The sequence below is a fragment of the Cataglyphis hispanica genome, chromosome 15 (assembly GCF_021464435.1).
Source record: "Cataglyphis hispanica isolate Lineage 1 chromosome 15, ULB_Chis1_1.0, whole genome shotgun sequence".
NCBI lineage: Eukaryota > Metazoa > Arthropoda > Insecta > Hymenoptera > Formicidae > Cataglyphis > Cataglyphis hispanica.
This window is the reverse complement of record NC_065968.1, coordinates 1,302,543-2,421,291: the sequence shown is the minus strand read 5'-3', so window position 1 is coordinate 2,421,291 and position 1,118,749 is coordinate 1,302,543. Positions and strand designations below refer to the sequence as shown.

The following is a 1,118,749-nucleotide window of genomic DNA, read 5'->3' as shown; positions in this document are numbered from 1 at the left end:
GTTGTTAAATATATTGAATATTGCTATTCGCGCATAAAAATATATATTTTTCGATTTAATAGTAATAAAAGAAAAATTTTATCATGATGATTTTTAATATGAAAAAAAGAGCAAGCGAAAGTTAACCTTCAATTTACAAATGTCTGATATCATCAAGTTGCACGTCGAATAAACGGGAAAAAATGGGGGCCTTAATTTTACCTTTTTAATTTTCAATTATTAAAATAACAATATATTCGTATTTTTTTTTTTTTTAATAAATGTGAATTGAGATGGGACTGACGAAAGAACGCTGCGCAGGAAATTCTTTCAGGAACGAGCGCCTGCACCTGCACACTCACGTTCCTGAATGTGCGTACGTACACATGTGGGAGACGAAGGAGAATGAACAAGAGAGGCTGGCCGGGCAGGCCGACAGAGCCGCCCAGAGGAAGATCAAAAAGCGAGAGAGAGAGAGAGAAAGAGAGAGGGAGGGGGAGGTACACGCGTTACGGAGAACACACGCGTGGCGAGTTCTCGCCGTATCAAGCGGAGCCAAGCGCTCCGTTTCAAGGTGGAACAAGGACAGCCAAAAGATAGTGTGAGCCGTATAGCTTTCTTGAGATCCGTAGGAGAAAACGCGCAGCGGTGCGCATCGAGAAAGAAAGAGAGAGAGAGAGAGAGAGAGTGAGTGAGAGGAGCGAGATTAGAGGAGGAAAGGCGAGATGGAGGAGCCTGGGCATTCATATGTGTGGGTGCACGCGCGTGCGATCGGACATGTGTGTGTGTATGTGTGTGTGTGTGTGAGAGAGAGAACGAACTCTGTCGAGAGGTTATTCACTGTTCCGCGGAAACAAACGCGCGCGCTTTCGAGCGACCGCGAAGAGAACGCGAGCGCGTGTGACGTAAGAACGGGCGATTGCGCACCCGAGGCAAGAAAAATGATAGGATACCTTTGGCGTTACGTGTGTTACGTCGCGTCTACACCCGCACGCGTATCCCTCCATCAGCGGCATCAGACGTCGCGTAATTTGACCGATTCCAGCTGTCCGGTTGCCAGAATCAGAGAGAAAGAGAGTGAGAGAGAGAGAGAGAGAGAGAGATGTAAAGGAAGAGAAAGAAGGAAAGGAATGCGGGAAGATTACATATATACGAGAATTCATGTATCTAGTGATGATTTATAAATGGACCGCGTTTAAAAATAGAAATTTATGAATATATATATATATATATATATATATATATATATATATAAACTTTGAAAACTCGATCGAAAACAAACGATAGCGTATATAATGATTCGTATAAAAAGATACATTTATACAAGAATATTTCGTTAAATATCAGAATCAAAGCGTTGATTCGAAAATGAGAGATAAAGGAAGATATATATATACATACTCGATGTACCTATATTGAAATCAGTTTCGTCTACAGACGCGATAATGATTTTTTAATACTGTAGTACGGTAAATTGACAATTTTCCCAAACATATATCGCTGTGTGCGATTTTGCACGTAAAACGCATTGTGGCGCAAAAGAAACGAGCTTATCGCGCATCCGTCCAGTATTGCGTCCGTCACGATTGTTCTTTATACGCATGTTTTAATTACACGTATATACGTATATAATATAAATAAAACGTACGAAAGACACTGTACACACGAATTTTCACACGCAGGAAAAGCCTGACATTCGCACAATGCGATGCAACATCACAGCCGTATCGTCGATTGAAATACGCGGTCCGCTCATCGTTCTCTCTCTTTCTCTGTCTTTCTCGTTGCAACAGACAAGGCAAAAGATGAAGTTAGCCGCTTTGCGTCTAATTGCGCGCGATATTTAAATTAAATAACGAGATATGAAAACTAACATAGCCATGAGATTTTTCATAGCTGCGTGTTATTTTAAAGCTTATGCCACAATTAATTATTGAAGAATAATCGAAAAAATGAGCAATCGAGAGAGAGATGTTTTGCGATTTATGATTCTCGTATCTTATAATCAAATCACACAATAACATCACATATTTTTATTTATTTATCTTTTTCCGCGAATGTAATTAATTTAACCCTTAAAGACACACTCATATATGCAGAATGTTCCAAGTCAGATCAATAAAACTTCAAAATCTTATAGGAAATCAAATTTAGAACAAGGAAAAAGTTATAATAAACATAGGCCGAAAAACGCTTCGTTAAAAAGTTGTAGCTAATAAATTTCGAGAAATCACGTTTTTTTATGATTTTTAAAAATAACTTTAAAACTCTTCATTTATTTAAAAAAAGTAACGAAATAAATGATGAGTAATTAAATAACAAATTAAATTTATACACCAATTTCATTTATTTCATTAATTCTGATATAGTGTTAAAAAGAAAATAAACTCAAAACAATGAAAAAAGCAGAAACTTGAAAAAACTACCTTTCGATAATATTTGTGTGAACACATTCGTAGTGCAAACATTGTAAATGCAAACATAAAAATGTTCTTATTAAATTTTGATCATAATTAATTATCTTCAGAGAGTTTATTAGCTAATAATTTTTTAACGAAGCGTTTCCGGATGTTTTATGTTCATCGAAATTTTTTTATTTCAAATTCGATTTCCTATAAGATCCTAAAGTTTCATTGACCTGACCTAGAATATCCTGTATATGGGTCTTCTTAAGCTTACCAATGTTTTAAAAATAGAATATCCCAAAAGCTTTAATCGATAAAGAAACATTATTTATCTAATGCAGGAATTTGTTAGACGTCTAAAATTTTCACTACATATCTCAATGCTTAAGCGGGGAGCACACACTTTTGCATAAGCGCATAACTATAAACATAAAGAAATTGATTGGTCCACAAATATATGCATAAGGAAATGAACCAATCAATTTCTTTATGCTTATAGTTATGCACTTATGCAAAAGTGTGTGCTCCCCGCTATAATCAAAATTATACTATACTTTTTTAAGGTGTAGTTGTCTTACAAATGACAATTAAGAAGAAAAATTTGAAAATTTAACTATACGTTAATAAATGTGATATCTATGCGTTTGTACAACTTGAAAGCAATTGATCGTCCCGAACGCAAAATAATCGCTATCAAAAGTTGCACTTTTTTTACACGTATCGTACGCAAAACGTATGAAAATCTCATATTTTGAATTTTAATAATTAGAAAAAATAACAAGGAAGTGATGAAAAACTAATACAAAGTACAAGAACACTTTAAGAATTCTATTTAAAAAAACCGAAATTATTGACCGTTTAATTTTAGAAATACAATAATAAAAAGATCTCATGATATCATTTTATCCTTGTTATTCATCGAAAGTTAAACAAAGATAGATAATGTTTGTGATCGTTGCAGGCAATTTGCCGCAAAATTTGGCAATAGCATATAGAATGTCAAAGTTTTTAATTGGTAACCATAGGTAATCGGATGTTTTAACGTTGATTCAGAGTATAAAATTTTGGATTGTACTGTCGCGAGACAATTACGTTAACAAGCAATAATAGCGATATAATTTCACTTTTAGCGTAAAGAAACTAAATAATTCCAGCAAGAGAGATTTGACGCAAATAAAGAAATATTTCGAAAAAAATATTCCAAAATATGAATAAACATTAAAACGCGAAAAACTTTGTCTCAGATCCTAAAAACAGCTTCTACGTGATAATTAAAGAGCTAATAAATGACTAATGCAAGTGTACGGTTACATTTTCCTCGATTCTCGTATATTTCTGAGAAACTTGCGTTATAAAAAAAATTGACTGAATAACAGCAATAAAGGCTCAGAATTAAGATTAACAATTAAGCGGAAAAACTGACAAAGCTAAAACGCGGATTTTGTTTCGCGAATTTATTATTGTTAAATTTTAGTTAGATATGTATTAAAAATGTACTCTTTTTTTGTGTTATATGTATTAAAAATGTTACTCTTTAGTCCATCTTCAGCATAGATATAAATGTATATTTATAAAAATGTTTTTAATACACATCTACTACTAAAATTTAACAAGAATAAATTCGCACACCAATATGCCTTGGTTTTTATTTGCTATTTTTCCCACTTAATTAACTATAAAAAAAAAAATTGACATTCCGTACACAGATTCTTGTTTATATTTGTAATTGCAATTTTAATTTATGCGTATCATATGTGCGATTTTTCAAAAAAGATACTAAAGATATAGATCGATGGTACATTATGTTATCGAGACGCTTATTCTTACAAAATAAGAGAAGGAAATACTTTGCGTGTATGGCAAAATGTACAACATACACGTTTCTCTCATATTTCCATTTGTGTTTTTATTTTGTTAATTTCTCGTATAATATACTAACAAAACATTTAATTACAAAACATGAGAATATCTTTGTTTGTATGTGTGTGTGTGTAGGTGTGTCTGTGATGAAAGCGGCTATGTGTTTTCTATGCGATACCTTTTCTGGTTAATGCAGATATTACGACTAAACTTGACAAGTTCTCTACGATAAGTAGATGCATCGATAACGACAATTTACACGCAAGAAACGTGTGGCAAATGCCCCTGTCCCTCCCATCGTTTTCTCGATTCGTTTCCGCAACTTTGTCCATTCATCGCTAATTGCGAAACTGTTTCGGACCTATTTATCAAAATTTTCTCTCTCTTCCTCTCTCTCTCTCTTTCTCTACCTATGTCCGTCATAAATACGCAAACACAAGAAGGGATAAAAACGCTACTGTAATATGCGATATAATAATATTATCGTACTTTGATATTAGTTATAAATAGTTTTTAATAATTATTTGTCCAAACACTGAATATTTTACAACAGCCATCGAATCTCAACTATTTTTAACTCTATTTAAACAGTTTGTAACTTTTACAATTCATCTTTTTTTTTTCTCAATTTTATTTTTAATATTATTATGCGCGCGTAGCGTATCTGATCCAATATCATATCAATAATAAGGATATATCATAAATTTTGTAATTTCCTAAAAAATATTCTCTAAAAAATATGTCGACCTAAAGATTATTATGACTGATAATCACAGACAATTTTTTCAATTTTTTTCTCTTTCACTCTCTTTTACCGTCGTCGAGTCTTTTTTTCTTTTCCTTTTTTATCAATAATTGCTATTTATCTTTTTTCTTTCTTTTTTTTTTTTAAACGAGTACAATATTTCAAAACTCTATACTCTGTTTAAACGTTAGAATAGTTTCATACACATTTTAAGAAGCGTTTTACATTTCTCTGAAAATTTTTCTCTCTCTTTTTTAAATTTCTTAAATTGTAAGAATAATTTAATCTTTTCCTTTTTTTCTCTCTCTTTTTTAAGAGAGATCTAAAAAGCACACAAAGAGACGAAATCGCCAGTTGTGAGAAGTCATAATTAACTTGATGATACGCTGAAACGCGATAATACGCGCCACGTACTCGTTATTTCCACGAAATAATTTAATTACTTGGTTTTAACATAACACCGAGACTTATCTAGTCGAAATATGATTTGAAGCGAGTTCGTCTGTCAAAAAGTGAAATATGCGTAAAAGTTGGAGAGAAACAATCTACCTATTACATCTATACATTAGTTTTTTTTTACTATTAAACTCTCTATAACTTTATTCATTGTTTTTCGGATAGTGTTGTTTTTACACGCAACGTTATTTTTTTCGAAAGGTGCTGATGGATGTACTGAACAAACGGTGCTCAAAGTGCCTAAATATACGAGTGACTTGATTAGTGATGTATTATGCTTTCTCCTTTTTCTTTTTATGTGTGTGTATAGATTAGAATTAATGATATATATATATATATATATATATATATATATATATATATATATAAAATAATATTAGTAATATATAATAAAGTCTAGATGCATAACTAGACGAGGAGACTCATACGCACACACATTCTTTCTTCTTTTTCTCTCTCTCTCTCTCTCTGTTCACAATAGTTTAAGGAATAGTTTAAAAAGACATAGAGAAAATGTTGTTCCAGAAAGCACCTATTAGATACTCGTACGAATTTGTCAAGCAAAGATTATCCCAGGAGATAGGAAATAGAATTCTTTTTTTTTCTTTCTCTTTCGCTTTTCGTGTCCCGCTAATAAACACACACGTTCAAATATACTCTTCTGCTAAAGTAATCATTTTACAAAAGCATTAAAAGTAATCATTTTACAAAATACGGTAATACAGATAATGAGACAATGTATTGAGAATTTAAGAATCTCTATTTGTGAATGTAGAAATGAAATTGGATAGATAGCCTACAGTTTACAATCATAATGCGTAATGATGTGAAGTCGAGTTACATAATATTACATGTATGCTTATACATATATTGTAAAGTCCAAAATATTTTTGATGTTTGTAGTATAATTAAAAATACATATTTGCTCGTTCGCTAGAAAAAAAGAACTTGATTTTTGTGTCTATGTCAACATAGTGTTACTTTACGTTAGTATTTTTTTTTCATCAACCCTAATACCGTCATTCATAATCAATAAATATCAATAAAATATCTAACATTGTTATATTTTCAAGTAAGTTATCATTCTTACTAGTCGTATTACTCTCTTTTCATATACAGATTAAAATTAATTATCATTATATTAACAATATTCATCTCCCAATAATAGTTATTAAAATTATTGGTAATTATAATATATAAAAAAAGATTCGCAAAATACTTAAAAAAATGGCAATTTCACGTGACCAGAACAAGTTTGCGTTTTCTCTCGTTTTTATAACTTTTTACAACTCAGCATACGCACTTTGTACCAAACCAGGCCGATTAAAATCGTAACATGTCTGACGATTATTCGCATGCTCAAATAATGCTTCTGCCATCTCGTTTTCATTTCCATTTATATTACCTCTTTAAATAATTCACGCTCAATATTCTTCGTGTAACGCATTTCTTATTATTATCAAACACTTCCGCACTGCAACTTACTATCTCTTACTCTAGGCCATTTTTTTTTTTTCATGAAAAGTGCACTTAACGGTGTCCATGGAGCACCAAAATTTAAGGGACAACCACCTCGGCAGAAATTGATTAATCATACTAGAATACATTGTCATCAAGTTGTCGTTATAGAGCACTGTTGCTATACCATTGCAGGGATTATATTATTCTCCAATATAAAATATTATTTTTGCATTAATATACAGCTATCACCAGAGATAAAAGTGTAAATACATACTAAAAGTAAGGCAAAACTGAAACTGGACTTCGTAAAATGATATTGATATAGAATATGTTATACGCACGCATATATATACATATATATTATATATATGCATTTATAAAACAATAATATGTATGTATAATATGTGTGTATAATAGTCTCTATATAAAAGCATTTCAAATATTTCTTATTATGAAGAAGTATCACAAACATTCACCGGTATTTCTGAAGACATTTACTGCAAATGATATGTGATCATTGACGAACTCAATGAACAAATCAACTTTTCGATAGAAATTTTTTGAAAACGTATATATCAGCGCTCTCTCTTCTTTCAAATATTCATCAAATAAAATATTAAATCCTTCTTAATGTAGATTATGTTACACACAGACTGACTCTTAGAACGAATAATAAGATCAATGATTGTGATTTTGGCAAGATGGAAGCACAAATATATAGATGCAATATCTAAAAATGTATAAAAAAAGAATAGATCTATCGAATTCTACTGAAATTAATCTGAAAAGAGAGGATATATATTATCCTTTTGCAAATAATAAAACACAAAGTTGCATCAATCATGTTGCAAATAATAAAACACAAAGTTGCATCAATATCTGCCAAAGTAGATACCTTTTCGAACAATGTCCTTGCTATAGGAGACTGTTCTCGCTTGCCATTCTGTATCTCTCTCCTTAATGCCTACATTCCTAACTTAAGTTAAAACTGTTTGCTATACTTACATCAAAGACGATATATCTAGTCTAACAATTACATATTTTACAAAAACATTTGAAATCTGGCCCTACAGCGGACATGAAATGTCACAAAGTTAGTCATACACTGTACACTAAATTTAAAAGTTACAAATTATTAAAATATACAATTATCGCGGATCTTACCTATGTTCTTGATAAGATCATTTGTACACTACATTTATATCGTATTAATCTCGTGAAAAAGAAAAGATAATTAGCTTTCCGAAAGCTATAATCTCGAAAATCTACTACTTTTTCGTCGTGCTCTTGCGCGCCACAATCTCTTTTTATCTTTGCTATATGTTCGTCTAAGGAAAAGAAGTTTTAAATTCAATCAAACCGTCGAGAGAGATGTTCATACATGATCTATATAAAAATGATGCAAACTAAAGAAGCATTCGCATTTAGTGTAAAGTGTAAGATAAACTTGTACACTTAAGCCTCAATAATAGATAATATGTAGAGTCTAAAAGTCGTGCGCGAAGAAAGCACACAGAGGCGTGAATAAAGTAACACTTTCAAAAGTCTGAAGCGCATTAGTACACGCACGACTTTGTCGGATACGAAAGCGGGGCATATTCGAATGATTTATTGCTATAGGTATACACGTGTGTGTATACCCCCATTAAAATCAACTACACGAACGTAGCTGTCTAAAATAACATTGTCGTAACCACCGGGTGCTTCGTGTATATTATATCTGGCCTTCTAATATTTAGAGTGTATATGTAATCTATATGTATACTTTTATAATAATAAAAAGCTGCAATCTCTGAAAATAGTTTGATGATGAGTAAAATGAACAACATTCAATAAAAACGAATCCTATTCGAAAACGTGCACATGCGCGCTCGCAATTATAGCACATATTTTGCATCTTTCGTCGTCGGTCGGCTGCTTAAAATAAGCATGTATATATGCAGTTTCAATTGAGGTATTTGCGACATTTGCGAGAACCGCAAGTACACGGGATCTTGATGTCCTCAAATGGGAATTTGTAGTCATACGTCAATTCCTCTCCTTGAATGATGCGACGAAGAGCAAAGATCAGTATGTGTTTCTTACCTAGAATATCCACCACTCGCGAGTAACAGTTTGGCTGTAATACATATATACATTTAATACATATTTATAAATTTTAATGTATGAAAATCATTAGTGCGACAATTATATCATGTATCAATGTAATTGAAATGGTTATATATATATTATAACGACTTTAATATATTGTATATATGTATATATAATCATACATATTGTGTATATGATTATAAAAAATTTTAATGAAACACCAATACATTTTTCTTATATTATCAAATAAATTTTTGATGAAAATTAAAAACAAAAAATCGTACCTCGCATGAGTGATTGATGAATCTAGCTGCGTTCCCTTTCATAGTAGCATCGACAACTAGATGATCATCGATTTTAAACATGTAACAGCCTATGTTTTTACTGTCATAGTACTTTTCTCTCTTGTCGGTCAAGGAAGATCGAATGACCTAAGAATGATTAATAATTTTGATATTAATATTTATAGAGGTTCAATTATAGTAAATATCACGATATCATGATTCAATTATAAATCACGATGTGCATTTTTTTCATCCTTACCTCACCAGCATATTCAATGACCATTTCGCCAGCCTCGATATCTCTCAAACAGAATAATCCTCTACCATGTATATGAGAATGGTATACACCAACAGATTTTTTTGACGTTTCCTTAAGTATTCTAAAACGCATTGCCATGGGCAAATTTGTACTCGCAACTCGTCTGAAAAAAATTGTAATGATATTCAATCGATGACGATTCTCTCCCTCTCTTTCTCTCTCCATTTAGTAAATTGTTAATTTTATTAATACAATATTATTAACTTTTTTATCCAGAGAAACACCTACTTATTTATTTTCAATTTGAGAAATTACACTCTTGTTTTTTAATAAAAATTAGGACTGTTACTTTGACAATTTCAAAAATTCGAATCTTCGAACTCTTTCGAAGTTAACTTCAAACCTTCGAATTTCTTAGAAACTTCGAAAGTTTCAAATTAATTTCAAAGTTAATTCCGAAGCATCGGATTTTATTATATAATTATATAAATGTGTACCACGATAATAATTGCGATACTATTACTATTATATTAAAATAATAATTGTTAATTTTAATTCTTCGAAGCTTCGAAGATTGAAGTATCGAAGTTTTGAAAAAAGAAATACATATATATATATATATATATATATATATATATATATATATATATATATATATATACTTTTTCAACAATATAATTTTACGCATTTTATTTAATATAATATATAATTTTAGATATTAATTTGTAATAATCTCGATGAATTTACCTGGACTCTGCCTCTGATATAGAAATCATCTTCGGCTGTTGCCTGTGCTGTGATGCTAGCCAGCTGAACATGTCGTGCACCTTCCTGCCCTTGAACGGTTCCGCTCGAACTGCCCCGTTGTCGCAGGCTGTCGGCAATTCGTTTTCTATCTCACCAGATTTTGGCGGCAATGGGATGTGAAACTTGGGTTTGTATTTGCTACATCGATTGACACCCTGCAGCTGTTCAACTAGATAAACGGTCGCATTGTTCTCCAAACCGAGACCTTCGGACAAGGGATTGTGAGGCAGAGGAGGCAAATTGTATGCCTTGCGTGCGTTTTGTACTGCCTGATACACCGTCTCCCAGACCTCAGTCATAGACGAGGCAGTATGGGTGAAGCCGTCCTGCGACTTGATTTCGTACATTAGGATCGGTCCCTTGGCGTAGTTCTTTTCACGTGGATTCTGCTGTGGACTGTTTCGCACTGGTCTGATCGATTTCGTCACTATTCTGGGTTTCTTGACGGCGACGGGTGGCGTCTTCGTCTTGAGTATGTTCACCTTCGCATCAACCTTCGGCTTTATCTTATCATCGATTTTATTCGTTTTGAGCGTGAATGTTTTGATCGGTAACAATTGCAACGACGCGATCTGAGGCACCTGCTTCGACGGCAGTATCTCCACAGATGTCACTTGCGGTGATACTTTCTTGCTCTGATTGACTGCCGCTTTCATGTTGCGTGTGATCTTGTAAGAACCATCCTGCAGTTGTTTCTGTAGCACGATCTTCAACGATGTGTTTTGCAGCTTCTCCTTGTCGAGCTCCAATTTGAGATTTTCTTTTACCTTTTCTATAGTCTCCGTGTTCAGTTTGATACCGTCTTTAATGTTGTTGAGGCCAACCTCAGATTTTTTGATTGGTGTTATCTTCTCGATAATTTCCTTCTTCGATTCCGTTATTTCTGGCTCAGCTGGTTTAAACACCGGTTTCGTGGGTTCCTCAATTGCCAAATTGTCCTTAACCGGATCCTGCTTCGGTGTCACCGCTTGCATCGGCAGTACTCTGTTCATCGGTCGACTGGTCGGCATATTATTGCTCGTTGGCATCGATATTTTGTTTTGCACAGAATTGGCATTGACGATCGAGTTGTTACTGTTCACGCTTCCGTTCACGATGCAATTAGTACTTGGTATAACGGTACCGCAGCTCTTATGAACACTATTTATATCATGGTTTGGCTTATTATTTACAATTGAATTCCTCTGCGCAATAATATGATGATTGGGTAGGGGTGGTATCTTGGACGATGATATGCTCGACTTGATCATACTAGTATTCTCCGACACGTGTTTCGAATCAAAATACGGCCGTACGCTGTTACTCATTGGTTGCTCAAACAGAGGCTCGGTGATTTTCCAAGTGGATCCGTGATTCACTTGCGCCACCGGATTTGGTCGTACCGCAACGCGAGGTATCGTCGGCATCATGTGTTGTGGCGGTGGAGGTGACGGCTTTGCGGGTGACATCGCAGCGACAATAGTAGTATGTACGTTCAACGGACACACATCCGCCACTTGAACCGACGTCATCGATTGTTCGATGGCCGCATTTTGACAGGATATAGGTGATATGGCATTGCATGATGCGACGCTATTCAACGCTTGCTCTTGGGTCGCCATAGATATGTTGATCTGCGGCAATGTCGTAAGCGCTTTCACCTGTGGTGATGATATCGATGCTGCTGTTGCTGATGCCAATAATGGTATTGGCGATGCAGATGCTAATGAGGATGATGATGGCGGTGGCGGTGGTGGAGGAGCAGGAGGTTGTGGCGGTGATAATGATGCCGGTGTCGGCGGCGCTGCCTGTTGATTCACCACCACGTAACCGTTAGGCACCGTTGGCATGCCACTCATGCCCTGCACGCTTGCGACGTTTGATACGCCGGCAATGTTAGGCACGCCGGATACATTTGGAACACCTGATACATTTTGCACGGCCTGCATCGTCGCTACCGTAGGTACAGCTTGCACATCCACGATAGGCTCCATCAGTTTGGACGCTTGAAACACCTGAGTCGTTGTTTGATAACTACTGGCCAACACTTGCGGCACCGCGCCCGCCATAAACTGGCTGGATGACATTACAGTATTGCTGACGATTGTTTCTAGACCGTAGTACATCGGTTGATTCGACACAAACATACCGCCGGATGGATCGGTGAACATTTCCAGCGTGGGCGTGGAACTCAGCAGCAGTTGTTCGGACGATATAACGCCACACTGAATCGCGCCGGGTTGTTGCTGTATGATGGTTCCCAAGACCGTAGGCTGCGTCGGTGCGATCTGCACGCTCGGAAGTATCGATATCCCGCCATTCTGCAACGTCAATAGATTATCGGCGGACGGCGCCTGTATATAAGTAGTACTCGGTAACAGGGAATTCGTGGCGATTAATTGCGGCTTAAAACTAGCCTCGTGCTGTCCGCCGCCGATTGTTGTAATATATTGCAAGTTTTGACCCGACTGTTGTTGCAGCGTTTCCACGTAAGCGGACATAATCCCCGGTGATGCCACTTGTTGAAGAATCACTGTCGGTCTTTGGGCGGTTTGTTGCAGCTGAATGACCGTTGGTGGATGGCTGTTTTGCATCGCTGTCGGTTGAAATCTGGTATGCGCAACATTGTGCGGCGCTTGCACAACATTCTTCAGGATATGCTGCTGCTGCTGCTGCTGTTGCTGCAACTTGATATTTTTAGTCTTGGACTTGGTTATCCGCGGATTCTTCGACTTGGAAGAAGCTCGAGAGATTGCTTGCGCGTTCACTTGTGCGGATTCGTGAGCAGTCTGGACGGCCGTAGACGAAAAGTTGGGCGACATCTCCGGAGTAGAAACAGTCTGCGAACTCGTGCTGTCCGGCGAACTCATTGGCGTGTTCACCATACCACGCGCCATAACGTTGGAATCGCTGGAGACGGACGATGGATCCGTGATCTCCGTTATCTGTACCGTGCTCTCCTGAGGAGGTAATACTGTTGCATTCGGCAGGGTGGTAGTTCTGCGAGTGTACTGGGTTTGTACAATCACATCGTTGGATGTTAATACTGTCTGGTGCACGGTCTCGACCGTGGCGTGAGTCGTATGCATCTGCGGCGTAATGATCGCCTGGGCGATCGGTTCGATCTGGATGCTCGGATGAGGTGATGGCACGGATGCCTCGATGGGTGACGTCGCCTGGATATCCGTATAATCGGTCATTAGAGTATGACCCTCGGATGGCGAGAGCGTGATAAACTGTGGCGAACCCACACTCGGCGAGAATCTCGATTCTGGCGACGCCAACTTGTTGTCCATGGTCTCCGAGTCGCTGTCGCTGGTGATCACAATGTCGCAGTTGATTAAATGTCGATTGTAACTATCCTGGGTGCGGTACGTGCAGCAGCATCTTTTGCAGGTGACAGGTCGATCGATGTGATGCTCGAATGGCGACGATTCATACGGGATATGAACCATTCTCGCCGCAGAGACATGCTGCGACGAAACGCACTCATCATCGCTCGAGATGTCGCCTGCGCCGTCCACTTGAGGAATTTGCAGATTCAACTTGAGATTCTTCTCCTTAAGTAAAGCTCCTGTCTCGTATTGCAAAGTGCTGCATCTGCTAGGAGCAACCATGTGGTTACCGCTGCCGCTCTTTGCCTTCTGTAATTTGTCGCCGATATTACTCGAGACATGCGATCTAATGAAGCCAAGGATACGTTTCGAATGTAAAAAATTTGCGGATCGTGCGTACAAATCAAGATCCTTCTCCAGGTTCAATTCGCACTCGGATGTATGCTCGTCGTTGATACCGTCCAATTGCGGGATCGATTCGGATATATGATTCAGACCTGCGTTTTTCTCCTCGGTATTGTATTCTGGTGAACTGCACTCGCTGGCGCTATTAGTATCAACCGACCCATCGACCTGTACTATTCGCGGTTGCTGCTGTCTCGGATGCCAGAACAGTCTCTTGTGCTCCTTTGCTCCTTCGTCTCTAGTTGGCAATACGCGGCGATTTAGTCCAGCGGAATCTTCGATGCAGTATTTCAATTCACGCACGGAATCGGATAATATGTTAGGGGTATTTCCTCTTCCCACAGTGACCATGATGCTCTCCGGAATCCTGAGCTCGTGAAACATGGACGTGCGTTCGTTTTGAGTGTCTAATACAATAAGGCCAGTTTCACTCGGTTTAGTACTGGATGGATTTCGGGGTAACTTTCGTCTTTTTATGCTAGAACCATAGGTGTTGTCTAGTTTACAACTCCAAGTAAGGCTGCAGGAGCGCTGATGATGCCGCTGGCCGCCAACAATCAGCGGATTATTCGACATTACTTCTGATTTTGATCGTTTCAGTTCTCTACCGCCGCGTTTCTGACTCTTCGAGTTAAATAGATCATCTACGAGATCTTGAACTGCGGTCTTCGCTTCCAATCGTACCCAGAGATCGTTGTGCGTCCCCAATTCCAGCAAAGACGGATCCATCTTGGAGATCTTATTCTCCGGCGGTTTTACAGTCTCCTCAATCTCTGATGGTAACATATCGTCCTTAAATAAATCCGCGATAAAAGTACCATCATTCTTCAAGTCCATAGCTAAAAAATCTTCGTACGACATTTTGGGGAAAATGTCCTGCATAGAGATTCCATCTAACAAATCGTGCGGTAAATCCTCAAATATGGCCTCTTTTAGTTCTGGCGGTAAAAGATCCGTATTGCTTTGTTCTGCCAAATTCTCGTCGACTTCTTTGCTGCACACAGTATCGATGAGCGTATCTAAGGTCTGTTTAACGGCTAAATAATCAACCCCCTGCGTATCCGCCGATACTTGTTCCTTTTCTTGCTCCTTGGTATGATCGATGGTGATGTTATTTTCCATATCAGACGTGATATCCGGCATATGTACCTGCACATAAGTTCTGATGTAATACCTTACTATCTTGTAAGGATTCACCGTAGACCAGTAGAGCCTGGAGCATTTGTAGTCGCATGGTATTATCTTCTCGGTCGTATCGGACAATTCAGGAACGATGGTTCCCAGACAGTCAATCATCAGAGAACCAATCATTATCTTAACCTTATTAGGTTCGGCGTACTTCTTCTTTTTACGATCCAACTCTACGTATATCGGCCGTTTCAAATTAAAGTCGTTCTCATTTTGCGTTGATTTGCGCGCAAGATTATTCGAATGCAAAATACAGAATATTGTTTTGTCATCGTTGAAAGCGAGTCCGATATTTTTCGCACATGGAAAATGAAAGGTATTGCTACAGTTCTTCGCGCAACATCCGATACTCGCGCCTTTTTTACCGCATTCTGTGCAACGAATTAAACGACCCCTCGAAATGGCGCTGTGCACGTTCTGTAACGAGCCGTCGATCTCCTCGAATACCTCATTCGACCATAGTGCACAATTCGCGTGCACCCATTCGTTTTGTCCGCAATAAAACAACCTCCCCTCTTTCGTTTCCTGTCCGTCACTCAAGCCCTTGCACAAACAACATGATCTGCTGTCTTCGACATGAATATTATACAAATTTGCCATTTTCGCTGCGATTGTTTTCGGCGCTCCTTTTATCATTTCCTCCTTCCACACTTCCAGAATAGGATCCTCGAACCTTGTCGTTAGAGGAATAGTGTAGTCTTTGCTAATATCCTTGGTAGGTGTTAATGTATCGTCGTCGTTGTTTTTGAAATTTTTTGGAGTAAACCAGGGAAATACCTCTTGCAAAATTTCGTGATAAATCTCTGTCAGATCCGTCGAATCAGCGCAGCTGATCACATGTTCCATATCACAATGAAATTGCGACAGCGATTTATACTCATTACCGTTTACCTTTTGTTTTATGGACATTAAAGTGGGCGAAGGCTTAGCAATGATCTGTTGCTCGGAGCAGCGGCATTCCATAATGTTCGAGGAAATTAACGATTCTTGATTCGTCCATTCCTTTCTTTCGACATCTTGTAAATCTTTTGGAACACAATTCTTCACTCTAACTGAGCATTCTTTCAGATGAAACTTTTGTCGCAGTCGCCGTAGACCTTTTCTACCGGAACCATCCACCAAATGTTCCTTTATGTCGGATTTTATAGCATCCCGATTACTGATATTCGAACTCGAATCGGTATCCGTAGATTTGTCACCGTTGCACTCTTCCGATTCTTCATTTTCTTTTGTCTCGCTCTTATTTTCTCCTGGAAACTCGAGTCCCTTAATGCTTAAAATCGGCCTGCATAAACACTCCTTCCTGGGACTCCACTTGAGAGCCATGCAAATCTTACGGTTTTTACTTAAGGATTTTATGACATTGATAAAACCTGCCTTCAGCTCAGCTTCTATGGCATTCCTCCAGACAGAATTTATATTAGAGGAGCATTGGCTGCACGTAAATTCGATGGAATCGGGTAAGTAACTAAGTATTTGATAACGCTCATTGGAAAGGCCTTCGCAACGAGCATGTACCCAGTAAGAACACTCGCTACACTCCATCATCTAAAAAATAAAAAAAAAAAATAAATAAAAATAAATTGCATACAATCGTAATATGCAAATTGGAGATGTATGATCTTAGATACTATTACATAAAAAACATATTTATATTTCAGAATATTTTACCTTCGTGTCGAAATCATTTTCGTTGTAACACTTTTGACATAAAGGACAATAATTGCCTTGTTGCCTTAACTTAAAGCACATAGAGCATAGAGGTAAATTGCCTACGTGAACGTTGACACCTTCGCTACCACAGCTCTTGCACTTAATACAACTCTGACAAACGTAGGGTCGCTCAGAACTGTACAATCTCGAGCTAACACCGGATTTGGACAAACATGAATGGTGAAACGATTGACGACAACGGATGCAAGACAATTTCGGACCGGATCTGAGATGGCAGGATTGACATATTGTACATCGGGGGCAACACCAATTTGGCTGTGCGCAAGCATTCCATTCACTGGGTTCCAAACAGAAAGCATGGTATGGCTCACAACAGCATTGACAGTGAATTAGCTGCAAAAAAATGATTGTTATGTCGATAATGTCCTCAAGTAATGTCCTTAAGTAATAATACATTATATAATATATTATTACTTATAATTATTATATATCTTTGTTATTTGTCTATCATTATAATTAATTGATATTATGTATTTACCGGCTCTTTACCAGCGCTCCCGCATAAATAACAAATAGCAGGTATGTGAAACTGTTCAGAACCGATAAGGGCAAACCCCTTCGCTCCAATTTCCGAAGGATCGTACTGTTCCCAAAAATCTATGGAAACTGTATATACGGTATCTGTAGTCGCCTTAGACATCTGCAATAATTATTGTTAATAAATATTACTCATTATAGATTAAAGCCATTATAATTTAGTAGAATTCAAATTTGAATATCACTCACTATATGCTAAATAAATTAAATAAAATTATTAGATAATTTATACAAAATCATAATATAAAAATGGAGTCAAAAATAAACTTCATAACAACTATTAATTGGCATGCATAAATATTTTGGTTTAAATATTATATAAAAATGTAAAATGGTATATCAAATCTCTAATTAATTTGATTGCCATTATAAAATAATTTATAATTTTTATGTTTCTTGTTTTCTACAAATATTTTTATTTAAGTTCTTTACTAGCAAACTAAATATCTAAATGTCTAAAAATATAATTTTGTTGGAAAACATTTGCATATACATGTATATAATGTCTAAAAGAATATCTCTTTTACCACTTGAAAATGCGATGTTGATACACTCTGTTGCGATTTTCCTCTTTTTGAATGAGATTGTTGCGTCGCATTAAGATTTAAATTATTATCTTCATTATGCTTGTGCACTTCCTTCTCTTTCATCCCTTCGTCTTTCTTCTCCATTTTCTCCGGTTCTTTTGTCGTTTTTGGAATGTTTTTACCGTGTTCGTTGTCTTCTTTCGCGTCTGCAGTTGGAAAAGTTGCAATAGGTTGTCCAAGAGCGACACTAGCGCTTCGGCAAACATGTTTTACTCTCGGTCCCTTCAATTCAATCCTTTGCCTAAGAGATTGCGGACACTGGTTATTGGTGGAAGAAGCGAGTACTGGACTTTTAATTTTCCTTCTCACTTTAATCCTATTATTTTTTCTCCGCTTTTTATTCGGCGATATACTCATCGAGGAATCAACTGTAAGATACAAAACTGTATAAATACTATATAAATTCTAATAAACATACAAACATTTCCAAAATGCGAAAAAAATATATAACGGATATATAATGCAAATTATAATTGTCTTACATTTGTCTATCTTTGTATAGAGAAAATCTCCAGCACTTTGATAACTCGTCCCATTCTGTCCCATTTCGAAATTTCTCCAACCCATTGCAGACTTGAACAAATTTCTTTCCAAACTGTCTTCCGAAGGCCAACTGAGTTTACACTGAGAATCCAACTTTTGTCCCTGAACGTCTTCGTCTTGACCGAGCGGCAAGGAAATACTTAAAGGATCTCTCATTAATGGTGGTAACAATGCGTTTAAACCTGTCCTTAAAACAGGTGGAATGTTATAACATTTCAAACACATTTTCAACCAACAGGCTGGACATCTTGCTTTATAAACGCATTTCATGTTCCATTGCTGGCTTCTCACGACAGGCGGGACTAAACATAGACCGTCGCCTTTATGACACTGAAGAATAGGAAGAACATTGTTTGAGGATTTAGCGCAAGCTTGACGCTTGATCATCTTGCTTATAAACTTGCGGCAAGATTCGCAACTGTGAATACCAAATTTGCGCGCCTGTTTCACGAATCGATAAAATCGCACCGCGCCACAAACACCGCATTTTATAGTTCCTGTTAATCCTAGAATGAAAACAAAATAATTATAATTAGAGAACAAAATTTTATTATATCTGCGTTCCTGAAATATAAATATGATAAATATAGAGTTCCCCCATATTTGTTATAAAATAAAAAATATAATACATACCTAAATTAGTGTTTCCGCCCACAGCATTACTGGTATTTGACGTTGAAAATGGTCCTTCCGTTCCAGTCAAGCATTTATTATCCAATTTCAATCTTGCTTTTCTCAATATCACTTTTCCACCATTGAGTTTCATTCCACTTAATTCAGATTGCTCGCTATCTGACTGATTACTGTGCTCGTTTTCGCTTTCGGATAAATTGCTTTCCGTTTCAAAATTATTCAATGAATTAACCGCCTTATTACCATTTTCAGGCTGATCGTCGATTTTCGCACAGTCACCTTCCGGTAATCCTGCATCATTTTCGAAACTGGCTGGATTATTTAAATCGCTCGCTATCTCATTTTGAGTTCCTGATCTCGTTTGAACTCTGGAAGACTCAAAGTTTGGAACATTAGAATCAGGAAGAACTTTTGTAGGAATAGAAATCTGTTTTTGATTTCTGGAAACTGTTGATTTCGTAGTTTGTGCCGCTCTGCTCGAGTTTTGTAAGTATTCCTGATTATTATTAGAATTGTCAGATGTATTGTTTGATATTTTATTCTTATATGATATAGTATGGGATTTCTTTACTTCTTTATGAGTGACTTTTGATATTTGTGCGTTTTGAACAGAACCCGCCGATTTCTCCGTATTTTTTACTTGCTGAGATACAATCTCGTCATCTACACTCTCAGTCACTTTTTTCGATTTATTTCTTGCTTCTTTATCTTTAAATTTTGTACACGATTTATTAACCACATCCCCTTTCAGTTTTGATTCCCGATTGCTGAACTTATCCAAATTTAATTTAGCCTTTTTTACATGCGTACCAATTTCATTCTCGCTGTGTTCTGTGCCAGAAACCTCTTCCAGTTCTTCGATAAATCTCTTATTCGGTTTTATAACCCTTGACGAATGCACGCTGCGAACCGGTAAAACAAATTTTCTTACCGTGCTGGACTTTTCTCCAGAGTGTAACACCAAGTTGCGTGTGTTACTTCCATTGGATTTCGCCCTTTGAAGCAATCTTTTCGCTGTACTATTACGTAATTGTCTAGTTCTTTGATGCTGATCCAAGATATTGTTCACTGATTTTAACACTGGATTTGCCAAATAATTGGTAAACTTGATATTCTTGCAATTTTTACGATTTTTAGTTCTTTGAATTTTTGGAGTGTCTTTAGTATTCAAGTTTGTAACTGCTTTTGCAATGTCTTGGAGTGATTTAGAATTTGTATCAACAGGCTTCTCTGCGTTACTGTTTTCAATATCTGTGGGAGAATTTTTAACATCAGTAATGTCCTTTTTTGTGTTTGACTGTGATGCAAGATTTTTGACTGTAACAGAGGGTAATTTATCCGTGGTTTTTTCTGCATTGTGTTGCTGTGTTTTTATATAAGATGCAGAAAGATTAGCCTCTTTAATGCTAAATCCGTGGAATGGTGGATGTTCCTATAAAGAAAAATGATTTGTGTAAATATTAAAAATGGCAGACTATAATTAACGACTATAATTATCTATCTATGTGTGTATGTGTGCCTGTGTGCATTTAGGATTTAATAAACTCGCATCATGGAAGTAAACAAACGTGACTCTTCAATTACATTTACTTTTTCTACACATAACAATTTATTCGCTGTAAAATCTCACATCTCTCAACTGACGCAATTGACAATCTTACATTTCCTCGCTATGAGAAAAAATTATGAGGCAAGAAAATTTACAAAATAGTCCAAACCAATATTAATCTGTATCAAAGCACAGGACAAATCAAATCATTTATACAATTGCTATTGCTCAATCGACTTGTAGACAAGGGAGACAATGCCAAAGTGAGAAGTAAATCATTTATCATGGACAAATTCGCGCTCGTCGTGCACCTGCCATTCCGCGACCGCGGTCGACCCCCGCTCTGATAGGTTAGCTCGTCGCTAACGTATCAAAGATCCTCAGTGCGTGTCTTCGATAGGGTTTATCGGATCGGCGAACGGATCGGATGATACCTGCAGGAGCAGGCTAAGGATTCGCGACGCGACTCACTGTCGATCTCGCACGACCTCGGCAACGCCAACAACGACGCCAACAACGACAAGGACGACGGCGTAGCGGCGGATGTCTCGACGCGTCAATTTCTTTTTTTTTTTTTCTTTTTTCTCTCACCTTGTCGTTGTCACCGAATGTTTCGTTGAACAGGGAAAGTCCGTAGTAGATGTTCTCGGCGACAGTTACCGGATCGTTTTGCGCCGCCTTAAGCTGGCCGAGCACCTTGATCCGTTTCCTGGTGGCCGTCTTCGGCGGCTTCCCGGGAAACTTGGACCTTCCCATGTTCACTGTTTTCAACGGCAGACCTCAACCTCGGAGCGAAATTCCGCTTCCATTTTAGCTAGCGATTTGTACCCACGGCCGAGAGACGAGAGGTGCAGCGACTCTCTCGCGTACACTATATGCCGACGTACACTCTCCGACATACGCGCGCTCGCGCATACAAGGCGCGCGCAGACACACGCACATGGAGGCCGCCGTGTTGGTTTCTCTCTCTCTCTCTCTCTCTCTCTCTTTCTTTCTCTCTCTCTCTCTCTCTCTCTTTCTCGGGCCGCTGGCTGTCACGTTCGGTTAGCGTCGGCCGCGCTCGGCCTCGCTCGACCACGGCCGCAAAATACGCGCGTACTTGTCAAACAGAGAGCCTGAACTACCAAGGCGGGCTACGCCGTTACACGATCCGTACCTACATTCCGACCATTGCGACGACCTTCACGCCTCTCGTTTCCACCGTGGTTTCCATCGCCTCTTTCGCTTCTTCGCTCATTGACGAATCTGCATTTCAAGCATAAATATCGTGAATCACGGTCGCGTGAGAGTGGCGGAATCGGAATTTCGAATAACGAGAGAGAGAGAGAGATTCGGTTGAAAATTTTCAAAATTCGACGACGGCGGAACGAGTTTTTTCATATTTGTTCGTGACGATGGAAACGCGGCTATTGGCGCGAAGAATATTTCTCCTACTTTTCTGCAGATACTAAAATTAAACTTTTACACCCTTGAAATTATCTATATACATATATACATGATTAGATAAAGTTACACGATTATATAAAATCCATATTTTTATAACCGTATCCAAAACTTGGATACATGTGGTATTATTGCAATTTTTTTTCTAATTTTTTGAATTTAAATAAATATTATTTTCAGCTTCACTCGTTTATTTCACGGGCACGATAAACGGTTGATAAATATCTCGCATGTGAACATCGAAGAGAAATGCAGCAAGGTTAATACACAAAGAACGACGCGACTCGAACGATCACATAAACTCCCCATCGAGGAGTTTCGGACGTTGAGAACCGTGACTAGTTTGAACTACATGCTTAATGTTTGCTTCATATGTAAATATTTATTACATACAAGTGTTTTATATTTAAAAATTATTATTTATTAACAATTTTTGTTGTCGACTAAATGTTGATGGTATACGACTCTTTCTTTAATAAATTGAGAAAATATGATGAAAAACGAAGATAACTTTAAACAAACGCAATTTCGTATATATTTTATACAATGTTAAAAGAACATCATACAATTACATATTTTATATGTATATACATATAGAGGGTGAGTCACTAGAAATTGCCTTTTAAGATATCATCAATATTGATTTTAGGCAAAAAAAATTAAGACAAAAGTAAAACTATTTTGAAAAGGCTAAATTTTTTGGTCGTCTTAGATTTTTTAGGTGCAGGCATTAAAAAGGTTTTGAAGGTCATCTCAAGTTTTTTCAAGATCATTCCATGATCAAGATGTCATAAGTCATTCGATTTGATTTTTTATCCTATACAATTATAATTAATTAAAAATAGAGCTTTCCATTTAAAATATATATCATTTGTCAAGTTTTATAATACTATTATTAAATCAAATATATGTGCTTTATTCAAAGAAAGACTAATGTTAAGAAAATGTTAAAATAATCGTTCTGAAAATGGAAAACTAGAAATATTACATTTTATTAGTTATTATATATATATATATATATATATATATATTAATTACATTTATATATAATAAAGAACACATCCATATTTCGGTTTTATCAATATTTCATTGCGTCTATCTTGAAATAAAGTTAGAGTATCTTCTTATAAATTCGTCTCAAGCTTTTTAAAAGATTTTGAGATTTAGTTTTTTTCTTAGTGCATTCTTAAGTTGTCGGTTCATCATTTCTGCCGAAGCTCGGGAATGATGATGATTTTAGCGGCACTTTAATTGTTTCCGGCATTCTATTAAACATATATATATATATATATATATATATATATATATATGTATGTTATTCAAAAAGTAATTAAGATCGTCATAACAAATCACTTTTGTCGACGTTGTGCCGGTCATCTCTCTGCAGCGGGTTATTAAGACGGTTGAAGAACCGCAAGTTGTCGATAGATCGATTTCTTGTATATGTACAGTTTATTTCCGTATATACGCATATAGGATTTGTTCAACTCAATACAGAGCAGAACTTTCATGTCCATCTGGCATATGTAATATTTAAAGTGGCGTCGATGTTTTACGTAAAAACACGAAAAAAACGATATTGAAATTCGTAATAATTTAGAAAACAAGTAAAAAATTGTGCAAATTAAAAACTTGCACATGGCTTCCTCATAATTTTATTTCCTTTTTTTTATAATATCAGTAATTGTAATTACAAATTGGAATGATATCAATTTCCGAGACTATAAAATAGTTTTCCAACAAGCTGCAATCGGTCGTTTTAAAAAAAAGAATTTATTCTGTTTTATGTTTCGGATTACAAAGCAGAAATTAGGACAAACGTGAACAAATATTTATTAAAATATTCAAAATTTTCTAAAAAATAAACCGTTTCAAAAAAATAATAAGGCAATCTCTTCTATTTATGCACACCATGCATGATAAAAACAAGTAAAGTGCTCGTGTATTATCAAGAACCGTAAATGTTTCTTTATAATCATAATTCTTTTTTGACATACATCTCAAACAATATTTCCTTAAAATTAACATCTATAATTTGCATATTACATATATATTTGCATATTATATATTGCATATTATATATATATATATATATATATATATATATATATATATATATATATATATATATATAAGTATACTCTGTGTATATCTCTTAAAAAGAAATTTATAATAGCACGTATACACATTGTGTCAAATCACAATCTATTTAAATTTCAGTTTGTGCCTCAAAAAAACAAAACATTTATTGATTCGTCTAGATTCTCGTGTTATATGCATAACAGCTACAATTTTTTTTAAATAACTAACAATATTTACCGGAATTCATAAAAAATCCAATATTTTTGTTATTCATCAAACATTGCTTGTTAAAACTTGAGTTTGCTCGAAGCGACAAGTAATGGTAAAGTATATATTTAAGTATCGGACTGCGTGTGTTTATTTTCTGATTTTTTAATATATATATGATACGATTTAAAATCACCGAATGTGATATTTATTAATAACATAATTTCAATTCCTTTTTAATAAAAACTTCAACTGTTAATTCTGCGATTTTGTTAAAAAAATTTTCATCAAAAAGTATGCAAAAATTAGAATATTATCCAGTTTTCCACATACAGTATGATATAATTGTATGATATAATAAGTAATGTTTACTGCAATTTCTAACAACTCTTCGAGTTATTTTGGTCGCAAATTTTTGTAAAAATTACAGTGAGTTTGAATCGTTTAATGTTAAAATAAATTGGGAAACATTTACTGAAATTTTCTCTTTATTCTTAGCTGAAAATTTTAATTAATAACTTTGCCAGAATTCGCAAAATATTACATTTTCACTATTCTGGAGAAAAAGCCATTCTCAAATAAATCTTTCTTATTTTCCGAAATTTCAGCTCTCCGTTTTCGAATGAAGTAACTTTTTTTATTTTTCATCAAACTTCGCTTTTTTTTTTTCCTAACTTCAAGTGATTCATTTTTCGGGTCGCACACTGGTTGGTTGGCCGAAAATCACCAGCTGCCGCGGCTGTCACAAGATCGCGTGATCCGACAGGCGCGTGTCGTCGGCGCCGAATCGCAGTGCGAGAAGCAGCATCTGGCCCCAAGGCACGTTGTCTACGAGTGCAACTCTCCAAGGTTTGTTACCACGAACGAGCGAGCTAGCGAACTCTCTTATCTCTCCATCATTCCGCTCGAAATACTCGAGCGGGTGTGGTACCACCGGTCGTACTTGTTGGGATCGGTCAGCTAGCCGGTCGTAACGGAGCTATAAGATCTGCTGTTCCGTTTCGTTGCCTTGCATCGCGTACCTTTTCCAAACGGCCACTGTTCCCTGCGACTCGTGGAATATCAACTTTTAATATACTTTTCGCGATTGGCGTAATTTTATATAGTTAATTTTCCTTAAAAACAAGTAATAACTAAGGAGTTATTAATATCGATATAATTGAAGTTTACCGCGAGTAAAGTGTGAAAAATTGATAAGATGAAGAAAAAAACTTTATTCATAATTGCACAAATACGCTTAGGTTTATTTAGATTTCCCGCGATATGTGCTGGAAATTCAAAAATTAAAAAAGAAAAGAGATTTTCAAATCAATTCTTGTTTCGTAAGTTATTTAAGTAAAGATATAATTATGAAGAGTTATATATACGCACCTATATCTAACATTGGAAAATTAAATTAATAGAAATACATTTCCGGAATCTTACTTTTCAATTACACACACACACACGTAAAGTATATTTTATTTAAAGTAAACCTCACTTGGATTTATATCAAAATTATTCATCGTTGAAAGTTGCAAATAAAAAATTCTAAATCAACTTTTTCATAAATAATTTACATTAAATTGTAAAGTTATTATATCATGCATTTTCTTAAATTTCTGGAAAAATACATTTTCATTTGTTTGATATTCTATTCTATATGTCTACTTTCTTATTGAATAAGTACGCGAGCCTAGAAGAATGTCTTATGCACACCTAATTATTCGTCGATTCATTCGCAAAACGGACAAACGAGCGAGAAAAAGAGAATGTGTGTGAGCGCGCGTGTGTGAGAAAAAGAGAGAAGGAGAGAGAGACTGATAATATACATATTAATATATTTATATGCGGGCGCGTTCGCGCGCGAGTAGTGAAACCGGGACTGGTTTTAAGACGGTGTCGAATGTTGCGCGAGAACCGGTAACAAGGCGATTTATATATTCGCGGAGCGATCCGTTTCCAACGCCCACGTGGCCATGCATTTTACTCGCTCAGCATTGCGATCCGTTGTATTTGCACTTTTTATTATATTGCTTCATTGTATCTCGCTGTTCTCCTTTCTCTCCCTTCCCTTTCCTTCTTTCCCCTTCTGGCCGATTTTGAATTTATTGCGTCTAAACACCGGCTATATACGGTATATTATCCGTTTGTTCATTACATGCTACAATTTTATTAAGCGATAACATCGTGTAAAGAGAGAGAGTGCGCGTGTACGTTTGTTACACGTCTCCTCGTTGGTAGATTTTTTAAATTTTAAATTTTACATTTTAAAAAAGAGATCCATATATATATAGAAGGAGAAAGAGATTTTCCGAGGTGCTTGGCCATTATTCGGTCGTTTTCATTGTATGTCGTCGCTTATATATTATCGTACGACTATTATTTTCCATACCGGCATTTTCAATTCGAAATATTTATGCGACCCATTACATAGATACACGCGACACCTGGCAATTTCGATTTTTTCATGCGATGCTTACCGGTATATTTAACTTTTTAATATAATATATCATAATTATGGGCCCAAGTGCAATTTGTCATCAGATTTGGCGTATGTAATTAAAACAAAATTTATTTCCTACCTTTATTTACTATCTTTGTATCTTTATTATTTGTCCAATGCGAACCAAAAAACCAAAAAAAAAAAAAAATTAATTATAACATTGAGGTATAAGTATTGTGCGATATTCTACCGCGTTTACCAATCATATAATAATCATTTTTAAGTAATTTTAGTAATAGTTGTTAAATAGGAATTGATCATTATTATAACAAATTATGATGATTTATATTTATCGGTTGAAATATATTTTAGACTATTATTTTATATCGCATACATATGTGTGTATGTAATAATATAATTTCCTTTTTTTATTTAAACGGAGCATGCATATGTTTTCTTTCATAATTCAAAATGCACGATATCGATATATTAATCGCGTGATTTCGCTTCATTCGAGTACGGCTCGAGCAAGAGCGCGGCTCATTAATAATTATGGATTTTTCTAGTACGTTCAAAATAATTCACTTAAACGCGAGACTGAAATCGGCCATGTACTTAGGATGAAGTTTATTCCGATCGTGATCGGTATAATATATTTGACAGAAACCGGAATTCGTCCTAACAATAAACTTCCATCGATTCGGATTGGTGAGTCAGAACCATCTACGGCGCGTTTCTTGGCGTAATTTTAGAGGCATATACCGAACGATTATATTATATTCTACTCTGTGGCGGTATCGGCTGCGATGTGACACTGACTGTGACTGTAGCCACGACGGAGACCGGTTCGCATTTTACGAGCACTGGCAACGTCCGCCATGAAACGCGCACTTGAGAAGCGATCCAGTTTGTGTGCCTGCATATATTAACCGAATCATTTATTACAAAGGCTAAAAAATATACAGGGTGTCCCAGAATTAGACCGACAAATTTCAAGTCATTATAAAAGACATCAAAATAAATTAAATTTTGTCAATAAATCTATATCCGCGAATAAGCCGTTTTAACATTAGAGAATCAAAGATTAATAAGGACAAAAATCTTGAAAAAAATTATTTTTTCAAAATTTTATTAATGGAGAGATTTAAATAGAGGTTAAGTTTTTACCATAAAACTTTTGTATAAAATATTTTTTGATATCTCCAATAATTTTCGAGAAAAGCGAAATCCGCTCTACATGGAGTGATTTTTATCCCTTAAAATCATTTTTGGGCCGCAACTGGAAATTTCTAAATTCTTCTATTTCTTCCTCTCCTCCCTACGTGTGTAAAAAATTTCATCAAAATCAGAATTTTCAGGTTTGCGAGATTTCCTCGTTAGTCTTTCTCTAATGCCGGCTCATTTGTGGACACGGGTTTATAGGCTAAAATTGACTTGTTTTGATATCTTTATAACCATCTGAAGTTTGCCAATTGTGGGTCTGGGACATCCTGCATACATATTTAAAAGTTAAATTACAGAAATAAAAGCAAATAGTCGTCAATGTAACACGTATATAATTAATTCTAATATCAACAAGTTTCGCTAAATATTATAGAATGATTTCAATTGTATTCATTTCATGATTTAAACTGCAGTTGTGTGTGTATGTATGCGAACGTGTATAAATATGTGACTTTGTAAACATGCAAGTATGTGTGTTTATGCTTGCCTTTATCACAATCGTTGACACGCTTTTCTTTCGTCTCTTTATTTTCTTAAATCATTATCAATAATTCAACTCAGGCGATTAAGCAATCTGATTTGCGAGATATCTTTAAATTACTTACAGATGTCTCTCCTCTAAGTTTGACAAATTTTTTCAACTTTGCTTCAATTTAATGATCCACAATACTGACAAAAACGTTTTTGTATCTTATCGTGCTTTTTAGACTCTTATATTATATGTTTAATCATATATTGAACGTTGCATGAATTTTGTCAATAATCTAACTAAACATTGCATAGTAGCATTTTAAATATTAATCATTAAATAAATCAATATACACATAACAAAATATTTATTTGGATATATTTTTTTTATATCGATAATTAAACAAGCAATCATGAGATCACAAGTCAATACATATAAAGAAATAAAAATGTGTATAAATTTTTTGATCTCCTTATTAATACAAATTCAATATACATATAAAAGCGTATCATCATTCTATCTATGCTACTTCGTTGTATATTGTGTATAAATCAATCAGTCCGTCGATGACACAGCTTCGAGAAACGAGCATCGGAAGAGCAAATAGGTATGACGCGTCAATAGCGTACATACATACATATATAGGTTATCACATAACCATTAAGAGACAAGGATCGCTTCGCGCTTTATAACAATGTCAAGCTATTAATGGACTTCAATAGAATCAATCTGCACGTTTGCCGCGAAAATCACGTCTAGTCACCTTTTGCCGATTTTTCATCGTTAACTCATTATCCAATTCTTCTATTTCGAGGATTTGTCCAATTTTTAACACAAATGACCATCGACAGGAACTTACTTCTCTTTACGCAAGATTTAATTTTTAATCATTGTAAGAAATTTTTTTCCAATTATGTCATCCATTTTTAGAACAATTATAAAATAAAATTTTCTTTAATCAAATAAATATATTTTGTTAATTTTGATAATTTTTACTTAAATAAATAGTATATACTATGTTTCCAAGAATATTTTGTTATATTAAATAAATTATTATTTGCACGTAATAAAGATTATAATTTTCAAAATCAATTATTTAAAATTTTAATATAAAAAAATATTTATTTAAAGATAAAAAGTTATTTATTAAAATAAAGAAAATCTATATTTTTGAAAAAAACTATTAAAAATTAAAAAATATTTTTTAAAAAAGAATAATTTAGTAGTATAATAAAGTAGTTTAGTATAATAAAAATGAAAAATCTTTTTTTTATTTGCAAATAAAAACGTATTTTTATTTTATATTTTATTAATTCAAATATATTGATTAAAATAATTAATTCCTTTGCAAGTATTTAAATAAATAATTATTTTTAATAAAAAAAATTTTATTTGTATTTAGTACATTTCTTTTTCGGTGCAGATATAAATCTTAATTGTATATATATCTTATATATGAATTTATTTACAAAATAATTTGTTTACAGAATAATTTGCATAGCAATTTGTCGTAAAATAATCATTCATCCCTTTTTCCTCGATTTATCAATACTTTTTTTTTGCAGAAAAAAATACACGCACAAATCGTTCATCAATAACGACATTATTTACGGTCGAGGATCACATCTATCGATTAGCTGTACGGGGTGTTTATATGTTTGGTACGTATATGGATATATAGATTATGCGTACAATTTAATGTGGTTATCCATTATCAGGATAACGATGCGCCATTTAATAATATACGCGTCGTGTTTCATGTACAAATATACAGATCTGCATAATGGGATACGATGATTCTCTGCGATTCTGTTTATAACATGGGATTATATTTATCCGATTTGTGGGGAACACTCGGTCGATTTCTGTGTATATTTTGTATGTTACATTTTCTAATAATTAATCATGTAACAATCCTTGGAGCAATGCTGTCTTATTTTCGGTAAGATTACATATGAGCTTGATTAAATTGGTCCGCTGTAATGTATATTTGTGTGACTTTATATGTATATATGTGCTAGAATCCCACTAGACCGGTTAATCCAGCACTTGAGGAAAGTTGCTCGAAAAACATTAATATTCAAAGAGGGTGATTAATCTTACTGGCGGATAACCATCGTACGTGTCAGTATTCAACAAGGCAAGTAAGCGGTCACTAACACTAGATCCGCCCTTAATTAACATTTCTTAAGCGGTCGCGGGAAGCAAAAGCGAGTCGAGAATCAACTTGACATCAATTCGCTCCTTCTTTATACAACAAAAGACACTTTATTTTCGAGGCAATTATATTACAAGTAATAACAAATTTTTTCAAGACGCTAAAGTATCCTTTTATAAGAAAATTAATTTTTTTGTGTCATAAATTTTCGCAGAATTTTGTCAAGTTTAATTATTATGACAAATATGTATGAAATGTTGAACAAATGCCTATAAAACGTTGACAAAAACCATTATATATATAAAGAGAGGGAGAGAGAGAAAGAGAGAGATTCAGTTTTTTTATAAACTATTATAAATTATTTATAAATTTATTATAAAGTTTTTTTATTATTGAGCTTATCCTCTTGCAATAGGATTTGAAAAGAATACAAGCATTGTTTCATAACATTTGTTACAATTGACAATATTAAAAAATAAAATACGTTAAAACACAATTTTGCTAAATTCTAACAATTATCTCGAGCATCTTAAGAATGTACATATACTAACTGTTGCCCGCGACTTCGCTCGCTTGGACTCAACTGTCAAATGTGAAAAAAAGAGTATTAATTTTTTTTTAGTAATATCCATATTTTAAGAATTACAGACGTTAGCAGCAAGAAATTTGGCACATAAACTTACTTTATAATGAAGAACTAAATATATATCAATTTTTACTTTTCTAACATCTTTGGTTCTTAAGATATAAGGATCTTTAAAAAATTCAGCCTCCATTTTCATCCCCCTTCACTGGATTTTCGGAAAATGATAAAACACGTATTTCTTTAAATTTTTAAAAAAGAATTTAAATACCAATTTTCACGTCTGTAACATCATTGGTTTTTAAGATATAGATATCCTTATAAAAAAAAATTCAACCCCTTTTTCATCCCCTTAAAGACAGAATTTCCAAAAATCCTTCCTTAGTGAATATCTACATCATAAAAATAAAGTACCTTCCAAATTTCATGTTCCTAGGTTTGAGCTGGGCGTTGATGAGTCAGTTAATCAGTCAGGACTTTTTTTCTTTTATATATATAGGTTTAAAGGAATATATTTACGATTTTCGTGAATCACCTTTTTCTGAGTTCAATGACAATAAACTAACAAAAAAAAAAAAAAAAAAAATTGAAAAGATTCTTCTATAATCACATCGGTCGAATACTTATGACCGGTCGCGGAGTATATACATTGCCCAGTATACACAATCGTCCGCATTCTTCTTATTGTTAGATTCGTTTCGGAGACGTGTACTTATCGATTAGTCCTGCCGCGTCTCTCGTTCCACGATTGTTCCGCTCTTGTAGCCCCAGTGTCGCATTGGTGGTCCGCGGCCTAGAAATGCCCACTGCGTCGGTGGCACGATTAATTATGTGGAAACTGGGAAAGAGACTCGGTTCATTCGAACGGATCCAAGAGGACGGATCTTGATGGGATCTCAAGAACTACTGCTAAATTTTTTGGGCCCAAAAGCCGCCCGCGCGAAACCAATTTTTTCGCACAAACCGGGCAAGCCTAAAAATATTTCATAACCCGGCGAATCGTATTTCCTTCCACCAATAACACCCGCCCTATCATAGATCGAGGCACCCTGTGCGATGCCTATTCTAGGAATGATTGAAAATAAATCGCTTTAATAATACTAGCGTTTCCGTGATAGGTCGCGACGAACGAATTGCTTTTCCCGGATCGGTCGTGTTACGTTAGAAATCACATTTGTACGCGAGCATCATTCGAGCAAGAATAGATTACGATAAGCGAGTATATATTTTGCGTATAATGACACGTTCTTTCCAATACAACACACAACATCCTTTTGTTAAAATTATACTTGAAGAACATTGCGTGAGAAGATAACAATTTATACGAAGAAAAATTGTATAGTACATGTTAGTATTTACTCACATAGAGGGCTTTGCGATTATAGTCGTGATAAAGAATTTTTTTCAGGATACGAACAATAAAAAAACATCTCTAAAAATTGTCAGAAAATAAAACGTGTCGTTAAGAGAAAAAAACAGTACCTAAAAAAAATATATATAAATATAGCACGTCTTTTTATTATTGACATATTTACGATGAAGAGAGAGAGAGAGGGAGAAAGAGACACCTGGATCTATCTACAATGTACAATCATTTTTAGCAATTGTTTTATAAATATATCGTTATATTGATACAGTTCAATATATCGCTATTTCATCGTTCACTTAATTTAGCAATGCGCAACAATGTATAATGGAAATGGCTCGTCACTGATTCAAGTTTACGCGACAGTTTATACGTATATTTATTTATGTCACGCAGTTGAAAGTCGCATTGTTGAATGAAATATTAGCGACAAGTTGGCCGTGCGTCGCGTACGGCCGACAAGTCGGCTGCGTTGGCGGTTCATAGCGTGCTAAATGTGGGAAATGTTCACACCATTCAAACTTTTATCTCTCTCTCTCTCTCTCTCTCTTTCTCTCTTTTCTTCTTTTTTCTATCGTTCATCGCTATACTCGAGGCAAAGCCATCATAAAATATGCTGTGGAAAATCAAACGCTGCATACAATGTACACTCTTCCGCCCAACGGGGAAATAACCAAGTGCGAAAAACTGCTAACTCGTTACGTATTATCGCACTTATTTCAAACTTGACTAACATTCACTGATGGCATTCGAAAGGCGTTTTGATAAGTAGAATGTAACAAACGTGTATATATATGTGCGTGTTTGTATGAATGCAAAATTGATCGTATTTAAGGATGTTTTGCCTGTACAATAGTAGCAAAACATTTAAAATTAAAAAAAGGTTTTTATTATGTCTATGTTTGAAAAATCAAATAAATAAATCTGGATTATAAAAAAGAAATTACAGTATCACAAATACGATTTTTAACGTCTTTGTAAAAAAAACAGTTGTAATTAATATTTTTTTTCTAATTTATGATAAAAACTTTTGATCGTGACTATCCCCTGAAATCAGCTGGAAGAAATAACAGAAGAACGAATAATTTGCAGAATGTTTTTGGGTTACGATAGATATTTTTCTACAATTTTTAATAAATAACTTTTAAACGAGTAAGTGAGAATTTAAATCAAGTTTTGTAAATATTTATTAGAATTTTCTTATTATATGTGAAAATTTTTATTTCGCTGACAATGTTTTTTCCTTGCCAAATTTGTCAATAAGTATTAAAATATTTTTTTCATAAGATTTTCCATAAGAATCAATCACAAACTTTAAAATTAAATAATTTCAAAACCGTTAAGAGAATTGTGGAAATTTTGCACAGATATTCAGAAGAAATAGTAAAACAGTCTACGAAATTTTTATGCTTTTGCCAATGACGTATGACACATATACCGCAGCTGAGTTAAATCCAACATATTTGTATTTTATTCAGCTTCAACAATATTTTTTATTTAGCTTTTTCACAGGTTATTCCCATCATAATTATTCTTTGTTAAAACAAATTTTATTTATTAATATTAAATAATGGAGGAATTTTCTTGACTTTATTATTTTGCATAAATTGTTAAATGGGCGCACTATTTCTCCCGAGCTATCGGAGTTATATAGAGTTTCATATTTCAACTAGATTTCTCTCTCTCTCTCTCTCTCTCTCTCTCTTATTGTTAGAACTCTTTATTTATTTTATTAAGTTTAAAACACTGAATCGATTATACTTCTTAGCGAATAAATTTTCAATCAAATTAAGTTTTTTCATATGCGGTTTGATTTGTTATAAACGTTCTTTATCTCTTCATCTTCAATAATATAATGTGCTCGCTGAATACTATATATACTTTTCATTTCTTTTCATTAAATTGCTATAATCTCGACTACTATTTTTTATTAGCCTCACTTTCTCTCTCTCTCTCTCTCTCTCTTTCTCTGATCTGTACAAATTTACATACTTATATACTAAAAGGATTTTTTTCTCGTTTAAATAAATAAATTCGGTAAATATTTCTCTTTGCAACTTTCAAGTTTGTTTAAGATATTATTCTTAGAAATTAAATAAAATTATTATCCAATTCGCGCGCACGTTCTACATTATGTTCCAAACTTTTCGTCTATATTTGTATATGGATTGGGATATTGTTATCTTCCATTTTCTCCTCTCCGTCATTACTCGATTAATCAATCATGAAATTATGATTGGGCAAATCATCGATAATAAGACGATAATAAGATAGAAGTTGAACACTTCTCATCGCTCATTCCCCCTCCCCAACCCCTCCACCCCCACACCCGGCGTATCGTTATCGAATGGCGACATGCGAATCGATCGCAGAGATGCAGAGAAGTCATTATTCGGAGAGGGGGTAAACAAGATCACGGGGTGCGGTTGCACAATATCGAAGTAGCGATACACGCTAATGGTCGAAGAACTCGCGGAAACGCAATAAGGCTCGGGTATCGTGCAAGATGCTGTAGACTAATGGAACAGTAACTTTGCCACCATCGAGCCGGTTTCCCGTCCCTTCGGGGAACAATATATGTTTCCATTGATCGATAATGTACCAGGAAAGAGAAGACGGATCGTCTTATCTATAAGAAGTAACATAGCCATTCGCGCCCGCGTAGAGTTTGTCGTTGGGTTCGCACGAGACTGAAACGCTAGCTATTCGTCGTTGATACAATTTTTTTTATTTTAATGTATAATTTTTATATCGGATAAGAAAGTAATATCAAATAGGCGAATCTTACAATCTGGCTTATGGTAAAAAAAAAAAAAGAATTTGGAATAGTAAAAAATGGATACTTTTTACTCAATCTAATCAACCACACAATAATAATAAAGAGTCTCCGAGGTATTATATGCATTAATGTTTGATAGACTCAAGCGGAATTGTGGAAGTCGGTGCACGCTGTATGAATTATTCCCAAGTGCATTCATAGCGCAACCAATTACCCTCGCTTGAGAAAGATCCCAGCTTCTCTCGTCCGTTCCCGTCGCGCAACAACAATACAACAATCTCCACCGGTTTCACTTTCTCGTCTCTCTCATCGACGACAATAAACTCGAAAAAGAGAACACGTGATGTTTCTTCCTGCGATTGTCCATCGTGCCGATATCGTAATCGCGGTATTTGGTTCCATTCCGCCTTACCGAAATATATATATACGTCTTTCCTTACACGGGATACTTCGGAAGAGATTTTTTTCCGTAGACCCCGGCGATATAATTCTGACGATGAGTCACTTTTTTAAACTCGTTAACTCATTACACACAGAGCGAACGAGTGAATTTTTCCCCTCGCGCTTCTCTATCGTCGACGACGACGAGGCTGGTTGGCCGGCTGGTTGGTTGGTTGGTTGGTTGATTGGTCGGTCGGTCGGTCGGTCGGTCGGTCGGTCGGTCGATCGATCGGTCGATCATCGTAACGTGCACGCTGGACATACGCGCGCGCGCGGCAAGGTGCAAATAATAATAATAATGCTAATAATCGCGCGCAAGGGCCGGGAGCGTGCCGCGGTCGAAAAGTCAAGAGACGACGGTACGTTGGTTGTAGTGCGGTGCGACACGGCACGGCACGCCGGGATTGGGTCGAAGAGTAGTTGGAGCCTCGGCGCTCGGGGACTCATAATCGGTTCGGCTCGCTCCTGTGTAACAAGGACGGCAGGCGAAATCGCCGCGAGCGAATTAACGAGAGGAAGAGAGACGGGGAGGGGAGTAGGGCGCGCGCGACCCCGCCGATTGCAGGAATGAAATAGAGAGAGAGATAGAGAGGGAGAGGGTGGAAGGGAGGGAGGAGGGGAAGGGAAAGAAGAATGAAGGGATTGAGCGAGCGAGAGAAACCGCGAGTAAAGGGGCAGGGGATCAATGGGAAAGAGAGAGTAGGGAGGGAGGGAGACAGAGAGAGAGAGAGAGAGAGAGAGAGGGAGGGAGAGTCGACGAGAGAAAGGCGGAAGGTCCGACCATGTGCGCACGCAAGAGAGACAAGGAACAAGAGTAAGAGAGTGCGCGCGAGAGGCACGCCCTGCTGCAGGTCGATAACGGAACCGACGCATCCTCTCCGCGGCTCTCTCTCTCCGGTAGCTCTCTTGCTTTACACCATCCCGTCCCCGCATGTCCCCTCATCCCTCCTCCTCACCTCCGTCCGCTCACCCGTCCGGGCCCATCTTTTCGACCCTCTCCCATCGCCCGCGCATAGTCACGTACCACACCCGCCATTCTATCCGTGCCGATCGAGAAAGCGGACTCCCGCATACCTACTCCATCGTAGGGTGTATACCCACGAGTTACTCCCTTCCTACGCCGCGCGATCTCATCCTTCTTTCCGTGCGCCGTCCTTCTCCCTCTTCCTTTTCTCGCACGCTCGAATCCTCCGCGAAGATTACGATGTGCCGTACGGATCGCGCTATCACGCGCATCTGAACCTACGACAAGGCTAGGCTAGGCTCCGAGCTCCGAGCAGCGCGCGAGTTTCGTCGCCCTCTACGCGCTATGAAGCTTGTTTCCGAACGAAGTCAACTCGGAATGTACGTACGATTGTACGCAGTAGCGTAACTAGATGAGCACACGCCTCCCTCAGCGCGCATCTCTGCATCTCAAAACAGATGCACACTTACATGTCGGTATATGCGCCGTATGCTGCGGTTACCTCGCGTGTGTAACTGCGCGCGCGCACACACACACACACACGAGGAGATACGCATCGAACGATGACGACGACGAGAACGTAGTCGAGAAACCGGAGCAGGACCCGACGTCTCTCTCTTCTTTTTCTTTTTGTTCTCGCCTCTTTTTTCGTCGCAATGTCAGCCCAGTCGAAAGAATCTTTCCCCTTTATTCCCCTTCTTCTCCCGCTCCCCCCTCCCCACCCCTCTCTGAGAGTATCTTTTCGTCGAGGCTCGAACCGCCTTGTTTCGTTGTCCCTTCGAGCGCCCCTTCGCTTGTCCCTCGTGTCCTAGGCCCTTCCCTTCGCCATTATTCTTGCCTTCGACTCAGAAGTGACTCGGAAAATTTTCCTCGATAACCGTGTGTCACTTTCACGAAGGCGGTTTTTATTATGACTCGCGCGATATTGATCATTGCAACGTCAACTGAAACGATGCAGTGTTTTTTCTTTTTCATCGCAAATTTGTGAATCTCGAAAATGCTTGCACACTATGAAATGCTTGCATACGGAAACGATTATATTTAGTAGAAGTACGACGAAATACACGAGTGTGTTTGTCAAGCGTACATATGTGTATCTATCTTATCGTATCAGATGTATGCGGAGCGTCCCGCAATTAGACCGACAAATTTCAGATGGTTATAAAGAACAACAAAATGAGGCAATTTTGTCAATAAACTGTGTTCGTAAATGAATCGTTTTGACACTAAAGAATCAAAAACTAACAAGGGCAAAAATCATTGAAAACAATTATTTTTTGAAAATTATTACTGTGGTTAAAAATAGAGATGTTTTTACCATGAAATTTTTGTATACAACATTTTTTGATATCTCAAGTAATTTTTGAGATATATCAAGAAGAGTAAAAAGCCGCTCTGAGGGGTGATTTCACCTCTTAGAATCTTTTTAGGCCGCAACTGGAAATTTCTAAATTCATCTATCATCTCCCCCCCCCGCTCCCTCTCCTACATGTGTGTAAAGTTTCATCAAAGTCAGAATTTTCGGCTTCGCGTAATTATCTTGTTAGTCTTTGATTCTCTAGTGCCAAAATGGTTTATTATTTGCGGACACGGATTTATTAGCAAAATTGACTTGGTGTCTTATAACCAACTGAAGTTTGTCGGTTTAATTCTGCGACATCCTGTATATCTTATACAATGTAATGCAGATAAGAGAAGACTTTAGAGTGCATTTCGAAGAATAAGTGTGCGTATAATGATTAATTTTTGATTGTATAACATGAAAATTGTGATCGAGAGATATCGCGATAACAATTAATGATTACAATAATTGTCGGATCCAAAATAAAGATATCTCGAAGAAAAGATGGCAAATTTGTCACTCGCAAGAAAGAAAGAAAGAAAGAAAGAAAAGAAAAGAAAAATTCCACGGTACAAACATTCCGTTAGAATTATAATTTCGCAAATTCCTCGCAAACTAAGTTTGCGAATGAAAGTCGACGCGGACGAATCCGCGCTCCACTTTACGAGCTTCTGCAACGTTAACACCAAACTTTATCCTTCAGAAGGGAAAGAGGGGGGGGGCAAAGAGTGAGAAGCCCGTAGGGAATTAGATTTTACAAGGTTCCATTTACATAATTCCCCGAAATGTGTTAGCGTTGCCCGTTTCCAACCCATTTTCAAATACGGCCTAACAAGTAACAATATCTCGTTATCCGACACGATGTCTCTTCACCTCTTCCCTTTCCCATCATCCTTTACCATCGATGGGGATATTTGTTGTCCCGAGTTAGACAGAATACCCATCGATACAAAGGGACGATAGATTCGCTGCGTGATCTCTTCGTTGAATAGTCGATGGAGCTTGGAAAATATATACGCGGTGTTTCGTATAAGATTTGCATCTTGAGTTTCAGAAATGACTAACTTCAGACGACTAACAAGAATTGAATGTCATCTTATTGTCAAACTTTGCATGTTGATACAATGACAATATAAATGTCAATTAATATTTTTTAGATTACATTACTTTTAATCTGTTTATATATATACAGGGTGTCCGAAAATTCGCGCAACACCCTTGGAAAGATAGAGAGTGTTATTCTGAACTCAAAGGAAAGATAGAGAGTGTTATTCTGAACAGAAAAGTCCTGTACTATTTTTTTCTATAACGCTTAATAAAAGATTTATTATTGAGTGAAGTCTGGCCTATCATCTATCGCCGATCTTCAGCCGGGCGCACGTCGGTGAGCCGTCATCATCTGAGCGCTCACGCACACTACCAGGCGCGTGGCTCACCGACCGTGCGTCCAGTTTTATCTAAAGATATTATAAAAATTAGAAAAAAGTCTTTTTGTATAAACATAAAATCTTGTATTTGAAAAATGTCCATGAAGTAGATTAGGAAATTTCTTTTGTGGGAAATTATGTTATATGCACTTTGAGAAGAAAAAAAAAGATAAATTGTATAGAGATTATTTTTTCCTTATATTTTTGCACAGGTCAACCTCTACTCGAGTTTGCCGAGGGGAATATGCTCTTGTTGCGAACCTTATGGGACTACCCTGTACAGGTGGTCGATGTACATGTTGGGTCCGCAAGCTAGCTTACCTGACCGCGTTATAAGCGCGCGCCTACTCCGCTTGACTCCACATTGAATGCGAAAGAAACGGACCGACCGACAAAAGAAAAAAAGTCATCGTCATGTGACAGTTGGTGTCTGAAGCTCTGAAGTCGGCGTCGGACAGTCTGTCCCCGCATTGTTGAATCGTGTCATTGTGACGGATTGACGAAGAGATGGTGGGACATTTGTCCCATCTAAAGAGATGAAAATTATAAAAAGATGCGTGAGAATTTATTAATTTCTTTCCTATATAGTTTTAACGAGCCAAAAGAAAAATAAAAAAAAAATTATAATACAATAAACAATTATTCTGATTAATTTGATATTATGTCTGATTAATGGCTATTATTTAATTATATCAGCATACTGTTTAACTATATATTAATATATTAAATTTGTAATTACATAAATCCAAAGTTTCTCCCTCTCTCTCTCTCTCTCTCTCTCTCTCTCTGTCTAAAAATATAAATGTTTAAAGTAATATAATTATGTGTGCCTGTATATATTTTTGTCTACATATAAAATATCTTTTCCTTCCGCAAATGAGCAATTAAGTAAATTTTACATATTATAGAGAAAGACGTAAGCAATTCGTAATGCAGGGGGTTCCGTCAGACAGATAGGTTCGCGAAGGTAGGGCAGGCAGGTACGGATGGTGACGGAACAAGCGCGGGGCAACAACTCGACGAGAGGGTAAATATGCGACAACTTAGCGTCCGCGTATAAATCCAGCAACGTTCACGGCTCACGGTGACAGGTCACGCAGCGCGGAACCTTCCAGTTTATATCGCTGTGCCCACCCTCATAGGCGCTGCGACGAGGACGAGGCTAGGGCTAAGTTTCTCTGACGAAGGACCGGCAAAAGGAGGAAGGAAGAGAATGTATGTGCATTGCGGAAATTTTTTTAAAGTCTATCTCTCTCTATCGCAATTTATTTCATTTCTTTGTGTCAAAATGCGTATTGACGTGATGTAAAAAAAAGTAGGTCAGATAAATCAAATTTATAATAGTCTATATAAAAAAATTGTATGATGAACACGTGTATATATATATATATATATATATATATATATATATATATATATATATATTGGGAAAGTTATTTTATAAAAGTAACTTGTTACCGTTTCCGTTTTTTTTCTTTTTTTTTAGAAATAACTTTGTTATCGTTATGTTTATCGTTATTCAAAAAATAACGAGGCATTACAATTTCTGTTATTTTTTTTATATACAATAAAAACTTTACATACAATTTTTTTTTAATGCAAAATCAAACTAAACACTAAAAATTTTTAAACATTATTTTATATATGCTCGCTTTACAAAGTAGAAAGAAACAAGATACCAAAAAGAGCTTCCAGTAGTTTTCACGTAATGCTACATTCCACACTTATCGATATGTTCCTTTGTATGAAAACTGTACCGAGTAAATTTCGAAAAAGGTAATGATAAAAATAACAGTTTTATCGTTATTTATTTCCGAAAAATTTAACACAGCTACTTTTTCCGTTACAAACAAAATTTGTAACACTGTTACCGTTACAGTTACCGAAAAAAGTAACTGTAACAATAACGGCGTTACAAGTAACGCGTTACTTTTAACTCTGTATATATATTGTATATACATACATGTGAGTGTATGTGTGTGTGCGCGCGCGTGCGTGCGTAGAATATTAATAAATGTGCAAAAACGAAATGTGTGAATTTTTTTTCTTTGATGTGCTGCAATTGTGCGTGTGTGTATATAAAAATATTTTATAATATTTTGTATATATATATATATATATAAAATATTATAAAATATTTTTATATGTGTGACAATATTAAAACCATCTGAGAAATGCCAAATGTGGAGAGAGATATAAAACTGTTTCTGTCTCGTTTACTTTTAATTTCGAAATAGAAAAGTACAAAGACTTTTCACAGTCGATCGAATTATAAAATGAAAGTTTCCAGCATGATATAGTAGGAGTGAAGAATGTGTAAAAAAAATGGAATACATAATTCAAGGTATGAAACATATCAAACTACTTGTTGCAACAAACTACTTATTATACTGTTAATCATTTTTTCCCAATTTTTGTCTCCTTTTCTGAAAAACGCGTCACCTAATTGGTTCGCCATTCTCACTTACGATTGTCCCTAATACGTCTGTGTGTGCGCTTATCGTAAAGAGTCATCGACGATGGTCGCATACGAGCGAGTAAACGAAGACGTACGAGCGGTATACGCTTTTCGTGTTGCGTGGGCGGGTGTCGAGCGTTTGCCGAACGGGAAGGGTTGAGCGAGCGCTCTCGCGATAAGGGCGAAGAGTCGGCCGCGCGCGCGATCGACGTCGGGGATAAGGGTAGACAATAATCTTTTAATAGAATTGAAGAAACGAAAGGACGAGCGCGTGGCTTCCAGCGAGGATACGGATACCTAAGCTACTAGCCGACGCTGACACCGACACCGAAGGACGGCGGAGCGTGCAGATAGCGGATTGCGTGTAGACACGTGGTGGGCGCATTCTGTCCCTCTTGGGGTAGTTCCGTAACAATGAGTAGCTTGTAGCGTTATATCGTTAGAGAAACGAGTGAGAAAAAGAATGAAAGGGAGAAAAAAATGGTCAAATCGCCCTCAAAGAGGAGAAAATTTATTATGGGAAAAAAGGGGGAACGCAGGAGATGGAGAGCGAGAGAGAGAGTGGTAGAGGGATACAACTTGACGTGTACGGTGGCGGAAAGAATGGGAAAGAGCGAGGGGTTGGTGGGAAGGGAGCAGAAGGACACACAGGAGGGCGACTATGTTGCATGCGTGCGAAGCCGAGCTAGCGCGATATAGTGGCGCAGGTGGTAGCGGGAACATGGGCGGGGGTGGGAGGGGTGGTTGAAGCAAGCGGAGGGTGGAAAAGGAAGGTAGACGGGTATCACGAGAACAAGGGGGGGGGGCCACGCGGGGCAGCGAGCAACGAGAGTCGCGCGCTAAAGTTCTCTCTCAGCAAACATGGCAGTCGTCACGCAAGTCACAAAACCCGCGCACGATATCTCGCTCGACTTTACCTCGCTACAGGAAAACGATGTCCGGGGTATATGTATGTATTATGTATGTATGTATATCCGTGTGAGAGACTGAGACGTGTCACACGCAAGCGAGCCCGCGAACGAGCACGGCATTATCGGCCATCGTCGTTTATTCGTGCGTGCTGAAAAAGAAAGAGAAAGAGAGAAACACAGAGAGAGAGAGAGAGAGAGAGAGAGGACGAGCGGATTTAAAGTGCGCGCATGCGTTTTCATCAGGTAGGTAGGTGGATAGGTAACATTTTTTTTACACCTTTTGTGCTCCCTTTTTCGCCCTTTTAAGCGAATATGAACATGAGGGGACGCCTTCTCATAAAAACGATTTAATCAGCGCGGCACGACTTGAGAAAATCGGAATCAGACTTTTCTTCTCTATTGGTGCAGCGATTAAAGTGGCGGAGGTTTAATCGGCAAAGAAATGAGAATGCGCGCGGTATTGATATTAGATCGAAAATAAAATTTTAGCGCGCGATTATGATTTAATTAAATATATCGTCCGTATAACTCTAGCAATACACATGTCCAGAGGATATGTCCGGAGAATGTTTTACATGTCCAGAAAACATCCAGAGAGACGTTTTCGTGTCCAGAGGACATCGAGAGAATATTTTACATCTTTAGAGGATATATAAGGAGAGTATTTTACATCCTTCGAATATCTTCTGGACATGTGTGTTGTTAGGGAAGTTGAACATGAAATTTAAAATTTTTCAGAACACGGTTTGTACGGATAGGTTCAGCCTCTTTATCGAAGAATGCAGCATCTTGTTCGAATGGACGAGATTTGCCGATTACGTCGTTGAAATTAGACGCTTGTCAAGGATCGAACGCAACCCTGAATAGCCCTCGTTTCGCAAGAACGACCCAAATAACGAACTTGACGCCAACGCTTCTCGCCCACCCTTTCTCGATACCAGGAGAAAGATCTTCTCGCGAATATCTCGAGGACGCTCAAGTGTATTACCATAAGTACTTTTTTTTTCTCGCATCAAGTCGTATTCACGCCAATTATCTCTGGCGAGAAAGAAAGAAAGAAAGAGATGTAGTTGAGAACTTGAAAAAATTTTAAAATTTTCACAAAATAAGAAATCTTTTTTATAATGTTGAAAAATTAATTTTCTGTTATTTTAATAAAATAACAGTATGAATAAACAGCCATAAAAATACTATCTTTCTTGTTTATGTGAGAAATATAATTTCAACAAGATTATCCGTCAAGGGCTACATTTCGGAAACGTTAAAATTGTCTTCAATCTACACGTATTTATAAATATAATAGATATTTATTATATTATTAATTCATTTATGTGACTTATTATCCTTGTAATTTGACCAATATTATATATATCAACTTTGTTCCCTTTTTCATACCTTAATATATAGAAGTAGTTGAAGAAATATCACCATCGAGACGTCATTATCATAATAATGTGACAAATATGTATCAAGATTTTGTAAAAAAATATATAATGAACTGTTACTATCATAATAATTTGACAGATATTATATGTATTTTTACTTTGATTTACCAAAGAAATCAATGCTCTAACAGGATGTCTATCCAAAGCTTGTGAAAAAATTCTTCGAGAATTGCTTGATTTTTTAGATAATTTATTCAAAATTCTAGACAAAATTAGAGAATTTTTAAATAAAACTTTTCAAAATAAATTTTTTTGTGTGCGTTTCTAATGCTTTTCACTCATACAAAGAAAAACTAAACTACTTAAATTTTAGATATTAAATTTAAAAATATACTGAAAAGAATTGACTGACTTTTGCAAGATAATTTCTTCATTTTTCATTTGCATATAATATTTTCATTTTCTATCATTATGCACATGCAAGAATTGAGAAAAATGAAAAATATGTACTCAGTATTATATATTCAATATTTTTTTGAAAATGAACATAAAAGAGAAAGATATATATGTATTTATAATATATTTGAAATATATAATTCACAATCATTGGCCAATCAGATTGCAAATGCTTGCAATATAAGAACAAATTGATCAAAGAGAGAATTTTCGAAAAAATTCTCCGAGTTCGAATAAAATTTCATGATAATTCCCTGATTTTTTAAAATAAGAGCGAAATCCCTGAGAATATCAGATTTTCTAGGTTTTTCCAGAGAGTAGACACCCTGTCAAATAATGAAAAAATGCTAACAACGCATTAAAAATTGAGAGATAATTATATTTCAGATTTGAAAATATATAACTTTTTGCGCGCGACTTGTTTGTCGGATGTGGATCCGATATTAACGGAAAAAAGGCCTTGTTGGATACAATGAAAGCCTATCGCGAGACGGTGGAAATCGAGACGATCATCGAGATATACCGCAAGGATTGAGATCATAGAGGCGATCCTATAACCAGCATAGATCTGAGATCGCGGTGCGGCCGGCAGCTACGCGCTGCAAAATAATTACAGCCGTCCTCTTACATTCCATAGCAAGGCGGGCAAACTGGTTCCGAGCCGCGGCCACTTTGCTCTAGGATACGGAGAGATCCGCGGAGAGGAAACCATATTTCTTTAAGTATCATGTATGTGTTTTTCGCGTTTACCGCCATGCGTGCACCCACGACAGCAATCGCGATGATACTTTGCACTATCTAGATTTCAATGCTAATTGCGCGTTAGTGTATTTTTTCTTGACAAAACTAGTGCTGCATTTCCTCTGAAAAATCGAGAAAAATATTTTTTATATTTTTAATATAAAAAAAATTTTTTTCATATTTTTAGCGTAAAAATATTTTTTATATTTTTAAAGCTAAATTTATTATTTTTTTAACGTTAAACATCACAATTTTTAAAAATTTTGTTTGTTCATTATCACATAAATTGAGACATTTCATTGAAATAGATGAGCGAAGAGTCAATTGACACACATAAATTTATCGTTGGAGGAAAATCCATTTCAAAATTAAATTATATAATTATCGGAAGAATAAGATGTGCGCGTGTCAAGTTTAATTCATCACTTTTAATAATTCCGACCTCTATAAAAAGATTTTCCGATATAAAGTTTTACAGCTAGACTCTTGTTTCTTTCTCTCTCCCTTTCTCAGAATCTCTAAAGGGAGAAATACACTGCATAAAATATCATTGGTTAAAACGAAACTGCAGATTGCAGGTGAATCTTCGACAACCCGTATATGCGCGATATCCCCGGTGTTTACACTCGGTCGCGGAAAGATTTTGCAAACAACAGAAATACACACCACCGCGGGTATGGGCCGCTATGGCGGTAGTAGGCGCATTAATAATGTAAGTGTGCAGATGGTGTGCAGTGAGTGCGCGGCGCCGTTGACTAGGATCAATGTTCCGTTTGCGATCTATATAGCCAGTACGCGGCCGCGCGCCGCGATATATAGGTAACGATAGAGAGAGAGAGAGAGAGAGAGAGAGAGAAATATAGTGTATGTGTATGAAACAACACGGTTGCACACATCGCTCTCTCTCTCTCTCTCTTTCCCGTGCTCGTATAATGCATTTGCGCGAATATTTTAACCAATCGTAGCGCGAAATTTCCATATGGAAATGAGTTCTTTTTCTTCTTTTCTTTCTTTCCTTCTCTCTCGATCGATTTGAATTTGATCGCAGCTCGAGTCACGGGGAAAAAAAAAACAACAAGCTTGTTCCTTTGAAGAAAAGACATTCTTTGCAAAATTCCATGTGTTCCTTGTATTTTCGCGTAAACTCTGTTGCTGTACTTATATAATTATTGTAGAAAGCTCTTAAAGTATATTTTAGAAATTTTTTTATAGTTCGGGACAAAAGACTATCTATAATTTTATGTGCCAAAAACGAGGTAAATGTAAGGCAAAAATATATATTTTGTCATATCAATAATCCGATATTTAAATTAGAATAATGAATTAATTTCGTAAAATTAGATCGTTTTAATTCATTAACTTATTTTCAAATGTGCCATATTGGTTTGTTACTACATGCTCGTCTGTATGCAAACTAATTTAATGCAAATATATTACGAATAACAAAATTCTCCATCTCTCTTGATACAATGCTATGTTAAAATTGGAGATTAAAGCTGGATTGTTATATAATTGTTATATTTATCTAGCTTTATTTATCACGTACGTATCTCTTTTTTGTACACAAACATCTTCTGTCTATAAGCAGCACATTTAAAATTTATAAATATAACTGTAACTTTGCAAATCTTTTCTGCATTATAATATCTTAATACATTCGTAAGAGTCTTTGTTGTTTCATTTTAATTTTAATGACATATTAAATTATATATAGAATTTTGACCCGAATATATTCAGTGTTGATTTAGAGATTGAAAAGTTAAATGTAAGTTTTGATGCATTATAATCAGTATTCTACGAGATATGTTAGGCATATATTGCGAAGATATAAATAATAACGTATTTTATAAATTTATTCACATGGTTTAAATAAATCAAGTATACAGTTAAGAGAGTTTCACGACACATGCGCAAATGTTTGCACGCTCTGCTCTCGATGGATCGCGGGGCGCATGGCTCTCGCTTTTCTTTCTCACTCTTTTATTCCTGACCCTCTCTTTCACGCGAGAAACAGTATCTTACACGAGGCGCAGCAATAAAGGGTGTGTATTCAATATACATATTTACATATCGTACAACATTACTTTTTCTCATTTTTCTTTCGCGGACATATAAAATTACAAAAAGTCATTCATTTAATCGAAAATTCAGAATCCAAGCTAGCATCATGATCCTATTACGCTGCGAAATGTGACACATGCCAGTATTACATGTATGTATTTACACACACACACACACTCAATGTACATTGTACGTACATTATATATACAGATGTACATTGCATAGTAGCGTATTTACACTTCGGTAAGTAGAAGTAAGTATTTACACACGAGAGTGAAATCCACCGCGAAAGGGACAGCTTGATGATTTATATAATACACGATCACGCTAGATGAGATTTTTGCGCGCACTCGCGCTCTATCGCTTGCTGAAAAGTCATCGAATATGATAAACAAGATGTCTCCATTTTTGGTTTTATAATTAACGTTTTATCTTTATCCATATAAATTTCAAATTGATCTGTAGTCTTAGAAAAATTACAAATTTCATTTTTAATATTCTATGTCAAATAGAGAAGAACAAAAGATTGTTTATCTTAAGTGATCGTTCAAAATAAATTAAGTATAATAATATAATAATAATATAAAAGAGAAATGACATATCAAAATAAATACGAGATAAGAAATTGAACTGCGGCACTCATTGAACCTTTCCTCATTTTACGCTTTTAATTCAAAGAAATTTTCAATTCACAATAGAATATAATTGTATTATATAACTTACAAGTTATATCAACATTTTTGTTATGAAAAAATTAATTATATGAGATGTCATTTCGAAATTCGCAATTATTCCGAGGATGCACGTAGGCGTGGGAGATTTTATTACGTTAAACAGAGCGAAGGAAGACAGAGGAAGAAGTAACAAAAAAAAAAGAAAAAACAGAAAGAGCCAGAAGAAAAATGCGTCAATCACATTACGGTGACAGAAAAGAATAAAAGTTGTCGCGTATTAAACAAATAAACGTCAAATAAATAAATGGGCGATTCGTTATCACACTTCCAAAGTCTTCACAGATAATTACGATACGTAGACACTCTGTCCCTCTCCCTTCGCGACAATGTTTCTAAGCTATATACACGCGTCTCGCGGGGATTTGTGGCTCGATACGCGCCCAGCGTCTTCGAGAATTCATAGTCTGTCTGAAATCGCAGATCGATGATTGAAGTCGCGATAACAATGCCACGATCGAATCACGAGCGCAAGATTTAGCACAACCTTTCGAGAACAAGCTATAACGACTGCCTCATCGTTATGGCGGTCAAATTGGCGATACGATGACAAAGCTAAACTAAATAGGCCTGTCCGGAGGAAGGTGGGGGTGGCGATGGCGGCGGTTGCTGCTGCCTCCAGGCGGTCCTCTCCAGGGTGGAATAGTCCGAGTCGATGGACGAGTATATATGCTCGGATAGTGGTCTCCTATGGTCTTCGCCGATACCGGTATTAGATGTAGCAGTAGCAGTCGCGATGAGATTACCGGCCGGCACCGCGTCTCGATAAGTGTGATTGACTGTCAGCCTAGGTTGCGCCGGCGACGACAAAAGCGGCTGCGGTGGAGGCTGCTGTTGTTGTTGTTGCGATAATATGGGAGAAAGCGGGGCACCGCACGAGTAAGCGGGTGGTGCGTGTTGCAGCATCAGCGCTGAAGAGGCGTCCTTGAAGAGCGCGGCGCGTTGACCGCCGCGCAAAGTCGAAACGCCACTCTTCTCGAGGCTGCCGATACCGCCATCGAGTGTATAGGTGTTGATGTTACGTTTGTAAACCAACGGCGAGGATTTGCTTTCAACGGATACATCACCAGCGGTGACAGCAGTGACAGTAGTTGTATTAGCGGCGATAATGGCGGCGGTCGTGGACGGCGGTATGGCATACCTCAATCGTTCCCAAAATCTTTTCTCACCCCATGTAAGTATGAGTGCCGCACTTCTCAGGTAAGGTCGTAATTCAGGATCGCGTTCGATCTCAATGCCGACGTGACCGGCCTGTACAATGATCAGCTGAGAGGCACGGCCGCGCAAAGCCTCGTGCAATGCCGCGCGAAACTCGAAACGCGACCATTCGGTCTGAAGGAAGTCACGAGTCAGTACGATCAACACACGTCGGGATGCGTCTACTGCCTCGAGGACCGCGGGGGCGGGCGCGGAAGCACGCAGAATGCAAGGCAAGTCTCGGTGATGGAGACAGAGTCTCAGATTGGCGGAGCCGTGTTCCAGCTCAACTGCCAACGATCGCACCACAAAGTCTTCGTCATTCGGACTGTAACAAACGTAGCAATCGTACACTCGATCGCGATCGGCGTCGCAGCAGCCCGCAGCCATAGCAGCCGCGGAACTCAGCCCCGCTGTTGTCACGACAGTCTTGCCAGGTTTGGCGCGCAAGAAACGCAATCCGTACTTGGAGTATGCCCAGGCACCGACAGGTTCACGAAACACGAAGGCAAGTACTATGATCACTAAAAGAACGAGAACAGCCGAAAGAGTGGCAGCCACCAAAGGCAGATAGTCCGACACCATGATACTCTCGATTACACCGCCCTGAGAGAAGTAGTCCGAACAAGCGGTCTCATTAACGTTGAGACGACGTCGATAGGCCGTTTGTCTGGCATCGCCGCCATAGTAACACCATACATCGCTGGCATCGATGACTTTATGCGCATTGTCCGACACCCAGGAGGACAACTCTTGCAGAAACTTGCAACGGCAAGACCATGGGTTGCCGCCTAATGACAGCTCGACCAATCGGGTGTTGAGAGTGACCTGCCATACGGGAAAGGTCACCAATCGATTGCCGTGCAATCTGAGGATCTCAAGCGATCGAAGAGGCAGAAACGTAAGATTTCCGATAAAGCCGATCGCATTGTTTTGCAAATAGAGCTCGCGCAAGTGTGACAATCGCTCAAACTCGAAGCCTTTGAGCTCGCGTATCCGATTATCTTCGAGATGGAGAATTTGCAAGTTGTTGAGACCGTTGAATGTACGATTCTGGATGGATTCGATGCCACTGGCGTTTACGTATAGCACGCGCATGTTCTTGCGACCGATGAACGCGTGATTTTGCAACTCTCGTAATACATTGCCATCTAGGTATACTTCAGTGGCGTCCATCGGTATCCTACGTGGAATTTCCTCGACTCCGAGACCTGAGCAATCGACCGCGTTCGTGTTCCACGTGCGATCGTTGTAGCACTTGCAACCGGCTGGACAGGTCATCTCGCAGTCGCAGGCGTCAAAATCGCAGCAGTGACACAGAGCAAAGCAGTGTGCCTCGTAGCGGCAGAGAAATTGCTCCGAGCGAGCGCTCGAGGCTGGTATAATGGCGACTCCCCGCGGCCCGGAAGTACGACACATAGCGTTGTCGAGGTCCATGACACGCGGATACTCCCTCGTCGAAGTCTGATTGTTGATGGCTGGCAGCCAGTCCATCGAGCAGTTACAATTGAACGGATTGCCTCCGATGTAGAACTCTGGCAAGGGTTTATTCTCCGGCACCTTGGTCAGCAGCAACGATGTCAATTCCATCGTCTCGATCATGTTGGCATACATATCCACCCGGGTGAGATTCACTTTGTCGGCAAACGTATTGGGCCGTACAATACTAATGTAATTATTGTTGATAAATAATAATTCAACGCTGTCCGGCACGGATAACGGCGAAAGTTCGGTAATACGATTATGACTGGCATCTAGTGTTCGGACCTTGGAATCGCGAATCTTGTAATAATTACCGAGGCTCTCGATAAAATTGCCGTGAATGTCAAGCCACTTGAGATTGCCCGGTATGAAAGCATAATCAAACCATTCTATGTGATTTTCCGATAAATTTAACAGCAGCAGGCTAGTGATACTGGTGAATACCCCGTTGATGTCCGATAGAAAATTGCCATCGAGTCGAATAGCCTCGAGTTTAATGTTACGTTCAAACGCATGCCTCTCCACGTGTTGCACCTTGTTACGGGCCAGATTGAGGATCTGCAAATTCGGCAGATCCCAAAGCATGCCGCGCGTTAGATTGCCAATGTCGTTACCGATCAAACGGAGACCGGTGAGTTGGTGGAGATTGCGAAAAGAGCCGTTGTGAAACTCGTTGATCCGGTTCTCACCTAAGTCCAGAGTCTTGAGGAAGGTGAGATCGCGTAATGCGTCCGGGACAGCAGTAAGCTCGTTACCGCTTAAATCCAATTCCTTGAGATCGGAACAATTGCGAAACGCGACGGTGTCGATGTTCGTGATTGAATTCCCCGACATGGTCAGCCGATTTAGAACGAAGAGACCGTTAAAAAGCTGCGCTCCCACGGTGTGTAGTTTGTTGTCGGACAACTCGAGCGTGTGCAGATTGTAGAGCGGCAGAAAGGCGTTGCTTTCGATACGATCAATCGAATTGTTGCGTAGATCGAGGATTTGCAAGAAGAACAGGTCCTTGAACATACGGGCGTCGATGTGCGTCAGTTGATTGTACGACAAATCGAGCACAATGAGGCGAATTAGGCCGAGAAAAGTAGTCTCGTCGACGCGATCGCTGCCGAGGCGATTGTTGGCAAGATTTAAAACTAATAGCTGCTCGAGACGAGTAAAAACGCCCCGCGGCAAGTCGCGTAGTCCATTGTGCGCCAGGTGTATTTCTCGCAGGTCACGCGTGCTGGCGAACAGACCCTCAGGCAAGGAGTCTAGGATATTGTGGCTGGCGTTGAAGGTCCGCAGCACTGTAAGTCCATCCAGGGTGTTTTTGCCGATCTCGGCGATCACGTTCCGTTGCAAGTGCAGCTCTTGCAATTGTCGTAGGCTCAACAGCGGCCCGTCCTCGGACAGACGTTGGAGCTCGTTGCGCGATAGATCCAAAATCCGGACGTCGGCGCGGCAGGACTCGGCGTCAATACCGCGCACTTTTAGACCGATGTCACCGACATCGCGAATACGATTACCGGTGAGATTGAGAGTCTGCAAGTTATCCAATTCGCAAAGTAGACTGGGTGGCAACGCTAGCACATTACTTTCGACAATTTCGAGAGTATGAAGTTCGCGAAGACCTAGAAGAGAACGTGGCGCGAACTCTAAATATCTAGCGGCTCCCCAAGCAGCATTAAAGGTTTGTACGACGAGTCGCTTGAGCTCGAGTAGAGGCTGAAATGCACCGTTTGGTATCCGTAATACTTTGCAACCGTGGACATGCAATTCGTGCAGGCCAGCGAGTCGCTGCCAGCTCTGCGCGTTCAGACTACTCTCGAAATGATGTACGTCGCTGCAACGAATTCGCAATCTGAGCGCGCCGTCCAATGACGGCGCTAGAGCGACGATCGCCGTGGGGTCCAGCACACGAAGGGCACAGTCCGCCGAACGAGTGTCGTTACCAGCCTCATTAGTCCACCGACAGGAAGCCGCGACCGGACCCGGATGCGTTGACAGCAGCAGCAGTAGTAGCGGCAGCGTCGTCGCGAGTAGGCGGCGCAACGGCGTGGCCGCACTTGCCAACGACGACGGTGACGACGACGACAACGGCGACGACAACGACCACGCTGTCCTCGTCATCGTCGTTATTATCGTAGTCGTCGCCGTCGTCATCGCCGTCGTGACGACACCATCTGTTGTCATCGTCATATCGCGCCGCGTAATTTAAGTTCCTTTTCACAAGAAACTCCTTTGCCGCTACCTCTTTGCTTTCGACGTTAACGTCGAGTCGAAGGGCGCTCGTCAATCTTGGGGTGATCAGCAATTTTCTTTTTCTTTCATTCACGCAAGCGGCGTATGCATATACAACGAGTAATACACAACGGGGAACCGTATACGGCACAACGGAGAAGACGACGAAGCGACGAGGACGAGGACGAGGACGAGGACGAGGACGACGTCGAGGATTTGACACGCATGTCACATACACACGCGTAGCTTACGGAAGGGAGCGCGCGCGCGCGCGGGCGCGCGCTCACGCACCTCGTATCACGTATTAAACTCGGAGCGGCCCATTTCCCTCGCCCTTTATCCACGGGCTGGCCACCACCGTGAGCCACCTCGTTGTCGTTCCGGAAAATGATACACCGTCACACCCGTCACCCGTTTACTCGCAAAGTCCTCGTCACCCCTCGTGTTGTTTATTAGCAGTAGTGCTCGAGCTTTTCTCTTCTCGCTCGCAAAAAATATATCGTTATCGATATTCAACTCTGCGGGATAGCGGTGCGCGAGCGTTTCCGTTTTCCCGTAATCGCGTCGCGTAAATTAATCCTCAATTTTGTCCTCCACGATTTGGGCACGATGGCGAGAACGTTTTGCCGAAAACAAACTGATGAGCGAAAACAGGCTACATACGGGTACGAGCATTCAAAGCACTTGTGCTGCACTGTCGCACGCGCACTCACTTCGCATCGAGCACCAGCAGCACTGAATCCAGTCGTAAACGCCTGAGCGCGCATCATCGGCATTCTCAACCGTTGCGGCCACCATCCCTCTCCCCGCCCCTCCGACGATGCTTGAGGGCGCCACTTCCCTGCAGTTGCCGACGAAAATTGATGGAGCAGATCGAAAAGACGAAATTGACAGGATTCGAGACGTTATTCTGGAATATTTTTTCGAATAAAATAACCAAGAATCTTTTTTTTCGCTTTATTTATTAAATGTTTAAGAGTGAAGAGTCTATGAGGATCTCTATCGATGTAATATTCAACTATACTGATTAGTAATTCTAATTTTTAATTTTGTAACTTATATATATATATATATATATATATATATATATATATATATAGATAGACGATAGAGAGAGAGAGAGAGAGAGAGAGAGAGAGAGAATTACATCAAATCGTGACGATCGCAGTCAATATGCTTGCACGAGATAGATATTGTTACTATATTGTTACTATAATTCTTGATTTTGATTCTTTGGCCTAGTTTATATCGGTGTAAATTAAGTCTTTACCCCATATTCATAGTACATTTTTATAAAGATACAATCTGATTGGTTGAATGGAGTTTAAGGTCTGTTCATACATTTTTATATAAATGCACGATGCATAAAAAACAATCATTCTAGGAGAAAAGTATAATAATTTAATTAATTTTTTCATGCATATGTATAATGCATATTTGTCTGGAGAGGACCTTTTGGTATCAATTTTATAATTTAAGTGGATGAAAAAAATGAGTTTTGCAATTTGCGAATTTACTATCCAAACAATACACAATATTTATAAAATATGTACAAAATATTTATAATAATTATTTAAATATTTTATAAGTATTTATCAAAATATTTTATAAATAATTTTGTGATCTTAGATTTATAAAGATTATAAAGATTTATCATAAATATCATAAAAAATATTTATAAAAATATTGAGAAATATTTACAAAATATTACTAATAATATTTACAAAATATTACTAATAATATTTATTTTTTACTTGCCATCGATATTATATAAAATATTTAGTCTATATTTTAATAATATATCGAATAAGATTTTTATGATTTTTTTTCTTAATATATACAAAATATTTATAATATTTCAAAGAATAAATAATAAAAAATAAATATAAATATTTATAATAAATATTGTGTATTATTTGAGTAGGTTTGGACCAATGATGTTATAAATTTTCTAATAAATCGTTTATTTTTATAATTTTTACCCTCACTTGAATTACAAAATCGATACCATGAAACAATCTTGAAAATGAAAAAATGAACTATGAATCGAGCTTTTATTTAGGGATTATTGAATCGCATTTTTGGCACAATGCTCATCGCCATCTTGGTACCACATACCACACGCGGCAGGCAGCAGGCAGTCGCTGCTGAGTAGACGTAAGGCATAGTCGAGTAATACTAGTGGTTTGAATAATACGTATATATCATTGTCGCCTGTGCGTATTTTCACACGACACAAGAGAATTCCGTTTCCGCATTTTTTATCACGACTCCAAAATGAAGTTGGCTTGTATGATCTGCATGTTACTGGGCATAACGATTGGCTCGCTAGTATTAGCTGGTGAGGTTCTTTGATTCTTTGACATTAGCGCGATTGTGCAACACACACACATATATGTATATATAGTGCAACATGTGTGACACAGTGCGTAATAATGAATTTTGTGCGATAACGAATCAAAAGCAGCTCAGATTTTGTCGCGTGCAACGCCTATCCATGCTGTATTTATGATACATGTATGCTTTCTTTAAAAAACCGTAAAACTTTTCTTTTTTTTTTTTACTTGTTCGGAATTTCATCTACTTCCGATATGTCAAAAGATACATACATGTCTTCTGTTTTATGCAAAGAAGACTACAAGTGTAAGACTAAAATTTAAACAAATCACGGCGCGATTTTACCTCTCCGGTTTATTACGCATTCTCGATTTTCATATTTAGTCAAGGACTATGACGACGATAACGGCGGTGATTTCAAGCAGATTCTTGCCGTTATCGATTTTCCGCCGACCACCGGTCAAATCTTGCGGACTTGGCTACGTCGAATACGATAACGATCGACGTATGCGCGATGACGAGTTGTAATGCTTCGTCGTCAGAATAATATCGCGGCCATTAACGAGCGATATTGCACACATATTGCATCTATCTCGATCTTTTCTAATCTTGTATTTCGACGCGTTTATTTTCGAGAGGAATGTATAAATTGACAAAAGATTTGTCAAAAGAGAAATTATCACTTTTGGAGTAACATTTTTGAAATCATCAGGGAATGAAATTTAATGCTAATCCTCATTTTTGTTCTTTACACATCTATTCCCAATTATAAATATTTTGTAAATTTAAAGGAAATAAATTAAATTATTAATTGTAATTAATACTTGTATATTATTAATGCGTTGTGTACATATATTTGTACAAAATAGATGTGTGTAAAGAGATATCTACACACTGCTTACGCATTAGTTTATCATAAAGAGATAAATGATAATTTGAAAAACTTATTCACTGATTCATTATAGAGCAAATAGTTTTATGCGTTTCTTATTTATTGTAATTGAAACATGTAAGTTTCATTTGTAAAAAAAAAAATAATATGAGGGTTTTTCATGTAGATACTGCACAACTAACAACTAAGCCACAAATATCTATATTTATTCTTTATTAAATTCTTATATTTATTCTTTGCTAAACAGTGCCATTGACTGAACACAAAAATTACACAACAACTGCTGAGCCGACGAGTAATGCTACAACTACTAATGCTGTAACTACAGAATCTACAATTATACCTACATCCACTACAACTATATCTCCGACAACAACATCGACACCAACAGTTACTATTCCTACACCTACTACAACTACTAACGCTACTACTACTTCAAGTAAACCTACAACTCCAAGTGAACCTACAACTGTATCGCCGTTGACAACAAGCACCAATGCTACGACAACCGTATCTACTACACCTATAGTAAAAACAACACCGTACCCAATTACTCCATCACCTTCCAAGGATCGTCACTTTGATGGTTTAAGCTTTTTTGGTACGTAAGAGATAACTTTGCTTTAGTTATTCCTAGAGATTAATAAAAAATACAATTTTTAATAAGATAATATAATAAAACACTAGCAGACTTATATTAAATTCCATTGAGGAAATGGAAGCAACATACACATATCATATTTATAAGTATAGTAATGTTGTACAAAAGTTCTTTTTATAATATTTTTTTGCAATAATTTTTACCACTTGATTTATTAATTTAGTAGTAATTTATCGTATAATAATAAAGCAGTTGTGCACATGTTTTTATTGCAGGTGGCATTATTCTTGCTACATGTTTGATGGCGATTGCTGCGTTTTCGTGGAAATTCTATAGGCAATGCAATGAAAGAAACTACCGTACGCTGTGATAAGGTGCAAGGCTGTAATAACTTTTCGATAACTAAATATAGTTAATCGAATTAAGAACTACAAAACTTATTTTATTGTAATAATATTGCGTATTTTTATAACGCAGTTAAGTGTTGCGTGGTTTAAGTGCTCTTAGTAATGTGATGTGCAACCACGAATTCCGTTATAATTGCAGAAAATCAAGTATCACATTCATTCAAACTGATGTTTTTATTTGTATTTACGCATTTTATTAGTAGATGAAAGATTGCGACGAGGATAAGTTGCGCAAATAAAAGCGGGAAGAGAGAAAAGAGATGATGGAAAAATTGATAGGCGTATTAGATTTAATGACCAATCAAAAATATACTTTTCACGAGAGATAAAAGAGAAAGAGATTAGAAGATTTCTCTAAACATTATTTTACTTCTTATTAGTTTTGATTCAAACTCTGTGCTATTGTCGATAAAATGCAATTTGTATCTTTAATATATGGCACAATATGTATATAATAAAATCTCAGAATAAAGTTAACTTGAGAAATACATATATAAGAGATTGATACAAAATATCTTAGTGTAGAAACATTATTTTGTCGAATAGAAATAAATTTCAAAAACATTCCGTTTTCAGAGAGATGTATCGCGATGTATAAATACTGATATCGATTCATAATATGCATTGGGAAATAATGTGTACATCGAGTTGAGCTGCTATCGAGAATATTGGTAATTATATGATAACAATTGTACGACAGGTGCGAGCTGATAACTCCCTTCTTTTTATGCAGTATACATTTTTGTCATTGGTCTTATTTTTCCAAACAATAGTTCAACACGTATATAAATATTTGAATAATTTGAATGTATTCTGTAATCAAAATAAAATAGGTTTCTTTGTTCTGTTAGATTATATTTTTTGGTGTTATTTACAGCAAGGTTATGTTGTATATGCATAGATATATACATAGTAATGTATATATAATTATTTTATTTTTAAGTCGTATATAGTCATTAAGAAGGGAGAGAGTTTTGCCTTAAAATGATTTATTATTTACGCGTAAATAATCTACCATTATTTTAAGACAAAACTAATATTCTTTAAATTTTTTGTTATACTTATTCATAAAATAAAAAGTCTAAGTATTAAATGATTTCTTTTTAACATTCGCTTATGACTCCAACTAAAAAAATGAACTTTTCTTTTTAATGTATTTTCTTTTTTTTATACAAAATGTATTATTCAGACTATAAATCAATTTATCTTGTTTTTCATAAATCATGAAGAATACTATGAGATAATAATTGCTATATATATGTAAGAGTATTTTAATTGCGATATTATGCAAGCAATCTTACAAAACATTTTACATAAAAAAATCACATTTTTTATAATTTTATTGTATAATATGTTATATTCATATTTTAGGCAATGTTTATGCGGGTAAAATTTTAATTTTTTTCATCATAATTTGTTTCATCTTAATTTATTTTGTATTGATACAATATTGAAAAGACACAATGTTATACAACATTATTTAATATTTCAGTCTCCACTTCATCGTTCTTCTTGATACCATCAACTATAGACATTATCTTTAACTGCTCAACATGTTTCGCCTTGTCGGTATTCTTCATCATAAAGAAGATATAAAAAATCCATTACATCCGTCTTGCAATTATTTGGTCGATTACCATATCGATCATTTTTAATATATACGGCAAAAAATTAAAACTTTTATTATTCTTTCGTCAAAATATATATTTTGTTCGACTATATATTTGATTCTCGTATACAAATAAATTGATTGAAATGATTAGCTATAAAATTTTTTCGATCGCGTTATTGATTTTTCATTGCAATGATTAACTAAGAGATTTTTGAAAGCGAAATTATACCTCAGTATGTGTATTATATGATAGCAGCATGAAAACACAATTTTTTTCACGTGGCGACGTCAAACGAGGCGTCTATGATAAGATCGTCTATGTAAAGATACCCTTCTTTCGCTTCACTTGTGGTGCAAACGATCAATCGCCGCTAATAAAGATCGTGTTTTACTATCAGTATCTCGGACGGTGGCGTAATTTTCCTAAATATACTAAATACAAACTCTTATTCCGCGTTCAGGAAGAGTATTGATCGCATACTCGCGGCATTACACTCTTGACACATATTTTTGTCGACAAACACGGAATATTATAATCGAAACTTTTGACTGTTTAACAAGCTGCAATAATTTATTTGATGCTCTGAGAGTTATTGATTTCCGAAGAAAATAAATATACCTTGTTATTCGCAATGATTTTGGAAAATGTAACATTTTTTGAATTACGTGGAAAGAATTTGCATTCTCGAAGAGATAAACTGTTGGAAATATTCTAATTTGATATTTTTTAAGTAATCCATTTTGTATTAACTATATACATTTTATGAAAAAGAAAAATAGCTGTTTGTATCTCGCAAAAATTTAATTTAATTAAAGCATTACAATGGAGATGTTAAGGAAAAAGAGAAGATATGAAAATATATATGTGATACCTGCAACATAAAAATTTCTTAAGTTTATGGACAACGCAAACTTTGTACAAGTGCTATATATTCTGCTTTTATTCTTGCCTCATTTTGCACATATTGAACATGCGAGAACAATGCGTTTCCAGAGAGAAGGAGATACACAGAGTGTGATAAACAAGAAAACAAGCGTGCGAGAAAAAAGATGAGGCAAGCATGAGATAACGAAAAAAAATTCCTTTTGTTTGGTGGGAATCGTTTGGCGAGAACATAAAGTAGACTCTTTCATAAGAGTAATCGGAAAATATTCACGCAGCAAATAGGCGAAAAAGTTGAAAATGCAAACTCAATTTTCTAAAAAAAATTAAGTTTGAGAAAGAAAAATGAAGAGAGAGATATACAGATCTTAAAATCTGGATAACAAGTATATTTTTTACAAAATGTAATGTGTCATTTATTACAATTTATATATAAATTTTCAATTTGCTTGCCGCGTCTAATTACTAGAATTATACAGGGTGTCCTAGACCACCCGTACATTCTTTTTCTTTCAAAAATTAAGCATTTTAGAGAAAGACGTTTTGATCAAAAATTGTATGGTTTTGAGAGGAACATAAGATGGTGTCATTGGTTTGACCTTGGATGGCATCGTTAAGGTCAAGTCAAGGACACCTTTAATTTCTTAAATGGAATCCCCTATTTTTTATTGCATATTCTTATAGCTTATGTCGAGAGCTTTCTTACGGGTGATCTAGGACACCGTGTATATTTTTATGTATGTATTTTATTTCACTTATCAGTTTACGTTCAAGATCGGCTTAGTAATTCAAGGAAATTAGATTCTTTTAATTCTCTCACACATTTAAATTTACTAATTTCCAACATTATATATATTTTTATAATAAATAATGTGTTATTTATTTTTGCACGTTTATCTGAAGAAAATATCGATTTAATTAAGGCATCTAAATATATTTCGCAGTATATATATAATTTTCTGTATAACTCGCTGATATATTATATATATATCAATCAAAAATGATAGCGAGCGAGAAAATAAGTTTGAGCACCTTCAGCGTGATAAACTTGTCCTTACTTATCATAGAATAGATTGAGTCTGCGTAAGAGCAAATTTATCATACTCAGATAATTATTTTCTTGCTTTGTTATCGTTTTTGATTATATAATTTAATAAAAATTTTTAAGATATTAATACGGAATTATTACATACCGCGTGTAATGGATGGTGCGCTGTCATTACGAGCAGCGAATGATGAACATGTACAAAAAATATGCAAAATAATCTCAATGAAACGATATAAAAATTCAATGATGCATCATACGAGTCTTTATCAAGCCTGCAAATGAATTGTAAATATATTTCATTTTTAATGAAAAAAGAAATTATTCTCGCATATTAATTTTACATCTTATTTTACCACGTATAATAAACAAACGCACGTGCGTGCGTTTGTTTTAAAAATTTATATGTATGAAATAAATCTTTAAATACTTATATATAATAATTATATAATAAACTCTTTTTCAATAAAGCATTTTAATCGTGAATGTATGATATTTCATTTTAGATAATTATATTTAAGGTACCATTTTATTTACTATGTGTAATAAAAATGTTCGATAATTAAGTGGGGAAAATTGGCAGATAAGAGGCACGGGTAATGATGCACAAACTTATTACTGTTAAAGTTTATTAACAATATGCATTAAAAATATACATTTTGAACTGTTTTTTTATTCTTTTTCAGCATGAATATAAATGTATAAAAATCACGTTAAAATTTTAAAATTTGGCATAATATCTGTTATTATTGCAGTCAAAGTTCAAATTAAAATTAATAAACACTGTCATAGCGCGGCTGACCGACGCCCGGCTAAAGATAGGCGATGTTTGGCCAAATTTTACTCAATAATTCTTTTATTAAGCATTATCCAAAAAAATGGGAAAGGACTTTCCTGCTTGGTTTAATTCGTTCTTGCACATTAGGATAGGGCGATTATTATCAGACATCCTGTATAAAAGAAAAACTGACTGCCTGACTCATCAACGCCTAGCTCAAACCGTTTAACCTAACAGAACATGAAATTTGGAAGGTATTTGGAAGGAGTACATGGAAGATTACATTGTTTTTATGACATATGCACCCACTAAGGAAGGATTTTTGGAAATTCTGTCCCTAAGGGGGTGAAAAAGGAGATTGAATTATTTTTATAAGGATACCTATATCTCAAAAACCAAAGATGTTACAGACATAAAAATTGATATTTAGATTCTTCTTTAAAAATAAAGAAACACGTATTTTACGATTTTCCGAAAATTCAGTTAAGAGAAGTGAAAATGGGTATTAATTTTTTTGTAAGGATATTTTAAAAATCAAAAATGTTAGAAAACTACTACATAAGCGTGATGTAATTATGTTAATACAAAAAACTTATGTTTCTACCACACACAATTGTACCAAATCGCAAAATCCACGCGATCGAAGCCGCGGGCAACAACTAGTCATCATATAATAGGGCTCATCCGATTTAGTCATCGAAATTTTTGCGATTTTTGATAAAGTCCACTTCCTTTTTTCTTAAAAAGCCTGTATGAACGGAAACCTTGTATATATTTGTTCGCCTTCTCTTTTCTAATATTTCCTTTCGCGTCTAATTTCATTTATATCAATTTCATATTCCCATGTTTATATCGCTAAAAACTAAGTATTTTTCGCATCACTGATTCAACTGCTATTAGAGACGACGTATAACAGCTACGAATGAAATATATCCGATCGATCGACACTTGATTTCGACTCGGTATCCGTTATATATTCACGAATGTATGGCTTATCACCAAGAGAGGAAGTTTAAGACAGTTTCAGATTTGCAGAGTTGCAGACATCGCAAAAGGCGATGTGTTCGATCGCGGGATACTCGTTCGCCACCTCTTCATCCCTCCATCTGTCTCCCTCTCTCTTTTCCTCTTTTCCTCCCGCCATCCCGCCAGACACGGGACGCGGGTCGTAATCTCCCCGTATGGTCCACGCGCGTGCGAAGAGAGAGTGTGCGCGCCGCTCCGTCGCGAGGCCCAGATTCCGGACGGAACGACACCCCGCGGTGGTTACCGAGGATGCAACTCGGATAGATCTCGTCGACGAATTTCTCATCTCCGTGACGCGAAACACGTTAAACGGTTTGGTTTCGCATATATCATTTAGCTACTCCTCGAAATTGGCATATTGGTATAAATTAAACCTGGTCCAGAGATTGCGAGAAGACACATTTTCGCCGAGGGTGTGCGAGAGCTCAACAGCCGATCGATAGCGTCGGAAAAGCGGGTGGAAAGAGCGCGGATTCGATCCTCGGCAAGAGACGCTCCAGAGAATGCGATCCGGGGATACCCTGTAACGCGCGTTGATTACGCGTATGTGATACACGCGATGCACGCGCGTACGCGTGCGTGTCTACGCACAGGCGGGATGGCGTGATGCGATCTTATAGTGTGTCAAATTCCAAAGGACGTCCGGATTTTTGTCCGGATTGTCTTGAGTAAGGGGGAAGGAAGAGTACCACCGAGATACTCGATGCCAAAGTTTAAGTTCGATCAACACGTTGAGTGTTTTCAAGATACTGTCTTCTCTATTGGTACTTTATACCAATCAATGTGCGAGCCCATATTTAATACACCTGACAAATTCTTAGACGCAATAAAATCGTTCGATACTCCGTTGGATAGATAAACCTCTCTCGACAGACTGTGCTGTTTATTCTTTGTGTGCCAGATATTTGACGAAAATTAATATACTAATCATTACATATGGCTCCCGTCAATGTGTCCTATATGTTAGCGAAGAATTCGTTTCATTACTGCCGGAACTTTGGATGGTGAACCGGAAGCGAAACATAAAGGACTGTTCCATCAAAAGTATGTGGTAACATGGCACGTTCGATGTAATATATTATTATTAACTATTTTATTGCACATTAGTTGTCTGAATTCATATACATTTATCACTCACATTTCGGCAAGATATGTATTTTATTTTGTTTTTATCACGATATTAAAAAAATTATTTTTTTATAATTATTTGTTGATCATCATGTAAAGTAATATTTTTCATCTCGTTAAAATAATTATACTTCAAAAAAAAAAAAAAAATATATATTTACTCTTTTGACAATAAAAAAAAATAAATCAATTTTAAATACCATCATTGCGTACATGGAAAAGATCGTTATATAAGCGCAACTCAATATTGTTAAATGGACAACGTTGTATATCGAAAGTAATGCTAAAACTGCATTGTTTTATTAATTGCGTTAATCTTCATCAGTATCAAATTTTCATAAAAAAAAAATGCAAGAGATTCTCTCTACTTTTTTTCAATAATCATTGGAAACAGCAAGATTGACAGCTGGATAGTAATCATTCAATGAGACATTGTGTGGCTTTAAATAGTTTAAGTAGCAAATAGACACATTTATTAAAATGATTACGTAAAAACAATGTTAGAGGAAGAATATGTTTAATTGAGAAATTCTTTATTTCTTTCAATATTGTTGAATACATGTTTGGATATACATATATTTTTTGATTACATGTTGTGTAAAAAAAAGAAATTAAAAGATAAAACAAAGGTATAGGAGGTATAGGATAAGAGAGATATACACATAATAAAGTGTTTTTAATCAAGTTTTTGCTCTCGGAAATATTGTGATAGACAAAAATGAGAATAAAATTTGAAAAGACGTATGTATATATGTATGTCCTAAGAGAAAGAAAATTAAAGTATACAATTTAATTTTTGACAATATTTTCGTATCTTTAAAAGTATTTCGTGTCTTTAGAGACAATTTAAATATATGAATCATGCATTACATATATGAATCAGGTTTCAGCTAGTATAAAAAAAAAATAAGAAAGGAAAGATATACATTAGATATACGGATAATTTTTTTAAACAATTAATGTCACGAGAAATATAAAATAAAGATGTAAATACACATATGTATATTTTGATATTAATCGTTTTTTTGATCTAATCATCTTCAATTGTTGCCGCGTGTTGTGCTTAAATTTAAACTAGTATAAGAGTAATTGATTGTCTTGAACAATCATAAGCATTGTACATGCGAGAAATCACAGGAAATCGAAAACGCAACCTAAATTTATCTATAGATACCAAGATTAATATGATTCTTGTCGCATAAATATTGTAAATTTTGCAAATATCGATTTAACAATAAACATTGGTCGATGGCTTTAATGTCTAGGAACTTGATACGAATGAGTACTTCCGGATTACATTTCTAGGATGATTACTTGAACGAGGGTGTGATATAATTTATGAGAATGATCGTAGCTAAGTGACCACTCAAATCTTCCTCCGGAAGAGAAAGAGAAAGAGAGAGAGAGAGAGAGAGAGAGAGAGAGAGAGAGAGAGAGAGAGAGAGAGAGGAGGAGGAGGGGAAAGAGGGGGACTGTGAAAAAGCAGAGAGCAAAATACTTTTCTCAATTGCTGTTAACGAGACACAAGGAACAGGCAGATTGTGGCTTGGAGCATGATGTAACATTCGACATGTAGAATATTTTAATCGTTAATTATTTAAATCGTAACACTGTGTTTTTTTCTATGTACTTTTTACAAACAAAATGTGTTAAAAGTTGAATTAACTACAATTAAAAGTTCCGAATTAATGGTGCATAGTTGCGTTATAAATAAATGATATAATGATCAATCGATTTTATATATCACACATAAAAATAAGTAAAATATTTTTATCTATTTTTACGAATATATTTTATGGATATATAAATAAGAACAAGATGAAAATTGTGCGAATTAGAAACTTGCACAATCTTTTCATTGCTTCCTCATTTTTTTTGCTCACGAAGCTTAAAGCTCTGTAAAGCAAGCGGGTTTTTCAATTTTGATTGCCTTAGAAGAAGATATTTTAAAATTTATGGAAGTTACAGCGTGTACAGACATTTCTCAAAAAATTCAAAATTTTATAAAACATTTTCATTGATCTTTGCCAAATTCAATGCCAGTCCTTTAATGATACTCTATTCATTCTTAAAAAATTTAGCTCAATATTCAAAAATTGGAAATTAGAGGTTGTACAATGTTTTGTACATACATACATACATACATACATACATAAAGAAATTTTTTTTAAATCTGATTCTTCGACATTTTGGAGCATTTTAAACACATTGGCATAGAATATTGGAATAAAAATTTTGTCATGAAAACAAAACTTTCTCTATGAGGAAGCAAAAAGAATATTATTTTGAAAGCGACATTTCATGTTGACGGTAACCCTTTTATGTACTGAAAAGTAGGTATCAAAATAATGTGGTATGCAAAATTTCCAAACATTTTTTGAAAAGTTTTTATTTAAAACTAAAACCTTAACTAAACCCAATTTCAGAAGTTTTAGCCGCTCGTTGTTTGTTAAAAAGTTATATATTTACAATTAAAATTTACGATAGGAACAAGTATCTGAACTTCTTCGATTAAAAAAAAAATCATTTTATATTATATATTTAATTTAGTTATATAAGTATTGTATATTTATGTATATTAAGTATTGTATATTTATGTAAACGCAACAAGGTCTCCGCTTCTCCCCTTGCATTTCCATCCCCCAAAAAACTAACCTAACTCAAACTTAATTTTTATTCAAAAAGTAGAAATTGGTTCCAGGTAAGTTAGTTTTTTGGAGAGTGAGGATACAATAACTTATACATATACATATAATCATACATTATTATAAATAATACACTGCCAAAACTATTAAAAAAATAATTTGACTGAAATATTGTATACTACATTATTTTGATATCTACTTTTACGCAAAAACATTCAGTCGTCAACTCGAAATGTCTCTTTCGGAACAACAGACAAGAAAAATGTTATTTTAGAGAGTAATATACAGGGTGGATCAGTAACTCTTGCCATCTCGAATATCTTCGAGTCTAAAACAGTTACGAAAAATTTTTTCCTATAAAAGTTTTATAGTTTCAAAGGAGCCATCGAGTGATGGTAACACAGTTCGTTGGAGTGGCGGCGCTTGGGAGATCTCAAGGTCAACTCCACTTTTTTGAATGGGACAATTTTTTTTTTTTTTTTTTGCGTAAGAGGTTGATAGAAGAAAACGTTAGGAAGGTAAATTACAAGACTGTCGATTAATCATAAAAAAATTATAAAAAAATAGTTAAATTAATATTAATAATAATATTAATATTAATAAAAACCACCACTCGATGGCCTCTTTGAAATTATAACAAATTTTGTAGGAAAATACTTTTCGTAACTGTTCTAGACTTGAAGATATTCGAAGTAGCAAGAGTTGGTCTACGCTAGCTTAATGGCAAGTCAGCACCCCCATTAATACCATTTTCCTGTTAATAAGTAGAAGCAATAAATTCGTACTTAAACCAGTAAATTAGTAACAAATTAGCACTTAATTATGCACTATAGTCGAACCCGATTTCTCATGGTGGGGATGTTAGGTTTTGAGTTAATAATTTTTTAATAAACAACGTCGGTTAAAACCTCTTGGATATAACTTAAGACAATAACCTTGACAATGTCAAACATATGTCAAGATTATTGGGGCTGGGTCCCCTTTTATAAAGTTTTACCTTATTATACAGAGTGGACCTGTCCTGCCACGAATATCTTCGAGTCTAGAACAGTTACAAAAAATTTTTTCTTACAAAAGTTTTATAGTTTCAAAGAGGCTATCCAGTGGTGGTAACACAGTTCGTCGGAGTGGCGGCACTTCGGAGATCTCAAGATCAACTCCATTTTTTCAAATGAAACGACTATTTCTTTTTTGCGTAATTCGATAGAGGAGCTCAAACAACGTTAGAAAGATAAATTATAAGATTGTCGATTAATATATTAATCATAAAAAATTTATAAAAAAATAGTTAAATTAATATTAATAACATATTATTATTAATATTAATAAAAACCACTCGATGGCCCCTTTGAAACTATAAAATTTTGTAGGAAAAAATTTTTCATAACTGTCTTAGACTCGAAGATATTCGAGGTGACAAGAGTTAGAGAGTGGTCCACCCTGTATATAACAATAACTATGTGAAATAAAATCACGCACATAATATCAAAATATATATTTGATTTCAGTCTTATATAGACAATGGGAGCTGATCATCAGCAGAAAGATTCATGATGTTCAAACTCATCACTGTGTTTATCGCCGCAAATTTCTCATCGTCGATCGCATTTTTGGGAGATGCCGCCCGTTTTCGGCGTTTTCTTAAAAGTAAATTCACAAAAAGCAACGTCGTTCACAAAATCATGTCCAATATCACAGAAAAGTGGACCATGCAATGTCGTGCGTGACCTTATCAGGAACTACTGAACGATCGATTTAACAAAATTGTAAAGTAATGATTAGAGACGTACGATTGAGGCTGGCGATCACCACTGCAGATTATAATCAAGTAAGTTGCACGTGTGGTGATCGTCGGCACGTGTCTATACATGGCGGTGGCGGCGGACTTTTCCTTCGATTCTTCCTGATTTTCTGTTGCGTCACGATAACCTGCGGCGGCTCCAAGAATAGGATGTCGCATGGGATCAAAGATCTACAGACAGCCTTGAAGACTTGGCCTCAATCGCGGCCAACAGTGGGCCACTGTGATCTGGAGCCAGACTGCGATTGGTTCTGGGAGCGGCAATATACGAACCCAAAAACTGCAAATCTGACCTTTGAGAAAGTTATGGCAGCAACACTATTCGAAAATCCAGATTTTCCGATCGTGGATGCCGATGATTCCAAAAACGGTACAGAAATCTTGGATCAGTCGTACTTTTTTGAAAGCAAAATCGAGATAAAATTAATAAAAAAAACGTGTCGTTTTATGTACATATATTTTTATAAAAGACAATAAATGTAAATGTTAAGAGATCAGGATATACTCTATAAACTTAACAAGATACACTACAATACTAGAATCCAAACTATAGAATTGAATATAAAATAACTCTTATAATAAATTCTTAAAAAAAAATTAATTTGTCTTTTAAGGCCATTTCTTGTGGTTTAACGGTCCTGGAGTTGCTCAAATATTGTCAAAGCCAATTTTTCGCACGGGCCCGCGTTGTCACGTCGAGTTCTGGCTTTATCAGGTGGAAAATGAGAATGGATTCATAAATATTATCATACTAACTGACAACGCGAGCTCAATCGCATACTCAAAACATGGGAATAATTATATTATGTATGTACAAAGAAAGTCTTATTCGTATCATGATAAGATAAATTTTTAAAAAGGAAAAAATTAATATTTTTGAATATTGTTGTAGATGGGAAAAAATGAGTTTCGAATTACGCGCGGTCGATCAAGCCTATCACTTACTTATAGAGATATTCGCGCCCTATTACAATTCAAGCGTTGGCGTTGACAATATTCGTCTAGTCAATTGCTTCCCAGGTAACTAATAGAAATACATATTTTAATATTGTGTATGTGTGTGCATAATAATTTAGTTATAATTGAATATTTTAATTGTCAAATCATATAAATAACATGTGTATCCTCTTGAAATTTATGGCATTTTTATATACAGTAATAAGCCTGTTCTTATACATTCGTATTCGTTATTTAGTATTTAAAATTTAAGCAACTGTGAAATGTAAGATTTCTCAATATTTGATATTATTAAATTATTTAAGAAAATAGCTATATATTTTTAATGGAAATGCAAAAATTATATTTGTATACAATTACAATAGCAATATAATGTTAATTGAAAAAGTAGAGTAGTAACTTTATACAATTATTTAAAGAAATAGCCATATGATTTTGAAGGAAACGTAATTTATACACATATGATTGCAATCAAATAATATTAATTAAAAGAAAATAATATAAATAAAAATTTAATTCAGTAATTGAAGCGCAATAATATATTTGCATTTATCTAGAATCTATACCGATCGGTGCCATCTGTACGAAGGATATGTTTCGATGTAAGAACGGTGTCTGTTTGAATAGAACTCGTATCTGTGACTTTACAAAGGATTGCGCCGATGGTGAAGATGAAGCACAGGATTGCGGTATGCTAGGAATAAAATTACATATTATCTTCTTCCTAATTTTAATAATCTTTGTAAAACGTTTATGCTTCATATATATATCTTTAAGAGAGTTGTGCTAAATTCCATGTGTAAATATATATAAATTTAAAAAATTTTTACAGATAAAATACCCGAGGACGCAAAATGCAATTTCGAGAATGGTTGGTGTGGCTGGACAAATGTTCCTGGGAGACCTTTAAATTGGACCCTTCATAGAGGTGCTACGCCGTCTATGAGAACTGGACCCAGTTACGATCATACTTATCGCAATGAAACAGGTGCGCGCTTGATTTAGATCGAACAAAGAGATAAGCACGATATATGCACAATAATATATTATTATCCTCTTCTTTCTTTTATTTGGCAGGAACTTATGCGTTTGTGAATATGGCGTCTAAAAGTCAACATGTTGGATATGGCAGTCGAGCTACTATCGAAAGTCCTTTATACAATCCGACACCACCTTACAGCAGCGATCCTAAAAGCCCTTATCATCAATCGTGTCAAGTATGTATTTACAATTTTATATTATTATCATACTCAATTTTGCTTATCTATACAGAGTGATTAAGAAATATTTACACAAACCTTGGATCCTCCATACATAAGTAAAAAAAATGTCAAGTACACATATGTCCAGTAAGGTTGTTTTATGAGTTGTAAGGTGTTTTATGTGTTATAATCGACCCATATTAAGCTGCCCTCCCCCACCAACGTTAAATAAAGTCGTACCAATCAAATAATTAGTGCAAATAATAGTGCTAATTATGTGTTAATTTGTTGTCGATACTCATTATCTACATCCACATTCAAGTTTTTGTCATGAGCGTATATAAAGTCTGCAAAATGCGACTAATAACACTTAATTGTAATTATTTCTATCAATTTAATTTCTAATACGATTTCCATACAGAGGAATTCAAGATATTAAACTGATCTTTTAAAAATCGGGAAGATAGCAGATAAATGTCCGACTTTCATCTTATTCAGACTTCTGTCCGAAAGAGTGAAAATTGTTTATTATCTTTTTAAGAATAAAAGAGAAATTAATTTCTGCATAAATAAAATATTTAATTTTTTATATTAAATTATTTACAATTAATTATATTTATAAAATATATAATATTTATTAAATATTAAATATTATTATATTTAATAAATATTTAATAAGATATATAATAATATTTATTTAAATAAATATAATGCATAAGTCCAAACTGTAATTACAATTAAATTTTAATTTAAAGTATTGATATTTTGTAACAAATATATATATATATATATATATATATATATATATATATATATAAATTAAAATTCTGCATTTAAAATTTATTTTTGCTTATAAATTTCTTCTTTATGAATTTCTAAATATTTATTTCAACAATAATTTTGAATATTAGCATATTAGAAATGATGTTCATTTTAGGTCCTTCTTCGGATATTATACGGACATCCAAAGTTGTGAATAACGGACATCCTGTGGACGTCCAGTGGATGTCCGTCGGACTTCATTCACACATCTTATGGACGTCCCAATGTCCGAACTCGAATGTCCAGTGAACGTTCATAGGAATTCCGTGTGCTATTTGGGTTTTAAGTGTCTCTGCAGATAATAATCTAGTAGATTTACAATTAGATCAGACCATGCTACTGAATTAAATGTAATTTTTCGATTATAATTCATAAACTAGTCATTACCGGATATATGACATTTTTTTGTTGCTTATGTGTGGAGAACTCATTCCTAAAGTTTGTACAAATACTTCTGAATTATTATGCATATATGTATGCGCTCGCGCGTTTGTGTGTAATTTATCTTAAATTTAAAGAAGTATTTGAATCGGTTTTATGTGTTTGATATATAGTAAAAGATTCATTGACAATAAACAGCATTTCTCAAAGATTAATAAAATTATGAGAGCTATGTCGAGATATTATATTTAAAAATAAAGAGTTTAAGTATATAAATTTAATTCACACGAGACATTTAACCAAATAAAAAGATGATCTCTTTATTAATTTATTTGTTGCGATACACCAATTACTTATTATTTAATTGTAAAAAAAATACTACACATGTCGCAATGCTAATTTACAATTATTGTTCGGTGGTGTCTAATTCTTTATTACCAGAATGATCATATAAATATGATATTAGACATGATATGTTCCTTTCTACAAATGTCCCTTTCTAGAAAACGCATTAGAAATAGCCACTTCGAAGTATTTGCAATATCATTGTATGTTTTTCTAGATACGCTTTTTCTACCACAAGTATGGTATACATAGCGGATCTCTTGGACTTTATCTGGTCCAAGTAAAACCATACGGAAATCAAACCATCAGATTGTGGTGGTCTTTCAAAACTAACAGCGACGTTTGGAATAATGAGGCAGTTGCTCTACCTGACATAAGATATAGGTAATTGTAAAAAAACGTAGCGACAGATACATGCACATAATGCAAAATTTGATTAATCTTTTTCGACATCTACTATTTACAGGTTTTTTTTACAATTTGAGGCGTCCAGAGGGATTACTGCGAATGGTGATATAGCAATTGACGATATTTCCTTAAGTCCAGAATGTTTCGCCATTGGTAACATCAACAAATATATCTATATATTATATTGTAGATATATATGTACATGTTTTATGATTATTATATATACATATATATGTAATTTAAAGATTCAGTCGCATGTAATGTCGCAACGGTGAAAATTATAGCATTAAAATATTTTTTTAACATTTCAATCTAGCTAAAAGTAGAATTTTTTTCAATTAGAATTGAAAAAAGTGTAACAAAAATAAACGATATGAATCACAAAAAAACTCTATAGTATCCAGAACTGTTTGTAGTTGTCCATTTTCTAGTTAATTTTCTAGCTACATTTTTTATACATATTCTTTTTAGGAGTTCCACCGGATATTGTAGGCAAGTTTAATTATTTCAATCCCGATATTGAATTTGAAAGGATACCGCTGATGCATCCGAGTTTCATAAACACGACAACAGGTAAAATTGATGCATCTATTCTCATTAAATTTGATATAAATTTATTGATGAACTCCCATATTCATTATAAATACAGCATAAATATTTATTATAAAAATAAAGTAAGATATTTTAATACAATATAATATACATATATTTTGATAGCGTACTTATTTGTTATTTGTTACCATTTGTTTATCTTTTTAATAAGATTTTCCTTATGCACAAATTGATAAAGATTTTTGTGCACTTTTTCGATATGTTTTCTCTAAAGACTATCTTCTTTGTATTTTTTAACATTATATATTCGTAGTTTAGATTTTTAATTTTCGAATATAAAATATATTCTTAAAAAAATACATAATGGTTTAAAGAATTAGCACTTTTTGAAAAATATTTTATTTTTGTTTGCAATATCTATACAAAGTTTATTTACATATCACGCAAATTCAATTTCACGCGAATTATCTTTTCTATCGTCAACAAGATTTTTACTATAAATCAAGAATTAAACGTTCAGTAAAATTCCATTATTTCTTTAATACAGTTATTTTCCTAAAAAATTGCTTTATTAAAAAAATAAATAATTAATTATTTTCAAATAATCACCGAAAAAAAGCTTGTCATTCCGAAAATGGATATACTGTAGTATCACTCTTCATGAAATTGTTTATTGTGTTATTTTTTTAATAATGCGCGCGAGGAGCTATTTTTGTGTCTCATGATTATAAAATTACTTGATACATTCCTTTTAGCTATCCGAATCACTTCTTGCGGAGCAACTGGCAGAATGGGCCCTACCATTGAGGAATGCGCCGAGGAACATAATAGCAGTGCTGTAGAATTGGTTGTGCCATCGTCGATATCAGAACAAGAGAGTAAGCTGCCGATCTTTAGTTCTAACGGAATTCAACGATGGACCGTACCACGCGGTGAATACTACACGTTAGTAGATATATCAAAAGATACAAAATTATAACTAGAAGAATCATTTCTCATATTAAAAATACGCAAACAGAATCTGCATTTAAAAGAGTTCTATTAGTACGTCATTGTATATATTTGCAAGTGTACATTGTGTATATTTGTTATTGTGTATATATAATTAATTGAAAAATTATACTGAGATAACTCGTGTGAGATGCGTGAAAATGATAAGAATATTACGACAAAATGTTGTTTCTATCTATTCAATTAAATTATATTTTAATAATTATAAATAATTATAAATAATTATAAATTATATGAAAAATAGTTTAATCAGCGTGGGAGCACGAGGAGGAAGGGGCTCTGATGGATTGGGTAACGCTTTGGGTGCCCTTGCTCGCGGTGTGATAGAGCTCCAAAAAGGCGACCAACTATATTTCATAGTAGGTCAAGCGGGAATAGACGCATGTCTCAAAGTGAGTATATATTAAGTAAATAGAAATGAATAAATTGGTAATATAATCGAGAGAGAAATGTAAATCATTATACAGGATATCCCGCAACGTGATGTCCACACTGAAACTGTGTATTCTTTGTGTCATTTTAAGTGAAAAAGTCTTGGATTTTTTCCTGAATCCTGAATCTCTCTTTCTTTGTAGAATATAAAAATAAAAATATAATAATCTATTACAGAGAATAAAGTGTTTTATCATAGAAATTATATTTTATAATATAAAAATAATATAATAATTTATAATATAAAAATAATAATATTATAGAAATTATACAAGTAACTTATATTCAACTTCAAACATGTTTTATTATATTTGAAAATAGGGTGTATTTTTTACTTTATTTTTTACTCAACTTTTTTACTCTCAATACGCAATAGCGTTAAATAATTCATGTTAATGCAACTTACGTATTCTCTCTTTTCGATTGTACTATTAAATTAGAGAGCACACTTTATGTATTTATATTGTTGTTGTATTGTTATCCAGAATCTCGGCATGAAGATAGACAATTGTCAAGTACCTGGTCAATCGCATGAGCCATCGATGTTACATAGCATGGCGTCGAAAGTGCGAGAAGTAAAAAAAGTTGAATTTAAGAATGGTGGTGGTGGTGGTGGTGGCGCGTCAGTTATCTTCGCGGTAAATAATATCGTTAACGTGCATTTTTTTAATATGCATTATAATACTTATAAATAAGAGGGAGAAGGAGAGAAGGAGATATATCTTTTTTTAATTTTTTTTCTATCATTACGCAAATTAATTTTTTAAATGATTGTAGCTAAAAGCCAACGGCGAACCTGAACCTATCTTAATCGCGGGTGGTGGTGGTGGTTTGGGACTGAATCCTTTCACAGAAGACGGATTACAACACGGACGTGGTCCTGTTTCCGTCGATAGACTCCCATCTCCTCCATCCGTGACTTCAAAAGACATAGGTAAATAGCCATTTTTTAAATGTGCATATAAAATTTCAGAATTTTTCTTTTTAAAGATTGAAATTTTTAGTAGAGAATTTAAACTTAAAGAGAAAATATCACGGTTTCTAGGCGGATCTGGTGGCAGTTGGGAATGTCTGTGGACTAATGATTCCAATCAACAAAATTCCGCGGGAATGCCATTGATTCGTGGAGGTTTGGGAGGATTCGGTTGCGAATCCGGAGATGAAGGTTACGGTAATGGAGGTTTTGGTGGAGGTGGGGGAGGTTGTCAAACAGGTGGCGGCGGCGGTGGTTATATTGGTAAATAAGAATAATTTCCCGAATCAAAGAAGATTAAAAATATTAAAATTAAATATATAACTTTGCATTTTTAAGGCGGTAATACCGGATATAAGGATTCTGGGAATGGCGAGGGCGGTTACTCATACGCCAATCGTAAGCTTACTAACATCTACTTTAAAACTGCGGCTCATTATGGCTCGGGCGAGATTCTTATCATACCCGCTGTCAGTGGTTGCGGTTGTGATTATCGTTGCGTTGCACTCGATCGGTATATGAATGAGACCAAGTGTCTCTGTCCCCAGGGTTGGTTGCTCAGCAACGATTCCAAATCGTGTATTAGTAAGTACAACAACAATATAAAAGATCATTATATTCATTATTTTATGTAAATATAAACAAAATGGAAAATTGTTTTAAATTTTAGTGACCGACGATTCCAAAGATGCACAAAAAACATACATGATCCCACTTGTAGTCATAATCATCGGCCTATTCGTCATTATCGGAATTTGCCTAATATCCTGTAAGTATGTCTAATCTAAAATACATCTAGGAATGTATAAATATATAAATTTACATATACATCTTATATTATGTTATAGAATATATAAACAAACACACATATAACTCGACAAATTAAATATAATGAGAGTAATTTTATATTTAAAAAATTTTTAACTATAATGATTATATACGCGCGATTTAAATATATTTTTATTTAAAAAAAAAAATTTATTCAGCATTGGTACAGCGAATAATAGTCAATGACAAGATGATGACAAAGATAATTGACAAAATTTATGTTAAAACATTATATTTCGATAAATGAATACTTGCAGAATACTTTTCGTGGCTTTTTACAATTTTTCTTAATTGTTTTGAAAAATCTTTTTTTTTTTGAAAACATTTTGAAATTAAATCGATATAAATAAACAAATTTCTATAAAATAGAGACAAAGAACTTTTAAGGACATTAAAGACTTATTTTAAAAATGCCATAATAAACATTCTTTGTAAACCAAGATAAAATTTTCACAAATTGTTTCACTCTACTTTTCATTATTAATCATCATTTATGCGATATTAGAAAGATGAAAAAAAATAAAATTATTTTATAAACAATGTTTTATCTTTAAATATAAAATAAATTTCTCTTTATTTAATTATAATAAAACATAATTCAATAGATACGTTTTCGCCATTTTTTATTAATTTTTCTATGCAATTTATATAAATTTGTTTTTCTTGATATGCTTATTTATATTGTTACATTTTTTAATAGATAAGCGATATAAAAACCAACAAGAGCTTCTGCATCGTCGTCAAGTGATGTTCGGCAACGGCACAGAGTTAACTGCATTGCGTGCGGTATCGGATACAATGATGACTGAATTCAACCCCAACTATGAATTCGCTGGCAATCTATATAGCTTTAAAGATTTACCGCAAATACCACGCGATAATATTACTTTAATAAAGTTAGTATCTTCTCAAGATTAGTCAAGATTAATTAGCATCAATGCGATATATACAGGTTGTCCGGAAACTTTTGACACACTCGAAATGTTTAGGATTTTTCGACTCAGTTTGGCCCAATCTACCTTCACACTTCGGGTGTGTCAAACGTTATGTACCCTGTATATGTGTATATTAAGTAATTTAGTAATTTTATAAGTTCAATTTGATTCTCTCACGATATTTTCTCTCAAAATTAAGTTTTCTCAGAATTTTTTTTTGTCCAAATTTAAATAGGAAACGAGAAAAATAAAAATTATTTATTTTAATTGTGAAAAATAAAAACTATTACATTTTTTGAATGCAGACCTCTTGGTCAAGGCGCTTTTGGCGAAGTTTTCCAAGGCGTATACAAATATAGACGCGGCGAGGAACATCCTGTTGCTGTAAAGACGCTGCCATCTTTATCCACAACGCAAGCAGAAGCTGATTTCATGATGGAAGCATTGATAATGAGCAAATTTAATCATCCTAATATAGTACACTTTATCGGTGTTTCTTTTGATAAACATCCGAGATATATTGTTCTCGAGTTATTAGCCGGAGGAGATCTCAAGAATTTCCTACGCGAAGAAAGGCCTCGACCAGTAAGTATTAATAACATTAACTTAAGAGAGAGAGAGAGAGAGAGAGAGAGAGAGAGAGAGAAACGATATCAAATAGCAAATTAAATATGCAAATTAAGATAAAGAAAAATGTGATTGTAAAAAGTGTAATCCCTCACATAAATATTTTATTTTTGTATTCTTTTTTTAATTTAAATTCTTGATCATTATTAAAAATTATTAAATCATTTACTTATATATTTTTAGTATTGTTTTTTATTATGATATGATGTTATTAGTTATTCACTTATATTGTTATTATATAAATTGAAATTAATTATTAAAACATGTTGTGCATTATATTTATTATATTAGTAAATTTCTATTTATTCTAAAATATATATAAAATTCAAACAGTACTTGAAATACTTTCGGATAGAGTATATTTTAATTGACAGTTAATTTTTATATTTTAATAGACACGCAAGTATATATATATATATATATATATATATATATATATATATATATATATATATTTATTTTTTATTTGCAGGATCGACCTACATCGTTAACAATGCTGGATCTTATCATGTGTGGTTATGACGTCGCAAACGGTTGTAAATATATGGAAGAGGCGCGTTTTATACATCGAGATATTGCCGCTAGGAATTGTTTATTGACTACCAAAGCACCAGGGCGTACTGTTAAGATTGCGGACTTTGGTATGGCTAGAGACATTTATCGAAGTGATTATTATAGAAAAGGTGGCAAAGCGATGCTGCCCATAAAGTGGATGCCGCCTGAGAGCTTTTTGGATGGTATATTCACTACAAAAACCGACGTCTGGTGAGATTGTGTTTTGTTATATATAAATAAATATTATATATATAAATCCATAAATCATTTTGTCTAAAATCAATATTTATGAAGATATCATAGAAGATAATTTCTCTAATGATTCATCCTGTATATTGTATATACAGAGTGATTCAAAACAACTTGATATTCTCAAAATCAAAAATCATATATCCTGAAAATTGTAACAATAGGAATTGAAATCTGAAAATCGTGTTATGGAACGGTAATTATTTTAAAGTTATATTTTTAAGCTCTCGTTGCAAAAATTGTTTTAAAAATTATTAAGAATTTCTAAAAATACACAGAAAGATTGTAATTAATCATCAGAATTAATTAAAAAACAATTTTTTTAAATTTTTTATGCAATATCAAAATTGTTTTTTATTTAGCAGGAACTCTAGAGAACATAAAAACAAAGTAAATGAGTTGTGCAAAAATATTCAATCTTGAAATTGAGTGTGAAGTTAACACTCCAGTTTTTAAGTATTACTATAATGATGTTAATTGTCGGAACTCTTTCAATTATTAGTAAAAAAATCTAAAACTCTTCAAAAGGAACTCTAATTGGAACTACATAATTTTTATGTCGGAGTGCTAACTTTACATGCCCCTATATATAATTGATTTTTAGGGCCTTCGGAGTGCTTCTATGGGAAATTATGTCATTCGGATATATGCCCTACACCGGATGCGCAAATCGCGAAGTTATGTCAATGGTGACGTCCGGTGGCCGTCTAGAAAAACCTGCAGGATGTCCAGATCCTATATATGGGATCATGACGCGATGCTGGCATCCACAGCCCGATGACAGGCCAAGTTTTTCTACTATCGCCGAAAGGATCGGTTATTGTTTACAGGTGAGAATGCAGTTAAAAATTATGCAGTTATAATTTTTTTTCCTTTAAATATAATCTTATTATTTAATCAATAAATTGTACAAAACGTAATCTTTTATTTTACAAAGGATCCAGATGTCATAAATCATCCTACGCCTAATTTTGATATATTGCCGATCTGCGATCGGGAAATAACAATCATGAGACCAGATCCGGAGGCAGAATGTATTAATGTACAGTCTGATGTAGGTATAATCGTAAAATATATCTTGTTTTATCTGACACACATATATGTAAAAAAAAACAACTTTAATCTTGTGTAACAGATGGATGGATACATGCAACCGAGAATCATCGATCCCCGATCCGTGGCACGTCGCGTAGGTCAAGCCGTACGTGGCACTGCTTATAATTCGGAGAATGAAAAATTGAATAGAAATTGCAAATCACACAGCGGAATTTTTACAAGACCGGCTGAATATAAACAAGGAACATACAATGCGTACGACTCTAGCACGGATACCTTCGAGCAAACTTACAGTGAAGACAACAATCATGATGATGATCATAATGACGAGATGATGGGAAATTGCAAGGTGCATATTTGAAAAATTTATAGTTACTTTAATTGTATTTGATTATTCTCATAAGATTTCTTTTAAATTATTATTTAATACAAATTTCATTCATTATAAGAAATTATTTTTTGTATTTAATAATGAACAATAGTAGTAATGTTTTATTACGTTTAAAAACAAATGAAATTTGAAGTCATACTTGCTTTAGTTTTTCTTTCCTTTTTAATATTATATTGAAAAGTCTTTTTCTCTCTGTCAATTTGTATAAAATTTGTCATTTTCTTTATTACAAACTGTTATTGGGATTAACACTATGATTGGGCTATTTCTCATGTAATAATCTATATTATCATTATAATGTAGCTATCATTGAATTGTGTCGCATGTATTTATGGATGACATATTAATCTCGATGTGTATATTTGCGTATGTCAGCTCATTAAGCTAATATTATAAAACAAATAATCTACAGGACAAGTACAGGATCGTCCGATCAGATCGGCAAGATAATAAGATAATACATCGAACCAATAACATCGAAGACGATAATGCAGACAACGGTAATAACCGTCCAGAGGAAGAAAGTCATTTGACTGCCAATATTGATAGTGCGATAACGGATCGTCGAAATGGCAATGAGAGTACAACGACCACTGATACCAATTCCGACTCTTTGATAGTGCAATCCTCGGACACCCCGCTCGACACGACAACCACTAATTCGTCACCCAATACGCGCACTTGCTCACCGAGTCGTACCATTGGCCTCACCGTCAATAATGTCAACGGTATAGTAAAGAAGAATACTTTGAAGGCGACATTGAGTTTGGATCCGAGCGCTCTTTGCAGAGGCACCATACCTTATGAGAAGATTACAACGCAAACGCAACGTTCGAGCACACCGGGAAGTATGGAGCTAAGGAAGGTAATTTGACCTCCACCCTACATTCGACGACCTGCAAAATATCCATCTGATCATGGTCCTTAATCTCGAAAAATGCTCTTAAAACACATTTTGTGCGTCCAGTACGCATAAAGCATATATACACAAGTATAATCTAAAGAAGAATATTTCTTTGGAAATATCTAATGGCAAAAAATGAAAGACATGGTATTAATATAATGTAGTAATATACAGGGTGATTCAAAAGATTACTGACAAACAGGAATATATAAGAGTCGGAATATAGCAGCTTTCGAATAAGAACTCATGTTTTCCGAAGTAATCCTGAGTCAGTACAAGTTTGACTACTACTTCTTCGTCTCTTGATTACTTCTGTTAGGGACATATCAAAAGACTCGTTTACAAGATACCAGCCTCACCTGGATCACCTAGAAACACTTGTAGTCAGAATACTTGCAGCATTTGACGTAGTTCGGGAGATGCCTATGGTATTTGAGAGAGTGTGCCAAAGTTTCGTTCAACGATGCAATGCTTGCATTAAATGTGATGGTCGCCATTTCGAATCTTTTTTGTAATATTGTACAGTATTATTGTGCTCATGTAACTTTTGCTTTGTTATTAAATATTTTGTAAAAATTAAGATTAGTTCTCTCATTGATATATTATCCACAGTATAGTTCCTTACAGTACAGTCAAAGGTTTGTACCGACTTAGGATTACTTCGGAGAATATGGGTTTGTTGGGATTATTACGCGGGAAGATGAGCTATCGGATAAGAAAATAGTCGGTTCTTAACTGCTTGCACAAAATATTTAATAGAATATATAGTTACAATAGGAGAACTAATCATTACGCAAAAATCCGAAAAACAAAGGCAGAAATCATGTTATCAAGATATGATACTATTGCCAGACCGCGTAAATTTGAAATCGCCTCGAGATCATAATTGGATATGTAAAAGGAAATATACTACTCCCCCACTTGAATTCAAGGCAGTAATAATTAATCAAATTAAAATAAATTCATGTTATTATTAGAGAACTTATTCTTTTCTAGAGTTGCAGCTTTGATAAGCGCAATTGTTATCATTTTCTTACTAAAAACATAATCAAGTTTTATTATATTATTTTATATTATTTATTATATTATTTTATCAGAAATCTTTTCTTTAACAAATTTAAGTTTTGTATCTATATTTTTGATCTCGCATGATGATCTGAATGTGCCAACTTAATAGCACTTTGATTATCGAAATACGAAGAAATAGATATCTGAACACAAGAATTATAGATTTCTTTAATTAATCTTTTAAGCCACAAAAATTTCTGAGTAAATCCATCTATTGCAATATATTTTAACTATATGATTCCTATTCGAAAGTAGCTATCTTCTAGCTCCTCTCCTGAAGTTTGTCAATAACCTTTTGAATTATCATGTATTTTTTGCACTTGCATTTTCAGCGAACGTAAACTCCTTGATTGGAATTATTAAGACCTCTTTCAAAGATTATAAACATTTTTTAAAAGAATTTTTTTTATTCCACGAAATATGTAGAAGAAAATTTTCAATTTTTATATTATTACATTCCATAATGTAAATTCAATTACGTAATATAATGTAAATTCAATCTCTTAAAATAAATATTTATCGCTGTTATATAGATTTTAGCATTACATTTTTGATATAATTTTTTATTAGCCTTCTTTTTTATCTATTTTACATTATCCTCGCTTTTGCAATGAAGGATTCCCTGGGTCATGAACTACCAAGGGAAGAGGAGTGCTCCTGCTGAGACTTATCCGAGGGGGGTTGACGAGGCTGCTCGAAGGCCGCGATCGCGACCGCTCGTCGACTACAAAATCAACTGCAAAGATCGGCTACGACGACTGCGGTTACGATAGACACGCAGCTCGTAGAACTCTCCTCGCCTACGTGGGCTCGCGACAATGAATATTCGCGTCGTTTCTATTCCGAGGAGACTCTCTTGTGAATAGAGATCACGAAAAGTTGACGCTTCGTCAACTGAAGCTAGTTTGTATAAGAAAAAATCTATTGTAAGTCGGCAGGAGAGATTGTTAAACGAATGTTTATTAGACCAAATATGCATGTACAGATAAGAGGAACAAAAGAGATACCAAATACATAATATATTCAGGCCATTTAAGAGCTAACTCATCGCCAGCAAATAAAATTTTAATATTGTGACGAGGTGAGACGAGAATTTTTACGTATTTAAATTTATTGGAAACTTTATTCGTTAAAAAGATGTTTGAGCGTGAATTAATCGGAATGAGAACTATGAAAAATGCGAATGTTTATGTATATTATGTGTGTACTTCAAAACCGCAGATAAAAATAAACAAACAGCCTTCGAATAAACAGCATTTATTCGAACATTTATTCGAACTTTAATCGAAATAATTTGTGGAATTTGCGCGATCAATTTTTAATTTATGAAGAAAAGAGAATTTTTTTTTTTTCTTACAATGTATATATACTCGGCATTTAAAGGTCTAACAAACGTGAGAAGTTTTGACAGCAAAGTATCTCTGGTCGCAAACAGAGGCTTGTATCGTCTATCTGTCTAATTGATAAGAATAGCAATGGGATCGATATGGATCCGAAAAGTGTTATGTGACTTTGTTGAGTAAAGTGTAATATATCGTAATATTGATGTAAAAGTCTCCGTAGGCTGTCTACTTCGTAATTCATCTTTAATCAAAGAAACAACGACATAAACAAGATTCTCGTCGATACACTATTCCTATTATAAAGCGGACAACGTTATGAGTGCAGTTTTGAAAAAAGGGGAATAAAAAGAGCACGAGCCCTTTTTTATTTTTCTTACAAAGACGACGTACTTTACGTACGCGTAGCGTATGAAAGTCAGTTACTATGTATCTATACGTGAAACGTAATAAAGGCGTATTTATGAACTGTATTACTACATATATTTTATCATGCTTTTCTCTCTTTCTCTTTCTTTCTATTTAAAATAATATAAAAATTACTATGATTAAAAGTAACTTTGCAAAATTACATTTACATTTATTTATCTAGCCATCGACACACACGCACGCACGCACGCATACACAGATTATTGTATTTAATATTTTTCTTATCGTACAATTTAATTGTTAATAACTTGTTAATAAATAAGAAGCGACGGCTAAAAAAACATCTCTTAGATTCAGAATCATGACATATGTCTTGATAACATATGTCAAGGTCAAAGTCATTGAGAGTGAGCCACCTAATATGCATATTTGTCTATAATTTATATATACAATGCGGAACATAAATTTTATTGTTGATATTATTAGCTCATCTCATTATTTTCTACATCTTTTATAATTTATTGTCTAGTTATTGGCGCATTTTCAAGAAAGCTTTATCATGCATATCTCTAACATCGCGTGCGATGACATTGTCACATGTTGGAAAGTGTTGGAGTTTTCCCAATAATAATGTTCCCGGCGACGGCTATATATATATAACGCTATGCGTGTGGACGAGAATACATATACAAGAGTACATACACGAAGCGTAGATAAGCGCAGTGTCGACAAGTATGCATACGCGAATACACAGCAAAGGGAAGAGGCTGCACAGTTAGACAATTTGGTTTACAGTGATCGTTTATCGCAGTTCGCGTCTAGTTTCTTGCTTTTATACATATTCCGTCATCATAAAACGTCGCGAATAAATCTCCGATTATTCTCGGTCAAGATTATTACCACTTACGACGCTCATGACAATGTCGAATTATACGTATTATTATGTAAAAACCATCGTCAAGGACGGCCAATCACCGAAAACATACAAATTCGCGAAAGGGTAAGTTTTGTTGCATGCAAGTGTACAAGATATTCATAAGAATATTTACAAGCGTATACAAATATATTTATCATATACAAAATTTATTTTGTTTCTAAAAAATTCGCTTTCTCATAAAAAAAATTTAAGATTTAAAAAAGACTGAATATTATATTTTCAGGAATTTTCAAAAATTGATTTCCCTAAAATGAATGAAATTTTATATAAATGTAAATTCTATTTTTTTTTTTTTTTCATTTTATCTCAACTCGGGATTATAATTAAATTTAACATAACAAAATAAATTGTGAGATAGACAAAGGGAAGAATAAAAAAAGAATAATTCTCTGCTTGTTAGATATCCCGTACAAGCGACAAAAGATGCATGGTCAACGTTAGGTCACTATAATCTTTTATCGCGTTTATTACGAGGAGGACTCTCCGGTTCCGGCGATGTATATCATCCAGCAAATACTACCTTCAAGGTTCGTCAATATCACTGTTATCTCTGCTATGTATTGTTGCTAGTTAATTCTTAGAATTCTTGCGATATATATTTGTCACGTATGCGCTAAACTTTTACGCGTAATTTCTAGCTGATGCTCTGATAAATTTCGCATACAGCACAAACGATGATTTTTGAGATAAATAAATGGACTTGAAATTTTTTTTACAAAGTAGATGAATTACAACTCGTGTCCAACTCATGCAGCGTAATTAGCCATTAAATTCATTCCTCCTTTCTCATAATCACATATTACATTTACCTTACATTAAAAACTAATAATTCTGATCTAATCTAATAAATTGTTTTTCGTTTTATTTTGTGTGATAAACAATTAATTTTATTTTATAAAATTTATTCTTGGAAAACAGAATTATGCATGTGCAATATATTTTTCATAGACAGCGTCCAGAACAAGTAGTCATTGTAATCTTAAGCGGATATTAATATAGAATTAATATTTTAGTTTGATTTAGAGATGTTTTACATATACAATAATAGCAAAAAAACTGTCAAAATTAAAAAAAAACATATTTCTTACATTTCTACTGTTTGAAAAATCAAACAAGTAAATCTGAATTATGAAAAAATTAAAGTATCACAAAATAATATGGATTTTGACATCTTTGTAAAAGAAAATAGTTGTAATTAATATTTTTCTTAATTTATAGCAAAAATTTTTGATCATGAATATTCACTGAAATCAACTGCAAGAAATAATAAAAAACGAGTAATTTGCAGAAAGAGAGAAAGAGACAGATAATATTTTTCTACAATATTTAATAAATAACTTTTAAACGAATCAGTAGATTTACATCAAGTTTTGCATAAATATTTATTAGAGTTTTCTTAATATATGTGAAAATTTTTATTTTATTGGTAATATTTTTTCTTTGTTAAATTAGTCAATAAGTGATTACAATACGCGATTTTCCAAAAGAATCAAGTAACTTTAAACTTAAATAATTTTCAAACCGTTAAGAGAATTGTGCTCAATTTTTGCACAGATATTCAAAAGAAATAGTAGAACAGTGTATAAAATTTTTATGCTTTTGTTAATATTTATTCCTAATACATATACAGCTTTAATTCACTGCAAATTAAAATCCTCATAAACTCAAACATCCTCAACTCCAATCTCTTTAACTCAGAGCGCGATCTTCAGCCAAGATCAAGACCGAGATCGAGACCGAGATGTAGCGCAGCGTAAAGTCCGAAACGAGATATATCCAGAGATATAGCTGGGTATATCGTCCCAAAATACTTTTTCTCTTTTGGCTCTTTTTATTTTTTAGCTCATTGAACGCGGTGGATGTTTCACGCTAGTCGGACGCAGTCGATGAAGCGACATGTGCGACGACTAACATAAAATCGTATTCGCGAGTCTTCCTTTCTGTGGGGAACATTCTCTCGGGAAACATATTCCTGGCTTACTGCCAGATTTGCTTTTAAACGTAGGACAAACCCTCTATATACAGTTACGTGTATATGATGCGCGCGTATCGTCGTGATATATTTTTAGGCCCGCCACGGTTTTGCTTTCGCGCACCCATGCTTCTGCAATGTTTGCATAATTTTGTATTTCTCTTGAGATTTCTTTCAGATCTTGATTTCACCTCTAGAAGTAGAGTTTTGTGAAACTCTTGATGTAAATTTGACGGTCTACTTTTTTTATAAGACTTACACAATATATTTCAAAATTAATAAATTAAATAATAATTCATTTATTCATTTGAATTTTGAATTGTAACAATTTTCTTTCCTCGTATATTTTTGTCAAAAGTTTACATTTGAAATCCATATATTTAAAGCTCATTTTATTAATTTAATTACTTTTTATTAAATTTTAAAATTTTTATTAAAAATAGCATTACAAGCATTTCAAAGATTAAAAGTAAACTATATCGAAAACATTTTTTTAACGAGTTTATTATGGAATAATATAATGGAATAATATAATTAAATGTATACATTAATATATTATAAATCATAAATTTAAAAAAATAATATAAAAGTTTTTAATATTTATTAGATATATAAGTTCGTTTGTTTTGTATACATTCATTGCCATTAATATTTTTACATTTAATACAAAATAATAATTCATTATACATATAATAAGATCTTGGAGCGATGTTGGAGCAGAACAACTGTATTTCCAATATCCTAATGAGCTGATTAATTGAATTAATAAATTGTTATCTGACTTGCTTTGTTGCACATAATATTTATTTAATTAATTTGTTTTGCGATATGATAACGAAATACGAAAAACAATGATATTTCCTAACGGCGAACAGAAACATTCAAGCTGTCATTGTTGAAACGATGCAATAATTCTTAGCTTCTTCAAAATCCTTAAAATAACTTTTATGAGATTAGTCGAATGAAAACATGTGTACTAGTTCCCATTTAGAATATTCCGCCTTAAGCTTTGAACTATCTTTATGTTGTCGTAAAATGTTTACTGAAAATTATAAATTATCTTTTATAGATTAAAATTGAAAGAAGACATTAATATAATATAATTTTTTTCAACAAACAAACACACACACACACACACACACACACACACACACACACACACACACACACACACACACACACACACATATATATATATATATATATATATATATACTAAAAGTTTTAATTAAAAGTAAACTTAATATATGTACTAATAATAAAAGAAGAATATTTGTAATTATTCATACTATAAAAAATTGTGAGTACATATGGATGCATATGTGCGCATGCATATTTTGTGATTTAAAAAAAAATTATTTATGTTAGTCATTTTTCAATATAAGAATGCCTGTGAAAAATGTACAAATAAAATTATACCTAATTTGTACGATGCTTACATAACATGATACAACCTCCATTATTCTCGCAAAATGACTGATTAAACAAAACAAGTAAAAAATTGTGCAAATCAAAAACTTGCTCATGGCTTCTTCATAATTTTATTTCCTTTTTTTTATAATATCAGTAATCGTAATTACAAATCAAAATGATATCAGTTTGCGAGACACTAAAATAGCTCAATACCAATTATCCTTATATGATATTCTATATATATTAAAATATTTAGCCCATATTTCAAAATTCGAAGAAGTTAGAGCGAACATAAACATTTCTCAAAAAGACCACAATTTTATAAAAAATGAACTCTTTCATCAATTCTCATTAAAATCTATACCAACTATTCTTTAATGCTAGTTTATTAATGTAAAAATATCTAGCCTGATATCTCAAAACTTGTGGAAGTTACAGCAGGCACATACATTTATTATTGAAAAATTCAAAATTTTATAAAAAAACTCTTTTACCAATTCTCATCAAATTCAATACCAACTATCCTTTAATAATATTCTATTCATATAAAAACATTTAGATAAATACCTCTAAATTTGCGGAAAACACCTTTTTTTGAAGAATTTAAAATTTTATAAAAAATAAACCCCTTTATCGATTCTAGCCAACTACAATACCAACCAACCTTGAATGATACTTTATTCATATAAAAAATTTTAGCTCATTATCTTAAAATTTACGGCAGATAATCGAACCAGTCCTTTGGTGCACATACAAACATACATACACACATACTCGACATTTTGTAAAAATATGTTTTTTCGACGTTTTAGAACATTCTAAACACATTGGCATCAAAATTAGAAAAAAAAGTTTTTCCACAAAAACAAAGCTTCCTTTATGAGGAAGCAAAAATATATCCTTATTTATATATAAAAAAAAAAAGATTATTATTATATCGTATGACAGAGCAGTGAAGAACCGGTTTGCTGATTGGACTGTCTTTTTCGGCGATGTTGGAAATTCCTTATAAGGAAAAATGGTTTAGCATGCATGGTAAAGAAAGTTTGTAACCAGCGCCAATCTCACGCGCCGGCGCCGCTATATCACAAGTCGCGACGTCGATGTACGGGGGAAAAAGAAGGGATAGTTCCGGAACGGAAGAAATCTTTTATCGGATGTATCAGCCAGTATAGCACGTATTACTTGTTCGTTCGCGTTCGTTTCGATTCGATTGTGTGCTCGATCATTCGGTGGCGTTTTACAGAAAACGCGCAAACACGTAAACGACGTATCCAAACCACAGGTGCAAGAAAACAGTTCGTATATGCAAAATAATGATTAACAAAACGCGTTGTATATATAGGAGATTATAGTCGATCTTGATATAAATAGGATCCAGTACAATAACTTTGACACCATAAAATTTTCTACACGTAAAATTTATATAATTAAAAATATTCGTATATCTTTTAATATATCTTATTTTTAGCTATTATATTTTATTTAATTGTTATTATTATTTACTGTTTTATAAAGAATCCTTGGAAAATGATACGATATTGTGCTCTGAACAAAAGTTACTATATAATACTATTAATCTTTCAAAAATAGTAACAATTTTGCGTAATAAGTGATAAATATTATATTAAAGAGTGAGATAAAAATAAGTTAATAAGAATTATTAATAGAAATTAATTACGTTGTTGATTTTAAATGACGATAATTTCATTTATCATTGCCATGTTGCCATCATTTTTAATAATTATATTTTGTTGTCAAATTATCTCTCGCGCTATAATGATCGCATTACTCTAATTGCAACTGACATTGCGGTAATTTTTAAGTAAATTGAATTTAAACTAGACACATTGGATGAAATTTTAACTTTAATACGACATAATGACCGTGATACAATTGAAACATTTTGCACAGGTGTGTCTTTAGATCAATAAAGCGTTGGACACGATGGACAGAACATTAATAATACTAAAAGAGTGTGGCTTTTAGATTATTGCAAGAGAGAAACTTTAAAGTTTTAACCGTCGCTGTCCAAAAGTTATTAATAATTAAACACACATATATATATATATATATATATATATATATATATATATACAGGGTGTCCTGCAAAAATTGTGTCAACCTCTCGTGAGAGGGTAGAGGACAGTAAACTGAACAGAAAAGTCCTTTACCATTTTGCAATTTTTGTAATAATTATTGAAATATTAATTGAAAAGTATTAACGAATAAGCACGTGTTTCGCGCGGCTATCGCGCGGCTAGACCATGGTACTCGTGGCAGGTATATATATATATATATATATATATATATATATATATATATATTAATATAAAGATATGAATATATTACGAGAACGATATTATCATAAATTATATAATATTATCAATTTTAACAATATGTTCAACTTTTTAACAGTGCAATGAAGATATAAAAAAAAATGTAAAAAATGTAAATATAAAAATAAATGTAAAAAAGGTATAAAAAATTGAAAATAAAAATAATACTTTAATCAAAAAATTATTTGATTGTCATTTTTTAAATAAATTTTATTCTATAAATATTATAAAAACATATTTTAACAAATTTTTAAAATAATTGCATTTTTTAAATGCATATGAGCAAACAATAGATTTAGATAAAAAAAAAATTTCGACAAAATCGAATAATTTGAACTGAGATCTGCGGCGTGAAAAACCGAACGCTTCGCATTTAGCTACTTGATAGTTGAAAGTAAAACAAATTTAATCGTTACTTATTTTATATACTTGTATGTTTCTTACGTTTACAATATTTTTATTTCTAATAAAAGGAGGAAAATAATTTTTAATATAGATATAGTTATACAATACGTAAAATGAAAAATGTATTTGATTGTACGTAACATTTTATGAAGATAACAAAAATATTATATAAAATAAATTATTTTATCGTAGAAAATTACCTTATAAAAATTATTTTTTTTTCTAAAATTGTTTTATCAAAATTTATTTTAATAATTCTTTTGTATGCGGAACGTTCCACAATACTTATGTACATCTGTATTTAGACGATATCTGTACAATTGAAAAAAAATAATACAATTGTTAGCTTTTGAAATTGCGATTAAGATTGTTAAACAATAATGTGAATGTAGCACAGACATAAACAAAATTTAAAAGTGGACGTAGCACGGAAGTGAACCACCTGCCTGAAAATGAATGTAGCCTTGTAGTTCCAAGCGACCGTAAAATGGACGTAGTGGCGCTGCTGTACGGGACCGAGAGCTACGAAAAACGCCGGGATGGCCGCTCTCAGGCTTCTCTCTGGTATTACATATATGCGTACACAGGTAAAGAGGGGAACACACACTTTTGCATAAGCGCATAGCCATAAGTATAAGGAAATTGATTGGTTCATTTCGTTAGGCATATGTTTGTGGACCAATCAATTTCTTTATGCTTATGACTATGCGCTTATGCAAAAGTGTGTGTTCCCCATTTAATCCGTCGTACATGCCTGTCAATACCGGCTTACCGCTTTCCAACGCGCTCATTATCTTACATATTTTAATTAATAACGCAATAATTATTGCGAATTTTGCAAAATGGCACAGGACTTTTCGACTCAGTTTGGTCCAATCTATCTCCACTTTTCATTTCATCAGTTACATGTCGGACACCCTATATATATGAGCTCAATAGTGGAAGATATAACGCATGCAAGCATTGAATCGCGTTCATGTGGTGCGTAAAGCGTTCTGCATATTATATATACGCGATTTGCGCTTGTTATACTTGTTATTCTCCCCACTGTCGAGCCAGCACCCAGAACCTCGATCTTGTTTTGGCATCACTGATCACTGATCTGCAGTCTGCAGCTTATTGTAGCTGCAATGATAAAGTCATATGACCTATTTATTTGCGTGTTACGTACCAATTATTTACTGGAAAATGATAAATCATTGCGACGCGTTCTTTTGTATCATAAGTATCGCATAACGAAATTATATCGTATTAGTACATATGTGCGTATTAGTCGCGTTCTTTTTCCGCAATGATTGTATTCGTGCGTATGTTATTTCAAAAGCGGCAAGGTAAAGATAAGTGATAAATAGTTGTCGGTAAAACAATCGTAGAGTAATTCATTTGTGACATAATAATGTAAATTGTTTATTTATTTTATTTTTATTTGCAAGAATATATTGTACAATTATTTTTAAAAATATAATGCATCGTGTTTGCATATCGCGTTGCGACATACAACCTTACTATGTAACCATATGTAAATCGTGTAACCTTGATAACAGCTTTATCATCGATACTTAAAAAGTGAGGTTAATCGATGACAATAATAAATATTGAGCTGGGTATCGTCAAGAGGAATGCCGAATGATTAACTGATTGACGTATTTTGCTAAATGCGATCAATCTAATCTAATTTAACTGAAAAGCGATTTAAAACTCAGTTAATTTGCGTATTCGGGATAAAAATATCGACTGGATAAAAATGTATTCGTATGGATGGAACAAAGAAATATGCGAGCCGGAATTTGTACGACAAGAAACGAAAAAGATAGAGGTGAGTATATTATGACTTTTTATTGTTTCAATTTTTAAAATGACTTAGATAAGAGCTTTCGTGCACTTCTCTTTTTCGCATTGACTGTCACAAGCCAACTCTGCTATTTAAAATTTGCATAATAAAACTGCTTTTTTGCGTTTAAAAGTAATAACCAATCATGTATGTTGGCCTGCTGCTTAATAATTGAATGATTCTGCTAAATATGAACGAATTATAACATTTGAATTTGAATTTAAATGTCTTAAGTCGACAGTGATGAACGCACGTCTTTAAAGATCGCGCTTTAAAAATCACGTGCATCTCGCTGGTGTGCATTTAGCCGCATTGGTTTTTATTCTTATGTGCGTGACGAAATGCGATGAGGAAAAGGCATGGGTGAGGGTAAGCCGTGCCCATATCCATACCCGTGTTCGTGCCCGTGCTCGTGTATCGTGTATCTGTCAGATTAACGGTTTTATACGTGCGTAAGCGAGTCGGGAGTCTCCTCTCGCGTTTTCTGACTCACGCCGATTATAGATCAGGTTATTAGACGAACGCGACGGATATCCAAAATATTTGTGCCACATCGTCCTCTCGGTTAATCGACTTTATAAAATAATTCGACATTGAATCAAATTTCCTTTTAACGTAACCGGAGGATGAATTATTACGGAGGTTATAACAGTGGAGATGGAGCGGATGATGTGTTCGTTAAAGCGGCAGTCGAGGTCAAACGATTTCTTCCATCGCTCTTCAATATCAAAGTGGTACGCTATACGACTCAAAGCTAAAAAGCCGGTTTATGAGTAAGAAAGCTTGCAAACTTTGTTTGACATTAGCAAAATATAGAAATCATGTTTTTAAAAAATTTTGCACGAATTATATTTTAAAATAAAATTTTACTATAATCACGAAAATTTTTTAAGCATGCATTCAAAAATATTTTTGAACGATTTTTTGTTATAAACGAATGTCTGTCAAGATGATAGCTTTTTTATCGTCATATGTGTCAAGAAACGTCGATTTTTGTTTGTTTTTTTCCCTTTTTCCTTTTATTTATTGATTACATCATAACATTGGAATTTAACAATATATACATATGGGAATTTATTTTTAATAATATGTGAATGACTCAGTATTTTTAAAAATTAAATTTTTTTTATCTATTAATTTATATATAGGATGACCCATAATACCCGTATCTTTCATGGCTTTCATACAGGTAAAGCAGGCGAAATTGAGAAGAAAAGTCCTTTACCATTTTGCGATTTTCGTAATAATTATTGAGAAATTTATTAAAAAAGATCGATCAATTCGCATGAGTATATAAGCGCGAGAAAGAACAATTTCACCACCTTCGGTTAGATTAACCCACGGTAGAGTGGCAACTGAAATGATAAAAATGCTTGATTTTCATTCACCTCTATTTACTGTTGCCACCCTGCTGATTTTAACCGTCGGTTAATTTAACCGAAGGTGGTGAAATTGATTCTCAGAGACAATCCAAAAGTTTGCGGTCGCGCGACGAAATTTTGGGAGGTGCGTTCTACAAATGATTACATATGAGCGATACATAACGATGAATTCTCGCATCCTAGCAATTACACATCAGTGGGTTGTCTTTTTTTACTATACGCTTATATTCATGCGAATTAGTCGATTTTTTTAAATTAATTTCTGAATAATTATTACGAAAATCGCAAAATAATAAAAGACTTTTCTTGGTTTCACTCGCTCTATTTGTACACGAGAGATGATATAGTTATTATGGGATATCTTGTATATACATATACAGTGTCCCACCAAAAGTGACCACCCCCTTTTATTTTTTAAACTAAAGGAGATAGACCATAACAAATATATATCAAATTAAATGGAACTTTAAATTGAACTTTATTGTGAGCATAGTGGTTGCTTTTAAAAGTTATCTGTTAACGAAAGAGTTCAGTTTGAACCATTTAATTTGATTTCTATTTATTATAGTCTATCTCTTTTAGTTTAAAAAGTAAAAGGGGGTGGCCACTTTTGATGGGGCATCCTGTATATATACATTGTATATATGTATATATATATATATATATATATATATATATATATATATATATATATAGTGTTCTTATTCATTTTCGCAAAGATTGCGTTAATGTGCTTTATTAAGTCAGAATAAGATATTTAAATAACTTTAATATTTTAAGGGATATTAAAAAAGAGTTGTTTTACATAATAAATATTGTATTAATAATACTGTAAAATGTACTATGTATGAGATAAAAATATACATATGTATGATTCAAAAGATTACTGACAAACTTCAGGAGCGTATAGAGGGATCAGAATATAGCAACTTTCAAATAGGAACTCATATTCGAAGTAATCCTGAGTCGGTACACTTATGGACATGTTTAAACGTTGTCACGCAAGTTCCAATTTAGGTTCAGAATTTTTGCAATTTATCTTCCTCTGAGGGATTATTTCTATATACTAGTTATTACACCATTAAATGATCAATTATAATTCATATAAACCATGGTCATATATATATATATATATATATATATATATATATATATATATATACGTCCGTGATATAAACACCAACTGGTGTTACAAGTAAATTTTAGTATAGAAGCCTAACCAGCCATAAACAAAAGAAAAAGAAGAAAACCTTTTATAATACTGTACAGTATTATTGTGTTCATGTAACTTTAGTGCTTAAAAAGTTATTAAATTTTGTACAAATTAAGATTATTTTTTTCATTGGTATGTTGTCCACAATGTAATTCCTTACATTCAAAGGTTTGTGCCAACTCAGGATTACTTCAGAGAATATGGATTTCTATTCGAAAGTTGCTATATTTCTGACTTGTCCCATACGCTTCTGTAGTTTGTCAGTAATCTTTTGATCATCTCGCATTTACATATAGGCATTTTTTGAATAATTTTCGCTTTCATCTTATAAATTGATATACTATGCTTAAAGGAGCATTTTTGCATTGCCATTTTTCAATTTATCATTTCAATTTACTATTTCTTAAATATGCGCAGCTGTTTGCATATGCTTATCAAACATTGTATCGCAGTTTCTAAATTGCGGTTAATTCAGTCATCCGGTCTATACAGTTATCAGTACAATTTCCAGAAACGATAATTATATCAAAACTCTAAGTTGAAACAGTATAGCTTTCTTCGCGGTATTAAATAGTATCGCTCTTCGTTCGGTATCGGGTGCACGTTTTTTTTTCGACGTCTATTTTGAATACGTAATTATTTTCGAGAAATGGATCTGCAACGTAATAAGTATGCTAATTATCGTTACTCCAATTATATGCAAGAAGGTCTTGCAGTTTTGAAAATCGGATCTAATTTCAAGTCCGTAAAATCTACGAATAATAGAATAATCACCAAAAACAATATTCTATACTCTACCAGACTCGAATTCACTCCCAATTCGAAAGCGAGCTTGCCAAACAAGTTGGACAGTTCTGTAATCAAGGAGCGTTTAAATTTTCGCCAAGATAAAAAATTGTACGAGGATAAAGCTATACGAACTGCAAAAAATTTCATCGGAAAATCTTGTTATAACGTATGCCATTCTTTAAATTTCTAGATTGCAAATTTTCGAAGATAAATTTCATTACAAATTAATGTGAACCAATGTCCACAGCTAGGAGAGAAAGGCTCCGGCTTTAGATCACGAGGAGCGATCCAAGATTTTAACTCGCTGAGACGAGAATGCCTGGCAACAGGACGTTTGTTTGAGGATCCTGAATTCCCAGCCGACGATTCGTCGCTATACTTCTCCCGTAGACCGGATAGATACATAGAATGGAAACGACCAATGGTCAGAAATTTTCTAAACATATATATGCAAGTTATAGTTGGCTTACAATATTTATATGCATTTATATTATAAATATGCATATATAGTATGCGTATACAAAATGATCAACATAATAAATGCGTTATGCTTTACAGGAAATTGCGGACAATCCTCAACTTTTCGTGGAGGGTTTCTCAAGATTCGATGTTCAACAAGGAGAGTTAGGAGATTGCTGGTTGCTAGCCGCCGTAGCGAATTTGACAATGCATTCCAATTTATTCTTTCAAGTAGTACCAGAAGATCAGAGTTTCGAAGAAAATTATGCTGGAATCTTCCATTTCAGGTTTGAGAAAAAATTATATTCTTTCGCGTAAGACGCAATGTAGTTTTCGATTTAATAAAATAATCTAATTTACACATATTTTTAATAATAAAAGCAATAGGCTTAGAATGCAATTAAATGAAAATATTGGCAAATAAGAACCAAGAAGCGGTGAGCGAATTTATTATTATTAAATTTTATTGACAAATGCACATTAAGAATGTATGTTTAAGACCATTTTTTGATCCATTTTCAGTATGGATATAAATTTATAAAAATTTTAAAACTTGATATGCAGAATATCCCGCCTAGTATAAATCTCTGTATAAATTAGTGGAGAACGTCTAATCACCACGTATATTCGTTGATGATTTACAATATAATCAGTATATGTCAAATTTTAAAATATCATGTAATCTTTATATATTTATATCTATCCTAAAAATGGACTGTCCGAAATATACATTTTTAATATGGATTTATTATTAAAATTTAACAGTAATAAGTTTACGCGCCTTGGTTTTTATTTGCCAGTATTCCCACATATTTTTATTAGTCACCTCTTCTTTTTAATCTTTTAATCTTTAAATCAGAATAATATACAACTTGAAATTGTTTTCGTATATCACATCGAAATAGAAAATATCGCCGCTAAATTTTGTGTCTGAATGTTTTGTGATGTCTTAAAATCTGCAATATTTATTTAAAAATATGTCCATTTTAATTCATTTACGGATCATCACTGTAGAAAAGGTTTATTTATTTATACAAAATATCTATCATAGATTCTGGCAATATGGCAGATGGGTCGATGTCGTGATTGATGATCGATTGCCTACTTGTCGCGGAGAATTGGTATATTTACATTCGGCTGAAAGCAACGAATTTTGGAGCGCTCTTCTTGAAAAAGCTTATGCGAAACTTCACGGCTCTTACGAAGCATTAAAGGGTGGCACAACTTGCGAAGCTATGGAGGACTTTACTGGTGGAGTGACGGAAATGTATCAAATGGATCAAACACCACCAAACTTGTTTAATATATTGTTGAAGGCTTTTGAGAGAAATTCGTTATTAGGTTGCTCCATTGAGGTGAGCAATTTTGTCATTATCTTTATCATAGATTATTTTTATCATAGGTTCTTCAAACAATCGTTATTTTAATTTATCTTTTGAACTTTTTGCAATTAAATCTTAACAAATAAAGTTTATTTTAGATTATAATTTGCGACAGAGTTAGAATTATTTTTATAAAGTTAGAACATATTTTATTTTTATGAACAGAAAAGTGGGGAAACATAAATCGATATACGCAGCATCAACAGATTCAATAATCGCGATTTAAAAATTAATTTTCTTTTAATTTTATATATAATAACTTAGGCAAATCTATTCAAGGAAGCAAATAATGAAATTTAATATTAAATAATTTTTGATCGATAATGCATTTGTATTAAACAGTTGTATTTAACAGACGTATAGTAGAAATATCTGTTTGTCTTACACACACGCGCACTCGCGCGCGCACACACACACACACACACACACACACACAATTTTTCCATTATTTTGCCCCAATAATCTACTTAAATAAACAAATGTACAATTTTGCTGTTTGTATGCATTATTTAAAAAAATAGATTTTATTTTATCTTACTAATTATATAAATGTATGGCACTTTTAGCCTGATCCAAACATAGTAGAGGCTGAAACACCCCAGGGTTTGATACGCGGTCACGCATACAGCATTACTCGTGTAAAGCATGTAGAGATTCAAACACCGAACCAGTTTGGTACAATACCTCTCTTGAGACTTCGAAATCCTTGGGGAAACGAAGCAGAATGGAATGGACCTTGGAGCGACCAGTGAGTAATTCTATTCATGTGCTAGCAATTTCGCCTAATTTACGCTTTCATTATCCATTTACAGATCACCGGAATGGAGATTCATCCCCGATCACGAGAAGGAAGAGCTTGGTCTGACTTTCGACATGGACGGCGAATTTTGGATGTCATTCCATGATTTTACACGCCATTTTACTCAACTCGAAATATGCAATTTAAATCCCGATTCCTTAACTACAGACGATATTGACGCCGGGAAGAAGCGCTGGGAGATGAGTGTATTTGAGGGAGAATGGGTGCGCGGTGTAACAGCGGGTGGTTGTAGAAATTATTTAGGTGAAATATGCAAATATATCGAATAAAGGAGCGGCTCCAATTTCATAGAAAATGAAATTGAATTAAATATATATATGTATATCTTGCAGAGACTTTCTGGCACAATCCGCAGTATCGTATCACATTAGAGCATCCAGATGAAGACGATGACAAATGTACCGTAATCGTCGCCCTGATGCAAAAAAACAGGAGAGCTCAAAAAAGAATGGGTGCCGATTGCCTTACTATCGGATTCGCGATATATCATGTATGTGAATATCATTGATTGCTTCACTTCATATTCCCGCTGAACTTCATACAATATATCAAAATATGAGATCGCATAGCATCTTCAATTTGAATTCGAATTAATCCGAATCATCTAAAAGTTCGAGGTATCGTTTTGCTTTTTTGATGTCTCAAAATTGTATAATGTTCTACTGTCATACATAAATTACTTGTGTTTAAATTTATTATATATATATATATAAGTTTGATACTTGTGTATATGTGTATATATATATATGTGTACGTGTATGTGCGTGAAGGAGGAAATTTTACGTTAAATTAATTTTTAGTTAATTTATTAATTTTAATTTTTTAAATTTTTCTAGTTGGAGTATCCAGAAAGACTACCAAAGCCGCTAGACATAAACTTTTTCAAATACAATGCATCTGTCGGACGTTCACCGGCATTTATAAATTTACGAGAAGTTACGTGTCGTTTTAAATTACCACCGGGCGTGTACTGTATAGTTCCAAGTACTTTTGACCCAAACGAGGAAGGTGAATTCTTGCTAAGAATCTTCTCTGAAAACAAGAACAATATGGAGTAAGTCTTGTTGTCCTAAAGCGATATTTGTTTTATGCTATTAGTTAAAAAATTTTCTCCAAAATGTTTCTGTTTATTTACAGAGAGAATGACGAAGAAGTTGGTATCGGAGAAGTCGATGATAGGGTAAGAATTGTGAATATTCTAATGAATTGATACATATACATATAACAGCACCTTAATCCTAAGCAGTATAAATTATTTTATTTATAACAAGTTGATAATTATTAATACTTTCAAAATCATCACATTAGAAAATATTTTTAAAAGCTAGTCTATTTTTTAAAAATAATGGATAATTACGCAATGTTTATAAACATTGTGAAATATAGAAAGATTATATTAAATATTGTTTAGGATTATATTTTATACTGAAAGCGACAAATACACATTTTTTTCACCTACAAAATATTCACTGATAATTCACACAGCATTGACACAGCTTGATAAATACATATATAATATATGTCATCAAGAACTTGCAATTACAGTGTTGCTAATGTTAAACTGCACAAAATCATAAAATTGATCAGCATTGTATAATTGAGCCTTATATCCAACTCATGCCAATGAAATTTAATTTTTGTCTTCATTTGTAGTTATCTTGTGTACTTGTTACTAACACATAACAATTTGCATGTTTATATCGCTTGGCTTTTAGGTAATTAACTCTGTGAGCGATAAAGAGGAGCATGAAGATAATGTAAGTAAAATGCACATCTATACATGTTACACAATAACAAGAGATGATATATGATATATATTGTACATACATTTGCAAGAAGTAAAAACAAATATGCTGTCGCTATATTATTGTGTGCGCTCAAGCTTATGCTAATAATTTTATATGTATAATTTCTCTTTTGCAATGTATATGTACATTTCTATATATGTGTACTTATATATACATTGTAGGACTTCCATACATATATATGCATACATACATGTACATACATGTATATACATTGTATATGAACACACATGGATTTTACATATCTTGTTGAAATTAGAACTATTACATATATAAAACGAAAGTGAAATCTGAAAATTTGGAACATAAATTCTAGGAGAGAAATGCAGGGAGTGTTTGTCAGAAATTATATCATTAAGTTTTATTTTGATGCTATTTGCAGGTTCGCGACGAACCCGAACAAGACCGCAATACCGAAAAAGTTAGGGAATTCTTCAAGAAACTTGCTGGTGATGACTTGGAAGTGGATTGGATGGAACTCAAAGATATCTTAGATTTTGCCATGAAAAAAGGTAAGTAAAATCGTATGAGATATTCTCTACAGATTATTAATCCATCGTTTTATAAAATACTACTATTTTCTATAAATGGCTGTTTTACAAAGACAGTTCATAAAATGACTGAAATGAAACAACCAGAATCTAAAACGATGTACAAATCGTTGCATTTGACAATGTGGCGAGTCACTTATTAGCGTTTTATAAAAAAATTCTTAGCCAGATTGTAAAATATTTCATTTTTAACCATGATTTGAGAATGTGTACTTTATAAAATGCTTGGATGTTTCTTGAAACTACGAATTATGCTCGAACCTAGCTATAACATATATATATATATATATATATATATACATACATACATACATACATACATACATACATACATACATACATTCATACATACATACATACATACATACATACATACATACATACATACATACATACATACATACATACATACATACATACATACATACATACATACATACATACTTACATACATACATACATACATACATACATACATACATACATACATACATACATACATACATACATACATACATACATACATACATACATACATACGACATACGTACGTGATGATGCATGCATGCATGCATACATACATGCATACATACATACATACATACATACATACATACATACATACATACATACATACATACATACATACGTACGTACGTACGTACGTACGTACGGACGCACACACACACACACACACACACACACACACACACACACACACGCACGCATCGCACACACGCACGCACGCACGCACGCACCGCACGCACGCACACGCACACGCACACGCACACGCACACGCGCGCGCGACACGACACACACACAGACACACAGAGTGCATAAAAAAAAGGTCGATATCTCGGGATATCTTGAAAGTAATAAGTAATATAAATTTTATAAAAAAATGTTTCAGATAAAAGTTGTAGGATTTAAAAAGATCTATTTACTGATGTTATCGATCTGATCTTTGGTGATATTGCCAAGATCAAGGCAAAATCATCTTGAATTTTTTAAATAAAAATCCTTATTTTTTTATTACATATTTTTATAGATTTTCTTAAGATCTTTTCAAGATGCTATAAAGTTTCTTTTCATTAAGTATTTTGCGAGTTATGAGGCTTGAAAGATACAGTACCGCCAGCATTAGTATTACCCGAAATTGATTTTTACGTGACTTTAACAATGCTATTTAAAGTCACACTACATTGCTACTTAATGCGCCACTTAAACTTATGACTTTTATTTGGAACATTTTTCTAAAAATTTCGAAAATAAAGTATTTTTGCCGATTTTATACATTCTGTATGTATACACAGTCATAATATAAATATGATATTATACAACATATGATTGAATTTTATTTTAATTATTAGGAGTATGAAGCTTTGCTTTGTATTTTTCTGTAATTGTTTTGCTTAATTATTTCATATGTTTGTTACAACCATCAGTATAAGATTGTATATTTAATTATTCTTATCACACATATTAATTCTGTATTAATCAAATCAATTCTGTATTTATCATTTGATTAATATCTGCGCTATTTATTTTTAGCTTTATAGCTAATTAATTTATTATGAAATTGTTTTATATTTTTTATTAAAAATTATTTTTAGTTGCTCGGCACGCTGTACAACATATTTAATGGGCATAATAATAATGTATAATGTATTAATAACTAAACACGCTTCTTTCTCTTACCTTGTAATTCATACTCATAATCAGTACATAAATATATTTGGGTCTCTTAAATAAATTAACAAATAAATGCGCGCACGCCCGAGCATATACACATATACGAACATATTTTGATTCTAAGAATTACTGATACTATTATGAAAAATTTTCTTTAATTTACAATAGTTAATTCAATTTAATTAATTATAAAAATTAGCGCTTTCATACATTCTCTTAAATAGAAAATTCGGAGATCATATAAAAGTTAGAGAAATATGAATTTAAACTCAAAGCTTTAATGCAATGAATTCTCATTATATATATGTTGTGAATTCTTATGACCCAAGTGTACGTATGTAAAACTCTATGCTAAACTCTATAGCTGTGTGTGTTACGGGTAGAATTACTGCAGTTGGCGCATCATAACGAGGCATATGGCCCTGAAACTGTTGAAGGAAATGATTCATTTATCAACACTCTCATCTCACTGTTATGCGGCATTATTTGTAATAATGAACAATACAATAAGCCTATAGGTAAGGCAATCTCTTCTATTGCAGGAATGTTTTATCAATTTTGTTCCATCTTGATGATTCATTATATTCATTCAATTATTTATCTTTAATGTTAATGCAATTGAAATATGCTTTTGCCAGTGATAGACAGTGATAGCGACAGCATATTTATCAGGAAAGAATTAGCAGATTAATAATGTAATTTAGAACTCTGCAAGACAAGCGGAAATAATTAATTGCATGTTTCTTCAATTAATAGAAGCATGAAATATACAATGTTTAAAATTATCGACATTTGTGTAAGGTTTTCTGATACAGTCTGTATGTTTATATGTTAGATTGTCATCTCTAGAAAAAACTTCTTTTGTAAAAATTTTCTTTTGTAACAAAGATTATTATTATATCTTTAACACACATACATACATTGTGTGTTTACCATCTTACACATTTAAAAAGAGTTTTATATAGGATAATATTTATTTATATCCTATATTCTTTTTTGCAAATTTTTTATATATGACTATAAAATTTATTATAAATCTTCCAAAATAAAAATCACGTTAGGTGATTAAAAAGAATTTCTCTCTTAAATTACAGACACTCATGATAGAGGGTTCAGCAAAGATATATGTCGCAGTATGGTTGCTATGTTGGATGTAGATCACTCTGGAAAACTCGGCTTTGAAGAATTCAAGACATTGTGGAACGACATTAGAAAGTGGAGGGTAAATTACAGTGTGAAATACTTTCTACTCAATTTTCTCTAATCCCTTAATTTGAAAAATTTCTGTATGAGTGCTTTAAAATTGTATATTAATAGTACATAAATATATTCTAGGCTGTATTTAAATTATACGACAGAGATGAATCGGGATATCTAAGTGCATTTGAATTAAGACAAGCGTTAAATAGTGCAGGATACCGCTTGAATAATCACATTCTTAACATTTTGGTTCATCGTTATGGCAATAAAGATGGCAGGATTACTTTTGATGACTACATAATGTGTGCAGTCAGACTTAAAACAATGATTGGTGAGTGAGAGATATTTACATTTAACAAAAGTTAAATATTTTTTTATTTTGATATATATATATATATATATATATATATATATATATATATATATATATATATATATGTGTGCGTGCGTGCGTGCGTGCGAGCGTGCGAGCGTACGCATGCGTGTATGTGTGTGTTGTGTTGTGTGTGTCATATTTCATCACATTATAAAATATTATATATTACTAATATATAAATTTTTTACTTATAATTATTATTATGCTAAAAGTGTTGATATTTTATGTATAAAGTATATAATAATAAAAATATATGTAAGTACTTGTTAATAAGCATAAAATAAAATATTAATTATATTTTTGATCATTGTTGCAGACATTTTCAGAGAGAGAGATCCTGATCAAACCAACACAGCTACATTTACAATGGAAGAATGGATAGAAAAAACGCTCTATTCCTAATATAAATTTATATTTACCAGAATTTACTTTTATTTTAAACATGAGAATTTTCCTGATAATAATAGGTCTATTCTTTATAATTGAACTAGTTGCCCTAGTGGTACTAGTTCAGAGTTTATCTTTTTCTTTCCACATTGGAGGAAGAAAGATAAACTCTTAACTAGTGTAGATAGTCGAGTTATAAAGAACAGACCTAATGTGACAATCGTAAATGGGAAACATTTGTTGATATGGAAAGCAACGAAGAAAGTGCTTTTAGATTACAATGTATTGGGAAATAATATATATATAAAATATTATAATTTACATATACATACATACATACATACATACATACATATATATATATATATGTGTATAAAATTCCTTTTTCTGTGTATATTGTATACATGTATATGTGTAATGTGCACACAAGGCCTATTAATTTCGCTTCTTCAAACTGATGTTATTGAAGAAAACGTCCATTTAAAGATCTGCAGCATATATATTTAAAAAAATATTTTATCTTTATTTTTATATATATATATATATATTTATATGTACACCTATTTTGCAGTTTGCGATTATATCAATTTGCATATGTAGAAGAATTATATGATACTGTGTGACCTCAATATGTTCCACACAATTTCAGCATTACTAAAATTTACATTATTCATATTTAAAATACATGTAATTTATTGAAACAAGCGTGTGTATAAACTAATCTATATATTTATGCAAATTTTCAATTTGAGTAACATATGAAACAGCAATTATAATATTTTAATGATTCCATTTTTTTTTTTTGTATAAAATTAATAGTGACAGCCATATAATACATACCTGTTAAAATGAGTATCCATAAATGCATATGTGTATGGTCAAATATTGCAAAATGCAAAATCATAAATATTATATTTTTTTATCAACATGTTGCATCCAATATACTAAATAAACTTTGTACTTAAGTATTGTGTTCCTATTATTATATACGTTTTCAGACGTAGAACAGAAAATTATTAAAGATGATAAACATGTTTGTGATTATATAGTTTCTTTGGCCTGTTTGAGAATATTGAGAACTTTTTTTTTATGAGATTCGAAGCATTCAGTTTTTGAATAATTAATCTATAAATAATTTAATTTATATTTTTTTAAACATAAAGGAAGAAAAGCGCCTTTATATGAGTCAAATTGTAAATGACAACTTGATTGCACCATTTCAATTAAATTTGAGAATTATGCGTGCGTACGTATGTGCGCGCGAAAAATAGTAATTTCTAATTTGCGATATTTTAGTTATCCTTTATGCGAAATTATTATAAAAAAATTAAATACATGCAAAAAAAAGATATCGAGACGCAAATAGCTTTCCCCTAAATATTTTATTAAAATTTCTTACAAGATCATAGTTTAAAAAGAATTAAAGATCGATATTTCCTACATTTTAAAAATTTTCTCTTTGTATTACATCTTTTTAAGCGTTAAGTTTCTTAGCCCGTTTTTTTACAGTGATATTTTCATCATATGTCATCTTGTTTTGTAACAAAATATTTTAATAAATTAGATTAATTATGAAACTTTCTAAAAGTCTAAGAACAGATTTGTTTAATATGATGTTGATAAAGCAAGGGATATTCGGAAATCAATTTTTGGTAGGCTTGCAAAAGAAAATAAAAACAAAATATTTTATACACAAAAGTTACTTATATTGCATATATACTATTTTTCTTGAGTGTAAATGGAAAGCAACTTCATTCAGCCAACTCGTCAAGCTCATCACATCAGAAACGCCTCGTTTTTCGAATGTGAATTATTGATTTTATTTCTTATAGTTTTTAGTATCATCAAAAGTTGAGCATTAATATATACATCAATATTTCTACTGTCGATATATATTTCTCACATAAAAATAATAAATAAATAATTTTAAAATTTTAATTCTAAAATTTTATGTTTCATCTTCTGCTTTCAATTCTTCTATGAGCCGTTTGCGTTCCTCTGCTCTTCTTAAATTAGATAAAACTTCACATTCTGCATTTGACATTTTATATCTTACTTGTGCCTGTATAATATAAAAACATATAAGATTATTATCGTAATATTTCAAATAATAATTTTGTTCTATTACAATGAATTTAATTAATACATACAAATATATCAGGTGTTGAAGCAAAGTTGAGAGGTTTGCTTATTCCATTTTTCAAATGTGTGTCTGTTGAAGATAATTGTCCAATATCAGAATTAGCACTTGTACGTTTTTGTGATCCATCCCATAGACCACGAAGTTTTAGTGGGTTTTTGATTAACCCAATCTGTGTTAAAAGAGCTGTTTCCTGAAAAATATTTTTATTAAAGAATTTTATTACATAAAATTATATGACATGTTCCAGTGAAAAGCATCTTACTTACTGCTGCGTTTTTATTTGCAAATTCTACCATTGCTGTGCCTTTTTTTGCAGATGATATAACAAGTGCTACTATGTCTCCATACTACGAAAAAAATAGAAAATAAGAATACTTGAAAAATATAGAATAACTATAATTTTAGAACTGAATGATTACTTACTTTTGAAAACATTTTATATAGAACATTATAATTATATCCACCATTAGATGGGTCATCTTCTTGTGTATGCCATCTAATTTTAATTATAAAACTTTTTGTACTAGATTCTTTTTTATCAAATTGCTTGCATAGTTTTTGTATACGTTGTTTTTCTATTAAAATTTCCTCTGCAAGTAATTTATCTCCTTCCTTTCGTAATTTTTCTATTTCCGTCTGTAAAAAATTATATATTTTATAGATCTCTCTGTGGAATACTAATAATATAAGAAATATAACTTAGAAAAAATTAACTGCATACTCTTTTTCGTTCCTCATTAGATTTTGCCCGTTTAAATGCCTCTTCTCGTGCTTCCAAATCGTCTTTAAATTTTCTTCTCTTGGCATCAAATTCTCTACTACGTTCTTTTGCTCGTTTCTTTGCAGCAATACTTTCATCATATGCTGCCTTGTTTTATAACAAAACATTTTAATAAATTAGATTAGTTATAAAACTTTCGTTTAAGAAAAGATGTGTTTAATGATGTTAATAATACAATGACTATTTGGAAATCAATTTCTGATTAGATTCATTAAATTAGAATCTCAACCAATTCCTAGCATTACATATCACATTAGCTCTTCATTATTCTCGAATCGCATTCTTATTTATGTTCTTGTGTGTATGAACAAATGAAAATTACTCAAGTCAAACTATAGAATGGATGATCAAACTCCCATTGCACTACTCTAGAAGTTCTGATATAAGTTTTTTGACAGATTTGTTACATGCATAAAAATATGGCTAAGAACGCAGCAATTCGAAGATAATAAAGAATTAATGAGCAATGCTAAAATTTCAATTTGGCACTACCATACTTTGATAAAGGCATACAAAAACTTGTATCAAGTTTTTCATTTTGTATGTTATGTTACAAGTTTTTCATACCACAAGCATTTCATTTTGAATGATATGTATGTTGAGAAGAATATACGTATAGAAAATGTTTAGATGTACAGATATGTAATTTTTTTATATATAATAAAATATTTTTCCTCCTCCTTATTCTTTTTGCAAGATTCCAATTGATTTCCGCAAATAAGCCTCATAATAAATTTTAAAGAAATATTACTCACTCTAGCTTTATTATCAGACAATAATTTTATTGCTTCTGATAGCTTGTAAAATTCTGCTACTGCTTCCTTATTGTGAGGATTTTTATCCGGATGGCAGGTTAATGATTTTTTTCGATATGCTGTTTTAATCTGAAAATGAGAATGAGTAATTACATATGATTTAATATATAATACATTATTGATAAGTATAATAAAACTACTAATATAAATATATATATTAGGAACTATTAATAATTTAATAAACTTTGCATCGCGACGTTACGCGTCGTTTGATAATATTTACAAGAATACTGTAATATATTTTACTTAGCTACAAAATATATATAAATATTTTTAAATAAAGCAAATTACCTCTGCAAATGTAGCATGAGGCTCCACACCAAGCAATTCGTAAAGATCCATCGTATTTTATTTTATTTTTAAAGAGTACTTCCAACTTTCAGACTTATCTCGCACACATTTACATCTATATTGGAGACCACCTCACGTGATAACAATGCGAAACTCTGATTTCAGGGTTACCAATGCTGAGAAATAAATTCTCAGTCTCGATGATAGGGATATGTCCATATAAACACCATTGCATCGCTCGCGCGGACGCGTATTGCGTCATTATTCTGTATATAAAAGTATTACGATAAAATTATTGAACACTAAATAATTTTTGAGATATTTTATATTTTATATTAAAATATGTTAAATTAAGATACAAAATAACTCAAAAAATTCTTAATGAAAAAATACTTTATTATAGTGTTTTGAAAAGCTGTCGAGCTACAAGAATATGCATTAAAAAATTGGGGTTTCCATATAAGAAATTAAAGGTATCCTTGACTTACTTTAACGATTCCATCCAAAGTCAAACCAATAACACCATCTTATGTTTTCCTCAAAATCATACAATTTTTGTTTAAAACGCTTAGTTTTTGAAAGAAAAGGGGTGTACGGATGGTCTAGGACACTCTATAATAACAAAACAATGGCAATGCATAATTAAGTGATATTTCTATAATTAAGTAATATTAAAAAATTCAAAAGTTTATATTCTTTTATAATAATATTGTTATATTATTATTAAGTATTGTTATATTATTGTTAATTAATTTTTCTTTATTTTTTTTAATTTAAAAATTTATAAAACAGTACAATATATTCGTAACTTTTATATTTAAATAAATATAAATTATTAGTAAGTTTCTTATTTCACTTTTTTTTATATTATGCTTCCTATAACACTTTCTATTGGTTCCGGCATGTTTTTCCAAACTTCGTTTCGGCCAATAAGAAGGAACACGCACGGTGATCAGACTCTATTGGCATTTTCGAATAGACGGGTTAATTCAATCCAAGAAGCCTATTACGATTTTCGAAACGGAATGAAAAATACAAAAGTGAGAAAATTCACTAGAATATATACAATTTCATTTGTTGAAATCTAGTAAATCTGTTCATTTTTATAATTTTCAATTTACGGTTCTCGTTTCGAGAACTGTAATAGCTCTCCAGATCAATTAATCACTATATTCTACTACAAATTCAAGTTTTTTATTGGCAGAGATAATGCAATGACGTCATTAATCGCTCAGTGAATTTTGGAACATAACCTTGGAACATAGCACACATTTGGTTGGTGCAGAGAATTTGATTTCTCTAATTTCTTTCTTGTCGTTAGGGGGCGTCACGTAGCAAATTTGTCCACGCAGTTTTTTTCTCGTGAATATCTCGCATATTATAACCCATGGCCGTCAGTGCTTAGCAGCAAATCGGAATACCCAGATTGCTCTGCGGCGCTGTTTCTCGGTTTCGTTTTCGTTTCACCGCCTGCTCCGCCGCCATCACGAAAAACGACAGTTAGAGAGGTTGGTTTACCTCGGTGTTTCTCTTACGCGGCAATTAAGTCTCATTGCGAATCGCACAAATGAAGATGGTGGATAAGATAGAAATGAGTCTGGACGACATCATCAAACAAACCAAGGGGTCTAGGGCGCGAGGCAGCGGTAGACGCGGCAGAGGTGCCGGCAATTCGCCTCGTCGAGGAGCACGTAGGACGCAAAGGGTCGGCGGTGGCGTCATGCGAGGACGCAATCGCGGCGGTATTGCACGTAGCTCTTTGCCATATACAAGGGTAAGAAAACGATGAGTACATTTCATCGAGCTTTCCTCTACTGAATTTTTCTGGAATATATGTAGTGCGCGTATTCGTGACCACGCGCGCGCGCATATGGTTTGCGTGTGATGTGTGTAATACGCACGCATATGTATGTATATGTATACGTATGCGTCGATTGCGTGTACATACATGAAATGGAATAGTTTTTCAAAATGCTCATTTCTGTGATTATTCATTTCATATTGTATTGAATTGGCTGAATAAATCCTATACAAATGCTAGCAAGTGCGCGCGTGTCAAATATAGAATCCACTTTTTATAGCAAAACTTTTTTTAATTACTATTTTAAAATAAGTAACACGTCTCTCTCCCTCTCTCTCTTTTGCAAGTTTTGGCATTAATTTCTTTTATAATCAAATATCCAATATTGACAAAAAAAAACTATATTTTGTTAAGTATTATATAAAAGTTTTTTTTACTTTAAAGAGAATATAATTTATAGGAGCAATTTCTCTCTCTTTATTAAAATTTATACTTTATATGTATAGGGTGATGTAAACAGCGCTTGGAAACATGACATGTTTGATGGTATAAAAAAAGTTGGTCGTGGTATAATAGGCAATGCAGGAACAACCAAACTTTTGGTATCAAATCTAGATTTTGGCGTATCAGATTCAGATATACAGGTACTAAAAGATATTATATAGAGTAGATCTTATTTCTTTTTTTTTTCTTTTGAGTATCCTAAATAAAATGAAATTACAAATCAAACATATGACTATATAAAATCTATATAATTTATTATATAATTTGTTTATCAATGTGTGCAGATTTGCAAAAAGTTAATTATTTTACCGAAATGAACACTTGATACTCACTGTATTAATTTTCATAGCTATAGATTTATTTAGCATGTTTTTACACAGAAAATTCATGCAGGAATTCTAATTGTGTTAATGATATGTTTTAGGAATTATTTAGTGAATTCGGACCTTTAAAATCGGCAGCAGTACATTATGATAGATCAGGTCGTTCTCTAGGTTCTGCAGATGTTATATTTGAAAGACGAGCGGATGCTATCAAAGCAATGAAACAATATCATGGAGTACCTCTAGATGGTATGCACCTAAATATACACAATTGTGTTCAGTTTTTAATGTACCTTTTCTTAATTATAAAATTGCACCTATATTTAAATATAAATATTTTTTAATTGTCTAATTATTTCCAGTTTATATCTTGCAGCATAAGCATTGAGCATTTTTTATTTGATCATTTTCAAAAGTTGTGCAATGGGGCAACATTAGAGAAAATGTTGCAAAGATTATTGTGAATTATAATTTGCACAAATATGTTTCACAATCATTATTCCAATGTATGATATACATCGGCAGGTCGGGAAATGAACATACAAGTCGCGACTTCTGAATTACCAGTCACTTCTGTCCGTGGTGGCCCAAGACCAAGTGGTACTAATTATACACAGAGACCTCAGACCCGTTTTAGGGGGAATCGTGGCACAGGATCAGTCAGAGGTAATTTGTTAATGCAATTAATTTAAATTATAATAGTAAAAGTGATAGTGCATTCATTATCTAAAAATTCCTTGTTATAAATGAGTTGTGAAGTTTTTATTTAAAATATATTTAGAGGTCTTTAAACATATGATATTATCTTTTATGAAATTTAAGGTCGTGGAAGTGCTCGGCGTGGAGGTAGAGGAGGCACTCGACAAGCGACAAAGACACCCACAGCTGAGGAATTAGATGCGGAATTAGAAGCATATGTGAAGGAAGTCAAGTAACAATATCACAAAATTCTTTCACTCTATTCAGATTTTGTTCAAACTGACTTAACACAATACACATTGTTGCCCTTATTTTCATGAAGCATACAATACAATTATATCAAGATATATATGTATATATGCATACATATATGTCGCACTCTTTTTCTAGTAAAATGTAAAGAAATTCTTATTAATTTTTAGTTTTTATTTTTGACGATTCTTTCGAAAATTGATATAATCAGTTTTACAAAATCTCCGCAAATATCATTCGTAGACGTTCATAGATTTTTTTTATGTGATACAATAAGAAAGTTAAAAAAGAACAAACTTATAATTGTAAAGACTGTATGGATTTGTATGTACTATCGTGCGTGTGTGTTCAGATGAAAAATACAATGAGATGCATCTCGAAAAGTTGTTGTTTATCAAAGTACAGAATGTGCTTCTAGCCCTCACAATCTGATTCTATTCTAAGTACCATGTCAAGTATCAAAAACTTGCTTATTATACCCATTTAGGGTAGTAGCTGATTTTAGAATATGAACAATGAGAAGATATTTTTGTAATCCACATTTGGTGGATTATTTCTTTCATATATAAATAAGTATTATATAACTGTGCTTAGTGCATAACTTATAGCGGATTAAGGCTGTGACGCGTACTGTTAACTAGTCACATACTAATAATATATTTAATTATACAGTGATGGATATGTAAGAAAATGTAAGCATTTTTAATCGTGCAGCATACAAATTACAATCAAGTGGTGCAAGACTGAAGAAAAACTAATGAAAGATTTTTTAATAAAAAAGATTATTATTAAAGTAAAAAAAGTTTTTATTACCTACCTAAAAAGAATATTCTTAATATATGATTCTTTTGATACTATTTTACTTACTGTTATATTCCATAATTTAAAATTTACAGACATTTCAAGATTTAATTTAAAAATGTAACGCTGTATCCAATAAAAAAAGGTGTTTAAATATTAAATATTATAAAACGAATAAAAAAAAATAATAAAATATGACACATACATATTTATTTCAATTCTTGTTAAAAAATATCAACACTTGAGATACATTATGCGAAGACACATTTTATTTTACTTAATCACATTGTATCATTTTGTACATATGTAAAAATATTTGCTAATAGCATAGAGAGCAGGCTATTACTATAATTCCGCCCGCACTTATGAAGATTGCTACAGAATTGTACTTCATCTTCCACAAAATGTAGATCAATTTTTCTTTTTCTCTTTTTTCTTCTTGTGTTTTTGCATACTAGAAATATCAAATTCTCTAAATATTTAATAATAAGATCAGTCATGTTTAGATAATAAAATTTTACTATGTAATAATAATTGTATACAATACGAGGCAACATATACCCCATATACCAATATTTTAAATTACAAAAGACAGATAAATAATGATTTATTTTTATAATCTTTTCAATGTTCTCTTCCTGTCTTTTAACATTTTTTTCTTTTCCGCTGTTAATTTCTTATCACCCGCGTGTTTTTTTGGAAGAGGTCCTCCATTTTCCGAAGAGGTACAACTTTCCAGACCCACTTTACTACCTTTTCCACCTCCCTAAAGAAATCAAATAACTTCATATCAGTGAAATTAAAGAAAGTCGTATAACTTTTTTAGATAAAACATTTACCTGTGCATGTATTTCAGTCATCATTTTTGCTCGCTCTGAATATTCATCGTGACTTTCTAAAAGCAATTTGCCAGCTTCCTCGTTTAAAGCAGATTCAGGATTTGGCACTATTAGCAAACATTTTACAGTCTAGGAACAAAATATACAAATAATAAGCAAATATTTATGATATGATATAATCATAATCACATACCAGTAATATATGTTGTATTCCGAGATCTGGTTTCCAATCCTTTTTTAAAGTATTGACACATATCTCGCCATTTTTTGCTACATTGGGATGAAAAATCTTTGTGAGGAAATAAGCCTTTGGAGGTCCTTGTGGGAAGTCTTTCCCAAGAGCTAATTTAACTCTAAAGAAACCACCAGCGTACGGAGTCCCAGCTATTAGAAGAGAAATGTATCCAAATATATTAATCTTATTCATAAGATAATTCTAAAGATTACTGACAAACTTTAAGAATGTATAAAGCATATAGAAAAGTCTCAATATAGTATAGTAACTTTTGACTAGAAACTCATGTTCTCTAAAATAATTCTGGATACAAATCTTTGAATGTAAAGAACTAGATTACATTATGGATACCAATAAGAGAAATAATCTTAACATACCAATGAGAGAAATAATTTTAATTTATATAAAATTTAATAACTAAGCAAAGGTTACATGAACACGAATTATATAATAATATTGTATTATATATTTGTATTATATATTTTAAATGATATTCGAAGTGGCGACCACTATTCGGTGCAGGCATTGCATCATTGAACTCTGGTACACTCTCAAATATTCCAGACATCTCCCAAACATTGTCAGGTGCTACAATTATTCTGGCTATAAGTGTTTCTACGTCGTCCATTAGTATCTCGTAAACGAGGCTTTTGATATGCCAAAAGAAGTAATCAAAAGATATCAAGTCAGGCTTGTAGTACCGTTTCAGGATTACTGGAGAGCATGGGTTCCTAATTGAAAATTGCTATTTTCCGATTCTTCTATATGCATCCGAAGTTTATTAATAATCTTTAGAATCATCCTATATGTATCATATTTTTCTATTAATTATAATTGAGACTTGTATAAGCACACAATTCAATATGAATGAATGAAATGTGGGTTAGATTAGATTAAGGTTAGGTTGAATTTATTTAGATTAGGTTAGGTTATGGTCGATAAAAGGATGCTTCGTTCCAAGTATCTATCAACCACATAACTGGATAACAATGAAGGACCGAGAAAGCACGAGAAGCCAAAAAATGTCGATCAATCTTACATGGACCTTCGATGACAGCTTGGATATCGGTGACATCCGCCTCGTTCAAAATGACACGAATACCCTCGAGTGGTTGCGCGACCAATTCTGCCATCTCCTTGGCCACCCGGCGGATAATTTGCGGCGACAAATTTTCCACATTCTGCAAGAACGTACGATTCGCGGTATCGGTCTCACATGCGGCACGAACATTTCAGCGAACGAAGCGCGCGCATTAAAAAGCGTAGATGGTAGGTAGATAAACAAGAAGACGTCGCGCGACGTGTTGCCGCCGCGATGAATAAATGCGTTTTCGCTTTGCAGTAACTAATAACGGATACTCACGGAGCTCACGGCGGCAGCCATAATCGCCGAAAGCTTGTAGCGTAATCTCGGCCAGGCCTCGCGTGCAGTCACAAGTTCTCTGTCTAACTTTCGAGCGCGCAGCGTAAGGTGTAAGGAAAACGCTTAACGTCACAACATTAGCACCGCATCGTTCGCAATAACCAACATTTTAAACTGACAGCTGACAGCCAATCGCGTGCCAGATTCGATCGTACTCTCGAAGCTAGAAGTCGATTGTTATTCTTGCCTTCCCCTCTTTCTCCTCCTTCTATCCTCTCTCTCTCTCTCTCTCTCTCTCTCCCCTCCCCCCTCCCTCCCTCTCTCTCGCCCTCTCCCTCTCCCTCTCCCTCTCTATGTCCCCTGGATTCAGATTCAACCTGTCCTTTGACTGACGTTTTGCGCTTGTTTTTTTTGACATACCGACGCACGAATGGATTGTCGGCGTCGCTGATTCCGAAAAAGCAAATTTAGCTATCTTTTGATAAAATTACGCGTATCTTGAGATGATAGTACGTGGATAGATTCTGTACGTATACGGATTTCTTAACGAAACAAAATTCTTTTTCTTACTACTTTTGACGAGTTGAAATTCTACGCGTCGCAGCTTTGCGGCGTACTGCATTCTGCATCTTTTCCTTTTCCCTCTTCAAATCGCTGTTGAAGTAAACGCCGTAGTATATCACGAATTATCACACAATGACGGATGATGGAATGATCGAGAAGGTAAACTAGTTAATTGCATCTATTTTATTATATGATTGAGAATCGCCACTGATACAAAAATATCTCTAGTAAATAACATACATTTTTATATTTGGTACGTAATAAAAAAATTAATGACAATAATTCAATTTCGTTTTCTGATAATGCGATGTTATTTTAGGAAAAGCACATGAAACAACTAAAGCGTAAGATGGAATGTTGGCGAGAAATAATATTACCCTTGAATTCCATTTTGCTATGGGAACGTAGTTGGCATCCTGGGCTGATTGTCGGATTTGTAACAATGATATTCTGGTAAATTAAATATTTATATAATCAAAAACTATATCTTCCTTTTATAATTCACCAAAATCATTGATTATTCCTTTCTTTATATATTTTTTACTCAATTCAAATTTGAATTGATTTTTCTTCAATGAAAACTATTTGAGATACTTTGAGACAAATTTCTAATAATTATAAAAAAAAAAAAACAAACAATGTGCTCTTTTATTAATTTCATACAAATAGATTTTATAATATAAAATTGTATGTTTAATTTGTAATTTTTAGCTATAAAGATATACAATATTATAAAATTTTTCAGAAAGTTATAAGAAATTATGATAATTTTTGATATGGAGAAAAATTATATCTCTAAATTAGCTCAGAAAATAATATATAAAAAGATATTGGGATATCCTACATAGATTTGTTAAAATAGGAATATTTCTCCTATTGCAGTGTAATATGGATTCTAGAACCAACCCTTCTGACAATGATATCTGTATGTCTATTGATATTTGCTCTTGTTGATTATCTTGCGCCGATTTTGATCTCAATCTTGTGCAACATACAGAGTTGGACAGGACAGAAGGAAAAAAAGCTGATTGAGGTCTGTCAAAATCTTTCAAACATTATACTACAGATACAAGGCGCATGGACATGTATCTCTAAAATTCGACATGATCGTCCTAATATCGTAAGTGTGCATCATTAGTTTATCTTAATTTACTCTATATGTCCAGTGAATTGTGGATATATAAGCAGTATAGACGATTTCTTTAACAGGGAAGATTTAGACAATTAAAACAATTAGAAATAATTTCTGAAGAAAAATTATATATATTTCAACATTGATTATCTATCTAATAATGACATTTATAAAAATACATTTGTAGAGTAGTGTCCTTTATAATAATAATAATTGATAGCTCTGCTACATCTTTACTCTAATTGCTTGTATACTAAACGTTTATAAATATAGTTGTGCAATTATTAAATATTGTAACGTATCGAGAGATCTATGTCTATCATCATATGCGATATACAGTATACGCGCGAGGTCAAACTTTTTGTTTTCGTACGACAGCTGCAAAGCTCGCCGCCGGCATGTCTTTATGTCCCACAATCTAGCCGCGTACTCATTCGCCAATCCTTTTTAATTAATATTTCACAATAATTATTGCGGAAATTGCAAAATGGTAAAAGACTTTTCTGTTTACTGTGCTCTATCTACTCAAGTGTTGACACAATCTTTACTGGACACTGTATATCCCACAATAATAGGCATTGATCTTTCGATATATGACAATATCTAATAAATGCACAATTATATTTTTAGACATCTAATATACAAGCAATTATAGTAAAAGATAATCAGAGCTATCAATTATTATTATTATTACAAAGAACATTACCCTACAAATGTATTTTTATAAATGTCATTATTAGACACTCTATATATATAAAAAAAAAACTGCACATTAGAACTTGTTATTCGTCAAGAGAAATGTAATTAATAAGATGCAAATTATTTTTTTATCATATTTAGAATTATCTTTTTTGAATTATGTAATAAAAGGAAGAGTTTTTACTCTTTAATTGTCTTTTTAAAAAAAATTAATTTGCCGATGATACTACGAAATTAACTGGATGTATTATATATAGATTGCATTTAAAAACTGAGAACTTTAAACTTTTTTTATTCTTATTATAGTACTACAGTGCAACAATTCTCTGTCTTATTCTCTTTGCATGGATTGGTAATACAGTCAACAATTTGCTTCTACTTTACATCATGGGTAATAATACACAAAATGCATTTTTTTTTTTTGGCATTGCATTTGATATTATACCTTGTAAAATCTGTTTCAGTGAATGCAATTCTTCTCACTCCAGGATTCAGACACAAAGGACGAGCGCGCTGTGCTATGAAATATGCATATAATCATTTAATTAATCGCCATTTATCATAATTACCGTTTTATATGCCCATCAAAACTCTTCATTCTGCATACATTCTGTCTTTAATCCATTCTCGATATTTAATTCATTCATATTATACTGCGAAACATTTTACGAGTTTACATATATATCTCCTATACTAATTTTATTCTATAAAGAATAATCAAAGCTCTTATTCTCTAACTAACATAAGTAAAGAGATCGATATGATACAATATGCTAAAAAAAATACAATTTATCAGTCTAAATATAAGAATTAATCTCTCGTTTATCATATGAACTTTGTATTTCGCATAATAGAGTTATACTCATTAGTCTATTATATTGTTTCGTCACTTGTGAGAATTAATAAAAGACTTATGTTTTATCAGATTAATTTAAGTTCTACTTAGAATTGTATATATTGTAATTATTATTTATTATTATTTTTTACAATATGTAAAATATATCTTTGGTATTAAAATATATTGTATGAATAAACAGAGAAAGATGCTTTCATGTTATGTATTAATTATAACAATAAAATGGATGTTTTTTGTGGATGACCGCTTTAAAAATGGCGCTAATTGAAAATAAAATATATAAGATGTATCTATCAGTGAACTATCTATATATGAACACATCTCTTTCCAATTTAAATTAAAAACAAATTCCCCCACAAATTGACATGCTAGGTAAATTCAGACAATGGCATTGTGTTCAGCGTAAAAAAAATTGTCAGACATACTATCGCACTTTGGAGAAAAAGAAGAAGTGATTTTCTGTCCTATTGTGTAATATCCTATAGTACAAAAAAAAAAAATAAAAAAGAAGAAACATCACTCTATAATGTTAATTATATAACTCTAGCTTGCAGAAATCTGTTCATAAACTTGTTAATGCAAAACAAGTAAAGATGGACACAATTATGATGGAGAATGATAAGATAATATGATTATATTATATTCGCGAGTGTTTATCGCGAAATTCTTACACGCGAGTGATTTAATCTATTTCTCGATCAAAACTACTAATAACAAGCAAAACATAAAAAAACGAGCAAGTCATCATCAACTCCTTTATTAAGTTACATAACAAAATATAGGAAATATATGTACTTATACTACACCACCTTTTATTTCCGTCACATGCAATGACAACATGAACATACCTTGTTATATTAAAACATGAATAATAATTTGTTGTAAACAACAATCGCAAGCATTCATTTCTTATATAAAAGAGTAGTTCAGGATGCAATATCTTTCAGTATACTTGAAAACATTGATATAAGCAGAACATACTTAATATATGTCTTACAATATCAATTGTCATACATATTATTGGATTATTATTCATAAACGCTTCTTTTTAGCAAAGATAATATCGACAGATTATTTTAACATCATCTAACATATGTATCACTGCATAAAAAATATTGTTGTTTAGAATAGAATCTCGAACAGATTGCACATTTCTATGATAGATTATATATAAATTTGGTTTATTTTTATTAGAAAAAAAACACTACTTAAAATAAAAAAATAAGGAACACTTTTTATACCCCAAAACTTGAATTATTTTCAAATCGCTGAAATTCGAGAAATTATTGTAAGTGATCGTAAACAAAAAATTAAAAAAATATTTTGAAGCTCAAAGTTTCAATTTTAACATGTTATTAGTCATATTTAAAACTCATATTTCATCTTTTTAATTTATATAATTTTATATCACATAAAGATTTTATGTAATGATTTCATGTAATGATTTTATATCATATAAAGATTTTTTCGCTTCTTTATATTTAATGTTATCATTCAATGTTCTGAATAGTGCAAATGTTAGAAGCATAAAAGAGTTTAAAATTGGATTTCTAACACTGAAATTATTTATTATTATATTTTAGACAAGAGTGTATTAACTCATGATGTTACTCGCGGAATTAATCGGGATTTTCATTATTACTCTGAGTGTTGTATACATATATTATAAATATGTGTTGCTTAATTATTGGCGCAAAAAGGGTGTTTTTTATGTCGAACCTACTGTGCCAGCTGGTAATTTGACAGCTTATGTGACTGGAAAACTGTCAGTAGGTGAGTATCTTTACATAAAAACTAATAATCATGCATTAAGGATGTTTTGACAATAATAGCAATAACTGACAATACAATAATAGCAAATAACTATCAAACTTTTAAAAAAATATATTAGAATTTCTTAAGTTTATATTGTTTGAAAACTCAAATAAATAAATCTCTGGATTATAAAAAGAATTATAGTATCACAAAATAATATACTTTTCAACGTTTTCATAAAAGAAAATAGTTGTAATTAATATTTTTTCTAATTTATGACAAAAACTTTTGATTGTAAATACTTCTTGAAATCAATTGCAAAAAACAAAAAAAAACAAGTCAATTATAAAAAAATTTTGGATTGCTGTAAGTATTTTGCTACAATTTTTAGTAAATAACTTTTAAACAAATAAGTAGATCTAAAATCAAGTTTTGTATAAATATTAATTTTTATTAGTTTTATTAAGAGATTTTCGAAAATCTCTTGAGTATAAAATTATTTAACTTTATACATTATACGTATACATTTTATATTTGATCACTCTGATAGATCGATAGTATACATTTACTCAGTTACCCATAGGCGGAGGACATAAAATTTAAATCATTCTAGCATTCGGTTATTAAGTCTGCTGTCTATGCGTATATAAATACATAAGTTTCGGGTACACGAAATCTAGAAACTATCTAGGAAGTCTAATAGTCTGATATCTTATAGATGTCTGTGGTTCCGATATTCATTATCAGTATTGAAAATCTAGTGTACGTTACGTAAATTATAGATTTTCATTGAATATCGAAAAACAATCATAGGCCCGTATTCATAGTCCGTTCTTATATTTAAGATTGTTTTAAGTCTGGTCTTGCGTCGACTTAAGACCCTATTCAATCAATGAAATAGCCGCACAGCATCTTAAGACCATACTCGAGAAAATCTTAAATATAAGAACGGATTATGAATATGGGCCATAATATGCGCAGTCTATTCCTACATCTATAGTTTTTATGCGCGCGTGCGCATGCACGCACACTTGCACACGCAATTACAAATATTTTATTTTGCTAAATTATTGTATCTCTACTTGAAAAGCTAAATTGAATGTGAAATTTGTTAATAGGTGAACTCTTCCGTGACGCTTACATGAAATATAAAGATCATCGTGTCTTTGGGATGTATACATTTTTCAAGCCAAATCTGGTAATCGCTGATCTCGATCTTATTCGAACAGTTTTGACCAAGGAATTCGCGAGTTTCCACGATCGTGGGATGTTTTGCAATGAAAGAATTGATCCATTGTCTGGCCATTTGTTTTTATTGCCTGGGAAAAAATGGCGAAATTTACGTGTAAAGTTGACACCCACTTTTACTTCAGGAAAAATAAAGCAGATGTTCATGATTCTGAAAGAATGCGGCGAAGAGTTTGCAAAAAATTTAGAGAACAAAGCTCAGATGAGAGATTGCATTGAGATAAAAGATATATTTGCAAGGTAAGCCCTTTTTTATGTGTAAAAGTAAACAATGTGTAAAAAAATTTAAATAATAAGGAATGTAAACGCTAATTTAGAAAGAAAGGCAAATTAAAATTGCAAATGCATAGCAAAAACATTAGTAGCTTGTCCTACGTTTTATTCTTTATAGCTGCACTGAATTAACGTTGCACTGAATTGAACTGAACTAGCAAGCGAGAACAAGCTAATATGAACAAGTATAAAAAATATTTCAATGCCATTCAGTGCAGTAATCAACATGGTGCATCATATAATATTAAACAAATTATTAAAAAATATTATATAATATAATATTAATTATATAAATGATAAAACTGTATAAAAGATAACACACCTCCGATTTTGTCGCCATTTAAATTATTATAAGGGAAGTTTTTCTGAGTAATTTCCCGTAAGAAATAAATGGGGGAAGACATTGATTTAGAAAATATAACAAATTGAAGTTTGTGTATGTTGTATAATTTGTTACTTTTTTGGAAAATACTGATTATGATACTTATGCATGGGTGAAGGAGGGATTCCACCCTTTCTCTTGCATTCTTACCCAAGCAGACACAGAATTTTCTTCAAATTTGATTTGTATCATTGATTGTACCACTAAATTTTTTCAAATTAAAATACAATTTTAGTCTTTATAACTTAATTTAAAAAAATTGCTAATTACTTTAATATTGAATAAGTTATTTTATAATATTTAGATTACTTTAATATTTATAATATTTAGATTACTTTAATATTTATAATAAGTTATAATTATTTTTTATTACTATTTATAAAATTAACTCTCCCATTATTATTAACTTATCCGGTTCTTGCACTGGTTGTCCTTCTTCAAAATTTAATGCAACGAGTGAATTGTTGCACTAAATTTTGTTGTACTACGATAAAAAACGAGTTTATGCTGTGTTGCATTGCAATAAAAAACGGATTTGTGTTGTGTTAAATTGCAATAAAGAACACTTCGATGTCATTAGCGTATACACTAGTGCAGACAGTTCAGCTATAAAGAACAAACCTATAGAATAAATATTATTTTTATTGCAAATTTTGCGATCAATTTGAAATCAATTTTTGCTGATTGAGACTGTCGAGGCATCTATAGCTTACGATTAATTAATAATTAAAAATAAAAAAAGTTATTGACAAACAAAATTTCGGAAAAAAAGATATGCATATAGGGTGTCTGATAATAGTCGTCCCAACTGTAATGTGCAGATAGAGCGGGAATATTAATCCAAATAGGAAAGTCTTCTATCGTTTTGCAATCTTTGCAATAATTAATGAGATATTAATTTTAAATAATTGTCAATTAGCGCGAGAATTAGCATGCGGCGAGAAAAGGTGACCTCATTAATATATGATTGTTAGGGCACGAGAATCCAGCGTTGTTATGTACCATTCATCGTAATAAGGCGATTTTTGGCGATCGTTTGGTACATGTACCAATATATACCAGAATGTTTTCGCATATTTTTGTATTATGTATTTTTGTATTGTATGATAGAGGCATGGTTAATCAGTTTGGTATTTACCTGGTTGATAACACGCTATATCGAGCAATGAAGCAGGATATATATTATTAGTTGCTGGTACATGTACCAAATCGCCTAGTTGTATTTGTAAAGCTCCTCCCAAAATTTCACGCGCCTAGTGAACATACTTTTTTGAGTTGTCTTTTTTTTCTCGTTGTATTTATACTTGTGCGAATTGCTCTATTTTTTTTAATTAATCTCATTTATCTCATTAATTATTGCAAAGATTGCAAAACAGTAGAAGACTTTTTTTATTCGGTTTAACTCTCTCTACTTGCAGATTATGAATGGAGCTATGAGTAGAACTATGAGTTATGGAATGGATTATTATCAGACATTCTGTATGTACTAAACATTTTATATATGGTACACATAATCACTTCAGTTAATTTCAAATAAACATGTAACTTTGATACATGTTTACCTAAGAAAGATTAATTAAAATAATATTTAAAATATTAGATATTCAACGGATATTATTATGTCAACGGCTTTTGGAATCAAGTCTAACTGCATGAAGGAGCCAAATAACGAATTTCGACATTGGGGAAAGAAAATCTTTGAAGAGAGACCTTTTTGGAACGCTCTATTAATGTTTGCACCTCAAGTTATGGATTTCTTTTCCATTCCTTTCACAGATCGGGGTGTCACTAAATTCTTTACGAAAATGTTTCGAGATAACGTAGAATATAGGCAAACTCATAATATCGTCAGGCACGATTTTATGAATCTTCTCATACAACTCATGGAGAAAGGCTATGTCGAAGCTGACGATGAGAAAGATGTTAACGATATATCTTGTAAATAAGTATTTTATATTGATTTAAAATTAACTTTTACTTACCTCTTAAATTAGCTTTTACTTAACTCTTATACACACCTTCCCACACAAACGTTTTCTTTATGCTTTAGAAACAGAATTACGTATTTATAAAAATAATATGCATATAGACATATATGGATATTTTGGGTGTCACTTAAAGACCGCTCACTAAGTACATAGCGTATTCTTCACCAAAAAATGAGTCAAAAAATCTTTAATTATTTTTTTTTATAAAGCGCACTATTAGGCGCGTGATTCACTGACATACGGAAGGTCGATGGCCTGACTTTCCTCAATAATTACTTCTTTATTAAGTGAAATAAAAAATGATTCAGAACTTTTTGATTCATTTTTTTGTAAAGAATAACGCTATGTAGTGGGTCTTTAAATGACACTCATAATTTATATGTACACACAACACATATACATTTAATATATAGATGCACAGATTTATTCATAAAGATATTGATTATATATACATTATATAAAAACAGCTTTAAAGTTTTTCTTCTAAAGTATTTTTGGTCACAATTATTCTGAAATAATGATATTTTATTTAAACTTAGCAACTGTGAATAAACTTACCATGTTGGAAGCAGCTGCACAAGCTTATGTTTTCTTCTTGGCTGGCTTTGAAACTTCTTCGACAACGGCGACATACTGTCTATACGAATTAGCTCAACATCAAGACATACAGGATAAAATTCGTCAGGAAATTGACGAAATGTTAAAACAGCATGGTGAACTAACTTATAACGCTGTGAATGAAATGACATATCTTCATAAAGTAGTAAATGGCAAGTACGATATATAAGTTTTATATACAAGGTGTCCAAACGTAGCCAATTTTTATCTTTTAAAAGAGATAGACCATAACAGTAGTACGGGACTTTTCGACTCAGTTTGGCTCAATCTACTTTCACACTTCGGGTGTGTCAAAATTTTTGGGACACCTTGATGTATGTATGTGTATATATATATATGTGTGTGTGTGTGTGTGTGTGTAGCGCATTCCACGTGTCTGGGGTCCTAAAAATGAACTGCTTGGAGTTTTTACAATGATCATGAAAACATGTTGATGTTATACAGAAAACATGTTATACATATTGTATAAGGTTAAAGGTCAACAAAATAAGTGCCATATGTCTTGTATCCAAGATATTGGAGGTATAATGCATTCATGGAAAGATTAATCACGCTTTTTGTCCGGTTTGATCAGATCCCGTTGGTGCGACCGCCTATTTTATTTTTTTTTACGCCTCCAAATTAATCTTGCAACTTACAGGTCAGATGCAGCTATAAACAAAAGAAGACCCGCGTGCATAATTTTTAACACATTTGACGCGATATATGATCGATACGCATACGGCACTGAAATAGCGCGCTCAAATCCCTCACGCCATCACCACTCTGCCCAAAGCTGAGTGAAACGTAGTTATTCTCTCTGTGAATGCAGTATAGATCGTTTTAAGGAATTTTTTGTTTTTTGACATTTAACTAAAATTACAAAATACAAAATATAAAATATAAAATTACAAAATATAAAATATAAAAAATTTTTATAAACATAAATTTTTTTAGGTACTTTCAGATAAATAAGTTAATTTTAATGAGAAAAATTTAATAGTATAAAAAATTAATTTTTTGTTTTAAGTAAATAAATGAAAAATTATATCTACTTTTAAAAATAGGAAAAAATTCTTTGATCAATATCTTATTTAAAACATGTATTTATGATCATTTTAAAAATCCCAAGTAATTCATTTTTAGGTAGATCCCTGACACGTGGAATGCGCCTTATATAATATTTAATAATAATTGGTTATATTAAAAAAAAATAATTTTTTATATATTATAGAAACTATGAGAAAATATCCGCCTGTACCTGTCTTAAATCGCGTCTGCACCAAGGAATTAGACCTTCCAACAACAAATATTCGCGTGACGGAAGGGACATTAATTACTATACCGGTATTCGGATTACATCGGGATCCATCGATATATCCGCACCCAGATAAATTTGATCCTGAACGATTCAACGCGGATAAGATAGCAGCTAGACATCCATATGCTTACTTGCCATTTGGAGAAGGACCACGAATTTGTATTGGTAAGAATAATCTTATTTAATTTACATATTATATACTATTTTTTATTCATCAACTTTGTGTACCATTGTTGTTTAACAATCATTATCAATTTTTTAAATGTACAATTTTTTTATATAAACTTTTATGGTAATTTGAGATATAAATTTAGCAACGCGATCGATTGAATGTTTTAATATTTTAATATTTTAATATTTATGCTTTCAAAAACTTACAATCATATTAAATGTTTTATTTATATATAGTAGATATATTTCTTGCAATAATATTAAAAAATATTTAAAAATGTTTTTTTTCAATATTTGATTTGATTATTTTAATATTTGTTATGGAATTAGTCATGTCAAAGGTTTTATTAAAATATATTAGTGAGTCGTATTTATTTTAATGCAATAACACATTTTATTCGAAATGCCATATACATGTGTATATCACTTTCAAGTTTGCATTGTAATATAACCTTTCGCAAATAGATTTACGAGCGATATATAATTAAAATAAAATATTGATCTTATGTATAGTTTTGTATGCGCTTCTTATATTCGTGTGCAAATTAGTAATTATTTCTTAGATTGTATCAGTGTCTATGATACAATTTAAAAGGCCTAGTTTTAAGCTATTTCGTCGTTATCAATGCTTCAACATCATTAATTCTTAGGTACCAGATTTGGCTACATGCAAACAAAAATTGGACTTGTAAGTCTTTTGTCGAAGTACAAGTTTAAACTTCATTCTCGAACTCCGATTCCACTTACTTTTGATGAAGCGCCCATTGTACTTACGGTCAAAGGCGGTGTCCATCTTATCATCGAGCCGCGATAAAAACACTTATACTTGAGCTAAAGTGAAATTTCTGCTTGATCCGTTCAAAAAAATTGCTGAATCAAAGTGTAAGCCTGTTTTTTGTATTATAATTATATTTATTTTTGTTGTTTATATATGCTTTTTACTATTATGTCAAATTGTGATATTCAATATTCACATTTGAAACAATTAATTATAATCAATTAAAAATATACTTTTTTGAACTTGTTAATACACTTACTTGTTAATACATCTAATTACTTTATAAATGAGCTGCAATAAATTAATCACATTTGAGTTATCTTTTTTAGTTGGATAATTTTAGAAAATGTATTATTTTTTCACATGTGTATGTTATACTTTATAATACATTCAACACTACATATTAAGTACACATACAAGACACACACATGTATGCGTCAATTTAAAAGGCCTTGTAAGCTATTTCTAGGCTTTTTAAATACGTATATATATTTGATCAAATTGCATTTGAAAATTCACTCGCATTGAAGTAAAGTAGCGTTTAATTGACCAATATTTTAAACAACTGATATAGTATTTTCTACATATTTAATCATTTCAATGTAATTTACTTTGTCAAAACATATCAATTCTCGATATTAAATAATGATCTACACAATCAGACATCTTTCATTAAATTTTCATTAAGGAAAAATCAATGTAATATGTGTTATACCAGAAGTTCGTGCGCGCGTAATGACTAAGAATAACTCTAGACATTGTTCAGGAAAGGAAGAAAGGAAGAATAACATATAGTCTATGGCAACAATATTTTATTGTGCAATCTGGTAAGAAAACGCACAATTGGTGATAATGCGCACAAATACTGAGCCTCACTGATTAGTAAGAAGCAAAAGGGATTCAGACACTTTTAGTGTCGCCATGTCGAATGGGCAAGTGCCGCCATACACTTGCAAAGGAATGAAGGGAAGAGGCGCGAGGCGCGGAATAAGTCCTTAAAGGTGATAATCTTTATAACTTAATGCGTCTACGGGTAAGGAATTGATCAGGCTAAGAGGCTCGTCAGCGATTTCGGCGTGCAAAGAGACTGGATGATGATTTGCGGTCGCAGTCGCGGCCGCAGTGTTGGCCGCATGTGCGGCCGCGGCCGCTGCATTGCTCTGCGCAGCTTGGGCGGCATTGGCGGCCTTTTGTGCCGCTGCTTGCGTTGTGTCAAAATCTAAACGCGCCGCCGCGAGTTGCTCAGCTATCGTTTCAGCACGCGCCTTAGCTTGGCCCACCATCGTCGTTTGCGCGGCTAATTCGGCTGCAGCTTCCGACGCTGCTTGTGCGGCATGTTCGGCGGTCGCCTGCGCCGCGTTTAACGCTGTGGTTATCACTTGCACCTGATGCATCGCTTGTTGCGCCGCATTTCTTGCGGCTGTGGCAGCACGTTGAGCCTGTTGAAGTTGTTGCTTTTCACCATCCACTGCGACTTGTGCATCCCTCGATTGTTGTTCTAGACCCATTACAATAATTTGTTTGCCAGCCAAGGCTGCAGCGGCCGTTGCCGCGGATTGCGCTGCCGCTTGGGCCAGCGTATTCTTGGCTACATATGCCGCCTGTCCAGCCGCTACCGGTTGCTGGTTCAATTGCGTGTGAGCCTGATCAGCGGCTCCTGTAACCAAGGTATCCATATACATAGGATGTCTCAGAATAATGGGGACAAAACTCGTGTGCAGATAGAGCGGACTAAACTGAGTCGAAAAGTCCTTTATCATTTTTTTTTGTATAACGCTTAATAAGAGAATTATTATTGAGTAAAGTCTGGCTAATCATCGCTGATCTTCAGCCGTGCAATGCTACATTATCTCTATTTACGCGTATTACAATTATTTATTGCTAGCGTCGACATTATCGCGCGGGAAGAAAAAAGAATAATTGTCAAGTTTAAACATATCTAACCTTTAGCTATACTCGCTAAAGGGCCACCCACGCTGTAACCAGGCCGAATGAGGCTTGAACGATGACCACTCGCAGCTACTGTCGCGACGGGCACTGCTTCGACATAATGAGAATTTGAATCGATCAAGCTTAATGCGGGTGCACCGTGGTCCACATATTCAAACTCATAATTGTCAACTATTTGTTGATCGTGAATCTGCTTTTTAGTTTTGCTGCAATACGTGAGGGTCACGCAAACCAGGAATACCAACAGGATCTTCATGTTAAAGTGTTGAATTTTTCTTGTGATTAATAAATATCTGTAAAGGCCAAAAATTAATAGAATGTTAAAACAAATGTTAAAATTGATTAATTAATTTTTAAAATAAATGTAAAGTTTTTTGCATTGACTTAAAATTCTATACAAGTAAATGAATTCTATAAAACATAAAATATGTAAAAGAATTTACATAGCAAGCGATTCTTATATTGCTTTAGTATAAATCTGTGTATTATGAAAAAAGTAAAAATAGTATTCGAGTTTATGATTTATTTTTTAGGTGCGTAATAGCGAGTATGTAAAATGATACTAAATTTTTTTTCGTGATCCGCCATTATCTTTTCTGATATACTTTTTTCTCTTATTGACTATACGTAGAAGTGAATTTGTCAATTCATCACGATAATCGATTCGCATATTCATTCGCATATTCAATTACATAAAAAAACATAACATAGAACAATATCAATGGAACCGATTTGCGGATTTAATTTGAAAATTAATTGTTCACATGATATTGCAAATGTGATTAAATTTTAGATGATAATTTTAAATATTGAACTATGTTCTCATTACATTTCTATATATATTAATTATGTCTTTAAGTAAAATTTATTCTTTTCTTTTTCTCAAGAAGAGAGAATGAAATTATTACATCGTGTATCGAAAAATATTGGAAATCTCTAAAGTGCGGTGATGCATTTCAGGTTTCATTATTTATGTTGATTCAGTTTCATAATTGCTTTTTCTCTGTCTAGCTTGTATCTATCACGAAAATTTCTTTCGATTTCCGTCAACGATGTGCATGACTACACGATGAGCCTGATTGGTTGATTATAAATCAATTCAGGCGTGAAAAAAGAAAACTATTGTGCCACGACGATGATACGGTATCATATTACATAATAATTACTCGAGCTGCAATGTTACTTCGAATAAGCGGTCAGAGAAAGTGACGCATAAAAAGTAAAAGAAAATCACGAAAGTATCGATATACCATATCAATCAAAAGTGAATAAGTGATCAAATTGAAATAATCATTTAAACGATTGTATCTTGAAATTTAATTTCATTTGTACGTCATATGTTATTTAATAAAGAAAATTAAAAATAGAAATGCCAATACATAAATGATTAGACTTGTATATATACGTGCTTATGACGCACGCACCACCTTTCCAAGTGTTGCAATAATATATCACTTAACATCGAAAATCCGGTTTCGTTTCGCTCTGAAAAGCTCGTGTACGTCATTTGTATTATGAGATTTTTATTTTATACGAGATCTGAACTAACGTAGGAGTACAACATTAATATGGATAATGGATAGCTATAAAGTCATAATTAAAGTTGCTTCCAAATATGATTAGAATCTAAATTTACGTTAATCACACACACACACACACACACACACAAATATTTTATATAAACTTAACTTTTATATATTTATAATATACGTATGTGTATATACAGGGTATCCTGCAAAGATTGTGCCAACGATCGTGAGAGGTTCAGTTTATTGTCTTCTACCCGCTTACGAGCGTTGGCACAATCTTTGCAGGACACCCTATATATATATATATATATATATATATATATATATATATATAAAATTGTATATATATATATATATATATATAATATTTGAAATGTATAAGAATTTTGATTCTTTTCCGCGCAGACAAATTGATCGCATTATTTTATATTAATCTGTGTTCTCTTAATTTGGCCATTAATAAAAATATAGAACTAATTTATGCATATAATTTATATGACATTTCTCGTACAATTTCTATGGAACTACATTACACATGTTATGAAAAATTAAACTATTCAAATTATAAGATACTATCTCTGCATTGTATGTAAACTTTTTAATGGTAACAAAAAGCAACTCTTTCTTTTTTTTGTATTGCGTAAGAAAGAAGATTTGTTATTAAAGATGCGATTAATTTCAAAAAATTCTGTAGCTATTTACTTCTTTACTTTTATTTTATTTATAATCCGTATATAGAATAAAAGTATCTCAATATAATATGATTTTTAACGTATTCATAAAGAAAATAGTTGTAATTAATATTTTTCCTAATTTATGACAAAAACATTTAATTATAAATATTTTTTGAATTCAACTGCAAGAAACAAAAAACGAGTAATTTACAGAAAGGGATTTTGGGTTATAAAATGTAAAAATAAAAATAAAAATATGTTTCTACAATATTTGATAAATAACTTTTAAATGCGAGTAAGTGAATCTAAATCAAGCATAAATATTTTTTAGAGTTTTTTTAATATATGTGAAAATTTTTATTTTGTTGACAATATTCTTTTTTGTCAATAAGTGCTACATGATTTTTCATAAGAATCAATATAAACTTTAAACTTAAATAATTTCCAAGTTGTTAAAAGACACTGTTGAAACTTGTGCTCAGGATTTGCACAGATATTAAAAAAAAATAGTAGAACAGTTTACGAAATTTTCATGCTTTTGTTAATGTTTTGACATAAGACAAAATAATAAGTAAATCTTTAAGAAGTATAAATTACTGTAGAGTAACTTCTGAAATAAATTAACTCAATTGATTCTTGCTTAATATGGAAATAAATGACTTATGTGTGTTCACAGACCGATTTTAAATATTTTAAAAGAAAAAATATTGTTGTGTTGCATTGTAATTTATGAAATAAGCAGTTCTAATTTTAAAAGTTTGAAAAATGAAAATGATCTCTAAAAAAGATCTTATAAAAATATAAAAGAAGATAAATGTGTATATAGATTAAAACTATATATATTTTAAAATCATAATCATTAAAAATTGTTTGAAATATTTATAAATTTCTCTTTTTTGGAATATTTATAAATTTATCTGTTTTTTTCTTTATTATCAAATATCTCTAAATAAATTGTATAGTTCTCAAAGTTCTTCAAAGCATTCAAATTTCACAGATTAAAATATTTTTATTGTAAAACTATTTTCTTACATAAAAAAATATTTACATTAGAACGATTCTATCGCGCAATATCTATTGTTGTTTTGTCTATTGTTTTTTAATTAGTTATATTTTTTCTCATTTTTTTTATTATTGATTTACCTTATTTTTTAAATATATCAGTTTTATACTTTCAGACTAATCACGAAGGCAAATATTTTTAAAAATAATGGCGAAGAATTTCTGTACTTACTTGACACATATACACACACACACAGACAAAGTCGATCGCTTAGAGACTAGGAGTTGTCCTTGCGTAAAGAAAGCTGAGAACTGATACCAGTTACTCGTTCATCAGTTCTCTTATAGTCTTGTCTGGTTCAGTTAATCTACGGAAGGGATTGTAAGACCTTTAAAATAGCGCACTGCTAATATTATTTTCTGCCTATTATGTTTTATTCTCTCTTTCTCTCTCCTTCTCTTTCTTTTAGCGCTTTCCATTGATTAAGGAAGAACAAATTTAATTATTACTTTAATTATTGAGCCACTTTTTTCATAATGCCAATTATGTCAATTATATATGACAAATACCATTATCAACAATAAAATCAATAAAGTTTTAAATAAAACAATATAAATTAGAATAATTAATAGGATAATAAGAACTAAATATAAAATAAGCGCAATGATAAACTTTCGAATATAAGGCAGATAAATTTATTCAAACGTTCCAATCTCACTTCGGGCCATCTTCAGTAATTGTCATGTAAAAAACTACAAAATAATATATATATATATATATATATATATATATAATTATTATTATTATTATTATTATTATATATATATATATATATATATATATATATATATATAAAGTAAATAAGAGATATAAAGAAAAAAAAGGAAAAAGAACACAAATACATGCATTAATTTCATAAAAAAAAATATTTCATGCATTCAAATATGTAAAAATTTTTAATAATTACAGCCAGCATCAAGGATAACTATACGCACTTGCAAAGCATCTATGCTACATGAAAGAGGTGCACTAATATTTCAAATAAAATTAATATAAAATTGTAGAAAGAAACAATTGTGATGTATAAATTACATATATGTATATGACAAATAGAGATGCAAATGCAAATAAAAAAGTGAATCTAAGTAAATATGTAATATTGTAGGAAGAGAGAGATATATGAAAAGCATTTGAAATAATATCAGAGAATACACATACCGACAAATCGCGTTATTGAAATTGCATCTGCATAACAAATTAGTTGGATAATACAGTACTTGGAATTACTTTGTTTAAGATTAGCTGAAGTAGAGCAGAACGCTGCATGTGCATCACGATATGATTCTGCTAAAATCCTTCAGTAATTAAAATAATAAAATTTAAAAAGAAAGAAACAGTCGCGCGAGAAATTATTATCAGTCAAAATATCATGAATATTTATTGTTTATATACATATATATATATATATATATATATATATAATTTTCTATAATATTGTTTTCAATTTATATTTAAATTAAAAAAAAATAGAATGTAATTTTTGTATCTACAAACAAAAAGCTAGATGTGATAAAAGTCGCGATTACTTTTTACTGTAAATTCTATTTGAAAAAAATTTATCTATATTTGAACTCTATAATTATTTATAATTGCGCCATATTATAGCATATCTAAAATCGTAGATATTTAAAGGACTCTACCCTTGTCCGATTGGACATTGAGTTCTGTTTGTGCGATTTCTCGCGAAATTAAGAAGAAATGTCAATTATATAAAACTGTAAAAAGAGTCATGATTTTCTATCTATCGTCTATTTATATAAGATTATTAAGTAGATTTTATTGTATGTTTTTGCACATTCGAAAGTATCAGAAAAGTATATCATTGTGTTTGACAGTAGATGTATATGTTTTAATGATTTTTAGAAAATATTTTATTATATTATCAAGTTTTCACTTTTTTATACAAATGAGAAAAAAAGCGGGTCATATATAATATTGTATAACTTCACTTAATAGTTAAATATCTCGAAGAAAGCACTAACCGTTTTTATTGTCAAATATACATATAGATAAAAAGCGTTCAGTCGATGCAAACTGATTATGGTTTGTTATATTTTTTTTACACAGAGAGAAACAACGTGCTCATTTAAATTTATTCTTCAGAATGAACGTTTCCCATATTTTTTATATCAGTAAGTGCGACTTATATGGTTAATCAAATATTTATATCAAGATATTCCGTGTCAAATAATTTATATTTATTATAACCATATATTGTTTTTCAGTCATGCTGATACTTGTAGAATCCGATTGCGGACGGGTTCGCAAAGTCCCCATTAGTGAGGTTTGAATCCATTTTTATTCATTAGAAAATTTTAATAACATGAGATTTGAACAGTTTTGATTTCTCCTCTCTGTAATATCGGAATTAACCTATCATTATGTTTCCAATATCGATTGAATATAAATTTATAATCTACAATTATTATTTTATTATTTTGGATTAGAAGTTAACAAATATTTTCATCATTACAAGATGTGTAAATTAAATTGAAAATATTTATGTAAGCTCTATTTTTTTTTTCGGTTTTTGGAACGCAAATATAATAAGCTATTTTCAGCCATTAATGATCAATTTTTGACCATGAGTTTAGCACATTTATATTTATTTGCACATTTACCGGCGCACGTGTAGTGTAGATCTTCTTTAACTTAGTGTAACATCACACATAAAATATATAAATTTTAATTATCATCTCAAAACTTTACTAGAAGAATATTTTTTATATATCTTACGTTAAATAATTAATATAATTGTAAAATATAATTATAAATATAATTATAAAATATTAAATATAAAATATTAAGATATACATATATTTTATTATTTATATTATATTATAAATATATGACAAAACAATTATAGAATCGATCAGACACTCATCGTACCGAAAGTGGAAGCTGTCGTGGGGCTTTACCTAGTGCCCAGAAAAAGACCATTGAAAAAGCAAGCAACATCGCGCAGAAAGCGGCGCAAGAAGCAAAAGCCGCGTCTGAAGCACAGAATATCGCTGGTCAACAAGCAGCGCATCAAGTATACTTAATTACATTATATTATACATGCCATCTTTTTTTTGAAACAAACATTTTGCAAATTTATTTAATACATATTTTTTGAAAAAAGTTTATTATTTGAGAGCAAAATTTATACATACATAACATACATACATACATACATACATGCACATAACACACTTATAGCCAAACGTACGCGCATATATATATATATGTGTGTGTGTGTGTGTGTATACAGAGTGAGTCTACAGAATATATTTTAAAGTTTTATGAGCGTATTTCTACATAAAAGGTACGAACAAATGTTTATGAATATTAAGCCAAAAATGCTTCGTTATTGAAATAATAGATAAATAATTCTTTTGTTAATAACTTTTTAATTAACAACAAGCGACGCTTAAAATCTTTTAGAGAATACTCGGGATAATAATCTTGACAATATATGTCAAGATTATTAAATCAGTTTTTGTAAAATTTTAACATATATGTTCTCAATACTAGGAATATTTTAAAATGATATATCTTGGAAAAGACATGCGATCCCCACATAATTATTAAGTAAAAATTCGGAAATTCATCCTTTACAACATATATCAAAATGAAAAAAATCGGTGACGTGTCACCTTTTATAGATACTTTAGCCAAATACATAGATATCGAATAATGACTTTATTTAAAAGTTTCAGATGGATAGTTTTTTGTTTGTAGAGATGCTGAAAGTATACATTGTTACAGTAAATTAATCATTACTAATCTGAATGAATCATTACTAGTACTGTTCGGTGATAAACTGCCTCAAGCTTACTGACCTGATTGTAGATACCTGATTGTTTCGTACTGTACTCAAGTGCAGAGGCCTACATTAAAATCTCCTTTCCCTTTCTTTTAGTGAGTCGTAGTAGCGTGTGCTGGTCAACAATTACTATTCCAGAATCAAAAAAATTGAGACACAACATCATGGAAAGAAAGAACCTGATCTCAAACTAGTTATTATGAAATTTATTTGCGTCTATTATTTCAATAACGTAGGATTTTCGGTGTAATGATCAGGAACATTTGTTCATACTTTTTATTCAGAAACACACTCATGAATAAAATATACTTATGACTCACTCTACATATGCAGGGTGTCTTATTTTAACTTTCACACCATAATAACTCAGAACCTGTAGGTTTTAGAATGAAATTTTTTAGACAAAAGTTGCTTGGTTCTAAAAAAAGAAGATAGGAATATTAGTTAGACCTTGGGTTGTTAAGATCATATCAAAGTCACATTGAATTTTTTGAACTAAACTCTCATTTTTTATTTTTGTAGCTTACCTCGAGAGCTTTTTAAAACACTATAAAAAAGTGTTTTTTTATTAAATTTTTTTGAATTATTTTATATCTTAATTTGACATATTTTGATATAAAAAATATAATATTTCGTAAAATATTTAGTTTTTGAATCTTAACGTAGTACTTTTATGTGCAGAATAATAAAATGAATAATGAAATGGATCAATTGATGTAAATAAAATAATTGTTTTTAAAAAAAGTATGTAATTATTTATAATAATTTATTTTATATTATTACAATTATTTGTTTGTTTTTTTTACGCTAATTAATTATCTCATTATTTTGTACATAAAAGTATTACAGTAAGATTATCAAAAACTAAATATTTTATAAGATATTTTATATTTTATATCAAAATATGTCAAACTAAGATATAAAATAACTCAAAAAATATTTAATAAAAAAATATTCTATTATAGTGTTTTGAAAAGCTCTCGAAGTTATAAGAATATGCACTAAAAAATAGAAGTCAGTTCAAAAAATTTAATATGATCTTGACCTTACCCTAATAACGTTACCCAAGATTTAGCTAATATTCTTATTTTCTTTCCCTCTCAGAACCAAACAACTTTTATTTAAAGAGTTTCCTTACACCTAGTATATAAAGAAATAAAAAAATCTCTCTCTCTTTCCTATCTTTTAATATGTAATTATCTGTCTTAAATCATGGTCTGTGCGCATGTTGCTAATGAAATGTGTCGCGCAAAACTGTCGTGGAATTAGCAGCATGAGAGCGATTTGCCACGTTAATTGCCTTTGCATATATATTTGCGTTTTAAGATTGATACTTTGTTCAGCAAATATGCTATCGTATACTTAATAGGTAAAAGCTCAACTGGCGGAAAAGGCGGTCCAAGCTGCAAAAGCCGCTGAAGCGGCCTTATCAGGTAAGGAAGTGATGGTTGAACAGCTGCTAGAAGAAGTGAAGGAAGCGCGAGCAGTGGTTCAGGAAGAAACGGCTTCTTTGCAACAAGCGCAGGCTAACGTCAATGCTGCAATGCAGGCAGCGCGACAATCGCAAGACCAGGTACATTAATAATCGAAGTGAAATCATTAATTGAATTGATAATAACAAGATGAATGGTGGTTCGAATATGTAAATTGCAACGTAAAAAAAATATTACACGTTTTATTTTAAATTATTTAGATTACAATTTAACAAGAATTGATTTGTGATCTACGGCTTATATTTAAGTATTTTTATTTAAGTATTGACGTATTGACTGCGTTGATTTTTTTTATAATTTGTTTTATTTCTCTTATATTCTTTCGTGTGACTTATCTTTATATTATTATTTTATTTATGCTTAGGTCTTGCCTTTCGGTTTACAAACTTCCGATTACAAAATTTTTCCCATCCAATTTGAGCTTAAATTTAAATTTAAATTTAATACAATACAACTAAAGCTAAATTAAAACTAAAATTAAAATTAAAATTGAAACTGAAATAAACTAAAATATAGACTAAGACTGTAACTTTATCTTTATATCTTTGTTGAAGATTTGAAGAGACTGCTGCTATCACTTTATCAAAATATGGAAGAAAATGACAGTTTTTTTTCCCAACGTTATAGATTATTTAATTAATTTATTTAGTTATGCGCGTGTATAATTATATATACTCACATATTGTATATGTATAGAGATGAAACCGCTTATCGAGAATTTAAAAAAAAAAGTTGCTATTGAGTTGCTATTGTTAAATGTCAGAAAAAAATAAAAATTGTCTCTTTATGCGATGCACTATATTTTGAAATTACAGTTGAAGACATTGACGAACGCAATGCGTACAGCGAAATCGAACGCGGCAAATGCGCAGGCGGCCGCTGCCGGAGCGCAAAAAGCCCTACGAGAGAAAGAGGAACTATTAGAGGCGGCCAAGAGACGAGTGGAAGAATTATCAAGTCAATTACGAAATGCCCGACAGGATCTCTTGAACACGAGTCGTGCAGCAGCCAAAGCTAACGCTTCTGCGCACGAAGCGAAAATGAATGCTAGAAACAAAAGGAGATTGGCGAATCTTAGGAGATTGCGAACACACCTAACTGCGGCGCGAGCTACTTCTTGAGATGAGACATACAGGAAGATTTATCAAATGCATGATTAATTACTAATAATATTGTGCACTTTAACAGTTTTGGACGACTTTTTTTTACAAATATACAGATTTCGTGTTTATGCATATCCTTTGTAATAAATGATTAAAAGAAATGCTGGTGATTGAATAGTTTTAAAAGATTGCGCGCGCATACTAACTTGATGAATCATGTTTGATAACTTGTATATGAGCATACAATAAATGAAAAAAGATACACGTTAACAAAGTAGGCTAATTACTGAAATTCATGCAGACTTATAATTAAAGCATATGGCATTATTTATTACAAAACAAAAAGCATTTTATGTATACGCGTATAAATAACTCTGCTCAGTTTTTATTGCTTATCTAATTGTATTACATATGTGAAAAAGAAACTGCAGAAAATTGCAAACGGGTAAACATAATAAAAAAATTTTTGAAATTTCCAAGTATTGGAAACAGTTCACAGAAAATAATTTTTTTATTTAATTTAATTTTATTGTACAGTCTTAATGTTTATTTATTTGCGATAAAATTATTAATTTTTATTTATTGTCGCAATATTATTTGCAAGCTAGTCCAGCATTATGTAATATGCTGTAGATTTTTTCCCTGGAAATTTTGTCTGTTTCTCGATCGATTACCTGTAATAGTATATAAATATTGTAAAAAGCTACAAGAACTTGATTTGCTATTTAATTTAAATTCATTAAAAAGTTAGACTAAATTAAAGAGCAGGATACAAAAAGAGTAATTTTATTTTTTTGTTTAATATTACATAATAAATATAGAATAATTCAATAAAATATATAATACAGTATAATATAATATAATACAGTAAGCTTTTTATAGTTCTGAAGAATTTTGTAAAGATTATTAAATTATTTTATCTTTGTTTATTTATTTATTTATTGTATTGTTTATTTATTTATAATATTATAGAAAACATTAATGCATAAAAATTCTCATACACACACGCAGATACATACACATATAATATGCATACGTCCGCGCATATAGTTCATATAATTTTTTAATATTATTAAATAATTAATAATGTGAATATTATAAATAGCATCAATATCAAAAGCAGACAAAATTCATATGTCAATATTACAAATTTAACGTTTGAAGTAATTGTAATTCGAAAGTTTTTAGCATAATAAAATAAACAAATATTTTTAAATGATTGAAAATAAATATATAATACTTGTTAAATTTCACTTGATAAAATAAATTACGAAAATATTGTACCTGCATTTCTTTATCGATAAACCAGGATTCTTTGGCGAGACCAGCAGCAATGTTCGGATTTTTATAAAAATTATTTCGTAATTGACTGGGCAAATTGTCTTCCATAGCAGAATTAATTAAAACAGCTGGATGGGTTAGCACTGTGTCTTGTATCGCATTTTCAGATACAAAAAAGATCGGCGCAGCTATGCAATTTGATATTAGACTGAATAGGATAATAATATTCATACAGATAGTCGGCATCTTTTCCCGGCACTTTTCTGTAAAATTAGAATATCCTTGCTTAAAGCAAAAAATATACAATTTGAGCAATAATGATTATTATTGAAATAAATATTTCTACATAAAAATATACTCGGCTCGATCTCTTTTTCACACATTGATAATGTAAGCTTTTTTTGTAGTATTGGACAAGTAAAATGTAAGTTTTGACAAAATGTAGCATTATGTGTAACATTATGTCATAATAAAAATAAAAATTAGAATTGTTTTCATTCTCAACAATTTTAATTTGCTACGTTATTGTACTTTAATTTAATTTGAACACTGTTCTCATGCAAGAATTGCATATGCTTTTTTCACGTGCTACAAAATCTATAAACTAATTTTACGCTTTTAAAGTAGTGCTATTTTAATGTTTTAAGATACTATACTGTAAATATCACTGATATTAATATAAAATTTATGTATACTTATTTATTGATATATTGAATTATAAATGATTCAATTATAACATTATCTTAACATGTATGTATTTTTCACATATATTGCACTGCAAGCACTGTGATTGTAAAAGTCATCAGATTTTATCGTAAAGTTTTAAACATATACCTTTCAAACGTTACAGAAATTTACAATATTTTGCAACAATGGCACATTTACTTCGTGCTGTCTAACTGAGTTCAAAATCCGTGGCAGCAAAGCTTATATACATCATCGCCGACCAATCTTCTTGGAGCACGAGTTAAAATTAAATGCAACGTCCCTTGGTCATTCACTAGCGCAGAGACTCGACTCCTTTTTCATGTTTACCTTCAAACAAGGTCATTAATCTTTTGTTAAACTGAGTCAAGGGTGATGATCTTTTCAATCGCTTTAATCAAATATCGAGGAAATATATTTATATGATAGCATTTATTAATTTATAGGTATATCATGTATTTATACCAAATTTTATTTATAAATTTATCAAACAAATTTACATTTAAATATATAATATATAGTTTACATTAGAATAGAATTGCATTAGATTAGTATAGAATACATTAAATATTAATTTTTACTTGATTATTAAATAAATTTTAAATATTGAAGCAATATCACAAATAACCTAAAAGAAATATGGAAAAAAAGAATTTTATATAGCTCGTATTTTATATAACTTGTAAAGTTTATCGTATTTTAAATCACATCGTTTTTGCGCTATTTTTTATCAACATTGGATGTTCGTCATTTTATTGTTTGTGTTATCAGCATAACAATTTTCTTAATTAAAATAAATTTTATAATTGAAATAGAGAGATAAGAGAATGGAACTACCTTGTATTATTGAGGTCAATGTTATGACCTTACAATAACTAGTAGACCTTACAGTAACTAGGCAGAGCGGTTACCCTTGTCAACTTCGACGCAGAAAAATTTCAGAGAATCATTCAATATTTACTTCCTATTACAAGTTAAAATAAGTTCATAGAATTTGAGAGAAAAAAAAAAATTAATGATTTTTTATTAAAAAATATAATCAAATATAGCTTATGGCCAATATAATTTAATTATTACTAAATGCAGACTTATTTTTCATCAAGATTAGCAAGATGAGAAAAATTAGCAAAAACTATTTATGCAATTTTTATCATTTTTGAAACATTTTACAGGCACTCTGTTCGATCTCTTTTTTTCTCTTTCTTATTCACGAAAGATACTAATCATAAAATTATTATTACAGCTGTGACGCAAATTAAAGTTCACCAATATTTTCAATTCTATAATAATATTAGTAGATGGAAAAGACGGTTTTCTTATAAACTATTGTGGCATAAATTCTTGCAGGCGCAAGAGCTTTGCTAGTAATCGATATATCGGTGCATTTGCACATAATTAATGTAAGTTGCTTAATGTTGTTGAGTAAAGTCATTATTTGTTGTTAAACAACAATGATGGCAAAAATCATATCTTTTCATGTAACGGGATAAAAGGCATATTGCTATATTTATTATATGCTTTATAACATAACGTTTCAATGTATACATAATCATACTTTGAAATATCTTTTTAAAATTATTGATATTCTCTTTTTCTTTGACTATTTTCTTTCAATTAATTTTAATAATTGTGATAATAATGATGAATTAATTGATATGATACGTTGATGGTAATATGAATAAAAAATAAGATTGTAAATCTTATTAATATCATGCAACATAATTATCTAAATTATATTATGACAAAATAATAAAAATTGGCTTATTAAATTAACTTTTAGTATCATATTTTTTATTTAAACAATATAAGAAATTTTAATAAAAAAATATTTCTCGTTACAATTAACACTCTTTTTTACTTTTGTATTAATAAATATTTGAAGAAACATTCAAAAAACAAAAATATGACGAATATCACGTGTACTAGGAAGCAAAATTTTTAAACATTTTTATTAGCTAAAATTCTACTATTTACAAAAAAATATAAATTAATAAAATTATTCAATTCAATACCATCGCATACAAATATATCTATAATAATGTTGCGTAACATTAATTACAAAATTTTTCCGATTATATGCTATTTGTTGTCATATACAACAAAATAAATTTGTAATATGCATTTTTCCTTGTATTTATATGTGCTAAATCGATTTTTTTGGAAAAATTGTTATAATATTCAATGTAATTTTATAATAATTTATTTTACTTTTCGAAATCAGCATTTTGCAGCAAAATCTACTTTCATTCTTCAATTTTTAGCACAAGATGCGAGTAGTTAATTTAATATAAATTATTCACAATACACTTCATAAATCTACTATCCAAGAAAATATCTAATGATAAATCAGCGCTCAGGATCAAAATTGTGTACAAAGTACATGGATGTTTTCTTTTTCTTTTTCTCCGAGTTCATGAACTCACTGAACCATATATATTGAAAAGTAGGTTTGGAAAAGAATTGTTATTAATAAGTAATGAAGAAAATATTAAAAATAGTAATTGATACAAAAATAGACTTGTTCGTGCAACCGCCCAAACACACAAACCATAGAAATTAAAGAAAAAGAAAAAAATTTAAATAATACTCTTATAAAAATTATCTTTTTGACTGATCTCTTATATATATGTATATTTGCTATTTGTGAGTCTGATACAAAAAGACAAGATCATAGTATTATACGTGACGCAAGATAAATAAATTTGAAAGAAAAATAACATTTGCGCGAAAAAAGTTTCTAATGTTTTGCCATCACTTTTTGACGATGAGAAAGTCTATGCGACTATTACTCGTTACTCTTAAGTGATGACTGCCTTGTACCAAAACTGGGCTCTAAGGGTACCAAGTAAGTAACCTTTTCGCTAGCATCGATATTATCCTGTTTGAGATCAGATGTATTCTTTCTAGTAGGTCTTCGAGGTCGCTGTACGATTTCTTCATACGCAACATATTCGGGCCTAGCTACTGGTCGTTGTTTCTTCAAGTAGTACACTGCAGATGCATTTTCCGGCACGTAGCTTTGCTGTGTCGACTTAACTGTCTGAGGTATTGGAGTAACGCTATAACCGGCATTAATAAGGGCAGATAACTCTTCTTGATTCAGAGGTTGTTGATCTTTAGATGAGGGTATACGTACAACTTGAGGATTGTTTAGTTGATCTTGATCGATAATCTCCTCGATGGTAAGAGATTTAACGGGTGACTTTTTCAAAAGACCCGACTGAGAAATGTAGACAGAGGATTGAGTTGGTGCAACTTTCAGCTTGTGCACTTGCCGAGGTTGATTGATAACAGGTTGGACGTAAACTTGTTCTTCAACGTTGGAATCACCATTGGTGGACGTAGTAGACTCTGGCTTAGTTACCGATCTAGGAGCATAAGTAGAGCCGGAAGCCTGATACTTGTTTACGTCGTCATTGGTAAAATAATTATTGGGTGATGGAAGTTTGGGATTAGTAGGTAGAAGATACTGAACGACTGGTGTGCCATCAGGATCTACTTTTTTAGCTACGGCTTGGGCTTTGGCAATCGCTAGAATCTCGCTGTTAGCTTTGGCGCGCGATTGTTGATAAACTTTATACAAAGCCTCGGCCTGAGCCTGTGCCAGCGCCTGCGCTTGGGCTTGGGCACGCAATTGATTTCTCTCAAAATTTAAAGCATCGTGATGGGCCTTCTCCTGGGCTCTCACATGGGCCTGTTGCTGAGCTTCGACTTGGCGTATGGCATCGGCGTGAGCCTTATATTCAGCATCTGTTTGAAGTCTTCTGGCTTCGGCAGCTTCGGCAGCCGCCTGTGCCTTCAATTTGGCTCTATAAACAGCTTCTGGATCCTTTGGTTGCAGTCGACCCTCGATATGAGCTTGTCCAGCCTCACTGACGTGATCTCCTTGTTGAATTTGTTCCAAGGCGCTTTGTTGTTGTTTGTATCTCTCGTGATCGACTCTGATCTGTTCCAGAGCGGCGTCGTGATGTTTCTGATACGACGCCTGAGCGATCTTTTGGAAAGCTAAGGCTTGCGCCTCGGCGTGGGCCTGAGCCCTGGCATTCGCCTCGGCTTCGGCCTGAATTTGCGCTTGATGAGCTTTTAGCTGAGCACCATCATCCGCATAATCATATTGCGGAGACGGTCTGAAAGGCCGATCTTGAACGCCCTTTGCCTGCGCTGTTTGGTACTGAAGCTGAACTGGTTGTTCAACTGACTGATATGTCGCTGCAACTCGCTGCTGCGGTGGATAACGAGGAGGCGGACTAGTCTCAATATGGTACTGCTCGGGTAACTGAGATGCCGGTGCTACCGGCGTCGATTTAATATATCCTTGTTGCGAATAGTCGCTTTTAGGTTGCGCTGGAATCAAATTAAACTCCTGGGCCTGATTGGCAGATACCAATTGCAGCAATTCTTGCTCAAAAGTACCCAATTTCGGTGAAGTGTAAGATTCTACTTGATATGTGGGTGCTCCAGACGGGCTTCGCGCCTGCTGCAATGCCGCAGCGCGATTTTGCGCATCGACATGTGCCTGAGCTTGCGCTACGGCTTCGGCCTGAGCCAATGCCTGAGAATGCAACTGAGCTCTTGGTCTGGGAGGAACCACGGCGGGCTTACGGTAATTGTAATATGCCTGTTGCAGCGCCTGCTGCTGTTTGGCATAAGTTGGAAGCGGTCTGCGTTGAGCCACATTGTTTGAGCTTGTGTACGGCTGCGGTTCATTTCCGGTAAATTGTCGCAAAACAGCTAAATATTCGGGCGATAGCTGAAATTTACAAAATTTTTTATTTTGGTGGAATTTTTACATTAGGCAATGATACAAGTATATATAAGGTTAATATATAAAGGTTAAACTTTTCTAAATATTATAATTTTAACTAGAGATAAGCAAAAGTTACAAATAAATCAAAAGTATATTAACGCAAGAAAATAGCAATCAGAGATATTTTTATCGTTTGGGTCAATCGGATTCTGTTGAACTTGATCTTACAAGCAAACGGTAAGCGAATCATCGAAGGTTATCGCTCTGTGAAAGTATATTTGCTTGCATATTGGTGCAGCAGATGAGCCAATAATCCATAAAGAAGTTACGATCACGAAAGTAAACCGTAACTTCTCGACTCATCAAGGAGCTTGCCTTGCAAACGCAAGGCCACGAAGAAGATATTAATCGTTCACGGCTTGATGAAATTGGAAATCTACACTCTATATACACTATAAGTGGGTGTGGCTGTACCAGTACTGTCAGGTCAGAGCGATTAGAAGGCGTGCAAACTTGTCGAGTTATGCAAGCGAGCGATTGCATTCGAGTGTACGGCATTGCCAAGCGGACGAACGAGCGCGTAGGAAGTATTTAAAGATATATGTCTTTAAAAACGTAATATAACAGAATATTATCTCTATGAAAATCTGCGAATGTATTAATTTGATATTGTTTACTAAATTAATGTAATGGATAATATATCGACATTTCGCGGGCTATTTATTATATCAACATTTATTCATGTTTAATGCATTGTCTAATATACACCTTGAAATATTTTTCTTTACATTTATGAAATAATTTCTGTTTCTTATTTTAACAATATTTAAAATCTCTTAGTCTCTATATAATAATTTACAGTATATTATAAAATTGTTTAAATTTATTTCAAGATTTATATATATATATTTTTTTTTATTATCATAGCCGCAGAACAAAAAAGTCCTTGTAGATTTTACAATTTACATGCTTGTAAGAAAATATATTACGAATAGATTATGATACGATTCCTTTTTGAAATGATTTTTCTTTTAGCTCTAAAACAAGAACAACACCAAATGGAGACAACATCAAATGCAAACAATACAGGATATAGCATGTTTCAATGAAATGCCCATTCGTTTGCCAATTTTTTTCTACTCGCTTCTCAATTAGCTGATATTAATTACATGTATACATAAATTATTCTATAATCTTCTAATGTATATTTTTATAAAAGAATAATATTGCGCGCTATAAGATATATATATACATATTCTTTCATCATACCTTTATCCAATATTCCCAAATATTACTTTTACTCGATAAACTTTAAATGTATGTATATTATATTCCCTGAAATATAATATACATACTCTATTGTATAGATATTATGTTTATAATATAATATATATAATATAGATTATATATTATAGATAATATAAATTTCAACTCTATTCATTTTCATTCTTAGTTTAAAATGCAGCGCAGAATGTTTGTAAATAACATAAATCAATAACAAAATCATTTTAGTACACATTTCAAGTTTATACGAGTTTAATTTCTTCTAAGAAAAGATCACACAAGGGGATAGAGGATAGAGAGGTGTTCGATGTTTTATGAGTCTTGTAGTATGGAATGTACAATCTTTTGCTATCCTCAAAGTACACTAGTGAAATGGAAATAAGTACGTACAAGTAACGAAAGTAAGTCGAGCTATGACTACTATCGCACATTGCGTCAGAACGCCTAGATCTTGAAGGCGGACCTAGGCGTCCTACTCTGCCATTCGTTTCAAGTGCCATAGAAAAATGATCCGTTCATGGCTAGTTAGTTAATATGTTAATGGATAATAAGCGATCAATAGTCATGGTTGACCGACAATAATGACGCTGAATTACTCGATGAAATGTCTGATGCTGAACGATTCGACGGGAAAAGATTAGATGCGATCTTAAAACGGATGTAGTGTCATTATTTCATACCTGTCTAGAATCATCACCGTGACGAATAACAAATTGACTGGCTGGAGATTCGTAAATGGCGCTATCGGAAATTGGTGACCTTTTCACAGGATCTTTGATATCGATCTCCAGCAGGATAATATCATCGACGTTGGCTGATGACGTCTTCTTGGCAACATTGGCGATGGTTTCTTCACCAACGGAGACCGTCAAGAGACCTGTCCATTTTAAATATCATAACGTATAAAAAAAGTGAAAAATAGAATAGAAGGGAGAAGGGAACAAGCAGAAGCAAGATACAAGAGCACCTCTTTTTTATTTTAAAAATATCTTATTTAAGTAAAAAAATTACTTTATTCAAATTGATTTGTTTTTCTCTTTAACACAAATGAGTCTTTTATAAAATATATATATATTTTTTATTGTCATTTCTTATTTACACGTGATATATGTATAGAACGTCCATTTAAGAATTCTGCCATCGTTTATTACATAAGCTGTCAAATTCTATTCAAATTATTTTGAGATTTGAATGTGGTCGTTGAATAAATGAACGTGGAAGTGACTTTTATATCGTTCTGCTTGACCGCGAGTGCTCAGAATAGAGCTGGGAAAGCAATGCGGAGAAAGTTGCAATCGAACGTGCACTCGAGAAACTCTTCCCACGGATTTTGCTTTCAACGTTTTCAAGCGTCTCATCGCCATGAAAAGAAATAAAGATCAATATGTTGCGTTTATAAACAATTTGATTTCTACATAAACAATTTGTATTCTTGGTTTTATTTCAAATTGAAATGCATTATATTTAGCACATTATATGTGTATACCTTTTGATTCGTAAGCATTTCCTTCGTTGTCTGACAATAAAAAATCACGAGAAATAACATACATATTAATATAAATTTGTCGAATTTTAAGCTCGACACGTCGTTATTTCGTACACATACTGAATTCATATCGTAATAAAACAGCAAACAATCTAAAGATTCTCTTCCAATTTTTCTTTACAAATACGATCGTAAATTGAAATTATGTAAACTACTGTAAACTAGTACAAAAATAAGAAATAAATGTTCGCTTACAAATGCTTAAAATTTATAAAAAAGGTGAGGTATGAGGTAATACAAGTTTTCCATCTAGGCTAAATAAATTTTTCTAATTATTTTAATTGACGTATTTATTATTTAATAAACGTATTTTTAAACTTATTGCGTTACCATAAGATTCAGATCAATATGTAGTATTTCTCCCTTGATCTATTCGATTTTTATTTCTTCTTGAAAGTTTTTTTAATATATGATAAAACTTGAATTATTTTAAATATCTTAAATGCCGATTGAGCTCTTTGTTAAAAGTTATGCAAATTTTTGATTAATTTATCATGAAATTTAATACTCAATTAAAAAGACTTTTAACCTCTGACGTAAAAGAATAGAAAGTTGCAACCAATAAATTATCTCAAAACTTTTACTATTAAAAAGAAGACGCCAAATTTATCAGATTTTATTATAAAAATGTGAGTTACAATATAATTAGAGGGAAGAACATTTCTCGCGTCCGTATCGCTCTTATTCTCTTATAATAACTACGTTTGGATGCGATCGTGCAAATCCTTTTGAAATTACTTAACAGAGGAAAGCGCGCACGCAGAGTCCGGTCAGCTTTCTTTCCTTTGTTAGGTTGTGAGATTCCGCGGATGTAATTTTTCCTGCGTTGAGTAATACTACGTACGCGTCCTTAGGTGGAAGGTGCAGTTAAGTAATATCCGTCATTCCGCGAGCGCGCGCGATTAACAAACCTTACCTAATTAACGCTTCGTGAAGTTTGCATCTCTACTGCGAAAATATTTATTATAGTCATAGCGGATTGCAACTTCTTCAATAGAAAAAAAACATTCTAAAACATCCTTTTTCTGTATACCGTTTATTACTTTTCTTATATTCTGTAATCGGAATTTTCTAAAAGTTAGAATATAATTTGTATATGTACAATGTGTATACTTGTATAAAGCAATTTTTTTTACAAAATCTCTTATCTAATATTATATTCGGTGTATTAATATTACTCTACCATTTTTATTTATATGCTATTATTGTGCTTTCTCAAAAAAAAAAAAAAATTATTACATATCTATTTATTATAATTTATTAAAACTAATGTGTATGTGTATGTGTACTAATGTGTATGTATATGTTTTTGATAATTATCAAATTACATAATTTTTAAAAACTTGTAAAAATAAATAACAAGTCGATACTCTTTTTATTGTGCTTTAAGTTAAATGAACGAGATTACTTTTAATAAGAATTGAAATATAAAAATGTGTTTAATACCAAAAATCAACAAATTCTATGATTTCTCTAATAGTTTACATAAATCATAAATAGACTTTTATATTAGTATTGCTATTACAATTCTTTAATGAGACTATGTTAAATCTGTTACAAAAACATTTTTTTAGCTTTATAATCATTAAACTGTGACATAGCCATAATCGGATCTCTTGTTACATCGGACAATCGTATGATTGATACATGAGAACACGTTAAAAAAAAAATGTTTTCTAATTAATGAACACTCTCTATCTCGGTTATGCTCCCACATAAAAATATTAATTATTTTACCTCCTTTGAGCTTTAAACTATTATATTTGCCTAACATCGGAAGTGAGGTCTAACGTTCTCATTGTACGCATGAGAAGAGTATACAGCAATCTACAAAGTTAGAACTTTCTATACCTTTTTCTTTTTTTTTCTCTCTTGATTGCTCTTTTTGCTTTTCTTTTTCTTTCCCTTTAATCATAATTTATATTATATACCTCATTGTATTTAAGTAATAATTGTATCTAAGACTAATGATTATTAATATTCATTTTTTGATTATCTTATCTGTATACTTTTATGCAGGAAATAATAAAAGAAATTAATTGGAATAAAAAAACACACATAGTTGTTTTTAAGAAAAAATATGTAGCTACTCGTTCAAATTCATATGTTTTCTTAAAAATAACAATGTGTTTTTTTTTACATCAATTGATCCTCTCATTATTTCGTGCATAAGAGTATCGAGGTAAGATAATCAAAAAATGAATATTTTATGAGATATTTTATAATTTATGTAAAATTATGCATATCAAATTAAAGTATAAAATATTTTGTGTGCTATTCAATTTTTAGCTTCTATTCTACTTTCCTAACATTTTACGCAAAAATTTTTCCTAATATTGCAAAGAAGCAAATCATATTAAAAAATTAGAATGGTTCCATAAAAAAAAAGAAAAGAAAAAAGAATTAGGTCAATCTTCAAATCTGTAAAATACCTCCAATTATAAAAACGTAGATGTATTATGTAATGACCCCTGCATAACATGCAATTTTTGTTTGAACAATTTTTTCATATAATAATTATTTTACGATTTATTTAAGGTCGTCAAGTTAGGTGACTCACCGTATAATTTGAAACAAAAGTTTGATCAACATTACGGGAACACAAGTCGTCTTTCAAAACTATAGCAGTTAAAGTCAATCTGTTCGAGCTACGTCGAACGATTAGAAATGAAATTAGTAATGCAATTGAAACATATCTCATCGATCTTTCACTCTCAGATAATCGGATTTCCTATATAATTTGATCGACATAAAAATTTCTCAAGACCGTATAATATTTTGGTTTTATTTGACAAGAAAATATTTAGATAAAATTGCAAATTAATATTTTAAAATAGAGAGAATATTCGCTCTTTTTAAATTGAATCTTGTTTAAAAATAGATGACTAGGGAAAAAATTTTATTAAAATTGATATTAAATATTATAAAATAATATCTAATAAAATTTAAAGAATCACATACATGATGAGGGAGGAAGAAAGTAGAAATATGAGATACGTATATATTATACATTATCAAATATAATGAATAATAAATATAACATATAATCATTAATTTTCATTTCTTGTACAATTTACATATATTCTCCATTTCTGTACCCAATTTTTTATTATCCAAAATGTTTAAATGTATCAATATTAGCTTTTAATGACAAAATAAAAATAAAATACAAAAAAAATCTTTAGACCTAATAAAAGTTTTATATTTTACTGTGAGATGATGTTTATCTCTCTAACTGTTTTATAAGATTGAGTGAAGAGAGGGGAGAGAAAGAGAGAGAGAGAGAGAGAGAGAAAGAGTGAGAAAGAGAGAACAAAAATAAGAGCATGCTTAAAAAATATTGTAAAAAATCTTGATGGAAATATTCTAAAAAGATAGTATGTGCAGCGTTGCAGCAGCATATATTATCGTATACTATTAACAGTTTTCACTTTCCGTTCTAGCTTTCATTCTAGCTGAGCGCAGACTTCCGCCTCGAGCACGGGTTATCGTAATCATACTTGCTCGCTTGGATGATACGTGTATACATATGTGGCAAATATATGAGTTACATTTATAATTTCAATATTTAGATTTTTCTATGCATAAATCATCCTGACACAAAATAACGACGTGAAACGATAGATATATTTTCACGCTTGATAAAATTTATATTCATAATTACATACATGCGCCCAAAGGTACCTTCCTTTCTACTACTTTCGGTTTGCAAGCTGGTTGCTGTAGCCACAGTTTCGAACTATTGGTTAGAAAGGTGATACGATTCGTTTGCACAGTACATTTGACGCGGATTTCTCAATCAATACAGCAATATAAGCATGAAATTTTTTTTCTTGATCGCGCCATACCTGTGATCTATATATCACAAATAATTTTATTCTCCAAGTAAACAAATAAACTTTGTGAGTAATAAGAATAATTGTGCGATTATATATAGTTATAAAAATTAATAAGCACTGCTTATAAAGCAATTAACAAAATTAATATATCGAAAAAAGATATAGTATATATCTGTCTCTGTTATACATAGATTCATATTCGAATCATATTCCATTACTATCTGTGTTGTAAAATATATTTAATGTCTACAATATGTTTCTTATTGTTCAGATAAAGAATGTGTGATAATAAATTTTTTTATTTGACATGCATATAAATAAATAAATAAATATATATGTATATATATATATATATATACACATACACATTATATCATACATGTATACATATAACTCCAAATAAGTTTCAAAAAAAATTTTAAATTTGTAAACATTTTATTTTTTAAAAAATACGACTTATATTGATAACACCAATCAATGATAGAACAAATTTGAGATGCACCACACACACACGTGAGCCTGCACGGAAGATGTCGATATAGCACGCAATAATCTAGGAAGAAACTGTTTTCTTAATTTGATATTTATCAGGGCTGGATAAAATGCTTTTCTAATTACATTTAAAATGCTAAATGTAAAATATTTTAAAAAATATATTTAAAATGTGAAATGTAAAATAAATTTTTCGAATCTATTTGAAATGTAAAATAGGTAAATAGGTATTTTAAATGGTTTTCAAATGCAAAATGACTTTTCCTTTTATATGTAATTTATTGAAGTATTCATTTTATAGTTTTATTTGATAATTTGATAAATTTGTTCTCGAAAGTTAAATAAGGACAAATGATGCTCACGAAGTTCAATGTGACCATAAAAGAAATTATGTTTCGGCCAATCACGAAACTCGGTTCCTCTTATGCTCTTAGAAAATCACATTTATCCATTTTAAATAGTTAGATGTATAGATATTTTTATTTTAAATGTAAAATAAAAATTGTTTTCCAAAGAGCATTTAAAATGCAAAATACAAAATGGCATTTGCATTTTAAATACATATTTAAAATGGAACCATTTCAAATGTTACCCAGCCCTAAATATTTCGCGAAATAAAAGATCATACATAAAATACAGATTCGAGTTCTCACTGTATCAGCATATCGAGAAGGAAATTAGGCAAAGAGCGAGAGAGATAGAAAAAGCTTCCGGTTTCTCGCACGATCATTACGTAGATTTCTTTCAAAGGTGAGAAAATCCGATAACCATACATTATGAGAATGATGTTTTGTAGCGGCGTTATGAAGGAACTCATAAAAGAGAATGGTGCTACGTAGCAAAAAAGTATCGAATAGAAATTGGAAGATTGCAGTATGCAGCCTCCGTGTAAACATGTGTCAGAAAAGCAACTTTCTAATTTTTTTTAATACATAAACATAGCCGGTGATATATGTATACATCGAGAAGAATAATGATGTGTATTAGCGTAAACTTCTATATATATATATATATATATATATATATATATATATATATATATATATAATATTATAAAAAGTTTCATTGATTATAGAATAATTCCACTATTTTTATAAACTATAATTTTTGCGCTATTAAAACATGATAAAACGTAGATGATCTGCAGATGTAAATGAACACTTTATCATGGGAAGAGTAGTATTAGTTTTACGCAAAGTATAATAAATCTAACACCGGAAATACAATTGGTCAGTGACCTGGAAAGTCAATATAATTCACTAGTGATTTATGACATCTTATACATCCTTGCCTTCATTATAGTTAATTGAATCGGCTCTCATCTACAAACTTTGAAAACGAATTGATTTTCCTATTGAAGGAAATTTCCACTTTCGTAAAGTTTTTTTTTATTAATGTATTATTTTTTTATCTATAGAATTTTTATATCAAGTAGACGTAAAGTATTAATTGTTAACAGAGCTTTTAACACATTACAACTATATTTATCTACAAGGAGTACCATGATTTAAGGTTTATATATTAAGGGTGTGTTATTGAAGTTATTTAAATTAAAGTTGAAATTGTTTAATAAACATATGTCGGTAAATGCTTCTTAACAGTACTATAACCATTAAAAGTTGATATGAATATTTGAAAAAGAAAAGAAAAAAGACATTTAATTTAACTTATTCATTTACAAATGTATTGCAAATTTTGTTTCAAATTATCTTCTACAGATTCAATACAAAATCTTATTCTGCGTAACAACTCGCTCCATGCCAGGAGAATTTCTTATTTGTATTGCCGCATTCATAATTCTGTTCACAAATTCTTCATTGCGAAATTGCTCTACATAAACTATAAATAATACCAGATTGACAGAAAATGTAAACAAAATCACACTGACAGAAAATGTTTCAAATATTCACACCTACTTTCAATAATTATAGTTCTATTAGGAAACATTTATAAACATATATTTATTAAACAATTTCAAGTCTAAATGACAATTCATTAATAACAATCTTGAATAACACACCCTTATACGGACCTCTAATCGTGAGATCTCCTACACATATAAATTTTCTCTTATTAAACTAGTGTTACATATATGTATATACATATTTATAATTGCAAGCAATAGATTAAACAATATGTTTAATATCAAAATTATGTATGTGCGTGTGTGTGTGTTATTTTAATCCAAGATATTTTAAAATACACACGCACGTATGCACATATATATATATATATATATATACAGGGTAGGCCATTTTAATATATCCACTGAAATATCCTAAAATCTATAAGTTTAAGACAAGAATGTTTCAGAAATCATTCCAAGGTCAAATCAACTTTTCATCCACATGTCTCTCAGCGTCAACTTGACCTCATAACATGACAACATACAAGATATTTTGTATTTTATGTAAAAGTATTGCAACTTTGAAGTCTTATAACTCGGAAAGTACTTTAAAAAAAAAAAAAACACTTTATCATAGTATTTTGAAAAGCTCTCAAGATGAACTACAAGAATATGCAATAAAAAATATAATATTTCATTAAAAAAATTAAATTTGATTTTCAAGTGATCTTCAAATAACTCTTCAGGGTCAAACCAATAGTATCAGCTTATGGCCCTCTTGAAACTATAAAACTTTTGTCTGAAACATTTTTGTCTTAAACTTATAGATTTTAAAATATTTCAATGGATACATTAAAATGGCCTATCCTGTACATACATATAGTTTTTCAATTTGTAATTCATAAACATTAAACGAGTGTAAATCTCATGCAAAAAAACAACAAAAATTATATATATATATATATATATATATAAATTATATAAATATAAATTATATATACATATATAAATAATATATATATATATATATAAATATAAATTATATATATATATATATATATATATATATATATATATATATATGTACGTATGTATATAGATATATAAGAAATCTTATGTAAATCTTTATTTAAATATTTACAACACACTAGGAATACACACACATATACATATATAGTTTTTATCAAACAATGTAAAAGCAAAGGATGTAATATTTTAGTGTATAAAAAACACCCAAAACATATATTTGCATTTTACATAAGATTTGATAGAAGATTGATAAAAACTATATACAGAGTGTCCGGAGTCGATTGCACCACCCGTCGTGTGCAGGTATAGCAGATAAAACTGAGAAGAAAAGTCCTACCAGGCGCGCGGCTCACCGACGTGCGTCCGGCTAAAGATCAGCAATGATAGGTCAAACTTCACTCAATAATAACTCTTTTATTAAGCATTATAAGAAAAATCGTACAGGACTTTTTTTCTCAGCTTTATCCTGCACACGACGGGTGGTGCGACCGACTCCGGACACCCTGTATACACACACACACACACACACATATGTGTAGTTTTTATCAAACAATGTAAAAGCAAAGGATGTAATTTTTTTGTATTTTTAGTGTAAAAAAGCACCAAAAACATATATTCGTATCATGCAGTAGAAGAATCCAAAATGCATTTTTTAAAACTTTTTGCGAAAACTCCTATTCAATAGCAAAACTATTTTTTTTTTTTTTGCTTTTTGGGAGTTTTTTTGTTTTTTTCTTTTTGCAATAAAATTCACGTATGCATTTTGCAATAAATAGTACACTCATAAAATATTGTCACACTCCGTAACGTATTATCCACAGGCAGGATGAAAAAAAAAGAAACAGTGGAATAGAAGAATCACTTTTACTATTTAAAGAAGTAGCTTGTGAAAAAGAATTTTGTTCTCTTTCTGTTAAAACGTAATCGCACTCACCTGTAAAAATGAGCAGCCACATGGTGAGAGCAAATGAGTGACGGAGAGCTGAGCGAATGTTGAGTAAATGTGAATTTCTAGTGGTTTTATAGACCGAGGAGAAAGGCTGCGCCTGCAATCCGGATTAGGTGGGGTTTTCTTCTATCCGCCATTTTTCCATGGCATGTTGTGCACTCAACTACACATTTAGGCATATATGCAGGCTTGATAATGGAACTTCTTCATTTTCGTCTCTTTCAATTATCTCGCGCATTATTGGAAAACTTTGATCAATATTTTAATGAAATGCAAGATATAGCAAGATGAGTGTCGATTTATCGCTAGTATATTGCTAATAAGGACCAATAGATAAAGTGAAGAATAAGATAGTACACATTTATCGTAGAGATGTAATTTCCCGATTCTTTGTTTGATTTTCAAACTGGATCAATGCCGAGCGCAATATTACAGTTGCACTATGCATCCGCATCCGCATTTATCGATGAACTTTTCTCATAACGCGTATCATATGTTGTATGTAAATTTACGTTGTACAAGATACGTTATATATATTAAATTCGTGTGATGTACGTGCGAACTGGTATGACTAACAATAAGTGCATACAAAAGACCATTATACAATACAAAAGCGATTGCTCTGCTCGCTACAAACTGTCGTGGGAAAAGTAATTGACTGAAGGAAAAACAGACTGAATATATATTAGATAAATATATAGTTTTCCAAGCTTTTCTCGATTTGTCATCGAATAATTTGTCATGAATAAATTTATATTAATTTTTTACAAGTATATATGCATATACAAGGTTATATGTATATGCATTATATGACAAATCATATAACTCTAGGTAAAAAAAATTTTTAATTTTATCTTTATATTTCTTATTATCATATTTTTATATTTTTTAATATCAAATCCTAGTCGTGCAAACTTTAGATAAAGTTTGGATAAACTTTAAAGTAAAAAATATTTATAAACAAAAAACTTTCAAGGATAAGAATTTCCAAGAATAAGAATCATTCAACGTTATTTAAATGCGTCTGCAGCCAATTCAGTTATTATATATGTATATAAATATGTAAATAAATATACATATATGTATATTTTCTTATCATCAAAAAAAATGATTTTACAAAACTTATTAGATATAACTTTTTAACGCAGCATTTCCGGACCTATGCATATATAGAAACTTTTTTATTCCAAATTTGAAATCTTGAAATTTCATTGACCTGATCTAAAATGCTCTGATCGCTCATATTGGTGCCTGATTTTGTTTTTTGCTTTTGTTTTTTAAAGCGTGGCTAGTGATGTCAACACGCTTTCGCATTGCAGTCTCACACTGCTTATAAGCCATAAACGAGCATATAATGCGCTTATAATGAAACCCTGATTGCGCTAGTTTAGATAGTCGGGCAATAACAAAATGGCAGAAAAATGCAACCGTTGACTAGTAAAATATTTTATCAATTTTATTCTCGATAATTGTCTTGTAAGTAAAATAGTGTCAGCAAAGCTTACCTGCATTAAAGGATATTAATTATTTTCAATTTTTCTAGATTTATCTCTCTCTTTATTGAAAATCAGACTTTTTTATTATTTGCCTTTAAATTTTAAGTTCACATACGCAAATTTTAAACTCTTATAATTATATATTCGTGTTATTTTGCATTACAAAATGGAGAGAGATTATGATTTTATTAAATTGTTTTGCTCTATAATCGTAAAATGCAAAGATATAATTCGATCGACGAAACGTTATAGTTTTTTTGAGATAATATTTTCTTCTGAGAAAAATTCACAATCATAACTTTTATTATTATGTAATACATAATAATGATATTTTTGTCTTGTAATTTGATCTTCGTCTTGAGTCAATGTTAATTAGAGTACTTTGAGGAAAAAAGAGTATAAGATGTTATGTTTTTGCCGAATCATATATGTATGTCTTTCAATGCAACAGGCCATTTGAATATATAATGGGCTAAAAGATTTTTTTCTAATTTGATGTTGTTTAATTATCGATGCGCTTTGATAAATCATATTTTTGATACTTTTAAATTCATATAATTTATCTTATAAAATATTATATCTTAATCTTATTAATCATTTACTGCTTAAACGATACATCTTAATTTCATGTGTTCGAACTTAAAAAAGAGAGAGAGAAAGAGAGAGAGAGAGAGAGAGAGAGAGTAAATATTAAATTAGAGATTACTTTGATGTCATTGCACAAATTACACTTATCATAATAAACGTCATCTCGTTATTCAAGCATGACACTTAGCGAGTATCACTTCAAGCATGTCAGAAAACTGCATTTGTGTAATATACTATATATATATATATATAACCGAAAATAGTACGATGGAATCTATCGTATTGTTCGCGCAACGAATATGTTTTCACAATTTGAACAATGATTTATCAATCAATTCGATAATACGTGTATGCAAACATTAACTGAAGCAATTATAGTAACTGAAACAATTATAAATAATGAGAATCGATGGAAGCCGTGCAATTTTATTCACATAACTTAGCTAAACAGATTTTATAAGCAACTTTCTATTTATATTCTGAAAGGTGTTTCGTTCTACAACAAGAAAAAAATTTGAAAAAAATTGTTACTTTTTGCGCTGCTTTTAATATATTAACTGATAATTGTATCTACTAATTGTATCTTAAATCACTATGATTCGTATACATAATGAGTGATAAAAATAAAAGTTAATCACATCAGCACATCAAAAAGCGCTTAATATTTGTCCAAACTATTCCTGTATTTACTGTAATTAAACTTATTATTAGCATCTCTCATTATGGATATATTGCAGGTTGTTATGAAATTAAACTGTGTGTATATTTATCCATACAAAATGTTTCAAAACTCACTTTTTTAGCTGTATTGAAATTATTGAAAAAAAAAAAACATTTATTCTTTATTTTGTATAGATCTTATACGTATTTTGTATAAATCTATAAGTGAAATTTTGCCGAATTTAAATTACGTGAAAACTAATAATTTTTATTTTAATGCATTAATATTTAAAAAAAGATTCTTGCTATTCACTGTTGTCCGGACATCAATTTCTGATAAAATTTTATCGAATATACTGTTATTATAATAATTACACACTTTAGACATAAGTTTTTATTTTGTTGATAACTTTTTTTTTCTTCTTTTTTCTTCTTCTGTTTTCCTTCTTCTTCTTTCTTATTCTTTTTTGCTCGTGTCTGCATGTCTTTCTCTCTTTCTCTCTCCCTCTCTCTTTGTGCGTGTATGTATATAATAACACAATATTACAATGAACTATTATTATTCAAGACGACAATAATTCTTTCTATAATGCAACCATCATTAGATGTATGATAAAAGCGGTCGTTTCGTTGTAAGCGAAACGTAATCATGATAAACATAATGGTACGATTGTCATATGCGCACACTCATAATACACATAATACGCATGATTATGCAATTTAATGTGATTGCATCTTTGTATGCATTGTATAATTCAATTTTTAATTAGAAAAATGTCAATAGTAAATATCGCGCATTAATTAAGAGTAACAAGTTATAGAATTGTTTTTTTTTTTCATAATATATTGTACTTTTATTTTATTTATACACTTATCATTTATACATTTTATTATTATCATTATACATTTATACTTTTATCTTATAAAATTTGTACTTGTATTTTTTATTACACCTTTGATTTTTTAAAAATATTAATATTACTCAGCTATGCGATGCTTAAACTCAAAACTATACTAAATTGTCTTTTTATAGTTTTGTTTGTCGATCCATTTGTTGAAGGAGTTGAATAAAATCACAAAGATCATTCCATGCGAGATAGTGCGTTACGTGACTGACCTATCTGACAGTTACCTACTTCATTGTTAGTTTCAAACGTCCTAGAGTCTAGAGGAAAGGATAATTCTTATCCGCCTCGTGCAACCGTTCCGCTACGCGTTCACAGCCTTTCGATAACGAAAGCGAGCCAAGTAACGTCCTTGACTTTACTTCCCACTGGACGCCAACGCTCTTTCTGATTTTCGTAAGAGTTTGCGACCAAGTTTCTCTTCCTTAACGTTTTTATTAAATATATTTAACAATAAATCTGATACATATATATCCTCAATTAAACTCTTACAATAATGTTGCTTAGCAAAAATATACAACCACGCTTTGCTGAAAATTAATTAATAAAATTAATATGCATGACACTTTCCGTAACAAAATCTTAATTACTGAGTTCTAAATTATGATAAATTTAGTTAAATTTAATCGACGAAAATATTAATAAAATCATTTTTTAATCACGTACTTAACTACTGCCTTTCAATAATCATTTAACTTATCTTGCGGAAAAGAAGAAAAATACAATACTCGCTGCACTTTTTTTCATTCACTTGACAATATCTGCCAATAATACTCGTTTCAGATTATTATGTACGATTTTCATCCTTCTTGCCATAATTAACGGCAATCGGATATTTACGTGTGTGAAGCATAACCATTGCCGACGAGACGAGTGTCATGCAAAAATAAAAAAGTGTTTGCTGAGATTTTGTGCTGAGTTCCTATAACAAAGATTCAGTAATCAATAAATGCATATTACGGACTACTGACATTATATTTGAGTGAACGCGCAACATAGATAATTTTTATGATAGCAAAACTGTGATATACAGTTTCACAACCTCCGTACAATACTTTAATAGTGTTCTAAAGATAAAATAAAATAAAAAATAAGTTTTAAAGATAAAATAAAATAAAAAATTCCAATACAAATCTTTTGAGGTTGCAAAGTTTTTGAATTATAAGCGATCAAAGTTGCCAATGATATCGTATAGAATTCATGCCTTCAGATTCATAACTACACATACGAGCGTACCGATCTGTCATCTGTTATTGATTTTACAAATCAGATAAATTTTTATGGCTAATTTTATTGTTTCTTATGCATTTGAGTACTATGTACAGCAGTCAGCTGTATATTAATAAATTGTAAATGTTGTACGTAAAATATTTAATTTCTTCTTAAATAACAATTTAAATAGTTGATTAATTATTATATTTAAATAGAAATATAAACATAATATTTTTACATATTTGAAAAATAAAACTTATTTTTGTTTTGATCGCGAAGAGAAGTTTTGTGGAAAACAATTCATTTATTTTATTTATCAACAATAACTGATGACAGATCAGTACATATGTAAATGTAGTTATAAGCCTGAGCGCGCAAATTCTTCGCAATATTATTATCTTCGCAAATTTTGATCATTTATAACTCAAAAACTATAGCCTTGATATTTCCGTATTAAGATTTTTAATTCCATTTTGCCTCTAGAATACGCTATTAAAATATTATACAAAGGTTATGAGACATCCCTAATAATTGTAATTATAATATCTAAAGAATAAAAGAAACAATTTCTTATTGTTTTTTTTTAAATTTGTAATATTCCTTTTTTTATAAATTTTGTATAACTTCTGCCATTGTAATAAATGACAAATAACGCAATGCTATTAATGTTTTTTTATCCAAAAAAGCACAAAAATATAATATTATTAATTTTCAGATGTTCAAAATCAAAGTTTTTTTAAAAACAAAGCTTTATAGGAAAATGTTCTGCTCTTTATTATTTACTTTATTATTATCTACTATATCTTTTACATTATTTCCCTGTATTTTTTTTCTACATTATTTTTTTTCTTTATGCCGATTTTTTTTCCGATTATAGGAAACGATCGATTTGAGGAAATCTTGTATTTTTTGAAAAGAAAAGAGAAGAAAGCTAATGATTCTTTCGATTAATCTCACGCATCAATCTCACTTTCGCCATACTTCTCTCAAAATTCCGCAGTACTCTCTCCTCATATCTTTTACCATCTCAATATTTTTGTATCTCTGCGATAATTACGATCGACATTGACGTTGAAATTAATAAATTAATATGTTGAGAATTGCAAAATTAAAGTGGAAAATTAATTGTATAATTAAAAAACATGATTTGTTGATTTTAGATCGTAAAAAAATTATCTTAATTTTTTTTACACATGGTTAAAAATTTAATGAATCATTTTTAATTAACTACACTTGTGTAAAATTGGGAAATTATATAAGATTAATTAACTAGTTAATTATATTTAAAATACGACAATCTTCAATCTTCTTCGAAGTTCGTCTTTTGTTTCCTTTGGTACGTATGGATTTTTTAATGGATCTGCATTAAGTCTGCGCATAAAAAACGAAAAAAAAGAAACATAGATTAATATTATGTACATAAATATAACATCGCTCTTGTTACTATCAGATTTTATATTCTATAGATTAACAAATTTCCAATAATTAACAAGTCATTATTGCTGTAAAATATTTTTTAACATATTTTATTAATATCTCTGTGTGCTCAAATTATTTCAAATTGAACATTTCCGAAAGATTTACCTATAAAGCGATGGTGCATTGGCGCAATTAACATTGTACCACCAGTCACATGCAAATTCGTGCTGATTAAAAAGTGTTCCATTGGTGCATAAGAAAGAGGCACCCTGGTGTCCTTCACGTCCGTCATGGCAAATGTGATATGCCTATAACAACATTAATTTGATACACAAAATTAAAAATCGTATATTTAGTCTTATAGGGACTTAATAACTAGATAGATTTAATAACTCTGTTCTTTTTTTTTTTTTTAGCAATTGTAATTTTGATTTCTATAATATGAATATACAAAAAAATATTCGGTATAAATTAGCCAAAAGATAATGCTTTCCTGTGTTTTACATAAATATGATAATTAAGAAATTAATGTAAAGCACACATTTGCAAGTTTGATAACATTATTGAAAGCAACATGAAACACGGTGAAAAGAAATCAGTCTGAAGAAAATATAAAGGAAGCGAATGACATTCTTGAAAAGGAAAGTTTAACGCTCTGGAAATCAAGTTGCCATGCATAACGTAACATTTCAGTTACGTAGCGACATTTATATACATTTATTGCATCTTATTGTTCATGTAGAAATTCACAATTTCATGTAGAAATAACTTATTTAATTATATTTTTATGACAATTATCGCTTCCAAATTTGATGTAGTATATTAAATATAATCAAAGATAATATAATTTATCAGAAGTGCAAGATGCCTTGCTTGAGATTTTAAAAATTGTCGAGCAAAGACAATATTATATTAAGCATATATGTGTTACATTAAAAGAGTCTGAGTCAAGCTCAATACGACATACAATAATTTGCCGAGACTGTTCTCTCGAAGAGTTTGTCTTTCACCAAGACAAGATTGGTCTCTTTACTCTCGCGTTGCCTTGAAGTTTTAATAATGACAGTCCGTTCTCTTACATAATAAATCCGCTCTACTTTGTCCGCTCACGCTACGTCGGAATTAGTGAAATGATTTTTTCTTACTTTGCAAGCAGCATTATCAGTTTTATATAGAACACGACATAAAGTGCGCAATATACAAAAGTCACTTTGTAAATATATTGTTAGAAGTATACAGTATTAGAAGTATACAAAGTACAAAGAGAGGGGAAGGGGGAGAGAGGAAATCAATGTGCTGCGATAAGTTATCTTCAATATGTATAAAAATTGTTTAATTTATTCTAAATATTATTTATTATGAATAGCATATATACCTGCATTTTTACTACTCAATTTTATATAAAAAAAAGCCAAAAAGGATTTTTAAAGTTTAGAAACAATTGTATTAGAATATGCAATTGACATGCACAAGTTTCATTTCTATACTATTATTATTGAAAACAATGTAATTATTTTATTATTCATTTTTTATTCTTAATATTTTTATAAAAAAAAGGATAACATCAAATCATTCTTTTATAAACATTTTTAGAGCACAAAAAGTATTTAAAACTTTAAATATATATATATATATATATATATATATATATATATATATAATAGTTATATCATATAGTTAATTCTATAATATATAGTTAATTCTATAATTCTATAATGTACTACTATAATTCTCTCTCTTCTAATTTTGCTTTTACATAAAGTTTGTGTAAGTATATATAGTATATGTGTGTAAATACCTGACAACCAGTTTCCACATTTGCATACATTCCTGGTACGATCGGAACATATGCGCAAGAAAAACTCGTACGTGGCACCGTATGATAAATGGGATAATCCACTCCAGGAATTCCAGGAATTTTGTTCAAGTCTTGTTCTTTCTTCGACTCTTCTTTTACGATAATTGGTCGACGAAATCCCACTACCGGTTGAAAATTTTGATACTCATCATAGTCATCCATCGGAATTTGTTTCTGATCCATTTATAAAAAAATTGAAAGCAATCTGTTATTAACATTATTGGAAAACAAGCAAAACAAAGCGCAATAACATGAGGTATAAAAAATATAATTATGGGGGCATTTAACATTGATAATTTAAATACAAAGTTAGGCTGACAAAAATTAAATATAATAATGTAAAAACGCATAGAATAATATAAAAAATAATTTTTTTTGAGATGGAGAAAGGAAGGGAGAGAGAGAGAGAGAGAGAGAGAGAGAGAGAGAGAGAGAGAGTGAGCGAGAGAGAGTATCGAAAAACTCAAAATTCACTTTCTTCCATAACTTAAAAAAGTTTGGAGTCCAACAGAGTGTAACAAACCTTCACGAAATGTTACCTTGTTTAATTCAAAGCCAAGGACGGTTTTTCATACTATTTTTATACTGCCACTTTCCGTATTATGAAATAAATCGATTTAATACAACTTTAACTTTAATCTAATGACACAAGACATCTAACAGATATATATTTTATATATAATCTTTTTATTTATGTATACGTTACTGTCCGACAATGATTCGTTCTGTTCATGTACATATACACACGTGTACATATACGTACATATATATATATATATATATATATATATATATATATATACATATACATACATACATGCGTATATATATGATGTTTCAGTTCCTTTGTTACAAACTTTGAGATATGATAAGGCTCAGTAAAAATATCATTTTTTATTAAGACAACCCCTTTTCTCTGTCCTTAAGGAGCTACTTTGAGAATATGTGAATAGAGAGAAAGGAACCTGTCGTATGATCTGCATGCTCTTCTGATTTTAACTCTCTTGATTTTTATTTCGAGGGACATTTATTCTTAGGAGGAAAACATTTTGAACATTTCTTTTGTAGTGTTAACCAGGTCTGGCCAGGTCGGTACCCTTCACCATTGCCTACCAACAAACGCCAGGATTCCAGGACACGTAGTTCCTTAAGGACGAAGAACAGGGAGAATCGGAGCGTCGGAGAACAGGAGATGCTTAATAAAAACGATGCTTTCATTAAGCTCTACCACTTCTCAAAATTTGTAACAGGAGTACTGAAACATTCTGTATACATATGCCATTGCTAATAAAAAAAAATGTTAATTATTTATTTTTAAATCTATCTATATGTGAATCGTGATATATTGCAGAAATATATCACATTTATTATCTTATTAATACACTTCATAATTCAATTTGATAATTTATTTTACACCTAGCATGTAATACAAATACAATTCTTTAGCAATAGATCAATATATGTCTACAGAAGAAGAAACACTTAATCACATCTAAATGATATAATGCAAGCTCAGTGAAATGAATTTGTCTCAAAGATCAACTTGATATCAGCAAATATCTTTTTATTGTTATAATGCACAAACATTTCAGTAAAAAGAAAGAGAGAGAGAAAAAAAGAAAAAATGCCAAAGAAAAAGACTAATAATCTAAGTAAAAAGACTGATAATACAAAAGATGATAAAATTTAATAAATTAATAAATATAGCTTAAATGTCGGATATGCTATACGTTATTTAAGCAATTTATAACAGAAAGTTATTTTGGCTTAGCAAAATTAAAATGTATATATACCTGTACGATGGCTGAACATGCCAGTATACTGGCGAGCAAAAGTACGGGAAGTATACAGCGATTTTTCGGCATGACCGCACCGAGTTTGAATATGAGCGAAACTGGACCAAGTTTCAGCCGTAACGCTGTATTAAGTGTATGAGAAATTATGTCACACAGAGAAAGAGAAAGTCTAAACTATATGTAACACAAGACATCAAGCCCCTTCCATTATGAGATATATCTGTTGATTAAATATATCTTAAAACAGAAATTTAGATGTCTCGACATCGCGTGCATCGCTGACGATTATTATGCAACTCGACACAATGTAATTCATTATATAGATGCATAAAATAAAATAAAATCCTGTCTAAACTATTCTTTTCTTTGACATAAGATGCTGATGATAACGTTACTATAAAAGAAAACAATTTAAAAAATAAATCTTTTATCTTGCTAGAAAGATAGAAATCTGATATTTTATCTATTATTCATATCTCTAATTCTTTACATGTCAAAAACACTGTCAGCATCTCCAGCGTTTACTTGCAAAACAGATTTTAATATTAATTAAAAATATTATCAATAAAATATAATGCGATGGAATATTACAATATTTAATGTATATTAAATAGTTTGTGTACAGTCTTTATAATAAAAGGGAAAATAACACTAGTCCTCTTTTACAAGAGAGAGATATATTTTTTACATATAATTATTATTTATTATATTTACATACAATTTACATACATTTTCTACAAAAATAAAATTTATAATGGAAAAGTGAATCAAATCTGTTTTATACAAAAAAATATTTTTTAAATATATAATAATATGTTAGAATATAAAAGAGAGAGTCACTTTAATCTTTCAGAGTAATTTAGAATATATTTAAATATATTTTATAACTTATAATTTAATAGAAAAAGATGCAGGATATTATACAACACAAATTGCGAGCTTAAAAGATCTAATCAGTAATAATTAATCAGAAGATGCCATTTTTTGTATATCATTAAATTTTGCGATCACTAAAAAAATGTTCATGCATTTTTACTTTCTCGAGGCGCTTCTCTGTTTCCGTAAATTGTAATTTTCAGGACAGTTGCAATTACATAATGAAATAACTCTCTAATAATTACGCGACAATTATTGTTAATTATAATATACTATTATTGAATGAGTGAAGCTTATATTAATGAAAGTGAAGTGTTAAATGCAATACATGAATATATATTTTTTAATCTTTATATGTTTATAAAAATTTGTGTGTTTTATTATAATAATATATTTTCTCGTAGACTTTTATTGATATTAAACTATATTCACAAATAAATAAGATAAACCGTTTATTTTTATTTGTATAATCTCTATGTTCATATTATAAGAAAAGTTATAAAAAAATAATTAAAATATAATAAAACAAATAACTTCTGCATCGTTTTTTTCTCAAGAAAAGTGAAATTTCAAGAAATGAGAAAATTTGCCCCCCTCCCCCCCCACACACACACGCACACGCACACGCACGCGCACGCGCATATATATTATGTATAAATTTATAATTTTCAAATTTTAAATATAATTATAGTATAGTATATCGACAATTTTTTTCTCATTTCTCCCAATTTTACTATATCTAAAAAATAAAAAATTAATTCTTTTAATTACACAATTAGGATACACAGTTTTTCTTTCTCTTCAAAGTGCAATAGTACCTTTCCGGAAGATTTTTTTGCGCTGAACACGATGCCATTGTCTCAATTTACCTAGCACGTCAGGATTTAGAGGATAAAATGGAATCGGAAACGGACTAAAAATGGCGTTTTTAACATTTTTAACATTTTTTGCGGCAAAAGAAAACTGGTTTCTAAGTAAACTTAGTGGCATTTGAAAGTATAATTCAAAAGCTTTTAAACAAATTTTGGTTTATGATTTTTTTTATCAAGTGGTTTGAATTTTAGTATTAAATTTAGTAGTTAGACTTTTCGTATAATCTACAATATAAGAAAAGCAAATATATATATATATATATGCATACTTGTTTGCAGATATGCTTATTTCATTTTTTGCAATGCTATTATAGCCTCGAAATTGTTTTATTAGAATTTTTTTCTTAAAATGTAAGGAATCTGGCATTAAGAGGAAGACCGGTAGTTTTGGGACAGTATAGAAGATTTATAGAAGATAAGATAAGATAGTAATACAAAAAATAGCTATTAATATAAGACATTTTCTTGATTTGAATTGAAGAGCGCGATATTATTAACAAAGTAATCATCAAATGGTTCATATATGGTGTCCCAATCATATCCCATCTTCCAGCTGGATACATGAAACAAATCTGCCGGCAATATTAAAGGTGTTACAATAGGCTTGTAAATACCCGGTTTAGCGGGTGGTATAATTGGTATAAATTGTCTATAATTCGAATAGATCTGTGGCTTCGAATGACTTTGGAGTTTAATGTTTTCGAAATTGTTCGACGTTTGATAATTTGTGTGCATAAACGGTCTTCGTATAATGTAAGTTGTATCCACGGTTTTCAGATGATTATAATGAGGTCGGCTTTCCAGTGGTACATATTGACCGTCTGATGTTAGATAGACCTTGATTAGATTAGAATCAATGAATCATTAATTATAAAAAATATGCATGAAATTTATATTAAATTTTAATAAAATAATTAGAAGTAATAATTCGAAGTATTTGATGAGAAACAAATATTATTCTAATTAATAATATATATTGAAACATGCCTTAATTATTTCCTTATTTTGATCGAAATTCGGATGTTTATGAACGTGCCGAGCATTTAAGACGATACCGTCAGGTACAGTAATACCTTCTTTGTTCAATCGATTCAGTGCCAAGCGATCCGTTTTGAAAGCTTCCTCTGGAATTTTACCACCCAATGCTGGTAGCACTTGCTCTCGAAAAATTTGCCGCTTTTGCTGTAATGGTCATTTTTTTCAATTAAACACAAAATTTGCTAAGCACAAGCCCGATATAATATATTATATATATATATATATATATATATATATATATATATATATATATATATACAGGGTATCCTAGACCACCCTAGTACACCTCTTTTCTTTCAAAAACTAAGCATTTTAGAAAAAAACATTTTGAACAAAAATTATATAATTTTGAGGGAAACATAAGATGGTGTCATTAGTTTGATCTTGGATGACATCGTTAAGGTCAAGTTAAGGACACCTTTAATTTATTAAATGGAATCCCCTATTTTTTATTGCATATTCTTATAGCTTATGTCGAGAGCTTTCCAAAACACTATAACAAAGTATTTTTTCATTAAGAATTTTTTGAGTTATTTTGTATCTTAATCTGACATATTTTAGTATAAAATATAAAATATCTCGAAAATTATTTAGTGTTCGATAATTAGTATCATAATACTGTTATGTACTATCATTAAACTATCATTAAAAATTTTTTCGCCTGTTCTGAGACACCCTGTATATATATATATATATATATATATATATATATATATATATATATATATATATATATATTGATGGAAATATGTTGCAAATTGTAATATTTACAATTGTCGATTATTAATTCAACAATAGATTATTACACTTTGAAAAAAAGCATACAAAAAAAATTGCTTATAATTATTTAACTATTTAACCTTTTCTGCTTTAATATGCCTCGACAAAATCGTAATTGCTAATAGCAATCGATACCAATATCCTTGTCTAATGATCATCATAATGATGAATGTTCCATTTGACGTCTACAATTATACTGTCGTTTGCATTGTTCTGTATGATTGTTTTGATCTGTAACATAAAGCATGTTTCATAAAAACATCTTTTTAATCGCAATATACTCCCTCGAATCACCTTAATATTCATTTTTTTTTCTTGAAAAAATTTTCTAAAAATTTCTTATACGATTTTAAACGATATTTATTATAGACATTGAGCTTAATGTTAATTTAAATTAGGTGTTTGTCATGGTTTTTTACTATACGAATAACGCGATCATGCGGGTGACCGCGACGCTATTTGTTCTCGCTCGTGTATTGATCTTTAAGGAAATTGTTTGAATATAACGATGATGTTCGCCGTTAAATTTTAGACGCGAATTTTAATGTTTCAATTTTGAACAATAATTAATATGGTAATATAATTAATAATAATATAATTAATATGATAATTAATATGGTAATAAATATTAAAATATATTATTAAAACTTTAAAGTAATGTCAAGAGCTCCTTAGCGCTACGGATTATTTTATATTTATTGCAAAAATATATTTAATTTTAAAAATCAATATGTAATAAAACAGTTACCATTGAAATGAAAGGAATTGAAAGGGTCCTTTCTCCTGAAACTAATTTTCGAGCAGCGAACAAACGACTTATTATCAATGATGCTATGTTATTATACGGACAAGTTTAATTTCATCGCATCTGTAACGGTCGAGTGAATTTGTTCATGCGATTGTATCCTTTCATCCTCCTTTCTTCTCATCATAAAAATCTTACATAATAATTTTATTTGTACCTGGTGTATTTATCTCTAACCCCTTCCTCTGAAAACATTGACAGTGTCAAATATTGTATCATTTTACATATAATTCAATATAATTTTATGCATCAAATTTGACACGTTAAACTATCTTTTACAGATTTTGCACATTTGCAATATTTTTCGCAATAATATTCTCATAGGAATTGGTCGAATAGACAAACACTTTATAAATTGCGCATTTTGTATAAAAAATTGTGCTTGCTAAGCAAAAAAAGAGTTTCTTTTTCTATAGATTTATATCTATATATTGGATGTAGCTTAAAGATCGTCCACTAAATAGCGTTATTTCTTACCAAAAAATAAGTTGAAAAGTCCTGAATCATTTTTCTCTATCTAAATAAAGAATTTTTCTATTATATATCTTAATAAAGAATTAATTATTGAGTAAGTCAATTAGTGCCAATCTTTAACCGGGCACACATCAGTAAGCCGTGTGCCCGTTTAAAGGCCAGTGCTGACTTTATTCAATAATTAGTTCTTCATGAAGTATTGTAGAAAAAAATTCAGAACTGACTTATTTTTTGATAAGAAATAAAGAAATAAAGCTATGAACTTAATGGAATCTTTAAGTGATCCTGTATATTGTACTCGATAAAATTTTAATATTATTATTATTATTAATACGATATGTAAAATGAGCAAAAATGCATTTATTTTTGTTCTATATGTTGTTAGATTTCTTTAAACACTTTTTAGAATGAAACAAACAAAACTATCTAAATAAGTGTTACGTATACGTTAGTATAATGTATTATTAAACAACGTGCGAACCAGAATTGTGATGCCATTCTGAAGTTTAACAATCGCAAGCTCTGTTTTTTACATTACAAGAAAAATGTCTTTATTTTTATTCCACTACTTTTTTGTGATCTACAATCACTATATACTCGAATAATTTTTTCTATACAAAAAACTATTAAAAAAATTAACAAAAAAAAAACCAAGTAAAGCAAAGATAATTTCTCTATTCCTGTTTTACTAGAATTAATGCATTTAAGAATTTCTGAAGAAATTCTGAAGAAACTATTTCACGAATTTAAAAAAAAAAATTAAAATTGTGAGATTTTCAATCATTGCATAATCGCCAATTACTTGCATAATCAACGTTTCCAGAGTACTATATACATCTATATACATTCAAAATAAACTATTAAAGCATTATACAAATTTTAAAAAATTATGCTTTCTTAGATATTTAGATTTTAATTTCGAATAATTTAATATAGTTAAACTCATATTAACTTTGCATAATATTGTAATATTGTGTTCGAAAAGGATAGTATGTAATTTTATTTCAATTATGAAGAGAATATAGTTATGAAGAAGAAGTTTTATTTATGATAAAATTCATAAAAGTGGAAATGTTATCGCATTTAAAAATTATATCACAATAATAAAGTCGCTGTTTGCGATTAATGTAGAACGATCTTAAAAACAAGTGGGTGACAAAATTCACTCCGTCCTCCCTTCGCATCGTTGGCAACAAAATTTGATGATTGTGATAAACTTATTACTTTCCAGATATGCGTAGAAACAATATCAACGTAGAAAATGTTGTTGTAAAAATAAGATAAAACAAATACATTAAAGATACGATAGTACTAAGATAGTAGTAATAATAGACTAGTAGTAAGAATATAAAAAAAAATTTAATCTGCAAGAGCATCAAATTAAAATAATTGTGAAAATATTAAAGTTTAATTTGAAAGAAAGCATATTTTACATTTTGAAAATTGAAATATATATTTACATAATTTAAAGTTTAATTTTGATATAAGCTCAAGATTTCTCTATTACGAGTCAGAATAAAAGCAAATTTAAAATTTGCGAGGATAAACTATTTGATTTTTCGCTGTCACATTAAATCACACAAGCGTTAAATTCGCACCTGTATTAAATCATCCATCCGAATGTTCGCATCGCCTAGATTCTTCGCGAACACTTTCGCTTTCTCGCGATTGAGATTTTATGTGAATGTAAGATTATTATTACAGTAAGAGCACATCTACATGGATGCGTAATCGAAGAAAGTCAAAGAATTACATTGAATCTTAGTAGATGCAATATACATATAATCGAATATTTTATCTCTCAGTGGCATAACTGTTTATGTAATGTTTTGTTATATTAAATTACATAACGATATTGAAATATATAATTTTAAATTCAAAATCTGCACAAGAGTCCCATTAATATAATCTTGATTATGCCTACATTTTTTAAATCTAATTATAGTCAGCAATATAATGAAATCATTAATTATCGTAGTTATTATATCCATCTGCTTCGAAATATATGTCAATATTGACAAAATTGCCCTTGCGAGTTTTCATTATGTTATTGATATTCGTACATTATTAAAAACTTTGCATTAAATGATTCGAAAAATCATAAGCACCACCATATTTTGTTAATGTACCTGTTATAAATATCTAAAATCTTCAACCCTAACTTTTTTAAATCTATAAAAAAATGCTATATATCGTTGATTTCATCTTGTGTATGACTTGAAAAATTTTTTATTAGAATAAAAAAAATATTTTTTCGTTAAAAAAATTATCTTAAATGTATATAGAAATTGAATACAAAAGATATTTCCTGCCACGTCAAAATTTTATCTATACATCACCGCAAAACCGCAATTGTACAATATATAATTATACATTATATAGTTGTGTCAAAATAATTTTTAAGAAAGGTTGAGAATGGAGAATGAGAAATATTGAATGATAGTATATTCCCGCATATATATATATATATATATATATATATATATATATATATATATATATATATATATATTCATAAAGCATTGTCCAGTCATAAAAAAAACTACATATCATAATTTTGCAATACAGGCACGTGTATAATGATATGGAATTTTTTAATTTTTTTTTTAAATATTTTAATAATGCTTTATATGAAAAGATAAATAAGATGATAAAATTAATACATAAATATAATATATAAATATACATACTGTTATTATATAAAAAACACTGTTATATATAATGTTGCATTATGAAAATAGATAAGTAAAAATAACAAAGTAACAACAAAATAACAAAGACAGCACATCGAAGATAACGCATACCTTAAAAGCACACAATTTTCCTGTAGATTTCCAAAAATAACACACTGTGAAAAATCGTGCTATTTACTGTATTTCGCTGCAAGCAAGATTATTAGAAATATTTTAAGATATAATTATTGTCCTGATTGAAAACCATCTTGAAAATGTACACTGCACACCGACCAGATCTGTCTAATCAAATAGATATCAGGTCAGGAAGTTGAAGAATGGTGAAGATGATACTGAGTCCGCTGGTAAGAGATTGCCTCGTAATATACTCGGGGAGCTTGAGTACGTAAGCCAAGTTTGAAATACTTTCACTAGACGATCGAGATAATCAACTGTCTCTTTATTTCCATCTTCCTTTTCCAATTGTTATTATTGTATTATCTGATTATCACAAAGATTTTTATATAAAATATATTAAATGGTGATCGTTAGATAGTTGTATTAATTATTAATATTTTATTATATATTTTGCTTATATATATATATATATATATATTATATATATATATATATATATAAGCAAAATTAGGCTTATAAGATTATCACATTTTTTTCAGATATTAATTATTTAAATTACTATTAATTATTTATTAGATATTATTACAAATATTAATGACTTAAAATTATTAAAAAACGAGATTGTTAAAAAAAAGATATTGAGATTGTTAAAAAAAGACATTACTTTATTTAATCTAATAATATTACTCTTCTAATAATTTACTCTAATAATTTACTCTTACCTTATAGCGCGCATGTATCAAATCTATCGGAGGAACATGCATCGATGATGCCGTAAAAAGAACGTTGTATAAAACGTTCTCAAATAAATTGACGGAGAAATATAACTGGGAAGGCCGACGCGGAAAAGAGCCACTGCATAAGCTGAAACTAATAAAAATTATTTTCAGTAAGTTTGTTTATATAAATACACAACTGCAAATATCTTCCGTTAGAAGATATTTTACTTTTTTTCTCTCTATGCGTATATAAAAATGACTAATTAATTTCAGTAACTTTAAACTTTTGTAACATATAATATTGATATTCAATTCATCTAAGTTAAATTTTATTTCCATCTTCTGCTTTGTATAACTTAGAAATAATTATTTAAACAAAGATAATGCACTATATCAATCACTATCAATTAAAGTCGAGGAAAAAGTGAAAATAAAGAAAATGTTTTTAGGTCCATACTTCACAATATCCTAGATTCCTATATATCCTTTATATATTTATTTTATTATTAAAAATATTATATATAAATATATATATATATATATATATATATATATATATATATATAATAGTTGAATGTAGTGTACAATTGTGTTTAAGAAATAAAATCTTCTTTTACTACAAATTGATAATAAAAAAGTTCATTAAAACAATTAATTTTAATATTTAAATTAAATATTAAATTAAATATTAATATTTAATATTTAAATTAAATATTAAATTAAATATTAAATATTAAATATAATAAAATATTAAATATAAATAAATATTATTTTTATTATTTTAATATTTAAATTTTAATATTTTAATTTTAATTTAAAAGTTTATTTTTTTTATAATAATATTGTTATATTATTATTAAGATATATTATATTATTATGAAGTATTATTAGATTATTATTCAGTATTATTATATTTTTATTATGTTAAAATTAATTTTTCTTTATTTTTTAATTTAAAAATATATAAAAAAGTACAAAAAGTTTATATTGTGTAATGTTTGTTTTATATTTAAATAAATATAAATTGTTTGTAATTTTCTTATTTTACTTCTTTTGAAATTATTATGCTTTTCAGAACACTTTGATTCCGCCATGTTTTTCCAAACTTTATGTTAACCAAAAGGAACATGGACCGTGGCCAAACTCTATCTATAGGGACTCTAGTATCATCGTCCTCCAATTACTTCCGGGCCCACTTGATGGTTACAAAAATTTACCCAGGGTTGACAGTCTTTAATAGTATCTCGTCGGTGACGAAAGGTATATATCATATTATTGTATGTATTCAACAATCAAAATAAACCGCCAAAACGTTATATCCGGTTTTAGGACTCCACGACGGCACATTGGCCGATTTCTGATTAAGGATCTCTAGAGAAACAGAACGAAACAATTATTGGGCTAGTGTTTATTTCCCCGATTTGTATTCACTAATAAGGACGAATCAATTCTAAATCAATCAAATAAATTATATAAACAATTCAAGTATGATGAATAAACCAACATATATAAATCTTATTTATGCATATTTTTATCTCCTAACCATGCGAGAATAAATACGTATGTATGTACGTACATAAAAAGATTTTTCATAACCTCTCAATATATTATAGATACATCACTGTTAGTTTTTTTCTGCATAAATTCTTCCAAAGTTCACAATAGGATGACTGGTTAATTGATAATGATGAAACAAGCACAATCGGGGTAATAGATATATATTATGACAGATGTAAGAAAGACGCAAAATAACATCAACAAGATTTTTGCATTCAATTTGGTGTACAAGATTGCATTAGACTATTCTATATCATCTTGAGAAAATACGAACGATAATTTTTATTCAAATTATTTATTCTTTTGTTTCTGTTTAATGTTATTTGCGCAATTTTGAATTCAAATAACTTGTTTGGAAAAAATCATGGATATCATTGTAAGGCTGAATGAACAAACGGCAGGCAGGGATAAAATAATAAGGTATTTATATTATTTATTAGAATATATAATTCCTGTGATATAAAATATTGTTTGAATATTCAACACACGATATAAAATTTATTCTCTCTTCTCAAATTTAATTTAGCAAAAGTTTTTTTCCAATCATTTATAGCTGTTATTGCATATGTGTTCAACATTTTTGCCAAAGAAAGATTAACTTCAAATTTATTAAAGAAAATGTATCATTAAAATTAAGAGATTGCAAAGTATGAGTTACTTTATATATTATTAATAATATTAGAAAAGCTAATGATAATTTTTATATATATATATTCATTGCAGATTATTACAATATGGAAGTCGTGCTTATTGGTACTATGCGCAGAATGCACAAAGCACAAAATTCTCAGCTGAAATTTTGAGAAGTTTGGAATTCACTTTTAGTACATTCCGAAAATGTATTCAACTTTTTAACTTGTAATGTTTTCTTATTATTAACAAAATTCATGTCATATTCATATCATATCTCATTTCTTTCTAGTGCTCCGTCTTGGAAGATGCTTAGACACTTTGTATTCGGCTCTAAAAATGATGAAGTATCCTGATCCAACAGTCAAGATAACATTAATTATGGCAAAAATAGCAAATGCTTTGTATTTACTGGCAGATCATTTTATTTGGGTCGGCAGAGTAGGAATTTTAAGAGTCAATTTGGAAAAGTGGAATAGAGTTGCAAATAAATATTGGCTAATAACTATTATTATGAGTTTAATGAGAGATTTTTATGAGATTATAAAGATTTTAAAACACGAGAAAAATATATTTAAACAATATCAAATATTGTCCTGTCTAAGAAATCATAAAAAAGTGATGATGGATACAGTTAAAAATGGATGTGATTTATTTATTCCATTGACAGCATTAGGTATCACAAAATGTACTCCTGGTACAGTAGGTTTACTTGGAATAATTTCTTCATTTATTGGTCTCTATACCATTATCAATCCACTTTATAAATTAACTCCATCTTAGGATAGAATATTTATTAATATGGTGTGTGTGTATGTATATGGATCTTTTGATTATAGATATAAATACATATAAGGAAATGGGCATATATGCAATATTCTTACATCAAAATGTTTTATGATTCTATGATTAATTAATATGAAAGATGTTATTGATTATATGTGATTATCAGGAAAAAATAGATCTTTTCTCTGTTTTTTTAAAATATATATTTCATAATATAATATACTTATTTATAATCTAAATATTATATATTTAATAATCTACATATAAAAAATTATCATATATTAGGCCTTGCAAATTTAAGTGTTCTTTTCTCATTCTCTTTTTCCTTTCCCATTCAACATCAAGCAATCAGCATTAATTAACTATAATTTCTTAGAAATGATAACTAATGCACTAACAAATACACATTTATCCTCTTTTATCCTCTTTCTTTCTCTGTCTCATTCAGCGAAATGAAGAAAAAAAGTGTTTTATGCAAAAAAAACTTTAACAGACCTAATATATATATATATATATATATATATATATATATATATATATATATATATTAAATATATAAAAATTTATATCTTAAATATATAAAATTTTATCTTTTTATAAGATATATATATATATATATATATATATATATCCTATATAAAAAAGATATAAAATTTTGTGTAAAAGATAATTATATAAAAATATAGATAATGTTCTTATGGTTCTCAAGCATTGTCCGTAAGTATGGGTGCTGTTCCCTCTTGAAGTAATAATTCATATTTATTTGAATAATACGTCAATGTAATACCCCATTTTGCACAGATCATAGACCATACTGCTGATATGAATGTGCTCTCAGAAATTGGTTGAATAGCTACATGATATAATAGAAAAAAAGTTCTTATGTATTAATACTTTATTATAATTATATAAAATTAGATTTTTTAGCATTTATACACAAAAAAACAAAATAAATAATCTCTTCTTCAATGAATAAAATAATATATGAAGTAAGTAATCTAAAATAATAATATGCTTACGAATCTTGTAGTAAAATGTAAGAAACAAATACCAAATCAGTGCAGTAACGCCAGTTACAGCACTTACAAAGCCTACAACATTTAAATTCCGCAATGTAACTCTAGTGTGCCATCTCTCCAAAGTTTCCTTGCCTTTTACCCATTGTAAGTGAAAACAGACTCCAGCTAAAGCACCTATACATTCCGAGACACAAATTAAATTTTGAAATAAAAAAACTAAAATTTCTATCCTCTTCATTGCAGCCATATTGAGCTATAACATCAAAAGTGAAAAACACTAATATTTTTCTGCACTGAATATCAAAGTAGATTAATTTCTTTGCATACCATTACATATGTTTGATAAATTGTATATATTTGTACATATTAAGAATGTCTTTATTAATTTTAGCCTACATTGATAAATCAATGTAAATATAGATAAAAAATATATTTTTTATCTATATATTTTGTTTATATTTCCAACAAGAACAGAATTTATGATAATTGGTCATGGTTTATAATATAGCATTTAGTGAACAAGAAAGAATAAAGGTTCTGTTTTTTCATTGATGTTATCATCATATCCAATATAAGTTGCAATAAGGAGTAAGGTATTTTATAAGTACAAAGAACGCAATTTTTAATCTTCCAATCATTACATAAATCAGTCGCATTCAGCAGAGAAAACTGCTCAGTAGCAATCGAACGTGAATGGCTCGTATTTTTAAACAAATCAACGTCAAGTATTGACAAGACAATAACTGAGCGCTTTCTCTGCTGAACGCATTGATTTCGATATAGCAGAGCTACAAATACATAACGATATATTTATTTTTATTATCATTAACAATAATCCTTTGTATTTATTATATCTTAGAATTAGTATAATATTAATTAGTATAGTATTAATATCTTAGAATTTATAGCTATGAAAAAATGATAGACTTTTGTCCAGCTCTTTCGTTTTTATATATTAACAGTATTTAATTTTGTTAGTCGAAACAAACTTTAAAACAGATAAAACAAAGTGATATAAACATTCATTCAGGATCCATGCAGTTAATCAGAGAAAAAAGAATTTCAGGTGTTTATTAATAAAATCTAATAACGCGCTATAATCTGTAACATATTTTGTTTCCAAACCGAAAAAGCTACACTTTTCTAACCTGCTAGCATCGACCAAAATCCGACATCGTGGTTTCCATAAGCGACAAACAGGACAAAAAATCCTAACACTCCAATAAATATACCCACAGCACTAATCAGCAGATGCACTAAAACGTCGCGTAACATTTTTTTTTCGAATGTCTATCAATTAAGTTGCAACAATAAAATATGTATTAATTATATATATCATGTTAATTAGGTGACTTCCATTTAGACACGTAACGATTGGACACCGCACGATTGGACACTGCATGATTGGACACGCACATTGTCCAATTGGACACCACACGATCGGACACTACACGATTGGACACCGCACGATCGGACACTACACGATTGGACACCGCACGATTGGACATCGCACGATTGGACAGCGCACGATTGGACACCGCACGATTGGACACCGCAAGATTGGACACCGCATGATTTATATAAATCCCCGTCTTTCCATAAATATTAGAAATTTTATTTCAATTGACTGACAACCCCTAATATCATTCAATTACCTTTTCATCCTTTAAATAATAAAAAATCCCCTGTCAAGCATTAGCAAGTTGCTGACAGTTTCCAGTCAGTCAACTTTAATCTATTATCCTACTATTATTTAAAACACCCCCACAATACAAGCGGGCTTGCCGTAAAAAACGGAACCATAGATCCAGCATAAAGAAACGCGTCAAATACAGCTATATATATGAATATAACCATATTATTTTAATTATTTTAATTATTTTTTAAAATCGCTCTTTAGCGCCAATCTTAGGATCCTACTGATTACGAATATTGTTATTATAATGTAATTTTCTTTGTATTTTGGGCATAATGCATAAGGAAATGAGCCAATCAAAATCTTTTATTTTTATCCCTACTCTTCGTTCCGAAGTGCTTGCATTGTGCATAAAACATAATGCATAGGGGGTCAAAAAATACGTAAGAATGAATTTTATCTCGATTACTCAAAGGCTTTCAGCATTTTAAATGTGATTTCAGCATAATATCAAGATGAATGCAGTCTTAATTTGTAAATTTAGTTGCGAGATTCGAGTTCTATGGCAAATTTTTTGATATTAGAAGAACACGAGTCGGAAGAAGAGATATTTCTTTTTTAACATCGTGTATTTATAATCGTGATATTTGAATTCGCAAATTACTATTTGCTTTAGCTTATTTCTTTTTTTACAAAAATACATTTTTCTAATTAACTTTGATTTTTTGAGAATATTAAAAGGCGCATATTATTGCACGAAAATTGTATTAACGGCAATATTCATCGGCGAATTAATGGAGATTTTCTCGCGGATGAATATATCCATTCACTTATCACTAATGAATATCAGGCGCATTGCCTCTATGATTTAAATTAAACAAAAAATATAGTTAATCAGCTAGATTTCTCACAGATTTAGCGATTTATATACTCATGCTTTTCTGAAATAGTATTTTTTAAAAAATATTAATTTATATCATTAATTTATATTATATAATATATGTGAAAAATATTCATTAAAATATATAATAAACAATGTATATAACAAAAAATAAGTTTTTATTCTATTTATATATATATATATATATATATATATATATATATATATATATATATATATATATAATTCAGAGAAAATATCTCGTAATAAAATTAATGAATAATATCAATCAAAAGTCTTAAAATATTTGTGTCATGACACAAATAAAATGCAGATAAAATATAGATAAAGATCATGACACAAACATTTTAAGACTTTTGATTGTAGATATAAAATTTTTTAGACTAAAGATTTACTACATTTATAGCCCTGACTTTATGTATCATAATTTTACCTTCGGTTATAACTTAAAATATGACTTTTTTTACGTGTTACTTTTATTAAACAATGATTGAAATGACCGAAATAGCAATCATTATTTATTCATGTTATCTCACTGCATCATAAAGAGTTAGAGTTTAGGCCATGACACTTGAAAAAGTTTTAGTTGTAACTGTAAAGCTGTAATCAAATCTACCAATCACAGTTAAATCTTCTTGAAACGTGACGCGAGAAAATGTTTGTGATTGGCCGATTTGTTTATGGTCTTACGGTTACGATTAAAACTTTTTCATGTATCCTTCATGTGGCTTTTACTCTAGCTCTCTATGATGTAGTGGGGTAAAGTGAATAAATAAGTGGACATAACAATAGTAGAATCTTTAGTTTATTGCAGTTTGCTCATCGTAGACAGTCATTATTTGATAATGTTCAAACAAACTGTGCTAATTTCCATTAGCATATTATTGTTAAGAGTATCAAGTACTTTTACTGAACAGAATCACTCTGCATCAGAACAATGGACATTTAATGAACATAATTCTTTGGATTCAGTGAATTTAAACAATATTTTAGATGGCGGTAATTGTAATAATGAACAGTGTTTTGCAAATACAGGATCATTAAATCCTATTAATTTACCGTTATTACCTATAATCTTTGCTCAGTCCGAGGATTTGCCAGATGGAAAATGTAAAAAAGATGCACAACGATTTTTAAAGGAATTGCAAAATGGTACTCTGTGGGCTGTGCAAAGTAAGTATCAAAAATCACGAAATTTATATAAACTAATCTATTTAAAAATTTATGTTTATAAATGATTATTGCAAAATATATTAAAATACATTCTTTTATTAAATATTACAAGTAAAAGAGAGATTAGATATATTTAAATATTTTAAATAATTTCTAAGGTTTATAAAAAATGCTTGTAAGTTTTGTAAACGTAAGTTTTGTATGTATTTTTTCGTATTTCAAATATTTGCTTTAAAAGAAAATATGTAAATTTGAATCAAATTTTATTATGTCACTGTCAAATTGATGTTTTTATATATAGAGTTTTATTAAATTCTAAACTTGATGGTCAAATTTATTGTTGCCTTTTTTATATAAGATCATAATTTTGATGAATTTTATTGGTTATAACCATGTGAGCATTTTTTTTATTCTTTAAGATCGAAGTTAATATTGGTTAATTTGACAATACAATATAAAATATGCTATAGATTATTTGTTTTTTCTTTTTTTGAATATTTCTCTATTGCGCGCGTTTTTCTTTTATCTCCGATCTGGAATGATATAATGAAAGAGGATCAATAATATGTCTTCCGATTGTCTCACACTTAATTAATTAAATTTCTTTGTAATACTTAAGAAATATATATTATCGTTTAAACAGTATAATTTAAGTACTTTAACTTGTGAAAAAATCTGTAAACAGAAGGAATCTGTAAACCGCATGTCATAAATTCTCTGAGAATGCGGAAGGCATTATATTATATTCGCGCGTGTACCCGCAAATATAATTAGGTGGTTTCAATCTTAAATTTTAAGTAATAATCAAGATGTAAACACGTAGAAATTTACATTCTATTTTAATTTATGATGATTGTTATATTAAAAATATGTGGTTACATAATAACGACTAAAAAATGCAATATCTACACATAATAAATTAAAAAACAAATTTCACAATAAAAATATAAAATAAGATATAAAAATTATATTCACAAGTAGAATCAGATTTTTAAACTTTATAAATTTTTTATAAAAAATAATCAAATTATATAAGAGATTTATATAAACCAGAAATTTACATCATATTTTATTTTTTATGATGATTGCTATTGTCTACAGCTAAAAAGTATTACACACACAACTAACTAGAAAACAAAACATTACTGGAATAATAAAAATATTAAATATGCTATAAAAATTAATAAAGTGACTATTATGCGTACATATACATGAATATCTGTAAGCATAAGCGCTCTATTATTGTTTTAATATTTTGATGTTAGAATTTTTGGAAAAAATATATAAATAAAATGTCTTATTTTTTTTTTGATTAAGTGAAATTTTTTTTTTAGTGTTCGATTCTTCATCAAAATATCCTGATGGCGTATTATACGGTAATACAAGACATTTGGGTAATTTTGATGAATGTTACAATTTGCAAAATGATATGGGAGAAGTTGAAAATAAAATGGCTGGTAGATATTGTTTAGTCGATCTTGAGTATAAAAGGAAAGATGCAATTTCTTATAAACCTGCTATGGATTACGATCCAAATGATTCTTTTTGGGAAGCAATAGAGGTATATTATTATAGATATATAGACTAGGAGTGATATATGCTTATAATGTTTTGCTATAAAAGATCAGATTAATAGAAAAGAAGAAAAAATGAGACAAAAAGAGGAAGAATCAAAAAATTTTTTTTCTTTCCATTTATACTTATATAATCTTGATAATCTTGATAAACAAAGATATTTTCTATTTGTTTCTTTCTTTCATCTCTTTAGGCTCTTAGACTATATAATTTATATATATATATATATATTTTTTTAATGTTATTATAGTATGTAAATAATTTTTTTTATTATAAACATTTGTGTAATTAAATAATTTTTTTATGATTAAGTAATTATATGTAAATAATAATGATGTGTATATAGGAACGAGGAAATATTCATCGCATTCGTCGCTATTTATTAAAACTAGCTTTATGCGTACCATCGACATGTAGCGCAAAAGATGTAGAAACGGCTTTAAAAAGGCCTCTGGAAAAGATCGGTGAAAGAAACAATATTAATATAAAGCCTGCTATTCATGTGAATTTTTGCCAAACAATTGAGGAAGCGCCTAAATTTACTTTCGCTGCAAAAATATATTGGTGAGTAATATTAATATCACAAAATATGCAAGTTTAAGAGGTTTGTCAAATAAGAAGAATATATTGTTTTTGTTTAAAATTAAAAGCATTATTCAGATAATTCTATTAAAAGTATTGAGATTTTACGTAAATTGTTTATGTCTTGTTCTCTTTTTGTATTATATTTTATCGTATGTATATTTTTAGCCGTAATAAAAGTATATATATTGTATATATATACTTTTATTATGGTTTATATATAATAAAACTAAATATGTTTTTAATTAATTTAAGTGTTAAAAAAATAATTCATAATTTATATAAAAACCTAAATTTTTTGCTAAATTACACATTTTCAAATAATACTGTTATGATCTCTATATCTCTGTACTCTTTATAATCTTTTCTAGTCTCGTATTACTAAGCTTGTTGATTGTAATACTCGTCAGTACTTGGTATGAGACTGAATTAAGTAGTGGAAACACATCAACTTTAAAAAAAGCATTACTTTGTTTCTCACTTCGGAGAAATTTTAAAAGTATTCTTCAGGTAAATTACTCGAATCCAGGTCTAGACAGCATACACTTTATACGATTATTCTCCTCAATTATTGTACTAACTGGACATCGTCTGATACAATATTATGCTAATCCGACGGTTAATATCATACAGTTTGAACAAGTAAGTATTATAGTTTTTATATTATATATAACTAATAGAGATAACTAATAATAAATACTTCTAATGTTTTTACACTCGTTAACAAAATTATTGCATATAAGTAATTTCAAAATTATGCATAACTTCAAACAAGCATAACTTCACCAAGAATTATCTTATTAAAATTTTTTTTTTCATTTTCAAGCGTAAAATCTGTACTTTAAAAAACATTTGTCAGATTTTGAATTTATCCCCTCCCCTCCTGCCGTCTTTCTAAAAATAAAAGCATATTAAAAAAATTCCGCGAAAAAAATAATCATATAAACCTTATTTTTTTTCAAGAGAAAGTCCATATTTTATGATAATTATCATAAAATATCCGAAAAAAATTTATTCTAAAAAAATTTTTTTCGGATATCTTATGATAATTATCATAAAATATGGACTTTTTCTTGAAAAAAAATAAGGTTTATATGATTATTTTTTTCGCGGAATTACGACATCAACATTTGATGTAGAGAGGAATGTCCATATTTAGTGCAGTGTTGTTTCCAGTTACAACAGATTAGTTGGCAGTCTTTCCAAATTTCGCATATGCGTGAGCGTCAAATCATCGAAACAAAAATAAATTTATTTTTGTCTCATCTTCCGATGATCTCTTGCCGACGCTCACGCTTACGCAAAATTTAAAAACAAAACTGCTATTTTCGTCTCGTCTTTCGATTTGTAGGCGAATATTTCCATATCCTCTTCCCCTAACAGCATTGCGCATACATAATGTGCCAAATTCGACCAGCAATCTTCTCGTATTATGTAATATGCTGATGCTGGCGGTAACTGTAATGAAAAATAAAATATAGAGATAACTTTGATATGTCATAATTCTGCGAAAAAAAATTGTACAAATTTCATTTTTTTTTAATTTGCAGGAAAAAATCCATATCTTACAATGATTATCATGAGATATGCGAAAAAAATTCATTTTACTTCGTGGAAAGCGTCAAATTATGCAATTTTTTGCAGATATAACAACGTTCTTATCTTTGAAAAAACGGCGAAAAAATAAATTTAAAATTTGATAAATGCTTTTTAAAACATAAATCTTAAGCTTGAGAATAAAAAAAAAATAATTTCAAATACGGCAATTTTTGGTGGAGTTATGTTTATGTTTATGAAGTTATACAAAATTTTAATATGAAATTACTTATGTGATAATTTTGTTGATGAGTGTATTTAGTAACACGTTGTTTTGTATTTTATCAATATTAAATAAAAATCTAAGTGCAAATTATGTGTGTGTGTGTGTGTATATATATATATATATATATATATATATATATATATATATATATATATATATACATATATTACATAATTTACGAGTATTATTTTTGAAATCGTTTTTGTGAATTTTTATGTCTACAATTATATAGCATTTAAACATTTATAATATAATAACACTTGAGCTATATGTATATTTTATAACATTAAATTTATATATTGCTTTATTGAGCAAAAATATTTGCATTTTTCATTTAATCTATTTTTAAATATTTTTTTGTAGTTATTTGCTTTACCGGTAACAACCTTTTATTTAAATGGAAAAGTTGTGATAGACGTGTTTTTTGCATTAGGCGCTCTTCTAGTCACATATCATATGTTAGCGGATTTAGATCGAAGGAAGCAATTCAATTTTTTCAATGATATTGTAACTAGATATTTTAGGTAAAAATAAAAAAAGGACGACATTATTTTATTTGAAACTTTTTCTAAGTATACATGGGATATACTATAATTTTAATTTTTAAGATTATAAATTTATCATTTAAAGAGCTGTACCATTATTTGATTTTATTAAAACATATTTATAAATTAATAGATTAACACCGTCCTACGCCATAATAATTTTCTTCCATATTTGGATCTTACCGCTTCTTGGTTCGGGACCCTTTTGGAAGCATGAAATCATTCAGGAGAGCGAGGAATGTGCCGCTAATTGGTGGTCAAATCTACTATATATTAACAATTATGTAAAATCATCAGAAATGGTAAGATACTTTAGATGTAAGACTGATGTATATGGATAAAGAATTTGTGTGTGAACAATATACATATCTGTTTTTTTTTTATTTTAGTGTATGTTTCAAACGTGGTATTTAGCCGTCGATTTCCAATTATTTATTCTTAGCCAATTTATAATTTACGCATTTTGGTGTATGCCTCGTAAAATTGGATATTCTTTTCTCGGAACACTAACAATCATTAGCTGTGCTATACCGTTTTTTTTAACATATTCATATGGTATATTGCCTGTTTTTCTATTTACGCCTCGGTAAGTTATGCGTATATTATATATATATATTATATTTATTTATTAAAGATAAATTTTTCATTAAATACAACATATACTGTGTTGAATCATGATAATATTTTTAGCTTGAATCATTTCAACGAGGTACCATCCTTTACGACAAATTATATACTCCCATATATGCGTTTTGTTGCATATTTTGTTGGTATAACCGCGGGTGCAATACTTCACGATCATAGAGGAATAAAACGGGAAATATCGACAGTATGTGATCTATATTGTATATTATTTTGTTTATAATATCTATTTTCAAACAAATTACACATGCTTAATTCATTGCATTTTATATTTTATAGTTCTGGTCGCATATATTGGTTTTAATATTGCCTTTGACTTTGACTGTTACATTTCAATTGTGGGCGCATAGATTTTTTATGCCATACTCCGAGTGGTCACCTCTAGAAGGTGGATTTTGTTCATTCTATCAGAAATTACTATTTGCCGTTTGCATTTGTGCTACGATAATCGTATTATCCCTCGACAGCCGTTTAAGTATGTATATAATAAAATAGTTTAATAATTAATACTTTGTGAATTAAAGATGTTTAATTGTATTACATTTACCATAAGAAATATTATTAAAAAATAATAATTTCTCAGGTTAATTTAAAAAACAGTAATATTTATGAGTAATATATATAATAAAGTCTTAATTATATAGAACAATAAAAAATATACTTAACATATTTTTGAATATAAATATATATATTTTTCACAGAAAGTGTTAATATTAAAAGATTACAAAAGTAATAAATATTTATAAAATATTACATAATAAATAATAATTATTTATAAGGCTTTAATAACAATCATAAAGGTTAAAAAAGGATGATAAGAACTGATGTGTATATTTGAATAATTAGTTGAAGGATATATATTTAATAAATTATTTCACATACGCAAACTAATGCGTCGGCTCTTTTTTAACCTTTATGATTAAAATATTATTTTTTTATTAACATTTTTAATATATATATATTTTTTTACAGCATTTTACCATAAATTTTTGACGCCTGGTTGGGTCCAAATATTAGGAAAATTAACTTATGGAGTTTTTCTAGTGAGTGATATATTTCACATATACAACAATGGACGAAGAAGAAGCGCTATAATGTTTTCATTTTATGATTTAGTACGTATATAAAGATTCTTTTATAAAATTGCAATCTGTATATTAATTATGTTTTTTGCATATTATCCATTTAAACAAGTAGTTGTTATAATTATAAATTCTTTTTGTTTAGATATGGGATTCTTTTCCAGACATAATCTCTTCCTTTTTGGTTGCTTTAGTTCTTACATTATGTGTTGAGATACCATTTAGAAAATTAGCACAAGTATTTCTTCCCTCAAAAAAAGCTGTCACTAAATGAGTATTTACCCGTATTTAAAATATTTTCTGATATTATTTCTTATTTTTGAACAATATAATTTATCATAAATATATGTAACTCTATGTATTACATAACTATTAAACAATTAAATGCTGCGTTTAAATAATAAATTACTTATAAAATTTAATGTGTATAATCTAGTAAATATTTCTTACACCTTAACAAAATAGATATTTCTTCTACGTCTTTTAAAAATGTTTTCAATACACTATAGGTTAAATCAAAAATTATAATGTGATTACGATTTATGATATTGAGATGAAATAATAGCCATTACAGCAAAATGAGATGTTTTACTGTATTTATTTCAATTTGCTTTATATTATAATTATCATCGTATAATAAAATAATCTGCTTTTAATAATTTAGAATTTATATTCTGTAAAATTAAAACAGTTAATAAGAATATAAATATATATTTTATACTTTTGTTAAATATTTAATTGTATTAAATCACATTTTATTGATATTTATATAAAATTTATGTATCTGGTTAAAACCTTTGTATACTATCTCATATATGTGGAATAATTTTAGTGTAAATAAATTAGTTTGGACCCCTCTAAGACAAATATATTGCATGAGAGCTGAAGTAAACTAGAGATAATCGATTGCGCGATTAGATAAGTATGAAGTAAAATATATTTGAATTTCCCTCCATTACAGTTTGACCATTTCTCTATACTTGTTTAGTTGAAAGAGACATCCCTGCTGACATGCCACATGTTAAACATATTCCAATCGTTTCTTGTATTTTTGAACATATATTCCCGACCGGTTAGTTTTCACTGATATCGATAATCTTTATCGTGCTTGCCTGGAAATTTGCATAAAAAATATTTGTTAGAAAGCTCTTCCAGGAATTGTGACGCAGCACGCCCGGCGCATAGTGATAGTGTATGACGACAGATCGTTGAACTCGAAATAACTGCGTGTTCAGGTAACCTTTTAAAATTTATGCTCTCGATACGAACATGCCAAATTGTTTTGAAATCATAAATCATTATTCGCGAGTGTGTAATGAATATATGATATAAATATCAGATAAAATATACACACGAAACGAATGAACGTGCTGTGTATGTTCCTCGCAGTGGCGTACGTAGTGAGGAAGATGCATTTCTATGTGATCTATATTTATGCACAAACAAGATAAAAGATATAACATTTTTTCGACATTTATTTGTCCTTTTATGCAATCTTACATTTTTTTTGCGATAAGTTGCACGTTTTATCGTAGGATCGAGATTTAAATTCAATTTAAATTCGAATATACGTGCGTAAAATTTCTTTTTACAAAAGGAGTCATCTCTCTATGTCGGGACGCCCCTGAACGGTTGGTTGCTGATTTGACTAGCGGCGCATCGACGGAAGTGGCGGAAGTGACGCGCGTCGCTTCGTTACGTTTACATTCTGTTCTCGACGTCGCGTTGTGCGGAGCCATTACCCTCGTCCGCGCTAAAGCATCGTGCCATATTCCCACTCGCGCCCTAAAATAGAACAGCATTCTCGTAGTTTTAAGTGAAATATTATGAGAGTGAAGACCGAAATGGACGACGACGAAAAGGGGTGAGTACTACATTATATCGCGACCGTGTGCTCTCTTGTCCGTCATTCCGTCCTTCGGAAAAAACCGCGGTGTACCCATCGTGTTCGCGGGGCCATCATTTTTGTCGCGCGAGAACTCCATTTTCGCGTCAGATTATCGCTCGACGATTCCTTCGCTCGATCTTCCTTACTCTCGCTCTCCTATTCGATCCTTCTCCGCGATTCGCCATGATATCCGTTGCCGCTATCGAAAGCTGAAGGTATATCTCTCGTCGAGAGATGCGCTGGCATGCTATTATTTTTTTCTTTTTTTTTTTTTTATTCATGATATGATGCGATGATGCGTGACTTGCTTCGCCGTGAGATTCACCGGCTAAGGTCGACGTATTTCCGCCGTCCGGTTTCGTTTAACTTTTTCGATCAGAATATCGTGCGAAAATCTAAGTCCCCTCCCTTTTCCCCTCCCCTAACTATTATATAGGCACATTCTTTTATGGCAGCATCGCGAAAGCCGTTCGCGAAAGCAGTCTCGCTCGCGTTCGTAGGCTATTCCATTCTCTATTTTTATGCTCTAATTCCTGATAGACCGGATGGTTTGCTTTGTTGCCCGACTCTGGAAGATGCCTGTGCCTTCGTAATTAAATGTAACAAACATATATGTAAAGTAATAAACATCTAGATGTTTATTGGAGTAATAAATCGAGTAGTTTTGAGTTTGAATTTTTGAAATAGTAGGCAGAGAAAGAGAAAGATGCATGGATATAAATTGATTTTAATATTCATCATTGACGTTATGTTTCATATAAGCAGCATATACATATATCTTTGTTGTTATTTTTTTTTGTAAGAAAATTAATAACACATATATAACCGTTTTTAGAAATTAAATATTTGAAATTTAAAAAATTCTTTAAAAAATAATTCTTTTATTATATATTATTTTCTGAAGCATACACATATACATAAAATATGAAATTGTTTGCTAACTTTGCTTACTTTAAAAAAATTTTATTATCAATATTAATATTTTATCAATGTTATTTTTTGTATGTGTATATGAATATTATTATTTCTCTATGATTTGAATTATTGCATTTTTTTAATTACTCACATTCTATAAAAGTTTTAATTAGAATGTTAAATTGATTTAGTATGAGATTGAAAAAATATGCAAATAAAATCCATAAAATTTTTACATAGTTAATTATTTTTCAAAAAAGTACAAATTAAAAATGAAATAAAAAATTTTATTTTTTTTATTTAATTTTTTTTTTTTTTTTAAATTGAAAGTATATGAGAAGGAAAAAGTGAAAAGAAGAAGAATATGACTCAAGATTTACAAAATGTTATAATATATTTTCATTATCAAGATGAATATTCAAGTGAATTTATAAGATTTATAATTGTATACCACATTCACAGATGTTATATGTTACTTATTTAGCGTTACATTATTCTTTAAGTGCATATGCAATAATATATGCAAAATAATGCATGTATTAACGATATTAAAGACATATTGTTTCTTACCTTTCAGTAAATTGTTTGTTGGTGGATTATCATGGGAAACAACCCAAGAGAATCTCCAACGTTACTTCGGCCGTTATGGCGAAGTTATCGATTGCGTCGTTATGAAAAACAGCGAATCTGGGCGCAGTCGAGGTTTTGGATTTGTAACATTCAGCGACCCTGCTAATGTTTCCCTGGTTCTCCAAAATGGTCCTCATCAACTTGATGGACGTACAGTATGTATTTTAATCTCTCTCGCTCTCCCCTTTTTTCTTTTTTTTTTTTTATGAAAATATATATGTTATGTATTTTCTTTGTAAGCTAAATTTACAAAATAGATTACTGAATAGCACATTTAATAACATTGTAATTACATACGATTAAGACAAAATTATGATTTTATACATATATGAGTATGAGAGTTAGATAGAACATGTTTTGTTTATGTTTTATATTACAGATTGATCCAAAACCATGTAATCCACGCACTCTTCAGAAACCAAAACGTAGTGGTGGCTTCCCAAAAGTTTTTCTTGGTGGTTTGCCAAGTAATGTGACGGAGACAGATCTAAGGTCCTATTTTACCCGCTTTGGCAAAGTTATGGAAGTGGTCATAATGTACGATCAGGAAAAGAAGAAATCCAGGGGTAAGTGTAAATTAATTTTCATATTAGATACATGATACATGTTTGATGGTTTTCATGTCATTATTTAAATATTTCTGTCAGCACTGCATATATTCAATTCTTACCCTTTTTCTCTTTTTCCCCCCCTCTTTTTTTTCTTTTGATAGAAGAATATTATGTATGTTTAAAATACTATGCTTTATATATAAGTTTTAAATTATATATTTTTTTTTAATATTGTATACAAACATTTTAAGAATAAATTATGAAAACTGTTGAACAATGTATCAAAATAACTTTAGGATAAGTTATTTTTTTGTAGTTTTTATCTATGATATCAAAATTATAGTCAGAATTCTTGAATTTCTTTTTTATAGAGTAACATATAAGACATTTTTTATATATTTCTTTCGTACATTCTAAATCTATATTATATGTGTAATATAATTCAAAATAATTTTACTGCACACATGCAAAACGAATATGAATGTGAAAGAAAATTAAATATTTTAATATCAAAGATAATTTTGTGAAAGCACTTTTTTGATCAATAATTCTGACGCTGTATTGCAGTTATCCATTACTGTAGTAAAAAATATATATAATAAAAACTAATATTAAGATCTTAGTGAGAAAAAACAATTTTTAATATTTTAAGCAGTTATTCTCTAATCGTAATTTATAATAAAATTTAAAATTATCTAATATTGCGCAATTATTATGATATCCAGTTCTAATTTTTTTTTGTAATACATTTTGTGTTCTTTTGCGAGAATTACATTACACATTGCAATACTTTACTTAAATTAAATAAAATAAAGAAGTTTATATATCATATGTTTTGGCTAAGTTTTATTAAATATAAGGTTATCAAATTATATGATGTAAGTTACACATAGCTTAAGTCTGCTATGTAATTAGTAAGCAGTCCCATTTTTTTGTTAGATATTATGCATTTGATATCCTACTTTGAAATAACTCATTTATATAATTATATTTTCATTTGTAATTATTTATATTAAATTTATAAAATATAATCTAAAAATTAAAAATAACGTAATAATAATATAAATAACATAATAATAATGTATTTTAAAATAAAACATTAAATGAATATATTTATAGCTGGAAACTATTGGCTAAGCATTATTATACTTAGAAATAAGGTTGTGACTAGTATTTTTGTTAGATACAAACATTTTTAAATTATTTTTAAATATTTTCCGGCTATATAATAGCTGTGTTTGTATATATGATGGTTGCATTCAAGAAGTTATCATTTTAGCTTTGTGTGTTTGCCTTTTTTTGGAATAAAATATTCTATTATCGAAAGAGAAAACTTCTTAAAGACAGCCATCATCAAAATTGTAGAAAATATATGTTATTAAAGTTTTTTTTACAATCTTATAAAGAAGTGACACAGCAAATGCATTCATTGTTTAATAATATATTTTATTTGTTTTATAATGCACATCATATAATATTATGGCATATAATATTCTATATATGTGTGTGCATGTTATTGACAGTGAATGCATGTTGAAGACGATTATTATAGTATCAGAATTTTAATACACATAAGCATGGGCTATAAATCTAACACACACAAAATAATATTTAAGCTTAAATCCTTTCTTTATCAAAATTGTTATCATTTTTTAATTGTTATTTGCGATTATTTATCAAAATTTTTGTAAATAATATAGTTTCATTTATTTTAGATAATGTATATTATAAAGATTATATATTAAGAATTAAAGATTATAGATTAAGAATTACAATCATCTCAATTGCGTAATAATATTTATATTAATAAACAAAGATAAGAAAAATGAAGAATTAAGTTTTAATTTGATAATAAAAAATTAGTACGAATATATAACTTTTTAACTACATTATAAATACATCCCAAAATATGTATATTATTATAGATTTTCCAATCTATTAATAATTAAGAAAAAAGTCACAACGATATTTCGATCCTATTGTAAGATACAATAAAATTATTGAGGGGCGAGACAACGAGCTCAGCCAATAGTCGTACGGCACTAAAATTTCTCTTTCTTAATCTCTTGTCTGTTTTTAACAAGTTAATTTTTTTAATGAAAATTGTGCAATAAATATATTAATATATATATATATATATATATATATATATATATATATATATATATATTAGCATTTTTAAAATTTATAAATTAGTTAAATTATAAAATAAACACTTGAAAACAAAATTTTGATTTGAACTATATTGTACTGTTTTGTATTGTGTGTGATACATATTACAATAAGACAATCATACACTCAATGAATTAGAAGAGAAGTTTATTGTGCAATATAAAAAAATGATTATTTTATTAATCTAATAATAGAAACGACAAAATTTATTATCTAATAAGTATTATAAAACTGAACAATATAAATATCTGTTTGAGTTTGTGATTGAAAATATTTCACACATTGTATGTAAAAACTGCTTTCTCGCAATGTTCTGGCGAGCATTTTTTTGATTATACTTTCTCACGTTTGGACAACAGGATTCGGCTTTCTCAGCTTCGAGGATGAAGAAGCAGTGGATAGATGCGTCGCGGAACATTTTGTCAATCTAAATGGAAAACAGGTATAATACATCAATACACCATCGCCATGTATGCCATAACCATGATGCTGCACAAGACCATATATTATTATAACATATGATCTTGTGTGATAAATACATAGAAAATAAGTATATGTATATGTACATTGTTAATATGTATTGTTCTCTTGCAATTAGAAGTATTACATAGGAATTTTAGTTACATAAATTATTTATTACTACGATTAATTGATACGAGTATTAGCATATATATAACTATATATTGAATTAACAGGAAGTTAACTATTTTTGTAATTTGAATAGCATTAAGTGAACACACACTGGTTTTAATACGTTTATTATATAAGTATGATTATTTAAAAAAATGTTAGTTTATGATATAAGTATACCGTTTAATTAATGTGTGTGTGACTTTGTATTTTATATTTAGATTTAAATATTATTTTTATTTAAGAAATAGAGTATTATATGAGCATTAATGTGTGCAGAATATTATATTTATTAATATAAAGTAACTAATTAGCCTAAAATATACAATAATTCGTAAAGATAATTGTAAATGGTAATATATAATGCGCGTATACATATATTTCTAAACTTTATCTCAAAAATTTATTTTTAATACGAGTTTAAATTATTTTATCATTTTTGATAAAAATATAATTTAACAATACATTTGCATGATATCTTTTTTTTCAGGTTGAAATTAAACGTGCAGAACCGCGGGACTCGTCTAGCAAGATGAATGATAGTCATCAGGGTCAGTGGGGCCCACCTCAACAGGGTGGCCCGCCGATGGGAATGGCCGGGAATATGGGGCCTATGGGTGGCCCGAATGGGCAAATGGGTGGACCTATGATGGGAGGACCGATGGGTCCACCTGGTAACATGATGCAACAATATCAGGGTTGGGGCACTAGCCCCCAAACCGGAGGATACGCCGGATATAGTACCCAGTATAATGCTCAAGGTTGGGGTGCACCACCAGGACCGCCTCAACAGCAACAAATCCCGCCGCCGCCGCCGCATCAGTGGGGAAGCAGCTATAATGTTCAACCTGCTGCAGCTACCCAGGGCTATGGAAGTTATGGTAATTTCAGAAATAATTAATATTTAAATACTTTTCTTTTACTTTTATATTTTAAATTCTAAAACATATTAATCATATAAGTCTGATCAAGATTTTACATAATTTAATTGATTGTACGATCATCGAAAAGTAAATTAAATATTTTGCTTGATGATGATGATGATAATAATAATAATAAAAATAATAATATCTTGTTAAATGAGGTATATATAAATTTTATAAAAATTTGATAATATTAACAAAGTACGTATTTTTCTGTATGTTTTTTAATTCTTTTTTTCATAAAAAAATATTAACAATTAATAAACAAGATAATCAAAAACTTTTTTATAGAAAAATTTATTATTAACCATATCTTGTATCACTTAACTAAAGGTCTAAAAGGACTAAAAGGTCTTTTAACTCTTTATATATTAAATGATAAAATTTAAATTACATAAAACTTAACTTCTAAACTTTTATGACAAAAATGAAAATTATAAGTATATTATATACTACAAAAAATCATAGGACATTAATAGAAATTAGCTGTGTTATTGAAATATTGGAGAATATTGGAGAACTGTATCGCTGTATCTTATTATTTATACAAGGTACATGAGACAATGAACGAGGTTGATATCAACTTCGAAAAATACAATATGACGCTAATGTATATATGTATAAAGCGCTACATTGAAAATTTTTAAATCTAATTTGATTTTTTCAAAATTATTAATCTCAAGTATCAATTTCGTTTATATCATGCTCAGGAATAATAGCGATAAGGTCTTAGAGTTAAATATAACATTAATCCTGCTCCATTCCCTTCCACCTCCATCCTGCTTGGAGAGGTTAGAAAAAGAAAGAAAAAGATAAGAACATGAGAAATCTACAAATCGCAATATAATACGATTAATTTGCACAATGCCCCCTGGAGGTTAATTTCGAATGAAAATTCAATGAGATAATTTTAACGCAAAGAAACTTAAAAATTATGTCAGTCCAGACTTGTTTTATTTACTATTATTATGACAAGTATAGATTGTAATATTATGCAAATTATTTAATACTCTGCAATAGAATAAGATATAAGACAGCAAGTATATATATTTATATAAAATTATATATTTATATAAAATTATATATTTATATAAAATGTTTCAAAACTTTTGGATGTTTTTTTAATAGCAAATTTTCTAATCAATATGGAATCAATTTTTCTGTAGCAAAAATATCGAGGTTATTATTATATATTTTTCATTAAATATTGCAAATATTGCGATATTGTGAGGCTACAGAATTTAGTTTGGATTGATGTAATGTATATATTTCGTATACATATTCGAAATATTGGACCTCATAATCTTATCTATGTTTATGCTTGATTCTCTTCAAGTTTAGTCCTTTTCACGTCTCTCTGTATTGAAGTTTACTTTCCCAGATTTTTATACAAATTCTGCTTTTACACTAAAACAGTAGTTATAGTTTTTACTATTTATCCATAACATTATAAATTATTTCAAAGCACAAATAGCTGTGCAAAAAATATAGTCTGCTTAAATAGCAAATACTAACATTGGGTATGATAACATGCTGCTTATATTCCATAATAAATGTCATACCCATGTGTTATAAAATAAAGAAGCTACACACACACACACACAGACACACACGTTTATGCTGTTATAATTGATATTATAATTGAACACAGCAGCATTCTCTGCAAAAGCAATTTTCATATACAATATTGTCTATCTATCGCTTTCTTCTTCTTCTTTAATTACACAGTATTAAGAGAACCAAGCATGAACGTTTAAATCGTGCAAGAGATATTTTCATGCAACGTTAAAAAAATAGAAACACATGTTAGACACTTTTAACAAGTTAGAGATAAAGATAATAGTAATATAAATTAAAAGAGCGCTATAAGAAAAGTGATTTGAGGTGTGACATGCGGTCGATGACACGTATTTTGTGTGGTTGATGATCGCAGGTGGGCCGGCGGCGGCCGCTTCAGGGGGCTACGGGCCCACGGCGGGTACTGGCGGGGCTGCGGGGGGCGGGCCCGGGGGCTCCTGGAGCTCCTGGAACATGCCACAGAATGGGCCCCCTCCTGGGACCCAGCCCCCACCCCAGCCCCCTCAGCCCAACTCCTCGCAGCCCAACTCCAACTCGAACCCCTCTGGCCCGCAGGGTGAGTCTTCAAGCTCAGTCAAACAAACTCTCCTCTTTCCACCCTTTGGCATCGCAATTAGTTCCATTTTGACCTAATTTTGAACCTAGCTAAAGCAATGTAATTTCTTTTTTTTTATCAACCTAATTTTATATGTCTAATGCCTTTGGAAAGATTAATGCGCTTTCAACGATTAGAATGTTTATCGTTATTTGTTTGTCCCCGATGTAATAATTTTAATAGATTTCCTTCAGATCTCGTAACTAAGTTCTGTTAAATATGTGAACAATTTTCGCAAATATAATTTAACAATTGTGTTTGGATTAGTAATTTAACAATATTCTTGATGAGAGAATTTCGAATTTTTTAATGGAAGAACGAGAGAAATTGAATCTTTAAATCATTTCTTAATATTTTTAAATTTTTTATGCACAAAAGATATTGCGAATGATATGATTTTGATAGTAATTACATTAAAAGAAAGATTGAAATATTAATTGCTTTTGCACAAAGTATTAACTTGTACAATCTTTTTTTATATAGTAATTGTTACTCTAGAGATTGAAGGAAATAGAATAAGATTTGAATTATTTGTATTACATGTTCATAACATCAAATAATGTATAGGGCTCGGAAGTCACCGTATCTTACGCGTAACGTAATTTATTATCTGGGAGATACAAAAGTAGAAAACAGCGCGTAGATATTTTGCTCGAAGTTGAATTGTGTAGGGATACGCTCGTTGCATATTATTCTCATCTTTGGAATCGAAAGCAACGCTTATTGTATATGCTTGATGCACTACTGCTTGCCGCTATTATCTATTTGCTTTATTATGTAATTTTTTTATTCGTTGGATAATATTATAGATTATGCTTCGAGCATGAGAAAGAAGATAATTTCTGAGCCGTAATGATAAATTAAGATTATCTTTTTTTTTTATTATTCAGGAATCCTGATATATCCCGATACTCCTTCCTTTGTAAATTTTTTACTCTGTTATTGTTTTTTTTTACGCTTAATTTTATAATTACATGTAGATGATGGAAAAGCATGTACCCTGCCAGTACATATTTATTGGATATATAACTACATTTATAATTGAAAGATTAGCATACTATTAGACACATAACAGATTTAGAATAGAATTGCCAGAAGGTATTTTTCTTCCAAAATCCGAGCATGTTATAAAACATAATCATTATATTTTATAAATATTAAAAATGTGTAAAAAGAATTGATATTTTATGATTATCTGTCATGTAGGATAGAAATCATGTTCTCCGACCTTTTATTTTCTTTACTGTTGTCCTATTTAATTAATGACGAATTAATGTCTTTTCCATTGACAATAATAAATAATTCATTGTTAGAAATATTAATCATGATGAACTTATTTGCGTTAAGCTGTAAAAATTAATTATATAGTAAAAGAAAATGAAGGTTATTAATCTCGACATCAATTCGTCTTTGAAATCCTGAGTATCAATATAATACTTTTAATCTTCGCTTGTGTGTAATATATGTTTGTCTCACCTTAGTGCTTTTATTGTTTACACACGATATGTGTGTATTTAATTATATATAAAACATATAAGAAATAAAATTTCAATTAATCTAAATTTATCGTAAAAAATATGTGAAAAAATGCAAATTATTTGTATGTGTATATGTGAATATTTTTTCATGATATTTGTTACTTAGCATAATTTTTTTATAATCGTTGAAAATGATAATTTTATTTAAAATTTAATATAAAATAACTTGAGCAACTTAAATGTTAAAGATATCTCAAAATAATTTGTCTGCACAATTTACTATTATGCTAGATAATTGTTATAATTATTTGATATAAAATGCATGTGTGATTATATAGCAGTTATATGTTTTGAGTGTACATTGTTTATTTATTGATTTATAAAAATTGTAAGTTTTAGTTATATATATATATATATATGGTGAGATAACTTTTTTTTACACACAAATGTTTACGAAATAAAATGTTATTGTTTTTAATATTTACGAGGATATGTTGGTATAAATAATGTTCATATAAATATTGCTTACTATTTACTGATAACTTAATTATTTTTTTATTATTAATTTTTTTTGAAGATTGCATTTAATTATATTAAGAACAGACATTTTTTTAAAGAGATTTAAGCTTTAAGAGCTTAAAGAGATCAAACTTCTTTTGATTTTTCAATATTATAACTTTTAAATAATAGCACTTTTAAATAATAATAGTAACGTTTAAATAATAGTACAAACAGTATATATATCGTGAATTATGCATTGAAAATAATTAATTGCAGTATTCTCTTAAGCACAATTATGTTAATCTATTTTATTTTTAATATCTTTTCATTAAACCAATTTCATTAGAAGTTAGCTCTTTTTTAATTTTTTGATTAAATGAATGTGATGATTTAATGTTATGAACGAATGTTCCAGGTGATATGTATTCACGGCAGAACACCGGCTCAGGTGCACCCGGATCCAGCAGCAGTTCGGCTAAGACTCCAGATTATACCGGGTACTCTGCGTATAGTAATTACGCGGACACCACTTATCCTCAGCGTTCGTATCAAGGAGGAGAAAGCAACCAAGGTGGGTATGCCGCCAGCGCTCCTAAACCCGGTCAGCAAGGCTTTGATTTCAAAGAGTGGCCCACCTCATGACCATTTTAATTGACTCATGGTGGAGAGATGCGCTGAATGGCTTGGCCTTGCTCGTGGGTTATTTCTTACTTCATATTCAAGATTATCGCAAACTGTATTTGATCGTGAAATCTGCGCTATGATGTGAGACATTTTTTGTTGTTTTGCGTCACTTATCTACTTACCATGCGCGTTAAGAATGTCATTATTTAGAAAAAAGTATCTTGTTTAAGGAATTATGCGCTAACATATTTTTGTAGAAACTGTAAATTAGAGTTATACACGCGCGCGCGCGATTAGAGTTGTAAAGTACATTTGCTGAAAAAATCGCTAAAATTTGCCGGTGTAATTGATGGTTAAAAAAAATACAAAGAATGTCTCTTATTCAAGCCAGTATGTCGTTCGCGAGCGGTCGTATTTATAAATAAATATCTTTTTTGACAATACCGAAGTGCAACCTTGGAAAACGGAAGCGTCAAGAAATAGAAGGGATGTTTAGGTTCTTTTCAGATATTGATTTTTTTTTTATTGATCGCTCGCGAGAACGGCCCATGATCTTATCGGAAAAAATAAAGAAATAAATTCTTAAAGTTACATTTAAATAAAATAGAACAAGCAGTTCGGCAGAATTAGAATAGACACCCATGATGCAAGCGAAATTTGTATGGCACTAGGATAGAGGGAAGAAAGCGCGATGTAGAAGTATATTGTAAGAATCATACATAATATGAGCAGATTTTGTAGAAAAGAAAAGTAAAGTAAAAAAGCGAGCGTAAAGAATCAGGAATGCTAATCATTTAATCGATATAATGGCATTTATTATGGAGGTGAATAAGATCTCAAGTTGGAGAGTATTTCTTCTCAGAACAGGCACAAATTTCGATGCTTGTTCACCTCCTGATCGTTAGCAAGCACTTCGGTAACACAAACGATAAGAATAAACGAAAGAAATATTTAAAATATAGTCTCTGATGGAAAGTCAGCGCGATGACTTGCACATTCGAGACACTCGTCCCTCCACGATCTTGTATTTATTAAATAGTTGTTATATCGGATATATAATTGAAGAAAAAAATGATAACAAGAGTAATTAATCAGATAATTAAGTAAGATGATCACAGGCTGACCTACGACTATAGAGAATAGTGTAAAATATATAGATCATTTTAATATGGTGTATTGTATAATCTATATAAATCTTGACACTCTCAGCAGGATGCGTTTTTTGCGGGCGTCCTTTTTTACTTTTATGTCATATCACTAGTAGTATCTTAAAAATACGTATTTCTTTCTCAGTTCCTTTTTTTCTATTTTTTCTCGTTTACGACTAATTCCTTAAATTAGTTTAGCGACTGTTTTCCTACTCTTCCAAATAATTTGGAAATAATATCAATGTGCGAAAGGGAGGGGATAATAAGAAAAAAACAATCACAAATATTTTTACAAATTGTATTATAAGAACTTAGTGTGGTCGTCAGACTGGCTTCTGTTCGGCCATACCATAATGCACGTGGAAACTGGTTTATTTTTTACCTCCGATTTATAATAGCTATTATTAGGCACGTTTAAGGCTACGATTATTATTGTTACTATTATATATAATTAATTCTATATATTATTACTACTATATATATATATATATATATACACATATATATATACAAATATTATTATTATACCTACTCTTATCACTATTGCTATTGCTATTGCAAGTACTACAACTGCACTATTACTATTACACTATTATTATTGTCGACGATAATTACGAAATATTGTACGATGTGCTTATAAGTGTTTAAATTTTAGATGATTAGAACAAGATCATTAATGGATAAGGTGGAGGGAGGGGTATATTGTAATCGTGTGGATATATCTCGATAGGGGACATTGACCTGAAAAGTTTACCTGATTAAATATATGACTTAATTATATTTACTCTGTAGGATTTACCATAGATCTAAACAAGGAATATTTCGGAAGAGTGCTCTCGAAATGCTCATGTTTAATTAACGAGCGGGTCGCGTTGTGTCTTATTTTATTCGATGATGGCGAGTATTACGCTAATATATACATTTAATTTACCAAGTAAATAGATTTTTTATCACATAAAAGTGTATAATTAATAGATTACAGTTACAGAGAATCGCAATTTTGTTAAGTATCGCAAATCTGATCTCATATAATGTAATTTACCATTGTTCATATTCTTTCTTTTGTTTATTAAACCCAACAGTATAAGAACTATTATATCTTAAGTGACGATCGATTGTTATTTTTGTTTTTCTCTTTCGTATCTTCTATTGTTCGTTTCGCATCATTCATGTATGTCCCATTTTACTGTTTGGTATATATTCTGACAATAGTATTGAATATTATAGTTTCAAAGCTGTAGTATAAGCTAATTTTTTTTATTACTATATTGGTATCTCAATTGATATATCGAGTTCAAATATAGAGTCAATTTGCATTTGATTAGAAATCAAGTATAATAACTTGTTTTTTGTCTGCGCGAAATATATCGCGGAGGAAAAACCGGTGTTGTAAATCAGATGAAGAAAAATGACGAGCGAAATGTTAACAAACGCGACTCGTGTAAACTTCTGGGATCAACGCAATAACACATTTAATTAAACACATAATGAAACGAAAAAGCGATTAGAGAGCTCAATCAAACAACCAATTTTACACGTTAATTATTATAGTAAGACAAACAAAACACGTACAGATAACATATACACTTATGAACACTTATTCACACATACACATACTTCTACGCGGATAAAAAAAATAAAATTAACTTTTCGGCAGCATGTAAAACTGCTTTTTATTTCAAATGACATAGAAATGCATTACAATCATACGTCCAAGTTTATTTTGTTTGTATAAGAACAATCGTGAATATAAAATATATCGCTATTATTTTCCACTCCCTCTTTTACAGATTAGGTTAAATAACGTTATTTATAACAACCAAGTATTTTATCACTATCTTTTTTGCTTAAACAAATGTTAATATTTTGCCTTTATGAATTTTAATATTTTATCCTTTTATGAATTTTAATATAAAATAGTGATGTTATGTTAAATTATGTAAATGTGAAAAGCTTCAATTGATTATTTACTTAAATTTTTATTTGCTTGTATTATAAAAAGAGGATTTTCAATTTTGAATGGATTATGAGTATTCAGAACTAAAAAGTTAAATAGATTATATATTATTGAATATTTAAATGATAAAAAAATTTGTACAAAAAACATACATAATTGAAAAGTGATGAAACACTTTATTGTTCAGGATAAATAACGCGTTATTTAGCCTCACTTGCAAGAAAAAGAACAGTAAATAATAGCGACGTATGTCTATAGCTGTTTTTCACACTTATTTTATAAATAATACCTATAAATAACGATGAAAAATAGTATATTAATTATATTATTACTACTAATATTATATTTTTTATTATTATCGATTTTTAACTAAAGTTGAAGCGTGAATTTTAAAGTCTTTAAGTGTATGCGAGGTATATTAAGAAAATGCGGTTATTACATTTAATTTGTACAGAGCACGTAAATAATCGATGCGTTTGTTGAAGATTGGTATATAAATGAGCTAATTAATTTATAATATTAACGAGTCTCAGATGGATAAAATAAATTTAAATATTAGTGCGCGGGGATGAGAAAGGAGAAAAAAAAAAGAAAGAATTACAAAGATTTAATGATTGCCTTTGGCGGGACTGTATATACATACATTTTAGACTTTATAGTGCTACAGTTTTGAAAAATGCGCAATGGAATTTGATGGAAAATATATAAAAACGAAGGCAAGATGCTTAGAGCGGAGGAGGGAGGGAGAGAATTTGTAAAGTTTAATTTAAATCGTAAAAAAGTTCCGGAAAATGATAAAGGTATCCGAACGTCGCATAAGACGCATTACACTTTTAGTAAGAAATTCACTCTACTTAGCAATAGAGAAAAAACTCTTTGTTATTCAATTTATCGTCAAACAGCACATCGACTGCGATAGTGGATACCTTAAGATATTTAATTGCTCGCTTGATCAGAAAGACATGCACAGTGAAAACTCGTATCATGATTATGTTTGGACCTTTTTACGGATCGGGAATTAAGAAAATGTAAGTCATCTTTAGATAGAAAGGCAAGATTCTATTCGAATAATATTGACGATTACTATAATTGTACAACAGATAATATATTTATATTTAACGCAATATTATTAGTATTTTTAAATACAGAAATGATGCATCTAATTAATGTAATAGGTAGTATATAGAAAAAATATACTTTCATTCTAGCCGTTGTTACTATCTGCCTCATTCGTGATTACGCGAACTGTACGGCTTGCTCTCAGGGTTGTTGTTATTCCCTTTTTTCATTATCGTTTCTGTGCGAGTTCTTTTTTTCCTCCCTATCTTATGTTCATTTATTTTTACCGAGTCGTATGTATTTATTTTTTTGTCTTTTAAGCGGGCACTTACACTTTATGCTATTCACCAAGATTCTCGTAAAGAGGCCCTAAGTTCAGTATTGAAACATCTTTTACATTACGCGATACTTTTTACAATTCGTCATTCCTGTTTAAATAGATTGAGAGAGGCTCTCATTTTTTTTTAAACTTATTCGAAAAAAAAACTCAACATATTCGCTGGAGACATCCGCTGGAGACCGTTACTCTGTATAATAATCGCGACTTTGAAAAAAACGAGAGAAGAATGTCTCGAATATTATCATTTTTTTTTTTAGTGTTATTCCCTTATAATTTTTCATTAAAAAAAATTGAAAGTTAGATTATTCTGTATGCTCTCTCAGAAAAATAACACATGGATTACAAATTTCATTGGATTTGCTTTTCTTTTTCCATTGATATGTATACATGAAATCAATTATTATAATTTATGATGGCTGATGTAAATGCATCGCCGATTCTAAAAAACATTTATGCTTCTTGACTTTTAATATTTCGTTTTTCAAGTTGCGGAAACAAAAAATTTTGCAATTATTTTTCACAAACAAACGTATGTCTGTTTATGCCTCTGCGTTTTTCATGCATTTTGATTATTTCATATTGATTTTTATACGTATGATTAATAGAAATATAATATAAAAAAGAAATATATTATAAATATCACAGCCACTAAGTTAGATCGTTGTGTTTTTCTCTTAACTTAATTAGATAATGTGTGGATTGATCTTGTTTATTCTATCACTAAATGCATAGTATGCGGGTTAAGTTTTTGCAAGACACTTTAAGTATTTCGATATTAAAATAAATCCTTAAATATATAAATATAATTCCTGGGGACGTCGCGAAATGTCTGTTTTTTAACGTTTAAGCGCATATTTTAGCGTCCCGCACATGAAAAAGACTGGTCGTATAATTAAAGATTACACTTAACTACTCTTATTATTCGTATCGTAATCTATTGTGAAAAACACTTTTTATTGATACACATGAGTTTTTCTCCTGCCGTTTTTAACTATTAGTATATGTCTTACAATTAGTTGGTACCATATGACAATGTATAATCATTGGCTATTGCATTTTTATCAAGCGATTATTAACTCTTGAAATCGTGAACATCGCGCAGTTCCTCTTCTTTATTATTTATAATAATGGTTGCACCACAATCTTGGACAGAATCGCATCTTTTAATGGCATCTTGAAACCGACAGATAGAAAGATATGGATTTTTCTTTCAAAAACTGTGTAAGATCTTTGAGAAACGAACATTATTGTATAGCTACGATAATACAAGTTCTAATTGAGAAAGAACAAAGAATAAATTTTTAATAATAAAGTTGTTATTAAATCTAAACTTTTCGTTAAATTGTTTCGAGCAAAAAATAAAATTCGACATATGATTTTCTCTTTGAAATTTCGATACATCAAACTTCCATTAAATTTATTTTTTAACCATACCAAGACAAAGATATAATCGGATAATAAAGAAGAGGTCGCCGGTATATTGTACTCAGGTAGTGTGATAATTGCCCGTGCGTGCTGGGCGCGAGTATAAGGCAGTAAAAATAATAATTTCAAACGAAATTAATATAAGAAATAAATGTGTTATATATATATATATATATATATATATATATATACATACACACACACACACACACACACACACACACACACACACACACACAAAATATTCTAAATTACGTTTATATAGAAGCAGTTAAGGTATTAAATTATAATTACAAAGTGATTTTCTCCTGTGAGTCTGATAGAGCAAGGTAATCATTGTCTTAAACAAATATAGTAATGCGAAAACACAATGTAGGGATTTAAACAAGTGAGTTTCATATAAGGAAAATTCTAAAATATATATTTATGTTAAGATTTGCACAGTGAGCGAAAGATATTTCAATGTTACGAGAGGAAAGAGCAAGGAGGAAAGAATGGATAGTCGATTAGCGGGATAAAACACATTTACACATCTATCATACACTATTCTTTCTACACGCATACATATACACAAAGAATCCGTAATAAACACCGTACTAAGAAGAAGTGAGTATATCGGGAGAGTGATTAGTGATTTTTGATAAAGACCACGAGTGCATTAGCGAATTGGACAAATTAGCTAGAAGATGAAATAATTAAATAAAGTTCTATGAAACATGTAATTATTTTGATCATCAAATCTCGAAAATACATAAAATCGAGAAATTAATGATTCTCAGATACCACTAGATCGTTATTTGAGAGCTGCTAAAAAAGAAAAATAATATAAAGTTGAATATTTTTAATTTTTTGAACGCGGAAGGAATATCAACGCTACCGTTTATTTCGCTCGCGACCGAAAGATTATTTTGATTTTAGTGGAATGGAAAATTCCTACAGTTGTTGAGATGTTTTAAAATAAATATCTCGCACATGGTACGATGAGAGAATCGATCGATCTACTTTTATCATATTTTAGTGTGAAGTAATAAGGTAATAGACGTAAACGTTGGTAATGATTGTAACGATAATAAATGAAATTATTAACTGTAATAACATGACCTGTATACTCGTAAACTTTTAGCATTGTATTGGTAAGGTCGTGTGTCCCCTTACGAGCTATAAACGTGAATAGAATAAAATAGAAAATAAAAAAACGAGAAAAATTTATGGTAGTAAGTTTAGTAGTATCACAACTGTGCCGCATTTGGCTCTATTTGCATATGCGATATGCGATTTTTTGGAAAAAAATCCGATGGGTATCTTATAACGCCCATCTCGAATAATAAGGATATACTTGTTAAATGATATCTTTACGCTCGCGCGCTTTCTATCCATCTTATTCTCAGTGCCCCGAATTTAATGTCTCTTTGTGTTGAGAGAGGATGTTCGACTTTCCGCTTTGACATTGCAACGAAATCTTGCTGTAAAATGCAAAAAAGCTAAGTGTATTTGATTAATAATAAATCAAATTGTTATGACTAAAAATCAATGAGTGCGAATCGCATAAGCAGTAAGTCTAGAAATATTTTGCACAAGGGAGGCTCAGGTTTGCGACGAATGTTCGATAAAAATGTTCCATCAATTTTTATCTGTCAATCTATTCCGCTGCAGTATCAGTATGAAATTATTATCAACCAGTTTATGCTGCAGACAATACGATAATAATTATATTTTGCCTTTTGACCAAAAAAAAAAAACTTGGCATGTATCTATAATACGCAAATCTATACGCATATCTATAATATTCAAATTTTAATTAATATAAAATTAAGTTATTATATGAAATTATATTTTAATATTAATCTCTAGTCGCAATTTCAGACGAAAGTACCAAAAGTCGCGCGAAAAATACATTGTTGGATTTCATTAATATTTATATTTTAAGCTATACAATTAAACTTTAAATTAAAATTAAAATTATTATTTAGTTAATAATCTATTTTATTAAATAGATTTTATTATTTAAATAAAATTTTATATATAAAATTAACTTATATTAAAAACAGAAAAAACTTACCAAAAAGGTATTTAAAAAATGAAATATTTTTGTTATTTAGTTTGTTTGTTTTTTTTTCTTTTTTCTTTTTTTCTTTCTTTCTAAGAATTGTATAAAAAATATTTAACATTTAAAAAGGCTTAAAGCTGTTCTTTGAAAGTTTCTTAAAATATTTTAAAGTTTCTGCAAGTTTTTATGTTTAAAATAAAATTTGTATTTAATTAGTGCTAAAATGTTTGAAAATGAATGATTATAACATTTTTATGTGATTTGAAGTCGGACATCCTTTGAACAGCACTTAGATGTACGTTTCAGGCCAAAGCGCATTGTCTCTGTTTAAATATCTTTTTTGCAAGAAAAAAAAACCAAAAGCTACGAATTGAAAAACAGGATAGGATAAAAAGAGAGGAAGGAAGGATGTAGAAACTTAAAGTGAAGAGAGAGAGAGAGAGAGAAAGAGAGTGAGAAAGGGAGAGAGAGAGAGAGAGAAAGAGAGAAAGAAAGAAAGAAAGAAAGAAAGAAAGCGAGAGACCGAACGAGAGAGAGAGAGAGAAAGAGTGGGAATTAAAAAACAGATGAAAAAGAATTTGAGAGCATAATTTTTTTCTTTGCACTTGTATTAATGATAATGATTAATGCTAAACAATCAACATAAAAATTATGTTGATAAGAACACTATTTACATGCTATATACTCTATCATGTATCTATATATATATATATATTCATTACGACATATGTGTATGTACACGCACTCGTATGTCAGTTCGTGTAGATGTATACCTTTAAAAATATATGCGTATTTCGGTAGGGGCTATAAGTATTTTTTTAAAGGTATGTACATTATATGCACGACTATTTGTGCACGCGTATGTTCGACATATACATATATGTATACCACACACAGGTGCGTACATATATATATATATAATATCTAAATACATACACAGTCACTACATACCAAATACATACACTATCTTTTTCTTTTCGTTTGTTGAAAAGAAGAATAGAGGAAATGTTATCGCTGCTGTTGTCGGAGTAATGTTGGTTGCAAGAATATTTCTCGTCAATCGTTGTAGAAATAAGGTTTAGGCTATTCGACGACGTTATACGATCAATCCAGATCAATATAACATGCATAAATCGAGACTGACGCTTTCAACTTGCTTAATCGTAGACGATTATTCTTGTTTAATTGTGGAGATACAAGATAGATGGATGTATTTGAAATTGAAATTTTAGTGAATGTGTGCGTAGGATAATATACGTATATAGAAGTATAGACAAATATAGGAAAAGAATTATCGATCTTTTATTAGGAAAGTTGGATTCATCTGTCATTTTTTCTATATCTTTACACAATAAATCGCATTCAAGATATTTCTTGCAACTGAGACTACTGAAGTTCGAGATAGTAGAAGGACCTGTGGCGTATTATATTTGGAAGGAACAATCGAGACCATTGCCATTGTGTATTACAAACATCATTTATTTTGAAATCTCGCGATATTATTTGACACGTCACATTTGCGATCGCGTCGCGTAAACCGCGAGAAGGGATTTATATATATATATATATATATATATATATATATATATATATATTCCAATCGATCTGTCAGAGTGTATTCTAAGCAAAACTCGAAAGTAAATTCCTTGAGAACCAGCGGGAACGTCTTAGCAACATGCAATTAATTCGTTCTCTTAAGTAAGCCAGTTTTTAAGTCACTTGGGACCCGAAAAGAAACACCTTGTTTAAGTACTAGTTAATTAATTAATAGTAACTCTTAGAGGTATCACACAGGGCCGAGTGGGAGTATGACGTGTAACACAATATTCGATTCTGTTTGAATGATAAATAATTAAGTCTGGCACACACGTTTGCTTACAGTGCCAGGACGTAACAATAGATCGATGTAAAGCATAAACTAGTTATAATTCGTAACTTGACTAATTGACGAAAGAACTGATTGCGCGGCGAGGGTTTCATATAATTATCGGATTTATATTTAATTAGATTTTGGTTATTATATATATATATATATATATATATATATATATATACTATATGAACTTATTCAAGGATAGAGATATGATATGTGTAAATTTTATTCTACAATATATAATATGTCAAAAATGTGCGATGATAGATCGAATAAAGCATTTCACAGCTTAATAAGAGAGACGATAAACGAAAATTTGTGTGAATAAATAATTAATCATTTGTATAGAATGTCATGGTTGATGTTAGATGGTACGTTCAATCAGTAATTAAATCGTTATGGGAATTTAATTAAGGAACTACTATTAATGGCTAATTAAATGACCAATCGCGATTATATGTGTGCGAACAAGTTCTATACTATCATATAATGGTTGGCAACTCTTTAAATTTTTAATAAAATATCTGTATATTTTAATAATAATTATGTATATTATAATAATAATATAACGACGATTCTTTAAAATAAAGTTTATACACACAATACATATTTATGTTTATTTTATTATAAAAAATTTATTTAAATGTGTTTTATTTAATTTTACAGATACACTTTAGTATGGTACACACACACACATATTTCTGATTCAATTTTTTTCAACAATTATTAATTCGAAATTTTGAAATTGTAGATGAATTTTTATGACGAAAATTGTAATAAAATTTTTGACGAAGACGTAGCAAATATCTGTATATTAAATATAATTTCTCATATAAAGACGTATACCTGCAGAACGTCAATGTAAATAATTTTTTTTTTATTTAAATTATTAGATTATTGCGACGCTTTAATTATTTATTTTAAATTCCTTCTTAAATCTTCTAGACTTTACTAAACATTTCAGAAAATTTAATTATATGAATAAAATTTTATATTGTTTATGCACATCAACATCATTTTGGCTTGTATTAATTTTGTTTACATTGTTTTTAAATAAATAAGTTATATACAAATATTTTCAAACATTTTTGCAATATATTTTATTTTTATTTATGAATAAATTGACTTACATTTATACATGTGTGTATTTAATTTAATTAATTTGATTTTTAGTTTTAATTTTTAGTTGTAAACAATGTTGCCGACCATTTACCTAACTCGCTACTATGTCGAACCTTTTGCATTTAATGAGAGTTCTTTACACTTGTGATTCGGACGTGACGCAAATGTGACATACAAGAAATCGGTTATATACATATATCGTCTTCGTAAACGCTTTTGCGGCGCATATATGTGAAGATTTATATACAAGTATCGCTTGGAGAACTTTACTGATTAGGACTTACCTCGTTTTCTCCTATATTGATGGGATCGTACACATTATTTTATTAAACAAACAGTGGCAGATACATTAAGTCGAACTACATTGACAATGAATATAAATAATATTTACGAATCTGTATGCGCATGTACTAACTAGATAACTGTTCGTATTTTAACGGGTAATATTTAATGTTTGATGTTTTTATCCATCACAAACACACACATACACACACACACACACACATACATGTGTGTTGTAAACATAGAAAAATAATCACAATGGAGATGTCGATTAATCTAGCAAGGCCTAGGGTCGGTTGGTGGTTGGAACGCATTTTCGGACATTCGTGTAGCACGTTTTGCATTTGCTTCTCTTTCTTTACCTAAATTTAGTTTGCCAAAATCTTTCTCATTCTGAAAACAGTGAAAAATTCATCAAAATGGGAGAATAATTGGAATTGTTATCAAAAGAATTCGCATGACAATCTTGAGGTTTTATTATCGATTACGGTGTGACAATTATTGAATCGAGGTAGGAAGTTTACATTTTGCTCATTCCAGAATTTCGGCTTTGTCGAAACGGACGAGAAATTTCGATTTCGATCGCTTGTGAAGCCGAGATTAATATTAGCTCTTAATTTTCGCGTTTTAACACAGGATATACGCTAGAGTTATTTAATTTAACGCATTATTTCGCCGAATGAAATACGTCCAACGACCACTGCCCTTTGTGGAGAGACATAAGAGCGACGAGGCCCTTTTCCCGTGTCTGGTGCTTTTTTAACAGAACTAGCCCGGAGGGTCATCACGAAGCATAATATGACAAATAATCAGCGTATTTTATCGAGCTGAATAAGAGAAAAATCATTAATAACAATCGCGCGCTTTATTCTTTCTCTTCGCGTGCTCGCGCGCTTCAACTCGATTTGGAAATATTGCCGTGACACTTAGGCTTAGGATAAAAAAAGCGGAAAAACAAAACCTTATTAAAAGATAAAAGAAGTGTCAAAGAGAGTACTGCTACAATTATCACTAATTAACTATTAACTATTAACGCGTTAGTACCACTTAAAATGAGAGGACGGAAGGATAAGAGAGAGAGAGAGAGAGAGCTAAATAGGAAAAACTGTACTGATGTTATTAATTTCTATTTGTAATTAATTAATTAATTAATTAATTGTCATCAGCCATGGCTTTACTATTTGCTTAATAAAATACTATATTGACAGCTTTTTGAGGCTACGGAGTAATGAGGCGCGTGTGACGGGGAGAAGAGCAGCGTAGCTTAGATTTAATAAGGTGGGTGTGTTTGAACTAGGATCGATCGATGGGAGTGAGAAATTATAATTGGTGTCGTTATGTCGTAAGAATTCTGTACAGCTGAATGCTGCGTGAGTATCATGTGAGACGAAGATGGGTGCAGTAAAAATCTGGACTCGGTTAGGTAGATAAATAGACATATATAAGACGATCTGGAATAAGACTGGGAATTAATTAAATCACATCTTCGAAATAATTAATTAGGAAAGCTGGCTGTAAGGTCACAAACGACTGTTCGCGTTTATTGTTATTAATAGTTGATGAGCTATTTCTAATGTCTTACGGTCTAGTTTACTCGATAAATGGACAAAAAAAAGTTGTTTAAAATAAACTCGTTACCTCCGCCTAAGGATAGCTGTTACGAAAAAACAATTGTAAGATTAACTGAGTAAGGCCGAAATCACGTTAAAGTAATACAAGGATAGAAAATACACACCGAAAGTGCTACACACACACAGAGATCTCTTTTCTTCGGACAATATAACGCGGGATAATTACGAGATAAAGAAGATAAATGCGAAGAAATTTCTTTTTCCCTCAATTATTGATTGATCAATTTGACATAATTAATTACTTTCTTCGAGTGCAGTTCTCGACATTGTATCACATTGTGATTGATGGCGATTGATGACTTTCAATATTTAGCTGGTAATGTTGGAATAAATGATTTTTTAAATATTTGCAAGCATTAAAACGAATAAAAATAAATTGCTCCAGCTACGCGTGAAATAAAATTAACCGCTTATTTTCGTTTTCTCATATCTTGATATACGACAATTATTTTGATAGCATGGGCTTTTTTTTTAAATCGTGTCTTAAAATCGTGACAGTACCGGTCGTTGAGTGCTTCTTTACGGAAGATGCGACGACGTCGCGATCAAGGATGGCAGAAGACAGATGGGATGAAAGATGAATGAATGTGGAAACTTGGGCGAGATGTCATAGGAGTAAATCGATATAATTATTGATTAAGAGATAAGTTGTGTACAAATGTATTATAAATTAACGATTATATATCTCAGAGTACCTTATCGCAGAAAGGAAAAAAAAAATAATTACTGAAACTCACTTGACTCGTTTTAATTATCATAAATACAATATTATATATATAGAGGCCCATCGCCCCGCTTCTTTCAACAGCGCGGGCGAGGGAGAGTACGGCGTATAGGGTCAATATTTAAGGTACCGATTATTATCTAATTAATTAATTAAACTCGTAACTCTCGAAATAAGGCCGTTGTAGACAAGTATTAAAATAGGGAAAGTGAAATATTTTTAATGAAACAACAAATGCCAACCATTGTGTTCTCGTGAGAATCATAATTATTCCGTAATTCTTAAGTAAAAAAAAGGAAAGCGTATCTAAGTCGTTGATTATATAAGTCGTTGTAATTTAATTCTTTTGTTAGAGAGCAAGATGACGGGAGAAAGTAAAACGGGATATATGATAAATCACAGGCAGAACGAAACGCGAATGAAACGAATAATCGTGCGCGTCAAATGAAAGAATGTTATCGAGTGGTTGACGAAATTGAATGATACGAATTGGTGAGAGCGATGATTGAGCAACTGACGACGAGCGGTGGTGGATTGGAAGAATCGAATGAATTCACACTTTTTTTCAAGGAACCTTCGACACGAAAATTTGTTAAAAAGATAATAAATCTAATAATTTAATAAGATCTATCAATTGATATTGTATCATTACACATTATTATTTTAGTATTTTTATTAAAGAATCTGATCAATCTTTTCATTAATCCAAATTTTTGCAAATAATAGAATTACAGTTACAAGCAATGACAATTGAATTTTATCGTGTCAATTTTTGGGATTTAAGTTATGAAGGGATAATGTATAGTTTTGAGAAAGAGTTTAGAAAATCAGGAAAAGGATGTATAAATCCAATTTCTCAACAGAAAGATCGGTATGAAAGAATTATGCGGAAAGAAAGCTCAAGTAAAAGAGGACTGTATGATTGCATGAATGATTACGAAATGACGAGTCAGCATAAGCGTAAATATTCGACGTAAACAACCAAACGACAGACATATATATACACACTGAGAGAGACGCTCACATACATTTTTTAGTAATACAGGAACATAGATTGTACGGGGGTACAAGTGACGCGATCACGTGCGTCGAATCAGGTTTAAGATTTGCCAAATCTTACTAAGTAAAAACCACGCGAAACAAAGTAAAGTTTATTAAGCTGCATTACGTATAGTATATGTAGAAAGTATTTGCATTAAAAGAAAAAAAAAAAAAAACATAGCTAAAAACCGTTAGTGCTTATTAAAACAAAGATGTGATGAAGAGTGCCGGCGCAATATTTCCAAATCGACGCCCCCTCGAACCTGCTTTCGTCAGAAGGGATTATCTTTCAATCTCGAATAAATCTGAATATAAAAGAGAAAAGAAAATTGCGATTACAAATCAAACAAAAAGAGACCCTCGATCATTATTGCATTTCTCTCGCGATCGTATCTTTGTGTCTCTATTTTTTTCTTCGCCACATATCTTTTTGTCGATGGAACGTTTCGTAGGTTCGTCAAGGGCATGACGATAGTCGTCAAGAGAGGGACAAGGAACGGTCGCCAAATCGAACTCGACGAAAGTGTCAGGATGTTCCGTGTGCAGGCAAGAACATCGCGAGAGCGAGGAAACGGAGGAAGAGAGAGATGAATTGACGGGAGAGAGAATTACGAGTGTGTAATTAAAAAGTAATTAACGGTCGTTGTCTAATTTTAAGCGACGTTATCTTTGACTTGATGAGAGAGACCGCGGAGGATTGATGTGACGAACGACAAATGAAGGGAGTTTTTAGAGTACACAATCTTAATTAATTTTAAATATTTCTACGAATTTCCATACGCTATTGTATTCAGAATTATATAAGATCTATAAATATTGTAGACATTTGAGCGGCTAAAGTATTGAATGTGGATGATTAAACTAGGACGGGAAAGAATACGTGATATAATAAAATCAGAATAAACGCGTTATTAAGTGAATCGTATTGAAATAGATCAAATATGAGAAATTCGAAACGATCAAGAGGGATGTGTAGAAATGTCGATGTCGATATGAAACCTGTTTCTTGTACTTCGAAAGTAGATCACACTGGTATAGTTTAGATTTGGGGTAAAAGGATCGATGAGACCATTCGGAAGAGTTGAAAGTCGAATGACTAGGTGAAAAAGCGTGAATTAAAGATAGGAATACGTACTCCAGGGAAAGAAAGTGTGCGAGAAAAACATACGCATTTGTCTCTTTTTACGACCGCGATCAATCTTTGATTGTAGTTTTGACAGAGGGATATCAGTCAGGTCGTTGTAATCTTTGTGATTTCAGTGAAGCAGAAGGTTGATGTCGACTCGTTCCGTTGATTTCCTCTCGTTGTTTCCTTTTGTCTTTAATACATGCCGACACATACACTTGCCGAGGAAAATTGAGAAACAAATAAATTACTCACGAATTGTTTAATATATTTATCCATCTGAATATATCTGTAATTGATTGTATCAAGTACAAGAGAGATGATACTTTTTATTTTTACGTGACACATATTTTTTGTACTACAATCAATTAATTAGCATTTCTCAAAAGTAAGCCTTGAGTAAATAATAATTCATAACAATATATAACAATTCACGAGCAACTGCTTCGTTTTTTGATTTTTTTCGGTAAATAAGTACAAATAAAACACACATACATAAACAACATCTTATACGTGTATAAACAAATACAAGTTTTTATCACGCATTATACATCATACGAGTACGTCATACACCATAAGCTCTTACTTCCTCCTCCCACTCTCGACGACACATAAAATAACAGTACTATTATGATAGTTACTGTATACTACTTATTATTATCGCTATTACTATTACGATTATTACAACTACTACTTATATGATTATTATTATTATTATTATGATTATTATGATTATTATTACTGCTATTATTATTATTATTATTATTATTATTATTATTATTATTATTATTATTATTATTATTCATATGAATACACACACATATAAATATATATATATATACATATATATATACATATATATATATATATATATATATATATATATATATATATATATATATTAATATACTTAACGGTGTTTCTAGTGGATTAATTGATTAATTGATACTTAAGATATATTAATAATATTAATATAACACGACATAAATATATAATATTATATATATATATAAATCTATATATACATATATAATGATATAATGATGATAAGTTGATATGCTGATTATTATGATATAATATAGAGAAAAGAATGGATCATTATTCGTAAAAATACACACTGGTATAGATTATGAGGAATGATTAAATAGAAAATGATATTGATGAAAAAAAAAGAAGTTCCATATTATCAATCGAATTAATTTCGAACCCTTCACTTAAATTAGATCGTACCTTACGTGATTACTTTACGTATAACTATTATTTTCCTATTATGCGCTTAAAAGACTTAAAACACTGCACAGCAAACATTTTTGTTCTCAATGGCTGGCGCGCGCGATTACATTATATCTATATATTAGAATATATTTAGAGTTTTATTATCGCGGGACGTTGTATGTGTGAGTGAGGGTCAGTGCGCGATTAGAAAAAATAAATCTTTTTTAATTATTTTTTTAAAGAAATAGATTATTAATGTGCGAATGACAGCAAGCATGGAAGAGCGCAGGAGAAAAGAGAATCATACGAATTTTTTTAGAATCTTGATTGCACCTGTCCGCCAATCAATTTCGTCGATTATCTCGGATTGGTGCAATCGACACCGATTTGCGAGGTGACCTTCTACTTTCTTTTTGCCGCTTCTGTTTTACAATTATCTCATGCATTTTCCACTGTGCACACGTGATCGTGCGCGCAATCGAAAAATGTCACTTTTATTGTATGAAAGATATTTCATTAAAACTATGACATATCTCCATGAGAATTTAAATTTGACACCATATTTTTCAGCATATACTTTTTAAATTGAAAAAAAAAAAAATGTATTGATATATATCGCGACAATTTTCGTATGCACAGTATTTGTATCATTAACGAGGATAAAATTATAGAGGTGGTCCACTGTTAAAAAATGTTGATTGACTGGATTTTTTTTTTAATTTTACTTTATTTTATTTTTTTTTTCTTTTTCTTTTTTTTTATTGATGCCGACATTCAAAACGTATCGGAAACGGTGGAGAGAAGTTTTAAATTGGTGCAGTGTTTTATGCGCGTTTCAATTCCGCCAAGTTCTCTCGAATCTGAGACACGCAATTTTATATAGTGAGAATAATTTTCACTCTTTTTATTATACTATAAACAATCTGTTTCAATGAAGATTTCTTTCTGCATTTTTTAAATTGCAAAAAGTCTCAATTTTGAGTTAACTTGGTATTGACATGTGTTTGTCAGTCTCTTCCTTATATTTATGATTAAAAATGATTATTTTATTACGTAACTTGAAGTTACGTAAATTAAGTGAATTTTTAGTTTTTCAACTTTGTAATATAAAGGTGTATGATTTTAATCTTTAGTGCTGACATGACCGTAAATCGAAGCTTAATCTCTAAGTATATCGTAAAACTTAACCCATTAACCGGGCAGGTAATTAAAATATTTATCTGACATCCGTAATTTTAATATATGTATAATTTTCATACATTAGAATAATATAGTTTCATATATTTAGTATATAGATATAATTTATACGTATATATAGATGTAGATATACGTATGTAGATGACTGCCTAAAAAATATCAAAATGGCACGAAGATAATTTCAGTTAAATAAAATCGCAATAAATTTTTCGATAATACGATGGTATGTATTATCTAGAAATTTATAACCTGTTAAGTTATTTTTGATACAATAATAATTTGTATATTATATCACGTGGTGCATTTAAATTACCTTCGCGTCATGTGTGTGATAATATACTTAAATAATAATTTTAGATAAGACTTAGACTAATAATCAATATATAATATATTTAGTATAGCGTAATTTATGAAAAGAAAAAAAACTCGGTTAAAGGGTTAAATTAGGAGCTTCGAGAGACCGTGTTCAGCCACTTGGAGTAAGACCGTTCTCAAAGAGAAAAACGCCCAAATCTTTCTCCCCTTTAATCCCTTTTCTCTCATTTCTATCCCCCCTCCCTTTACGAATCTCACTTGGTGCTTCTTAAGAGGAAGTGGCACTCGAGAGAGAAAAATGCATTTCCAGAGATGAAACGAGTTTTAACGATCTCTCCTTCCTTTTTCCTTCGTAGACGTTCTCCCGATTCCCAAATTCAAAAACATCGAAACCGGAAGTCCGACCTTCATTCCCAATGGAGACGCAGCCCCGGGTCCCCAACGGTTCTCCTTGACCCAGCACACGAATTACCATCCCTATAGACGCTAAAAAACGCCGATGTCCGAACGGCCGAGAGAAACGCACGAAAAAAAAAAAAAAAATAAGTTTCATAAGTGCGCGAATGAACAAGAGAGAGAGAGAGAGAGAGAGAGAGAGAGAGAGAGAGAGAGAGAGAGAGAGGAAGAATGATAGAGAGCGAGAGAATGGATGCAAATAACGCGTGTAATTTCCGGCCGGAATCTCTACACGCGGGTATTACATATATCCGTAGTTTTGATTATATATTACGATTTGTTAATTTTATAGAACGGTGACTTTTTTGAACTCGTGTCCAGCAATCGAGATTAGCGCGCAGTAAGATTACTGAGTAAGGATTATTAAATTAGCTTGGGATGAATGCGCTCGCGCGGTTTATACAGTAAGATTAGCTAAGCCACCGTCTAATGTTAGCTGTACGATTTCATTATTAAGCTAACATTAAATTTTATCACTTAACCTTTAGAGTGTATAGTAGCTTTTTGTAGTAAGTCCTAGGATGTGTCTTGCTTTTTTACGGATATACATATGTTATTTTTAATCGTGATAATGTCTATAAATGTCTTAAGGAATTAATAGTTAAAAATAATTAAAAATTATATAATATAAGTAATTGAAAAAGATAAAAACATAAGGTATATCCATTTAACGCTTTTCAATTGCAAATACTAAATACTATAAGCTAGTAAATTTATTAATATATCGTAAAAACGTTTATTTCTTTTGATATTTGATGAAAGAAAAATAGAAAACTTAGCTTATTACATAATTATTTTTATTATTTTCTTATTATATATGTAATTGTATAAAATTAAAAAATTATATTAATACATATAATTAAATTAATTAAAATTTAATTGATATATTAAATTAATATATAAAATTTAATTTTTTTTTATTCTCTTGTCAGAAATAGATAGAATATCATGAATACAAGCTATCAATTAAATGAGTTATTAAATAAAATATTTTGATTGCTCATGTCATACATCTAATTAATTTGAGAAAGTAACGTTCTTTAGATTCAATGATCTTTATATATATATATATATATATAATCGAGACATTTTTGTGATGCGAAGATGTCGTCTTTAATGTAGGGGAAATTGAGTTGGAAAGCGTTAAAAGGAGATCGATAAATCGCCGACGTAATAGTGCTCCGGTTTTGTGCCTGCGCCCTACTGTGAACGGATGTAAGGTCGGTGCGACCCAGTTGACCCGTTTTTCGGGCGTCCCTTTTTTTTTTTTGCAAATTAATCACAAACTCGTCGCGCGATTCGTTGTCGAAACACGTTCAAAAATCCTATAAGTCAACCGCTGTGATGCACGCTTGGATCTCTCGGATCCGGCAAGAAGATGTATGTAAAACTACTTTCGAGATTCTAGATCGGTGAGATTAGTCTGTTTGTTTCCCGAATTCAAATTACTCCCCGCAAAAATTCTATCCATTCCATCTATCCATCAATTCATCCATCCATTTTGCAGCCCAGGATCGTTTCACGAGATACATATCCTATACATAATACTATCCACGACTCTGTTTTTAGCCTGCTTCCCTCCAATTTCACTTTAACTCGCCCTGGATGAATACGCTTCGATGATTTTATTTTTCTGCCTCTTTTTTTTTTGTTCTATGTTCTTATTCTGCTTTCTCTTACATTACTCTTTATTTTTCTTTTTTATTGTGTATATATAATTGTAGAAAAGTGATATTAGAATTTATTCCATTACACGGACACATAAAATTTAAATATTTATAAATACAAAAAATATATCTTTAATGAAAGGAAGCAAAGTTAATTTTTTTTTGCTTGTACATTTTTTATTATTTACTGTCTCTTTTACGTAATTTTGTTTATAACGAGTAATTTCTGGTATTAGAAAAAAATCTTGTGAAAATTGATTTGTTATCCGAGGCGTTCAACTTATATAATTATAAAATATGACTTTGCACATATTGATATTAAGCAGTCTTTTTCTCATATTTTAATTCTGAAAGAGTACATAAAAAATATATTTGAAGTTTTTCATTTAACTTATTTATATCATGGATCATACTTTGTAGTTGCTTTTTATTTTCTCAATTTTTTACTATATATTCGATCTTTTTAATTTGTTTTAATGATTTCTAAATTTTTCGATTTCGAAATTTTTCAATTAGAAATGTCTTTATAATTATAATATCATGATAAATAACAAAACATAAATTTACATTATGATAAATTGTCTCAAATATCCATTATCTATCAGATCTTGAATTTGCGGAAGCTTTTCAGGGCGATTGTGCTGGTTGCCCTCTCCATTCTCTTCTCTAAATCGACTTTGCTTTTCTGCAAATTTTATTCTTCAATTTTAACTCTTTGCAATTCTATATATTACATTAAGAATATTATTGTACCTTATCTAAGTACCTGCGATAATTCCACAATTCACAATACAATAATCTCCCGCTTGCAATAATCTCGAATTAACATGGAAACCGTAAATGTATTTAATTACTAAATCAAGTGTAATTAATAAAAGTATTAAAAATATATATTTAACATTAAATTTTTTATTAATATTTAAATTTATATATGAAATTTATGTTGGTGGCTAACATAAGTCCGCGAAGGATTTCAATGCGCAACGCAATGTGTGACAAGATACTTTACTTTATTACAATTTATTTATTTATTTTTAATTATCCATGTATTAATTCGGATTGCAAAGAGTTAAGCTTCTCCTACTTTCCATACTTGATCATCAGATTTTCCATTGAAGATGAGTCTTTTGAGTTATTGTAAAGTAACACGCGCCACTTCTGTACCACCTGCTCCGGTTACGTCCTCTCGCCACATCCTGGTACGTAGTACTATGTTCTTTTGTGCGATTCTATACAGGATACGGGTCTTCGAGCGTTCCTGCTGCACCAGGAACAACGGACAACTACAGCGGTGGCCCCCAAAGGGGTTACGCAGGATCTTCGTCCAGCACCAACAATTATCACCCTTATCGTCGCTAGGAGGAATAAGACAAAATCAACAAAATAGGCTGCAGTTCGAGATCTTTCATCCCTTCTTGTTAGTTATGTGTATATACATTTGCATATAACTAACTACACTTATTACAATGAATAATTTATACTATTAATAATCGAACTCTAATTTTTTTCCATAAATCTCCCAATGCATTTAACTCTGTATTAGAGGGTTCATGGAAAAAGAACATTTCGATTATTCGCGACACAAGCATGATAATTACGCGTATAATCGACGAACAAGATGCGACATTAGTTGAATTTATTCGATTTTGATGATGAAACAGTATGATGATGAGAGAAAAAGAGAGAGATAAAAAAAATTGCAGAACTTGCGATTTGTGCTAACGAAAAATAGATGGAGAAAGTTTGTGGATGAAAAACCGCAAGGAGCAAAGCTTGCTCCATCTGTTTGTTTTCCGTTTGACGATTAATATAACAGAACGCAAAAAAAAAAAAAAGAAAAGAAAAAATCTGCGGCAATTAAATCTAAGATCTAATATGATATTTCATTGATTGGTGCCACTCACGGGGACGTACATCGCGATGTTTTAATATAGCGAGCATTATCCCTCCTATTAAAATTGAAATCACTTTTCCATTAAATTTCTCTTCTTTTACCCATGTAATATTCATCATTTAATTCTTGAATAAAATTTAATAATATTCTTAATTATGTATATGACTTTTTAATAAAATTTGAATACTATTATACTTTTGTTGAGAATTTTTAGTTTTTAATGTCTCATTTTGTTATATATGTTATATTATAATCAAACATTATATATAAAATAATATATCTAATAAAATTTGAAAAATTTGGAAAATATAATAATTTAAGAATTATATAATTATATAATGTGATATATATATATATATATATATATATATATATATATATATACACATTATATATTAGAAATAATAACTATAGCTTTTTTACAAGAAATTCAAATTGTTCCAATAGCATAGTATTTAAATTTAGATATTTGCGATGTGTATCTATTGAATGCTTCGTGAGAAATTATCAATGATTTGTCACTAATAAATCTTAAATAACATAAATTATATAAAAAGATGTACAATATTTGATCCATCCACTATTTTTCTTTATTTTGAAACTGCGCGCACATTTTTCTGCATGTTCGAATTAAGTAACTGACATAATATTAGCTAACTATACATTTGATTTCTATGGATGCAAGTGAAGCAATCTAAACGATGGTTTTACGAATGCGCGTTGACGTTGATACATGATCGCGGATGTGATCGAGATTGAATGTACATAAGCTAGCGCTTGTCGGGCAGAAATGTCTGATTAGTATAAGGAACAGTAAGCTAATTTATCCTTAGTTAAGATGTGTTGTATAGCAATAAGGAATCAATCGATTGGACAGACAACAAATTTTATTGGCCATTGTTAATAAAAAAGACAAGACACAACGATAACATAGAAATATTTTTTTTTTTTTTTTAATTCGAGTATTGCATAATTCAGTTTGACTTATTTTTAGCATTAATTGTAGTGATTTATTGTCTTAAGTCTTTTATGAATCTTTTTACTTTTGTTTGATTTGCGCGAGATTAAATTGTTGTTTCCACGTTTCGTGTTTCCTCGTTTCTTGTCAATTGTAATTGCGTGCGCGACGACAGCATTAAAATAAAGAACCTAATATTTTTTTTTTTCGATTTCTGTCGTAGGAAGTTTATTTCCTAGACCTCCTGTTCATTTTACTGACTGGATGACGCGAGGCTTGTGGACTTGAGGTAAAAAAAATTTAAAGACGCGAATGACGTTTAATATAGAACAAAAATGTGCCCCGATTTTTTTTTTTCTCCTGTTGTGATTTGACTCGCTTTAAAGTCTCGGCATCCGATATAAGGAAATATTTAGATTCTTTATTACAATTAAAATTATTTATGTGAGAAAAAAATTAACACACATTGTCGCTTATTAACGAGAATGCAGTAATGCATTAATTCACGAAAAAGTTATTGTAGAGTTAATTATTTATTCATATTTAATTATTTTTTTAAAAAACGCATTCAAACGCATATAGAAATACGGAGAAAGAATCAATCTTTGCATTTAAATTTTGAAATCTTATTTTAGATTTGCCAAACCGAGAGAAATTATTTTTCATACAAAGTGAGTTAAAAAAATCATAACTATTTGAATGCACAACATAAAAATATATTTCAGATTTGCGTTTATTAATCTTTCATCACCATCTTGCGACTTTTTGAAAAAAGTCGTGACAAAAATAAAGCGAACACGGGCAATCTTGTAAAAAGATAGATAAGGTTAAAACGCCAAACGTATTTAATAAAATTGCGATAGCGGTAAGGGATAAGTGTAGTGGTTAGATACGGAAATATATATATTTATATGCATATACGGCTATATCTTATGTTAAAATGGGAAATGTTAATTCCCTCGTATATATGTCCGAATGCATCTAAGATGCACATTGATTTATACTTCGAAATGCACCTGCGTTCTGGCACCTGGTACTTCCGCGACAATTTTTTTAATTTTTTTTCAAAGAGTTCCGAAAAGAGAAAATTACAACAACGAAAGAAGCGCGGATCAGCGCGTACGATCGTGTAATATTTGTAATGTAATGATAATATTTAATATTAATTAAGAGTATGGTTAAGAAATTATATAGAGTTACCCGGCGTGGTACGATTGCTGTTGATGGCACCATCCCCATTTTTACTATCTTCTCTCGCCGCTGATGTGCTGTATTATTGTTCAAAATATTTTGTTACATACTGCGAATCAAGAAGCCAGCGACAAATGCATTCTTTTATAGCATAGAGATAATTAATATTCTATACGGATTAATAAACGTTCACATTTTTAATAGAAACATTTAGCGGAGAGTGGAGTTATGAATTATTCACGGATTATCTTGTTATATTTTATTCTATTCGATCTTGATCCTTTTTCCTTTCAGCTCCAGTTTCCTGTTCGTAATTTTGGGAATGAGATATATTTGTTTATTATTATTATTTTTTTTTTTTTAAAGAAAAAGTTAAATTATTTAACTTTTAATAAACCAAGATTTCAAATCATAAAAGTTAAATTATTTAACTTATAATAAGTTTACTTATAATAATTTCACAGTTTCGAATGGTTTTAGACGATTATTGTAATAATTAATACACGATACACAGAATACAATGATTTATTACATCAAGATGAGATATGTACATTGCTGTAAAATCGTACTTTCAGAAAGTAGCTTCGGAAGTCCATGATTTTTTTATCAAGCGGTAAGTATTTTTCTAACTATATACTATATGTATTCTTCTTATCGCTTATTCTTATCGTTTTTTTTTTATCCATTATCGCTACTCTTTTGTTAATAATATGTTACAATTTTATTATTATAAAATCATAAATACACAAGTACAGAAAAAGTATTTTTGTACTTAATTATTTTCGATCTGATATTTTGTTTTTTACTGATATGACTTTTTAGCGTTCTAAAATTATAAAGTTAAATATAGTAAAAAGAGAAAAAAATTTATTTTATTCTCATTTAAAAATTTATTACTACGAAAGTTCGATTTTATTCAAAAAATTTTCTGATTTTTAATTCATTAAATATTGAGAATAAAGCTAGATATGTAATATTATTTCCCGTAGTTAATTAAATATAGATAATTTAAAAATTTCGGATATGTAGATTGTCTCTCTCAGAGAAATGTGCGTGTAATAGTCGCTCTATCGAGATTTTTTAAACATCTTTATCGAAATCTAACAATCTAATAATTTTTTATCACATCAAAAGCCCTGCAAAATTTACTCTCATACTTATTCTATGCGTTATTATATCTATGTCGAAGAGTTTCTACATTCGACATTGTTACTTTGATTTTACAATTGTATCGCTTTTTCGATGGCTTTTGTATACTAACTATAAATTTGTTTCTACAAGTTACGGAGGTATACTGCGTTTCTCTATAAGAGAAACGCAAGAATAAACGGAATTATAATAATCATCTAAATTAGCTTAGGACGGCTTGGTTCCATACGTATATAGTTGTTCAAATATCTCGCGACTTTTTAAATATTCTTTTTCGCATATATATATAATTTATACGCAGCGTGTTTCTAATATATTTTTTACTGTTATGTTTTTCACTGTCATATATGTACATATATGCATAAGTTTGAATATGAATGATATTTAACCCATTTATAGAATAATTCAGAAAAGTATAATACTTTGTAGAATGATCTATTCTAGTCAAGCTTTATCTTCGATTCTGCAAGATCGCGCAATCTACCTAGTTTAAAAATTTATGAAAAATTAATTTGTTGTATATGTGAAAATTTCTTTCTATATTTCTTTTTGGATTTTTTTCATATTTGTATGTGTAACATTTTATCGAAGCACCGACGGATTAATTTTATTCATTGTGATGATGCGTTTTTTGTTGGATGTATCTTAAGTTTTGGCTTAAAACCTTGGCATATAAACTTTATCAAGTTAAATGTATCATTATATATTTTAATACAAGGAAAACTCTGATTGTTTTGAACCTATGATGACAGCTATACTTTGCGTCAAAAATTAATAATTGTTATATTTCAAGTATTTACGAAACATTGTGCATCGTTAGTATAAAAGATATTATTAATTGTATGAAGAGTTTTCATTTGTCTCATAAATTATTATGTTTGCCAATTTCAAATTTTTTCTACCACTTATAATCTGGAAGATTTCCAACAACGCAACAGTTATATAAGTCATAGCATCCATTCGCATATATTTTCATATGCGTGCAGAATTACAAATTTGGCACTTGTAGATTCATGCGATGCAACATTTATGACATCGTTGTCCTTTCGATTTCGCTTTACTGTCATTTCCCTGTTCCATTTGTTTACGAATAGAATCTGAAATAAGTAAAAGAAAACAACTTCCTCTTTTTCAAAAAATTCCATTCCATCCAAAATTTTAGAAATATTGGTTTTTCTTATCTTTGCAAACTGTAATCCATTATTATTTTTATAATCGAGAAAAATTCATTTTACACATTTTAATATGGAAAATTTGTTGAAGTATATACAATAATAATAATAAAAAAAAAGGATTACCAGCAATTGCTTTCTTATCCACCGCTGACAAAGCGTCACAAAGCTCTTTTATTAATTGTACGTCAGGATTTAATCCGGAAGCCCAAATCATTAACATTCGAAATCCGTGCTCTTTGTAACTCGAAGAACCTAAAATTGGAGCTTTATCGTCCTTTTTACAAAGCTGCTCTAGATGCACAATAGAAGAATATCGATGTATCGCAAAAAAATCACATATATAAACCGAGATTAATGAGATATGATAATCGTTTTACGTATCATAACACAATGTTTGTTTATTATTTTTTTAATTAATATTTTGCGATTCTTACTTTTACTCAATGAATCGAAGAGACCTATAATTTTATATAATTTTTAAGACAAACATCGAGAAAATTAACTCGATGTTTATTTTAGAATGGAATAATGATCGCGACAAAGAAACTAAACGAAACATAATGCCGATTTACCTGTATATTGATGCTCGATAGCTCTGATCTGTTCAGGAGTGAAGGCCCAATGAAGAGCTAATTTTTTCCAATCGCCAGGTGCTAATTGTTTATAGGCCAATTTCCAGAGAATAGATCGAACTTGTTCGGAGAGACGTCCGTTGTTGCTGGAGATGCTGCCACCGCATGATCCTTCTCTCCATCGCCTCCGCGCTGGAGTTAATTCTCGAACCTCTTTGTCCGAATTTGAGATTTCCTAAGATTTGTAGTAAATTTCTATATTTTTCATTTTATTACAATTTAATATTTTTTATTTTATTATACACTAAAATCGTGTTTGAAATATATTCAACATGAATCAAATCTATTTTTTTGGAACAATATTTGCAATGTAAAATTTTTCGTATTAATCGCGGATTTAATGAGAAATGTCACTGGACAAAACTGGAATTTCCGCACATGAAAAATATTATTTAAATCATATATTTTACAATCACTTTCAAGATTTGTCGTGAAAGCAAAAGTTTTAATCGAGTTAGGATTAATCTCATATCAAATACAATATGTATCAAACGCAAAATAAAAGGAAAAAAATTTTGACGCTGAACGAAATTTTTGTCGGCGTACCTACCGGAGTCGGATAATCCAATCTCGCGGTTTTTATGATCATATCGACGATGGCTGTGAAACTGCCTCTCGCCGCAATATAAAGTGGTGTCCGACCGCTCTGCAAATGTCAAGATAAACTTTGCTTTAACTTTATAATCGAGCTTACGATGGCCATCAATCCGACATTCCTATCGTGTTAACTTTGGTGAGATTAAGATAAAGTATTCGATTCGGAGTTTTTTTTTTCTGCAAATAGTACGAATCAATTTCTCATGGCATATATTACATTGTTGACAAGATCGACTTCTGTCATATGAAGACGATAAATCTTTCGTCAAATAAATGAAGATTATAATTAAGATTATAATTAAGATTATAATTAAGTAAGATGTGTATATTATAAACGTATTACATTATTAGAACGACCATACATACACACACGTTCATTAGATAAAATTTTTATATTTTTATAAAAAAAAATTTCATCTTTTTTCTGATTTGGATTATATGTTAAGCAGGTTGAATAATTAATTTATAAGGAAGACTTAATTGTATAGCGATTGATTCGTGTTTAATTATAATTCGAGCATATTGTGAGCTTTGAATTTATATCGAAATGGCGGATTTGTTTAATAATAATGTCTATAAATGATTAATCAAGCGTTGATGAGATATGTTGGAACATAAACGGATGGAGTTAATTATATCATCGAAGAATAATATTTGATTCCATTTCCAAACAATTTTGGATATTATTTACCTGTTCTTTTTGCTCGATATTCGCGCCCGCTGCAAGAAGTAATTCACAAATATCCGTATGTCCCATCTCGGCTGCAATATGTATCGGTGATTGAAGTCTCTAAAACAAATCGATATAAAAAACGAAGAAGTTAATAATTCTATTATAAATTTTTTGATATCTCGAGTAGAAAAAACCTCGATAATATGAATATGTATTGTAAAAAAATTTAAGGGAATTTATTTGGTGAAAAATTGGCATGTGCGGTATTATTTAAAAATTTAAAACTTATACAGTTCTATTAATATTATTAAATATTTAATTATTAAAAGTACAGCTTTTTGGAAATATATAATCTACATTTCACATACCTGATTTAGACAATTGAGATCGACACCTTTGTTAATTAATATTTCTACCGTTTCTACTTCGTTGTTAAGACAGGCCAGATGCAGGGATGTGTTGCCGTTCTGCAATAGAAAAAAATAAACATATTGAATTTGTTGGACGTTTTTATTTTTTTCAGAGAACATCTTTTTGCATATCTTTTTTTTTTCAATATTTTGATTAATTTGATTCGTTGCATTATGCTTGAATGATTATCGAACATCGATGTATTTCTATGTACAAATAATTCGTCGAGAAAATATTGAGAGCTATCGTTATGCAGTAGTTGACACGGATTATAACTGTACCTTGCACTGCTTGTTAAGATCAGCTCCGTGCTGAATCATGGAATCGAGTATTCCTTTGCATCCTTGACTCGCGGCGACGTGAAGGGGAGTGAAACCCTCCTGAAAATATAAAAAAAATTGAGAGAGAAAAAGTCGACACAGATTAATCAGACATGATATAAACTCACTTATCATTATGATGAAATCTCGTTTCTATAAAATATTGATCTGTTCAATTTAATACAAAAAAAAAAAAAAAAAAATTTTCCTGACAATGAATAAAAAATTCAAATATTTTACGAAAGATATTTTTCTTACGTATAAATTTAATATCAAAGTTTAATATAATTATGATATCTTATTTCGTTACGTCTTATTTTATTTTACGTCTCACTCGTTCATCCCCAGTGAATTATATCTTTTTTCGTTTGTTAAATTGACGTAAAGTTGATCGATTATTCAATTTACCGCGTCGGTTAGCTCAGTATTTGCTCCAGCTTTTAATAATAATTGCGCTATCCCGGTGTGTCTCGTTCTGGTGGCTACATGAAGCGGGGTATTTCCATCGTTATCCTGGGCATCTACGTTCGCACCTAATCCTATAAGAGCTTCGACCGCTTCCAAGTGCTCCTCAGCGCAGGCATAATGCATCGGAGTTTGTCCTTTCTGAAAGTATATCCAAATTTATCGCGAGAGGTTCGAATCTTGAAAGCACGATACATTTTTATGTATTTATTATGAAAAAAATACATAATAAATTAAATCATATTTCAATATTTATACACGTAGATCACTTTCATGTTCTAGCAATGAGTATGTTATTTTTACAACTAAATGAAAGAATTTTTTCTAAAAAGAAAAAATTGCATACAATTTTAATTTAAATATTGTTTATAAAATTGTAGAAAGTAGAAAGCATAATATTTCTATGAAACATTTTTATGCTTTATATTAAATAAGAAAAAATATGTTATTATAGTTTTTCTTGCTACGGTGTTGAATATTTATTTAGCGAAAATGTGAAAGTCGGAAAATTAAAATAAATAATACTTTTTGGAAATATTACTCATACAAGGGAGAGTCTTATATTAATTATTATAATCTTATATTAATTATTATAGGGACATATATTTATATTGGGAACAAATGTGTCATTATATCTTTATTTATATCTTTTAATCGGATAAAACTGTGATTTTTTTAAATCACACATACATTACAACAGATAAAATACTTATTTAATTGATATTATAAAATCTTTAAAAAATTTTCATCATTAATTGTATTATTAGAAAATAATGATACGCGATGTTATCTTTATTTTAAAGTATATATCTATGTATACATTTAGGTGTCACACGATTATTCTAACAGACTGTGTACGATTTTTCTTAATCGCCATCAAGTGATATTTTTAGAGAAGATAGACAAAATTGATTGCTCATAAATGGTTATTCGATACCAAGCCATGTGGAATGTAAAGATGGCATGGACGTATCTCAATTAGAGATTAAAATTCCGCGCACGTCTATAAAGAAAATTGAGGGGGATGCACGAGAATAAATTGAATGAAAAAGCAAGAGCGGAAAGAGGTGTTGAGGGAATTAGAATTCGTTTACAAATGCTCTTCTGCAAAATGTGTGTGCTTAAGTTCGCGGTCGGCTGAATTTCACAATAGTGATTCCTTCCTTGGGGGATTTCGTTTGCCTTTTGATAGGAAGAGGAAGCATACACGTTACAGTCCCGACATCGGAGACACAAACACAGAGCGAGAAGTGGAGAGAGAAAGAGAGATCCACTTTCCAGGATCTAAATTGAGAGAGGGAAGATGCCATCTGACCTATCTACCCCCTTATCTACTACCTACTTACCTACTTATGAGCGTATATACGATTGCACATACGGAAATCCAAGCGGTTCCTCTTACCACTTTTAAACACACCGTAGATATTGTGTGTATGTGTGTGAGAGAGAGAGAGAGAGAGAGAGAGAGGTAGCGAGAAACAGAGAGACATGGTCGAGTGTTCCTATCGATAAATTATAAATTCCCGCTTTTGTGTCTTTGTCCCTCCTGCGCGATCGATACCGCACTGCTCCGTAGCCGTGGCATTTATTATTCTCGGACGATTGATGCATTTTCTCTGTTTCGCATTAGGGGGGATGTATAGTATGTTTGATACATGATAGATTCACGTGAAATGCGAAAGCTGCGGTTGAGGAAGGAGAGAGAGAAATTTAATATTGCTATAATATAATCCATATAATGGTGAAAAACAATCTGTTAAAGATTGTGATTTTGTTTATTTTTGTATTGAAGAAAGATATTTGTATAAATATAAAAAGAGATTGTCATTTCTATTAAGATGTAATCTGCTTTCCGATTATTTCTTATTAGATTTTGTTCTTATGTAATGTTCTTACGTTACGTAGTTACTTTTTTCCGTGATTGTAGCTTACATTTTGAATGAAATTTTCTCTTTTTTTTTTTACTCTCTTAAATGGCATCAGTTTATTATCATTTACAAGTAGTGGTTTTAGATAAGATTATAAATATAATATTGCAAACGATGAATTCTCATTTGAGAAGGATCAGATAGTAGTAATGGTTGATTTTGAATGAAATATTATTATCATAATCAATAAAAGACGAAGAAGCAATGCGTGTTTCGTTGAAGATCAATGAAATATTCACTGATCTTCGGTGAACTGCTATCAATGTTTGCAACATTTAAATTAAAAATATAATTAAATTAAATATTTAAAAATATTTTTTTAAGATACTCGCTCTGGAATATTTCAAGCTACCTCTCGATACAATAAATATATACACCCAATGTAATATAACAAATATGTAGATGATTTAAAAAAATATTTTTAAATATTTTTTTAAATCATCTACATATTTGTTATATTACTTTGTGATAAAGCAAAAAGCTTAGAATCAAGTACATTTCCCAGGAGTGAAATGTATCAGACGTTTGTAGAGATATTGGGTGTATATATTTATTGTATCGAGTGGCAGCTTGAAATGTTCCAGAGTGAGTATCTGCGTCGCACGTCAAAGCTGATCTCGGATTATGGACAGATGCTTATCGTCCTTACGTTGTATGTGAATAAAATATGCCAGAGAACCGCATCGGAGGTAGAGGAAAGAGAGAGATTTATGAGAGAAATTATATTGTCAAGTGATAACTGATTTTAGATAAGAAAATCTTTCTTTTCTTTAAGAAATCTACTTTCAAATATAATCTCTACCAGATACATTATATTATTGCTAAAATTCGAGGATGATGAATCTTTATTTGCACCTATGACGCAGCTAATTTTCTAATTTTCTAATTGAATGCTGCCTCATTATAATATGGAGTCTTTATTATTACATTAAAAGCATCAAATGCATTTTACATGAAATGCATTTTTCTACAAATTTACGGTTTTAAACATGGAATTTCAGATACATCGCAATATTATTCCAAAATATTGTTGCAAGCAATTATACAATCTGACTTCTGCTCGAAAAATGAGATGCATAAAATTATGCATAATTCGTGTATGCAAATATTTTCTGAGAGATAACTAATTAATAATTTATAAAAGTTAACCATGTACACATTTATACTCCAGTGTCTGAAAAAATTTCCCATTTGAAGTTTACGCGGAAGTGGTCGGCTTTTAATTATCAATGTTGTTATATGATGGAATTTCCGCTAATGGAATTTTCGCCAAGATACTAATGGATGGACGGATGGATGAATATTCCTCGAGGCATCGACTCAGAGAGAAATGCGGGAATCAGATTTTCAGATGTGGAATATATTACATTGCAACAGCAAGTTCGATAATCCGAGACCAAAGCACGCTTGTATTGCGAGAACATATTAGCGTATGTACATATTTTGGATGCGCGCGATGTATACACATATACATAATATGTTATCCAATGTCGAGACAAGATAAGCCCATTTGCTGTGCATTACTTGTTCATTGGTTTAATAACTTGTATAAAATATAACACGGATTACACGAAGAGCACTGGTTTTAGTGATTACGCGATTAAATTTAACTTAAACGATAAGAAAATAAAATAAACGCAGCACGCACAAAGTTATGAACATTTTAGACTATCACATTTTGTCGACAATATAGAGAATTATCGAAGTAGTTGTTGTGACTTCTCCATTTTTTTCTTTGTGGATGAAATACGTTCTTTCTATTTTCATATCTTTATGTAGCAATGAAATTTTTAAAAGCTTCTTGTCCCAAGTGCAGAAATTAAGATGATCGAGCTCTCTCATTTATAACATTCGAGAATGAAGTTAAAGTAATATTTAGAGATAGAAGACATACTCAATTTTTTTTTTTTTACAAATGTGTTAGCAATTTTATGTAATAACATTTGAAATAACGTATTGAAATGAAAGGATATTTCCTCTCACCTTATCCGTGGCATCGAGTATAATTCGTGGGATATTAGCGACTGCCGTTATCACTGCAGGATGTCCGGAAATGGCTGCATGGTGAAGTGCAGTTGCACCGGTAGAGTCGATAGCCTCACCATTTAACGATTCCACAGCTTCCGCGAGATATTCCACCACGCTTACATTACTGCCGCGTGCACCACACATTAAGAGGGTGTGTTGTTTCTAAGCAGAAAGAGATCTTTTATTTATGCTCCCGCATCCCGAAGGGATGGTCTCGCGAAACAATGCTCGCGGCTTTTACATCACAAGATCGCGCGTAATATTTCTCTCGCGTAATTTTAATTAGTAAAAGGACTCTACTACGTCGCTTGTCCCGCGAGAAAAGTTCTTCTATAATTCACATGTCTTACTTTCTTATTTCGTTAACCATTCGATAACGCCCAAGTATCGGAGGAAAAGTGCGCGCTATTATTTAGGACCGATATTAATATCAATATTGACACATTATTGATGATTCAATTTCGTCGCGGTTTCCCGGACGACGTATTTACTTTTTTTTTTTTGCAATCTCCGCGAGAGATTTCAGTTTCAATATTTTCTTTCTACCGTATCCGTGATCAATAAACTTCAATTAAACGCAGAATTTAATCTCGCGCAACATGTTCCGCAAATTTTCGTTGTAACAAACTTTTGCGTTCTTTCTTGAATGAAGTTTTCTTCACGCGATAGTTTTGCATTACATACACGCAAGTTTCGTGTATTAATAGATTTCGCGATATCTGCAAACGGCGTTTTCTCAAGGAATAAAAATTTACTGTGACATATATTTAATGAAAAACTTATTTAAAAGGATAATTGATATATACCTTGTTAACCGCGAATACGTTTGCTCCAGCATTGATCAACATCTTCACCGCGTCTCGATGTCCGTGCTGAGCAGCCATATGTAAAGGGCGCATTCCATACTTGAAAGAGAAATGAACAGCTCGGAAATTAATGTTCGATGAGGAATTTCATCAAGTCGGCAGTTGTCTAGATTAAATTCCGAAAGAAGTGTCACTTCAAAAACATGTAAATGAAGTATTCATTTGTCAAATACTATTTTTATACATTAACTTTTTACTTATTATGAGTCGAAATTATGATAAATATTTAGAAAGAGAGGGTCCATTTGTAGTTAAAATCAGAAATTTTCTATTTTTTTTTGATTACGAAAAAATATTATGTTTTTTTTTCTTCTTAACTTAGTTTGCAATTATTTAACGAGTAGTTCTAATTTAAGAAGTGTGTCATACCTTGTCTCTCGCTTCGATATCGCATTTGGCTTGTATCAACATTTCGATAATTTCCGTATTTCCTCTAGAGGCTGCCCAATGAATCGGAGCGCGACCATACTAAAAAAAAGGATAATTTTGATGATAAATATTTAAAAAGGATTTATTATAATCTCTTTAATTAATTTTTTGCATAAAATAAAGTACACATCAAATAAAATGAAAAGAATAACATCATTTATTTTTGAAACATTTCTAGTAACTTACATTATTTCTGGAATCTACGTCAACAGTTTCCTTAAGTACTTTACGAACGGTGTCCGCTTCGTTTTTTATCACAGCCTCATGTAGAAGAAGATCATTCTTAAGGACTGATGAAAAGAAGATATAAATAATTCGTATTTAATAATAAAATGTACCCAAGACTATATTTTTTAAACAACTGCGTATAAAATTGTTTATTTTACGAAGTTATTCTTTTAAATTACTCTTTTAACTAAAAATGTGTGTTATAAAATATTTTTATTTTCAACTTTTTTATTAAAATGTAACAGATCACTTTTCTATCTTAGCATGCATATATATGGATTAAGTTTTAAATTTCTCTATACTTTTAAAATAAACAATATTATATCAGTTTTTTTTTTTAGTGTAACGTGTGCGTATATAGATTAACTTCTGGATTATTTTGTTTTTGCGAAAATGTTGAAATAGAACTTCAAACGAAAAGCGCAAAAAAGTATGGATTTAATTAATTCGTTGCAGACTTTTCATTTTAACTTCTGACAGTCCCATCGTAGCGCACACGTGCTGTCGTTATCACAGCATACCGTTTTTTTTTTTTTATAATTTCAAGTTGCACAGGTATCGATCGTAGAGAATCAAGGTGGAAAGAGGAAAGAAATGTGAATTTGGAACAAAACATATGAAAACATAACATGTTAATTAATCGATTTCACAAGCGTTCTATATAAATTCAATATTTTTTCAAAATTTTGTAGAAAAACAGATAAACATGTGTTTACATATACATGTAAAACATTTTAATTACAGAAATACGCATAATTATTTATTTCTCTTGCTTCTTTTATAAAGATATCAAGCATAAAAAATATACGGTTATCATATACACATGTTCGCGTGGCAGTTGTTTTTAAGAAATTATTTTTTTTTTGTCTATGTAAAATATAAAAGAAAGTAATTAAAATTTTGTATAATATTACTGCTATTGTTTTTGTAATAATGTTTTACTTTATTGAGAGAGACATTTAGATAGTGTATAATAAATTATCTCAGAAATTATTATTAGTAAAAGAAAATTTGTTTTTTTTTTATTTAAAGAAAAGAGAGAACAGTTGACAATTGCGATAAATATTGATATTAATTAAAAAGAAAAAATCCAGGCAATTCAGTCTGTGTGTGATTTTTGTGAGGAATTTTACTGTGATATAAATCTTAGAATGCGCACGTTCCACTATTCTTTCTCTTTTCTGTCTCTCTCTCTACATTTCTCATATATTCACGTTTCATTTAGGATTGCCGAGACAGCTTTAAATCTTTGCATGCTTCGTAGCACATTTTGTATGGAGCGGACTCGTACTTTACTCACTTCTAGCAGTCTTTTGGTTCAGTACTTCGTCTTCGATCGCCTCGTTGAGATTCAACGGTGGTGGCGCCTTAGCCTTCGTTATATTCAACTCTTCCTTGTCCACCATCTTTCACTGTCGTTGTTCCGAGGCTAGCATTGTCATTGCCGTCGCGGTTTCCCGTCCTTGTGCGATGCTAACGCATCTCAAGTTGCAGGCCGACTACTAATTATGCGACCTAGAAAGCCAAAAATCGAAATGCTTAATTACAGAAGTTGTAGGTGAAAATACGAGTCCGAAAGAGATTTGATTGGACGCAATTAGCAGCGCGCTTGATAACGAAAGAAATTAATCAATAGCTATATATATATATATATATATATATACTTGAATTATATAAATTTAGAATAACATTTGAGAATTGAGAAAGAAAAATAATATTTTATATAGAGAAAGATATTTTTAATTAGGATTTAATTTATACATAAAACAAAAAAGAAATAAAAATTTAATAGTTTTTGCTTTTCTTGAGTTATAAATAAGTTACAATATGAAGACAATTTATTTATTAATATTGCAAGTGTTAATTTGTTTTGCCTAACTATTATCAAAAACATTCTGAGTATTCGTTATAAAATTTGAAGCATCGTTGAGAAGCGGTCTATTAAAACTTGCATATATCTTTCGTAATTACAGCTATACTTATAATCGGCAAAATACCTCAATAAAATACAGATGACATTAATCATGAGTATTTTTCTCGCTCCATATTTCAATTTATCTCATTTAAAATTATCCGCCTTTATTGTGGCGAAATCTGCTACTATTGCTCTGCTATAATTTGCGAGGCATGCGGTTACGATATGATTGGAATGAATAATATATTTCGCAGTTTCATCTATATTAGCAGAATATAACATTTAATTTGATTTAATTAATTGGATGTAATTAATTCATGTGCGGACTTTGCATTTTTGAAAGAAATATCAGAAATATCTCATGGTATCAAAGATTTAATACGTTTATATAAATTTTTAATTTATTACTTTAATTACTTTAATTTAATACTTTAAATAAGTCTGCGTCGCGATTATAATATTTTGAATGTTCCAAGTTACATCCATATACATTTTACGTTACAGATTTGAATAATATAATTTGCTATATGATCATTGATTGATGTAATATTGAAATTATTGCGAGAACATATAGAAGAATGTATATCCACAAATATTCATCAGCAGCCACATTATTTCATCATCTCGGATTATCTTTTTTTTAAATTTCGACATATTTCCATTATTTAGTTCGCATTTTATAATGAATTACAAATGACCTATGTAATATGTATATTATCGCAGTTATTGTATATTTAATATCCATTACAAATTTTTCCAGAGTTTATTATACATCACATTCATTTTATTTTGTACAAACACACATAGATTTCGCAGTTATAGATAAGTCTAAATTTCCCACATTACTCAGCCGCACTGCCAGAAAAATGTAAGAACTGTAAGAAAAATCTTTGATCAATCTCTTTCTCTTGCAAAACATTTCTGGTTTGCTTAACTTCTATTTTTCAGCTTATTCTTTTGACATTTCCAACCGTGCTCCATTTTCATGCGTAACGGACGTTTAAATTAGCTTTACCAAAGCGCTTGTTTCATTAGTTCTGCACATATCAAATGTTCACGTGTGCTTTTAAGTTGATATCACAGATAGCCATTTCACTCGAAACAACTAAATTACTCAATAATGAGCGAGCCAGTGAAAATACATGAATTAGATATTACGAGCAGATAGATATATTTAATTTATAAATTTTTCTGGTATTATATATATAATTGGAATCGCGAACCTCTCATTGGAAACAGGATTAGATATATTTAACACAAAACGATATTGCTTGCTCGAATAATTTCTGATTTCTATTATATTTGCACTCGCGGCAATATCTCATAGATCTAACGATATAGCTAATTGAGAGGCTGACTTTGTGGAATCGCGGCAACTCCAATAATTACGCTTAAACGAGAATGGAAATTATATCAAATGTCTTGATATTTAGCATAAAGACTGCAGGCTGTTAATAAGGAGTTACCTCTGTTTATAATCATCCTTAGCTGTGTAATCGATATTCGTTCTTTAAGCTTTATCTTGGAAGCGAATGTGGCAATACATAATATATAACGGCCTAAAGGGGGATATGATCGTGTACAGAATACAAATTTTGTCGACGGATATCGAACGAAAATATTCTTTATCACGAAGAGCGTAATGTAATGCAATATGTATTTAATTCTAATTCAACGAACAATACTTTTGCATTCGTCGGGAAATGCGGGAAAAGCACAAAGTCGACTGGTTAGTTTCTGAGTTGGAAAATGCCTTTTATTATACTTCTGTCGCTTGGGAAAATGTGCTTTCATCTATGATACATTTATTCGTATTGTAAGTTACGACTGCCATCCGTTTAATGATTGATTGTGCCTAACTTTCGCAGTCAAGGGATTGTCGGAATTTCGCTCTCCCTCTCTCGCTGAAGTCATGCAAATATAATCCGGCACTGTTGAAACTTCCGCGAGTTTATTTGTATTTGTTTAATTCTGTATGAGATCTCGGATCTTGTCGTTCCTTATCTCGTCACATAACAACTTGCTATATTTTAACAGTTATTTTTACTATGTACAATTTACATTTGAAACATCAAGAGTATCATAAATATTAATAACGCCAAAAATTTCTTCAGCTCTGTGTTTATATACTTCGAAATACGTATAATTGTTTAATAATTATTATATAATATTATTACATATAGGCTACACTGTTTGAACATTATTTAGCGTTATATCAGAGTGTTACAAAAATAATCTCATGATAAGATAAAGCAAATTTTATATATATATTTGTTACATTGTTGATGATTTGTTATATTGTTAATGTATTATAATTATCAACTTGGTTTTTTTCCGTTTTTTTAGTTTTTGATTTTTATCGTTTATTTTGTTGTTTCAAAAAAAATATAGTTCCATTGGATAGATTGCGTGGTATTGTACACATGGCTTTACCATCAGAATAGCTTTTCAGCGAGGTATGTCGTTTCGTTAATAATGTAATATCAGAGATGTTTCCGTTTCCTGATCATCCGCTCCATAACCGTGCATTTATCCGCTTTGAAAGTAAATGTGTTATTCGCGTGCAATGTGTAGTTTTATGTAAAATTAGATAAAGCAATGTAAATTACTGTCATCGAAACTTCTCGGACAATTTATAATGCATTTTTATTCGAATTATCAGATTAAAAGTAGCATTTAATTGTAAATGTAATACTCTTTTTATCATTAATTAGAAAGTAAAAATTTTAAATTATAAACTTCGATAGGTTTATGTTAATACGTGACTCTCTAAGCATCAATAATAATTAAAGAATGTAAGGAAAAATATTAAATATTAAAATTTGTTCTATACTAGGAGTTTCTTGATTCACAGACAAGAAAAATAAAAATTCTAAATCAAAAAATTAATAATTCTAGATTAAAATATTAAAATTTTCTTTACCTAAGGGTTACTTAATTTATGGACAAGAAAAATTATTTAATAGTTAAAAATATCTACAGTTAATTATGTCTTATGAACAACATTTCTTTGAGATATGAAGCAAAGGGAATGCTTTATTATCTGTATTAATAATTTACTGGCGGAATAAAAGCACAATTATTAAATTCACAAAAGAGAGCGAGCCAGCTTTGAGTAAATATTCATCAATCTTTATCATCACGAGGCATCATCTTGTAAAATATTATCTTCTGCTACCATTTTTCATATTTTGTCATCACGCGAGTGTAAGTTGACATTTTTCTCTGAAAAATCAAACCGGATAGCAACGATGCTTGGGTTTAAGAAGAATTTCATACTTTTTCTTGTTCTTCTAGAATATGTTTTATAAAACTTTTCATGACGTTTTTATCCCATTAGATCTTCATCCTATGTCATATCTTATCTAAAATCTTATTGTATTTTTCTATTTTGCTTTATAAAGATCATATTGTGTTAGTAAAATATCTTTATGTAGCGCGGATATAATGAGACGTAGTCGCTTGAGAATTTTTCCGGAGAAAAAAGCAGGGCTAAATTTTACGAGATTATACCGACTTTCTTATCGGCTTACCTTTTCTACAAAGTCGCGTCATTTTTGCAAGTATTTTTATTATGTGTTCATTTTTTACATGTTTATTGATATTAAATAATGATCTTGATACGAGAATTTCTAATATTTGTTACAGAGACTGTCCAATCGAGTGTGACAAATTATATATTACAACACTATAAGCAAGCGCCACTCGTACATCTTTTATTTTGTCTGTGTGCGTATATGTGTATAAAATTATTTACAAATTATCTCTAGGTCTTGTTTTTTTTTTTTTTTCAAAAATATTTATTAAATTAAAATTACACACTTATTTAATATTTGAATCGAATAAAATGCGTTGCTCAGCCATGTTATTTTAGATATCAACGCATATTATACAGAATTTTAGATGTAAATAGATTGCAGCATTTTGATATTTATAAAATTTATTTTAGATATAGAGTCATATTTACGAATCTCATAAATTATATGACTGTGTAAAATTTCACTACTTTTCTAAATATTACTTGAAGAAAACTAAAATATATTTTTTATAATAAAATCATTCTATCTCAATATCGACAATTGCGCTAAATAATAAGATATAAGTTATAAAATATAAGTTTTTTAAATAAATCAGTATTCATATGCAATAACTTTATACTATATAGATTTAGTCCCGAGAAATAGCGCGGCTATCAAAATGCCTTTAATAGGTAAGCAGTGGCAGATGCACAATTGGATTTTGAGGAATGTTTGCAGGTGTGCCATTGTTCACCCAGTACAATCCATTGTCAATACATGCGGTAAGATTTTGGGTGCTTTGCAATGCAATAGTGCATTGATCTCTTGAATGCGAATCAGAATACGAATGTCACGGCCAGATATAATGGTCGCATGCCAAAATTGAAGATGAAATACGAGCGAAAAGCTGTCCTTAATTAATCCGAGAAATTACGTACAAAATATGTGTATCTTTCAATTAATCTTTTTGTAATGCACATAAAAATATTTTTATGTCCATTATATCATCATTAATGAAAAAAAATACAAATTTTGAAAGGTATTTATAAAAATCAAAATGTGTAATAAATCATTAAGTATCCGATAGAATCTAAATTCGATATAATTTAAAAGTGAATGCGAGCGAAATATTATCAAGTATGATGTAAGAGAAACAATTGTGTTCCAATTTACAACAACATAAATTTTATTCTTGAAACATTTGATTAACGTGCGATAAACATTGAAATGATACTTGATTCGATATTGATAGAAGAGTGCTCTGATACGATATTCGAATCTCTCTCGTATTGATTGATGCACTTAACCGAAGATGCAGCTTTGATAGAATACACGTGGATAATGCTTTGTACGAGTCGATGAATATAATCTGCTCGAATAAAGCGCATATTACACTTTATTAATAGGCTAATTGCAAAATCATACATGTAGTTGTTGCATGTTTTTGGAATTATGGAATAATGAAATGAAACGTTGACGGGATTTCAAACATAAAGGATATCGGTAGATATAGTAAAATTAAAATAAAATATAAAATTATATTTTCTTTCTGTACAGAATGAAAGAAATTGAAATTGCTTTTGTCTATAAATATATATATATATATATATATATATATATATATATATATATATATATATATATATAGGTGTATATGAATGTTTTTTAATATACAATTTTTCAATTTAGCTTTATACAATCATATGAGCTTTTATTGTAAAACAAAAATTATTATATTGGTATATATATCGTGCGCAATGGTGTATATTTTTGTACTAGGTATATAAATTTATTTCAACATTGGTCTTCTTAAAATGTCACTTTTTGAATTTCCAATTTTGACAGAAAATAATAACTCTATTTTTCATCATCAGCCGCGAGATGATTCATCCTCTTGTAAATTTAACCAGTAATACACGCACACGCATATTAAAATATGTTGGCAAAGTCGATTCTTTTATTTATACAGATATGAACTTCATATTTCCCCATGTTATTAATTTCACATACGATTTCATTTATATAACGAGAACGGTAAAAGTTCAAATGTTGAATCAAAGCCTTTGCAGTTATGATTAAAAAATAGAGCTAAAAATTATCGCAAAAACGTATTGTCTAATATTTGTCAACGTGATATTGTATTGATTGCAATAACGTAAATTTTATATGCAATGAAAAAAAATATATCTCGAAAGAGAATGTTTGTTTTACTGTTATGAAATTATATTGACGTCTAACCACGTTTATTCCATCACTCAACCAGCGGCTGATTGATGTAAAATCGTGCTTTAAATGTTCATATCTCTGAGAGCGTGGTTACTCGCGTATTTACTCTTTCCCAAGTCTGGCCAAAGAGAAACGTGCTCGGCTAGCGAAAGAAAAATAGGATACGCATACAGCTGAGAGGAAAAAGTGTTCAGAACTTCATTAAAATGGTGTCACGATATAGTACAGCAATTGCACTCACGCTAAAAATACGCGCGATATAATCAGCTGATACGCTGATAGTGATTACTTTGTATTTCCCGTACAAGCCCAAGGGATCTTCGCCAAGTTTATTGCAGATAAAATAATGATATTAACATGTAATTGCTTGCGCATACACCGACATAAATGATATTAAATGATATAATTTAATTTTTAAATCATACTGAGATTCGATAATAAATTATAATTAGAAATTTACACAGCAGGTATTCATCTATTCGTCTTTAAAAGTTGTAAATTAGTAAATTAATAAAATTACTTTTATATATATTTAATTATATGTTTTAACTGTATGTATTTAATATATAAGCGTGTTTATATACATATATTAATAAAAAATAAACTTTAATCAAGTGTCGAATAATAAGGATTAAAAAATGTGTTGCGTGCGACATGATCTTGGCATATTACAGTTATCATAAAAAATGCTGAATTATGATTGTATCGGGGAATGTCGCGTGAGATCGTAGCAGGGAAGATATAATAATAACAATTTTGCGTGCGTGTAGAAAAGATTTTAATGGAAGGGAAGTAAGTGGCTTTTTTCCAACTCAGAAAGTGACCCGATTAGTGAACGAACTCTCAAGTCACTTTGTCACTTGCCGTCACTTTGTGCGAAAGGCGATCAGTTTGAGTAAATAATCCATTTCCAAGCTTCTGTAATTGTAATTACGACGCTTAAGCCGTCTGTCTTATGGTGGCAGTATAGTTTCCCGAATAGGAATTTGTTCTCAATAATTCAAACTTTCTGTCGAACAGAACTTTCCTCATATCTAGCTAGCTTCTGAATATTGCCACAAACATATATCAAGTCTCTAGAACTTCCAGAGCGAAGCATCGATTACTATTTTCTATAAAGCGAGGAGTTACACGAGCGAATTATGCCCCTTCCTTAGATTGAACTTTAACTGAAACTTGTGCTAATTTTGGTTGGGTAAATATCAAATTACGAGATTATTTAGAAATTAAAATAAAATTTGAACGTAAATTTAGAGTTTTTTAGAAACAATTAATACTAATTTTTTAAAAACGAAAACATACCTATAAATTTAGAAAAAGTTACTTAAATATATTTAAACATTAGAAACATTATTAGAAGCATAGAAATAGATTATATTTTTTAAAAAGTATTGTAATTATTCAATGTTGTAAAAGATAATGTATTTTCCATTCAATTTGTACTATAAAATATTTTTCATATTTTTGAAGGATTCTGTAGAATGAAAAAATAATGCAAGAGAGCAGTATTAAAAAATTTTAAATATTCTGCCAAACATGTCACTGTAGAATAAAAAAATAAAAAAAGATAGGAAAAAGAGAAAAATATTTAAATATTTTATATTTACGACGCACTAGAAAGTTTTCAGTATATTTTTCAAAAATGCCGAAATATCACTCTCGATAGAGATACAAAAAGCGCTGAAAACAATCCATGCAACGTTTCCATTTATCCTTCATGTGTGTATCGTTATAAAAATATACATGTTTCATACTTGTTAAGAAAACTTTTTCAAATTTCATATACTTATTGAGCGATATAATATTGAGCAAAATAATTTGGAAAAATGATTCTCTCTCTAATCATAACGAAAATTTAAATTTACATGGATTTGTTAATGACAGTAGAATTGCTTATTATGTTAGTTGTCAAATCACTTTGCGTTTGTATCTCTGTCAGTTTCATTCTTCGTTGAGTTCTCGTGCGTCGATTATTGATGTAGAATAACGGGGAAAATACAAGCGTTGCTCAACTTTGCAATCGGATCATTCATGTATTACGTACATGTACACATACGAGCTAGGAAGCGGCAGCCAGGAATATGTGTACACGCAGCTCCCTTTTAAATTATTTTAACGCTAACGCCACATATTATCTTCGCTTGTTAGCTTCACGCACATGTATTCGCCTAACTCTGAATTTTGCGCAAAATATTACTTGGCTATGTCGTCAAGTAAGTTTTGGTCGCTAACTCAATTTCCCCTGTAATTAGGTATCGTGATATATTCTGATAAAACCTGTATCGACCGGGAAAAATCTGACCTCAAGTCAGAGTATACTTTACTAGATAATTTGAAAATGTGGGTCTTTCTACTAGATAATTTGAAAATGTGGGTTTTTCTATTACAACAAAAAATCAATAAAATTATATGTTTTTCTGTGAAAACAAATTTTTTTTTTTATAAGTTTTGTATTATTTCTAATTTAATTCTTTTTAATTTTTAAAATTAATTAAATATAATATCTCGATAATACGAGAACACAATTTATTGACTTGCTTCTTTGTAATAGTTTTTTTTGTTATTATGCTAATCTTCAACATGTCTATAGTTATAAAAGAAAATATTCAACTTTTAATCTTTTTATTAAGAAACATTTATTTTTCTTTGCAAAAGATATTTTACTGCAAATAATCAATATCCTCCTAAGTCGGCTGTAATAATATATAAAATATACAATATTACTTTAGACGGCATGAATTGAAAAGTAAAATAAAAACATTTAAAAATTTTAACAATTGATTTTTTTCATATTTTAATTATTTAAACTAAAAAATTGAAATTCGAATTGGTAATCCACGATAATGATCTTTGTATAAGATTTAAATGTTATATATGCAGTTTTATCTTTATATTTTTATGATTTATGGAATAATTTTTGTTTTTACATTATTTAATATGACAGAGTGTACGCTTAATCTCTCTCTTGTGACAGAACGTTAGTTTTAACTTAAGTATTATCATGCTAGGATTAATTCTCGGGAGTCATGGTTTGCGCTTTTATCAAATATTCTGACTTTATAAATACGTTTCCGTGTTAGAGCATTCTAACAATAGCTGCTGCTTCCCCAAAACTAGCAGATATTTTATGAATCTCTTAAGAGATTGTAAAATTTTAAAGTTTGTGATTCTTTTTTTACTATCTGTTATATATACTGTATTTTATAATAATACAATGAGATAATGTGCACTACCATATACACAGAATATTTTTTTTAATTAGTGTCTAAATATTGGTAAATATATTCATTGATTGATTTAAAATAGATCTTCTTTCATCGGAGATGACCACATTAAATGATTTGATAGTCTTTAATTATAATGGTATTAAAATAAAATTGATTGGCATTTAATTCTCGGAAAATATGTCATTTTTAACCGAGATACGTGTATTAATACAGCGATATTAAAAAAAATAGAAGATCAGATAAGTTTTTAAGAATAATATGAGATTTTATGAGAATAATAGAAGATAAAAAAATATAATCTTATGATTTATATTTTATAAAAAATTTTATTTTATAATTATATTTTGGGGAATATTTAAATTTAGACAAGAGAAAGTATAATTTATTATCTGGGAATCTTACGACTCGTGTAGAAATTGTTTCTACATTAAAATTCGTCATTTATTACAAATATTTAGAATTTTTCAGAATTTGTTTATAATGTGACGGCAATGAGTACGAGTATGAAGCGCTTCAAAATAGATTTTAATTATTTCGTAAAGTCAGATGAAATGTCGACTGTTATAGAATCTGTTAAATTGAGCGGGGTTGTTTCCTCTGACAGTTAATTAGTTTGGCTTGAACATAAATGTCACACGAGAATGTGTGAGAAATGGACGCGGTGTGTCTAACAAGTGTCACATGACGTCTTTAATAATCTTCATTCTATCTCCTTATGTTTTGATTAAATGATGATTATATTTATAAAATATGTAAACAAATTTTCCTGTCACATTTTCTCGCATTTATATAGTGCATAAAATATGTATTCGAGAATATTTCTTTTTCTTCAATTATCATAATATTTGGCATCAAATTATATTTGTAATACAAAAAAAAAAATACAATTTTTGGATTTACTTAGCTTCACACTCACATTTAGAGTTCACTATGAACTAAATTTTCATGATATTCCTACATTTTAGCACAAACGCCCATTTATCAATTAATTAGTTAAATTTAGTTCTGTCATCTATCCCTTAAACGTGCATTTTTAATTTAAATTTTGTACAAATATTTTCTATGTTTCACTTACGTGTTGTTTCTTTCTCAAAACTATTCTGGTGACGGAGAATCACTGTTTTAGTTCTTTGATTTTTCACTGATATAGTAGAATTGAAAAATCAAGTGTGAAACGAATGCTGCGTCACGATAAAAGCAACAAAAAACTCGACCGAGATTCATGCTACGAGAAGCAGCATGCTACTGGCCGAATCATCCCTCGTTTCGCCCGCAAGACAACCCCCATTATTAGGTCGACGGTAGCGCAGCCACATGGAGGGTTGAATTACTATTTACAAGCATTCTAGTTGGCATGTATTCGGATTTGGAAACTGCTTCAAATCACCTTGAGATTGTAACATTTTTTTTTTTTGTTATCCGTTTCGACCGTAATACTAAATGTCATATATAAGTGCAGTTTAAATTAGCAATTAATTGCACAAATTTAAAAACTCTTGCAATTAAAATAATGATGATATTATAATTGCATTCGTAATTTCTTTGCAATTTTGTAATATTTTAATTTTTCTTAAAATATTTTTTTTCACATTTTTATAATTATTATATTTAAAATTCTTATTATTTAAATATTGACTTTATATACGCATGTACTTATAATAAAATGTTGATTATTGTGATTTTCATACGGTATTTTTCTTTTAATTTTATGGAAATAATAAAGAAATATTCTGTTATAATATATGGAGAAATATAAAGAGAAAATAAAACAATGTCGATGTGTCCATTCGTATTTTTTTGGTATATTGATCTTTTATATCTGCACGATTTACGATGCATATGACTACCACTATTAAATCGTCACTAGAATAGAACATCTTCCGATAACTGCACAACGATTTTACAAAATACATTGAAAACTCGGCAACGAAATAAAAAAAGGGTCAAGAAAATTTTTTAATATTAAATGTATTTTATGCTTACAATATGTGTAGATGATGACAATTTAGACAGTTTAGAACTCAAAAATAATTCCATTGACATATTTTTAAAGAAAAATTACTAAGAAGAAACATATTTATAAAATATATATTTACTAATATTAATTTAATTTAAAAATCAATTCTTACTATATATATATATATATATATATATATATATATATATATATATATATATATATATATCACATTTAAGTAATGTTGGAAAGGTTAATAGGAATTTTTGGGCACTGGTGCACGTGCCATAAAGTATGTTCACCTTTGGCCCTAACGGATCTGAGTTAAGGTTAAAACTAATATATATTGCAGGAATCGAATTCTTATAAAGAGTGAAAGATATACTAGGAGAGGTGTACTATAAATATAGCACGTGATCCAATGTCCAAAAGCGTGTATTGACCTTAACATCTTCTTGGATTTATTCTAAAATAACAAGCCGCGAAAAAATTATTTTTTATAAATGTACATATTTATCGTACATTACCATATGTGAAATTACTAGCATCATTTTTTTTATTTATATACATATTGGTGATTTTTTAGACTGAAATTAATTTCATCAATGATACAGCTTTCAAAATCTTGACGTTAACCATTTTCAATTTTACAAAAGATGCTTCTTTAAAATATTACTACGCTACTTCAATGTTATTAATGCAGAATTTTCCTCATTCTCTGAAAACTGTTTTGGCGCAATTTCTCATTGTCGAATTAATTTATTATAAAATTAAATTTTCCAAGCGCTGAGAATTCTGTATCAAAGCAAATAATTTTAAAGCTTAAAAAGATGCGAATGATTATTATGGAGCAAGGACGAGAAAAACATACTGATGTACACTGATTACGATAAATAATGCTTTGCAATATTTTGCTCTTTCTCGTGCAGTTATATATCACTGCAAAATATGCCCGTGAGCCTGTGTAAGTTCAATTCCTGCAGGCTGGCATAGCGAATGATTTATAACTGAAGCGTGCAAGTACACAATGGCAGCACTTGCAATAGAGAAAGCTATTCCTATATTAAATAAAACCAGATTGGCTTCACAAATTTTTATAGAAATAAATCATATATATTAAAAAATAGATCTTAATTAATAGAATTTAGTAATGTCATTTAGTATATTTTTAATATATTATCTTTAAATTACATTTCAAATTACAGATACACATGTTGGATATTACAAAAAAATTTAATCTACAAAAATATATATAGATAGAAAGATTTTTCATAGTTTTGTCTTATGTTATAAATTTATATTTGTTTTATATGTTTTTATTTATATTTATCTATATTTATTCTCAATATATACATGCGCATGCGTAACATTATAATTTCTAATATTTTTAATTTATAATACTTTCACATTTTAAATTTGTTATTACATTATATATTATAATAGTATAATATAATAAAATTATAATTTTCAGTTTATTATAAAATAAAAATTTCAGATTTTTTTGTTGTTTATATAAAATTTTAATTTTGTAAAAATATATTTAATATAATTTTGCATACGTGCTTTATCCCATTAAATTCACAAAATTTAGATGTTACTATTGTAAAGATGATTCAAATTGTGAACCCATTTATCCATCTTCGTTTTCCATTTTTTTATGATAATCGTTGATATGTGTAAAAAGAAACATTCGTATGTATCATTGGATCTATACGACATTTCACAGTAGCAAGACCGAGTATATGTAAATTCTTAAGATGGTGCATAAAAGATTGCATATCTAAAGCGAATATTTTCGAGAAATGAGTTTCTCGGAAAATTCAAATCGAAGATTTTTAAAGTAAATATTCTTCTATTTGTATATGCTTTTAGCACAGAAAGGATTAAAAATTATATTATAGAGATTTGAGAAATTTTGGCAATCTGTTTGTGTTTTGATAAGAAAAAAAAAATGAACAAAAAAATATGAGGTTTTTATATCAAAGGTACGCTAAAAATAAATATAACATTTTAAAAGTGAAATCTTGATTGGCACAAATATATTTGCGTAATTATATTCATTGTTTCATGATAATTACTGATGTTTTGCACGTAATTGTAAAAAGGTCAACGTTTGTGATTTCTATTTCAATTACGGTCGTTGTAATTCACGCGTTACAGCATATCTTGTATGTACGAAAGCTGCTATCTCGTTTTGTAGAGTCTCGAATTTCGGAAATGTTTATTATCAGTAACATTAGTCGTTAAATGAACCAATTAACCGCATCAAAGAGATGCATGCAAAGCTTTACTTTGCGAATTAAAGGTATATGTGTATTTCGAATGATATATATACACATATACACATTTATTTCACGTAATTATCTCACTAGTACATTCGTGGAAAACTGTTTATTTCATTATGCTTATGATTAATATTGATATCGAAATGCAATTAACCACCTGTTAATACACAACTATATGCAAAGTCTCATAACAAAATGCAGTCATGTATACATCGCAAATTCTCATAAATAAATTGCAATTGTTATTAATACACTGTATCCTTAAAGAATGGAAGACGGATGTAATGTAACGAAGAAAGAATTAATAAAATTAAATAAAATTAATTTATTCTAAAAATGTGATTGTGTGAGCTTGCAAATGTTGATATAAAATAAATTTATTTGTGAATATCGCTGCTAACTATTCGCAGTAATATTGTTCAAGTATTTTTAATTTTGCTTAGTGAAATATTAGTCGTTAATTTAAGTATTTAATGACAACTAGAAAGCTGGCGAAACTTAATAGTTAATCCAACCACTGCCCAAGCAAAATGTCATTAACTTCTGGTGATTCTACGTCTTGATCATATTTATACTTTATGGAATTTTTCGCAATCGGCTTTACAGCATCGTACTGAAACAGAAGCGAATATGCTAACGAAGCGAATTCAATGTGTAATAAAATTCCGAATGTTACGACATTACTTACAGTTTTATGCATAGAATTGTAATCCTCATTATAAATTCTCGGTCCGTTTCTGCGGTAGGTTGGAATTTGCTCGGTGCCATGCAAAATCAGTGTAAATTCCCCAATAGTACCATGATTTTGCTTCGGGCCTATCTGCATGCAAATATACATTATCAAATATGCGTGACAGATGCATGTATGACTGAGGTTGTACAGCTCACGATATGCAGAAAGGTAATTTGAATCAATCAATATTTACTTAATTAGATGCATTAAACGTATTCGTAATTTACATTTTTGAAAATTTGATGGACTTGAGGAAAATACGGTATATAATATACATATTACATTACGTTTTGAGAAAAGTGGCTTTAAAAAAAAATTTGCTATATTTTTATTTATATGTAGATTTATTCATATAAAAATGTTGTGTCAGACCTTTATTTATGGATTGTAATTTAAAATATTTGATGACAGAGAAAGAGAAGAATTTCTTTTATCTATAGTACATTTATATTCCATCTTTCTTGAATCTTTTATCTTTATTACTGCTATTAAAACATACACATTTTATTCTAAGTAGTATATCTCATATTTTGTGAAATACTTTTATTATAATAGAAAATTTCAATGAAAATTCATATATTTTGCGAAAGAAATAATCAAGTATTATATTGCAATTAAAATTTATATTCTATATTTTCATTATTTAGTAAAATATATCATTATTTTTTTAAAAATAATAAAACTAATTATAAATAAAATTTTTCTTGCAATATATATATATATATATATATATATATATATATATATATATATATAATGAATCGATAATAGCAGAATCTGCACGATAAGATGTTTTTAATGTCTTACTCTATCAAATATGTACAAGATCCATGTTCCTCGAGGGTCTTCGCCCCACGTCGCGACGGACATGAACTTCCACTTTCTAAAACCATCTTTGGACTTATCCCGCTTTCTTGAACTTAGAATCTGGACTGAAGTACCTAACATATCAAACACATGGCTTGCACCAATATATTATGCATGAATGCAATTTTATGATATATATATATATATATATATATATATATATATATATATATATATAATTCTAAATGGTATTTTTTATTACATTAAATGTCAAAAGATTGCACAATGTGATGCGTCGTGATGCATTCTGTTGATATGAAAATGTCAGAAGAAATTTAGTTTATATAAAGAATGCATATACATAAGATATATTTTTAGATAATTGAACATTATCGGTTCCGCGTAACATGTGAATATTAATTACAACTGTATATGAGCGTTATCGATTTTTTCTTGCAAGCATGCGTAGCAAGCATGTAACTTTGAATAATATTATTTACATATGACCTAGTTAATATTAGATTTTGTAAAATGAAATTTTATATTTGTTTTTTAAAATAAATTTTATATGCTATAATAAAAGATATAAATTATTTTATTACAATAAGTTTTAATTACGAGATTGATAGATATTTAATGAATAAAGTTATAATAAATTGTAATATATAATATAAGATATAAATAAATCTAATCAATATATTTATCTTGCAAAAAATTAAAATAAGCTTGAAATAAAATCTTGAATTTAATAAATTCACAGACTTTAGAAATGGCCAGAAATTAAGATTCTATATGTTTTATTACAGAATAATTTAAAGAAATCATAGTAGAATAATTATTCTGTAATAAGTAAAAGTTTGTGATAAATTTCAAAATTTTCAATATTATTATGTTTATTATATGCATCTGGATATTTTTTTAACGTTTCAATACATTTGGAATATTTTTTGATATTCTGACATAAATAATATTATATGTCAATAATAACGTCAATTAACAAACGTGTAGAAAATTAAATAACGCGATGCATTGACCAAAGTGACAATTGCAATTTATTCGTTTGTGTTTACGTCTGAGCATTTATTTGATATGATGTTAAAATCTTTTTTCGTGACACTTATTATAAATTACTAAGAGGTAGTAATATTCGATAATTTTTATGTTAAGCAAATAATATTAAAATAATAAATATTTTATTTATTATTCATTATTAATCAAATTGTCCTTTTCTGAATAAACAGATCGCATCGATAGTATCAGATTGAATTTCTACCTATAAATTGGATTAAGAATGTATTCGTGCAGTTAAATGCATTTCCGACACAGAAACGTGACTTGCAATATTAATGACGGCATTAATTCTGTTTGAGTTATACGTTCATTATTTACTATTCTGTCTTGATAGGATTGCGTTATCTCAAACTAAGGAATATTTATGATCGATAAGTAAAACGAATGGAAGGACGCATAAAATTGGATAATAATTTTTTTTTTTTTGTCAGAAAAAAAGTTTCTCTTTGCCTCTCTCTAAAAAATATTTTGTAAATATATTTTGTAAAAATTTATTATGGAATATATCTTATCTCTCTTTTATATTACTTTAGGTATTACATAATTATCGAGAAAAATGTATAATACACAATCTATTATAATTAATAATATTGATCATGTTTTCTATTCTTTTTTTTTTTGTATTTTTTTACATTTTATCTCTTCTTTTCTTTATAAATTCAAGTACAGCAGCAAGTAGAACTCAATAAATTCGGTTGACAACCGGATTTCCATGAATGCAGCTAAATGCATTTGCATTTAGTCTCCGAGAATATTCAGGAGACTTCAGCACCGATATAATTATAGAGCATTTTCCTTGCATGATATTTGTAAAGGTTTCTTAAGTCTCTTAGCTAAGGATGTAAAATGGCCCGTTCCGACTGTCTTTGTAGCTATTCCCTCGTCTTTTCATTCTTTTTATGTCCATAAGTCGGATACAAATGAAGATTAGCAGCGTTTTCAGATGTGCATTTAGATGAAACATAACTGCTGAAGAAGCTTGTGCCCGACTTTGCACACACACAAATTTTATTAAAAGTGCTGCTTATATTTTTTATTTGCTATAATACATTTGCTGCCAGATAATTAGAAACATATTGCACGAGAAAAAATCTATTTTCTCGAATACGCGCGAACTATTTATCAATCAATGTACGTAGAAAGAATTTTGAATGCATGATAAATGATTGAAAACTAAAAAATATATACCTGATGGCGAACGCAGATTCATCTCCAGTGCGCCGCGACAAGAGTAGTTGAGATTCACCTCGATCTCCACATGTTCCAAAAAGATAATTTCACTTCCCGACGATCGACAAACGTTACTTGCATCGAAAAGCAGACGCTTCACATTTCCATAAGTTATTTTGAAATTATTCGTGCTGCAATAAATGAATTTTTGAAAATAAATGTTCCCGGAAATATTATTATATATTTTCAAAATTTATGTCACACGAAGTAGATCACCTTGCTTTGATTTAATATAATATACAAATAAACTTTGTAAAATTTACTTATCTATTTGAAACAATTTTCATCTTTATCTTTGAAAGCAAAATAAATAATATTACAAGTCGTCTGTTCAACGTTTATATTATAGATTATTATTAATATTCATTTTTTTTAGAATTCATTTTTTTAACACAAATGTAATTGTAAGCGATTAAATTTTGCGCGCGCGTGAAGTTACAAATGAGAATAATTATGATAATACCGTAGTGCCGTATGTAAAAAGGGGAAGTTAATGAAGCTGCCTTCACGAGTATTCATAATCGAATTATGAAAATAATCGCAGACTTGGTGCGAGGTAAAGCATGCAGGAATGTAAAACCGTGCGAATCTTCAAAGTATGCGTGCATGTATATACTTCAATTATTGCAACTGAGAAGAGACTATGCAACGGAATTAGCATTTTCGGTTACATGCACATGGTAGGAGCCATTTCATATGAAATGATCATTTGTATCTTTGATGATCTAACAATAGTTAATAAGTACCAAGAATTCTACTCTGTTTTCCAGAACGTTAAATAAATTGCTTCTTCAAGAACGTACTTCGGAAAAAGTTCTCAACCGTTAGATGCACCGTTTTCTCACCTTGTCCGCGCTATCGTAACGAATGAGAACTTTTACGACCTTGTTGAATTTAACGATTTTTATCTCGCGTTTCTTCAAGTATCCGGAAATGCTTCTTTGAAAAAGGAGGTCATAGTGCTCGATTGACATGACGTACGGAGAATACAAAATCAGGTTAAGAAGTCGTGAGTTTTTTAATTCTTGTAAAGAATACGTGAAATAAAATATTTAGTATAAATATGTGGCGTTAAATATTATAGGAGAGAGAGAGAGAGAGAGAGAGAGAGAGAGAGAGAGCTTAACATAATATATAATTGTTAATATTTTATTTAAATAAAGTTGAAAAAAATAAAATAAAAATGTTTGCAAATATATGTAGCTTTGAGCAATTAAAGTCTAAAAAAAGTTATAGATTAGGCATTTAATTATTTTAATACATAATTTGAGCCTAAATTGAGTTGAATCGCGCAATAACTTTTTTGTTTTGCTTCTAAGAAAAGAAAGATAAGAGAAAGCAGAAGCATTTAAATAATTTTTATCGTATGATTTACCTTGATATAATGTTTGCGTATCGCGTAATTAGACTCCAATGTTCTAAATCCGCTAATTTACTTACTCGTACGTGTTAGCCACTTCGCAAATAGTCTTCTCCGGTACTGTCGCCCAATCGTAGCTCGCCATTACTAATGCTTTCCCGTTCATAAGACCAAATCCGAAAGCCGGGTTAAACAAGAATCCAGCCGCATTCTTAAACCATCCCGGATTTTGGCTGAAAATCTATGTAATTACTAAAACTTATCTCGCGCGCGCGTAAGAAAGAACTTCTCATAAGTGTATGAAAGCAATAAGAAAAAGTGACGGGTGTGAAGGAGGAAAGAAAATGATTCTTTTTACTCTGACACTCTGTTAATTCATTAAATTTATTATTAAATTACTTTTTGTCAAAATTTCTGTTATAGTGGCAGTAACACGATATTTGCATAATTATTATAATTTTGTAAAATAACAGTCGCGCTAATTGGATTTCTATAGAGAATATTATTGCATCAAAGATTAAAACTGGTATCTCTCTGTCAAATGAAAATCAATTTTCACTAAGCCTTAAATGTCAAATGTAATTTATTTGCATGAAATATAATCACAATTAATATTCTCGTCAACGCGAACATGATACGTTTTTATGAAAGCGATTACAATCGCTTCAATAATTTGAGACGATAATAGAAGGCAATTAGCACGAAATATAAATTACGAGATAGAACAATAAGAATAGAAACGTGCAGGGCCATCTGTGTGCATGTATTTTAGTATATTTATTATGAAATAGCAATTATTTTCGCTATATGATGATTTTTTTTCTCTTTGATAAATTATTCAATAAAAGATAATTATGCATTTCAATTATCACTCAATCGCTTCGTTAAACAAATTTTATTATCAATTACAGTCGATTGCATTCAGAATTATTTTTGACGGTAAATTGGGAAAAATCATTTCTTGTCCATTTCATTCGAATTATAATTTTACAGTATGGAAGCAATCTTTTCTGTTAAAGTGCGAATAAGAATTTAAGCTGACACAATTGCAGACACACGTGACCTGAATTGCTATTTGCGAAATACTCACCCAAGAGGACTGTACTCTGATGACCAAGCTATCAAATGCTGAACGTCTCTCCATGTTAAGTTTTTACTGTAAAAATAAAAGAAGTCGTGTTAGTACGAACTTCAATTAGAATGTCGATAATTTCCTGCTAAAATAACGTCTTTATTTCGAGTCGTGAATTAATCGAGGATAAATTCAAACTTAATATATATTGTGACCTCTAAAGAGCAAATGTGTATCGAATATTTTACGCAGTCCCACATCTTAAAATATAATAAAGGCCAAGAAAAATAATGTGCAGAAAAGAATATTTTGATTTCAAGCATGCAAATCCCTAGACAAATTTTTTAATTTCAAAAATAGATATCTAAAAAGATTTTTTTCTTCTTAAATATTAAAATTATGATTTGAGATGAGCTTTTTTATTTTCTAATATAATCCAATTTGAAATTAAAAGGAAAGCTGTAGATATTAATTGAGAGAAGAAAGTGTTGAATAATTGTGATAATAAAATAAAGTATCTCTTTTTATCGATTGCATAATTAAAAAATGAACATAGTAGCGCAATCAAGTTAATGCCTTCTCTTATTTGAAAAAAAAAAAAAATATTAATAGAAAAAAACTGTTGCTATTGATTTTGTTCGTACTTTACTTGCAGCGCGAGAGCTAATATCCCAGCGGCTAATGGGGCAGAAGCTGAAGTACCTGTATGATTGGTCGTACAGGTGTTCTTCAGATCTGTTGTTACCTGCAAAACGTAAATAAAAGTTAATAAATTATTCGATTTTTGCGGTAAGATGAATCTTGTCCCTCCATGGAACATTTATTGTCACGGAGAAGAAGATCTAACGATGATTGTTATATATCTCATTGAATTACAGATTTGATTAGATTTGAGTGACATTACTCTGAGCGAAATCTTATAACATTTTCGTGTATCACATTTATGATCCAGACATTGAAATATTTATTATTTTTTTTTTTTAGGTAAATTTGAGAGAGAAATACATGTGCATTTATGAAATTTATACAGCGCTATATTTTGTAAATATATTACAAGTTTAAATTAATAAAGCTTTGCACACAGTTGTCAATATTTTTTTTTTCAATCTCTATTAAATTTAATTAATATAATACATTGAATTGAAAAAATATATATAACGCTTACTATCTTTTGATCGTAATACGCGCCGCTGCTGTATGTCGTAGCGAGAACAGCAGGACATCTTTCTCCGTACCAAGGAAGTTTTCCAGTTTGGCTAACTGATCCTACGGCTACAGTGTATATACTTCCAACATATCCGTCGTATCCGCAGTTATCCGAATTACCACCATTCCCAGAGGCCCATACGTAAATGTTACCTCTGCCGTTACGACCCTGTCAAATATTCGAGTATCAATATCGCCATAATATTAAGGAAAAAAATGACTTATTCATCAGGCAATGAAATATTCACATTATATATCAGATTACACACAAGTGCAAATTTGCAAATCATAAAAAGTGCACCCTTGGAAGATATAAGACAGAAAAGAAAGGTAACGAAGAGAAATGTGTGAATTATATATATATATATATATATTTTAAAAATTCCTACATTCCAGAGAATGCAGATTATAATTTTGCGAGAAAATGCAATGTTGTACGTGTTGTATATGAGTGTGGTTTTAAGTACAGAAATTATTTATAATAATGTGCAAGGAAATCGTGTCCTTCTCTTTCATGCCGATTCTTCTCGTTTATATTTAATCCTCGGAAGAAATGAGAAAAAAATTTTTTACAAGATTGTAATTGCGCTAACATATCTCTGAAGTCGGGATCAGCTTTTGCAATGATAATATTACAAGTCGACAAACTTTTGTAATTGTAAAAAAATAAACTTGCTAAAATAATAAAATCTATAAAAATCAAAGCACACAAAGAGAGAAAGATTCAGGTCAGCTTGTATCTACGTTAAGTCAATTTCCTATTTTTCTTTTATGATTCATTAATTCTCTTTAATTTTGATCCAAATTTTACAACTGTTGTTTTACAACTTATTAACAAATGAGAAGTTTTATGATTATTACGAGATATTTGTTTTGCTAAGCGTATCTGAGTGTTTATGGATCATATGTAGTTTGTATATAATTATCGTAAAATATAAAAAAAAAATTTATTAAGTGAAATTATAGTAAGCAAAAAAGTAAAAGAGAAAAAAAAAAGTTTTAGGATTGTTTGTTGTCTGGAAAAGCGATCAATAAGTAATCGCCGTGGGAAACGTAGTTAAAGTTTAATTAGACTTAAATAAGCTTAGTCCAGGTGTTGTGAAAGCTTGTTTAAATATTAAATGGCTAAAAAGCCTATGTTTCATTCTAAAGTCAATCCGCTCAATCTAATCCGATTACAAAGTCTCACAAAGTTCACATTTCTTTCTTTTTTTACGAATTTCCAGAAACAGAGAGTATCAAAAATTAGGAAAAAAATATAATATTGACCTGCGGCCGCAACAATTATTAACATTTATTATAAATGTGTATATCTGCATCTTTGCTGATTACAGAGCGCTGATTATATGCTAGCTGTACTTTTAAAGTAATTTATTAATTGTTCCAGCCTCCTGAGCTTTGAATTAATAAATTATTTTTGCAGCTATAAACTTGATTATTAAAGAGAAAAATTTTTTGGGAACATTAGAAGTAAATTTAGTAGTGAACTGACTTCTTTTACGCCGCGCTTGAGCGCCTCGCTGGCGAGTCTGCGGGGTCCGTCCAAGGTCTCTCCATCATCAGACGGTCCCCAGGAAGCCGAATAGATGTCAATGAGTTCTTGTTTGTAGCTGAGGGCCTCGCCCTCCACGCGATCGTTCATTAGGCCATCGAGGAGCTTAATGCCGCCGATAGACGCCTCGAAGGCAATACCGACACCGCATTTCCGGTTATTGGCTTCCATCGCTATCTCGCCGGCACACTTGGTGCCGTGAGCGTTTTTCCCTGAGGAGCAATGGAATTTCTAATACGATTGTGAAACAATAATATTCAATCGGGTTGGCGAAGTTCGCCAAGGTCCGCTGTGTGCGCGAGCAGAAGAATTAAACATGTTCTACAGGGAAAATCTGCCGGGAGATCTCAAATCTCGCTTCGTTACGCATTTACTCGATTTCGAAATGTAGAATTCAACGCGCATACATAATTACGTCCGAATAGTAATATTGATTGATAAAAGTACGATTGGACACAGCCATGCAATGAGAAACAAAAACAGTAATCAAATGTTTATTTTTATACATAGTGAAAACATATGATATTTAAAAGGACGTAAGATTAGAAAAATAAAATTGGAGAAAAATTTATTTTTCTATATATATATATATAAAGTTATTATTATGCTCTGAAAATTTCAACGAGAAGTTTTCAAGTTTTCTACAGACGGAGTTTTAAACAAATTGTGTAACCCATCGGCAATTTATGGTTTAAATGCATTACTGAATGCGCTGGACGCACATTTTACTCCTCGATATTCCGTAATTTACTCGAGAGTTTGACACGTTTACATCAAGTAGTTTCTCCCATAGTTTGACCGATATATTGTAACGTAAATGCCATGTGCGATCACACAAGAATATAATTATGACATAAATCGTCACGTATCATGAATTATTATGAGCATATTAGATTATTGTGATTTAAAATTTATTTGTCAATATTTATGATTTATTTTATTAATTGAATGCATAAAATAAATATACAATAATTATGCAAATATATTCTCTAAATTTCATTATATAATATTAAATTAAATACCATTTTATAATGCTATCAATTATTATACATGTATTGTTATAAGAGAAAAAAAATTTAATATATAGATTAGATAGAAATTACCTTACCATTATATCTTGGAAGGGGATCAGTGTCGTTATCGTTCACGTCGTAACTAATTTCTGCATCCTAAATTTAAATATTATAATAATAAATACTATCTATCTGTCTGTATGTGTGTCTGTGAGAGAAAAAGACTTATATGGAAGAATATAATATGTTTCCTTTTTTTTTTTTATTATTTGATAAGAGCAGTTTTCTATTCTCTTTAATATGTAAATTTTGATGAAATTATAAAATTCTCTCTTTTATAAACTTGTTCTTATAAATCAAATTTTTTGATGCAATATATATAGAATTTAAATATAATATATATTATAGAGAATAATATATGAGTGTGTGTGTGTGTGTGTGTAGTGAAGAATATAATGAACGTAACCCACACATAAAAAATATAAAAATGGAATAAAAATTCTCAAAAATTTAAAACGAATTTTTGAACTACATGGTTTGTCATCTATGAGACAAAGAGAGAAAACTCGAAGCAAATATTACGTACGTAGTTGCTCCGCAGATCATCATGATTGTATTCCAAACCATCGTCGAGAATAGCAATCCTTATTCCACGACCAGTTATCCCTCGTCGATAGAGAGGTAGAACGTTTAAGTCGAGCTTCGGCAAAGCTTTTTCGGTCTTCGTATCTTGCTACGGCAATTGATAAAGAAAATTTCAAGAATGTAATGATAACAATAACAACAATATAATCGAAGCAATTAATTTTTTTATAACACAAAATAATTTCTCTGAACTTGATTTATTCAAATTTGTTGAAATAAATGAATAAATCAAATTCATCATTTTTGAAATGTTCACGTTTATTTTGCACAATATATAATATTTTTATGTATAATATTTATATATAATATTTTATATATAATTTTATATATAATATTTTTATGTAAATTATAAATTTTATTTTTACATAAAATTATATTTTTTAATATAACTGGAATTTTCATATTTGTATGCAATTTATTTTTATCTTAAAATGATTTTGTTATCAACATCTTATTTTGCATAATCTGAGAACATTATTTCGTACGAACGATACTGAGAAAATATGCAAAGCATTATTACCAGATACCATTCTTGATCCCAAAGCTCGTCATTAAATATTCTATGGGCAGCATCGTAAATTTCCTCCTCGTTATTAACGGCATTTGATGCAGCTTCGTATGCATTTAATTGCAGACGCTTTTCTCTCGTTAAAGGTTTTTCAGATTCTAGGTCAGTTAACGAGATGTAATCGCGTTTAAGTCGTTTCACAGTTTTCTGTTGATCCGCCCAAATGATCTTTTGACAAAATGAATGAATTGTAATTAAGAAAGTTGCATTCTTCTCGTACATCATTTTGTAATAAATCACATGTTACTACAATTGTTGTAAAGAAATACCTATTAATATCATTTTTATGTATAGAAATATATATTGATAGCAATTTTATGTTCTGCGCAAGTAATATTAAAAAAAAAAGAGATAAGAATTATTAATTCCGAAGTTCTGCAGTTAGAACGTTATTTGAGATCATAAAATAACGTTCGTGTAAGGTATAAAAGAGTTACCTTGGAATTTGCATTAAGGTCCTTCGTTAAGCGAAGATTTCCTCTTTTCTTCTGGCTCGGGTTATCATCCGTAAGCCATATATATGTGTCATTGAATCCGAGAACCTGAATGAAAAGATCCATTACATGTAAATTTATCAAGAGGATTAGTGATATGCGCTGCATATTTAATGAACTTGAGACCGAATTAAGACTTTATTTAAATTTTTGCTTAAATAAGCATTAAAGCGCCAGTCTTCCATCCGTTCTATTATCATTTTGCAATTGATTCTTTTCCCTCAATATTCAGCAGCGTATTAATAATTAAATGTTTTTAATTTAAAAAATTATAAATGTGTATTGTTTTTATAACAGCGTTTTCTACCAACGTTCTCTCATAAGTTTTGACTCAACATATGTTCCCTTCTTTATTAATTATATAAGCTGAGAAAAAGATTTATTTTGCACGATATTACGGATTAATTATCATAATATTATGTACACTAATCTCTTTAGCTTTCTCTTAACTAATTAATATGAATATAAACATTACATGATAAATAATAATTAGATAAAATCTATTTATTATCAAATTATTATTTAAATAAAAAACTATTTATTTTAAGTAGAAAAATTATAATAATAAATTAATATAAATTCTAAAATAATATATAATTGTCACATTCACAATATTTGAATCAATATATTTGAAATGTTTAAAATATTGCATTTAAAGAATATGTATCTATTTCATGCACATCAAAGGGTTAACCATCCTTCATTGACTTAGGGTGAGAATAAAACTAGACGTCCCGACGTTTGTGCCCTTCGAATGAGTAAAAGGGACGCTGCGATCAGGATAGCATACGAAAGCAGTTGGTGAATCGAGTCATTCTTTTGGGGGGAACTATCGAAAGTCTAAATAGGGTATCGCGCATGTGTAACGTTATTATTATCCATGGTGTCACGTGGCCGGTTTGCCTTCGTTTTTGTATAGCATCCGTATGCGATGTGCCGCATCGCATGGCGTAAGCAATATGACAGAGATAGCGAGCGAGGGGGAATGTAAGGAGAAGGGGACCACCTGGTAGGAAACTATGCGTCATTCGTGCAAGGGGACAGACTATGATATTTCCGTAACACCAAGCACAAGCTATTTCGAAATACTTCCTGTCTCTCCTGATATTGTTGGTGCGTTATCGTAGTTTTATATAATTAATGTATATAAATATAATTATGCATAATTTATTATATTAAATAATTTTTAACAGTGTTAATTATTTCTAATTTATTTATTATAATGCAATTTTTAATATTGCGCTTGTGTTTGTAATTGACATTATGTTAAACATTCTAATATATATATATATATATATTATTATTGCCATTTTTGTGGTAACAGATTGACAGATCAGCTGATCGTTATATTATTCCCGAAGAGAGGATATATTTAAATTGCTGAAATAAAATAATAGTTTCTTTCTTTTTTACTAAATGAATATGGCATCAAAGCGCGATCGATCTCTCCGGCAGAATTCAAGAAAATATTTAGGTCATTGGGATTATGAAACAATAATTGTTTTGTCTGCTATCCTCTTAACCCCATACAACCGTGAGCAAAAATCCTTTAATCCACTATCCATCATATCTGTTGTGCATCCAGTTAGAAGGAATAAATTTGATCGTCAAAATGCTTCACTGAACTCGCTGATAAACTAGTGAATATCCGACAGGATACACTTTTCAATACAGCGACGCATAAATGTTGCACGTTTGCGTATCCGTGATCACGTATGCCATGCACGCCGCGTTAAGCATTTAGGATTTTACATCACGATCCATGAATCGATGGGAGCGTTTCTACTTTTTGCAAACGTTTCTACTTTTCTACAAGCGCACAGGAATTTTTGATATTAAATACGGGCAAATAAAATTATTTATAATAAAAATGTTGAGATATATAAACTTTTCAAAGAATTCATAATTAAATTCCGAAGTCACTTCAACTTTGTAGATACGTGAAAATGGTTAATGTTGCGCGCGAGAAATCTCTCTGTTCGATACAGTTGTTGCAAACTTTTTCACCGTAGAGGGATATATTTCTTAAAGAAAAAATTCTCAATTGACACGTGTATGTGAATGCGTTTTCGAGTCATTTTAATAAATGATAACTTTAAGATCGCTTTTAATGCAAAATAGTGCTCAACGGATAGAGCACGTGCTTTTTAGGTGTCACGCGAGTGCTTCTCTTAAATTGCACGTGAAAACGTTTCAAACTCGAATTCGTCGACTACGTGATAATGGTTCTCGTCCCCTTCGGTCGTAATCGGTAAGCACAGTGGTCTAAGAGATGCACACTAAGAGGGTTACACGGACATGTACGTGAGAGAAGCATGAAGAGAAAATCGGAGATCGTCATTACTTTGCAATCAGCGAGCGACAGGGCGAATATTACGGTTATTGCCGAGTATTACTATGATATCGTCGTATTAATCCGATGTACGTGTGTGTGAAATGCAATAATATTAAAGCTAGGAATGTGTATGCAGTTTTTTATATAACTTTTTTTTTTTATATCAAGTAATTCTATATCTCGTCCATTTATGTGTTTTTATTCATAGAGACTATAATAATTAAAATATAAAAATGATATATATTTCAGAAAATGTACAAAATAAATGGTATGAAATAAATTGTTGGTTTCTATTAAATTCAAAGAATTGTTGTTTCGTAATGTCATGAAAAATAAAAAATAAACATTTTAAAATTTAAAAAGAAGAGATTTAATCAATCTTAGAGACGCAAAATAAATAATTAATATTTTTTGATATTTTCTTTGAACTGGCTGTGATACATTAATAGAATTTTAATTTAAATTTAATAAAAATTTGATATATGTATATTGATTTTTATCGATATTTTTGTTAAAAAGATTTAACTCTAAATTTCACAAAAAAAATTTTATGTTTCTGTACATACATTTTAACTTACTGTCAGATAGATCAATGCTCTGTATATAAAAAAGCATACTAATATCATTATTAAAAATCGATTATTAGTTTATACAAATATGATTCACGCTTGTATAAATTAGATTTTCAATTTTGTACCATTGCATTATCATTATCATCGGCTAATATTCGCTGAGTGAAGTTTCGCTCAATTGCATCTTGCCTGATTTCCTCGCCATTTAACGATACCTCGATACTCTCGGAAAAGGATTATGCTATTCTTGCCGCGTCCTGTACATTTTCTATCCAATCGTCTTAAGTTCGCGCGAAGACATTTCGGAACTCGAGCATCATCACCATCGACCATAATATTTCCCGCGAATATATCCCCGTGCAAAACGTCTCTGTGCGCGTAAAGGAAAGGACAGATAGAGACGAGAAATCAGAACCGGTCATTACTTCGCGATCAGCGAGTGATTCGTCTTATCGGTATGCAGATTGCGCCTTTTGACTGCTACAAAGGGACGATACCTCGGTATAGATGTAGGAAAATCAGCGGCAGTCCAAGTTGCTTGTAACCCCCTCCGGGCGAATGACAAGCATGGGGAAAGATGAGAGAAATGTAGAGAGAGAGAGAGAGAGAGGCGAAATATTTTCGCAGTCCATTTGTTTTGATCGGATTTCCAACTGTCTCTCGTAATCCCACACCCGTAAGCTCCCGCAGGCATCGTCAGTTTCTAATGAAAACCCTAACGTCTCTATCCTCTTCTCTCCTTCATCTCGCCGTGCCCGCTATGCAACCCTTGTCGATGTTTCCCGAGCACACCTTCGTCCTCGTCTCTTGAATTCCTGCGAGCATTCTCCGCGTTCTCCGTGTATTCTACGCACATGAGTGTGTGTGTGTGTACGCGTACATTTGTACACAATGTCTTTCCTCTCCTTGACTGTGTCTTTTAAATTTTAAAAACCGTTTTCAATCTAACGGACCCTATGAAGGACATTGAAGTTGATATCTTCTTAAGAAATATTGAAATATCGAGATGAATTATTAAAATAAGGACTTTATTTTAAAAATTAAATTAAAAAAATATTGATTGTCAAAATTTTATTTTGAATCTGATATAAAATATTAATACTAAAAAAATTGTTGTCTCTTTTATTTGATGTGGAATTTCTAATGAGTAAGCTTTTAATTTTTTTTTTTTACTATACATATAAGTATAGTATCATTAACAAAATTATATTTTAAATAGCTTTTTATGGAATTGATTGCACTCAGATAATTAGCAGAGATATTTAATTAAAAAAAAATATTGATATCCCGATATTATGAGTGCTTGCATTCTTACAAAATCTCTCTGTATGGAGACTGTTGTAATAATCATTTTTTATCAAATTATTTTATAAATTAGAAATTATTTTAAAGCTTTAAAGGATTTTAAAGTTTGAATTACATCAGACACATCAGCCATATGTGAAATTTTTTCTTAATTTTTTCTTAATAGCTGAATATCGTAAGTAGCGGCCCATGACATTCTGGTATATGTGTTACTTGGGATTACACGATGTCTGGCACTTGTGGATTGTAAATTCAATTACATGCATTGAATTCAGCAGATGGTAGAAGTTTCTGCCGCTCTGCCTGTACAAGTTCACGTGCAAACTGGCAGAATTCACACTTTAGGCAAGTGCTTATGCGTGCAATCGTGGTGACATATAGCAATAAACACCCAAACTGGCAATGATACTGTAAACATAGCTATGTTATACACAAGCGAACAGACCACATTGTTGCCGTAGTCTTAAGTTTTATATTTGAAAAGAAGTAATTAAAAAGTAATTATTTTGACTTACTTGCAATGTTAAAAGGCAATAAATATATAGCTATTAATTATAAACGATTTCAATACATAATATATCTAAATTATTAATCTATAATATATCATAAATTTTTTATTTTTGTAAACGTGGATCTATATAAAATACGAAGAAAAATTAACGTATTTACGTATAATGTATTTACTATTAAAATAGTGTTTTAATTGCATTTGAACATGGATTCACCAAATATATGCAGCAATATACAATACACAGTAGACACAGAATAAATATTTGATATTTATATTCCGAGAAACGGTGTCTAAGTTGTATTTCTAAATACAAGTATTCTTGTATATTTGTATATGCTTTTATAAAATAAAAGATATCCTTTTAAGAGTTTTGAACATTTTGAAGAGTGATGTTATGAAATTTAAAGAGGCAGGGAAAGTATCAAACTTGGCAATCTGTATAGTTGAATTGCAACGGGCGTGTATAAGCAAGGAGAAATTGCATTAATGTGTTCGACCTTTGAAACTTCATTATCTCAAAGTCGATGCCAAAGTTAAAGTTTTAATTGAAATCATCGCTATAACTAGTATATATATCACGTGAATTTGATCAAAGAGCTCTAACTAGTTTCGCACAATCGATCCCATTCGGTTATTTCGAAAATTGATTAATATTATGTTGATTATAGATTCTATTCTTATTCTATCCGAAATAAATCAACATCCAATTTTTTAAATTGGCAAAAGTAATTGTGTTATAGTAGCATTGAAATAATTGCTGACAGAGATTTGCTTAACAAGAAATTTATCTAAATACTTTGAATTAAATATATATATATATATATATATATATATATATATATATATATATATATTATATTACGAATGCAAAATTGTTGCAAACATAAGTATTGTAAATATTGCTCAGATCTATTGTAAATATTGCTCAAGAGCCGCTCACGTATCGGAAATTTTACGATTCCAGTTTGAAAACATTATGAAATTCAACGAGATGGGAACATAAATTGATACGAGTCGATTTTGGCAACATTTTCGAAGCTATATATGCTTTCGGAACTTTTAAAATAAACGATTGACATAGTTTTCAATAGTTTATACATGTATGCAGCTATAATGGTATTGAAAAAAACATTAATAGTAGTTAAAAAACAGATAAAAAAAAATTAAAACGTTATTGAAATTGTGTCTAACTAATTATGCCTAAGTATATCAGATTTTACAACCAAATTGCATGGCCCGTAACGCGTTGCATAAATTACGTAAAATTAGATTACGGTGATTTATGGAACGCTATCAAATATTTATTAAGCTCATCGGCCGGAATATCAGCGTAGACGGATTCGCCTTGAGATTAAATCTTTTTAGGGAGGAAGGGAGCAAGCTAACAAAGGCAAGCTCCAGATAGCAAATCGCTGTGACATCTGTCAACCGATATAACGGGAAGTTCATTATAGCGTTCAGCAGGGTGTCACGCCATTTATTTCAATTATTGCAAAACGCTGAATCAGCAAACTACCGTATCGGTAGTTATCGATAATTTACGAACGTCATTAATATCCACGTTGGACAAGTCGTCTAAAAATACCATCATTACGTGAACTACATACAGATCCCAAATTATCTTAACACAATTTTACTCGAAAAGCAGTTTTTTTTTTTTCTTGTTTTACTGAAATGTTTGCGTGATTATAATTGTTGATCATAATTCTTAGCCTATTAACATTCAAATTTTATAAGAGACAAAGAATATTGTATAATATAAGAAAAATAAAAAATTGTTTTTTTAAAATACAGAAAATATTGTTATTAGAAATTTTATCATCAATATATGGCAGATTTGCTAAATATCGAATACAGATATATACGAATTAATTTAGAAAATCTATTTACATTATTGTGACTTAATCAGGACAACATACTTCTTCATCTTAAAAAAAAGAATATCAAGTAATATATACAAGATGAATATTAAAGATTATATTTTATTATATGAGATAAAATATTTAGTGAATATCTAAAATGTATTTTAAATGAAACAGGTGTTACTGACAATTTATACTCGGATGACAATATCCTTGTCTCCTTAAATATCCACAGCTGCTATATTCGCCCTCTAAAATAAAGAAACGGTTTCTGTCTGTCGGCAGGAATATTAATGTCAGGAAATTCATTCCGACAGTTCCATAACAGATTCTCGATAACCGAATTCCAATTTGCCCTGAAGCCCGATCTTGATTGAGCAATCTTGGCCCTTTATATAACAGAAGATTGTGCGTAAGATGTACGATAATGTGAAGCAAGTTAGGGAAATATTCAAAATTCCGCTTGATATTACCATCTGCTCGTTGATCGAATGTCACAGAGTTGCGTATATATTCTGATAATTTAATAATCCTTTTAATATCAATACAATTACATTGTTAGTTGATAGTATGATATTAATGCTTCTCACAGATACGTGTGTAAACGATCAATTGTATTGACAGCTCAATGTGTTGTCATTAAAGAGCTAATTAGGCGAGGCAATGAGTAAATATATCCTAAACGGTATTTACATAATATAAATGGCACTCATGGTACTACAACATTCAATCTTCAATTAGGATTTGCAAAGTGAATTGAAATTTGTGTTAATTATAAATTTAAATGTGTACAAATGATATATTAGTCGCAATTCATTGTCGTCATCGAAAAGAACATGATCCGATGCGAATTGTCCCTTATCTTATGTTCTGCCAAATCGACAAGCCTTATATCACAGCCTAGAAAATTTGCAATCAATTTTCTCTATTACTGCGCGAAATAGTGAGATTCATGCGTTTTAGTCTGACGAACGATATCGTATTTGTTTCTCGAGAGAGAAACCGGAAATTTTTCTTTAATAAAAATAAAACGTAATAAGATATATGATATAAATGTTATATAAATTTGTATTTTGTTTTCAGCTGTTAGGTAATGTGATATTATATAATAGTGGAAGGAAGATTAACTATAATCTACTAATCATCAAACATTCTATGGGACTTCTGCGTGTGTAATTAAATTCGCTCTTCAAATTTGCACTTATCATTTTTCCTTTCGGCCTATTAACATCATGCCTATTCTTACGGCTCTCTTTCGAATGGGCTTAATTATATAAAATAATTGCATTTATCGTATATATGCGCTTACAGACAGTCAAGAGAGCAACCTCACATATCGCTTGCGGATTGCGGTAGACCGCGTGCTCTGCAAAGCAGCTGCGAATGGTGCGTTTCTTTCGCGTATATACCTCGCAGTTTCGCGGCTGAAAATGTTGAGAGTGCAATATCGAGATTGGAAAATGTTTACGCAGTTATATCATAAAATCTCGTGCGCAGAAAACGCAGAAATCGTGATGAAGCAATGTGCGTAATGACGGCATGAAAAATAAAAAATCTAAGATGTGCAATGAATTTCTTATATTGAAAAATTTAGATGCACAATAACACAATCACAAATCTCTTATTTTTCCATTTTTTTTTTATGTATACTTTGAACTTAATTTATTCCTTTACAATTTCAAAATTAAAAAATAAACAAAAATTATTTAATTGCAACTGTAATTGCACTATTTGATGAAGCGATTTTGATTGGAAATATTTTGATAAACGCTATTTTATGCAGAAATATCTTTGAAGCATCTTTTATCTTTTTTTTTTTTTCTTGAACTTGGCGTTTCTGATGCAAACCACGTATTGTGAGACAGATGGAAAGCATCGATTGCATTTGTGCATTCTTATCAAAGCCAAAGGAGAAAAGGTACGATATCGTTCTTGCCGTCGATACTTCCTCCCATACATAGTGAGGTAAAACTCGTTGTGTAAAGTGCACGGTAACTATACATACATATCTACTATTTGTGAATTTGGACGACATATCTTACTAACTGCGATTCCGTTTTCGGTTTATCGTAGACAAAATCGTTAAGATTTATAGAAGAATATTCTTAAGATGGTCGAAATGATTATATCCCAAGCGGTTTAATCCGCGAGTATTCGGAATTTTTCATTCTGGTAGGCATTGTATTTTGAAAATATTAGATTATATACATTTTAAATAAATAACAAATAATTATTTGTAAGTGTAATTTTTTACGAATATCTATAATTTTATATATTTAATCATTTTAGTATGTATAATGTTATACGTAATATATGTTATAATAGAAATTTTTATTTTTTTTTTGCAAAATTTGAAAAAATATGATTGATATATGTTTATCATTTTTAAATTTTATTTTTCGGATATTTGTAAATATTTTAAAATTTAATTGTTCACGCTTCAATGGATTATAATCGTAAATCTGAACAATAAAAAGCAAGATATTTCAAACATTACGAATTTGTATGAAAATCACAGATTGTAGTATATTGTTCAGTTTAATGCACGATTAACGAGATATTCCTAAGAGATTTGTATTGCTGATTCTCCTCATACGTCTTCCGATATTACGCATCGGAAATTGCGAGGAGCAATTCGGAGCTCGACGCGGCGGATGAAAATAAGGCTATTGCTTGAGACGTTCTTGTCAAAGGAAAAGAGATACGATATCGACTCTTATTCGTCGATATATATTTTCTCTCCGGTTCTCGCGGCGAGAAAAAGTGAAAGAGAGAAAGAGAGAGAGAGAGAGAGAGAAGAGAAATTCGTTTTGCAAAGTACACGGGGCTCTAAGATCCGCGCGAGATGTCTGGATGCGGCAAAGGCAACACTCGGCGGACTCGAACGGAACGGAATGAACGAACGATCAAATGGTTTGTGTGAGAAGCCTTCCCGCTTACGGGGATAATCTCTTTGCAGTCATCCGTATGGCAAAGGAAACGATTTGGCGCGGCCGCCAATCCAACGCTCCCATCAACTGCTGCCGAAACTCCGAAACACGTTTCACGCTTGCCGATCAGAGCCAAGATGTGCAAGGTATATGTATATGTGTACAAAGGTGAATACCTTCTTCAAAGACCCTTGGCCGAGCGAGGCAAAAATTTCTTCACCTCGGCGACGCGGCGAACGTCCCTTTTTCTCGAGTTGAGTATTTGCGAATTGAATGGGACCCACAGGGCGAAAACTTTTTGCAGAAATTGGGATACTTTTTACGGCTTTCGTGGAATGCCGGCCCCCGGGATGGGGATCGATCTCTCTTGATATCCATATACGTATTTCCACGTACATTTACATTGCGGTGAATATTTATTAACTCCTTTCAGTGCGAAAGATATCGAAATTATTTGACATAAAGAAACACCTTCCTCGTCATCTTTCTGATGAAAATTGCAGAAACGTCTTTTTGCGAGAAATATTTTACTGATAATAAGAATATTTTTATACTAATAAAAAAAGTTATCTAATTTATAGATATCCGTTGCAAAAATCTTAAAAAGTCTGCTCGCAATACAATATATTATGTGTTTATTATATTATTATCACTGTTAACTAAAGAGATTAGTTTTTTTTTTTTTTCATCGGATATTTGCCGAATCAAAAAATAAGTTTGCGAAAAATATCCCTGTATCTTTTTTAAAAGTATACATAAAGTGATACATTGGGATGCAATTAAAAGTTGAATAACTGCTTGATAACTTATTGTTGGCTATTTGTACAGTGCCCAATTTTAGTTTAACTTTTTGTCCTGTTTGCGTCAGAATATTGTAGTTCAACTTTTATGCTTCCTAGAATAAGACTTTCTTAAAAATAGTTCGACGATCTTTGGGGATAAAAAAGTTGTTGCTGAATAAAATCATATACGTACTTACGCTAGACATATAAGATATCTCGAACATATATCTAGAAGCTTTTCATGTGATATTAATTTCATGTAATTATAAATTCTTTGTTTAATTACTTTAAACGATATTCTTTTAATAAAAATTTATTAATTCGTAATATTTGTAAAGATTTGTACTTATAACATTTTTAATACGTACGATATTAATATACTTTCAAATACTCAGCTTGTTATTTATGCAGCTTAATGCAGTCCATATGTCAGGCACCTAACAGAGCATTATCTTTTTTTCGCGCAAGATAATCTCTGCGTAAAATCAATCTATTTTTAAGTGTTCGTTAAACAGTGACGCATGCAAAATAATATATAAATTTTTTCTTTATAAGATGAATACCCAAAGTGAAAGAATATGAAATTAAAGAGATAGAGCTTCATCCACGCAGAATAATAATACGGTCCAATATTTTTATGACGTTATGAGATTACAGATAAAAATAATCTAATATATACTCTATACTAATAATAAAATTAATAAAAGAATTTACCGGGCCATGATATTTGTAACCAAACTGAGCTGCCAATAGCGACGCGACTTGCGGTCCACCGTGTATCATGACGACCCATTCCTTGTGATAATTCGCGCTGACGCTATCGATCAAATTGGATGTAGTTATAACGGTGCCAAGGAGTTGCATAATAATTAGCTCGCACACTCTGTGGAATAATCAAAATTTCGAATATTAGCGCAACCACATTTTTTCCGTTCGCGTTATAGCGTGGAGGAAAGAAGATTGCGGTAAACCTTCTTCTGTGTAAGCCGATTTCACAGAGCAGTTCCGTTATATTAAGAATATTCGATTGCCGTAGATATAAAAGTATTAGGGACGCGCGATCATTTTATTGCCGCGAATATCTTGCGCAAAATTGCCGCGTTTTAAAAAGAAATGTAATTGATTGCACTTTTTGGAGTAGTTATTAATGAAAATGAATAAAGCGATATATTATTTAGAATATCATATGTAAATTCTTCACTTTTGATATCTCACAATGAAAATCATATGTGACATTCACGTTGCACGTTGAGCTATTTTATCATTTTTATCAATTATCATTGCGGTATAATTTTCAATAGACATTTTCAAAGATATTATTTCCATTGGCACTTCGTACGTGACACGTACACGATACACATACCTGACCATCAGGATAATCTTCTTTTCGCGTGGTACGCGGGCGAGGAAAACCAATAAATAGCGACGATCGTGCAATTAATTAATACTTTCACCGCACTATACTCCCGAGGAATCGTCGTCCTTTTTCTTATCACTTTTTTTTTTGCGACACAGCTCCCACAAGTTTTGGCGACTCCCGTCTATTTTCTCTGCCGCACGCGTATTGTCTACGCGACTGGAAGAACAACAGGAGCGACGGTATTCGCCGGTTCTCTGGCTATTGGATCGCGAGTGACAAGTGATCGGACAGTGTGCGTGGCAATTAATCGCGATTGTCTTTTTGTCTGTCTAAGGGGAGGGAGTTTGTCGCTGTCCTGGAGCCCCACGCTACGCTGGACGCTAATCCGGCCGGTGGGGGTTGGAAGAGTAACGGATTAAATTAAACAAACATGACGTAACGGACGAGCGTGGGACGAGCCGATGATAACGATTTGTAGATAATTCTCCATAATGATGAAAGCTGCCCCGCAATATGTTTCTACCGATATTGTTTTCCATTATTGAATAAAAAAAAAAAAATATAATTTTAGGGCCGGAATATATAAGCGCTTTTATTTTTTTGTTAATCGCTTTTATTTTTATATTTATTTAAATTTAAATTATTATACAATATATTTGATTTGCTAATTTAACTTAATTTTGTTGAACTGCTTAAATTATCCGTCTGCTGTTTGGGGTATTATTTTCTATAAAATTAATTGAAGCAGCACATTAGAAAATGGATGGATGGATTAGAAAGAAGAAAAGCCGTCTATTACCAAGGCAAGTGCGCTGATAATCCGGGCAATAAAGTTCATCGGTCGAGCGACAACAGGTCGTAGCGTAGACGGCAATTAGCCCCATGCTGTTCTCTTTTTATCTGTAGGAAATTCTGCCCTTACTGCTTTTGCTTTTATCATTGTTTGACTATGAGAGAAAAAGAGAGAGAGAGAGAGAGAGAGAGAGAGAGAGAGAGAGAGAGAGATAAAATTCTTGAATATACTCTATTAATTAATCTAAATAAAATAATCAAAACAATTTGATATTAAAATAATTCTTAAGATATACGACATATGATTAGCATGAAAATACGAGAAAAATTATTGCAACGGCTGTGTCACTTCGTATAAAGTTATTAAAATTTTTTTCAATTTTGTTCGAATAAAACGACGCGTTGCGCATATTTTAACAGTATTTTTTAATTTGCAATTTGTTTGCTTTGTAAAAATTTGGCATTATTAATCTATACAATGTGTGCATACATTAATCATTAAAGAGCCTTTTATTATGGAGCTTCCAAAGAGCCAATTCGACATAACCGGTTGTATCTATGCGGAATTTAATGAGAATTCGGATCGACACCGTTTGAAACAAGAAGACATTTGTTGTCGAGTCCCTTGAGAGCTCGCGAAGGGAAATGGCGTGCGGCAATTTTGTTGAGGGAATTATTCCGAGCCATTGCCCCACGAAATGGGTTAGTTGCGATGTAATTGAGATGCGAAATAACAGCATCAAACAGACGTTTCATGTCGCGCATGCCGAGTCTCCCTCCCCCCTCCCCCCCCCTCCAACCGTAATCTGAATGCTCACAATTGTACCGACGTTTATGATGTCAAGAATTAATCGCGCTTCGAAACTCAACTTTCGCGCAACTTCCCTTTGATTGTTTGAAGATCAAATTGAAGATCAATATACTTAATATTCTTGGCGCAAAACTTACTTCCGTACACTCGATTAATTCTTTGCGGCGCTAGAGTTATACTCGTAATATTTTAATAAATGGCTGTTTAAACAGAGTTTTTAATGTCGGTTATTTCTTTTAATGTCAGATATTCGCGCAGCGATTAATGAATAAATTTTTGTGTTGGAGGATCATAGGTCGGGCAATGCACTTCTGAATATTTTGAATATTTAAATTACGTCGGAGTGATTTTAAATATCATAAATTTAATATTTAAATGTTGTGCTATTTTATTGTTGTATTATTATAAATTATGATTCTTGCATATATTATACATTGCACATACAATTTAATTTAATACTTGTATACAAATTCTATTTTAATTAAACGCTGTAGTTTATATTCTTCTTTTCGCATTTTTATTTTAGAAAGTTAAAGAACTAACTGTGGAAAATATGAATCATATAATTATTTTTTCCAAGTTTTAATTTAATTAATAATATAATTAAGGAGAAAGAAAAAAACAGCAAAAATATAATTAAAAATATAATTAAAGATTGAAGTAACAGATTCATATATGTTAGAGATTAATGACAGGAATAATGTAAAAATATAGAAAAAAAAAAATTTTTTTTTATAGTTACATTATAAGAATTCAAGTTTGCAAACTACAATATATAATTTTTTAATAGGAATTAATTAAAATGACAGATATATTTATGTAAGACATTTTACTTGCAATGTAGTATATTGAAATTTTATTTTCCTATCCTCGCGCAAAAAAAAATAAATAAAGACCTGAATATGAAATATGTGAAACAAAATTGTGAAATAATAAAAAATGTCATGAATCGTTTAACGGGAAGCTATAAATAAATCCGTAATAATTTACCTCAAAAAGCGATACTCAGAATCTTATTCAGTTTCGAAATCGAAAATTAACATTAAACCAACGTGAAGTAGAAATGCACTTCGCAGGTTACGCTCGAAGTAACGTAACATGTAAGCGCGTTTAGACGTGGATTACCATTAAGTAAACGGAATTTAACTTTTGGGATGTATGTCACGTTTAATCGACCTGCGTTTAAACTGCGAAACTTGCCTTCAACGCGCACATTGGCTCATCGATATCTCACCGGATTTATTTCCACTTTCCTTTCGATCTGTTTTATTTTCGGGAGACGGTAACATGGCAATTACGAACGACCAGTTAAGTGCCGCCGTTATGCAGTCCCGACTGTGCAATTACGTGCTTTCTACAGACGCGCGTATACCACGAATGTGTACTCCCGTATGGATTTAACGTTGATATGGAATTTCACTCGCATATTGCCTGCCCCGCCGCTTTCTGGAGTTTCTGGTCGTCGCCTCGTGGGAACCTTCCGCATACCATTTAAACTGCACCAAATTCTCGATATAATCCATTTAGGGCCGCCTGCACCAACATCACTTGGAACTACGTTTCATTAAGTTAATTAAACTATTCTTTTTTTCTGTATTATAGAAAACGCTATTTAAGAAATACAAAATGTTAATGAAAGCAGAAATCTAAATAATAGAAATTTGTTATGTTATATTAATAAAATTATAATTTAAATTTAAATTATCATTCTCGGTTATAATTATCAATTAATGTTAATTATGAAAAAGTCTATTTAGGAAAATTTAGAATAAAGAATATCATAATTCCTTTTACCCGAATATGAAATACTAAATATCTTAACATTATACTCTCTGACATTTACTTTGAATACCGTTTTCCATCTAATTCCGCCGACAATGACTTGAGGATTCTCGCGTCTCTAAAATCCTCCTCGATATGAACAAAGCATTTCCTTATTTAAGTAGCGGAAATGATCGCGCAGCATACAAATCCACGTAATTGAAATATAAACGTGGTTAACCAGCTGAGAGTCGTTTTATAGTTTTAGGTTGGCGAAACGATTCCATTTTGTCGTTTTTCCCAAGGGTATCGCTTATAAATAAATTTGGTCCTTTTTTTTGTCCCTCTGTTCCCTATCGCAGATGTACACGGGGGAAAGACAGCCGATAAAAGCCTAAACAGAGAACGAGCGCGAGCTGGTCGTAGAATTCGTGGGCAGAGGAGACGAAAATGTCTGTCGATAAAAGGGATACTCGTTTTGCTTCAGCTCACGTCGAATTTGGCGATAAATTCTTATCCCTCCCGCAGTTTTTTCCTTCTCTTTCTCCCGTCTTTCATTCCCTTTTTTCTTCTTCTTCTTCTTACGTAAATTTCCCCTCAAAGGAACAAGAGAATTACGACGGTGTAACTTCTGTTTTTTATTAGATACTTTTTGGTAAGGATACCGCACTTAAAACGACGACCGGATCTCTCGATTGCTTATACGAAAACTTTGACGATTGCGGCGAGTAATATATCAGATCAAAATCCGTTTCTTTATTACAAATAATAATTGTTGTTGTATATATGTGTACCATAAAAATTTTATTTTCATGATCGTTAAAGCAAAATATGATTATTAGAAACTGATTTCTTTTTCAGTTATATTCTTTTTAATTATCGTTACACGTATTATAAATTTAATATGCCTGCTGGTTATACCAATAAATTTTGACATTTGTAAATTCGAAATTCCGATATTTCAAATTCTGCATTGATCGGATTTGCACCTAATGTGAGTTTGTATTTAACATCGACAGTAATCAAAAATGTTTGATATTATGTTACTATTTGAAAATGTAGGATTTATACAGCGCAGTGTATTAACGATACAATCCTATAAATTTGCAATTCAAATCGAAATATGTCTACGCGTTAATGGCATTTTGTCAATATTGTAATTTTATAGGTGTTGTAATGTTAATCGTGTTAGCATTTTGTCATTTTATATTATCAAATAATATAAAATAAAATTTAAACTTTGCATGTTTGACGCCTATACAGTAATTTCGCGATTTAGCAAGCAGAACGTGTTCAGTAGCGCATTAGTTTTGCGTTAGTGCATCCCGTATGTAGTATCCTCCGACAGTTGTCAGATAATTTCATTACAGTTATTGGAAGTTGGTATTCTATTAGATAACTCTGTGTATTTTGTGCATTTCTATCCTCACGTCAACTCTCCCACTCAACTCCACATACATTCCACTTTTCATGCATCTATCTATGTATCTTCGATGTGTGAAAGTTTTGCAAATCATTAATATGATAAAAGAAAATCGGAATCCATGATGTTCCTGAAACGTGCAGATAGAAATAAATATTTTCAAGTATCTCATTGAAAATTTCTAAATTTCAAGGGAATATTCTTGAAACATAAAAGCTTTAGAAAATATTTAAAAAATATCGATTTTTTTTTTAATTTTCTAGAATGACATATCTTCTTAAATAAATCGATATCTTGGTTTTTGCAAGTTTTTAATTAATTATATTTTCAAATCAATTTTGTAATAATAATTTTTTTTTTTTTTGTAAAGTGATGCATATTTTGTAAAAATTATTTTTTTCTGTCATATCATTTTAAGTTTTTTATTGACTTCATTCCTAATTCTTCCTCCTTCTCATTTACCGTATATGATAATTATAAAAACAGATCGCAATGGACAAATATCTTCTTTAAATCGCTTGACAATCTGTCTGAAAAATATTTTAACAATCTTACAGCAAGTTTGTTTTTGCAAAAATGATGGGAAAAGTAGAGAGAAATATATGTAGGGGAAAGAAGCGAGAGATATGAAAGGAGATAGCACGAACTAGACGGAAGGAAAGTAGGATCGTTTATTAAGCACTCCGTCGGCTTTCGTCACAAATTCCTCCCGGCCGTCGAAATAGAACGCGAAAGTAAGCGTGGAAAATTGGAAACTTTCCGCGCGATAAAATCGGACTTAATTTTCAATAAATTCACCTTCCACGAAGCGCGGAACGCGCTCGCTCTCGTACGTGGTTCGACGCTAACTGGTTGGTGGGGTGCCGGAGGAAAGGTAATTTACTTGGTAATTATAAAGTTACTGGCTCCCTTCTCCCCTTTCCCCCTACCTTTGGCGACGCGCGCATAGTTGTGAATATTCAAATGCGATTACATCTATGATCGTATAAATTATTACGGCCGTTCGGCCCTGTCGCCTTCTGCACGGCACATTTCGCTACTTTCGGTTTAACACTCGTGAAAACTTTAGCGTTTGGACTCTTGCCTTATAAGCAGCAATAAGGCGGCACTTGGAAACGTTACTACATTGTGATGTGTTTCTTTCCTCCTGTCGGAAACCGCACTATGCGATGAAATTCGCCATCTCGCTTATAGTTGTCAAACGTATCGAACGTCTGTCGCGGAGAAAAAAAAAGAAAAAAATTGAAGAGATCAGTGCGATAAAAACGATATTATATTGACGTGTCAGTCGCCTTTACCACCATCACATTTTTACTGTGTACTTGGCGGACATGAAGTGAGCTGCTGCGAGTCGAGTAGGGTAGGTCGGATAATACTGGAAAAATTTCGGTAGTAAAGGGATGGGCGAGAAGGTGTATCTCAAGTTTCTTGCGCAATAAACCGCCGTGGGTTCCCGGGACGTTTAATACTTTCGTAAACCAGGCCAAATAGAATTTCTCGACGAAAGTGATGTAGCGTAAACAGAACTAAAATGCACGCAGACGCTAGTCGAGAAGCATAAATGTAAGATTAGCTTTTGAGGAGAGAAGTTTTCTTCTGTTTTGTGTTTCAAAACGTTGCCTCTTCGAAGAATTTCGGAAGGAAATATTGAAGGAACTTTTTCTCTCCATTTTTTATGTTCTTTCCGCAAGTTTCTGTTTTTCGCAGCAATAATGGATGATATGTCGGCGAAATAATAATTTCTATAACTGCGAAAGTCTTGTCTGGTGTGAAGAATATCTGTCGTGCATTCTGCACTATAAGATAAGGATGCGCGGGCGGAGAGAAAACAAGTAGGTACTTACTTGCGTTATCTCTATCGAATAATTAAGAATTGTTTAATTGCTCGCGCGCAACTCCTTATCGCACGGTAGAAAGAAAATTCAACTCATAAATTCTGCGGGCTTGTTTGGCCTTAAGATAAATCCGTACAGTCGCGATCTTATCCTGTATGTTTAATATTTAAAGCTCTTATCTACAATTGGCCTGACGAACAATAATGATATCTAAATGTTTGCTCAAGTCACGGGAAATGTTCCGTTTTCGCACTTCCGTATTTATATGTGAATAAAATTAATGCCAATGTTAATATTTGTCTCTTTCCACGCTATAGTAGATAAACCTATTTATGTATTTAAGTGTCTTTGTTCATTATAATAAGTATTATAAAGTTTACGTTATAAAATTAAATTTATCAACCGATAAATCTTTTTAAAAAAATTGCAGCCATGCAGTCGTGCATTTTGGCGCAATAAATTATTTTAAATTATCATTGTAATTATTAGCAATTCATGTTTGTAAGCTGTAACGGAGAAAAAAATTAATGAATTTATTTAAATAGGATATTTTCTTTTTAAAGCTATTATATACTTTTTTTGAACAATCGTTATTATTTCATAATCGTATTGATTTATCCGTACGTTTAATGGATATATTGTGACGTCGATAGCAACAAAGGTCCTTGTTTCTCTCGCCTGATCCTTCATAAAGTAAATTCCTTAGCGCCCATAAAGCACACGCGGTCAACATCTAGCAAATGGCGTTTTCATGATATAGTTTATATAAATATATTAGTATTATATATATATAAGGTACATATATAAACTACAAATATAAGTTTCAGAAAAATTGAAAAATGCTCGATGCAGACTATTTCAGATATTAGCATTGTCTTTATAATAAAAATACGGATCAAAATTGTATTATTAAAATTGAATCTTTTTAATCATTATTTATATAATCATTGTATAAGTTATGTCAGTATTTTATTTTGTTCATTGTTTTGTGTATATAGTTATTATGGAATAATAAATTAGCAAAATTAGTATATTAAGATTAAATGATTATACATATGATTGCTAAGAGCTACATTTTTTTTTTTTTTGGTTTTTAAATGCAAATTATTATATATAAATATTAATTATCGCGTTATTTGTTCGGAAAAATTAATCATATAGTATAATTTAATAATCGTACGAAATACTTATGAATACCTAATGAGAAGCACGTAAACGCTGCGATGATTGATTTCGATACGAAAGCATGGAAAGGTCAGCTTAAGAGAAAGGTCGGTGGGTGCTCGCGATGTCCCATAAAATGCATCCTTCGCTCGCATTCATGACGGTAAGGGCGGCGGTTCGGTTTCTCTCTGCGGGCTATTTAGCGCATCTGCCTCCGTCTTCGTGCGGAGCAAAGAGATTACTGACGAGAGAGAAAGAGAAAGAAAAGGAAAGAGAGAGAGAGAGAGAAAGCAAGAGAGCTGGCCGAGAGGAAGCATCGCGAGGGTAGCTGATGAAAGCTGAGGTGGAAAGCGAGGATGTGCTCTTGCTACGTGAGAAACAAACATAGAATTACGTCGTCACTGATTGTCCAGTTTTCATTCCCGAGATTTTAATTTGCTTGCTAATTTACCGCTGAATGCGAAAATTGTTATTGCAATGTATGTATGGTAGAAAGATACATTTACGCAAGAGCCTGAATAGGAGAAATTATCGTGAATTATAATAAAAAGATTTTAATGGAATAAATAGTAAAACGAATAACGATCTTTTTAGTTTATTTTTTTTTTAATGTCACACAATATGAATTTTGAGTTTTATTTGTTTAAACAGTTCTACAAAAATTGTGTTTATATAAAGATGAAATAATATTCAGATAGCAGTTTATGATTGAATATGCAGGAAAAATATTAATGTTTTTTTTTTATCTGTGTAATAAAATTATAATATTTTCTAATAATGTTTAAATGTTACACGTGAGTTCCGATCAAAGTTTTCTGTCTACAATCAACCATTTCTTAATCATCTCGAGTCAGTTACATTAATGCAAACAGAGAGACATGCGAGTGACCGCGAACGCGAAATTGGGCTTGCGGTCTGAGCCTGCAACAATATAATTACCGTATCCTCGAGTCTCTATTCACGTACATATCCTGGAAACGTTCATCTTCCACAAAGCTTAACAGGTCATCAAGTAACTTCGGGTCGCTCTACATCTTCTATAATATATTGGAGCGTATGTATGCGTGTGATCTTTATATATGCATATATATATATAGGTACAATGAGATTCGTGAATGAGTTTTATCTCACCAGATTGCGATACGAGAAACATCATTTGTAACTCTCGCATATGCACGAACGCGCACCTAGTCTGGGATTTCCATTCTACGTCCATCAAATAGATATTAAGAGCGGTTCCGGGGATGCTCGGTGGAACAGGAAATGGAAAAGGAGGTGACCCTTTTAGTAGAGATACACCGTCGTCCCGCGGGCATAATTGGCAATCGTTCGCTTTTTGCACAACAACCTAGGCTTTTAATAAAGTTACAAATTTATTGGATACGCTGTTGTGTTGTACGTCGGCGTGGTGTTATTGCTATTGTTATGCGAACGTTTCCATGAGTGGAACGCCGTAAGCTGGGATTATTCAGTAATTCACGATCGACGCGCCAAACGAGTCGCAATCCTGCGTAAGTGTGTATATGCGTGCAGTTTGCGAGCAATTTGCATTCGTAATGTTCCCGCTGCTTTTACATTGAGTGTATGCCTGAAATTTATTTTCCAGACGGTGTTTCGATAGCATTCAGATTATCAAATCTCGTTACGAGAAATTACGTCTCTATAAAATTTGGTTCTTTCGGTTTTAGTTAGCAACAAAATTGCTAACTGCATTCAACTGAATATATCGAGAGTTCCCTCGCGTACAATGTAGAATTTCTCAACAATCGTTGACGAAGAGTAATAAATATTTTTGCGTGAATTCTTTCGCAGAATATCTATCTGATATTTGTTTGATAAAGACATTTATGTATATTATACAAATAAATAAGATAGATTTGGGAAAAATATATAGATAATAATTTGTACAAATAATTCATGTAAAATAATTGTAAATAATTAGAGAAATAATTTTGTTGCAATGTGAAGAGTCTTGACTTGGATACGTTTAATCGGTTTGTTAACTTTTTGTTTAAGCAAATATTTTACAATATATTTTAAATATAATTCACGTACGTTCCAAATACACGTTTGTCTTGTCCACTATTTGTCGATTTAATGGATTATCATTAATTTTCCTAGCGTCAACAGAAAGGGGGCAACAGGAGACATACACTATTTAAGTTTACAGATTTGGAACAAAAATATAATGTGACTCTTTTCATCGTCTTTCATAAGTTTAATTCATGTGAGAATTTGGGATGCGCGTGTAAGAATAAAAAAAATGTCAGACACTTGAGAAATATATAATATATTTTCAAGGCTAATGCGTCATATCAAATAAAACATTCAGCGTAATAATCGTCCGATGGTGGCTATAAAACTGTAATAATCTTCCTTCCGATTAGGTCCCACGTGACTATCTCTCGCGTGTTCCATAAAGGCAAAAAGTGGAATTCAATTCCGGTAGAATGTGATAGAAGAAACGGCTCTGCCACTGTCTACTGCATCAGCTAAAAATGTGCTTTGATCTAGAGATTGCATAATTTACTCACCAACTCGCTCAAATGTTTAAGGAGAAAGTAATTGCTTAAAAAAATATTCTTTCGATTTTTATGTATTTTTAAGTATTATTATATTCTGCAATCTCAAAGGTCTTATAAATTATAAATCTGACTTTTTTTATTTCTCTTTTAAACCGCATGCTTTTTTGCCCATCATTACATTTCACAAGCTTTTCGATATACACTATATAAATATTTGATATAATTATATAATATTTCCATAAGTCTATTCTTGTTTAATCACGAATGTTAATCAAAGTTTACTTACTGTGCAAAATTCCATTGAATATATTCTGAGACGCAGCGAAAGCTCTGGATTCCTTTCGGGGACTTTCATGGAAAATCGCGAAGGTGAAGTTGGACCGGTGATGCTGGTATAAGGTATTAGTGGTATGCCGATTTCCTACGTATAACATTTCAAAATCCCTTAGCATTAGTGTGGTGGTTAGACAAGGCTATTTGTGAGAATCCGACTGTGAGGATCGACCGGTAGGAAAGGGTTGGCGAGCTTTCAAGGATAGAATGACAGAAGGGCGCGAATACCCTTAGTAAGCAAAGATGCGTTTCGGGTAACTAAGCGGTAACAGAGGAACAGGATACGAGAAAGATCGAGGATGGAGCGGGAAGCACTTTACTTTCGAACACAAGTGTCACCGGGGGATGTTGGAGTGTCCGACGTGGAAATGAAAGCAGATTGCTCGCCCGCGCAAAGTTTCCTCATAGATGCGTCACAGTCAGGAGGACTCAGAATTATCGGATCAATTAATTTTACTTTTATAAAAAATCTGTGGTTTGAATTTTAATGCGTGTACTTCGTAATGATTGCAGCCGCATTAAAGAGTCGTAATTTATATAAAATTATTATTTTAAAATTTCCTCTTTTGCGAAATATTGACGTTACATATCTGACGTGTATTCTTAGAATATTTTTTGTATTTGCAATAATATAAAATGCATTGAAAGAAATGTACTATAGATCTAGTTAAAATCGAGATTTATATGAATTATAGCATACATTCTGATAAAAAATGACAGTTTATTTCCAGATGACCTCATTCTCTTTGGAATTGTGGCAGCAAATTTTAAAATCATTACTTCGTGCTGTGACGACGTACATTTTTCATCCAAACTTACGAAAGAATGGATTTTAGAGTGAAAAATTAGTTATGTTGTGCTATACAGGGAGCAATTTTTTTTATTAAAAATAACTTTTATTTTTTAAATGTATTTTTTATTCAACATTAAGTTCAAACTATAATTATAGTTAGAAATTATAAAATTTTGTTAATATTTCTTGCTTTGAAATCAATAACGACAATTTTTATATTATTCTTCGCAATATATTTGATTTGCATCGTTAAATAAATTGAGCGCATTGAGCGCAGCTATGACAATTAAAAGGACTGATATGTAACGTGTAATGTGTCACTCAGTGTTCATTCGCATGTTGATTATTATCCAGTTACACACCGAACCTGAGATTATAACTTGATAAGCTAACAATATCAAATGTAACAGATGCACTGTTCGTGCATTATTCGTATTACATTTTGCGTTATACGAACTAGCTGTATTTGAAAGTTTATAAAACAATATAATAATAATAATGTCAATCACTTTTGGTTTAGCTGATAATAAATATTGTGCGTGTAATTTAATATAACGACATAGAGAAAGACAGGCAGACGGAAAAGAAAGAGTATTATAAATAATCTCATGAGAAAAAGATATTTTTTCAATCATAAATATTTTAATGAAAAAAATACAATTATTTTAACTTTCAATTTTCTTTTTGCGATGTACTGCTTGATTTTACGTGTCCTCTGGTGAGTTGAATCCGCACTCTTGCGGAAATACGATAGCTAACATAGATTCCTGTCTGATCATACGGCAATATTTGGAAAAAAAACAATAGTAATTTATACGTAAAAACAAAAATTGTTTTTCTTTTATATTTAAGAAATAGGAATATAATGAACAGAAAAGAGATGTGTATAATAATATAAAAAAGTAGTAAAAGAAGAATAACAAGTAAAAATATTTATATAAACTTTAAGGATACGAGAAAATATTGTGCAATGTTTTTTGAAAGTAAAAGAAATCTTTCTAATAAAAGAGAAATCAGTTTTTTTTAATATTATTTTATAGATTAATTTTTTTCGCATTTTGTAAACCTATTTTATTATACAATCATACAATGTTAATAAGATATAATTTGTCAAATTTTTTGTTTATTTAATGGCCATTAAATGGCTATTAAACGGTTAATAGTTATCGTAAAACGTTAAAATAAGTCGAAAATATTATTTGTCTTGGGATAAAATAAAAATGAAGAGCGAGAAAAAGAAATTTTGCCGTTCGACAACAAAAAATATATGCTGTTTTTTTCCCTACAATCGCGGAGATGAAAGCAGTCGCTTGCAGTGTATAATGTAGAGCGAAAAGTATCATTCCGTACCATCTGCGCTGGAGAAAATCGCGAATTCCATGCTGCCGGATCTTTATATCTCCTTCAGACGTCGTCTGCAATGCCCCGCGAAGCTCCACTCTGGGAAACAAACGTTATATCCGTTTAAAATCCTACCTCATACGTGGAAAATTATTTCTTCAATCTATTTCATTGCGAGACTCTGACATTATCGCAAACCGCTGAGACATTCGTCGAGATTATTAATATTTCACGAGTCGCACGATAAGCGGAAAGAATAAGGATTCTTCTTTTAAGGCCAGTATCATTCCTCTGAATTAATTGGATTCTCGTATTACATTAACTTTATGAATAATTTTAACGAAGAATCCGCGTTAAGCAGCCGTGCTCTCTTGAAACGGATTGTCTAAAGTCGCAGCAATTTCTAGCGACGTCTCCACATTTCAGCACGTAGCTTCAAGTTACGTTTTTTGCATACTGATTTCTTGAGTTTATATTTATAAGTTTATAAAATCATATTTTTTTTTAATTCTTATTCATTATTTCTTATAAAATTATATTTATATCTTTTGAGAAACGCTGCATGATAAAGAATATTTACGTCATATTTTTTTAAGCCATTTAAAACGAGATAACAATCCGATTTTGTTGCCGTTGTCAATTCGAGGCATTTTAAATTCGTGATATAACAATTTTTGCATGTTTCCCGTTCCATTCCATTGATAAAATTATGAGTACTTTATTATCCAATTAAATAAAAATGCACGCCACATCCCCGACGTTTCTTTAAATGTCTCGACATACATCGTGGATTTACATTAACCCAGACTTTGTTACACGCAGTGTCTTATTTACGTGAATATTCATTAAGAAAGTTGTGAAACACGCAGGTTACGTTTGTGCTAAGAGTGGAGGATTAAAGCAATTGATTTCTCGACCGAGAGTTACGCGCCCTGAGACGCGCCTTTTCTCTCACGATCAGTTCGTGTTTTTCGGAAGACGGACAAACATGGATAAGAGAGGAGATTTGGCGAGAGGAAGGGGGAAAGAGAAGAAGGAAATGCAAAAACAAGGCTGCACGAATGGTCGCAAATTCAAAAATGAAACAACAGGCACATCCGTCGGCCATTATTTTTCGCGGCGGGAGGGGAGGGAGGAACGGATGCGCGGATCGCTGCAAAATTCTGCCAACAGTCTGTCTCTTTCTGTCCTTTTTCTCTTTTTCGCGCATGTAACGTTCGCTCCTACTCCCATTCCGTTCTCTCTCTCTCTCTCTCTCTCTCTCTTGATTCCTCTTTTGCATCATCTCTTTCTCTCTCTCCCTCTCTCTTCAATTCACCTCTGTATTTTAAGCTGCCTTCCATTTTCCATTCTACAACCCTCATTTCCATTTTGTTGTCGGGCACAATTTAAATCTCCGTTGAACCGATGACACTCGGCGAGCGGATTCTGCTCGGCGCGAGCGCGATCGCGAACGGCTCGGAGCGAGCGAATGTTTGGCCGTGTCGAGGAATAATTTAATCAACTTGTGTGTACCTGATGAGAGAATGAAACGCCGATAATGATAGAATATTTATAGTAAAGCTGTTAGAATAATCCGGGAGCGCGGTCAGGGTTTCGCAGTGCGCGATCATTAAGCTAATTATGTGTTTGGTGGTCAAATATTATTTTCAGAAAACTTGTACGCTTCCAGTTGATTCTCAGCGGGAAAATTGGTTCGCGGTCACGAGTGCGGCTCTCGCCTTTGTAAAATCTACTGTCCACGCGCATGTAATTCATAGCAAAACTATATTCGGTGATCTGTTATTACCATAATTAGCTGGAATAATTTATTAGTATGTTATCTTTGTTGTGATTTCAACTACTGCAACATTCTGCATAATTAAAATTAGTTCAACGCCTTGCATGAAAGAGGCTTTGAATAATAAATAATTTAAATACTTTGCGCGAAAAATAATCAATATAAATTTATTTATTTATGATCATGATCATTTTTTATCGAGCATTTTTATTTCTCAAGTTTCTTTTTTCTTATATTAGAATTTTTTTTCTCTCTTATATACATATATTTCTAATATAATTTTTTAATATTAGATTATTAGATAACTTTTAGGTAACTTTTATACAATTTTTAAAAAGAAATAAAGCAATATGAAAATGCAATATCCAAGAAGACTTGGAAGAAATAATAGATGACGTTTCTGATTGCGATAATGTATCTCACCCAAAGCATCGAGCAACCAAACTCTGATTGGCATTAATCTCGATGGTGCAAATGTTTCATCAAATTAGCGATATATTCGGCAGATTGAGCTATCTCCTAAGTATTACACAGTTAATAAGATTTATTGGTAGCTTTAGGAAGAAGCGAGAGAGAAAAGGATGGGTTCTTATCGTTTCGCCGTGGCTGAAATACTTATTCGATGGCACCGCCTTATCTCGAAGGTTATCGCCAACGACCCTGTGAGACTTAAACAAAGTTGGCCAAGGTAAGAGGTAGTGAGAAAGTGGTAGCGGGGGGGGGGGTTGGCGAAGATTGCAATAGCTGGACGTGGTACTCCTTTATTGAATCATGGATCTAACGATGAGAGACCAGCTACTAAATCCCAGAACGGATATCGGGTTACTCGTTAGTCGAGCGCTGTTCCGCTAAGATTTATATGATTATCCCTGAATTTCTTGAAAATAATCTCCCAGGCCGAGAAAACTGTATTAATGAAAAGATTTGCCAACAATCACGTTCCTTTCATATTAATCGCGTGAAATATATATATATAATAGAAAAATTAATATTTATAATTTTATTAAGTTGTAAAAGGAAAAAGAAGCTGTTGGCAAGCTTGAAACTATTGTTTTCACTATCTTTCTTCAGTCTTCTATAAATATATTCTTCGGTATTCCAAGTTATAATTGAATAACGGTGTAGACTGTAATGGCTGTAAAGAGATCAAAGTTACAGCAGTTTCATAATCAGAGAGATTTTGTTGAATAATACAGCGTAAGAAATACTAGAAATTGTCGTTGAAAAGATCTGTTATTTCGAGGACAATACTAATCAATTATTTGCAATAAAATTTGAGAGTTTGTATAAAATTATACCTATATACGTATATACATATACGATGAAGGGAGAGAAAAAGAGAAAGATATTGGAATTGGAAATCAAAAAAATTAAATATATTTAACAAAAAAATAGATGTAAGCGAACTTGAATTATTTCATGTTTGCGGACGATTTTGCTGAATTTGAGTTTTATACGCAATGTAATCAAGATTTCTAACTGACTTGCGGAGTGAGCTGAATAATATTTGTTCGACGAAAAATTATGCGCTTGATAAAAGTGTAGAGTATGATTTTAAAAACTTTATGTCCATTTTTCTGTTATTTTTCGTTTGCATATTTTTGCTGACTCAAGAATATAAATATTAAGTTAGCAATTAAAACATTCTAGTTAAGCAATTAATCTCTCACAATAACGTCTCTCTCTCTCTCTCTCTCTCTCTCTCTCTCTCTCTCTCTCTCTTTCTCTCTCCTGCATTGTGTGAATTTATTTAAATTTTATTTATTTAAATGTAATTTTTATTATCACGAGATACTGTTGCAAATAACTATAGGCCAAAATAAAATATACAGAAGAACAAAGTTGACAAAATATCGTATTTGCATTTATATTGAATATCAAAGATAAGAGTACCAAACCTACATACATTAAAATTCCGAGGATGGCATTATTATACCATTAAAAGTTTCGCAGAAAGATTTCTTGAACCATTTATAAACGAAGATATAACTAATAAGTTTTGAAGTTTTTATGTTACAAGCATTCTGCTTTATCTATCTGTTTCTCACAAAAATAAAATAAAATAAAATACCTGTGCTGTCTTATATTTCTGATATATCTTATATGCAAAAAACGTTAAGAGTATCTCGAGTATTGCAATTTTAAGATAATACATTCTCTATTGTTATTTTAATCTTTAGTCGCAACAGAATTTCTATTCGTTATCAAATGTCAAGCGACAAAAGGAATCGATGAAGATTCATATGTCATGCACGCACATTTTTCTTATCAGTATTTATTCCGTTCGATATGTTAATTCTGTGCGCGGTGACTTGACTTGCGGAAATATTCAAACGGAATTCAAATAATACAGGCGTGCTCGAATTCTTAGCAACGCAGCGCGTTAAATGGCGTTTTATAGTTTGCACGATAAATACACTTCCCAGAGCTAAACAGCGGGATTAAAAACTACTCAAACCGTCGGTTCCACTTTAAAGGTGATTTGGGAAATCACCTTTAAGCAGAGGAAATGAAAAACGTAATGTCTTTCTCTCCACTCAGGAGGGATAGTATCCCTCCATCTCTTTCTACCGTCATGTTAACCTCCCTTCGAGGGAAACTCCACCGCACTTCACTTTCTCCTCTCTCTCTCTCTGTTCCTCTCTCTCTCTCTCTCTCTCTCCATTTCATTCTCTCTCACGCGGTCTCTTCACAATCAGGTAGCACGAAGGTAGACGCTCCGAAATGAGGACAATAAAGTCATTCTCATTTACTTCCCGTCGGCGCGCTTCTCTTCATCCCGACCATCTTTGCCGTTCGGTCAATTCCATTGCGGAAAAACGATACGGAGAGGGGGCTAGCGGCGGGTGCTGCAAAAAGCGAGAAAAGTGGCGGCGAAGATGGCGGGGGGGGGGGATGGGGCAAGTGTTCGCACTTGGTTTCTTACAGAAGTGAAACATAAAGGCGGCGGTGTATAGGTGCGTTCGTGAAGAAGGATGGCGGCTCATAAAAATGTAATTAACTTCATATAAGATGAAAGAGAAGCGGCCCTGGAGGCGTGGAGGGGAAAGGGAAAGAGGTGGAAGGTGATGGTAGAACTTCGGTCGGCAAGTTTGTGCGGCCCTGCAACCACCGGGTGGATGTTAGCGCGGAGGAACAAAGATGGTGGAAGAAATTAAGACGGCCGTGCTGCGACGTTACTTACTGTCCCTCAGGTTCCCGCGGACTGTCCCGCCATTTCTACGGGAATTATTATTTCCGCTGGAAAATTCTCCCCGGGTGATGAACGAAGTTCCCCGTGCCGTCACCGTCGTCGTATCGCAATCAAACTTTTCGCGATGGGAGAGAAACCGCCTGATCTTCCGCCTTTTCATTTTTTTTTTTTTTTCTTTCATTGATCTTTAGAGTCGCGTGGGAACTTCGGAAATTATTTCGTTCGTGCCGTGCAGCTTGCTTTCCGCAGCAAAAAAAGTACGAACTTACGTATCTGATTAGATTTTTTTCTTCTAAACTTTGTCATTGTTTTTCAAAGATTAATTTTATTTTTACATTTTATTAAAAATACGAAATATTATTCAACGTTACAATTATCTAAAATTGAAATTAAAATAATAAGATAATTTTGCATCCATTTATTTTATCTTATGTTTTTCGATTTTTATTGTTAGCTAAAGCTAAACAATGCATTTGTTAAATATTTGATAATCATATAATCATATCATCATTTATAAGTAAAATTATTAAATATATGAATATATATAAGAATAATTTGAGCAGCATTAATCATAGTAATGAATGAAAACCATATCTATAATATAATTTTTAAAATATCGTTATTTATAAGCATATTTATTGCCACAGATATATTAGTAGCTATGAGATTTTGCGAGTTTTCATCAATTTTTCATAATATAATGTAACATATGTACGCAAGCGTGTGTCAATAATTTCGATCAGTTTTCGACATATAAACGTCAACGCCTAACACCGTCCGCGTCGCCGGAATCCCTTTAAGGGATAGCAAGTCGATCAAACGACGCCTCCGGCTGATGTTCTCATGCCGGTACGATCGCCATCCACAACCGTGACGAGATTCGATCTTCGTCACGTAGGACCTGGCAACGCGATAACGTCGTGACGGATGAACCTTGTCGTACCTAACTGTGGCTTCTCGAGAACGTACAACTGGCTGGCCAAACGTAAGGTACTTGACCTATCCTGTGAAGTTACCTTTGAATTTCCTGTTCCGTTAGGTCAGGCACATCTTCAGCTCTCGTACGTTTATTTGTCGATTGTTCTGACAGTAATTTTTATTACATTTTCTACGATAAACATTCTCCAGAGAATATTGCTATACTAAACAGGAGAGATCAGTTATATATTTTTTTACTTTTCTTTTTGTACCGCAAATTTCAGAAGCGCTGTCATTTTACACAAAAATTTGTTAAGCAAGTAAATCTTATTTTTTAATGATAATAATAGTTTCCAATTTAGTAAAGAAACTGATAAGTATAGTATAAATCAGTTCTACAAAATTTTATATTACATACAATTGGATTTTTCTCGTTCTGACTTTTTTTCAAAGAATTGTCTGCTAACATAAAATAATTTAGCGTGTAATCAACCGTATGCATTTCCGTAGCGTATAAATGTAGCATGCATAACGAAGCGGAATCTTGTGGAGAATTCACTGAGTGTAAAGGCGAGACAATTCAGTAATCTCAAAGCCGGGCGAAAAAAAACTTCCGATTAAGTCGCACATGAGGACAAGAGGGCGCGAAGGAAAGCCGGGGATGGCGAGAAGAAATGGGAAGGGTAGAACCGGGCGCGATCGTGGAGCGTTACCGCTCGGCGGGGGTGTGAATACGGGGTTAGCGGGCGAGTTTCTCGTTTGTTTTGCGCCGGAACAAAGGAATCTCGGATGACAAATGCCAAGTGTGCACGCGGTCAACCGGATCTGCGCGGAGGAAAGAACGTCGCGGGGGGGATGGGGGATAAAAGAGGATGTTGGGAGTCCACCCTTTCGTGGACAAAGAGAGCTGCCCGTGAAAAATAATACTCTCGCCCTAGCCTAGCTAGCGACCGCCCCGATTCCGCGAATTGCAGCTTTTTGCACGGCAAAGCATAACTGCGAGACCTCGTATAGCGGCACGTATCTAACGGTTAATGAAGCTGGCCACAGCACGCCCTCCATTCAGTCGTCTGGCGCGCTCGACTGCCGCTGATAAGTCTCGGTTAAAGTTGATTGCTTTTAGTGGCGGGTCGCGCAACGAACAGATTTTAGAACAACCATGTCTGCGGCGCGCTCTGTAATCTGCGCTTGACGGCTTGTGCAAGAAATGATGCCGCGAATCGCGGCAAGATAGACGAGCTATTGTTGAAAGAACGAACAACCGCTTTATCCGCGACTCCCTTCTATTTTAGAACAATCAGTCCTTAAGGATGAGTCAGTCGTCAGTCTCTTCCGTCTGAGAGAGTTTAACGTAAAATATAGAATAACGTAAAAGAGTTTAATATAAAATTTAGAATATGAGAATTGATATATTATACATCGGGAAATAGAACGAGGAAGCGAGATAGCGCGATTGCGTGATTAAATTAATTTGTACAAAAGCTCTGATAAGCGATATGTGACGGTAATGGGGTAATCCTCTGCATAGTTCGAACAATTTATCATTCCTGAAGAGAGATAAGGTCACTCAAGAAGTTCCGCTGATGGAGCGTGTATGCCATTCTTAACCGTCAATGCATAGAAACAGTACGGCGAGACGGTGAATAGCGCTGACTTGAGTTACAGTCTGGTATTCGCCATTGACCAGAATAGTCAGGGTGTTCCTGATATGTCTCCGTCCGAGCTTGATTACTTTCGGTATAGGGTCACGCCATACTACGAGCCGATTCCGAAAGAGCGCCGTTCTTGAACGTCGCGACAAAGGAAGGAGAAATGACAAGATTTCAATGCGGCGAAGGATTCGACTTGGCAAACGATTTAATCGGATTGAGGTATCCTCGTAGGACAGTAAAATAGACCGGGTTGTAATTCAACGAGAGCTCGTCTGACATTGCATAACAATTTTCTACTTTTACGTTCTTACTTTTTTTTTATTAATAACTCTATTATAACTGTCAAACCAGAGATGAGAATCCAATATATCAATGTGCAAAAAGTGACATATATTTATACAATAAATAGAAGAAATTTATATAATGAAAGATGATATTTTTATTTGTAATTTCTTTAAATAATTCTTACGAGAGCTGCTTGATATGTTATTTTAATTAAAATTGATGCCATGCATTCATCAGACCAGCATTGAGCGATAGATTTAAATTACGGACGGTATTCATACAATTGCGTAACGTACTCTTAACTTCTCGGAACTGGGAGGAACGGCTCGCATCAATTCTATGCAGTATTTACATTCCCTCTCTCAGTATTGCTCTCGATACTTATGTCACCTTGAAATTGCGGTCTGGAACCAGGCACTGTTTCAAGAGCGCTCGCCGTGCATGCGGCTTGGAACTGCTGCGATTTGGAACACGCGGCAGCGGACGTAACGACAATATTTTGGTACGATCCAATCTTCTCGAGCACGCTGTAGCGATCAGGTGGATGGAAAATATCACGGTTGTATGGAGCGAGGCAGTCCACTTCCGCTTTGGCTCTCTTGTACGTTTGCGCGTTAGACGGAATGGCAGACGCAAAAAAAAAAGAGGTAATGGAAGAGAAAAATTATTAGTCATTTAGAGAAGTACATAGAAGAAAGAGGTCCACATAATATCAGTGAAATGTATTCAAATGAATACATATGTGACGTAAAAATATGCGATATGTTAGTTTTTTTTAATAGATTATTAAGAATTTACATTCAATTTTTTATTATCTGTAGAGTAGATCAAGGAAATTTGCATTCCATCTAATTAAGATATAATTATTAATCTGTTATTATTGAAACAATTTCTATTGATTACATTATGTATTATTTCAATTTTATACTTTGTTAGAATAAATACTTAATAAATTACTTAATTTAAATTTTTAAATGTAATATAATTTTATAAATTTTAAAACTTAAAGTTTTTTGCGCAAAATAATTATAATATAACATTATAAGTCTGTTACATATATTTTTGTAATTGACAATTATTGTAATTAAAGATTAAACATGATAAAAAAAATCTAACATGTATCAATATATATTATAGAAATATTATTTACACAAATGTAAATAATATTTAGCAGAAAATTGTCAAGAAGATAGACAATAAAAGAGAGAAAGAAAAAAAAAACGAAAAGAGAGTACAGGGAGTCCAATTTAAGTAACTAACATCTGGTGCAACGGCGGTTTTCCGTTTTACGGTGATTCCAGCCGCTTCTTGTGTTCGAAAGTCCAGGTTCAGTTGGCATTTGCCCGGTAAATTCCCTGGGAAAAGTTTGGGGAAAATACGATTCCGTTCACGTTTTACTCACACCCTACGAGCGCCTCATGAAATCCCCTCTCTCTTATCCGGCGCCGTACGTTTCATCGATACTTCATTATGATCGCCGCCGCGACATAATATCCGAAACGTGTTGCCTTGTACGAAGAATGCTTTTCTTTCTAACTTTCTCTCCTTGCCATAACTGCGTTGCCAAGGATGCCAAAAAGTCGATAATTTATTACATTTAATTCGGCAATAAGTATCAAGATTGAAAATTTCCTTTTTTTTTTTTTTTTGAAAAAAAAAAAATGTTATTGCAATGAGATACACATATATAGTCTTTCAATCTCATTAAATTTTAATGATAGATTTTTGGAAAATTTTATAATTAATTTTCCTTCAGTAAAACAATTTTTTTGAATGTACAGAATTAAAATTGCGAAATAAAATTAACTAAGAAATATTTATTTACTCTTCTGCGTGAGATTTAAAATTTGTGAAAAACATTTTCTTAATTATCAAATAAATTAACGTTTTCATTATTTTTATTGAGAAAATATCGACTCTAAACTGTAGACAAGTAATTTTTTGATATCTTCTACATTTTTAAATATATATAATATATTTAAAAATATATAATATATAATATATGTATATTAATTAAATTATTAATTATATAAAAATTTAATCTTGATTATTTTATGGAATAATTGGAGTAGGCAAAAATTGATGCTTTTGCAAAGGATGATTATTTTTTTGTCTCAGATTGGGTACACCAAATTGCGACTTTCAATCCAATATCCTATTGGATATTAAAAAATAACATTTGAGGCCAATATTTCAATTTGCATTGATATTACTGACGATTATCGGGAATGAATTGTGGAAGAATTACATTTAGAATCTTTAAAATTTTGCTCTTTAAAATTTCAACAATTTGAATACAGAAATGTGACTAATTTATATTAATAGTTGTTATATAAAATATAAGGTTAAAAAATTTTTAATTTTAAATATTTTAAACATTTTATTATATATATAATAAAATATAACATAGAATTTCTTTAGAATATATTATGTGCATTATGTGACACAATAATGTGAAATGAATTACTGCGGAGAATATTGCGGAGAAAAAGAATTAATTTGACAGGTAAATAATAAATAAAACATTTTACAAATTGCTCACCTCACAGTCGACGTCTTGGGCCTTTTTCTTTCTCTTATTCATTTTTTGTTGCTACTTTATGGCATTTACTCGTGACACTCATTCGCGAAAATGCGGTTAATTACGATTACATGCGCACTAATTAACAAAATATGACAATTACGCGGTAATTTGCATATTGCTGTTGACGTAACAGCACGCGATGCGTGATATTATAGGGAAGAGAGAGAGAAAGAGAGAAAAAGAAGAGTAATAATTAAGATGTAATAATTGCATGAATTAACTATTAGTGCAAATTAATAATCACTAATTGTAATACAATTGTTATCTATTTAGAGATTATTAGTATGTGTGATTAATTAATGAATTATTTCAATATCATCATTACAATTGAAAATTATTAACAATTTAATTAGTGATCATTAGATTAACTTATAATTTATTAAATTCTGTAAAAAACGATTCTTAAGAGTATCACGATGACAGCTTTATTTATTAAAATATATACATAGATATATTCGCGATATATCCATTTTAAACTAAGAATCGAAACGATATAAAATTGAAGTTTAATTCCGATATTTCGAGCGATAATTATATTAGAATTGAAAGCAGTAATACATGAATTGTAAGATTGAGTGATTCAAATAACAAAAGTGAAAAGAAGAACGAGAGACGCGATATATCAATCGTTTATGAATAATTAATAAGAAATATAAGATGTAGAATATTTCCTCCGCCCATAAAATTTGGTAATGTGTTAAATATTGTAGAGCGTCAACTTAATCGCGTATGGTATGTGTAATGTTGTTTTTATAGCGCTGTTGTTTACAACGTGACTTTTAACTTGTCATTGCGCGGCGAGACTAGGCATGAAGTACGCCGCGTATTTATTACGTATCGTCGCATTACGCCTCGAGCTGCCGGCGGAGCAAGTACTAGAAGATATAAACGTGATCATTCTTTATAAATTAAAGATTATCAGACCGTATGAATAATAAATTTACCGCGATTAACAACTCGTACGGGTACCGAGGCGACGTTTATTATTGAAGAAGGTATTTCGTGCGTATTTTGCATATTTCCAATGGGGATTAAAGCGATATACATATATCGTATGTAACTGTAGTGAATTTGACCATGCAATTTTTGAACGTGAACGAATCGTAATTTCGTGCGATTGTAGCTTTCGCGTTGCTTTCTCCGTCGCATATGCATAATAAAATGCGTGTTGCGCGCGATTAACGGGAGAGCCGTGCAAAATATCACGCGATCGTAATCAACCGCGTGTTATCGCGAGTGTTACAAGAGCGCCATGAAACAAGGGGAAAAGAAATAGGAGGCCCGGGGAGGCATCAGGCGACGGCGGAACAACCCTGTGGTAAGTAATTTATAATGGCATTTATTTTATTGGCTAGGTACTTTATTGTTTATATTACTTATGAAGTTAATTCTTTATTTTCGTGATATAATAATGATCCGTTTTATATCATTATCTAATATAATGCATATAAGGTATCTTTAAGGAATTTTATTTTAGAATACTTTAAATATTTATAAAATAAAATATTTTATATAATATTGATTCATTTACATCTCTTATATTTTATTAAAGTTTATCCGTAAAATTTTTTTGTATACATAATTTTTTTTGAATAACAATTTTTTTTATTAATATTTCTTTAAAAGATACATCGAAAATTTTACTATGGATGCACAATAATTACACTTTTAAAATATTTTTCGAACTGTTTTATATATATTTTGAATATGTTTGTGTTACAGATCAACGTGTTATTACAACTCCGCTGTTGCGCATCTTGTGCCGGTGAGTATTAAACTATTTCCTATTTAAACTTTAAAATGATAACAACTTTCAAGATTTGCGAATACTATATTATATATATATATAAATAAAGAAAAATATTAAATAATAATAATATAGTAAATATCTATATACAAAATTATAAAAATAAAAAAGTAATCAAAATATATATATTTAAGTACATTCAATAAATAAATTTTTTTTTTAATATAAACTAAAATTCATTAAGAAATATATTTTTGCATAAAATGCAAAAAAACAAGATTATGATCTTATCGCAAGTTTGTATTCTTATTGTTTTATATATACAGTTATTTAAATATTTTTACATGAGTCTATATAATGTCAGCGAATTTTAAATTTTGGAACGCTCCAGATTTCAATATCGAGAGAGAGAGAGAGAGAGAGAGAGAGAGAAAGAAAGATCAGTTGATTATATATATATATATATATATATATATATATATATATATTTATTTATTTTAAAGAATTCGTAAAAATATAATTTTGCAATAAAAGTTGACATATGTGATATATCGATTAACAAATAAATAATATAATATATGAACCTCATATAATTTCACCGTAAAACAGAATAAAATAAAGTTTTAATCTGATATGTCCTAAATTGCACGAAATTGTATAATGCAGCCATTTACAGGAAGTTGCACAGTCATACATGAAACTACATTGTACAATATGTGTTTCATGTTGATCGTAACATACGTACGTTAATATGTAGCAAATGTTGAATTATGTAATAAATACACTTGAGACATATTTGTAAACTAAGTTATTTTATAAAGTAATTTAAGCGATATGTGTGCATGTCACCATTTCGAAACACGAGAGCCTTAATGTAATATGTGCCCTTTTATAATTTTATAATTAATAATTAGTTCTCTCTCTATTATTCGTTTTCTATATACAGTTTTTTCATTGGTTTTCTATAATTAATATCTACGTGCTAGTTGATTGTAATTGGTTAATTAATATTAAAATTTGTTAATGTTTACTTTCAAACGTAAAGTAATTTTAAATATAGAGCATTATTTTATAGAGAGAGAATTTCAATCTTTTCTATTGGGGTTTTCTGATACTTTGCAAACTGTGTCAAGAATTTATAGCAATTCAATGAGGGTCAGCATGAATGCTGTGATCGAGACCACGATTTCCGATTGTGGCGCGGTAATTATTCAGAGTCGACTAATATTTCCAGGCATATCGTATCGTATTGCATGTGTATGTGTAAGCGAGTATGTGCCGCGGGTTTTCACGGGTTCTACGCCACGAACGGCACATCGTATCGCGCGACAGCTGCCTTGATAAATTGTTGAAAACGATTTGATTAACTTCTCGCCTATACGTCATGCGTGTCGATCGATGCCTCGCGGTTACGCGGTTTACACATGTCCTTACCTATACATATACACTTGCACGCTCATGAATATGATCGGTCGATTTACGGTTCACATCCACGCGAGTATGACGGGTCGTTGTACGACGATTGCGTCACGCTTTTACTTCATTGTTTAAAAAAAAAAAAGGAAATTTTACTTTATATTCTTAAAGCTATGCTTGGGAAAGTGACTTGGTAACCATATCTATTGCCAGGATTTATGATTGAAAGCTTGGAGCACAAAAAAGCTCGTAGATCAAAAATTTAAAATTTGCTAATATTCTTTTTGAACAGGACTGTAGAAATAATTAGGTAAATCTTACAAGAGTCAAATTATTTGCGAATTGTTTGATTTATAATCGGCTTGTCATATATTTTTATTTCGCACATTAAAATAATTATTTCACACAAAAGTATTTAATTATTCAAAGATATTTAATTACATCAAATTTTTTTAAAGAACAATCAATTTTTTCTTTTATATACCGTGTCACATCTTTTAAAAACGTCGCATGCATAAAAAAAAGTAAGGGTATAGATTTCATTACGACAAAGTTTATATTATATCAAGAAATTTATATTATATGATAATATTATGTATACCAAAAAATCCTGCGAAATATAAAAATATGCGGCTTGTGTTTCGCATGAAATGCGTATTGTATGCATTTTAAGTATTGTTAAGTATATGTTGAAAAAATTATCTTATAATTATCATATATATTCATTAATAAGGTTACTTTATATTATTTTATAAAAAATTTAAGATTACAAATAATACACATTGAGATTTTCACATTTATGATATATTTTGCAAAATTTTAGAACACAATTTAGTTAAATTTGCCATCAGTAATTAAATATTTTTAATTTTTAGCACTGTAATTATTACGTTAGTATAATTTCTCTAATTACGATGCTCATACTTATTATACATACACAATGTCAACCGCATAATAATCATATTCTCATATTTAATACACAAGAAGAAATTTGCATTCACGATGTCACAAAGTATCGGTCCACGTTGCTATCTCAATGTCGAAAATACAAAAGCGAACAAATAATTTAGCCCGGCTTGACGGCTTCGCGACACGTCACTGACCGGCATTACGAATTCCGCGTGTTCCGCCTATATTCCGGATGCGTTCCATTTATGAATACATAACGAAGTCTCGAGGAAAACTGAATTGGACGTGCGAAAGCCTTTCGTACCCAGGGAGGAACGGTTTGTCTCTCGTCGAGGCGCACGATATTAGTAGTAGATGCCTGTCAACCGTCCCACCGTCCTTCTCTTCTCGTTCTTGGCGCGCGCGTTGCGGTTTTGTCATTAGCGCAATTGCAAAATTTTTCCCGTTGTCCTGGCAAATATTGCTCGTGAAATTCTCGGAGCATTCTAGTTCAACCATGTCTTTTGAAAAAAACGGATGTGCCGACAATATCTTTGCGGATAGTTCATCCAATTTGCGCGCTGCTGTTGATTATCTCGATACATACATATATATAATACATATATATAATTCGAGATGTTAATATAAATCTCGTTTAATGATGCACGATAATAACGACAATGAGATTATTGTACATTTGTGGCAATTTAAAAATAAACGAAATTTATAATTTAATGAAGATATAGCATTTTTTAATTTGGCCTCTCGTATCTGTTATTTCCAATAGAAATTTCTGCATGAGAAGAGAAGTATAATTAATATTATTACGGTTATGTGATATATTTCTATATTTTATGCTGTGATCGTGTATCATCGTTCGGTGAATAACGTCATAGTTTCGTCAAAGATGTATTTGGACCAATATCAGGCACTAATTGAAATTCCTCGACAAAATTGTTGAAAGCTATGACCACATCAGAGAGGGAGACGCAATTTTGCGACGTTCCCCGGTTAAAAGGAACTCCGTTATATGGAGATGTTGCTGTATCGTTAACCGTCATATTAATAAAATAAAGATATTAACAAAAGCAATAAAATTATTGAGATGTATATTATACAAATTAACATTCTGACATTAGATACGCGTCCGTGAATGTACTTTATTCAGTCTTCCTTCAATTTTATTATCTATATAAATTAGCATATATTAGCATATATTTATATATGCAAGTTGCTTTAATTTATTATTAGAGATTCAATCTTGTTATTCTTTCATTATTTTCTTTAAAATTACATTACTAAAATTTAAATACAACTTGCCATCATATCAATATTTATATTTGCAGAAAGATATATTTGAAGAAAAATAATTTCTAAATTGATTATATTTTCTATTTAACGATTATCGCTATTATATAATTAGAACATTGTCACTTTTCTCGATCTTTCGCTCGTTCTTCCATTTTATGAGTTTTACTGGCGTCCAATATGTAAATTAATCTCACTGGCATAATCTCGCGTGTATAATTATCCGTATATTATTCGCGTCTTAGGGCCGTCGAGTATCTTGCGCTAGGTCGTTTTAATCGCACATATTTTCATGAATTTTGCTTTGGTGTCCTGTGAGAGAAGAATGCGGCTTTTTCACATCACGCTAGAGACCGGCCGGAGACTGGGATGGCGAAAAGGTGGCCGTTGGGGGACCATCAAGGGATGAACTCGCGTGCGGGGAAAGAGGATAGCGGAGGGAAGGAAAAAAAAAGCATTTGTGAATACGAGCAGAAAGTGATATAAAATATATCCGTATTTTTTCAAGGGATTCCCGCCGCCGCCACGGTCGGTCCGAATCCTGGATTTCGTTTTGATGAGTTTTCCCGTTCCGCCTACTTCTCCATTTTAACTCTCCCCGAAAACCCACAGTTCAATCGCAGCCATTGAATACCAATGTAAACGCTTTCGGTTTCTGTGGATTTTTTACTCCTGCATTTTGCCCTTCCTCGCGACCGCCGTCGCGTCCCTCGGGGTAGACTTTCATGGACGCTTCCGAAGCTCTTCTTGAGAAAGGGAGGGCGCGGTGTGGCATTTTCGAGGGTGCTTCTTCGATCGCGGAAGAAATTGAGATATTTGTCTCGTGCGTTCTCTATCCCGATGGCTCCCGATCCTCTTGAGCCGCGCATAAATAGGCAGAAACCGGCCTTTTAAAAAAAGAAATTTTCGCTCATATGCCAACTGCAAGCACATCCTTAGAAGCATGTGAAAAATATGTATATCTGAATTATTTATAAATTTAGAAATATAGGATACAAAAAAATATAAAAAGAGAGACAACAATTTTGTATCTTTTTCGTTTGATATGTATGAAGAGAGTTAATTAGTTACATCAAATCAATTACATCAAAACACATTAATTCTTGATTTTTTTAATAAACCTCGATGATAATAAAATCCAATATTAGATATTACTATTACAATAAAATTACAATTGCGATATTGTCAGAAAATCGTTATTCATGATTGGCATATTGTTTTAAGTATTCAAATAATTTAAAAGAAGCTAATAATGTGTTTGTATTTAATAAATTTATCTGTAATAATAAAAGGTCTTTGGAGAATAAATCTCGTAGTCGCGGCGCAGTGAATGCAGATAGATTCTTTAGTAGATTTTATCGCGGCTTGAATTGTAAGTACTGTCACACGTGTAAGACAACGTACGTAATAATATTGAGGCAAAATTTCTTCTATTCGTCGCGTAAAGGGGCGACCACTGATTTAATTACCGGCAGTAACATAACGAGAAAGAGCGGTTCAAGGCTACTCGAATCACATTGTTGGCAGATTCATTTGGTTTGAGAGGATTTTATATCGCGCTCCACAGTTAGAGGAGAGAGGGAAGCGTGGCGCGGAAACGTTTCTACGAAAGAATTACTGAGAGCCGACATTAATATGTAGCAGTGGAAAGCGCGGGAGTGACGACTTTTAATGAAAACGCGAGAGACATACGTGCCGCCGCGTAACGGATGCAACCGAGAGATAAAAAATGATGAAAACCGGAGAGAAGAAAGAAATTCGAACGTTGCGTAACGCGTGTTACACGAAGGGATGCGAAACTGTTTCCATTCAAAAGCGATTTCTCTTTTTATCTTCCCTAAAAATTTAATTATTATAGACGTAATTATTATCAAGCAGATTTATTTTTATTTTTTCCCTTTTTTAATTTTTAACGATAAAACTGTGCTGTTTTATTTTTAATCATTTATTCTTCTCTTTTTGATAAAAAAATTTTATTCCTTGAGAACAATTGCTAAAAGCTTTACTTTCTGAAAATTTATATTGGGAATATATGTATATTATATTATTCTCTCTCTCTCTCTCTCTCTCTCTCTCTCTCTCTCTCTCTTTCTCTCTCTCTCTTCACAATTACAATTATTATTCGCGTATAAGGTGCAGTTTTAGTTTTACCCGAGCCGGGTATTGTTAACAACAGACAATGGGAATACTTTTGATGCTTCAATATCTCTCGCGAAAAGGAAAATAATAAATATCCAACCAGTGTCAACGGGTATAGGATATAAAATAGGATATGAATATATTTCGAGATACAAATGCGGTCGCGCTTCATACCTGGTTCTGAAAGAGAACTGCGATCCTTCTCAAAATAAACGGATGCAAATGATCGAACCGCACGGTTGCATCTCGCGCGCATAACGTATTCCATTGTCACGCTCGACAAAATAAACATATAGCAGGGTTGGTCGCATTTAAGCTCGATATCGTTGCAAGTTGACGCGGTGCTAAGGAAAATACGCGGGGGCGAGTCTCGTGAAGATAAAAGAGTGTCTCGCGGATCACTCGACAAAACTTAAATAACGTTCGGAGCGACGAGCGTAGTCGCGTCACGGAGGCACACAAACGTCGCCGGTTGTGGAGAAGAGGTATTTCGGGTATATAAGAGAGGATAAGAGAGGATACGTGACTTCCAAAGGCAGATATAAGATATGAGCGCGGATCGATGGACGGATAGTTTCGGTCATTCTGCCGGAAATCAAGAGCGAGGAGTAAGCTTGTGCGAGAGAAAGAGAAACTGCGAAACCTTCGCGATTCGTGTGAATAGCGTGGTTGACCGATCGATCAATCAGTCATGGTTCTCCGTGTCGATCGATCAACCGAGTGCCAGTGGGTCGACCACGACGGGCGACCGCGGAAATTCGCCGGAATTATAGATTCTCTCCCGTCGCGTCGGCGACCCGCGCACAGGCGAAGGATTATATCGCTCGGATAAGCGCAAAGCGATTTGAAATCAAATATAGGAGCACACTCTCGCACTATCGTCTTTCTCTGTATATCCCTCTTCTACCACCCCGTAGAACGTCGTGGCCCTATGTGGGATATAAATAGCAAATGTTGCGGTGCATTAGCGTGATATTACGGAGGAAGGCTATGCGCGAGATGAATTACACGGTAATGTGTCGTCGCGTGAGATGAAACATCTCCGAAAATATGAATGCATGCCGATTGTGGGATTGTAAAGCCACGTATAAAGCACGGATTATATAAAGCACGGTTTGTATAAAGCATATTTAGAAATATCTCGCAATTTTTTTAGAAAATAAATTTCAAAACATTAGGAATAATTCTAATTATTACAGAATCGATCATAAAGAAATTCTTAAAAATATTTTTAAAAAGAAATCTTTCAATTGTCATCAATAATAAATGTCATTTTAACGAAAGAAAATATTGTAAACGCTGTAAGATCTGTGCAAGTACACTTTTGTGATAACATTTTGCGTTTGGAAGAAAATAGAGGGGCGGTCCTCTCAAAGAGAACATATACAAATAGGTTGGTAGCTATATATAGATAGGAAGAACGGAAATGCCTTTAGAGAAATATGTGACCTATATATCTCGCCGCGCGCATACATATCCCATCGCTCGTAGGTATCAAGCGACATTTGAATAACATCGTAACGTACCGGGTAGAGTAGCGAGCTTCTAGTTTTGCTATCGCCCTGGTGTCTTACCCTGCCCTCCGTGGCCGCGGATTCCTTCTTTTTCTTCAACCGCTGCGCGACCCCATCCGCGATACCCGCGTCCCAATGATGTCGATTTAAAATTCTAATGCTCCAGCAACTTTGTTCCTAGCACGGTCATAGACGCGACTACGCGTTGTGGTATCCGAAAATGGGTTACTACCTTTTCGCATCGAGCTCCCGGGCTACGCTCTCTCCTTGTCGCTCTCGCAACGAGAGAACGTTGAAACCGGAAGTCGCTGACTGGCGCGGAATCAGACTCGGCGGCGGAGTCAAAGGGTTATGAAACACAGCGGGGCCCGGGCTCTTAAATGTCATGCAAACTCGATTCCCCTTCGTCCTCGTTTTCCGTCGTTGCCGCCGCTCGGCGTTTCTAAACTTCGTGAGTGGTGAAAGGAAAATTTTAGAGTCGGCGGCTTTCGCCTTTTTATTGCCCGATACCACGCCTCGTTCGAGGTGTGGTGTTCCGAGCTGAGAAACGGAGGAAATTCTCGGCAGAGCAGAATAAATATGTATGCTAAGCCCGAAAACGGGAGGGTTTCAACTCGACCGCAGTTGTCTCTTGGGTGCGATGGTCGGCGCGGCTTGAGTTGTCTCGGCGGCTCTATGAGTTGGAACGCCTATCGATCGGCGACGATTGCTTCAATTCGATGGCTATTCCAAGATAGCGCGCAATTTGTCTCTCGTGAAGGGAGACATGCATAAAGTATTGGCGCAAGCTACCGCGCGTCGTGTTGATTCGAACTCGAGGTACGGTCACGTGATGCGAAATTTTCACGCACGTGCCTTAAACGATCCTTCATCTTTTCCGCTATCGTCACTCCCCGTGCCTGAGAAAATCGAGTTGCAGCCCGGCACGACCATAAACTCAATCCCTTTCGCCACTATCTGACCCGACGTCGGCCGGAACTGTAATCTTGATACAATCTTGTAGACGACCATCGCCAAAGGTTACGCGCACGTTGGAGCGGCTGCGACTGCATGCCAAAGTGCATCTCGCCAGTTTCTTTGATCTGGAGTGATACGGTGATCCTTCAGAGCGGATAACTCTGATTTCATATTCTGTTTGGTTATATATAAAAGTATTTCGCAGCTATATCTCATGTTCTAAAGCATAAAGTTGATCAATTTTTTGCTAATTTATTCAATTAACAATGAATTGAAAAAATGTAAGATAATTTATAAATAAATTAAGAATAGTATATATGTGTAAATTAAAAGAATTAAAAACACGGTTTTACTCTTGATCATAAAATTGAAGCACTCGTTGCAGAGTTTTAGCAAGTTATTGTAATTTAATGCGTTCTTGGTGGAGATATCTCGATGGAATACATAGTCGTGACTAGCCAATTATCGTAATAATAACGGAAGCTATCGAGCACGAGCAACGAAGAGAATCAAGGAAGCCAAAGAGTTAATGGAACAAAAGGAACGCGATCTCTCCCCCTTCCCCTTCATAGACATCCCTTTACTCCCGCAAAGTGAGTTCAACTACCCGAGCATGCCCGAATAACTCGATGATTTAGATGGAAAGATAGTGAAGAACCCAAGTTTCTTTTTCTACTTTGTTCTAAAACTCGAAGCGACATATCATTCGAGCTGTTTACCGGATCATACCGCGTATCGATTGTTCCTGAGAGAACACTTAACTAATTCTCGTCTGCATTTCCACATCCTCCGCGTGTTCTATTCGTTCCACATTTCGGGTCGTAAAGGCTGAGACTGTAACAAGTTCGTTGATGCGAGTTTGCAAGTGCGAAATCGCTCCGATTTTGGGCCCCCTCGGTCGTGTCGAAACCGAAAAGTGCGGCGATTTCGACACTAGATGCTCAAACGTACCAGTGAACTGATTATCTAACAGTTCACGAGCAAACGGCGAGCAGTTAAGCTCGCACCCTCGTCATTATCCCGCGACGATGGATTCGAACTTGGAAGGATCGCGATGGGAAAAGCTTGAAGCCACTCTTCTCAGAGATCCCCATTGCGAGAGATGAGTCCAACTAATTATCCGGACCCCCCGACGTCTTCCCTAACTGATAAAATCGCGATAATTAATCATTTACTTTAAGAAGCTGACATCGTCACTTTCTTGACGCATAAATTCAGTTTGAAAATCGTAGCGTTTGAAGGATTTGAGGTGGAAGATCAACTAGATAATAACTCGTTGAAGATGCAAATTGAAGAGGAAGAATAAAATTAAAAAAAAAAAAGGATACGGATAATGGACATTTTAAAAATTTAATTATTTGTATTGTTAATATAATTCGATTCAATATTATGTTTTGCTCGCTTGCGTTTATTTCAGATGAGAAACTCCACTATTTTGAGCAATAATAGGAAACTTCTGATAAATACGATTCATTTCAAAGTGTTTACCGCGACGAGATTGAAACGCTTTGCCGTTGAGCGTATTTACACTCGGGTGATTTTGCCGGATATTTTATATCAAATTCTTCCTCTTCTTGAAACAGCCCCCTCTTCAATTATTTACAAAGAACAAATAACTCATTTTCTTATTTGATTTTGTGACTAGGTCGTTGGTTTAGAGTTTATCCTTTAATTAGTTTTGCGATTGTTTTTTATTTTTTCATAACGAAGGTGTCAGTTATCGCAATCGTTTCAATACGTATATGTTCACTTACAGATCAATTATCTCAAATTAATAATTTTGATACCAAAAAGATAATAAAATAAAAAAAAAGAATTTTCTCTCTCAATAAATTTTCATTTATACACATAAAGTATATTTCGACTTGAAAATTTGCCCAGTTTCTAGAAATATTAAATCTTTATAGTTTTCAAAGTATGCGCCGTTTTTCGGGTCCACAAATTGTATTAAAATTATGAGCAGCTAGCAAAGGAGCCGCAAGATGCTTTAGACGCACATTGGGAATGCGAGGCGAGGACAGCAGTGCGATAAATTTGTTTTCGAGTAGGGGCGATCGACCGGGAAACGGTGCCGCCATAAAAATAAAACAGCGGAAACAAGGAATCATCTTGCGAGATGAAGCTCATATTTTCCGGACGGTGCGCTGGGCTCGATTGTCGCAGGCATCTCGCCGTGGATACGTAATGCACTCCGTGAGCTCGAGATGCACGAACTGCGGAGATGTCGATAGCAATGTCGAATTCCGGATTCCTGACACACACACACACACACACACACACACACACACGCGCGCGCGCGCGCGCGCGCGCGCGCAACAGTAGTAAGAATAACGTCATGACAAACGTAAGACGCGAACTTGCTTCAATCTTTGTCAAAGTGCGCATTCTGCGAGATGTATCAGTATGAGCGATATAATCACAATAATTTGAAATATACTTCTCTGTCTTTAGATACTCAAAAGTATTCACAAAAGTTACTTCATTACTTGAAAAAATAAAAATTTAAATACTAAATGTAATTGTATAATAATTAGATTTCTTAAAATAGTCTTTAAAGTATATCTGATAATTTTATATAGTATTATTTTTTATTCTTAAAATAATATATTATATAAATGCACATTTCTTAATTTTTCTTAACAGTTTTTACCAAAAATTATAAAAGTATAATAATTAAAAATTGCACGCACAAATCACATTTGTGTTAAAAAAGTTTGCACTCAAAATTTGCGATTTGTCAAACTTTAAAAATAACTAAAAGAAGCAATCACTCTTTTGATATATTTTGTACATCTTTCTAAGAGCGTCGTTCGTAATTTTTTCAATGTAAATACAATATAATTCATATAGAATTCCACATATCATTATTATACAAACATATAATGCGGTTATTTAAAATTAAGTAGTAAAAACTTAAAATAACACCGATAAGAGATAAGCCGCGGAAGTACGAGGAGATAGAACAATGTCGTTGACAAGAAACGAACAAATAAAACAGGAAGTGAGTGAAGTTTGACGAAAGAAGATGCAAAGAGAAACACGGAAAATGAGAGAAAGAGAGAGACGAGATCGGCTTAGGTAAAAAAGGACAGTTCCGATGAAAGCAAGAAGACTGAGCAAGTGAATGTAATTGGCTTGAGCTGGCGCTATCTTGCCAGTCAAGCAGTTTCTCAGCTCGGTCGCTATCAGTGCGAATATAAATTCAGATCCTTTTATTTTACCGCCCATCTCGTTTTCTCTCTTTTCCGCCGCCCGCCCCCGTTCACCGCATTTATTCCGCACCATCGCGCCAACGGACCCGGAATTAACGGCGTTAATTTGTTTTAAGTACGCTCGAGGAAAGTTTCGGCGAGGTCTGAGTATCAATGGTATTCGTTGACCGTCGATATTCTCGAAGACGTATGTCGCTCATGAAAGTCTAATACTACCTATTTCATTGACGATAAATCGGCATTATGGTTTTCATCAAAATGATTTCATTATAAAGTATAAAATATTTATAATATTAGAAAAGAAAAGGGAGATGTTAAAAAAATATAATAAAATAAATCCACAAAATCTTGTAAATAATAATATATTGCTATCTTATTACTATGTATGTGTGTTCCGTTTTCCTCTAACGATTTATATTGAAAAGAGGATTAAGAGGATTAAATTTTCTATTGTTGGCATGTTTTGCAGAGCATAAAATGAAAGATATTCATTGAAGTAAAAATTTAGACATTCTCCCGATATAGATGATGAAAATAGAATTTCTTGCATATAAATTTTTCTGGATTTAGCCTGTTTTTTTTTTGGGGGGGGGATAGCTTTCGATATCTCGGATTATACTTCATGTCGGTTTACATTATTCCGATCTAACAACAATGCCACACGTTGACGAAAATTTTGCATACGATAACGAAGTTTGTCGTCCGCGATTTGCCTTCGCATAATATGTAAATAGCAAACTCGTTCTACGACTCGTTCGTCGTTTTGTCACGATCCTCATCGCCAGGGACGACAGTCGATCCGAATTGCGATCTTTGCTCGTGTTCATCCAGTTTGGCATACCCTTTCACGCGGCGTACATACATTAATGGCATTATCGTGTACGAGGCAAGGAAGTTTGCTCTTTATTCGCGAATCGTGAATTACCCATCTGGCATTTCAACTGCGGCCAATTGCGCAGAGTTGCGCGACGAAGAATGTGCTTACAGGATGAAAAATGCAGAAGCCGTAATCGTTTTTGTCGATATCATAGCTCATAACAAAGATAAGTCGATCTGGGCCTCTCACGAGATAGGAGATTCTATTAAGGACACAGATTAATCGTTTGCCACTCGATCGTATCGCCCGATATTTCATGGCAACGCGGAAAGTATAGCTAACGCGACTGCGTGAATCAAATCCGGTTGGCAACCGCGAGGGATGAATGCCCGCGCTCCCGAAATTCTATCAGATCGATCACGAGAACCGATTTTCCTCTTCGGGCTTTTACTGCAATATTTTAAGTGAAAACATGAAAATTTTGACGGTCGTTTCGATGAAATTTAGTTGGTTTGTTTATTTTTGTGTATAAAATTATTAAATTTATTTTTACAAGGCAGATTTTCACATTTAAGAATATTATATTGATTGTATGTAAAAAGATGTACTTAAAATTTAATATTTAGAAACTTTTTTATTTAAAAAAAAGTCTTGAAAAAATAAGTTTATATTTGATAGAAATTTGAGTGAGTCAAAGCGTGGGAAAACATAATAAAATGTAATTTTTGTCAAAAGAATTTTATAATCAAACTGTAATATTAAAAAATATTCTTCCAAGTAAAATTTAGATAAAAATAATTTTAATAATATTATAAACGAAAATATCTCGTCAAAATATCTGTTATTTCTGCCGAATATTACACTACAATCAAGATTTATATATATTATTATGCTCAATTTAATTTATCATTTTGCTAGCTTATATATTTAAATGCTTTATATCTTGCAATAATAGTAAGAATACTTTAAATATTTATATGTGCGTCAGGAAGAAATTTATATAAAATATATTCAACCAAAATCGAAGAGCATAACGTTTGGAGCTTGCTTTTAATCGCTGTGTTATATGCGCGTCTCATATTTTCAATTTAAATGCTTGGGATTTTTTCACGGAAAATTTTTATGTGTTTCTCCGGACGTACATGTAATTACGTAAATCTGCATATCCGCGATGTTAGCGCTTACACGGACTTTTGCATGTTTCATCGTGGCGCAAAGGCCAGCGCGGTAGCAATAATAGTACCTGGTAATTGCAGTGGGTTCCCGGATTTCACAAAGGTGAACTGGATCTCCGTCTCACTGGAGTATTCTCTCAAACGTTCCCTTCTCGCGTTGCGCTGTACAGAGACTCCTCAGCGAGGATATTGCTAAAAATAATATTGTCCCGTTGTAACGGCGTTGTAAAAAAAGCGCAGCGTGTATATCTCAACTCAGCTTCGATTTTTACAAGTCTCTATCTAGAGAGGCAGAATTAGCAGTACTCGGGGACAAACTGGCGGTAAAGCCAACCGGCACGATAAAAAAAAGAAAAAAAAAAAGAACGCATTTTGGGTTAAACGCTTCCCCAGGAACGAATTAAGGCGAAGTAGGGTAATCTGCCTAGCGCTGAATATCGAGATTTTTCCAGAATGGGGTAACCATTTGAAGTAAGCTCGCGCGCGTTACGATACTTTCTGCTTCATCGATCGCAATTTGATCGCGCTAAGAAAGAAGGGTAGCATTTATCGGGAGAATAAAGTTTTCTTATCTTTTTCTCATTTCCTCAAATGAGGATGTAATAAGAAGCTTGCACAATAAATTCTCAGGATACAATTCTGTTTTACAAATTCGAAATATAATTGTGAGAATTTATTCACAGGCATGTGCTCCGTGTACAAGAACACTCAATTAAAGTTTCATTCGTATTTGAGAGATTGAACACTTTTTAATTTCACTTTAAAATTAAAATACATGTCATTAATTTCAGTTGAAAATTAATGTGTCGAGATTTTTATTATTTCTTGAAAATTGAATATATTGTATGAAATGTACATTCATAAAATTATCTGAGGCTAATAGTTGACTTTTTTTTTACCATGACACGTATAAAAAAATATATTATTATGCAGCATATATTTTATTAGATAGAAATCACAAATTTATTATTTATTAGAAATTTACTGACTTACAATGCCGAGTGGAATCAAATTATCTTGATAAACAAGTGTTTATACGACCAATTTATTGTTTGATTATTATATCACGACGTTTCGACCATATGGTTTTGGTCCTTATCAAGTGAAACTAAAATTACAATACAATAAATAATGATAGTCATGTTACAAAGAAAAAAATAGGATTAAGCAACTTACGTTATAATTAAAAAGTAGAAAGAGAAAAATCGAAATGTCAAACTGACATTGTGTCAACCACTATGTTTGGAATACTGAGATCAACTAAACGACCTTTATTAATTTATCGTATATGTTGTTTAAATTCTCTGTATCTTTTTGGGAATTAATAGTGTTGTCAAATTTTTTAATAAAAAACATTTCAGCTATTTCTCTCTTTCTTACATGTTTTTCGTTATGTAGAATATCAGGCGCTGACCAATCGAAGTCATGATCAAATTTTAATTTGTGTTTGCTAATTACGGATAAATTACTTTCGTGCATTTTTATATTATTACAATGTTCCTTGACTTAATCCTATTTTTTTCTTTGTAACATGACTATCATTATTTATTGTATTGTAATTTTAGTTTCACTTGATAAGGACCAAAACCATATGGTCGAAACGTCGTGATATAATAATCAAACAATAAATTGCCAGTTTGGTCGTATAAACACTTGTTTATTAATTTATTTACTGGCGACATTTTTAAAATTAAACATAACAAATTATCTTGGCTAGTAATGCAACCAGCAATATCTAACTATTTAAGTACCCGGATACTCTATTTAGAATATTATATGGGGGTAAATCAAATCCGGATGTACGTCTAATATTCATGCGGTTAGTAAACGAACTGAATTGTGGCGACAGATGTAAATTATACATAGTTTGCCGAGATATTCTTAGCTAATGGCTTTATCGTTTAAAAGTTTTTCCTCTCTATTAATGTTTCTATAATATTTATTATTATAAACGTTAATATTATATAACTAGGAGAAATTAATAATATTCAGATTATTTCTTAAAAATATCGCATTTATGATATTATTTGAAATAAGTCATTTTCCTCTCAATACATATTATATTCTTTTTTTTTTCTTTATTATAGATACCGTGTACATATTCAGAGAATATAATATTCAGAGAGTATAATTTTACAATCATAATAATGTAAAGGATACACGTGGTTTATATTAATAATACTGTCGACTCACGGGTTTAATTTATCCACGTTTCCTTACGGTTGTAGTAAACTACAACCGTATTAGTACAAATGTTTATCAACCTCATAACGGCATCTCATCAGAAAATTGAACAAACGCATCAAGTCTCGGACGACCTCCTAGGATGAGCGTCTCGCCTCGAAATTCCTTTCTGCATTCCGCAGACTCATCCCTTTGATTCGTAGCGTGCGAAGATAATGCGCGAGACGTCGCCGTTAGTTCAGCGCCATTCACGACACATAAAGCACGCCCGGCTTTTCCGCATTTACAGTCGATCAATCGCGCACATAAAAGTTGGTCGTCGAGATCGGGTCTGATATCGAGAACGTCGAAATCGCTCGTTAGCCCGCCAAGAAAATGATCGTTTCGGCGATATCGACACGCCGGAATAGGAACTCGCGCCAAAGGTTTATACGCGCTGCCACATCTCAGCGACACGATTTAGGGCGTCCGCTTTCCCTTTCTAGGTGTACTTTCCCTATATACGAATTACATGGGATAGTAGAACGTGGTGTTAGTAGATGGCGGAAAAAAAGTATGAGCGGTAAAAAGTGGAGAGAGGAGTATTATCGCGTAAAAACGCTCAATATTCCGCAGACGTATTTGTGCGCGAGGCGACACGTGCGAGGAACGCTGCCGGAGCTAGACGGAATTCCGAAGACGTTGCACCCTCCATCGAGGTAAATTTTAACCAAGATTCCATCGACTTAAAGGGGCTTAACGAGCCTGCGGAGATCATATTTTGAATAACGTGGTTTTACGATCAACTGTGAACAGATGAAGCTTTAACTATTTTGTTAAATTACAAATTTGGGAAATTGCTGAGTTCTCCTATAGCTTAATGAACGCGAAAATTTAGTTAATGTCGATAAGAGGCAAGTGTTAGTATTTAATCAATATATCTATCTTTTTGTGTGGCTTATATTAAACTATATATTTATAAAATATACATATCACGAGACATAAAAAATTTATGTATGAGATAATAATGTAAGAAAGATCGCAATACTTAATCAAAAATTATTAATGAATTTTTAAATTCATCTCTCTTTTTTTGTAATATACAATTTATACACAATTAAATATATTTATATATTATTAAACATATTTATATATTTATAAAAAGTTATTGAATTTTAAATAATTAACTCCTACACTTACATTTATAATAAATCAGAAATTTGTTTTATTATTCATTCCTTCAATATTTCGCTATAAAATAAAGTTAATATTGCATATAACAGATCAGCAAAAGTTATAATATTTATGATCAAATTATAAACAGAATGAAAAAAACAATTTAGACATAGTTAATGCTAATCTGTAGCGCAGTCATATTTCGGGCTGTTTAAAGCAAGATTTAAAATCGTAGCATTTTTAATAATATAACAAACATATAAATAACATATAAATCTCTCCATTTCGAGCAATTAATATAAATACCATAAGCGTAACAGCGATCAAGATATTATGCAAAAACAACGAGCATGCATTGCTCAACGCGATGGATGTTTATGCAATGCTCGCGATGCTCGCTTCGTACATCCTTATTTTTCGAAGGCACGTAGCATATAACGTAGGATATTGCCGTTCTTTATATTTTCAAAAGATGCTGGGCTCTTCGGAATGTACGAGTGTAAAGGGAGGCAAACTCTGTGCATATACGCGCATTATATTATGCGTATAGTCTCTCTGCGACATGTTGTATGCGTGCACGTGCATAAGATCGCTGCTGGTTCGATTCTCGTAAGTATGTCGGTGGTTGCAATCGATGAATGATTCGTGCGAGAAGAAATTTATTATCCCTGACGCGATTCATCGTGTATTTGCAATACGCATAATGGGCTCCTCGCGTAAGCGAAAACGCACAAATTGTTTATACGCGTATTTTTGCCGCAGTAAAAGCTTTGCTCGGTCTGTTTTCAATTTGTTTCGTTCGCGCTACTCCGTAAACACACGAGTGAAATTTATTATAATAGTAGATGAGAGATAAGATTATATTCTATATATGCGTAAACGCAATATTTTAAATACTTTTTAACGTGCATTGTCAAATTGATTTGCAGAAAGATTTTTTTTTAAATAACTTTTATGAATTTATTTCTATGCAAATCAAATGTAATTATATATATTTATAACATTAAAATATAAAATATAATATAAATATACACATAAAATGTGTGCTTTGCGCACATGTCAAATTAATAAGAATCTTGAAATGTAGATTTATTATTAATTTTTGATACGGCTGATCTCCATGCAATATTTCCTTAAATTCTTACTATCGCATCATTTTAACGGTGCATTAGATAGAATAAAAAAATAAAATGCATAAATTATAATTTTTGCACTGCCATAGATATTTATTGATATTCGATATTGTAGCGAACTTTTTATTGAGGTATAAATTGTGAATTAACAAAATTTTAAACAAAAGTGCATTTGCTTTCAAAAATTTATGGTTTTATGCAAATCCCCACTATTCTCTCCGAAACCGAAAATTTACATACAAACGTAATTCTCGGGAGTATATCTGTGTGTTTATAAAGAGAAGATATATTATTCTTCTTGTTCTCTGTAAAGGTATACTTGAAGCTGTTTATGAAGCAGCAGTAAAATTGAAATAGCGTAAAACTATCCGAGACTGCGTTATGATAACGCGACTGAAACATCGATGTTCATCCACCTCGATTCTCTTCTTAATTAAAATCTAGAAATGAAACTTTTCGACTTTTGTATAAAACAAGTCCCTGTAATTGAATTAAATTAAATCATATTATTGTACGCGTCTTGAAATATTTATTAACTTTACACACGTGTTGTGATATATTTATCTAGATATAAATCAAAATTTCAGAACATAAATTTTTATTAACTTTTACTAATTTACTTTATTTATTTTAAAAGAGCACATAAAAGTTAAGTGCATTTATTTGCATACAGTATTATCATGTACATGATTGACAAAGAAGTGGTAGTCCAATTTAAATTTACAAAACTACATTGCTTGTGCTTTTTTACATTCTTATACTCTTAATTAAATTAGTTTTTGCAAAAATAAAATAAATTTATATATTTTTTTAATTTTAAATTTTTTTTATAAGTAAATTTAATCGACTTTGATTTTCTCTAATTAATATTTTTTATCTAACTTATATATACATATATGATTATAATATATTAAAACTGTTTAAATATAATTTAGAAAAAAGTTTATATATTATATTTATGTTATATATCGTGATTATAATATCCTACAATACTGTGGAATAATTTTAGCACATATTATTTTAAAGGAAAAGTTTAATTATGATATAAACGACAGAATTTCGTGCGATCGAAAATTGTCGCGGGGTTTCTCATAATGAGAACCGACACGACGTAGCGAGCTTCGAATTCAACACCGGCGAATGCCAGTGTCGATATTAATGGTTAGCTGTTCTACTCGCACTCGAATTGTCATAGAAGATAGTTGAAATATTGAAACCTGGCGAGTTTCTCATAGATAGATTAACGCTTACAATTCGTCACTTTTAACAACCACACGTATGAAAAAGCATGTTGGAAAAAAATAAAGATTTATAGAGACCAATGCATTATTTATAGCGCACGCTTTGATTTTCAAATTATATGTGCTTTTTGCAATTCAAATGTGCATGTAACATTTTTATGGCCTTTTTAGTATTTTCCGTCTTTATATATATTTTTATACGTTTTTTGTTTATATTTAAATTTTTTTTTTTTAAGTATGAAATTATTGTATAAATAAGAATGTTGAAAATATCAGAATTATATATGAAATTTTATAAATTACATAACATCCGAATTAAATATTATATATAATTCGTATTTAAATTCATATGAAAATATAATAAAATTGCATTCTTTATACTTATTTTTTACAAAATAAATATTTGACTGTTTGTTCTGTGCTATTAATAAATAATTTATTGCATAAAATATTAAAAAAGAAAATATTACCAATGGAGTGCGATTGCATTGAATCATATTATTGTATGGCGAGACGCGATTTGTACTCACACATAGTTTTAATGGCTTACTGCTTGTCTCGTGTGTGACCACAGTTTGTTTGCAACAGAACAATCTCGAAACAATTTGCGGGTCGCACATATGTACTTTCCGGAAAACCGTCTGCTACGCAGTAATGCACGGACGAACGAACGAATCTCTGTTCGCCTCCGGCTTGCCACATTTTGCTCAAGCTATCTGCAAAGTCGATATTAACTATTTTAACGTATGGGAATAATTTGCGCTAGTTATTATTAGATACAGTTTTAAAGTACGAGTTTCTAGTGAAAACTATTACGAAAATAATTTATTTTTTAATTTATAATTCCATATAATTGGAAATAAATGTATATACTATTTTATATAATATTTTATTACGAAAATATTACATACAATAATATTATATCCATACTTAATATTTAATTAATTTTATGTCTCTTTCCCTTTTCCTCTTTTTCTTCTATATATAAACTGCTTTAAATCTATTAAATTATGCTAAATTTTTAATTTTTTTTTATTACAAACAATTTGATTATAATTTAAAGAATATTTTGCTCTCATTCAATAAACATATTAGCTTTCTAATGAAACATTGAAGTTAGGCTAAGAGTATACTTAGGCAATTACTATTCTCTCATCTAGTTGAACGATTTGTATATATATATATATATATATATATATATATATATATATATATATATATATATATATACAGATAATCGATTAGTCGGTTTACTGTGCGTGACCCTCCACTGGATTATGTCTGCAATCGATTAACTCGGCAATCGATCGACCACACTCGGTTAACAGATACCGATACATCCTACTACAATTAACCGCTTAGCTGTGTGTTCAAATTACCTAATACTGCTTCGTAGTATCGTATTGACTTCTCATGCAGTTGAAGTAGCAATCGCACTTCGAGTTTAAGGAGATCAATAGTTTAATCAATAAAAATTAATACATCATATATATATATATATACTCAATTTTTTTATACAATTCCTTTTTCGCACATGACTTTCTAAATATAAAATTAATTTTCTATGGTAAACAATTTTACGAGAAATCTGTTTTCTGGTTAGAAGTATAGGAGACAATATCGCTCGCAATCGAATTCTTGAGATGCTCTCGATTTTCGCTGCCTCGTCGAGGCGAATCAACGAGCCTGTTTACTCGGATCTCGTCGTACGAACTTTAAACTTCATAGGCAAGGCTCGTCGTAAATCAAGCGTTTCAAACCGGCCACCTGTGGCATCGTACGGGCAGGCGATCCTGCAGGCGGTTCTTCGCCTTGACTCGACCTCTTCGCTTTCAAAATAGAGAAGCAGGTCGTGATAAGGAATATTTAAACTGAAAAAACACTTTTTTTTATCGGTTGCTCTTTTCTTTAAATCTTTTCTTAAAAATTTTTTATATAATTTTAACTAAATTAGAATTAGCTGTATTATTTATAATTGAGAAAGTTATTAAGAAAAATTTAGTATTTTAAAAGATGTGCACAAAACTCTCTCTCTCTCTCTCTCTCTTTCTCTCTGCATAATTTTATCTTGTAAATACCTATGATATGGAATAAGCTTTGTAAATAAATCGTGATTTAAAGCAGTCTCTATTTAATCTTTTTATCTCTAATTTTAAATTTTGTAGATGTTTAAAATTATTATCTAATTTCGATGGCTAATGAATGTATCATAGATATTTATAAACAATGTGCGAGACACAATCCTTTTCATCCTGTTTTTTGTAATTTTTTTATCTTTTTTTTTACATAAATATAGTTAAATTATATTTATCAAAAAATTGTAAAGCAAACTTCTCCAAATAGAAGACGTTCATCAATTCAATGAAAATATAAATTTTTACAATATAGTTATAACGACGCGACATAAATTGTAGCACGTACATACAACATACGTTACACCGTGAAATCTGTAGAAGATTTCAGAGTGGTTCACGGTGAGATTCGACGGAGCGTCGCGATGCTTACGAGGTAAGGGACCGTCCTTACTGATATCTGTCTGACTTGCCATTGGGAACGAACCGGACTCGCCATTAAGGGATTCCAGTGATGTCCGTCCGTTCGAATGACGACTTGCAGCGATCCGGAAAATAAACTCAGCCCCCCTCCTTTCCCACTCCCTTTTCCCTTTTTTCTTCCGTCTTTCTCCTAGCTTTTTCCAGCTGCTCCTACACCACTCTCACGAAGTTATGAACCTTCACTGACGTTCAGTTGCTTTTGCAACCGCGCAAACGAACTCGTCCGGCTAGATTTTGTCGATTTCTTCGAGCAGTAAAACAGTCATATGGCATCCCGCGGCAAAGTCGATACTGGGTATTCGATATGGGCTTTCAGTAAAATATTTGCAGTTTCCGAAGTTATGAGGTACTCATGGCATCGTCGAAGACTTTATCAATGCACTCGACGGCGAATTTTAATACCTCCGCTCGATGAAGCGGATTTTGGTTAATATAAACATGTTTAAAGTTGTATATATTGCTAGCTCGCTGCACATTTAATATTTTACCTATTTGTACGATACACTCCTAGCAATTTTTGATATAAATATAAAAATAAAAATTTTTGATATAAATATAAATATAAAAATATATCTATTTCGATATACTTGCTGCATATATAATATATGTTAAATAGAAAAAGAAGCAGAAATAATATTATATTTTGTATGATTTTTCGCAATATCTTTATAAAAAATTATGTATATTACATGAATATAATATAAAATAATATAAAATAAAAGTTCTATTTTAGAGAAATAAATCATAATCTATTTGTTTATATATCCAGTTATATATTTTTATCTAAAATTATTATCTACTGAGAAAAACATTACAAAGGTTGCAGGAAGATACAGGAAGAAATATTATTAAATTTTACAAGATACACAGATATAGCAACTCATAATAATTTATAGCTTTTTTATAATTGCTAACCTCTATTAGACTCTATTTCGTTCAACATCTCTTATTGCTTTAAACTCTTTACTATAATAAAAGTATAAAAGTGAAAATAAATAGTGAGATTGTAGCAAGTTTAAAATTACGATTTAAAGAAATTTTTATGTTCCAATAGCAAGCTTTGTCGCTGAAGAAATGGATAATGTGATTTATTGCTTGTCGTGAAAATGTGTGTTTTCGCAATTTTCGTAATTCGCGATCATTTAACGTTTAATTCGGTGACAAGTGATTTTCTACGCCCTGTTTGCACGTTCGAGTAATAACGACGTCTTTTACTCTCCGTGTTTCGATTTTGTGTGCCACTAAAAGCGAGAATTGTTCTTGAAATAGCAGCGGACAATATATAGTACGATAATAAACGCGGAAATGTACGAAGTCGTTTTCTTCTTATTTTATGTTTATCTGACTTAAAGAGGCAAGAATCCAATCAATGTTCCATTTTACGAGCGACCATTTTTTTAATAGTTATTTCAATGATCAATTTAATTATCTATTATGGTTACTTTAATAGACGATTTAATTATTTATTTAATTATTGTTAGAGTTACCACTCGTGAATATGTTAAAAAAATTCTATTTTGTAGAATTTATAATTTGTGAGAAAATTTATAACAAAACATTGTAAATAATCTTAAGAATCATGAATATATTAGCGGAAAAGTTCTCAGTTTTATACTCTCATTTATCGTAGAAATAAGAAATACTCTAATTTTTTTATTTATATAAATATGATATTAAAATATTTTGCCGCATGATTATCTCGCAAATTATGAATTGTATGAAGAATATTTAAGCTCTAAATGGTTGCTATTAATTGTTGATCTTTGTTTCATTTTAATTTTAGACTTTAATATATCGTAGCAGCGTTAATAGCACAAATTAATTATATATGCACTATTCTTCCTTTCATCGCAAGTATAAAGATGAACGCTTGTTATTATTTGCTCAGTCACCTGGTAGAAACAAAAGAGAATGTCCTCATAAAAGAGCTGCTATGCACAGCTGTAATGTTTGATAGGAGCTTGTCATGCATTATTTGTGTGCTTTTTAAAAGACAAGAATTTTATTGTATTTTTTAATCTTGCATTATTTAATGAAGTTAATTATTTGCTAGAGTTAAGAGCGCTGTGAGAAAACTTTGATAACATTTTTATATTTGAAGACTTGATATTATGTCGACTGTTACTGCAGTAGATTTTTTTAGTCCGTTTAATTAGATATCGTTATATCGGTTTATAGGACTATTCATGAGAAGTTGTCAAAGTTAATCACACACATAACTGTCATTTTTAAATGTAGCAGAAAAAATAAAATATCTTCTAAAAGTTATAAGTTATTTATAAGTACATAAGTGTACAAATATCTCGAACACACTTTACATATAAATTTTTATGTTTTAGTTTATGTATATTTCTCTTTCTTTTAATTTTATAATAAATCAGTGATGTACATTTGTTCACATGCAAGATTTTAGTCACCAAGACTTTTAAGAGGTATGAAATTTCCAAATATATAGATCACACGCGCAAGTATAAGAAACTTGAGCGAAATACTTGAAAGCATATGTTTGCAGCATATACTCGCATTATGAGAAGAACTATTATAGCTCTTAAGCTCTCATTTCCATAGACTCGCAACTTGGAACGAAGCTACTTCAGTATTCGTATTTTAAGACTACATGCCTGAAGCAGACACAACAAGGTTGAGGGCGCAAAGCGAGAAACGAGAAACGCCGGACCTTTTCGTTTGTTGCGATGTCTCCTTTCTCCGGCTTCATTGTTTCAGCCCGTCCTTAAGCGCGCGCGGAGATCCTTTTTCCTTTTTCTCCTTTTTAACTAATTGATACCCCTTTTGTCGATGAACGGCGACGAGGAGAACGTTTTAGCGTCGCGGAAAGAGCTGTAATTAGGGGCTATTTATCGCTGGCCTTGAGGAAATTTCTTCCGCATCTCTTGGAGCATCTATCTTACTTTCGCTTCCCCGTACCGAAGCAGGTTGTCCTCACCCCCTGTTTCTATAGCTAACCCCCCCGTTAGAACGGCTCTCGCGCGAGATTTAGCAGTATTAGCGTCAAATGGAGGACCGGGTCGTTTAAGGCAAATTGCGGAGATATCGTTAAAAGGGTTCGCTCTCTGTACGGCTTTTAAGCGTATTTACGATCTCTCGACCGCTAATTAAACCACGAAACCTTACACGATGTGCCACGGAAGAACGAAGAATCTCCGACTCTAAATAGTAAGAATTCCCGCACTTGGAGGAAGTAATAGCCTTCTCGATCAAAGCAATTGAAATCGCCAAGATTTCAACATATAAATCACTTGTAAATATTGCAGACGTTAAATTCAGAATATTGCGAGAGTTTAAAGAGTTTAAAAGAATTCTTTATAAAGATTATCAATTTTTAATAATTATCTTGGATAAATAACATTACTTATTTAATTCTCACAAAATAGAAATATGTTATAAATAAAGTATTAGATTTTTTTTTCTATGATAAATATTGTCAACATATAGCAATTTAAAGCTTTGTGAATTAAACTGCAAATTAAAACTTGTGTATTTATCACATTAATTGATAATATAATTGAACGATTTTTCTTTTTCTCTTTTTTAATGGTGCAATATAATTTTTTAAAGTAAATACTTTCTGAAAGCGAGTAACTCTTACACTATATTGGATATTAAGATTATGCAAAATACAAGCTTATTGAACGCGAATCTTATTAAAAGTAGGTCAAGTGAAGGATCGAAAGCGAATAAGTGTTTTCAATGGTAAAGATGAAATCGATCGATTAATAATTAAAACAGGAGCAACTTTTGAAATAGCGGTCGACACTAATGTAATTGCCCTTTCAATTGTACGATCCTCTAGTAGCTAATGACGTCATTATGTCATGCTAATGGGCACCTTCTAATAGGCTTTCTAGACTGAAAGTCGGAGTTTCAGGAGAATGTACTTATCATCATTGTCGGTCTATGCATGATAAATGTTATCAATTTAAATGATATATTTAATATCATTTGATGTTTTTAATATTTGTATATTTATCGAAATGATAAAAACAAAAATCAGCAGCATTTCTTACCATTGATTTTATCTTCACGGATTTAAAGCGTGGAATATATGCTTTTTAAATATTCATTAAACATATGTGTAACAAATTATGTATACATATGTATGGCAGAAAAACGAGGAAATTTAATTGGCTCCAAAAACAAAAGTTACCCTTTACAAGCTTGCTTTTGAAAAATATGAAATCTGAGATCTTCTCATAGTGACATGTATCAAATCTTCTTGACATATGTCATATGATTTTTAAAGCTTAGCAGAAACATGTTTTCAATTCCTTCTAAACATAAATGCCATAAATTATATTAGAAGAAAATTACATATGGCATATTTATATGATATAAAAAACATAGCTATGATCGCGTAACATTCGCACAATATATAATTATGAAAAATGTTAATAACTACTATCGTAGTATGTGTAAAATAAAATTTCACAAAGTTACAAAGCAATGCACGAGATATGGATATGTGAATTAATTCTCGCGGCTGCACTCCGTTATTCTTGCGTGAAATATACTTTGAGAAGAACCAATAATTAATTTGCAGTTTTTCGTTTTGTATGCGTGGAGTTTCTGTTACATATCCCGTGCATCAAAGATGCAGTCGCGTGCATCGAGAGCACTCCAATGCGTCCAGTGCATTCGATAATGCACGTTTGAGCTCTCCTCGGATGGCGGAATTGCATAATCGTTGCCTATGTAAATCGTAAACTCAAGAGGCTTGTCCCTATTACATGACAATGAGTCTTCGGACTCAAGTTTGAGGATACGACGCAATGCTATGTGCAAAGTTTATGACCCATGAAGGGAATGGCTCTATGCAAGGAAATAAGATAAATCGTATGTTATGTGATTCCTTAAACCTAAAGAAGTTCAAGAACGTCGTTTTTAAAACGTGACGTGACTCTCTCGAGATAACATCATATTTGTATGTTTGTAAACGAGAAGATTTGACAGAAAGCTTTTTTTTTAAATTCATTTTGATACATTTACGTTATATTGAATTATATTATACGAATAGAATTATTTTATTATGAATTATATTAATAAGACATTTGAGTAAAAAATTCAATACATTACTTCGATTCTAAGACAATTAAATCGTGTTGTTTTTTAAAAAGAGAAAAAATTTAAGTACTAATTTTTCAAGAGCTTCTTTTTCTTCTCGCTTAATAAACATTCACAAAACATCAGCCATAGTAAAACTTTTCTACAGAGAAGATAACTCTCTATCTCGATAACTGGCTTGGAAAAAAAAGCCATGAAATAATAAAAATTAATTAAATATCATGATACGAGAATGTTTCTAAATTGTTGCGTTGTACATAGCCTTGTACGTACGTACATTATTCGCAGATAACAATGGAAACAACCTCGAGATGACGATCATCTTACTATAATTTCAAGCTCCTTACAGCGTATAGGACCGCGTATTCTCCATATCGGCTTTGTAAGCATCATGTTCCTTTCAAGCATGCTCCCTTCCCCGTTGTAGCGCCCGAAGGAAGAGCCATGCTTACCTGCAAAATACAAACAGTGCATCATTATTGTCGAACGTAGATTCACGGCCGATCGCTTGCCGAAGGCTGCCGATGCCAAGCTTCATCGAGCGCGTTTAGAAAAGAAGAAAGCTTCATTGTTACCAAGCTACTCCTCGCTCAATGCTTCTCGTATTACGCGTACACGCTCGAGCTTGAAGTTTCTTTAGTTTCTTTCCCTACCTGCCTAGAGCTTTACACCTACCTTTACTGAAAATATCGTAACGATGTAACAATATCTCGCGACTTTCCGCTGACCTAACAATTGTCCGTGAACGACACCTGCTGGTCATTATTTGGCGTGTAGCGAGTCGAAGGTATTTTACACGTGTACTATCGTGGAAAAACGTAGAAAGAGAAACTTCTTTGTACAAGGCTGCACAATAAACGAAGCTGCAAAGGCGACCAGTTGCATCATGGATCGATTAAAGCTTCTATTGTGACTTTTACTACTAGTATTACCTATAGCAAAAATTCTTTTCAAGATTTTTCAAGAGTATTATTGCCAATTATATATTTTCTAATTTATAATGTCGTATATATAGTATATTATAAAATACGAATTTATTTGCACGCGAATATTATTTAGAATAAAGAGGAAAGGTACAATTTTTCGCAAAGTATATAGACTTTAAATAATATTTAATATAAATTTTATTTGAAAAATAATCTTTTTTGATGAATATGTGCATCATATTTTGTGGAAAAAAATCATAAAATTAAGGGAAAAATAATAGAGTGAAAGATTTTTCTCTTCCTTCCTTTTCGCGATACGCTTCTAGATCAATATTTGTAATTATGGCTGGATCTATCTACCTATTCCGATGAAATGTACTTTTCCATTCATACAGATTCAACGAACTTTGCTACTTCCAAGTGAAGTATGTTTTTTTTCAGGGAGAGATGTCTATTTTCTCGCATGTACGTGAGCACAAAGACTTATGCAATGTTCGCATCATTCTTCGGTCTGATTAAACTTCTTTAAGTTTCTTTGTAATTTCCACTTTCGTCTGCTCTAACCAAGTACTCTATTTTCTTTTGTTACTAACTCTTGGTGCATTTGGTCGAAATTGGGATAAATCAATCGTAATGAGTAACGCAAATGACAAACTGTTAGACCAAACGGAAAAGTCAAATCTTCTTGTCTAAAGAGCTGAATAAAAATCGATTTAGGAACTCAGCTTTGATAGAAAGATGTGCTTTGCATTCGTTAGTTTGTCGAGAATCGATAATGCAGCTTATACATCATTTGCCTCATTTTAAATTTTTTTTTGGTTTATTTACATCTTGATTAATATAAATAAAATATATTTCAGAGTTTCGTTAAAGATAAATAAATTATAAAATATTTGTAAGGGGAAGAATATAAGAAATTTAAAATATGAGATAAAGAGAAAGAATGGCAGTCGGTTAGTTCCTCGAAAGCGGGACGTGACTTTAGATGCGCAAACGTTAGTAGGTTGTTTCTTTTTAGTCTACAATTTCTCTAGCAATTTTTTTTTTCTTTTTCTCTTCCATTGAAATACAAGTGTATGTCTGTAGCACAAGAAGTAGAAAATAGACACAAATTTTCTTTCTCTCATAGCATATCCTTGTCTTATTATCACTTTACAAAGAAATGCAAATAGAAGGAAGAATTGAAGGAAAATGAATCGATCACATTTGCCTCATGCGCAGCTTTGTTCCTTCGATGTCGCGATTTCATTTGCTTATTTCCGATTGACTACTTGAATTTGTAGTCGCCGAAAGATCGATATTGGAAAATGCAACTGATTTCGTTCGTACTTACTCTGACTAATAAGTCCGAAACTGTCCAAAATATAATTTTTTTACGATTGTACTCCGATTTTACGGATTAATTAGTTCGGAAGTATTTTTTTGTGCTTTCTCGTTTTATTATAAAATTTTTCCCTTCGCGATAATTTATCTACTATTTTTTTTTTACATTTTACAATTCGCATTGTGGCGCGTAGATAGATTAAACAGTCCGGACTTGCGTGCTCAGGAGAAACAGTAGAGGCGAGTAGTACATTATCTCGAAATGACAGAAAAGTTTATTACTATGTAACTTTATCATTTTCATTTTAATTATGTGTCAGTATATTGTCATGATTATTTAAATTAAAAAATTGCGTAAATTTTTTTGAAGTTTGCTGTTTTCTGAATATTAGTTTCTCCAAATATAATTATTGCAATACGACACTGTCAATGATTAAATTAATCATATAACAACAAATTTTATAAAGAGAGTGAGAGAGAGAAAGTTTGGTACGATTTTATTTTATATCCATTTCTTCTAGCTCTATAAAAATTCTATAACTGTATTCTTTACTTTATCTGCAACTTTTTCCCGTATGTACAAGGCACAAAGAAATCAGGAAAAGTATTGTGTGTCTGGCTTATATACATATATGTGGCAAAAAAAAAGAAAGAAACATGATTTCTTTATCTATTTCTATATTCAAAAACATATTATAGTCGTGTTTCATTCTTTCATTCGTTTGGTCAAGCGTTGAATTGATTCTCTTGACCGACAGGTCGCTACCTATGTCCTCGTTAAACTGAACCGATCTTCGCGTTAACCATCACGCTTGCGTGTACTTCGCTAATGACGAAACTGCACGAGCGCTAATTGGATACGCTCGAGTTACTTTGTGCCACAATTGGTGCCTTGATTGTCGAGGTTGATTTATATAAAAAAAGTATAACGCAAGATAATAAAAACACGCTTGTTCTTTGATATAATTCTTTAATAATTAAATTTATATATATATATATATATATATATATATATATATATATAATTTCTATAAATTATTAAATATATTTATTTTAATCAGTACAAAAATTTGTTTATATGAGAAATGTTAAAATTTTAATTATGATTTATTTTAAATTATTAATAGGAAATTTCCCCGTAGATTTACACACGCACATAAATAACACATTGCACATATATTTATTTACACATTATACATATATATTTATTTTTAGACTATATTTTTTAAATCTTTTTAAATATTTATTTTACGTAAAAATTATTATTTTAAGTAAAACGAGCTTAATACAAATATTTCGTTTTCTCTCTGATTTAACTCTCGGTTAAAGCTCACGATGGCACAGTAAAATTCGAGTAAAAAGTTTGTAGAAAACCAAGTTTAAATTGCAGGGGAAATTACGAGCTGCCAGAAGTTGTTTTGCATCGTAAAAAAAAAAAATTTGTCCATTTGCTGTGGTTGAAGCAATTTATTTAGGAAAAATTTTTGTAGAAAGTATTAATATAAATTATCAAATGGTGCGAAATCCGTTGTGTAAAGATGCATTTTAACAGAGTCATGCTCGCGCATATCGAAATACCATCTTCGAAATTTCAATCAGAGCAATCTCTTTCGGCAATTTTTTCACATAACAAATGCAATACGCGACTGCACAGTTAAAAGTGCACGAAATGCGCCGATTCGTCGAAGAACACGCCGCATTAAGTTTGGAGAATTAAGGAAATTCTCGTTGGAAGTGCGAGCACCTCCTTCACGTGGCGAATGAATTTTCGAAGGCGATCTTGGCGTATCTGATCTACGTGCAACTGCTGGTTGATCGCGGATTCCTTTATCGGGTCCTCACGTTTCGAGGGAGAAGGAGAATGATAAAAATATCTACGTGCTCAGAAAACTTCGCCGATGAGCGTCCAAAGCCGATGGCGAGTACCGTCGAAATGCCTTACACATCTTAATTGCGTCACCCGGTATAAGGTAATGACATTACCGCACGCCCCTTTGAACTCGAAATTCAATTATTTTATAGCTCGACATGCCCAGTTACCGGCACTTAAGGGAAACGTGCAAAGTGCTAAGTGTCCAACTTCTTTAGGTGACGGAATATATAACTTCTTATTAGCGTTTCGAACTCATAACTAAAAGTTACTCGCGGGTCTGTAAATGTCCATGCGCGACGTCGAGCGTCGCGATATCCATTTTAACGTCTCTCAAAGGCGTCGTTGCGCGACAAGAACGAGTTTTTACAGGCTGAGCGGCCACGACGGGATACGAATTAAAAAACGGTACACGGAATTTCAATTGGAATTTCTATTACCTAGGAATACCTAAATGCACCTGCGAGGATACAGAGTTTAAGTATTTAAATAAGCAGCCAAGTCTTTCGATTTATTACGTTCATATTGAAATTCCAGTGCTTTTGTTTCGACATTGTCTGCTGATCACATTCCTGCTTTGGACAGGTATATGCTCTACGAGCGCAGAGCTTAGAAAAACATTTCTTACGCATATTTGCATACGCTAAGCCTAGGGATAAAAGTTACAGAAATGATGTGGGGATGAATTTTATAGATGTTAATACTATTGTTGTGACATTAAAGTGCTTTAGATGCTAGGATTTCTCGCTTAAGAATGCGAAGAAAATTTTTTTTGCAACCTTCTACTTGACAATTATCGTATAATTAAGTTTTTTAGATAGCAATTAAGATAAATTTCATTGATAATTGAGTTATTTTCTTCTCTGTTGTGGATTATACAATATTAAATTTAGTCAAGCGCGTAAATATTTTATGATCCGGAAATTTCTCGTAACGACAATAATTAATGTTTTCAGAAGCTATTGGAAACAATGAGAAAATGTATTCTACGAATAAAAAATTTTGCGAATAAAAAAATAAATAAAATAATTTAATGAAAATGAAAAAAATAATATAATGAAAACGTCATTTTTTTATATAATATATATTTAGAAGAAGCCGTAATTTTGAACTACCTTGTATGCACCGGCATGTCATTTTTCTCACTAAAAATTAGCTTCTCAGATAAATCTTCCTCGTGAAAATTTATACAAATATTTGCGCTGTTTAAGAAGCAGAGCGGAAAACGCTGCGATTATGAATGGGAAACTTAACAGAGCTTAATAATGCGCCGCGGAGACAGATAAAGGAGAGGGACTATTTTCTCCGCCGGCTGTCCTTTCATATACTTTTATATATTTCATGTATATGAGGCTTAATAGACACTCCTCAGACACCTTTATCTTTCGCAGACTTTAAAGCCAGCATAACTGGACAAACTGACGTGTAAACTTAGCCGACGTCCGCGCGCCTAACTTTCCTCGTTCAGTATTGCCGTGGACACTGTCGGAGTTTAACAGCCGGAAAGAACGTTACCTAGCATCGCGAGGTAAATTTGCGACACGGTAAATATCGCTTCCGGAAAGCAAATCGCCAAGTTTTGCAACGGCTTTCGCAATCGAGAAATGTAGAGTCATTAAAAAAAAAAAAATAAGAAGATTGAAACTCAACTTGGATTGTGATTTTTTTCTAAAAAAATTTAAATATTTAAATGCTTCCTTTATATAATGAGATAAAAGTGTTAATTAGTAAATAACAAAAATGTTTAATAATGTTTGACATGTTTGACAATGTTTTTAAAATGTGTTTTTAAAAAACAATATGGAAATATTAGGTTAATTTCTGTAAATTAGTAGTAAAACAAAATTAATTTTAATTTCTAAACTATCTTTAAGCAATATAATATACTTTTACAAGATTTTGAATAAAAAAAAAAAATTACTTGAGAGAGAAATTTGTATTCACAAATATTATTATACAAATATTTTTCTTGTTTTATGAAGTTTTTTTTACAATGAAAGCCATGTCTATGTTTATGCACTAAATCACTTCCGTAATTAAGATTAATTGAGCACTTTGATTTTAGGAATATTTACTCTTGTATCACAACTGTCTTTAAATACACTTTCAAGAATGGTGCGAGAACCGCATCCGGTTAGGCTCTAGCAATGATTGCGCAAGTCAGAGTCTGGTGTTTCCAAAGTTCGAAACACTCGTCTCTGATCCCACGAAGTCGAAGCTCAAGTTTCACACTTTGGTCGTCCTCAGCGGGCGGAATAAGTAAGGGTGAAACGTAGGAACGAAGAGAAGGGTTGGAAGGCAACCAGGAAGAATGGACTAACGCGAGTTCTTAGACAACAAGTTTCTAGGAAGAAACCGAAAAGGGGATGTCTCGGTGGATCACCGGGATGGCAACGGTATTCGCTACAAAATCACTATGTCTACCTTTTTTCATTGCAAATACCTTACGAAACTTTCAAGCTTAGATTGCACCGAGAAGTGCTGCTCACATACATTAGATTCCTGTTAAAGTAACACCTATCGGCATACTATAAATCGATTAGATATTGCAGATTTAATTTTATGTTAATTATATATTAATAAATTGATATAAAATAAAATTAATGTACTTTTTAGCACATATATAACAATTTTAATGATAATATAATAATAATCTTGTTTCTTATATGTTACATGTAAGAAGAGTTATATAATATTAAAGAATTATATAAAATGCAACAATTTCAAATAGCTAATCTAAATAAAAATTTAGTTATAAAACAATTCTCATATAAGTGGCATCAGTTAGATGAACGAAGTTTATGAAACATATCTGATAATATTTAGTAGAATGGATAAAAAGTCGTGGACATATAGAAGACATTCCATGCTCGATGGATTAAATATTAACGAATTAAATATGCACTTCTCTCGCTTTAGAAATGTCTTTAACACAACGTCGGGACGTACATAAATTTCTATAATTTCTCGGCGCGGTGCAATTATTACTCTCAAACTCTTATCTACGTTTTTCTTCCCCTAAGTTCCTTTTACGAGCCGCCGCCGTCATCTTCCACGAGGCTTTTACATTCGCGAAATTATTACGTATGTCACGCGATTGCCTTAAAGAATCCGTATTATATAAAGTACGTTGAAAGAGAGGTCTGGAAATCGTATATCGTCAACTAGTGTTTATAAGCATTTTGAGACGTGATCTGGAAAGCAAGTTTTGCATTCGTCATTTCGAGGTAAACGCGAAATATACTGGCGCGGCGGCCTCGTAAATTCCTTTCTATCCGTGTATATTCATTTCGTTTATGTTTTTACTGTTTTACAATTTATTGCGTTATATTTAGCACAAAGTTAGAATTACTCGAGAAGATTATTTAATTTGAGTTTTACGTTCACACTTTTTTTTTTTGTATATCTCGAGATATTCTTTTCTCAATTTTTCGAATACAGTAACTATCAGATAGATAAACTTTAATATATGCGAGCAAACATTGTAGTGTAATAATATTGCTCGCATATATAAGAAATGAGATATAGGATGTATGTATATAACTGCCATGACGATGATGAAAAAAGCCACGCTTGAGCTTCTGCAAATGCAAACGCGATACTTGAAGGGTTAATCGTAAAAGTTTTACGACGGGAAGCATCGATTACGACGTGAAAAACAATTTCACATAGATACCTTTGCACATCTCACAATTACTCGTGTTATGCGATAATTTTAAGAGATGCGAAAACGCGATGGAAGTGATAATATTTCTTAGCTAGAAGAATTGGCGGTGTGTAATATTGCTCCAAGGGCGTTGAAATTTTACGATACCGATAGATGCGTACGCGTTTCCGATATGATGCTTGATTGTCTGACGGCGTCAAAAGCTGACAGACAGAATTGCGTTAGAAGGGCCGTGGGTTCTTATGAAAGATTGGTATTGTAATTGAATTGCCGCGATCCGCGTGGCTGCTGGCCGGACGCACGCGAAGAATGTCTACGATTTATGAGATTCCGCAGGATATCCTCGGGCTAAAGGCGTGCTCGGGGTATGAAGAGCGATTCCGCGCTGCATGGAATTTTTGCAATAAAACGAGCACGGGTGCCGGCGATAGTAACAGGTGTTGGAGCCTTTGTACATTCTGACAGATAATTTGAGCGTAGCACCAAGAGACGGCAGCATAATAACGCGAATCTTTTTCATGGGAAATGGATAGTCGTTCAGAATTACGTGAAAAAAGTTAAAATGTGCTTGTGTAAAAACTTCGTTTAATGGGTGAACTTGAGAAATTTACTGGGCGTTAAATACGGTTGTTGTTTTGCGGCTAGTAAGTAAATAATGAAGAAAGGAGCTTTAAATAAGAATACTAATTTATGCGTAATGCGAAATTTATTTATGCAATTTTTCAGCTATGGTACACTCATATGTACTTATAGAGATTTGACTAACAAGTTTTTTAATATATTTTATTTCTAAATGTCAAGCTGCTATATATTTTTATGCTTAAATATTTATTATAAATAAAAAAGATATTTACAATTTTTAAATAAAACAATAAGGAATAATTTATAAATGTTTGTTAAATATGCGAATAAATTATCGTATATGTTAACTACTATGAATATCAAGATTACATGTATAATTTTTTTGCGAGAAAGCAAAAGGATCCAATAAAAGCTGAACAAGGCGTTTGTAGGAGAAGAGAAAAAGACATTTCAAAAAATTTGCACTTTCTCGTAAAAGTGAGTTGCGCCATAATCTGAAAACGGTAATTCGAATGCTCATCGTAAGAGGAGCAGGTAGCTGTGTCATCATCTTGATCCTGATTGCCGTTCTGCTTCGGGCTCTGGTCAAGCGTTCATGCCATTCTAATTAGCGTTTGCAGTTGGAAGGGGAGAGGAGGGTGGTTGGGGACGATAGAGGCAAGGACGGCGAGTTGGCAGTTGCGCCCGCGGGAATTGTTGCCGCGTTGAGTGCATCTCGGTGCTACTAACCCGATGAAATTTCTCTTATACAACCTATGAATCCGCTAGCAAAATCCGTCCAAGTTTGCCGTTAGTAATAGAAGCTTTGTTCGAGCACTTGGACTATGATTTACGTTTCGGTGCAAACATAAATAATATTAGAGACACTTGATAGGGTGAAAGGCAGAGTGAATTAGCTAATAAGCAAACACAATAGTAAGCTTTAGCGAAATACAAATGGAGGATTACAGTAATTACACGATGGATTATTCAAATACATAGTTACAGACAATTGAGTTTAATGTTTATCTACTAATTATAGAACAGAATAGACTATTATATTTTAAACATGGTACATATTATGTTTAGTATATACATTAAATATACAAGTATACATTTAAAAGCAGATAATGTTTTAAAATTAATAATTTTAATTTTAATACATTACGACATTATCTGCTTTTATTCATAATTATAATATTAAATTCATAATTTAAATATTAGAATATAATATAAATATTAAATTCATAATTTTTCAAAAGATGAAATAACAATTCAAATAGTGTTATATATGTATATATATATATATGTCGTAGACTTTGTTACATTATTACAAAAACTTTTTTCGAATATGATGAAGATAATCTTGAAAAGTTTTTTTTATTCAGATAAGGAGAACAATCGCATAATCTTGCACCTTAATTGCTCTTCGTAGATACTTAGTGTTCTAGTTACCTTAATTACAGCTTCATTCACCAGCGGAAATTGTCATTGCGTAGCGGTACACATGAATTTCACGAAATTCTCGCGTCACATAATTAACCCGACTGTTAGATCGCTCGAAATTCATCTGACAGCTTTGAGCAATAATATTAACGGCGAAAAGTATTTGGATAAAATATATAAAAGTGCGCATAAAAAAAGCGGAAGAAAACAAAGATGAAAAAAATGCAATGCGATGAAAATAAAAAGGGAAGCAAACGTAATAAATAGAAAAAAATTAGAAATATAGAAGTTACAAAAGTAGAAGATTGTCGGAATAATGCAGAAACATAACATCATGTTTTCCCTTTCAAGTATGAAGCGAGAATAATGCGCTCTTTCAAGTTTCATTTTAAAATTCATAAACGTTGTATAGAAAATAGATCAATCTTTTATCATGAAAAATATTACATAAAACATTTGTTTAATATATCTTAAATTTTTTTCTCTTTTTAATGCAAGAATAAAAGTATTTTAAACTTTTATATAATTTGAATTAAGCCTCGAGAATTAACAAATAGTGAAACACTTATACAGTTTATTATTCATCGAAGATAGGTTGTATAATATAATTTTGTCATTTTTAATTATTTGGTCGCAATAATCTATTTTAATTAATTGCAAACTATTATTTTTCAAAGTAAAATAATTACTTTTGAATTTAGTACATTTAAGGAAAACGAAAGATCTAAGATACGTAATATATGATATAATAAGAACTGAATTTAATTAAAAGCATAACTACACAAAGAAAACTTTGCATATTTGTTTAAATAATATTACATGCACATTGAAAATAGGAAAATAATTTTATATGGTGATAATTTTTTTATTATTAAACTCGTATTTCAAAGGATTTTGGGCGTTGTCATCCTAATTAGTGGAGGTAGAAACCCAGCTGCAGCTGGGGTCTTCCTGTTAGTTTGCTGAATACATAGATGCACCTGCAACGGTTACCCATTTGGTGCTTTCCTGCTTTGCCTTGTATACTATGAGTGCAGTTCTCTTGATGGATTTGTCAACGTCTGTCAATTTGCTTTAAAGCTGAATCAATGGCGCTCCTATCTGCATATTTGTTGAAATTTTTTTTTAAATACCAGTGAGAGGCTAAAGTTAATTTGCACACGTCTATCAAGCATTCTTTAAACATATCAAGTTCTCTCTTTTTTCTTTAAGTGCAAAAGCTTGTAATCACATAAAGATTATATTAACTTTGAAATTGCGTTTCCGATGTTTTGCCCTGAAAAGGAAAAGTGTTATATATTATCATCATTTATATTTAAAAGAATTGTATTTAACAATTATACATTTTGTCGTATACATTTCTACGTTATACATTTTCTTTTATGTAACAATAAAGATATTTGATGTAAAATATTATTACTTATAATACAATATTTTTGTTTAAGCATGCAATCGCTCCTCGTAATTATAAGACTATAATGTTGATTATAGCATTGAAATACGCGAGCGATTGAATCCGTTTTCAATGAACTATTCAATAGACTAGTTCCGTAATAATTAGAAGCTGCATCTCCATGAGTAGTGTACGAAACGTACACACACGCGTCGGCAATCCAAAACGCTCCTAATTCTCTTGCCTAAGCGAAGGCAGCATGTAAATATGAGAACAATACAAAGCAGAATCTGCATTTCGGTGAAGCATAATATGTAATGATAGTACATAAGAGGCAAATTGTGTGTCACTATGTGCGAAAAATATACTTCGTATCATTTAAAAGAGGCATATTAAATCGTTTGTATTGAATGCTGCCTTTTTTTTCGCAATGCCAATTTTTTTATTCTACATATTTTATAAGCATCTATCGCGTATTTCTGTACAGTTTGAAGATAATTAATAACATTTTATTCATTTAATATACTTTTTTGCAATAAACGTTAACGAAAAAAAATTGTAAGATATTCTTTCCCAGTTTATAGTGAATTATATTTTAAATAATTATCAGACATTGCATCATATTTTGACAGCTCGAATGTTTAGGGGCTTGACAGAAAAAAATTCTATATTATTTTATTTGTAAGATATGAATCTCATCAAATGTTGTTAATTACTGATAGCAACAGTCCATGCTACTAATTTCATGATTAAAATATCGTAAAACGTTTTTCGTAAACGGGCGGCAGCTAGTAATCAAATATTTCACGGACAGCTACTACACATATCAAACATTGGCGTATATAATTATCCATGATTTGAATGTGGACCTTTATGATTCAAAAGCATGATGATACGCGATGAACGAAATTTTAACGGATGATCGGCGACTGCGTTTGATTCAACGCGATTTCACTCTCTCGCTCTCTCTCTCTCTCGTGACAGTACATAACGCGATGTAACTCAAAGACCGCAATCACACGGCCGTATCAACATAATCCGGCGCAGCCGGTATAATTAAAGCGCGCCGGGCGATCGGTGGACAAACCGCTGCGCGGCGACAACTCGTCATACGGTGGTGTTTCGGGGTGGAAGAGAGGGGTGGGGAAGGGGAGAGGAAATTCGTGGCGGCGCGAGCCGCCGAGGTGGATCGTTGATCAACCGTTAGCGTTGGGCCGCAGCTTGCATGCTCGACAAGCAGGTCGTTTACCAGAAAGCCAGTGCGCTCGCGCCGCATGCTCGGTCTTTCTCCGGGAGGGGTGAAGTGTCAAGGGGGAAGAGGGAGAGTAGATTGTTAATCAACGCAAATATTTAGCACGACTAAACGTAGCGCGTTGAGCGAGCGAGAGAGCCGGACGATCTCGTCACCGATGCGAGCTGATCTACATCGGGAAAGTGGGTGGGAGAGGGGCAGAGGGGATGTTGGTTGGCGGCTGTTGGCATAGAAAAGGCCATGTGTCGGTCCGGACTGACAGCAATGGGGTATACGGGGGATAACGTGAAAGGGTGAGGATGGGGATGAATGCGGCTGTTTAGATATTATTTAGCAGTAAATCGCAACAGGGGGTTGGCAGGGGTGTAACGCTGACGCGGCAACACGTTAAAGGCGGAACCTAGGCTCACCGTACCAGATGCCCGTCCACCCGCTCGCCTATCCAACATTTTCCATCCTTCTCGGTTGATCGACCTGTCTCTTTCCGGATTCTGTCGTCGGTTTATCTAGTGTTGACCGAGTGTTGGAAACTACCGCCGGAAATCATTCGAAAGACGTCCGATGACATGTGCCGAGTTAAGTTTAACAATCGCTGAAGTAGTGCGCGGCAAAGAATAAGAGTTCGTGAGATAACAAGATAGTGTAATGCAAAATCTTATACAAATAGAATTGAAATAATTTTTCTCTTTTTCTCTTTACTTTAATTTGTACCGATAGACTACGGTATTATCAAAAAAAAAAAAAAATTTATAATTATAATCTCAATTAGAATACAATTTAAGTATTTCAGAAAACTTTATAAAATGAAAAAAATTGAGTGAGAAAAAGAGAGAAATTTATCTTTGATTTATTATGTAAGACACAATTTTGTTATTGTTAAATTACCATCAGAGCTTCAGAGCAACGATAATTTAATCTTATTACTAGTTACAACAAAGGATTTGGCGGTTATGGTGATTTAACGTAGTAATGGTGCTAACTGTACCGCAAGGGTGTCAGTAATAGGTAATTAATGATCTACTCCGGTTCGATGCCACGAATTCAATGAAACTGTGGATATGACGCGGCATCGCCATGCCGCGGTTATCTGCTCATCTCATGCGCTTTAATTACATCGAATTGCAGATTAGAGCGTTGATTCTATAATGTATCGATATAACATCACAAGATTGGGCTGGGAAAATTTCAACATTGGCAGATCACGCCTCAAGAAGTAAACCCAATTTAATATTCAATTACTTTTAATTGTTGTCTCATTTCTTTGTAAATGAAAAAAGAAATTTATTCGATAAAGTTTTAAGAATGTAATATAAAAGACAAAAATTCTAACTAGTGAGAAAAATAATTTGCAACAAATAGTTGAATTTATTACGAAAATATTTTTTATGAGTTTTATTCTCGCCCCCTTCTATATAAGAAAATAATATTCTAAAGATTTGATTTTTGTTTGTAACATGAAAACGTCTTTTTTGAAATATCATAAGGAATCTAACAAACAAGACTTTTGTTTTTTTTTTTTTTATATATCTTAATTGATTATATTGTTAATTATGATTTTTTTGAATATAGAAAAAATTTTACAGAAGAAAAAAAAAAGAATAATTATTTCACGTTAAATGAAAATTTTTACAACACATAGGAAAATAATTATTCAACAATCTTTTTCTTATTGAACGTTTAATTTGATATAAGATTAGAGAAATTTGTGAAAACATACTTAAATATATAATTAAGATTGCATATATAATTATTATTTTAAAATTCAAAAAATAATTTCAATTTTAAACTTATATAGATAATAGTTCCAAATTTATTTGTCTTTCTTTCTAGCTATGTACTTAAAATATCTTTATGTTTCGTCGATGCTTGTCTGATAATATAGCGTTAATGTCGAATAGATTTGTAGTAACATCACTATATCAATAGGTAATCAGCGCTCTATCTCGGTTTGCTGTTCACAAATTTGATTATTACGCCTTGTTAATATGTTATGTGTTTCACATTATTTACTAATCCCCGCAATACAGTTGACAAATACGTTAACAATCATCGATATTATCGTTTCTGATGATTGCAAGATTTTAGGAAACCGAAACGGAACTCAAATATTCGCGAGAGTGTAAATTTTATTTTTAATTTATGAGCCTTTATATATAAAATTGTTATAAAGTTACAAATATACATACATATACATATATTATATATATATTATTTGCATGCAAATATAATAGTAAAATTTTCAATATTATTTATAATAACTACACACTACATATAAGATAAAGAATATTAATTTAAAAATAATTATTATTCAGAAAATTAATATTAAAAAACAAAGAGACTAGTTTAATAAAAAATGAGAAATTATTGGGTTTTATAATTAACAATTTATTAATAATCAATAATAGCATTTTATTGCTCTTATAAATAAGATTTTTGTTGCGTGTGATAAGCAGCGTAGTTAGGAATGTGGGAATTATATTTAAAGTCTCAGAAAGGCGATTATAATAGCCGTGAAAAAATAGCTCGGGATTTATTTTCCAATGTTTTCTTTTTTCTCTTCTTTTATCGTTTCTTTCATTTCCTCTTTTTCGACGCTTAGCCGGAGATTTTTACGTCGCGGGCGTCGCGACGCATCGAGAAACAAACGCGGCCGACGGCGGAAGCGGATTTGTCATTGCGAGCGATGCTGTGATGCATCATACCAAAGTGGATGGTAAACGGATTGCGCGACCGCCATGGTGTCAAAGCGTTTTTCTCGGAAATTGTTGCGGAAATTCGTTCTATCGTCAGCAACCTTGCCACGTTCGCCATTTTCGGTCATAGCGAAGGTGATAAGAAAGATGAAAGATGCCATGCTGACAATTATAATTATTATTAGTATTTACTGGATTAATTTTGCAAATGGTCATATTTAAATTTGAATTATAATTTGAATTGAATAATTATAAGTTATTATCTATGGTGTCATTAATATTCCTACTCAAATATACATGTAACTAAATTTTAATAGCTTCGCTTATATAAGACAAATCGGAAATTTATATAAAATAATTATTAAAGTTTATATACGCATATAAAATTGGAGTGTAAATTATAATTTAATCGTAAATGATACCACATATATCTTGTATTAATGCATTTCCGTATCTTTTTGAAAGGACAGGTGTCTGGAATAGTTCGATAGTATACAGTTTCATCGTTAGTTGAGTAATATCGTTAACCTATCAGAGAGCAGTTGTGCCTGTGCCCCTCTAATGCGTAACTACGATATTCCCCGTTGACCCTAGCCATTTACCACCAGGCTACCCCTTACTGTCACTTTGCGAACCCTCATTCTCCCGCGGGATGCGGATAGATAATCACGCTATCGTTCCTAATGCACCAACATGGCGTTTTGAAATATTTCTAAATATTTCGCGCACGCGGTCATCTAATTAAAAAAAAAACTGTATATATAATCAGAAAGATCTATAATATAATTTAATATTTATAATCTAATCTATTATATAATAATTTATGATATAGTGAAGCATTCAATTTTGTAAACAAAAAATTTTAACATTTTTTCATTAATAAACAAAAATTTCACACATATACGCATAATTAGATATTTTTTTGAGAAACCATTTATGGGATGAGAATCTAAAAAAATTATTAGATTGTGATCAAGATGTTGAAATAAATAAATTCTTGACGCTACTTGTCATATATTTAGTATTAATTTTTTAATTTTGTAGCATCCCGTTTAGTTTTGGTGAATGTGTTGAGTTTAATATCCTTATTATGCGAAAAGAGTAGACATGTGTCTAATATACATTCACATATAACAATCTATATACGTAGGCATGTATACATATATGTATGTACAGCATACATATTGAACGACGTATTGAGAATAAAGTAAAGTTGTAAATGAAGCGTTGCGGAAAAAGAAGTGGACGGACATCGGAATGGCACGTGGTCATAGGGTGGGCGAGAGATACGAAGATTCATGCCGTGAAAGAAGAAAAGATGGAAACGAAAACGAGGAAGGAACGAGGCAGGAACTCTCATATCTTTGACGAGAAATCATTTGCCATGCCGGACAAACATATTGTTTATCCCTCCTCGAAATTCTTATTGACTGCATTTCATGAGCCAGCGTTCATAGACGACGGAGTAATATTTGACGAAGAGCGGACTGCTAGAAACTTCAAATATGTTCGGCGGCATAAAACGCGGCCACTTACGATCTCGAATGGATAGCGAGCGGGTTGTTGGTATAATGTTGTTGAACTTGGACTGCAGCGGAAAATTTATTGATGCGATGGTATCATGGAATGATTTATAAGCAGACTGGAGTAGAATTTATTTTATGCTTTAGGATTAAATTTTTTGAAAACAACTATATACAATACATAAATATTTAACAGCACACTTAATAAATGAATTGTCAAATGCTGTCGCTTAGCCATGACAGAATTTTATTTTTATCAAGTAATGCACAGCGTCAAGATAATCAATCAATATCATATAAGAAAGTAACAATTTTTGCGAGTATTAACATGCCGTTTTTAAAAGTGGAGTTTTTAAGAAATGATAAGAAAAAAAAGTAAGTTTTGTTTATGCAGAATGCGACATAGAGCGCGACATATTAATTGCGTTTAATTCTGCAATTTTGTCGCAGAAATCATATAATCACGATTATACAAATCAGACGAAAGTTCCGTTTGGGCTTGACACAATGACAAGATGATACGCGACCATTGCTTCTCCGTGATACATCTATCTGACCACCATTTCCGAAACACTTCACTTACAACCCTGCTTTATTCTCGATCATCACATACGTACGTATCCTATATACGGAAGTCACGTATAAGTCCGCAGATATGATGTATGTTCCCGATACTATGCCCTCATGGACTGTCCAATTCAATTTATCTTCGTGTCACATAGATGCGAACATAGGTAAAGTCATACAAACAGAGTTACCAGCGTATATACAATGCTCGGAAAATATATTGATTTAAAGCAGATTTTTCAAGTTAAGAAATTTTACTAGTTCTTATTGTAAATTCCAGTTTTGTAATCGGTGTAGAGAATATATAGACAGATTAATTAATTATTACATTTAATTAGTTAATTACGATATTGATTACACCTATGAATGGAATGTAATTATGTATAACTAAATGCGGTTTGTAGGACAGCACATTCCTCTTCATATATGTATATTAAGCTAGCCTACTATTAGAACGTATTTTCGTGGAAGTTTGACTTTTACGTGAGATAGCAATATGTACTTGATAATATTTTTATATTCGGATATTATAAACGCTAATTTACATACGATAGAATTAATATTAGTAAAGATAAAACATCTTTATTTTTTGGACATCGAGAGATAACTTATAATGAGTTATCCATATAATTAAACGCGCGGTGAAACTGAAAATTCTTGTATTATAAGTGTAATAGTATCTTAAATATTTGAAGAAATGTAGCTCCCGAACAAAGTTTTACAAGTGCATTATTGTTGAATCCTTTGAATCTTATTCGAATTAAAATGCAGTTTCGCTTCGTAAAAGAATCTTGTTACGCCGCGCGAACGCGAGAGAACGAGATATCTTGAGCTGAGGAAATTTTAATTAAATCTTTCTTTACACGCGAAAACGGCTTCTCTATAATTATCAGAAGGGCACTCGAGATCTACCGTTTCAATGTATGCAGCGCGAAGGGAATACAATCAACGCGTCGCGCACGGTGTCTCTTGATATTTCCTAAAGTGTGCTTATCGCGCGTCCCACTTGATTAAGCGGCGCACTCATTATCAGTACAATACATGGTACGTTGACGCGAATCGAATTCCGTCACAAGGAGACAAAATAATCGATGATCTCTTGATGGAAGACAGAGACGACGAAGTGGAAGATAGCAAAGACTCCATCGGAAGGTATACGCGAACATTTGATTCGACATGACGGAACAGAGTACATCAAAGACGTATGGCGTATACCTACCTATCTACTCTTGTGCACTCGAGCACACACAGGCGTCACCGTCTATATGTGACTTCCTGAGAAACGGGTGGATAGGTAGGTAGGTAGGTAGGTAGGTAGGTAGGTAGGTACATGGCGATCGGGAGTAAAGCAGGCCGTCTAGTGAAACACGCCGGAAATGATGGTCAAGCGAGGCTACAGCGTGAACAGAGTGACAGGCACGGAAGGAACTTGTCTGCAGAAGTTACGGGATACTATTGCTTTATTAGCAAGTAAATGGAACTTTATAAAGCCTCACCTGTTTTGATAGACAGAAACCGCTTAACCGATACTTTATTAAGAGTTGTGGTTATTGTACGTAAGAGAAATATCAGCGCGTAGTAATTTTGCCTAAAAGTGGAAGATCCGTGTACGGGGCATATATACAACACACACACACACACACATATATATATATATATATATATATATATATATATATATATATATAAGCGTGAATTTTTTACGGATTATTTTCTTGAATATTAAATGATTTTATTAGTTATAAATATTAATGATTTTATTAGTTTATTTATTAGTAACACTAAAAAAGAATAATATGTACATTTTTTTATTCTACTTATTGTTAGTTATTATTACCGCATATATGCAAACACTTGAGCGTGGAAGAAAGAATCGTGAGGGACAATGTTATTATCCATTAATGGAATATTCGATAGCACAAGTAATTATCTTAAGCTATCCATATTCCTGATAATGTCATCTTTAATTTTCTGTCTGCGGATAATGCACCAATTTCGAATTCCATGAGCTGAAACGATTCATTGCTGATATTATCGCGGTAAAATTAGAAGGACTTAATTCTTTGTCATTTTAACTACCATAATTTGACTTATGGCTACTATTTTAAATCGTTCAATCATAAAGAAAATCTTCATGTTTTCATAATTTACATTTTTTTTGTTTCAACAAAAAGTTTGTTTTAATTTACTTAACTCTTTTGATATTTTCTGTAATTTTTAATTATACTTTTCCAAATAATTTGATAATGCATTTTTCCAATAATTCTCTAAGTAACAAACTAAGATTGTCATTGTTCGAAAGTTTCGATAAGCTGTCGTTACTTGGTAGTATGTGTCCGAACTATATGCGACCATGGAACATGCGTGGTATATCTATATATGACATAAAAATCGCTAACTAGTTTCACATTATTGGAAAGTTTCTCTTTTTCTCTCTTTCTCTCTCTCTCGTCGCGATTGAGCGGGCGGTCTCTACGGTTCTGCCGGGATAGGGGACCGAAGTTAAGCTCCAAAGAAAAGTAAGGTATAGCGATCAATCGATGGTGGCTCTGACGGTAAAATTCTCACGCGACAAAAAGATAAAATACTTATGTTAGAAGTTACATATTCGCGAGATCTTTTCGCAAAAAAAAAAAAAATTAATCGATTGAAATCATTGCAAGATTTGAAAACTGCAAACTGCTGATAAAGTCTTCTTGGTGTACAATGAAAATATACGTTTAAACGTAGAAAAGGGATTTAAAGCAAATTGAGAAAATCCGGAAGCTGAGAATAGTCTACGTATAGTCTGGAGGAAAGAAGAATTTGAACTAAAGTACAAATTGAAAGAGAAAAATGCAACAGAGACGTAACTTATTTCTTTACTGTAATGCTGTTTTCGCAAAATAGTATCCTTTTACTTAAGCGGATATTGAATTTGTGCAATAAATGCAAAAATGCAGGACGTAGGGACGGTAATTTTCAGATTTAAATTTTTAATTCTCAGAGAGAAGAAATTTAGATTTTTTTAGATAAATTTTTCTTATACTCAAAAAGAGATTCAAATATGAGATTTTTTTTTATTAAAAAAAATAGCATGTATTCTTGAGGCTTGTAAAACGCGCATATAAGAATTGTTTTACGAACATGACATGTACGAAAGCTCGTTTATCATTCGTAGATAGGATAATGAACGGCATCATTTATCTTGTTAGAACACCGACAAATGTAATCCAAATATATACGATTACAAAGATTTTATTTTGATAAATCCCGGATATCTCAGCCAAAAATTCCCTACGTCTAACATAATGGCACAATCAACCTAACTTCGAGCGTCGAGCTCTCATCTCGAAAAGCATTTGAAGTTATGCACTCTACTGCAACTCGTTTCCTACCACCTGAGAAGTTTCGTCCAGGTTAACTCGCTAATCCACTTTGACCACAAAGTAGTTTGCTAAATACTTTCATCAATCCTCCTTCTGGGCTTTGATCTTGACTTGATAGTCATTGTTCTTGGTAACGTAAAGCGTTTCTCTAGATTTTTTCCTTTTTCCTTTTTTTTTCTGGAGTAATATTGTAAAGTTACAAATTTTATCAATATATATTAGAAATCTTTAAAAATTGTTATATAAATATATTATCTCAATTATATTGCATTAATTATTGCTGAAATATATAAACGATTTCAAAAAAATAGAAGATTATTTAATTTTAAGTTTATTGAGAATTTCTCATGTAATTAGTGTGATGGTTTATTTCTTTTCAAATATTATTAAAACTTTCCAACATTTTCCAAGGATAATTTAACTAACGTCAAAGAAGACAAAGCAACGGAGAAAGTTGGCTTAATGCGAATAAACTGGCAAAATTCTCTGTTCTCTGTATAATATGCTCTCTTGCAAATATATTTAATGTCACATTTAATTTGATAGCGAAATGCTATTTACAAATATATATAAATAAAGAGAAAGAGTTTTATTTTTAATAATGTAGCAGAGATATTCAGAAATTTAGAAGATACCTATAAATGGATTTAGTTTTGTAACTTTTTCAAAACTTTGCATTACGATTGACGTGTACGGGCTTCTTATTACTTTTGGCGAACATTATTAAAACTTCGTAACCTCTTCTACAACCAATTTTTATTTTTCAACATATAAAGTTCAACTATCGGTTGAAGCGTTGGCGACAGAGTAAAAGTAATCCACCGTATGCGCCTCCAAGGAGAAAGAATGAGAAAAGGCGGAAGGGAGAGAATTAAAGCTCGGAAGACATCGCGCAGTATTTTGTGAAATTTTCGTTCACCCATGAAACTTTAACGGAAAATAGTCGTGAAAGAGATACTGATATGGTCTTGAAAATTTAAAATGTCTTCTAACAAAATTCATAACTCGATTTCGAAGCATATCTTTGATTAATCAAATATCTCAAAGCCATCGGTGTCAAGAAGATGGATATTTGAATTTAAAATCTATTAATTGTATGCGTCGTGTTACTTATCAAAATTTCTTCCCTTGTCATCTTCTGCCCACGACAGAGGATAGTGATATGGCTTAAGTGTGTTCGCGCCATTGCATCGTGCTATCCGCGCACAGTATGGTGTTTAATATCGGGCCGTTTAAAGCTAGCTTGTGGTCGCGGAACATCGGCACTGTCGGTCGTTCTCTTTAATGGTTATTGGCTCGCAGTAATTCTCTAATCTCTGCTGTCAGCGGCCTGTGTGTTTCCGTTTCAATATGGCCATTCTACGGATTACGAACGCGGGCCTTGCTACGGTCGCGGGCAACTGCCATCGAAACTTGATTACTTCGAGGTTTATCGAATCATCTATCGGAAAATCAAAAGGGAAATGAGCGCGCCGATGTTAAGAACCGTATCCTTGTACTTGTCAGTTTTCAAGAATTATGATCTACATCATTGAATTGTGCATGATTGCGATGTAAAAAAGAGCAGATCAAGTACAAGATGTCTTTGCATGTTATCGCAATCAAATTTATTAGTGTTTTATATAAAAAAGTTCTATTATATTGTTAATTTTATTTATTGATATATGGTTTTGGTCCTTATCAAGTGAACTAAAATAACAATATTATAAATAATAATAATCACGTTACAGAAATGAAATAAACGGTATTATGTACCTGCGTTATAGTTAAAAAGTAGAAAGAGAAAAATCGAAATGTCAAACTGTCATTGTGTCAACCACTATGTTTGGGATACTGAGAACGACTAAACGACCTTTATTATTAAGCTATCGTATATGTTGTTTATAATCTATCGTATATGTTGTTTAAATTCTCTGTCTTTTTGAGAGTTATTTTTGAAATTCATTTAGTTGAACAATCGATAATCGAATAAAATTTATGATTGAAATATAATTACATATTTTCCATAAATAGAAAAAAATTATTTATAGTACAGATTAATTAGTAAAAATAATACGGAACATTTTATGAAAAGAAATATTTTATTATATTGTTGTAAAGATAATTTCCTTTAAAATTACGAATTATTATTAATATAACTCTCTGCAAAGTTAAATTTAATAGTTATATTATTGTTGTAAAGACAGTTTGACCTAATATCGGGTGTTTAAGCGTACACTGGTAACCAAATATAATACTCCTTCGCTAAACATTGCTTAAGTTAGGCCTTCTTAAGAGATTCTAAAAGCAGCTAAATGAACTATTAGTTTACATTATAACAATAATTTATACGTTGCTTTACATGTAGGCATTTGTTAATTAATTAAATACCACATATGTCGTCATAATAGGAGCCTTTAGTGTCGTATAACTACAATAATATATTAAACAAAATAATATATTAAAAATGCAGATTTTTGTTATTTTATATTTCAAGTATTAGCTATGAAAATTTAAAACTATTCATCGTCTGAATTTGAGGTTTATAAAAACATTTAGGTGTCTCTTTTTTTTACACTTATATAAAATTTATTGCTAATTTATTCCAAATTTAATCCAAATTATTTATTCCAAATTAAAAAAATTTTTATAAATTTATTTATTTTAATTTAATTTACTTTTAATTTAATAAATTTTATATTTGAAAATATAAAAAGTAGTTTTCATTGATATATGCAAATATTTGCTATCCCCTATGACATTTTATAATATTTTTTCATGAGTATATTTAAACGCACTGCGAGAGGGATAGTATTGATTATTTTCTTTGATATTAAAGTTTGTAAAAATAAATATATGTTACTTTGCCCTTTTCACAGTATCTAGAAAAAAGATGATGGTATTTTTTTTTTATATACGTGAAGATTACTTGCCTTGTTGTAACTCAAGTGAGATGTTTTTACGGTGCAGTATACGCGAACGCGATATATTGTGGTATAATCTTAGCATCATGTATTGATGTTATATACTTTTACAATCTGACTAACTAAATTTCTTCTTGCAATAAAATCCATATAGATATATTTATAGATATTTTATTATAAAAGAAAAAGAGACATTTAAATTATAAGAAATAGATTATTTCACAGAGAGAAAAGATAAATTGCAATGTCCTGCGATATCAGCAGATAAAAAGTTGAGATGCTGCAACATGAACTTTCACGTAGTTTTGATATAAACGAACAATTTGAGAAGACAGACATGCTTTTAACCCAGGTTTCAATTTCACATTTGTGCCATAGTATCGTAATAGATAGCGCGAAGGCATAGAAATAAAAATTGAGGCAAAAGCATTTTAAATCGAGAATACTTGTCACATTTGCGCGTAACGTATCAACATTTTTCACGTGTTTCACGTTTGAGTGGGGACACATATTTGTCTCACATTCCTAAAAAAAAATTTTGGAATGCCACTTTCGTATCGGAGTAATAAAAGAAAAATGTGTGTCGAAACGGTTATCAAATAAACTCAGTATTGACCCGCAGATGAGGGCGCATGCCCAATCGTACCTGTAACATAAATCACATTTTCGATAAAGCGTTCTACTGTCGCCCATGATCGATTTAGAGAAAGAATCTTCATCGATTCATCGATGTGTCTGTGTATCCGTCAAGAGCTTATCGTAGACAACGATATTGCCGTTCCTTGCCGGTTATCGATCCACGGGAAAAGTCCAACGCGAGCGCGAACGACCGTCTTTTATGCTTTGGAAAGTGTCGTCCAATCAGGAACTCCTCGAGGACGTCGTTCCTGATAAAAAGCCTGTATCTTTACGTCCGTATAAAGTAACGAGAAGCCGGTGGAGTCATGGAACCGCGAACTCGTTTACGTCGCAAACTCGTTTGGGGACCGCCACCGATAGGGATTATATCGAATGAAGATCCATCCGCGTTACAGAATCATATCTTGTTGAATAGAGTCAGTGCTCGATCGTGCCAACACACCGTTATGGCTGTTGTTTCTTAAGCTGCTACTTTTCTTCAAGCTATCAAGTTATCTTTCAAAAAGTTTAAAAAATGAGTTAAATCATTTTATATACATAGTAGATATTTATTCCAAATTTTAAAAAGCTGAATAAATTATTGATAAAACAAAAATATAGTAAAAATTGACATATTATTTAAATTTTAGAGACAAACAATATTTTTTTATTGTTATATTTTTGTATAGTGCGAAAAAGGCATATGGCACTTTTTATCACAGCCTATTTGCTTTTCGTCCACGGTTTTGAAATTGCGTATCAGAATCTGTGGAATTTATCATGAGACTTCCTCCCTCTGAGAAGAGGAAGAACGCGCGATATCTCAAGCGATTCGGATGCGCCATTCGCGGCATAGTCGAACGAATTTATCACCCGACGAGAGATCTCCGAGAAACGAGACTTCCTGTAATCCGCGTTAAAGAGAAAGAGGATGCGCATAGATAGAGGAGGGGCTGGGAGATGAAGAGAGACGGAATGAAGCGACCAGGATTCGGGGATGAGGGAGGATTCGAGAGAAATTCGGTCGCGGGCGCGTAAAGTATTGACAAAAGGGAACGGCGATATTTACAGGGGACGCTGGATACAAAGGCGAGGACTCTTGTATATGGTAATGGTTTTGGGTTTACGAGAGATTATGTGTCTTCTCTCTCGCGTTGCTGGACGTCACGCGACATTTAATGGACGACGCGAACTTCGGACAATTTCGATGCAAACGCAATACAAACATTGTGCAGATATTGCTTGGTAATATCGATTTTATTATAAATCACTCTCAAATACGCCTTTATCACAGTGTATTTATCTCTTTGTGTGAAACTGAATTCTAATAATATTAAACGCAATTATATATTTTTATCGAATATATTTGTTCATAGAAAAAAATTGCTGCAAATTCATATTTTACAATATGCATGTCAAAAGCATGAAAATACGCCATAAAAGTACTCAATGACATTTGAAGATTACATTCGACAAATACTCGAATATCGTTCAACTTATGCCACGACGTAATCTTCTTCAACGGTTCACCTTTCAGAAGGATCAGATGAAAACGAATTTCAAGTTACCCAACCAAGATCCTTCGAAGTGTCCACTTACTCCAATGTCCAAGTATCAGAGGAGCTGTCTTCCTGCTAGGGAAGTAAACTCAATAAGAGCGTAAATCCATGAGGATCCACACGCTGTCGCCAACAGGATTTCACCATTCGCCTTGAGAGTGTATATATTCATGGTTATTTTATTTTAAATGAATAAATGCACAAGCAAGAATAATCAGAGAACCTCTATCAAGAATATCTCACTTTTAAATCAAAAAGAGTGAACGCGACGAGTTTATATCTTCATTTCTCTCTTTTGTCGCGTCGTTAGTCGTGATACGGTGACACGTGACGAATTCGACCGAGTCATTAATCCTAGCGACGACGACTGGGGAGATCTTTTGTCCCGTTGGACGGTATTCGTAAAAATAGCAGCCACGCTGGCATATACTTAGACTTTGGCGCAGCGTCAGAACGACCTATCCGTAGAAAATGGTTGAATTTTTATACGGTTGGCATTGAAGAGCACCGAAGCGGTCGAAACGTATTTCCTGACTTTCTGGAGAGGCACCATAAGGGACAATAGTTCTTATGTATTTTTGGGTTATTTTCCCGTAGAAGACGAGAAGCCGGTGATAAATCGTTAACTGGGGCCTGCATTCATAGGACTTTTTCTTGAAACAGTCTCAACTTTATCTTCGCTCTGCTGTCGTTGAACTTTGATAAGGATTAAGGGTCAAGCCGGATAATAGGAACTCTATAGTACTTTTTTTTTATATTAAACGTGAAACGTTCAATTATTTTTCCAGACGAGTGCGATCAATCAATCGGCTTCATCCGATTCTTATTAGTTTTATATTTATTTAACTCGTCGATTGATATACTATAAGATGTTAACAATGGAACACTTTTTTCTTTGTTTATAACACTTTGCTTATATAAAAAGATTCTTAGGATTGTGTTAATTTTATGTATTACAAATTAATTATTATATTTTATATCAAGAAATTATTTAGTTTTCATTATCGAGAATTGATTGTATTATAATTGAAAGAAAATTATAAAATTTAATATAAAATTTGTATCGATATACACGTAGGGAAAGAGAAAGAGGGACAGAGTTAACTATAAATATTAGAATTATTAATAAATATGGCATCGTTAATATCTCTTCTTTTATTCATTTATAAATATTTTCTCACTTTTAAGACTCTGGAGACTGCAAAGTTTCTTAGACACTTTCGGCCGAGACTAATTTTCACTTAGTCTCACTTGAACGTAGTATTGATTCGTGCTGTGGATAAAATCGACGTAGTTGCTGTCGTAATAGTAAATAATTAGCGAGCCTTCTCTCGAACACTACCTGAAGAAATTAATTGATAAGTTAGTTTATGAAAATGAAGTAAGTGCTTTGTCTGCAAGAAACTGTGAAGTACGAAGGCAGTAGGGAGGTGGGGAATTGCATCTCGATTAAATTGAATTAAAGAGACCGGAAGTTATTAGCAGTACCCTAGATATCGTGAGGTAGCTTCGCGATCTGGGCATCGATAATAAAAGGGTCTTGCTCTAAAGAAAAATCGGGAAGAGGAGCTGAGAACGATACTGCCGAAAAGTTTGTTTCTGTAGTGGCTTATCTGATCTCGACCAACGGGGAAGTCTTGAAATGGGTCTGTAACGGAGTGACGTAAACTGCTTTCTCGAAAATCCTCGATCGCTCGACACCTGATTTCTTTCTTGTGATACCATAGTCTGCGTATCGCGTTTCCGATCGTCCGTACTTTAAAGCCTCGTATTTCCATGTGAACATCCTCGCCTACTGATACATAGATCTTTTGAAAAAGTAATCTGTGCAGCGCGCGTTTAAACGTTATCCATTCAATCCACTTTAACAACGTATCTGTTGAAAAAAGCTTACGTAATTTCTAGTATCACGTTCTCCACATTTCGCGTATCGATTACGATGACAGTTCAAGTATTAATGTATTGATAAATGGTAGTTTAATTTCTTATTCCGACTCTTATTCGCGCTTATCGACAAACGAACTTGCTCGCGTTTGCATAATCCGGAAAATCCGGAAGACGCAATCGTCCGTAGACTGATCGACTTCGCAAAGACGATACCCCGAGGGCGCAATTTCCTGGGGTTTTCCCGATCGACGCAGGTGCGCGAGCGTGTGCGTCGTATATTCATCCACGTGTAAAGATTACTTACGGATATTGGCACACAACGAATGGAAATTATCGATGAGCGTTGCTATATTTTATGTGTGAGCAAAAATTTTTAAATGCAATTAATTCGAGAACACAAGAAGTTACGTAAATATTTTTATTACATTTATAATTATGTATTTTTAACTTTCACGGTTTCGCAATATATATATAATTCTAAAATTATCTTAATTTTAATATTATATTATAATTTATTAATTAACTTAATAATAAAAGTTTAGTTTTGCATGAAACAATAGGTTAAAGCGTATATAAGCTTACTTTCCATACATAACCGCCCTAAAATCAGCTATAAATAAGAGAGAATGCATAATTACCAGTAATTACAAGGTGTTACTATTTAGCTATGCTCTTTCAAAATCGTGTATAATTTCTCTACATTTGTTAAATTCGGACTTTACAGATGGAATATACATTTTTTTGTAAAATAATTATATGCATTAAATTTTTATTATCTCATACATACATTATAGTACATAGTACATCAAATATTTTGGCAGCGAATTATCACAGTAACGTGGTATTATTAACATATATATTTGGCCTTGGCGGCGTAAACATTAGCGCGCGATCATTTATGTATCTCAAGCCTCGACTCTGTTATCATTCACGCGACGACACTCGAGCAGGAAAATAGTCGTGCGAGACGCTCCGTCAAATTCCTTCTTTAAACACGATCGCGATCAGAATCAAAAAGTTATTTGCTCTTATAATATAACTAATAATTAATTCATTTATAAATAATATATAACTATATATATATATATATATATATATATATATATATATATTGCGACGATCTCGAATCGCATATTTCTTAAATTTATTCACTTAATCAAATAAGAATTAAAGTAATAAGAATCAAAATTGTTGTTTTATTATAATCTTTACGGACAATAATTAAATTTTTAACAATACATAGAGTCAAATATGTATTATCCACGATGCTACATCATCTTTCTAGATTTTTCGATAATCTAGAAATAATTTGGAATTTAAGAACGTGCTGTAAAACAATCGAATCGCGAAATCGAATAGTTAACATAACTTAATTATTATAACAATAATAAATAATTAATCCATCATTTAAAATACTTATATAATTTAATATTTCGCATATATATTTTATAGTACGTAAAATATTTCGACAAAAATAAATAATAAATTAACAATACCTAACATGGTATTCGGCCTTGGTGACGTAAACATTGGCGCTATTGTTTATGTATCACGGCTTTGTTATCATTCATACGGCGATACTTGAATAGAATGGTAGTGGGGCGAGACGCTCGAGTTTCTTTCCCACGTGTTATCATTCGCGCGACGACACTTAAACGATAAAGAAGCAGTGCGAGACGCTCTCTGAAATTCATTTCCTAAACGCGATCGCGACAAATATCGTAACATAATTTGATAAGATTAATAATTAGTTATCTTTTGCCTATCTTAAATAATAATTATAATAATTATAATATAACTAAACGTAATTATATCGCTACGATAGATCTTTTAGCGCGTATTTCGAGTGATATCCATTTCGAGTGTATATACACAATCAAGACCGGATATCAATATCATAAATTATTGTTTCCTTGCGATTCTTATAAGCAATAATTATTTCTTTAAAAATATTTAAAGTTAAATATATTTTGTCCGATGCTTTATCCTTCGATGGCATGTTCGGATTAAGATTATTGCGCAATTAAACAATCAAATCGCAAAATTGAGTAATTAACGAATGGCTTCGTGATACATCAATCGTTCAATTAATATATAATCATAATTTTAAATATATTTTATACTTTAATACTCCGCGTATATAATATGATAGTATGTAAAATATTTTGGCAATAATAACATAGTGTTCGGCCTTCGCGACCGATATTGTTTACGTTTATATATATGGTCTTATCATTCGTACGGCGACACTCGAAGATTAATGTAGTGCTACGAAGCGCTGCGCATTCTTAAATACTTTTCCTAAATGTAGATTTTTATCTACATTTCTTATTCTCAAATATAATCTCACGTTATACGTATATAATTTTGTAATATGATATATATATATATATATACAAAATTATATATGTATAATACCCTCCTAGGGTGTAACCTTGGCGTGGTGGGAGGGCTTAGTACCCGGACGGTGCCTTAAGGGCCTTAAGGTCTCTAAAGGTCTACCGAGAAGGGGAAAACCAAGCACCCAACGCCGTCGTTGCTGTCATCGCGCCGCGGATGGCTCGTCGTATCGTTAGTGCTGTCATCGTGCCGCGGACGGTTTTCGCGTCGTGTCAACACGGGAGTGTCGTTGAAAGTATCGCGCGTAAAAGTGCGGAAGTAATAATTTTTTAATAAAGGTGCGGGAGTGCCGTTTAAACTATCGCGCGTGTGAATCAACCTGAGAGGAGGAGGAGGAGGCCTAGGAGAGGCATCCTGCACCGGCGGAGCAACCCTAGGGTGGGTATTTATTATTTGTATATCGGTTGTTAAAAATCACGCGCATTAAATTAGTCTTTTTATTGGAATAAATTAAAGAGAAAATTAATAAGAAAGATTTTTACATAAATTTGATAAAAATCTTTATTTGAAAAAAAGTCTTTTATAATTTATAAAATTATTCCATATTTATATGGAGTTTCTTAGTATTGTATGCATCGAATAAGATATTCCGCATGAAATTTTAATTATATGTTGTTGCTATAATTTGGATTGTATATTTTTATGTTACAGACAGCGCAGCCTCAAGTCCAACAACTCCGCTGTTGCGCATCAGTGCCGGTGAGTGATAAATTTTTTTATTTTAAAGTAACGGATTTTTAGAGATTGTAGATAAATCTGTTGCTTTAAAATGGATGAGCTACGGATTAAGTTGAACAACTTTTAATAAGTTCTTTTAATGTACATCTATTACATCTATTGGAAAAGTCAATTCAAGTCAAAATTAAAAAGAGATGATTATAGAAAACATTTTTTTTCCAATTTATCAATTTTTAACCTGATTTATTAAATAAAAAACGCTAATAATTTTATCAATTATATATACAATGTAATTTATTCTTATAAATAAATTTGCACGCAGATCTTATTCTAATTTCTTATAGCTCATCCATCGAATTTGTTTGTAGATTGTTCTTAAACTTTGTTTTAATTGATACAAGACCAAATGCTCAATCAATTAAATTACCATAGTAAATGGCATAAATGTTATGTAAATTAATCTTATTTTATTATAAATTATACATATATTATTATATAAATTAATTTTATATACTATTATATTATTATATAAATATTATTATATTATATTATTATATTATATATTATTATATTATATTATTATATAAATTTTATATTACTACATAAATTTTAATCCAATTTACATATTTATCGTAATTTACCATAATTTTTTAATCAAAATTTTGATTGATATTTTGGTTTTGTCTCAGTTAAAATAAAGTTATGTGAAAATGAATATCCAACAAACGATCGTAAAATTGTACGATCATTAAGGAGCGTGAAATATTTGCGCTCATCTGCCGGCGACAATAACTAGCCGCCACAAGGAGTTTGTCTCTTTTCTACGAGCGCAAGAAAAATCTTGCGATTATTCACCGGCTAATAAATAGCCAGCGATAAAAGGAGTATGTATCTCCTTTTTCGATCTCTGATTAGAGATCAATTCAAAGTGGCCAGGAGCAACGAAAGGTAAGTCCGACGAATGGATCAACTGGCCTGAAGAATGGATATAGGCAAAATAGGTGGCCAATACTGGTCAAATATGAGAGGTACATAAAGTTTAGGGTTACGCGATTAGGGCACGCGGTTAGGGCACGCGATTAGGGCACGCGGGTAGGACACGCGGATAGGATTACGTTTTTTAAATCTTGTATTTTTGCTGGTTCAACCAGCAAGTAGGATTGTTAGGGTTATAGGGATTGTTAGGACATTAACGAGAAAACTAAAAATAAAATTACAATACATAATAATAATATCTAATTTAAATTTATTATCAGAAAAATTAAAAAATTTAAAAATTAAAAAAAATTACAATAACATTATAAAATATTATAATATGTTGTAATATGTATCTTATGTTAAAAATGTTATAAAAATATTATATAACTAATAATATAAATAATATAAATATGTATAATATGAAATATTATATAAAAATATTATATAACTAATAATATAAATATGTATAATATTAAGAAATATATGAAGAAATATGTATAAAATATGTATAATTATATGAAATTATATTTATTATAATTGTATGTAAATTATATGAAATACATATATATTCTTTTGTAAATTACACGAAAAATTATCAAAAGGATGCGAATAAAGACAATGTAGAATCTTTAATTCACATATACGATGTACTGGTAAAGTATGTATTGCAAAAATATTCTTATAAATTTAATCACGTGTATTTTCATACCAAAGAGTCATTGATAAAATCGGGAAACTTTATATATGTTATATTTATATTTTAAAATATATATATTTTAAAAATTTTATAAATACATAATTTTTGATATCAAATATCAAAAATATTGAATAAAAATATGAAGATTTGATGTTGAATTGACGGTTAAACATTAGCATCTTATTCACGAAATTTAACGATTGTAGAATCGCGAGTAAATTTTAGTACGAATTTTATGATTTATTTTCAATTAGAGATATATTTATAAATTTCATATTATAATCAAATATTTGTAAAATAAATTAATAAATTACATTGCAAGAACATTATATTTTTTTCCGCGTTTTTTTCATTCTTTCTGTTTTGGAACGCGATTGCTTGACTCCTTCTCATTAGGTATACGTTAATAAAGTTGGTTCGTACCGGCAAGTAGTCGAAACGATCTTTATCGTGGAGAATTATTTCTTGTTGATTTTTGCAATCCATCCGCGACGTCTAGTTCGGTGCTCTATTGAAAATTGGGGATTTTCATTGCAGGACTGGAATTAATCCTAGGCTTTCCTGACAATTCCTAAAAATAATGATTTTGATAGTAACACAACGACGAACGCCACACTTCTTTAAAGTCGGATTAAAAAATTAATTTAAACAATATATATTTTTTTACAAGAAAAATATGTTTTATTTTCTTCTAAAAATGTTCTTCCATCATTATTTATATTATTAATATTATTATTATTGTTTTTATATCAAAAAGAAAGACAATAGCATGGATATAGCTATATGTATAGATTATGTTTTTAATAATTTTTAATTGCTATCAGTTTATCCATTTTTGTTGACTTTGTTAATGAAAAAAATTATATTTACGAACGAATATATTTTAATAATTAAATATTAATTAATATAATTTTTGGTTTCTTTTAAGAAACTATTTACAGATATTGGACATCCCGTCGCTTTAGAACATTAGTTCTATATTAGTGCTTTTAAATATATGTAATATTCTATATATATAATAAAATACATACGCAAATCAATATATTATTTAAAAAAATTTTTATATTTTTTTCAATATTATATACGAATTTATATATGTATATGAATATAATAAAAAAATGTGCGGATATTTAAAAACTTCGAGACAAATCGAATGGGTACCCCGATATCAGAAAAAGATCAAATTAATTTATTTAAACGTTAGAAAAAAATAGTTTAAAGTTATTTATTTAAAATTATATCGATTTATCTTGCAAAGTAGCAATTGAATTGAATTATTTTAAATTTTGCTGTTATCGGGTTCGATTCGCCTCGAACAATTGGTACCCGAGAATTATTTATATTCGCACATTTAACACTAACTACAATAAAGATGCATGTATTTTATTATTCATAAATATAATCGTTCGCAATTACATTTTCATAAAAAAAATTGTTATATCCATTTATTTTTCAATAAAGTGGTATATTTCTTAATAATGGAAGAACATGTTTTCTCGCGCAATTTTCAATGTCGTGAAATGGAGATAAATGGTAACTGTCGTTGATTCATTACCGAAATCATTGTTATCGGGAACAGTCCGGAAGATCCGGAATTCGTTCCTTCCTGCAGCGGATCTAACGTTCAATGGACCACTTAACTTTTCTTTACAAATTGATCTTGTAGAAACTGATATAGAAACAAGACGTCTCGTTCTCCACCTTTAAGATCGTTCTTCTCTTTGTCGAATATTAATCAGCGTGTACCCGGCGGAGGGAGAATCTTATTAAAATCGTTGGGCCAGTTATTTTCTATAAAACGTCGCGATTTTTTATAACGATATTTAAAGGCGATTTCTCAAGACCCATTTTATTCTGTTAAAATAATTATCCGCGAGATAGAATCTAATATATCATATTGTTGACATTCATATAAAGTCGCGTATTGAAAAATAAATCGAGCGATGAATACTATATCTCGAGAATCTGCCGAATTATCTTTGAAAATGATAATTATTATATCGCGCGCGTGTACATGTATTGTAGGTTTGATTATTATAGATAATCCGCGTTTCACAATTGAATATTACAAATATCGTCGGTTCATTTATTTGTCGCGTTTGCTCGGAAATTTTTATCGGAGATTTATTTTATAATTTAATCGTTAATATACATCGAAGCTTTATCTATTTTTTTACGTTTTAAATTTTGTCTTTGAAAGTCTGCGCAAAATGTGCATATTGCACAAGTACTTTCTTCTAATTAAAGACGATTGATAATTTTATTAATGACTCTTTTGATCGCGATTCTTTATATTATATAAAATTTATCAAACTTTATAATTATATATCTATTATTAATAATAAATATCGCGTAATTAATCGTTGCTAAAAAGCCTTGTCTAGTCTAAAAATTTCTTGTACATTTTTTATTATACGCATATTTTGGACATTTTCGTGTAATTCCACATAATAAATTATTTTATATTAAATTTCAATTTTGTAAAAGGCGAAAGATTTATGTGTGATTTGAAGGAAAAGGACCAGAGTAGATTATATTTTGTATATTTTTAATTTGTATATTATATTTATTATTTTGTTTATATTAGAATAAAAATAAAAACAAAATAATTATCTTATTCTGAGAAATGAGGAAGAGGAAAACTCCTATTCTCACACATTTTTCCTCCTCGATGGTATCTCCACCTTAACGAAGGCATTTGCTGGGTGAGGAGGTTTGCGTACTTTAATGAACCTGAGAGCTATGCCGGCGGTAACATATAGCATTTTCTAGTGAAACAAGTTTGATCCGAGACCGATTAATGAATAAAATTCATAAACTTTGCCTTGGATTCTAGGGATACTTGGGATATTAGATTAATCAATGAGAAATATTTTGGTTAAGCCTTTTTTTGGCCACAAAAAATCTTGTGTTTTGAATATAAGCGAAATAAAATTTATATTATTAATATTATATATATTAATTATTATTAATATTACATATATTAATCAGATTTTTTTGAAATCTATATTTGATCGAAGGTATATTTATGGCAAATTGGATTTAATCGCCTTCAAACCTGCTTCACTTGAAAATGCTAATATAGTTATCGGTAGGGTCACCCATGCCGGACAGGTCGAAGGGGAAAAGTCAGACTAAGAGAGATACCCGTAATTATTATATATTTGTTTTATTAATATTTTTGAATAAAATAAAAAAGAGGACAATAATCGCGAAAATGGAGAAAAAGGCGCTCCAAAATATTTTCATACCCTTCTCTTCGGGAATTATGAGTTAAAGTCGAATGTAGAAATATATCAGTAGAAAAATTAATGAAAAAGCAAATTAAAAGAATAAAACGAGTAATCCTGTAAACGCTCTAGCAGTCTCTCTAAAATGACTGCTTCAATTGGTTTGCATCTCGGGGGATGGTCACGGTGGTGCAACGGTCCGATGTCACGATCGGCCCCTTTAACCCCCCTCTGGAACCCGTCCCCTTCGTATGGTAACTACGGGTAGCAGCCGACCGCAATCTGCATTCCGCTACCTAATTGTCGTAACACGACGATGTATGTAGATATATGTATACGTATAGCGCATACATCGAGAGCCGCAGGACACCTTCTCGTATACATGGGATATATATGGGGTGTGTACTGTATATGTGTGGGTGAACTGCGGCAAGTATTCCTCATAGAATACCAAATGGAGTTTCCTTTTTCATTTTTTTTTTTTTAGAAAATGTTGATCGCGCGTCTATTGTGCAGCAGGTCGATAGTTTAAGTCCGAGGTTATAGACGGGTTAGAGGTTAAAAGCCGTGATATTTATTACATGAATATCTAAAGAATACGATACAGAATCTCATCGGGGAAATATTCTTTAAGTTTATGATTTCGTAAATTTAAGAATTTAAATACCCTTAGAGTTTATAGAACAAAAATAATCGATAATATTAAAAGCGAAAATTAGCAGTTTTGATGAATTTCATGAATGCAAGAATTTTAACACAAATAATATATTTTTAAAATTATTAAAATAATTTTAAAGCAATTTAAGAGTCCAAAAGTTAGAAAAATGCACAGATAGAAAAATATAATACATCTTTAACCGTGAGTCTCGAGATTGCAATAATTCAGCCAGAAGATATAATGGTAATTTTGCGACTTGTTGTAACAAATGAATTCACTGATTGCCGTCAGGCAATTAACAAGGATTTCGTTAATTGTCTTCTTTTTATTGGCCGTTGATCGCGAAAATGCAATTCGACATCCGGAAGTGCAAAGATGCATCACGCGAGTCGCACATAATTCGCGCTGGCGCGTGTTTGGGGGCGCGTTGCAAACTGGCGCCTCTAAATCGTCGAATCCGTCTCTAATACCGTAATGGATTCCAGCAAATTGATAGTTGCCGCTGTACAAATAGCAATATACTCGCGGGTTCTGCGAAACGACGATGACCACCGGTCGAAGTGTCCGGATAGGCACGCGGAGAGTTAAAGGGGTTAAATTGATAGCGGCAAGGCGGCTATGGCAATGTGGCAATGGTCTCCAATTCAGAGTGGCGATGTTCCACAATATGTACCGAGCCCCGCGCCCTCGTGGCTTGATTGTTGTTTGAACACTTTAGAAGCTCGCGTCCCTGCAGTCCGCCGTTCGTGCAGTTTCGCGTAATGAACAGTGAGTCGGCGTCGGAACACGCGAGGTAGACGCGCAGTTGCTGTTTTACGCGGAACAACGTCTTAACAACCCTTCGTGCATCGCGACGTAGAACGCGTTATTACTCTCAATTTTTATTATTTTAGATATTGCACACCGACAATATCTGCATCGATCAACTCGTATCGTGACGTTTAGAAGCGAGAAAATATGCACGAACGATCGATCGGCAATTCACTTTCACATAAATGACTTTCATCAGCGAAGTAGCTTTCGTCCAGGTTTATGAAATGTGTCACAGATTCTGTTATCAATCGACGGTATCACATCGGAACATTGAAACTATAATCTAGGATTTTTGCTAGGATCTGCAACGTTTTTTTTTAGCTGCTATCAAATCACATTAAGTCATCCATGTCTATATGATAGACCGCAGAATATATGGCACGTTTTGTAAACCACTTTTATCAAACAAAAGTTTCGGAAAATTGCATGTAAAAATTGCTTCGTGATAAATATTCTTAATTTAACATCAATTTTTCGATGATTAATATAATTTATTTTGCCTACATTACTGCAATTTTAAAATACAGAGTAGAGAATTATAAATAGAGAATTATCGCATATAATTTTTTTTCAAGTAGATGATGAATAAGCTTTCACTCTCTCGAGATATTTCCAGCAGCAAGTAGCGCACAGTGTTCTAAATGTCCTCAGAAAATGATTAAACGCTGCGTTGTAAATCGTGGTAGTAATTTTTTATAGTCAACATGCACAGTCATAATTAATTCGAGATTTGCGGTCTCTAAGCACTACCAAGCAGAGTTTGTTTTGTACAGTGGCTGGAGTTTCAACTAATTAGATTTTAAATGCCTGAGCCGACTAATTGGTTACTTTGCCTGTTACAACACGAATGAGAAGTAATCTCCTAGTATTGCCTCAGCAACTTTATTAGTTTTCGTCGCTGTAACATTTATTAAGAGTTAGCTGTTGAAATAACGCATCTTTTCTGAGAATTTATCATCGCCTACACTTAGCAGGAATATGCAATATACTTTGCCGGTTTGCTTTAATATTTATTTTAAAATATATATATATACTCGATTAAAAGTAACAATAGTCACTTTATTTGTGATAACAAACTTTTTTCGTTTCTGCGAAATTCTTTGTAATGAAACGAATCAATAGCTATTGCTCTTTATTAATGTCTTATGCTTAAGAAAGCTTCGGGTATTATTGCACATTTAAAGAAAATGGAAAGAGAAATCTCATTCCAGAAAAGAAGTCGGCTATTAAACAACCGTGACTGCCGTGGCACGCTATTAAGTCGCTCAATTAATTGACAAATTTGTCGCGAAGGTTACAGTATATTTTTAAACCACTTGGATAAATTCAACGACATCTTATCGATGAAACACTCGAGAAGACCTTTTATGCGAGCGGCTACTTTCACGGCTAGTATTGTACTCGAGAACGTGATCGGCGGAAAACATTGATGGGCAATGCATGGCTCTTGAAAACTTCGCAAACTATCGATAACGAGGGTCGGTATCGTGTATCTGGAGAAGCACGGCGGATAACGAAGCTATTCTTTGAGATCTTCGCACGTCGAACGTTCATGTTTCATGCACAGAAAAGATAAGCATATTCCGTTTAGGTGAAAGCAGTACGGAAAAGGTCAAGGGATGCAAGTTGCCGCAGGCGGCTAGGACGGTAGCGCTACATTGGCTTTTACGAGTGAAGCTATCATCATGGTAAAGCGCCCCTGTTCAGCTATTCCGCACCCTTCCACCATTTCATCCTCGAATTCTCCTTTATTCCCTTCCCCCCCGCCCACAAAGTTCCACTGCCGTCGATGATGATCTCACGCTCTCCGCTGGACCTCACGGACCGATCTGACCTTCCATCCCGATTGCACTCCTTTAAAGTGAATTCCAATACATTGGGATGCGATCAAAATAGTATGGGGAGCCGATCAGGCGGAGAGAGATTTGAATGTCTTGCTCGGGAATTGCGAGGAAATGGAAAGGGGCTTGCAATTGTTGAGACCTTACTAGCCAATGTCGTCCTCAGTTTCTCGCTCTCATAACCCATTCTCTCTCGTATTTCTTGTGTATTTTTTCATTTTGACGAATCGTATATAATATCGCAATTTTTTTCCGATCCTTTACAGACATATTTCAATCTTTTATTTTGCAGTTTTTTTTTTATCATATCCGGTATAAAAAATCTTGAAACATTTTTATATTTTACATTTTTATTTACATTTAATATAATAAATGTAACTATGGAATTAGAAAGTCTGTTATCGTTTTGCAGAAAAAATGAAATATGAGATATCTGATATTGATTAATCAACTGAATATTAAATTTTTTAATTAATGTCTTTGTGTGTACAATTTAACTTATAATAATATGTATGATTAATAATGTTTGACATTTATATTTTTTAAATTTTTATTTAAGGAAAATATATATGCAAAAGGTCTTATAGATGATAAAGTTTTTTTTTTTTTTCATAAATCTTTAATTGTTTAACTTTTTTTATAGTCGCGCTTAATCTAGAAAGTCATGATTTATTATTGTGGTTTTGAAGATTTTAATTTCAAGATTTTGTTATGGAAGCGTTATTCAAATTTATGTACGTCAGAGATACATAAATCATAAGACATAATATATATGAAATCTCAATGTTGCATTTATTTAGTAATGAAATACGGCATAAGAAGTAATTCTAGTTTTGATAAATGGCGATAAATAAATATTTTCCGCGAGACTATTGAACATATTTACAATATTTCTCTACCGTGTTTGAATATCTTTATCGCTTCTTGTCCTTGACTCTGCACACGCAGCGCTATCCCAGCATGCGGCTACAAACGGATTTAATATTTTGCGCCAGCATAAATCTTTCTTTCTATGGGAAATAGAGAGAAATCCGGGAAAAGAAATTGTGAGAAATCGAATAAATGTCTCATGTTTATTAAATGCACGTTGCACATTGAGATTGTAAACAAAAAAGCTTTTTACATTATTTTTGTATTACATTATTATTATGTTAACAAGATAAATAAACATTTAAACAGAAGATGCATGTAGAAAAGAATGGCAAGTCAATATTAGAATGAAATTAACAGAACAAATTAGAAATCACAAAAACATTAAAAATATTACGAATAAAAAATAATTAAAAGATAACGGGGGCAAAATTTATTAAATTAAAAAATTATAATCAAATATTATATATGACAGATAAAAATATTGCACACTACATAAGATAACTTTGATTATAATTCTTTTTCTAAATAAGCCGCTTTACTATTGAAATGCAGCGTTGAAGATAAGTTTTTGGAGAGAAAAGTGCGAGTTCACGCGGAAAATGTATAGAAGAAACTTTAGTTCGGTTCCTTCGGGTCATATAAAACTTCAACCACGCCCTTGAGTCTTTTGCGAGATATAAATATTGCACGGAAAGGACGCGAAGTTTTGATTGTTTGAAAGTAGTGATTTTGAAACTCTTGCGGCACTATATTTTGAGATTCGAGATATTTCACTTTGTCCATAATTTTTTTAAAACAGCATTTTTCGAAAGTCGTTCAGTTGCTGTACGCTTTATTGTGACAAAAGTTCTTTCATTTGTGTACGCAGCACTTTTCGCTCATATGTATTATAAAACTATTTATTCAGTAGATAAACTCATGGCTCGAAATAAAAATTTAATATTGGCACATATTTATTTTGTTTGCCTCATTTTAAAATAGTTAACAAAAATTATATTAAACATATTAATCATTTTATTTTATTATTTGACAAAATTTATTTTATTCTCAGTTGGACAATACATTTCGTATATGACTTAATAAAAAAATTTTATTTTAAAATTTCGGTTCCGTAGATAATCTCAACTCTTAGATATATTTTTTCTTCGTCAAATACATATATATATATAATTGACTATTTGACAAGTGATTTTCTATCACTTTATGCTTTTTTATTGTTTTCGATACCAAATCTTATAAATTCATCTCTTTTATTCCCACCTGTCGCCAGGATCGCAATATCGCGTGCCGTTGAAAAATTCCAGCATCGCGAAGATCGAAAGTGTCACCTTGAACGAAACTTACTCCCCCGTTACGGGACTTAAGATATCCAAAGTCCTCTCAGAGAGGGATGAGCCGCCAGGCTCAAGGCTACCGAGTTTACCTGTCGGTATAAATCCCGGCACGTTAGGAGACACAGTAACTTCCGGTTCCAGGCTGGCGCTCCCGCAAAGCAATTTGGACCGGTCTACCATGCATAAGTGATCCAACGATCCGCGAGCAGTACACAAACTTGTCACTTATTCTGTAACTACGCTGTCAGGGACCTTGGGTGCGATTCCTCTTCGTGTTGCCGTGCCGTACACGCTTCCCTTCGACCCTCTTACCCTTACCGCGTCCTCTTTTCACCCCTCTTTCATCCCCGAAACGGGAGAGATGTATCGTGCAGTTACACTCCCGCCTCTAAATCCTTCCGAGTGAGCGGTGCCACCGTGAAGAACATACAGAACCAACTTTGCCCCCGTCCACGATACGGCGCGTTCGCTAAAGGGGATGAAAGCGGTATCTATATACGTGCAGCCGACTCTGTCGGTGCAGCTTTCGAGATTTATTTATCGCGTTGCACGAGCAGAACTCGTGTCCTATTCGACTATTCCTTATGGACCGTCTCACGAGCTTCTTCCTCTCGCTGATTCTCGGAAGAGGGAGGGACGGAGGGAAAGATTGCGGAAATACGGGGGGGGAAGGGGGCTGTGACGAATTATCTTAATGATCGCTCTCAAACATCCGATCTTCGTCTAATCTCTGAAGCGTTATTTGATGATCACACTAAGGCTGAAGTGGCTGAGATACTCTCGTTTCGCGGTGAGTCGGATTAAAGGAATTGCTCCTTCGTTAGATTTCGAAGGATTAATCCAGGACGACGGTTTGAAACATCAATTTAGATCTCATCAATTGCTCTAGGTCTGTTAGTGAGCATTTTTTAATAAGATTGATGTGGCATTTAAAGTACATTTAAAAATTAATAAGCCCTTAATTTGGGGCTATAAAAACTAACAGATATTCATACACATAAATAATTAAAATTTATTATTTACATTACAAAGGATTTTTCTAAAATTGCATAGCAAGTGTTGATTCAAAGAAATGATACAATATATTAATTGTATTTTTTAACATTGTAATACAATATAATGTATTAAATATTTTTATAAATTTTTTGATGTTTTCTGTAGTTATTTATCGATCGAATAATTTTTGATCGTTTTCTGTGCTTTTAAAATCCTAATTATTATTAAATGTGATATTTCGTAATTCCGTCGGGATTTTCGGTTGATTTGACTGATGAGTGCCAGAATCGATAGAGCATTTTTTTTTTTTGATTTCCCAAGAAAACTGCTATAAATTACAAACGGCGTCTGTCTAGAGACGCGAGAAGTAAGATATTTTTCCTTTTTCCCCAAAGCCTCCGTGCGAGAGATCGGAGAGTACAATACGTATGAGTCTGGTATAATACATCGAATCGGGACGAAATGCCTTTTCACAAGTTCTTTTGAGCTTTCAAAGCTCGGAACAATATCTGACTTGAGATTGGGGTCGCGGCAAGTCCCTTGAGTAAGAAGTGTTATCTACGTTTCTCCAAGCCCGAAACGAGACCCCCACCGACGACCATTCAGACTACCTTCAAACCCTTTTTGCAGACCAAGCACTTACTCCCCATTTTAATCACTACTCTTGATAGCCTCCTCGATTGGATCAGGGACTTCTGGGGGTATGCACATATACTATCAATTTTTACTCCTTTTATATTATTACAGTTTAAATCTTTTTTTTTTTTTTTCATCAAAGGCATATAAATCTTCTAAATACAAATTTTATTTTTATGTTTAACATTTTTATGTTCTTCCATTCTATATTTGATCTCTTTAAAGATATACGCATATCTTTTGAGAGACGATTGATTATTATATTTCCATGTATTGACTATTATGGTATGCTATTGTTGTAAGTCAAGTAATTTACGATAATGCAGCGACTATGGTATGGGATGAAGAATGGCCTTCAACTCGTAACTTAATTATAGTTACATACTCTAAACAATAAGCTTATTATAAGTTATACAACTGTTATATTTCTCTTTGGTGAGCATTCAACGCGTAACAGCATAGCAATGCACGCAGTTACAGTAAGATGTTTCTTAGTCTGTGGAACACTGCTCTCTCTCTCTCTCTCTCTTCTTCTTTCATATATATTGCTTCATCTATACAGAAGTTAGAACAATGGTGCAAGTTGCAAATTACCCTGGCTCTATTCTATATTCTACTCTAATTCATTGTTTCGATATAAAAAAACATGTCGCTGAATAAATTATGACATAAAAATTTTTACGTGCCAATCGCGCGAGAAATATCTTTTTAGCCACTTTTTTTAGCATTTACGTATAAGATATTTAATTTCTTTTACTTTGTATAAAAAAATTTCAAAAAATTGTCAACATGTACAAAGGCAAATGTTAAAAGCAATGTATAAATTGATTGAAAACATCGGTTTTCAGTTACAATTTTAATTGTAACTGAATATTTATATTTTATCTTTATGCCCTCCAATGATGAAAATTTTACGTTGATGTAACATAATCGGAAAAAAACAACTAACGTTTTTATATGATTTACGAAGACATTTTTAACTTCAGCTAGTCATGTCGCATTTATGAGCAAGTTAAACGGCAATTAACAGGATTAAAAGTTTGTCATTTGCGCAAAGGTGCTAAGGGCGGCGCAGCTATCCACGAAAGTGTTCTATAATTCTGCCTTTAGTTGTGAAAAGACCATATTCCCGGCTCGCCATTAAGCCCTCGATCGTTCGAGTGCTAATTATTCGCGCCGGTCTAATTATGCCAATTAAAATCTTCTACGATCGGGGCGTCCCCCGTCGGGAATTTCATCTCACCGAGTTCCTTCGCTTTTCGCTTTTCTCTTTTTTTTTTCTACTGCTACACGTCTACACCTTTTTCGGCTATTCACGCGCATGAATAAAGATATATTTCAAGGAACATTGTAATAATATAAAAATGCACGAAAGTAATTTATCCGTAATTAGCAAACACAAATTAAAATTTGATCTTAACTTCGATTGGTCAGCGCCTGATATTCTACATAACGAAAAACATGTAAGAAAGAGAGAAATAGCTGAAATGTTTTTTATTAAAAAATTTGACAACACTATTAATTCCCAAAAAGATACAGAGAATTTAAACAACATATACGATAAATTAATAAAGGTCGTTTAGTTGATCTCAGTATTCCAAACATAGTGGTTGACACAATGTCAGTTTGACATTTCGATTTTTCTCTTTCTACTTTTTAATTATAACGTAAGTTGCTTAATCCTATTTTTTTCTTTGTAACATGACTATCATTATTTATTGTATTGTAATTTTAGTTTCACTTGATAAGGACTAAAACCATATGGTCGAAACGTCGTGATATAATAATCAAACAATAAATTGCCAGTTTGGTCGTATAAACACTTGTTTATTAATTTATTTACTGGCGACATTTTTAAAATTAAACATAATAAAAGATATATTTCATACATTTAGGAATGTATTGTAATTGTATTCCATCAACGTTGATATATTGTATTTTGGCCTGTTTTGCAATTAGCACTAATAACGCATATTTAGGCTCGGGAAATTGGATGAAGCTGCATTAATTATGAGTAATTATACATATATATCACGTGTATAAATAAGAAATATAACATTTTCCCCGAGGAATTTTGCAACGAGAGCTACTGCATTATAAATTCGGTAATCAGTTTCCATACTCATTAAACCATACGTTAAATGGAATCGTATTATGGAATCGAATCCGAAATCGAATATCGATACGCTTTATAAAACACAACGATTTACAACAATTATGTTCAAATTTTATTTATGTAATTTATTTTTTTTTTTTTTTTTTAATGTATGTATATGTATTTATATTTAAAATAAAACACGGAAATAATTTCTAAATCTAAAAGAATTAGCTCTCCTCAGTGATCAAATTAAGGTCATAAAATGAGACAAACAGATAGACGTTTTATTACCACATTCCCAACATTTTGCATTTTGAAATATTAATTTTGTTTTAACATTTTGAAGTCTTTGAAATTTGTCCGTTCTTAGAACGTTATCGGCGTGTGATGATAACACCCGTGTCCGAATAAAATAAGCCTTTCCGCGTCATTGCCGGTGAGATTTCATTCAATTTCCCAGCTTCATCTTAAAAAAAAGAAGAGCCAAAAGCTCTCTATTATTGTCATTAAAATATGTGCTGGTGCGTTTATTGGCGATGTTGCGCGCCCATACGTAGATTGACACACCAATAGGAGAGAGAAAGAGAAGCATAGAACGGATATATTGTTTAGCATCCGGTACCACGAGAACGCTTGACTAGGGGTCGCAAAGGATACAAGGCGGTGCACGGTACGGATTTGGTGATGTAGCAGTCTGAGATGTAGCCGCAAGCTATGCATGGAATGCTCTCCGTAGGAGACTCGGCGGTTGGGGGTGCGAAAAGGGGTGGTTTGATGTAGGACAGTACCATCTTAATTAATTTGTTCTCAATCCAAAATCGCCCTCTCGTCCTTAAGAGCTTTGATACAACAGCGAGTCGATCGCGTCGTACAAATTTGTAATTTCTAGTTTGTCATTTATAATATTCATAATATTTTTATAAAGCTGCAATTGCAGTATAAATTACGTAAATTGCAGTATTTATAAAAAATAATATGATATTATGTACATAATATTTTTCTAAAAGAATTTAATTTACGAATATAAAGAAATTATAATTGTATACATTTGTTTCAATTTTTTTTAATTTAATAGAATTTGAAATACATAAAAATAAAGATCCTAGACCTTTAAAGCTCTATTGTTATCAAGCTTGTTTGATTTTTTTTTTTTTATTACGAAAAAGCAAATTGAGCACTTGTTCTAACGATCGCTTTGTACGAAAATGGTCAGATCGCGGCAGTGGTCAAAGCCGACGTCTAGTCAGCCACAGTCCCTTTCAAGTGGGGCCGCTGATAGCCAGACTTCCAATAGTCACTGACCAGACGTTCGCTCGGACATGTTATATTTTTCTCTGGAACTGCCTGACCCTGACAATAAGAATTAATCGACGTCTCAGCACTTTCTTCGAATGTTCCTTTTTCACGTTGGTAGAAGAGCGACGGGGGATAGCAGTAGAGCCTCTCACCGCAGATAATTTCTGTTCGTCCCGGGAACCGTCATAAAGTTTCCTTAGGAGCGTGCCATAACATACAGAAAGTCATAAACTATCGATCGTAGGATAGAGTTTTGATTACTACTGGAGAAATCCGCACATCTGTTCGTAAGAAAAAGACACATCTTACAATTTAACGCGTTAGAGTATAACTGGACGTTATCCAGATATCTCGGTAGCAGACCGAAGAAACTTAATTATTGTCCTGGAAGCTTATAACTTTCGGCTGTCCGTAAAAATACCGTTACTGTCTTATTACCTTACTACAGTTTTATACGAGTGAATACTTGGCGTAGCGCGTATAGAAGATTGATTCAATTTGTTCAGTTTTTTTTTTTTTACAAATTATTTTAATTTTTGTGGAATAATAATTACCTATATTGGACGATTACAAATATGCATTTGTAATTTATAATAATAATAATAATAATAAATAATTTGCCGTAAGTAAATTATTCTTTTTAAAAAGACAGTTTTCTGCTATTAAAATCTCGGTAAAAAATATTTAAACTTTAAATTTGTTAAAGAATTTAAAGCGTTCATAATAATTGAAAGAAAGTACGCGAAATTTCAGACATAATATATACAATGCAGAACTTGTTGCATTTTATCTATTTAAGAACATAAGTCTCAACTGTAGTTTTCAATTATTTATATTTCTCAATATTTAGCTTCGTACATTTCTAACAAGTTTCTAAAATTACTATCAAGCTTTGAGAATACATTTCCAATTGTTGTCGATTATGAAAAACATTTTAATAATTAATTATAATTATATATAAAAGTAAATATTCTTGATAAGTGTAAATTGCTGAGCAATCAATTCGGATTTTTGTGAGAAAACAGACAAACGACACGTTGACGTAATAAAAGATGAAGGCGCGGAAATATGAGGATTAATAACCCTTAACATTATCAGAAGATATAATCCTTCGCTATGGGTAAAAAGGAAGACGGAGATAAATGGATATTGGTATATGTCGCGGTTATTGTTGGTGATCGTTTTTATTTGAGAGAACGATAACCACACTCGATTGTACGGGCGGCATCTGTTTTGTTTCCTCACATAGTTATTTCAGAATTCAAACGCCGATAGCATTCCTATCTAGTCTATGATTGATATCTGTTTCTAATTATATGTTATGTGTGCTGCATAATTAATATTACATTTTAAATGACTATTTTATATATTGATTTTTACATATATTGATTCGATATATATGTACATACACAATGAAAAATTCAGAAAAATATATGAATAAAAAAAAAAAAAAATACAAACTAAAAATAAACAAAATGTACAGGAATACAATAGTGTTAGCAAAATAAGTTTTGTAAAATAAAAGCGGGCTATTTAATGCGCTGGATGTAGTACACGAATTGTTTTTCACAAATATAGCTTTTATTTTTCTATGTAAACTACATTTTCGTATTTTACATATAAAATTCTATAAATTGTATTTGTATTGTATTTGTATTGTATTTTCTCTCTATGCTATATACATATAAAATTCTACCGGATCTGTAAAGTTACATTAATACTTTTAAATTTATTGGTTATATAAACTGTTGCGACAAAATGTTTTTATTTTATGTCTTGTAATAATATAAACTAAATAGTACAAAAAATAGTATTTTAATCTTGTAAGTTCTTTTTAAAACTAAAAATTCATTATTTATACAGGAAAATAAATAGAGATATTATACTATTATACAAAAAAAAAATAACAAAGTATAAGAGTTAATTATATTTCCCTTGCGATTTATAATTTTATTGATTGTGTGAAAGCATTTTACTTGCGAATAAAAATTTGAAGAGGTTTATTAATAGAATTTACTTTATCGGATGTTACAATTTTGATTTTTAATTGATTTAAAATTGCAATAAACGTGTAAGTTCTTCTCGAGATTTTTCTCTGGCTTGGTGTTTGATCATGAGTTAAGGTCGCGAGGTGAGAAATTAAAGAAGGCACGAAAGTTTTAAGAGTATTATGCAAGCGTCGTGTCAAAACCGAGCTTAAAAGTATCATAGTTATTGAAAATGCTAGCGCTTAAGCGTTTGCGTGTGTGCATGCATAGGTATGTGTATGTGTATATGTGTATGTGTATGTATGTGTGTGTATGGAAGATGAGACCTATCGAGTTAACTATCCTCGTTCCCGAGATCAGGAAGCAGCACGTTAGGAAGTTATAAGTCTTTAAACTTTAATTTTAACTTGAACTCGACGGTGCTAAAGTTGGTTTAGTTTTACCTTACTTATACTTTTGCGGTCAGGACCTGGAGTCTTAAGAAGCTTCAAGACTCCACGATAAACCCCGATTTACATTATAAAACGGTAAACTAGAAGGACTTTTTGATGCGCATTTCGTTTTCGCCACTTGCAAAAATTGCGCGATAATCTGGTTGATTTTACGCTATTACATATATTTAATCATTCGATTTTATGATATACAAATTAACGCTGAATTTAAAGTGAGAATGGAAACAAGCATTTATTTTCACATGACAGAATTGTCGTTACGCTTTTAAATAATTCCTGCTCGTCGCTGCTTGCATATAATATTATCTATTTATGTTTCAATTTGCCAGAATGGTTTTGTGCTACTTATTTGTATTTTATGTGCTATAAATTAAATTGAGATATTATAAAATGCTTAAAAGAGTACAAAAAGTAAAGAATGTTAACGGTAAATTCAAATTTTAGTCCAAGTTAAAATACTCGCGAATTAAATATATTTGGTAAAAAAATTATTATTTTTCATCTCAACTTTTAATTATAACTTAATATTTTATAACTTAATATTATATGTTTTCTTACGCTAAGACTAGGGATTTTTATCAATATAACATTAATATAATTATTAATATTATTATCTCGATATAATTATTAAAAATATTTGAAAAAATTTATCTATAAAATCTCACTGTAGAAAATTTATTGCATTTTTTTGATATTTTATTTTTACAGAATTGATCTCGTTGGGAATACATGTTATTTTGAGAATTTCTATTGAATTGTGCTTGTAATTACACTCGCACAAATGTGATATATTAAATTTTATTTTACACGTGATATTTTTGCACAGTAAGCATACTTCACATACTAAATACGCCATTTGAATATCTTGAATGTAAATTTTTGTGACGCCGGCGTAACGCGTGAGAAAAGTGGCTATCATAATTTACTGGAGATGAAAAAACGGGAGTTTCATATGACAAGCGTATGCTGCGTTTCACGAAAGTAACGGAAGGATGCCGCTCTCTTCCGTTTCGAGCGTGTTTGTTACATACAGGAAAGACGTGATGCAAAACGATCGTGTTATTTTTATCTTCTCGTACGCAAGCACATACATATTTGTTTCCTGCCGTGGCATGGGCATGAGGTCGATTGAATTCTCCGTTTGTTTCGTGCAATTCGAAAATTCGACTACCGCGAAATAAGCGGAAATTCCGGTGGCGTGCGCGTCGTTTCTTTCTTTCTTTTTTTTTTTTTTTTTTTTTCTTCTTTTTGTGCCTATTTTTTTTTCGCAAAATCGAGTTTTCCAGTCATTCGCGCATCAGTCAACGTCGGTTGCCGTTTTTGCAAATCGTGGCGCCGCGATATCGAATAGGTAATTTCCGAAATCTCAGCTGCCCGTCGGATGATCTATTGCCGGCGCATCGACCATTCGATACGGATAACGCATTAGACCGTTCTATGCATTCGACATCACTGAGATCAATAGACACTTCTGACACGTTACATCGCGATGTATAACAAACGGAGGTGTATCAGGAGTGTACGTTACAATCCACGATGAGCACTGTATTGCGCTCATTATATCGTATATAAGCATAATTGACATAATACGTCGAGAATGAGCCATTTTACGTCGATACAAATATCACAAACGGGGCGACTCGCTTCATAAACGCTCAATAACAAGTATGAAAGATATTCCTGACAAGATAATTAGGATATGCAAATGATAATAGATATTTATTTTTCTTAAATAAATGTTGTAATTATTAATATATGGCTTTGGATATATTTTGTGGAAATTATACAAAACTGATAGTTTTATATATATTTATTTATAATATGTTTAATCATATATTTAAATGTATTGCTTCTATGGATTTTAGGCTTGTATATTTTATACGAAACATCTTTTCTTTTTTTTTTTTTAAGAGTATTTTAATGAAGATTTCTACTTTATACCGATCTGACATATCTCTTCAGACACATTAGTTACATTCTTCAGTTGCCTAAAGGATTTAAAATCGAATGAAATATTATTGTTATATAAAATGGACGTGAAGCTTGTTTTGTATTAATTTGCAGTAGAAGATAAACGGCATTAACAGACAGTGGCAATCGCATTACAATTTTGTCTTTTCAAGAGATCTCTCATTCTCTCGCGATTTGAAGCTCAAACTCCGGGCGACTTAGCTTTTCCTCCGCCACTGCCGCTTACCCTCCTTGTCGGGGGTGGACGACGCGGCACGGAGGAGGGTGGTTTTGGTTTACCCCTCGCTCGTAGCGACGCTAGCGCCGCGTCGGAGGCTCCAGTTCGACCTGAGCATCACTCGTGGTGGTTTCGCGCGCGCATCCGCCGCTAAGGTGAGACCACTTTTGGAGGAAAAAAATCGGTATTATGTTTTATTTTTGACAAAACTCGTCAATTCCATTCGCGTTGTCGCGATAGATTGTCCGACCGGGCGCGATTAAAAATCTCGAATGGTGATCAAGGAGCAACGTCGATTAGTCAAAGTTGTCGAAAGAATTGCGAGAGTGCGTCTTAATGAGAAGAAAACAAAGTTATACACGTGGGGATAGATGATGAGCGATCAATGGACGAGTGAACGATCAATCGCGGACATATCGATCGCTGACAGATGCTGCGCTCTCGATAAATAATCTGTATGTGTAAATAATCAGAAAATCAATTTTCGTCAAACTTATTTTAATCTAACTCGAGACAAGGACACGTTATTTATCACTTGTCGAGCAATCTGTTTCCCTTCCGCGCGCTTTGCGAGTTTCGTGAATCTAAGTGCTTTCAGAAACGGAATGTACTCGCGGGAATGCGGAGATTTTCGGCGGAATTGCGGGTGATCTGGTCCATGTATCAGAGAGAGAGAGAACGTTTGGATTTTTGAAAACTGCAAGTGCATACAGCGTTTATCTCGAAAAGAAAGAAAAATCGCGCGATTCGCATAGAAATTTTGGAGAATTTTATATAAAATTTGTTTTACGTGGATAACAATTGTCTACAACGTGCTTGAGATGCTCGAATAATTTAAAATAAATCCTGGGATTCTGCGGCAGTGAGATGATACTTGCAGTGAGTGTGTTATAAAACACGTTCAGTGAAATCCGGATTAAAGCATTGCCGCGCATTGCAAGTCTCTCGTTTGTATATAAAAAATAGTTACGCCGAGTATGACAAGGGGAACATTGTAGTGTCATTGGCACTTAAAAAGTTCGATCAAAACTCGAGTGAGAATATATTTGATGTATCTGAAGTAATCGAGTGGGTTCGAATGTGATAAAACTTATGCGATTTTGGGGACAAATACGTTTTGGATGGATCATTGTGTTCGAGAGGATCTTGAATTTAAAATCGAATCTCGAATCGACGGTGACAACCTATGTCCAATATAATATCCGACAGAAATATTTCTACGGCAGTGCGTAAATGTATCAACAAAAATTTCCATTAAAGCTTTGGCTCCGGGCACTCTTTAACAGCCATGAGCTTAACACAAGCGCAAATCTTTTGATTCTAAGCGGCACTTGAATGCCAAGATTCACCAGTAAATTTATCTAAAAAAATAGGGCGTTATCGCAAATTTATATATAAAATTAGATTATTATTTTTTTTTTTTTTGTAACGATGAGTCGAGAAAACTGTCAACAAAATTGTCGACGATATTAAATAAAGTTTTATTTAAACATTACAAATATATAAATCGCAATTTCTTTCATAAGATTTTAATAATTAAAGGAAGAAAGTAGCGTATGTAATTTTTTTATAAGGAATGAGAAACTTTGCAAAAATGGCAAAGGTTACGTCAGAGAAACATACATAATCAGATAAAATTCGAACCATATTAGTGTCAATATTTAAATAATATCGAATTAACTCCCGTTACAAACATCTCAGAGTAACGAATCTATTTGCAAAAAATGAAACTCTAAAGAATAAAAATCTTCAGGCACCGCCATATTATTCCGCATGCGAATTATTGAAGATCTTTCGTCGTCGGAGCAGGCATAATTCGTTGCAAGCAAAGTTATAGGAAAGTGCGTTGGAGCGAAAGAAATAAGATCGTTCGACGTCGCTGGGATATTAATAACTCGCGGAGAAAAAAAGAAAAAATAATTTTTTTCCGATGATACGTAATATATCGTGGACGCGTATCTCGCCATTTGACTGGGGATAAAATTTATGAGAAGTATTTTGTGACATGCTGAAAACTTGAATTGCTTGTGGTTATTACAAGGATTCCCTCGAAATCTTTGAAGTGTTGGAAAAACCACGGGAATAACACTGACATTTGTCGCAAATGTATGGTGATTCTTATAAAAAAAACACACATGAACTGTAAAAACACGTTCGCAATAACAGTAACGTCATCGTGCTCTACTTCCTTACGTGACCAGACCAGAGGTGTGCTCTCGAAAACGATTACGCGAAGTGCCGGCGAAAAGTACTCGGATGGATAAAGCTCCGACTGACCATTTGATCGGCCTTCCACTGTGCAAAACCGCAATTTTCGAGTGGTTAAAGTGTTGTGTGAAACGCGAAAATATTAACAGTAATTGTGTTAATGCTGCTACCTTGCTGGAATGTTGTTCAGAGACATGAAATTTCCCCATAAAGTGTATACGTGATTGCCTCTTGTTCGAAATATTTCATCGAACTTTTATCGCGCGTTTTATCAACGTAATTAGAGATTGCTTCTTGAGATCGGAATACATCGGGATAAAATCACGGCGCGTGCTGTATCTAAATCATTATTATATTACGAGTGCGAAAACGTATGTGAGGTACGGGAGTTAGCGGGAATTAGGCGAAGAATATCGCGAATTTAGCAAAATTAAAACAGAGATTGCATCGCCCATATATAATTAGTGTTGAAATACAAGATAAAAAATAAAAGAAGGGATCATAACAAGTCGTCGAAAAGATCGAATTTCGCGCTACGCATCCTGAAATAAAAAATTGTGCGTGCAATGAATGAAAAAATATGATGGATAATAAATTAATTCACTTTCTTTCGCGATCGATAGTCGTCGAGACAAAATCATAATATACCGTGACTAACTATAACAATATTGACACATTACCGACAAACGAAGCTCTTTCCGTTATCGGCGCTTATACGCCTTTCGGCGCTCGTAAAAAGTTGCGGCGGAAAAAAAAAGAGTGTTGACAGTACGTTCTATTAATTTTCCATCGTGGCACAAAGTTCTCCGTGAGTTAAGGTCGAAATTGGATCAACGTGACAGCGCTGCGCGTCGTAATAAAAGATCGTACGCGACATCGCGAAGGAAAATAAAATATGCATGAGAACAAAAGTGCCCGCTGCACGTTCGAAGAAAGCGCGGCGAAATTCCTTTAATAAATTGCTATCGTCTTTGCGAAATATCGCATCATGTGTTCTCGCGCCAAATCCTGTTAAACATTCTCGAGTGTATCTCGAGGGTTGTTGGCGATTCGAGATCGTAACCGCCGTCCCAAGGATCGATCGCTCTCGTGAGATCTAAGAGTGTCGAGGAAAAGCTGTGCCGGAAGTGGTCGGATATTTCGTAGCGAGTGCTTCAAAAGAGTTTGTCTCTTTTTAGTTGCGTTCTCATTCACTCGATTCACTTGATTTTGTGCCATTGTCTTTCGATCGTTCAGTTCGGTGTTCTACGTGAAAGGCGATTTCCTCGATCTTGTTTACCTCAAAAAGAAGAGGAGCACACAATTTGCTTGGACGTAAGTTTCACATTTATATTAGTTTAATAATAATTAACTTTGTGAAAAGTTATAGAATATTTTATTAAATTAAATTAAATATTAAATCTATCTTTGTGTAAAGCGTAATTAAAATTAAAATTTTATTTTTCTAAAAAATACAAAAACTCATAAAAACCTTTAAAAACAACCTTTAAAAAAAGTAAAACATTGTTATAAAAGGTGTTGAATTAATTGATATACACTGTTTTAAAATAAATAACACAAATTTATATTTTTAATTTTAAACTGGAAGAGTTAATATAAAAAGGAAATTATAATACTAAATCACCAACTAAACTAACTATGCCGAAGTTGTAATGAGCACACATGATATTAACATGAAATTAGGTAACGTAAGTATCCTCGAGTACATACGTTAACAACGTTTCGGGGTTAAATTAGGCTCTTTAAAGGAATATTATACTTTTCTGAATAATTACGATTTCTGCGTAAGATTGCATAGAAAGATGCTTAAATATTAATATAAAATGCAAAATACATGTATTATCAAACATACTTAATATTTTAAGAATTAGTGGAAGTATGTGAGAATTTTCAAAATAAAAAAGAGATTTCAGAATGTTATCTTTTTCTAAAATTTTTGGAATAAATTTAATATTGTTTTTGTTTTTTAAACATGTATTTTTATAAAACTTTTTTTAGAGATCAAAGAGATTTTGATATTATCTCTTTGTACATTTTTATTTAATTTTTTCATATAATATTTTACGAGATAAATAAACAATTAAATTTTTATTTATTCCATCTCTCTTGTCTTGCGGTTTAAAGGTACGGAATATTTTCGCATCCAAAAACAATATATATGAACGTAGACAGCTTATTATTTGTGCGTAGGAGAAAAAACATTTTACAAATATTTTTTATATCCTGCATTTGAAACACGTAAATGTATTCATAAAGATTAGAATAAAGCTACTGATTTCTCTTATCGAGATTTGTCTAGTTTTCGAATGATTTATTGGAGCTGCATTATTAGAGCGCGATAATTAAAAGAGCTGTCGTAGTTTTCTGGGCGAGCAGTTAGTTCTCATTTATAAATGAGATTATAATGAATCGCGGGCGCAAACTCAATTTCTTCGAAGTCCCTAATGGATTTGTCACAAAAGAATGTTGGCTCCAGAAATGGGAAGAGTTTGGGGATCTCTTAATCTGTCTTTACTGCTTTCTCATTACCTAGAACTCCTGGAGTGAAGGCTCATTGAAATAAACGTGAGGGCTAAATTAAACGGCTAAAATCCGATACATTGCCTATTTACGTTGCAGATTTTTTAAGCAAAACCAATCTCTTCCACCTATGTATATACAAATGCATAAAATTATCACACAAATAACGATAAATAGTAGAAATTTCTATTAATTTATTACAATGAATGATAATATTTAAGGAAAGAAAAATAATTATTATTAAAAATTGTGTTAGAGCTTTCCCCTTATTTTATTTTTTTTTATTATTTATGTATAATTCCATAATAAAAAATAATTATTTTAAGAAGCAAATTTTGACTTAATTCCATATTGATTCATCCGCAGTGCTTGGTTTAACGCCGTATATATACATCGCCCACTAATTCTGTCCACCTGAAATATATATATATATATATATATATATATATATATATATATATATATATATATATAGAGTTTTACGGTTTTCAGTTGCACGTTATATGATTACAATAGTTTTGTACTGGAAGGAGATTTAAAGTTTAACTTTTTATTTTTTTAAATGGAATGACAAATTTTTGTAGAATTTTATAGAATGGAAAATTCTCTGAGAAAAAAAATCTTTAATTTTTTCTATTATTTAAAATAACATATTTCGGATCAATAAAATTACTGGATATAAGTACCATATACTTATATATTATAAACAATAATTTTATAGTATTTATAACCTGTAATAAATAATAATAAAATAAAAATGTCTGAATTAAATTTCAAAAGTTAAGTAAATTTTTGCACGTATGAAAAATCATAAACTACTATCGTAGAGTCAAATTAGATCTAAAAGTCTATTAACTTGTAATTAATGACTAAATATAATATTTTTTGTTGTTAATTTTATTTGCTAATTGTAAGACATTTATAACAGAAATTTGTTACATCAATGTAAAAAACATTTGATCTTAATCAGTAATCTATAATGTTAGTTATGCGAGAATAAATAATAATAATATCGATTTTACTGAGCATACTTTCTAGAAGTCTTCCTTCGTGTGCGCGAATATCGATGCGATATTTTTTCCAGTTTTCGCGGTCTAGCGAACTACGATGAAATTTCCAACTCTTGGCGGTTGGCGGCGTATATGTGTATCGCCGCCGCGGGTAATCGCGGTCATAGAAAAAAGAACACATTATTCCATTTTTCATAATACACCGCTAAAAGTAATCTCCGCTGCATTAAATTACAGTAACTTTAATACATTGCCAGTTTCATCATAGGATATTGTTTTTTAAATATCAGTTTTTTTAATAATCCAAAATATGTTTACTCGACGTGTAATTCATTATCTTTGACAATATATATATATATTGACAATTGTTTTAGCTACGTTTTTATCTATAGCTTGATAATATACTAATGTCGATTTATCGTACAGCATTTTGCACGTGTAACGTTCTTTTTAATTGACATATAGATTAATTGCATTTTTACTTCGTAAAAATATTTTATGATGCGTATTGTTGTTATGCATACAGTTTTTACGCATACATATGTAATAAAAATGTTACGAAGCATGAATTATGAAAACGAGAAACTTTTTTGTGTCGTTAAATGATACAAGTTGAAGATATTGAACGTTCAATTTCGCGAGATAGCGGAAAAGATTTGACTGAACGGAAGATGCAAGCAGTGGAAGAAGATGGAGGAAAGGGATTCAAATAATGGGCGAATCTTGCGCAAAACTGAAATGATTGATGGAAGAACGGGCGGAGGTTGGGTACCCCCGGAACGGAAATGCCCCGGAAACAAAAGGAGGGGAGGAAATAGTTAAGCTTGGGACTAGGTCGCATCTAGAATGCTCGAATGCAGTTAACTCGAACGCTCCCGATAATAATGATGCTATAGAGAGTCATCAATCGACAGGCCCATTTAATGAGTTTTCCAACCCTTTCTCGAGAACTGACATTTGTCATCGTTCGACTTTGACAAAGCAATTTCTATTTGTTTTCTCCATTGTTCTACGAATAAAAGTCAGGCTTCGTTGGGAATTATTAACGGCTTTTAATGAAGAAAATAGCATCAAACATGTTAAGTAAGATGAATCTTAAATTACTATCTTAAATTACAAAAAAAAAAGTTGACACATAATTTTGTATTTTATTTAAAATTTTATTTATCTGTTTTAATTATTTTGGAGTGTACGTATTGATTTTTTTATTAGGAACAATAAGGAATTTTTTGTTATAAATTTTTGCAAAAATATTATTGATAATCTTAATAAAATATAAGATTACATAATGCAGATTAGTCTATTATTATATTACAGTTAAACATCTTTTAAATAAAAAGAAATAATGACGTGTAAAAAAGCTAGTAATGATATTGTGTAAAGGAAGCTAAAAAAAATTTTTGGGAATTTTAAAATAAAATTGCAAAAAACAGCTCTCAAGAATGATAATAAAACTAAAAAATATAAAACGCATGAAATATTTTTCTCATCATGCATTTTAATAATCTCATGTTTCATTAGCATTAATAAAAATTTCAATTTCTAGCATAATAAAGTAGACTTAAAAGAGTAATAAATTTTTGCATACTATTTTTCGAATCATATGTGTAATTGTGTACGTATAAAAAATATATTTAGACGATACACCTAATATAGAAATAATCGGAAATGTGTGAGCTTGTTCTCTAAAATATTCATCAGATGTAATTAATTTTACTCTTCATGTTTTTCATAGAATAAAAATATTGCATTTTTATATATTTATATGTAGCGACTCAAAGTCCATGCGCGCGCGTGCGTTTAGAAGGTGCGAAATTTTCGAAAAAAAGAATCTTCCTCGAAACTTTCCCGTATTCTCGAAGCCGAGCTTTAAAAACTTTTTCAAAAGCTACTTTGAGGTGCCATGGCATATTTTCTCGTTTGATTTAAGCCGAAGGATTTTACTATTCTCTCACACCTCGAATTTTACGATCGGCGTTCCCGTATCGCAATCTCGTCGAATAAACTTATCTGTTCTCCCAACGTTCTCCCCCTCCCCCCCTCCCCCTCTCCCCGCTTCCCTTCCTCTTCAACAGTGATTTAGTGGATCAATAATATCGGTGTCGCAATAATTTTCTCGGTGTGACAAATATGTACTAAAATGTATCCGCGGCAATTTGTATCAATAACCATATTTCATTATACGTATCAGAGCGCTGCCGGTCTTGGTGCGATTTCGATTCCATATTGGTGCAGTAACGTTGCCTAATCACGCTCGCATCTCGCTCGCGGACTGATACGAATGTAAATCAATTTTTTAAGAATCAGAGTTATGCGCAAAATAGAGTTCGTGTGAAGAAAAAAAATAGTATTCTACAAGAATAAGGAGATTCTCTTAAATAAAATTTTATCACACAAGATAGATAACATGATAAGCGAGAATAAGAGATAGATAAGTTTTGCATTGTTTGGGATAATTAAAGAGAAATTCTCATATTTTACGGGTTCTTAAAATCTTTCCTCTTGTCAAGAGACAGCAGAAATTCATATATATCTTTTTTTTGCTTCTTACTTTTCAATTAACGCGCAATGTATCGAACGCGTATGAAAATCCGCGCTTCAGTCAACTTTCTTACTTTCTCTCATCACCGTAAAATTACGGTAACGTCTACGGAATATGTAATCGGCCTTTCGTTCAATATTCATCGAAGGAGCGCTATGGTCGGGTCAAAGTAATCACTCATAGCTTTGCGCGGGCATAACGATTCTGTACTGAAGGCCGATTAGTGCATTTGTCATGCAGCCTGGGTATCTGGGGTCTTGCATACCCCCATTAGTGACGTACAGGCCTCAAGCCAGACAATGCCTCTATACGAAGACGGCGAATCTGAATTCTACTAAGTGAATGCTGGCTGATCAATGGAAAGGCTATATTTCGGGAAAACGGTTCGTCATCCTGTGAAACTCTGCGCGTGACATCGGGTCCTTCCACTTCGAAGAAGATTAATGTACAATTCATATGAGTGATATACTATCGCCTTCGCAACAAGCTACATATATTGCTTGAGGGTGCGCGATTATACAAATTTATGCATATCAATACTTGATATCTATCTATGAAAATCGCGTTAATAAAATCGAAATTTTCAAACATGATTTTTTTTAAATGATTTTTTCTGCTAATATTTATTTTATAGCTTTTGCGTTAATTAAAGTCAATTCATCTTTTGCGATGAATTAAATACAATGTTCGAGTTTAAAAATTTTTAATGTTTATTTTAATAATATTCTAGTTTAAATAACATACATTTGGTGTAATTTTTATGATGAAAAAATATCTCGTTCTATATAATTACAATTTTATTTATGGAATTATAAGTAACATATTTAACATAATTAACGAGAAAAAACGTGTTATCGCGCGAATAAAAGTTAAATGTAACGGAAAAACTGAAAATATATGCTGCGGATAAATTGAAATTAGCAAAAAATATGAAAGTCTTACAAAAACATAATATTACAAATATTTATAATAAATAATAAAAATGTATAATATTATCTTCGAAATATGTACGCTTTATTATTCGCAGTTATTAACATTACCTTTTAGATATTTTAAAAGAAGGTTTCGACAAATCACGTGCGCGTTAAAATTTCAATAATAAATTGATTCAACGTCATGATAGTGCATAAATTGTGAAATATCGCATAGTAGAAAGAAATGGAGTATACATCCGTATAGAATGTATTTTTGAAAAAAAACAAAAAAACATTGAATAATTTGCGCATACACATCTCGGAGTTCTCAGTGGGATGTAGCGGGTAGATGGATCGTATACTGGATGAGTCTTGCACGCGAGAGTCGGTTTTAACCAAGATTTATTCACGTATGCCTCGTTAAAGATGTACAAACACGTACTCCGCAGCATTCATTAAAATAACAGATACTTGGTGCCGTACGGATAAATGTCGGCAACCAAGTCTGCGGCTCTCCCTGTCCGTCGCTATTCATTTTAAACGAGCGCGAGATGATGATTCGTGTTGACTATCTCGCTCGATGCTCTGCAAAGACTGACTTTAATTGAGTATCGTGGAAACTTTGAATGATATGCAGCGCGATGTATAATAAAGTATCGTATGTCCCTCGATGGAAGAAAATAAGTGGAAGGATGTTTTAACGGATGTTTTAAAGATGCTTTGAGATATGAAACGAGCTGGGACGGATACGGGCGTGTCGTTTGCTCAAGAAAAGACTCGCTCGAGGTCAGATCTGATCGATTTATGCATTTTTCAAATATTCTTCTGCCGACAGAGGTTGCGTACAACATTTCTATAATTAAAAATATTAAGTAGCTGAGAGCTGCATAAGATAATAAATATAATACCTTTATTTTTATATGTGAGAAATAAAGACTTTCCAATCTAATTAATTATTTTTAACATACATATTGCGAATATAAAGAAAGTATTTTTTGTCGCAAAGCTTTTAATTATCATTATCGCGCATATACAATTATTCTCGAAGAAAGTAGTGCAGCAAATAATTATTACTTTGCGGTGGTATCATATTACGAGGGCATTACTTTATGCGAACGTGACACGGAGGCGAGAGTGGACAGACTGACAGCTCATTGTCCGGTCAACAACACTTTACAACTGCGCGCGTAATCATACAGGATAGTAGACAAGCAACCGACAACAGATGGATGGATACGCATGGACGAAACGGCGCATCGTTGCACGTGCCAGCAGTGTTGATTTTCAACTCGTGCATCGCGAATCCGTGTGTTTGCCCGACCGCAAGCATGGATGCACGTGTATCGTCGAGTGGTACAGTATCCTTTGCGTACACTTGCCCCGGATGGGTTTTACATTTGCAATATAAAGCGGAAAGGCAAACAAAGTGGATAGTACAATTTTGCGGTAGTAAAATAATACGTTGATTAAAATCATCAGATCACGTGGTCATTAACTGTGCTAGCAGCCTAGGCTCGTTCTCAGGTTTTTATTTCAAACTTGATATATTAAAACGCGATTTTTCGTAAATTTTACTAGGCATAATTACGTTTATAATTATTGAATTCAAGAATCTCTCATGTTATCCAAACAATTAGTGTTTTGTTTAAATTTTTTTGTTAAAATATAAGAAATAAAAAAGAAGAATAATTGAATAATAGCAACCTTCAACATTATGTGGAAAAACAGAGTAATAGCTATTTTATTGGATTCTGTTATAACGTGAGGAGTTTCGAGGGAGAATAACTCAAGTTTTCATTTATTTTAAGATAACATGTATGTTCCATGCCATTATTTTCTTCAATGGAGATACATCAATACTAAAAATCAGAAAGGAAGAAGAGAGGAAAGAAGAGAAAAGAAAATATTACGTGTGTGGATGTAGAATATTTGCTGCTTTATTTTCACATTAGAGAATAATATGAATTGTTTTCTTATTCCAAAGTATTGATATTACTGCAAGAAAGTCTCGGCATCTATTGAATATTTATGCGCAGTAAATTCATTTTCAACAGAGATAGAAAACTTCGTAAAATATCGTAAAGATATTTAAGTAAATCAGGCGGCATGACTATCTATTTATATGATCAAGCGATTTTCATAAATTACGAAATATTTGCGATCGCCCATCACGTTCTTCCTTCCGCGCGTTGTTTCGCGAATAATGCCACGAAAGATCGCCGTGATTTCCTTTTTAACGATGCCCACTAATGAGCGCTTGTATTCAAATAACGAGAACTATTAGATAGCATAAATTGGCGCTCGTATCATTGACAAACAATTCGACATATTCTTGGCAAATTTTTCACCGGATCACCGTCATTTAAACACTCCTGCACGAAAATGCATGACGTTAACTGCAGTCGTGAAACGCGGTTGACTTTTACGAGAAACGCGTCAACCGCGAACCATTCTTCCACCCCGGCGTGCTCTTGATTCTTTTATTCGCTTCGCCCGACAGCGATCCCCGCAACCGTTTACTGCCGCGTTTTAACGTCATAGGTAACGCGAAAGGTTCCAGGATGTCTAGCGTGCCAGAGGTTTGAAAAAGAGGATTTTGTCTCCCGATTTCACCCGCGTCTCCACGTGCCAGTCTTGAAGCTACCATCGGTCGCTCGTGTTGTCAGGGTGGCACCGAGAACCTGTCCCGTTATCATCTTGATTCTCGCTATGCCAACGCCGAGGGTGGCTATGGCGGCACGTATAGAATATTTTACGGAAATGCACGTTTCGAAAGATTTTCCGCGGCATTCCTTATTCACGGCTGCTCGAATTGCACGGCACAGCACGTGTGCACGTGTATGTGTGTTATGTACCTATCTACCGTCCACGTCGACCGCAATCCCACCGCGATTGTGTGTGCCGCCGTGGTCCGGAGTGCGTTATGTTCGCATGGTTCGTTTGCGATGGGCGGGTGTCAGTGCGACTGAAAAAATAGTGATCGGCGGTCATTTCATGTATTAAACAGAGTGGAAAGTGAATGTTGTTTAGAACGAGGGACCGACACGTGAAATTGTTGAGCGTGCGCTTTAATGTTTTTAATGCAAAACAAAATCCACGTTGATGAAGATTGAATCAATTCTGTCGAATATTAATCTAATCTTTTTGCAAATTTATTTTTTCAATTTTTCTTAATTTTAATATGCGTATTATAATTTTTTTTTTATATTTAAAATATATAGTTACATAAGTAAAATTGAAAAAAAAAAAATATTATTTGTAATTTTCTGAACTTTATCTTAACCCACAACCTATGTTCTAAGCTAGTCTGATCTTAATCTAAAACAATCTGACCCTAACTTGGTTAGTGTTGGGAACGACTTATCCGACCCCTAATCTAAACTGCAAAGTAAAATTTCGTAACGAATGAACAGTTTAGAACAGTTTTCCTGTGTTCGCACGGTCATTTCTCTAATATTCATTTTTAATTTAAATTTAAAAATAGTTCTGAATTTTATAAAAATTTTAGTATAATATAATTATTAAATAATTAATGTTTAATTATTTTTCTACATTTCTTATCTTTTCAATCTCGTGTGTCCACTTTCTGAAAGTCACGAAGAAAACGAGATTGAGGATAAAGTTTACTTTAGACACTTGGATGTGTCCAAAAATATTAAATTTGATATAAAGTTTGATTTGTAAGGAGGGAGCAGTGAATCTACTCCCCGGTTGTCTGACACTTTCGTATACACTACCACTCATCATCGATCAAGTAAAGTTGTAAATGAAGATCGATAAGTATACGAAACAAAAGAAGTTATTCTCTAAAACACTGATAAAGTTTCCGGGCTTTCGGAATCCACCAGAAACTTTTTCTCAATATAAACCGATAACATAGTACTTGGCAAAAGCTGGACCTGTCTGCCTTTGGCACGGTTAAACGTTGCTCAGAACTTTAAGCTCAAAATTAAATAAACTGGAACACAAAGATTGTGTTAAATGCTGCCTGAGATTCACAGTTTATGTATCGCGTTATAAATTCCACGCATGAATGCCAAAAAGTTAGACTCGCTACATTTTATAGTACGGCTCTAGATACTTTGCCAAATCTCGGAAATCTCATAATATATATGCTAGAGGACAGGAAAAATAATAAACACAATTTTAATAACATAAAGAGACAACGAGGATAAGAGAGTTTCTGAAAAGTTATTTAAATAAAGGTATCATTAAATGAATATGTAATTATATATCTTATAACTCTTGTGATCGAAAAGCAATCATTATTTATGTATAATGCGATACGGTGAGATCTTAATAAGAAAATATTCTTCATCCACAACGTTGAAATGTTTTTGCGAGGTAAGCAGGGAGAAAATGCAAATTTCTCTGTTTAAAGGTGCTCTTCTTTCTAGTAAAACGAAAGTACTTTACCGCATAATTTTTTGCCCATCTTGCTGATTTATAGTCTTGGAACGACTTTATTCCTCGGGACGATCTTCCTCCAGGCCACTACATACATAAATGAAGCGCGGTTATGTCCATTACTCACAAACCTTTCATCGCCAATCGATTTTCATCTTCTTTAATCTTACAATCGAGATAATAATAAAGAAACGTTGAAGAATTATATTACGTAAGAAAATATCATACATTTATATATCTACTAGATATGATTTTCAAATGAAAATGTTTATTTCGGCAAATTTCTTATATAATGAAATAAAACAGGGACAACAATTTTATAACACTAGTATTTTACTAGTATTATAAATTTTTGATGTGTATTAGTTCTCTTCCATTTAGCGCTTAGTATATTATTTATTGCATCTCCAAACACATCTCTTTAGAAATAGCTAGTTCGCATTTCAGATACGAACAATAGTAGCAAACGAAACCAACACAATTCGGAGCTAATATACCAAAAAGATTTTTGATATGCGCCCGGGGTTTCGTTACTTGATGGCGAGTAAGTGGTAGCGCTCGAGGTGATTCCGTGCACTTTTTCTATTTACTGCAGGTGTATGCACTTTTCTACGACAGTACTGGCATACACACACACACACACACACATACATGAATGCGATAAATCGCCGGCACTCGTTCATCAGCCGTGTGTGAAACTCTGCTCGGATTGCTCGTCGAGTAGATTCGTCACGAATGCAAGCGCCCACAGCGATGCACACGAAATGCATCGCGCGGTGTCGGTTGCACTCGTATTTTACAAAGTTCACCGGTGCTTCGTCTACGTCATTTTTTCCTCGGGGTTTCGGCGCGCCGGAAGAGTGGGAAATCGTCTCTTTGCGGAATGAGTTCCTGATACGGCCGAGCGGTCGGTAGATTTAGACGACTCTGCGATTTCTAAGGGCGGGGAAAGACAAAAGGGAAGGTTTGGCGCTGGTTATTTATCGATTTCTTATTATGAGGCATTGGCGCGGCATACGTGGCCATTAAAGGTTCAATTTTCCTATTAAGATAATGAAATTTGAGTGCAATATCTCGTTGAAATGATAAATCATTCCGCTAATGGAGAACATCGCGTGAATAATTAATCAGCGAATTAATCGCGAATATATAACTTTATGGCGTTAACACGCATTTTTAGCGAATTAATATTCGATTTCGTGTAAAAGGATTTAATCATGCATGCGTATAATAGCACGTAACGTTACTTATCGATATTCCTGTAGATTGAGGAATAATGTATTGTAGAATTTGCATATTTTTTTTTTTTGAAATGTTATACGATTGAGTTGCCAAGTGCATTGCATTGAAAATTTTCTAAATCAAAATTCTTATTTAGAAATACGGTTAATTATACGTCAGAGTAAACATATATATATATATATATATATACTATATATGTTCGAAAACTTTTAATTGTCAAGTTTATTTAGAAGTCAATCGTTACCGCAGTTGTCCGGTTTGTTTTCTAACACACACCCAATATGCGAGACCGCATCTCCTAGCACATTGATTCACGCTCCAAGTCGCACTCGACTTCCGTTCTGTTTTAAGCCGGGTTGGGCCGACGTTACTGAACTGAGAGAAACAAGATTGCTACTTATCTGCGATCTATTCTGTGGATCAGTTCGTGTGTGTATCGAGAAGTCGATGGTAGTCGGTGTTTGTGTGTGCCGGTGATTGCCGGGATATACAATCCTCGATCTCCCACCGGGTCGGTGAGAAGATCCATCCAAGCTACCCCCTAACCACGAGATCCTACCTCCATCCTCTTAACGGCGATCATCAATGTGCCTTAGTCGCTTTTGTACGGCCCATTCCACAAGTTCGTTGTTATCTTAGCGGTGATAAGCCCCGCGCAGGGGAACAGACGATGACGACGAGTATTTTTTCGTTCAAGCAAATCTATTTTAAATTCTCTTCCTATCCTCGTTCCACGCATTCCATAAACGATGCGAAGGCATTTCTCGCCCCGTGCTCGGTAGCATATTAATTTCCGATAAATCTTAGCGCGCTCGCGTTTCACACGCCCGCTTTCGCATTTACCGCCCGTCACATCCTTATTACGCTCCCGCAGCGACAACACACAGCGATCGAATTGCGGTATCAGAATCTCATTTCGCGACGAGACGATGCTATCGTTGTTTCACTCTTTTTTATATGGAAGAAAAAGAGGCGATGTTTTCACTTGGTGCAAAACATTATAATGAAATTGATTTATTTCATGGATTGCATCGGTATGGATAATAATATGTATCTTTGCCTATAAAAATAATTACTAAATAATTAAAAATGAACATAAATATGCATATAAAGAATAAAATAAAATACTATTTAAATGACATTATTTTATTTCTTTGTCTATAATAGAGGCTATTTTTGCCTCTCTATTTATTAAATCATAAGTCACAAATATATTTATAAAAATAATTCTTATACTTTAAATATTATATATGCATATATGTAATCAATATATTTTATTATATTAATTAATTAATGTAAAAGATAAATAAATTAATTAATTAATATAAAAAATAAATTAATTATCTATTAATATCTTGTTATTCTTTAATTCGTCTTTATTCATCTTTTCTAATTATAATAGTAACCTTCTCTTTATATCAATTAACTTGGCTATCAGTTACAGGAAATAAAGGAAGAATTATTACTTTGTGTATTTCAGGATTTTGATGAAATAGCTACTCACGATGACCAGAATGAAGTTTTTTCGCGTCATTTTGGCGCTCTTAGGGAGCACGCATGTCCTGTGTGCGCAACCGTCGGCGTCTCCAACTGTGAAAACCGGTGAGCAACTTCCTTGACAATATAGTTGATTATTATTGCGCTGCATACATTCATTCATCATAATTTAGAGATATTTCCTGTTGCCGCGATCGGGAATATCATTAGCTTTTTGCCACGTACTGATTCAATGAATATGCCTACTTATACTTTCATTAGCGGTAATTTTTTTTTTTTATGAGCTGTCATGCGGAAAACAAAGTATTATTGCGCTGGAAATAATGTCGCTACAAAAACTAACCACATATGATACTATATCGGAAATTAAATCTTTTTCATCGGATTGTTGTACGTAACATTCGTATATATTTCCTCGCTATTTTATGTGATTATTAATGAATCCAACTCGTGCAATGTTACGCGGTCCGGCCTTTATCAATTAAAGTTGCTGCATTCAATGGAATTAATAAACAATTTAACAGGCTGCAACTGAAATCTCAATATTTTCAAGGTTTTTTATTGCTGTAAATAATGATTGCATGAAACAGTATTTTATATGTCGAATACACATAACTACTCTATTATATTGCAAAAATATGGATTTTTGCAATCTTTAATAATAATATATAAATTTAAAGAAAGTTCCCTTTTAAAAGGACACATGATACAAAAGATGTGATGCAAACTGTGTTACGTACAATACTTAAACTCGTGATTTATTATTGTATCTCAAATCGAGATGCTTTATTAATCATAATGTACGAAAATTACGGAATCTCATAAACAATCTTAATTCTTTTACGAAGATATTAAAATATTTTTTATTAGTTTTTGTACCATTTTCAATAATTATCGTAAAAAGGGAATAATTAGGCAAATAAAACAAATATATAGTATTTCGGTAAACATATATGATGCTTAATTCTCGATCTCTTGTAACTATGAAATCACGAAATAGCAGTAATGAAATACTCGCGAAGGCAGCGAATAGACGAATCAGACGGCGAATGAATGAACCTGTCCAAAAGAGCGACGAGTAACGCATATGCATCATTCCGAAAGATGGGACGTCCATCTCGTTGTCGCGATTTTTCTCATTGACACGTTAGATTACTTTTCCGATCGACATGACACAGGAAAGAGAGAAAACGAAAAAGACGGGAAGAAGCGAGAGAGAGAGAGAGAGAGAGAGAGAGAGAGAGAGAGAGAGAGAGAAAATTACAATGTTTGTGAGAATTAATTAAAATACTTTGCAATACTATAAATATAGTCGAGTTTCCTTTTTCCATTTTAATTTTAATTACATCTGTTTCAATTAGATACGCTTAATTAAATGTAATTAATAGAGAAAATTAGAATATGTTGAAAAAATAATATATTTTAAATTTAAATCGCGAAACTGCAATTTTCATGTATCTATTATTATGCTATTTCAATTATATATATAATAATAATAATAATGAGTAAGCAGCTTTCCTTCCGTTTTAATCTAGACAGCTTTCCCAATTATTTTCAATTTATTGCCTTAATTATTCGATACAATTTACGCTATTTGTAATTGCATGCAATTAATCGGAATTTCGAAATGCGAAATGATATAGATGATTTAACTTTTCATTAAATATAATTTTTTTCATTAAATTTTATATGTTCATAAAATTAAGCCAAGAGCTATCAATTCACAGATAACTTTCACAGAATTTAATTCGACTATCGAATCCGCAATACGATGCTTTCGTATTTTTTTCAGATAGCTTGGGGAACGAGAATCGGTCTGCTTTTAAACGTAATTTTCATTCATTATTTACGAAACCATTAATTCCGCATTGAAAACGATGCATATTCGTTGTGTGTGCGTGTGTATATGCGAGCGCGTGCATTTTCGTTTAAAACCACATTTTTATCGCGAGGATTTCACACAGCTCTGTCATACAACATTGTACATTGTTACAGTCTTTAATCACATATCAATGTGTTCTGGTTGATAAGCGGAGCATTTGTGTTCCTTGATTTCTATCGTGTATGCGTCAATTTGTGCTCGCAAACTGTGCGTAATCCGATTGATTCATTACCACGCGAATCTATGCACTTTATTTTCCCGAGCGACGTGTCCGTATCAGTTTCAATGTGAATGGCTTTGCTGTAGAGTTCTTTTTTCATACTGAGTGAGGGTTTAATGAAACGATCGATTCTCATTTGCCGTCTCCCAGCAGAGCAATTTTCGAGAAGAAGAAGCTAGCCCAGATTTCTCCTGAATTGTTTCGCGTAATTTAGTAACTATGGTACGAAGTATGGGACGAAGATCTCTAATATTATCCTGCTAATATATTACAATATTCTAGAATTTATAATTTTATTGATTACTTTGAATACTGCTGCTATATATTTTATGAATTTAATGATTAAAAGAGGCATCACAAAAAATTAAAAATTAAAAACGAGATTTTATACGACCATAAATATCACAAATTGCATTATTAGCAGAATGAATGTTTTAAAACAATAATAACAATGGCAGAATGAATAATAATAATAATAGCAGAATGTTTTAAAGAAATAATAAATTAATGAAAAATAAATTATTTTAAATTAAACATATTGTAGTTTTGTATAATGAAAGAGTTTACAGTACAAAAATGATTTGTGGGGAATTTCTGAAAATAAATCATTATCTCTATTTTTAATTAATGTCAATTGCAAGATATAAAATAACAATAATATTGAAAGTAAAATATTGATTTGTTCTGCATGTGACACGAAATTTGTCGAAATTGTTAGTCCCCATCAGAAGATTTATGGAAAATCTTATGGAATATTAAATATGTCTTAATGACACCTCGGTGTATAAGTCTGTCACAGTGAGCATAAATTTCGCGTAATTATGAGACAATTTTGCGATAATTACATTGCGTCATGACCGACACGGCTTAAAAGGTCTTTCGAAGTAATTAATTCTTGCTGGGGTGAAGGGCGTAGAGTGGGTGATAAATACAGCGTCTGCAGTTCACTAACCAACAGGCACAGGAACGCTAAGGCTCCAGATATTGTTCTCGGAGAAATTGAAGGGTGTGTTGTGATGAGGATCGGTAGATCACACGTGCTACGTTGCTGGATTTGCAGAGACGTAGCAGCGCCGTTATACGCCGCCGGCGCAGCATCGATATTCTGTATTTTGCAATGTAAAAGTTTTTCCGATCCAGAAAATATTCGGTTATATACCATCCTTCCTAGACTATTAATTAAAACAGCGAGTCGCCGTTATCGATTGACATAGTCGGTGCAATCGAATTTTTTTTATGGCTTCTCTGTTAACACTTGGGTAAACGATATTTTGCCAATATTTTTTATTCCGCAGAAAATCAATGTGAGTGATATTTGTACGCTGAGTTTGCGACACAGATATACTGTTTACTGTGTCAATATGTCAATTTCAGAAAGATAATGTTTGATATTTAAATAGATGATACAAATAATTTGATATATAATTGTTATCAATCTAATTTACATTAATTATATATATATATATATAACTTTTAACAATATTTAAAGATAATTTTTAATATTTATATTTACATATAAATAGTATTGGATTATACATTAAAAATTTTATGATGATTAGAGTTGGGTATAAAGAATTTTCATAAGTAATAATTGTCAATTTACGTTTTCTTTGATCGATATATATATATATATATATATATATATATATATATATATATATAATATTATACATATTAAACGATCGATGTGACGACGGATCGGAATATTGCGCAAATGTTTCTTTCTCTTGTCGACCTATTCGCGTGTGTTCTTACTTTCTCGAAATTATTACGTGGTGGTGTATATAATGCAGGTCGGCTCAGTCTGACCTCGATATCCATTGCGGCGGGGTGCGCATACAATCCACGGCCGACACCTCCACCAATCTCGAGACGCGATAAAAACTAAGATTGCTATGCAATGTAATCAACGGCGTACCCGGTGTTCTTTCAGATTAAAAAAACACAGTCCGGGATTACCGGCCGAAACTATTGTTTTGCCAAGAGCAAACTTCGCGACCGAGATTGTGCGCCCTCGGTTGTCGGCTGCAAAAACGTTCGGCGACGTTTGAAAATTGAGATCGACTGAGGAAAATCTGTGGCTCTCGACTTTCTGTCGCGTACACTTCAACCGTATCTTCACGCTTGCCTGCGCGTATGCGCGCCACGTATTCTTTTGAGTATCAAAAATCATTCGACGTATGCCGAAAACGGAATTTTCTTCTGCTCTTTATATGCGTTGGACAAAAGATCTTAAATAAAATTGAGAGAATAAAATCGGATAAATCCATTAGACCTGATATGTAAAAATTTATATAAATTTCCATAAGTTTGTGTTTAATATTCATCATGAATAGGGCTTTTAAAATAATATAATATTCGTTATAAATGTTTTGTTTAATACAAAAAGATCCATATTGTAGTTTAAAATTTTTAAAACAATTTTATTAAAAGATAATTATTAGTTTTATTAGATATAATTTTTATATTGTTTAATGTAAATGTGTTATACATTGAAACAAATATGAACAGTAAATGAGTTAAAATGCATGGTACGGAAAAATTCATTTATATGTGCTTTGTAATGACCGATACATGTTCAAAGGTAACTGATATCAAAATGTGAATTATATTCCAGTGGATGTATGTAAAAATTGAAATATATGTGTATACGATCGTACAAATGTGTGCATCCCATAACACTGTATAATTAAAAAAACAATAGAGTTATTATGATTGCAAAAGTACGTAATAATTTGATGAAGCAATTCCGGATTTTATTCGCGCCGCTCATAATTCTGATATAAATTCTCGGGTAAATAAGCATGCACAAGCACTGTATATGAAAATTAAAGACGGCGTGCATATAAAACAAGTTATGTATATGCTAAAAACTTAACAGTTTAATAAATAGGTTCTACAAAGTGAATAAAATAAAAAACTTGCTAATCTAAAAATACTTAGTTTGTGTAAGTACATTTACATACTTTATGCATGTTAGACAATGTTATTAAGAAGAATTATATTGTAAAAAAGTAATAACATTTTTTAATAAAAATAATTTTTTTTTTAAATTAATTTATTCTATTTATTCTATTTTTAACGATATTTATTCGGAAACTTTATACAATTTAAATCTTTCATTTATTAGTATCTTATATTTATTATTTATTAAATTATGCGTTTTATATTTATTTTATATTTTTACTATTTGTTTAAAATTTTGCAATAATGATATTTTTAATATAATTTCACTGTTGAATAAAGGTATCGTGTTGCAAATTTCATACGGCTGACTATAGATTCGCGAAAATTAATGGTTATTTTATTCATACCATCTCTCGCTTAGAGATTCCTTTAGTTCCATGGTGCATTTTATATTCGAATTGTCTAGGACAGACATTCGCCATTAATCATCGTGCCATGCGAGAACTATCGGGACTTCGATTTGAAGCAATGATAGAGGCGCGATCGCATTTCCTATCCGTCTATCGCCACACTGCTTCCAAATCGAGGAAGCTGAGCCGGTTTAACGAGGGATTGCTCTTACGAAGCATGTTAGATGTAATCTGTGTCGGCATTATAGAGATTTAGGCAAAGCGGACTTAGTAAACTCTGAGGGAACTTTCATCTCGTATATTTTATATTTTGCATTTTACGTTATTATATCATTTCGTGATACACGAAAGCACGCTGCTAACTTTTTTGCTCAACATGAGGCTCAGCAATTGTCTAAATTCAAGTGATAATTAGCCGGATACAAATTAGGACGAAGAGCTGTTCATAATTTAATGGGAATTTTGCGTACGCGGGAACAATTAAGTGAGAAAGTTTGATGATGCGGAATGTGTGGGGAAAAGGCAGAATCAACTCAATGGCCAGATCGAGAGGTTGGGCAGGCAGGCTACAGGCTAATGCATAAACAATGCGCCGTTTATCCGCGTTGGGGATGCAACCCCAATGAATAATAAACTACCCTACGTGGATAGATAGAACCCGGTCTGCTACGGAGAACAGTGAATGTGGATGGAGGATTATCGACGAGAAAGTACAACCATCGTCCGTGCACGGGGTGGGTCAGGCGAGGTGTGAATATTATAGCTTCCGGGATTCTTTAACGCAGGGATTTAAGGCCAAGTCGTTATGACATATATGCGAATAGTACGATAAATGTCTTTTATTCATTCGGTTCAATAATCGGTGTAGGATTATCTTCTTCAGCTTGTTCATTAAATAGTTCAAGAAATATTTTAACGTAACATTTTAAGAATTATTTTGTTTGAAATTGTTAAAATGTTATGATATATAAAAAAAAAGGTATAATCAAGAATGATGGGCAATTTATTTTGTTTTCTGACCGCGATATTGTTCGCAATATTATTTTAACATACTTTAACAAATTATTTTAATAAATTTATTATTTTAACAAATTTGTGCATTAGATACATAAATAGGAGAGAGATAGATAAGATATTTTTTTACTTGCGTGATAATTAAGTTGAATGAAAAAAATTATTATATTTTTATTAATCTACAGTAATATAATATTAATTTAATTTAAAATTATTAATAACAATGTATACACGTACGCGCGTTGCTTAAAATTATATTTAGTAATTTTTATATGTAATAAATATAAAAATAAATTAAATTTTTGTTAATCTTTTACAATCCAAAATCAATGTTAAAATGAAATCAGATTCACAATTGCGTGCTCGTTTCTTCGTTTCAGACGAGCCTTACAAGAAATCGAAATATGTCGACTGAATTTGAAGATAAACTTTTTCCGTTCATTCAAATCTCAGTATCGGTTTATAATGTATTTGTTTATGCGACAGATGGATCTACTATAACCCCGATTTATATCCGTCTCGGCATAATACTTTATCCATTGTCACGTTTCTCCACTAAGAGATCGTCATGATATAATACTCTTTCAGTTATGTAATATTACAGATAATTCCGTGAAATATTGAGTTTATATAACGTTGCCGCAAGCGAGCGAGTTAGTTTATTCCATTCTTTTATTTGATGTGTTCTGGATGCATCATTATTTTTATTCGCGGCGTAGTTTTGATCCAACTCTAGATGCGCGTCTCAATAGAAATAATTCAGCATTGCGAATAAACGCCGCCGCGAGGCATTCCTGGAAAAGCCTCTCATTTCCCGCGTCTTACGGAAGGTACGCTATTTGTGAACTTGTATGGAACTTTAATCCCGCGAAATTGCTTCGTATCCATGTCAGCGAGAAGTTTAATATCATAATTGAGTGTGACGGTGGAGTGGGCAATAGTGCGCAATGAAAGAAGTTTCATCGAAGGCGCGCTCCTCCGTAACTTGCGCTCGCATACTGAAATGTTATAAACTCTTAAACGATTGAATTTAACTAGACATTCGTTAGGATAAGATTACGGATTATCCTTGCCTTGTTCCTTTCTCTCTCTCTCTCTCTCTCTTTCTCGGTAAAGAATAATGGCAAATGCACGAATCCCTCTTTCGCAGAGACAATTTATCTCGTGAGCCAGAAGTATATACGATAAATGTAAATTCTGTCTACTATATCCAGTACTTCTCTCATTAATCCTCGGAATATCTTTTACAATATTATGTAATCTTGGCGTATTTTTTATCTGAGCTCTTTTAGGATTTCTCTATAAATTTTATTATAACGCAACAAAGGCTATGAGTATCACAATTTTAGATGAAAGCGCTAGTTTAGCAAAACCTGTCGTTTACGAATTAGAGCGAAGCGAGTTGCCCTGGAGATATTTCTTCTCGACTGTCTGTTATCACACATGAGCGCGTGTTTTGTAAACGATAGTTGACCAGAATTATTCAGAGAATAAGCGGGTTTTCACGCGACAAAATGATAATCACCTGTTTCGCATAACTTTCTTCCTCTTTCTCTCTCTCTCTCTTTCTTTCTCTCTCTCTCTCTCCTACTACCCCTTTCTACTTTTTTATTCCTTTCTGGCGATAGTACTCTCAACTTAATCGCAACTGTACTGATGGAGTGTGCATTGCGTGTGCATCCGATGCACGTACACTGGCTACGCCCGTGGTTGCGATGAAAAGCCAACGTTAAACGAGATAGTAAAGTGCAAAGTGAAATTAAGCGTATATGATTTCGTTGTCTTGCTGTTTATAACGCTTGCTCCTCGTTTCTTGATGAATTGAATTGTATTCTTAATTTACGAATTAACGCGTAAAATAAATTTTATAATTTGCCAAAGAGGAAAATTTGTGCCAAGTTTTTGTATATAAATATGAGAACATTATATCAAATATGTAAAATAATGTTATTTGTTACGCGTTAAAGACCGATACGCATGCGATGAATAATTGCGAGAAATAAAGAAGATCGGAAGTGGTCGAGAATTAGACCGCACGAGAGAGAGAGAGAGAGAGAGAGCGGATGAAGTCGAGCGCGCTGTGATCAGGAGCAGAGAGAAATTAATGATTTCGCGGGCGGACGCGCGTACAAGAGAGAGGGAGGGACGGGGGAAATGGAAGGTTTTCCTTTAACGCGATAAAATGTGATCCCCGCTTTATCAAGTTAAGGTAATCCACTTATTTTCAACCGGTAGCGAGAGTGAGGAAAGGCGAATGGTGGAAGGAAGAGTGGTGGGCGGGGAGTGGAGGGTGCGGGGGAGGATCGGCATGGAAGTATGCGACGAGATTATGCAGGTGCAACAAAGCCCGCGGCGCGGGAAATACTGTCTTTTAAATTAATTATTTCGGAGAACGCTTGCATCGTGCCGCTCGATCCGATCGAGCGAAATCGAGTTGTTTGCGCTCCTCTCGCGCGCGCGTAATGCATCCCCTCCCTCCCCTCCCTCCCCCCCTTCTCCATTACCGCGCGCTCACCTCCTATATCACCTTCTGCCATTGGACCAGTTCCAATCGCGAATTGAACCGTTCGTAACTGTTGAACGTGAATTATGGCGGTTTATTTATTTTAGCCCTGTTCCCTGCGCGTCAGCTTCCACTTCCGTTCACGCGCGTAACCATCGGTCCATATATCCGCGCTCTCAAAATCAACACTCGAGCGATTTGTTCGAGTCGCGTAATGACTCTCCCTGATTATAAATAATTCGATCAAAAATGTAACATGTAATTATAAACAAAGATTATGTAAGAGATAAAGGTTTATTAAAATACTTGAATTTATTGCTAACTTTCTGGCTTCTGATCTCTCTTCATCATTATCTCTTAATATTCATCTGCCTTGATATGTCATAACTCGAATAAATATGCGATATTATTAATTGGATAACTTTTTTCCTTAGCTTTCTAAAAAAAGATATTTTGATGTTTTTTATCTTCTTATCATTGACAACAATTTTTAAATATTTAAACGTAATATATATATACGGCATGCAATTTTAAACAAAGATTATATAAGAGATAAAGATTTATTATAATACTTACATTTATTGCTGACTTTCTGACTTTTGATCTCTCTTATCATTATCTTTTAATATTTATCTGCCTTGACACGCCATTACTCGAATAAATATGCGATATTATTAATTAACTTTTTTCTAAAAAAAAGATATGTTTTTCATCTTCTTATCATTAACAACAACTTTTAAATATCTAAACGTAATCTACATACGGCATTTAAATTATACTATTTGATACTCTGCTATACACGCGATCTCTATATAGCGGAGCCGAGAGAAATCCTTTTATACGAAATCGTAGCACAAGTCAGATTTGCGATCTTCATTACTATACGGTTACTATTATTTCGTATCAGAGCATCGCCGGTCCGCGACGCAAAGTTTCCGACATTGTCTGAGTAGTTTATGAATACTGCGACGGTGAGATGATTGCGAGGGAAGACCGTTGGGTTGAGGACGGGTGGTTGCCGGGAGAAGCGTTTATCAACCCTCTGTCGCCGACACACGCGCATATACGCGCAGATATACATGCAGTCCGCTTCATATTCCCGCGACGCTCTTCCCGTCGCACTTTCTTCCGCACCCTTTCGACCCTCTTCCGACCTTGCTCTCGAGCGCACTCGCGCGTTTAACCCACCCAGGCCTTATAATTCAAACGTGGGGGAGGGGAGGGCATCCCTTTGACTGGTATTCGCATACCAGATATTACTTTTACACACGTGATACTGCATCAGTTTCTGGAGACAAAGGCAGCGAATGTATGACGGCGAGAATGGGACATCATGTGTGGGTTGGACGACGAAGTTCGCGCTTCAATTTTGCCGGAACCAGCGAGTAATTTTCTGCTTCTTCCTTTCCCTCTTTTTTGTTAATCTGCCGGTTGGCTAGCTCCAGTGGGCTCTCTATTGTGAATAAGGTTAAATGTGATGAATCGCTATATTGGCTTTATCAAGTCCATGTTCCGCTTCGTTTGCGGTTTTGACTCAATTCTTTTCTATTTTCTATTATTTAGTTCTATTATTTCTCATACATTGCATTTATTTAACTGGGTATAAATTAATGACATTCAATATAATATAGATGTTCAGTAAGATAAAAGATCGCCTTGAGATATATAGTAAATGTAATATTAAATTTTTTAAATAATAGTTTTAAAGATTATTTTACAGTATTAAAAATATTTTTAAATTAATTCAATATAATTTCAATTTCTCGATTATATTTCTTAAATTATAAATTATAAAATATTTAATTACAAGCTTTAAATATAGTATAGTGATTTAAAAATATGAAAATAAATTATTACTTTATATATTTATTTAAATTATTTTCTACAGATTAAAATAAATATGGTTTTACAAATTGTAGTACTTGTTTCATTAATTAACGTTTTGTCAGTAATTTACTTAGTCGATATCGCTTTTATCGCGCAATGAATAGGTTCTCGGAGTATTCTAGTCTTGAGATACTATGGTTAAGAGAGTACTATGTATAGATTGTATTCAAGATGTGAAATATGAGCGGAAAGGGATGTTTTCCTATCTCAGCCCGATATCACGATTGGAGACTTTGAGTAATGATATTGATATATTAGCTTATTTGATACTGAAATTGCCTATTACCTTCTACATTGAACAATATGTCGATCATCACGATCCTGTTATCGATGTTTCTAGAAAACTACTTGCTATCTTGTCGATTATCGTGGGTGGTATTTGTCCGCGTGAAGAAAATTGAATACATGTCACGATAAAACCGCCAATAAAAGTCCACAGCTTGACGCTCTTGAAGCATCTTTAGTTCTGAGTTATTTTATTTCTTGACAAATGCAAATCTCGATAGAAAAATCTTCTAAATCAACTAAAGAGCAGAAAATAGCATTAATCGTTCGATAATCATTTTAATAAGGAAAGTAATATTTTGCGAGTGAAACAATACAAGTCGCGAAATCTATTTGTAAAGCATAAACGTTTAAATCATTTGGTCAAGAATTTAAAAGCTTCTCTACAAGGAATGCTGGGAGGAAAAAGAAACAATCGGCTCGAAGAACATGAAACGAAACAGACTTTTCCAGATATTCCACTTTACCGAGTTATGAGTGCGCGGTTGGAGAGGGTCGAGAGAAGAGAAAATTGCGTTAGGGTAGTACGAAGAGTCGTTTTATTCCGAGCCATCTCCTATCCTTGACCCGTACATCGTTCAACCTTGCCGCCATATTTCACCCTTTACTTAGTTCTATCGTATACGTACGTTTAACTTCATTCACTCTGACTTTGTCTCTAAGACTGGTTTCTTTGACCTACGCCTCAATGACGTTGTGAAAAATTATACAACGCTCATGTGCAAGATGCTTCCATTATATGGTATCTTATTGCACTAATAGTATACGAAAACGAATACAGGAAAACAAAAAAAGTCGCGATTACTTGAAAAAGATTCTTCTTAAATCTTTCGAGATTTTTTTATTAAGATTTTAAGTCACAGTGTTATTGAAAGTCTTTGCATATAATTTTCCAACATTTGAAAACCAGATATTCAATAAATCAATATAATCAACATTTTTTTAAATATATGTATTTTATTCTATATTATTTTTTAATGTTGACATAAAAACAAAAAAATTATTCTTTTTTACAAGAAAACATGTATGGATAATAATAGATTATAAAGATTAATGAGTTAAAAGTATGCTATCGATAGGATTAAATAAGAATAAATTTATCTCACGTGGCAAGCAAGGTGTAGGCGAACGAAAGATGTAAGCTCAGATTAATAGGGGTCGATTTCAGTATCGGAGATGGCAAATCGCGGTAATTAATATCGCCATTTGTTCCACGTCACGTGCACGTTTACGCGCATACACACATATACATATATATTCACATATATGCATATATAAATATATATATATATATATATATATATATATATATATATATATATATGGCCAAGCCGAACATAGACAACGCACGCGTATGTACACGCTAGGAGATAGGCACACGTTCGATCTAATTGAAAGGCGAAATACATATCCCCGACTTCCCGAAGATATTAATTAGCTTTCGCGGTTCATCGGGCCGCTCTCCAAGTCTCCGGAATCGGTGCATTTCACACGCAGCCACGCAATTTCGATGAGCGTTATGATTGCTCGCGTTATGGCTCGTTGGGATTAAATTGTCGTATTCGAGAATTTGTATGGTTCATTGACGCGTGAGTTATTTGAAACGAGCACGATGTAAATCCAACATATGCGAATGATTTTGAAAGTGGAAGTCGATGTAACATATGAATAAATTGAGGACACTGTATCGTACTGACAATTTAAAAAAAAAAAAGGGATTAAATGCATTTGTATATTTATGTCTATCTTAATATATTCTGAAAATTTCTATAAATAGTAAAATGAAATGGAGAATTGAAAATGAGAAAATACTTTAGATTTGCGATACTGATCTACCTTAATCGATAAATATTTATATCATGAGTACATTTGATCGGGCTCTTAATTGAATCTGATATTACGTTGTAATCGAATAATATAATCTGCCGGTATATCACTGTTCTTGAAATCAAAATCGACATCTCTCGATGTGTAATTCCTATTGATGCGTTGAAACGCTGGACAATGCAGTTTGCCAATTATCTGTTAGTAGCATAAATGATCAGATATGATGATTTATCTCAAGCCTCAATTCATTCTTTATTTATTTATCTTTTATCTTTGATTATTTATTGCATTGTATTACTTTTGATGAATAAATATAATAAGTTATCGTTTCACTAATGAAAAGCCTATTTCGCGATATAAACATATTTTAGATATTTTAGGGGTATTTTTTAGTTTCATACTTTTTTTATAGCACGTGAAAAGATAGGTGTGTGAAATATATTTTGCAATTATTTATCAATATTTATTTATAATTATCTCGTTTGGGCTTATCTGTCGGTCAAATGCTAATTAATAATATTATAATTTACGTATTAATGAGATGGTAATTTTATAGCATGAATAAGTGATATGACAAAAAATATTGAAAATATTTTATAAAGTTTATCTTTGATAAACAATTTATTAAGTTTACCAACACTCTCTGCGAAATTCTGATAAAACTATGTTACATTTCGTCATGACGTCATATCAGTAATAATATGTAACCCCTGCGAAATTCGCGCAATTACGCTCATAAAATAATTATCTTCTATTTTTTATTTCATGAAATACTGTAAATAATTGGAATCATTGTTCAATCACAACAAAGGTTAATTATTTAGTAGCAATCTTAATACATGCCATGAATTGGAATTATTTGCGGTAACATGGATGTGTGATGATCATTTAATTATATCTAAAATCTACAAGAATTAAACATGAAACCTCATTAAAATATTGATATAAATCGGACAATCATAAATTGAATATTTATTAAATTTATTTAAAATATCAATAAGCAAGTATATTATTAACATTGCAATATTTTAGAACATTGTAGAATTTTATTATTTTAATTTTAATCAAAATGAAATTTTAAATTAATAATAATACTCTTTTTTTTAACTTCTCCTTTTATTAGATAAGATAAAATTTTATAGTTTACATTTTAAATGAGAACAAAAATTAGGCTGGATAAATATAAAAGCAACAGAAATAGGAAAATTTATGCTGTTTCAAAATATAGAAAATATATTGTGTAAATATATTGAGATTATGGAATTAAAAATCTTTACATAAAAATAAAGAGAAAAAGAGATAGATACAAACACGTGTAAAAAGTTACAATAAATCTATTGATGATAATAAAATGTAGAAATCATCATGTTTTTTGAATATAACCTTTAATTAAAATAATTTATGTTAATCTAAATCAACGAGACCACACATTATAAAGTCTCTCATTTTGCATCGTAAAAAGAATTATTATGTAACCTTATACAGAAAAATGGAAAGTAAAAGTTAACTAAGTTATTAAAAAATATAATAATAAGTTTCCTTATGTGCGATATGAAGATTTCTGTTGATAAATAACAAAAATTACATCTTAGTATATCTTTATTTTATAAATAAGTTTGCAATTATAGAGAGATTGTTTTAAGATAATTGTCTTTTGACTTGCATACATACATATGATATTTTTATTTATTTATCTATAACTGTTACTTTGTAGCAATAAAATATAATCTTATTAAATTAATAATAATATTTTTATTTTGGTATTTATAACGAAATTTAAAATATAGTTGTCATATTTAATCAATATATACAATAATTTATTTTTGCATTTATTTTTACGTTAGCCTGCTATTATTCTTTTGCTATATTAATTTCAATGCAAATAAAGTTTAAAAATGCGACTATTGATGTGAAATAATTCGTGACTAGTATGTAAAACTATTTTATTACTTTAACTATGATATTATTTCACGGCTTTTGCTGTTTTCAAATTTTTTATGTACGATGATATAATTTAATGAAAATTTTTTCTTATTTCTATTTCTTATTATTAATTAAATTATTAATTTATATATATTATTTTTGCATTGATAATTGTTGAATAATTATTTATATTGCTTATTTATATAGCTTTTTCGTTAACATTTTAAAACCTTAATAATTCAATAATATTTATATAAAAAGACAAATGTGTGCTTAAATATATTTTGAAACCTCTAACAAATTGATAGTATAACATTTATGACCTTCTTTATTAAAATAATGAATTAAAAAAATGAGAGATAATTTTAGAATTTTAGAATTAACATTTTACATTATCCGCAGCTTGTTCTAATATTCTCACAAATAATGAAATAATTTTCTATGTTTATCATTTGTAATAAAATCCTTTCCCATATTCTTTATCATAACATATTAAATACATTATAGATCCAATAAACCCCATTCGTCATACATAGGTATTCTTTTCATCATAATTTTTTGATAAATCTCATTCTTATAAGCCGGATTCGTATACCCATCTTTATCCAGAATCTCATCTAAATCTTTTATTTCACTCTTATCAGCCATTACTAACGGTAATACCGTGAATGACGATATCATTCCGTAGGCAGCTCTTTGCCTTAAAGTAGCCTTAAGCTCTTCCAAAGTAGGGGGCTGCGTTTTGCAATTTAATTGTTTCATAGTCGCCGACAGAGTACCCATGTACTCATTAAATAAAATATCTCTCTTATTTTCAATGACATCCAGAGAAGGACTCGTGCTGAAGAAATAGAGGAGATCAATCGCCGGTGAAGTGTAGACGCATAGTTGAAAGTCCACCTGCAATATCAAACAAACTCTTTTGATTGATTTATAAAATTAATTTATAAAATGCCCGACAATTGAATTGAAAATGAAATCCATGCATGGGGAAAGAAGTGAGATTTCTGTTCAGGAAGTTCGCGGCGATCGAGAGTTTACGCGAATGACACGGGCAGACAGGTGGCGGATGGTGGATGTACCTGAATTCGATCAAACTGAATTATTGCATTATTCATAACATGCTGTATTCTGAAATATCACGTATTGTCATCAGCTCTTTATCTTGATCGGTAAAATTAATATTATGGCTTATAGGCGGATAATTAAAATATTACATTAATACGTATTGATCATGCTCTTTAGAGAATTATTCGTTTTATATATAACATAATTTCATTTAAATGTATATTATTAAATGTATGTTATATTATTTATATACTTTCTAATGCAATTATAAAAAGTTGAAAATAGTAGGTAAAATTAGGAAAAATATAACATTGAATAATAAAGTGCAATTACGGAATATAAATAGATATGACATTTTATATACCTGCTTTATATATTACAACTTAAATTTAACGAAATTATAAGAAAATATATATTCAAAATGAAAATAGCGATTTCAAGCAGTTTCAATGTTAAGAAATATATTTTTATTGCATGTAAATATAAATTTAATTTTATGAATTAATTCACGCAATTCTAAATCTTAGTTGCACATAAAAAATTATAATAAATAATCGATAAATTGTTATATTCAGAGGAAGTACGTAATCTTTTATGACATATGATACTTACAAAAATATGATTAATTGGTTTGCCATCATCGTTATAATTGAACAACATATTGTTTACCCAGCAATCACCATGATTGATAACGTTGAACTCATCCTCGGAAATCTTGCATGCTTCTATTCCTATTTGATATATTTTGTCGGCTAATTTAGCAATTTTTTCCGCATATCTAACAATGAAAGTCATATAAATATGAAATTAATTCGATATACATCCTAAGCAGCGCAGTTTATATTCATATACGTTACTCTGTTAATGTGTTTGATTTGCTTAATATTTTCTTTTACTTTAAACTGTTTTAATATATTATGTTTAGTATATTATAAAATATTATTTTAGACAAAACAAATGCTATTGTTTGCATGCAAATTTTACTTTTTCATGCCTGGCCAGTTTTCCATTTCCTTTGCTAGCTGTGAGGTACCCAAAATGAAAAATCCTCCCATTTCTGGCGGGTATTCGCTGTTAAACATTCCTCGCGAATACATTTGCTTTTGCTTTGGTTCCTAAATATTAAAACATTTTTCTAAAATCTTGACAATTATTGGGAGACGAGTATATAGTTGCAATCTTTTAATGTAAAATATCTTATTAACTTAATTTTAAATTAAGCTTTTTTTTTTTAAAAGATAGATAGAAATAGTTTTGTAATTTATTTATCTACAGATATGTCTATGTTAAAAAAAAAATTTATTTTTAATTGTTTACGAAATTTTTAATTGTTTTGGAAAATTTATTTTAATGCGGGATATATTGGTTGAAGGTATATTAAATTTTTTCACTGATTAAAAATATTTGTGACAAAAAGTTCGATTTATTTACGCAAAATACTGAATAAAACTAGACAAAAATGAAGTCAAATAATAATTTTGTATATAGCATTAAATCTTGTTTAACATTAATATGCGTGATTTATGAGATGCAATAAACGTGAAGTGATTTTCCATATACCACTTGCATCATATGACTTGCGAAAATGCTATTAACACGGATTTTATATGGAAGTAAATTTTTAATCGATGCAATGAAACGTTACGATAAATTTGTAGTGGTTTACCTTTTCGCATAAGGCTACAGAGGTTGCATGAAATCTGGCTAATCCACGTATAGCTAATATACAATGATTTAGATCAAGACCAGTTTGACGACATGCCATGCGATAGCCGAGAGGCGCGAGGTCCTCGATTACTAAAAGAGTTGGATTGTCGTGTTGCACGTACAGGCCCTTTCCGCTCAAACGATACTTGGGATCTAACAAGTTGTTCATTTTATTCAAGGTATCTGTCATCATCAATATCTCCGTGATAAAAATACGTGATTTCATAATCTGTAAAAGGAATTTATTTAAAATCAATAGCAAATCAAGAGTTTTTCTTTAATATATTTATATAAAATTAAATTTATATTATTTATATTATTTATATTATTTATATTATTTATATTACATTTAATTTATTTTTATATATATATAAACATGTATAAATTAAATGAACTTACAAGATCCTGACGAACGCCTTCTACTATAGGCGTGATTTTGACGATAACAGATTTTTTTTTTGTGGTTTTATGTCCGTTTTGGTCTCGTGAATATTCGACATTAACCCTGATCATGTCACTGGTGTAGTTGTCACCCTTGTTCGTGGCCGGTTTCGTGAATATATCGATCACTTGGATCGAATTGTCGTTTTCCGACTTTCGCAGGGCCTTCTCCATGAAGCACAGATTCAGCCACGTTGGTGTCTCTAGGGCCATTTCTGAAATTGGAATTGGAATTGGAGAATTTCCCCGACAAATCATTCCCGGCGAGTTCTTCTCGTCGTGTCACGAAACGCGAAAACGATTCTTTACGATAACTTATTGTTCGCGGCAAGATTTATCACGTTTCCTTTCTTTCTAGCCAACTCGCTCCCTTCCCTCTCTTTCTTCCCCCCTCATTTCAGCTTCTAGTCTTCTTTGCCATTCCTTCTTTGTCGTTTTTTCGCCCGCTATCGCCATTTCTTTCTTCCGTGTCCGTCGATATTCAAGACGAGCATTCCCCTGCGTTTCAAATCGCTGTTTCAATTAAGAGCGTAATGGGACGCTACTTTTCCCTTTTCCTTTTTGGCAAACAGCATACGTACGTACCGCGTCGAGATCCCGTCGAACGTGATCGAGTTGCGGTATTTGCGAGAAATTTACGACGCGCCTGGCGCGCCGCGATCGCGTACGTACTTGTGGCCGAACGACGTTGGCCATATTTCACCTTGATGAGTTTTCTCAGGTATGTTTTCCGCGGATGTTACCTCAGGATCAAATCCGTTTGCCATTAAAGATGCTTGATAACTGAACTTATATGAGGCATTCATTTATATAACTTTGATGATGTATAAATAATTTCTTACAAATTTAAATTTCAAACTGCATTAAAAATATAAATATATATATATATATATATATATATATATATATATATATTGCACAAATTAAATTTTAGAAATGAATAATAGAATTTTATTCTTCGAAGATATTTCAGCTTAGATCATAAAAAATGGCCAGTTTTTGAGAATTTTTTATGAAAAATGATTAGAAAAGAGTTATTACTTTAATACTTTATATATTTATTTATATTTGAAGATGTTTGTTTATATGAATATTTGTATACAAGAATTTTAAGAATGTTTATTTTTTTATATACCCTTGAACGGAACAGATTTTGATAGTTGTGTAAGGAGAAATGATTAATTTAAATATTTTTGTATTGCAATGATTTTAGTTTGTGTGTATGTGTGTCATAAATAGACATGTATTTTATACAAGAAAGTTGAACTTAATCGGTTTCATACTTTTTAAGAAATCATGTTGACTTAAAAAACATAATAATTTCGAGAGAAACTCGCATTTAAAGTTTTGAGATATAACATAAAAATAAAAGTTTTATGATTCTTACTTACTAAAAACATATATTATATAATAAATTCTCCTCGAATTTAAAATTTTTTTTATTCTTTAATTTCTCGTTTCGTTCAATTACTTACAATTTTCTTAAACAATATAAGCCTTCTTTAATGTATTAGACGTTCTCTCTATCTCCAGATCGACGCACACGTAGGTAAATGAAAAATTTTGCATGCAGTCTATTATTAATTATTACACTCAATTTTTTTCTTTGCTTATTGAAACTTTTAGTGTTTAATTTCCTACTGGTTTTATCCTTTTGAAAAAGATATTCTGGTTTTTACATAAGCGTGTACTTCGCTCAGCGGTCGAGGTTAAACTAGACGCCTGCTACTTTCTCTTTCAAAACAAGCAATTTCAAAACAGATTCTGTTATTTGGTAATTTAAAGTTACTGACAAGCGTTTAAAAATAAAAATGATCCGCGTAACTGATTTTGAACACATCGAATGTCAGCCTACGTAACATAGTCTAATATCTGTAGATCTAACATTTTTATGGATTTTAAAATATTGTTAAATATTTGATAGAAGTTTTTCTTAAATCTTGAACATTAAAAAATATGTAAAAAGAAATTTTTAGATTAAAATATTTCTTAATTTTAAGTGAATTTAATTTTAACTGTAACTTAATCGTAAATAAATTATATTTGTAGAGAGATATTTATTATATATATGATTCATAATTATGAAATAAATTATAAACATGTAAAAAAGTGTATCAATAATATACATAAAAATAATGATGATAATATTAAACACCTATATAAATTTTGTACTCGATAAGCATGTTTTAATAAATTTAATATTTAGTATTTATAAATATTTTCTGTATCTATTTAAATGTGAAAAATTTGCGCGCAAATAGTAAATTAATTCTCTCAAATCAAATCAGAGATGCATTAGTTTTGAAGAACGCGAGCATTTTTATTACAATGACAAATTTAAATTTTAATTGTTATATTTCCTACAGTTCAAGAAATAAAAGAGATTGATTGGTTATGCTGGTATATGTATATATATCCGATATATTTAGATTATTAAATTTTAAGATTAAGAAATGAAGAGAATCATTTACCTGACTGTAGATTTGTCCGTAAAATCCACAAGTGTCTCGTAAAAACTTACAGCCGTGTGGCATGCAATTTTTACAACTTAAACTCTTTCTTGCAAGAACGCAATTCACACTGATTACTCGGCGTTAGCTGAGCTTGAGATTCTCTGTTGATACATTTTTTGTAACAAAACTTTTTTTCAAATTACGTCATTTATATTATATCACAGGATAACATATCACATAATGTATAAAGTATTTTATAAAATGAAGTGTGTGTGTGTGTGTGTGTGTGTGTGTATGTGTGTGTGTGTGTATTAATAGTTAATGATATTGAAATCACCGAAATTGGACATATTTTTAGTGTGATTTCAAATATTAAACACAGTCAAAATAAAGAGATTAAAAGGAATGAAGATATGATAAATCGATGAGATGATAGCCGACCTATTTTTATATCGTAATATAGCAGCAAGTTATATTCTTTCTTTTTTATATTTGACATTTTTATAATATCGGCTTAATAAAACATTTTTAGTCCAATGTGCATGTAACATTGTTTTTAAATTTTTACTTGTAAAATATTTGGCACAATTTGATTGTTTTATTCCGAAACATCCTATATTTATAGTGACTTTTATTATTAAACTGTTTCATATATAATTCCATCACTGTATAATCTTGATCCATTCTTTTCGAGGCACAATAATTATCCGAAAGCTGACCATAGTTATTAATTTTTTGTCATAATTTTAATTGTCAAGTAAATAAACTACGATTATGTCTCTTCGATTGACCATTGATGAGAGTAAACAAAATAACTGTCGATACACTTACTTATAAGTTGTTCGTCTCAATTTATTTCACTTAATGCTTTCACTGCACTCGCTTCACGAAGGGCAAACGCGAACTGATATATTCTGAATAGAAGTGGCAGGTTTTATACTCAGACAACAGTGGATCTCTCTACTATACTCTCGCAAGAAATTACACATCACATGTCTCTATTCATTTAGCGCTGCACGAACATGGATATCTAATGATCTGTTTCGTACCGGCAAATTTCCTGATTCATTCCGGACTGGTTAAACTTTATCAACAGTAAACATGATAATTTGATCCTTGATAAAAAGGTAATCGTAATCATCATTTAATATTTAAAAAGAAAGATAAGAAAACCTGATAAAGATAATAGAAGCTGACAGCACTTGAATAAGTACAAAAATTAACTATATATATGGGTGTTGAAATAAGGAAGAGGACTGATTTTATCAAGAAAATAAAATGTGATAAACTACTATCTTATATATACATATTGTAACATATTACAATATGTTGCATAAGATGGCTCATTTTAAATGACATTGCGATTTCTCGAAAATCAAGGCTTCCATTGAAAAATGTTTTGGCTGAAAATCACAAAAAATTTTGTACAAGGCATTTTTCGCACGTACGATGGAAACATGATTTTTGAAAAATATTAATGCGTCATTTAAAATGAGCCATTTTGTATATATTATAATTCTAAAAGATGCTCCATATATAATTTATTGGTTTCTTAAGATACACGATTTATAAAATTAACTTTTGCATTATTCATTGTTGTCTGCAATATTATCATTTTAAAAATAAATAATTTTTTGAACGATAAAAGTAGACAAAATATTATTCGCGAAGGTCGTTTATCACATACATTATCTTGGATCATGATGAAATTCATGTGACATTCAAGATAAAAAAATCTTTTCAGTTTCTGTTTCATTCCCTAAGTTAACATATGCTAACAACATTATTCTTGCTGTTAAAATTGAAAATGCCAGAAAAATAACGCTTTATTGATTAAATAATAAATCTTAATACATTGAGTAATGTTTATATGGTTTCACACGTTTATAAAATTTATGTGTGTATATATATCCATTAATATTTGACATACCATGAATTTTATGATAGTACTTAGTTATTGAGCAAAAAATATTATATGATATGTTGAAATAACGGAATATAAAAAGATCATCAAAATATTATCTGTCATCTGATGTAAGAGTTTCGGGGATCTTTAATGTACGGATCACGCATATCATGACGGAACATTTTGTGTAACTTGAAATATAATATAACAAAAATAAATTGTGCATACTTTTGAAGTATGAAAACTACTTTTTATTATTACATATAAGTTAAAAACACCAAATGGGCTTTTATAATTTTTTATATTGGCAATTAACGTATTACGTCATTGTGATAGCGATAATAATTTAAATATTACATCTTAGTGATAAGATTACTTATCACAAGTATATTTATTGATCATCAATTTACCTATATTGTCTCATAATTTGTAACATGTGATGGATGAAAAGGAAAGAATGGATAAAAAGAAAAGAATCATACGATTCAATTAATTATCTGCACGCAAATGAACAATAAGCAAACTGCTTATTCATTGTCACATAATCACAAGAATTTTTAGGTAATAAATGAGATTTTGTTTTTCGATATATAATTTGTTATTTTTCTTGGCTCAGGAAGTTAATAAACACGACCTTAATCACAGAATATATCTAGAAAGATGTGTTATGTCATTCGTGCGAGTCATGGTACGATTAGTTTCTATCTTCGGTTGTGTAATTTTCTCTAATACACTAACCAAACATACACCTTAATGTGAACGTAACATTAGCACACTAAAAAAAATTATCATTATGTGATAATTATTTTTTATTGACCTGCGAAGATTTAAAATGATTTTTTATTTAGCAATTTCTTGTTAAAAGAAAGTATTCCAGAGAGAGAGAGTAATATTAAATAAAAGTAATACTCTATTATTTGACAAAATATACTGTTGTTCGTAAAAGATAAGACTCATATCGTTTTATTTTTATAAAAGTAATCTAAGGAGTTGCATTATAATTTTGGAAATATATAAAGAATATATATATGTATATATAAATAATTTTAACATACATATTTCATTTTCACAGAAAACACATGAACTATCAAATATTGAATATCATTTACTTTTTTCAGTCGTAAGAAAAAATGTATATATAATACAATTTTCTTAATCTTGCATTAAATTACACATCAATACCTTTGATAGTAAATTTAGTAATATGGTACTACGTCAGCAATTGTTTCAGATGAAATTTATCAAGCATTTCATGGTAAAATGTGCAAGTGAACGAAATTCCCAAACGCATTCGTAAGATGGCGATCGATGGCGATGAATTTTTAACGTTTTAATTAATTCTCGGGGAAAGCCGATAAGTATCGCTATTTGATTGAATCGTTAATGACCACGTGACTAAAATTATATACCCGTGTGCAATTCTGAAGTATCGGCGTGCTGTATTCACGGTCCATATGATTTATTTATATGAGCCGATTAAACGGAATGGTCCGCGCGTCGTTAGTTTTCAATTACATTATTCAGCGATCAGTCGCGTTGCGCGAATCGCATCGATCAATGCATAGCTATTCAAATTCTAATTGCATGCAATATTGTGCGTGTTTTTGTAAATGCGTGCGTCATAGAAAAATGAATACTAGTTACAGTAAATTAGAAGCATAACATGCAACTGCATTTATCAAACATTTCCATTTAAATTCAAGTGTAAAATAGTATCTCTTTAGAATAAGCTATGAATTTTATCATAAGTTAATCAATCTTTATTAATGGATCAAAATTTTGAACTCGCTAATTGCATTTTATACATAATTTAGAATTGATATAATGATATTATAAATATTAATTAATAATCATAAATATTAATTGATAATCATAAATATTAATAGATAATCATAAATATTAATAAAGATGGTAAGGTGTAGTTATAAATTAAAAAAAATAATATACAAGATGTAATAAATTGTAAGTAATAAGAATGTATTAATATGAGAAGTAATCATAATTTGATACGTGTTATAAGGAAACATATTAGTCAGTACATTACATAACTATATAAGGTAACGATTTATTATTGACTTTTTTATGCTGGACGTCATGATGACGTTGATTTACATGACAATTACTTAACTACTAAATGATGATAAAATGTAATGTCAGTTTTATCAAGGAGACATAAATTGTCTAAATCACATAGACAATTGTAGAAATGTACATAAGACAGTTTAACAGTCAAAACGTACTAATCCATATATTATCTATGGACAAATTACAACAGTAAGTTGATAATATTTTAGCAATTTTATTCGTTAACAAGTTCAGTTGATGAAAGATAATTAGTTTATACGGTTGTGAGTTTGTGTAGCAATAAATAATGACATTCATTTTGATATAATAATTGGTCCCAGTTATGCAAGGGAAAATTAATCTCAAAAATTTTCCTCCTGAAATTATTTTGTCGAATGCAATACGCGTACGTTTATATATTCAGGATTCTAATGTTTTAGCAATTCTTTAGCAGTCAAATTATTAATGGCTATTACAGAATTATGGCTTATGAGAACAGATCGAGGAAACAGATTTTTGAATCGAGTGAGTTACATGCCTAAACATAATTTGTCAAGAATGCCTGTGATAAATATAAATATAGCTTTGTGTGTTTTACTTGATATAATTATTGACAGGAAAGATACGTTATTATAAGAAATAAATATCTGACATCTATATCTACGATTTTAAAAATCAAGATATGATTTCGTAATTACGTCATTACGTATTCATGTGACAAAAAATACAATATTGTTGATCAAATCGACCCATGTTTCTAATTGCCTTAAAATTTCCATAAATAAAGGAATTTATCGTCAGATATATCATATAGAGATTAGTATTTGAAATCTTTATTATAATTAAACGATAATTATACGATTAACGATAGATAAGTTTTTATTTACACAGACAGTATTTACGATGTTTGTACGTGATGTTTTTCAAAGCTCAATTTTTGAAACGCCATCCAACACGTTTCAACATTCAAATATAAGTTTCGTTAAGTCCGTGCAAAATATAGATCGTTGCGAGACACTCGAGCTGAATGCAGTCGTTATGTTCCCATCGTGCTCGCTTTATCCATTCCAGATGGTGCGCTCTCTCGCAACCCTTCATGAAGTACTCGTTTCACAAGTTCTACTATTCGCTCCTCGTTCAAGACAATTGTACAGTGTACGAGGCGAAGAGAACTGAAAGATAGTCGGATGCTAGCCTTCCGTAAAATCCTCCTTTTCGAATATAGCGACAATTTCTAATGTCGCTTGAATCTCTAGTCCAGAGAGCGATTCTAGGGCGAATCACAGGATAATCCCGAGCAATGCCTTTAGTATCGGTTCTACAAGCGATGGCACTTCTTCTAATGGAGCCTGTGTCTGCAATGCATTTATGTTTACGTGAACGGCTACAGCTTTTAGTTCATTTCCGTTGAGTGCCGATTGCGAGAGCTGCATGATTAATTTTGCGGCAAATTTTTTAAAGCGAGAATTACCGTAATCTTACCTAAACTTTTTCATGCTTTTAAGTTATTCTAATGATTAATATTTGTGTGAAAATTACATTTTTCACGCGTGATTTTTACAATGTATATAATTTTCCGTAAAGTTTAATAAGATTAAAATTTTATTTTGTTTAAAATTAAAAATTATTGAATAAAATATACAATTGACGGAAGTAGCTGGACTGATATTCTCAAAGATTTATATTCTATCAAATAGATGATGTAATGCATATGGCACATTCCTCGACACGAATGTCTCTTCATGCGGAAAAATAATATTGGCACAATTTTTTTGATCTATCATATCCAAGTCGAGATGATTGATTTGATCGTAATTATATATCTAATATAAAAAGTTAAATCGATTGAGAAATAAATGGATAGTTCCTTGATCGTAAAGCATAATTTGCTTTTGATAGTTGATATTGAGTTAGATGATTAATGATAATTGATTCGATATAAATAATTTCTATTGAATTGATAAATATCATTGACCATTTATGAATAATTCATTATGAATGATTCATGCGTTACGAATGCGCCGTATGTATTATATCTATTTGATAGAATACAAATCTTTGATTCAAGGATCTCGATTATGACTATTCCAGAAGTCGAGCATGCAGTTTTTATATCTATTCTCTCGTTTTTTTGTTGACGTTTCATTTCAATTTTTTTTTCATAAAAGGATAAAAAGTACGTATCGCACGTGTAATAAAAATACTCGATATTTTCATAAAGTTTAATAATCAGATATAAAGCTATATTTATGAAAAGAAATATGAAAAGAAATTTTATTTCTTCCTCTTCTTTCTCTTACTCTCGCTATAGAGTTAATAAATATTTTATTGATTTTTTTTTATTAATTGTTATCAAATTTTATTATGATTGTCAATCATAATAATTGTCGCACTCGCATTTAATGCGGTAATGTCATTCGAAAATTATGCGTATTGCGAGACGCAGCGCGTTGTCGAGACTATTGGTCGTCTATTGGCGGAGAAGTTGGCTCAACAAGCATCCGCCCTTCCTAAGAATCTCATGAGATCGTGTTTATAATGATTTTGCTGGCTCTGGAAGTTGGCACTGGAAGACGTATCCCCTGACCCCTGACCCATCTCGGTTATTGGAAGGCCATAATGCAGTGATGCTCATCCAATTATTATCAATGAATGTCGCTCCTAAGAGCTGCCCGAATCGGCTGAGTGATTTTTACGCCCTGCTGGAAACGATCGTTAGGCTCTAGATAATCATTTAATAGCAGGTGATTAATTTCTCGTTAATGTCAAGCTTCAGAAAGAATTTCATCAAATGGTTCGATCGTACGATATTAGGAGTGTTTTCACTATCTTATTATTACGCGAAAAATTTAATTGGATTGACTTGATTTTTTTTGAAACGCTAAGTTAGTTTGTTGCGACAATATCTGTTGCAATACAAATTTCATATACTAAGTTTAAATTTTCCTCTAGTTAAGAAAATTTATTTGATTAATTTATTATAAATTTTAATTTGTTCACTTTCTATATTAAACTGTTATAAAAAATGATAAACGAGAATAATTGTTTTCATATTCATGTAAAATAAAGATTTATATGAATAATAAAGTGATCTGAGAAATCTTGAACACGTTCACTTTGTATACGACCAAATTTATCAGAGGGGACCTAAATAAAGCTGATCCCTCTGTGGAGCTGGGAAGTCATATCACGCTCCGACCCTATGACCACGAAATCCCAATTCCCAATTCAGGAAATGGCGTTGTTCCTGGTAAAGTTCGATCTGGAATTAAAGCTTTTTTATCGCATGCTCAACAGTAATTCTCATGGCTTCCGGAAATGCATTATTGAAAAGCCCTTAACTGCGTATAACATATTTCCGGGCACGGTCAATAACGACTCGATGTGCTGGAATGAAAATATGAATTATTCGATAGAAATATTGTAATAATTAACAACGCAATACGTGCATCAACATAAATTAATAATTATTAAAAACAAGGACATCTCCTTGCCTACACTTTTTTATCTTAATAATAAGAAATAATTATTTAATCCGCTTAAAAATCTACTCGTAGAGGCATAATATGCATACTAAATGTCTTTTAAGTATTTTAATATATTTGATGAATCTGATATTAGATCTCTTGATTATGTAAATTATCGTTTCCGATTAATTCTTTCGTACATTAGACTCTGACTTTATGATTCATTGATTAAATTCCTGAAGAGAAATCCTTATTTTTCCATGATTTATTTTATTACCGCTATTACAGCTATTTTATAAATATTTATTAGCTATTTTGTAAGCTAATTTTGTCACCGATATTTCTTGTATCTATTATCGAATGACTTTTCTTTCTCAATTAAACGATTATTGCCGCAACTTCGCCGAAGGAAAGAATTATGAAATTGACAGAACATAATAAACAGAAGGAGGAACAATTTACAAAAATTCCGTGCAGCGACAAATCTTTTCGCGATAACTTGGAGAATCTCGTACGAGTGTTGAAATTTCATCATTACGCATTACCAGCTACAATTTTGCACCAATTTAGCGGCCGCGATTCGTCGGTTCGCGCGAGAAGGCGTAGTTAAAAAGCTCTCGTGCCGAGGGTAAGTTCCAAACTTTCGCGATGAAGAGCGATAAAGTTCTAGGAAGCGTCGGTGATACCGGGTTACACGGTAACAATGAAATGCAGTGTAACTAAGCCCTTTTAACCCTCCTCTACCTCATCGTGTCCGACCATCGTTGCGTCTTTCCGCTCGCCCTACTACGACAACAACTGATACGGTTGCACTTTCTCGAGCTTTCATTTACGAAAACAATTGTGAAAGCGTTGCGCACACCAAACCAGCAAAGCGGTACGCGGCTTGAAAAGAGATGAAACCCCCCTTACACTTCTAACCGTGCACTCGCGCGCGGCTTGAATACTCTCGCGGCGTAAATTCGCACTCGTAGATTCGTTTCCTTGTAAAGGATACCGTCGTTATTGTTTTATTTTATAGTCGCGAGAACATACTCGTGTTGTGTATGGATTTCCTGCGGCGAATTAAAGTGCTCTTTGTTATAAATTTAGGAACGTGAGATTGCGGCAGGCGCGCCGAGCGGAATATCAACCTAGATTTATTATTTGAAAAGAGTTTTTGAGGAGCAATTAGTAACTCATAAAAAATAGAGATAAACAGCGTTGACGGATAAATGTTATCTTAATCTGTGATTTACTTACATAATTAATTTATTTATATAATATAATAATATAATTATATCTATCAAAATGCGTGTTTAAATTTTAAATAAGTTTTATGTATCTTAAATTTATTCTTTTAAATAAAAAATGTTTATAATATAGAACCTTTTAATTTAAGTGCTTGATTTTTATGCATTTTATTGCGTCTTTCATATTGCTTCGTCATATTGCGTCTTTTACCAAAGACTCAATATTCACAAGCAATTTGTTCTTATGCTCCCATTTTATGAAATTGTAAACGGTTATTAAATTTCTAATTAATTTACCTGAATGAGACGAGGTTTTGAATTTGATGATATTTAATACTCTGTAAGCACAAGGCAAAATGAAGCGTGATCAATTCGGTCTGAAGAGAAGCACGAAATGCTTCATTGCCAAATGCGCTTAGTGTCGCTTTTATCTAGAAATAATTGCAAAAATATTGAAAAAAAAAGAAAACGAAAAACAGTATAGATCATTCAAAAAGAGAATGTCTGCGTTGCATGATGAATACTCGTACGTGACCTTAATTCGCGTTTAATGAATTCGCGTGTAGCAGAGATAATATTTGCGCGCAATTTAATTCCAATGTCAGAATGACACCGTCATATTACACGCAGATCTCTCGCAGAGGAATCAAACTGCCCCGTAGTTGTGAAAAGATAAATAAAAACGGGAATAAATTTATCTCATCTTGGCACAAGAAATATGTACCGATGACATTTCCAAAACGTCGATATTGTTGCTGCGCGACAACGAATGGACGTATGTTTTCTATAATTTTTCTTCCCGAGAGATGATAATGCATTCGAATGTGTGAGTGCTTATGCACGGCGATGAACAATCGATCGCTTGCAAATATGCAACAATATGTAATATTAGGATTTTTATCAATTTTTTTCTTCGTACAATTTATGACTTGAAAAATTTTTCTCACAGATGATCTATTTTCCATTATCTGCAATTAATTGATAAGTTGCACGTAATTAAACACATGCAAAAATATAACGATCTATTATTCACACAAAAGACTTATTGTTAGACGCATTACGTCACGATACGAGAAACCTTTCTACATTGACCTTATATGAGTTCTCATTTCTACCAATTAACTCGAGCAGGAAATTAGTTTCATTCGCTGTTGTTGATTAACCGAAACCTTCACTCGTTTTTCTTGTTTAAACTGTATAATTAAACAAAAATATTCTCTAGGCTTTGAATTTTCACGAGTCATTGTATTTTCATCACGATCACGATATTCTGATTATCTACATTATCTACATTACTTGAAGCTTCATGTTTGAAATTATATAATTATATAATTATGTTTGATTTAGTTAATCAGACATTTAATCATCACACATTTAATAGATGGAGAGATAAATTGTCATTTTATAGTAGATGAAATGTATAGATTAATTCTTTACCTTTTATATATAAGAAGGTTGTTTAGATTTTCTATAGTAAATAATTAGATAAAGAGATAATTAACAAGTAATAAAAGCGAAATTTTGCTTATGATAACCATTGATAACATCTTAATTCGACTTATCTTCCTTCAATCGAGTAACTCGATTTAGATTAAATAATTTGCAACTTTAATTATATAGTAAAGTGATTTTCAATATCGTATATAACTTGAAGTATAATTCTGGTAGCATATTGTCGACACAGATGTTAATTAGCATGTTTTTAATAGCGATAATATGTATATGTATATCACATTTTATAGAGAATATAACACGATTCACAGCTCAAACACATTTATTTTTAATTATATATTTCTTGATAAGTATATTTTGATATCCGATGGTTTATTATTTTATTAATTATTATTTAATTAATTTTATATTATTGCTTATTACTTTGACAAATATCAATGTAACTTTCAATTTGTGTTACGTAAAATTAAATTAAATATTATTATAAATATAATAATAAAGTCGCGATAAAAAATAGTTATAATATTTTCCCAAAAATTTAGTACAATGTTCGAGTTGAAAAGATTTTAATGAAAATTTGCTAAAGAAAAGAATAAATACTTATGATTACAGTCAACTGATAGTTCAACAAAGCGATGCACTTGCACCGAAAATCTTAGGAACGCGCTCTATGCGATTCTCCGCAAAGCTGGAATTTAAATTGTGCGTTAAGCTTGCAAGAGAGCTTTACTCGTTGAATGTAATTTGCATATTTTGTTTAAAGCTTGGGAGGCTCGATAGCGCGTTAAATCAAGCAAAGAGATAACATTCGAGTGTACTTGTGGAGAGTGAGGAGGGAGGGGAGGTGAAAGGGAAGGAAGGAAGCATGGACGAGCCAGGTCTTTTGGGATAATAAGGGCGTATAGACGAAAACGTCCTTTAAACTATACGACGTTGTCGGGCGTTTATCTAACGACAGATTTCGGTGCCGATGCGATGTTGTTCGGTGAACATCCTTTGCATATCGCTTATGAATTCGGCCATCGAGTCCTCCCGATGACGCAAACTTTGCCAGACCAGGTAATTAAGGGGCGTTTGACACGTGCGAACGGGGATGAAAATCCCATCGCGTTGTTATTTCGTCGCCTCCTATTAGATATCCGCCTCTGACTAGCGTGGCGCAGCTTAACGCTTTAATCTGTACCGCGTCGCGCAACTTCTCGCCCACGGATTTTCGACGAGGGGACGATTATGGAGGGTCTAAGCGACTGCGTGTTTGGAATAATAATTATTGTTGTTTAGCGAAGTCGTCGAAACGTGCCGCAGCATATAAAGCCCTTACGCCTACGTTACAGCGCTTTCATAGCGCGTGGAAAATAGCCCCGACATCTCGAACCACATTCGAAAGATCCAAGTTATTCTTGAATCAGTAATTTTTCGGATTTGAGCGAATTGATGAAAACGTTTTAAATATATCGATATATATATATATATATATATATATAATTATATAACAAATTAAATTACAATTTCTTTACATTTTTTAAAAATGTTTTAATGTGTAATGCTGTGAGATGCAAAATGTCTTAAAGCATCAAGCATAAATATTTAATGAGAGACGCTCCAGTTCTTCGATTGTAAATTTCAGTATAATTATATTCTAAAAATAACATTAATGTAAAAAATCAATTACATCGCTATTTTTTTTATTTACATTTTCTTTTTTTGCTTTTAGAAGTCTAGAATTAATGTGACAAATGTTAAAAGTGCTAAGTATTTACGATGATAATGACTGCATAAAAAAGTTTACGACAAGCTGACACGTACAATATTTCAAGAACGCTTGCAACCTAGAAAATTGACAGCTTTAATAACTTTATAAAATATATTTTCTCACTAAAACAGGAATTTTATAAGTTGCATCGTCATATAGTAAAAAATGCGTTATATTTGTATAAATATAAGATTGTAAATATTTTTAACAGGCAAAGATATTTGCTGTTAATAATAAAAAATTCTATTTTAATGTATGTTAAATCTGATATTTAAAAAAAATATATATGATAAGATAGATGATATATAATAAGAAAGAAAAAATGAAACTCTCTTCTTCTATAACAATATTTAGAATTAAAAATGAGAAAAGATATTTTTTTTATATTATAGCTTTACATATAATAATTATTATTTTGTACTATACGATAGTGGTTGGAAATTCATTTTTAATATTTAATATATATATATAAACGTAATTTAAAAGCAGAAATGAAGTATCTATTTATACAGCTATTTATACAGCAAGGTAAATGTTCAAATATGTATGAATATACTATGTACGCGTTTTTCGGTTAGTGATGCCGGTACCCATTTATTTATTTAAACCTAGGCAGAATCCTGTTTCGCTTTTGTTATAACTTTATATAAAGCCAAGGAAAAGACACTTACCTTTATTGCTCGCAACAACTTTTATGTGTACTACGTGAGCGTATAATAAAATGGCATATATTCCATTTACGAGTCAGCTGTCACTTGACTATCTAAAAAGATTTCGCGTAGTTTTGTTTTGCACAACTAAATACATACTCTGTAAATTGTTGCTGCTACTCGACGAATGCCAAGATACGTTTGCGTATCTTCACTTAAATGCAATGAATGATTTTCATGTGCATTCTTGCATGCTCTTGCTAGTACTAAATATTATTACAAATAGTTTTCTTCAAGTCATCGTGTTTACGAGAAATCTCTGCAAAATTCTATTATACAGTTTCAGCATTCTTTCACGAAGAATTATGTAAATATTAGCATTCTTCCAGTAGTGATATCAAAAAATTTAACGCTGTTTTATCTGCAATAAATGACAGCATTCTACATCATCTATGTAGATAACTGCGCATAACACAAGTAGAAAAAAATTTGCGCTGCGATTGAAGTTAAAAAAAATTTATCTCGATCAAATATACTTATCCAATTAACAATGTTTATGAAATGTCGACATCGCAAAACATTGTTATATTATCAAGTCTCGACTTCGTTACAGCGTAATGTTTGCGATGGTTGTAAAAAAAAAAAAAAAAAGAAAATTATCAATCGCGAAAGCGAATATAGTTTACGAGTGAATAACATCATCCTTATATCGGACGGATCGCTTGCGGATATACAAATCGCATATATATGCAGGAAGCGTAAAAGCCCTTCCATGATCGATTGTGACGTACGTGCGTGCGCATCTTAAGCTCTTAGCGGTTGAGATTTTATTCCGAATCTTCTGTCTTTTCTGTAATATATGGCATAGCTTAACGACGAGTCTCGGCTTTGCTCAACAATAATGCGATGCGTATACATTGTGATATTTCGCGGAGAAAGGATAGGACTGTAGGCAATTTGACAATAACTGACATCGTGGAAACTATTCACTGTTCGCTTCGTGTACGGCAGACATCAACTATGCGAGTCGAGGAGAAATCAGGTTAAATTAAACTAGATATGCTTTGGTATACAATTCGCAGCGACACGCTCGTGTGTTTCAATTGCACGCGAAACTATGTATGTATTAGTATCCTGGCCCAATTTTACTTTCTGGCGTTTTGTCACAAATGTATGTTTGACGTATCTCGCATCAAAGCGGGCGATATTTTTGACGTTTAAGTCAAAAACGAGATTTAGACCTTTTTTCTTAAAAATTTGGCTGAATGTTAAAAAATTTTATTAAATGAACATTACGCTAATAAAATAAATAATAAGTCATATTTAAGACATTATTGAAAATAATATTTTTAATGAAAAATATGCGCTTATAATAATTTTCTATAAATCTGGGCTTTGCGAAAATGATGAAATTGACAATGAATATGAAACGTCCGATGGTTTAGCAGAGACGAAATAATCAAAATCGCGAATGAATGCATTTTGTCTTACAGATTTCTCGCACCGCGCGAGTGCTCTTCTCTTAGAATACGAAAATCTCGTTAGTCAAGTTTCCTTTCAGAAGACCAAGCGTCGATCCTCGAAATTCCAGTGCATCCCCATCGTTCTCTTTCCCTTCGTTTCGAGAGAGATGCTCTTGTGGATCTATGAGGCGCAGATTACCGCACGCGAGGTTAAGCCTTTAGGCGAGGCGGCGAAATAGCTGAGCATTTTTACGCTCGGCGATGACTAAGGCGACGTATCCTTTGAGAAACGCCCAAAAGAAAATGAGTAAATATAAGCACCCGGTACAAGGTCTCTCCCCCTCGCTTTTTCTTGCCCGCGGTTTCGCATTTGCCTTGTCTGTGTGTGTGTGTGAGAAGTGTAAGCGTCTTTAGAAAATACCATCTTCTTCCAAGGCCCTTCCTCTGTGCTTCCATCGCGCCTCTGGCGCTCTCACCCTTTTTTACGAGCGCATCTTCCTCTCCTCGAAACAGCGTTAAAAAGGGGAATTCGTGGCTAAGGTCGTTCGCTTGCTTGGTTGAAAACCCGATTGACGTTGAAATAGGGATCCCTCGATGCTCGTTCAAGCACCCTAACCCTTTGAGAATCATGCGATTTTCCTTTATACGCAGCGTAAAGGAGCGATCTTTGCAGTTTACGAAAAGATGCGAGGAGAACGATTTTAATTTGCCTGCGATTTCTTTTAGATACGTATACAAATATTTAGAAGAAATATATCGGATGTAAGATGCAAAGCATTTATATTTTTATGATACTTATTATTAATTTAGCTAGTATTTTTCAGCATTTTTTGTTACAAAAAATATTATACTAATACATGAATTAGATCCATGGAATATCAATTTTTGAAGTATGTCACGCTGTATTCACAGTTTTGTCCCCCTTGACGAAAAATCTATTTTCTTTCGTATCTCGAAAAGCAGTATCTTTCGTCGGATCTGTCTCCTCAAGGCAAGAATTGTCCCTAGCAGAGACGCTTTTGCGATTCGATGATCTCGACAGTTGAGATAGATACTCCGCTCCGAATACCGGAAAAAGATACACGCTAGGCGTGTTCGACGAAAGAGAAACCACTGCGGGAGGTAAACGAGCGGTTATCGGAAAGTACGAGAGGAACGTCGGAGATGCGTATGCCGAAAATAAATAAGAAATCACAGCTACACTTTATATAAAGTAAGCTGCACTTTTATATAAAGAACCGGGGAATTTTTCCGGCTCGTAAATAAGGAAATTCAGCCTTGCGTAATCATCGCACCGCGACGGTAGAATCAGATGACGGTAAATTGTCGTCGTTGCTGCGGCTGGAAGAGAAGGAGCGTTGGTTTGAGGGTAGCCTGCGTCCGTCGTAAAAAAATAGGAGGGGTGGTTTATGCGCCAACCTCCTTTTTTCCCTTTTTTCCTTCGTGTCGTGAAAAAACAGAGAACGCTCGGAGTTAGAAGGATACACCGCTTTGGGCGCTCGATACGCTCGCTCGTGTCTTCTGTAGTGAGGGCAAAGAAACGTTTCGCGAAATACAGAACAAAGAATTTTTTAGCCTCACGAAATATATTTATGTGCGTCTCGCTTTAGAGCGCGCAGAGAAAACTGACTAATAAAAAAATGGCGTAGCAAGTTACGTCCTCTGTGGTTGTTTGTATCTTTAAACGCTATAAAACTTTCAAACGATAAGTCCACTTTGTTGCATAAAATAAAAAAATAATATTAATTATTATTCTTTTAAACTTGTATATAAATTTTACAGCATTTTACAGTTTTAATCTTATATAGTTTTGTTTAATTCTCAATTCTATTGTTATTGTTATAGTCATTTTATTTGAACACGATTAGCATTTTTAAAATAGGACTTCAATAAAATTTATAAAATTTAAAAAAATTTATTTGAGACTTTTAAAGGGAGAAAATGAAAGACAAATATTATATAATGGCGAAGAAAAAATAAGAAAAAAAAGGTTTCCTGACTATTTTATGGTAATGATGCAAAGAAATGAATATAAAAAAGGTTGAAGAGAGTAGCCTAGGATGTGAAATTTATCAAAATTTTTCTCATATCGCATCATTCTGTTGAGAAAGAAAATATCATTTTATTCTGAGTGCTTTTTCGAAACAGCTGAGTGAAATGTCTGAAGAACGAGAATTAGGTCCAGTGGACAGAAGCATGTCGCTCGTGACTGAAAGACAATAAGAGGGCGACGACATGGAAGTGTGAAGTTTCTCGCCTCGAAAGGCAAGAAGATCCATCCAAGTTTCGCCCTTCTTAAGGTGTAATGATGTCATAGGAAGTTCGTCAAGCTCTGTTGCGTTTCTTAAGTCGTTTTCTTGGTCAACGTTCCATTTTGTTCCGATCTCTCTCTTTTGTTTTTATTCTAAAAATCTTTGATTGTAATTTTCTTTATATTTCATCTATAATGATGAAAGAAGTGAGCAAAAGCAACAAACGTCACTTATACTTTGTTCAATCTTTTCTATACGAAAAGTTTATGTTGAAATAAAAGAAGGTAAGAATTTAATATTTTTAAAAAATCTAAAAAAAATTATTCAAAGCTTTCATTTAGGTACGCACTCTTGTAAATATAATTTATTTATAAATGGACATTCTGAAACACGATAGAGAGGGGGAAAGAGAATATTTCATATAGAAATAATATTAACAAACATATAGAAAAATTGTTCCTTCTTAACTGTCTGCGCACGCGATATATTTCGTCCAATTTCTTAATAAAGGATTTTTTATTCAGAACCGATGAAGAATAGTTATGTTAGACTTCACGTATATTTCACATTAACCTGGTAACTGCGAACGTATCTTGAATACATCGAACGTTAGACGATATATTTTGATCACGTGCGCGTCGGCGCAGATGTCGATAGTTTATTCCTTTGACCAGCAATAGAAAAGCTATGCTGAAATGTTTCTTGTAAATATTTACTAAAGTTTTCTCTCGTCTTTTTCTTTCTTTTTTTTTACGACTCTAGAGAGTTGCAATGCATAGGAAATGTAATTTGTCATATTAATCTCTTAATTTTTATAGTGAATAGATGAATATGTAAAAAAGAAATTAAAAAAAGAAAAGAATATGAAAAGAATACTTTTTTATCACAAAAGGCGTTACAATTTAAAGAGTTCTTATCAATATTAATAGTAAGTGCAAATAATATTCCTCAATAGCGCCGCTGGATCTCGCGAATCTTATTTGCGATGTATCTACAATGAGAAATGAGCGCTAGGGATGCCGCATCGCAGGGAAGAAGTTAATATGAAGAAGCTCCGCAAAATGTAATGGCGCAATTCACACGGTCTTTGCGCAAACGACGATCATTCTTCTTCCGAAAGGCGGGCCTTTCATGCGCAACGACGTGTCCCGGCGATAAGAACCGGCATTCGCAGGAATTCATGAGCCGCGCTTCACGATGAAGGAGCCTTGAATATGGGAAACGTGGAATCGAGGTATCAGGAAGAGCTGCCGCGCGGAATCGTTTGGAAAAACGCGGTCCGAGAACATTTCTCATTCGAAGGGGAAAGCCTCCCCTCGAGGCGGCCGATCTTATCGCTGGGAAGAGAAAAAAATTATGCGGCTAATCAAGAAGCGCGAGTGTGTCGTTCCCCGCTCAATGTATCATGTTGGATCTAGTGCGAGAAATGGCTTTGCTCGTACATATAAGATGTTTTCAGGCAACGGCGTAACGCCTTCTCAATTCGAACAATCTCTTTTAAGATTTTGTTGCTTTATCATATTTAATCTGTATCAATTTTTATACGAGCAATTTTTAAGTTACTCAACATTTTCTGTGATTCTAGGTACGACGAAAAAATTAATAAGGAATATTATTGGAAATTAATTTTTTTTGCGCGCTACGTAAAAGAGGGCATTCAATTACAAACGTGATAAAATTCAAGGAATATTCAGTTGCAAAGAGATTATTGTAAAATGTTATCTTTATCCCGTTATGTATAACACTTTGAAAGTCTTATCTTTGATCATAAGGACGAGAATCTACTTCACGTGAAAATATATTTCACACAAATTTACGTGTAAAGTTTAATATGCTCTGAAACATGTTCTCTCTCTAATCGATTAGTCAATGAATATTCAATGTAGTTCCCCACGCGGGAATTCGTGCGATTGCAGCTTCGTTCTATCAGCTTATCCGCAGATCTACGATCATCGTGTAACTCCGATAGTTACGCCGATGCGGTGATTTCGGCGGTGCAGAGAGAGAACCGCTTCCGGTTTTCGCATGGAGGTCACACCCGCCACCCTGCATTTACGAGCTGCCCTATAGCTCATAGAATCTTCGCCTCGTGATCTTATCCCTCGGATGCCCCGTACGAGCGAGAGAAATGTCGAGGTTTTGGTAAATCGATGAGCTTGCATTAAACATCTCGACCCGCAGGCACAACCAACGACTGAGAATGCTCATGCGAATCGTTTTTCGGGGATAGCGGTTGATTTCACGGCATCGCGAGTTTTCATTGTGAGCCTGAAGGATATAATCGAGAATTTATGATAGCCGCGAATCGTCAATGAACTGTAAATAATCCGGAAACTCTTTTTGATCGCGATGTCAATCACGGTTGTACAGAATCGATTTATTGACCAATGTCAGTCAATATGATAGGTATTGCGATTGTTTGAACTAACTTCAACTCTCTTTTTTTCTCCCTCTCTCTCTTTTTTCTACTTTACTATTCTATTCTTCTGTCATTTTCAATATTATCTCATATAAATTACAGAATATTTATAGATTTTAAAAATGCAATGGTTATAATAAAATTACTTTGTTTTTAAATCTTTTTTTTTTAATTTACATAATAAGTCAAGCCTGAAGTAATTTGGTCATTGCAATTATTTCCATAATCATACACATATATGTGATATATTCTATATATTTTTTAATAAATTATTACATTGTAGTTAGAAACACATAAAACTTCTCTAATTTAATATGAGAAATCACAATCAAGTGACTTGATGTACCTAGCATATAATTGTCGATCGGTCATGCGCTCTTATTAATAAAATCTATTAGGATGCTAGTGAAAAATCAGATCTTTTGATTCTCGCTAAAATCTAGTAATTGCATTATAAGAGCGTTTGTGTGTAATACTATTGATTTTATATATTTAGAGTACTATATGATATATACGTCGAATTGAATGACAATGACATTTAATTATATCCACAAATGGATGAAAGTAATTTTAATGCATTCATATGCATTTATTGATATTATTGAAACTTTCGCATGATTAAACAAACGATATTTCTCGATAATAATTGTAAATTTTTTTTAAATTTTCGGCATAAAATTTATTTCTATTGCTTTAATTTTGCGTTGTTTTAATATTAACTCTCCCATGAGAGAAATGAATATTGTTTCAATATATAACTTCACATTCGCTTGTTCTTGGCGTATTAATAACGCAATTGTCGCCGTCATCGTTTTGCTCGTCGCTTCTTCGCACATTCAATAATACCCACTACAATAGGATTTCATTTCGTGTCTATGCCGATACATAGAAGATGCTGTCGTTGCGCTTTTACTGCTGAAGGAAATAACATTCGCTGGTAGATATAATACCGGTATAGATCTTTCCATTGAAATAGTGAATCTAACTTATGCAGTCTTGATTAATTGTTATTGTAGGTTTGTATAGAAAGCATTTTAAGATAAATACAAGCTATCTCTATACATTTAAAATTATTAAATAAAATAAAAATTGATAAAATTTCTTAATTGCTGATTTTTTAACATGTAAATGCTTATTTGCGATATGCTGTTATAAATAGTACAATGCGTAAATTAATATGTGAATTTAATGTGGGAATTTACTAAAGTATGTATTAATTTAATAAAATATAATTGACAATAAAGCTGTCATATATTATATTAGTTTTAAATTGAATTGATATATTGGGAGAAATAATTTTACCTGAAATTGACGAAATAAGTAGTTTAATGAAACAAATTAACTTTAGCGAAAAAATGCATATTTTATATATAAATTTGCATTAATTTTAATATATATATATTTATTTAATAAAAGGATGTTAAATTTATAATAAAATTAATGATACATGTTAGCATGACAAGTATTTGATGACTCAAAAAATTGTAATTATTAAGACAATTATGAGAATCTCTCTCTCTCTCTCTCTTTTTTTGTTTTTCTCTTTTATAATACTTTTCAAAAATAATTCACAATTATAAAATATAATATATATTGTTTATGTGAGTTGCAATACTTGTTTCTGCTTCTCTTTTTCTCTCTTTTTGTTTCTCTGTGCCAAATACTTTAAAAATATCATTGCGAAATTAATGTATCATAAAATTATGCAGAATAATTACTGAAGATAGCAGGTTCTTGAATAAACAAATACATTTTGCATAGAATATTTTTGTGTAAATTAATTATCTTTTATTTATCTCATTACGTAGTTATTATTTTATTATTATTACGTCATCTTATTATTATACAACTTTTCATTTTTCAATTATAAGATGTATTTATACAATTAAAACGGCAGGCAGATAAAATCTTGATTCAAGAAGTATTAATGTCAAATGATTTAAGGGGACTCTTTTTACGCCAAGATATTTCTCTTTGTCCACAAGTTATTACTTTCGAGAACATTATCTTAAAGAAAGATTATTTGTTCAACGAGATGTTTTACTAATCAATAAATATAATATACTCAGGTCTTAAAGTGACATGTCTTGAAATAACAATATCAAAGAGAAGAAATATTATATGTCATTGACGGGCACAAGGACGAATAACAAGACCAGACGAGAAATACAATAATGAAAATAGATTGGTGCTTATGTAATATTTAACTGAGTGGAACTGCGTGGAAGTCATCTCGAAACAACGTTAATTATTTCGATCGTGAACTTGTATCAAGATTTGAGTGCAATTACGGAGAAAGATACGCTAAATAATGCAAGTGCTGTCGCAAGGCGATTTGGACGAGGCAACTTTTTTCCGGCCGCTACGTGTCTGCGCTATCGAAAAGTAAGGGCAAAGTAAAACGAATAAAAAGGGGGCAGATAAAACGAGGACAGCAAGTGAGGTGCAAGCCGCGCCTAGGACAATAATAATATTAGAAAGGTCAGGCTTATACTGTGGCGAGGTTTTACCGATAGTTCGAACGCGAACTTTCTGCTCAAGTTGCAAAGCTTTAAAGCGAAGGCTTTAACGGGGCTTCGCGTTCGGCGCCAACTCTTTTCCTCTCTCTCCCGAGATGGAGTTGCCGGGATGGAGAAAGGAAAAAAAAAATGATCGCTACGAGAAGAATGTCCGTACGGTGCGGTAAAGGTCTGAATAAACTGCTGACCTCTCACATGCCCTTTTCTCTCTCTCTCTCTCTCTCTCTCTCTCTCTCTCTCTCTCTCTCTCTCTTTCTCTCTCTCGCGCCAATATCCTCACGTTCGAAGTTCATTCCAACCGACGCGATGTGCAATATGTATGTTTCGAAGAAAACTTCTATTATTCGCATACTTTGCTACGAAAAAGAGGTTCGCGCCAATACCGTCACTTAATTTTTACTAAGATTGCATCCCGGATCTCGAAAACGATTTGAAGCAGAGCCACTTTGGCGCATTTTTTTAAGAGAAAAAGATTTTACACAATGATATTGTAGACATATGCATAAGCATTTCCGTAATATAGGTCACAGTTTAAAAAACATATTACATACTTATTATTGAAAGATTATTACTTTCTTCATATCTGGAATATATTTGACATATATAATCTTTTCGTAATAATTTAAATCATTTAAATAATATATGATTTTATACGTTAGTTAGGAGCTTGTACATTTTAATAGACTAAAAATTTTGATAAGTAGAAATTTTATTAAACAAAAAAGAATATTTCTTGTGAAAATGTATGCAAATCTTTATAAGAGATATTATTCGTTAATCCATCTCATTTCGCTTAAACTATTTATCCCCGGTTTATAATGAGACAATCGAAGGAGAAAACGAGACATCAGCAGGTCTCGGCGTGCAAAGAAATCAGAGCACGGTATGATAAAGTACTCTCTCTCTCGTCACATCGTTACGGATCTCCGTCAGAATTCGCCGAGCATTTCTGTCACGTCGAAGTAGTAACGATCAGTAAATAACAAATGACCACGTCTACCGGCTGCCCTCATCCTTCATCGAAGGAATAGCCCGAAGCTGTTCAAACTTTTGCGAAGGAAGCGAGGAAACGCCAGACATCGATTCCTCTTACAAGCAGCGTACGCGACCGGAAATACGCGCGACACACGACTTTGCACCGGAATACCATTTTCAAGCCTCAGAAACGTGCGCAACGATATTGCTCGGTGTTCGTTTTCTCTTCGCATAAGTTTTTTTCGCGAGCATTTCCCGCGGAGTAGACTTTACAATTCCCTTCCGGTCTAAACGTGTTCTACTTGTCACGCGCAAATAAAAGTCGATACTTCATGGTTACGGAAAAAAAAAAAAAAAAATAAAAAACGGATGAATTACAAAGTTAATCAGTAGAGCGCGAGAGACAGCTAAATTTCCGTATTTCTGGATAAAGTTTTTATGTAACTTTAATCACTATATTTGTATTTATATTTATATTATAATTTTTATATTACATTCATTTTATAATTTATATCATAATTTTATTTAACAAAAGTTCTTTGATATTAAAGTAATACGAGATTCTCAAAAGTTTTTTTGCTCTTTCAATTTTCTTCATCCAGCTGATTCTGTCTCTCTTCTTTTGAGAGATTTATATATATATATATATATATATATATATATATATATATATATATATATATGTCAAAGCATTTATATGATGAGATTATAATTTGTCATAAGCGATTATAATTCGTTATATGTATAAATATAATGCACGAGGCAAAATTACAAATCTGAGACTAAGAGCATGCGTTTTTCTTTCTTTCTTGAATAGAATATTAAATAAAGCGATCGGATGCATCTGCTATCGAGTTTTCTCTCGCGCTAGTGTAATCTATGCGAAATTACTTCCTTCGTTCGGGGACCAGTTCGCTAGCTGCTGTACAGAGTTGAAAGAGATAACAATGCATAGTCGTTTCGCGTGTAATTTGCACATTGCACTTGCGGGAAGAATTATGATACTGCAGATGCGAGATATCTTACTTATGTTCCGCTTCAAAACAGCATGCAAGAATGGAATTTCAAGAAGTTGGGGTTGCATTGCGACGTTGCTCGATGACTTGTTTTCTCTCCACACAATAAGTTTTGCAATCTTCTTAGTTATGTAACTTCTTGAGTGGCAATTTTCTGGAATAAAAGCGTTCCCGATTCCCTTTTCAATTCTTTACGACTTTTAATTCTTTAGATCAAATGGACTTTAACGCGAGACAAATTTTCTTAATTCTACATCTCAAGCTTTTATGCTTATTTACTCCAATTTCTACTAAAATTGTTTTCAAAATTATTTATATTTTTACATAATTAAAACATTAATTATTAAGTTTTTGCATTATTACTACTTGACTTATTATAACTTAAAAAAAAAATATACAGATTAACTTGCGGCGAACAAAATTTTTACTATCACTATCTTATATCGCGTCGTCACCCTGTACTGCGCTACATTCAAGTTATCCAAGGTAGGCGATATTGGACACCCTTTTCGTATGAGGCTCGCGTTGTGGGTCGTAAGAATACAGTATCGCGACTCCGTTCGGCGCCTCGTTTTCTCCCCATACAATAAGTTTTGTAATCCCCTTCAGTTACGTAACTTTCTGAGTGGCAATTTCCTTGAACCGAGCTGCGCCGAGTCTCATCCATGATCCTGCGCTATCCCCAGACCAATACCCTTCAACCCGACCCGTCTTCCTTTAACCGCGAGAATGCATTTTCGACATACCCTTGTCCTGGCTCGTCATTATCTCGGATCATACAGCTCTTGCAATTTACTTTTTTGTCGTTTTCATCCAGATAATAAACTTTTTATACCTCGTACTGTCACATGTTTAGTTCCATCTTAAATTCAAGTCAAAATTTATAGAAAAGAGAGGTAATTGGGTAAAAAAATAATTTAATTTTTAATTCAATATGAAAAGGCTAAAGATTAAAAAATATTGATAAAACTTGTTTTACAATTTTGTCATTAATTAATATGTTCTGAAATATAATGTACCTCAATAAATTTCAATACAATAATTATTCTAAATTATATGCTTGATATAATAAATCTTTAGAAAAGATGACCTTTATTTAAAACTACTTTTAGCTGTTGTTGGAATTATCGAACAGCTTCACCATTATTGCCTTAATACTCGGAGTCGTTTACTGCGCAATAAGCATTATCGCGCTCGGATAGAACAGATGTACCAAGCAAGATTACAGCATTGTTCACATTGCTTAATAGCTAATTCTGGACGCATTAAATCTACAGATATCGAATTTCAGTGTGTGCACTTTTTCCTCTAACTGTGTCTTCTAATCTTTCTGACGTGTCTGATATTGATTAAGACAAGTATCACTACAGAGTTTCCTTCACTAAGATAAATTTTCTTGATTATCTGCGTCATTTGATATTGCATGCTCTTTAAGTGCACGCACGTGTCTAGAATTGATCATTGACATCTTCAAAGATATTAAACGAGGTTAAACGGTCTCATGAGAGGCTAAATGAGAATCTTTTATATTTATAATTAAAGTTGACAGTCGAAAATACGTTTTCGCACATATTTTGATAGCATTTTATATTTATGAAATTTTATAATATTAATATTCCCATTTTATTTCATCGTCCGATACAACATTAATTCGATATTTTTCAAACTGGCGTGTTCTGTCCTTTCAGAGTTTTTTGCTATCTAAGAATAAAATGTTGCATACAAACTTTTCACGGTCTTTGCACGGATTTCTATATTGTATTCTCTTTCTGCTCGGTTGTACAGATAGTTGGTGCAAGCAATTCCGGTGCTGATGTGAGTATGTTTCATATGCGTCCACTATCTCTCCGACGCACGCGATATTATTTATCTCGACGGCTCGTCTTCGCACAGCTACGCGCATTTAAATTATCTTCACTCGTGAAACGGAAATATGTGTGACATTATAGCGCGTGTTTTGATTTATGAGAGCTCCGTAATAAATCCCGTTCTTAATACATCGTGCTGAAAAGTATTACTCTCTAGTTTTACATATCAAACAAGAGATACAGTATAAGAGACACAATTTATCTTAAAAGGAATAACATAGTTTCAAAGTAAACAACTCTTACGCAGCAAAATGTGTTACTGATAAGATATATTTTATGGCCTTTATTTGCTCATACTAACATTATATGATTATCGTATATCATTTATGATCACCGTAAAAAAGAATATTCTACTAACTAGATTCTAGTGTCATTAGCGTAATCTTTGATATAAAATTTTTATACTCTTTTATATTTAAACGGTGATACAATCTACAATCTGACAAACTATATATCTGCAATATGCGTCTCATTATAATCACATAAAATGAAGAAAACGAATTATTGAATTAGACAGTCATATTGAATCATATTGAAATATATAAAATCCAAGCGTTTTACGAGTATTTTTCTCACTTGAATGTAAAGATCTATATAAAACATTAATATTCCATTTTATTCAAGAGCTGCTTTACCCACTGGCGACAAATCCTTTGGAGGACGAATAGATACGCGCGGCTTACTCGTCAGAATTACTCTAGCGCTCATTGTCTGACCTGAAACGCTTATTAATGTCGCGGCGCGTTCTGAAAGTGATAAATTGCTCCGGCGCGTATCACAGCGCGCGCGCGCGAACATTTTTCCGGAAAATGCCGGAAGGTCTTTGTGCACCCTCCGCTTCTCTCCCGCGTCCTCATTTTTCACGGTTTTCAGTTATGCCAGGCGCTGATGAAATTGGCGAACGCGGATGCGCGGCAAAGCGCGCCGATGGCTGCGTCGATGCGCGGGGAATCTGTTTGCTCAGTTCTATTTACGAGGTATGCGCGACCGTATAAACCGTCGTGTTAATAGAATATCGTGTCCCATCCCAAAGGAGGCATACGGGCGCGGGATCGCGACCCCTTACCTCCCCATATCGTTATCGTTATCGACCATGTCGAGCTACCCACGGGGGGAGGCGGAAGCTTAACTCCGCTCACGAAACATGCACGCCCGCAAATTCGATCTCGCCCGATGTCTGCCATGAGATGATGTCTTAATCTTTTATGATATCCCGCGCGTGAGAAAGAGAGAGGGAATCTAACGTTTATTTTTCGACATGAAATGTCAATTGAATTTTCCACTTTTTTTTTTGACATTGTTCAATATTGTCTCTCTCGGAGATTATCACTATCTCGTTCAAGAAATATATACCATGAGCCTAAATAAATATCTTTCAATTTTAGCCAAAGTTGTTTGCGTTTTTCAACAATAAATATATTTAAATCTGTTATTCTTTTGATAAAGCTTTTTAGAAGAAGATGATTTTCAAAACTTTTGCAAGATATTTATAAATTTCAAATACGTTAACTTTTTTTTTAAACAAAAGTATATAATTTTCTTTATGAAAAAATCAATTCATCACATGTGTTTGTAATCTACATAAAATACACATTATAAATTTTGTAATATACTTTATTTTATTGTGTTTTGCACACGCACATGCACACAACACACTTGAATTGCAGGCTAGAGGATGATAAAAATAAATATCATTTTTTGATCTCGACTTAGCTCGCGCAATTGCCATCGACATCGTTCGCGAGTCGTCGATTTATCTGGCAAAACGGCAAAATCCAGCTTCTCGAACATAGCTAAAAGGGAATGCTCATATTGCTGCGAGCCGATGGAGCGCATACCGCGACGAATTGCGACGAAGCGAGCAATGGAATAAAAACGGCTAGAAAAGAACGGACCCTTCGGCAATGCACTTGATGCCGAAATCGACGATACGATCCATTTCGAAATATCGTCTGTCACGTAGTTTCGAGCCAAGTGCGACTGAGAATAGAAACTGGTCGGAATACTATAGCGTATCGTAACAATGGGACACTTTGTACAGGCATTTGCCCCGCTTTTCGCGTAACGGGGAATAAATATTGTTTTAGTGCCGCGGCCAAGATTCGACGCGTCGGCTTGGTGCGTGGTGAAATATACGGCAAGATCGTGAGCGCAACGTGCTTTGACATTAACAACATTATCGCGTTCACTTTTCATGGTGCACGGCCATTAGTTCATATTAACGAGAGAGAGAGAGAGAGAGAATTTTCGCTTTTCGCGTAATAATTTTCAAAGGGTTGCAAACACATCATAACATATCCTTTTATGGCAATGTATCCTCGCATGAGAACTTAAAGCTGACGTGTGATATGTTTTTAATAAGATTATAAATGTTTGCTTATACATATACGTCCTCTTTATTTTAATCTTTATAGCGTATATTCTGCAAATTTTTTTATTATTATTACATTATAATTATTTTTCTCTTTCTTTACATACTTGAAATAATTCAGCTTGCATATATATTTTTTATTGCAAATTTAAATTGGAAAATTGTTAAGGCTTGTTAATGCTTAGACACATAGGCATACAAAGAGTAAAAGGAAAAATCAAGACCTTGTTCACCTTGCGACTAAATTTCAAGCCAAAGTAGAAAATTTTACCAACGCGTTGTTTTCCATCGAGTTCTAAAGCTACAGATCAAACAACTCGAATTACGTGCCCCGACTGGAAGGTACAAAGTTTGGAAAATCATCCGGCGAGTGGGCAGTGCCTGTATTGTTCTCGTGACCGGTGTTTGCTTAACCCGTACCATGACTATAACAAGAAGTTATTGTTGCCGCGGAGTGCAGAGAATGCAGAACCTTATTGAATTCGTGCAAGATGCAGCGAGGAGGATAGCCTTTGCGTATCGAGAATCGAGCTCGGTAGCTTTCATTTCCCGATGTTCATCGAAAGTTGCTAGAGAATGCTTTATTGAATGGCGAAACAACTCCGAAGAATGTTGTAAAAGTTTGTCTAGAAAGTGTGCAGAAATGGGATATATAAATATACATATATTTAGAGGAAATATTCCATGTACGCAATATATACATATATATATAAAATTTCAGAATGTAAATTAATTAACTTACAAAATTATTGTGTCAAAATAAATTTAACACACAATTTGCACAAACAACAATAAAACTGCTAAATTAAAATTTATATTTGTTAAAATATCTTTGTAAAAATAGAGATCGCGCATGAATAATTCCATTATATATGTTATATAAAATATTACACATCTGTATGTTTCCATCATATTCTATTATGTAATAAATATTGTCGATACATTGCGCTTTATATAAAATTTTTCATTTGTTTTTATATTTTTCATAACAAAAACAGCGCAAATTGATAATATTTGCGGTGAATTAATTTCAGCAGCTTGTCGTTTTCAAGGTACCATACTTTTTGATCGCGTTATATTGTGAGCATCGTCATGTTATTTCCGCCATTTTCGCATGTACCTCGTAACAATTTCAATTTCTACCTGCGCCGAAGTCCCATTTTCCCCGGCATACAATGGAAAATTTTATCGGACGCCTTCTATCTCGCCCTTCTTGCTCGTGCACGGCCGTTCCACTGGGGTTTTCGATACCACTTTCCCCGTCGACCTGTCCGCGTTCTTTTTTATCATATTAAGTTATTCCTATGAGATTATAAAAAATGAGATAATAAAGATTTTTGCAATCGTCGTGAAATCTTCATTAATGTCGATTAAATCAAATAAAATTCACGTTGTGATGCATCACATAGCACAAAATATCATTGGAGTAAATTGATTCTCTCTTTCTCCATTTTTTTTTTAATTATTAAATTAAATTAAATTAAGTTTACTAATCCTTTTCTGAAAATTTTCGAAAATAACAAATAAATATATTATAAATTTTAACAAAATTTTTTATTTTTAATATAACGTGTTTTAATGAAATATTTTAGTGTAATTCTATTAGATCACAAATAATGTTTAAAATATATTTGACATATAATATATTTTTTCTTAAAGAACTGATATATTGAACTAATATTAAAAGATAAATTTATTAGTTGTGTTATATAAGCTATTGTTTATGATCTAATGTATAATAGCAAGATATTAATTAGCATTCTGTAAATTGAACGCTGCAGTTAACGTAATTAGAAATGCAGTAAACATGCATTAAACAATACATATAGTAACGACCCAAATTAGACGATGTATTAATATTAATTATTAGAGAGAAAGGATTTATTTAGTATTGAGTTACATTATTTCATAATAAAGAAAATGATAAAACATCTAAAATATAATTGTAGCGAGTATTTTGGAATTTACATTGCTTTATCTTTTCAAATCATTAATATTTGATCATTGAGCGTTATCGTTTCGTGAATGCTAAATATGATTGTGAACAACGATATGACACTTTATAATGCTCAAAAGTTCGTGCTTAATCAAGTACTTATTGCAATTACCTACGGCATGCGCAACTTTTACTCAGACTGCTAACTATGATGTTATAAAGCGAGTTCCGCGTCTAATCTCGTTTGAATGTACGGTATACTGAGTTTCCATATTCATCTAACTTTGACTTTGACTTTAGCATGAGTTATATAGCCCGGTCAATGTTTCGTTAGATAAGATTTGTCCACGGATTTACCTGCTTTGTTAAACTTTTTGACAGACAACTACGTTCTTTCGACAATATTTTTCCGATAATTTTTAATAAAATACATGTAATGTGTCTACATATATTTACGTTAAATATTTTTAAGAGAATATTAGATATAAAGTATCCGTCCCCCCTCTCTCTCTCTCTCTCTCTCTCTCTTTCTTTCTCTCTTTCTATATTTTTTTTTTATTGTTCTTTTACATAAATTTCCGAGAAAAGTTTTTTTTTTATTGGAAAATCTTTTCATTAAAAAAATAAATTATAAATAAAAAATAGAATATTAGGGATAAATAAAATATTATTTTAAAATATACTGGTACACAAAAAAATAGATTTTATTTGCATGCAGAAAATCTAATATAAAATACGTCTAATTTAATTACAAGTGTATTAGGGCTATTATGTTCTAATAAAACTTTTAATTGTTATGTTAAATAGTTCCCATGTTACTGTCATCAGAGCCGTCTTTATATATAAATTAAATAAACAACTAACTTAACGCCTCATGAGTTTAATGATGAGAAGGGTTGATTCGTGTCATAACTTAGAGCCACAATTACTCTTAATCGCTGACCATCGGGATTAATTAAATATGAAATTAATTTGCGCTCACAGGAGCAAACTTTACAGTAGAAACAATCGCTATTGTTATAGAGTTGATATAAAAAAAAAAAAAATTAAATAATTAAGAAAAACTTAAATTCTAAAATTTAATTTTTTAAATAAGGAGATATTTTCGCAGAATTGTTTTACATTTTTGATATCACCATCTCACAGTGACATGTTTTGTTTCAGGTGGTTCTAGTATCGCCAGCGTGGTAGCAGGAAGCAAACCGACGAGATCTTGGGACAAACCTCAATTCGACGATATTGCACCGCGAAATGTCACTGCCATCGTCGGCCAGACGGCGGAGCTGAATTGTTATGTCAAGCATCCAGGCGACCGTGTGGTGAGTGATTTTTTTATGCATTTGCCACATATCCATTGTTTTTTTTCCCCCTGCACGTCGGATGATCCAGTCGGAGAATCCAGGAAAAGAGAACTCTCGTCGGCAATACACCAATTCTCCCAATTTTCTTTTTTAGTGATTATTCATTATTTATTTAGCGCAAAAAATTATCGGGGTAATTTTGAAGCATAAATAATGGGTTGTGTAATATAATAGCGTGAAGATATTTGATTTTATAGTCTAATTAAAACCTTATTTAAAAAATATAAAACATGCAGCGCTCGCACACACCATATTTCATTTCGTATTACTTCACACATTATCAAGTCGAGCTGCTATTCCGTGTTACCGTTGATTTAATATCACGTTGATTAATGTTGTGAAATTGCTAGTTTGAAAAACGATAACTCTCGTACAATGTTAAGTTGTCGTGTTACTTCAAAAATGCTTGAAACAGAGATCCGAGATTATGATACATGAACTTGTGGCTCTGTGTACTTGCGAGAATTGTAGAATCGCGCGCTACAGAAAAATCGATTGAAAAGATAATTTTTCTTTTTTTCTTTTTTTCAAAGCGCTCTTAATGCAAATAAATTGTATACGGCGCTTATTCGACGAGCTGATATATAATGCCATGTAATTGAACTTTAATTGATAAGTGATTCGATTTGATTGCTTCATCACTGAGCATATTTACCCTCGAACAACGTAATCGAAAACATTTCAGTTTAACATGCTTGTACTCTATACGTTCATAATAACAAATATTTGTTTCCCTGTCTACAATTAATACCGCATAATTGCAAAGTCGCGTCGCGATTGCGCGGAAACTTTGCGCGCATCGGTATGGAAATCTCTCTCGGAAGAACGTTTATCGTTAGGGGATGCAAATGGGACAGCGGAACTCTCAAAGTCTCGACAAGTGAACAATAACACGGTGCTGAGAGAGTTCGCCGCTAACTGCAAACAGTTACGAGAACTCGCGCGATCCAACGTGCTGTGTAATAACGGCAGCGCTTTCACGACGTCCGCGCATAGAGTAACAGCGGGATAAAAACTCGCGCAGACATTCTTGCACGGGTTGCATTCACAACGGCCAGCAAGAAGCGCAAGAGGCTCCAGCCTGATTAAATGCAAATCTCGCCATTATTACGGCATCCGCGCGCAGAATGCAACGAAGTCTCTTAACGTCGCTATTCAATCAACGCAGAGGAGTAAAAAGATTGCGTCTCGTTCTTAATTAAATAAAATTCTTCTCGTATGTTGATTTCGTACGAATTATATTCCCGTTGGATTTCATTGGCGTGATCGATGGGTGGTTTTATGTTTTGCTAACAATAAGATCCTAATCTTTAGAGTGGAGCTTTCATGGTGGGCCACAAAAAGCATTTATGACATCGTTACACTTTATCGATCCGCCGCAAATTGTTTTGAGTATTATCTTCGACAGACATTAACGGATCGTTAAACTTTAACGACGCGTTAGTGTACTGCGGATACATAGAAAGTCAAATGTTCAATTCTCGCTTCACGGCAGATTCGAGTTTCAAACACTTGCAACGAAATATCATCGTTTAACTTAGTTGCTTGTTTAAGATTATGTTTATTGCAATGTCCTTAAGTTTCAACCACGAATGAGCTTAACAAGTTTATATCTTTTATTATTATTATTATTAAACAAATCTAATCGTGACAAATTATTAATTTTTTTGCAATTATATTTCTTTATAATATATATTTGAAACAATATTTTAAACACATTATGAAGATATGTTGGAATCACCATATAAAATAATTAAATATTTGAAATATTTAATCGACCAATTGATTTCTATTTATTTAATTTAAATGAACATCTCTGGTAGCATCTTTGCTTTCTTTCCTTATAATCTGGAATTTCTAGTTATAATAAGCGCCAGTTTTAATTCCAGTAATTTCAAGCATTATTTCTAAAACTTGATATCTGTTTTGCATGTAATTTAAATGCAAATTTTAATTTTGCAATAAATTTAGTAAGATATTTTAAGCAAACGTATCAAAATAGTAATTTCGGATGATTTATGTTTAATTAACTTCTTGTTAAGTTTAACAAGAAGCGTTTCTTCCTCTATGACTGTGCAAATACAAACGAACAGAGTCAGTTATTGTTTGATCCTGGATACTCTAGGGTGTCGACGAGACCTCGTTTGGATGAATTCGTTTGCATTATCTAAACCTTGTTTCCTGTTTCGTGAAAGGAAATGCGCGCCTCTAGGTTCATTAACACTTTGCGTAGCAATAATGCAATGTCCTGATAGGATAATTGTCCTTGTGTGTAAAAGGCGTATAGATGTTGACACATTTGATTACGGTATTTTGTCGTTCCTTCGTGCTCAATATATATATATTCGTGTCAGTTTCCGTTTGTGTATATATAAATTTATAAAAACGAACGCACCAAGTTTAAATAAACAATTATCTGTTAATGACGTGAAACTCTCATTTCTCAGTTAATCTATGTCAATTACATTATCTGACTTGTGTCAAACCGCGCGGTTTCTGGAATATTGTACATTGGGCGGCAAACCGGATTCGATTTATAACGTAAATGCTCGCATAATTATGAGTGTTTATCCGAGTTAGCATACATATCGGAGCGATATCAATATGCACATTAAATTCATTAAAGTTGCGTAATGAACAATTGAGGTTTAATGTTTATTTTGCACTGCATATTCGCGTATTAGAGCGTATAATACGTTCGCGTATATACAGGATGCGAGTTATACATTATTAATAACATTCGTTCGATTTTAATCGCGCGCGATCATCCGCGATAGTTTTATAATATTTGCAAAACAAAATTGTTAACACTCCGCTTATTGTTAGTTAACTATTCTTCACTCGCAAAATATCTTTTATTTATTACGATATACAAATTAATGTTCCCAATTTTAATAATACATTGAATATTGTTTCGGTAGAAATAATATTATTTAATCGCCATAATGTCATCGATTAATCTGCTTTATTATTATTATGGATATTCTATTTCTGTGCCCGTGTAAAGTTTTAAATCACGAAAAGGAAAGTCTAATAAAGCTAAAGTTTAATTAGCTTTAAGGGAATTCGGAAGAAAAGAGTTAGTTTTATCTTCAGCAAGCTTCGCATTATAACGAGCGCGATCAATTGTTCAACGCTTTTTTAGATACACGCAACGCTTGCAATCTCGGTATGACAGCACATAACATCGTTATCAAGGGGCTTTATTATTTTGAAACGGAACAATTGTCCTCTTACTTTAACGCATCATTGGGCACCCCCGGCTGTCGTAACAAGAGAGACGGTCGTTAAACCACTTGTCTTTACTCGCTGCTGAAATTCCCAAGAGTGCACGCGCCACATTGCAGGTTCATTCATCCGCGTCTACGTATGTGTGTATTTGTGTGTGTGTGTGTGTGTGTGTGTGTGTGTGTGTGTGTGTGTGTGTATATGTATACATGGTGACTACCTCTTTTCTCTTTATAAAGAATAATTGAGAAAAATTCTACAATTTTTGGCATTATTTATAATTAAAATAATTTTGTTTCTTTTTTCTAAAATTTAGTTTTGATACTTTAAAATATAATATAATAATGTCGGAAATAATAAAAATACATACGAAAAAACTATATACACACATACATAACACAGAGAAAATATGTCTCAACATTGCTCACTTAAATAATTTTTTTTTTTTTTTTTATACAAATAGCTTTTTACGTTTTTCTTTTCGAATTTCTAAATGCTTTTTAAGCTGTAGAAGATACACGACTTCGGAAATTGAAGTAAAACACCCGGTATATACAACGTATAAGCGTGTTCATGTATCTAATGATCGTCTTGGTTGCGCAAGGGCTGCCTTTAATTGGCAGACGCAAGGTCCTGGGAATAGTAGAAGAAGCAAGAATAGAGATTGCAAGGGTGGTTATCCCCGACTGAGCGTCCTCAGTGCTGGCAAATGAACCGATCAAGCATACCCGGCCAAGTGGTTGCTGAGAGTATCGGGTCAGACCGCCCGCCACTACGTCCATGATATACATGTCGCGTACAGCATACACGTAACTGGCACAAACCTCTCTCAAAATACGTATGCACGTTGCTGTTATATTGGCAAGTATGGATAGCTGGCGAAGATCAAAGGATAAGTGTCGGAAGGCATCTACCAAATTGAATAAAGGGACGAACGTGACTTTAATGCTGTAAACGGTGTACTTTAACCGGCACAATTCGCATGTTGCAGTGTGAATTTTGCCAATAGTTCTATATATCCTTTTTTAAATAATAATATAATTAATTTTTTAATTATTTAAAAAATGGAAATATGATATGCCACAAATTATCGAAAAGTTAATTTTTTTTTTTTAACTGAATTGCAGAAGTACTTTATATAATTATTATAATATTGGAAAAACTTCGATTATTACATCGAATATTAACGTTTCTGGTAACTTTAAAAAGCACGATGGTTATATATAATATATTTAAAATAAATTACAATACATAAAGTGATGTGTTGAAAAATGAGAATTTTTCGCTTTAATTAACAAGCGGCGGTTTTCTATCGGAAAGAAAGCTAACCAAGGTACCAATCGTATTTCTCATCGCAGCCAAGCTTGTAAGCGGAACAGCCGGCTTGATTGTAAAATGGATCGGAAGTAATCTGTTTAATCGAGCCCTTCCCATCGCATGTACCATCTGAAATAGTTCGAATGGCTTAGGCTTAATCGTATATCTACGTATCAGCAAAGCGAAGCGTACTGTTGAAGGAATTCCGATACACGCTACAAGGGTTAACATTTGATTGTGCGAATCGGCTTTGCATTTTCATTAGGCATAACAGAGAACGCACCAAGTTCTGTCGTCGCTGATTCTCTTTGTGCGACATTATATCTGTTTATGATAATGAAGAGCGAGTGCTCTTGAAACATATAATGTTCTGCGACGTGATATTGGAGAATGGGCGAAAATTTGATTTTAATAGTCAAAAATATAGCCAAGCCCAGGCTAACCTTTCATCCATTTAACGGCGGTATTAAATAATAAATCAGCAGCAGGTAGAGGCGAGCATCGTAAACCGATTCGTTTCCCATTTAAAAATTTGCACGTTTTACGCGATACCGCGTATTCCGCTTCTCCAAATCAATAAAGCAGAAATGAGTCACGACGGATACGTGTAAAATTCAGCGGAATAAACTGTTCGCTATTTACATAGTGCTCCGTTGATATGCATTGTTTATTTCACTATAAAATGCAACGATCATAGCTGTACAAATTTTATGTTTGTATTTTTATATTTAAAGCGTTGAACAATGCACGAAAAAAATCGATGCTGTTGCGATAACGTTGAATTTTGTATTAGATTGCCATTGTATAAATAAGAGTCTTACTTTGCACAACAAAACTATATTAATAACAGCTTTTTATCAATCATACCTCGAATATAACGATAGTTTTGTTATTAGAACAGCAAAAATCAAACGTCAAGCTTTGTAACGTAACACTTACATTGGCACGTTTTCAGGCTATAAAATATAATACAAAGATGTTTATACATTCAGACGTTATAACGAGAAAATCGTTTCAATTGTTCTATTAAACGCGCAACCTCATATCACATTTTGTTCGAAAAAAAAACCTCGCTCACTCATGACGCGTAATCTCCGCTATTATCCGCAGCCGCGCTTCTTTTTTTCTTTTTTTCAATCCGTCGCGGAATATTTCGAACGTCTGTCATTCGAAAATAAAAGCGCAGCGTACAATATGCGAACCGCCCGAAGGTATTTCCCGGCGACACCCTTTCACGTCGCGTCGCTAACTCCGATAATTGATTTAGCGGCGGATCAGGAACGTAATACATATAACTGCTCCGCGCGACGGCACCAACCCGGAGAAGGGAGAAGGGGATGAAGGGGAGAGAGGGTTCCGTTTAAACTTAGTTTAATTAAACCGTGGATTTATTGGGCACCGCTTGTGATACGCGCACACGAAGACACCGGCTATAGTAACAGGCGACAAGAGGGTACGTCAGTGTACTCGAACAGGGGTTGGGGAGGGGGCGAAGGGAGCAAAAGCGGGAGACAAAGTGGAGGGGGTTGAAGCTGATGGTTGAAGGGGTAGGTTGGAGGGAGGGAAAATGTTACACGTGTCTACGATCTGTGTCCCGTTGCCGTTGTGTGAGTGTATACATACGCCAAACAGATAGACGGGACAAAGTCTTCGAAATGGTCCCAGGAGAGATATCTCGCGGGGCATCAATTGGGATAATGGCGCGACTGAAGATTCGGGAAGAAATCGGTTTTGTGCCAGTTTCGGCGCGGTTCAGCGAGGCGATATCTCTCTCTCTCTCTCTCTTTCTCTCTCCTCGCGAAAATGTCACGGGATCGGCCGCGATGCATATTCAGCGGAATGAATTGCGCTTTAATGAAGGCCGCCGACGAGGCTCTTGGGACGGGGCAGACGTGAAATGTACATCGCCGAGGGTGAGCTCGCGATTAATTGGGATCGAGGAGAGACGAGATGAGAAGCATTCGGATGTCGCGCCCCGATGTACCTTGTGATAATTGCTCGATTATTTTCAATAGCCAATTTTTGTCCCGCGTTGCATTGTGCCGAAAAATCATGTCAGCGATTAACAGTTATTTCTTTCTTCCGCTAAACTGTTTTCAAAAGCATCTTAGATCGTTTTTCTCGAAGAACTCGTTAATAAATTTTGTTAACTTTGTTACCTTTGTTAATAGTGTAGGAAAGCTTTATTTTTTTAATTATATTTATCGAAATGTAAAATATATATAATGATGTTTTTATGCTTTTTTTAATTGCCCACATGATTTTTCTAAGTTTGCTAAAATATTTATTTGAATAGCTTTAATTGTTGTAATCTTACAACAATAGCATAGATTTGATTAAACGTCGCAAAAATATTATTAAGATGTACATATATATGTCACAGTAATCACGATGTTTCTGAGATATCGTGTATTCTGAAAGTCGAACTTTCACACAGAATTAGAATCGCTATTATATATGTAATAAGGAGCTGAAATACGTAGATAATTAAGTTGGTTCTCGTTGAAACGTATTCAATTACTGGCAACTCATTACATGAACTACGAATACTGATTTCTAATTACTCAATGGTTTTATTTTGCAAATCCAATTAGCATATTTTACTTATAATCTGTAATTGGCGCAATAGTCTGATAACTAATACTAATTTAGTATTGAAAATTGTGGAAGAAAATATTTAATTATTTGAAGAGAAACTAATTAAAGCGACAAATTATGTCGCTTTAATTAAATTCACTTACTTTATATACATCCTTCTTTTTTAGATAGTTTTAATTAATATCTTGTTAGAAAAAATAATCTTTAATATAAAGCAAGAATTATCTAACAATAATATAGCAGTAATTGTTTAAAATTTGTACATTTTAAATAAAATTTATACATTAATCTATTATTTTTTAATTAATCGATATCTATATATATAAACTTTATTTTTGTATTTATAATTTAATTAAAATCCTTTTAATGACTTTGCCATGGCGCTCTAATTTTTAAATTTTATTTGCCACCACCCCTGCCATTTTCTTCTCGCTCTCATCTTCGAGAGCTTTTATCCCTCGTCAAAAGGGATTTGACCCTTCGAGTACTTCTTCAAGTACCATTACCTTTCACAGAAAATCTTATTAAAGTTATTAACCTCATCACCTACAAAATTCGACGAATACCAGAGACATTAATTGACTTTTGACTTACTGCACTCTTGTTTGCAGCTAATTAGTGAGCTGTTTAATGTGTTTGCGACAAATATATAAACAGAGAGACAAATCATTGTTTTTTTTTTATTAAAGAATTTATTAGCATGAATGCGACAGAGTATTTATATAATAATAATAATAATAATAATATCTACATAGCAAAAGGGTTGAGTAGACCTTTACCATTTTGCATTCTTGAGCGAATGCTGACTTGCATTTTCTTCGTCGACTCATGTTGTATAAAAGCCGTATACGCGCGGTTTAACGCACCGGAAATTTTCATCGGCACGGATTTATAGAGCAGGAAGACATACGCGATAAATTTACATTGAAAGTTACTATCACATATAAACCGTATTACGATTAGATTTTACGAGAATATTCGAAAATGAATTCACAAGTATCATTAAGTGATATATAAGAGCATAACGTTGTACTGGAAAACAAAACATTTTTCTCGCAAAGACGTAATAAGGGAATAAAAAAAAATATCCAATTGTCAGTGCGGATACGAAACTCGCTCTAGTAATCCTTGACAAGATGGAGTGTTTGTGAACGAGAGTATTCTCTAGGATTTCCGCCAAAAGTGTCTTTCGATTACGTACCTCTGTCCTAAAGTTTGCTCAGTGGACGAAGAGTCCTGTCCATTATCCGACTAAACCATCTACTACTACATTGCTGATTTCCAATATCTCAAACGAAGTGTCAATCGAACGCAGAACGGAAACTATTGCCGTACAGTTTCAATACAGGAAATATAAATAGGGACACTGCACAATGTAACGAGAAAAGAATATTTGACGAAAATTTGTAATAATTGCTTGCGTTTTAATATATTTAATATATTTAATATATATGTATTTAATATAAATATATATATATATATATATATATATATATATATATATAATATATAATATAATTTTTAATATATTTAATATAATTAATATAAAATAAAAAAATAATTTATCTAATAGCAGTTTTGTATATTTAATACAACAGATGTAAAGTTAAGAGAAAGAAACTGCGATTGTTTCCTTCTCCACTTTTGATCGTAAGTAACAAAGATAAATCTGTTGCGAGGAGGCTGGGAATGCTCTCGCGGAAATGTTTTTTTTTTATAAAGAATATTGTATCTGTTTATTCCGATTGTATAAAAGGAACATGCGCGGAATTAACAATAATGGCTAGCGAGAACAAATAGATCGAATTTTTTGTTTCCGATTCAGCAAAGAGAAGAACAACGGTTCGTAAGAAACGATTGCTTTCAATTACCTTTATCTGTATTTACTGTGACCGATGGAAGACCGACCGGGTATAATTGGCACCCGTTCCTCAGGGATTGTCTTCGCTCAGATAGACGCCCAGATGGAATTAGCCTGTTCTTGCGACTGCTTCTAAGTCTTCGTTTGTCGCGGAATTTATTGTGACGTTTGCCCCAAATTCAACGAACCGGAGAAGTTCAAAGTTAGCTAAGTTGTCACAATTTCTTTGCAAGCAGATTAATGACAATGATCTTTGCTAACATTGGTTGACAGTAATTGGTAACATTCAAGAAGAAATAATTTTTGTACAAAGTCATATTCATTAACCCAGTTTTGATCTATTATTTCCTCAAATGAATAAAAATGAACTCTTAAACTTGTTATATACTCTTTTATTAATTTAGCTTTTGAACAAAAAAATCTGGGCTCTTTTAAAACGCTATTTTACCAAAATCCGATTTTTAGAAAAAGCGCGCAACATAATGCTATTGATGTTCGTCAACAAATGTTGAGGAGTTATCCGTGTATTGATTTTATATATTGGAGTTTTAAATTTAAAGTTAGACATGTATATGTAAAGTTTTATACTATATCTAATGAATATTAAATTTTTATTAACTAACTTACACATTGCTTATCAATAAATAATAGAATTTTTTTAAATATATATACGCGACATTTAGAAATTATCTACAAATCTCTGTATTAATCGCTGCAAAAGATCTCTAACATATGAGTTGTGTCAAAATATATATAAATGTAAACAGATTTATTGATCCGGAAAAAATTATTAAAAAAGAGCATAACTGTGTGTTTTAAGGCACTTGTAGTTGCGCGTTATTCACGTGTTATTAAAAACTGCATTAATGAATGACGATCAATCATCTGTCATATCCTTTCAAACTGTGGCAACCATACCAGCATTGCTGACACATCGAGTTCATTATTCACTGACACATTATTCGCACGTAATCTATCATATTTTTCTAAAATAAAGTAACGTGCCAAGTAAAATGCGGATAAAAACGGCACAATTTTCTATTTTCGATAAATGATTTGGATCAAATTTGACGACGCGGCCCTAAGGTGCATGTAATTCGATCGAGCATCGGCAAGTAAATTCGACGCGCAAACAAAACATCAAACGGGTCAGTCAAGGGAACATTTCCAAAGCCAATTCCGAGAGCGGCTATTAACCGCAACGGACAGGAATGACGCTTGCTGGCATACAATACGAATGAAACACACGAAGTAAACGGCATTATTGAAAGGCGATGCGCGCCGGTGTAACGCCTGTCTGTTCCACTGAGAGGACGATGCCACTCGGGGAATTATTCTCCTTAATTAGCTTTATTTACGCTTACGACGACCAATGCGGAGTGAAGTGCCGGAATAATCCTTATGGCTATCCCAGTAACGCTTTATCCGCGCTGAGATGCCAAAAGCTCTTATGCAATTGAATGCACTAGATAATTTTAACATTTAGAAGTAATAGTATAAGCTTTATAAAATATTTAACGATACAATAAATTGTATTTAATATTTTTTTAATATACATGTATATATAATAAATACATATATTGTTATTGATTTATAATATTAGAATTATAAAAAAATGAAACTTTACATTGGACTTCATATTCATATATGTGAATTATAGCTTGAAAATCTGAAGAAACTAGATCTATTATTTATCTTAAATTTTTTTAAACGAATACACTCTTTAATTCTTTACACGAAATTATTTTCTTTATTCTTTCATCGCTCACGTATCATTAACATGTCTTATAGATTAAGGCAGTATGCGACTCTCGATCTCTTACCCTCTTTTCTTCCTTCTTTCTTTTTATTAATTATTTCGTGCCGCACCGTTGTTATTCCAAGCGAAAAGCTCGATCCGTCGCAATGTAATCTATTAAGTCGAGTGCAACGAGCTGCACTCTTCCCGATATTGGAGAAAAGCTCCAGTAAGATAGAAAAAGACTGGGCTGAGAATAGGGGATCGAAGGGGAAAAATGGAGAACAACGAGGAATGCAAAAGGGAGCAAAGCGCCGATGACGGTCGATAGCAAAAATGCCTCTTAGCCTCTTATCAGCCTGGCGCAGGCATAATTTAAGTGAGAGATTATTAGAAGTAAAGTTGTGTGCTCGAAAAAAGATTCCGTGGGAAATTATTAAAAGTGAAACGCCATTACCGAAAATAAGGACCTTGGATTCAGGTGAAAATTTAACATGCTTATGACGTCTTCATTAATCAGATTCTCTCCTAAAGTTAAAGACATGGTTGTTCGATTATGAATAAAGTTAATTACATGCTTATTTTATAAGTCTATCCAATTATTTATGTTTCAATTAATAATTATATATTTTGGCATAATTACATTATGACAGATACTTTAATTTCTGAATTATGATAATTTATTTTTGCTTTATTTGGGATGTATTAATTCAGAATGGTTTTTTACATTTCTTCAAAAAAAATACATTCTTTTAAAGATATATCTATATATGTATATTGTTGTGAAACATATATTTGTAAAGAACTGATCTCGCTTGTAATAAGAAATTTTATGTATTTTTCTGCCGGTTATATTTTTCTCATATGTCAAATGCAAAATGCGTCCGTTGTGATAATTGGATTTATAAGCACTTTAAATATTTAGATGTACTGTTAATGATGTTTTGTCGAGTCGTAAAAAACGCAGTTACAAATTTATAAAACTTTACGTTAACATTGACGATCTGACAAATATTTTTATGCGCAACGTATGTACGGTTTGTGCTGCTCGTTATAAAATCCGAGGATATGCGGCTTTCATATCGAGAGATCACTAATACTCGCACTCGCAAAACGATAAAGAAAAAAGTAGTGAACGCGCCACAGAACTCGGAAATCGTCGCTATGTAAATAAAAATTAATCAACGTGATAGATATTCTCCAGTCTCTGTGATGATGCGAATATCGGAAATAAGCTTGGATTTTATGATTAAAAATCTTTATTTTTAAAACAGAAAATTTTATATATATATATATATATATATATATATATATATATATATATAAAATTTATATTTGTTGATTTATGTATAACTTTTTTCTTATTATTACTTTTTTCTAATCTCCTGTACATTAATAAAAAAAAAAAATAAAAAAATACGCAATCTATATATCAGTCACTCAAAGTTTGTTGCCGGCCGTGGTAAGGTACTCAATTATTCTTTAGAGTGAGATTTGGTTATTTCTAGAGTCTAGATAAAAAAGGAAAACGAGATTTACGCTCGATCTCTACTCGAGAGTTTTCTCATTACCGCTTCCCCAACCGCTTCGTAAATTTGCGCGGCTTCTCTTCCGAGGGCCTCTAATGTACTGTAGCTGGCGTAAAGGGACAGAGAGATGTACCGTTAAACCGGAAGCGGAGAATACCGGCCATTGTTGTTGAGTATGCTTGTGCAAAACATTATGCGATACCGGCTGACGAAGTAAGAAGAGGTGGCATCAACGTACCCGGCCTAATAGTACCCGCTATCCGCGTCCTTTGTTGAGCGCGTCTTAGTTTAATGACGCGGCATTATCTGGTATCCTCGGGACGCATCTAGGGTACAAGAATTTATCCCTGATGGAAATTCGATATGAGAACGAAACAGAAAATCCCGGCTAATGCGCACGAGTGCAATATTTATAAGCCAACGGGCAATTTTCTTATGGATGCAATATCTCCAGCCGATGGATTCAAATATCTCGTCTATATTTTATAAACTTGTCTATATTTTATAAAAGGATTCGTTGGTTGACTTCTATTTATTACACATTCATGTTGTATTAATCTTTTTGTTATACTTTATAAATTATTTCATTGGAGAATTAGGATACCTTTTATTTATTTTTGGATTTATTGAATTTATTGCAAAATTTTTTTTTATTACAATTTTTTGCAACATTTTGTTATTTGAATAATATTACGAACAAAAGTTACACATTGATATTGACACTGTAAAATATCCATGAAACTGATAAATTGCATACTAAATTTCTTAAATTATATTTAAATCAAAATTTCTTCTACGATCGTCTCTTATATGTCTCTCATATAAAATATGTCAACAATCTGTAAAACATTGATAAAAAAATTTCTATATAATTACGTACATTCATTAATATGTTAACTGTTTTTCTGTTATTGTAAGAAAGTTATTATATTGCATTTTGTGATTAATTGTCCCGTTTATCCAATAAATCTGAATCACTGTTATGACGCGAGTGTTAAAAAAAAAAAAAATAGAATAGTTAAATCCGTTGAAAAAAAATTTATCGATAAATGTACAATCCGATTATCAGCACGAAAACAAATATTTAATGAAAGCATTCTGATATAGATAGACTTTGTAACATGTACATAATCCACTTATATTTTGACGTAGCGTTCTACCCACTTTAATGACCGCAATCTCATTACAACTAGTTCAACATTTTGCTGTTATAATAATATAATTTAATGTAACAAGATATCTATTAATTTTACGAAATTCTGATATCTCATTACTCCAACATACGCTCCAACATTAACGAAAAATACCTCCATTGTGTATAAATAGTTTCTACTATTTTAATATGTGCATTAAATTAAATTATTATATGATCATAAAAACAATGTTTTACGATTTTTTAACTTTGCAAATTTTGCAGAGAGATTTAATGAATTTGTGTCATTATCGAACATATATGAGAAATTTATAGGATATTCTGAATAATTTATGCTCGTGAATAAAGAGCAATATTTGGTTTCTAGTCTTCGGTCTGTTTTGCACGGAAAATAATAATTTATGTCTCGGTAATTTACGAGCACAACACGGTACTCTACAGATTTTCCAGATTAACGGTGGGTCGTCCGGCTATAAATAAAACCTTAAGCTCAGGTTTTCCTGTTTCCCTTCTTCGTTGTAAGGGCACCACCGAGAGTCTGTATAATCATCCATTGTGGACACATTTCTAAGAGAAAAAAAGTGCAACGTTCAAAATAAAACGGATTCGCCGTCTCGAGATTTCTAATTGCACCCGCTTATGAAATACTCGGACGTTGTAAACATTTGCCGTGAATTGCACGTGACGTGGTACTCTCGGGAATACAAAACTTAATGCGCGGTCTCTGAATTAAACCACTAATATATCAGGTGTTTGCAATTTACGAAACAATTCTCGTTCGCGTGTTTTCGTCTTTTCATGTCCCACGATTTATTTCACGAGTACAATTTTGTACGATGTTTATTTTAATGTATTTTTTACCGCAAATTTTATTTATATAAATTCGATAATGTATACTTCCCAAATAGTTTTATGCATCAAGATAAAGTAATGATAAAAAATTTTTCAGATTTTTTAAAGAAATATTTATTTACGCGCATTATTATTTTTTTTTCTGAGATGTTACACATCGAGATTAACACAATGTGTCACGATATATTTATAATTAATTTAAATATCTTTATCCAGTTTCTGGTACATGATAAAATAAACCACGATGAACCCTTGTATATCGCGGAGACTTAATAACCTTTTTTTAATACCAATCTCTATACACTCGATAAGGCACATTAATCACTAGACATGACTCAATAGAGACCGGATGCAGCGACAAGTTAAGGTACGATTTACGTGCTATAGCCCACATATTAGAGCCAGCGAATTATGCATTAACGTACCACATCCATCTACGACACCTGCCCGCGGAAGACATTAGCGTCCCCCAGGACCGTTTCCTCTTAATCGCGTGTCGCGCCTGCAGCCCGAATCGCGTCCACCGAATATTTAGCAGGCGCTGCACGCGATATGATCTAAGACAGAACCGTCGAATTAAAATCTAATTTACTACAGTTAATGCCACGTGGGTTACGTTGACAGATTTATGAGCTGCTCAATCTAGCTTCCAACAGAAAGCTGCAAATAAATGAACACTTGGCTCCTGTAATATTCTGAAGGTGATGTAGGTAATTAATTCTAAAATTTAAAATAAAAGCAACGATTAATAGAGTCATCTAATGGCATTTATATTTTGCAAGAATTAAGTAAAATATCAGTTCCTTCCAATTTTCATCAATCATATAAGTACCTAGCATGTTATAAAAATTGTACATAAAATACTTAAAGACTTGTTTTGTTCTTGATGAATTAAAAAATAATAGGCTGTAAATATATTTGGTTTTTTATGCATTAGTTATTACAATTTGAATGTTTTATTACGTTTGCCATGATTTTTAATGGATCTAGTCACGTCGTTTATATTAGGAAAAAGCATTTCTCTCAGTATTATATGATTTCACGTAATTCGTGCGCAAATATAGACGTAACGGCGAGGCAAAGATAAATATTTGAGCAAGACGCCACGTACAAACGTTTGGTGTTATATACACTAAAGATATAGTAAGCTTTTTCAAATGACCGACTTTCGATTCCGATTTTTTGGCTCCATCAATTAAAACACCGATATTGTTTCTGAGCGTTTTGCACGACTCAATCGGCAATAAATTAATAAGTGATTAGTTTGTTTCAAGGCTTCACTTCATTTAAAGTTCTTACGATTCGACAGCCAGAACGATAAGAGAAAAGTCGAGAGCGCATGCGGCAACGTTAGTACTTTTCCACAAACGAGTGGAAAAGTACCACCACAAGTCAATCGACGTTCCAAAACCATAAGCCGGAATGCTTGATTCGTTAATTGGACCAATCCGAAGGTCTCCTTGTCGGAGTTCGAGTTTGTGAAAGCAAGAATATAAGAACCCGGCAAACTTTCGAGAGATTACAATTTCTATAATTCTCGTGCAATTCCAGACCAATCGATTATACACACGTAATTTACGAAAATTGTTATTTAATTAGATGTTCAGATCGAAATAATTTTGCGGGAAAATAAAAAGCTTTTCAAGCCGTTATTGTACATTTGTATTATAGCAACAATGTGTTGGCAGAAACTTTTACTATTTAAATTTAAAATGTAGGAACTTCTATACGATATCAAGAGACACGGTAGCGTCTCGCTAAATATATCTTTCGTTTTTTTGTTTACTGTCAATTTGTTTATGTCATTACGTCAGACGGACGCTATTATGTATCATACGTATATGTACAGAAATAATTCTTATTGTGTATGAATATTAAATTACAGAAAACTGTCTTACTCATGAGAGTTCATAAATATCAATTATTTTTTTATTTTTGTTGCTATCTAAGGCATAATTTTCTTTAATACAATATTTTGTTCTCTTGATAAAAAATAATTTAAATTCTTTTTTAAATATTAGCGTGGAAAAGAAAACGCATTATAGATGGATATCTAATTTAATATCAATTTCGTATTATGAATTGCGAGTCGTCGTTTCTGCGTGATACACCGCTTACTTTCAAGCGAATACAATGTAGCGTTGCCAGAAAGGCAAAATAAATCAGCCACACTCGGGGCAGCATGAAATATTGGTTTAGACGACGATCTATGGTTTGTAAATATTAATCTGCGCTACACTAGTGCCATATCAAATATTCGCTTGCCAGGAAAAATGGCTCAGTAGATCGTAGCATTGCATTTCAATCATTGCATATGCTTATTTTATTGTCAAATTAAATTTGCATTTTTGCATTTTTTCAATTTCCAGAAATTTTGTTCTAAAATTTTTTTTTTTTTAATAATATCTTTCTATATAATTTGTTATATAAATTGACTTAATTTTCATTACGACTGCTTTTTATCAAAGCAACATAGTTAATCGTTTTTTGTTTTTAATACGTTGCTTGTAAAATTTAATTATGAATCGCAAGAAGTATTGGCTCCTTTTCTATTGATTCTTGACGACGACGGCACAACCTAAATCTTTTTCTATATCATTTATTTTGAAAGAAATGGTTTTATGTTTCGCTTGAGTGGAATTCACTTGCGGAAGAAAGCGAGAGAAATAGTTTTGTTCAGATGTCTCTTGTGCACGCCAATCACGGCGGAAAGATTAAACATCTCTTTCTCTTTTTTGTGTTATCGCTGGCATATAGTTTATCGTGAAAGAAAAGAAATACGGATGAGGAGCCCTAAAGTATCTATTGAACCGCACCCAATCGCCGCCCCACATTTATCGCCATTCGTCGAATCGTGCGTAAGCTCCTCCACCGATAGCAGGAAGTATTCTTTCGTCCTGATACCAATACTTCCCGTGTATCGGCGTTACGCTTCACCGGCGTATCGGTAAAAATAGAAGAAATGTTCCGAGACTGGCGGATGCGACTGAAAATTTGAAGTTCTCGCGTATATCCGATTTCCTCGGTTTGCCAGCTGCGGTTATACACAAAGACGAAGTCCTTGAGAGAACGACAAATGGTATCAGAGTATAAGCTGCCAACCCTTAACATGCAATGAAGGCGAGAGAGCAAACTCCAATATTGACCTCTTGTGCTTTTTATCTGTATAAGCGAACGTATTTTGATCGTTTTATCTTATATAGTACATATTTTAATTTGCTAAAATCGGCGAGATTTTATAATAATATTCTTATAAAATTGTGCATTTAGCAAAAGTATGTATTACCGATTCATTGTCAATCTCCGTGCAAAACGACTCGTTTTATCTCTTTGCAAAATTCGATCAAAGATATATTAATCATAAATGCAATTTTTCCAAGAGCTCTTCTGCTAGAACGTAATGAAGCACATATCCATCATTCCTTCACTTACACTCGCTTACACTTCTCTCAATCTTTCTTGATCCCCGCGTTACTTCCCTGTCCGCTCTTATCTCGTGTCGCCGCATCGACGTCGCGGTGGCGGCAAAGGAAAGAAGAGACCATTGCAATCGAGGAAATCGGGTGACAGGGAAGGGAAGAGGGAAAAAGCACACCTCGAACGCAATCTCACACGCTGTGGAGAAGCGATACTCTCGCGCGTCAGACTTCTCGGGGAAATCTCCTCCGGGAATCTTCGCCGCGGGACACCTGCGCGCGCGGAGATCTCTTCCCCTGAGATCGGGAAAACTGGAAACTGGTTGCCGCTGTGTGTGTGTGTGTGTGTGTGTGTGTGTGTGTGTGTGTGTGTGTGTGTGTGTGTGTGTGTATGTGTATGTACAAGTACCGTGCTTGTTCGTTGTATATGTATGCGCGAAAAACGGCGGGGGAGAGAGATACTTCAGCATCGGTATTAGCGAAGGAAGCGAGAGGGAGATCCCGGGGATCGATTGATCGCCCGGACGATCGTCGGGGCGGATCAGCGAGAGCATCATGGGCGAAAATGCGAGCCATATTCGATATCCGCCTTACGTTTATCGCGGCATTTTTATCGCGCGCGCGCGGAGCCGAGACGTGTTATTGACAAGCATGTACATTTGTTATCGAGATTGATTAAATTTAGAACGCTAGGGGAGGTGGCTTGAGCGAAACACTAGAAAAAGCGATCGGTTAGATCGACGAGGATAGAAGAGCGATTTTGCTCCAGTTATATCGATTGTTTATGGACCGCTGCGTTCGTGAGACTTGATAATTTTCTGAACAAATGGCATTCTTGAAAAAGAGTTTATCTCTTTATGGAAATAACAACTACAGAATGCGATGAAACCACATAAAATATATGCACAATAATTACGAAAGAAAGTGAGAGAAAAAGGGAGAAGATAATTAATGAGTTTATTATGCGTGAAATATTTTCTCCTAGTTACTATCTAAATAATATTGCGTGTTAATTAAAGACTTTAAATTTTAAATTATCTTCATTACGATATAAATCGATACTGTACACGATATTACATATTCGTAATTTGACTTAAATTTATTTTCATAAATTCTCGTATTACCATATTTTGTTACTCATTATGAAATTGAGAGGAAAATGTAATAATGTATTTTACCCTTTCCGTGTTCTTAATTAACTAATTAAACCAATTGCAATATGATTATAAAATAAATTATTGACAGCAATTACAACATACTTAATATAACTTGTAATTCTATGATATAAATTATTTGAAAGATATTTTTCGTGATCATAATGTAATTTCAAGCTCATAAATGTAAATTCTGCAGAGAAGAAGTACGCGTTTTGCGAGTCATATACTACTAGACATTATCCCATTACCAGGCTTTAATTCGATATTCTCAATTTTAAAAGTCGAATATCGAATGAGAAGCCAACAGACATATTCGATCGAGGACAACGAGTTTGTACGCGCTAGATTCTGGCGAATATTGAAGATATTATTTCACTTTGCCTGAGTGTTGGATACGTTCCAACACTCTAGAAAAGCAAATTCTACTCCGCGTCCCGAGTTCTCGTGAAATTCGTTTGCATTTTGAAATTCGTGAGCATTTGATCGATTCGAGCATTCCCGTTTTTTCGATCCTCAACTCCTGTCAGCGTTAATAATTGCATGGACAATCCATCGAATATAAGGCGATACGCATACCGAAATGTCGATTGATTACAAAAGTGGTTCGTTGAACGGAATAATTGAAAAAAATAAAAATTTATATCCCTATAATATATTTGAATATCGACCACGCCGAAATAGGTAAATAAAAATTTTATGATAGTAATTTTTATCACAGTTTAATAGACGAGAGATTGAAATAAAAAAACTCTCTTTTTTAACAAATATTAAAAATTCTAATAAATTAAAATAATTTATATAGAGGTTTTACATGTTCTTTGAAATTTTAGGCAAACTCGTGAAAAAAATATTTTGTCTTATCAGGAATAAAATAATATTGAAAAATTCGAATTTTTCTGAAAAAAAATGTGACATAAAAATTTATATTTTAAGTTGGTCTCTCTGTACAAAAATAACGGTATATATATATATATATATATATATATATATATATATATATATATATATAATATTTTGTCATTTTATTTTAATATATACTTGTTATTAAATTTATAAATTCTATATTAGAAGAAACAAAGAAAGTGATTCAATTTCAAATGTCTTTTGAAATATATAAAAATGTTTAGAAAATTTATAATTTTTATTCATTCTTTTAGGTATTTTGTGTTAAGACGATACACTGATATTTTCTTTTTATTTTTATAGTAATATTGCCAAAGAAAAATCGCAGTTAAGAATCGAAACATTGATACATCGATTCTATATGGATCACAGTGCACTAAGGGAATATTTGTTGCATTCTTTTTATGTCGTATTTTTCTGTGGATTGAAGAAATCAAAAAATATCTTACTTTTTCTTCGACGTATCACGAAAATGAGAAAAAGCTGGACCATCATAAATCGCTTTTTTCCCGAAGGACCGAAAGGAATAGTAGATATCCGGAAGTTTTCCGATAGCTTCATACGTTTTGCTCCTAGCATCCAATTGTCGTAAGTTCACGCCTTCTTAACCTTTAACTTTGGCTGTACCAATCTACTCGCATTTCAACGAAATCGTTATCCGCGAAGTATCGAAAATTCGCGTACTACTAAAAGTTAGTTAGCATCAAACTTTCGAATAAATAATTTTCTCTAATTAAAATCACGCTCACGATAATAAAGGCTTCGTGGCTGTAGCTGTTATTTGATCGTACGGTTCTTTCTCTCTCTCTCTCTCTCATAAACAGGAATTGTTTTTCAGGCTGGGAGGCCGTCGCTATATTATTTTTATTGCCCCATCGAAAGTGCAGATTATTTTGTTTTATGAAATCGGATTATTTATTTTTTTTTTATTTTTCATAATAACCATCCAGCAAAAAAAATAGCATTAAAAATTTATTATACGCTCGGAGAAGAACTGAGTTCATCACAACTAATTAAATGTAAATTTTTTTGATTTAATTTTTTAACATGCAAAGTGTTATAATTTTAATTGTAATGATCTTTTTATAAGTGTGAATAATAATCAAAAGATTGTTATATTTACATAAATATTTTGTTATTTAATACAAAATATCTTTCTAAAAATCTCACTGCAATATGATATAGAAATTATTTAGAGAAGCGAAAGAATATAAAGAAAAATTGTGATTTTATTCTTTAATGCATTCTAAGAAACAATAAACATGTGATAGCCATGACCAGGATTGTTTCGTCGGAAATATAAGTCTCACGAGCAACGTTTTATTTTACGAGACACGAATACATTCGAAGTTTGGAAATTGATTCCACCGTGGGATATACGTTGCAACATCGGTTTCGTTCCCGCCGTAGATCCATGGAGAGAACTATAGGGTAAAGGAGCGGGAGGAAATGTTCGGAATGCCAAGAGAAGGAATACATCAGAGTGTAGAAAATATTTTGCACACAGGTCACGAAACGTAAGGTCAGTCCTAAACCACTTGCGGTTTAAAGACGCCAATGCGGGCAGCGGTCCTCGAAAAGAAGATAAAGCGAATAGGTGCCGCAGCATTATGGTGATTTTGGAAACCCAAATTCAGCTTGTAACGCAAGATGCACTTTATATTTGTCTCAAGCTTTTGGAAAGCCGAACGCACACGAAACATGCAGAATCTGCTAGCCCCAATGACCCGCTGCTCTCTATATTACAAAAGACAGATGAAGATATGTTTCTTTTTCTCCCAGTAATCGCAAACGCGTCTAGGCATACAAAAGAACCTAAACAGATTAATCGGCAATTTTAAAAAGAAAATAAAATATTATTTTTGTATATTTAGAAAAAGATTATATTTATTTATTTATTTATTTATTAATATATTATTAATATTATTATTAATTATTAATTATATTTAAATTATATTTTGCTATAGAATTGATAAGTTAAAAAAGAATGATTTAAGAATTATTATAATTTTTTTTTGTTTTTTAATATCATTAATCATGAATGTTATATAACAGACAAGTGGTAAAAATCAATAAAATTATTAGAATCAAATTATTAGAATTGAAATTAAACTTAAAAAATTTCTGAAATTATTGATTCGAATGTATTGTACTTGCGCATTGACTTTACTTATATCTATCCAATTAATTTAAAAATATCCAAAATTTTAAGTACGCGCACACACATACACACATTGGTATTTTTGAAATGTGGCAAATCAAAATTTATGATCTACGTGACGAACGTAAGGGACCATGAAGAAGGCCAACAAATTCCGGAAGGAAGCAGAGTTTGAAGAATCTAGTAAAGCTTTGGAGCCGCCGGGAGGAAAAAGCGGAGTAGATAGATCGTCAGGGTAGAGGGGATAAATTCATTGAAGTGGATAACTGCATTGTGCCAGGAACACTGCAGGAACACATCCGATTATTGGGAAGACGGGATTTCGGCATTTCTTTACCGCCTGGCCGGATGCCAAGGGATGTTGTTTCCTGTCGTCGGAGGCCGCTGGCTCGGAAGAATCGCTTCGGTTATTGAAATAATGCACTTTTATCGCTCCTCCAGGGCTTTATTCGCGTACTGTTGTCCTGCCGAGTCTGGTGACGGCAGGTGTTGTCACAAGAGATGATTGAAGCTAGTTATTAAAATGTATTTTTATTATTGGAAGTGCTCTTCCAGCTAACATTTAATTATAATGTGCTCAAGATTTGTTTATATTTTTTTTTTGGTATGCATAGGATTTCCATAAAGAGATAGTTGCCCAATCGCATGTATAATTTATGACTCCATGATACAACACACGCCACATTAATGCTCTTGGAGGATATTTAATAACACACCTACTCATCAAATAACTTGAGGCTGTAGGGTCCGTGTTTTAGTGTTAAAATTCTTGCGAATGCTTGAGAAATCGATTGTGAGGGAAGAAGATAAAGAGGAAGGCGGAACGGCAGTGGTATGAGAAATCCGGGGAGATAAAGTTGAGCGTACGTAATCCGTCCTCGAGCTTCGATGCAACCACGTTGCAGTGTTATTCTTCGCCTTCTACTTGATCATCTTCAACTTCCACACCAACACTATGCTTCGAAACTACTTCCTACTATGCATCACGTCTAATGCTAGATATGAATAGTTTGCGCGAAGAACAAATGTGTGTGTGTGTGTGTGTTGGTGCAAGCCCAAATGTACATATTTTATAAACACTTCATTTTTTGGCATGGAAAAAAATGATGTGTTTTATAGCGTTGAAATGTATACGTGTACGTAATCATTGATTGTACACAAAATATAAGATTAGTAAAAATTTTTAAAGATATAAATATTATATATAATGAAAAAAAATATTATATATAACATGTAATTTTTTCTTTGTGAGAAAATTTTTCATTTTTAGGCAATTTTTAAGATTGATTATATATATATATATATATATATATATATATATATATATATGATATTGATTGATATATATATATATATATATATGATTTAAAAATAAGAAACTTCTTTTTTTTAGATATTATTAATTTTAATATTGTGGAACATTTATATTTGTTATTTCGTCGTTTTTATAATTTCTAAGTATCTTTCATGGTTTTACGTTGCTTTCATATAATAACGAATAAGTTCAAAGGAAAAACGAATTAGCTACACTTAACTTTATTTCCAGAGTTTTTCTTTTCACTGCTCTTAACTTTATTCTTATCTTCCTTCTGACACTGACTAGTTTCTACTTTCCATTTTCTGTTGTTTCAGGATATAATTTCCATTTCTTTAACATACTTCTATTTTCGTCCCTCCCATCCCGCTCCTCTTAACAATTTCCTTAACATATTATACAAGTAAAAAAGTTTAAAAAGCATATTTGTATGCAAATTGTTGCATGATTGCAATTTATATGTAATGTTAAATTTGCTATAAATACGTACGACCTCTTTATCTTTTGTCCTATTGTTTCGTTTACTTCTGACCTGTTTGCTGCACTCTTTTTTCTTTAAAGTCTTTTTAATGCAGAATGGATTAACTGCGCTCAACGTTATCGCCTCGGGTGTTGCAGCGTGCCTTTCTCTGTCCTCGTACTTCCTGTTACTTTCCTATGTATTGAGGACTGCGCAAGAATCTCCTTTCCAAGACTGTAGTTTCCGGCAACGTGCAATACCCTGCAGTCATCTCCTTTACACATACACACACATATGGATGCGCGCATATGAAGTTACGCTCGAAAGAGAGATGGCTTGAGGGTGAAAATGCGTTGCGTGCGATTATCGGCGCTATCGGCCGTGAAGATTCAGCGTGAAAATGTAGCTGGCGGAAATGATGAAGGGAAATTCTCATCTCTATTTCATGATGCAGCACATATTAATTAATAATTAATTTCGAAATCTGTCGATTGCATTTGCAATGCTGCGAAATTAGGTCGTGTTAGTCTAATCTTTGCGTGCCGATGGTTTGTTTGGTAGGTAGGAATTAGACTTATTAATTAGTTTCATTAATTATATTGTATTTTACTCTAGTTGTTAATTTTTTTTTTTTTTTTTTGAAAAAATTAGATAATAAAAAATCTGATTAATTTTGTTTGTAGGAAATATCGTATGATATTAAATGTATTGCCGCAAGGATAGACACTAACAAGTATTATCGATATGTGCACGGTCATCACCGTACTTTCCATTTCGTTTTGTCAAACAAATGATTGCTCGTTTCAAAGGCAATAGCGCCCACGTGGTGTCGGATGCTAACTTAATTTAGAAACGAGAAATCGAGGTGAAAGGGAATATTGCAAGGATCGAAAGAGCCGGTGCGGGCGTCATCGCTGACGCAATATCTCGCGCCGGTAGATTATACGAACAATGTGGGCTTTGCATTTGGTCGGACGGATTAAAGAGAAATTAATGTGAGTAACCGCCGCACGAAAATGAGTAATAATGGATGTATGAATAATCATGTGAAACGCAACGAACGGCTATCGGCTCTGGCCCTCACTGCAAATATATTCGCGATTTATATCGTGATTTTATGCTGTAACAACTTGAGTTTTCTACCTCTGTCGTGTATTTTGTATAAATAATGCACCCTTGTAGCACGGAACTTTTTTAATTAGGACTTTAAGAGACAAAGATAACGCGAATTTTTCTCAGCTGGCGTAGTAAAACGTCCCGTTTTATCGTGGATAATAACGCTCGTAAGTAACTGTGTAGTGGTGAACGTTTGAAGTATTTTACTTCTTCCTTCGTTAACGACTTCCTCGGCGACGGCTTTTTCTTAAATCACATTAAGCAGATTAAATGTCGTCTTCCGTATACCTTGTTAATGTTACTGCCGAGGAAGCTGCGGCTTCTTTTCATCGCGAAATCCTTTATACAGCTATAAGGCCTTATTTGATATTAACTTGCTAATCGTTGTCCAAATCTATGCTTTTGACTTCTTTTATAATAAATTCATTTAAAGCAATAAATATATTTCACACTCTTTTTGTAATTTAATTTTATTTCATCTTACTGCAATATATTTGAAAAAAAAGACAAATAAAAATTTCAATTTTTATATCCCATTATATATAAAGAGAGAAAGAATTAATAATGAATATTGTATATTAAATATTACTTTTTTTTTTTACTTTATATTCCATAAATCCCGCCCATGACATATGATCAACATTTCACTATGATAAAATTCGGCTTTAATGTCTCTAACGATTTCGAAAGTCGATATCCAACCGTGCTGTTTTTCTCGTTTTGACGACGCCCAATCAGAAATCAGAGCAATGCCAGCTCGTACATGAATCTTTCTCGGCATTCCGCCTATTCATGAAAATCGTGACAGGTCGGCTCTTTTTTTTCGGTCGGCTGTCCCATGCGCTACGAAACATTACGGATGAGCTCTTCGTGTTCATCGTCGGCTCGTTCGCGTTGCGACGACACGTAGCTACGAAAGAGGAAAAGCATTTCACACTGGCAATAAATAATAACCAGTCCGTCCAGTCAATGTGCCTCGTGACCGATATTCCCCATTTTCCTCTTTTCATTTTTCTCCCTTTTTTCTCTCTTCTCCTCGTATTTGTTTGTATCCAGGTAGAAACGGTGATCGATGTTGAACGTGGATAAATTTACGAAATGTCAAGCGTGCAATCGAAAAAAACTTATTGAAAAAAACTCGGTTACAGTTTTTTTTTTTTTTTTAATATACATAGAACGATATTAAAATATAGTAATACTTGCATACACTTTTGTTACAAACATTGCTTGAATTATTATTAATTGTATTTTGCATATCTAAGAGCGTACCGCTCGTGATTAGCGTTTTTAAATCGTAATGCGATGTATCGATTAAATGCTTTTTGATTTAATTATGACATTTTACAGACGTTTATGATGGATTTTATATTTTTCCGTTTTAATCTTGAAAAAAGGCACAATGGCAGTGGCGTTCATGAATACTGTCCGGCAACAAACCAGTTTCGCAGAAATGATTTTTTAAATCTCTGCCAAGCTCATCTAAAACTCTTTCTATGACATGCAGCGACGAGAAAGTGTTATAAATAATAACGAGTTGCAGTAGTAAAATAAATAATAATGGATTTACTCGCTCGATATACCCTGTGACCTATATTCTTTCTTTTTGGTTATCTATTTTCTTCCGGCAACGAATCATAAAATGCTCAGGATCAATACTAAATAGTCCTCGGTACCAATCGTCTATATCTTGATATATCTATGTCAAATATCTTTTTTATTATTATTTTTTTTTTTTAACATGCATTTCATATAAAATAATGTAGAATATATTAAATGTTTAAGAAAGTTTATAACAAATATCTTACATTTTTTAACATATTTTCTCTCTATGAAAGAACAAAGTATTGGTTCAACTACTAAAAGCTTTTAAGTATGCTTCTAAAAACTTTCCTCTACGAGTTTCGACAAATTTTGGAGGAAGTCGTAACGATCGCAACGAATTTCGTCAAAAACGCTCGCCTATATTTTCTCGCAGAGATGAGAAAGAGAGAGAGAGAGAGAGAGAGAGAGAGGGAGATCTCGCGTTTCGTGCCAGCAATAAATAATAACGCATCCACCACTAGCTCTACCAGTCCGATATTCCCCGCATCCACCGTCATTTTCTTCGCTTCCAGAGATATTTCTCTTTTCCTCTTTGAGGCACTGTTACATGCAACCAGCGGAACGCAACAACAGCTCCAACCCCCCTGCACTCGAGAGTAAACGAATTCACGGCGCAATTAGCTATTATTCGAACGAAAATGATACATGGCTCCTATTCTGAGTGCAACAAAGGACGCCGGAGAATGGACGCGAACACTCGCGCGCGCATGAATCTTCCTCAGCGCTTTTTCGCGCTGAAATGATTTCGCGTTCGCGATGCACCGCTCGTGTTTCCATAGTGTCATGAGGTTTATGTAACAAGCAAGTGTAGAAAAGATGTAATATATAACATAACATATAGATACATAACAATGAATTTAACGAATATACGCTCTTAAACTGAATCAGAGTGAAAATGGCCCTGATTAAAGTAACGATAAGATTTTATCAAATCAGTCAGAGTATTTTACTGATATATTTATAACTGACGCTACACTTATAACTGAAATCATTTATTAATATCGATTTTGTAAAAGAATATTCTCTAAATATTGTAACATATCATCGGACATTGTTGCAATGAGATTTTAGCGTTGATGCATATTTAAATTCGACATATATGCAAGTCATTGCCATGATAATGTTATGAATATTTTTTCTATTAATGTTTTTTTTTAATATTTGTGGACCTACTGGGATCACTTTTGATAAATATAAAAATTTATTCAATATGAATTGTTAATAGTATCTTGTCGATGGCAAAGGAAACGTAAAAGACAATGGAACGATCAATGAGGATAGCTGCGCCAACTTTTATGAGAATTGCAGGTTTTACATCAAAGGAATATCGTATTCGCGCCTTAGTGTAAATTACCCAAGCGTGAAGAAATTTTCATCTTCAGTAAGAAGAAATAAGGAAACGCTGGAATTTTCTATCATTGTTGCACAGTACAAGCCGGAGTCCGTGTCTTTCCGGTATTCAAAAAAGAATAAGGAAAAAATGTGAATATACATAGTAAGCATTTTTTTAAATAAAATTTTATTTTATAAAAATATTATAGTTGAAACATTTTCAATTTTGTTGAAAATTAATTTTCATTTTTAATCTTAAATTGTAAACCTATTAAAATGACATAAATGAAAGAGAGCTAAAGTATTTCAAAGAATTAATGATTCTCTCCCTCTTTCTCCTTAACTCAAATTAGTCACAATAAAATTATATACAGTAAGATATTAAAGAAAATTATAGTAATCAAGCAGTTAAACTTTTATTTTATTGTTTAAATTTTTGTTATCAATTTCAGAGCAAATAATAAATTATTTAGAGACGCAGAAACTTTCGCAGGGAAGGTATTATTAAAGAGATATTACCAAAGAGCAGATCGTTTCTGCTCTTATGAGGATAAAAATTTTGCAATAAAGTCAAAACGGTAAAACCATAAAAATTGTAACTCTACGGTCACGGAAAGTTTAAAATTCAGCACCATTCTGCTTTTTAACTTTTTATCTGACACAAGGTTGGAGTAAAAACGCCACATCCGCGAAACTCCCTACTCTCGCCTAATAACATTTTTTTGCAAGGAGAGCCGCGTTTGTTCGCTTTTCTCACTGTCGTATCTGTTCGTGCAATAGTATAATAAAATGACGAGAAAGGAAGGGCACTCCATGCTAACGATAAATAATAATGGATCTCGCCGGTCGATATGCTTCACGAATGAGACTACCGTCCTGTGTTTTTTGCAGCCCTCTCTTTACGCGAAAATACCTAAGTATCGTCAGCAGAACATAATAATGGCCTCTGAACTTTATGCTCACGTCGTTTTTCCTATCTTCCTGCAACGTAGTGACCCTTCATCTTTGATTAAGCGCTTGCAATTTTCTCACGGTGAATATTCACAGCGAATATAAAAAGTGTTAGCAACTTTTATATACATACAGTATATAAAATTCGAGTTTTTTGAAAGAGAGCGTGTATGTGTTATTTTTTTTTTTTTATATACTCGATTCTAGTTCAAATGGAAACATTTTATTTGATCATTGCTTTTCATTTCTCTTGTTGATTCATATCGACAAGCGAAAATTCATAGCTGCTATTGGGAAATTCGAAGCAGGGTATAGATTTAATTCGAACAAGGAAATGTTTCGAGATGCTTCAACGCGATGCTTTTGTTAATAGAAACCGATATAGTGTTCGAGAGTTAGTATGACTCGCACTAACTTTGCATACAAATACAATATCGAATTTGCAAAGAAATTGTTTCGTTTTACTACTGATTGTCTTTTTAATCTTGTTATGTTTGTTATACTATGCAAATCAAAATTTCTTTTAGCACCGTTTAAATAAAATTATAATGTGCTTTATGAATGTTTACAGAACTAGGTTTGACGTTTTTTAAAAAATAAACACAAATATATAATCACGCATAAAAAATATTAATATATACATATAAACTAATATTTTGACACAACTCTTAATTACTTAACGAATCGGTTGGTTTTTCGGTTTTTCTATACAATAAAAAATTTATGTAGATTTATATTACAGAAAGAATATAATCTCTTCATCTTCAAGCGCTAGAAAGAATTTACGATATTATCTACCTTCTAAATTCACGAAAATTGTAAGATCATATTTTTTTGCATAACGTATCTTTATCCGAGCTAAATCGATGATTCCGGAGAGCACTAACGGAGAACATTTTTTTTCCCGAATGCAATAAATTCCTGTCTATCCTTCTTTCTCATTATCTCGTTCTGTCGTTTGCTAGTGCACTCGTCGATCAGATAAGGGGATACGTGTCCACTCTTGATCGGAAAATTCGAATCGCGCGACCTCGATCCAGCGTGGATTAAATTTAGAGAGGGGTAACGAGATGCCGTCCATCCGCCTCTCATCCGCCTGCTCTTTGGCTCTGCTGCGAAATCCGACGAGGATGTAAATTCGCATCGGTTATGCCGTAAAAGAGATAAAAAATTACGTTGGAAAATAATGGTCGTATAATGATATTCTTGTATTTTTAAGATCTATGTTTTTTAATATTAATTTGCTTTAAAAAATACAAGAATCTGATTATATATCTTTGCAAAAATAATGCTCACTGCTCGTTTTATTATCTTTTCATACAACGTAACATTTTCATCTCACATGATAGAAATTCGTGCAGAAATGCAGAAACTTTTACACGCCGGCGTATTATTTACAAGATATGCTAAATAGAACTTGCGAAAAAATTGTTACGTAATTTAATCTAAATTTCTCAACGCAAATATAAGACGCATCAGTTTGTTGTTGCACGCGATTCACGTAGAAAAGCGTTTTAAAAATCATTACAATGAATCTAATAAACAAACAAGCTTTGCAAATTTGTTTTAATTTATCAATAATCAACTGCGACGATGACAAAGTTCAGAATTTCAAGCGGACTAGTGACAGTGCAGTTAATAACATTAATTTTCCGTCGCGTAAAATCCATGCGTATTACCTCGCTTATGCGTATTTACCAACAGTAATTAAACCATAAGCATATTTCGCGTTTGCTTGGAGTCACGAATAGTTGCGACTATTTTCATGTGACAGACCACGCAATATAGTTTCAGTCGTTTGCTACAATTGGAGGTTAAATGAATTCAATTGCTGCCACGAAGAGAGAAGAGCGCAATAATTCTCACTTTTCGAGAATGTCACATAATAAAATATAAAAATCACATGCAATGCAAAATTTCACATTCGGGAAATAAATATCATACAATATTATATGTATAGTAAATAATAGTTATTTTTTATAAATAATTATTTTTATATATATAAATTTTAAATTATAAATTAATTATTAATATCCTGTTAAGAAGAAGTCCCCATTGGCTTAATTTGTGCTAAAATTATTTTAATTATATTTGCAATAACATTACTTTCTCAAAAATATATTTCTATTGCGGAAGACATATATATATATATATTTACACACACACACACACATATATATATATGTAATATATAGCAAAGCTTTAGAAAAGTACGAAGAGAGAAATTATACGAAGCTGTTCCATTCGCTAAGGTCCTGCTTTATTAAAGGTGAAACTTTCAGGAACTTTGAGATTATTTAATTAAGTATTCGTAATGGAAAAGCAGTCATCCGCGAAGCACGGGATATTAGACCTGCTCTTGCATTGTATATGAATTATTATTATAGCTGCAACAGATATTCTTAAATACATAGCTCTCTTTAATTCAATTCCTGCGAAACCACAAAATCGCTTTTGACGTAATTTATTTTCAAAAGATATTGCCAGGTTTTAAGCTCGTGAAATTTATTCGCATCTGCATTTATTACGAAACCTCGCAAATTTATTTGAAATTTGTTAACAGTTCATTTCTCATTTATTTATCAATATTATATTAGTCTTCTCAATTCAGTCGATGTAACACTTTGCGCAATAATATTTTCAAATCTGTTATATTATTGACAGTATTTTTAATATCTAAACAAATAGCATGTATTACTCTTCAAATTATTAAATTTATCTCTAATGTAAAAATCACAGTATAATATTATCGAAAATATTACTCGCATTTTGATTTTTAATTTCATCATTTTAATTTTATCATCGTAAACATCATGAAGAAACATTATATCTAATACGATAATATAATTATAATTATATCCTATAAAAGTGCGATTATTTATCGAATCAGCATAAAAAAAAAATCATGTGTTTTCAGGATCACTTACGATTACTTATCCGCCTATCACGATGAGCAATATAACGAATTAGAAATAATAGTGTCATATCATAAACATTCAGCAGCACGGTGCTGCTGCAAATGGATGCATCATAAACGCCCGCGTAAAAGAGGGTTGGAAGAGGTCTGCATAAAATCGCATTATCTCGAAGGCGCTATTCTGGCTCCCGTGGGGTTATACTCGGTTTCACGAATTTTTCCGCGTCCGTGCGTCCGTGCCAGTTTTCGAAGCGCTCTTCCCAAATCGCAAAATATTCAGGGAGTTATGTGTGTCTTTCGCCTGGTTGGGTAGACCGGCTATGAAATCCCACCCCGGCAGGAATTCCCTTAACACGTTTCGAGGGTGAAAACGAGGCGCTTTGGGAAGGAGAGATGGTCGGGTGAAGGAAGGAAACTTGCAGGAGCACCGTGGAAGCTGCTGCGGCGTGGAGCAATAAACGCCGACACTATCTAGCGTCCCCGGAATGTTATATAAAAGCTCATAAATAAAATTCCCATACGCTCTAAGAGGCAGCGCGGGATCGGGCAAGTTTTTTTCTTAATTGTCTCTGCCTTTCTATATCGGACGGCGCCAGGAACCGACGTCGTGGAAGCTCCGAAATTCAAGCAAGACGCCTCTTCCGTACGTCTTCGTAAGATATAAATGACACAGCGTGATGTACACGTTGCGTATATGTGCGATACGTTGCTACAAGAGAGTCGAATTCATGCGTGATATCTTTGCGGCTAGACTCCGAGCATAACTAACATGTGCGCCAAGATAACTTTGTCGCTTAATTTATGAGGCAATTTTTTTTTAGACGCACTTGACGGAATTTTGCAGGTGAATATAATGCACGTTTTGCGACGATATCGCGGCAAAAAGAGCAGCTTGCGCTTCTCGCAGTTATAGTATGCGTAATCTACGATGTGATTCTCCACATGTGCGAAGAATGTCACAGTGCGAGATATTTCTTAGCACTAGTATTCTCTTTTGCACTAGTAATAAAGTTTTTAAAATACAAGTTAATTTTTTGTTTAATAAAGTTATAATAAATTTTTATTAAGGTGAGATTCCCTTGAAATTAAAAGTTTTTATACAACAATATAAGAAAGATTATGAAATGTTAAGAAAAAATGTGAGATTAAGAAAATTACAATATTAATTACATATTTGTTAAATACAAATTAATGCAAAATTGAATAAAAATCGATTTTATTTTTAAAGCATAATGTAGTATAATTATATTTTAATTATATTATAATTTATTTTTTTAATGTATGTATATTCTGATAATAATCCATTTTGATGCACATTATATTTGCGGTGTAAGTAACTAATGCGGTTGATAACGAAATCGATACGTCAACAATATGATATATTAATTTAATCAAGCAATACCTTATTTGATATATAGGCGGTAATTAATATGTTGACTACCGTAAGGAATACAAAATTGCAAATGAAAAAAAGATAAGGGTCTCGCGTGTCTCGCCGTTATTTTCATTTTCTTCATAATATCTTAATGGCTGACATTTTTGCATGAAGCCGAGTTTATGTGAATTGCATTTCGCTTATATGGCGATAACCGCGCAATACTAAATACTCGGGCAAAAATTCATTGCTTCTCTACAAATTACGCATTACGTTGTGTTGCTATAACTTTCTCACTCGTAATCGTTCTCATTACAAAGCAAGGTACACGAACATTTTTGCATTACTTTGCACACGCTAACACCTTCTTTGGAATACATGATGCCCGCAATCTCTTCATTTTGTCTCGCAGGAACAGCTTGGTTGAAAATGTTTCCTGTTACATACGTACGTTTTTTGTACAAAAACCAATTTGGTACGGACGATGGTTTTTCTTATATTTTTATGAACACATTCCATAGCAAAGATTGCAAGTTGCGGGACATTTGCCGTTAAATATCCTATCCGCGGGAGATTATATCGCCATATATATATATATATATATATATATATATATATATATATATTGATTTCCCTCGAGCGAAGGGTCATCCGTTATTCGGTCCCATTTGTGATCTTCCGTTCGTATAAAAAAAAGGAGACTCGAAAATAAGCGTACGAGAGTAGAGAAGGAAAGAGAGTGTCGCGGACTACTCACTAAACGGCATCTAAAGCTCTGTCCGCAAGCTAAGTAACGAGCTTTTGGCCAAACTTTTTTCCTGAACGGCTGCCAAGTGGCCGAAGGGTGTTTGCAAGGGTGGGCGTTGGTGACGAGTAAAAAGGACGAAAGCAGAAAAAAGAAGAATCCGCCTCTCTTTCGCGAGTATTTTCACCCTCCGGCCAGCTTTTCTGTTCCTAACTTTTTTGTCCGTGACAAGCTCTCATTAAGCTCATTTGCCGTTCAATACTAAATTTTTCTCCTTCAAGATGCGTCTCAGCAGGCAAGATAAGTACAATTTTAACGTACAAATGCAACGACGCATTACATATTTTTCTGCACATTCTAAAAATATATAATGTATGCCATTCTTTTTTAAAATAAATTGAATTTTGTGATTGTTTTCATAAACAATTAAAAAATGACGTTTCATAATTAAGTAAACCGAGAGTAGGTAATTAAGATGAAATGATGAAATAAAAGTATAATTAAAAAAGAAATACTATTTCATTCACCACATGTAAAATTATTTGTCTGAGAATTCATTTTTTTTTTAATATTGTTTTTGTGTACTTATTTTAAAATTTTTAATTGATTTTATATTGACTAAAAAATGAAAGTTAATGTATATTAATTTTCTAAATGATTATATATTAACTTTTCCGGTTTATTAAATTTTCCAGTTAACACAAGAACAATTAAAAACTTTAAATATAAATACTAATTATATTGTTACAATTACTTGCGATTAAAAAAAATATGTCCAGTAATGAGTTAAAAATAAAAAAAGAGAAAAATGTCCCTTACAGTCTTCCCGATTAAATTTTAACTTTCAAATGTATTTAATTACCATATGTATTATAAATTTATTACATTTTAATATGTATGTGCGTAAAATGCTAAAAAGAGACATTTGCACACGTGATAAGCATATAATAATTGATTTAAAATTGGAAATAGAGATTGTAATAAAGGAATTTAATTAAAAGTATAATAAATTCAATTTTAATAAACTTATAAATTAATACGCTGCAAATTGATTATATAACACGCTGTTTGCATTTGGTTTAAAATTGACAATAAATTTTTTTTTTTTTATGAATTAATTTAGCCTGGCATATTCATTCTTAATAATAATTCTTAAAAAGGCATGTTGCTGATTGTTTATCTCGATAAACAGCACTGTGCATTATTTTATATCAATAAAAGCCTGTCATGACTGAGCGATGCATTTGACAGTTCAAATATTAAGTGTGTGTGTGTAATTTTTATTTAATTGATTTAAAAAAAAAAAACGGAGAACTAGAGTTAATATGCAAATAATTATAAACGCATAAAATACATGGTGCGCGCGATTATAACGTTTTAGTTATATAAATTTTGAAAAGATGCTTTGTCTTTATATACATTTTAATACATGTTAATAATTCTAGACTATATCATTAACCGGTGTACATAGGGACGGTCATGCACCAACAATTTCTGAGCGTATTGCTAATAAAGGGTTAAGTGCTGGAGCATATGCTGATAACTATAACATCGTAGCTTTAGCTTCGCTTAGAGCATTTCGGGGTATTGCACCGATATACCGTTGCATTGGATTGCGCATCGATGTACCAACTCTGTGCCCGCTCGGTATGCATGATTGGTTGGTTTTCGAATCAGCATGGATATACGCAAACCGTGTGCATCCAGTGTGCGCGATGCATCATTGAACTGCATCGGTGGAATATTCGGAAAATACATGGCGAAAGTACGCGACTGTAAAAATATCAAACGGATATAATGGATGGAATGGCATTTCTTTCAACGAAAAGCTCATACGCGATTTTGTTCTGCAATGTAATTAAATATTCAACGCATTAAGCATTTTATCTAATGTTTTTAAACAATTTTTTGACAAACATAAGAAATATTGAAATTATATTAAAAAAATAATAAAATTAATAGACTTCTCTTCTAAATTCGCATACCAATTTTTCTCCCATCTAGATCGCATCCGACCACGATTATTATCCAATTTAGATTAGGAAAATTGCAACGAACGATGCGCATGAAGATGCAATTGTGTGCAACATACAGGATGCAAAGCAGCTTTTCATCGGACGTCGCGTAAAATTACGTGTCGTAACGAGGCAATAGTCGAATTTTGGTGATATTACCGAGGTAAGTGACGACTAACGAGACACATTCATCAGCCTGGGAAGATACAAGGAACGAATTTCGTCCTTCGGTGGGGTGCTCCAATTCACCCAGAATAACGCACTTCAACCCCGCCGGGCAAGCGTGTTCACGTTCATGCACAGTACAATTTATACGACATATATCTACGTCTAGAGGGTGCCCATAAAGTCCCTACCTACTTCGTTGAAATTATGCGGAAACGTGCCTTCGCACGACACCTGAGAGTCTAATCTTCGAACGCGAACATGTCTCTAGCGAGCATACGTCGCTTTAACTAAATACTTTATATAATGATTGCTTTATATTTTTACTTTTAATGTATTATAAGCATTATTATTTGTGCTTTGTTGAGAGTAAAACTTTTACGCGCGTACATTTTGTTTTTAAAATATCTTAATAATATTACCAGAAATTTTGTAGACAACAAATATTCGAACTCGTGCAGTTGTATGTCACAACAGCAGATGATGGCATGGCGCGTCGTTTCGCCGATCGTATCTATGTGTCCATTTTCTCCCTTATTGTTAGCGCTCAATCTCCAGTACTGAGTTTTCCAGCGGCTTTTATGTCCATTCGGAAATACACCAGCACGTGTTTGCGTTATTACAGCCATTATTATTCATTCGGTTCATAAACTGGCTGACATTCGCCCGTTTATCCCGCGAACAATTTAATCGACCAGATAAAAGATCGCCGCAACTTCCGGTTTGTACGTATTTGATGACAGATGATCTCAATAGTATTATGCAGAAGCGGTAGTTTGTAACATTTAATAGATGCTAAATTGACTACTATGTTTCATGCTTTGATAGATAAATTGACAAATCTATCTTTTATAGCTCACAAAGTGAAATTGTATGTGTGGGTTAATTAATATATGAAATAGGCTTGTAATGTTAGTTATCTCATGAAAGCACAATGCTGAAATCGATATAGTGAATATAATTATTAATATATAACGTTAATATATATCGGGATAGATATTGGAGAATCTATAATGTGTGTATATTGTATTATTATTATTATTTATAACATTATCTTACATATCAATGCTTGTATTAACTCTCAAAAACTCTGAATCAGTGAATATCTTTGATTAAAGCAGAAAGATTTTTAATATGAAAATACAACTTATTTTTTTGTCTATCTTTCACTTTATAATAATGATTATATTTTGTATAACTAATATTTGAATTAAATCTAAATTGCACTTTTTTATTTTTTAAATGTCATAAACCACTCTCTTCCTTTAATAAAAAATAAATAAGATTTTTGTTCAAACTCTAGTATTTTTTTAAATACATTACTGTTAATTTATATACATATATATATCTCATACATAATATTATATTATATTTTATATTATATAAAATGCATTTTAAAATATCATTAATTAAAACAGTCTACTAAAACACTATGACTAACTGATTCTTCTCGATGAGATTTTACTATTTGCAGTGCTATACTTTTAACTGAAACTAAACCACTCTGTTTATCAGTAATAATATATTAATCCATTTAAGAGAGAATATTATTGCAAGAGATTATTATTGCACAATGCTCTTTGCTAAAAGATACTTATTATCATTACCTGTATTTCCTCTTCTGTTTCTTCATATTACATCGTATATGTTGTTTCAAACGTTTTGCGCAATGAGACATACACATTATGCTAATATCTGCCAATTACCGCAGTATATGCAGTTGTACATGCATCATATAGCATTGTTAATATGCACCCTCTCGGGGACTTACATATAAAGCTGTGACGCAATACAATAGCTATATAACAGTTTAACTCTTATGTACAGTAACAGTTTACTGGCTATATAACAGAATCCCTCGTACGTAGTAATTATTTCCTCGTCGCAGCGAGCATCTAAGTCGAGCAGTGAGTGTCTTGCAGATTACCGGCATGTCGCTCGCTGCAAAATCCTCGCGTCACCAAACGCTTATATGTTCGTGAGCGTAACTGGTTTGACGAAAAAAAAGTCACGTTTAAACTAGTTTAAACTTTATTCGATCGCACGACATAGCGTTTAAATTTAAAATATATATATATATATATATATATATATATATATATATATATATATAATATATCGATTTTTAATTATTATGTAATAAAAACAAAAATCTTTATTATACGACACATAAAATATAATATTTATATGCAAGATACTCTCCTACAAAATTAGATAACGCAATGCGTGATAAGTTTAATTGCACTGGAAAATAATTATTTTCTTGCGGCACATTGTGTAGAAATTTCCGCGCAATTCTCATAGAAATACAATCTAATTTATACAGAGATACTACTACCTTCTTATATCGACAGTGGGCAGTTATATCCCTGGGCTCTATTAAACGCAGCCACGTCGTTCGCTAAAAATCAGAGGTACACTCACTTCGCGGACACGATACATTATGCCGGTCTTCTCCTCCGTTGTCATAAAAAAGAAGTATCGCGCAGCTATCTGCTACGCTGTACCCGCAACACGCAAGCTGGCTCTTCTTAGCCTCGTAAAGGCCCCATCTCTCCTTTCACGTTATGCATTGGCGTGGCTTAAGTGTGCTCCCGCGTTTCCTGTCTCGATAGGCAGGTGCGTTTCGCGCTCGCAAATTACACGTCTATCACTATTCAGAAATCTGTGACAATTCTAGGATGGGAACTAGGGTGCGAACTCCCGCCTCGCGAAATCGTGAGTTGCGGCGGCGGCGCGGGTGAGGGCAACCCGAAAATCAATGTAACCGACAACCGTATGTATGCGACCTTTCCACGGCATCGTCGTCGTCGCTGTGTGAATTATTGTGCAATTATTATACAAAAAAAAATTCCTAAACGCATCACGATTAAACTAGAAATTAGTTTTACCGCCATCTTATCGCACTGTTTATTCAAAAATTTTACTTCCAACAGGTATCTTTGATTAAATTATATAAAATGACTGATTAGAGGATGATGAGAATATATGACGGGAATTAATTATGTTTCATTAAAGATTAATGACGATATATTTTAAAATATGCGCTGATTCATCATGTTCACCGCGGTGTTCTTGCGATAGCGATCTAAGAAAATTATTATCCATTTAGGGAACGATATATTTCTTATATGTTTTAAGAAAAGAAAAATGGAAAAATAGCATTGATAAAATCAATGATCTTTTCATCTCCATTCTAGAATACAATGTAAAGTAGCTTTAAAATAATATTGGGAACGCGGCAATTCCCGCAGCATCTACGCTTTGCTCATAGCGCGTTCGTTAATTGGCCAATTAACTATAAAATTGCATCGACAAATTAGTAATTCCATTTAGTACGAGTACGCCGGCAGGCACACTTAATTATTCACTAAGTTCTTAGAACGGACGAGGTGTGACGGGTGGGTCTCTACGGCACGCTCTATTTTGTCGATAATTAAGCGCTTGCCGGTTGGCGTCTGCGATCTGTGTTAATTCCAAATTAATTCCCGACGGATAACGCGGGATGTGGCGGGCGGATAGAAGCTTGCTCGATTTTCCTCGAGTATTTCTTCGCGGGCTGAGCCGCGTAAGTCGCGGCACAGTTATAGCGCCATCCAAGAGATTTCAAGAAAATGGATATTGGTACGTAAAACGTGTGTAACTTTGGGCTCAAGCGCGTAAGCTCTGTATCTTGATTGCCAGGCTGGCTTTTAAAGTTAAATCCCATGGGAAGAGGCGAGGGAGGTAATGCAACGCAAGACTTATATACGCGCTCTTTCTTAAATAAAACCGAAGCCGAGGTATAGAGTGCCATGCGCCGTACGATTTATACTATAATTGATCATGATAAAATTACGTCATAGAATATTAAATTTAAAATAAAATAATTCTATAACTATAGTCTTTCTTTTTTATATTAGAATTTCGCAGCAAACTTAAATTACAACAAAATTCATTCGGGACACACGTCAATTTTTTTTTTTTTTTTTATTTCACGACATACACGCGTGAGAGTACGTGAAGTGAAAGATAGAAACGTCATTCATTGATTTTCGTTGATATCGGCATGCCTGGCTTATATCCATTACGAAGGCGACGTGGAGAGATGGAATTAAATTGACGACGGAGAGTAGAAACGGATCTTCCCCGGAGATCCATTAGATGTCAATTAGACGCAATATCGGAACGATGCCCGACAATTCTCCGAATGTCGTCGGTTCCTACGTTTTCGATAATCCGCTTAATATTGCGGCCCCTCCGATGGAAAGAGCGGACATTAAACCGATGAGAATTGAATTATTCGATTTCCTGCCGTTCCACGCGAATCCGTCGAAACTTGCGCGAATGCAGTTACGCATAACTATGACCAAGCGAGATTGCGATGCGCTATCCACGCATTATATACACACACACATAAACGTATGCACACGTTCGCTATTCGGATGTTCTCGTTGCATTGTTCAGAAATCGATCGATAATAACTTAGTCTACTGTGAAAATTACAATAGACAATAAACCGGATTTTCTACCATAATTTTGTGCTGTACAATAAACATAATGTTTTATTGTTTAAATAATTAAAAGAATTACATATGATCAAAATTTTATATAACTCTTGTACATTAATCAAATGTATACAATGATTATTTTATCACTCGGCATTATATGTTTTATAAATGTTTGATTATTCGGCGAAATAGGTGATCTGTTTTTAATCACAATAAATAAAAAATCATTCTACGCATTTTAAACAGATACGTGATGTTTAATATGTTTGTTTAAAATTTATATGTTGCCAACAAAATGTATTTCCGCAGCTTTTGTTATTTTATACTGATGCGCGCAGCAAAATCGGTTTATAATACTAAAGTTAAAACAAATAACTAAATTATCACTAATCGACTTTTCGTATTTTCAAATATGATATCGATATTGTTTATTACTATAGACAGTAATATAAATACAATTTACATACGTATAATATGCAAACGTTTTAATCAAAATTTTGTTAGCAAAGAAAAAGTTTAATTTTTATCTACAAATCTCAAATTCTTACCCACCTATCGCGTAAAGAGTTTTCTTTTGAATATTTAAAAATATTTCAAATTACGAGTATTATTATTAAAAAAATTTACAAAAAACGTACAAATTAGATTATATAATTTATATGTATCATACCGATATTAATTTAATCTAATCTCTAATTAATTAATCAAAGATTAGAAAAATTCTAAAATTTTTATCAATATTGTGTCTAGAAGTTTATTGTTTCGTGATAATTTTTAAAAGAAAAATATATCAATTATTCTACGACGTTGATCAACTTATATATATATGTCAACTATTGTGTCGTGAACAGCGTTAGCACCATTTCAAAGCGCACGTAGGACTGTGCGGCGGTCAATGCAACGCGAGAGAACGCTCGGTTACATGGGAAAAATCTTTTTCCCAGATATTCCCTGACCATGCCGCGCATTCGACCGGAAGTGCGCGACGGCGTTTCGGAATCAGTTTTTCGCAGTCGAGGGAATTATTACCGCGAAAAATATTTTTGAATCGATCGCCACGAGATCCCAAAGTGGGTCGGCAGCTCGCGCTGAAAGGAAACTGCGCTGTGAAGCGAGCATGATGAAGATATACGTGACAAAATGCAGGAAGCAAGTGCGAGCGCGGATATTCCGCTTGGATGTCTGCCGCGGATGCGAGGTAAAATGCAATTGCTTTCACGCGGGAATTGCGAGCATTTAGGCAGCAATCCTACGGCAACTATCTTGATTGTTTTGTCGCTTGAATTAAAAAAAAAGCTCTTATTAAAAACTTAGAGAAACTCTAAATAGAAAATATTTCTCTTTGTGATAAAATATCTGTGAGACATTTATAGAATCTCACATCATTTTAATTAAACTTGCTTATAATTTGCAAGGTATAATATCTGAAATATAATATAAATTATAAACTATATATAAATTATAATTTATTTTATATTTTAGATATGATATTTTTATCGCATCCCTTTTTTCTCTCGAGGAAAAGAGATGCAATATAGATTATTATATTAACTTATATTTTTTTTTATTAATTCGAGTGCAAAATTTGATTAGTTAAAAATCTTATCTTAGAAATGTATATTAATAAAAAAAAATTTGGTTACGCAAGAGAAAGATTATAAGGTAATGTCACTAAATAGTTTATTCGATAATCGGCTGTGAGATACCTCCCAGTCGCACATCAGCCACGGTGTAAAGCGTAAAGCTGTTGACATAAGCTAGTCGTAGGAAGAGACTACCCTATTATACGTGCAATCTGCTTAGTATCATGAGGCTCAGCAGCCACCATAATGGCAACCTGACTCCCTTAGAAATTTGTACGCTACTTCGCACTGCCATATAGCCACTCTCAACCAGTAATAAATTATTATACTTTATTATTGTTTCCCCTCACTCCTTTCTTTCTCTTTCATCCTATTTCCTTCTAACCAGCTTTATTTATTAAAAAATTCCCTAGTTACATAAATTATTAATGGTAAAATTATTAAATCTTTAATACTTAAATTATGTTTTGAATTTTTACAGACATATATGTTTATACGTTTATGGGCATCTGAAAATTCTTGAATAAATATTTAAGTATTCAAATTCTTAAATCTTTGAGTCATCAAATTGCTGAACTCTTTAGTTTAAAGTTTTAAGCCCTCGGATCATAATAATTACATAAATCAAGCTATTAACCGGCTAAGTAATAAAGTAAGAGTATATATTTAAAAGATAGAGAGAGACAATCGATTTCTTAGTTACAAGAAATATAACTCTCAGCAGTCGGGCAAAGCACTACAAAAGCTGCTCTCTCCAGGCGACGACGAAGACGGAGGTCGTACCGAGGGAACAGAAGTAGAAAGGGGAAGCGAGAGACGGGCCGAGTTGAAACCGGGTACTAACTAGAATTGTCTCTCTAGTGTCCTGACGTGTTTCAGCGCATATATATATATATATATATATATATATATATATATATATATATATGCACACACATACACACACACACACACATCCATCTAGATACCCCCAATGTTAGCTTTGCCTAAGGCAACTTGACACGTTTGCTTGCGACGAGGGCTCGGTGCCACCGGGCCTTGGAGATCCGGGGAACGGTCTTCTTCTCGCTGATCTGGGGAACGGGATTCTCTCTTCTCGCCCGTTCTTCTCTGATTTGTGTATACGCATGTATAACGTCTATTCTAGCCATTATGAAGGACCGAGGTGCATTAGCGATAACGCTGGTGTAATTGATGTCGCCCCGAGAAATGAACGTTTTTTTTTTTTTTTTTCACTAAAGAGGCGATCTCTTGCAAAAGTTCACCCAAAGAATCCATATGAACGCAAAAGAAAAGGCACGAAAGCGATTATTTATTTATTCGTTCTCGAGCACGCGACCCTAAAATCGGAATCTTGTAACTTCGACGAATGAGGCGGAATCGTTAAGTTCGTAGTTCGGTTAGTTTTAATTAAATGGAAACTCCGACGCTCTGTGCTATGCGCGCTTCTCTTTCTCTCTCTCTCTCTCTCTCTTTCTCTCTCTCCCTCTTCAAACTTTCCTGTTGTAAATTTATACGAGTAATTTAACGCGGGGGCGAATTACAATTTATTCACGAGTTTATATTTTAATCCGCTCAATACGCCGAGCTAGAGGAGTTCCTAGCTACAGATAGGAGAGCAGAGGAGTCTCTGTGAACGCTACCGACTAATGAGGAGCGGCGTGACGCGTCGGAGCGTACATGCACGATGCAGGAGCGCGTACGCGTGTGATGTTTAACTCATTTACCACTCGTCGTCGACTCCTTCATCGGATAAGCGATAATGCTTTACCGAGACCGTACATTCGCAGCATTTGCGACAGTTGCCTCTCCCCTTCCTCCCTCCCCCCCCCCTTCCCCATGTAAGAAATTTTAATTCATAATTTTCATTTATCTATTCACACGAATGCTATATCTTTTTCACTGAATTTTCCATGTGTACCTTAGACACACAGAATTTAGATGCTTACCTTCTTTGCGGAAATGTTTATACTTATTTAGGACTCTCTTTATTAGTTCTATCGTTATGAAAAGATAAACATCTAATTGCAAATATAGAAAGTTTACATAAAAAAATTATTGAACATATTGTATAACAAAAATTTAATGAAACCTAAACAGATGGAATGGTATTTAAAATATGATCACTTCTCGACATGTGTTTTCTTATTTATTTCTTAGAAAATACTTGAATGGTCTTGCTAAAAAATTACCAGCTTGGGTATCTCGGCCTCACTACCAAGGTTTTGAGCTTTTGAGAGGTAAAGCGCTTCAATTAATATTATTTCGATAAACGTTATATTATACATATATTTGACACTCTGTTGTAATCCTGATTAAAATTCAGCTTTATTAACTTTTGTACCAATCCACCGTAAGCTCATATAAGATACTTGGCAGCTCGATTTATCTAATAAATAACTAAATAATCTCACTTTAGACTTTCATAACACTTGTGGTGTTCGTAACTGCGCATGGGAGATTATGAGGATTAATATTGTAGATAGTCTAGGCCAGTATTCAAACAAAAACTTCGACACAGATATTACAGAACAATGTCGAAGCAGCAGGATATCTTGGCAACTTCTATTCCGATCACAATATTATAATAATAGTTAATAATGGAGGGGCACGACCGCTTCGTATAATTTTCTCGATTTCTCGCGCGTCTCCTCTGCCGTTCTTGCGCCTTCCGGAACGCGACGCTGGAACGTAATTTCATGACTAACAACGAGAGAGTTGTCATCGACAGCTGCGGTTTACACGGGGACGGCGCGCCACCGGCGTGTACATGGCACGAGTTACATTATACGCCCAATGTAACGTGAATTACATAGGTACGTCTACACGCGAATGAGCTCGTATCTTTAGGACGGAGCGCATATATCGACGCCCACGCGTTCAAAGTGTGAACGCTCCATGATGTTTGCATAATCATTCCAATAGTGGATGATGCTATTCATCTTCAATTGCCTGTGCATCTACGTTTGCACAGTTTAATGTATAAACCACATTTTGATTGACCTTTTAAATCTGATGTATATTTCAGCTGCTTTAAATAAACCTCGTCCACAATAATAATTTATTTTAATAAATAAATATATGTAAAAGCATTTTTTTAATATTAATTACTCTATATCCATAATGATTATTATTGTTACTCTAATTTGTTTTAAAGAAATATAGGAATACCTATTTATAATAAAATAATAATTAATTTTTTTCATAATATGAAATAATAATAATTAATTTTTTTCATAATATGAAATGTTTGACGCGATTGACTCATCAATTCATTGAATTATCGTGATGAGTCTCGCATGGATACAAAATTATCGAATACGGAATATATTGTTGACAGAAAAACTCTCGCAATGTGTTCGCTTTCATCGAGTTGTCAAGCATTCTTATGAAGCCGGCGTTCTCTGTAGTCGAGCGTAATTTGCACGAGAGTCTCTTTAGATATGCAACGTATACAAAGGATCAAAGTATGAAACGTGTAGCGCCTAGCCGTGTAATCGAAGCTGCAGCCAGCACTCATGTGTATATACCCACGTGAACCTATCCTTATCTGATGCCATAACCCGGGCACGTTAAATTGCTGCTTTCGATTACATCGACACCTCTCGAGATTACGCTTCGCAATCTCGGTATATTGTAGGAACTCAGGATTTTGCGCTCGAGGCTTCTCCTAAGTAGGAACAATGTTAGTCACTCATCTGCCTAAATGCTGAAGCGTTTGTAATCATTCTTATTCATTGTTTCTTGCGCGTTTTAATCTTATTGTGATGTTCTTATAAAAATATCATTATATAATAACAAACATCATAAGAAATATATAAAAGATAGGAGATTTTTATATGACAAGAATAGACAAAGAAAAAGAAAGGAACTTTTGTATTGCGACAAAACTTAAATTTATAATTTTATTTATAATTTAAATATGACAGGCTATTTATAATTTAAATATGACAGTATCAAAAAGCATTTTTATTGATCAAAAATCAAATAAATTAATTAAAACAAATAATTGTAAAATTTCTAAGTACATCACTTTCTTGTTTTTTAATTATGAAAAAAGTTTCGCATTAGATGCAGTGATGTGTGTTGAATAAATGAATAAATTGTATTGATTATATATATATATATATATATATATATATATATATATATATATATATATATGGGCATGAAAGCAACAAATGGATGTGTGTATGTATGTGCCACATACATAAACCACAAAAAAAAGACCAAAGGCAAAAAAGTGAGTATAAAAGAATCGCGAAGAGACACTGATCGAATATGTCAAGTCGTGAAAAAATATTAGTATTTAGATAGCGAAAGATGAATGCGTAGGAACAACGAGTATCGTCTGTGGTTTTTATTTTCTTTCAAGGTTGACATCTAATTTTCCGCACTTCAACCTTGGTCTAACCGATTCTTCTGTCCGCTTCAAATGTGGACTTTCGCGACCTTGTTGCTCAATACTCTTTCTCTTATTCTTTTAAAAATATAATCTTTCATATGTAATTAATAACTAATAATGATTATTGCACAAAATTTGTCATACGTTTCAATTTTTTACTTTTAATCAATAATATATTTTATAACTTACTTATAATCAACTTTGGCATTTCTTTCAATGTCTATAACAATGAGATTTATCAAGAAAGATTGAGGACTATCATTAATTTATTACATCAATATAATAAAATTTTTTATATTTTAATAGCCATCAATATTATTATGTCATGTCTTATTTTACTATTTTAGTATACTTTAAAGTATAAAATAAATAGAATAATTATAATATTGAATGAATTTTATGTGACATTATAATTTACATATTATTTTACAATTATTTTATAAATATAAAATATAAATGAATATGTATATATTTTTTTTCATTAGAACTGATACCTTTCTTTCTCTCTGTTTAAAAGTACATGTCAATCCTTCGCGGCTTTTGAGCGAGAGGCGACACGGAATCCGCACTCGACGCTCGCGAAATTATTCAACGTGCGCACATGTCGAATGCACATTCTTCTTTCGTCTACGGCAAAAGCCTCGAGTTCCGATTGGTAGCACGACTCAATTTCCCGCACCCCAGTAGCCGCAACGCTCCGAGTGGCTAAAGTCTAGAGAGGGGACTTGAAATTTCCAGGAACCAATTTGTCAGAGCTCAAGGCGGTTTTCCGCCTTCTCCTACTCTCTTCGTTCCCCTTGCTTCCTTCTTCTTTTTTTTTTCCCCCGTTTCTTCTTCTTTTTTTTTTTTTATTTACGACTCGCATAAATCGACGTGGATTGCCGGTGATTCGCGAAACTTTCACGATACGGCTGTAGACGGCGGGTTTTACTAACCCACCACTGGCCACCGCACCTCAGTAGTCTCTTGAGAAAGAAAGGGATGTAGATTTATAGATAAATACGTAGACGGCTAGAGAGAGAGAGAGAGAGAGAGAGAGAGAGAGAAAGGTGGGGAAGGGAGAAAGCGAAAACCCTCGATAAATCGCCACGGGGCTCTAATTCTCGCCACAGTTTATATGTTATTGCATTTATCACGAGTACGTGACTAGAGTTCAAGTCGAGCGAGTTCGCGCGGACACGCGTTGCACATACGCGAGATGTGTTATGTGGGTACGTGAGGACATATATTACGCCGGAGTACATGTGTGCGAGCCGCGCAACGCGACGTCCATGAAAACCTATAATGAAATATCTCTGGCGTGTCGTAAATTTTCGCCGAGCACACACGCCAACTATTTGCAAATTGTCCGACCGACTCGCGTTTCGCGGCGCAACGCGACCACGGATTGTCTTCGATGTTCGCGTTCTAATCTCAGCTTTTCTTTCGTCCCACCCGATGCTGCGAAACGACCATAAAATATGACTGCAACTGGTGCACATCGGTGTTGGATGTCAACAGGCCAAACCGTTGTTTGTAGAGATTGGGTTGAATTATAGCGCAGATCACGCATTTCTGCGTGCTTTTCGCCCCGGGATGTCCAATTTTCTTTTGCCCGCGCATAACAAAATTTGTCTTTCCTGTTTCGTGCCACGGTGAACATATTTTAGACTTATAGTATGAATTACGCAACTATATTTTGGTTTTTTTTATTTTTATTTTTTTCTTTCTTTGACTTGAAGAAACGTTGATGTCTGTGAGAATTACAGACTATATTTTAGAGAAGTTTATTGCGAAAAGTATAACTGCTTATATGTATGTAAGAAATTATAAAATATGTATCTTTATATACATCGTAACACGTAAATTGTAATTATAATTATTAAAAAATATTTATCAATGATAATTATATTTTGATTTGTTTTTTTTTTTTTCATAAAAACTTTGCTGTAATTTTTCTTAACTCATTATGCTCTCATATCTTTTCGCGTAGTATATGATTTATGATGCAAAAATAAGATATATATATATATATAAGAATAATTTTGATATGGATTTAAATTAACAGTAAAACAAGCTGCTCTTATAAGAATTTTTCGCACAATTTACAACTAATAAATTCATCTCTCATTTCTGCAAACTAAATTGCGGGAACGAGAGCGCAGAAAGATTCTACCATTCAAGAGCTTCATTCTCAGCCATTCGGAAGATTCGTTTGGAATGACGAAGTAGCGCCGTAAGTGCTTTCAAAGAATGCTCGAATTCAGGACTGAAATTTACTTAAATTGCTTCCCTAAAGAGACATTTGAACATTCCGTTATGACATTTTAACGCAGCCAAAAATATTTTCATCACATAAAATTTACTTATCGACATTTTAATTTATTTCCATGGATTTTTTTATATGTCAAGCAAATTACATTGTTTAATCAAATGTTATTATATTTATAAATATAATTGCATTCATATAAATCATACAAAACTTGGTAAAATAATATTTCCTTCTTATTAATTGCATCACGCAATATTATTTATTACACATTTTTCAGAATTTCTAGATGCTACAACTGAGTGCATTTTGGTCGAAACGTTTCGTGCAATCTATTGTGAGAATTGCGAGTCTGTAAGAGATGTATTTTTTCAGGTTTACACGCGAATTTCAACCGATGAATTTTATCCCTTGGAGCTCGCGAATCGAAATAAATTGTGGGAATACCGAGAGGCACGCGGGAATTCTTTCCACTATCCGTTTTTTGCTTCAAGTTTCTGGCACAGAATAAATAATTTATCCAACTGGTCGCAATGAATAGCTCGCGATGGCGGAAGAAGCGAAAACTTCTGTCACTTATTATTCGCGATAGCAAAGCATAATCATCAAGCCCGGTCGCGAGTGAATCAAAAGCGAAAGGAGAGAAAGATGCTTGGTATTTTGTGCCGCGTACTTTCTCGATTCTTTAATTTCACCCTTGCCGCATGACTCGGTGGATCAACGTATAATTACAACAATTCGAAACTCGGGAAATGAAAATTAAGATTCCAAATGAATGCAAGAAATAAATTGCGCTCCTGCAAATTTCGTGGATATTACGACGAAAACTCGGCCAGAGGCGATGGTAGGACATTATTTCAATTAGGGAACATCAATTAGAAGGCACCGGCATTAGTTCACTTTCTCGTTGCATGCTTGAAGTCACTTTGCCGAAGTTACGCTCGCTTATAGGACCGTCTTTGGAGTTTAAGAGTGTGTGAATTAATGTCGTGGCTCTTTGCGCATCCTTTATTTTTTGACTCGAATTAGAAATGTGTATAATAATACTATTAAATATTCTCTTTAAAGCACCTATAAATAAATAATTTAAAGAAAGAAAATTAAAATTACATACATAACCAATTTATTAATTAATAAATTGCTGATACGAGTATTTTATTTCCTAGAAATTATTTAAAAAAAGTTATTTAAGAAAATATTTTTCTTGATAATTTTTTCTGATGAATCGAAACAGAATTTTACTTTAAAAAAAGCTTTTTCTCTCTCTCTCTCTCTCTCTCTCTCTCCTTCTCTTTTTATCATTGATAATAATAAAACATTCTGGGATCTATATACATTATAATATGAATCGATTAAAAAATAAGAAATTTTATGTAGAATAAAATATTCCGACAGTTGCGGAATGAAAGAACAAAATTGAAATTGTAATAAATTATTGAAATCCAATAGCGTTTGTGGACATGGTCGAATGAATATCTAATAATCGATATTAACCAATTTCAGGCATTTATGTTTGATCTCAATTTCCTTTGGCCAATATTTTCAAAGTAACCAGGAGTTATTTTAATTCCCGGTGGCCAGTCCGCCTTTTATCGTCGGCTGTCATAGAGCTACCCGATTATTTTGTATTGTTTCTTATCTCACTTTCGTCTCTTTATTTGATTTTAATTACCTCGACGAATCGATATATTATAAGAAAGAGTCAATGCGAGGAATTGACGGCGAGGAATACTTTACATTTTCAATTTGTTTTCAAAGATCTGTATCTCTCAATATAATTTATTTTGCGTGTATAAATTTGTCCTTAAGAAACTAGAAGAAGTCTGCGAAATTGGCAAATGTATTTCTCGAGTTATCTGTAATTACCATTGTAAAGTTTAATTAGTACGACTGCAATTTTCTTACAAAATCATATGGCTGTTTCAATGATGTCTAAAATAAAAAAAAAAAAAGCATTTGATTAGAGAAATTATTCTTCTTGTAATTTAAAAATACATTTTAATTATATTTAGATATATTTTTTAAATAAGAAATGTCAAATTAATTTTTGTTTAAATAATTTTTTATATGTAGCCTGCATATTATATTTAAGAATATTAATGTATTTCACAGTTTTCTAGAAATAATCGTAGACGTATTTTATATTTTCTGACATTTTCAATGTATTTTGTTTTATATTTTTCTTCAACTGTTTGTTTGTATATTGCTAGGAATATTTGTATGCGGTCCTGAGTCCTGACTGTGTGCAAAGATCTTTGTCAACTTCAGAAAACATGCAAACATTAAATATAGTTCGAACAAAACCGCGAATATACATCGCACAATACATACGTAGGTATTTTTTATTTCAAGTGGTTAGAAACAAAACTAGTATAACAATTTAATTAATTCGAAATCTTAATTACACTATTTTTAGTCACAAAAATTTTTTTATTATATTCATTTTTTTAATATAATATGATTAAATATGTGTGCATGATTTTGATATTTTAATATAGCTATAAATAATTAATATATATATATAATATATTATATACTTAAGGCGTTATCTTTTATCGTTACTAATTTTTAATTATCATAACAATATTAGAAAGAAACTTTGATTGTTCCAAGCACAATCTGAGATTTCTCACTTACATATATAATATACACGAGACATTTTTTTTCAACATCTCTCAGAGAAGCTCAGACGGTCTCATTAAGCCTCCTGGGGATTCTAAACCCTTCGTCAAGAAGAATCTCGCCGAAAAAAGAGTCCGCGGGATTGAAAAATCGCCCGACGTGACGTGGCAAATTGCGTCATCGTCGACGAAATAACTCGCCATAATTATCGCCACCTGAATAATTGCAAACGTCTCGTTATCGCACCCGCGTGACTGCTTGCCAAGACTTGGCGGAAACCGGAGCCGACCCATTTAATGGAAATAATTCTCCCAGGACAGCTTTCCGTGACCCCTTTTAATTCTTTCCGCGAATTTTCCAGCCAATGTGGAATACGCTATCCCGATTCGACCGTTCCTTGTTGAACGTGGGGTCGCCGCTATCTTGCTTGACTTATGTTAATACAAACTCTATGATGGAAATTCATGTTGTATAAAACGGAACCAGAAGCGAGGCGCGTATAGCAGCGTGGTTAGAGCTCACGAGTTTCATAAAGTTACATTAGCTGCGTTTAGAAATTTAACTCGAGTTCGATCCGCTTTACGGCTTGATATCAAAATGTAGCACGTAGTTCGAATAGTTTCCTTGAGATTGAGGTGCATGCCTCCGCTAACGGTTGTTCCTTAGTTAGAGTTGTGATAAGATAGAACTTTGTGTGCAAGATTTTCGAAAATTTAAGGCAGATCTGTTTTGAGAAAAATAAGAAATATTCTGTGGATTTAAAAATAAAAAAATCTGACAAAATTCAGAATTATTAATGTCAATAACAAAATTGTTTCATTTTGAAAAAATTTCGAAAATAATGCGATATATGCATTAAGTTGAATCGTTCATGCATAAGTAGTTTATACAATTAATAATAATAGTAACAGCTAGAAAGAAAATTAAGAAAAAATACTTTTGTAACGCAGGAATTTTAAAATATCTCGTTGTGTCGTTATGCGACGTCGCTCTGAAAACGTCTGTCGATGAACAGCTTCCTGCCTTCGAGAAAGGCAAGTGAGATGGAAGATTTTTACGCTCGAAAAAACTCAATAAATGGATGCGCGGCTCTTAAGGAACGAACGCCCAATGGAGATTGAACGTCCACGCGGCACTGAATGGTCTCGGATGGCAAGTACAAGTGACGATGACCGCGAAAAAGTCGACTGTGTACGCATTATGAAAGAAATACGAAATGGAGCGGAAAACACAGGCGATTCTCCGCTTGCGCTTTCCTCTTCGCTCTTCTCAACCCCTTTTCTTGCGACCGGCAGAAACGGTCCCATTGTAACTGGACTTCGAAGTTTCGCCGCAGCTGTTGGTTCGACACGTTGAGTTACAGTCACTCCATCAAGTTTGCCGAGGATGGAGAAGTGGAAAGCGCCGGCAATTGGTGGCTTTTACCTCTAACTTGTGAAAAATGCGAGAAAATCCTGGAAACTCCCTTCGCCAAAATGCGGATGCCACGGCAAAGAGTACACTCGCGGAACTTTGACTCTTCGATTCATGAAGAGCTTGCTTCGTATTAACAACGGAATCGAAAACTGATTTAGCCCGATTAAGCTGGATTTGGATCAGCAACAATATTACTTCTTGTATTGTCTACTTTTAAACTATTCAAGTAAAATATATAGACACTCTAATATATAATTTTAATATATTTATAATTTAAATACTGTTATTGAATATGCGCAACTGAAAAATGCCATTATCATAATTATAAAATTTCTCAGTATTTATGTGTTATTAAATAAATATATTAAAGAAAATATAATTCTAACACTTATATACATTTGTTTCTTGAAATTTTTAAATAACTTTTCTGGATTTTTTTTTATATACACTATTGCAAATTTAAGACAAGTTTTTATTAATATTTTATTAACTATTGTTATGTAATATATAAATTTTTGAGAGATATATGTAAAAATGTTTTTGTAGACAAAAAATTCTATATAGTATTTTCTACGACTATCTTCTATTAAAGGGATGCAATGTACAACAGAAATGATTAAATTAAATCGAATGAAAAAGCTTGCGGAGCAAAAACGTGTTATATTCTATTTTCTGCACCAGTTCGAGCGCACTGGTCGAAAGCAGTTTGGCATCCGGAAACGTATGTGTAAAATCAGTGATTCGTATCGCCTGGGAGCAACATATTCCATAGTAACGCAAATATGGAATTCAGCATATTGCGTCAGTAAACACCGCATTCGTGTGTATTCACGATGAAACGTGGGAACACACACACGACCAAGCAATGAAACGCTCATCTAGATACATACTTATCTGCATCGTGCGTAGACATTATCGGCTTTTTTAAGCTGGGATATCATAAGATTTTAGTGAGAAGAAAATAAGTGTAAATTTTCTTTTTACCTAAACACCTATTCTTAAAATATCGTCAGACTATTTTCGAACAATTTTGAATCTCAAATTTTAATACTATTTAATGTTATTTTATCAAAAACTTTTTCTTAGGAAAAAGCACTACAATCTTATAAACGATTTAATATTTTATGTGAAAAATAATAATTTTCTGTTAGAAAATACACGATGCCCCTGTGCAGTACGACAACCTAAACAAATAACTGATGTATTAGTAATACGCTAACACACAAAATTGCTTTTTTCGAGTTGAATGAATTGCAGCCGACTAGCCCAAGCGTGATTAATATGAATACTAACAGCGCGGAAATTCGTCCCGTCGTGGCGACGGATTTCGCGCGAGTACCGCGGCGGTGGTGCACAACGATTTAATTAGTTCCCAGGTCCGTGATTGTCCCTGTCATCTTATGAATATGCGCCACGGACATTTATTTCAAAGTTCGTTAATTCGAAATTTCTAGCTTAAAGTGATAGTAGAACCGCACGAAAGATTGCAACTTTTCACATGATAATATCGAGCGTATCAATATCGTCGGCATATAAAGGGTTGACTATGTGACGTAAGCAGTAATTTGTTTTAACTAATATTTTATTACAGAACATAAATCACGTAACTTTTCGTATATGACGATTTAATAATCAATCAAAATGCTTCCTAAAAATAATCCAAGATAGATTTATAAAATTGATGTGAGTGTAAAATACCTAGATTACTTTATTTAAGTGTTTTATATGCTAACATTATAACCGTAACGCACGGATATCAGAGGTGATATTCTTTCTAGACGCCATGTGACGTAAGCAGTAATTTGTTTTAACTAATATTTTATTACAGAACATAAATCACATAACTTTTCGTATATGACGATTTAATAATCAATCAAAATACTTCCTAAAAATAATCCAAGATAGATTTATAAAATTGATGTGAGTGTAAAATACTTAGATTACTTTATTTAAGTGTTTTATATGCAAACATTATAACGCACGTAACGCACGGATATCAGAGGTGATATTCTTTCTAGACGCCTTTTATAAAGCTTCTTTGCTGCACTTATTAAAGTTCGTATTTTCGGCACGAAGCTGTGTAATGAAGCGGTTGTACGATACAACGTTCCTAACATTGTGGTCGAACGAAAGCGACTTTTCTCTCGCTGATATCACAGCGACTGCATGTTTCAACGCATGCGGTCGCGCAAACAAGCAGCAAGGGGTAGAATGTTTGCGGCGAGTTCTGTAATATGGGCAGAAAGCCGTGGGAAACCTCACCTCACTTCACGCGCGGAGTCAGTAGATACATATACCCCTACCGTATATACGACGCGCACAATACGAGGAGCTTCCAAATTTTGAGGAAAACTCATCTATGCGTGCGTCGTACGTGACCGTGCATTGCGTTATATAACTCTGGGAGAGTAATTGTGGTCGCTCCGAGTGTGAATAGCAATTACCGAATATAGTTGCAAAATTCATGCAATCCGCTCCGTCGCCTCGCGCCATAATATGTACCTCCCTTGAGTAACATACATATGCTATTGCAACCTATAGATCTGTTTCGCCAATAAAATACAAATCATTTGCGCATACGATAATCGTGAACTAATAAATTTTCTCTGTTATTAAGATCAATTTAAGTTGCTCTTATCTTAATTATGGATGTTAACTTAATTACAATAATTCTTTCTGACGTTGAGCATTTATTTCTTAATTAAAGAAGAAGCACGTTTGCAGCAATATTCTTTTAACCTTATTTCTTAAAAAAAAAAAATTAATGTCGTCTTTTCACAAAATTGCAGCTATGAAAAGAAAAATAAAAATAAAAATTATATTACCTTTAACTTGAAAAAATTGAATTATTTTAATAAGCTTTAAATATTGTGAAATATTTTCTAATTATTTTTGCCACAGGAAAACTTTTTCTTATCTCATTTATATAGATCAGTTACATATATATTCAAACATACTCCAATTATATTTTAATATATATCTATTATATATATATATATATATATATATATATATATATATATATATATTAATTATATATGATATAAATTGATGCAGGATTCTCTACTTCTCTACAATTGCGGTTAATTACGAAATTCAAAGTACATAGAAGCAATATAACTACTATATCTTAGTTCGTAGGAAGATAGTCATTGCACCTCTCAATGGACTAATAAATCTTGCTGCCGGGGCGCCGTTCAAGCTCCGACCAAAACCGATTCGATCAGCGAACTCCTCCGAGTTTGTTCCGTAACGTGCGGTTTAATCGAGCGAAACCGCGCTTATAGTTCAAAACTTTTCAGCATTATTTGATAATATTCGTTGGCAGCGGGTCAAGTGGGATGCGCGGTCATTGCCGTGGGAAAGTACTTTAAGTCAGTGTATACGACGCCGTGACGTGAGATGGTACGATACAGCCGCTCTCGAATTAGTTGCGATGCCTGACTTTAACGCCGTGCGCTACTTCCGGGCGAGTGTAACACCACCGGTAGGTGGTCTCCTTTCATCTCCCTTATCCTCTCTTATCCTTATTCGTAGGCCCACCCCTGCAGCCCGCACTGCAATACAAAGTAGGACACGGTAGGGCTTAACTATGTGGGAAATTACTGGAAAAAGCAAAACTAGCTAATGCAAATTATCGTAGATATTTCTTTTTTTCTGCGTAAAATAAATATATTTATTCGCTAATTATGCGAATTTGTATTATTTTATTTTATACCTAAGCCAACAAATTCTGTCATGTCGAATGTTATCAGCTGAAGCGACATATCGCAGCTGAATCGATTTTTTAATCTGATTCGTTTCAATCGTCAAATAGATATCGCGATATCCATTTTGACCTGTCAGTTTATTGAATGTAAAATATGTAATCTAATTTTAAGCGCGATCGTTAACGTATCGTGATGTTTCCATCACTCATCGCGGGGAACAAACAGTATCGAATTCAAAGGGAATATTAATTCAAATCGACGTTACGCGATGCTATAACCCGGATATATACCGGTTGTCGGTTCAGACCACTTTGCTTCCGGTTTGCCACATAAGCGCGGCTGCCAACTGTTTGCCCTCGAGTTGTTTACAAACATTGTTTCACATTTGCGTGACCCCCTAACGCACGACTGAAAATTATCGATAGCTTTGCCTACCGCATATAGCCGCTCGAGCACACACACACACACACACACACACACACACACACACACACACACAGAGGAATGTTTTGAATATATCAGGATACCTTAAGGACATACATCCTCAATATACAACATCGCGTACATCTTGAGTGCTGGTAAAATATTGTCGATGCTCTAGAAAACGCGTCAGCGCGATGGGAATTTTTTAAAACTACATCGTGGAAACAGTTATTTCCATCATCGCGCTTTCATCATTTTATTGCGTCGCTTCTAGTTTGCCATGTAATCTCAAATATTAAAAATTTTTGATAAATACTGCGAATAGTTTAATATAAAATAAATTAATGGAAATTGTTTTCTTCGACAAATTTGAAAAATGTCTATATTATTTAATTTACAATTTTTGCAATTTTATATAAACTTACAAAATGAGACATAGATATTAATATTTATATATTTTAAGAATATTGACTTATAAAAGTTTATGCGCGCATATTTATGTAAACGTTATCTTACACATAATTTAATTTAATTATTGAATTTAATTGTAACGTATTACGTGCATTTTGAATATGTACAAAGATTTATGCGTGCGTATGCCCGCTGTTGCGAAGTTCTGATTGACAGCCGTGATGCATATTTCCGCTCGTATACATGCTGGTTGAACCATTAACCAAATGTATCCTACAGAACGTATAATGATTTCATGCTCCATGCAATTAATTATGTTTAACGAGGTTAATGACACAGGTATGGAAGAAGAGATTTCGAAGGCGCAAAATTCGCGGAATACGATTAAATTTGAAGCGGGGGCGTGGGTGAGAAAATCGATCCAAGTCTCATATTAATCTCGCAAACTTTCGAAATTTTGATATAATTGCCCCGAAGGTAATCGGCAACTCCGGTGGATTTGCAGATGTAATCGCAAAGCCTGTAATCTGCGAATTGTCGCACAATTTGTGGCCTAGTTTTCTGATGAAAATATGGATCACTCGGAAAATAATATATATTCTCTAGCTATGTAATTTAAATTTAGAACTAGGTATCACGAAATAAATTGTCGTTTCTTCATTGCTTAGTGTAAAAATTTGCAAATTATATCACATTTTCTGCAAAAAAAAAAAAAAAGAAAGAAAGAAAAAGGAAAAGATATTAAGCTCTGTTTCGAATATGCCGAGGATCTTCGGAAATATTTTTAATCTCTGATAAACTTAAATACGAATTGCTTGAAACTCGAATTTATTCCTATCACGGGACACGACGCTTACTAGGAAAAATTGTGAAGAGAGAATTGAGAAAGATTGGAGAGTGGAAAGAGGAGACAGAAGCGCCGGACGGTTACTTTGGTTGTCCGGAAATTAAGAGTAAAAAAAATTGGACGTTCGCCAGATCGTGTTACGGGAGCAAATCCGGACAACTAATAATGAAACGAGCTATATAATATCGCGGCCGGCCGAGCGACTACAGACGTGTCTATAAATTTACGACAATTTACTATAACGGCCGCCAGCCATGAGACTTGCGCGGTAGTAACGGAAAAGCTAAATTAAAATTTCGGCCCGGCGTATCGGACCGGAAAGAAAAAACGGCAACAATTGAAATGACGGCCAGAATTGTAAGCGAAACGAACAATCGCGTGTAAGTTTATTGTATGTATTTGTAATCGAAGAAGCTTTTTTGCAATTGCCTTCACTGAGATTTTTAAAAACATTTTACTAACTTTCGTGTTTTGCCAATTTCTGTATTTTTTTTTTTAAATAAAAAAATTAAATTTGAAAAAATAATATTTATTTATAGTGGCTGTTATAGTTATCTTCTTAAATAATTTTTAAAATATATAATAATAAATATATTAAAGAAAAATAGGTTGCATATTATTATATAGATAATATAAAATGTCAACTTTAAAAATGATATTTCTAAAGATACTTTTTTATTCACAAAATGTACCGAGCAAAAAAAAATATTAGTTTACACAACATAACTCATAAAAAGAAAAAAAAAAAGAAAAGAAAAATTTGATTTTTCATGACGTGATAGATTTAATCAATTTTTTTTTGTCATCCCAATATATAAAAACCAGTTAGATCCGAGATTTTTTTGTATGAGTGATTATTGGAAATTTGACACCGACAAGTCAAAAATTTCAAATTGACCAAAAAATATTTATTAATGTTTACTTCCATAACATATCCAAAGGCTCGTGTATAAATTCTACTATTACTACTATTAATTTACGTCACAAAAAATAATTATATTTCTTTTTACATAAGTTTTTTCACTAAAAGATATTGTTACGTAATATTCTTATTTGTGTATTGAAAACAATTTAAATAAAAATAAATGCTATTTAAATATGGATGTTATATTTCTTCTTTTTTATTACATCACGTATTCGATCAATAAATCTCATCACTTGAAATGGTCACTTATCACACTGTCAGGATCAGACAATCTTAGTGATTGTCATTGGTATAGAAATCTTCTGTCTTTTTTTATTTCGGCTTTCTACGGAAAAATGGAGGACATTTATTTTTCTGTTCCTTTTGAAATTTGAAGAAAAGCGATCGAAAAAGAGTTTAGCTTTCCGTCGCTATTGGATGCTGCGAGGAAGATAAGGAGGCTCTCTGATATATTGGAAATATCTCGGCGATAGTATAAAGATTCCACAAAGAATAACGCAGAGAAACTTCATAGCTCTGTTATGCATAGTTTCATTGGAATGTAGTGCATATGGCGATCGGTTATGAATAAAGTCGTCGGCAATGACGTAGTCAAATTGTAAAAATCTAATATAAGTTTGTGTTTATTCAACCTACACTTCTCTACTTATTCCACTTTAATTTAATTTTGTAGCTAAAAGAAAATTTTATATATATGTATATAATTTTTTTTAATTTTTCTCTACTTTAGATTGTTTTTTTACATTCGATATAAATGGATTAAATACTTTTTGCCAATGTGCAATCTAAAAAAATTTAATTTTCTCTACTTTAGATTGTTTTTTTACATTCGATATAAATGGATTAAATACTTTTTGCCAATGTGCAATCTAAAAAAAATTTAATTTTTTAGGACAGATTAATATATAAATTATAAATTTATATAAAAAATTATATAAAAAATAGCCTATAATTCCATGATACACATTTTAATGAATCGCTTTTCGACATCTATCAAATAACAATGCAATTAAATAACTGGTATTATAATCCAACAAAATAAAATAATAAAATGAGATATTACATAGGCGGATTTAATTTCCGGTTTGAGTGGATCGTTTTATCATTAAACTTACATTTCACAACAATCTTTATATCATAAATTTACTAATGACATAATTTGTCAATAAAAACACAAAATTAATTGTTGCAATGGAAACATTAAAGTTATTTGTAACGATTTTTCTTGGACTATCGAATGGGATAATAATTTTGATCGCGCTTTTTAATATTGCTATATTTATAATTTATTTCAATAAAATCGTGTGCGAAAAAAAAGTTAAAATTGACTTTGTTTCATTCATTTATTCTTCAAAATATCATGATTATTCTGTAAATTTTTTCGCCGAAGTAAATTTATTGCGAACAAAATGACGCGTACCGACATTATTGTCATAAATTTTTACACCCCACGGGGGACCAGTCGCTTTCATCAGTGGGAAAAGCATTCATCGAGCACACGCATTCGTTATTTCTACCCTGACTGCCATGTCGCGTGGCGCGACGTCTTTTTGGCATTCAGCTCGTCAGCGTTTTAAAAGACGGCGGGATGAAAGAGAAAGCGAGCCAATTCCGACCCTAAAACGAGCGTCGCAATCGTAGAGGGACGAACAAATGACCATCGAGTGCGAGGAACGCGTAAAAACAAAGTGCTGAAAACAAAGAACAATCGGAGATGATTCGCACCTCCTTTTCATCCCTTACTCCCTCGCATCCATTTCTCTGCCTGCGTATCTACGCGTATCTCGCGACGCCGATGTTGCTTGAAAGACGCGAACATTTCTCTCTCTTTTGTCGCGTGCGGTATCTCTCGCTCACTCTTTTCTCCAGACTCCGTGGCGTTTCTCATGTTTTATCTCTCAACTCACCCTGCGAAATGTACGCATTGCCGGTTTTGTTCGAACCGCTGCGCGCCCGTGATTTACGACGATTCTTGTCGCAAGCAGTCTTTGTGTCGCGGTTTCCGCGCTGATAATGCGCGCTTCCGTCAGAAGATGATATTTAAAATAATTGCACTTTTCCGTATCAGTGCGTGATCCGCAGCTATGTTTTCGAGCGAGAAAAATACGCTTATAACGCATATGTAATTTATAATCGTGCGCTGCCAAAGAGCGCCGCTGCTGACGCTATGTATCAATGACCGTATGTAGCGTATGGGGTTGTTTGTTCGCGTGTGAAAAATATTTTCCGATATGGACGATTTGCTGATGAAAAACTTTTGAGTTTGCAAATTTTTCTTTCGCGAGTTTGTACGCGTATTTGACATAGATAATATTCTCTGTCGAAGATTCGCTCGTGATTTCATCCCTTTTCCAATATTTTCATATCTGCGTGCTCTAATATTTGTTTAATTCGCGGACCACGACAAAGCGTTACAATTTCACGACGAAAATCGGAATGGCATTTTGCGCGGCAAATATACCGAATGACGATGCGAAAATAACGGCGTCCGCATAACAAGCTTTATGCGCGTGCAATTTTCACACGGCGCGTTAAAGTCAACAAAATAATTTGGGCGCGCAAAGCGGGTAGCCCCGTGTGTGGTCAGGGGATTAAATATTGATTTATTCTGGAAAGTGGCACAATATAGCGAAGAGATAAATTTAAATGAAGTATCTCTCAGTATTTCGATTTTGCGTCACAAGTTTTCCTACAATGAATAGCTTGATGGCGAATATCGATTTGCTTTTGAAACATAAAGTGACTCTGCTGGCAATTTTAAAAACAATTTAAAATATGGTACTTATAAAGTACTAGAACGTCAATAAAGCGACAACACATTAACTTTTTGTATTATATAATAAAATAATGTTTTAGAAACATTTAAAGAAGCATTCTTAAATATTTATTCAAATGAGCTTGTTTATTGGATGATGCATTTCATGAATTATATTACTTATGGTTTTGTCTTAATTATGGAGTTAGTATGAGATGTAGCATATTATGCTCTGTACAGCTATAATATATGTTAAGGAAAAACATAGAATTTTATGACTCAACCGAGTTTCATATAAAGTAACTTGGAATAACTTTATAAAGATTATTAACGGTGCTCTCTCTTACGTATATATTTAACGTTGGGACTGTAAAACTCTCTAATTATAACTGCATCTTAATTTGTATATTTCCGCGCGAGCTCATTCGACGTTATTTATTACACAACGATGGGAAATGTATAAATGATATCAAGTTTGTGTGAAAATTATTATTATTACTGGGGCGCAAATAATAACAACATTTTCTGTTCTAAATTTACTCTCGATAATATAATGTAGATTTTGTTTTAAATCATTATAAATTATTATGATATTTATAAACGATAAATTATGTACTTATAATGCATTTACATTTTTAATTGCATTTTAAATATTATTTTACTGAATATATAATAAAATCCGAATATAATAACATTGCGTCGACTAATATTTAATTAGAATTTAATATGGATTTTATAGTAAATGATCGTAAGAGGTAACGCGGAAAAAGAACCTATACAGCACAGAAGGTTACAGCAACGTGGCGGCAATGTTGCTGCAATGTTCTGTTCTATATAGGAATAGCAAACACTACAATTGGTACAATTGGTCCATAACTTCCACGTAGCATTCACTACCGTTTCGGTCAATAGCGATCGGTCAAAATCTCCGACGTAACCGTAAACGGGAAAGGAACCGTTCGGCCGAAAGAGGAACTCGAGAATCGCTCGACAGGAAGTCCGACCGGCAACCCGCTCGACCTCGTTTATCCGTCGACGACGAGAGGCGGCCGCCGTCGAACCACGAGAATTTAATAGAGGGACTTCCAGAGAGAGAGAGACAATTTTCTTGGTATCTCTCGTGGAGCGGCGGATAACTCGTCGGTAGAGATGGACGGAGGAGGGGTGGATGTCGGGCGAATCTGGAGGGCATCGTAGATATTGGAACGCTTCAACTTTGATTTTTAAAAGTTACTCGTTAGTTCCCGGAAACGATGTCGCGTTTGTTACAATGCTTGTAATGCTGGCTGCAGCGAGATACCGAGCTACGATCTGCTACGATCTCCGACACAAAAATGACATTGGGATTTGTCTCGGATAAATCTGTCATTAGCAGTGTAATTAAATATGAAATAAAGTGCAATTACATGTGATGTGTATAAAAATTAACAGAGTTAGATTTAAGAAGAGATTGCAGAAAAATATAAATTTATCTCATACACTGCTAATTAAATAAACGTATATGTAATATATATTATATATATTACATAATTATTGTATATTATTTTTAATTATCCACGTTTCTGCTTATTCAGAATTCCATCATAAAACATTCTGACGTCAAATCAATTATATGTGTGTGACGTTTTATTAACCGTCCGTGCAAAAATAAAAGCACACTTATATTCGTTTTTGCACTTTTAATTCTGCAGACACGAAAGGATAACTTTATGATATTTTAAATTTATTTTACAACTTTATTTTACGAATACGATGTTATCGCGTGATTCTCGTCGCCGGATGAAACGTATGTGAGAAGAAGCTTGAGTTTTCGAGCTCGTAAACGACAGGATGACATTAAGAACCGCTCTTATATATATATATATATATATATATATATATATATATATATATATATATGCAATAATATCTACGATATGAAGCTTATCGGAGATTTAGCTAGTGGTTTATGATGTTTCAATTACGCATGCAATCATGCCGATATTACAATCGTTCTAATATTCGATCTATTATATCTTTCGAATGCTCCTGAGAAGCATAGTCTTGAACACAGAGAGAGAAAGAGAGAGACAAAGGGAGAGAGGGAAGGAGAGAGAGAGAGAGAGAGCCAAGTGCCAATAAGAGATAGTAGGAGAGAGAATTGAGGGGTTGAGGGGGTGAACTCGGATGGGCTACAGGGTTGTTCCAAACCGCACGTCTTCACCGCTATTGGTACCAATTCGACCACCGTACCCGGAGCGCAGTTCCGCTGGATTCGTCGCTATTGCCGGTGGCATTGTAATTGCCTGCCAAATGAGAGCCCAATCTCTCCTAAATCTTCCGAAGTTACACCATGTGGAATCAGTTACGACGTTTCCTTCGTTTTGAGAAAACGAAGATGCTCGGGATGTCCTCGGCGAGGAGGAAAATAGTTAACGAATGAATCGGGAAGCCATAATGATAATGATGATAATGATGATTGAAATTATATATACATTAAATATACATGCGTTAATGCTACAATTGTGATCACATTGATATTCTTCTAATTAATGCTAGTATTTTTATAGTTGTGTTTTATACACGTTTCTACGTTTTATTTACTTTTTATAAAATTTTAAAAGATACTTTGTGTATGCAGTAAAAAGTTCATGATTACAAAGGCTTCGTAGCAGCGTCCTTTTAACGGCAGAGAAACCGGTATGGCCAAACGAGAGGAATATAATGAAGCGCTTTCGAGAAAAGAGCCTGTCGGGATTCGACAGAGTTCTGTAGATCATTCTCGGTTCTCGTTTTTCATTTAATCCAAAAAAAAAATGATTGAGGCAGTGAGAAACGAATTCGTAAAGGGTTGAAAATTATTTGCCGAGGGGTGACGCGACCATAAAACTGCGGGGAGAAGACACAAAATCGATTAAAGGCGCCGAAAGGGAACTCTTTTCACGCATACACGTGCCTCTGGCATACACTCATTTTGCAGGCGCGACAGTCATTACGAGAGATGATGGTTAGGCAGCACTATTTGCGACGTGAAAATGATTTCCACAGCGCATACATAGCACAAGATTGCGAGAATATTACTAACGGAATGTGTCTTTTTTCTTTCTATCGCACATTTTAGTGCATAATAGTTTTTTATTATTACTCATCCTCTTTCTATAATTATAATATATTTATTTCATATAAAACATACTTTTATTTTATCTATTTTTTTAAGATTTATATATATGCAATTTTATAATATAAGTATTCCTAAATACATTGCCTGTAAATTTAAACATATTATTTTACGAACTTGACGTAGATAATTTTGATAATTAATTTTTCTCGATCTTTATTTGCCTTCGTATCTTTCACTCCTACAATACTTGAAGTGAATATTTTGCATAATATCTAAGCAATTAATCTGAGCAATTAATATCTAAGCAACTAAGAGAATGCATTGATCATTTGCAATGTCTGAGTGAGAAGAAAACTCCTTTGGATTTTATTTATCAATTCGATTATAAAACAAAGCTACAATAAACCGATTTCATTACATACAAAGAAAAGAGAGAATCTCATCTTAATATTGTTTTCTTTTACGTCGTAAGTCACTGCTTCGTTAATCAATCAAATCCGTGATTGTTGTTCAAACCTTGGTCATTCTACGTTTCAATGTAGAGATCGTAAAATAACTTTATCTCCTGCAAAGAAAGAGAAATTGCACATTCGTGACATGTACAAGTGATCAGACCTCAACATTTCTCCGTAATCCTTTATTGAACTACCGTGATAGCATTGAATGACTTCTGGAGAACTAACAGTCCTTTTATTGTACGCTAAGAGCAAAAGAAAGTCGAGTATTTCGAGAAATCTTGGTTACACACGAAAGTGTCAAAAATCTTAGAAACATAAAGAGTATCAATTTTTAGAAGTAACGTTAAGATAGAGACATTTGTTTTGCTTGCTTCATTTACTACACATATATATCAAATTCTTATAAATTTTTATACATATGATATTCACAAAAGAAGCTTTTATCTAAAAAAACGGACAATTTTTTGTTGGATAATGTTAAATCAAATCTGGCTTCGATTAATTCATCAATCTACGTGATCCATTTTTTTTTTTACTATTTGGCGATTTCCCGGCTGAACATTCCCTAAATATAACAGTCGCAATATACGACAAGAGGTATACAGATTGTATTGAGCGCGACATCTTATATTTTTCAATATGTCTCTTTATCGCTTTGATCTTTAAAAGCCGTCGCAACCGAACATTCGATTCAATCGCTCGGAGAGGAAATGCAAGGAGCATGACGTTATAAAAGTCACGATGAAACGTACGTGGATATTATCGACTGGTATTGAATAAACGCTATATCGAGTATTTATTACTATTATTTATCGCGGTATTAATTTGTTTAATAATAATTTATTTATATCTATAATTATCTTTTCTTATTTTAAAATATTTTTAAAAGTTATATAGAGTATTTTAAGCTTCCAATTTAAAGTTCTTCAGAGATAGTGCAAAACTAAAATCTTCGGTGTTTATGACGCAAGATTCGATATTGCTTATATAAATAATAAAGAACAATATTTAATAGATTATGACTTTATCGCGCAAGAAAAGAGAGAAAGTTTACTTACTGAAGTTATAAATTGGAAAACAGAATTTTTCTGAACATATATTCTGAAGAAAAAAAATTACGTCAAATTTTTGCAATACTGTTGCAATATTTCGAGTAGTTTAAAATGAAATACAGCGGCACCAAACTCACAAGCGCAAATAAAAAATTTATTACAAAATTATGATCATAAATGATTACTTATGATACAAATTTTTTTTATTGAAAATTATATGCGAATTATTTGTGCCCTTAATTCTTTCTTTATGTGATGCAATAAATGTGATTGATTTCTATATTAAATTCTGTATGGTGGTTCTATACACCATACACTAATAGGAAGAAGAAAGTGGAATGTATACAAAATTCCATCGAAGATCATTTCGACTACGTCGCACCCTTCGACACGAGAAACCCTCATGCATAACAATCGTGACGAGCGCTGCTGCGTGACGGCAGTTGTTTTCAATAGGAGCTCCTAATTGCGAGCAGACAAAAGAAGAAACCATGACGAGAACCCTGCCCGTCTTTCCGTAAGCTTTGCGGAATGCGAGACGTCGACTGCGACTTCGGCGGATGTACATCTCGCGTCAGTGGTGGTGTCGTCGCCGTCGCCGTCGCCGTCGTCGTCTCGGCTGACTGAAAGGGGTTGGAAGCCGCGTCAGGGGTTGCCCGTTACATAAAGGGCGCATTCGCACAATAATGCGCGTCATACCGTGTGCGTATCCGTGTGTGCGGTTACGTGCGGAAATTACACGCCCCGGTAGACGTCTACGCTGAGTCGCGCGCGGTCGGATTATTGAGAAGACAAGTCCGCAAACTACCTTGACTTTGGCTTTTACGCAATCTTGGCTAACGGAAACTGGGGAGCGAGAGTGAATAGAGCACGAGAGCAGACAAATTAAGAAGCCGTAAAGTATTGCAAACTCAGATATCGCGAAAGAATACTTTACTTACGTGAAATCTAAAAATTGAGGACATTGATATAATTACGTGGGACATGCTCGGGGCTTACAAAAGCCAGTTCTTACGAATAATCCCGGCTCTAAGTTCAAAGGGAGGTCTTTGTAGTAACGAGAAGTCGGATTAATTCCAATTTCGCGGTCATTTTTTTTGCAGTCTCCGCGCGTAAGGGGTTAAATTAATTTCTTTCATCGTCGGCATTTTCTACCACCATTCGCCGTTTCTCGACGCGACCGTCGTAGAAATTATTCGAATTTTACAGCACCTCTGTGATTCTTAACCCAGATCAGTGCTGATGCCATCAGGGGCCAATTAGATTTTTTGCACGAATATCGCTTCATCTACCGCCCTTCTCGCCTTGGCTCTAGCTCAACAGACTCAAACAGATTATGCCAGACTAATGATTCCCTACGTAGTTTGCAATAACAAACTAGTATATTATGTTTGATTTAATTGGAAAATTTAATTTAATATTACCTGCATTTTTAATGTATTATTTATAGAAATTATACTTTTAAATATTTTCTGATCTATTTAATGTACAATTTCTGCTAGAGTTTATGAATTGAATTATTATGCAAATGATAAATGATTAGAAATTCTAATAAGGACTTTCTGTTATCATGTATATCATTTTTTCTTTTCGTAAAAAATATTTCTTTTTTACCAATTATAATTATCAATTATTAAAAAATAATTTTATTATCAATTTTTACTTTTTGTCAATCTCTTTTTTTTATTATTATTTTAATATATATATATGTTCAATAAAATGTTTTTTTATTACATTTTTTTCAAGTTATTTTTATTATATTAATATTTTTTAATAAAAATTATCAAAATTATTATATAGATTTTTTATCATTAACTTCTTTACACATAATCCTCGATATATTCGCAACACGCAATTAATTTCACTAAAATAGGATCGATACTTGCATTTCACTGCAAGCATCGATCCTATTTTACCTCACTTCTGTATGATTAGAGGTGTGGCATTAGATCGCTGAAATCCTCATTTCGTCCATTGATTGTCGTGCAATTTTTAGGGAAGACATATTCGGTCCTGGAAATCCGGAATAAAGGTGACAGAGTACAGAGGATGAAGGATAAATCGGGTTCGTTTCCAGGATTGCGTTCCTGCTCTTGAAGGCCTATTAGTGAATCCCTGTCTTCTGACCATTCGAGCGTAGTATAGCCGGGCACAAAGCTTTTCAAAGTAAAGCTCGAGTAAACGTGCTGACCTGGAACTATTATTATCTGACCGGATAATTATACGCGACCCTCTATTATTACTATAATCATGTTTGCCGACGTTGTTCTCCCATTCATCATGGGACTTCGCGAATATTACAGTGCCAATTGCTCGATTGCATTCACTTTTGCATCAAATTTCAACCAGCGTTTTGCAAATTGCAGCAGCCACCAATTATTATTTCTTTTTCTTTGTTAACGAGATGAATATATTATATAAATATCCTGTTATCAATAAAAATTGATAACAATCGTATATTTTTTAACTCGTAATATTCTCGAATAATTGAAGACACGAATCGATTTCTAGAAGATGTTAACCACTGCTGCTTCTTCTGACCTCATTTTTTTTTTTTTTTATAGCGACCTCATTCTTCGAGTTTTTCATTTGTTACTCACAGATCGATGATCTTCAAAAGAGTGCCGCCGCAATAATTATTATGGGCAATCTTAGACTCGCAAAGAAGTCATTTCTCCGTTAGGACAAAAAGCGGCTCTACAGTTCGCGAGGTTGATGACCGAGATGGCAATGTAGAGAAGTAATTCAAGGGATGACCAAAGAATGAGAAAAGTCTTACCGTCTTTATGGCATCTGTATTTTCGTCACTATTGTCGTTCGTTCATCTTTTTCATAACGTACTTTTTATTAGTTTCTCTGATTTCTCATTCGAGGCTATTATGTTATCGGCACAATGCTAGGGGAAAAAATAGTAAAAGTGATCGTCGAGTTACTATTCTCGTTGCGATGGAGAGAAATTACTCTATTGCAGCGATGATACGAGATAACCTTCCGATATCGTTTCTGCATCATATCTTGTATTCGAAAACATTTTGTTTTAATAATTAATATAATTTTTGTTTTAAAATAAAAATGAGAGTAAAATTTTATAAAAATTTCTAAAATTTTTTAAATTTAGGATTTATACTTTAAATTTAAGATTCATATATTTTATGTTTTATATAAGTCTTATAATTATTCTGAAACAACTATTCTATCTATCAACACATTTTTACTATTAATATTATTTAAAAAATTATTATTATACTATCGTTATTAATCATATTATTATTATTTTGCTCGTATTTAAATAACTTTAAAAAAATGTTGAATACTTTAAATGTAATATTTTTCTCTTAATTTTCATACGTGAATTATATCGGACGGTGCATTTGCGATGAAATGCATTGCCGGATATAATTCACACAAAATACTAGCCAGCGGGAGCGTAGTTGGCGATGCTATTCGAGACAGAAAAATATAATCAGCGGTTGCTTGACTCGGCACAAAGACCGGGAGGTAGAGAAATTTTACCGGCGATTGATTTGTTTGGCTGTAGGGTGATTATAAAAGCCACCGTTTATAATAGACGATTGTTTGTTGGTCCAAGAGTCTCTTTTCTGTGATTGTCCAGCGTTCATAAAAAGAGATTCAATTTTTATCGAGTAATTGCGAATAAGTAAGTTCTCTCATTCTCTTAAAAAGAATTTTCCGTAATGAGTTCCATTGTTCAAAAATATAAGCAATAAGGAATAGAATTAAGGTGTATATTTGAAAATAGAGTTTCTGCGTGTTGCTTATTGTAAAGATAATTACGAACAACTAAGAAACGAGATATTTATTCGAGAAAAACTAAAAAAGAATCAATATTCTATTTTGATATAAATTTCCTGAGATATCTAATAAATACAAATATTGATATATAACTAATTAAATATTAAATATATTGTCAGGTTAACATATTAATAACAAAATTGTTATTTTGTTTTATAAACTCGTTCATATAATAAAATATATTAGTTTTTATATTTATATTACAAATTTTTCTATACATAATTTTATATAAATTAATTTGACTTTTGATAAAACAAATGAAATAAAATAATTGAGAAATAACGTAAAAAAGAAAATCTTTTAAAACTTTTAACGGTTTGTTTAAAAAAGAAAAACAATTGACTTATGGTAATTAAGTTTTGAAAAAAAAATAAAGTGAAATTATTATTTCTGAACGTGATAATATCTATCGTACATCTAAGACAACGCTCATCATAAAATTACTTCCAACTTATTCGATCTACGTGAAGATCTAGAAAGTAATTTCTCAACCAATGAAAGAACAACCCACTTCGAAATTATCTCATTTTAACTTTGCTATGTAAGAGAGAGCGAATCCGAGTAACGTTAGAGAAATTTTCAAGCCACCGTCGCCGTCGTGAGAAAAGTGAGCGCAACATCCGGTTGGTCGCCGACGACGGCATGTTTGCGGAGGGGTGTTTATTTTTAGAAGATACTTGTGCGACGTACTTTTGCGAGATGCCCGCTCGGCCATAGCGGCCGAGTATCATATCATACGACATACTCGACCCCGCCGGCTCTGCTGTGTTAACCAAACCCAACATCCCTGAACCAAATCCAACCCCCGGAACCGCCACCTTCTCCGCCACAGGGCAGGGGTATACTTTGTTTGTCTTGTGCTCGACCATTACTAACGCCGCTATAGCCGAGAAACCGTGTAACGTACAGCGGGCGCACGGATGAGCTATAAGCTACTTCCACTGTTGCTGTGGAGGAATGTATTTGCTTACTGTATTTCGGCCGTTTCCGGTGGCATTGCATCCGGAATGCATCCGCGCGGAAGAATGTGGCGTTTGTTCGCAGCGAATGCGCATTTCCGAACGTCCGAGAAATATGCAACTCCTTAAATATTTCTTCGCCACTGTGATAACGAAGTACCATCTTATTCTAGTTTGTTATATCTTGATATATATCTTGATGTATATATATATATATATATATATATATATATATATATATATATATATAATTAAGAAGTGATTCTTTTAAAAAGGAAAAAAAACAATAAAAAAAAGATTAACATCGATCTTAGAAAATTTTGTATCCACAATTTTATTCACATAATTTTCCAAATGATATATATATATATAGTATATATATCATTTGGAAAATTATGTGAATAAAATTATGGATACAAAATTTTCTAAGATCGATGTTAATCTTTTTTTCATTGCTTCGTTTCCTCTTTGAAAGGATTACTTTTTAATTTTCTAAAAGATAAAACCCATTTTAATATTTACAAAAAGATTTATCAGCGAGATTTATTATAGTTTATATAGTTTATATAAATTGACTTAATTTGTTTGATTAGATTAAATTAATTAGCAAAAGTGTAAATTTTAATAAAAATGTAAATTGATTTACATATCTTTTTCAATAAACAGTAGTTTTAAAAATATAGTAAAAACTAATAAAATTTTAAAAATAAATATTTTAAATGTATGCATTATTTCTTTCCAATATTTATAACATTATAATTCGCATCCTTTTATTATCAATCGTCCAAACGAGTACTCTTTTCGCGTGTCTGTTTAAATATTCATAGCGCATTACGGATATGAATATTTTCTCTCTTTTGAGATCCCATGAATACGTGAGCCGTTTCTCTATTCTTTATAAAAGAAGACAGTGATAACATCTGGTCATTATGTCCAAAATACTCGCTTTATATGAAGTCTAGTTTATTCCTCCAAAACTTCATAATCCTGTACACTATTAAATATTAATATGTTCCGTGTGTTCCGCTATAAAGATTTTGGGAAATAGGAAGGAAGAAGGAGAGAAGAAGATTAGTGTATGAGTAATTAATTATGAATATTTTTGTCCCGTTCATACGCGAATATGACGTATTTACTGATGAGAGGAAATGTAACAAATATGTCATCTCGCATAATATTTTCTTTGCAATGCAAACATACATTTCAATAAATTGAAAATTTTATATCACAGAAAATTGTAATTACACAGAAATATATATGCAAATATTTTAGTCTAAAATTATATATAGCAAAAATTAAAAGAATGTTTTTAAAAAATTATTATTACATGAATCAATTTGATAATTTGCGTATACAATAATATGCAATTATAATAAAATTTAATTATAATAAAATTATATAATTTCTGAACAAAAATTGCTTTTTAAGCTTTTAGATATATTTAAGATATATTAAAAAATATTTTTAAAATTTTTCAGATAATCCAAATAGACGAAAATAAACTCGTATACGCGATTAATAAAGAATAATATGCAAGTATAAAATAATTTACCTTAATGCTGCTCCATCGTAGTCTAAAGCTTCTTACATTTACTTAGCCTCTTAGATTATTCCTCAGAATTTGTTAAGCACTTGCACTCACTCGCGAAAATGTTAATGACAATCATCTGTGGCACACTGAAGATCGACGCACGACACTTTGCACGGCACTTCCGAAATAATTAAAACAAAATAAACCGTTCACGATATGATGAAAACAGATGATATTCATTTTGCATTCCAAAAATTTAAACTAATTAAAACACAATAAAGTGTTTGCCTTTGGAAATTTAATGCATGATTTATTTTTTAATGTATGACTTTAAATTAAATTTGAATTTTCAAAAATTCAAATTTTTGAAATTTGAATTTTCGATATATCGATATATTGAACGATAGATCAAAAACAAGCAGATTAATATTTTTTGATACTTTATGAACGAAAAAGAATATTAAAAAAACAGGCCTTGCAAGTCTTAAAAAATTGTTGCAAAAACCGTTTGGGTACTTAGCTTCCCTTTCAGGATAAATCTTTCAGGTACCGAGCCCTCCTACTAACGTCAAAGTACTCATTGGAAAAGTTAGGTTGCATAATTTTTTAATATAATATATAATTTGTATATAATTTATTTTATAATTGAGATTATTATATATTTTTATCTCTTTTTGAATACTTTTTTTTCTTCATCAAAAAGAAATGTCATGTAGATATATTAAAAAAAAAATAAATATTAAGCATTGATTAAAATTCGATTTTTTTTAATTATAGAATAAAATACAAAATATTTTGTAAATTATGTAATATAAATGTCAGATGCTTGAAATGTTCAATGCATCGGAAATTAATTATTTATCACTCGATCTCGATTGTTATTTGCGATGTAAAATTATATTCAGATACGAGAAATGTGTGTGTAAATCGTTAATAAATTATTGTTTGTGAATATATTGTAATGGAACAATAATTTAGAATTCTCAACCTATTCTTAACTTAGATTTCTATTTCGAATAAATTAATTGCGCGAGATATTTGGTTCGGTTAATAGCTGCCGCCTTGATATTTACGATACTTTAATCACGGAATTAATAATATGAACTATTTTTATCAGTAATTATATCATAGAGAATAATCGCGTTTCTCTTCAGAACTTTGCTATCGTGTTTCAAAAAATATTAACACGACGACACACGAAACAGTTCGCCGACCTTCTCGCTCGAGCTACGCTATTCGAATGACAACAGGTCACCGCGTGCTACACACACACATATGTATACATACATACGACGGCACGTTAAATACCCTCTTCAATAAAAAAAAAATGTATACATAAATACAATGTGAGGCATGAGAAGAAGAAATATCGTGTATGACGATCAATTTGTTACCGTCTTGAAATATTCAATATTTTATAATATAAATTTAGATTAATTATTTTCTGTACGTTGCATTTCAAATTAATTTTGATTAGCAATCATCGTATATAAAATTTAACGTTTATTTAACGAATATAATTTATTTTAAAATCACATTTAAAATTTTTTTTAATACTTTAAGACAAATTTGATATAAAATTAATATCTAATGAATATAAAATCATATAAAATTATTACTTATTGAGGACTTTAAACATTTGAGTTATAAAAATATACAATTTTTTAACATATTATAAAATGTTTTTGTCATTTATTATAAAATGTAGAAAAGTATATTACAATTTCTACATTTATAAATTTTTAATCATAGAATTAAATAATTGTACGGGAGCTGACAATCTTTTGAGGGCGTTAATTTCTCGTAGAGAGTAATTTCGATGGTACAAAAAGGCTTCGTTGTGCGAATAATAGTAACAGCGACTTTGTGCATTTCGTGTTATTAATTAATTTTTGCATTTATAATAATTTTTTTAATATAATTAATGTAAAGTTGCAATCTATTTTATACTTTTATTATTATATAATCAATTACATTTTATTTCGTCATTATTATTAACTTTTTATATTAAAAAATAAAATATATCTTAATAATTATTCCGTTCTATTCTTCTTCTGTGCAATTCTAATATTTTATTTTTACGTCCAAAATCGTTTTGCATAATTTATTAATACTATTGTGTCTCGAAGACAGGAATATATTATAGCATTTCATCTCCTCGATTGTCAAATTTATCCAACACAATTACTATATGTTTCTAAATCTCGCACACACACACACACACACACACACACACATATATATATATATATATATATATATATATATATATAACATACAATCTTCACGGCCTCTTCGTATGACGCTCGAATATACACCGAGTGTGTCCTCGAGAATTTACAACCGTTCATCTCACGAGGGACTAATATCTATACAACAGCTAGGCGGCGTCTGGAGATCTTGGAAATGGCGAAACTAAAGCAGGAAGTTAGTGTATCTCAAGTAACATTTTCTCGTCCGACGTTCCACACACAGATTCCTTTTATCTCTTCCCCCTGTCTCTCTTCGCTCTCGAGCGCGCCTCTCGCTTCGGCTTGTAGGGGTGGACTCATCCTCTTGACTTTACGATCCGCCCTAGATTAGAATTTATTTTAATCCTAAAGGAGCGTCGCGCCGCATCTTCATGTCGGTTTTTTTTCCACGATTCGCTCAGAGATCACACTAACTCTATCTAAATTGTTGGCCGACCATCGTTCTTTACGCACTACCCTAATACGTTTTTCTTTCTCGTAAAGCAATTGATATTCTTGATACTTGATGATGGGATAACTGAAGAAAAATCAGGGATATAAAGTTACGATCGAGATTTATAACAGATTCTCAGAAAGTAAAATCACAAAATCAGATTATCATTTATCTATTTTCGATGAAAATTTTTTTCTCTCAGTTCTATTACATATCGTAATAAAGCAGTACCTTAAATATAAGTTTGATTAAAATAAAATTATAAAATTAGTAGTTTAGTAAAAAAAGAAATTTTAAATTTAATTGAAATTCTTTTATTTTGTTACTAACACGAAGATGTGTATGTAAATGTGTGTTGGTCAGTTTGTGTAAAACAACGTCTGAGCTATTAGTTCCACAAGTACTTCTAAATGAGATCGATTATTCTAGACAGTTCAAAGCTTAATTAACCGCTTGCCATTATTGAAGCCTACACGTCTACTTATACTATACAACATACACATCGTAGTATACGGTGTACTACTACTCGTCCTTAATCCTACAAGCGTTTGTACAAGATCGTATAAGGTAAGCTGTAGCATTTCTCATCCCCTCCTAATATCTCTTTAACTATCTAGAGTATCACATATAAAATTATCGTTAAATTTATCTTATTATATATATATCTGTAAAAAATATGATGGATGATAGACACGTGGTCCTAAAACAATATGTTTTTATCAGAATTGATATCTAGAGCAATTTTTATTCATTCGCCTCGCATATTTCTCGTTACGTCTTTATTTCGCGAGTGTAAAATTAAACATATACAAATAATAAAATAATCTGATCTAATAATTTGAACGCACATGCCATGCTCTTTAGTTTATTCTATCCGAACAATCCGACAATACGTTCATTAATTACGTTAAACAAATGTGTGCGGATCTCCGTTGCATATACGCAAGAGATTAGTTTCATTTTACATCCTAGCGTTATTTCATATTTGATACGCGGCGCGGAAAGCTCTGCTCTAACACATTTATCTGTTTTACTAATAGATATGTGCAAATATGCTCAGACAGTTTGTCAACGTGCATATAATTTCTATGCGTATAAGTCGGCTAATTTAGATCGAGTAAGCATTACATCGTATTCATCACGTATACTACAAGATCAGAATATTAATAAAGCTATTTATTTAGAGTTTTGTTGAAATAAAAATTTTTGTTTTTTTTAACAACTAATATTAAAATATGTTTGCGTCGCAATTTGACAAATATACGATATTTTCGGAACTATTTTAAACCATATATCATGGATAACATGTATTCAATAATTCTTCGTTAAATTAAATAGCTTTTACACAAAAAAATCTGGCGCGACGACCATCAATACGAGACAACCGCAGAGATACCAAAAATTTATATCAAATAGAGAATCGTTGTACGAAGTTACTAACTACTCCATAAATTCGTACAGGTACATATTTATTTCGACAAACGTTGGGATACACTCCTGCAGTCACATACATAACTTTTCTCTCTACCGTATTTTCACTTTTGTGCCGTAACAGAGCTGATTGATCGAGTATCGCCGAAAATACCAGTAATATGAAAAAAATCACATGATCGATTTAGATAAAAAAATATAGATTTTTATGAAAAAATTTAAATAAAAAAAGTTAGAGATTTATGAACGTAATCATATTTATGCTTAATTGTTTTTGCAAATAATTATTCATCCATTTTTATTTAAAATTTTTTCATTTATTATTTAAGTTATAAAAGCACTAATACTGATATATTTCAAATTCTGATACTTTTGTCTGAATATTTATGAGTCAAAAGAATTGTTCCAAATGATAAAAAATATACGCTCCATAATATCTTCTTATTCTTTTTAAATTCTCGTTTTTCATCAAAATATCGTTATGCCAACGAGAAAAGTCAAAATTGCATTCGAAATATATGAAATAGTCCGCGATATTTCTCTTTCTGTTACAGATGTCTTTGTATTCCTTCTATTTTATGCATTTCGACTGTGCTATCGTTTCGATCATCTTTTAGTGGAAAGTCCTTTAATGGGAAAGAGAGCGAGGACGTATCGTCTTCGGATTTCGATTTAGCTACGATGCGCGCGCGATATAAATTTATAATGTCAAGATTGAGAATGGAATAATAAATCCACCTTCCTGACTGAGCGGAAGGTGGCCTATATCTGGCAAGCTTCACCAAGATTTCTCTTGGACAAGTCTCACGATATATTCCTCTTAGCACGAAAGATTTTTCAAGCTACGCTCAGAAGCGTTTATCATGATGATGTGATTCTATGCGCATTAAAATAATTCAACGGATTAGATTTCTTGCCAGTTTTGCACAATTTATTTGCAATATATATATATATAGATTCGTGTTTAGAGCCGTAATAATTTTTAAATTTTCAAAATAGTAATCTTAGTTTCAATTTTCAGCGAGTTAAACAACGCGCATTATTGTTTGCTAAATTTATTATAAATATTATTAACTGCACAATTGTTGTAAGAGACATTTTAAAGAGACATACTTAAAAAAGATACACATAAAAAAACATGAATCTGAAAAAAGAATTTATGTCGCAGCCTATTACTACGCAAATAATTCCACGCATGGTAGGTCGCATCTTCGCCGGTTAAAGGGTCCAATAAATAATGCATCACGTAATGTTACATAAATCATCGGAGAATGTAGATGTCACGTACAAGGTGGACGTGAAATTCAATGTAATCTGACCGCGGATGAAATCTGGTTGCATCGCGTCGTCATCGACGACGAATACGAGCGCGCGTTTCACTCCGCAATTACGTCACGGATTCGATACGTATCTCTGTCGCATCATGTATTAATTTCGATCAATTTGTTTTGCCCAAGGCGAAAGAAGAGTTTCTTCGAGCGAAAGAGAGCGATTCGTATTTACCGGTGCGCTCGAGCGACGGAAAGCCCAACGCGCGTTACTCTTCATCCCAGGATGAGAAATCGCCCGGTCTTGACTTCCGTTGCGAAATGCGCGGAAGAAAGAGCAATTTACGTAAGATCGCGGTCGACTGCCTTGCTTGAAGAAGAGTGCTCAGGGAGCCTTTTGAATAAGCGTATTACAGAGATACTCCTCTATTTATACTCCGGTCAACCGGATATTACAAGAGACGGGAGGTGTATATACGAAAAATTAAATCGTTAAGTTTAAATGTGGAAGAAATATATGTGTATCGATTCAAAATGTTTATACTTTTGGGAATGCAATATTTTTTATATTTTTTGCATATTGCTCGAAATATGATGTCGGCGTTTAAATATTTAAATTTCAATGTATAGATTTTATTTGTGCATATACCATAAGCAAATAACCGATAATGCATTATATATGAATTTGATGTATATTTAGAGAGTTTGAACTAATGAATCTATGAAATTTAAAATTTCTATTTATCTCTTTCTTTTCCTCTATCGTAAAATACCCGATACTAAAAATGCGAAACGTAAATTGATATAAATTGTATAGCACAGCACATCACAGTTTGAGAAAAGAATAGTAAGAGGCTCGCTTACAGAACAAACGCGATCACGGCATACGAACAATACCGGTCAAGTAGACACTTTGTCAATACGATATAGTGGGTGCGCTTTACGCGAGGTAAACAAGTCACGTGAATTACGTAGCACGGATATTTCTGTCGTCGGCTGTGCTGTACCGCAAGCAACAAACATCGCCGATCATCGAGAATCACGGGAGAAAGCGAATGCGCATCAAAAGGCAGGAAGGCAAAAAGGCATACGCGACATTGCCCGGTTCGTTCGGTTGTCAATATCGAAAATTAGAAATTCGGAGCAGGCAGCGAGTACTCCGATTCGTTCTCTTCTTTTCTCTCGATCCTTGTATCGGTGTGTCGGCCACATTGACACAAATTCTCCTCCTCCGTCAACCTCGGCTATCGCTCATGGATGCAGACACTGAAAACATCCCGTGATCGTGCAGTGACCGTCCGCGCTCTTGCTGCACATAAATCAAACAATATCGATCATGTGTTTACTTTGCCGTCTCTCCGCAGCCATCGTTACTATGTCACCGCGCAGCGATATATTCAGAAGGAAGGCGTGTATGGGTGCGTGTACATACATACAGCAATGCACGCTTGTCGTAATGGTCAGAACGATCTCGGGGAAAATTCGTGGGGAATGCACGATTTATAGAGTAACATGTGCGCGCGTATCTCTGTGTGTGTGTGTGCGAGCAGCAACCCTCTCTGGCTAGGCGCACAATCTATTGAAGAGCCACTGCCGCCGCTAGCGCAGCAACTACCAAACTGAAAAATTAGGTTACTCGAATAACGATGGGGAGGAAAGCGTACATTAAATTCACGACAGTTAATTCGATTTTCCTCGATAAATTACTAAACGCTTTTCAGTGTTTTGAAATGTTTGCTCACGCGGAAACGTCACATCTATGCCATCGGCGCATTCTCTCTTATCAATGAAATATAAACAAAATCACTTTATCTTTTCAATTTTAACATAAGATAATTAATTGATCTTATTTGTGAGTCATGAATTTTCATAATTTAGATATCACACGTATTTCTCTCTTTCTCAATTTCTCTTTCTCCTTCTCTCTCTTTCTTGCATGTTTTCCTGTTCCTTTTAACAATATTGACTGTTATTTTTTATGATAAACAGCGAAAAAATGGAAAAAATATGATTATGACACTGACAACTTCAATTACAATGCTACTCGATATTCGTAGTTTCGGGTTTTTTTTTTAATGTCGCGTATTAATATCTTGATGGAATTCGTATATACTGTTTATTGGCCGCGAGTGCACGCAACTATTCGCTAGATTTGTGAAGCGTACATCGTGTGCGTGCAAGTGCGTGAATGCGATTTTGTAAAATTTTTCTCGCAAATATCAAGATGTCGACGATAGTCAGGCAAGTTTTGCTGCAGATGCCTGCGAGCAAATATAACGCAGTACATGTTTTTCAGAAAAGTTTTCTGCATGTTGCTGCGCGTTGATTGCTTCGCGAGTGCGAGAAATCATACGTTGACATGCTCACTAAAAATCTCAAGTTTTTGATAAATTCTGCAATCCCACGCTTGTCACAATTTTATGATGCAACAGTTGACATTGTGTGACCAAAAATTTAATCAAAAGTCGATAATTACAATCTGATATCTCTCATTAATTATACATATAAAATACAGTGAACTCGATAATTAGAATTAAAAGTATCTTACCAGTTAATTGCATGATTATTAGATTTTAAATAGAATATTTTTGAAATATTATCAATATTTATGAATTTAATATATATGATTGCGTATCATAAATTAAATATAGCAGAATTCATATCGCAATTAATTTATTATTCATTTTCAGACATTAAACAATGCCTTCTAGTAATATTTCAAAAATATTTCAATTAATTTTATTCCTTTTTGTTTTACGTCATTTGCTATTATCAGAAAATTATCACACTACTTTTACAATGCTCAGGATGTTTTATCCACTACATCGCCCTCATGGCAGCACAAATATTCGTTCGATTCTCGGTAAGGTGAACGCCATAAAGTACGTAGGATGATCTAATGCAGTAAAAGGATAGTGGAAGTGCAATGGTGAGAGAATGCGCCAGGTCGGTTGGTAAGAGCCGCGCCTCTCCACAGGATATATAGCCACGAAGGAAAAAGGCGTCGTTACCGGAGGCTCATTAACGAGAACTACCCCCAAGACACCCCTAGCAACACCTTCGGAGCCGTCGTGCCATCGACGGTGGGTGGGGGTAGCCCTTGCGCTGCAAAGAGGCGTACCGAGCTCCAATACTAATTAGCTGCCGTCCCTTCGAGTCGACTGTTCGCCGACTACCACCCTATTTCATGCCTTTTCACTATTTGATATCTCCGTCTGCTCTTTCGCTTTTTTCTGCTTTCTCGACTATCGCGAGATCTGAACCCAGCTTTTTTCAAGATATTTCGCGATCTTTTTTCTCGTTTTATCCTCTTTCATTGTATAAACATAATTTCCCACGGAGTTTTTTATTTTTTTAAATATATATTTAAAAATATATCCAAATGTTTACGGATAATAATCGGTTTTATATGCTGGTTTTAAAGATTATTTAAACATCAAACACAACATTACAAATGTAATCAAAAGAGAGAGAGAGAGTCCTCTCTAATTTATTATATATATATATACAATAGATTATATATTAAAGAATCTATTTTTTTATTCATATTATTATTAATTTTAAATTCTTTCTCATAGGAATTTAAATTCTTTTTAGCAAAAAGTTTATAATTATTCTTTTATTTCTTTAATCACACGTACATATTTTCTTTCTCTTACAATTTATTTTTAAATATATTCGAACATAATTTTTTGTTTTCCACAAAAACTGTCACCTCTTTGCTCTCTTCGCTAATTCAATTTGTCCTTATCTCCTGTCTGTTGTTCAAGTTTTACTACGTCTAATGCTATCTCAAACCCATCTCAACAACTTTGCTATCTTAAACATAGCTTCGTAAATTGTCCTTCCTCGCTCTTTTCTTTGTTTTATCAAAACCGCACTTTGTCTTTTTCAACTTCTCGTACATCTTCTTTCATAGCCATCGCGATTCCCTTTTCACATCTAATCTAACCTAGGCTTCTTCGTTTCAGTTTTCCTCGTCCTTTTATTTTCTTTTGCATTTTTTATTTTTTTTTTTTTATTTGGCGTTGATAATCGAACGGTGAAATAGATAGCGAACGAACAATCCGCTTGGAGCTACTTCGTTAAAAGAAAAGCGCCGTTTGTCTCGGCACCAACCATTCTCTGCCTCCTTTTAGTGAGATTTCGCGGGAATTTGGATTCATGCCACACCTAAGTGTCTTCCGACAGTTTCCTGGAAATCCATCCAATTGTCCGGCATTAGTATCGCCTCGTTTTGAATGACATTTTTTTTTTATTCGAGATCCCTACTTTACGAATTTTCGCATTTACCATAATACTAATATCATGATAGAAAATTTTCAAGCATTTGTGAATAATCATTCTCTACGTGATAAAAGTTTGTGGAATATTTCTCTTCCATCATAATACCTATACTGTATAATTTATCTCGTCTCTCATGTCAAAATAATAATATGACTGAAATTGTCTATCAGCTCTTTGTCGATACTTTCACCAAAATGTCAATTACAAGCCTCATTTTCTAAAATTTACGTGCCGTCGATGATGCAGTCTGTTCATCAACCTGCAAAAACATACAGATTTTCACGGAAAATTCAACATTAAAATCACTGATAAAATTAGTTACAAAACATTACGCAAACAAGATGTAATAATAATGCGTCAATTTATTTGCTCACAAAATGCAGTTAATTTATTATCATGAGCGAATATTATTTGCATGCTCGACGAATGAGAATGAGAGAGAGAGAGAGAGAGAGAGAGAGAGAGAGAGAGAGAGAGAGGGAGAGAGAGAGAGAAAGAGACAGCTGTCGTGGCAAAATTGGATGGATATGCAAGAGAAAGAGAACGAATCGAGGAAAATGAGGGAGTAAGCGGGAGGGAGGAAGGAGGGGAAGGGGGGGGGTTGAAGCGACCGATAGGGTATTCAAGTAATGACGACGATAACGACGGCGACGATAATCAACCCATGTCGGACGCATTTCACCGCAGTAACAGCGATGACGAACGATGCCGAGCGGCCATTAAATTGATACCTCTTGCTAATTGGTACCTCCAATTTCTATCGCTCATCGTGCCGACTATCGCGCGATAAAATAATCGTGCTACGTGCCTCTCTCACCGAGTGTTGCTACGCGTGTGAAATGATTCGCGCGGCGCGGACTGTCTGACAATTTTGCGAGTGCGTCATAATGGTGATCAATGTGGCTTTGCAGTTTTGGTCGGATGAATTTCGCTAATGTGTTCTAGCACCTCTCGATACGTTCATACGTAGTTGATACGGGTTTGCAATTTTTATTTCGTGAAACGAAGAAATGCGATATTAGAAACGATGACGACAGACTGCATCTGCATTGTAATGTAATATTTTGTTTAATAAATTTTTAAATAAATTATAATAATATTTTCTTTCTCTATCTTTTTATGATAATTTTTTGTTTATATGTTTATTGTGTATATTTAGATACGACGTGTTATGATAAGATGATATATATTAATTTTTATATTATAAAAAATTAAATGCAAAAATAAAATTTCAAGAACATGCAAATAATATTCTCTCATGATAATAATATATCAAATATGTAATCTTTTATATATAGATAAAAGATTTGATATTTATTTATATAGTATTTAAGCTTAAAGTGAATTGTGAGATTTATATCTGCATAATTTTCCCGATGTTATATTAGTTGACGTTACAAAACCTTTTGATACAACAAAAGTGTCAGCACCGCTATTAAAAATTGACGAGTAAATGGATCGTGTCAGAGCTCTCAAGCAGCTTTTTCTAAATTTTTCTTTTTCCCTCTTTTATTTCACTCGCGTCAGTCGATATTGTCTGTTAGTTTACGCTTGAGACAAAACCGACCGGATACAAGCTGTCTTGGCTAAATTGATCGACATGGCTGACTGCATCCCGAGATCCCACGAAAACTCGAAAATAAAACTAGAAAAAAGAACGAGAACCCGAGAAGCTGTGGCACAACATGTCGACTGACTTGTGCAAAAGTGCGACTACTTGTATATCGAGACTCGAGACGTAAATAGAATTTATCTGCAGTTCGTACGACACACTCACATTGAAATTGTCGGGCGGCATATATCTGCGCAGAAAACCTTTTATATCATCAGGTTACAGTGAATGGTTAAGAAAACTTGCGCTTACATTGATAGAATTTTTAAAGCGTGAAAACGTCAGCATTTACGTTAAAGGGGATAAAATAAAAAGGGAAAAAGTCGCAAATACGAGAGTTCATTTAAAACTGTTTTGCATAATAATGTTAAACGTTATTCGTAAATTGCAATCATTCTTTCCATATCTTGAATGTCTCGTTTTCAGCAAACAGCAGTTATTTTTACTTTCCACGCTTCTAGCTTCCATCATACGCTAAATCGCAAAAAATTTTTCTTTCATCTGATTTGATAAGCTCTCTCACTAGTTGTATGCGTTTACAGATTATTCTATCCGTTTGCCGGTCACGAATTAAAAGAAAATCGAGATAGCGTACCGTCATATAACGCGCACAAAGAGGCGCGTTTCTAGGCTGCTTCGGGTTGACCTAAGCAGAAAATGGCAAATCCTCATACCGAGGCGGCAAAAGGCCAAAGGCATTGAAAGCTCGCTTACGCCGGTTACCGCCTGGCAAATTGTGCTTAGAAATGTTTTATGTACCATCCGGTTCGTCGTAAACCTGCACATACATACACACACACACACACACTTTCTCTCTCTCTCTCTCTCTCTTTCTCATCGGATATTCCTGCAGGTTACAAGACGAGACGAGCAAAAAGCCAAGAGAAGAGCATGCGAGAAAGATGCTGTCTTTTCGTTTCATCCCTTTCGTACATCAGAGACGCGTTGATTTCTAAGAATGGCGCCACATTGCAAGTACTATCCTTTGTTGTCTCGTAATTTCTCGTTGCTGGCAAAAAAAGCGTATTTCTTGTGTTTGGAAATTATGGAACAAATTTAGTTTATTCCAGAAATATTGCGTCGATTGTTCTTAAAGATGTGACGCGTAAAGCGCATTTTAATCCAATCTTAGATAGTTTAATTTTAACGATAAAACTGCTCAGAGAAACAAGATGCTTGCTTCAAGGTTGCATTTACAGAATAATATAACTGTTTTGATCAATTTATATAAAATGAATAAAATATATACATACTAATCTCCAAAATTATTCTTAAAAAATTACTTAGTTTTATTAAGAATTATTACGCGAACAATACATCAAATGTAACCCATTTATTTATCTTGCTATCGTTGTAATAAAGTGATACGATAACGCGTCGAGCACGTAACATTTCTGTTCTCGTAATCTCAGTGGCTAGTTAAGATTTCGAAACTATAAAATTTTCGTGGCTAAATTATGAAGGTTTCTGACCTAGAGGCTACAACGTAGAAGCTAATATTTAATAGGGTATTTAATTTTCTGCGGCGGAGGTGCAGTATAGATATAAAAGGCGCGAAGCGATAATCATGGATAAAGAAGCGAGATGCATAAACGATAAAAGACAGGAAAAGCGAGCGTATTTCTAATTTATATTAAAAAGCAAGCAAAGAAATTTTAAGAGCTTTTTAATGACATTATAATAAAAGAACGTTTAAGTTCGATTAACGTGTATCGTATCCGGATTAGAAGATCAACCGTTATCAGCCGCTTAATATCCAGAACTTTGTCTATCCAGCATCTCCCTTCCATACGGAGAGATCATGTCATTCTAGATCCGAGGTGGTTACTAGAAGGATGTGGTGACGAATAATTAATGAGGGGAGCGAGAGCGTTCTCTCTACCCAGGAAGAACATACGTTTAACGATCCCCTCGTTGCTAGGGTTAGAAGTACCAGCTCCGATAGCGAGTCGGAAGGGACGTCGACGATGCCTTGTAGGTCTGCCCTAGGTCGGAGGCACGTACTTCTATAATTGTTGGGGTGGCTCGGAGACAACCTTTAACGGCCATCTCGTACGCCACCCTTGTGGGCGCGGGGGAGTCATAATGCGTTTTTCCAATCTGGTCGTTATACGTGCGCCATCGTCATCGATTAAACGATACTGATGTCGTCGTATCGGCTCGAGGCATTCTCGAGAAACTCGAGCAATTTGAGAGAATGCTTTGCCGCGATCACCTAGAGAGATTTCCCTCGAGTAGGTGAATTTCTTGTTCTATATCGAATTTATATAGAGCACCTCTTTAAGAGAAACATTGCGCAATTTGCGATTGAAGAAAATGAAAATTGAAATAGTCCTGCAATTTATATAATCATCCTTTTCTATTTCACACGGGAAAGAGAAAATATCAAAGAAAGAAAAATCGTTCAAGAAGACATTGAGAATAAGAAAAATTGAGACAAATAGATAGGTGAAAAGTTTAAAAGGAATCAAACTTTTGAAGCAAGATAAGTTTATGGCTTCTGGCCAAATTTAATGTACAAAATGGCACATGTGATTCAATTTTGAAAGAAATCCAATTTTTATCAATTTTGTTGATACAAAAAATAGTCTCTAAATAAACAAGAGATTTTTAAATCGTAAAATTAAAAAAAAAAATAGACGTTATATATTATATTATTCTACTTTTACCGCAAATCTAAAAATCGTAAAAATATCTTATAACATGAAAAATAGTTATTGAATTATGATTAAATCTTATTTATACATTTTTATTAGAGATCTTCATTATAACATTAAAATAATTTGAATAAAGTAGCGTAGACTTTTTAACAAGATGTATAAAATGCATAAAAGGTTTCAATACACGTATCTTTCGACATTGTGACATTCACATTAAAATCGTTATGTATATCGTGTTTAACAGTCAAAGTTTTATTTCACGATAATGTGATATCTTGTTTGAAATGCCAGATAAATATAATATATATATATATGCCAAGGTGCGACGTTTTTGGATTACAAATTTTGATATATGTCGAAGCGATAATTCACTTATTATCGCAACAGCGTGCTTATTCGATCAACAATTGATGACGACATCGATAAAATGTAATATTTATGTGCAACACGAAATGACAATATTTAACTTTTATGTGGACAAAACGTTACACATTACGCGTGTTTGGGCAGGAAGCATTGTAACAATGGCCGGCCGAACTGATCGTCGACGCATTACACGCTTACGCGGCCACGAAAGTTATTGTTGAATTCAAAATATTTCCGCCAACAATAGAGAATGACAGTTGAAACGACCGAAAGGGAACATTGCTTTTTAAAGCAAATGAGGCGGCAGTATTCGGGGTTAATGACGACTGACATAATTGATCAAATAAATGGATAGTTGGATACAGATTAACCCGGAGTCGATTAATTACGCTATCGGCTGATTGCTATTATTTGATGAATTAAGGTCGATCAGATCCGATTGCTCTTGTACAATTGCTGTATTTTGATCTGTGAAAACATATGTTCCGGAAATATCTAGTAGAACAATGTTTTGATTTAAAATTGAATGACAGCAAAGGTTTGAGGCAACAAAACGTTAGGTCGTATAGCTTTTATAGGAAAGCAAATAAATAATATTGTATATTGACGTGTTCATTTTTTCTCGATTTTATTTTTCAACAAATATTCAGTTGAAAAAGAAATTGGCTCAATTATGTAAATTATTATTTAGATCAGCAGAGCTTAACTGTTCGTTGCCAAAACCATACATCATTAATGAATAAATCAAAATGTGACTTAAATTAATTAATTACTTATTTAATTAATAATTAGTTAACAAAGGATTAACATATATTTATGCAGTTTTTGATTTTTTTATCGGATTTATAAGTCATGAATTTTATATATTTAATAATATTTCGGACAACTTTTCTTGAGTAAACGTTTAAAACGCTTTATCGATTTTAACATATAAATATAATATATATTGCAATCGTTGATATATGTTTTGTAATTTTGTGATACGAATAATATTTTCTTAGGAAAACAGACGTGCAACATTTGTATAATGATATTAATTAATTTGGATCGGCAAATTGATAGCCGGATTTTGGATGGATGGGATCTAATCGGGCATTCACTTTGGTTGCAGGTCTCCTGGATACGTAAGAGGGATTTGCATATTCTGACGTCATCGATCCACGCTTACACAGGAGACGCAAGATTTTCTGTTAAGCATCCTGAAGCGTCCGACGAATGGACGCTGAAGATCAATTACGTCCAACCGCGAGACGCCGGGGTTTACGAATGCCAGGTTAACACCGAGCCCAAAATGAACTTAGCCTTCATGTTAAAAGTTGAAGGTAAAATCAAGGTCGTAAAGTTTCTAGAAATCTATTGGATAACTCTTTCATGGATCGTTTAATTAAAGAAAAAAATATGAATATTTATAAATTTTTAAATAAGTTTTATGATAAGAAAAAAACAATATACTTACACACTTTCTCTCTCTCTCTTTTTATAAAAAAAGAAAATAATTAATTATATATTAATGTACTCTAAATGTAGACTTTAACGTTTTAATTATACAAAAAAAAGATGTGCATATATATTATATTACATTACATGCACTTTATAATTTTGAATACATATTTGAAACGAATTAATTATTGCATATTAAAATATTTTAATTTTCACGTGAAATTTTTACAATGTTTGTTTCAATTAAATCAAGCAAAAAAAAAAACTATGAAAGGGTTAAATTAGATTCCGTAATGACTTTATGCCGCTGTAAATATTTTGCGTAATTTACGATAGATGAAGGAATACCTGAACGCTTTCGTAAGTGTCCATCACCTGATTGATCAGGAAAGACACTGCTGGATATTCGATTACGCACCAGCATGACCAAAGTGATCAATGCTTTCGCTTGCATGTCTGTTACGTGAAAAATATCCTAAAGTATCGATTAGTTTTGTTGCATCTTCTTCTCTCGAGTAATCACATAACATCGCAGTCACTTTAATTACCAGCGCACCGTATCGATTTCGTCTTTCAATACATACATACTAGTATGTACGATATTATATACGTGAGTTTAAACAGATACTTGCTTGTCAATTAATCTAATTTTATAGTTATATATACTACTTAAACTTTAAAAAATCTTAAACAAGATTAATTGAAATTAAAATTATCATTATTTATTAAAATTATGAATTAAATTATATTAGGATAAAAATCTTCAAAACATTAAACTAGAAATCGCCAAAGCTTCATAATATCGATACACGTGCAGAAAAATGTATAATAAAAAAAAACAGAATGCAATAAATGATTTCGTTGACAACGTTTTTTTTTGTTCGAAACTTCGCAGATATACGCGGTCCATATATATCGCTAGTGCTTTCGACGTTAGTTCAATTCCCAGCCCCGAAACAATAGATCTCGACGAAATCGATTAACTCGATATCTTTTCTGTCCTCCCATTCCAGAAAGTGCCCCTGTCCCTGCCACCACCACACCGAACGCCATTCACCGGACGTTCAACTCAGGTTAGACTCACGCAAGAGCAGACTCCTTTTCCAAGCTGTTAAATTTGTTAGCAGCTAGAAATTTTATATTTGCAATATTTAGTTGCGTGTGATAACAGTGCATGGATCTTTTACTGTATATAGTATATACTGTAATAGCCCAAATAAACGGCCGAGCCCGGTGGGTTTCGTTCGTTCAATGAGTTGAGGTCGTAGCGTGGGGAAGGACAAATGGACAGAACGCTATTCGTTTAGTCATTGTTACGTGAAACGTCCGAAACTGTCAATAAATGCTTCTTTTTTTGAAAATACGGCTGACGTTAACACGTGCTAATTATCCGTCGTAATATTGCAAGTCGTAAATATACGACGCGTTTAAATGTTTGGCAAACCGTTCGACAACCGAGTGTTGTTACTGAAACGGTAAAAACGCGACGCGAATATAAAGCGAAAATCTCTCTTGAGTAATAATTGAGTGGCCTCAACTTATTTAGACTTGTAGATATTATCAATGCGAAATATTATATTTTTAATAGACAAAGTTTAATTCTCCTATAATTTAGAAAATTTATAATTAATTTAATCTCTCGAAATTTTGCATGTTATTAATATGTATTTTTCTTATATTTTCTAAAATAATTACAGAAAAAAGATTCGAGTAGCAAGTAAGTACTGTTAGCATAAACAAAACACGTTTCATTGGCTTACGGTGTCATTGTTAACAATGACAGATCTCAATATGTTTTACGATATTGATAATGCATTTAAAAAAAAAAAAAATTAACGTTTCTCTACATTTTAAAATATTATAATTCTATTATATTCCTATTGATTTATGTGATATATTTTTATAAATTAATTAGTATATTATAACGTTTTTTTCTAGAATAGTTTATTAAAGTTTATTATAGTTTATTAAAGTTTATTAAAGTCTTACTAAAGTTTTAATTTTGTTTTTATTCCACAAGTTTAAATCGTGTTGTCGACTACATATAAAAGAAATAAATTTTAATATAAGTTAAAAGTTTATCATATGTGGAAACGCATCGCGTTTATATTGATTTGTTTAATCGGCAATATCCTCAAACTCACGACATATGGTAACTTTAATACTTCGGAAATGGAAATAATATCAATACCTTACAAAAAAACTTTATCCCAAAAAAGAAAGAGAGAAAGGAAGAGAGTGAGTGTGTGTGATAGAGAGAGAGAGAGAGAGAGAGAGAGAGAGAGAGAGAGAGAACGTGACGTAATGATCTAGTCGAATTTATGTCAACGCAAAATTATATTATTTTCTTTCTGCCATAGTTGAGATAGTTAATCATATCAATGTGTTTGCATTTTTCTGTTCAATGTTTATATTTATGTATAGGAAAAAGTGTAAAAGAACTAGACTATATTATATAATAATAATATATGTGCATATCATAAATTTCTTTATTAATAATATGAAATTAATAATAAAGTTTTTGAAACATACACATATAACATTGGAATTTTGTATCGAAAATATAAATTTGCGAGCAAGAAAAGAGAAATTATCATAGAAAAATGTCTAGTCTTTCATATAACAATATGGCAAATAATAAATTTGTCAACAACTCTATCAATACAAAATATGTAGTATCAATTTCATTCATATTAATGCATTACCATTATTATAGTATAGTACATTCGTACATATTGCCTAAAGAAATATGAATAGTAAAACAAACCGATAAATAGTTTACGTAAAATTCTATTATACATTACGTCAGTAAATGAATTTGGATAAATATAATTCGATCTTCTCAATCCCAGCCCATCAATTAGCGCAGACACACGTGGATACGAATGCGGAATATTTAAGCGTACGATTTCTAACGTATGTTGCAGCTGCTCAGGCAACAATCTCGGGGCCGGAAGACGTCTACGTGAAGAAGGGTAGCACGATAAGCCTCACGTGTGAAGTTAATGTACGAAGTACACCTCCCAGCAGCGTTTCGTGGCATCACGGAGGTGCCGTGGTAGATTTCGACAGTCCCAGGTACAAGCCGCGAGACTCGAGTTCTCAGCTTCGCTCCCCCGTAACTCTCCTCTTTCTTTACACATACGCACATATACACATATACACGCATATATATGTACATGTTTCTGTTCGATCGCGGATGTTACCGCTACTATCACATAATCAAACGAAATCGTCGCGCGTTTTCTCGTCTCAACAAAGAAGAAGAGAAGCTTAGGTTGATTTTCCAGATTGCTATTTTGCGATATCGTTGAATTAAAAGCGTTGGAGTATGGTGCTTTTAATTCTTTTCAATTTCATCGTCGATCCCGAAAGTCAAAAAATAATCTTTGATCTGGCAATTTTGGAATAAATGACGTTCTTTATGAAATAAAAATTATTTTCTGCCATTTCTTTTTCTCTCTGCAGCGATGACGAGAGATATGTCACTTGTATTGTCAAAAATGATTATAATGTCACTCGTTAAAATCACCACGTGACAGATTTTGCTTTCGCGTTGCGTTCGTCACGTTTTTAGCGTATATTATACATCAGTTTTATACGAAAAGACATGTGATGCAAATAAAAATTTTAAATTCTTTAAAATTTATTTAAAAATTTTTATTTCTCTCATGCACTTGTCAGATTCGTTGACAAGCATTTAACAATTTTATACAATCGTTTTGCCATTCGTGTTGCGATCACGCTTGTTGTTGACGCTTCGGCTCTAAGCTGCGTCTTCTCTCTGCAGAGAGAACTAGTGACAAAGTAGCAATGTGTGTGACGAGCACGACGTCAAAGTATCTGCGATAATTCAGTGTTCACCACAGGGGCGGTGTTTCCTTGGAGACGGAGAAAACGGATACCGGTACAACGAGCAGACTACTGGTGACACAGGCCAGATTGACCGACAGCGGAAATTACACCTGCATCCCTAGCAACGCGAACCCAGCGAGCGTAATGGTCCACGTGCTGAATGGTAAGCGATTTTTTTACGATGCGGACTTATCCGGCAGTCCATCATCCCTCGCGACGTACCCGGCAGTAGGATATCCGGATATTCGGATACTCAGGGCTGTGCTTAATGACATATCGCGATGGAAACGTCTGAACATTCGCGGTTAAAATATTCAGATAACCCGACGCTGGGGAGAACCTCCATATATCACGAGTATTATCTACCAAGCCGCTTCCCACACGATGCGATAAGTTGCTAAATTTTCAACAAATGCAAATGCGTTGCATTTATATGACGAATTTTATCATGGCAAATATGACGAATTTAATATTCATGCTTAGGCATATCTCGCGGAGTACGTTCCTTTTTATTCACTGCTTTCGTAAATTTATTCATTTATTTCACTAGTTTCGAATTAGAAAGAGAAAGAGAGAGAGAGAGAGAGAGAGAGAGAGAGAGAGAGAGAGAGCAACAAGATAATACGATGCAAATTAAATTACATGTACATCGAATTGCATGACATTTGGAAGTTTATTGCTTTATAAAGATCAATTAGTTTCTATTCAGGAAACACGATATACCGCTTGCAAACCATTCAAGATTCTCACTTGATAAACAAAGTCAGAGGCAAGTTCTCCACAATTTACACGCTTCATGCTACAATGTAATTCATTTATGCAAGTGGATTATCCAAACAATAGAAATATCAAATTCATATTTTATCTTGACAATATTGGCTCGATATTACTGAGCAATCTTCTTTATTGTTGCGGTATCGTAAAATTATTTTGTAATATTTAATGGACTAAATATTTTTCATTTTCATTTTTCTCCTTTTTTATTTACATAAATTATGTGCATAAAAATTCTTTTCTGCGTCATGTGATTCGATATTATATTATCTTGATATGATCGAATTTTTCTCTCCTCTCCGTGGCTGCATTTTTTTTCTTTGCAACGCGGCGGAGAAGCACGAGAAGCGAGTCAAGTAAAGTCAAGTCAAGTTGCCGCGTCATGTGCACGCTCTTCGATAAACGTCGCGTGCACACGCACACTCAAGAGCCATCGCATGCGAAAAAATCTCCAAGCATTGGCGTATAAACATTTCCATGTCGGCATTCTTGTATAATGCCGCATTTTCACGTCCACTATATCACACAATTCGATCAGAGCTCGCGGTTAACCGCTTGTTTTCGATTAACTGCAACTGGATTTGCATGATATTCGTTTAGTGGTATCTGGAAAAAATTTCTGGTGCCTATATATATATATATATAATTTTGTGCGAGTTTATTTGATTAAATATACTATGCATCGATTTTCTTATTTCTGAATCCAACATTTTATTTATGATTGACTTTCAAAAATATAATACTGAGAAATAAAACATAAAATGATGTAATATTAATTTTTGTTTAATAAAGCTAGAATAAAGCTTTACTCAATATAAATCTACAAGCCATCTCTTTGGTAAAATGCAAATTTATATTTCAATGATTTAATAAATGTGTTTGCATATATTCCATTTTTATATTTTGCAAGCAAAATATTGTAAATGGACATTATAACGGTTGATAATCCATTTCAACATCACTATCCATTGCTTAGCCCAACATATATGTATAAAAGTATATACATATTCGAAATGTATTACAGTTCTCTCTTAATTATACTGTAATTATTTGATATATTATTATCGTACGATTAGCTTTTTCATATTTGTTTATTATATTAATTAATTCTATTTATTTATAATAACTAAATTAATGTAAAAGATATTCTCTCTATATATCTTTCTTTTTCTCTTTTTCTTTGTCTCTCTAATCCCATTTTATATTTTACTTATAAAGCAAATATATTATTAGTAAAATATAAATGTCTGTTATTTATATCTCTGATAGATATACACAAATGTTATTCAATACTTACGCCTTTTTTATGCATTTAGTTGACTACATATATATTTCTACATTCCTCTTTCTTTTTAGACTCCTACGTTTTACTATTGCGAAACAGAGTAGAAGTTGGATTTATCAAACTTTTAGCTTCTTTTTGTAAACATTTAGAAATTTTACGCATTATTTTTTTTATTATCGTAACATTTTTCTGAAAAAATATATAGTGAAATTTTTCAGCAAGAATAGTGAAATTTTCTAGCAGCTTTTAGATTGTGTATGCACGATCGACAAATTTCACATTAATAAACGTTCACGTATTCGCGATGCAAGTTTGGTGACAGGAAGCCGAGCTCCTGAAATGTGACATTCGAAAGAGATGGCGTACGTTCATTCATCAAGTATCGAAATCCCCCGTCATAAAGTTTGACAGGTTCGTATATTGGAGTCGCAGCAAGTACTCGGCACCGCACGCATATACTCTCGCTTTTGATCTATTGTCAGCCGGCACAGCGCGTTTGCAATAACACATGTAATATCTTGTTCGGCAAGTTCACCAATCCAAGCTGTCAATCATTGCGAGCTCGCTGTCCTGGCACGCGCGTCTCGCGAAACTCGTTGCAGCTGTTCGAAATTGACAACTTTCTCGCTGCGTACCCAAAGTGGAGAGATTTATAGACTATAATAAATATTTATAGATTTTGACAAAATATATCAATTATAGAGAATTTTTTTACAAAAATAAAATGTATGTAATTATAAAATGTATACCAAATAATTTTAAAATAATGCTGAAATTTATGTAATAATATTTGTGGCATAATTAGAATTATAGCTTCCTCTTAGAATTATTTTTTCTTAACAAAGATATATCATCTAAACTTTAAAGCTGTAATATATAACAATAGTTTATCTTTTATTAAATTTCAAAAAATTTTACTTTCAAGAACTTCACTAGAATTTTAATATTATATTTAATTAATAGAGAATATTTAAAATACAATATTAAGAAATTTCTAAAAAAATATCTTGCAATGAAATAATTATAGGAATAATTATAATTATTGTGTGAATATATATTGTTATTTTATTCCTATGACGTAGTCTCTGTTTGCATAACATTCAATAAAAAAAAAAAAATTACATCAATATTCCGCAACTTTCATTTCGCTCCATTCGACTCTGACGTAACATGCATCCTGACCAACAGCGTAATAAATTTACAATACCGCTGGCCTCTCCTCTCAACTCTTAATTAAATTAATGTTTTCGAATCGAAGCGAAGCGCCCCATGTCCGAGTGCTAGAAAAATCAACAAACCCCTTCGGCAACTAGGCAACTAGATCTCACGCCACGTACACCGCGCGTTTGCACAGCAATCGAATTGCACAACTTAACAAGCTTTCTTCGACGTTTTCACGATTTTCACGCAGCCCTCGCTCTGTCCGCCGCCGCGCGATCCGCGGCGCGCTTTCCTCCCTCGAACCATCGATCGTACCCACTTTCATCCGGAAACGCCCGGCTGAGCACGCGCCTCGCTTCGCGGATCGGCCGCTTCCGGTGGCGGATGAAAATTAATGCGGCGCAGTTCGTCTGCATAATTAATTTACGGGGCGCACCCGGTCGCAGTGGTCGGCGCATCGGCCATCGACGTTATTTCAAACACAGCTGATTACTCTGCAAAATTGACCGCAAATTTCAATTATTTCCCGATAAACCCGTACGGGGTGACCCCGGGGCTATCCGTTCCAACACGTACTATCTGCGCATTAACGCAATTACGCATGTCGATCGTGCCCCGCCGATGCCGCCGTCAACATTTCGAGGGTCGTGGACCGGTGTCATTTTTCGATAACGGGCTAGGTAAACGCGGTATAACGGCCGTATAACTCCGTCAAATGAGATTTTCAATTTGCTCGTAAATTGCGGCCTTTCCGGCGGGACCGGCAAGCGACCGGTTACCACGATGCGGGACCGCTGTTATGTTCCTACCGCCGGACCCGTGATTATCTTTATTGCCATTGAATGCATGTGTGTGTGTGTGTGTATGTATGTTTTGTGCACAACGGCGATATCGCGCCCCGTCGTCATGAAGCGAGAAATTGCTGTTTCGCCCCCGAATGCGGTGCCCGCCGTAGCTGCAGTTATTGCCGAACAGAGCGATATTTCGTTTTGCAACTCATGCCATAGCACGTTTTACATCCTGCTAGAACACACACTGCGTAAACATTGCGTCAAACGTATTATTCCCTTCTCAACCTCATAGTGACGTAAAAGTTGATCGCTTTTATAAATTTGTTGCAAATGTTGCGGACTTACATGTGCGAAAGATAATATGACTGAAAAGTATATGATATGACACATCTCAATTTATATTAAAAATTAAGCATTTGCAAATTGCTTAGGCAAAAAGCATTCATAAAAAGTAATTGAAATAATAGTTATCATCTTATTAAAAAATTTTGCAATAATATGTATGAGAAGATAATACACGTAGCCAATGTGATTAAACTATTAATCAATCAAAGTGTTAATCCTTGATGTAATAAAATGTTATTTCTTATTGTATATTATTTTATAACTATAAATATAAATATAGTATAAATGCTTTAAAGCTTTATTTAGATAATTGTAAATTTTGAAAAGAATTTATTTTATTGCACATTTCATTCTCCCGATTTCCCGGTTATTTCACATAGGGCCTAGGTTGCGAGATTGTCATTAGGCTGGAAAGTTCCTGCTTAGCGTTTAACGCGTTATACAAACGATTAACCTACATTGTGAATCTAATTAGGACTGCGCAATTAAACTCTTGCGTTATGTAGCTACCCGAGATAATATTCAATGTATAACGAGTCTGTGATGTAGTTTATTTAGAATTAGTTATTGGGATAATGAAATTTGCTTTAACTTTTCAACAATTTTCAAATATATACTGCTCCCATGATGAACAATTATCAATATTAGTTGCTAAATGTGACAAATAACTGTGTATTAGAAAAGAACGCGCAAAGATATTTACATGTATTGACGTCTTCTGCGACAATTAATATTTCGATTATTTTTAATAAAACGCGTCATTTTACAATATCTATGAAGTCTACAAAAAAATCTACAAAATTAAAAAAAAAAAAAATAAAAAAAGTGCAAATATCCTCCTTTAATAATACAAATTGCTAAACAAAATAATTAATGTACAGGACAAAATTAAAGGTAGAGATGGATTAAAGATGCGGTTTGCATCATTTCTGTTATAGGTGAACATCCAGCGGCAATGCAGCATGGCGGTAGCTGCGGCGTGGCCCCGACTATTTTGCTCGCTAGCATCACTCTCATAATCGCGAATCTGCTAAGGTGAGCAGCCGTATCGTGAATAGTACATCTTAAACGAGAAAAGAAAGAAAAGAAAGTGTTAAACGCGTCGAGACGGTCGCGGAAAATATCGAAAGTAAACGCGGCGGCTGACACGATGGTCGTGAAACGGAAAAAATCGGAAAAATCGCCGACTGCGATAGATCTCTTTTAATTCACTCGTCGCTATCACGTGCTGCCCGTTTGTCGAGTGCTTGGAAGTGACGAACGAGAGAACAATACGGACGATATGCAGCGGACCAGAATTCTGTGTGAGGGGCGCAGTGGCGGACAATCTTTAACACGTACGTTTTTAACACGAAAATCTCTGTCTTAGACTATCTCTTCTTTTGTATGAAATCGTCGTGTTAAATGCGAAAAGTGTGCCCAGGGGACTATGCTCGATTACATATTGATGGTATCATGATTGATCGTATACGCCAAAAGAATTCTCTCGCACTTGTGCTTTTTATTAAATCGACATGTGTTACATGTGGCTCAACGAATGTGCGTGGATTCTCTTTAGTGATGAAGAAACTACTCATCTCTCGTAATTTCCTTGCGAGAGCAATTAGGATTTGTATTTTAATTAATTTAATAAGGGCCTCGTAGAATATTCCACATCGATCAATAGAGTCGTAATGAGCTCGTCACGGAATAAGATCGGTCGCGTGATCTGTCGCGATTTTCAATGTTTTCAAATCGAGTATCGATGGCTGGATCCGTTCGATGGCTATGAGATAATTATTACCTAAATTAAAGTTTATAATCTAACGATTGTCAACTTATTGGCGTAATAATTATCAGATAGTTAAAGCTCTTTTGTACATAAAACGATTAATGAACGTATAGATTTACCGCGACCTTGTTGTACATGTACAGTATAATGCACGTGCGAGAGTTGTCACGTGTCTAATCATCATTTTCCGTCGCACCTTTCATCTGGGTATATTGCATATGTTTTATATTAGTTATAGTTAAATACTTTTTGGTTTATATGTGCTTATATACTTTTTCCCAGATACAACTTATTCGGTTTTTATTAAACATATAATATTATTAAAAGAAATGAGTAGTAATGAGACAAATCAATTGTGATAATTTTCAAATATGATGCACTGATGATATTTCTTTAAAGAACTATAAGAATAATTTATCAGGTGAGCATTAAATTTGAACGCGATAATATTGCATTTATATAGAAAATTGGAAATTTATATAAGAAAATATTTTGTTCTTAAGATATGAAATATTAATTAATTAATGCAATTGTAAAATCAAAATCTTTTACAAAATTTGCGTTCCAAATAGAATATTTAACAGTATTGAAAATTTGTGACCTAATATTTATTTCAAAACGTATTTGAAAAAAAAATGCAAAGAAATAATTTACGAAAAAGTTTTTATCTTAAAAAGAGAGATAATGCGTGTGCGCGTATTAAAAGATAATTTATTCGAGATTTTAAATGATTAATTGATTATGAACTAATGGAAGACGCGCGATAGTGAACTAATCAAAGACGCGTGGAAACGAAAATTAATTTTTTTAAATTATAATTTTTTTTTTAAATTATAAAATTATTACAAAAGATTTATAAAATATGATTGTTGTCAAAATATAATTGTTTTAACATCAGAAGAATGTTTACAATATATGCGGTTATCTCGTAAAAGAATGAGCGAATTACGAAAACTGATCGTCTTAGTAATGGTAGTAGATAGGTTTATTCTCGATATGTTTCTGTTTGTTTATTGCAAGCAGGAATTTTAAATACTAAATGACTCGCAAGATTGATGCGTATCTTGCTTCGTCATCCAATAATCAAAATGCCACACACAGATAATGTTTCTCCTCCAATATTATTCCATCCAGAAATTTCTTTGATTTTTGATCTGAGAATATTAAAATAATTTTTTCGGAAATCAAAACGTGTCAAAATAAATTCTCCGAATAATCAAAATAAAATCAAATTGATATCAATCATCATGGATAATGGACATTACATTTTTAAAGCGTATAAAACAGAGCTCGTGTGTAGATAAGAGAGTATGGAAAGATAATACGTATATTAAAATAGATCAGTAATATAAGCGTTCGCATTATGTATCATGATAATATTACGTCGATGTACGAAAAGTATAATTCGAGAGATCAAAATGTAAGTATAAGAGAAATAAGAGATTTTTTTTTTTCAAAATTAATAAAAAATTGCCTTTATGAAAACTCATTTAAATTTTCCAAGATGTTGTTGCATTATCACGTTAAATTAATTTATTATGTATTGTTAAAATCTGTTGAAACTATTTGTATTAAAAAATATAAAAGTTTAGATATTTTTATAATGTTTCTTTATACATATTTTTTTCGTGTAAACAAATTTAGTAATTTGTTAGATATCTAAATTTTTCTTTTTAAAAGCAATTATAACTTACTGATTATTGCGTTTTGCAAATAAATTAAATAAGTCTGTGTATAATTGACATAATTCCACGCTGTTAAAACTTCACTTTTCATTAACTTGATCATAAACTTTATTCATTAATATTAAATTGTACAGTAGTCTTCCGACTTTAGTGTCGATCTAATCGCATATTTCCATCAAATTCTAGTCTCTTCAAAGATAAATGTTTAATTAATTGTTCTTCCATTTATTTCACTAAAGCAATTAAATCTTGATTATCTAAGCTAAAATAGTTAAGCATCTTTTAATGACTTTTTCAATTAATTTTTTCCACTCTAAACTGTCTTCTCCGAGAAAAAAAGAATACGAGAGAGAGAGAGAGAGAGAAAGACCCTAGATCTGATCATTAAATAATCCAGTGTGCGTAATATATGATATAGCGATAAATCAATAGATAGTAGGTTTATTACAAAATATAATGTAACACAAGTAAAGAAATATATCATAATAATTAACATGTTAAGATGCGATTTCTTAGAATAGATTTTTTATAACGTCGTAGCTCGGAAAAAAGTTAAGATTTACCAATTGTTGGAGATTGTCCATCATTTCTGAAACTTCAGAAAAAGACAAAATCGGAGGAGAAATACCGCGATGCTATCATTTTATGTATAATTTGTATCTTAAGTTATATTGATATATTAAATAAATGAACGAATTCAATTAACAAAATTAATATGTACGCTGAATAAAATTGCGAATCACACTATGGTGCGGAGAGACTGATTGGCAGTGCAATCATATAAAAAGTGATCAAGTGAAAAGTGAAAAATTAAATTTTTTTTATAAATTGAAAAGTGTGTCAAATTTTATGAATAAAAATATATCTTCACACATCGAACAATCGCTGTGTCAAATCCAAATGCATTCAATATTTAATCAAGTTCAATTAAATAAAAAAAATTATATTTCCGATGTTTCTCATTTTGATCGTTTTTTTAGAAGAGCCCATCGTAATTTTTTGTAACGAAAAGGTATGTGGCGAAATTGTGAAATTTAATAATAATATTCCTGTGCGTAAAGAATGATCAAACAGAAAAATAACGAGAGAGGTATACCTATATGTGAACTAGATAATCGACATCCGCGATTCGCATACTTACGGAGAATGTTGCACATTATATAGATAAGAAATTAGACTGCATTGTACATACAATTCATAATCAATAATATATTATGTTATAGAAAAACTTAAGCATGAATCAAAAAAGACAAGATTAAAAACGCGCGAAAATGATGCGATATAGTATATTATATTGTAAAAATACCCATCGACGTGGATACTGTTTCAATAAATGTAATGATAATAAAAAAAAAAAAAAAAACAGACTTTTTTACTTGCTCCTCCTGTTAGATAGTCTTTTTGTCAAGTGTATATATATATTTTTTATATAACATAAACAACAATTATATCTATAATATTGTTAATTTTAATAGTTTCGTCCGATTTTGCCACATTTTTCTGATATTTTTAGAACCTATTGATATTCAAATTTTTTATCGACTACGAAAGAGAAATAAAAACTAGAAAATAGTTTAAATTTTGCGCTTGAATAAAAAGAGTAAAGCCTCCAAAAAATATATATAGTTGGAAATAACAGAGTTGTCAACCACAGATAAATTGTTCTCAAAATTTAATCTCTCTTTGCAAAGATTGTAAATTTAAATAGTGGATTGCAATCTTATATTTAATTCAACTTCTATTATATTTAAAGTAATATGTTATTATATAAAATATTGTGTAGTTTTTTTATTATATATACAGAGACAGATTTATTTAAAGAGTACGTTTTTTTAATTAGATACAGAAACGCTTGGTCTTAATTGGTACGCAGCTCATGTATATCGATTTTTTATGCGTCACATGTGTGCAATGCGCTCCAGTTTTATGCGTGAAAAATAGTAGGTGGAAAAATACGCACATACATGCTATTAGCGAGAAACACATGTAGTAAACGCCCCGTATTTATCGCATGCATATGTCACTGCTTTTTGAAAATTGTTAAACAGACATTTAAAAATGTGCAGAAATATTTATAGTAAAGCTGCAGCTCACTTTTAATTTCATTATTTGCTTTAATGATATGTGTGAAGCTGATGTATCATTTTGAAGAAACTTATAAATAATTAAGAGTATTTTTTAATTTTAAATAAATCCATAGTTCCTGATAGTTTAAACAAATAATGTATTAATGCCCTCTAAATATTAAAAGCAAACTACATTTTTATTATTTTTAATCGTGTTACTATATTAAAAAAAATATATACAATTGTATTATATTTAATAGTCTATTTTTAATGGATGCAATAAGAACGCGAAATTGCAAACCTCGGACAGCTTCCGGACCATCGAGCAACTTCCGGACTTTCGAAGGCAGTGAATTTGTGTATTGTGCCGCAATTTTTCTTTCACGACGCACGTGTACGATGTTTTGCGCTGGATAGTGGCAGACGAACAGAGCGCACGGGAAAACTGCAGCACAATTAAACGCGATACGCACGGTAAGCCCTGGCTATCTACTACGTGTACCGGGCTGTTTCCAACTTCGCCACCGCGACAATTAACGAACGAACGCAACGGATCAGGCGATTCGTTGTCGCGCAATTCGTGCCGCGATTGCTTCTCGACCAGCGTCAAAACGAGACGAGAATATGAGAATTTCCGAAATCGAATGAACGAGACACAATGGCAGTCAGATATATGGACAAAAGTTGAAATCGGCAAAGAGGAGAAACGGTGCTTGATAAACGTATATTTGAAAAAAAAAACTTGAGAGAACAACATTCAATATGTATTCACCGTCTTCCTTTTTGCCTGTTATGTACGATATTATAGATATTTTTTATTTCTCTCAATTATATATGTTTATAATTTTTAATAAGTTTTTAAAAAAATGCAATAAACAAAAATCTAATTTTTGTATAAAGGATTTAAATAATTATACAATCTTTAAACGTTATGATTTTTAAACATAAATATTTAATTAGAAATATTATATATATATATATATATATATATATATATATATATATATATCTGTATAAAAATTAATTAATATAAATATTTTGAATATTTCGAGATAAAATCTAGAATATCATACATATATATGCGTTATATATTACGGAATAATTTAAACTAAACCAATACCGTGAAGATAAAAATAAATCCGTAATTTTACAAGTAAAAAAATAATAAATTAAATAAAAGTTATAAATCGCTCACCCTAAAGTTGCTCAATGTTTCCCAAGGATTTCCTCTTCTTTTTTGTTAGTTTTTACCGCTCCTTTATGACAATCACTCGAGAAAACACTGTTTATTACAATCACCCAACATTTTGCATGGCACTGACTTAATTATACACAATACGCATTATATTCGACGTGAGAAAGAATCTGCTCAACACTCGAGAATTATTCAGTTTGATTAACGTGCAATTCGTGATGCTATTGTTCACGGAATTAATAATGACTTTATTTATTCACTAATTAAACGACGTTGCGATGTCACTTGACTCCGAAATTGGTGTGTACTGTATCCGCATTAAAATGAGTGAAAACTACGAAAAAATAACATTGGCTGTGTCTCGATATCGCGCGATATTATGCGAATCGAATTAATGAGCGGTTAAAAGATTCAATAAATCATCAGAAGATAATTGAAAATTAATGTATAGTGAATACAATCTATTTCCAATCTATAAATGTTGCGAAATATATATACGTATTATTAATGAACGGTCAAGGATATTAAATCTTCCTATTATTTCGATTAGTCATCGTCGCGATATTACTACGTGTCATTTATCGCAGAAATTAATCAATTTTACAGACTAATATTCACTAAGTGAAATAATTGAAGAATAATCGCGTTTCGAACGATAATGCTACGACGTACACAACGACTGACTGCTACATTCCTGTTCGAGTCTCGCCGAGCAAATGACAACAAGGTTACAAATACAAACAACAGTGTGTTATACATTATGAAGCATTTTGACGCTTGTGTCTTATAAACAACAACGTTATACACAGCGTCTTATAAACAACAGTTATACACTAACGAAGTTTTGCGCTCATTTATTTTAAAATTTGATACCTTATAATCTGTATATAATAATGTATTTATGAGAAAATTAAGTTTTGGATACATACACATACATACACACTATATATATATACACATAATATAGTTTCATTAATAATAAAAGTTATAATTAGAAAGTTGTGTGTATGTGTGAGCATTATTATATATTTTTATTAAAGTTGATTAATAATATACAGAGAAGATACAAATTAATACCACAAAATATTAAAAATATTAAAAAATATACAAATTATTAATATACATAAATATTATTTATATATACATATTCTTTTTCAGAGATTTTATCGTTTCATTAATTCTCAGTTTATTTCCATAATGTGCTTGTAAAAAAAAAACTTTTGCAAGACATGAAATTTCTGTAAGATGCTTTTTCCGGTGCTATTTTAGTTAATTTATACAACTAAAATTTTAACATATTTGCTTTGAGACAAAAGCAGTATTTTCCACAATGTGTTTTTATTTTCCGCATTTATAGTGTTCCATAAAAGTGCACAAAAGCATGCATCATCATAACCCACACATGCAAGAATAAACGGCTTTTCCTGACAAAGACAAACTGTCCGGGCGTATTACCGCGGAAGGAACAAGGACACGTAACGGCGGATTCACGTTTCTTCTTTGGCAATGCACTATTGCAGTTCGTCTATGTCGGGGTGAGCTTTTACGTCGGCATTGACACGAAATTGCACGGCGAGCTAATTTCCGGAGTGCAACGTGTGCAAAAAAATTATTCTGCCAATAAAAATTTTACCATCTTGCATCGGTTAACGCGCAATTCAATTTTATTGTAACGAATAACCCGAGCCTTCCACGTCTCGCTGACCTCTCGCGATCGTGCGCAAAAAGCCGGATCGGGGCGGCTCTCAACTATCGAAAAACAATTAAATGGATAAAATATCGACATACAGTTCGATAGACGGCTGATATTTTATCAGCTGTTCGGCCGGCTCGTCGGCATCTTGTTGAGCGTGAACGTATGCTGTGAGGGTTGTGGTAAAATGCTGAGGGTGAACCCAATCAGATCAAAAAATCATTATTTTCATGCTGTTGTCACATATCCTTCACTGTGACAACTGAATCAGCTTCATTTATTTCAAAAAACTAGATTGCAGTATAATACATTAATAATCTTTGTAATTATGAAAATATTAATATGATGGATTAATTGACTTTCATATTAGAAAGATGTCGATAATAAAATATGATACTATATTAAACAGTTTAAATTAAATGTTGGGTAGAAGCATACATAAAGTTTATTAAAAAATATATATTGTCAATATTATTTTATATCCTTTTATATTACTTCCTCGAAAAATATTAATGATTCAAAAGAATGTGTCTTAATATCATGCAAATTACAAGAATAAAAAGTAAAATTATTTTGCTTTTTTTAAATAACACATTTTCATTATTGCTTTGTGAAAAATATTTGTTAAACTATTGACAAAAAAAAAATTAAATAATATTTTGCAAAAATTAATTATCAATCAATCATCAAACCTATCAGCATGTTAATTGAGATTCTTCGATAAAATCACGATAGTTATAAACATTAGTATATACATCAGATATGCCCAAAGCGCAGGGCAAGACCCAAGAGACGACACCAACGACTTCATCATCAACAACGAGTGGACCACCGCTGTCACCCTAAAGTGTATGCAAAAAAAAAAAATTTATTTTCAATTACTCACATTTATGACAGCATATAGACGATGAAATGCCCCCCAATATAATTAAAAGATTTTGTCATTTAATTATTTTACAATTATTTTACAACTGTTTTTTTAGTAAAAAATATATGCACATATATTTAATACTTTTAAAATATATAATATAAAAAACATTAAGAGATACTCACTTGGCAAGCACCTTTCCCAACCTTTTCCAACGTACATATCTGGTTTTCATTGGTGCGTGGATTTTTGTGACCTTGCAAGCAGCGCTCTTGACTCAAGACATTCACGCTAAGCCATCTGAGTATTTCTGAGGATGATCCACTTGTTTTTGTCCTTCCCCATCCGCTCACGATGCCGCGTTTGCCGCCGTTAATGTAGTTTTTACTTGCTAAAGGAATCAGACCTTGGACATCGTTTGCTTCAATCGGTTTTTTCAACTACGCGAAAGAACATTCGCAGAATTGTAAAATAAAATTATAAAAATAAGCGCAAAATTATTTTATGTAAGTTTTTTTCTACTTATTTATTTATGCACCTAACGAGTTTGGTAAACTTACGGTAATCACAGCGATATCATCCTTCCAGCCATTCTCTTTTTCACCGGTGTATCCTGAATGTATTCGAATGCATTTGATGTCATGTTTCTCGCCACCTATTCTCGGACTATTGGTTCCAGTTACGACAATCTGCAAATTGAATAATTTCGTGAGCTGAGAAAAAAGATTAAAATATGAATACAGAAAGAAATAGAATTGAGAAGAGTAATATACATAAATGAATAAGAGACAGATGATAAAAATAGTATCAATTAAGTAAATATATATCGAGTATGTTCATGTGCCGTAATAAGTTTTTATTCAAATATTTAAATAATAATATTGGAATAATTTTTTAAAGTCTGTTACGTACCATGTCGTTTGTATAAAAATCATCATCTACGCAATGAGCAGCAGTAAGGATGTGCGTACTACTAATGATAGTACCCCCGCAAATATGCTCACCGTAAGATTGGAGGGATACTTGATATTTAAATTGACCAATTGCGGCTATGTCACCGCCGATGATTCGTTCGGGCTCATCGCAGCAAGCCTCTATAATTAAGATTAAAATTATTTATTATTATGTCTGAAAATAAAAAGACAAATATAAAAAAAGAAATAAAACATAAAGCACATACATGAATCTATTATTATGAAAATTATGAAAATTATTATGAAGTACATATTAAACCTTGTTAGATTTTATTTTGTCAAACTTGACATAAAGATATATTCACAAATTTCTTCCACACATATATGATTTATATGTTTGTCAATGAGTCGTTGATTTTGTGTACTTACGATGGGCGATGGCACTGATAGCGACAAGAATAGTTAACTTGATCATCCTCACAAATTGCAAATCATATGCAAATCGAATTGTGAACTGGATAGAGGAGACCATTCAACCATTTCTTTTTATATACAGTATTGTATCTGCGTTCAACCTTGTATAGCAGCTGTTCTTGTTTGCACTATATTAGCAAATATATTACGCATTTTATTCATTCATTTGTTAACGAAGCACATCTATATCTGCATACAGCTTTCAGAAATCTCAAAGCCGATATAAAAAGTAACAAATGTAAAATGAATAATTTTTATATTATTCATGAATGTTTTCATTGTTCTATACAAAGTGCATTTTTTATTATCTATTTAAAAAATAATTGTATAACGTAATTATTTCACTGAAAGAAGTAAAGAGAAGCGATAATTAAAAAGTTAAAATCATTAATTATCGTTCATGCGCGAGTAATTTGATTTTATTAAAGTATTACTTTAGTTCTTGTAATAAGAGATATAACACATCAATATATTATCTAATCTTAAAAATATTGAATTGTTTATCGCAAGAAATTAAATTTCTATCTTATTTTTAATTTATAAAAGTGACAATTGGAAGGATCCATTATTCAAACAGTGTGTACAAGATGAATTTCAATTGACTATAAAATCGTAAATAAATATCGTTAAAAGTCGATACATATCAAATTATAGAATCTCTCTATCCGTGTGACGTACAGATCAAAGTTGTCTCAACAAATTTGTACATTTCAAATGCAAATTTCAGCAAACTCCAATTTGTTGTAAATTTGTTGAAACCTTATACTATTAAAATATACATATATTTAAATCAAATTTTTATCAATAGTCAGTGATTGATAAATTTATAATTGCCAAATTGTTTTCTGTGGGCTCAATGAATTGCGAAAACAACGTGTATTAATATAGCACATTTTTTATAACAAAAATAAAATCACGCATGTTTTTAATTGAAAATATTTTATATAATGCTTTTCTCTCTCTATAAACATTAGTAACATTATTTGCAATAATTTTAACCAATTAATTATGACAAGTAATGTGTATTGACAAATAGTTGATACACAAAATAAATAACAAATATTGAAAAAAAATATTGAAATGATATTTTGGTAAGATTTTTTTGTAAAGAATAAAAATATTTTAGTTGTCTTACAATTAAATGGAGTGCTTCCCGAAATTAAAAGACAAAGACTTTGACATGATTAATTATGTGTTCACGTATCACAATGCAATAATGAAATACGTGAAATGAATACATAAAATATTTCTCCGGCACAGCTGGATATGACTGCCGCATTCTACTGTCGATGTCTTTATATTATCGCGTCCTAATTTGACGGGATCGATATCCGGCTTAATTGCGTATAGAGAATTGCGCACTTCGCTGCTTCGTGATGATAAATTTGCGCAATATTTAATAAATAACTTCTTATCGATTTTTTGAACGTCCGTAAACACAGTTTCTTTAAATTTTACATTAAAAAGGTAGTATTTGCACGAAATAATATAAAATTATGTAAATGTCTGGATTATATAAAGACTTTGTGTTTTTATCTTTAGTTTGACATGCTAATCTTTTATTCATATCGGTGTACATTATTTTATACAATTCACACGTTTCGAAAAAATAACTCATCTATCTCGTTTATAACTTGTTATTCGTTTGAAAAAGCTTTCTAAATCTTATAAATATTTATTTATTCATCAATGTCAGTTTATATTGTTTAATTTTATCGCAAGATAGTGAAATAGAAAACTTATCTTCATTTAATCTTTGGCATACCTCGTAAATATAATCAGTAGCTTGGCAAAGTGATCGTTGGTATAAGAAGGAGGTAAAAAAATTTTCCCCCTTAACTCATTAATGTCGCCATTAGCAATTTAATTTGCTACAGCACTTTACGCGTAAAATTATATATAGAATATTTTGAGATGGTAATATAAGACACTTAAAAAGCGTAATTCTTTGCAAATAACTAATAAACCTGAATTTATTCAAGTCGGAAATCTTTAATAAAACTAACATTAAATCTCATTACTTATTAATTACTATCCGAAACGTTCACTATTAATTTAATTAATTAATTTAAAATAAAAATCTAGAGATTCGTAATGCGTTATATATACGCGTAGTAAAACTCACATCGTATTTTATTGCCGTAACTTGTGAAAGCTCGCGTTTTCAGCTCGATCTGTATCTCTCGCGATAAACTTGACATTCGTAAACATTTTAACTGGCTCAGCTCTTTCCGTGGCAATTTGCGTGAAAAGGCACGCTGAAAGCGAGGTTGCGCGCAGTATTGGGAAGGTACATTCGTTTGGCTGGCCGTTGTTTATTTGAAGCAACAAAGTTGAATTGGCCGTTAACAAAGCAAGATCGCAAACACTTTTTACAGTAAAGCGGCCTCTTTTTTGTTTGAGTCACGTGCAGGAACGGATCTGCGAAAATTAGCCGCCGTTTGTCTATCCGGCTATCGAGATCTCTCGACAACACGCCCGTATCTATCCACACGGAAACGAAGCGAATTTTGAAAAAAAAAAGAAAAAAAAAGAGAAAATAGCACACTTGCATACGTATCTTTCAAATATATACAAAAAAATAAATTGCATTAAATCAAGCGTGAAAAAATGTACAATGCCGAACGGAAAAACTGCCCTGTACAACATTCCATGCGTATTTGGCCATATCGAGAGATAGTTCAATTTAACATGTTTCATTCTGAAATTCCTCATTATTACGCGCTTTAGTATGATATTGTGAATTTAGCACCAGCACTCACAAGAATTGAATATTGTATCAGTATGTTTTGCGGTTTCAATAGTTCTTTAGACAATCTAATTCATTTGTATGTACGTATGTTAATAGAAGCAGAAAATATATCTCGTTCTAACTTTAAAGATTATCATAAATATTAAATATTTAGACTTTTTAATGCCTTTTAAATTATTATTCTATTAAAATTATATTTCTTTAATTATTGAAATTATAATTTATTATGCACGTATTATTTCAATATCAGTTATTTGTTGCACAATTAATTATTTTCTCGTTAAATTGTAAGGTAAACTTGTTTATTTCGCATTACAATTATCGTTTAAGACTATATTTATAACTTGAGTTTCATTTTTAAAAATCATGTCAAGCAAGATGCTCGGTAACTTTATATATTGACAGATGATTCTATAGTTCGAATATAGTTCAATTGACATTGAATTCAGGAATAGTGACGTAATAGCTCATATGAAACCTCAAAAGTCACATATGGAATCGTGCGAGACTCAAAGCTATGTCTCTCAAGATTGGCTTCATCCGAGTTCCTCTGATGTATCACGGTTGCAAATATGACGTCATGAATATCAAATTAACTCTCAAGATATCTGTATGTTGAACCATATCGCGTTTCAGATTAACCTCAGCTAAATTCGTAAACAGAAATGACGATAAATAGGGGCTTTAGATAATTATTAAAAGAGTAAAATAATTATATTTTACAATAAGAGATATACATGTATATAAAATAATTTGCTAAATATTTTTCAATATTTTTCGCAAAATATTTAATAAAAACAATCGACTCGCACGCGTGGAGAGAGCAATCACGATCGAGCTGATCTTTAATTTGAGCGCAGGTGAAAGACGGGAAAGTGGAAGATACGTGAAATTTATCGTTGGTGAACGGTGCCCACTAACGAATGTGTCCCAGAGGGGTAGAACGGGTGGACAATGCAGTTTTCCAATTTTCATCCCCCCCACCCTTGGCGGGCATTCGAGCCCCTGTTCGACCTGGCCAGCTAGTTCCCCGCGCGCGTGCTCTCATCCTTTATCATCCGCTACCCGAACAATCATAAAGCATGTTGATTCACGGTCCGTCGTAAATTTAGTGTTATTTTATTCTTGCTTTAGCGTCGCTTAAGCGCCACTTTTAACGATCCTCGACGCGTCGCTCGAATTGCATCGTGCCTCGTTAGACGCAGAGAAATCATCGCGCTGCATTTTTTTGCAATTGTCAATCGTGTAACTAGAGATGTATGCTGATATTCATTAATTTAATTGCACGTCAAATAAATTATTTAATTTAACAATTTTGAATTTTAAGAAGGCTATGCGTCTTAGTTTAAAGGAGTAATTATTACGTAAATTATTAGAATTCTTAAGACTCGCAAATGCTATAATTTGAAGCTAAATACACAGACGTCGGACGTTATGTTGAGTCGGCCGAGTTTTACACTTCGTATCATTCCTACTGTAGACTGACAGTTATATACGATTACACTAGGAGAGAAGCTGAACTGGTATTCGTTTCGGCGACGGTGAGCAAGTAGAAGGGATGGTTGAGACAGGACGACAGGAGCCTCGCGTCCGGGAAGAGTTACCACCATTGCTACTAGTGCTCCTGTCCGAACTTGAAAAATAATTCAACACGAAGTAATGCCCTGAATATAAAATGCACATAGAGCGTGCCAATTTCAAAACAGATATCTATATGTCTGAACGGAAAATACGGTTATCACATTTCCATTTACATACATTTCCATTTATAGATACATTTCCATTTATAGATTCAGTATAGGTTTTGAATTTGAATCTATAATTATTATATTTATACAAACCACTTATAAAAAAGCCATGAAATTCAAACTAAAAAAAAAAGATAAAATCCAATATTTTGAGAAAACATAACAAGAGATATTAAAAAAAAATTATTATTTAATGTATTCATATATATTAAATTATTTTAATATTTTTAAATCTTGTAATATATATATATATATATATATATATATATTTTTAAATTAAACAACACACATACTTTTTACCAATATTTTAGAATTATATTAAAATTAATTATTTCTGTTAATTATTAAATCTGCAAGCAATATTTAGTAGCAAAAGACATACTGTCACGTAGTATTCAGTAGTAAAAGAAGCGTATATAGATACGGCGTGAAATTCAGTAGTAATATAAAGGGTTTTCTTTTAGGCATAGACACTTATTTAACTATCAAATTGTCAAATACCAATATCAAGTTAAAATGTAACTGGCTTTTCAATTTCTCGACGATAAATATTTATAAAATTTAACGATTTTTCATGTCTAAAATAAAACATTTAGAAAATGTAAAATTACATCGAATTCCGATCACACAAGTAGTCGTCGTATAAAAGATAATGCGACATGTTATATATGCTGTATGTTAAATCGAGCAATAAAAAAGTTTTATGGTTAATGCATTCATCGTTCCATTTCTTCAATCGTTCTCTCTTCGTGCAGATGATTCACCTCTGTGATCAAATATGTAATCTCGCCTGTCACACTGTGACTTTTTGCTCATCTTATTTATAATTTATAACGTATCAAAGCGTTATATCGTTTCGCAAGAGTACTAACGGTATAGTAGAATTGCGAATTTAGAAGAGAATTATGTCTTCAGAATTCGCGATGCGTGACAAGAGAAATTGCTATTCGCTATACAGATTCCTGCATTTGACAAATTCGAGTACGCGACATGATTTTCTTTTTACATATCGGAATAAGCATGAATAAATGAACGTCTTATTTGGTATTTATAAGAAAGACTGACGCATAATTCAACAGCGATTATGTCATCTGAATTTACCTCGCGCAATACGTAAGCCAAATCAAAATATCATATGTATATATGTATTATTCAATAATTCTTACATAAGAGATTCCATATTAAAGAAATAATTTTGGAATAATATACAAGAGAGTATAAAAAAAATCATCGGTATATTACATCATATTTTGAATTATAAAATATGATGTTTTTTGAGATAAAAATATGTATTGTCTAAAATTTTATTTTTTGTTGTAATGAGTTTTTTTTATATTGCATATTTATTTTTGAAGAAAAATTATTGTTGTCTCTCGAATATAATTTTTCGTCTAATAAGAAAAAATAAAATTAAAATAATTACGCAATACATACCTTCTTTCATGTCACGAGAATCTGAGAAGAGTTTGTTTTTAAATATTTATACATAAAAGACATTAACACAGAATAAACACATTGTAGACATATTATTCGGTAAAATTTCATGAAATTTATGACGTATTCTCCGTGTTTCCTCGAACGAAAAGATGTAGCACGATATTAAATTACCTCCGCATCCTTTGGCGTTGCGTGGTCGCTGTAATCCCATTGACTTTAAGAAGCACGCTCTCAAAGAAACGCCGTCAATTGCGAGGGCGAAAAGAACGTTCCGGAACATTGAGATCAAATGGAGTATATCGCAAGTCATTTAATGAATTATTTGCGCGCAAACCAAAATTTACGGGACACTATACGAGAAATTTTGTGCAAGGACATTTTGTCTTTATTTCCATCACCAATTGTATTAAATTCCCACAAATTACTTGTCATTTTCTTATATACGATCGAGGAGTAGACGTATAAAATTTATTGTACTTTTATTAGAGAAAAATAAAATTGAGGACTTAAAATACGATCAACGAGAAAGACTGAGATGCGTTTTCTTTCATGTAACATGTATTATTTTACACTCTTATATTATTTCAACTCTTCGATCGCGTTATACTCTAAGGAGCTATGTTATTTAATTTAATCTAATTATTTATTTAATCTAATTAACTGATCGTGATGTAACTATCAATTTGATCATAAATTTTTGTGATTTATATTTTTACGCGAGAGTTTGCGATTCTCTCTGATAAGATGTATAGAACATTTTTACGAGATTTCCCTGATCAGACCAAGCTCAATAACTTTATTATGTAAAATATATAAATAATTTTGCAATTTCTGAATTGCATAATCTCTTTTTTACGAATTGAATAGCTACTTTCGGGAAAGGGGGAGTGCATATTACGTCTGACATATCAGTACATGATTTATAAATATATTTTTAAGATCTAAAAGTCAATCTTACTATCTAAATCGGCTTCGTCACATTTTAGGTACATTTTAGCATTGGAAACGGCAAGAAATAAGCGTGAAATACTGTCGAGTGTGTGCTAGAGCAAGAAAGTTTGGCTGTTGCTCGCGAGTATTAGAAGCCATGGAAACGGAAGCAGAAGTCCGGGCCAGTGTCTGACGTTACTTCCGGAAGAGACGTATCCGGCGTCACGTTGCATGGCTTCCGTGCGTTCTCCTGTAACAGAAAAGTAAAAAGGGAGAACCAAGTGTGTTGTCAGCGCTACACTCGTCAGCGATTTTCGTATCGCGCTCGCAATCGTGATATGAATATTTACGACTACACATATCGAATTAACGCGGTTTCGCGCGATATCATCTAATGAGTGTCATGTCAGTAAGAACGCTTCACAAGAACAGACGTTGAAAAATTGCTGTATTAGGATATTGAATCTGTATATCGCGCACGCGCTGGAAATCTTGATACTTTTTGAGAATAATGACACTATCCACACTCGTAAATCAACGTCACTCCAAGATTACGGGATTATAGGTTTCCCCATGTTACAAGGCATCCATTAATTATCGCGTTGTTTGAGGGATATGTCGATACGCATTTTTCCGTGTTATTTCTTCATTCTTCGCTATTTAAACTTCACATAGCGTTGCGAAGATGGATTTAACAATATTTTGTATTAATTACATGAGCAATATGTAGTTTGCAGATGTGATTGATACAAAATTTTTATAAAACATTACATTTTCATTAATAAAGATTTTTGTATTTTATACCTTACACATTGATCTCTCGAAATATATATTGGATCGGAAAAAAAGATGATATTATACGATTTATTACGTTCTGAAATAAATGTACACAGCATTTGGAATCATCTAATTTACAGCAGTCCGTCTAAATTGCATATGACAGTTTTACTCCAAAACACTTGCAAATGGCCTGATATCTGACATCTGCATATTACCCCAAAAATATCGACGACGTGTTCACAAACTCTCCGCACATTGTACGATGTAAATGATACATAGCCGATGCTAAAGAACATGCTTTGCACATATGGCGCCTAGCACGTGTAGACGCATTCGGCTGTGCTTATACGAGGGCGGTTAGTTTTGCCAAGATTCAATCCGCAATATTTCCAGCAAAAGGCAGCAATGGCGATGACCGTACATCCCGGAAAGTTTAAAAGAGCCGTAAATATTTCAATCGAGCTGCCATCGCGAACATAAATTACTCCGTGGCTCCGTGGCTGGCAAAAACGGCGAGAATAAAAGGAAATGTTACGCGCTTTGATCTCGCGTGAATCCATTTTCGAATTCGTTCTCCATTTACGCATCAAAATGTATGTTCGATCGCGTCAAGAGTAGTTAAAGTCTTAATGAGACGAGAAAACCTTAATTCCAACCATTGGTAGCCCTTTGAAGCTTAGATTCCAATCGCGCTTTCATCCCCCGCAGTTCTTTACGACCATTAACGCGCGCGAGAACCAACTGAACTTTACAGAGAAACTGGTAACAGGTACTTTATTTTCTGAAATTACGCTTTTAACGACTTCTTCGATTACGCAGCGTTGATCCTTTGGTAAGAATATCTCGCGGTGCACCAACGACCTCACCGTGTTGCTTTCTGATCTTCAAGAGAGAAGGAAAGTATTTAAAATTTTTTAAGTGTTTTGTGTTGATGAGAAATTGTTACCGAGCATAAAAATTTTATTTTATTATAAAGATGATTTTAAAGCATTTTGTGTTTAAAGATACTCTTTAATCAATATTACTATTAATTGTAGGATATAATTTGATTAGAATGAGCAGTAGTAATGCAAAACCGTACGAGGCAGTCGTACAAAGCGCAACGACGAGATCTCTTCTCGATGAATCGCGCGCGTTCAGCTGACATAAATTTATCGATACGATCGATCATATCATAAGCATGTGATCATCAATATTCCAACCAATATTTGAATTTACGCACGTGTATCGACTAATTCCAGATTAATTATTAATTTCGTGATATGCGAAGATATTATGTATTACAAGATATAAATTCAGTTCTACGATTTCTGAATAAATCAATATTACTGTGCATTTGTTTATTGTTACAAAGAATATGACTTTTAAATGCATTACTGCAATATATTGTCCATACATATCGCCAAGTTTAATTATTTTTATTTTATCTTTTTCTTGAACATTTATCTTTTACTAAATCTACATGTACTTTGAAAATTTAATAATAAATTCCTACTAGCCAACCTGTTGAAAATTTCATGTCTCGCTTATGTTAAAATATACGTAGTTTACGCGATAAAGCGATAATTATCAGCAAGCGTGGCGTAGAATTCGATGAGAATCGATAACGATCGGTCGTACTGTATCTCTAGAATCCAGGCGACAATATGCTGCTGAAGCATGCCTGCGTACTGCCGGGTATGCGCCCGATCAGGTATTTGTACGAAAGCAGTGACGTCATTAACCGTATATGAATTGCGCGTTCAATAGAGGCGTGCTTCCGATCACCACGCCGTGAACGTGAACGTCGTGCATTCGTGTTAGTGCAACGGGGAATGCGAGCACGCGTGGTACGGCACGCGGCACGCATACGCGTCGTAGCTGTACGCGTCGATTAAAGCGGAAGCAAAATCCTTGCACGTGTGATGAATCTACATTCGGTAGTGCGGTGAGGATCTATCACGAGCAGTTTGCCATCGCGTATACGGCAACATTTGACAGTTGATATCTACTTAGCACCTTCTGCATGGACAATGCAGAATGCAAATGACGCGCAAGCCTGTGTACTTGATTATATTACTGTTTCGACTGTTGTGGCATCAGTTTTGATAGCATGATTTTAAGTGTATGAGAAGATTCAATCTTTTTTAACATTCTTTCGTAAAATATTTTTTGTTCTTACAAAATAACATTATGTTATATATAATTTACAAAGAATTATATTATGAGAGAGAAATGATCTTAAAACTATAATTATAATTTATAGTCTTTGAAAATATTATGAAAGCAGAAAAATAGATACTTTTCATTGTAAACAATTGTTAAATGTAATAAAAGTTAAAACTGTATAATGTTTTTGCCTTTTATAAATCATTAAAATTTAATGCATGATGAACGCTAGAATATTACGGCAAATTCATGATAAATAATTAAAATTTTTTCTTTATTATTTTTTTTTATTTAAAAAATTTTCTTTTAATCGTCCAATTATTCCAACCATTTTATATCGCAATCCTCTATTATGCAGCTCCGTCTTTCATGTTTAGAGTATTTATAAGCTCTTTTCTGAAAATTGATTGCCATATATTAAAAAATAACACACACGCTTAATTATAAAAGAATTGATTAGCCGGCTATGAAAGCGAGTTCGGAATTAAAAATTAATTTTCAATCTGCGGTAGCAATTCAGAATACAGATCGCAAAATATTCGAATATAATTTCTCTTGTGAATCAATATTTTTTCCAAAATTAATTGAAGACGATATAAAGGAAAAAGCGATACACGAGCCGATATTCTTGACTTTAAAAATATAACGCATTAAGGATGATGTAATTGCGATCAACGTGTAACCGTGGCCTGTTCAAATTGCGTTAATTCACTTTGACTTACACCGTTTATTATTTCGATTTTTTTATGGAGTACAAATCAGCATGTAATAAGTATGCGAGCGTGCATGATAGCACCGTGCGAAATTGTAATGATCTATGAGCGTTGAAAGTTCACAAGTAAGTTGCACCTTAGCTCATTCGGCCGCTTTTAACAACTTCTTTAGACATTGTCTCGGAAACTGTCCGCTAGCTTTACAGAATTATGCCTGAAGTGAGATAAAAGAATACAAAGTTATTTAAAAATGAAAATCTTTATTAAATCATGGATACGCGATTTACGTTCTGCCTGCGTATATTCAAAAAATAATTATTTTTCGTGCAATTAATAATAAATTTCAGATAGATAATTAATGTAAAATATTTTAGGATTTCTTCGCATAATAAACGAGACAGATTAAGAGATTAGCTTTTCATTATTGAGTCATTATATATAATTCATATTGTATCTGGATTAATATGAATGCTTTAACGGGCTCAGAAGATTTCATCCATTAAAGAACACATTATAATATTAAATGAAACAAATGGATTTTGTGAAGTTTAAAAATTCTCATTGTGAGAATATGAAAGAATTAGTATAACGGACTCGGAACACATGGATTTCACTTTGTTTAAGTATTTTGAATGTGAAATTTAATAATATCGTATGTTAAGAGGACACAAGACACCGCTAGAAGAACGGAGAGATAAGAAGCGAGAGGAGAGATCTAGAAGAGCGGAGAGTTTGGAGCCGGCAATAAACGACAGTCTAGGGAGCCGTTAGGTATTAAACTCGCTGCAAACTTCCGCAGTCCGTCGTGCTCGATATATATTTAAAATATCCTGGAAGTATCCATGAATCGTCTAGACTGAGCCGGCGACGTACCGAGGCACCAGGGATTCGTAGGATGTCGGAAAGTGATATCATAACTCGCTACAAAGGAACGTTGCGATTTACGGAGTTACTTAAAGCCTGTTTACCTTCTTCCTCCTTAATTTCTTAAATCATTTTAATCGATTTCCCCGATGTTACGGCGATATCCGCAATGTAAATATTATTTCCGTCCATCGTAAATATATTTTCTTCCTTTCCTTTAATGTATTTTTTATTTAGAAAATACGTATTGTGTTTCAATAAATCATGGTAAAAATTTGCAAACATCAAAAACCGTATTAAAGACGTTTTACAAGCATCTTTCTTAAGGTATTATCGAAATTCCGCAGCGAGTTGCATTATAGTGAGAGAGGATCGAGCTCGAAGACAAGCGAAAAAAGAGAAACAAGAGAAAGGAAGTACCGCGCTTGAATCGAGATAGTGAAATTAAAAGAGGTCAAGAGAGAGAGAGAAACTTTCGACGAAATCCCGACCCCGCCACGGCGGGGTTTCTCCGCTTGCCGTTCTGGACCAAGCCGGATAGCAAACGAACAGATCCCGACAAGATCTCGCCGCTGCTCTGGGCGCACAAGCTGCGCGAAAACTCGCCGGTGTGCAATTAGGAAAATTAAATTCCGCCATAATTAACTTTCTTAATTAATAGAATCGCAAAGTTGTATCCTTAATTCGGCCGCAACCATAAGTGCCGTTGGCAGATGCTACGCTCGAGCGGTAAGTGACGAGAAGAGAGGAGGAAAAAAAAAGAACATTGGAGACGGTCAACGTGACTCGAAACACGGAGAAAGATGTGCGACGAGAATTGGATACAGGATGCAGGTGGAACGAAGACCAGGTAGGATACCAGGAGTGCCGCAGGAGATGGTAACGTCGACTGCGACGCCGGAATGGGGGAGTCGCTGTAAGTTTTGATATATGCGCGACATTATTTACGATCGCATAAGAATTAGCTCAGACGGCCGCCAAAGCCCCCCCCCGACGACAAGAGCCGCCGCAAAAAGCCGGCATCAGACGCGGACTGGCATTGCACTCTCAAGACGTTTTTGCACTCGATGCATTGGCTTCCTCAAAAGTCGTTAAATCCCGCGCCGCTTTCGACAAATCGCGTGCAAATGGCGCTTCTTGCCGCGCGAATGTTCAGGGTAGAAATGTTGGTGGATACTTGAGGATATGACGCATGCAAGGACGAAGGGTTGTATAAATGTCTCTTGTGATTTGTGATGTAATAAGAGATTGGAATCTGATGTATTACAATCCCATCGAAAGGAAAGTAATATTTGATAAGAGAAATGTATGAATAATATTTGTGACAAAAGATTTTAGAAATAATAAATGGCTATTCTCTGTATTAATTAAAACATCGACATATAAGTTAGTATTAAATTAGTAGTTAATTAATACAATTTGTGAATACAGATCTTTTATCAAAGCGTTTTTAAATAAGGGAATCTATAAATAAGAAAAGTATGAGCTGTTTTAATTTTACAATTTTACAACTTAATCTTTTCTTCTTTTTCTTTTTCTCTCAAAATAATCTAATTAAACAAGAAAAAAAAACATCACTCTACAACTTATTTATTATATGATAAAATGAAATTGATAGCGAATTCTGCAGAAAAGTAATTTTATTCTAATGCAATACTAATCAACTATCATTAATTATCCACTGCCGATTCATGCCGTCATTCTTATTAGTACAGATCGTTTATTATTTCAAGGAATCGATATAAATTACATTGATTGCCCGAGCTGAAAGCTCGTGCAAAAACATTTCGATATACTTCATTTTAACCCACTTACGAATCCCATGAGACATTTTCATATTTCGGAACGTACTCACTAATTTGTTAATTGAATCAACAACGACCGACCCAATAAAAATTCTATCAAATACTTTGCTCGTCGTTTCTTCATACGGACTTTAACGATCGATAATAGTTTTTAATGATTTTAATTCAACTTTCTAATCTCGATAATAACAATGGTTATCAGTTTAATTCCGATTATCGGTATAAATGCCAATAATTAATCGTAAGATGATCAATTATTGTCTAGCCTTGCAGCAATCTCGAGACTGCAGAAAAGAAAAGTTTCTTTTCCTCCGCCATCGATTTTTCGATAAGATTAAATATAAAGTTTTGATATAATATCTCATCAGACACTTTTATACGGAAAAGTGTGCGCTCTGCTTTTAAAACAACTTTTAAATTCAGACGAGATCTGAAGAAATTGTTGTAAAATCCAAGAAAAACACTTGATTGCATTTTTTTTATTTTATTATATAAGTCAGTTATTTATCTTAATTAATAAGAAAATTTTGTAATTTTAATACTATTTTCAGTACATAATATTCGCGCGTCATTCAGCAGAAATATTTTCATGCAAGCGCGCGCTCATAAAAATGCCCGCTGTCGCGTTTAATACCATTGCAATGGCACTTTCTTCGGACTCAGCTCGTTCGTACCGATAAAAACTGCGCGAATTCGCAATCTGCAAAACTAGAAAACGAGTGGCTGGACTTCTGATTTATCGTCGGGCTCTCGCGCGGTCGCGTATCGTGCCTGCGGTTGATGTATCGTACGCGTACGTATACACACGTGAGTGAAGTGCTGTTGCAAAGTGACTCACAATCAGACGAAAATTCAGTTTTACGATACATGCGAGTGAATTAAACGCGGTTCCTTCTATGCGTCGTGTGCTATTTTTCCGTGTCTCTTCAGGATGAATTCACAGCATGGTTGAATAAAAATTTACGCATTTAATATAAGTTACGCATTGCAATTATCCTTACATATTACGCATTTTTTTAGTCGATATTCAAATCAAGAGATAATAAGATGATAAAAGTTTTTAAATATTTGTTTCTTTTTTTTCTTTTTTTCTGATTTAAATATGTTAAGTACCGACAAGTATAACAAGTAAATGTATAATTTATATGTATGTTGCTCAATCCTGCACGCAACCTATTAATTTTATATTCTCTCGGAGATTTACTCCGACATGCATGAGAATCCTACACGGAGTTATAACTATACAGTATTTACACTGTTGTGTTTACGATCGTATAAATAATAATAAGAAATTTCATAAGCTATGTCAAGTATGATATTATGGTTTCGCTGTTGCGTTCATAATTTTAAATTATTTTGCTATATTAAAATTTAATATTCTTTATTATAAAGTAATCTTCTCTCTCGCTTCTTTTATATTTTTATTCTTCTAAAAAAAAAAAAAATATAACATCATTAGTTATAAAAATTAATTCTCATTTTTATATAAATTTTCTCCTAATTATGTGTGTCACAGTAAATTTTAGGTATTAATTCTTAGGAAATGATACGCAAGATGAAAAAAACCGGGTTGAAAAATGACAGTTATTGTTTCATATTTCGTAGCACCTCTCACAATTCACAAAGTCTGGCCCGATTCTTCGTTATCGTCGATTCGCGCAATATTCATTTTCACATATCTCGCGATATTTTTATGTCGATATACGCCGGTAAAAATCGGACGATGCACTTCGCTTTAACTACGCGCGGATGACGTAGTTTTCTTCGCTTGCACGACATAAACCGCGTAAATCCGCAATCTACGAGGCCGCGAGTCGCCTAAGTTCTGATTTATAGCCACGTGGGGCACGTTTCGCGTGCGGATAGACACACGGGAGGGACAGATAGCGCATGGGCGTACGTACGCGTTTTCGCTCAGGGAAAAATGCGACACCACGCGCCACCGGGCGCTTCCTCGCAATAACCTCCGAAGGGAAATTCACGATAATAGAGACTACCCATGTAAATTTCGCATGCAAGTGTCCCTGCGATCCTGCCGCGTCTGCTTCCCAGTTACGTTCCTTCGTCGGTTTTTATCCCTTTCCGTGCCATTCGTTCCATTTCAACCAGCAGATTCTTATATACCTTTCGGGGTTTCTGCTAATGTCTTCATAGTTTTCATACTTTTCCTTTATTACAATATTTTTCTCTTTAATCTGTAGTTTTAGACGAACATTGTATGCAAAGAAAAATTTAAAATTTTCGAAAAGGGAACGGTGAAAATATGAATAATCTGTATTTAGCGTTACAAAATGTGTTGGAAATATGCGCGATGTAAAAACGAGAGAAATTAAGGAAATAATCTCTTTGTTTTTTTTTTCTCTTGGCTTAATCGATTGTGCTTAAAACTATTTACTTTCATTTACTTTTTCCTTCTTCTAGTTTCATATTTACTCTTTCAATTTCGCAGAGAAGAAAAAGGAAAAGAAAAAAACAACAAAATAGTAAGGAGAAACTTGAGCGGGGAGAGGAAAAGGCGAAGAATCTCCGCTTATACCACACTACTTCCTTCCGCAAGTTTCTCCCTTTCTCTCAAACTCAACTCCTTCTCCCTCTTCGTCATCGTTCTTCTACCTGTGAACCGCAATTTCTCTCCTTCCGCGATTCCTCATTCCTCGTTCCTCGAACATTCCCGCTTCTCCTCTCGCGCAAGAGTACACACTCTCGAGCGAGCGGTCTTCCGTCTTTTCCATCCCCCTTTCGCCCCCTTCCGTTCCTTTTCATCCCCCGTCGTGGCGACCGAGGGGCTGAGCTAGACAAATAGCTCCGGCGTGAAATACCGCCGCCTCTTTAAAACTTTAAAGTGTTTCGAGTAATCCTAAGGCACGACTTTACATCATGGTTGTACCCCGCCGAGGATACACGCAAGCGTAGAAGGAAATGGAATATCGGTGCGCCCGCGATGGGCTTCCGGCTACGCTTGTGGCACACATCCGGTGACAGCGAGATTTCCCGCAAGATTGCGAAGCGCGCGTAAGTATACTGTTATTACATTATTATATCCCGCAAAATATATATATATATATTTATATACTTTCCGTTATTTTATATATTCTTTTATATTTTAGTTCTTCAACTTTTATTATCTTTATTTATTATTTATTATTATGTTTTTTTTTTAAATAATATTTTTAATAAGATAAGAAAATCGCGCATATAATCGATGACTGTGTATAAAAAGAGAGAGAAAAGAAAATGATATTAATAATTATAATCTAATTATTTATGGACATTAGTGATTTATTTTCTCATTAGGATCATGGTTATGTGAGTGGGAAAAGATAGTGACTAACCTTCCTCAACGACTAAGGTGACAGTATCTGATCGTCCCTCCGTCGGCCTGCATGAATAGTTTCCGACGTCATCTTGCGTCACCGCCGCCAAAGTCAACACAGATACTGTACGTGCCGCATCCCTTACGGTCTCCACATTTATTCCTCCGCGCGCTGCCTGGATGAAGAATATATAAATGAAGGTAAGTAATGGGAAATTTTTGGAATACTTGAAAGATGTAGAAACAATATTCCTTGTTTTTCAAAACTTATGACAAGATTCAAATTTTTCATCTATGTAGATTTTCATAAATTGCCAAAACTTTTATTTAAAAATTTTTTTATTTTAGAAAAAATTATTTTTCTAAAGATATCAGAATTTTGTCACATAATTTTATGTATTTAAGAAAAAAATGAAATATGCGAGTATATTTTGCTTCTAAATATTTCTTACATCATGTTTCATATGCTGAGATCTTGTTTTAATTCAAAACCATATTTTTTATAAATATATATATATATCATTATAAAAGCGCTCGTTACCATCAAATCAATGGAACAAATACAAATTTATTCAGATTACATATATAAATCAATAAATAAAAATAAAATAATTAATATAACATAAAAACTCTCTCTCTTTTTCTGGGATGCATCAAGTTACAAGTCACGCAAGAGAATAATGTAATTTAGCACGCGTTCAAGATAAAATTGCAATATCAAATTTATCGACGTTCTTGGAAATCTCTTCATCACGGTATACTTTAAACATATAAGTAAACTAACTTTAAAACTTATCGCGAACGTGTTCCAGAAACTTGTCAAAAATCCACAAATATATCAGTATATATTATAATTTTCTACGTATATATATTTGTGAAAATTTTCTTAATAAAAGGCAATAAATAACGAGAAGAAAGATATAAGATATAAAGAAAATCTGTCTCAACTCGATGTTTCCAAAAGTTGCCGCGGCAAGCACAATCGCATATCAAGATAATCGCGACAAAACCGCATCGACTGCCAAATCGCTCAACCTTTCCAACCATCATCGTATCGCGCCGAAAGAAACAGCCGACGCAGGCTACTACGCAAACAAAAATGTGGAAGACACGACGATGGAGGCTATATGACCCACATCCCTTCGCGTCGGCCGATGATATACGATCGCTCCTTTTTTACCCCCCTTCCGATTCCCGGTCGTCAAACAGAAATTTCATTAGTACGGCCCCGCGTATCCAGCTGAGGCTGCATTACCTGGAATGTTAGGAGTTTGTTATCCCGAAGCCATTGTACACCCCTGATGGGACGGGTCTGATACGGCGACAATATGACGCACCTCAGGGTGATCGTCGAGCCCGATGGCACCCTTTGCTCCTGGGGTCCTATTATATCCGCCACCGGAGCTGTACTCTCATAACCTGGAAGTCATGTTCGGACAAATATCATGCGGTGGCTGTGAGAAGCGATTGAATGACCGCGTCGTGACGAGATTACTCGCATATCCGATGGTCGAGGGCAACCATAATGCGCTGCAGCGCGCCAGCAAATTTCCTAATCAAATTCAAAGATTCCCGATAGAATCTTGACTTAAAGGAGAAATGTAATTAGAGTTTCTTAACCGATACTTTGCTGAAAAATAATTAAAAATAATTAATTGTAAGCTTATATTGACTGTAAAAAATTATCAAAATATTAATATATTTATTATATTAATATATTATCTAAAAAGAAATAATTCCATTTTCATAAAAAAGTATTCTTTTCTAAAAACAAAAGAGCCACAATAAATATTTTATACATTTATTTTAATTAAATATAACAAAAGCAGTAGAAACATTTGACACATGAATTTATTCAAAGTATTATTATTTATATTTGTTGTGTATCAAAAAACTAATATAAATACAAAGGGAAGATTTTATGCTACTTATACACATTACTTTGATTCAACAAAGGCTTTTATTAAATCTCGGTGAGACTCATTCGATATCAAAACGGCGAACAAACGGCGACACATGCAAAAGAAATTTTTAATTGACAGCGTTATAGTGAGCGCGATATATCGCGCGAATATCCTCTAATTGTTGCAATCCGTCCTCGATTTTAATATCTCAACAAGCGGGATTAACGCATTCTAGGTCCATCTCTCGCCTCCCTTCCTGGCAAGAAGAAACACCCAACGACGCGAGGATGAGCGCATTACCGTGTTCCATCAAGAACACTTGACAAATGTTATGCAATGATTTTAATTAATGCCAGGGTTATATCCACTTTCGTTGCGTCTGTGTTTCGCCAACGCGGCACAAAGTAGAGTACGCTGAAATAGCAAGTAATGTATGTAGTAATACGCTCTCACACACGTAAAGATGTACTGTCAAGCTTGTACATTTTAATTTAGAAAGCAGGGACAAGTACTCATTTAATGTGCGCGAGTTACCACGCATCACTATGTGCATCGGCTTTTATAAAGTGTACCGTAAATTACCTCGCCCCTTAAAAACTCTTCGGTTCGTCACATATATGATAAATTACGAGACAGCTTGCAATTACAAACTTTGATCGCATGACGAAACAAAGTCTCTTTTTCTTTCATAATGCATCGTGTATCTATGCGGTTAACCGCTCGTTTTTATATAGAAATATTATGACTCCTTTCTTTTTAGAAAATAACATACGTAAAAAGTAGAGTATTTATATCGTCGTAAGACGATAAATACTCTAATAAATAAATGAATAATTAATATGTCGATTGCACCACGTGGACTAATTATAATGAAATAATTTCATATGCATGAAAGTAACGTACAATGATACTAATACATTTTTCGTAACTAATCTTGATCACTAACGTAAGTTCTCTCCGAATAAATTAATAATTCGTCATTAACTTTGCAAAGAAGAAAAAAAATTGTCGAAAGTGAGGTTCTCTGTGTGCACCGTATAAAAATATCGAGGCACGTATACATTATTCAACACGAGGACTGCGGTCGAGACTCATTTAGAGGGATGTTCCTATCCCTTAGAACTCTGAACTCTCGACGTGGCCGAAGAAGAAAAGGATACAAAGAATCCATGGTGGGACGGCGAGATTAAGGATAATCCTATTAGACTTAAATGAATCCGGCGACGACTGCGGTCCCTCTAGCGAAATATTATGTTATGCTGTTATTACTATAAACTCGCTCGCCAACGTTTCTGTCTTGAATGCGGTCTCGTTTGTCTTTTTCTTGCCGGAAACTTTGTGGATAAATTCTCTGGCATGATCCGCCAACACTCTCTCTTTCTGAGTAGCAATTCTTAAGTGTGGATTTGACACGTCAGTATGTCGAATGTATATAATTTCGGCCTTATAGATTATTCAATTACGTATTTCTTTCTAATAATAATCTATTCATATAAAATTAAATATTAAATTCTATAATATTACGATTGTAATAGAATAATTGCTAATTACAAGCTGACAAATTACAATACATTTTATTGATATATGATATTATTGATATAATAATGCATTGCATATGATTGCGCGGAGAAAAAATGTACTGTGCCATTATGTCATATTATTATTCGCGTACGCGCAGAGCGTTATATTTTTCTTTGCTTTGTATTTCCCTTTTATTTATCTGTCGCGAAACTTCGACAATATAGCTGGCAGCGATCTGTGACCATCTTTAAGACTTGCATATATCGCGAACAAAAGCGAGAAGAAACTTGGCGCGAGTATATTTATTAGTGGAGTGAAACTGCGTGGAGTGTTCTGAGCGGAAACACGTCATAATACGAAAAGAAATATTCGGTCGCAACTTTGCCATTAAGTCGATGTATAACCATATTTCAGAGTATAATATTTAAAAAAAATATAATAATTAAATTCACTGTATGTTCAGATGCATGAAAATTAAAAGCGATAAAAGAAGTCGATAACATATTGTCAAACATATATATCGTGTTTCCAACATTTGCAAATTTTTGCCAACGTTTTTAATTTCGAAGGATGATATCAAGAGCATGTCCTTTTCATCGAGAGAGCGCAGCTTCTCGTAATCTATCGTTTTGGCGTGAAAAACAAAAAAGCGTAAATTCAAAAACGTCAAAAACGTCAGGAGAGAGAGAGAGAGAGAGAGGACAATATGTCTAAAATAAAACGACGTTACTTAAAAAGAATTATGAAGCGGCTGAAGAAAGTTTGCAAGAAGAATCGACGACGACGGATCACGAGCGTCAAAGCCAGAACGTTGTCGTACTTATCCTTAAGTGATTGATGTCGCTCGGTTCTGCGGGAAAAATAAAAAGCAGCTTCTAATGATTTTTTAAAGGATGTTCGATGTACTACGATGAGAGCGTGTCGGAGTTTATTAATATATTTATAAAAAAATGTGACACGTCATTAATGTCGACTTTCAAGTTATTATATTTTTTGCATACGATATTTCGATGCTAATTTAAATAATCTTTCTTTATTATTATCAAATACTTATATGTCTTTTAGTCTGTTATTACGTATATTTATATTGCTTTTAAATTACTGAACATTGACAATGTGAAAATTAAATTTAAAACGATCCAAGCATTTTCCTTATATATAATATGCGCATATATGATAATAAATTTTCATATAATACACTATAAAGTTTCATAGAGTATTACTGGAAATAACAGAAATAATGCTGGTTCCCGTTCAAAAGTTTGCTAACCATTAAAAGCAATGAAAAGGTATCGCGTAGGTTTTAAGCATACGTTGTAACGCCACTCGTGAAAGTTCGATTTAATCTCTCGTTTCTAGTATTGACTATCCTACACAGATTATGGGTTTTATTATATATTTCCAATATAGTTGTGGCCTAAGCTTTAAACAATTTCCAATACGATCAATTTCACAGATATGCTTTTGAGTTCGCATAAATCTAAATAGTGAAATATTAAATGTAAGATATAGAAGATTCGGCTACTATAAATATACATCAATGTATACACTGATAAAAATAAAATATATATACAGGATGTCCGAAAATTCGCGCAACACCCTTTAAGGAAAGGTAGAGAGTGTTATTCTGAACAGAAAAGTCCTGTACCATTTTTTTCTATAACGCTTAATAAAAGAGTTATTATTGAATGAAGTCTGGCCTATCATCGCCGATCTTCAGCCGGGCGCACGTCGGTGAGCTGTCATAAACAGCTGAGCGCTCACGCACACTACCAGGCGCGCGGCTCACCGACCGTGCGTCCAGCTAAAGATCGGCGATGATAGGTCAGACTTCACTCAATAATAACTCTTTTATTAAGCGTTATAGAAAAAAATGATACAGTACTTTTCTGTTCAGAATAACACCCTCTACCTTTCCTTCAAGGGTGTTGCGCGAATTTTCGGACACCCTGTATATCTTAATTTAATAAAAATAAAGCAAAAATAAATAATAGAATAAACCTTTCAGAAATAAATTATACATATATCAAAATGAATAATATAAAAAAAAAATCTGTATATATATTCAAAGTTCATTATAATTTATTTTTCTAAAATATCAGAATTTTCAATGTTTAGCCGTATTAATCATGTTACCTACATCGCGTCGGTGAAATACTAAAAACAGAATTAATGGCGACAGTGATACCTTACATTTGTAACGATTGTATTACAAGAAAGCGCGTTTTCTTCGCTCGATAATTATCAGTAAGCTTAGCGCTGTACCTCGCGGCTGATTAATCGCGCTTTTTCCAACTGATGCAATCTTAACGACGATTCAACCAGTGTGCTTTTGGTTCCGCTACTTTCCAAGTGGTAAAACAAAGCGAAAATTGCCAGTCGCTCGCGCGATGAAAGTTATGTTTTCAAATCCCTTGGTAACTGGGTCAATCTTTGCACCAGAGGGCATTTTATAGATTTATACCAGCGAAAATTTTTATTACGAAATAATGTTCATCACGCACATTTGATTATTACGTTTATTATCCATAGCGCATATACCGATGAAATTAACAGACGAATTTAAAAAAAAAAAAGAAAAGGAAAAAATAATACTTCTTAACCGGCCGCATTATCGCGATCCGCGCGTAATTCCCAACGAAGTTTTGATTGCATAATTGTACGCTCGTCCGACTTTCCGTGCCGATCAAGAAATTCATAAAATAATTTGCATGATATAATTTCCGACTATACGATACAGGCGTTCCATTTTATATATAGCCCGCATACCCGATTCGGTTAATGCTGATTACGCGGGGAAATTAATTATGCAAGTCTGCGCAAAATATTATCGTTGATATCACAGATGGTAAAATAAGTTTGGCAGTAAAATTAGTAAAATTAGAGCTACAACAAAATGCAAATATGCGTATTTAAATTTTAACAATTAATTTCAATTGTTAAATATATAAATATAATATAAAATTTAATAATACAAATTTTTAAAAATAAAATTTACGCAATACTGAAAATATATTAAATAATGTATTAAATAATTAAAATATCTACTTTAAGGATAAAAAAATAATATTGCTACAAATAAGTATCATTTACAGTTTTTAATTTACATTGTTAGTTATAATCAAGTAGTATATGTCCGTAAAAGTGAAATAAACTTTTTCTTTGATGTAAACAGATTATATTTTTATCGATTTGCGCGCCAGGGATTATACAAAGTTTTTATAGTTGATAAGAATTAATATATTCATTTAAAATTTTTATCCTTATTATACCGACAATCTATTTAGCGTTAATGGGAACAAGATTTCCAGTCGTGTCCTCAAATATGCAACCGATTCGATCGACATAGAGACTGGAACCAAAGAAACGTCACTACTACGTGCCATAAACGTACAGGCTAGAAATATCGCATCACGTTCATGGTATATACTTACTTATACGCGTTTGCTGAGAATATGGCTCGTCATGCCCTTCCGATTTATCCGGATCTAGAAATACAAATACAATACTTTTATGACAAAATACATTTATATCGTCAAGAAGTGAAAAAGACGAAATGCACGATTCACGATCATAAATCTTTATGTCCAGTTCATATTTTTAGCACATTTTTTGCTTCAATCTTTTTGTATCCTACAACTTACGACGGATAAATCATATGTTATTACTTGAAGATTAATTTAAGGAATACATGACAGATATATTTTTACTACGTTCCATGTTTTACTTGCACATCATTTTATAAAGATATTCAATTATTTTCGTAAAAATTTTAATAAAAGAACCAACGCGATTTCTATAAAAACAAAAATGTCGAATTGCTATCGTAAATTGTCGTACGAGGAGTAAACGTAAAGCATGAAATGTGAAGTGGAACGACAATCACCTCGTACTGAGAGCTGCACTGCATACATGATCTTAGGTTCCGTATTGACCTGGCACTCGTACTTGCCAGAATCCGTCTTTCTGGCGTTATCCAGCCTGAGAGTCCAGGCATCGCTGCCTGGCGTATGCTGGGCTCCGAATCGCGCATCCGAGCTGAACGAGAAATTTCCCGAAGTGAGAATATGGAGGTCCCTGCTTCTCATCCAGGAAACCTAAAATCAGAAATGCAATTTACTGGAATAGGAAAACATTCAACAATCTTGAAAAATTTTGACTCAAAAAATTGATCTTTTATCTTCTTTGTTAGATAGCTATATGCATTAAATAAATGTGTGTGATAAAAACAATTTTTTTTTTTTTAATAAAATTTGGAATTATATATATAATATTTGGAATTATATAATGCTTAAAATTGAAATTTATAATTAAAGTGCGTGATATAAATCTTGAGAGTAAATCAATGTAATTACGTATTTAATTAAACACAACTATTTTTATGGCTATACCAAATCATATTCTTTTGTCGCTTGTTAACACTATAATTTGTGAATACTTATTAAATATAAATAATCTACATAATCCACATAAATTCTTAGATTAAGTAAAAAAAAAAAAAAGTACAAAGATGATGTTTTTGAATGCTTTAATCGCAAAAAAATTAAATATAATTCTAGCATTTTTTAGCGTTACCACGTGATATTCTTTACCTAAGTGCGAAAACATCTCGAGTAAATAAGAGAGTTTGAGGTGAACGTGGTAGTTCGGAACTATATAGATCCTTCGCTGTAAGGATACAAACTAGAGGTAGTGGTTGGACGCGCACTCGATAATAGCGGCACTCGGGAAACGTAAAGTTGCCAGACACCGTTGATGACGCGCATTTGTCAGAGTGGCGTCATTTAACCGATACGTGAGACCGCAAACGTCCGTCGTATCGGTGCGACGACCGTTCTCCTTAAAATCCGAGAAGGCTCGCGCACAGAACGCGCACTTGCCTCGCGTAAATCAGCACCCCCTTCATCGCTACGACTTATTTCCCTCGTTCGGTGCACGACGACCGAACACGTAATACGTCGTAATACATAATAATACATTACGACGCAATGATAATAAAGTTAATGGAGCGGAAGCGGGAGAACATGTGGCGCGTAGGATGGTAATACAACGATGGGCGTAATGGCGCTAATGGATGCTCGATTACTCGAGCGGCACGCAATTATTATTAATTATCATCGATACTGTGTCAGTGATAGTATTACCTATGATCAGTATTCTCTTTCCTTCGTTTAGAAACATTTCTCCTCGATTATAATAAAATTAATGATAAATGAGATCTATCTGTAGCTTTGACAAAATCATCAAATGCTATTAATTGCAAGGAAATAATTTTTTTAATTGAGAATTTTATTATATCACATTAAATGCTACGCTCGCGTTACAGAAGAAATTTTAAATGCCTTTTCCAATTCTACTTTAGACACTAAATTAAATGTTTTATTAAATAGAACACAAGTATTAAATGTCATTGTTTATTTTAGTCTTAATTTTAATTATTACACTCTGCTATCAAATAATTAAGTAAATTTAACATTCTGTTTTGTATACAAAAAAAAGTTATGTAAATTAATTTTTTTATAAATAAATATTTAATTTGTTTAAATAAATAATTCTTTAAAAATATTCTTTAAATATTTACACTTTTATATACATTACATAATATAACTGACATTTTTGACAAAGATTTCCTAAAATCCATAATTTATGAATATTATAACACAGCAATTTTTATCCTCCTTTGTTTTAATAGAATTTTTAAACAAAACACGACGAGAGTTAGAAAACTCAAAGAAGATATCCGTTTTAAACTAGCCAAGTACTATGTAATTCTCTCTGATTACTCATTCTCTTTGTCGTATTTCCCTCTGCGTTGTATTAACGCCAAAGTCTCGCGCAACCTACTTTGGAAACATTACTAACACTGATAAATTTCAGAAAAGTTCAGCCATCTCGTTCACCAATTAACGCTCGTATATCGCGTAGTTATCGATGTGCATGTACCATTAACATATAATTAAAATAACTAGAAAGTTTAATCGTCAATATATAGATATTACGGAAATTGAGGTAGAAAATTTCGCGCTATATACAAGATAAAATAGTTTTTGCTTATTAATTATTTTTATTTATTTCTCAATATATAAAATTTATATAAGAACGATATAATCAAAGTTTTTATTCTGTTAAAAAATCTTATCGAATTTCTAATTATTTTCCAGAATTTTTTAATTATTTTCTACAATTATTTCAGTAAAACTGACTGTATATTATTCTTTTCTTCGATGAACTTTTGTCGATTGAATCATTCTTGTTTGTTGGGTCCTTTTAATATTCGTGAAATCACTCTAATAAAATGTTCAGTCTCAGCGGACGTCTGTTGAAACAAGGGAAAATTTTTGCGAGAGCAGCGTCGCCAGCAAAAGATGCAATCCGATGAATATGGTTACCGGACATTGTGCCGTGGCTTATCCGATCCTCATATTTTTCGGCACTCGGCCGACCAAACGGTCGGATATTAGATATCCGGTTATCGGCTGGTAGTCATTTCCGGTCTATACCCAGTTACCATTTTCCCATTGGCTATGCCATGAGACGTTTCACCGTGTATTAGCTTCGTCGATGAACGCCTGGAAATACATGATACTATTGATGATTTGTTGCCATGACGGCGTATCGAAAAAGTTATCGATTCGCGGCCGCAAAAATGCGAGACATCCGCCGCCACGGCGGCTTAGAATGGGTTTTAATATAATCTCACAAGTAGTGACGCGAATTCCAAACGTTGCCAATTTAATTTTATTGCTCCAAAATTTCTAAGATCCCTATGGAAGGATGCTAATAATGATACACAGATGCATCGCAGTGGATTATTATGCAAATATATTATTATTAATATCACCGTTGCTTGTAATTATATTGCATATTAAAAGCTATTATGTTATTCCGAAGAATAATAATTCAAAAGTCTTAACGACTGACGATCTCTTAATTTCAGTGCAAGTCGATTCTATCTTACAAGAAGCATTTAAGCATTCAAAGATAAATCAAGACGTAGTCTTTTAATTCAGGTTATTCGAGAAATTAAATCATGCGAGTTTCTTTGATTCATCACTAGCAGTACCGTCAGATACAACCGAGAACGTCCCATCGACGTGACATCGAGACTACGAGGAGTCCAATAATCTGGTTGACAAGAAAAAAAAAAAAAAGAACGGAGTCTCGAATATTCCATCGGCATGGCGGTGGAACTCGAGATTTATCGTCGTTATTAAAACAAGCGCGGTGATACACGAGCGATCTCTGGTCGGGCAAACGTAGACATTATTCAAAAGGAACAAAAGAAGTCTAGATTAATCGGTAATTAAATCGACGTCGGAATATCGCACTGTACTGATACACGCTTTCTCTCTGTCTCTTTCTCTTCCTAACGACTTGCTTTTCCCAATTTTATCGGTCTGATTCGTAGTTATATATTTGATTATCGGGTGTCATTCGGTTTTAATAAAACATCTCGTTTTATTCGTAATCCGATAAATCCTTTGCCGCGTCATTATAAATCTTTGCATTGCTAATCCGAATGAACAGAAGAAAGCTATTTGGAATACGAAGAAAGCACAGAGAAGTGAAAAAATCAAATTTGCTAACGTATATATTGCCAATGTATAATCAGTGGAAAAATTTTTCGCATTGAATAATCTCCTACTAACGCTTCACTTCTGTAAATTGCTTTCGTTCGTAAAGAAGCACGTTCTAGCTAAATTGCAACCGTTCTTGTGAATACGAAGCAAGTAGCGAATTGTACGACATGTGTTTGCAATATAATGTGCTTATGCATAAGCGACGTTGTAAGGAGAGCGAGCGCATCTATAATTAACTAAAGGTTTCTCATGTTGAATACGCAAACGTGTGATGATTCTGGCAAGGCAGAATCGGCGAAAGATGAAACGAGCAGGATTTACATATACGCGGGCATGCACAACCTGCTATCGTAATATAATAACGTATATTATTACGGAAATTGTTACTAAGAATTTGATTATATGCGAATGCGCATCATATATGCATCAGTTTAAACAATTATTTAAATAAAGACAAGATTTGCTCGTGTCATGCAATAATGCATATATAAATTAAAGAAAAAAAAAAATGAGAAAATCATATATTTAATTACGTCTAGAAATAATAGCATAAAAATCGATCATTTTTTTATATATATATATATTGCAACTATTGATTGAGTTACAATCAGATTCGCAATGAAAGCTAATTTAAGGATTTTTGCATGGACATCGATAAATGTATATTGTATTTATCTTATTAGCGAAATAAATTTCAGGCTTTTAGAGAAATATAGGCACTGTGCAATTTCACATTTGTCACTGCTCGTGATTAAATGCGTAGAATTATGTTATATGACAAATTACTAATTCAGTTTGGATATGTCAATAATTTTATAACAACATTAATAAAGTGTACTAAAAGCATCAATAGTATTAAGAATAATCGCTTTCCATTATATAGAAGCGAGAGAAATCGATTTAACATTTTAACACAATGGAACATAATTCTCTTTATATTCCCAGCAATTTTCATCGAACTTTGCTAAACTTAAAATTCTAAGAAATCTTTCTCTCGCGTATATATATTTTTATATAAGAAAATCAATATGTATACCGTAATCTATAATAATAATCATAATAATAATCCCGTTTAAATCTCGATTGGGGATTTTCTCCGAGAGAAAATGCCTTGGAGGAATCCGCCTTTCGCGGAATGCAGCGCCGCATAATGCAGCCTTCGTGCGGAAAAGGATGACGGTTGCTTCGGCAATAACATTAGAATGGGAGTGGAATTCACCATGCGGCACAACACGTTATACGGCGTGTTGCAGCGGGGGTGGTGTATCACGGCATTTGGTCGTACGCCAGTGTGCCTGAATATACCATCCACGGATGGGTCCAAAATAGAACTGGCTTTGAGGTCGCGAAGGAGGAAGAAGCGGAAAAGATGACTGCGTCGGGCGGATGAGGGAAAAGTCGGAGTCGCCGCGCGGCTGTTAAGGAACGTCTCCTGGATACGGTGGGGGAGACAAAGGACGGCAATAGAGAGCCGACATAACCGCTTTCATCTGCTGCGTCGGCACCATCCGGGATAAAAATGCAACGGCTCCTAGTCGTTCCAACATTTCGCCCTACCTTACGAGCATCCCGCCGCTGCGGTTCGACCGGAATATTCCGCAGGATGGCACCTTATGCATGCCGTTCCACCACATTCGGGCTAGCTTCCTCCCTTTGGAGAAAATCAGCCATCGCGCAAACTTTCCTCGTTCTTCTATACATTACGTGTTGTACGCCATTAGCAACTGCCGAAATGTTCCATCGTGAAAAAGCGTCATCTCGGAGAAGAGAGGAAGCTCTTTCTCTAATTTATTTATTATGTAATGACATATGTATTGATAAATGCATCATTTTATAGATTCTACATAAATTATTGACAATAATCTTGTTAGCCAAAAGACATTCTCCTTCTCGTCTATTGTTTATATTAATTTAGCAAAGATTTTAGCAAAAGTATCAAAACAAAGATATTTTATTCTTTTCATAAGCTCTTCATTTTCAATCTAAATTTTATCTGAATTAAAATTGTTTTATTTCCAAATATCTTGCCGGTTTTATATATAAAAGATGTAATAAAATATTTAAAATAGAGAAATTTTTACTTGATTGCATCTAAAAGTTTAAAAAATTTTACTACATATTTTGTTCATAATCTTTTTTATATTTTTTTTTAGCTGCAATACTTTCCTACAATTTTATTTTTGCAAGCATTAAAAGCGCTTTTGAATTATAAACCTTCTATTATTTAAATTTCTTTCAAAAATATTATTTTCTTCGATTCTTCCGTCGTTTGGCCGTGTCAAGTCAAAGCAATTTTTACCGGTGGTCGTTCGACATCATTTACTTTCCCGTTTACCCGACGAATCACGATGCGACAATCCTGGGTGTGCTTTTGCTCTTTGAGCGGCGGCGTGCGGGGATGTGCGGGGGTGGCGAAAGTTCGTCGATGGAGGCACAATGAATTAAGGGAGTTGCTTGAATCGAGAAAGTCACGAGTAGTCGAGCGAAAAGAACAGCGAGGATAGAATCATGAGAAAGCTTGCACTAGAAGAAAATCCTTGATGGCGCCATCGAATCAGTGTTCCTCCAGGTAAATTATTTACTTCTACTTTCGCATCGACAATAAGAATCGCGGCCGTCGTCTTTCCATCACAAACGATGCGACGGTGTATTCGTTCTTTGAGATTCGATAAAATTGACTTGGCGCTTTCGATTTACATTTGGTTAAAGCTGTTCGTCCAGCATAACCGAGATTCGCAATCTTTGTGATTCTCCGTTGTTATTTTTTAGTTAAATTAATAGTTGCGAATTTAGAAATTGCACAATTAAGGAGACTTTCTTTTGACAACTATTGATGTTTATCTTGAAATAAAATACTTTGCATTTTATTATTTCACGTGGCAGATAATCCAATTTAATTAAGAATATATGTAGATATCTTTCTGCGCAATAAAAAAAGACACAAAAATCTCATAAATCATAAAGATGCTTTCAAACAAGACACAAAATAAATCTTCGTTTATAATTTATTACATATTATAAACTTTTGGAATCTAAACGTTTGTGTTTTGGCAAACTTCCTCGCAGTTCTTCTCAATGAAAAGGTGAAAAATTTACGAATCCTCGCGTAACCATGCATTGCGTAATCCTCTTCGACACTCGGACCGTGTGCCATTTCCGCTCGGCGGAACAATTTTTACACTGGCCGGCCAACAGTTTCTACTTTTTCCGATAAACGAAATCGGATTAAAAAAAACGGACGGTGCGTATTTTTCCTATCTATACGCGGATAAAAAAAATGTCACTACGTAGGTAATGTTTGCCGGCGAAAAGCTTGGCCAGATAAGTTCACGGTATATAATTTTATGCAAGGTATGGCGTTTCACTTCAAAAAATCATCTATTGAAAATATCGATACTCTACTGAAAGTAAATTTCGTTGTGATGTAATTTTTTTTAATTTATGTGTAATTTCAACAAAATACAGAAATAAAATTATTTATTTTAAAATCATTGTCTTTTACACGTACTTCGAATAATTCATAGTGTCGATCGACAATAACTTTTCAAGTACCGTAGTATATTTTTTGTCTGTTATTTTATGATTTTACACTCTATTCAAACATGATTCTATGTAAATAATAGTCTAATTAAATATTTAATTTTTTGACATTTTATTTATTTCGAAAATTCTCACGTTTATCACGAATTTTCAAGTATTATTTCTTCGTGACGGCATCACAAATATCTGCGAACGTACGATTCTGATTTCGACTAATCTAAACTAATCGACAACCAACAATAGTCTCGGGGTCATCGGATTTTCATCGATTACCTTTATTGCGTTACACATTGCGCCAACCATGGCAGTAATGGCATTCGATTATCCGTGTGTTTCTGACACTCCGCGTAAATTAAAATCCGGTGTGTTCTGGTCTGTCCGCACCGACAATTCGAAGATGTAAGAGAAAACTGGGTCAGAGAGGAAAACAAAAACTCGGTATGTTCTGTCTTCTTTATGTCTGCGAGAGATGCGATCGATGCTGAATGCGTGAGACCGACCAATTGTAAGAGATGTGAAAACATCTTTTTTTTTATTGCTACTGACTTTTATTTAAAATTTACGCTATTAATGGAAATCTAATAAAATTTGGAGAATATCCCTTTTAAAAGTACTTTCGTATACATTCTGTAAAATCATAAAAATTACACACAAAAATCAACTCTATAAATATTATAAATAAAATTGTATTCTCTTTCCTTTTCTTCTCTCCCTCGAAGATTAAATGTTAAAGATTTTTTAAATTCTTTATGTATCAACCTATACAATAAATAAATGCAATTAAAATCCAATTAAATGCATTATCTAGAAATATGATAATTTTAAACATAACATTTGATCGCTCGCAAGACTGCCTCCAATTTTCGATAGAGGCGAAGGAAACTTTTTCTTTCCTTTTCTGCTCAACACGATCTCCTGCGGGATTTTTGATAATATCTACACCCGAGCGATCCAATTATTTTTTGCCATTATCCATATACCACCTCTTTTCCCGGACGTCCTTAGAGAGTTTACTTGCCTTCTTATATAACCGTAGAAAAAGAATCGAGACCGAACGGACGAAGGCTGAAATTCGTCAGGCGGCTTTGTCGCGTTTGCTATTGTATCATATAAAAGGATGGCCGACTAACTGGATCTCGATGTATCGGGACTGAGTTCATCTGAGAATGCAACACACAATTTACTTTGCATAATTTAGTGAATCGCGATCGATGTATGTTTAAGGACGATGCCAAAAGCAAACATGCAAAATCCAGTAGAATAATAATGCTAATATTATAATAATATTATAATATTATAATAAATTATTATTAATTATATTTATTTATTATATTATTATATACTAATTATTATTAATTATTATTAATTATAATATTAGCATTATTATAATAAATTATATAATAATGCTAACATCATAATAAGTATTATAATAAATAATTACAAAATCATGGAATACGTACGTTAATTCCTTAATTAGAAATATATGCAAACAAAAAGCAATCTTAAAATCGCTCAAACTTCGAAAGCAAGGAAAATTATTAAAAATTATTGAATGCGCTTAATCGCAAGAAACAACTACAATGCTATATTGCATATAATTTACAAATGTGCGTTAAAAAAAAAAATAAACTGAAATTTGTGCGTTCACGAAAGAGCGACGACAGTTCGCAATTTAAATGGTCGGCATGTTCTTAATGAAAAGAGTTTATCATGAACTGTGCGAAACTCGCTCTCTCTCTCTCTCTCTCTCTCTTCGTTCTCGCAATCCGAGAATACGAGTGAAATACGAGACGACGAGATACTCCAGGCGACAAGAGCGGAAAGAGCAGCTTGCTCGGAGAGAAGAAAGAAGATATGAAAACCGCTTTGCTAGATAATACGTAACGACGCAACCTTATTAGCTCTCTCTTGGTCGCACGCGATGAGAAGGGAATCTCACCGGCGGTCGACGTTGTTTCTTAACAAACTAACTTCATTAGAACATCAAAGATGTTTGGGCAGAATACCAGAGATATGGTAGCGGTGACTGCGGAGATGTAGGATCCAAACAAGAGGAAAGAGAGATTCGCGACCCGTTGGACGCGCACGTGTTTCTACTGGGCGCGCGGACCGCAAAGTAATCAAACTAAGAGAAAATAGGAAAGGAAAAGCGCAAACCTTCTATATCTACATAAAAATTCAATCGTGGAACGATTTAAATTTCGCCTGCTGCGTTGCGGCCCATTTATCCCGTTGTGCTGTTGAAACGCTTGTAATTCAATCAGGACCCCGGGACGCACAACTTACAGAGCGAGAGCGCACAACTCGCAAGAAACAAATTGCCAGAGATCGGGACGGGACATTCGCGAAGAAGCGAGATAAAATCGCTAACGGAAAAGTAGTCTTGGAAAGTACCGGAGCGCGAGAAAGTTTTGAGACGTCTCTTACGAGACATAAAGAGACGACGTTTGCGAGAGACGAAAGAAGGAAGCGGAAGGAAAGAAAGAGGGCAACAGTGCGCAAGAACGTTGTTGCACGAGGATAATTACGCTATATGTGAGAGAGGCGATGTGAGGTGAAACAAGGACGCAGGGTGGCAGACACCCCGAGAGGCACGCACGTCATGAGGACGCGCGGGACACGCGTGCTCGGCGTACGATAAAGCTTCGCTATCGCATCTGCGATGCGACTCGCGCGCAAAGAGGCGTAAAGCGAAGCGAAGAGTTCGCTAGCGCGGCGGCGACGGGAACGATGGAGCAAGCAGGGGTGGTTTCAGTTGAACAGGGATCGCGCCGAGCGGTGTACGATTCCCAAGCGGGCAAATGGAGGACACAGGGGAAGAACCACGCGCGCACCCCACGAGCCAGCCCCGCCGCATTTTGCATACTGATGAGAGGCAGTTGCGCGCGGCCGCGCGCGCCATACGCGTTTCCCCCCTTTCTCGCTCGTTTCTCCTTGTCATTTTCCGAGTTCCGCTTTGACTTCGTTCTAACGTCGTGGCTTGTGCTCGCGCTCCGTCATTTTCCGGGAGACGTGCCGGAAACCAGGCAATGCCAGTAATGCCAATTTTCTCAGAACAATTGTGCTCCTCGCATAAAATGATAAGCAATTTATGTAAATACTATATATGTATAATGATATATACCTAATAAATATAATAATTACATAAGTGATGTTTACCAAAATAATAGGCAACGAAATCTAGAAATTTATCAAGAAAATATTGCTTTTTTTTCTCAAACTCAAATTTATACCATAATTTTTGTATTTTAACTTTTTCAGTTATATTTTTTAAAAATCTCTTCTGATTCTATTTTAAGAAGCGTGCAATCTTTTATTTTACAGAAGTATTTTACGTGGCAATAATCGAACGATAATTATATAATTAATTTATTAATGAGTCAATATATTTAAAATAATTTGTGTTATTTTATTAAGATTAGAATTTATAAAATATAACTGAATAAGATTGGGGAAACATTCGATTCCATTTCGGAAAAATATAATTTTGGTCTCACGAAAAGAAATAAGATATTCAGAAAACATTAGTGCAGGAATTTCGATTTATCGCCAACTCGAGTCATTCTATCACGTCGTCTCTTCCTCGTACGCAGAAACAAGTCCGCGAGAAATCGTGTGCACTGTTTACGTAATCTCTGTGCAAAACTACGATCTGTAAAAATATCGAGGTGGATCGTCGTTGAAAATAAAGGTAAAAATGCCGGGAGTATAAAACGTTGCACGCGCTACGCTGGAACGCTTCCAATCGTTCGTGAACAGCCGCGTGTAAATCCGAATTTGCCAGGGGCCATTATCTCACGGGAAAAAGAAGGAGAACTCGCCAGTTCGTAAGCGATGAAGCGTGCATTAGGTCAAAGATCCTCGGCTTTTGGATATATTTCTTCCCGCGCTCTGCCTTCCTGTCAACGCTCCTGGAGGAACGTCCTGACTAAAACGCCATAAATTGTTGTCCAACCAAAGTACTTATGCTTTTGAGAATCGCTGCTTTCAGCTTTGGTGAATGATATATGAACAGATCAACTTTAAAAAAAAAATTTAAATTTTCCATCACCAATCACGCGTTCTTCCTTTCAGTAAATATTGATTTAGATATTATTATATATAAACCAGATATCAAAAAATTAAAACTATAAATTAATATATCAAATAAATTATTATATAAATGTAATTTAGTATCATAAACAGTCTTTTAATTTTTATTAAAATTATTTTTCTCTTGTATCAATTTAGTACCGGAATTTTTCGTCCTGATACCGAATGCATCATGTAAAATGTTTCTACCAAAATATATAAATTAAGAGAGAATGTAATTGACATAAACTTCAATTAAATTAAACTTTCTCATGATGTTTCATGTTACTTAGAAATTACATTCTGTATCACGTAATGAAGATTAAATATTATTCTCTTTTTCTCATATAAACACATTTCATTTTTTTCATTCACACCTTTTATTCCATTTGCATTATATACCATATATTACATTTCTATATATATATTTATTGATTTAAATGATTATAATTGAAGTACGAAGAGTTTTAAATAGATTTTCGTTAAAATACTTATTGTTTTTATATCGACTTTCGTTACGTGATGTAGCGCGGGTTGATACAAATCTCTATCAAAAACGCTCTGACGCCGTTAAGCTTACACGTTTGTCGGTAGTTTAAAAGAGGTTGTAGATTAAAACGAAAAAAAAAAAAAAAAGGAAAAAAAATCTTTTTTTCTGGTTCGAAAAACGGATATCGACCGCTCGGTGGTTCCAACGATCCATAAATGCTTTTAATGTCAGATATCCGATTGAATGACAAAACTATGTGAGGCCGAAAAATTTCGCGTGCTCCAAATAATTGAAGAACGAGCGGGAGTTTTATATCGTTGATGCGTGACAAAAAAAATCGCGCGCAACGTGCAACTCCTGGCGCGACGCGATAGCAATTACGTTTCGAAAAACAGCGATCATAAAAAAAAAAAGACTAGAAAGCAGAAGAAATATTTGTGCGCTCTTGCGCATTAATACTTTTAGCGTAATCGAGATTAAATATTGCGACAAAATCTCGACTACGAATGTTTATTTGCTATAATTCGAATATTTACGATAAAATAAATCACAATTTTTTGTGATTGTTGTGATATTTATTTTGTGATTAATCGCCGCACCAGATCATTTTGTAATAAAATTTCTAATAAAAATTTATATATCATAGTATATATTAATATTATAAAATATAAAGTTATTAAAACATTAATTAATTAATTAATTAATTAATTATTGTATATTATAATGTGAAAATATTGACCAAGATTAGCAATAAAAAAGAAATAAATTATTTTTATTTCTCCGGAAATAATTTAATTATCAATTAATATCAAGAAGATCGATTAATAATAAAATATATTTTAAAAATATCAAAAATTTTTAATTAACTCAATTAATTAATATCATATTATGTGTTTTAAATGCAGTTACATTTATATCATTTCTCTATTTATTTTACAGTTGTACTCAACAGAATATATTAATTCTTATTCACACTGGAATAATTTATGTGATTTTCCTTCCTGTATATTCTCTCTCTCTCTTTCTTTCACTATCATTCCCATTGTTTCGAAGATATATTCCCTTGACTCTTAATAAATGTTCGCGTAGATTGTACTTTGTCTTTCTTGCCGTCATGATATGCTTAGACGTGCCAGCCAAGATCCGCAGAGCGACGTTAATTATTTGGGTCCAAATTCCCGGACTAAGTCCAGTAAACCTTACTTAGGGTAACTTTGCTCGGCATTTAAAATTTAAGCAAAGCTAAGCTTGAAACTCAACTTATTGTTAGTCTAAGGACTGTTTGGTCATTTGGTAATAGCTTAATCATTTTAACACTTAACACACTACTGATTCCAGAAAATATATGATTCAAAAACACATAACAAATGTTAATAACTTATTTATATAATTTATGAAATATCTGAGTTAATAATTTGATGTTTATATTAAGATTTGCAGCTTTTCAATATTGATATTTCGTAATTTATTCAATATAAACTTGTCAAAAAAATTTTGGGAGCCTTTGCATGTTTTTCATTTCAAAATATTTTACTGTATACAAAAAAAAAATTGATATCATTTTTATTAATTCTGACATGATGTTATGTAAAATGTAACAATTTAAATTAAAAATATAAGTATTTAACGAAATCAAAAAGTAACTTATTCTTTGTATATTATATTATTTTGGGATCAATGAGCAATATTTTAATATTCCGAGAAAATATTTCATTTTCAAATATAAATATTTTTTTGAAGACTTCGTATGAAAGCCGTATCTACAAGACTTGGCGTGTCCAACCCTTTATTTACTACGGAGTATGCTGGCGGATACCTCGTCTTTGTCCGCGAATGATATATACACAGATGGTGCATTCTTGCGAGGTGCATTTTCCGCGGCTTGATGCGCTTACTCCCTTTTCTCGGAGTTGTCGAAAGCGCGTGCTTTTGAAGCGTCCGTCCGATGCGGCGATAGCAACAAGGGCGGCGCGACCTTTTACATTGCCGGTCACGGCAGAAGAATTTTACCCACGAATTTTAGCAACGTACTATGCGCCGGATATTTGATGTAAAAGTACTTTTCCCGGAGCTCGTTTGCGCGGCGTCGAAGTTTCAAACGAGTTGCCTTTGAAATCTAACTCGCGCATCGCTCGCTAAAGCAACAACTCGCGTGCGTTACGTATTGCTTCCGCGGAATTGCGAATCCATTCGTCGGCAAATTTAATGAACGAAAAAGTTTGTTGGAGGTGTTCGGCATTTACTGGCAGTTAACAAACAATTGATCAGTATAAACAGTACGTCGGTTTATTTCATGTGTATTTGAAAGAGTAAATAATACGTAAATTTGGCACGAGACTCTACCATATCTCTTGATAGATAAATTTAACGTATTATGTAAGCATACAGCTAATATTTTAATGCAATAATATTTTATATTTCGTTAATCAAAGATTTTCACTTTGCTCATGTGTAAAATATCTTTACACATTTTTATAGTAATCTTTATAATCATGTTTATATAGATTCAAGGGTGCGTGTTCTATCGATCCTATCAGATGATATGCATATGTATACGCGCATATACGTGCATGTATCAAAAGATATACTAAAAAGAGACGTAATTGAGTGAGGCAAAAAGCCTAAGCCAAAAAGATGCGGACGTAACAAAAAGGGATAACTGGGCAAAGACAAAGAAAGGTTTTGCCGGAGAGACATTCATTTCACTTTCCCAGGCTGCTTCTTTTTTTTTATTCACCCCCGAGAAATCCAGGGTCATTTAAAATCAACCCACGGCCCTTTCCTTCTACATCCTTCGTGGTATATAGTAAGGAAAGAAATCTCGGTAGTGGACAACCGTAGTCCCCGTCTAGTATCGAGCTCACCGTCCGCACCCTTTTCCACTGTCATGCCATCTCTTTTCCATCTCGACGTGCAACAACCCCGACATTGCTGATCGAGTTTTCATCCCCGGTTTTCCGCTTCTTCCATCGCGATGGCAAGAAGGCCGCCAGTCGCCATCCTTGGAAGTTTCAGCGGCTCCTGCTGATTCTTATTCGAGCCGCCACCGGCTTCGTTTATAACTTCGTTCCTTTCGCGCGGTCGTCGCAATACGCTATCGATCGGGCCGATGTACCTGAGGCATTCTACTTAAGTTCTCGCGTGGAAACTAATAAAATCAGTTCGGTCATTTTCTGCTTTTTCTCGAGATACAATCTCGATAATGATTTTATCACAGAAATAATAGAACAAATTATGTACACACATTTATTATTACAAATGTGTAATTCTTCATATTTCTTACGAATATTATCTCTATATGAATCGATTTATAATTCCTTTTTCTGTGCGATAGAAAATATTATATAATTTATTTAGAGAAGCACATACTATTTAATCCACTTACTGGAGAATAGTTTTCTCCTCGTTTGCAGAAGTAGTCCGTACTTCGCGCAACAAAAGGATCATCATACTCCATAGTTTCCTATCGTTACATTATCCCATGGTAGTAACGATAGTTATACGCGATTCATTGTTATATACCGTTACTTGGCAAGCAAGAAAGGGTTGCCTGGAGATTCCAGGCAGTCAACGTGAAACGTCGTCCTACAATTCAACGCGCATGCGAGCGTCGTCGAGGATCGGAATTACCATAACGATATACATATATGTAGGAGAATCGTTGGGATCCCAGAAAGATCCTTTTACTGCTTGGAATCGTGAATTTTGTGTGACCTTGAGGGGATCGAGAGAAAGCATCAGATTCGGTGGCTGTATATAGAGTGGCTTTAATATTATAAGTTATTGCGCGCTTGTGCAAGTAACTTAAAGATTTAGAAACTGTTTAGATGTAATTTCTCCTTCATGATTATTTTTCTTTAATTTTTTCAGTTACATTAATATCGAAAATATAATTTAATAAAATCTGCCATTTCTCAATATATAAAATATATTAATATTCTCATATCAATTTGTTCTATCAGTAAAGGGAAGGAATAACAGATTAATTACATTGTAATAATTACTTGTATAGTTTAAGTTCTAATTTTTTTACCAGTGTTTTTTGTTCATCATTATTTTTTAAATATATTATTTTCGTTATTATAACTAAACAAAATTCATTCTCTGTACAAGATTTAAATTTAAATTTAATTAAAAAAAAGAAAAAAATATGTGTATGCATAATTATTGCGCTATTCACTTACTTTTATTTTACATTATTGATTTTTCTCAGAAAAATTTCAAGAGTTGGCACATTGCAATTTTTACATTCATCTTACGTTGTAAGATGGGAAGTTAAATGTCTGACCACGATGGTCTGTAACTACTATACGTACATGTGGATAGTCGAAATGTCAAAAGAATGATGTGTGCAGAGACATTTTTTTCTATTAAAGAAAATAAGTACTGCAAATAAAAAATGTTTAATAAAATTATTTAAAAAATGGAAATTATATTGCATTCGCGCTATTATTTAAAAATTTTGAAACAAAATATGTAAACATATTAGTATGAAAATAATTTTCAAAAATCAGCTAATCAGCTAGAATATTGTATAATACAACTGTGTTCGCACTAATCTTTTTCTTTTGCAATACTAATATTTTAATGATATTATAAGCAATTTCATTATTATAAAATTTTACAAACGAAAAATTAAATATCAGCAATAGTTACATATTTGCACGGATGGTTTACTTAAAAAGTTAGCAGAAAGACAGTGCGTGGTTAGAAGGAATACTGGCCAATTTCTCTTTTTGACCTGCAATTTTTCACTTCACTACCATCATCCACGTTGATAAGTTTTCCCGAGAAGATCGTAAAATAAAATGGATGGAAGCGAGAGCTCTGGTGTTTCCCTTTTTTTTTTTATTCTTGGAAGTCGAAGAAACAAGAGAGAAATGACAAAAAAATACACGACGATTCCGGTTTGTCAAAGGCAATTAAAAATTCTGAATTAGCATAATTGAAAGGTTTGCAACAAAATATACGTCTTCTTCATTCATCTCATCCTCGAACGTGTGCAAGAGAAAGAAAAAAATTCTATAGAAGCAATTAAACGCAATAAATACTGGTGAATGAAATTTGATACAAATGTCGATCGCAGGAAAAATGACGAGATAAAACGAATGAAAACTTGTGCGATTTATATGGCCGACTTTTACGCCGTATTGCACGCGATCCATTTTCGAATAGATCTACATATAATTTGTTATATGTAGGTCGATAGAAGATTGCAAGAAATTCTCGATTCCAAGTAGGATCTTGCAGGAATTGTAACGTTGCTCGTACATATATGCATGCGGCGTTTCTGATCTTTAAATAAACACACGATGTTGTCGTGTTTCACTTTTCAAATCGAGAGCCAAAAGATTATTATGCAAACATAATTTTGTATAAAAAAGCAGATGATTTTTGCAGTGATTATCCGTATCGCTTAATAAATATCTAATACTTTGAAAGTTTTCTTGAATTATCCACAAGCTTAATCTTCGGCAAACATATTTATAAAATATAATTTTAGTTTAATTAATAATCCCTTAAAAATACATGTGGTTCTCAATGAATACCTGATTACCAATTTTTTCTCGATCGTCGAGAAACTTAAACGCATTCATAACTCTAGCGTGCATAGCGCGTCGAGGCGTCTTTTGGATCGAGATGATATTCATGAACTTCAAGATCGACTTAGCGGCTCCCAGGAACGTGAATATCAGCAAGTTTATCCCGGTCGTGTTTATTAGCCGCGAAATTCAAGACGAGCGCCTCGCACCCCTTCCCGCGAATGTCGGATACGACATAACCCGAGATGCTTGAGACATTCGACGAAACTAAGCCGTACTCGAGAAACTATACCTCTCTTCACGAGATTAGGAGTGCAGCTAGTCGTATAGTCGATCCTCTAGACGCTATAACGACACAATTCCAGAGACATCGTTCCTCAGCAATGGTGTTAAACTTCTTATAACAAATTATATATATTATCGTATAAAATACTTACAAATACAACACGCCTTTTAATATAATTGTGTCACACCTCATGCAGCCAGAATTAATTAATTTTTTGTTTTTATGTTCCAGAGCAAGTTTGATTAGCAACAATATAAAAACTTTGGTAACAAAATTCCATTTTAAATACAAAATTGGATACGAATATTTAAGCTCACAGTGTCGAGCATAAAGAATAAATGTTATCAGAATGCGCACTCCATTATCCTCAACTGTTTATCGCAATATAAATTTGAATGGAATTGATGTTGTGACAAAGTTTTGAATAGAAGCATTGTAGGCAGGAAATCTGATCCATTCAGGCTACACAATACCTATTTTGACGTTCATCTATACTATGCGGCACATTTGTGTTTCAAACGATCAAAAAATTGTGAATCGATAATTGGATCGAGCCCATCAATACATCATACTATGCGTACACACATATATGTATATATGTTATATATATATATATGCAAATATATTAAAGTACGTCATGGTTCTGATACGTCGATCCGCGTCATAATTCCTAGCCATGAATTCCACGCTATCTGCGTTGTCATCGTGATAAAGAAGAAGAAAAGAGGGTGGATTGGACGTATATCAATGTCATTTAACGTGGTTCTCGACAAGCGATACATTTATCGCGCTTTGATGTGCTGTGACTAATATAATTCGTGACCGTTTATAGTTATGTAATTATGTAACAACATATTTTTTCTACTTAAGTTGTTATACCTTTACGCAAATAAAATCCAGCAAGTCTGTATTTTATACATGCCCATTTTTTATCTTAACTCCGTTGCGTTCAACATAAAAATTTCCACTGCAACTTAAAATTTCTGCTTGTTGTTAATATTATTTTTTAATAATTTATCTCGTATGTGTATAATTACTATAATAGCTCAATACAATAATTCTATTAATAATTAATATCTAATAATATAATAATAAGAGATAATAAAAGATATATAAATCTTAAATAAAGCTAAATATCTGCAATTACTATTTTACATTTTTTCCCATTTTAAATAAATCTCACGCGTAATTTGTAAGCGCAAAAGCAATGAAAAAGAAAAAACACACACACACACACAAACTGTACGAGAAAAGCGGTTCTGTAAATAACTCGCGTCACGATTGTGCTACGGCATGAATTCAACTTCCGTCACTGATGGCAGCAGGAACTAAAAGTTGGCACCGAGGTACAGCGACGCATTCTTTCGGTGACCTCTCTCCAACCGCGAGAGCACGTTCCGGATGAACTTTGAGATTTCTACGTACGAGAGAGAGAGAGAGAGAGAGGGAGGGGGAGGGGGAGGGAGGAGTAGATCGAAGGAAGTTTTAATCGAGCCATCAGACAGCCGTGCCTTCGAAAGAGACATCCGACACAATTGATCGCCGATGGAGTGCGCGGATGGAATGCAGTATGCGCACCGATCTGCGAACGTATAAGTTAGATGCTATTGTGATTTAGTTCTGACACATTGGCGATTGCAAATTTCTCCCGTGACGCAAAGCATTCTCTGTTGCCAAAACCAATATAATTCGCGGTGACTTTTGTCTGTAATATTACAACGAATTGATTTACAGATCTTTTTTCTCCTTTTATATTTGGCAAAAGAATATAGTTGCGTTCAAAGTAAAAAATTATTGACGGAATTTTATCGTTAAACGTAGTTAAAAGTATCAAATTGTATACAAAAAGCTTTATCCTTGGATATAATTTTGCGAAAAAAGAAAGGTTTTTGCGAAACCGTAGGAACGGCAGAGAATATAGGAAATCCGATTCGCGCGAGGACGTCGCTTGAAAATCGAGAATAACTTGAAAAGCGATCCGTCATGATTGCGAACCAATTTCTAGCGGATTGAATGTACCGCAAAATGTAGAGATAGCTTGTATTACGCAGGAACTAAGAAAATGAAAAATGAGAATTATATATAAAACTTTAAATGCGCATACTATATATGTGCATAGCACTAATAATAATACAAATGCCATTGCGAAGAATACAAAATAATGCATAGAATAATCAAAGCATTTTGTCAGCAAATAAACAAATATATCTGAAATTTTTCTTCTGTCAAAATTTGCTCGTTTTTTTCTGCTTAATATTCACATATCTATACATTCTAACATATGTAATTCTTTTGTACATAAAAGATAAAATATTTTTATCGCTCAACATTTTAACAAATCAGATGACTTACAGGTAACTCTGTATTCTTATGACACGGTTATATTTTTGAAAAATGTATTTGTGAAAAGATATCGGCAAATCGCGAGACCGTCGCCCCTGCTTTCGTGATTTCTGAAAGTGGATCAGCAGCAAGTTTCCCGAGACAGCGACGAGGATCGAGTCTCGTATCGCCAAAATCCGGATAATCCGACTGTATAACCGTCCGCCTATCTTCTCGATGATAAACCGCGTAGTAGTCCAAATCTGGCAAAAGGCACCTTGACAACTTAGTTGCGATTTCGTCGCGATTTGCCTCTAATGTAATAAATATTGATCCGCAATAAAAATGTCATCTTTATTGCACATTTGTGTATAAGCATCACTTTTTATACGTTTTGAGATAAGATACGCAAAATGAATTATTAGAAAGAAAAAAGTAATCTAAAAAGCAAAACTTATATATTAACGATTTTTTATATATAAAAAAATTAAAAAATCAAAAAAAATAAAACTTGTTTTTTTACAATTTATATATCTGCTATTTCCAATTGCATCGACCAAAAATGAAAATATAAAATATTCGAATTTATAACGACTAACGCGTTTTTCTAGAAATTATTTATTCTTAGGTAATCGTGCCTGCCATTCCCTTGTTAAAGTTTTTACGAAGTGAATACATGAATTAAAAAAAAAAACACGTCAATTTTTGATTTCTTAGACGAAGAAAAATCTAAGGCAAATCGCGCAAAAAATATTTTCACAACTTATTGATTTTTTTTACTGACGTCATTACTGACTTTATCCGAACCGTAACGCGCAATAACGTGGAGTTCGAGTAATTTCGCGAACAAGTAAGTAGTCGATATGCTCTCCACGGTTCGTCAATTACCGAAAGTTGGAGTATTGCTAAATCGGAGGGAGAGTCGGAAATACGATATAACTTTATCCTGGTCCTTTCGACAATCTCGCAGCGGAAATGGAGCGGTGGCCGTCGAGGATCGAACACGGGGGTAGTTTCGCGGGGATTGTCGGGAGACTGCTGAGGATGGGGAGAAACGCGCGTCCGGAACGTATATTCCGATAGAACAATACGATACAATACGCGAACGAAGCGGACCCGAGCCCGTTTTCTCCGTTCGATGAACAGGTCCCCCCCCCCTCCCCCTCTACTTGCGATTCGATTCATGTACTCGAATCGCATACGTAGAGGCTCGAAATAGAAGGAAGGGAGATATCGGATTGTCATTGTTGCACTTTCAATACTCTCTTTACCAAAACGCACTTTACGAGTCGGACCGGTTGATCGAAACGCGAATTTCGTTACACCAATGTGAAATTTATCGAATACGATCTGGATTTAATTTGCACTTCGATATTCTTTCGCTACACAATGTTACTGCGTGTTAAGAAAAGCAAAAGATTATCTTAAAAGAAAATATAATATATCCATATCAGTTTAACGTATGTCATAAAGTGCTAAAATTTTATCTACAACAATCGATCTGTCAACTTTGATAATTTTACTTTTTATTATTTTTTCATTATGCGATGTCATTTGAATATATATAATAAATTGTAAAATAAATGTTAATGACTTTTATGTATACAATAGCAAAAGTATCTTGCAATATTTCGCCAATCAAATCACACAATCAATTAATATATTGTGTGCAGTTTCCCAATAACTTATTCGTGCCTAAAGTCATTCTCATGAATAATCGATTAACCGGTTGGAACGTAATAATGCTTCGCTAGGAGCTTCTTGTTCCGCGGACGTTTCCTTCATTAAACGGCGAACACTTGTAAATGTTGGAATGTCGTTCGCCACGGCTTGTTCACTTGGTGAAGCCGCGAATAGCTGAAAATTTGAAACGATCGTGCAGCCTGCGGCTGATAGAGCAGCTTCCCATCGAAGTTCTTCGATCATCGCAATTATGCTTAAATACCGCCCATGGAGACGACAAATTGCTACATACGTTCTCCTAGTTCGATATTTCGAACTCGTTTCAAGCCAATTAGCAGCCACAGCTTGATCGAGTGCAATTCGATTTCTATGACATCTATGAAGAGACTTTCTCTCATAACTTTAATTAAATTTTTTTTAATACAAAAATAAAAACAAAACAATTCATTCAACATTCGCAAAAAAAAGATCTCTACAACACATATTTTTATTGCACTGATGCGCTTATATGTGATCTCTCGTACTTTATCGGATGCGGAAAGTAAAATAACTACAAAGAGAAAAGAAAATCATAAAACAACGACGCGCTCGCGGTTTCCCTCGGGCGAACGAAAATTTATAAAGCACAACCCTCAGCAATTCATCATCCAGTCATAATATTGAATTTACTAGACAGACATACGCCCGTTCTACAAAATTGCAAGTAAATCACCGTATCAAAATAGCGTATCTCTCTTTTGCTTATATGACATTCTGTTCTGCCATAATATTTTGCGAAACATGGACTATAAGATATTTCAGAAAACACTATATATTTTATCGCAAAAAACCCTTGGAAAGCTTTAAAGAGCAAATATGAATTAATTAAAAAGTATCATATTTTTAATTTATGTTTATATAATAGATTTCTTTCACAGTAACAATTTATTTTAACGAGGAGAAAATATCGGCAAACAATATTACATTGTATTGTTTTATCGAAAGTTAACTAACAATTGTGCACGTGGATTAAAGAAAAAAATTGTCATAACCAGAGTACGATACGTTACATATCACAACTTTGTACACTTCAGCAAATTACAAGTGGAGCTCTTGCAGATTAAAAGTATGATTAAAAATGACGTAAATAAAAAAAAAAGATGCTGGATGAAGGAGGATAGATGTCGGAAGGCGAAATATTTCCGTTGTGTTTACAGGATAATCCGTGACGTTAAAGAAAGAGAAAAGGAGATAAAAAAGCGTTAAACCGACTAATAAATTTAATGTTAAGTACACAGGATCCTCCACAGATCTATGGAAACGTCTACTTCGTTGTTTGAGAAGCTACAAACTCGTCGACGTATTATAGCGAAAGACATAATACATGACTTTCGAGAACTCTTCTGAAGAGTTTATCTTTCGACGAAAGATAATTACCCTTAGAGCTGGCAGCCGCGGATTTACGCGTGTGATCACTCTCGACCGTTATTGCAGGTCGTCGAGGAATCTAGGAGGAACCGAGCGTTTCGCTTTATGAATAAGTATATACTCGAATGATTTGCTATTATTTCTACAACGCCTTTCCACTCAATTCCACCACGTTTCCATTACGCGAAATTATCCAGAAAGGAACTAGCTAGGAAAGGAAAATCGCTAGTAAAGTACGATATATTAAGATAAGTAACATAATGAGATTTTCGAGGGGAATGGCGAAGGTCAGAGTGGATGAGCGAGGAACGATAAAGAGAGAGCAGAAAAGTTTCGCCGGACCGAAGAAGAAAAACGTACCGTTGTCTTTGAATGAGAAAAATTTCTGTTCTTTATACTGTTGGTTCCTTCCTTCCACGGAAGTCTTCATTCTTAGTGCAGCGAGTTTGCTGAATTTTGCATTTTGAGATTGAGAAGAAATACTGTTTTAAAGAGAGCGGAAATGAAGTACCGTTACATGACATATTCAATATTTTGTTGAGAAATGAAGGAAAGATTGACAACAAAGATCTCATTCTCATGTCACTAATATTGAATTGTTATAAGTATTTTTTTTTTTTTTCAGTTTTGATAGTTTTATTTTAAATAATAAATATAATACATATATACAGTATCTGTGTAAAATAGTTTCCTAATTTGGCACAAACGCACGCTTTGCAATTTATTGTATACATATATACGTATACATCAAAGTCAAGATAACATTAATTTAACGTCTTTCACATCTATCTATTTAATATCCCCATTATTTTTTTAATATTCCTGATTTTTCCGTCCAACGTGTAGTCCGTCGAAAAACGAGTTTCTCCAAACTTCGGACAAGAAAAGTACGAAAGGAAATGATCAACATAGTAAAAAAGACCTTCTTGGACGAGCCATTGGTCTTTGAATGAAGAAAATTCTGTCACGAGGCTCTTTAGAACGTAAAGTTCTTTTCGACAGTTATTTTCCTTGAGTGTCGTCTTTCGCGAACGCTTCTACATGAGCGGAAGAAAGTGTCGGGCAAGGGGAAATATCGACCTGATACTTCCGCGAAAAGATTAAAGGACCTTAGTAGAATTTTTTTCTGTAAAAGGCTTCTCCCTTTTACAGAGCGACGAAGTGGGAAACTAATCTAAGACAAGTAACGCAGTAATGCGATTCTTTGGAGCAGAAGTCAGAAAGATGCAGAGGCAATAAAGATAGCGCGGGGAACTTTCCTGAGGAAGACTGAAAACGTGCCCTCGCCTTCGAATGAGAAAAATTTCAGTTAGAAACGCTTTAACTCCAGCTACCAATTTTTCTCGACGTGTAACGATCGCTCGGCGCTTTCACAAATTTGCCCTTTTGCATCATTCTGCGATTTGTTTTACGATTTTTGCGCACTGTTGTTTTATTATTTTAGCCATGCATTAATTAATTTATTTTTAATCTGATAAATTATAAAATAATAAACAAAGGAAAAAAATAGTTACCACTTTTCTTAGTAAAATGTTTTCAATTAATAATCTATTAGTGTAAGTAATATTATAGTATTAAATTTTTCTTCAATATCTCATAATGATTATCAGGATATCTCTAACATTTAAAAAAAAAAAAAAAACTGTCGCAACTCATAATTCAACAATATAACAATGCAAAGACTTTCATGATTAAATTGTAATAAAATCAATTAATAAAAATTAAGTATCACTTTTTCTATAAGCTACTAAAGTTAATCATTTAATATTTAGTTGACGTGTGGTAGATAGTAAGATGTTATATAATTTTCGAATTTATCAATTTTTTCTAAAACCTTCCAGTCACAAAATCGACACGAACAGCGGCGCGATACGATTTATTTATGTCATGAAAGTCACAGGCATATCGAAGTTTGAGGATCGATGAGGCGTGAAGGCGCGCAAAAGCGAGTTTGCGAAGACGAAGAAAGAAAAGGAAACAAAAGAGAATACCGCGATACTAAAAGGGACAGGATTTATCCTGCATTTAAGGACATCTGGGACGTCGATGTCACGCTATGCTGATGGATAATGGTGAAAGTGATGCTTTTTGTTAATGGAAGATTGATAAGGGCTTTCGTGACTAAAATACGAAGCCTCTCTCTCAAATAAATCAATCGTGTCGCCAGCTATATCAATAATTGTATTTTAATAAAAACAGTCAAAATGTCTCGCGTTCGTTCAAAACGATAAAAATTTATTTTTCCCTTATTTTAAATTTTAAAAATCTTATAATTATAATTATAAAAAAAGATTAGTCGGATTTTAATATTCTGATTTGCTGGATTCTCCGCTTTCAATTCTTATATAGAAATAAAAACTTATAAAGCTTATCTATTAGATAAAGAAATAAGTCAATTATCCTATGTATGTGATATCAACCACTTAAATTATAGAAAATTTGAACGCGCGCGCGTATTATCATGCTGCTATAGAAGCGAAATTTCGCGCTCTGACAGCGAAAGAACAAAGTACTGAAAAAGTGTTCTCCGGCTGAAACACAAAGTCAGATGGGCAAACAAGCCGGTTGGCGGCCTCGACCACGTTAATTCTCAAAGTTGCATTCTAATAAAAGTAATCGAGAAGTTAGTGGCGTGAGGAAAATAATGTCATAAAGGCATTCAGTCAGCCAGTCAGCGTCTTGGCGGTGCATAGGAAGGGGCTCAAATCTCGTAGTTCGAAAGTGGAAAAGGACGAAGGATCATTGCGCCGCTGGCTGAACTTTGCAGGAAGGAAATAAGAATAGAATGAGAATCTGCTATTGAAGGCGGTAGGTTAGCTTTGAAAATCCCGAGTGTCCTTATTCCTTTTTTTTTCTCCTTTTCTCTTTCCTTGTTCTTCGTCATCAAATTCGCCCGGAACGTGTTGTTCTATGTTGTACTCGAGTTTCAATTGAACGCTTGAACGAATTCGCGTCATGTTTTATTGCACTCGTTCTTTTGATTCTTCAACTGACAGAATCAGATCGAGCATATATAAGAATAAAACAATTTATTTGTGTTAAAATGATATTTGTAAAAGATTATATATATATATATATACGCAGTATAATAATCGTATAATTTTTTATAATTAACTTGTGTAATTTTATCATTTGTATCTATATATTTTTAAAACATAATCAATTAATTAATTAAATTATAAACTGATTCTCTTTTCGGCATTCTCGAATTCGATCTTTTCAAAATAATCGAATTGCATTTCGCAATGACTATGAGAAACGTGCGAAGAATCTCCTTAAAGAGATGTATTATAAGGGCACTAAGGACTCCACGCTCTTGACTTCACGTAAAATATTAAAAGCAACCGATGGAATTCACAAATTTCTAATAATACGAGCTAATAATACCTAATGCTCTAATTGTAAATATTTTAATTGCCAATTAAAATTAAAAAAAATAAATAAATAAATAATGTATATATAAAGCACAAAAAAAGATGTCAAAAAAATGTCAAAAGTTTTATATGTCATAATTACTATCGTATTTATGAATACGTTATAAATCATAGCATGTCAGAGTCAGCTAATAGTATGGCAAAATAGTGACACGTTAGACTGATTAAAATAGAGTTTGCTAAAGTACATTTTCAGAGTATATCAAAAGATGTTAGAATTTGCTAGAATTCAATAGAATACACGTAACAAAGTACGATAACGTATAGCAATAAAGTCATGCCACATTATGTAATATAACACATTTCCACGTCGCGATCTTCTCTTGTAAATAAATTCATGTTTCCTTCACCAGTAGTATAACGAAAGTTTTCAGCAACTGTGCGCGCTAATTACGGGAAACAGAACAATCGCCGCAGATTAAAGAAACAATAAATCTCCAATCTTGTCTTCCTCGCGATACAGCGAATTCGGAGCCAATTCCTTCTTCGGTCATTATTGCCAGAGTTAATTACACTCCGCGAGATTTACAACGATCGAGATTGCCTTCTTCCCTAATAATACGTCACGCGCGTTGTCCTTGTTTCTCTTTGCCTGACCGGAAAGCGGGCGTACTGGAATCTTTGCTTTTTTTTCAGAATTTTAATCCCAAAAGAGAGGCGGAAGCGATCCGGGAAATCACTGATAGAAAGACGAGGAATAAATTTAAAGCTAACTTATCGTGATAACTCTCTCGAATATTGAGCGTCTAGAAAAATCTTATAAAAAAACATTATTAAATGTAATTCGTGATCAAGAGCAAGAAATTTGCAGAGAATCTGATAGTTTGAAGAGAAGAAATAGAGTAAAAGATAAAAATCAAACAAAAAATGTGAGAAAGGATAAAATATCTTAAAGAATAGAAAAATATACTGAATTGATTGATTTTATACAGAGATATCATTTTTAAAGATATTGATGAAGACATTGATTTATAAAATATTTTGCTAATTAATAATAAATCGTGTTTGTCATGTAATCATGTATTCTTCCACGAATTCTTTTCTTCAAAAAATCAAATTTTACAATTTTTAAATCAACTGTTAACGAGTATGCATTTATCACTTTATCAATCTCTATAATATTTTAATAAATAAATATATTACACATACGCAGTTTGCCACAGATTTGAAATCACGAGTTTAAATTTCAAATCGATACAAATTTTGTACAAATTTACACATTTTATGAAAACTATCTGTCACGTTAAGTGAAACAAGTCATTATTTGTATTAAATAAAAATATTTTGACATGATTGACATAAATATTATAGCGAAATATGCCACTTGTCATTGTAATAAAAGATCGCAATTTTACAATTTGTTTTCTACCGAGTACAATATAAGCAGTATTATTGACGCCAAAAATTCTGACGATAAATTTATTTTTCTCTCGGCAGCCTTCTGGCTGCAGATAATTAGATTTATTAAGTCGGCCCTGTTTACACGGGGCTCGAGGCGCGTGATTTATTGAAGTGGGCTCTTCACGAATACGACAGCGGGTGGACATGGGGCTTGGGGGGGAGAGAGAATGCTTGTTACGAAGATTATGAGGTGAATTCCACCTCTCCTTTCAACCCTCAATTGCGCCGAGTGGATGCGCCTTCTCCGCCAACACACCCTCCCGTCACTCCTTTAATCAACTTCAATAAGCCTACTACTGTAAGTAGACTAATCTCAGTTTCAAGGGAAGAAGGGAGAGAGAATGCCAGGAGTGTTTTATTGCCGAAATTTCGGGTAAGATCTGAGGCTGAAATACGCTGGAGGCCGACAGCTTCAAATAGTAGGATGTGATAGTGGAAGGATGTTCTTCCTTAATTAATATTGTAACATGCAAATTAACAGGCATTGAATGTTCTGTGACTTGCAAAGTGCATAGCAAAACTTGGATTATTATTTAGTTAATTTTGAGTAATATTTAACTTATTTTATGTATAACTATATTAACTTTAGTCTATTTCCTCAAAAATCTTCAGCCATTGTGTTTCAATAATCATTGATAAATGATACCAATTAATTAGGTAATTGCAATGCGTTTCATTATTATTCTGCTTAAATTTCTCTCTATACTTTCCATGCATGTTTACTATAGATCAATTGTCACTAATTTATATTGTTATCATTATACCGATTATATATTATTATTGTTCTATGAATTAAATTCATCAGTATTAAGTTCTTTTGTTTTTAATAGTTTATTTGTAATATTTAAATGTTGAGGTGCATTTAGAGATTAAAATATGAAATTCTTAGGATGCTTTGCATTTTTTAAGAATCCCAAATGTCAGTTTCGATGCGTATGAAATCATATCTCAACTTACACTTAATAATTTAATCATGAATTTGTATTAGACTGTCGAATATTTAAAAAAAAATCTATATATAAATCTATATAAAATTATTATTAGTTTACAAAATTATTTAAACTAAGAATATATTTGAGAACAAAGTTCTCAACTACATTATCATTGGTGTTGCGAACAATAGATTTAACTAAATCCGATACACCAACTATCGATTATTTTGCTTTACGGTTGCCAACAATTCTATTGAGTTTATCGAAGTCTTAACGATCCTCGCGCAAAACATATTATCCCGAGTTTCTTTTCGCAACGCGCTTAATCGCATAATTTAACCGTAATGCGACAACTCCGCGAATTTATGAGCATTTATGTCCTTAATTGCGCAGCACTTTTGGCAAAATTGGAAAATCGTTATTCTTACTAACGCTTTTATATAAATCTATATCAATCAATATCGATATCAATTTGATAAAATTTTTACGCATTCACGAAGAACGATTCATCGACTAGGCAAACGTACGGCCCGCGTTAAAGTTAATCGGGGATGAGAACAGTTCGATAGTCAGAGTCATGTTTTCGGACACGCTTTTTCGGCCAGAATATCGCGATAGTCGATTGACTGAGAGAGTTAAATGAAACTAACTCATCCTCCCCTCAACGCCGTTTTGGCGTCAATGGCCGCTCCTGTTAGTTGCCCGCCCCCAATTCACTCCGATATTGGGCGGCAAAAAAGCCCCAATGCACTTTCATCGCTTAAAATATCCAAAATGTCAATGAATAAATTAAAGCCGTCGTGCCGGGTCGATTATTATAGAATTCGGAAGCGATCGACGATAACAATTTCGACGATTATGAAATTTCGGGTGCAATAACGCGCACACGCGGGATTCGGTTTGTTCAGACGGCCCGTGGCATCGGTCGCAGCATACGCCGCGTGGAATCGTCGTTAAATACATTTGCATATCATTATAAGAGAAACGCGCATGTTTCTCCAAACTTGGCCAACTGTTTTTTCACGGTGATCGATGGCGCGGTTGGTTCGAGTGCGAAAAATACGTAGATTTGCAAAAGACCACTGCGCTGACTTTCTCTATTCATTTATTATTTGCTCTAAAATTTTCTGCTGCTAATTAAAATACAAGATGAGAGTTAATTATTGACATTGATCTCTGTAAAATGACACAGACAAGAACACACACAATTGAAAGCAAGCGAGAAATGAATTCTTGAATACAGACAATCATAATCACGGCGAACTTTATAACAACAATAATCTCATTATTTATAAACGTCAAATGAACAAGACTGAAAGACCTTTGATTTTACGATTAATCCAAAAATTCTATGCCAAAATTAAAAATAACAATCCGAAAATATTCCGGATACGAGTGTGCTAAATACACGTTGGATTTTACGGTGTTGCGTAAAGTAAAATTTTCGGCAGCAAAATTCAGCAACTATCGCGTAAACATAACTGAGACACAAATCGAGGCGTGAAATCGGTATAAGCTACTTACGACAGCAACTTAAGCCCGTTTTCCGAATTTCATTTTCGAATGCCCGGACGTTGCGTACTGTGTTGCTAAAAGATTTCAATGTATTCCCACGTGACATCGGCGATAATAACGAGCTTTATAATGGCAAACTTAAATCCGTATTAGATTTCGGAATCGAGAGTGCACGGGGTCTGGTTAAAAGTTCCATGACTACTGCGATCGCGCGGCATTGCATTCAAAAGCGGATTAAGCTCGTTTTGAACGCGGCTTACATCAGTTCGTTTCACGGTTTATCGGTCTCTGAGAGAGACGCCGTTATAAGCCACGAAAAGATATGTGTATATATATATATATATGTAGGTAATAACTCCTAATACAGTATAATGCCAGTTTTTGCTTTTCTATTCATACATAAATGTCAGTGCTTACGCGCAAAATGCAAGTACTCTACGATTTTAGTACAAATCTGTACTTTTTACAATCACAATGCCAGTATAAATATTAATTAATAAATTAAATCAATTTCTTCTTATTAATCACAATATTAGAAATTTTTTATAATTTATTTAAAAAAAAATTACAAGGCTAGATTATGATAACTTCAGAATCATTTATCGCACAGCATCCGCTGGCGCATAGCATTCTTATAGTGTCGTAAACTAAGAAATGTCCCGCTACTCTGTGTTCCTGACTCATAAAAATCTCCTACGCGCTAGAAACCGCTTTTGTTCGTCCTGAGATCGCTTGATATCAAGGACGCGTAAAAATAAGGCTTAAAGATGTATGTGTGTGTGTGTGTGTGTGTGGTAAAGACGGTCGTGATTAAGCGACGAGCACAGCGGAGTTATCTGCCTGACTAAGCCCGAAATCTCTCTCATAAAAGTGGTAAGAATCGCTGTTTTGGAAACAATGGTGGCATCACCAGAGGACTATCATGGATCGGCAAAAGTTCGCTCCGACGGTAGAAAGAGGCTTCGTGAACGACGCAAGAGAAACGAAAAGTATACGCGAGAGGGTTGAGGCGAAACGCGAAGGGCGGCTTTCGGTTCTAACTCCCGCAAAAGCCATCCAATAAATATCGCCGCTCGTTATTAGCGTTTTAATTCAGCTCACCGACGGTAACTTAATCCACGCTTCTAGCAGCACGGAATCGGAAAAACGTCGGCCAGCGCCGCACCGGTCGCGGCAAAATTCGTGCCATAAATAATGAAATAATACCGCGTCATCATTTGTAACGTCGTTTCCTCTTGCACGCCTCCTACTGCACTCGCTCATCAATTATCAGTTGCTGGAATGGCGACTTTGCCCGTGTCATTATTATCACACCTCTTTTTTTTCTTTTTCTTTTTCTTTTGAGCGCCAGATGTCCGACCTCTTAATTAAGCTGTCATCAATCCGGCTGCTAGATTTTTGCATTGCGCAAAGATAATTTTGAGGAAAAAATAAAATCTCTTACGTCATTATATAATTTTTTTTTTTTTTTGCCAACTTACTAAATGCACGCTAAATTATTTTTCTATAAGACAGCAGCGCGCCTTGACGTTTTCAGATATAAAAGCAAAATTCCCCCATAAATGTCAATTAAATGTTCTGACAGTGATTGATATTAAATCAATTCCGCGGAAAGATGCGACGCCTATACTCGCGATAAAGTGTCGTCGTCCAGACAAACGTCCATCGAGAGGAATCACGCGTCATTTTCTCCGCTCGTGATCGCAGGCGTTTTTTGCGAACGGCCAGAGAAAAGGGCGAAGAGGGTAAAGGCGTCGTTTGTCACGATGAGAGACATCTCCGGTAAAACTTCCGGAAGAAAACAATTAGATGACCTCTCGACGCCGGTGCCGGACTACGACGAATGATTTTATCGACATATCCTACAGAAAAGTGTCAGACCGAAACGAAATACGAGACAGATGGTATGGACGCGAGATCGAAAGTTACGTTTCCTATAAGCTGTATATTAATTAGTATATATATTAGCATATATCTTGATATGTTGCGTATACGAAAGCATCAAATAGAAGAAAAGACAGAGATGTATGCGTGAAAATAATTGCAATAAGTAAAAAAAAGATATACACTTTATATGTATTTAACGGTAAATCAATATGAAATTTTTACTGCAAACACTACTACAGAAAGAATACTTTGTTATAATAAATCATATTGACACAAGCAAACAGAATAGCTAGCTATATTAATTGACAGAAAAATTAAAATGTGAGAAATTGAATATATCCCTGTCCCTCTCTTCTTATATACTTTTGCGTTTATGCAAATTGACTCTCTAACAATGTTCGCAGATAAAATGCAAACCATCTCGAGAGCGTACATCATATCCAATTCCCTCTCATATTATCCCCCATTTTTCTACACCATTTTACTCTCTCTACTCTTTACGCCTTTCTTTCTACCCTCTTTCTCTTTGTCTCTCATTGAACCAGTTGTTGGAATCAGTCTTCGTCCCATTGAACGCCATCAAAAAAAAAGCAACGAGATTCATTCGACAATTTTCCAGTCTCTGAAAAAGATTTCCTCGGACCCGGCAAAAAAGAAAAAAGAATCGTGGTATGTTCCACATTCACGCTACCTTTCGTATAGCAAATTTGAATATCCTATAGATAACTGTACGAAATATTGATAACCTCCCTCGATAACTGTACGATGATTCATTCTATTGGATCTGCTATTCTAATACGGCAATTATTTTATATTCAATATTATACCAACAATCTGGTTTAATTTATGATAAAGAATTCTTGTTTTTTTTTTTCTTGTATATAAGTAATATTCGCACTTTTAATTTGGCGAATTTATTATATTATTATTATAACATTTCATAAGACGCTAAAAATTTCAGTATATTGTTTTTATATTTAATACAAATAAAGAATTTTATATGTTAAAAATATTTCAATGTGCATAAATAAAACATTAAAATTATATAATAATATATTTTAAAGATTATTATAAACATACATTTTCATCATTGTATTATAAAGCTAATATATTTAATTATTTTAATTAATTTTGTTTGCACATCATTTCACACTGGATACGAATTTTCAAGCATAATACCAATACGATTATTTAGTATGCATTTATGTAACAGTACTAGTAATGACAGAACGAAGCTTTCATTCTAATTAATTAATTTTCATGTTAGCGTCGATGAAATGCTGATTTAATACCGATTGCCAAAACGATAGATATACGTTTATATTAAAATATGGAAAATTACAAAGTCGCAGCTATCAAAATCATTGCGAAAATGCATTTAAATGAGATAAATTTAATTATCTTCAGCTATAGCTTATACTCGTGCCAGACATACTCAATGCAAATATGTATATTGACAGAATTCAAATATACATGTGATAATTTTATTTAAAAAAAAAGAAAATAATATAAAACAACTGTATATAAGATATAAGTATTGTTACTATAGTAAAAAATAATTTTTATATGCATTGTTAGTACAAAAATAAAAATAATATTATAGTGTCGAATGCATATATACATTATGTGATAAAGATAGATTCTACATCGTGTATACTGCGACAAAATATTCTTCTATAATATCTACATATACGTATTTATTCACATTAAATTTGCAATAATACGTAAAGACAATTTGTAAAAAATAATACCTGTATAAAAATATTTCGTCAAATTATATTATGTCATTATTATAGTAATACAACAAATTCTACAATAAATTTTAAAATTAAAAGTGATCAATATTTATTAAGCATTTAAAATATTATGTGTGAATATATCAATATAAAGGATATCAATTTTTAATTATCTTAGATAAAAGTAAAATATATCTCATAGTTTGCGTATGCGACATAAATTATATAAAACATAAATTTTAGTTGCTCTCGAATTATGTTAACATAGTTAAATGTATTCACTAAATCTCTCTGCGTACAGTAGTATAAATTTAGCGCAAAATTTGCGAGGCTTATTAACACGCATAACGTGATGTCATTTCGCGCAGAGTGAGGGATCGCGTTTTCATCCGCCTAACTAACTCGCGATAGATGTTTTTAATTTTAAACGTAACGCGTTTGTTGTTCACAACCGTTATTTTTATAAGCCACTTTTAAAACGTATGCCACGTGCGCCGGCCACAGTTGTCATATTTTTATTCGTAATCCGACACTGCGTCTGTTTTTCGGACGTTAATTACAGTAGGAAGCAGACTGTCTGTCGGTGACGCTGTTGTGCGTAATGACCGCTCGTAAAAAAAAAAGAAAAAACAAAAAATCCACGAGCACATGCTTTCTCTTGGATCCCGACGCGATATTTTGCTTTCATAATTTCGGTATTTTTTTTTTTTTTTTACTGCATTTTACTTCCTGCCAAGAGATGATGTTTATGATACTCAGCGATATATATAAATTTTCCATTTCGAGTCGAGAGATCCAATAACAAATTAATTATGTATCGGTCTTTTCTTTTACTGGTTATTCGACAAACCTTTGCCAATTTTCAGCTTGCCGTTAATTAATTATAATTGGATACATTTTCAAAGTGCAGACATATTTTTGCTTTATTTCTGAAATTAATTACATCGTAAAAATCAAGTTCTTCATTAATAAAAACTTGATAAATCAAGCTTTGAAGTTTTTTTATCAAAAATGATAATTTTATTCACATTTTGCAGCATGAAATGTATTAAACTAACTGGAATATATATTTTTTTACTAATAATTTAATAATATAACTTGCTAAGAACTTTTAATTAATTTAATTGATATCCTCTTTCTTCTGTGATGTTTTTAAAGAATCAATATTATAAATATTATAATGTTTTCCAAGAAACATACACACACATACACATATACGCAGAATAAAACGTATATATAGAATATATATATTTTATTCTATATGTTAAACATATATATATAATGTATAATTTATTATAATTACCTTTCTTTTTCCATTACAAGTTAGTTTCAGATTTATTTTTTCTGTTCTTATTGTTTCAAATTTTGCTGTTGCTAATCTTTTTTTTATTATTAACATGTAAAGTAGCATAAATCACATTATATATATATATATATATATATATATATATATATATATATATATAATCAAATAAATACGATATTTATACCGCCAATTGTATTAATGATATTGTTCATTAAAATTCTTTGATATTGAAGCATATTTTCGCGATGAAAAACGCTGAGAGATTACAAATATTACTTTTCAAAATATTATTTTTCCAAATCAAACTGAAGCTTGTTTGTATAATAAATATTGTGCGTGCGTGTGTGTATGTACATGTGTGATTATAAAAATGTATTAATATTTGCGATCATAATTGGTATGCTACAATCATCACAAATAAAACGTGTCAGTTGTATTTGGCATGACAAACTATAAAAATTGTTTCCATTTTAATTAATATTATTCAGCTGTCATCGTCATACTCTCCCCTGTTCATATGAATCAATTTACCATTTTTCAGATTTATTTAGCGCTTACGTGGCCGTAGTAAAAGTGATATGGATCAGTTTCTAAAAGGTAAGAACCTCTTTTCAAAAGCGTCAGTAACTGGACAGTTTCGCATTCGCGATAAAAGTTTCGTAAACGACGATGACGTAGCCGTCCGACGTCGGCAAACGGAAAGGAACTCCGCATTTCCAGCGCGTTGTATTTCCAGTTTCGGTGTCGACTTTAGTGTGCCAGGGACTTGTTATAAGCGTTAGTTTGCGAGCAATGCTTTCTCTATCGTTTGTAGCAAAGAAAACAACTTGCTGTTGTGTATCCTTCATTGTTGTACTTTATATTTAAGTGAAGATATGAGAATAATAAATTACGCGTATAATTTTGCAGAATTTTAATATTATGCATTATTTTATACACAAAGAAAAAGTAAAAAGAAATTAATAATAAACAATAAAAATAAAAATATATATTTTTTGTTAATAATATATTAATTATGCATTATTAAAGTAAATTAACATTAAAAACACATAACGCGTTGTAAAAGGTACAGTTAATGGATTGCTATTTGGAATCGAGTAAACGGCCTATTTTTGATGATAAATTTGATTGTCTCGCATTAAGGACAAATCATCCATCTATGTAATTATCAAATAATTATCAAATTATATGATTGATCGTTAATTCAATTGCGTAATTTTGCAGTGATATGGCTCGTACATTATGATACCATAAATGCCATCGTCACAGAATCGTCGCTTGTTCTGTGAATAGCAAAATTCATCATATCTATATTTCTATAAAGATTTTAGCATTTGTATTTCTCTTTTTGAAATGTATTTGGTATAAGTAACAACACACGTAAAAGACAAAAAGTTTCTTATAAAGGCAAAATGATCTCACCTTTAAAATACCTGGTAGCATTCCACCCACCTACAATTGTTTCATTTTCTCCCTTCTGCGTTTTTCACCCCCTTGTGCCATTCTTCTTTTTTTCTCCGCTACGGTGATACAATGGAAAAGGAAACATTTGTTTAGAAAACGCCTTGGCAGTCGACTGTAATCTTAATGAAAAAAAGCTCTCTTTCTTGTGAACGCTTGAAAGACTGCTTGTAATTAAAATCCCCGCTGAATTTCTTAAGACAACTTAAGAATTAGTCATTCAGATGCGACATAATGTGCATATATATGTGTGTGTGTGAACATGTTCTCGTACAAAATTTTAAGGCTTTCTCTCTTTATAAAAGGCATAATTCATCCGTGAAATAATGTTACTTGTTAAAATTAGTATTGTTTATTAATATAGTGCCGAAACGCAATATATAATTATTTTGCAAATATCGAATAATTTAAAAATATATTGGTTATGATGTCGAATACATATGTAGAATAAAAATATTGTTTATTATATCTAGCAACATAAAATTTGCTATTTCAACAATTTCATCCGTGTGTAAATATCATTGGATGACAGTTTGACTATCAATCATTATTATGTTACTTTTGCACCACGATATCAAAGATGACGATTCATTGCAGCAGTCATATATAAAATTATGATGTCAGCATTATTTCGGATTTATCGTACATTTTTGCTTATCGTGACCTCGAATTAATATGCGAAGGTTATTCATATCATTATACTATAAAAACTATTCATATCTATAATACATAGATTATAAATGCAGCCCGCATCAAACTCGCACCTTACTGGTACGATAGTACCCGAATGAGTACGAGCAATTATTCAAACATGCTATGTTTTATTTTCATAACGTTTTCACGTCAAAACATTTTTGTGCGTACGTTATAATCTCAAGAGAGGAAAAACATTAAACAATATCTCGCTCAAATGTGAAAATTTATTGCGTTTCGGCATTCATGTTACGTATTTTACGCCAATTTGTACGGTCAATAAACGCTTACTATGTAATCCATTATTGCTCTTTTCGCAATTTCCTCTTTATAATAATTGTCAATTTCTCTTTATAATAAATGTTTATTGATAGCGATAATTTGTCCAGTTGTTAAATCATTTGCAATTGGGAATATGATATCATGGAAAAATTTCTTAAAAAGACATTGTATAATAATTTTTAAATAATTTTTTCAATTTTACAAAAATTAAACTAACTTTTGACTCTTTTCAAAATTATTAAGATATCAAGAAAAAGCGCACAAAGTTAATCTTTTAAAAAATGTATTCTCTTTCTTATCTTTTTCTCCTTTCTTCCAACATTAAAAAGAATCTACTTTGATAGCAATTTGAAAAAAAATCAGATTGGAACGAAATGACCACCATACGCTGGCTGCTTTGTTCTTTTTCTGATTACATTCACATATATACACGATGCATCTAGTTTTTCTCGAACTAGTTCGCATTCCCTTATCTCGGAATCATGAATAATGCACGTCCAGAATTCGCGATTGTCCAATTTATGCGGTGGAAATGTCGCACCGAGAATTCGAGTCTTACACATAGAAAATCGATCTCGCTAGAACGAGCCCGCCTTTTTCTTTTTCATCCATCATGCTACGTGATGTTTGACGTATGCGTAACATTAATAAATCACGTTTATGCATCAAATTATCTCACTGTTTTATAAAATTTTACAAATAGTATTTTTTTATTTGTAACATATAAATCGCAAAAATTTTCATCGAAACTTCTGACAGAAGGGATAATGCGGATGTCATAGAAAACGAGAATTTTAATCATATTTTGCATTCTTTTTGCGAGAATTTGATAAATATTAAGCAAAGAAACGCAAATGTCGAATTTTATGAGCAGCATAAATAAAAGGAATCCTTTTCCGGCCATCCATCATGTCGCGGATGTTTTGGTCGAAAAGATGAACGAGTTATGAGACACTTTTAGCAGATTCTATGCCAGAACGTACTGGTGAGCATTAACATTGGAAACATTAATTCAAGCGATTTGTGGTGAGAGGTAATGCTCATAAAATGCTTAAAGTCAAGACGGTCATACGCATCTTTAATAATAGAAATATTACAGAAAGATATGAATAATTCACTTGTTGAATTTTGATTTTTATGCTTCTGTATAATGTATTATTGTTTGGTACAGAAAATGTAATAAAAAAATTAAAAACGGGACAAACTTTATCGATATTGTATAAAATTTGCTCGATTATATTTAAGATTGTTCTTATTTTTGTTGTTTTCATCATATATATAAAAAAAAGTATCTTTCTCTTTATATCTAATAAATTTATTTTTCATATTTACTTTATTTTGAAAAAAAAAAAAAAACATTTTCTCTTAAAGTCGTATCATAGGAAAACGGAACTTTAATAGCAAGAAAGTTAATTCATCTTTTAAAAGATGATAATTATTTCAATTCTTAATAGAAAATACATAAAAGATTTTATTCTAAATTGAGTAATGTTTAACAAGGGGTGGCGTAAAGACAATTTATTATATTTGGGCCACATTTTACATCGCATTATCTCAACGTTCCTTGGATTTCCTTCAAGCAGAAGAATCGCGAATAATCGTAGCTTTCATAACTCATCTTCACTGGTAAAATTCTTGGAAAAGGTTATAGAAAAGGAATACAATAGACACAGTCACATAGTCATTCGCTGCTAACTTACAATCGCATCCGATCCTTTTGATATTCCTGCCCGAAGGAATCGTAAACTGATATTTCGTCGGGATCAAGTCCCGATTTCTTCCTTTACAAAAAGGAAACAGATATGCATTGACCCTTTAAAATTGAATATCAGGCTATGCATTTTCGTTGCACTTACAATCAGTACGAAGAGACGCGTATACGAGACGCGCTGACCTTCATTCCTACGGGTATGTATTACTTTCTTCCACAATATTGCATCTTTTTTAATTTGCTTTTGATAAAATATCAATAAAAATATAAAGATATTAACTTTAAAAACAAGAGATTAAAAAAACAAGCATTTCTAGCACTAGAAATAAAATAGTATTAATAAGTATTAAAAATTTATAAATTATACAATATAGAGTAATATTAAATTAAAATAAACAATAAAATATTCCATAGTTTATTATCGACAAAGAGAATATATGTTTCGATATCTACATAATAATCATTTAATAATAAGTGATATTTTTAAACAAATTTAATTAATATTATATTTAATTGTAGATATTACATAAATTTATTCATCTTTTAAGTCAAAATCAACTGGAATATCATCTACTAAATGATAATTGAATTACTATTCTTGCATTCTCTTCTAAATGCTCATTTTTAATGCGCAATTCACAGAACTAATGAGGTTTGTAATAATGACTTTGTTCGTGCAATTGATTTTTTCATTCATAATTTCTTAAGAATATTACTTGATAATACGATGTTAACTGATAATTCGATCGTAATGCGAAGACGTTACTAATTTCATTACAATTCTGTTTCTCTTTAATATGCAATCCAAGTTTTACTAAAATGCGACTAATCTCTCGTAATTGTTTTCATCTTAAACTCTATTTGATTTTCCGACTTAACTCGAGAAAACTTGCAGTAATCGACGCGTCGCCGCTGACCGCCCGCGCGTAGATCGATATTTAATTAAAGAGGGATCGTTGGAAAAAAAAAGAAAACAGATAAGTGGAAGGAAGAAAAATGTGGAAAAGATTGGAAAAACGTGGTGAACGTGGACTAAAAATGCATCCGGCCGTGCTCTTCGAGAAAACGCCCGCCGAGCAATTTTGTATCCCAGCTATTAAAGAAATCTATATATATATTCGTTTCCAATAAAATCTATGTTAGATATAAATAACGCTTTTGAAATATTGGACATTTAATCATGTTTCCTCATACGATCAATCTTCTGTTTAAATTTTTACTTGGATAACAACATAAATAAAACTCTCTTTTAGCTAAAAGAATGCGATTTCTATATTGTTTCTATGGGGAAAATTAAAACAAAAAGGATTTTTTATTGAAAATTTTAATTGACAGTACTTATTTTGAGAGAGAGAAAGCAATAGAATTATTATTAAAATGTTGCAATGAATAATTAAAAAAATATCAATAGTGCGTATATATTTATCAATATCGATTAATTTTTTTCTCGAGATAAATGTATAAACTAGACAGAGTCTGACAAAAACCGCATCCATCCACCAGTTGCATACGTTTTTTACTGCCAGTCGTTCGATAACAATAAAACCCGTTGCAGAAGCAGAAGCAAATCTGTTTAAAGCAAGAGAGAAAATTCAAAAAGATGGGAAAGTAGGTCACGAAAATTGGACTGGCATGTCGAAAAATTGCGTTTGTAGGGAAAAATACATAGTGAGTAGCATGACGTTCGCTTCCCAGGAATGATTCCCGGTTGGCGCCAAGTGCCCTTTAATCTATCGGGTGTCTGCGAGCAAAGCACGATCGACACGAATGCGATTCGATGGCACAGCGTGACGAGAGACAGAATTGCATTCCTCGAAAAATGATTACGATCACCGTTTACGTGAATCGTAGCTGAATCGCCGCATGCACGCTTCGATCGTTCCACCCATCTTCCTCTTGCGCTCTTATTACCGCGAAACCGTGTTTTCGGCACTCCGGCAACTAGAGACTGCAGACTCTCGCTACGCGGACGCAAGAATTTCCACAAGATTCTATTTGCGCGTGTTACTCGGGACGAAGAATTTAGATAGATAAGTTATAGAGTTCATACTTTGATGTAAACATTTTAGGAATTTCCAGTTTTCCTTCTACATTCTTCCTACGCTACAAATTTTCAACTTTTTGCCTTTGCTTTTAACCTCTATTATATTGTTTTAAAGATTTATATAAAAATGTGAAAACATCTTTCTGATATTAACATTATACTTATTATTTTATATCTTTAAAAAAAGCGATGGAGAATTCAAAACTTATTCATCCCTCATTCATTCATCATACTACTCTACCCATAAAGGCTCATCAACGTTGATAAGCTTCAATCAACAGTTCGTTATAAATTCGCGCAGAGCATTGAATACTATGACAAACTCCTAAAATAGGACGAGAGCTAAGAGAGAGACTAAAGGTTTGTCTAAAGGGAAGCTTCCGTTAAGGCGCTCATACATCTTCGTTAAATCTATGCCGCGTTTAGTCAACGCGCGAGATACGCATCGGAGGGATTTCGCTTTCAAAGGAAACACAACGATATCTATGTCCTTGCGATTCCTCATGACAGATCGTCACAGACATGCCATTTCCTACGCACCATGACAACCAGTCCCATATCTACGTTTACGTGTAGGGAACCCCCTAATCGCGGCCATGATATTTATTGGTGGCCCGCTATTACGGAAGCGACAATTTGTCATGCCGCTGTATTAATTACATAGGCTCTCTTGTGTAGATAAGGGTACTGGAAGCAACCTGTTTGAATCGAAACTGTCTCTGGGAAATTTTCAGATTAATTGCCGTCGGGCCAATCAGTGCTTGTTTGCAATTAATAATGATATATACACGTATATGCGCGATTTTGTTAATTGTCTGAAGATGATTTATAATCTATGACACAGAATAACAAAATACGTGCAATATAATAATAATATATATGTACAGTTTTTGAAATATGAAATCTCTGTAAAATTGACTTTTGATACGTGTGCACATGCGTGTGCAGATTACTTTGCAAATTTAATTAAAACGACAGTTCAGAAAAAAACTCACGTCTGATTGACATTTGCTGTTGTGTAATAGAAGAGAAAAAAAATTAAAATAACAACGGACTTACTACTTTGTCGCCCAAATTTCGCACGCGGCATGGTAGATATGCGGTGTGCCCTACAAATGCACTGACGTTCGCTGCTGTCGGCTCGAAAATGGTCAAATCTTCCATCAAATCATTATTGGCATTGTTTAAATGCTTTTGCGCACCTTCCTTCAATGTTTCGCGTGCGTGTGCTGGCGCTGAAAAGAGAATAACGATCTGACGAACCGAATGATCTACGGCCGCTGACGTTTATCTATTTTTTAACAGTGCCATTCAAACAATATTACATAAAAAGTAACTTTAGTTAAGCAAAATATTCTTAAATAAATAATAAAATTGCACAAAATTGTGAAAATATAGATTTAAGAAAGATTTTTTTTGCATTCGCAGCTTAATCGCACGTGTTGCGTGATGTTGAGCGTCGCGGAGAGGCATGGGAAATGTGTTCCATCTTCCGTGAAACTTGTATGCGAATTTTGGACAGGAAACCAATGCTCGCCGACGTCTCCCGCGAGAGCGTAACTCCAAGTCTGCTGCGAGCGACTGTTGGATGTACTACTTACAAGATACCAGAATCCAAGTGCATTATAACTGGCAAGTAGCGAACTGGCGCCGAGCGAGCAAACTCAGCTCATTTCTTAAGCGTAATACGTTCTTCGACGTTTCGGTAGAATATCTTATGGAACATAGCTATGCACTTTGCTTCATTGTACATGCTCGTTTGTACCTCTATAGAATTCTGCCCATCTTCTCTTCTCCTTCCCCTTCCCCTTTGGCGTCCTTTTCGTCATATACTATGAAGAATAATCTAGCGTACTTTAGGGACAATGTGTATGCTCGTCTTCATGATGGCGAAAGACATTACACGATTCGCAGCAAACGACGTGTATTTTGTCGAGAACGCGCTCGCTAACAATTTTATTTGCAAAATTTTCGACAAAGGATATGGCTAACGATAAAAAAAAGGAGAGAACGAGAAATGTTTTATGTTTAAGCAGTAACATGTTTTTATTGGCTCACCTGTAGAATTGATCTGGGTTTACAATAAAACAGATTGTTTGGATGTTGTTTGTAAAAGCTTGTTTTAATAAATTAGATTACCAGTTCAATGCTTTTATCATGATCACTCGTATTCGCGCGTATACGTTTTTATAATCAGAGTTCTCTTGACTATATGTCAGCTATGACAAAAGAAAATATGTATAATTAAAAAAAGGACATTTTTCCCCCTTATTTAATATAAAATCACGATATATTTGCGCGGTATTTCGCGGTATTCTCTTTATATTTCATCTTATTTCTAGCTGATTTGCTACTATTATTGTTACGCGTATTATAACTTTCTGACTTTTTAACATTTTTACCCACTATCTAAACACGTGTTGCAAAAATTTTTCGAAATAAACATCATTCAAATAACTACGGATCGTTCTCTGCTTAGTATACCCTCGGAACGCTTAGTTATATTCTCCATCATCATCAATCATCATCGGATTGAACGACGATACTCATTGGTGATTGACAGGGATTGATCCGAAAGGAAAGTTCGTAATAGAAGCTGTACAAGTTGACTGTGAGAATCCGCTAATGCACGAAAGAAAATCAAATGATATAAAACGATATTTAATTTCTGCTTTATTCTGCTTATTGTTTGCAACTTGATTTATTTTCGCTTTTTTGCTTAAACTGATCACCACTAAATACACAAAATTTCTTAATATTAATACAATAGTTTTAGTATATTTTTGTCGAGCGCTACCTAAAACTTATGAGAAATCATACATAGTATAATATAAGTCGCGAGATAAAAAATCTTTTAAGATAAATCAAACTCGAAGCATTTAAACATTTATTTCAATCGATTGTTACATTGCGTGTCATTGTTGTTCATTTTATATCGTAACAATGTCCAAACAGTGAATGAAAAAAATATCTTTTATCATGACCAAAAAAGACAAATACTTGCCAATCATTGTCCTCTTTTTGACCCTCGAGCGCGCGCAATCTGATAAATTTAATTGGATGCACCTGCGGTGCGGCGCGAAAGTAAATTCACGGTGAACGTGGCGAGGGTTGCGAGGGGCTTGAAACGCGCATGGCTATCGAATTATCAATGAATCCACCCAGAACAAACCGCTGACATCATAACTCGCGTTCGACTGATCGTTTCACATAAACAATGCTCTCTCCACAAGAGCTGCTCTCTCCTGCAATTCCTTTTCAATCTCGACAAGCACAATAATTTACTACTATCATATATAATCTTTATTTGCCATTATATATTTGCCATTACGTATTTGAAGTTTTTGCATAAATAATTTTTTATAGTATTGCAATTAGAAAAAATATATATTTAATATTATGCTTATAGCAAGTATATATACAAAAATATACGTTATAAATTTATTTAATATTTTTAATCTATTTTAAGTTAAACGTTTAATTTTATAAATGTTTTATATATTATAACTTTTGCTGGACAGAGAACAGAAATGTAATAATTTTTATGCATTCCACAATGTTCTGACATCTTATAAATTACGTTTTAAATACAACACGCGCACGGTATATCAAATATTAGAAACATATCAATGAGATTTACAATTCGGAAGTTAATATTGACTTAGTTTATATGAACATCTTCGTTTGCTTGGCTCGAGAATCGGGAGTAAATATTAGTTTAATTCCATCACTACTTCCCACCATGCCTCTTGTGGTGCGATAACGCCCGTATACATACCCGTTCCAGTGGCGTGTATACAAATGACCAACACTCCACCCCCTTTACACCTTCGCCCTGGTAACTCGGGGTAGAACCCTGCCACCCTTCCTGATAACTTCAGATTAATTGACAAAAAGCCACCGTCACAAATAAGGATGATGTACATTACCTGAAAATCACCCTGCAACGTCATTATCATTGCCTCTGTGACTTTCAATCGTTTTTTCGATATATAAATCAGATAAAGGCACTAAATTAATTTTTAAAAATTGCAAAAGTATATTATTTAAGAATACATGAGGTTACGTCTTAAAACATAAGTTTCTAAAACTATTATACTTAACGTTGTACACATTGAAATAAATACTAATTTCAAGATATTCCATTTTTTTACGAAATCTCTTTCCTTTATATGCATCTTGCATATATTAAATAAATCAGATCCGGTGCCAACACATTTAACAGCGAATACATGATATGAATCGCCAAGAAATTTGCAGAACAATTTTGACTATATATATATATACTTTCTTTTGCAGAAATATATTTCCGTTAGATACAGTAATAGTACTTTCACGTCTGACTACAGCCATCCGTTTCTACTCATCGCGAATTCTTGCAGGCGCCACCTCCACAAGAGTCTTTACAATCCCTATGTGAATAGTCATTCACTATTTTTTTATCCCAAGGGCTTTTTTCGTCCGGATTCCGTAATATTATAAACTGTGCGCGCGTAAATGTGCCGTAAACTAAGATTGCTGCTCCCCACCATCATCATTGTCATTTCTGTAGTTGGAGACATTTTTCTTCCTAAAACGCCGATGGGCGGATCCTTTAAAAAGATCGAGAAGGGACGAAAATTCACACGTGTAAGCCCTAGTTCCGTTTTTATCGATGATAAAAATGTCTGGTCATGAGTGAGAAGAATAGTATCACACCGATGTCTGTAAATTCGGATGAAACGTATTTGTAATTAAAGGCGTCTGCGTGTGTTGCTTTAATATTTATGTTATTCGAACTACAACCACATAATAATTTAATGACTATTAAATTTGCAACAAATAAAGATAGGTGTGAGAATATATTATACCATTTTGATCAAACATTTTGTTAATAAATGAAATGAACGCATGTATTGAAACATATTCTCTCTCTCTCTCTCTCTTTGCTTTTATAATTAATACAATTAATAATTTATGTAAAAATTGCCAAAATTTTTAATCTGTAATAATATTGATTCATCTCGTTTATTAAATCTGAAGTTTATATTATTGCTGTACCAAATATTTATATATACGTACACATATATCAATGTAATTCCTCATTACTTTTCGATTTTATTCAAAGGATAAGTGTGAGATAGAGGAAATAGCTATCTCTAGAGACATTTTCGTAAATTTTCGTGTGAAGTCACAATTACTATAGAAGAGTAACATAACGTCCCACAAATTGCCTACGCGCTAAATCTTCTTGGACTACTTCCTTCCAGATCCCACCTTTCTTACGAAGTTCCTAATTCGCGTGTTCGAGCGACCGACATTTTTATTTCTTGGAAGCATTATCTAGGTTTTCCCCTGGCATATTTCTTTCCAACGCGCTTTTCTGCGCTGCTCAGTCTCTTAATACGCCTGACATGCAGCATCTTGAAATTTACCGCGTGCACAAACAAAAATAAATTTTGATTTCAGCTAATAAATAATTACGTTCACAGAATTCATGTATATAAACTGTCATTCGTGTATGAATTCTGATTAGTACATTCTATTTGTCTCATTTTAAATCACGTGACTACATATATCCCTCCTATTGTCTTACGGACATTTATGACATGCCAGCGAGTACTGTACTCGTATTTCAACCATATCATAATGCGCATATCCAGACGAACGCAAGTGCGAGCAGTAAGCGGGACGACCTTTCCATGTTTCATCCAAAATACACTTAGATAAACACGCAAACGGCGCACTCGGCGGGGAACAAATCTCCGCGGCGGAAAAAGAGAGGAAAAAGACACTGGAAAAACAAGAGAACTGCGTAACTCCGAAATTATCCAGTGACACGTTGACACAGTGGCGCACTGCCACGCGAGCTCCCTTCCATCCACAACAACATCGCCACTCGAAGGTCCGCCTACGATGTGGCGACTGGCAGCATGACCGCAGTTTACGAGCATTGCGGCGAAAATATATGATCCTCGCGGTGGTCTAGCGCGACCGTAAACTTTCGTCCTCATTGTTTCGAGCAGGAAAACCAGAAAAGGCCGCGGTCCGGAGCAGCCCCGGTTCAAGGGTTGCGCAGCGCTTCCCCCTTCGCTCCTCCCTTCCTTCCCCGATACGACACGCGAGATTAACGATGAGATTATTTCATAGCTTCTCGCGGACAGGCTGCTGCTGAAATGATGCTCAACAGCTCTGTGAATTCGGCGACAGTGTTCGGTTTCGGCGAAATTTATGACATAGTGTAACAAAGGTAAAATTTAATGAAGAATAAAACTTTACTACGATTAAGAGATGACACGGTCGAAATAAAGTGAATTAATTCAATTATTTAATTTAAACATACATCATCCTGACATAAGTATAGTAAAAGATTATTATGAAAATTAGTATTGTAAATCACAAAATGAAAACATGTTTCAAAATAAATGCCATCTAGATGGAAGGAAATATAAGAACAGCTATGTGATCATCAATTAATGTAAAACTTTTTGCGTATATTATTTTTGTTTCTTTACAAATAAAATTTGTAATTATGTAATCCTAGAAGTGAGTAAGAATTACTTAAATTGTGTCTATCATAATATTGTAAAAGTTAATTATTTGATTAATAAGATTAACAAGAAAATTATTTTTATAATAAATCGAATATTATTAGATAGAGAAAACATATTAAATAAACGCATTAAATAATTTATCACGCAAATTATAAATTTAATTCTTATAATTTTATTGAATTGGTTTATGCAAATATAATTATATAGAAACTGCTAAAATATGCGTATTCGAAAAATGACCTAATTTCATGATTATCATAAAGTGACTTCAAAAGATGTTGTGCATGAACTGCATTTGCGTAACTGCACATGTGTACGTTCAATATACAGACACACCTATTTAGACACTTCAAACAGGCGTGGAGATAATGGATGCACTCCGCGTAGTGCTCGCTATCAGGTACCATTTCGGCAGAAGTGCTATAACGATGCTTAAAGCGGAAGTATACTCAACGTTCAGCGCAATATAAATTGAAGCGCAACATTTCATTAGAAAAATGACACAATACGCCTTAAATTTATCAACTTATTTTTTGTTTTTTTTTTTTTTGTTTTATATACGTACAATTTCTAAAAATAAAAAATTCTATTTAAAAAAATTAAAATTAAAATAATCACGTAATTATTCAAATAAAGCAACTAACTAATTTTACATTTTTTAAACTTCAATATTCAATTTATCGAAAATTAGCACAATTTATGTTTTTCCTTATCTTTTTACGCGTATACAGCAGCAAAAGGGTTAAAATAATCTGCAAAAGTGTGAGACTAGCCAGATGGTCGTTGCAGCATACGAAAAGTTAATTTCGACCAATAAGAAGACGACGATTTTCATATAAAAGTTTTGCGACGCTTTCGCAATAACCTCGGATTTTTCGAAATCTTCGGGTACTCAACGCGCCCTAAGTCTGTCCCGCCTCCATCGCGGAGACGTCGACGGCTCAAGACTGTTTCCAATTTGATGTCGCGGGCGAATATAATTTTTCTTGCCTTGCCGGCACGCCGGCAACTTCAGAAAACCGTTTACGAGCTTAAGCCGCCTCAGTTAGAGATAGAGTTCTTTCGCACAGGCGGTAACTTCTGGTTGCCGTCGACTTGACTTGAATTTGCTTCCCGCTCTACGTGTGATAAAAGAAATTTATTCTATAAAAACTTTAAGCAAACACGAGTAAATAGCAAAATTTTATTTTTCGATTAATTTTATTTTTTGACTAATTCCGGACTTTGAGTTTTTGTATCTTGACAATAAATTAATTGCTGATTTACAAGGGATAATAAGTTTTCGTGTAGATGATATCGATATATTTCTTATATTTTTGTATATCTGATTATGCTTAAAATATTTAAATGTTTATTTAATGCACTTGTTTTTTTACACACTAGTACATTAAAAGTAATGATAATCATAATGATAATCACGATCTCGCAATAATATCATGAAATAAAGTTTCTCTCGTATCGGTATTTCTAAATGGGGATTCGTCATTGTCAGTTTTATATGAGATATAACGCCGTAAAAACTCACGGCAAATATTCCGAGAATCATGGATGACTGCGCGAGGGACGCATGGAAAAGGATATGCGTGACCCCATTTGTCGAGATCACAATGCGTGAATCCACTTTTTTTCGACATGTAGCGCTATCATCTTTGAATTGGCTCCCTGTAGAAGAATGTAATATAGAATTTTCCGCCTTTGCGCGTACCACGAAAAGATATTCTTGGATTTTAAAATAAATCCACATACATAAATAATATATTCAAAGATAGTTAGAATTGACTTTTTATCATATACCACAGCAATTAATCAATTTCTGCAAGAATTATTATAACACTTAGGCTATATTATCTTTAAAAAAAAAAAAAATTTACTTAACTCAATATCAATATCATAAATATATTAACATAAAGAGTTTATGTAGTTAATGCAGATAAATAACGGATTAATAATTATATTTGCTATAAGTTGATTATATATTAAAGAGGAACGACTCGAGAATTCTCTTAGGAATTTACCACAGTCAACTAGAGAAACACGATCTAGAAGGAGGACTGAAACCCAAATTATCCTGCCAAGAACAATCTTGTACTCGTGCAAACGCGAAGTAATGTGGCGAAACTGGCGAATTTCGTCGGACGCGAGAAATTTCATTTCATCAAGCAGAAACACAGAGGTTGCCTGAATTACGCGGTGTTTATAATCCGTAACACAAGCCAGTGCAATGAGAGATATCGGCGCGGGTGTACCGTGGATATATGCCCGCAAACACACATGCCAAACATGTGGTATTTCCTTGCTAAGCATGACGATTTCTTGGAAACGTTCCTCCTATTTGATCCATTGAGATGGACAATTTCGTGCCAGTTCTTAAGAGCTGCTTAATGTCCTTTTAAATTTCGTGGAGAAAATTAATTTTCACAAAACCGACTTCTTAATATAGTCCGTTATCCTTTCTTCTGTCATGCACGTCATGGGTTTACTAGATTTAAATATAAACCTGTAAGTATATTAAGAGAAGGAGAGCTTTTATGAGAGATATTTCATTTCAAGAAGTGATGCATGAAAGTTAAAATAAATGGACTTTAAAAAGATAGAAAAAGCTCTTGTACACTCACTACCGCGTGTCTACCAAAATTTACCAACCCGAGATAGATAAGAAAAAAGGTATATAGGTTAAGAGTAGGAAAGAGGATAAGATTGACGTGTCGCCTTAAAGTCATGAAATGAGATCTTCCTGGACTCCAGGAAGATGTATGAGAGAAAAGAAGCTGCAAAGAGAACGTTGGACCTGCTAATAAAACTGAGCTGCAGCCGATCTCCTAACTTTTCAGGTGCGACGTATAAGGAAAGAAACGGAAGTGGGGTAAAAGAAGGAAAAGAAGGCTTCCAAGCGGAGGCAGAAAAACGAAAAGGGAATCTTTCGGAGAAATTCCACTGCACCATTTGCTCTTTCTTGGCTCGCGAGACTCGTGCGACATTAACGCACATATGTGAACACATGACATATGAAAAGCATATGCATCAACTTTACGATTTCATCAAAAGAATACGTTTAGAAAACTCGTGCAACAATATTCCTTGATTTATATTAATTTCAAAAGTTATGAATAAAAGATATATTTTAATATTGATATAATAAAAGTTATTAGATTTTTGTTGACATTCATTAAACACAAAGTCTAAAATTCATATTTCAAATTGTAAATTAAAATATTAATAAATACGAATCAGAGACACGTCAAAATAAAAAAAAAATCTATGTAATAAATAATTTTATATTAATATTTTTATCGAATGATTTGTAATACATATAAAAATGTAATAAATAGGCTTTTAAAGGAAAAAAAAAACTAAAAATGATATTGTTCTTTCACACTAAAGTTTAAAATAAAAATGTAATTTTGTAGATAAGTTATGACGATTCGCTTGGCTTAAAGGTAAGCAATAAAATATGTTTATATGTTTATGGTTAACTACGACTTCTTACATTTCCCGTATTGCCCAGCGGGTCCTACCAAACGCGCAATTCGCCCGCAAAAACGTGCTTCGCAGTAAATCTCTGAATTACATCGCGCGCGATAAAATCAGGCGTATCGCCCTATATATGTAAGCCTGTGTCCGTGAGCACGTTTCGCGCATGGTCGGTAGCAAGTTACGATAACGTTTGCCTGAGCATTAAAAACGAAGGAGGAGAGAATACGGCGACGTAGACGGGGGAAAAGAAAATGAGATAAAGGTGCAAAAAAAGGACAATGTCAGGAGAGGGTGCGATGAGAAAAGTGAAGCGGGTCGCGGAGAAACTTGAAAAATGCGACGGAAGGCGAGGGATACCTTTGAGATAGGTGGTACGTCCGACAGTACGTGCTCGGCACGATCGTGTTTCTAAAGAGAAGAAATCACTCGTGCGCGCACGAGTCGCGGTCCAAATTTCTATTAATCAGATCGGGTAACGCGATATCTCGATAGCTGTCTGCAGCGAGTTTAAACGCGGTAAAAAGATTTTCCTTCATTGATAGGAAAGTTAAATCGTTTGATCGCGCCATGATTACGCTTTCCACACGTTAATTGAACAATTTTCAAACAACTCTTTATCAATCCCGAGAGAGAAAGAGAGAGAGAGAGATACTATTTTTCCATTTCCATTGTAATCTTTAATTACTTTTGCTTGATGAAGTAGTCTTTGTAATCCTTTATACATATCATTCGTCATGTTCTTTATTAGTCATGCGATAAATTTGCAAAAAAAGAAACGTTCGCAATTATTCTTGCAGATTCTAATGTAATAGCTTTTTCGACATTTTATTAAAACACTGAAATATATAATAAATAAAAAAAAAAAGATCTTAAACGCGTTCATTGCTCTTAAAATGCCGTAAAGTTCAACTTTTCCGCAGCTTGCGATTGTAGAATGTCAAAATGGTTTCCCGACAATAAACGTCCGGGAACTCCTTTTCAACGCTTTTTGACGCATCAATTTTCGAAGTTACGTGCAAATCGAACTTCTGCGGAAACACGCCGGAATTTCGAATTGCGCGAAGCGACGCGACGGATAATGGTCGAAAAAAGTATTACATCACGCCGGAGTCGTCGCTCTCCGACCTCAATTTTCTCTCATCCGCGGTTTCGGCGGTTTATTGAAAAATCTCAGCGCGAGTATGGCCTCAAAGTTCACAATCCGCTCGGAGTGCAGCGTCTAACCGAAGCGACAAATCGAAAGCTGAATCTCATCTCCGTTCCGCTCGCGTTTCGAGATAAATCCTGACGTTCTCGTCTCTGCCATTCCTAATATTAAGCAAGAGCATTTAACAAAAGTTTTTTTATATATGATTTTTAAGTATAATTTATAGATGACTAATAGATACCCCTCCTCACTCTCTCTTTTGATTGTTTGTTATTAAAACCATTATTAAAATTAGCCAACACATTTTCGACTAATAACATATATTTTACAAACACACATATAGAGAATAAATTATTATATAAATACATGCATATAGATATTTGTAATTGCTATTTGTAATCAAAATGGTATATTATAATTTGCATTTATGTTTTATTTATTATATTATTATTATTATTATTATTATTATTATATATTGAGAATATTATTTGGAACACTTAATTGTAAGCAATAAATTAATAAATTATTTACATATTTAGTAATACCTATTTGAGTATAATAATTATATATTTGCATAATATTAACATTTAATGCAAAAATAACATTTTGCAGTAGACTTTTATCATTTCTAATTATAATTTTTTATGTTTTTATCGAACACGTTTGATCGTAATAATGTATTTGATGTGGAGGATAAACCGCATGTGGTATCGAGCGGATCCAATTGGCGGATATAGGGGAGAGGCTTCCACCATTATCTCTCGTTGATACAGTTGCATGCATATCATGCAAAAAGCTATTAACGACAATTGTTCTCTTAAAGTCAAGTGCGAATTTCAAGGCTACGATGATTTGCCATCAAATTAAAATACAACGATTGCGTCAATGTTTTCATTTCTATATTGTTCTGTTTAAGAAGTAATTAAATACAAAATAAATAACAACCTTACTATTTTTAACAACCATAAAGAATGGTTAAAAATCGGTGAATTAGAAAATGAAAATTCCAACATAACATTATTCGAATTTGCGAGCAGTGGAATTGCAAAATTCGATATAACAATAAATAAAAATCCGACCTAAAGAAATGAACTTTTTTAAGATAGAATGATAAATAAATATTCCGCGTATCGGATGTAACGACAGAAATGTAAATGTCGATCGTCGCCTTGGAAAAATATACGCGTAACATTAGCGCAGGGATGCTGCGTCGTGCAGCTTACGATGCAGAAACACACCATAATATGTCAAATTAGTCGTAAAGCGAAACGCGTCGACGAGGTTTATTTGTGAGTCTTTGTGGGATTAGTATGTGAGTCCAGAAAGCGGAAGTCGCAAAACGAAAAAAGAGCTCCGCGTGGCGCCGAGTTCAGCATGCTAGCGAAAGCTCTGTGACAAATTCACATGCAGAATAAATTATATCCGACTTTGTATATACATGCGGCGTCGTGTTATATTCAAAGGTAGCCTTCGCATTCATTTCTTCTTATGTGTCAAGCATTTTTTGACAAGGGAGAATCTACAATATTACTAGCATGCTCTCCATAAATCAAAACACTTTTAAACGTAAAAATTGTTTAAACATATGTGTAAAATTATTTTTTATTAAATTAATTAATTTGTTAAATTGCTCAGATCTATTAAACATCATATGATCATAAGTTTAACATTTGTCGATTAAAATTTGGAAGAATTTGATAAGAACGTCCATCAAAGTTTTATTTTTCTATCGAGAATTTTTATAACGCATCCATACATAATTACGCGTCATTAAACATAAATAATGACGCGGAGATCTCAGCAAATACTTGGTTGAAAAACGCCAGTCCTGCGCGTGGAATGTCGCTTACTGGGTCATTTTTCACGTTCGTACGAACGCTACGGCAGCGCGAATGCATAAAACGATAACACAAGAAACGTACTGTGGTAACATACACGTCCGACTCCACCAGGCCGATGGAAGAAGAAACCATGGCAAATGCTTTCCGGAAACCCATTGGCCCGTCAGCGGGCGCGTATCGGGACTGAAATTGTCGAAGAAACGAAAATAAAGACGGAACTCTCGCGCGCGCGGTCAGGACGAAGGTATAGATAGATCGATGGAGAAATTTATTGTCGTGCGGACTTTTAAAGAGATGTTCTAAGAATAGGATAACTTAAAACAGATAGTGATAATTGCGAATAAGATTGAATAATAAACTACGATTAAGCAAATTTATTTTTTATATAACGTGCATTTAAATGAACATCTAGTTTTAGTAAATGATACGCGGTTTGTTCTTCGTTATTTTGTACATCGTTCTGTACGTGCCGAATTTAAAGGGTAAATTTTTTTTCAATGTTACAGATACATGTTTTTATTCTGTTATCGTATTGTTTGTATTAGTTGCATGCAAACAACGTTCTCTGTAATTTTACAAATAATTGAATCAGAGGTTTAATCATTTCCACAATTCCAACAGCGGTTCAATAGTACACGCGCTTGAAACACTACAATTCCATGAACAATGCTCGGAAAATTATGGTACGGTGTCAGCATAGACTATACAATAAACGCTCGACAACCCAGTATTCGTATGAGTAGTAACAGAAAGCTATATCATATTCTCTAATAAGTAATACGATTCTGCTAAGTAATACGATGAATAATACGATTCTGATGTTAAAATCAATTGTACTGCAACATTCTACAATTTATGATCGATCTAATAATGAACAAAGCATAAAAAAAAATAATTAGTTTTAAGTTTTAAAGGGCAAGAACATGTGAAATTTTATCGAGATAAAACTATACTTTCCCAGCGTCAAATTTTAAAATTTATTTCATAAAAAATTTTAAATATTCCTCGCTAAAATATCATTCAATTTAATATATCGGGTTAAAAAAAAAAAAAACAAAAAATTTTAAAACGCATTTTTCTTAATTTTCTTAAAACAATAAAAAATGTAAAATATTTTATTTATTTCCCTCATCCTATTAATGGGTCGTGACAAGTCAGTATTTATAGACGGTTCCAATTCATTCAGCGACAATTCCTTATCGTTCGCGCTATGATTTCACCACAATACTAAAGTTTCCCCTAACTAAGCGTCCCTAAAATGTCCATCACACGTCCTTTCCAGCATGCAGAATTCGCGAGTCCCATCATCTATGTCAATCGAATTCCAGTCACGCGCATAGACACCGATCTAACGTACCGTAATTAATCTATAAATAGCATGGAACGGTGATGTCACAAGGACGAAATGGGGATTCGAGCGAACTTCGTCGACGAGCCTGGGAAAGGGCTTGCCAAGCCCTCCGCTGGCAAGCACTAGACCCATATACGGATTGCTACCCGTTAACTCGACTGTGCTACTGTGATTTAGAGGCATCTCGCGTGAATGTGTCGCGCGCGGATACGGATCTGCTGCGACAAACGAATGTTTTCCTGTTTATGCGAAGTCGCGTCCCCGATGAATCGACTGCGGGACTCCACTCTTTTTCACTTAGCCACTTTTTCCCCCGCGTTCTATCGATGTCTAGTGCGCGCGATTTGTTCTAGTTTTATCGACACATTGACAGGATTTCATGGCGCGACATTAACACCGTAACACTGTAGTCACTCTCTTTTAAGTGTACTTGAATGCATCGTTTTCGGACAAAAGATTTAAAGTCAACGATTTATCCTATCGATCGAAGAGCGAATATTTCGAAAAATACAACTGACTTCGTAAAAAAAAAAAATATCAAATCACTCTATTAAAACAAGTTATTAATTTATATCTTCAACTATATCATCGATTTAAATTAATACAAGTGCATCGGCGCATATCGAGAAATATGTTCTCTAACGCAAGTGTATAAAGAACAGTGGCAAGCGGAAATCAAAGAGCCGAGCAGAAGATGCTCCGCGAGAAAACAAAAATTTAATAAATTTAACGGTATATATCTCGTCCAAGTGATTTTAATATCGCGCTACATCAACGAAGGGATGACTCTCCCTCTTTCTATATAATCAGCATACTACACATATGCATATATGTGTGTAGATACGTTGGCGTCTCTATCTGGCCTTGTTAATAAAGTCAGTGGCATTAGAGAGAAAGTCTCTAACTTGTCTTGCTGCTCTTCGCTCACATACGTCCGCAACAGCTGAAGCTGTTTGAATATCCAGAAATGTATCCATAAGATTTGCTTCGTGAGATTGGCTCAAGATAAAATAACAAGAGGCGAGAAAGTGCAACAATGTTGCTTTACCTTATTTAATTTAACGTGTAAATCTGCGGAAATAATATTGCGACCGCGGTGCGCGCGGCCGCGCCGTTTATCTCATTGTTATCGGAAGGTATTACGGTGTAATGCGTGAAATTCGTTTTGTGTAAAAGATGAATGTTTTCATATCATTATAAACCGTTTATGCAATTATAATCGTTTATCGTACAAATAGATATAGAATATTCCTCCAGTGAAGAACATATGAAGTGATAATTTTCCAAAAAATATCGTTAAATTTATTTCTAATTATATTTGTACCATATATGATCGAAAAGTTATCTAATTGAATTATGTGTCTAAATTTTTATAGAATATTACAATATTTTAAGCGCAATCTACTTTTCCTGCAGACAAAAATGAAAGACAAAATTATCTCTGATGTCAACGAAGACATTTTCGCAAGACACGTGTCGCGTTAACGTCGTTCACTGGGGCTAGACGTGTCCGCGCGAATTTTTGACTACGATTCGAGACGGTTCACGGTGACTTGTAATTAGCGCGGCTCATCCGTCAGGGGGAGCGCAACTCAGGCCGAATTTCGCCGAGCTCGTTGTCGGCGGTCGAGTAAGAAGGAGGTTAAACCGCAATCCGCCCAGAAGTGGCGGTGAATCATTCTATGAGCATAAATTAGCGCCCCGTCACAACGCCGGTTAATTAATTAAGGTAAATCGTCCTAAGCGTAAGTAACTGCTGGCGCCCGGGCTACTCCTCGCTCGCTACTTCCCTCTTGCGCGACAACTCCACCGCGATCCTCTTTATGGCTAACCGCACGATGCGTTTCCGCACGGCAACTGAAAGTGCTGGGAGTTTTGTTTTCGGTTGTCTCGACGTCGAGTGACTGCGTTTCGTGACGCTTTGCAACTCGACCGCTCGATAGTCCTTGCCGGAAACACAGCAGTTACCAAACTATTGCAAGTCATCTGCCCTTTTTGAGATCATATATCTCGCATAATCGCGAATTTTCGAGTAAAATACAGAGAGTCGCATTTATCTTCCATTTGACATTAAAATTTTAATTTTTTTGTACATTCTAATACTATTTCATGATAATACGTTAATTAATCTTGTTTATTTATTATCACAGCGTACTTTTTCAGAGCGAGCAACGGAGAATATAATATGAGAAAATAAAAAACAAAAGAGTAATACTTTTATTCGAATTAATGTTGCATTCAACTGTTTGTGTATTTGCTCTCTGAGAGCAAAATCGAGTTGCAGCTCGCTCTATTGATAGACACGCGGTTCGTTTCCGTCAGACGAATACAGTGGAGGATAGTTTGTTTTCGGTTCTCCCTTTCGGCGATACGTAGCTAGCATTGTCTCGGGGAAAATCGAGCAGTAGTGAATCGAATTTTCTACCACACCGTTACGGTAAATGTAAAACAGCTTCTCCGCTTTGAAGAGGCTGCTGTTCTGTTATTTCTGGCAACTCTACATATATACGGGCGACTATCTATCTAATAGACTATATCGTTCGCAAATTGCTTCAAGCTTTCAGTTTCATAGAAAATCGAATCGGCAAATGTATTAGAATTATATACGTATGTATGTAAGATAAAAAGATATTAATATATTATTCTCTAAGAAGAAAAGCAAATTTAACATGTACTTCAATTTTTTATAAATACTATTCTTTGTTGAATAAAAATATATGTGAAATAAAAATACAAAAAATGAATTTTATTTAAAAAATAAAAATTATATTTTTCATAAAGCAAATAAATTCACTTCAAACTTAAGGCATCTATTTCACTTGATAAATCAGTTAAATATTATTTTAGTTTAATGTCTTCCCTACCGTGTGGAAATCAACACGGATCCAAATGTTTAGACCGCTAAAACCAGATGTTTAGTTTGCAGGGAACTTCAAATGTGGCACTCGGTTCAAGAAACCAATTAATGCGCCGTTCTTGTTCTCTTAGGGGTAAGTAAACTTCGCACAAGTACTTGACCAAGACTTACAATAAGACTATCTATCATGTTTCAGCACAATACCCTATATCTGAGGATTCAGATATTTAAACATGACTTTGAAAAATGGGTTTGATATTTTAAATGTGATTTATAAAATTAAAAAAAATAATGTAAAGAAGGGAGTGATTCTTTGAAAACAAAATTAAATTTTTATTTTAACATGTAATATTGTAAAATTGTTAAAACAATGTATATATGGAGAATTTCATTCATATCATATATAATATTTCATCTATAATATTAAAGAATTTAATTTATATTACCATATTTACATATTAACATTACATTATTAACATATTATTTTACCTGAAAACTAATTTATTTAAGTTTTAACAAAAGTACGAACAATATTTTTGATATTGAAGAGGATTAAGCTGGGCGTATAAAAGCGTAAGCTATCAGCCGTGTTTCCTTTGACACAATTTTACGCAGGCGCATACATTTAGAAACGTTGGAATTTCACGAATGCACAAACACATGTGTACGCATGCTTTCATCGTAGCATATGGTCGTCATAAAGCCAATGCTCCATAAAAATATACGTTACAGGAAAAAGGCGTTGGTGTCGCAAATCCCAATATCTTATTTTTTTTACGCATCGTTGGGTTATTTTGAATGCAAAAATAAATCGCACCATTTGAAAGAAATTTTTCCCGAAGAATCAAAACTTCTTACACACGTCATTATAATTATATAAAATAAAGAAAGCTTTTTTTAAAACAAAAACAGTTTTTTTTTATTTTAATTCAATTATACAATATCCTTGCATATAGAATTATTAATACACATATGTAATATCACTTCTATTATATTGGGTTATAATTTATACATATTTGTTTATTCAATAAACGCGAAAAATAATTTAATATTTATTACTCATATTTACTTATACGTGAATACACATAATATGTATTTAAAGGTGAGCAATAAATAATATTCCATAATTATAATAAAAAGAAAATATTTGCGTGATTTTCACGCAATATGCAAAATTGTCATATTTTATTTCTAAAAAGAACTGCGGAATTTACTTTTCTCCTTATATTTGAGCGAAATGTCAAAGCGAGAAATACAATGGTAAAGATTTGAGTGAAAATAGACTGGGAAATATGCACTCAGAAAGAAACACACGGAGCCGAGACACGAAGTGCCAGCCAGCGTTACTTGCGAATTTAATTCTAGCTTTACAAATCCTGAGCGTACTGTAGACAATTACGAGATAATTGTTAATACGACTTGCAATTTGCACTACGGCTGGTGCCGCGCCTCGTTTAAACTCTCGTGTGCTTAATTAGTTCCTATTTTGCCTGTGAAGCGTTACGGGTTGCATATCTCGACGCATAGAGTCGCGCTCGCGTTCGAGTGCGTCTGAGGACATCCTCTAATACTACCCTCGCGTTTTACAAGGGTCGTTTCTCTCAATTTATATTTCTAGTCACGTCTTTCCGACGTTAAAACAGAAGAATGCGTGAACTTGTATATTTTTCTCATTTATAGCAAATCTAAAATGAGAATAAGGGAAAAGTTTCAACAAACGAAATTAAATGTACTACTAAATTTATTATCATGTGTATAAAGATGTAAGACTATAATTATATATATAAAATTATATTAAAAGATATTTTAATTGTAAAATTATAAAACACTATATAAAAATATAATTGAAAAAAGAATAAGAGAACAGCGTAAGGATCATGCAAAATTAAAACGTAATTTTACACAAATCTAAGAATGAAAATAATTTGACAAAAAAATTGTAACTATCACATATATTGGCTTTATTATGATATTATGGTGACCAAATTAGTGGCGTATTTCTATCATAGACCAGTCGGATCTGGTAAAATCTATTTTTGATGGGACCGCTCTCGAATTGTCTCAGAAACTCTAAATGTATTTATGCAGTAGTTAGCCCCTCTCATATATATGTATGTATGTAGATTTGTAGATGTATGTCGTAGATTTTGTCACTGCATTGCTTGTAATATATTATTATGCAAATCTTATGTAAAAAATTAAATGACCCGAATAAAATCATATAAAAATCATAAATTAAATTATATGAAAAATTTTCATAAAAAAAATTACAATGTATTAATGCAATGTATGCATTGCAAATATTAATTATAAAAATTAATTATAAATTAAATTATAATAAATTAATAATATTTAAATTAATTTTTTTTGTATAATTGAATCATCACAATATTATTGCATCACATGTTATTAAATAACTTTAAATTATTGTTAGGTAGAATAATATATGTGCTTTTCATAAAAGTAAATTCAATGTGATACTCTGTATTCATTATGTAACACCAAGTGTTATTGCTTATTTCGTTCCGACTTAGCGACTTTCTTTATTATAAAGTTGAAGTATGGCAAGCGTCACGAATGACATTAAACTAATCTTTAAAAGATGGAGATGACAGCGCCCAAGGCGGGCGGTAAAGATTTGTGGGAAAAGTTTTGCAAAATTGAGACCACGCGAGGCTTGATGAGCACCGTGATTTATGCTCTTCATTTCTCAGGTGAGACCGCGGGACCTTATATTAAAGAACGACTGCAGAAAAGTTTCACTTCCGCATTCTGCATCAGCGACGCAGAAATCATATCGTCATTATGCTCGGCATTGTTGACGATAGTAGCGTGATTTGTGATAGCGTGATTTGTGATAGCGTGATTTGTGATAGCGTGATTTGCGAATTATTTTCTAACAATAACAAGATTTTTTATGATAGATTGATAGAAAGGGAGTGCATATCATTTGCTAAAATTTATTATCAAAATGTCTGCCAGGTGTCTTGAAACAAATAAAAGTTTACGGGTTATTTACTGTAATTTCATTTATAACAAAATGTCTAAATTAGAAATAAATTAAAATTTTTTATCTGTAAAGAAATGATATGAGAAATATACTACCGAATCAAAAAAGACAAAGATAGAAAAATTAGCATATGTATTATGCGTTAAAAAATTAATCTTAGGGGAGTACTCGCAAATGTATTGATTTAGAAACCTATATTTTGACAAATGACCGATAACTACATGAATTATTGCAATTGCTTTGGCAAGGAAAGTTCGGGTTAGTCGTATCGCCGACTATATAGAAATTGCAAAACGAGGAAATATCGCGCGGTCGTAAAAAGAATCATTGATACTAACCAGTGAAAATAGTACCCGGCAGCGAAGCGCAGATAGTCAAGTACACCAGCAATATTCCTCGAGCTTGACACACCTTCTGGCAGTAGTCCAGCTTTCTCCCGCTCGGTAGGCCACCACCGATTCTTCTTGGCCCCTTCATCGTGCCGCATAGTTTTCGTTCCAACCACGTAAACCGCGCGCGCGTTACACCCGGATTAGAGCGCGAGAAGTTTAATAATGCTTAACGCACGTGCTTTCTCCTCTTCCTTCCTTTCTTACTACACTTTACTTATTTCCTTCCTTCCTTCCGCCTAGCTTTCGATTCTCGCACACGTGACGCGAGATTTCGTAACGATCTTAACGCGCGTGCTGCAGATGCGAACTGCATTCATTAATAGGATGCGATTGTATCGGGCATGGCGAACAGTTGCATTGTGCACGCGGCCAGCTTACGAACGATACACGCCAAGTGATCTTTCTTTCTCACAATACGGTTTGTTATTGTAGCACTTTTTATTTTTATTTTCGTCTTACACAGAGAAATTATACTCGTAAATAAATTCACTGGCACTTTTGGCAAACGAAATTATATCACAAAAACTAACTTTGCACATAAAAAACGTTTCTTTTTTATGATTTCTTACGATAATCTTGTGTGTCAACAGTAATTCATTATCAAAACCTAGAACTTTTAATTAGAGATATTATTTCTACATTGTCAAAAATATATTAATGTTTTTCATAGATACTAATTTGATTATAATAATCTTGTAATCATATAAATCAGTAATCGATCGAAAGGATACGTGGTGCATTTAAGATATATTATTAATCGAAATTGAATTGCAGCTTTTATCATGACAGATAATTGAAATTCATCGTTATGACGCAATAGAGACGACGAGATGCGTGGAACGTGACATAAGTTATACCATACATACTTTTCGCAGTGATAACTAATTAACGAACTTCCGTCTCGCGATAGTACTTCAAACCGCATCATTAATGCTAAATTTAACACGCTGTCACTCATTCAGCATAGTAAGATCTGAGAGCATGATAAATGGAATCCGTTTATGCGATTTCAGCATGCCTCTGACGTGCGATACCAACAATAAGATTCGGATATGCGATGTATTATACCTGCCCATATGAACGCATTACGTTTGTCTATCATAAATTTTGGCAGTTAATTTTCGCTATTATTCGCGTTCCGCACAATAAAATGGATCAGCACGGAGTTAAATGGCGGTGAAACGATCATCTTAATTTCTCTATCATACCATCATTACAAATGGATAACAGTAATTTACACGGCGTTTGCCAGAGTAATTTTGCAATTCCATTATTCCATTTATATAATTACATAGATAATAAAGATTGTATTGTAAGCTATATAATTTTCCTAAAGAAATATTTTATTCATTATGAATATTTAAGATAATTTCTTCGCCACGATAAAACTTATTATTTTAAATGTTTAAATTAATTTATGATGCCTAAAGATTGGAGGGTTGATCTTTGTTTCATTAAAAATATCCTCACGCGGTTTATATTCTTTATGATAGAGAAGCAACGAGGACATTTATGAGAGGAGTTGGCTAAGTTTAATATAGATTAAATGAGTGAATCAACCTAATGCCGGCTGTTTCTAGTAAAGATTATAAATTCATTTTTACTGATATTTATAACTGACTTTATCATATATTTGCTAAAATGATATTACTTATTTATTATGGATTTATTATGGACTTTTAATTCCATGAAAATTTTTAATAAATAATAAATTACGCAATAACATATTTGATTAATATATTACCAAAGACAAATTGCGCATTTGTTAGTACTTGCATAACCAAACTCAAACATGTGTTGCCAGGTATGCTTAGATATTTTTTATAGAGTAATTATAATTTTGCGACATATGTTAGTATTCGTAATTAATAATGTCAAGCTTAAAATAGAATCGATTGTCAATCACTGTAATCCTAACGTAATAATAAATTGCTATGTATTAAATTTTGTTCAATTTTAATTAAAATGTGTAGCTATTTCTGTATTCAGTAACGTTGTTACTGAATTTTATCCGCATGTAGGTTAATTGGGGGCGGATGGATCGTGGAAACAGCGCGTTTCACTTCTAACTATGCTTCAAAACAACCTCGTTAATTTCCATCTAAAAGTCTTGATTTTCCGCTAATGAACACATTTCTGGTCAAAGACTTATTGATCCCCGGCATACAAAAAGCAATACAGTTGCGCTATATGAGAGTAAATTGATCCTGTTCAAATTAAACCGCAGTTAGACACAATAGCAATTCTCCATTAATTAATTTGTCAGATAGCTTTATAACGGCACGTTGTCGTCATTATCATCATTATCTTTGTCTTCGAGACGTCTCTACGTATCGGATGGTTTGGAGAATTATTTTCTATGGCATTGAAAAAAATACTTTCTTTATGATTCACATTAATGTGTAGAAAAGTTCAATAAAAAATGCATTGCGATATGATAAAATTTATTTTACGCTATAAAACGTGACCATTCTCACATCTGCGATTCAAAAGTACTTAGAGATGAAATATTCTCGAAATAAAATTTTCATTTTAGATTCTATCGCGAAAGAGAAAGAAATTACTTTTTTAAAATTATTCATGAATAATATATTCAATAAATAACAACAAAAAATTTAGAGATAAAATAATATCACTTTTAATTAAAAATAGTGGTACCATGGTCAGCTTCGTGAAAAATCTAAATTTTGGTTTAAATTTTCGGTTAGAGATAGAATAACTGTATTTTTTTTATCAATAAAAATGTGGAATGGTATTCGGTGAGTTGCAAGTTGCAATATCTAAAATGTAACGTTTAATTTTGACTGTTTCGATCGAAAACTCGGGGACATGCGGATACAAAAAGCATGCCGGTTTAAAAATATCACGACGTAATTTTATGAGAAATGTGTCGAACTATGTATAAAATGACAATATAAAAAATCTGCATGGTAGGATAGAATTATTGTAGATACAATAATGGAATGCATTAGTGTGCAATGTGTTATTGTTTTTCCATCACATTATTAAAATAAATTTTCTTTGTAAACGTTGTAAAACATCAGTTAATTTATAAAATAATAATGAAAATTATATAAATAAATTTTAATAAAACGCGCATACAATAAATATTTATGTTAGCATTTGTAACAAAATGTATAATCCCTCAGGGGCACACAGCATTGAATATGATCAAATTCGAGGTATCTGAACGATTCAACGCTTGAGGGTTTTTTAACCAGACCACCCAATAATTTCTCCTAAGAATTTAAATAAGAAGAAATAATAATATAGGTGTTGTTCGTGTGTCTGTGTGTAAGCGCAATGTCCATATTTAAAATATTAGTATTAAAATTATTAAATGTTTTAAATCATATCTTCTTCTTTCATATTTTTTATTTACGATACATTGATTTTGTAAATTGTTTTTAAATATATTTATAGAAATAAACAAAAGAAAATTGTTTTTTTTTGCATTTTGTACATATATATCTTATTTTTATCTAGAAATATTATTGTAAATAATATATTTATTCGATAGTGAAAATTGTATTTCCGAAAAAAACAGTATACCGAAAATATAGAATTCATAAACCACTGCGGATTTACATACTCGCATATAACTTGAAACGTCGCAAATTAATGAAACGGTTACAACACCAAGCTATACGTAAAAGTAATATTTTTGGTTGCAAACATGCATAACTGCTGCATCTAATCTTGTTCTAGCATCTCGCACTATAATAAAATCTGAAAATTTCATATATTCACAAAGTCTATAATTTTATAAAATCATCAAAATGTTTTTCAAAATCCGACATTTTTCACAAACGTATAAAAGTATATCAACTTAAACGAGATAATTTTCTTTTTCAGTTAGCATTTATGCTATTTTGTATATTTTTCGTAAACTCCTAAGACCGTGTCTTGAAAACGTCCTCAGAGTATGTGTGTGTGTATGTGTGTGTGTGTGTGTGTCTGTCTGTTGAACATGGAAATTGCGCCGGGTCAATTTTAAGATGCACCGCGATGCAGACATAAAGGGTAGGTGCCGACCTCGCGGACAATGGCAATGCTGATGCAAGACAGCAGGCGCAAATTATCCCTGGGAGGTATTATTAATTAATGCCCTTGTTAGGCTACGGAGCTTGATGGGGAAGGAGCGAAGGAGCGAGATGCAGGCTGGAGATAGCAAGCGAGTGTGTTGCACAAGTGTAGAGGGTGGGACATAAAACTGAGAGCACGTAAAACGTCCGTGTGTATAGCATATGTACGTACGTGTGCGCACACGATAACATGGCGTGAATGTACGACATGCAGCGTACGAGCACGCTGGGAATAACGAAATTTTCAGGACGAGACAAATTAAAATTCAAATACTTATATGACATCATCAAGCGAGAGAAGGCTCATATGAATAAAACGAGAGAAAAAAATATCTGAGTAATTTTTATGAAAAAGCTACGCGAATAAACAAAAATGAATTTTCTCAAGGACCAGAAAAGAATTTTAAGTTAGAAACAGAACGATATATCGCGTGCAAAAATAAATCAAAAGTACAAAATAAATTTTTCTCATGCGAGACAATTTTCGAGAAAATGTGTAACTACGAAGAATGAAAAATTAATAATATCTTGCGTATTTTTTCAAGCACACTTGGATTAGATTAAATTTTTTCTAAAAATAAAAGAAATATATTTATGTCCAACTTCCAAATTCATTTAGTATTATTTTAGAAATAAATAAATCTTCTTTCCATCTTTTAAGTTTCACAAAACCATTTAAAAACGGCTGGAACTACGAGATCTCGCGACCTTTACATCCACATGTTATTTATATTCATTCCCAAGAACACGCGTATACTCGATGCTGGCAACGTTCTTCTCTGCTTTCTCTTTCTTCGTCACCGTCCTACATACGTAATTACCAAACTTAATTAAAATTTTGGAGATGAGAGAGAAAACGAAAGAGATAATGATGCCAAAATCGTGGCTGTGTGAGATGGGACTGTCGACACATTTAAAGATATATTAGTTCCAGAAGAATGAAGCTTGAAACGACGCACGTTAAAACGTGTATCGCGGGTCGCCTGTACCGGCAAATGTGGTGACTAAAAAGGGCTCAGTGATTTGCGGTTCTAGTGGAGTAATTTTAGCAACGGCAGTTCAGGTGATTCCTCTACGAAAGGACGAAACTTTTTCGACATCCGTTTGCCTTTTTTATTCTTCGCGGTGACAGGGAATGGTGCGGCTTTGTGGTACGAAAGGTCGATGTTGTCGACAATATTGGTTTGCCTATTTCACTTTACAGTATCGAAATTTCCGTCGAATGTCAAGCCTTGTGTTTGCATATTTTCTTTGGTGGACATTTTGAGTTTTTGTTTATATAAACTGTATCGTATACCCTTGCAAATTTAATGCTTCTCTTCAGATATATTGACATTCTTGCTCGCATGTAAAATAAAATAATATACGGAAACAAAAGGATATCCATTTTTTTTCAATGCACGATACTAGATATTTGATAAAAGAGACACCAACGCATCGCCTACAGATCGAAGAGTCCGAGATAAAAAACAAGAAATCACTAATAATTTAAAAAAGCTATTAATATATACGTATATGCACATCAATTTTATATACATATAAATTTTTATTGCCCTTCAGTCAGTTTCGATATATTTTAGTATCTTTCCTGACATATAATTTATTAAATTTATTTATGTGCGTGATACTAAGCATTTAATCTACTTTATGATAAAAAAAAAATTATTTACAACTATTTTTTAAAGTTCAGGTATTTATCAAAGTATTAAAAGTATTGTTTAGCGATATTTTAGTGTCCTATTAAAAAATATTTGTGTAAAAAATTTATGATAACACTATTTCTAAAGTAAACAATATGTCCCTCGTCACCGCTCTCGGACTCTCATCAAGCTATCGCATTTTCCACCAACCCCTCTCGAGTTCTCGTGCAATTGGTTTTTCGTGTTCCAAGCACTTTGCTGTCCTCGAAATCCTAATTTCTCGTTTTTCACTCCCTCACTCTGTCCTCACCACCGTTACTCGGTAGAGCGAGCGTTTCTCCGATAGTGCGATGCCCACGGAATCTCGCTATTGCGTTCCGCTTGATTTCCAGGTTTGTGACGAAAAGTACGAAAAATGGTAGAGAATTGTGGAATCTGTGTAAACAGGTCGGAGCTGTGCGTACTGTGACAACTTTTATTTGCTTTTGGTATTCTAGTCCCGCTCCATCCCCTTTTCTGTCTATTTAAAATTAGTCGTTTGTTATTCTGTTTATTTTGGTTTTAATTATGGCTATAGAAATATCTTTCTCTGTATTTCTAGCTATCATTTTTTTTTTTTTTTTCATTTTTATAGTATTCATCGTTATCTTTATCATTACTAACTTAAATTATGTCAATTGCATTAATAATCTAAATTTCTATATTAATAATATATCAATTTGTTCTTATTATATATATATATATATATATATATATATATATATATATATGGAATTTTGAAAACATTTATTAAAAAATTTTATTGTTTGAAAATAATTTTAAAAATAAAATTTTGACTGTCTCTTTCTTTATATTTCCTAAATTTCATAATTAAATTATAACCATACATAAATATTTTTTAACATTTTATCGTTACGTTTTTATAACTTTATGAAAATTAGTTTGAAATTAATTACACATATATTGTCAAACAGATTATAATATAGCTGCATTCCTACTTATTCACTCATGATTTCATCAAAGATTTATCGATTCAATAATGATCAAAAATCAATTAATTTACATTTCATGAAACATTTTACAATTTAGCTAAATTTGCACTAAATTGACACATATTTCCACAAATTATCACTAAAATGTCTTTCATCCATATAACACCGAAGAACGATCGAGATAGATCGGAGCCGGCACATGTGATACTCGGACCAGCATGCGAGACGCACTAAATCTCTTCAAGCTCCGTCTATAGTGCGGCACGCGGTCCCTCTAACAATAAACTTAGGTAAGCCGACGAATACGACGACAACGTGCACACACGCGTGTCGACCGCACGCGTGACAAAACAGCCGCACGCACTGTGGGTGCGTGAGGCGAACTAGCCGCGCGTGGTGCGACGCACGGAGCACTAGAGACGATCCACTCGAGACGATACGCTGGTGTGCGTGGCTCACAATGATGACCGGTGTGAATTGTCGTCCCGTAGAGGAGGATGCGTGTAACACGTGTGAGTGAGTGAAATCGGTGCGGGTGGAAGGCCAATTGCCATCCTCGTTGTAGCGCACGATATTATACTGGTGCGAGCACTTGTCTCTCATGAATTTGGGGCTTATACCAAGATACGTTAAGTGTGCACAGAACTCGATAATCTGTGTGCGAGAAGCCCGCATTGTAGGCACCGCGGCGCCGAAATGTGATATAGCGAATCTTGTTAATATCGTAAAGGGTATACGGGAAGTATATACGGGAAGATTATTATGTATATATTATACTCCCTGCTATACTTTCCGAAAATAGCTATGCTATTCGAAATGCGAAATGTGAAATTAGATAAAAATGTATAAATTAATCAAAGAATTACAATAGAAAAAATTTTATAAATAAATCCTAACGGGATATCAATGAAATAGTTTTTAATAGCATTTATTTGAAGAATTATAAAGAGATCAAATTTGTGCCGCTCGAAATGTTATATATCTTATAGTTTGGATTTTAAAACGTGAATGCAATCAATATAATATTTATCAGTTACATATGCTTGATTGTTGTATCATTTATGTATCATAATAGGCTCTCATCACATTATCTCAAGATATATGTTTGTGCATTATTAACTATACAAAAATTCTAAAATATAAATTAATATAAAATTATTAATATAATTTTATTTATTAATTTAAATTGTTAACTATCGCATTGTATAGACATACAAATAATTTAGCCACTTCATTGCATTAATGCAACGATAACAAGAATTGTCGAAATACGAAAGTAAAAATATTTCGTTAGCTATGATGAATATGCGGTAATCGTGCAACAATGAATCTGGCGTTGTGTCCCGTTTAATCATATAAATCACTCGTAACGGACGGCTCGTCAATTCGAGGCAAGCAGCGTTAAAGGGTTAAGGGCTGAAATCTGCACACAGTGAACTCTGCTTATCGGGCAACACGTAGTAACGGGCCGCGTATCAAGCGCGCGGAGAATTCGCGGCCTGTTCATCGACGCGATCCGCGCGCAAAAGCGCAGCATCCGAGCGTGCATATCTCGCGCGATCGATCGTTCCGGCATTGCACGCCGCTAACCACGAATGCATATAGAATTTGCGATCCATTGCGTCAAACGTGTGCTCCCCTTCTAATACGGGCAATCGTAGCAACGCGTTCGCGTCCCATTCGCGGCAAACGGGACGGAGATTTCGCGTCTCTTGGTCTCGCTCTTGAGCGCCTGCACGTGAACATGAAAAAAGGGCGCGCGTGGAATTTTTGTATGTAGGAAAATTTTATTAAGCGGCCCACTGAGCTTTGTGAAGTTTTCTGTACGTGGGTAAATTTAAATTTCAACCACGGTCCTCTCTGACCGCAGGAAAAGGGACTTTTAGTCTTTATCCTGTATCTCGACATTTTATATGCCAATTTTGTAAGCGCATTTTTTTTAACAGTGCGTCGTCAAAGTAAGCATATTAATTAATTAAATTCTTATTTCTATCGACGGTGTTTGCTTTTTAGAATATTATTCATGTTACATTGCTCTTATATATTTTGCTGCAGCAAACCGAAGAAAATGCTGTCTTTCGATTCTTCTGCTTAAGGCTTATTATGTTGATAATTATAACATTTAATCAAATGCGACGAATATTGTTATGTAGAGTCCCATACATCGACCATCACGCAATATGTACACGATATGACATTATATTTGGGTATAAAATCCTAGCGCAACATACGACGACAGCGAAACGCGACGCGTCTATTAACAACATTTTATGGCAAACATTACTTTCGGCACGCAACATTACCCATCACACGCATTATAACGACATCCTGATTTTACGATCGGTCCATTTCGCGGCGGTTCATGAAGCTTGTTATACCAGCGATCCATTCGATCCACGATGTCCGTATCCTCTGCGCGCTTGCAATCCGCAAAATCACATGTCATCCTTTTCCAATTCGTGCGCAAACCACAGATATGAATCGCAGATTTCACACTCGACACACATTTACACGCGTACCGACATATCGGCGCCGCCGTGAATACAATACGAGTCTGCAATGCAATGTACGTTATAGCCACCGTCCCTATATATGTAATGTCTAACAAGACGACAAGGGAAAGAGTGAGAAATAGAATCGACATATGCGAACGCGAGTGTGATGAAACGCGCCGGCAAATGTGTGTGTGTGTGTGTGTGTGTGTGCGTGTGTGTGTGTGTGTGTGTGTGTACTAGAAATATTATGCAGATAAAATATTCATGGTTATCGGAACTCGGCGATCGAGACCGGCTTTATTTTCCGCGATGAATAGAAATGGTGCCACCCATGCCGCGCAATCCGTGGAACGCGATTCTTTCTTCTCCCCTCGACGACAATAAAAAAAAGGCGCCGGATGGATTTGATATGCTATTATCTGCGTGGGAATAATTATCGGAGCATTTATCGCGTTTCTGCAGTAAAAAATTATTGATAACTTTAAAAAATCACTTTAATAAATAATTGACTCTCTCTCTCTAAGAACAATTAAGAAACATCTGCAATAAAGCGTCAAAATTCATAAATTATAATCAATTCTTAGTCATTTTTCTTTTTCATGGGAAACGCAAGACTGCGCAAATGATTTGTGGAACTTAATAACGGCATGTCGGATTTAATTGCCATTTTTGTGCGTGGCCACGGTCGAAATGACTGCCGAGATTTGATTAAATTCCTAATTTGCGTGGGTAAAATTAACTCGGTCGCAGAAATATAAGTTTGCGGAATTAATTATCAAGGGGTCAAAACTCATTAAGAAACTATTGAAATTTTCATTAGAGTACAACATCTATATTTTATGGTAAATTAATCCCCTACCTGCATTTGAATGAAATTAAAAAATATTCTCTTAGAATTTAAGTATGTGGAAATAGCAAAATATAAATATATAACTTTAATAGAGAAGCAAACTAAAGAAAAGAAAATGTGGCATTTGCAATCCGGAACGTTACATATTAAACATTTTCATCTTTTAAAAATATTATTCTTGATAGTAAGAGAAAGACTAATAAAAGATCTGCGGGTGTTGATTCATAAATATATATGTCAATATACGTGATTGCTTCCGTAACAATCGCTTCAAACATTTTGATTCGCTTTGAATTCTCATTACTGGCAAACCATATTGTCGCTATATCACGATTTAATGCTCATATTGAATGGAACAAAATATAGGGATTCGTGAAATATTTAGAAAGCTATCCATTGCAATATATATAAAAACATGGCAGACATAAAAGAGCTATTTTAAAAAATATCAAGCGTAAAATCAATTGAATTCTCTGGGATATCTCCGTTTTTATAATGGTCGAAAATGGAATATGATTAAATTGCGCCTACGTTATGCGACGACTACGATGTAAGCCGGATGTGCTCGCAAAATAATTGGAAATATAATTGGACAAAAATACCGTACAGGTATAATAGCGACGGTGATCCCGTGTGTTTCCCCCTTTTCTACTTTTATATCAGTTCTCTCTTTCATTAAATTCAAAAATATTCCAAAGATTAAAATTCAATCACTCGAATGTTTAATATAACGCAGTTATAAAATAAATTCTAACTTCTTGCGCGATTGATCGTCGTTGAGACATCAAATTAAATTCAATTAAATTCGTATTAGTTTACCGCAAGCTTAAAATCACCGCTCTCCGTAAATAACTCGGCTATTCTCTTGAAATAATTGAGTGTATAATTAACCAGATGTCTATAGAGATATACATATATGCACATGATTATTGCGTGACCGATGAAAATGATCATATAGTTCTCAGATTTTACTTCAATTAATTATCTTTTAATTAATTTTCTTGTCTGATAACGTTCAAAAAATTTAGTATTGTAGTTATCTAAATTTATTATGTTTATGTATAGTCTGCAAAATCCTGTATATCACCATTTACAAAGTCTTCTGTCTAACGTTAATTTACGCATTCCACGAAAACGAGATAAGACAATGAAAAATAGTAGACGACAGTTGCAGTGAATAGTCACTGTCTCACATATACTCGTCTTTTAGATAATATCGCGTACAAAGGTTTCCAAGTTAATTACGTCATGGCAGAAGACTTGAATTCTGCAAAAAAAAAAGAGGGGTTGAAGTCTGTAAAAAAAAAAAAAAAAACGCCGGCAAATCGGTATAATAATGGAAACCGACAGGTAAAACACGGTCTGTATCTCTCAGTGTCTTCATCCCATTTCTATTTATATAATCGTATTCTCTTTATAAGCACACAAATGCGAGACCGTCATGGCTGGAACCAAATTATCCTCGTTATCACGTTATATAATTAGTTTCTCTTTGCGTTACTGCCAGAAATGAGTAGCCAGATGTGGGTATAATACTTTAAGGATCGGAACGATATGTTTTGCACACTTGGCGTACTCATTAAGAGCGGGCCGTTTGTGTGAGAAATTATAATAACTGTTTAACGTTAATTTAAGTGATAATTAGATTTTGAAAATAAAGCAAAAAGAAAAGATTGTGTCTATTTATACTAGTATCTCATACATGTAGAAATTCCAATGCGCGTTTAGTAATGCACGATTTGCACAGAATATATTCAGCCATTAAACTTCTGCTAATATAGGTGCTATCGTGCATGAACATTCCATTGAACTGCATATCTTTAACGCCACTATTACCTAGTGACCTAGCAAAAATCGCTATTTAACAAAGAGACTACGGACAGTGTAATATTTAGCTATTAGAGTAATGAGAAGACAGTTTGTTATTACAGATAAATGATTATTTTTTACAATTATCACTTTAATACAAATGTATGCATATAAAAGTATATATATTGCTGTTAATACTGGAAACTGTATAGTAAAAGCACTTAGAGTATCCGAGTGTCGTATAATGATTATAGAGTACCGAGGTGTGTGGTCGCGTTTAAGCAGCGGCTGACTTACAGAGTGTTATACAAGTGCGCGCGCGCGCGCTGTAAGCCTTTGATTATGACCCGTGTCTGAGGAGAGTTTGAATCACGAGGAAGCGCGTAAGATGATATTCCTGAATGGAATGACCGGAAGTCGGAGCTGTGCGTTACACACCCGCATGAAGGGGAGAGCGCTATGGCTCCTTCACTCCGTGAGAGAGCTGCGTGCGGATACCGGCTAACCGGTTCACCTCGCGCGTTAGGATAACGCCGTGTCCGGTCCTCGTCGCTGGTAATGAAATACAGTAACACAATATCCGCGATATACATTTGCGGTGTGCAGTTACACGCGATGAGTTATCCGGTCTTGCGAGCGCGATGCGCGGCTAAGGGTATCGCGTGACATCTGGATTAATTCGGCTGCGCGGAAACCCGCGGACCGTGCGACACGGTGTGTCGCAGGTTTCTTCGTGGGAATCGCAGGGAAAATTAATCATCGTTTCCGTCGCGACGGAAATTGCTTGGTTGCGGTCCGAGCAGCTTTTTCGCACCGAGTAAATCGATCCCGTTAACGTCCGGATTTGGCGACCCGTTTCCTTCTTGACGGCCTTCACCGTATGTTTTAATAAGTAGCCTACTTTCTTTGCGCGATTCATTAAGTTTATTGCAATTTTTTGCCTCTCGCTCTACTTTACTGTTTTTCTTCACGCGCTTTCCACACTTCTGCGAGTAAATTTTTTGTAGAGATACGCGTCATTTTCATAACTTGGATATTAATCAAATACTGTATGCGTTTTTTTTTTTTTTTATTTCACTACCGTCACGCTATTTCACAGTATATTTGAGCAATATTCACTTGTACGCAAACGATTGGCCATACGGAAGCGCCATAAAGCTAATGATCCCTAAGTGATCCGTACCACGGCGACATGATGACTGTTGTGCTAGGGAGGATGGGACTACAAGCGAATGGAATGGGATGAAACATCCCATCATTATTCAATGATCTACATCTCTTTACATCTTTAGCTACGCAAAATACATCTCTATATGAACATAAAAAGTTTTACAAGACATTAAATCTCACGAAATTTATTGTAATTTTTTATTATTTGTTACGTTTTTCATTATATCATATTTTTACGTAAATAATAATTTTTCATATTTTTACGTAAATAATAATTTTACTTGCAATAAAAAATAAATGAATGTACAATCTTTTTAGTTCATTGATACAAAGTAAAATTTGTCTTGATTGCTATAAAGTTAATAAATTTAACGTATTCTTTGATAAGATAAATCAATAAATAAGTTTTCAATATTTTTCTCTAAAAAGGTTATTATTAAATTACTAAATTATTAAATTTTTAAGTGTTTGCCGAGATTCTTAAACAAAAATGTTATCTGTCTAATTTTTTCTATTAACAAAAAATGGATCGAAAAAGACATCTTTCTCGAAAATTGTTAATCTTTAGTGAACGTAGATGTATATTTATAAATTGTTAGTATATTAATTTAATTAATTATTTCATTAATAATTTTATAAATAATTCGTTTTTTAATATGTCGCAATAGGGGAAACGAACTAATCCTTCCGTAAGAAGACACATGCGCGGCGAGATCAAACATCAAACGGAATCTCGCAACGAGAACGCGCCGATGCATCTCCATAAAACGAGCACGGGGCTAGCGAGTCCGTCAAAGCTTTGTTAAACTACACCGAACGCCCCACCGTGTTAACGTATCAGTATGTTTGGCGTCTAAACCACGAGGCACCGCAAGATCGGTACCGGCCATCCATCAAGCTCTATTCCCGCTCTGTACGGGATGACCACCTGTATCTCGCTAAACAAGATTTACTCCGCTATAGATCATCCCGCGTGATCGAGTGGCCCGTCTGTGTGCTCGACGAAAGAAACAATTAGTCGTCGGAAGATGATGGGCCAGCATCCCGAGAAAAGAAATGGATCACGTAATAGGGCATCGCGATGGTCTTGTCGGCTTAACGCCACTTTTCGGACTTCGACGTCGATTTATATATATATAAATCTTAAAGAGAAGGTACTGGAATCTAATCGATCAAATCGGATAAATCTATACCGTAGGCGGTTCCCGTACACTAAGCTTTAAGGATTTGAAAGAAGAAATAATCAATAATTTTGATGAGACGTGACAGCAATCGTTTTAAAGAAAAATAATAAAAGAAAAGTTAGATAAATTTTTAGCAACATATAAAAGTTTTGATGTATTTAAACTTTATATGAGAGAGTATGAGAGAATACTTAAATAAAATTAAAAATTATATTTAATAATATATATTTTGAAAAATTTTAATAGCTATATGTATATATATATATTTTTTTTTGTTTGCACCTCATGTTTTAAAAATATGTAAATATGTAACTGTATTTATTTCATGCAGCCGCGCCCAGGTTTATACAAAATTAATATCAACAGCCTTATCAAGCGTCAACTCTGCCAATGTACATAATCAATTTATTACATACTAACGTCATAAATTTTCACCAAAGCGGCATTAAATCTTCTCTCAAAATCCTTGCGTAACTTCATCAATTTCGAGAGCGAGACGCTTCGCACAAACGAGTCTTAACGTTACGCGAACATTTGTACAAATCAATATTTGACACAAAACTATTCCTCGATTCGTCGTGCACCATAATGTTGCATTTAAAATAATGGAGCTAAACATAACGTCTTCCTATGCTTCAAATATAAATGTCAAGGCCTAGATACGGCGACGGGTCGATCACCAACCAAGTTGCAGAGTCACCGTGCTCTCATAATTCAAAATTCTAGACGACTCCAGTCATCCGAAGTCATGTGCCCAAAGTGGGATCCTACGCTCGACTCCCGCTGATAATTTATGAGGTGCAACCCTCGTCGAAGCTAGCTGTTCAATTTTTGAACGGGCGTGTGGTCATGTGTAATATCGGAAAGATTATATCGTGTCCGTCCGCGCCAAAGTTACTGACTAAGAAAATATCGATCCTTAAGTAATACATCTTGCAGTTATACATGAAAAGAAAAAAAAACGGACCTTGTTTTTCCGCCCTGCATATTCGACAAAAAATTATTTAGCGCGCATTGTTGACGACAGCTTTTTATTTCTTACGTACAGTGTAATAACGTATTGTGATAATTATATAAGTGAGTTTAAATTTCTCATACATAAGCTCGATTATAATGAATATTTCTTTTAGAATGTCTTAACGCAGGCGTGCATAATATGAATAGGACAAAGGAGGATGCATGAAAACGATGTTTTGTTTTCACTTCTACATCTCCTAGAAACTTTTTTAAAACAATGGTTTCATGAGGCGCGCGAAGCGCCTAGCCGAAGGCAATGCGTTTTTATTATATCCGAGCATATTTTCCTATCCATAGACCGAAAGTAAATAAAACATTACACACCGGAGTATTTTTCATCAAAACCTTATTCTTAGCTTTAAAAACCATCTTTCTTTTATATTTTAATAATAGAAGATTGTATATAAAATGATGGCGCAATTACAAGAGAAATTATATCTGCGCTAAAGCTTAAAAGCATTCAGTCATTTAGAAAATGACAATTTATTGTTAGCGAATAATATTACAATTTTATACTTTATTTAATTTTTAAAATTAATAAATTTAAGTTTTAATAAAGTTAATAATTGGTTGTTATATATTTTCTGTATTAAATACGTATACTCTCTTTTTTTATTTTTTTTTTTATTAATAATTTTATATAAATACTATTAACTTTATTGTTGCTTAGTCAATAATATTGTTCTATTCATCTACAATTACTCTCTTAAATTCTACAAATAATTAGCTAATAATTAACGCTTCACCGATAGATAGATATGTCTTCGTTTAATTGCATTCTTAATTAATAAATAATTATTGTCTTATAATTCTTTTCGCGTGATGTCAGCTACGTGTAATGCATTCCTAAGGTGCACCGCAATTTTTTAACTTTAAAGCATCTAAGCGCAGAGTGAAGAAGGCAGAGGAAGATGGATGAAAATGAAGTTTTCTTTTCTGAACTTATAACCACAAGAAATGGTTCTAAAGTACCGTTACACGACACAGCATGATACACACCGTGAGAGACAATACTTCTTTATTATGCGTGTCTATATGTTTTTAAGCTTAATACGGCATAAGAATAACTATATCTTGGATTTTTCTTTGTCTATATTTTTATTATTATTAAATAGTATGACCTGAAGTTAAAAAAAAAAAATAATAAATTGGCAATTTTATGTAACATACTTGTATATACAAAATATGCAAAAGTATTTCAACTGCTGCAAAATATGTTTTTTTAAAATAAATATTTAATGAATAAATTCAGCTTGGTGTTGATATGGCATTCAAAATACACATTAATTATTCAGAAACATTTGCGTGTAAATATACATATATGCAAATGTTTTTGAATAATAAATATTATTCACATAAAGAAAATCTCTAATTCAATTACTACGTAATACGAAAAATATGTTTACAAAAATTATTATAAATTTGTAGCAAATTCTAGAATCAAATCAATCATACAATGTGTAGATAAAGAAATATTGGAGAGAACAAATGTCCGTTCAGTAAAAGAAATTACTTGAATTAACGTGGTTCGCTCGAATTTACGAAATTGAAAGATGATTTATGGATTGACTTAATGCCTTTCTCCGAAAATCGTTAGAGATTGTTTTCGGAAATCGTTCAAAGTACAATTTCGAGAAAAAGCTGTAAAATATGTATTCCACAAATATAGCACAGGCTATACATTTATTGTGTAATAAAATATTAGACTATAAGAGAAATATCAAGTTTTTGTAAGGACATTAATATTCCTTTTTCTCTTTAATAGCTAAATATATGTTATCAATTATTTTAATAACAATATAATTATTTCAAAATATATATTTTAATCTTTTATAAAATTTGACCCTCTTTAATAATTGAATTGATTTATTTGATATTTATAAATTTTTTTATTTTTTCATTTAAACTTGAACCGTGATTAATCAATGCGAATGCTGCTTTATCTAAATTTTCGGATTACTGCCAAATTATGTCATCGGGAATACCTTTGTCCGAAATTGCCGGCATTGTCGTCACGAACATCGTCTCGATTCGGTTCGCAGCAACAGATTCTATTCCCACGAGTTTCACACAGAGATCGAAAAGAACATGCTTGAGCGAACCTCATCAATGCGAATGCCGGTAATAACGAAGATTTCTTCGTCGAGTAAGTAGATCGTCCCCTTCGGATCAATATAATCAATATCTACGTGACTATGAGACCTGTTCCAAAGATCTCTATCGCTCTAAAAATGGGAACAAAACTCTTGAAGATTTGAAGCTTTAAAATTATTTTATTTTAAAAGAGACAAAATTTTGTATTTGTAAGAAAATGAAATAAAATCTATTCTTTTTAGCTTTTAATCAAAATAATACTATACACCTGTCTTTATGATTATTACTATATTGCACTTTTTATATATTTTTTAGTTAAGCAATAAATTTCCATCTAACAAGCGTATGTGATTTTGACGTTAAATGACATCATTTGGATCTCAAATAATATTATTTTAACGCCAAATGACGTGCATTTGCTACCTGGATTAATTTTAGATTACTATTAAAATAACACTTTTAATTTCACACTTAAGTGAGATATAATTCAATGTTATAAATAATTTTTTTTATCAAAATATTTATCAAAATATACAATAAATAATTTTAACAATGTATGCTTATCGATTTATATAAGAATAATTTCGCACCGTATTTTGGATATCTAAAAGAAAATATTTAAAAAAATAATAATGAGAAAAAGAGGAAAAAGAGAGAGAGAATTATTAAGAAAATTATTTGCCAAAATTAACAAGCACCAAATAATCGAGATTTATATATTCGCTTTCAATTTCTTTTATCTTCGCGTATATTCTCACGAGATATCCTAGCTATTTCTATTTTTATCCAGATTCGTTATATCTAGAATATAAATCGCTACAATGACACGGATATTCTATTGATTGAATATTATATGTAAGTACCCGGTCCCATTGCTATTCGCGGAGGTAGAGGACCACTCGCTCTATATATGAAGGAATCCGAATTGGGAAGCTATTGAGTGTGGCTGAGTGGACGAATGTAATGTACAGCCCACACATGCCTTTCACGAGTGCCTATAGCAGAAGAGTCGTTCACGAATACCCCTTTATCGTTATTGCACGTTCAGGGTGGTGCACGGGAATCTCTTGTAGGTGGCACGTTTGCCGCGTGTTTCCCGACCGTTCATCATTTTTAGTGGCCGTCCCTCGGTCGGTGAAGTATTAAATTATATTTCATCGATGTGATTAACGGTCCTGAAATGTATTATTAAAGCGCAGAACCCAGCAGGACATGGAATCCTTGCTGGACAAGACGCGACCGCCACTCCTCTTTTACTAGTGCTTGTTCGCGAGATATTTCTTTCGGATCTCGCAATACCTTTTGCCCTTCGATAAAATGGGAAATGGATGATAAAATGCTTCGCATACTAAACGTGAACGAAAATATTGTCTAATTGTTAAATAGATTACTTTTTCAAGATAAATATAAATCTCACACACACACACACATTGGTTAGCCGTATATGTATCTTAATTAAATATATGCGTGCTTATATTAGAGAATCTTTTGAATACTTTATAATAAAAATATGATAAGATTCATTTGTTTGAAGAATTTTAAATAAATCAGAATCTTTGTTAAAGATTTAAACACTAATTATATTGTCGATATACATTGTCAAATAGAATTGTTGAATAATTTTATAGTTGCGTAAGTAGTTTCGATAGAATGTAAATCACATGAAAAAAAAAAAATGGTCTAAAAATAGATTTTCTTTTTTAATTGCTTTCAAAATATATGAATGCTTTTGAAATGTGTAAATAAAAATATTTAATGTTTGTTTTCATCATTTATGGTAATTAATCAACGGTACTAAATGATTTTTAAATTCACGATCTTGTACAAAGCAAAAAAATATGTAAATCTTTCACAAAGATATGATTATTGTATGAGTACAGAAAGAAAATTTATAGTATTTATTAAAAACAAATAAAAAATTAAGTTTCAGAAATAAAAATTTTATAAATATATAAAATATTGAAATCGATTTTTCCCATATTTTACACGTGTTATTCATGTTTTAATTATTTATTCGACAGAAATCTCTCCTTCTCTATTTAAACAAAAAGTTGATGTAATGTTCTATCATTTAAAAAATCTGTTGTTGCATGTTTAATATAACTTTAATTTATGTCTTTTAGAAAAAAACATTATTATATATCAAGATGAAATTGTGTATTAAGGCAAAAATTATAAAATTAATATAAAATCACATGAGCGTAATTTTATGCTTGCTTATGTCATGATACTTTGTCGTTTTAATATAATTTCACCTTAATTAATGCCAAGTTATCAAATTTTTTCATTTAATCAAATTTAATAATTTTTTTATTTAATCAAATTTAATAATTTATTAAAATAATAATGTTTAAGCTTATAATAATATTTATAATAATATGTAATTTATATCAAAACTAATAAAATATTTATTTATTTCCGTTGGGCCAGTTGGATCTAGGCTTGCGTTGATCCAGACCATATTTATTCTAGCTACATCTAATCAGAGATGTAGCTTCGACCTCTATCAGAAGTCAATAAAGGAGAAAAATTCCTTCCGTTACCGGCTAATTATTGTCGCCGATGGATAAACGTAATTTTATGCTCATTTATGATATGGCAGTTTGTCATGCATCGTTTTAATATAACTTTATTTTCAATCAATGTAATATCAAATTATAAATTAATAATTGATTAAATTTAATAATTGATTAAATGTAATAATATTTAATCTTAATAAAATAAAATTATATAAAATAAAATTAATAAATATAATTTTATAATTTTATTTAATTTTATTTAATTAATAATTAAATATTATTATAGTAAAATGATGCATGACAAACTGTCAAAGCTTTCATTGATATGACAATAAAGATGGATGGGCTATGAAAAATTACGACAAAATCGGCGCAACATAAAGATAAGTTATCAATATTTCATATAAGGAATAAAATTATTAGCGTCTTAGTCATTGAATAAATTAAATAAAATTTCAATTGCAGAAAATATTTTATATTTTTTTTAAATTTTTGTTTTAATTTATATTTCAAAATATATTTATAATTTGTTTTCATGTATATTTAAAAAGTATATTAAAAGTCATTTGATTTAATCTATTCTAGCCCATCCATTTTGAGGCAACGCATCTATTTACAATCTACAATCTACAATCTACATTTGCATCTACAATATCTATAGATCCGTTACCTCAAAATAAAATAAAATTTATCACTTACCGGCACTGATGCGCAACAGCGGAGATTTGGTCTTGAAGCTACGTTGTCTGTAACATACAAAAATAAAGTCCAAATTATAGCAACGTTCAAAATGTAATTAATATTTTGTGTGAAATAATTTATATCTGACGCGAACAATACTAAGAAGCTCTATATAAATATGAAACATTTTTATAAATTTTAAAAAGATTTTTTTTCAAATAGAAATTTTTATAGAATTTATGTAAAAGTCTTTCTTTTTAATTTTCTTTTATTTAATTCAAATAAAAAGACCAAATTAATGTGCGTACGCGATTTTTAACAATCGATATACAAATAATAAATACTCACCCTTGGGTTGCTCCGCCGGTGCAGGATGCCTCTCCTAGGCCTCCTCCTCCTCTCAGGTTGATTCACACGCGCGATACTTTAAAAGGCACTCCCGTACTTTTAAAAATACTTCCGCACTTGTATCGCGACGCGAAAACCGTCCGCGGCACGATGACGGGACCGACGCCGCGATAAGCCGTCCGCAGCAAGATGACAGCATCAACGGTACGACGAGCCATCCGCGACGCGATGATAGCAACGACGGCGTTGGGTGCTTGGTTTTCCCCTTCTCAGTAAACCTTTACAGACCTTAAGGTCCTTAAGGCACCGTCCAGGTACTAAGCCCTCCCACCGCGGCAAGGTTACATCCTAGGAGGTATTATACATATATTATTTTGTAATATGATATATATATATATATATATATATATATATATACATATATGTCATACATATATGTGTATATATGTATATATATGTATATATATACATATATATACATATACGAATATGTTATCTCTATTATTGAATTATTATTTTTATTTCTTATTTTTAAAAGTTAATTAATTGTTAATTAATTATAATAATCATAGCGAATTATATTTTAATATCTGTCGCGATCACGTTTAGAAAAGGAATTCGACCGTCTCGCATCACTACTTCACTGCTCGAGCATCGCTGTGTGAATGATAAAGCTTTAAGTCGTACATCTAAACAGTAGCGCGTTAATGTTTACATTGCCAAGGCCGAACAATGTTATTGACATTTCGCAGCCGAAAATATTTTGTGTACTATGACGTATACAAGCTGAATAATAAATTATATAAATATTTTAAATTACAAATCAATTCTTTAATAATAAATTTATTAATATATCACAAAGCTTTTCGTTATGTTAATTAGTTTGATCTGCGATTCGATTATTTTATTATGCGTTCTCAATCCGAATCATATTTAAATCAAAAAGTCAAACGAAAAAGCATCGGATAAAATATAATTAAACTTTAAGTATTTTTAAAGAATTATTATTTATATAGAAGGAGAAAGATCACGATAAACCAATAATTTGTTACTTCTTGAGTATGTGTTTATATCACGCACAAATATTTATCGCGCCTCGAGATTTATCATTGCGATGACGTATTATTTAAATTTAAGATATTATGTAAAAGATAATTAATATTTATCATATCAAATTATTTTCCGATACTTGTCACAATCGTATTTACAAAAGGAATTTGACGGAGTGTCTCGCGCTCTATTACTTTACTGCTCGAGTATCGCCGTGCGAATGATAACATGTAGGAAACAAATTTGAGCGTCTCACCCCACTACAGTTCTATTCAAGTATCTCCGAACGAATAATAACAAGGCCGTGATACGTAAATAATAGCGCGTCAATGTTTACGTCGCCAAAACCAAATACCATGTTAGGTGTTGTTAATTCGCTGTCGAAATATTTTACGGACTATAAAATATATGTATGCGAAATATTAAATTATATAAGTATTTTAAATTATAGATCAATTATTTATTAATGTATTATGGAGAATACATTAATCGTTTTATCGATATATAATATTAAATATATATAATATTAAATAATAATATAAATAATAATATATTGTTTAATTAATATTTTTTATTATTGTTTAATTATTATTTTTTATTTCCTTTTTGATACTTTTTTTTTTATTTTTAAAGTAAACCTGTGGAAGGTGCGCGCGAAGGGCGCGCTGCGTATTAGTATATAAAATTGTATCTACATTTGCAAATAATTTTGCATAACATGCACATATAAACACAGATTTTAAAATTAAAAAGCAAAATAAAGAAAAAAATAATATCAAACTGAAATTGAATGCCAATGATCAACGAAAAGTTTCAGTTATTAGTTATTTGCATCATTTTTAAACATATTGTATGTAACTGTATGTAAAAAGTACTGTGTGAACTGTATGTAAAAAGATAAACAATATATATATATATATATATAATTAAACCTGATCAAAATAAATCAAAATCAATTATTTATAACAGTTTATTTTATTAAAAGCAACATTTTCTAAAACTTTGATAATTTTTCTTGAAAATATAATTTTATACTTTCGTGTTATCTAATACTAGTAGATGCGGCAATGGACAAATAAACGTGATGTTGATGGTTCGAGGGAGAACGCGATTTCTGAACATTCCGATGACATTCAACTTTCTGTAATTTCATCTGGAAAGCTCCAGCTGCGCAGCCTGCGACTGACAACTTGTATAGAATTGTACTTACAGGAAATGCAGTATACGTGTGACTTGAACTCCAGCGATTCATCCTGCTATCGCTCGATGGAATAGGGCGAAAATTTGCGTTTCGTGGAATTTCAAGTACAAGAATAGACCAGTCCACTGAGCGAACGATCCCGTAGTTATTGTTGGCACAAGGTCGAAGAATTTCAATGGAAAACGATTTGTGTCTTGTTACGAGCTCATCGTTTACTTTTATTCGGATGGCATTCCTCGACGGATCGTTAACACTGAAAAATCAAACAGGACAATTATATCTTATATTTCTACGAAGAAATAACATTAAGAGAGTCAAAAATGTATATTGTTTGTATGATACTATGTTTATTAATTCCATATATTATACATAGACGTCATAATGATAATACAGTTTTTAATTGTGCAAATTTATTATCTTTATATATTTTTTATTAATTTTTTAACATAATTTTATAAAATATTATAAAATTTAATAAAATATTTTTTATTATTTAGCTGCAATACATTTATTTAAAATAGATATTTTTATAATAAAAAAATATGCTGCAAACTTTGACCAAAAAAATTATATAATTTACTTTCATCATTTTATAATTTTGTGTCAACAGATTTTAAATTGCATTATTTTAGACATATATATGTATAATTTTATAATACATACTATTTTTTACTTATAAATGACATATATTATAAATATGACACTACGTTTTGTTCTTTAAAAAGACATCATATATATTTAATGAAATATATTGTAAATATAATATATAAAATATGCAATATATTAAATAATTATTACTATAAGTAATATTAAAATCAATTATACATATATTTCTATCAAAATATATTTTTATCACATATTATTTCTATAATATTTATATATTCTGGTCATATACACGTACAGAGAATATACATTTAGAGAAGATACATTTAAAGAGAATACAAGTCTGATAATGTGATATTATAATTATCTAATGTCTGCAAATGTATGTAAATGAACTGCAAAAAATATATTTGAACGCAAAGCTGCTTTGAAGAGATTCGAAGAGAGATCAGAAGACTTATGCTGGCGACATTAAAGTATAAAACGGACGAGGCAAGTTTTAATCGTGCGCAGACCAATTATATATTTCGCATATATGCACCCGTATATCTGGCGTGCGCACCGTAATGCTAATTACACTATTTCTCTCTAGCATCGTGTATCCGACCAGTAATTTATAACTCAGAAACAGGTTGTAAAGGGAATCGTTACTAATGACATCGTAAAACCAATACAGATGTCATATATTTAATGTACATTATCCCCACTTGAAATGTCGTCGTACTCCAATTTAAATCAAACCCCTCCAGGTATCAAACTCGGAAAAGAAATAGTACCGGATGAGAATCGACAAATAAAAAGGTGAATTACGCCGCGCTACGTATCCCAAATCGGATATCGTTAAAACGTTGATTAACGGACGCTTTGTTCCCGGACACAGGACTTTGATTTTTTTTTTTTTGCCCTTAATATAAAGCATTTTATTAGTGAAAAAGACGAATACATAAGTAATTTGATTTATAAGTAAAAATATGAGAAAATGGTGCCGATAAATAAAATAATTTACTATTTATAAAAGTAAACGCTCCTCTAAAATATATATTATTTTTATATTTTTTAAATAACTTTAAATTATATAATGTATGCTGTTAGATTGAATATTAGTAATGCAAACGATAAATTTCTACATTTACTTTCCTTCCCATTCCTTACGAGAGAAGAACTTTCTCATAATAAATATTTAGAAAACTCATCTGTCTTTCTGTACAAATAATTACCCGATATAAGCAGTAAAAACCCGCAGTATGAAAAATTGCATAGAAGTTGGGTGAGAGAACTCTCGTTCCACTCGGGTAGTATTATCATTGCTGTGTATATTTCCACCGATTTCCGTTTGCTTCGCCGTTATTTGAACGAGCGAAAAATTCGATTTTACCGTAACTCAAATATTCGGAAGCCCGGAATATATCCATTCGGCCGCGTACATTTATATTTTCCCAAATATTGCCATTGAAATACATACCCCGTCCAGATCACCCTCGCGTCGACGAAAATTAGGAGCAGAAAAGGTTTCCGATGTTGCGGAAGAAGTTTCGCCGCAGAATTCCGCACAAAACCGCGACGCAGAATTATGGGACAAATGGACGTCGAAACACAGGGATCGATTAATGGAAGCCAGCCGTCAATGCGGTTTGGCGAAAAGTAACCGAAACTGCGACCGATCCTCAGAACGTGATGCGAAAATGGTTTCTGGCTCAAATGGAATTTCAAACGTTTAACTGACAGCTGTGAAATTTGCGGCATTGGTAGTGTTTTAGCTAATAATTGCCTTTGCCGCGTGCTAGGTGCAAAATTTTTATCGAAATAATTGAAAAATTTGTTAAAAAAAGGAATACAAACCCTATTTTGGCAAAAAATTAAATTAGGAGAATTAAAATAAAAGAATAAACGATATGTATCTATATAATAGATTTTATAATACAATTTTTATATATAATATAACAATTAAATTAGCTTAATAAACAAGTATACCTTTGCATTCCGCCGTTGGTGATGATTTGAATGGATATTGCACACAATTTCACAATTACGAGAACATAATGCCAATTTATCTTTTTATTTATCCCCACTATTGATTCAGATGAGCGCGTAATTCTCTAGTGTCTGCTAGGGCCGTTAGATCTTATATCATATTTAACTAGAGGTAAGGTGTTCCACTTGAAGCTGCAAGATTCTTCGACCTGATTGGTCCATCATTCGCTTCGAAGTGAAAATAGCGTCAAACATGCACTCGATCAATGGTTTGGTAGGTCATTAAGTACAAAAATTTAAATGGAAAGTCCGCAGCTAGAAAGTGATAGCGCATGGCGCATTGGCGTGTAATGTTTAGTAGTGGTTATAGCTAATTGTAACATATACGCACACATACACACACGATTCCACGTGTTAGAAGGAAAATAATTAGACGCTATTTATGTTGATATTTATGTTAATATTTTAAATTTATTTTATTTCAAATTAAAGTTATTAAGTTGTGGACAATTATCCCAATAATATTTTCTGTAATCAATATGCTTCAAGATTATCTTTTAAAGCATCATATAAAAGATTTAGAAGAAATATTAAATGCTACAAAGGATCATGTGTTCTATTCAATACAAGTAAAGTAAGTTGATTTTTCTTTACTATTTACTAGATTAACAGAAATATATGTATAATTCAGAATTATCAATTTTAAACTTTGAATGTATCAGTAAAACAGTTAATGAGTTATGTGACAAACCTCTTTTCTCTTTCCTTAATAATGTTTTTATGTCTTGTATAATTTTTTAGTTTTGTGTCATTATTTGAAGCTGATGCAGAGATTGCACAGAAAATCTTACGCAATCCTAGACATTATTTACCATTATGCGATGAAGCAGCAGTAAAAGTTCAGGAACAATTATGCAAAACAGATCAAACAATAAAGACTAGAGTATGAATTTTTATTTTGCTAATTATTTGTATATACATTATGTATTACTTAAAAAACAGGAATTATTTTTCATATTTTTCATATATTTACTCTGACAACTGTTTATATTATTAATCTCTTACTTTATTTTAATATATCAAAATAGGTTCACATTAGAATTACTGCAGTACCAATAAAAATTGACATAGGTCAAATTGGTGAACTGGTTTCAACATCTGGAATTGTAGTCCGCATGTCTCAACCTACAATTATGAAGTTGAAAAAACGTTTTGTCTGTAAAAAATGTAAACATACCAGTGTGGTTAAGGTATATAAATATTACAAAAAGCACAACATGAAATAAATTATAATTTAAACTTTTTCTTTCTTTCTCTAATAAATATGAATATGTATAAATATATATAAATTATATTCCTAATATTTTTTTATAGCTAGAGTGGGAAAGACAATTGTTTAAAAATATTAAATGTTGTGAAGCATGTCGTTCACCAAATATAAAAGCTTTAACATCTTTAGAACAAGATGATTGTTCAGATTATCAAGAAATAAAGATTCAGGTATAAAAAACTTTGTCCAATTTTATTACTATTGAATTACATATCATATAAACAATATTTATATACACAGGACAAATGTAAAGCAGATACACAAAGTTATTATTCAATGGGTCTACAAGTAATTTTGTTAGATGATTTGATTGACAAATGTAGACCTGGTGATACTGTAGACATAAGGTTAGTAGCTTATTTATATTTGATTGTGAAAGAAAATATACGAATAAAAATCAGATTAAATATTATCATTTTTAGTGGAATAGTTATACGAAAATGGAGTACATTAAAAGTTGGTCATCGCGCGGAAGCCACGACGTTTCTGATGGCCAACAACATTTCGATACAAAAAAAAATCTCAGAAGCAACATTTTCTACTGTTGAAATAAGAGATACTTTTACAGCATATTGGGAACATTATAGAGATAATGCGTTAGCTGGTAGAGACAATATTCTTGCCTCTATTTGTCCCCAAGTATATTTAATATTTTAAATATTACGAAATAATACAAAATAATAATATTGTATGATATAAAATATACAATATACATTTTATATTAAATGTAATTGTCTTTGATCATTTACAGTTATATGGAATGTATATCGCAAAATTAGCATTGGCTATTGTTTTGTGCAGTGGAGTGGCAAAAACTAATGAAACAGGAACACGTGTAAGAGGTGAACCTCATCTTCTTTTAATTGGAGATCCTGGAACTGGTAAATCGCAATTACTTCATACTGCGTCTCGATTAATTACACGGTCTGTCTTTACAACTGGTATTGGTACTACTGCTGCTGGACTTACAGCAGGAGCTGTCAAAGTTAGTCTTGCTCTATACTTATTTATTTTATTTCTCAATCTAAATAATTATTTCGTAAATAATCTGCCATAAAAGATGTATTATAGGATTCGGATGGTTGGCATTTGGAAGCTGGTGCTTTGGTCCTCGCAGATGGAGGTATATGTTGCGTGGACGAGTTTACGACAATGAGTTCGCATGATAGAACTTCTGTACACGAAGCAATGGAACAACAAACAATTTCCATAGCTAAAGCCGGTATGCTGACTACTTTAAACAGCCGTTGCTCTGTCATTGCAGCCATTAATCCAGATGGAGGATGTTTTATGGGTGAAGAATGGAAAAGCTGTTTGGGAAATCCGCTTTTGTCGCGTTTCGATCTGATCCTCCTTCTGAAAGATACTAGAAATCCCGAGTGGGATAGAATGACATCGAGTCATATTTTGAAAGCTGCTTGTGAAGAAAACGAAGAAAATAATTCGTAATAACATCCATATTTTATAATGCCGTTATAATTCACAGTAACAAAACATCTGCAGAAAATATTATTTTACAGATATTCCGAAACATATATGGGTCCTTTGAACTTAACAGGTTTGTGGATGGAGGATACTCTCTGTGAATATTTCGCGCACGTGCGTACGTGGAAACCAGTATTAACCGAAGAAGCAAAAAAAATACTTAGTGCAGCTTATCTTTATCATAGATCAGATCCATATAGGAGACCTGAGAGAACAACAGTACGACTTTTAGATAGTCTTATCAGGTATAATAATAATCACCATTTCAATTAGTCAACATTAATGACGAATTCTTTCTGGCAGGCTGCTTATTCTAAATTAATTTCGTGCGCGATGCGATTATTTTATTATTATCAATAATTTATAACTTGGTAACAAACAAATTATTTGAGATAAACTTAATTATTTCAGATTAGCAGAGGGTCATGCAAAACTTATGTACAGAACTAAAGTAGAAGTTATAGATGCTATAACCGCAGCAGAATTAATTGGAACTACTCTGTTAAGTTCTGATGTTGGTTGTCCATTTCCTACAGATCCAATCGCAACAAATCATTCCAAAGGTATGTATAATTAACAATTTACAATTGTATAAATGTATAACATTTTTAATATTTTTCTTATGCAATACTAGAGTTTTAATAATATTTTCTTGCAGCAAAAGATTTACTCAAAAAACTAGAGTTACAAGAATTAGAATCATGTATATAAACATCAATTGTTAATGAAATATTTTTATAATAAATTTCTATTAAGTCTTTGATTAAGATTTTATAAAAATACGCGCGCATAATTGTGATTTTATATAAAAATTTATATTTAATATTTTAAATAATTGTTTATAACAATTAATTTTAAGATTTTCAATTGTATTTATATATATGTTTATTATAATATGTAAAGAAATACAAATAAACATAAGTATATCTCAGTTCTAACAAACAATAATCGCATGTTTTAATACTTTAATTGAAAAAAATCATATAAATAAGTTCTTATAATAATCATGAATAATTTTCTTTAACGCATTTGTATAAATTATAAAACAATATGTTTATAAATATATATCCATAAATTTTTTCAGTAAATTCTAACTTTTTTCTGTTATATAACATAACCCGCAAAAAGCAAGAGTTTAATTTGAAAAATAACAATTAGAATGAAAAATAATTAAATGCATTATATATATATAAAGGGGAATGTGTATAGGATTTTATAAGGTTTATAAAAAGGTTATATGTCAACATTCACATAAGTAAATTAGCATTTATGTTAATATTTAACAAATTTGAATCAAATTATGTTCTATAATTGAATCCAATTATTTGGATTTGGAAAAAGATTTAATTACCATTTTTTTATCCTAGTAATTGGTCTTATAGCTTATACATAATCATATTATTATAAAACTGTGCCACTAAAATATGAAAGCTAGTAAATATAAGCAATTATATAATAATAAAATTATAGATATGATTATCAACAGCTCACTCATATCAGTTGATTCTAATTTGTAGACCTCATAAATAAACACAAATAAGATACGATAATGAATGAATAGAAAATGAAATACACTTTAGTTTTGAAAGATTTCTTTAGAATATCCATCAATACTTCAATATTTTAATATAGCTGTACAATTAATGTTAATACAACATACATCAGAGAATAAATTTAATCGTGAAGCACAATTTTCATATATTACAGTGTTTCATTGTAAGAATAAGTTTTGCAAATACATTGCATTTCTATGATTGTTTTGCATAATCTGTAAACAGTGGAACTAATGAGATCTATCCACTTACTTGAATGATGTAAAGCCAGAATATAGTGTATATCCAAAGAACAAATAGATGATAGTTATTTAATAACGTGGCTGGTTAGCATTAGCCATTTGTGAACGAACTGCACTTGCTGCAACATTGCTCGCTGCGTTTTGCACATGTTCGTTTCGCAAAAATGTTGTAGCAAACTCTTGCTGCGCTTTTGTAACACTCGCGTCGGAATTACGATAAATGCGATGAATCTGTAAGTACATAATGTTATTTGTGCTTTATTGAAATTACGAATTAATTTTTATTTTTTCGATGTATGTACTATACCTTAGTGAGCAGTAAGAGATCACCACCTGCAGCAAGCAGAAAACCAATAGCAATGAAGAGCATAAGGAGACCAACAAAGACACCTTCAGCCGTCGAGTCCAGCGTACTAATCGCTGTTATTATACCACTGCAATATAAAAGATGCAATTTATATTAGCATACAAATATTTACATGTCACACACAAAACTGAAGTGTAATAAAAAGTATTACCAAGTGCCTGCACCAGGGATACCTATAGCCTGTATACTTGTGACAATAAGTTGAAAGAAGAAGACGAAGAAAAAAACCATAAAGTTGAAAGAGCTATCATTCCTAAAAAATTAAAACAATGATTTATTTCTAATTCCTAAACTTTGTTTGATTCTTGTGAATATCAAAATAAATTTTACTTGAAAGCCCTGTATGCTGGTCTAAACCAACACATGAAGGAAAATGGAGTAAAGAGTATAAGATACAAGATTGCCAGACCAAATGCTGAAAAATTCTGATTACAAAGCATCAAGACAAATCCTCCAATTACATTCAACAACAGAACACATCCATGAACTGTAAACAATATTAAATATATAATGCACACATATAATATTAATAAATAAATATAATATTGTTTATATGAAAACTTACACATCCAAAGATAATACAATTGCCTCACTATTTTTTGAAAATCAGTGTGAATTTCTACATCAATATCTTGATAGAAGCACGGTTGAAAACAACATTTATCTGGTAATGGTGGCCAATTATTTCGCCTTGCTATAATATCAAGAATTTTACAATAAATATCTTTAATTAAATAAAAAATAACACATTATTTAAACTAAAAATTGAAATTGAAATGTAGTATAGATGATAAATAATAACTAACGATAGTAAGGAGTATTTCTTAATTCTTCTTCTGCTCTGGCTTTCCATTCTGGTTCAGCTCGTTGCTAAAATATATTAAAATATTCTATCTTATCTTAAAAAACTTTAAAAGATTTATATTATTTAAAAGAAATTTCATAGAAGCATTATAAAATATTCAGTATAAATTTACATCTGATGAAGGTGACAAAGAATTTCCAAGCGCAGCATTGACTGTTTGCTGGGGAGTGCGAGCATATGCAGGAGGAGGTGCTTCTTGATTAGTAGGTTGAAGTGTGGCTGGTTGCTGCGTTGCACCAACTCCACCATAGATTGGCGGATTCACTGCTCCTCTGACTTGTGTAGTTCCTTGAGTGCCTTGCTCAGCAAAAGGATTATAGTCTTCAAGACCTCTACTAGCAGGTGTAGAAGTTACGGCTCTTCGTATTGCTGGATCCTATTATTAATTAACATATTATTAATTCTTTTTTTTCAATCTTTTGTTAACTTGTTTTATGTATTATCATTTTTGTTCTTCATCGTAACATACATTTAAATACGAAATTATATTTTAGGCATTTTCTAAAATACAAAAAGACACAACAAAATGTATCCTAATAAATTATTATCAAAGAAGGTATAATTTTATAAATTGTATTTTAACATTTCCAAATATGAAAGTAAAATAATATTAGGATATATTTTATTGTATTACAAAATTGCATGTAAAATAGTACAATATCATATAAAGTACAAACAAGACTACAAAGTAGAAATGCAACAAATACACATATTGGAACAATTAGATTTTGTAATAAAAAAATTATGGGTTATCTGACAATAGAAAAACAAATTATTAATGTAAAGACGCAGAAGATATTTTTGCCAACATTAGAATGACAATCAATAATCATTAATCGAATTTTGTGTCATTTATCGTTCGATAGATCGTGATTAACTTTTTCTGAGATAAACGAAAGAAAATGTTGGCGAGATGGGTCGATGAATTTTGACAGATACGCAAGCAATATCGGAGCACGGAATTACGTGTTTCGCTGTCGTCATTCTGTTACACACACGCTACTTACCGAAAAGGGATCGTTGATCGTAGGTTCCCCGAAGGGGTTTTCGTCAAAACCGGACATCTTTTATCCTCGTTCTTGCACCGATGATATGGCCGAAACACTCGGAATTCGTACGACTGCGTACGATTTCAATATACTTGATTAATCTTATCTAAATCTACCTACATCTGACGGACCATTGCTCAGCCGTTATGTACGATAACACCGACTACACTCATTCTCTCTTTCTCTCAAAATGACATTTAGTATAGTATCGCCAACTGGATCCATTTTAAAGCCGATGCAACTACGATGGACAGATCCGCTTTACGATGCCACGGTAAAACGGCCGGTTGGTGGTACATGTCCGTGCTAGATTCATAATTTTATTAGTTTTGCGCGTGATGTTTTGTCATTGAGATGTTACAAAATATCGCTTTTGTTCAGAAATCGAAAATTGTCATTCTATCAAAATTCTTTTTTACACATATCAGAGGAAAAAACTAAATATATGTCACGCGAAAAATCTTTACTATATTTAAAAAACATTTTACAGCAGTTACGACTATTGTATAATGCCAGGATAATTTAAATTTGAATGACTTAAAAAAGAATTAAAGCAAAAGAATTTTACATCTTATAAAAACATAAAATAAGGACACTAATTTTTAATTACTAGTACAATAAAAATTCATATCTTTATCTAGAAAGATACTAAATATATAACAAAATATTTAACGCGTATAACAATGAAACCTAAAAAATATTTTATAAATAATTTTATTTGATTCAATTAATACATTATATTTTTTAGTTTTTGATGTGATTAGTAAAATAGTATTTAACATTCTATACTCTATCTCTTGAAAAAATTAATATAATACATAAAATATCTGTCTCTATTGCATATGTAATTGAGCGATAAATTATATTCTTATAAGCTTTCAGAAAATTTTTGTTTGATGTACGTTTTAATGATTTTTTAATAATAAATATTTTTTAATAATTTAAATTTTTTAAAGCTTCTTTCTTTGTGTAACTTAAGTAACTTAGAAAAAAATTGTTTTTGACATGCGATTTTAATTCTATTTTCATGACCGATATCATAAATCTCGAATTATACCTTACCGTACCTTATTATTTTACTTATGCACAAGTGCTTTGAACAGCATGTATAAAAAAAAAAAATCTTGATATTACCACCTTGCCTGCCCGACGCAGGCGCAACCCTCTTTCGTTTCAACGATAGATAAAGCGACGTTATGATAGTGGAATTGCCAGTCGCTATGCGCTTGTCCTGTAGTAAGTCAACAGCTTTTTTATATTGACGACCAGCTTCGTACGTTAAACCCGCGTCCCGTGTAATTTACATGCACGGTTTAATAGCTAATAAACGAGATTAATTAATAAAAAAAATTGCTATTTTTGTGCATAGCTATGAGATGGATGAAAAGCGCATAAATATTTCTGCGAATGTATGTATTATTATCTTGTGTGTGCTCTAAATTTTGAAAATTTTTTTTTTCTCAGATTGTTATAAAAGTTCCATTGCTTTTGTTGCACCTACTATGTTATTTTATATGAAAATATATTGCAATATTATGTTACACATGAAATACAATGCAGAACAGTGACATATCGAAATATGTGATTGTTATTTGTGTCAAAGTGTTGGTTATAATCTTTTTTTTTTTTAATTATAAATTTATGTCTCATAAACTTCATAATATATATTTTTTAATTGAATTATAATTATTGCTATACTCGTATTTTTATTATAGAATGGATGTAAGTTCGTTAGTTCCGGCAGGTCTTCAAAGTAGGCAAACAGATGGATGCGACGTTCAAGCGGGATATAATAAGTTTTCCGAAAATTTGCGAAGATTTACACCACAGTCTATACAGTGCGCCATTTTTTGCGGTGGATCCAGGTGCAAGTATGAAAATCCAAAGGCTTGGCCACCTGTCCACATGGCAATACAAAACATCTTTTCGCATTGGTGAGCACTATCGCCGCTTGTTGTTTTGACAGGACAACAAGAAAACATAGAGTAAACAAAAGAATATAAAAAATATTGTTAATAAAATATAGTTTTTACTTTTTAATAATTCAATGATTCAATTAGATAATATATAAGAGAAAAATAAAAAATAATATATTCTATTATTTCTCTTAATAGTTAGTGTTATTATATATACATATCTAATATAAAAATTAATTATAAAAAAATTTTATGATAACTTGTATTTATAACTTGTTACATTTATATCACCAAAGACATGCTATGTATTAAAGACAACTTATTATTGACATTCTGTCGAAGCTGAACTGCAATGGCAAAGATTTATTTATAAATCATGATGATATCAAATATGTACTGGACATATTCTTTTTACATTGAGATATGAATAATTAATAAAAAAGTCAAATTTCTCTTAAATTTATTATTACGTGTCCAGCTATTATGCCAGCACTTAGGTGCATTAGGTCTTGATCTAAATGATTCAATTATTTTAGGGTGACTGATGATGTCCTTGCGATGGCACGGCCTAACACGGCTCAGATAATAAAGAAAGATATAATTGCCCAATTTCAAGGTTGGAGTATAAAAACTATAATAAACTTGCAAACACCTGGCGAACACGCGAGTTGTGGAGGTCCACTCGAAGAGAGCGGTTTCACATATGATCCCAATATTTTTATGAAAAATAACAGTAGGTATTAAAAATGTTTACTTATATAAAATTCAATTTCAGTGCTTAATTGTCAATATACTCTTATTTATTTATCATCAAAAATGATTGTGAAAAACATTGATTATGATCTAAATATTTTTTTAAAATAAAAACAAAAAAAGTTATGTAAAACTTTTATATAATATTATATATTTGTTGTGACTTAGATAAATCATTATATAATACAATAATATAGAAATTATACAATTTATATTTTTTTTAAAAAGCACTATTTTTCCATTTTAACTTGCGTTATTTTATAGCGATATTTTAAATTTTTATATTTTATAGTAGGCTAGTTACAATATAAATATTAATATCCTAATAAAATTTTTTTTTTGTGATTAAATACGTCGCAGATGATAGTAATATCCTAATATGTTATTTATATAATTTGCTCTAATTTTATTGTATTTGACATATATATTATAATATTATATTTATCACAATCTCTGTCATTAATATATTATAATATAATATATTAATGACAGAGATTGTGATAAAATGGCAAAAAATTTCATTTTTAAGTCAAGAAGAATCGCTATAGTAAAACAAAATGGAAAGATATCTGTCCTTGTTAAATGTATAGAATTGTGAAAGTATCTCTTCCCCATTCCTTAACAACCACTAGCTAGATCGAAGAGCTTCACAATATAACATGCAATGCAGTAAACGCATATATCTATTCGGAGAAAGAAAAGCTCCAAAATAACAAACGTTGCTATCGCTTATTCTCTCTATCGCAGGTACCTTTAGCACCAAACTGTTGCAATTACCGATTATACGAATTTGTTGCAGTATACTATTATAATTTTGCCCTGAAGGATTATGGTGATGCTACAATGGGAAAACTCCTGGATATGGTCAAGGTTGTGGCCTTCGCCGTACAAGAAGGAAGAGTAGCCATTCACTGTCATGCTGGTAAATCGATTTTTCTTACAGTACACTTGACCCAATTGCATCTCTTTCGTCTATCATGGCTTTTTGAGTACATGATCGTATAACATTAATGCGTATGTATAAGTTAGTCTACATATAATGCTGTTCATAATATCTTCTCCTTCATATATTTTTTATTAATTTTTATATTACCTTTATTTATATTTTTATATGAATTTTTGTTGCTATAAATATAATTTATATTTTTATCAATTTTAATCTAAGCAATTCATAAAAAGTTTTTATCGTATATAATATTGCAATAGTATATTGCGCGCATACAAAGTTGACTGATGCATACGTGCATCGTGCATTTAGATCTTTACGGTGCACACGCGAAAAGATTTCTTTCAATAATAGAGAAAAACAGAAAAATAGTAACTTCACTTAAAAATCATAAAATTTAATTTACAGTTTAGCAATATACTTAATATTTTTTTATCAATAATTATATGTTAATTATTTAATGTTTTTACTGTTTTTTTTATATAAATAATTATAAGTAATAAATAATTAGCTTATAAAAATTTACTGTTAGCTATCTTATAATTTTACAGATAATTATACAATTAGATAAAAATGTGTGATTACTGAAATAAATTAATCCCATTTTTCATTTACCTAATTTGTTAACATCACACGAACATACACTATCGCAACATAACGAGGGATTTCCTTTCCATTAAAGTACAAAATGCGGGTGGAACGATAAGCGATCTATCGAACGTAACGGTGATATTTTTATACCCATATCATTACATTATATATTCGTTTATATATAAATAGTGCATACACAGAAGAAAATATCCATTTAGATATACGTCTAAGAAAAATTATAATTGTCAATTTAAAAAAGATTGAAAAATGCTTTCGCTTATAAACTTTTTAACAAACTTTTGTTTCAATATCTCTCCTTAGATCTTATATAGCCATATAATGTAGAATTACAGATACTTCTCTTCATTCACGAGAAAAAAATGATCGAATATTGATAAAAATAATTTTACGGTTAATTCTTTTCTTATATATAACAATATATGTCATATGTGAGTTAATTCTTAATTTTATGCTACAATTTTTGGCTAATTTTGTACAGCTTACTTGCTCATTTAATTAATAACTCGACAATTTTAGTAACAAAACAATGTTGAAAGTATTTAACTTTCAGGTCTCGGCAGAACTGGCGTTCTGATCGCGTGCTACCTTATTTACAGTCTTCGTGTGAGGGCAAACGATGCTATAAGATTTGTCCGTATGAAACGTCCGTCCGCCATACAAACGCGCGGACAGATACATTGCATTCAGGAATTCGAGCACTTCGTGCTTCCGCAGATGATAGTATTCCCTTTACACAGTACAACCGGAGATCGCAAACCCTACAGTCTTCAAACATACCTGAAGAAGCAGTACAACATGTTACACGGATATGAGCAACGCAACTTTAAGCATATTCCAAAAGTACGATGCATTTAATAATTTACCTATGTGATATTATGGACATTATTAACGTTTATAATTATATATTATTTAATTTAATTTGAATTTAATTTGATTAAATTGCATTAAACTAAATTTTTATTTTTTTTATTTGCAAAGAATGTTGGTGGAATTATCAACAAAATCTTTTTAAAAATTAAATTTTTAGGGAAATTTGGTTTTTGAAAACAGCACATGTACATACATATAATATCTTTAAAATGATTTATAAATGTTGTCAAATAATAAAACAATATTAGTTTTATGTTCTTTTTTAGCTAATAAATATATTAATATAAATAAATAAATATTACTGTTCTATTGTTATTATTAAAACTGCTTACATAATGCAAGAGATATAGTTTTCTAATTGATTAAATTTGTATTAGATTGTTTTCATTATTTGCGAACGGATACTGCAACTCTGCGATTGTCAAGAAGACAATTCGCCTTCCGAAATTTCATATACGATTTCCAATGTGCCTTTCACACAAAAATTTATCTGTCACGTGTTGGAGAAATTCCGTGATAGCACGGGCAACATACGGCACTCCTATTCGTGGGCGGAATCCCTTACGGACTCATCCTACGAATATTCAAGTAAGAACGCATTACACGCATATTTAGTAATTAAGTAATTTTATAATATCCAATTAACCTCTATTCGTCCCGAAGAATATTTGATTAAATAATTGAATTACTTATTAAGACCTATGACTTTATTATACAATATTTTCCTTACAAATCTGTATGTGTATATTTGTAATAGTTTTATTTTAATTTATTTAAGTAATTGGAAAATACACATACACACACACATATATATATATATATATATATATATATATATATATATTTATGTACACATATTTATTATATATATAAATATGCACACTTTCTTTCTTTCTATTTGCGATGCTTTAAATATATTTCTTTATTGATTAATTTTAAACTATATATATTTCTGAACATCATATGTATTTGTAAAGAAAGTTATGTATTATATAGTATCCACTAAAGCGGGTGGTAGTAGTCAAGGATCATCCCGAGATACTTGTGATGATATAGGAAGATTGAGCGACGTATTTTGCGTGTCACCGGATACCCCTTCCTGTGAGTCTATATATCCAGATACTATTATTAATAAATTTTAAATATTTGACATTAATCTATCTTGCTAAAATAACATATATATCTGACAATACAATTTCTTGCAACAGGTCTCGATGATAGTTGCATAGATGATGTCCTAGGTGATGGTATTCACGATCAAGATCTACTTGATAATGATTGTTATAAAGAAATTCAGTCACATATGGATTTAAAAAATGTTGCCCGCAATGATTATGAAACGGTGACTGCCGAGGAAGCTATCAAAGCACTCATCGGAAATAGCGCATCTCTTCCGGATCCCATAAAAAAACGTTTGCACAACTATCAGGTATATGTATGCGTAAGAATAATATTTTAAGATAATATCGCGTAACAATATATACTCAATAATATTATAATAACAATTAATATTTCTAAATACTATTTTTTTTAAATATAATAGTACGTGTTAATAATAACGCTATATATTATTGTAAACAATAATGTTTGACGATAATATTAATATTAATATTGAAAAATTAAAAATATATTTTTAGAGTGATTTAAATCATCGATGTACCGCCTGGCAACGATTAGAATTGGAAACTAATCTTGAGATACTGTCAACACTGTTGTTCGAGTGGCTGGAGGGTCTTAAACATCCGCTCCTGGATGTTGATAGTCTTAGTTATATTGTCGTGTGGAGTTCAAAGCCACAGCGGTGTCTTGGAAAATTGTCCGTCTGCACAAGATACTTATTAGAATATCTTTTGCGATTTATTACCCGCTTAAGGCCTGTGACATCGGAAAGTCAGAGCTTAATTACTAAAAGACTTATGGCAGCACTCACACAACAAACAATCTGGATCAAGAATTCTTTTCATCCTTCAAGTATGTATTTTTGTTATTTATTTGATTATTATAAATGACAGTTTAATAATACATTGTAATATCTTGTGCAGTTTAATCGTGCTAGCTTATAGATTGTATATAATTATACATCTAAATAATAGATAGCCTTTAGAAGAGTAGTATTTATTTAAAGATGTGTTTAAAGACATTCAATAATTGCGAAATGCTTGTCTTCCATTCATCGTTTCCATATCTTTGTTTGCGTCACGTCACGAATACTCAGAAATATTGATTTATACTACAGTCCACTTTTATTCTATTTATATTTCAGCATCGATAATCATTTGCGTTTTTATGACAACAGTGAAAGACAGATTTATTGGCAATATTTTATCGCTGTTATTCTGAATTGTCTTTAATCCCAATATAGAAATAACAAAGTTTAATATTGATAAAATTTGCATTTCAGATAAAAATTTTCAAAAATTACGACGTGGCACCGCTGGAAAACTCAATGAATTTTTCGTGCGCTTGATGAACTTGATAGAGGAAGTTAACACTCAAGAATTGGACAAACCCCCATGGGCATCTAAATGGGAATTATTATCCAAACATTTGCGTGACATGGATAATCAGAAAAATAATGAATAAGTATAATAAATTGACATTTACTATTCTGACGAATTTCTTTCTAATGACGTAGGTATGTCCTTTATTTTTTGTGTTTTATTAGATATGGATTAAAGAAAATAATTTATAATTTCTACAACTTTTATTTACAATAACTAACTAGCTAACTCTTGTAAGCTCTAGCTAAACTGTAAAAATGCCTTATCTTTAATAACAGCTGCAAATAGTTATACAAGCAGACTTTGATACATTGAGATTAAAGGGATATAAGAATTTTGTAATAATATAAAATATAGTACTAAACAGTATCTTTTATTACTGTATATTTTAATCTTATATTAATACTGTAAATTATACCTATTCTGCTTGAAAAAAAAAAAACGACAATCGCGCACTGCAAAATACTATTTGTAAGCATTATCATTAAAATTTGTGATAATGTTAGAAGAATTGACTTCCAATACTAGCAGTGACAATTTCTAGATTGCTTAATTTAATAATTATGTATTATAAAACAGGGATGTAATTTTTCTTAACTAATTCTGAATGTTACCTATGATAATTTTTTAATAATTATTTTTGTAATAAAGTACATTATAATTTATCTTTTAAATCAAATATTAATCAATTTTAGAGAATACTTCGTACACATTAAACAATATTTAATTATGTAAATGATTATAACAAATAAAGAAAAATATTTTAGCAATAGCAGTAGGCACTGGTAAGATATTTTACATACTGCTATTTTCATACAAATGCTGCTATCAAATTGCGGAGCAATAGACACAAGTACAAAAAGTAAAATCAATATCAAATATTGTTTAATAATAAAATATACTTGAGATAATAAAAATAATAAATATAAAAAATAATAAAAACAAAAAAAAAAATAATAAAAAGCATTATACCAGATAGTGATAACAAGTAGCGAGAAGTGTTTAAGATCCCTTTATTAAATGCATTAACACAGGGAGTTTGAAAACAGAATTCTTAAAGAGCACAAAGTTTTTGTTTTTTTTATATATATCGCAGTTTTATTAAGTATATCCTTTCAAGATAATTCTATATCAGCTAAAATCTTAATACTAACGCTTATATCGAACTAGAAAATGCGATTCCGTAAATTCTCTATTTACAGTATGATATAAGTGTTTCCTGCAATCTATATATAGACATATATATTCTCTAGATACATTAATTTACGTATATAAATCTCGATACGTCTAACGGGATTATCAAGCATTATACAAACGATATCAGTCTTATACAAAGAAAGTACGGTGAAAATGATAATTTATTGGTACTTACAATTATTAATTTTAATCGCGACTACTTCTATGCTCCGTCATTACCATTTTCGACGTAAAGAACGGAGGTTGATAAAAATATAGTTGAAGAGAACTTGTGGTTTTCTTTCAGTAACACATTTAATTTCTTAGTAAAATCGGTACATTTTTACAAGACAACTTATCATACAAATACTTAACAAAGTAATTCAGACAATAAATGTTCTAGAAAATTTTGCAATAATTTTCAACTTGTGCCAGCGGTCTTCTTTATTCGATCGATTATACGGTCTATTTTCGTGAAGTGTATTTTGTTGTCAGAACTCGAATTGCGATAACAACCTCTTTGTCTTTTTTTTCTTACAGATGTTATTACAAATTATAAGGAAAGAACAAAAAAAAAAAAGTTAGAAAATGTAGAAGCTAAAGAAATCATTTCTAAATTTGTTCGATGGCAGATTATAGGTACATTTTTTTATGTTAAAACCGTATTCGTTTGAACATCCTTATAACACATTTGATTTCCTTGCAAGGGAATACTTTATTTGATGAGAATTATTATGATGTGTTATGTACACATATTCGTGAGAACGTTGAATAGGACGCGATGAAATTTGTCATACACGAACATGCCTGTTTCAATCATAGCTGTGCAATAAAATTGTTATTCAGACATTAATTAATGTATATATAACAATTACTTATTTCACAAAATATGATAAATCGTTATATGTTTATTTTGTCGGCATGTTATACTGAATTTCACTACACAGCTTTACACCAGCGAAAGATGAAGAATCTGAGAAAGTTTACTTCTTTCAGGAAAGTTTTCGTCTTTCAATATGATTTTTATCTGTTTATATCTCGATTCATTTATTAAATAAACGTTCGCATCAATTTGGCACAGTTCATGTCGGATGCTTTATTCTATCTGATATAATTGCACAGAACCGCCATCGCTTTTATCAGAGCAAAACAATAAATGTCCAGATAATGCATCAAGAACCCTGATCGCTTATCGGGTACGTTATCAACAATTATTTTCGAGCATTTTGCAAAGTCCTACGCGGCACGATTAACGGCTATAATTCCTAGAGCATTGTGTAAGCAAAATAATGAAATAATCAATTCGCTCGAAGCTTCTCGAAATGATCGATCGCAATGTCCGCGTAAATCTAATAAATCCAATTTGCTCTCATCAAACAAACATAACAAAAAAAAAAAAAAAAACATTAGTAATAAAGCATCTGTGTATAACATTGTCACTATAATACAAAAGATACAGAAACAGCTACGTGTTTGCGCGGAGCTCGCCCAGGACACGTCACGCGACGCGGCATGATCGATCAATTAACCGATTATTAACTAATTATCCGGTTGACAGGTCCGCTCTTTCTCGCGACGTGACGAACGTTCACCCGGCAAAACGAGAAAATGTCTTTCATCTCCCGAGGAGAACTTCGTGATCTCGAGTCGAAATTAAATGCAGACGGGATACGGAATATATTACGCGTGCATTCACATATGCAATTACATCCATACACATTCATACATATATATATACGCACGTACAAGCCGCGACATCGGCACATTCATTCATCCATGAATAACATATTCCTAATGCCTCGATAAGTTTAATTATTTACAAAGGAGTCTTCTATATTGTGTAGGTGTGTGTGTATGTGTGTGTGTGTGTGTGTATATCAATTTCTTAATTTATAGTACATATAGACTTAGATTATTAATAGTACCATACGCGAAAGCGAGGCCAAATTAAACCTCGCGTGTTTTATCGGTAAACGAGCTGCTACCGAACTATATATTATGGCATTCTTGCATACAAATGCACACATTCACGTACATACTCCCATTCTTTCTCGCATTTGCGTTTTCTTCTTTATTTCTTTCCTTTTATCCGCGCATATGTGATTTAATTATTCCTTAACCCTGCAGATTTACATTCAAGACAAATATATGTAATAGTTTTGTGTTTTAAATTATTCAGCGACAAATTTGTCAAGCCTCATAACGCAGATATGTATGTTTTGTTAATTAAAGCTGGGACGAAATTTTAAATTATTGTAACTTGAAAACTAAAAAGACTTGTTTGCAATTCTGTATAATATTTACTTAATCGTTGATTGATAAATAATAACATTTAATAATATGAATTGTGATTGAAAATATTTATAAATTAAAATGTAAAATTCAAAAGATAAGAATTAACAACTTGAATTAAAAATGACCAGTTTTCCTTGATATATAAATACAAGTGCTTGATTTACATAAATATGTAATGTTTCCTTAATATTTAGAGTCTTAAAGATGATAAAATAATGTTTGCAATAAACCGAATAAAGCTGTTTGATGCTCTATGTATATTAGGAATATCAAATGTGAAAAATTTTAATAATAGAAATTGCAGATTGCTGACGAAAAAAAAAAAATTACTTGAACTATACAAGTCTAATCGATTTATATCGAAAAGATTAAAAAATATAAAACTCACAATATTTGTATTATATTAATAATATTGCAATCTTCTTATTTTTATTTGATTGTTACAGAAATACTAATCTGTACATTCGCACTGCAATATAGTTTATTTCCTCGAAATGGCATCTGTGTACCTCGACAAACAGAGACAAGGTAATTTATCTAAGGTAATAAAATTAAATATTTGCAAATATCATAGAGTATAGAAGTTTATAAGAGAGAGAAAGAGATTTTACACTGATGATGAGAAACATTTTTCGCATATATAGTCCAGGATGCGTTGTTCTTCTGATAATGCTAATTTAGATAATGCTGATTAATTTGATAAATTCACTGTAAAAGTTTATAAACTCCTAGACTCTATATATTTGTATCTTCATTGAAATATCAATATCTATTGCTGTGTACGCATACACATAATAACGTTTAATAAAATTATATTCATTAATTACAACGGAAACTAAGATTGAATAACTATGATAATAAGTAAACGTGGAAATATATAAAATCCTCTTTCAAATTTGTGTCCAAAAGAAATTGTCACGATATTCTACAACGCAGTAAAATTACGCCATTTAACTTGAAATTAAATATTCACAAAATATATTTTTGCGTTATTTTCCCAAATTGTGCAAATAATAATTTTCCAAATTGCACATAACCGTCTTGTTATGATCTAATAAAATACACAATTATATTTTCCGTCTCCATCAGTCACAGTGTGCAAAGATGATATAGGCGCTTTACGATGGCAACTAAACCAGCTTCTAAGCTTGACGAATATTTATCGTTAAACATATACGGAGACCAAAAAAATACACTGATGCTTCAAGACAGATTTGAATTTGTCCGTGTTACTGGTAGATTCTAACAATTCAAAGTATTAGTACCGATATGAGTGCGCTTTCTATACTTGTTTCTGGGATCCGAGACCACGCACTCTTTAGAAGAAATCTACTGGCCTCGAGGGTGGTGTGTGTGTGTGTGTGTATATAGTAGGACTAGGATTGGACGAGGATGGGAAAAAAGTTTGATGGAGAGGATTATCGACATCTAATTCCTTATAATTTCGATACGTATACGTATTAATATATGTATATATGCATACATAGTGTACTTTTATTTATAGACTTCATGTTTAGAGAAGTAGGGAGATCATTAACGTGATACTTTAGCGTTTTTTTACGTAGTATTTTTTCATACATATCTCAATAGCATATGGCACATATTAATTGCCTGTAATTGATCGATAATATTGATATACAATAGACTTAGCAACCAAAAACGACTTGTAACGTATATATATAAGTCCCTTAATTATATATATTTATATAATTAAATATAGAGGTCTTACTATATTCGTCACGTATCACAGAAGGAAGTGCTAATAACTCTAATATAATCTTCTTGAACGCGCACAATACCTAACAGTTCGAAATTTTATGTCAATTATCCAAAACATTGAAATACTAGCTTTCAATGCATTGGAACTTGAAAAGCACCATCTCGCCACGGGGTGCTGAGTCTATCTTATACCTTATATATGGAAATGGCAAAGTTAAATACATCGTACAAAAAGACTGCTAATGTTTGCATAAAATGTGAAATTTTATTTGCCGTATAACATACCGTAATACGCGTATGTAAATATAAAAACGTCGCGTTAGCGATCTTCCCACTTGTCCCCGTTCGTAACATTCTTCGATCGTCTCGCAGAGCTACGTTCATCTATTATATCGCTCTGCATCACGGATCCTGACCGGCTCGATCGGAAAGTAATTTGAAAGATCGTCGCGCGCGCGTGTGTGTCATATCGTAGCGCTCATTTACAAATATCTCGACCGTCTCTGTGTGTTCGAGCGTATTAATTACCGTTTAATGAATACGAAACTACTTACGATCAACTTTGCTAGAACTATACAGAGTGCTACCAACAGTAGCGGACGGGTACGCCGGGACGCATCCGGTCTCGTCACTCGGATGCGATTCTTAGATTAACTTGTCTGATACTGGGTCTCTTCGAGACGGTAGGACCCGCTTAGTCGCGAGAACAGTACTAGCATTGCTCTTCGTTCGTCAAAAACGAACGCCTAAACTTAAAGACTAAACTCAGTCGCTCCCGTACGTACCCACCACCACCACCACCACGGCTTCATCGATTTATTTCCTAGATTCAATCCCGCCGGACTCTCTGATCGACTCACTTCTCCGATGGAACCGCGCGATGCTTCCTGGCGATTCTCTCTCTTTTTTTTTTTAATCGAAAAATTCGAATCTGGACTGCTTGAATAAACAAGCGTAGCACATTGTCTCTCGCATCAAACATCTTTCGCATTCAAATTTTTGAATTATTTTTTTTAATTAGTATTATAATTCATTCATATAACAAAATAAAAACAATCTTACTTTTTAAAATATAAAAACATGATATATGCGATGTAAATAGCGTAGTTAATTTCTCAATTACGTAAAGAAACTTTTTCATATATAACATATGTGTGTAATAATTTTTCAATTATTTAACAAAAATTTATATTGCGTGTTTGCGTAATATAATGCAAAAAAAAGTTTGAAGATTTGTTACGTTGCGGCGCCGACCGCTGTATTCAAATTTTATTTATTCACATATGTCGGCCACGTATAATTGCCAAAATGTATAATCGCAAGGCTACATCGGTTCCTCCGGCGAAGGATATTTCCCGGGGACGTTCGCCGATAAAAACGCGCCGACCACAAGACCCAAGGGCACCACCTGTGCCCCATTGTCGCCACATTAATTTCTAATGCAATGTACACGAGATATATATATATATATATATGTATATGTATATGCATATATTTATGTATATGTCTATTAGAGATATAACCGCGGCTCCGGAACGGAAAAGATTGAGAGGAAAATAAAATACATCGTTGTTCGCAATTGCTTGAGTAAAGATATGGATCGAAGGATCGCTCCCCGAATATCGTCGAGATTTTCGCGCTTACATCATCCGACAATACGCTCGTCACCTTCATCATCGTTCAGTGTCTTTTTCTCGATGCATTCGCGCTTGGCTCCTTCTCGTTACCTTAAAGCCGCGATTGGGGCGTCGCGGTACAGATATGATACGTTGAGGGGGATTCGTACGAAGGAGAAGTGTGGAGGGGGTGGGTGGTCCTGGGGGGGCCTTCATCGTCCTCTTCGACCCTTTACTTCCATTATTCTCCGCTTGCCATCCTTTCCCTCTGTTCATTTTCCCTCTGTCTACCGTCTTTACTCTGGCCAAAGAGGCCATAGAATGCTCCTCTCATGACCGAATAAACGGGACACCTTGTATACATCTCGTGTCTACTGGCTTGTTGTCGCGGCGAAATGATACTACGCCTCGACCTGATCCTCCGGGATCATTATGTCGGGCGCCATCGATAGGTCCTCCGCAATGTCCTCGTCCTGACCGGAATCGTGGCCGTGACTCTCCGAGTATTCTCTATCGTCCGTTTGATCCTCCTCCGTCTCTTGCTCCATGGGACCGTCTGGTAGCTCGCGCTTTATTAATCTCGTGTGCTTTCCTCCTTCCGGGCTCTGGCTCTCCTGTTTTATGTGCATGGCCGGTTCATCCAGCGGCGACCTGTTGAATCGACGACACGCGCGAACGCGTTGTGTACGCTTATGAGTGGAAAACTTGCGAGTGGAAAACCGCGTGCCAGTATTGACGTATATATTTCATAAAGCGCGACGCGACACAAAGTGATATTTTTTTTAACGACAAGTTTTTCCCGTTCACGTTGACGAGAGAATAACGATTTTGCTTTTCCGGGATTGTTTCATTGTTACGCTTTCAAGCGGTTTGTCAAGCTGCAACGAATAGTTTGTGTTTCGAGAAAGAGTCATAAAAAACAAAGGGCTTTTTCACGATTTTCTGCACCGCGTGCGGAAATAGACTCGTACAGGATGGATTGTACAAACTATTTGTAAACATATCCGCGAATAAAAATGCACGATTGAATAAATAAAAAATTCTAGACACATTTTGGCAATATGATGATAAGCTGAAATAATGTGTCAAAGATATAGGAATATAAATATTTATAAAGCGATAGAATCTTTACGGAGATTCTAACAACTTTTTGTAACATTTGATAAAATATATTATAAACAGACAGATAAACGAGTGATGCACTTGTAGAAATGTCACTTACATTAAATCATTATGAGGTAACACATGTTCTTTATCGGGACTTGTCGCTGTCGACGTGCACATTGGATTGTTCAAAAATCCCATATTAGACTCCCCGAGCGCCTGAAAATACTCAAATTGCATTAGATGGTTAGTTATTACCGATTTAATCCAAAATAATAATCACTTAAATATTAATAATATTTATTATTAATTAGTGATGTATGTATTATATCAACTTATATAATAAAATAACATTTTTAATTAATACAGTTTATCAAAACTTTTATTAAAAAGAATTGATAGAATGCGAGAGTTCGTGAAATCAATCAATATTTTTCTCATCCAATCAATATTTTTTACTCAATATTATCTTTATCTAGTCACGTGCGCGCGATAATGCCTTTTAATTCACTCAATTAAGAAGGCAAACCGTGAAAATGTATGAGAGAGAATTTTCACGTAAATTAATTATTAATAGTTACCTGCAGATTGGCATTAAGCGCATCACCGTACATGGTAGGGCTGTGCGTTAGAGTTGGACTCTTTGACGGGACACCCCTAGATATTGACAGAGAAAAATATGTTAATACTACTCGAAATTCAGCCATGAGTGTATTTCCTGAAACGAAACGCGTATGTGTTTTTTTAATTGTGTCAATGTTAAAACGGATTTGAGAGAGAGAGAGAGAGAGAGGAATCAAAGTAGGCTGTATATAGTGATTATGTGTCTGTGCGTGTACTGAAGTCGTAGATAAGACGTATAAAGACAAAAAGGAAGAAGAGAGAGAGAGATAGATAGAGAAAGAGAGAAAAAGATGTAAAGTAGAAGAGAAGAGAGACAAAGAGAATCACAAATATGAAAAATGTATACATATAAATATATATCAAAAAGAGAGATCAAAAAAGAGCGAAAATATAGAGTTGAAAAACTCTTACCTATTTACCCAGTGTCTCGTATCGTTTGCCCACCAGTTCGACTCGTTGGTGATTGAGTGAGATTAGATAAAAATTACAGAAAAAGTGTTTAAAAAAGCGCTCCCGTTTCGAAACTTCATAAATAACATTATATTAACTTGCATCAATTTTTCTCTTCTTTCATTTCTAATTTAGAATCATATTAATTTCGAAACAAATATACTTATAAACGGTCACTAGGTTACCTGTGCTTACCTTTCACTTTTGTTACCTTGCAAAATCATGTAGTAAGAATACTTGATGCAATTTTTAAATAACCATTGACTCATGGTTTTTCTTTCCTGATGGTTTTGTGAAAAGAAGATCTTCTTTATAGCGTCCCTTGTGAATTACCATCAAATAACTGGATAGATATACCCAGCGTATAGTATAGTTTATATCGTCAGAGATCTTGTTCCAAGAGATTTAAAAATGCATGCGAAGAAAAAGATAAGAAAAAATCTTTCCTGTGACCATTTATCAAGTAACATGAAGCGCTGAATAGATAGATAGAAAAGAGATCGTGAGGATAGAGATAGAAAAAAGAGAAAAGTTTTGGATAGAGAAAGACAGAGAGAAAGAGAGAGAAAGAGAGAGAAGAGAGAGAAAGGGAGAGAGAGAGAGAGAGAGAATTTAAAAAGAGATTTTTTTAATAAGAATAGATATATAAAATTTTAAATAGTATTAAAAATGAACAGTAAATATATTTGAAGAATTATTATTATTAAATATTATACTGAGATTATTGAGTCCATATAATACCTGTGATACAAGACGAATCGCAATGATGAAGATTGAAGAATTCCACTCGAGGAATATAGTTGTATAACACACAGTATACACAATTTACACATGCGCGAGTAGCTCTGACGTGTATATATTCACTCAAGAACCATTCGCTCATTGCGGAAGCATGATGTAAGATACTAAAATCTATTTTGCAATTCTCAACTATATTTGTCTTATCTTTTTATCTATTTGACATTTAATATTCAATTATTAAAACATTTTATATAAGAATATTTTATAATTGAGAGAGTACCTTTCTTCGAGTCTCTTTCTAATTTTAGTTATATATTTGCTGAAATTGTTTTCGTCCCAAGCCTTCTAACACATAGATTTTCAGACCTACAATTAACCATCACATAAAAGAAGCCTTTTAATAAGGTAGCTATAGCAAATTAAATGCTAAAATTGAAAAAATTTTGGCGTGCATCTAATAAGCGTTAACATATAATTCTAAAGCAGCGTGTTAGTTGAGAATTGCAATAGATTACAAAGAAAATCGCATCGATAAAAATCGAAGAAACAAAACTTTGCCAGGATATTATTACGAAACATTTTGTAGAAATCAATAAAAGAAAATGATGTAAGAAATCACAAGCGTCTATTAACGCCATGGCAGTTCTACGCTCACAAAAGAAGAGAAAAGTAATTCTCTGCTATTATGAGAGGACCGAATAAATTAGGGAAACGGAAGAGCAAAATTTCAACACAAAAAAAAAAAAAAACGCTTGCCCGCACAAACACATCACTTTCACACGAGATATTACAAACAGCGTCACATTAAGCATCATACATTTATAAGCAGTGTTTTCAAAACTAGGCGGGACAGTTTTAGATTTCATCAGGAAACAAATGTTAAGGATCCATGGTAACCCATGCAAGCGGCTATTAATACATTGGAGATCCCGCATCTCTGACCAATCGTCCTGATGTTGGCGTGCTGCAGGACCGTGCAGGATTCAAGCTATCACGAAGTGCAAGAATCTTTAGGCTACAATACTAGTAACGTATACGGGAATGTCCTATGAACCTTGAGCGTCATTTGCAAAAGTGTACAAGATGTTCACAAGAAATAAAATAAAATATTTTCTTTTAATTAGAACTTTTTGGCCATTTTAAAAATTAATTCTTTGTTTGACTGAATATCTCTCTTTTAAATTTTCAACCTCAACTATTTTACTAAGCTATATAAATAAATTTTTTTTTTGTTTTCAAACCCATTTAAAACTCAATAAAAATTTAAGTGTTACTGTCTACAATCTCTATGTCTCTAAATGTTAATCCGCAAAAAACTGCTAATTTTAATAGTTTGAGACAAAACAAAAAAATTTTTAGCTTCAGTTGATTTTGCGAATCTCAGTCTTATAGAAAATTTAATTTGCATTAAAAATAGTACATACAATACTAGTAATAATAGTAATAATTAAATAAATAAATTAAATAATTTTTTGAAAAAACGCAAAAATAATTGCAATAACAAAATAATTGCATATAACAAAAAAAAAAATATTATTATATAAAAAAGTCTATACATACACAATTATATATGCAAAATAAACTATGTTTACAATTTTATTTTTCATATATTTTTTGCACTTTATACAACTGTTTATATTAAGGATAGACATACATGTGTCCGTATGTGTGATTGAAAATCAGGGCAACATTGCACACTTTTGACAAATAAACGAGCAAGGTAATAATGGTATGATACTAGTTCAATTTTTTCAAGAATCGGTCTTTAAAGGCGCTTGAGGCAGGCATAATGCGGAAATCATTTCTAGAGGGATTGGATAAACTGCACAGAGCTACTTCCTGCTGCCTTGATGCAATAAGTATTTTTTAATTAATATCATAATATAATTAAAAAAAATAAAAAAATTCTATTATCAAAATAAAAGAGAGACAAAGATTTATTGATATAATGTTTCTGATGATATAAAATCTATTTAATATAAGAAAATATAAATTTAATTATCACATCTATCGTTGCAGCTGTTAACATTATAATACATAGATAATTTAAAAAATAAAGATCTCATTTCTTAAAGAAATTATCCTAATAAAGCATTAATAAAATAATAATAGTGTTACAATTTAAGTTACTATGAAGAAAAAAACATATTAATGTTTATAATGCTAATGTAATATTAATTTAATATTAATATTAATGTTTGTAATATTAATGTTAAGCTAAAACATACATATCTATTTTTATAAATTAAAATAATATTAAACAAATTTTATATGTATATATTGAAGCATTAAAATATTTTATATTTTTTAAAAATATTTTAATTTGATATTTTTTTATAAGTATCGTTATATTGTAGTTTCTTTTTTATTATATATGCTAAAACTTCTTTCATTTAGCAATGATGATAAAATGGAATAGATTTACTACTTCAAAGATTTTTTTTACGACTTTTGAACAATTTTTTGTGATTGTTTTATGCTTCAAGAGATATGTAAGTCGAAACATCATCGTAACAGCTGCAATCAGGCACAATTTTTATTATTAAGTATGTTCGTGAAGACTTGTAAAGGCAGCAGGTAGGAAAGCCCATTTAGCGGTTCAATTTGTAGACAACGACCAAGCGAAAACGTCTCGGTCGCCGCGTTCATAAAAAAGTACCGCGGTAAGGTCAGAACGTCGCGCCAGCCAGCCAGCAGAATTCTAAAAAGTGGTAGTGCTTACTGTGCGGAGAGGTGGGGTGGAGTGGGTGATGGGGTTGGGTCATATTTCCTGGGGCGGCCGCGGGACAGATGCCGCCGCTTTACGAACTCGGCGTCGTCCACCATCCAGAATGACCCAAAGTCGTCCTCATAGCGCACAAAACACTTGTGCAATGATAGATTGGTGCGGATCGCGTTCTGTATACACAGACAAGACCACCAAGAAATAGAGAAAAAGAGAGTAAAAAAGACAAGGTTTCTGGTTTTTTTTTCAGTTGATTGCGCGCACATTTTCTTTCTTTCTTAAATTTGCGCTCGACCCCCATTGCCATTCACTATCCTTCGTAACAGAAAGGGGGCCGTAGCCGTGCCCCGGTTATCGCTCTTGCCGTCGTTTTCAGACGGTGCCTGGACGCATCAATTAACGCCGATACCTCCATCGCTCTATCGTGTTGCCGGGACACGTGAGTGATCTCGGCATGATCTCGAGTCGATTTTTAGAAAGAACAAACAGCAGCACAGATTCGCAAAGAAGGGATGGATAAATTAAAGAAAATAAAAACAGAGACGTAGTAATAAATGTAGTAAGGCAGCTCCTCTCACTACCTGACAAAGTGCAACACTGCGGTTCTCACTCTGTTCCGGGCAATTCCGCTTCCGGGCTTCCGGGCTTTCGAGACTAGACTTGGACCAGATACTTGGCCCTGCCGTTCTCGATCGGGTTAGTCGCTGCAAAGCTCACATGCTCGTTATCAAAGCACACACGACATACTACGGATTCCCATATCCGAGAACGAGATTAGCATCTCTAAATTCTCTTCCTATCTTTTTTTTTTTTTCTTTTTTTCCCTTTCATCTGTTGCGGCTCTTTCATCGGCGACGCACTCTCACGCACATCCACGCACCCATCAGACTGCCGACTACCATCACACGACGACGGGCAAGTAAGAAATTCACACACACGCGGGTTCAAACACAGTAATAGTTTCTCGAGTCTTAATTAAAATGTATATAAACGTAAATAAATTTATTTACAAAAATATAGATTTGTCATCTATCACTATTCGATTAAAACAAAATTCAGAAATATGATAAGCATATTAATGCTATAATAAACTGACGTTCGATTCTAAAAATAATTTTAGTAAATGATATATGATTTATTGATTATAGAAGCATTATAGAAGACACCTCGAGAAACTACGAATATTAGCAGCAAACAGACAGACGACATAAGCGATGTACATTAAAGATTATTATGGCGTTTAGGTGTATAAAAAGGTTTATACACACACAGATCAATACGTATGAATGCGCACGTATCAAGTACAAACAGGTACAGTATATACTATGAAGAGAGATGTAAAACAGGGAACACGACGTAGAATATCGTGATAAGGCGATTAAATATATCTTATGTTTAAAAAAAGAGAAAAAGAGAGAAATGCACAGGAGAACGTGCGTGTATGTGCGTATACATACATACGAAGGCCACAAACGCACTCAATGTGCGTCCACCTTCAAATCGCATATAGAAATATATATATAATATATATAAAACAGATATATATTAAAAATACACATATATATATATAAAAAGAGCTATATGTATATAAGATAAAATATTAAATACTCTTAATGTATATATATATATAAACATATGTATATGTATAAATATCGATATAAAAATATGTAAAAAGTATGTAAAAAGTTATATAAATATAATATAAAATTGTAGAAAAATGGGGGGCAGTATAAGGGGCTGAGGGTTGGCGATACAACTATAAATATAAGAAGAGTAAAAGCGAATAAGTGAGCATATATATATATATATATATATATATATATATATATATATATATATATAAGTATATGTAAAAAGGCAGAAAAAGATAGAGAGAGAATAATATAGATATATAAAAGGGAGATGTGGAAGACAGTGAAATCGTGAGGAAATTTGTAATCTGAAAGAAATTATTCCTTCGATCGAGGAAAGGGAGGGTTTCAGTCCGTCGGTCTCCAAAAGTGATAAGAGATATTGGTGTAATAGAGATAGAAAGAGAAAGAGAGAGAATATAAAGAGAGTAAAAAGCGCGGTTGTAATTATATTTTTTTCTGATCGATGGAGCATGGGGAGGGGCAACGTACCCGGTCGTGCTGCAAGCGCGCTGCGGCCGTCTCTTGTAAAACTCCACTTCGTCCACCGTCCATACGGCCCCTTTCACGTTTTCGACTCGCATGAAACATTTGTGGAGAGACAGGTTGTGTCGCACTGCGTTCTATACAAAATAATACACAGACTAAATAAGCAACGCAAAAAACGAACGAAGCCAACTCAATCACGGCCCCGGTGGTCGACGGGGAAGGGAAGAGGGGATATATAAGGATCACGGCCGTTCGTGACAGATCGTGGAACGCGTATGCGTGTATGATGGCTTTGTGTGTTACACAGGTGATGGAGAGTCCTCGACATCGGGTGACGATGACCGGCCATGCTGATGAGGCAAGGATGGATGATGATCGTGAGACTGAGACGCGAGGCAGAGTCGCTAAGTGAGAACGTGCGGTATTGTGCGTGTGCCGTATGATTTGTCAAGGTGCCAAGGTGTCAACGAGCAGCGTTGCGAATAATCTCGTCGAGTGCTCGAGCACAAAATACATACTTTATTTGGGTATGTAATGCGTGATGAATTTTGATTAAGATAAATCTTTTAATGTTTTCTGCGTATTGTATTAATATCTGTGCGCAAAAAATTTATATTAGATATAATAAAGATTAAATTAATAAAATATATATAAAAATAAAAATAAAATTTTTGTGTTCTCAACAAAAATATCAACATACGTATTTTTTAATATCTCACTGGTCAAAATTTATTTATAGACGATATTGATAAAAGTATAATAAGAAATAATAAAATTATTTTTTTTTTTTCCAGAAAGAGACAATTTTATAATTTTGATCTATATTCAATATCTTATATTATCTCCTTTAAATTGCAAATAAAGAACTTTATAGATGTCGATTTAGGAAGATCTATTCAAGACAACGCTGTTCTTAAGAACTCATGACAACCACCTTTGAAGATGTACCGGAAATATGTTTAAATAATATTTATAAACAGTTTTGTATAAATAAATTATATATAAATGTCTTTTATCATATATTATATATTCAAGTAATAAGATGTATTAGAGAGAGAGAGAGAAGAAATATTTTTTTAAAAACTGTTTCTCTATTTTGCTTATAAGATGCTTTTATTTATATTGTTCAATTGGTTATTTGAGAATAATATTCTATTTTCATTTTTTTTGTAATATAAAAATTAATTTAATAATTCTTTTTTGTCTTCAAAGATGGATGCAATGACCACTCAGCATCCTTGAGGAATGTAAGCAAAACTGCCACCTTAAACTGCGATTTGCATGGCAAATTTAACTTCTGCTATACGTTTTATTTTTTTCGGAATAGCATTGCATATAGCTTGTTTCAGAAATAATATTATGCAACTTAATAAATATTTGTAATAATATTATAAAAAAAAAATTTCTTCCTCAAGATATAAATAGCAGCACTAAGCAAATAAAAAAAATAATACAATTGTATAAATAATAAGTATAAAATAAGCAATGCATATCACTACATAAGTATAATAGTTGCTTTTTATTTATCTATCTAAAGGCTATTATTCAAAATCAGCACTACTAGTTTTATTATTTCAGAAGACTCGGGTATTTTTTTCAGATGGCAGCCAACGAGGACGGAAATCCGCAATGCGTGTGGCAGACATAAAACAATAATACAATAAATACAAAAAGTCTAATTAACCGATAATCAATAATAATTATAACGCGATATCCGCAATAACAATGAAAACAATGACGACGATGATGTTGATGTCAATGATGATGAGCGCTGTTAGCACAAAAGGAAATTGGCAATGAGATTGCGACGTTGAAACCCGCAAGAGGATATAACGAACCAAAATGATTAATCGAAAGAGATACGATTTGTGGCATTCCTTTATCGTTAATGCACAGCTAGTCATCTAAATCTAGGGGCAACGACAACAATTATTCATGCCGCAGGGCCGAATAAAATTAACAGGACTGTCCGCTGACGTATTAGCCGCCAAGATGTCGTCTTCAGCGTGTAGATCTCGATCTAGACTCTGCTCTGCTCTCCACCTGGTAAACCTGTTTTTGCGTCTTTATGTCTTCATGTACACATAACCATGCGAGGCGAAGCGTCATGGCAAACGTTGATTACTTTCACGCGCACTCACGCGCACACACGCAAAGAAAAACGCACGCGCGCAAACATTCTTTGCCAACAAGCGAATTGTCACGTCGGCTTACGAATTAATTATGAACCATCGGCACGTTATATTCCGTTGTTTATCCGAAAAATGATGTGGAATCTTGATTATATCCGCGACGTTTTAGTCGATGTTTTGGATTGAATAAATTATTACACATTTATCATCACTATAATTATTAGAAATGTCATTTCTATCAAAATTAAACAATTCATGAGATTTAGTAAACACATTTCTGCTATTATTTAATAAGTTTTTATAGATACAAAAACATTAATTCCACTAGCATTTTATATATTTTATATACATTTTTTTTCAGATTGCATTAACAGCAGATTTATTTCGATCAATGAAATAAATTGACAATGTATGCCTATAAAAATATATATTATTGATGCGATAATTGCAATAATTTTTATTCTTCATTTAAATGCATACTGTTATTTTAATACGCGATGCGTTATCGAGTGGTTTAGACAAAAAAAAAATAAGAAAGAATATAATGATAGATGGCTCATAATAACTCGTAATATGTCATATTTCATATGTTACCAGTTCTTCTTCCTATTCAAGAAAGCAATACAACTATCATTACCAACTGCTCTGCCCGGTACGTCACTTAGCCTGTTAATTCAAATCAATATATATAATTATCCGATATTTTCGAAAGTTTATACCCTTTCTAGTTAAGCGCATTCAGCTTAACCAGTTCGTAAATGCAAATTATTTTATTCTTGCGACTCCCTTTGCACAAGTAGATTCACATTAAATGCATCCAGTTAAAGAAGAGTTATTTCCATTTTATCGCTATTAAATGATTATATTTAACATATATATCGCGGTGTTTTTAATATAATATAAAATATATACTAAAATTGCTACAAAAAACAAAAAAAAAAAAAGAATTTTTACTGAGATATTTTATATCTTGTATAAATAAGTAACTATAAAAATAAAAAAATAAAAAATATATTTTGAATATCTTCATCATCAAATTAAAAGCTATTATTCATTTGCTTATCTTTTTTTTCATTTTAAGACAATTGTAATTAAATTATTATAAGATATACCTTCCACGTTGCTGCGTTGCGCCGGAAGTAGCAGAATGTATTTTGGAACCAGTTGTAAATTTCATTGAGCGTCAGCTGCTTCTCGGGAGATTCAATGATGGACTATGAAAAGAGCAATATTAGAATTATATCAACTTTTTCGACTACTATTGAAAGTAAATTTCACAATCAAGGTATTTAAATAAAATTACAAATAAGGAATTTTTTATATGCAATATCATTACATCGATAAAATTTTCGCGTTTGCATTCCGATGTAATATAATAATTCAAAAAAATATTGTAATTCAAATAAAATATAAGATAAATCAAATACAATAAATAATAAAATATATTTTATATTGCACTTAGATAATTACAAAACATAATGAGTTTTAAAATATTTTTAAAACCTTATTAAATTATAATAATATTGAATGTTATGTTTACAATAAAAAAACTGGAAATTAATTTTTAATGTATTTAAAAAATTGTAATGTATTTAATGTATTTAAGAAATTACTGAAATAATGAGATATATAATATGGTGCATATATTTTATATTGTTATAGGAAATCCCGCAATAATTCCAATAATGTTAATACAATGTTAATACAATGTGATTAATACAATGTGATGGGAAAATGTGATATCCGGAGAATCCTTTGGTAATTTTATTAGCCACTCACCTGCCGAATTAAGGATGCATACGTGAATGGTGGTCTGACATCTGCATTCTTGTAGAATTCCCTATTTCGTTGAATTTCTGAAACCGGATGCAATAAAATTTCATTTACCCTATATATTATTAAAATTGGTGGTAAAGGAGAGCTTTAATATTCTTATTATCAATAATTATATCGTGATTATTTCTTTACGAAAAAAGATTGAAACATGGAATCACAACAAACAAACAAAGCCGTTGTGCCGATCATATAAAATTATAATAAAAATCTCATTTTTAAACGCCAAATAAACTAAACTGCATGTATCATTTATTTCTTGCTCTAAACTGCTTTTTTAATACAATTTAAAATTTTTTTAGCAATAAATTTTTAGAGAAAATCTGAACTAATTATCACAAATCAATTTGAAATTATATGTAAAGTATATCGATGTTAATAAGAAAGACATAAGATAATTTTTATAAAATAATAATAATTTTCGGAATTTTAAAAATATTTATAAAAGCATGCTTTTATAAGAAAAAAAGTTTTACATAATGTCAGAAAAAGGCAATCCAAATTAAAATTTCCCATAATTTTTTCAATATGCAATCATTTTGTTGACGATTGTAAATTGAATGTGTATTATAATATTAATTTCTATTTTTGTATTGAAATTTGCATCAATAATAAAACGTGCATACATTTGCTAAAAATAAAAATGGTATAAATATATGGATCGCCTTTTTCGCGCGTAAAAAAAGCAATTAAAAAATTATAAAGTATGATCAATCAATCTAGTCCCAAATATTTGCATGGAATTTTGGAATATTCATAATTTCAATTGTCTTAGAAATTATCAGCAAAATTAGAAAAATGCGATGCTACGGAGATGCAAAGATGAAGATAAAGGAGAGAGGTGAGCTCTCATGCAGGGTACACATCTTTCCACAAGAAAATCTTAAAGCTACAAAAGAGGGAGCGTGGAAAGTAGGTTGACAGTACCTTGTTGGACGTCAAGGCCAGCACGCTCCAGCATGTAGGGCAGCCCTACACGGTGGGGAGGGCGGGCAGCACAAGAAATAAGGAAACAACAAAAGCATCAATAAGAAAGAGGTTCAAACTGGCGGATGTAAGAATTTATTTTTTATCTTATCTCATTTTTCTCATCGCATAAAATTCCTTGCATCTCTCTCTATACCTATACTCATCCTACATGGCCAACAAGGTGTCGAACACTGTCGCATCACGTGACACAGTCGCTACCATAAGTAATCTGTGCGTGTGGTACAATTTACGACAGGAAAAGGCACGAGATCAAGAGAGGACCGTAAAGAGCACTTGCTACAGGATCGGTATTTTTCATTTTATTTCGTCGGAGTGAGAATGAATCTGCGACGAACTTTGAAATACCAAAAGTAGATAATTCATGTAATGAATTTATTATACGTAGAATTAAAAAAATTTCGTACATTTCTCATACAATTATATTATTTACACAAAAGACAATTAGACAAATTAAGAAATGTTTTCAACATTTAATATTGTATTTTTCTTTTTATCTTTTACGTTTTTTTTTTCGAATTAATAATATTTATTAATATGTTTAAATGTCATAGCAATATAATCTTTGCTAAACATATGTTTATATAGTGTATTTTTAGTAATTTGTTTTAGTATAATATAATTTCTCTTATTAATAATTTAATAAGAATTTTATACATTATAAATGAAAAATTTTTCATGAGATGGTATTTCGAAGCTCGCATCACTCCGAGTATGATCTTGTGTTATCGTTACCTTCGTTAATATCTAATCCAGATCTATCGACGGATACTCTGCGCCTTACAGTGCCCTCGTCATACAGTCCTACGAATAGTATTCAATTTCTGAATTGTCATTTCTTTTATTTCACCTTTCTTTGAGACGATATTAATCCACTTCCAAGGTCTTATCGTATGCATTTCAAATATAAAGTTATATGTTCGGAAAATGGTTACGTCGAAAATATTTTAACTAGAAATTATTTGCAGTGTATATTATACGTAGTATATAATATGACTGTAATACATATAATACGTACCTATAAATAAACAAAATATGAACCATAAACAAAACGTTATATTTAAAAAAAAAACATTTAATTAAGAATATATTGATATCATTAAATTCTAATTAATAATTCTTATTAATATAACTGTATGTATATATATATAAATATATGTATATATATAAATATACCTCGTAAATATATATTATATTAAATAATAACATTATTTGACAAAAAAAAAGTGTGATATTATATATGTCTCCGGATATTACCTAGTTAAATTTGAAAATTTGATCAATAAAATATTAGAGAAACTTATTTTTTCAAAGTTCATATTTTTCTTAAAAGCTTTACGTCAATCTTTATTACTAATCATAAGTGGCTAATAAAATGTACTATATTTTATGTGTTAATATTTAAGCATACTAATTATGTGTTTAAATATAAATTTTATCTTCTCATTAATAAGGAGAGATAATTTTTAATCAACCATTTTCCTTGAAACAGATAAAATGGAAGAGCTTTTGCAAAATGGATTTTGGTACAACAAAATTGATGTTGGTAACGCAAAATATGCGATTCTGATCCCTATTAGCCCTAATATTCGCAGACTCTATCTCTAATCTCACCTCTTATTGTTAGACGACATCGTTGAAGATTAAGAGATGAAAAGACGACCTTACCTCCTGCCAAAGAAAGAGCTGATTTGTCGCTGATACGCCGTCTAATTGGACCAGCCATGCTTGGCATGCTGCCGGGCATATTGGGCATCGGCGGTAAACCGGACATGTTAGGTATGGTCGGAAGTGGCGGTATCGGAGCACCGCCAGCCGATGGGGGTAGTTGACCACCGCCGGGTGACCTCACAGCGGACACCAGAGCGGACATGGATACCGGTGATACCTGAGAGACCCCGAAGTTAGGTGGCGGCTGACTCATCAGCGCAGTGGAAAAATTCAACTTTGGTAAATTCGAGCCCGTCTGAAACAAAGTTTACAAAATGGAAAATAAGCAGGGAAGAGCGATAATGTAAGTATAAGCAGTGTATGAATTTTAATCGATTTAAGGGTTCATAGATATCGATTAGATATCTCCTCAGTATTATAATGACTCGCGAGTCGCAGCTAATTTGACCTTTTGTTCAATTATAGGCGTTAAATTAAGAATCATTCTAATTAAAAGAATAAAATCTTTAAAAATTTGTTTTCATTAATTTCACGATAATATACATATTTGAAGCGTTGTGCAATGCAAATATCTTATTATCACAATGATGTACAAACTTTACGATGTATATAAACTGTACGAGGAATCCGATCTTCTCGTAACGCTATCACTCACACAGTCGCGTTAAAATAATTAAACCGTCGGGCGTTGTCGCTGGCGGAGGGCTAATGCGATATTGGTATTCTCCGACTGCCCAACTTGTTAGGGGTTTTAATTAAGGCGATATAAAATCACCGCGGCTCCGATGAATTATTAATGCAAACTTTATGTATAAATTAGCACTCGACTCGGCGGCGCGTTAAAACTGAAACTCGCGTTGTTGTTAGCGGGCCCGCGAGGAGATCGTAAAATCTTCCAACGAGCTGGTCTGTCGTGAAAATTCGGCTTTACGATCTTGTAGTGGTGCCACAGTCGAGAAAGTTTACGCGTCGCAGCCGAATCGTTTTTCCGGATTCGGCTTTCAATATCCATTCTAAAGCGTACTCTTAAGTGTATTATAATTGCGGCTTTAATTAAGCAAAAACTTTGTGTTGTTTTAAATATCATAACGTTATAATAATTGATTTTCGTGATAAAACAAATTCGCGATAAAACAAATAAAAAGATTATTATAGCTCTCAATGACAATTAATGTAATCTTAAAAATATTATGTAAGTATATAAAAATATATAACAGCAGTATTTAGAAATTATTAACAATCGTTTAGTTATTTGCAATACTCGGAATAAAATTAATTCGGCATTAATTTTGAAAATTAATAATAAATCGAAGACATTGAATATTTATCAAATCTATTATATTTCAATTTCAAATATGTTTTCTTAAAAATTTAGATTGTTGCAGAAGAAATTGGTGTTTTAGTTATTATTGCACATTTATTCATTGTTGTAATAAATAATTCTAAAAAGAGAAAAATATATTAAATTATGATTATAAAATTATATAGTAAAACTTACCGATGATTCGGATGATTTTGGTGGTTCCGGAGAAGCCATCTGTTTCGCCATATGTAGATGATGCATCATAGCGCCTAATCGATCTCGTTCTTTTTGCAATTGAATTTCTAGCTGTGATACTACTTGCATCTGAACCCTGGCTTGCGCTGTCGATCGGTCGTCCAACGTGTGCTCTGTATTTAAGTGTCTGCAAAATTTTTTTCTAATCAATTACAGCGTATTGTTAGTATTCATAATACGTTGCGCTTTTAAAATTGATAACATTGACAATCATCATAAATACCACAATACTAGGTATATACAAAAGAAGAACTAACAAAGCAAATATAAAATGCTCACAATACATATTTTAACATTCTTATCATTTATCAATCTTTCTGTTAAATTGGATTAAATGATAAAAGAGACATGATCGCGATAAAAGCGTATATAAATTTGAATTAAAATAAATTAATTAAATTAAGTATCGTTACATTTATATTTAATACATATTTTATTTCAAGTTATATTATATTTTAGCGTAATCTATCTCTCATCTCGTGTCGCGTATATGAAAATTTGAATAATCTTTAAGACGATTTAATTTTGGGATATTTGATTGAAAATTATATGATATTTTTATAGCAGCTTATATATTTATCGAGAAAATGGAAAAGCAATGAAGATATAGCCGCGCAATTATCTTGCAAGAGCTGCGAACAAATTCTTCCGTCAGAAAGCCACGAAAAATCCCGGACACGTAACGCTTCCATTCTCCAGCCACAAGGGACCCGTTCCCTCACCGCCCCAGGAGATGGCAGGACAGAAAATTAAGCTTCGCCGCGTCGTAGGGAAAGGGATGGGGGTGCCAACACCGCCAACAAGATTCCGTATTTAAGAATTTCCGTAATCCTTCTTCGTCGACGAAACGGACGGCTGTATCGACGAGGGTGAGGAGAATGGTGAGGAGTGAGTTGGTCGGTTAAGAACGAAGATGCGGGAAGGTCGAGGGAGCTTGAACGGACGAACTGGTGAGAGAGGGAGGGGGGAGGGGAGGGGGGCTGGAGAAAGGGATTAGACTGAGGGGCATAACGATGCGGTCGAATGTCGTGAATATTAATGAGACAAAGGTAATTAGCGTTTTTTTTTTTAAACTAACGGCTTGTTTGAGGGAGTTTGCACCGACGAACTACGTGATTACGAAAGATCCCTCGGCGGGATGGAGCTACGGATGGAGCTTGCGGTTGCGGCTCGAAGCCGATGGGCGAAAGCGTCTGATGTCAATGAGATACGCTGACGCGAGCGATTTTTCTACACTTTTTTTTTGCCCCATCCTTCCCAATTTAATTGCTGACTTTATTCCGCCCGTTTCTTCAATCTTTTATATTCGAAGCACTGAGCTTCTTTCATGCATTTACCTGTTTGCTTGGAAACAGCTTGCTTTGCTAAAATATATTAAATCAGGAACGACAAAAACATTCTAATTTGATTCAACACAAATGATAAATGTTTCCGTTTCACTGATTTAAATATAAATAACGATACATTTCTTTATGAATTTATTTGTTAATGAGAAATGTGTTAATGTTGCGCTGATAAAGATTTGTTGCAAAGTAGTCAGATTAAAAATCAAATTTGCATCAGATATTTACAAAATATTTATATAACAGTGTGTGATTTTTAAATGTCGAAAAAATACAATTAAAACAGATCATATATAAAAAATTGGTTAGTAGAACTCACTTAAGGAATGCTTGATAGTCTTCACAAATTACTTCACAGCCTGGCCACTTGCAAACCCCATGGCCATAGAGGGGGTGAACTTTATCATTGCAGGAGGCGTCCAACGGTTTCTCATCCATTGGCGTTGTGCCATTCACCTCGGATCGCCGGCTCGAAGCTATCGAATTCAGAATGCCTGCGATAGTTCGGCAAACGAACGTCGCAAAAGTAAAACATATAAGCAAGGAGAAATTGGAGTACAAAAATGTGTGAAAATCGAGACCAACTGAGAAGCGTAAACTTATTGTTTTACCATTCAATCCGGAGTTGGATTTCGGCACGCTGGAATTTTGGTGGGATTCCGGGGTATCCGATGGCTCTGATTTCCATGACGATAGATTATCATTTGGTGGCAAACCTGTTTGAAATTTAAGAAAAAAAAACTATTTGAAGAACTGATTAAGCAAGAAGATTAATCAATGTTTTTTTTTTTTTAATTTGCATGGAAATATTTCTATCATTAAATTTAATTTTTTAGAAATATAATATATAATAATATTCTTTCTCGGATTACGGCATTTGATTTAAATAATGCCGTACATTATAGATATCTAAACAAGTATAAAAATAATATTTATAATGATGTTTGGCGCGTATCTCGAAGCAGTCACGTGTGAAGCAAACATGCGTGCGGATGAGAGACGAAGCTACGCGCCAGACGAGGAGGCATACGAGGAATATAAAAATCCGGACATGCGAGATGGAATGGTAAGACTGAATGAACAGATAGTTATATTCGAGAGATAAAGAAAACAGAAATGAGACAAAGTGATCAAATGGAATAAGAGTCAAGGATGGTGGGCAAGTTTGTTTCACACGTGAACTATCGAATTTTCAAATTAACCGTGATATATCACAGTTGCTATTTTACAAACAATCCTTTCTACATTTTATTTATATACAATGTATATATATATATATATATATATATATATATATATATATATATACACGCGTTAGAAAGAAAAATCGCCGAAGCGAGTAAATCGACGTAATCGAAACACTTCTACGTAGAAAGCTTTGCCCAGGGTGAAATGGAAAGCAAGAAGGGGAGACAGTGAGAATGTGTGGAAGCAAAAGAGAGGAAGTGAGAATTGAAAGATATCAAGAGGGGAAGAAGAGATAGAGAGATGCGTATAGGCACAAAAGGATTTAATAGAAAAGAGGATCGTTTTAGTTTAAACCAAGGAGATGCCTCCAACATCAAAGCTTACCTTCGAATTCGTCTTTGCACACGTGCTGCCGATCACACGTGACTCCTACAGTAGCGTGTTATACGTCGCTGCAAATACATGCGTGTGTTTTGTTGGGACATGTGACCGATGGTCTTTGTGATGCTTACGCGAATTCTATCAGTGCGATGCATCCGTGTTAGAATATATAAAAGCGTGATAACGATACGCGACCTAAATATATGCATTTGCATAATTTCTTCATCACATGAGCATATATTAATAAAAACCTCACCTTCCTTATGATTGATTGTGACATATATACTGACGCTGGGTATGAGTGTATGTTCAAGACATTAAAAAAATTATCAATAAATATTATTTCTAACAAAGTTGTTTATGTTTTCGTAATGTGTGTAAATTCCCTAAATTGGAAAATAAGAAAATATCTTAAATCAACTCTTTAGAATAATTTTTTGCATTTCATATATATAAACTGTTCATAAAATTTTATTAAGAAAGACGAAACTTTATAGTAAAAAAAAAAAATTACAAATTAATTTACTTTAGCTCTAAATGCATTATATATATATATTATTTCTTATAGTTTTATTCAATACAGCTACTGATTAAGATATAATAAAATAATATAATATATTTATTAATATTAAAAAAATTTTTTAATACATTACATTTTTCTCGTAAAATCATCTCATATATTTGCAAAATTCTCTTTTAATATTAGTAACACTTAAATCTGTTTGGCTACTAAATATCCGAAAATCTTTATCAAGCATTTCAATTTCAGTATATAAATACCTGAAGAAGGATTGTGGCCTTGAAGACTCAGCCCTTGTTGCAACAAATATTGCCTCTGTGTTATTTGTAATTGCTGTATTAACTGCTGCTGTTGAATCGCTAGTTGTTGGAGAGGCGCCGATGCCTTCTTCTTGTCTGCTGTTTGCAATAAATGCGTCTGCTGAAATAAATTCAGCTGCAACTGTTCTTGCAGTTGCTGCATCCCTTGCTCCAATTGTTTTTTATTGAGTTCCGCAAGTTGATGCTGATGCTGAAATAAAATAGATTCCGCTTTGTCCAAATATCTCGTTGTAAAGTATTATATTAATTACAGCAAGTGTCATATAAATTTTTCATAGAATATAAATTCTCAAAGGTTAAAAGATCGAAACAATTAATTATGAATCAAACGGTATCGTCGGCGGTTTATTATTAAATGTCAGGAAAGTGAACATTTCACTTCAGCCAAATTAGTTGGCCGGAATAAGGAAAGAAAAGGAAAAAAGGGCGAAGGCGGCACTTGCGTCTTGGAATGATGAATAAATCACGGGCGCAGATAATTCGCGGCACCAAGGGGCCAAGAAGATAGAGGGCAGTTGATGGGCACCTCGAAGACAAACAACGAGACGCAACGGCTGATGGCGATGCTTAATTGCTTACCTCATCCTCTAGAACAACCCCCTCCGCCTATTTCATTTCTCAGTCTCTGGTACGCCTCGAGGATATTTTAAAACAAACTTCGAGGTACACGCTCTTTTTATCATATTACTATAAACTGCACGATTAATGAACGCAAGAACACGTTCTCGCTAATAAGCATCTTTCGTATATTAAGCGACGTATGATTTTTTTATATATATTTCACATTTGTTTTACATTTCATGCACCTTTCTTCCGTAATTATGAATTCTGACGATAATAAAAAGATGTCCAAGTAAATTTTTAATTTGCAAGTTCCAATTTGTTAATCAAATTTTATACAAACAGTAACCTTATGGGTTTATTAATTCATCTTTCGATAATTATTGAGCAAAATATAATAAACATGTCTAACTCAAAGTCTCACACATTTTCTTCTTTGAAGAATAGTTTCTGCTACTAAAGCACATGGGGCGATATAAAAAATATTTGTTGTCGGGTGTGTAGATATTTTTGAAAAAGAATATCCGAGTGCTTATTGGATCGTAGGCGCCAGGATAACATTGAGGCTAGATAGCAAAAGTGGTTCGTGCGACGTGTATTGTTATTGTAACGATATAGAAGGGACTACCTGTTTACACAGACCGTATCAACCTTCTCGCTACAGCATCGAAGTTCCCGGCAATTCTGTCGACCACGAATTGCGCGTACACCGAAATTCAAAACCTCTTTCAAGATTTGCTTTCTCACAAAAGTGTCTCTTGTGTTTCCATTTCGTTTATTTATCAAGAATCAAGAATTTAATTTAAAATTTGTCCATTACGATGATTGCAGTGCCTCATAGTCTATTATAAAGCTTCCTTTCTTTTGAATATAAATTTTCTTTAATATGAAAAAAAGATTAAAAATTTCACTTACGTTTTTTAAAGAAGAAAAGTAGCCAAAACGTTCTTGGTTAGATGCATGATCGGAAGATGAATCCTGCAATTGAACAATATTTAAATAAAGTAATAGTAATATGAAGATGGAAGATGTAAAAAAGTGAACGCAAAGATTTTGTAAATTGCAAAATTATATGACAAAAGTTGATTTAAGATTAATCGTAACGTCGACATTTTATGATTTTAAAAAATTGTAAAAATTATAGCGCGCATTATAGTAGAATAAAATTAAAGATTTTTTTTTTATAAAAAATACGACATAAAAAATAAAAGAGATACTGACCTGATGATGCTGTTGTTGTTGTTGTTGCATGTACAACGTGTGCTGCTGCATAAAGGATTGCAACTGCGTAGGGCTGAGTATGTGTTGTTGCAGCAGCTGTTGCATTTGATGGAGGCCGCTCGCCGAGCTGAGCATCATCTGCGAAGGAGTCTGTGACGGCGGTGCCCCTGGCGGGCCACCGGGTGGCGGGCCCTGGGAAGGATTTGGCGGTGAACTTCTCTGTGGGGCTTGCGGGCTCTGATGCGGACTAGGTTGGGGCCCTGGCGCCCCCGAGCTGGGCTGTTGCGACTGCTGCGTGATAATTGGCTGCTTTTGCTGGGTCATGGGTGCTGCTGTCACTACGTGTCCGGCGGGACTGAGCTTCCCATTGCTTTGATACTCGATACTAAGATCCTGCTGCTGCTGCTGCTGCTGTTGATCAGCAGCCCCGTTGCCGCCGCCGGTCTCCGCAATGTTACCCCTGCCGGAGTCACGATTGCGAGTCGTAGACAGGCGATCCCTGTCGCGACAATCGCGATCCCGCGACGAGAAGACGCTGTCGCGAGATTGTTGTTGTTGCTGTTTCAGGGCTGCAAACAGCGAAGTAGCCTGAAATACGAAAGCGGAGATCGAGAGCTCGATCAAAGGCTGTTGCGAGCTGTCTCGTGGAGAGATCACACTTTATCGTAAAACGTCGGCAAGGAATTACATTTTGAACATTCAGATTTAAATCGGTATTTACGCAGCGACAAATTTCGAGATAAGGAACGAGGGTTAAATATGAAAGATAGCACAACGCAGAATAGCGGGGAGCTAAGAGTGGCTCCGGGCGGAATATTCATGATATAAATGCCACGTAATGTACATGCGTTAAACTTCTACCGTATTTTGAACAATATTGATCTTATCTAATGGTATTCGAGCGGGCCAGCTCTCGGCTCCGTCATCATTGGCTGGCTCGGAGGAAAACTCGCTGTTGTCTGAATGACGTTGGTTCGAGTCTCCTCGGCTGTTTACACAGCGGGATTTGTTTTATTAAGTTCTATCATCAAGCAGATTGTCGAGTGTAAAGGCGGAACCGAGCACTCAGCTTCTCTTCCGCTCGTTTCTTGCTGCGAGGGTACGATCGAGGGTCGAAACTTTCGAGCGCATTCCTGATGTTTCGATAAGTTCTTCATTATTATATTATTGTTTGATATAATGGAACGGCATTAGAGATATGACGTTCTCTAATAAATTTATTAACTTATTAAAATAATAATTACCTTAATAAAATGTATCATATACCGTAGAAATAACTTAATATTACAGACTCTTGTGTTTTTATCAAATTTTTGTAATAAAAAAATAATTATTATAAAATAATTATTCTTATAAAAGATTCGCATAAATTAAATTTTAAAATTTCGGCAATCACGTTGCACGTGTATTTACAAATTTTTCATAAAATAAATCATTTATATTGTCTCTTATATGAGATGTCAAATTACATAACATTTATCAATTTATTTTTATCAAGATAAATATTTTAAAATAGGTGGAAATATCGCAAACTATAATAAAATTGGTACGTAAGCTACTTATTATTATATGTATGTGTATATACATATATGTAACAATTCATTAGAGCGATATTTATATATATATATATATATATATATATATATATATATATATATATAATTATTTGTTCTTGTAAACATTTATTTTAAGCATATGTTATATCACGTACAATAGCAAGTAAAGTGATGTACAAGACACGTTCAGTTAAAAATATTTCCAATTCGAATGCCCATTGGCCTCGCACTTCGTGCCTTCGTCGGAGAACCGAATTGCATAACAAACAATCGTCACGCAACAAAGTAATTACTACAAACACACGTGTCTCGGGACGCATTGCTTGTGCAAATATTTATCAATCCAAAGATCCAACAGCAAAACACTTTGTCGAAGACAAGCGCGTATGCGTTTTCCGATGTATTTATCCCGCAAAAATATTCCCTCGCTTTTTTGCGTCTTTACGCAGTAAAACTTTTGTCATATCTAACATCACTAAAATATCAAAAGTACCGACTCCTTTAATTATATTTTAATCACTAAAAAAGTTTATAAAATGTGTATACAATGCGTACACTCATAAATGTATTTATAATGTGAAGTCATATTGATAATTACATATGTCAATTTAAAAAAAAATCCACAAAATTCCATATTAATATTTAGTAAATAATTTCGTACATATTCCGATTGACAGGTGCAAGAATTATATAAAAATTATTTATTATCTGTGTTTAGTTGTTAATTTATGCGCCATGTATTAATATAGCGCCATAAATGATGTCATTTTATGCTATTCGATTGTGCTGACTAGCCATTTTTATACGAATTAGTCAACGAGAGGCTCTGTCTTTCTGAGTCAAATGTCCCATCGGTCGCGAAAGCCGAAGATAAATTTAAAATACGTTTGCCTTTGTACGCGACGCTACGAAACGATTGTCTCGCGGACGAAAGGCCGTGTGTCTCTTGCAAATCCAGCTATGCTAATCTTATTTGTGTACGATTACGTATGTTTATAACATGCAAAGAAATTCCGTGGCGCACGTTATCAGTGTTTAGTCAGGAGCGCCAGCGCGTGGCGTTTCGGAGAGACGTCTGTGAGGCAGAGGAAAGAAAGAAAAGGGAAAAGAGGACGGTAAAGTCAGGAGACGATGAAGAAAAACAGAAGAAAAGGCATGTCACTTTGCAGAATTTTACTCATGTGTCTGAAGCTCTTTGCGAATTTTTATTTTTTCCGTTATCGTAGTCACGAGCTCTGTTTACAGCAACTTAAATTTTTCTATTTTTTATAGACTGTTTAATTTTTAATTCATAAAATTTTATTAAAATTTAAATATATAACTATAGAATATATGTACTTCTGATTATCATTGATAAAGAAAAAATTAACTCTAGTAAAGAAGCATAGAATTATATATTTTAATTGCATAGCATTGGTGTGTAAATAATAGGAATCAATATGTACGTTGTCCTAGAATGAAAAAATATGTTTAAAAAATAAATATTGTACTTTCGAATTACAGAAATGATGCAGTATTAAAAAATTTCGTTTCTGTATATATCAAGCAAATCAATCAGATGTCTTTTCTGTTCTAATTTTGCCCTTGTTTATGAATATTTCAAAAAACTTAAAATACGGTTGTTATATAAATTATCTAAATAAACTTCTATTCCTAATGAATAAAACCATACGTATTCGTTCAGATTGTGAACAACGTCATTTGCCCACGAAATTAGCGAAATGCGACAATCGGCAGAACTGTTTAATCCACTTTGGCTCATCCTTCATCCTCGCAGTCGTCTTTTAATTCATTAATGCCGACTTAGCGTCTCTCTCTCTTAATGAAGAAGCGAAAATATTCTTAAACCGAAACCGCGGAATGTCCGGGAAAGGGTTACTCGTTATTCGCGAAAACCTAAGAGTTTTCAGAAGAAAGGGGAAGGGATAAGAGAAAAAGACGATGAAGCTTGACGTGTGTACATGGGGACCAAAGGAAAAAGATATAAGAGTACGGAAGAATGAAAGTATAAGGACCAACGCTGAAGGGCCATCGACTGCAGATAAGAGGGACTCCTAAGACTCTTTTAAGAAAAGGTTAAATAAAGGTCGGAGGCCGCGCTTGTTGTTGGCTGTTCAGATTCCTTCGACCCCTCCCCGCCCTCTCACCCTCGCGGGTACCTCGCGCATAACGCCACTTATTTGAATCCTGAAGGCTTCCTCGAGTTCAACCCCCCTCGCGCGGGCTCTCATATCTTTTATATATTAGAATTTTCACCAACGTTTCTTCTCCCCCGCAAGCTCCGCTCTGTTTACTGTTTGGATTTATTCCTTCCTTCCTTCCTCCTCCTCCATACCGCAGCAACCTCCCGTACCAAAACTCCCATGGCTGTATATGAGTTCCTTATGTACACCCTCGTCGTGATACTTTTGATTTTGCTCGCTGCCGAACTTTCTATTACGCTTCGTCTTTCGTTTTATCTGCTAGAACGAGGGTAGCCGAAATATTTAGACAACTATGATTCACTAATTTCCTATTGAATATTTAATGTATCAATTTTTTTCATGAATATGTGTATTTTTAGCTTAAATCTTTTTATTTAAGCAATACATTAAATTTATTTTATTTTCTTTTTTGATGATTCTCTAAGACAAAATTAATGACATATGTCATATAAAAATGTCATAAAACAAAATTTTCCTTGTATAGACACAAATAATATATTCTCTAGTTTATAATTATCTACTTAATCACAGTATATAATTATTTTAATAATTTATATACAAAATATTCGATATCTAACAAGTTTCTAAAAATCATGAATTTTATGACAAATAAAAGATTACAGCCGTTTAATGATACAATTTAATAACGAACAATCAACGCCAATTGTTTTATAACTGGTGGGTAGGAAAAGGGAGGATATCAATATCCTCCCGCGATGTAAGCAGAAATGAATACAAAACGGTTATCGAAATTTCTGTAGGCGATTGTTCGATAGCTGGCGAGTGGCGAGCTTCGGCCGTGTGCCAAACCGACGGGATATCGTTAGATTTTAAACTCGTTACAAGCACGCTATCAGGAGTGTTTATTCAGCGTGCTTTTCTGCATGTCGACGATACACGAACTAAACTACGAGGCCTCGTCCAACACGCTTCGTGCGTGCACGCTTGCTCGCGTTACAGATGCTTTTGCATGAGAAAAAAAGTCGACGTTTAAATCGACACTGGTGCCGACGACCCGCTTGCACAATGAATTCAGATTTAGCTTTTTATATATGCATATTTTGCATCGAATATCTACCTATTTTGCAATCCCCTTTACCGTTTTAACGTAGCTGTTTTATCAAAACCTTCAATAGATCATAACAATTTTTCGTGTTTAAGATCTGATTTAATCTAAATTAAAGTTTTGAAAAAATTATATGTATCAATAATTTAATTTATTTCTTTATAAACTTTATAAATTAAGTTAATAATAAAATTAGTTTCTTATACAAAAATGTGATAGATAAAAAATATAAAATCATTATTCTCTCATTAAATTAATTTAAAGATATATGGCATTTATATAGAAATAATGTCTGAAAGTATGTTCTTAATATAAATAAGAGAGAGATTGTCAAAATTATTATACACATATACGAGATTTCAAGAATTTTACTTGATACCACAGGTTCTTTCAAGATATAAAAAAAGAATAATGGAATTAAAAAGCGGAAGACCGCGTTTTCAACTGGATTAACACCTGGTCCCCTTATCCGTTTTATCTGCCGGAATACTCTTCTGAGTTTCAGTCGTAGAAGCAAAAAGGGAACAGTAGTGAAGGGCAAAACAAGGGTTGGCGAGGTGTCCCTGTCTCTCGTTTCGTATTCACGCGGTCGCGGGCCAATCAGAAGCGCGTCTCTTTACACCCGCCGCCTCCTGTTGACGTTTGTCATAATATTTTAATATTAAATCGCGTTACGGGCAGCCATGCGCTCGCATAATCAGACGTTACTCACTGGCCCGAGTGTGTGTAAGAGTCTTACGAACGTACGTGAGAGGGAGAGTGAAAGAAGGGAGGACGAAGCAGACACGACACGAGTATTCGACGCCCCCATCGTTCCGTGAGAAATGTGGAATACAAATTACCCCGCAGATTCCGACCGACTATCGCTATCGTCGCCAACTGTTCGAAGAGAGCGAGAATTTAGGGATAATAAATAAAATTGAAGACCACAGAAAGTATTTGCCTTAAATTCGGAGCTTGCATATTAAAGATGCAAACAATTTTTCGAGATTTGATACTTTATATAATATTTTTCAAATATTATATGTAATAAACAGAATATTATATGTAATAAACAAAAATATTATATGTAATAAACAAATATACTTTTGCATTCTTTTATTGCATTTTTTAAATAAAGATATCGTCTATATTCTTATTAAAAATTGTTACATATATAGTTTCTAAAACAAATGTCGATTAAATAAATGAAAATTGTGCAATTAGAAATGTTTTTTCGTAACAAAAAAAGTCCCAATCCCGTGAAATGTGTCTTCAACTTTGCACTTCCCGTTCGAGCTGCGTCTAAAACGTCTATCTCGGAGAAAATAATCGCGAGAGGCGAATCGAGTTTAGTTAGAAACGTCACTTACGCCCTTTCGGCCAGGGAAGGGTCATCCGCCAGTGACTTGACGTGGCTTCTGAAAAGGACGTGCAATATTGAGAGGAATTAACGATTCCGCGGGCGTCCGTTTTGCTGGACGGTCCGACTAACGTTTCACGTGCCCGGCTGCGGAAAAGAGAAAAGAGGCAGAAATTGCCTGGGCGACGGAGGTGGAGGGTGCGGGCAGACAGGTTTCCTGGGACGATTGACTAGCCATGGCGGATATTTGGAGAATGGCTAGGACCAAGCGGACGGAATGTCTCTGGTCTCAATTGTTAACGGGCTGTGTACATTATAGATGGCCCCGTGATTGGTTCGTCAGCCTCTCAAAAACTCGGACTCATCGCCGTCGACCTCCTCCGCCTTCCCCCTCCTCCCGCCCCCCCCCGGCTCTTTTCCCCCGAGCCTTCAATATCGGAGTTACCTGGTCGTCGCCACTCGTTTCGAAGGTTTATTTTAGTGCGACCAAACGGATCACGATGACGACCCCGGACGAACTTTTATCGGAGCTGATTCTTTCGGTTGACAATGTAGAAACGCCCTTCCATCGGTATCAATTAGTACGATTCGCTAACCTTTATTTCGCGGCTCTGTCGCTCCCTTGCAAAGTTTGTCGATCGTCTGATAGCGTCTCGAGTGTGTCGATCGTTACAAAAATTCTTAATTATCGTCGTCGTTAGCGATCGCCGAACTGCATATGTGCAAAATGTTTGGCAACATCATAACAAATATTATTATTTATTTAACCATAATGTATTAAAAAAAAATCCTGATTTCCTAAATATGTATAATGCATATAATCTAATAGTTAATCTAGCTAAAAAAAAAAATTCTTTACCGAAGATAATTGCAAGAAACAATTTAGCCCATTTATACTCTGCGTTCTTTACTTTTGAGTAATTAATAGTGCAAATAATCATCGCGTTAGCTATCTGTAGGAAAATATTTACATGAGTATTAAATGTATTTACATTGTCCTCGACGTATTTCGTAAATGATGAAAGTTTGGTGGAAAAAGTGGCCTCTCGAAATAATGTGACGAACGTGGCGCAAAGCAAGAAACAAAGATCGCCGGCATTATGCAAGGTAAACGATACCCGTGGTATATTCTCCCGTACGTATTCGTTGTCTGTGTGTACAGGAATTAACGCATAGAGGTGTGGGATTGTCGCAGCTGGATAGGCGAGATACAGAAGAGGTCGAGACTGCCCAGAGAGATGGAGCCGAGGAGACGGAGGGAGCGAGAGAAAGTGTGTGCGTGCACCCGCGAAAGCGTAGGGCCGACATTCGAGGGAGAAGGGTGAGAACGAGAACGGATGAACAGAGATACCGGAACAGAGGGTGCATCGGAGAGAGTAATTTCGACATTCTGCGGGTTTGCTTACATCCATCGGTTGAGCGATTTTCGCATCGCGAAATGTGCGACGTCGTACGTGTCGCCGTAGCGACAATCTCCGATTTCTTCTCCCATTTCTATAGGCAGGATACGTGCTTCCGGCCAGATGCACTAGGTAGGTAACGAAGAGAATTGTATAAATATACAGGCTCTTCCACATCTTGCGAGTCACATTTCATTCGCTTCTTTAAACTATTTTTATAGATTATTCTATAACAAAAACTTCTCTCTCTCTCTCTCTCTCTCTCTCTCTCTCTTTCTCCTTCTCCTTCCTGAAGCTTCAACAAAATGAAACAATATCTTATTATCTATCTCTTCGTAAATTTTTTTAATCATTAAATTTGTTTAATCTTCGATTATAAATATCATATCATAATTCAGCATAAAAATTCATAACAATAATTAGAAAATGAAAATTTAAACTAAAATCAATAAATTATTAAAATAAAAAACAAGAATTGATTTTCAACTGGCAAAGTGAAACGTTATTTATACAAACACAAAACAATTTATTGTACTGTTAAAACAATGTTTTTCTATTTCAGGAAACCAGGAACCAGATCCTTAGGCAATGGGCAGGTAATCTCTTCGCGCCGGAGGAGGCTGTGTTTTACTTTCGTTCCGGTTAATAATTCAGTATCAATTAGTGGCCGTTTGAATTATGAAGAGACCTTTCTTCGCTTCTGACTTTCCGGCTGGCGGATCTCGTGGCTTCCTTGCCAAAGGAATGAAGAAAAAAAACACACGAGATATCTGAGCTTGGATCTCACGCAGTATATTGTGCCCGTTTAGATTAAATTAAGTTAATTGTCACAAAATAACTACGTCAGCACATTCAAAGCGTACACTTTTACATGATTAAGAAGAAATTATTTAAAACGTGCGTCAAACCTTTGACCGTCAGTATTTTTTAAGTCTTTTTTTTTTCAAAAAATTCTCCAACACGAACGGAAAATTCAATGTAAGTTTACGTAAATTCTAATAAAAGCCACAACAAGATATCAATCTGTATGCCGAGAACACAGATAATCCTCGTAAAATCTCCAATAACCAAGGTTTTAAAAATTCTTTTATTCCGGTTTTCCAAAAAAAAAAGATAACTCAAACATTGCCACGAAGAAACAACAGTTTTCAGACTCTCATTGTAGTTGTGCAAACACCGTTAGACTTTCCCGTTACATCGAACGTGATATTGTAATATCGAGCAGCGGCAAACACGACTTCTATTAATTCCATTTTCGCAAAGATACAGTAGATTAACGAAGGATGGACGCGGGACGAGGAGAACGAGAGAGGAAGAGGAGAGGCACACACAGAGGAAGAGGCTACTGAAAGAACATGGTGGACCAGGAGAGGCCGCTAGAAGCCCTCGCTGATGCAATGGAGGAAAGGAAAGGCTGACGAAGGCAAAACCGCCCCTGAAAAGTCTCAGGGGTGGAAAAGACTGAAACGATGGTTACCGCCAAGTGGATGTAATTTTTCCGTTGTTTGATTTTCATTAACGACTTGTGGCCAACACGGGCTGGCAACAACGTGGCTCGAAGGCAGGGGTCGTCCAAGAAACGGGAAATTATGCTCCACCAAACAGATGTATCCTTTATTTCATTTTCTTCAGCGAATGCGTAGTCAGAAGTTTATTCCCACCGCCAGAGGCGACTATGCGATAATGGCGAAAGTCAGCAGAAGTAACAAAACATCTCGTGTTTTATCGCGCGGCATTATCGTTCAACTACGAAATAACTGGAATAAGGTCGACGAAGAAGCTACGGAATGAATCTATTCAATATTGGAAACAAAGCAATGTAATGAAACGAGAAAATCAATTTAACAATCCTTAACTCGAATAATCTTTTTGAATGTAATTTAATCACAAGCTTCAGTATGTATTAGACTGATTGATAGAACGATAAACAGATTTAATTTTAATTAAAAGTTATCGATTTGATTATTCTTTTATGTAATATGTCAGAGAAATGGTAACACTGAGAATTATCTATACTATGAAATGATTAATATATATATATAAATTTAAGCATTAGTTTAAAAATAATTAAATATTAATAATGTTAATAATTTTTACTAAATTTTGCATATCTCATTATATATCAAAAATTAAGATTAAAGCTATATGCATTAAAGATAATCAATTACAGAAAGATATACACATTTAAAAATATCAAAATAATATCAGTTGTATTTTTTGTATAGAAAATGGAATTACACAATCTCAGAAACGCAAAGTTCTTTGTATTCAAGCAGGGAATGTCGGGAATAAGTAAATAATCTCTCAGAAACAGGAAACTATTAACTATTGAATCTGCTGTTTTTCGAAAGAGCAATTTTCACGCGATTTTCAGAAAAAAGGAGGACACGATAAAAAAAAATACAGCGCAGAGTGAATAATGGAAAGTGGCGAATTCCTTTTCTGGTAGTCACAGAGCAGACGAGCTCCATTAAAGGTCCCTAAATCCCCGACGTATTCCGCCCCCTCGCACTATGCGATTTACTCATTCCTGCAATCCTCCCGCAACCCCACCGCGTACATGGACGGATCATGACCCGGCATACGGGTATTCGCTTTTGCTCGTAGACGCATATTTATTCGCAGTCCATTTTGGTTTGTTTGCACAAACGAGAGAGTCTGTCAAGCCGACGACGGACCTCCGACCGTCGTCGCCTCATCGCTCCACTTTTCCAGCACTTTGCTGCTGCATTCCTGCGCGTTTCCGCTTTCCCGGAAAATGCAAGAGAGGCTTTCGGCCTTTTATCCTTGACGTACTTTAATCGTTTTACCAAGAAACCACGTTGTTTCGTCTAATTTTAATGACAATGTTTGATACAGCTTCACTTAATCAAAGATCGCGTATGCGATTTTAATTTTCTCTTTTTAACTCTAAAAATATTTTATACGTTAAATTATGTCGATATATTTTATTGATATACTGTATCATATTTGTATAAATTAATTTTCAAATATTATTCAAATTATATGCCAATCCAATAATTATATAATTTTGACAAAATAAAATAATAACTTTTAATTTTTTGATTAGATTGCGAAGAAATGCTATTAAGACATGTGTGAATAATCAATCACAGTTGCAACATTTTAATAAAATTTTATTTGTATAAATATCTTGTAAAATATCTGTTTTATTTCTAGAAGAAAGAATGACTCAACAATTCTTAATCTTCTTAATCTTTTCTAAAGAGAACGACTCACAACAATTCTTAATCTTCTTAATCTTTTCTACTTTTGGAAGAGAAGGATTCAACAATAAGCTACAAGTGACATAAAAAGTGCGATTGAGAAAAAGATGATGCGCGAAATATCGAAATGCATTCGATTGCTATCGACTCATTTTGAATTTCTAATCCGACGTGGCCGGAATATTGAAGGTGATTGCGGTTAAAAATTGTACGGTATTACTTAAGCCTCGTCTTGCCGAACTAGAGGAGTTCTTGATGATACAATTAAGTCAGGCAACAGCGGATTTTCTGACTCGGAAAATTATCCAATATTTTTCACGCGCTGCGCGAGGGTACGGCGCCGGCCGAGGGACGAGTAAAAAGGGTGAGAAAAATGCCAGGTTGTTCCAGACTCAGGAATTAGAAGCGAAAAGGGGTGCGAAAATATTGAGAGGAGTCTAAGGCGTCTTTAGATAGGACGAAAGGGTAGCTTTCTTCTAATGAAAGGTGGACCCGCCGAAATGTTTCTCGACGAGAATAAAGGATGCCTACAACACGTGGCTTAAAAAACATTGATCTCTCTTGACATCGTCGCGATATAAAGACAATAAGAGGATTTAAGTATTTATGTGAGTTATATGAATACTTCAAAATGTGTCTCTCCAACTATAGCGTGTGAAGTTCCGTAGACGGATGGTATAGCGGATCTTTTATTATGCTGTTTGTAAAATATCATAGCGTATGCTGACATAGATTCTTAAATCTATAACGCGAAATGCCATATACCGCGTATCGGTAAATTCTCTTAAATTATTATATAATGTTATCGATTTACAATTCATGGTACACGTGCACATCTATTCAGTCCAGAAAGTTCTCCCCGAATTACAAATTAATTAATTGCATATTTATGCAAAATTAAATATTAATATGTCTATCTCGTTTATCTATTTCATTTCTAATAGATATATAATACAAAATTGAAATACATATTTCGTCAATAATTAAACTACATTTCTAATATACATATTTTGATCTAACGTCGCAATGCGAAATCAATTTATTATAACTGAGTTACTATTGATTCTCTAATGCCCTCCTATAGATACTCTATACATTAAATATTATATAATCTTTTTATCTAATATTTTGCTAATATTGTTATGCGTGAAAAATTTTATTTTTTATTTATAAAATTATTGCATAAGCAATATAAAAACTTAGTTGTCCATTTATAATGCATTATGTATAATTTTTAGACAAAGTAAAAATTGAATAGTGCATTAGAGGGTTAAAACGATTACCTCGTTTAATATTCATTTCGTTCACTGTCTTGAATATTAACGTCGATATAAAGTAGAGGGTGTGGAAAACTCCAAAGAACGAGCGCAAAAAGATATATTATACACGAATAAAATAAACAAACACATTTTTGTGGAAAAATATTATCTGTTTAGTATTAAAATAAAAACTATTATATCTATGTTCAAATTATAATTATCAGCAAGATGTATAAAAATTAATTCATTTCCACGAAATGATGGATGTAATAAAATCAAATTTCAGTTTCAAAGACAGATTTTCTTTTAGAAAATAATCTTGTAAAATAAGCTTGTAGAAGTATTTGCAGAAAATATTTTTAGTCCGTATAAGTCAAAAGTTTGAAGACATGTGTCCAAATAAGTCGACTTACAGCATATCCGTGAAAACAATTATTTTCAGTTGTCTAAATACGTCTGACATTTCTTTGGGCATTCACAATTAATACATAATTGAAGATAATTTAAATCTCATGTGCATTTCAGCTCCAGTTATTCCGGTATCATTGCAAATTAACCGCGAGTCGATCTACATAACGATTGTTGGAAAGCCAGAAATTCCCCCGGGATATATCCGAAAGATCTATCGAATTGACATTTGACCGGTGAAGCTAGATAGGTATGCTCGCGGGATCTTGAAATCACGCTAGTCACGATGACGCGTAAATCACGTTTCTCGGTCTCCTCCCTGCCGCGTGCGCTCCTGTTTTTTCGTCGCTAATTCACCGACAATCGCATCGCCGCCCTCGCTCGCGGCGCGCGCGAAAGCCGCATTTGTATTCAGTCGGCATCATCGGCCGGATCCGGGGTGCGCTCTCGAGATCGCGGCAGATGAGGTGTTTTAAAAAAGAGAAAAGGAGTAAACGCGGCCGCGCCTGCCTGAGATCGTGGCAGGAGCGGAGAGATGAATAAGAAGGAGAGAAAGCCGGCGGTTGCAGAATACGCGCGACCTCGCGCGTATATTTCATATGCAGGGGGAGGCTGTTTTGCTTGGCCTCGGCAATATTATTACCATATTTTTCGCATAATGCGTTCGCGTGTATGTCTCCTATTTCACGCGACACCCCTCTCGCTACTCTCGTTGCCGCGACAAGAGGGTCGGCGGGGAGTATGATGCATTTTAACGTTTTATCATTCATTGTTCGTCCCGTGCTCTTTTATACGCTATATGTGCAATATACCTCGATGAAAACTTTATATCCGCTACAGCGGAGTATTGGAATCTGTCTTTTGACCTTGCATTTGATGTATGCGCAGCGATAAAAATCCTTAATGCGATATTAATTAGAAATACATCGTCGTATAAAAACATCAGAATCAGATCATTAAAAAATTTAAATTTTTAGAAGTATTACAAAGAATATTTAAAAAAGTAAAATATTATATATATAAATATATTAAATATATCGTTTGAAACATGAATAAATATTACCAAATAATTAAAATTGTGAAACAACTCGCATATTAATATTATCAAAATTTTATTTCAAAAAAAACTAACTTATTGATAAAGTTATTAAAAAAAAAACCTCAAGATTTTTCCTTGAAAAATCAGAATTTAAAACGTACGATCATGACAAATTTTAATGCTTCTCTCCATATATAATATATCCATTCTATGACGCGAAAAAAACATGAAATAGCAGAGTCATTTTCTGAACATTTACCAAAGCACTTCGGGCAATACCTCATCTCCGAAAACGGAAGGGATAAAATTTTAGAGTCGCGAAGCCGCGAATGATGAGAATGAGCGCGGGGATGACGCGTCGAATCGTAGCTTTTCAATATGACTACAGTGGAGGTGAAGAAGTGTAGATAGAGGGTATAGAGATCCGAAACTACTCGCATCCCCTTTGTTCCATCAGGCACAGTCCGCGGAATCTATTCGTGTGTGGATTCCGGAAAATTATGGTCGATAAAGAAACAAATTTCAAATTCTATCGAAACGGCGCGTTATAAACATTATTCCGCTTGTAGCGGGATTCTCGCCATCAACCCCGTCATATTCTGTTTTCCCGAGCACCCTCAAAAACGTTTCGAGCCGCGCCATCCCTTTAACTTGAATACGATTTCTGAGCGCTCCTACGTGTGCGATAAACAACGTATGGATATTGCAAATGTGCTTTCAAACGATCGCAACATCAACGAGATGATCGGTTTATAATTTATCAGTGTGCGTATATCCCTGTATTTTCAGTTTTCCTTAAGAATATTTGAAAAGTGTTGCAGAAATGTTATATCGTACTATATTATAGTAAACATATAAAATACAAAAAAAAAAAAAATAACAATAGATCTCGGATTAATATTTAATTATCCAAATTGCTTAAAATTTTTTAAGACAAATCGCCAAATTAATATCTTTCAAACTTTCGGTTACATTCGCTTACCTACGTATCCGAAAAAGTAGAAAATTTTGAAATCGTTTGGAAATTCTCGAGAATAAGCTCACCTGAAAAAAAGAAATACCTCGTATTACATATCAATTTAATTATACATTATTTTTTATATATTAAAATTCACAAAATTGTTTTTATCTTTCATAACTAATTAACTAAAATTTCTAATAAACACACATCATAAAATTCAATAAATTTGAAAACAAATTGCAATATATTTTGATGTATATAATAATTATTATCTAAACTATTGCGAGATAAATGTTAATCTTTTTCTATTTTTCTATAAAATAGCGTTTATCTGCAAGAACAATGAAGGCTTGCGACAAGCAGAACTCCGTAGCAAGAAATCTATTGGAAAGTCCATGTTGCGTAAAAGTTTAGCTATGTATTTCGAGTTATTTGTGCAAACAGGGCGCGTTCTATGTTTACTTACACATATTAAATGTGTGTGTGTGTGTGTTGAGTCATGTAAGAATATTCAAGTGTAATATCGCAATCTTCAATAATCTAAAGCCGTATCTTTAAGTAAACTATTGTGTAATGCAAAAAAGGAAAATAGAGAGAGAAAGACAGTCAATAGTAGCATAATTATGAATTATAAAATTTAAAAAAGAATATCGCATAGCACGAGTATCAACATCAATGTTTACTTGGCTCGGTTATCTTGATTTGAATCTCTTCATGTTTATAAGTTCCGATCTTTTTACCTGTTTTTTTAAACTATATGTATAAAACATTTTATTTTAATATATACGCGCGAGGAACACAAAAATATATTATGTGCAATTATTGCAAGACATCGAGAAATTGAGCGAAAACTTTGAATCCCATAAATTTCAGAAGTTTTTACTTAAAGTAGGTATATATATGTCTTACTCGTTTACAATCGATATTTGACTTCACGACCGGATACTTTATCACTGAAACGGGGGTGAGTTAGAGTGGACTTTGTTTCTAACGGGACAGAAAATGATGAAGACATGAATCAGGAGGTACCTGAAAGACCGTTGGTCCCAACAGGGTGCTTAAGTAAAAATATTTAGGCCGTTATCGGATCGATGGCGTACGTGACTCAAACTACTTAGCGATTGTCTTGACGCTTTGTTTCAATGGATGGCGGACATTGCGAAGTACATAATACTTGATTCTTGTTTTCAAATTTTTTATATTAATATTGCATTGCCATAGATGATATACTAAATAGCTCGATAAGAATATCTCATTTAATAATTAATACTTTATTTTAAATGTCTCTTTAAAAAGCTTTCTTGAAATTGGCAAACAAATTTTGTTAGAGAGATATACTCAACAAAGATTGCATCAAAACTTGACATAAAACAATTTAATGAAACACCTCTCGGTTACTATCTCTTATCAAGATAAGATTAATGCTTCAGAAGTTGAAGCAATTGCGACAGAGGGGCAAGCGAATGTAAAACGGGAATTCTAATAACCCTAAGACGTCGCTCACAGATTCTGTAAGGGGGCAGTTTATATTCAGCCTACGGACGGTCAGTATGGGTGGAGATATATATTTTTCAATATAACAAGCGGGGGACTCGAACCGCGCGAATCGTTCGACAGAGCAGGAGTCGACGTTATTTTTTATCTTTATTAGATTGCCGCGGGTACCCGTTAGTTGAGGTTCGACGTACTACGGACGGATGTGCATGAATATCAAGTGCCCGGTAACACGTGGCGCATTTTATCGTCCTCCCGGCTACTTGAGTATATCCTTCAACCGTACTAGGCCCCTCCCTATGTCAACCCTTTTGATAACAAACTAAGAAGCTACGTAATTACTTTATAGTTATAATAGCTTGATGATGTATTAAAGAAAGAAATGTAGATTGCTTCTAATTTCTGTAAACAATAATTCTTTGCAATTATAATAATTATTTCGTATTTTTCAATAAAATTCAATTTGCTCAAATTATTTCAAATCATAATTTTTTTTTAATAAAGAATGACAATAATTAATTAATGTTATTATATTTCTTTCTTCAAATTACATAACTTTTGTTTAATTGTGCAAACATATATGTATATATGCTGCTAATTGATATGATATATCAATATGAAAGCTAAATAATTTTTTACTCTTATGTTATTTTTAGATGAAGAAGTCGCAATACATTTTGAAGAAGCGGATGGGCCCGCCGCACGTTCGAACGATAAGAAAGCATAGACGGATGTTTGTTTGGTGGGCCGTTAATGTCGCCATGTGTATTGTTTACAGAACAACCGCCTGCCTCCCCCGCCATCGGCGGTGCGGTTTGTCGATACTGAGAGAGTCGACGCGGCGGTGTCGTCCTTTGAAAAATACTCAAGGTAAACTCGTGTGTTGATTGTATGTTCAGCCTGTGAGAGGGCGAGCTCGTGTGTAAAGAGCATCTCTCGGTGGAATTTCCAGGACGTTACATCGGCTTCTTCCAAAGTACTTTAGTTTCCGTGGGAATCATAATCCCAGTCGTGAACGACTCCGCGAGTTATCGGGGAATTTGCAAACATAAGGGTCGCTTGAAAATCTCGCCAATCGGAATCTCGTCGGCATTGAGTAGCTTGAGGTCTGCGATTTTATTTTGCGAAGAAAAATCCTCAACATATAGCTATTATTATTACATGCGTTATATAAAAATTTTCAAAAAATAGATAATACAAGTATCGTCTCAGTTTGAACATCATTATAAAATGTATTAAAAGAAACAATAATTTTTCTAAAAGCACTAGTATAATTACGTAATTAAATGTCATATTGTGTATAGTAAGAGTAAAATATTGGTTAATTATTTAAGAATTATTGAAAATACACGCAGTATAGAGCAAAATAATCGTGAGGCATCTTTCAGCTTAACCCGCACTCCCTCGTATCTCTCAAAATGCTGTGGATTGCACGTGGACGAGCCGTGGACGGTAATTAATGGAGACGTAACGAGTGGGCGTAGTCGGGGACTAATATGCGAAATAAATCTACGGTAATAGTAAGTAATTTGGCCAATAAGTCGATAACAAATTGGGTTTGCCAACAGCAGTGCGCAGCTCCCTTAATGGCAGGCAAGTGACCGGATCCACCCCCTTAAACACCCACCACCCTCTCACCCGTTCGTTGTTCCTCGATTACGCAGAGTCACCCCCGCGCACGTTACCTTTTACCCCTCCTTCACACGCTCGAGGAGCATTTCCCCCTCGCCAACGTATTCATATTTCACAAACTTGTAATATAGGAAAGTTTTGTTTAAGCCATAAAGTCGAAGGGTGGTGACCGGTGAAGGATGGCCATCTTTTAGTGGACGTTGCTGAAAAAGCGAAAGGCACGTTTGAGGAAAAAAACAATGTGATGAAAGACAATAGTTAAGAAAAACGAAATACAAGATGTCAATATATGAGCATAGAAAAGAGAGAAATCGTTTATTCATAAATTAAATTGATTAAATTATAATTTTATAAAAGAGATATGAATATAAAAATTTCTCTCTACATAAAATTTTTCTTTCTTATTTTAACTATTAATATAAAAAATATAATGGCAGATGTTTTTTCATAAAAAAAATTGATTTTATATTTATTAAAAAATTAATAAGACCGACAGAAAAAAAAAAAAATGAAATAAACCTAAATCATTCTGTATATCATCGATCACCCATCAATATTCACGAAATTCTTAATCATTTTCAATTCATTGTATATTTTCGATAAAATATAATCACACACAAATGTTCACATAAAAAAAGGCTAAACATATATACCGCGATATATCGATAGATGCAACGGATCCAAGAAGAAGTAGCACCTTTCTTTATTCGAAGACCAGGAGGCATAAAGAAAGCCTGTTGGTCAGTCGTAATGAATAATGCCCACATCTGTTCGGGACATCCCATCAGTAACTGTGGCCCCTCGCCCTCTCACCTTCTATACCTCCTCACCTTGGTTCTCACCCTAAAAACCATTTCCACCCCATCGCTGCTTTCTCACCCGATTTCGCTGCATATCAAATTATGGAGTTCTGAATGGCCGATCGTCGCCTGCTGCTGCTGTGATATATTTGGATATATTAAATTTTTTTTCGTATATATATACCGGACACTCAACATACATCCACGTTTACGTCTCAGGCGAATCAATACTAAGCTCAGTCCATTATTTTATACTATTTTCTTCGATTCCTTTTTCTTTTTAACTTAAAGACACAGTAATAGCTTTATAAATTTAATTATTTTGTAATGACTAAAAAATAAGTTAATAATAATTACTAAAATAGTTAAAAATATATGTTAAACATAGAAATATATTTATCAAAAAAATTTAATTATTAATTAAAATAAAATACTTTTCTAAATAAATAATTTCATATATATTTAAATTATATTCTTAAATTCCATTTAATTGTTATATTTTTTTTTTAAATTTTATTGAAAATTAAAGAAAACGGATTAGAAACAAAACTTTAGTTTTTTATAAAAAAATTTTCTTTTTTGAGATACAGTCTGTCATCAATTTTAAAAAATATTTCCAATTAATTAACAATGTGTCGTCAAAATATTTTACGACTGCCTAAAACATCAGAATCGGAATTAAACGATGAAAGAGCAGCCAAAAATTTGCAAGAAAAACGTTCATCGGACAATCACGTTTCCCTTCGGCCTACCCATAAACCTCCACCCATAAGGTCGAGAGGCTTCGTTTGCATAGTCGCCGACACCTTGCGTGTCCATTACGCGGGGGTGGCACGGGCGTGCGCGAGGGGGCAGCTAGTAGGAGGAGAGGGTGGCCGGCAAGGGTGAGGCGGTAAGAGGTGTGAACCGTAAACGCGCCACGTGCGCCAAATGGAAATGGACCAAATATCGCTGCAAACACTCGACCGTGCGAGTATCGATATACGACGCACCCTCCTACATCTCTCCGATCTCCTGATCCTCTACCCCCAGATTCTACTACGATAAAGGCACACATATATAGGCGCGCAATCCGTGAACCGTGGACCTCCGTTCATATACAATCTCCTAACCCCGTCATTTCACGCGCGCGCACATATGTGCGACGTTTTGCTCGAAAATTCTCCGGTCATTGAAATCCATCAAAAGTCCGCAAAATATCGTGAGTTACTTCTCTTGTATTCTTTGACATTTGCAAGCATGTGTGTTGGCACACAGATAGCAGCGGTTGTCGAAGAAAATTATACGAGAAATTATTCTAAATATTTATTTTGTCAATAATCTTTTGTATAATACATTGAAAATCAATATAAAATTTCAATTTCTTTTGTGAATTTACGTTTCGCTTTCCATTTTTATATGCAATATTATGTATGTATTTTAAATGATATATGAAATAGATTATCGCGTATAATTATTTTAAAAATTTATTAAACTGCTGAAATAAACTTAATACTTAAATTTAGTTCCACGAGATGCTGAAAACAAATATCAATAGTTCTATTTAATAGCTCAACTTTTTTAATAAATTTTTTTAATACAAAAAATTTTTCTCATATTTATATCGTCTTGTTCAATGTTTTTCCAATTTGTCATTCCACCATCATTTATCTAAATTATTCTCTATTGAATGAAGTCCTGTTTCTCGGTGCGAATCTCGCGCATTAAGAGCATTATCGCGATGGATCAATTAATTTTCCTAACCCAGGATACCATGAAGAAGGAAGGGAGGACGCGCAAGAGGAAATGATTTCCTTCTTGCTTCCATCCGCTCCGTTTCGTTTATTCATTCATTCATTCATTCATTCAGCTTACCGATGAGAAACGTGGAAAATGGAAATTACAGCAGAAAAAGACAAAAAGAAGAAATAGGATAAGGACAGAGATATAAGATACGAACTACACAAACAGTGAAAGAGATATATAAAGAGAAAGCTAGAAAAGAGGGTGAAGAGACCAAGTGTGAGAGAGAAAGACGATCGATCAACGGGAGGGGGCGAGTGCTTCTAACTAAACAAATATGTACTCACATACTCATTCACCTATCTTTCAGTCAGTCCTACCTACGCGTACCTAGAGCTCTTTTAAAGACTTTTCCCGCTGCACCCAACGTCGAATCCCGCTTCGTCGACCGACACATACTCGCAACGATTTCCGACAAAGGGAAAAGCGCGGTTAAAAACTTGAAACGTTCAAATGTGACCGTATATGTGTGTACGCTTGCTTGAGCGGTTTTAAGCGGGAAGAGAATGTCACGCGATATGCTCGAAGTGCTCTTGCACTCCGATTGTAGCGAGTCATCGCCGCTATCATCGGCAAGAATTTCAAGTCCTGCAAATAAAAGTTACTTGAGCTTTGTAACGTATCTTCTGCTCGCGTAAGAGAAGTGACAAGCAATAATTTTTCTATAATTTTATAGAAGTGTTATCGCTATACATGAATCTGCGCGCCGATCAAAGATTATTTTATTTATAGCAATCGCTATACACAAAAATTTTCTCATCACTCTTTATTTGTCTTCATTCTTTATGATAAATATGCATAAATAGATTGTTTCATATTTTATAAATTTACTAGAAAGATCAATTATTTCTTGTCTATTTAATAATAAATAATTGTCAAAGCTCTTTTTGCATTCGAAATCTTTCTACTTTCTGCTTTTTATGATATGCAATATAATTCAAATATGTATTTAAAAGTGCAAATCTTTATCTATTTTGTTTACAATCTCACACAATCGCAAGCTTCGGGATAATCAGCACGAAGCTGCTATTCGAAGCTGCAAAGCTACCGTATCGTTCCCAAGATTCGTGTCGATTTCGAAAATGACATCAGGTACGATTAATCGCGGTGCGGGAGCGCGCCCCTAACGAAGAACGCGAATGTCGGGCGTAATCCGCTCTCAGAACGAAGGGGGGAACGAGAAGCTCGCAAGGGGAGAGAATCACCGTAGCCCGCGAGGTGGGGGCGGTCGCGCGCTAGATGATATCCAGAGAGGATTATTCTCTCCCGGTCGCATCACACAAACTGCCGTGACAAATCGCCCTATACTTTATGAGACGAGTCTTTCTTCTGTACGGCCCGTTCACTCCGCCGGGGCATATATCACTCGAGGCTGTCGATATATTATCGCCCGCGACGCCTACCGTCGTTGCTCTGCAGAGTCAATACACGATGCGCCGAAACAAATAGCCTGCGAGAACGCACAGCTCCGAGCTGGAAAAGTGACAGCAGCAGCAGCAGCAGCAGCAGCCGGCTGCGTCAGACGAAATCCTTCGTGGATTTAGACGACGATGTATAGTCTCGAGAATCGATATGATCGCGTTCCCGATGTGTGTATTTTTCAGTAATGCCGCCAGTCACGTAATACTCGCCAAACGTGAATGTGGATGATGTGAGAAGTGCATTGGTTTGAAAGCAGAATTAAATAAAAAAAAATTTATAATATATATATATATATATATATATATATATATATATATATATAATCATTAAAATTTGCATAACACAATAATTAAGAAAAATGAAGGGACAGCAGAGTGATATGAAAAATTGAATTCTCTTTTAGAATGCAAGAAATGTTCTGAATGTTACTCGTTGATAGCTCCCCTGCCAATAATAATTTTCGATGGACTTTCGCCTCGCGTTTCCACAATAAAACAAGCACATTTTTAATTACGTTCCTTTCTATTGCGGCGACGCTGTCTTTTAACGCGAATAACATTGTACGACTTGTTAATTTACAATTATGATATTCCTGGGGCCGCTTTGTAACCGCGCAGCCGTTTTGCCATTCGGCGTTTTCTCAGCCCTTAGCCATCGTAACCCTTCCCATAAATTTCCTGCTTTCAGTGGCCGATTTATAATTACCGCTTTCATATACCCGAAGTGTAATTTGCTTGTGTAAATTCCACATGCTCGCTCGATGTAATAATATTTCACGAACAATTCCGAAAGGTATACGGTTTACGCGAATGGTCGCATATTTTCCGCTGCCAGCGAAAGATAACGGTTCGCATGAAATTTATAATACTTCTATATTATACCTGCACACTTCTCTTTTCAATTTTATAGAAAAATCAACGAGACGTTCATTGACCTGACATTCGTTCTTTAAAAAAAAAAAGCTCTGATTTCGTAAAATTTTCATGCATAACACAGACATGAAAAATTTTTTATACTGTTGTGCTAATATTAGATTTACTTATAAAGTATCTTTTTCGAAATGCGCAAGCGCGATAGCATTCTCTAAATCTAAATTAAAATCGAAGCATTAAATGAATAACGAAGTAATTGAGACACGTGTGTCATATAGAATTAGCCGGTTTGATAATCCTGGTTTGTACCAAAATGACGCACCGTACAGCGAACTTTAATGCAATTAGATTTTAATAGGACCGTACATTATTCAGAAACGGCAATTTCCACGTCGATGAAAATTTAGAGGCGATACTTTATGTTTTAATATTCATATGTCACATCAATGTCGAATAAATGCGCGATTGCTGTCCCGATGCTTTATAATATAAGGCATGTGGATACGTAACTAATGAAAATTGAGCTGTACTTGTTTCTTTCCGTTTTATTTTCACGAAGACTCTTTGTTCTCCCGTTGACAGGAGACATTACTGCTGAGATAGTATCGAACAGCAAAAATGTTCTAAATTAATCGCGAAATTATTGTGAAAAAAAAATATAGATTTAAAATGTCAATTAAATCATTTTTAATTATCAAATTTGCAAAATCTAAATAATTAGCCATAAAAATTGGATGTAAGAAGAAAATAGTAAAATATTAGAAAAATAATCTTTTGAATGAATCATTTTCTTCTATTTGCTCTCTATATTTTCCTTGACATTTAAAGTAGCTTTCCATAATTCGCGTTTGTAATTTAGCCAAGCGTTATGATATATAAAATATTTTTATTCATATAAAGTATATCATTATTTAATATAATTATAATAAAATAAATAATCCTGCATATTGTTAAAAAAAATCAATTATATTTCGACATAACGCAAGTCGTGAGCTGCGTAAAAAAAGGCGCCGCATGTAGCAGGCATGCAATCGCATTCTGCGGTTCATACCGCAGAAATTGGTCGCGATGCGTTTTGCTCGGCGTTAAATCGCGTGTTTTTGTGGAGGAGAAAGCGTCCCCGTGGTTTCCCATGGACTGATGTTTCGCGATGCTTACGGTGCGCACGGTGGCGCGGTAGCCACGCGACTGTCGAGCAGGTAGGAGCTTACAGCTTTTCCGGCATGGAGTTTCGAGGTTTCGCGGTTTCGAGGAGGAGGGGGGGGGATAGGGCGAATCGTGAGGGTGAGGCGTCGGTGGGGTGGAGGGAAAGGGGACGAAAAGCGTCGGCGCCCGACGATACACTACACTACCCGACACAACGATGCGTACGGCTATCTCAGTGCGTGCCACGCGCCCGACATGGCAGTACGTATTTTCTCATGATGTTCGCATCAGCACAATGAGGGTAAATTTTTTTCCAATAGATGCAGAAAGTTTGGAGGGGAAATGCCAATCTTTGTAGTAGTGACACTTTGTTAAGATATTGCCTGTCGGTCATTGATTATCACATTGATTGGATTAATATATCTCATTGACAGATATGCAACATAAGTAGCTTAAAATATCATATCGCAAAAATACACATTATACATAATAGATCACGACGGACATTCTTTGGAAAAAGTTGCAGGTATTCAATTGGTTCAATGATCTTAGATTCTTATGATATTAAATATATGATGGGTAAGATGCAATACAATTTATGAAAAAAATATTTGTAAATTATTTTAATAAAAATTTTTATATGTTTTCTTATTTGCAAGGAATATCGATCATGAATAAAATAATATCACAGTGAGAAAGAAGGATTCCTATTCAAAATCTATTTTTGATAATATTAATTTCCTTGTCTAATATCAATGATAAAATATTAATCTTAATAAGACAGATTGATATGGAAATGTTTCATAGAATAAGATTTATTTTTAGCTATTGATGCGCGATTAATACGGCAAGTAAAACGTCAAATTCTAAATTTACAATCTATATGTACTGTATATTTTAGGTAATTATTTGTTGAGTTTTAAAATACGCATATTATTTTTTAACACAGCTGTCGTTAATAGCGACCGTTTGCGCGCTTATTGTCGGTATATATATATATATATATATATATATATATATATATATATATATAAATTGATCCAACGATTTAACAGCTGTTCACAAAGCGTCGAAAGAGAATAGCACGCTCTTCACTCCACACTTTTCATTTTTTATTCATGCCCTTAGACCTAGTAGATTTGTGCCAAGTTGTATGAGAAACGGAACATATATCAGTCATCGTACGCTTACTTGCTACAAAGAAGAATGATGACGTAGAGAGACAGATGTTGAACTTCTTTGATTTATTATTATTCAACGATCTCTTACCCGCTTTTGACGCTAATATTACATTTCGCTCGCGTTCTACTCGATCATCGTTTTTAAAAATCTGAGCAATTCAAGTATTCTATACATTTAATAATTATCGCAAAAGTTGTTCAAGTATTCTTTTAAAGTGTTGCCATATTTTTCTCTTTTTTTTAAACTTTTTTCTGTTAGTCTCATAATTGCTTTCAATTTATCATAATCTTATTTTATTTTCGAAATAATTTTAATTACATTCATTCTCATAGATTAAGTAACGGTGTTTTCCATTTCATTTTCTCGAAATTGCTAAAAATTAACATCACGTGATACAACAAATATTATATATCACGAAGAGGAACGTTATATTTAACTTGATTAGACTTTTTTCTCTAATTTTCTTCAATGAGAGAGAAATTACGTTTACGTAAAAAGCGGACATCATTCAAAACTTCTTCGTATGCAATGTTCTTTACCGATCCGAGAAACTTCCATGGAATAGGCATGTCCAGCAGTTCAGTAGATGCAATTGCAAGCGATGGCTTACAAGATGACCTGATAACAATCGCGATCGATAAAGAAAACAGCTTGGCCGACGATAAAGCGTAAACACTGCGTTCCCCCTTTGTCAGCGTGTAGACGCTGCTTCGCGAACGTGAAACAAGATAAAGCGTAACAATACTTTCGTCGATTAAATGGATGCACTTAGAGGAAATTAATTTTTCGCGCTGGAAATAATGGCATCGGGTTGCTAACATAATTGACGGCGCTTTTTATGAAATAATAACGAACCTTATACAAAGAGAGACAAGGATGTAATTTGGTATGTGAATATTGCGAATGCAAAGTTAGACACGAGTGTGTCTAACTCGCAGCTTACGATAATTATAAGAAAATAATATCAGATCGTCTAACTCTGCCGAGGTAAGAAGATGCGCATGACTAAATGACGTTGTTACGAATTTGTTATACAACTAGAGAAGTGAATCAATATCCAAAAATAAATATTAGAAAATCTTAGAACATGTATATATCTAACAAAAAAAAACATAAAGGTAAAATAAAAAAAAAAAAATATTTTTTATAGATTACTAAATGTAAATGCCACTAAAATATGTAAATATTTTTATGACTACGCGCATTAACATTAATCTTTGTGTTTCAAGACTAGTGACATCGTAAGATGTTGCAAAAGAAACGATACGATAGGAACACATCGTAAAGGGTAGTCGCGATTATAAATATTGCTCGTTAAGTCACGTCGTGTTTAAAATTCACGGAGTGTGCGAGGCATTATCGGTTGCTTGCTTTTTACATCGCGTCGCCAGGCAAGATTAAGCTGCTTATTTTAACACTCGCTCGCTGTTAAGAATTTCGAAGCCACGGGACATCAGCGTATCGATCATTGCATTTCGGCGAGTTTATGCTTACACACCTGTTTGATTGTCTCGGTTGTTGTTGCTACAAATTGACACGACGCCTTGATAGCACTCGCGATTTTCAATCAACGTAATTGCGCGTCCGGATAGTGTCATTGGATATGTCGATCTCGCTTCACTGATATTGTTATGCTTATATTATGATTTTTAAACACGTTGTTTATCTTTATTTATAGCTTACTTAGTCCCAGCGAATAATCGCATATAAGTATTTTGTATAGATAAATTCCGTGGGAATTTTTCGATTAATATGTCAAAAATTTCAATTCAACACAATATGCGATTCACGTGATTTTTATTCAAACGTAAAGATTAACTGATTAAATTCCGTAAATGTGTAAACCTTATTTATCAACATCTTCACGATACACAAAATTGCAAACTTTTCCATTGTACGATCATATCACTTTACAGTCAAATCAATGATATATGTTTATAATATACAGTATTTGTGTTTAAATATTGTTATTATTATTAAAAAATTGAATAGAGTAATGTTGTTAAAGTTACAATTTAAACGAAGAAATGCATTTCTTCGATAAATTATTGCACTGTCACCTTTTGCACTTTTAAGATTTGAATCACCATTGCACTTGTACAGCATTTTAGAATTATTGTATCCTGCTTGTATCATTAAGATCAAACATTGATCAATCACTATTCTGCATCATCTCGTCCCGTGTCTCTCCTTTATGAATCTTCGCTCTCACACGCGGCATTAATGCACAAAAGTACTACTTGAATTCACACTCTCGGTCGCTAGTGAAAAACTCGTAATTTCTTTCTCTATCTGTTTTCCTCCTTATTACATATCTACAAAAAAGGATAGAGATCGTTGCGCGATCTTGGTGAACAGAGTTAGAGAGAGAAAAGCAGAGATCGACAGGTCGTCTCAAAACGAACTTGAGCAAAGGAAAGAGATGGACATACCGGGCGCGACCGAGAGGGCAAGCGCGAGTGTGCGAGGGAGAGAGAAAGAAAGAGAGAGAGAGAGAGAGAGAGAGAGAGAGAGAGAGAGACAGTCCGTGCGCACGGACACACATGTGGCCGAAGTGTTAGTGTATGCTCACAAGGAAGAGAGACAGAGAAAGAGAGAGAGAGAGAGAGAGAGAGGGAGAGACATACCCCAAAGGTGTCAGAAGGCGCTGGCAATGTTCCGCGGTATATCTCCCGGTTGTCTCGAGACATCCACGCTCAGTAGACGATATCGTGTTTGCCACGACGCTGCGAGGCACCCCAGGCAGGCCTCCGAGGGTAGCCTCGAAGGCGGTGGTAGGGCGACTTGCTGTTGTGTCGGATGCTACCGGGTAGCGAATACTTGTTGTTGAGATGCCGGGTACAGGGGTGTAGGGGTAGCAACGCGGGGATACGCGGTGACAGAGAGAAAAAGAGAGAGAGAGAGAGAGAAAGGGGGAGAGAAAAGAGAGAGAGACGGAGAAAGAGGAAGGATGCATATACACAGGAAAAAGAGAGAGGGAAGGGATTGGTGTACAAGAGGAGAGAGAAAGGGGAGCGAAAGGGGAAGGAGTCGGGGGGTGGCACCCCCGAGAATAGCCTTGCGCAGCTACGCCGGCTGGCTGGCGGAGAAAGCGCGGGATAAGGCGGTGGTTGCGGCCGCGGGTTGGGTGGATTTGTACGTTGCGGGGGTGGAGGGTGCGCGCGAATCTCTAACGGCTGCTGCTGCAGCCCGTTCCGAGCGGAGGCTCGTCCGCTAAACAGCGGACGCGCGATAGCACGCGAAACACAACTGGGTCGCGACGTGGCTCCGTAGTCATTCTCGAGCTGCTATAGGGGTGGTAGTCGCGATACGCTGGCGGGGATGCAACGGAGGGAGGGGGAAGACACGCGGAAAGTGTCATGGAATGTTGACTAGATCGGATCGTTGAACGTTGTTGCGTTCGACAATGGAAAGGAGATACGCCTCGGCGAGAGATAACTCTCGCCGTACGGAGGGTGGACAAGGAAGGGGTGAACTACTACAGATTTCACGGCGCGCGTTTCACCGACAATGACGACGAAGACGATTCGCGACGCGATACTTGGTTCGACGAAGCGGTCGGTCCGCTAAGGATACGACACAGATGTGTACACGCGGCGCGGATACGCGCAACTCTGCGGGCGGGCACGACCGGCTGCGCTGTTTTCCTCCCTGCCGTTAAAACAATAATGCAATATTTAACCATACACACGGGGAGCGAGAGAAAGAGCGTAAGCGAGAGAAACTCGAGAGAGGGGGTGCCGGTGTCGGGACGCGAGAGAAGGTAGGGATATAAGGAAAGTAGGGGCGGTTGTAGGAGACGCGCGGGAGGATTTTCCCCCCTCCAAAGGCATCCGAAGCAAGTTGTATAATCTCTCTTTCTCTTTCTCTCAGCTGGCGTTCTCCAGCGATCGCGCGGCTGCTTCGTGCGCCCGTTAGTTGTCTCGGCGCTGCTTCTCTTCGTTTTGTCGCTTCTCTGCGTCTCTCTCTCTCTCTCTCTCTCCCTCCCTTCCGCTTCATCTTTACTCCACATCCTTCTTTCTCTCTCACAATCTCACGCGTGGTGCAAGCTTTTAGGGGTATCTCACCCCGCATCCAGTGCTTTTATGTGACGCCGGCAACAGAGAGGGAGGGTGCAGAAGGGGAGGATGTGCGATATAGGGGTGGCATCGTAGTGGGGATCGGAGGCGGCGCACGCCTCTCGAGGGGGATACGGAGGGCCAGCAGCCTGGGGTGGCTGTAGACGCACTCTCCCAGATGCAGGTGGGCGAGCGCCGATAGAGAGGATGAGCAGTCGTGCACGCGTACACTCTGTCGCTCGACAGCACTTTCTGAAGGATTATGTTAGACTTGCATCTGAATGAATGAAAATGCGTGACGCCTTAGATAAATCTATCTATATTTTGGCGATACTTTTCTTGAAGAAGACATGGGATTGCACTCTCTAATCATCGAGATAATAAGATATCTAGATACTATTGTACGCATCTTGCTTTTGTACATAAAATATCCATTGTTTTTTTTAACAAAATAAGTAATATTAGCGTAAGTCGAAGGTAGCTTTTTAGCGAATATAGAGATATTTTAATATTAAATAAAATGATCAAACAATTGAACTTTTTGCAATAAATACTTTCTAATGTTTTTAATATATACGATAATTCATAGCTGTATTCTTTGTTCTGATTATTTTCATTCAACTGTAATTTAACAATATTATTCTTTCTTAAAATGTTAACAATTTATCCACGTAAAATCACGTATCATTCAAATAAGCGAAATAACTTTATGCTGTTTTGCATTTAGCTCCTACTTTTATGCAAGTTTTTGTCAAACGTTTCACACATATTTACCGCGAAATTTATTTCTACTATCGACCTGCGCGACACTATAATTAATATCGCCGCATGTCTAACCAATGAATATAAACTCTTAACAGTGAGATTAAATGTGGTATCTAAAATTACAGTTTTCATCGATTAATCATAATAGTACTGCTGCACATGATAACGTAACCAAATTCGAGCTTAATTCGATTATATCGAGTGGCCACATCTGATATTATCTGTCAATGATTACTCTTTGCCCACTGGCAACAAATACTGATTTATGTCATTCATTGGCTCTTAATGCAGATACCACGAACAGATTATGCCATTCGATCAAGCCAGCCAAATTTCATTAGTTCGGTCAAGAGTTCAAAAGGTGAATCATCAAACATGAACGATTATTTGATCGTTATATAAAAATAAAATCAATGTATAGCAAATAATTATATATCTAGTCATAATATCATAAACCATATATGAATTGATCGAGTATTGTAATTATTGCATCTCGCTTAAGATCAAAAGATAATTAAGATTAATCGATATTTAAACAGAACATTTGTTTCTCTCATAAGTTTACTTATCAATTATTTATTGCAAAATATGCACCATTATTAAATATGCGATAAATATATGTATATGCAATTTTCCTTTTATTATACATTACATACGAGATACATCGTTGCACATTATTGATTAAATTATATTCCAATAAATATTGTAAGCAACATCGGATTGCTTGCATGGAAGAAGGGTCAGTTAGAAAACAGGTGGAAGAATGTCGCGAAACGGCGTTACGTTAATTAATAGCAGCGAGTGCTGATCGTCATAAGTTAAGCCGAGGGGTCATAAGTTACACGGAGAGATCGAAGTTTTTGATGCGAAAGCGTCTCGTAAAACGGGGCTTCGACCTGCGTCATAAATTTACAGTATAATTCCAAGAATAATCGTTAAGAGCAGATGTTGCTAATAATAATCTAGGTAGATAGATATCACAGCGCATGTCTACTAAAACGTTCCGGAACCGATCCATTGATATACGTCGTAGCGCGCGATAGGTACGGATATAAAACTGTGTCGAGTAAGATTGTGCGCATGAATCGCGCAGTTAGATATGCCGCGCCGGTGATCGAAGTCGGATACGAGAGAAGCAAGGAATCGATACGAGAAGGATGTCTGTTCTTGCCCTGTTGAGTTCTCATTACTAGTTCCTATTGTCTAGACTATAGCTTGCGCGATTGTATTTTGTAATCGCCTTTTTCATACATTTTTCTTAGCGTGTTATCATTATATGTTTAGATGATAGATCTTTAATGTATCAATAAGATTTTTATTTTAGTGGCGATAAGATTTAACTGTAATTTCAAATACAAATGCAAATAATTTTAACATTGAATCAATTATTATCAATTATTTGTTAATTTATATGGAAGAGATTATTACTTAACATCATTAGCATTAGTTTAAAAATTGACCGAATAAATTTAGAGGACGGCATAAAAGCATTATATAATATAATCATTCTTTAATTATTAACAATATTAAATGCAAACTATTTTTACATTCCCCAGCATAATTCGAAACGCTATTCGCGGATGTTAGTAGCTCAAGCAGCAAAATTAAATAAGAGTCACGCCTGTATTCTGCGAAGCATTTTCCCTCCGTCGTTACGAGCGGATACGAGGATGGTCCGCGTACGCAAGGTAGGTACTCGGAAAGGGTCATCCCAGGGCCCAGTCGCTATCCGGGGAGGACGATCGAGACGGGTAGAAGCGGTATGGGGGTAGCTTCGTAGTCCAGATAGTCGGTACACTTAGCCACATGTATAGCCGTTCTCTCTCTCTCGAGGACACAGTAGGGGCGCCGATGGAGGGGGCAAGAAGCGGGGTCGGTGGGGGGTGGGTGGCAAGCCGTGGGGGTGGCTACCACCCTTTGCAACCCCCCACCAGCGCAGGAGTTGCGTCGCCGACGCTCGGCCAATAAGGAGGCACGCCGACACAGAGACAATTCAAATGCTGCGCCAATAACAAACGTCTTTTGTTGTTACACGGCAAACTTTCTTTTCGCCTGGTGCTGCTGTTTGTGCCGTCCCAGGGATGCCCAACCCTGTGGGTACCCGCCATCACCCCCTGGCAGCAGCCTCCACACCCCCAACCGCCCCCTTACCGACGATTCTGTCCGAGGCATATTTTTCTTTTACCTTTTCTCTTCACTTCCTCCTAGCTTTTTTCTCTATTCTGCCTCCTGTCCCCCCCCCCTCCCCCCTCGTCTTCTCTCTCTCTTTCCCCAATTCAACGGAGCGTCAACATATTAAAACGGGGGGAGGCGATAGGTGGCCAGAGAAGGGTCTGCGCAATGCTGACATTGCCTTTCCGCGTTTGTCTGGGCCGCTGCCTTTCGACGCTTCCGTCTTTTTCTCCCACATTGTAGAGCGTCTCGACGCTTACCTCGTGGTGGTCATCCTCGTGGATGGCCATCCACTTCACCATCCTGCTGCTAATTCGCACGTACAAAATCATAAACCTTTATAGAGCTTGTCAACAATGTAATGTATATTGCACGATATATTCGCAGTCTTCGTTTTCTTAAAACGAAAAAGGATGCAGATCAATAATATAATTTTTAATTCCTAATTATAATTAGATATAATATCAAACAACTTTATTCACTCAAAAAAATCTGAAATATTTACAGAATATTTCATATTAGATTAAAGAACATTTTTCTCTGGCATGGTAAGTACAAAATTTATATTTAGCAAATGAGTTTTTCAAATAATTTGTATGCCATTCATTTCAAGAAGATTTTTTTATGTACCTTGTCATTCTCGGTTTTAAAGACACGTGATTATCTTGAGCTCACGCGGCGTCAAGGCGTCGGATTAAATACTGGTAAAACTTCGCCAATCGACCCCGTTTAATGTCTTGCCTTAAAAGAAAGGAACCACCAGGACGGGGTTGAGGTAGAATGGAGCTTCGGCGGAACGAAAGGATAAATATTCATTGACGTCTTCATCAAGACTTTTATGACCCGGTAGAAAGGATGAGGCGAGACGAGAAGTACGAGACATCTTGCGCTGTCTCTCCAGCTGGTTTGCCATTTAATTTATAGGAGTCAGATGTGTAAAGTAAAGAAAAATAACGACGAATGGGATATTTCCATAGCATATGATATAGAGGAAATAAGAATTAAATTATAAATAAATTATGTAACGTTTAACAAACAATGTATGGCGAAAATTATCGATAAGAACAAAGATACAAGAAGTTATTTTTTCTTAAAAAAGACTCTACCATATTCACAAAAAAAAAGATCAATAAAGTCAATCGTATCGCAATAATTTCAGATATATATATGTATATATATATATATATATATATATATATATATATATATGTGTCTATTTAAATATAATTTATGCAATTTAATATTCGAGATATAAAATCATACACGCGCAAGAATAGCTAAAATCTGATTAATATAAAATTCCACTTAATGTTTGACACGACAGACATAATCTGTTTAAAACTTTAATGATTTTGAATAAATAAAGATATAAAATAAATAAATTATTATAATAAAATAAAAAAGTAGTTTTGTGAAAAAGTAAAAAGAAAAATATCTTTTTATTACGCATGAAAAAAGAAGAGGAAAATATTAAGAATTTCCATACTTTCTTCTACACAATTTTGTTTTCCCTCATAATTATACAAAATAGTCTTCTTAGAAAAATTTCTAAAGTTTCGCACTAAAATTGCTGATCGAAACATCATTAGATGAATGCGCGAGTCAATGGACAGTAGAAGATGCCGGAATTCGAGATAACCGGAGATAACACCGAGGCAAATTAGTCGCGTGGATATCGCAGCCGGATGTGCCAAAATTCTCAGCAAGGTGACGGTGTCGCTCGTGAAGGGATGAAAGAAAAGGGGATCCGTCGAAAGGCTGCTTCTTCGCGGCGCGAGGGTGGGCGGCAAAATTGAAATTTCTTCGCTCGAGCGACGACGCAGCAACTCATAAAAAGTTTAAACGTTTCACTCTCTGGCTGGTGCTGCTGTTGCTGCCCGAGTCTTGCCCTTTTCTCCCAATATAAACTCTCTCTCTTCCCTCACTTCGCCTGTCGATTGACTACCGCGCCTTTCTCCACTCACCCTGATACGGCTCAACCCCCTCCCCGTCACCCCTCGCGGAGATGCTTACGGCTGGCAACTTTTACCCCGAGAAATTAGGGGCTTACTGCGCTCCTCTCTCCATCATGCCACCCCTCGAGATATCGTAAAGTTTACGTGTGTGTCATCCGCGAAGCGTCACGATTGTTTTTATTTAGCAAAGTGGGTCGCTTATTTTTTAAATAAAGAAGATTGTAGTTGTTGATAGTGGATGTGCAAGTTGCTTCATAATAATAAAGCCTCGCTAGATTTCGCTTTGCACTCGTATAGTCAATGCTTCTTGAATCAAAATTTAATTCCATTCTGTATTTATAATCCATAAAAAAATTTATTTGTAATTTTATCTCAGACCAAATAAAATAATTCTATCATTTTCTGCAGCATATACGTTTACAGTTTGCTATGAATTGCTGAAGCCTGCGAGAGGGCTGCTGACTTCTATTTACCAATATGCTGATGTAATTATTATATTGCCTTCTATCTCCCTTCCCACGTGGCTTCTTATTATTTGCAGTATTAATATCTTGCGTTCATTAATTAAGATTCGAGTAGTATGTTTGCTTAAGCGCTCACAAACTAGTCTACACTAATCTTAGATATTTCCGTAATAACTTGATATCACAATAGGTTTGCGGCTAAATCTTTTATCTTACGCTTAATGTTCATTTTCAATAGTCTAATTGTGTACTCATGTGCCATTCTTTGATATGAGACCTTATATGACTTTATATATATATCGTTATATACATACATTGCTATCATTTATATACGCAAACTGCTCTCATGCTGTTTAAAAAAAAAAATTATTAACAGTAAAATGTACAATACCGTTTTCATAATGGCTTGCGTCAGTCTACGTCTTCCATTTCTGGATCACGCAGACCAAAATAGTTCCTCGACGCACCGTTCAAACAATACATATTCAAATGGATAATTTGATCCCGTGTGGACACGAATGCGTGGACGGGAGGAAGAGCGAAGGGTTGAACGCGGAGAGAGCGGACGGAGGCGTGTGCTTTACGGCTCGTTCCATTATAAAGGCAGGATGTGACGACCGCCGATGAAAATAAAAGCGGGCACGCGGAAAAATGTTGCTGCAAGAGCGGCAAATATTGTTGCGGCCGGAGACAGCGCTCAGTGGCGGATGCACGGTCGAAATTATTAATCGCGCGCCGCTGGTCCTTCGACCGGCGGCAAATGTTGACGTTACCGGTACGGCGAACGTTGCGATCGCACACCGACGTGCATCTACGATGAACGGCAGGGAATTTAAGAGCTTCGGGAATTAATTGTATCAGCACGGTGTCTCTCTCTCTTGTTTCATCGCGAGTACTTTCATTTCATTCGCGATTAAAAATCGTTCGCAACTCAATTTATATAATTTGATTTAATATCTTGCTATCGCGTGTCGTTTGCTATTAATATCAATATTTGCTTCTCCGTAAAATAAGAATAAATTAAATTAAAAATATATGTGTATTGTATTTTTGTCACGTTCAAGTTATTCTTAATATAGTTTGTTTAATACACTGTAATGTCTCTTTTGCAATTTATGCGTTTACATCCACATCACATCTCTGCAGTGTTAAATAGAAATAAATTAAAATAAAAAATTCTTTGTTTATAATTTTTTTAATAAATATTTTTTTAATTATTTCATGTTAACGTAATAATAATTTTAGAATCTTTTGGTATAATAATGTTAATGAGAAATTTACCAAACATGGCCAATTATCTGATTAATTGACACAATTCGCACCTCGCATTCTTTCGTGAAGGAGAAGTCCGGCTCCTCTTTCGAATCTATGGGAATCTTCAATGAGATGGAGAGATGGAGCCGGGGCTGAAGCCCGGTTGTGCTTATGGGTCGCGTGGGTGTCAGAGTCGATATCTTGCCGGCTCTGTGTCACAGAAGGGACGTTGGTGGCGGAAGGGCGAAGGATGGGTAAGAGAATCGACGGAGGGGACGGCGGGTGAAGTAGAGTTGCCGGGGGTAGGTGCGGCTGCGAGCCGTTGGGGGGACGGATACGAGCGAGGGGGCATGATTAGCATTACACTCTGAGTCTCGATGATCAATAGTGGAAACGTCTCTCCCTTCATTCTCATTCTCTCGCTGTGTTAGCCTTATCTCCTACCCTACCCCCTCGCGCCCTCTTGCCCCCCCCCTCCCCTCCCGGCATCGGATATGCGCGAATCTCCCACACCCTCTCCCGGAGCTTTCTGTCGCCCTCTCCCCCCCTCCCTTTTCCGCGCGTTCCGAGTACCTATTTCTCTGCCACTCTGTACTACTCCGAGCGTCTTTCTCCCGCTCTTTTTGCCGAGTCTCTTTCTCTCTCTCTCTCTCTCTCTGTTTCTCTTTAAAGCGAATGCTGCGAATGATGATCGCTGCTAACTAGATGTGCTGTCTACTTTGACAGGTTAATGAACGCATGCTGTACGATCATTATTGTTATTTGAAATTATAACTTGATTAATAAAACACTATAAAATTGCGTAACATAAAAAAATAATTATAAAAAGTTAATTATATTACAATATATTATGAATTAATATTATATTAGCTGTCCAAATAAATCATAATAAAAATAAAATATATAAAAGATAAATATAAGCTTTTAAATCGATCTCATATTTTGAAAGGCTCAAGAACAGATCGCGAGATTAAAGTACTTTGAAGAAACATCAGCTCATTCATATATAGTACCGTATCATCTCGACTTCTTCGCGTAAAAGTCTTACAAATCCGTCATTTGCTGCAGCGACAATAATGATCTGGTGAGAGAATAGCAGCGCGAGTTTGTCCCGTTCCATCGCGATAGTTCCCGAAACGAAACGTAACGCCTGCAGGTTCCTCACATTTATTCCGAGTGCGAAAAAATGCCGAATCAGCCAGATGATGCGTAGCGTGTATCTATACGTACGTACATAAAGGACCGAGATTTCTCCTCTCGGCGTCTCGAGTCTATACCGGCGGTTACACCTTCCTCAGGTCCGTCCCCGCGCCACCCCGAAAGACGATCCGGGGATGTTTTATTTGACGGTGTCAGCAAGCGGGAGATATTAACCGAACAGCTCTCGCCTGCTGGAATTATGTGGGCGGACGGGCGGCGCGAGATTCGACTTCCATGGAATTTCCGGAGAACGCGGTATTGTAGCGAAAGAGAGCGACGGAGAGCGAGACGCGGGCGATGTGAGAGAGGAGGATGGAGAAGGAGGAGGACGGACGACGGGTCACACAGGGAATCTACCGGGCAAACTTCACCATTCCGGATACCATGGTACCCCGGAGACACTGGCCGTGCCTAACTGCAGTCCCCCTCCCCTACCGGTCGTTACATCGTCTGGGTATCTGCATCTGCATCGGGAGCATATCGTATTCGGCGGTAACTCACGTTGGTCGGCGCGGCGGTGCGTCCTTGTCTGTCGCGTAGAGTCAGAGGTGATCAATGAGACTGCCAGAAACGGCAAAGTTTTTGCGTGATCTACGCGAAGAACATATCTGGAAAGGTACTCGAGAGATTTTAAGACTGCACGAAAAATATTCCAATAGAATGTAAATTATTCAGGTATATGAAAACAATTTTGTTCAATTGGTGTTAATTGTTTCGGAATATAAATAATATCTTGTATTTCTGAATATATGAAATATAAAATGTATTTTAATAATCATATATTATAATATAAATATTCATCTTTGTAATATCTCACTCAACGTTCACCGCGAAGTAATTAAAGCGAATTCCGTAAACTTTTCTGTGTGTTCTTCTAGCTGACTGCTTCAAATAAGTCTGCGAAAAGTAGCAGTTTTTGGAACTGGTTCTCTCGCAACTTTCGTAGAAGTGACACCAGTGGTAATAAAAAGTCGCAAAGATAAGAACCTCGTCTTCCATAGATTATGCATAAAAAAAATGTGATGACACTTATGACAGTCCTTAAAATATTATTTAGAACAATTTTTAATCATACATTACATTATATCTTGCAATCTACGTTTATTAACGCAAGATTATTTTTAACAAAGGATAATTAAAATAATATATAATATTATATAGCGTAAATATAAAAACTTATATGTTTAATCAAATTTTTAATAAATACTGTTGCAAATTAATAATACAAATTTAAGTAATAATCAAACTTTAAAGTTAAACTTGAATAAAATATTCTCTCTTAGATATAAGATTCAATTTACTATAAATATGACTTTTTTCTAAAACAACTTTACTTTAAATTAGATAAAAAAATTATATTCTCATTTTTTGTGATAAACTGGAGGAAAGTAAATGATAGCTCATTATGTCAAAAATTCATAATTGCTAGTAGTAATTACGAGACACTACCGTATCTCTTGATGAGAGATCGTGCAAAGTATCGGAATTCTCTCTGTCATCATCTATCGTGCATTCTCACTCTCTCTTTTCTCACTTACTTTGACAATTTCTTTCATCGAATCTCCTTTCGGTTCATTTGACAGGACGACCTTTTTTCGCGCCCGCCGCACAAAGTGTCGATCCGTCGTTGTCTTAATGGCTGGCAAGCCACTCGTCCTTATTGCACACTTAATTACTACCTGACGCCAGAAAGTTATAATGGCCAACAAGGAGTACTCGAGAGCTCTGGAACCTTTCAGCCAGACGGACAAATCACTGTCGAAATAAAATTTCTTATTCCAGCGATATTTCAAGTGATGCTGCCGATCCATCACTTCTACTTCTTAGCAGTCACATAATGAGAATTATGGCCTTATTTAAGCACGGATATTAAAATTATGTAATGCGCGACAAATATAAATATTTTAATTATAATAAAAAATTTAATCTCCAATGTAATAATCATTGTCAAAATTTTTTTAAATTTTATATGTATATACTACTTATACATATATTGTAAATAATGTAATCGTTTAATTAAAGGCTATTTATTCATTTAATTAAGGAATGCAAATTCTATATTTGTTTTATATCTGTTGAAACAATTGTTATAGAAGAAAATATTATATACAAATAAGTATATATGTGTCAAACTATTTATATTATTTATAGATAGTTTTTATTTTCCTCAGAAGAGGAAATATTATAAGAAAATACACCTCGGACAATTGGCGTAGAATGACTGTCGCAGTAAAAGAAATGCTATGCTTACCATAAGGAAAATTTTTATCGACTCACTCGTCGCGAACGATACCTCTACGAGTGATAACATAACGTGGAAACGGCGAAATCGTAGCCGCGCGTTCGCAGGGGACGAGCTCGGAATCGAAAATCGGTCGCGGCGAACGGGGTGGCGAGGGATGAAAACGGCGAGCCTAAACAATATCTTGCGGCAATGTAAGGAGCGTCTATTGGGCCATTACCGATGGTGGCTGACCATTTTGGCCATTTGGCTTGGACAATGCTACGTCAGCGGTTTCGATTCTCTCCCGCCTGTTCTCCGCCTATTTCCCCTTTCTTCCCTAGCAGAGTCGACTAACTTTCGCCCTTCCTACCCTTTTCTTCCCCGTGTTAAAAGAGTTTGTATTGTTTAACGATTAAATGATCGCTTGTGAATAAAATTTTATAATATTATAATTATATATATATATATATAAATTCGGTTTAGAGATAGAATTTATATATTACTGTCATTATATTTAATGATTTGTCAATGTACACACACCGAGTGTTGTGAAATTTTCAAAAAATTTAATCGACATTTTTATCAGTTATTTTTTACCTTTTATCATCACAAACGCATAAAAATTGCATGCTCTTTTTGAAACAAAACACTTCGATGCATTTTCAGTTTCAATTCGCGATCTTAATTTTTCTCACTTTTCCCTTCTTCCCATCCGATAAATTCGAACGCGCGAACGTCCATGGCTTTTACGCTACGGCGTCTACGAATCGATAGATCGCGCGATTCATTTGAAGACGGTGGAAGAAAGCGCGCGGCAACGACATTTCGAAGAATGGCAGACCGAGAAACCAAGCGAAATCGATCGCGGCCTTTCAATGTCTCGGCTTTATCGTCGGCCATATATCATCATGCCTATATCACAGCTACGGGATCTCGAAACTTTGCGTTTTTTTTTTCTCACGACGTATAGATACGCGTAAAATCCTGGGGCTTGAAATCACGAATTCGATTCGCAAAACATAGCAGAAAAAATAAAACGCAATTTCCGCTGACACGTTGAATTTGTGCATGTGTGTGTGTGTGTGTAACGGATTCAGTATAATCTTGTAATATATTTTATATTTACATTTAAAGAAAACATCTTTAAAATGATACTCAAAAAATTTTTTAAACACAAAGTAAAGAGAATATTGTTAATCTTGCAAATTAATCTTGCAATATATAAAAATTTAAAAATAACGATACAAAACATCGCTTATTAAAACTGTTTCTATGTAAATTTAATAACATTTTAAAAATACTTGCTTACAGAAAAGCAGGATCATTGAATAAAATTATCGCATTTCTTAAAGAATTTTTATTTTTCGGTGCCGACACATTCGGTCCTTTGTATGATAGGAAATTTAAATTTCCCAACCACCAGAATCGTCAAATCGCTTCAACGTCGCCTCGACTCCAAGGGAGCATTGAAATTCGATGCATGACGTTTAGCGGCGTTTACCTTCCCGTATAAAACAAGAATCGCGCAATTCCCGGCGGAAGCGCGTATTATCAGCGTCTCGAATAAAATTCAAAGACAAACGCTCGCAGGGAACGCTCGTTTTCTCCTCCACCCCGAAGGCGCCACCCTCCGCCCGCTCCATCCCGCTTCTTCCTCACGCTCTCGTTTCTGCTCCAGATCCAATTCTCGGTCGCTCCTCTTCATCACAATCCCCGCCGCGCCTCTCATTCTGCACTCTCTTCAGCGGGCGAAACATTGCGCGAAATAACGTTAAATATTTACCTTCGGGACGATTGTTCCCGTCGGTACGACGGGATAAACATCATTATGTAATGTATATAAAGCGAACGGAGATAGCGCGAGAATATGCGGGTGGAGGACGGCGGATAAACTTTTGTGCACCTCTTCTTCGCGCGCCAAGGATTTACCTTGCGCGTAGACGCTTGTGAGGTCCATCCATCTGACCTGTCCGCTTGCGTATCGATGTCCACATCCTTCATCCGCGTGCTCATCCATCTGAAGCTTGTGTGTCAATTCGAAAAATCTCATGACGGTATTTCAACTATTGGATAAAATCCAATATTTCTGATAACTTATAATTTATCAGCTATCCTGCTTGCAAAACTTACTTAAAGTTTTGTAAAGTTATTTTACATCATATAGTCGAGCATTTTAAAGCGTCTCATATCGTATTTACATTTAAAATAATATTTAAGGAGATATATGATACTAGCAATCAAATTTTTTTCTTTTAAATAAATTTTAATCTAATTTTAAGTTTGTGCGCAAACTTATTTTATTTACTGTTATACTTATTTACTGTATTTAAATATAATTTTTTCTTGTTCTTTTTATTTTTATTTTTACAACTTATTGTTATGTATCATGCATCTCGGAATTGATATCACTCATTAGTTACGCGAATCTCAATAGGACAACGGACGAGAGAAATCTCTGCTCACGTATAAGAGACAAGATACTTGGTCGTCATCAACCATTAACCAGCACGTCGGTGACCCTCGTTTGTGTTTCTGTATTGCGAAATGCGAACTGAATGGCCGGCGAACAGTTCGCTGGGGGAGTTCACGTTGCTCCGCGAAGTCCCCTTGGGGGGTAAAAGCGAAGGGTCGTCGCGCGTAGTCGTTGAAGGCGACGCGATCGCCACTATCCCTTCGAGAACATTAATTATTTCTCGACTTTCGTCTAGCATCATCACTCGACCCACCGGAATGACCGTCGTTCGTTGCACGCAGCATGTTTACGTGCGTTTCAAAGAGTCAGGCCATGGCAAAAGATGGACTTTTCAAATCAACTCTCAACTTTTAGTCACGATTCTAAAAAGCTTTCCACTACATTTTGCATCTTTTGTCCTTCATTATCTCTACTTTTAAAATAATATCCACGGTGCATACATTATATATTCAACTTTTATGTTGTGTAAAATCTACTCACAGCACTGTAGAAGATTGAGACGCATTGAGTGAACGGAAATCAATCCAGATAATTACCTAAAACAAGAAAAGAAGCTTTAATTAATTTTAAACAACAGATAATTATGTTGCAAAAAACATATAGATTTTTTTATATTTATGCACTTAATATTTACGCTATTAATACTAATTTATTGATATATGTAACACATTTATGAGCTTGTCTCATAAATAATTATGTAACGTTTATTAAATTATTAGATAATCTACTTGTCTTTATTATCAGATATCGGTTTCCATTAATATAAATTATACTATATATTTTATCTAAACATTATATCATATATATATATATATATATATATATATATATATATATATATATATATAATTTTTATATGCTTAATGAAAAATGTATCCACGCGTTATTTCAAGTGATCAGAATAGACAGTTGTATTATCACCGAAATAAACAGCTCGGAGGAAACGTTTAAAGAGGTTATTTCCCCCGAATATCAAACCGTGGCAGGTACCTTTGTGTCGTGACGGTCAAGAGTACAAGCGGACCGTACCGATAAGTGGCCCTATCAATCCATTCGGTCAGATAAGGATTTTGCCATTGATCGCCGTTTCCCATATCAGTCCCCTCCCCCCCCCTCCCCCCTCCTACTTCCATGACGTTCGTTCCGCTGCGATTAATGGACAACTATCAACGCCCTGGACGATCATCAATCACGATTCCCGAAACACTCGGTCCGTTAATAGGCGATTTTATATTTCGAAGCTCTGTCAAAAATTGTTTCCGTCGTCTGGTTTGTGTATTGTTTCGAGAAAAACGCGGCTATATTTCTCTCGTTTATGTAACAGATTCGACGAATGAATTTATGCATTACATAATTACAATTTGGAATTAACAGATAAGTTTGTTTAATGTAAATGTAACACAAAATTTTTAATTTAAATTTAATATTTCATAATATTTTAAGAATTACATTTCCTCTCTCTCTTCTCTCGACATAAAATCTAATTGTAAGTGTATTTAAAAAAAATGTACATAGAATATATTATATTTCTCAATTATCTCATTTTTTTTTGTGAAATAATTAAAATTTTAATACATAATTTTAGGCAATGATACGCCATTAAACTATGAAAAGCATGCATTTATGCGTCGTCGTTAAGCTATGCCAAGTTGAAACCGGATATCTGGAAAATGAGAGTATAAAGGGTGGCATGGTTGAAACAATATCGCATTTTATAGTTGTAATCGAGGATCATAATTGAGCAAGTTTGTATGGCTGCCTGTTTCTACGACCGACTATACTTTGGCGCACTTCTGCCTTCTCTAAGACACCCTCGAAGAATGCCTCGGGTGTCACGCTCTTCGCATATCCCCCTCCAATCCCCTTCAATCCGGTATCCCCGGCGGTATAACCCCGTGCTAACAAGATTTCGTATATGTAATTGGTCGAGTATTAAATTGCGTATTCTAACGTTGGAGCATAGGAAATTGGGAGACGACGTGGATGTGTGGAGACGATGAGGCGGTCGGGGGTGGATAATAGCTGTGGGTTGGATCATTTAGTAACATACTGCAATGTCGTGACAGTTAAGTTCTCGACACAGAAAGATATATATATATATATATATATCCCTTCTCAAGGCGCCGGGCATGTTCTAACGAAATTTTGTCCTTTTTTATGTTAAAATTTCGAAAAAATAATAATTTATTTTACAGTAAAATCTTGAATGCTGCACTGAGGAATATTATGACAATCTATAATTTAGTCTTGAATTATCGCAGCCATAATAGAATTATTATGTTTGTATTTATAATTCATTTGTATAACATGTATATACGTATATATATATTAAAATTTTTGACTTTTTTATTATATTTATTTAATATTAAAAAATTTAGTTTAAAATTTAATTCAATTTAATTTGAAGTTTTGTATTAAAAATGTAATTGCATTTAATAATATTTTTTCATCTTCGATAAATTTCTTTTAAATAAAATAAAATTATAGTACAAAATCGTTAATTAAATACTATTCATAATAAATAGTATTCAACTTTAAGAGATGCTAATCAAACACAAGTTGTGTAGAGCGCACATTATTGCAATTACATCGCTATTGCATGTAGCCTTAAAGCTACCATCGGTAAGAGCAGCCAGCTTAAGGAATTATAGTTCCACTTCTCTCTCGGAAGGGTTCAGAATGACACTAAAGATACCCATGAGAGAATTTCCAGAGAATATACGAAACACCTTCGAGCTGTCCCGAGGGTTCGCGACGAACGGTACCAATCTTGAACGGACGTCATGGCTAGCCAATAAACGCCAAAATCACTAAGCTAACTACTTTGGGCCAGTGAGGCTTGTCGTCCTTTCGTCCCTTTCGCCACATTGATGCTCCTTACAGACGATCCACTCCCCCGACCTCCAAAATTGTCTTTTAGACGAATACACCGCTTCCCTCCTTTCTCGCGCATTTAATTAAGCTGAGAGCGTCGCCACGATCACGGCGATGTTACAATTTTCGAAGCAAGTCGGCACAAATGACTCGAATTGGATTGCACTGCATGTGAAGCAGTAATTTTCCAGAAAAATCCGAATACATTGCCGTGATTACTTATATAAATTTATTAAGTTAGTAATTAAAATTTATTAAATTAATATTCATATGATAATTTATTATAAGATCTATTGAAATTTTGACAAGTAGTTGAAAGATATGTAACTAAAAAGAATGTTTTAAATATTTCTTGCGTATTTATTAATACAACTAAAAATTCGTCATCATAAACTATGAATTAAAAATAGAGAATTTTTTCTAAAGTAATTTCAAAAGTAAACGTAAAATTCATTATTTATAAAAGATATATTTTGTAAAAGAAGAAAAGAAATGAATTTTATAAAGTTTTAATTAGAAAATTAATAAAGTTCTTTGCTCTATAATGTATAAGCAGTCGGTGATCCGGGAAATTTGAATTTGAAACTTCTGGAAAATATTTTCCTTCGTAGTTTATGATAATCTTGATGAATCGTTACGAAACATTCCATTTGGGCATAAAGATAGGAAAAGACTTGCCTTCGCGCAAAAAATGTTGCGCGTAGCTCAAGAAGAAACTTTCGAGTTTCGGCTACAATCCGCAAAACTTCTATTACGGCAAAAGTAGCACGGCAAACAAAGCTATTTATTAACGTAATATCCTGTAAAACTTTCTCAGTTTATCCCTCTCATATATCGATTCGCTAAATCTACAAATCTTCGAGCCAAATACTGCAGAAAAATCTTGCCTTTTCGCATTTTTCTTTCATATTTCAAGCAATTTAATCATTAACATAAATATATAAATTACAATATAAAAAAATACTACTTTTTAATATTTATTAAATTTATTATTAAAACAGATTAGTTTATCTTCTTTGTTTCTTTTATTCTATTCTTTCTAATTTCTCTTCTGCTCTCCTTCTTTAAACTAACTTTTAATGCGTACGCGTATAAGGGCCCGCTATACAAAAATTAACAAGCGCGGAGAAATCCACGCCTTACGGAATACATCACGAGACGTATTTACATTCGTGTTCACGCTGTAATAGCGGCACGATGATGCCCACCTTTCTGGCCATCCCTTGATCACCCCCTCTTCCTTCGTACACCCACTAGCATGCTTTATCCGTCGGCTTTTCGCGAATGTACACTCGTAATTCCGCGATGTTTGTTTCCATCGTTGGCTTTCAGGGCTGTTCTTGCATGATGAAGGATGAGGGTGGCGGTGGTGCTCAATCCTACCCGCAGCATCCCTGCTTCTTCGTTTGTTTGCGCACTTTCTCCCTCAATCACTCGTAAATGTGTTCGTGATATTTTTTTCTAGAGCGCGCATTAATTTCGATATTTTCGATATCAATAAGTGATTATTTTATTGATCATTGCTTTATTATGAGAAATGTGGATATTTTGGTGTAATTTCTATATATCATTAACTATATTCCCCTTCTATATTTTGATTATTTCATTCATTTAGCTGTAATTGCATCCTGTTTAGTTTTTTACTTAGATAATATTTTTGTTAACTCGTGAATATTTTATATTAATTTGTCGTCTCTCGGTCAAAGATTAACTAATAAAGTTATTCCGATGTATATTTAAACAATATTTCTATTCTTTTAATTATTTTCTTCCAATCCGCCTTGAACGTTTTGTTTCTCATCTTACCTCTCTTAATTTTTTCTTTATCTTTGCTACGTAAGGTGATACGTAAGCTTAAAACGTGCGCACCTCGGGGGCAATAGCGTGCGCATGCCTTGTTTAACTAGCCTTTTAATTAGAAACGTTTAAAAATTAAACGGTAGCGCGAAATACATGCCGGTCTCCTCAAAATTGCGTGTGGCTGCAACCCTGCCAGAATCAGAGCACACTGGCACCTTTTGTTGCTACCCCCATTGTGCTGCACGCTGCTTAATATTTATCGCTTAGACATTGGCATGTACGCCATTCCTCATCGACGTGGCAAATATGCAAAAGTATGAGAAAACGATATACCACGAAAATCATGCGTAATATATTTTTAATACGATATTATACAAAAATAAGCGTAAATAAATAATTAAGGAAATAGCTTTCTTTAGTCGACTAAGATACTATAAATTAATTTAAAATAAATCACATTATCAAGGAATCGAGAAGAAAACGAGAAATATGATTTTATATTTATTTTATTATTTTTATATTTTAAAAATAATATAAATAATAATCAATTTATCGATTTCAAAAGAGATTTAATCAATTATAGCGCGTTAATTATTTCTTAGGTTATTAATTAATGTTTAATTTATTATATAACTTTCTTGTTATAAAGAAATGTCGAGCTCAAAGACATCAATTTACTAAATACTTAAAATTAATTAAAATCGTATAATCCCACGTTTTACTTTTAATATATCTTACATGTTTCACCTACTTTTTGATAGAAAATCTAGCGTAATACAATATCATAATTATTTCCATTATATTCTGATGTTAACTGCATCTCGCGCAATATTCGGAAAAGTTTTCGACATAAAAATGTATATAATTACGTATAATATTCCAATCCATTTAATACACTTTATGTACCGCTAATAAATGTAAAAAACGCAATTCCTCGCAGAGATTCCCTATACAGCGCGTTTGTGCGTCGGTGAGTCTGCATTTCGCTCGCTAGAGAATATATTGAATACAATATGCCGCCCCGTACGGTATTATTTACACGCGAATTTTGTATTTTAAAAAAAGCCACACAAAGAGTTGGATTTAATTCGTTTTTAGCGGAATATTCATTCACCATTGGTTGTTACATATGAAAAAAAAAATTTATATATATATATATATATTTTTTTATATAGAGAGTATGATCATTTGCGAGCACATTATACACAAGTTGTAGCGCATTGATGTATTCCATCGATTCAACAAAATAAAAGAAAAAAATAATCGCAAGCGGCGATTTCAGAAGCGGCTTGTCTAGACTGAAATAATTTTCAGCCTGGACAGACCGCTTCTGAAATCTTCATACAATATTAGATTTATGCAAACTATAGTGAAAGTTGCGTCCTAAATAAAAAGGGTTGTCACTTCCCGGCCGCACCAGCCAATCCCTCGCATATGCCGAGTCTACCAGAAACTTTGCGCGCTACCTCTACCATTTTTCGCGCCAACTTCTCTCTCGCCTTAACTTTGACAGCGGGACAAAAATACTTGGAGACATTATTAAATATGATTATCCAGGCAAGGAAGAAGAAAGGAAAGACGGCGCGGGGATGCATCAAAGAGGGCGGGAAAGAAAGGGCGCCGAAGAGAAATAGAAAGAAGCCGCTGAGGTGGGAAAAAAACGACGAATGATAGGGTTAGGCTAAGAGTAAAAAGTTGCAGGGGGGTGGCGAAGAGTGGTACGCGACTTTTGGAAGGTGGTCGGCGTTGGATGCTGGGGGTCATGCAGCTTCAAAGAGTGACGCGGGGGAGGAAAGGCGTTTCGCGTCGAGCAAGCCTGCCGAGCCTGACTCGGCTCTCAAACTTTGATACGATTAAGACGGAACGAATTAATCTTCATCCCTCGCCAACGCCGTCTGCTGGCAGCCGCAGGGACGCCAGTGGCGAAGAAATGGTTTAAAAAAAAAGGGGTGAGCGATCGCCAGGTCGAGAAAAGCCCGAGCTTTGGTGTCGGAGCTAAGGGTCGACCCCTTTGCGGAAACCCTCGTCGTTTCAGGGGGCGAAGGTGACGTTAATTAGAAAGGCGCGACGAGATTCCTGATCCGTAACTGTCCTTACTCAAACCCATATCCTTATTTGAGGCTTTCTTAACTCGTGCGAACAATTTTATCCACGTGCGATTGCCGATATTTATATTCGTTCGATAAAACATATGCGCGAGAGATCCTCAAAATTTATAATGTAGAACATCTCTACTTTTGAATCTACTTTCGTGAATTTAATTACGTGAATTTAATTACGTGCCGAATTAGTACCAGCACAATTAATTTAGATAAATCTAGGATTAAATCGCTTTCATAGAAATACGCAAAATAACGTATTTAGTCTGTTAAATTTAGGCAATATATTTTTTAATTAAACATAGATTTCAAATATTTTAAAATAAAAATTAAATATATATTGCAAATCCATGAAGATTTTATATTTGTTAATTATCGATCAATGTTAATCTATGATGATATTAGAATAAATGACAGCAGCATTGATTTTCCAAAGATAAGATGTATAACAACGAACAAGTCAGATGTGCTAATTTGTTGCACGTTAAAATGTGAGTAGATTGACCAAATGCTTGGCCCTTATAGGGAAAGGATAGTTCTAGCTACGAACGGCCTGGTCAGCAGCGGTCTACCGGTCGTTTTTAATCCCATTGTGAACATGGCTTAATCGAGAAACCATTACCCTGGTTTGCTGCGCGAGCTAGAATGTCTGGAAGGGTAGAGCCTCTTATAACGGAGAGGGAAGGCATGTGGTTCCGTGTGGATCAAGCTACCGATAGAGAGACCAAACCGATAGTTATCCCACACCTTCTGTTTCAGGGATTGTGATTGCGAAATCACGTTTTCAAAAGTAAATGCTCGATTTCCTTCTTTCAAACGGCGAATTCATAAATTTCGAGAAATACAAACATTTTTAAAAAAAATTTGCAAAATGTTTTAAAAAGTTTATCATTATTAATATTACACACAATTTAAAAGCAAACAAAAGTCATATTGGTACATTCTTAAATATAAAATAACATGTAAATCAAAAAGAGAAGCTTTTTGATTAAAAAAATCTTGATAATATATGAAATAAGATGCTGATTTAAAATATATTATAATTTTTTAAATATATTTAAATTTTTTAAATATATTATAATTTTTTAAAATTTTCTTTATTAACATATTTAGTTGTTAAAGATCTAATAATAGTATATAATAACAAGAATTATTAATAAATCATTAAATTAAAATCATTTAAAAGAATTCTTAGAAGATTGTCATAGTTGGACATTATTTTTGCATACACAATCCCTCGCGTACTCAATAATCCATTCCCTTACGATAATCGCCACCTACGACATAGACGAAAAATGAGCTCGTGCGGGCGAAAGGGAGGGTGCGAATTTGCTGATCGTATGGTATTTAGCAATAAAGTTCGATTCCCCGGATTGCCAAAAGAAGCAGCCCCTGATTTCGTCGGGGTTGCGAAAATTACAGGCTTCGGAAGTGGCCGCGTTTAAGCCTAGCGTCGTGTATCGACAGGAAGGTGGCAACGATGACTGGAAGGGCGGCTTCCAGCAGGTTGGTCAGAGGATAGCCCCGGAGAGTGGTCACCAAAGTGACGGGGAACCTCGGGGATGGCGAGATCTACGAGCAGGGATGACAAAAAGACCTCGGAATCGCACCACGCGACGAGAGAGAGAGAGCGGAAAGAGGAAAAGAGGAAAGGGAGGTCGCTGAGATCGGTTCGAATGGCTTCGACGAGGGTGAGAGAGGATCTCTCACCCTGGTCATCGCTCTTGTCGTCGGCGGTAAGCTCGGCGAATGAGGTTCCGCGGGAAACGCGCCGGGACAGATCGTTCCTTTTTCGTGGACGTCGGAGTTCTTTCCCGAGGGCGGTTTCGAGCAGCTGGACAAACTGCCTCGTTACTGGGGTGCGCCCGTCGCACTTTTCGGGACGTTAGGAATCCGTAATTGACGTCGGTCGGGCGGATACGCCGATGTAGAAACTGCACGATTATCGCCTACTCGCCATTGAAAAGTTTTCGTTTAACTATTGACGTAATTCGTTAGGATCTTTTTTTCTCCCGATTAACAAACGTTTCAAATAATCTTCTTATTTATTCATTTCACAAACTTTTGCATTTCTAATATGCAATAATTTAAATAACAATTAATTAAGTATATCAAAGTTTCTTGATTCGATGCATCTGTATATAAAAAAATCCATTTCCAAATTAATACAATAAAAATTGAATTTTTATTTGTTCATATCAACAATATTGCATAATATAAAAAGAAATATAAACTAAAATATATTAACAGCATCTTTGAAATTTGTTGATATATTTGTTATAATATCAGAGCTTATTTGATGCGTACAAGAAAAAAAATCAGCAAAAAATATATAGCTCGATGGAATTCAAATCGCTCGAGTTTACGCCCATCGAGAATACGCTTTCGATCTGTCTTGAAACAAGTCACCACCGAGCTGGGGCTCTTCGCGATTCTATTTACTCAATCGGTTCACTGATGATCGGGAACGAACGACGGGACCATGGAGCAGAAAGAAAAGTATGGAATATTTAGCGTTCAGCGAGCTATAAAAGCAATTATATGGCAGCCATTGTTTGGCGGGAGTGCACCTCCGCGATACGGGGGTGAACGCCCGGGGGATACAGAGCGGCAGCATCAATTCAATGAAAATCAGAAGTACGGAGCAATAAATACGGGCGAGTCAATCTGCCCCCACCATTCTAACTCCATCGTCACGTTATGGAAAATCCCACGAAATCTCGATTCGGTTTCAATGTGAACTCCTTTTGTGGCAGGAAGACCACCCGAAGGACTTTGCTCTCGTGAAAAGAAATTCAAGAACCCAATATTTCACAATAAATAATTTATACAATACAAAAATTTATTTTAATTAAGAAGAATAAGGCATAGAATATCAAAAAAAAAATACTTAATGCTTCAATTTTATTACAATTATTTTTTTAAAAGCATTTATTTTGAGATTATTCATATATTTATATTTTATTCTATAATAATAATAATCATTATTACACATCGTATCGTGCAAAATATTTAAAAAAATATAAGCCTGCTTTTCTTCAAATTGTATAATTATTTAAGTATGAAATTCATCTCTCTAATTAAAGAAATAATGTGCTATTTATAAATAACAGATATATAAATCTTTGATATAAAAAAAAATTCATTTTCCGACATTTTACGCGAGTAACTCGTTTGTCTTGATAGCAAATCTCGATTTGACGTAGTTCATCGTGGCTTACGGATAATAATTATTTAATGCGTAATTACGAATAACAGATTAGTTCGTCCTGCTCGTCGGAAGGCATTGCGTTTCAAATCTCGGAGAGGGTAAATGAGAAAATGCCAGAGTAAGAGCGGAACGAATGAAAAAAGAAGGAGAGAGAAAGAGAGAGGAAGCTGGCAACTCGGAAAGTAACCGGCTGTTGGAGGTGAGGAACAACGCTTCAACATAGAGAAAGGAGAGAAAGACAGAGAGAAAAAAAAGCAGGAGAGCAGTATGGCAGTTCTAATATAAATGTCTTGGCCGAAAGGCGGAACGGAGACATTCGCTAATTAAAAAACTTGAAAAATTAATACACATTTCTCTCGCACCTCGGGGGTTGTGTTACTCCTCCCTTAATCCCTGGTATCTGATCGGCCATCTGTTCCCAACCATCTCGAAACTGGTCCCGTCTTTTCGGCTCGCCCACTATCACTTCCAACGTCAGATATTATTTTAGTAGTATTTTAAGACCACTGCGCACTCAGTCTCTCGTTACTTAAGAATTTAACAGAGTAATTTTTTGCGATAAAAAGATTACGAGATAAGAAAAGTTTTATTTTTTTTACATGTACGATATATCAGCAATACACACCGTTTAAAAAAGTTTTATATACCTTTATCTTTAGCACTAATCAATATAAAAGCTCATTTCATTGCAAGATCTTTAAGTAAAATATAAAATGTATGTTATACATTACGATTTTTGATAGAACACTTTTAAAAGAATTAAGTTTCTTATTCAGTCAGAGAGTGACCAAAAATTTCTAATTATTAATTGAATTCGAAGTACCCACGCTTATTACCCGCTTCCGCGTTTCATTCCCGAAAGAATAGCTCAGTCCTCCCGCAGTTTCCGCAGCTCCACGGATGATCCGCGACCGCCGCCATCCTCCGAATTGACGGGAAGGTAACGACGAGGTGACGAGCGGGGACGGAGAGAGCACGGTCGGGATGAAAGGGAGCCGAAGGAGAGCGGGACGACACTGAGCGTAGCCCACTTCGTTTTGGAGACCAGACAGAAGCACTTAACTGCCCGCCTGACAATGGAGTCTTTCGCATTATAGCGTTCAGTGTCTTGAGGCCTATTCAGCGCGACTCCTGGCCCATTCTTTGCCATTGTCTGTCTCCGGCTGGTTATGGGAGCCACCTCCGATCTTCCACCCCCTCCGTCCGCTACAGCCCGGGAGATGCCGCTTGTAACGGAGGTCCGCCGAGGGTACGAGAGATCTTTATGCCGCCATCTAATTAGTCCCGACATTTAACGGGATATAAATAAGTTAAACACTATTGAATTGTTAATAACGATAGTCCGGAGCTCTGTCGCTTCTTTTGCGAGTTCTCCATTCCCGCCCCACTTCCCCCTTCTTCCCGGTTTTCATGACCGACCAGGCATCGCTTCGCTTCAACCCTTCCGTCAAATCCTTTTCCTTCCGCCACGGTACGTTTATCGAGGAATATATTTGTCTTCTCTTTTGTGCCTGAATGAACTGTTTCGTGAGCGTGAAAGAGACTCGTGATTAGCCGCGATTTATACGAAGATTTCAACTGATAATAAACAAGATTTAACGGCAAGATTGGTGGATAGAAATAATGTCTGGAAGTAGTAAAATACGTATACTGTGTATACATCTGTACCATTATATTTTTCTAAATAATTTCTTTCAGATAATAAATATATTCTTCTCAATTATAAAGATAACGAAAAAGCTATTAGCAGCTTAATAAGCTGCATTATATAATAATTTTAATATTCACTAATTCTATAAAAAAACTCATTAACATAATTTAATATTATTCTCAGAGTAAGATTTACGCTATAGAGATAGCCTTTATATTTATAACATTAAAAGTACGACGACAATGAAAAAAACGAAAGATGGAAGAGGAAAAGCAGAACAAGATGAGACGGGGAAAGTTTCGGTATTCTGCGAAAGAAGCGCCTGACCAAAGCACAATTCGTAGATGATAAATCGCTTAAACCTTTTCGCCGCGATCGTTCGGCCGGAAATAAAATGAATTTAAGATCCAGCCACGAAGAGCCGCAGCTCTGCGGCCGGGTAGAGACGCGGAGGAATGAGAGAGTTCCTCCCGCGGTCGGAGAGATTTCTTTAATTCGTAGCACTAGCGTTCAAAAATTTACATATTAATGAATAACGCAATCCTTAATTAGTTGCCGCCTCTTTACGTACTTTTATTTCATTATAATTTTAATTCTACCGTCGTCATAACAGCAGATAATGGAGAAATCGCAAATAACTGTACAAAAATTGTAAATAATTATATTTATAAATATACTTTTCAATTTATAATAAATACTAACGTATTTATTTCATCTTTTTATGAAGAGATAAATAAACAATGCAATTTTTTAACTATATTCAGAATAAGAAATAAACAAAAGTATTACAAAAATTAAATTTGTTATAAACAAATTAAAAAATTAACGGAAATTATAATACTTTATCAAATATAATTATTTTTAAGGCTCGATGTATAACGTGAGACCGTAAACGCTATCCGATATCGCTTTTAATCAAATTGAAGAAGCAAAAATAATTTAAACCGTACACCGAGCAACGTTGCAGATTTACGAAGTAACGCCACAAAAAAAATCGCACAGAGTGCATTATGAGAATCAACGATACGCATTAATGCGAGTGCAAAACAACAGTACCCCATTGCGTGATCTCTTGCCTCTTGTCCCCCCGCCCCTATTGTTTTGATACTTTGTAATTATGATAACCATTATGAACGCATTATGAATGCATAGGCATACACGCATACATATTTCTTATATAAATTACATTTCTAGCAATTAAAGTTCACACTTTGTAGAATTAACAATTTTTAATTATTCGATAAATTGTGTGCCATCTCCCGAGCAAAACATTGCGTTAACAAATCAGATTATTATCAGACATCTCTACCTCCCTGGATATGAAGAAGAGAAGGAAAAAGATACGGATTATGGCGGGCCGGTATAATCTCGAATGCGAAAACAATTCCAAGTAGTAACCGTTGCCGTGAGAGTCTCGACATATCAGCAATGGTGTTCGTTGTGCATGTTGTGTTCGTGAGATGTGCGATATCCAATTACCTTCCTGTATATACCAACGGCATGCACGAACAATTTCTTTTTCAACCAACCCGTAATGCCGCCGGCGACACGTTCGTCGCTGTGAACAACAACGATACGAGTCTTGTCAGCACATTACGCGGTAAAATTAACGTTTTGTTTCTGGTATACCGCTTTCGAACGGAAATACAGTCTGCTGGTAGAATAAAGATGAGAAGGCAATATGTTTGCGATCAGTCCTCAATGAAGCTATTTATATATCTAGTGTAATCTTGAGACACCCTGTAATACTGCTTACGTTTCGTCTCCGCCTGATCCTCATATCTTTTCTGCTATCTGATATACGCATGCTACTATTTCAGTGATATAATTCTCTGCTTCTTACGCATTTCAGTATCTTTCAAAACTTAATTCTAACTGTAATATAATGGTCCTTCCATATGCTAATGTCTCCTTAAGTAACTCTTCTTAACCGTATATGAATGTGAAATATCTTTAAAAAACCATTGGTTATATGTTTAAAAATATCAAAACAAATATAATCATTTCTAAAAAAGAGAAACTTTCGATATAACACGCTACAGTGTGGCTTAAAAATATAGAAGCTCTATTCCATTCCATTAAAAAAAAAAAAAAAAAGAAAGAGTTCTCACGACGCGACGATGTTCCGCAACAACCCTCTCGTTAACACCGATGTCCGCCGATGTATAAACGGCGAAGCGGCTCGCAGAGGAAACACTTCGAGAGGACCGCCTCGTCCCAGTCGTCCTTTTCCCCTCTCTCCTCTCTCGAGAAAGAAAGATAAAAATAGAGAAAGAGAGAAAGAGCGCGTGCGTGCAGCGCAGTGTACTTGTCTCAGCTCCGAAATGGCGCACCATGCCGGTCGTTCGTTTCCCTTGTATTTCTGATAGGCGCTCGTAAACCGCATTAACAGTACTCCCGTGCTCGTTGCATGCACGCACGCACACATCGGTTCATCGCGCACCCACCTACACGATCCCGTAAGTACGAGCGAGTGTGAGCAATAAGAGGAACCGACAGTGGATAGCGCGGAGGAAGCGGCTTGTGAGGAGCGGCGAGGGGGAGGTGGGGGAGAGAGACCGAGAACGGAAAATGCATATCCACGGGATGAAGAGCCGGGGCCTCTCAGAGCTGGCACGGTACAACGGCTATCTCCAGCTCTCCTCCCCACAACCACCGCCACCCTCCTCCTCCTCCTCCTCCTCCTCACCTCCCCCCCCCCTCCTCGCGCCTTCGTCGCGCGCGAAACCAGCGAAACGTATATCTTCCCTCTGTACACCCTACCCCACACGCTCATCCCCCTCAGTCGCTTACAGCGCTTCCAAATTCACGTAATAAAGCTTGCCGGCTCGGCAGCTCGCGCACACGCTAAGTACATTTACACGGATAGATGAAAACATCAGAAGGATCGACGGAGGAAGCAACCCCAGGGTCGGCGGGGGCGAGGAGAACAAAGAGAAAACGCACGCGCCGGACTACTTAACATTCTTTGCCTCGGATTGACGAGAGAGAGAATATCGTATTATTCCTAAACTATGATATATATATATATATATAATTATACAATATTTATTTATAGATATAGTATACTTTTTTCATTCAACGCAGTGCGCAATTAGCCCTTTGTCATTTTCTGCCATTTATAATTTTGACCATTTTCGCATCGATACACATTATTTACATGGAACAAGGAAAGCACTGACATGAGAATTATCTATTTGTCATATCTCTTTGTGCGGTACTATTTTTTACTTTTATCTCTTTTTCTCCCTGACTTCTGCTTTGTGCCTTTATTCATACTTCAGTAAATTGCGAAGTAAATCGAATTCTTTCCTTTTCGGAAAATGTCCCAACTTGTCTTTCTAAAGATGATTTCAACTAGAATATGTAATTTTCTCTTCTTTGCTGGTGGACCGCACGCATCTGTATCTATTTACTCGTTTTTCAAAAAAAAAAAAGGAAAAGAAAGAAAGAACAGAGGTGGTGAGATCGGTGGGAGGGTGAATGCGCGGTGGTTCATCCTATGCTATGTGAAGTGTATACCGGCACAGAAAGCTGGTACTTTCGCCGACGTGCAGCTGGACGGGAGTATGTACGATGTTCATCGGATACTCGCTGCAGGCTACGTTGGAGCAGATTAACCGGAAGGGATTATTACAAGGGAGAACGGAGGATGTACGCGTTTATTCAGGGCAAGGGATGAGAAGGACCTTCACGTTGCTTCCGCGATGCCCGCGCGTCGCTCGGCGAGTGGATACTTTTTAATTTCGCTTCCCCTTCTTTTTTTTAGACTCGTTGCCACCCTCTTCTCCCCCCCCCTTCCTCCTCTTCACCCCCGAGGCTGTCCTTCAACGATTCGCGTAGCCGCGATGTGGCATTCGATCTTTCCTCGACTCTGAACTCGATGAAACTTTATACGCGATTGCATTTGATTGTCCTTATACTTGTTGACCACTAAATAGAAAATATGAAGTCACGTATGAAAAAAAAATTAAAAGCTATCTTTAAAAAATAATATTTAACTAAGAAACGGTCTTCTTCTCCTTGTCTTAGCATAATTTTATTTTTTATCACAAATAAACTATTTTATTTAATTCTTAGATGAAAATATTTGATATAATTTTCTGCAACCTTATTATCTGCTTATCAATACAGCAATAATTTTCCGACACGCGTATAAATAAAATCTTCTGAATGTTAATGTAAGAGCAATTAAAAAAATTGACAAATTAAATTAAATTATATTATTTTTTTGTTTCATCCCATTGTATCAATTTGCGATATCTTACAGAAGATAATAAGATTTATATCTCTGATAATCAAATCACTCGCTCGGAATTAAATGTAATTTTTACAATCGTTGTTTTATAGAATCAAATCATTTATTTTATACAATTAGCTAACAATAAAATTAATTAATTCTAGCGAAAAAAGTTGAGATGTATCTATAAAACTAAATCCTATCGTCGGAAAAAAAAGATTAATTCTACAAATTTCTATTACTGAATACTCCAAATTATTCATGTCGAATTGTTCGAGTATAAGAAAAGTTGTCGCAAATATCGCGGTGATTCAATACATATTCGACGAAATATGTGACATTGACATTTCTTTCAAATGTCAAGGTTTAAGTAGTGATCGAGCTGCCAATCTCCATTCTATAATTTTGAAATTTTTCAACCAAAATTTGTTATTCAAAATTTTATTATGAACATTGTCAACGTTCTGCCAAATACAAGCGTTCACGGACAAGATCGGCATATCTCGATGTGAATCGAGCTTTTGTTACACGCACAGACAGCACAGTGAGTACCCATATACTCGCGTTGTACCCATACACGTTTCTATCCCCGACGAGAAAAGCAGGGATTAGCGCATGCACGTGCGAACTCCTCCCCAGCATATTAAACGATTCGACGAGTTTTATTTATTCAGGAAATGAAAATCCTAATAGACTTTTGCTCCGTTGTTATAATTTCTTGCCGTCCAACGTATTGACGTACCTACCTTTCGCACGTATTGCCGCGTCGCCGCGTCGCCTGATATCAGATACGTGATCGCGCTAGGTTACGGCACAAACGGCGTACCGACGGTTAAATATCGAAATGAATGAATTTCCTGTGGCATGTGCAAGAATCGGCCGGCCACGATAGCCAGCGACGTGAAAAAACAAGAATACGATTTTTATCCGATCAATCTTGATACAAGCAAACTCCTCCTCATCTACTCGCGATGCATATATGAATATCGTATTGGCCAGTAATAAAAGAGAGCGAATGGCAAATATTTGTATAATCTTGCAATATTATTGATAAACTGTTCCGCTCAGAAAATTGCTTCTTCGACAATTGTTTGTACCGAAGAAAAAACTCCTATTTGATCAGTAAAAAGTTTGTATCTCTCATGAAAGGTTGATATTTCAATAAATTTATATTCCTGCAGTTTTTACAAATCATACAAATCATGTTTAAAATTTGTTTTATATTTTTTTAAATTTTCTAAATTTCGTCGTTGTAATTTATTAATCTCAATAATTATTCGTATAAATGTAACGACAAAATTTAAAAAATTTTTAAAATATATATAATTTAAAAAAAAAAATATATATATATATACAATTTTTTTACATAGCAATTAAAGGACAAAGAAAGATTATCTGTGTTTTCACAATAAGTGATGTCCATCTATCTAAAGTTCACATATGCGTCGTGCATTAGCGTGTATTGTTTAAAAGGGCCAACGTACGTGCGTGTGCGAGGTCGGTTATCCGGTGTAAGAGAGGCGTGGTAAATATTAGGTGCCGTCCTGCAGCGCAACGTTAAGTGTATAAGGGTGAAACGGACGGATGGAGGGAGGGAGGGAGGGGGAGGGGGAGGAAGGTGCAGAGACGGGGAGGGATACCTTTCGTCCGTAGAACAGCTGAAGGTAGAGACGGAGGCGGCGACCAAATTGAATTTGGGTTCTGGCCTCTGTTTAGATTCCTCGTTGGTTGTTTAGTTTAGAGGAACAAAGAAAACATCTATGTGTTTATTCTAGCCGACGCTTCGCCCCCTCCCCTCCCCCCCACGACTGTACCCCATCGCGGCTCCGTCGCACTCTCTCACTGTCTCTCTCTTTCGTGCGCGCGCGTGCGGATCCTACCCTCTCGTGGACACTCTTTCTCTGTCCCTTTTTCTTCATTTACCTTCACTCTATCGTTTCTTCCTGCGGACGGCGGTTCCCTTCCGGCATACGTATGCTCCCTCTTTCCTTCTCTCTCTCTTTCTCTCTCTCTCTCTCTCTCTGTTCCTACAGCGGGAAGCGATAACCCCTTCATCCCTTAAGCGTCTAATACAAGTGCCACGGCGTTTTCAATTGGTGGATCTCCCTTTCGGTTATTTCGCCAATTTTGCTTACAAGCGCGTGCAAGATTGTTTGACTACAATAATTAATTCTCATAATATAAAGAAGTGGGAAGATATTTTACGTAAATGATAAAATAAATAATAAATAGAACTAAGTCTACATGCGAAAATGTGTTAACCCCGTTAAATCTACCGCTTCAAATCTCTTACATAAATCACTCGCTCCTGTTTCTAAACATTGTAAATTATGTACACGTTTCTGCAGTTATTATTAATAGAGTTAAAAATTTTCTTCTTCTCATTTGACTTATTTGTATCGTGTTTACATTTCTGAGAATTCTTTAGCGTTTCATGTGCGGCTATAATGAGAAGGATTCCCAATCCGTGAGAAAGCGTTTTCTAAGCGACGCAATTTCCAAAATAAACGCGATGAACAGCGGCTCCGCAAATAATCATCGCGCCTGCTTTTAATCAAGTTTCACTGTCTGAGGCCGAGTGTTGTCTCTCTCAAAGTCCGAGACTCCTTTCTTCTAATTCGCGGTGTGCGGAGACAGATACATTTGTAGCATGCAAAAAAGGCCTCGACAATTTTAAAATAAAAAAGATCGTAAAATTGCTAGATTTATAAAAATTAATTTTTATTTCAATTTTTTTTGTGTCAAAACAATGGACTAATTTTTATAATTCGATTTTTACATGATCATCGAATTATCACTTTTTCACTTACGGAAACAGATACAATGAAATATAAACTTGCCAATCCCGTTTTAGGAATGAACGTTTTTTGAGAAGTAGTCGTGCAACCGAATCTCGTGAACGAAATTGCATATGAATGAAAGTGTCGGAAGTGGAATCTTCAAAATGGAGCTTGAAAGGCATCAGATATTCCTCGATTCCCACGCCACTGGCAACCAGTGACAAGCGTGATAAGGAAAAGCGACAGAACGCATGTGGTGACCGAGATAAAAATGAACAGATGTGGAGATATTACATACACACTAAAAGTAGTGTCACGGTATTCTATATTTGTTTAATTTTTTTATATAATCAATTACTTTTATGCGGATAAATTTGTGAAATCTAATGATCTTATCAATAAAATCAATATCTGTCTCCGCGCTTGCTCTTGTATTAGACTTGTCTTAGTATCTAGCTTACAATTAACTCTAAATAAAGAATAAAAAAATTTCGTTAGAAAAAAATGCAAATAAAAAATAAATTAGTATTTCTTCGCGTTATAATTATTAAATTATATTAAATTATATTTTTTCTCATCTCTTTACTATCTTTATAACAGAATAAAAGAATGAATCTATTCTCTGTTTAATTATTCTATTTTCTTTCTAAGTATTCTCTCTCATGTTATTCTATTCCTGTTTCCATAATATCGCAAACCTTTGAAAAGAAATTCATTTAACTAAATAATTAGATGCCTTTATAATCTAAAACAATAAAAAGTCATTCTCGATCTACACGTCCAACTAAATGTTTTGCTTCTTTTATAATTATATAGCACATCACAATCATCAAGTTCATAACTATTACAAAGCAACGCTTGATGGATTACAAGAGACAAAGAACCGGTTGTTTCAGGTGCGCGAAGTGTTTGACGTCTTGGCAAAAAAACCGTCATCGAGATTTGCCGTGATTCCAATGATGTTGTTGCAATGCGACGGAACATGTTTAGCCGCGATGCTGTCGCAAGTTATTTCAGGTGGCACACATGGGGATCTCAGTTTTGTCAACTGACGTTAAGCTGATTGTCAGAACTGTGGGAATCATGTCGACATCGTCATCATCGCCATTATACTCAAATAATAATATTCGTATTCGCTATGCTTCGATATCAAATAATTTCAGAGTGAGTCACTCTAATAATATAACATATGATAAATTCGATGGTTACAATTCGTTCCAACTGCACTGCAAAACAATGTTTAATTCAGTTAAATAATTAAATGCCTATACAAGCTAAAATTATAGAATGTTTTTATTTGATAATCTCCATTTACACATTCATATAATAAAATTCATTTAGCTGACTTTCAATTATAGGGATGTAAATAATGTCATGAGTAAATAAATATTATTAGCAGCATCGAATATTAAAAGAGAATTTCAACTAATTGTTTGCTAAAATATTTTTCAAAGATGAGAGCAAAAATATTAGCATGTGAAAAAATATATATCTTTAAATTAAATAGATAATTAAAATTTTTTTAAAAAACATTAACCGACATTTAATAGAAAACAGTAGATATCTGAGAGATTCATCCTTGTGAACGTAAACGGTGAATTATACTAATAGAGCGAAACAATCGAATATAGTACACATGTATACCGTAACGTCGATAATGTACTATATTTCGATGTGTATCGCTGAACATTAGAAGGATGTTCGACAAGTTTCTCTCAGGTATCACTCAACGGTACGAAGCGAGCGTGTGAATAATGGAGGGTAATCGCCCTTGCCAGTCTCCGTCGACCTTCGCTCTCTCTGAGGTTAGCGAAGTGGGAGACTGGAAGGGTGAGATTTCTAGATTGGATTTAAGTACACAGCCGTGAGGTTTCGACCGGTTAATAATGCAAATAAAACCGAGACTCTTGGAAGACTACACGAGACGTCGCGCTGTACTGCGCCGCTTCTGAGTTTCTGACTTTTCTCTTACCGTCGAATTCCGGTCGATTTCATCACTATTATGGTGCGTCAAGCGTTTAGTCTTTTTAGGTTTAATTATCAATCAATATTTTGGGAAATTAAGAGAAATTAAAATCATCAAGTAATGTAGAGAGATCCCAGTTATAGATAGGAGATAATCTCAATTATTTTCAGTTTTTATTGTGATTATCCATATTAAGAATGCCATCTTTTTCTTTTCTCCTTAAATTCTTGGTTTTATCTTTCAAATTAATTGTTGTCTTTTTATTGTGTTTGTATACAAATATAACTTGAGTTCTTCCTTACTTGCGACTTCTAGAGGTCGTATAATAATCTATAACTTTTGACGATTTTCTAGTGGTCATAAAGCATTGATATATGTATTGATAACTGTCAAAATATATTAACCGAAATAAATTTAATGAAATTATCCATCCTGTTAAGAAATGATATACAAGAATATTATACTGTGCACGTTTTCACATACTGACTGATATTCAAAAAACAACAACAACTTTAATTATCTCAACAGTAACTTTCCACTTTGCAAAATAAATATTATAAATATAGTCATGATTGCTATGGATAGTTGACATTTCGTAATAAAAGTTTGCTAAAGAAAAATGAACATGATTGAATTAGAAGCAAAGTTACTATAGCTGTCATAACTTTCTCCCTCTGTCTTAACATATATACTTAGAAGCATCATCTTTTGTATAGTTTGACAAATTATTTGATAGTCGCATCATAAATATATTTTTACAAATAATATAATTATGTTAAAACTATATATATTCCACATATTTTATATCACGAGCAGTTATTAAATTTATCTTTTTATTACTACATAAAACTCAATGTAAAGAGATAAAATGTCCAGAAAAAAGAAAAAAACTATATATTAAAAGCATATAATAGAATAAAATTACATTTTAAAGTATTAAAAAGTATATAATAAAAATATATTATCATCAATAATTTTTTCTACTAATAAATTTATTAGTATTTTTTTATTAATTGTTTTTGTCAAACTAATTCACATTCGACGTACATACTTTAACAAAGTAATCCAAGGGGCGAAACAATTCCTACTTGGAGAGCTCCCAGCAGCACCCGGCGCAAACGAGCCTAATCAAACCAGAAGCAAACCAGATCGCTACTCTTGGGAAGAAATTTCCATCCCCGACGATGCAAGGCCCCGAAAGAAGAATAAAGGCCACCCAAATCCACCCGTTTCGGTAATTTATTAAAATCCTCGTCGCTCACGTCGTACCGCGGAGTTCTTCAGCGCGCAATGAGCTACGGAGTGCTCCGATCCGAGACCTTTTATGCCCCGGCCAGCTGGCTCAGCACGACAAAAATTCTTTCAATTACAGAAAAGCGAGCTCTCCTTAACTCCGTCGGCATCGATATTCATAGCGAAGCGTGTTACGTAAAAGTTACGGCTTCGCCGGGAGAAGAGAGGATGCGAGTCGCTTACGGGCAGAAGCAAGGAAGGAGGCAGAGAAATGGCACGAGGGAAAAGCCGAGAAAGAAGAATTGGTCGGCGAGGGGGGTGCCAAGCTGCCTGATTGGGAAGGACAGCCTATCCGCAATTTGCGATCCATAAAACTGGGGTGGGAGGTGAGAACTCGCTTGTCTTTCATCGGTGCCCGTTTCTTCTTCTTCTTCTCTCCCACCCTATTCTATCCCTTTTTTTAATCCTCATTCCCGCCCTTCCCTGTTGTTCGCTCATTCGTCCTTCGCGCTCGTCCTCGCAACCCCTTTTTGCATTTAAAGGGACTCGCCGATACTCTCTTTGGATTCTCCGAGCACTTGGATATTAACCGGAGATAAACGGAGTCTAATGAAATATCGACGTCATTCACGGTGAAAGTTTGTTTAATCTGGAAATACCGTTCATCCGACGGTAAATTACTGAATGCACTGATGAACAGAAATCACACAGTAATAAGCATTCTCGAAATAATTCGAAGAATTTTTGCGAAAACGACGAGAAGCAAAGTTTTGTGACATGCGACGAAAAGATAAAATGTCACATGCCGATTATAAATATCACATTAACTTGTGTCAAAAGATATAATTTAATTTTTTTTAATTACGATAATGCACATATATCATTATATTTTTTAATAAAGAAATATTTTAAAATCAGACAATTTTCATAATTCATTTAACGTACATGTTATACAATATTTCCAGATAAACAGCATATATCATCCTGCGTGTAAATAATGACGTTTATTAGCGGATCAATAATAATACGTAAAAATAATAAACGATAGAGAAAAGTAAAATCACACGAAGCATGCTAGACAATTCTGGACGCGCTCGCTTGCATGAATATAGATTGTAAAGAAGCCGCACGCGCTTCAGAATTACACATCTGCTCGGCCATTGCTTGTATAAACAAAGATTCGTTTATCGGCAGGCTAACATGTACATAGCGTGATATTTTTTGAAAGCATTCTATATTATTTCTTTTTTTTGTGTGTGTGTGTGTGTGTGTGTGTGTGTGTGTGTGTGTGTGTGTATACGTGTGTGTATAAAACAATATAGAAATGCTCCCAAAAATGTTATGCATGCTAACCTGTCGATAAACAAATATAAAAAAATTCATATTTGTATACATATACATATATGAGAAACAATAACTCACAACTACCTTATTTAATGTTTGCATTTTTTATTTATATTATTTTTATGCTTGTATTTATACGAAAATATTTTTTTGATAAAATGGTTGGTAATTGATTCAGTGGTCAAAATTTTAGAATGCAAAAGTCTCTCAATAATTTTTTAAACCATTTTATTTTTATTTTATATGTAAAGGAGAAGAAAGTGTCGATTGAATCGAATATCAACGAACTTCGGGATCTTACGACTTTATGAAGTTCTCTTGATCGTTTTGGGATCGAGTTTTGGGTAACCATTGACTTTTGCTGACCGTCCTACGATTCGACCGCGATTTCCTCACTTCCATTGTGTCACACTTGAAGCAATCTTGATAGACTTCGTAACTTCGTAGAATCTCGCGGGCTTCCCGAATAGTGGATTAGGTTAATGCCGACAATTGTCCCGTTGAGTCAATTATTTGCAATCTCCATACAGAACTTTAAAGCGATTCTGTAGTTAATTTATTAACCGCAAATTTATTAATCAAAAGTAAAAAATTTCATATCATTAAACTAAACTCACTATATCAATATAAAGAATTTTTATCTATAAAAACGAATGACTCATGTTACAACATTTTGTAAAGCTTTTTTCCAATGCATATTGTTGCAAAGTCAATCAATTAAAATTTTGATTTACAAATAAACATTAATTGTTACAAATTTTCCTAATACACTATATGATTATCAAATCAATGTGATCGAAACAATCTGATTTATATAGTCTAGATTTATATATAAAATGTGTCTGACAACATTTTAAAATATTCATGGATATAAAAATTCTATGATTAGAAAATAAAAAAAAAAAAAAATTAGAAATTCAAGAATTCATAAAATAATAGAAAATCTGTCACGTACCGATTAATATAGTTATCGCTAAAGTCTATAATTTATTTTAAAAAAAAATGTTAGTGTCTTAAAATAAATTTTCATTTACGAAAGTGGACACACTATATAGAATACCCGCGCAGTATATATTATCGTATTCCGACAAAGTTGTTCCGGTACGTGTAGTCAAGTTTGCGTGGTTTAAGCCAGCCGCGATCGAAGTGCCGCGGTGTTGCCTGACACTGTTTATAATTTAAGGGGTTCTTGAGAGTCAAGAGGCTGCTGCGAGGGTTTGAAGTGACGCAGACGGTGGCCTAAGACATCGCGAAGGACAATGTCGTTCTACTGCGGTTACGGGTGTAAGGATCGGCAGGCAAAGGTGAAGTACAAAGTGTCGAGGTGTCTACGTGCCCTGCCATGGTTCTGATATGTTCGTCACTTTGTTACAAGAAGAAGTATTGACATTTGACAAGAAGATGTAATGTATAATTTTACGTATGCTTCGAGTTGTAAGATAGTTACTTGTATATATAGGAAGGTAAATCAGTAACACAATCCTTATTTATTATCTATATTATAAATACATAAAATATTAAAGAGAGAACGTAAGAGAAATTTAAATTTATTTAGCAACTTGTATCAAAATTATTCTCTGAAATTGAAACAATCGAAGATAAACAATAAAAATATCATTATAAATTATGATAAGCGTTATATTTTTTTTTTTAGAAATAATTTAATTTATATTGAAATTCAGAATCTCTTAACAATGATGATACTCTTTCGGTTTGACCTGGACGCATAATAAAATATCGCGACCTGTATTCATTTTGATATACCTCAGCTAAACTCGGCAGGATTAATACGGTACATGCATTTTAATATTAGCTCGATAGTCGATCCTTCGGATGGAAAAACACGATTATACTCCTTGGGTCATCAGGAATAGGAAAATCGAAAATAGAACTCGATGAACGGTTTCGTGTTACGCGGATTCCTTGGAATTAAACCTGCTTATCCACATTTATTATTTATTATCTCGTCCAATGTCAGACGCGTATAAAAATTGCCTTTTGCTCTTCAAGATGTATGTATATAACAAAAGAATCGTATATGTAAAAATAAAAATTAGAACAGATTGAAAAAAATAAATTCATGGGCAAAAAGACAATATGCGAGTTAACTCTTTTAAAATTTTATCTCGAAATGACAAACTTGTTGCATTTTCCTCAGATATTTGGCTTTGTTTAAAAACTATGGATAAAAAAAAGCAATTTTCACATTGAACTGTGAATAGCATACAGGCCACAACGTATACTAGACGCACATACGTCGTGAACCATATTATACCTTTTACGGAAACGAGACCGTTGAAAAAGGCCGCTTTAAGAGCCATAAAACATTTGTTTTCACCACCGCCACTTGCCAGAGTGGTATATTGCGTTCACTCACGAGTGCGGGATTTTGAATTGAATTTGAAATTAGGGGGCCCGATTTTATGGCAGCCGGGTGTCAAATGTCGAAGTGTCGCGCCCGGTACCGGCTTATCGCTGAGAAACTCCGTGATCCCGGGACTAAAGCTCCGAAAGGGCGTTATCGGTTTACTCCTTCGTCCTTAGGTCGCGATACAGGATGCGGAAGACCGTTCAATTCCGTTTTCGATTTGAACTCCGCGTGAAAAAGCACGAAATAGGGACGCGAAAGGAAGCAAGATCTACTGTTTTTCGTTTTATTCGCCCCACTTTTCCTTGATGATCATTCGAGATCGTTAGATTATAGTTATAGCTCGAAGATTCGCAGCTGTCTTCCTTCAACTTGTTGCAAATGTATTCCGTGAAATCCTGATTCTTGTTAGTATTAGGAATATTTATTATAATGCTTTAAATTTTGCTTTGTACAATTATATCCAAATAACAAAATCATAAAATGTTTTCTTTTCCTCTTTCTATGTGTATATGTATAAATATATAATAAAATATATTTAAAGCTTTCAGTAATTTTTTATCTTGAAAATCTCTTTTAAATAATACAATATATGCACGTGTATCTGAAAATATGTGCGTTCTATTAAAAAAGTTAAGAAAAACAATATCAAATTGTAGATTTCTTTCACAGTAACATTTGCAATATAAATACATCCTACATCAACATTACATTGATGTCAGATTAAACTGTAGTGTCGGCAATACAATTATATACATCAATGTTCCCAATAATTTCGCGTTGATTCAATTTGTTTTTGTTTATGTAGCATTAATGATATGTCGAAATATTTCAATATATATGTAACAAATAAATAATATATATAGCACTATAAAACAAATAAATAATATTATATTGTTTGGCAGATTTTGTATAAGATCAACATTGATTATCAATACGGAGACAGCATCGGATTGAAAAAAAAAAAACATGTATTACAACAACGATCGTTTCCCTCCGGCATTCGCGCGATAACGCCCATCATATGTTACATATTAGCGGCAAATGCGGCTAACAAAAAAAATTGTTACGATGCTACATTGTTTGGTGCGGATTAACGTCTTCAACCTTATCGCGTATAAACAGCTGCAGCTATATTTAGCGACATTATATGGATCAATGTTATCATATTTCGTCACCATTTGATAAAAGCGAGTGTTTCATTGTTTGAATTAGCACAAATTCAGTCTAATCACGTTCTAAACGAATGATATTCGCATAAATCCTGCATCAGTAAATAGTAAATATTTTTTTATCGAACGTCTATATTTTCAAAATATAATACTTTTTCTAGAACGGTGTTTCAATGGTTCTCGATGATTATATTGATGAGTCTCGATGTTTATATTATAGATTAGATTCGACTATAAACCATATTGCAAAATATTTATCTCATATTTTTTCATCTTTCCGTATATATGTGTCGTTATTATATTTAATTATTGATAATATTTTATTGTATGGTTCTGTATTCAGCTTTATCTAAAATTAATCTAAATGTAAGCAAATGAAAACAGATGATATAACTTCTAATGATTAGCACATGTGATTTCATCGCGTGACGTCATGTTAACTTTGGACTAGGAAGATTTGTCCGTCACTACGTCCAAGGCGTGTGAGAGAGGCGATAAAAAATAAATATTGCATGCGGTAATAACTCGAGGTTGTTTCCCGAGATTAATTCCTTACCTGATCGTTGTCTTGTTGATCTTGGCCGTAAGTGGGAGTATCACCATTAGGGGTAGTGGCGGCGGAGGGTCGCTGTGACGTTGACAAGTTGATCGCGCCGTCTCCGTCTGTGTCATGATCCATTATGCCATCGTCCTGAAATCACGATCATCGTTACGTCAGTATCCTCTCGTGCACAGAACTCGATTATAAACGTCGCGCACTTTTGCGAGAACGTTGTTTGTAATGTACCTTCGTCCAATCGACACATTACTTGAAATATAATTTAAAATTTTGTTTCAATATTATTTATACAATAGTGGTTATTAAAGAGTAAATACCAAAAAAATTTATATTTAAAATAAAACGCATTATATAATCATATAATTTTTTTTTTTTGCAATATTAATAAATTTTTCAAGATGTAGTTTATTAAATATATATATATATACATTTTATATATACATATATTTTTTAGCATCCATAAAATCATTGATATTATATAAATACTAATAGAAAAGCGAAAAAAAGAATATTAGAAATATTTATATAGAAAGCTGCGCACATACACAAATAACTTTGTGCTTAGTATGAAATATATATTTTGGGAATATTCGATCATGACCTCAGAGCGCAGTAATCGTGATGAGATCTCGAAATATGCGCTCTTATCCGACATTGCCCTCAGGAGAGTCACGGTTTTAGATCGAAGTCTGACGCACGTGATTCCACCCACTCGACGCAAGAGAAACAATGTTTCACGGTTGCGGAAAGCTAATAATACATACTTTCCCGGAAATACGTAACACATCGTGCTAAGATTCTGTTAAATTCATACTAAGATTCTGCTTTCCATCATAAGCAGTGTATAGTACACAATACCTACAAGGTTATTGTAAATATTTCGGAGTACGCCTCAGACACGATGGTTTAGCTACGTATAAATAATTCGCACAGCCCATCGTAATAAATTGTATAATATTAAAAAAAAAATGTACTTAATTAGAAATTTAAATAAAAATTATATTTTTATTAAAGCGTGAGAAATAAATGAAAATGTCTTTATTCTATTACTTTCGCGTATATGCAAAATAGGAGGAAGTCCAAAAATCATTATTAACATATTAATTATCCAAACGGAAAAATTAGTCATGCAGTATTCCTTCATGGATCTCACTGGAGTAAATCGAAAAAAATCAATTTTTTTTCCAGAAAGGAATAATTACGTGCAACCCGTTAATTAAACATCTGTCGCTTATCTCAAATTCTACAGCTAGAAAAGATACGTATAAAGGATCTCCTAGAGAAAAATACGTAATCAAGCGTCGTATAATTAATAGCTATTCACAACACTGATTATTCGCGACGACACATTCATGACTAATATTATGATACGCCTAAAGTCATCTGAGACGATCGCTTAATTAATTCTTAATTAATATATGCATGCCGCAAAGATTCAATCAAAATTCCTTACATCTGCTTCGATCCGCTGGCGGTCGCGTTGCAGTCCATGAGCGTTTAACAATACACTTTCTGACAAAAAGGGAGATCTGCAGTTTCCGGCAGATCAAAACCACGGGACACTATTCCGAAACTTCACACGGCGGGCGACATTTCCGATCCCGACATCGCAACGACGCGGTCACAGACACTCGCGCTTACGTCCACCGTAAACATCCGGTATGTACGATGCGGAAAAGCCGCGCGGCGGCGACGGAAGTCGCCCCCCTGATTGTCTCACAAAAGCACCGGACCTCACACACGTTTTCCACACTGCATCCAGGAAGCGGCACTTTGAACCTCCTCCTTCGCAAAACCCGGGAGTCACTCGCGGAGGAAAAGGAGAGGGGTAAGAGTCGAAAAACACACCCTCCGACAAATTGAACGCAACGACAGCGACGGCGAAAAGATAAAAAAAAAAAAAGAAGGGGAAGAGATACAAAGAAAGAGAGAATGAAAGCGGATTCGCGTAAAGAAGAAGACGAAAGCCAACGTTAGCACGCCAACCGAGTAGAACGAGGACTAAACACTAAAAGCGGCACAGGCATACCAAGCAGCCCGACCGGCTGTTGCTTATTGTGTAAATATAAACAAATATAGTTGAAACCAACCAACAGGCCTGCTTTCAGTTTCTCCCGTCCCCCTTCAATCTCCCCGCTGCCACAGTCCTCCGCTCGCTCAATGTGTGTACCCTACCTTCTTCTCCTCCGTGTCCCCCATTCCCCTCCTCATATTCCCGCACCCCCTCTACGCGGCACGTCCAAAGGCTTCCTCTCCTCGTCCCGCTTAGACACCCACCCTTCGTTACGTCCCTGACCCCACCGCCAGCAAGCAAACCACTACATCATACGCGGCACATCGTGGTCTGACTCGCCTTACCATATGTTCGTTTCTCCTTCTCTCTTTCCTGCTCTTCGACCATATCCTCTTTTTTTCTCTCTTTTCCTCTTTCCTCTTTTCTCTCTCTTTCTCTCTTTATGCCTGCGCATCACACATCGCCGACTCGTCACACACTGTCGCCGAAGTCGGTGGGTTGCGGGAGCCTGAGAGGTCTCTTTGGGGTTCCTTTTTTTTTGTGAAATGCCTTTACGGATCATGGAAGAAGGAAGCGGCGGCCGAACTACGTTTTTTTCTCGGATACTTCTGACGTACGTGTTGTGAGAATAGCTATGATTATTCGAGACCAGTTTGTGTGCCAAAGTTTCACTGCCGATCAATTGGAAACAGTTTATACGAAGAACACTGTAAGATCTCTCCCAAATTTTTTGGATGTAAATTTTTAATCAATTTGCATGCTATAATTGTGATATTATTAAGACTTCAAAAAAAAAAAAAAATTTTATTAAACACTTAAAATAAGCTTTAGTTTTTTTAGGAAATTTCAAAGAACCGGATAATGAATGCGCATTCGAGTTACTTTTAGCGTGCATATGATAAATATACTAAATGTTTACTTTGGATGCTTTTTTTTTTTGAAGTATATGCATAAAGAATCTTTCAGTTCTTTCTTCTTACATTGTTTTCCATAAAAGTTTTATGGAAATTTCCAATTATGCTATTCATTAATAGAAATGTATTTCTATTTCATTCAAGATGTTTACATATCCTCGGCCTTGTTTATGTCCTACAATAACATCAAGACATCAAAATAAACTCACTTTACGAACAAATATTTATTAGATAGAGATGCTGAAACTTTTCCCAGTGTGTATATATATATGTGTGTAGATTATTTACCATTTATCACCTTGATAAACGCGTAGAATTTATATATTTTTTATTGCATATTAAATGTTCTACATGTTTCAAAAATTCAATTTGAGTTATAAATTATACAAACTACGTTTTCTATGAGAATAGCTTTCAATAATATAATATTTAATATATAATACGGACACATTATGCATCGCTGAAGAATAATCTCTTAATGTGCACTTTACGACAAGCATTTCACGACTTCAATCCGCATTTCGCGAAAAGAAATGAAGTGGACGGTGCAAGTATGGAAATTCTCTATTCTTTGGTTAACTAAGTATATATACGCGCGAGAGGCGGTACACACGAGCGATAAATACGCGTGTACACACGTGTTGCCTGACGCAACCTGAACCACCGAGCTCGAGTTTGTACAAGCGAGCCGGAAATGGGGGACAAAATGTTCCTCGAAACGATGTGTCCTTAAATATTCCTTTCACTCGTGCTTCTCAGCTCCTCGACAATTATACGATGTAGAGCGATACTGTACCTGCTGCGGAGGAGCCGAACACGAAAACACGTGCTTTCGAATTATTCTATTATGTATGTGCACTCGTTTCGGACAAACTTGTTATACAATGTGACATAACACACACACACACACACACACACACACACACACACACACACACACACACACACACACACACACACACACACACACACACACACACACACACATATATATATATATATATATATAACATTTTATTAAAAAATCGGAAGCATTTAAATTTTCTAAAAAATATATTGAATATTTTAAGATTTCTTTTCGCTTTTCCCTCTCTCTCTCTCTCTCTCTCTCTCTCGAATTCACCAATATTTCGCTGAAAAATTTAATACCTATTTCACAGAGCACTTGAATAAATAACATAAAACTGAAGTCGAAGTCGGAAGACGACTAACCTGCATAAATTCCCGGGAAAATCCGGTGCTCGCCGTAACGCGAAATTTTCACCGCATTTTCCGCAGCGGTGCTTCGACTCGCACATTCTGTGCGTGCGGTTTTAGGGAGACCGCGGAATATATAAAAATAAATTCTGCAAAATGCTAGATGGAAAGTTAACTGCGCGCAAACGAATCTAACTGGAATTACACGCCTTGGCGCATAAAGTTCTTATTAAGCGGCCTGTAAAAGCTTGTAGCAACGAAAATACTACCGCATCTTTTTCTACTTCTACTGTGCTTCCGAGGCATGGCGCGGAAGAAATTTCGCGAGTGACTGTATTAGATTAGCGATACCAACTATAAAAAAATATTTGAAGTGATTCAAGGATTTTAGTCATCTGTTGTCGGGTATCTAAGTGCCCATGGCGGCATTGCGAGGAGGAACAAAGTCCCATCGTCGGTCCTATGACAACAAAACTGGAGGCAAAAATAGACGCAGCCGGCTCAGTCGGTTTATATATGTACGTCGTATATACTAAATATGTATTTATTAAGTAAACAACGATGGGTCCCGCGGTACGTCTCGTTTCCTATTTCAATGTGGATAATGTGGCCGGGAATTTTGGGAGACCTGCTTGCGCCACTGCTTCATAACAATGGCTACAGATCATATTTCGAACGCGCACAAAGTGTGAATATGCTTCCTTGGCTAAAAAATTATTTACGTAGTTATTTTGACAGAATGATATAGATGTTGTACGCATGTGAGGAAACGAGTCTTCATTCCAAAGTTTAAAGTCTAGAAAATTTAAGTCTAAAATTATTATGAAATATCTAATTTTGTGTTAAAAAAGAAATTTTTAATAAATAAAACTTTTACATTATAAATGTAATAATTATATAAAATATATGGAATTAATTAAAAAAAAATATATATATATATTTATATAAAACAATTAAACGTACATATGTATAACAAAATAATTAATAAATCAATTGATAAATATTATTAAAAATTGAATTTGAACAGCATTCTCATCTTTTTAATTTCCATTACTTTACTTTAAGCACAAACTAATTTAAATGATTTAATGATTCAGAATTTTATAAAGATCCTGCGCAGCGAATCAATTTAACTGATTACCATTGTGTATACAAATACATATATGCATAAATATATATCGTTAATTTGTACTTTATCTGAGAAAAATGAGATGAGATTAAATAAAGCATAATGTTATATACTCGTTATCGAGCATCGCGAAGCAGCACACAGAGACACACGTACATACAGATACATAGAGATAGCCTATTCAGCCATACAGAAGGATAATCGTCGAGAGTCGAAGCAAGAAGAGATAACGAGAGCTCATATATCCCCATCAAACCGGAAAGGGCGACAAGGTAAACGCGCGTCTTCCCACGTGCTTACGGCTGTTTGAAGTCCTCCCGGCATACACGCACATACTCATCAAGGGTCTGCTTCGTCCCTACTAAATAATAAACGAGAGGATTTACCCCCGTCAGGTCCGCGCGACGGTACATAAAAATACTTGAATCTGAGAAATTAGCGAGGTAACGGGCTGTCGTCCGTTGTGGGCGGCGCGAGAAAGAGGGACAAGGGTGTGAGGCGAGTTGGAAGAGGAGAGACACAATGAAAGAGGAGACGCTGAAAAAGAGGGAAACGTGGAAGGGGTCGAGCAACGGAGGCGTTTCGGTCTCCGTGCGGAGTGGCCAGGAAAAAAGGGTACCTAAAAGGGTTGAATTAATGTCGCGATAAATATATGATTTAAGGTGGAAACGTTTGCAACTCCGGCTAATTTTTTATCTGAGAACCGCGACCGCGCTCACCGTGGTGAGGGTTTTTACCCTAGAAAAGCGGGCGCGACGATCTATCCATGGCGTTGGGCGCCGGCAAAGAGAGACGGAGGGGAAGAGAGAGGACGAAGGGGTCGAGTAGGAAGAAGAGAGCGGCCAGGAGGGCGCCTCGAATCTACCGCTTATTTCTTTTTTCGGATAATTTACTGCCGGCGAGAATTTGAGCGGACACGCGCTTTTTAATAGTTTGCGCCGCCACTCTCGAAAGAGACCGGTCATGCTCCTTTTTTTTCCTTCACTCCGGCCATTCTCGCGAGCCTACGCATAGCCTCTTATTAGTCCTTCTCTCTGTGCGTATGTATGTATGTATGTGTGTGTGTGTGTGTCGGTCTTTCCTCGCAGATCGTTCCCGCATCGAAAGGACAATGAGGAGGCATTCGCGGTGGTTACGGTGAAAATTACGAGACTATAAAACGAGCATCTATGACGCGCTTCATATCATTCGACTCGAAGCGACGAATTTTACTACAGATTACTCATCGCTTTTCTTTTTAACGTCGTTTAACTCCATCGGATAACGACGCATCTATCGAGTCGCGAGCGCGAGGTTAATCAGAGTCAGAACGATCGTTTTACGCGCTCATAATGCGTTCGCCGCGATCATGCATATGTGAATGCTCCTCGTGATGGAAGCAAATAAACATCCTGACGTACATTATAGTAACTCGACAGAAAACAAAAATCATATGTTCATTTCTTTATTCAATAATAAAATTATGCGTAGTCTCTTAATCATCAAAGAATTTTAAGTAGATGAGAATTTCTTATATTTTATATAGAAGAAGAATTTGAGAAGGCAATTAAATTATTTCTACTTAAATAAAAAATAATGAGACACACAACACACGTGCATTGTGACATAAGTAAAACTAGTAAAGAAAATAAATTCATTTACAATTCTTTATACAAATTTTAATATAATTAATTTATTGATTATATTCTGCATAAGCATAAATTCTGCATTGATATATTTCAAGATATGTTTCATAAAACAAATTTGTTTGACAAAGTTCCCTCGCTTTGCCAAAATTTTAAAACAAAAAAGAGTATCTTCGATGGTAGATTCCGTTATAAATAAATAGATAACACCTGCGGGTGCACAAGCAGTCGTCATATGCGTCGTCACGTCCGTTTACGCGAGAATATTTATCGCAATTGCTATAGCGGCGATAAACATTAGCCTATATGTTTACGTTTACCTTAACGTTACGTTACGAACGATAGCCAACCAAACATTTACATCTGTCTCGTATCGAGACACGACATGATAAACATGTTTCCTCGAATCCAAGGAGGAAAACGAGCATCGTCAGCGTTCGGCGGAAGGAAGGTTTCGTCACGAAAAGCGCAATTCTCAATACCCACCCCTTTGCGCGCGTAATCGGAACAGGCGCCTCGTACATGCCCTCTTGGACCAGAATATCCCGGCGGGACCGCAAACACGCGTTTCCCCAATCATCTACGTGGTCTGACGACACGGGCAATCGTCGTTACCAGCGTCGGATCTCGCGTGTATCAACGGCATACGTGACATCTGGTTCGAGAACGATTGCGGGCAAAGGAAAGAACCATCTTCATTTCCAGATCGCACTGTGAGAATAGAAAAAAAAAAAAATAGAACGAGAAAAATCTAATAAAAAGAATAAAGTACATAAAAAGAAGAAAAACATCAAAAAGAGAATGAAGATTTAAATGAATAGATAAAAAAAAAGATCTCAAAGAAAAGAACAGAATCGAAGAAATAACAATAAATATTTATGCCATAGGAAAATAAAGAAATAAACACAAAAATATAAGAAAAGAATAATAGAAGAAGAGAGTAATAAAGAAAGAAGTATGAAAAGAAGAGTGCAAATAAAGAGACAGTAAGCGAATGAACAGAAAAGTAACGGGATGCTGGAGGCCAGTCGGAGATCATCCGAGAATAACAGAGGGTGTCTGAAGCGAGAGGCAGAAACACGAGGGGAGAGGGTAGAGCCACCCTCCAGGAAGCGAAAGGAGCGACGACCGCTTAGGTTTCCGCAGCGTCGACGCTTTTTGGATTAACCGCTCGGACATTAGAATACGGAATTGATATATTATGGTCGTGGACCGCCGTCGGCGGACCGTTTCCTCGGCTGTCCACCCGTTACCACCCCTTCTTCGGCCGCGGAACCGCGGGGGTTAGGCGGATTCGTGAAAGAAGGAGGGCGGATGGTCCGGTTACACATACTCTTTAAGCATGACTGCTCGCTGTTCGCATCTTTCATCGCATTATCTCGCCCTCGTAAAACATTCCTTTATAGGTTGCCGAAATGTCCCTTTATAAGAGAAGGAGGAGAGGGAAAAGTAGGCTGATTACACTCGTATCGTTGCTGTGTCTCTTTGTCTTGAACGATTTTATCTACAACTGTATATGATGTCGATAAAAATATGTTTCTGCGAATTTTTTACGAGAACAAAATTTCGATTTCTTCAAATAAATAGTTGTATTATAATTATATAAAAATAATTTAATTTGTTAAAGTATTATATAATATTTGCTTCCTCAAATATGAATTTAATATAATTCTTCAATTATTACATACACATTATATTAAAATCATAGATGGCCAAAAGAAATGTGTTACTGTTTTTAAGATGAGAAAACTTTTGTTTTTGAATTTATTTATTTATGATAAAAAATAAATTTGAACGACCATTTTTTCGCGTTCGAAAATATATGTCGATGTACGCGACCTGGAGATCACCACCGTATCGCGTGTTTTTTTCGAGTTGATTTATCGCGGTGGCGATTAAGGAGGCCGCCTGGAAGCGAACGTTCGGCTCAAATGAACGTCGATCGGCTCTTTCGACCCGAGTTCGATCGGCTAATGGCCCCCGGTAGACATTAACATTGACGGGAAAGTCGGCGAGCGTTTATGTGAGCGTGGCGTTAATTCGGCTTTAAGGCATCCTTGGCTTTCTCCCCTATATCCGTGCCGGTGGTTCTCTTGTTAGCATACTTATCATCCGTTCGTGGAATTAAGAGAGTGAGCGAGGTGTCTTCGGATAGTGATGGTGCGATGGCATGAAGAAATCGCGCGCGAGGGTAGAGAGAAAGACGTTAGGGGATGACTGTCGTGTACGGGGTGGAAGCGGGGATTGGAGCGGGCTGTTGATAATATCAGTCCGAGTAAGATAGGACGGGTATTGGCTGGCGCACTATTGTCGAAGTAATGTTGATTGGATTCAAGACCGAAGGCATTAATCTGCCTTCTTTTATTATGGTACCGAGCGGACCGTTCTCTCTCTTCGTCTCTCCCCTGTCTCTCTCTCTCGCGAGGATCGTGTCGTCTCCCACCACGTTTGATCTCCCACTTATACGAAATACCAAGATTCCCTCTGTCTCAGAATAGTCTTCACGCTGCTCCGGAGTTCCTTACGACGGCGTCGCTCAAATGCCTGTATCTGCAGTCGCCATCGATCCGAGATGCTTCGATTGGGGGGCTTAAAATATGAAGTGTACCTCGGCGGCGTTAAAACCTCGTTCGTTTTGGCGATCGCCCAAAATTTCGTCTCTACTCAATTTATTGGATATTACCTTCGCTTGGAGAGAATCCCGATATATTTTTAATCTTTCCAAATGTGTATACTTTTTGTAAAATTCTCTGTTATCGCATTATATTATATACAGCCCTATTTATATCGAAAAGAAGAATTATTTTTTTAAGTTTGTAATCTATTTTTGCTCGGCACGAAAATTAATAGAGCCGATTGCTATTTTTTTTGTATTTAACCACATTAAATGTTAAAGTAAAGCGCATTTAAAGTTAATTTAAAAAATAAATTTATAGAAAATTCAAAAATTTATGCAAGAAACGATGATAAAAGTTTTATTTTGAAAAATGATAAGCATTTTATGTAATTAATATAAATAAATAAATTACCTCTCAGTTATAATAAACTCCAAAAATATCAAACATTGTGATAAGCAATGCAATCAAAGAAAGAAAAAATGTAAGACTTTAATCTTTACTACATCGTAGAGTTCATGTGGAACACTTCAATTAAGTTTCATCTAATCCACCGACACCATGTCCACGGATTAACGATGATTTATTAACGTAACCAGCTGTATCGCGAAAAAATCGAGCGAACAATAGCGGCATTGCTATCTCGTAGCTACGGACTTTCCGCTTTAGAAAAGAAAGAGATCCAGATGGATGATCGTAAGTGGTGGACAGTGTCCGATAAGGGCAACCGTCGGAACGGAACGAAGCGAGGGAGATCCGCGGCGGTTGCCGGTCCTGAAGAATGGACCTCTTTGTTTAGCCGTTTATGGTGGAAGAGATTTAGCCGGATTGCCGTCAACCGATAGCCACCGAGGGTGAACAGGCAAGGGGGTGAACGCCCGGAATCCGCTCGGTGGAGAACTCGCACCAATACCGAACCGTCCGCGGTTGACTTTTTCCGTCTTCCCTGCTTTTTACCGATCTTCTGTCCTTTTTGTTCTCTCCTTTTCCTCACACGGCACGACAACACCTTCCGAGGAGATTCGGTACGCTTACGAGACGACCCCTCACAATGGTCGGGCATTAGCTGACAACAGAGGTGTGGACATCGAATAGCCCTAACGCCCTTAACATCCGCCCTCGCCTACCCCGCATGATTGGCCGGTCAGCCAGCCGTGCGAAGCGTTTCGCATTTATAGCCAGCCGGCGGATCTCGCCGGGATCTAAATAAAATCTCTGCCCGTGCAGAGATAAGAGTAGCAAGATTCGCAAAGAAGCAAATCCTCCTCCTCCGCCAGTTGCTCGGAAAGAAATGTCAAACGATGTACTCCTGCGATTTGTTAAATCGAAATAAAACTAACGCGAAAATAAACAGAAAATTAACGAATTATACAAAAAATATTGCTTCTACGTAAAATGCAAATATTTTAATATCATATTTCTTCAATATTAAGTAAACTGATAAATAAGATAAGCTATATTAAAAAGCTGTTAATAGTACTGATTAATATAAAGTTGCAAATTATATATATATATATATATATATATATATATATATATATATATATATAAATTTAATTTATAATATAAATATATAAAATATTAGTTTATAATTTTATAAATAAATTTTATAAATGTATAAATGATATTTATGTGAGTGTACTCGACTTCTCTCTTGCGCTTCTAATAAAAAACTTAAAATGAATGAATGGTATCAATTTAGAAATAAACCTGAAAATCGAAATCCTACAGACATCCACGACTAAGCGGTTTTGATACGACCAGATACAGTTATGCAATAATGAGCTAATGTAGGTAATAGGATTATGTCGAAATCTCCTGTAATTGGCCGCTCAAAACGCGAGCTCGGTTTTGCTAATCACCCACTAAAAGGTAACTTTGGACGCTTTACAGTTAAGCTTAAGAGGTTTACTGGACTTTACACGCATACGGAGACTTTACGATTGTTTCCTTTTTCAGAATCATAAGATGCAAAAGGTCGCGAATTCTCATTTTAATACAATAGGATTAGTTACACAATCCTATTTACATATGTGCGCAGAAGATCGTTCCTTTCTTTATCTTCGCAATTAGCATAATATCACTTGTATCAAGAAATTAAGATTATCTTAATCACGTTACCGGATTAATGGCATTATTTTAATATTAAATATTAATATTAGAAAAAATTAAAACACTTTATGATATGCTTATTTCGATTTTATATAAAGAATAATTCATCATTATTTATATATAAAAGTCTTATTACAACCTTGTTTAAAAAATATCGATGTTATTCTAATTTAAATATGCACGATATATATATATATATATATATATATATATATATATATATTTACACAAAAGATGAAGACGTAGAAGATATCTTACGAATGTCATGACACGCTCGATAATACGAATATCGCGGAAATACCCTCATTTTGCTGAACATCCGAGAATTGAGAGCAGGGATGAAGCTGCCAGTCGAGGAAAACTCCATAAATCACTGCGGAGGCAGAGGAAACCCAAAGAAGGCTAACACGTATGGATCGCAACTGTGCGAACGTGCGTGTGCTATCGGCAAAAATATACACGTCTATATATGTACGAGAAACGGATCCTTATTTACTCTAAAAGGTAAAGGGAAAAACCGACCACCGGTCTCTGTTCATCCGTACCTAGATGGCCACTACCGTGGAGCCTGACCGTTCTCACAGTAAATATATCGAAGTGAATTGCAACTTCGTCCCTAATCCAACCCGGATACCCCATGCTTGAAACTTGATCCATAGCATCGCAGTAAATTCGCGCTGAATTTATAAGAACCGCTCTGCCGTTCTTCGAGAACATCGTTCTTAACCCATAAATAAATCTTTTCTGACCTGGCGATTTTTGTCATACACATTTGCCATGTAAAACGTGCCCAAAAAGTTATAATTTATGTCTAATATTTTTCAAGTAGGATATAAATAAAAAAGAGGTTTTAAAAATTTAGAAATTATTCTAATAAATTATTAGATATTACTTTTTATGCATTAATTAATAGGATGTGATAAAAACACATGCAGTAAAATTTGCAGTAAAAATTGAATAATCTGTATATGATTTTTTTGCAACTCTAAAGTTAGAGATATGAGGTGTAAGAGTTTGTTATGCGCAAAACATTTATATATCTCAAAGTATGTCGATCTGCAATTTTGAAGCAAGTCCCGGCAAGAATAATTCACCACCCTTGACGAGATGCGCGCGATGAGAACGAACTACTACTTTAACCTCCACCTTTTAGCCCGCGAGTTTCGAGGGTGCTCAACCGTGTAGTGTCAATGAATAAAAATTTGCGGTGAGGGTGCCGTTTGATGCCGATTTTAGAACTTACCCTCCATCCCGCTCTCGCCACTCCCCTCTTCTCTCGTCCTCAGCAACGGGGACATTACTTTATACTGCGGCGCAGGACCCCCGCGAGAGGAGTCATGGCCCACAATCAAGGGCGCTCGTGGAGAGGGTAGCTCGCACTTATTTTCGCCTGACTGCCCGCAACCTCCTCGAAACCACCCCCTTTGGCGCCTACTCCGAATAAGACGGTTTTGCCGGGAGATCATTACGCCGCGCCTTAAGTCGAGCTAATATGTCCTTCCCCTCCGCCCCGAATTCACCCTCCATCCGACCGCCACTCGTATATATCTCTCGAAGAAGCGAACGTCGCGAGTTAGAAGCCGGCACCGCCGCTGTCGCCGTTGCGACATAGACAATTTAATGCCGTTTTATAAATTATACATCGTCTGCAAGCTCGCGAGACGAGCCGATTACCGGGGTAGATCCTTCGTCCTCTATTTAATCCAGTCTTGAGATATGTGTATGTGTGTGTGTGTGTGTCTGCACGTTGAGATACCTATGTACGATCGCGACAGGTCGGGTGGATATGTGTACGCGTGACGGCGAAGAATTTCAGGGAAAAGTAAATGCATTCAAACAAGGATTCCTAGGATGCGAAGCTTGCCAGATATCGCGGAAGGACGTTTATCGGCGTTTAATATCGGTTAAATGATGGTTTCTTAACGAGAAAGATTTTTCAATAGCATTATTTGCATTCATCACATTTTTTGTGAGATAGATATTAAAAAGCTAACTTGCTAATTTTTTTTTTTTTTTTTAATAATTTATCATTTCATTTTTTTCTAAGGTGAAAAGTTTGTTTAAATAAATAAAATTGTAGCGTTCAATCATCGATATGTTATATACAAAAAATAAAAATTTTTTTACATTGAAATAAAGGAAAAGGAGAAAAGGCTCACCCTAAAATCGATAAGCACGCCCGCAAATCTAAAGAACCTACTCCACCTTATCCTTAGCGAAGGGGGACGAAAGGCGAGTATCATTGTAGTACCTACAGGGCCAGAGGCATACAGCCCCACGACGTTGTCGTATTATAAAAATAATATATCGATATCGTAATAAGGGAATGATTGGATACATCGACACCCTAAAAGTTTAACCCTCCTCCTCATTTCACGCCACCTCTTTCCTTACCGACTATTATTCATATAACGTCGGCATATTTTCAAACTGCCTGTGCTATATCTTTGGAAAAGATGTGACGCAAAGATATTTTGAATAGAGCACATTGTATATGCGAATGTGTTATAATATTACAATACAAATATACATATAATATGTTGTTTGATTAATAAACTTTTTTATGTAATGCTTATCTGATGCATGATGATAAGCAAAAAAATTCTGCATATTCGTTACACATATCTTTTTCCAAGAAGACAATCCCCCTTACCCTCGCTCGTCGAAAAAAAGGGAAGAAGGGTGCGACTATTCCTTACGCTCGCACGTGTTACGGGTATCGATTTCAGGATTAGGTAGCAATTTTTCAAGCCTACGACGAATAATTACTGAATCCTTCCCTCGACAGGCGACCTCGAGCGCAACCAACGGTTGTCGTTGCCACTTTTGCCTCCTTGGCGCGTTCACCGACACGCGGGCTCCGTTCTGTGGAACGTCAATGAAAAATGTGGTGCGAAGAATTTGCTGGCGTGATTAACGGTCTTGCACCCTTCCCCCGACCCTCTTTTTTATGACAAAGCTCGGAGAGATACATCGATTGTTTGGGATTTCGTAGCGCCACAGTATTTGTTCCGGAAATTGCAATCGCGACATAAGAGATGTCTTTATTATTTCCTATTATTGATAATTTTTTGCTTATAATTGAAAATTTGATGCACATTTCTCATACTTTTTTAAAATCATAAAATATACTTTTCTCGGAAGTTTAACATTATCTTGAACATTCCGACGATTAATTTTTATTTCTTTTCAATATAATTCCGACTCTCGTGGCTATTATTGTCCAGTCACATCACGGTTCAAATCTGAGATTATATTAAATCACGTTATAGAAAGACACAATAGTCGTTTTTAAACAATGTCGCTGAAATCAACGATGCATGTCAGCGCGGTCGGACCCGACGAGGTTTTTTAAAGAGCCATGGAGACGATACACGTCGACGTAGTAACTTTCTGGGAAGGAAGCCGAGGGGCGGACTAGATGGAGGCCGGGATACCTTCATCTGCGGATTACTTATGCACGAGCAGCCGGGACTCATTTCATTGCAACGGAGCCAAGAGCTGGGAAGCGAGTGGAGCCAAGGACGACGGAAAAATGTTTCTATTTAGCTCGCTTAAGCTCTTTATTAAAGGTTCGCTTCTTTTGAGAGTCGCGCGCGGCTACGAGTCGAAACCGGGGAGACCCAACGCCGTGATTCGAGAAAAAGAGATTGTGGTCTCTTAACGACGACTCACACACACACACACACACACACATACACACATCCCCCGCTTTCTCTTATATTTCTTATCTCTGTTTTTCGCGATCACACGCCGGCGTCTTCATCGGCCTTCCGGTCTAACGATTCGCGAGATTCTCAGGGTAGCTCGCAGAAAACGGGCGAGGAGAAAAGGGGGGGGGGGGGGAAAGTGGGAGAAATTGCGTCAATTACTCGCTGATTTCAGCATCTGATCCGTGGATTACGTCCCGCCGCGGATACTGATCCCTCTCTCGTTTATTGAGCGACGTTTTCGAAATGGCGCGATTGGATACAGGAGTATGCGGGGGTCGAGAAACCGCCTCTCACGCGCGAGAAGCGCGCTTCCGTCGCGAGAGATAAGAGGCAGCGAGTAATATACGAAATTGGATGTTTTAATAAACCACCGGGTGGCGCAACGAAGCATCGCGCGCTCGAGAAACACGAGCGGCTTTTCGTAATGGGACGGTAATATTTATAAGGGAAATATATTACCTGCAGTTTGAATTAAATGAATTCTAGCCCTTTGTGCTCAAATGTCGAGTGTGTGCGCCGCAACGCAACGCAACGTAAAGGAGAATTAAATGATAATGTGTACAATGAGGCGGGGAGAATATAAAGTTTGGCTTAAATAAATTTCCGCTTCCGCGCTCGAAGGATGTGATAATGTGAAGAGTTTATATACAATTTTATATAATATATGAGTAATATTGTGAAAAATCTTGTTATTTCATATTGAAAGCTATTAATAAATTAAGATTTGTACAATCGATCATCTGCCATTCTGTACTATTGCAAAACAAAATGACATTTATATTTTTAGTAAATAGATTTTAGTAATTTTCATAAATATATAATACAACTAGCTCCATAATCCCAATATAAATTTTTATGAAAATATAAAAATTATTATACTTGCGCAAAGTATAATTATTTCCGCAATAATAATAATAAATTTGAGATTAAATAACAACGCGCTGCTTGCATTAAATTGGTCAATAATCCTATAATCAGTGAAACAAAAGTTTCTTCTCATTTAAATCGTCGCATGACTGAAAATATTTTAAAAATCCAGCCCCGTCAACTAGTTCGGCCCTTCGCGATCTCTCAACCCTCTTTTCGAGGCCGATTGTCTTCTCATCGCGAAAGAGACGGTCGAAGGAGGCTACAAATAATTCCGGGGTGTTATTCGATGGCATATTTTCGATTATCGGCCAACGAAGCGTAATCTGCGCCGTAAATGGAGGATTGTCTCTGTGTAGCGCAAGATGAGGTGCTGCGGGCTCTTCGAGGGATGGCATCGAAGGGGGGTTCGGTCGCGCGAAAGAGGGATTTACGGGGGTATGGGGGTGTGACTGTAGGAGAGAGGGAGCATAGCCACCAGCGACTCTTTAAAAGAAAGCGGGATAAACAGACAGTTCCAGCAGAGCAGGGAGGAAATGTAAATTTCCAGCGAGGCGGAAGGACGAGAAAAGAATAAGGGCTCGAACACCGCGGGTATATTGAGTGAGCCGCCGGCCTTTCCACCCGCACGGCAAGCTACCCCGCCTTTAAATTTCATGTGCCAATTGTACGCGATTGTCTTTACTTTGCTTCCCGCGCTCTCCGACCTCGCGGGACGACGAGTTTTCCAAGTTGCGCCCGTTTCTTCCGCTCGATGTGTTTTGCAACGCGAATCTTCGCGTCGGCGGCGGGGGTATCGCGAAGCGAAAACAGAACGTGATGAGTTTGCTGCGTGTATAAGATGCCAGTTTGCTGATCAACTGGATCAAGAATTAAAAGTTATTTGTCCACAAATTTTAATTTCCAAATTTTAATTGGACTAATTTGTCCAAAAATTATAATTTAAAATTCTGTTTTTAAATTTCGTAAATATTCTTAATTACGCAATAATATGAAAATCGCACAGATTTCTTTTCAAATGCGGCTGCTTGAGACGAGAGATAAAATAAAGAATACATCGCAAAAAAAGTCATATCACTGACAAGTGCAAAGAGTAATGTAAGTAGACGGCCACGAAATGATATTCAGGAGGAAGGACACGAGTAGCTGGAGAATGAGACGGATCGAAGGCGAGATCGCTGTCCACGGCGTATAAAGTGAAAGATTTGCTCGCGAAGGGTGGCTCGCGTGACAGGGGTTGAAGCGACGGCGGAGTCGGACGGTCACCCTACGTGCCGGGAATTTCGCGTTGCGTTAGGAAGAGGTTGCGGAGAGTACACGAAGTCCGTTCCGGTGTTGTGGAACTTGGAAGGGCCGACGAGAGACGATAAGCGAGAGCAACAGTCGCTGAATAAACACAAAGTCCAGTTAAAGTCGTAATAAATGTCGTCCGCCTTCCGACGGGCTTTCCCTCTTTCTTAGCCCAACTCTCTCGCCGTGCTTACTCTTCTTTCTTCTCCGGAGACAAACGGTATTGAGGGCGAAAATTGACGGCTTTATCGCGCCGCTTTCGTGAGCGCGAACTTTCCGAGGAGTTGCGCTTTCGTTCATATTCTCCAGCTTCGAGAATTCTACGCGTCTCTTTTTACCGATCCCCGTGATATTCCCCGGCACGATTGGGCCGCTTGATTTGCAGTTATATGAAAGAACAGAGATTGGATTGGTTATATGTTCACAAGAATTTTTTTTCCGTATCAACAACGAGATTTGATTTTTACTGATTTTTCAACAGACAAAATCGATAATCAAATGTAAATATTAGATTGTTTACAATATTTGGCAAATTATCAATAATTTTTTGATGATTTTTATATTCTATATATTAAACAATTAAACAAGTAAAATATTAAGACATGGATTAAATAAATTTATTTTCAACGCAATAAATTTATTTTTTGCAGAAATTATTTCCTTATTATAAAATTTGTTATTTATGTATTCTGTTGGCACAAATAAATTATATTTTATCATAAAATAAAATATTCAAGTCAATGTAATTTTATATAAATCATACCCATTTTATGTGTACACTTTATTCTAGAAAGTAATAAAATATATTATTCCATACATTTAATATTCCAAATTACAATATTTTACGATCAATAAATAAATCCAAAAGAGAATTAACATAGAAATGGTAACAAAATAATAATTCCGCGATTTCGCGGAAATGTAATCGCATAGATCTGCCGGTTTTGCAATCAATTGACGTAGTCGGTTACCCGCGAAACCGCATGACAAGTGACACAGAACATATGTTAGAATTGTTTATTCACGTATCTCGCTAAACCTTAACCCGGTATCACGTTCTGGCGGAAAAATAAATTCCCATTGGGGCCACATGTTTGTTCGATGTTGCGTGATATCGTTATATACATAGCAACTCTATCGTAACGCTTTAATATCTGTACGACAACCCTAATCCGTCATGAGAAAGTATCTATTTTAATGTGTTACTTCCGTTCACGATATATGTTAACGGTTTCTATGTTTGATTATTCAGGTGTTATGAATTGATAATGTTCAATGATAATAATTTTAAAATATTAAAAGACAAATTGTGAGCAACTTGAAATCCCCGTTTCAGAATTACTTATATATTTATTCTTTTAATTATCGTCATATAATTGCTTCATCGTAATTAGTATAATTTCTTAAAAAAGAATGCAATGTTAAAAAAAAGTCTAATAAATTTTCTAATCTCTTATTTCCTTTCTATAAATCAATCGAAATTGTTATCTCAAATTGTGAATGTCAGCAGAATGTCTATCTATATCAAGATGACTATAGCATCAATGACGTAAGTAACGATATTTTTTATAGCTGTATCGTCGTAAGTAACATCGTAATCAACATCGTTCAATATATTATGCGCTCTCATGATGTTCCGATTACGTCGATATATCTAAGGCCATGTGTATTTTTATCGTATATTGACACGAAATTGAGAATACATATATTTTTTGAGCATTTTACAGAAAAGTTATGAATATTTTTCTGAGAAAAAGAATAATCTCTTTAACACTTTAGATATATTATAATATTTAATAAAACTTAAATATCGCAATAATTAATAAGAAATATGGATATTATACATTTTTGGAGCAAAATAAACAAACATCTATTTTTGTCTATTTTTTTCTTATTTTTAGATGAACTAAAATTTGAAGATATTATTAAAAATAATAGTAATTATTTTTTAAAGCACACAAATTGTTACGTAAGTATTGTAATATATATATATATATATATATATATATATATACATATATAAAAACATTTAGTGTATACTATAGTATTTTCCAGCCATTTCCCATAGAAGTCGCCTGAAATAGCGAACATTCGGCGCCGATGTTCTGGAATATATCCTTGCAGAAATTTCTGCTGGAAAATTTTGTCGCGAAAGTTTTATTTTGTTTCCGATTTCGGTGAAAATACGACAAAACTTTCCGTTCATTCTACCGCAATGATAGTAATAAAGTTTCCCGCTGTGCGTATTTAATTAAATATCTATTCCCCAAAAAGTAAAACATTTAACATTATATTTTTATCATAGATTTTAGAGCGTTTTTTAATAGATTCTCAGTACCATAAACACAAATTTATTAAATATTTAACTGCACAATATATTCTACTTATGCAAATTATTTAGTGATTTTCCGCGGAATCCGAGGTCATCATATGTAACTATTCATGCCAGAGTCAATTAAAACTTTTCAACAATGTCGATCAAATCGATTTCATATGATATTTTGGTCGCTCCCAATGAAAAGCCCGCCTCTAACGCATATTCCACATTCGGGCCTCTCGATCAACGTTGTTTCGACTCGTCACAAATATTTACCAAATATCGATCTCACCCGCCGTGTGTCGTGGCGTGGTCGCGATGATGAGTAAATTGCATTTGCCGGTCATCCGCCATGTCGATATTTGTATTCGTTTGTACATCGAGTAGCAGATTGGCCGTTCGCCAATTAAAAGCCGCGTTTATTCTCGTACACTTGATACAAGAATCCTCATGTAATAATGATAACCACATATGCAATTGTCACAGCGTCCGGTTACTATTGTTTTCACAAATGTATAATTTATGCTGCAGGATAGTAAACTTTTTTCATAAAATTACAATACGATTCTATCAGTCGTTAATCTTAAAATAATTGATTCTAGAATGTAAAAATGTTTGTTTTTAATGACAATATAAAGAATGATTAAATGAACGATTACAGAAGAAACAGTTTACATTATATCAATATGAACAATTATATAGAATCTTGCAGAAAAATATAAGAATCTTTGCTACAATGATAAGGAAATATATTATATATGATAGTAATAATATCGTACAAAAAGATCAAAGTTTTTTAGAAAAAGAACTGATCATGGACTTTAGAGACATGGCAAACGCTATAAGAAGAGCTTTATTTTTAACTAAATTGCAGTACCATATGGTCTGGAAATGTTTCCGCCTCTGTTCCTACGCGAAGAAACGGGTCTTATTGATCTGCGTGTATCGGAAATATCGTGGATACTTGCCATATGCATTTGAGTGTCTACATCCGTCGTATCTTATAGCTTCCACGAATTAACAATAAGTATATGCTTTTGTAAAATTTAAAAATAAATAAAAGAGTTTTCCGAGAAAAAATTATAAAAATTCCTCCAAAAATATCAAATAATTGTCTACCTAAACTCATAAAACATCTATTCGCTCTAAAATCTCGAAATTCTGAGATTAAAATGATAGTATTTCTTCAATATTATAAAAAGAACTAAACGATAATGGGTGGTATGTTGATATAAAAGAACCTTTCTGCAGCTCTGAGCATGTAGAGATCTTCATAAATTTTTGAATTAAAAATGATCCAAATAAAGTGATCGAGACGATTTGCTACAAAAAAAGAACAGTGCCCTTCATTAACATCGCCGCCGGCGCTTAATTTTATCTTGCGCATTCGATAAAATAACGGATATCAGCAGCTCGCTCGTAGCTCAAAAAATTCACCCGAGATTCGATCGGAAAACATACGGATATGTAATCATCCCGCGGGAAAGCGTCGGTGACCGTCAGCATCGATCGGAAGACATGCGATCCCGCGCGACCGAAGGCGGCTCTCCTCCGTCTCGCTACGTACGAGGTCGCCGAACAAAGGTGACGGAGACCGTGGACGTAGGTCGTTAAAATAATAAAGGTTGTTATTGAACGGCGCCGCTGTTGAATCGCCAGGTATCCGTGCAAAAATTTGAATTTCTCCCGCTCGGCATCTGTCGGTCTCGCGCTTCTCATCTCTCGATCTCGTCCCCTGCGCCCAACCCTTCTTCCCTCATCCTCCTCTCTCCCCTTTCCTTTCATCCACCGACGCGAACCTTGGCAATATCAGAGGGCGAAAGACCCGATATTATGCCATTCTCAATACTGCACGCGGCTGCGGCCGCAGTAGCGCCGTATTATTAAAGGCATCGAATAGACTGGGAGACTAACCGGGATCTCTCTCGCAACAAGAGAAAAAGAAAAAGATAGAGCAAGAACGGCAGAGAGAAAGAGACAAGCATTGCCAATGATTTTGACAGTAGTAACAATGTATGGGAAAGAGAGATACAAGAGAAAAAAAAATTAAGAGATTAAAAAATAAGAATAAATGTGGAGATTAAAAAATAAGAATAAGACACGTAAATGTGTACAACAAAAAAGGGAAAGCTCCAGAAAACAGAACAAAATTCTTTTAAACGCGGTATCAGCCATATTCTTTTCTGCACACATCCGCGAAGAAATCTAAAAGGAGCGTTGGAGAACGAAGGGCGGGAGGAGGAAAGCGAACAAGAGAAGAAAAAAAAGAATACCGAGGAGAAATATCCGCTCCCTCCTTCCGCTTGGCGTCGGAGATTCGCCTTCTACAGTGACGTATTATGCAAGCGAGTGCGAGAAGAAGGTAGCAGTTGGGAGGATGGAGGTGGTCGGAGGAGAGGGCGTCGTTTGGCAATCTTAGGGGATTCCGTGGATACAATGGGATCTCAATACATCACTTCACCTAACCCGACTCCCGCCTCTCTCTCTCTCTTCTCTATCTCTCTTTCTCCGTCGTTTCTCTTTCACCTCTCCGGCCTTCCTCCACCTCTTTGGTTCCCGTTTCAGCGGAGCAGCACCAACGAGGCTCCCAGATGCCGTAATAGCTTAGGAGCCGACGTAATAGCTGCCACTGCCTTCCTAGAGAGAGTTATAGTTCAACAACGCAGAAATGGAATCGCGAGAGAGAAAGGAGGTGGGTGGAAGGTGAGGCGGCAGCAGCACGGCAAATGAGGGTGGCGTTCGATGGGGATGGAGGCGAAGAGAATACGGAGAGGAGTCGCCGAAGAATCGCCGACTCGATGCTGAAGTATTCTGGATAAAACGACGGGGGAGAGGAGGAGGACGCAATAATTGCGGCGAGGAGGATGATTACGAGAATGCGAGACGTCGCATACGGCGCGATGCATCGTGGATCGCACAGAAACAAAATCAAACTTGTCGTCGGTGACACGCGATTGAAAACAAAAACGTGAGCAACATCTTTGGTGAATGTGTTTCTGAGATATAAATCTGTTGGTTTTTCTATATAAAACTTTAGGATTTATTAGTCAAAGTTAATTATAAACAATATTTAATAAATGTAAAAGAATATTAATTGAATTTAAGGTAAAATTTGTTGAGTCAAATTTATGGAAAAAATATATAACTAATTGTATCTTTTTCTTCATAGTGTGTGTAATTTATATAAGAATTTTGATCTAAATTGTATATTAAAAAAATGCTTGTAAAATATTACATATTAAATGAGAATAATATTGCTGCTATAAATAATAACGTTGCATTAAAATAACGATAAATTTCATCAAGTAGAATCATCTGTACAATGTATAAAGATGTGTAAATTTCTATTTATAAATCTTTTTTTTTCAATTAATTTAAAAAAGTTATTTTAAAAAGTAAGACAATTTATCGCAACGGATATGCTGGCAACATAATCGATTTAAAATATCCGCCAAGATTAGATTAATTAACAATGACAGAAAAGAAAGAGTATATGTTCAGAAAAGATCTTAGAAAGATATGACCTCGTAACTAGATATAAATAATAGATCTCATATTTTCTTAAATAGAATCTGGTAGAGCTATTCAAATCTTATGCAGTTCCAAATACGAGTTTCAAACATTACATTCTTTATGCATGCCTATTAATACGAATTATAATGAAATATCTTGTCTGAGCACCTTCTATCTAATATTTGAGCCAAATGCTCCTAAAAATATTCAATTATTCAATTCTATATTTTCATCTAACTATCGTGCTGCATGAATTAATTAACATATGTTCATAGACATAGACGCACACTATTCAATATTCATCGTTATACTTGTTCATTATTTTATTCCTATTTTAATAAGTTCAATGCAAATTTGGCATTTTTATTTAATTTTGTTAAAATTTTAGAAACTACACACATAGCCAAATGAAATTCATGCATAATGCTTTAATATATCTCTAAAGATTTTAGATAATATTTGAATATATTTTTGCGCATATCATAAAATAACTTTTTGTCACAAAGCCATTTGCATTATATTTAGCAAATGCCGTTTTTGATATGACAAATGCTGCCTCTCCTCGTGATAAAATGAAGTAAATTGAAATAAATGAATTTGATATTTTATAGTACACTAGCTGTAAAAGTAATGCAAAATTTGACTCTATTATATTATTCCATTAATATAAAGTTATTGTAAACTTGTTATAAAATTAGAAGCTTATTTATAAGATTGCATGATTAGCGATTATTTTTAAAAATTATTTTAAAGAATAATCGTGTTTTTTTTTTTAAAGAATAATTGTAATTGCATAAATTAGTCAATCCGTGGAATTGTATATTTTTATCAAATTTTCAAGTTACATTTTGCTACTTTTTATGGATTATCAAATAAAATTTGAAATCCACGAAAGGGAGAAGGAAACGGTCAAGATAACGATGCGAGTTATACAAAAGCCCAAGAGAACTGGAGGTACTCCTCAATCGAGCCTGCGAATCCTTTCTCCGGAAAACAATTTATCGACTACCACCCATCAAATGGATACCACCCGCCGTTGCACTTCCCTTTCCAAAAGAGAAAATCACGATCACGTCTGCGACCTCTCTCATTTCTGTTTACCGTGCACCGAGGCGGGCGCGCTACGTGATGGCGAATACTGTCATCCCGCATTCCAGTCGCGAGCATCGGGAAAGATAGAAAGAATCCCGTTGCGTCGCTCGTCCCACCCGGTCCATCCCCGATTCCCCCGGTCTCCCATTCCCATCTGCCCGCGCCCTAGCGCGCGTAGAAGGTGCATATTCAGGAGAGAGAAAGCCCGTGGAAACTCCGGGACGTTGACACCAGAAGCTGGATTCTGGACGTGGGGATGGCGGTGGTAGGTCGGATGCGACCCGTCCGTTAACATAGTATGTACCCCCGCTAGAGGTAGCGGGTGGAGTAAGACAGGAGCGAAGAGGAGAAAGCGAGATCGCGGTGTGGTGGTGCCCGCGTGAGGAAGGGACAGAGGGAGGGGGAGGAAAAGAGAGACGCGAGTTATTCCAGGCATAGTGAGACGTTCGAGAAGGACAGACGTGATGCCTTCGTACCGGGCCGGACAAGGAAGACACGCTAATACACCGACATCGTCACCGTCGTCCTCATCCTCGTCCTCGTCGTCTTCGTCGTCGTCGTCGTCGTCGTAGCTGTCGACGTCGTGCGGTCATGGACCACTGTTGGTACCGTTGGAAAAGGCGTGGCGACGTCGCGTTCGCGCACCTTTGCACCTGGTGCGCCGGGGAAGACACGCCTCTCTGTGGAATTCCTCTCCAATCCGCCTACACCCGTTCTTTCTCTCTCTCTCTCTCTCTCTCCCGCTCTTTCCCTCTCTTTCTCTCTCTTCCTCTATCTCGTGTCCCTCTCAAATTTCTCCTTCTCCTCTACTGGTCATCATCGTGTGCTGCGCTTCTCCGACTTTCTCATTCGAAAGCGTTCCTCGCTCTTCCATCCTCCTTCCCTACCATCAAATACCTAGGAGGAGATCAAGGATCTCTATTCTCTCTACCGACAGCTTCGTGCCTCCCTCCCGTACTCCTCCTGATCACCGCTACCGTCATACTATCGCCGGCAGCCGAGAGGACGAGCCGCCGCCACCACCACCACCACCAGCATCACCACCACCCTGCTGTCACTACTACCACCGCTAGCGGATGCGTCTCCTCCTAGGCCGGCATCCTGGTTAAATCGCTACGCCAGCATGTTGCACATGTATGTGCAGTATGCACATACGCGTCCATCGCACGCATGCTCGTCGAGCTCTCAGCGTCTAGTATAAGCGTGGGCGCCGTGTCTAGTCTCGCCGGGAGAGCGCACACATCAAAGTGCGCGCGCAGTGTACTCTCTCTCTTCTTCTTTTTCACACGTACACACACGCACACTTTCTCTCTCTCTCTCTCTCTCTCTCTCTCTCTGTCACTCTTTTTCTCTCTTCTCTAGTCGTCCGCCCACTCGATATCCGCCGGTGTCCCGACCACGTGATTCCCCTTCGCCTCCCCTCCCGCATCTGGGTATAGGTTTTCATGGAAGGAAGAAGACGAAAAGGGGGAGAAAGGAAGAAGGCGGAAAAAGACGGAGCAAGAGTCTTCGGCGAAGTGCGATTACCGCAGACTCGCGGAATCCTTCGGCTTTTCTTCCCTTCTCCGTCGCGCCTGCTTTCGCCATCACCCCGCGCGCGCCGCATCTCATTCTCCTTTTTTCACTTCCTTCCGAGGCTACCGTCGGGATGTTCCTACGTGCACGTCTCGCAGCGAGGAACGAAAGACGTGGGTATTGATCAGAGCCTGCCGCGGCTGCGGAAGTAGCCGACATTACTTCACGGAGAACCGGCTGCCTCCTCGTATGCGCTTACTCTGTTTAACATGCGCATCCGTTCGCTTTTATTAATTAGACGCCTGCAGATACCTTCCGTTTTATGTACGATATCAAAAAACTTGCATAACACGGAAAGGATGATCCAACTGGAGTAAACACGCTGTGCTAAAATGTTACACACACACATCGTGAGGTGGATAAAAACTTCTGTTAAACATCATTCTTCAGTTTAAAAGGTAAGCATCCGTTTATCTACTTGTTAAATATTTTCCAGCTAATAATGGATAATAATAATTTATTATTTTTTCAATTATGACTGTCTTAAGAATTATGCTATGTTTGTCAAAAAACATAAAAATGTAGAGTGTTATATATATATATATATATATATATATATATATATATATATATATATATATAAAAGATTATATATAAAAAGAAAACTCTTTGGCGTCTTTTGCATTTACCATTCTTTTACTTACTCAGAGCTAGTAATCATATATTATAGTAATCAATAATTGTTTAATCTTTTATATGCTCAAAACTAGTGATGGAAAGAGCATAATCTTTTTTTATAAAACAAAAAAACATTTCGTATTTGTGATCCAATCGACGATAAATCCGAAGTAGAGAAGAATAAATGGGATAAAATTATATCATGTTTTGTGAGAAAAATAAGAGATAAGGTGAAGAACAAAAAAAATCCAGCATGAATCAGCGTGAGAACAGACTCATAATAAGTTATATCAGAGTTTGCGATTATCTATATTTAGATTTTTTTTTTATCATCACATCATCAGTCTCGATTCTTATGCTACTGTGGCTAAATAAAAAACTAGAAAAATTCAGTCTGAGAAAAAGATAAATAAAGCATGGAAAATTTTGAAATGGAAAAATTGCAATATTGGTGAATGAATATTGAATAAAAAGACATACGACGGTGGTAGAAGGGTTAATAATAAGACATCTGGTTGCTGCTTGATCTCCGACATCCCTTATTCTCGAAATTTGACAGTCGTAACGAGCACCGTTGAGCAAAAATCGCGATATATAAAGATGAAATACCTGTCCGGCGCAAAAATGTCACGCGTCACATATTACCGTTCCCATTTTTTACACTGTTCAACTATCTGTATAATAAAACAGATACGTGACATTAATAGTAGTGTATGTGCTCACGTTTTATATAAATAATTTCTTGATTATTTGCATTACGATACACAATTCTAAATATAAATTGCAAATTTTTTTTCCAATCGCGCTGTCAGAGATGATGTCAAAGTTCTCTTACGTAAAATAAATATAAACGCATAGTAATGAGAAAAAATCGTGTTATTTATATATTATGTCATAAATTATATAAAGTTGAGTAAATGATAGTATAACAAATCGATGTTAAAATTAATCGAATAACATTCCTACATGTATGTAAATATAATCGATGTCCTCCAAGAAATGCACACACACGCGCTGAGACGATCGTGTTTTATGGCGCATCGTAATTCAAATATCGCAGTGTATAAAATTCAAATCGTCCGTCGTAAAGCAAAAAGTCGTTCCAAGTCGAATAAGGGTGGTGCATTAGCAGCCGGACCTACATCAGACTGCGCTTAATGCACAATAAAACAGTAAATATTTTTTTATTGTATTTCTTTGCACCAGAAAAGTCCAAGTATCGTTAAAAATGTCAACTTTTGTCGGCAAGATCTTCTTGACTATTGAATCAAGGCCGCAAACAACGGAAAGGAACGCTTACGGTTTACGTCATCGATTAAAACTGAATCAATTTTAATCACAATCTGACAGTGCTGTCATAACAGTTATTTATCAATGTCAATTTAATGACATAAAGTTTCAGTTGTAACTCTTTCATAATTAATTTATTTTATCATTATCTGAGAGAAGAACATCTATTATATCATATTAGAAAAATAAGAAATCTAAGACTTTATTCACGCCGTTTTAATTTTCTACTTGATGAAATAATAACAAATATAATAATGAATTGTGGAAACTAATATATAATTTGACGTTTTGATTAAATATTTAAGGAAATACGATCTTCTTTAAAAACATATAAAACATTTTCTCATAATTTTTCAATAAAAAATATCTAACTTAATCAAACCTAAAATTAAAAAATCTATTCTAGATCGAATAGAGGAAATTATTATTATTGTGAATTTTAAAAGTTTAATTCGTAGATCAAATATGTTCCTTCTCCTTATGAAACATACGACGAATCTTTCATTTATAGAGAAAGGCACAAGGCTCGCCCCTACAATAAACATATTGCATCTAATCAATCGCAATAGAATTTTCTTTGCACGCAATCAGCAACAAAAGCGCCGTGTTATTACGCACATACAAACGCATACACGCCGAACTTGTAGCATGCAATTTTGTCGCATTAAAACGTCATAATGCCACAACGACACTCGCGAGGAATGAGCGGCGCATTCACACGCGCATTCGCGGGACTGAAGCCATATTAAATTAATGCTCTCCGTGATTTCGCGCGCACGCAATCGTACCTTAAAAGAACGGAAAACTCCCGTTCTTGTCCCGCGATTGCATCACCGTCCGTCTCTCTCCGCATCCAAGACCGAGCGGCGCCGAGCGGAGCGTGTTGGAGCGGCGAGATTGCGCATGCTGGCAATTATTTGCGCAGCTCCTTACCCGCGGCGCGGGTTCATTAAGACACTAATTACTGGCGTGCTGCGCGCACGTAAGAAGCGAAGTATATGTACGACGAGGTACAACACAACGGGGCCCGGGTAGCTTGCTCACCTTACCCTCTGCGCGAACTTCCGACGACGTTGTAGCCTTCTTACTCGCGTGTGTAGCGAGCTAGGCAACGAGAGCTCTGGCACACGCTCCAGACATCTATTTACAAGGTTGCACGTCTCGGTTACGTTGTTAGACCTAACTTGGCTCCGACCGCGACCGCTTGCCTGCCGCGGTTGCCTTAAGCATTAGCCTGGGGGTGAGCGTCCGCAAAACCAAACTCTACAAGCACTGTATAACGTTTAGCTGTGTCTGAAAGCTCTTCTGGGACGCATTATTCACGTACTTCCGATGCGCCTGTTTTTCCGGACCGGATCGATAACACGCGGAGATAATGTATTTGTTAAGAGATGATTCAGAGAGGATTCATTTAAAGATAATTGAAAAATAATATAATGCGAGTTATTATAAAAGTACTTTTAGATTTGAAAACTGTGCAATTGCTGGCATTATTATGTTATTTATAAATTATTCGCATAAGAAATTAAAATAATTAGAGTAAGTAGTACGATGATTTAAAAAAATAGTTTCCAATTATTATTTTATATTCAAATCAATCTGTAACAAACAACGATATACTAATGAAACTAGTAAGATTCCATAATCCAGAATAAAAAATATTTAATATACAAAAATTAATTAAAATAAAATTATTATAAATATAATAATAATGACGAGATTTTATTTTTCTAGCATCTCATTGCACGTGCAACATGCGGCGTGGAAACTGTTGCAGCAGCCACGTGGTGTATCGCGAGAGAGGCTGCGTTTCCCACGGACGGGGAATGACAGGGGTGTATACGGTCGGCCGATCAGTAGGTAGAGGGGTTGTTTAGAGCGAGCGAAAGAGAGGAAGGCAGACGGAGAAAGGGGAGAGGTGGAGAAACACCGAGGAGGGGTGAAAAGCACGTGGCGCAGGCGACGCGCGCCTCTCTGCTACGGGTGGCTGTATATCTATCGGGCTTTCCACCCCCAGCATCCCCCCCACTTGTTGTGCTTTACCGTGTTGTGTTGCTATGTTGCCTTGTATATCGAGAAAGTTCAACGCCGGCTAGACGATGTTTCCCATCTGCCGGATTTACCGGCGTCAGAATCAACAGGCTTTCTCCCGTCACTGTCCTCAAGAAAGCACGAAGAAGGTGTCTCTTTCTGGATGAAATTCAGACTTAGAGACATATAGTGCGAATTTTCAGACAGGATATTTCGGCGACGCAAAAATAGTCTCCTTTCGCAAAATTCGCAACATAGATAAACGTGGCGGAATTTTTCTTGAGATCGAATGATAATTTTTGAAATAATACACATTCTTATGATACATCGTTTAAAACAAACATAAATTTTAATATAGTTGGTCAAAGGCAAAACAATTTAATACAAAATTTTAGTAATAATTTTTAATTACATCACAAAGCTTTTGCAAGTTAAAAACACCTTGTAATTTTAATATTAATAATTATGCCCATTATAAAGAGGTGGCAAGATACCGAATTCTTGAAGGGGATGTATGATTATTGGCCGACCCTCTTTGCTGGAGTGTACCATGGAATATTAAGGAGCAGCCCTAAAGGGAATATTCTGAGCAGCGCCATGAGAAAACTTTTGAGAAATATCGAATAGTTTGAAAATTTAATTTTGTCATAATTTAGAAACAAGTTTTTTTTTATTTTATGTTTATCTACTAATGTAATCCTAACTACATTTGTTAAATAAGTATAGTACAAGTATTTTGTTAAAGATTTGTGTTGAATGATAAAATTATCTTTTCTTCAGTTATTTTTTCGGAAACACACATACATTTATTCTTTCATTATATATTTTATCAAAAATATCTTCAAGCAAACTTTTCACGATCCCGATCGTCCCTCAAGATTTAAATTCTCCTTTAACATCGGAGTAATTCCTTTTCACAGCAATCGCAAGCGTTTAATTGATCCAATGGAGAGGCAGGTGGCTACATTAATTGCACCGGATTGCCAGCAGCAAGACTAGCTGGTCAGGATGCCTAATCATGGGGGTTGTACGGCGATAGGTCGGTCCGACGCGGCAGAAAAGGCGTCTCGCATTGAATGCTAAACAAAAGCTAATTTATATCTGGAGGTCGAGACTAACGCTGGAGATCGGGAGATGAATGGCTGTTCACCTTGCATACCAAGTGGCACGCCGAGTCCTTCAGGACCGCGAAGTTAAAGATCTTGGGAGGGAATGTTCCCCATGGAATAGTTGCTTGTATCTTCAAATATCGCGAGACGGCGAACAGGGTTTTAGGAGCTCGTCAAAAGGCGCTCGATCGCTGCTTGATTGCTATTCAAGCGGCATGTAAATTTAAACGCCGTGAATAATTTTCATCTTAAAATATCTAACAATCAACCCTTTACAACGTTCTCTTTTAAAGTAAAGCGAGATAATTTCTAGTAAAGTTTTAAGATTCATAGGCTGCAAAGGCAATATATTTTAGATAGTAATTTTAGATAGTCTAAAGACGCAACAATTTTACACAGAGAAATCAAAACAAACAATATTCAAATGTGATAAAATTTCTTTGACAAATCCATCGCATCTGTATGACATGTATAGAGACTCTCTTTAATACCTAATCTATATTATTATCTATATTATTATCTTATTATTTGTAATTCGTAAATTTTGTCGTGCAAAGTTGAAGAGCACGGAATGAATATTCCAGTTTCTATCGATTTGTGGAAGGAAAAAATTTCCGAGCACGTATTACCAGTGACGAGCAGGATTCGCATCGCGAGCTTTCGAATCTACGCGGTTTAATCTATCATTGCGACGGCGAGACGAGAAGCCGGAGTAACTAGTACGGAATAATTAATAAATGCGAGGTGCATTAGTATGCGCTGCGGAGGATGAGTTCGTGCGGACCTGGATGATCGCGCGGGCCCGGGGCTAGAGAGAGAATTATAAAATAATAAAGAGAAAATTACGTAATGTGAGGATCAGATGAGAATTAGAGGACAATGAAGACGGGGTAAACCTCCCGTCTAAAGACGGAGGGGTGGAGAAAGGGTGAAAACGCGCTCGCCCGGGGGGGTTGGTGTAGAGAGGGAGGTGGAAAAGCGGAGGTCGAGGACCAGACGTCTTAATGTCTGCATCGTCGGAAAACTCGTCCCTCGCGCATGACTATCTCAGCGACCCTTACATCTTTCCGATAAGAACCTTAAGTCTCGAAGATAAATTCGACTCTTTCTGAACCTTTGATATCCCAAATTTTCCGTCGTGTTAGTGTCTGGCACAAATCGGTATATCTAATTATTCACGAAGAATAGCATTCAAATTTTTATCGTCCTACAAGATATCTCGTAAGTGACATGTCTCGTATATACGATTTGCGCTCTTGATTGTATCTTATAAAAATAAACGTCTATCGCCGAATGACATAACGCGAAAGAAAATTTGCGCAGCTGTATATCTTAAGATATCCGATAAAGACAGCGTAAATAAATAATATATTTTATCAGAAAAAATATAAATAAGTTAATGCTGTTTTTAAATCAAGCATATGTGTGATACAACCTTGCAGCATTTTTTCCAATTCTAAAAAAAAATTCTTTAACATCTATTTTGCATTTTATAGAAATAACATTATGTAAAGCAATGCATTTATTTTCAATATTTTATCTGAGTCATTAAAATTCGCACTTCTACACAGTCTTTCGTAACTCTTTCATTATGAGAGCTGGTGAAATGTCGCGAGACTTATCGAAATGGAATACGATGTCGCCGCGGGTGCTAATCGGGGATTCTAATTAGTAGTCAGCCAGCGCAGGCCTGACGCGACTTTGTAAATGGTAACAATGTTATGTAATTAGGTAAAAAGTTCTGTAATCAAGAAGTAGATCTTGTGCCGAGCCGGCCGCCATACCATCGCGCGCTCTCGTCTCTGATCCTCCCACCCTCATTCCTATTAAAATAGTCTCGCTAGGAAAGCGTGCGTTGTGCTCTGCATATCTTAAAACCCAGGGGCTGCTGCGGGTACCGGTCTAAGAGCCCCACCACCCGTTCTGATTTTTGCCGCGATTCATATTACTACAGGCGTGGCTGAGATTATGAGAGCGGTATCAGAGAATCAACGCTCCTGCAACTTAAATTTCGGCTAAATTGGAACAGTCGAAATACTTAGTCGGCACTGTAAACTTAAAATTTCACGAGCAAACATTTCTCGCCGATTATGTAAATTCGCGCAAGGCAAAATACCGTAACGTGATATCGCCAAACTAATATTAAGAAAGTTCACTGTTACTCTGTAATTTAATCATGCTTCCTACCATCTCTTATTATGTCGTTATCTTTTTGCGATATCAAAGTTAGATTTTACAAATAACGTTTTTTTCGTTCTTTTTCAGTTCTCGCATACGTTCATCAAAAAGATTATGCGTTGCAGAGTCAAAAGCGGAACAACTCATGCCTTGCAGCATTGAAAGTCGCGCGCGAGACTTTGATTTTAAATGGATAAGTGCGACGGGAGAGAACCGGTAGAAGTGATACATGTATCGCTACGCATTGCTTCCTGAGATGCTGACAAATGCATACGTGATTGCCACAAGCGAACGCATTGCACCGTCGTTGTCACGTAGCATAGGCGATAGCGCAATTTGTGTTTACGACCACACGTAACGCCATGCGTAAAAGGAGCTGCGCTACGTTAGGTAAGCATACGCGTATATGCACGCATGAGATCATCGGTCGCGTACGCTCGCGGAAACGCTGACGTCAGTGGTTTCGGTTGCTTTTGTTACTTTTGTAAACGATCGCGCTCGATATGATGATATCAGGAAGACGAATGCCGATTGTGCACGTGCGCCTGACGATCCGTAAATGTTTAATTCTCTCCTTACTTAAACAAAGTATGTCACTCGTTACTAAAATAAAACTATTACATTTATTATATTAAAAATCATAACTAAAGTTCATCAAAATTTTCATTATATATATATATATATATATATATATATATATATATATGTACATATATTTTGCATTTAAGATTTATTTATATTTTTTATTTATATTTTTTATATTATATTTTGAATTTTAGATTTTTATCCCATTTAACATTTTATATTTCAAAATGTTATAATATATCAAAGTTCTGATAAATCAAAAAATCTATGCTTAAATTAAAAATAAATCAATATAATCATAAGATAATTTTTTATATATCCAAATGCAAGTTCAATAAGCCAGAAAGAGAAAAGAACTCTGCATTTAATTTTTCTTGTTAAATAAATATTATAAAAATGTATGAGTTCTCTTTCGTAATAACAGCATGATCACATCGCATTATGTCATATGAAATATCATTAATATATTCGAACACGTATAAAGACGCGCGCAATCTACATAAAGATTAGAGATCGGCACGCGATTGATAAAGGCAAATAATATACGAATCAACAAACATTGATATTGTTGCGAATGGCACAAATTATGACGCGAGTCATTGGCAGAGATTATGCGATTATCGTGCAGCATATGAGTCATGCACAATAATCTGTGACTATGAAACTTTGTACACGCAAAAAATATTCATCACATTGTCACGTACTCGTAAATAATTTCCAATAATAATCAAATTTAACGCACGAATTTATTTTTTGCGAGATAGAAAAATGATCCGTCAGAAATTAAAACATTGAATAATTTATAAAAAAAAATATTTTAAAAAACTATCTCAGCATTTGACGAGATGTTCGCTCATTAAGTTCTCCTACGAGTAAGTAACGAGAACGTCGCGGAGGGGATGCGGAACTCGACACGGCGGAATTAAATAAAAATAAAACGCGAGATAATAACGTTAGCGAAGGAGCCGAGAACCCAAGACAAATAGTCGAGGGAAAACAAAGCGTATTATAAATACCGGGTGACAGGACGAGTGGTGCGAGGGAGTGAGCGTAAGCGCAAGAGGGTAGTCGGCCACGATGGTCGAAGGGTGGAGGCTTTCGAGGAGGGGGTGACGATATAGTAGCCGACGACTCTTGGGAGAAAAGGCTCGAGAAAGCAGCGACCCCGCCAGCATTTTTGCTACCTGCCGACACAATGAGCCGCCGGATTTCTTTTCTCGTTCCTACCCTTCCTTCCTCGTCCCTCGCGGAGCGACGCGAGCATTCTTACCCGCCGGAATTATAAATTTGACGCATTTACCCTCGCGAGAATTATAGCCAATAATCTCGAAATCGTATTACGACCGAAATGTGCAACCAATTGATTGAGAAAAATAAATCTCAGGTTATTTCCTATCAAACTACATTTGTTACAAAAAATTTCTATCTCATAAAAATTTGTAAATCTTTGAAATCTTTTCTATATCTTCGAGAAAAAAAAATGTTTTTATATAGTTGAAGATTATATTCCCCACAACTATATATGATTAAATATAATGTACGCATAATAAGTTAGCAAAAGTACTCACACTAGGACGACCGTGGCCGCGTGGATTCAGCTGCCAGGGAACTGTCGATGGCTGAAAATGCTCCTTTCCCCACGAACCGTTGTCAAACGGATTTTCACCAATGTGTCCCTGAAATAAAATCAATATTATAATTAGTAAGATATATATAATAGCATATTATAACAACACATTTAAAAAAATAACAAAAATATACATAAAAATTCTTACATATTTAAGTTTAATGTTCTGTATGTAAAAATACAAATAAAGATATATTTTGCCATAAAGAAACGATTTCTTTTAAATACTCACAATAAATTGCAAAGATTGTTAATAAACTTTTGACGAGAGAGATACATGAAATTACTTGTATGATTGCGGATTTTTGTTCTCACGTCTCGATAAACAAGAAAAGTTACGCGGCAGGTCAGGTCGAGGGGCATCGATCTTCGAGGCTCCCAAAAGTTTCAAAGTTTTTTCGACGCTTTTCCGCACGCCGCGTCTCGCCGCTTGCCGGCGAGCTTATTTTTGTAATATATTCCGCGAGCCGCGGCGTCTCCCCCACCTCTCTTTCTCGACTTTGCACCCCGTAAGCCTTATTTTTCTTTTAACTTTATTTTTAACCTAGAATTTCTTCCGACGGTAAGGTGGCACGCACATAAATCACCGGATATAATGAGAACACTTCGTCTTCGGGTGCTTCGCCCTCTCGGTCGCACAGACGCATCTTTTGCGCGAAACGGCTATTATATTATTCGTTGCTTCGCCGCGGAAATCGGCCGTCTTTATATTAATATTCATTTCCCGTATGAGGTGACACTGGCATTTCGCGCGAAATAAAGAGCTTTCGTGGATTTACAAAAAAAAAAACCTCAAAGATCCATAACAGAAAGAATACACGCGAGCAAATGTAATTTAAATATGATATTTTACTAAACGTCACACAATGGTAGTATTTTATGTGCTATTGAAACTGGCGATATTTTATGTTCCGTATTTTATGATGTAAAGTTTTATTTACATTGCCGTTATTTTAAATCGCGTTTTTCGCCGTAAAAAACGAGACATCATATGTTGCTAGATTTATTAAAATATATATGAGGCACGCTTTTTGATGCAGTTCTCAATTCTTTTTGACCTGTGGATAAATTTATAATATTGTCACGATAAATTCACGGTATAATTAATTAAATTTTCGTTCAAATGCTATGCAAATATCTTAGAAATATGCCTGCAAATGTCGCTGTATGGATAGATACGCGAAGAAATAAAAGAAAATATAATTATCTCCTTATGCATTTTAAAATATTTCAATTTTTAAATAAATATTTCATACAATACAATAATATAATTCTCGAATATTAAACTCATCGAAAAAACGGACGAATAGTTTTGACACAAAATCCGTCGTTTTCGACATCAAAATAGAAACGAATCTTCAAAAGTGTGTTAAATAATCCGCAAAGTTACGGAGACTTTGAAATCGTAAATTTTAAAGCGAGTCGCAGGGACGCCTGATCGATTACTATGAGAAGTCGGCATCGACCCAAGGGGTGTAATTACAAAATGTAACTCCGTTTATTTCCACGCGTGACGCGTGTAGGGTGGTAAGATAATGTGTAACGATCGTCGCGCTCGGTCGATGAAACTTGCTTGCCAGCGGCTGTCTTTCACCGCTTGTCTGTCTCTCCTTGTTCCTTTAGGTCTCCTACTTTTTCTCCTTCTCTTTCTCTAAAAAGAGAGCCTCCGTGTGTTCTCCGTATACCGAGGCGCAGAAATAAACAGTCGCGGTAGAAAATACTGAACCGGATAGCATATATAAATATGTGGAAGCTATTGAAGCACATTGTACGCGCGGTACATTTGCATGAGCCAGCCGAGTTCTCAACGCGCAGCTGGACATACATGCACGCGACAAAAGAAAACGCGCAAACAAAACACGCGATGCACACCACCGTTTCTCGCTCCTGTCGTCATGCTGGTCGTCGTCGTCGTCGTCGTCGTCGTCGTCGTCGTCGTCGTCGTCATTCCGCGCTCGGCATCATAGAGAATGTTGTATATTAAGTATTGTGTCATGTGGAAATAAACAAACGGATCTTTTACCGTTACGCGACAAAACCGAAGATCCAACGTCCTTCCCTCTCGATATGTTCATTGTCAAATCGCGTCACGTGCGCCAACGACGACGTGCCGCAAAGCAGAAAATTGACGGCGATTTTAATTAACTTCTCTGTTACCGTATCCAGACGAGATCAGTCGTAGTTATATAATACCTTTTATATTTATATATAATTATTAACGCGTAAAAATTGTGTATGGGTGATGCCAATACAGAGAATATGGATTTATTTTCTTTGCAAAATAACATTTGCATTGTTGCAAATCCATTTGTTATTAGATTTATAAAAAAACTAACTCTTCAGAACAATTGTGAATTATATATTTTAGAAAATCATGTCAGTAATAATGTGTTGAGGATTATAAGATATTAATTAATTTATTACGTATGTTTTTAGGCAAGGTACTGCGAAATTTATACAGAGATATTATTTCATGAACCTTCAATCTCGCGCAGCAGAATGGAACAAGTAATTATTCAAGTGTATTAGCTAATTTGATTATTTGTAAGCGCAAATTAAAATAAATATTTATGTCTGTTCTCTCAAGATTAGTCATCTATACACGCATACAATTGCAAAATTTATTCAACTATCTGATAACGCGCATAATTTCATAAATTACATCGATATTGACAAACCAAAAATTGCCATCAACAATTTATAAAAAAAACAAATATGTTAATAATACAAAAAATAATCATAGCATTCTTTTTATTATGGAAATGATTTAATCTGATATATTTCCACGCCACAAGCTAATGACACTTTGAATATAAATCACATGGTTACGATCGTAGCCGCGTGTCTCCGTAGCTCTGTATTAAGTGAAGCTCTAACCGCGACCTAATTCGAAGATAAGATAAGTCGTTAAGTGCATGGCGCGCGGCAGCCCCTCGCGATACTACCCGGTGTTTTATTGCCGCGGCGGCCCACCCCCACGGTCCTCTCCTTCGAGGCACGGCGAGATTTATTGTAAAATTCGATAGATATTGCCAATTACAACCCCCGCGGCGCCTCCCATCGGCGCGACGCGGCCCGCGCTATCGACAGAGACGGGAACAGGCACCTCCCGGTTGCGCCTCGAGAATTTTAAATGCGTTTTATGTACAGAGACGACATAGTACGTTGCATAAATCCGTTCCCCTGAAAATATGATTGCGATCATTCCCTTCTCTGCCCCCTCCTCCTTCTCTGCACTATGCGAGAATGAGAGAAGAAACGAGAGGATGAATGGGAGGAACGACCCGGCGTTCCCCCCGTGAACACCCTCAGACACGGCACGACGATAAAACATTTCATTTCGTTTCGAGTGTCTCACGAGGAGGTCGAATAATCTCGTCAATTATTATTTTTACTACTGCCTTCTACATGTTAATTTTTCGCACGTATAACGCGTCTCCAGGATCATTGGCCGGACAAAATGTCTAGTTTGAAATGGCGCTCTCGAATGATGAATATGCAATCTGTTCGGTCATCCCCTGAGATCGACACGGTTCGAGTAATTGGGAAATTCGAATTTACGATTTGATTATTTACGAAATTACCGAACGATTGTAAATATAAATGAATTTTTCGCGCCAAACGATACGGATGGTGCACAGATTCACACTAAACTGATGACATAAATGATGAAATGAAATCATGGAGACATTTCAGCTGGTAATTTAATAATTGATATACAACAACAAAGTCGATATTAATAAATTTATGCCAAATCCAGGTAATAGGACTAATTTATCACTTTAGTAAATGTGCCATTAATGGAAACCATTTGTCACGTCGTCTGAATATTTAAATCAGCATTCGTCAATATGTATATTATTACCATTAAACTCACATCAACTTTTAATTTGACTTCTTTAATCGCAAACCTCTCTAAAGTTGCTAATTTTATCTCAATGACTTTGGTTTGACGGTAGCATTTCTCATTATTATATTATGACAATATCTGCAATATCATTTACTTGCATAAATTTAGTTTTTTATTTTGTAGATATTATCATAAAAAAAGGAAGTAGAAAAAAAATATCCTTCAATATCTTATTTTCAAACAAAAATATTTTCTAATTACATTAAAAAAGCTATTTAAATAACAAGCATAAAATAATAATGAAATAATATCAGATTAAGTATTTTATTCGTTAAATAAAAATCGATGATATGATCGTGACTAAGATTTTTTTTCTCGCGTAACTTTTTTAATTTTAACAAGAAAAAATTAAATAAATAACACAAAGCGCTTATGTCACAGACAATTTTTATCCGTTCAATCGTTAGCTCGTATAGCGCCGACAAATAGACGCGCTTTCGGATGCGATCGTCCGAACGAACGAGTTACGATCGTGGTGCTTCTAAAAATAAATATGTTGTTTATTCACAAGTAAACCGGATGCCGTTGTTTGCTTTGGAGCAAATTGTTTTGTTAAGTTTTGCCGAGCGAGAACGAGCCGCGGATGACTCGCCTTCACGTGTACGAGCGAAAGACAGGAACGTGTGCGATATGAAGATGGGACAGGAGGGACAACGACGGAGAGCACGACGGAGTCGACCGTCCCGTTCTCTCTGTGCTTTTTCCGCTCTGTTTTGCTCTTCCGCTCGTGATGCTAGAGAAGCCTCCAGCTGTACATTGATTCTAACACTAATAACCGGTGCTGACACTATGGCCCGTACAACACGTGAAGACGCGACGAACAGCTGACGCTGTAATCGCGATTCTCGTAGTGATAGCCGGATTGCGTCAGGCGACTCGTAATTTGCATTACGATGAATCAAAAATAAAATTTGTACTGTTACTAACATCCCGAGATGTAAAAATATTATTATTTCGCGTCGTTATTATCACATGAATATACGTTTAGTAGTCGTGATAAAATTGATGATTTATATTACAACTTTTATATTTAGAACATATTTTAAAATTATTTAATTATTTAGTTTACCTACACTGTATAAGTAATGTTATACATTTTATTCTTTTCAGAGTCACTGAGAGAAAATTATAAGAATTTTTTTGTAATTAAATTTTTATAAATCAATATTGTGCTTTATGTAGACAGATGTAAAATTTTGCTTTCCAATGTAATAAATGTGCCAAAATAAATCAATAAATTACGTAGACTTGAAGATAAGGAGTCGATTCCTACGATTCGCAGATCCACTTCCATTGATATCTGTGTATAATAACGTTAAAGTTACGCTATTTTCAACCGAAGAACCAAAGTAAAGATTGTAATGCTCTCCTGCCCATTCGTGTCCGCTGCAACACGCGAGATATTCTTAGCATCCACTTCACAGGCATAAAGTTGCGATCTGCATGGTTTCCCCGCATTCACGTTTACTTTCTAGAGCGGCGCTGTGCATAATGCAAACAACGTGTAATATATCCGCACCGAAGATAGAACACTAACAGCATATTCGAACTATTATTCTAACAGTTGACTGTTGAATAGTACTTTATCGCAGCGTAGTAAAATCGTATTTCCTCTACTGCATTATCAAAAGATTGGTTTGTAGTCTAATGAATTAATTTAGCTGTAATGAGTGAATATTTCGTTGCTTTTTTTTTTAAATACGAATATTTTTTCTTCTTTATTTTTAACAATTTAATATAATACGGAGCAAATAATACAATATTTTTCAATAATCTACATTTTATATTTTGTAATAAAAAATAAAAATTTATAAAAGAATGAATTATGTTTGCACATAAAAAAAAATTTTTGAATTATTTGTTAAACAAATTTTAATTCCAGTAAATTATTATCCTAAAATATATATTAAATTGAAAGTTATCATATATATTAATTAAAATAAAATATGTAATGTAAACAAAATCGCATCTCAATAATGCACTACAAAATGAATTTAACTCTTTGTTTTAATCACAAGACGTGCCTTTTCACGCGAAGTCAACTCGGATAACTGCACGTGTCCAGTGTACATAGCATAAAATCCGACAAATGCAATTATAAATCTTGCGGGACGCTCTCGAGGAACAGGACGAGCGGTGAGGGAAGCACGTCAACGGTAGAAGGACGAGAATAGAGAAAAAGGAACTATAGGAGAACTCGGAAGTTGTAGGGAAGAGGAGAAAAGGAACCGCTGGGGAAACCGTGGGCGCGTTGCCTCTTGGCTAATTACAAAACGCAATTTAAGCGAGCATCACGGAAACGCGCTAAGTAATATCATTTCGCCGCGAGAGCCAAAGCGGACACCCGGTACAGATTCGCAGATTAATGCCCTTTAATAAACAGCGCCCTTCGGACCGACGCTCGGGCGCGCTCCTGCCCAAGTATATTCCTCTTCCTGTTTTCTTTTTATTTACCTCGCAGTGGAAACAAAAGAGGAAAAACTGGTGAGAGCACAGTCTTCTTTACCTCACGATACACAAATGCATTTAACATGGATTACGCTTTCTCTACTGTTTACAAATGTAGTGGTGATCATCCGTGGCTCGCAAGAGAGAGCAGATAAATTTTCAGTCATATCATCAAGTGTCAAATGTAAATAAATTGACTTAATATTTCATTCCAAGCAAAATTATTTACTTATCATATTTTTTATAAATCAGATTTTTTAATAACGTTAAAAATTATTTTACTGATTGAAAACAATGTAAAAATGTAGTTATAACAAAAAAAAAAAAAAAAATAGAACATTTCTAAGAATGCGTTTCTTAATGTGTATGTAGCAAATTAGAACCAAAAAAAATTATTTACTTATCATAATTTTTATAAATCATATTTTTGAATAATATTAAAAATTATTTTACTAATTGAAAACAATGTAAAAATGTAGTTACAAAAAAAAAAAAAAAAATAGAACATTTTTAAGAATGTTTCTTAATGTGTATGTAGCAAATTAGAACAAAAAAAATTTTTTTCATAACATAGCAAACTGATAGCATAGTTTCTGGTGCATTCGATAAATTCACTTTAACAAGTTATAAACTGGTTTCGTTGATAAAAATCTATTTATGTAAAATACAACTTGCAAGAATCGGATGCATAAATTTTCATAACGATGTGAATAATGATGATTAATGTATGCATTCTACGAATTCTTAAACTCAAACTCAACATTGCATTAATAATATATATATATATATATATATATATATATATATATATATATATATATATATAAAATAATGTATTATCAAAAAATAGAAAAATCGATTATTGTTGGTTATTTAGATTCTAAATTGAGAAGAATTGTATGTATGTACACGTAAACTACATTTCTGTTGTTCATCATATCAGAGTGTTTCTGTAATTGTAGTTGACGATCACTGCATTATCATCACCTGACTACATAACTGAAAAACGAGGTACACATGCCATTGAATATATTCAAACAACATTGCATATGTTTTAACTTGTAGCAATCAGCATTTAAATTAAGATGCGATAAACCAGTCCACATACAATAACGAACTAGTATGGTCCAGTTTATTTTAATTTATGAAATAGGTTGCGGATTGTATCGATTATAACGAATCATATCTTGTATAAAAAATAATAATTATGTATATATATTTTTTTTGTATGCAATTCTTAGCTATTTACTCCATTCACAATTTTCAAAAGTTAATAATTAAAATAATTAAAATATCCGATCACCGATTTCGAAAATAATGTTAACGAAACTGGATTAATCAATAAGATATATAATTTCAAGCCGAAGTAAATAAAAATTTGTAATAATTCGTCTTTTTTTTTTTAATACCAATTAAAATCGAAAAATTGAAAATAATCGCGTTTTTCTCATATTACGACATAATACAATTTTGAGGACGCGTGTAAAGGAACGTTTCCTCCTATCGATGTTTGCATACTGTTTAAGACGCGAATTACATACCGAATTAATAATCGTGTTAGATTTGCCGTCGCGAGTTTCGAAAGAAAAGAGGGAACGTTCGCGACAGCACAATTTGCTGATTGACGTCCTTACCATTAGCCGGCTTAAAATTATTTGTGATCGTTGGCGCGTTCGTTTGCTGACAAACACTTTTTCCCAATTTCGACGAGCGTTGTCGTCATCGTGACACACTTGTTCAAACACGAGTTGGCGCGCATAAATAACATCATGGCGTAAATAACATTAACACGTGTGCCCTATGCGTGGGTGTTGAATTTCCGAAGTCAAATCGATACTCACAAACTGGGTAAACGGCAATATCTATACCTTTTATTTAAAGTACTAAAAAAATAAACTCAACTTTTTTAACAATTATACAAAGAGGAAGAGAGAGAAAAAATAGAAAATTGTATAAATAAATACAAATAGATTCTTAATATTCTAAATATTCCTTTTTTGAATATGGCCTTTTTTCACGGAGATTCTTGTTTAATATATAAGTTTAATAATAGATAAATAAAAATCCATTAATTATATATTAATATCAATAAATTTTTAAATGCAAATCATGAAAAAAAATTTGTAACGTTAAATATTAGCAGTTGATTATTTTATTATAATAATAATGCATTCTCCTAATTAAATTATTAAAATCTTTTAATCCCCGAGGTTTGCTGTTCATGTATAATTATATGAAAATTTATGCAGCTTTCACATTTAAAAGGATTAAAATTATTAAGAAATTAATAATTATTTGTCATACAAAAGCAATGAGTATCTTACGTCGCGATTAATCTTCCTTTTCGATCATCTACCGCAATAAATTAATCAATGGTAAAAAATGTGGCAAAAAGTACTATTGTAGGATTCATAAAGTCTTATAATACAAAACATTTGGCGCGATTTCAGCGAAAAAGTAGACGGTGCGAAAAAGATGCATCGCGATTCGAATCCGGCACTCATTCTTGGAAACTGCGAACCTGATTGGGTGCTCAAGAAGGCAACAACATCTCTCAAGGCTATTCGACAGGAGGATCTGGTAATCCGATCTGCGTAATCAAATTATCTGTTTAATTTGTATGCACAAGAAATGACATTCCATAATGCTAATAATCTAATCATTGAGCACACATTGCTCACTCTTCGTTTCATAATGTTCTGGAAACATTATGTAAAATATTTAAAAAAAACTTTCTTTATAAATAAAATAAAATATTATATAATAAGCACAGAAATAATTTTGCATAAAATTTTACATAAGTTAATAAATTAATATAAATTATATATGTACTTGCACACTAAGATTTTTTATGACTTTTTCTTCATCATATTTTATATGAACAGACTATTTAATGTAACGTAATTCTAAATTAATTGAAATTCTTAGAACAACCTTGGCTACATTTGAACGGAAGTAAAATGTGGAATCTATTGTAATAAAATTAATGCAAACGATACAGAGATATTTTATATCTTTTTTCCTTTTATTACGTTAAATTATTTTGTTTTTACGACGAAATTTTATATGATATGTACACGTCTTTTTGATAATAAACATGTTTTCTTTTCTTCTTCTTTTTTAAGACATTTTAATACAAATTCAGTTAAAGAATTTTAATTATATAGATATTTTTTACATTCTTGGATATTTATACTTTCGCGTAATCTTTGCAAAATATTCACTGCAATGTTCGAGACGTGATGTTGCGCGTGATATCGTATAAAAACGAAAAATAATAGGTTGGCATTGTCTTCTCTCCGCTTTGGTGGGCCCAGCAACTAAGAAGCGCGGTGGTGGATAGGAAGGGTGAGTGCCGAGCGGCGAAACGCTACCCGAATAAAAATGGGGTGTTTATAAGCGAGTATCCAATGTATCACGCTATATTTACATACACCCCGCGTTCACAGTCCTCACTGTATATCTATGGTGGTCTCTGCCACCCCTTCTAGTTTCGAACCGCTGTCGGAGACGCGGAGCAATGCATATAACTGATGCAATAAAAATTAAATATGATACTTCACGACGCTCCGTCTTCCAATGTATAATTTGAGATTCTTCGCACGATTTATCTTTTAATCAAAACATTGACGTACACGAAGTAAGTTGATCATAACGATATAATGAGGCTCTGCACATTAATTTTTTATATTTTTTTATTTTTAGATTTAGTTTCTTCAAACTTTTATTGCGTAGCTTAATAAACATATGTACGTGTACAAAAAAAATATGAATTTTAATAAAAATTTCACGACGCTATGCATTTAGAAATATATCCGTGCATAAATGAAAAGTATTTTTTCAACTTACATTTTACGTTCTATTATCATAGTATTATTAATCACAGAAAATATAGACTTTATAATAAAATATAATTAAAATTAATAAAGAAAATAGTTATCGCTTTTTTCATATGGAATATTAGAATAGTTTTTTATGTACTTGATTACAAAATAACAAAAATCCGATTCAGATTATTGCATGGAATCGCTAGTCGATTTACCGAATGTTGTTGATAAAAAGTCGCTTCGCGATACAAATATGTTTTGACGTCGAGCAATCCGTATTTTAAGCCATAAAGCACAGCCAATTATATTTTTTGCGCGTCGGTCAACGCGAATAATTGCGTAAATAAATACGAATATATATATATATATATATATATATATATATATATATATATATATATATATATATATATGCTGCCCATTAATACGCCCCGTAATCTCACATTCGACGCTCGACTATAATTTATATAAACAATAAAAATTTCGAAATAAAAGTCAGAGAATAAACGTGGCGCAGCTATCGATCCCCACGTAGCAAGTTTATAGTCCGATAACCTCCTTTATTTAGGGGAATTTCTGTTTGATCGCGCGCGCGCGAGCATCCCTTCGATGAGAAGGGTCCCCGTGATTTGCCTGATTCTTTCGCACGGCCGCTTCTCAATCTCGATCTATGCCTCGGAAGGACCGCGCGTTCTATATTGCAAATCATTTCTTCTCCTGAAAATTATGTAAATATACATAACAGCGGCAGAGTTGATCATAACAACTTTGTTTGGATATTTGTGATCAAATATCCAATTAAAGCTACAAAATTTCTCTCCATTTATTGAGAAAGCATCGGAAAATTTAAGTAATCAAAAAATATATATAATATATAAATATACCAAACAAACAATTGTTAATATATCCAACAAATAAATTCTTCCAATCAAACATATTGAAGAATTCTTGCAAACAGAGCAGTTATGAAAATAGTCACGAGTAATAAAAGACGAGATAATATATATAATATTGTAACAAAATACAAAAAATATCCAAATTAATAGCTAAAAAAATATTGTGATAGGTAAGAATAAATGACTCTTTTGCTTTTCTGATTCAATTGACAAAAATAAAACTGATATTTTTGACATGTGATATACAGAAAATATTTACTTATATTTTCATTCATATATACTGAATATATTATAATATATCTTCTAGCTTGTCAACACTCACACAACAGGTATTTTCGAGAAAATTAATAATTCATATGCAAATTAGCTTGAATAGATTGTATAAAATATGCTGCGTTTCCTCATGAATTCTACGAGATTATAATAAACACACAAGATCTTTGACCGGTAACTGTTTCATGCACTTTTGAAACTCTAGAATAATAACACATCGTAACAAGAGTTCTGCATAATTTTCAGTATCATACTTGGTATACTGCCAGCTATTTTGACATGGAATCCTAAGAACGTTGTCAGACCGCAAATAGTAAATAGCTGCTGTATTAACGTCCCACATTCAGATGGAAAATTTACAGTTTGCTATCTATTACAATATATGCCAGATTTATCTGTCTCGTATTAAATAATTTTAATGTACATTTTAGCAGGCAGTAGCACAATGTATATCCATTTGATTCCGTTTGATTCACATTGCAATTGATATTTATATATATGTTGAACTAATAAAAAAATGATTTTTTTGTATGGAAAAATTGGAAATTTAAGAAAATTCACGGTCTTTACCGTCAGAATTTTTTTTTTTAATTCGAATGTGTGAATTTAGTCATTTTTTAAAATATTAATGCATCTTTTACAATAGTAAATTATTGTAAGATTTAACTGTATCAAGAATATAAAATCGAACAAAGATAAATATACAAATATTAAAAGTTAAATCAGTTGCAACTCATACAAAGTAGCGTGTTCGGTGCACGTATAAGATGATGCTTAAACATGTAAAAAAGGTTCGACAAAATTTGACGCTATTTGAGGAGGCCCGAGATGGCCGATGTTGAATATTACTCGTGCGAGAAAAGGTCGCGGTCGAATCAGCGTCAATCAGAACCTCGCCTTGACACCCACCTTGTAAACCGAATCAAAAATTCAATTTAATGCCGCCGAATTCTCGCCGGAATATTAAGTTCGCTAGACTTTGGCTTCCATCTGTACAAGATAGTATAAAAGTTGTATAAACTTTTTTCATTTGATGCAAATTCAATATCTTTCTGTTAAACTTCGCTCATTCTAAAGATTTGCTTTTTAATACGAGCAATTTAATGAAACTTTTATATTCATTGTCGTCCAAATTGGTTTTGATGATAAGCCATATACAAGGAAATTAAACAATATTGATTTGCACAAATAATGTATAAATATAATCGCTTTAACATATGATTCATCGCTATTATATAATTTAATACCATAAACCAAAAGTCATCTTATCTCAGTTAAGCTTTTAATTGTTATCATATAAGATTTTATAGATATAGCAAAGAATATTCGAAACAAGAATATTTTTTTAATAAAAGAGCTATTTTATTAAATATATGTGAGAGAGCGAGAGAGCTACAGTCTTCCTGTCCATCGACATTTGTTCAAAGCATTTTCGCGTAATAACTGTTTTGCGAATTACGACGAGTTATCCGGCAGTAAAATTCTGCCACTATAGTCAACGTCACGTACTGTACGTATATAACGAAACGGGCGACGTAGAAAGTATAACCCGGGGAAAATGTGTATCTCCGAAAAGTAAAGTCGACGTAAAAATAATGGCGTCGGGGCTTACCCGATTATTTATTATTTCATATACAGAGCCGAGCCGATAACGGGCGCGGCGGTGCATTAGCATTTTTTTGTTGTTTAAAAATGAAATATACGGGGTGTTGTCGGCGAAAGAGTACCCGGTCTAAAGTCGTCTCGCTCGAGGGAGCTCCTGATCTCCAAATAAGTGGGTATACGCTTTCCTGAATACTAAGTCATAGATATAAAAACCCTATCGCGCGTCATTCATTCGGGCTAATAATACGCAAGCGCATCGCTCTCAAGTTGCGGTTGAATAAATCAAATATTTTCTTTCATTGTTTCATTCGAATTACAAAATTAGATTAGAATTTAAGTTAATATTGTATGCGAGATATTATATATTCCTAACCCGTTCTCTTCTTTCCTAAAGTCTGTCGAAATACTTTTAGTATCATCGCTAGGGTCATTAACTGAATTTTTTATATCATTCACAATAGGTAAGAACAGTTATTATATAACAACCGTATTTTTAGCTTTCGTTAATTACAAGAACCAGATTCAGATAAAGCTCGAAGTGCATATCAAGATATGTAAATCTAAGGATTTAAAAAATTAAAGATATATGAATCAAAAAATGTGTTATAATAAAGAGATTTCAATTCAAAAAATTTGAAGAAGATCATATTCTTTTTCCATAATATTTCATATCCGGATATACTATTGTACAAAAAAAATTAAAAAAAGAAAATATTATTCTGATATATCTGATATGTTACTGTCTCAATTCAAAAGATTGTATCATAAAGTTATAAATAAAATTTCGGAAAAAATCTAAAATATTTACAGAAACAATTTAAATTATCTTTAAATGGTATTTAATAATTTAGTTTTATACATGAAAATTAAATTTCCAATTTTTCCAGCCCATTCTCATAATATGTTTATAATTTCTTAAGAAACAATAATGATTACAAGTCTCCCATAAAAACTAATAAAAATGATTATCTTACAAGATGTCCAAAGCGCGGGAAAAATCGCCGAGACGGATACGTGAAGCACAAACAGGCATCGCCGAGCGCGCTCAAAGTGTAAATACAAGGAGGACGGAAGCGGCGTCGGGCGCTAAGACCTTCGGCGTGGGTCTTCGGTGTTATTATTTGGAAATCAGACCGGAGCGAATATCTAATTGTAGTAACGACCGCGATACGCGCCCGCGTCATCTGGCATGCCGTTTTCTCGCACGGATTTGAAACTGACTCGCAAGGCGCAGCGCGCGGCTGTCGGCCGGCGGACAAAAGTTATGCGACCGCGGGCCTCGGAGGGCCAGGGCAAAATCTGTGAGGTACACAATCGCCTTCGTCGCTCCTAAACTGTACCAATTACAAACACTGGCGGCTTCTCCATCCCCGATGTTAACTAAACACTAAATACTAACGACACACATCCACCGTCGCCGCTACGGATGCATTTCCTCTCACCCGGCGAGCATTACCGCGGGAATAAATGTACGCGAAAAGCCGCACATCCACCAATGAGCTGTTGATTGCTGCATTTTGCTGCACCGCGACTAATTATATTTTATCAGTATCTTCGCGTTTTCTTTCAACAACATCAAATCTATCGCTGCGTTATTTTTAATTTACAAAATCTTGCACGTTTTTAAACTTTTAAAAATAATATATAATTTTCTTTTTTTTATAACTTATCGTTCTAAGATTATTAAGATGTATAATGAGAAGATAATTTTTTAATTCATTACATTGGCATAAAAAATTAAGTTAACATTGCTGTTCAAAAAAATATGTATAATAAAATTTCATGATCTTTCCATGTGAGTATTTTATTACTTATAAGTTACTATTTATTAGACACGTTATATTGCACCGTAAATCGATTGATTGGCAACGCGATTATGAGATAATCAAAGAAACAACTTCACGAGTCTGGCTTCAAAATTATCTCAATTGATTATAACTAACTAATATTTATTTGATATGTAGCAGAACCCGGTTGTAGTTACGGCTTCACGGAAGAACGCAGCATGTTAGCGTCGACCGGTGAATTGCAAGATTCCGTGTTTATTGCATTTAGCAGATGGCATTAGCCGTCCGCATGCAACTGAGGTATAAAACGCTTACACCGTACACCGACAAGCCATCCACCATTCATAAGCACGTACATCCGTTGTCAAAAATATATATCGTACTTGCACACGAATTTCATCCATAATTGCATATTCTCTGTATAAAATCCGTATCTCATAAAAATATAATTATATGGCTCATAGAAAATTAAATAGATGTCAGTATTTTTTCTTTTTTTGCAAAAATACTCATTTTTCTGAATAACAATTTTAATGCATTATTGTCCTAGTTTTGTTATATGACACATATTTATATAAGAATTTAATATAAAAATTTAATATAAAAATTTATCCACGCCATTATAAAAGGCTTGTTCTTGAAGAAGAGTGTACAAACCGAAATAACTGTGCATACGATATGCTTGAGCCCATTTCTAGCTCGTCCGCCACACCCTCCCATTTCTAGTATTAAATCTGACCCGATGCACAACCCCTACGTTATGTTTTATAGTCCCGTGTTCTCGCTATGCGCGCTCTCGCGTCCACAACATAGATCTAGCAAATCTGCTGGAAGATGAAACGCGGCTATTCGATAGCGTGCAAGATTTACCGTGCAATTCGGCTAAACGCGACGGACAAGATCGTATATGCAACGTGCACAATGTACGCGCTCATTTCCATATCGCGCGCCTATATCGCGTTGATAACTTACGACAGAACTGCGTCGCTAAGAGGCGCGAACGCAAGTGCGTCTGATATCATTCGGTCTCATATACACACCGCGTGCAAAAGTAAACATGCGACGCGAAGATGTTCGATAAATAAAATAACGCGGACGATAAGAGTCACGTTAGGCAAAACAAACAGACAAACTCGCGAGAGAAGACTTTACATTTCCATCGCAAAATTATTTTCAATTTAATTTTTGATATACTTCTTGTTACTTATATTTAATGTTCTATATTTAATGTTGATGTAATATTTTAGCGCGCCAATATTTTTTCATAATATTAAAATAAAAATAAAAAATTTTAATTTTTTGATTCTATTTTTTTCTATTCCATGCCTGTTTTATCGTCGTCTGCTTATTAATTCTTTGTAATATCGAGACATATCTGATAAGTAATATAAAAATAGATAGCAGGAATGTGAAAGGTCAGTTGTAAAGATCGTAAAATGCACTTTGCATAGTATTGGTCTCTTTCTCAGGAATTTAAAGGATTTTATCTCTCTGATACATCGCTTGTATTTTACCTTCTCAAAGCGTCAGCTAATACGCATCGCATTATGTTCAGTTTATTACGTTCCGCTCAACTGCCTCAATTAATTGCACTTCTACATTAAAAAGAAAAATCAATGATAAAAAAAAAAATTAAAATTGAAAATTATTATCCGTAATATAATGCGATATCACAGATGTTTATATTTTGTCTACATTCCTTTTTATAATTTCTACTTTAATATAATTATTTTTATGTAATACATCTACATATATTTCACAGTCTAATGTGATTATAAGAAAAATACTTAAAGAATATATAAAAAAGAAATCATATTTCAAAATAGCAATGTTTTTAAAAAACTGCTATTTTTGATCGTCTATTTATATTACAAAATTTAAGTACGCGAGAAACAAACGTACCTATTTATTACGCGTGCTATCTAATGCATTAAAGAATTGATAACGGAATATGTCCTTAAAGAGGGATGATTCCAATAGCGCCGAGACTCGAAATGTCGCAAGGGCAGTGAAAAGAATGGCCGTGTGGAGGTGTGTAAGGAGGGTTGAGAAAAATGCCACACATTCCTAGGGACAAATTTACGAGGTGAAACCACAGCCACTCCATCCCTCCTCCCTCCCTCCCACCCTCCCTCCCTCCCCCTCTCTCATTCTCCACTTCTCTCTCAATATCCTCCGCCACGCGGCCCGGTTTACTGTTTTACTTATTCGCCAACGGCAACTGGTCAGCAAAGATACTTTGTATATAAATTTTGGTTACTGTAGGGGATGGCCCACCAGAGCATCCTTTCTCCGCCGCCGCCGTTCAGCCCCTGCTCGACTCGCCAGTTTCGTTGTACTGCGGTTTTGGTTACTCGAAGGGAGAGAGAGAGGGGAAGACTCCCCATAGACAGTGGACAACGCGGGGTGGAGTTGTCTTCTGGCACATCCCGCGCACCTTCCGGGGTTGGCAAGCAAGACGTGGAATGAGTTATTGAAGAAGGAGAGACTTAAAGAGATGGTACGGAATGCTCTCTCTCGATGTCAAACCGGCACGTCCAAATATGCTGGCACGCGATATAGTTTGACAAATATTACATAAGATGTTTGTCCAAAAATATAAATGATGAAATAAACTTTTAATTTTATTTATCGAAATAAAAATAATCTTTAACAATTATTAAAATTAAATATTATATAGAAATTTGTTAAATACGTATTACTAATTCGTTTCGAACATCTAGTAGCAAAAAGTAATAGAAAGTAAAAAATTTCAGACATCTCACTTTTATTTTGTGATTGTGAAATGCGTCACCGGCTTTATCATCAGCTAATCAATGAGCACGCTGTTGCATACACACATTTATGCGCGCCATTCGACTGGTGCATAAAGTGATAAATCGACCGACCAAACTCGTTCTTCAGATTCTCGCCTGAGTCCTCTCCCTCTTATTTATGCGTACACACACGACAGCGCATCCTACGATGCACGCAAACGCAATCGCGACGATCTTCGAGTAACACGGCAGGCCGTGTGAATATATAGAGCGGACTGTAATAATTGCCGAAACTTGGCACAAAGCTATTTCTTTCGTGAAGGGCTATAAACGAGAGTCCAAAAAGACTGTCGGAACGAACTGAAGGATCGGTCCGAAAGGGTTGAGGAGGGTTCGTACGCGATATTCCAAGCATCATGTCAGACGCGTTCGACTTCTCTTCCGGCCACCCTCCTTTCGAGCCCCCCTTCTATCTTCCTCTGATCAAATCTCACCTGTCTCGGCCTCTTTATTCGGTGCGGCGCGGAAAGAGAGACGTTCGCCTCGGCTCGGCAAACTTGCGCGAAACTTCGATGCCGGAACTCGTCCATGGAACGGAACCGTCGGGACGGTGGAGGCTTTATAGTCATCGTCGGTAGAAGCTCGCAAGCACGCTGATCCGTATCGCCTAAACGAGGTTTGGCGGTACGGCGCTTAGCCCGGCCCCGCCCGGAGAAAAGAGTTTCATTAAAAGAGGGTAATGAGGCAGTCAGGACCGGGGCTAGGCACTACTCGCGAGATTCGCATTATACGCGAGGGATAGCAGGCGCACCGCTATTATTTTGAGGAAGAGTTCGATTAGAGTGGCCGACGACCTCTTCTGAGAAGAGTTTGAAGACTAGTCGGTAGTTTCTTTTTACAGAAGTTGCGCGATGCTCTGGTTGATTATCGAGAAATTAACATCGTCTTAGATAATAACTATTCTTTAATTAGAAAAATTCACAGATTTATTGTGTTGCAGAATAATTAAATATTCGTTTCTTCTTTTACTACAAAAAAGTTTTGAAATGCGTTTATTTATTTAAATAAATAATTTCATCTTTAAACCGTAAAACTTAACTCGTTCTCCAGTACTTTTGCATTAAATCCTAAACAGCTTCACAAATATTATACATTTTTCATTGTAATTTTATTTTTCCCGTTTTCAATTTTGTATTATCACGCAGGTTGACATATCTGACAAAATATAAACTATACATCTCAAAAGCGGAAAAACACCAATAAAAATATCTCACATGTTGGTGTTTGTATCACGGCGTCGAATACATGGAACAATCGGAGGGCGATCGAGGAATGAAGCCACAGCTGATAGCGGGGTAGCTATCAACGGATTTGCGGTATCCTAATCGGCAAGGGTAGCTAATCGAGGCGTTCCGTCGGGACACGAGGATTACTCGCTTATGCGTGTTAAGCTTTCAACGAGCTGTTATACGTAGAGCTCCATTAGGCCAGGCGGTCGCGATACGATGTCAGAATCGTGCACTTCCTGACAAACTGATCTTCCCCCTTCCCTCCCTTCTCTCGCCCTCCCTTTCTCTCTCAAATCGCCACGATCTGTGTTCGCTTACCAAATCGACGACACCGCGAACGATAAGCACGTGGAAACTGGAATTCGTAATCCATCGTCTACGTACAACAGATTTATTTGCATATTTCGATGCGGCACAATCTTAGAAACATTTATCGAAGAATGTTATATTAATTTCGCAGGCGAAATGTCTTAATAAATTAATCAAACAAAATTATATACTTCTCGCCAAATGTTATCGTATCATTAAATTCACCAAGAATAATATTAATTATTTATTAATTTTGTCTCTATATTTCATGACAAGAGCTGCAAACTTTTTTTGCCAACCCATCATATACTTAATAACAAAACGTCTTACATTTTATATTATATATACATATATATAGTAATTCTATAATTCAAACATAAAAGAAAAAAAAATCAAATCGTAATAGTCCTGTTGCATCATTACTACTCCAATTGCGATATGTCATTGAATATTTCTCATTCTATTCTTATATAATTAGACGGTGAATTGCTAATCGACTTCACATGTGACATACGTGTCAACATTATCCTGAAAAAAGCGCTCACACTATTGACGGACGAGTAATATTGTAATATCTTACGTGCATTAGAAACGCAATAAACACTGTGCATGTATGCCACCATCAGTATTGTGAGTGTAAAAGACACAACAAAAACATCATGCGACGCGTATGCATACGGTATGGGTGCGCCGTTTGCCAATGATTCACAGGCATTGCACCATTATTACGCCTCTATACACATTGCGAGGTGTAGCGTTGTATCGGTTTTTGCGGACTGCAGAAACACATGCAAGAATTAAATATACTGCAGTTCTAGCTAAAGGAATGACTCGCTGCGAATAGTATTGTGTACGCTACTTTTCTCATCGCCCGACAATCAAGTCAATTGAGATAAAACTTGCACAGATTTCTTATTCTGCTCATGACATAATTATACGTATAACATTAATTGTAATGCTATATTTCAAGGAAACAATGTTTCATATTATTATTATAATTAGTTTTCTTTATTGCAAATCTTAGTTTTATTTTATTAAAAATCTTAGTTCCATTTTTTCTGTATTTTTATAAATATATTATATATACTCTAACTCTATTTTATTCTAAATTTTTACGAAGTGTTTGTCAAATTTTTTAAAATAAAAATGTACATTTTTTGTTTATTGTAAATTTTCTTTATTTCATATATTTTAGATTGTGCACGACAGACATTCTAGAAATGATTTTCTTAAGATGTATCATCGCGTGTTATCTGTTACGCAAGTGTTAATAACAGCATTGTAGCACCTTCTTAAAATTGTCAGAGAAATCGCGAAAGAAATTTCGCAGTTTCGCACGGATTTAATTGCAGCGCGCCGTGCGTGTATATACGCATATCACGAGCGATGGTCAGGTCGTAAGAACAATGGGAAACGTCGTAGTATCAGAGATCTCTCCCGTCGCGATTGCACCTTGCGTACGTGCTACGCCTCGTGTGCTACGCCTCGCTGCGCGTTTTAGAATTATACCGGAAGTAAGATGCGCCCCGACTGCGGCAACGGGGTGCTTCGAATTAGTTCCTCCTTCTCGAGTGGGTGGGTGAGTTAGGGCTGAGTATAAGTGCGGAGTCGGTTCCCCCCCTCCCCCTCCCTCGCCCCTAACGTCGGTCTACATCGCGGAAGAAGGCCTACCGTTGATGACAAAATAGCGTGATTACGGGCCATCAAATAAACACTAGACTTACCTACCGTTATTCCGCGCCGCTAGCTCCTTCGAGCTACGCTCCTTCCCTCCCTCACTCCTGCTGCTCGGCGAATCAACCCCCCCGGCCAACAACCCCGCGCTACCACCGGCCACATCGAACAAATACTGACCTCTTCGCAACCCGCACCGGCCCAACTTTAAAAGTGCTACCGGCGGCGATCGGCGGATACCGCCGGCGAAGACGGGAAGCTACAAATTGTCTTATTCCCCCTTATTGTCATTAAGGAATACGACGCGAGCGAAAGCTTGAAAAAGTTTTAGGTCTTGTTCGCGTGAGAGGAGGAACGCGTGCGTCGATATTGCGCGGCGTAATAAGGTTAATAATAAATTTATATTGCCCATCCCTCTAGCGCAATGTTAAAGTCGTCAGACTGTCGAATTAGAAGTTGGCTACACGATAATGTCACTTTTTGATGCAATACAGAAATTAGTCTTCGTCAGTTATCGTTCATTCCGAGCATATTATGTATATTTTATGCAATATAAGCCATGCAATTAAAATATAAATATAACAATGCTATATTTTTTTAAATATGCTATTATAAAAAAATTTACATATAAAGAAACTATATATATGATATCTAATATACTAACTTTAACAAATATTTCTATATAAAATTGGAATCAATTTTGCGGTCCATTGTACAATCGATATTAAATATTAAGATTTAACTAGAAAAGAGTACTATTTATTTTAATAAAATTTATCAAAACTTTTTCTAGTTTTTCTAGTTTTTGTTAGTAATTAATTAAATTTTCGACAAAAACAATTGAGAACAAAAATCAATAATCTCTTATAGATCTTATAGATTCTTCTCTCTCTCTCTCTCTCTCTCTCTCTCTCTCTCTCTCTCTCTCTCTCTCTGTGTATATTAACAACCGAGATCGTTCGGCAATCGGTCCCTGCCGGCCATACTATTTAATTTTTTCTTTAATTGGCTAATCACGAAATTATCAGCCCCATAAAGCTCGGCGCGCGCGAGAGAGAGGCGCCAACCCTTTGCGACCCCTATCGTCGACGGCGCCGGCTCCCGTGGGGGTGGTGAGCGGCGCTCTTAATTGCAAATTGGTGAAATAATTGAAACAACTCTCGTAAAAATAGTTGAAAAGTCGTAATTCGGTCGTAAAAGCTGAAAACCGCAACGCACCACTATTATCCTCCACCTCGTTTCTCTCTTAGCCAGCGGCTGCCTCGAGAAAGGGGTTGGCGGCGACGTTGGAAGAGTTCTGTCGGATTTTGATGGGGTTTGGGTAGCTCGATCTTCTTGGCGGATAAGCCTTATGGCCTCGTGGGATGAAACTATATGCGGAAAACGGCGGCGATCGCAGGAACGATTATTAACGTCGCGAGCATAATTTGAAAGTTGCAATTATTCATCTATTATGTACGATAAATTATGTATTAGAAAAAGAGAGGGAGAATATATTGGCAGCGAGAAAGAGAGAAAAAAAAACTATATATTATATTATTCTAATAAATATTTTATTATATTCCGCACCGAGTATACACACAGAAAATCTATTTATTTAAATCTATTTTACTCGTACATTTAAGTTACGAGCGCGGACAAAATACGACAAATACTAACGAGCCACGCGCGCGAAGAGAAAAAAAGGAAAAGATAGCGAAACTGTGCCAAATTGGAGTTACGGGGAACTTCACAACCTGTCCATGCAAAATTTATCGCTTCATTTACATGTTACTGTTTGGCTCGTGCCGCGTGCTAATACCTTCCACGATCGATGAATTATTCATAAAATGAATGCCGCGCTTCTTCGCTGTGTGTTTCGACTTATTGTTAGACTTTTTCTCATATGTTGCAAACGACAGGATGCCCGCATAAAATTCGCTCAATTCTTTCGTGTCAGTAAAAGTATGTATGAATATCAAGAACATTTAAAAAAAAAAAAAAGATATTTGCTACGTTTGCTTACTTTTGGCGTACATCCAACTTTTCGAGTTGCAACAAGCAAAAAGAACAAGCAAATGAAAAATCTGATTCTTAGTTGCATGATCGATATCTCTGCAACTTACGCTCACAATCAGCGGAGAAGCATAATATGGATTCGATAAACTAATTATTTTCAAAGAAACATGTGATATATGACGTTGATTGTAATTTATGCAATCAATAGGTCAGAAAATGCAACGTAAAAATATCTAAAATTAATTAAGCTTTTCAGATCCCCAGAGAATAATTTGCATTTCGGTTTTCTCAATTTGATTCTGATATGAAATCAGACAGTTTTCAAAACATTCACGACTGCAGAGAGCGCATTGGAGCAGGCGAATGTCCGGATTAAGTCTCGGTTATATTTCTTCCGGCGGAAGTAAAATATTTGAACGCGCGCCGCCGCGAGAAATGCGGGCGATCGGGTGTTTTTCTTTGGAAAAAAGGGTGGGGAGAGAAGATTTGAAAACACGGAAGAAATTTCCACCGCTCGCTGCAATATTAGCCGGTGTTGTACCGAGCTGTTATATTTGATTGGGCCGCTCGTGTAAGAATACCCCCGAGCTTCTCCGATCCAACCCTCCCCTTCCTTCGCCCTCTCTCCTCCCCTCTTCACCCCGACCACCCCTTTGCTCATCCACTCCCTCGGTCTGCGCAGCGAAATGTTGGTTAAATAATATCCGCGCTTCCAACCGTAATTATCTCGCTCTCAGATTTTCTGCCTCGCGGGGACGGCGGAAGGGCGGGAGGAGGTTGGTTGGGCGAGCTTCGCGGTAAGAGATGAAGGGACGGAAGGGCGGATGGAACTTCGAGATTGAAGGAAAGACTGGGGTATGAGGGGATTAGAGATAGTGCTGATATTCGCGCTACAGATATTCACGTAGCGGGGATTTTATTAAATGTAGCGAAGTTGCTGAATAATACTTTCATGTACTTTTTGACGTTTTATTTATCGTATTGTTTCGCTGTACCATTGCGAGTACACATACACGCGCAAACACAAACGAGGAAAAATATTTCAAAACTGCGAATAAACATCTTTTCAAATGATAAAACTTTTATGATTAACGAATTATTTGTAGAGAACGAGAAATATGTTAAAATGCATATTAAGCCCGGTAATCCCGTTTTTTTTATTCTCTTGAAAGTACAATTTTCTTAAAAAGATATAGATGCTAATTTATATAGTGAATGTTATACAATCTTGAATTATTGCGTCTTTTTGTATACAACGTATCGTGCACAACCGTTAAAAAGATCGCAATTAAAAAAACATGGACGCGAGCAAAGGAATAACGCAACATAAACAATGTTAGAAATAGCCAGCAATAGCGCGTAATGAAAGGTGCAAAAGAGGTGCTGTGTAAAAAAAAACGGCCAGTATCGTGCGTCGCCAGAAATACACAGAAGGAAGCCTATATGGGGTCGGTACCATCGTGCACTTTCACGCGATCGATTTTAGCTAATTGCAAACCGACGCTATATAACTCGCACACGTTGAAAGGAGACAGAGGATGGTTGAAAAGGTGGCGGTAGGTAGATTGGAGGGTCTGCGAATGGAATGGGAAATATGCAAAGTGTTTACGATCGTGCAACATGCTGCCGACCCGAGTCCACCCTCCTCTTCTCCCATTTCTACACAGTCCCATACTTTTATATATCCGTCCCTTTAGAATAGATGCAAGGGAGTCTGCAAGAAAGTGCGTTACGCATATTTACTGTGCTTTCGTTATTAATGTACAAGCGCTTAAATTCCAGTTGACAGCATTTTCCCTCCCCCTTTGCAACGGTCATATTCGCAGAATATTCAGATAACAATTTTATTTTTTTTTTTAATGAAAAAAATTTTGAATAAATAATACTTATTGCAATAAAATATAAAAAAATTATACATAAATTAGTTTTACGTTTTACGAAAGTTGTTTACATTTGTTTGTCAGACACATTTTGCGAAGAAACACGTCACAAAATAAATAACATTGCTCTGATATAATTAAAATAATTATATTAAATAACAGTTGTGTACTTGCGTGTCAAACTACACCGTTTAAAAAAAAAATTGTTTCTTAAACATTTTCAAATCAATAAATTCTCTTATAATAAATAGTAATAAATAAAATTATTGTCTAAAAAAATTATACAAAATTTTAGAGTTTGATTTATATTATGAATTAAATTTGAACTTCATTTTACTGCAAGAAATGTTATAAAATTTTTTATGGATAAAATAAATTTACGCGATGTAATTAGGAAGATTTTATTGTTTTACATGTTATTTTCAATAATACGTACCGAATTAATTTTTATATTATTCTGTCCTGCGACTGCACGAGACATTTTTATATAGTATTTTAATAATGCATGCTCCACGCTTATCTGCGTTTGAATAATAAACGATAACAGCGTAACGCCTTATAACGATTAGTAATAAAATCGTTTATTTGGAAAATCAAAGAAATTTACATTGAATATTGTGAAATTAAATTAAATTTAGTATTTAAAATAATTTTTTATCTTATGTGTTGTGTATCATAATTCATATAGTATAATATAATATATTAAAATATTATAAATTTGTGTATTAAACTACACTTTTTTTTAATTAAATATAAAAAAAATTGTGTATATTAATTATTAATACATTGTATATAATAAATCAATATCTGTGACGAAAGATTACATGTATTATATACATGCTCATTCAATTTTTTGTTAATTATATTATCCTCTATGTTTGACGTGTTGATCTATTTTCAAAATAATCGTTCCAATTATATCTTAGCAATTTACAGGAAAACAAGGAAAGAGATACACTCTTACGGTCTCGCTACGACTCCACTTATAAAAACGCAATTTCCTTGTAACAATATAGCATAATAAATGCCGAGGGTTGCTTTCTCGGGGGCGGTTGAAGAGCCCACTTTCGCCAGACGTAGAGCGAGCGGCGAACGGCTCCGATTCGCCATTACAGTTTGTAATGTACTTACGTAACTTCTGTTTATACACCAACTTTTCTCCACCCGCACTTACCCCCGTCTCAGCCTCTTCGCCGCGCACAACGGCCCGTTTCATCCTTTGCCCGCGGCGTTCCGCTCTGATATCATTTTTAATGTCTGAAAATTATCTCCGCCACCTCCACGTTTCTACCCCTTTTTGACCAAAACGCTTCTCTTTGCCACCCCTGTCTTGTTCTGACGGCATGCTTGCTCGCTACATTTCTTGTTACTACTTGTGTCACACGATGCTTGTCTTGCCGCCTCTTTATCTTGGTTTCCTTTATCTTGGTTTTCTTTATTCACAATAAAATTCACGATAAAAATTCTCTGAATGTCGTAAGTGTATTGCTACATTAAAAAAAAAAAATTTGAATAATTCTTTTCCACAATATTTAAATTTGTGTGTGTAGAATTTTTACAACATATAAATTAGATGTATAATTATTTTAACTTATAAAAAATATTGGCAACAACAATTTAGCGACAACAAATTTATAATTAAACTAAAAGAATTTGTAATCACAAATATGCAAAAATATTCGTCTACTATTTTTTAAACAATTTTTTTAAATATAAACAATGCTTGTAAATATTTTTAAATTAAAAGTTCCTATCAAAGAGTATGACGATGACGGGAAATGATGTGCAGTCACACCGTTCCTCAATTTGATTTCCCAAAATAATCAACTTTGAACACAGCGTGCTCGCACACTTTAACGATATCGTTTATTACGCGCAAATTTTCGACAACCAATGCAAAACATTTCCCCGCGCGCCATAATTGCGATGACTCGATGCGTAGTTTATCGTATTGCTCGATGCATTTTTCTCGTTTTAGGTCGATCGTGACATTTCACAAAGAGTGCAGTTCCGGCTCGAACGGTAACGATGGGGATGGAGGCATGGAGTTGGAATGCAGCTGCAGTTCAATGCAACTGCATTGAAAACAAGCCGCGGTGCATCGGAGCCTCGGGCGCTTATAATCGTTATGTTTAGTCGCTTGTGTTCCTGCATTTTGCACGGTATTTACACTTCACTGAAATCTCATGAAAAAATGATAAAATAAACACCGATGCCGAGCAGGCATCGCGCACGCGGAAATAGGATATCGCCATATTTATTCTGGCTTCGTGTCATGCGTCTATTTATAATGGATGGCATTTACTAACTCGGCTGCATATTTTATCCTTCACTGTTGCAGTAATTCTGAATAATATCCATTATCGCAAAAAATGATGCTGTGTGTTCGTGAGTCAAAGCGAATATTCCCGGTTGAATTTTTTCTGATGATTTCATATATGATTTTAGTTACAAGGAAATTATGACATGTCATTGTACAACAGCAGATAATATTTTACTGCTTATACTTATATATGTATATAGTTATTATACTAATAATTTATCTTATTAATAAAATTTTTTAAATAAAGAATGATATATTATGAATTACTTGAATACTTCCAAAGAAAATTGAAAAAAAGTTTTTGTAGAAGTAATAATTAAATATCGTTTATAAGGAATTACAATATATTGTTAAAATTTAATTAAAATTAAAAATTCTTTTTTTTTAAGATTTCTGTATAACATTTTCTCTATAATCTACACAATTTCGCGAAAATTTCTTTTAAAAAAAATTTGTTTTCTTTAAATTACATTTTTATAAAGTCTAATAGCGTGCATTAAAATATTTTTTTAGATAATTAAGGAGATATTGATTTCTATATATATTTAATATAATTCCCAATTTTAAATGTCTGATTGCATCATTACCTAACGATATATGCCATAATTCTGCGAAAAAAGAACCGTCTTGTCAACCTCTTGCAGACTTTAAAAAGCAGTACAATCGGCAGCGAATAACGTCATCCACTTTACTCGTCAAATAAACAACTCGATGAAATGGCACACGAATAAACTCGAGTCAAAGGAACGATTATCATCGCGTCGTATTTTGCTCGTCGATTTCGTCGGTTCGCACCACTCCATGCTTCGTGTTTGTGCCGGCCATCGAACGACGGGGGGCACGACACTCGCCCCGCAAAACTAAACAGACCACGAGGCGACGTTAAAGTGATGGCGCGAGTTAAACTGACAACCTTCGCCACTTTCCCGGAAGCATAAGCTATCTCGCGCGGCCTGTCGCTTTTGCCGCGAGTGTATTTTCATTGTCGCTTTTATCCTCCCTTTGCGATCGGTAACGCGTTCGCGTCGCTCGATCTCGCCGCGCGTTTGATTGTTTTCCGAATGAATGAGACAAAATTATAAATAGACTCACGATTTTCCGCTACTGTCGCATCCTTCACGGCCCAACTACTGGACATGGATCAAGCGATGAAAATTACGCATCATCGCCCGCTTCACGCCTGTCAATCCATTCCCCAATTAAATGCATATGATCGAATAAATTTATACGCATTCTCTAATAACTATTTTAGAATAATTTATTGATCTGTAACATTTCTGCAATACATATTTTGTGCTGTGAAAACATATTCGGCAGTATATTATATTCGGTTTCACTCGGATGAGATAAAGATTTAAACAAATTTCAATATATTATATTAATTTTATATTAAAAATCAATTAAATCAGTATGCATGAGGATTTAAAATTTTGATTTTTCATTTTCGATTCTATCTTTGGAAGATTCCTATAAATCAAGTAGATGCTCTTTCTTCTTACTATATTTAATTCCGAGTAAAACAGTTTTATTGACAAGTTTGACACACATGTTGAATATCATTTATTCGTAACATTGCTCATTCTACTGTTTCATGTATAAATCACATAAATAAGAAACTCAACCCGTTTCCACGCACAATTCAAACTATCATCCCTTTCTTCGCAGAGCTATGAATTCTCATGCTCGCAGCGTTAGAATAGCGAGAAACGTTTGCCGCAGGAGATTGCAGCCGGTCGAGGCGTAAGAGGCAGAGAGTGAAACGGCTGAATACCGGTAAACAATCCTCCGACCGGTCTGACCGAGCCGGCCGGCCGGCCCATCTCTGATTGCTAATGAATCCTAATACTATTATGCATACAACAACTAAAAAAACTTAGGTCGGAGCACGAGGGCAGGAGTCATTGGCCGTTCGTCCGTGTCTTCGCCTCTTTGTGCACGTTGCATCGCGCGGGCGCTACTCGCACACACACACGCGTCCTACACGCACGAGGACGGCGAGTGTGTGTGACCGTGCGTACTTCTGGGACAAAGAGTTGTGCAAACACGAGTTTACCAACGGGGGACATTATTGCCCTGGACCCGGAGCAAGTTACCCGTCAGGCACTTCGTTAGCGCAATCCTTTTTGCTCGTTACCTTGCCGGTTACTTCGACCTCGATGCGTTACGATCGTTACGATATCTATTTGTATGTGCGTACTCGGGCCCATCGTCCATCGCAGCGCAATGCCTTGCGAATAGCGACGAACTGGCGGCGGGTCGGCACGTCGAGATTTTGGCGCGACGCGTTCATGCAGGAATTATATTTTCACGCTCGTCGTAAAAACATTGCACATGGGCAATGCAGGTGAAACGAATTGAAAAAATTTAAACTTTTTTATTATATATTATTGCGAAATATATTTACATATCTCCTAGATTAGTCACTCTTTCTTTTTCTATATATGTCTTTTAAAAAATGTAAATACCTATAAGAGATATATAGATTACTTTCACGGTAAATATCATTTTACATCGGGCATGCAACGGTTATTCCGACAAATAGTTATCATTATTTGCAATTTTCTAGAATTTCTCTAAATGAACTCGCTCCTCCATTATTCCTAGGAATCATTCTCAATTATATATAATCAGTGATGATAGCTGATACACTCTGCCTGTAATTAGCAGACAATATATTTCATGTTCGAGTTGACGCTATCTCGGGGGTCGGCCGAGAGTCGATCGTATTCTCCTCAATTTTCCATAGGCGCGTGCGATGCATAATGCGTTTATTGCTTTTCGCAACAGTAGCACGTAACGTGCATTAACACCGGCGAGCCGAGAAGTAAGACTGGAAAAGGGCTTTATGCAGCGAGGTGTGCACGCGATGACGTGATTCTATCGATTATTAAACGAATAATATGCATTCGCTCGCACTGCCCTGTACCATGTGCATCGAGCCACACACAGGCAATTTGGGTATGCATCGTATGCGCGAGTTTATGATCGCGCGAAAATCCGGAATGTTCGGCACGGAGTGATACGATGGAAACGAAATAGAGTTCACCGCGAAACTAATTTCATGGAACGGTTACAGCCGACGCCTCGAAAATACCGTTTGCGGTTTTCTCAAATTAGAAGTTATACGGAAGGGGAGTTTTTTTCGCGCCCTTCGATTTTTGGCGACGCGACACGGAGACGTGCAACCCCGGTAAACAATTTTAGCATCGCGCCTTAATTAAGCTGCGAAAATATTTCATTTTTGTGAGAATAACACGTCAGTTTTAATCGCTACTTTGTGATATAATCAACAGCATAGATCAGCTTTTAATCTATAACGCAGCTTTTCATTTAATTTTTTCTCCTACATCTTAATCGTAGAATTTTTCGTTAGTGCCAGAGCTTCGAATCGGAAGATACAAATATTTTTTATCCATTTTATAAATAGTATTTTTCTTAAAAGAAATAAAAAAAATTTCGAATAACAATTTTTTTATACAATTGTTATGTGCAATTAGAAATCCAAAATAGTTTCCGTAATTTATTATGTAATAAAAATTTTAATGCTTATTTTATTGTCATAATCTCATTATTTTCATGACACAAACATATGACAGTGATATTGATAAAATATCTCAGATAAAAATATTTGCAGTTTTCTTCAGCCAACTCAATTATAAGATAATCAAGATAGAGATTAATCACAAATTTTCGCCGCTTGTTCTTTTTATTTTGATTTCTGGTATATGAGCGTCGCAAAGTTTCAGGTGTGCTGGGGATGAGGGAGAGTCGATTTATCGCAAAACGTAGGAAGAATCGAACGGAAGAGCCCCGCGGGCTTTGCACACGACACGATGATCCACCGTCACCCTCCCCCGCTTGCACGCAAACGCGCGCGAGGGCGTACAGCGCGGAGTCGAGAGGGTGCAACAATAGCGAGACAGTTACTGTCAACACACTCGGTGCACATTAGTTGTTTCGCGGAAGCGGCTAAAATGTAAAACGAGGATCCCCGGGAACAAAAGGAACGTAGCGGGTGGAAAAGGTATAGGATCAATACAATAGTATATTTGTACAGACCGACTGATGAGGGGTGGTGCCTTGCAAGTGGGAGGCCTCGCTCGGGGTCGGCGATGCCTGTCCACGATGGGCATGCCTGTTGTTTACAGTGAAATACAGGAAGCGCAAGAGATCGAAAAGAAAAAAAAAAAAAAAGAGAAACTCGAAACACATCAAACTCGTTTCGATGTCAAAGCTATTTCACAAGCATATCCGAATATAATGTTATATGAGCTCTTCTAAATTTTTCAATGATATTTTTACGCTCCATAAAAATTAATAAATCATAAAATTCGCGAGTCAGAATTGTATTTATCCAGCGATACAACAAACAACGGTAATATGGGATGCAATATTTATTACTCCCTTTAGAATAATCGTTGCATAAATATTCATAATAGACAGATCATCAATTAAGAAAGACAAACGATTCAATTATAAACAAGAAAGATACTAATGACTTCATGCATTATCAGAATAAAATTGTCAGGCATAATAATCGGCCGGACATTATAATTACATTGGCTACTTCAAAAAGTAATGTATGTAATAGAATATAGGATGATTGTAAGAATTATTACTCGCTAATAAAAACATGCGATACAATAAACGATGACAATTTTCAACGAGTTCAAATATCATTAGAATATAAACGCGGGATCGATAAAGTAACTCATATTTATGCCAATTTCCCGAATAAGGAGAAATGCCTCGCAAATGGAAGACACGATTCCCAGTCGTGGCAGTGGTTGTATAAAGGTTGTATGGGTATGTTAGTTGTTTACCATGTAAGAGCGCCAAGAAGGGGTGCCAAGAAGGTAGGAGAGAAACGAGCACACACACACACTGTAATAGTGCGTATACGATGTTTTGCCATAGTAAAACCACCATCGCCACCGCTCAATTTGTATACTGCAAACATGTTTCGGTTTATTCGCGCAGAGGAGGTCACGACGAAATGAAATGCCTAACCATAATTACTAAATTGCTTTGTCAATTTAAACGATATACGTGACATTCGATTCGTGTCATATATAAATGGCTACTATCTATTACGATAATTATATACATTTATATTTTGAAAATATGATATAATATTTAAATGAATAATTTAGGACAAGAATAGGCAACGTTATTTTGTAACTCGGGATAAAAGAATAAGCATAATATCTTTATTATTTGTTGTGAAATTGTAAAATAATATTGTTTATTCGTGCAATGATAATAAAGTACAATGTCCTAGAAAAGAAGTAAACCGCTCGAATTGCAAAATACCGTGTACTGTTTGTTGAAAATTTCTCGACAAACATACAAACCGTACATCTGTTTGCAATAGCCTCATTTGTGCCGATGTGTAAGCATAATAAGAGCTTATTGATCTAGAGGGTATAATTATGGTTCTCATGCTCGATTCATGCAAGAGAGATCTACTGTTTTTATAGCAATTACCGCGAAGCCATACCGTATTAAGTCTTTGTCGTTTGAGCCTTTGAAGATAATCTCCTCTCTCCTCGCAATATAGTAATTTCATAGAATGACGCTAATAACGATGTGTGTGTGTTATTTTTCTACCCAAATATTTATAAGATAGAAACGTGTGCGATTATTTAGGATAAATAATCCTTTTTTTTATCACATACATATACAGAGTTTATATTTATATAAAAATCAAAGTCAATAGTCAAGTTCAATCTAAAATTAAAGTTTGAAAATTGTATGAGTAATCTTCTTATTGCATATTTTTTAGCTCCTACGTTTTGATATTTCATGATAACAAGTTTAATGCAATAATAGAGCATCTGGAAAGCCAGGCGAGTTGAATATATTTAAACACGGTGCAGCCGATCGATGTAAATCGCGCAGTTTAAATCACCATTAATACGCTTAATCGGGTATTCTGCGTAGCGAAATGTAATGTTTGTTTTTGCCGCGAGATCAAATTGTAATTGTTCGTATCGACAGGAATGAAAATTGCAACGAACAAGGTGAATCGCGGATACGACTGACTAGTAACAATTCTCGGCATACGAGCACTCGAAATCATTATGTCATATCTACTTCATTTGTCCAACCTGGTTGCGTATATCCGTGCCCGTATATATTCGCGTTGATATGCGCGCATTTGCGTTGCTAACCCCATTCTCTGCGACGCTTCATTCTTATTCGGTGCGAGTCCTTTTTTATTATAACGCTTTTTATTCTAGCGCCAAATATCGGAGAAAAGCATAAAGAATTTTTTTCATTTTATAAATTGTTTATTTTAAGCCAAGTTAGACGATGTTAACGCTTCCGAATCATAGATTTTACGATTGAATTATCAGCAATATTTATTTAAATGCAAAGTATGAAAGTACGATATTTTTCAGAGTGGCAATTCGCGCAACTGGATTCGCGCTACTTCGCAAAAACTCGAAACAATTGTGCAAATTTTGGCGCACATCGGTTCCACCGATCATGTAGTTATGTGTAACAGAATTGAATTTATCAAGCGTAGAACATATAATGCGATACTATAATAGCGAACAACGGGTCTGATAATTAGCAAATATGCAATACCTATGATTAGAGTAATAGTTTGGCAAATAGAATATTTTCATTTGACAGGTATGTGTTCTCTGTGACGTTTACGACGGGTTTGGTAGGCAACAAAGAGCTTCGTTTGCAAAATGAGGATCGAAAATCAAAGCCCACTTAATAATGCGTTGATGAAATCATTCGCGCTCGTATAATCGGGCATCGAAAATGTCAGACGCTGAGAGGTATTGTTCGTAATATATTTTTGATTAAGTGGCCGGAATAACGGCGATAAATAATAAAACGATGCACTTGTTTACGGGAAACCGCAATTGAATCAACGCGAGTACGCCTGTACGCGTCTACGCAATTGCGAAAAATCAAATGCCGATGCTTACATGAATGTAACAATATCGATAATATATGGCGCAATGGCAGATTGATGCAAAAGACCGAAAATAATTTTGTTATTAAAGAAGAGAAGGGCTATAATTCTCGCAACATAAAATTAAAATAAACTTTTTAGAAATAAAGCTCTTGCATAATTATCACTACATTAAAGACTTTTTTATAAAAATATAATTGATTTAGAGAGCAGTCTAGAAATTTTATTAATATTATGAAAAATATGTATATAATTTTTATCACACTTCCACAGATATCTTTTTTCTGAATTTTTACTTAAAAAATTTATAATTTTGAATACATAATATACACATAATATTTCTAAACATTTTGCAAATATTAAATTTTAATATAATAATATTATATATACATATAATCGCACATTATTAGATTTTATTCCGTTAATATACAATAATAAATAACCAATTAATTAATTTGTCCCTCTGGGATATTAACATATATTACGTACTGCGCGTCAATTAAAAACTAGTAGTAGTTCTACTAGTTTACAAATGAATTAATGAAATGATGAGATGAAAAATTGGATGCGTATCTATAAAACTGAAAAAAAAAAGATACATGACCGTACGCGCACAACTCAAAAAGATATAACGCAAAGGAATTCGGTGACAGTATCTCGATATACCCCGGAGACGTTTTCTCACCCACTACACAATCACGTGAGAGGAGAGGGGTTGGACAAGCAGAGATACGCGACCGTATCGCAAAGAACCCGTATCTCAGTCCCTCGATTTCCGACGCCTTCCTGAAATAATCCTCGCGGACGGCACGTCGGACAGGCGTGCGACGAACGCGTGTGCGTGCCGAGAGGGGTGCGAGACTTACATATGACAAAAAAATTCAGCACGCTCCTTCCTACCTTCCTTCCTCTTGCTGACACTTATGGCCCAGGGCCACACCGAGTATTATTATTTTCATTCCTTCTCGCATGTCTGTCTGTCTGTCTGTCTGTCTGTCTGCCTGCCTGCCTGCCTGCCTGCCTGCCTGTCTGTCCGTTCGTCAGTCCGTCCATCCGCTCCGTTCTTCCTTTCCGCGTTTGTCTCCTCTGTCTGGCCATGCACCTTCTCCCACATCGCGAAAATCTCTTTTCAGATGCTTTCGAGGGCTTTCCCTGAAGCAAGCCTCCTCTTCCGTCCTTCCCTCCGCGAGAGACAGGACTCTTAGTTTTTTGCGCGACACGTGACTGAAAGTCCTCGAGGCCGCCTTTGTTACCAGGACGTTGCCTTTTTCCTGCGATGCAACCTGCGGGATTCTTGTCGACGGACTTTACGAGGGTGGAAAGTGGGGCATCTACATTATAATTATGCGCGTGACTTTTCCGCACAATATGAAAAATTCAATGTAAAGAAGAGATTTAATCATTGAAGTAATTAATATGTATATTACTATTATATTCTTTACCTGTGATATAATAGCAGAGCTCTCTATACAGAATTGTCAATTTAAGTTAAATGACAGTTGTTCATATATTATATATATTGTTTACCATTCCCATGATCCAAATATCTGTCACAATTATAATAATCAACAATTATTTACAAATAAATGAAAGCATATTTTAATTTTTCATAGAAAATTTTTAAATTGATTATCCTATCACACGCTATCTGAATATAAAACATGTATCTGACAAAAAATAAAAAAATCACCACGCTTCAGATGCATACAATACGGTCTTAAATCATATTAGCCGCTTGAGGTCTTTTTATCGCTTCTCACGTTATCTCTTGCAGACTCGTTCTCGTCTTATTTTATTTGTTTCGCTTATCCACCGCCGTTCTTGAGGCTCGCCGAGATTTCGCGGCAATTTACTTTATGCGCGTTACATCGTTTTCCGCCCTCCCGCTTCCGCCTACCGTGGCATACCTACCCTAACTGTCTCTTCCGAAGACTCACCCTCGCGGCATTCTTATGGAAACTCGACAGTGTCCGATACATACACCTGCACGCGTGTTTATTGCGTGTATATGTACGACCGTACGACGACGTGTTGGTTTCTATCGCCGAGGCGGTTCCGAATGTTCTCTTCTGCACTTATTTCCCGCTAATTCACCCCTCAAGACCGCTTACGCCTCTTACCACCGTCTACCAAGCAGGTTAGCTTTTTTTTTTCTCACGTGCCGCGAAGCAGTTCTCGTTAAGCGGTTAAGGGTGAACTCGGTAAAAAGGGGCTGTAAATTCATTGACTGGTGAAAATACCCCTCGGAATTCCCGGAAAAAAAAGCGTCTTCCAAGCAATTCCGGTGCTAGGCTTACTCGGCGTCACGCCTAAATCGCCCAAAGATAAGATCGAGATCCTGAGACCCATGAGATGTTTAACAAATAATTGCAGATATATTTTATACTTATAATAGTATACATATAATTATTTATATAATTTTTACTTAATAAAACTGACTTGACTGTTTCAACAATTTACGTTCCACTCTATTATATGTATCTAAATTATTATATAAAATATTTCTAAAAATCCATGTTTATATCAAAAATAATTTTAAAAAATAATATTCAAATTTGATTTCTCTGAAAAACGAAATATTTTGTAGATATCTGATATAAGGACATCTTCATCAAAACATTTTAATATAAAATAACGATAAATCATAAAAGAAAAAGTCTCTCATTGGCTATGTAATTTTTAATCTTCATACTTGTAATTATCATTACACGATACGATTTGTAAATCCATTCCAACAATCCGAATTTTCTCAAAGAAACGAAAACATTACCCGCACTGAGATTTGTTAACCTTTAGTATGAAGAAGTATGAAAATATTTTTGCTGAGCGGTGGATGCGAATGAATGCATAGGCGATCTGGCGTCGCAAAAATAACACACGATGTAAATTTGTCCAGGAAAACGCGCTCGGATACGCTGGCGAGCGATCGACGCGACGTCGAGGATCATCCTCTCTCGAAATACGACCGCGTATATAATTATCAAACAAAATCTACAATCCGAAGAGAGAATCGCGCGAGGGTCGCGACCGGGCGTTACAAACGCATTTACATTCGGTACTTGACAAGAGCCAACAAAGGGGCTCGGTCGCCGGAATGTTCACCGTAAATAAGCATTACGATATAATTTTCTGTCACAACAATGGCCGCCGGTGTTACAAAAGGTTTAGCCACGAGGCGGCGGCCGTCGGCTACCAGCGCGGACAATGAGAACGGCCGCGTTATGCCGTAAATTGATTTGCGAAAGCGTTCCTGAAAAAGCCCTCCGCCGCGAGAACTGGTCCCACCGCCGTCGTACGTGCCGGTAGGTAGTAGGTCCGCGGGGATAGCGAAGGGGTTGGAGGCGAGCTTTTCAGCTTATACCGCAAAAATTACGTCGCGGCAGGGATTGTATTTATGTTACATAATTACGCCACGCGCCACCGGTTGGATAGAGATCGCCAGGGGAGAGGGAACGAGGTGGAAAACTGGGATGGTAGGATGGCTACGGCGCGAAACGACGGCGAACGCGCAAACCGGGGAATGAAAAAAAAAAAAAGCAGCTGGAAAAGTTTTTCGGGCGGCTGACCGGCCCGAGCGAGTGCAAGCGAGCGGGCAATACCATCCGGCTAATGAATAGAAATAATTCTCGTGCAATTGTGCTTTTCGGTAGTTTTCAATTAACAGTCGCCGAATCGGCGAGCCAAGCCGACCGGAGCATCGCGCACCGAATGGCGCGACATGGCGCGGCTTTAAGTTTTTATACCCCTAAAACGCGCCTCGCGGCTCGTAATTATAATTTTCTGCCAGGCGGCGGATTGGCGCGTGCGTGCTGTACGCGCGGAGATTCTTTCTTCCTTTTTTTTTCCTCTCCTCGCATTTTTCCCCGAATCCTTTGTTCTCCTTTTTAGAGGTGCAACGCGCTCCGATTTCTGAATACACGCGCATTCCCTCGCGATGAATCTGCGAGTCCTCCTACACCGCAGACTCGCGAGAATGTGCTACAATTCGTTCTCTTGTTCGCATATTTTAGAAATTTTATGTATATATAGCTTTATTGAAAAATATTAACTTCAATCGCTGTAATAAAAAACGATGATTATTAAGCACTTTATAACATTAAATCTCTTCATATATATGAAATATGTGCGTATAAATCGATAAAAAATAATTAATAATTAAGATATTTTATTTTAATCACAGAATTAAAGATAATTTATTTTAATCACAGAATTAAAGATTAAATGTTATTAATTATTTAAAAAAAATCGAGTAACATGTGATACCTGCAATGCTTCAACTATCTAACCGATCCCACTTTAACCGACCTTAAATCCGTGTATATCTCGCAGTCACACTGGAATCTTTTCGCGACTGTCGTCAACGCAAAATCCCACAAAATAAATCGCGTCTCTCGGCCAGTGATCCCTGGTAATATTTGTCTTTCATCGGGGCCATTTTACAAGATTCACTATCTGCTCGACTTTCTAAGCAAGAAAGACGAAATCGGTGGCGGACTCATGGACGTACTCGGACACGCACCCATACCGTGACGGGGTTGAGAAGGGGATGCCCTTGTGATTCCCTGACTTGTTGGCCAGGATGGCAGAACATGGACGGGGCTCCCATGGGATAAAATGGGTTATCAGATGCGAAACTCTGCGTGGAAATGTAAAGGCACCCTGACAAATCGGTTTCTATTACCGAGCAGCGGTGGATTGTCTTTTTATATATTGATGACATTACTTCGCGTGCGGCTATATCCATCGTATTCACTTGGTGTCTTTCTCAACATAATGCAATGGTATATTATTTTAAAAATAAAATTTATTTATAATTATATTCACTCGTTTTTCTTTCATGATTCATCTACTTTAAAATTTGTTTAACTTTTATCATCAAAGTGCATTAAAATATATATCTTCATAATACACGTAATTTTTTTAAAGAATGTTTTTCTTGATGCAATTTTCAATTGTTCAAATCATTTTTATTACAAATCAATTTGCATAATTGACGTTCTACTGAAGCTAATGCCACTTCTTTCTGACCTTTCTTAAAATTGACGTTACCTTTTATCACATACGTTACACGTGGATAGCGACGTAAAATCCGCTTTTGATTTACAATTAAGATTGCTCGTTACTTTTATTACAGTTAATAGAATGATTGACCATGGAATTCCCAGCGCATCTCTGTCCTCTGACACAATATAATCGGCGCGTAATCATCCCATTGTTTGCCGAGAAATTAAATGGGCAGTACATTCGCGTTGCTGGAGTGCTCGCGGACGATTGTCACAATATCCAATAATAGCATTTATTATTGCTATTCGCATTTTTATTTAACGAAACGTTGATCATAGGCAGGCAGGTTATATTCTGATCTGGTCTGAATTGCTCCCGTGCAATCGATTAATACGTTACCATAGAGAAATCAATTTTATTACCACGTTTAATTTATAGTCGATCATGACAGATTTAGATGTCAAAACGTTAATCTTATTTAACGAATCGTGACATCGATAGCAAAAGATATATTAAGATAATATACATCATGAAGATTTTAGCACATACATGACAGATTGAGAAATATATTTTTATATTACAAATCGAGATAAAATAATATGCAATATATATATATATATATATATATATATATATATATATATATATATATATAGCTAGTATTCTTTTTTGTTTCAAATGACACGTGATTCCCTTATTAATATGTATATACCATGGAGAACATAAATTAAAGTTATATGCAATACATTCATTTGAATATATGACAGTCGTTGAAATAAATGTGCTTATCTAAGAAAGTCAATTACAGGTAGCAACCGAGAGAATCGGCGAGGATTGTATAATACTATCGGTGGAGCAGCTTTTTTCACGATTGTGTGAGATATTTATTTATAATTACTACAAAGGAGAACGCACGCCAATTATTTTCAACCGCACGGTTGCGAACTACAAAAGTGAATAAATAATGTAAAAATGTTAATTGTCGTCAGCACCGAGCGTCACTGTGAGAACACAAAGGACAAAGGTATAATGATATATCGACGGTATATATTATTATCAGTTTCAGGGAAACGCAAATTTCCCGGAGGCGGGAAAGCTCTTTCCCGGCCGTTCCGCCCTTTTAAAAATAAATTCGAACGAAAGAAATATCAATTAACACGCTCAATAACGCAAGCAATATCCCGAGCGTTCATCCGAAACCACCCTCTCTATGCGGTTAGTACGCAGGCAGGCGGGAAACGCACTATACCCCTTCATATACAAGAGGATAAAGCAACCCCCACTTGGCCGGCAGCAAATAATTAGTATCTTAGTAATATCGGGAATGCGTTTAACGTTAGCGACTAACTTGGCTCCTTAATTAATTAAAACAAGTGATGAAACTATTTGACCGTATATTGAATTAAAACGTATAACTTGTGTAGTTGTTTGATTTAAATTCTGAACAATATATCCTTTTTTTCTGACATATATAATATTTTAAGAAACATAACAAATGTACTAAGAATGTGTAAAAAGTAAATTATATATATATATATATATATATATATATATATATATATATATATATACATACGTATATATATAATAAAATATGTATGTGATGCTCTTGATTATCATTTATATTTGCATTCATGTTTATATCAAAAATGTTATTATTTAGCACCAAAGATTTTTTTTCAACGTAATTAAGTAGAAAGACATGTAGAAAAATCTCAAATATATTTATACAATAAAATCCGCTATTTCTCAGTGCAAATTTTATAATTATTGCAGTTTTGTTTATATTCTTATTCTACATGTGTTTCACAAAATTTTTTAAATACTTTTTGTTTAAATATAAGATTTACGAGCAAATTAGTAAAGAAAGACAGAGCGAAAATTAATTGGCAAAAACATCTTTTGTAGGAAAAAATCTACAGGTCAGCGCATCTGCATTTTTAAATCAGATATCCCCCTATTCAGATCCGCGAGATCCAAGTAGAAAAAAAAAGTGTACATTCTGTATATATCCGCTATATCCGTGCCTCGTGGCAGACCAACTTGCGGCTGCACCACCCGTCTACACATTATACCGCCGATAACGCAAACCATTACACAATTTCAGTTACGTTTTAATTAGCTAGAATACTAATGTACCGCGTGAGCAAGTAAAGCCAATGAACGCCTTGTTGACCCGGACACATTCCGGACGCAAGCCAACTACATCCCCACAACCACCGCGCTCCCGCAAACATCCAGAAACCGACACGTATCGCGCACGTCCCGCACACGTCAAAACGGGTAGCGAAAAAAAAATCTTGTTATTTGAATTATTCTCTCACGTACACTGACAATCTCTATTTTCTCGCAGCAGCTAGAAATATAAATTAAGTAGTATATGTCATACGTAGTGATTAATTCTTTGCATAAAAGATAATTGAATATTGTCAAAATAAAAAATACTATACTATATACACACTTCTATAATAAGATAATAATTTTTTTAGTGAAAATAAAACACAATGTTGCTAATAGTCATATATAAACAAATTGCAAATTCATCTATTAAGAACAATGAAATCTTATTCACTGTATCTATATAATTTTATATTTTATGTTAATTGATATAGTATTGTGAATAAAGTATCCTCTTAAATAAAATTCCGATTTGTCGCAACGGTTGCAGTGTGCAGATTCGACGTGATAATTCTAGAAGTCTCTCGGCGGGAAAAAGAACCTTCGGAAAACGACGACGTAAAATACACGGCGTAGATAGAGAGAGGGTTGAAAGGAGCGGCACGTGAGATTAAGGACGCGTTTTCCTTCCCTTCGCTTTAGGGGATAGACGAGACATCGATAATCGTGTTTGTTGTACGACTGCCGATACGAAACTTCAGGAATGCCGCTCAGCCAAGAAGCAAGGGAGGTTTACGACTTAAGAAGTATTATATCACCCAAATATTCGCGCGGCATCCCCTCCTTATCCCCGATTTCCACCCCGCATTCGCCCAAATCGTGGTTCCTTATGTGCATCGGGGGTTGTACGACGCCAAAATTTTGACAACGCTCGTCGCCAACAGCCATAACGTTTTAGGGTCGTCGCATATGAAGGGTGATCTTTGATCGCGCGAATTTACGAAGGCCGAGAAAACTTTTGGCTCGCGTTGCTCGCGACGAAAGTTTTAATATTTGTTGTTTAAATATTCAGAGAAGGAATCGCGACAATAGAAATATCGGTTCTCTTTTAGAAATTTAAATCAACACGTTTTATCCATTCGTTTTAACTCAAATCTTTTTATGTGAATTTTACTTTTTCAATTTTTGGAAAATTGAATCTTTCCACGAAACTTTTTTTATAGTTCAATATATATATATATAAAATTAAACTTTTACTATCAACTAAATGTAAAACTCGATCTCTTATATTATTTCTATGTTTAAATTGAGTTAATGCAATCAGCTTTAAGTAAGCATTATTTCCGTTAGCGCAAAAAGAGAGAGTTATATTATTCTAATTAATTAGAGATAAATGGGTATAGTATGTGTGTGTGTGTGTGTGTGTGTGTGTGTGTGTGTGTGTGTGTGTGTGTGTGTGTGTGTGTGTGTGTGTGTGTGTGTGTGCTATTTCAAGTTATTAAATTCTAAAACTTAATAAGAGAACGATCGATAACTTTTTAAGCATTCTATAAATTGTGGAAGCTCTTAGAATTAGATTACACAACGGTACGATAAGTACTTTCACTCACATCAACAAGCCACGTCACTGTGTCTCAGAAGCCAGGGAAGTATACACCACTGACCTAAAATAAAAATTAATTTCAAGTCATATGTTAAATATGATAATTAAGAGAAAATTAATCCTTTAATTAAATATTACTTTTTATAAATTATTATTATCAATTTTTACTTATACAATATATTCTCAATTCTTTATAAATATTTTTATCATATATAACCAGATTTCTGCAAAATTATACTATATTATCAAAAAAAATTTTTAAATAAAATCAGATGTAATTAAAAATCCATAAAAAAATTATATAGAATCATCCATACTCGCATAATTTTTGAAAGATTATTAATTATTAAAATTTATATGAATAGTCTACAAAAAAAAAATATGAAAAGAAAAATATTCAAAGAGCATAATGCTCAACCTTTCCCACATCTCTCGCAATGCGTGCAACGACAAACCGGCCCGCGGTATTCATTCCATGCCAGAGAAGAACAATACTCTCGTGTCTGAGACTATCAATCCTATTTCAATGCCATTACGATGCATCCTTCGACTCGCGACGGTGCCGTTAATTAACGAATTCGAAAAGTACCGCGTAGAAAGTGCCGTTAGTCTCGGAACGTGGACGGGGAGAGAGTAGCGGATCCATCGGGGTAGCGGCGAGCGTAGGACGGAAGCGCGCGCGCGTATAAAGGGTCGGTGTCTGGCCAGACGGGCAGAAATGAAGCAGCAAGGGTTTTGTTTGTCCGGCTGTCCACCCCTTTCCTTTCTCCGTTCAAGCCTTTCCCTCCCACTCCTCCTCCCGCCAACCTCGCTCCGTTTCTGCGATCCCCGTACTACCCTTCATCACCTCCTCTCTTCCCCGGCTTCAGCTCCCTCGGCCAGCCCCCCTCCTTACACCATCCACCTCCCCTGGCCATATAACAATGCACGTGTGTACACTGTTTGCCCATATCCTCCCGCATATATCTTCGCGAGCTATAATATTGATTACTTCGGGCGAATTTCAGGCTGAGCGGCGCGAGCTGAGACCGTTTCTCTGACTCAAACCGCCACGCCGCGCCGACAACCCCCTACGCGAGCCACCCCCGCGACGTGCGCGGTCGGCCTTCACAGTCAATCTCTCGTTGTCGACGCTGTCGACCACCCTTCCCCTTCTCCCTCCCTTAAATCTCCGACGTTCGACGTCGCAATGCAGACTTTTCGCTCATTGCGATTCATTCCGGCGACTCGCCCTCGGAGATCTCGGTTTGTCACTACATTTTAAAACAGCGACGATATATTCCATCTAAGATTGAACGTCCAAAGTTTTGTCGCAAAGTGTTAGGAGCATCTGCTGAACAGTTTGAAAAAGTAATCAAATTTATGAAAAAAAGAAAATGTTCTCGCGGGTTGTACAGAAGCGCTGCAGATTTATAATACAAATATATACTACCGATGTAATATTTATACGTGAAAACGTGAAAAAAAATTATAACATTTTTATTCCATGCAGAGTTTACAAAATCTCTTTTTGTCACAATGTATATAAAATTAAAAACTGTAGCAAAGCTCACACATAATTAAAGGACATAATTAGTTTCTCTCTTTCTCTCTCAATATTTTTTTCTCCCATCACACAACCCCCTTAAGCGGCCAATAAAAAGCGTGAGTCTCCTACTATAGCGCCGACCTTTCAAATGTAAGGCGTATTAAAAGCGCGAGCGGTGCGCAGGAAAAAGTATAAACGAAAAGCGCAACAATACCAAAAAAGCTATATTATAACTATTGCACGTAATGTTGGACTCTGAAAGAACCATCGTTCCATTCCGGCAAATACCGCGCGACTTAAATTGCGTCACGGTCCTTCCAGCTATCCCGTGAACATTTAATTCTATTCGCGAGCAACTCTCCCCCGTCTCTCGTCCGCAGCCCTCCCTCCTGCCCTCCCTTCCCCCCCCCCGCCCCTTTGGCCCTTCCCATCCCTCGGCTCGCATCAGCACCAAGTCCGTATGTCGCGAATCGAAGTACAAAGAAACAATAGTAGAAATAAGATAATTGCTATTACAATCGCAATTTCATCCAGGACGACGGAACCTTGGTGGTAAAGGGACGCGGGGATGGGTGTAGAGCGGGGGTGGAACGAGAAAGCGGGGAGGGGAGGAAGGCGCGGAGAAGGACGGCGACTGCCGCAGAGAGCTGAACTACAAAGTACGTTAATGTCGTGCTCACACCCCCGTGCACCCCCAGCGCCATTCCGATGCCGCAGACAGTTTGTTGTCGAAGCTTCGGGGATTACACAAATGAGGTTGTTCAGCGGGAGAAATGTACATTCCGCTACAAAGCCGGACTCGCGCGCGCGCGCGCGCCACGCTCACGTGTGCCACGTACGGAATTAAAAAGCCGGGGTAGAAGAGCGAAGGTGAAAAGTGCCGCTCTCTCTGCCGCGATCGTCCCTATCCGCCCCCGCGCCGCGGACAATATTTTCTTTGCTGAAAGCCGGCGCGCCGTAGAATGGATTTTCATCGGAGAGCGGCGTTTGAGCTCTTCAAGAACGGAATTCGTTTTTATCGGATACGCGCTCTCGCATGCGGAATATCGCCGCAGCGACCGATGTAGTTTTTAAAAATAGCATCCTTCGACCTCCATCGTCGCCGTCAGCAACTCCAACATATCGTGTGACGCGTTGACGCGCGTCGCTAAATCTACGGATACCGCCTGGCGGGGCCTGCTTTGTGACAAATCGCGTCGCTTTTAAATTAACGCTTGAAAAAGGAAAGCGTTGTCTCTCCGTTCGCGAGAATAAATACCACGCGATGATATCTTATTTATTCGCAATAACGCAAAATTTATGTCTTTTATTATTCCGTCTAATTTATTAGTCTCATAAAATTCCATTTTTTCACAATTGACTATTCATAAAAAATTCCAGGTAAATCACATTTTATCGCGAACAAAATATATTAATATATAAATATTACATGTATCACTACATTGATATTATTATACATTTGTATAAGAAAATATTTATATAATATCATAATAAAATTCCTGTCTGCTTACCAGATATTGGAGATGATTTGAAACGAATAAACATTAACAGCTTTCAGAATAAAGCCCTGAAAGCTTAACTGTTTGTCTGGCCTGTCGCGAATAGTAGTTGAATTTCTATGTGAAACTCGTCTGCTCCTCGGCAAGGAACAGGATGGCAGCAAGCGCGATAGTGACGTCGGCGGAAACTAGTTAGATCGGGAACCAACAGTCCGAGGGGGTTGTAACGGCCCTCGTGCCAACCCACCATAGGGACCGTAGGGACGTAGGGATAGTAATTGTATACTAGGAGAATGGCAAGGTAAACAAAACTATGTAAGATTGCCCCATTAATATACATATCTCTTGGTTCAGTCGAGTCGTGAGAGAACCAACCGCGCGCGCGCGCCTCTCAACCGCCGATGGGGTGAGTAGTCTTGGCCTCAGACTTTGGGGTTAGGCTCGCTCAAGAGCAAGGAGGGTACACAATGGATATTGAGACCATAATTTACGGCTGATTGTTAGCCTCGGCGATCTATGGATTCCTGCGTCCCGCCGCGCGCCCCTGCCTCCGGCTCGAGCGCCTTCTAACAACTCTCGCTTCCACGTCGAATTTGTGTTAGGCCCGTAATAAGTATGGGATACGTGTGCACCGGGCGGAAGCGGAGGTATTAGAGGAATCCCGCGGGAGCGATCGGTATGGGTACATGAGAGACGCCGCGAGACCATAACGCGCCAATCATCGCGCACATTTTCTATATTAACTGTACCACGTTATCGTGAAAAAGATATGGAAAACAATTTCCGACCAAATATCATATCGTGCATTTTTAATTAATTAATATTTTTTATACACAATTATCACACAATTTTATTTCTAAATATTTACCAAAACCCATGCATATTTTGTAAATGACGAGAATAATTTTTAATAATTTTCAATATATAAGTATAAATGCTGTTTTTAATACATATTAAATAATTCTGCTTTTTATTATATTTCATAATTATATATATATATATATATTATTATATTATATTTCTATATTTATGTTATATATATATATATATATTTAAAATTAATAAAACCTCTCTTTCTTTTTCTCTCTTTCTCAAACAAAAAGTATGGCTAAAATTATTTCAGCATATCAAGAGAGACTTACAAGCATAATTGAGCGGAGTTTGACAAGGAACGTTTTCGTATGAGGTCAGCTTACCCTCTGCTTACTCAATTGGCTTTGCAACAAGAACAACGGTTATAAATTAATTACAAGGGTCAAATTCACAACTGGGTCCCGTTCCATGGTCTGGATTGGAGGAGACGAATGTCTTACTAGTTTCACTGGTAGCTCGAGGGACCGCGCAAGGAGGAGACGATGTTTGGTCTTCCTTACAAGGGGCCACAGCCAACCGACCAACCTGCCTGCCACTTACCGAAGGATAATAACGTAGTAATCCCGCCATGAGACACGGATGAAGTCCTTAATAACCCCATAAACCCGAGATATATCTTGCATATCAATATACGCCGGGACAAGCATGCCGCTGCAATACATACATCTGCGTTATCTCTCGCTAATTAAACAAGCGATTCGTATTAAATTCTCTCGCAATCAAAAGATATCACAGTAGCGTTAAAAGCGTTATTTAAGTCATTAATTACGGTCGGTTAAGCGGTAAATGTTTCCGTCAATATTTCATTCGGAATTAATCGCAAAACGGATAATTAGACAAATTTTTAATATCCCTTCTCTACGCGCATGTAAAATGAGGTTTGACGTTTGATATTTTATAGCAAGTGCTCTATATGAAATTAACAAACCTTTACATATATATAAGCCTATAATATAGTTGTGAAATTCATCGAATAAATATGCATAGATATAAATATGGCTTGCGCATAAATTTTATACGTCGGGCCATGAAAATCCTGGCAGAATCAAAATCTGTTTTCTGCGCATCTCTACGATATCGTGGACAACGAGAACGATCGATAATTAATAAGTCGATTATCGGCACGAGGCGGTATTTCATATTTGAGGGCGAGCGGGCGTTACATTTTTCCGCATTCTCGCGAACGAAACTATCGGGAAAAATGATACGGCGAAAAATCGCAGCCCGCGGCGCACACGCCGCGCCGCTTGTCAATTTTGCACCTTTCAATTCGATTTGGAAAGTATCGCGGGGAAATAGTATCGAAATATCGTTTATACGTCTCTCTAAATCAGGCACTTCGTATCGGGCTTGTTGAGGTCGGTTGCATTCCTATCGCGCTACGCAACGTAACATGAATTTGCAGGAATTCACGATATAATCACAAATTAATTACGACGGCTTTATTGAAGTTCGCGGCGATTTTTGAAAATTTCCGGAAATTACGGAAGGCCGATCTAAAATTGGAATTCGCGATGCGCATGCTGCCCGTTGTAAATTTGTATAAGTAACGTGTTATGTAGTTCATTTAACGCCAAGTGCAAATACATCTGAAAAAAGGCCCACTCGTGAAACATCCTTCGCTTTCCATACATGATGTGTGAATAATAATTCGAAAAACAAACGAAGAATAAAAATATGTGCAATATATATCAAATAAAAGAAAACTTATCAATCGCAACCATGTGGCAAGAAAGAGAACAAAATGAGATAATAAAATTACGGAGAAGCTTATTATAGCGTTGTATCGTCCGTATAAACGCCAACCCATATAAAGCGCGAAAAGTGCCTATTTACGGTCTTAAAAATATTCTCTCGCGTCATATACGCGACCATCGTCGCATCGACAAGTTTTCCCCGAGGACAGTTTCCGCGTCTGTCTGAATGCGACAAAAAGCGAGAGCTGCTGTAGCAAGCTGTTTTCCCGGCCGATGGCGGACAGATGACAGCGGAGCGGCGGAGCTTAACAAATGGTCATTCGGTCGTTGCCACGAAACGCACCTACTTGAGATGCGGAGGATCTATGTCCGCCATTTCTCATGTCCGGCACTTTGCGGCCGGAACAATACCCTAAGCGAACCGTATAAGAACTCCCCGAGCAGGTTGATCACCGTCAAGACTTCCATAAAGTCTTACCGAAATATGTACTATGTCGAAATACAAACGAGGGCTTCATAATGCAAACTATATTGTAATAATCGAGAAACTGCATGGCCATAGAAAATTGTGACTCATTGTTTTATAAAGCAACAAAAATGTACTAATTTTTCTACAAAAATGATTATGATAAGAATAGACTAATTACATAAAATTCAATTTAAAATTTTGCCATAACTTTTGTCGTTTTTCGCGATTGCCTCGCCAAATAATACGACCAAAATTAACAAAGAAATTTGTTTGTATTCTTTAACTTATTTGATACATTTAATTCTTTTTCTGTAATAATTAATGTAAACATTAAAATAAAAGAAATAAAAGTGATGTTATTAGAGAAACGACAAGTTTAGCATGAAAATGAATTTATAGATATTCAGTTACGTGGCGCAAGCTGTCGAACGATCATCCCTCGAAATTTTCGGGTTTACTGGAACATCAGGCGTAAACTGCCCTCGGGGACCTTGTTAGTTCAATTCGCCTGAACGCGCTCTGCCCCTCTCTCTCTCTCTCTCTCTCTCTCTCTCTCTTTCTCTCTTTTCATAACTTCCGAAAAAATTTGGCAGCCTTTTTCGCCACTATCTTTCCCGCTATTCCTTTACTCTATCTGGCCACGTAGCGAGTTGAGAACGGTGCGTTTACGTTACCGTTTATTATGTTGTTCCGGAAAAGAGGATTATTGCGATATGCCCGCCGTCGAAAAACAGCACAAAACGCTTCCGGCTATTGCGAGCTCGCGTTTAAATCGTTCAACCTTTATGTATACAACGTATGATGTTTATTGTTTAATGTTTCGCGCGCGTTGGAAAAGGTGCTATGTTACGCGCTCGTACGTTGGCGCTAAAGTTTTCCCGCTGTTTCTTATTCCTTCATAAGATCGATGAGAGAAAACGCAAAAGTAGACTGTGGCTATTTTATACATGAAAGAAGTCAAATATAAATATGATTCAAAATAATTAGAGAAAACAGATTTGTCTCCTTTTAATTGTATATATGTGTGTTTCTCAAATATATGAGCAAATACTATACGTTTAATTTGATCATGAACATATTAATAAAAATCTATACTTTTATGTGATAATTCTATATATACATATATCCTATTTTATTATCTGTTGTTATTTAATAACGGTTATTACGAACTTTTACAGCTTGAAAAGATCCAATCTCGGTAAATAAAAATTAGTTTTTTTAATTAATATAAATCCGGTTTTGATTATTGAATATCATCGTAAAAATTATATATTCGTTCGGCGATAAATATTTCAAACAAATAAAAGATGCTCGCTACTGCACACATATCTCATTTTTCAAAATATATTTGAGTTGGGATAAACAAATATTTATTTACTGCGACTAAATTTTCGAATAGATTCACATCCGGCCAAAGCATTTTCGCTTCGATGTATATTATAAACGAGTAAATATTGGCACTGGGAATAAGCCCCGAAAAAAGCATAAGCTCTGTAACGATAAAATTGAGGGAAAAATTTCCCAATTTTTCCGGTAAAATATAACCTACGCGTAACTCTCTTTTATACGTGATGCAATCACATGACGCAGAGAACAGAAGCGGCATTGCCATCAATGAATTCACGTAAACTGGCTTCTGCAAATAAAGATATTTATTCGGATTTATTAAGAAATACTTAATGACGATTGTGCTCGCGCGCGCGCGCGTTTTCATCAAATTTTTATTAATGCATGCCATTTATTATGGAATTTATTTAAATGAAATGTTGTTTATCTACAATCATGTACAATTTCGTTTAATAATAAAAAAATAAATTTAATAAATATAATATATGCATACAAATTTAATATCAGTAATTTTTTACACTTTAAACATTAACTTTTTTACTTATTTACAATCATACTTTTTATTATATTTAATTTTAGATTTTATAGTTTATTATCATATTGTTGCATCTCTGTATTACGATTGCAGCAAATTCGTAAAACATAATATTTTATTTATTATAAAATATGTCATAGGTATTTATATATGATGTGTTAATAATGCATTTATGCATTTATGTAAGACTGTAATATTAAAGTAAAAAAAAAAAAGAAAAATATAATCGCTTTTAAGCAGTACTTTATTGTACATCTATACTTAATAATATATTTAAAATTTATTAAGAAAATAATAATTTGTATGCCTCAAGCATACACAAAATGTCAAACCTATTTAACTAATATGATTGGCGCGTACGTTTGTAACATCAAAGTGAACAGCGGCAAGGGTAGAAATCAAGCCTTTGAAAGCATTCGCTGATGTTCGAGCGCGAACGAGCGCAGAGGAGGAGGAGGGGAGGAGGGGGAGGGAGGGATGGAAAACGGGACAGGATAAAAAGAGTGACGCGATGAGGGGTAGTGGTAGAAACCGATCGAACGAAACCACCGGTCAGAGTATTGTCAAGGTATTGTCCTGCCCCGCTTCCGAAATAATCGTCAAGCCGACCTAATGGGGTATGAAGTCCCGATATCAAAATAACTCATCCGTGTCCGGCACGTGGTCAAACGCGTCGGGCTTTTCTCTCCGCGCTTTTTCGCCGCCAGAGAGCTCCGGGCGTTAAAAATAGCAGTGTGAAAAACTCCTTTCTGCGTCTATTGTCCATCCGTCGAGATAGACCCCCCGCGGAAAAATCTTCGGCCCCGTGTGATAACACCGTGGTAAAATGAAGCTTTCGCCGAGTTTTGACACTCTCAGCTACCATATAAAAATATTTAATATTTTTCAATATTGCTTTGAAGACTTTATAAAAGAATAATAATTGATATAAATAAAAAATTAAACTTGCTATATAATTTGTAATATCGTCATTTTTTTTCTATTGTAAAAAAAATATGTATGTATTTTATATAAATCGCAATTATGGGATAAAAATGCGATAAAAGATATATTCTCGTCATATTTGCTATTGTAATTAATACAAATTTCAAACAATGTCATATTATTAATAATTTGGATGCATTTAGCAAAAACATGTGTTTAATGAAATAACTTTTTCAAGTATGATTCCTCTTGAAGACAATTTTTTTCAGTATTCCCTACATCAATCAATAGTATAACAAAATTCATGTGCTTTTAAATGATTGCGTAATAACCCCATGATATTTCCTAGAAAAATATATAAATAGAAACTATTGAGAATATAACTGCATATTGACAATTTTCCCGGAATGCGGACAAAAATGTTAAAAAATTGATAACTCAAACTCATACACATCTTTAACGAATGCAGGCTGTATAGGCCGAAAGTAGTTACGTCGCATCAAATACAAAGTTGTTCGAGCAACTTGGTTAAATTGCCACAATATATCCTTCCGCACATCTGTAGCTCGTGTTTAGCAAGACTTTCTCATACTTTTCAACACAACGCTACAATGCATCTAAATTATTGATTACGGAATAACCTAGAATGAAACGCGTAATCTAAATTCATAAGTAAGTATTATCGGTAAGTATTTCAGTATATCGTCGTGCGTCAATATAAAGAGCAGCTGTAATGTATCAACCACCGCTCGTACAAGCCTATGACATTACGTACGGTACACATTAAAAAAAGCGGCCATAGAATAATATCGAAAAATTAGCCATTTATCCTCAAATAATTCACATAATTTGAATACGTCAGAAATTGTCTATGCCAAAGAAGTCAACGTACTCTATAAGTGACTGTATATCGAACATGTATGTTTAATGTAGATCAAGTATAAAATATCGTGAGTCGATATAAAACGGATTGATTGATAAATTGATGAATATTTTAAATGCATCGTCGTGCAAGAATGTAATCAAATTCACTTCCAGCATTTACATGTACAAGTATACAAATTAGCACAGCGCATTCACGTATTTACTCTCATTATCTATTCATATAACTTCTTGATAAAATATGCTCGCAAAGTTGTCATGGCTTATTTTTGTCAAGCGTAATAATTAAATATTTTAGTGTGCATGTGCGACGTTCGCGAAATGTATGTCGAAGTAGCGGCACAGATCGTTCGCGAATATTTTACTTCAAATATAATTGCAACGTTGCGCAACGTTGCATACGAAATCGAAGCCTGTTATCGAAAGCCTTTCCTGCGAGAGGCGCGCGATCGATCGCGAGCGGTCTTGAAATCACGCTTATGTAACGCGTATCGGAAAGTCGAAATTACCCTAAATAGCAACAGCTATGCTGGTGGTGGCGGGTATCGGAGAAGTAGCGGAGGGTATCTACCGCCGATGGCGGAACGGGAAGGGTCGGCGGGGACGCGTTCCGGGGGTGGCTCCCACCCTCGTAAGCCGGCAACTCGAAAGTAGGAACCGCGACTACGGCTGAAGCTAAGTCTGTCCGTGTAATGGGGCATCGGCACGCGATTTCCCGAACCCCTCCCTCCCCTCCCCTCCTCCCTTCCACGCTGCCACCCCTACGCGATTCTAACTTTCAACTTCGCTCACGGCTCCCCCGGGCCCCCGCCACCCACCCATCGGTGCACCTCCCTCATCCCCGCAGGGTGTTGCGCTCTGTGACTTATCGGCTCTAATTATTCGCCGGCAAGAAAGCGGGCAAGCCGACGATCATGCCTGCCACTATCGTAAAGTAGCTTTTCTCCGACGCATCGCGCACACTTATACCTATAACAGTAACGTGCTATTTATTCGCACCAACTCGTACGCGTGAATGTTATGCACCAAGCACGCCTTTCGGATTTCTTTAAAGTTATCAGCTACTTTATCCATTTATTATTACTTGTCGGACGAAGCGTTTCAACTCATTAACCACTATGAGTAATAGATAATAATTGATTGTAATAAATAATAAATATATTATATTTTAATGTGACTTAATATTATTATACATATATTCAATAATATATATTTATAACAAATTATAACAAATTTAGATGCATGTGTGTTATATATGTTAATAATGTTTGATTTAGAGTATTTACTATTTAAGTTCTCTCTGATGTGTATATAATTGCATGTTAAAGAATAGGCACGATTTTTCGATGAGTAATTTTGAAATTACAAATGACTTGTTTCCGGAATCTTATATTTAGCTCGCAACTCGATAGGTGTTTACACGCTCCGCGAGGACTTAATTCGTTCTGAAAGTTTGCGAGAGATGAAAAAGTATTTAGTTAAAAAACTAAAAGGCGCCGATAGCGTGATAAATTTCGCAGTCACGAAAAGGAATTCTAATTCTGGCCCGTATATCTTGACCTGTTTTAAAAACGATCTTAAATGTATGCGCGAAGACCAAAGACACAGATCAGCGAGAAACTGGGTAAAATCGTTATGCTACAACTAGTTTACCAAGCGGGTTCAATTCAACACATCGACACGTGGAATTAATAATGTAAGCACTAAGCTATATCAGTGCTCAATCCTTGCAGGTGGCACCGACATACAGTGCATATATAAGCGTAGATATACTCCATCGTGAATCTACAAACAGATGTTGACGGAATATCGAACATCAAATCAGAATTTCTAACGAAGAAGATGCGGCAACTTTTAAAGAAACACTAATTTGCAAATTATATTTATATCCAAAAACACATTTTCCAAATATATGACGCTAACAAGTTTCGGATTATAAACGTATAAATTTTAAGCTTAACTTGCCTAAATTGATTTACTTTTGGAACAATATAAAATACGTTAAATACATATATTTAAAAATATGATAACATATTAATGAATTAACTTATACATTAAACGTAAAAATAATCGTAAAAATAAATTATATAATAACGCTCCATCTAAAAGATAAAATATAAATTAATTAAACAAATAGGATTTTAAATCAAATCTAATAATATGCAAGAAAAAATAAGTCACAATCTTTAAATTCATGAAAATTATATTAACAAGAAACAGTGTCTTGTAAATAAATTGATTAAATATAGTCAGCTTTTTCAAAATGTATTTCCACTGAAAAAAATATAGTTATTAAATAAATATTGGAGAAAAAAACACTTTAAAACATTTCAAAAAAATTGCGCGTTTCATTAAAATTATAGAGAGACATCATATATTATAATGTCGCATGATTTGTCTCCTTTTTATATCTATAACAAATATATTTAATTATTTTAATTTTCTTTCACTCGTGCATCTCTAATGATAAAATTTTATAATCTATTCTTCCCATTAATCAGTGTAAGCATTTCACAAACAATTTCATCTTATGTAAAAATCGCGCAAAAACAAATTAACAGTTTTCGTAAACGATCACACACACAATCATCCGAACGTTCGAAGATGTTTGTTCAGAGATTATAAAAAGATCCCTTCCGCAAAAAAATTAAACTAGTGCGCACGTGTAACTGATCCTTCTCAGGCTCAGGACTACCACCCTCTCTCTAAACAGCGAGCTAGCTCTTTGGTGTGATAATTTTTCAATTTGGCTTCATGCGTTATTTACGCGTCGGTAGATGCTCGGATGCAACGACATTCAGCAGCTCTTTTGACGAGAAGTCTGAGTGGCCGCCGCGAAAAACAATGCTAACTCAGTGCAAGCAGCCCCATCCCGGCTGTCGTGTCTATCAACCCCTCTACGTTTTGACCCTACGAGAATAAGAAGAGTTGCAATGTAAGCAACGCACAACACACGTTGTGAGCTATCATGTTTTTTACATCAGCCAGACGATACTCGCGTATCTCGGGATAAGAGGAGATGCCCGTCCGTGTTAAACGTCGGTGCACGATGCGCACGCATACGCAAGACTGTTTGCGGAAGTTCGTTACAAGTTCTCCGACCCTTGCTATACTCCTGCTTGCTTATGATTCCCTGCGATTTCATGACGTCGACGAGTCACCGTTGCAGTCAACAAATTCGTCTTTTTATCTTATACTACTGTATATATCGTGGCTTATTATTCAATGACCGAACGCGCGTAGTCGAAAATATATTTATTAAACTTTACAAGTATAATTATTTCGAAAACTCACGAGATTCACCGAAAAATTATCTCATCTCAGAATAAATTAAATGTATAATCTCACTATATACTCTAAAGCAGGGTAATCCTTTGCTTTTTTTATTTCATTACAAATATTATCACATATATTTGTTTTCTATCAATTTTATCCATATTCAGAATACTTGTGTGCGTATGTGTGCGAGGGTATCCCTCAAAATGTATACTAGTCACTTTCTCTTTCACTCTCTCGACTCGTATAGTTTATACCAAACCGCATAAAAAAATCTGCTGTTAATCATACGTACAGAGAGAGAAAGAGAAAAAGAGAAAACAAAAACAGTTTACTGCATTATGTCGACGCGCATGGCGAACGCATCACGATTGTTTGCAACTCGGCCGGCCTGTCGAGCTTACACTGTGTTTAATATATAACGATTGTATATATACACAAGAATGGACGGAGAATGGCGATATACGGACGGAGATGAATGGGGTAAAGAGGCGGAGGGTGGCCGTTGAATAGGAGGACAGGAGGAGAGGGAGGGGGAAGGGGGAGGGGGAGCAAAGTGGAAGCTTACACGTACGAGACGAACGGGGGAAAGGTCACGGGAACGAGAGGAGGATGGTGGTGGCGCGAGGGGGGGGTGGGGTGGTACCACCAGTCGTTTGTCGTCCGACAGATAAACAACGTCGTTATTGTAAAATACATTGGAACAACACGCTGCGGGGGCTTCATTGGCGGCTTTTCTTCGCGAGTCGGCGCGCGCGCTCGCCGTTGCTTACGAGATCGATAGTCGAATCGTTAGGAGATCGATTTTATCGTATCACCTCTCGAAACGGGAAGAGACAATGTCGTGGCTCGTCGCGCTTTTCGCTCTTCCTCCCCTCCCCTTCCCTTCCCTTCTCTGTCTCTCTTTCTCTCTTTCTCCTTGCCGGTACGCAAAGAATTGGACTCTCTCTCCTCTCATTCTTTCTCTCTCCCGATAATGCCCTGGCCGTCGTCGCCCGACGTCGTTCATGCGCTCGCGCGCATATCACCCTTTCACCCTCCAACCTCCCCCTTTTCACCCCTCGCCGCAGCTCTTTCTCTCTCGGGGATATGATGGACTTGCACGGCGGACTTGCACGTAGAACGAAGAATAACAAGGTAGGTCAGGCGATACAGACGCGGATGCAACGAAATTACATTACACCGATCTCTCCGTTTCTCTCCGCAATCGTACGTGCCGTATAAAATATTTGTTCCGGTATAATGTAATACTTGATTCGACGAATATTCTGCTGTTTTTCCATTTATACGTGGGACCATGCACGAGGCAGGCAGGTCGTACACATCGATCTGTAAATCATCCTCGTCAGTGCAGCGCGCGTCGCATCCTCGAGCATTTTTATTTCGGGTTTGTCTCTCTCGCGACTTTCTACCGGACAAAATATTTCATCGCGGGGAAAATTTTTGAAATAGATATACGTAATTCGTCAACACCATGTAAGTCCCAGCGGGTTCTCGCGAGCGCGGTGAGAGAACTGATATTTATCGGATACCCGCGATATACGCGGCGGACTTTCATTTGACTGTAATAACATGTCGCACGCGTGAGACGAGGTTTGCAAGAGGGTAATTCGAAATGCAAATTAATGCGCGTAATGGCGATAATACGGACGGAGTTGCACGCTCTTTTTCGGAGCGCTCTAATGAAACGTAATGTAAAAATATGACCCCGAGATCTTAATGTGCAGTGCTGGCTACGCCAAGCGCATTTGCATATGCCATTGATATCTTCATATTATTTGCGAGGATAATGATGAATCTTACTAGCTATTGATCGCATACTAATGATTCTTTATTAAACGGCTTGTATGTAGCTTGTATGCAGCGTTCCTAGAAAATATAAGGAAATTGTTGAGAAATATAAATTTTCTCATAATAGATAATCACATTGTTGAACATCTTTTCCTTAAAATCACGATTAGTAACAAGATCAAATGAAGTAATTGACACCATTGAAACAACATATAATAATAATTTCAGTCAATGACGATGATGAATCAGCAAACTCATTCGGTTCAATTGAATCGTAAATGATGTACTGCCAAACCATAAATAATTTATATAATTTCATTGTCTGAAATTTCTTGCTTACTATGCAACATGTCGGAACCTTGAAACTCATTTAAACCGTTCTTTTCGAACGAAGGCGAAAAATCGACTGAGCGATCGTTTTCTCGATTTCTCAACCGCATTTGAACCGCTGCTATGACTGACTGTACGGTGACCATGAGAGCTCGACGCCCGCTGTTTGTTCCTCGCTTTATCTCGAACGTAAACATCGCTTGGAATATATAGAAGGCGGTGTTAGGAGCGACAGAGACGCATATATGAACAAATGCGTACAATTTGTCGCGGAGAAGAGAAAGACGGCGGCGACGAAGACGACGATGACAACGACAGCGACAGCCGGCACACGCAAGGATCTAGCCAGAGGAAAAAGGAGAAACGAAAATAGAAGGACAGACACACGCATGCGACGGACGGCGGACACTGGATAAACAAGGGGCAATAGAGATAAACAGAGAATATTACGAGAAATATGCGCAAACACGAAACTCTCGTTCCTCCTCGCTCTCCCTCGACCGTCGTCCTCTTTCCGCTCGCTTTCGTTTATTTGGCCGCGTATTTGCCCCCGCCATTCGCCGCTCATTTGCAACCTACTTTTTTAAGCACCCATCCGCCCCCTCTTCTCCGCTTTCTACCCACATCCGAATTGCTCGTTCGCACGCGCGCGCTCTGTCACATTTTGCCGCTTAATTTATGCCCTGCCGATGTTTCGTTCAGAATTTTCTCGCTCCTCCAGAGAGACGCTCGTTTTTTCACGCCAGACTGAGAGCACGAATTAAGCGGCCGCTCTTTCTCAGGATTATTTGGCCTGAAAAGTTTTTAGAACATTCGATGCTACGGGAGTAATTGAGTATCTACGTGAGATTTATTTTCCAAGTAACTCTCTTAACCCTTTGTTTCAAATATATATATATATATATATATATATATATATATATATATATATATATATATATATATATATGTGTGTGTGTGTGTGTGTATGTTGCTAATCTCTACGATAAATCAAAATTTATCATAAAAATAATTTTTTTTATTCCTAATATAGAGAGATTTTTTATATATAATATTTCTTATTATTTAAATATTATTATTATATTATATATTATTTGTCTTTTTTAATTTAAAAAAATGTATAGTTGTAATATAAATTTTAAAAAAAGGCGATTCAATATTTTAAATGATTTTATAATTTCATCAAACTTAACGTGTCATTTTTTAACATATGCCAAGAGTGACACATTTCAATTACACAACTTGGTTTGTTTTGAAAGAAAATGCACACAGTATAGTCTTTGTCGACGCATGACTCATAGTTAATATCGAAAAATATCTTTTCTAAGGTTAAACCACACTATAATGCTTGTAACATTAAGTTGCATGAAAAATTTCAAACGTGACAACAATTTAGTTAAATGCAAAAAAATAACGTAATTTCCATCGATACGTAAGCGTAAATGACTTCGTTTAAGAAACTCGACTTCATAATACTTGGCGTAGGCAACGTTTTCAGTCTATGACGTACTTCAAAAATTTACATATGCAAATAAGTTGCGCCAATATAAATAGACAGAAGCAAATAGCAAAGCCACACTAACGAAAGTTTTATGAGCGAGTTGATTGTCACAAACAATACATGTGATCGCAATTCAACAAATTATCGAATATCGCCGAATAATTTTAATGACAAACATATTCTTTAATTATTTTATATAAATAAATTTTAGTACGAAGCAAAAATTAGCAATGTATTAACTCATCAAGAGTTCGCAAGAAAATATGTTCTCTGACGCAAGATATTATATTATACACATGTAATTGTTATATTAAAATGTTGTTTTTAATTGTAACTGATATCTCGTTTTTGTATAAAACGATTATTAATTTCAATTCGTTTAATTCTTTTAATTAATAACATTGCGTATTATCTTTCTCATTATTGGAGGATTGAACTCTGCATAGAATATTAAATTTTACTGCATTTTACAATTTACTATTTTTTGAAATTTACCTTGATTTAAGAGCGGATGCTGTATTCATCCGATTATATTATTAAATAAATTGTAAAAATTTATTTAATATCGGAGAAAATAAATATTAAAACGGGATCATATTTCTTTTATAATGGAACAACATCCGATCAAATTCGTGTAATATACTATAAGCACTTCATATAATTTTGCATGTATAATCCAAGTAGTAGCAAAATTGGATCAATGGCGAGACGTAGAAGAGAACTGCCATTGAACAGAAGATTAATGCGCAGAGCTTTCTACAATTAGTCAGCGCTTACTCATTATCCCTTCACATTTCTAACCAATACTGATTTTATTATAGCATCGTTCACTTTGACGGATTTAAAAAGATACAAATACCATTTGTCATAAAACGTCTGTGTGTGTGTGCTGTCCCTTATTCTTCTCATTTCTTTACGCCAGGTGATTAATTAATTTTTCTCTTCGTTATAAGCTTATGAAAAATGATTACGCAATCGTTATATCAACAAGACAAACAAATCGGAAAGATTATTAGAATGTACACAACCTTGCATAATCACTCAAAGAATCAATCAAGGATTAATTCAAGTAATATAATGACAAATATATTTTTACATAATTCGTCTTCATAGTGTCTGATTAATATTTATTTATAATTTATTATTTATATTATTAATGCAAGATATATGTAAAGCAATAAAACAGTTTAATGAATCAAATATAATTATTCGGAAAATGTATCTTCTCGTATCATTTCGATTCGAGTGGAAAAAAAAAATATTTAAGCCAAGATATTTTTATATTTTATAAAATATTATATTATATTAAAAATATTTTTAAAGCACACGTGTATTAAAAAACATGTATACAAAATCAACTATATATTAACAAGAGTTCTAAATTAAAATATAACAAACTACTAATAATCCAATATTTTAATAATCTAATAATCACATCACATATATGTTATGATATTTAATAATAGATATATTTTTCATATAAAAATATAATTCTATCTAATCATATTAGCTTCCCTGACTTAAAAATCATCCTCACAGAGAGACATTCGAGACATTCGCAATAACCTCAGGCTGAAAAAATATAGTACGTATCAATCGCCGGACTCTCGATTATCCGGGCACAGCCGAAGGTGTCCAAAAAATTCGCAGCGTCCATTCCGGCTCTCGGACTACTGATATAGGGACGAGACACGAAAGGGAATGAATGCAGACGGGACAGGTAAGGTATTTGACGGTCTATGGTGCCTGGGGTACGTCGAGGGCAGACTATATAATTTCCCTTGAGGGAGATCGGGATGGGCGATACGGGGGTGGGTCGGAGGGGCTAGCGAAAAAGAGGAGATCGGCGTGTTTTCCAGGTGGGGGGGAGGTGGTGCCGCGCTCATCCGCGAGCCCATCAACGCAACCATCCTCCGACAATCGATTATTATCTTTCCAATTTGCATAGCAACCGAGCTCTTGTTCAAATCTGCACCCCCTGTTTCGACCCCTTTGGCAACCCCTTGCAAATCCTGCCCTGGCCGCCAGCGTGACTCCTCGTCAGGCACTCCGTATCGTTTCTGTTACGCTGTCGGCTTTTTTTCCGTCCCGGGCATTCACGTTCAATCTCCTTGCCGGGGATGAGTCGCGGGGGGGATAACTTGAGGGCGCTCTCCAAATCGTGAGGCAGCTTATGTCCCGTTTCGCACGCGGTATGTTCATTTTTTTTTTTTTTTTCGACGCAATCCCGAATTTTAATCTAATGTCTTATAAGTCAAGATTTTTTTTTTCATTAAAATATTGACTGCAATTATTGATTAAAACTATGATAATATGTAGCTATAATATCCCTTCAAAGAATATACTTGAATGTATGTATTCGTAAATATATAAGATAATTAAGAACGCCAATCTATAAATCTCATATATTTATATATAGACGAAGATTCATTTACAATCAAATAAAATGATGTATTTAGCCAAGTAAAATAGACTTGCTGTTCCTTGGACATAAATAAATGTATTTTAGGCACAAAATCAATCCGTAATGTACTGCATATGTGTGACGTTGCATACAATAAATTCTCTCCTAAAATGTATTATTGATTCTTAAGTTCGCACATTGTGACACATGGCACTTTTCCCTTCCAATGTCTTATTTCTTCATTGTCAGTCATATCTTATTCGTTATTTAACATCATGCAATTTCATATATTTAGATATTCATCGCATTTCTTATATAACAACGACAGTGCGCTTCTCTAAGTTTTCATAATCTCGTAACATGTGTCTCGCAACGACGACATGCATCAGGTCTAACGAATATTTACTTTTTGACGTTTATTCGATTGCCTTCCAACCATGTCACATCGTATTTTAAATGCATTATAATATATTATTTTAGTTGATTATCTTCATCACATTTATAATAAAAGAATAAATTATATATATTTCCTATTTGGAAATTTTTCCGTATTTGTTTATGATTATTAATATATACTTTTTCATTTTAAAAGAAATATAATAACGAAACGAATAATCAAAGACAAAAAATAAAAAAATATACATTGTAGAGATTACAGAAGATTCTCTGAAAGCATCTATTACGAAAAATACAGGTACCCTTTTCTTTATTGTGTGTATGTGTGTGTGTGTGTGTGTGTAAAATATTCAAACTAAATTAAGAAATTCTATCTCCAATAAACAATAAATTGTTCTTTTAAAAAAGCAGAATACAATTCTCTGAAGTGAAGAAATTTATATCTTCCATCGATTGTCTTCATCGACAACCAACATATCAATTATATCATTTACAACATCCCTTTCTAAATTCCATCAACGTTGAACATTTATTCGGCGTTCTAGCGTCAACGTGCGTTAAATTACATTTCCCGTTTATTCCGGAATTCGCGAACTGTATCCCCACATTAAATAACACGATATCAAAAGCTACAATTGAATATATCGACTGGATCAGGCGCATGCCTGTCGCCCAACCAGGTCAAAAATACGCATGGCCAGATACCAGCCCTAATAGACTTTCCATGTCGGCGATAAGATTAAAAATGAAAACAACGCGTATTTCTGTCAGTCGGCCACCCGGTCGATTTCGTTCGACAACCGTACGAATCACCTTGCAGTGATGCCATCATTATTGACAGCTCGGTATCAAAAAGTTTATTAAAAAACTATTGATAATCGAATAAAAGACATGATCGTTCGGCATATGTGACATACAAATCTCGTTCATTATAATCACGTTTATAAGAATTAAATTTTTAATTGTTGCATTGATTATGGAAAAAAAAAATATATATATACATATATTATCTTATATATAAAAACTAATAATTTTTATATTAATTGCTTAAATATAAATTGTAATAATAATTCAATATAAGTTTTTGTATTACAATGTTAATGAATAAATAAGATATCAACCATAATGTCGCTTTCTTTCTCGATAGTCACGTCGACTTCTCAACTGTCTTTCTTTTGACGACCTGGAGAATGAACGAGGCTGGATGGTCCAGAGGGTTGGAATCCCTCCTTTATAAAATCTTTGACGCGTCACCGAGCGAAGCAGCGCCACGACAGTCATTAATAACTTTTAGGTGGCAGATTTTGCGCGTATTAATCCACCATATTATACCGCGAAGCTGTGCAGAGGGCAATCCCCCTTTTGGTGCCATCGCCTGTTGGTTCTCGGTCTGCACCCCCTGTAGAGGGAGGCAACCGGATAGCTGAGTCGACGTCTCTCCTCTCCTTAATGAAAAATCTGAATCCGGACCGCGTCTTTTCTTTCGTCCATCGCGCTCGACAAATTTTCGCCGATCCAACGGCAAGTCTTTTAATGATAATGACCAACCGAATCGCATTAAAAAAAGTTAGAAATTTTATTCATATCTTATTAAAAAAAAAAAAAGAGAGAAAAGCTAACAAAAAAATAAAATTTATATAATTATAAAATAATAAATAATTTTATATAATAACATTACATAAAACTTTATTACAGTATATTTTATTATATAACACAGTTCTTAACAATTCTATTTTATTATTTCGGTTAAATCACTTAATTTTCAACAAGACTATAAGAAATACGTGTTGCTTTTCATATTAACAAGCAATAATTTCAGACACTGTCTTTCGTTTGCAAGATCTAGGGTTCATCGACTCCGTCATGTTCTCCCTTCATCGCGTTGACAATAAGACAACGGGCGACATCCATATCTACTATGAAGCTACGAAACCACCCCCGACTTTTCTCATTTCTGTTTGCAGGGACGACCAAGCGGCCGTAATGTGCTCGCGTGGCAAATTAACAAACGCCCGAGGAATGAACTGACTCCTGTTCCTCCTTCGCCATCAGCCTCTCCGCCTCTTCCGGCGCACACCGACACGTGTCCCTTCCTCCCTTCCTCTCTTATATCCACACTTTCTCTTTCTCGCTCTATCTCTCTCTTTCTCATCATGCTAAGAAAGTATATTGTCGTACAGTAGCGACGATAAACTTCTCTCTCTCTCTCTCTCTTTCTCTCTGTGCAAATTTCATGTACAATTAGAAGGCTTTTGTAGAAGCTAAACTGCTAATAGTCCCCGAGTAGAGGCTCGCACCCTTCCGTCAACCCCCCCTTCTTGCCACCGTGCACCTCATTTCGCGTGACAGTCGTTCTCCACGTCGCCATCCTTCTCTTCACCGCCTCGTACTCGTCTGTCTTTCCTCGTGCCCGTGAACCCTGGGTTCTTCATCCCTTTCCGGAGCTCGCGTTATCCCATCCTCTCGATTCACATCATCTCGTAGAACGTGCCCGCCAATTTACTCCTCCTACGAGTCAACCCCTTCTGCTCCGAATCGAGGTGAGAGAATTCGGCGACGATGAAGGCGGCGCTACGAGACTTATTGTGGATTATAAACTAGGATTGTTTTCATTAAACGCGGCGTTTTCCGTCACCCCCTACGACCAACCCTTTTCGGCGTATGTATCTTATTGATTCTCATAGGGACATAAGGAGCAGACAACAACTCGTTGCCATTATGGTATATAATATCAAACGCTATGGATATATTCAAATGCTCGCGAATCTCCGATTATTTCATTGTAAACAATATTTTAAATTTCGCAATTGTTCCTAGTAAAAATCGACTACAGAATATAATTGCGTAATTAAAATATCACTTCCATCTTTTTCGTATAAAATACAAAATTTTTTGAATAAATAGTGTAAAAATAATTAAATAATAGTGTAAATTTTTATAAATTTGTGACTATAAAAATATAGATTGGCAAACTTATATAATTAATGTATCTAGAAAAAATATGCACTATTTTATTACATGCATATTTTTTATATTATGTTAACTTGCTGCTTATAAATTAGTTTCATATTACAATAATATTATGATGACTGAAATATAAGAGTTAAAACGCACTTGTGTTTTGACGGCCACTTAATCGAGTGTGACGCGTGGAGACCGCTTTGCCAGCGCGATAAAGAGTATGTGGTTGCACACGGATTATGCTAATTGGAATCTAAGGTCTCATACTTGCGTCGTAACTGAATATATCTCACTTCTAATTGTGTATTTAAACATTCTATCGGAAGAGAGCTAGACTGAGAATATTACAATATTCATCGAAAAAATTTAATTGTTTTGATATATTAAACGTCTTTTTAAAACGCCTATTTGTTTTTCAGAGAAATATAATCCTCATTATTTTTTTAGATTATCTTACATGACGCATCTATCTTTGCACAAAAGTGAACACGAAAAACAAATTTATGGGAGAGAGGGTGGCGCTAACAGCGCTCTACCTTTCTAAAAAGAAAAGTAGAAGACCAGCGAAGAAAGGACTCTTTATTATATCTCCTTTTTTAATTCGGGGCGGTTTCCGGCACAGCGCAAATATACGACCAACGACTTTTTTTTATCTCTAAAGGAGGCTATTGTCGCGCGTAACTCTTGGTCTCATAAGTAGAGAATCAGACATAACTATGCAATATATCATTAATTCAAAACCAAAATTATAGTTAAAAAAATTTTAGTTAAAAAAAAAAACAATTATCAAAAAATTAAAATCTGTTAAGTAACGCATTTTCGGATCTTTAATGAAATCAGAATAATACAACTCTTCAGAAAAATTCAAGAATAACATTTAATTTCGTTTTCAATAATTATGTCTAAATAATTCTGCGGCTTCAAAAATAATTTCAACTATACATATGTAAATATTCAGAAATAAGTTTAAATATTTCATCAATATTTTATTATCTTATAACGAATATAGTATCAATTTTTTTCATAAAAATTGTCTAAGTATATAAATATCTCTAGAAAGCTGGGACAAACATAAAACACTTCAGACGCAAATAATTAGATAAGAATAATATGATGCGGTTATGATACACGTGCCAATTAACGCATACCAAGCGCAGCGTAGAATTCGCGTTTGCGCCGCTGGACGCAGCAAAGACATGGCCGAGCCAGAAGTAGGAGGTAAAGAGAGGACGTGACGATAACTGGGCTAATGTGCAATAATGAACACGGTTGCTTATCAAATGGCCCTGACGGTTCTCTTCCTGCTGCCTGTGTAACTTACGACCGCGTCTTTCATGAACCGCGAAACGCGATTGTAACGCGTGTAATGATGCACAGCAACGTCCGACTATTTCATGATATTTCGCAATTCGCGTGAAATAAGAAGTTCCCAAACAATGCAATGTTAAAATATATACCGCCCTCATTCCATAAACTTGGCAAATTAAAATAATAATAGATATATGTTGTAATAAATTTTACATGTAGAATAATTTTTTCATGTAATTTTTTATGTAATTATATTAAAATAATAATAAGATAAAAATAGATAATCTAGCGCAGCAGAAAATAATAATTTTCAATTCAGAATTCTAGGTTATATTGAAAATTATTTAGACGACGAAATTTATTTAATAGCATTAAAACAGCTTTCAATGTTTTAAAAAATATCAGTATAAATATCTAATTTATTTTTTTCTTAAACAAGAAATAATTCAGAAATTAAACCTAGTATCATGAGAGAGAGAGAGAGAGAGAGATAGAAAATTTTATCTCCCTGCTATTTTTTAATCTCAGACACTTGTATATCAAATTGCCACGTTACGTATCATTCTCAATTCAAATTTTATTACTTTCTTCATAATAAAACAAAAATTATAATTCAAAGTATAATCTATCGCGATGCAATTTCTGTTTTTCAAATACTTCTTTTTATACAGTATTATTTTATTTTTATTATCCTTGAGTCGCAAATAGCTACGCCTTTTACGGATAATGAATAAGATAAAGAAACGAACGGTGAAACCAAGTGCAAATAAATAAATCTACCATCGCAAACAAAAAAAAAAAATGCATGTCACAGTTATTTGTGCTGTATGCTGTAAACTGCGCTCTATAGTCCCGCTGTTTTCGCGATTTCTTAAATTGAACGCGGGCCTTTACATATAATCGATTGTAATACGATTGGAAAAAATGCGCGAGTAATCCTGATGAGAAAAATAAAAAATTTTGATTAACTGGCTTGACATCACAAAAACACGCATTTTATCAATTATTGACTCCTTGTACGACCGATGTATTTTCGCGCATTGCACACGTAACAGTACACACATTTACATACGGTATGTACGGTGGATATAGTATGCATATGGAGCTCTTCGTGCTAAGAATAGGCAACATACAGACGGTCGGATATAGCTGGGACTTTGTGCCTATAAGCGAGCAGGTCATTGGCATTAGGGGTTGGAAGGGTGTGCATTTGTGCGCGATGCACGCGTTCGTACGCGATTCAGTGCCGATCTGTCTTCGATCGCCAGCATCGCTCAGTGTCAAAGTTCAAATTTGGAGCAATTTAGATTACATTCTGCGCTATGTAGGCCCATTAGATTAATGATAACAAAGTAATCCCCCATAGTTTTTATAAATTACTTTGTGCGAGAGAACTAACATGATTAATCGATTTACATGCAAATTATATAGTGTGATTTGATTATTCGATTAATTTGTCGATCGTAAATCAGATAAAAGCTTAATGGCATTTGAATCTTTTTAACTAACTTGGAGATAATGAAACAGTAAAGAAATTACAATCCCGATTTTTTTCACAATTTAATTTTCTCCTATAAACGCGCCTTTCTAGCAATGTAAAAAAGTTCACGCAGATTTTATGTAACATAATTGTGTAGTATACATATATACACTTCTCTCATTTCACATGTCATTGTATACGCGCGATATATGTACAATGATACTTCGTACTCTTGCAATAATCAACATGTCCATTAGAGAGTACGATTAATATTCTATTTTCTAAGTTTTCAATCGCAAGATACAGAGCGCGGGAGAGGCGCAGCTTATAGCCGTCTATATTTAAATAACCGCCCCTTCAATTAAAAACGACGCGACGCACTTTCGCAAAGTGACGCCCGCTGACTTCGATCGGATCGCTGATTTCAATTTAATGGCCTGTCACTCCGCTCTTTGCCCGTTAATTTTTCCGATATCGACGATCAACGCGCGGTCCTGTTTGTTCTTTCTGTTTTCCGTACGCGTCACGTCGCGCCACGCCGAGTTGTGCACCGCGCCATTCATATATCCTATCGCGAAACTTTCGTCTGTTTATATCCACATAAATTCTCACACTAGCCGGCGCGATACTCTCTCTCTCTCTCTCCTCCCTCCGCGTCCGTCATATATCGACTCATCGATCCACTTTATCAGTCTCTTCCTAACCGCGATATTTCCCACGACCAATCACCTGGGAACTTTCGCTGCCAGGCTCCGGGTCTTTTTTTTTTTTTTTCTTTTTTTTATTTCGCTACCGCATCGCTTCCGCCGCGAAATTGGAGAGCGAAATGCAGGCCGCGCCGCGGTGTTACACTGCAATCAGTATGATACAATCGCGGCATCGACTAACATCAGTATTACCGTGCATAGGATAGTCGGTATTTATAGTCGCTTACGTTCGCGATGCGGACTTGATTATTACCCGAATAAACTATTTATCTCCATTTGCGCCAGGCAAATATATCCCTATCGTTGTTTGTAAAATTAAAAGTATAATGTAATATTCTTTTTTTTTTTTATTTTATCTAGGAGCAGGCAGCGTGTGTGTGAATATTTACAAACATCGTTTAAAGAGAAATTTTTATGATATATGATGTAATATGTATAATGATATCGTATATGTAACAAAAAAATATTTGTTGTATTTTTTCCTCTGATAATGTATTAATAAAAATCTGGCATATTGATACAATTTTTTTTTCAAATGTACAACGTAATGTCAAATATGATTTTTGTGCAAGTTTTTTTAAACTATCTAAAATATGGAATGCGTTTTTTAATTGCACAACAATAACAAGAAAGCATTGTCGCGGCAACAATCATGTCGGCAATAACAAATCAATGCTTTCGTACAAATGCTGTGATAGATGAATACATAACAGAACTAGCAGCATGCTTAATGCAGCAACCAAACGTTCCGATGTAGGTTTATGGTATCAAGCAATGCTGCGTTTACGATCGATACAAGTATGCTCGTATCGGAATTAGAATGGTTTAGAGAGCATGACTAAATACTGACGGACGTAAACTAACGTCGCCTTTGTCTTGTTTAGCTCTTTCAATATTGCAAGAGCACGGTCATGTTTTATCTATATTTTTTATCATATAATATATGAAAAATTATATATTTCCTAAACAAATATACATATGATATTATACAGATATAAGAATAATTTTTTAATCCTGTAGTTCTGATAATTAAAAACAAACAGGATTAAAAAATCAAATTGATATCAAATTGAATATTTTTTTAGATATTTAATAAAGCAAAAATTTTTTTTTTCATGTATTGGAAATTTAGTCAATTAATATAAATGTTATTTTTGTTCCTATACATTTAGATTCATGCAATTATTATCACATAGAGACTCAAATTAAAATTACAAATCTGAAATAATATTTTATAACATTTATTTTATAACAGAAAATGCGTCTCTTTCTCTCTATCTCTCTCTTTCTCTTTCTTTCTCTTATGTTTAAAAAGGATAGGCAACAACATTGGTAAGAGAAATGGTGGATTGCGTTTTATTAAAATAAAAAAAAAAAAAAACAATCAGATCGTGTTTTAATACGAATTTTTGGGAGCAGAGAAATTATCGACGGCTGGCCAAATATTAAAAGGCCCATTAATTTATCGTAACGTATCGTTGGCGGTCAATATGTTACACATCAGGCACATGTACGCATTACATAACTTGATGGCAAAACGCCAGTAATGCAAGGAATTCATCACCAGCACGATAGGTATGTAGAATACGATATCGCGGATTAAATACAGTCGTGATTTACAATAAAGCCCACCGTGCACCCTCATCGTTATAATATTTTTATGCATTCGCATTATACGGAATGTTACCGATAAACGATGGCGTTAAAAATGTGATTCTTTCAGCAAATTATTCATATCATGCCTCTCTCTCTCTGTCTTCAAAATGTTTGCAATTTTGTTTTATTATATAGATATTCAAAAATGTATACAAAATTTGAAAAATTGTAAATAATGTCTATTTAGAAGTGAATAATTTTTTACTTGATTCTGATATTCATTAAAATAAAAAAACTACAATTATGTCGCTAAGATTTTCCAAATTTTGATATATAGAGAGAAAAAATATATATATATAAAAAATTTTTTAATTTTAAGATCTTTTTTTAGTGTGTAAAAAATTTTTGAGTCTTAGAATTTTTGAATATTTTAAGATTCAAGAAAGTAACATTAAAAGAGGAAATATAGTCCAATAGCATATTATATATAACAAATAGCAGCATAAAACGCATATTGTGAGATGTACAACAAATCGTAATATTAAATTTCGTAATATAAATTTCTCGCATAACGGTATACGCAAATTTACAAGGCTACTCATTCGTTCGAGTCGCTAATTTTGCCAGTTAATGCCACGAGATTTTATCGAGTACGTAAAGTCCTAAGTCCGGTTTAAGAAGCATGTAATAACAGTAAAACCGGCGTATCGCGTCACCGATCGCATCGCCGATGCTGAAATAACGTCGGTACACATACGTGGGCGGTGACCTTAACGTAAATGCAAAGGCGGAGATATCGGCGCTGAAAGGAAGAGCCCGAGACAGGCGAGAAGGTGCGAGACGATAAAATACTGTTGTCGGCTGACCGACCGGTCGGCCGACAGCCTTATCGAAACACGCAACGCTACGCGGATTACGAGAAAACACACGCGTGTGTGTGCAACGCTTAGAAAGGTGTACGCGCTCTCCGTCTATTTCCTCACCCCTTTCCTCTGTCCCTTGCAAATTCGTATCACTCGTATCCGACGCTCCCTTAAGACTTTCGCGTACTAGAAGCACAATATTTGCTGTTGGGAAATTTGCATGCGACTCTTTGCGCGAAGTTAATGCCTAACTGCGCGATATAACGTACGAGGTGCTTGGAAACTGCCTCGTTTTCGCATGATAGTCACAGGATATCGGAATATAAATGGCAACAGCCAACGAGAATACGCACAGAATAAGCGAAAAGCTACTATCGTATTACAAAATTATTTATATTTCTTCAAAATGAACAGGAATTCATATTTTTGCGAAGCAAAATGTCTTGATAAATTTATACTTTTTTGCTTTATAAATTAATGATACACACAGTATAATAATGTTTAGCGTGAAAAATCTAATTAGTAGCTCTTAAATCAATTTTTAATATAAACAATATTTTTTTCTATAACTTTATATTACATACGATTTTGCTACATCACTATATATCTCTTTGTTTTTTTTGTGTGCTACTTTTTGTACAATTTCTAATAAATAATATTGGCAGTTTATGCATTTTATATATTTCATATATAATTTTTTTTAATGAAGAAAAATTATACATTCTTGTATACATAACGTAGCATTTTAATTAAACTTTTTAGACTGTATTATTACACACCCACACACACACACACACACACACGCTGGTGATATCTCGAGAATTAATCGACATGATGCAATAATTTTCGCGAAATAGATATATAATGATAAAGATACAGAGCAGAGATATACTCGTACAAAGAGAAAACTCATAACAGATGTTGAATGCCGGTAAGCCTAGTTTAAATACCGTTACCGGTCCGTACCATTAGCTATAACTGTTTTCCCCGCTCTGACATACCTCGTATCTCTAGCATTTAATTTCATTACCTATCTAGCAAGCAAATATACTTTAGCATATGTAATGTTCCTAATATATATACATTTTATTGGTAATTTATGATAATTATACGAGTATGCACTATATCTTCTATATAAAAAAATCCTCTTAAGACAGATAAGATAATGAAATATACGATAACTAACTTATAAATTATAAATTAAAAAAGTAAAAAAGCACTATTTATATTTAAAAAATTTTATTAAATTTTACTGATACGAATCAAAAGATTAATAAATTACGTGCTTAATAAATTAAATTAGTTACCATTAAATATTAAAATATTTAATAACAGTCATATAAATCCTTTATTAATTATCGTTATCGGACTTTTAATTCGTTAATGCGCATATTTTTTTCTATCATGATTTTTCGTATCGAAGCGTCCGCGAATAAATAAAATATATACATGTACGCGCATCGTGAGGAAAACTGGTGGCAGATGTACGGTCTTGGTAAACTTGAGAAAATACGATTATCAGCGTAATGTTGGGCATTCGGAGCTCGTCGGCTCGACACGAACACGTATATGCGTGCGTGCGTGCGTGCGTAGTGCGTGCTCTACACACACCGTCGCGAGCTTATAACACGTTAGAAAACACAATTCGTTACACGAGTATCCGCGTTTCGCGCAACTTGCACATGTGCGACACGAAATAATAAACAATGACCGGCGGCGAAGATTGCGTGTCCCACGTGCACGACCCCACAATCCAACAACCCCTGCCCTTCTCCTTCTATGCAGAAACACCGACGATTATCGATGTGACATGTGGTGCGGTGATTTCCACGCACGACTGACTCGCGGGTTTTTCTTTTTTTTTTTTTTCGTTGTTTCGATCAAAGCCAAAGTCTTCGTCAATTTAATCGTTGAACGCATAAATCGTAAATTTACATGCGTAATTACTATCATATATAGAAAGCATATAAAAAGAATACGTATTATATTAAATATTATTATTAATTTAATTAACAATTAAGAATAAAATTAAAAATAATTTATTCCATTAACAATTAAAAATAAGATAAATAAAATAACTAGCGCCATTATATTGATTAAGTTCTGCTTTTTTCAAAAATATCAAAAAAAAAAAAAACATAATGTAGAAAACAAAATGATAACGCGTTAAATAATATGTCTCTGATTATATATTTATTCGATTTTAATTACACGACTAAAAATTCAAATTAAAATCTATAAGTATATTTGTGATTAAACATCGTGTAATTAAAAAACAGAAAATGTAATTACAGTTGCTGCTTTATCGTGTAATTAAAAAACAGAAAATGCAATTGCAATTGCTGCTTTATCGCCGAAAGTCACAATCATTCATGATTAATAATATCGCCGACATTATCTCGTATTTGTTGACAAGAATCTGACATTCGAATACTGATTACGATAAAAAATGAGACAATGTAAAAATTACTCGGGACGAACGGCCTTTCCGCGTGAATATCACTTCCGGTAAGGATGTCGTTTCTCCTAATCTCGCGACGATCATCGAAACTTCGGGCGTGTCTTAGCCGTCGAAACTTTACGGAGGTCGCGGTCTGTCGAACGCGAAACAAGAACTCAGCCGGCAAGAGACAACGGCGTCTTCCCGACGTCACAATGCGATAGGAGGAAGCGGGGAGTTTGGAGCCGTTTCGCAGTTAGTCGGCCCCAGGAGATGAAGGCGTAAGTAGGTAAGAAAGTTATTTCCCGACCGGACACGCTCAACCCTTCCTCCGTGGTACGCGTCGCGGCGATGCGGTTTGTACGCGGTGGCGTCGCGACGCCCGAACAACTTCTCCCTCGCCGTCACACCTCCGTCGTAAATCGTTTGGATGTCGTAATTACGCGGTGTCGGTGCCGAGGGAGTCGAGCATCAAAAATCGCTCGGAACGAGACGAAAGCGATTTTATAGAGTGCCTCCGAGCCACTTTCGTGAGCTTGATTTATATCGCCCTAATTTATTTGTATCGCGGATTTTTAATGGCGCATTAATTGTATATTAAATTATTTGAATTCGCGACTGAGAGAATCCTACGTATGAAGCGTAATGATTTCAAAATATCTCGATTCCGAAAATATAATAAGCGCATATTATATATTTATAAATTTTTACAATTATATGAAATATTTTATTTTAAGATTGATGATTGAATTTTTAAAAAATACGCACATTATTATAAAATTTAAAATCTAGTTACATATACATATATTTAAACATCGTAATTATATGATATCTCAAGGTTTCAAATTTCAATATCTTAAGTGTCTTATCGATGAATTCTTATAAATAAATTAAGATACAGTAGACAAAAACAAAATACGAGTTTTAACAGAAACTGTTTTATTGTCCCCGTATGATTCTAAAACATTCAATCGGCGATCGTTATATTCACGTTGCTGCATCGCTAAAGGCAGATCAATGACGTAGTAGTAACGCATCTCCACGTAAAGATAATGCATCGCGTTTCATTGTTCCCTTAAGCATCACGTCAACGCGTCGCGTCGCAAATCGTCATCGTTACAACATAGCAAACTACCGCATCCGAGTGTCATTTACTATTGAAGGCAGCCTAGCCGTGATACGCTAAACTTAGCATCGGGCACAACACGTCTCTACAAAGGAAATGACGGGCCTTGCTTTATACCTCGCATGCTGTCGTGGAAACTATCACGTTGACGTACGCATTGGCTACGACGATAAATCGCACGATCAAACGAGGAATTATGCCGCAAATTACGGCGCGCACCCTGCGTCCAAATATACGTGTAAATACGCGCCCGCGAAATCGGCAATCAAATAGAATCTATCTAATCCTTACATAGATCTACCCTGCTTTATGTTTTAATCCTTTATGTTGCTCTTCGTTTTAACTATAATCACCATAAGTACCGAAAAAAAATCAGCTTTTATCGGCTATCTTTTGTTGTTGTATTTGCTCCATCCATTTAAATGGCTAAAAGAAATAAAAAAATTTTAAAAAATATGGAAAATTAATATTGCAAAAAAATATTGGTTATTATCAAACGATAAAATTGATTTTTATCTCTATAATTGGAAAGTGCTAATGAACGAAGGCGAGAAGAAGATTTATTTTGCCAATGTAACATTCAATGTTGTTGCATTCGAGAATCAGACTCTACGTCAGACGACACGTATCGCGCTTTGTTATTTAATGTCTTCACTCGCTGGGAGGTATATATATATATATATATATATATATATATATATCGACTACACGCGAGACGTCACGCGACGTTATAACATGCACTCGACTCGCACGGGACAAACTGAGAAACGCACGAGAATTTACAGTAATACTACGTCGCTCACGCAACCGATGGAGGTTTGCGCGAGTTTCGTGAGGAAAACCACGATGACCGATCTACGGGGAGCGCGCCTAGCTGTAATAATTCAGCGATACGTTTGTGTAACGCAAAACGATTCCTGGAGGCGCGATTTAAAAAATAACGATGTGTGTTTCGCATCGTCAGATGCGCAAAAGATACGCAATACTCATGAGAAACCTTGCATGAAATCAAGAACAAACGCGCGTATTGTGTTGTAGTTGAGCGTGCTGTAAAATCGCGACAGTGACCAAATCACGCGCACTAACATCACGTCCACTAACCGTGAGATGAGAGTGCTGTTTTATGAACGGTTTTTTCATGGAGTATCTCTAATTCACATTTCAATAGCCGATATAATGAGCAGTTCTCGTAAAGCATAAAAATATCAATGATCTAAGAAACTAATTATAGTCCAATATATGTAAAACTAATAATGTAAGAAACTTTACGTATCATATTTAATATATTCAAAAATTAAAATGATAAGTTATAAATATATGATTTATATATCGCCTAGAAAAATTTATAATAATATAATTTTTAACAAAAAAAAAAAATGAAAAAAAAGACAATTTTATTTTATTGCACTTGACACATATATGCAAGAAACTTGCCTTTTCATTTACCTTTCACATTGCGCGTATAAAAAATTATTAACTTTACGAAGCAAAGGAGAGATTTTCTTGCGGTATCACATGTAAGAGGTGAAAGATCTAAAATTTACGATCGTCAAAGACAAGAAGAATAGTATTTCAAGAATCTTAGCTATTCCCGAAGATATTTATCCGCAAAGTCACCCGTCATCCCCTCGCCAAAGGATACGGAAGCACGTGCGCGTTCTTATCACAGTGCCATGAGGAGGAATAAAAAATAAGGAGACGCGGAGCAGGGTGTTACTATACGGAGAAACGTGAGATCCAGTGACGTAGTCGGAAAATTGTGTCGGAGGAGAGAACGATATACTGTGAGATAAATAGAGACGGAGGCGGCTGGGGCATTTACGGATGAAAGAAGGAAGGATGTGTCGGAGGCCGCGCATGTACGTTCAAACACGTGCGAAAGGGAAGTATGACGAGCGAGAGAGTAGATAAAAGAGGAGGCGAGAAGGAAGAGAGAGGCGACGGCGGTCGAGGAGTTTAAAGGCTAAATGGCCGGGATGCGCGCCATGCATAACAATTAGCCTGGGAAAATCATGAAAACGTTGCGGACCTCTTTTGACTCCGGAGAACTAGCCCCCCCTGGTCCCTCTCTGTGACCCCTCGAGAAACCCCTCCCCTCCCTATCCCGCGTCTGCCGTCCGACGGAAGCACGCCGAGATAACGGAGAGTTACACTCCCTTCCTTTAACCCTTTGCCGGAGATTCTCGTCGCACAAAACGGAACAGTGGTTCTCAATAAGTTTCTCTCAATACGTTTCTCTCCTTCGATCGATTCTCATATTTATCGAGAGAAATGATTTATGCATGTGTACAATTTTGCGTATAATATATAGGCTAGTATCTTTAGTAGTAGTTAAAAATTTTATTTGCGTTAATGTAATGTAGAAATAAATATGCAATTTTTTGTGCAGCTTTATACACGCTAGTGTATACTCAAATATTAATATATAAGTTATCAAATTATATATTATATATATATGAGGTCATCAACGATATTACTATTTATATTACGACAGACTTGTACATGATGGACGTAAGTCGGAAATAAGACACTCAAGACAAAGGACGAATGGGAGGGTTGATATCGCGTCATCTTAAGGAGCCAGGTACCATCAGGGATGCACGCACGTACGGGCATATTAGGGCTGGGATAATATATAGGATTCCTTCCAGGCATGGTGCTCCTTACGGTGATTTACGTAATCTTACTAGGCGGCGTGCTGGGTTATATCGGCCACCGAATGTATTTTACATGATTCGAAACCTTCATCATCGATAATAACAGCTTGTGATTCTATTAGTCTTTCGATGATTTTGAAAGATGATGAATGTTCCGTTTTGTGATAAGTATTAACATAAGTGAAAATGATTTATTGTGTTATTTAAAAATATTTTTCTCTCACACAGACGTTAAATAAAAAAAAAAAAAAAAATTACATTCCCAAGAAACAAATTATAATTACATGTTCAATTTTTCAATTTATTCTCTATGCAAACTTTTGTTTTTTTTTTTTTTTTACGAAAATATTATTTTAATTACTAAATTTCACTTGTTCAATATTCGTCAAAACAGAAAGTCATCCGTCTTAAAAAATTTTGTAATTACCTCTGTGTGTAAAAAATTTACAATTTCTTTCATTCTTCATAATCATAGTATATTTTAATATAAATGCATTACATCTATTATAATAAAGTTTCATATCTTCTTGTGTATAAGTCAACGCGATTATTAAGTCATCATATTGGATATTGTGTCACATTTATTCATATACATTGCGATAAATCGCGTATAAATTTATGCGGCGTATTTGTGTAAACATCAATCACTAAAAATTTTTATTATTAATTGCTTTGACTAATAATATCAGTTTATAGTCGAGCGAAGTCATCATTGACGTCAGAGCAATTTTTTTGCATATACAAAACATATAAGTTATATTTGCAACAGGAAATCAGCTTTTTTGTTCAAATGGAATGGCTGTTTATCTTCTCACCGCAAAAATATAATATTATTTATAATAATATCATGTATTACGCGTGATAAAACAATCTCATATTTAAGATGTGTGTCGTACGCTTCGAGCTGACGAAATTATTAAATCTGCGCATTAGGCGGAGTATGCGTAATTCGACGCAATGCTAGTGGGAATAGAGCGTATCTACGAACACCCACTTAATCTCGTGGCCTAAACAGGAAATCCTCCTTTCAGGTAATTGCGTGACTCAGTTAAATCTGCAAACGACCAAAGCTCGTTCAATTAATCTAATACGGAGGTAGCCTAGATATAGATATTATTACATAGATGATATTTTTGTCGCATCAATTTTTTTTGTCATCTGTTAATAGAAAAGCGCTCTCCTCTCTCTCTCTCTCTCTCTCTCTCTCTCTCTCTCTCTCTCTGAGAATATATATGAGTTGACAACATTATTTATATTTGCTTGATTATGTAAAACTAGATCATATTATATGCAATGTTAATTATCTTATTTCACTTTAAAATTATATATTCAAATGGAAAACCTATCTTTACATAATTCTCGTAAACATGTCATTTATATGCCAAGTTATTAAGCGACCTAACTACTATCCTATATAAATATTGAAAGTAACAAAACAATATCTTATATCTTAAATAATATGCTTATATTATACCTTTCCGATCAGCGGCGATAAAGGCGAATTTATGCGTTCGCGTAATTTGCATATATAAATTCGCTCGTGTTATTTCACGCGCATAAATCTTCTTTGGTATAAAGTACGTACAGTATGCATAAACTTATAAGCGTCGAAAGCATATCGCGGAATAAAAAGAGTTTAAGAGAAATGTTGTGCGTGGTGACGTGTACACATAAGCATATTTCTACGTGCACAATGAAACAACATAATATACAAAGGCATGCTTATCCTACGTAAAAACAAGCATGTATGTGAACGAACATAATTATATCATTTCTGAATCAGTTATTTCAATCGCATACAGCTTAAGATCATTTCACACCGTCGGGCTATGCGCACACTCAACTGAAGCACGTGGATATATACGCAGTTATTCGTTTGAAATTGCCGATTGAGTCAGACGCTCAATTGAAAACGAATACGCTTGAAAACAATGCAGACAATACATACGCACTACCGAGGACGATGTTGTGGAACGTCCCTTAAATCCACAGAAGGAAACACGTTGAGCCGGTTCTGAGATCAAGAAAACCGAATTAAGCCGGCATTCTACATTGTTCTAAAACGTCATCGCACCAGTGTCCTTGATACCGGAAAGTATCGCGGCATTACAAATGCGTCGTGCAAATAAAACAAAGCTGATATGAGACGAACAATAATCGCTAAAATAAAATATTTTCTTTTTCCACACACATCGCATTTTTAATGCATCGATATACTAATAATTGGCGCGCCAACACGATCGTTCAATATTTCTTTTTCTACTTAAAACTGGGACAGGGTCATTTCACGCTTTGTAACAAACAGATTAATCTTATTTACACTTAGAGAAAATGAATATAATAAGGAGTATGAAATATACATAAATGTTATTCCAGAGATATCATTTGCCCCTATAATCAAGTTCTAATCTTTTGATACATGAAAGATCCCGGTTCAAATATATTTGAAAATATAATGGACATGTTGCACAACGGTAAATCCTTCCCGATTTAAATCTATTTATGTAGTTAAATTATGTGCACGTCGTTGTGACAAATAGATTACACGTTTTATCTGGAACGTTGGGCATTATGAACATCGTGCTGAATCATGTATAATACATGATTACAAAAACTTAATTAAAAAATTATCTGCTCATTAATGAAATAGGTCCACGTCACATATCGCAATAAAGATTATTATATCCTTAATCATATCAAATTTTAATCTTATCGCGTCGAGTTGTAATAATTGAAAAGATTTTTATATCAATGAGAAATTACATAATAATTTATCATTAGCTGCATTCTTAATAAAAGATATATTAGTATATGACTAAAATTTCATCTCGGTTATAAAAGAACATTAAAGTGTATATATATATATATATATATATATATATATATATATATATATATATATGAAAATGTTGCATTTATGCAAACGTAAGTGTGCAAAAATTAATACTATCTTTAACTTGCATATCATTAAAAATGGCTTGAAGATATCTGAAAATAAAAACATACATGAATGGAATATATTTATTCTGTAAAATTCATTCAGACTGATACAAGACACTTTCCGCGCGATACTTTTGCAATGATGTACTAAAGAGTTTAGTATTTCAAGGGCTCTTTAAAAGAAGAATGTACGTTTGTACTACACGATTAGGGCTCAAGGGATTGATGCTGCAACGTGGAAAAGCGTACTGTTTATAACGTGCACTAGAATTACTGCAGAGGTGGAATTTTTTTCCGGCACGGAATGCCTCTCATCGAACTCTCCGTACGACAAAAAGAAAGCGAAAGTGACGCGAGACGACGATTCGACATTTTGCCATTAAATGTGTGCATGCGTGCGTTCTTGTAGGTATGCGTATATATATGTGCCCGGGTTTCGTTCCTCCCATCCGGTTAAAGCAGAACAAAATAAAAGGTGAAACAAAGCGGAGTACGTTTTCCGAGGGAGTTTCATAATACCTTCTTGAATAGAGACACCGGGATAGCCTTACACGCGCGTTTATAATGTCGTATGTGTCCGCGCTCGCACGCTCGCGCAAACAATGAGTTTACCTTAAAGCTTGGGGAAAAATGCGGCGGCCGGTGACACGCGGTAAGCCCGGAAAATCGACTGCGACACGCACGGGCTGCTACTTCGTGGGTTTATGTTGCGGGAACTATTGTTAAGAATTCCCCGAAATGGAGAGAAAAATATTTCTTTTAATGTGGTTATCGAAGATTTCGCAAAAAAATTAAAATAATCTTATATAATACATAAATATCTCTTTAAGTATTAGTAAAAAAGTGAAATTATTATTACTAATATTAAACATTGCATTAAAATTATAATAATTTATTAAAATTATATTACAATGCTTCTTAAAAAAAAAACTAGAGAAGGCAAAAATATATTGTAATAAAACAAAAAATTTGAAAGAAAACTAATTTAAAGGTACAAAGCTGTAAGAATAAATAACAAACATCATATATGGCAGCTCCAGAGCTTTACCATTAACTTTTTAAAACATGGATTTCGAGAGTATGCTATGACGCCATGACTTTGTTATTTTCAGCTTATTGATTGGGCTGGTACTCCCAGAGGTAATACCAATACCAATACTCAGGTCATCGAACTTTGAATATCGAACATTGATCTATTACATCTCTCTAGATTAGTTTTTATGATGAGAATGTAGCAAATGTAAAATAAAAAGTTCTTTAAGCCCTGGGGATGCTTTGAAAATTAGATCATTTGTATTCCTTGTTACAGGAAATCCGATTTTTCTGTAAAATATTGTTTGCCGCAGAAAAATTGTAACGCTCCTCGATTCGAAAGAAACGTGTACCCAATAGATGTAAATTTAAAATATGATCGATGTAAATATATATAATATAAATTCCGCAACGATGCATAATTATTTATGATTGTTGTGCGTCACCATGATTTTATACACATATGACAATTACTACATATTATATAAAAAATAATTATGCTATCGAAAAATTCTATCGAGGGATTTATCTTATTTCCATGCTATTTAAATATCGTGAAAAAAAATTATCGCAATAATTGCTAATACGAATTAATAAGTATTGGGACGTTAAGAGGAGCGCGAACGGACGACACAAATCCCTAGATCGAAAGTCGTTCCACTTGAAGTTTGAATAGCGTGCCTGCTTTGTTTGCGAGTCGAAACGATCAGGAACGAACGATTAATCTCTATTGGAAACAAAAGAGAAAGGAAGCGATCAAATGCGTGCGAGCTATACGGGGCCGACATCAGGTCGAGACGCGATTGCCGGCTATTTATACAAGCTGTAAATCTCACACTACAAATGACTGGGCGTGGATTTTATCGAGAAGTGTGATATTATTTATAGAAAAGCGATGATAATGACACATAACTACGGAACATGCAAAACGTGTTTAGCGCCGGAATGTATGACTTATTTCGATGTATATATAATAATTGATAAAATTATAAATGATTTTAATATTTTAATAAAAGAAAAAATAATTGCTCGCATATCAATATTCCCATGATGCTCTCTCTTTCTCGCTCTCTTTCTCTCTCTCTCTCTCTCTCTCTCTCTCTCTCTCTCTCTCTCTCTCTCTCTTTCAAAATCTTGAAACATTAATTCTAGTAAGCATGAATATATCAAAACAATATTTGATGGTTTGTATTATAACAATAATGTAGAATAGAAAGTTGTATATTTATATTTAAAAGATGCATTCTTTCACAACTAAATAAATATCACATATATCGAATGTTTGTACTTTAGAAATGCACACTTTCAAGTAAGAATAAAATAATCGGGTATTGACACTTTATCAACATGAAAAAGCAAAAATAAGGATAAAAGCTATATTAATTCAATGTAAGTGCGTCTCAGTAAAGACATGTTTAAAAAATATAAAACGGAGATATATATATTAGATATATAGATATATATATATTAGAGATATAGATATTATATTGGATATATTATATTAAATTATGTTAAATTAAATATAAATATAGTATATATATAAAATATAAATCAAGTAATAAAATTTAAAATATTACTATTAAATGTGAAATGCATTTTTCAAAAATATTAAAATGCAAGATAAAAGTGTAGAGATCTTTCAAAAACTGTCCTACAAATGTAACAAAATTAATAAGAGATAATGAGAGAGAAATATTAAAATATTTTGATAGCAAAATATTTTCGTCCAATTACAGACAGCATTTTATTTAAGTCCATTTAGTGTTCTCAATCAACGTTTCAAAATAATTCTCATTCTCTAAAATTCGAAAATTATTATCGAGACTACCATCGCCATCCGCTAGCCAAATTCCTAATCGAAACTTTAGCACAAAATTAATCTTATCGCATTACACGGAACGCCGACAGTTGTGCTAATGAAAATCATAAAAAATATCGCAAATGAAAACTTACATACATGTATCACATGTACCGAGTATGCGAAAACATAATTTTTTGCGATTTTTGTAAGATGGGATCGCGGGACTTGCAGATGATGTCGCCAGCTTTAAACAGCTGATTCGCACGCGGCCGGACCGTCACGTCAGCGAGGAGCAACGTCAAGTCAAGGTCACCTGCGGAAAACGAACGTATCGAGAGAGAACGCATCTCAATCCCGCGCGCGCGTCCGAACGATTTTCCGACACAATCGGCGCACGACGCGAAGTATCCGCGCGCCGACGCGGGGACACGCTTTAATAACAACGCATTGTTAACAACAGCCCGACAATAGTTTCTTTTGATAATACGAACCGCGTGGCGTGGCGTGGCGTGGCGTGGCGTGGCGCGGTGCGCCGTCGTATATGCCTGTGTGTGTATGCGGTGTCCATTATCGTGGCAGTTCAATGAAATCTTTAAACGACCGTCTCTCTTTATTCCGCCTATATCAGTTGTTTGCCCGATGCTGTTTGCGCCGTTGTCGCTACAGCGGCTTTTGTTCAGCTGATGCGTGCATTTTTTTTTTGTTCTTCACCGAGTAACAATACCTTCCGTCGAATTTGCATGAACGTGTCCCTTGACGCGAAACGTGGGGACTTTGCTGTTAAATAGGACATATTGAGATTTCATGCAGAATTAGCTCTTTTCTATGCGCACGAGTTTTTTTTTCTTTCATATAAAGAGATTATATTTATTAAAATAAGACAACAGTAATACAAATAAAATGCCTAATAAGATTAATTTGTCAGATACAAGACAAAAAATTAAAGAATTTTTTTTAATTCTAGACGTGTAAACGTCCATTGTATTTAATGATTCATATATTTTAACAAAGCATCTATGTAGTAATAACTCTATTAATAAATATATGTTACAAAATAATAAAAAAAAGAGAATTATATAATAACTACAGTAATAAAACTAAACATATAAGTGACACACACGTGTATATGTATAATGAGAGAGAGAGAAGAATAAATTTTATGTCATTCATGTGTGTTTAAGCTTTATTACTGCCATCATTAGTCACATTACAAGAGTATTAGATGCCAGCTAACAACAGCATATACCTCGTTCCTAAATAAAAAATTCAAAATGATACTTTAGAAAATTTATTACGCTGGTAAATGCATTTGGTATTGACGCAGAAAAATGCAAAATGCCAACCTGTTGCAACGATTATGACATAGAAGAAAGTTTTTGCGGTCATTCAACAATTATGATATGACGCATGCGTCAATCGCTTATATTCGAGAATATCTGTATATCATTTTTTATTCCTATTTATTTGAATTTTTATCCTGGTTATTTTTGAATTTTTATTCGGATTATTTTTATGTCTCGTTTTCTTATATATGTCTCATCTTCTTATATAATCTGAGACAATAATTATTTATGTTTCTCTATAAGACAATTTACCATTTGTCAAATGTCACAAAAGAATGGCACTGTTTATAATACTATCAAATGATTACTAATGATAATTTTCTCGTATATAATATTGGATTATAAAAAATTAATTCTCCTTTTGTAATATTCGAAAAAAAGATTGTCCAAATCTTCTATCAGAATTACAATTCTTTTTTTATGTTTATGTCAGTAAATATATAAATAGTTTAAGACCAAAGAAAAAGATAACTTTATTTTTAATATTTGTAAGCACATTTATATCACTATCACAATGATTAATGATTTGTTAACGAATTGCGCAACGAATTACGAAATATAACGATAAGTATATGCTTATTTATTTGACATTTATCATATATATTTTAATTACATAAAGTCGATTACAATTAAATATAAAGATAAACTTTACTAATTAAAAGGGTAGTTAAAAGATATCTTTCAGAAAGTAAGAATTCCACATTAATTTAATTAATTCCACGAAGACTGCAAATAAGTTTTTAAATTCCACACAAATCTAATACCGTGATAAAACAATTTACTTTAATGCACCGATTATATACGAAGGTCGAGGCACAAATCTCTCCCGGTGAACGGTGTATAATTCCCCAACAGGAAACAGATTCCTGCATTTCATTGTAAGCTGATGCTTGATACTTATCGAAGTAGGAAAGTAATGAAGTTTAACGGGAACTGTCGCGAGAGAGATGAACGCGTACAAATCGCTTTGTGCGTGATGATTGAAGCAATTTTATTTTGCATGCGAATGGACCCAATCATTCCGCAATCCAGCTAATTCAAGAAATAATTGCGAGAAACGACGGCAATTCCTCAACTCCGTGACAGAGTTTTGAATGTACGGCGCAGTCTCGCGGTTTTCCCCGTTATTCGCTTCACCTTACTAGTCGACGCACAGCTTGGCTATAAATAACCATCTGTTTACTCGTTGCTGCTCGCAAACACTTTTTAATGTATCTTATTCTTCGCGCAGATCTAAAAGTACAAACGTATGATAGCACGAAGATAGCAGAAGGTTAAAAAAGTGCTAAACCTTGCTCTCGAATTCATTTAGCATTAGAAAGTGTTGATATTCTTTTTGTGTAATAATATAAAATTAATCTTAATAGGAAAACTATATCAAACAATTATACTTCTATTCCTTATAATATATTTAGAATTTGTTTGATATTTAATTTGAAAACCGTAATCATGTATATATATATATGAATACGCACATTTACGATAATGTATGTCTCAATTTCAAAATTATAAAGAAATATTCAAAAAATTTGTTAATATTCCAAGATACGTGTTATCCTGAGACTATATAAACTCGTCATAAAACTACATGACATGCGACCACAAACAAAATAAGATTAACTTCTTATCTTCAGCTATAAAACGATCGTAACTTGGAACAACTAATGAAAATCTACTTTAAATAATCTTAGTTCTGTTAACGTAGGAGAGAAATCATACGCATAAGCATTTTACGTGTACGTTTGTTTATTTGAAAATTACTTTGTTATCAATACTACCATTCTAATACTTATTGCTTGAATGCTTTTAATACGCGACGCAATAAATTTATATACCTAGCCAAGAGTCTATAGCCTGAAACATTAATAATCTCTAATGCTGTACATTTATTAGAAAAATTGTTTTGATCTTTTAATATTAAGTAATTTTTTTATAAGAAACTATATGAAAATATAAAAAGATTATTCTGTACAAAAACATTTTAATCATTGCGGTGTACATGAAAAGAGCAAAAATTGAAAATTTAATTAATTCTGCTAAGAACTCATTAAATCTATATATAAAATATAAACATTAATAAATACATTAATCATAAATATGATGATACTAAAAAAATCTATTGTAAAAATATGGGCAAAATTTGTATTTATTCCTCTTAATATGTTGATATGCTAATCCGTTTAAATTATTCCCAACAAATAATAACTGTCTTTCACAAAAATTGGTCATGATTGAAAAGTAACGGTTTTAATTTGACACTTAAATGCTTGACCCTGTGTATGGACGTTGGTACAATAAATAATTACGAACAATTTGCAGGCTTCGCGCGTTTCCAGACAAGACTATAGCACGAATTTTGCCGATTAATCGTCTAGCACGAATCGTTAAACTGTTCAGATTCGATCAACGAGATCAAATCGACGACCGATCCAATTAAACGTTTTCTCTCATTACGCTTGAATCGAACTCTGACCGGAGATCGATCCGACTGACGCGGTGAGATCGATGGTTAAAACGCGTTATTTTTTTTATTACCTCGCAATAGTTTATTAAACATTAATATAACATCAAGAGAGACAGGTATGCACAGTCTCTCGAATCTTTTAGTGCCAGAAACATCTCGTATAAATTTCCGCTGTACATCATCCGCTTTATAAATCTGCTATATAATAATACCTACGTCTATACAGTGATCCAATTTTTTTTCAATCTTTCCTTTACTTCTTTGGATTAAATATTTTTTTCTTACTCGTTATTGTAATTAAATTATTATAGATTTAATAGCAATTTTTATATGTAATTAATTCATATTAAAATTTTATGTATCTAAAAGATTTGTTTATTTATATATACGAATTTTATAATTGTTTTCAAACTTTCAACTAATTGTGTGTATTTATATACTAATTTGTATAAATAAATGTATGTATGTATATATATATATATATATATATATATATATATATATATATATATATATAATTATTATTAGAAAGGGATAGACTGATTAAGAGGAAAGATTTTTAAAAAACATTTAATTGTTAATTTCAAACCAACTATCAATTAAATGTTTCTTCTAATAATCGAATCAAACGGCCATCAAAGTTCATCAGATTTCAATTCATTTAGCTACCACATATCGTACACGTGCATATATATATATGTGGGTTCCACGTGTTACCGTACTTTAAATTCTAAAAACGACGCACGAATGAGGAATAAAATTATCGATGCTCTTACCCAATGTATCGTAAAAAAAGTTATTACTATAATAAGAAATTAATACTGTATAATTATTAGTTATGCTTTAATATAGTATTGATTATCTTTCTGTTTCTCTCAGCATCTTTTTCGCAGCTCATCATACAAGCGTACTAAATATAAATAAATAAATGTAAATTTATTCAGAACTTGTAAATATTTTAAATATTTAGAACTTTAAAAACAAGAAATTTTACTTTGTTCTCCTCCTTTCTCTCTCTAGCAATTGAAAGATTCAGTGCAAGGCAATCATATATACTAAACAAATTAAAAAAAAAATCTCAAAAACAAAATAATGTTAAAAATCTAGATTCAAGTTATTAAAAAAAAAAAAATGGAATAAAAAACTATTGTTTATAAATCTTAAGACATAGAAATTAAGACTAGAAATATTGATACTAAGAAATACAAATAGACAAATATTTTTATTAATAGCAAATTGTTCTTATAATGTTCCTGCCTTGTTGGACACTTTTTTTCTCCGTGCTCCAGTTTCGACGATGCAATGCAACGCGCCGCCGTTCCGAATGATTCGAATTGGCAGACAGTGGTCGGACGCTGCCTGGGCTAATAATTAATTGGCCGCTCTTAAATTTGGAATACCCGGAAAAGTGTTTGCGGCGATTTATGAGCGTGAGGTAGTCACGATAATAAGCGGATAATGGACGCGCTCGGCAGTTTTCTTAAAAGATGCTCGCGCGAACGCGCAATTAGAGAATGTGTATGTAACATCTCATAAATCTTAATAAGAGCCGCGGGTAACAATTGCTTACTTACGCGGCATGCTGCAAAAAAAGCTGATGATTCACATGAGTGGCCGCCAATACACGGATAATTCTTCTCTTAGATTATTGTCTATGTTAACAACGTTGCAGTTTTCTCAGCATGCTATCGTAACAACTATGTTTCCAAAGAAATATCACTGCTTCTGATTCTCTCATGTCAGTAATCGAGCTCGGTAAGAGGATGACACGTTAAAGTGTGCGTTGCATGTATTGCAAATTTCGGAGTAATTACATTCAACCGTAATATATGTATTTGGAGTAAAGAGCAAGAGCGTAAAGGTTCGCGTAATCGCCTTTATGTGTTTTATTGATATTTAAATCGGAAGCGAATAACGCATTCTGCTATTTTGTCGCACTTTGTAAAAGGTTATACTTTGGATAACTTATCAATTATCTTGTTCCATAAACGTAACGAGACTTTAAAAGATAATTTAGAATTCATTATAATGAAGAGAGAGAAATGAGATCGCTGCAGTGATGATTAAATAAAATCATGTAATATGATAAATATTAAAATTTTTTCAATACTTTTCTATTAACAATAAAATCAACAAAAGTTTTACTCTTCAAGCTAACATCATTTGATGTTTAAACATACACATTTCCCCAGAGTAGTAAGCAAAATATTTAAAAAATCATTAAATAAAACAATTCACAAAATTGTTTGATAAGGCGTGTCACTTTGTAAAAACATGCTCATCAATAAAATCAATCGAATTAAATATACACGCTCGATTGTAACCTTTTGATACAAATTGCATACAAATTCCAATAACATATGCACAATAAGAAATTTTAGTATTGATAATAATTATAATATTCAGTAATTAGTATTGTCAATAAATTATTAATTAATCAATATAAAAAATCTCAAATCAAAATAACTTCATAAGATTTAAATAAATGAACCCATTTATATAACAGTACTTAGAATTTGAGTTATTTCTCTTGCATGTTATGATCTACAAAAGCACGCGGTTAATATATATTAATTACAATTGATAAATATTTGCAATATTGACATTCTAGATTTTACTCCGATAAGTTTTGATATCTTCAATAACTTATATTATTAAATATATGTGCGCAATCAATATGTATCATATTAAAATATTAATTTATGTAAAATACACTCACCAAAGTGATTTAAAACGTGCAAAACATGCGATCAACTTTCCCTGAAAGTCTGTGCTTTTCACACGGGCCTCATGGATACGTGTATTCCTCATCACTATATGCACTCTTCTTGTAGCACATTTGTACGCGACGTGCAATGCAACGTATCACTGATGCACTGAATAATTGAAAATTCACCTATTGTTCATTATCGAATCTTCCTCTCTTCTATGTCGCGTTATTGTATTTTGTTAATATGTTTCCGATTATTGTCAATGAACAATTTAGCATTACAAAAGTATCGCAATCAAAATTAACACTTGCTGCATGTTAAATTTTTCTATTAAACGTCTTTATCAAATAATTCAAAAACTTTCGCGAAAATTCTGTGAAAATAAATATGACACATTTTTGAATTTTATATCAGCTTATAAGTTTCTTAAATAATCAAACATTAAATTTTTTATTATTTGGATTATTAAAAAATTATTAGAATAAAGAAAACATGATTAGATGACCACGAGATATGAATTGAGCAGAAAATAAAAAAATCATATAACAAAAAAGAAAAAAAATATATGTATATATAATGAGAAACATTCTTTCTGTATCACTAATTAAATAAAATCGTATTAATGTAATAGACATCATATTAAGATATACGAAATTATAAAAATATTTACATTCAAGTGAATTTTAAAATCTCACACATGAGTCTGTCATTTAAATCAAATGAGGCTCAGAAAAACAGCGTGACTTTTAAAATTTATTGTTAATAAAAATTTCGCTTTCTTTCTTTTTACTTCTTTCTCTGGATTACACTATCACAAAGTTACTATTTCATCGGCATCTATTAATAATAATTATATCAACTGATTAATTAAACCAACAATTTATTCTCGCACACAACTGTAATTAACTGTAATTAACGACTCGATAAACTTCGAGACACCATAGGCGCATGTTGACGTTTTCATCGCGACATCAACAATTCACGTGTTCTACGGAACGTGTTATCAACAAAAGAGTGGAACTGCTCTCCCGCTCTTCCTCTCACACTTTTTCTCGTTTCTTCCTCTCTCTTTCTCGTTTCACTGACAAGTAGATCCGTCGAACCGTGCCGAACGGTCCCGATTGACATTGACCTCCCTCACTTCCGAATTTTCGGCGGGTTTTCGAAGCGCCAGCGCCGTAGCCGCAGTCGCTCGAAGAACCCGCGCAGATACACGATCGTTCGGCGGCTACGTTTAAAAGGCCGGCGCGCGCGATTTGATAAGTCCAGCACACGACGATGCGACAAGCCGACCGCAACAAACGGATGGACGGAACACGCACGGGAAACGGAGCGACGAAGCGAGCGAACACAAGCTTACTCTTGCCTGTCTGTGTGCCGGCCTGCCTGCCTCCTGCCTGCTTGCCTCGTTCGGCGGCGAACAGCCCGCGGCCCCTACGTTGTTTGTCTCGCGAGTGGCCTGTTTACATGTTGACTCTCTGTTTACGCGTTTCCCTCCCTCTCCCGAGCCGACCGACGTCTCCCACCCCTCTCGCAGCCTGGCACTGACGACCCGCAGTTCCCTCTCCCCTTCGCTATATCATTCTCCTTCTTTGACAGTATCGCCGACGCTTTTCTGTCTTTCTCACTTGTCTTCTCTCTCTTTTTCTCTGTTTGCTTTTCTCTCTCTCTTGCTCTCTCTGTCCGTTACGATGCCAGTATTCACGGTGCCCGAATAAAGCCCGGTGTACACTCTGCCGTGCTGATAAAATTATCGGTCTACCCGAAAAAATAGATGTGTCTTATTGATGCGATCTTCATTTGGATCACTAATTAGATAATTCTATGAAATGCGGCCAGGATACATGAAATACTGTGACTAATAAATGAATCACGAGATAAGATGCCACTTCTTCTTTACTACAATGTTTCAAGATTTCGATGAAACTTATATATATTTCATAATGTGTGCGCACGGCGATATTTAATTCTATAGTGTGTGCACGGCAATATTGACAATCGTAACTAGTGAATTTCATCTTAAAGTAATTATTATGTTTTGTTTTTTTTTTTACTTGTACTGTATGAAATTGTACAGAATATATATTTTAATCCCTCTATTAAAATGTAACGATTATCCAAAGTTCTATTCTCTCTTAAAATTTCAACTTGATAATACCATAAAAAACAACTTATCAATTCTGACCATTTAACATTCGCTATTTGTTTTGCAAATATTGATATGTATAATGCCAACTAGTAGATATGACCTACATAAGACAAGACTCGTTGTTAATGTATGACAAGTAACTACGTTTGTATTTTTTATTTCAAACTCTTTAAATTATTATTTTAATATTATAGAGATATTTTTGGTGTCTCTACTAATACTACTTAAATTCACAAAAATATCTTTATTTGATAATAAAATTAACATGTACTTTTAAAGCACTAATGATCTATATTTATTCTGTTTTATATTTTTCGATATATAATACTGATATTTGTGTGTGTGTGTGTGTATATATATTTAATGTCACATAAATTCTTTTAATACATTGCCTTATTAATAATTATAGAAAAATCGTAGGTTATATTTTTATTAATATATTAATAAGATAATATATTAATAAAATAGACATTGAATATAATAATCCAGAACAGATGTCATTAAAAAAAATCGCATTTTTTCTCCACAACTCGAATATAAATTTAAATTTACATAGTCATTTAAGTTGTCCTCAGAGAAAGAGAAAGAGAGAGAGAGAGAAAGAGAGAGAGAGAGAGAGAGAGAGAGAGAGAGAGAGAGAGAGAGAGAGAGAGAGAGAGAGAGAGAGAGAGAGAGAGAGAGAGAGATACAATCACAGTAGCTATGCTTTCAATTTTATCAGACGATCAGTAACAATAGTAAAGATAGTATTTCAATTGAATTAAAATGTAAACATATAGCATATGTTAAACCATAATTCTGAATGTCCTTACAAAGTAGCTTATAATTATGACTGAACGACAGATAAAGTCATAGTACAGTTTCTTACAGTAATTACGGCAATTAATAGGTAATTACGTATTTCGACATTGCAGTAGTCACAGACCGTACGACACGGACATGCTCTAGACGCCGCGCGACATTTTTGTGAAATATACATATGGATATTAAAACAACGATGAATAAATCGTAATATGTAAAAAATAACGCACTATTTGTTGTTCTTTTTTTTTTAATTTTGCACAAATTAAAGAAATATAAAATATGGACCATGTTAGTGATATTTCCGGATTCGTAATTTATATCAATCATGCTTGTACTCATTATAACATAGAAAACATTAAAAACGTTTAAATTAATATGTTAATATTATAACAAAAAGACTCAATTACTATCCTACAAGTAAAAATCAACATCTATTTCCAAATAGAAAAAAAAATACATTTATTATTTTAATAATATTTAATTCCAACAAGTCTAAATTTTAAGTTTGAATATAAAACTATCATTAGTTTAATTTTTTTTTCAATTCTATTTAAAATTAGATATCATTTCCTAAATGTTATTAACATCAAATCAATACCTTGAATACAATAATAATCTTATAATCAAATATGTTGCCTTTTGATCTAGAGTAATATAATATTTTATGCCAAGCTTAATCAATTATCTAATGTCATTGCCTGCATTAATTTGTACTATCTGACCAATAAAATATTCATTTTGGAACAGAATTTATTTCCCACATTTTACTAGCGATAGTTAAGTTTGAGTGACCAAAAATTTCCTTGAATCGCGCATTCGTGACGGCTAAAGCCGAAATAGTGCATTTTCTGATGCGTGCATTTACGTTATTAAGTTAGCAATATATGTTCCACGTTGTTTACATCTCGATACCTAATGTGAGATATTTGCGATATTAATAGATCATCATATTAAAGAGGCGCCCGTCGCGCTCTTCAGCATTTATTGAGGTCGCAACATCAATAGAAATTACGCGACACGTGCTCATTAAGCTAACGCGCGACGAGAGAGTCGCTTAGCATGCGCAAATTGCCTATATTCTAATTGTTTATAGCTTCCTTATATCCTTTACATAATACGTTTACGTAACTCTTCTGTTGAAGCTAAAAAAATCATGGTTGTTGTTGCCAAATGCTGAATTTCAGATATTAGCGAAGAAATGTCGGGAATATTTTCGAGTAAAAAAAAAAGTATCAAAGATATTTGGAAAATTTAAATTGTAAAAAATACACTCGAATATCCACTTTGAATTAAATCTTCCACTTTCAAATGTGTCGCGTTATAAATTGTTTCGTTACTTCTTGGTACTCTTGCCAATTTCGCCAGTATCAATTTTTAGAGTAGTGTGACATAATTCTTTATCGATCGGTTGCACGTTATATACACTCGTTATATCGTTATAGTTTATATATATCCACGTATTTTCCACAATAATTTTTGCAATTGTAGTTTCCTTGATATTTGCATTTAAATTTTGGCCACATTTACTTGTTAGAAGGAAAACGATCGATCGACGATATTGGCGATGAGGCGCAGAACTCGTTATAAAGCGGGCTTTAACAACCTCCTCCCACGAATTGCCATGGTCCGCTGCCTTCGTCGATCTCTGTCGCTCACATTTTCTGCATTCGCCGAGTGTGACAGTGCCGTATGAATGCTCTGTCTTCCCTCTTCGCACCTCGCACTGCAACAGCCTAGCGTCAGCCGTTGCAGTGATAAGCTTACACGGATGGTATTTGTTCCACAATGTTTTCGTCTCCAAGTCTTTAAACGATACTCGGCCAAATAGATAGCGGACTTATTTGTCATAATCGTTACAATTTACGACGATCACAACAGGATCATTGATCGAAACAGATAGGTTGGTCTGATAAAATGTCTTTAAAACGTCATTTGATAATGGGATAAAATTAAATTATTGAATCGATAATTTTTCGTAATTAAAATATAAAAGATGCTTTAATTATATTAAGTGATAATTATGTTTATCAATATTAAACAGCTAATAACTAGAACGCAAATCTAACGTGGAGGCTCCAACGTTATCGCATGCTTTATATAGCTGAATATGCCAAGTACTTTCTATTTAACATTCCTTTTACTCTATCGCGAGAAGTAGTAAGTATCGGATAAAGTTACATCATTCGAGTGCGGCACCAATCTGTCTAGTACACTATTGTAATTTCCAAACAATAATTTTCTTCTTGTGAAGAATCGACCTAAATATCATTTTTGCAACACTGTATGCCATCATCTCGTTGTCCTCCGAACGGAGAACGTCATCAAAGTAAGACAGCTATTCGAACACGTGGAGCGTGATGAACCTACGCACGGACTATACACATTTGCCTTGCCCTCGCCATCACTTTTTGCCCCACCATCGACAGGATGTCTCATCCACAGCAGCTTCTCGCCGCTTGATGTTCCCTACCTTGATAGTTTATTTACTTGTTCTCGCGTTAATGCATGTTTTTCCCGGTGCTTCGCGGAAACACCACGATGTGTTCTCACAAACTCAGGACAATCTAAACACAATGACGCGGCGTTTGTAAAAATATTCGGCCGGATTTCTTTCCGGGAAAAACGCATAAGTCTTCACCATCCTGTGCGTGCGTCATATATACGTGCTTTGTGTACTAAATACCTTATTGCATAACACATGAGCGACCACTTAATCAGAATATTTTATTTTATTCTATGCTTCTCAAAGAAATGAAAAAAAAAATGCAGCTGAGTTATTTATTCAAATTTCACTGATTATGAAAAAAATAGCGCGCTCAAAATATATTTTAACTAACAAAAAGATATCGCAAGATTGCAAAATTGAAATATAAGAGAAACCAAAAAAAAAGATCATCATAATTTTTTCGGCTTAATTTGGCAAGGTCTTTCGCAATGTTATCGTACGCTGGATGCGCTCGGCTAATGACCGATATCAACGCGGTAATGATAATCTTTCATGTATCACTATCGTCCGCGGAGTTACGTGCGCTCCAATTAAACCCGATTATATGGTTACTGTATTGCGCGACGAGATATTTATCTTGCCAGCCCCACCGATCCGTCGTAACGAAACTACAACGGCGCCAATCGATTCCAGCCATTTATCAATTAATCTTATCGACGTAGCCGTGCCGGTGTGCCCGTAACGAATTCCCGCTTTAATCACGTATACAGCGGGCTATACTTTCGTAACGGCGGGCCTCCTGCTCAACGTCTGCTCCGCTAATAGCGAGTTAATTGCATCAGGTACAGGGGAATCCCCTTTTCCGTCACTTCTCGCTCGCTGCCGAGAAAAGTACGCGTCGTTATCCTTGAAAAAGAATTACGCGACGATATACGTGAGAACTCACTGTCGCTCACCACGTGCTAATTTCGTTTCTAAACCGCCGTCGGTTTTACGTGGTATATTACATACCACGATGCTCACCAAGACTTGTAATATGATTGCGACTTCTCTGGAAAATCGCGCATGTTATGATCTTATTATTACTTTCTCACATTACTGCTGTTTTTTTTAACACTAGTCTTCCTATTTGTTATTGTAGCCATAAATAGAAATGTGTTCCATTACTTTTGCGGCTTGGTAATTTTATATAATTAATACTTTTATTATTGTAAAGTATAATTAATTGATCGACAATCGAGGAAGCGTATTGCTTTAAATCTTTTAATATCTTTATTATAATAAATATCTTTGTTTAATTATTATTATATCTACGTCAAAAAAAATATGTGCTAATCTCTCAAATATATGAATTAATTACTAACGCTATGTTATATACAATGTAATCTTATTCTTATAAAAGCGTTTTATTTCTAAACCGCTGCTGTCAACAGCGAAATATTAGACACACGATAAGATGTAACCGCTTCCCGGATGTCAAATATTGAATCACGTTTTTCCATATACAATTTTATTATTCGAACAAACATACAACTAATTTTATACGTTACATAATAAACACATAATAAAACAACAAAAAATATTATAAGAAATATAATTAAGTCTCCACAGTTTTATCACATTATAGTAAATAATATCACAGCATCAAACTAATCGTTAATATCAGAAAATTTTTAATTTTACTGCTATATTTTCTCCGCCACGAAAGAGTTTAATCAGCCGAAAGGCTTTCCTGGTGGCAGGTACACAGTGCCCGGCATGCAAGGGTGTTTTCGGGGATGTTCTCGACGAGTTTTCGAGGTCCGGATTACCTTATCTAAGAGCCTCACTCGCTCGCGCCAATTCCGAAACGAAATCCATGGCGGTCCATATACCGAGGCGTTTACGCGGCGATTTAACCTGGAGAGGACGATCCCTTCGCGGGCCACGGCTAAGTCCGGAGAGCGGTTATTATACGATATACGGACTATCGGGGCGTATATCCGCCACCCTTTCCTCGTCGTGCTTCACGGTTTCTGGATTGATCCGACGACTACTATACCGACCTGTCGCTTATTGTAATCCGTCGCGTTTACGCGAATCTCAAGTTGTCGAGTGTTGTTGCCAAAAGGACTATCTACCATGTTATCTTATTAAAAGACTTTTAACTTTTTAGCGAAAATCGTAGAGACTCTATTTATAGAATTCAGAATTACTAGTTTCGATATCTAATCGAAATTTGCAGGCTAAATTGTTGTACGGATATTATATCGATAAGTAAAAATTTGATAACATTAAGGCATTATTATTATTAAGAACGTTATTCGATTACTTCCCTACATTTTCTTATTCGTTTTACCAATCTTTTATTTTATTCTATGATCGATCCTCGAATATCAATGTACCCTGAATCGAGATTATATTTATAATTTTGTTTAATTGTATTTATTTAATAACTTTGAAAAGTTTATTGAGTCTCGAGCATACTTATGATAAGAATAAGTGGAAGAGAATATTCCGATCGATAGCTTATATTTTTTATTTTCCTCCAAAAGAAAATTATTTTAGATTTGCGCTTATAAGTCATCAAAAACTTTTTAGATAAGGCGCGCATGATTTTAAATTAATTTTGTTTATTTTCCATAAAAATTTATGGTTTCTCAAATATTTCAAATAATGCTCGAGATATTTTTGCATCTTGTGACACTTTAATGATTTTTTGGAATTGCTATAATTGCCATAAAAAAGCTTTAAAATACCAATGAGAAGTTGTCGAGCGAACGGAAGGAAAAAGGCGGAACCAGGGAGAAAGGGTTTAGTGGGGCCCGCGAGATCCGATTGATTGATCGACGCACCCCCGCGCAAAGTCAGATACCGAAAGACCGAACTTTTCCCATTACCGTCAATATGCAACCTAGACATTGGTTTAACGTTACGGGCATCAGGGCATCGGTGCCGCAGTAAAAGGGAACCGGTTAAATCGCGTCGACGACCTTTATTGCCGTCTTAAGGTAGTTAAGTTAATCCGCGCCGTAACGAAAACTGCGGGGGTGCCGCGCCCGTGCGAATCGAATCGCCTTTTGGTGTATCTCGCTTCCGAGACAAAAACATTAACATAAATCACGGAACGGAGAATGAGAGAGAAACGGAGAGGTAGAGAGAGAGGGAGAAAGAGAGGAACAGCGAAAAAGAGGGACGGGCAACCCGGATTGGACGTTTATTCGATTCACTTTGTGCATCCCCTCGCGACACCCTTTTACTGTACCGATGAATTTCATCCACTGCCTTAGCAATTAGTGCTTACGAAAACTTATAGGTGATTTGTTCTTTAAAAAAAAAACGCGAGTTGCGAAAATATGGAACTGTATATAAAGAATTATTGATCTCGTTGAGGATAAAGAAAAATTAAAGAGTTTCTTCAAATCTACAATCTAGTTTTAATAACTTAGAAAAAAGAATTTATCTTTTCCAAAATAAAAATAAAATAAAATCTAAATTTTTCCATAAAAAATATTTACATAGAAAGATATAGAAACACTTAAACTGGAAATATAATTTACAAATGTAAAATTTCAAATATTCTTAAAAAAATTTAATACAATTGTCTCTTGTCTCTTTCTCTTTCTTATATTTCTACTTTCTATTTTTTTAAATGTTTATGCCGTTAATCATTGATATTAAAAATAAAAAACCGTGAAGAAATTCTGACAAATAACATTACATATAATGTCAATCTTCCATGTGTATAAGACACAGAAGACACGAATATATGAAAAATATTGATATTAGAAAAGACGGAAACTTTTCAATCGCATGAGAGAATGCATGTACACGCGTGAGAATGTGCAAAGGGATGGAAAGGAAAAAAGGTATCACTTAACCCTACCTCCACGACCGTTTCCGTCGAACGCACCTCGCGTTGCACGAGTGCCAACCCTCGACCTCAACTCTTTCGCTTTTAGCGGGAATTCGATGAATTGCCAGCCGCTACGGGCAATAAATAATGCATTTTGTGTTTGCCCCCGGTAAAAGGGTCCACCCTCAACAAAACCCCTCCCTTACCATCCGCGTGCGATGTGAACCTAAATTTTAGATCGACTTTAGCTGAAGGCGACTGAATATTCTGGAGAAACGATTGAGAATTGATAAAGCTAGTTATTGATAAAGTTAAATTCGAGAGAACAATGTTTGTTGCAGAAAGATTTATAAATCGCGCTTTTTCTTTATATATATATATATATATATATATATATATATATATATATATATATATATATATATGTCTATTAAGTTATTTACAAGATTAAATAATGCAAAAAGGTTCTTACCTATTGCATTATTGCAAATATTTATACACGTAGTTATATCTGTGTCTTATAATTCGCAAATTTATGTTATATTTCTTGAGAAAAAAATTAAGACAAAAAATAATTTAACACTCACCGATACGATGCGCAACGGCAGAGTTGCAGAACATAACATTGATCTGTAAAATATAAATTTAAATTATATAAAGCGATTTAGTAATTAATATTCTGAAGTAATTAATTTTATTCCAACAAATAATTATTGCGCTTTATTATATAAATTGTTATATTTATCTGTGTGTTTAAACCGTGTGCGTTTAAATACTTAATAAAAAAACATCTATTTTGTGTATTTTTAGATATAAGCTTATATAAAATGGATAAATAGAAATTTATTTTTTATACAAGTACTCTAAAGAACTACAAATCTTTTATACACACATATATATATATTACATTAAATGATATGAGTTATTATCTCGAAGAAATAAGCAAGTAATTTTACAAATAACAAATAATAAATTATTGAAATTATGAATTGCTTACCTCATAGTTACCTCTACCGATGCCTGTTGCCTCCCCGGGCCTCCTCCTCCTCTTCTCCTAATTCTTCTTTATTGCTCCTTAATGACACTCACATGACATTCACTCGTAAAAACGATAATTACAATTATGCACGCACTAATCACCAAAATGACGATAATAGCGCGGAACTTTATATAGCACTCGCATATACTTTATGTTACGACGGAAAAACGCAATAATTATTATATGAAGCTACGATTCGTTTGATCCTGAAAAATTACGCGACCAAATTCACACAATGCTATCTGTGCTGTTAAGAAAAAGTATACGCATGTATTTTATGAAACAATTTTAATAGTATCACTGATAATACGACACGATATGAAGCGTCTTGCGTCGTTACCTTTCCACTTGACTCTCGCCGTGCGACTAACAACAAGGTGACTGTGTGTGTGTGTGTATACGCGCTGTAGTCCGCAATATATAAACAAACAACGGCGTATACGACAATAATATGACAACAATATAAGTCTTCAATCACTACTATAAAATATTGAACATAATTTTTACGAAATAAATACACAGGAAATATTGTTTTTTTTTCTAATCTTATAAATTAAGTATTATTAAACGATTAATATATCATGAATTTTCGTTATTTGAATTACTTCTCTTCAATTACTTTAGTATCGAATGAATCGTAGCTTCGTATAACCATAGTTTTCGTGTTTTTAATATAAAATAATTGTAATATAAAATAAATATATTTCATATGCGATTAACGTAGCAAGTGCTATATCGAGTTCCGCGCAATCGATTATTTTGGTGATCAGTGCGCGCATAATCGTAGTTATCGTTTTTGCGATGAGTGTCATGTAAATGACATGGAGCTAATAAAAAGCAACCAAGAGAGAAGAAAGAGGCTCGGGGAGACATCAGGCATAACGATGAGGTGAGTAATTCATAATTTTATTAATTTATTATTTGTTATTTAAAAAATTGTGCCCCCTTATCTTGATGATAATAACTTATCTACATGATTTACGTACATATAATATGATATGTATAAAATATTTTAGAAATATTTATAAAATAATTAATAAACTATATCATATTTTTATAATTTTTTAGATTATTTCTAGAAAAATGTTAATTTATCCTATTTTAATATAAAAACAAATTTTTTTCGAAAATATTTCTTTTTATTAAAAATTTCTGTATAAAGAGACATAAATAAAAATTTAATAAAGCGCAATAATTATTTGTTTAAACAAATTTAATTATTTTAGAATTTAATTACTTTTTTAAAAATCGATTTATATTATTTAAATATATTTTTACTCTACCGATCAACGTTATGTTCCACAACTTCGCCGTTACGCATCATACCGACGAGCGTAAAATTAATATTTAATTATGCTCCCCACACATACATATGAATTTGAATTATTATGATAGGCATGCTAGATTAAAAAGAGTAAAACTGCGTAAATATTAAAATACTATAGAAACGGATTCTCGAGGATCGACGTTCTGTACTCTACGACTAATGAACGATCATTGAAAGTAACGAAACAATATAACATAGAATAAAAGAAATCCTTCAAACTCAGATCGCTTCGAGATAAATTTCTGGACAATACCGGTGTTACGTAGACTGGTGGACTTGTTACGGGCAACGGAAAATGGGAAGCGAAATAGCGCGGAAGGGAATGGCGTAGTATAATGGTACCGCACAACATTATAAGATGTGCATTGTCTGTAATTTAACGGGGCAGATCAGTATTGCCAATTACGGACAATTATTATATAGACACCCGCTCGTACACAAGAACCAGCGCTCTATAAGGCGATCAGACTTGTTAGCTTTGAATTCATTCGTTTACAGGAACGAATAATCGATATTATCTTGTTGGTATTTTCAAACAAATTCAAAGCATTCTCATAGTAGCATTTGATGCCTTTAGCACACTATGTTATTATAGAGTTCAAAATTTTTATGAATAATATTGCTATAATAATACTAGTGATAAATTTTTATTATAAATTATATAATAAAAATATTTGTTGTTTAATCTATCTGGTTATTTAATTTAGTAAATTTATTTGTACATTTAAAATATTTGTTTTATCTTTATAATAAATAATATTTAAAAAAATTAAAAGAATTCAAATTTTAAGAAATCTCTCTCTTTCATTTAAAGTGATTATTATACGGTAAACAATATATGATAAATTGCAAAACATTTGCATGTATTTTGCAATTTTTAATTTATTACAATCGTATGTCTTTGTACACTATTATCTATACTATATACCTAATACTGACATTATAAATTCAAATACAAACGCATTACGTTCATGAATACAAACGATGAAAGAAGGAGATTTTAAATCCAATGGATTTTTAATTTTTCCTCAATTCTTATCTGCGAGGGAATAGCGAGACAGAATAACAACAAAAGAAGGGAATTGGCAAGTTATCATGGCAACAATTAATATGCGAAAGCAAAAGGAAGAGAGAGAAAGAACTTCTACAACTACTTTTACTTAGCGCAAACATAAATTGCTGGTTTAATAGATTATTAATCGACAATTTCAGCCACTTGCAGCGTGGTTACCGAACCGAAATTTCTCAAACAGTAATTCCATATTACGCATAAATAGATAAATTCAATGTTGAATTAAACGAGAAACTTATAAAAATATGATTCTAAAATATGACTTATAAAAATATATCTTTAAATGTTATTAAAAATCATCAAAAATAATATACGAAATCGAAATATCTAGATTTAAAACAGAAGACTAATTGTAAGAAGCGTCACAATACGAGTAAATGCGGCAAATAAATGTTTGTAATGAAAACTAAAATATCGTTTCAATAATAAGGTATGTTACCTGGAGTTGGGTCGCGAAGAACGAATGTTTATCGCAACGCGAATGGTAACATTTGCCGAGTAACAGTTGCCCTTACCTGAAACAAACAGAAAAGGTATACTTCGTTTAGCCAAACATCCCAGAAAATAAGAAATACTCATATTTTCAATACACGAAGATAGCAAAAACCGCGAACAATGGTCGTCTCGGAAAAAAACAGCTTTCACGCTATTAATTACTTTCTCCGCGTATCATGCCGTAAAGCACGAAGGTTTTGTTAGTACCGGGGTTTATATTTTCCATATTTCAAGAGGTTCATTAATCATGCGTAATCAATGGTAACCGATCGATTAAAGCACCCCGCTTCTTTCCACAAGCGCCGAGATAAGAGCGCGTGGGATGACGAAGAAAGGAAGGAAACTTTCTTATTAACACAATCAATCAAATCGCCTCGAATTTAAAGCATTTTTCACGATTTTCCGCGTTTCTGAGCAGCTCGCTGAAAAAAATTCCCTTCGGTGAGAGGCCAACGATCGGTTTCGCGGGTGGGAGGGAGGTAAGTTTTGCCAATCGATGCGGAATTAAGAAGCGACGCTTACTTCTCGGGCGGCTAATTACGAAAGCGCGATCACCCGCCGGAAATGATTGCTACATACCACTTTGTCTCCGTCTTATTCGTAGAAATAAAAAAAAAATATTTGTCTTATAATTTCTCTAAATTCATACTTAACTCGAAAGAAAGAGAAAACAACGATTTATTTTATGCCCAAGATTATAATAATTTTATATAAATAATTATTTATTATATTGATAAAAATTAAAAGCATAAATAAAACTACATAATCAAAATTTTAATCCTATTAAATAATTAAATATCTTTTTTTTTATTATATTGTACAAACGCACTCATACATAATTACATTCCACCGCGTATTTAACTTTTCAAAATTTTTTCCATCAAAACCGCAGCGAAAGGTTAAGTCTGTCGGTTTAATTGTTTACGAAATATCAGCGCGGAAGAAAAGAAGGAAGTTTTAAAACTCGTAAAAGTCTGGAAAATGAGCACGGGCCACTTATTCCCTTTGTTTACCGCGCTTCTCGCGTCTTATTACGTTTCGCATTACGTTCGCCTATAACGTTTTAAATGTCGTCAAACTGCTTTCTTTAATTAATTTTGAAATTTTAATATAGTAAAATATTAAAAAGTAGGAATCGTTTACCATGCTTAATTTACACTCTTGTCTTTTATGAGGGTCGTGGCAACAGTACGTAACATCATGAAAATTGCTCAATAAATTTAAGTGTCCGAAATGATGCTTCTATAACGGTATACTAATCATATTCCAAGCCTCCGCCCAAGCCACCCCTGTCGACTGTCTTCATTTGCAGATGGCTTTGTATATAAAAAGTGCCATTGTGTCCTCATCTTTCGAAAGATATAACAAGTAGCATAATAGGGGACCCGATTACGTAAAATTAATTAAAAATTCTAATATAATAAAAAAAAGTAAAAAAAATTATGTAAAATTATATAAGCCATTACTTTCTATTTTAGATGTATAAATAATAAATTTGAAAAATACATATAGAAATTCTTTACATATTTTTTTCCCGCATCTCTTATTTAACGTTAAAGTATAATCTCTTGGAAGTAAATAAAAGTATAAGAGATAAATTTTACACAAAGCAAGTAAAAAATAGCGAGACGTATATGACGTTACATGTTTATCAAAGCGTCTCTTGCGATGGATGAAAATGCAATGTAGCCTTTCAATATTTCACGTCCGGAAACATCAAACCATATCGGATTATTCCGAGTAATAAAAATATCTGATTCGTAGAGACAGTAATGAGTGATCAAATATTACATGTAATATTTCCGTAACATGCCGTCGCATATTCTGACACAGCACTTCGTTAAATATCATATCCCAAATGAGAGCGCGACAATGTCTGGCAAGATTTCTAAAGCGCGTCTACCCCCGCGTGACTGCGTTTAATATTTAACACCTGTGACGGTTAGTCGCGGCGGTAGTTGGTGGTTCGCAGACTCATAGATAATCGCGGACGACGATGAATTACATAATCATATCCTTGCGAAATAATTATGCCATTTGAAAAGTCCCAATGTAACAATTACACGTTTCTCGAAAAACAGCAATCAGTTCATTTTGTTAAACACGTCACAACTTTATAATACTATGATTTTATATATATATATATATATATATATATATATATATATATATGTATATACATATTCACGGTATTCTTTACCACGATATAAAGAGAACTCCGTTCTCGGTATCAGGATAACAATTACAAAAAATGGCAGGTCATTTATCTTCAAAAAGGATTAAAATTGAATTATAATTGAAATATCTTAAATCTTTATTTGCCGCGCAGATTTTAATATTTTGTAAGAACAGTGATAGGATCAGCGAGAGAATAGCTATTTCATTCTACTCAAGTAACCTTTCATGCAGAATTAATCATCATACACGTCATAATATTCGAGAAAATAAATGAAAATGACGTGCATCTGATAAAGCAATAATACTGTCAGATCTTTATCTTCTCTTTTTACAGATAGATAAATATAATAGCGATATTCTTCTTTTGTCGCTTTTTAAACACTAAGGAAAATTATTTCGTTCTTTTTCATTCTAAAAGAGAGAAAAAATATGATACACGAAGCTCTTTCGTATATTCTTGTATACACAGATACACTTTCTTGTAGATAGAATCGGAATCTCCTAAACTCTTGATGATGAGAGCAAAAGGAAAGAAATTTTCAAGATCGAATCGTAAAGTCGAGGAACTCTTTAGTGCATCTGTTCGCCTGCTCGTGGCGCCCATCGATTCCTTCTCTCGACTCGACTTCGAACGGGATGGCAGGTAGAGGAACTTGGGGACGATTTCGATGTTTTCTCTCTTTCGCACCTTGCGACAGCCTGATAGTATCACGGTGTTATTTTACGTACAACCTGAGGCGCGAACGCCCGATAAATTCGCCCGATCGATTTTCCACGGGTTTGCACCTCGTAGCGAGTTAATTGGCCGGTAATCCAGTAAATAACGAAGCAGCCGGTGATAAATCCGAGTCGGGCGGCTCCTTACGATGCCTGAAATCCTGTTACCTACGTCATCGTAACCTGTTCACTCTAACAGTTGATTTAGATGCGGCTCCTGGAGATGCGCATAACGTTTGTCGCGTGTGAAACGGCACGATGATGTTATCGAATACAATATGTCTATTAATAGATATCGAATACAATATGTCTATTAAATGATAAAATTTAAATAGAGAACCTCTGTGTATTACATCTACTTGCCGTTTTAATTGTTTCGTAGCTACAAACTTTTTTTTTTTTTTTAAAGAAAAATGATATAAACATCGACGTATAAATATTATGAAATGTTCATGATATATTTATGATATATCAAGCTTTTAAATCATCTATCATAATTTTTTTATAATGCTTTAGTCATCATGCAATAAAGATCATTGAATACTTGTTTAGTTTTCGCGCATCATTTTCAATCATTTGCATAACGCATACTTTTCATTTTACATGCCATTTTACGAGAAAACACAGCAATCGCGAAAACAATTAACACCATGTGGAATTTCCAGCAATTTGGAGCGCAGAATACTGGCTATCTCGTTGGGAATTAATTGATAATCAAATTATCAAAATAAAAAGAATCTCGTGAAAATATTTCATAATTATGCGTGATGTAAAATCAGTTATCAAACTATTCCCTGTATTTGTTTTCGTATTTACTTTGCCAATAATGCAACATAGATAATAAAATTTTCCTAAAAATATGTATAATGAGAAAAAGTTTTTTAATAAAAAATTGCGAGTCCCTATATGTATATGTAAATTGCAATTAGTATAAATACTTTTTGATAATAATATTGTATACAAGATGCTTTATATATAATATATAAAGAATTTATTTTAAAATTTAAAATTATTATACAATATACTTAATAAATATAATTAATAGAATTATATATTCAGCAATATTTGATTTTCTTTCACTCTTTCATCTCTATCTATATTTAAATATAGTCTGTCAAAATTATCTTAATAACAAAATATTTTAATTACAAGTAACAATCTATGTATATCTAAACATTTCTCTCTCTCTCTCTCTCTCTCAACATTATATCTTTGACAACACTATCTCTTTGCATCGATCGATAAAAAGAGATACTGGTCGTAGTGCCGTATCAATATCGAATTCATGCTTATGGCTAGAGTGGTCTCTCGTTCCAATACGGTCCGGTAACGCTTAACTTTGCCTCGTTGTTTTACGCGAAGCCGGGCTGATGAGGGGACGACACTCGACGCATCCGATTCATCCGCGGCTCAGTCACAAGATGTGATCAGCACCAGTGTCATCGGGGAAAAATAATTACAATCGGCGGTCTAGTAAGCGCGCCATCCTCTCCGATCATCCATCCACCCTACATACATACATACATTCAGCCCATCACCTCGCGACACCACTTCACGTATTTGCGGTTCGCCGATCCTGTACAAAATCCTAGCCATCGTTATTATACTCTTGGTGCTCTTTATTATTACTTTCGCGTAATATAACGATGTGTCGTGAAAAGCGAACTGCGGACAACAACACTAACGACGATATGCCTGTCGTTATATAATTCGTATGCGTTTTGTTCGGTAAATACAATTTGTTCGAAACATAGCGCACATATATCGACATAATAACATAATAATATTAAAATTATATGCGAAACGGTTTAAGCAAGTAAATTACGTTTCGATCGATAGAGAAGAAATTCTTCAATCTGTTAATCAAAATTTTATATAATTAATTTATGTGGATATTATCCACTTGCTTTTAAGTAAGTTAATTTTCGCAATTTGTGCGACTCGTATAAATCATATTTAAAATTAACCGTACATAAATTCTGATTAAAGTGTAAAGTCCAAAACTAAGATATGAGACACTAACAAAATTATTCATAACTTTATATAGATCATTACAGAAAGTTAACTCTTCTTCCTATATTGAGAAATACATCTGTCGCAATTATTATAATATATTATTAATTATAATATATATTAATTATTATAATATATTGTTTATTTCGCATAAATAAAAAATCTATGACAAAATGCTCTGTAAAATCAATAATTAAAAGGAATAATATATCCAGCATAAAATCACTGTTAATCCTACGACATAGCAAGTTGAAAAATCCGAGTGCTCGTCTAATGGGAAGTGTTTATCCGATCGCGAATGCGAAAAACGCGCTCAAGCGAATCTGCTGGTTCGTGTTGTCGCGCTTATATGCGTTTCGCGCCTTCACACGCTCTTCACCGTTCGCGCGTCGACACGCCGAGATCGTTAACCCTAATGGCATTCCCAGGGAGTTGCGTTGAGACTTTAGGACGCTTTTCCGGGAAGCTCTTCTTCATCGAGTTTATCGGCGCGATCTTTCTTTGCCGCGCGAATCGCGTCGATGCACGATTCAACGAGATCTCGCGCGACTCCCGCAAGACAACTTTTTAAAAGCGACTTTTTCAACTTTTCAAACGCTCCTTGCATTTGCATACGCATCTTTCGGTCTTAAAGAACGCGCGCGAATGCAAAACGAGTCGCACGTATCTCTGCGTAACAGCCTGAATATACGGTCTATTCTAGATTCATAACTATTAATACTAGTATCTATGCGCGTACGCGGTCTGAGCCAGGTTCTTGGCTGGCGTTGACCACTTCTACCTCTCTCATCAATGGCGCATTCAGACACACGCAAACGCGAATTTATCAACGGGAATGAGCCACCGCCAGCCTGCTACTCGTAGTCGTCGTGCCGAGTTCTCAACGTGTTCCGTTTACAGCGCATTCGCGATACCCCGTGCGCGCCGCAGAAAAATCATCATGCCGATGTAAATTAGCCACTGCGACTAAACATAGATGAGCGCGCGAATTTCCGGAATCCATCTGTCGGATTTCAGGATTAGCCATTATTGCGAGAGACATTTGCATTGAAATAAGCTTATTCACGCAGATTAATATTGATAACATATCCCTCCCCTCCACGTGCAAATAGATAGATAATTTTTAATTTAATATTTATTTATAATTAAAATAATTATATAAAATGTTTTTTTTCTTTAATTGTGTAGCTGTACTACAATTCTGTAAATACTAAATTAAATACTTAATTAAAATTTTAATTATGTTCATTAATTATATGAAATATTTTGACGCAAGATATCGATTTTATTATTGAATCTAAAATTTAAAACGAAAATACAATTTTGATAAAGATAATAATTTTGAAAATTACATCTAAGATTATTACGTAAATGCGTTTGTGTGTTGTACACATAATGATTCATATTTTAATTTTCTCTCGCAATTTCCAGATAGCAGATAAGTCTGCGATTATTATAAGCACATGATGCTCTGTATGAATTATCTTATCTAAATGTATATATCTTGCTCGATAATGACGTTAAATTGCATCATTTTTTACAGGCGAAAAAAAAATTTTTGGTTTTCCAATTTTTCCAATTATACTCGAGCATTTCTTTAAAACTTGGCAATTTTGTATAACAAAATGCGTTCGACACATGCAACAAAAAAAAACATGCAATAAATTATTTCAAAAACATCATAAATTATAAACCGAAAACTGTAGTGAAAGAAGAAAGTTTCAAGATAACTTGCGACCTAGCAAATTTTTCATTATCTCGCGCCATAATCTATTTACGGAAAAGATTTAAAGCCAGGACGTGCGGCTCAGGCAGTCCGAATTCATTATTCCTTTAAAAATATTAACTTCACTAAGTCTACCATTTTCTGGGAGAAAAACAAACCTATGCAAAGAAGTGATAAAAGTTTTGTATCGATAAAAGTTGTGAGTCGGATTTATAAATTTTTATATTTTTATTTTCATTATATAATGTACAATATATTATTGTATAAGCATCTTGATAAAATATATATTCTGTTAAAGAAAAAAGCGACTGTAAAATGAAAAAAAAATATTCCACATTTCTGGCACGTACTCGAAAATAATCTTATTTGATGTGACGAAAAAAAATTATGTTTAATATATGTCTTTTAAAATAAATTGACCAAATGTCAATGTTGACTGAACCTTCGATAAAATCATCAACCGATATTTTCCTCTTCGGTACGTTATAAATTCACGTATACATGTTAGAATCAGAAATATTTCAGTGACAATTCTTCGAAAGTTTCTTGTCCGGAGAGGAATAATTAACTGAATCAAATAATCGCCGTTGCACTATATTTCCAAGTCATAATTCAAGCGCGATACATATTTGCAGCTGTGAGTCGCTACGCTTGTCGCAATTAAATTTATGCCATTCTAAGAATAAGTGTCGTTGAAAATAGAGTTCTGTTGTCATTGCTTTGTTTGATATATTTTGCGCTCGTAATGAGATTTGAGTCAAATCGAATTTGCCGCTGTTTGACGAAAAGCTACAAATTATATTGAGAGCTATTCCATTTCATTTTTATTCATATTGTTCCTTGATATTATTAATTTTTGCAATGCTAATTTGAAGTAAAGCGTGTTTATCCAATATATTAATAAAACACATTAATTTCTCTGCTAAAATAATATTCTTCGCCAAATTTTCAAGTATAATTTAATCTATTTATTTTTACTAAATTTTTGTTTTTTCCACATATAAAATCTACATTTTATTAAAAGATCAAATTTTCACTTTAATTCCATATTATATTATATTATATTATTCTATTATACTATTTTTTTTACGTGTATTAGATATTGCTATTTAATTTACAGCTTACAATATGTAATCATTAACTTTTATATGTTTGACCAGTTTCTCAACATATACAAGAACATTTAAAAATGTAACTTTGTACGACATTGAGAAACGCGATAGCGCATATAGCGAGTCTATTGCACACATAGATTAAGACATTTATTAATGCAAATTAAATGACGCGGACGTGTTAATAAAAAATGATGCCGACAAAAAAAACAACTATATATATGCCGTTTCCCAATAAGCTCGCAATCGCGGAAGCTAAAAACGCACTACTGCGAGCAAAGCGAAATATACTATGCCGCTAAGAATGGAGCGTACACAGTAAATCTGTCTCGTTTGGCACGTTTGTGCCTATTTCCTCGAGCGAATCATTTACTTATCAATTATTAAACGCGAGCCACGCGTGACATACCAAGATTTATTTCCATAATCATCAAGCACTATCTTTTCGCGGTTCTATTACACAGTGCACATATATATTTATATCTCGATACAAACCTGTTGAAATTATTATCGGGAATAGTAACGTAAATAAAAAACTTCTTTTTTATATTTTATCTGAAATATTGTGATTAATATGTGCTAGTTATATATCTGAATACGTAAATTCAGAAGTCTATTTTGGCAAGATTTTTGTAAGAAGAACAATTTATCCTTAGCGAACTGAATACGATAATAAATTTGTCAACAAAGGGACAGTCCGCGCGGAGTGCAAAGAGCAACTATTCCCAGTAAACGCGGAGTGAGGAGGTTCGAATAAGAGAAAGAGAAAATGCAGCGCATGGCAATGCCACTATTTGTGTGTGTGTGCGAGCCGTTCCTCCGACTTCCTGAAATAGGAGCAAAATGGAACAAAGTCGACGAGCAAACGCGGCACGGATCAGCTCAGCTCAGCTTGGTTCGGCTCGGCTCGGCTCGGCTCAACCCCACACCGTTCTCGGCTCGAGTATATCGACGTCGCACACACAACCGAGCGGTAAATCCATCGTGCCGTTCGGTATGTAAATCGCTTATCGCTCCTAGTGGACCACTCGGTATAATTAGGTAGGTAGGTAGGTAGCTGTGGGGTAAGTAAGTATAGGTAGATAGAAATGGCATCATGCGCGCCGGGCATGTATCTACACGTCTAATGGTGAGGAGGACGAGAACGAGGCAGTCTCGCGGAATTAGGCTCTTCCGTTGTTTCTATTACAAAATAGATGGCACGATATTGCGAGTCAACGTCGTCGCGCGGCTAATCTCCGTTTTTTCCACCGGAAGATAGCGTAATCGCGCGAACAAGCTCCACGATTCGTGAAAACGATCGCAGGAGAAAAAAAATGCAAAATGAAGAAACTGCTACTTGATATAATTACAGTATTCTGAATTATTCTATTATTTTCGCATTCGTCATAATTTATTGCTTATATCATTATTAAAGGAATTTCTTAGAGAGACATCATAAATTTATCATGTATAAAAGATTTTTTTTTTTTTTAAATGGCGTAGACGTGGGTGAATATATTTTTCTAACTATTAATACAAAATTATTATATAACATAATCAATTAAATATAAAATTTATTAATATATATTGCATAATGTATATAAAATCTTACGAGTTTTAAACAGAACTAAAATTTTATAATAAAAATATTATTGTTTTTATTCACGTTAAATTTATATATATCTCTATTATATAAGATCTCATTTGTATATAAGGTGTGACAAGATTCAATACAGAAAAATAAAAAAAAAAAGAGAAAAGGGGAGAGAGAGAGAGAGAGAGAGAGAGAAAAGTTATTATTAATTATTATATAAACGATTTAGTAGGAAAAATACGTTTCAATAAAACTCACGTATTCGGAAAGTACACCGAGATGGTAATCTTTTATTGTAAACTTTGCGGTTTTTCCTGGCATTACAAAATATAATTATGCAATATTGTTAAATTTTCCATCAATAGCAATTTTTATTTTCTTTTTACTCGCTTATCAATCTTTCAGTAAATTACTCGGAATTCTGTCTCTAGTGCCTACGTAATCGTAATAGTAATAATTATTATTGCTACTAGTAGACATGTGATTCGTATTAAAGTCTAACAAGTCAATGTCAACTAATTTACCTATCAACGTGTTCCATCAAAATATAATTTGATACAAATCTGTTTTTTTTTCTTTTTCATACGACTGCACTTTGTTAGCTTTCCGTAACGTCTCACGCGATCATTTTATCATCCACTGATTGTTTTCGCAAAGCAAATTGTATTTGTAGAACAATTTTAGATAAATTGTCGGATGTTATTAGCATTAAATCAAAGCATGAACAATAAGTTTCGAATTTAGTAATACTTGGAATTTATTTCAAAACAAGACATCCATAAATTGATGCAGTATCTTATTGATTAATTTTAAGATAATTTTACCACATAGAAAAGTTTAAATTTTTTTAAGTTTGTATCAAGAATTACCTAGTAATATGTTTTATCATTTTTAAAAATTATAATTAGTCAAAGTTATACATAGCAGAATAAAAGCAATTTGATACGTATTACGCAAAAAAAAAATATGATTAATTATAATTCCATTTAGTAAAATGTCATGTCTAATAAAAAATCTAAATTTAATAACGTAAACTCGACGAGCTTCATATTGTCAAATTAACAATTATAAATGCGTGTGCAATGATAAGTATATTTTTTATTCTGCGTAACTAGGTCAAAACGGACAGACAAAGAAAAGGATAAGTTCGCGGAGTCGCGAGTGAAAAAGCATAATGAAAGAGTACAAACTTGAATAAATTTACTAAATGCGTATATATCTTGAAAAGTACCCGACAGGTGTGCGAAGAAGAACGAGACGTGAGAGAAAAGACGATAGAAAAAGGAAGGACTTATAATACGTGTTGAGTGTATGCTCACCTAGTTTTACATTAGTGTTTCTACTCGTATTTTGCTTCGATTTAAATTAATAATTTTTTTTTTTTTTTTCATATAAAGTAATAATATATTCTCAATAATTTCAGAGCATTATTCTTTTTCACTACACAATCAGCTATTTTAATGTTAAATAATTAATTATAATATCTGTAAATTATGCGATGACAATTAAGGATAGATTATAACATTAGCTTGAACATTCTCGATGCATTCTCCTGGTCAATCGTAATTAGTAAATGTTCGCTTGCATACGTTAATCCGTGATGTGTCACACGGACATAGTTAATGACACCGGGTGAGTGCAACGAATGTCATCCTCCGCAGCCCCATGCGTTCGCCGCCGTTCCGCGATGCAGGCCGGTCACGTGACCGACAGGAAGTTACCAATCGTCTTGCACGATTATCCCGGTGCCTCTGCCCGCGTGTCGTACATCATACGTGTGCTCGTGCGTGTGCGTCAGCTCTGGCATCAGGGACGGCGTTAAGTAGGATTCACAAGCGAAGCAGCTATATCGCGCTTACGTGTGCTCCTCAATATGAATGTATAGCCGCGGATTTATATGTATGCGTGTATATAGCATTGTCCAGGAATCAGGACAGAATCTCGGCAGAATATCAGATACGATTGAAGGAGATGACTGGATTAATTCGATGAACCGTCTTGATTATTCTGATCGTGATAATCCATCATTGATCGATAAGCGACAACTGTCGTTGTAATGTGATATGTAGATTGATGGAAATTATAATTATAAAACAAATGATATAATTAATAATGATGTTCTTATTACGATTTCTAAGAATTCCAAAGAAAACTTAAAATTTAGGAGAGAGAGAATTTAATATCGAAGATAGTAAATTACCTTTATTGACTGTCAAGTAGTAGAGAACATATAAAATTTTGTTCCAATAATTTTTCTATATTTTTTATACATAAATATTTGTAGAAGTATGCGATAATAAATATCTCTAAATATATTTATGTGCATAAGAATGTTAAAAGAGTTCATAAAACCATTACATTGCATTAAATTAAAAAAATTAATCGTACTTTGCGTCTCGCATTAATGCAAATACGACGACTTACAAACGAAAGACACTTAGGGACTTGACAATCAATTCTGAACGACGCTGTACGCCCTCGCACGCACGCATTGAGGCATCGCGTCCAGTAAACTGCGCTACACATTATCATAAATGCCCGAGTCGGGCCCGTCCCACGCGTAAATCTGTTTCGCAAATTACGAGAGTGGGATTATGTCATCTTTCCCCTCTCATTCGTCCCGCGCGACCGCTATGCACTCCTCCACGATGCGCTCGCCTCGTTTCCACGGAGAGAACCGCGCGATCAGATCGCGCTCATTCTTTCCTTTGCCCTTTTTCCTCACGATGCGCAACGGCCGGAATGACATTTCCGGATACTTGCACTATTTCGCAAACAATACACACACACACACACACACATACACATTAGCCTTTTAGAAAAATTATTTTAATACTATAACTGGCAATATCATAATTGGCAATTATTTATAAATAATAAATCGCGTAGATAAAATTTGCACGGAAATTTAATATTCTAAAAAATATAAAATATAATATTTTTTAGTATATTCTTTTTTCTCGTGAAATATTAACATTTTAACTGAAAATAAATCATAGTCTGCAAGTAATTCTAGCACGAGTTCTTGAACCAAACAGAAATGAGTCAAGCAAATATATACTCGGTGGTACGATAGGCATATGGGGGATACTTATCTCGGACAAAACAATATTGTGCAAACAATAACGAGCGCAGATAAGAGTGCAATTCAAGAAGTAAAGCGGCGACTTCTTTTTCTGCAAATTTACAAGAATTATTTTCTGTCGACTATATTTTTAATTCTGTTATTAAATTCTGTAATTAATTTAATTTTGTTATAAGCATGAAATATGTAAATTTTTAATATACTCTTTCTCTCTTTTTCTCTCTTCTTCAGATATTTTTATAAATTTTTTTGTGAATTTTTTATCCGATAAAAATTTTGTTAAATGTAATAATTTATCATTATATAAAATTGCAATTATAATAAATTATAAAATTTTAATGATAATATTATTTTCCATAAAAATTCTCGAGAAAGCCATTTTATCAGAAACGTTACAAATAAAATATAGTTTTAATATTTTTCGTTTACTAAAAATGATTAGGAAAAAAAGTAATTAAAAATTAAACAAAAATTTTCAAAAGATACGCAATAGTTTCTCAAATAAAATCTTTTTTATACATATATGAAAAAAAAATATATATATATATATATATATATATATATATATATTGTATATATTATAATTTAAAAAAATGGCTATCAAGTAATTTTACCGAATCAAGATGAAAATTTTGGATAATTTTACAATTGTAAATAACAAACCTTAATGGACCCTCCACTTCATAAATTAGGAATTTTTATGCCGCCTTCGCGCCAGCCAAAGAAGAAACACATTTCTAAATGTTGTTCGATTACACTTGTACGCACAAGAATGCAAAGCATTGGCGATCCATAAAAAGCCACGATGCTTTTTGTTTCTGCTTTTTGCGTGTAACAAAATTTTTTGCGCGTGCGCGTGTTTGTATTAAAAGAGATATCAGTAAGTTTTATTCAATAGAGAGAATATTACACAATAATATTTTTTCCAGAGCAGATATGTATGTAAGATCAATGCACTGTCTGAGACAAAAACGATTGATATCGTCGACGGTAAATGTATCGAGACAACAGATAAGCTACGCACGCTCGAGACATGCAAACGAGAAATTCACTTTTTAGAAAACATCAGAAATTTACACGTAGTTTGGCTTGAGTTGGCGAAAGACTGACGCGAGAATAAAACAGACTTAACGTGTGTATCACAAACGCTACGCTCCCCCCGGGCTTCTTCGATCTCTTTCCAGTGTAACTCATACGCGGTGTCGACAAACTGATAAGACTGCTTGAGCCTCGAAGAATTTAAAGTGAACCGCGTGGGTATCACAAATGGATTTCTATTCCTCGATTGGATGCAATGATTTTATACGCTTTTATCGTAGTGAATAAGTATACTTGTGGCCGTCTCTTATCTACCGGACCGCTAACGTAAAATTTTGATGAGTGTCAGGTCTATATAATTGCACGACGAAACATAAAAACCAAGTATTCCCGATACGATAGAAGTGCTAAATGCGTTCGAATTACATTTAGGCTGCTTCTATTTTGCATTTGTTTGTATTCCTGATGTAAAAAGAAATCAGTTTTTCTTATCTTAAATAATTTTATATGAAATAATAATCTTAAGTCCTTATGTATAGCAATCAATATCTCTACTTCGATTTAAATGCAAAAGATCTGTAATTATGTTAAAGATCTCTACATGTATTCGAGCAAGAACAAGAACAGCTTCATATACAATGCTCTTTGGACGAAGATTAATCGAAGAATAATAAGAATACTAAATAATAAAAATGTCTTGCAGCCTTATTATTTTTTTGCTCGTTTATGTCCCTTTTTATCCATACTCAACTATACCGAGCTGTATCGAGTAGTTGTTATTTGTATAGATTGCTGGCACGATTAAGTTCTTCTAATATAAACGCACTTCTTTTCTATCAACAGATAAAAAATGATGTACATAATCATGTTGCGCGGTAAACAGAATTGAATTTTTTATGTGTTTATTGATACGTATCTTGAATATTTATCGTAATTATAAACTTTTTCTTAGCTATATTATTATGTTGAATTATTCATTAGCATAAAGCTTAGATATGAAAAATTAAGTAAGATCAAAGTGTTAAAAAATATACATAATATTAAAAGATTATAATAATATCTAAAAATATAAATAAATAAGGAGACAATAATATGTATTGTATTTTGTTAAAGATCAAAAAATAATAATAAAATTAAAAAAAAAATAATAATTAGAAAAAATGTCAATATAATATATAATAAACGTATGGATAAGAACATTAATAGCAAAATTTTATGAAGTTTTGATGGGAAATCATTTAATAAAGACACTTACTTAAAAACTTTTCGTCAAACACTCGTAAAACATCTTATGTAAATTCTCAAAGAGCGAATCGCTCAAAAATTGACTCGGTAGACTTAAAACCGACAGAGTCTGCCGTTATAAATATACTTCCGCACAAAAACAACTCTTCGTTAGCTTCTCAACTCGTTTAAATTAAATTTAGGCTACAACGACTGGCCTGTTGCATAACCAGTCGCTTATGACAATCTATATATTCATAAAAAAAAATGAGCTGAGATAACTGATGAAACTTTCCAAGAATTCATAGTTAAAGAATGATGGATGAACGACGTGTAGACACAAAAAAATTAGATTTTTGTAAACAAATTGAATAACAAATGATAAATGGCAGTAAAATAGATAAAAAGTAACTATTATGTTTATTCACTTTATGTAATCTATATCACAAACACTATATTTATGCAATAAAAATCTATTTTTTTCTTGTCTCATTTTTATGATATAGCAGTGTAGATATATTTTATATATCTAATATGTGTAACACATTTCATATATATAATTTTCTTTGAAAAATTTATTTAAAAAAATGTCTTTAAATTGTTTCTAAAATTCTACATTATCTTAAGTTTCAAAATCCACACGTTTGTATATTATTAAATCTAAGTGTTTTCTATCTTATAAGCTATTTTTGCTTTAGCACTTGTTAGTAATTAATGATACTGTATATTTATTATGATAATGAATCTGTTATTAAAGCAGAAGAGTCTACATCTTATATCTGCTTTTTGTGGCATAATGATAATGATAGCATGTAGTGTACATTGTTCTCTACTTTAGCAACGTGTGGTTTAATAATGCCACGTTCAATATGTTAATGTCATATGTGGCTAAGGCTAAAGCGCAACGCAAATAGGATATAATATAGCTTTCGCTTTAGCAACATGTGGCATATTAATCGTGTCGTGCTTTAGCAATTATTTTTCACATGCGAGTCACCACCAATTTTCTTTGCTTGCCAATTAATATTTTGAAAAGTGTTACATCTTAAAAGCCAGAAGTAAAATTTGAAATAGAATATTTTTACTCAAACAAATTTTTTTACGACTAAGAGAATCCGTTGGTTAACAATTGCCAACAATTTTGCAAAAAGAAAAATACATTTGTAATAAACAATGAAATCCTTGAAATCTCTTTATCGCTCCATTTGATATAATTATACAATTACGTGCATAGCATTTAATAGATAGATATATTCAACGCCACGACGCTTATACGAAAGAGCGTTACTTTGTAACGAATAAAGAGCCCCCTCCTCCCGTTCTTCTCCCCCTAGGCTTTACTCTGCACGGAATCCTCCGCATTTTTCTAGGCGTGACTTTAACGAACTTGCGCCATCGTTTCGAATGGGAAAAGTTGGATAGGATGATTATCGTAGAAAAATAAAAAGAAAAGAAAAAAGAGAAGCGCGCTGAGGGAAGGGGAAGAGAGGGAAGAGCGCGAAAGAAGGGTGGAGGAAAAAAAGCGAAACGATCGGTATGTATACGACGACGATAGCGATGCATTCGTGCAGAAACGATGAAACGTTTCGAACGCAGGGGGATATGCGAGGAGGTGGGGGTGACACGCTAGCGTGTGCAGCAACAGCATCACATTGACGCACACTGCAATCCTTTCCCCTTCCTCCATCGACGCATGCGAGGCCCCCCTTTATGTTCCTCATCCTTCACGTGCGAGCTTTCGCCGTTGTGTACGAATCCGCGCGGTAATTGATTCATGATGGAACCGCGAATTCAAACACGGCCGAGCTGCATTTTGATATGCCGTCGGTACCAGGGCGCGCGGCGGCCTGCAGCGTCTCTCTATTATGCCGATGACGTTGCAACGAGGTGCATCGGGAAGCGCGACCAATGCGGAACGAGTGCGTAATGATCGGCTGTTTCAATAGCGGTATCAACACGACCGATTTTCCTATCCCAATGGAGCCTGAGAAAAGCACGCGATGGTGCGGCAAGGGAAGTTGTAACGGTATGCACGCATCACATTGCGATGCAGGTACTGATACTGCAATGATACTGCCATTTCCGAAAGTTTGTCACCATCGATATTTTTTACAAACAACTCTATGTCCCATAAGATAAATTGTGTGACAATACAATGTTCCTTAAAATTTATTAAAAAATTTTAATTCGCAATTTAAAAATTCTGATTTAATAAGATTGAAACTTTGTTTCTTCAAACATCGCGAAAAATATTTGCATTCTTGCAAATAATTAGATATTTTTTATTATTTATGTTATAAATAATAAATTGCATTTCTGATATTTATACTTAATACTACAACTGATAAACTCTCTTTATATCCATTTCGCTTAAAAAAAAAAGAATTAATTTTGAAATTTCTATGTTATTAAAAAAATTAGTTAAAAAACTGCTATTGTATGTGTGTGCTAAACTCTTAAATTATTTTTATTCGTAAAAGAAATAGCGTTATAAAAATTTTTATTATTCAAAATTAAAATATGTTAAGCATTTATAACAAATAATATTTTCATGTTTTCATTTATTTTTACTATAATACTTTTTTCTAAAAATACAAGTTTATTATTAGTTACGATTTACGATTTAAATATTAATTTCTAAAGAATCAGGTTGAGATCATTATCTTAGTTAGAAACTAGAGAACACTTCATAAGATCCGTGCGTTTATTAGTACTTAGGGCGATGTAACCCGATTGCAGTTGGTATTCGACAGTGAAAACTGACCTACTCATGTCAGACCAAACCGACCATAAGGCAGGAGATACGGACGGTTATCGCAGTTTATGTTTCGCTGGCACATCGACCATACCCTCTTACACACGTATATCTCCGTAGTAATTGGTACACAACGGGGCTGCGATTTCAGATACAGGTCATTTATATTCGGGTCAACTCTTGCCCTCGTATTTCACTGTTATTTCTTCATAATCTTTCTTCTTAGGATAACATTTTGTAGCTATCATTTTTATGTACAATATAAAATTTAATCGATCTATAAAGCTAGTTTGTCCACGATCATATCAATAACGATCCATAAATGCAGGAATAATACCGTATCGATTGTTTGAGCTTGTGACAGTAAACGTATACTTGCACAATATACAGATGCTATATTTAAAAGTATTCCTAATAATTATATAACGTAAAATTATTTTTGATAGAAAAACTTTCCACTAAACTGTTAGAGTTATTAATATAATTTGAGTTATTATTAATAAAATTATTAAAATTTTAATAGCACCTGTCATTATTATAAATTGATACAAGCATAATATTAACATGATGTAGTCTCACAGAGTTAACGCGAAAAATATGTTGCTGATAAGGCTTTCATGTATTTTCAATCTGAAATAGAATAGCATCTTTCGGTATCCGATTCTCTTTTCGTTTAGCAAAAAGTCAAAGTTCCGTATTTTTGTCGTCGACGATGCGGCGCGCAAAAAATCGCTCGCAAGTCATTTAATAGCGCTCCTGGCGAATACGTTCGGCCGCGTCTTCCGATAGTGTACCGTTACACGAGATTACGGGTTTTCTTTCAGTAGAAAAGGACGACTACCCTCGTCATTGTGCTCGGACGAACGAAAACGCGAAATCGCGACGTACAAAGCGCGTTTCACGTTCCCTGCGGGACGTCGGGAAAAAGGGTTGCTGACTTTGTCGGCGGCGGGGCGATCCGAGCGGGAGGTAGCCGGGGTTGGACTTAAAAAAAAAAAAAAGCCGATCATTATCCACTCGTTCTGTCTGCATTGGTCGCGCGCTTCCTGATGCATCTCGTTTGCGATGCGTCCGTGCTATAATAGAGATCCCGGTGAGTGCCGGACAGTGGACGGTATATTAAAATCACATGCATATGTGTCTGTACTCGTGCTCCCATCGTATATCAATTATTACATAGATTTGTACACTGTCAATACCCCCTCCCCCCTCCCCCAAACGAAATATAAACTACTGCTAACAGTCCGCGTTTTTTTTTTTTTGTTTTAAACGGTTATTTGGTCTGACACGAGTGGGTCAGTTATCACTATTTTTTTCTGTCTCATTCAAGCATTTGAAAAATTGATAATTTTATATTGCAAGCATATTGTATTACGAATAAAACAACGCATACATACTAATGGATAAACTTATTCTAAAATTAATAAATAATTCCTAGATTACTTTCGATACTAATAAACAAGACAAATATGGCGGGAGAGCGTTATTGAGATCCCAAGACATATGAGAATACTGTTCGATTCGTCTGATATCGAAGCGGAATTTCGATTAGCGTCGTTGCTGAGCGGCCATAACAATCTGTAACCTGTCACAATGAAGATTCACCAATACATTAGTTATTGACGTCACCGTCGTCAAACGCGTAGTGGTGCATGAGTTTGCGTGGACGGGTGTCTGTTTAACGCTAATCGTGGCGAAGAGACGAGCGCAGAACCATTATCGTGTTATAACGAGTCGCCGTACAAACTGCCGGTGCATCAGAGAGAATCACGGGATGATAATTTAATGTAACGACGAGAGTTAGTGCGCCGGTCGCAAATGAGCCGGCCATGTTAAGCTCGCACACGGGAACAGCTAGAAGGCACATTTGACACGGCTCCGTCATGGATCGACGAATCATCGCCGATGCCTGACAACATAACAGCTCGCCGTTTCATTGTTATTATATTTTTAACGTCGCATTAGATACGATATTACGAATAGATCGAAACTATTTCGATAACAATTTGCAACAATTTGCACGATGCAAATTTATCGATGGTATGATAAAATGATAGGATGAAATTATTATTTTATATATAAATATTTGTTGTATAATATAATTTATAATATAAGTTTATACATATGTAAATAGTACATATCTATATAATTTCTTTATGTCATACAATATCTTTGTATATTGGTTATTGATTAAGCTCAATTATTCTAGTATCTATACCGATACAGCGATACATATATCCAATCAGCGGAATTCTAAGTTTAGATTTAAGCCGATTTAATTATTAACTTAATTAAACATCTCGATACTCAATCGGATATTCATAGGATCACCCATAGGATTCATAATTCGTTGCTAAAATTCGGTCAGTTGCGGGAGTGTGTCGCGCTTGAATAGAGGAACATTCGCGAAATTGCAGCGACGACGACGAGAGGGGCCATTATCACGGCATAACGAGTTGAAGTACAAACCGGTGGGCGCATCACAATCGCGGCGGATTGATAATCTAATGTAACGATGCGCGCGTTAGTGCGCCGATCGCCCCGAATAAACGACGGTACGACGGGGGTTCTCCGTGTTAACGCGCCCGCGAGAACGCGGCCGACGGTCATATTTGACACGGGACAGTCGCAGATCGGCAAATCATCGAATCATCGGCGGTACGCGACAACGTAGCAAGTCAACAGCCGGCCGTTATGTATATTGACGTATACTTGCCGCGGTTGCGGCCTGTTTCTATTGACAAATACCCGTCGCGGGGGCGATGATGCATTGCCATACTATACGCGCCGCCGAAATGACATGGAATGCGTATTATCGTGACAAAATGAACCGGCTCGTAGAATTTTGGGCCGCCGATTCGCATCGATGATGTCAATTTCGCGACGCCCACAATATATTTTTCTCCCACACGCACTATCCTCGATCACGATTCCGCCGTATTCTGAGAGCAAAAATCATACATCTATTTTTTTCCAATGAAAATTGCAAAATCACTGTAATCTAAAAGTTTAATCAGATATCTGGCTTTATTTCGCTTGAAAATGAGTAATAGAAGATAGCATTTCTATGACTATATCTCAACTATATTTTGCTTCACTTCATACAATCTTCTCCATCAAAAGCTCTAACAAAATAAAATTATAGAGCAATCAAATACGAACATGATAAACCTTGATAAACATTACAATTTTGTCTTTAGAATGATTCTTTGGTCTGCTTTGCCAGTAATGTGTATTATAGTCAGGATAGCACGCTACGATTAAGATCGTTGGAAAAACAGCGGACTTGCTGCGCGATGTTAAAAAGGGAGCAGTAAGGTGTGGTAGGTCGGGAAACAGACGGTCACGACATAGAATGTGTAACGATGAATATCTCATGCTAACATTGTACCTACTAATAGGTATGAATCTTTGATTTTAGCTAAAAATTAAGTTGTAAAAATTATTCTATTTTATAAAAATAAAAAATTATTGCGTTTTTAAAATTAATTCTAATTTTCAAAAATATTTATATGTTATCAAATAAAGCAAAAGTTAAAAGCTTCAAAATGAGATATCCTAGGAAATAAATTTAAAGACTCGATGCGTATTATCACAAATCTCGACAACACTGTCATCAGCACCGTGTTCGATAGAAGAGGGTGCGGGGGGTTGTCAAAAAAAAAAAAAAATTAAAAACAAAGAGACCACGAGGTGGAATATCAATGAGGCCAAAGTGGTGGCGAAGTGGTTGCGGAAACGGTGGAGAAGCAGTCACGATATACGACGTGTAACAATAGAACCAATATCTGTTGTGTAGGAAGGTGGCAGTGGTTCATAACAGTCTGCGAACTCCACGCGCGAAACTAATGTCGCGCCTATGCGTGACGAGCCTTATTCCGGCATGAGGGGCGCAAGCTGCGTGTTTATTGCTTGACCTGGTAATAATAACAGGTTATTATTCATTATTCTGGCACCGAACGCACGAAACGCTGCGTTCTTCATCTCATCGCGCCTGATTCCACGATTCGATTTTTCACCGATTCTCTTTATGTAAAATTGCCTTTCTCAACAAAAGAGTTTTTAAAAAAAATATCAAGTGTCTGTAAAAAAGTTATCAATGAGCTTCTGCAATTGAACAATGAATATCACATGATAATAGTAGACATATATATATATATATATATATATATATATATATATATATATATATATATATATATTGTTAAATGACGCAGTGAATTTTAGACAAATATTATGGTAAATATTGAACTTTAAATAAAGAGAGAAAATTAACTTATTCAAACCGTTTTTCGCAGAATATAATTATCACCGTTTGCCATATCTAAATTAATTAAACTATACATCTTTGCGATGCGTTCGAGAAGCCAAGAATTGCAAGTTTATCCGCGAACAGCTACGCGAATATCTCCATCAGCCTTGCAGCGTCACGTCGTAGAGCATCGTCGCCGTATTTCTGCGAGATCGGCAACGAGACAGGGAAGAGAGGGAAAAAGAGAGGAAGAGAAAGAGACATCGAGATCGGCGTCGCAAGGCCCGGGACATGAATAAGCCAACGGGCAAAGGTGTGGTTCCCAGGCGTCCGCGGTAGGAAATCGCTCACTAGGGAAGAAAGATGGAGAACAGAAGCCAGGAGCGAACCAAGACGTGATTAATATAAAAGTGGGCGGAGCCTGGCCTGGCCGGAAGTGGCCAAAGAGGGATGCTGTGCCGTGCCAAGCAAGCGCGAAAACGGGGGGGTTATGCCGCAGCTGTGTTGGCTCCCGCTGCACTCAGCGTATCCGTGTATATGCACCGATGAATGTGTGTGCAACACACCGAACGCATACTCGGCACGTACGTCTGAACCAACGGAGGAGGTGAGAAAATGGGCGAAACCAAAGTGGCGGGGATGATGCGAAATATATATCACGATTGACGCGCAACACCACCCTTTACCCCGTGTCTGAGACCTGATCGTCCCAGCGCGACCGTGAAGAAGGCGTGACAGCCAGGCCGAAGTCATCAACCGGGAACAACCGCGCTCGCGATATCCTCCAAGACGATGTGATATCGCGCACAAAACACTAACTCGACCACACAAAATCGATCAACCGGCTGCGCGTGTACGGAAGGCACGCAGCCGCAACTTGTTACAAGCGTTCCTCGCGGTTCGTTCCGTCTAACGTTCGGCCCGGCCGCGCCAACTGCTGTCTTTCTTCGCTCCGTCTCCTATGCTCGCCAGGCTGATCTTTGAATTTTGAAGAAATCGACGGTCAACCGAAGATGCCAGACAACCAGATAGCCGCGCCGGGCAACCTTCGTCGGTAGAGGAGTCGGGATGGGTCGGCTGATTGGCGAATATGAGATCGAAGAGATCCGGGGGGGCACATGAAGCTTTTGGAGAAAGCGGGGTATAAGGGTTGACGCGCGGGGGTGGCCAACCCCATCCACTTCTTTAACGCCCCCAAGCAGGGTAGGACCGCCTCCATCTCTAGTGTTCCACCTACTACACCATCCGGAGCTTCTACAGTCTCGTAGACGAGCCACCCACACGTAGCTACCGTAATACCAGACTACCTCTATCAACTGTGTACTTTAAAAAAAAAAATCACCTCTATTCCCTGATAACATGGAGCGTTCGCCGATTGAAGCACAACTGCCATCGCCCTTCACGTCTCACTCTTTTGCACAAATCTCCAATGTCTCGTTCAAAGCAATAAAAGCATTTCGTTGCTAAATTTAAAGAACCATTGCCACTGTCAATTCAAATCCGTTTTGCAAATATTTTATGTTTTTTACAAAAACTACACGAAAGCATCGACAATAGTATCACAATGATATCGATAAAAGGCATTTTAAAACAAATAAGTTATTTGCAAGATTGTGTAAAAAAAAAATATTGTCATTTTTTAATGTTTTTTATATTCCAAAATATTGTTGTATCTTAAGAAAGATTATAATGTAATATTGTTTTCTATGTTATAAAATTGCATTGAAATATTAATCTTCTGAAATATTAATCTTCTAAGTTTATCCTTATATTTATGTTTTCTTTTTAAAAATAATTTCTAAAGCCAAATATATGTGTGTTTGAAGACGATATAGCTCAATAATTTTGACGCTATAAACAGTGATTTCTCCTTTGCTAAAAATGACATATTTCAATAAGATTTCTTGTAATTCTGAGACGTATATTTTAATGCATATCTTGCCCAGAGAAACATTCTAAATATTGTTATTAATTTTATACATCAATTAATATAAATATTTATCAAATTCGTTATTATAACTTGCAAATGGATTTAACAGGGATTATAAACTAAACGATCGCTATTCCGATATAACCAGCGCGCGTTTCAAAGTATCTCGAACATAATTCACAAACGTGAGTAATGATTACCGATCTCTCCATTTGATCACTTTGTTTGAAGTTGCTCGCGTGGTAGCAAAACCCTAGTGAACGTCATGCAGGCGTTGCGTGACAGACGATGAAACACGAAATAGGAATTTTTGTCAGGTTGTCAGAAGCGTTTCGAAACAAGTCGTTGGACTTTCTCAGCCAATAACACGGCGATTCATATGATATTAGATTATTCGAGACTCCAGGCAGCTTGAAAGGCGGCACATCTCTGCCAAGATTATTTTCGGAAAAATGCGCTTTACCGCAAAGATTTCTGTACCGACGCAGGTACATATTTAGTTACCCGAATGTAGTTAATCTTAGGCCGATGTATAGCGAGATTTATTTGACCAACCATTCTGCTTGTCCGGCGCGCCTATTTGTCTTGTCACGATCGTTAAAGTGTCATTTCCACGAATATCGCTCCGGTCGGTGGAGCACAGGATCAATCAGAAAATCTCGAAGCAAAGAGCATTCGTCTGCATTATGCAAATGTCGTATTTAATTCATTTAACAGTACAGAAGGGATGAGCTAAAGCATTTTGTCTTGACAGCTCTTATTGGCGATAACGTGATAACGTTTCTATTTTCATGTCCACAATTTTGGCAACAACACATTGATTACCATCTATTAATTGCGATTAATTGTGAGAGAAGCAAAGAAACCGCGTGTTAATATATAGATAATATTTTTATAAAATGCATTGCAATCAATAACTTTAAAAATATATATGCAATTTAAAAAAATAAGTTTGAAACCAAAACAAAAACTGGATTAAATAAGAAATAACATTGAATAAAATATCATCGAATGCGCGTTTCTTGAGAAAGCGATCGATTGGTTCAAAATTTGTATCGTGCAATAATCTCCATTTGCGTCCTTTCTATTTTTGCCACGACCTAAATTCGATTAAAGTAAATCGCGCGAAATATTCGCTGCTTTCGCGTCCGCACTTTTACATTTCTATTTAATCCCGCGCGCCGCGATGTCCATATTTATAACGTAATTTATAAGATTAATAGTGATGAAATCGTGCCACGCGATGGATATTCTAAACTTAGTGATAGCACTAAATTTCAAAATACACGATAAATCCTAAAATGTATGGAAGAGTATGACTATTCATCGAATTATGTCAGTGATTTTTGTCTATTTAAATTTGCATTATTATGAGAAAAAAATTGTAAACTTTGTCACATACATGCATGCACACACACAATAAAATGTGTAACAAGATAGAAGAGTGGTTCTTTCTCAAAGACCAAATATTATGTTTACAAACATACACTCAGCATATAATATTATTAATGAGAAAAAAAGCGCTGCATAAATTTGAAGTTACAGTTATATCGATTCTTCAATTTGAACAAAAAAAATATTTATTTCAATGGATAAAGTTGTATCTTCTAGAACATAAATTAAGAAAGTAAATCGCAGCATAAGTATTTCGCACGATTAAATTCTTAATATGTCAAATAGAAGCAAAGAGTCGCTGAACCGTATAGGAAAACGCGCGTTAAGTAGAAAATGTTAAAAGGATTACTCCAAATTCCAGCAGCAGAGTGCGAAGGGTAACGCCGGTGGCACGTGGCTGTCACCACTGACTACAGCGCGACGCAAAGAACAGCAAGAACGAAGCTGGTGACAAAAAGATGCAGCAAAACCGAGTAAAGAGTGAAAAGAAAGAGAAAAAGAGAGAAAGAATAAAACAGCATCCAATAAAATAGATGAAACATTAGAAAAAGAAAGACAGAGAGAGAGAGAGAGAGAGAAGTAAAGATAGGTAGAGGATATTTATGTGACGCAGGTGCATTATGTAAACGAGCCTTCGCAGGCAGGCAGGCAGGCAGGCAGTGCATTGAAGAAGTGTTGCAGAGTGTGAAGTAAGGCTACCTGGACGGGTCTCCAGCGTGGTTCCAGCATGTCCCGCTTCCTCCTCGCCAACTCACTGGTGACCGTCGGTTCCTCCGTCCTTCTTTACGTGATAAGATTGACAGAAAAAACAAAAGGGAAGATACGAGGCTCCCTTTAGCTGTGGTAATTTCCTCTGTTCACCGGGATGCAGGTCCTCGCGTACTCGGTTTCTTTACTTCTCTATCTCTCTCTCTCTCTCTCTGTCTTCCCGCCCACCCCCTTTCAATCTTTGTCTCTCTCCCTTTTTCCACCTCTCCCTCCTTTCTCTGTACCACTCTATATTTCTCTCTCTTTCTTCCTCTCGCGCTCTCTTTCTCCTTCTCCTCTCGCCTGCTCTGTTTTCCTCTCACCCTTCTCGACTTCTTTAACCTCTTGCTACCTATCCACCTATCTACCTATATATCTGTCTTTCTCTCGAAGCACCGCGTGCCGCACGCGCCACGTGCACCGTCGCGAAGTTGAAGAACGATGCCGGCCTTCGGGATCGAACGACGCTCTTGATGAAAAGAAGCAACCGATTCTCAAAAACGTCGACGGCGACGCCGCTCTCTCTCTCTCTCTCTCTCTCCCTCCCTCCCTCTGTCCTCTCTCCCTCCCACTTTCTCTTTCTTTCTCTGTCTCTCTTTCTCCGGGGGATGAATGCCGGAGGGGGGTTGCGGCGGGCAGCCGCGTAAGACGCCCTCTCTCTCTCTCTCTTTCTCTCGCAACCTGGGGCAACGTTCCTTCGCCGTCGTGGAGACAGGCAAAACGTGCGCCGTACGTAGCGGTGCGGGGTTGCGTGTGCAGGTTTGAAGAAAAGGGGGTATAACCGCGCGCCGGTGGCTGCCGTCGCGACTGTGCGACGCTCGGCACCGCTTAGCCGCGAAACCCTCCGGCCGCGGTGAGCACGCGGCTACTGAGTCGGCGCATTACGAAGACCATCGTGGCATCTCCCTCCGCTTGACGGCCACCTCTTCTTCGTCGCTCCAGGGTCGGGTTGTCCTCGTCGCGCGCGTTATCGCGGTACTCCCGCGGGTTGATCTTCCATCTCCATTCAGACGGTTCTCTTTTTCTCTTTCCTCATTTCCTTTCTCTTTCGCTCCGCTTAGCGTGGGTGTTTCTCGACTCTCTCCGGAGAGAGGCAGTCCTGTCGGTTGCGCCGCGGCGCACTTTGGCGAGTGTCGCTTGCCCATGCGGACTATGTTTTCCAATTTGTGTATTACATTTGATTTCTTTCTTGATACAACTTTCTTCGATACATTCCTTGATTTTCGTCGATAAAAATTTTATAATATTTATAATATTTTATAATATTTACTAATAGAGTAGTAAATTGGTATTGGCAGATATTTCTATGATCCATGAAATAAATTAAATGAATTTAAAAAAATATTTAATGCGGGATCAAACATTAAGATGCTCATTTTTTCTCCCAAAAAATGCCTTCTTTTTATCTCCACACAAAGTATATACATAAATATTTAATTTATATTTAATTTTCTTCTCTTCTTTCTTTATTTTTATATTTTTTTAATTTTTTACTTTTAAGATTCATATATTATAGTTAATTTTTGAATCTAATTTTCATAAGTAATTTAATTTCAATTATTATTATTTGTAAAACTTGAAATAATCAATTATGCGTTATGTACATACATCCTAGACAGGAAAAAATTGTTTTCGCAAGTTGCGATAATTTTTGAAGGAGTCTATTTTATGCATGTTCTGTTCCATTGAAGAATTTAATTAAAATATATGTTCATAAATATATAAGTTAATTGTAATTATATATTTTATATCTCAAGTCTTTTTATCACATATTACAAATTAGAATACGTTACATCCATAAGGCTAACAAAATCCCATCATCATAAACGAACTTCTGACATCGTACGTGATAGGAGTATAGATGTCCATGTAGTTATTGTTATCGATTCGACCTACTCCTAAGACCAGACTAAAGCCGACCTGTTCTGATGTATTCATCATGCTCAGCATAATTTCCCGTCCTCCTGCTTGAGGCGCCCCTGAATAGTTTCGATGCGTCTATCCTTTATTTGTAATGTAACCAAATAGTAATCAAGATTTTTCTAAAATTCGTGCATACATGCTTAATCAAAATTTCATAATCACCAAAATATTAAAGCTGTTGCAATTTAGTTAACATAATTTCATAAAATATAATTTACTTTTTTTACAATTATAAAATTTAAATTAAATATTATTTACGATGTACGATTAATCACAAAAGATATTTAAAAAAATATAATATTAAATATTTATGATTATAATTATATATAATGAGAGATTTATTATATTTAAAAAGATAGCAAATACAATATGCACATAACTTTGTTATAGTTATAAGTTGTAATTAACGTTATGAATTAATATAATATAAAATAAACAAAAATATCGCGATACTAAATTTACAAAAATTTTTTTTGATATTATTTTTATTGATATCTATATTTATATTTTATTATTCAACTATCATAACAATTACATTGTTCATGTATTTGAACGTGTATTAAAGTTTGACTCGAAATTTGCCTTGACTTGAAATTGCGACATTTCATCATGTCTTTTCTATAGCGGCAAGATAGAAACTGTCACGGATATAAATCGGCGCGATAACTGAAGATGGGCTAGTGACAATGTCGGGAAAGCAGGTCGCGGATAGGTAGATAGGTAGTAGCTACGGACAGTGTGTGCGACAGACTTTATAGCGGGCTAGTTTGTTGTTGTTTGTTGTTGTTGTTCGCGTTGTTTCTCGTGGCGGTACCGAACCGCGACACAATGCCGAGAGCGTGACGCTGGGGTATTGATAACAGCCTCTCCGATGAAGAGGGAGAGATGCCGGGAATACCGGTATGATTGAAGATACATACTACTCCATTTTCTCGCTACCAACAACTTACACTTATGTTAGAGAATTGCATTGAAAATAACGATGTTTCTGCAGATTGCATGCGTCAATACTCGCATGCAAAACATTTTACAACATATCGTTGAATTTCATATAATGTTTTTTTTTTTTTATCACTGCAAGAAAGTGATTCGTATTCAACTGCCATTTTAAGGCTGCAAAAAATACATTTCTTGAAAAATAATTTTAATAAATTTATTTTTCATTCTATTGATAAGCAAAAAGGAAAGTAATTTCTCTTTTGCATATATTTTATAAACAATTTTATTTGTGCATATATTCCCATAAACAATTATAATGTATCATCAAATTTATATCATCGTGTATTATTGAGATATATTGCGTGCAAAAATTTAAAACGTGTCTTACTAATTAAATTTGTTATTTTACTTATCGCGCGAAAGTGCGAATATCGATCGGAAACATTAAAAACCGTTTGGGTACTTGGCTTCCCCTTCAAGTAAGAGAAAAATTTTAATTCGGGTTACTAATAAAAATTGATACTTTCAAATAATCTACATATATAATTGACGTATATAATTGACATATATAATTGACGTATCGATATAAATTAAAATAGTTAAAATCTTTATCAGCATACGTTATCGGATCATTCTAATTTCAAGCCTGCTCCCAAGCTCAGAAAAAAATCCAAAACTGGTAGAGCGCGAAAAAGAATTGAATGTGAAAAAAATGATATCTGTCTCTTTTTAATAAACAGTGAATCGAGCCGGACTTTGTGCGCTGGAACATCGTCGGTGTCGATATTCGACGAGATATCGTACAAACACCGTCATCCCGATGAAAAGATTGTCAATAACCTCTAACACCTGTTGCGCAGTTTAGCGACGGATTTTATTCTCACGCGTGGGTTATATTCATTTATTGGTTCGCGGATTTGACAGGTCGCGTCGCGTCGCATTGCGGGACGCGCGTCGATACGCAAATGACACGAAAAATCCTCTAACGCGAAACGCAGCTGCCACGCGTGCCGTAATAAAATCACGTTCCGTCAGAATTTTTTAATAAAATACATCGCAAAATGTAGCGAATATCCTGTAAAGAACTGTAAACTAATTTTGCTCTCTCTGTTCTGAACAGTACCGTACAGGCGCGCTCGTTTTTTCTATGAACAAATGACAATTTTATTCGACGAACGCCGAATTTTTGATAAATTTATGTATGTATGTGCGTCTGATTAGAAAGAGTGATTAATTACAAAAATATCTACTAATTATACTTAGACCGAAAATTGCAGAAAATCGATTTGATTTAAATTGTTATTTATTTTTTATATTATTTTCGTTTTTAATTAATTAACATTTATTCAGAATTGTAGAATTCAAAATTATGCTCACGCTGCGTCTCCGGAGCAGGAACGAAAAGATTTGGAATTCCGTAACAGAGAACTCGTGTCGTTCCAGCCGCAGCATGGGAGATGCATTTCGTAGTGTTGTTGATTTTTGCATAATTTATCAAGGTTGTTTGGTTAAGCGAGCCGTTAGGGTGAATCGCAGGGGTTACTGAGCTCGGGAGCTGCGCTATGGGGCGACAATTTCAGACACCCTTCGCCAAGATGATTAGCATCCACGTCAGGGACGGAGAGACTTATCGCGTTCTAAAATATTTTTAAACACCATGTGCAATTTATCATATAATCAATACAATAAGAAAAGTTGCCCATTACTGCAGAACAATTAATCGCGTAATAAAATTTGTGATGCGTATTTAAAATATAGAATTAACAAATATTATAATTTAATTAAGATTATTCTATTATGCGCGTATATTTGAACATAATTTATTACGAATTTATATCGTAAATATATCTAAGTGGCGATGTAAGCAACTGCTTATAAGCGTAGCATCTCTACGTTCAATATCAAAGTCAATAACCTATGTCTGACTACATGTGTCTGAAACTACTTGCGCTTAAATTTATACATGCATATTTCCTTCTTTGTCTCCTTTTCTCTCACTCTCTCTTTTTCTCTTTCTTTCCATATTTTGGATTAATAACCTCTTTAAAAATAATATATATTATTGTATATTTTATTATTTAATATTAACACACATATTAATAAATAAAAGTTTATACATATATGTGTAAATTATTTTCTTATTAATATTTTATTATTAAACGTTTAAATTATCAAAAACAAATTCTAGTAATAAAGTCATATTTATTTTTTAAACTCTTTATTTTTAAATTCTTTATTTTGTAGATTATAGTTTGATTTTTCGCGATAGCATAAAATTTGATAATTATTACTAAGGTGCAAATCTGCCGGTGAAAATCACCGGTTTCAAATTCTCTTGAAGAGGGTGCATTTTTATATTTTCGAGCAATTTGCCAACAAGGGTCGGCCCTGCTCGACACGTAAGCAGGCATATCGCGAGTATACGACGGCGACGTTGTTGCGGATAGGAGCGGGTGGACGGCATACAGAACGAAGGGGTTATGCGACGCCGAGCAGCCAAGGGGAAGGGAGAGGGTCCTGCAAGGGTTGGGGTGCCGTTGTGGGACAGTCGACGGTGGGGTGAGAGGAAGAGGAGAGGAGGGGGGGATTGCAGCCTATTCTATACTATACTACTCTACAATAGTTGTTTACCAGAGTCATACTGATCGATACTCAGTGTTTGCTATCAGAGGGAACCATGCATGCCGGGCGCTACTTGCCCAACACCAAAAGTAAACACCCACCCCCCGGTCGCTATCACCCCAACAACACACCCGCCGCTCCTCCGTCGAGCATCTACCAGTGAATTCTCACTCGTCTCCCTCTCATCCCGCATCCCTCTCGCTTCTGTGTCTCTCTTATCCGCTCCTGGAGACCCTCTTTCCGGTCGTATCTGACCGCCACCTCGTAGGTGCATAGACATTCATCGACGTCATTGCACCTACGAGCGTCTATACCGTTATGACGCACGTCGTTGGCATGTCGCGCACGTGAACTTTTACCACGGAGTGGCGTGGAATATTTTCTTATTTTTAAGGCATTAAAATCAGATTAAATAAAAAAATATCTTTAGTACAAAACTAATTATATAGACAATTAATCGTAATTAATTATTCAGAAAAAGATATTATATTATGTGTAAAAGATATTATATTTATATGCAAATAAAAATAAAGTAAAAAAAAATGTAACAAATAATTACCTAAATCTGAGTAAAGATATATCTGTATATTTAAGAAGTATCATATTAAAAATTAGTAATTATAAATGATTATTATCTTAACATTCCATAAAATCAGTAAATACGAGCGTCTATATAAGCCGAGCATGTATCGTATATAGCCCATTTCCTTCACGGCCACCGTCTCGCGCGAGGTGCAAACTACTCCCTTAGGAGAACGGGGAGGTTGTCTCCGAGCGATCATAGCCAGGTCCAGGCCGTTTCACCTCGTACATTTGCATAATAGGGCAGCTCATGTCCGGGAGCACGACGTTGGGGGAAATAAAAACGTTAAAGGGTGTAGCGCGGAAAAAATTGTACGTGTCGTGAGATTTTTTCAGGGAATACGGCATTTGCTGCTAGTGACCATCGTTACATTGAACGTAGCACTGTGTATAAAGTATCATCAAGAAATATGCAAATCTAGAGATGGTAATGGTCGCATCTACCGTATATAAAAAATATAGAATATCTACAGATGATTCAAATACATATACAGCGTCTTACTGTGTGCTATATATGAGGAAGAGAGTTTCTTTAGTTAAAAAATAAATTTTTACTATAAGAATGTTATATGTCATATATATGTGTATACAACATATACACATATATGTTAAATTTAGTCTAATTAAAATAAAAGGATTGGCATTGTAATACCTGACCATCTATGCATTCATATACTTAAAAGGACATATTTGAAAATCCTCTTTAATATGTTAATGTACCTAGTTATCTCGTAAAAAAAAATATATAAATTTGCAGTCTATAAAAAAAAATTGCCTAGTCTATAAAATAATGCAAATGAATATTTTATCTGATGTTTATAATACCTTTGCAAAAATAATAATCTTATCCTCTATATATATATATATTATGTACACATTTGTACACCCGGTAAAATTCTAAATAGATTAATAAAATTCGGAAAAAAAACTTTTACGCGTTGCACTTTTAATGCAGTACAAATGTAAATGTATTTCTAAATATATACCTGTTATAGAATTTATCTTACAATATATTAAAAGTTTTAACATTTCTATTGGCATAAAATAAAACTTTAGATGTAAATTCATGTTTAATTTTTGTAATAAAAGTAAAAACATATATCAAATAATTTTTCGCAATTTGTTACTTATTTATATGATATATTGTAACAATGTAAGGTGAGATAGTGCGATAAACGTCGTAAAACATCGCGTCGCGGAGCATCTTTGAATCGATATAAGGCGGAAGACGAAATTTTCGGAGGAAATGGCGTTCCGGGAAATGATTTTAATACGGTGCCGGCTGAGAAAGGGTGAGACACGGCAAAAGCCGGAAAGTCGCCGCAAATCCTGCGCGGACGGGTACAGAATAGGGAGCCTGGTAAACAAACAGTGAAAATAATATAATTTACAGAGGATTAGGAATGGTCGGGACGGTGCAACGGATGGCAGGGGGAAGCAGGAAGGAGTAGAAAGGGTTTCGGGTGCACAGAATAACTGTTTCTGGTTATAATTGATATCCTGGCAAAGCTCTATAATCCCTCCCAACCCGGCCGCCACCCTCTTGAAAGTCGAAACCAGGTACGGCAAAAGGTGGAGACCGCAAAACCACATCACGTTTGGTTATGCTTCTATTTACGGAACATTTTCATAACGGTTTGTTTCCATTAATGTGGCCCGCCTGTTGGAAAAGGAAATATATTTTCTCGCAGATTTTCAATATAAAATAGTTGTGAGATCTGTGAGTAATGCATTCACGATATTAATATAACCTGTGCAATTGTATTTTCAGAGATAATTGATAATTTTCCAATAATACTTTATTTTTTTTTTCTTTTACAACAATAATATTTTATACTCTTGTTTTATATATATACAATTATATATCTTAGCCACATATTAAATACACACTATTGTAAAGTGATCGATAAAGTTTTTTCTCATAGATAGAAAGAAAAGTTTAATCTAATTAAGACTATTAAAAGGCAACAATGACGAAAAACCAATGGTAGAAGCAAAACAGCTAAAAAAAAATAATGAAAACGAAATCCGGAATGACGGAAGAAAGGAGAGAACGCGAGAACACAACGCGACGATCGAGAAGGCGAGAAGAGAACAACGAAAAGCAGAAGCAGAAGATGCAAAAAACGAAGCATTGTAAAATAGAAGGAGGGTTGGACGACAAAAATAGGAAATGCGCGGACGAGGAAAAATGAAAGAGGGGAAGGAGCGAGAGAGCGCAAAGGTAATGCCTCTACCTAGCGAACATGTAATTACGATCCCATTGAAAAGTTGGCCAATACGGCCTTCCGTGAGCGCATTAATGCGACTGACCGCCTCTCCCCAATTATAAAAGTCTTGAAACAATAGAAACGCTGCGAGCGCATATACGTACGGATAAATGATACGCGCGCATCTGTCCGGCCGCGCCCGACAACTCTTCGACGCTGTTCTTCCGGCCTTCAACCGGATGTCAGTCCCGTCTCCGGGCACGTTCGCCGGCACGAGCGTCGAGAAAAGCTCGCGTCCCCTCAGCGGGCCTGCCTCTTTTTTCGCGGATATTTTATGCCCCCTGCAATCCTTTATTTCTCTTATTACCCCAACGTCGACGCACAATGGGCCGGACTTTGATAATTGGACAACAGATTTGGAGTGGAATTCGATAATTAGGGAACCTAAGGAAATTCCCTGCGTCGAAATGCCGAGTTTCTTTTTTTCCTTCCTACCGTGTGATAGCTCGTTTTTATAATTTTGAATTGAATCGATTAGGCGATATTTATGAAATTTTAAAGTGCAGCTTCTTTTTGATAAATATATGTATTTTATAATAAATTAATAATTGAAAAAAAGAGATATTAAAACTATATATATTGTGGTCTATGTGTAAACGCAGCAAAATTATATGAAAAATATTAATAGCAATAATTTTGAATGCACGTTTATATGTATACAAATATAATTATAAATATTTATATATTAAATTTTTGCAACAAGAAATTACAAAACTCAAGCAAGTTTTTTTGAATGCAATCTTTCTTTTAAAGAAATTAAAAAAAAAGAAAACGAATTTTGCAAGTATACCGTTATTGAAATGTTTTATATATCTCATGTTCGAATTCAAACTGCTTTCACAATGCTCGTCATCGATTCGTACGCAAAAGATCTAATCCCTATAGATTCAGAAAGTTTATCTTTCTTTAGCAGTACAAAGAAAACAAGAGATACCATCGACGAATTCTCACGAAACGAATCGCTTCGCCAAAGTGCTGCTTCAGAGAGAATGACAAATTAACAAGTCGTGGTTTTCTTGCGCGTCACCACCAGAATCCTTCGCGATCGCGTAAATCCACTCCCTCTGTACCTAATCCTCGGCAAAACTTCGACGAGATCGTTAAAAGAGATTGATCGCCATTTCATCACTCGAACAAATCGAGTCGCGTTACGAAAAAGAAGTTCTTGCTTTCTGCTGCTACAATTTTCTCACAAAAGTTTAAGATATTTATAAGTTATTTTACATTTCTCGGAGAAGTAAGATGTCTCTAAAAAAGTTGTTCTTAAATGCATCGCGAATTCTTCGAGATTGCGATTGTAAAGAATGTATTAATAACATTTAGAACAAATAAAAATATCCATACAGTTTTTATATTTGAAGAATTAGGTTTTTATAAATAATAATCAAGAATAACTAAGAAAAATATATACAATCGATATAACAAAAAGTACTCTACAAAATTTTATTTATATAAAAATATTATCGTAACTAAAAAAAATTTAAGAGAATTATTATCTCAAAGATTTTTTTATAAATTTAAATATTCAAGAAAAAAAAATATATAGAGAGAGTAATCGACGTGATATTTCAGTTATCGAATGGATTATTAATGACTAGCGTCGTTAATTGCACTAGCCATTACGGACTTCGTAGCGACTCAAGTACTTTTAGCATCATATATTTTATATCAGACGAAAAACTTTGCGCAATGAGGTATCAAGAAGTCAAGGATGCCAGGACGCGTGAATGCCAGTTCGAGGATGAATTGCGGCCACGAAGGGACTGGAGGGGGTGTCATTAGAGATCCGACGGGGTTGCCAGCTACCTCTCAAAGTACCAGCCCTCCCGCGGACGGTTCCCTTATCCGAGGGGAATTTCTAACTGATTTACGAGAAAACAAGTCTGTTTAATATTTCTCTTGTTCCCTTGGCGCCGGCGACGCGATCGCGTCTCCGCGCCCGACTCGCCGGCTTATAATCTCTCTCTAAATCGACTTACTTTCGCGACGGTATCCATAATGCATATGTATAGCATAAGTTGATTCTTTAATTAAATGTAAAAAGAGATTGGGATGTTATATTTTTTTATAATAAAATTAATTATTCGTGGAAAATTTTCAAAATACGTTTTATTTGCAGATTCAAAAATAATCAGGAGTAATCAGGATAAGTACGAAATAAATACATTCTTATAAGAATATTTTTAATAAGTTCCAGTTAAAGTCAAAACATTGCCGAAACAAATGTCTCGAAACATTTACGCCTGCGGATTAGATATATTCCCGATTTACGTGACGGCGCGCTGGAAGCTGTATCGTTTCTTTATATAAATCTTCCACTTGAAATCTACTTAGAGACCCCAAACCCTCGCTTTAACCCTCTGCAACGTCCTTACCAACCAAACAAGTCGCTTTTACTTCCAACCCTGCCTGATTCCATGATCCGGCAGCGCATTTCCCAAAAAGTAATATTTTTCTTATTTTCTTATACTATTTTTCGGGATTTCTTTTATATTTTACTTTTTATCTTAAAAATAAACTTTTTTTTTCAATTTTGAGATAATTAAAATAAAAGTTTGCAGCTACAAAAACAAATTAACTTTTATAAGCAATTAGCATGTAACTTTATGTATTATCTTTAGATTTCAAATGTAACAAAGAGTGTATCACGTTTTGTCAAAAAATAATATATTTTAGTCGATAATATTTTCCCGCTAATTTGACAATGTACATAAGTTTATGTTACATATTGTCATAAATTTAATATATGTGAATTACATCACACATATGCATATATAGTAATACAATTGTAATTAAAGAATAATATAAGTTTTTATGTTGCTGTATCAAATCAGGATTTGTAATCGTGGTTCATAATAAACGTTGTAACGCACACAACTGGATAATATATAATCTGTTAGATAAAACGTGCAAAACACTTTGAAAAGTTGGAGGAAACACCGTTTACGAGCAATTTTATACCGTTTTAGAATGCAATAAAACACTTGCTGCTACTTCCCTTACTCTTTAAGATCGTTCGCATTAAACTCTTTATCTGATAAAGCAAACAAGGGAGTTAATGACATTTTATAGAGAGTATCGAAAGATAGTATATTGTCAAATAATATACACATAAATGGATTATCAATTAACAAATAATTATTACTTTAAAAAAAGCTTTTTGTAATATATATAAAGTTTTACATAAATTTCATTAAAGTTAAAATTTAATTTTAATAAAATATTAATCTCAAACATAATGTAAAAATTATTTTACAATTAATAATAAATAATTAAAATAAATAATTTCAATATTTTTAACAAAAGTTTAACTATTTGTGTGCAAAATTTTAAATGTACTCTTTTACAGCTACATTTAAATTAGTAGTTTGACGTCTGTGTTTCTTTGTCTGCCGTTGCTTCTCTAGTCATTCGTCGCTTTAACGTTCTAATTATCATTAGTGCTAAGCGGACGGATATCTCGTAATATAGCGTCGCGTTCCTTAAACCATCCCTTTAACCCCCAACATAGCCACGAGTTTCTTAGGAGTTAGCGAGAGATATTGCTCGCTAGGCGCCATACTAATGACCCGACGTTTTAGATACAGGCAATTGCTTAAATATAGATTAAATGCGAGTGCACATGGCCGAATTTACTTTATAAATGTATTATACTTTTGGGGAATTTTTATCCATGCGCTTAGAACAAGATAAATAAATATATATAATGCTGTATGCCCGAAGAGAACAAAATTGTACATATGTATGATGCCCAGAACGCGTCGTTAATTTTAATAATAAATTTACTATTAAATTTGTGGATCAGTTTTTCTTTAAAGGAAATGTTGAGGCGCCGACAAACTTGAAGTAATTGTGATAAAATTTTTTGTCGCTTATGTAATAAATACCACTCTCTTTTCCGCCTCTTTACGTTGATTTCGCATAAAAGAGAAGGAAGCACTCATTTCTTTTCTCTTACGCGAAAAAATGCTTAATAGCTTCCATCGCGTTTTTTTGCAAGTACCTACTCTCTTAGCTGTGGTTTTCGTCCATCTACCCTTTTTTCGCCAGTTTCCGTTCCCTCCCTTCGGATTATCCTCAATTGTTCACTAACAACCACCCCTGTTTTCTGCTCCTTTAACACGAAATGATATTAAAATTAAGATATAATTTTTTGCGGAATTATTACAAATATATAATTTCTAATTTGTGTGATAAAGAACGCAACAGATTAATGTATAGTAATAAAAGTAATCCTATAAAATTGACGTACCGATCAAAGATTTTATAAATTTTAATAAAATTATATAAAAAAATATTAAATATATATATAAATAAAAAAATGGAAAAAAAAACACCAGTAAGCAGTTTTTGATCGATGCATTTTTTTATACGGCTACTCCTATCACATTACGAGAAAAGATTACCATAGATATAAACAACTCTTGAAGAAGCGTGCGCGCTTGTTATCTAAGATAAATCAAATGACAAATAAATATAAGCTGTTACGAAGCATATTCCCTAGTAAATTTTCTCTAGTAGTTATAAGAGAGTCAGGAATCATAAATAAATAATGCATTTACAAGTGCGCGATACGGAGCAACCAATAGGATTTACATAGCTGTATCCGCGCTTCATCACGATCATTCATCGCGCCTGCTTCGTTTTATTGTGCTCTCTTCTGGCAGCTGCCGCCGGTAAATAGCCGGCTTATAAATAACAGAACTGGCAATATTATTGCTGTGCCACGAGCGACGGTGGATTCGCACGAAACATCGATGCATCAGCGACTGCAGCAATGCAATTGTCACTGATAAGAGATGCTGCCAAGAGAGAATCGACGCGACTCTGTTGACGGGTTCACCGCCATTCATTGCGAGTTTAGTTTCGATAACTATCCGAGTCAATTCATAATGAAGAAAATGAATTTATGACTGTATTACTGGAATTGTATTAAGCACTTTAATGGTGTATACAATATCTATCAAATTTTAACATTGATAAAGCTTTTCATTAGCTATAATTTGAAAGATTTATTACAATGCACGATAAAAAAAATATAAAGAAAGATATAGAAAAAAATCAAATGTATGAAGCAGAAGAAGATATAATTTAATTGAAATAGCAAAACAAATTTTTTATTTGCAAATCATTGAAATTCCACGTTTTTATAAAAAATTGTTTGTAAAAAAAAAAATATATTAAATCATATAAAACCTTGAGAAATCTTATTTTGCATTTATTTTTTCCATTTTTTGATCTATATAATTTTTAGTTACATCTAATATTAAATAATAAGTATATATATGCTGTGCCATAATCTTTTAACTGAACGACTCGTAGAAAATTTGATTTCTTGCTAATGAACTGTTATAAATAATTTCAATGTCTCTTTGTATTATGTTGGTATAACTGAATAGGGAGAATTCGCGCTCACTTGTGTCTTTTTTTTTTTTCGACGTCGCGCTCGCCGAGCGTGCCAAGAGGGTGGCTTGGCCGCCAGGGCAAGTTTCGATGGGAAGAATTCTCGAGGATCTGCTTGTTCGTTTTTTTTATTCAATTATTGAAAAAGAGTGTCTTGTTCAAGAAGGGTTGAGCAATTTGTGTTGTTATTGTTCCATTGATTTACAAAACGTGTTGGATTCTTTTCGTATAAATTATCTTCTTTTCAATAATTTTAATGTTATTATTTGATTGAAATATTTTTTAATAAAATATGTAAACAAGTATCTAAAAATATTCCTTTATTTAGTTTTGTACGTAAAATAGAGGAAAATTAATAAAAAGAAAATTCTTGAGATGTTTTCTATTGTTCTATTCTAGTATTATAAATATATAAGGTGTTAAAAGATAATAATATGACTGAGTAAACATCAATCTTTTGCTTCGGAAAATATGAGAATAATGATTACAATATAAGAAAGCCTGATTCCTATCTTCGAAACAACCCCAATTTGACGCGCCCGTGAGTTTAGATGACGCGGAACGTTTGTAGGTGGTTGAGGTGATCGAGACGAGACATGAAGAAGCAAGACGATAAAGCGCGAGAGGGTCGCGGGGGTCCAAATTAGCCCAGAGGGACTTCTTAACAACTGGAAGAGAATAGCGCGGAATAGGAGGGTAGGAGGAGGATGGGTGACTCTTACACGCAGTTCTAACCACCCTTGCGAGACACAATCCGCCCTCTTATGCCTCGGTAACTCTGTCGAATTTGTAGTTAAGGTTGTAAACGTAAACCTGGGAATTCAGACCAACCTCCCGCGCGTCCCACGCGCGCTTCTCTTTCGGTACGAACCCCTTTCGGCTTTCCTCGATGGCGGTCTCTTGCACACGCGCTTGCGACGCTGCTGCGCAAATGTTGGCTTATGTTTGCAAACCCTCTCCTTGTTCGCGTAGCACGCGTTCCGTTCTCCCGTTCATTCCGGATGTATGTACCATCCCTACGTCTTACAACTGTTCTCATGAAGTAACAAGCGCGACGTAAAACCGTGCTCTTTTCGCTTTGACCAATAACCGCTCTCCTATTTGAGATCAGCCTTTAAACGAAAACCGAATGCGCACTGCGACAAATTTCGAATGTTTAATTTTCTTTTATCTTTCGTATATAATAACATGTTAGTATAAACAAAACAAAAAATAAACAAAAATAGAAAAAAATTATTTAATTACTTATTTGTTATTTATTTATTACTAACTCTAGCAAACTTATTCGCGGCTCGAGTTTTGGATTTCTATACGCTACACTTTACATACCGCATTATATTCTTACATAAGATATTTTTTCATTCACATTGAAAAAGAACATTATAAAGCATGCACGCAGATATCGGCCATTTAGAATATTACAATCGCGCAATTAATACAGTTAAACGCTTCCTCCATCGGCGATCCCTTCGTCGCTCCTCCCCACGTATTTTTCCTCATGCATTCGTGCAAAAGGACACAAACACAGACGTACAAACCCGCGCACGCACACTTAGAGACTAACACTCGACGTAGCGAGTATATCGAATCCGCAGTGGAAACGTGCACGGGAAATGGTTGCGGATATTGGCCATAGATATATTTCTGAGGGAGCGAAAGGGAGCGCGTTGGAACATAAAAAGATCGGCCGCCTTATAGCAAACGGTGACCAGTCCCCGCGTCCCGTCGCGCCACCGCTGCCACCCTCACACAACCTCGCAACCCCCTCCGATTTATGGAGCATTCTGTACATTCGATATTTTCTATTGTCGATCGCCCCTATTTGTCTTATTTATGTTTCTTTTAGGGGCGGCGATCACCCCGCGCCCGCCTTGGCTTGGCCGGCGTCCACCCCGAAAGTACTTGGTCCACTCTCGCGCGAAATTCACCTCCTCCCCACACACCGTCGGCCACTGGATATTACGGAGGATTTCCTCGTGATGCAAACATGCCGCTATATTAAAACGATATATTTCGGCAATGCCGTACCATAGGATGCGTGATCGCTAACGTTGCTATTAAATTATGCAAATATATACGTACATACATATACAGATTTACTAAGTTTCTTATATAATATTATTAAAACATTTTTTTTAACTAAATAATTGTGCACAGGACACAATTTTTGGTGAGATGCCAAATGTCGATTAGATAAGATATTTAAATAAGATATTTTTTGTTATGCTTAATTTTAGCATCAAATTTTTCCGCTATACTAACTAATTACGCAAAATTTACGATCATTAGATGCTTTATTTCCCCAAGTTTTTTAAATGAATAGCACATATCGTTTATGAAAAATTAATTAACAAAATATATGCACATTTTTTAAATAATGGCAAAAATTTTTGGCATATAATATATAAATGTATGTAATAAAGTTAATACCTAGTTAAATCGTAACATATAAATGAACTGAATTGTTAAACGCTAAAAAATTGTGAATTTATTTTGTCATTGATTCTTTGTCTTTAAAGAAAATGTGTATTGGGATGACTCGGTGAGTTTTTATCATAATAGAAAGCTTAAACCTATTTTCTGCATAACCGCTTCGGCCTTTCCTCCCGAAATTCCTGGCAGTCTCGTACGCAAAAGCGTGAAATATTTGAATCGATTACACTGAAATATCGAATACAAAAGAAAAATTTTGTCGCTGAAACATATTCGCAACGACAAAGTTTTATTATAATAAGATTTAATTAATAATTAATTAAATCTTATCATATAAAATAAACTTATTGAAATTCATGCAAATTATTTGTAGTTTATATTTATTTATTATTACAACAAACTCTGACTTATTAGAAAAATTAGACAAATTCTATTGCAAGGACTCTGCATTGATTTCTACGTTAATAATATTTATAATATCTCAATTATTAAAAAATATTAATGCCTGTAGATATATAATGTATCTAATTTTATATATAAAATTAGTGTTATTCACTCTTTTAGTTTTCTCTATAATCGATGTATCTATCATTTATATTAAATAAAACTTAATTGCACATGGCAAAAGATCTGTAAAGAAGAATAGCGACATAGCAGTCATTTAATTCACGTTAACACGATAAATCAATCAACCTGAATCCTTTAGACCTTATCCTGAGGGTCAAGCTCAGTCGAGTGCCTTCTTCGCGCATAGTGTACACGATTTGTCTTCGGATAGTTTAGGCACGGTGTTAATACGAGAATAAACAGCGAGCTAAGATCCCTCCTGGCTTAACGCGTCTCTCCTTGAGTAAGCCCGGTTAAGTCGAGAGGTAGGTTCGAGATTCGGGGTTGCTGGTTCCAGGTCTGGACGGCCTCGAGTTAGGACTCGAGCAAGGGCTTTCTAATTAAGATCGTTAAACTGCCATGAAATTCAAATTACGTTTACTGCTGTCCTTACTTCCTTTCGCGGACCCTCTTGCGGACAATGCAGATCTTAGCGTCTTGACGGCGGTCAGTGCGCGAATGTAATTATCTGCTTTCGTTTAAATTCTTTTGACATGCTATACGTTTGTCTGTATATTTATTAGAAAACATTCCGCGATAAATGATGCGATAAATTTCTAATTTCTAACATAAAATAGCTTGGCATATTTTTCTCGACATTAGAGATGATATATTACATATGTATCTTCTAATTATAATCTTCAAATTATTATTATAATTTCCATTTCTCTGTATCATCTTTGAAATGACAACTTCAGGCATGGTCCGTGTTGAGACTCCGAAAGATATTCGTCGCCTATGAGGGCGGTTTGTGAATCTTGTTTAATCAGTTCCTATGATTGCGATATCGTATGTGCGGGTCGCTTCTGAGAAGTTCTCGCGTAGATATTTATTAACGATCTACTTGCTGAATACAATAATATCTAGCAAATTAATGGAATAATAACTTTGTATTAATAGTTGTCTAATTCTGTACTAAGTTTTTCGACAGATTTTTTTTTATTAACCTAATATTTACTGTGGCACTCTAATCTGTTATCGAGAAAATCAATGCACCGAGGCAACATATGAATAGTCAAGATTTGACGAGGTAGAACCAGTTGACCCAGTGTCTAGGGCGGGGGTGGTTTCCACCCTCTTTGCCTTACGTTAATTTAATAGAAGGGACGCGTGCTGCCCCGAAAGCACCCCTTGCCTTACCCTTCTTCGTCGGTAGATACGCTAACTTACAAGGGGCGGTTATCAGGCGTCTCTGCTTTCGACCCCTCAAGATTCGGAATTATCTACCGTCTAGGAATCTATGCTAATATCGTCAGATTAGTACGGAAACTGCCCTCGAATTATTGAAATTTCAATATTATTGATGATATCTCTCTTATTTACTAAATCATACACATCTCATGGACCGTTGCTTCAAAAAGTACAAAAACAGTTTGAATTCTTTAACTAATGTATGCAAACTAAGTAAAATATGTTTATAAAGTAGTTAAATTATAAAACAAAGTTTGTTTTTTTTTTTGCATCATCAATATCTTTATGTTAAAAAATCTAGCTATATATTTAATTCATCAAAAAAAATCTACAAAAAATAACGATATATATATTGCTAAATAAAATAATTTTTGTAAAAGATTTATAATATATAATATTCAGTAACTTCTTCTTTGTAAAGTTATAACCGAAAAGAGTAATAATATAAATTGTTTATAGTTTTGTTCCATTAATTACATATATTACAAATTTTAAATTGGAACATTTATATTATAAGAATAAAATAATATTAAATCAGGTAGATAATTAAATTGTAATACACTGCTATTCGTTGAAATCATATAAGCGTTTCATTTCTGAATAATTTGGTCATCAATCGATATAGTCATTGAAATAACAGAGGAAAATAATAGAACGTAACACGATTAATTTTACATTATGAAAAATGCATGTCCGTAACGCTCTCTAGAAAGCTTCTGTACAGGAGATACTATCTATCTCGAGATTTATAAAATTCTAATGTACATATTAAATATTCGATACGTCCCCGTAATTTCTGGCAATCATCTCGGCTCATATCAAACACAGACGCATCACCGATCACATATTCCAGTTAATAATCGTCATGAACAGTTTTATCGAACCTGTAAAATCTCAATAATTGACTTAAGCAGGGGGCTAATTCATTATTCAGCCCGAATCACATGTATAGTAGTTTAAAGTGAGACAGAAGTCAACCTACTTTTGCTGTATTAGATAGAGATAAAATATTCTCAAATTACTCATAGATAAAAAATCCGGACAGGAGAAAGATTACGAGCAGAAATACAGAGATCGTTTTAAATTCTCATCTCTTTCTTTTTTTTTAACTTTTCCAATATTGCTATGGACAGGAACATTATTTTTGGAAAACGCCTATATATTTTGTAGAAAACTCTATATCATCACGCGTTATATGTATCAAGTGTACACAACAAATGCACTTTATATAATATGTAAAAATAAAAATGAAAAAGATAGAATACTGCAAAAACTTTCAAAAATAGAGCGTATAATAAACGTATACGTATCGCATATTAGAAAGACATGTCTATTTCGATTGCTACCCTCATGCTCGGTCCAGAAACGTCTATATTATCCACCCACCTTTTCCCCTACATGCGGGCATCCTATTATGCAATTAGAGAACGGGTACGAAATTCTAAGGGACCCAAAGCCCAAGGTATATCGCTATCGAACATGACAGGACACGGCCGTCCGACACACCCTTTCTTCGTTCGAACTCGTATGACTCGAACTACCCTCTCGCATCGCTTGCTTATCTCGAAAACATTCTCACAAATTTTCATCCGCGTTGTCGAGATCATTGTTAGCATCTCTTAACACTTTTCACAAAAAGTTTCACAACTATTTTTCAACGCGTTTACATATCTTTGATATTATATACATGTAAACTATTTATATTTTATATTTAAAATATAAAAACTATATAATCTATTTATATAAACTTGCAAAATTTTTTTCATTTATTTTGTTCTTTGTTTAATTATAAGAAAGCGAAATAAATATTGATTCGAGAGCTTAAGAAACAATGTTAAATTTATCTAAAACTGATAGAAAGACAAATTAAATAGCAAGTTATTTGATTGTCTTTCTCCACAAACAGTAACCGAAAAGATTTAGTAACTTACTACTTAACTTTCTTCCACTGATTTCACAATGCAAGAGAATATTCAAATAATGTTCTCAAAATTGATTCAAAAATACAATAATATAAAATCTCAACAATTTATGAAAATTAAAATGAAAAATGCAAATAAGTAACAAAAAATATATTATAGAATTATATTATATTAGGATGAAAAATGATAAAGCAGCATTATAGTATTCGTATAAAATTTTTATAAAATATTGTTATTATATTTTACATCACCGTTTTTTCCTTTATATCTTTCATATTTTATATTTCGGCATCGATATTTTCTCGCATATCATAGAGCGCGAATCATTGTCCGCATAAATTGCACAATTTTTAAATTCATTCATGGTTCGCGTACATAAATAAGGTATCGCGAGAAACGCACGGTAACGTCATCCAGCATCCGTGGTTGTTTCGCGGCGGCAGAAAATTTCACGGTACATTTGGTTTCATGAAGCGGCCCATCGTAACTTATACGAAGTATCCGGAAAATAGAGAACGTTGTCGCATGAAGAGCATGGGGCCCCATATCAGCGTGAAAAGTCCCGGTAATCCTGCAATTTGTATTTATTTCCTTCCCGAAGCTTTTTTTCGTCGGGGAGTAACGATGAAAAACTCGACTCGTTACCCAGTCTTCGCGGCTCCTTCGGCGGGAAAAAAATCCTTTAGCCTAAGTTGCCAAGACTTATTGCCTTCTTCCGCGATCAATCTTGCGCATCTATAGTTTTAATCTCTCGTTTTATATCGCGATTGATCAAATGAGTTATATATTTTCAACAAGAAAGAAAAATTAGATTCATTAACGATAATCCTATTTTTGGATAGACTGTTGTTCACAAAATTTGCTTGAATGATGTAGAGCCGAGATATACAATGCGCAGCATTAAACGTGAAGATTATATAGATTTTGAATGTAGCATCGATCACAATTGGCCACTTATCGAGACCGCTTTTGATATCGCGGAATATATATCGAAGCAGAACAACGGAGAGGGTCTCTCCGCGTGAAGGGCCAATTAATAACATGGCGAGTGCCGGATCGTTATAACGTAGTCATCTTATTACGAGGCTGCCGGTGTCTCATCAATTTATTGGTAACGTCCCTCAACCACTCGACCGTTTTCAACTACAGAGCTGCTTAAAATTGATAGATAACATTTCTCTCTTATCGCCGTCCTCTGGGCAATTCGAATATTTTTTCAAGAGAGAACCAACGCGCGTTTAAAACAAGCGAGATAAAAAATGGCATCTCTTGTGATTAATAATATCACAGATGCGTTGAGCGCGTCTGTAACCTTTGATCGTCATCGTTTTCTCCCGACGCTCGCTGCTTGTGTATTTTAGGTAATTGTAATTTGCCATCTTGCGGTGGCGTCGACGACGGTGGAGCGTGATGTCAAGATGAACGATGGCGGGGATGATCCAATCTACGGGGAGCTGGTGCTAATTGCTATTGCAAACAGACAAACAGACGCGATTCCATTTCTAAGGCGAAAGGGACACACGCGCCAAGCGAGAGTTGTATCTTCTACATTTTACGCCACACTAAACTATATTGAATAATGCGCCTTGATTGAGGGATACCACAGTCTTGAGTAAATGTAAGTTGCCATTTATATTAAACAGAATACTCGTAAACAATTCAATCCTCGTCGACGAGACAAGTATCATAAATAAAACATTGCGAGCAAAGACGCGATAACCTACTATTGCTAGGATCTACTTACATAAGAACTGCAAAATTGCGTATATATATTATTTATGTACGCGCATATGTTATTTGAGTTTTCAATATTTTAAACTTTAAACTTTAAATAAATACTTTTTCTGTATATCACATATTTTTAAAATAATTTTTGTACGAATGGTATACATACATACACAGATGCATTTAGTATCGCGGCCACCTTCGTACGTAAATTTTTCAAATATGTTCGCAGAAAAGAAAAAGTCGAAATAAAAACGAGCGATAACGAACGAACGGACGCGCGCGCGGCAAGGCGCACTTTGTTAACAAAATTTGTTAACCAAAATAAACCAAAATCGCTATTAGAGAGACCGTGGAGGATCAACAAGAAAATCCGACGGACCCTCTAACGATAAAGCGTTACGTAAACAAGCCACTCTGTCCCTCTCTCCTCCTATCCTGCAAGAGCTCTACTACACACCCCCGGCTTTTCCACCTCTTCCTCCCCTCTGTGTTAATGGAAGAATACGGCTCCCATGTACGCTTCTCTTAAACATATTCTCGTGTATTTAGGTCGCTTTTAACCATCGTCCATCATGAATTTCGGGGACAAATAGTCACGCGTTTTCGAGAATGAAAAAAATCTTTAAAAGCAATCTTAAAATCGATTAATAGCTATTGCCGTAAATTTACGAGTACACACACAAACAATGCACGTAATAGAACAATTATATTCCCAGATACATAAGCGCCTGAATATTTTATGCCAACCCGATGTTCGCCGTCTCTTGCCGGAAACGCATATTTGTCTCAAACACACGCTCGCGTATGTTTCTACTAATTAGGTTTAACTTTTCAGATCGCGTGTGTATTCTCAATTGATCAAGCTAATTGGCGAAATTACAAAGGACGGAAACTGTGGCTTTACGCGAGTTTTCTCGTATGAGTACATTCCACATCATATTAACGTAAAGTGACTATGTTTTATATCAAATGCCTATGTAGGATATAAATGAAAGTATTATTCTGTTGCATCTCGTGATAATTTAACCAAAAAATATGTAACTCTTGTATATTACGATTTCTATATATAAATAAGAGCATATGTAAAAAATAATTTTTTGTGTAATTATTTCAATTGATTAATTAATTGTACAAAAGTAGTTAATTAATTGTAAAAGTATTAATTGTACAAGAGTATTTAGTTCGTTAAAAAAATATATTATTAAACTTGTAATAAAGATGCTTTCAGAATATAAAGAAATGAAAAGTTTTTGTCGAGTGATTGAATAGATGCTTAATTTTGTACGACGGTGTAAGCAGTCGATTATTCATGATATTTCATTACGATCGCGGTCGTTTATTGGCTATTTTCACCGTAAATCGCTTTACAACGCTCGACCCTCGCTTCACTACTTTGCAATCGAGTACGCTAAAGTCCTCGGAAATATTGTGGCTGGCCGTAAAAAAAAAAAGAAAACGAGACTTCGCTTCAACTTTTATAACGGCGAAATAAAAGTGCGGAGACGGCGCAAATTTGCATTTTGTTCGAACGTGGCATTACGCGCTTGGATTCGTCATCCGTTTTTCACGAATCTCGCGTTTATCGGTTTATTTTGACGGCGTGTATTTTGCGACGAAACATAAAAACGACGCTAATGCATGCTTATCGACAATCTCGTAAACTTCACTTTCCGTACTTCATCATATTATATATGTGAATATATTTTTTCTATAAATATCTGAATTCTGTGATAAACATCTATATCTGTGGTACAATTTATATATGCACTGAGTTTTATAAATTCATGTTTTTATAAATTTCTTAAATTAATTTATTGCAAATTTCTCTTTATTTATTAATAATCATTACTAAAATATTAATATAATTTATGAAAATTTGCAAAAATTATTTATCAAACTGTTATCGTTGTTGTATTTAAATATTTATTTCATATTCACACATTTTACAGAAAATTAAATTAAGATTATTAGAAAAGCGCGGATTATTACATGATATCGTTTCAAAAACGATTATAGCTATATTTCCTAAGTAAAAAGTGAATCAGTAATTAATTGTTAATTTTCTATTTCACATTCATTTTTATTCTATCATCTATGTTCTCCAATTTCAATATAGGAATCTACGATTAGCAATTGCATCAAATAATTTTTTACTTTAAAATAACATTTTTGCAACATTTTATAACAATCAAGAATTACGATGGTACAAGAATTATTATAGCAAGCATACAGAGAATGTGTATTTACAAAGTTGAATTTTGCGTTGGATTTATGAAAAAAAGATAAAAATTTAAATTCGTTGAAAGCCGCACATATTACCGCCCGGCATTCGCTGTATATGATTTTACTGGACGCCTATCGATCAGACGTGTTAATTAAATAACTGACTGAGAGTTTACCAATAAAGTGGGCATGTGACACGTACCACGAAGAGGTAAAAGGCCACCGCGATCATCCGACGTTCGACAATGTGCGGCCGAGGCGGTAGCCGCGGATTTTTTTGGTTTTTACTTTAATTAAATATTTTCCGCGTGTCTGTCCGTCGCTGTTCGAAACATCTCGATGAGAAGGTAGCTTGCGCTGTCCTCGATGGCATTTTCATATACCCACCCCTTATCATTTTAGTAATGAAACGTAGCATCTCTAAAGAGAATTAATTATACATATTAAGTTGATAATATTAGATATGAGAACATTTCGATATTATTTTGATTGATTGTTAATTTGATACACGTAAGATTAGATGCTTGTGAAAATGGGTTATTATTATATTTTCAATTAATTCTTATTTAATTATTAAAATTAATTAATTATTAAAAATTATTTAAACATTAATTATCTAATTTAGATTACTTAATTATAACATTTCTAAATCAAGTCACATAATTATAATGACCATTAATATATTGATAATCAATTTCAGAATGCTATTTAAAGTTTATCGAAAAGTTGGGTATACATATACACAGAGCGTCAGCTGTCAGTTTTCATAACTCTTGATAAAGTAGCAAAGAGCTTTAACAACAGAATTAAAGAAGCGTAAGAAAGGAATGACGGCAAGTCGGGTCGGTTTGGCGGCCGCTAAAAATGTACATCTTAATAGATTAATTAATATAATCTCTCAGCGTGGGCTTTTCCGGCAGACGAACAACTTCGTTTCGGTGTGCAAAATGAATATTATTAAGGTTAATTATAATTGGGAGAAACCACGAGCAAATATTTCAACTGCCGGTGCTGAAGAACGGTATGGCGAGCGGAGAAAAAAAACGGAAGGAAGTCCTACTTTCTTTGTTTGAAGGAGTTCTTGTCGTCCGGTAATTCGGAGAGAACGAGAACGCTGGATCTAATGTGTGCGCGATTTTTATGAATTTCATCAGCGAGGTGCTCGGATTTAAAGAAGCGAATCTAATGTTTGTTTCATGCAAATAACAAGAAGAAAACACGATTAAATATAAGCCATGAGTGATTCTTAAAAATATTATATACATTTTTCGAAATTGATATAAACATGTTAATAAATATCAATTTATTTTTTCCATTTTCTTAATAGTAATAATATGCTTAATAATATAAATAAAAATACAGATTATTACGTTAAAATAAACGGAAGAGAGAAAGACAGAGATAGCAGAAAGGATTTTCTTAGAACTTTTGCCTAAACTCCACCAGTGGCTTCCTCACGAAACTTATGCGCCACAATGCCGCCGATATTAAATGTGGATGAATATTTATGAACAATAATAATATTTATACAATGTGCACACCCGCGTGCACGACCACAAGACGTACTTATTAAATTCATGCTAATAAGTACGAACAAAATTTCTTTCATCTCGCTGTCTGTTTAATAAAATCCGCATAAAATAATTATGAAACGTATCTTTTAAATTTTTGTACTTAATTACAAATAACCCCGTATTTATTAAAAATCGATTATTTTCAATATTATAAAATAAGAAACTGTGTTTGAGTGTTAAATAATTATTTAAAAAAAAATTTACGTCTGAAAATAGATAATTAAAAATGCTGATGATGAGAAAAACGTAACTCTTCATTATTTTACAAATGGATAGGATAGAAAATTATAGATTATAATAGTGACGTATTATACGAGACACGCGAAACTGGAAGTCAGAACACAACGTAAATTATTTAGACAACCGTGGGTCGCCACCCCTACTCGTAGCAGTTAATTATACTTCTCCTGGGATATAATCGAGATCGTGAAAATCTCTCGTGAAAAGTCATGTTTTTCGACTTTCTCACGCAGACTTAATCTAATCTTTAGTTTAATATATGTCAAAAATAAATTTTATAATTTTTTATATTTTGCAACTCTTTATCTTATTAATTAACTTAATATAAATTTGACATCTGTACATTTTTAATTTCAAGATTTTTATGACAAAGAAACATTGACTCTAGCAAGAGTTTATTAAAGTAAAGATTTGCTGTTTATTAATTATATAAAAAAAACTAAAAGTTCTAAATAAATAATTTTATTAGCAAGTTAATAATATATGTAAAAGAATATAAAAAACTTTCTATATAAAACTTTCTATATAAAAACATGAATTATTTATGGACCTGTTAATTTTAATAAACATTATATAAGAAAAATTAATTACAGAAAATATATTTCTTTATATGTGTCGTAATATTTGAAACAAAATAAAATAACAATCAACAATGTTTATGACATACTAGAGTAATATAAGTTTGTAAGAACTGGTTAAGTTGGCTGCGTAGACCATCATACAAACGCTGAATTACAATTATCGTCCGCGTAAAAAGCGATCGAAGAAACTCCTCAGACAATAGGGGAGGATAAAAGATAGGGTTGACCGGGCAATTGTAGGTAGTTGCCAATTGCATGCATGGTCGGCAAAACCTTTGGCGACTCGAGCTCTTTATGCATACAGAAACAGGCTTCAATAATTAAAAAGCTTTATAGCTTTTCTACTAATATAATAATAGGTATATTATTGCAACATAGAAATTATCTTTTTATTTTATATAAGATAATTATATGTATCATTCATATATATTATATTCTCCATATACCATGTGTCTAAAATATGTTACTAAATGTATGGTTTATATAGAGCCTTTTTTATATTACTACCATTGAGTAGTTAGACAAATCGGCGTTTCAAGAAGTATCCATTCCTCGATGAAAGATCGCATCCCTGCGATAATTATTATTACCATAACACCTATTATAAATGATTCGGAAGATTCTTCCTTTGATTGTTATGTCCTGTACTTAATAATAACTCGTCGGACGAGACTTTGGTGAAGAAATCAGGCGTGATGGCCCAGCCCTTTTAGCCGCGCTTTTAAATGTCTTTCAAGTTTTCAGCTGCGCGCAGCATTCTTATCGGGCCGGGGTTCGTTCGCGCTGCCCTTTTGTCCCGATAATTAAATCTAACGATTGTCATATTTTAATTGTTCTTCTTTAGCGTTGGACACGGGCGATAATGACGACGGTGGATCCGTCGAGGGTGCGGCGAGAGAATTAGGAACGACTTTTGTTCCATTACACGTTTCCGTCATTTGGTTTACGGTGGTCCCTTCTTACGTTCTTAATTGCTAGCTCGTTGTAGCACTGTTTGTCGGAGAAAAATTTGCGACAATGAAGAATTTGTTTTCATGAATCGTTCCTGCTTTAAGACGGACCGTATCCTTAAAGCAATTTTCAAGTACTTCTTCTAATTTTGCTTTTAATTATTTAAACAGAAAATTTGTAATTACTTAAATTATTCAATATTTTAATTTATTAAATAAATCATTCTTTTCTAGAATATTAAAATCAATTTTGTGACTAATATGGTATTTACTAAGACGCACTGTTAAGATGATTATCATTATTTGAGATACAAATGGAAATTATCGTGAAAATTTTAAATGAGTGATATGAAACTAAACTGACACCTGCGGTCTCCGAACACGAAAGAATAAAGGTATGGATAAAAGAAAAGGGTAAAAAAAGGAAATCGAAGTAAATTGAGCGACCGACGTGCTTTGCGATGTGGATAGGGAATCTTCGAAGTGTTTCGGAACGGGTGAGAGGTAGCCTCGCGGAAGGGGGTGAAAGAAGCGACCGGGTGGCAGGCCATTACCGAGCGAGGGTGTATCTCCTCTAAACCGGGCTCGAAAAAGGGTAAAAAAAGCGCTGGCCCCTCGCATGTCTCATTGCAATCTGCAAATATCGAGAATGTTTTCCGGCATTGCGGCTCGAACCAATTGCGATTATCTGGCAGAGATAAAAAATTCCCTAAGCTGGATCCATCGCGCCCATCGCTCCAATCGCCGTCGATACCCGCATACATATAGATATATAACAGACGATTCTCGAGGAATTAGGTATTCTCGTGTCCCGAAATATACGGAACAAACGGCGCGGAGTGAAAAAAAAAAAGGAAATTGAGCTAAATAGCATTTCTATCGGTTAAGAGAATGCGCCTGAAGCTCGTTTAAGTTCTTAATGTTCCATCGGCAGCTTATCAGCACCTCATCGTATCCACGAAATGAGATAATTAAATTGATTTTGTAAGTGACTTTTTTTATTTAATTATATGTATGTTTGTCTAAATTATGATCACGCCAAATTGTGAAGATGTGTAAAATTATTTCATTTAATTTTAATTTCAGATCTTTTATAAGTAAATTTTATTAATGTTTATAATCACGCATACATATGCATACACACACATAACAATAATATCATTGTATTAAATTATTAACATAAAAATTATTTTATTTTTATTAAATGTGTTTACTTTAGCCATTTATTTAAAGAAACAAGAGAAAATTTATAAAAAAAAAATTTTAGAAACCGTGATCTTACGTTTTCTTATTTAAGGAATATAAACTATATATAATTAAGTAGCAATGAGAAGTTCTTACCGCAGCATCTTTATTGTGATATTCTACTCAAAAGTTTTCTTTACAAGACATATTAGACTTTCTTTTAACAAGATATATTTTGTGATATAGAGTCACCGAAACTTTATAGAATGAAAGGGTTACAAGTTAAACAAGTTTTGCTCGTAAAACACAAGGCAATATAATTCTAAAAATTATATGTTTAAAATAATCTAGATTCGACAAATTTCACAATTTATATATTTTTATAAACACGTATATACACACATACACATACTATGTATAATATATTATACATGAAAAATCTGTACAGAAATATTAAAACAAAATTTCCAAAATACAAAAACAAAAAACTAAAAATTATATATATGTGCATCTTAAAAAGTCAATATTTAAATACATTTTTTATAAAATGTATTAAATTATGAACAGAAAAAGAAAAAAGAGAGGAAGAGAGAGAGTTGTATAAAGAGAGAATTATATAATACAATATATATAATATAAAATACCTAATATTTAAAATAAAATATAATAAATATAAATCAAACTATATAATTTCAAAATTATAAATAAATATGGAAATATTAAAATAAAGGAAACATATATTGCATAGAAAGAATGAATAAGTCGTAATCGAAAACATAGTTACACAAAGTTAGGGACGGCGATATTTCGTGCAAGTATCATTCGTGTTACGAATAAGATGTCCCCGATGTTATTTTCCAACGTCACATCAGGTTAATCATCTCCCGAAAGTTATGGAAATGACATGACTGACGGGCAAACAGGAATTTGCTCGTTCCGTAAGTTTCCCCAAGGAGCAATGAGGCAAGAGACAAGGCGCGTTTAAAAACTTTTCAAATTTAACCCCATCCTAGGTGAGAGGCCCTTCAAACACCACGGTAAAAAAGAAATATACGGATATAGTATACACGAGGTGGCGAGTATGACGAAAAATCTCATAAAATATCCCTCGAGATAACTAACTTGAGCCACTCGTTGTACTTTCCACTGATTTTTTTGATGTACATTAATTTTACATTATTTTTCTTCTTATATACTGTATATATATATATATATATATATATATATATATATATATTCATCTGCATAGCCTCTAAATAATGAATGAATAAGATGTATAAAAAACTTAAATAAAGTCACAAATATTATCTTGTGAAAGCAATACTAATTTTCGATTTTAACTGGTCAAACGTATTCACAATGATAATATTTTATTCAAAGTATCGTTTATCGAGGTAAACAAAATAATGGCAATCAATGCTTTTCATTATTCTATACGTAAACAACGCTACCGCTCGAATCGCCAAACACTGTAACCAACGAAAACAAATTCGCGGCTCAGCGGCCTTGGCGACGGGAAATGAAAGAGGGTGATAGCCGCGATATCTCACTCCCGCGATTTGTATCGGCGAGGGAAGCCGGTCGAGGTGAAGTTTTCCAATTAAACGCGGATTATATCGCTTTGTCTCGGTATTGAAAATATATCGATAACCAGGCCGCGGCCCACGATTCACCCTCGTGTCTGCTCGGGTTGGCGCCGTCCACCTCCTCTCACATAATCGTGCGGGCACGAGTTGAATCTTTCTCCGGCCGGGATCATCGAAACTTCGGTCAACAACGACTCGGCGATATCTCGATGTATCACGGACTCACGGAGCGAAACGGCCAGAGAGGCGGGATCACCCTAGCTCGCCTTTTTTTTCCTTCTCTCTGGCTCGTTTTCTCTTCCACGATTGTTTAAACCGTCTGCCGCTACCGGCCGCCGCCTGGCCCGTTTTCGATTCCAATGCAAAATGTCGACTACGAATGGGGATGCTCGGGGAAGAGGAAGTGGTTGCTGGGAGGAGAACATGGAAAATTTCAAGCAGACCTGCACTCTCGTACACACCGTACTGACAGGAACGCGATATATGCGGAAGACTGGGGCGAAACGACCCGCGCTATGTCAACTAGGTGCCGATTAAACGTTGCCCCTACAATCGCGAGAAAGATTAGCGGCTTCGCAGTTTTTTGTTCCGCCTGCTGTTGCAGTTGTTTCCGTATCGAAAAAATACATGAAAATACTGGTAAACTTCGAGCGGTTATACGCATCTGCTTTGTTTATTTAAGAAAAATTATTATAGATAGATTTAAATAAAAGTTTTCATATGTAGTAGAGATGCACCATTTTCTCACAAATATTCAAAGTGTAATAAAAATATTTGTAGTTATCAATTTTAATATATTAAGGCATGTATATCTATTGATGTTTTTAAGAGTAAATATAAATTATAAATAAAATCTAAAATTAAAAAAAAGCAAATAATTTTAATAATTTTACTAAGAACATTCTCAGAAATAATTAATTTCAGTTTTGTCGAGAAATCCAAAACAGTAAAATTTAAAAAATTCCCAATACTTATGCAACAAACAATGTTGATAAAATTGCCAAAATTATATAAAATTGCAGAACGCCATTCTTCTAGGGCTAATAATAATCGATGAAGCAATTTGAATGTGATGTGAGGGAATAACTTCCTATTGACCAGTTAGTGATTTGTAAATACATCGACTCGATTAGATTGGCCCCTATCGGTCTAACTTCATGTATACCGGGAAGTTTCGTACTTTTCCAAACTCACTCTCTCGGAAAAAAGCTCTTGGTCCGCATGTAATAGCTGCTCAGCTAACTCCACTATAGTCTGCGATGGACTTCTACGTTTCATTCGTTACATTCCGTTTCACATCCAAACAAAACTATGTCCAAGCATGCAGAAAAACTCACACATCACGAATAACAAAAACAATTTAGTGTAATTACTTGATCAAGTTTTAAAATCTGCATACAAATGATCATTAAGTCATTTAATATATTAAAATGCATATGAAACAGGCATAATTTGCAAATAATCTTTTTAACGCGCACATTTTATTTTATTTTTAAGATATGAAAATATATTATTAAGCAAGACATGTCATATAAAAGGATCGTATTCCGATAAAATGCGCGATTCAATTTTTCTAAAATATTTTTAAAATATTATTTGTTATATAATACATGTGTGACAGAAGATATTAGATTAATTAGTTTTTTTTATATATTTTGCATATTATTAGGTATTTTATATGTGACAATTTAAAATACCAAAATGCAATTTTATGTGATAAATCTTTGCGAAAAAAAATATGGGTGAAATGCACAAGTTTGAACCCCGATAAGCCCTCTTTAAAGACTAACGGCCCTTTGACAGAGGGAACCGGCTATCCAGGGGTGAAAATGAACGTACGTACACACGCGCACATATGGACTCTATCGATTGCTAAAATTATGGCAGTGGGTCAGAAAAGGGTGTTAGACCGCGCGTAACAAAAGCTTTGACGAAAGTGTAGATTGCATTTTTCTAACAACCTTTAATCTTTGTAGTTTGAAAAAAAGCAAGCATAATTTAAAACTAATTTATATTAATCTTTTTCTAATTGAATAATATTTGTTTTAGTTTTAAGAAATTTGAAATTTTATTGAATTAAATTATATATATATATATATATATATATATATATATATATATATATATAATTGAATTACCAATAAAATTACCAATAAATTTCCATTTTTCCATTATTTAACATATCTTTGACGTATCATATTTTTAAGAATGCGATTAAAATATATCTCAAGAAATTTATATATATATATATATATATACATATAGCCTGCCGTTTATCCTTTAATTCTTCATGCAGCTTTCTCCTGCGCACGCGGCAAAACGATATTAAAACAATCGGGCGTTGTAAAGCCTGCCGGTCCCCTTTAAAATTTGCAAATACACAAGTGAAGTGCGAATTTATTCGTCAGTTTTGAACAGCACGGAGAAGGATCGCGTTCAGTCTCGGTTCAGCGCCGTGAGTCGTTTGCGCGAAATGGAAAAACGGCCTCTCCTTCGTCGTTGGGGAGGAGAGCTCGACTGCATGCCACAAGAGGGATTAGCATAGCCCCCTCATTAAAATACAAACACAATTTCATCGGTACGCGCATAGGACGCCGTTTTGCTCTGCAGCCGCCAATCTCGAAAACCAACCCGTTTCTACACTGAATTCGGCACATCTCCTTTTATCTTTCATCATTCCTTCTCTTCCTCGCACCCTTTTAGCAACACCCTTGATGCTGTCCAAACAACTTTTAATCCATATTTGTTAAGCCGCCTTAAATAACGTCTATATTAATTTATTATTACAGTAATGTAAAAATATAAAATAAAATTTTCATGAGAAATTATAGTCAATTTATACGAGCATTATTTAGTAAAAAAATATTATGTATATATATTTATGAAAACCTTGGAAAATGTAAACAAAATTGAAGAAAAAAATATGTATAAATTTATGGCTAAAAGTATCTTGATGTGCATCCGGAAAGATCACATGAGAGAGATTCTACTAAAAGAAAAGCGCGATGGAGCGAGCAGAGCTTCCACGTGGCCGATCGCCACATGCAAATGCTCTATCTTCGTGTCACCCCCGCGCCTGTCTACCACTTCCCTCTATTCATCCCCTTTGTTTTTTTGCAAGAGACGTTGAGGCATATTCGCGACGGTATTATCGCGAGTCATATTTATTCTACTCTTACCCCAAAGTTTACATAAAAAATGTGTATTGCAAAGTTATAATAACGTGAGTGTGCTATTAATTATTTAATAAATTTAACAATTTTTCAAAATTAAAAAAACAAAAAGAATTAATATCAATATTATATTTATTTTAGGACTTTCTAAAATTTTCTTTATTTATTACAATAAAAAATTGCAAAAAAAGATCAAATTACATTTAGATATAAAAATTGTTATAGAATATATCTTTTTTTACAGAAAAGATTAAAAAAATATCAAATAAAGTACGTTTTCCTATATTTAGAATATGTTGCGGCTTGTCGAGGAATTTTTTATATCACGAGATTTATTCCAATCAATGTAAAATAAAAAAAAAACTTTCGACAAATGTGTCTTAAGAAAAAGTTAAAGACTCATTTCTATCTTTAGTAAATACAATAGCAATAATCAATGGTTGCATCGTCAGCAAATAGAAAAGACAGACTGCACAGACATCGCGCGGACTCTTGGGGTAGTTGGATCTTATTGACCGTAAAGAGAAAGTAGCCGTAAACAACCCTCCTAAACACCCCCGCAAGCCTACAATCATCAGTATAACCGTTGCTTTAACGACCCTAGCTTGTTTACCGATCGTGGATGCCTCTCGGGTGATTCGACGATCCGGCGAGCCAAGAGATTTGCCCTGGAGAGTATCTATCGTTACCAACTCCCATTAATTTTACGTTCTTTCCGCGGAAACACCTGGATCCACTTAATTACTTACGCATTTGCTTACCGCGCATTTCCGCTTTTTCCGGATCGCTTTTCCTAACCGCGAAGAATATGCTTAATAGCAGCTTATTCATATAAATGGTAACATTATAATTGAAAATAATTTATGAAATTGATCTGTCCTTAGCAAAATGATAAAATTTTATTTAATTTTCACAACTTATCAAGTTTCAAAATTAATTGTTTGATAACTAATACACGACTCATATAATTTCTATAATTTGCTTAAATTAGTAACTTTTTAGTAATATTGTAATAATAATTATCTTAATTATGTGTACAATTATAATATAATTTATTTAAATAACAACTCTGCAACTTTATTGTAAATAAATATTCCAACTTTAATTTTCAAATGAAACATTATTTTACGAAATATTTGCAGTGAAATTTGTTAGATAAGTTTATTAACACATAATATATATAACAGAACTCCTTCATCTCGTAGAATATCCAATGAGCATCGTAAACACCATCCCGCCGAATCTATCCAGGAAATTATCAAAGATCAGAGGATGGAATATTTTGAGGGCAAACAACCCATTACATGCCGGCATTAATCATAGGAAACGCACCATGCGAAATACGTGGCATTTCTTTGAAGAGAGGCAAGACCAGCAGAACTGGTACAGGCCCTTGCCAAACACAGAATCCGTTTGACCGTCAAACGTACAGAGCAGAAAGCTTTTATTCTTTTCACCCTTGATTCGTTCTGTGCTCTGTGGAAGAGTCGCTCCAACCCCTTTCTAGTCTTCGGGCTCTTCACAAAAAGAGGGATATTTACAAATATTTCGCAACTAAAAACTCGTTCGCGCCACAGATGCTCTCAATACCCTCTCGAGTGCCAGCTGACAGTCGCTTTCCCAGCTTCCTTCTGTCCCGCGATATTCGAAGACGCGCTGCCACCCTGACTTTCGCATCACCGAGAACGCATCGCTCCGGAAATTCGAGAGAGAATCATCTTTGTCTGTCGGAGTTTGACTTCGCGTTTGCTCCGTGCAACGAATTTCGTAACATATTTCAGACACTTGTGAAAATATTTTTCAAATATCGATAAGAAAGAAGAACTGTAAACTTTTTGTATAATTCTTTCGACTGCATTCAAATATCCTGTTATTCAAAATAATGATTTCGTGTCACGTATAAATAGATTGAAGATTCAATCTTTAAACTAAATTTTAATAGTAAATGTATACAATTTTTGCTAAAGAATTTTTTAATAATTATATAGATAGAAACATATTTTTGTTACAAATTATAATTAATCATATTTATTAATGCTTATAAGCTCGTAAATAGTATTTGCTATTATTAATCATGTTATTGTAAAATGCTTTAAAAATGGGAGATAAAAGGTTACAAAATATTCCCCTTCTCTTAATTTAACAAATAATAATACGTATTACAAAATATAACACACACAACTTTACACCGTTTGTTTCACTTCTTTATCTATTTTCAGACGGCTAATACATATGCAGAGCCGATATCTTTGGTAGTTATTCTTTGCTGGCTTACTAGGGACCGAGATAAGGCAAATGCCGGCAGTAATTTGAACTTGGAGGGAATCGCCGATAACGCGACCCCACAATGTGTTCATTGAGTGCTAATACTGTTTATGCTCTTTTGTGGCATTTCTATGTGCGAAGTTTTTAATAGCAAAAAATTGAGATATTTATGAAAAAAATAATAATAAAATGTATAATTTTGTAATCTGAAAAAAGATAATATCTTGCCAAAATAAAAATCATTTAACCAGCTAAAATAATTTAAACATAGTTTTATATAAAATACAATTAATTTAGTTTTGATAAAATTAGTTTATCTAAAAATTAAGTGATTTGGCTTACATTTGAAATTTCAAAACAGAATGACGTGAAAAAATAATAAATAATCGAATATAAACGTTAATTACGAATTAAAACGCTTAAGTCGCGCCGACCGATGATTACGTAGTTCAGGTGGCTACTTCTCAAACTAAATCCGTACCTCGATTAGTATGAGAGATCGAAGGGACGGAGGGATGATAAGTACTCACCCTTGAGGGGTAGTAGGTGTGGCTAACGGTCGAGTAAATGAAGGGTCACATTACGAGTTAATGTTCAGCTGTTACATGTAATTCGCTTAATTGTCCGACCGGAGGGATGCAAAACTATGCGACAGTTGTACCGCTCTCTCGGCGTTTAACCCGGAAATACCCTTGCGCGCTTAGTCTACGGTACCGACAATTTCAATTACGTGACATAACTTTACATATTGCGCGCATGCTCAAGGTTGTATGTTCAGGAGTCCTTCTACCTATCTAAAGTAAACGCGCTATGTTAGTCTGTTAACTATGTTAAAACCTTAAACCGTTGTGCCTTTTATAATTGCCAATCGATTGTATACTGATCGAGATATAATCTTTAATAAAAGCATATAAACTTCTTTGTATATTTCCTTTTTTTTTGTTTAATTTTATATACTGATTGTTTTAGTAAGATATAATTATAGAATTTATATAACTATAAATTTTTTTACCATTATGTGTGCAAAATAAAAGTTAATATGAGAACTTTAATAAATATAAAAAAAAAAAATATATATATGTATATATATATATATATATTGTATATAAATTTACAATTTTATGAATTAAATTATTTTCAACAATTGAAGTACAATAAGTTTCATCCTTTGCAAGTTATTTTATAACGAATATTATCTTTTGTATCCCTTTATCACGTTGCACATTTACAATAGCAAATTAGATAAGCGAGTGTCTCAATTAAATTCCAAAGCAAGAGGTTAAACGTCAATTGCCATCCTGTATTTATACCTTGAACCGCAACTCGCGGTGTCTCGCGCCTCATAAAAACCGCTTTGTTTCAGAGAAAAGCGGACTTTATTTCGCTCCGCATAGCCCGCGGCAATGCTGGATACTTATAAATGTTTTGCGCCCTTTAATGGAGGAGGCGGCAACGGTGTTGTGTAATTTTACGTAGCGATAACAAGCCGAGTACAAACATGTAACATTACCGTCCGCGAATCTTATTATGTGTTAAAATCAACCGGCCGAATACAGAAGAGTCCGTTGAGAGTGCGGGTGGCGGGGTATCGCGGGGGTGATAAAGGATCTACGCTACCTCGAATCTTCACAAAGTGATCGCCCCGGGACATTGTATTCCCTCCACCTGGAACAAGCGCGCGAAGTGTGCCGTACTGATTACGTTCTCGCAGAGTTGGAATTTTCACTTGCACAATTTACTTATTTCTCTCGGCTCGTATCAAAGCAAGCAGTAGCCATGTTAAAATGTTAAAGTAACACTCCGCTGAGTGGACCACCATCACCAGCCAAATGAAAATAAAACATCATTAATATTTGCTGTTTATTGGAACAATACACGGCGCGATTTAATTTACAGATTCTCATTTATTAATTATGCGCAATTGTTTATTAATTTAAATATTTTTAATCATCTTGGAAAGAAAAATCTCAAAAAGAAAAAATAAATCTATTTCCCTAATCTATTTTACCAAAACGCATTAAAACGAATCATCCAATAACACGAACAGCATTAAACAAGCATGTTTGATACAAATTAGATCGTCCAAAATCCGGCTATCATTTATCGCATGGATTGACGCGTAAGAAGCGAAGAAAATCCTGATGCGGAGAACTGGCGGGACAGGAAGCTAAAAAGGGCGGTTAACAGGAGCTTCGAGGCAATAAGCGACTCTACAAGCTTTGGGAGGCGACGAAAGATGACCGCACAGGAAAAGCCGCACTGGTCAGCAGAAACAGCTCGCAAAAACACGGTCGGCCAGGCCTCTTCTCTACCCCTCGAAGCGAACGACCCTTAGGGAGAAAGGTTCCGCCAACCCTCGCGTATTCTTCGATCGTTTCTTCGTCATTTGACCGCTTCTTTTCGCGCCGATCAACGCCGCGCATTAAAGAGTCGTGCAAGTTCATATATTTCGGCATTTAAACGACCTTAAAATCCCTGATTTTGAAAAATCTATATTATTTTTTACAAAAAAAAAAATGGTAAAACACGAACTATCGTTGATCGCTCGAAATGTTTTTGTATGTCGATGCTTTATTATATTACTTAATTAATTAAACGACATATTAATTTTATTTACAAGAAATAAGCATAGCTAATAGTAATTAAATAATAATAAAATTAAAGAGAGATATGAATAGAGAAATACTAAATGTTAGATTTCTAAAGTTTTACCTCACACACACACACACACATGACACACAGCGATTACTCTGCGTTTAAAGGTGCGCTCATGCGTGTGCGTGCGTTTGGCTGTTTCGCTTCTTCTTCAAGATACGTGACTGTACCCGGGAGCGCCATCCCCCATGCTCCGCACCGAGAACTAACGGAACCCAACTCAACCTCCGCCCTCGCCATTGCATACTTTATTGTGCGCATTATTTAAATGAGCGCAACTTCCCCGTAATCTTGCCACCGAGCAACTCCCACTTTTGGTCCCCGCCGCTCGTTGCCGTTTCGGCCTCTTCCACTTTCTACGTAGATTACCCAACTTTGAAGAGATGCGTAACCTTGAATTTCCTAGATTTTCTCTCACCTCGATCATCATATAATCAAATGAGATTTTCCTTTTAAATACTACTTAATTTTATTTCTCGAAGCAGAATAACGTATTATCATAAAAAAGATAAAAATTTGCTGGAGGCCGCAAGTGCAAAAGGAAAGCTGCGTGTGAAAGCATCTTAAGTACGCGCCATTTCACCGTGATGAACGGTGGCATTTTCGGAGCACGATGCAAAAAGAGAGCGAAAGAAAGTAAAAAAAAGGATAAAGAATCTTGGAAGATGCAAGATTACCGGCGAAAAAAAGTTTTACTTCTGGCTGGTAGGGATTTTCTTTCGAATCCCTATATCCTATCGAAACGGGTCATTCGACGCAATGTCCACGGTTGGAAAACTCGAATGACCTTGGGAATCGCGATCGATCGGCGAAGCTTTCGGGGTGAAACGCTTAGGCCCGCCCTTCTGATCCTCGCGCGATAGCAGTCGTAGTTTGCGACATGGAAACGAGCTATGCAACACGGCGGAGTCGAATGAGATTTATGCGCGGAGGAAAACCGATAAGTCAAACCCCTGTATATGGGATGGCTACGTAACGTCTGGTATCCTGCAAATGTCAATAATAGGTTGGAAATTATGGATGTTTGCCATCCCTATCCTCGCTAGTGGCATTATCAATTTTTGCCATGTCTACTTTCGTTGGAAAATATCGGTTCTTACAATACGCTTTAATTAAGAAAAATTGATTTCCTCCATTACAAGAGAGGTAATAATGTATCACGTACACGTTTGAAAACGTTAATAGTGGATTAAAAGTTATAAAAAGAAGCTTATTCAATTTAAAGATTTATAAAGTTTAATTTTTTTTTATTTTTAATAATTTATAAACTAGTCTTTTTTTACTGATTTCAAAATAAAAGAAGAGTTTAATTTCTGCCATTATTATTAAATAAAAGTTTTAAAAATATCGATAACTGAGTCAAGTATTTTTAAATGTGTGTCATGTCAATATTATTTATGTGTAATAATACATTAAATTAAAAACAATAAATCTCAATTAAAACAATTAATGTGTGCAAAATAATAATACACAATATATCTAATAAATTTTATCTTCAATAACACATTTTTCTTCATTATATACTTAACGTTATCAATCGAATAAAAGCGCTTTTTGCCGATCTCTGCTTTGCGAAAAGTAACCAGAGAAGTAGCGAAATGGTAGCAAAACAGGGTGAAAGATAAAGTATGGCCTTCCCGCCAATAATATGCCGACAAGCTTTATTTTATTTAAGCAGCCCCAGTTTTTCATTATGTTCATTCTCGCGCCTCCCTCTTCATCCTCATAAGACGCACGCCGCTTCGCAGGGTGAATTGTGCACGCAAAGCGCGGCAGCCCCTATTACTCGAATATATTATTTACTATTCTTATTTTTGTCGGTTCGTACTCTTGTCTCCCCTTTACCTCCCTAACACTCCTCAAAGAGAGTCGATTGCCATTCCTTAGAGGCCACGACTTTGTGCATCGTAAAACGCACTTAATACAGTGTAATAAATGCTATCTTAAGAAAAAAAATTTACTACTAATCCATTGTCGTTAACTTGTTCTTAATCATATCGTGCAACACCTAGTTTGCACGAGAAAAATATTACTTATAAACTTATATATTCTTTTATTAGTATAAATTTCCAGTTTCAAATTAAAAATTCTATCGATCGAAAATTTCCAGTAGCAAATTAAAAATAAAATATATGTGTGATTTAATTTTCAACATACCTAATATTTAAAAAATTAGAAAAGTAAAAAATTGAAATATTATATAATAAAAATAAAATTACTATTTATTCTAAATTTTATAATAATAATATAATAATAATAATATACTGGAAATTATTTTAAAAATACGTATGTTTATATTACATGTAATATAACAAGAATAAAATTGCACACATTTATATATTAGAGATATATGTTAATGCATTCATGGCTATGAATAAACATCTTTTCGCATATTAATCGGTTGTTACAAATAGCAATGCCCTATATTTCAATTGAAACTCTTGACATCATCCTCCCATTTCTTATAAGATATACAGGTCTCTAAATCGCTCGACAAAAATGACAAATAGCACAGCAAAGGAAATGCCTAATTTACATATCTGCTAATCTCTGCCTCTCATCGTGTCTCTGGCACTAATTCCAAACTAATTCGACGCTCGGCAGGAAAATGCTGCCGAGATTGTCCGAATTTCCTTAGTGCCTTATCCATCATATAAGTTTCATTCAGCACAACATTCGCCTTTGCCTCGAAATGATAAAAAAGAAAAAATACAATTCCATTAATCGCTTTTCTTTTGCTCTAATTTATCGCTTTTTTTGCCTTATTAAATATTTATTTGTGTAGTTACAATATGAAATTAAAAAATTATTTTCATTTGTCTATCTTTTATTATTCGACATGTATAAACTATGCTTTCAATCAGAAGAAGACAATTAGCTTAACGATAACTTTTCTATTTTTTATGTATTGCAAAAATTTGTAAATGACAAAACGAGAAATTCTCAGATACAAGCATCGTGCAATATCGTCATGTGCCGTTGATTGCCGAACGTAATTAGTAATACTGATGTCACAGCGCGTCGGTTAAACTTGAATCAGTTCGTCATCTCATCCGTTCATCCTTCTAATGAAGGATGTAACAGCACCGCCCCCATAAACATTTCGGAATCGTGCAGGTGTTGTCCCTGATTTATGACTGGCAATTAGAATCCGACTGCCTTATTTGCCATCGCCATCTCTAAGAAGCGCGCCGGCATGTGAACACGACGCATTCTAATCTATGCCTGAGACCCCCTCCTCCTCCCCCTCCCCAATCCTGAGTTCTAACGCCAGATGACATGCATACTCAACGCTCCTACGCATATAATCCTTTATTAACAATCAAGAACAAATGAGCAACTAAATTTTATTTACCGAAAGCTGCGCTTTTATATGAAGAACGGATTATTCTTCTGCCAACAGATTAGTCACGCTATTATTTCTGATTATTATTAAATAATGTACAAGTAATAAAATCTACAACAATATTATATATATAATTGGCAAACATATAAAAATTATACAAATTATACAAAATTATACAATTAATTAATATCAAAATGAGAATTTATTTCTCGAGGTGCGAATCAATGTTTTTTCTAATGCATTAGTATACAATAATCTCTCACTATTTTAATAATACAGAGATACTCATCGACACATAATACCATAGTATTATGTAAAACAACAGAAATAATGCAAGAGTAATATTGCAGAGAGTGTAATGGAGAAACGGTAACAAATTCTAACGGAGTTTCACAGCAAGCAGACAGTGTCAACTATGCGGATGAGGAGAGCTGACTTTATACTTCCGAGAATAACTAATAAGAATACGTTATACGCGGTATTAATAATGTGAGCTGTGTAATGAGTCCATACCGTAAGCGGATTATAGAATCCAGGGGTAAAGTCGACGTCGGAAGGAGACAAATGAAGAGATGGCTTGCGGAGACTGGAAATGCAATATTCTCCTGCAAACCCCATCACTGTGGGGCACGCAAAATAAATAGATATACGTCGTTGCGGTTTCTTCGACGATTCAATAACTTTGTCACCGTATAATATCGCGCTACATCATGTTCTCATAATTACATTACTCATTAAGAATTAACTTGCAACCAATATTAGCACTATATTGCATTTATTGCTTTTCAATAGATGAAGGCTCTTTTGGTTCAAAAATTCAAGTTTAAAATATAAAATATTTTCTATTAAAATTCTTTCCAGAGCATTACGCACACGTTTATTAACTGTACCTCTTAATAAACTTTTTTTTGCAATTTTTTATCATTAGAACTTAGCATCACATCGAATTTTATGCATTTTTCGAAGCAGGATATGAAATAATTTCAAACAGGCAGACATCTCAAAGGATGTCTCCGACATATCGATCTCACCGAAACGCTCACGGGAAAAGAAAGAAGCCGATTCTCATCATCGGAAAATAAGAGAACCGTCGCGGCGTGGCGAAAGAGGCGCGAGGGACGGGAGGGGAGGGGAGATCGCAAACGGCACAGTCTGCTTCGGGTATCCTATCGGAGGTCAGGACTTCCAGGAGCGTATAATTAATTTCCCGTGTCACTCGGGCGGCCCCTACCAACCCCTTCCGATCCGCCCCACGCAAATCCCCTGGACCACGACGACAATATTGCTGGCCATTTCGTTCGACAGTGCCCGAACGCCTCCGTCGCTTCTCCTCCGTCCGGATCCGCACGGAGAAAGGGGTGACTTTGCGAACAAGCAACCGGAACCAATCCCGCCCTCCCCTCCTTTCCTCTTTTCCTCCTCCCCCTTACGCCGCGGTGCCGCACTTCTCGAGGCACATACCGACCCGTCAATATCAGCCCCTGTAATTAAACATAACAGATCAACATTCGTATTAGGTATATATATATATATATATATATGTAATGGAGCTTTCTCTGGTATCCGTACAGCCCTCACGGAGGAACGCGGAAGGGCTCGTATGTGTGAGTGTGTGTATAGGTATCAGAACGATCTCCTAACCCCTGGTTACTCGACTCGAATCGGTTAATTGGATAAATGTCCGATGAACGCCCGAGTCGTTCTCCGACGTCTCCCATCTCTTCCACCCCTTTCCCCCTTTTGCTTTCTCTTCTCCACTTTTCTTCCTACCGTTATTCTCTCGTTCTTCGAACCCGCGACGAACTCGTTCTCATCTTCCCTATCTCGCGTATATCCCTTTCCACTGTCCTTATTCTAGACTCATTGGAAAAACAATTGTTTGTTCCACACAAAGATCAACTTATCAATTATATTTTCTTCAATAGACAAAAGTCCTTGCAAGAATATTTGCAAGATGCTACGCTGAATTTATGAAATTTGAACCTAATGTTCAAGATTACAAGAGATATTTATATTAATTTTCATATTTCTTACATATGAAGTCCGGGACAGACACATATTTGCAATTGGAACTGATTATAAATAAAAAAAATATTTATTTTTGCTAAATTTTTCTTGTCAAATAAAAAATAATTTATATTGTATTGTATGCTTTGATATAGCATTATTTAATTTTTTTTTATTTTTATAAACGTGTAAAAAGTGTATAACCAATTGTAAGTATAACAGAAAATATATAGCTTTATATTACATTTTTTTATATGCATATTTTTCTTTGCATTATTAAAGTATGGAATAAATAACATGGAAGATTTTATAAAATCTATGCTAAAATTTATTCGTAGTTAAAATTATTTTCACCGACGTTGTAATATTAATCAAAAGATTCACTTCTGTGTTTCGATGATGCCGCGCGCGATCCATCGCATTTGTCTGTTGAGACCTTTCGCGCAACGTGGAAGACAACGGTTGGAACTTTGACACTAAGTCTTGCTAATGACTGGGTATTAATGTAAACAGATGTGCAATTTTTTATCGTGGAGAATCCCGCTGTCATTTATTTTCCTGCAACGTCTCGTCTCGATTCACCCCTAAATCTCCCCCCGCCAACGTTGCTTTCTTACAGTGCCTCATAAACAACGTGGTGTTAATGTCTTTCATCAAGAGGGAGACAAGGCAAAGCTTACTGAGAGGGGAAAACTCAGCTTACTGATTTTAATACAATGATTCAAGCAGCAACGCCGTTTTCTTGTGTTTTAAAATTATGACAAATATAGTTTATTTAAATAAAAAATTTTGTTAATAATAGTTTTATTTATCAAAACTTTAATTTATCCATCTAGTTTTTTAATCTTATTATTTAGTATATAAAAATTATTTGAAAAATGTTTGTATACTAAATAAGAAATATGTAAAAAACTATAATAGATAATTTAGTGTTTTAATGAATAAAATTATTATTAATATAATTAAATTATGACAATAATATATAATTATAACAAAATATAGCAAAATTTAAAAATAAAATTGTGCCGCTAATGTAAAATAAAATAAATTAATTTGTCTTGTTATAAAAATTTGTGTCAAACAATATCTTATAAAAAGACACTTAATATAAATAAAGAATATATATTTTTTTAAAATTAATTCATGAGAAAATGATTCATTAGAAATATGTAGCAAAGATTTTTAGCCATGTGATTCAAGTTTTTATTGTCTCGTTGGCTGACAGGCCAAGACAAATATGACAAAAGGATGAAAAAGCTGAGAGGAATGAAGGGGAGAGGAAAGGGGTGTGAACTGCTCCGCAAGATGTTGCGGTCCATTACAGCCTGCTGGTCTCGAAAAGAAGGAGCACAACCGCGACTTATCGGTAAAACATCATCGGCACTGTACCGGAATACTAAACAATATAGCTCGATAAAATACGAAACTTTTTCTAGAAAAAAAGAATACATTTTTCAATATTTTGAGTTATTATCATTAAACTCATTAACATAAGCTTTATAAAATTATATATATATATATATATATATATATATATATATATATATATTTCATTTTTTATTGATTTAAATAGATCAAAACAATAAAAAGTAAAATCAAGAAAACTTAAAGAAATTAATATCATAACCATTACAAAATTCTCATTGTAGTATCAGGACATCTTGAAACTAGTATTTATTGTACATACTGATACGAAATAACGAATGCGTCTGTATCGTGAGCGGCTGGTATTAGAGCTGATTCAGACCCAGGAAACATTCACTCCAGGAGTATATCCGAGATCCATTACCAAGATCTTGGAAAGCAACCGCCCGAAACCGACTAAGATTTGTGTTTCTGTTTTTTATATCGTACCCTAACATCAGTTAAAGTTTCAGAGTTTTAACATTATGATATATAAAATTATAATTTTTCAAGAATTAACAGTAAAATTCTAATGTTATATGTAATACATACATACAATTTAAATAATTTGATATTTCAAATGTTTTAAAAAATTGCTTGCTTTACTTACTTTTCAAGAAGTTTAAATGCCTGATACTAAAAGTGGCAATGATCAGACCATTTCGTTATCTATCAATTCGAAATAACGTAATTTCACTGTGTGAACAAATGTGTATCATATATATCTTCGATTATAGATCCGTAGAGGAGCGACGTAATCGAAAAGCAGACGTAAATCATTACACGAATCCACGCGACATTGTACGCGGCGCACGATCGTTCATAAATATATCAATGGCCGAATAAAAATCCATGCAACAGCAGAAAACGGCGTCGGTTTCTGAGAGTATCGAGGTACCCGACCCTCACCACGAACCATCCATGTCGAGTTTATCGGTCGTTCTATGCACGAGATTTGAAAAAAACGATTTATTCGGAAATATGTCGGCTTTATATATCGTTATGGAACATACAAGCGAAAAACGACATCGTGCCCACCGCCACCTTTTCTCCCCTCGCGAACGCGCGTACTTCACTACCCCCATTCGTCCCGTTCGGTTCGCATATAGTTTGCGGAGAATATTTATTTTTATTACAATCACTTCCCGTGCTCCTGAGTCAACAGATTTCTTGTCACCACACCAGTGCGAATCGATCCTGACGCGCTCGCGTCTCTGACGCTTACGGAAATTAATAAATCTGCAAAATTTGAGTTATTTCCTTCATTCTATTCCGTAATTTCACGACTTTCGTGTAGGTGGAACATATATCCTTACAAATTTTATGAGTAGATTGAATTCAATATTCGCTTTTCATGAAATATATTCCGTTCTCTGTGTCTAATATCAAAGATTCATACACTTTGAAATATTTATTGTATTACTGTCTATATTACATATAAAGAGAATAGTAATAGCATATAAAAATTATATATATATATACATAGCGATTTATAAATAATTAAAACCAATTATAAAAAACTGGTGTCTATAATGTATGTATACATAAGTATTTTTTAATATTTTTTTTTACAATTTAATATTATCAATCTAAAAAATTTAAATACATTATTAGAAATCTATAATTTGTCTATAAAATGAAAAATATAATACTTTAATTTGCACAAAATAATTAACAATTTAATATAAGTTTCTAAATGTAATTTACATATCTAAAAAATTCTCAAATAAATTATGAAAAAGGCTATAAATTCTTTATAGAATAAGAAATAATTTTAATAATCTCTGAATAATCGAAAAATCCAATAAGTTCAGTTATGAATAACTTAAGTTTCCGAATAATAATTCGTCAAGCAATTTTACATCATTCTCTAAACGTCCATTTAAGTTCTCGCGTGCTGGCATTATATCGCTTTAATGTTTTCGAGAAGGCGTCCCTTGCGAAGTTGTCGGCCACTAGCGGGTCCAGTAAATCTTATTTCTCCCCCGCCCCTCCTGCCGAGGAGCCGAGCCACCCCCGAAACCACCCCCGGCCGCCTAGCCATTCTTATTCCCTCGTTACTCGCAGCTTCGCTCGAGGCGGTTCTCTCCTTATTATATCGTCTTTCCACGCCATAAAATCGGAAAAGAATTTCGCCCCCAAGACAATAGAAACTAATAAATTTGATTACTGATTACACCCGCGAATTTTCGAGAGTAGGTGCGGCCCCTAATGCACGCCGAATCCACTCTACCGTCTTCACAAACCTTCCCCATGCGCGCTCTCTATCTATTTTTAAACTTTATTTTCTGATTAACATTTTTTCTGTGCGATATAATACGTACTTTATGATAGTAAACATGATGATAATATGCAGTATATTTGTCGAAAAAAATAATCTACTTAATATAGAGATATTAGAAATGTATCACTTGGCTCATTTTTCAATATAGCAATAAATGGCATCATTGTAATATTATTACAATATAATGTAATATATTTTTGCTGCAATATTTCTTTACAATTATATCAAGCAATTTTGATAAAGTATTTTAAATTCAATATAAAATAATCTTAATAAATGAATAAAACACAGAAAACTAAATTTGTATATTGGCGTTATATGTAATAACAATAGACAATATAATATCATAGAAAAGTATGATTGAAGAATTGCTATGTTAGATATTTCATGTTACCGCCCAGACCGATGGTAACGTCTTACGCTACCTTATATATTTACTCAGGAGAGGTAAGTATTTTTCGAGAATACTGGAAAACGAAACCGGCAGTAACGCTATCGTCGAAGTTAGATAACGGTCGAAGAGAAATCGTAACAGGAGAATTGGGGGGATGGGTTTTTGGGGTGTGCACAGTTTAAACTTTCCGCGACCCTAAATCTCCGGGACCCGGCTTATGCTTCGTAATATCATAATATCGTAATATCGCGAGAGCGGTTTGGTATAATTAAAGTGGAAGTGTCTTTAAAATAGCCGCAGGTGATTGCGGTAAGAAGCTGCCCCACAATCTTTCCACCGTTTTACGCTCCTTCCACTTTGCAAGCGCCAACAATAACTAATATAGAAACCACCTATAATGTGTACGAACCTTACAAGAACATGATAAAGATTCAAGCAAATTTATCAGTTAAAAATTTTGAATTTTCAAAATTACTATTAAACAAATTTTAATCAGATTGGATATTTTAAATAGAGTAAAGCAATATAAAACTGACTTTTTGACACCTTTACGTATGTGTTTTTGTTAATAAAAATATATTAAAAAGAGAATTTTTTATATATCTTTTTCTTGATATTGTGACATTTATATGTTAATATTTGGTATATACATATATCTTATATTAACATTTTATATTTTTAATGTAAAAAAATAGCTGCTAATAATATATCACGCACATTATAATTATATTTTACCTTTGTATTGTATTCACACAATGTCCATAAATATATAATAACATATATGGTATATTAAATTTACAAAACTTTCATTATTACATTCTTTCATTATCTTTAAAAAAATTTTATAACGGCTATAAATTATGTATAAATACATGTTTATATTATATATAATATAACATAATTTTCATATAACATTTACTTTAAAAATTTATATATATAATAAAAAAAATTATATTCAATTTATACATTTAATTCCAACAAACCACATATCATAAAATTATATTGTTTCTGACTGTGTAATATACCATATATTGCCTGTAATAATATTACATGTAAACGATGTCTCATGAGCGGAAAATATGCTGCTTAATTGTCAGCTACAGATATTTAACATACATCATACTCCTATTCTCTGCGCTTTTTTCTGACTTTGTTAGCAGGCAACATCTACAAATAAGATTTAAAAATTTTTACAGCTTTTTTATCCGCTCATTTAACATGGCAATGAAATTAATCAATACTTCAGTACACTCAAAAATATTATGACACTCTTAATATATTATATGTAATATATTAGGATAAAGAGAAAATAAATTGTAGAATCCATTTATATTTGAAATCTTATTTCGAGAGATATTTTTTTACCATAATAATATAGCAAATTCATATATTATATGTCTAAATAATAGAAACCTAGTTTATCATATTATCCTGACTATATTACCGACATATATTAGAGCATCTACAAGATTTAATGTTATCAAGCGCCGTAAAATCAAAAGTGGCGCGACATTCACTTAACTGTTAATCTCAATTCAAATATCAGAGAAAATATAATCGATATAACTAATTTCAGAATGACAAATTAAATGTATATACAATATATATACATAAAATGTATGTAAATACTTGGTGAATACCATGCATCAGCTCACCTTTCGGTGCCCTTTGGCGGCAGGATGATGTCAAACATGTCGAAACGATTTTAGTCGAGCTCCGATGCACAAAAACGAATGACCGACACTGAAATTATAACATTGACTATATAATATACGATTGCACGCAATATATTCAATACTTTCAACTGCGACACATATCCGACAAGATACACTCGCGTAAATTTATTATGATATGCACTTTTAGATGGTAATAATCACAAAAAATATACAGAGCACTTCGAATACGACTGAGACCGTCCCGGCGCGTTTCACGAATGATCGAATGATGACGTCACTCGAGAGACTCTCGCAATATCGCAAGATGGCTCCCGAATTGTCGCTCAATTCAAATATTAGAGAAAATATATAATCGATATGTAATTTCTAGATATTTTAGAATGACAAAATGTATGTATATACATAAATATATGTACATACCTGGCAATAATTACTCACAGCTCAGCTTCCGTTGCACTTTGGCGGGAAATATGACATCAAACATACCGAGACGATTTTGATCGAATCCCAACGCGGAAAAACGAATTGTCGACAATGATCACGATATTGATGTATTGGCGCGATATATATTCAATAGCTTCAACTGCGACGACTGTCCGATAAAATATACTCGCGAAAATTTGTTATAATAATATGTACCTTCACATAGTAATAATAATAATCACAAAAATATACAGAGCATTTTGAAATACGACTAAGACCGTCCCAGAGCGTTTCGCGAATGATCGAGTGATTACGTCACTAAGATGACTCTTGAAATAATGCAATGACCAAGACTGCAACTTCACAATAATCAACGGCTACTTTCGATATATTATAAATGCTTCGAATCGTTCCATTGATCAATTAAAATAAAAAAAAAACCTTTATTTTTTTTTTGTCTTAATTGATCGATCAAATTATTTAAAGTATATTTGTGTGTAACATAAATTGCGCTTTGCATAGCAATTAACTCTGTTTTAATTGTTATTTCCCGTACTTAATATAAAACAAATGTATATTAAGTTTATTTTAACGAGAAAAAAAATTAAGACAATAACTATATTAATAATTAAATAAAATGAGTGGAGTAAAATAATATTTAATACAGAAATAAAATTCAAAATGTTTTACTATAAATTAAACAAATAATCAATATATAAATGACGCGCAACTATTATAAAACGACGACATGTATGTATATACTTATCGTGAATTCATTATATTTTTTCTGCACTCTATGACAAATAGTTCGAAATAACTTGAATAAATAACTCGAAATGTCGATAATTACGATCGATTTCTAATATATGCAGAAACAAATCCTCGAATATCAAAATCATAATACTAACAATTATACAATGAGATATGTTCCACTTTGATACTATTTTCGTTTCAAAGTGTAAAATACTTCGCTCTGATTGGTCCATCAAACGCTCGAAATAAATGTTCGATGCTTTGCAAACATGATAATTTTTTGCAAAAATATATTAATGCTAATTAAATATGCAGCAAAATTTAAATAAAGAAAAGTGATTCTTTATTTTAATTATTTATAAAAAAATTTGAGAAGTTTGTTTATATATATATAGAATTACAGTGTCAGTCACATAATTTATCACTTATAATAAGATTATCTTCTTAGCATAATTTTAACACTTTAAGATTATCATATTAATTAATACTGACGCAAGCCACCACGTCTTATTGCTGGTTGCATCATTCTATTTGGTGGAGTTATTGATATATCTAAATAATCTCCTATTGTGAATCTGTAATTGCCAAAAAAAAAAATATATATATACATATATAATCATATATAAATATTTATAACATAAAAAAAAATTCTTACTACTTAAGGCTATTTACCTTGCTTGTGCAAGCGTTTTGTTATCATCTGCACCTTTCTGTCCAGAACATGTAACACCAATCTCACGCATACGATAACCAGAATTGCGAAGTTCAGGAGTCACTAATGAGAAATCAAAGTATGTTCCCTTACTGCGAGCATCTGGGTTTACTTCTTTAACTAAGCCTGTAATTTCTCGCAAAGTAGCATCCATCCTTCAACAGAAATAATTACAATATTAGAGACTATTTCTCAAAATGATACGAATTAACATAAAATTAATAGCAATGACATGATTAAATTTTATAATTTCTCCATTATCACATAGATCAATATACCATGTATAAATCTGCAGCTCGTTTGAAGGGACATTTCCTCTGCTATATTCCATTATATTGTGATGACGTCCATTATTACAGAATACTCGTAATAAAAGTGGACATGTCTGAAATATAAACAGATATAATATCATCATATTTATGCATAATTATAACTAACAAAATATATATAATATATGAGACGGTAATGGAAATTTTTAGATAACACTTGTTATTGTTTTATAGTGTATATATACCTTTTCTCTATCCACTGGTTTTTCAGGAAGTTGTTTTTCATCGACTACCATAGATTCCAAAACCGATGTCATTTCTATACCAGAAACAACTGTAGCAATTAAAGAATCCTTTCCGACAAAAGATGTCAAAAAAAGCACAATTGGTTGTCAACAGACTCAAGAATAATAATAGAGTTGCACAGAGGTTATATTGTAAAGGATTCCATATGTTAATTAACCGGCGGCAGGGTGGCAACTGAAATGATAAGAATGCTTGGTTTTCATTCACCTCTATTTTCTGTTGCCATCCTGCTGATTTTAACCGTCAGTTAACTTAACCGAAGATGGTGAAATTGGTCCTTACAATAAGCTTTGTGATTCGTTTTTTGATTGGCTACTATTGCTAGAAACCTTTAAAATCCTAGAAATTCCCTACCCAATAGCCAATCAGACACACTTGTAGTATGATATATGTAATATAGGTTGTGTTCCGTTTCACGCATAGAGCGCATAGATCGCTTGAAAATCTATAATATATGTTACGTGAACTATAGATTTTCAGGCGATCTATGCGCTCAATGTGTGAAACGGAACGCATCTATAGTTCTAAGGCACAGTTTCCTTCTTCTCTTCCTTTATTGATATATATTATATATATACTGAAAATATTGATAGCATATCCATATACCATATACATATAATGAATGATTGGAGATTTCCACAAAGGTCAAAAATAATCACTCGATAACATATGTATATACATGTAATAAAATAAAATGAAAATTATAAAGATTGTTTTCACGCATTGATCTATTTTTCAAACAAAGTAAAATTAATACGTGTGGATAAGAATAATATATTTAAATGAAGAATTATACACACAAAAGTTACATAAATTGTATAAAATATATATTATGCACAAAATATATATATATATATATATATATATATATATATATATATATATAAATTAATTACTTTATGTAAAAATGGATCTCAAAAAAGTAAATGAGATTATTTAAAAGTTACAAAATTACGAAATATTAAGTGTTTATCCATAAACATATATTTTGCGATTTTTATAGATTGTCATACAAATTTAATATTTTTCATAAACTTGTGTTTATATAAAAAAACTTTTATAAAAATATGTATGAAAGTTTATGTAATATAAGTATGTGTCTTTCATAAGTATTAATGAAACAAGCGTAATTGAAATAAAAAAAAAGAAACCTACTAGATAACTAGAATTCCAGTAATATGACAGCTGATTGTCAAGAGTTAATCGCACGATACCACGTGTTTTCTTTTCTCTCATAAATAATTCTCATTTTATAATTTAATAAATGACTTCTATCATATATGTGCATATACTTATCATAATTTTCATGAAGGGAAAAAGCGCGGTGCGGATGAGAATATCGCGGGCACGTGTGTATAAATAAAGCATAATGTATGCAATTTATCGTACATATATAATTATTCGTTGTGTTTTCTTTTCGCGAAAGATTGATTTGCGTCATCCCGTCGATACATCTGCTCAAAGTAGCTGAACTTAATTTGAGTTCAGTCTTCAGTCAGCATAAATCAGCAGCATGCGTCGTCGATGTACGGCTCATCGGTACGCGATACGCGACGATCTTGCGTGAGCTATCATACGGATTACTTGCACTCGGATGACCTACACGAACGGCAATCTTCTTCGCATTCATATGGCTGTGATAGCAAAAAATCATATTCTGGTGAGCAAAAACTATGGGTTCAGTGATCGCTCGCGTAGTCTCAATTAACCTGCTTTCACGCATATAAACAATGTCGCGATCCTATATACTCCCGATATTCCAATCATGGGATAACAAAGCATGGAACGGATTATCACGAGTAGTTTATTATCGAAAAGAGTTCTTATTTCGATTCGTCATTGTTTATCCGGTAAAATGCGAGACATTGATGCGAAATTGATTTTTAATCTATTTCTGTACACGAATGTTTTCTAACATTCTCTATTCTTAGACATGATTCAAACTTTAATACATCTTTTATATCTATAGTTTATATCTTCGTATATATATGCTTGTCTAATGCTAATGAGGCCAATAAATAATTTATTTACACTGCTATATAATGTTTAATTTGAAATTAAGAAAATATATCAATTTAAATAGTATTTATTTTATTTTATCACAATAATTGCATTTTCAAATCTGAGATTTTACACATGAAAATATATTTAAAAAAATTTTTTTGTTTGTTGATACATTGTGTATTAATGTTGATAGGGCATGAGCATTTTGTGGAATACATAAATAACTAAAGTAATGTGAGAAAAATGGTAAGTAATTTACCACAAGAATTCAGGAAATATCAGCGGAATAGGAATCAATTACGTCATATATTTGAGGAGACACAACGTACATTAGAACTCATAAAACTTGAAAATTTTTTTCCTGGAGGTAATTATTCATGCATATATTTAAAATTTAAATAAAAAATTACAAGCATGCAATTATCAATTAACATACACAAATATTTCTTACAGAGAATATTATTGAGGAATTATTGCCTCCTTTGATCTTGAATAGAGTGACACACCTTCTTAATAACTCTCCAGCAATAGTCATCTTTGGGCAAGATAATAAATCCAAAGCTTCACTGGTCAATAAATTACTTTCCACTGATATTTTGCCATTATCTAATGATTCATGGAGATGGATCAAGATTACATATGGTCATACGAATCATGTTAGTCTCACATTAGGTTTAGAATATGAAATAGTTGAAACATTACGAGCCAATGAAGAATCATGGACCACACTTCCCATCGAAGATCTAGCAAAGTCAATAGGTGAAGATATCAATTGTCCAACAGTACTGGAAGTGAAATTAAATCAAGCAATATTGAAAGAAGGTGTTCAAATATTTGTTGTTCCAAATAATGGCGTGGTAAAAACTCTTGCTAAAAATTTACTCAAAATTTTACCTATATTTCTTTATGCTCTTGGGGAGCAACCATTGACTGAGGAAAATTTGGAAGAATTGAGAGATTTGAAAGAAACTTATCCATATAACCCAATTTTATTCATATCTTCATTAGCGAATATTTCATTGGATGGCACAGATGCAGACTTAACTGAATCTGAGCAACATAGTTTGCAAAGTCGGACAGAAGTGCCAAGTATTTCTACTGAATCCAAGAGTAACGATAGTATTAATATTGACAAAATGAATTCACTTGGTCTAAGGTGGCTAGATCAATTAAGCAATTTAGGATTTCTAGGCATGGAAGAGTCTGTGGAAGTTCACCAATTAACATGGCTTGTCGGCGAGCAATACGTTAAAAACTCGAGCGATCTAGTGGATTCATGCAAAAAGACAGACCGCGTTTTACATTTTACATGTGGCTGCTTGCAAAGTTATCTGATTAATGCCAGCACGTATTTGAATGAAATACACACGACAAGTCTACGTAAATTTATTTTAAGTGCATTTGACATGGCACGAAAAATACAGATCACTCCTAGAAGAATACAGTACGCCCAACAAAAAGAAAATGAACTTTATGCTAATCTAATGAAGGTTGTTAATGAGCAGCAAATGGAATTAACAGAATTAATACAATGTATTATTCAGGAAATGAAAGACGATATATCAAAATCTACCAGTGATTTTTCCCAGTATCAAACTGTTCTTGCCGACAATAATGAACAAATAGAATGGACAGTTACTGTTCGCGCCGCGACGTCGGAAGTTCAGCGATTCGTGCTGGGTCGTTTGGGCGAAAAAGTCGCAAAGAAACTCGTTAATTCGGTTAATTGTCTTCGAGAGACTTTTATCGGAACTCTTCAACGTTGCCTAATAAGTCTCGAAAAGACTTATGAACACGACAGTAGTCTGTTAGCTAGCGATGCCTTAAAACAAATACTTTCTGCAGCATACAATGTAGAATTACACAATTCATCACCATCTTTAGTGCATTCATTCTTGGAAAGATTGAGACAGCTCTTTAAATCCTTACCGCTACCGTGGACACCCACCCCGACTCTAAACGCTGCTTGGAGGAGGAAAATTACTATTGATATTTTAAATTCTTTATCAGCAGCAAGATTAGCAAGGGCAATTTCTACACAGTTCAAAGATAAATTAAAATCATCGCATGACGCTTTTCAGACTGCCCTAAGATCTCTGGAGAATTATTACTCGGGGAAACTAGAGAGGACCGAAGAGCAGAGGATAGCTATACGAAAATACCACGCGCCCAAACTAGCCAAACTTGCATTAGAATCCACGTCAATGATGGATGCGATTCGTTTTGGAGTTCCTCATTATAGCAAGGAGATTGGCAGAGGACAATACGGTGTGGTATTTGCATGCGAAGGTTGGGGCGGAGCACCAGGGCCATGTGCCGTAAAATCTGTTGTTCCACCGGATGAGAGACATTGGAACGATCTTGCGATGGAAGTTTACTATACTAGATCAATACCGGATCATAAAAGGATAGTGAAGCTTCGCGGATCGGTCATAGATCAATCATACGGAGGTGGATTTGGATTAGGCGCTGCAGTTCTCTTAATCACCGATCGGTTGAGCCGTGATTTGTACTGTGGTATACACGCTGGTCTTACATGGTTGGAACGTATACAAATAGCAATAGATGTGTTAGAAGGAATACGCTATCTTCATTCGCAAGGTCTAGTTCATCGAGACATCAAATTAAAGAATGTCTTACTTGATATGGAAAACAGAGCTCAATTAACTGATCTCGGGTTTTGTATTACCGAAGCTATGATGTCGGGGAGTATTGTGGGAACACCAATTCACATGGCACCAGAACTTCTGTCTGGTCATTATGATAGTAGTGTCGATGTCTATGCTTTCGGCATTTTGTTTTGGTATATATGTGCTGGGAAGGTTCGGTTGCCATATGCATTTGAACAATTTCATAATAAGGAGCAATTATGGGCTAATGTATTGAAAGGTAATACTTTATTATATATGCAGTTTGATTTATTTCTATTTATTCCATTCAAAGTTTTATAAACATTCTAATGAAAAAATTAACAACATTATAAGTTATATATTCAAAAAAATTAATTTCATTAACTAAAAACACCGATTTTGTATTATATTCAACATAAGTAAAAACCGACATTGAAATGCCTATATTATAAACCTCAAAAATAATTAAATACAATAGTGACAAACTTAATCTTGATTCATTAATCTTGGCTAATTTGAGTGCTATAGGATAATTTGATTTTAATTTATTTGTTTGTCTCAACTGATATATTGCATACATGCTATTGCATACAAGTAATGTAGAATATTAAATGCATTATTCATATATTAGGTCTTAGACCTGAAAGGTTGCCACATTTTGATGAAGAATGTTGGACGCTAATGGAACAATGCTGGTCTGGAGACTCATCCAAACGACCATTGCTCGGTGCTATTCAACCAGTGTTAGAGTGTATCCAGCAAAAAGCAGAAAGAGGCAAGTCCTTTCAACAACTCGGCACATTAAAATTACAAGAAAGTTCATCATCTGAACAAACAAATCCTGCGCTAGCATTAGCAGAGCCTAATAACCAAAGAGGTGCTGTATTTAGTCCATTTTTTCATAGACGAAAGACTTTTAGAACTGTGAATCCTGTCACATTACCTTTTCATACAACTAAATTTTTCCAAATGAGTATCTATTCTCATATGATTGTTCAAATGCGAGAATTTTGACCAAGAATTGAATATATTTACACTATGTTAAATTGTCTCTTAAATATATGCTATTGATATATTTATTACTTGGAATGCTCTTGATATATGGGTTGTATATTATTTTCACTGATTCAATAATATCTTTAATAGTATTTTAGTACAGTATTAAAATGAAGGCGAATTTTATATATCTGAATTATTCCTTTTTTTCACACAGAACATAGCAAATATTTATTTTTTTTTTTCATAAAGTTACATTGTTAATATATACAAAATATAACATAATTTATAATGATCAATTCACTCACGAAGTCATTCCAGAGATAGTATATCAACAATAAATATTTTACAGATTATATTTTAACAATTTCATACTTTAGAATCATTACATATAGATCTTTGCAAGTTTTATATCACATATATGTATATATAAATATCTTGTAAATATCTTTATTGGTAGTTAACAAAATGCATGTTGTTTTTTTATATAAAAACATTTATTGTTGTAAAGTATAATATTTTAATATTGTTAAATTATTTCATAAAACTTCTCTGATTGTGATGACTGCATGATTTTATTAAACCGGGAAATACAGATGGTTAACCATGAATGTATATATTATTGAAAAATAAATAAATTTCTCACTTTTGTACTTGCTATTGACACATATTCATTTTGTCTATTATAAAACCTGTCGCATTTATATTATATTACTATTTATATATCTATAAATCATATATATATATATATATATATATATATATATATATATATATATAATATATATATATATAGCTTCACATAGATATAGATATTTGTGTGTATACTTGATTATAAAATTCATTTTATATTGCTTTCAGATACATTCTTCACAACAAAATCTACAGTTTGAAAGATTTGGGCAGATATTGATATTACCATTATCTGTGTTTCAATGGAATATAATAATAAATTATATAATATTTTTTTATTACTAAATAGTGATACCAAGTACTTCAAAGATTACGTGTGGAATTGTTCAAAAACACATAACATAAGTGTAAATAATCTGTATATATTTTTCTAAAAAAGGGAGGATTAATAATCTCTTAAGGTATAAGCTTTTATGTTAATTAACTTTTTAGTAGAATGAAAAAAGAACTTATAGGAGTAATGTACTTATAGCAGTAAGCATCTATAGTAGTCATATTTTATGTCTTAAAAAAGATATGATATTTATGAATATTGCTTGTTAGATATTTGAATAATTATTATTTATACATGTTGTTAATATTTATAATAATCTATGATTCTCTCTTATTCTACTTTATTACATTTGAAACCAAATATTTTTTAAAGATTTGATAATAAATTCCAATTTGTTTATAAGAGATCTATTATAGCTAACAAAGAAATTATCCAATCTTGTCAAGTTCCTCTTTCATTTATTTGACTATTTGTTGAAAATATATTTATATGTTACATGTAATATAATAGAATCTACCTGAATATTTTTTTCTTCTTGAAAATAAATTATAAGAGGTATTATAATTTAGAATGCGCTATTTTATCAATATTATTTTATTTTTAAGTAAAATATAAAATTAATTGAAAATATTGGCAAAAGAGAAAATGAAAAGTAAAAATTCTTATACTTATCAAGGTTATTAAAAGATATTCTGTTTAAATAGGTAGTTGGCAGATCCAGATTTAAATGTATTTATTAATATGTAAAATCTCCTATATGATATAATTACTAATTTTTGAGTAATTAAACTGAGCCATATACTGTAAGTTTTAAGTTAATTATTAATCACCAATATGAATGTTATTTAAGAAATGTTACAAAAGTATTATCTTTTGTCAGAGAGAGAGAGAAAGAGATAAATTAAAAAAACTTTTATATATGAAAACAATTTTATTTGTAAATTTGTAAAAATTATATTCTTTAACAAAATAATTAAATAAAATATTATTTTAATACATATATATTTGCTTATAGTAACAAATCAAGATTACATTTTGCTTTTTGTAAATCATGTAGAAATTTATAAAATTGCCCTATTGTCATTTCAGTAAATACATTCTTGATTTTACCATTATTATCAAGACGTAATTTAAGTTGCAGAAATGACTTTGCAACATTGTCGGAATCGTTACTTGCTGCAGTTACTATAAAGAATAAAAATAAGCATGGCATTATTATTCTTTAATGTTTAATATTACTAGCATTATACAATCATTATCAAAATCATTTTAAAAAATTACACTGTAAAAAAAGAATATTTGTGGTTCATATATCACAAACTATATATTATTATTTATTATTAAAGCTTATTAGCTTATAACATATATAATTTCGACAGAAAAAAAATATTTTGATGTTGATTGACAATATTATTAAATATGATACTTAAAATTTGTAGAGTGCCAATATATATATTATATATACATATTGTATTTATAAATATAATAAATAACACAATAAATGGAAAATAGAATTTCTATTAAAGCATTTAATAGAAATTGAGATATTTATTCCATGCAATATATTTAAGATTTAATGTGAAGGATATGTGAAGTATACATATCTTCCTAAAAATACGATAAATATTAATATTGAACAATAAGAATCTCACCTCCGAATCTCCAAGATATATCAAGTATCTTGCTGATATTTTTCTCCATTTTTAAAATATCAGAGCTCGAAAATTTTATAACAAATAGTTAAATCTTTCTATTTCTCATAAAAAAAAAGAGTTATTTTGATAAGTTGAAACCAGGATGATCATGCTCTGACATTTTCGATATAACCATATGACAATTCTCTCGCATAGCAGCGCCATCATATATCACAACTTATCGATATACTGCCGGTAAAATCGTCATTTTTAAAATAATTCCAACTCCCAGCAAAAGTAAATGTGATGGCGCTGCCATACGAAAAATTCAAATTTGTAACGAAAACGGCGACATAGTCACGCTCACGGATTTCTCTCTGATATAAATTAGATTTTCACAAATTTACGAGTCAAGTCAATGGTAATTTTATTACACAGTCATTACTTCCACTTTACTAAAGCATCATACTGTATCATTATACACCAGAATGAAAAGGGATGTGTTGATAAGTGCAAAAAAGGTACGTGTCTTCTCAACACATTTATAGCGTTTTCGAGTGAACGGATTTTGGTCCATTCCAGATCAATTAATCATTATTTTATTATGAATTTAAGCCTTTTATTAGCGAAGACGATGCAACGACATCATTAATTAACCTTGCGTCGAAATCCGTTCAATCGAAAACACTATTAAATTTTTTTGCAATCTTCTATTCTCATCATCATTTTTATTAATTCACATATAGCAAATATCTAGTGCATCTTTATGTCGGTGTATACTCGTATCATTTTTAAATTTCTAAATCTCATATAGAACACGATATTCATTACGATTATTTCAAATTAAAATTTAAAATTAATTATAATCTTGGGGATTCGTTATAGTGCAATATTACGTAAGAAATTTTGTATTTTTTATTGTAAAGTTACTTCTCTTCCAGACAGAAAATGCACATCAAAATTGCGCTACCTGGGTTAATTAAACATTCGCTTTTACAATTTTCGCTCTAGATTATGCGGCATGCAATCGATCGTTATTCCAGATATATCTGCGGGCTGTCACTTCAAGGTAGTAGCAATCCTATTTCCGTGACACGATTTCGATTATTTGCTAAGATTAACGGATACTGTCCGTAACGTATATAACATATGAATCGATCTTCAGAAATAAGATTTCTTATTGGAAACAAAACATTTTTTAAAGTGAAATTGACCTGTCAATCACAAGAATCAAAATCATGCGAATTCGCGTTACTTTCGCGTACGCCTTGACGGTATTTCACATAGAGAGAAAGAACGTGAAGGAATTCAAATTACTATACTTCCTGTTCACATCGTCACTTCTGAGTGGAATAGTTATGCTATGCTATTGCGCGCAGAGTAAGGAAATGAGTTTTATCGACTCTTATTTATGACTTCCATATATTTCCTCGGTCTTTTTTTTTTTCGTAAATTTCATAAATTTATTATTACTCAGCTTTATATGTGAGTGTTGCACGATTTTATAAATTTTTACAAGATTTTACATGTAAAGAATAATTATAAATTCATCTCGACGATATTTTTCTCTCTCTTTTTCTCTTTTTAATAAATTTATTTCTTTATTATTTCTTATAATATTTAATTATATATAATTATTATTTCTTATATATAATATTTATATATAGTAAAATATATATATTAAACAAATTGAAAATGCTTTTAGAATACGTGTGTATTTAAATGATACTTATAAATATTCTCAAAACTGTGGAATTAAAAATTAGAGAAATTATTGCTCTTTAATAAAATTGCAAGCATTTATTTTTAATATCATAGAATAGTATTGATTACACGCGATATTAGGTTTTAGATTTTGACATGGATGACAGATATTGATTTTCGATGGTACAGAACTCGATTAATTACCAATTCTACGGAAAGTGAAATTTTTAATTGTGTTAATAATATATTTCCGGGTCACATCAAAAATTTATTTTTATTAATTTGTATGACATAAACCCGATTCCAAAAGTTCTATTTACCAATAGTTGAGACTCCTTTTCTTTGAACTGTTGAATTACATTTCTGTTGAATTTGATATCTACAACAATTTCAATTTTAATAATAATTTCTTTGACATAAGAGTATTTATTTAATTTTCTTTTGAACAAGAATATTATGCAATGATTCTAATCCTGTATCCGTTTATTATTAATTTGCATATTATATGTATATTAAAAAATTAAAAAATTATCGATATTTTTATTTTTATAATAAGAAAAGCGATTTTCCATTAATATTATTAGATAATTAGCGCTTATTGTCTTTAACATTCAGCTTCATAATCTAATATTTAATCTAGTATTTAACGGTTTCAGTTAGTGTTTTCCTAGGAGAATAATCTGAAGAAGGGTATTACATTTATAGCTAGATCAGACTTAAGTTATTATGCAATATCTCGCAGCAATATTTTAATGATGATAAGATCTAATGGAACGCTATTTTAGTTTAGACATATTTTAGTTTGCGTACGACTTTAGAGATACTCACTAGCGCATTAATTGGTAGTGAGTTACAAAGGGCCGTCATAAAGATAAAGTTTGTACACTGTCGCAAATTACTTAACTAAGGTCTTTGCTGTGTCGCTTCCGACGAACCGGAAGGAAGATACATGAAAAGCTTTATTATTTCAGTTTTTCTAAGTTTGTAGAGTTACATACACAATGTTGTTAATGATTTGTGTTTAAAAGAAAGAAACATTCAAAAAATAACTATTTATAAGTTAAATACATTACATACGTTATTTTACAGAAAAGTTTATTAAATGGATGCGAAAAAGCTTTTTTCTTCTCTCTCACATTCTAACTCTAAGTATAAATATTATTTAAATTAATGTCATATAACATATTTCAATAATTTATAATGTTGGATGAATTTTCATTTATGCATATTATATATTATGTGATATTTTAAATATATTACAATTATAAAATTATTACATTATTATATCATAAAATTATTAAATTATATTATTAACAACTTAATTTTTTTTATATAATTCACAATAGTATTTAAATTATAGCAAAATGACTAATAGATACTTGATCGAGTGTTGAAATATATAATTCTTTTCTTGATTATCAATAAATTAAAAATTTGCAAATTTCTTTGTAGCATAGCTTTTGTAGATTATTATGGTGTAAGTCACATTTCAAACGAGTTATTTTGGATTTCATGTTTTTTTCTTATCTATATTCGACATTCGCCTTAATCTATATTCGACACACTCAAAAAAGTGACTGCATTATTTTTGAAATTAACATAAATATAATATGTATATGATATGTTACAACATATAATTTAAAAACTTTAACAGTACATAAATTATTGTAAACAATAATTTATTTTTTACTTTGCGGTTTCAATTCACTGCGTGAGCTGTTAATATCACAAAAAGAAATATTAATAATTAATATTAAAAATTGATATTTCAGGTTACTGATGAGAATTACCAATTGATCGCAAGAAGCCTCATTGATTCTGGACCTCGACATTTTCCGCAGTCTCAATACCATCATTCCTCGCGTCTCCACTGGTGAGTAAAACTTTTAAAACTCAGTCCAACAGGCTTCTGGAAGCTTGCCGAGTCTCAGTCCGCCATTCAAAAAGAAAATGGCAGAAAGAAAGAAGTGAGCCGTCTTCAGACACCGTCTCGCATCTTTCTAGAATGTCTTTTAATATTCCGGCTTGCTGCAACAAGAGAAAAAAACCTCTAAAAGAGGAGCAAAAAAGAATTAGGTTAATGACATGCACCCTTATTCCGCTCGCGATTTATTACCGGCAATGCTGATCTTCATAGTATAATTGCAACTCCTGCGTATCGCACATGATCGAAATCCGGTATGCAAAATATTTCAAATTCCTATCAGTTGGTCGGGTTTAAAGCGACACCGTGAGTCGCGCAAAAAAGGGAAATAACCGGGCGCGGTTATCACGGGAGAAAGAGAGAGGACCGACAGGTAACCCGGCACCAATAAATCCTTCGAGTGTGGTGCGCGTAACAAAAAGGGTCCGGCAAAAAGGGAAAAGCAAAGCGCACTTTATTCCTTCCTCTCTCTATTTCTCTCTTTCTCTCTCTCTCTCTCTCTCTCTCTCTCTCTCTCTTTCTCCCTCTTTCTCTTTGTGCTTTACCAGCTCGGAGAGGAGGGTAACAACTTCATCCCCCTTCGCTTTCGGTTCCTCGATTGTGGGCACGAAAACTAATAAAAGGGGATGTTTATCCCGGCGGTGACCATGACTGCCGCGCAAGCCGGAAGTAAATTTGCAACGCGAGCGAGTTTATTTGTTTGGCATTAAGCCGCCATAAATTAAGGTTTGAGTACGGTTGCGTTGAGGATATGCGGGTATCGGATGCGCACCGTTTTGCAGAGTATAGCTTACATAAACCGTGGACATTGTTTGTGGACAATGCACTCATTTAAGCGGTGAAAAAAATTTGTACGAACGTATGATCGAAAAAACTGCCTTTTTACGTTATGACCAGCTCCAGTTTTCATATTATACGGTGTCTGTTCACTTGAGAAAAATAAAAAAAGAATATATATAGTTAGTAAAATTTTAATTAATTCATTATCACTGTATCTCATAGAGCGTCCTTAAAATAACTGTTGCAAACTTGACACAAATTTACGGATTAATTGAATCTACAAAAAGTTTTGTCCTTTCTTTCTTTAAAATTTGAAAAATAAATTTGAACATTTTTTACGCTTAACATTAATATAAGTAGATTCGGAAACAAATTGCCAGAATACGTAAAATAAATTTTTTGCATAGTCTATGAACAATATTCAAGTCTTAGGATATATTTTATACATGGCACTGATAAGTGTGCCTTTTGTCACACTAAAAAGTGCTGCTTTTTATTCTCGAAGAACAGGTCTCGATGGCTATAATGATACATTAACCCGGAGCTTAAACTCAATTTTGACGTCACAATTTGCCGCTCATTTTACAATAGAGAGCAATTTTGTGCTCTTGCATCCCCTGAGGAACCGATTACGGTCGCGAATTTATGAGAACCGAAGTAAGGGTGAAAACGGAAAGAGGAACTTGTTGCGTTCGCAGCGTTAATTAGTTGTGACTAGTAACGAGCTGCAGCAGCTTGCACATAATATTTCGTATTGCGAGGATGTGGTTTCCGTAATGATTCTAAAAAAATATCAAAGTATAGGATAATTTATAAACAATATTTCAAAGAAACAATATTTCTCCAATTCTTAATACAGAACTATCTTTAAAACGTATGCAATAAATATTTCGTAAATTAATTTTAACATCATATTATCGCTAGTACTAGATATCATATAATTTTTAATTGCAAAAATATTTTCTACAACTAAAAGTATAGGAAGAGGATTTATTGTCTATAATTTTAATTACTATCACGCTTCGCGCGCGTCTTCCACGTTTGCTTTTAAAAATAAAAATAAAAAGTCCGATAATAGAATTCCTATAATATAATTCTTTCTTTAAACGCGATTGATCAGTATCAAAAATTATTTGCTATTATAACATAATTAATAATTAATATTTAAATTAAATAATAGATCTATAATTTAAAATATTGAAATAACTTTATATTTTGCATATATATTTTATATTACGTAAAATATTCCAATAGAATTAAGATACCTAACATATTCGGTCTTCGTGACATAAACATTGGCGCGCTATTGTTTACATATCACGGCCTCGTTATTCGGAGACACTTGAATAGAACTGTAGTGGGGTGAGATGCTCAAATTCCTTTCTTACATGTTATCATTCGCACGGCGATACTCGAACAGTAAGGTAGTAGAGCGCGAGACACTTCGTCAAATTCCTTTTTTAAATATGATCGTGACAAATATCGGAATATAATTTCATATGATAAATATTAATTATTTTTTACATAACATCTTAAATAATACGTCATTATATCGCAATGATAAATTTCGAGGCGCGTATTTCGTGCGTGATATAAACACATGTAATCAAGAAGTGACAGGAATCAAAATTATAAATTATTGGTTTATCGCGATCTTTCTCCTTCTTTATAAGAAATAATTCTTTAAAAATACTTAAAGTTTAATTATATTTTGTTGAATGCTCGTTTGACTTTTTGATTTAAATATGATTCGGATTGAGAATGTGGAAATAATAAAATAATCGAATCGCAAATTAATTAACATAACGATAAGCTTCGTGATATATTAATAAATTTATTATTAAAGAATTAATTATGAAAGAATTAATTTGATTTAAAATATTTATATAATTTATTATTCAGTTTGTATACGTCATAGTACACAAAATATTTTCGGCTGCGAAACGTCAATAACATTGTTCGGCCTTGGCAGCCTTGGCAATGTAAACATTAACGCGCTATTATTAAGACGACTTACAGCTTTGTCATTCATACAGCGATGTTAAAGCAGTAAAGTAGTGGTGTGAGACGGTCCGTCGAATTTCTTTTCTAAACGCGATCGTGATAGATATTAAATATAATCGCTATAATTATTATATTATAATTAACGATTAATTAACTTATAAAAATAAGAAATAAAAATAATAATTCAATAATAGAAATAGCATACTCTTACGAGTGGCGCATGATTTTGGCATCGTGTAAAATTAAAAATCTTGTTCTTTGTTTTCACTTTTACGATGTAATAAAGCGTATACGTTTCGGGTAATTGTTCCGCAATCACAAATGCCGGTGTAAAGTATGCGAGTATCACATATTAGACTAATTATAATTACTTAACTGTGTTTTTGCGAGTGAATGTGAATGTCATGAGTAAACAACAAGAGATGAACAAGAGAAGAAAAGGAGATTCTAGAAAGCATCCGACGATGGATGGAGAGATATGTGTGGTAAATAATTTCTATTTACTATCTATATTAATTTCTACTATCTATATTAATAATAAAATATATACATTGTACAGTTTTTTTTCGTTTTTTTAATGGTGTATGAGACCCAATCTAAATTATCGTATAACTTAACGCATATATCGTTTATTTTTTTAAAACATATTTACATCGCATCTTTTTTAATTGAGAGAAAAAAGGGATGTGATATAGATCATTTATTTTCAAATATAATCTTACGTTATATAATTTTGTAATATTATATATATATATATATATATATATATATATCATATTACAAAATTATATACGTATAATACCCTCCTTGGGTGTAACCTTGCCGCGGTGGGAGGGCTTAGTACCTGGATGGTGCCTTAAGGGCCTTAAGGTCTCTAAAGGTTTACTGAGAAGGGGAAAACCAAGCACCCAACGCCGTCGTTGCTGTCATCGCGCCGTGGACGGCTCGTCATATGGTTAATGCTGTCATCGTGTCGCGGACGGCTTATCGTGCCGCGGACGGTTTTCGCGTCGCGAAATTTGAAAGTGCGGGAGTGTCATTGAAAGTATCGCGCGTACAAGTGCGGAAGTATCTTTTAATAAAAGTGCGGGAGTGCCGTTTAATGTATCGCGCGTGTGAATCAATCTGAGAGGAGGAGGAGGCCTAGGAGAGGCATCGGGCACCGGCGGAGCAACCCAAGGGTGAGTATTATTATTTGTATTAATTATTATAAATCCCGTACATTTGCATTAATTCCATTGAATCATTATTTAAATAGTTTAAACAAGAGAGACTCATACTATAAAAGTTTTTATTTAAAAAAAATAGTTTTTTTTAGAATTTATAAAATTATTCCATATTTATATACTTTCTTATTATTATACGCATCGGATATAAAATTTGGTATCACGTACAATAATATCGCGTACGATAATAATTTCTTTAAATATTAATTATTTTAAGCGTTGCTATAATTTGGACTTTATATTGTGTGTTACAGACAACGTAGCCTCAAGACCAAATCTCCGCTGTTGCGCATCAGTGCTGGTGAGTGACAAACTTTATTTTATTTTGAGGTAACGGATTCATAGATATTGTAAATGTAAACGTAGATTGTAAATAAATGCGTTGCCTCAAAATGGATGAGCTAGATTAAATTAAATCAAATAAGTTTTCATAAATTGTTTTAATATACATTAAAATATATAGTGCAGATATAATTTAAAGTATAAATTTAAAAAAAAATTTGAAAAGAATATAGAATATTTTTTTTAATTGATAAATTTTTATTCATATATATTTATATTTAATAAAAAAGGCGCTAGAAGCAATTTTATTAATTATATAAAATAACGTATTTTTATATTGCGCCAATTTTATCCTAATTTTTCATAGCTCATCGATTTAAATTTTTATATTAAGTTTTGATTTATTGATGTAAAGCCAAATTATCAATCTATTAAATTATATGAAACACTTAAATGTATTATTAATTTTCTTTTAATATAAACTATTATTATTATTATTATTATTATAAATAATATATGTTAAATATAATATTATTATAAATAATATTACATATTATAAGATTATATATTATTATTTCAATCAATTAATTGTGATTGATAATTTGGCATTAGATTAATTAAAGTCATATTAAAATGCATGTGACAAACTGTCGTAATGTCTTACGACCATAAATGAGCAAAATTACGCTCATGCACCGGCGATGATAATGAGCCGGCAATGGAAGGAATGTTTCTCCTTCATTGACCTCCGATAGAGGTCAAAGCTACATTTCTGATTTGATGTAGTCAGAATGAATATGGCCAGGATCAACGAAAGGTAAGTCCAACTGGTCCAACGGAAGCAATACGGTGCATTAGGGCACACAAGTAGGGCACGCGAGCAGGGCACGCGAGTAGAACACGCGGATAGGATACGCGATTAGGACATGCCAAAATTTCAGTAATCTCGGATTCCCACTGGCTTTTATCTAAAATATATATTATCAAATTTTAGAATTTATACAACAATATTGCGAATAATTAAATTTGCGATATATTGAGAATCGCGTATCTTTAATTTTTAATTTCGAACTAAACGCAGTATTGATTAATATATCGCCGCGTGTCGCATTATGCGGAAAATGTTCCGCAAACATTTCCGTTCATATTCTGTTACAAGATGTCTGCAACATTATCTGTAACAGAGAGATGAATATCATACACCAATGATATCCGCATATTTCGTTTGCAAATAGGAACTATATAGAATGTGATGGGAAGACAGTGATCAAAGTATTGTTTGAAAAGTCTACTGTTAGCAGCAAAGTAAATGAAAAAATTCAATTTAATGAATTTTGCTTCATTATGTGTTTTCATGTTTTTTTAATCGATAATAAGGATGATTAATTGATGCAATTAAGCGCAAAATCAATATGCGTGGATAACGGCTACCGAAACAAAAAATAGAAACGCAGTTTGCGATGTCATAATTTCAAATAGTATTCGTGCGAGAAAAATAACGACACAAAAATAATTTTTAATTATGATTGAAAAAGGAAGGGTTATCGATATTACAAATGAATACACTCGTGTTTTCGTGCAGTGTATCTACAATATTATCTGTTGCGCCGGAATTGCGGAACTGTCATGTCCCATGTTTGTACCGTAAACAGAGATCGAATTGATTCAGACGAACACGTGCTGTACACGATGGAAAACAATTTAAATCTTGTTAAATATGATGCAAAGCAAAACCCGCTCACCAGCAGGTGAAACTTTATTTTATTTTAAGTTTGATTCTCATTGTACTTTTTTATGAAATCAAGTAAATCGAGATATAATTGACTATTTTTTAATTTATATTAAAAATTTAACCAGTAGTCCAAAAGCGATTCAAAGCTCTTATCGATTAGATCAAACTATGGTCATTAGCTTAGAAGTTACTGTTTCAAGGTAGGTTACGAGTCATTGGGGAATTATGGTATCAGGCTGTATCCCTATACTATAACATATCTTGTTAAATATGATTCTTGAGAAAATTTAAAAAAAAATTTACTGCTAAAGTAACAAATATAATGATAATTTCTAAATTGGATTATTTATTTATAATATAAATTAAGCATAAATTTATAAAATAATATTTAAAATAATAACATATTATTAGTCTCTTTCTTTTTCTTTCTCTTTCTCTCGCATTGAAAAATTTAAAAGTAGAGAAGTGTCGAAAGTTTGTATGTACATTAAAGTAATTATATATTTTGAAATTATATAACTTCTTGACTAAATATAAAAGAAAGAATAAATGTATGTATCTGGAAAAAGTTTTCAAACTTACATCTTTCTTCTTCGTAGATACAGGCAATCATGATAAAAAAAAAGTAAAAAATTTTTTACAGTTTTGAAAAGCTTAGTAGCATCAGTATATTGCAGTATATCTATAATCTATTCGCGCCACATCACTTGGAAAGCTTTGCACTATAAGGATGTAGTAGATACAGCTCATCATAGTCAGTCATATATTACACACGTCCATCATAATCAATCTAGTTTTCTTGTACACGACGCTATATCATTCCTGTTCAGTCTAGTCAATGGAAAAAGAGTATAATGTACGAATATCGCTAGATCCCTGTAGAAATAATTGTAAAGCTATCCAGTTTATTTGTACGGTAAAAAATATAATTTGTTACTGAGCCGAAATGTCTCTCTTGTTTCGTCCGTCGATATCGATCGCTCGATTCGCGATTAAAGCAGTCTCATAGGGATTGAGTACTAATTATATCGTTTAATAAATGGTAGTAAATGAAAACCTCGGGGAATCGTCGTGAGTATTTGACTCCATTTTTGCGACGCAATGCGTCGCTAATAACTGTCGCGCGTTACATAAAAGAGGGTAAAATGTTTCTAATTTTGTACGATAGAATGCTTTTCAAATTGTATTTCGCAAAATCCTTAAATTCGGCACTTTGTTACAGACTGTGCAATAAATGTCGCGGGAGCTTTAACCATTTCTGGAGGGGAACTTTTAGAATTGCTCGTTGCTTATAGAATCCTCGGATTCGGAGGATTTTCTATCATTTAAATTATTTAATAAGAAATTAAGATAATACCAAGATTTGAAATAATGAGTTTGAGAGCAACTTATTCCTTTATTATAAAAAAAAGAACAAATATTATTTTTATTACATAGCTAAATTATGAAATCGAATAATTATATATATATATATAGTCAGCTGAGTTATCGTTGATACACTTTGTAAAATGCCGATTCTAGTTCGGGATCTGCGCGATAAGTCGCGCAACTGCCTAATAAATACAAATACGCGTACGTACTCGTGGCAAACTGAAAATAATACTCCCGGCCTCCATGGAGTTCCCGTTTCGTCCGCAGATACGATAAGAAATGACTGCTCTCGGAAAATGTCATAATTGCGAGGCAAATTGGCAAATTGGAAACGTGATATTGTTGTGAGGGTGGAAATGAAAATTGATGCACGTTATTTTACGTGTAAATATAATATTAAAGTAGGATAAATTTGTGCTACGCAATTTTTTTTTCTTTTTTTTGAACTGTACAAAGATTTTTGCAGTGTTAAAAAATTGCTATTAACAAACTTTATAAGAAAAAAAAAAAGAAACGACTTTGATGTTTATTGCATAGTTGTCATGGATAGTTTTGTATCGAAATGTGAAATTTGTAAGGTGTTTATTACAGAAACTCGTTAGGAACCCTAATTAAACCACACACGAATGACAAATATGTCCTAAGGCGCTTCGAATCGCTTCGCGGTAACAAGTTTACGAAGTTTCTTCCTGCGTACTTGGTAAGGAAGATTATCGTCGAGTTATTATAATTATGGACTTTAAACGTTTCTCTGGTTTAGTAGATGCGCGACTTGCATCGACAATTATCCACGAAAAACTTATTTAAGTAACAAAGTTTTATTTATTATATAACAAAAAAATAAAAAATTTTGTTTAGTTACTATTTTATTATTACCGTTTGTTTTTATTTCTTAATATTAAAATTAACAATGACTAATAAATATGACATATATTTGATAGAAATATATATTACCAATTATATATTTATTAAATATTTACAAATTTAAAATGATTATTTCTTATATGTATATCTTGTTTATAATTATAATACAATTATGCATGATGCGTGAAAGCATGTAAATTAATTTTGAAATTCGAGAATGTTTAGAAGAATGAAGGGTTGGCATTGTAGAGATGTTAGCATAATTAACAATTTCAAAAATTAAAGATAATTTTCAGGCTTATTTTACTGTATTAAAAATGATGCAATATTTTGAAAGTTGTTTAAAAATACAAAATATGTTTAAAGCTCTTTATGGTTATTTAACAAATATATTAAAATCATTTTCAAGCCGAGAGTAAAAATTATACATATATCACTTAATAATGCAAGACACATTTTTTATGTTTTTTGAAAATTATCAAAATTAAATATAAGTTTAATAATAGATGTAAAATGAATGAAACATCGGCGGTATATGCAAATTTATACATTTAAAAAGTTTGTTAAAGATAATAAAAATTATTAAGTAAAGATAATATTTAATTATAAGCACATTTGGTAAACATAATTGTAATTTTTAATTATAATTACAAATATATAAAATAGTTATTGTAATTTTATTCAGTAAATTGTCTCGGCGTAAAAAGCATTCTGTTCTATTTATTTTATTATTTTTTATTATTACAATAATCACAAAAATTCAATTTAAATATCCACGAAATGCTATTGAGAGAGACAGAGAGAGAGAGAGAGAGAGAGAGTCGAGTTAATCTTCTACCAAGTGAACTTTGTGACACACATATAACTGACACACACTGACACACACTGCCTTTCTTGACTTTTTTTCTTTAACTTTTTGAAGAGGAAGATGCTCCAGAGTATTTACTCCATTTGCATACTATTTTACTTAATTAAAATCTTCTCGATTCACGTTCGTTAATTAAAACATTGATTTCTATCGTAATTTGTCGGTATCGGTTTCTGTTTAACCGCCCAATCCCTTCACTAATCTAAGATAGTCTTGTCCCGCACAAAGATAAATACTTGAAAAGGATGTTGTAAGATAGTCTAAAATCGATGGCATGCTGTACCGCGGATGCGCATTTATTAGACATTGCCCTATATATGAAAGCACTATCTCAAATGCTTGATTTGCATATCAATTTCGGAACGGTCCGATAATTAAAATATCAATCGCGACCTCGTCTCGCGCTCATGTATTCTATATGCATATAGGATAATTACTTAACATATTTATTCCGATCAACTGTTTGCACCTCATAAAATTCTCAAAGGTACCCTTTAATATGTTAAACAAGATGCTATTCAAACATTATCATGCATTATCACATTACTACGTGACAATGGTTGTTAATTAAATTAAAACGGATAATTGAAACTGTAACGTAGCATAGTATAGTCTTATCTCTTCACAATTTAGCTTATCATAGTTTAGTGCAATTTTATTTTAATCAAAGCAATCTATTTAATTTCTCGTGAGAAAATTCATACTGATTACATTATTGTGTCTATATGTGATTTAATCTAATGTTGCATAAAATAGTGTATTTCTGTCAATTCTTTGCAGTCATTATTATAAGGATCGCATTAAGGTGTAATCTGTATCTCATTCAGATGATATTCATCTATTACTTTTATCAGAGAGGATCTTTCGGAAGAGTAGAAAAGAAAGTCAAAGTACTTTCCTGGAAAAAGTAGCTAAAGAAAATCGTTATGTGTTTATTCAGACTTTTTTATAAAAAAATAATCTTTTATTTAAAAAATTCTAGTAATTTCAATTTTTTTTTCTTTTTGAAAAATGATCATTTGATATAATCATATAGATATATTTCTTTATATTATTGAATAGTGTAATACTAAGTGCGTATAAAATTTAATAAATAATAAATAATAAAAAATAATAAATTAGTGACGCATGCGTTGTAAGACGCATAATAAAAATTATTATGATTAAAAATAGAAAAAAGTAATAAATTTGGACTTATGCTTCATATAGTAAACTGCAGTAAAATATAGTAAGCTAATATTCTATATCGATAACTAAGATTTTTAATCTAAAATTCTCTTTTTAAATTTGAAATACTGAAATTTAATTTAGATTAAATTTGTTTATTGCTTATTGTTGATTAATTAATAAATTATTTTGATCAAAATTGCAAAATAAAACTGATATTTCCATTAATTAATACACGTGTGGCTTTTGTAACATTTCATTTGCATACAATTTCCAAATGTTTTACATTTTATTATCTGATGAAGGAATTATATTATCAACAGCATCTGCCGTTAAGTGAACGCCAACTCTCCTCTTATTTTGAGAACAGGAATATATTTGGCAAAAAAAAAGAAATACAGTTCAAGTGACGCGATTAAGTAATAACGAATAGAAGCAACATCAGAAAGATAATCATAAAATCAGAAAACGGAATAAGATATTATACTAGCTCTATCAGTAGGAAAAATTTATTCATAAATAAAAAAAAATTTTTCATCAATTATTATATTATTTAGTTCTTTATAAAAGAATATAAGGCGTCTCTTATATTTTTTTTATATTTATTTTGCGCATTTTTAATACGTGCACACATCTTATACGCGTATTTTTATAAATTTTTACTTTGATATTCTTTTTCAGGAAAAATTTGATACACTATTATTTTTTGTTAAAAATATATATATATGTAGTCTCTCTCGATCTCAATATAAATTATTTTAGTAAACTATTATAAAATGAATCATAAATACAATCACAATTTCACGTAAATATAATTGATCAAAATTGGATAATCTAATCTTGAAAATAATTGATTAATTTTATGAATTTATATTATCACATATATATATATATATATATATATATATATATATATATATATATAGTTGGAAGCTTTAAACATGATTAAGCATATTACAATAAATGGATTCATATGCACGACACAGCAAAGTGTTAAAAAGTGTCGTGTATAAATATCTATCTCTCTCGTCCCGTTGGCTTTCGAGTTTTTGCACGATATTTTGCCGAGAATCCACCCCTGTTTCACCGACATGCTTTTTGCATATATGTATATGGTAGACGCGCACACTCCTTCGATGAGCGCGTGCAAGGGCGTCCTCTCGACTATGGTGTGCACTCTCATAATTTCCAACCTGAAAATTTATAATAGTGCTATGTGAATGTACGCATTTTCTGAACAAAATGTTAAACATAGATATTCCATTTTTTGTGAAAGATTTTCTTGTGCTTTTATGTGCTAAAAAAAAATTTAATTACATCATACGCAGGTTGCTCATTTTTATAATAACTTAGTTTATTACATAATTTCAATTACAAATGTAGACATTAGAATAGACATTTTCTACATTTTTTGTCGTCGATTTAATATAGATACGCGTATCAAATCTTTTTTCGGAAATGTAATAATTTTATCAAGTTTATTAATATTATCCGACATCATAATTTTTCTTAATTAGATGTTAACAGTGCAAAAGATGAGTTGAAAAATTTTTTGGCTTTTCATTGTTTTGTTTTGTGCCATATATCCAAGAAAAAGAATTCAGAGAGAAGCGCTTTCTTTAGCTTGCCACGACCATATGGCGCTACATAACGATTTTCTTCTCTACGTTTAATTTTCTCCATCAATCGATACACATCGTCGATACCACGAATCAACGATATTGTAGAGCTTTTCCCTAGATTGCAAAAAATTGAAACAAAACATATAAGTCGCGAGCTTATTCCTCGGCAAGAAAAAAGTGCCGGTAATAAAACGAAGCGGAAACGGCGCGAAGCTCTCGCACTTTTATCCTCATGATAGTGTCGACCTTCCCTGACAACAACGCATGTCCACATACACGTCGTGTGTTGATGAGGATTCCTGCAACTGGGTGGGGCGGTATATGAGCGCCTGCGTTAGATATCCAGGAGCGTTTCTCTCTCTCTCTCTCTTGGGTTATTCTTAAAATATCCACGATATCCTATTATTATGAAATTCGAATCACCGACGGCTTGTCATTAATCATAAATTCTTTTTTTTCCTCCCTTCCTCTCTCTCTCTCTCTCTCTTTCGCTCTCTGTAACTGGATGACTAGTGTCGGTAAATGCCACGTCGTGCTCCACTCGCCGTATATCCATACAGGTTTTATATAAGTCTTCCGCGTATCCATGCTCGACTTTTTTCTTTTTCACGATCTGTCCCCAACTATACGCATCCCCTTCTTTTACGCCGACTCACCCCTTTCATTCTTGCTCTCTGTCTGCTCGGTAAATCCGGCACGATTCACGTCGGTCCGCTGAGCGAAATGATAAATCTACGGACGATGAGCGAAGTGTTTGCTCGCCTTCGCACTTACGGATCGACTTTTATCTCGAAACCCACGGGTCAGGCCTTATGTTAGTAAGAAGCAGACAACCGGTAGCAAAGTGGCAGCAAGAGGAAAATTTATATCGGCGTCGAGGACAATGTCTGTACGGATGTGTACCTATACGCAGGGATATCCGCTGGATCGGTAAACTTAGGAAAAAATATTACACAAACGCATATTTTCCGTTAACTTTTAGCAGTCATTTAATATTATACATTTTGTTTTCTTTTGTTTCCACGCTTCTAATAAATTTTCTTTGTCGAAAGAGGAAGGAGGGCGAAATTCGCGAAAAACAATTATGAACATCTATTATAAGAATGTTTTTTTATAAATATTTTATAAAGAAGAACATTCATGATAATTAAAAAAATCTGAATCTGCTTATACATACATACATACATAAGAGATTTATCAATTCTCATATTTTTTTTTATTTTTTTTATTTTTTTGTGATATGCATGTGACAAGAAGAAATTAACTGATGTCAACAAAGTTTGGAAAGATTAAGAACTACTGCGTTTTATAAAGTTTCAAGAGAATATTGTAAGAACGTAAAGAGAAGGAACGCTCATATCAACTTATTGAAGACTCCCGCTTAAAACGTTGTTTTGAGCAAACTTTTAAATCTTTGGAAAGAATGTTTGATAATTTTGAACTTTTGCGCAAGACGATATATATAGATTTTTCCATAGATGATTGGCTCCGCTTGTGAAACTTTTGGACGATCTAACAAAGATTTTGCATCCTCCGATAAAATAGTAAGGGCTGAAGGAGTCAACGAGCGGTTGGTGCCCGTATGTGACGTGAAATTTATGGTCTGGTAATTTAGAGAGAATTTAAAACATTCTGCTGGAATAAAATTGCGGAAAACACCTGCGCGCCATCCATGCGAGAAGCCTATCTCGCGCTTTTCGGATTACAAGATAAAAAAAGTGAGCGTTGCCGGCGCGTTAATGAGATACACAAGAGTGGAAATTTGCGAATTTGAATCAATTTTTCTTTCTCGGATAAAGTAGATATTACTATCGGGCCGCGTACTTACTTATTGTGCCAGATGTATTGCGCTCTTCGATGAAGGTGCTGAGGGAAGAGATAGGAGCGGACGGGGATTGTTAAAGAAAGGACGGATAAATCGCACCGTCCACTAAGTACCTATCCGCAATAAGAGAGCACCCCCCCTCTCTTCCCACATAAGCCGGCTGGCACTCTGAGACCTCTTATCTTGCGCGCGAGCGCAAAATCCTATGTGACGATACAAAAGACGGGAAAAATTTTTGATATAAAAATAAAAAGTCAACCGTGACGTATGTGTATGTGTGTGAGTATGTGTCTGTCTGTCTGTGTGTGTGTGTGTGTGTATGTGTGTAAATAGAAGATTTTCATCTCGTAGGGCGGGACGCGCGCTGTCGTACCGGTGGAATTAAAGCGAGGGTAGATCGAACGATAAAAGGAGGACGACGGGAATTGTTCCGCATTTGCCTGTCCGTGACCAGCTCTTTTCTCATCCACGCGAACCTCAATCCATCCTCAACATGGCATTTCTCTTTAAAAAATGTACAAAAGCATATCGATTAGTTTGCGTATAACTGGAAAATTTGATTTTAAATATTAGAATAAAAGCTTTGCCTCACTCTTCGATATTAAACATTTTGGAAAAATTGACAATATTTGGAAATATATAAAGTTCTCGTTTCTTCATACATTATTATATTATTATTTCTGATTATTTTCAATTTAAAATTTTTAAATTTTGTAATATTCTAGAAAATTTAAATAACACTACAATATTATATACTGATTAAAAGTGGAAATTAAAACAATTTGTGCAAATTTCAATCTTTTTTGCATACCATTTTTGTATTTTATTTGAAAAAAATATCAAATGGTACCATCTCGCGAAGAGAAAATGCATGAATGGATTAAGCTCGGTTTACGGCACGCACAAAATCTTCGCTGAAGCGTGTGTCCCGCGATAAAATCCGTCTGGTTAGCTCGTATGTGCGCGCCGTTCCCGATTCGATTTTATCCCCAACAGTCGGTGAAAGAATTAAAGAGGCGATAGAAAAGTCTCGCGAGAAATGGCGGAAGAGTCGCGCACGTTCTGTGAACGTTTATACGTCAGCAATAAGACGATCCAGCCTCTCGCCGTTTCTTTCGCTTCCATACCCCTGCGACTTCGATTTATCGCAAATACGCGCGCGCGCGGAAAACCTCCATCTAGCACAAAGGGTGGCGCGGGAAAAAATAGTTCGAAGACGGTTAAAAAAAGATTGGTAGAAGTTTCCCGTCGACACACGCCAGGCGAAGGATTAAAGAATGGATAGATAAATCTCGTGAGAAATAGCGGATAAATCGCGCTCGTCCACTAAGCACACATACACCTATCCTCAATAAGATCCTGTCCCCTCCGGTTCCTTTTTCCTGCCTTCCCTCTTTCTTTTTACTCGCGTTCCAAAACTCGATTTATCTCACGCGCGTGAAATTCTTTCACTGCGATATGAACCGCACGAGAAAATTCTCAAAGACGTATGAGTAAAGACAGCTCCGCTCGAGCGAACGAATTCCCCACCTTGAAGTTTCTGCTTCGGTTGGGAAGTTCGCCGACGAGACAATGGAAAGAAACTGTACATATAAAGTTCACAACGAAATGGTAGAGTGATACAAATGAAGTAATGCGAATGCTAGAGGTTTATGACGGCGTGAGTTTCGCAACATGTTTCGTTTATTCTGTTTAATGGTTACGTATGATATAAAGGTGTTTTCTTTTTTTTATACGACATTATTGTGCATAATGATGATAATAATTGTTGCAATATTTTGATGAATAGTTTATTCAATTTTATACTTATAATGCGTACTAGAATTTTATTTTTATACATTGCGTGTGCGTTGATCATTATAATCATGAAGTTTTTGATAATTTTTGCATTCTTTCTCTTTTTCTCTCTCTCTCTCTCTCAAATCTATCCAATTCTGATATAAATTCATCTGTTAGAATAATATATTGCCATATATTGTTAGACAAGTAATATTATGATAGACATGTTAACATGCCAACATATAGAAACGAAATTCGATTATAGAAGAACAAATTGGTGAAAAATGAAAGATTAATACAACAATGCAACCAGTGGAAATTGAATTTTGCACAATTTTCCAGTTTGTTAAGCAATAACGTAATTAATTGCATTATCAGGAAACCGATAACAAAAGAAAACGTCTTTTTATAAACACGATTTTATATACACGATTTTTATTTTCTTTATTCTAAATTTCATTGGTTGGTTTTCTAGAGCTGTAATATAGACATTTATAAGACGTTACAGACATATATAAGTACATCGGAAATGGATTGACAATTGAATCCTACTTTAAAATGATTGCACCTACCTTCGAAAATACATCGATTTACCGAATAAGATATGAAAAAAGGAAAGTACATAGTAAGAGATATTATATAGGACAGTGACATAACCGAACTAAGCGAACTAAGCGAAATATCGGCCAACTATATCGGTTCATTCCCAACGACCCAACCTGAATTTTCAACTTTTCGCGATAGCAGAGCCGCGAAAAGAAAATTTTGTAAAGAAAATCGAAGAGGCGAAGAGAGACCCGGGGCGAGAGGAAGAGAAAAAAACGCGTTGTCACCTTCTTGCGCGTCTTTTTCCTCGACGAACGTGTCGGCGGCTAACGTACCATTCGTAATAAACGATAAAGGGAAATAAAAGTGGCTTCACCCAACAAGGAAGGGAAAACCGATGCGACCAGAGACGGAAGAAGGACAGACGTGGTGTGCGACTTCGTGGTTGGGAGCAGGAGAGGCAGGGGTAGAGAAAGAGAGGGACGGAGTGGAGCGCGTCGGCGTGTGTACCAGTCCGTTTCCAGCGACACGATGTGCTTCCCTGTGCTTTTTGTTTTAATTTCCTAGAGGCCACCGGCTCCCCATTTCGCTCCCCTACTCTTCCCTTCTCACATCCCTTTTTTTTTTTCCTCTCTTTGCTCTCCCCTTATCCTCCGTCACTGCTCGCCGTCTCCCTCGTGGGAGCTCCGCGAAATGTACCACGGTGGTTTTCAGCACTGTGTGGATGCTGTTAGGTATATATCCTCATCCTCCCTCTCCTGCTTCCGTCCCTCGGCTCTTCTCCGTCGGCTTTCCTCCATCCTCCCACGCCGTCCCCACCACGCCCTGTCTCGCGCTTTCTCTCTCTCTCTCTCTCTCTCTCTCTCTCTCTCTCTCTCTCTCTCTCTTTTCCCTCCTACCCGTTTATCCCTTCTCCGCGACGGGTTCTCTCATGCCGCCACCCCTCCGCCACGGAGTAAAGGGCTGAACCGGCCAGTGCAATTCCCGACGAGATCGGTGTCGAATCCGCGCTCCTGGTCGTCCGCGATCGCACGTCAATCTCCGACGCGCACGTCATCGACGTCTTTTTTATCTCGACGTATGGAAGAATTTTTCAAAGCGAGTTATCATTGTTTTTTTAATTAAATCGACAATAATGTGACAATCTCTCTGAAATATTATCGAGAAGTCGAGGACCTTTAGAATCTTTCAGAATAGGGTGGGTGGGGATTAACAAAGAAGTGAAAAAGCGATATGGACGAAAAGTGATACGTGGCGGGGGGTGAACACGACGCAGGATTATATCTGAGAACACGGAATATAAATTTACAATCGAAATTTTGGAAGAAATTAATCGCAGCAATGTCAACACCGTGCGACGTTTGTTATGGCGCGTGGAACCGCGATCCAGCGATCCGATCCAGTGATATCGTGCCGCGACACGTAAGTTTCTTTCCACGCGTCACAGCGGATTCTCGGAGAGGAGGATTCTGCGAGAATTCGGTGGTTTCCGTATGCGGTCTCGTATTGATCGGATCCACATCGTGGATCCTAGACGATGGACTAGATCCTGTGATGCGAGTAGTTTTCTCCACCCTTTTCCTTCACCGTAGCTTCGAGTTATTTTCGGCGCCCGTTTGATGGACGGGTTATCCTACGCACGGGTATTGTTATCTCGAGTAGACAGCACATTCCGAGATTTTGCGCGGTGAAATTTTTACAGCGCAATTCCATTCTCGACGTTCTCGTTAATTGAACACGCCCGCTGATCGACCGATCGGCCGAATCCGCTTAACTCGCGAATCCGGGATTTAGTCCTTTCTTTTTTTATGCGAAATCCTTATGACTGTCATTCGCTAGCACGGATGCGCCTGCCTCCGGCAATTAATTAAAATAATCTCTTGGTGCGCCCATCGTGCGTAAATTATTACACGGTAATACCAGGCGTGTCCGCAAAGTTCCAGGATTGAATGAATGAAACGGATCAGAGCGAACAGGGAAGATAGATTGATATTGGCACAAATGTCAACCTATTGTTTCCAGATCAATTTTTGTTGAATTTACATTATATTCGACCACTTAATTAAACAATAACTATCCCTATTTTGTTAAATCAATCTCTAGGCGGATGTAAAATTGAGTTATTTTAAATTGAGTTAATTTCAATTCAACGTTATTTAATTTCCATGTCGTGTTATATTGAATGCTATTGTGCAGGTGACGTCACTATAAATCGCTTTTCGAAAAAGCCTTTGTTTGACATTCTTCTTTATACTCGTACAAGCTTTGATTTTTTTGAATATTATCTTATGATTGCGGCTGAAATCAACACCAAAAAGGAATATAGCCTAGCATATTAAAATTATTAGAAGCTACATATTACGCAAAGGCATTTGTAATACATTATTAAAAATTACCGAAACGAACAAATGTGAAACATAATTAAGAATAAAAATAATACAAATATAAAACACTCATGAAAGTATGAAAAAAGGGGAAAAATTATATTTAATCTACTAAATTGCTTTTTTAAATTTTCATTATAACTAGAAAAAAATATTATATATGTTTTTAAAACATAAATTACTTTAATTAATAATTTAAATAATAATAGGAATTCTTTTCATATTCCAATTTTATAATTATAAATATTAAATGCAGATTTTTTATTAATTATAAATTAGTAGTTAAATGATAATTATAATAACTAAATAAATTGTTATATAGCTATATAAATAAAAAAGAAGAATAAAAAAGTTTTATTGCAAAATATTTATTAAAAATTGCCCGAGATCTTACTATTGCGTTTGTAGCAATCAATAACTGCGCGTTACATTCTTTCGGTGAAAGATTTTCGATGTTCCATCTAGAAGTCCTGAAACTTTTATTGGACACATCTTGCAATCCGTCTGACACGTCTGGTACGTCGTTACAATACGTTGCATTTCAAACGGACACCGTTGCTAGATTGTATTAATTGAATCGAGATAGATGAGATCTTTCTAATTTACATGAGGAGATAGTCTGATTTCTTTCGGCGACATTTTATTTCACTTTCTTGCGGTATATTGAAATATGCGTGGTAGAATTGGATTGAATACTTTGACATTTATATTGGACCTAAAGCATTTGATATTGAACGTATTCAGAAATAACTTGGAATTTGTTATCAAGTAATTCCTATGAGAAAGCATATTACCTTTTTATGTACTATTTAAATCAGAAAAAAACCTTATTTTATTATTATTTTATATGTTATAGATATATATGAGCACATGATAAACAAATTTGTATATGAATTACGATCGCTTATCATCACATTATTATATTTAGGAAACATTTTTTATACATGTATGTCTATCGCATATATCTTAATATTCATTATTCTTTTCATATTGCCAAATCTAATTGATATTTCTTGAGATTCTTTGTACAATTTTGTATTAATTTTTGTAAAACTAATAGAATTTTAATTTGATATTTAAATGTCAAGATGTTTAATGAAAAAAGTGAGTTAAAAAATTGTGAAAAAATAGTATTTGATCAAATTTCGAATTTAAACAACCAGTTAGTCAAAGAACATGTATCTAGAAATCAATAAAACTATATATGTAATACAGATGTACAAAATCTGTGTGCAGTGAATGCGCGAATATTTTGCCGTAAAAAACTTGATTTTTAATATCACATATTCGTATCATCATATGGATTGCGTCGCGTATCCATTTGCTCTTGTTGTGATGAGTTCCAGCTGTTCTTTCGGGCGTATTAATTGAATCTCGTCGCGAATTCGAATCAGCCTAGTTATCTATAATTCAGGTACTTGGAAGCCGCGCAAAATATTCGGCTCGTTTCTCTGATTTCTGCTTGTTATACCGTTCACGTGAGCATTTAATTGCGTACGTTTGTCTTCGCAACATCGCTACAGACAAAATTCAGCCGTTCGCTGAGGTGTACTAACAAGATTTTGTCGTAGATCAGGATAGACTGGATCGCATTAATTCACGTAAAGCCCGTAAGCTGTGAAAGACGTTGCCGCATTTTCCGCCTTCTCCGCGTTCAAATTTTTGCAAAGATTTATGGGAGATGTCTGTTAGATAGATTTGTTCTGTGTTGAGCAGCGCAATTATATTCTTTAAAATAATTTTGTTTTTTAAATATATATTATATTTCTTTTATTGATTATATATCTTTTTTTTATATATAATTATATAGTTAAACCTTCTTCTCTCTCTAAATAAATAAATAAATGTAATAATAATAATTTAATAATTTTACTTTTCACCATTAAAGTTAATAAATTTTATAAATTTGTTGATTTTGTATATAAAACTTTGAGAATTTTTAATATTTTATGTTAATATCTTGAATGAGAATTTTAGAATTATTAAAATATCAGGAAAGTTAATTATTTATGATTATCCTACATTTGGATTTGGGGTAACTTATCAATATTTCCCGCAATCAGGTTATTTATTTCACTTTTATTTTTTTAGCATATAGAGAGAATATTTGATGCTAAAATTAAAATGTTATTATGTTTGCATGCATTACAAATAAATTTCACACAGGATTGTTGTTTGTATGATAAATGCATACGAAAAACCGCGGTAACGTAACATATTTAATCATTCATTAAATTGTTATTATTGGCCGCTAATTAAATTGTTATTTTAAACAATATTTTTTAAGCTTAGCATCTCTATGGAAAATAACAAACGACTCGTTTTACGTAACAAGCATATTTCCGACTCTTGAAAAATCCTTTGCCGTAACGCACTCTCGCCAAATTTTGTTCTAGAAATATGACCGTCGCGCGCCCATAACACGGTACTGCACACACTCTACTCCGACGAATTATTTTCTAACCCCCATAAAAGTTGCACGTAAGTCCTCCCTGGGGTTGCGTAAGGTCTTTCCACGTTACCAGGTCATGTCGTCATATTCACCTCTCTGTTGGGTCTTTAATAATTACTTTGGTTGGATTTGAACTGATCCTCACGACGTGCAGCATCCTATATTTGAACGCGCGAGTTAATATTCCGGTGAATCGAAATAAAAATGACACCGCCTTTTATTTTCTACGCCTTATCCTACCGCACGTGTGCCCATTCCGTATGCATACGACTATGTGCGGATTATGCCGTTCTCGCGTATGTAGGACATACAGGAACTCTCTATACACAGTTGGCTCCTTTTTAATTGAATTCCTTGTATAGCTGACTTTACTTCTTTCTTAAGTAATATTAAATAGTTTTGCATTTTTATTCTTACAAGAAACCTTTTTCGGCATATACAATATGTACTTTGATTTTTAATTAATCTGATGCTTTTGAATATTTTTTTGACGGTACGTATAATAAATAGCTGTTTCTCTCTTTCTTACATCAATTTATACTCAATATATCTATTTCACTTTTTAAAATCTATCTTATATTTATGTATTTTTGCTTTAATAAAAATTTTAATTGCGACTTGTTATAAATATTAAAAGTATTTTTATTTTTTAAAATTTCTAAATACCTTCGTAAATAAAGTTTTGTATTTTTAATTATACATGTGAAAATGACCAATAATGCAAAGAATATGTTTTCATAATTTTATTAAAATAATCTCATTCACATATGAAGCGCTAATTATTATTTCTTATTAGCATTCATATATGCATAAAGTTTGCGCGTACATATTACATTTTTTTTTTTCTTTTTTGAGAAATGCATATAGCAGAGAAGAAAAAATTTGCGATTCAGATATTGGGCACTTTCCTATTTCCTTTTAAAATCCACTTGATATTTAAAAAAAAAAAAACCGACCCAAGAGTAGATTTAATCCGAGCTATAAATTTCCGGCCGTGGAGGGCATCCAAGTTATCTTGCGTAATCAGGTACGGGGTTAATGAAGGAGGTAATTTCGGGGCGTAATTTGCGAGCTACGAAATGTTGTAGATGATTCAGTTGGTGGAAGAAGTAGGGTCAGTTGGAATAATATTGAAAAAGCAATGCGACTAAAAGTGAATCTCTTAAGTAAGCGTGATTATTTCGCGAGTCAATCGAGGATATGGAAGGAAAGAAGGAGCCTAACTTGATAATCTTACTTCCCGGTGATATAAGCAGAAGCGAAGAAGTGCTTTAAACAATCGCGAATTGGATACGATTCTTTTCCAAAGTTCTTTAAGTGATCGTTTGATAAAAGCATTAGCTTTTCCAAGTGAACGTGAACGTGCAATTTATCGTATTCCAATAACAGCAAGATAATGAAATAACAAAAAATGCTCTCGCTTTTTTGTCTATGTTATCAAATTCAATTGAGACTGCCTTTCTCATATATCTACATATTTTTTATTATTTATTTTTATTCCCAGCTATTTTATTTTAATATTTTCTTTATATTATTCCTTATATTTTATTTTTGTATAATTATGAATTTAAAAGAATACAATTAAAATAATGATAATAATAATATTAACGCTCCAGTTTATTTTTTATGATTATTAAAAATAATCATAAAAATAAAGCTCATGTACAAACAAATCTCAAAACAATTAAATCATTTTGCCGGCATAATTTGAAATGATACTTGGAACTTTTAAAGGGCTCTTATATTCGACCATGTCGGCATTAATATTGACATTTTGTGTGCTCTCTCATTTTCATTGAAAGTAATAATAACTTGTGACAGCGTCGCAAAAATGGACCAGCAATTACATTGGAGAGAAAAAGAATTTCGCGGAGAAATTTCGCTTTTGTTGTTTCTTGCGTCTGCTGTATTTCTTTTCGTTCGAGAAGCGCGCTTTTCCGACGATCAGAAAAAGCGGCACGAGAGAGTTTGGTTACATCGCATTTTACAAGATTACGCGCCATAATCGGACAGGTCGCGCTCGTCGAAAAAAGTTCATTCAGAAAAAGGCGGACAGAAATGTGGGAAGAACAGGCACGCGATGATGAGAACTGATTAATCCTGCATCTTGGCGTTGGATAATGCTAATTTGTCGGTACTTTCTTATTTCTTCGTTATCCACTCTGCCTGCGAATCGACGATTGAAAAAGTCCGACATTCAGAACCAAAGAGAGTTGTCACTCGACGAACGATTGGTGACAGGAGTCGAACAGAGAAGAGGTACGGGGATGAGGGGAGGAAAAGAGATAGACAATTAAATGCCAATAATTGCGGCGATTACCAACCGATAAATCGCCATTATCGACAACTTCATTTAACGCATTAATTTCTCCAGGCATTGAGTGCAACATGCGGTTACGATCCGTAAATGATTATTTTAATTGTACAATATCGCGTTTCCCTGGGCTAATTGTTCGCTATTCAAAGCGATAATATGCAACGGCAAACATTGCGTTGATAGTACGAGTAACGGAGAGGAAGAAGAAGAAGAAGAGAAACGGGGAAATAGGTCGAATAGTTTAATATTTGCACAGGCGGTTGTGAAAGATAAAAGGGAATAGTCGACTACAAAAGAGAGCGCTACCTTTCGCGGTCGACAACAGTGCAGGATTTGTTGCATTATAAAAGAGGTTGATTGTTTGAACGAATTCCAATTTTAATCGCGTGCGACTTTGCGAAACTATGCCACGGATAGTCTGAGCCCACGATTCTCCCATAAACAGTAGATTAAAGGTTGTACAATGTCAGCTTCTAAGGCATAATCTCTTCGTAAGAAAGAAAAACACAATGCACGCTTGGAAAACGTCACTGCCTGTTTGTCGAAGTTATTTTCCCAGAGGATCGCGTACGACCAGATCTCAACAATTTTCTATTTTTTTTTTTTTTTGTTTTCTTTATCGGATACGTTTCGGTTGGCCGCGCGAACAATTGCGCCGCACAGAGGTTCTCAATCGGGAAACTTTTAGTGGTGCAAGCGTCTACAAGTCGGATAATTTAATCAATTTTATCCTAAAAAAAACAATTACGACAGTACTTTGACAGAAAAAGGACAGAAAAGAGGTAAGAAATATATTTGTAACCTTATTTTTATTGCTTTCTTCTTTCTCTCAAGACATTTAAAAGTTTAGAAATTGATCTTACGTTTAAAAATTAATTTACCAGTGAAAACATAGAAAAAGTCATGTAGAAAAGAAGAGCGTTTAGTTTCACAAACCCAACTCCCATTGATCGTTAAGCAAAATCAAACATATAGCTTAACGAAGTATATACGCATCGATAGAATTGGGAAGCCCTGATGTAACGTACGTTTTTTGTATGCCCATTGGTTTGTACATTTTATCGCCTTTAGTGGTGCAATATTTTCTATGTTCAATACGAGAGAAGCCGCAATCTCTTACACAAATTCATACACACATATTACACACATTCGCGTATATGTAACCCTAACCCCGATATATTTTTCTTATTCTAATATTATCTTTTGATATTAAGTACAAAATAGATGCTCAGATCTATCTAAAATTTTTAATTATAGGTAAAAAAAAGTATATAATTATCTTCTCTTTAAATACAGTTTTGGTTTATGCTAAAACTTCTTTTTTAATAATAAAGTAGCTATTATTTGTAAGTAAAAATTATGAATCCGGATTTGAAAGCCGGATATTCGAAATCCAGGATCCAATCTGAGATCCGGATTTGTCTTAGAATCCGGTTTCCCATATTCTACAATTTTATGATAATGAATTTGAGTCTATATTACACTTACACCATAGAAGCTCAAGAGCAATCTCGTTGAGCGATAAGAGTTGGTTATAATTAATTGAATTAGCACATTTCTAATGCAGTAAAATAAGTCTACTTAGCTTTATAATTTGTAATAATACGAGAAATTGAATTTTGGAATCGGTAATGAATTTAGATCTCAACAAATCTGACTGTTAGATTCACTTTTATACTCAAATTTATCAAATCCGACTTATCAAAATCAGGATATTCGGATGCATCTCTCAAACTCTAAGTCCTAAATTTATAATTCTCTGAATTTACATTATACCCTTTGTAAAGCAAAGAAAATTTATTTTCTAGAAATGTGAATACATTTTTGTTGAAAAAGCGAAATATTTTCATATTCGACAAGACTTTAACTTGTTTTTATATAATTGTTTTAAAGTAATTGGTTAAATATCTTAATTATCGCGCTTTATTTAGCTTTATAATGAGTTTTCTGGATAAACTGACACAATCAAAATTTAAAATAAAATTGCCCGCGATATGCTGCGTATGTTATTTTTCTTGTTGGCAAGTAGATATTATCTTGTCATTGTCGAGTAATTTATAAAATATACCTTTTATCATAAAATTCTCCGAAGACTTGTTCGTGCGTCATTTAATTATTATTATTAACGATTAATTAAAGATATTTAAATTTTAAAAATTGTTAAAATAAATATCACAGTAAATTTCACAAATATTTCTTACTTTAGATTTACATATATAAACTTAGAAATTATTTTTCAGCTATAATCATTAATAAAGACGAATCGTGTGATTATTTTTTTAGTTATAACTGACATTTTATCTTCTATATTATCATTTTCTTAAAATAAAATTGAAGATTTATCGTATTATTCATTTAGATTTTATTTTTTCTTTTGTTTGGTAATATTTCATAGCACCTCATGTACATTACCTTTATCGTAAATTTTTTGCATTTCAGAACGCATATTTTTAAGATACTTTAAAATATATATTTTCGAAATTTTTTCTTCTGACAGAGAGATATTTTTTCTTTATAATCATACAAAATTTATGATAAATTAAATACATAAAAGTATATAATGTTTTTGCACATTACATAGAAATATAATCGAGAAATGCAATTGTTCAAGGGACATAATAAAGAAATTTAATCATCACGGTGCACTGCTTGTCATAAAATAAAGTGCATTATCGAGCTATCATTTATATCTGACCAACTACACTTCCATTGCATATACATACACACAGCGCGCCACATTACTCTTTACTGCGTACATTTTAACACCTAACTCCGTTATCAGGGACGACCCGCTTGAAACTTTAATGGCACCTTAAAAGCGCGACATTTTATACCGCGATTAAATATATGCATTAAATATATGCATATTTCTAATTATAGTTTGCTTGCATTATTTGCTCAGTATTATTATTTCTATGACAAAAAAAAAAAATAATACATACAACAAGATCAATTCCGCAAATGTACATATTTTATCGTTTAATTCGTGTTGTAGAGGATTTCATTATTGTTAACAGGATTTTCAGTGTTTGCCATTGACATAGACACAAGAACATGCCTAGTCTGTCGGTGAGATAGATCGAATGTCCTTGTTGATTGCTTCCTTCAGTTCCCCGGCGTTCCACGATGATCAATGATACTGTCGATAATGATGAACGACGTATCAGAACCGCATTTTTCTATGGTCGGCTCCCTCTTGAAACTCCCGATCGAAATTTCATACGCCGCTTGAAAGAAAGTAAAGATTTGTAAGTGCCTCGTAAGATTTCGATAAAGCTTCATTTGTACGTCTAAACTTTATACTTATTTCTCAGAAAAGATTTTATCGTTCACTGAACTATAAAATGATTGTTGTATGTCAAATATTATTAAGAGATAATTTTCGAGTAAAACGCGAGTACATTTTTTTTCTGAAAAATATGAAACTTCTCAGTTAAAACAATTTCGTCGCTGACATCGTCCTATACTCGTATACTCTGGCATGTTAGGCAATTTAATCTCATGCCCCTGCAATTTTTAGTTTCTGCACCGATCACGTGTTGACTTCGGTCCGCGCTTGGTTTTGCAATTTTCGGAAAATTCCATTGCAGAGACACTAGAATGAAAAAAAGATGAAAAGTTTTTGCGATATAACGAGCAAAATATAGTTTATCGCAATTTTGATAACAGTCTCTCTTGTAGATTTAATCTCTATACGCGAGTCAGCAAAAGAGATTGCCTGAACAAAAGGAGAGCATATCGAAGTCTCTAATGGAAAAAATAAGCGCAGTGACGATATACATATACAACGTTATTTTCTGTAAAGCTTTCAAGCGGGATAATAGTGCCAAGAAAAGCGGAGGAGAGTTAAGCGACACGTAAACAAGTTACACGCCACGGCAACGTTTTTTTGCGCTACCGGAAGTCCCAAGCGGCAGAAGAGTGAAGATGTCTCGATCATTCGTCTCTTTCTCTCTTAGCTGCACTATAATATATCAAATGTATCACACATTTTTCTTATCATTTCTCCAATGTGTTCTCAATATAAGATTGCCTCAGGACAGTCTTTAGCGTTTTCTACGTGAATAACGCCGAAAAACGCTTCTTTGATATCAATAAGGTCGCAAAATGCTATGAACAAAATCTAGACAAATGACAATAAGTAACAACGAAAATAAGTGATTTTGGATTTTCACAAAATAAACAGTAATTTGCATGTTAAAATTACTCACTGTGCGCGCACAATTATTCTTAAATAATAATCACGTAGTAACGTCATTATGAGAATTATTAAAACGCGCGCAATGGATAATTAGCCGGAATACTCGCATGAAATAATGCGAATTTATCTTGTCATGACTAATGATGTTTATGTAGCGCATTATATTCTTCTGTGAAAGTGAATGTAAACTAAGTGCAATGTACTGTATAAATTAATCATTATATTCATGCATATTTTAAGTTATCTTTTAAATATATTTTTTAATTAAAAATATCTTTTAAATATATCTTTTTAATCCGCCATTATTTATCGAAGAACGCGCTGCATGAGCATAAATATATTTTTTCTTTTTTCAAGTTGAATTTATTATACAAGTTACTTATTATCTTGTGTATTTATATATTTTCTACATTTTAATTTACATTTTCTCACTTTTAATTTACATTTTCTCACTTTTCAATTTATTTTGCATTTATATTTGCGTTTGTTATTTTTGTTTTATGTAATATATTGTGTACTGTTTCTTTTTACGTAATCTCAAGTTTCATTTGTTCTCTTTTCTCTCTATATATAGCTTAATATAAATAAAATTATCAATTTATCTATGTTATCTATGTTATCTTATTTTTTATAATATTTCTGCTAATCTTATGTGCTTAACTTTACTTTTTATTAAGAATATATATATATATATATATATATATATATATATATATATATATATTCAATTTTATTTAATATTTTATTTTACAGTATTTATTATTTGTATTGTTTTATTCTCGCTCAAACATTTAATGCAAAGTTATTCATTATTCCTACAAGGAAAATTTACTTTATATGTTATTAATAGAACAGGAAAAATTTGTAAAAAACACAAAGAAAAATTTCCCGCGATCTCGAAAACATAACTTTAATTTTTTTATTTGATTATTAGATTCTGGGAAATTTTTTGCACAAAAAAATCTCGACAACGGGGTTTAGAAAGTTTCGACGATTAGAGTTTTGTTATTTCTATTTCTATCTCACTTTTGGTTTCTCTCTCGATTTTTTTCTGCAATGTCGGTTACAACGCTTTGTTTAATTTTTGTCTTTTTAGTCGAGCTTTTTTGTCAATTAAATTACCTATTCCCCATTGTTGAATTCTACAAAAGCATGATAATGTAAGTATTAACAAAAGGATTAGTCAATTTGCGAGAAACGAGTGGAAATTAAGTGTAATATCGAGTTTTCTGGCTTTTAATTTGCTATGAAACCACGTTTATTCATAGCACCAACATTTTTCGCTCTCTGAAAATCTCGAGTATGAAGCGTTTCACGTTGAGGTCAACGGTACATATGCGGAAGGCTCGATAATCGGGTGCATGTGGTAGAATTTTTTATCAAAAGCATCTTTTTACGAAGCATCTTTTTACCAACCTTTCCTAAAACATTTCTCTTCCACATGCATTTTTAACATCTATCTACGCCAACATTTGCGGCGCTAATTATATTTTTTTTCTATATAAGCACTTTTGCAGTTGGCTCATTTTAAAAAAATTTCTGAAACACGCTAGTTATACTTTAAATATCTGTGAAATTAATTGAACGTTGTTTTTGTTTCGAAAAAAAATATAATTGATATAATGGATCGATTTATTATTAAGTTATAGAAGTATTGTTTGCATAAAAGGAAACTTTAATGGGTAACTGTAATATTTAAATATAGTGTGTATTTATATTTTGTATATATATTTATATAAATTTTACATACGATATATTCGTGATACATAATAATTGACTATGTGTAAATACAATTTGATTATTGATGAATATTAACAATATAAGTTTCATAAAGCCATTCTACGAATAATTCAAAATCCGCAGAATTGCCACATTAATTTTTGACAAAATTTTATGCACAATTGCGTAAAATTTATTTCATTTGATACACTCGATTATCTTTTATGCATACATATTTTTATCGTGTTATTTTACTTTTATTATTATTTTATCTATACATTTAATTCTATACAATGAATTATAATATTCCAAACTCTTTTATGTGTGTGTGTGTGTGAGTATATAGAAAATATGATTTTTTAATAAATAAATTTGAAATAAAATTAAAGAAATTGTAAAGATGTTTGAGTCTTATCATACAACAAAAATTTCAATTTGAAATATTTTATACCGTATTATTCTTCGTAAAAAAATTTAATTAGAAGTTGAAACACAACTAATTCTCTATAGGAGGAATATAATATTTACACTAACGATAACGTTAACATTAATATTAACTACAAACTTAATATGTAGATACATCAGTTTCTGCATAATACGATTTTTAAAAAATGTTAGCGAAACGCGTAACATTTACGACAAATTATGCACATGTATAATATGAGTCGATATCCAGTGCATAATGAGATCGTGTAATATGAATGAATATTAGACATCAAGACTACAGATTTTCAATTGATTACTTTTGCATACATTATACAGCTTTGCAAGCCGTTTGACATAATTGATAGCATCGGTGGGAAAGAATGATTTTAATTTTCAACGCGTTATTTTGAAAAATGTTATTTACAAATGTTTAACAAATGAAGAAAGTTCTGTAAGTCCCATTAATGAAAAGAGAAAGTCAAAGAAAGACGCTATTGTTTTATTTTCTTTTGTAGTTTGTAAGTCTTTAATTAAAATAGAAAATATAAAGAATGGCGACAATTGGAATGTAAACAATGTATTAATTAAGTTGATTCATGAATCAACTTTTTACTTTATTAATATGATATGTTATATTAATAATTATAATAAAAAACATAAATATTTTTTACAATCTAATCTTGAAGTAGATTAACTTTTTTATCTCGCCAAAATTACAAGAATTTTGTCAAATTGATATTACTAAAATGTTAATTTACTTGACTCCGCTTCGCTCTCAAACATTGAACATTGTCTTTGCAAAATTGTCGCAATTGTCTTGAATGATACCCTACTTTGTCGTTACTTTCGGCCGACACAACCACCGACTAAACGCGACATTTAACAACGATTGATCCGGGTAATTGATGCCATAGATTAAATTCGTGCTTAGCATCACTGGTTCTTTAACCGACGTGAGCGACCGCAGTGCAATTTCCCACACAAGTGCACATAGAGAGACAAAATTCAACCCTTAAGAGCAACGACGGAATACAATTTCGGTGGGATACATTTCGGGGAAACTCTCGATACTATCGGATTAGAGAACGAGATATTTTATTTTCCTCGCGCGTTACGATAGGACGAGATAGAATTCTCGCATATTGCGATACAAATCGATCCAATACCTAATTTTAAACTACGACCCGCTGCGTTGAAGGAATCTCGCGATTTCTCTTGTTCGATACGAATACTTTACTCAATTTAACTCCGGCACGAGTTAAGCCTTTCAAATATATTAGAAGTTAATTTGCTTTGCAGGATTTTCTAGGATTTTTGCAAATATAATATATTGAAATCCTCAAAATAATTATTAAATCGTAAAACTTTACATTTTGTTTATTTAAAATAAATATTTATAAATCGTAAATATTAAAACTGCTAATGTACTTGGTCATAAAAATAATATATATATATATCCAAACACAGAAATGATAGAATGACAGGAATCTCAAAGCAAATGTTATAATTTAAATAAATTCTTGATAAAATTTATCATTGAGTCGATCTCGTTTCACGTACGATTACATCACTTTCTGCCAATAGTGTTCAGATCACAAACGAGTGATATCTGGCAATTGTCCAGAGAGACGATAACTGCGGGGATTAATTTGAACAAAAAAAATTTGGTTTCCGAAATAGTATGGAATACACGAGGAAATGGTTAGCCGTACATGGTTCGTGGGATTCAACGCTTTGATGCAGCACTGTAGCTGATACTAAAGTTAATTGCCGGATGCAATTGCCAGATCCAAGCCGGCAAGCTGTATGCATGCTGCTTGCATGCATGCAAAGATATTTTACCATCAGTCATGAGGGCTGCGTTTTGCTATCTTATTCAAAAGTTATATACATCTTCAAATTTGATATACTCTCTAATTTTATGTTTCTTAATATCATATTACATATCAAAATTCCTAATAAATTCTTAATTTTTAATATTGATAAAATAAATAACAACAAGTAAAATAAATAACAATAACAGCATCTTATATAAAATACTCTCGTTAATAAATAGGTCAGCAAGTTATTTTGCAAATGGTCCGATAAAGTGGCGTTATTGCATTAAATTGTTATTGTCACGATCATCAGCGCACGAGACCGCGGAATTATTATTCTTCTAGTGCACTTTAATTTTGTAGCGGTATGCGCGCCTTGATGCTTTTGCCTCGCGCATAACGTGTTCAGCTCATAACTGATGTGATGCTTATTAGGAACTATATAAAATATGTTACTTTATTATATAAAATTGCACTGTCAGCGTCATTTGTACGCCATCGCACAACTTGAATCGATGGCAAAAATTGTGAATAATTATTTTTCCTTCATCTGAAATAACTGGCAGTGACTTTAGACTTTAACTCCCGGATTTTTCTTGAAACAAAAATAATTAAAAATCTGCAAAATATTATAATTATATTTCTTTTGAAGCAGGATTTTCGTTGATTCTTATAAACAATAGCCACCTACAGCAAGAGAAATCATCATTAAGTAATACATTAATTACATAAATGAAATTAGCATAAAAATCACAAAAAATAATAGAGAAATGCAATTAATTTACAATAAGCATAATAAACGAAAAAGTTGGAGAAGTAGGAAAAATAGGTTTTGCTTCTTGTTCCGCGATTTAAAAGTTCCAAATTTGCATAAAGCTGGCAGAGAACAATCTAATGCATATTAAATCTTTTACATTTTTCTGAATTTTTCTATCACATTTAATTTTTATTTAATAGAAAAACTCTTTTAACAGAATATTTAACAGCAATTGCATGTATATTTAATTATAGTAACAATAAATTAATTATAACATATAAAGACGTGTTTCTTTGCAAATTTTATGCAGTTATAAATTTATTTAATTAAATATGAATATGAGAAAAAAATATTAATATCTTATCTGTATACTTTACGTATAATACATCCCATACATTTTATTTCTTCATACTTGGGAAATACCACGGATCTCGACAACATAAATCCATATTTCCGCAAAGCCGCCTGCGAGCGCGTTGTTTCACGGGAGCTGCTATATCCGCAACGCTCGTAATTGTGTACATGCAGATAAAAACCTATTCAGAAGTCTAGTTTGTTAAAGCATTTGGCGTGCGCTTATACGCATGTGCGTGGAACATGTAATACATATTACAAAAGTACCAAGCCGATAGTTCCACGCAAATTCACGATACGCACGTATACTGTTAGAATCTAATTACCGAAAACAGATAGCGAAATTTGGCACAAAATTTGACTCGAATATTTTCCACATTTGTGGCATGCTGTACACGTACCTACATACACACATGGACACTTTATATGTCACTCGTATAGCGCACAGCGTATACTTCGTTAGTTAGACATAACACTGGCTTGTTTGCGTATCACGATCATAGGTATCTTTTTCGACGCTGACGGGAAGATATTTCTTTTCAATGAGGTCCGTCGGGATATGACGGCAGAGTGTCCGGTTGCCGATAAAGCCGATAAATTTCCGGCGCGGCAAATGTCTTCTCCGATAGCAATTAGTATTCATAAAGTGCGCTGCGGGATTCTCCCTGGGGAGGAGTTTCAGCTGAAACTTAATCCACCGTATTGCCGAACAAATGTCCACCGGTTAATCTCTAAACGCCGCTATATGTGTCCGATCTATCGCGTATATATTCGTGCCATGTTGTTACTTTCAGTGGTTGCCGGCGCGTTTGCACCGCCGTTGCAACGACGATCGTATCCGTTTTCCGCCACCGTTACGCCTCATCTTTTTTCTTTACCGCTCGTTCTTACACCGAGGTCACTCGTTAGAGTTTGCACCGATGCTCGTCTTCCGCAGCTTAATGCACCCTGTAATAGAGAAACGAAAGCACAACCCGTTTTCCGTAGTATAGCCGCTTTTTATAGGAACGCGCCGTTGAGATCGAGATGTCTCAGGATGATTAACACGTATCGGAAAATCTTTCAGTGGTTGCGCGCAAAGTACGCCCTACATTTTTCGCTCGTTTAAATCAGTGAGAAAGTGCTCACGGACGACGAACGATCGTATTGTGAAACGCATTTCTCGAAATACGAAGCGCGCCCGCGCGCCCAGTTATTCGAGTGTCTGATTGATCGGCGTACATCATTATCGATTTGACGTAACAGTGGTTACGTCACATGCAGTTTCAGAGAAAGCAATATTTTACATCATGGTATGTGAATGCTCGAAATAGAAATGCTTTTCACGTCTTTTTTCATATATCTTATATGTGCCGCTCTGATAAAGTTTATCTCGGTGTAATGACGCTTTGAGATAAAATTAAATTAATCATTTTGTTGCACTACTCTGTCTATATTTCATTCTTGTCTGTATTATATTAATTTAATTAAATTATTTTTTTTAAGCTTTTTTTTTTAATATTGTACATAAGATAAATTTATATAAATATTATATTTGAATTATTTTTATTACAAACAATTGCGATTGTTTCTTTTGTCATTTTTATGATATTTTTACGATTCTCTTATAAAAGACAGTCGTATTATAGAGACTTTGTAGAGAGAGATTGCAAAGAGAAATAAATATCACAAAGAAAATTTCTCGAATATTGAATTGTTTCCGATGTATCATTTTACATTGTTCCTTTATCATTGTTTGATATCGTAAATTCGTTAGGGAAAAATGTCTTTGAAAGCTTTCTTCTTTTTCCACGTAGAGCTCTAAGACTTTTTAAGAGCTTACACGAACGCGTTAATTAAGTACAAGTATTTTATTCTTATCCTATATAAGAAGCTTTTTTTATAAAATTAAAATCTGAGTAATGTCCGTCTTTTGTGTGACGGATAATAAAGAGAGATTATTATATATTACGTAATATATAAGAATTAAAAGATTAATTTATGCTTGATTAATATCGAAACAAAATATGAAGAAATATTTTTAGGAAATGATTGTTATATTTTCTTTGATAAATTTTATAGATTTTTTTTAATTTAGGAGCAATGTAAAATTTCTGTATATCGAGCATTAAATCTTTTAATTATTTTTAATCAGTCCTGTGTATAATAATTTTTCTTAATCTCTAAATATTTATGCAAATATATATACTGTGTAATATGTATGCATATTTATAAATTATTTAAGATATGTGTTGTAATAATAGAAATGTCATTTAAATTTTGTATTTAATGAATAAGCGTAATTGTGACAATTGACATCCCCTCGCAAGCGCTCTGCACCATAAAGATAGTTGTTCGCATTTATATGATGAGACATATCGCGTTTACTTCTCGAAATCCAGAATTACGGTTATATACGATAAATCATGATATACGCGCAATTATACTTTTACGATGTGCTCTTTAAAGTTAGTGCCTTGTCCGTGAGAACGCATCCCTTACATACTAAAACCCTGGGGCTTTCAACAAAAAGCAGCTTACTCTCAACATTTTATGACAGCCCGAGCGTGTCTTGGGTACAGGGCCAGGCCGAATTGCTTCCGCGAACTATATCCACTTTGCTCGAATTTCAAGAGCAACGGTAGATCCTTAAAGAGGCAACTCCCTCGTAATCTCCGAAGCCGCACATTCGAGGGAGGCTTTAAACCAGGATATCCCCCACAAGCTCCGGTTCGGGTTCCACAAAGACGCGAACTGGCCGCGACTTGGATGCTCGACAAAGACATTCGTATAATGTCTTCTAACAGTAACGATATACTCTCTTGACAATTTACCGGGATCGCGTTTACGTGCTGTTGTAGTTCATCCTTTGATCATCTCTATCGATACTTTGGTAAATCTTATGGAAAATGTATATTGTACGCTCTTTACACTTTATTAATTTAATAATTATTTTTGATATTGAAAAAAAATTCTATTATTAAGTTATTAATAAAACTTTCCTTTAATATTTTGTAATGAAAAATGTAATTTGGGATTTTGTAATACAAGTTGCTCATTTTTTCGTTGATATTTTTACAAAAATAATAAATTATAATCATTAGTTGCAAACACTAGATAGAGACATCGAATTATTCGCAATATACCGACTTACATTTGCATGTCTAATACTATCTACTATTTTCCGTATACGTAGAAAGTAACAAAGGAAATATTTTTCCACCTGCACTTTTCCACGCGTGAAAGTAGCGACAAATGTCTTTCCACATCTTTACCCCTGAAATCTTCTCGATCTTTATACAAGCGACTTCATTCATGCAAAACAACAGAGTTTTTCTTGGACAGATAAATACGTAGAAAAATTTATTCTCAAATATCTAGAATATATACATATATATATATATATGTATATATATATATATATATATATAAAATAAAACTAATATTATATATATAAAAGTTTTATATTATTTACAGAACCGAGGAATATAACTTATTATTATGATTCAAGTGATGATTGTGGAGCTTTACAAGATGAAAGGTTCTTTGTTAGTGCGTAAAATGATGCTTACTGCGGTATTTTTTAACTAAATTACAAACAATTTGAAAAAGAACACACCTTCAACGATGAAATATGAATATATTATTCACTGTCATAAAATATGTGGATATTATTCAGCGTCAAAATTGTTAAAAAAATTGTTTAAAAAAATGATGTCAATGTTTCAAAAAAATTAAATTTATTGCATGCGAATTTTTGATTAAAACTTAAATAAATATTAATCTTAAACAGTCAGTGCTTGTTAAACAATATGCGCGCACGAATAAATTCTTATTCTGTTTTATTGCATCCACTCTTGTTACGGTACACAAACAATTTATACTTGTATAAAAGATGTAGATATTTACGATAAATTGGAGGATCTATAAGTGTGCTTACGTTGGCCCGAAGGTACGATGTCTTTCTCCCTGAGGGGCATAACTGCGTGTTCTAGAAGGCTTTTGCTAACGCGTAACTTATGCCCACTCGCGCAATATCTCCAAAACTTATACAATATCCGCGGGACCGGGAGGAGGTCCACATGGATCTTCGAGTTTGCGTCTTCCGTACTTCCAAGAGGAGAAACTTTGACGCTACCCGAGAAAGAAGAAGTTGCATGACCTAGAGCGCCTCGTGCCTCTTGCAATATTCCGACAGACATTGCACGCTCTCGAGACGATGCACCTGCGATGCTAGTATGTGTCGGATAATGAGCAAGAATTAATATTAATTACAAGATTGTCAACGCACAGTTGACTTTTGGTAACTCGCTCGAGCACTCGTCGGAATTGTGCACCTATTTAAAGTTTCTGGTGAAAGGAGAAGTTTGACTTTAAGAGGTGTTGAATAACAGTAGAGTCGCGCGTACATTTCTACTTGTACCCACCGATATACACTCTTAAAAATAACGATGTAAAATTTATTATTTGAAAATATCAAAGTTGCTGTCTCTTCTCTATGGAGTCAAATTAGTCTCGCGATACACGTTATTATTAATTGTTTCAATATGAAATGCAAACTTTCTTTTCAAACTTTTGTCAAGTTTTTGTCTATAACGTCACTATTAGATATTATTTTATTTTTGATTGTGTTATCACTACCAATTTTATTTGCGTTATCAATTTCAATTTTATTCAAGTAGTATCTTAATTTTTTAAAAACATTATTTTCAATATTTTTGTTAGAATATATTAGTATAATCTAAATTACGAAAATGCATTAAAAAAAAGGCGCTATATTTATATTTATTTGTTATATTACATTAAATACTGTGAGAATGACAAGAAGTATCAGAGTTGAATTTCACGTTTCTCGACAGAGTCACCTACTTAAGCATTGTACTTTGCTAACACTTGTCTTCTGTCAAGATAGAACAACGCAATGCAGTTTATGTTATGTAAATCACACGTACTGGTTTCCTCAAATGTCCTGATGTTTACGTCCTTAAAACGCACATGTCTCTTTCTCTTTTTTTTTAAGTAAAATAAATTATTTATAAATACATTATTGATTTATCTATTTCTCTTTATATTGTAATGTCTTTATATGGCTTGATGTCACAATTCATTCAAGGTGCGAAAACGCAAATCGCTATCGACCAGTCACTGACTTGTCATGACAGAGAACGCGTTGACAGTTGGATCACGTAGTTAATATTATGTCTCGACAAAACGCTCTAGGTGACAAGGCTAATGGTATCCCGTAAGCGCTTTCTTGCCTGCGCTTTCACGACATTGTCTGTCTTTCTGATGTCGTGAATGAATGTCTTCGGGACATTCCAAACTGGCGTAACCTCGGCGCGAATATTATGAGAAGCACGAGATACACCGCAAGTTATGGAATGCAGCCTTCTATATATATATATATATATGTATATATATATATATATATATATATATATATATATATATATATATATATATATAGTTAACTCGTTGATACAAGGTACGTCATCACAAATCATCTCTTGTCATGAGATGGAATAAATAAAAAGGTAGCTTCTATCTAGATTTGCTGCAATTTTTATTGTTTAATCTAGGACAGTTATTTATCTCTATATATTTATGCTTATTTAAAAAACATGGTTGCATAAAAAATACTTCTTCTCTGTTTTCTAATTAATAATAAATCGTGATTCTGCAAGCAATATTAGGCTGCAAATAAAAGAATTTAAGTACAATTATTATCAAATATCTCGGGAACTTTAAAAAAAAAAAAAACTTTAAATCTCGGAATTCGACCCACTTATTTTTTTTTCTTATTTCTCGTATCGTGATCGCACGTCAGTGCGATCGTACGTCAGTGCAGCGTTAAAATTTCCGCTTTTTGAACGCCACGTGATACGAATTCGAATAGTCCACTGGCATGATACTATGTAAACAAAGTGTGTATATATATATGTATTACAATCAAAAAAATGTTTTGCTGATGTAGATAGAGTTCTAGTTGTCACAACAAAAATTTACTGCTATTTTTTGTATTTGTTAGAATATTGTTTGTAACATGTAGAGATTATAGTAGCAAATTTTAGTAATACCTTCTGGCAGGTTTAGGTTTCATTGTCATATATTAATTATTGCATTGAATTTTTATATTACAGCAAAAACAAGATCTTTGTGAGAAAGGATTTTTCTGTGTACCATAGTCAAACTTTTTTCTAACAAACATAATTAGCCTTAACGATAGATAGACGTCACAGAAAAATTATAATAAATTATATTTTTATGTTTTTATATATTCAATGCTCTTAATATTTTTTTTAAAGTATCTCGATGCAATAAACCAACTATCATTTTTTTTCTTAAACATCTTGTCGTGAGACAAGAAATATGAGCACTTGAAGAAGCCTCAAAAATTCTCTTTTCGAGGCTTTCTCTTACTCGCTTTTTCTCTTTCTTTGTTGTTGTCGCGGTCGTTTCGTTTTCTCACATTACTTCTTCATTCAGACTCTCTTAAAACATTCTTCCTTACGAGAATTTCGAAGCACGACGACACTGCGGTGCATCGCCACGCGTTGTTCCTTCAACTCTTTACTCAGTAACGATGCTGCTCCTCGAAGCGAGACATCAAAGTTCCTGCTTCCAGGATGAAACGTAGAGCAAAATGGAAGCTGCCAAATGGAAGATCCACACGCACGGCATTCGCGCCGCAAGTCGTCGTTGCGACAGCTTGAGGATGCACATCGGTGAACGCTCGGGCGCTCGCTGGAAAGCTTCTTCTGGGTCACAGGAGCGAGAATCGTCGGGAAGGTTACCGCCCCCGTGTACCGACATGTGTCTGCTCCGTTATTTCCAACGCTCTCGCAAGAAATACACACGGTGCATCGGCGGAGCGAAAAGCCGAAGTTTCTTTCGCGTTCTGCGGAAGTGCTTGTGCGAAGAGGGCTCGCCGTAACGAGCGACCGACCTGCGCTTACAAACGTAAGCGCGCGCGAAAGTTATCGAAGTTCCGAAAGGAAGTTGCGCAAGGCGAAATGGGAGAGATCATGCCACGCTGCTTCTCCTCGCTGCTTCCGGAACCGGGCGAAGACACAGTCTGTAGATCGCGCCATAACTACATGTTAGCGGAAATCTTACGATTATGATCATTGCGCCAGTTTGGACTACGATATCGCCGCCATGAACTTTGGGATAAGACGAGCTTGGAGATCCGGCGGACCGTTAACGCGGTTAGCGTTGCGCTTTAGATGATGAAGTTATCATCGCGCCGAAGGTGACGAAGTTAATATCGCGTCTCGGCTGAGATATCATCGGCGGCGGTAACGCGGTTTAATCCGAGCTACGGGGATATTCTCGCAGAGAACACATCCCGCAGAAAATGGAACTTCCTTTGGAACGTCGACCTTTCCTATGTCGACTTCTAAGTTCCGGGAAAGAACGAGCAGATTCGTATGTCGAAGAGCTTGTTGAACTTGAAGATATCAAGAAAGTTACATAATGTTCAAGCTGTATAACGTTCGAAGTATACGGTCGATCCTTTATGTAGCTAACGTTACATCTACGAGGCTAAATTTCGCGCCGAGTTTCACACAACTGACGAAGTTGACAGTATCTCTTCTACTGAATCTCTTTTTGGGTCGTATTCTAGACTAAGTTTACATTGAACACACAGTGCAAGTCAAGTCAATTGTTAGCGTCTGTTTACCTGAAATGAAACGCGTACGTCAAGATTTACTGTGTATGGTAACTTTAACTGTAGTAGGGCTTATTTCGCTTTGTACCTTGGCAAATTGAAACATTTGACTTTACCGCGATTTATTAAATATTCCCTCTGCTTGCTTGTTTATATTTTCACGGCTGACAACAAAAAGAAGTCGATTTTATCGAATTAATAATGTAATATCAAAAGTAGAATAATGATCATTAATCAAGAACGCGAAGATGAATGACAAAAGGAAATCTGTTTATAAAGGCATATTGACATTTTTGATCTCGATGGAAGTCGACCCGAATAATGCTCCAGAGGCAACGGAATATGTGAGAACAGACGTTTGCGAAGGTGTAATGTTGCGCTCACACGAGATTTGTTCGATCATCAGAATAGAAGCGGTGCTGCGACACGCCCCCGCCACCCTTTCATTCAACGTTTCGCATTCGAAATTAGCAGTCAGAAAGGTACGCTTTGATGTTCGACCCGTTGCTACACTATATCGTCGTGTTGTCGGTGCGACGGTGGTCTCCGAGTAATTGCATCGGTGTAACGTCGTTTCACGTGACACTGATAAATGCTGCCGGATAGCACAAAAAAAAGATTATTGATTTTAATTTAAAATTTAACTGCAACAGCAAATATATTGTGTATGTCAAATTTGAAAATTATATATATATATATATATATATATATATATATATATATATATATTTATATATATATTCTGAAGATGAACTAAAAAACGATCTAAAGCGTACATTTTTAATGCACGCTTATTAATAAAATTTAATAATAATAAGCTTACGCATCAATGCCTCAGCTTTTATGTCAGTTTTCCTATTTAATTGTTAGAAAAAAAAAAAATGCCAGATATAGAACTCGTAGGAAATATCTCACATTCCTTTCTCGGAGCCGATATTAATCTCGCCTTCTTTCTCTAACAATAAGTCACCGGATTTACGAGCGATGTTGTGCAAATAACCTGCAAAAAAAAATTCGATTTATTTCCGGAAGTAACGGTTAATTACTGAATAAACGTTTCTGAAGCGCTGCTTGAAGGCTTGCGCACGGTTGTTCGTTCCTGCACGTTTCCGACCAAAAAAAAAACATCATATAAAAAGAATGAGCGATAAGTCCTCAGCGAACAAAGAACGACTCTGAAGGGGGTACCATAACATCAAGCTCGTTAACAGATAATTATCCAGCTTTTATCTAGTAAATAAAACTCTCGGTAAATATGAAGCGATGCCACAAGCAGATGTAAGAACTCTTTTCTCAAAATTCCTATGTACAATTAAAACGTTATGAAATGATTAAATTAAGATATTATTATTATCAACAATATCAAGGTTTATTAGACTTAACATACGTCGATCGTTTATAAAATACGTCGATCTATAGGTACGATTGATGCTTCCACAGGATTTATTTTGTTGCTAATTTAGACAATTTAATAAATTTTTGTAATTTGAAATACAAGTTTTCTGACTTATATTGTTGTTGGTAAAGCGTCAGCTAAATGAAGAAGAACAGGAGATAGGCGGTGCGAAGGAAGATTTAGGCGAACAGCATCGCTCGCTCGTTGAGGTGACACGCTTTAGACATGTCCTCCATGCAAACGAGCCCCGATATCTCCTGTTCCGTGAGAAAGGAATTTTCGAACATGTGACAACTAGAAATTTACTTTATGTCACGCACTTCCTTAAAATGTAAAAAGTATGACGCGATATATTGAACTAGTTTCAAAAAACAATTATATCAATATTTATATAATATTGAAAAATTTAAAATAATTTGTACATTTTGACCATTTTGTCGCGTTAATTTTTTTTTTTCAATTAAAAAGAATAATTAATATTATTTATTTATTTGTTTGTTTTACTAATTTTGTTTGTTTTTGTTAAATCTAGCTCATTGAATTTTTTTTTAAATTGTTTAGAAAAAAAATAATATTTGTTGAATAAAAGCTACATAATAAATATTGAAAAAGAGATTATATATATATATATTAAACGAATTGCGCTATCATTCACCGATAAATCTGCATCTTTTCTAGATAATAATAATGTAAAGTGCAGATTTCTTTAAATCTCCATTGACCTTAATCTGTTTTACTAAGGCCATGTAAAAATTCAGATTTTTTACGCCTCCATATATCAGATATCTCTGATCGGAAACTCGTAATATCGGTAGAAATTATTCGGAGAACTATCTCGTCTAATATCTCGCGATGAAGTCGAGAAATTTCGAGAGAATCTGTTTACTTGCATTAATAGGTATCATCGACTCCCTTCACAGATACTAGGATCATCAAACTATATTGCATTTCAAATAGATCCATTCCGATCGATTCTCATTCACCGCAAATAGAACTGGCTGATCAATATTCCCGCAAAGATGTTGGTAAACATTTCAATTTTAATTTATACGTTTTCACAAATGTATGATGAAATAACTTTTCATTCTTATTGCGCAAAATTCCACGCATGGTGTTAAAAATTTAAAAATATAGAAGTAAAAATATGATAAAATAAAATTATATCTCTATGTTTTTCAAGCAAAATTCAAATTTTTATGGCGAATCTGTTATAGTGTCGGCGTAAAGTTATAAAATTAAAATTAAAAATATCAACTCGAAGCTTGCTATACAATGTATTGATAAAAAATACATGAGACAAAAGCGACATATACAGTTAATTACTTTTATTTAAACAAATGTCAAATTAATTAAACAATATATATATAATTAATACAATTAAAATGTGATTATATTTATTCAGTTGTTTTAATAAATATAATTATTAATGCAGTTAATGTATTGATACATGATGTTATTGGTATCTCAATAGTTTGTTTATTTACTCAATTAATTATAGTTTTTTTCTCAGTTCAAAATATATCAATTATTTTATTTTATAATTATTATGCGATATATCATTATGAGAGAGAGAATTTTATCAACTAATATTAATATTTATCTAACGAAAGATGAGATTTTATCAACAGTTCTCAAAAATTAAATGTTTCACTATTTTTTTACAAAAGAATAATTCAGATATATACATACAAATTCCAATGTTATCTCTGAGCTATAAATCATTTCTGTTCTTATCATTGCCGAATAAAATGACGGAAAAATCAGTGGAGCCACGTGGTGCATAATAGACGAGATAGAATGCACACGTTCATGTAACTGTAACAAGAAGGCAACAGAGTAAATAAAAGTTGCATCAAAAATTTTGAAGCATCTAACTTTCGACGACTAACTCGTTCAAACCATTTCTCTGGTAAAACGAACTCTCTCAACGTCTCGATTCGCATCAGACGGACGGAGAATTGTCGTTGCCGCGGACGCGAATCGAGACCGAGTGCCGATATAACTTGCGTGTTTACATCGTCGTGATGGTTTACATCGTAGAGTGCTGGTGAATGAGGACGCGAGGGACACACGGCAACGGCGGTGGCGGTGGCTTTGAAGCAGGTTTGAACGGGCCAGCCGGAAAAATATGGTGCACGAGGGCACGGGTCTATGGCACGCAGCGGGATTCAACGCATCGAGGTGGCTGATGATCATAATACACGGATACCGAGCCACCACCCTCGTTTTGTACATCCTGCTCAACGTGTTGGTGCGCACCGGTGAGTATAACCATCTTTCCGGATTCACCTGTAGTGGAGTTTTATTTTTCCATAGCTTGCGCACGCTACGTTCGCTATCAAAGCTGAGCGGATTCTCGTACCGCGTAAAGTAGATACAGCTTCGAGCGTTATTCGTATCGGCTGGTTCTTTTTGCTTTATCTATTTGACGTTTACACACACACACACACACACACACACACACATCCAACGCACGCACGCACACACACTTACACATATTTGGTTTTTTAAAATTTCTTTTATAAATATTATATATTTTGTTGAATTAATATTTTTTATAAAGGGTAACCATATATATGTGTTATTTAATAATATAACAAAAATAAAAATAATTCTTTATAAAACAAGTCACATTTTAATTGATAGTATTGATAATTGTATCAATTCATCGTTTATAAATTTTGCCCATGATTATCTTAAAACAGAGATTTTATATAGAATTTATATATATGAGATTCCTTTGCATCCTTTGTATATTTTATGGGGCCATCTCCTGTCATGTGCAATCTTAGGGTTATTTGATATTTATAAAAGATAACCTGACTATACACACAAAATATTTCTTTTTTCCTCGACAAGATTTTATCAAGCTATTTCGTTTATATAATGTATGAGTTTGTGGATGAAACAAGTTTACAGTTTATATATTTCCGATATTTCAACGCTATGTAAAACAAAAGTTTTTATGAATAAAGAGAACAATATAACAACCACAAAAATTTAATATACTTGAAAGTAAAAGATTAATTAATTGAATAAAAAGATTCTCGCGATTATATTGGAATAAATATTTCAATGAATCTTTTATGAAAATTTAAAATTTTTATTCTATTAATAATGATGAAAAAGTTAATTTTTTATTGATAATATTGTCAATATATAATTAATAATTGTTGATAATTATTTTATGTCTACGACTCGTAAAGATTTATTTAATAAGAGAGAATTTATAAAATTTTATCCAAAATTCAAGTATACTTGTCTTGTTTATCTCTCAAATATTGTAGCAACAATGATAAATTGACGTTGGCAATCCAGACACACGATATGATATGACGATACATCATAGTTTGCCACTCAAAGGATTAATGCATTTAAATTACGTCCTAGTATGCACAGATATACTGCTGCATATCGATACGAGCATTAAAAGGGGAATCTACATCCATATTATGTTTTATGAATTTGATAACATCATTCGTAAATAAAACGATGATACACACTTGCCATTCAACCACTTGCAATAAAATTTATGAGAACATTTATTTCTCTATGCCAATACCAATCACATTATTAATAAAATTTTAATCATTTTGCACACTTTAAATCCGATTTTCAAAATACATTTTATAGTTAGTGATCAAAATTATTACGTGTGTCAGAGTATCGGGAAAAATTATTTATTTATACAAAATAAATTAATAACTATACTAAGCAAAGAAAAAGATGTATAAACATGCTTGTGCTTTAACGCATATTTATTTGTGATGTAACATTGAAATTGTTATGATAAATTAATGTTGTTTTAAATGCTTGTGGCAGTTATTCAAAATATGTATGAGTTTTATATATAAGAATGCTATAGCACTTTACATGCAAAACATATATAAACACATACAAATAAAAATGTATGGAAAATATTCTAAACGTCTACACCGCATAAAATATGCGTACAAAAATGCAAAATTTCTCGTGCTGTATTGTTAAAAATACAAAATACAACCATCGCTTTTAGCAGCACTTTTTGGGATAAAAAAATTTTCTTTTTTACAAATGTTATGTTACAAATTTTTAGAAAAGAGAAAGAGACATAAGTAATTATTCTATCAAAATTAGAAAAAGATAATCATCTTTAATTATTAATGGCACAATTAATTGTAGCCAAGATTAAATGTTGAATGAAACGTACACATAACTCTTAAAATTTTATAATGTGAAAAAATATATAAAGAATTGATATTTCAAACATTCTCAAAGTTATTGCTCGTAACAATTTTTCGCGATGACAAATGGACAAGTCACTCTTTTGTTCGAATCTAAAAATATAGGGCAGAAAAATAAAATATTTTTTTCTTAAAAAATAGATTCTATAAATCTACACGGGGAAAACTAGCCATGTGATAAAAAAGGGAGTAGGAGCTGTAGGAAAAAGAATAAAACGCAGCTGTGTCGATCTTTGTAAAAATTTGGAATGCTCTTAAACAGTGCACCATGCGCAACGCGTTGCCACAATAAAGTTGAACCTTTGAGATCATTATTTTTCAGGCAAGTGCATCTATGACCTTTTATATATGCGCGGCGATATCCACTCTAGATTCTTTATTATTAGAACGATCTATGATAAAGGATTCAGAGTCGCGCAACGTCTGCTGTCAAATTAAGTCCTTAACAGTGCCTCTATACACTCTCAGTCCGACAAAGCAATGATTGCGTCTATTCAGATACGCGTCTTGACGGCTGCAATCCAATTATCGGCCTGTAAGTTTCAATCAGTTCGAGTAGAAAGTATCCGCATCCGACAGTTTCGATCAGCATCCCGCGAGGAAAAGTTTTGAACGTGAAATTTCCGATTCGACTGTAACATGGACATTCGAAAGAGTCTATAATCATGTCTATCTTTTGCGAAAAATTTGACATGGTTAGATAAGTGTACGATGATTATTAAAAAAGAGAGAAAGAAGACATTAAAAAAAAAAAATAAGGAAAAATTCTTGAAATTTTGAATCAAGAAAAATCATCAGCTTATCTTATACATATTTTTTTACATATATTTCTAGTAAGAATATATTCAATAATATAGAGATGCAATAATAAGAATATGTACACAGTTTTATAAATAATTGATGGTTTTCTAAAGAAAATAAGTGCCTTTATTTTTATCACACATAAATAAATGATTGAATAAATAGTTTGCATGTTGCGTTCGCGTCGTGGCACGATTATATCATTTGCTGGATATTGCGAGTTGATAGCGTCAGTGGGGAAACGTATTTTCCTCGACGTACGTAATGGTGAGAACTACAAATCGTTACGATATATGGCTTTCGTGATGTTTGAGATGTCGTTGCGCGTATGTGTGAGCGGATAAAGTTCTACAAAGCCGACGTCTCCGTTTAGCGGAAATGGTGTTCAAACCTCCATTTCCCGAAACAACGCACGTAAAAGGACTTTTGGCAACAGAGTTGAGAACTATTTTTGTGACACTTGCATTTAAATTCACATTCACGCTTGTTGATTGTATTTAAAATAGTGCAAGCATATAATAAATTTTTATTTTACATAAATTTTATGACCAGTAGCATCTGTTTATTTTTAAGAAAATTTTACTTAGTTTTTATATCAAACAGAAAGAAAGAAAGAGAAAGAGAGAGAGTGAGAGAGGAACAATTCCACACACATATAAGAGTTCATTAATTAGAAAACTTTCTTATAACATAAATTATTTAAATAGTCTCTATATCTATATCATTTGTAATTAAAAATTAAAAAGTTTTTATGTTCTACAGAATAAATTGCAACTAAATTATAAGACATTTAACGATTCGTAAGCGATATAAGGACTGTTAAAAAAATAAAATGATGTCTGACTAAGAAGTTATCTCCCAAAAACATGATGTGAGTATCGGAAATAGTTGAAGTAAAAACTCGTCCAATAACCTATCTTGAGGTAATTGGCAGCTATATATTAATAATTAGAGACTTCATTGAAGCGGAAGTTTTTATTGGTTACAAAAAAGAAACTTTATCTTTACGAAATTAGACATTTATTTACAAACTAATATCAAGTATACTTTTGGAGTTTGTCTCATGAAAATTTCAAATTTCAAATAATTATTACGATTAAAGTAATTATTAAAAATATTAATACAAGCATTGTGATTTGATAAATATTAATCATTATTAAACATTTACTTAGCTCACTTTATCTCACACACATTTTTTACAATATTTATCGCTAATTTATTGGCTATATTTGCAAGTAAATTACATATCAAATAGAGTTCAATTTAGTGGAAAATGCAGTCACTTGAGATTTATTTAAATCAATTGAGAATTAATTTTTACAATTTGTTTCTAATTTCTAAAAACACTTTCAATATTTCAAGAGGAAATGTTGGAAATCAATAGATAGATCGCATGTGTGAACTGAATGCAATAACGTGATACGCATTGTGCGCGCAGGTTGACCCCCATGAATAGAGTTTAGAAAGTACTGCTTTAGTTTGAGAGTAACTTTATGCGAGGTCCAAGCGAACGCAACACATCAGAGAGTGCACTGTCATTGTTTTCGATCCCAAGACAAAAAGCACTCAATATGCGAACAGCTTGTGGAGTAGTCTAGAGTAGTCTAGACGGAAGTGTCAATGCATAAAGCCGTCGTACTTTATAGGGTCAAAAAGAATTTAAAACTACAAAAAGAAATCTAGAAAAAAATCTGCAAAAATAATCTAGAAAAAGAGAGAAGGGAAAAGAACTCCTATCTCTCACACGGTATATATTTCTTTTCTAAACTCGTAATCCCCAACGAAAGCACATGCTGTACATTGCGAAATGAAGTTTTTCTGATATGAATCGCCACGTAATTCCAAGAATATTATTATGTTTGTTGCAAACATTATATCAATCTCTCCGACGGGAAGATGCACTTCAATCCTAATGCAAAAACGTGAGCGGCGCGAGAAGCTTAATGGATCGATCACCGCCCGTCAGGAATTTATAATAGACCCAGGCGCGCCGTGAAGTTGTGAATTACTTTATCGGAAAAGATAAAAAGTCGGGTCGTGAAAGATTAATCGGCGTGCCGGTACGCGACACGCTCTTTCATCAAGTATGTATACTCATCCTTGTGTATTCATCTTTGAAAACTGTCACCAATCGCTCGCTCGTCTCTGCGCACAGGTATTTGCTATTCAAATGAGCGGAGGGACGTGTCGATAGAAGTCCTTAAGTGCATAAACGACGACCGGCGTGGGTGTGTGAGCCGGCCTCGGCTGGGTCGAGGCGATGCGCCGGCGATAAAGCGACGGTCGACCGCAAATTACGAAGACGGAGACGCAGTTTTGCAACGGCGGAACTGCATCGGCCGTGCTGGCTGATAATCGAGAGCGTCAATAAAATAGCGGTTCCGCCAACAATTAATTATGGATCCTATCGACATACCGCGCACGTAACTACCCTTACTATCATTACACCGCCGTTAAATCGGAATGAGATCGAGTGAGGCATCCGAGATACGCGGGGCACGGTTATGCAAACGTCGAGAGTTGCGTGTTTTCGTTAACTGGAGGAAAATCACAGCATCGTCGGGAAATGTTCCTCCTTAAGGAAACTTTTGCCTACATCAGCTTTTTTCTATTGGATTGATTGCGAAGATCCTGACTCACTGATCTAATGTTATTGCTACCAACCTTTTACGATCGAGTAATTTAATATCGTTTCCCGCATTACTGATATTGTTTGTAAGAAATCGTTATTGTTTTAGGTTTCATATATTTTTCAGCAAGATTGAAAAATAAAAACATCAATTTTTTTTATACACTTAAAGATATAAAGAGAGACCTGTTTCTATAAAAAGAATTTCTTTCTACAAATAACACATAACAAAAATTGCTCACTAATTTTATAATTATTAAGTTTTACGCAAAAATTGATATTTTCCACACATTTGCTGCGAGCCTTTGTTAATCTATTTAAAACATAAATAACTACTATGTGGCACTTTTGATCCGGTTTATAAATTACAGATATATATGTACGTCAGGTGTGCATAAAATTAATTCATAAATTTACTGGCCTCGGAAATCCCGCGAAGCACACAGCTTCGCTGTAAAAAGCACTTGTGAATGATTAATCCGATCGCGCTTGATGTTAAATACCTTATTAAAGGGCGTATAAAATCTTGACAGCAAGAAAGTGCACTTAAATTTTGTCTGGTCCTTTTAAGAATTAACACCCGGGGATTCATTATGGTCGACATTTCACGCCCGATATTCGCGAAATTATTCTCACGCTCTTTCGAACAGCGGTGTAATACGGCGTGAAGCGTTTAAATACACGCTTCTCGCGCTATACACGTTTGACGCAAATAAGACAATTCACACACGTGCACGTGAGTAAAAGTTTCTGCGCTGTTGCGAATTATGTCGCCGTTTAATACGCGCGGCGCATACCGTACGAATGCGCGCATGTTGGCGGATTACACGCTCCGATACTTGGTAACAAACTGCGCCGAATTCGCGTGTGACAACGATATTCACCGCGACGTAATAAAGCACGGATTGCGGGGCTTCGATACACCGTGAAATTCGGGACGCGTGTGGCGTTCGCGCCAGGTGTGCTACTTCCGTTTATCTTGCACACTGATTTGTTTCCGCAGCGGCTTAAAGGCGCGACCCCGGAGCCAGCGTATCCGCGACGCGCTCAGGAAATTTCGACGACGCTGAAAAGCTTTACCGCCGTAAGCTCGCCTCGAAGAGTTTCGAACGGAGTTTCTCGAACTGTTTAAGATAGTACGTAGCGCGCGGTGGTGGCGATCGAGGTGACTTCGGGATCCACCCTTTCCTGCGAGAGATAGAAAGAGAATTTTGAGGGGTCGTGCTTACTTCGTTAAAGTTACGCCCGCGGCAGACTTCTCGAGATCTTCGCGCGAGTTCGTTTAAAGACTTTCCTTGCTGATTGCTGAGAATGTTAGATTCGCGGACTTATCTGGGATGATTTGGAGTAATTGACGGAGGCGGTGGTCTTGAAAACTTTAGAGAAAATCAGGTAAATCAGAGAGATTTCAGATTTTATATCAGAACATAATTTTATATTGATATAATTCAGGATAATATGTGTGTTGAAGGGAAATGTATCTATAACATTTTATATTATTTGTAAAATCATGTGTATAATGTGTTTTTTTTTTTTACATAGAATATATTAGATTTCTTATGATTCGCGGATTTTATATTTAAAAAATTTTTTTCAAGAATGAAAAAAAAAGTTAAATAATGTAATGGAACTTGTCTCCTATTCTTTTAAATATTTTGACCATATTTTTTTTAAATAGTTTCATTTCTCTCTCATGTATACGAGTCGCATGCGGTTACGGCTGTGGGATTAAGTGGCAGCGAAAAAAAGCTTAGCCTTAGTGAGACTTTTATGTAATTATTTTAAAATTAATGCAAATTCCTCAACTGTAAAATCTGGAATTTACGTAACTGCGAACTGCGGAATTCGCAAATGCAATATTAAGCAGAAACTTTTTCTCGCTTCTCATTGCAGTTACCTTACGCGATCATAATGGATATAGAGGTTTCTTTCACCAGTATGTGTGAACAATAAAATTTTATTTTTATCAGTGTTATAAATTAAAATTTCACCTCTCCGTTATAATTCTCTGAGCGCGTTAAATTCTACGTCATACCCGTTTGTGTCACGTATTGTTTAATCTGGTTAAACATGGACATTTGTGCCGTCCATTGAGCACACACATAAAATAGGAAAATATTTCTCTCAAAATATTGTAAACCTAGGATTGCAAATTCTTTCTATAATGTAAAACATATTACATATTAAAAGAAATGTTTAAAAATATTTAACAGACGAAGGATGAAATTAAAAAATATGACGATACGAAACTAATATTCTTTGAATAACGGCTTATACAATCAAACACCAAAACCGTAAAACCGAATGTCCCGTGGCTTGCTGCACGGCTAAGCCTACAGCGAAATTTTGTAGCTCAATGCGTGGCTGAAAAGCGAATTAATCGCCGTAACTATAACCGATGCTCGTTTGGCCACTGGCTAAATTTACCGCGATTTATTCGCATTTGAACGCGTGCTTCCTCGCAGTACGAGTAGCGCAATTTCGTGACACTAAATAAGCTCTGGCAAAAGAAAATCAAGACTGTACATCATACATGTCGCTAAATATACTTGCGCGAACGAAGAAGAAGAGGGATCCGGGTGTGTTTCATACTCTAGATATCCGAGACCATCTGCACGTACGCCTGGTGGGAGTATATATTATATATATATATCCTTCTCCTTTCTCTCATTTTACTCATTTCTAGATTCTTGCACTTCTACAAGAATCATCCACATACACACACACACACGCAGAAATAATATACTTAAATAAAACAGAATTAATGTGTGCAACGTGTAAAATAAATTTAGCGATCTGAGGGATTCAGAGCAGAGAGAAAAAGATGATATAGATGTGTCAGGATGAAAAAAGCTATATATAAATACATATATTGATGGCTTGTGTTATATTTGTTAAATGCATCGTAAAATGTGGGAGCCCGAGGCGTGCTTTCTCTCGCAAAACCATTTCTATCCCGTTACAAAAATATTATTTTTTTGCTTTCAATTTATTTTTTATACAAACTAATGTGTTGCATTGAATATTTAACTAGTTGCGGTAATATTGTAAACTGTTAGATTGTAAAAACGTGTTATTTAAAAACATGTTATTGTATATTTTATTATACAATAATTGATGTTTAATATAATTGATAATTGCATAATATTGCAATATTATATCAAAATTTGTAACTAAGAGAGCCGCGCGTATATCTAGCCTGAAAAAAGAATGTAAAGTCGATTATTAGAAAATAATTCAAAGTTGCTTCTTTTCCCTGATGTCGATTAAATCTCGATATGCGTTCTGTATTATTTCGTATAAATGAGGATGTTTTTATATTTATTCAAAATACGGAGAGAGAGAGAGTTCTTACTAAGCATCATTAATTGTATTACTATTAGCAACTGAAAGAAACGACGGATATATAAAAAAAGTCATAATGCCTTAATGCGGTTTGTCTGTCTCGAAATGGAAATTCAAGATAAATTATTTTGCAGTTTGGAGACTCTTTGTGGCTTTCATAAATCTATATGCCGACTTTCCAGTAAAAATCGTGTGGCTTTATGGTACGACGGCGATTTGCAGTTGTATACAGCTTTCCATAGTCGCTGTTGTTCAATCAGCATAAATCTCTATCCATCTTAATTTCAATGTAAATACATCTACAATTCTCTCGCTCGGAAAGCATCGCGGAATACTCGTCTAGTGGATTAGTATCTTAAGAGTAGAATCGATTTGCACTCACTGATGGATTACGAGAATTTCAAAATAAGGAATATTTCATGAATATATTTTTTTTTTCTTAAAACAATTAAAATGTTTAAACATTTGCATTTTAGTAATATTAAGCAAGTGAATTGAATAGCTGTTTATTTTAATAGCCAAATAAAATTTTTATAGAACTATTCTTTGTATTGGTTGGAGAATTACAAAAGGCTTTTACAGGTGAGAAGTGCATACGCAAATTTATCTCGGCCGAAATTGTATCCAAAATGAAAAACAATGGAATAATGATCGTTTTATGTGTTAGTTTGCAACCCGATATGGCACCTTCAATTATCCTTTGTAAATTAACGCGCAAAATCTCATAGCACCTTAATTGTTTTTCATGTTTCATTTTTTGGGTCAATTACAATCGATTTTCTACAAAATAGTTACGCACCTTTCTATAAAAGCTTTTACAGTTATATACCGTCAATACCGAGAATATTCATACAAACGTTATTGTAGAACTATTCAATTGATAGAATACGTAACTTTCCGGATGCTCCTAGCTTGATAAAATCTAAATTCAGTTTATTTCACAAATAACAAAATCCGGAAACAAAATTTATATTTTTTTTTAAATAATAAAAATACAATGCTTTTCAAATACATTATCTTCTTAAATATATCTCTAATATTATAATGAATTTTTTCTTACCATAAATACATTTTAATTTTTTATTATATTTTTTTAATATAGAAAAGTACTAAAGTTACTACTATTTTTAATTAACAAATTTTTAAAATTTTTCTGCCAAACGAAAACAATGTTACCTTGTTTCACATTCTGTTCTAGTTATTTTTATTTGTTTTTGTAAAGTATACAGAACGTTGCGGCATATTATCCGCTTTTCTTGTGCATTGCCGCAATTATATTTTCTGTTATATGTTATAATAACAGATGCTAATATCAAAATATTCATGCATACTATATCTAATTAGCGGACAAATTTGAATGACCGCGAATATTTATACGCACAAATGTGAGATACAACAAAACGAATATTCGAGGTAATTTCGGTATTTTAGCCCAGCTTAACTAACATTGAGAGAAAGTTAAAATTAGTACGAAAGATGCACATTACGTGGAAATTTAGGAAAATTATAGTTGCTTAATTGCATGAATTTTCAAAGTTTCGAGGTACATGCAAGTATTAAGTTATAATTAATGAATTTTACGGCGTGAAAAAATTTTCATTTTACTCTAGCAATCTGCAAAAAACTTGTCAAAGAGTCAGATTTCATTCCTCTTTATCTAGGTCTAAATCTTGGCTGAAAAATAATATTATTTATTTATATATTTAGAGTATACGATATAATATAAAGCAAAAGTTTTAAAATTTTCTTGAAATGCTAACGCTTTTTTAAAATGCTAACCTTACATTTTTTCATGTTTTTTTCTTTAATATATAATTTAATCCTTATTATATAATTCCTACAACTAAATGAAATCATTTAAAATTAAGAAATCATGCATTTCGAGATTAAACACGTCATTAACTGCAATGGAATGGATATAGGAAAAGAGAAAGAGCACAACTGTTCTTGTTTTTGGTAAAAATAAGTCCATTTAGTCACGTGATTACATAATTCATGAGAGTGACCAGAGTTTGCGAACTGACATCAAACTTTTTCGGATACGTCTAATTCCGCGCAGCACGAGGGCATCACGTTATTCCGGTTCTGTCACTTGTGGCTAACGCACCGTAGCCGCGAAGTGGTATGCGCGAGCTTAACGTCGTAATTTAACTCGTACCGTGTTTCGCGAGGAAATGCATGGCAATTCTCCGCGACCGACGCTTTTAACGAAGTCGGCTAGTAATTAATCGGAAAACGCGGCGTAATCACGATTACGTCAAGAGATGCAATCGTTGAAATTGCGTTTACAGAGAAGATAATTATAATTGCTTTACTACACTGTTCTCTATTGTGTGATTAGTGACAAATTTTCAATTGAATAAATAAATTGAAATAAATAATCATATGATGTATATTTAATAGCATATGTACAGGATAACTAGCTCTTTGCATTTACTTTGTATGCAATTTTAAATGAACGGATCTCATTAACTGAATATTTGATGAGAATTTTCTTTCATTCTTTTTTCATAAATCTTTTTCCATCTCATATATCTCGATTGAATTGGTATACTGCATAAAGTATAAAATAAACCAAGTTAAATAAACTTTCTACAAAAGTTTCGAATAGTCATGATAAGGAGCTACGAATTTCTGAATCAATAAAATATAAATAAAAAAAAAGCATTGAAAGCAAAGAGTTATAAAAGAGCTATAAAAAAATATGTATTAACTAATTGGGAACATGAAAAATTTGAATCGCACAAGTCCTAAATTAAACTATATAAAGTTGCACAAATTCGCGTTCCCATATATGCGTAAAAAAGTTGACACAACTTTCGTGTTCAGAAGTTAGCTCAGAGATAGTCTTGAAACTTTAAACTTGAAACTTTAAACGATTAAACGTTAAGAGGACGATATAGGTTAAACAATTTCTGAGCGTTTGATACGATATCACAAATTTCGATGATCTAGGAAATGTAATTGTGAAAAATGACATTGCGCTTATATTCTTACAATATAAGAACTGACAATTTATTCGAAAAAAAGAGATAGATACATGTATAAGTTTCTAATCGATAAACGATAAGCAGCGCAAATTTGATATTGTTAAACGTTTATCTAACATTGTTTTATTAAAAATACGTGGCACGTAACCTTTCGAAAATAATGAAACTTTCTTGATGTCCTTAAACTTTTGCTATTTGTTTTTGCCGGTCTCTCGGGGTTTATCCCCATGTATTTTGCGGCAATGTGATGCTTGAGATTTAAAGTTGAACGTGAAGGGAAAGCAAATGAAAAAAAAAGGGGGAAAAAGTAAAAGGAAAAAAGAAGAATATTGCAAGCGGCATAGTTTGATCGAAATAATAAGCGAAATTCGCTCTGTTATTTGCCACTTGCATTTATCAGAGTGCAGACCAATTTTATTGCGGCTACGTTATATTGAAGACCGTTTATTCGCTACGGTCGAGGACCTCACGTCAGAGACGAACGATTCGTTTCATCCTTCCACGAAGCGAGGAAATAGAAGTTAATATAACCCAGCAGGTATTGAAAGTAACGATCTCTGCTTATAAAAAGTTACTGCAAAGGATAATGTGCCTCACGAGTATAACATAGCAATAAAATTAAAACTTCTCACCGATCGGCAATTGAAATCACCGTGAGAATCATTCGCAGAAAGCAGCAAGTGCTTTCGCCTTTGCAGTGCAGCATCAAAACTTAGACATTGCACATTATCGCAATTAAATTATTATAGTTTTACAATATATACATGTATGTATCTATATTGTTTCGTGTTTCATTAATACTTTCGATTAGAATGTATTTACGCAATTGTGTAAAAATTTATATTTTTTAAAACTTATTTATGCTCTCTTTTATTCTCTTTCTTTTTCATTATTATTAAATTTTTATGTTTATTTTCTCTCCTATTATACATTTTGCAATATTTTTGCAATTTAAAGTTAACGTTTTACTATTTTGTAAGCAGAGCTTTTCAAGCTTTCAGAATATACTTGCAAGTTATATGTATATCTTTGAGAAGAGGAATAGAAATCGTTCATATATTGCTCGACTCGTTTAATAATATTATTCATGCTTGATATCGCGCTTTTAAACGTTATATATATATATATGTTTTTATCTTTCAAATATATTTATTATACCATTGATTTTACAAAAAATAGATATGTTGTTAAAATTTAATTGAAATGTTTCTTTGAATAAATTTTATTTTATACAAAAAGCAGAAATATAAAAATATTCTATTAACTAGATATCAAATTTTTATTACGTGCGTGATATATATATAAACATATTTTATCTTAATTATATAATTTTTTATAAATTTGTTGTTGACCCTCTTTTATTAAAAATTTAATTAGCATCTATTAACGTATTTAACTTTCTTTTCTATTAAAGTATTTAACTTTGATAATTAAAAAGACCGTTTTCAAAGCAACATGCACTCACTAAGAGAATAAATTAATAGCATCTGAAGTACTAGTTATATGCATATCTTTTATAATAATAATAATTATTATTATATACCATTTGAAATATTTTGTTTCTCTTATGGTTTTTGACAGTTGAAATTATAAAATAATAAACTTGATATATACATACAGGTATATATAATATATATGCATACTTATTATTTTCATGAATATATATACATATTATTATTTTCATGAATAGATCTTCAGAAACTCCCGAATATTGTATGCAATAATCTCTTCCAAGATCGAAAAGATTGACCAGTATATTAAGCATTATGTATGAAGGAGATCACATATAATTTTTGAAAATTTGTGAGGAAATCTACATAATATCCATATAACTATATTAACTAAATTGTTTGCTTTACTCTGATAAAAAAAAGAGGAAGAAATCGTTTTGCTTAAATATTTTCCTAACATTATCGGATCGTCTTCTATGAGTTGACTATCACATTTGTAAGAAACTCGATTTTTCGATGTCGACAGTATCCTCATTTATTCCCATCTTCCACCATGAAAATAAAAAAAAAACAAAACCTTATCTGCTTATCGGCTTTAATGATACGCGAATGTGGTACTTTTCTTTTATGCAAATTTCACAAAATGTTTTCGGGCAACCAAGAGTTTCAGGTCACCGAATACGCCTTCATCTTGCGTGAAAAACGGGTCAAGAAGGACTCAGATCAAAGGACACGAGCACAAAGCTAATATCTCAAATATATATATCACGCGCGTTGCTCATGCCTCCGGCGAACAGTAACGTTCTAGGAAATCGCGTACGGAAATTTCATCGTCACGAAACGCGAACAATATTCTCAGACATCCCTATGTAACCGGAACAAGAGCCCTTCAACCGTGCTGAAATGTGCGCATCTAGTCTTACATTTATGTATAATTAATTATACATTTCATAAATTCATAATCACGCACCGAGAAACTATCATAGTAGATAACCATATAAATTCTTGAACAATTAATCAATGGTAATTACTGCTTTGGCTGTATAGTTTCAAACTTTGACATCCGATATTTCAATTTGAAATTCACATGGTAATTAGGAGGATACGAAGGGATTCTATTGCCGAAATTTAGCTACGATTTATTGATTTATAAAAAAAAGACACTTCGAAAACCGAATTTTCTACTCCGAAATGTATCCTTACTCAATATCAATTTAAGCAATAAAAAAAAAAATTTTAAATAAAAATATATGTAAATATAATATTGTAATAAATTGTTACAATTTTTAATTTATTTTTGCTCTTTCGCCATATATATGTGTCGATTTCTTTGTCGTACCTTTTTTATAGTTTATGTTGGCACAATTCCAAATATCAGCTTTCACATTTAAACTTTTTATATTTGATATTATCCTTTTTACAAATTTTGTTTTAGTTTTTTTGAAGTAATCATTTTCTTTACTTTTATCTGGCTGAAATAATGACAAGACCAACGCGAGTGATCGTTAACAGCGTAGCTTGTCAACAAAGGTCGCCGACCGGACGACTTCCTCATAAGCATCTTCTAACGAATTCACTCCGCCGGTCACGCCACACCACCAAAGCCAGCGATAAGCGGGGAGTCTGAAAAATAGGCGTTAAATCAAAGCAGTCGTTACGAGGTCGAACGAGGTTTAACGGTTGCCCGCTCAAAGCCCCGGCGCCGCGCCGGAGGGATTCTCGTTAAGAGGCTTTCCGTTGGACTTTAACCACCCTCGCGCCACGATCATCCCTACACAAACATTTGTACGCGTGGGATATAGATTTTTTTTTTACTCTCTTATCGTATCTTCTTTGCGGAAGCAAAATAAATGACGACCTTGCGCGGAAATCCGCGTGGCATGGACGGATACTCATCTTCCTGCATCCAATTTCCCTCTAGCCATCGGGAAAAATAAAATTACTCCAACAAAAGATAACGCGTCCAATGTAACGTAGCCCCACAAGCGCGTCACGCATGACCGGCAATATTCCGTAAATTTTCATGGATGAAAAGTGATGCATATGGTGGAAAGTACTTTTTAGCCATGTCAGTCCGCAAGCATCTTCAACATATTGAAAGGCTTGCATGTTAGGATCGATAAATACGGGTACGAAATATGATATAAAAAAAAACATTTCTTGCGTCTGCTTATTTCCGGTTCAAATGGCAAAAATGTAAAAATAGTATCGGCAATCTTTTTTGTATGCATGATAATTAATATATGCGCCAAGTATCGCATATATAACATTAAAATTTATGAAATATGCTAATGTAGCGCGTGTTATATATATATATATAAGTATTATAATATCTTTCCCCTTAAATGATATAAAAATAAATAAAATTTATGAAAATTTATAAAAATAAAAATAAAATTTATGAAATATGCTAATGTAGTGCGTATTATATATATAAGTATTATAATATCTTTTCCCTTCAATTATATAAAAATAAATTAGTTGCATATTATGTTTTTATAAAATACGATTCTACATATTTAGAATTATATTGCTTTAAAAATTGCAACATTTATTATAAACATTTTTGTTAGAGATTTACTTACATGCTACTGGTATAGCTGAGAATTATTATCATTTAATGAAATCATTTTATCATTTTATGATTAGATATTACATTAAAGTTGAAAAACTAGAAAGGTATAAAACTAAGAGTTTGACTCAATTTATGCGCAAACGAGCTCATATTATAACAAAGTTCGACCTCGTAAAAGCCAACGTGATTTAATGCCAATTTCTCGGCGCATCTAACGGCGGTTACCATCGGATAGCCGATGACCTCCGGCATCGAAAACTTGGCCGGCTTTAGCACCCACGCGATAAGAGACTAGGCTCGCTTACATTTCATGCAAAATTGCGTGTAGGTGATAGATATGTTGTTATTGCTGTCAATCACTTAACAGAAATAATATTCATGAAATATACATGTTTCGATATAATGCTAATGTCATTGATCAATCTGTGACCTATATGAGAGAAAAACTATAATTATACTAATTTGAAATTTAACAGGAGAACTAAAATACATAGTCACAAGAGAAATTATATCATTATATATTAACGAAAATTGCTCAAATGAACATTGACCACGTTTTTGTTCAGGCAAATATCAAGTTGATTATATAAATATTATTAATTAATAAATATTGTTAATGTAACCGTAAATTTTATTCGTAGCTATAATTATTAAATTAATTATTTTTCAAATTAATGATATAATTTATTCAAATACTCCAATGATATTTGTTTAAATTAAATTAATTTTTTCTTGTATAAGAATAGAGCCTTTTTTCTAACATATATTTTGACATTTATTCAGTTACGTCATTATTGTAATATTACAGTTTGGAATATTATAGTTTCTTATCACTTTTCTTACTTATAAATTTTGTGTTTGCAAATTTGTGTACTTAAAAATAATTGAAAAAGTTTGCCTATAATATAATTAATAATTAATTTGTTTCAGAATATCCTGCGGCAGTAACGGCGGAAATAGTCGATGTTAATATAAATGTTAACATAAATTCGTTGGACGGCACAACGGGGAAACCGTTGGACGTCGATCTACCACCGACTTTGCCGATGACCTTCGGCACGGAAAATACAACATCAGTTTCGGCGCAATCAGGATCCACAGCTCTGATGCCCTGCGTTGTTCACAATTTAGGAGAGGGCACGGTAAGGCTTAATTACCAGACACATTTAACCCATTGATTAATGTCTGACAATTTCATGTACAAATAAGCAGTTATATATTCCATTATTGATTATTTTATAAATGCCAACTAGATAAAAAATTTCGTCACTTTTTCGAAAGTAATACAAATAAAAAGAAATTTTTATTTTTTTTTTAAAAAAGCAAATACACAAAATGTATATATTTGTGTGTATATTTAATCTAAAATTTAATTGTTGAAACTTTATATGAATTTATTACTGTGGCCTAAATATATTCTTGTTGCAATGAGAAAAAGAGAATTTTTCTAAAATATTGTTAATCAAGCGTCAATCAATGGGTTAATAGTTTTACAGATAGATGGAGAGTAATACCATATGATTACTAATATTCTATAATAAGCACAAACGAGCTTTCTCTACTCTACAACTAGCATTATCAATGCGAAATTCATATTATATCTATTAGTTACATTCGATTTTGTAGTGATCAGTATAATTATATGGCAGAGAAAATTAAATTTTCCTTTAAAAACATGAATAACACGAATATATGACGCTAATCATCAAAAGTTTTTAATGAAAATAGCATAAATTAATATAAATTAATAATATTTAATTTGCAATATGGCGTAAAATTGCATATGGTAATAGAAAGTTGGCACATTGACAGAGTAAATTTAATACAATCTAAGAATTCTTTGCTTTCTGTGTGAATTGCTGATTATCTGCTTAAAATATAAAATGATAGATAATTGTAAATTGTTGTTTATCCTTCTTCATTTTGAGTAAATGTCAGTAAAATGTACATCGATAATCGATCGAATGTTTTTCTCATGAACGAATATTGCGCAATGCGCGATGCTAGATTAACAATATCGTCTTAACGTGAGAATGTGATAGTATCGAGATCTTATCGTAATTTTTATCATTTAGATTTTTTTTAAACGCAGCTAAAACCGCATATAATTAATGAAAGAGTTTATGTATATTATCAATAATATATATATATATATCAAAATTTTGTCAAATTCCTTGAGCAAGGAAAATTAATCAATAGATTCCTTCAACGCCATTGTACGTTCTTTTTTTATTTGACTCCGAGAGACAAAACAGCGTTACGCTTATTTGCGCCTCAATTAGGTATGCAGGACGAACCGGAGCAACGTTCTTGCAATTGTACAAAGTAAAAGCATTAATGTGTCATCTAATTTCGACACGACAAGATAAAAGAGAGAATAAACAAGATTTCGTCGGTCTAAAGAATTTTCAACTTCAACGCTTCTTTTCACGAATCTTGATAATACGATGACAACTTTGTATAGAATTGATGATACTGTCGAGCAAACAGCTTTAGATTTACAAATAAAAGATATGCGTGCAATGGATAACAGTTTCGTCTAAAGATTCACGAAAAATGAAATAGCTTCGTTATTTAAGATGAGATGTGTATAATTTATGACTTTTGTCAACTTTTACTAATGCCAAGGGGAAACGATATCCGCAAGGGAATACGATTCTTTTATTTTTCCACACCATTCTTTTTTCATACTTATTATTCCTTTTATATTTATTTTTTTTTATTTAATTATTATCTGATGTTATTATTTAATATTTCTCACTCAGTAATCATTATGGAGCTTTTCTGCTAATTATAAAAATGCATAAAAATATTATGATTATCTTATAAAGCAATTGAAAACACAATGATGTTACATTATGAAATTATAATAATAATATTATAATAACATAAAAACAATAATAGTATTAAAATATATAATAATATCCGTGATAATAATTAATACTTAATGTGTCACATTAATTACATTTTTTGTAAAATATTTTAATATTAAAATATTTCCTTTTTCTCTCCTTTCATTTCTAACTAAACTGATTTTAAATGAAATTTATATTTCTTTGTAATACAACACATTTATATACACTTTTAAAAACAATTTAATTATATTTAATATTGAACAAATCGCATTTAAAATATTTCATATGCAAATATTTTATATTGTACAAGTTTTTTTTTTTGGTACGCATTAATAACACGTGTAACTTTGTATCTAAATTGAATCCCTTATTCGAAAAGTTATGTAAGTTTAATTTTGAAATTTTATAAATTTCAATAATATGTAAATATAAACCGATGCGGTGTGTAGATCATAGCTGAATTCTCAATGTTAAAGATACAGCACTTTGAATGTAGATATAACTCGATATAACTTTCCGGATATCGATAAACTATTAAGTAATACAAACGTCTCTATAATAAGATCGCGTAGAAGATAATAAAGAACCCAACATATACACGTACATAATACACACAAACAGATGAATTCAGACCACCTCAGAGAAACAGGCGCAAAGCATTCTTTTCGTCGCATAAAATTCCGCGGCATAATCTCATTCTAGAAGAATGCATTTCGCGGCAAGAGAGAATTACTGCCGATTACAAGTTTAAAGCGCCGTTTAATTAATCCGATGTTTTCGCAACTGCTTCACGGTTTCTTACGCGGCCCGGCAACTTTTACAATGTAGCAGACGCGCGAAACTCTTCTGGCGGTTCGCAGTTAACGTTGTTATAAAGTTTGTTTTCTTTGTTTGCGCAATAACATTGCGTGCATATCAACGCGAGCTTTTTCCCACGAACAGCAACGCCATAGATTTACGTGTCGCGGCCGACGATGTTTTATCCAGAATAGAAAAATCCTCGTACGTTAAAAGTATATACAAATAATGGGGAAGAGGTGAAAAAAGGTTTATTCATTAAAGGTACCGTTGTCATTATAACAGACGAATGTAACCTGTCATAACTTAAATGGCAACTGGTTTGCCTGCAACAACGTTACGCTGATTTAACATGCGACGTAAACATGGAGCAATACAATCAAATAGAGTTTAATGAACCGTTTAATGAACCTATTGCTTGTTCAACTTCATTCACCACTACATACACGTTTATCAAAGTTGGATAACGTGACGAGAGTATTAATTATTAACTACGTTTGTAATAATCGAGTTATTCGCTGATTCGTACGAAAATGATGCTAAAAAAGTTTATAATATAGTATATAAAAAACTTATTTATAAAAAACGTCGATTGACAAAATTTTATTTTACTATTGCTTGCAGATTTTTTTCTTGCTTGTGTGACTCACCGTATTAAAAATACATATTTCTAATTTTAAAGAGCGCATCTCGATAAGCTCGTATTTTTTTTAAATTGTGAATTTCTAATATTTATCATAAGTTTATTAACAAATTATTTTTGAGAATAAAATTTTTTTATGATAGCGTGATCTTTGTACAGTATCACAGACTTAATAAGATTCCTGATTTTTTAGAAGGAAATTTAAAAAAGATAGCGTCGCGCGAAAGAATGCAATCCACTCTCATCTACGACGTTTGACCATTTCCAGAATTTCAAGAATTTAATTAATTAATTTACAGTGCCGTCGCGGTCGGATCTTATTAGAAATAGTTCCTTTTGCTTCTTAGAAGAAGATGTAGTTACGGCTAAGGCGCAAATTGCTGCGCGACCAAAATTCCAAACTGCAATATTGCATTAACGCTACGATAAATTTAAAGTGCTATCTTAATTAATTTAATATTTATGGCGCATTGGTCATCCCATTATTTATACGCGCCAAACATAAGGGATGGTATGCGACGCTGTCACCAGTAACATGAAAAATTGCGCATAGAACATTTTTCTTCTTTATCTTTGCTGTTTTAATTTGAGAAAATGTCGGAGTAAAGTTCTCTGATGTTCATACGCGTCAGAAGAAGTTATCAAAGAAAAATACATTGGAATGTCTCATAAGTAAAGACAAGATATAAGACAATATCAGAGTTGTGGAGGGAATTTTTGATATGGAAAAAGCAAATCCATTTTGTGAAACGTGTTAATTACAAAAATTAAATTTTTTTATGTTTTTTTTATTTCTAATAACTTTTTCTATTTATTAATTATCAGAATATATTAATTAATGGAAGAATAACATATTATTTCGTTATATTTGTTGTAATCTTAATGATGGATATTTTCTTTTTATTTGATATAATTTGCTTTTAAAGATTGAACGCTCTTGTCATATTTATACAAATTCCCATTTTTTTTACGTCATACATACAGTCAGTCGAATAAATATATAATGTAGCGCAATTATAATAATCTCTTGATATAAAAGAAAATTAAATGAATATATAATTTAAATTATTCTATAATAATTTAAATGAGAAGGGATTTGAATGAAGCACTTTATTGATATACACGGAAATTGCAGAACGAAATATTAAAATCAGATACAAATTGTCGGGCATATTGTTATTCAAAAAGTAATTGGAATCATTCGCGGCATGTCGTTTGTCAGTTTTGCAGCCGTTCACTATCGCGCACGTGGTTCCTCGGGCGATATTCCGAAAGTTATTACGGAATTATTACGCCCTTCCCACGGGCGCTCGAGAATAATTGGCGCGTTATAGAGAACACAGGAGAGCATGAGGCGGCGCGCGTGAGTCAAACGGACACAGGTAGAAATCGATAGGGACAGCCTCATCGAACGACTCAGCCGGTCGTTGTTATGTATATACGTCGTTATCAGATACTACACGCGTGTCGTTTCGCGAGCATATAAGATTTCATTGCTGCAAATTGGAGCGAACGAGGATTATAGCAAAGAGCGAACGCTCGAGCACCGCGAAGAGCGTCAAGAGATGGACTATAATAATAAGAGTCGGTGTGCACGCTTTCATCGAATTGGTATTTCAGAGAAAATTAGATTCGCCTGATAAACTCGCAAAGCTTTCGCTTATGCTATATGTACACAGCAATGTGAGAATCTCGTGCATACGGTTAAGAGCGACGTGAATTATGATGCTACATACGGATAACAATGAAGATAATAAATGATCTTTCGCATACATGCAAGAAAGAATATTCCTCATGCAACCAAAATTTGTTAGTTTAATCAAGATATATGACTAACAAAATCTCCTTTTGTGGAATAAATAGAATTATTTTGTGTGAAATGTTTTTATGTTAAAATAATATAAATAAAATAATTTTTAAAACGATGATCGTTCAAACGAGAATCCTAATATCATAGGTGAATTTTTCACGCCTAAAAGCTTCTATATCGTTTGACAATGTTGATAGCAGGTGAGCATTACGATTTAAGATAGACACTTTACGCTTTGCAACGAATATGAATTATGACAATGATAAGAGATACGACGGAAGTTTCGATACTTTCAGCAGAGATTTAAATCCGCATTAACGCCAAATTCGGACACGTCGAACCCATCGTATCTTATATGGCCCGTTTATACACTCTTCCCCTCTCTCCTCTCGCGTTGATTCATTTTTTTTTCTTCCGTTCGAGCGAACGGAAGTAACGACGTTACTATTCCGAGTGCTGGGAGTTGCTGGTAGGTTGCGGAAATACAATCACGGCTGAGCGAACTAGGTCGCACACCGCCAACCTTTTTATCCGTAATTTACAGCAATATTTGGAATTCGTTCAAGAGAGACGAACGCCCGAGCATAAATCTAATTATAACGGGGTCGGCTAGATTGCGGAGCTCGGTAATCCGGAGACGTCTCGGTATGAAAATACACGAATGGGCTCGATGTATCGGCGATCTTAATGAATGCATTGCGTGTATCCTCCGGATGCAAAAGACCCCAAAAAGTTACCGGAATAATCAAGCAACGTCGATAGTTTATGATTTTCTGCACAATTACAGTCGCAATTAATACTGGATCTGAGAGAAGTTGTAAATGAAAGGGGGATGATGGGTGCTATTTGATCGTAAAATAAAAAATGCGCTAATTATTAAAAATATTTCGCGATTAAGAATAAAAGGTATGTCCCGAAACTTTTTCTAATATTTTTTCATTAAAATTTAATAGCAAATTGAACTGTGGTTATTACAAAAGATGTGAAAAAATCTTTTATAATAACCACAGTAATAATCTTTTACGTATGTCAAAATATTATTATTCAATTTATATGTAGGTACATCTTGGAATTCGCGCAATATTTTTTACATATACTTTGATATATTTTCTTTATTATATTTTATTATATACTAGTATAGTTTTGTTGTCACTTATTGTAAAATATTTTTTGTTTTATATTCCTGCATTTTAACAAAAATTATACTTGCTCCTCTAAACTCATTTTATTGAAAGCGAAAAAAGGGGAAGTGTGTAAAAAAATATTGTTTTTTATTGGATATATAAAAATTAAAATGTAACAAATATTAACGTACATAATATTCATAAGATGTAAATCAATTAATTAGAGGATTACTTGATAAAAAATTTCAAATTTTAGAATTAAATAAATAAAGTTGCTAAGTAGATAACATTGCATTACTTATGTATTGCTACATTTTCATTAAAATATGCAGTCACACAGATGTTTAAAATTATGCAACGTAATATATGAAATATAACATGAAAATTTTCCTTATTTGCATACACATGTTAATGCAAGCAGCTTAAATATGTATGATTTTTTATCTTTCTGTTCTTATATTGAGTGTTTTTCATATGCATAAAAATATATTCTACTTGCAAACACATCATCACATATACACAAAATCTATTCTTTATTAATAATATGTTATTACATTTTCATAAATTTATATGTAAATATAGTTTTGTTCCATTTCTCGAGCTTATTTACTACACAACAAGAGATCGGAAGAAAACTCGACTAAAAGAGAGAAAGAGAAAGAGAGAATCTCTCTTTCTCTCTCTTTTTTTTTTTGCATATTATTTTTTGTGCTAAAATATAGATTGCATAAAATTAAAAGGACTATCCTATACACATGAGGTGACCTACTTAATGTTACTGTTTTGGAAACCGTTGAATATTTTATAAAAAGATATTTATTTCATTCATGACGTGCAAAAGTGAATTAGCCCAAATGTTATATTTACTCTTTATGAATTATCGAAAAGTAACAATACTAAAATCAAAAACAATAAACTGTTTTCCTTTAAAAAGCAGGAACATCATATTTGCTATAAAATTTGAAAAATAATCAACTTGTAATAACATCTAAATGATTATGGAAATAAACAGTTTTGTTACATGATGCGAAGCAAATAAATAACAGAATAACAATAAACAATAAATGTAAGAATAAATTCAATAAAAAAAAAATATATATATATATATATATATAAATATATATATATAATATTAGTATCGAATAAAATAACAAGACATGCTTCATATACGCAATTGCTAGTAATAAAAAAAGTAACAAAGTTACTCTAATAATAAAAAAAATTAATTAAAGTCTCTCTTTCAAAAGAAAAAATACAAATGTCTAATACATATTTTACTGAAGTTGTATAAAAAAAATTGCGCGTGAATTATTCGTGTAGAAAACAGAGAGTTGAAAATACCAAAGGAATATCACCGATAGAACAAATAATAAAAAAAAAATATGGAATAATTACTCAAGCAAGTGTATACGTACTGATGCACTCGAAACGTTCGCAGAGCATCGTCATTACATCAAACGCAATCTTTTTCTCGTCATCCGTAGTCGCACCATATTGAACAGGCGAACGACTTATAGCAGAAAAAAAAATCACATAACAATTCGTCTACTTTTTTCTTTCCTCTCTCGTCCATTTCTCGTTCATTAATACCACGTTGGAGCACTGTGGAGAAGCGCTGCCGTATACGCGGTGCCATTAAAATATTCAAATCAAAGCAAGCACCGCGGCTTTTGTTGTCCGCACCGCTCTAGTGTGTTTTTTCTCTCTTTCTCTTTTTTTTTGCTTTCAGTGTCGCAGAAAAGTCGATTTTTATTTCGTTTCCTCGAAGATTCGGTAGCGACGGTATTTCGCAATTTTGCGCAAATAATGTCCGGCAGTGTGCGACGCAATGGCGAAGTGCGCAAACTGTAACTCGTTACGCAATGTAGGGCAATTTATTTTATTTTCGCGATGATTGGCGAATGATTGGCGGAGCGCGGGAGCGAAAGACCATCGCATTGTGCGGTGAAAACTCTTTGGGAGTCGCTAACGACCTGCAAGCCGATAATTGGGTAACTGCAACGAGAAATCTCATCTGCGCGTGAAAGCAAAGCAGGGCGTCGGCATGTCGGATATGTCGTATCGCGCTGCACTTGCATCCGGATATCGTTCGATAAGTCGTGCACCACGCTCGGAGAGACGCTGCGAGGGTGGGTGAGATAAACCTATACCCGATCCCCGAAGGCATTCGGTATTCGAAGATGCTACGTGCGCACACCTGCTCCTCGCGCGCGGTCCATAAAGACAACGCGGCGCCCGGCGCCGGCGCCGGCGTCTACGAAAAATCGCGACGCGACCGATGGAGTGAGGAAATGACGCGCGCGACTTCCGGAGAATTTTAACTCTACGCGCCGATGAAGAAAGTGCATCGAGTGTACAGCATGGCCTGCTAAGCAGATGAAGTTGAGCGAAAGAGTGCAACCTTTATCACATTATTTTCTTTGAGAGTTAAATAAAGAATAGAAATCATATGTTATGCGTAAATTTATAATTGACATTGTTATTTATAACATTTTATTTTTATTTTTTTAGTTATTTTATAATTAATACTGCATTTGTCTTGATAATAGTTATTTTAACTAAGAAAAAAGGCTTTTAAATTTTATTAATTTTAATTTGCAACTCATACTGACTTTTAATATTTTTACTATTTTTTCGCACGCTTCATAAATATTAAATAAAAGTACAGATTACTCAAACCAAATAGTTATGCATAATTATCAATTTTATTAATATATATTAACAATAATTTCTTGAAATTTTTGACTCGATTGATATTTATATTTCTGTTATATTTGTTCATTGAAATACATTGCCAGTCTTCTAGGACATAAATCGATGTGGCAGGTGACAGTTAGGTAATTTCTTTTATCGAGAGAAACGATTCGAGGGATGCAGGGCATCGGGATTGTGAAGATGGACAACGGGAACTCGTGCTACGAACCGGAATCGCGCGTGGCCCGTTTTGTTGCATATAAATTGTACATGCACGATCGATGCAGCCGATACTTTCTAAAGAGTAAGACTCAACCATCATGCTGGCACGTATGAGGCATGATGGCTACGAAAAATCGCATCGGAAAATGTGACGGGATCGAATGTTGGATATATTCGACGAGAATTTCTACTTGCCACGCGACGAACATGTATGACGTAACGTGAGAATTGACAAATACCGCGCGAGTGCAGTAGATCCACGAAATTCTGATATTCTAGGGCCGGAATAAGATCTGAAATAGTAATAAATCGCAGTGCTATAAATCAATTTGTGCGCTTTGCGTTGCCAACGTTGTCATTATTTTGGGTGAAAATATATCGGTTAGATACAACACAGTAATTGTTAAAATATTCCGTATATATAAAATAAAGACTTACATATTTAATTTATCATTATATATATATATATATATATATATATATATATTTTTCTTCTTATTTTTTTAAATTATCGAATTTGCTTATATCAAACATTTTTCCATTACGATTACGATTTATCGGTACTAAAATAGAAATAAAATAACAATAAAATAGAAATATAATATAAACTTGTTAAAGACACGCATATTTCATAAATTAATATAAGTATGATAGATTACTCGTTATAAGAGAGACATTATTTATGTCAACCTAATGCCATTGCGTTTGAATTCATAAATATGTTCATAAATGTAATTTCATTGTTTATGTGTTAAATGTGCACACGCGGTATATTTTATACATAAATAATACATTCAAATTTACCACCTCCGAGGAAGCTTACTCTCGCGCGAAATTACAGTCGCATCCATCACGCCTCCATGTTTCTCAAAATGCGCCGGAGCAACGAAAATGTTTCAACAAATGTGCCAAAAAAGAAAGTTATACGCTAGGGCAATTATATGTCAACGTGGGATGACTTCTCCGATCCTGAAACGATCTTAGAGAGTGCAGACCGCGGCAACTTTTGCAATTCACAAGCCGTGTCGCAAGATCTGCATAAGCATTTGTCCCGTATATGAGTGTGCATTTGCATTTGTATCGCATATAAATAGATAAAGTTATGTCGCTCGTATGCATACATCGCGAGCATTACTTAAAAACTCGCGAATTTAATCGCGATAGAAAAAGAGAGAGAGAAAAGAAGAAAAAAATATAAAAAGACAGTCGCGAAATGTGTACTACGCAAAAAAAATATTCGTATTGCTGACGTAAAGAGAAAGACAAATGTGATAAATAATTAAAATAAATAATTAAATTAAATTAAATTAAAATAAATTAATAAATAATTAAATATCGCATGCGCGGCGGAAGCTTTTGTGTTCGGCGAATACATTCAATCTTTATGACGTAAATTATTCGCTGTTTTATTTCTTGTGAGAGCGATCCGTGTCGGCGAAAATTTCGTGAAAAAAGAGGCGCGCGAAAGGCAGACGGCGATGCATGCATTCATTTAAGAGCCGCTTTTATTGACGTCAGCGAGCCCTGTAGGATCGATCCAAATTGGTTGAGCGCCGCGCATTCGGCGGTGCTCTCGGAACAATGAGTACGTAGTTAATCCATTTTTTTTCTTAACCGTCGACTTTTGCGCGAAGCTGCACCGATCGCAATCCCGTGGCCCATAGGCGTTCATCGATGCAGAAAATCGATGGCGCAGCGAGAACGGAAAGAATGCAAATGCAGATACATACATATTCTTGCGTGTAACGGTATTAAATATCCCGTGAACGTGTATATACATATACATGCCGTATGTGTTTATGATATTGTATGCCTATAGGCGTGCGCCCGCGGGATTTGCGCACGTGCGTGCAATTCATTCGTTGAACGAAAATACAATGATCAGTTTTCGAAATGGTAGCATGATCACGAAAGTTTACATTTTAATCTTTATCTCTATTATTTTATTTTTACAGAGACTTGTGTGTGTAATATACCTTTTTCTATTTATTTCTATTATATACAACTATAACTTTTTATTTATAAAACTTGTATTACTTACTCGATCAAATTGGAATATATATTTGTGGAATGTATTTGTGATAATTTTTTTCTCTACAGAAAGAATTATATTAGAATGTTAGTATTTAATTATTCTTTTTTAACTCAGTAGTATTTTTATTCCGGGATTTTTTTGAGAGAGTATCCACGGAAAAATATAAAAATAAATAAAATACCGACCATACACTGCAAGTCGTTATTGGAATGTATTTTTTTGCTATTCACCGTGAAGGACGGTATTTGCATTTTCGAATTTTAAGTAAAACGCACTGTATACTAGGGCAATGCAAACGCCAGTTGGTCAAAAAGTAGAACGAGTACAGCATGAAATGCATAAATCATGGTGCAGTATGAATTAGGAGTGATCTGCAAAAAATAGTACTTTTTGTTATATATATATACATACATTATTTGCATCCAGTCAGTGAGTCACCGGCTACACACACACACACACACACACACACACACACACAAACACGACATGTATGTGATGCGATGGTAGAGAAAATATATCTATAACCCAACGAAATGCATATTTCATTGCGGCACGAGATAAGTGCACTTGGTTGAAAAAATTGCAGCTCCGAACGGAAGCGCTGATGAGAATTAATCTTAAGTAAGAAAATGTATTTAAAAAATGGCTGCAACGTATAAAGTATAAGAAAGAAAATTCACAAAGTGGAGCGCAATTATCACCCATTTATATCAGTGATAAAATTGATGCTTTAACGTTTAATGAAGTGTCATGTAATGCTGTTAAGTGAGACTGAACCTTACGTCTACAGTGGACTATTATTTGAAGTACGGTGCATTGTCATGAAAGTACATTCCACATACATTATTGCTTCTTTATTCTCTTCCGAGAAACTGCCCGAGGGAGAAATTACTCTAAGGATGAATTGGAGAGGTACGGAAGAACGTTATTATAGCTAAGCAGTGTGTTACAAGTGCGGGCCCTTGTATTTATCGCACTATTTCGAAAATGAAGAGAAAAGCGGAACGAGAGAGCGTCAAGAGAAATTGATGCCGAGACGTATAACACAGCTTTTAACTAATGATTTCATTGTTTTGTGCGCACAAAATTTCCTCACATAAATATAAAGAAAAAAATCTTTATGCAATTAAATAATGATGATTTGATTTGCTTTTCTTTTGCAATAGAGAGTTTGTCATAGTTTAATATATTTTAATACAATATACAATTAATCGCTTTTAAGAGAATATTGAATTATATTATATTAATACCATTGCATAATTAATTATGCTATTGATGTTGTTACTAATTAATTATGAAACAACGAACTAACAATTTTTGAATAAAATTATTTTACACATGATAAGGTAAATTTTGGAAATAATTTGTAACAACATTATCATTATTATAATAAAATGATTATATGTTTCATCAAATTATTATATTATTTCTTTTTACTTTATTTTAATTTATATTATATTTCTCTAGATTTTATATGTATTAATTTTGTTTATAAAATAAATTATATATAAAATCATTTTTTTTTTTCAAGACATTCAATCTTAAGACAAAATGTGTGATTACTATTTTATAATTTAATCGTGCGGAACCTAATCGAATTTAAGATCGGATCTAAGAAGAAGCAAATAACCATTATAGTTAACAGCGCGGTACTGAATAGGCGGTTCATCGTTCATTCATTTCCGCAACCAATAAATGTATATATTTATTACGTTACTTCGGGAACAAGAGGAGTGAATAGCCGCGTTCCAGTATATATGGCGGAACGGACTTCGTTAGCCAGCGCACAGTCGTACAACCATGCAGATCGATTTCAATTGGTTGATTGTGTGTTATGCATCCTCGGATTTCCCTCATGACCGACGAGTAAATTCATTTCGTTGCCCGTAACTTTTCAGTCTTCCATCATCCTTCAGCGTGTCCTATGTAACGTCAAAAACACATTGTTTCCCTCAAGAAAAAAATTTCAAAGAACAAAATCAGATGTGCATCGGAGAAAAATTACACCGCAAAAGAGTCGCTTGCACTGTTAATTTCCGCTTCGTATGTTTTCATTACACGCGATTATTTTCGATTCCATTGGAGATGCGTACATTAATCAAGCGGACGATAAAATCGATTAGAATATGGGCGTGGTTGTTTCAACCCCTTCGTGTCGTTGCTGCAACCTGCTCTGTATCCTTTCTTAGATTTATCTCCCATGCGAATTCCTTCCTTCGGAAATAAATATCTGCTTGTCCTATAACGGGGGAAATATGTACCGCGACGGATGACATGATATTTGTTTTACCGCGCTCGTCCGATAGAATCCTCGTCCGTAAGAAGGGTGAGACGGGGGAGAAAGAGAAATTGTATCTGGAAGCTGTAAAGTGCATGGAGTATTTATCACTTCGCTAAAGCAGCTTAATGATCCGTAGAACCTCGTACCGACCGGAATCCTTTTGCGCGCAGCGTATTATCCCGCTGTCCAAGGGACATTAACGTGTCAAGCGTTACTTATAGATAAAATATTGACGGAATGAGAGAATGTGCTTTTAATAAAACCTTATAATAACGGTAAAACGAAGGGGGGTCTAATTATTTGCAGAAAGTCGAATATTTTTAGAGCTAACGTGAAAAAGATAGGATTTTGATAACACAATGTTCAGCATACACGCGCGATTTGTTCGAAGAAAAGAATAAAATTTAAAAAGCCGTGTTGAGAAATTATAAAATAGGACGCTTTATTCCTTTTAGCAGAATATCAATTATCCTGATTATCTTTAAAGCGTCAATTAAATTTTCGTAATTAAGAAATGCAGATGGACTTATCGTAGATTAAGTTTTTTTTTTCTTTTGTTCGGAAATATATTAATTTGTAAAAGAATTTAAAAAAACAATTTTTATTATTATTATAATAATAGTGTATTGTATATATAATTATGTCGTAATTATATTTTCTTAAAGATTTCTTTTTTCTTTATTTAACTCAATTATCCGAAATCCATTGTTGAATCAATACGATTATCAGCGTCTTACTTTTGTACGCAAAAAAAAATCTGTTGTAAAATATTCTATAAAATTCTTTAAAGCAAAGTAGAGAGAGATTGAAAGCACGATGTAATAAGCTCTGAAGGCGCTATCAATAATTCTTCCTTCAAGCGCGAATAAAATTGCAGCCGGTGGCTATGTAATACTCTTTTCGCGAATATGCCGTAAAGCGCGCACGCTCGTGCATTCGATACGCTTCCCACGAAACGTGCTTCACGTTTGACGCGTTAAGCGCGTCTCGATTACTTACATCATCGATTCATGGCGTTGTCGTTGCCGGATTTGCTATAAGCTGCTTTAAATTTCCGTAACAACGCGCTAGCTACATTAGTTCCTCCCTCTCTCTCTCTCTCTCTCTCTCCCATTATTGAGCCTCGCCGAAATACCCCGCTCTCATCCATAATTAGCTGAAAATCGAATTTGCCGCTTAATGAATCTCCTATTACGCGCATTGCACTATACGCACTATTACCTGCGTGCCGATGGCACGGCGTCGATCCCAGTCAGCGCGTCTGCGTTCTCGCCCGGAAGCCAAAGTCTCGACGATCGAGTTCAGAAAGCACGCAAGAATGGCCAACGGCCATTCTCTCGGTCTCTATTTATTCGACTCATCCCTCGTGTCCCCCTGTCTGCATCTACCCCATACTCTGTTTTCCCGGCGATACGGCCAATTCTGCTCGCGAGTTGTGTGCAATCGTTCTCTTTTCTGCAATTCTTCTCGCCGGCTTTTAAATGGCGCACCATCGTCCTCTCTCAGCTTCCTCCATAAAAGACTCTGCGAAGAAAATATCCGCAGACAGTGAGTAAACATTCAATGCCTCATCTCGGAAATTGCACGAAATCGTTCAGGCAATGCCAATTTTAACGTCGCCTCGTGAGATAGATGCTGGTGATGTCAGGATGAAGAAAAATTGAAAAAGGGCAGTTTAGAAAATAAAACGGATAAGAAAAATCAGGAAGAATATACAAGATCTTATCACCGTGAAAAAAAAAGCCTTCCCTTTTTCGGATTTCGCAGTTTATTATGGTCGTTTCGAAACTGGATCGACTACCACCGGGACATTTGCATATTTTATTTAGTTTACGAATCATGAAAGCAAAATAAATAATGAAAATTTTATAGAAATGTTATATATTAATGTAATCCGCTATATTTTGCATATTCATGTTACAAACTAATACGTTACGTTTTATTTTCACTATGAGGTTTACAATTTCTCTTTACCTTTATAAATAATGGATGTCAACATAAAACATTTAATATCAATATTTCTGCAAAAATAATTATAGATTTTTAATACATATGCATGTTTTGTAAAAATAAATTTTAGCGATGTTTTTCATGTGTAATAATACATGACATATATAAAATGTATTAAAGTTTAAAAAAAAATAAAATAAAATCTGAAAAAAAGATACGAGAATTGTATTAAAACATTAAAAGTTTTTACAACAATTTAGTTCAGTAATTAATAACAAAATCTCGTGAAATCTAAAATTAGATTTTTAAGTGATTTACGTATAAATTATATATATATATATATAATTTCAGTGTGCTTAAAATATTTGGTATTTAACGGAAAATTTTATTTAGACTTCATCAAAACTCGGTATAATCTGTTAACTGCTGCACGAAATGATTGGAAAACTTGCATCTTAAGTTGTTTGTAAAACCAGGACAAGAGATTCATTTTCGACGATAAGACGCTCGCTGTGCTGAAGTTTATTACGGAATCCTGGACTTTCGTTAAATAACTCGAATACCTTTCTCTCGTTTTGGTAGCGATAGAAAAAAGTACGCGCGGCTTCACTCAAAAGGAGCCATTTAATTTATCGAGCGTAATGACGTTTCTTTGATAGATTTTTCTTAGCAATTTGCATAGTGCATTATTGAATCGGAATAATTATCAGAATGACTATCAATAATTTAAATTTAAGTTTATCTCATTATACATCGCTATATTGAAAATAGAAATATAGGCTACTTTACAATGATATACTTTATAAAAGTATATATAATTGTATATATAATAATATATATAATAATATAGTATATAGTATATGTATAATATAGTATATAAAATATAGTATATAAAATATACAGTATATAAAATATATATAAAATATATATAGTATATATAATAATGTATACTTTATAAAAATTAGGATACTATATGCTTCTATTAAAAATATCAGATATTTAACTTTTATATTATGTAGATATATTTGCATCAAATATCGCATGATGTATTCCACACATGTTTCTATCGATTCAATATTGCTAAAGTATAACTATACAATAGGTTGGCCCAAAAGAGCCGTGCCCGATTAGTAATCTAAGCAAGTTAGTGACCGATATCTAACGCTTCTCGAATTGAACAGGGCAACAATAATGCTATTCGCCATCATGTGACGTGAAGCGACAGGGCCATGTCATGCGGACAATAACAATTTCTGTCATTTACATCAATATATCTCACAGGCGTCTTCCGACAATTTCGCAATCATTAACTAAGCGATCCCTGAATCCATATCACTCAACTTGCAGTGACTATCCGTTTGGGTTTTACCAGTATATACAGTAGGAACGATTTCTTGTACTTGGGATGGAGCTTAAAGTCTGTAAGTCTGATAAATTAATTTTCTCGTTAGAATATCTTCTTTACGAATTTCTAGTTGTATCTCAACTATATTTCTCATATGCAGTTTATTTACAATATTATATATAATCAATAAAAATATACTTTGAAAAAGAAAACACACATTCGAAAGTATATTTTGCGAAATAAAAATGCTACTACTTTGTTTTAATATGAAACAAAAAAATACTTTCCAACTAGAAAATGTAAAATAATATTTTTAAAGCTAAAATTGTTAGATAAAACAGCATCCTCGTTAAAAGTGAATAGAATAATATGTGTCAATTTATCGTCTCTTTCAATGTGCACCTCATACTCTTAAAAGAAAATTGTAACTCCAAGATGTAGAGAGAGAGAGAGAGACATGTATAAATAAATTGCTACCTGTATGTTTGGTATAGAACATTTCGATAAAGATAAGAAGTCGAGTGCTCTTATTCTTGATGAAATATGGTTGGCCCTGCGAATGAATAAATTCCCGGGACAATCTGACCGAATAAACCATTCGAAATAGTGTGGCGGCAACGATATTTTACGTTCGACTTGCAATACAGTGGACATATTTTCACATTGTGGCATGACGACAAATGCGATTACACTTAATTTATTTCAACCATGCATTGATACTGTATGTCAATAATAAATTTCCTTATTATTAAATCATATGATATAAGAAAAAATGTCAATGTTAAATACAAATAAATTGCAATCAAATTAGATTGTTAAGCATATATAAAAAATAAGAGGATAAGAATAAAAATAAAAAGTAAGAAATAAAAAATAAGAGAATAGGAATAAAAATTTTAAAAAATAATTCTTAACAGAAAAATTCCGTTCAATCATTATCGTTACGCTACATTTTTATTGAATCATTTCATTCAAGCAAAACGGAAATATTTCACGTTTAAAAGTAAACGGATTTGTCATCATAAAATCTATATAAATAATTACATTAATAGAATCATGATTACACGCGAGATTGATCGAAGCGTTCCGATTAAAGCGATGTCGTCATGGAAGCGGACGATGGCGCGCCATATGCGCGATCGATGGAATTCAATTTTCCGCGAGGAAAAAACTCCTCAATCTCGCTTTAGCAGGTGCTTAGAACTTTACGGGGAATATAAAGGCATATACGAGGACGGAGAGATCCTATCGTCGCGAGTAGACCTCTTCCTTTCCGATTTTGCTGGTCAATTCTGTCTACGAGCGATACCATCGAAAAGGATTCGAAAAGGATCGTGCGTTCACCGGATAATTCTTGCTGATAGCTCTTCTTACAATAGCGTATACTGACCGTTTTTAGGCATCGAAAAAACACGAAAAAGAATATCGATTGTTATGCTTATTCCAATCTCTTATTCCGTATAATAGAAACATCTCTTAATATCTCTCACTTCTCGACGAATCTGCTTATTAAAAAAAAAAATGATAATAGATATAAAAAATAAGAATCTTTTCTCCCATTGTTGTCTAATTTCCTCGAGATTTCGGAGAGATACTTTACTGCCTCTACTATACGTATGAACTTCTTTCTTAAGATATTTTTAATATTTATATTTCTCGAATTTAACGTTCTACTTTGAATTGAATGTAGGGTTTTTCGTAATATTTCGCGATGTCTATCGTGCATTTTCTTGCGCGAAGAAAATTATCTTAAATCTTTTCATGCAGGACATTAGAATATATGATAAAGTTTGCAACAATATCTACCATGATATATTAATGGACGCTTTCTATGTTGCACTATTTGATAAAATATAGTTCCATTAAAATTACAAGCTAATAGTATCGTCCATTCAGATGACACATAAAATATTTTCTCGTTAATATAAAAGACGGTACAATACATAAATAATGAATTATTGTGGTAAAATAAATCTATTATTTACATTTAGATGTTATACAGATAACTGACATGAACATTAAAAGCTAATTAAACAGAATACATAAATTATATACGAAAAATTTTTGATATTTTATAGAAAAGTGATTATTGCAGATATATGTATAAATTCATATCATACTTTTATTTCATTAAATAAATTTATTTTCTAAATTTTAATCACAGATAAAATATTTTCTTCGTGAAACATATAAATCTCAGAATGAAGAAGTTACATTTAATTTCTTTATAAATGTAGTTCTTTAATTAATACGTAAAATATTAATCAAATATATTAATTAATTTATAAGAATAAAAAATAATAGCAATGATGAAAAATAACAGCGCATAAAAATCGAGAGATTTCATCAAAATAAAAAAGTTAATCACATTTGGTTTTCTGTATGTGTTGCGCATGCAGCCTGTCCTCTCTATTTTTCTACATTTTGCACTATGAATTTTTACAGGAAAATTTTTCCCTTTATTTCTTATGCAAATTTCTCGGTATTTCTTCTAGTATATATACATACGAATACATTACGAATATTTCGTCCTACTGTTTGCAAAACACTCTATGTTTGCAGACATTGTCTACATATTAAATGTACAGAGACGATAGATCCAATTCGATAGAAACAAGTTTGCCAGAAAACTTTTTAGTGTTTACAGTTGTCGATTTTGATACAATTTTTTTATTTATGTCTCGGTTGCGTTTGATTTAGTTTTCTCAGTTTACATCAGATTGAAAGTAAATTACTTTAAATCTTTCTAGTTTGACATAATAAAATTAACTACTGCGACATCCAGCAAACGGCTAGTTTTACAAGACTGTGAACTTCCGTTTTTTCGACGAAATACGAAAATGGACACTGGCCAAGTTTTAACATAATATTTTCTTATGGAAATATGTCTTCTGATCAATTCCGCGGAAAATTTCTCTACAGTATGTATATTCTCCTGCGAGCAAATATCACTGGTTTATGCTGCGCGAACACGAAAGATTGTTGAACCGAAACGGGAAACAGTAACGCGTAGAAGAATAATCGAAAAACGATTTTCAAACTTTAATTTTTATATCATTATTATATATTCACGAATAACATTAAAATACACATAAAAATATATTATAATATCTATGAAGTCAATTTAGATGATATCGCAACGCTTCTGACATGCAAACACTTTTTTTTATAAATAACAAATGTTTTATGCATTGCGGTACTCTTTATTCAACACGTGTATTTCTCTTTATCGCAAGAAATGGTAGCGTGACAAAGGGGTAAAAAATGTGTGGTTATCAAGGGGGATCTGAACGTCTTTGGAGTTCACGATCAATTCCGGTCACGAGCCCTACAATCATCTCGCGGCACAGTCGTCGGATTATTCTGGCTGACGGCGCTTCTTGGTGGCTTTCAGGTAGTCCAAGTGAGATGGAAATACGTACGATAGTTACCGAGCGTTATTGACGTGCTGTAGTTACTGACCATACGTCATATGTACACGGCGTATGTACCTATGTATGTGTATGTTTGTGTACATACGTGGCAGTTACTGTAGTTACTGAGAGCGTTGCAAGTTTTTATAAGTTATGAGCATCCGATGCGTGCTAATGGTTGTTGGTATTGAATGGTTCATTGACGTCATGAACTTTATAACGCCTAATTTCGTATTCGGTAATACGGTAATACGGCATCTCTCTCTCTATCTCTCGCGCACGAGATGTTCGTAATAACTGTATAGTGATGAGAGAGCCGAGCTAATGGGAGTATTCATTGTTTAAGCTTTTAAACCGATGTCACGTATTAAAGGGGCCTGAGAGATGCGAATTTTATGGCAATGAAATAATTGATGCAAAGATGCTTTAAAATGTACAGTTGTTTGTTATGGATTTTGCAGAGGGAAATAATTCTAACAAAATTAAAAATCTATATGTGGAAATTTTTTTTTCAGAAAGGGATGAAATTTCACGTGAAAACGACAAAAATGTATATGCAGTAATATAAATTTTTTCCACTAGAAAGTCATTAAAATTGCAAATGAGATATTACAAAAGCTGGTCTTATATGAGATTAAAAGAGAGAGTCCATAATTTATGTTTTCATAAAAACAGTATTTATATATGTAACTACATTCCTGTATGTATAAGAAATTTTATTTATAGATATGGAAATTAGGCACAAAAAGAAAAGCAAAGTTTTTCTTTCTATATGTGCATTCTGATCATAACGTGATTTTACATTAAAACTTTTGTATCCTGAAACATTATTCGTGTTAAAATAATTTAAAAGAAAAAAAAAAAATTATAAACAATTTATGTTTCTTATTTTATTATTTGCCGTTTTTTAAATCCATATCTTTTTACAGGCTATAAATTTGCTAAATCTTGTTAGATATCGTGATTTATTTTCATTACGCATGAGATATACTTCTTTATTTATAGAGCTAATCTTAGCATAATATAATCCACGTATGCAAAAATAAGGTACGAATCATTAATGTAATAACAAGCATACGGATCGTAGTGCAGTAGTTACACGCAGTAGTAGTTACTGTTTGTGTTCTACGTATCAGTAGTTGCGGATCGCTATGTCGGAGTAGTTACTAACCGTTATAAACGGACAGTGATTATTGTTCATTATACACGGACAGTAGTCCAACTGTTATGACTAACAATTGTAACAGCTACGTTGGCGCAATCTATATTTCTACTTGTTATGAAAGTCGCAATGAAATATTCTTTCTTGTCATATATAAAAATAATTAAAAGCATTAAACATAAAACTCATTTTCGTTATTCGCGCAAAATAATTAAAAATAATATGAAAAATTATTGTGAAACATATTTTTATATATTCTTTTATATATTATTTTATATTTTATTTTTTTTATATATTTAGGTATTATATTATATAATTGTATTACTTATATTTAGATGTATGTATAAAATTTTATTATAATATAAATATATAAACCTTTTAGTTTTTATTTTAATTGTAATAAAAGTGAGAACTTTTTCAAGCAATTTGGAAATAATATTTTAATAGTGCACATATACGAATTGAATATATGATTTTTACATATATGTATGATTTTTGAAATTTATTATTTTTCAAAATTAGAAGAAAATTTTATTTTGTAATTCATATAACATTGATCATTTTTTTCGTTTGCAATTATTACATATAATACTGTTATTGATGTAAAAAATTCTAAATAAATATTGAATTTACAAAGACTAAGATTATTATACAATTTATATTATTACAAGTCAATTTTCTAATAAAGAAATAAAATATTTTGTCTATTTTTTAGAAATTTCAAGGCACAGATATAAAGCAAGATATGTCGTTAAAAATAAACTTTTTTTTCTGATTTCTTCGACCGGAATACTGTTCACGACTATCGGATTATCTTTACTAAGAAATCTTTTTTCTGTAACTCGCAGGTGTCGTGGATCAAGCGCAAGAACGTACAAGAGTTACTGACCGTAGGGCTGACGACATACGCCAACGACGAGCGGTTTCAAGCAATTCATTTCCACCACAGCGAGGATTGGACACTTCAAATAAAATACGTCCAACCGAGGGATGCCGGAATATATGAGTGCCAAGTGTCCACTCATCCACCCACGAGTATATTTCTCTTGCTTGACGTCGTCGGTAAGCGCAAAATTTCATCGTGAAATTAATCAGCAATTATGCACTCAATTATAATTTTTTATTACACCCATGAGTCATTTATATATAATACTTTGTAAATTATATTTTTTTTTTTTTTAATTCTTAGCGTTTCGGACGTTTGTCATGAAAATGAGGAAAGCTGTATATACATATAATTGAAGAATGATAAATTATTTTTACCAGCAAAAAAAAAAAGATTTGTTGACAGTAACATCTGGGCGTTCTCTTTACATCTCATCACGGCTTCTTATATATTATATTCAACTCACTTTATACAGAATGAATGCATACGATGCGGCGAGCGCGCAATTCGCGCGCAAATGTATGAGAAAAACGCGCAAACTTTCCCGTATGCGGTCACATACCGTATATCTTAGTCTTTCTATGAAAAGAAGTCGTGAAGAGCATCGTACGCAAAGAATGCTGCAACGCTTTTGTCCGTATGCTGATAAGAGCGCGTCTATGAAAGTAAGCTCTCTTTTTCCCGTCACTTGTAATGCCTATCTAACTGTCTCAACAATTTGCGCTTCTGCAACGTTCTTTAGGTATTTTTCACGTAACTTGTCAATCTGTTGGTCAGAGGAGGCGAGAAAGGAAGGACAACAGGATTTTTAAGTGTTTATGCTTGGCTTTGCCCTTCAGAATAAAAATCGCGCGAGCGGTTACCTGGCGACAGACATTTTTATTTAAATTTTATTAAGCGACAGACACGTAAAGAGGGGGGGATCGATAGCGCGAATATACTTTCTCGTTGTTGTGTCTCGGGAATTTCACGAAATACGCTCTCGACGCGACACCCAGTTCTCGATGCACGCGCGTCAGGCAAGCCGCATATTTGCATTTAGATTCGGCTTTTTCCGGCGCGTATCTCTTATGCGCGAGGCTATCTAATTTTCTCGGGATTTCAGTGTCCTTTTTTCGACATCCGTGCTCTACGCGGTTTCACCACTCTTTTCCTAAGGATGCTTTTGATATTTATGCCCTCGCAACACGCGCTGTTGAGCTTTGGCCATTTACCCAGCCTTTTGAGCTTTAGCACTTTCGATCGCGCTCTTACACATGATTTTAGGTATTTCTTCCAAGCGATAACTTTCGAATAAAATATTGCTAGCAGATTAATTTATGATTGTTCGCATTTTTTGACAATTCATGATATGTAGTTTAGAGAAATCATTTCTAATATCTTTTTACATATTTCAAAATATATATGATAGAGATTTATATGATAAGATATTGTAAATGTTTGTATTATATATCATCGAGTTGTTGATGTTTACATTTTGTTATATATTGTTGAACATTGGAAAATAATCCAGAATAGGAGAGGATTTTTGAAAGAAATAAATTAGAGAAATATATATTTATCTATCTAATTCAAGTATTTCTCTTGCTATGTTCTAACAATATTTTGTGTAACAAATTCCTCTACGTCAATGTTAATACTCATTGTTTTATGCTGACAGATATTGCCTGGAACAAACAATACTTCATAAATTTCATATGTTGATCTTCACGTGGCGTGTGTGTGTGTGTACATAAAGACAAAATAAGAACAACTAAATTAAAGCGAAACATAATCATGTCTACGTGGGTGAAATTTGTTATAGGTCAATATCCTGTCTGAGATGTTACATCTTTCTTGCGAGCAGAAAAATTTTCTATCAAATTAGATGTATTTTTATTACATTGATAACAGAAAATATCTCTTTAATTTTTTCTTTTTTAAAAGAAGAATTTTATAAAATTTTTTACAAATTACATATACATTTTTATATAGGATCTATATTCTATATTTTTTTTTTTTTGGGACGCAAAAAATTATAACAGGAACGTGGTTAATATCATTTTTCAAGAATATTTGTTACGCATTTTACTGATTTATAATTAATATCAATTTTCACAGATTGTTATCTGTATAATACAAATATGCTTTAATTATTTTGATATTCTTTTGTAAAAAATATTTTATAATCCTCTAGTAATACTATAATTTTATCTAAATTATTTTCTCGAGCTTTTATCTTTGATAATCGCTATTTTTTTATCGAATTACATTCACATATAAGTCTTTCTCACTGTTTCTTTCATATTTATGTACCATCGTCTGAAATGCTTTCGATAGATCCCTCTGCCCACACGCGCTTCTTCTAGCCTTGACATCTCAAAAGATGAGGGTAAAAACAATTTAAGGAATTGAATTCGACGGATCAAGCCATATTGATCGGACTGATCCTATATTACTTTGATATGAATGCGTAACGTAAATATTTAAAGTAGAAAAAAGACGACGGGGGCAGATATAACTTGGCAATTTACATATTATAATATCAAAAATTTACCTTTATATATATTATTTGACTCTTTTGCTAGCTAATTGATCTAATTGATTTATGCTTCTTTATTTATTTATTTATCAAAGATTATTTATAAGAAAGAAAGAAATAATAATTTAAAATTTTTAAACATAGGAAACAACAACAAATTATATCACATATATGCATATATTATTTCATATGTCATCTCTATGGGATCGATTTATTTTATATGATTTATTATCAGATAAATCATTTGCGCTCTGATTATATTTTCTCATTTATACCAGAGTTAATTTATAATGCCAAGTTGTTTATAATGCGCACTCTAATTTCTGACAGTATATATTTTATGTATGCAGCACCGCGTAATTTTCTCGAGATGTCGGTTCGTGTTTTTGCTTGGAGCATCTTGGCACGCTATATGTAACTAAGGTCTTTTCTTACGTGTCTTTAATATTTATATTTTTCCCCGTAAGTGCTCTTGTCTGCAGAATTTAGGGTATTTTTTCCCTTGTTGATCCCTTTCGATCGCATCAAAAAACTTCGGAGAAAATGGAACCTGACAAATTATCTATTATCAGATATTAGAATATTCGGCAAAGTTGATAAAAGCTTTTGCTTTTATTATTTCAGTTTTAAAGAAATCCGAAATCTTATAATTTAAATAATAAATTCTTCTCCCTTACTCTTAAAATTAATTATTTCACATTTTTCTTTTGCTCGATTAAATTGAATATATTTAATAAAGTTATAAATATACAAAATTAGAAATATACATAACAGTTATTACATTTACAATAAAATTCTGCTAACTTTCGTAAATTAATATTTTTATTTGAATTTAATGGTAATATTTTTATTAAATAAATTATTAATTATTTAATTTTAAATAATATATCACATGATTTTTCCGTTATTGAGCAAAATAAAATAATTTTGTAACGATATAGTATATATCTGGATAATCCTAATTACTAAACATAACTATCTTATTTATTTAATTATGCGAATATAATATAACATTATCTTGCAAAAAAAATTTAAATAAACCTATTGAAATGTACTTACATATCAATGTGCAGGTGAATAAAAAAGATTGAGAATACTAGAAATGAGAAGTCAGATGGAAAGGTGAATTTAATGAAGGCAGTGAATCGGAAGAAATCCGGAGTATAACTTTTGAATCAATATGATCGTGATATTGTCTTTGAAATGAAGATAGTTTTAAACTCGCCCTTAATGAGCTCTCATTAAAATACAATCGACGCGCCGAGCGAGATGCGCACTCCTTCGTCCATTTGTTCTAACTCCGAGCATATTTTGTTCTTAGAGGATTACCTCGGGCTCTTCTCTGTCCCTTCCCCTCCCCCTCCCCTCCCCCCCCTATCTCTCTCTATCTTTGCATGTCTATTAGCAAAAGCACTGCGATTTTGATCACCCGATAACGGTACATCGTCTTTAAGCTTCTAGTAACCGATGTGCAAATGCACGCGATATTATATTCCGCGGCACTTTATACAAGCCGCCCAATATCTCGCGCATAACATCTTGAATTTCTAATTTACACAGGCCTCTTATTGTAGTTAATTACTACATATATTACGGACGCATCACGTCTGATAAGTCGCGAATGACTACTATCCGCATCGTCGTTATAAATGGTTTAACGCTTCTTTTCCACACCCGCGAGGGACTTTGAATTATTAATCCTCAGTGGGTCGATGTTATTTCTCACGTGATATAGTCTACGCCACGTCGTGCAATATTTATGTCAGTTTTATTATACTTGTATGTGACGAGATGAGATAGCAATGTTTCGTTTGAATTAACAGTCCGCATTGAAAATTTGTTTTGTATTACATAAAAAATGCTACGAGAATCCAAAAACGACAAAGAAGAATAGAAGTGTACGAATTTATTCGATTATTTCACATGCGCGCACGCGATATAGATTGCTATTTAATATAAATTCAATCTGATTCGAAAAGCGTTGCGATTGAATTTATTTGTATCTTTATAAGGTGACTCTCTGTGAAGATAAAATAAATATTACAGAATATCAAATTATTTTATTCTTTTTTCTTTTCGAAATATAGATAATTTTATAAAATATTTTTAAAATTTTATAAAAGTATTGTAAAAATATACGCACAAAAAAACAAAAAAACAAAAAAAACAAAGAACTGTTCAAATGAAAAAGATATTGTTTTAATTGTATTTTGCCAATTTCAAGTTATTTCCAAATTCTATTTTTTGAACAAAGAAATATAGTTTAAGCGATATTAAAAAAAAGTGAACATTCATCGCGTCAAAATATTCTATGCTATTTGTTGTCCAATCAGAAAAAAACTAGAATTTCTCATCGCAAATAGAGCAAGAGAGATCTGTAAACAAGAGGTGAAAATTTATCGTGAACCCGGAGCGAGTTTATAATTGAAACGTCGCGTTCTACGAGAACGACATCGGGATCTCTCGCCGCGATAAAACGAGGGTGGCCCGCGTAAACCTTCCGTAAAGGCTGTCAAAAAATTGTTCAGGCAAACATCGGACAAGGATGTACACGCTCAAACGATTTTAAACTGCGACAGTTGCCACAGGAATCGGACTATATTCGCTTCGGGGATCGCCCTCAGATCGCGCGCAAACGTTTCGAATCACATGTCGACTATCGTTTGGGACCGCGACAGTAGTCGACCAGTAGTAAAAGCTAGTATCTATACCGGCTGGAGTGCGCGAATATTGGTCGGCGTGTTTACAGTGTTCTCTCACACACACCTGATCCCATCCACTATAATGCCCTTTCCCTCCCTTGCACCCTCGCCGTCGACGCGCGGCGTGTCAGGTCCCGTCGAGTGAAAGGGTGAAACACGCTAGGGCGTGAGCGGACTTAAAATTCGCCCTCGCTTCTCGCGAGGTACCGCAAAACGTGAGTCATCTCGACAGTATTTCTCAAAGTCAGGATCAGAAACTCCTTCAAAATTCTCCCGTGTCATGGAACTCAACCGATGCTTATTATAAATGATGCCTGCGAGCGTATCATAGGATTACCGTTCTTATCATATAAGCCGAAAAGAAATTTCATGAAAATGTAATATAAATAATGCAATAAATAATAGAAAATAATAACTTATAAGTGTAATATATAGATGGATAATATAGAGTGTAATATATAGATTTTTATTAAACAATTTAAATGTCCGAAAATATATAAGATACTATTATTATTGTAATAGTGTACTAGATACTTATAAACAAAAAAAAAGAGAGATAAAAAATGCTTTTATATTTTTATAAATTTCAGAGTCGCGATTTCTTTTCTATCTTTACACTTACTATTGTTACACAAATAAAACAATTATATCACTGATGAAAATGTCTAAAACACATTGCAATATATCAAAAATATTTATAAAAATACAATTGGGCGGAGGGGGAGGAACAAATGTTTTTAAAAAGCAATCAATCGTTTGCAATGTTTGACATCTAATATGATGTGCTTGGCGAAATTAGATAACCAGCAGCAGAAACAAAAATTTTTTGCCAAAATGTACAGCTGTCAAAATATAAAGCCATATCACATGTTTCGTAATCGCTTTGAAACGCTACACTCAAATTGTGAATTTATCAATCCGATATGTTTCAGTTTGATTATGTTTCAGTTAAATATTTTGAGAGTTCTGTGTCATATACTGCTCAATACTATTGATTTACAAATTTCAAATAGACTAGAATTCAAACGAAAGAATAAATGTCTTCAATTTACGATAAAACTTGTTAAAAATTCTGTGCTAGTACAACAATTAATAACAAGAACAGATATTAAAAGAAGATTATCTTTCCATGATTGATTTCACTCTTGATTGATTAGCGCTACATGGTGATAATCCGTAATAGTATAAGGTATTACCGGTATGCATACGCAATTTTCATTAATATGTATCATTTTCATTTAAATAGCTTTATTGGATTTATTTGAATTAAAATAAACAGCTTTTACGTAGAATGTATTTAATTTCTATGATTAACATAAATGAATGAATATCGAATATCGATTGTTGACTGTTTATCGAACAAATAATCCATTTTAGAGTAATTATAATTATTCTAGGAAATATCATATTACTGAATAGCAATTGATAAAGTAATTAAGATTAGTAATGTTGTGTGAATTATGAAATTCGTGATAATTCTCTGGATGCTATTATTTTACGCCGCTTGAATAGAAATAATAGTAGTTGTCATTCTTGCCGATATAAATTAGGATTATCGCGAATAGTAATATTTATCACACATGACAACTACTCTAAAAATAAAAGTACTCTATGGAGCATACTGTCCCAGAACATCATCTAATTGAATACTTAATTAATAGACAATTTACTCAATGGGAGGTGAATTGTTTGAGAAATTAATTATCTCAAGAGATTCGCTCTTACTAGATAATTAATCACTATGGAAAATACATTGAATCACATTGTCCAACAAAAAGAGCTTTCTCCTAGATCTATGAAATTTTCAACGTTGTATATAATAATGCGTAACAAGTAAATTTTTCTGCTCAGCCTTTCTTCATAACTTAAATATTGAAATGGAAGATTAATATTGTTGTCGTTCTAACAAAATATTTATAAAATAGTATATCGAAATCATAATCGATTTTCTTTAACATTTGAGTGTCATAAATGCAATTGGCATTCGATTAATGAAAACTGCAGCATGCGGACTTGTTACTTCAAATGAAAAGTTAATTATCAATATCGGATGCTTTCATACAAATACTACTTATACACAAATACAAAAAAAAATATATATATATATATATATATATATATATATATATGTGTGTACATTTTGCGTGTTAATTATAATTTTAATATTATTGTGTGTATGTCAACATTTCCGATAAATCATTCTGTAGTGAAAATTGCATCAATTGCCTATTACACAAATCTCGTAGACCAAACATCATTGGGGTTTTCCTCGTTAGAGAAGTATCGAATTACAATCATTAATAAATTGCGTACATACCCGGTCGTTAATAATTGTCAAATTATAGTCCACATATTTAGACAGCAATTTTGAGAAGTTGGTAGAATACGATGTATAAAAACGAATGTTAAAGTAGCTAAACTTTCCAAAAAAAAAAAAAAACTGATAATTATTATTGTTTGTATTTTTTGAAAAATTTTGAAAACAATTTAATAGGATATATTTATTAAAAGCATAGCTTTTATCATTTATTAAAGAGCATTCCGCAAATCATATATTTGAAGAGAGTATAGTATAAATATAAAATTTGAAATTAATTTTTATTCCACTACAAACAATTTTGCTAGAAAAAAACTGCATATCATTTCATATTTATCATTATCGTAACATTTAAAAAAAAAAGATTCATCTTTAAAGAGGATGAATTTTTTAAGATAATCATTCGCTATACTAATCTCTTTATCTCCTTATCGCAACCGTTTGAGAAACCCTGGCGCTACGTGCCCGAGATTCTGTCGCCCCTTCGTACGCTATTCTCTCTTCTTGGTTCCCGCACACACCCGTAGTAGTAAACAATACCCCGACGTCTATCCAGGGCTATAAGCCGCTCACGTCTCACGTGTCACGTTCGGCCATTTTCAGAAGCCAGAGCGGAGATAGCCGGCCCGGCGGAGAAATTCGTGAGGCCCGGCAGCACCCTGCAGCTTCACTGTCTGGTGAAAAAGTCCACGGAGGTACCGCTATACATCTTCTGGTATCACAACATCCGTATGATCAATTACGACGTCGATCAGGGCGTCAATGTCAGCACCGACCTCGCAAATCGGGAAAGCTGGCTGGAGGTGCCAAGAGCGTCGGATCGCCATTCGGGCAATTATACTTGCAAGGCCAACAACGCTCAACCGGCGCGCGTCCTCGTGCACGTTTTCAAAGGCGACAATCCAGCCGCTATGCAGCACAGCATGGCATCGTCGCCGTCAGTGATGGCTTGCACCGCTTTGCTCACCATGTTCGTCACGCTTAAGCTGGCATTGCAGACGAACTGGACCTTGTGACGCGTGTGAATGTAAGACTCCGTGCGTGTTGGAATCCAAAATGTGTGTTAGCGAAATTGTGTAATGTTATCACTTATCGTGTCTCATCCTTTATCGCGTGACTTCGCGGACTTGTATCGTGCAAGGATGTGAGTGCTCTAGTTTACACGCCGAAGTTGTAGAACGGCGGTATAGCCATGGTGTTTCCAGTTGAAGACACATCGTTATTATTGATATCGGTGGCACCGGAACTCTCTTGGCGCTGCGAGATTGGCTGTGATTGATTACTATCCCTTCAAGTTTGCCCAAGAACGAACAAAATAACAACGGAGGACCTCTCATCATTTGCGCCAACGAGCTATTTAGTCCACCGTACGCGCATTCAATTACGATTCAATGAGGGATATGTAACAATGCAGAATGCTAATGCAAAGCGGGATAATGTCATCGTTACAAGATTATTAATGATCGATCATCATGTGTTTGTCTGTGTATATCGATGAAAATTTCTGAATTCAGGAAATCAGGAAATATCTAACAGATATCGATATAATAAGAGTATCATAATAAGTCATCTGTTCGCGCGCACATAATTGAACGGTCATCTGTCGAACCAAAAAAGTTCAATCCTAGCTTGGAATAAAGTGCCATCATAACTTTCACATGAATCGCACTATGTCATCCGTTCTTTTGCCGATCGATCGCTTACATTCCGTGTCGCATGTTGAAACGAGAAATATTAGGTCGTAATGCAGAGGCAGATGATATCGAGAGAGTGTTGGATTAACTCCCGGTAAGATAATATTTACAATCGATCATGTACGATTCGCTTGCACATCTGATGGAAAAAAAATTAACGTTGAAACGGAGACAGACACATCAATTTTTTCTCTCTCTCTCTCTTTCTCTCAGCAGCTAATACAAAGAGTTCGATAAATACGCCCCATAACGATTTCGATGAACTGGAATTTCTATGCGCATGAATGTGAAACGTACGTATACGAATGATGATTAGAGAAACCTTAATTTATTTACGCTCATCGGACAACGTATGTAATTACACGGTTAAGTTTGCCGGTAGAAAAATCACATACACACACACACATATGCGCAAACAGATACTTTATCAAGAGTGTGCTCATCTTATTTATGGCACGCGTGAAAGTAAGATTGATAACGCGGATCGAAACTATTCGTAATACGTCAAACCACGATGCGTGAGCATCAGCGATCGTCCGCGACGGATGCATTAAAGTAACGGCGATGATACATTCGCCGTCATCCTTGATCGCACGATACTACTAGCTATTTTGTTCGCGACCTGGCAGGTGCCATAAATCCAGCAGGTGGAAGAAATACAGCTCCAAAAAGTTGCGGAAGTAACGTCTTTCCTTACAGACGGCCTAAGATACTTTACTGGCAAGGTTTTAACGAGGATTAAGGTTTTAACGAAAATCTAGGATGTGATATTACCTATTCTTTGATGTGCACCGAGTTTGATGAGAGATAAACGGTGGACACAAGTGAAAGTAATGCCGAGACTTAAGCAAACTCAACTTGCTACTATATGTTCTATAGAATGACTCTCGCAAGCCGCGCGCGCATATAAGCGAAAATCTATTAAGTGCTCCAGGATGCGAAATTATCGTGTGCCAAGATTCTTTTATAATTAAAAGTTTATTGAAAGTCAAATCTAAGATCTTTGAGCTTAAGCCGTTCGCATTAGTTAAGTAAAGTATATTTGCATTTGCAAAAAAATATTTCCGATAGATTCAATCTTATAAATTCATCAAAAATTATCATATTAAAATTTTGTCATAAATCTTATTCTTTAACTATATGATACATATAACAACATGATACACATTATTTGTAAAATTATATATTTTGTATTTGTTATTAACCAGATTATTAAGAGAAAGAAAATGAAATGAAAAAAAATTAAAGACAAAAATCATAATCGCAAATTTGATCAATTTGCATCTTTTAAATATTAAAAACGATGCGATCGGTTTAAATAATGTTGTGCATAATTAACGTGGTGATAAGTGTAGCACAATATGTCGCGTTTATTTGTTTTTCTACTAATTAAAACATTAGATGTAATTTATTCAATATTTTATCTTATTGCTTCAATCAATATTTAAAAAAGAATAGCAATCTTTATTTTTTTAACACTCAGAGAAACGTTCTTTTACGCTCTAGCGACGAGCATAAAACGCGCGTACTCAAGCGACAATTTATCCGACATGATTGATATTACGAGTAAGAGCGATGCATCTGCTTTCCCGATAATGAAACGATAATTGTTTAATCGGTCTACGACGAGTGTCACGATTAGCGACAATATTTCCGGGCCGCTGCACCATTTCGCCAACATAATTTTCCGTAATTTGCCTGGATGCGACCTTGTGCCGAAAACTAGAGCAAGCTACTAACCTTGCACGCGTGCATCCCCCAATCGAAAGTGCAAGCGCTGGCTGCCGATAATCCTTAACCGCGCATGAATATCCTGACACTGACAAATTACGGAGTTTAGAACTTGTTAATCTTGATTATCATCCTCTTCACATATACGTACCATATACACAGCACCGTCACTGATGCGTGCGATGAAAAATTGTAAGAAAGAATTGTAAGAATGTACGGCTGTACGGACGAGGCCGACAAAGTTAAGAAGTATGTGTATATTACGTGTTTTCGAAAGTTTCTTTTAAAGCCAACGTTAAACTGCAAACTGCCGGAATCACCGAATTTAATGCACAGCAGCCGCCGGGAAGTTGGCACAACGCGAGCAAAACTTGAGCCGACTATCGCTGAACGGAAAGAATTAATTAATGAATTGACTTTAGAAACTTTAGGAATACATTTGTTATCAAGAATTTCAAGACAATAGTAAATTCTGGATGTTTTGTATTATCTGAGACTAGTAGCTGCTTTATATTCAACATAGGAATAATTGAGACAACTCTTTTTGTGAATTGCACGTTTAAAACATCTTTTGGATAAAATTCTATCTGCAAAAAAAAAAAAAAATTATTAATCAAGGAAAAGATAGATTAAACGTAAAAAGTTTTGCAGATTATATGTAAAAATATTTTTCTGATATTATTGGAAAAGCCACATTTTTTAAATGTAGTACTTTCGATTATTATAAATTATTACAAGAACAAATCATTTTTTTTTTTTAAATGTTTCTAAATGAAATATCCGAAATATTTGGAATAGTAAAGCACACAATATGATTTCTAATAGCTCCATTCTGTTAGTCGGGCTAGATTTCAGCAAATTCAAGCTTCACCCGAATGTAAGTGACACGCATACATAGAGTAATCTTGTATATTCGGTCTACGTAGCCGGCGCACATAATTAATCGCGATAATCCTGCCGTGATGCAACGCAGCCTAACGATATTATCCTCCGTCGCTGCGTCGCTGACCTTGTTTATAACATTGAAATTAGTTATACCGAACGTTCACGAGAGAGATGTTTCTGGTTACGAATTGCAAGGAACTCCCTATGGATTTCAGCGCATCGTCGCGCATGCAACGCGCTGCTCGCGTTTAACCTTGGGGCGGTTGTGCTAGAAATGGAAATAGATGGGGCGGAAAAAATTTGATATTAATAAATCCATTGGAAAAAGAGAAAGGGGATAAAAATCGCCAGTCTTAACGATGAGATTTCCGATGCGTATCAGTTCTACGCGCGCTGCTCCGGCTACAATTTTCGCTCTTGTTCTCTCTCTCTCTCTCTCTCTCTTACTCGCACGCGACTGCTCTTTCCTCGTGTATTTCAGTGGTGAAATATCGTGGAAAATATGTCGCGCTGGATTTATTCGCTGTCGAAGCAGCAGGCTCATGCGATCATGACCTATTGTTCGTTTTTGATGATTGCTACTTTTTTTTTGCGCTTTGCCGAGAAGCGAAATCCGCTGGATCGCTTCGATCTACTAGACTTGTTTCGCAAAATAAAAGTGGCGGTCGTGTCACTGTTCGCTCGTGTGATGATTGATATTTTTTTGGCGTTTTGCTGAGAAAGAAAATTCGCGTTTTTATCGTTTCGATCTGATGGATCCATGCCACTAGATAAAAATGGAATGATGGTTTTAAAAGGTTTACCTTTTGTAAGTTATTCCCTTTTGGAATGACCGATTCAATTAGGCGAGCGATCAAAAATATCGCATATAATTACTTAAAAGGAATTTATGATCGCAATAAATTTTTCTATCTATCTCTCAGCGAGCAAAAAACCGGGGAAAGACAGCGTATCCAGTGGTGGGCGGTGCTGCGAGTTTAAATACATTGTTTCATTTACCCCCGTCTCCTCCATTAATTCATTATCCTGCAATAGGCGTCCCCAATGGCCATATATCGTACATTTTCGACGAGAATAATCCCTCGTACTGCGAATGGCACTCAACAAACGTACCATTCAGTGTCGTTGAATGAAGAGTTCTCGCTGATGTGTGAAAATCCGCGCAGCGGCTTCTCCCGTAGACTAAGAGAATGTTAATGACTGGACAATGCTTGGAGAAAGAATCGATCGCCCGACGCGCGATTTCACGTAACTCTAAACGATAATATCTCTGTAACTACGTTGTCTGGAATATTGTTTAATCATTAAGCGTATAATAAATGGTTTAAACAATTATATACCGATTTTTCAAGTACAATTACACTTTTATATATCATATTTTAAAAATTTTTAATGATTACAATTATGAAAAATAATATCAAAATACTTTAATTTTAATTTCAAGAGTTAATTATTTTCTGTTATTGATTATTTCATTGATTGATTTTATCATCGTTATTATTTTTATCGTCATAGGATATATACATACATATAAATGCGAAAAAAAAAAACTTCCAGGAAAATGATTTTTTATTTAAATACAGTGTATAATGTTATTAATTAATAATATAAATTAATATCAATATGTATGAAATATATGTAAGAAATGATACGTTATAAACTATGATGAAAGATGATGTAACATATTGCAAGATTCAAAGAATTTACATTATTGGTATCTCCGGTAAGTGTGTAATTATCATGTTGCAATTTGATGCGTTGACCTCGATAATATCAGCGTGCTAATGACATTGTTTACCACATTAAAATTGACGTTCCCGTTCGACCGGCACATGTCGATCATTGTGCCATGCTCGAATAGCACACAGATGGGTAACTTCTCATTAATTTACGAAAGGAGACAATTACGTTCCTGAATAGTCTCGTGAAATTGGAGAACATCGCCAATTAATGTCACTACAGTTTTAAAAACACGTTGATTTATGGTTATTATTTAATTGTGTGGGTTTATTAACAAAGTAATAGTTTGAACAATATTAAGCACCAAACTAAGAATTTTCTACAAAATCTTAGATTGTCATAAAATTATAGTTTGCAGTTATATTTAAAAAAAAACTTTATGCTATTTTAAATAAATTGTCGAGAACTTAATTATTTTTTTAAAATTAAAATAATCTGCTATTGTCATAAATTTAGCGCTCAATCGCTGAAAAATGGAATCTGCAATAAAGATTAATAATATTTATCTGCTATTCTTAATCTACATAAATGCATTTAAATATTACAGTTGCAATTTTATAGTTTAAAATTTAAAATATCTTTTAGTTTTTAACAAAACAAAAAGAAACAAAAAGTTAATAAAAATACACATCTGATTATATAATTCCGTTTCAGAAAGGTACACTCACAGATATATATACTTTGAGAAGATAGAATTCAAACGTAATAACTGATACAAGATTTCCCTATGATCTCTCTCGTTCTGTACACAAAGTTAAATTCCGATAATCGTTTGATCTGTATAGGCTATTAGATTAAAGCCCCGTATGTTATTCCATACATATAATACGAATGCACTAATGAAACAGTTCGTAACCATGAGCGCTGATTACTTTGACAAAATCAAATTTGCACAATTATTCTACGGAACATAATCTTATTCATGGTGCTGAAATTGAAATTTTAATTCTGAAATATACCGTCTCCTTGCGACCAAGCTCGTATGTTACGATCTAATTACGATCGAAATTATCTGCCCACGTGCTTTCGCAATTTTGACGACTCCAATTCCCAATACAATGACGTTTCAATAATTTACTTTAATTTTACATATTCTCCATTTGCAATTAAATGTTTGGACAATTTAAATTCTTAACGTGTAAATGTTTATAAACATCAAGAATATGAATCAAGTATATTAGTTTATAAATGAAAGAGAATAGCTAAATTATTCTTTATATCTACCTGTCTGGATTAACTTAGCATTAAATTTAATATTTCTATACATATTTTTTTGCCAGATATGTATAATAAAACAGATTACGTGTGGAAAAAGCGTAAAAATACTATAATATTATTAAAAAATAAAAACTACTTTTTAAACAAAATGTTATTACATTCTTCATTGAAGATAAGTTTAATTACAATATAAGTTTATTTTTAATCGATTACATTTTATAGTTAAAGTTTCTTGCTTGGCAGTACAAAACTCCTGTAAACATACTCTGTAAGTAATACATCATTTATACATCGCTTATAAAGGATAGTTTCTATGAAATATCCAACATGTAAGTATTGTAAGTATTTCATTAAATTATTATTGTTCGACGATATATTAGTATAATATTAAAAACTTATCAATATACATGAATGAAATACGCGAAACAAAAACATATAAATGTTATTTTTGTTTAATACGCAATGTTTATGAAAATTATATTTATGAATATTAATGAGTTATTGTTTTCAAAAGCTATAGTTTTAATGATTCATATTAAAGTAAATTTTGTTTTTAATATTTGTGATTATATCGGATTAAAAAAATATTGCAGAGATTTCTCTGAGTATTCATATTATTTCGGTTAATGGAGGAAAACGTTATTATTAAAAATTAATCCATCATCAGATTAAAAGTGGCTTTCAGGTGATTGATTGCAGGATTTTTCGCGTCGACCAGCCCGGCAGGCGTTAATCTCCCAATCGCGCGCTAAACCCCGTTCGGGTTTCACCCTCCAAGCCGATCTGCAAATAACGGTTCATAATCAGGTAAGCGCATTCACGCCCAAACACAAATCAACAATTCCGTAGTAAACGACTACCCTTTCGGTTATCACACACACTCGACGCGTTTCCACGATTGCGCGAGGAACAATCGATTTCGAAATCTCTTCTTTCTCCAGTGTGGTGAAATCCCTCAGTCGATCGAGAATTGAATACCACAGCGCGGTCCCGCCCGATATTCATCGATATCTCTGGGTAAATATAAAACTCACCCGCACATTCGCGCGTAAACACGTTGCATATCAATTCGTCGATTCCGTACAATAATAAAAAAAACAAAAAAAAAAAAAAGGAGAGAGAAAAAAAGATCCCGCAACACGCGCGCGCGCGCGCAAGCGATGCACGTCGGCCGTCGCCGCACGCGGCAAATCAAATGGATGCTGCATTCGCAATCAGCGTCCGATATCCGAGCGTGCTAAATTTGAATCGTTAATATCGCGCACCGACACGTCGGTCGTCATTATTCCAGAAAGATGACTCTAATCTATCCGCGCCATCTCGTCATAGGCGTAGGATCGACTATATTGCTGATTCATGTCTTCGATAAGAATAACGTTGTAGTTAGTTAAGCGCAGTCAAATCTCTCTCTTTCTCTCGGCTCACCATCGCGAATTCACGACAACCTTCCTCGTCGTATCAGACACTTTACGGATCTCGAGGTGGCGTCGGCTGTCTACATTGGGATAAAACCCGGATTATTATTCGTATCCGCCGTATATATCTTTCCCGACGAACGGACAGAAGGGAATGTCAGCGTGAAAGCCATGACGGATACTGCCCTCGCTTCTGATAACAATACCGATAACCGCCTGCGCGAATTCAGTCATGCTACGATGTCCGTTGCTACGTCCGTTGTTACGAGACACGGTTGATTAATTCGCATTGATTTTAATTTTCTCACCGGCAAACTGAAAAGCTCGAAACACATCTAAGCGCGGAATAATGTGGAAATATCTTAGTTCAACAATTCGATTAATATTGCATATTGATTTTTATTAGAGCATTGATTAAAATAATCTGTTAGAACTAAAATGATAAAAATACGTGCAAAAAAAAGCTGCGAAAGCTGCATGACATAGATGCACAGTAATACATAGAGATATTTAAATTATATATAATAAAAGTATATATATACACATTATATCTATAGTTTAATGCAGTTATTTGCAATTCTATGTTACTTTACATATTTTACGGCTAATTATAACATACAATTCCCGGAGACTCCCGGATAAAATCGGATTAGCGTCAGAGAGAATAGCTTATATAATACTATCTGCTATATTCTTACTTGCAATAGATTAATGACAAAGCAAAACTATTATTATTTTAATGTATGCATGCGTTAAACTAACTTTAAGAACAGCCGAGAACAATTGGGCATAATTAATATCATTCCACAGCCGACACTTTTATATTACATATAAAAGTAATCTATTGTAAATAAATTTTTCTTGTAAATAATATATATATATATATATATATATATATATATATATTTTATACTAATATTTAATATTAAATAAAATACTTTAAATTAGATTTTAATTATTATTTGCTAATAAATTAGACATGTCAAAAGATTATTGATAAAAGTCAAATGATTGATTTGCTACTCTCAGGTGGAGTGATCATTTTATCGATTCACCGCAATTCTCACTCCAAATCATATCGAAACCGCTAATGACGACGAAGCACTCGAGCAATCAAATCAAGATCCTCATAAGGACCACGATGCGCTCTCTCTGATTGTAACTATAGCTCTTGCATACAGTCCAATTATTCATAATTGGTTAACAATTCCTGTAAATTCTCTATAAAATAAATTTAATTCATTTTATTTAATACATTTAGTCATGAGTAAACAAAACATTCCTTTAATTTATAAATAATTTTCTATATTTCTAATAATCAGATAATCCAGATGAATAAAGATATAGAGGATTGAAATGTAAGTGTATAAAATATGATATGCTTTCGAAATCATGATTTCTTTTGTATCTAACTTCGTAATTTACAACCTATCCTATATATTTATGTTCCCATGGGTTATTGATATTCAAAAACGTCTATTCCATTGTCACTCGGAACGGTAACTCGCAACCATTTCCAAAGTTCCATGCAACGGATATGTGAAACTGTATATAGTGTTCGCTAACAATAGATGTGCGCAGTCTACAGTTGATATAAAATTTATTGTATATTCATAAAATTCATAAAGTTTTGCTCACTCTCTGTTTTCATTAATATTTTTACGAGAAAGATCTGACTTTCAAAAAGTATATTAACTTTTCAAGTTAAACTGCATAGAAACAACTTCTTATAAACTAGAACATGTAGGACTTAATTTATTGCACGTAACATTATTTTTCAAAAGTTTCAAATGATCGATACAAAATCTAAATTTCATATAGATTTGTAAATCTGATGTGAAAACATTCTCTCTCTCTCTCTCTCTCTCTCTCTCTCTCTCTCTCTCTCTCTCTCTCTCTCTCTCTCTCTCTCTGCCAAAAGAAACTTTCTTTTCGAGACAGTTTTTATATATTACCGTACATAAAATGTGTGCGAGATAATATAACTTTACACTTTTCCCCTTTGTATTTTAAGAATTTTCCAGAAAACTTAAGTAAAACTATGAAAATCTGACTTTTTATGATGTCGAAAATTTTTGCCAATATACATGATAATTGTATTAGAGCAGCAAAATAAAATAAAAAAGCTAAGAGAATATAGACATTTTTTAGTATTGAATTATTATCGGATTTATTAGCAGATTCAACTTGAAGAGATGTGGATAATAATACGAATACGAGTAAAATTATTTCGTGGTCAGATCCAAGAGAGCATCGGCATTCAGGACCGCTGGTGATATCCGCTTATAATTCCAGACAGAGGTGTGCACAACCGTTCAAAGTTCCGATGAAATTACGCGGAATTACTACGGCTACCCAATCAGTCCTGTACTCTAAAGTCTTGCAGTCTAAAATTTTGAGATTTTCATTGGTCTGGGAAAGCATTTACTAAATTACAACTTTAAAGTAATTTTTGATTCCAATTCTCCATAAAATTATACGACAACAGAATTAAGCTGCGCGCGCGCTATTCAAGTATAAGGAATTAATATAATTCTGAGAAATTCTTAAAAATATGTATTGAATATTGTTACAGATATGACTTCGAGATCGTTTAAGACAAAGAAAACTTGGAAATAATTATCATTAATCATCAATTAATTTTATTATATTAATTAATTTTATTTATATTAATATATTTGGCAATGATACTTTATCAGCGATAAATTTTAATAAAAACACTAATATTTTATATATATATATACAGATTTATTTAAAGTTAGAAAAAAACAAAGAAAATGATTTTATTCCATCTTTAATGAAAAAAAGAAAGCATTTTTCTTTCTTTTTAAAATACACGAATCAAGTTTTAAATCCATCGTAATTTTCAATATGGAAATTCTACTTCTAAATTCCCGATAAAATTAAATGCAAATTCTAAGCGATACCAATCTTTTAATCTTTTGCTCTGTCCTTCTTTTCGGCGACTAGATATATTGCCGAGAGAAACATCCGGTCAATGCGTTTTTTTTTTCTTTTCTTCTTTGCGAACAAAGAGATAGTCTAGAGAAAATGCATATCATCGTATAATTTTCGACAATGTTTGCAAATAGAAAAAAACACGCGATAGAATGAAACACAAGGAATAGAGTAAAAAATGCTGAGAATTTCGGTAATACCAATAACGTTATTTCGCCAATGGTCGTTTCAAGAGTATTTTAGTATCACATAGTATATGTATTTCTAGGAGTTTTCGACGTTTTCATCGTGAAAATGATGACTGGGAGTCCGTTCTCCGTTCTTTCCTATTAAGTGTAATGGTTATAACATATCGTAGCGCGAAATCGTAGTTTCCAGTGATTGTCGGTTGTAATATTATTCATGGTTTTCATAAAATCAAATGCAAATTTTCTGTTATATTGATATCTTTCTTTGCGCCGGTTGGCGATTTTACATATACTTTATATTGCAATTTTTATTATATAGAATATTACATCGGTGAACTCATATTCCGCATTCTTCCAATATGCATTGCAAAAATGCGCTCATCAATGAACAAAGCGAAAGTTGACACGAAAGGATCAATAACACTTTTTTCACATCACACATTTCAAAGATGTTAATTTTTCATAAAATAAACAATCGTTGATAACAGTTTACAATTTAAAACTCAATAATAAAAATCTAACTAATTAGTGATTTATTAGAAATTCAATTTTTTATCTTCTCTTTTCACCATAAATTGTAACTCGTGTATTTTTTTATACTCTGTTATTTTTTTTTTTTTTTTTTTTGTATAATTATCTTTTATAGGAAAATATTTTTTATTACTACATATCTTATGCAATATCTATGACTTTACATGTAATGAAGATAATTTATTTCCTTGTTTATCACACAATTTAATCAACATCTATTTTACTTATATGTATTAATACAGAGAATTTTAATTAATACAAAAAATAATTAGGCAAAAAATAAAAAATTTTATTAATTAGTTTGCGCGCGCTATCTTGCGATTTGAAGATATCTCCGTGAAATATAAAACGAGAATTTTTCAAATACCAATAAATTCCTTACAATGTAATTGGGAACATGATATGTGCAAAGTGGTATTTCAAGCTGCAAGTGATTTTATAGAGACCTTTGATATTTTTCTCACGTATAGTAAGAATGCACATTAGATGTCAAAAATTCAAGATATATTTTCAATATCTTTTTGCAGATTATTATGTTATATTAAACGATTTAAATGCCCAGTAATTTTATAGTGCATAAAGCATGTTATACTAAAACTATTTCTGTATATGACAAGGTTGTGCAGTTATGAAAATTACTCTCGGTGGAAAATTCATGGATACATATTCATGAACTTTCTCAAATTTGTAAACTGCAACAATATACATAGACTTTTAGCTTCTGTTTAGCAAAAACACATGCTTGTCTCTGAGTTGAAAGCATGTATTTGTTGTAAACAGAGTTTACAACAAGTGAGTGTTTCTTAACAAAAACTTTACTATATTATATCCATTTTTTAACTACTAAATTTTACTATAATATGAATATAAATCTAGCTCAAGAAAAAAATAGACTTAAGATCATATATGACTGCAAAAAAATAAAAAAGAATTAAAAATTAAAATTTTATTTCAATACGTAAACAACGCTTTCACCATAAAACTATATTAAAATATATTAAAAAAATATCAATTAAAATTTTTGAAAAAAAGAAAAGAGAATGCGAGCATACAAATAATCTAATAAATACATAATAATATTGACATATATATATATATATATATATATATATATAATATTTAATCGAAATTATTATTGGCTATTATTTAAAACATTCTGTATTTAATCAATCGTTCTAACTCAATCAATTGGATTTTTAAACCAAAAAATTTAATTTAAAAAATAAATGTTTAATAAACTATTAAATATTGATTTTTATTATTATTTCATATAATATTTTTTAAATATAATTATATACTTTGCACGCACACATTTATTAAATTTAGTTATTAAATTTAATATAAGTTAAATAAATTAGTGGACTGAGAGATTGAAAAACATCACATATATCTGTTATATTGCTTTTCTTATAAGAAAATCATTTAGTAATCAAGCATTCTTGAGTCAAGCTTTGATAAGCTGCATAATCATATGAATTAATTGAAAATCAATTAATAATCCATCGAGGTACAGGAAAAATGATATGTAAAATAAATTCCATCTTATCTATTATCGATTAATATTAGGAATCGCAATAATCTTTTACGATTTCTAATTAAAAGTACTATTCATCATATATTACCTAAAAAAATAACAACAATATGTAAAAAATAATTAACCGAAAGCTTTACTAGTAGACTAGGAAAAAATAATACTTACATAAAATATGCTTTTCATGCCTCGGGAGCTGTTCTCATCTACTTGTGCATTAAGCGAAAATTCACAAACATGTACATATTTTTCCCATGCTTATTCCTCCATCCGTGCGTCCAGTAGTCCATCATGTGGACTCAATGTACTTCCGCCCCGCAATTTGATTCGCTGTCGAACGTACATACGTGCTTTTGATCGACATTCCGTAAATTTCATAGCTACGGGGATATCTCGTGTGTGATTGTTCAGACACCAGACCACACACAGCCTCTTCTCCGTTCCTGCGAACGATGATGATCCCGAGGACGATGACGATGACGACGCGTGCATACCTGGCCGGCTCCGCGCGCATCGCCAAATGATCGCATGGGCTCGGCTCGTCCTTGATGACCTTATCGACCGCACGGACGGACAGGCCTGGCCCGGCGGCGGCGGCGGCAGAGCCTCTCCCGTCGACGAACCGTGATAAGCTCAGATTATTATACACGAAGCACCGACTCTAACGCGATGCTGCGGCGCGGGATTAAATTGCGTCGCGCGACGCTATGCGATGCGATGCGATGCGATGCGATGCGACGCGATGCGACGCGATGCCTTACTTCGACCTACATTCCAGCAAAAGACATACGCGTATGTCAGAATACGAGCGTAATCTCGGATGCATTTATGAGAGAGAACGGCATATATATGTATACGTACGTATCTATGTTTGCGATCGTGGCGCGCATCCCAACGAATTGATTTGCTAAATTGTATGGCAAAGACAATGTGTCTGCGAATTTGTGGTTTTGTCTTTGATGAAAAAGCAAAGAAATGACGCATTTTCATGCAGATACGCGCCTATAGAAAGAAATTCTATACGTGATACGAAGTTGTACCATAGAAATCGTAAATTCAAAGCTATATAAAACAAAGATTTATCGTGTTACAGTGAGTGGCATTGGATTCCTTGAACGGCGAATTGCAAAAAGATATTTTCTTATATTTTTGCGTAATCTAAGTTAGAGTATAAAGATTATTTATTATATACCTCTTATTTATTGTATATATATATATGTCTAAATTTTGAGCGTCTTTATGACAAAACTCAGAACTTTGTTACTTCGTAGTTTTATCATAAAAGTGTCAAGTAATTATGATTTAAGTTTAATTAGCATGCTAAAGATGTGACGCATAATAATCTTTATCAACTCCTATACTCTGAACAAAATTTAGTTTCCAAGTAAAACTCCTATCTAAGAATTTCCTCTTGAATTGAAATAAGAAAATACGAAATAATAAATAAAATAAAAATATTTTAGCAAATAAATATATCTCGAAAATTAAGCGCCACAAAAAAGATATATAAGATTCATTTAATTTTTAAATTACAAAAGAGGATTAAAAGATTAAAAGATAAGATGTCTAAAACGGTAATCTTATTATCGCTCTTATTATATGTTGATGAACAACGTCATTTACGATCTTATAATTATTTAACAAATTACTTGATAGTTCAAATATGAAGGAAATCATAATTTTAAATTTTTAATAAAATTAGGTTTTGACACAATCGGAATAAGGATTAACTTTTACATAGCAAGCTCTCTCAGCAATCTATGCGCGACTGGCAAAATCCGGCATCATGTGCATCCTGGCGAAGATAAATGCATCTGCTACGCGTAAGTAGCATGCATGCATAATTCGGAGGTTCATGATTGTATATCATTTGCGCGGCATACTAACGCGCTAAATTGAACTAAACTGTAAATTAGGTGAATGTTTACGCATTTACGAAGAAGGTAACGTCGATGGTGCTGATAACGCGCACCGTTAATTAGGTCGATAATTAATAAAGGAATACAATATAAAGAATAGACGCGAAAACAATATATATTATATTTGTTGGACGCGACGAGAGATAACAAAATCTGTGCGATAATATGTTTGAATGGATGATTAAAGAACAAATTGACGATTAGTATAACTCGACAGCTTCTTTGACAGACGACAAATCATTTTAAAATTTACGCATGCAATATGTCAATGGTATGACATATTGTGCATACGTTGCATCTCCTATACGCGCCAGATTTCTACAACTTCGCCCCAAGGTATTACGCAAATAATTTTGTCATTGAGTTATGGTTGCCGCTTCAGTGATTGTCAGGTTAACGCTATTAGCTCCAACTTTGGTCGCATACCGAAATTTCCCGTCATAGCTGCCAACGTTATAATCGTCATATTTTTCTACCAAGCGATGTATGATGATAATGTAACGATCCTGTCGGATTCAATAGCTCATTTTGTTTGTAAACCCGCGAACGTAAGCTTGAATACAAAAACGAGCTTAATTGGCGGCGGTCGGCAAATAAGCGCGATGCTCAGTGTGTTTACTCTTTCGATGGAACTTGATATAGTGTAACTGACGTTTCATTAATGTAAGATTTTATAATTAGAACTATAATTTTAGATTTAAATATATATAGCCTCCTTTTATCTTTTTCACAAATAAATTATATAAAACTAGAGAGAAAAAAAAAAAACAAACACGCGTGTAAGACCTGATTTTTCGCAGAAACGTTCTCTACAGGCAACGAAAAAAGATACAGATTCGCTTATAAAACTACTGTAGAAGAGATGCATCTTTCGCAATAGGGAATGCAGCAACAGTAATGCTTCGAGTTTACATAAAGATTTTACAAGAAAGTGTACTCTTTCTCTGGCGGACACAAAAGTGAAGAAAGCACTTCTTGCTAAACAAGCGTTTTCTATAAATATATACGGAGGATGCATGAGGACAAGATGATCATATGTATGCATAGCGTAATACTTTAGCGATCTTTGCGATAAATATGTTGTATGTTTTAAAAAAACAAAAAACTGAACGAGTATCGGGAAACAGGAAACCTTACGAATGTCGTGCCACGTTACGAATCCATGGTCCGCCAATAGACAATTCGATTAGGATCCCCACTAGGATCTGTGCTTCTCTTCGATCAGTCCGCTTCCTGGAACTTTCCAATTTTATCGTGATTGCATAAGATGCACGAGACTTCGATAAAACTTTGTAAGACATCGTCGGGTAACTTTAAGATAAATATTAAGCACACACAAAGATACAAGCACAAAGATGAAACTGGGTGTGTCTATAAAATCCGTTTACATATTAAGGAGAAACTTCCGTTTCAAGAGTTAGAACAAAATGTTAAATTAAAACAATTAATATAAAAGTGATTGGATTAATAAAAGAACTAATTTTAAATTTGTTATAAAAATTAATAGAACTTTTCTTACATTATTAATATTACGATTTTGAGTGAGAGTAGATGGATGCAGAGAGAATGAAATATATCCACTGCATGCGGATACAAATTTTCTAGGTTCGAGAAGTAAGTCTCCTTAAGGATCCTAAACAAGCTACTGGCCTGAATGCACACAGAGGATTATAAACGAGAACACAAACGTGATTATATTTGCATACGCTCGTACAGATACTCACAACACTGCATTGCGGCGACGCCATAATAAAATGAACATTTAGCGCAGATGGAATAAGTCATAATCTGGATCAAAATAAACCATTTCACTAATGACGCGTTTTATTTCATGAATGGTATATTGCTAGGTATAAAGCTTTCTTCTTAATTGTTTTTTAAATCCTTTGAATAGTATATTTTTGTATATATGTAGTATTATCTGAAAAAATAGGACTTATGAATAAAAAATTATATTTAAAGATATTAATTTATTTAAATCTCTTGAAATTCGCTGTATCAAATAAAATCGATCAATTGTTTTATTTTCTATATTAATAATGGTCATTAAAAATTAAAAATAGATATAACAAAATCTTATTCTTTCATTTAATTTCAATTGAAATCTGTATTTATTGAATAATACAATAAATTGGTACATAGCTGCACTAACTAGAAAGACTGAAAAGGTTTCAACAACAAAACCATTCGATTGGCTCGCTTTTCCGTAACTTTTCGATTCCGTCTCGTGCTTTTTTTTATTGCGTAAGACGGGTTTCACCTCTGAACGAACTTTTGAACGTAAAAGAAATTGCGCTTTAAGACCACCGCCAGGTATTTCCTAGATTCGCACGAAACTTTTGCGGCTTAGTGGTACGCCAGAAATCGAAAAACTCGATCGTTGTGTGTTTAATTCTAAATAATTATCTCGCTCTATGCGAGGAAATATCGATTTTTTACATTGCGGTACATTTGTAGGATAAGAACTTTAAACGACGAACGCGAAATTTTTTTGCGGTGAATGCTTATAGTAGCTAGAACGTTTAGCCACTTAAGAACGTAAGAAAATGCATTTCGTTTCTCATTGGGAAAATGGAGCTAATTTGTTAAATTGGCCAGCGAAATCATTATACTTAAGCGTTTTATATTTTTCATCGTAATATTTATGACATGTTTTTCATTGGAGATTTAATTTGTCGTTAATGTAATTATATATTATGAAGTACTGATTAAATATATTAGAACATGATAAATTGTATCAAAAATCAAGACAAAATATGTATTTATAAAACTAAAATAAAAATATATAATGTAATTATACGCAATGTGTGTGTATAAAATAAAGAATTTCTTTGGATAATCTCATATTTAGAATACATATATAAAGCTAATGTTTATCTTTAACAATTTTCTTAAAAATAAATCGAAAATATCTTTATATTTTAATATAGAATTTATTTTAAAAAAATACAAGAACTTTGATATAATGATTAAAAGTAAAATAATTTTTGTATTATTGTGTAATCAGCAAAATAATTGGACACACTCATGCTTCATTAAATGTTTATCCAAGGATTTGATATAGTGAAATATTAATACGTCCAACTCATACTAATCATTTACACGAATAGAAGAGACTGAAATACTCCCGAAATAATTAAATTATATTAATTAAAAAAAAACTCAAGTGCTCGTACATTTGATATTTAAAAAAGAGCATTTGAAAAATTTCAAAAACAGTATATTAGTCGCACGCGCTTTTCACTCGTGCAACTTCCATGACAGGTTTTCCAGCGCGCACATTAATTAAGCGACAATGAAAAAAAGCTCCCCGTGGCGCGATTCCGAAAAAAAAAAAAAAACTGAATTTATCGTCGACGCGCGACTTCGATGAATATTAATTTTCGAGCGTGCACATGGAAAATAGAGAAAGAGAAGGGAGAAGAGACACGTTTAACAGCTTGACAACGGCGTTGTTTAACAGGCTTTAACTTCGAAACAGGTCGAGAGGTTTTTTTTTATCCCGACTCACGTTAAATAGCTTGGTGCACGACATGGGCATAGAGTCTCGCATCCGGAATCCGGATCCGTGGATTTTATTTTTTTGGCAAAATCGAATCACGAAATCAAGCGCGCAATGCGTGCATTTAAAGCCAGCCGGGCGGGCGCGTTCGCTTAATCGATTTAAAATCTACCGTCGACCCGAATCACCGCCGACGAACTACTACTGTAGAAAATTGTCGCGTCGCCGTCCTGCCGTTAGAATCCGATCCGAAATTCATAATGTCCTGTGCAAATGTTCAAAGCGTCGCCAATATTTGCTGTGCGCGTCGGTTTACCAATGCCGGCACTCATCGCGCGCTTGCCTCGTTCAATTGACATCACTCCATTAACGCAGGCAACGGTCCCGTCAATGAAGCATAACCATTTCATTTCGCGCACTACCGCATTTTCTGCAGCGCGACCCAAAAGCAAGTCGAGCGGCATTGCCGATGTGTTTATAAAGAGATATTATCTATAAATACATTATTCATTCCAATTTCGCGTTTCCGTAATTCTCGCGTGTTAAAAGCTTCTAAAACCCTGTATTATATAAGCCATCCTGTCAAATTTCAACAAATCGTTTTCCATTGATTTCTCGAAACGCTTTATAAATCTTTCTGAAAAGTATCATCGTCACTTTGCAAAAAATCAAAATATATCGAAAATCATTTTGATTCCTTTTTTTTTAAATTTTAACTCTTAATTTAAATATTTCTTTTAATAGTATGCCATCTTTTGAAAATATAAATCAATCGGTTATAGAAAAGAGGTTTAAAAATGCGTTTCAGTAAAGTCAAAAGAAAGTAAGAAATATATAACGATACACATATAAATTATGTCGAAATTTCATGGAACATGCAATCTTCTTGGCCCTCTCTATAACTTGGTGGTGACCCCCGGAGTGCTCGCCAGGGGTTGCCCACCCGTGGTCGGAAAACCCCTCTCGTACATCGTATTTCCCTATAATAGGAAACTGCACAGAGTGGTGTGAGTGTCCCCTTGGCGAGGCATTAATGAAGCTCAATGTACACGTATGCGGATAAAGATGAGGGCATAGTGCATGGTTCATGAAGTCAGCGGCCTTCCTCGTAAATTGGACTAACTTGGGACTAACAGTGGTATCGGACATAGTGGCACACACACATATATATATATATATATATATATATATATATATATATAATGCATTATATAATATCCTTTACCATCTACTAAATATCTCTTTGAATACGGAGAATGTCCCCAAAGATTTTCTTCCTCTATACGGCAAAATCCATGTTTATATAGATACATTGATCATATAAATTAACAAATGTTTAATTAAAACACAGAGCAAACATGTTAATAATAAATATAAAAAATTTTAATAAAACTTCTAAATATATTTACATCGATGTAAAAGAATTATGAAAATTAAAAAAATATCGCATATAGATAATAATTGGCAGTTATTAAAGCAGCATGTTACACATATTTGCTTTCGCAAACGCACATGATAAAGGGATAGTTATGTATTTGACATCTCGAGGTATGTAATTGATGAAATTCCTTTTGAAGCTTCACGTTTCAAGCAAAATTCTAAATGCCGTTGATAGTAGCATAATGATATACATCTGTTATTCTCTATATAGTATTATATAAATATATTATATATATATATATATATATATATATATATATATCATCATTTTTCATCTGATTTAAGAATCCCTTCACTAAACCGTGAGTTTTATCTGCTTTACTCGTTTCTAAAAATAATCGCCCAATTTCACGGATTCTGTTTGTTTATTTGTTTGTACGTTTGAGTATCACGTAAAAGCAGCTAAAGTAGTTTCTGCAAAAGTTTTAACGTATCTTATGGATAAATCCGATTTGAAATGCAGATTATATATTATGTCAGAGAAAAAGGAGAGAAAGAGAGTGACAAAAAAATTTATCCAGAAGGGACGATTGTGAGTCATGTTGTCGAATGCTAACTATGTTTTTTTCCCTAAAGGAATCAAAAGTTTTCTGCTTTAAAATTTCCAAGCGGTACAAAAGAATACCAACCATAATAGAAAATTTCTCACAAATGTTCTAATTTTAACGACAGATAAACTAGTAAATTTAATTAATTTTTTATACCATTTTTATGTCATTTTCAATGCAATAACATTTTCAAAATATATATATAAGCAAAAAAAAGGATGAAAAAAATATAATGCACGGATCAAGATATAAAGTCAGTTTTGTAACTTTACTAACAACCGTACTTTACAACATCGTACGCATGAAATAAATTCAACAGACTTTGCGTTTCAAAATACGAATGGCACATTTTACACGCCATTACCTCGCAGTTACAAGTGGCAATCGCAGCAATATATCAAAAACCAGAATGTGCATTTTGTCAAATTAAGCTAATTAATATTTCACTATGTTGTCGATAGGCATGAAGAGAATCTTGTATCTGGCTACATATGTATATGTATATATATACATATAATATATATGATATGTTGATAATTAATTTCCAATTATAAATTAGTTTGATAAGCGATAAATCGTGAGGCGTATTACTGATAGTCGTATTAAATGCAATTAATAACAAATTATTATAATAATGAGAGCACAAAAAAATTGCAGATATTTAGATATGCAATATTTGTTCCATCATTTACAATCAATTTTTAATTTTTTGTGCACATAATGAAAATGTTTAACTTTCGTGATTTTATCCATGCATTACATTAAAAATATATTTGACTAGTAAAAAAATATTTAAATGAAAAAACAGTATAATAAAAGTCTTTGCCGTCCGATTTCATCCTTTCCGTAACATATTGCCTTTTCTGACCACACGCTGGCTTGCACGGTGTACGTGTATGCCGCATAATAACACTTCGCGAGAAGAAGAGCACTTTCAACATCGCGACGCCTTGTCTTTGCGGAAGCAAAGACTTTGGAATGCCTTTGCGAAAGGTATTTGAAGCTACGTAAAATGCGGCACCAATATCGTCTGCAAGTGAACGCTGCGACGTATCTTGTATTTTTCGCTCAAATACCTTTACATTGTTTACGATGGAAAAAGCGTCATCGTTCGCTTCATTTGCTTTTACGCTTGCTAGAATTTAACGATACTCGCTTCATTATCTCTCATTACGAATATCGGAAAGTATGAAATAAAGATTGAAAAACAGTTAACGTAACAGGTAATATTTTTCTCCGTCTTTTATTTGAGTTTGACGAAATGATGTCCGTTGTAACGCGCCCGTTTTCGATCATACTGATTCGTTTAACGTTTAACTGCATTGCGCTGAATAACGTGGTCAATTGCGAGATTTTCCCGGGGCCTCCACCCTCCAACAAATTTCAACGCTTTCAAGGCACGCACATAACGTGCTTTGATTAAAGAAGCATTCCACATGCGCGCGTTTCAGAGAAATGAATTAATTCTCAGCAATTTTAAAAAAATATTTATTCGACATACACCAAATCAAGCACCTCACGAATTTATATGCATAATATATATTTTCTTCCTTTCTTTTTGACTTTAGAGAATTAATTTTCCTTAATACTTTTTAAAAATGCTCCGTAAATTATTACTATATTAAATTTTTTAATAAGCTTTTTTAATCAATTATGTATATGCAGTCTTTTAAAAATTTGCAGCATTTAAAAAGAAGTTATAATAAAATTCTTATTTATAAAAATGATCACATGAGAGTTGTGTTATTAAGCAATGAGTATTGCGTTATTAAGCCGACTCCGAAACAATGTGTTCAGTTGTAAAATATTCGACAAATTCTCATCCATGCGACGAATTTAATTGCTTGTCGCATACAATTACAGCATTGTTGCGTCGTTAACATACGTTAACTCGTCCACGCGAGGCGACATGTGTCTCGGCTTGGCAAATGAACGTATTGTAACAACCTATAAATGCATTTGACAATAAATTTATAGTTTGCGGTTATATCTCATAAGTTTATTAAATTATTTTTTAATAAAAGAATCGTGCCAATATTGTGTATATACGCGTGACAATGTAACGATAATTTTTGAAGGATTACATTTTGTGTGGTGAATATGAACAATAAGAAATTAATAAATAAATATATACAAAGGATTGATTTACAAAAATTATTACATTTTAATTTTAAAATTTATAATTAATTAAACTAATTAAAAATTACGAATCAAAACAAATTAAAAATTAGAGATTTTTATTTATTATAATTATAAAAGTTCATAAATCTTAAAAAATTTTTTAATTACATAAATTTTTTATGATCTAAAGTTGATTAAAAATTTTAATTTGCACAACATTTATTTTTTGAAATATAAATTATTTTGAACCATGTGTGTGCTTCAAATTAAAATGTATTTATATTATACAGAACGAGAGATACATCGTGTGTTATAACTTCACTGTTGCGCATTTAATGATGAATGGTAAATTATTTTTTATTTTAATCTTGAAAATAAAAAAATATATATGTGTATATATATATATATATATATATATATATATATATATATATGAATTAAAAAGAAATTTGTTTGATGCAGGATAATAAAAAAATAATTGCTCATTATCTATTTTATGGATCTTTTATAAAAGCCGGTTTGTATGAAACGTATATCATACAGAAAATTTTTATCATAAATTAATTCTGCAATTATTATTCTGTTTGTAATGTTTTTTACATTTATATTGTAAAGAATTTTATATTTATTTGTATTTTTTGCAACGGATAACTCTTCTTTAATGAAAATTGATGAATCATAAATATGAAATTATGTAATATCGCAAAATTACTGAATTTTATGAAAAATTAACATTTAAGTATGAAAATAAATAATCAATTTAATTGTTCAATTCACTTTAATTGGATATCAATAAAAACTTAAATTGATGCTTATTGTTAGATATACTAACAAATTTAATATCAGATAATTGAGAATTTGCAATATGCGGTAGTTATTCTTATCGTATTTTTGCTATGAAAAAATTTATTTTAATTAAATTAAACTTTACTAATTTATAATCATAAAAAGACAAGAGACAAATAAATTATTAAACTTAAGAAATTCATTTTACGTGTCTTTTTTTAATTTCTACTTGTACAGCAATTTATAGTGCGAATTATTAAAGTACAATAAATTACAGGTAATAAATTTGAAAATACAAAGTAAAAAGCAACACAACAATAGCATCTCTCGAAATGATCCTAAATTGATATCTCGATACTTCTTACGTGCAATACTGCGCACATGGTCGTAATTTCGAACACTCGGGATAATTTACTGTTGACATATTTCTAGTTGTCTACGTTTATCTAGACCTGCGTTTGTTACGCAGGAAGCTGTTACGAGAAATGCAATGCGCTCTGAATAATCCTTTTCTCGCGCAAATTCAAGACTAATAACAAATTGCGTATATAGTTTGAAACAATTACAAATTATATGTCGTATGTAATATTACTAGTTTGTCATTAATTAATATTAAATGCACTTTACTAGGTAAAATTTAGCATGTTAGCTTAATATTCTTTTTCTGATTTTAATTATAATTAAATTCAAGATAATGCCTACATCTCTGTAGACCCGATCGATTAAATAAAATATACTTTAATAAAGCGTGAACACTCGTGCACGATGCCATAATAATAATCTGTTAAAACTTTAAATGAGTTTATTTCACGCGTGCAATCATGCATTTTGTCTCATCTCGATGTCTCTACGCCGACTATGATCATAAAAGTTGGCACAATTCAAGATCTGCATGAAACATGGACGCAATAGATATCACTGACACGACAATGTATATGTCATGTCC

At 33.3% G+C, this 1,118,749-nt stretch overlaps 31 protein-coding genes and 1 long non-coding RNA gene across 89 annotated transcripts; 16 read left to right on the top strand and 16 right to left on the bottom strand.

The window, feature by feature from the left end:
• Positions 1-6,186: 6,186 nt before the first annotated feature.
• Positions 6,187-21,756, bottom strand: LOC126855171 (histone-lysine N-methyltransferase trithorax). The gene is made up of 10 exons (XM_050602584.1): positions 21,429-21,756; positions 19,289-20,720; positions 18,595-19,161; positions 18,053-18,480; positions 17,467-17,628; positions 16,926-17,321; positions 10,288-16,802; positions 9,541-9,703; positions 9,282-9,428; positions 6,187-9,025 (listed from the first exon to the last, which is right to left on the bottom strand). The coding sequence occupies exons 1-10, from the start codon at positions 21,591-21,593 to the stop codon at positions 8,852-8,854; spliced, it is 10,149 nt and encodes a 3,382-aa protein (XP_050458541.1). The 5' UTR covers positions 21,594-21,756; the 3' UTR covers positions 6,187-8,851.
• Positions 21,757-47,533: 25,777 nt separating this feature from the next.
• Positions 47,534-54,134, bottom strand: LOC126855288 (toll-like receptor 7). The gene has a single exon (XM_050602773.1). It carries the CDS (start codon positions 53,348-53,350, stop codon positions 49,046-49,048), a length of 4,305 nt encoding a protein of 1,434 aa, XP_050458730.1. The 5' UTR covers positions 53,351-54,134; the 3' UTR covers positions 47,534-49,045.
• Positions 54,135-55,511: 1,377 nt separating this feature from the next.
• Positions 55,512-58,725, top strand: LOC126855324 (adipocyte plasma membrane-associated protein Hemomucin-like). The gene is made up of 3 exons (XM_050602870.1): positions 55,512-55,733; positions 56,869-57,222; positions 57,498-58,725. Exons 1-3 carry the CDS (start codon positions 55,670-55,672, stop codon positions 57,590-57,592), a joined length of 513 nt encoding a protein of 170 aa, XP_050458827.1. The 5' UTR covers positions 55,512-55,669; the 3' UTR covers positions 57,593-58,725.
• Positions 58,726-63,152: 4,427 nt separating this feature from the next.
• Positions 63,153-84,056, top strand: LOC126855287 (ALK tyrosine kinase receptor). 3 transcript variants are annotated; one of them, XM_050602771.1, is made up of 26 exons: positions 63,153-63,737; positions 63,829-64,017; positions 68,255-68,917; positions 69,162-69,354; positions 69,440-69,567; positions 70,062-70,193; positions 70,337-70,492; positions 70,582-70,721; positions 72,472-72,638; positions 72,721-72,815; positions 73,134-73,235; positions 73,970-74,159; positions 74,470-74,617; positions 75,143-75,295; positions 75,435-75,591; positions 75,703-75,894; positions 75,970-76,215; positions 76,301-76,399; positions 77,159-77,354; positions 77,699-77,978; positions 78,493-78,785; positions 79,429-79,654; positions 79,762-79,878; positions 79,960-80,229; positions 80,684-81,136; positions 82,860-84,056. In XM_050602771.1, the coding sequence occupies exons 3-26, from the start codon at positions 68,521-68,523 to the stop codon at positions 82,905-82,907; spliced, it is 4,578 nt and encodes a 1,525-aa protein (XP_050458728.1). In that variant the 5' UTR covers positions 63,153-63,737; positions 63,829-64,017; positions 68,255-68,520; the 3' UTR covers positions 82,908-84,056. The 3 variants fall into 3 exon arrangements, with proteins under 3 accessions (XP_050458728.1, XP_050458729.1, XP_050458727.1); XM_050602772.1 differs by having other exon boundaries at positions 63,153-64,017; positions 75,143-75,232; XM_050602770.1 differs by having other exon boundaries at positions 63,153-64,017.
• Positions 84,057-89,416: 5,360 nt separating this feature from the next.
• Positions 89,417-106,843, top strand: LOC126855292 (calpain-A). 11 transcript variants are annotated; one of them, XM_050602811.1, is made up of 16 exons: positions 89,417-89,559; positions 92,563-92,834; positions 96,481-96,657; positions 96,792-96,979; positions 97,744-98,047; positions 98,641-98,822; positions 98,887-99,137; positions 99,227-99,384; positions 99,731-99,948; positions 100,032-100,074; positions 100,610-100,651; positions 101,082-101,211; positions 103,326-103,460; positions 104,037-104,164; positions 104,278-104,473; positions 104,835-106,843. In XM_050602811.1, the coding sequence occupies exons 2-16, from the start codon at positions 92,763-92,765 to the stop codon at positions 104,918-104,920; spliced, it is 2,310 nt and encodes a 769-aa protein (XP_050458768.1). In that variant the 5' UTR covers positions 89,417-89,559; positions 92,563-92,762; the 3' UTR covers positions 104,921-106,843. The 11 variants fall into 11 exon arrangements, with proteins under 11 accessions (XP_050458768.1, XP_050458767.1, XP_050458766.1 ...); XM_050602810.1 differs by having other exon boundaries at positions 89,432-89,572; XM_050602809.1 differs by lacking the exon at positions 89,417-89,559 and adding an exon at positions 92,115-92,349.
• LOC126855314 (dnaJ homolog subfamily C member 17-like) lies at positions 106,590-109,081 on the bottom strand. Its single transcript, XM_050602856.1, has 7 exons — positions 108,936-109,081; positions 108,585-108,713; positions 107,770-107,916; positions 107,472-107,684; positions 107,315-107,395; positions 107,056-107,238; positions 106,590-106,967 (listed from the first exon to the last, which is right to left on the bottom strand). Exons 1-7 carry the CDS (start codon positions 108,984-108,986, stop codon positions 106,854-106,856), a joined length of 918 nt encoding a protein of 305 aa, XP_050458813.1. The 5' UTR covers positions 108,987-109,081; the 3' UTR covers positions 106,590-106,853.
• A 1,265-nt stretch (positions 109,082-110,346) lies between these two features.
• LOC126855317 (THO complex subunit 4) lies at positions 110,347-112,897 on the top strand. The gene is made up of 5 exons (XM_050602861.1): positions 110,347-110,709; positions 111,243-111,380; positions 111,665-111,812; positions 112,089-112,229; positions 112,386-112,897. The coding sequence occupies exons 1-5, from the start codon at positions 110,503-110,505 to the stop codon at positions 112,496-112,498; spliced, it is 747 nt and encodes a 248-aa protein (XP_050458818.1). The 5' UTR covers positions 110,347-110,502; the 3' UTR covers positions 112,499-112,897.
• A 665-nt stretch (positions 112,898-113,562) lies between these two features.
• Positions 113,563-115,900, bottom strand: LOC126855321 (ubiquitin-conjugating enzyme E2 S). Its single transcript, XM_050602866.1, has 5 exons — positions 115,753-115,900; positions 115,429-115,570; positions 114,348-114,538; positions 114,155-114,283; positions 113,563-114,081 (listed from the first exon to the last, which is right to left on the bottom strand). The coding sequence occupies exons 1-5, from the start codon at positions 115,771-115,773 to the stop codon at positions 113,929-113,931; spliced, it is 636 nt and encodes a 211-aa protein (XP_050458823.1). The 5' UTR covers positions 115,774-115,900; the 3' UTR covers positions 113,563-113,928.
• A 257-nt stretch (positions 115,901-116,157) lies between these two features.
• Positions 116,158-119,292, top strand: LOC126855323 (ADP-ribosylation factor-like protein 6-interacting protein 1). The gene is made up of 5 exons (XM_050602868.1): positions 116,158-116,475; positions 116,636-116,769; positions 117,199-117,436; positions 118,454-118,538; positions 118,612-119,292. The coding sequence occupies exons 1-5, from the start codon at positions 116,449-116,451 to the stop codon at positions 118,710-118,712; spliced, it is 585 nt and encodes a 194-aa protein (XP_050458825.1). The 5' UTR covers positions 116,158-116,448; the 3' UTR covers positions 118,713-119,292.
• Positions 119,293-119,954: 662 nt separating this feature from the next.
• Positions 119,955-127,835, top strand: LOC126855302 (probable cytochrome P450 6a14). The gene is made up of 7 exons (XM_050602829.1): positions 119,955-120,061; positions 120,588-120,776; positions 121,877-122,246; positions 124,262-124,599; positions 125,189-125,419; positions 126,481-126,732; positions 127,389-127,835. The coding sequence occupies exons 2-7, from the start codon at positions 120,605-120,607 to the stop codon at positions 127,550-127,552; spliced, it is 1,527 nt and encodes a 508-aa protein (XP_050458786.1). The 5' UTR covers positions 119,955-120,061; positions 120,588-120,604; the 3' UTR covers positions 127,553-127,835.
• A 478-nt stretch (positions 127,836-128,313) lies between these two features.
• Positions 128,314-132,982, bottom strand: LOC126855311 (translation initiation factor IF-2-like). Its single transcript, XM_050602852.1, has 3 exons — positions 132,904-132,982; positions 129,461-129,759; positions 128,314-129,173 (listed from the first exon to the last, which is right to left on the bottom strand). The coding sequence occupies exons 2-3, from the start codon at positions 129,720-129,722 to the stop codon at positions 128,512-128,514; spliced, it is 924 nt and encodes a 307-aa protein (XP_050458809.1). The 5' UTR covers positions 129,723-129,759; positions 132,904-132,982; the 3' UTR covers positions 128,314-128,511.
• A 1,854-nt stretch (positions 132,983-134,836) lies between these two features.
• Positions 134,837-139,162, top strand: LOC126855318 (chromosome partition protein Smc). The gene is made up of 5 exons (XM_050602862.1): positions 134,837-134,864; positions 134,958-135,016; positions 135,599-135,766; positions 137,910-138,113; positions 138,849-139,162. The coding sequence occupies exons 1-5, from the start codon at positions 134,837-134,839 to the stop codon at positions 139,152-139,154; spliced, it is 765 nt and encodes a 254-aa protein (XP_050458819.1). The 3' UTR covers positions 139,155-139,162.
• Positions 139,163-141,537: 2,375 nt separating this feature from the next.
• On the bottom strand, positions 141,538-156,909 carry LOC126855294 (uncharacterized). The gene is made up of 3 exons (XM_050602816.1): positions 156,840-156,909; positions 147,834-148,030; positions 141,538-145,872 (listed from the first exon to the last, which is right to left on the bottom strand). The coding sequence occupies exons 1-3, from the start codon at positions 156,859-156,861 to the stop codon at positions 143,908-143,910; spliced, it is 2,184 nt and encodes a 727-aa protein (XP_050458773.1). The 5' UTR covers positions 156,862-156,909; the 3' UTR covers positions 141,538-143,907.
• Positions 156,910-160,918: 4,009 nt separating this feature from the next.
• Positions 160,919-174,647, bottom strand: LOC126855192 (uncharacterized). Its single transcript, XM_050602614.1, has 9 exons — positions 174,438-174,647; positions 171,103-171,344; positions 170,435-170,585; positions 169,524-169,718; positions 168,989-169,373; positions 166,786-166,910; positions 164,933-165,166; positions 163,300-163,442; positions 160,919-163,086 (listed from the first exon to the last, which is right to left on the bottom strand). The coding sequence occupies exons 3-9, from the start codon at positions 170,513-170,515 to the stop codon at positions 162,999-163,001; spliced, it is 1,251 nt and encodes a 416-aa protein (XP_050458571.1). The 5' UTR covers positions 170,516-170,585; positions 171,103-171,344; positions 174,438-174,647; the 3' UTR covers positions 160,919-162,998.
• Positions 174,648-176,287: 1,640 nt separating this feature from the next.
• LOC126855319 (peroxisomal membrane protein 11B) lies at positions 176,288-178,374 on the top strand. Of its 3 annotated transcripts, none has more exons than XM_050602864.1 (5): positions 176,288-176,422; positions 176,492-176,647; positions 176,776-177,139; positions 177,443-177,558; positions 177,642-178,374. In XM_050602864.1, the coding sequence occupies exons 3-5, from the start codon at positions 177,084-177,086 to the stop codon at positions 178,130-178,132; spliced, it is 663 nt and encodes a 220-aa protein (XP_050458821.1). In that variant the 5' UTR covers positions 176,288-176,422; positions 176,492-176,647; positions 176,776-177,083; the 3' UTR covers positions 178,133-178,374. The 3 variants fall into 3 exon arrangements, with proteins under 3 accessions (XP_050458821.1, XP_050458822.1, XP_050458820.1); XM_050602865.1 differs by having other exon boundaries at positions 176,492-176,726; positions 176,818-177,139; XM_050602863.1 differs by having other exon boundaries at positions 176,492-176,730; positions 176,818-177,139.
• Positions 178,375-178,764: 390 nt separating this feature from the next.
• LOC126855326 (heme transporter hrg1-A-like) lies at positions 178,765-180,542 on the bottom strand. The gene is made up of 3 exons (XM_050602872.1): positions 180,303-180,542; positions 179,155-179,328; positions 178,765-178,988 (listed from the first exon to the last, which is right to left on the bottom strand). Exons 1-3 carry the CDS (start codon positions 180,427-180,429, stop codon positions 178,840-178,842), a joined length of 450 nt encoding a protein of 149 aa, XP_050458829.1. The 5' UTR covers positions 180,430-180,542; the 3' UTR covers positions 178,765-178,839.
• A 1,951-nt stretch (positions 180,543-182,493) lies between these two features.
• Positions 182,494-189,534, top strand: LOC126855295 (nose resistant to fluoxetine protein 6-like). The gene is made up of 11 exons (XM_050602817.1): positions 182,494-182,864; positions 184,199-184,425; positions 184,786-185,003; positions 185,393-185,663; positions 187,207-187,367; positions 187,522-187,690; positions 187,778-187,974; positions 188,079-188,217; positions 188,310-188,505; positions 189,003-189,145; positions 189,258-189,534. Exons 1-11 carry the CDS (start codon positions 182,537-182,539, stop codon positions 189,384-189,386), a joined length of 2,178 nt encoding a protein of 725 aa, XP_050458774.1. The 5' UTR covers positions 182,494-182,536; the 3' UTR covers positions 189,387-189,534.
• Positions 189,535-190,717: 1,183 nt separating this feature from the next.
• Positions 190,718-226,478, top strand: LOC126855307 (heterogeneous nuclear ribonucleoprotein 27C-like). 3 transcript variants are annotated; one of them, XM_050602838.1, is made up of 8 exons: positions 190,718-190,976; positions 192,493-192,700; positions 192,925-193,111; positions 195,628-195,710; positions 196,389-196,779; positions 198,755-198,955; positions 201,389-201,544; positions 223,460-224,298. In XM_050602838.1, exons 1-8 carry the CDS (start codon positions 190,939-190,941, stop codon positions 223,579-223,581), a joined length of 1,386 nt encoding a protein of 461 aa, XP_050458795.1. In that variant the 5' UTR covers positions 190,718-190,938; the 3' UTR covers positions 223,582-224,298. The 3 variants fall into 3 exon arrangements, with proteins under 3 accessions (XP_050458795.1, XP_050458793.1, XP_050458794.1); XM_050602836.1 differs by lacking the exon at positions 198,755-198,955 and having other exon boundaries at positions 190,795-190,976; positions 223,460-224,292; XM_050602837.1 differs by lacking the exons at positions 198,755-198,955; positions 223,460-224,298 and adding an exon at positions 225,298-226,478 and having other exon boundaries at positions 190,796-190,976.
• A 456-nt stretch (positions 226,479-226,934) lies between these two features.
• Positions 226,935-249,281, bottom strand: LOC126855301 (ankyrin repeat and death domain-containing protein 1A-like). 3 transcript variants are annotated; one of them, XM_050602826.1, is made up of 14 exons: positions 249,128-249,281; positions 238,467-238,681; positions 237,125-237,228; positions 236,879-236,977; positions 236,450-236,548; positions 235,599-235,805; positions 231,631-231,828; positions 231,184-231,282; positions 230,860-230,958; positions 230,510-230,608; positions 229,772-229,867; positions 229,162-229,396; positions 228,713-228,880; positions 226,935-228,511 (listed from the first exon to the last, which is right to left on the bottom strand). In XM_050602826.1, the coding sequence occupies exons 2-14, from the start codon at positions 238,570-238,572 to the stop codon at positions 228,426-228,428; spliced, it is 1,695 nt and encodes a 564-aa protein (XP_050458783.1). In that variant the 5' UTR covers positions 238,573-238,681; positions 249,128-249,281; the 3' UTR covers positions 226,935-228,425. The 3 variants fall into 3 exon arrangements, with proteins under 3 accessions (XP_050458783.1, XP_050458784.1, XP_050458785.1); XM_050602827.1 differs by having other exon boundaries at positions 228,713-228,853; XM_050602828.1 differs by having other exon boundaries at positions 228,713-228,841.
• Positions 249,282-251,585: 2,304 nt separating this feature from the next.
• On the bottom strand, positions 251,586-275,952 carry LOC126855297 (neuroendocrine convertase 1-like). The gene is made up of 15 exons (XM_050602821.1): positions 275,706-275,952; positions 275,057-275,225; positions 263,989-264,093; positions 263,504-263,719; positions 262,925-263,071; positions 262,434-262,494; positions 261,266-261,537; positions 259,733-259,942; positions 259,212-259,312; positions 258,586-258,651; positions 257,576-257,728; positions 256,094-256,266; positions 253,835-253,968; positions 252,983-253,114; positions 251,586-252,907 (listed from the first exon to the last, which is right to left on the bottom strand). The coding sequence occupies exons 1-15, from the start codon at positions 275,711-275,713 to the stop codon at positions 252,800-252,802; spliced, it is 2,055 nt and encodes a 684-aa protein (XP_050458778.1). The 5' UTR covers positions 275,714-275,952; the 3' UTR covers positions 251,586-252,799.
• A 24,151-nt stretch (positions 275,953-300,103) lies between these two features.
• On the top strand, positions 300,104-547,115 carry LOC126855313 (basement membrane-specific heparan sulfate proteoglycan core protein-like). Of its 3 annotated transcripts, XM_050602854.1 has the most exons (9): positions 300,104-300,210; positions 300,615-300,657; positions 394,448-394,569; positions 445,499-445,653; positions 533,770-533,980; positions 535,112-535,171; positions 537,026-537,176; positions 537,968-538,116; positions 543,248-547,115. In XM_050602854.1, exons 3-9 carry the CDS (start codon positions 394,473-394,475, stop codon positions 543,346-543,348), a joined length of 924 nt encoding a protein of 307 aa, XP_050458811.1. In that variant the 5' UTR covers positions 300,104-300,210; positions 300,615-300,657; positions 394,448-394,472; the 3' UTR covers positions 543,349-547,115. The 3 variants fall into 3 exon arrangements, with proteins under 3 accessions (XP_050458811.1, XP_050458810.1, XP_050458812.1); XM_050602853.1 differs by lacking the exons at positions 300,104-300,210; positions 300,615-300,657 and adding an exon at positions 381,081-381,646; XM_050602855.1 differs by lacking the exons at positions 300,104-300,210; positions 300,615-300,657; positions 535,112-535,171 and adding an exon at positions 381,081-381,646.
• LOC126855304 (uncharacterized) lies at positions 408,981-549,277 on the bottom strand. 4 transcript variants are annotated; one of them, XM_050602833.1, is made up of 6 exons: positions 549,027-549,277; positions 412,497-412,753; positions 412,057-412,326; positions 411,375-411,505; positions 411,003-411,168; positions 408,981-410,222 (listed from the first exon to the last, which is right to left on the bottom strand). In XM_050602833.1, the coding sequence occupies exons 2-6, from the start codon at positions 412,749-412,751 to the stop codon at positions 409,824-409,826; spliced, it is 1,221 nt and encodes a 406-aa protein (XP_050458790.1). In that variant the 5' UTR covers positions 412,752-412,753; positions 549,027-549,277; the 3' UTR covers positions 408,981-409,823. The 4 variants fall into 4 exon arrangements, with proteins under 4 accessions (XP_050458790.1, XP_050458788.1, XP_050458791.1 ...); XM_050602831.1 differs by lacking the exon at positions 549,027-549,277 and adding an exon at positions 415,823-416,015; XM_050602834.1 differs by lacking the exon at positions 549,027-549,277 and adding an exon at positions 415,010-415,198.
• A 1,703-nt stretch (positions 549,278-550,980) lies between these two features.
• Positions 550,981-554,228, bottom strand: LOC126855315 (chymotrypsin-1-like). 2 transcript variants are annotated; one of them, XM_050602858.1, is made up of 6 exons: positions 554,111-554,228; positions 552,931-553,103; positions 552,500-552,681; positions 552,148-552,276; positions 551,773-552,027; positions 550,981-551,561 (listed from the first exon to the last, which is right to left on the bottom strand). In XM_050602858.1, exons 2-6 carry the CDS (start codon positions 553,031-553,033, stop codon positions 551,415-551,417), a joined length of 816 nt encoding a protein of 271 aa, XP_050458815.1. In that variant the 5' UTR covers positions 553,034-553,103; positions 554,111-554,228; the 3' UTR covers positions 550,981-551,414. The 2 variants fall into 2 exon arrangements, with proteins under 2 accessions (XP_050458815.1, XP_050458816.1); XM_050602859.1 differs by lacking the exon at positions 554,111-554,228 and having other exon boundaries at positions 552,931-553,128.
• Positions 554,229-559,305: 5,077 nt separating this feature from the next.
• On the bottom strand, positions 559,306-664,559 carry LOC126855309 (zwei Ig domain protein zig-8-like). 8 transcript variants are annotated; one of them, XM_050602843.1, is made up of 9 exons: positions 659,704-660,029; positions 659,374-659,420; positions 638,766-639,432; positions 619,274-619,449; positions 576,777-576,987; positions 576,325-576,378; positions 570,721-570,884; positions 569,485-569,641; positions 559,306-560,092 (listed from the first exon to the last, which is right to left on the bottom strand). In XM_050602843.1, the coding sequence occupies exons 3-9, from the start codon at positions 638,902-638,904 to the stop codon at positions 559,956-559,958; spliced, it is 1,038 nt and encodes a 345-aa protein (XP_050458800.1). In that variant the 5' UTR covers positions 638,905-639,432; positions 659,374-659,420; positions 659,704-660,029; the 3' UTR covers positions 559,306-559,955. The 8 variants fall into 8 exon arrangements, with proteins under 8 accessions (XP_050458800.1, XP_050458804.1, XP_050458803.1 ...); XM_050602847.1 differs by lacking the exons at positions 659,374-659,420; positions 659,704-660,029 and adding an exon at positions 651,592-651,852; XM_050602846.1 differs by lacking the exons at positions 659,374-659,420; positions 659,704-660,029 and adding an exon at positions 650,988-651,005.
• Positions 664,560-664,796: 237 nt separating this feature from the next.
• LOC126855299 (DNA helicase MCM9-like) lies at positions 664,797-668,856 on the top strand. The gene is made up of 11 exons (XM_050602823.1): positions 664,797-665,162; positions 665,330-665,471; positions 665,617-665,778; positions 665,903-666,028; positions 666,099-666,205; positions 666,281-666,497; positions 666,610-666,843; positions 666,930-667,303; positions 667,379-667,588; positions 667,755-667,906; positions 668,002-668,856. The coding sequence occupies exons 1-11, from the start codon at positions 665,068-665,070 to the stop codon at positions 668,052-668,054; spliced, it is 1,872 nt and encodes a 623-aa protein (XP_050458780.1). The 5' UTR covers positions 664,797-665,067; the 3' UTR covers positions 668,055-668,856.
• A 144-nt stretch (positions 668,857-669,000) lies between these two features.
• LOC126855308 (secretory carrier-associated membrane protein 5A) lies at positions 669,001-671,606 on the bottom strand. The gene is made up of 8 exons (XM_050602840.1): positions 671,378-671,606; positions 670,483-670,746; positions 670,312-670,375; positions 670,071-670,199; positions 669,836-669,992; positions 669,657-669,758; positions 669,446-669,572; positions 669,001-669,369 (listed from the first exon to the last, which is right to left on the bottom strand). The coding sequence occupies exons 1-8, from the start codon at positions 671,432-671,434 to the stop codon at positions 669,208-669,210; spliced, it is 1,062 nt and encodes a 353-aa protein (XP_050458797.1). The 5' UTR covers positions 671,435-671,606; the 3' UTR covers positions 669,001-669,207.
• A 1,059-nt stretch (positions 671,607-672,665) lies between these two features.
• On the top strand, positions 672,666-679,625 carry LOC126855298 (protein tyrosine phosphatase domain-containing protein 1-like). Its single transcript, XM_050602822.1, has 10 exons — positions 672,666-672,828; positions 673,135-673,353; positions 673,872-674,068; positions 674,888-675,010; positions 676,197-676,486; positions 676,894-677,104; positions 677,513-677,617; positions 677,725-677,945; positions 678,154-678,487; positions 678,918-679,625. The coding sequence occupies exons 2-10, from the start codon at positions 673,136-673,138 to the stop codon at positions 679,097-679,099; spliced, it is 1,881 nt and encodes a 626-aa protein (XP_050458779.1). The 5' UTR covers positions 672,666-672,828; position 673,135; the 3' UTR covers positions 679,100-679,625.
• An 864-nt stretch (positions 679,626-680,489) lies between these two features.
• On the bottom strand, positions 680,490-989,599 carry LOC126855291 (forkhead box protein P1-like). 22 transcript variants are annotated; one of them, XM_050602783.1, is made up of 20 exons: positions 989,383-989,599; positions 988,942-989,029; positions 913,997-914,072; positions 910,707-910,749; positions 811,309-811,416; positions 775,954-776,088; positions 707,303-707,890; positions 706,997-707,059; positions 705,461-705,710; positions 703,723-703,827; positions 703,431-703,605; positions 701,709-701,895; positions 700,208-700,505; positions 699,275-699,343; positions 697,499-697,575; positions 696,832-696,933; positions 691,465-691,640; positions 687,509-687,584; positions 687,046-687,155; positions 680,490-686,474 (listed from the first exon to the last, which is right to left on the bottom strand). In XM_050602783.1, exons 4-20 carry the CDS (start codon positions 910,743-910,745, stop codon positions 686,225-686,227), a joined length of 2,808 nt encoding a protein of 935 aa, XP_050458740.1. In that variant the 5' UTR covers positions 910,746-910,749; positions 913,997-914,072; positions 988,942-989,029; positions 989,383-989,599; the 3' UTR covers positions 680,490-686,224. The 22 variants fall into 22 exon arrangements, with proteins under 22 accessions (XP_050458740.1, XP_050458750.1, XP_050458739.1 ...); XM_050602793.1 differs by lacking the exons at positions 988,942-989,029; positions 989,383-989,599 and adding exons at positions 854,012-854,065; positions 939,753-940,610; XM_050602782.1 differs by lacking the exon at positions 989,383-989,599 and having other exon boundaries at positions 988,942-989,195.
• LOC126855327 (uncharacterized) lies at positions 691,705-695,980 on the top strand. The gene is made up of 3 exons (XR_007688220.1): positions 691,705-692,163; positions 693,895-694,114; positions 695,188-695,980. It is a non-coding gene; the product is annotated as an uncharacterized LOC126855327 (long non-coding RNA).
• An 859-nt stretch (positions 989,600-990,458) lies between the features above and the next one.
• On the bottom strand, positions 990,459-991,670 carry LOC126855325 (histone deacetylase complex subunit SAP18). Its single transcript, XM_050602871.1, has 4 exons — positions 991,365-991,670; positions 991,129-991,235; positions 990,811-991,005; positions 990,459-990,713 (listed from the first exon to the last, which is right to left on the bottom strand). The coding sequence occupies exons 1-4, from the start codon at positions 991,434-991,436 to the stop codon at positions 990,620-990,622; spliced, it is 468 nt and encodes a 155-aa protein (XP_050458828.1). The 5' UTR covers positions 991,437-991,670; the 3' UTR covers positions 990,459-990,619.
• Positions 991,671-992,635: 965 nt separating this feature from the next.
• Positions 992,636-999,002, top strand: LOC126855290 (dual serine/threonine and tyrosine protein kinase-like). Of its 4 annotated transcripts, none has more exons than XM_050602776.1 (5): positions 992,636-992,774; positions 992,852-993,085; positions 993,623-993,796; positions 993,883-996,318; positions 996,691-997,713. In XM_050602776.1, the coding sequence occupies exons 3-5, from the start codon at positions 993,673-993,675 to the stop codon at positions 997,071-997,073; spliced, it is 2,943 nt and encodes a 980-aa protein (XP_050458733.1). In that variant the 5' UTR covers positions 992,636-992,774; positions 992,852-993,085; positions 993,623-993,672; the 3' UTR covers positions 997,074-997,713. The 4 variants fall into 4 exon arrangements, with proteins under 4 accessions (XP_050458733.1, XP_050458734.1, XP_050458732.1 ...); XM_050602777.1 differs by adding an exon at positions 997,917-999,002 and having other exon boundaries at positions 992,703-993,085; positions 996,691-996,936; XM_050602778.1 differs by adding an exon at positions 997,917-999,001 and having other exon boundaries at positions 992,704-993,085; positions 996,691-996,834.
• Positions 999,003-1,007,558: 8,556 nt separating this feature from the next.
• On the top strand, positions 1,007,559-1,099,241 carry LOC126855310 (lachesin-like). Of its 3 annotated transcripts, none has more exons than XM_050602850.1 (5): positions 1,007,559-1,007,595; positions 1,046,865-1,047,085; positions 1,063,769-1,063,980; positions 1,086,019-1,086,232; positions 1,094,200-1,099,241. In XM_050602850.1, exons 2-5 carry the CDS (start codon positions 1,046,953-1,046,955, stop codon positions 1,094,610-1,094,612), a joined length of 972 nt encoding a protein of 323 aa, XP_050458807.1. In that variant the 5' UTR covers positions 1,007,559-1,007,595; positions 1,046,865-1,046,952; the 3' UTR covers positions 1,094,613-1,099,241. The 3 variants fall into 3 exon arrangements, with proteins under 3 accessions (XP_050458807.1, XP_050458808.1, XP_050458806.1); XM_050602851.1 differs by lacking the exon at positions 1,007,559-1,007,595 and adding an exon at positions 1,020,351-1,020,772 and having other exon boundaries at positions 1,046,867-1,047,085; XM_050602849.1 differs by lacking the exon at positions 1,007,559-1,007,595 and adding an exon at positions 1,027,269-1,027,285.
• Positions 1,099,242-1,118,749: the final 19,508 nt, after the last annotated feature.

Coding starts and splice junctions, on each gene's coding strand:
- LOC126855171 (XM_050602584.1), bottom strand. CDS start 21,593: ATGGGAAGGTCCAAGTTTCCCGGGAAGCCGCCGAAGACGGCCACCAGG. Junction 20,721..21,428: donor CATTCGGTGACAACGACAAG/GTGAGAGAAAAA, acceptor TTTTCTTTATAG/GAACATCCACCATTCCACGG. Junction 9,026..9,281: donor TCATCAATCACTCATGCGAG/GTACGATTTTTT, acceptor TATGTATTACAG/CCAAACTGTTACTCGCGAGT.
- LOC126855288 (XM_050602773.1), bottom strand. CDS start 53,350: ATGACGATGACAACAGATGGTGTCGTCACGACGGCGATGACGACGGCG.
- LOC126855324 (XM_050602870.1), top strand. CDS start 55,670: ATGAAGTTGGCTTGTATGATCTGCATGTTACTGGGCATAACGATTGGC. Junction 55,734..56,868: donor TGGCTCGCTAGTATTAGCTG/GTGAGGTTCTTT, acceptor TTTGCTAAACAG/TGCCATTGACTGAACACAAA. Junction 57,223..57,497: donor TGATGGTTTAAGCTTTTTTG/GTACGTAAGAGA, acceptor TTTTTATTGCAG/GTGGCATTATTCTTGCTACA.
- LOC126855287 (XM_050602771.1), top strand. CDS start 68,521: ATGATTAGAGACGTACGATTGAGGCTGGCGATCACCACTGCAGATTAT. Junction 70,493..70,581: donor TACTTATCGCAATGAAACAG/GTGCGCGCTTGA, acceptor TTTATTTGGCAG/GAACTTATGCGTTTGTGAAT. Junction 76,400..77,158: donor CGGAATTTGCCTAATATCCT/GTAAGTATGTCT, acceptor ATTTTTTAATAG/ATAAGCGATATAAAAACCAA.
- LOC126855292 (XM_050602804.1), top strand. CDS start 96,094: ATGGATCTGCAACGTAATAAGTATGCTAATTATCGTTACTCCAATTAT. Junction 100,075..100,609: donor TCGGAGAAGTCGATGATAGG/GTAAGAATTGTG, acceptor CTTGGCTTTTAG/GTAATTAACTCTGTGAGCGA. Junction 103,461..104,036: donor ACAATACAATAAGCCTATAG/GTAAGGCAATCT, acceptor CTTAAATTACAG/ACACTCATGATAGAGGGTTC.
- LOC126855314 (XM_050602856.1), bottom strand. CDS start 108,986: ATGGATCTTTACGAATTGCTTGGTGTGGAGCCTCATGCTACATTTGCA. Junction 107,239..107,314: donor TTGCAAATAAAAACGCAGCA/GTAAGTAAGATG, acceptor AATATTTTTCAG/GAAACAGCTCTTTTAACACA. Junction 106,968..107,055: donor CTTCAACACCTGATATATTT/GTATGTATTAAT, acceptor TATATTATACAG/GCACAAGTAAGATATAAAAT.
- LOC126855317 (XM_050602861.1), top strand. CDS start 110,503: ATGAAGATGGTGGATAAGATAGAAATGAGTCTGGACGACATCATCAAA. Junction 111,813..112,088: donor TCATGGAGTACCTCTAGATG/GTATGCACCTAA, acceptor ATACATCGGCAG/GTCGGGAAATGAACATACAA. Junction 112,230..112,385: donor TGGCACAGGATCAGTCAGAG/GTAATTTGTTAA, acceptor ATGAAATTTAAG/GTCGTGGAAGTGCTCGGCGT.
- LOC126855321 (XM_050602866.1), bottom strand. CDS start 115,773: ATGGCTGCCGCCGTGAGCTCC. Junction 115,571..115,752: donor TGGCTGCCGCCGTGAGCTCC/GTGAGTATCCGT, acceptor ACGTTCTTGCAG/AATGTGGAAAATTTGTCGCC. Junction 114,082..114,154: donor TGACTGAAATACATGCACAG/GTAAATGTTTTA, acceptor TGATTTCTTTAG/GGAGGTGGAAAAGGTAGTAA.
- LOC126855323 (XM_050602868.1), top strand. CDS start 116,449: ATGACGGATGATGGAATGATCGAGAAG. Junction 116,476..116,635: donor ATGATGGAATGATCGAGAAG/GTAAACTAGTTA, acceptor ATGTTATTTTAG/GAAAAGCACATGAAACAACT. Junction 117,437..118,453: donor GACATGATCGTCCTAATATC/GTAAGTGTGCAT, acceptor TTCTTATTATAG/TACTACAGTGCAACAATTCT.
- LOC126855302 (XM_050602829.1), top strand. CDS start 120,605: ATGATGTTACTCGCGGAATTAATCGGGATTTTCATTATTACTCTGAGT. Junction 122,247..124,261: donor ATAAAAGATATATTTGCAAG/GTAAGCCCTTTT, acceptor TTAAAATATTAG/ATATTCAACGGATATTATTA. Junction 124,600..125,188: donor AGATGTTAACGATATATCTT/GTAAATAAGTAT, acceptor ATTTAAACTTAG/CAACTGTGAATAAACTTACC.
- LOC126855311 (XM_050602852.1), bottom strand. CDS start 129,722: ATGAAGATCCTGTTGGTATTCCTGGTTTGCGTGACCCTCACGTATTGC. Junction 129,174..129,460: donor TTTAGCGAGTATAGCTAAAG/GTTAGATATGTT, acceptor CCTTGGTTACAG/GAGCCGCTGATCAGGCTCAC.
- LOC126855318 (XM_050602862.1), top strand. CDS start 134,837: ATGAACGTTTCCCATATTTTTTATATCA. Junction 135,017..135,598: donor GCAAAGTCCCCATTAGTGAG/GTTTGAATCCAT, acceptor AAACAATTATAG/AATCGATCAGACACTCATCG. Junction 138,114..138,848: donor CGCGACAATCGCAAGACCAG/GTACATTAATAA, acceptor TTGAAATTACAG/TTGAAGACATTGACGAACGC.
- LOC126855294 (XM_050602816.1), bottom strand. CDS start 156,861: ATGTGGCTGCTCATTTTTACAG. Junction 148,031..156,839: donor GTGGCTGCTCATTTTTACAG/GTGAGTGCGATT, acceptor TAAAATGGACAG/GTCTCTTGACGGTCTCCGTT. Junction 145,873..147,833: donor ACGGTGATGATTCTAGACAG/GTATGAAATAAT, acceptor TGTAAATTTCAG/CTATCGCCCGAATATTTAGC.
- LOC126855192 (XM_050602614.1), bottom strand. CDS start 170,515: ATGATGATCATTAGACAAGGATATTGGTATCGATTGCTATTAGCAATT. Junction 166,911..168,988: donor AAATCAAGAAAATGTCTTAT/ATTAATAGCTAT, acceptor CACTTAATACAG/CGTTACGGCTGAAACTTGGT. Junction 163,443..164,932: donor ATGTGGAAACTGGTTGTCAG/GTATTTACACAC, acceptor ATGTTGTTATAG/GCATATCACATTTGCCATGA.
- LOC126855319 (XM_050602864.1), top strand. CDS start 177,084: ATGGATATCATTGTAAGGCTGAATGAACAAACGGCAGGCAGGGATAAA. Junction 177,140..177,442: donor GGCAGGGATAAAATAATAAG/GTATTTATATTA, acceptor TATTCATTGCAG/ATTATTACAATATGGAAGTC. Junction 177,559..177,641: donor TTTTAGTACATTCCGAAAAT/GTATTCAACTTT, acceptor ATTTCTTTCTAG/TGCTCCGTCTTGGAAGATGC.
- LOC126855326 (XM_050602872.1), bottom strand. CDS start 180,429: ATGTTACGCGACGTTTTAGTGCATCTGCTGATTAGTGCTGTGGGTATA. Junction 179,329..180,302: donor ATTTTGGTCGATGCTAGCAG/GTTAGAAAAGTG, acceptor CGGAATGTATAG/GTGCTTTAGCTGGAGTCTGT. Junction 178,989..179,154: donor TACATTTTACTACAAGATTC/GTAAGCATATTA, acceptor TATATCATGTAG/CTATTCAACCAATTTCTGAG.
- LOC126855295 (XM_050602817.1), top strand. CDS start 182,537: ATGTTCAAACAAACTGTGCTAATTTCCATTAGCATATTATTGTTAAGA. Junction 185,004..185,392: donor TTCGCTGCAAAAATATATTG/GTGAGTAATATT, acceptor AATCTTTTCTAG/TCTCGTATTACTAAGCTTGT. Junction 187,368..187,521: donor ATTGTAACTAGATATTTTAG/GTAAAAATAAAA, acceptor ATAAATTAATAG/ATTAACACCGTCCTACGCCA.
- LOC126855307 (XM_050602838.1), top strand. CDS start 190,939: ATGAGAGTGAAGACCGAAATGGACGACGACGAAAAGGG. Junction 192,701..192,924: donor ATCAACTTGATGGACGTACA/GTATGTATTTTA, acceptor TTTATATTACAG/ATTGATCCAAAACCATGTAA. Junction 195,711..196,388: donor TCAATCTAAATGGAAAACAG/GTATAATACATC, acceptor CTTTTTTTTCAG/GTTGAAATTAAACGTGCAGA.
- LOC126855301 (XM_050602826.1), bottom strand. CDS start 238,572: ATGGTGGACAAGGAAGAGTTGAATATAACGAAGGCTAAGGCGCCACCA. Junction 230,609..230,859: donor ATCTCAATTGTCTAAATCAG/GTATGTGAAATG, acceptor GATTTGTTTTAG/AGACTTCAATCACCGATACA. Junction 229,397..229,771: donor GATTGGATTATCCGACTCCG/GTAGGTACGCCG, acceptor TACAAATCTTAG/GAAATCTCAAATTCGGACAA.
- LOC126855297 (XM_050602821.1), bottom strand. Junction 261,538..262,433: donor TCCCCTTCCAAGATATAATG/GTAAGGTAATTT, acceptor ATTGCTCCTCAG/GGAAAAACGCTCACGGCACC. Junction 256,267..257,575: donor GAAGTGGCTAACACGTACGA/GTAAGTAAATTA, acceptor CATTTATTGCAG/CACGAATAATTTCAAAATAA.
- LOC126855313 (XM_050602854.1), top strand. CDS start 394,473: ATGACCAGAATGAAGTTTTTTCGCGTCATTTTGGCGCTCTTAGGGAGC. Junction 535,172..537,025: donor TCACCGGACGTTCAACTCAG/GTTAGACTCACG, acceptor CGTATGTTGCAG/CTGCTCAGGCAACAATCTCG. Junction 537,177..537,967: donor GTAGATTTCGACAGTCCCAG/GTACAAGCCGCG, acceptor TGTTCACCACAG/GGGCGGTGTTTCCTTGGAGA.
- LOC126855304 (XM_050602833.1), bottom strand. CDS start 412,751: ATGGCCCTAGAGACACCAACGTGGCTGAATCTGTGCTTCATGGAGAAG. Junction 412,327..412,496: donor AAGGCGTTCGTCAGGATCTT/GTAAGTTCATTT, acceptor TTCCTTTTACAG/ATTATGAAATCACGTATTTT. Junction 411,169..411,374: donor AACTGGCCAGGCATGAAAAA/GTAAAATTTGCA, acceptor TTTCATTGTTAG/ATATGCGGAAAAAATTGCTA.
- LOC126855315 (XM_050602858.1), bottom strand. CDS start 553,033: ATGGTCTCCTCTATCCAGTTCACAATTCGATTTGCATATGATTTGCAA. Junction 552,028..552,147: donor ATGATATCGCTGTGATTACC/GTAAGTTTACCA, acceptor TCTTTCGCGTAG/TTGAAAAAACCGATTGAAGC. Junction 551,562..551,772: donor TTGGGAAAGGTGCTTGCCAA/GTGAGTATCTCT, acceptor CATACACTTTAG/GGTGACAGCGGTGGTCCACT.
- LOC126855309 (XM_050602843.1), bottom strand. CDS start 638,904: ATGAAGGGGCCAAGAAGAATCGGTGGTGGCCTACCGAGCGGGAGAAAG. Junction 619,450..638,765: donor GCCGGGTACTATTTTCACTG/GTTAGTATCAAT, acceptor TTCTCTTTTCAG/CGCCAGCACACGCACGCGAA. Junction 576,988..619,273: donor GAAATTTGGGCGACAAAGTA/GTAAGTCCGTTG, acceptor TTCTGATTTTAG/GTTTCCTGGATGAGAAGCAG.
- LOC126855299 (XM_050602823.1), top strand. CDS start 665,068: ATGCTTCAAGATTATCTTTTAAAGCATCATATAAAAGATTTAGAAGAA. Junction 665,163..665,329: donor TTCTATTCAATACAAGTAAA/GTAAGTTGATTT, acceptor ATAATTTTTTAG/TTTTGTGTCATTATTTGAAG. Junction 666,029..666,098: donor ATCAAGAAATAAAGATTCAG/GTATAAAAAACT, acceptor TTATATACACAG/GACAAATGTAAAGCAGATAC.
- LOC126855308 (XM_050602840.1), bottom strand. CDS start 671,434: ATGTCCGGTTTTGACGAAAACCCCTTCGGGGAACCTACGATCAACGAT. Junction 670,376..670,482: donor CTTTGTCACCTTCATCAGAT/GTAAATTTATAC, acceptor AATATATTTTAG/CAACGAGCTGAACCAGAATG. Junction 670,200..670,311: donor AAGAAATACTCCTTACTATC/GTTAGTTATTAT, acceptor TTGATATTATAG/CAAGGCGAAATAATTGGCCA.
- LOC126855298 (XM_050602822.1), top strand. CDS start 673,136: ATGGATGTAAGTTCGTTAGTTCCGGCAGGTCTTCAAAGTAGGCAAACA. Junction 674,069..674,887: donor TATTTTTATGAAAAATAACA/GTAGGTATTAAA, acceptor AATTTGTTGCAG/TATACTATTATAATTTTGCC. Junction 675,011..676,196: donor AGCCATTCACTGTCATGCTG/GTAAATCGATTT, acceptor TTTAACTTTCAG/GTCTCGGCAGAACTGGCGTT.
- LOC126855291 (XM_050602779.1), bottom strand. Junction 707,060..707,302: donor AACAACAACAGCATCATCAG/GTCAGTATCTCT, acceptor GTTCAATTGCAG/GATTCATCTTCCGATCATGC. Junction 696,934..697,498: donor ATGCATCCTTAATTCGGCAG/GTGAGTGGCTAA, acceptor CTCTTTTCATAG/TCCATCATTGAATCTCCCGA.
- LOC126855325 (XM_050602871.1), bottom strand. CDS start 991,436: ATGACATCGGTTTTGGAATCTATGGTAGTCGATGAAAAACAACTTCCT. Junction 991,236..991,364: donor AACCAGTGGATAGAGAAAAG/GTATATATACAC, acceptor TTTATATTTCAG/ACATGTCCACTTTTATTACG. Junction 990,714..990,810: donor AAAACGCTTGCACAAGCAAG/GTAAATAGCCTT, acceptor TGGCAATTACAG/ATTCACAATAGGAGATTATT.
- LOC126855290 (XM_050602776.1), top strand. CDS start 993,673: ATGGTAAGTAATTTACCACAAGAATTCAGGAAATATCAGCGGAATAGG. Junction 993,797..993,882: donor TGAAAATTTTTTTCCTGGAG/GTAATTATTCAT, acceptor TATTTCTTACAG/AGAATATTATTGAGGAATTA. Junction 996,319..996,690: donor ATGGGCTAATGTATTGAAAG/GTAATACTTTAT, acceptor TTCATATATTAG/GTCTTAGACCTGAAAGGTTG.
- LOC126855310 (XM_050602850.1), top strand. CDS start 1,046,953: ATGGTGCACGAGGGCACGGGTCTATGGCACGCAGCGGGATTCAACGCA. Junction 1,047,086..1,063,768: donor CAACGTGTTGGTGCGCACCG/GTGAGTATAACC, acceptor AATTTGTTTCAG/AATATCCTGCGGCAGTAACG. Junction 1,086,233..1,094,199: donor TCTCTTGCTTGACGTCGTCG/GTAAGCGCAAAA, acceptor GGCCATTTTCAG/AAGCCAGAGCGGAGATAGCC.